Source organism: Balaenoptera borealis, assembly GCF_965194805.1.
Source record: "Balaenoptera borealis genome assembly, chromosome: 6".
NCBI lineage: Eukaryota > Metazoa > Chordata > Mammalia > Artiodactyla > Balaenopteridae > Balaenoptera > Balaenoptera borealis.
This window is the reverse complement of record NC_138863.1, coordinates 19,829,881-20,933,974: the sequence shown is the minus strand read 5'-3', so window position 1 is coordinate 20,933,974 and position 1,104,094 is coordinate 19,829,881. Positions and strand designations below refer to the sequence as shown.

Genomic DNA, 1,104,094 nt, shown 5'->3' with positions numbered 1-1,104,094 from the left:
CCCATTTCCCTGAAGTGAGATGTGCAGATCCGTAGAACTTCTAGGTGTTGCGCCTGCCGTGGCCCCAGAGAGCAGCATGCAAGATGTCATCGTCAGTCAGCCGCAGGCTAGTCCCCGGAAGGCCACTCGTCCCACAGATGGTAGGCTTGTGTGGGAATTGGAAGTTGCTATCAGGCCTGGCGCCTTTGGACCTCTGTGTCATAACATTCACTGACTTGTAGAGGTGGTAGAGATAAAGGAGGGGACTTCCCCCCCCAAGTCACCACCCAAATGTGCTGCCCCCCCATTAAAAGCCACTGTCTCAAATGTTGGAGTTTGGTCCTTTGCCAATTAATATATGTATAAAATTTAGAATCTTGAGAAGTTCCTTGGAAAGCCATGTTGGGGATAGGCAGTGTTTCACCTAGTCCAGCTTGGTTTTTGAGAGTAAATGAACACATATATACTTCGATGTTGAATATGCACAGTGCTAATAACTGGGTTTGCAGCTCATTTTGATTCAGACAACACTATAATGCAGCCCACTATCTCCCACTGGCCTCACTCTATTCTTCTCCCAGGTATTCTAGGTTCAGAACACAAGCTGGTAGCTCAGTCAGAGTAGAGGCCGTGAGGGCACGCGGTGTGGGTGAGGAAAGGACGCGAGGCTCGCCCGGATCCTGGATTCGTGTTCTCCCTCTGCAGCTCACTCTGTGGCCTTTTCAAGATGCTGCACATATTACCTGCCTTCCAGGCTTATTGAGGAAGAGCATGCTTGTGAAAGTACTTTGTAAACTGTAAAATGCTTTACATGAATAAAACATGATGGTATTATGAAAACTCAAAGTAGAAGGCATGGGCAGAACTTTTTAATAGGTGTGCCTTCTGTCTTTATTTCCATCTTATTTCTTGCAGAACCTTGAGTGTTCCAGTCTCTGTGTGATCAAGGTAGGGTGTTAGGACCCGGGGTAGGTTTTTAATAGTTTCAATAAGGTGACCACGCATCCCAGTTTACTTAGGAGTTGTTGTCCTGGCATAATTAACAGTGTCCGCTTTCACTCTCAGAAGTGTCCTCCTAATATGGATTATGGATTATATGGTCCCCCTGGGTTTTGATCATATTAAATTAGTATCAAAACCAGGGCCCAAGGAATGGACATACCCTGTCCTGCGAACCACGCCTCTCCTGGTAGTGCCCTGCTGGAGCTAAATACACAGGGAGCAAACAGCGAAATGGAAATCAGGGGAAGCTGGGTTGTAGCTCATGGCATAGGTTTGTAGCCTGCCTCCTGCATCCAGATCTTGCCACCAACTGGCTGCCAAGCCTGGGGCAGAGCAAGAACATCGTGTTGCGCCTTCTCAGAAAGAGTAGGGCCAGACTGGCAGCCTGGAGGAGAGAAGAAATGCATATGAAGTTTAATGTACTTATAATCTATCAGGGGTTTTAATGACCCCTAATAAATAAGGTCGAGTCACCAATCACATTGGTAAGTCTTCCTCCCTGCAGCAGGCAGGATGGCCTGGGAGAAGGCAGGACCTTCTCACTCAAAGGGGGTTCACAGCTGGCTTTGTAGGAGCTGCTTGAATAAGGGGAGCAGGTGCTGCCCGGGGTGTAGAGGAAACAGCCCCAGACACATGCCCCTTTCCCAACCTCACGTTTACATGCCCCAGGCCCATGGCCTTTGCACTGCAGCATGTGGGGTGGGTGAGGACCCTGACGGGGGGTCTGACAGACCTGGGAGGAGTCCTCAACTATCATGTCTTAGCTTGGGTGAGTCTCTGAATTTCTCTAAGCCCCTCACGGAGTGATTGTTAGGATTAGTGAGCACATAGCGTGACGGCAGGATGGGGAGAGGGGTGTAGGAGGAAAAGGACATCATCACGGGGAAGCTTGAGGAACAACCAAAGTGGTGGTAGGGTGTTCTGGGTAATTACCAGCCTCCCTATGGATACATGTTGTGTTGTAAATGAGGGCAGAGTTTTAGAGATCGAGGAGGGTGAGGAGAAAAGAGTGGTCCGGCAGCTGGCACGGAGGGGAAATTTGGGAGTAGGGAAGCACAGGCATCTGTGGGGCATGTTATTCTTAGTTTTTTCCTGTGTGGGGTGTGAGTCTTCACATCCCCACTAAATATTCAGTGAAATCTCTATTTCTCACTAGTGTGTTTAGAGTTGGTTATTTTAGAGGATTCATATAACTGTGATGAACTCTGACCTGCATCAAGGAGGGCAAGGGTGAAATAGGCTGCCCACGGAGAGTCCAGTCATCTCTGGATTACATGTGTACCTTACTGCTGAAACCTGAAATCAGTCAAATGTGAGTAACGGTGAACTCTACTCCTTAGGTCACAATATAGGCCCCCATGCCTCCAAGCTGTGATTTCATGGCCAAAACCAAACATCTGTGTAACAATTCCCCTTCCAGAAGTTAAGAACGAAAATGAACTCTATTCTTGAAAGTAACAGCAAGCAGATAACAGCTTGACCAGGACAGCACAAAAGGCAGTGTCTGTGATACCTTTGTCATTGCTCCTAATTTAAAAATTGCATTCCAAGCTGTTGGGCTTGAATTTGATCAAATGAGGGAAATTGAGACCAGATCCAACACACCATCGAAGATGCAGATGCATGCCACGTGGCCACATGGCTTTGTTGTGTATTTCACAGGATGCTATGTCTGTCCATAGTGTTAAGACTGTGCCCTGCTGAGGGGTCTCCAGCGATTTTGAAAACAGGAAAGAGATTCCTCTCCCTATTGTGGTGGTCCACCCACTTGGATTAGAAACAGTCCTGCCCAGAGAGGCAGAAGGAAGGGCATGGTGAACCTCTGGCAAATCCAATCTTAAGTAATGTGTGCGTGGCTTTTCTCTGTCTCTGCCCTAACAAGAATAAAAGGTTGAAAAATATGTCCGTTTCTTACTAGTTTGCATTGACAGAAGTTGGCAGAGGATGGGGGTTAAAGAAAGTTATAAGGCATTTCTGATGCCAGGTGGTATAATACCCTAGTCCCACCTGGGAATGTATGATAGGGGTTGGCAGAATCCAGCAGAAGCTATCCTAAGTTTGACGTGTCATTTCTGCAGCTTTAGCAGCACCCAAGAACCCTGTTTGTCAACACCGAGTTCCTGTGGCCTGCATCCTGATGTTTGCCAGATGAGGTGAACAGAATAGAACGTACTCACCTCTGAGAAGATTAGAGCCTATCTTGGACCAGACATGAAGCTGAGGCACGAGCCCTATGCAAAGTAATACGGAAATACCAGTCCCCTCCTAACTTTTTTTTTAACTAAAAGGGAAACATCATCCAAAACTAACGTATCTGTGGCTTGAGTGATTCACAAGTGGATGGAACTGAGGCACTTAGATGCAAGCTCTACCTGCCTCTGCCTGAGGGCTGCGGGGCGTGGGCAGTGGGAGAAGGCAGGCCATTCCAAATGCCACACTTGCTGGCCTTCAAAGGCAATGGTAGAGATATGGGGCTCAAAAAAGGAAAAGGGGGCTCTTGGAGTTCTTGGTATTCTTCAAAGTAATCTTGGGAAGGAGCATGCTTGTTTCAGTCATTCATTTAAAGCAAACCAACTGCATTGTTTTGATCATTATTCACAAGGTTTGACCAGAGGTGACTTTTTGCTGTTTCCAAACATCAAGTGTACTCAAAATTTGCAGACCACTGCAGATATCCAAAAGGATGAATTATAGGCTCCAAAGACAATTTGAGAAAAAGTTTTACTCCATGGCAGCATAAATATATTTTGGCATAAACAGCTGAAGTATTCATTTCAAAGGAACCTTGTTCTCTAAGCAGCAGGAGGCTTGCTAGGGCTTGTGATTATTTAAACGGATCTGTGGACTTGTCCCTGGAGATAAAGACTCAGCCTCCCATCCTTCCCTCCATGTGATACGAGCAAACGAGAGGCAGTGGGAAGGGCGATGTGAACTCTAGAGAACCCAAGAAACCAGATGGGCCCAGCAGTCCGTTTCATGGGACCTTTTCAAGTGTAGTATTTCTTCACATCTAAATGCCATTAATTATGTTAAGAAATGGAGAAAAGCCAGTGGCCATTTTAGTTTGCATCCTAACCTTTTTAATGTTAAAATGCTACAAAATATGTGGGAGTGATGAAATAAAGTGCCTGCCTCTTGCTCCCCTCACTGGTGTCACGGCAGGGATGTGAATTTTGCAGTCAGAATAGTCAGGAGAACTTTAGGCTGTGAACAACGGGAACACCAGCTAACACTGGCTGAAACAAAACAAGCCTGTATTCTCTCCACGTGCAAGAAGTGCAGCATAGGCAGCTGCCCGTGATTCCGTGGCCCAGTAATGTCGTGGGGAAGACCAGTTCTTTTGCCTTTTCCTCATCTTGTTCCCATTCAAAGCAGCAAAAAAGGTAGACAGGGCAGCACCAGCTGTGGCTGCCTCTTTATAAGGAAAGACGGGGGTGGTCCTAAGGCAGCCGACTTCTTTGGGCTAAACTGTGTCACATGTCCAATTCTCGCTGCAAGGGCACCTGGGAGGTAAGAGCATCTGTATTGTTTCAGGCATCCTAACTGGAGACAGGTTAGGATGTCAGGTCAGGAGACAGGTCAGGGAGAAGGGGACAGAAAATGGATGTTGGGTTCGCCAACTGGCCGCCTGTCACCGGTTCCTTCACGTACTGGCTGTAAACTCAGAGAAGTTGCCTCCCCGTCTAAACTTCCCTTTTGCTCTGCATATGGTAATTGGTGGGTTTGTCTGAGATTTCAAATCAGTTAATTGAAGTAACACTTCCAACAGAGTAAACCAGTAAGTGTTGGTAAACTCCAGTCCCCCGGGCCTCCTGCTCACCATCCTGCATCTTGTGTCACAGCCCGAGACTCTGCAGAAGTCTCCGGGTGGAGCCGGGACGGTTCCTGCAGTCTGCCCAGGGCCTACCGTGGGGGCATGCTGTGTCCCTCCCGCGCCTGTTTACTCTCTACACCAGAGCCTCGGGCAGTGCTCTGAGGAGGTGCAGCCCCTCTCGCACCATGACCACTGGCCCAAGCTTGGCAGCTGCGGGAGATCGAGGGCCAGGGAGGAAGGAGTGCAGACGTGAATCCAGGGCTTCAGTCGTCTGCAGAGTCTGTGCCGCTTGGAGATTCCACAGCTCCTTTTTCATTCCTCCTCTCTCCGCAGAAGGCTGCTTTTTAATTTCCACCAAATATCATGAATAAGAGCCCAACCTAGGATCAGACGGCCTACATTTCCGATCCTGCCTCAATCATTGCCTGGCTGTGTGACCATGGCCCACTTAACCAGTCTCAGCCTGTTGATGCAGCTGTCAGACAACATCCACCATGCCTAGCTTCCAGCGTTGTCAGGATGAATGAGGACGACCCACACAAAATGCTTGGCACGTAGTAAGTGCACAGTAATACTTCCCATTACTATCGGCCCCTCCACTTCTGTATTTCTTCCTCCTCCCCACCAGCATCTGTCTGGCTTTAGAATGCCCTGCTCTGCCTGCTTCGAACGGACACCCGTAACCCTCCGTGGATTAGCTGACAGGAACAACGCTTGGAGGGACAACTCCATCTCCGCCCTTACCTTGCTCTGTGTCCCGGATTGCGTCACTCCAACAGGCCCTCTGTTTTCTTCTGCAAAACGGACACCTGCCTCTGAGGGATGGTGGAGCAGAAGATGAAGAATGGGAAGCTCTCTAAGAGAAAAGGACTCGAGGGCATTGTGAGTCCTGGCTGGGCGGGGACGTGTGTGCACGTGCGTCCTCAGCCAGCACGTCACATCGCAAGGCGTCACTTCACCTGGCTCCTTTGTTTAAAGCCTTCCCTCCAAAAAATCTACAAACAGTAAATGCTGGAGAGGGTGTGGAGAAAAGGGAACCCTCTTGCACTGTTGGTGGGAATGTAAATTGATACAGCCACTATGGAGAACAGTATGGACGTTCCTTAAAAAACTGAAAATAGAACTACCATATGATCCAGCAATCCCACTACTGGACATATAGCCTGAGAAAACCGTAATTCAAAAAGATACATACAACCCAATGTTCATTGCAGCTCTATTTACAATAGCCAGGACATGGAAGCCACCTAAATGCCCATCGACAGATGAATGGAAGCAACCTAAATGTCCATCGACAGATGAATGGAAGCAACCTAAATGTCCATCGACAGATGAATGAATAAAGAAGATGTGGCACATATATACAATGGAATATTACTCAGCCATAAAGAGAAACAAAATTGAGTTATTTGTAGTGAGGTGGATGGACCTAGAATCTGCCATACAGAGTGAAGTAAGTCAGAAAGAGAAAAACAAATACCGTATGCTAACACTTATATATGGAATCTAAAAAAAATGGTTCTGATGAACCTAAGGGCAGGACAGGAATAAAGACGCAGATGTATAGAGAATGGACTTGAGGACGTGGGGAGGGGGAAGGGTAAGCTGGGACGAAATGAGAGAGTAGCATTGACATATATACACTACCAAATGTAAAATAGATAGCTAGTGGGAAGCAGCTGCATCGCACAGGGAGATCAGCTCTGTGCTTTGTGACCACCTAGAGAGGTGGGATGGGGAGGGTGGGAGGGAGACACAAGAGGGAGGGGGTATGAGGATATGTGTATACATATAGCTGATTCACTTTGTTATACAGCAGAAACTAACACAACATTGTAAAGCAATTATACTCCAATAAAGATATTAAAAAAAAAAAAAGCTTTCCCTCCCCTTTTTCCAACTCCCTGAGCCCTGATCCTCCAACAGCGCCAGGGTTAGATGCCTTTTATGGGCTATGATGATCAGTAGAGATGAAACCTAATAGAGGTTTAATCACCACTCATAAACTGCCGTGCACCCACCGGCAAAGGGACGCAGGGGAGTGCACGATAGCTGAGAGAACTCAAAAGGTTCAGGGCTGAAGGCTATAGTGTGTGTGTGTGTGTGTGTGTGTGTGTGTGTGTGTGTGTGTGTGATGGTAGAGAGGCAAAAATCATCCCTTGACTTTACATGCATAATATACATGTGCACACAGATTCAAACCCTCTAGCATGTACCTACACACGTATACTCACATGTTACACACGCAGGGCATAATCCTTTACCCAGCGTGCACCCAGACATGCACACGTTCCCTTGCTGAGCCACCATATTCACTTCCGAGGGCAGCGTCTCATAAGGATCTGGTCGTAATGGGTTAGGAGCCCACCTTACCCAGCAGGACCTCATCTGAAGTAATTACATCAGCAACAACCCTATTTCCAAAGGAGGTCACGTTCCGGGGGTGAGGACTTCAACATAGCTTTCATGGGGACACAATTCAACCAATAGCGGCCACTGAGATTATTATGTCTGCAGAGAATAAACGTGTAGAGTTAGAAGAGGAGAGGTGTGGTACGGAGAGGAGGTGGGTTGAGTTGGACACACACACACACACACACACACACACGTGAGCAGGCCTCTGGGGAGTGTGATTTTATATCTTCAGGTACCTAGAACAGCACCAGAAATATAGAAGGGATGCCATAATTTTAGTCCCCTTCTTTCTATAAATGTAAAAAATTGTGTGTGTGTGTGTGTGTGTGTGTGGTGCCTTCGCTTGATGAGGAGGTGATGAACATTTGTCCATCTTGTGTGAGTGTAAAGGGTCAGAGTGAACTGTGAAGAGAGACTCTGTGTGTCTGTATTTATTGATAATATAAATGTGAAACAAACTGCAAAGTGTTCCCTAGGTGTTAGCTGTTGTTATTGATAAGTATGTGTCTTTGTAACCTTTTATTCATGAATTCTTCTTTGTTATGCGGACAGAGACCACGTGGTCAGTGTCTTATTTGGCCCAGGCATGTGGCCCTACCACACGCTTGCCCTTATGGGCGTATGTGGGACACGGGGCTCTTATCCAACTCCAAGCCTGGTGGGAAGGGGTGCCTCTTTCCAGCTACCCCACAAGCAGGTCCCACTGCCCACCCATTCCCTGACATGTGCCCTGGGTTCCCTGTTTACAAAATTCAATTTAATAGGCATACATTGAGTGCCAGCTGTACCCAAAACACTGCTGGGCACTCCAGAAGATTAGAATGGGAGAACACATTGCTGGTCCTCCAGAAGTTCACAGATAGCCAGAATCCACAAGGTGAGAAAGGCTATAAAAGGGACCAAAAAAGGGCTTCAGACACTGAAGGAGAGATTGATTTCAGTCTTGGTAACTGGGGACACTTTCTGGAGTTGGTGGCATTTAAGACGGACCATGAACAGAACAGGAATCTGATGGGAGAGGGGCAGAATGCGCAGACAGAGGACACAGCAGAGTTCAGGCCAGGCCGAGAAAAGCGTAAGTAGCTTGGCTTGGCTGGAGGGTGAGGCGCACTGTGGAAAGTGGCGACCAGGCAGACTGCAAAGACAGGTCAGGGCAGTTATCGTGAGAAGAACCGTAGTTTTCAAAGGAAAAATACAATCAGATGGGCACTTCAAGGTTATGCTGGCAGAGAGGACGGAGAAGATGCAGGGACAGCCACTGGGAGGTTGGTGGAAACAGCCTCTGAAAGAGAATGAGGATGGAAACCAGGGCGTCCCCCGAGGGAGTGGAGAGGAGGGACAGCCCAGAGCCCGACCCCACTGACAGCCGTTTAGTGGTGGGAACCTGTCTCCCCTCCCGCCGGGGTCCTGAGATTCCTGGAAGATCGGAGCCCACTGTCAAGGGCATGTGTCTGTCTGCCCACTTCGGCCCACTTGTCAGGCTGAGTTATCTCGTCCCCCAGCCTCTTCCCTCTCCTCCTCTCAGAGCAAGCCACCAGCTGCTCATGCCCCACCGTGACACACCTGTCCTTCTCCCTCCTGCCTCAGCCTTGTCCCTCTCTGACCTTTCCTCCCTTTTCAGAAAAGTGCTTCCAACTGGGCACCTCCCATTTTCCGCAGCCTCTTGCAAAGCTCTTGTCTGTGTCACTTTGCCTGTGCCCCATGCAGCAGGAAGCCCTGTGGAGAAGAATAAGTATAGGCTGCAGGTATGCCAGCCTCTCTTCGCGCCCCTGCACCTCTGTCCTGTCCGGCTCCAGGCTCCCGTCCCCGGGGACCCACACTTTGTGAGAAGTGAGGTAAGAACCACAGACGCTGCTCATTGGGAGGTTCAGGCAGGGCTACCCACCCCTGCTCCTGGTGCAGAGCTTCCGAACTTTGCTCTACCTGAGAATCACCAGAGGAGCTTTAAAAGCTCCTGCCACCCGGGCCCCAGGCCCTGCCGATTGAATCACAGTGCTGGCACCAGGCATCGCTAGCGTTTAAAGATCCTTCGCTGATTCCACATGTGGCCAAGTTTGGGCACCATCTCCTGGGGTCTCCCTCTTCCTCTTGGCAGTATTTCGCTCTAGACATGGGCTAGGGACACTGGCAGAAAGGCTGTCTGGTCACTCCTTCCCGTGTGGTTTGGAGGCATTTGGTCTCCATGCATCTCAGGTCTACCAGGGACAAAGTAGGGATTCTTCTTTGTCTCTTTCCCTCCTCACCCTCCCCTTTCTCTTTTCTCCCTTTCTCCTACCAAATCAAATCCTAGTCAGTGAGCAAGAGAATCCTCCCTACTGCACAGAATGAAACAATAATCCCCCGAAGAAGCACAGGGAAGAATGTTCACGTCTCGTCCCTGCCTCTTCTATTCTGACTTCTTTAGGGTCATACGACAAAAGGAAGCTGAATCTCCTCCAGAACCAGCCTCTGCCTCAGTTAATACTCCCTTCTTCCATTCCCCCAACAATGGTTTTTATTTGCTCATTTGTTTTTTAAACATTAGAACCCTTTCCTCGAATGAAAGCCTGTACAGAAGCTTAACATCTATGACAGACAAAGGTAGAGCTGGTCTGGTTGAGAAGACTTGGGGGGTGGCCTGGCGGGGTAGCTCAGGCCCACCCCCAGGTAGTCCGGTAGCCTCGGAGTGGCAGGGAGCGCATTGGGCTGGGAGGGGGGCCCCTGGGCTGGGGCCGGCTCCACACGTCCGTAGTCTCTGTTTACTCCAGTTTCCTTATTTGTAAATTCAGAGTGTGGGCAGGTGAGGGCTTCCCGGCTCTGTTCATACACACTTGAACCAGAGCGGCTCCTTCTCTGTTTTCCTTATTGGGAGTCCCGGTAAGATACTGTTTCATCAGAGGGTTCCATGACTTTAAAAAGTTCGAAAACACTAGACTACATGAAGGCTTGAAGGACACTTCTTAGTCTATTTTCACTCATATTTTCCACGAGCATTTATGGAGTACTTACCGTGTGCCAGGCACTGTTCTAGACACATCAATAAACAGACATCCAAGACAGCATGTCCACATGCTCAGGGCGCAGGCACTGGGGCTTTGAGACAAGGTAATAGAAGCTCCCCTGTTGAAGTTCAAATCTTTTATCACAGGAAATTTTCCTGATTGTCATCACATTTCCATACAATGAGTCAAGGAAGATTCTCCAAATGGACATATAAAAGAAACAGATACAGAGAGGTGGGGACTTTTCCTTACAGTCCCACGGTGAATGTGTGGGGAAAGCAGAAATTGAACTCTTAAGCCAACTGAGTCAGTGTCTCACAAGGTGACCCCAATTTCCTGCCCGTCCTCTCTCTTAGCCGTACTTGTTAGGTACTCAGCCTGACACCCACCCCAACTCATCTCCCAGCCACCTTGACATCAGTACCAGAATCACAAACACCTACTAGAAGCAACCAAGTATACACATGGGTTAATTCAAGGTCATACCTGATTCCAGGACATCTGTATCTTCATCCTTCATTCTTCATTCTTCTTTCCTGAGAGTATGCGAGTCTCACGTGACAAGCTGTCCAGAGGAGGAAGAGCTCTGCTTGGGCCTGAGGCCTTTCCTAGCAGCCTCGCTTCATACAGAGCTGGCAGGACAAAGAGAGAGAGAGAGCGATGAAACCATCTCCACGTGGAGACGGAAGTGGGAGGAGTTCACTGTGCCTGAGCACAGGGGTCAAGAAAAGAGAGGGGGAAACCCTCTTGCAAACCCCAACACTCCCTGCTCCTGGGAGGAATAGAAGAACCCTTCTGTAAGGATATCGGACTTAGGGGATAACCCCACTTGGGGTATTTGAGGATCTCGTTCATCATTCTTCCTCTGCTTAATTAGAGTGGGCTTCACAGGGAAGGAGACTCTGCAGGGAACACAGAGGAGAGGAAGGCAAAGGGACCAGCCCATGAAGAGCCTGCTCTCTGTCTCTGGCGTCGTTCTCTCTAGGATCCATCAGAAATGATGGGCTGGAAGAGGCTCCAATTAATTGCTTTCCGGCCCCGAGATGGCACCTCCATTGCCAGTCAAAGTTTTAATTAATCATGCCAGCAGATGGGCTGTCATGGGCCCCAGCAGCCAGGGTAATGAACTCATTTATTATCAGCCTCCATCAGTGGGAGGCCGTCCAGGCTTCTGGGAAAAGAATAGAGGCTCCTGACACCAAAGCCCAGGATACATTCAGTTTGGGGAAAATCTCTGGAAATGCTTTGGTTTCAGACCATTCACTGGCCCTTAACAAGAGGGAGAAGGTGTAACATGGAAGGGACCTTGACAACATGGCACTTCAGATGATGCCAGAGGCTGGCCTGGCCCTCTGGTACCCCCTGCACCTGACTTGTGAAATGAGGGTGACACCATGGCAGGTATCCTTAAGCAGGGGCACATCAGGATGCTTTGACACACCAGCGCTCAGAGGTCCAGGCTCATGCCCTATGGGCGAGTTGCTGGATTTTACATCCTGGGCTGGCTCGTTCATTCTCCCCGGTACCCACACCATGACCAGTGTTTAATAAATGTTGTTGAATTAGTGGAAAAATGGATAAATGAATACATAAATGTGGGGTGCCCAGCGTGGAAGCTACCACTATTTTTTAAAAAGAGGTTTATTGAGCCCAGTGAGGTCTGAGGTTCTAAGCAGCACCTGACATAGGAGCCTGGATCTTATCATAGACATGGTTCTTGCTTTCGGGGGAGGGTCACAGTATACCGCCGGCAGGACTGGGACAGACAGAACACATAACAAGTGTGGCCAGAAAGTGCTCAGACAGTGTCACAGCCAGAAGGGACAGTAAGAATACCTGGTCCGTCCCCTCCTTGGCTGAGGAGGCTGAGGACCAGCAGAGGGGACTCGACTAAGGTCACTCGCCTAGTTGGCGACACAGCAGGACCTGGAACCGAAATCTCCTGAGTCCTACCCCTATTTTCTCAGTGTCTCCAGGCCACCTGAAATTCCTTCTACCACCTGCTCGCCTGGGTCACTCACAGCGGCCTGCCCTGTGTCCAGCTGACCCTGGCCCCCTGCTGTGCTTATCCTGCCCTTTGGGTTGGCATTTGTGTTTTCTTCTACAGAATCCCTCCTTTCTCTCTCTGTAGTTTGTATGGAGTGGTGGGGGGACAACACGTTACCCAGTACCCACACCTCCTGCCGTAGCCTGAACTCCGAGGGAGGGATTAGGCTGGAACCAGGCCGCCCATCCTCATGTGTGTCCACAACTGGGAACAGGCCTGGGCCTCCCCACCTGTGAAAAGGGTCAGGGTGTCTGCTGTGCCCCGTGGTACACATCCCCCTCTTTGTTGAGCGGTGAACAGAGTAAACAGGGCTGCTCTATTGGGCCTGTTTCCTTGGGGCGTATCATCATGATTATTTCCTGGTGTAGAAAAAAGATGAAGGGCACTTAGTCCCTGCTGTGAAATCAGAAACTCTAAAAGAAGTCAGTCTCTCCCAGAGTTGGCGCTCTGTGGCCATGGTACTAAGAGAGGAAACAGTAACGGTTTTCCTCGGCCTACTACGTGTCGGTCAGATTTAATGGTACAGTGGGCGACCTGCTGAGAACTTACTTGGTTCGTGTTTTGTCAGAATGACAGCAATCACTTCCATGGCACTAGCTGTGCCAGGTGCCGAGACAAGTACCCTACATACTTCAGTACATGTTCCCATTTGGGAAGGTGAGGCCTAGGGAGACCAAGTCACATTTCCAAGTTCACGTAAGTAGTGAGTGGTGAAAGCCAGATTTAGATTTAGGTAGTCTGGCTCCCAAATCTGGGCTGTTAGTCACTTTACCACATGCTCTCCTGAGAAAGACAACCCAGTGAGCCATGTTTGATGTTTCCCCAACTCCTAGCAAAAGAGAAATGAACACCTGAGGTTTTAAATTTAGCCTCCCCAGAAGCATGTTCACATGCTCAAACCCTATTGTTGGGAAAACAAAATGAATGCTTAGTGTTTCAAAGGCTTTTCAGAACTGGAAAGAAGCTTACAGCTTGCAGGTTCTACAGGGCCGGATGCCTGACTCTGCCCCAGTGCAGTGCTTCCAGAGAGGAGAACGGCTGTGCGTAGGGCTGAAGGAGGGACCCTGAGAGCTGGGCAGGTGTTGCAAGGTGCCAGGTGAGGAAGAGTTAAGCTGCTGCCCTTAGACAACACACAGCCTGTCTGTGTGCGGTCTGTCTCGTAGAGACATGAGCACAGAGAGATCACTGTCTCCACAATTAAAAACGATGGCAAACGTGTGATGATAAGCGAAAATTTTAATCTTCTTTTGTGCCAGGGACAGTAGGGGGTGGTGAGGACAGTTGGCAATGGTAGCAAATGCCTCCTCTAAAGGAACCCACCCAGAAGTAGCCATGGGGGTATAGGGACTGAGGGTCATCATACTTGGGTTTTGTGGGGTTTTTTGAGAGAAGCTCTATATTTTTCTGTGAAATATCCTGATTTTTTAATGTGGGCTCCAAAGTCTGAGATTTTCGCTTCACTTGCTGCCCCTGGGTTGTGGCTTGAGGAATGCACTGTGGAGGGCGGAGTCTTGTGGTGTTACCTCAGGTCAACTTCATCTCGAACCAACAGCTCCAGCTGGGAGAGGCCCAGCGCTCTACATGGCCCTGCGTGACGCATGGGACAGTGGCAGGTGGCTGCGGAGCCCCTTTGAGGACTCTGTAAGTCCCAGGAACAGGCAGGATCCCAAAAGCGTGACACTGAATTCCTACTGATTAGCTTAATGGGTGGCTTTTATCTAAACCGGAGGAATCTAAAGGATGTGACCTTTCTTGGTGTCCTGGGTGAGGCAGAGCAAGCAGTTCATACAGGTCACACAGCTTCACTGCACCCCTCACCACAGCCCTGAGAACTAAGAAGTAACCGCATGGTGTTAACAGATCCACACGGGCCAACTGCCCCAAAGGGACACAGTAAATGGGATTGTAAATACGCGCCTAAGTACGCGGAGTCGGACAGACCGTGTTCCTTGGCTCACCACTCAGCAGCCATATGGTTTGGATCAACGTATAGTTTCTGGGCCTCCATCTCCTCATCTCTGTGAAGTAAGTGTAAAGCAATACCTATCGGCTGTGCCACAGGATGGACTTATTTAATGTATGGAAACGCTTAGCACGGTGCCTCTCTCCTAATGAGAACCCAATAATCGTTAGCTGTCACTGCCGTTCCCAAGCCCAAGTCTCCAGATGTCGCAGCCTCCGTAGCCAGTGCTTGAGATGTACCATAAGAGTAACACACACAGGGCTTCAAAGTCCCAGGATAGAAACAAAAACATGCAATATCTCATTAGTGCTTTATATATTGATCTCATGTTGTAATGGTAATACCTTGGATATATTGGGCTGACTAAAACGTATCAGAAAAATTAATTTCACTTATTTCCTTGTTTTAATGTGGCTACTAGAAAGTTTAAAATCCCATGTACGGCTTACGTTAAATTTCTGTTGGACAGCATTGGTCTGGAACCTAGAATAATGCCTGACCCAGAGCAGGCCCTCAAGAAATGTATGTTGAATGAATGAATGTGAATGAATGAATGGATGGATACATGAATGAATGATTTCCATAGATTTCTCAGACCTTTGTCTTCTCGCCTGAGCCATATGCCCTCTCTCTAGATCCCCTCCCCCTACACTGAATGCCCACCACAGACTCTCAGCTATCAATCATCATTAGACAACCCTCCAGCCTCTGCACCCCACGTAATGGGGGATGAAGACCCCAGGAGAGGAGGGCGTTGTGAAGGACAAACACCCAGTAAATGACAGAGCAAAGAGTGGAACCAAAATGTCTGTGCCTGGGCATAGGTGCTTAAACACTACCTTGTTTTGCTGGTGAAACCCTAGATTTTTATAAACATATCTTCTTTTAAGACCTGTTTAGGCAGGTGGAAATTCTCAGGGTAACGCAGAGTAAGTGGTCACGTGGATAACTAGCGAAAAATGAGCTCTCAGGAGACCATGCCATCCCTCCCACTGAAACCTTAACCGCAAAATTAAGGTCAAGCTTAGCTCCAAGCACCCACCCCTCTAGGAAACACTGAGGTTGCAGCCCTTGAAGACAGTACTCAACATTACTCTCATTTGGGGCACTGTGCCGTGTCTTTAAGTAAAAGGGCCTTGGGGTGTCCTTGTAATAGTGATAATAGTATTGAAAAAAGCCAAAAGAGTTGGCAATAGCTCTTTGGAAGTCTCTGAAATCGTTAATATTATTGATCCAGAGAGGCTGCCAGTTGGCACTTGCTGAGTTGTTTCTCAGTTACACACATAAACACACACACACATACACACACACACACACACCACTCCCACCACCGCCAAAGTGCAGAGTCGGGGCCCAGGGAACCATGTGTTTGTCAGTAAAAGATTGTGGACAATACACTTAGAGTCAATTAAATCCAAACGTGAGGTAGTTACATAATGTCGTCAATCGTTGCGGGGAGGAGGGCCGAAGGCAAGTGGTAGAGCCAAATAAGAAGGACCAGGGTATACGAGAGTGATGAAAATATAAGACAAATGTAAAACTGGGTGTTTTTTTCCAGTGTCGATCACTTTCTGATAATGGCTGCAGGTCTCTCTGTCCTATTTCTTCCTAGGACCTCAGAGTACTTTACAGGTTACATGCATTGTCCCCAGGCCCTGATAAGGCTTACGGGTGAGTGGAAGCCGGTCTTTCCACCGAGTGGACAGGGAGTGCTGGCCTGAAGGCTCACCGCACGGCTAGAGCAGAGCTGGAAGCCGGGCCTTGCAAGTCACACACACTGACGTTGCTCAACTGCACGCTGACAACAAGCCATTGCCCAGACGCTTGGAGGCCTCAAAGGAGGAACAGGGCTTCATTCTCACTCTTGAGGATCTGAGAAGGTGAAGAAGATAGAACAGAAACACCTAATGTTCAAGGGATCTCAGACCAAAGCAAGTCAACAATTAGCCACAACTGGACAAGGCTGCAGATGTGAGGAACAGAGATTGCTGGAAACATTGCTTCTAGCAGAAAGCGAAACTGAATTTTAAAGGTGAAAGAGGATGTTGTCTGACTAGAAAGGAAGGATGGAGCCTTTTGATTTGGGGGTAGACCCTGAGGCCAGGAGGCGTGGCGTGATCAGCTGGATAAGCTGACTGTCCTTGCTGGTTTCCCTGCAGAGCACCTGGATGGGGACCACCTTGAAGTTGCTTTTTAGACTTAGTCCTTATGCAAGGTGGTAACAGAAGGCTTGGAAACAAGGAAGTAGATTGGACCAGGAATCATCCTTTTGGTCATGGCTGTCATTGATGGTCTTGCCTTCTTGCTTAACAAGATGTGTTTTTCAACAAAACTGAGTTTACTGTTCTCAGGGCTCCCACCGCGATGTTTTCGCAGAGCCGGAGTCGGGTGGGGGTGGGTGCTGGGCTGTAGGAACTGGGTTTGGCCGGCTCCCCGGAAACGTCCACCTGCTGAGAGCTCCAGGTGTCTCCCTGCCATCGTGATGAACATGACACAGGATGCAAAAGTGGGGCAAGTGAGAGAATGAATTGAAGTAAAGGAAAGGAAGCAACCTGTGAAAAACCAGCAAACAGGATGCCATCAGCAGTGAAAGTCAATGAGGCAAACACCATCTGGCCCTGAAAATGAATGGAGTGAAAAAGGACAGCCTGGCCTCCCTGGGATCCGGGCTCCAACTGGGCACACAGTCGCATTCCTGCCTGCCTGAGACGAGCCTGGGCCGGGGGGCAAGCGATAGTGTGTTTCTGCAGAGCAGGACCTTGGAGAGAGACTTGTCCCTTGATAATGAATCAGGGCATATTTCCACCTAATGGAAATTCTTCAGCAGGAAGGAGTTACAATAGCTGCTTTATTTCTATCTGCACACAGAGCAGAATTCGGGGCTTTGGATACAATGAGCTGTCCTTGAGAGAGCACAGCTGGTTTGCATCTGACCACCTGCATTCACTCACTCGTTTCTGCGCTCTTCCATCCTTCCATTCATTCACCTCTCTCTTCCCCTCCTTTTCTACCTCTGCTGCTTAGTCCACCCTCAGTGTGTTGCTCCCCAGTGCTTGCTAGGACCTCCTGTCTGGCCCGCCTCCCTCTGAACCCTCCTCTATGTGACCAACAGAGCCTCTTTCCAAGCCCAAATCTGCTCTAATACGCCCCCAATCTTCCACAGCTCCCCACTGCTCACATGTAATACCCCCCAGGATGGGGCCATTGCAACCAGCCCGCCTCATCTCTTGCTGCATCATGCCTCCCCACACCCCAGCCTACACTCCATTCATGCCCAACTATTACAGGCCACCAATGAGCCCCGTTGTTTCGTGCTTTGGTGTCTTTGCTTATGCACGTTCCTCATCCTGGAACATCTTCCCTTTTGTCTTCTCCCACATTCCCTCACCTACATGCCTGCTGATACTTACTTAAGCATAAAGACCAAGAAAATGTGCCCTCATATCTCCTGCTGCAGGGAGCATAATTGATGATGCCCCCAGCTGCTGTCCTGCTGGATGCACCACCACGTTCCTGCTGAGGCCATGATTCTTGTGGGCTGCTCCCAGCCAGCAACTGGGCACAGTGGGTCACTAAGGCAGCCCCATCCAACAAGATCTGAGATTCCTGCAATGGCAGCTTCGGCTCAAGGACTCCCCATTGGTCTGGCAAAACACTTCTTGGAACTGCCCTGCGGTCTGAGCCTCTTCCTACCCTTTCCTCCTTTCCCACAGGTGTCAGGCCACACTGTGGTCCGAGGGCTCTTCTGCCTCCTCCACTCCCTCCACCAACAAATCTCCTGCATGTCTAGTCTTCCCTTTGCATGGACCTGAACTGAGGTACCAAGTTAGCGTCACCTCTTTATGAAGACTTTCCTAACTTCCCTCAGGTGGAATTGAACACTCTCTCCTTCATATCCTTCCCTCTGCCTTGGATGTACTTTTCATGATGGCACCAATGACTCCTCACTGTAATTATCTGTCTGTATGGCTACCTGTGCCTCCCAGACTGTAAACTCCATGAAGACAATGGGTTCACTGTCTTATTTGTTTTGTTAACATCACTGCCTAGTACAGTGCCTGTTATATTCAGATGTACCATAATGTTTATGAAATGAATGAATGATTGATCTAGTTATTCATTTATTAATTCCCATCATCCTAGATCACGCGTTAGGTACTGAGGATAGAAAGGTTAACAAATCAGAATCCCCGCCTTTAAAGCACTCTCAGGCTGGTTGGTGGAATTAGCATGCATATAACTATTTTAAAGGTGAGAATGGAATAGCTGCTGTCAACATGGTGCAAGAAAAGGACATAAGAACCCAGAAGAAGGCATGATCGCTTCCCACTAGTGGTGGAGGCGGAGGCGTCAGGGAAAGCTCTGAGAGAAAGTAGCATTTGGACTGGGCCCCGTAGGATCTGTAAGATTTATGCGCGGAGCGTGACAGGAGGAAACTTCCAGGCCAAAGAGACTGCATAAACAAGGGCACAGAAGGGTGATGTGATGAGGGCTATTTAGTTAATTTTATTATGAAAATATTCAAATACACACCAAAAAGAAAGTACCTCGCTTGTTTTACTTTCTCTTTTGTTGGTGTCGTTGCCACTGAAGAAAGCTTTGTTTATTTGATGTTGGCTTGTTTACTCTGCCTGATTCCCCAGGGTCTCCATCTGCCTCAGAGCCCAGAAAGCAGTCCTCACCTTGTTTGTTTTCAGATTCTCCACACTGTCAATCTCCTTGACTGACTTTACCCAGTCACATCTGGCAGGCTCCAAGGCCAGGACTGGCGCTCGGGAGGCTTCAGGCATTTGGCTGGACAAGCAGGAGCCTGCAGTGACTATCCCGGCTGACACATCCCTGGGCAGAGGACAGACTGGCTCCTATTATCAGAGCCCAGTGGCTCCTGATGGCTGGAGCCCGAGTGGGCATGGGAGGGGCGCACTGGCATCATACATCCCGTCCACCATCGTCTGCTGTTGGAAGGCATCATCTGGCTGCTGCTTGAAAACCCTCTCCCAGGGAGGACTTGGAAGAGAGAGGGGAGAGAGAAGTGGGAGAGAGAAGGGGAAAGAACCAGCTGCCTGCAACCTGCGTGATGCTGGCTCTGTGCTGGCCAGCTTTGCCTGCAGCCTCTTCCGGCACATGCAGAGCTGGACCAGCAGGAGGCCCTCGGTGCCTCTCAGCCAGGCTTCTCTCGAGTGTGTGCTGGCAGCGAAAACTCATGGTCTCTGGGAGATCATGAGTTTTCCCTAGAAAACCTCTGGTCTGGAGGCCCATGGCCAAAGTGAACTTGGGGGAGGCCACTCCTGGAATCTAACTTGAGATCCTCCTCCCTGCCTTTGCCCTCCCTAGAACAGCAAGTAAACTCTCAATTGCAAATTTCTTGGCTCTCAAACTGTCCTTATCATAGAAACACAGAACCTTGGAAGCCCCAGGAATCCTCTACTCCACACCCCTGAAGGGCAGCCCCTCCTCCAAAGCAAAGTTCTCAGGAAAGATGAGGTAGGGCTTCCTCCAACTACAAGGTACCTATTTTCTAAAAAGATTTTAATCATTGTTTTCAATAGTCACTTAAATGTTCCACTCTATATATGTACCATATTTTTTTAAACTACACAAATATAACATCAGTTTATTCTTCTTATTAAAATGCAAACAACATAAACAGAGAGAAATTTCCTCTTCACATTCCCCAACTTCACCCTCTCCCAGAGAGAAAGAGCTCTGATTAGTTTGGTGGTATCCATCCATATTCTTTTGGAGTATGGCGTTTTAAAATTGAAATGTGGGTAGGGTTCTTTTTTGGTTCTTCTACCCATATGCGATCATTGTGCATATTGCCCTACAGATGATGTGTTTTAGTTAACAACATGACTTTGAGATCCATCCCTGTCGGTCCTTCCAGGTCTATGACATTCTCTCTGATGCCAGTGGTATCCCATGGTTTCTGTATCTCACATGTCATCACTCCCATGTTGACAGACATTTAGGGGTTTTTTTCCAATTTGCTTCATTATTACAGTGACACCACTCTGATCCTCATTTCCCAAGCTCTTTAAGAAGGCAACATCTGCCACTGTCTCTCTAGGAGATTTCCAAAGAAATAGAACTCCTGGGTTGAAGGATATGTGCACTTTACACTTAATAGAATACTACGAAATGGCCCTCCAAAATAGCACAGTAATTTATCTGCCTACCCACGGGGTGGGGCAGGGGCCCCTCGCTGGCCTAACCGGCATCCCTTCATGTCCTTTTCCCTTGGTGCATTCCCCAGCAGGCACTGAGAAGATAAATAATCACTTTCCCAGCCCCTCCAGCAGCTGAGGGTGGCTCTGTGACACATTTCTGGCAAAAAAAAAAAAAAAAAAAAATACACGTGGAAGCATCTAGGAATAGAAATGTTGTTCTGGGAAAGCTTTTGTTTTTCCCAATATAAAGGATGTGACAGGGTCACCCCTTCTTTCTTTCCTGCTTTGAGCTATCGTAGGCCACTTGAGACTCTGAGGTCACAGCCACGGGTGACAAGTCAACAGGCTAAGGATGCCTGAGCAGAAAGACAGAAAGAGCCTGGGTCACGGGTGGCATTACTGAGCAGCTGGATTGATGCCAGCAGCCACTTACTCTGGATGTCTCATTGCAGAAGAAAAATAAAGCCTCAGTTGTTTCAGCTCCTCTTAGTTGGGTATCTGTAACTTGCAGCTGAATGAAAACCAGACAAGACAGAGTATTGGTGCCAGGTACCCAGTTTTGCTTTCACTTAACCTTGCTTTTTATATGCTATGGTAACGGTATAACTTTCCTATTACTCTGTTGAGCAATAAAATGATAATAGAAGTAATTTATTCACTGCCTACTTTATATGCATTATTTCTGATATTACAAAGATCCTGAGAGGAAAACTGATTATCCAGAGACCAGAAAAGCAAGTGACTTGCCCCCAGAGGAGTTTTGGCTGCTTCCATAGGTCCCCATACATAAAGTCAGGAACCCAGGGTGGTTTACTTAATCCAGTAAGAACAATAGCAGTAGCAGTAAGCTGGCACGTGCGTATGGGGCCATGCCATTTACGTGGTCAGTGCTAGAGAGAATGGGAAACCCTTTGGCTGTGGCTGGTGGGTCAAGGTCTGGTCCTCAGCTTTGCCTCTTACCTTCTGCTCTGAATCTTGGTATCCTGGCTTCTGTCCTGGGACCTCATAACTGGATCCTGCCCATTCCTATGACGTTAAATCAGAGTTCTGATTAAGGTCTGTCTACTTGTCATTTTAGGTCCTGTCACTGTCACCCCTGGTGCAATCTTAAGAAAAACATTGAAAAGATATTGTTTAAAAGAACACTCTTCTCATGCAGACTGTGCGTATTACCTTCCTGTTTAATCACTGAAAACCTTGAACAGATTCATGAAAACAGTTAGGGGAGAACAATAGGTGCAAATGCTTCCACTGTGCCAACCTGGGCCCCAAACCAACAGGAAAGGGGGGCAACCCATCCCAGTGCTTTGGGCCCCAAACCAATGCACCATGGATTTCACCCAAAGTTCTGTCATGGGGTGTATGGAAATCTTTGTATTCATGATGGATATTTTTGGTTGCAAGAAACATATATCCAGCTTAGACTAATGCAAGCAAAAATAGAATTTATTGGCAAATGTCCTGGGATATCTAGCCGAGAAACTGTCTCAATCATGGATCTGGGAGAGAATCAGCACCATCTCTCTTCTGCTTTTTCCCTTTGCATGTCTCTACTTGACTTTATTCTGATAGATAGATGCTTTCTACATGGGAGAAAGTGAGGTCTTTCATTTTCGCTGACTCCCAGCTGGGAACCATGGTGGAAGGAAACTGTGTTTCCCACTAGCTCTGATAGGAAAATCCCACGGAGGACTTGGATGGGTTTTGGTCACATGTCCATTTCTGAACCAATCCCTGTGGACAGAGAAATAAGAGACTTTGGCCATCCAGGCCTGGGTCACAGTACCACCCCTAGCTGGAGTGGTTTTAGGGATTCAACCCTACCAAAACCACATGGTATGGGTTCCCCATGGGAAAGAGTGTCTCTGTGTACTGGATGGACAAAAGCAACAAGTGTGCACCAAAATGATTTGAGGAGTTGTGGATGGCATGAGATAATGCTTCAGCCTTGAGGCTTTAGCAGGAGGGACTAGGGCTTACAATAGTGTCACCATGATTCATTAGGCAGGTGTGGGCTTAGCATGCTCAGGGTGGTGGCAACTCCAGAATGTCTACATCCCTTCTTTGAAGAGATACAGTGGCCTGTGTTGGAGGTTGTGGAGGGTCCCCTTCTCAACAGGGCACCCCTTGGAATGGCCACTGGCTGGGGCAGAAAAGGTGATATCCCATATCCAACCTCTAGACAAAGAGGCTGCTCAAACCAAGTGACATGACAGAGCCCAGAGGGCCTGAGAGAGGTGAACATTTTCCTGCCTCTCACCACCTGTTACCTGGGTGTCTTCGTTCTCCTGAGGAAATCCAAAGAGCTGCTCAGTCAAGAGGCCTGGACTCAGTGTCAATTTTTAGGGACTGCATTTGTCATTCACTCTATTTCTGTGTATGTGTCTGTGTGTCAAATGCACATACACAGTTGTGATCTTTTTGACTGAAAGAACTCAAGACAACCCTGCACCTGCTTGATGATGATTAAAATTCCACCTCTTACAGGGTTACTCCTCTTGCTTAGGAATGATCTCCTCTTGCTTAGGAATGGTCTCCTCTTAAAAATGCAAATTCCACAGGAGAGGGAATAGTGTTAACTTACTTATTAACAGTTAGTAAGAGGAATCTTGTCAGGCTCTTTCATGAGAACGGATTTTGATAAGAAATGCTGAGCCTCTTACTAGAGTCTAGTAACCAGAGAGTGAGATCCTTGAAGATGGTTATATCTGGTTTATATTTGAGACACCTACCTGGCGAGAACCTTCCACATAGCAGTTTCTCATTTCAGGTTTTTATATGAATAATCTTCAAATTACTTCAAAATTTCTGGTAAAATTATATTATATACAACTGTAAGTGGTAATACTTTGGGTTAGAGGGAGACTTAGGTGGAGGAATTTCGTCCAACATTTGGGCTTAACCTATAGTCAAAATAAAGAGATGGCGGTAAGATAGAGAACGGAAACCCTGTGTTCAGGAGATTCTGGAAATTCAAGTAGGAAGTGAATGAAACAAATTTTAGTGTCTGAATTATTAAAAACCCTGATGAGGGCATCAACCTTCCCATAGCATGAGGGATGGAGAGGTTTCAGCAGACTTCAGCTAACTTTGAGGGGCAGGTGACACAGATGGTGTCTGGGTTACAACCAACTGGTGTAGGGCCCATTCACTTTTCTCCAACGTCTCTTGAATCAGGATAAACCTTTTAAATGCATTTTCACTTTTCTGAGAGGCAGTATAATGTAGTGGTTAACAGCCCAACATACGGCACCAGACTGCGGAGATATAAATTCTAGTGCTGCCTACATGCGGCTACATGACCTTGGGCAGCGGCTACATGACCTTGGGCAGCGTGTTTAACCTCTCTGTGCCTCAGTGTCCTCACTAGAAAAATGAAAATAATAGTAGTTCCCAAATTTGTGGGGTTGTTTTGGGGCATTAAACGAGTTAATATACATAAAAAGCTTGAGATGAGTCTCGGCATATAGAGAGAACTATATGTTTGGCTATTTTTATTATTTCCCCAAAGTGACTGGGGGAAAGGGCAGTATTACCAGATGGAGAGCTTGAGCATCCACGTTTTTATGTAACAGATGCAGAAGCAGATTGTCCCCTCCCCATCTGAGAGGGCCCCTCAGGATCGTGGACGCCCTGGAGGTGCTCCGTGCCACGCTGCCACCTGGCCCAGGTACCGCGCCTTTCCTTGCTGGCAGGGCCTTAGGCGGACAGCAAAGCACCAGACTTCAGCCAGCACCACGGGCACTGAGGATGCCCTGTTTTCAGGACTTTTCTCTCTCAAAAACTAAGAAGGCACGGGCGCAGCGTGAGCCTGCTTCTCTTTTCTTCCCTAAACCCTCCTCAACCACAACTCCTTCTCTTCCCTAAACATCTACTGAGCCCTTGGGTCAAAACTGAGTGTGCTGGGGAGGTGTTTGGTACATGGTTATGGGTGACTCATTTAAAGATGAGGGACTCGCCTCCGTGGCCAGTGGTCGGGGGTCAGGAGGGCACTGAGGGCTGTAGTTCTCATCAGACTGGGGCTTGGGCAGGAAGAAAGCCTTCGCCCAGTGGATTCTTATTCCCACGAGAGGCTGGGTGAGGAGGAGATAGGATGCTGGAGGGGGAGAGGCAGCAAGAAGAAGGACCCTGTGGTGGGACAAGGGTGCTTAGGCACCAACCCAATGCAGCCCAGACCCTGGACTCAGATCTGGCGTGAAGCCAGTCCCAGATCCTCACCACTTAGAGTCATCTTGGAGCGTTACTTAATCATCTATGGCACCCCAAGCACTTCCCAGTTCCCACATGCCCTTCTGCCAACAAGGGTGGGTGGAGATGTAGGGGTCGGGGGAGGTTTTAGGGTCACTGCTATAAACTCAGACCCTTACAGGTGAAAATCATCCTTGTTTGCTTGTTACTTAACAGGATAATTTGAGAAAAGGTGATAAGGAATAATGCAAAATGTGTTTCTCATCTTGCCCCCAGCTCTCTCACCTCCACAATATAATGCATTCTGCTTACAAAGCACATCATTTCTCTGAGAAATTGGTTGTTGTTGTATCCAAACCATGCCTCTACTCTCTGTTATCTTTGAATCTCACGGGGCAAAACAAACAAAAAGCAGCAGTATATTATCTCATAGATAATTAAAAGTTCTATGATTTTCGTGGTTCTGTGCTCTAAGATGGTTACAGATTTGATTCTCCTGGTACACAGGGACAAGGCCTCTTGTGGGGTAATAACTGTGGGGTCCTCCTAAATTTTATGGGCTATTTTTAGACCCCCCCCCCAACCCACTATTCTACACCACTCACTTGGAACCAGGGGCAAAAGTCTAGTCCCCAAATAGGATAATTTTTACTTTTTTTTTTTCTAGAAAAGGTTTCTGTGATTCCTTATGGAAACTGACCCTTTGCCCATAAGAATACGGTTGAGAACTTCCCTGGTGGCGCAGTGGTTAAGAATCTGCCTGCCACTGCAGGGGACGCGGGTTCAAACCCTGGTCCGGGAAGATCCCACATGCCGCGGAGCAACTAAGCCCGTGCGCCACAACTACTGAGCCTGTGCTCTAGAGCCCGAGAGCCACAACTACTGAGCACGCATGCCACAACTACTGAAGCCCACACGCCTGGAGCCCGTGCTCTGCAACAAAGAGAAGCCACCACAATGAGAAGCCCACACACCGCAATGAAGAGTAGCTCCCACTCGCTGCAACTAGAGAAAGCCCGCGTTCAGCTATGAAGACCCAACACAGCCCAAAATAAAATAAATACATAAATAAAATTTTTTTTAAAAACCCATCTATTAAAAAAATATATATATATTGTTGAATTGTGTCATTTGTCCTTTGAGAATTCCCCACTGTCCAGATAAAGCCAACTTTCTACTATAGCGGCTTCCATTCAACCAGTGTATTAACTGAACAATATCAAAAATTGTTAGGTACCCTCAGTTTTTTTGGTAGGGGACAGAAATAGTTTATAATTATTAAATCCCAATTTCTCCAACCTCCAAAATTTTTCAGCAGATCTCTACCATAATGAGCCCCCTGCATTGTCCTGTCCCAGATTTCCCTTAATTTGGTGCCAGTTGTCCTGCAAGAGTGGACACCTGTCCTGCCAGGTTGCCTGGGATGGAATCCTGGCTGGTGATTATGAGCTAGTGACTTAACCTCTTTGCCTCGGTGCCCACATCTGTAAAATGAAGATAATAATGGTATCTACTTCATCAGTTGTTGGAATACTAAGTATGTCGATGCATATAAATATTTAATTGGGTGCCTGGCACATAGCAAGAGCTTTAGGTGTTAGCTGGTATCTTGTCCCATGCATGGGGCCATACTTTGGAATGATGTGCAGGTGAATTCTCTGGACTACTTCTCACCGCTCTGCATTGGATAAATCTACAGGAAATCTAGGCCTTTTCTTGCGGTAGGAAGGATGATTTGCACATTTGGCAAAGGACAGTGGTTTCAGGTTGTCAGGGTGCACTTCTACCTTGAACCCCAGAGATGCATATAAAATATAAAAACCCAGCTCGCTCATTTTTGTACCCAAAAGCACCATTCCCCAGGGCACAGGGAATTTACCATCCTGTTGGGTAGAGAGGTCAAAGGTTGACCTTTTCTATTCTATGATTGACCTTGAGAACTGGAGTGTAAGTTGATAGAAGTGGAGGCATGTCTCCTGCATGCTGGAAGGTCCTTCCGTTCTCTTCCAGGAGTGTCTTATTCACTCAAAAATATTTATTGAGCACCTACTGTATGCCAGGCACTACTGTAGGTCTGTAGGTCCTGGATATATAGTGGTAAACAAGACAGATGTGGTCATTGATCTCTTGGTGCTTACATCATGAAGATCCAACAAACTCCAGAATCCCATTAGAACTTTTCATTAACCACCTCTTCTTCAATACAGTATATTCTGAATGATGACCCTGCATGACCACAATGTTCTGAAGCTCCCTGCGAATCACCAAAGAAAGACGACATAATGGCCACTATAGTTTTGATGATGTGCATATTTTGTTGCATTCTGATACTTTTTTGAAAATAGATAATGCATGTCTGGACACATCTATATTTCTCATAAATATATGTATATATTTTGGCCGTGCCATGTGGCTTGTGGGATCTTTGTTCCCCGACCATGGGTTGAACCCGGGCCCTCTGCAGTGAAAGTGCTGAGTCCTAACCACTGGACCACCAGGGAATTCCCGCATAAATATTTAATTAAACTGAATGGCCCATTCCTAGACTACAAGGAAAAAGAGATACCTTCACTCTACGTGAATTACTTGTATGGTTTTGTTGGTTTTCACTTGTATGTTTTCTTTGTATGTGTCCTTTGGTCTCTCATTAATCATATGTCTTTTCTGACCCTCTGGATTGTGAGCTTCCTCAGGGGAGGAACTTCCTAGCCTATGCACATCCCACTGATGACACTGCCTGACCAACTGCCAGCCCCACGAAGGAGGGCCAGGTCAGGTTGGAGGGAGGGAAAGCCTTGCCTGCTGCCTAGTGATATGTCTGAGCCCCCTCTCGGGGCCCTGCTCTGGGGGGTGTTTTCTGATGTTCAAAGGAAAACTGTCAGGGGAATGAGGTCCTAATATGCCCCTCACCTGTGGTTCTCTTAGCTTCTCTGAAATGACCAGATGAGGAGAAAACTCTCCAAATTTCCTCCCAGCACTAGTGGTCTCTGCTTCCAGGAGTCCTGGGCCGAAACCTGGGAAAAGTTGGGGAGTTGGTCCTCTTTTTGACTTGAAGGAATTCACCTGCTAGGAAGACAAGTAGAGGCCAGGAGTCCCAGGGCTTCACTGTAGGTTCACACACACACACACACACACACACACACACACACACACACACACACACACAGGCCCTGCCCCATCTGTACCCTCAAAGGAGAAACCATTTCTTGTGAGGGAGAGGACTCTAGGGGTGGAGCAGACACAGGAGAGAGGGAAAGCAGTTTATACCATAGAGGGAAAACAGGACAGAGAAAGGAAAAACTCACATAGGGGAAAGGACACTAGTGGTAGGGAAAGAAATTTTATTTTCAAGCTTTTAAGAGAATAATACAAACAACAGAGAGTTTTAAAAAACCCTAAAAACTAGTTTAAAAAAGTACTTGACAGTGTCCCTTTCATACCCACGGATGATGCGACCATTGTGCAATGACAACAAGAAACTCTGCAGGTGACCACCCCGTGGCCTTCCCTGGCAGGGTCCCAGAACCAGCAGGCGGGCTCAAGGGACAGTGCTCCCTGCCAGGGTCCCTGGGCCCGCCTTGCTGCATGGGAGGGACCAGGGAGCCGATAGCACTGAGGGATTAGCCAAACTGCCCTCGGGGGAGGGTCCCGAGCAGCAAGGAATACTTAGATTGGTCTCCACTCCACTCCTTGGGGCACATCCGGCCAACTTCCTCCCATTTGCTGCAGCAGCTCTCCTGGGAGACCCTGGGCAGGAGGTGCCCTGCCATGGGGGGCCCTGGGTCTCAGCAGGTGCCAAACCAGGAGGGGCTGTTGCCCTGAGCATGTCCTGGCCATGGGTGGCATTGGGTGATTGGGAAAATCACTCCTGGATTGACAGCTTTGAAGGCTGAAGCCACGGCAGCAGGACTGTGCTCAAGATACCCATGGGAAATCTGTACTATTGTTGCGTGTGTGTATGTGTGTGTGTGTGTGTGTTTCCTGTAAACATCTTTGAGCCAAATCACCATAAAATAAAGTAACAAGGGCACAGAAAGACACCCTACTCCAAACCTACGCCCTCTTTGAGCCCATCTGAAATTGGGAGTTCCCAGTTTGGAAGGTTTGGAAGGGGAAGAAACCCCCCTCCCTCTGGCCGCTCCGGCCAGCATCTCCCTCCCTGCACCACTGCCCCTGAGGCCTGAGTCAGGAATCCTGCCCTCCCAGGTGAGCCCAGGGGCCGCAAATGCTAGGAATCTCATCCCTGCCAGCTCCCACCCATCCCTCTCCCTCCCCCCAACTGCCCCTGGAACACAGCCCAGGGAAAAACCAAAGCAAACTCAAGGGTAAAACAAGGAGGGCTACAAGTGCTTTTTCTTCCCACACGTGCACACGTTGGCACCACCGCCACCAGACACGCAGCTTCGCCCCCCCCAGCCGCCACTTCTCCCCGGTGTTTTGCACAGGGGGGCACCTCTGGGTGCCTTTGCTGTTGTGTTTTGTTAGGCTCAGTATGTATTGCACTTCGTTGCTGAGTTTGTATTGGTTTTCCTCGTGCTTGTTGGAGAATGGTATTGCCTGGCTGGAGATCACGAAACCGCTCACAGCACCAGCCTCCCTCCAACTCCAGTCCTGCCCCCAGGCTCCTCGAGCGCCGCCCCCCCCCCCCGCCGCGCCTGCCCTCTGGCCCCTGGGGTGCCTCCATGCCTCCCCACACCTGCTCCCCAGATGGCGTCCTGTCAGGGGCGGCCCTCCCCGGCCCCTCCTCTCCTCGCTCCTGTGCGTGCGTGTGTGGTCACGGCTCCCTCCCAGGTCTCTCCTCTCACACCGTCGTGACCCTCATGACCAGCTCTCGGCTGCCGCCCTGGGGGCTCCGCTGTTCATGAGGTCTTAAGTGACTCAAGATGTGCAGGATGGTGTAAGCACAGTGGTGATCGGACAGAGGGCCTGAGGGGTGGCCGGCCGCCCGGGCAGGGCCTTCCTCAGGGGCAGGGGTGCCCGCAGCCTCCTCTTCGGAGGGGGGCGCATTGGCCTGGGTGGACGAGGAGGTCCGGGGGTTGGTCCTGCCTCCTGCCTTTTGATCCTCCAGGTCTTTCGTCTTGTCATAGTTCAGCACTTTCCACTGCTGGTTGACAGCCTGCCACCGTTTAAAGATGCGGTACACGGAGGGTCCCTCATGAATGATGAGGCCTGGGCAGCAGGGAGAAGAGAACAACAAAGGCGAGTAAGAGATAGCAGCTCGCTGCCGCTGCCGGGAGAAACCGGTCTCCCTCTGTTTATAAGTGAGTATAGGCATTGGGTAAGCCAGATTTATGTTGGTTTGATTTGTTCTTTTCAAACCTACCTTTCAGCTCTGGGCCACATGGCACCCATCCTTACATTTCTAGGCTCAACGAGTCTTTGGAAGTATGTGGAAGGCCACCACACCGAGGGCATGAAATAGTCGGGCACCTACATGCAGTGCTTTTGCCTGCCTCTGCTCTACCCCTCCTACTCCTTGGCCTGACAAAATCCAAATTCATTGTCCATTAAGGCGTAATACAAATATCTTTTACTCCCTCTGCCATGTATCTGTGGCACCTGGCACTTAGCAGATGTTGACTGAATCCTGTGCCTTCAAAGGTACCATAAAAGAAACCCTATGGTCATTCCATACCTGCTGAATGTCCGAAATTCCACTGATTACCTCTCGGCTATTTAACAACAAGCCCAGTGCTACTAATATACACACATTGCTGGCGGAGAGAACTTTGGCATGGCTCTATTGGCCAGGGGCAGTGTAGAGTCAGAAACGAGCTATGTCAGACAACCAGGAAACTAAATATTAATTGTGTGCCTACTATGTGCTAAGCACTAGGGATAGCGCAGTGAGCAGGACAGGCAGGGTCCTGCCCTCAGAGTGCTGGCATTCTAGTGGAGAGACACACAACAGACACGGAAACAAACCAATAAGACTATTTCAGGCACGGACATATGCTATGAGGAAGATAAAATAGGGGGAAATAGCCACTGCCTGCAGACACTGAGAGTCCTGTTTGATGGAGACGGTAGTAAGGGCTTGTGAGGGAGGTGATATCTGAGTTGAGACTTAATTTCTTTTTTTTTCTTTTTCTTTTTTTTTCCGGCCGGGCCACGCAGCTTGTGGGATCTTAGTTCCCCGACCAGGGATTGAACCTGGGCCACAGCCGTGAAAGCGCCGAGCCCTAACCACCGGACCACCAGGGAACTCCCTTGAGTTGAGACTTAAATGATGGGAAGGAGGGATCCACGCAAAGTCTGGAGAGAGAGCACATTAGTGGTAAGAACTGCAGGCACAAAGGCCAGGAAGTGGGAATGCAAGGCACCCGGCTCAGAAAGGAGGTCAGTGTGGCCAGGGCGCAGGGAATGAGTGAATGAGTGGGGCAGTGCAGGGAGATGGGGGTCAGAGGCCAGTCTATGGTAAGGCCTTATAGGCCATGGCAAGGGACTTATATTCTATCTTGAGTATAAGGGGAAGCCATTGAAGGGCTGTAATAGGAGGACGATGTGGTCTGATATACCCTTCAGAAAGGCCATCCTGGCTCCTGTGAAACAATAGACTGAAGAGGGACAAGAGTAGATGCCGAAGACCGAGAAAGTGATGTAGTGATGCAACTCGGCAATGATGGCCGCTTAGACTAAGGTGTAGCAGCGGAGGAAGTGAGAGGCCACTGGAGTCAGGATGTATGTTGGGGGTAGAGCTGACAGACTTGTTGGCAGGTGAGGTGAATCAAGAGAAAACTCTGGACAACTCTGAAGCTTCTGGCCTCAGCAGTTAGATGAGTATTGGTGTCATTGACTGAGGTGTGGTGGGCATGAGGGTCAGGGGTGTGGATCTGTGTGGTGGTGGCAGCCACTGTATTAGTTTCCAATTGTTGCTGTAACAGATCGTCACACATTCAGTGGCTTGAAACTACACAGATGTATTCTCCTGCAGTTCTGAAGATCAGAAGTTTAAAATCAGTGTCACTGGGCTAAAGTGAAAGTGTCATCAGGGCTGTTTTTTTTCTGGTGGCTTTGAGGGGAGAATCTATTTCCTTGCCTTTTTTCAGCTTTTAGAAGTTGCCTGTGTTCCTTGCCACTTCCTTGCATCACTCTGCCCTGTTCTTCTGATGTCACATCTCCTACTCCTCTCCTGTCATTGAGTCTCCCTCTGCCTTTCTCTTATGAGAACACTTTGATTACATTGGGTCCACCTGAATAATCCACGAAACTCTACCTGTTACAAGATTCTTAGGTTAGTCACATCTGCAAAGTCCCCTTTGTCATATAAGGTAACATTAACAGGGATTAGGACCTGGGTGTCTTGGGGGACCATTATTCAGCCTACTACATTCATTAATAGTTCTATTTTGGTTATGGTAAATTTAAGACACCTGATAGGAATCTCAATAGAAGGGCTAGGTAGGCAGTTGGACATATGATTCTGAAGCTTAGGAAGAGGTCTTGCCTGGTGATGGAGGTCATCAGTGTAGAGGTGGAATCTGAAGCCTTAGGAATGGCCCAGATCTCCTGGGAGAAGAGGTAGACGGACAAAAGAAGAGGGCCCATGACAGAGCCCTGAAGCTTCTGGTAATATGGAGGTTTGGTGGAGGCAGAGCCAGGAAAGGAGGTTCTGAAGGAGCAATAAATGGTGTAGAAGCAAGACAAACAAGTGTGGAGACCCAGAAGTCTAGAGAAGGACATGTTTCATGAAAGAGCGTGTGATAACCCCTTGAAATGCTGTTGAGAGGTCAGCTCAAGTGAAATGAGGATGAGGATGAAATTAGCTTGGTGGGCACAGAGGAGGTAGGAGGAAAGAGGCAATAGTGGGAAAATCAGGTAGTTCTCATCCAAGTGCATCTTTCTCTTCCATGAAGTCATCAGCTAAGGTGGGAAGGGATAAGGGAGGAAGTGTTGAAGATTTGTGGGGAGAAGAGAAGGTGGAAAATAATTATCTTGCAGAGTGAGAGGATGAATTTACAAGGGAGAGGTGGTAGAATTATCTGACAGTGTTGAGCACCTATTTGAGATTTGTGGCCACAGTTTAAAGTGGGTCTAGTCATTGGTTGGGTGGTTTTAATTAGCATAGACTGTCTTTCCAGGTAAGTATGGCAGGAGAGAGAGTGGGACAGGAGAATTATGGATGTTTGCAAAGGGGGTGTTTATCACGTTGGCCCATGGAGTCTAGACCGGGAAGGAGGGAAGTAAGAACACAAAGGGATAAGGAATCATGAAAATGGAAAAGTGGAAAGTGATAGGGTCAATGCCAAGAGGTTTCTATGAATTTGGAGAATTGCCAGCGTTGGTGAACTACAAGGATAGGGGGTGATGATCAGAGAGTGGAATGTTTAAATCCAGATTTTGAAGGGATGTGGTTCTTGGTGGTGATGAGCACTAGGGAGTGACCACTTGAATGGGGCTGAGGTGGGCTGGAGGGAAAGTTCTTCGGAATAATGAGGAAGGCAGGGAGTTGGATAGATTATCTGCATCAGCCATCCTCAGTTCTGTCAGACCAAATGCCCCCTTTTTATAACAAATTATAACAAATATATTTTAATATCCCCTTTTCTGTTCTGAAATGAAACTTACAAAATAATCCAAGCTACTATGGTTTCTTTTTTTAACTAATATAATGCCCTAACAGATTATGTAAAGAAAAACAAAGGGGAAGTCATTTTATAACACGATAATATAAATTTCAATATAAATGCTGGGGCACAACCACTTTAGAAAACAAACCAAAAACCTCATACATTTGCAAAAAGCCCCCTAGGGGATGGCAACACCTCTTCCAAGGACCACTGATCTACAGAGATGCTGAGACAGGTGTGGTGGGAGGGAGTGTGTGAGCCAGGTGCACAGGGGATGTGAGCAGTGAGCAGGCAGTCAGCAGCCAGCAGCATCCAGAAGGGAAAAGGGCTGGTGATGTATGATGACATTCACTTCAAAGGGGCTGTGGCTTCTGGAAGATAAAGGAAGAGAGGCAGTTTGGAGATGGTAATGGGGAGCAAGGAGGACACGGCCCCAGCTCCAGGCCCCCAGGGTACAGTGTACTGGAGACAAAGCAGTCACTACTTAAGACAGCCATGCAAGAAACAATGTCCTCAGGAGACAGCTTTATTTCAATTAAAGGATGATGAAAGGAACACTCGGAGGAGAGGTTGCCAATGGTGGACCATGAGGTCCAGAGGGCATGTGGAAGGGCTGGGAAGAAAGGGCCAGTAAAGGGATGAGAAAAATAGGAAAGGGATGATTGTCCATATGGTGAAGATGGTTTGAGAGGCTGGACTCAACAGTGAATGAGATGACTGGGGATGAGGTACAGTGGGATTCTCTTGCAGCACTGTACATCTAGGGGCAGCTGGTGTGTCCCCTGCGAGGAAGAGCTGATTCATAGGAGCAAACAGCAATGAGTCACTCCAGCCAACTCCATGTCAAGCAAAGAGACTGGATGGGAACATCTCAAAGCCTTTTCAACCTCCAACACGCTGTGATTCTAGGAGACAAGACAGCCACCCACTGCTACTCTTTCCTCCAGGACTCCAACAGCTCCTAAAATTGTACTTTGTGCAACAGGTCTTCGAGGGTTCACTGAAGGAGAGACAGTCTCCCTGTAGCCCAGTTGTTCCTAATCCTTTGGATCATGTGTCCCTTTGAGGATCTGATGAAAGCTAAGGACCATATTCCTGGAAAAAAACCCAGACACATGAACTGTCTTTATGATTTTAGTGGGTTCATAAATCTCCTTTGGACCACCTGTGGACCCCTTGATCTCCTGCCTGGTTCTGGACAAGGAGACTTCCTCTCTGCCCACTTTCTCACCCTCTCCCAATGTGCCAACTCTCATCGCTTCCTTCAACCTTTTGAATACATGCCTGTGCACCCTTGGTACTGCAGTGCTCACTTGTTCATTTATTTCACAAGCCTTGTTCGAACACTGCTATGCTCTTTCCTCTAGATTGTAAGCCCCTCGAGGCCAGGGGTCAGATATGGTTGAGGCTTGGGCAGCTAATATGGTATTGGGAGCTTAATGAAGCCCTGGTGATGATGGAGGACATAGGGGCCTTTGCGGGGCGGGTATCAGGATTTTTTGAAGCCCCAAACTAACTCACTCTTTCCAATAAGAGTCACTACACTAGATTCTTAATTAGCTTCTTAATCAGACAATTTTACGCTGATTGAAGAGGGTGGCTTAAATTTTCGGTCTGAATGCTACCTCCTCATTATCTGTCTAGTGTTCAGGAAATAATTAAACCATTTTAATGGATAGATGGCTGAAGGGAAGGAAGGTGCACCTGTTTTTGTAGATAATGCTTGTTTGCCAAAGTTGGAAAAGCACAAACTACCTCATTCGCATCCACTCCCGAGCCCTCTCTCTGCTTCTTGCTCTACAGATTACTTATCGATTCCTTGAGCAGCAGAGTTTTTTTTTAATGAGGGACGATGGGTGGGGCTCATTTGATAGGGACAGGTCAAGTGGGCAAAGTTGAAGAGATGGGAGAGAAAGAAGATGAATGGGAAAATGGATAGAGAGAAAGAGAGACTAAAGTTAGAATAGGAGGAAAGAAGGCTATTGGTGAATGGAGGCGGAGAAGTAGTAGAAAAACAAAATAGAAAATTAGAATGCATGGCAATAGCAGAAATTCAACACATTTTGATTGAGTCCCTTTCTGGGGTTTTCGATTTAATTTATCTAGTAACCACCTAACAAGGTGCCCAACCCTGGGCTGTATTCACTGATACAGTTCGAGAAGAACTGCTGCCTTCCTCTTTCTCACGTCTCTCCATCTTTCAGGGGGCCTCTTCCTGTAGGCTCCATAGGATGTCGGAACCCTTCATTTGTCATTCCCGAGCCTCCAGCTGAAATGGCCCTTCGCTCGGCCCATGAGGATGGGAGGGAAGGCGGCCATCGTGAGTAGGTTGTCCTGCCTGCACAGCTGCCGTGCCCCTAACTCACCACAGCACCGTCAGGGAGTTCTCCCTGACGTGGCATCCCAATCCTCCGCTGCTGAATTTTGGCCTTTGGTTCTTGCTGTGTCCATAGCGGTGAGATACAATTTAATTCTGTTTAGTTAGCATTTCCTGAACCTACTGTGTGTTTCTATGAGCACATGTGATGGAACAAAAAACAGATTCCCATGATGCACGGAGTTAATAGGCCAAGGCTGACAGAAGTATGCAGAGAAGAGCTCTGGTCCCCTCAGTGACACCAAATCCTGCTTCCCACCCTCACCTCTTCCCCGACTAGTATCCTAGTTTAAGTGGCATAAAGGTTGCAGACAACTAACTCTACAACAGTGCTTCTCAAACTGGAGAGTTTATGAAAGCACAGATTCCTGGGCACCACCCCCAGACAATCTGACTCAGTAGGTCTGGGATGAGGACTAAGAATTTGCATTTCTAAGAAGCTCTCAGGTGATGCTGATGTATGGACCACACTTGAGCATCACTGCCTAGAACATGGTCCTTATCCGGACCTACTGCCTCACGGAAGGCTCCGAATTTTGATCAAAGAGCTATAGGTAATTTAAAAAAATACTCTATTTCCAGATGTGACAGACATGAAAAGCTCAGGCAGCTGAAGAAATGGATACTTCCTCTCCTAGACCCAAAGACTTTTGGGTCCCACAATTTAGGGTCAACTCACTGATGAACATGTATTGAACATTCAGAGTACCTGCCACTTACTAGCCTTGTGGCTTGAGGTAAGTTAATTCCTCTTTCTGAGCCTCAGTTTCCTCATCAGAAAGTGGGGGCTGCTATCCCCTTGCTTATAGGGTAGTTATGAGATTAAATGAGGTAATGAATCCTGCATGCTGATGCTTACACTGTGCTGGGCACACATTTACACTCAATGCCACATGATATTGTTTGTTTGGGGGAAATTACAGGACAGAAAAAGCCCACTCACATCTCCTCCTCCTCCTCCTTTATTGCCAACCCCGTTCCCAGCGAGAAGCACCTGTCCTTCTGTCTCCTAAGTGTCCTCCCCAATCCTCAGTCATTGCTTATAGATGAATAACATGCTAGACCTGAAAGGAGCTCTGGAAACCAGCTGATTCTACACATGTCCCAAATATCCTTGCATTGGTGTAATTGAGAGGTCCATACCTGGAAGTGTGTTTCTGAAGCTCTGCCCTAAGATACTGTAGATTTTTTTTCCTGTGGGTTTTTTATGAGGCTTAGAGCTCTCACTATCTGGACAGATACTAACAGAACTGCATTTCTCAGCCATGCTGGGTGGTGATGGTGAAGGTCATGGTGATGGTGATGATGGTGTTGGTGATGAGAGTCAATATTTATTGAATGCTTACTATGTCCTATCACTAAAAGGGCTTTGCAAATATGGTCAACTTATCACACAAACCCAATAAAGGAGGTGATATTACCTCCACCTTACAGAACAGGAAACTGAGCTCAGAGAGCCCTCTGCACTCAGGTGGAGCTAGGTGCCTGGCACTGAATGTGAGCATGAGTCAAGCCAAGATTTAAGAAATGGGTACTGAGGGGAAAAGTGTATGTGTGCGTGTGTGGTGTGCGCTCGCACGCACGCGTGCACCTTATCCATGCTCTCTTGTATTTTCTATTAGATGGAGATAAAAGATTCAAAAGCCTAAGGAACTGTGGAGCCACAAGATGCAAGGGTCTTCGGTCCCTGAATCACTGTGTGGAGGAGAACCTCCCACTGACAGGAACTTCTGCTGGGTTAAAACACTGAATTTGGGGGCTTACTTTTTTTCTATCTACCGGAGTTACCCTAACTAAAATATCTTCAGTGCTAGATTAGGGGCCACAGAGAAAAGCAGTTGTGGCTCAATGACACATTTCACGTGGTCTCCAAAATATAATAGCTGGCTTGAGCATCCACTTTATTTACCAGATTGTGGCTATTTCTAGCCACAAACCCACCATCAATGGACAGACTTGCCACTTCTGAATCTGTCCCAAAATGCGCTGCAGGCACTGAAGGCAGTTCCTAAGAGCTGTTCCTAAAATATTTGAGCCCTGTCAGCATAACTGGAATAACTGAACTGCCTCCCAAGGGGTCTCCTTGGAGGGGGACAGCGCTTGCTTGGCGTGTCTACTTCTAAATCGGTCATCTTCATCCTCCAAGCATCCAGCAGCTCAGGCGTGGAGAAGGGCGACCATGCACAGGAAGCGGGGGTAGGGGGATGGAGGGGAGGTGCTTAAGGAAGGGGGTGGGGGGATATGAGTTAACAGTTAATCCAGAAAGTTGGATAAGCCACATGCAGGTAACAGAACATGGACTGAGCATCGTCTGGCCCATTTTTGTGGCTGATGCTTACGGGTTGTTTGGCCTGGCCCAGCAGTGTTGGCAATCCCCGCAGTCACAATTGCCAGCCTCCGAGAGTCAGTGACCTCTCACAACGGAAGTAATTCAAAAATCCTGGAATGTCAGACCTGAAAGGACCTTGTAGGTTATGAGGTTCAACCCTCTCAGTTTATAGGTAAGTCAGCTGAGTTGTAGAGAGAGGCAGTAACTTGCCCCAGGTCACACAGGTAGCTGGTAGCTTATCTGCTCATCAGATCTAGGTCTCCTGCTTCCTAGTCTCTTCTGCTGCAGCAGGCTGCCTCCTCCATATTTTCAGTTTCCTAATCAGGGAATTAAGAGGTTTGACAGGTGAGGTCATTTCTACCCAGAAGTAGGGAGTGAGGGAAGGAATCCTTGCGGTATATATGTGTTTTTTGTTCATGTGAATTAAAATTAAGTTTGAAAAACAATGTTTTCACAGTCCTGCTGCCCCCACCCCCTGCCCACTTGCTGTAAACTGGGATTTGAATCCCTTTATCTCAGAGGGCAGGTACCAGGTACCTCTAAATCATAGGAAAGTTACTCAGTATACTGCACACAGAGGAAGTTTTAACAAAACCTTTTCTATAGTTTCATCAATTACCCTAGCCCACTGTTTTAAAGATTTGGAGCAGTTTCAGAATCTTGCTCACTCTCGTTACCCTGACCCCATTTCACTCACAAGTGAAAAACAAACATGATGAGGATGAGGTCCTCATTTTTGCAGAGTTGACTTCTTGGTGGCCAATCTCTTGGGTCTGTGGAGTGAAAAAAAAATGTTTTTGGTGCCAGAGACCTTAATTAATTTGCTCTTGTTAAATCCTAATAACTTGACCCACTGGAGCAGAGAATGTCCCATTTGTTTCCTGGGTAGCTCTTTCAACTTCTCTGCCAGGGAAGACAGCGTCATTAGAGATGACGGAAGAGAAGGCAGGTGGAAAGAGGATGTTCGATGTAATCAGATCTGCTCATTGAGGGGACACGGGTGAGGGAGCCACAACCTTCCGGAAGAGGCACTGCTCCAAATAATAGCAGATTCTCAATTATGGGAGGACTCTGGGTCAGGCTCTCCAGGCTGTGGCTGGATTCAGGTTTTAACTGTTTGGGCATACCTTTATTGAGTGTCTACCTCGAGGGAAATCTACCCTGACCAAGTACCTCCTACCCTGGCCACTGATACGTATAAGTGTCTGCTCCTTTACATGTGCCATCTCATTCAATCCTCCCAACAAACCTCTGAAGACAGTATTATTCGCCCATTTCACAGATGGGAAAACAAAAGCAGAGAGAGGTTATGCAAATCACTTAAGGTCAAAAGGTTAGTAAGAAACTGAGCAATATGCAGTCCCAGACCATTATGTGGCACCACTCCTGCCACTTCGGAGACCCAGCACTCTGGGTTTTGTGGCTCAGTCCCTCCTGCTGTTTTCTCATCTTCTGTCTCCTTCCATCCCTTAAGTGTTTAATGCTCCCCAGGTCTCTGTCCTTAGTCATCTACTCTCTGAACATTCCTCCTAAGTTATCTATTCAAAATCCACAGCTTCAAACACCTCGAATTGTTGCCTTCCAAATCTGTCTCAACTGCCTACTTTCCTTACCTGTTCCCCTTCCCATCAGTTATCAGCCATAGTCAGAAATGGTTCAATGCCCTCTACCTCTTCCTCTGTGTCACAGGAGAGGACCACCTGTGCACTAAAAGAAAGCCTTTCCCTCTTTCTACCCCAGCAAAGAGACACCTTCCTGACCCTGCATTCTCCTCTTTGCAGATAATGTCTTCCATGTGTCTTGCATCTCTTCTACTGCAAACTCTTGACTTAGCAACTGCCTCTTGCCTCTCTGCCTGGATTTTAGGTTTAGGATGGTCTTTTTTTTTTTTTGCTGCCTTTGCTGAAGAGATATACTCTGGTTCCCATTTGTTTCATCCATTGCCCACCCCATTCTCATGCTCAGCAATGGCGCATGGTCCCCACTCAAGCCAGAGCCCCGGGGCTCCCACTTGCCTGAAGGAGTTCAGGCGGTCCTATCAAGTCCACAACCTATGTGCTTCTCAAGGTCATCCCATACACTTCTTCCCCATTGCCACTGTTTTGCATCTCTTTCCTTCTTGCTCAGACTATTACAAGCATGTTTCCAGCTGGCCTCTCCCAATGTCTAGTCTGTCCAGCTCTGATCCATCCTCCCCACAGCTACCAGAGCTGTCTCTTTAAAACACACATCTGATCATAATTCTTCTCTGTATAAAATCTTATCAATCCCTCCCCATCACCAGCAGGGTAGTCTGAGCTGCTTAGCACATGATTCGTGATCTGTGAGATCTGGTTCTTGCCAACCTCCCCATCCCCATGACCCACCTCTCCACCCTGGCTCTTTGCACCGAGCCATATAAATCTGCCCAAAGTTTCCTAAGCACACCTTGTTCTCGCATGTCTCTGTGTCTCTACACATGTTCTGCCTGGAAAGTTCTTCTCCACTCTTCTGGATAAATTTTGACATATCTTTTAAAACTAGCTCAAGAATAGGATTCCTTCCTTTAGAAACCCTTCTTGGACACCTCCAAGAGAGAGTTAATTGCTCTCTGCTCTGTTCTACTTTCCTCTATATCTTGTAAAACTCCTGCTATGCTGTGATTCATTTGTAGACTGTGAGCTCCTTGAGGGCAGAGACTGTGTCTCATTCATCTCTGTGTTAATATTCCCTAGTTTCAGGAACAAAACAAGACATCCAACAAATGCTACTGAATGAATGGATCTGACCATCCCAAGCCCACTCTGATTCAGTCATTTCCTGTGCTCACTCATCTCTGTGTCCCAGCTCTTATTATTGCCATCAATAATTACCTTGTCATTGAGTCATTTGTTGAGACGTGGATGGATCTAGAGACTGTCATACAGAGTGAAGTAAGTCAGAAAGAGAAAAACAAATATCGTATATTAACTCATGTATGTGGAACCTAGAAAAGTGGTACAATTTGTATGGAGACACAAAAGACCCCGAATAGCCAAAGCAGTCTTGAGGGAAAAAAATGGAGCTGGAGGAATCAGACTCCCTGACTTCAGACTATACTACAAAGCTACAGTAATCAAGACAATATGGTACTGGCACAAAAACAGAAACATAGATCAATGGAACAAGATAGAAAGCCCAGAGATTAACCCACGCACCTATGGTCAACTAATCTATGACAAAGGAGGCAAAGATATACAATGGAGAAAAGACAGTCTCTTCAATAAGTGGTGCTGGGAAAACTGGACAGCTACATGTAAAAGAATGAAATTAGAATGCTCCCTAACACCATACACAAAAATAAACTCAAAATGGATTAGAGACCTAAATATAAGACTGGACACTATAAAACTCTTAGAGGAAAACATAGGAAGAACACTCTTTGACATAAATCACAGCAAGATCTTTTTTGATCCACCTCCTAGAGTAATGGAAATAAAAACAAAAATAAACAAGTGGGACCTAATGAAACTTCAAAGCTTTTGCACAGCAAAGGAAACCATAAACAAGACAAAAAGACAACCCTCAGAATGGGAGAAAATATTTGCGAATGAATCAACGGACAAAGGATTAATCTCCAAAATATATAAACAGCTCATTCAGCTCAATATCAAAGAAACAAACACCCCAATCCAAAAATGGGCAGAAGACCTAAATAGACATTTCTCCAAAGAAGACATACAGACGGCCACGAAGCACATGAAAAGATGCTCAACATCAGTAATTATTAGAGAAATGCAAATCAAAACTACAATGAGGTATCACCTCACTCCTGTCAGAATGGGCATCATCAGAAAATCTACAAACAACAAATGCTGGAGAGGGTGTGGAGAAAAGGGAACCCTCTTGCACTGTTGGTGGGAATGTAAATTGATACAGCCACTATGGAGAACAATATGGAGTTTCCTTAAAAAACTAAAAATAGAATTACCATATGACCCAGCAATCCCACTACTGGGCATATACCCAGAGAAAACCGAAATTCAAAAAGACACATGCACCCGAATGTTCATTGCAGCACTATTTACAATAGCCAGGTCATGGAAGCAACCTAAATGCCCATCAACAGACGAATGGCTAAAGAAGATGTGGTACATATATACAATGGAATATTACTCAGCCATAAAAAGGAACGAAATTGAGTCATTTGTTGAGACGTGGATGGATCTAGAGACTGTCATACAGAGTGAAGTAAGTCAGAAAGAGAAAAAGAAATATCGTATATTAATGCATGTATGTGGAACCTAGAAAAATGGTACAGATGAGCCAGTTTGCAGGGCAGAAGTTGAGACACAGATGTGGAGAATGGACATATGGACACCAAGGGGGGAAAACTGCGGTGAGGTGGGGATGGTGGTGTGCTGAATTGGGCGATTGGGATTGACATGTATACACTGATGTGTATAAAATTGATGCCTAATAAGAACCTGCAGTATAAAAAACAAACAAAACAACTGATACTAAACTTTCATTGGGTTATTTGTATGGAAATATGTTAATATAAATGTTTCAGACATTACATGAAATTTCTAAAAATCTTATATTTGTATTTGTATGGAAATATGTATGGAAATATGTTAATATAAATGTTTCAGACATTGCATGAAATTTCTAAAAATCTTATATGTTCTGGTATAATGTTATAAGTAATAATCCTAGTTATTACTTTAAAATGTATATCTCAGAAATAACTAATTTTCTTGTCAACTGCATTATTATGAACTTTCATCAAATCTTTAACCGTGGTCATTTTTAAGTCTTTTGTCATTTACAGACAGTTCTGGATGTACTCTGATGATTTTGCAAATATGTTCCTATAAAAGGGTTTCATCTTCAAGAAATTCATGGAAAAGACTCTGACAAGTACAGGTTTCTGGTAACTGACTGTACTGCTGAACTGAATGAATAAGCATTTTCAGAACTCTAATGAAAAACTGATGAACTCATAAAAGTGCTAACAAAAGATCAAGATGAAAAAAAAAATTAATTACATGGGACTGAGTGAACTGATGAGGATGAGTATAACTTTTGTGACTTTCTGTCTGAATTAAAAAAAAAAAAAAAAAAGAAAAGTGGTACAGATGAACCGGTTTGCAGGGCAGAAGTTGAGACACAGATGTAGAGAACAAACGTATGGACACCAAGGGGGGAAAACCGCGGTGGGGTGGGGATGGTGGTGTGCTGAATTGGGCGATTGGGATTGACATGTATACACTGATGTGTATAAAATTGATGACTGATTAAAAAAAAAAAAAGATCTAGTACAAGGGCTTCCTGCAGTAGATGCTGAATAAAAAATTTCCTCCCTGGGGAAAAAAAAAAAATTACCTTGTCTGCCTCCCCAGTGAAGTGTAAGATCCTTGAGAGCAGGTGCCCTTTCAATAAATATTTCTGAGTGAAGGAACGGATTCCCTAATTTCATGCTAACCAGTAAATTTAGCTACCCACATCCCAAGTACCTTTCACCAGAGTGTCACAGGGAGACAAACCACCCAAATTTCATCTCAACTTCTCAAGCCTCCCGCTCAGTTGGTGTCAGAACAGCACTGATTAAAAGGGAGGTACAACAATGGCTAACCTCCAAAACCCTGAGTACGGGACAGGAGCAGCTGGGGCTCACTGAATTTCTTCTTGTTACCAGCCATTACTCTATGGGTCAAGGTATTACTGGACCAATTTCCCCTCAACCTGCCTCCTCATCCAAGCCCTGCATTTGCAATTTCACAGAGCAATCAGAGATGAAATAGGCAGTAAAAAGTGCCCAGGAATTGGAGCCAGAGGTTCGTGGTCCAGTCCTCAGCTCTGCCATCTGCTTAGTTATGTGACCTGGAGCCCAACTGCTTTAAACCTATTCTCACCTGTTAAATATGGATAACACTTACCCTGCTTATCTTTTAGGGTTGTTGGCCCCTTTCTCAGTTCCTCTCTGTTGCAGGGGTTTGATGGTTTGTTCTGTCTACAGCAACTTACATCTGGCTTTCACAATGGCACAGATCGGTCTAGGGAGTTAGGACTGTAAGCCAAGAGATGCTTAATCTGTAGAGGCAGCCCGTATCCCAGAATATACAACCCTCTGATATGACCAAGTCCGGAGACATTGTCCACAACCCTGGACCCATGCTGCATCAAACAGAGAATCCAGACCTTCCTGGCAACCATTTCAGGCAAAATCCTTTGGTGAGAACCAAAGACCATTGTCTGAAAGTCATTGCTTTCACTGATTGACCTGGAGGCCAGCCAGGTAGACACAGCCATGGATGGGGCTGATGTGGCTTCACAAGCAGCCAGCTGACCATGTCCCAGACTCTGCATCCTCTTAGCTTCATGGCAGAGAATATCTGCTGAGCTGGTGTTGGTGCTGAGTGGAGTTTCTCCTCATGTGCCTCTCCCACTCTCACCAACTTTCCCTTAGCACACCACTCTGATAGAAAAGGTAAATACATTTTTAAGGATTAATTAAACCTCAATATTATGTTTACTCAGATTTAGACTATCTGAGGCCATTTAAGAGTCTAGGGAATAGACCAAGGTGTCTGAAGAATAGAGAAAGTTCAAAGAATTATTTTAACAAACGGTCTTATTCCTTTCTTACTCCACCTCTTGAGTTAACACGGGGCTAGACTCATTTTCCTTTCTCCCCAGGATAAAATTTCTATCCAGGTACTAAATTGCTCCATCTATCCAAGCAGCTTGGGTCTAAGGATATGGATTCTTTCAGTAAACATTTTTATTTACCCAACATCTCTTGAAAACATCCACCTCCCTCATTTCCACTTCCACCCACTCTCTGGTGAGGATCCCACTCTTCCTCTGCCCACCTTTTCACATCACCTTCTTCCACTCTCCCAGGACTTCTGGAAGGAACGTTTCTTCTTTTCCAATGCAAGTGAGCTAAATGATTGAGTTTTAAAACTGGTGACTGCCTCCAAAGTCTGTAGGTGCCCCCCTGTGGCTCTCTGTGGCTTCCATCTTTGTGCAGTAAGAGGACCACATCGTGCCTCCTCCTGGCTGGCCCAGCCTGGTCTCTGGACCTGTTCTAGCTTCTCTGCCTCCCTTCGGTTCAGTGAATCAGGCCAGAAGTCCAGATTCATGAATGGAGGCAGGAGGTGTAGGAGAGAAATTATGGCACACTCTCCTTCTAGAGGAACAGACTGGACCCTGGGTTGGCATTCTGGTTTGTTTCCCCTGAAAATCTGACGAAGGTGGAGTGTCAGCTGGGTTATAACCTTGCCTAAGTTGGAGGTGACCCCTGACGGGTGGGTGCTTTACCATGAATACAGCTGGGAGGCTGTAGCATTGGGCTTTCTGAGTCCAGTGATTCTGGTGAATAAGTGTGACTTTTGCGGGGACCCTGGAAACTAGGCCAAGATGGGACCCACTGTTGTGGATCTCATCTTGTTGTTTCTGAACTATCATTTGGGGGCTGAGAGACTAGCCCTAGACTAAGATAGGGAGTGTGGGGAGGACTGGCCTGCAGAGGTAAGCTGGACCTGCCTTATGGAGGCTGTGGGTCCTGGCCTGCATTCCTCTAAGTGGACCTGGTGCCAAACATGCTCTCTTGTAGTTCCGTGAGTCTGAACGTCTAGTTGAGCCTAAAAATAAAGAGGCTCCACCTGATTTTCCCTTCCAGAGAGCCCTGAAAAGCTGATATTTTTACACCCACTTTTGCAGTGCTGTGTGTTCCCCCCCACATGCCAACTGACCAGAACATGGCAGAGGAGAAGAAGTGTCTCGTACTTGAACTTCACCCTTACAACCACCATCATTACTCTTGATCATCATCATCATCATCAAAATCATCATCATCGCAACCAGCACAAGAATGTGTGCATTCCAGCTCCTGCCTGCCACCTCCCACTCTCTTAACTACATCACATATTACTCCCTTTTTAACTTAGTCTCCCAGCATTTTTCTCCTAGGGACAGCATCTCCTAAAAAAAAACAAAAACAAAAAACCCTGAACTGAGAGCCCCACCGTGCTGCCTGAATTAGCCTAAGACAAATTCTTCAGTCTCAGAGTTTCACCGTCTGAAAAATGGGAGGAATAATCATTGCCCCTGGGGACACGCTTCTAAAACAGAATTAGCTCCAGTTAGGATCAATAAAATAATAGAGCAGTCTGAACTTTTTAAAGGTGAGATAGTCTAAATATAAATATATCTGACCACTTTTGGACGGCACCAAAAGCGATTAGGGTCCCTATGCATTCCCCTTCCGTCCGACGGCTGTCTCCACGCGGTCACTGGCTGCCAGAGCAGAACGGAGAGTTCCTGGTGTGGCTGTACACCTGGGAAACGATGTTTTCCTGAAAGCTTGGAAGCAAGGACAACAACGCGAAAACTCTCAGTATATGGCTCACTCGGCTTCTCCCATAAATGGAGTGACTGAGTGCCACATGTACACAAGAAGAGAGAGGAAAGTGGGCGGGGGGAGGCAGGTAGATAGAGGAGCCAGGAAGAGACAGAGGAGATGGTGCTGAGGAGCCCTCCCCAGGGGAGACACCGTGAGCACCAGGCAGGCCAGAGGCGCGGTGCTGGGCGGCTCAGAGCCCCAGGGAGCAGGCCTGCGGTGAAGGCCCCGCCTGTAAGTGGGCCCAGGTGCGCTCAAAGTCATAGGTGGCATCTGTCGGTACTCCATAAGTGACTCTGCGGGATTCCTGGTATCTGATGCGAGGATAATGGAAAGAGCGTTAGACCGCCAGTTGGGAGACCTTGCTTCTAATCCCAGCTGAGCAATCTTGAGAAGATTACTTCCCTTCCCTGGGCCCCTGCTCTCTCAAGTTCAAAACAAGGGAGTTGCACTGGTCGATCACATGACCAATTCTCTTCTATGTCCAGTTCTCTCCGTTTTCAAATATATGGAGCCCTGACTGGGAGATGGTATTTATGTTCCTCTCTCTCACCCATGCTCCCTCCAGGGGAGGAGCTTATGGGTGACTTCGTTGGCCCATGGGCTGTGGGCAGAAGGGACAGGGTGCCAGTACTGAGCAGAAGCTCTGAGAAGCACTGCGTGTTTCCACCCATACTCCTGTGCTCCTGCGCTTGGCTAGAAGAATACACCCCAGTAGTCCCTGCTCCTTTAGCCTGGGCCCCACCATGAGGAGAAGGCCTGAACCCAATACACAGTCAGAAGCTAAGTCCAGCCAAGCCCAGCAGAACCAAACCATCTTGCAGACCCATGAATGGGACATAAATGCTTGTTGTGAGGCAGTGCGACTTTAGAGTTGTTTGTTACTGCAGCCAAAGCTGATTCATACACCATGTGACAGGAAAGCATGTCTCACAGATGCGCACACCAGGGACTGATCAAAAGCCTGCCTGAAGGAGAATGAAGGGCAGCTGGAAGGGCCCCTACGGGAAGGCTTCCACTGCTTCCCCCTCCATGCCAGAGCCACACACCTCCATATGGAGACACACCTGGCTTTTGGCATCAACAGCCTGTGCCTCAGCAGGAGTAGGAAAGGAGTCTGGTAGGAGAGGGAACTAAATTAGAATGCCTTAAAGTCAAATTCCTCCCCATCCACAGTCCTCTCTCTTCCACAGGCCTCCAAGCCTGGGCGGTCTGTTTCTTTCACTGCCTACGTGCCGTAATTAAAAGGCTCTTGAACTTGGGGGTGGAGGTTCCGGTTTAGCCAGCAGGGAGAGGCAGCAAGATGCTTAGACAAGTTTACAAGTTCCAGCATCACTGGTCTCTGGCTGCTGTAATCAGTATGCAATTCTCCAGGCCTCTCTGATTCCCAGTATTAAAGGACCCCAAAGAAAATGAACACCCTCTCAGCCCAATTCTAGCTAATAGATGTTTTCTTGCCAAACAGAGTAGTGTAGCATATTTGACATAATACACAAACTGATGTGCGGCGAGGACAACTGTGGAACTCTGGTACTCTCAGTGCTGCAGCCTAGGGGGTAACCTGAGAGGTCCAGGTTGGGGTGTATGACCAGGGCTTAAGCATGCTTCATTCACTCAGAGAAAACCGGGGTCATTCCCCACCTCCTCAGTCACTTGGATGAAGACTTCAGAGCTGACAGCCACAGTCATCTGTTGGGAAAAACAAAGAGCCCTCCACCAACCAACCTAACATAATGGAAGAGGAGGGAACGTACATTTGGGAATGGTGTAAGGGAACAAGCAGGAACTGCAGTGGTGGGTTTCCAACCTTTTGCTAAAACACTGAAGGTTTGAAAACAAAACCTTACCTGGAACAGACACATATATAAACAGATGAAAGTGCAGAAGCTCAGGGTGAAGCAGGGGTGAAGTTTCAGAGCCTGTCTGTATAGCATTTCATTCTCCACTCCTAAAAGTGGCTCCTGAAGTTGTGTGTGGAACCCCAGAACTATATGCACTTTGTAAACCGCTAGGCTAGAGAAAGCTTGGGCATTAATAGGCTTAAAGAAAGCTGGGGAAAGGGAGCAGGTATCATCATGGCTGTTTCTGGGCATCTTGCTGCGAAGAGAACGGAATTAAATGTATAGGCATCCTTTGTCATGACTTGGCAACGGTGGTGCACACAACAGAGAAGAGGCCTTCCACAACTTGCTTGAGGCAGGTAGACTGACCAACCTACCTTTCTCAGATACTTTTAGGACAAGGCTCCTTATTCTTATCTTCAAGTGGGAAGGGCAGATTTGCTTGGGAAAGACCTAGATCTTCCTCCTTTGCTCTGCCTCCTCCTACTCCCTACTCACCCCTCAAATCTAAGCCACTGGCCCCTCCTGAGCTCACAGGTCTCAAGCCTGGTGCCATCTCTGCTTTGACCTTCAAGAGGGAGGGACCCTGAGGGATATGTCTAATGCATCAGTATGCAGCTCCCCATTTCCGGTAGAGACCAGCCCCAGACCCACCTATGCACACCACATCCATGAATCCATACATCCCGTAGCAGATCTGGAAGAGGAGGTCTTGGCGCTGCCATTTTGCTGAGGGGCTGAAGGTCGACCAGATGAGCCAAGAGATACTGGCGATGAGGAAGAGGGAACCCAGGATGGCGGCCGCAATCTGAACCTTCTCAATGACTGTCAGAGAGATGGCCTGCCACTGCAGAGAAGAGAACAGCGGGTTAGCGGTTGCTTGGATGCCCTTTACCCCATGTCCATCCCATTCCCATCCCTCCTCCTTCTGCTGTCCCAACCTCTCGCTTCTGGATTTAAACCTGGGCTTTCCAGCTTGTCATGCGATGGCTATTTTTGCAAGTTTCTGAGGCTGACACTGTGCTTTTGATGTGGAGGAAACCTGTATCACACTAAACGATCAGAAGTCATTACAGGGAGGGGGTTCTGGGCGGGCATGGCTGGGAAGGAAGGCCTTTGTGGTTGATGAGGAAACAGACAGAAAAAGTGGAAATGCAGAGTGTAGGTGGTGTTCCGGGTCCCCAGAATATTCTTTTCTGAGCAACACATTATTTTCTCACTAACAGGTGCTGAGAGGGCACAGGCCTTTTTTTTTTTTTTTTTTTTCACTTGTTTTCTACAACAACACTTGGCATGTCATTTAATATACATGCTAGAGATTACCAATTCAACAGACAAAGAGAGGACACAGGATGTGGGGGAGAGGTAAGAAAAACAGTATAATTTACTGACCGTATATGGACACTGAGATTTCAGGGTTTTTTTAAACAGAAAAAAAGCACTATGCTAATAGCAGTATTGATGGATGGGTTGAAGGCTAGGGTGTGGGTGGGTTTCCACTCCAAAATTCTATGAGTCTATGGCTGGTGCAGGTAGCATAGGCCTAGATGGGGCATGAGTTGGATTTTAGTTTGGAGTTTATTCATGCTCTTGCTCAGCAAATACGTACTGGGTATTCTCTGTGTGCCAGCATCCTGCTAGGTGCTGAAGACAAAGCAGTAAGCAAAAACATACAAGACTTCTGCCTTCACGGGGCTTTTCATCTAGGGAACACAGACAACCAAATAATTCTTTACTACAGCAGTCCATCTGGAGTAAGAAAGGGAGGTACATGGCATGTGAGAGCCTACGATAGGGGATTTCACTTCCCAGAGGAAGCAATGAGTTGACTGGGAATTTACTGGGCAAAGAGAGGAGGGAAGCATGCTCCAGCAGAGGGAAGAGCATGTGCAAAGGCCCTGTGACAGAAGAAAGCATGGTGAACATGAAAATCTGGAAGAAGACCAGAGAGGGCGGAGCAAAGAGCAGGGAGTATGGGGTGAGACGACTGGGAAAATAAGAAGGGAAGACCACGTGGGAGCTTGAAGAACATGCACAGATTTTTGACTTTATCATAAGAGTAAACATGATGCTCTTGAACAGTTTTAAGAAGGGAAGAGACAGGATCTGGTTTGGGAAGGTGGAGGGAAGGACTATCTCCTGATTGTAGCAGTTTGCATAATGCCCTGCAGAGAGCACCCCCAGAAGGCATTTCAGGAGGCATTTCAGAGGCATTTCAGAACTCTCAAGGAAAGGCGGACAACCTTCCTTCTGCCAACAGTGAGCCCTCCCTGCACATTAAATGGCCTGGATGGAAGCACTGATTCTGGCTCCAGCCAGGACTGACCAGAGGCCCCTAAGGAGCTGTAACTACTGGAAAACAGTTTGCTTGCTAGTCTAGATGTAGGACATTAGCCTTTGCACTTAATTATACAGATCGCATCCCATCACAGGTAATTGGGCCTTTACATTTTCCAGTCTCCAGCCTAGGGTTACACATAACAAAGGCATTTTCCAGAAGATGGCCTGATCCGACTGACTCCTCTCTTAGACGACAAATGCTTCTTCCAGAGCCTGCCTCACTGTCCGTGAAGCGCTCCTGACTGAGCTTTTTGTTTCCACCGCTGTGACATCAATACCCTCCCTTTCTGCTCCAGACTTCAAAAATCCCCAAATGGAGAGGCACAGGAAGCTCCCCTTAATCCCTAAAGCCCCTTCCTACCAACCCCTAAGCCACCTGAGGAAACTAAACAGCACTCCCGACTACAATTTGAAGCAGGAAGAAGAAAGAGCAGGACGGGGTGATATGCACAAGGCTCTCCTCCTGTCTGTACGACGGGAGGCTCCACAGAGAGGCAAGGAGAAAGCAGAGGACAGGAGCGCTCTGCAGTCTCCCAGGGAGGCTGGGAAGGGGAGGAGGGCTCCAGAGGCACCAGGCTCTGCCACGGCCAGACCCCCAGAGCTTCGTCCCCAGCGAGATCCTGATCGCAGCGTCCTGAGACTTCTCCGTGCCCTGCTGTGCAGCAAATGGAGAGACAAAGAAGAAAGCGCGTGAAGACGGGATGATTCCTTCCTTATAACAGAAAGGGGAAGTGAGCAAGGGCCAGGCGACCCAATCCTAGCCCAGCTCTTCTCCAGCTTGTGGACTGTGACCTAGGAGAAGTCAATGAATCATCAAGGGGCTTCCCTGGTGGCGCAGTGGTAGGGAATCCGCCTGTCAATGCAGGGGACGCGGGTTCGAGCCCTGGTCCGGGAAGATCCCACATGCCGCGGAGCAACTAAGCCTGTGCGCCACAACTACTGAGCCTGTGCTCTGGAGCTTGCAAGCCACAACTGCTGAGCCCGTGTGCTGCAACTGCTGAAGCCCGTGCCCCTAGGACCTGTGCTCCGCAACAAGAGAAGCCACCGCAATGAGAAGCCCGTGCACCACAATGAGGAGGGGCCCCGGCTCGCCACAACTAGAGAAAGCTTGCGCAGCAACAAAGACCCAATGCGGCCAAAAATAAATAAATAAATAAATAAATTTACCAAAAAAAAAATCATCAAGACTTCCAAAAAGTGGAGGTAATTGGTCCCTCCTTCTTCCTAGAGTATTGTGATGGTTAAGTGAAATTAATCAGTGCTCTGAAGGGTACACGCTGCCATCATTTCTGTTCTTCATTATGTTTCAGCAAAAGTACAGCTATGCATGTCAAGGTGGGGCTACTTATAACTGTACTTAGCAAACTCCGTGCTGGGCACTGCAGGGTAGAGGTTAAGGGCCAGACTCAGAAGTCAGACCCCTTGGATGTAACCCTGCTCCACCAGGGTGACCTTGGACAAACTGCTGACCCCTCTGTGCCTCTACTGTCTCATCTGTAAACTGGGAATAATAATAGTACATTGGGTTGTTTTCAGTATTAAATGTCATAATATATGGGAATACCTAGAACAGTGACGGGTCCCCAGTTAGCACTAACTAAATGCTCATTAATACGATTGTAGTTCAGGTGTAGCAAAGAGGGTGAGAAGCAGCCACAGAACCTTGAGACCACAAGGCTACCCTGAAATGTCCCCTTTCTCAAGGGGCTCTTTCTAGAAACAGAGCTTGCAGAAGGTCACTGAAATAACGTGCTGTCCTGTCCACTCTTTCTCACAGCATTGTATGGGGCATGAACCAAGAGGTGAGAGATCTGAGACCTGGAAGAAACTTTCCTACTCTGACGGCAGAGGTAGCTCCGGCACCCCATCCATTGCTCTGCTCGCTCGTGGCAGGGCCTGCCTGCTCCATCCTGTACCACAGATGGTTGGGCTGGCCTGGGAGAGCAGAAGTTGCCCCACCATGGCTGAGCAAGCAGCCGTCTCACACTTGGCTGAGCCCGAGCCCAGGACATGCAATTGGGACAATCTGGGCCACAGTCACACAACACTGCTGCTGGTCCAGACTACATCCTTCTTCTGGTACTATCTGGAAAAGTGAAATGGCATTTACTGAGCACACACCATTGACTGCAATGGTCCACTCACAATCCAGAAGTAACAGAATCAGAGAGTCTCCAGTGACTAAAAACTCACAGTTAAAGACACGGTAGTAACTTAAGAATAAAGCCATAGATCAAATTTGTCAATACTGCCATCTGCTTACCGCACTTATGAGATTAGAATGACCTTTTCTTTTCTTTACCCCCAGGAAAAAGTTATCCCTAAATGGTTCTTCATTTTTTGTGTCAAGGGCTGATTCCTGTTTATGAGCCAAGGGCGGAGCCAAGGGGGCACTTGGGGGGTGGGCTTGTGGGTTTGGACTCTGACCCTTTTCCAAGGTTTGAATCAGCTGAGAAGGAAGGGAAGAGTTAAGGCACTCCAGGGTGTGGAGTCAGCTGCCTCACGGCACTGCTATTTTAAGACACTTCAAGATTTGGGAATGAATGGCTGGCTAAAGATGGAACCAGCGCAGGGAGAAGCACTTCTTATTCTGACCCCTTGGTACACTATCAGGATGGCCGAGGTGCCTGGGGGCTCTAATGCCTCCTTCCGGAAATAAGCCTCCCCCCTGGCCCGCATGAGTGGACACTGCAACACCAGGTGTTTCCAGCTGCCCTTCACGCAAAGATCCTATGCCACCATCACCCCCAGAGCACTCGCCCTCCTGGGGCTGCAGGATTGACTCTCCCACCCCCTCGGAGAGGAGGAGAGAGACAACGGTGCCAAGCTGCTGGAGTTCCCACCCTCACTAGCGTGCTGGTTAATTGATTACGTGGCAGCTTAACTGTCTGACCATGCGTGTGTGGAGGTATTTTCAGAAGCAAAGCGCTCTCTCTCTCTGTGGGTGCCTCGCAGGGGGAGCTGTGTGATTTGGAGGATTTACGACGCGGTGCAGGGCCTGCCAGCTCCTTGGGGGTGATGGATGTGTCCGGGGCAGGGCGGGAGGGGTCGGGGAGGACGGTGGGGGGGCCCTCAGTTCTGACAGGTCCAGCCCTGTGTGAAGCTGTTTCGCAGAGCCCACCCGAGCCCTGGCCCTCCTGCCCTTGCCCTTCGCAGACAGCTCTTCAGAGTCTCTGCCATTTCTTTCTTCCTTCTTGCCCCCTCTTCTCCTTTCCTCTGCTTCCCTCTCCTGTCTCATCTCCGTTTTTCTCTAGTCCCTTGTCACAGGAAGGATGGTGTGTGGCCATCCTTCAGCAACATCAGCATCATTCGATAGCTCGTTAGAGACTCAGGCTCTCAGGCCCCACCCCACACGCCTGAATCACAGTCTGTGTTTTGTCAAGGTTCCCGGTGAATGACACATTCAAGTTTGGGAAGTACCACTGAGTCTCCTCTCTCTTTGTTTCTTCTTTTCCGCCCTTAGCTTTATCACTCTTTCTCCTCACCCTCCCACCCTATCTTTTTCCCCTCCTGCACTTGTCTGTCCTCTGGTCTTTCTTTCTTGTTTTTTTCCTCCCTCCTTCCCTCCCTCCCCTCTTTTCTTCCTATTCCTTTTCCTTATCTTTCTGATTTCATCCATTCATTCAGTCATCCATTAGCTCACTTATTCTCTCTCTTCCATCTGATTCTCCACGTTTCTTTACTCCTGTATCTATTTCTCTCTCTTGGCCCCAATCCCTTTCTCCTCTTCTGGCTGAGGCTTAAGAGAAAACACAAAAATTCTTTCATCCCCTCCTGCCCGGTTGCCATCCGCGGTCTCGCCCACCTGGCCCATCTCTTTCTTTTTCTCCAAACTGCCCAGACTCTAAGGTGAAGTCGTCCTCCCGCCGAAAAGCAGGGGTTGTGGGAAACCCCGGGCCGGAGCCCCAGCGTCCCAGCGGGCAGCCCCCGGTTGTACCTGCAGAGGGTTCTTTGTGCTGATGGCGATGACGTGGTACTTGTAGTAGCACAGCTCGCAGCTCCAGCAGCCCCGCTCGCTGATCCACTTGATGAGGCAAGGCTGGTGCGTGCACTTGACCGAGCCGTCGCAGCGGCACGGGCTCAGCAGCTCCCCCTGCAGGGAGAGAGGCGGAGGGTGGTGAGGCCCGAGCCCCGCCGTCTGCGGGTGGCGTTGGGGGTCTGGCCGCCTGAGTGCTGGTTTGCCCCCCAGCCCTCCCCGTCTCGGGGCAGGCCAGACCACAGGCTTAGCTGGGAGGCCCCAGACACTAGGGGGGAGGCCTGGGCTCCAGATCCCCAGCTTCCATGAAGTCAGCTAACAATTCTGAGCCCGGGTCCTACTCGGTACTGCCCAAGTCCTAGGGTTTCTGCGGAAATGAGTCGGGGGATTTCTGCGGAAGCCCTCTGCCATCCAAAGGGGGTGTCAGCCTAGATAGGCTTCTCTTTAAAGGCTCAGCCAGGGGTCTCAAACTCAAGTGCTCTCAGGGCCAGACAGGCAACACAAGTGACAGAAGCCAGCTGGTGGGGATTAGGACGGATTGGAGGGCCCAGACCCCAGTGAAAGGGACAGCCATTATCAGCTGTACATGTGGGAATCTAGGTGGCACTTTTTTTTTTTTTTTTTTTAATTTATTTATTTATTTATTTATTTTTAGCTGTGTTGGATCTTCGTTTCTGTGTGAGGGCTTTCTCTAGTTGCGGCAAGTGGGGGCCACTCTTCATCGCGGTGCGCGGGCCTTTCACTATCGCAGCCTCTCTTGTTGCGGAGCACAGACTCCAGACGCACAGGCTCAGTAGTTGTGGCTCACGGGCCTAGTTGCTCCGCGACATGTGGGCAGGTGGCACTTTTTAATGTAAAATCTCCCCATAGTCAAATGTCAACAGCGAATCCAAGTTTTGAATACAGTATATTGTGAGGATCATTTTGCCTGGGTCCGGAGCTCTGGTCCTGAGCTTTTGCGCTCTTCTGAAGGACAGCCCGTAGAGACCCAGGTCCCCTCTGTGAAGCCTCTTGCCCGTGGCCCCAGAGTGACAAAAACATAGCAGGCAGGCCTGAATCCTGGGGACCTAGGAGGCTGGGCAGGTGCCCTCTCTGAAGGCCTGGGGCCCTCTGGGCACGTCCCTCGGGCCTGGTTGGGAGTGACTGGGAAGCCCAGCCTGGGGCAGGCCTCGAAGCAGGGAGGCAAAGACGGTGGCTGGATTTGAAGCCCCTTGTGAGTGGACCGCAGAGCTGGGCTCAGTGTCCAGAGCACGCTGCGACCATACGTCCCATGACCACGACTGAAGCCTGCGTCTGCTTCCTGCTGGGCCTGATGCTGCGGCCCCAGAGTGCCTCCTTGAGCCTCCCTCCCTGACTCCTCTTCTCTCCTCTCCCCTCCCTTTCCCCTCTCTCCCCCTGTGTGTTCTTTTTCTCCCTCCTCACTCAGGGTCTATCATTTCTTCTTGCTGACTCCTGTCTACCCAACGCCTTCATATACCTTCTCAGGGACTTTAGCAGCGGGGGCCCACCCAACTCCCCAACCTGTGCTCCCTTCTGATCTATCCCGTGGCCTCCCCCTTCCTTACTTCCTATGCCCTCCCTCCCCCAACTCATCTATTTTGGGAAAATGTCTTCTGCCTCACTCCTATCAAAGGACCCAGGAGCTGCCATGTACAGCCCCATTCCCTACGCCCCACGCTGATGTATTTGGGATATGGCCACTTAAGCCATGTCTCTGTTAGTTTGGGGATTTCACTATTCAGGAAACCACATCTTGTTCCCAACTTTGAATAAGCAGGCACAGGAGCTCCTGACCTATAAGTTACAGAGCTTCATTTGTATATTTAATCATGCTCTTGGCTGTAGACTGTAGAACCAGCCATTTCCTCCCAAGATGCTTGGAATCATCTTTCCCTTTCACTTCAACTTGTATCATTCAAAGACTGCCCCTTGGCCTGGATGTGTTCTAGAGTGTCCTTTGTCACTTGGTATACCTGTCAAACTGCTTCTCTGTCTTCATGATGGTTCCAAAGCCACCTCCTACAGGGAGTCATCCCTGATTTCTCTAGGTTGAGTGCAATGCCTTGATCACTGAGGGCCGTATCAGCACAACCTTATGAGGCTCTCTGCATATGCCTGTCTACCTCCCAGAGGAGCCCTGGAAGGCAGGTATGGGGGGGGGTCATTCATCTTTGCACCCCATTCCCCCAGCGCCTAGCCTACTCTCAGCAGGTCCTCAACAACCTTTGTGTTTGAGTGAGTGAAAACATAAGTCAGGCGTCTGCTCGGGTTTCCTGCCTGGCCCTGAGGAACGGGGATGAGACTGCCCACTCCATAAGAACGGGAACCATGTCCATCCTGTTGACCTTGGGACCCCAGCACCTCACTCCGTGCCCAGCACTCCCTGTATATATGTACAATGAAGGAACATGGTGGCAGAAATGCTCAGGGCGCCTCATCCCCATAAAGTCCTCCCTGGTTCCCCACTCTGATCCCCCAGTGTTGACAGGCTCCCTCACTGTGGCTGAAGGCCTGGAGCCTTCCTATGCCTGCTGTGAGAGCACTTCCCCATGTGTCTCTGGGTCACTACACTGTGACCCCTCACAGAAGCAATATGTATCTTATATGCATCTTTGCACCCTTAGCACCTAGTACAGTGCCTGAAACAATTAGACAATCCATCCCACGTTTTTTTGTTTGTGGCCGTGCCCCGCGGCATGTGGGATCTGAGTTCCCCGACCAGAGATCGAACCTGCGCCCCCTGCAGTGGAAGCACAGAGTCTAAACCACTGCACCACCAGGGAATCCCACGCTCCATCCAACTTTAACAGTGCAGCACACACAGCTGTTTGATGAATAAGAGGTTTTGCTCCTCTAGGACATGGCCAGCCTCTGGCCCCAGGTGGGCAGCGGTGGCTCCAGGGAGAGAAGTGGAACAGGCAGGAGATGCCCACATTGCCGGGCTCTCACCGCAGCCATTGAGGCCCTTGGTATTGAGAAGCTGCTGTGTGGTTCTGAGAAAAAAATAGGAGGGGGAGGTTGGGGAGAGGTGCTGAGGGAGAGGCAAAAGCCCTCATTATTCATGGCAGTATTTCTTAGGCTCGTTAACTCTAAAGGATGAGCTGGGTTTGATTAATCGGGTGGTTAAGCAGCCATGTCAAATTGCCAATCAAGTAAGAGACATTACTTCCGGTCCCTGGCAACGGTGCCAAGCAACAGCAAAGGCTGTTCTCCTTGTTTTCCAAACGGCAGCCATGAGACAAGGGAGGAAGAGCCGCTGGCCAGGCATAACTGATAACAAGACCTGGGCTCTCCATCGTGGCTCTGGATGTGGGACCATCACTGGAGCCCCCGAGTTATCTGGAGAAGGAGGGAGCATGACCTGGCCACAGGCCAAGAGGCCAAAGGTATGCAGTTTCCCCTGGAGCTCCCAGTCCCCCACGCTTTCCCTTGGCACCAGACAACCCAAAAGGCAGGATAGGGACTTGCTTTCAGTGCCACAAATATTAGAAAGCAAGGACACCAAAGCTGTTAGAAAAGTTTAACTTTGATGAAGGAAGCAATCCAGGATTTTAGAAAGAAGAACCTGCAGAGAAGCTATTTTAACCTTGGCATTCACGTAAGTTTTTTATTTTATGATTTAGCATATTTTTATGTACATTGGGGAGGAGGGCCATAATCGTTTTTGTGTTTAGGGCTTCTAAGAGGCCTGAACCTGGACACTGTACCGTCTTTGACTGGTCAACCTGTGCTTCTTCAAGAAAGGAAAAATGGAAATGAGCCAACAGCCAGCCAGGTTCAGGTTAGACTGAAGGAAGGTGTTCTTTGCAGTAAACTCTACTAAAAGTTAAAATGGTGGAACGTGGAAATTGAGGTGATAAACATCTCTCAATATAACAGAGACCCCTATTGAAGAGAAAGGTTAAATGACCAACTCAAGGTTACTCAGCCAGGGACTTCCCTGGTGGCTCAGTGGTTAAGAATCTGCCTGCCAGTGCAGGGGACACCGGTTTGAGCCCTGGTCTGGGAAGATCCCACATGCCATGGAGCAACTAAACCCGTGTGCCATGACTACTGAAGCCCGCGTGCCTAGAACCCGTGCTCCGCAACAAAAGAAGCCACCGCAAGAAGCCTGCACACCGCAAAGAAGAGTAGCCCCAGCTTGCTGCAACTAGAGAAAGCCTGCACACAGCAAAAAAGAGCCAACACAGCCAAAAATAAGTAAATAAAATAAATAAATTTATTTTTAAAAAAAAAGTGGTCACTCAGCCAACCAGTGGCACGGCCAGAATGTAAAGCCGGGTCTTTCTGACATCAGACTCTGAACTTCTCATCACACTCTGCTCATGCCCCCCTTGCACGTGGGCTCCTCCTGTCCCTCCCGCACCTGTGCCCATGGGTCTCTTCTGTGGTCCAGCTCTAGCCCTTCTGCCAAGTCTCCATGACTGCCAGCTACAGACCCATCCTCTCTCCCTGCGTCATCACCCACAGTTTGGCCCCTAATCAGTCTTCAGTTGTTTCCTCTGGGATTTGGGGTGCTCCTGCATGACCCATAGGACTGGGCACATCATAGTTGCACAATAAAAGTGCATTTACTGGCTGGCCAGGAACCAGGGTAAGGCAGAGGACAGGCCCCTCTGGCCCAGCTCCTGAGGGTCCAGCCTTTGGGCTGGAGGATTATTACAGACCTGTCTGCAGTGTTCAGCAAACTCCACAGCGCAGAGCAGCTCATTAAATGCAAAGGGCACCAGACACTTTCTCAATGAACGGCTTGGAGCTTTGGGGCCCAGAGACCACGCTGGGAATGACTAAGGCAAGAAAAACGAATCTTCTCTAATCCCCGGGCCCCCATGGGACACAGTGTAAGGGACAGGTGAAGGGCATGGTTTTGGGAGACCAAGTCCTTAGGTTTAAACGCCTCTTCAGCTCTTACTGGCTGTGCAAACTTGGGCAAGTCTCTTAACCTCTGTGAGGCTCTGTTTCTTCATCTTTCCTTTGCAGGCAACTCTTACCTCCTCAAAGCCTGGCTGTAAGAGTGGAGTGAGATCATGCATGCAAAGTGCTGGACACAGAGCCTGGCCCAAGTAACTCCTCTTGTGAAAATATTCCAATTCACACTCACCTTTCCATAAGGACTTTAGTTTCATAGTTTTTTTCTACTACAACTCTAATCTATGCTCCGACGATCAAATAGGTACGACGGGAGCCATGCCTTAGGTAAAGGGTCAACTAAGCCTAGAGGGAGGTTGAGATAAAAGAAATGCCTAAGAGAGTCCACCATGGTGAGGTGGGTAAGGGGTCGGGGCACAGGTCTCCCTTCTGGCCCAGGACTGTCCTCTGTGTTACCAGGGATCACTAAGAGTGTTTGGGGGCCCTCTTTCCCTGGGGAGGCTGAACAGGAGGCCGCTTGGATGGGTTAAGTGGGGTCATGCTAGAGGCGGGACAAGGTTGTCCATAGCCCTTGGCTGTGGCTGAGCTGGCGTGTGGGGAAGAGAACAGGATGGATTTTCCTTGCTGCCAAATAACACAGCAAGCTGCAGGCGCAAGACTCCAGTCATTTCTCCATTCACAGATTTCTTTCTGTTTACTTCTGCCTTGCTTCAATTTTTCTCCCCTCTCAATCTGAAAGGCCTTGCTTCTGGAGTCCTTAGGTTACCTAGTTGCCGTGGCAGTGGCAGGTAAGCCAAAGACTTCCCCTTCCACCCACATGGGCACCAGGCACCCTTGCCACTGAGCAGAAGGAAAAAAATAGTCTAGTGAAGCAAAGACAGCCCCAGTCCTGCTGTAGTTTGCAGCTCTGGGAGATCAGAACAGAGGAAACAATAGCCTTGGGGTGCAGTTTAGGGACATTTCCCTTTATTGAGACTAACATGGTGGTTAAGAGCTTGGACCCTAATCCCAGACAGATTCGGGTATACCCAGGCTCTTATAATCTGTGTGACCCTGGGCAAGTTGCTTAACCTCTCTGGGCCTCATTCAATCATTCGTTTATTCATCAAATATACATCTAGTATGTTCCAAGTTCTTTTCTAGGTGACAGGGATACAGCAGTGAATGCTACTAATCAAAATTCTCTAGTCAAGAGGGACAGACGTTTTAAGACGATAAACAAGTAAACTATAAGTACCTGAGATGTTGTTATGTGCTATGGAGAAAAATAAGCAGGGAAAAGGAAAATGGAATACCAGGGAGGGGACAAGTTGAAATTCTAAAAATGGGGACATTTGAGTGAAGACCTGAGGATGATGAGGGAGCAAGCCATGCAGATATATGGGGCTGGGCAGAGAGAACATCAAGTGCAAAGGCCCTGAGGCAGAAGCATACCTAGCATGTTCTAGGGACACCAAAGAGGCTGGTGTGTCTGGGCTAGAGTGAATGGAAGGACAGTGATTAGGACATGAGGTCAGAGATATAATGGGGATCAAGAATGGGGGACAAGTCAGGCAAGGCTTGTGGGCCATTTTAAGGACTTCGCATTTTTTGTGAAGGAAATGGGAAATCATGAGCTTGTTTTGAGCAGAGAAGAGTGACATGATATGACCACGTGTGACAGGATGCTTCTGGCTGCTGTATTGAAAATAGACTAGGAGGAAGTACGGGCCAAGTAGGGAGCCAGGAGGCTGTAATCCAGGAGAGCGGTGATGGTGTTTTGGACCAGCAGGGTAGCAATGGAAGTTCTGAGAAACTTCTGGGTATATTTTTGAAGATAGCAATGGAAGTTCTGAGGAAGTTTCTGGGTATATTTTTGAAGATACAGATACTAAGATTTCCTGATGGATTGGGTGTGGTGGATGAGAGGAGAAAAGTCAAGGACGATGAAGATAGCAGTGAGAAGGCTGGAGTGTTGCCTTCAGTTGAGATGGGAAAGACTGAGGGGGGGCAGGTTTTGGAGGGTAGATTGGGAGCTCATTTGGAGATGTGTCAATTTTGAGATGCCTGTTAAATATCCAAGTGAAGACATGAAATTGGGATGGCAATATATATTTGTCTGGACTTTAGGGGAGAGGTCCAGCCTCAAGATATACCTTTGAGAGTCACTGGCATACAAATGGTGTTTAAAGCCACGAGCCCAGGAGTGAGTGCAGGTGGGAAAAGGGAGGGATACCAGGGCTGCTTCCTGGAGGATGCCAAGATGTCAGAGCTTAGGAGACGGGGAAGAACCAGAAGAACCTGAGAGGGAAGGTCAGTGGGCTGAGAAGAGAATGCGATGCTCCAAAAGCCGAAGAAGGAGACAAAGTCTCTCAGGAAACAGGGAGCCCTGTCAAAAGCTGCTGTTGGGTCCAGTTGGATAAGAACTGAGAATTAACCATGGATTTGGCAAGTTTTCTTTCTATTTCTTCCATTTTCTAGATTAAGCAAAGCCATGGACTGAGAGTGCAGGTGGTGGAGGAGGTGCTGGAGGTCTGAGAACTGGCATAAAATAGTCATCTGGGAGAGTTTTAAGAGTGATTAGACTAGAGAAATAAGTAGAATTGCTGGCAGCACTGAGGGTCCTTTCTATTAAAATAAAATGGCTCATCTGTGAAACTGGGGGAGGAGGGTAGTAAGAAAATATATTTAGCACCCTGCCTGGCACAAAATAAGGTCTCAGTAAATGCTAGGCGAATATGGAAAGGGTTATAATAGAAGTTATGGCTGATCTCCTTGTCTCTAAGGCCACCTTCTCACCTACTTCAAACACTGATCAATTTCTTTCCTTCCTTTCTCCCTCCTTTGAATAAGATTCCCTTCTTATTAATAATCCTAATGTTATAAACATCTCACAGTTCTAACAAAGTGCTTTTATAGACATTATATCATCTACTACCTCAATAACTGAATGAGGCTAATAATTATTTCTCCTGCTTTATTCTATGAGGGTACCCACTCAGAGAGGTTGTTACTTGCTCAAGAGAAAGGCAGGGTAAGGCTCTGAAACCAGTTCTGTCCATCGGGCTGCCCACACCCACAGCATCTCTGCCCACTCCCGTGACCCCTGCCTCCCATCCCTTCTCCCACCCCCAGCAGCCTTGTTCATCAGATCCTTACCTTTCCAGCCCTGACAAAGAGAGATGGCCTCGCTGAATCCCTGTTAATGTATAAACGCAACGGCAGAAACGCTTTTCCCCTTTGCCCCTCTCCTCCGAACCCAATTCCAGGCAGGCAGTGTTCACAGGGTATTAACTGATGTGGTGGTGAGGGGGACAGAGTGGCTCTAACTCCCCCTCTCACCCCCTCCTCCCACTCCCTCCTCTCACTCCCACCCTTGGCCGGGGGGAGACACTTGTTAAGTCAAAATTAAGAGACAGTGATTTTGGGAAGTTCCCTGGTGGTCCAGTGGTTAGGACTCAGTGCTTTCACTGCCAAGGGCTCAGGTTCAATCCCTGGTTAGGGAACTAAGATCCCGCCAGCAGCGTGGCGTAGCCAAATTAAAAAAAAAAAAAAAAAAGGAGACAGAGATTTTTATAAGCATAGGAATGCATTAAAGTTCCCTCTGAGATGTGGTCTGTATTAATAAGGAAAGTTTCACTTGCCTTGTAGATGCTCCACTGTGAAGACTCAGAGGACCCAACGCCTTAAAATCAGAATTTCCCCTCTTGAGTGGAGTGGAACCTGTGTGTATTGGAGTGGGAGGAATGGGCACAGGAATAGGAAAGTTCACTGAGATTGTGGAGGCGCATTAGGAGGAATGCCAAGGAAAGTAGAGACTCCTCAATGTCCATCCTAGGTAGTCTCTGTGAGGAAAGATAGTTGACAGGGAAAGCAAAGAACTGTTTGGTACCACTCCCGGGACTCCACATATTCTGGGGGACCAGCTGACAGGAAGGCTTATCCATAACACATCCTCCCAACTTTATGGGCACCACCAAACTGGTCCGCGATATCGACCAACTATCTGTGTAGCTGTGATCTGGGTTGGGGGAACAGAGCTGGGAGGGAGGAGACAAACAGGGAGCACAGATGGGGCCAGTGAACAGAAGGGAAACCTAGAAGCTTTCAGTGTCTTCTTCCTGCAGGACACCAGGCAGTGATTTCTTGATTCCACAGACGGGAGAGAGGTCAATGTACCCTGGAATTGGGATCAAGAAAGATGACCTATCATGAGGACCTTCTTACCAGCAAAGGTTGTGGTAGATAAACAGGAGGGGGTGTGGCTTCTGCTGTCCAGGAGGGTGATGAAGCAAGTTTCCCCCTTATCTCTGGGAGGCAGGCTGATTGACATGATGACCTTCAAAGATCCCCATGGCCCTAGAATCCATTATTATATACAGACAAGCCATTCTGAATTCTCTGCATGTTGTGTCAGGCAGTGTACAGGCAGCAATTTGTTTTCTGGATGGAGCCATTTCTGGCCACTCATCCATAGCACTTTACACGCTCCCTTTCCAGCCAGGCCAGGCCCAAGCTTCTCACTTCCCCTCTCAATGGCACCAAGGCCAAACCCTGGCTTTAGGAGACCCACAGTGTGTCAATACTGGTAGAGTAAATAGAGAATTGTTGCAAGATAATTTGATTTAAAAAAGAAAGACTCTATTACTAAGTAGAAAAAAAAAAAGATTTAAGGCCTTAATGAGCTCTAGTTATCTACACTGAATTCAATTAACCGCATAATTATTTCTAGTTCTCTCACACCAGCAGCTTACTTTCACAAACACACACACACACACACACACACACACACATAATCTGCCTCTCTCTTCATGGAAAATTTTCCAGCTTTCCTGTTCATCAGTTCAAAAAAAGGGATACAAAATGAGACATGGAAAACAAACACACAAACCCAAACCAAACCCTCCAAACCATGTTTTTCTATTTTCATAATTATTTTATTCCTGCAGTGCTTTTCTCCCTTATGTCTGTCATAAGACAAATGTACCTATTCCCTCTAACTGCCTCTAAATTTACTCAAGTGGTACTAGAAAGAAGAACTTAACCTTACAATAATTGAATTTAAATAACATCCAATTCCGTAAAGTCAAACATGATCAGCATAATAAACAAACCAAATGCCACAAGGGCTGGCAGAAAGAAAGAAGGTCATATTTTATGTGCATATTCGTAATCATATCCATATTTCTAATGACCTAAATGTGCCATATACTGTCCATGTATCTTTCTGTACAACTTACCATTACCATCGCCATTGTTACCAAAGAGCTAAAATTAAAGGCTGATATGCCCTCAGTCCTTTGCCTGACTTAATAGAAAAACATAACTTTGATAAACCTTGCTGGCCAGAATTGGGCTATTTGCATACAGCAGTGGGCTGGGCCTGTTTCCAAGGTTCCAGGCCACCAGGCTGAAATTTCAGAGATTCCAGGTCACCGTGTTCTCTTTCTTTCCCACAAGTCAGGCCAAGCCAAGGGCACAAGTCAATGGCAAGGTTAGGGCAATTACTCAATCGCCTCCTGCTAACCGCCTTCTTCTTACAGGGAGAGGGAAGGATAAAACAGATACCCCAGCTCTCCATCCACCCAGATGTCTCAGTGTTTCATAAGACCCCTCCCTCCCCAAATCTTCTTCCCTCACGTGCATGTGTTTCTACCCCCTGATGTGGGGTGAAGAAAAGGTCTTAAGCTATGAGTGTTTACAGCTACTACTCCTCTCTCAGGTAAGGCTGTGAATTTGTGTGTTCATAGCCCAACTGAGAGCTTTGCGATGCTCTTGGTAGCGCAGGGAAGGAGGGCAGAGTGGCTAATATGATCTGTGTAATAGAGAGCCTAGCAAGGAAAGGGAAGTATGAGGGGGAAAAGGAGATTTTTGCCCTATAATTTCCTCTGCCTGCTTTTTAAAGAGGCTGCAGTAAACATTGAAATGCTTTTCAATTCTTTCTCTGTATAGGACTTGTATTTCTACTTCATGACGAACTTTGTTCAGATTATATTCCATTTAGACTGAAAAACCTGAAGCCCAGAGAGGGCAGTGGCCTTTCCTAGGGTGGTACAGTGGGGCAACACTGAAATAGGAAAAAATGACAGACATCTCCCTCTCTGGGTTCAGAGCTTCAGAGTCGGTCCCACATCCCTCGATATTGATGCCTCTCACCACGCGATACCCATTCCAGAGCTGCTGAAAGTTCAGCCCAGTTCTTTTCACACCTCTCAAGGAAGTGTACTATTCCTGAAGTCTTGGCTCCAGTTCCCCGTCAGGAATAAGCCTGCTAAGGAGAATTGGAATTACTACGGCGTGTGAATAGATGCCAGTCTGTTGACTCCAAGCTTCTGCTAAGCTGCTCCAAGTGGTTGTAGCTTCTGTCATCTTGGCAGTTTTACTTTTTCTTTGAAAGAATTCTGTATCCCTTACTTCTGGAGCTGGGAAGGGGCGTGGTCTTCAAAGACCTTCCTCTCCATCCTCCAGCCTCTGGTCAGACTGCCTGTCAAGCACCACCCTTGGCAGATGGGGTTCTCCTGTTTGAGATAACGCAGGGGAGGGGGACCCCAGAGCCTCCGTGCTTATCAGTGCTTCCAGGCTTCCCTTTCAGATCTGTATTATGAAAACCAATGCAGGACAAGGCCAGAGCTTACAGAACAGCCTAAGCCTCTACACTTAAAGACTGGGGGGATATTGAGGGACCAGCAGTGCTTCCCTCCAAAAGAGGCTGGCTGTAGCCCACCGTCTCCTTTTAGGAGCTGTTCAGCATCCTTGGTCGAGCTCTGGCTCTCCGGCACCTGCCCAGGAGACACACATGCTAGGAAACGCTTCCTCAAACCTACCCAGATGGGGCTTCCCTGGTTGCGCAGTGGTTGAGAGTCTGCCTGCCAATGCAGGGGACACGGGTTCGAGCCCTGGTCTGGGAGGATCCCACATGCCACGGAGCAACTAGGCCCGTGAGCCACAGCTACTGAGCCTGCGCGTCTGGAGCCTGTGCTCCACAACAAGAGAGGCCGCGATAGTGAGAGGCCTGCGCACCGCGATGAAGAGCGGCCCCCACTTGCCGCAACTGAAGAAAGCCCTCGCACAGAAACGAAGACCCAACACAGCCAAAAATAAATAAATTAAAAAAATAAGTAAATAAAATAAAACCTACCCAGATTCTCAGCCTTCACCATGGTGTTTAGGCCTGATTTCATTTAATTAGTGGTGGTAAGTAAAACATTACTTCCTTTTACTTGCCTTTAACCTCTTTCAGGTGACAAGGTGGCTAAGCAAGAAATCAAGACTTGTTTCAAAACAATTTTTTTTCTGGGATTTGGCAACCCAGTCCGTGTTCTCTCTCTCCTTGTACTTCATGATTGTTTAAAACTTTATGCATCTTCCCCTCAGCAGCAGTCCCTTCAACTGAAAAATTCTATTTTTAAATCCTATTCTCATGTCATGCATCATTTCAGCCACTTTATTTCTAGACCTTCACCAGTCTCGTAGGTTTTTAAGGTAAGTTTCCCTGCTACGTCCAAGACAGCCAAGGGGCCACATGTCTGGAGGCTGAGAGAGAAAAGGCTATATCTTAAAAATATAGAGAGATTTATAATAAATCAAAATTTTCCTCACAACTATAGCCCGCCCCATGCACACATAATTTCCCCCAAATCAGGATCATAATTTACAGCCAGTATTTAACTTGTATTTTTTCTTTCTTTTTTTAAAATACTTTAAAAAAAAATATTTATTCGTTTATTTATTTGGCTGCACCAGGTCTTAGCTGCGGCACGCAGGATCCTTGTCGCCACATGCAGGATCCTCGCCGCAGCATGTGGGATCTTTAGTTGCAGCATGGGGGATCTTTAGTTGTGGCATGCGGGATCTAGTTCCCTGACCAGTGATCGAACCCGGGGCCCCTGCATTGGGAGTGCAGAGTCTTAACCACTGGACCACTAGGGAAATCCCTAACTTGTATTTTTTCTTTCACACTATGTCATGAAAAATTTCTCACGGTGATCCATGATTTTGTGCATCATATCCATGATTATTTCCTTAGAAGACAGGAATGAATGGAATTACTAATTCAAAGGGCGTGGACATTGTTAAGGCTCTTAATACATTCTGAAGGCCAAACTGGTCTTCAGAAAGATAAGCCAGTTTCCATCCATATTCTTACAATGTGTCTGTACCTGTTGCTATTGGCCCATATTTAAGGTCTTGTCCTTCCTCCACATTCTCATGAACAACTGTCAGTAGTGCCATGATTATGACCCTGAGAAGGAAGGCACAGAAATGCAGGCAGTCTCTTCCTCTCTACCTTTCTTTCCACTTTAGGGGAAGCACAGGAGGTGGCTTCAGGATTGGGGCTGAGTCAGGAATTTGCAACATTGCAACCGAGGCAGTCTTCGGGGAGAGTCTCAGCCATGAAAGATAACCAGGGGGCACCTAGCCAGCTGGAGGCTGCAGCATCTTAGCCTGGGTGCTGTGGGGTATTCCTTCTCCAGGGAACCGGTAGATGATAGGGATGACTCAGGGTATTCTTGTCAAGAGTCTCAGCATGGCCCAGTCTCTGAGATGGCAAACTACGAGGCTAAGGCACTCGGGTCTGAAGGGCCCCACTCTTAAGACCCTGCACCTGGATAATTGCCCACCACTTCTCTTTGAGATTCCTACATATGAGAATGCCACACCCTTGTATGACTGGGCAACTTTGTTGTTAAAAACGTATCATAATCTAACCTGTATCTTCCCTGCTACAATTTCAGCCTTTTCCTATTTTTTCATGACAAGTGGATGACGCACACCCTTTAAGATCAAACAACTTCTGACTCTGCCATTTATCAGTTGTATCAGTTAGTTCAAGCTGCTCTTGCACAGGAACCCCAAAATTAATGGCTTAAAATATAACCATTTATTATTTTTCACAAGGCTGTAAGTTGGCTGAGGGGTTCTGCTGATCTGGTTTGGCTGGTCTTGGCTGGGCTCGCCCATGCATCTTAGAGTTGACTAGAGTCTGGCTGATCTAGGAGGGGTGGTCCACCTCTGCTCATATGTTTCTTAGCATCCAGTAGGATTGCTCAGGCTTGTTCACATGATGGGGGAAGAGTTCCCACCAACAAGAGAGGGCAAGCCCTGATTCACAAGAACTTTTAAAGCCTCTGCTTACATCAAATTTACTAATGTTCCATTGGCCAAAGCAAGTCATCTGACTATTTCAGAGTGTGAGTAGGCATTACAAAAGGAAGTGTCTACAGGGAAATATAAAGATCTAGGGCTATTTGTACAATCAAGTTATCACGTTAGCTCTGTGACCTTGGATAATTTTCTTAACCTCTCTGAGCCTTAGTTCCATCATCTGTAAAAATGCAGTTTTTGTAAGATCCATGCTGTAATAAATGTAAAATATCTGGCACATAGCAAACTTCCCATATGTATTAATTTCCTTCTCCTTTTCCACCATTTTGACTTTCTCTTTTTTCTTAAATGCATTATTCTTATGCATTACCTTCCACATTCAAAGCTTCAACATAGGAACACTAAACGTTATACCTGTAGCTTCTGTTGAATCCACAACTCCTAGCCTGTGCCTAAGAGAGTAGGCTATCAATTCATTCCAATGATTTGGAATTTGTATAAAGGAATCAAGGAGTCTCCCCTTCCCTTTATTCCTGGGACTGTGCAGTTGAGAGATGATCTCTGGCTCTCTGATCCAACTCCACTCCCGAGAGTGAAATAGAAAGGGTTAACACGTTTGCATTAACTGATGACTCTGAGTAGAGGCAACAAGATGGGGAATCTCCATTTGTAATTTAAAGGTGGCCTTGGGGTTAGGATAAGTATTCTGGCTTCCCCTTAGCTAATCAGGCTCCAGAAGAGACATTAATTGCAGCCAGTCCATCCTGCTGAGGAGACCCAAAGCTGCCAGCTCCCTTGCTGGGAATGGAATAGAATTTTAATTGGCTGTGAAAGCATCATGGCAGGAGGTGCACAAAAGAGTTGGTCCTCTCCCCCAAAACAGGTGAGAGAAGCTTCAAGGAAAAGGCCCTGAGGAGGTGCATGGCAGCAAAGACCCACCACATTCAGGGGTCATCCTGGCTGCAACACCACTGTTCCAGTTCCAGGGCTGGACTCCAGCCAGGGTCAAGGACTCTCTCACACAGTGCACTTGGGGTGGTCAGCACACGAGCACCAAGCCTACAAACCTCATCTCTGTGCTTCCCCTGACTTTCACAAGAGAAGCACTACATAGTTACTGTCACTTGTATAACCAAGAAAGCCAGTATCACCCACCTCAGAGAGCCCTCCATAAGGGGGGGCTTATCCCGCCAGTATGAGTGTGTGCGTGTGTCCATTTGTCCATTCGTGTGGCCTGAAGCAATGGCACAACATTCCTGTACTGTAGTTTTAGAGCAATGTTAATATTTTTTTACTTAAATAAATTAATGTGATAATGTTGGGGAAGACATGTTCTGGTGGCAATGCGTGTGCTCTTTCTGCCATGGCAATTCCTAGAACACACATATGGGGTGATGTGTGCAGGTCTGTGGACGTGACTATGAAAAACAAAACAGTGTGAGTTTGTTAGTATAAATACACAAAGATGCATGGTGTGGCTTTGGGGGACTACGGGCAAGTTATTTAACCTCTCTGTACCTTACTTTCTTCATCACTAAAATGAGGGCAATAGTAGTACTTACCTAATAGGACTGTTGGAAAGAATAATCAGATTTAAAAGCTTAGAATAATTCAGAGACTCAATAAATGTGTTTTCATGATTACTTTTAGTGAAGTGGGAGTGGAGCTGGTCATTGACCCACCCGTACTCTGTCGACCTAGTGGTATAATGAACTTGTTGGCGAAAAGCAGAGCAGAAATACAAAAAATACACAAGTGAAATCAATGCTTACAGAAAACTATTTTGTGAGATAAAAGCTTGTTAGATATTCAGAATTTTCAAGGAAACTGTGCTACATTAATACTTTAAAATGTAAAGCAATAAAAAAATCATTTATAGCTACTAAAAAGTTTTATTGTATATTTGGTTTTTATTATCAAATTTTTATTGAAAGTTTATCACAATTTCAGTTATGGGAGGAGAGATGCATTGAAGGAGACTGTTGAAAATGGAATTTTATAATTTATAAAGATATGAAGACAAGCTTCTAATTTTTAACCAACACTCACACATACACACACACACACACACACCCCTCAGTTTCTACTCTCACTGCCCTCTCCCCCTATTCATACCTCCTATCTCTTCATTGGGAAATAAAACATCTTTCTGGTTTAAGCTCAGGACATAGGAATGAAAATGGAATAAAGGAAGTGACTAATACACAGAATCCTCTCTGAAATGGTGAGAACTTCATCTCCTTAAAAAGCAGATGAAAATCCTTGACCTTTGGGAAAAAGAGCCAGAAGAAGATGGAATTTTTGCATGATTTTAGAAGACAGAACAGGCTATTGGAAACAGCCCTTTCCGCCACCAAACCTGGTCCCCAGATCACAACTGGGTGTCCAGGCTCCTGTGCCTAATCTCTCCCAACTTGGACCATTTATATTTGGGAAATTAGCAAGACAGCCATTTAAAGAAGTAATTGGTTGCACAAATCAGCTCACCCCTTCAAGGGATGATTTTTTCTCACTTTTCTTGAGTCTGCAATAGATTGGCAGGGTCCGTGTAGAGAGAGCCTGTTTTTTTCTCCGCTGTCCAAGGTACTGAAAAGCATGGCGGGGCCACTTGGCTGGGGGTAAGTTTACAGACCGCAGGCAACGCTAGTGCCCCAGAGAGTGCCAGTGCCCAAAGTGGGTGCATCCCTAATGGTGTAACGAGATGAGTAAGAAGCACTGGCTTTGAGTCCTGGCCCCTCCACTTGCCACTGGACAAGTCTCTTTCTCTTTCTGGGTCTCTGTTTTCTCATTGTTTAAATGGAGGACACAGGATTAAATAATCTCTACCAGACTCTGACGGTGTCTGACTTTTTAAGACTCTATAAAGGCTCTGTACATGCAAAACTACTCAACGTGAGTCTAGGAATTGCTTGAAAGTGAACTAGGCCAAAGGCATAGGGACGGGAGCTCTTTGTAACTGAAGTGAGCACGCTCCATGGACAGATGAAGAGAGCTACTGGAAGTGGCACAATAACCACTGGAAACTCCATGCCCCTCTCAGAGCTCTGAAGCAGAGGATCCAGAGAGAGCAATTTATGGTTGCGCATCTGTAACGCAGCAGAGGGAGAGACATGTAGCCATGGGAATCCTCAGGGCACTGGAAAGATTTGCTCCTTAGAGTGGAGAAGGGTAGATTTCTATTGCTTGACCCAAATTATTTTTAAAGAGTATCTGATTCACTTCTTCATGCCCCCATGTCACTAAGCAAGCTTCTTATCTTTTGTTTAGCTTCTCAGCTACATAAGATCCTACAACAAGTTCCCCTTGACGTGGGGACGTAAGCACTCTAGGTATTGAAAAGGAGTGTCTTACACTGTAAATATAAATCAACTTTCTGATCTCTATCTTGGTTTTTTACAAGTTTTCTTGGCCTGAATTATGTCTTTTCAGAACATGATCACCCAGAGCAAAAGGTCATTAAATCAAGGTTCAAGACTTCCTTCAGCCCAACCTTGCAGGAGGGGAGCGGGGAGAGCAAAATTATTCTTATGATTGGTTGCCCCTTCCTTCCTCTTTCTTCCTGGACCCTCATCTGACAAAAGAGATGAATTACTCCTGATATGTATATTATGTAAGGTAAATATCATTTATTTTTGTTTTTATTCTGTTGTTTTTGTCTTTGCTTTTTAAATCCTCATCAGCCAAGTCTGTCTTAGGCTGTAGGACAGTGTGGAAAACATTCACAGACTCCATGGAAACCATTCAACTCAGCAAGTAAGAATGCTATATGTGCCACTTCTAATCATTCACCAGCCTCTCAGTGACAAGGAGCTTACTATCACATCCATGATGTCTACCCATTGCATTTTTAATAGCTCCAATCAGTGAATGCTTGTGGGAGGAATGATAAATATTAAGTTGCAAGCTGCAGGAGGGCAGGGCTGTGTGCAAGCCATGATGAAGAGGCATTACAAAAGATTGGAGGATGATCAGGAGGTATGGCAATGTACGTCTGTACTGGGAAGAGCGGTATGTGTGTGGAGCCAGGAAAGGGGATAGGCAGATGTAAGTTCAAGGTTGTACACTATGGGTTTGTCTGAATGTTCATGTGGTCATGGTGCCTTTTCCATCACCTCTGCAACAATTTCCCCCATTACCTGTCCCACCTCCCTCTTCTGGAGGAAAACCCTATCCCTATTCACCATGAACATCACCTTTCTTGCCCTGACTCTAACTTTCAGACAAAAATGCCAGAGGCAAGAAAAATGGAGGAGAGGCAAAGAAAAAGAGGGGGAAATAGATTGAAATAACCAAACTGGGGAGCTTAGGAGCTGCTAAAAGGCTCACCAAGAGGGACTTCCCTGGTGGCGCAGTGGTTAAGAATCCGCCTGCCAATGCAGGGGACACGGGTTCCATCCCTGGTCCTGGAAGATCCCACATGCCGCGGAGCACGAAGCCTGTGTGCCACAACTACTGAGGCTGTGTTCTATAGCCCGTAAGCCACAACTACTGAGCCTGCGTGCCACAACCACTGAAGCCCACATGCTTAGAGCCCATGCTCCACAACAAGAGAAGCCACTGCAATGAGAAGCCCATGCACCGCAACAAAGAGTAGCCCCCGCTGGCCGCAACTAAAGAAAACCTGCACTCAGCAACGAAGACCCAACGCAGCCAAAAATAGATAAATTAATTTTTTAAAAAAGTCTCAGTAAGGAATGGATGGGCAGGCTCCTTTTGGCCCCAGCCAAGACAGCAAATATCCACATACAGACTCAAACTCTTTGGGAAAGAGCTCCATTCCATGAATCTTTGGCCTATTACCTCTCAACCCAGAGTTATCATAGACCCATATGGAAATTGAGCAACCTGTGCTGGGGCTGTCATAGGTGGTCCAATCATGTGGAAGGAATCAAGGGCTCGCCATCGCCAACCATCTCCCTACGCTCATCCCTTTTCCTTTTGTCTAAGTCCCTCAGAGGAATGGCACAGTATAAACCCTAAGGAATAAAGAGGCAGAGGGACCACATACATCTTATGCTGGCGTCCCCTGTATCTAAACACTCCTTTCTTATCAGGACATCCCAACACATCTACCCAACTGAATCCCACTCTTCTTTCACCTAAATATTTTTCATGATAGTCGTCATCATCATCATTATGACCATGGTAAAGATTGTTTTTATTTCACCATTTGCACCCCAAGGACTTTCTGATTCTGTATTTATAAATGCAAAGTTTTAATGGGAGATATGTATGCATTGATAAACTCTTTGAAAATGTATTTTCCAAAGAGAACTCCATTGAGCCAATTTAATTTTTGATCAATCTTTTTTAATATAGAGCAGTTAAACTGTTTCCACTTTTTTCTATTTCTCATTTAATGTTATTGAAACTTTTCACTGGGATAAATCATTTTATAAGTAAAATATGTGTTAACTCATTGATTAGTTGATCTGGTTTGGGTCCATATTAAAATTAGCTAATTATAGCTTCTGTTGTTGAAAATTTTATTCTGTGGCCTTTATAATCCTTCCAAATTTACTTTTTTTCTGGATCAAAGTTTGCAGATCTGAATTTTGTTAAGAAGCTGTGAGTGTTCTGCCAGGTTTTAATAAATTATAAATTTTACTGAAGGCAGTTTTTTTAGCCACTCTCGTTTTTCTTATATTGACTGTTTCTAAATATCATCAGAGTGAAGATGTCCTGCCACATAAGAGCAAGAGTACTTGATTAACTGCCTAGTGCACATGGGCATCAAATAAACACGATCTCCTTTAAGCCTACAACAGTGCTGAGAGGTGCGTATTATTATCCCCTTTCCAGATGAGTGAACAGAGGCTAGGAGTAATGAGGTCATTTGTCCAATGTCATGCAGAGGCTATGTGATGTACCTGAGAACTGAACACTAAGCTTTTCAATGTTAAAAGCTTTTATTTATTTTTTTCTTCTGTGCCACAGTGTCTCACTCTTCATTCATAATTGCACAGTGTCCACTGGCTGCACACATACCCCATGACACCTTCTGGGCTCTTGCCTATTTCTCTCTCTGTCTCTGTCTCTGTCTGTCTGTCTCTCTCATACACCCACCCTGCTAACAAAGCACATCAGACTGCCATCTGACTTCGGGCCTCACGCCCCCTCCCAGGCAGTGTGCCTCTCTTTCTCCCCCCTCTTGAGTAGGTGAGTCCCACAGCCGTCCCAGGGGACCCCTTGGGAGGAGCTCCTATTGGTAGCACCTTAAAGTGTCCGCAGAGTTTCACTTCAATGTGTGCCCGTGAGTTCCACCTGGAAACCTGAATGAGGTGGCCAGGTTGGGGGTGTGTGTGCGTGCCGCCCAGGGCAAAGGAGCAAGCTGCTGCACGCAGTGACTCACGGGGGCTTGACCACCAGGCTGGAGGGATACATCAGCGTGTTGTTTCATTTAGTCAGGAAGAGCTTGTCTTTTCAGTGGGGCACATCCAGACGGTTTCCTTTTTTACAACAAATTATGGGGGGATGGGAAGGAAAGGAAATGGAGGGAGAGGGGGAGGGAGAGGGACTTCTATTTTTAAACCTTTGCCAGGCATTAGTTCTGTGGAAGTTTCTGTGAGGAAGGAAGAAGGGAAGAGAAGATGGGAGGGAGCAGGGGATAGCTGACAGGAAGGGCAAGGTCTAGAAAAGTGGTTTTTAAATATACTTTTTTTTAAAAGTACCTGGAAACTCTTCTTCAAATGTATCCTGTGAGGGATGCCAATATTTGAAACAAATAACGGGAGCTGTGTTCATTGACATGGGATTAGGAGTTTCCAGAGCCCCACTGTGCACAGCGACCCCTGTGATAGCGCTATTGAAAACAGGTTTAAGCCATTTGTCGAGCAGCGTGTAGGAAGAAGACCACATTTCCATGTATTCATTCATTCATTCATTCATTCAGATACTTATTGATGCATATTATGTGCCAAGTGCTGTACAAGATGCTAGGAGACATCGTGGCAAATAAAACAGACACTGGTTCCTGTTTCTGGTCTAGCAGGGGAGACAAACATTTATAAAATAATCACACAAACAAATGTAAAACTGCTGCTTTGAAGAGAACTCAGTGACCCAACAGGGGGCTGCCCTGAGGGTGCTACATGTGGGCTGAGGGCTGAAAGACAGGCACTAACTAGATGGGGAGGGGACAGCAAATCTGGGTCCTGTGGCAGGAGAGTGCATGACAAGTCCCCTTGATGGAGACGTGGCAGAGCACAGTTACCGGTGGGCTCGGACTGTTACATACAAATCTGAACATTTTCACTGCTGTAGAATGCTACACTGTATGAATATGTCATAATGTATTCTCCACTCTACTGCTGCTGAAGATTTGGATTGTTTCTAGGTTGTTTCTATGAACATTCGCATACACGTCTCCATAAGAAGGATGGCCTCTTGAGGAAGAGGGGTCAAAGGCCACAGAGTCTCCCCACTGGCCTGATGGAAGTTCCAGACCCCCAGCAGCCGTCCTCTCAGCCTATCTGAACTTCCTTCTCCAGAAGTCCCTCCGGTGTCCCACATGTAGTCCTTCCCACGTAGCTTCAGGCTTGATCAGAGTCAGAAGATGGCTTTCCAAATATGGCTCCAACACTTAATGGTTAGCTGCAGTTCCGGACCTTGCAAGTCTTGAGTTTAGACTGACCAAAAGACGGGACCACAGGCCCTCAAAAGAGACCCCAGTAGGATTTCACCCTCTCCCCACCCCAGGAATTTTTCTGGGATCAATATGTCTGGCCCTGGTTACCATGCTTTGTCTTCTTGTCAACTATTCCTAGTCTTGACTTCTTCTGACTTTAAGCCTTGGGCATACCTGCTCTATTTTGGCAGCTCCTGTTGTGCTAGTCTAGCCCTGAACCTGACCAGTGGAAGAGAATTACACTTTTATTTCACAGACCAAGTTCTGGCCTCTTGTCTACACTATCCTGAAACCCCAGCATATTGTCCTATAATGAATGCCATGTGATCTTGGGCAGGTCACCCAAGCCCTCTGAACCTCTCAGTTTCCTTGTCTGTAAATTGGAGCTAGTAATCCCCCGGTCCAATTTTAGCAGTTGTTGAGAGCCTAGCTTCTGGAGCTAGACTCCTTGGGTTCAAATCCCAGCTCTGCCACTTACTAGCTGTCTTAACTTGTTTGGGCTGCTATCACAGAATATCATAGACCGGGTGGCTTATAAACAACAGTTATCTCTCACAGTTATAGGACGCCGACAAGTCCAAGACTGAGGTACCAGCAGATTAGGTATCTGATGAGAGCCTGCTCCCTGGTTCATAGATGGCCATCTTCTCCCTGTGTCCTCACATGGTAGAAAGGACAAAGGAGCTCTCTGGGGTCTCTTTTATAAGGGCACTAATCCCATTCATGAAGCCTCCACCCTAACGACCTAATCACTTCCCAACGGCCCCACCTCCTATTACCATCACATTGGGGTCAGGATTTCAACGTGAACTTTGGGGGAACACAAACATTCTGACAATAGCACTAGCTGTAATGAGATTATTTTGTACAAGCGACTGAGCCTTTCAGTTCCTCAGTGTTTGTAGCTGCATAGTGAATAGTACCTGCCTCATTGGGTCATGGTGAGGATTACATGAGTTAATATACAGAAAGCACTTGGAACAGCACTTGGCACATAGCAGGTCACAAAAAAGCATTAGCTAATATTATTAATACTTTGGTTCACACGATGTTGGAAGGATGAAAGGAGATGATGGTGGCAGTGAGCCATAGATACTAACACAGTGTTTCTAGAAGTCCTAAGAAAATAGGTTGGTCTATAACCCTTAGGATAGGAGTGCATAGTCTTTGAAGTCTAAAGGGTCTTGATTTGAATCCCACTCTTCCATGGCTGGGTGACCTTGAACAAGTTACCTCAGTGAGGGTTTTGTCATCTGCCTAGTAGGATTAAAGGTGAAGATTAAAAGAGGAGTAGGTGACCTGGCTGGCACAAAGTAGGAACCGGGCTCGTGTCAGTTTTCTGTCCTACCACATGGCCCTGCTCTGGTGTAAGCAATGCCTGAGCCCGGTGTCAGAGTTCTTTAGCATGAGTTTGTTGGTTTGCAGACAAGGTGGGGCTACGGGAATACTTAGCCTCCAGCCCAGGGTATGAAGCATTCAGGTGCAGGTGACACTTAGGCTGGGAGGCTCCTGGCAGTAGCTGGTCTGTCAGAGACATCACGGGTGCCTCATTATGTGATCTGTCAGTGTCTGTCTCTGAGTGCAAGGCATTTAGCGCTCTTTCCAGGGAAGGATGTTTATAAGCAATTAGTAACGATTAATAATGAACCGAGTAAATCATCATTGGGGTCTGTAGATATTACAACTCTTCAGCAGAAATGGGTCAGGAATAAGAAGGAGAAGATGAATGATGGCATATCTCTGTGAGCAGATACCACTGGGGAAATTGAGGCAACCCTGAGAAGTCTATAACCATCAAAGCATCTGGGACCTATCTGCAGTGTTCCAGCCTGGCTCTTCGGAGCCTGGGGTCTCTGCAGGTGTGAACCAAGGCCCCTGGGTACTCCATCTCCACCCAAACTTCATTCAGAGTAGCTCTATTTTAATCTGCTTTATATATTAGTTTCCACAAATTTCATTTGAAAATTAAGTTCTGCTGATAAAAAATAAAAAGTTAAATACAGGAATTAGGTTTTTGTTAGATGTTAATTTCATTTTTTCTCCCACTTTGGGTTTTTCTATTACACAAGAGAGTAATTTAAAAGTACGCAAACACAAAAAACAGTAATGATACTTCCTTGTATTTTCATATCACGTACCAGTTTGCTCTGTGCCATTGATCATGTATCTTATTTGATTCTCAAATAGATCAGCAAGCTATTCAGAGAAAGACTTATTTCTCATTTTCAGGTGAGGAGACTGGAGTTAGGGGCTCTGGAAGTTTCTCAGGGAAATGAAAACCTGTTTGGGAACAGGGTCTATCAGACTCAGGCTGGTGATGTCAGTGATGGTGCTAATCAGAGAGCCAGCAATTTTTAGGTGCTGACTTTTGTCAGTTCCTGTGCTAAGAACTTTAGATATTCTCTCTCTAGGTTCTCACAATGACCATATGAGGCATGTAATATTATCAGTAAGTTAAGGTTCTGCGTCACTGAGTAACTTGCTAAAGGTGATGCTGCTAAGAGTTTATGCATTGAACTTGAATCTGATCATGAGAAAGTGATTAAACCTATCCACATTAAGGGATAGTCTACAAGTAAACAACTGGCCTGGACTCTTCACTCTTCAAAAATGTCAATATCCTGAATGATAGACAAAGGTTGGGGAGCTGGATAGAAAAAAATCAGCTTAAAGAACATTATGGGGACAATCGAGGTATTAGCTTTTAGCACTGTTATCAATTCTAATTTCTTGGGTGTGATAATTGTGTTGTGCTTACATAGGAGAATATGCTTGTACTAGGAGGTTCATAAAGAAATATTTAGGGATAAAGTATCATGAAGTCTGCAACTTACTCTCAAATGGTTTATTTTTTGTTTGTTTGGGTTTTTAAAATATTTATTATTTATTTCTTTATTTTGGCTGAGCTGGGTCTTAGTTGCAGCATGAGGGATCTTTAGTTCCGGCATGCGGACTTCTTAGTTGTGGTGTGCGAACTCTTAGTTGCGGCATGAATGCAGGATCTAGTTCCCCGACCAAGGATCGAACCCGGGACCCCTGCATTGGGAGCACAGAATCTTACCCACTGGACCACCAGGGAAGTCCCACTCTCAAATGGTTTAGAGAAAATTTTTTGATAGCTAGCTTGCTGGCAATAGATAGCTAGATAGCTAGCTAGATAGGTAAATAGATAGATGCAGAGGTAGATATATCTAGATAGATATATTGTGTGTATATATAGGTGTGTGTCTATCTACCTATCTGCCATATCTACATCTATCTATTCATCCATTTATCTATCTAGCTATCTATTTATCTATCTACCTATCTATCTAATCTATCTAAAGAGAGAGAGAGAGAGAAAATACACAATGTGACAAAATGGTGAATCTGGGTGAAGAGTATATGGTCTTCATTGTACTATTCTTTCAACTTTTGTATATGTTTGAATGTTTTTAAACATAAAGTTGGGAAAAAAATTTTAAAGGAAAAAAAAGTCAGGCCCATGGAGCTCCTGTCCTGGTCTCTAGGTCTTGCTCCCTAGAACAGCCATGGAAACTGGTTTCCTGAAGGCTGATGATGGGCCCACATAATCTAGGTAAGCAGACTGGACGAGAGAGCTCTCCAGTGTACCCGGTCCTGCCTAAGGTGTGGCTTATGAGCCAGGCCTATGCTGAACCTGCATTCCACCTGCCCACTAAGCACTGTGCTTCTCAGCATTTGTCCCTGACAGTCCCCAGAAAGGGATCTTGCAGGTTGACAGAGGAGCCCAGACTATGACGTTTGCATACTGCCCAGACAGTTATATACATCATTCATAGTTCATTAACCCGAGCTAAAAAAAGAAAGCACTCAGCATAGTCAGCTGCTAATCCTCAGGGCACTGGTTCTGATTTGGTTCAGGTTATGCAACCTGCTTTGCCACTCCCGGTCTCCTGTTCCCAACTTCTGCTACTCCCTTCTCAGAGAAGGGTGTGGACACGCAAACCTATCATGGTTGTTCTTCATGCTTGCTGCTTGTGAATGGCAGAGGCAAAAGTATTTGGAGAGGGAAGAGAATAATAATCATGGTCAAAATAAAAGTCTCAAGACTATTTGCAGACTTCCATCTCCTGTCTTTTGATCCATCCTCCTCCCATCTCCATAAGCATAAAAAATGAAAGGTTGGGTTTCCTTGGTGGCGCAGTGGTTAAGAATCCGCCTGCTAATGCAGGGGACACGGGTTTGAGCCCTGGTCTGGGAAGATCCCACATGCCGTGGAGCAACTAAGCCGATGTGCCACAACTACCGAGCCTGTGCTCTAGAGCCGCGAGCCACAACTACTGAGCCCGCATGCCACAACTACTGAAGCCTGCACGCCTAGAGCCCATGCTCCGCAACAAGAGAAGCCACCACAATGAGAAGCCCGTGCACCGCAACGAAGAGTAGCCTCCACTCGCCGCAACTAGAAGAAAGCTGCCCGCAGCAACAAAGGCACAATGCAGCCAAAAATAAATAAATAAAATAAAACAAATAAAACATTAAAAAAAAAAAGAAGGGTTGATTCTAATGGCAACATATCTTTACAAAGCATCTGTTTTTGAAGATCCCATGGCACTTTACAGATGGTTTCTGGAAAACCTAATTAATCCTCACAGCGTGTCTGTGAAAGAAGAGGTTTTGATCTAAATCTACCCTGAAGATGGCACAGAACAAGAAGGGTGGAAATTATAGCGGAAGGAATCCATGCTAGAAGAGAGGTAGAATTACCAGATGGTATGGACATAAAATAGATTTCTATGGCAGCTGATACATCTCTTTTTCCAAAATATTTTTAAAATAGGAGAGAGCTCCTTATACTGGACATAGGACACTTTACATACCCTGCTCAACCCAGAAGGTCCATGTAAGGCTTACTTGCCTCCACCACACCTAAATTCAGGTGTGTACATGTAACCCAGCCTAACGAATCAGTGGACTACCCTGGACACAGTGATTGGTTTAGGAATAGGTCACATGACCCAAATCATCTAAGATGGTTTTCTTAAGGATTTTACTTAAGTTTTGGAGGAAGACACGGTCTCAGTCTGAATTCATGAACTCTAAGTACAACATAAACTCAAAGCTGTTGGACACCATCTTGCTTCCACATGAAGAGGCCTTTGTTATGATATCGCCAGACTCTGCTACATGAATCAAGGATGGAATTTGAAATTGGATTATACCTGCCATTTAAATGATTTGAATCAGCCCATGAATACCATGGAAATTGGAAAATTTTTACTGATATTTAATTTTAAAGATTAATTGAAATTGCTATAGTTAAGTATCCTTGGTTCCAGCCACACTGCACCCAGTTCCATTCACTTTGGTTTCCCTGTTTTGGGGGCTAATATACCTTTTATTTTGCTTGATACAGTTTTAGTTGGCTTTTTGTCACTTACAACCAAGAGTGCTATATAGCTCCATTTCCCTCATTTCCAAGCCCCATCCCATTCCATCCCATCCACAGACACAAACCACTTGTCTCAAAAGACTTTGGTGACTTTCTGCTTGGAATTGAGGAAACAGCAGAGAGAGGGGAGAACTACTAAGTGATATCTCCAGGACTCTCCTTCCCATTTTATGATGGGAAAAGCATAGCATCATTGGCCTAGATGAGACCATAGAAAGCATTTAACCAGCATGACCACTCAAGTAATGCCAGACCCCTCTCAACTTTGCCACCAGGTGGTCACTTAGCCATGACCCCAGCAGTGAATATCCCTCCTTGCTGAGACTGCCCTTTTCACTTTGGGGCAGTTCCAATCATTAGACAGTTCTGTCTTATGGTGAACCCAAATCTATTTGTTATTTCCAGCCATTGCTTTCTGGGGTGACACAGAGTAATTTTCTCCCTTTGCTTCATGATAACTTTCAGGTACTTATGGGCAGGCAATCTAGCTTCCTAACCCTGCCTATGTATTCTAGACATTTTTCATGTCACCCTTTTATTAACCCCCTTCTGGAAGTATATGCTCTTTTTTTTTTTTTTTTAATATTTATTTATTTATTTATTTTTGGCTGTGTTGGGTCTTCGTTTCTGTGCGAGGGCTTTCTCTAGTTGCGGCAAGCGGGGGCCACTCTTCATCGCGGTGCGTGGTCCTCTCACTATCACGGCCTCTCTTGTTGCGGAGCACAGGCTCCAGACGCGCAGGCTCAGCAATTGTGGCTCACGGACCTAGTTGCTCCGCGGCATGTGGGATCTTCCCAGACCAGGGCTCGAACACGTGTCCCCTGCATTGGCAGGCAGATTCTCAACCACTGTGCCACCAGGGAAGCCCAGTATATGCTCTTAAAAGCTTCATCTTGCACCTAACAGGTATTAAGCTGACAAGAGAGGTATATAGGAGGGCTCTTACTTCCCCTTTCTGGATTTCACACTTCAGTGAATGTAGCCCAAGACCAAGTTAGCATCACCAAGGAATAGGAAGGGAGGAGAGTGGGGAAGGCTTTTTAAAAATAAAAAAATAATATAGTCGATTATGAGGAATTTGGAAAATATTAAGAAGGAAACAGAATATTTCCTTTACCCCTATCACCTGGAGATAAACACTGCTAACACTTTATTATCTCTCTTCTAATCCTTTTCCTATAAAAATATAAATTTACTTTAAAAATAAAATTTGAAATCAAACTCTGGATACTTATTAGATTCAGGAATATATCCCATGTCATTAATTTATCCACAGAAATATTATTGGTAATGATTTCATAATAATCCATACTGTGACTGAGCTTCCAATTTTTTCATGTCCTTATTGTCAAACACGATTTTTCTCACATTTTTATTTTAATAAACAACTACATGATGAACATTTTAATTAATTAATTAATTAATTTTTAAATAAATTTATTTATTTTACTTATTTATGTTTGGCTGCGTTGCATCTTTGTTGCTGCACACGGGCTTTCTCTAGTTGCGGCGAGCGGGGGCTGCTCTTCGTTGCGGTGAGCGGGCTTCTCACTATGGTGGCTTCTCTTGTTGCAGAGCACGGACCCTAGCCTCGCGGGCTTCAGTAGTTGTGGCACGTGGGCTCAGTAGTTGTGGTGCACGGGCTTCGTTGCTCTGCAGCATGTGGGATCTTCCCCGACCAGGGCTCGAACCCATGTCCCCTGCATTGGTAGGCAGATTCTTAACCACTGGGTCACTAGGGAAGCCCATGATGCGTGTTTTTAGTAGTTTCCTAGAAGTAAGATTAGGGGACGGTAGAGTTTGGATATTTGTAAGATTCTTGCTTCTTCCTGGGAAATTCCATTCCAGATATATCCTCTCCATTTATTTTTCCATCCATAGTGTATGAAGCACTTGCCTTACCACATTCTGCTCAACATTACTTATTATAATTTCTTACATTGCAATGAATTTATTAGGAGTAAATAGTATCTAACTGTGGCTTTAAGTTACATCCTTTGATTATTCATATAGTTGACTTTTTTAGGTTTAATAAAATAATTTTTAAATGGAGTAAAATTGGTTCCTCTTTTGTGGCTTTTCCATTGTTTTTAGAGGTAAATGGTATCTAATTCCTTTTTAAAGTTGCATTCCCTTGATTATTAGTAAAGTTGAACATTTTTAGACGCATTAAGATAGTTTTTAAATGGAGTAAAATCAATTCCTTTGTGACTTCTTCCATTATTTTATGCCTAGTGTATTACTTTTATAAATTGGAAAAAATTTACTGATATCCAGTTTTAAAGACTAAAAGTTACAGCCTCTGCAGGCCTGATTTTAAGCTGCCGTAGCTACTCCACAGGTAGTTGTGAAGGAGCAATGGCAGGTGACACGAGGTGGCACTTGAAGACTTTAAGAGCACATGTAAGTGCGTGTTGCCATCTTCCTCTTTCTGACTGTCTCTAGCTCTCCATTTCTCTCATCTTCGTTCACAACTGTTATACGTGATCCCTAGATACGGAGAGGATGTAGAGAAATAGAGTTTTTCAGAGCCGTGGAGGGAGCATAGATTTTTCAGGGCTTCCGAAGGCTGATGTGAATATTGTATGAAACACATCAAAGATATCTGATTCCCCTGCCATTTAAATGATTTGAATCAGCCAGTAAATACCATTAGTTAAGGATCCTCTCTAGGCTGAGCCTTGAAATAAGCATTATGGTAAGCACTTAAGGCTAAGGCAATAATGGAGAAAGAGAAGTTATCGTAGAGAGAGGAGACAGTGGGGCTGGAAAACCGCAATTAGGAGAGTCACTGATTCTACCCCCTCCCATATCCCAGGCTTCATTTATCAGTTGCAAGTGAAACAGGGATTAAAAGAGAACTAGTCTGCATAGGGAGCTATATTCAACATCCTGTGATAAACCATAATGGAAAAGAATATGAAAAAGAATATATATATATATATATATAAAACTGAGTCACTTTGCTGTACAGCAGTAATTAACACAACATTGTAATTCAACTTTACTTCAATAAAAAATAAATTTAAAAAAGAGAACTAGTCTGTATTATAGTTGTGTGTTGCAATCACAAGATACTATTTGGAAACACTTAAATTAGATCTCTAGTTCACACCTTATACCAAAATAAATTCTAGATGAATTTAACATTTAATGAGTTTTCACAAATATCTTTTGTATATCCACTATGTGCCAGACACTAGGGGAGGTGCTGGGAATACAAAACAGATCTATGATTTCCATCCTTCATAGAGTTTACGGTCTAGTTGTAAATATTGCATAAGTAGACAAAATATGTAACTGCAATTCTGGATAAAACTTATGAAGGGAAACCATAGGGTGCTAAGAGAAAGAAGAACCGGGGTTGGGAGAACCTTCTTTGGGTAACGTAACCAGGAGAGGCTCCCTGAGATAATATTTAATCTGAGACTTTAGGAGTGAGAAGACACCACCCAGCTGCAGTGCAGAGAAAGATCATTCCTTCCAGGCTGAGGGGACAGCAGTCAAAAGACCATGGGAGCTAGAATACACAAGAAAAAACTACAAATCCATATTTTTATAACCATGGGATAGAGAAGGCCTTTCTAAATGTGGTTCCAAAAAAGCTGGGACCACAGAAGTTAGATAACATCAAAATTTTTAACCACTTTGTGGCAGAAACCACATAAAGTTAAAGACACGTGGTAAACAAGGCAAAACAGTTATAACTTGTATGACAATAAGTTATTATCTTTACTGTATAAAAAGTACTTAATACAAATATAAGAAAGGTTAACCCCCCCAAAGGGGGGGGGAGAAGGTCAAGGAAATTCACAAAACAAGAAACACAATTGGCCAATAAACATAGGAAGAAATGTTACACTCCTCTTATAAATAGAGAAATGCACATAAAAATGATTCTAAGGTACCATTTTTCACTCATGAAATTGGCAAAGACTGAAAAGATTTTAATCTCCAGAACTGAGGAAGGTAAAGAGAAACAGGTACTCTATTTCCTGCTGGTGGGAATGTACATTGGTATAACTTTCCTAGAGGACAGAGAACAAGTCTTAAAAATATGCCATGCTAACACATATATATGGAATCTAAAAAAAAAAAATGGTTCTGACAAACCTAGGGGCAGGACAGGAATAAAGACGCAGACGTAGAGAATGGACTTGAGGACACGGGGAGCGGGTAGGGTAAGCTGGGACGAAATGAGAGAGTAGCATTGACATATACACACTACCAAATGTAAAATAGACAGCTAGTGGGAAGCAGCGGCATCGCACAGGGAGATCAGCTCTGTGCTTTGTGACCACCTAGAGTGGTGGGATGGGGAGGGTGGGAGGGAGATGCAAGAGGGAGGGGATATGGGGATATATGTATACATATAGCTGATTCACTTTGTTATACAGCAGAAACTAACACAACATTGTAAAGCAATTATACTCCAATAAAGATGTTAAAAAAAAATGCCTACTCTTCGCACTCAGCAATTCCACTTCTAGGAAATTATCTTTGGGAAACACTCAGTTCTGCAGAAAGGTTTAACTATGAGACTGTTCATTATAATATATTCTATCATGATTAAAAATCAGAGGCAACCTCAAGAGGGTCATTCATACAATGGAATACAGTGAAGTCATTAGGAATGAGTCTATTAAATGTATATTTACTGACTTGGAAATATGTTCAAGATGTTAAGAGAAAAATGCAGATTAAAAACGGTAGCTATGATAGAATTGCATTTTGTTTTAAAATATCATATCTATGCATAGAAATGTCCTTAAAATGTTAATAGTGGTTATCTCTGAATGATGGGACATGTAAGTTTTACTTTCTTCTTTATACCTTTATATGTTGTATGACCTTTTTAGAATGAACATGCATTGCTTTTTACAATAAGAAAAAATAAAGCTGTTTTCCTATTGGGGTGGGTAAAAAGTGAGTCATTATGGCCCCCCTGGGCCAGAAGGGCCTGGAAGATGATCCTGTCTGTTTTGCTTCCTCAAGCAGGGCTGTTTGATCAGCATCACCTGAGCCCTCAGGAACAGGCCTACTCCCTCGGGAGGCAATATCCACCTCCAATCCCTCTCTATCCTTGGTTTAGACGCAGTCACCCCATCCACATAAGCCCCCTGCTCAATGTTTTCTCTTTTCCTGGGAAACAAAGCCCTTCGCATGCTCTGATTCATCCTCCAGTTGGAGGCCAAGTCACTGGAGCCTCAGACACAGGTGTCTGGGGTGACACAGCGCGACACAACACCTCGAGGATAAGGGCAGCCCTTCCGCCTTCGAGGCTGTGAATTGTCAGGCGTGATTAGAAAGGTCACTTGTCCTGATAGCTCTCTGTGTTTCCCCGGAGAGCAGCCTTCCTGCTGGGAACGTTCTTGATTGTGCTTCCTGTTGTGGGTCCCTGCCTGCTCACTCCCTCCCTCCCTTACAATAAAGGAGACCGTAGCCTCTCCCCGGTCCTCAAGCATGAAAAAAAATGCCAGTGATGGCAAAAACTTGCAAAAACAGAGCAGCTCTCAGATTCAAGAAAAGAGAGAAAAGTGAATTTCTAGGAAAAGGGTCGCATGGTAGAAGAAGGAAACTGCATTTTTGGAGAAAAGAAATATGCAGCCTTGGGGAGTGTGTGGTAGTTAGGGAGGAGAAGGGTCAGAGGAACAGAGGAGAAGAGAAGAACACCCACCAAAGTCATATTAGTAGAAGTAAAGCAGTGCACGACGCTACAAAGTACAAACTCTGAAGACTGAGGCAGAAGCTCTCAAATAGCTCTGTGCTCCTGGCCCCAACCCCCAGAAATGTTGATTCTGCCAGCCAGGGATGCTGTCCAGGAATCTGCATTATAAAAGCACCCAGGGCATTCGGAGCAGGCTGTGTGTGCCCCCTGCTTTGATAATCCCAGTCTAAAGGATAAGGGTGAACACATTTGAGGGACTAGGAGCTGGACACATCAGAGGAATCCAAGGGGTAGAAAGTGAAGGATGTGATGGGGTGGAGAGAGGAAGAATTGTCTGTAAGGAAAGGAAAGGGATGTAGTTATATAACCCTCTGGTTTCTTGAGCCTGAGCTTGGCCAGAAGTGTCTTCTGACCCCATCAGGTACATGGCTGATGTGAGTGCCCCCCAAAGCTATAATCTCTAGTCGGTGTCTTTATAGAGGACCTGCATGCCAGTGAAACGCTGGCTGGACAATTGCCCTAGAGCAGAGCTTAAATGTGCACGCTAATCGAGGGAGGATCCTGCTCAAAGGCAGATTCTGATTCTGTAGTTCTGGGGCGGGGCCTGAGACTCTGATTTCCAGTAAGCTACCAGGTCCCTTCTGGTCCACCCTGGGTAGCAAGTGCCTCCAAGGCAGTGGCTCACAATCCGGGCTGCCCAGTGCAATCACCTGAAGAGTTTTGGGAAACAGCTGTGTCCAAGCCCCACCTCCAGAGGTTAGGATGGCATTGGTGGGAGGCATCTGGATGTGTAAAGCTTCCCACCAAGGCTGGCATCCACTACTCAGGGCATCCAAGGAGGGTTGCGGAGCCAGGCAGGGGTCTGGAGAAGGCAGCCAGGTAGTATTCCCTCTTCTTCAGTAATCGCTAATTAGGTAAATACGGAAACTCTGGACGTACATGAGAACGTTCAGACATAGACTCAGACCCATGGGCTTAAATATGGCTTCAACTATATTTTACACTTGAGAATAATAATTATAATTGTTATAATAATGTCATAAATAGCATTTTAAAGTTTACAAAGTTCTTTCCCATACATTATAGCACTTGATCCTCGTAACATCTCTGTGAGGTGAGACAGATATAACACACCTTTTAAAGAAGGGAAAACTGAGGATTAGCTTTAATACTGAGAGTTGGGTATCAGGCTCCATCTCAGACCTGCCTGAGTCAGAATCTGCATTTTAACAGGATCTTCAGGAGATTCATGTGCACATTTATGTCTGAGTAACACTGCACACCACCTGCCTCCAATCCCCAGCTGACACCTGGAGGGTCAAAGCAAAGGTTCTTGGGTCACCTGAGGGTCTTTTAAAAAATGCAGTCTTAGCTCTTTTGAATACTATCTAATTATTCTTAGAGAGTCTTGGGATGAGGTCTGAACTAAAAAATATGTTTGAGAGCATTTAGTTCAGTCTTTGGCAAAATGTGGATGTGGATAAACCACTTCCAGGGACTTCCCTGGTGGCACAGTGGTTAGAATCCGCCTGCCAGTGCAGGGGACACGGGTTCGAGCCCTGGTCCGGGAAGATTCCACATGCCACGGAGCAGCTAAGCCCATGCGCCACAACTACTGAGCCTGCGCTCTAGAGCCCACGAGCCACAACTACTGAAGCCTCCATGCCTAGAGCCCGTACTCCGCAACAAGTGAAGCCACCACAGTGAGAAGCCCGCACACCGCAACTAGAGAGAGCCCGTGCGCAGCGAAGACACAATGCACCCAAAAATAAAAATAAGTAAATAAATAAATTTTAAAAAACTACACAATACACAAATCTTAATTAAAAAAAAAAAAGAAAGAAATACATTCTGTATTTTTCTTTGTAGCCTTTGGAAGGTTTCTTTGTAGCCTTTGGAAGGTTTATACAGTACAAAAAAAAAAAAGAAAAAGAAAACCACTTCTATTAAAATTACTGGCTAAAAAAAAAAAAAAAATTCACTGGCTGTGCTTGTGAAACAGGCAGATTCCTGGGCCCCACTTCAAACCTCCTGAATCAAGAATCTGCATTCAGCTACTCCCCGTGTGGTTCTTACATTTAAGCCGAGAACCACTACCTTATATCTGTGGGGGAGAAGTAACATCAATATTAAATTGTTGTTTTAGGGAGTAGGCAACATTTTTATTTCTGCTTGGTTAGATCTAAATTATCCATGTTAATATGATGCCTTGATTTATGGAGGATGTTTTTCCTTAATTGCCCCCAGAGTGTGGGCAGGGCAGAGGGGACCATGTTGCACCTTGTCCACGGCTTTTGTGAAATATATGGGGGTTTGGGCAAGTGGAAAATGTGACACCACCAGCTAAAATGAGGTTTTAGGGATTGTCTGTGGGTTTTGGTATCTCTATTTTTGCCCCCTTGGTTGGCAGTGTTATTTTCTCATCCTTGTAGGCGTTTCTAAGGTAATGGGAATATTATGTGTGCATTTAGCTTTCATCAGATCTTGTCAAGGAAGTGCAGCAGGGAGGTTGGGCTCTAAAGCATTAAATCCAATTCCTGTGTTCACTAAACCCCTTCTCCTCCCATGAGGAACTGTTGGGGCTCTGATGTACATCAGCTTCCTGTTTCTTTTAAAGCAAACTCTTTTTACACTTCTCCATGGGCAGGTAAGGAGAGAAAGAATATGACCAAGTCGTGTGGGGATGGTGTGAAAGATATGAATGGAAGAGTGAACAATGGACACGTTGCCTTTCCAGAGAATGTTGAAATTCCACGGTAGTTTGTGGTGCTGCAAGACGAGGGAAAAATATCAACCAATGCTCCAGCTGTCTGACACTGAGTAGGTAAAGAAAGCACAAGTTAAAATTACCAGAAAAAAAACTATAAATCATGGATGAGAGAAATTAAAGAAGGCAGAAATAAATGAAAAGACATTCTATGTTCATAGATTGGAATGCTTAATATTGTTAAAATGTCCATACTATCCAAAGAAATCTACAGGTTCGATGCAATCTATCAAAACCCCAATGGCATTTTTTTTGCAGAAATAGGAGAGACGATCTTACAATTCATATGGAACCACAAAAGACCCTAAATATTTAAACCAATCTTGAGAAAGAAGAACAAAGCTAGAGGCATCATATCATGATTTCAAAGTATATTGAAGAGCTAAAGTTAAACAGTGTGGTACTGGCATAAAAACAGATATATGGACTGATGGGACAGACAGATCAGGGAGCCCAGAAATAAACTCATACATATATGGCCAACTGATGGTTGACAAAGGTGCCAAGAATACACATGGGGAAAGGATAGCCTCTACAACAAAAAGTGTTGTAAAAACTGGATATCTACATGCAAAAAAAAAAAAAATTGAAATTGGACTGTTATCTTACATTATACATAAAAATCAACTCAAAATGGACATTATACACAAAAGTCAACTCAAAATGGATTAAAGATGTAAACATCAGGCTTGAAACTATAAAACTTCTAGAAGAAAACATAAGGGAAAAGCTTTATGACATTGGGCATGGCAATGATTTCTTGGATATGAAACCAAAAGCACAGTCAACAAAAGCAAAATTAGGCAAATGGGACTACATCAAACTAAAAAGCTTCTGCACAGCAAAGGGAATAATCAACAGAGTGAAAATGCAACCTACGAAATGGGAAAAAATATTTGCAAACCAAAGTGCTGGAGAAGAGGTTAATATCCAAAATATATAAGGAACTCCTACAACTCAATAGCAAAAAAAACCCTTGATTTTAAAAATGGGCAAAGGACTTGGATAGACATTTTTCCAAAGAGGACAAACGAATGGCTGACAGGTATATAAAAAGATGCTCAATATCATTAATCATCAGGAAAATGCAAATCAAAACCACAATGAGATATCACCTACACCTGTTAGGGTGGCTATTATAAAAACAAAAGATAACTAGTGTTATCAAGGATGTGGAAAATTTGGAATCTTTGTGCACTGTTGGTGGGAATGTAAAATGGTGCAACCCCTATAGAAAACAGTATGGAAGTTCCTCAAGAAATTAAAAGTAGAACTACCATATGATCCAGGAATCCCACTTCTGATATATACCCAAAAGAATTGAAATCTGGATCTTAAAGTGATAACTGCACTCACATATCCACTGCAGCATTATTCACAATAGCCAAGATATGGAAGCAACCTAAATGTCCAATGATGGATAAATGGATAAAGAAGATGTGGTATATACATAAAATGGAATATTATTCAGCCTTTAGAAAGAAGTAAATCCTGCCATATGTGACAACATGGATGAACTTGGAGAACATTATGCTAAGTGAAATAAGTCAGTCACAAGACAAATATTGCATGATTCCACTTACATGAGATGCCCAAAATAGTCAAACTCAGAGAAGCAGAGAGTAGAATGTTGGTTGCTAGGGGCTAGAGGGAAGAGGGAACAGGGAGCTGCTATTCAATGAGTATAAAGTTTCAGTTATTCAAGACTAACACATAGTGATCTACTGTACAACATAGTGTCTATAGCTAACAATACTGTATTGTGCACTTAAGAGAATAAGTCTCATGATAAGTGTTCTTACTACAATTTTTTAAAAAGATTACCAAGAAAACGAAGGGTTTTTGGGCAAGCAAATGCCACTAGCCCTTCCCAGCTGACTTTAGTTGCAAGTTGTGGAAACGACAGGAGGCTGCTCATTGGAGTATCTCCCCTTCTTGCATCAGGAAGCTCACAAGTCACCCACAGAAAGCAGAGGGGTCTCCGTGTTTTTAGTCTCCAGGCTCTGCAAGTTAGTGCTTACAGCCGAGCAGCTCGTCTCTGGAAGAATGTTATACCAAGGAAGGTGGGCAGTTCCTCGCGACCTCCACTGAGCAAAATGTAAGGGGAAGGGAGCCAAAGTAGAAGCATCTTTCAAGGGTCAGATGTGTGTCTCTCTCAGGCCAGTCGCTGCTCTAGGTGCTGGGGATATAGGAGTGAAAAAAGCGGACAGTACCCTTGCTCTCAGGTGATTCCGTCCAACGGGAGGAGATAGACCACACTCAAGTACTTTAAAATACATACGTCAGGGGGTCATAGGTGCTGTGAAGATGGTTAAATCTGGATAAGGGGATACAGAGTGATAGAATCTACTAGAGGAGGGTCCAGGGAGGCCTCTCTAGTGACAGGAATGAAGTGAGGGAATGAGCTGGGTGACGACCAGAGGGAGCACTGCTCCAGACAGAAGAGTGCAAATTCACAGACCTTGAGGTAGAAGCAGAATGGTTGAGCAAAGAACTACATGAAAGCTGCCATGAATGAGGAGAATGGCAGGAAACGAAACCAGAGAGGCAGCCACGGACTCCATTGCTCAGGACTGGATTTTTAATTAGTCAATGGGAAGCACTTACAACTTAAGCAATTTCCTCCCCAAACTTTCATGATGTGACTAAGAGGAATCATCAAAACTACTTCTTTAGAGATTGTTCAAAACAAAGACATAACAAAAGAGCAAGCAAAAATAAAAGTAACCATGTTAGGGAGATGGGATTATGGAATTTCTTTTCCTTTTTTTTTTTCCAAAAAATAAATTTGTGACTGCTGCAATGCTTCCAGAATATAAAATACGTTTTCCTAGAAACAAATCTACTACCTCAAGGGCAGGTGGTGCTTCTGTATCCCCAGTACTGGGAGTTGCACCCAATGCATGTCAGACACTCATAAATGCTCGTGGACTCAATGAACTGAACCTCTGGAGATGAGTTACACATTCTGTTTGGAGCAGGAGAATAAGAAACGCTCCAGGCCCTACCTGAATCAGGTCAACGTAATCCAGGCTTCTGCACTTCATCCAGAGTTTTGCTATTTTCAAATTAGCCATGCCTTTGGGGAGTTTAATGTCTAGAGAAGTACAATAATTTTGAGCAAAGAGATTACAGACCTTCTACTGGCCTTGCGGGAAACATAACAAGCTTGCTGCGTGGCTGCCCCCTGACATGCTCATCCAATCTGGAATCTCATATGAGTGTATAAGCTGTATCACCAATCAACGCCTTGGCTGATTTCTTCTTCATCTCTCCAGTGTGCTGGGTGGTGTCAGTGGAATGTTGAAAAATCTGCTTAGAATTTAGCACCATTATATGACACAAAGGTAGATTCAGGGAACACAAGAACTGAACGTAAACAAATCTGTAAATTATACTAGCTGTTAAGGTTTCCCTCTTTCCATATTTTCTGGGAAATAAATAAGAAAGGCAGATGTCACATAGTAGCTCTTTTTGGCCCAACTCTTAGGGGTTCTTAATTCTCCACCTCTCTTATGAGCATTCAGTTTAGTTAATAATAAAAGCATCTACTGATTGAGCACCTACTATGGGTCAGGTTCTCTGATTAACATTTCACATAGCTTAACTCATTTAATCCTATGAGGAAGATATTATCACACCCATTTTACAGATTGAAGTAACTGAGGCGAGGAGACATTAAACCGTTTGCTCAGAACCACACAGCCAGCAAGTGGGCAACCCAGGTTTAAAATCTAGGTCTACCTAAGTCCAAAGCCCATGATTTTTATCACCACAGATAAGGATGTATAGTGTAGCCTCTTTTCCTTTAAGTAAGATTTTGAAAAATTTCTCTGAAGTTAGGTAAGAGTAGAGAGGAATGGCTACATTGGAAAGCCAGAGCTGTAATACACAATTCAAAAATAGAAGGTAGGGGTGAGACAAGAGGGTTCATTTAACCTAGGAAATAGGCTTCCTACCTTTTGTAGGAGGGTCTTACCTCCTCAGTCAAAACTCTGAGGCTTCCCACAATCTGTACTAACTACTTCCCACTCATCCATTCATTCATTCACTCATTCATTCAAGCAAATATATAATTGAACACCTTCCATGTGCCAGGCAACCGGGATAAAATGATAAATACAGTGTTCCCCATTTGTATTTGTACTTGAAACCTATCTATCTATCTATCTACCTATCTATCTATTTTCATATCTATAGCATTATCCAAAATAAATATTACATTGCAATGCTGGTAAGTCCAAGGCAAGAGAGCTATGTGGTGCTATAAGAGCCGTGTAAAAGGGGATTGGTCTGTCCTTGAAGAAGCGATGTTTGAGCCAAGATATGAATGATGGCTAGGAATTAAGTAGGCAGAGAGAGGAGGGAAAATGCTAATAAAATTATCCAGCCATTCCTGCCCTCTTTCCCTCTCATCTTGCCATAGCAGAAACCTGAATCCTGTGAAATGGAGATGGGGCAGTACAGGAAATGGATCCTTCAGGTCTCATTCCTCCAAGCAAATGTAGCCCTGGGAACACTGAACATTGTATTCATTGAGGAGAAAGAAGAGACAAGGTGACTGGTGATACAAAACCAGAATAGAGACATTGTTATTTTATCCTCTGATATATCAGTCTTCTGGACTCCCTGGTGACACTGCTAATCAGAGACAGGACTGCAACTGTCCTATACACTGCATTTGTTTGATCTAGAAACAGATGCCTGTTCCTCTAGAAAAACCCAACCTTGGGCCAGGGCACCTGGCTTGAAGAGTAAAGAATGGGCTAGATTTCTACCCCTACTGACCAGCACCCCCCTCCAACCCAAACCGGTACTCTGTGAAAAATCATCACATCCATACATGGTGGACCTGTGGACAAACCCCTGTTATACAAGTCTCTGTAACTGAGACAGCTGTGAAACGAGGACTAGACTGATCAAAACTGTTGTGCACAATGATGCGTAATTAGGTGCGTGTGTGTACCGGTGAATAAATGTAAATTACCGAAGATGACTAGAGATGGCCAAGAGGAGTAACAAGAACGAGAATCAGCAAAGCCAGCTTCTCCTGGAATGTGTTACCGGACCAACTTTCCAGGAGACAAGGAGAAAGCAAGAGATGGACACCAAGCCACTAGGAGAGAAGAAAACTAAAACCACATGATTGGCAACTGGTGATGAGATGCCTGGAATAATCAGAGAAGTTGAAGGCTGAGGTCCCTGGAATCTGGCCCTACCCTGGTTTGGAGCAAAGGTGTTTAACTTGGGGTCCACGAATGAGCTTCAGGGGATCTCTGAACCATGAACACTATTTTTGTGGGCAGGGTTCTTAGCATTTAGATTTGAGAATCAAATGCTCAAATTAAGAACCACTGGTTTCAGGTTATTCAGATGACCTCTCTGCCTGGGTCAGTGTGTATTCTGTAAAGGCAGAAACATCTTGTCATGAGATGCCCTGAAGAAAACAAAGCCATTTACTATTAAGGCCAAAGAGGTCATAATTTTCCTTGAGAAGGAGCTACCAATGCTTCCAAGTATCCTTGCCTTCTTGTATGGAATTAGACTACCCTGCCCATAAGAACCCAATGATACCTCTTTGGGAGGCTTGGGTTTTCTGAACCAGTGTACCTAAAACTGAATAAGCAAAGTGTGTTTATCATTAGGTGTTTAAGTTGGTACTCCAGCAAGTTACAGCCATATAATTTCTGCCTCGTCCAGATTATCATCATTAATTTTCTTCTTCTTTGCAATCATTCAAATGATTAGAACATGGAATAGAATGGATGAGAATCTGGGCACTGGAGTTCTTCAACCTGGAGTTTAAGACTTGGCTCTTCCACTTAGCATCTGGAGAAATCGGTAGGTTATTTCATCACCCTGAACTTCAGTTTCAACATCTGGCAAAATGGGGATAATAATTGTACCTACCTTAGAAGGTATTGTGAGAATAAAACAATTAAATTAATCCATGTAAGGTACTTAGTATAGTGTAAGTGCCTGATACAGGTTAGAATTATAATTTACCCCATGCCTCCCAAACAAAAAAATTTGTTTTCACTTTGGGCTTTTAAAAATTGAGATATAGTTTACATACAGTGAAATTCACAGGTTTTAAGTGGTCAGTTCGATAAGTTTTGAAAAATCCATGAATCTTTTTGATAAACAAAAGCCTCATGCTCTTTCTGTTGCCTATATTGGAAAAACTTTTTGTTTCCCAAATGTTGAGTTATACTACAATATATAATTTATCTATGAAAAATCTCCACCTTCGCCTCCTCCAACATACAGAGTCTGAACTAGCTCCTGCCCACCCCCAGCCCAATTTAAAACCTAGGAGGAACTTGGTACAGTCATTTTGCTTTTCCCCTGCATCCAGGAGAGGCTGTGCGTCAGTTTTATTTTTAGGTCTCCAGGGAAAGTGTTTCTACAACCTCCCTCAGCTACCTGTTTCAGCACTTAGCAACACTTAACACTAAAAATCTCTGTCCCTGTGTGTGTCTGACTTCTAAATGAGTAATAACAATTAATAATGACATAATGCTTTAGCAAGAGCCACAGATCAAGAAGAGGCGGGTAGAGATGTGTAAGCCTGGCAGTGTAAGTACATGTGTGCATGTGTTAAGCAGGGGAGGGTGTGACACAACTGAGACTGTGTTGTGAGAGTGAGCTGAGAGTGAGCCTGCTCAGCTTCAGCCCATTGGCCATGTGTCTGATGACAGGCCTACAGTTGCCAGATTTTTCTTCCCAGAGGGAAAGGCAGAAATCTGTATCTTTATGTGAAATATGACTTTTTCATGTTGTCTTGGTTAAAAAAAAAAAAAAAAAAAGCCTGCTGCCTGAGTGCAGCCCATGTATTAGTTCACAGTCTCTGCTTTAGAATTTATGCAGTGTTTTCACACTTACTATCTCATTTAACCTTGAATATACCTGCACAACAGGTAAGGCAAGCAGGTATACAACCCAGTTTTTTGTTTGTTTTATTTATTTATTTATTTATTTTTGGCTGTGTTGGGTCTTCGTTTCCGTGCGAGGGCTTTCTCTAGTTGCGGCGAGCGGGGGCCACTCTTCATCGTGGTGCGCGGACCTCTCACTATCGCGGCCTCTCTTGTTGTGGAGCACAGGCTCCAGACGCGCAGGCTCAGTAATTGTGGCTCACGGGCCCAGTTGCTCTGCGGCATGTGGGATCTTCCCGGACCAGGGCTCGAACCCATGTCCCCTGTATTGGCAGGCGGATTCTCAACCACTGCACCACCAGGGAAGCCCTACAACCCAGTTTTTTAGAGACGAAGAAACTGAGGCTCACAAGTATTAAATGAGCTGTTCCAGCTTCCCAGCTGGCAGATCCCAGGACTTATGGTTCTGCTTCACTGTGTCTCCTGTTAAATCCCAGCTTTGCCCTCCAGGGGCTGTTGGAGCTGTGGTTAGCATCTCAGGGGATGAGGCTGTCTCCCACAGTTTGTCAGCTGTTTACGGAAAATGCAGGAAGGCATGATAATATGGTCGATCTATCAGGAATTTATAACAATTCTTAATTTATGTATAACTTACAGAAAAATCAAAATATATAATAAGCAAACATGGACGGAACTAAAAGGAGAAACAAACAAAGCCGCAATCACAGAGGAAAACTTAACATATCTCCCTTAATAACTGATAGAATCAGCAGACAAGAAAAAAAAAAAAGTAAGGATACGGAAGGTCTGAAAAACAAAATTGAATGACCGACTTGACCTACAGATATAGACAAAACACTGCTAATACTGATGACAAAATGTACATTCTTTCTAAGTGCACATGAAACATTTCCCAAATTTGAATATATATTATGCAAGTTCTAAGAAAATTCAAGAACTGAAATCACTCGGAATATTCTCTGAGTGTGTCAAATTAAACTAGGAATCAATAACAAAAAATGACTAGAATATCACCAAACGTTTGGAGGTTAAGTAATAAGCTTCTAAATAATCCACGGGTCAAAGAAGAAATCACAATGGAAATTGCCATTCTTAGTAATAAAAATATGATATATCAAAATGGGTGATGCAAATAAAGATTTACTGAGAGCCTTATACATTTGTATTAGAAAAGAGAAAGGCTAAAAAATCAGCAATTTAGGCATTCATCTGAATAATTTAGAAACAGAACAGCAAATTAAACCCAAAGTAAGTAGAAGGAAGGGAATCATAAAAATAAGATCAGAAATTAATGAACTAGAAAACAATTCACAATAGAGAAACCCAACAAAGCCAAAAACTGAGTCTTTGAAAAGAATAATAAAATGGATAGATCTCTAACAAGACTCATAAGACAGAAAGAGGAAAAGTACAAATTACCTATATCAGGAATTGAGTTCATCACAGACCTTTAAGACATTAAAAAGCTAATAATAGAATATTATAACTCCCTGTGCCAAAAGTTTTGGAAACTGTAGGTGAAATGGACACCTTCTAGAAAAGTACAACATATGAACCAACATAAAAGAAATAGAAAATCTAACATCACTATATCTCCTAAATAAATTAAATTCGTAACTAAAAATCTTCACACAAAGAATGCTCTAGGCCCAAATGGCTTCACTGATGAATTATTCCAAATATTTAAAAAATAAATAATATCAATGTTATACAAACTAAAAAAAAAAGGAGAAATTACATTCTATGAAGCCAGTATAACTTTGATACTAAAATCTGTCATTAAAAGAAAGAAAATTACTGGCCAATCTCTTCCATGAACATAACATAAAAATCCTAAACAACATATCAGCAACTTGAATCCAGTGATACACAAAAAGACAGCACACCAGGATCCAGTGGGTTTATATAGAAATGCAAAGATTGTTTAACAAATGAAAACCAATCAGTGTAGTTCACCTTAGAAACATAATAAATATGTTTATTTATTTATTTATAAGGGAGAAAAATCATCTGACCATATCAATAGATGAAGAAAAAAAGATTCACTAAAACTTAACACCCATTCATGATAAAAGTTCTTAGTGAACTAGGACTAGAGGAGAATTTCTAAATCTTTTATAAAACACCTACAAAACTTCTAAAGCAAAAATAACACTTAATGGAGAAATATTGAAAGATTTCCCCCTGAAATGAAAAATGAGACAAAGAAACTCACTATCACCATTTGTATTCAAACTATCCTGGAAGTCTTAGTCTCTTCATCTATCAGGAAAAAAATACAGCTCTTTATAAGAATTAGAAATAAAGAAATAAAATTACATTATTTGTAGTCAATATTATTAGGTACCTTGGAAAAATTAATCTACAAATTATTATAATTAAAATAAGTTCAGCAAAATTTCTTGATTTTAGGGCTTATAAAAAATCCATGTATATATTAGTGGCAAACAGAAAGTTAAAAAAATTTTAATAATATCATTTACAATAGCACCAAGAATTTCAAATACTGAAAAATAAATCTTATGAAGGATGTGCAAGAACTTAATATCAAAACTTTGCTGAGAGAAATTTAACAAATTTCTTTAACAAATATTATTAAGTAGATTTATTAAATTTATTTAATAAATAAGGGTGCTCCTCTCCCTAAGTACATCTATGGATTCAATACAATACTAATCAAAATCCCATCTTTCTATGGAAATTGATACATTAATTCTAAAATTTATGTGGAAATGCAAAGGGCCAAGAAGAACCAACACAATCTTGAAGAAGAACAAAGCTGTTTGCACTACCAGATAGCAAGATTAATAATAGAACCACAGAAATTAGTTCAGTGTGGTATTGAACTAACTTAAAATACTAGTGGAACAGAGCAGAATGTCCGGAAACAGGCCCACGTATATATATCCATGGTTACTTGATTTATGACAAATGTGAAATCCCAGGGCAGTGGGGGAAAGGCTAGGCTTCTCCTAAATGGTGCTCTGTCAATTGCAAAAGGACTGGCAGCTGTTGCTGGCTTTGAAGATGGCAAAAGGGGTGCATGAGCCTCTGGAAGCTGACAAGGCCCTCAGTTTACAACCAGCAACAAAACAGGGACATCGGTCCTATAAGCACAAGGAATTGACTACTGCCAACAGTCTGAATGAGATTAAGCAAGATCTCCCTTAAGCCCTCCAGAAAGGAGCATGGTGTGCCAACATCTTGACTTTAGCCCAGTGAGACCCATATTGGACTTCGCACCTACAGAACTGTAAGAAAATTAATCTGTGCTACTTATAGCTACTAAGATTGTAGCAATTCCAGCAACAATAAAAAACTAATATAGTGGCAAAGATGCAAGGAGATAGCACTTCCACAAGGAAGCAGACTGTCTTACCAGAAAAGAATTTGATAAAACATGGATTTTTCCCAAATAGCCGGTTAGTCCAATAAGTGGGCAAATTGACCAAATTCACCCTGAAAATAACCCATGGAATCTGGAGTACTGTGAGGATTGGTATGGGGATGGAACCTTCAGAACTATTTCCACTGTTCAAATGGCTAGTGATGATGTGTGATTTGTATGTCAGAAAAAAATAAACAGTAACATCAATTTGGTAAGAATCTGTAGAAAATTTATATAGTTTACAACTCAAGACAAAACTGGTCAAAGTGAAGATATAAATGCAGAACAGAATCACAAAATTTGTTATACATTCACCATAAACATAAAACAACAAAGGAGCCAAACGTTAATTGGCCCCTAATCTTATAAACACCAAAAGATGAGCTAAACAAGAAAAAGGCAGAAACTATCACATCAATTAATTCCAGAAATTCTAAATTAAAGCTGATATGTCATTTGAGGAACTGATAAAAGAATGCTCCCAATGACTAAAGATTGGATAAACAGAAAATGACATGCAAAATTGTCCAAAACAATCCTATCACACAGAAGAAATGCTGAAATTTAAAAATTTAACTGCTAGAAGTACAGATATGCAATTTGGGGAATTGGCAAATGAATGCTAAAAATACATATAATTGGAAAAAATTAAAGAAATTCACTAGCACACTAAAGAAATCAGAGGAAACAGTTCCATCGGATATGAAATCTTGGCATTTTGGTTTCTAACAAGGAGTAATTGGGATATGATGACTTGTCAGAAGTTTGCAGAAGACTTGACATGAAAGAGTAATAAGCAGCAGAAAAAAGAGCACAAGAATTCAGAATAGATTACTATAATGAACAGTATGATGAGTGTCTCAAATATGACGGACACTAACCGTCAATATTAAATCATTGCGGAAGGATAAAAAGCAAACTGTTTACTAATCCTAAAAACGCTAGAGAATTTCCAGCTAAGAGGGGAACTAAGAAGTAACAGTAGTATGCATATCACATATCATATTTTATTTACTAATTGCTAGAAATAAATCAAGGGACTATTGAGAAATTAGTGGAAGTCTCATAAAAATGTTAAAAGAGTGGCAACAGAAAATGATGTTAAAAAGAATTCAGGGACTTTGCTGGTGGCGGAGTGGTTAAGAATCTGCCTGCCAATGCAGGGCACATGGGTTCGATCCCTAGTCCGGAAAGATCTCACATGTGGCGGAGCAACTAAGCCCGTGCGCCACAACTACTGAGCCTGCGTTCTAGAGCCCACGTGCCACAACTACTGAAGCCCGGCGTGCCTAGAGCCCATACTCTGCAACAAGAGAAGCCACCACAATGAGAAGCCCACGCACCACAACCAAGAGTAGTCCCTGCTCGCCACAACTAAAGAAAGCCCGAGCGCAGCAACGAAGACCTAATGCAGCCCCCGCACTAAAAAATAAAAAAAGAATTCAAAAGAAATCAGTAAAAATGGAAAGATTCCCATTTTAAATGCCAATATTCTGGTTTCTAATGAGGAAATATAATTTTTTGATTATTAAAGATACTCTCACACACAAAACCCCATAGTTTCAACAAAGGGAGCAATCCTTAAACTGCTACTATACAGACAAAATGAAATCTAGTCCACTCACCTAAACGGTGATCTCCAAAGCCACACGAAAATTTTCCCATGCAATAGAAATTGCTTTACAACACTGTTAATCAGTACATGTGTTAAATTATTTATTCTGTTAATTGGTCATTTAATGAATTGGCTTTGCCTTGCCCTATCTATCTATCTATCTATCTATCCCCTTCTTTGCCAACTGGCCATTTTGCAAATTGATCATTTGATGAATTGATTTTTGGCAAAACAGCATTAGATCAATTCAGTGTTGGTAACTTTACCCAGAACCATTTCCTTTATAGCAAATGGGGAATGCAAATAATTTTTTTTAAAAACTCTTTCTTGAAAGCAATTTGGCAATCCTTGTTAAAAGCTGTAAAAATGTGCATGTTCTTTGATCAGGAATTCTACTTCTAGGAAATTATCCTAAGGAAATAATGACAATGTACAAAAAGATTAGGCTACACAGATTTCATTATAGAATTTTCTAGTACAGTAAAATATTACAGACAAGCTAAAAATTTCAGTAAGAGGGGGTTGGTTAAATAAAACAAGTGAATGTGTACAGTAAACTGGTGTAAAGCTTTGTAATTTGTGCTATAAAAGAGTATTTAATGTCTTGGAAAGTTGCTCAAGCATTATTGTTAAGTTTAAAAAAAATAGGTTGCAGAACAGACTGAAACTATTCTAGCAAGGAAAAAAATGCCATATGTGTATGATTGAGTGGATAAACTCCAAAATATTTACTGTGGTTATTTTGGGGGGTTGGCATGGATAATTTTTATTTTCTTCGTTTACATGAATTTTCTAAATTTTCCACACTGAATATGTGTATTTTTTTGGGGGGGTGGTGGGTATAGTTGTTTTACAATGTTGTGTTAGTTCCTACTGTACAGCGAAGTAGAGTTCCCTGTGCTATACAGCAGGTTTTCATTAGTTATCCATTTTACACATATTAGTGTATATATGTCAACCCCAATGAATATCTGTTCTTTTAATAAAGAGAAAAAAAAATTCTAATCACCCACTAGCTTAGAAGCCAGGAGATCTGACAATCCTCACTATGTGTGTGACTGTGAACAAGCCCCTACATCTTTCTCCAAACCTTCACACTTCTCATCTTCCTTGAACTTTATGTTTCTCGCCTTGTTTGTCCTTTCCCTTCACTAAACTTCGAGCACTCCATAGCCCATGAACTCTGGAGACGGTTTTGAAGAGTTACATGTTGTATGTTGGCCTACTGGGCTTTCGTCCAATAACTATCGAGTGACAGGCGCTCCGAGAGCAAGGAATGCCAAAGGAGGCAGCCACCCCCAGGAGCTCACCCTCCAGTGGGAGAGACAGACACTTGGTCCCAAACAGCTCAGCACTGTGATCAACACTCTACTGAAAGTATGGGCAAGGTGGTGTCAGATCACAGAGGTCAGCAGTGACTTCCAGAAGAGGTGACATATGACTTGGACCCTGAACGGAGGACCGGCATGAACCACAGTTATGGAATACTTACTACAACCAGGCACTGTGCTGTGGGCTTTGTTCACCTTATCTCGTGTAAGCCTCACAACGGTCACACCAGGTCAATCATCATTCTCTCCCTTTCCCCACTTTTTCTTGAGCAGTCTAGAACATTAAAGCTTCAGAGGGTAAGTAGTGTGCCCCAGGTCCCTATGCAGGTCCCTCCTCGCCTTGCCCTGTTCTGCTCTATGTTGGAGGGCACAGACCCCAGGAGACTACACTTCCTAGGCTTCCTTGCCAACTGGTCCAGCCAAGTGGGAGGTTGGAAGGTGGGAGATGGGGAGAAGCTCATTTCCTCCCAGCTTCGGGTAACAACTTCAGCAGTAGCTATGTGGCCTCCTCAGTTCTAGCCCCCACCCCATCCCCGATAACCCTTCCTCAGTGTTCCCAGATCCCACCAGGAAGCCTGCATTCCCAGGCTCCAGTAACCTCCCAGGCTCCGCCCGATGTCCCTCCACCCTAGGGATGGTACCACCTTACTCCATGGCTTCTCCAACTTGCCTCAACATCTACCTGGACTTATAGCTCCACCAACACCTCCGCAATTAGTTCCCTCCTTGAGGTACCTAGCGGGGGCTCTGTTTTCCTGAACAGACCCTGATCCTTATCGTCTCACAGCTACTCACTGGCTGAGCCAGGACACTCATGGCTCCGAGACTCTAAAGTCTTAAAATGGTCATCCACATCCATTGAGCGCCCACTACATGGCAAGACCTTTAATCCTCACAACAACCCTCTGAAGTGGGTGCTATTATTATCTCCAATTTACAAGAGAAGAAGCTGAGGCCCAGAAAATAAAGCAGCTTTCCCAAAGACACAGCGAGCAAGTGCATGAAGGAAGAGTTGGACTAAGGCTGTTTGAGTCCAGGGCCGATGTCCCCAGCACTCTGCAGTCCCCAGATTGGACAGGAGGGAGTGGGAGGTAGGAAAGAGTCCCCAGAGAGGGGAGAGTGAAGCACGGAGAAAGAACACAAGGGTGACCTTGGACCAGTCTTTGACCTTCAGTATTGTAATTCCTGAGCTATAGTTTGAGAGGACAGACCTTGGTCACCAAGATCCCATCCCCAGATCCCCCCCAGCAGCAGCCACATCATGAGAGAAGAAAGTGCTTGGCCTCTGACAGAAGATGCCAAGAAATCCTAGGTACAGTGTTAATGACCCTGCCTTCCTCAGCACCTCCCTCTGTTCCTCCATCCTCAATTGATAAAAGGCCATGATTCCCTTTGGAAAATCCACCCCTCCTTCCAGCTCCGGCTCCCTTGGCATTTGCACATCGCAGGGAATTCAGGTTGCTCTGACTCAAATTAGCAGGTGCTAAGCAGTTTCCACGTTTCTTAGTAAATATGTCAAAACACAAAATCCATTCATTCCTTCATCCCCCCTCCTTCCTTGAAAAACACTTTTCTCTCTTAGCTGGTCAACTGAGAAGTGTTTTTCTTCAGCAAGAGCGAAAGTGGCATTAACTCAAGGAGCCTGGCAGCTGTACAGTCCTTTGCAAACCCTCCACTGCCCTGCTGGTCATTCATCCATCGCTCATTCGTTCATTCATTTGCCCACCGTGGGGTAGGCACTGACTTGGGGCTTTGGGTTTTACCGGGGTCCCTCGAATATAAAGCAGGCATCATGAGGGATCCCACGGAGACCCTCCAGGAGACCCCATTATCACCTGGGACTCTGCCCGGGTGATAGGGGACCAGGGAGCCTCGGGGGAGTCGTGCACTTAATTTCCACCATTTCTCCGGGCCTCCTGCTGGCGTGATTCGAAACCAACTCCTTACATCAAGCAGCCGCCGGCTCTCCGCCCGCTGGGCTCCGCCCCCCAGCCCGGCCCCCTTCCCCTCGGAGCCCGCCTGGACGCGGAAGCCAATTTCCAGTCAGAGATGCCTTCCTCCTTCCCACACCTCGCCAGCAGCCCTCGCCCCAGACAAAGGAAACAGGAAGTCGAGGGGGTGGGGCCGGCTCTTCAGACCTATCACCGCTCCCTGGAGCATCTCCGCAAAGCCTGAGGCGTGCTTGGTGTTGCAGCCTGGGTTCTGGGAGCCATGCTTAGTGTTAATGGCCAAAATGAGGGACCTCTGGGTGGGCTGGGGGGAAACTTTCCCATGTGCGTTGTTGTTGTCTTTTTAAATCTAGGGTGACACATGAATATAAACCCCACATGATTTTGCCGGGCTGGCCGTCAGTTTCAAGCCAGGAACCGACACACATTGTCCTCCACAGCCTTCCACCTGACAGTATCCTTGGCGGAGGGGGAGGTAGAGGGGAAAGGGGGGGGGGGCTTCCAGGCCCGTGTCTCAGTGTGAGCTAATGAACCCCACCCGAATCTGGTCAAAGCCAGTGATTTGAACTAATCCTCCTCCACATCTTCCACTGTAAGTAACCCGCCTGGCTGCTGCCTGCCATGGGCTTGGCCATCCCTCTGTCCATCATTCTGTCATTCCAGCACAGACACAGAACCTCCCAGGCTCCTAGGACCTCATGACCAAAAAAAGAAAGGAAAGGGCTTCCCTGGTGGCGCAGTGCTTGAGAATCCGCCTGCCAATGCAGGGAACACGGGTTCGAGCCCTGGTCTGGGAAGATCCCACATGCCGCGGAGCAACTGGGCCCGTGAGCCACAATTACTGAGCCTGAGCGTCTGGAGCCTGTGCTCCGCAACAAGAGAGGCCGCGATAGTGAGAGGCCCGTGCACCGCGATGAAGAGTGGCCCCGGCTCGCCACAACTAGAGAAAGCCTTCGCACAGAAACGAAGACCCAACACAGCCAAAAATTAATTAATTAATTAATTAATTTTAAAAAAAGAAAGAAAGGAAATAATTCCTGGCCTTGAGGAGGAGCTTCAGGCTGAAAGAGAGAGAGAGAGATACAAGCCAAATAATTTCAACAGAGGAAATGGAGGTGGGATGCATTCATGAAGAGTATTTGAATATCAGGGCTGATAGGGTCTTGGAAGCTCCACTAGCCCAGTCTACTCAGTGATGTGAACACTGGGGCCCAGAGAGGTGAGGCAGCGTGCCCAAGATTACCCAGCCAGGAGCAGCGCAGGACTCCCATTGAAGCTTCCTGGCTTCTCAAATTGGATGTGCACGCATTCCTGTCCAGGCTGTGGACAGCTCCACAGTTGCCTATCGACTCCCTCTCCCTCCCCCTCATTCTCCTCTGAGTCATTCAGCTTCTTGCAGAACTAGTGACACTCCCTTCCGCTTTGAAATTCCCAAGTTTTTGCCCTCCCCAAGTGCCAGACCCCCAAGTGCCGGGCGCCCAGGGCAGCAGTTGCTAGAACCGTTCCAAGGAGGCAGGCAAGCAGTGAGAAGTGCCAGCAGAATCATTTTCATTAATTTATACCATTTTGCAGCTCCTCCAATCTGCCTGGTCCCTGCTGGTCCTTCTCTGTCCTGAGATCGCTGTTCTGTTTGTTTCTATTGTCTGAGAAATAAAATGGTTTTGATTACACTCACGGTCTCCCATGCATGACTACATTTGGCTGCCCACAAGGCAGGAGGCACCATCTGTATTCCTCTGCATCTGGCTTCTGGAGAAGGCCTGCTTGCTGCTGCGGGGCTTGTGCCGGGGTCACCACCAGACCCAACCCAACCCCACCCACAGCAGCCAGTGTGGATTGAGGGGGATTGAGGGAGGGCTGAGTAAACAGACAGGATCCAGGGTGAACTGGTTTCCTTCCCATTAGCATCAAAGGAAGGGGAGGATGAGGCAAAGGAGGGGAAGCTAACATTTTTGAAAGTATAAGGCAGAGTCAGTTAGTCAACAAACAGCACCTACTGCGTGCCAGGACCTGTTCTCAAGGCTGGGGACTCGGAGGTGAACACAGTGGGGCAAGCTCCAATATGTCTGGGCTGCGATGTTGTTCAAAATATTTGGCAACAGGACCTGCACAGACATCAACCACTCATCTGCCCGGTAGCACAAGGGTCCCAAAGGCCCCCTGCTGTGCTTGGCATTAACCCTTTAATTGCTGGATCTTGGTGAGACCAGGGAAGCGGAGTCCCAAGGGAGGAGCTGGGATAGCCAGGATGGTAGAGCCCCAGACAGCAGCTGCTTACCAACCGGCATGGAAGATTTGGGATATTACAGCAATATTGAATTTCAGCCATGTACACGGAGCATCAGATCAGGGGGTTGAGGAGGGACTGTAGCAAACAGCCTGCAGTTAGGGGCAACCACTACTTAGCAACAGCCCACAGTGTCTCAAGGGAAGAAAGGGCCCAATGATTCTGGATCTTCCAGTGTTTCAAGAGTCAGTTCTGGAGAGTGTGTGTGTGTGTGTGTGGACTCTTTTTTTTTTTAATATCTTTATTGGAGTATAATTGCTTTACAATGGTGTGTTAGTTTCTGTTTTAGAGCAAAGTGAATCAGCTATACATATACATATATCCCCATATCTCTTCCCTCTTGCATCTCCCTGCCTCTCACCCTCCTTATCCCACTCCTCTAGGTGGTCACAAAGCACCGAGCTGATCTCCCTGTGCTATGTGGCTGCTTCCCAGTAACTATCTATTTTACATTTGGTAGTGTATATATTTCCATGCCACTCTCTCACTTTGTCCCAGCTTACCCTTCCCCCTCCTGTGTCCTCAAGTCCATTCTCTAGTAGGTCTGTGTCTTTATTCCCGTCCTGCCCCAGGTTCTTCATAACCATTTTTTTATTTTTAGATTCCATTTATATGTGTTAGCACACGGTATTTGTAGTGAGGTAGATGGACCTAGAGTCTGTCATACAGAGTGAAGTAAGTCAGAAAGAGAAAAACAAATACCGTATGCTAACACATATATGTGTGGACTCTTTTGATTAAAAATAACTATATGCCCAGCCCAGATCAAAGAAAATGCATCTGTGCCCACACACACCCCCAAGAGCACCCACTTTGAACCCTGTGGCCTTAGGATACCAGGAACTGTGCTGCACTTTACAGGTTAAACTGAAGTTAATTCTCACAACCGCCTATCAGGCTCATACTGTTCCCTCCAGTTGACAGATGAGAAGAACCGAAGGTGTTTTCTATGGGGCAGCAGGTGTCCACAAGGTCACTGGTACAAAAGAGGGCGGCTATTTGAATCCAGGATTTCCTGTCTCCCAAAGAAGAAAGGACCCCTTTGGATGCAAAAATGTTCTGGTGCTCCGGTAGGCACCTGTCCTTTTGATAGATGGGCTGGTGCTGAGGGCAGACCTGCAGCGGGCCCAGCAAGGGAGCTGGGGTGGCTGTGGCTGGCAGGATGGCTATGGAGATGTGGGGACGTAGGGGCGGGTGGGTACAATCTATACATAGAAGTGGGAATGGAGTAGGTATGTTAGAAAGATTCTGGACTTTATTCCAGCCAGAGGAATGAGCAAATCTGGGTCATGGTGGGAGAGTTAGGGACCCTGCAAAGAGAGTCAGGGGTGAGGTTTTATTTTCCACAAGCCTGCAGAAAGGCCCACATGTCACCTTCTTCTCTGCACTGGGTCCCAGGGAACTGGTTACCATATGCAGCAGTACACCCTGCCCTTGAAGATGCCTGCAGTGCCTGGGCTGGAACCCAATCTGCTTCCACAGGTCTCCAGTGGAGCCACCAGCTGGTGTGTGTGTGTGTGAGGGGCTCCTGTGTCCCCCTTCTGCAAGACTGTACTGTGATAACGAGGTGGGAGAGAAGTGGCATGGCACTGAGGGCAAGGACCAGTTAGGCAGAAGGCACTGCCCAGGAAAAGAGCACAGAGACGAGAATGTGCATGTCTGTGGGAGGAATGGTGAGTTGTCCCACTGTCCAGAAGGACAGGGACCAGCGGAAAGAGTAGGCTTAGATGGAAGGCTGTGGCTAAATTGAAGGACCCTTAGGAGACTAAGACCAGGACATTGAGATATTTTTTTCAGTAGGCAATAGGGAGCCATAGAAGGTTCAGCAGCAGAATGTCTGATGAATTAGGAGGCTGGAGAGTAATATCTGAGTTCCTAACGTGTGCCAGCCTCTTGACATATCCTTTATACAGGTTTGTATATATTCCTTATGTATCTTTCAACTAATCCTAAGAACAGCCCTATGAGAAAAGTATTAAATATTTCCACTTTGCAGGTAAGGTTAGCTTGTAAATGACAGTTCAGGATTGTAACGGACTGGGGGGCTTTGTGAGACTGGAGGTTGGGAGAGTAGTTTGAAGGCTATTGTCATATTTGGGGTATGAATAGCAATATCTGTAACTGCCGCTGAAGCCAGGAGAAATGTGTGGGGGAGGATGAATGCTCAACTCCTCAGAGCAGGACCTAGTGACAGTCGGTGTGGATGGAACGAGAGGGAACAGTCACAGGATGGGGGGATATTACCCTGGAGGAACCATCAGCAGAAGAGGGAGTTTGGGAGAAGGGCTCAGTTTTCAGAAGACAGTCTTACTGTGATTTTAGAAATGTTGCAGAGGCGTGGGAAATGTTGTTTTTACTTCCCAGCTTGGCAGTACAGAAAGACAAACTAGAATAGAAGCTTCTCAACAATACTCACCTTCCCACATGTAATGCATGCAAATGTTTTCCTATCCTATTGTCATCTATTTCACGGTAGGACAGTGGGTGGAGAAAGGAAATGCTGGTTGCAACTCAATCATGCAACTGACTTCAGGACCCACAGATGAGGAGCGGCCTGAAATGTGGACGGGACTTCACAAGCAGCAAGGCGATGGGGGCTGAGCGGCAAGTCCTCATTTTCACTGCACACGATGTTAGCAAAGACGAAAGCGGAAACATACAGGCGAGGAGTGGGGACTCCAGAGTGCCTAATGTGCAGAGGAATCTAGGGAGGAGCGCTTTCTGAAAGGCCACATGTTTTTTGAATTAGCTCATCAAGGACCCTCCAAGGAACATTTTCAGTAGGCGGTGGAGGTGGAAACCGGGATGCACAACTGGAGTGGGCGTGAAGAGATGAAAGAGAAAGTGCTGCCCCTTTAAGGGACATTAAAGACCTGAAAGCTCCTGTATCCGGAGGAGAGGGAGCCAGCGGAGAGCACGTGATGGAAAGAGTCTGGCGGTGGTGTGTGTGGGCGCAGGGGGAGGGTGATGGCAATGGATGAAGTCCCAGCGGAGATGGGGGTTGCTGGGGCAAAGAGCACTGGTGTGGTCACTTTGGGAAGGAGGCAGATAGGAGGGAAGGGGAGAGACTAGGTAAAGACAGACATTTGCAGAAGTGAAGAGGGAGTGATGACCGGCAGGAGGGGACAGATGCCGGCACGTGAATGGTTGACCCCGATTTTCTCAGTAAAGTAGGAGGCAAGGTCATCTGCTGGAAGGAGGTTGGCGGCTTGATGAGAACGGGAAATGTTGGAAACAGATGCTAGAAAGCATCCACAAGCAAGGAAATGAAAGAAATTCTGAATAGTTGGAGGACCCGTTTAGATGACTCAGTCTGTGAAAGCTGTGATTTGCTGGTTTCGCGACCTCTGTTCTCGCCTATCAGATACTTTCAGAGCGGGGCCTCCCGCTTCTCCCCAAGGTTGCACACTCAGCTCCACCACCCTGAGGGCAAGAGAAACATTGTTGATGCCCTGCTAAAAGGCCAAAGAACACAAACCATTTTGCCCCCAATTTTTTTAAACAATTTTGCCTCTAGACTTTCCAAAATAAGCTCCTTCTTTTAGATTTCTGATTCCACTTCCAATAAATCTCTTGACATCACAGCCTAGCCCATCTGGACCAATCAATCAGCCCTTATCATCAGGCGGAACTTTTCTCTCCTTTCCCTCCCTGGGATTTGCAGCCCTGTGTGCACACTGGAATCACCTGGGGAGAGTTAAAAATACTGATGTCTGGTCCCGCCCCTGGTGACTGACTTAATTGGTCTGGGTTTGTGGCTGGACATCTGTAGAATCCGCTCCCCGCCCCCCCAGATAATTCTAACATGCCAGCTAAGGATGAGGACTACTGAGCCCCTTGATACTCAAATTGTGGTCTGTGGACAAAAAGTATCTGCATTGATCTGGGTACCTGTAGGGATGCAGATCTTCAGGCTCTACTCCAGATGCGTGGAATCAGATGCTGCAGTTCAACAAGGGCTCCAGGTGATTCATATGCACATTAAAACCTGAGAAGCTTTGTACTGGAGATCTAACTTCTTAAGCCCTCCCTCCTGCCCTGTATAAGATCAAAAAGGAGGGTCTCAGAGATCACGCCTCCTTGACTCTAAGCAGCCCGGCAAACAGCTAATGGCTGCTTTCTCCTAGAGTGTGAAAACAGTCACCCATCAGCCAATCAATCAACAAGTGCTTCCCAACTTACGGCAGGTAGGCACTGAGTACCAGAGTTATTGTCCTGGGGTGTATTAGTCTACAGTGTAGTGAGCTGGAACTTTTTTTTTTTTTTTAATTATTTATTTATTTATTTATTTATTTATGGCTGTGTTGGGTCTTCGTTTCTGTTCGAGGGCTTTCTCTAGTTGCAGCAAGCGGGGGCCACTCTTCATCGCGGTGCGTGGGCCTCTCACTATCGCGGCCTTTCCTGTTGCAGAGCACAGGCTCCAGACGCGCAGGCTCAGTAATTGTGGCTCACGGGCCTAGTTGCTCCGCGGCATGTGGGATTTTCCCAGACCAGGGCTCGAACCCGTGTCCCCTGCATCGGCAGGCAGATTCTCAACCACTGTGCCACCAGGGAAGCCCTGGAACATTCTTATAGGGTGATTGACTGTCCAGGTTGGTCTGGGACTGTCCAAATTTTAGCATTGTAAATTCCACATCTTGGGAAACTTATCAATCCCCAGGGAAACTGGAATGATAGCCCACCCTATGTTAAGTAACATTGAGTAACATTTAGAACCCCTGAAAACTATTGTCTAATTGTTTGCTGGATGCCCCTCAATTCTGGCCTGTCTGATGTCTACAGGTTTCTGCCTCTGATATCAAGAAGGTAAGTCCTGGAGGGCAGGGACATTGTCCAGGGCTGGGAAAAGGATGGACTCACTGTAGGTGCTCGATGTTTTGAAGGAGTGACTGGGAAGGTGACATGCCAGCTACTGAGATGGTTAAAAATATAAGTTTCATAAGTCTCCCCTCCCCCACTGTATTAGTCTGCTCAGGCTGCTATAACAAAATACCATAGGCTGGATGTCTTAAACAGCAGACATTTACTGCTCACCGTTCTGAGAGCTAGAAGTCCAAGATCAGGATGGTTAGGTTTTGATCAGAGCTCACTTCCTAGCTTGCAGATGCCACTTTCTCATTGTATTGTTACATGGCAGAGAGAGAGCCAGCAAGTTCTCTGATATCTCTTCCTATAAGGACACTAATCCCACCATGAGCCACCCCCCCACTTCTTGACCTCAGCTAAATCTAATTACTTCACAAAAGCCCCATCCCCAAATACCATCATGTTGGGGGATAGGGCTTCAGCATAAGAACTTGGGGGAAAACCATTCAGTCCGTATCACCCACTTTAGCAGAAAGGGGGAAATGTTGGTCAGAAAAAAAGAGATTCTTTTCTTGAGTGAATCCGTGAAAGTATTCAAACACCTAATTGGCCTGGGTTGCATGAATTACATTACCTTTTTGAGCCCCTACAACTGCCAGGCATGGTGGGTGATACAAAGGTGAATGGGTCACATGGGACAAGCTCCTTTGAGCTTGCCTTTGAATGGAGAGATGGAAATGCAGGACATGGCGGGAGGGGAGGGCAGGCAGTCCGTGGTGAGTAAATGCTATGGGGGCACCGCCAGAAAGAGATGAGGTATAGGATGGAGGAGGTGACGTATGAGGTAGGGCTTGAAGGCGGTTAGGGTTTGGGCTGATAAAGGAAGAGGGAAAGCATGTCCCAGGCGAAAGAAAGCCTTTGAATGGAAATCAAAAGTCAGAGAGCCATTGGGTGTATTTGGGGAATGGCAGGCAGTGGGTATTGGCTGGAGCATCTGATGGGAAGTAGAGGCCATGAGGCTGGAGGCTGGATGGAAAGTCAAGTCCAAATCCGAGGAGTCCTTGATTGTTACTGTACTGAGGGCATTTAACTTCTTTTTGTTTTTCTTCATGACAATAAGAAGCAGGAGAGTGAACTGCTCAGAACTCCCTATTATGTAGAGTCAGGGGGTAGCCTTGATGTTTCCCCAGCTTCCTTACTGATAGGAGTAGGTGTAGGGAGGCAGCGAGCTGGACGTGCTCAGGGGCCTCTGGTCCTCACCCTCCTGTCTCCTGACACTCCTCCCAAGTCCTCCTTTCACATGTCAGGCCACCACACTATGCCACACCCCCTCACCTTTGCAAGTGCCTGGCGCCCCTTTGCCACAGGTCTCTGGTGAACTCCTGCCCGTCCTCTTAGCAGCAGCTAGAGGTTCTTGTCTATGAAGCTGCCCACCTCTGACTCCCTCAGAGCTGGCCCTTCCCTCTTTTCTGCACATGCTGTAACTAGACCATCTCTCCATTGTGATTTTCACAACAATTTGCTCGCATACTTACTTCTCTCCTGTTTGACTGAAAGGCCACTGAGAGAAGGAACCACATTTATTTATCTGTATTCGTAGGGCTGGCACCATGCTTGGCACATCATAGGTGCTTGAAAAATAGCTGCTGAATTGAATTATGTTTCATTAAAGAGTAGAGAGAGCCCTGGACTTGGAGTCAGGAGCCCACAGTCCAAACCGAGCCCTGCAAACCAGCAAAGGTACCTGACTTTTCTGAGTCTGTCTCCTCAACCATAAGGGGAGTAAGGAATGATACTTTCTACTTCGTAATTTTATCCTGAAAGACTCTATTATATTCCTGGAGCGTGACAGCTGTACTTCTGGCCATCACACTTACCTCACCCATAGCTACTTGTTCAGAGTCTGGTGAGATCATAGAGGGGCAATATGCAAAGATCGGATGTCCCGCTGCCTGCCCGACATCACCAAGTGCAAGGGAAAGGATGTCCTGGGCATGTATGAAGCAGAAATGCAGTGGAGAAGGGACTAGAAAGTTGATCAAGAAATTGTTGACATTATCCAGGAGGGGGTGGATGCTTGTCAGTGGAGGGGAGGCAAGAGCTACAAACAGGATTGCGCCAAGAAGCCAGAGCAGCTGCCCAGGTGGCCAAGGAGCACCAGGACCACCATCATGACCTGCGGGCCGTGACTCCGCTAGACTTCCCCTCTAGACTGTGAGCTCCATGAGAGTTGAGGCCTTGTCTGTTGTGTTCATGGCTATGTTACCTACACCCTGCCCGGTGTCTGTGCATCTTACAGTAACACTGACACATCACTTACTCTCTTTGGGCTTCGATTTCTTTATCTCGTAAAAGAAGGAAGGTCCCTTTCTCAGTGTACTATTCTAGACTGTTAACATTTTCTAGCATGAGGGTAGGTAGTAATAATGCTGATGGCAACTTTGGAATGATCATTTCCAAAGGAATCAAAAGGCAAACATAAAACGTTGGTGCTGTGTCTACCAGAGCTCCACAGGGCTGAGCAAGCACAGGGCACTGGGAGAACTGGGAAAGCTGAAGGTCTGGGAAGATTATGGGAGCTGTGCCATGTTGATAACCTTTTCTTTCAGCTCTGGCCAGACAGTGACCTCCAGGTGAGGGACCTGAAATGAAAGTGTGCCTGGGTCTTAAATGAGATGTTGTTTGCCACCCACGTTGGAGGGACCCTGCCAGGTTTAGAGCTCCCGCGCCTCTGCACTCTCCTTTGTCGACCTCTTGCACCCCTACCCCCGGCAGGCTGAGGTGGTTGTTACCAAGGTGATCACCCACGACGGAGGGACCCCTGTGTCCTCGCTCCTTAAGCGGGCTCAGCAAGGCAGCCTCCTGGCGGAAGCAGGACTGGGTTAGGCCGGGACCTGCACAGGCGAAGCCCCAAATTGGGTGAGGCTCACAGCTGCTGTAGCTGATGCCCTAGGGCGGCAGACACGACTCTACGGACCAGAGTTCAGAGAAAGGAAGATGAGGGAATGCTTGTGTATTGAAGCAAACTGGGCTTTTGGAAAAGCTTCTCTTTCTGCCTGGAATGCCCTTCCGCTCTCTCATCTGGGTCAACTTCAGGGCCCCCATAGCTATCTCCTCTTGTGAGAAGCCCTCCCTGATCCTCACGTCTGTGCACCCAGAGCGCTTTGCACAATTCTTAGTCCTTTGCATCCTGCATTATAATGGCCCCCTCTGCAGTTACAAGACAGCAAAGCTCCTAGGAGACAGGAGCTGTGGTCTAGCTCAACTCTGCCGAGGAGTCTGTGGATAGCCAGAATCCTCGGCACAGTTCTGGCAGAAAGCAGCTGCTCAATAAATATGTGCTGAATGAATGAACTGGAAATTTTATACCACTCTTGTGGGAGAAAGATAGAACAAGTTGATATCACAGTTTCAATAAAATCCACCTACTGATTTTTACAAGATATCCTGTGGTCTGTGAAGCTAAAAAGACATTCCTTTTCCTTCTTTTTTTTTTTTTTTAATTTATTTTTTGGCTACATTGTGGCACATGGGATCTTTCGTTGCAGCGCACGGGCTCCTCGTTGCGGTGTGCAGGTCTCTCTCTAGTTGCGGCACGTGGGCTTCTCTCTAGTTGTGGCATGTGGGCTCAGCTGCCGCGGCATGTGGGATCTTAGTTCCCTGACCAGGGATCGAACCGGCGTTCCTTGCATTGCAAGGCGGATTCTTAATCACTGGACCACCAGGGAAGTCCCTCCTTTGCCTTCTGTAACAGAACCTAACTTTAAGCAACAACACTTCAACATAAAGGGAATTTGGGGTGGTGTTCAAATACACTGCAAAGTGGACTTATGTTTTATAAAGATTGTCAGCAATAAAAGTTGAAATATAAATTATAGGGTTATCCCCCAATTCACTGGAAAATTAAATTAACCACAAATGTGTCCCATTCCTCCCCATTTTCCCTCCCTAATCTCTTTCATTCTCCAAACATCCTGATAAATTACCACTTTACTACAATATGTTCATCTGTTAGGAAGTGAATGAATGAATATTTCTGTAGCTGGTAAAAGGGTGGAGAAGGAAATGTCTTCCTCCTGTGAGGGGCAAATGTCTTCCTCCTGGTATTTCCCATCTTAGCATTTTGCCTTCCATCCACTTCTGTAGAACCTGGTTTCTTACCTCTAAAGATTAGGAAAATAAAGTTTGCTCTTTCCTCCCTACCAAAGGAATATGATCCAGTGCCTCTGCATGCATTGGAGGGTAAGGAAGCTTCTGGACCCACAAGTGAAGCTTTCAGATACAAACTCAATTCAATCAACCAAGAGAGTTTTTGTGGAGTTACTATTACCAGGTAGGTGGCCCCCAAGAACAGTCAGACCACTAGGCTGCAATTACAGAAAGGCCAGTAGGACCAAACCCAGAAAGGCTGGCATTGAGCGGAATAGCTTCTAGAGAGGAGCTAATGCACCCCTCCCCCGTCTGCACGGAGCCCACACTTTAATCCACCCAGCTCTCTGAGGAGAGCCATTCTGGGTCTTAGAGCAGAGAAGGGTGATTTGAAAAGCAGTGAAAGGCAGAGAGGATTAGGCTGAGTGGAAAATGTTCCTGATGAGGAGAGTGAGGGTAGATCTCGGAGAGCCTTACCTTACACGCACTTCCACCTGGAGAATTCCCCCTACTCATCCCTATGTGGCCACTCAAGGATTAGCTTCTCTGGTGATCCTTCTCTAGCTTTCCCAGACATTACTAGTCACCCCTCCTGTGAGGTCCTTCAGCACAATGAATGCAACCCTGGTCCAAGACACTCTTCATAATGTCATCTTACGGTTGCTTCTTAGCATGCTGGGTTCTTGCACTGGACTCTGAGCTCCCCATCTTATCTCCACATTCCCAGGGCCTGGCACTGGGTGTGTTCACTCGCTGTCTGTTGAGTGAATGGTCACACTGGTCCTTTTGCTGCCACCAAACCAGGTGGACCAGAAAAGAAATGGACAACAGGACAATTTCATCTTTAAATCATGACCTTTGGGGACGGAACATCCCTTAAGAGGTCATCAAATGCATTCCCCTCATTGAGCAAGACTGATGAAGTGTCCACTGGGATGCACTCTGGTCCTGTCTTTGGCTCTGGTCCTCAGCATCATTGTGCCCCAAGCTATTTTGTCCGCCCTCAGCTAGCTCCACTTCCCCTTTTGTAAAACCTGTTTAATAACTGTCTCTTCATAACATTTAATTAACCAGACAATAGGCCATACCTTTCTATTACAAAAAATTTCAAACAAACATAAAAATAGAGAGAATAGTAGAAGAAAGCATGTTCCCAATCACCCAACTTCAGCATCTATCAACTCATGACCAGTCTTGTTTCACCTCTAGTCACTGGATTATTGTGAAGCAAATTCCAGCCATCATGTCAAATAAACACTTTTTTTAAACTTGAATTGCATTCGTAGAAATGATGAAAATTTATTTAAACCATGAGGAACCTCTCTCTATGTGTTTTGGGAGGGAGGAGGCATAGAACTTTTGAAATCATATCACATACATCTCCAAAAGCCTCAAACTGATTTTTTTTTGCAGACAAACCCTTAATGGACGTCAGAAGTAAGACACAAGCGATCATTGTATAGAATGTCAGTACTGAGTTTGCAAGGACCAGACCCTGTGTGCTCTCTCTGGAACAAAGATGACCGAAAGGCAGGAGCAGCCTGATGGACCAACCCCCTCAAGCACCTTTTTCTTCTGTGCTAAATAGCTGTAGTCCACATGCAGACACATACCCACTCGCTCACTCTCACCCACAGACACACACACACAACAGCAGTGGACATCTCTTCACTCCCACTCACACCTGCCCTCATTCACCTGCTGCTGTCTGGTTTGGGCAGTTGCTTTCTGAACACATTGGAGAACTCAGAGCCTCAGCACTAGAAAGCTTTCTTTCTAAAGTAGCACACTGCTTCACGGAGGCTTAGGTCTGTGGCTCCTTGAGGGATCGCCACAGCATGAGTCAAATATACAGCCCACACTCACTCAGTATGCCAAAATGCTCCTTTTGGGATGTCAGGTTAAGCAGTGTTAAAGAACACTGCATAATGGCCAATGCTATTTATGCTGATGATTATGAACTCTGTTTATATGCTTAAGATCCCGTACTGGGAAAACATTCCTGCCCACTCAACACTTTTCACTGCTCAGGTGTCACCCTGTCAATCTCAGAGCACTTAGCACACAGTACTTATCCCTGGGGAAATGTGTGAGGAATATTTATCATCCTCTTCAGACAGAGGGGTAAAGAGAGACCAGAAAGAGAATGAATGTTTATCTGGAGTTCCCTTTATGTACTATCGTATGTGTTATCTCCTCAAATTCTCACAATAATTCTATGATGCATTTCTTTTATTGGCTCCACGTTGCAGAAAGAAGACATTGAAGCTCAGGGGATTGAATTGATTTGCCCAAAGTTGTTTTTAGCTGCTAAGTGCTAGAGCCTGGATTCTAACCCAATTTTTCTAACCACCAAACCCATGCTCTCTTTTCTATACTTTTTTCTTTTTTCTGTACTCTTTTTTTCCCAACTTTTCCAAGTATGAGAAACTACCCCCCATTTAAATCATTTTTAGTTTTTAACTTTTCAATTTGAAATAATTTAAGATTCATTAAAAAACTTATAAACATAGCTTCCCATAAACCCTTCACCTTACTTTTCCAAAGGTTAACATCTTATAGAACCACAATACAATGACCAAAACGAGGAACTTAGCATTGATATAATACTATTAAGTAATCTATGCACCTTATTTGAATGTCACCAACTGTCTCACTAATGCCCTTTCTCTGGTCCTGAAGCCAATCCAAATCACGCATTGCATTTAGTTATCAATCTCTTTGGACTCCTCCAATCTAGGACAGTTCCCTCTTCATTCTTCATCTTTCATGACCTTGACATTTTGGCTGGTTGTTTGGTAGAACGTCCCTTAATTTGGATCCCTTTTAATGCTAAAAGACTTTCACAAACTCTCACATGACTATAGTTGTGCTTTTGACTATCTGCTCATTGAGAATATATTTATTGACAAGAAGTTGCACTAAAGTGAAGGATGCTTTTGATTTTGCTCATAACGATGCCTTCCACATACATTTGAAAAATTGTATGTATATCTGTGAGATAATTTTTTTTACTATAATTTACTATAGATAATTTACTATACTGGCAATGCTTAGGTATATTTAGTTTCATCTACCCCTGTGATATTTTGGAAGCTCCTCCTGAGGTCAGCAGCCCACAGTCATACACACATCAAGGCAGAGGTTCTCAAAGAAAGTTTGGAGAAGACCATTGACAGTTGGTAGATCAGATAACATCAAGAGCTAATGTTCACTGCATCTTTGAGAATTTATTGTGTGTTTGTACTCTATTCTTTCCCAAGAGTTTTGCATGCATTATATCATTTGAGCCTCACAATAGTACCTCTAAGACAAGTACTATTATTAGCATTCCCATTCTACAGTGGAAGAAATTAAGATTTCGAGTCTGTAGGTGACTTGCCCAAGGTCACACATCTACTGCACAGCAACACTGGGATTTGAACACAGTTCTGCTTGGCTCTGAAAGCCCCATATTCTTATCCACCATGCTAATTTTCTCCAAAAACATCTCTGATTTTTTGCTTCCATTGTTCCTATGTCTGGAAAAGCCTTCATTTCCTAATTTCCAAATTCTTTCCCTGGTTCAGTCTTTAAGGCCTAGTGCGAAGGGCTTTCTTCTAGGGAGATTTCTTCTGGTGGAAAGAGAAATTGGATTTATACAAACCCCAGGTACTGCTCCTCCACCTGATAAGGCATAAAAGAGGACAACAGAATTAGAAGGGGCTGGGATATTCCTGAGTACAACCTCTTCCTTATATAATAACAATAACTACTACTATTTATTGCATGCTTACTGTGGGTCAGCAGGGTTCTAAATGTTTGGCATGTGTTATCTCATTTAAATCCTACAGCAACCCTAAGAGGGAGGTACTCATACAGTGGAGGGGGAGACTTCTAGAGCTCACCCACATCTGGATTTCCTCTTTCCAGGTACCTAGGAGGATGACACTCCCCACCCCTGCTGCCGTTAGGCAGAGCCATGTTTCTAGATCCAGCCAAGTTGTAGGCGAGTGTGATGTGCCATTCCAGAGCTGAAGCAGTTCATTGTTGGTATTCAGTGAGCTGTGAGGAAGCGAGCTGTGCACCATCTGTTGCCTTACTCTGGGACTCTGGGGCTTCCCCAGAGAGGCCCTTGATTGGACTTTGCTCAAGAATACCCTCTGAACATAATTCAGAAGTGGGATTGATGGTTGTATTCATCAGGGAAATTAACATTAGCTGGCCAATGTCTTAACACAATCAAAGTTTGCATCTCTCCCTCATGGCACAGTCCCAAGGTGGTTAGACTTTTCCATCTTGTGGCTGTCACATGTGAAACTTGTAGCTCTCAGATCACGGAGGCAGGGATGGAGAGAGATGCAAGAGGCATCCCTTCCTGCCTCTGCCCTGAGTGACACATGTCCCTTCCTTCTTAGTCACATGGTCCTGTGCCCACTCAACTACCTCCCTCTCCTCTACCAGTGCCCACACCTCTGTTTCTTATATGTCTGGGAACCTCAGGTCTGGTGGAAGCATTTCTCCTTCTTATTTGGCTTCCTCCTCAAACTGCTGCCTAGTAAACAATATTACTGTGAACTAGTCACCTACTTTGGAATTGTCAAAGCTAATGGTTAGAAATGCAGATTCCAGGGCACCACCCTGGGACCATGGCCCAGGACTCTGCATTTTCCCCTTCCTGACGCACTTCTTGGTGCCCACAGATGTCTCAGAACTATTGTAATGTGCGCAGCCCAGGTCAGTGTTATCCAAACTTCAGTCACTTACACTGTTCGACACATTCATACTATTGTTTTCTTCATATGTAACATTTTTCTGTAAATGTCTCATATTTTTACTTCAGTCAATTTATTTCTAAAGGAGACTTTTTGTCACTACCATAAGTGAAAAACCATAAAAAGAAGAGACAAGTTGTGCTAATACAATAGAATATTATTCAGCACTAAAAAGGAATGTGCTATCAAGCCAGGAAAAGACGTAACTGTAAATGCATACCACTAAATGAAAGAAGCCGATCTAAAAAGGCTGCATACTGCATGATTTCAACGATATGACATTCTGGAAAAGGCCAGACTCTATTGCAGGATTAGGGGGTGGGAGCAGAGGGATGAATGGGGGGAGCACGGGGGATTTTTCAGGTAGTGAAACTATTCTGTATGATACTGTAATGGTAGATACATGTCATCATGCTTTCGTCAAAGCCCTTAGAACATACACCACCAAGAGTGAACTGCAATGCAAAGTATGGACTTTAGGTAATAACAATGTGTCAGCGTTGGTTCATCAATTGGAAAAAAAGCACCACTCTGATGCAGGATGTTGATGGTGGGGGAAGTAGTGAGGAGGGGTGGGAGTGAGTATATGGGAACTCACTCAGTTTTTCTTTGAACATTAAGTTGCTTTAAAAAATAAAGTCTGGGGCTTCCCTGGTGGCGCAGTGGTTGAGAATCTGCCTGCTAATGCAGGGGACACGGGTTCAAGCCCTGGTCCGGGAGGATCCCACATGCCGCGGAGCAACTGGGCCCGTGAGCCACAGCTACTGAGCCTGCGTCTGGAGCCTGTGCCCCGCAACGGGAGGGGCCGCGGTAGTGAAAGGCCCGCGCACCGCGATGAAGAGCGGCCCCCGCACGGCGATGAAGAGTGGCCCCCACTTGCTGCAACTAGAGAAAGCCCTCGCACAAAACGAAGACCCAACACAGCCAAAAATAAATAAATAAATAAATAAATAAAGTAGCTATTAAAAAAAAAAAACAGTAAATGGTTTAAAAAATAAATAAAGTCTGTTAATAAAAAAGAATAGACACAAATGCAAGCAAAACAAGATTAACAGATTCTAGCTAGATATTGCTGCATGTCCAAAGGCTCTGAGCCTGGTGCCTTCTCTCTTTGTTTGCAGAGGAGATTGACAAGCGTTAGAAGGGTGTTAAAGACATATTATCTCTTCAATGAGATTTTCTCCTGGACATAATCATAAGGCATGAGAGCAAAATGAGAAGAGAACAACATTCTCACTTGAGGATCTATGTTATTTAACATCGTGTCTGTCTGGGGTATCCATCCTATCCCAGCTTTCAGAAACACTAGTCTAGGCACGACCCTGAATGCAAACACCTCGCTGTCACATGTTGAGCAGGTTTTTCCGCTGCCACTTCCTCAACACCCTCCTCCTTGTGCATGGTCTGCTCCTGGCCTCTAGGGACTCAGAGTCCAGAAAAGTGTCTTTCTGCACAGTTCCTGCCAAGCAGAGAGTGTTGCTTAACAAAGATCTGTCAGAGACATGGTGGTGATGGAGATGGTAAAGACAAATATGTTAGGAGTGAGGGACACAGGCAGGAAAGGACAGAGGTTCAGCAGAGTCAGGCAATGAAAGGCAGAAAGTCAGCCAAACAGAGACACTGGATCTAACGTGCATCCGTGATGGTCAGGCACAAAACAGCTGGGGTTTACTGTGGTCAAAGCACAGCCTTAATCAGAGTATCTGATTTTTTAAGGTTGTAGTGAGATAGTGTGGTAGAAAAGGCAGCAGTGTAATCTGGGTGCCCCACTCCAGGTCTCTGAGCTACATGAACAGAACGGGATAAATATTGTTCCCATTTAATAAACAGCTGCTGTGTGCCTAGAACTTTAATCCTGCCCACTCCTTATGACAAGTGTTCAAGCTCAGTATTTTATTCCTGTTTTATAAACAATGAAATCTAGGTGCAGGGAGGTTAAATAAGTCACACAAGATCACCCAGCTGGGAAGGACCCAAACTGTGATTTAAATCCATGTCTTTCTGACTTGAAATCCCATGTTCTTCCCATCCTTCTGAAATTGTACGAGAAAAGATCTGCTCCTGGTCAAGTGGTCGCAAGCCAGGGTAATGATCACTATGATTACGAGAACAAGAATCATTGCTATTTGTCATTATAGAATCAGAAAAGGAGGTTGGATGGGGTGAAAGGTATCTCAAGGGATTGTCCATATCCCCCTTGCTTGGCAGTTTAATTTATATAGACACATACATACACATATGTGCCCATGTACACACAAGCAAATATGCCTTCTACTACCAAAGATAACTCTATCAGTCTGGAACCAAAGATAACTCTATCAGTCTGGAATAAACATGTGCCAGGACGGAGGGGAAAGGATCAACAAACACTGAATCCCTACTGTATGCAGAGCCCTATGCTAGCCACCTGGGTGGTTTCAAAAGGCTTCTTCTGGAGAAATTGATGTTGATTCTCTTCAACCACATCCAGAGTAACCTTTCACTGAAGAAGGAAACTAATTTGATCTGTTTTCCTCAACACCTCTGAGCACAGGCCCTGGAGATATTCTCATCAGAGCAATGAGAATTGCTCTGGGTGCAAGACTGGGGCTTGTGTGTCCCCTCTGTGGGCTTGGATCACAGAGTTGGACAGAGCTTCTATTCGCAGATCCCCTTCTTTGCGGACAGTTTGCATCTACGTAGAACTCAAATTATAACTTATTCAATTTTACCTATTTTGTCATGCGTCGGTCATTCCCATGTGCATCCCATTTTTACTTTTAACATACACAGAGGGAGGTATCAAACGTGTACTATATGTAATACAGAGTCTAAGTGACTCTATCTTACATATGATACTTCTTGAGAGGGGGATGGTATACAGTTCAGCCCGCACAGTATTCACTTGCCAGCTCCTTTACATCCGGGCTCACTTCCAACCTGGCTTCCTTCTCAGCAAACAAGAAGCAGCTAGCTCATTCCCACACTCCTTTGAGTATCCCCTCCCCGTCAAACCTACCCCCCTCCCCCAACTCACAAACCACAGCTGGGCTTCTCCAACGTACCAGCTGGAAAAAAGAGCAGAGAGAGAGAGAGATTGATTCCCAGTATCTCTCCTTTCTTCTTCCAGGCTCTTTTGAAATGCATATTTCACTCCTGCTCTACTGGTTTTATTAAGTAATTCTCTGTATGGGGCCCTCAGCTAGAAGCCACACCCAATAAATTAGCCAACCACCACAAACAGATGCAGTCTGGCAAGTGAAGAAGGATTACTCCAAAGTGAACACCGTGCAGAGGATCTACAGACAGTTGAGGTGAGAATCACTCCACCACTGTCAAGACACCAGGTGTCTCCCCTCCTCCAGTCCCTAATTCTGTCTGTGAATGACAGACAGCTTCACTCAACACTTTATTCACATGTATGCACGTGCATGTCTGTGCATGTAAAGAATAGATAGCTAAATATGGAAAATAGCCAGGGACCCAATGGTGAGGTTTGAACATCCTTACATCATCTCTCGATAAAGTATTAGAGCACTGGTGAGAACCCTAAGGAAGTGGTCCTTGGACCTTCCAGTTTAAATAGGACCAGGACTGGCAGATGTAGCAACTGAAAAACTACAGTGGGAAAAAAATCTCAGATGGGAAAATGACAATAGCTCACTCATGACTTTGGGGAAGGTGTGGCAAGTGTGCTTCCCCTTTCCTGGGATGGTTTTGCATCCTAGGTCCATGATGGTATCTGTTCCCTGCCATTCATGAAATGCTTGCTCTCCTATTGTATGTGCATGGTGTAAATTCAGGATTGCAGAGATCACGTGCTTGCCAACAACTTAGGATTTCTATAAACACAGGACAGAGAATATTCTTTGTGATCTTTGCTGAAGATGCATTTTTCCATGCCATGTATTATATACACGGGAAATAGATATTCTGGGACTAGATGACCCCTTGAATTGGAAGGGATGCAGACCCATCTCTTTGTGCTTAGATTAAAAATCTCTCTGGACCCCAAGAAATCTCATAATGAACCCCAAGTCTCAAGCTCAAAAGGAATCTTGAGGGTCACAAGTTCCAGTTGCCCACTTGAGCCCCCTTTCTAAGGCAGCCTATACTATCTTGGGACAGCTTTGACAGCAGGTTCTTTCTGATATCAAAACCCAAGTTGGCTTCCCTGGAGATTCCATCACTGGCCAAGGCACTGCCCTTTGTGATTCCACAGAACAGGTCTGCCCCTTCTTGCGCACAACACACAGTCAGCATTTGATGCCAGTGAATATTCTTCTCCCTTGAAGTCTCTTCTCCCCAGTTCCCCTACCTGTGGGGCTGCCCACTGGATGAGCTCTAAAGGCTCATTCATTCAACAAATAATTATAGAGCATGAAGCAAGTGCCAGGAACTGGATTGATGAGCAAACACAACCAAGTCATTGCTTCCAGGGATCTTACAGTCCCCTCGCAGTACCACCCTTAGACCCAGGCAAGAGGGCCCCTTGCTATAGAAAGCTCCACTCTGGCCCTTCTTCAGCTGCATGCTTCTCATAGGGTGAGGCGCCTACAGGGTCAAGGACCCACATCCTCCTTCTAGAACATGCTTCAGTTACCTGGAACCCTGGAATGCCTGCCTATTCAGCCATGAGCCTGCTCCCAAAACCTGCATGGTTCTCTTTCTTCAGAATCAAAGGGAGAGGGGCAAGGGGAAGCTCTTTGGAGGTGGTATAGATAGAGCCTGGACAAGCCAGTGGGTGTGCCCACACATGTATGTCCAAGGCTTTTTATGGTGCAGGATGGAGCCAGCAGTGGAAAGAGAATCAGATCAGAGTGGTCTGTTGACCAAAGGCCAGATATCCCCATTTGGCTAGTACAGAATTCAGAGGACTCTAACAGTTTTAAATTCAAATCTGTCTTCCAGGTTGTTTTGAAGGTATATTTGTCAGGATAGAAGGATAAAATGTACTTTGTTTAACAGTTTGTTAGCTGGATTTATTACTTTTAAATATTTTGGTCTATGATATGTGAGCCTCCATCCATACTCTTGCCCTGGGGTCCATAAATGTTAGGGATGGGTCTATTCTTTGTGGATACAGATATTCGTTAATTAATCACACAAAGAAATGTAAAATTGAACCATATTTCTAAGAAAAATAATATACCATTTGGGTCTCTCCTAAAATGCTCTGCTTGATCTCCATTCCCAGGGTTCTCCTTGCATCTTGGGGGTCTCCAGGCTCCCTTGAGCCCTGCAAAGCCCTTCTCTTATTTTCTGAGATCCCAAAACACTGACTAAAATATTTCACACTACTCTTGCCCCTTCTGAACTCAGAGCTTCAGAGAAATGAACCCTAGGAAGAATAAGGGAGGCAGACCAAGATTGTTAATCTCTTCCAGACTCATTTCCTGCTTTTCATTAGGTCCAAAACAGATGCCCCATCACCACACTGCCATGGTAGATTCCATCTTTGTACCCACTCCAGGGGCTCCACAGCTGACCCAGCCTGGGAGGTGGTTTCACCTCTTTGTTAAGGTATCCGTGTGTCTCACATCTCTTCCGCTTCCAGCTGTCTAAACTCAGCCTAAGTCTATTTCTTCTCACTTGGTCTGCAGCAGCAGGAGAGAAACCTTCTCTGACTAATTGGGGAAAAGGTAGCAAATTCATCCACTTGTTTCTCTGAATAGGCACCCCACACACTAGCTGCTTTTAAGCATGCATCTCTTTCTCGTCCCCGATATTACTGTAATTCACCAGCGACTCACTGTCTGTGTGTCCTTGATCTCTCTCAGCCTCTGTGATGTCTGGGTTAGATTGTGAAACTCCCTGAGGGGGCAGGGCCACATCTGCCCTGTGTCTCCAGACCCTGCTCAGCAGAGCAGCCCACATAGGTAGGCACTTAATATAGATAGACTTTTGATGATGGAAAGAGAAGAACAGCACTCTGTCTAGAGCATTGTGAGGGGGCAAGAAGAAATCTACTACCACAGACAGACCATGTCACAGCAGCCCTCCTGCCAGACTGGGAGCTGGGGCACACTTTTTCCTTTTAAACAAGGTGTGTTGGGGGGGCACTGTCTCTTGCCTCTGAGATAACAGCAACAACAAACACTGTGACAGCATGTCTCTAATCGTGTTGACTGATCTGACGCTCAGAATAACCTTATGAATTTGGGGGCTATCATTATTATCCCAGTTTTCAAATGAGAAACCTGAGGCACAGAGAAGTTGTGCAAATTGTTCAGGCCTCAAACTGGGGCCATCTGGCTTCGGAGACCTCAGCTTACCCACCACGGCACATGGTCCCTTGACGTGAACTAGTGGAGCTTCAAGCAGAAATGGAGAGTGAAGAGTTGCCGACCAGGCTCTTGTCCCACACTCTCGCAGATCCTTGATCGACTGACCCCTATCCCACCTGAATGACTGGCTGAGGGGAGGAGAGTGGCTACTCAGTCAGCTGTCCAGCATGGAACCAAGTTGGCCCTCAAAGCATTTGTTCACACCCCATCCCTCTCCCTCCTCCTATCTTTTCTATTTCTCAAACATGCTAAGCTTGTTCACACTTGGGTCTCCTCCACCTGGAAAGCTCTTCCTCTAGACCTATGTATGCATCGTTGGGTCCTTCTTATCACTTAGGTGTCAGCTCAGATGGTACATTCTTAGGGAGGCTGTTCCCAATCACTCTGTGTAATGTAGCTCCCAAGCCCTCCCTTTCATTCTTGTCTAACTCATTTTCCTATTTTGCCTTCATCACAGCACTCAACGCCATCTGAAATCACTTTATTTGTCTACTAGTTTACTTGTTTATTTCTGCATCTTCACTAGAACTTTAGGTTCAGGAGAGCAGAGAGCTCATCTGTTTTGTTCACTCCTGGACACTCAGGGTCTGAAACAACATCTGGCATGCTGTAGGTACCCAACAAACATTTGCTAAATAAATGCATGTGTGAATGAATAAGTAGTAAGTCCTTTATAGATATGTGCAAATATGGAACTAGCTGGATCCTTCAGTTTCCTGCCCCTCACCACATACATTTCAAGCCATTGGCAAGAAGAGACCAAATTTTCAGTTTTGGCAGCCTTTTAGCCCCTGGAGCAGTGGCAAAAGACTGGGGAGCTGTTCAGTCCCTTTGTCTGGGCCGAGAAAAGACCAAGACATTCAGCTACGGAGCCTGCAGACTGTCTGCACTCCATTCAGGGCCACGTGTGGACAATTGCTGGACAGCTCCTTCCTTGAACAGAAAACAAAATACTGAAATCTCAGCTTTTCACTTTCTGTGTCTGACTGTCTCTCTCCCTCTCTTCCTTCTCTAGAGAGTTTTCCCCACCTCCTCCTCTTTGTCTCCCTTCCTCATTGAAATCCTGTGAAGAAAAACAAGCAAAAAGTGGGAAAATGTGTTCACATCTAACGCATGTTACTCTTATTACTAATAGCACAATCCCATTAAAATCTCCTGGCTGCTGCGCAAATAAAGCAAACCCCCAAAGTATAATAATCCTATGCAGGGAGTGCTTGATTTGATCCAGTCTTAGTATCAACATGACCCCCTATCCCTCCCACATAATAACAGAGCCCATTCCTTTATTGGTGTTAGCTTTTTTTTTTTATTCCATGCTTTATTTATGACACATTGTAAAAATAACAAACAAGAAAGGAAAGCTCCTAACCTCCAACCAGACCCTGTATCACGTGAGGGTATTTCACAATATTCCTAATAATCCTTTTTTTCCTTTTATTTAGCAAAATACTGCTTTTCCATGAGCAAAATACATGCCATTATATATTAATCACTTTCAAGTCCTTTTCAGGTTCATTATCTTCCAGATCCTCTCAACACATTTATAAGCAACTGAGGGGAATAGAAAAAGGTTCCTCTAAATCACAGAAGTTGGAAAAGGGGCTCAAGGGTGTAAAGAAATCTGAAGAAGTTCACACAACAGGTAAATATTATCCAGAACAGGCTCCAAGTCCTGCTGTATTCTAGAGACAAGGGTGTTCTTGTCAGAAGCCACACTCCCAGTGGCCCCTGTGACATGCAGACCTGAACCAGGGCACATGGAAGAAGAAAGAAATAGCTTAAGAAGTTAAGAAGCTAAATAAGTCCTTTTTTTTTTTTTTTTTGAGAAGATGGGGCTTCTGATTGGGGCAGATGCTGAACGGGAGCGTCCTAAATGAAGCACAATTCTTGTTCTCAGCCCCGCCACTCCTCCTTGCGTCTGTGCTGGAGGGCCAGCACTGGAAGAGGGGTACAGTGCAGGCACCCTGGGCCTTCTTGCCTAACAAGAGTCCTTGGCTCTGGGCTGCAGTCCAATTGGGACTTCAGGCAATCCTAGACACAACAAGGAGGAACCCAGCCCTCAGCCTCTCAGAGACATTTATTCACACTGAGGTCAACATCACCTCCTCTCAGAATGCCCAGGCCATGGCCCCAGTCATCATCTGTCCCTGAAGTGCCCTGCCCATCCTGGGCAAAGACAAAATGAATGAAAATGTCAGTGAAGCCTGACTCTCACAGAGAAAGCCTTCAGCAAGAACCAGAGCCACTCAGGAGCACCAGCATGGCATCCTACTACACCATCACTTGTCCAAGGAGCACCGAGGAGTCTTACCCCACTTCCGGGAAACTAGTGAAGAAGTGGCTGATGTGACCACATAACCCTGCCCAGGGTGCAACTGAATGTTCTTTCACCAGCATCACTAACTAGATCAGATTTTCAGGTGAACCTTTCTGATCTGGGATTCTGTGGAAAGTGTTGCCACAATTCATGATTCTAGAAGAATGTGCACATACTATCCAGCACTGCAGAAACTAGACTGAAAGTGGAGCTAGAGAGGGTGGGGTGAGTATGTCTGTGAAAATCTGAGTGAATGTGGTAGGGAGAACCCTTGGCCTTGGGAAAACTCTGGTCCATAAGGTACTAAGCACCTCCTATCCTGGATGGGGAGAGTTTAAGGGACTTTCTAAGTTTGTGTGCTTCAGGCCTGAGAAGGGAAATGGTTATGACAAGATTCCCTACTTCCTTCTCCATATTCCTTACACTCACCCTCATCCTACTTACCCACCTGCGTTCAACCTAGAAAAACTTGAGTCTGCCAAGAAGTGTCATAGCAAACTGTATAGTCTTCATGAACTTACAATCCCTCTCTATTTCCTCCTCGGTGACTGCTGAGGATGTCAATATAATATGGGAGGGGTTAGTATCAAAGTGAAGGAACAGGCATAGGTTTGCTGAGGACAAGATCTCCACACACTATCAGAGAGAGAAGAAGTCTGAATCTAGAACTGAAAATGGGCTGGGGGAATGTCTGTCACTAACAACAAATCAGATACAAGGATATCTCGGCAAGAAGCATGAATGTACCACCAAGTTTCTTCATTTCACCCCTTCCAATTTCTGAATCTTCTACTCTGAGGATGCTTATGGAATTTTTGGATGGAATTGAACATATCCCAATTGAGCATTGGAAGGAAAATGCAAAAATGGGGTACAACTGAGCCACCAAACAGGCTCCGCCAGGCACCAGACACCTCTTGGGTAAACTTAACCACATGAGACATCATTGAGGAGCCCTTAAAGCTTACAGTCCTCACACTAGAAACAGCACAATGGTTCCCCAGGGCAAGTAGGCGACTAGCAACCTGCAAGACCTGGAGATCCCAGAAGGAAGCAGGAAAAGGGAAGAAAGGGTCTCACCTGTTCCGGCCCCTGGAAGCAGATGCGGCAGAGCGGGGTTCTCATGCCACTGTCCAGGCTGCTGCCCAGTGAGTAGCGATCCTCAGCCTTTCCCTTACAGAAGTCATCTGAAGAGGCACTGCTGAGCAGCGAGGCAGGTGGCTCTGTGGCTGGGCCACCCCAGTCATCTTCCACTGAAGGTGGCAAAGGTGGCAGAGGTGGCAGGGGAGGGGTCTCCCTGCCCACGCCTTCTCGAGGCCCCCTCCAGCCTGCCCACCCCCCGGCACCCAGAGCCGGAAGGGTGTTGTTGGCTGCCACGCCGGGGGGCTGGGGTTCGCCGTGCATGGGCAGGGGCGCTGGAGGGGGCCGCCGCAGGAGGAGAACCTTCAGGTCATTGAAGAGCATGCGGCAGCGGCACTTGAGGAGACCCTGGTGGCGCAGCATCTGGGGAGCTGGGGAGCACAATCCACAGCGGTACCAGGCACAGCAGTACCACCACCACCACCAGGGCAGCCCACTCAGGGGCATCAGCATGTGCCCGGTGGAAGCAGAGAGACCGGTAGGGGCAGGCAGAGTCTTTGCAGAGGATGGAATCGGTTGAGGGGGTCCACAGTGTGTCTGTGTTATGGGGGGAGGCTTCGTTCTCACTGGCTCCTCTTACCTCCCTTCCAAGTAGCAAATAAATTGCCCCCAGGACTGACGACTGTGAGTCACTGCTTCTGAACTCTACCTGGAAAGCCCAACAACAGCAAAAATTTTCTTGCCCCTCCACCTCTACCCCAACCTTAAGCTTTGCTCAGAGTGTCTCCTTTTTGCTTTTGACCTGGTGGCACTGGTAGGGGCAGGGGCATAGAAAAAAAAAAAAAATGTTGAGGATGGGCTGTCAGGGCCTTGAGATCAAGGTCTAATTGTTAGAAAGTTCCCCAGGAGAGGCTTATTGGGTTTTTCTCAAATGCCTAGGCAGTGGGAAATCTTTTCTTTCATATAAAAGGGTGGGGAAGGTTATCAATAAAATTTGGAGTGGACTGAGCTGGGCTTAGGGCAAGCTAGCTCAGTGAAGAATTGAAGACTGCATGTGCTAGAGAGAAAAGATAGTTTTCCTCAGGTAACAGGAGGTTGGTTGTGAGGGGGTGAGGGAGGTAAGGTGGGGAAGAGAGGAGATTGGGAGAAGTTTTAATTCTCCTGGGCAGAAAACTGGGGCAATTAACCCCCAGAAGCACCAGAGTTACTTTTAAGAGAGCAGCGGGGGGTAGGGAAGGGATTCAGGTGAAACTGGGCAAGGGGCTTGTGCTTTGCCTTTGCAGCCAAAGGGCTGCACAGAAGAGGGGAAAGCCAATTAGGAGAAGAGAGGTGGGAAAATCAGGGACTGGGGTGGGGGGGGGGGGAAGAAACGGAAAAACAGAAAAGACCGTTTAACCCTTGCAGAGCCACCTCCTTCCTGAGCTTTAAGATCCTGGCTAGAAGAAGGGTGTGTGTTTGGGGGGTGGGAGGCCGAGAGCGGAGTAGAGATAAGGGGTAGAGAATAGGGGCTTGTGGGAGGGGACTACATGGTCTCAGCCCCCCGCCCGCCCCTGCGGCAGTCTGTAAATCCGCGGCCCCCTTCCCTTGGCTCCATCAAATGTCCCTTTGGGCGAGGGGCAAGGGCCGGGATAAGGGCAGGTCCGGGCGGGTGGGTGGCCTCGCCTTCTCCTCGGGTGCCTCCTCGGGGCCGCTGCCGCCCTCCTTCTCTTGCTCCGGGTCTGCCCGAGGCCGCCGATGCTGCGGCGGCGGCGACCGCTGGTCGGCGTCCGGGTGTCTCCGGGGCGGGGGCTGCTCCGGCTCGTCCTCCGGCTGCTGCTCGCCGTCCGACGCGGCCAAGACTCCCGGCTTCATGATCCTCCTCCCCCTCCTCCTCCTTCCCGGGGGGCCGGCCCCCAGCCCCCGCGCCCGGGCAGCGCTGCCATGCAACCGGAGGCGAGGCAGGCGTAGGGGCGGGGGCGGCTCAGGAGTGAGGAGTCGGGCGAATAAAAAACGAAAGAATACTAGTGGAATAAGAATAATTCGGTCCTCAGATAATCAGGAAAGAGTGCTGCTGGGTGGGCGCGGGCAGAGGGGGGCGGCTGCTGGGTCTTCAGGGCAGCTAGCTCTGCCTCCGCGGCCCCTACCAAGGGCGGCCTCGGGCGGCTCTCTCCCCCCCGCCCCTCCCTCCTCTCCGCCGCCTCTGGCTGGCTGGGCTCTCGCTGTTGCTACCTCTCTTCCCAGAAGCAACGAGGTGAGGCTTGTTGGCGGTGCCAGCTGAGGGTGGGGAGGGGGAACCGAAGCGGCGTGGCCGAGGTGGGAGGTAGCCAGCACTTGGCTCCGGCTTGGTCCTCGCGACTCCCCGAAACCATATATAAATATATCTCTTATGAAAGGCGAGAGGAAGCAAATCAGATTCCAGGCTGCTGCCAGGTGTTGTCTCGTCTTCCGCCGTTGCTCAGCACCCGCCCGCCGCGACTGCTGCCCCCCCTGGCTCAGTTCCCGAAGGGGTGGTGCTGGAAGGGAGGTGGCAGGCGGTGAGCTGACCGTCCGGGGTCTGGAAACAGGGTTCCTGGGGCAGAGAAGGCTCTCAGCTACCTCCGCCGCCGCTGCCGCTGCATTCAGCACTCCGGGCGAGTGGACAGCTCCCACCCAGACCCTGAGCGTCACGCGAGTGGGGGCCTGACGCAGACGCCAGGGAGGGATTGAGGAGGGAAAGAGGCGAGAGGGAGAGGGAGAGAGAGGAGGAGGGAAAAACTGTTGGAGGCAAGGAGATGGGGAGGGACCAAGCGAAAGGGAAGGAAGGAGAAGGAGGGATTTAGGAAGGAAGGGAGGAGGGAGCAAAGTGGTGAAAGAGCGAGAAAGGCAAGCGGGGTAGAGAGGAGCATTCATGTACTAACTCGTGCATTTCCCTCCCGCTGGAGAGTCTCCGTGTGGACGGTACCGCTGTAGAATTTCTTCCCTCTGTACACGGCCCCCCTCAACGCACATACACAGAGAGGTCTACATCTCAACCAGAGTCTGTTTCCCTGCTCATATAAACATTTTAAGCAGATATCAGTCTGCGAGCGTTGAAAGAGATACATTTTTGTGACTCTTGCACTGATGCTGGAACTTGATGGAGACTAAGTCCCTCATGACTAGGAACTCATGAGAAGAATATATTTCTAACAGGGAGAGGGATGCTAACACATTTTTGCCAGTTTCTTCTGGAATTTAAGCTCCAAAGGACGGGAATTTTTTTTTTTTTTTTGGTCTATTTAAATCTTATGTGCCTAGGTCAGAGATAGTATGTGGCAGGTACTTAATACATATTTTTTGAATGGATTATGATCACCATCACCAAAGCCATCATTACTCCAAGCCATAGACCTCTTTCAATTGTAGTCATAAGAATCCAGAGCAATATTGCAGGCTCATCTTAACCAATATCGCCAACCCCCCCTCTATTTGAGACTTTCACTGAGCCACTGATAAGAGGTAATTTGAAATGGATGTTAATTTCCTCTCTTATTTCTATTCTGACTCATGTCATCCTACTGCATCCTTCTCAGTGAGTTGCTAGTGAATAGAAAAGTGTCCCTAAATGTGAAGAAAAAGAAAATTTAAAGTGGTCTGTACAAATACTGAGTACTTGCAGCTGTAGACTTTGGTCATTTAAAACTTAGTATTTCTTGGGCTTCCCTGGTGGCGCAGTGGTTGAGAATCTGCCTGCCAATGCAGGGGACACGGGTTTGAGCCCTGGTCTGGGAAGATCCCACATGCCGCGGAGCAACTAGGCCCATGAGCCACAACTACTGAGCCTGCGCGTCCGGAGCCTGTGCTCCGCAACAAGAGAGGCTGCCCATAGTGAGAGGCCCGCGCACTGCGATGAAGAGTGGCCCCCGCTCGCCGCAACTAGAGAAAGCCCTCTGGCCCCCGCTCGCCGCAACTAGAGAAAGCCCTCGCACAGAAACAAAGACCCAACACAGCCATAAATAAATAAATAAATAAATAAATAAATAACTTAGGATTTCTTTCTTGCCTTTCCTCATAACTGCTCCCCCAACACCCCCCTACACACACACACCTCCAAGGTCATAGACTTGGATAAGCTATCCCAATGAGTCATCTACACTCCTTTAAAAATGTTGGAGCCATAGACAGAGCAGCATGCAAAAATCTCTGCTCCAAAATATCATTGGCATGAAGTTCAGCCCTGTGAATCATAAGAACACTACCCCTTTGCTGCCATCTCCTTCAATGATTCATTCTTACGAGATCTAAGGAGTAAGGACTTAAGTGTGGGTCTTGGTTAACCCAGGGTGGCTGCTTGTTTGAATCATGCCTCAGCACCCACCATGGATGCTGACACCTGGCCCAAGGTGAGTGGTTGGAAAAGGATGGTAATGCTGTTAATAACTACAGAATAATATGTATTTTATTGATACGAGTATGACCATTGTGCTGCAAAATTTTTTTCTTTGCTTAAAAAAAGTCCATCTGCTCTCAAAGAAAATTCTCTGTGCTCCACATTACCCTGTGTTTGCCGAGGACGTTGTGTGAATTACACTCTATAATAATGATCTCATCATATATTCATCTCCCTTTACATGACTCAGAGCTCCTTGAAGGCAAGAATCAGTATTTATATTTGAATCATCAGCACATAATATAGCGCCTAAAGTCTGGTGGGTGATCAAGAAAATGAACACTGAATGAATGAATGGCCTTTTTATTTCAATGAAGCTACTGTATTTCTCCTCTTCATCTCAGACACACACATGTGAATGCTCTCATACATAACTGAATATCTGCTTTACCTAAAATTGAGTTTCAGGGTTTTATGCCAATAAAATACTAGTTCCAAGTGTGTCATGCAAGTAAATTGGGGCAAGAGATAGAAATGCCATATGAAGCTTGTATTCAGAGTCACTGAAAGGGGTGATATCCATAAGAAGACTATTTTTTTCCAACCCTTCCACTGAGAGCAAAAAGATTTCTAGAAAGAGAAAGTTGCTAAGGATGGGAAGCAACAACAAGACTGTCTTCAAAAAACCTAGAAAGCTTGAAATTTCTGTTTTGAATATAATGTAAATCTTGAAAAGCACCTCACTGAGTTGGATTCTTCTTATCCTGATGATAAAACAGTTGTTGGGAGCCCCCAAGAATAAAAGTCAGAGATCAATGGGTCTCCATTTAAGCGTTCAAAAAATATTTACTAAACCCCAATCATAGGCAAGGAGTTGTATTGGAAGATGTGGGGAACACAAAAACGAATTGGTTGGAATTGCATCCTGTAGGGTCTAGTACTATAAATATGTACACAATCATAAGTTATAAAATAATAAATGCTACAAAGGTAGTAAAAGTTTTGGAGTGTTTAGAATAAGGAGGTAATTAATGCTTACACCTTGGCAGCAATTAGGAAAGGTGGGAGGAGGTGGAGATGCCAGAGCTCCAGGAAAGCCTTTTTTAAGAAGTGACATTTGGGACTTCCCGGGTGGCACAGTGGTTAAGAGTCTGCCTGTCAGCCAATGCAGGGGACACGGGTTTGAGCCCTGGTCCGGGAAGATCCCACATGCCACGGAGCAACTAAATCCGTCCGCCACAACTACTGAGCCTGCGCTCTAGAGCCCGCGAGCCACAACTACTGAGCCTGTGTGCCACAGCTACTGAAGCCGTTGCGCCTAGAGCCTGTGCTCCATAACAAGAGAAGCCACCACAATGAGAAGCCCACCCACCGCAACGAAGAGTAGCCCCTACTCACCGCAACTAGAGAAAGCCCGTGCGCAGCAGCAAAGACCCAACGCAGCCAAAAATAAATAAATAAAATAAAATAAAAAGAAGTGACATTTGAACTGAGTTAATATGTAGCATTCAGAGGAGGGAAGTATATTTCTGGCAATGGGAATGCTGAATACTTTAGTTTTTCCATTTTTCTGGAGTGGAAGGTGCTTGAAGGTAAGTAGCTGGAAGTGAGGTCAGAAAGGTAGGCTGAAACCAGATTACAGAAGGCGCTGAACTACTCTGGGAGAAGATTTATTCATTGACCAGGTACTTGTTTTAATGGTTTTAAAGATTTGGAGCTGAAGGTGAATGGCAGAAATAAACTTTATCTCTGAGCAGGTTAATTAACTGGATAGGATTTCACTGCTAACAGGTGAGAAGCAATCAATATTTTTCATTTCATGCCAGAAAGTTCTCAGCTCCTTAACAGATTTATTCTTTTAAATGAGGTTGTTTTCAGATATATTTCATTACATACAGAGATGCTGGGGTCATATGAATTAGAAGAGTAGAAGAATCAGAGGCTCCAAGGAATAGTCTTCAGGAAGAAATATTAGGAGATGTGGAGTTTCAGAAAAGACTTATTATGGAGGTCATTGCACTTGTTTCACCAACCAGGGGAGCCCTAAACGGATCCCATCTATTAGCTATTGTTTCTTTTCCTAGACAGAGAGTACTCAGGGTAGGAGGCATTTTACAGAGGCTGGGGGAAAAAGAGAAGTCCAGAAAGATTAGGTGATTCTGTGCCTAAGATTCCATAGCAAAGTAATCGTCAGACAAGGGCTAGAACTTATACATCTTCTAATCCTCAATACAGTTTGCTTTCCACTAATTCACAGTTGACTCTCTTTAAGCATATAGTTCCTCAAGAATACTTGCAGAATTACTGTTGTTATGAAGATTACTAATAGCTACCATATACTGAGCCACACACCTTTTGCATATGTACTTATTAAAAATAACAGTTCTTATGTGCCACACCAAGTCTACTGAAAATGAATTTCTTAGGGAGCAACCTGAGAATCTGCATTTTAACAAGCATCTTGCCCAAGTGATTTTTTTGATCCTCAAAACTCCTTAAGTGGTAGGTATTATCCACATTTTTTGGACGAGAAAAGCGAGGCTCAGAGAAATTAAGTCTAAAGTTACATACAGTTGGTGAACACCAAAGCTGAGATTCTAACAGAGGCCCCTCTCAACCTAAAGTGTATGCTCTTCTTATGCTGGAACTCTGCCTTTTAAATTAAATTCCCTGGTGCCACACAGAATTCCCACACAGTTATTATCTGTCTGTCATACTGTGTCCCATGTCAAAAATAGTTCAAAACTCAGGCTAAGGTGTGGTAGGCAGCTTCTAAAAGGGGTTCTAATGCTCCCCACCTTCTGGTATTCATGCCCTTGTGTAAATGCCTCCTTTGGAGTGTGGGCTGGACTTAGTGACTTGTTTCTAATAAATAGAATACAGTCAAAGTGATGGGATGTCACTGCAGAGATCAGGTTATGAACGACTGTGACTTCTGTCTTGCTCTCATTCTCTCTCTGGCTCTTCTCACCTGCTCACTCTGATGGAAATCAGATGCTGTGTTGTGAGCTGCACTATGGAGAGGCCCATGTGGCAAGGAGCTGAGGACAGACGGCCTCCAGCCAACGGCCAGCAAGGAACCAAGGCCTTTAGTCCAACAGCCCACAAGGAACTGATTGCCAACAATCACATGAGTGGGCTTGGAATCAAATCCTTCCCCAGTTGAGCCTTGAGCTTGGCTGACATCTTGTTTGCAGCCTCATGAAAGAACCTGAGCCAGAGGACCCAGCTAAGCTGTGCCTGGATTTCTGACCTATGGAACTGTGAGATAAATGTAGTTGTTTTAAGCCCTCTGTATGTTATCACAACCCTCACTCCCAACACATATATAGAGACATCTACCTCTCAACCAGAGTCCATTTCTCTGCATGTAAGCATTTTGAGTCAATTGTCACCTTCAAGCCTTGGGAACGATAAAGTTTGGGGAATCTCTCATTGAACCTGGGGACTTGGTGGAGACTAAATCTCTCACAACTAAGAACTCATGAGAAGGAAATGCTTCAAACAGGGAGTGAGATGCTAGCATCATGTCCTTCCATTTCCTCTTCTAGAATTTAAGCTCCGTGGGGCAGGGGTTTTTTGCTTTGTTTAGTTTTGGTTTTTTGGTTTTGGTCCATTTTGATCCCATGTGCCTAGGTCAGTGATGGCATGTAGTAGGTGCTCAATACATATTTGCCAAATGAATTATGACCACCCCCACCATCAGCATAGTCACTGTTACGGCAAGCTATAGACCTCTTTCAGTTGTGGACTGTAAGAATCTAGAGCAATATTACAGCCCAGTCTTAACCGATATCCCAGCCTCCTTATCCAAACTTTCACTGAGACACTAATAAGGAATAATTCGAAATGGATTTTAATTTCCTCTCCTATTTCTGCTCCTGACCCATGTCACTTTACCCTATTCCTCTCAAGGAGTTTCTAGTGAGCAGAAAAGTGTCCCCAAATGTGAAAAACACATTAAGTTTTGGAGTAATTTGTTACACAGCAATTGGTAACTCATACATAGGACACTGAGAACATCAGTCACTGTGCCTGTGTTTCTGTGCCCCAAGGCACTCTACTCTGACCTCAGATGAAGAGTTTGACCATTCACAGGACAATGCAAGTGCACTTGTGAGAGATCACCAGGAAAAAGAAGTACTTTGGTATGCTTAATTTGTGGGCTGAACTTAAGACCTAGGAGAGTTCCTCTCAAGCCTTAGTGTGCTTTAAAGGTCAGCTTGGGTGGTTGTTTAAAGTGCAGATTTCCTGGGTAGATTCTCATTTCCAGAGATTCTAACTTAGTATGTCTAGTATGGCACTTGGGATATGCCTTTTTGTCTAGTTCCTCTTGAGCTCCATTGTGGAGAATACCGGCTCAGAAGACAAAGCTCAGAGCCAGGACCTCACCTTCCCACCATCAGCCGTCACATGAGCAGGGCTGGCCATTCCCCTGCTCTGAGTTGATATTCTTCTCCAGACAGGAGTGAGTAAAGAGCAAGTTCCAAATCAATGTCAGAAAGAGGCAACGCAGTGATATGGAAAAGGTGTTGAGAAGAGATTTGTGCATTTACCCTTGGAGTCTAGACCATTCCTGGTGACAGGAATTCAGTAGGAAGCAAGACAGATGAAGGTTTTGCTCTCACAATGTCCACATCCTAGTGTGGAAAACAGATAAGTAGACAAATAAATAAAACAAGTAATTTCATATGGTGATAAATGCTATAATGAAACTAAACGGGTTAATGTGACAGGGAATGACGCACTAGCACGTGTATTGACTGGAGGGGAATAGATGGTGAGGACAGGGAAGACTTCCTGAATTTAGACCAAAGAGGTGAAAAGGAACTAATGATGTAAAGATCTGCGGTAGAATATTCCAATCAGAGAAGTCAGTAAGCAGAGAGCTTCAGGTGGAAATGATGTAGCATGTTAGGGGAACAGAGAGAAGGCCAGTGTGACTGAAGAGTAGGGAATGAGGGGAGGGGTTGATGGAAAATGAAATCGGAGAGGAGGACAAGAATCACATCATGTAGAGTCCTGTAACAATGGTGAAAGAGACTGCATTTAATTCTAAGTGAGCTGGGACACCACTGAAGGATTTTAAGTAATGGCTTTCTATTTTTTAAAAGGTCACTCTGGTTGCTGAGTAGGGAGTGGATTGGAGGTCTACCATTTCTTGAACACTTACAATATGCCAGACACTGTGCCAAAAATTGTATAGGCTTTATCTCATTTAATCTGCACAACAAACTTATGGGTTAGATACTACTGTTTTTCGTATTTTATAGAAGAGGGAACTGAGGCTCAGACAGTTAAGTAACTTGCCCAAGATCAAACAGCTGGTATGTGGCTATGGTGGCTGATACCAGTGGTCACCAAGATTTCTGATTCTCCTGACTGAAACAGTAGTGAAGTGGGGATCAAAACCAAGTCTTTCTGAACCACAAGTCAGTATCCTTAACTACTGGGCAATACTGCTTCTCCCTACCTCATTATCCATGAAGACCTCTTAGATAAAGTTATGGCCTTGAAAAGATGAGAGAAAGAGGACCTAAGAAAAAAATGTAATCCTTATGAGAACAATTACTAGAGGAATAAAAGAAGAAAGACGTTAGTAGAAAATCATGCCTGTCTTTCCTTTTCTTACTATGTCAATTAAAAAAAATACAGAAAATAAAAAGGAGAATTTCTCAGAAAAATATTTATAGTTAGGGTATCCAGGTATTTTGCTCATGATCAAGGAATTAATTGTGGCTACTCCTCATTGAAAATAATTTTGCAGCCCATCTCTAGGGAAGCATAAATGGAAATGCTCTCTACTTTGGAATAAAGCCTCCAAGCTATGGCCCTTCTAATTGCAAGCAGGACAGAATCTCCATTTGGGTCACTGTCCCCTGTGTGGCCTCTTTCTTGCTTCAGTAATGACCATTTGTTAGTTTAAGACTGTTTATTAATCTAAACCACCTTCCCTTTCAGCCTTCCATCACCCATCATTCTCAAATCCCAAGGATTGACAGTCTCTGTATCTAAGTTTGGAAAGAACCCGGGTAATGAGGCCAGTGTCCCCATATCTAAAGGCAATTGTGTAATAAATTATAGTCTCCCAAGGTTACTAGGAAACCTGAGTTTAAAGGGATTACATTGGTAACCAAGATGTTAAAATGACCCCATTTTCTTGACTTAAAAATATAATACTTTCTATCAGAAAAAAAAGAAAAAAGGATTGACCAAGAAGATGGCAGCTATTGCCCACATATTCATATACCTATGGATGAGAACACAGAGTGCCCGGTCTTATGCACATTCCCAAACATGTCTACAAACTGGGAACAGCTATGAGAGGATTTGCGAATTAGCCTCATGTTTACACATTTTTGGTCAACTATAATTACTTGTTTATTAGAACAGAGGCTTCCTTGTTTATTACAGTCATTATAGTCTGTCAGTAAGAGATAATGTTCCTGAATTTCACAAGTATGTGTGAATTGCGCAAATCTTGCCAGCCCTAGCTAGGACTCACTCTCAATGAAAATGCTCGGAGAAGATAATTCTCAAGGAGGCACAGAATTTTATTTCAGCTAATAAGGAATTATCTTGCCCAACAGAACAGCAAACATTCCCCTAAGCAAGGAATTTGCAGCAAACGCCTTCTTGCTTGGCACTAATCTATTCATCTCTTCAGCAATGTTAGGCACTTACTTGATATGTGTGTTCTTACTCCATTCTTATCACAACCCTCTAATGTAGGGATCAGTGGTCCCATTTTCTAGATAAGGAAACTAAGACTCAGAGAGGTCAGGTAACTTGCACTGAGGGCCATGCCTAAGATCCATATCCAGGCCTTTCTTTCTACAAAGTCCATGTTTTGTTCATTCTCCACACACACGTACCACTCATGCGGACTAGGCTAGTTTTTCTGGGGTACATAACTGCAGGGGTGTATATAAAAGGAATTGCTGGATGACAGGACCAGGACCAGCAGGTAGTCTCGAGATTAGAAAAGGAGAGGTATGACAGCATGTTAAGGTAGGGGAGCTGGTGATGGGAAGAGGTTGTATTGTTTGCTGAGGAAGTTAGAAAACACAATGAGTAGCTGGGAATTTGGAAGACCAAAATTCATTTGTCTGGCTGTTGTGGATGAGGGTTGGACAACCAGGACATTAATTAGGTCTTTGATTACATTTAATCCTTTTTACTTTTGCAGATGCTTGGGGAGGGACAGAGTTTGTGTCACATAAATGATGCTTTGCACTGAGTGGTCTCTGGCTGTGTCAGCACAAGGAGTTGGGGTCATTGCAATCATAATGGGAATAGCCAACTGTTGCTGAGAGTTGATTTTGTGGAGACACCATGTGAAGTGCTTTACCTTCATTTTCTCATTTAACCTTTATACCACTTCTCAAGGTTAGTTCTATTTTTTTTTTGCAGATGACGAAACAGGCACAGAGAGGTTAAGTGGCCAAGATCACATGACTTTCAGAATCAGGACTCCGTGTCCCACCACTATCTAGACCAACAGAATTCTTAGACATGCCCATGCACTACATATCTTCCATCGCTCTGGCCCCAGTTTATGAGAATGCATGCTGGATTTCAAGAGGCAACTTTGTGTTTTCTTACTTTTTTATACTGAGGTATTTATTTATACACACTCAAGTGCACAAATCTTAAGTGGATAGTAAATACAGTTCCTGAACCCAATTCCAACGTGTGTGTGTGAGTTTGTGTGTGTGTGTGTCTAGGTTTCCGCACACCAACAAGCAATTCTCTGACACCAATAGGGTGTCTGAGAATACAACTCAATTTTGACATTATCTACCCAAAGATGGCATCAGATGTCACAGGTAAAGGGCTCAGTCCCACAAGACAGCCTTCAGATGCCAGTCGCAAGTCCAGGTTGTTACCTGTACTTTTGACCAACTGGCAATAAATCAGAGGTTCCCACAATCCCCTCCTCAGGTTCAATTAATTTGCCAGTATTGTTCACAGAGCTCAGGAAAACCCATTTGCTCACTAGATTACCAGTTTATTGTAAAAGGATATTAAAGGATACGAATCAACAGCCAAAGATGCACAGGGTGAGGTACGTGGGAAGGGGCATGCGGCTCCCATGCCCTCTTCAAGAGCACCACTCTCCCAATATCTCCATGTGTTCACCAGCCTGGAAGCTCTCCAAACCCTGTCTTTTTGGGGTCTTAATGGAGGCTTCATAACAAAATCATGATTGATTAAATCATTGGCCAATGGCAATCAATTCAACCGCAAGGTCCTCTCCCCTCCCCAGAAATGAGGGGGTGGGACTAAAAGTTCCAACCCTCTAATCACTTCGTTTGTTCTCCAGGCAACCAGCTCCCACACTTGGATGGGATCCAAAAGTCACGTTTTCTGAAGTGTTTTCAGGAACTGAGGACAAGAGACCAAATACTATCCCGTTGCTCTTATCACTCAGGAAATTCCAAGGGTTTGGGGAGCTGTGAGCCAGGAAGTGTAAACGATGAGCAAATATCTGTGAGAAATATCTCCTATTTCATATCTCATCTGAATGACCAAGTATATATTTTTCCTATAAATCACAATATCGCAAATAGCTTAAGGGAGTTTGACACAATTAGATACCCAGGTAACAACGTTCTATGTCAATAAACACATCTGATCTGAAAATGCAGCAATGATAAATATTGCAGGATGTGCAGCTACAATTTTTTTTAACTCCAGATGACATTATTTAGAACATAATATTGTAGCATGCACATGGATAGTTTTATATTACATCTTCTTGTTATGATTTATAGAACCCAAGTCTCCCTTATTTTGGAAGGTATGTGAATCCAGTTGCTCAAGGTATATGAGGTATAAGGTGACATAAACCAGGATGCTATGGGGGGCTTTCTATGTGTTTATATTAATTCCACTTCACATGATATGCACAGATAAACTTTTGTGCTATCCACATAGGGGAGACTTGGCACGTCCTGTGAATTCCCCAGGAGAAAGAAGGTATATAAATTCAAGGTTTTATTATTGCTACATATGTATCTAAAAATCAATATTTCTATCTGTTTAGCTATCGATCTACATGTGCACAATGAGTAGCTATTTAAAACAGGCTTTAAATAGCTTTTTTGAAAGCCACATTGCATTAAGTGGGTTCTCTGTTAAAATAGGTTACATGTATGTACATGGCTAAAGGTTACAGGGTGTGGGTATCATTGTACACTATAAACTGGGAGAGTTTGTGGTATAAATATAGATTATTTTTCTATTTATGACTGTGTATATATCTGTACATCTCAGATGTCCATAGTTCCATGCATAATCACATGTCACTCGAACAAGATGATATGTTACCAAAGAGGATTGGTCAGTGGAGGACTTTGTCCGCATGAAGAACAAAAGTCCTCGTGTTCTGGAGCCAGATGTGGGGTGGACACATCAGAGGCAGATCCAGAGGATCCTGGGGAATCTTCAGCTGAGACCACCTCTCCCTTTGTCTCAGCCTGACTCTGAGCAGGCAACTGCCCTCTCAGGACAACTGAGAAGAAGATTCCGTCTATCATGTCCACTGCCTCATTGCAGGCTTCTTGAATATTTAATAATACCATTTGCCTTCCTAGAAAAAAGAGCTCAGAGAAGCCTGTGCAGTCCTGGGTACCAGCAGTGGGCAGCAAGGCTGTGGCTGACACGGAGCAGGCTGGCTAGGCATTCCCCTCCAGGAGCGTCCCCAAATTGAAAACCCCGACAGATGGCTCTGGACTGAGGATGTGGCAGAGAGGAGAGACCACGTGGGTGGTGTCAGGCACCAGTCAGGAGCCTTGGAAAGGAGGAGAAAGTGATGAGTTAGTATCAAGTGACCAGGGCATGCAGTGAGAGGGAAACCAGAGACTTATTTTCCACTCACACATAAAAACTTGGCTCAAATTCAGGCTACCACAGAGTATTTCATAGAAAGGTAAACCAGAATGGACCACATGGCTCCTCCGATCCCAGGCAAACATTTTACAGACTGGGAAACTGAGGACCAGATTGTAACCAATCTCTGAAGTCATCTAGCTGATTAGTGGCCAAGCTGTTTATATAATCCAAGACTCTGTTTCCATTTTTGGAATGATTAGGTTATGCTGCAATAACAAACAGCACCACATTTTCAGTTTCTTAACACAATGAAAGTTTATTTGACCTTTTCTCCAAGTCAGTACCAGTCCTAGTGACTCTGCAGGGCAGCTGCCTTCATGTAGTGGCTCAGCGGTCTAGGCTGCTTTAGTCTCAGGGCACCCCCATCTCAACACGTGCTCCTGTGACTGAAGTGGCAGAGGAATCGGGCACTGAACACCGCATGCCAGCTCTAAAATGTGTCAGCGCAGGAGCACCTTGTCACTTGAAGTCACAATCCATTGGCAACACTATCCACAAGACCCTGCCCGATTGCAAAGAGAGATGGTAAATATAGTTTTCCATATATCCAGGAAGGGGAAGAGAATCAGAAATCTTGGTGACCACTGGTATTAGCCACCATAGCCACATACCAGCTGTTTGATCTTGGGCAAGTTACTTAACTGTCTGAGCCTCAGTTCCCTCTTTTTTAAAACGGGAAAAATAGTATCTAACCCATAAGTTTGTTGTGCAGATAAATGAGATAAAGCACATAAAGTGTTTGGCACAGTGTCTGGCATATTATAAGTGTTCAAGAAATGGTAGACACCACTACAAATATAGCATGGTTAGCATACTTTCTACTTGCTTAGACAAGAGGGTAAAGAGGTTGGCAGAGATTAGGAGAGAGGGAGAATAACACTTAAACCCATCATTTTAACAATTAGGCTTCCCAATAAGGCTAGGTCCTAAGGAACAGGTGTGAGTGGCTAGTCTTTAGGCTCACAGAATATTAGGTGTGATCCAGGCACAGCACACCCTGGTGTGACCACCTGGCATGAGTGGATCTTGCACCTGCCACCTGCCTGTTATAACAGGTTCCCTGGGAGGTCAGGACAACACACTCAGAGGCTTTCTAATGAAGATACTATATACAGATGTGTAGGTGAGATTGAGGGAACCAGTGGGGAGTGTTGAGTCACCTTTAGGCCTGTGGACACAGGGAGGGGGTAGTGTTTATGGAACCTAAATGAATGTGCACCGTGGAAGGGGAACCACCCAACAGAAGCGCCAGTGAGAGGTAGACACTCCCAGACCATGACAAATCCGGGAGGAATCAGGAGGAGTAAATATCCAAATCTCTCTCTCTTCCCTCCTTTTCATCTCCTGAAGTCGCCAGTCATTGACCAAAGCCAACTGGAAGCCAGAGGACAAGGGTGTCTGGCTGATGTGGTCCACAGGCTCAGTCAGCTCCAGGACAGAGAAGTCATCCAGGGTTGGGGACACACAGCACACCTGTACCCCAGCTCTCCCTCTCTCTGCGCCAATCTTAGCTGCGACCTCCTCCTCTCCCTTCCCCTTCTCTGCTCCTCTTGCTTTCACTTTGCCAGGTTGACTGAGCATTTCCTTAGGTGAAAAGTGCTGCTTGGATGGAGGTCATTAAAGCCACAGGATTTCTAACCACAACGTGGAATAAGCAGTTCACAGGAGCCAGCCCAGAGTGTTCCTAGACGGTCCCATTATAGCAGCCTACTGATGCTACTGCTATTTTGACTCAAAGTACAAACACAGTTCTTGCCTCTCTAGTCTGTCAGTGAGAGGAATGGCGTAGTGGGCAGCTGGGGTTTTGTTTGTTTGTTTTGTTTTGCTGCCTAGCTTCTACTCATCTCATCTTGATTACCATTCCCAGTTCTCTCTGGGCTATTACCCTTTCTTCCCCCACTCTCAGCTCATGTCTTCAGGTAGGGCTGACTTGTTCCTGGCTCAGAGGTGGAACATGTGACCTAGACTTAAACCAATCACTGCCTCTAATTCTCCCATACACAGTAACTGGTTCAGGGATGGACATGTAATGCAGTCAGAACAATAAGATATAGTAAGATTTTGTTAGAAATGCTGGAACTAAGACTGTTGATGAATTCCAGATAGAACATTGTAGAAGATATTATGGTTGACTCTCCAGTAGCCATTGCACCCTAGATGATTTTCTAAGCAAGGGTTTCTCAACCTGAGCACTACTGACATCTTGGACCAGATAGTTCTTTGTTGTGGGACTGTCACTGTGCATCAAAGATGATTAGCAGCACGCCTGTCCTCCACCCACTAGATGCCAGTAGCACCCCTCACTTTGTTTATGACAACCAAAAATGTCTTTGGATATTGTCAAATGGCCAATGTGATACGTCATCCCAGGTTGAAAACCACTGATCTAAGCTAACATGGTCATTTTATTCGATGTGTCAGTGGTTGGTTGAGGAATGGGCAAGTGAAGCAATTCTGCGCCACAAAGCATGAGAAGAAGTCTTCTAGGAGACTCTAGGGGACATTTCTTTTTTCTGAAGAAAGAGCTGTAGGAAGAGGTAGTTCTCCTTCTTTTCCTGCACCTTGCAATGTCTAATTATGACACTTGAAATTTCAATAGCCATTATGTGACGATGAGGGCTCTTCTTCTAAGAAAAGAATTGATACTAGAAATGAAGGAGTAGAAAAAACGTGGCTCCTTGATGACATTGTTGAGGCAATTAGTTAACCAATCTGGATGTCACTACATCTTTGGATTTCTTATTGTGTGAGGTGAAAACTTTTCTTATTGATTACACTAACTTGAGTCAGATTTTCTGTTGTTTGCAACTCAAGTTATCTTAAGTGACATGGACTTCAGAATGGATGTATGCAACCTTGGGAGCTTCTGGATGTTCTCTTGTGATCACAGGGAGATCCTACTTAAGATTTGAGAAAATACAGAGAATGCAGGACTGAGAAGAGAGAAAAGAAATGTAATTTAGTGACAATGGTTTGGACATATCAGAAAATACATTTTCTTTGCTTGGCTTTAGTCCATTAGAGCTGGGTTTTCTGGGGACTTCCCTGGCAGTCCAGTGCTTAAGACTCAGCGTTTCCACGGCAGGGGGAGCAGGTTCCATCCCTGGTCAGGGAACTACGATCCCTTGTGCCACGGCCAAAAAAAGAAAAAAAGTTGGGTTTTCCGTCCCTTGCAATAAAAAGTGATCTAACTGATACAGATGGAATAAGATAGAGCCTCCAGCATCAGAAAATCACCTCAGAGCAGATGAGAGATATAAATACTTTGGATGCCAGTCCCCCCCAAATTAATCCAAACCCTTTAGCTGTGTCTACATCAGGAAAGAAAATAGAATGAGGTACTACCCAACCTCTCCCAGCCCACTTTCCCAAATACACCAGAATACCTCTGCCTAATTTTCCTTAATAAAATTAAGGAAAGTATGAGCCTCAAATATGGACACTTGTCACAATTTCAAATTCCACTGACTCACTGTAGATTTTGCCTGGATGATCTGTATAGATATTTGATCATCTGGAGTGATACTGTATTCATAAAAAGGAAACTTAGATACATCCTATCTGACTTTCTTATTTTTCAGAGGAGGAAACTGAGGCCCAGAGAGCAGAAATGATTACCAAGGTCACGTGGTTACTGAGTGGCAGAGCCCGGACTAGAAGCCACGCCTCTTGACAATTCCACTCTTCTTCATCCTCCCTCACCTCACTTACCTGATATTGGGTTCTGTTTTCTTTTTTTTTTAATATAAATTTATTTATTTATTTTTTTTATTTTTGGTTGTGTTGGGTCTTTGTTGCTGCGCATGGGCTTTCTCTGGTTGCGGCGAGCGGGGGCTACTCTTCGTTGCGGTGTGTGGGCTTCTCATTGCGGTGGCTTCTCCTGTTGCGGAGCACGGGCTCTAAAGCGCAGGCTCAGTAGTTGTGGCGCACGAGCTTCGTTGCTCCGCGGCATGTGAGACCTTCCTGGACCAGGGCTTGAACCCGTGTCCCCTGCATTGGCAGGCGGATTCTTAACCACTGCACCACCAGGGAAGCCCCTGGGTTCTGTTTTCTGAAATGGTCCATGCAGAGACTGGGGACTTGACCTGGCTTTCCTGTGGTGGGAGAAGTTACTCTACCAGGATCCATATCTAATTAGTGACACCCACAAGAACACAGGTTTTAAAATCTTTCTAGGGCAGCTGCATCAGTAGCCCTGGGAAGCCCTGGGATGGGATGGACCCTCACCCTCAGCTGGGACAGATGGCCAGTCTGGCAAAGCTGGTCTGGCTGCCTGTTCTTCTTCAGGCAGAGTTGGAGCCAGCTGGATGCTGGAAGATGGAATAACCAGAGACAGCAGAGTGGGAGAATGGGCCTTTCCAGTGGCAGGAGGCACCGAATCTTTTGTGCCACCAAAAATTCAATCCAAATTTAAAGCCAACACACAAGTGGAGTGGGCGGGCCTCTGTGGTTTGATGGGTTCTCCGAGGTTCTGGCTGCCTAAAAATATCCCCTCTACCCACCAGCCTAGGACACCCTCCCTTCTTATCGGGCCTGCAATTCCTACCATTAGAGTCATGAAGGTTTTAGATGACAAAGAATGGAGCACGTTTCCCAGCAGGTCACCATTAAAGCAGGTTTCCTGGGAGTGGAAGGGGGGCCCTTACATCTGCTCCTTTTAGCACAAAGAGCTAATACTGCCAGGAGCTCAGAGAAGACAAGAGTGGCCTACTTAACAGTTTTCGTCCAACTGAGACTCCAGTCACTCAATTCATTCATGCTCCTTTGACCAGGGCCCTGAGGAAATTAGGCAGCAGGCTTTAGAGAAAATAAGGCAATGAGGCCTACAAGCAAAGCATCATTTTCTGTCTCTCCTTGGCACTCACATTTGGGTTGTCTCCCCGTGGGGATCTGGGTCCAAGTTGGAGAACTTTTTCAAGTGCTTGCTGCAGCCAGAATTCGGGAGCTTCCAGAGCTCTGCAGGGCTCTCCAATAATTGTTGCTGTTTTCCCCTAAATTCCTTCCTACTTCCTCTTGCCACCACTTTCCCTTGGCCAATCCCAAGAAAAAAAAAGTTTTTAATCCTGGCATGCTCTTGAGAAGTAGAGGGGTGAAATGGTGGGGGGACAAAGCAAGGCAGTGGGAGAGATTCTTGCCCCTGATTGATTGATTTTGTCCACCCCATGATGCTGCCGGTGTGACCCTCCCTCTGCTCTGCTCTGTCAGGGCTGGGGCCAGGGAGAGAGATTGACAGGGAGGGTCAGAGGGAACAGTTGCTGACAGAAAGGGCCTGGCAGGCAGCAGAGTGATTAATGATCTTGGGTTTAGGAAACAGACAACAGCCAAAGGAGAGGAGGCTGGTATTCACAGGATTGAGAGTTGTGCTCAGAATTTACAGCCTCTACCTTGAAGGGGAAACTCTCTGGATACCTAAAAAGATGCTTGGTGTAGGGGCTTATTGGTTGGAATCAGGGTGGGTGCCTCGGTTTGGGTCAGGTCTTTCATTCATTCATTAACAAGATGCCCATGGATAAGACTGGAGAAACCAAATGAAAGAATGGACTAATGTCAGACCATTCTTGTGATTGCCAGACGCACCCTTGTGAGGGAAGAGAGGAGGGCTTGTCCTTGAAGCAAAAGGCTACTCTCATTGTCATTCATCCTGGCACAAATTTAACTGGATGCTCGTCCTAAGGATATAAGGAGGAGGGACTTATATTAGAAAGAAAAAAAAAAAGTATCTGTTCTCCCCTGAGTAGAATATCTCCTCAGCTGGCACCCCAAGACCAAGAACAGCCCCGGAGTATTTCTGGTGTGAGTGGGTTTTGGGGCAGGGGGAAGAGGGCTGCCCTTTGTCAGTGGAGCCAAGCCAGGAGTGAAGCAAGGAAATAGATCTGAAGGATGAGCAAGGGATTTTGATAATTCTCAGTTTTCCTAATTTCTTCCATTAATCCCGGACTTAGAGAAAAGTCTCCCTGAGGTTTACAGCCTGATCTCAGTGATGCTGTAGTGGCTGAAGGACGAGGCTGATACCTGCTTGGGACCCAGCAGCAGAGCAGCGAGCATCGCCTCCTCTCCTGAGGTCAGAGAAGTAGCTAGAATTGTGGTAGTTGTAGGGCAGTGGTACCCAGTAGGAATATCATGGAGGTCAGTGGCTGAGGCAGTGTCTTGGGGATAAGGCAGAGTGAAATAACCTCATGGCCTTTTTCCTGGACGTGGGTAAGGCAACACCCTAGAAAGCACTCCAAAATGGTCTGAAGGTCTCAGAGGCCTGGGGTCTCAGCTGAGGTCACTGTAATTTGAGGCACAAACATGTCTCTCAAGGGGCCCGGCATTGTGTTGGGCTGCAGGGAGACAGGGACCTTGAATTAGACAAGATCCCTCCCCTTAGGACCTGCTGCCTAAGTGACTTTACTCCATCCCTCCAGGTGCCTGGAACCAGAGGACCCTGGGTAGGAAAAGTCATGCTGAATCCCCGGCTCAGGGAGACCACTTGGTTACCTTTGCATTGTCCATGTTGCCAGGCCCATGGTTCAACTTTAAGAACCACAGGCTTACAAGATCTGGAAGAGAGGTTGGAGAGTGTCTGGCCCGGCCCTCTGGTTTTACAGACTCAGAGACATCTAAATGGCAGGATCTGGTGGAGAGAAGGCATCCAGACCTGTCCCTTGGCAAAGGGGCACTTTGATATCAGGGCATCGCCCTCACTCCAAGGCAGAGCAAATTAGGTAAGTCCTGTGGCCAAGTGTGCAGGCTCAGACACAAGGATTCAAATCCTAGTTCTAGCTCTGTAACCATGGGTATATTATAGACCTTCTCGAAGCCTCCATATCCTCATGTGTAAAATGGGGACAATAATGACAGCTACTCACAGGGAGTCTGTTGAGGATTAAATGAGGAAAAATCTGTGTCAAGGGCTTAGTGCTCTGTGTGGTACATTAAAAATGCTCCATGGTTTTCAATTATTTAAAAAAAGAGTTTTTTCTCAAAATGTGCTTGGGTTGGGATTGATTTGCCTTTTTTATTTCTGTTCAAAGTACATGTCAGCTGTAAACCTTGCTGCTTTTAATATCATTAGTCATTACCAATTGATGAGAATACTCTTGTTGAAGCTCTTGGCTCTTCCATTTTCCTGCAACTCCAGGACTTTTTCTGTACCTCACAGCTTCTGTTATAATATACCCCAGGCAAGAGGTATTGTTCCAGTTATCTACTGTTGCATGACAAACTACCCTACAATTTAGTGCCTTAAAAGGACAACTGTATATGTCATATCTCATGAGTTTATAGGTCAAGAACTTGGGCAGGGCTTGGCTGGGTGATTCTTCTGCTCCATTTAGTGTTGACAGAGGTTACTTGGAGATACCTGCTTTGCATTTGTGCAAATGGCTGGAATTCTGGGCTCAGCTGGGATGGTCAAATGTTCGGATGTAACCTCTCCTGCATGGTGGCTTAAGGTAATCAGACTTCTTACATGAAGACTCAAGACTCCATTAGCCTGTGCAACAAGAGTATAGCCTAGCTTCAGAATTCCCAGGATATTAGTTCTACCACATTCTATTGCTTAATCAAGTCACTAAAGCCACCTTGGAGAATTAGACTCCACCTCTCAAAAGTAAGAGCAGCAATGAGTTTGCAGTCATATTTAATCTACCAGAGGTAATGAGAGCATACATATCAACATTTTTATGTAAAAATACAAAGCACTGGGGAAAAAATAAAAAGCAATATGCATGATTGTTTATCCCCTCTATGGATGGAGAAACTCTCTAAGCATAAAAGAATTGAAAGAAACCAAAAAGGAAAACTAGAGTTCAAACTTCCGTATTTCAAAAGAATTGTAGGGCTTCCCTGGTGGAGCAGTGGATAAGAATCCGCCTGCCAATGCAGGGGACACAGGTTCGAGCCCTGGTCTGGGAAGATCCCACATGCCGCGGAGCAACAAAGCCTGTGAGCCACAGCTACTGAGCCCATGTACCGCATCTACTGAAGCCTGCGCGCTCTAGAACCTGTGCTCCGCAACAAGCCACAGCAATGGGAAGCCCGCGCACTGCAACGAAGAGTAGCCCCCACTCGATGCAACTAGAGAAAGCCCGCTCACAGCAACGAAGACCCAACACAGCCAAAAATAATAAATAAATAAAAATAAATAAATTTATTAAAAAAAAGAATTGTACACAAAATAAAAATAAACTGAAGCCACAAAAAAAAGCTACAATACGTAATAGATTAATATCTCTAAGGTGAAAGTTAATACAAATCAATAAGAAAAAAAGCCCAATAGAAAATTAAGAAAAGTAAATGAATAGACAATTCCTCCCAACAAGAAATGCACATGACTAATAAATATGCAGAAAAAAAATTCAATCTCACATAGAAATTAAAACCACTATAAGATATTTTGTAATCTCTTTGACTTTGGCTGACCAAAAATACTCTCCTGGATGCTGGCAAAGATATTGGGAGACAGTCACTCTCAACAAACCTCTTGGAAATCAGCTTCCAGGAATTATCGGAAAGAAATAATTATCAGTGTGCACAAAGATTTAGAGACAAAGATATTCATTGCAGTATTGCACAAAATAACAAAAAATTGGAGGAAATCTAACAACAAAGGATTGCTTAAATAAATTATGATGTATTCACATAGTGTAATACTATGTAACCATTAAAAACAAGGTAAAGTATGCTATCACATGAGAAAATATTCACAATGTATTGCTAAGGGAAACACATGCAATACGATTCCATTTTTGCACACACAAAAACATATTTACACAGAAAACAGTGTTGGTATCACACAAATGGCATTGCTTCTACTCCTCAGAGCAATTTGAAGGTGCAAATCTACTATGCCCATGTGACGGTCATGGATTGAATTATGTCCCCCCCCCAAAGCTGTTGAAGTCCTAGTCGCCTTACCTGTGAATGTGACGTTGTTTGGAAATAGGGTCTTTGCAGATGATCAAGTTAAGATGAGGTCATTAAGGAGGGCCGTCATCCAATAGGACATTGTCCTTATCAAAAAAGGGGAAATTTGTACATAAACACATGCACCCAGAGAGAACACCATGGGAAAATGAAGGTAAAGATTGTGGTGTGCATGGGCTTCCTTGGTGGCACAGTGGTTAAGAATCCGCCTGCCAATGCAGGGGACACGGGTTCAAGCCCTGGTCCGGGAAGATCCCACATGCCACGGAGCAACTAAGCCCGTGCGCCACAACTACTGAGCCTGCGCTCTAGAGCCCGCGAGCGACAACTACTGAGCCTGCGTGCCGCAACTACTGAAGCGCGCGTGCCTAGAGCCCGTGCTCCACAACAAGAGAAGCCACTGCAGTGAAAAGCCCGCGCACCGCAACGAAGAGTAGCCCCTGCTCGCAGCAACTAGAGAAAGTCTGCATGCAGCAACAAAGACCCACTGCAGCCAAAAATAAATAACTAAAGTAAATAAATTTATTAAAAAAGATTGTGGTGTGCAGCAGAAGCCAAAGAAAACCAAAGATTCCAGCAAATCACCAGAAACTTGGGGAGACGCACAGCCCTCAGAAGCAATCAATCCTGCTAACACCTTGATCTCAGACTTCGGGCCTCTAGAGCTGTGAGACAATGAATTTCTGTTGTTGAGCCACCCAATTTACGGTGCTTTGTTATGATGGCCCTAGCAAACTCATACAGGTTTGTGACCCTGTCTACCCGATCAGGCTGTCTGGCCTAAGCTGGCACAGTCAGACTCTTCTTGGAACTTGGAATTGGGACAATGAAAGACTGAGCCAGTGAGACTGAAAAATCATGAAGGCTCCAGGGCAGACAGGAAGACCACCTGTGAACTAAGGAGTGAGCAAAGGAAAGTGGTCTTCAGAGAGAGAAGATTGGAGCAGGTGGAGAGACAAAGCAGAGAGGCATGAGAAAGGGGTCCCAAGGCCCCATGGAGCCCGAAAAAGCAGGTTCTGTGTCTGTCGGAGTGTTGTTCCCTTGGGGCCCAGAGACACTTCGTGCCCTGCAGGGTTCCCTGGAGTGCACCACAGGCTTTGATAATGTTCCTGAGTTTGGGTCAGCCAGAGTGGATTTCCATTCTTTTACAACAGCAAGAGCATTGATGAGAGCAGTCAGGAAGGACATATAGCAAATATCAGTCCTGGCTATTTCCAGATAATGGTTCTTATTTCATTCCTAAAGCTTATCACAGTTTCTAATTTTTATACAAGGAACCCACCTAATGTGTTCTATTTTTTTTAAAGCTAACTAGATTAATTCATTTATCGTTCACTTTACAAATAGTTTATTGAGAGCTTCCAGACCCTAAGGATTCAATGAACAAACCCACAAAAATCCTTGCCCTCATGGAGCTAAAGATAAAGAAGATGGATAAATAAGATATACAATATGTTAAAGAGTGATAAGGGATATGGAGAAAATAAAGCAGAAGAGGGAGATGGAACTGGCAGGTGAGGTGAAGAGTCAATTTTAAGCACAGTGATCAGGGAAGGTTTCACTGAAAAGGTAATTTTTAAACCAAGACTTGAAGGAGGTCAGAGAGCAAGTCATTTGAGTGTCTGGGAGAAGAGAGATTTAGGCAGAGAAGCCCACAGATGCAGAGTAACTGAGGCATGAGTGTGCCTGGAATGTTCCAGGAAAATCAGGGTGCCAGTGTATCTGAAGCAGAATGATAGAAAGGGAGAAGACTGGGAGATGAGGTCAAAGGTGAAATTGGGGAGAGGCAGGCAGACCATTTATGGTCCTGTGAGTCATTATGAGGAGTTTGATTATTTTGGATTATTTCTCAATCGGGGTGTAACAAATTATCTCAAGACATAGTGGCTTAAAAGAACAGCACACGTTATTACCTCACAGTTTCAGTGTCTCAGGCTGGAGACTACAACCAAGATATCAGCCAGGGCTGTATTCACCTGAGGGCCTGAGTGGAGCTGGAGTGTCCACTTGCAGAGTAGCCAACTCACATGGCTGGGAAGTTGGACTGGCTGGTGGCAGGAGGCCTCAGCTGCTCACCACATGAGTGTCCTCATGACATGGAGACCAGCCCCACTTTGCAGTGAGCGACCCAAGACAGAACAAGGTGAAAACCTCAGTCTTTTATGACCTGGCCTTAGGAGTCATATTCTGTACACAATATTTTGCAATATTTTATTGGTTACATGAGTCAGCTCTATTCAATATGGGAGGGTACTAAACAAGAATGTGAACCTCAGGCAGCAAGCATCATTGTGGGCCCTTTTGGAAGCTGGCTACCACAGTTATTCTATTTAAATGATAATTTCAATATATGCAAGACAAGCGATTTGCCACTTTCAGCTGCATCCTTCTTTGCAGGGTTTGTCTAAATATAACCACATTGAAGAATCAAATAATTCTCCAGTTCTGACTTCCAAGGGACCTAATCTATGGTAGTCAATCTTTATTCTGTAAATCCTCTCCTGATATGCTATTTGTCTCCAGGATGAAAGAATCTTACTAAGATTCTTTAGCTGTAAATAGCAGGCATCGACTTTAGCTGGCTTGAGCACAAAGAGATGGAATCTGGGGGAAGGATTCCATGGTGTCCCATAGAAACGATGGGAGGACTGAATTGCCAAACCCAAAGAAGGGCAGGAAACAAGGTGGTTCTGGAGACCTGAGCACCTGAAGTCTATGGGTCTTCTCTGGGAGCACTGTTAATGTGAACAACTCTCACACCCCAGGCTCCCAGTTCAAGGTGCCAGGTTCCTGTGAAGGAGCATCTGATTGGGTCAGGTGTACCCCACCCCGACCTAGACCAGTCACCTGGATGGGGGGGGCGGTCGTGGGAGCAGTTTACGATACAAACGAGGGCTCACCTTGAATATTGTACGGAGGACATTCCCAGAGAAGAGCGAGTTTTGTGAGCTGAGCAACCACCCCAGGAACTATTTTCTGTAAAGCTCACAGACATATTGTACTCAGGTGGTCACCACTGAAATTTCCATTTTTGCATTATTGTATGCACGTCTGTCTGTATTTTTACATAAAATTATTTTTTTATCATACCAAGCAAAATGAACAAAAATTCTTTCATCTCATTTAATATCCAGCTCAAAATTTCTCAGTTGTCTCAGGTGCTCAGGTGCCTTTTTTTTTTAATACTTATTTATTTGGCTGAGCGGGGTCTTAGTTGTGGCACACGGGATCTTCGTTGTCACGTGTGGGATCTTTGTTGAGGCATGCGGGATCGTTAGTTGCAGCATGTGGGACCTAGTTCCCTGACCAGGGACCCAAGCAGGGGCCCCCTGCATTGGGAGTATGGAGTCTTAGCCACTGGACCACCAGCAAAGTCCCTCAAGGTGTTTTTTTACATTTAAAACTTCTTGATTGTCTTTTAAATTTTTTTACATTTAATTTAATTTGATTCACATTTTAATTTTTAGCCCCCTAGGGGGCACTTTGGAAAAGTGTGGAGTGATTTGGCTTGCACCAATGATGGGTAGAGGTCCCGCTCCTGGCAAGCAGAGCCTGGGACCCCAGCAGCTTAATATATTGCAACTTGTGCAACAATTCTACACATACCTAATGCCATGCTCCACACAACTTTCAAATGTCCCACTAGATATTTATAGAGCTGGAAACTCATTTATAATCATCTGAGCTTTAGAATGTAACTTCATTTTATATGTAAACAGAAAGACTTTTTAAAAGGCTTTTTAATATACACTAAGTATACCCTAAGAATGGAACTACTATGTAAACTGCAGGAAGATTATACTTTATATTTTGTTCAGTGCTTTACCAGGAGTGGTTCACCAATTTGGAAGTCACATCTCTGACAGCAATGTTGCTCGTGGTAATTGAGACTTCAATATCCCTGTATTAGTCTTCATTCGTAGCTGTCACATTTGTCGTGATTTTACTTTTAGGGACTAGAGTCTATTTCATTATATCATCTAGTGGAGTCCTCTCTGAGCTGTCACCTATTGAAATACACCCCTAAGTTCCATTTCTAGCCTCTTTCAACTCTAAGCCTTTCCCAGCCCCTCTTCTTATCACGCCCAAACCAGACACGGAAGGCTCCTGCTGCATTTCCCTTAGGATAATGCCTGACATCCAGGTTTGGAGGGGGTAGGAGTGAGAGGTGGGCATGGATTTCCTGAGCTCCCTGACTTTTGGGGGAGAGGACCAGGGAATGCCCTTGTGTGTCACAACAGAAAGAGAACCAGCTGGGGCTTGCTTACCAGAGGAAGACTTTCGTTGCCTCACTCCTGCCACAGCTGATACTGCCTTCAAAACAAAGCTCTTAATTTATAGGCTTCAGATTAAACTTACATTTCCTGAGCACCTCTACTATGCCAGCCATTGTGCCAGGTGTCTCACAAGCACTGAGGTAGATGTTATTGCCCCCACTTTACAGGTAAGGAAACTGAGGCTCAGTTTCTAAAGTATGGAAGTGATCCCAAGAAGTCCTCCTGAAACCCCCTCCCTGCTTCCAGGAAGGGTTGGACAGTTCTTCCCACGTTCCATCCCCTTTGTCCCTTTCTATGCCTACGCAGGCTCGGAGGAGAAGGGGGCCAGGAGGAGTCCTGGCCAGATGGCAGGGTAATAAATGACTCTGATTTAATCATTTGTTGCTCTCCTCTTAATTAAAAAGCTTTTCTCTGAATGACTTGCTGATCACTCAGGCAGTACACACTGTTTGGGTGAGGACTGGAGCGCCAAGGGAAATCTAGACTGAGAGGAGGAGTTGGCAAAAGAGGTGCCAGATGGGTAGAAGAAGCCCACCCTACACATGCTGTGGGGAGACAGTTTCAGGGCCTCTCTCTCTCTTTAGGCCTGAAACGTGTTCAGTCCAATGACAGAGCCTTAGGGAACTGGTTCTTCTCTGGGTCCTGTGTTTATCTGGAAGCTGACTCAGCCATGGGGCTCTTGAATTTCTGAGATCAAGATGTAAGATTCATTTTATCTAACATGTGGCTTGGCACTCAGTTTCCCCGAAGCCCCATCTGGCCTTGGGGAATGGTTAGATGACCTACGGGCCATTTTGCATATGTAATGTTACTTATACACTTGATACACAGGGGAGGAGGTGAGGCAGGGGAGGGGGGATGTGGTTGGGGGCTCCCGTTGTTCCAAGTGTTGTCAGGATCTGCAGTTGCAATCAAATGACATGATTTCATAAGCTCTCTACGTCTTCTGTACAAGTACAATGTATAATAAGTCCCTGTGACTAAAATCTGCTTCACAGCAATTATCATACAGAGCCATGTTTTCAAAGCCTCAAATGTAATTAGAACATGTTATTGACAAAGCGTTAGCTAAAGATTTAAACTTTGAATTTGTTCATGAGGGATTGGATTTGTGAATATTGAGACTCCCCCCGCCCCCCTCACTTCAACTGCCGTTGAGAGTTAGATTGAGATGCCAAATTCAATCAAAGACCACATAACACCCCCTACCGAGGGACTCCTGGTCCTCCCTTACTCATTCAGACTTGCCAAAAGGACCCCAAAGATCGTGTCCTTCAGGAAAACATCCTGTCAATCTATAACTCTCTCTCTTAAAAGTTATTTCATTTAATTAACCAAATTTTCCTCAGCATTTGTGATTCTGTCAAATCTGATCATCCTTGGAGCTACCACTTTTCCTGGTTATTTCTGGATGTCAAATTCCTACTTGTCCTTCAAAGGCCAGTTCAGGTACCACTCCATCTACTTTGCCTTCCTTGTCCTGTGGGCCCTCTGCACCCACCGTCACATTTTTTTTTATAATTTATATATATATATATATTTTTTTTTTTTTTTGGTTTAATTTTTGGGTGCATTGGGTCTTAGCTGCGGCACTCAGGATCTTCATTGCGGCATGTGGGATCCTCCACTGCGGTGTGCGGGCTTCTCTCTAGTTGTGGCGCATGGGCTCCAGAGCGCGTGGGCTTTGTAGTTGTGGCCCGCGGGCTCAGTAGTTGTGGTGTGAGGGCTTAGTTGCCCCTAGGCATGTGGGATCTTAGTTCCCCAACTAGGGATCGAGCCTGTGTCCCCTGCATTGGAAGGCAGATTCTTAACCACTGGACCACCAGGCAAGTCCCTCATATCACATTTTTGACACACATCTCCTCTCTTCTCCTAGACTATAAGCTCCTGGAGACAAACATTTTCTTTTTAGTGTTTGTATTCCAATCATGGACAATGGCATCTTGCAGACAAATAATAAAGAGTTGCAGAGGCTTCTTACTTTGTTTCATCTGTCTGCTGTTATGTTATCAGCCCCACCACTGTTTTCATTAGCATAGCTTTGTAGCACATTTTCAATTTTAACTCTAGAATAATAGCTTAATATATTGATCACTTCCTATGTTCCAGGCAATGGGTTAAGAGCTTTACATGATCTCATTTAATCCTAACAGGAAGTCTCTGGGATAAGCCCAATTTTTCCATTTTATAATGGAGGAAGCCAGAATAGGAAGAAATTAACTTACTTCAGTACAAGTGCAAAGATCAAAGTGAAGAACCATGTGACTAGCATGTTACCCTGTATAGAAAAAGGAATGAGGGATAAATATGGTTTTATTTACATGTACATAAAATATATCCAGAAAAATATGCAAGAAAATGATGACATTTATTGCCTGTTGGGCAAGGGATGGGTGGCTAAAAAACAGGGATGCAGGCAGATGCAGATGCAAGTCTTGGAGGCACTGAAGCTTATACAATTTGGGAGGGGGCAGCTTTTCTTTTTTTAATTTTATTTATTTTTGGCTGCGTTAGGTCTTCGTTGCTGCGCGCGGTCTTTTTCTAGTTGCGGCGAGTGGGGGCTACTCTTCAATGCGGTGCGCGGGCTTCTCATTGCGGTGGCTTCTCTTGCTGCGGAGCACAGGCTCTAGTCCTACCGGCTTCAGTGGTTGCAGTACATGGGCTTCAGTAGTTGCAGCACACAGGCTCAGTAGTTGTGGCGCACGGGCTTAGCTGCTCCGTGGCATGTGGGATCTTCCCGGACCAGGGCTCGAACCCGTGTCCCCTGCATTGGCAGGCAATTCTTAACCACTGTACCACCAGGGAAGTCCCGGGAAAGGGCAGCTTTTAAAGAAAAAATAATACAAAATGAATATAGAATTAGGTACAGGACCTTAGAAGAGGCCTATTGCAAATGAGCGTCCCTGAAGTCGAAGCTTACATAACTTCATGTTAAATCTGCTTCCAGATGGAAAAAAACATTTCACTGTATGTGCTTTTACATGTGTACAGAGTTTGAATCATGTGAATGTATTGCTTATTCAAAAAATATATCGTTTTTTAATTAATATTTTTAAATGCTATCTCTTCAACTGATAGCATGAAACAGGCCTTTTAAATTGTGAGAAAAGCAAGTAACTAAGTATTTTCATTTGTTTACAAGCAGAGAAGGAGGTGCGTGTAGCAAGCTAGAGAGGGTGCTGAGAAAGAATTCTGGAGTTGTCTGTTTACTGGAAACTGAGGGGTAGTGGAAGGTGGGGATTTACCTCCATCGTTTCAAAGTACAGACTCGTGCTGGGAGTCTGAAAGCCTTGAGTATGTAATACTTACCGGACTTCACATCACTTGCTGTACAAGTCGGGTTAAGGAGAGAGTCCCTGCTCTTTCAGAAGCTTACAAGAGGAAAATAAAAACTCAAATAATATTGAACTGATTGCTAAGAGGGAGGCTGATTTCCTGGAAACAAGGGCTGGAGGACCAAGGAGGTGAGTGGACTGGATGCTAATGCTCTTTCCCAAATGGATCTGATGGTCCGTGGTTTTCTGTTATTGCAGCCAGGAGAAAGAGGTCCTTTACTGTAAACTACCTAGAAAGCATTCATTCTCTTAACCGCTCAATTAGGATAATTTACCCTCGTGATAAATGGGACTGTTCCTTCTCTGTGATTTAGTCTGAGCGGGCCTCCTTCTAATGCAGGTGGAAATAGCTCTGTTCTCAGCAGATGGCCAACCTGTGTCCTCACCACCCTAATGCCTCAACCTGCAGCTTGCAGCGTGGCTCTGCAGAAGGGATTGATCGCAAGCCCCCAGGTCAGTGGGAACATAAAATAGATAGCAGCTCCCTCCATATATCTCTCTCCCATAGACAGAACAAATTTGAACATGCAGAGAATCTGGAGTGGACACTAAGGAGAATCTTCTGACAGTTAAGAAACATGAAATACTGGAGTAAGGGAAGGAAGGAGCAGCACGTTTCTCAGATCCAGAGGAACCCCACACTTTGGATGGTTATTTAGATGCTGTCTTAGTTACAGCGGAGACAGCATGCAGCCCTCAAGGCCACTTAAATTTCCCTCTACTTTTGAAATTCCTTAACGATTGAACGACCTTTTGTTTGTGCGATGTTTTATTTGAGTCAGGAGTGGATCCCCTTTCTTTCTCTATTGAAGGGGGGAAGGCAACTGATGGCCACAGAAGTAAAAATCAAACAAATGCGAGCGGGGAATGTCTAGGGGAGGGTAATATAAAGTGTTACCCTTACAGTCTTTGAGAACTGAAAACCAGGAGAAATTCAACACATGCAACAAACTACTAAAAATAAGTTTTAGTTCCATGATGTGGGCAGGCTGGTTATGGGGTTAGAGGAGCAGAAGGGGGGGAAAGGGAAGAATAAAAAGGTAGGTAGTAAATGTAATATAAGATGAAAAAGAAAGAAAGAAGAAGAGATAAAGCATAAACATAGAGAACCAAGGAGTAAAGAGGAGCCCAGAGTGATGGGAAGCAGTAACACAGGCTAAGATCATGGACTATTATTCGCTCCCTGGTGGCCTTCAGAGGTATTGCACCAAGCCAATGACATTGAATGTTAAATTTTCGCATCTGTAGACACAAATGGGGGGCTGCCAAGGGGGGCAATTTCCCATGGGATGGATTACCTATTCTATATCAAGAGTAGAATATTAAGCAAAGTCTGATGGCTCTTCCCTTGTTGTAGCACCTAGGGAGCTGCGTACTGGATGAAGAGTAGGAGGTAGGACATCTGAGAGTTTGGGTTCCAGTGTTATCTGTATCATTGAACAAGCTACTTGTCTCCTCTTTGCCTCCATTTTCCTTTAATAATCATGAAAGAACGCAATTTTTTCAATTCATATCTCTGTAAAGAAGCTGCCTAGTATACAGAAAAAAACAGCAGTCCGTAGAAAGTTCCATTTACTACCCCAGCTTTCTAAGCAACTTCACGTCCACTGCCGCAGTGGGAGGTGAGCAGCGGGGCACTCTTTGAGTGCTGTGTGCTGGACTCAGACATTCAGGCTCCCTGAGAAGGAGACGTGGTGACGGAGTCTCCCTCCAAGGAGCTTTCCAAAGGGACCATCTCACCAGGCCACGGGGCTTCCTGGTCTGGACTCCTGCTTGGCTTCCTAAAAGGCCTTCCTGTTGGCACTCTCACCTTCCTCCAGGGAAACCTCCAGTCAGCAGCAAGAACAATCTTCTTAAGACACACACCATATCACACTATTCCAGGGTGAATCCTTTCAGTGGTTCCCCACTGCTCCCAGAACAAAATCCAAACATCTTTCTGGGGCCTGCAGGACCCTGACAGTATCTGTCCTACTTGCCTCTCCAGCCTCACCGTGTGCCCCTCGCCTTCTCCCTCACTGTCCTGTGGCCATACTTGCCTTCCTTCAGCTCCCCTAACATGCCCAGATCTTTCTTGCCTGGGTGCCTCTGGCTCAGGACCCTCCTCCCTATGACATTTACTTGACTGCCTCCCCTCTTCCTTCTGGTCTCAGCTTCAAGGCCTTCCCTCAGAGAGTCCTCGCCTAACCACCATGAAATAGTTCCTTCTGTAGTCTCTCCTTGGGCCCTCTGCTTAGGTCCCTCAAGCACTTATCATTTAGCTTGTTTCCGTGTGTGTGTGTGCGTGTGTGTGTGTGTGTGTGTGTGTGTGTGTGTGTGTGTGTGCCTCCCCAACCAGACTGTAAGCTTTAAGAAGAAAGGGTGACATCTCTGGGTTTTTATTGACTGTTGCAACCCCAGGGCCTTTGCACAGTGTATGGCCCATAGCAGGTCCTTGAATTGTTGCTAAACGAATATATGAATGGATGGGTGAATAAAGTGGAATTTGTGATTTTGGAGAAACAGGAAAAGTGAAACTTCACAGATTTAAGAAAACTGGAGCAGGGTGTCAAGGGGGGGGGGGGTGCTTTTGGCAAAGCCATCCCAGCAGAAAAGGTGCCAGATTTGAGGGAGAGGCTTGTGAATTAATCACAGCCACCAAGACCAGAAAGTTTGAGAAATTAAGATGCTTGGAGAACCCTCACACCAAACTGTGGGATGCATGGTGTAGAAATAATACTGAGTTTCTGTCTTTATAATACATTTAGAGCTTTTGGGGGGAGGAGCGATGGGGGTGCAGATGAGAGAAGGGAGAAAAACTGAACTGTCAGACTCAAAGCAATTAAGTCCATCAGAATGGAACAACCGCTAAGGAAGGTGAATTTCTTGGCTTGTAAACCTTCACATGGCTCCTCTGTGCTTTGGATATGCAAATGTCTTTACCAACTGGCAGCACCCGAGGAAGGAACAGCCTCCGTATCCACCCAAAGTCTTGCACCTGCTCCCGAATCTTATCACAGGGCTCTAGGTGTAATTAACTTGAGTGATGACATGCCCTTGAGGTGCCTGTCAAAAACTCCCTTCCCAAAGGGCTGTCAGGCCCTCTCTAGGGGATCAGAAACGGAGGGAAGAGGGAAGCCCAGGGCCTGCATCTCTAGCATGTAAGCTCCAGGAAGAGGACTGCAGTAGGTACCCAGACACACTGTTAGGCAACGGCAAGCATGCAACAATTATCTGTAGGTTTAATTAGTGTCAGAAAGAGTCCTACAGTGGAAATGATGTTCCCCGTTCCAGCCCAGCCTCTGCCTGGTCCTTCATGTCAGGCACAGCTAATTCCTCTGGGTGTGTTTTTACAACACACAAAGGTGCTGTCTGAACTAGCAGCTGATCTGGCCTCTGTTTCCTCACATATAAAACCACATAGTCCATTCTAGCTTTAAAATTCAACATATCGATATATCTGTGAATCATCTACCTATCAATGCGTATTTGTTCGCTGCCCACTGATACCATAGGAGTGGACTGGTCTTATGGTTGTCAGAAAAAATATAGGACCCTCAGTTAAATTTACATTTCAGATAAGCAATACTTTTTAAATATAAGTATGTGCATGCAATGTTGGGGACAATTATTTGGGACATTTGCTAAATCTGACAGCTTTAGCTATTTGTCGTCTATCCTCCAAATACTGTAATCTTTTGGAGGAACAGGAACAGGATCTTATTCATCTTTGGAATCCCTTGCAATTGTGTCTGCCAGATTTTTGGATTTCACAGACTAAATATAATTGGATATTTTTGAAAGAAAAACTACTTTTAATTTTCGTAAATAAAGGCATTTATGACATTCATCACTTTACTAAAGAAAAGTCAAACTTTAAAAAACTACTAGATGAACTCTCAAGTCATTTTTATGTAATTTTACGTAATTATATAAATCTTTTTAAAAATTAACTTTACAAGATGCCTATCACATTGTCCTGTTGTTTGTGTGAGTCTAAGGCAATCAGGTGACACTTCAAACCAGTTGGCACTGCCTAGCTGATTTGCATTCGGGAGCTTCAGCTGTGCGGTGTTTATTTGAAGGCCTTGCACGATGTTTTCACTTTTTTGCTTTAGCTGCCAGGAAGCCCTGAGTTAATTTGGAGCTCAGCTGCTACAACTAGCCTCTTCTCTCCCTGCATTCCTTGGCTCCGGCACTTTCCTCCAGGCCTTTAAACCTTTTCAATGAATGAATTTTTACTATAAGTTGCCTGAAGAACTTTGGAAGCATAGAAATTTAAACAAAAAAGCCTTGCATATAACAGTACTCAATAAACGGTGCTGTTGACAAAGCAGGTATGAACAATGAGTGGTATTTGATTAGTTTACTTTCTGAAGGCAAGGTGTTTTTTAACTGAATTCTTTTTTGTTTTTTTAACATCTTTATTGGAGTATAATTCTAATTTCCCATTCTTAGAATATTTGAATGTTTGAGCTAGAAAGGTAAGCACATCTTTCAGTTCAAATCCAGACTTCCCGAATTGGGATTTTGATCCCATGAACCCATAGGAATGCTAGAATCCAGGCTCCACTGGTGCACATGCCTTCTTAGCACACATCAAAGGGCAATATGTCATTCTACAGGCGAGCCAACTGAGCACAGCCAAGGGCAGTGACTGTCGTATGAATTGGTGGCAGACGTGGATGAAGTGCCCAGCACCCAGCTTTCTTAGCAAATTAGCTGAGTCGGCTGGGGAACAGAAAGGGCAGGGAAAGATGTTCATTCATTTCTGTTCACACTATAGAGTAGGAAATGGCTGCTGGGTGCAGAGAAATGAAGGACCTGAGAAGATTGACCTCAAATAATAGCCACATCCCTCTCCCATCTGTTCTGGGATTTCACAGTTCACTAAGTGCTTCTCCCGTATTTTCTCAATTTGATCCTCACCCCAAGAAGATTTAGCAAGGTGATACTGTTTTCTCATCCTAACTTTACAGATGAGAACTTAGAGGCATGGTCATGTGTTGATGTGGCCAATAAAAGGGGTGGAGCTGAGATTTGAACACTATCTAGTGCTGAACTTCACTCAAGGCCTATAGCCAGGCCAATGTTTTTGTCATTTAAAAAACCAACCCGGGGCTTCCCTGGTGGTGCAGTGGTTGAGAATCTGCCTGCTAATGCAGGGGACACGGGTTCGAGCCCTGGTCTGGGAAGATCCCACATGCCGCGGAGCAACTGGGCCTGTGAGCCACAACTACTGAGCCTGTGCGTCTGGAGCCTGTGCTCCGCAACAAGAGAGGCCGCGATAGTGAGAGGCCCGCGCACCGCGATGAAGAGTGGCCCCCGCTTGTCGCAACTAGAGAAAGCCCTCGCACAGAAACGAAGACCCAACACAGCCAAAAATAAAAATAAATTAATTAATTAATTAAAAAAAAAAACAACCCGATTTACTGTTTCAAAAGTCACACAAGTTCTATATGATTATTATAAGAAAATTCAAATAATTCAGAAAAATATAGATTAAAAAGGAGAGGAGTGTATCCCATCCTCCCCTGTTGCTGAACTATGAGTTTACATGCATTGATAGGTAGGGATTTTTTTTTTTTTTAATGGATCAAACTATACACATTGATGTGCTTTGTTTTTCTTAACAATACATCTTGGCCATTTTTCCAAATCCTTAAGTAGAGATCTACCTCTTTGTTTTTAAATGAGCCATGTTTGAAAATAGAATAGCAACATTTATGTGAATACTGATGACAGGGAAATATTATATCTACCACCAATATTTAATAGTGGAGTTGATTATGGAATGGAAAGGGTGTTGGTGCTCAGAAATGGGGTAAACTGACTCTGATAGTGTCAGCTTACTAATTTTCTCTCAAAAGTGTGGGCTCCAGAGTCAGAATCACAAATAGGCTAATAAGGCTTTGAAAAAGTTATCCAGTAGCTGCTCAGTTTTCCCATCTGTAAAAGGGGGATACAAATACTGTGTGTTCCTTAAGGTTGTAGGGAGGATTAAATGAGATAATTCACATTAAATGCTCAGCACAATGACTGATGAAGACAGTGATGATGACAACAATGACAGTGACGACAATGCTAATTCTCTTTTGATCCAAGAAGGTCAGGTCGGGGTTGGAACAGCAGGTGGTGCTTAAATTGCAAGGTTACCTTTGGCTTGTCAAATCAAACTCTGTGTTACTACGATGTTGTACATTTTGCACAGCTCATATTGCTTCCTTCCTGGGTGCTAATAAAAATAAGGAAGAGCATGGAAAACAAAAAAACAAAAACCTCCGACAACTCCTGACAGCGTGACTCCAGTTTTGGAAACAACGACCCAGGCTTTCAGGATCCGGTGCTTGCTGAAACCTTTGAGGGACTCGAGGACTACAATTCCCAAGGTGCACGATTTCACCCCCGCCCACGGCGTTGCGTCTCCTAGTTCTCACCAGGCTCCGAGTTCAAACTACAAATCCCAGAAGGCCTTGCAGCACTGCTCGGGTCTTCCGTCTGAGGTCTTTCACTTTTTAAAGTGTAACTGGGGCCGCGTTGCCCTCTGGGAAGTGTAGTTCCTCGGGGAGCGACCCCACCACCAGCACTACCTCTGAGGCCCGGCTGCTGAAATAAGGCGAGCGAACTGGCAGCGCTCGAGTAACTGGGCCTAACCGGCCACCCGGAAGAGTAACCTGGCTCGGGAGGGCCCTGGAGACGCGCCTGGGTTCGGGGTCGGGCGCGAATGTGGCTCGCATTCTAGGTCTCACCGGGTGAGAAGGTAAGCTGGGAGAAAGGCAGCGGTGGCGGACGAGACCAAATGCCACCCTGGAGCAAGGAGTGGGCCAACGGAAAGGGTGAATCCAAGTGGAGATGATAGGGGTGGGAGTGGCGCTCCCATACTGCCAGATCGGGGAGAGGCGCGCCCCCAAAATGGGGTGGAACACAGGTCTCAGAACAAAGAAGAGGGGCGTCCATGTAGTGGGATGGCTTTATGGTTTGGGGCTGATCACTGGGACTTCATCCCATGGCGTCGTCTCCCCTGGCTAGTGGAGGCAGCGCACCTGGCCTTGGACCTGGAGAGTTTGGGGGCGCAGCAGAGCGCTGGTTGGAAAGTTAGGCAGGAGTGTTTTACCCGGGGAGCCTGAGAACTGCAGCCGAGCCCGGGAACGATGCCTTTCCCTAACCCCTTCTTAACTGCTGGTGGTTGGAGGAAGTGGAAGGTCTCTAGGGATCGATGTTTGGAGTTCCTGTCAAAGAGAGCCCCAGCAGGAAGGAAACCTTTTTACCCTGGGGAGCTTCTCAGAGGCCCCCCCACCTTATCATCATTATAAACATTACGTGGCGTTACATTGGGTAGCGACTCTTCAGTTCGAATCAAGCCAGAGAAATTGGTGTCCAGCGCCTGGGTCTAGAGTATTATAAAAGTGGCTCAGCTCATAGAAAAATGACCTAAGTAAATTAATTGGAAAAAAAAAAATCGGGATAGGGATACAAAACAGAACACATATAATAATCCTATTTTGTAATAAATCATCTGTCTTCCAAATATTATACATGACCTGTATCTATGGATATGGATAGAAAAAAATCAATTATACTGTATTCTAAACTATGAACAGTGGTTATTGATGGATACTGAGATTACAGATTAATTTTACTCTTTTCTTTACATCTTTATGTAGCGTCTGAATTTGTACAGTGAGCGTATTACTTTTTTTTTTGCTTATTTTTCCAGAAGAGTCACTCGTTGCTCTATGGTGGTGGGTTTGCCACCTGCAGATTGACTTGCCAGGAATGATAAAACGATGGTATTCGAGGGGTGAATTTAGTGTACAGTGTATGTGATGCTAAGCTTTTTTCCTTCTTCCAGGTCGGAAAGAGGCTGTTTGAGCAAGTGTCACGCCATGGTATGTGGTTGTTTTGGTCTATGTCAGTCTAATCCATTATCCTTTCTAGTTTGAAACGTCGCCCTTCTCATTATCTGATGGGTTTAGGTTGCACTATATAACTTTTTGGGATCTGATAACTCATGTTGGCTGGTGGATGAGAGGGAGAAAAATATTGCAGTTGAAATACCTTTTTGCCTTTGGATTTGATCGACCTTGCTTTTTACTTTTTGTCAGGGTCATGGTTTTTGGCATATGCTACCTACTATCTGTGTGGGTATGTGTTTAATTATAAAAGAAACTTTCATATATCCTTTGGCTCCTTGTGCATTTCCTGGGACAAAAGCTTGTTAAAATCAAGGTAAGCAAATACATACATTTAATGTTTATGTCAATATTGTTTTTCCTTTCTCAGCTTTTGCCAAGTTTCCGATTAAAGATTGACATTCCTGCATGAACATTTCCCTGTTAAAATGTCCTTGCCCCTTACAGAGGAGCAGAGGAAAAAAATTGAAGAGAATCGGCAAAAGGCTCTGGCCCGTAGAGCTGAGAAATTATTAGCAGAACAGCATCAGAACACAGTCTCGGGCTCCAACATTGCTGCCAAACCTTCCCAGTCCAAGCAGGGCCCTTCCAGACACCTCCACCAGGATCCTTCTAAGTCAGGGAGCCATGGTGTCGTTTTCAAGCAACAGAATCCCAGGAGTTCATCTGATGGTGATCAGAGACCTCAAAATTCCCACAGTTTTCAACTCAGCACCTCAGAGCAGGCAAAGGGGACATGGCAGAGGCAAGAAGAGATGCCCACAGCCTGCCCGGGCCACCGCCCACCAAATCAAGTGACTCTCGCTGGGATCTCCCCTCCCTTGGCAAACAGTCCTCCAGCGGTCTCCAGCGAACAGCTCTGGGGTTATGGGTTAGAGCAAGGTCAGATCCAGGCTTCACACGAGACCAAATCGACACCCTTTTTTAACACAACTCATGAGCCTTTGGCCAGAGCAAAGAATTTCCAGGAGACAGCAGCTTCTGCCTGTGGACAGCCTCCCAGGGATCCTGAATTCGAGGCCAGGATGGCAAGACCCTCCACCTCTGGGCAGAACGTTTCAGGGAGTGTGACGCCCAGGATAGAAGAAAGACTACAACAGAAATCAGGGACCCCACTCCACAAAGCAGCAGGCTCCCAGCAGGGAACATGCATAAAAATCGGTGATCGTTTCCAGGTGAAGATTGGGTACAACGAGGAGCTCATTGCAGTGTTCAAGAGTCTGCCCAGCAGACGTTACGGTAATGAGTCTTCCATCTAATTCTTTCAGGTATTTTTTCCTACTTCTAGAGTCTCTTTAAATCTAACAGTTTCTCATAAATATGAAGAGAGTGCATTGGCACATTATGTCCATCCAGTTGTTAAAAATGTTCTGTTTTAGCTCATGTTTCCTTTTATAATAGACGTTCCTTCAAACAGCTGCCATGCTTGGGGGCTGCCACATGGCCACATGGAGAATGGATGAATAGTTCCCCTGCCAGGTGCTTTGTATGCAGTGTAGCACTTAAGCCTAAAACAGTTTTTTGTGAGAAGTAGGTGTTATTTCCATTTTAAAGGCGATGGAACTGGCTCAGCCAGGTGACGTGGCCTGCTCAGGTTGCTTCTCGCAGAAGGGCAGAGCCAAAGCATTATCCTCATTTATATTTGCTGTTTGTCCTCTACGGGGATTTTGTACATCAGTAGGGGCTTTTCAGTCAACTGTTTTGAACTTAGCATTCATTCGTTCATTTAACAAACCCTTATTGAATGTCCAAGTACAGCTCATACCAGCAGTCATCAACCTTACTGTGGGCAAACCAGGTACTTCTGTTTCATTTCAGATCCTGCCACCAAGACGTGGAACTTCAGCATGACCGACTACGGTGCCCTAAGTAAGTAGGTGTGTGGTCCCCCCCTCATGCAGGGGGATGCTGGTATTGAAAAGTTCCTCGAGTAGCGGATATAGTCTGGCTTGTGGTTCAGATGGCTTTTGGGACGCCATCCCAGGGCTCCTCTTCCTTCTCCCCATGGTCAGCCTAATGAGGCAGGTCCTTGGGAGGAGGGCACCGGTCATGTTAACAGAAGCTAGCACTTACAGAACCTGCTACGTGCTAGGCTGTTCTAAGCCCCTTATCTATGCTACCTCTTTTATTCCTTATAACAACCATTTTACAGATGGGAAAACTGAGGTCCAGAGAGGCTCTGTAACTAACATAGGGTCACACAGCCAATCGGTTGTACAACTGGGATTCAAACCCAAGCCACCTGACTTCAGAGTGTATATTCCCACTGGACTGCAGGCGCCAGCCATGCCAGGCAGCTGTGCCGGCCCTGCTCCCAGGAACGGTAACCGTTCAGCAGACAACACAAACCCGAGAGTGCGGGGAGCGGGTGTTGCCCAGGCTGGCTCCAGCCAGTGTCATGTCTGGTGGTGGTCAGGGCCCCTGGGTGCGCACCACTCTGTCTTCTGAGATTTTGTTGACTGTCCTACACCAAGGTTTTTGTCACCTTGTCCTAGTGCCTGAAGCCTGCACCTCTGTTAGAGTCAGCCCTGAGTGTCTTCATCTCCCGTTCTACTCTTCCCTCCCAGCAGCCATTTCTATGCCCTCTCTGTCCCCAGCCAGTTCAAAAAGGGAAAAGCAGAGGATGCATGGTGAGGTTACTCCTCCACAGATTTGGGGCACGAGGTGGAATTCTCTGACATCACCAGTACAGTTTCTGGGGGTGATGGGACAGCTCCCTCCCTGCAGAACTTCCTGTTTCTCTCCTTGTCCTCTACCTCTTGAAATGTTTGACACTAGGTTTGGGGGAGCTCGCTTTTCCCATTATTTTGATCCATTTGTTAGGTGTTGTGGGGAGGAGAGCCAGTGCTCTGGGTTAACATTGTAGGTCTTGATACCTGGTGTTGTGTTATTGCTCGTGTTAAACCAGTGATTTCCACTGTTACGAAATTCTTTTCATGTCATGTCAATTTTTTTTTTTTTTTTTTTTGCTTTTCTTATATTTTTATATATGTATACAAAAGTAACCTACAGAGACTGTTTAAAAAGTCTCTGTTTTGTTTGTTTTGTCCTCTTTTTACTCCTGTCCTCTGACCACAAGGCATGGTGACTCAGATGACCAATGCTTTTGCAAATTCATTCAGGTTTTCTGTGCAGTATGGTTGTTTTTGGTAATGCTCCACGTATTTTTTTTTTTTTAACTGTTCATTGGGCACAAAATTCTGTCTATAGCTTTCAGGTGAATTTTGCTGATTAGGAATTGTTTAGCTCCTCTGTATCCTTCTCAATGTTTTGCATACTCAATCTGCTCTCTACCGAGATATACCTGGAACACTCTCCCAACAACTGTGGATTTGTGCCTTTACCCTTGTTTCTTAATTTTCGGATACTTGATGATTGCTGTGTCATCTTAGTAGATTATACTTTTTATTAATGCAACATATGAAGACTGTCAGTCTTTCTGTTATTTGTTTGGGTCCACCTCTGAATTTTGCCTTTTTAACCCTACCACACACTCACTGTAGGTCATGTGGGAAGTATGTCAATGTGCAAAGAAGAGAAACCAGCCATCCTCCCCTACCCCCATCTGTCCCCACTCACTTAACCACTGCCAGCATTTTAGTTTTGTTCCTTCCAGCCTTTTTTCCCCTATGCATTAAGATATACAATGTTTTCTATATGTAATGTAATCTGTATCTTGCCTTTTTCACTTAATGTTCCTGCATAAAGCACTTTTATTTTAATGATGCATGTTATACAGTTAATTCTGGGTGATGAAAATGTGCGTGTCCATTACTGAACCACTTTGACCTCCAAAAAAATGATTTCATACTTAATAGCATTTTTTGTCTTTTCCAAAATTTCTTCCAAAAAACAAACAAACTAATGGCTATATAACATTCTCCGTTGTAAGAATGTGTGATAGGGACTTCCCTGGTGGTCCAGTGGTTAAGACTCCACCTTCCAATGAAGGGGGCACGGGTTCGATCCCTGGTCAGGGAACTAAGATCCCACATGCTGCATGGCGCAACCAAAAAAAAAAAAAAAAAAAAGAATGTGTCATATACTGGGTAAATCATTTTCTTTTTGTTTAATATTAATTTGCTCCTAGTTTCCCCAGTATCAAAGCTGTAAGGAACACCTTTGTCTATAAATTTTTGTTTTTTCAACTTGTGTTAGTTGAGATAGATTCCTAGAAGTTGAATCATTTTGATCACTTTTTAGGGCTCTTGCCGTATATTGCCAAATTGTTTTCCAAAAGGTTTTATTCCTATCTGATATCTATTTTTCTAATCCTGCAAGTTCGATAAGTTAAAAATGGCTTTTTATTACTCTGATTGTTTGCGGAGTTGCACGTTTCTCCAAATGTCTATTAGTCATTTTCCCCCTTTTGAATTGGTTGCCTAACTTCTTATCTTATGTGGTCTTAGTATTTTTTTTTCCATTTATTTATTTATTTATTTATGGCTGTGTTGGGTCTCCGTTTCTGTGCGAGGGCTTTCTGTAGTTGCGGCGAGCGGGGGCCACTCTTCATCGCGGTGCGCAGGCCCCTCACTATCGCAGCCTCTCTTGTTGCGAGGCACAGGCTCCAGACGCGCAGGCTCAGTAGTTGTGGCTCACGGGCCCAGTTGCTCCGCGGCATGTGGGATCTTCCCGGACCAGGGCTCGAACCTGTTTCCCCTGCATTGGCAGGCAGATTCTCAACCACTGCACCACCAGGGAAGCCCAGTATTTTTTTTAAAGTATGAGCTCTGTTCATATTTCTTGAAAATATCTTTATTCACTATTTTTGCCTTTCGTTTCAGTTTGTGTTTTTTGACAGTTTAGCTCTATGTCGTCAAATCTATTAATCTATAAAATGCCTCAGTAGTAGAGAAAATAAGGGTCAACACTGTACATCTGTGGCCTGATGATCCTGTGTCTCCTTCCTTGTCCTCCCAGCGGTGGACAGAGCAGTGACCTGGGAACAGGGTTAAGGGGGTGACTTCTGGTGTGTTGACTTCCTTCGGTGGCTTCTCAGACATGGCCACAGAAATTATCTGATAAGTTTACCCATCCTGGTGAGATCCCTGTCCCCCGTGTTCATTTCTGAATTCTCAGTTTTTTAAATTGGGAAACCTAAGGAATAGAAGAGTTACATTCAGGAAATCCTGAAATACCTGAAGCCCCAATTAAAGCACACCTGCACACCTTCCGCATCTGACTACGCTTTTTCTCTCCTGCCTGCCCAGCGAACTTCCTCCTCACCCTGCCCCTGCCCTCCTCCTGTGCCTGCCTTAGCATGCCAGGGCCACGTAAAAGTCGCTCAGGTTGTCACCTCTGTCCTTTTCTTCTTCGGCAGTGAAAGCAGCCCAGCACCTCCAGGCTGTCACTCTGCAGCCTTTGGAAGGGGCCGAGGGCCACGTGGAGTCACCCTCTACTAGCAGCAGCGGCATTGCAACCCAGACCTGCCTTCCTGTAGCTCCGTCCCTTGCCTTTGTCAAAGGGCAGTGCGTCCTCATCTCCCGGGCCCGCTTTGAGGCAGACGTCAGCTATTCAGAAGACCTGATTGCGCTGTTTAAACAGATGGATTCCAGAAAATACGGCAAGTAGTCGGCCTCTGCCTGATTTCCAGGATGCAGAGTGGCCTGTGATCTCAGACTAGGGTGTTTTCCTCTCTTTAAATGTTCAGAAATAACTTTCTTGGTAGAGCCTTTCTAACCTCCTCCTCTTCCTGTAGAAAGATGCTCCCTAAATTGTTCCAGATTGTTGAACACATAGCGGGGCCTGCTTTGTCTTTAAAGGCCTCGCAAAGAGAAGACTCCTTCCCCAGTCACCTGGGCACTGTCTTCTTGGTAGAAGCAGGTCAGTTCCTGCTTCAGCCACTTAAACCCATTTAGTTTTATTTTGTCCTTAGTAGAGCTTGAAAAATAGGCACCTGCCATAAAAATAAATGCCTTTGGGTAGACTAAGCCAGTGGCTTTCAAACTTGAGCATGCCTCCGAACCACCTGGAGGGGTGGGTAAATCACAGATTGCCGACCACCACCCCCAGAATGAAAGCCGGTGCCTGGTTCCCACCCAGAGCTACTGATTTAATCGGCTTGAGGTGGGGCCTGGGCATTGGTGTTTGAAAAAAAATCTTCAGGTGAGTCTAATAATCAGCCAGGATTGGAAACCACCAGCTAAAGCAAAGCAGTTTTGCTTTATTTTTTGTGAGGTTCTTCAAAAGCTGCCACGTCAGAATAAAGAGCAGAAGAGTTCTGAACGCCTGGGTTTCTTTCTTAGCTTGGGCCGTGTTGTTTTACAAAACAGTGTGGCTTTTATGGATTTGTATTTCCATTCTTGAAATGGTTTTAGCATTTCCCTAGGCAAGTAGAAAGCAAACCTTTAAAACCTCCTGCCTTTGAGACATTATGTGCAGGCAGCATCACGGAGCAAACCTCTGTGGAATGACCTGCTCAGTGAGCTTTCATCAAGGTCGGGGGTTCCTTCAGGAGCCGGTGATGCTGGCTGTTGTGTTTTTATCCCTTAGATGGAGAGAGTTTTGACTGGTGAGAGCAGGCTGGTGAGTAGGGCTTAGGCACAATGTGCAGGGCCCAGCCTCAGTCCAGAGGGCATTGCCTCCCCTGGCCCCTCAGGTGTTCGTCTTCCGCTTGGGGTGGCCCTCAAAAGGCGAGTCCCGATGACCTGTGTCTTCTGACCTGTGGCCTTTGAAATCACACTCCTGACATGCTCTGCTGTTTGGGGAGGAATGAGAACAGTGAAAGTATTCACACCCAGCCCTGCCCAGGCCCTTAGACGTTAAAACACCATGATTGGATTTTTTTTTTGGGTGGGGTGGCCATAGCAATTATTCACAGACTTTCCCATTTGCTGCCCTGCCACTGCCAGGATCAAGCTCTTGTCAGAAAGGGTCTCCTGCACTACTCCCACATCAAGAGTAGACGGTCTGCTTTGGGTCTTTCTGTCAGATTACACCTGGGCCACCTTGCTTCTTTCCTCAAGTGGACTCAGAGTATCCATGATGCCTTTTCCCTAATTGCCTTGCTTCTTCAATGACCAGACAGAGAAGAATTCATTTTTGCTGCCCAGAAAGCACTTAACTGAGTTGAAGCTTGCTTGATTTTCTCAGAAGGTCGATTGGTAGGAAAACCTAAGTAATTAGTCAATGTTGGGTAGCCAGACGCTCACCCTGCTTAGTTAATATCATGTGTAGTTTATGCTACACCGTACTAATCAGAAGGTGGAATAATAATAATAATTTAGCATTGTTTACCTTTTTTTGAGTGCGTTGTTTGCCAGAAACTCTTTCATAAGCATTTTACGTTTAAATTTTATGTAATCCTCACAAGAACCCTGTGAGGCAGGGGCTGTAGGGTGCTCCTTTTTCAGATGTGGAACTGAGGCACAGGGAAGTTACATAACTTGCCCAAAGTCACACGTCCAGGAAGCGGCAGGCCTGGGATTTGAACATAGACTGTTTGACCACACTGACCACATGTAGCTTGTTTTCCATGTACAAAATGGAGCTGATAATGGTGCCCAGCTTATAACGTATTGAGGAACTGATGAGATGGTGCATATGAGTCTCTTGGCTCCGTGCCTGGCTTAAGGTAAGCAGTGAATAAGTGCAAGCTACAGTATTATCCCGACCTTGGAGATTCAGGGTTTTTCTGACTTGCTGGGCTGTCCCCAGTCCTGTGTCCGCATAGCTCCCTTTATCACCACGCTTACAGCCCAGTGCTATCTTCATGTCTGCTTGTCTTTCCTCCCTGAATTCTGTGAAAGCCTCGATTACTGGTACTCTCCATCTCTGTGTCCTCAGTGCCGGGCACAAGATCAGCCACATCACCCGAGGTTCCTGGGGGTTTGTGAGAGCAGGGAATGAATGAGTAAGTGTGGTGACATTGCAGGAGGGCAAGGTGTCATGTTTGCCTATTTGTTTCTTGTCATTGCAGATGTCAAGACCAGGAAGTGGAACTTTCTCCTGGAAGAGTACAGTAAACTAAGTGAGCTGACCACCTTGCTTGTTTTATATCATGCTGTTGTTAAGCCTTAATTATGTGCCTTAAATTTAATGTATTTTGAAAGAATCACCTCCTTCCTCCCCTCCACTGCGATAACTTCACACGCTTGCATACAGGACTAGTAAAGGTGAAGTTGGTCTCGGGCAGCCGTGTCCCTGTGCTCTGGGATGGCGGCTTTACAGCAGCCCAAGCAAGTACAAGGTCTCGTCTTCCATCAGGGTGAGGCGGTACTAGTCAAATTCTTGAGGCCTGTGAAACCTCACACCCATCATAGAAGTATTAGAAGTGAGGGTTTGTGGATTTTGGGAATCAGAGGCAAGCTAGGATTGCTGAGCTTAGATGGAAGCTACTTTAGATTCCCTCTAAGAACAGGCTCTCTCAGCTTACTTCTAGAACCAGATGGTCTGTGAAAGTTGGAGAGCCTTAGTGGTTACAGGCTTCCTCAAGGGCTGAGCTCTGCCAGAGGCAGAAGCCAAGGCCAGGGCGCATCAGCGTTTAATAAGCGCTTTGGAGTCTCACCAAGGGAAGGGCCATGTGTACAGATGTAACTACAAGAAGGGGAAGCCAGTTTGGGCTTATCATTTTTCTTCTCTGTGCTCTGCTTGGGTGGGGCAGTGAATGAATTCCAATATGCCGGAGAAAGGGGGTCGGGGTGTGGTCATAGCTCAGCCTGTCCTGGAATACCAGTGCGTTACTCATCTTCCAGACCGTCGATATTCTGCAGTGGGTGTGCAGCCGGCCCGATGGAGGTTCCTCCTGCTTGACCCCCTGAGAACTTTCTGGTACCAGGGTTCGGCCAGGAGAGACGTGCTCCAGCTCAGTGGGGCTGGGAGTGGGGACCCACATCATTGGCTGTCTTGCCCACCAGGCTAGGGCTTTAAGGAAGAGGCTCTCTTCCCTCTGTCTCCTCCTCATGTGACTTACTATGCAACGTCAGGTAGGTAATTCGATATTCTGGGTCCCGTGTGTCCCTTCAGTAAAAAACGGGGTGTTTAATCCATATTTGCCCTACTGACAGAAATTAAATATAAGGGAAGAGCTTTTGATTCCTTGAGGAAAGACTTGCTGCAAACTCAAGGTTAAGTTTGAATATGATGAGTTATTTAGTATCAGCAACCACTAGCTGAAGCAGGAAGGGTGGCTGACGTTGATCTGAGACCCCTTGGCTGCTGCTATTTGGAACTCGTGATTTAGAGCAGATTATTTGGCCAAAGCTGAATTTTTGATGAGCGGTAGGAGTGAGTTTTTCCCTCTCACCCCTTTGTCTTTCAACCACAGAAAGACATATAAATATGTGAGCTATAAAGGCTTTGACTTTTATGGAGCAACAAAAAGCAGGATATTTACAGCACTAGCAGATGAATGTAATGTTGAAAAACCATGACTTGCAACTTACATAGCGTTATATAATGGTTGCAAGTCTTGAGGGCCATAGATTCCTTGAAATATCTGCTGAAAACAATGGATTCTTCACCCAGAAAAATGCACATAACAGCCACACATAAGATTTTGCCTTTGATATTAATAATTCCATGGGTCTGGAGTTAAGAATTCTAGAGTCAAGAGTTCATAGAATATAAGACTGATTCTCCCCATCTCATAGATTGGGAAAAATTTGGACCCAGAGAAGGAAAACAGTTGTTTTCCTTGTCGGGAGCCTTGTTAGGGTCACAGTGAAGTCTGACTAGAATTGCCATTTTGAGTTTGTGATGTGACCCACTAGGAAACTTAGAGGCCCCGGTCTATGACGTCAGAAGCCGAGGTGATGAGGCGCTGCAGGACACTGCCGTTCCCAGCTTACTTCCAGTTCCACTGTCAGCAGATTGTAAACCTGGGGAATTGGCACCTCTCTCCTCACCCCTAGGTCTCGCATGTGAAATCAGATCACTGACCTGAGCTAGTGACCGTGTGCGCATGAAACTAACTGAGAAATGACGGTGAGAACTGGGCGTGTGAGTGCCCACTGCTAATGTGGTGACTGCGGTCTCCAGGTCCGGCCAGCCGCAGAGCGATCCTCCTCCCTCTTTCCTAAGTGACTTGCTTCCTCCTGCCCGCAGTGAAACTGGCATGAGGCCTTCTGTTTCCCCCCTGCCTGTCACAGTCCAGAAGGGTTCTTCGTCCCCCTCAGTGATCTTGTCAGCTGCTATTTGAAAACGTTAGCATCTCTCTGCTGTGTGGCCCGGTAGCGTTCTGCCAGAGAGCTGTTGTACAGAAACACTTCTGTGTGACTCATGAAACCAGACTGCACGTTCCTGTCCTCTTCCAGCACAGGGAAGGGATAGCGGTGGGTCGCTGACAGCGAATGGAGGCTGTCTCAGAAACACACTCAGTTGGCTGGACCAGCAGCATGGGATATGGGGAGATACTAGTCGATAGGAAACAGAGTAGAAAGTGGGTATTTTTTCCTCTTGAGTGGCCGAAAGGACACAATGCTTACAAAGCCCTGTGTTTCACAGCAGCTGGATCGTTAGCCCTTCCTTAGCTTTCATCAGGTATTTGAGTGCTGAAGATCACTAGGATTAAAATGAAAATGGGTTCTGAAAGCACGTGGAGTGCTCAGTCTCCTGAAGTGTGCAGAAATCAGCACGCTCAGATTTAATTTGGAAACATGCAGTGTGTTTCTGCATCAATATGGACACTCTCTTTTATATTAAGCCATCAACCTTACCTAATTTCTCATCATGGTGATTCTGTTCATGCAAACTGTTTCCAGAAATAACTGATACCTATATTTAGGGAAAGAGAGAGATGGATTTAAATATACTGAAAAGGCAAGGCAATTTAAGGTGGCAGTAGATGGCTCAGCCCTCCATATTCACATCAGTATTTGCAATTGCCAATTGATGGTTGTGGCAGAAGACTTTTGGAATACCGTGTGACCATATGGAATAGAGAACTGACAACCTTAGAATTTCAAGTAATATCGGGTAGAGATGAAATAGACGCAAGTTCTCTATTTGATTCCTTCTCCTGGATTCCTGGAGAACCCAGTTAGCCCCTTGGTGGGTTGCTATGACTATCTCAGGGTGCCCCGAAAAGGTAAAAGATAAACAGCAATCAAGGATCTGTAAACAATGGTCACTCTCCTAACTCTTCTAATTAGATTTTTCAAGGGAAATGTTGAAAGGGAAGAACATCTTGAAAGCTACAACTGTAGGACAGCAGGCCGTGATTAGAAGTTTAATGATAATTCTACTCCCAGGGATTTCTAGGTCTATCCTCTTTTCTCTAACTTTTTAATTTTTAACTTGTCTTCTCCTGCTGTCCCCCACCCCCCAGAATTATGTTTTATTTATATCTCTGTTTTTTTTCTTCTTTTTCTGTTTCTCTATTGAATAAAGGGGGTTTTTTTTCCTCTTAATTTTAAAATCAGGTGAAGCTAAATTCCTTCAAAAAGAAAAATCAGTGAAATTGATTTTCTTTTACTTCCATATAGATCCAAGGTCATTTATTTTTCCCACCTGGGTTAAAGACTCTGACTAGAAGAGATTTCCCCATCCATTATATTGGGGTGTAGAACCAGCACACGTGGAAGGAAAGTAAAGACCCCTAAATATAAGCTTTAATTGAAGGAGAGTCATGGCCACCCTTAGTAATAGTTTAGACTCTAAGCTTAGCAGGGGTTGGTAAACTTGTTTTGTAAAGGGCCAGATAGTAAACATTTTAGGCTTCGTGGGCCATGCGGTCTCTGTCCCAGCGACTCAGGTCCACCATTATGGCATGAAAGCAGTAAACAACAGTCCATAAACAAATAGGCACCACTGTGTTCCAGTGAAACTTTATTTACCAGAACAGGTAATAGACTGATTTGCCCACAGTCCTTAGCTTGCCAATACCCGTAAAACTCACCTCTCTCGAGAGGAGATGCTTATTCCCTCATGGAAAAGGTCAAAAGTGTGCAGGGCCACGTGCATTGTTGTCAGTTGGTGGCCTTTGCATGGACTCTGCCCTTTGTTGTTGTTTGTAAATAGCACTACTGTCCTACTGATCTTTCTTGGAAATACCTAACAGCTTCTCTGCATAGACCACAGTGTCTTGCCTGTTGACAGCATATAGCTTAAAGTTCTCCATCTTCTCAAACATTGAAACCAGAATAAAACATAAGGAGATTAGAAACAAGGCAAGATTTATTCATTTTAGGCCTTGCTTTTCCTGGGCTGATTTTTGAAGAATATGGGTCCTTACTTATTGAATGGGAATACTAAGATAATTTTTTAAATGACTTGAGGTTAGAAATAGATCGGTCACAAGAACACTTTAGTTCTTTCCGGTGTTTGTGTAGTGTAGTGAAGATCAATTTTGCATTACTGAGTGCCCTCTTGTTTGCAGACACTAGGAATAGAGAGGGAAAACTGGTTCTCTGCCATGCATCTGTCTGCACCCAGTTTTCTCTCCAGTTACTTTTCGGAGAAGATGGCATGCAGCAGAATTCCAGCCATTGAACTTTGTATCTCAAAGCCCCTTCTTTTTCCCCCAGAAATCTTGCACATTAACGCTCTAATTCACACACCTCTGTTCTCCTTTCTAGTGGAAAGGGTGCGCTGCCTTCCACAAGTTCAGCTGGATCCTCTGCCCAAGACTCTCACCCTGGCTTTCGCCGCTCAGCTCCAGAAGACGTCTCTGTGTCCCGTGGCAGACATCCCTGAGGCAGACCTGTCCAGAGTGGATTCCAAGCTCGTGTCTAGCCTGCTGCCCTTTCAGAGAGTTGGAGTCAAGTAGGTTCTTCATCTGTCTTCCTCTTGCTCTCTCCTGCTCAGATTTATCGCTCACCACAGACTGGCTTCAGATGCTCCCTCTTTCATGAATGCTCTTTCACAGCCGTCTAGAAGCATCTGGGTATTAGCATTAAACAGCCCAGGTGTGCTGTCACCAAAGCCTGATTGTAACCACTGATTTCAAATTCCATAAGTTAATTAGGAATTGCATTCCTAATTAACTAGTATTGCAAGTGTGCAGAAACCCAACTCAGAGTAGTGTAAGAAAAGAGATTTCTCATTGCGTGTAATAGAAAGCCCAGGGTCTCTAAAGAGCTCATCAGGACTCTGTGCCCCTCTCAGCTCTGCTTTCTTCTTAGTTTGCTTTGTTCTCAGCCAGGTGCTCCTCCAGTGTGGCAGCGGGGGCAGCCAGGGGCTTCCGTTTTGCACCCATCGGTTCTGCAGCCCAGCGGAAGCACCTCTTTTCTAGTGGGTCCCACACTGAAATATCTGAAATTTGGTGCTGACGCTTGAGCTGGTCAGTCACTGTGTCCTGGGGGCCTCGGAGGTCTTCCTGGTAAGACCAGGTGACAGGCCCATCCCTGGAGCGAAAGGGTAGGGCCTGCCCCACCCCAGTTACTTGGACTGAGAGTGTAAAGTGGTGGTTTTCCAAAAGAAAGTGCTCTTATTATATTGATAGAAAGAAAAAAGATAAGCCCGCGTCCTGACCTGTCCCTTTTTCCAGAGTTTCTTAGGAGAAACAAAATGACAGGTTTGCCCCAGAATTTGCCTTCTAGTAGAAAGATGGGAGGTGGAGGAGAGGGAAGAGGCTGTCTTGAGACTCCGTGTAGCAATAATAAGAGCTAGATCTGATGTCAGGCCGTGTGGTTGGAGATAGAGCCCCATGCAAAGGAAGGCCCTACATTGTCAATGGACATGGCCCACGAAGGCAGCCTGCCCGCGTGCAGCCCACTTGTGGTGTTTTGGTTAAAGCTTGGCTGCTGTCTCTGTAGGATTTTGTTCTCCGGGTGCAGTTTGGGCACAGTGGGACCTCACTGCATCCCCACGGTCCCAGCTCTCCCCACACCCTTTTCTTCCTTTGCCTTCCAGCTGCCATCTCTCTTAGATAACGCACTTTGCCGTTTCTTTCATCTGTTGAGATGTCCTTTGGGCCTCGTTTTACCCAGGCTCAAGGTGGGTTTTCCCTTTCATCTTTCTTCCTCCGTCTCCTTCATTAATGCTGAGAGAGGTTGCCCACCCCCAGCTCCTGGACAGCCCCCGTCTTTAGAATCCAGGTTCTTCATGGCTCCCCTGGAGATCCCTGGGCACATGCGGTGCACGCTGAGAGGTGGTGGGTGCGAGGCACCCCGGGGTATGTACATCAGAGCCAGAGCACAGCCAGCTGTTTCCATCTTTTTCTCTATGGCTCTGAAACTGCTAATGGTACTTGCAGCCTTTCTTCAAAACTTTGCATTAATTCCAGTTTTTAACTTTCATTCCCTGAAGTGGAGGAGTTTGGTATTAAGGGAAGGGCTGTCAATTCCACGTTTTTGTTTTGTTTTTTATGTAAGTACTACAACTGGAAACTCATTTAAATGTACATTTAAATGTACAGAGCAAAATCTCTTAGATAGATATCAGCCTGCTCTAATATCTAAACGGTTCCTTTTAATAGAGGAGTGAGTTGAGACCAAGGAAAACAGTCCTCTGTCTAAAGCTGCTCAGTTTCCAAAAGTGGAATTGGGGCTGAAATCCTATCTTCTGATGATGAGCGCAGCGTCTTTTGTGTAATACCAAACTACACTGTCGAAAACGGCATTCAGCTGTGTGATTGTCTCTCTATTATCCAGGCGACATCTTTGTTCTCAGTTGTGATCACTTTGTTCCTTAGTTGGACTACCTCAAGGCAGAGTAAAAGGAAACGCTGTGAAATTCAAGCATCTGTTCTGCTTTGGGAATGACCAGGTGGATGAAGCCGTGCAGACATTGTAAATGGTAGCGATGCCTTGGAGGCTGAAACAAAAGGCCCTCCCTGGTTTGTTGCATAGGTGCCCCTGGTCATCCTGACCACCAGTTTTGTAAATCAGAAAGTAATGTAAAAAAAATAAGTCTTTTATACTTGTCTCTCCGCATGCGTCTGTCTGAGTTGATCCCGGAAATGGTCCGGAAGATTTCACCAAGGTCGGCATGACGAGGGGAGGGTGGGCTCCCTTCCCCCCCATTGCAGGAGTCTGGTGGCCACGGCCAGGGGGGTGGGGAGGGGGCACCACCTCTCAACCGGTGGGCCGTGTGGCAGCTGGGAGGACAGAGAAGTGCCAGGACCACGACAGGACACTCGTTGTCTGCTGAGCCTGGGTGTCCTGGGCTCACGCCACCCGCAGACCCGCTGCTCACTTTCCCACCTTTGTTGGGCACTGGCTTCTGAAGGGCGGAAATGCCGTTTCCAGGCAATTCAGAAAGGCCATGTGCACCCCGGAATTCTTGTGGGCCATAGCAGCTGCTGGTCAGAAGAGGGGACATTCTCTGTCTTTTCTGGGTGAGAAGGAAAGGAGAAGAGCTAGTCGACTGGCTTATTATCAGGTTCCTGAGCAAATGATCAGTTCTTCAGGAATTCCGATGAAAGGGGAGTGGTGTTTGGAGCAGGAGACCAGGCATCTGGCACGGGGGATCCTTTTAGCTTTTCACTGATTCATATGCCAGTCAAGCAAGTCACCATCACTGTTTGTGTCTTGGTTATTTTTCTCCTTTGGGGGAATAATTGTTGTGAGGGAAGCACTTCCCCAGCACTTACGACGGCACCAAGCACTGTTTTAAGTGCTTTAAACATCATGAACCCCCGTAACACTCTCTGGGGTAGGCCTTGTCGTTATTCCACGTTACAGCGGAGGCACGAGGAGGTCAGATAACTTGCATAAAGGCACATGGCTCCCAGGTGGTGGAATTGGGATTCCAACCCAGGCCAGTCGGGCTCCGAAGGAGTAGAATAATAATTCCGTGCTTTATTCACAAACTGTAAGCAAGGGCTGCTGCCCTGGAGGGCTTGGGGACCCTGGAGGCTGCTAGGTAATGAGACACGTTGCTGAGGTCGGTGCTCCTCTTAGGCAGACACTCTTGCTCCATCCTTCTCTCTGGCCATCCTCCTTTTCTCCAACATTTTCTGTCTTTGCCAGCTTTATGCGTACAGAGTCCTGTCTGATCTGGAGAAAGCTGTTTTTCCACCCCACCGTCTCTTCTTTCTTCCCTTCCCAGCAGATCCCTCATGTGACAAGCGTGCCCCTCCCAGCCCCTCGTTAGGGACTGTTTCCCACGCTCTTCCTTTATATCCCCTGGGCCTCGCCCACACCAAGCGGCTGTGTGGCTTCACGTGGCAGCTCGAGGGCGGGTTAGCCGACGCCCTGGGAAGCCGCCGTGCTCTGTCCTGACCGTGTCTGCTTTCAGTTTTGCCATAGCGAAAAGAGGCCGCCTGCTGCTTGCTGATGACATGGGCCTGGGGAAGACCATCCAAGCCATCTGCATAGCCGCCTACTACCGGAAGGAGTGGCCGCTCCTGGTGGTGGTACCGTCATCTGTGCGCTTCACCTGGGAGCAGGTCAGCTCTCCTGGTGCCGTGATTTTAACGAGGAAGGCTTTCCTCAGTGTCAGAGTCATCAAACGGCAGTTTGGGGACAGGACCTGGGGAGCTCGAAAGATCTGTCTCAGCTGAAGGAGGAAGGGAGCCTGCTGAGGCCAGGCTCCTGGTTTTCTGAGTTAGAATCAGGCTAGGCCTTTAGGGAGGAAGGGCAAGGCCTTACCAAGCTCAGACTTGCTTCCGTCTGTCAGTAGACGCTTCCTGAGCACCTCCGGTGCCCCTGCGAAGAACACCTTTCACCTCTGCCCCACTTAAGTTTCAAAATAGTTTTACTTCCTTTATTTCCCTTCATCCTTAAACAGCCGTGTGCAGCAGGCACAAGATATTAACCCCATTGACAGATGAGAAAACTGCCTCTCCAAGAGGTTAAGCACCATGCTTACTGCTAGTGAGGAACGGTTCCGGGGCCTTGAGGTCGCACCTCCTGACTTTGGGCTCAGGGCCCACACCGGTAGCAGGTGGTGTGGGCAGGAGGTTCACAGTCTACCGGGCACCTTTATGGCAGAAAAACCTGACATGGCCATTGTATTATCACTCAGCTGTGAGCTTTGTCTCCCGTAAATCCAAGGATCAGAGCGGTCCCATGAAATGAATAAAACTCTACGTAAGCAAACTGGGTGAGGATGGAAGACGTGGTTCATCGGCCGTAGCTTTTCCCAGCTTCATGCTGCTCGAGCTGGCTGTCGGCTTCCTCATGCCGAGGCTGTTACTAAGCCCCCGTGAGCTGCTCTTGGGGAGGAGGCAGCTCTGCCTGCAGCCAGGGGGCCTGACGCCCAGACATGCCCTTCCAACCCAGGAGAAAGCAAAACTTAAAAAAAGTGCATATCGAAACAGTACCTCACTCTTTTCTTGTCCTTGTGATCTGAATTGTGCCAGAGCCTCTAGGAACTAACAGTTCAACACACGTTAGATTCCCACAGCACCCTTGGAAATTCTAGGGAAGAGCAGATGGTCAGATGCTTATCAGCAGGACAGAGCCTGGCCTAGCGCTCCCGGAGTCAGAATGGTGTCAGCCCAGGCTCACTGGGAGCACCCAGACCCCCGGCCAAGGACAGAGGCACCTGGTGGCCGTCCACTGGCTCCAGGTACTGGCTTTGGCTAGAGATGGCAAGATTTCTGGGGAAAGCAGGTGCCTTTGTAGAAAGCACTGAACCTTTTCATCATCGTCAGTGCCTTTGGCGTACCAGGCTCTGCTAAAAATTCCTTTATAAAATTCCTCTTGAAAAGAGTTGCATTCTTTCCTTGCAGAAACTTGTCATCTAGCTAGAGGTCACAGAGGTGGAATCCACAGACACCCCAAAGCAACTGCTAACAAGTGCTTGCTTACCGAGGAGGGAAGTGTCCCGTTAGTGGAAAGCGAAGGGGAGTGGGTGGGTGAGAGGAACAGGGCGGCGACGGTTGTTTGTGGGGACAAGGTTATGATGAATGCAGGAGGGCCGGGAGGGGAAGAGACCGAGTTTGTCTTCAGGGAGCGTTCACGTCGGTCCGCGTGGAGAGAGGCGGTGGGTGGGTTAGCGGGGCCACAGCTGGCAGCTGCCAGGCTGGATCGCCACTTGGTTTTTGTTCTCTCCTGTCACCCCCAGGCCTTCCGTCAGTGGCTGCCATCTCTGAGCCCAGACCACATCAATGTCGTGGTGACTGGGAAGGACCGCCTGACAGCTGGCTTGGTCAACATTGTCAGTTTTGATCTTCTGAGCAAGTTAGAAAAGCAGCTGAAACCCCCTTTTAGAGTTGTCATCATTGTAAGTGACTTGGCAAAGTCTTTAAGTACTTTATCTCTGGGGAAACTTTCTGCTCGAAAGCTCTAAGAATGTCCATGTCTGTAATCTCATGGAGCCTCACTAGGTTTCTAGGAGAGTAGAAATCACTGGCTTTATTTTGTAGGGATGTGATCTTTCATTTCTCTCAAATAGCGGTTCTCGACCCTGGCTATGTATTAGGATCTTCTGGGGCAGGGGCGGGCGCTTTTTGAAAAATTGTGGTTTACTAGGTCCGTGCTGGGGGTTTCTAGCCCACCTCTCCCCACGGTGGGTCATGATGGAGGCGAGCACGTGAACCCCCGACGGCCCGGGGCTCCAGGAGCTACAGCCTGGACAGCATGGGCTGTGCCTCCATCTGGTACCCTCCTGTCGGCGTGACTCAGACGTGCAATTCAAACAGTTAATAGATTTTCTTCCAGCTGATAAAAGGACGCTCCCTTCCTACCAAAATAAAGCAATTTTTACCCTAGTTGTTTTTTTTTAAAGCAGGCTTTAGAGTTTAGAGTCCTGCTCCCAGATGTGATGGTACATCTTTTAGCTGCCGCTTTCCTTCTTCTAACTCCTTTCGTACTCCAGAAGGAAAGTCTAGAGAGACTGGCTTCCAGCCTCCTCTGTCAGTACTCAGTGTGTCTACACGGCTCACAAATACAGCCCTGAAAACGAGTGAGTCTCTCCCATCCCCAGCCCCGTCCGGCCAGCTACCACCCCCAGTCCAGGTGACAGACGTCCCGGGGCGAAGCCTGCGGTAGATGGTTTCCAGGGGAAGCTTACCCTCGCTTTTCCTCTTGGCAGAACAGGGAAACCCAGTGCCTCTGGGTAACACGAAAGGTTTTTTATTCAAACGCGTGACTTGAAAAAGCCAGTGGTGTTTTCCTCCTCTAAAAATAGGATTCTCTACCTGCAGCGGCCTCCCAGATCTTGCTGCTCGTCTTGTCTAGTGCACGTCTCATCTAGAAGGAACGAAAGGAAGGGTTTTTAGAAAACTCTTTGAGGACCTCTGAGTCACTCGCGTCAACAAGACTGCAGTGGGGCCTCTGCCTCGGGTTTCCCGGCTGCGGGCTGACCGCGAGGGAGGCGCCTTCATCCATTGGCTCAGCTAGCCAGAGGTCGAAGGCAGCTCTGGGCCCTGCACAGGGCTGTGTACCGCGGGTGTGGAGCGAGCGGACAGCCCCTGGTCTCCGGGGAGCCGCAGTCCAGTGAGACAGACCGACACACACGCAGATCATTACAGTCCGTTCCGGGGCCTTCGGAGACGCGGGAGCCAGAGCCTGTGGGAGCTCAGAGAAGCGGGGGGGAGAAGGCGCGGGCTGGGCCGCAGAGCCTTGAGCCAGCTCGGGGCACACACGGGTCTCCAGCACACGGCGTTAGTGCTGTGCAGGGGGGCGGTGCAGCCTGATAAGATAGCAGAGCACCTTTCAGGGGTTTGTCCCGTGCCGCGTGCGAGGTGGGCAGGGCAGGAGAGTCGCCAGCCCCACTCTGCAAGTGGAAAACTGTCCCTGAGAGATGAAGCGACTTGCTCACAATGTCATAGAGAAGGTGCCCCAGAGCCTGGTCCTTGCCCAGGCCCCCAGCCGTCTCCTTGAAGGAGAAAGCACTAAGAGAGGCAGCTTCAGTGCGACGCCGTACCAGGGTCAAGCTTGACGTGGGCTCTCTCCGTCTACTCAGGATTTGGCCTTGTTCACTTACGTGACTGTTTCTTTTCAGGATGAATCTCACTTCCTCAAAAACATTAAGACTGCCCGCTGTCGTACAGCTGTGCCCCTCCTCAAGGTGAGTGCTGCTGAGGACAGACTTGGTGCCTGAGCCCACTCGGCACTGAGATCTGCTGTATTTTGCTCGGGCTGGACTGGTGTCCAAGGGGAGCAGGGGCCGCAAGTCCAGGGCTGCGGGCCGTGGATGTGACCTAGCATTGACTCAGGGCATCTCTGCTTAGGACTTCGGTACCAGATTCGTTTTTCTTCCTAACATCCTGCTGAGGAACTAGTGGTCAGTGCAGTCGTCTGTCCCTCAAAGATGAAGACCTGTTGAAGGACACAGGCCAGGTTGGAACTCACTCTGGACTGTCCTCGGGCTCCTCCTGGACAAGGCAGAGGGACAGCCTCCAGCAGCAGGTCCTCTAAACAGCCCTGGAGGGACTGCCTGTCTTCTACGTGCCTTGCGGGGCAAAGCTCTTATGGTGCAGAACCAGGCCGTGGGCATCAGCAAGAGGCGCCACAAAGCTGAGACCTGCTTTATAAATAAGATGATACCCTTTTCTGGGGCCGCCCTAAGGCTGTTTTGTTAGCAGGAAGGTCAGCCGTCCACATCCTTTTCTGGGGTGGTCTAACCTATGCCGAGCCTTTGGCTGCTTGAGTCCTTGTTTCAGAGCAGAAAGGGTGTGGGTGTGTGTGTGTGTGTGTCTGTGTGTGTGTGTACAGTGCAGCTTTGAATCTTTATCCAAAGGCATTCTATTCTGACCTGCAGTATAAGCTCCATGCTTTGTGTGGTACACACTTCGGTGTCTATATTTTATGTCCCAGCCCCTCCATCCCCAACAGAGGGAAGGCCCCCAAATTTCCTTCCGTCTGTTTGGGGTGAGCTTTTTCCTACTTCAGGGAAAAAAGTTGTACAATTTGAAAAGTAGTCTTTTCTCTCATAACAAGGTAGAAATATCTCACAGGTGACTTTGGGGGAATCTCCTTTGGTTTGTATGAACTGAGCAAACAAAAGTGCATGTTTATCTTGGGCCCTAGTAAAGTGGCCTTTGGGTTGCACCTGATTTTAAAACTGCAGCTTTTATTGCTTAAAAGAAGCTTTAAGTTGTACCTAAGCTAGGGAAAACAAATATACTACATGTTGGTGAAACTTAATAGCATTTGAAAATTAATTTTTTCCAACTCCCCACAAAACACACTTGAGTGTCTGCTCATTTCAAGTTTGTTTTGTGTTCGGAGTAACAGGTGATATGATAACATTTTCCAAAGCAGGATTATGTCATTCTCTCCAAACCTAAAGGTCCTTTACTTAAAAACCTTGATTCTCTGCCCAAATTACCTATAAATGTTTATAGGTTGAGAGCCATTTATGGACACACTTAAGTGTTTTTCCCAAAGTGGTGATCCTTCTTTTGGGGAATTTTAATATGTTTTCTTTTGAAAAATGTTAATAGACCCTGGTACTGTGGTTCCAATATTACAGCCATAACTAAAATTAAATCTGTACCCCTGATTGTTTAGACAAAAGAAACTGCACAGTAGATAGATGATATCATTAAAGATATAATAGGAAAGCTTCTTAGCAACTGTCTTGTTAATGCACTCATTGCCTGGTCAGGCAAGCTGGACTTAAATATTGGTTTCTGAAATATGTGCTTCTGAGCCAGACCTTTTAAAGCAATGTCTACATTTTTCAGATCTTGGGTATATTTCAGAGTGACACATTTAAAACAAAATTTTAACTGCTATCTAGTATGTATTTCTCTGCATTGGCCGTAAAACTTGGATGAATTAATATTTCAAAACAGAACCCATGAATATAACCTGTTCATGGGTGTCTCGAAGCCACTGTCATCCATAACATTGACTTCACATGTGCTGGACCGTTGGCACAGGTGAGTGGAGGAGGAGGAGGAGGCATCCTGTGTTATTCTGTTAATCAGGCCTCCCACCTCTCTGCTGTATTTCCATCGAGATCAGAGTTCCTCAACCTTGGCACTATTGACATTTTGGGCTGGAGAATTCGTTGTTATCCACAGGGCTGTCCTGGGCATCATAGGACATTTAGCTGCATCCCTGGCCTCTACTCACTAAATGCCACTGGCTCCTTCAGTTGTGACAACCAAAATTGTCTTGGCAGGTCTTGCCAAGCGTTCCGGGGGAGGAGGGGGGAATTACCCCTCCCCATTTCTGTTGAGAACCACTGATCAGATACTCTAAGGAAATGAGTGAATCTAGGTATTTTGGGAATAAGAGGAGAGTTGGGAAGAAGGAAAATAATGCCTTTGAAGAGCCAAAGAAGGGCCGAGTTTAATACCACTTGACTGTTCCTCTAACTTGTGCGTCTCTTAGAACTATATTCTGATAATTAATATGTCAAAATATTTTCAGCAGATGTTCATGGTGAGGTAATTAGGTTATATCCTACTGTCTGTGAGATAGGCCAGATCATGTGGGTTTCCTGAATGGAAACAGCAGCTGCATGCAGAGGACGTTTTGCTTAGGTCGTAAGAAACTGGTGGTGTTGCCCCCTGGGAAATGTGACATCTTTCTTCCCCGACAGCACTGTTTTCCTGGGCTGCTAAGCGGGTGGTTCTATTTTCATCTACAGTTGACCCTTGAGCAACGTGGGTTTAGCGTGCCTTTAACTTATATTTAGCTGGCCCTCCATATCTGAGGTTCCTCCACGTACCGACATGCATCCAACCTCGGGCAGTATAGTACCGTAGTACTTACTATTGAAAACATCTGCCTGAGTGCACCTGTACAGTTCAAACCCATGTTGTTCAAGGGTCAACTGTGTGAAAGTAGGCAAGACAGAAAGCTATAAAGAACAAAACTGAAATCACCTTTAATCCCTCCAACACAGAAAACCACTGTTAACAGTTTGGTTATTTTTCTAACATGTCAGCTGTAGGGCAAGATCATTTTTAATGGCTTGGGAGCGTTCTGTGGTATGGACGCGTCCCATGATTTAACCGTTAGTGTTGGACACTGTTTAGCTATTATAAATACTTCTGCAAGTGAACATCGTCCGTATGTTCATAGCTTGTATACTTTGTCCTCTTAGGACGAATTCTTCCACTCAGAATTTCTGGGTTGTAGTTTTACCTTTTGATAGTTGCCTCTGAAATCCAGTCTGGCCATGCATCACCACCTTCACTCCTGCTCAGGCCAGATCACATGGTCTTTTTCTCCACGTGACTCCAGCCCTGAAGGGTATCTGACTTTTCCATTGTGAGCAGTGAGGTGTGTTTGAGTTTCCTTTAGTGGTTTTTTTTTAATTTATAGTGCTTTTTACTGTTAAACCAGTTAGATTATTTCTTTAGAAGAAGAAAGGCGCTCAGAATCCCACCATCCTCCCCTAATAAACAGCTGTTTCTCTTTTTGTGGGAGTAGAGTCCTTTTTTTTTTTTTTAATAAATTTATTTATTTTATTTATTTATTTTTTTAGCTGTGTTGGGTCTTCGTTTCTGTGCGAGGGCTTTCTCTAGTTGCGGCGAGCGGGGGCCACTCTTCATCGCGGTGCGCGGGCCTCTCACTGTCGCGGCCTCTCTTGTTGCGGAGCACAGGCTCCAGACGCGCAGGCTCAGTAGTTGTGGCTCACGGGCCCAGGTGCTCCGCGGCGTGTGGGATCTTCCCAGACTAGGGCTCGAACCTGTGTCCCCTGCATTAGCAGGCAGATTCTCAACCACTGCGCCACCAGGGAAGCCCCTAGAGTCCTTTTATGTCTGTCGATTGGCTAGATCAGATGAGAATAGTGGTCTAAGGTGTCTGAGCTTTTTCTTTTCCTTTTTCATTGAAGTAGTTTAACTAGATGATATATTCAGAGAGTACAGAAGGGTGTACAGTGAAAAATAACTCTTTCTCCCCCCTCTGGATCCCCCAGTCCCTTGATCTCTCTCCTCGAAGACAGCCACAGTTACTGGATTTTGGGGTTTAGTTGTAAAAATTAGTCTATGCCCATGTCAGTACATTCAACCTGTGTTTCCTTTCTCCCTCCCTAGAGTGTTCTACAACCAGTTTTGCACCTTCCTTTTTTCCCTTAATGGTGTATCTTGGTGATCATACCACCTCATTCCCGATAACTGGACCTCATTCTTACAAATAGTATTCTACTGTATAAATCTGTCAGAATGTGTATCATCTGATCCCTTTTGTTGGATTTGTAACCAGGTTTTGGATGTTTTGTACAGTACTACAATGGCAGTACTTGTGATATACAAGCAGGGAGTCGAAAACCCAGTTCCTCTGCACCTACAAGAGAAAACCCAGTCCTTCTGCGTTTGGAGAGATGGCTCTTTGCCTCTTCAGGCCAGAGCGGGAGTGGTGTCCGCTGGAGGGTCTGCTCTCACCCCCAGTGTGATCAGGCAGGCTGCAGGAAGAATCCCCTGCTCGTGTGAATCAACTAACTTCTCTCTGACGCTTAAATAGACATCGTTTTTTTCCATTGTTCCATCGTGGGTTTCTTGGGTGCTAGAAGAGTTACCTGTAAGGTGTTCAATTTAGGGTTGATTTATGTAGTTTTATGCATTTATATTTTCCTAAACTGGAAGTTCTCAAGGGTAGAGGGTGGCGTATAAACCACGTGAAACCGGGCACGATTAAAGGCCTTACGGATGACAGTGATGACAGTAGACGTGTCGGGGCTGAGCAGGCTGAGTCGTTCCCTAATAGATGAGACGCCGTACTGGTTTCTTTTCAGAGCTGGCCTTTTTCTCTTTCCATAATGCTGCCTCTGCTTTTTTTAACACCCACAAGCATCCATTTTCAACGGTCCCATCATCCCCCCTAGTCTGGACAGTATACGGGAGGTCTGACTCCATGTCAACTCCGTCCTGTAAATATCGGGCAGAGAACCCTGGAGTTACTTTCCAGCTCCTGATCTGTGAGCTGCTGTTCCCCGGGCTCCATCCCCAGGCTACAGCAGTGATGATGTGGGGAATAGGTTTGGATGATGAGCTGATTCTCTCTTACTGATAAGACTTTTCATTTTCCCCGTTTCATTGAAATGGTCTTGAGCCAAGGCAAGTGGTGCTACAGGCGTCATTCAAGAAGCTCATTGTTATTTTAATGAGTCTGCATTAAACCGTGTAGGAAATTAGAAGGCCCAGGTAATTGAACTGTGGGAAATTATAGCTGGAGAAATTCATAGCTCTCCTGTCATAATGGAATTAGGTATTGGCAGTTGCTGAGAGGGCAAAAGTGCATCTCAAGAATGGTACATATTGTATATTTATAAAGAATCCTTTTTCTTCCCTCTGCTGCACCTTTATTTATTTATTTTGATGAGGCAGTGTATCTATCTGAAAACCTAATTTCCTCCCCTAGGCGACTGACTGCATGCGATTGCCTTATGCTGCCATCATTAATTCAAGGTTACAGTGGTTAACAAGCTGTTTCTAGACAACTGAGCCCCCCAGTAGGGTCCCTTCCCAGAGCTGAAATGGATTTTACCTCCAGTGATCTTTGGCCATTCCATGTTCCAGTACAGTAGGGAAGTGTCTCCTTTTTTATCTCACCCTCTTTCTCATCTGAGTAAGAGGCAGGATTTTGGGTCTGGTCTTCTTGGGTCAGGTTGGTGTCAGGATAAGGAGGAACCCGAAGTCTGTCATTGGAATTGACCAACTGTTCATGCCCGTCCTGCCCTCAGCTGAGCAGGCTGCTGCAGGCCTGGGCTGAGTGTAGGGTAGATGGATCCGGGTCCCACCTTTTAAGTCCTTATTAACTGCCAGATGAGCTTGAATCAGGGATCTCTAGGCTCGAAGCATTGTGCCGCTGAGTTAGTGACAGCCTTTTTTTTTTTTCCTCTAAAGAAAACAAATAGAAGCTTATACACAGGCCATTGCTGATGCTTTCTCCTGGGATTGAGAAAGGGCTGGTCCTAGGTGTCATTATCTACTCATAGGTTCAGCTTGGGTGTCAGAAATCCATCCTGGAAAAAGTTCGGACCTGCTGCTGTCTCCCCTACTTCCCCTTCCTCTAACCATGCTGGATTCTTTGAGTTTACTCCACGTTCCGTAGGACACCAGTTAGCTTCCTTGTGAATATTTTTAGGCATACAGTGAATATTTATTGATTGCTTACTTTGTGCCAGCCACTGTTTTACGAAAACAAAGGTGGACACAGCCCAGTCCTTGATCTCAAGAAGCTTGCAGTCTAGTGAGGGAGACAGACAAGATAGAATTCAGTGTAAGGGACTAAGTGCTAATGTAGATGCGGGCAGAGGGTGTGGCCGAGGCAGCTTAGGAGATGACGCCCAGCCTCTTACATGGGTCACACCGTGAGGTTCTTGGAGCACACATGCTCTTTTTCTCTGGTCATGGTACCTTCCTTCACTTAGAGTTCCCAAGTTGTGGCCACCCAGAGCTCTGGAGTGAGGCCAGCCATAGTGTCTTTGGAATCTAGATCTACCTTAGATCTAAGATGCATGAACTTGAGAAGTACCTGCGGTCAGAGTGCGAGGAAGTGAAGGTGTTCATGCAAGATTCCAGGGGTGTACTGTTCCGGAGGCCTCGGCTCCAACTCCTGGTGGTGCTGGGGACATCCCTTGCGTGTCCTCTGTGCGTCTCAGCACCTTGGGCTTTTGTGTTCTAGGTTGCCAAGAGGGTGATCTTACTGTCGGGCACCCCAGCCATGTCCCGGCCAGCAGAGCTCTACACGCAGATCCTCGCCGTCAGGCCGACTTTCTTCCCTCAGTTCCACACCTTTGGACTTCGCTACTGTGGCGCCAAGCGGGTATTTGTTCTTTATTCCCCCTCTTCCCCGCCCACCCCCACCCTGATTTTCACACTTCCCTTTCCATTCCTTCTTTTCGGCTGTGGTGTGATCAGAAGAGCACTGGCCATAGAGCTGGATTCAGATTTTAGCTCTGCTTTGCCCCTAACTCTGACCTTGGAGTGTCCTCTAGGGTAAGATAAGAGCAGCCCCTCCGAGTTCTAACGCTTGTGGTGATTCCAGGTTAGTGTTTTCCAGTAGAGCGACCAGTGGCCAATGCGTAGGTGCCTGGAGCTCTGAAAGCCAACAGCTCTTGCCTCAGAGAAGGGCACTGAGGAGAGCTCCAGGTGAGGCCAAGGCCCTACATACTCTGTGCAAAAAGGACAGAGGAAGCCTTTGAACAGGTGGAGTGGGAAGCATGATCTCAGGCTCCCCTGGTGGGCTCTCATCAGTGGGCCTTTGCTCATAAATGTCAACTCATTATAGTGAATCGTGCCTGGTCAGCAGGCCAGAAGCCTCTGACCTGCAAATTATCTCTATGAATACGGTGCCAATGGAGCAGCTGCCCCTGAGCTACAGTCTGCACAGCTTCCGTTCTCCAAAAATGGTAGAGGAAGCCTTGTAAACAAATGCCATTGCAATCAAAATTGTGATTTCTGGACTTCCCTGGTGACGCAGTGGTTAAGAATCTGCCTGCCAATGCAGGGGACACGGGTTCGAGCCCTGGTCTGGGAAGATCCCACATGCCGCGGAGCAACTAGGCCCGTGAGCCACAACTACTGAGCCTGCGCGTCTGGAGCCTGTGCTCCACAACAAGAGAGGCCGTGATAGTGAGAGGCCCACGCACCGCGATGAAGAGTGGCCCCCGCTTGCCACAACTAGAGAAAGCCCTCGCACAGAAACGAAGACCCAACACAGCCATAAATAAATAAATAAATAAATAAATAAAAATTTAAAAAAATCACAATTTCTAAAACCTGTATTTTTAATAGATTTACTTAATTAATTAATTTTTTTTTTTTTTGGCTGCGTTGGGTCTTCCATGGCTTTGTGCGGGCTTTCTCTGGTTGCCGAGAGTTTCTCACTGTGGTGGCTTCTCTTGTTGCAGAGCACGGGCTCTAGGCGTACGGGCTTCAGTAGTTGTGGCACGTGGGCTCAGTAGTTGTGGCTTGTGGGCTCTAGAGCGCAGGCTCAGTAGTTATGGTGCATAGGCTTAGCTGCTCCGCAGCATGTGGGATCTTCCCGGGCCAGGGATCGAACCTGTGTCCCCTGCATTGGCAGGCGAATTCTCAACCACTGCGCCACCAGGGAAGTCCCTACTTTTTTTTTTTCTTTTAACTGTGGCCAGATTCTTGCATTAAGAGAAGCCACTGAAAAGAATGCCCCATGCCGAGCTCATTTTCAGCCCTATACCGTGAAGGCATTTGCTGAGAACTTCCAGTTGATTTCAGAGTGTATTTTTTTAAAAGAAGAAGCAGTTTTTGATCATTTTATTTCTCCACCTTTGGCTGTCTCTTCCTGCTGTCAATTTAGCAGAGGTTTACAGGACACCTATCACATCTCCAGCATTATACTAGGTCCACTGGCCCTTGAAAATGATCAAGCCTAGCCCCTGCCCTCCGTGGTTCACAGTCCAGGGTGGGGTGAGGCACGAGGGAAAATGAGCAGCTGAAACCCTAAGGCAGCAGACACCCTGGCTCCCTGATTTTCTCCAAGACCATAGAAGTCAGTCTTGTTTCCAGTAAGATTGTTAGTGAAGGACAGGGTTTTTATTTTAATTGGTAGCGTCTTCTCTACCTGTGTGGTAGGAAGTAGACATTCTTGCTCACTGCCTCCTTGAGCTGCTAAATGAAGGAACCGTTTTTATGAAGGACTGCCTGGGCACTCTAAAACCCTCCTCTGGTTTCAGCAAGACTGCAGCACCTGTGTTCTGGGTTCTTCCCTTCCGCAGCCTCCACCATGGCCACTGCGATGGCATTCACCAGGTCACGCATGGTGAGGCCCACGCTGGGGAAGAACAGCTTCGTAATCCCTGTAAACCTCATCAAGTAAAGATATTACAGCATCATCTGTTACCTTGTGCACCAGGCTCTGTAGGGTAAGCCCTAGGGAAAATTTCTGCATTTAATGTATGGGAAGAGTCTGACAACCGAGTGTCTCGTTTGTTCTTGAATGTAACAGGCACCAAACCGCTTGACATCTTGCCTTTGCTGCCAGAAAGGTTAGCGCCAAATTGTGGGACGCCGTGATACACGTTTTTGGTTCTCTCATTCCTGACTTTCTTTCTTCCTTTTCCTTCCTGTTTCTCATTTGTATTCTGTGAGGTTTTATTCATCCCTTAAAGCCACTTGAAGTTCTCTGAACAAAGCCAAGGGAAGAGAGGGTTGTGAGAAGGCCATTCCCGGAGGTGACGGCTCTGGACCTGGCCCTGGGGACTCTCACAAGCTGTGTCTCGGTTCTGCCTCCACAGCTGCCCTGGGGATGGGATTATTCAGGCTCCTCCAACCTGGGGGAGCTGAAGCTCCTGCTGGAGGAGACGGTCATGCTGCGACGCCTCAAGGGCGACGTCCTCTCCCAGCTCCCAGCCAAACAGCGCAAGATGGTGGTGGTCGCCCCAGGCCAGATCAGCGCCAGGACCAGAGCTGCCCTGGATGCCGCGGCCAAGGAGATGACCACCAAGGACAGCACTGTGAGTCCGGGGCTGGAGATGGGGGTTGGGAGGTCCCCTTGTGCACAGCTGTTCCCTCCCTGGGGGGGCACTGCAGAGCTGACCCAGAGTCCCCCGACCTTGTCTTCCCGTAACCTCTGCCCCCGCCCCGGGCAGGATGGTGAGCCCGCTTCATTCCTCAGCCTACCTAGTCCGCTTCCAAAATCTCTTACTAATTTGCAGTTTTCTACTTGTGTAGACCACTGTTGACGGACAGTCATAGAGATAAACCCCAGGGCAACCACAGGATGGTGATACATATTCTGAATCCCTCAAAGAAAGTTGGAGTTTATATTTAGTGTATTTTGAGAATACTTCCTTTAGTAACGGTCGTTAGAAATTAGTCCTAAGTGTATTTGTTATATATGTTAACGCTCTAACCATCCCATGTCATTTGCTTTAGTCAAAAAAACAAATTGACATTTATATAACAAAGAGTTTTCAAACCCTCTTAACCTTTAATCCTTATTACGGTCATTTATGGTTGGCAACAGGTTGGCACCCCCATTTTATAGAGGGGGAAACTGAAGCTCACAGAGAGTGGGATTTGCCCAAGGTCTTATGGCTACTCCGTGGCAGAGCTGAGGCTATAACCAAGCCTGTTAGCCCTTATGTATTAGGGCTCTTTCCACTATGGTGACTTTGTCTTTTCAAAACACTTTCATTTCATATCTGTCTTTAGTGTCATACTGTGCTAAGTGCTATAAAGTAATCTATACCAGCCCCGTTTCTGTCCTCTTGGGATAAAAACCTTGCAATTTTCATTCCCAAGAAAATGACAGTCATTGACATTTTCTGACATTATCATGAAGCATTATCTGGGCTTGATATTACCCTGTATACAGAAACTTAGATCTACATGAGATACCAGCCTTCTGGGAGAGTACAAAATAAATAAGATGACAGGAGACAGAATGTGTGATTTTTTTTTTTTTAATGTTATTTTACCATGTGATGAACAAGACTGGCTAGTAATTTTTAAGAAACAGTGTAGGGTAGAGCATGCACTGGTAACTTGTCTAGCAGTATTTAATTTATGCTGTATTATACATAATAATCAGGATGGCCTGGAGGACGTGAGCAGGCATAACCTCTTTGCCGTGGAGTTTTCAAGTAAAGTTCCCTAACATTGATGTGGACATACAGACCAGTGGTTCTCAAATTATATTTCACTGGAACCACGAGCAGAACCAGGGTGTTCTGTTGCTAAAATCAGCATTGGTGTCTCTTTCTGATTTCTAGAGAAAAAAAGGCAGTGAATAAAAATGTTTTCTCAATTTCAGTTTTTTCTTAGAACTTTCTTAAACCTTTAATGTCTACTAACTTTTGCCCACCAGTGAACTCCACCAGACAAGGAAACCAGTGAACATGTATAGCATATGTAATATTAATGGGAAAAATTCAGATGCATGATCTTTTTAGATGCAGAGGTCTGAATGTTTATAAAATGCTATGTTTTAGTTCCTTGTGTGTGTGATGGAAGAAAGTCTATTAGTATTTTGCGGGAGTGCCCAGAGGACACCCTCACCTGTACCCAGTCCATCTCCTGAACCAGGTGGTGGAGAGCAGCCAGTGTAGACAACTGACAAAGCAGTCTGTGGGCATTAGAATTGAGGAGGAAAGTCACATCAAGTGGTCAAGAGGCAACTGTCAATTGTGCAGTATGGCCAAAAAGAAAAAGAAGTATGGGAATTTTGAACTTAGTGCAGCAAGGTTTGAAAGCATTTTTTAAACTTTCCGCCAATGTACATAGTTAGGTGAGTGGCTCTTTCCAAAGATGATTTCAGATGTAACCTGCAAGTTTGATTTCTGAGTTTATCGACAGTGATGTGAAATTGACTAGGCTGAGCCATGGAAATCAGGAATATTGGGTGTTTATAAATCCCCGTAGCTAGGCAAATCCCTTAAATTCTTTGGGATTTGTAGATATTTTCTTCCCTAAAAAGGGGAGTCACGACCTGCCTCATAGGCTTGGTGCTGGAAAAGTACGAAGGACTTGTGACAGTTGCTCTGAGTCCTACCTGTTGTGTGTGATTGTTGTCTCTGCTTCTTCAGCCCAGAGTCTTAACACTATTTTGCAGGTTGTGAAAACAAACCCTAAATTGCAGTGTAATTCTTCAAGAATCCAGTGGAGAAGGGGGCCTTGAGTTCTTCCCAGTCCAGTGCTTGAGAATTGCTATGTGCTTCCTTGGTGTCTTGGGAAATTTAAGTTTGTCCCTAAGAGAGAGAAATTGAATAGATACAGGTTGCCTTCAGCATGATGCTCAAGCCAGATACTAACTTCTTTTAGATAATAAGACAAATTCTTGAAAATTTGGTTTTCTTTTGTGTTCTTTAATGTAAATTAATTTTTATAATGGAAAATCCAAGTAGCAAATGAATTTATGAGCACGACCCTTTAGAACATCAGAACCTTTCTTACTGTAAAGCCCCAGATTTGGTGCATCTGCAAACCGTGGGTCTGACTGGGAGCACCCTCCTGCCACCTGAACCCAGGACGGGGAGCCAGTGTCAGCCGGGGCTTGGGCCAGACGGCCATCAGCATGCCTTCCAAGCGCTGACTGGCTGTGAAATCCTGAACTGAAAGTGTTAAAATGGAGAATCATGGTTTTGTGGTTTTAGTCTGTGAATCTACAGAAAGGACCCCACCACCACCATTTTTATAGTGACTCTGCAGCCCCAAGTTTCCCTGCAATTTTACACATTACGGTGGTTCCAGCAAAGCACTGCTAGCCTGTCAAAAAGTGATTTCTTTCTTTGTTCCCTCACACCTTCCCATCTGGAGGAAGACATTTTTTAAAAAGCTTTAAATCACAGAAGCCAAGGTGAAGCAGCCAATTTATAAAACATAATGTACAGTGAAAGCTTTTTCTCCTTTTCAGCCAAAATAATAGATAGCTCTTCACAGGCTGAGAAAAGCTGACTCTAATCATCTTTTGTCTAAAGCCGTTTTTTGATCAGCAAGACCAGGAACAGAAAAGCGGAGCTGGTCCACGCAGACTTCCTGGTGATGGCATCAGCTCACCTTTCTGCCGTTTGACAATCCATTTAGATTGCAACGTAGAAAAATAAATTCAGAACCCAGTGGATCTAATTTAATAAAAACCTAAGAGGCAGGAACAAAGAATGCAGGTTATTTAAAATTTCCCAGGGGCTTCCCTGGTGGCACAGTGGTTGAGAGTTGGCCTGCCAATGCAGGGGACACGGGTTCGAGCCCTGGTCTGGGAGGATCCCATATGCCGCGGAGCAACTGGGCCCGTGAGCCACAATTACTGAGCCTGCGCGTCTGGAGCCTGTGCTCCGCAACAAGAGAGGCCGCGATAGTGAGAGGCCCGGGCACCGCGATGAAGAGTGGTCCCCGCTCGCCACAACTAGAGAAAGCCCTCGCACAGAAATGAAGACCCAACACAGCCATAAAATAAAAATAAATAAATAAATAAATAAATAAATAAATAAATAAATAAATAAATAAATAAATAAATAAAATAAAATAAAATTTCCCAGTCCATGGCTGACAAAAGAAGTAAGATAGTTAATGGGCTAGTATTATGTCTCCTCAGTTTGGGGAGCTTTTTTTTTTTAAGATAAAACTATTGATTTCTCCCACATTAAAAATACAATAGATATCTATTGTATAAAATCTGCCAAATAAAGAAAAGTATAATATGTAACATTTATTAAGTGTTTTTTATCACTATACTATAAAAAAGATTAACCCATCTATTTATATTACATAATTTTGGCATATATCATTTAGGTATTTTTTCTATAAAATTTATGTGTATTTTGCTTTAAAATATATATTATTTATCTCTATATATATATATTATAACTTATGTACATAAGCAACATATGTATTTTAAAAGCAGAATTGGGATCTTATAAAGATACATCAAGTGGGGAAGAAAGCAAGTTACAAAACTGTATCTGTACCCTTTTCCATGTTGTTGTATGTTCTTTTAAAACATAATATTTGAAGACTGCATAATGTTTTCTCACCTGGCTATATTGTAATTTTGCCAGTCATTTGTTGGACATTTAAGTTATTTCAGTTGTTCACTATGCTAAGTAACACTACACTGAAAAAGCAGTTTACATCTGAATTTGTGTACCTCCAATTTATCTGAGGATAAATTTTAGGAGTGAGTTGCTGCATCACAGGGCATGGGCATATTTTGAAGACTTTTGGTACCTATTGATAAAGCAGCCCCAAAAGGGTTATTAGCCCAGGGTACCATCCCCCAAGCTGTGTGTAATAATGATGTTTGTTTTCTCACACCCACATTGGCTCTGGGTGTTAAATCTTGGGGCAGGGTTTCTGAAAGTGCTTTTTACCATCTCTCCCATCTGTTTTGCCCTCTCCCTTTCTAAGAGCAAGTGTGGAGTGAGTGTGGGTGGGAGGGAAGGACCTGACAAGAGTCTCTGAAGGAACAGGAGTTTAACTGTGGATTGAGAATGGGTGGGGTGCAGTCTGCTTGAGGCATACATGCTGTGGGGTGAGGTCGTCAAATGGGAGCCTGACACTGTGCCTTCAGCATATCCTACTAGGGACGCATTCGGTTGGAGGGCCTAACCTGCTGCAGGGGACCCTTTGAGAGACACGAATGGACTCCATGTGAGTTCATGGGCCACACGCGAAAAGTGTGTGTGTCCAGAGCCTCATCAGAATCCTGACTGGGCCTGGGGCTGAGAAACAAGTTAAGACACACACACAGAATCACATCGTCAATGTGAGTTCCCAGGAGGTTAGAGTTGTTTAATTGAACTGCTGCCACAAAATAGGAGGGGGACGGTGCCCACCACTGCCACGACTCATGTAGAAAATGAAATGGATCCACTACCCCGTCAGTGCCTCTACGGATTCCTATGGTTACTGGGTCTCCTTCTTCTTTCTTGTCAAGGCCTAGAGGAGAGATGCTGTTTAAAGCCAAAAAACGATTTTGACCAGGTGGCTTTTCTCACCATCTGTGGTGTCTGTAATTTAAGGTACAGTCCAGCTGTGGCTGCTTTCCTGAGTTACTAATGAGTTCAGGGCCATAGGCGTTATTACTGTTGGGTCACCTCTTGGTTCCATGAGGAAGCTGCCATGTCAATCACTGGCCTCACAGAGCCCAGGCCCAAAATGTAGGAGCATCTATAAACCCATGCTGGCTAGTGGAAGGGGATGGCTGCCCTATCAAGGATGGTGAGAGTATCTGTCCTCTCTGGGAACCCAAGAGTAATGGTAAATGTTGTCTCATGTTGTTATGAAACTGGTTAAGCACCTCCTGTGTTAGCATTCTTTTTTTTTTTTTTTTTTAATTTCTATTTATTTATTTACTTATGGCTGTGTTGGGTCTTCGTTTCTGTGCGAGGGCTTTCTCCAGTTGTGGCAAACGGGGGCCACCCTTCATCGCGGTGCGCGGGCCTCTCACTATCGCGGCCTCTCTTTGTTGCGGAGCACAGGCTCCAGACGCGCAGGCTCAGTAATTGTGGCTCACGGGCCCAGTTGCTCCGTGGCATGTGGGATCTTCCCAGACCAGGGCTCGAACCCGTGTCCCCTGCATTGGCAGGCAGACTCTCAACCACTGCGCCACCAGGGAAGCCCTAGCATTCTTTATTGGGATTTATTTAGATGCAAACTCTAAAGAAAATACCATTTCCTCTTGAGGGAAGTCAATTACCTTCTGTGGACACAGGCCAGAAACACGTGAATAACATTTTGAGATGATACTAGAATAGACTAGTTGGGGTCAGTTGGAAATGACTCAGTACGTCTTAGAGGTGAGCTTAGTCAGTTGGGTATGGACACAAGTTGGCAGAAGGAAAGGGGTGGGGGAACCTCGTGGGCCACTGTCATGTGTCAGTTGCCACCAGGCTGTAATACCTACAGTAAATAGGTGTGCTTAGCAGGGCCGCCTTCCCGCTGAGCGCATGAGCTTGGTATGGATGGTGAAGCACTACCTGCAATGACCTTCCAAAGAGCTTGCATGTTCCTTGCCTTACTGGATTCTCAAAACAGTTCTCGAAGGGTGACAGAATAGCTGTGATGCTACTTTGTCTCCCAGGACAAAACCAGAGTCCAGCCAGTTCCTGTGGCGTGGCTAAAGCGAGGGGATAAGTCAGGGCCTCTTGGCTCTGGCGACTGATGTTGGGATTTGTAAAGCTCTTGGTGGTGATGATTATGTCAGCATGTCACGGAGTTCTCAGAGTGGGAGACTTTAAACCCTCGATTTCTCCTTCCACAGAAACAGCAGCAGAAAGAAGCCCTCATTCTCTTCTTCAACCGAACAGCTGAAGCTAAAATCCCATCTGTCATGTAAGTGGTCACCAAGTGTCGACTTCTCTCTCTGTCTTTTTTAAAAAGAAATACCTGTTATCTTAGTCTGTCAGGATGGTTTTATTGCTCTGTAAGAAGTGATTAGAGATTTGAATGATAGTTGCCTTGAATATAAAGTTTAGGGCACCACGGCCTCATCACCCAGGAGGCATAAGTAGGCTTGTCGCTGGAGCCCTGCCAGGATGTGCTTGGGGTCCCTGTGAGATCCTGTCTTAACCCAAGTGAGCTGGAGCTGGAGCCACTTATGAGCAGGGTGGGGTGACCCAAGCACTGAAGGGAAGTTTTCCTCTTGCTAACAGAACTGTGGTCACTTGCCTGTAGGAAAAAAATTAGGGGGTTCACAGAAGACCAAGAAGCTGCCTTACGGAGATTCTCTGGTCGTCTCCAAAGACATCATGTTTCAGCTGTCATTTACCTAAATAAGAAAGAAGGTGAATATCATCGTTTGTTCAAAAGATATGGGCAAGTGGCTGTTGTCACACTTGGTCTCCTTCTGGCTTCTCAACTAAAGCTGGTTTAATAATTTGTGTTCTTAAAATTATTCACTGACTTGAAAAAAAAATCTCAATTGTCTGCCTTGGCTAAAGAAAGAAAAACCCACTGCTGTTCACATATCACTGAGATAGAAACTTGAAGCAAGTCTAACGATGTGCAGCTTGCCTACTTTTTTACTGTTTAACATTTGTGTGAGACTCAGGCAGGATAATGGTCCAAGTGATTCAATTACAATGAAATGAATTTAGCGTGGGTTGAGCGGTACCCGATTGGCTGTGGGGACCGAGATCCGTGGATCAATGGAGACCCACAGCCTGCCCTGCCCTCTCACTCAGCCTCTGCATCTCCCAGCCTCACTGGCCTCTCCCTCCGCACCCTTAAATGTGGTTGGAGAGTGAGTTTGCTGCATTGTTCAAATCACAGACTCTCCGCAAAGACTCCTGAATGTTGGGCAGCTCTCCTTCACCCTCTGGGCACTGCCCTTTTCATTTATGATACTGTTTAAGAGACCAGTGAACTCCAGATGTGGTTTTTATGGCCCGGAAACTTCTCTCTCAGACACTAATCTGAATTGCCTCCACCGACATTTTTCATGTGCTGCTGAATAATTTAATTTATTGTGTTGTCATTGTCAAATGCAGTGAATATATCCTGGACCTACTGGAAAGTGGAAGAGAGAAGTTTCTAGTGTTTGCACACCATAAGGTGGTCTTGGATGCAGTTACTAATGAGCTTGAGAGGAAGGTAAGATCCCTTTGAAATTCAGCACAGGATGCTTTTCTTGTTTGTGTGTCAGCTGCTAAACAGGCCAAGGTCAGATCTGAGCAAAGAAATGAGATGAAGGTTTCCGGAAACATTTCTGACGACTTTCCGAATAATTTTTCTTGCTTGTAGAACCATGAACAGGTTTGTTTTAACCCATCTTTTAAAATGTTTTATTTTAATAGCTTTATTGAGGCATAATTACCATGCAATGAACCGCACATATTTGAAGTATACAGTTGAGCAAGAGTGGAGATAGTTGTTGCACAGAAGGAACAAAAAGTGCCCACTGAACTGAGAAGGTATCTTGAGACCTAAAAACAAGGCAGGCAGCTCCATACAATCAATGGATCCATTTATTAAAGGGTAACTTACTTGGAGGGTAGGATTGGGTAGATGGTGATCCAGAGCCTTTGCAGCTGCACTCTGCAATGCTGAGGAGCCACTGGAACGATTTTATAGTTAACCTAGGGTATAGGGGTATGTGCTTGGAGACAGGAAGCACATTCCTAAGTCAAGATTTATGATGGGTTACTAGCCTCCTGAGCATCAGGAATGCGTCAGTGAAGGTCGTCATCATCGGAGACTAACCGAGCATACAGGCCACCTGGACCTAATGATCATTAAACAGTATCTATTAACTACGAAGCCCTAGATGACAAAGAAGAGATTTACTACAGTACAGTACAGTGTACTACAGTACAGCCCAAGGTAAGGTCACTGGAAGGACAGGAGGAACTGAACGGGCCCAAGATGGCACCAGTTACGCTAACAGCCACACAGTAGTGAATATATCCGTCAGCCCCAGAAGTTTCCTCCTGTCCTTTGTAATCCCCGTTTCTCCCCATCCTCCCATCTCCAGGCCACCACTGATGTGCTCTCTATCACCATAGATTAGTTTGCATTTTTGGAGCCTTATATAAATGTGGAATCATACAGGATCATACAGTGTGTACTCCTTTTTTTTTAAATCTGATTTCTCTTACTCAACATATTTTGAGATTCATACATGTTACTGCATGTATCAACAGTTCATTCCTTTCTATTGCTGAGTAATATTCCATTGTATGCATGTACCACACTTTATCCACTCACCTGTTGGTGGACATTTGCCAACCCATCCTTTTTTTTTTTTTTATTTTGGCTGCATTGGGTCTTAGTTGCAGTGTGTGAGATCTTTGTTGCAGCATGTGGGATCTTTAGTAGGAGCATGTGGGATCTTTTAGTTGCAGCATGGGGACTTCTTAGTTGACACATGCAGACAGCCCATCCTTTTTTAGTGACAAGTAGAAACCTGCCCAAATGTGAGGAAATAGATAAATGGTTAAGGTATACTGTTGTTGCATAATGAATTATTACACAGCCATTAAAAATCATGTTTTAGAAAACATTTTAATAATTTAGTTTATTTACAATATAATGTTTATCAGAGAAAAGCAAGATATAGAACTTTTTATTTAAAAGATGTAGCATACACATTGAGAAAAGAATGATGGGAAGAAATAGATTGGTAATTTATTTTCCTCATAATGTCTGTCTTTATCATTAGAAAACAATAAATGCCACTTAAAACAAGCTGATCTCAGGAACCTAATCCTGTGTTTCCCCTAGGGGGAATTATTCAGTATTTGCTAATTCAGATTTTATAATAATGACCATATAGAACATAACTACTGTGAATAACAAGAAGTAACTACATAAGGTTATAAGGCATTAAATATATATATTAAAATTAAATTTTTAATTGCAAATAAAAAAAATTTTTTTTTAAAAGAAAATAAGCTGAACTAAACATGCAACTATCAGATACAAGTCAGCAGTTGATTCCTGGGCAGTTATCCCAGAGCAGTGAAAAGTTACATTCCCATAGAAACTTGTACACCAGTGTTCACGGCAGCTTTATTTGTAGTAGTGCAAAGCTGGAACCAACCCAGATGGCCTGCCAAAGGTGAATAGGTAACCATGGTACATACCTGCCACAGAACACTGCTCGGCAGTGAGAAGGAATGAGCTGCGGGTGTGTGTGAACCGACTGTACGTGCGACGGCAGGGATGATACTCCGGGCAATGATGCTGAGTAAAAAGCGCCCAGCCCCACAGGTTGCACAGCGTTTGACTCCATTTATACGTGTTCCTGAAGTGGAACATTTTAGAAATGCAGGACAGATTAGCAGGGACTGGGTGGGTGAGGGGGAAGCGGGAGGGAGGCGGGCAGGGCTCTAACAGGGCTACAGAGCATCCCTGTGCAGTTACAACTGTTCACTGTCTCACCTGTGAAGGCGGATACGTGAAAACCCACATTCGAGATAAAGTTGTGTAGAACACACACACACAGGAGTTTAAGTAAAACTGGGGAAATCTGGATAAGGTCAGTGGATTGTATCGAAGTCAGTATCCTGGGTGTGATATTATGCTATAGTTTTACCAATATTACCAGTGGAGGAAACTGGGCAAATCATACGAGGAATCCTTCTCTGTATTATTGCTTAAACTACATGCGAGCCTCCAGTTATCTCAACACAAGTTTCAATTGGAAAGGAAAGGAAAGACCGGGAAAGAAGCTCAGAAAGCAGTATGGAGTGGCGAGCTTGACGGTCCACCCGGCTTGGAGCCAGAGCAGCGCGGGGCTCTGTCCCTGGAGCCGTGCCGCCGAGGCCCCGCACCTGCGCCCACCTTGCTTCCCTCTCCTGTTCCCGCAGCGTGTGAAGCACATCCGCATCGATGGCTCCACCTCCTCGGCCGACCGCGAGGACCTGTGCCAGCAGTTCCAGCTGTCGGAGGGGCCCGCCGTGGCCGTGCTGTCCATCACCGCCGCCAACATGGGCCTCACCTTCTCCTCGGCTGACCTGGTGGTGTTCGCGGAGCTGTTTTGGAACCCAGGGGTGAGGGGCGTGCTCCTGGCTGCTGGCAGAGAGAGCCAGTGGCGGGGGGAGGTGGGGCCTCTGTGCGCTGTCCCTGGTGCCTGCGTCATCTTCCCTGTGTTTCTGTTAGGCCTGGTAAACATGCTTATACTTTGCACATCCATTGGCCGGGTATTAGGTCTTCACAACAACCTGCTCAGTAGTAGGCTTATCAACCATCTTATTACCAATGGGAAGGTTGAAGTTTTAGAAGGAGTCTCAGGATCCATCTCTCCATGAAGAAATTGGAGCACAGAGAGCGCAAGAGCATAGCTGTCACTTACGGGGAGCACGTGGCAGCCCTGGCCCCAGGCCTCTGGCTTCCCCACCTGAGCCCCTTTTATCAGCCGCCCCCGGGAGCCACTTTACCAGTGGGGCCACAACAGGGCGACTGCGGTGGGTATTCCCTGAACATGCCCCAGGTGCCCACTGGCCTTACCCGATCAGCTGTGGCAGCAGATGGAAGACATTTGTTTGGACTCAAAATTTTCTCCTCGACTCCAGAAAGAAGTTCTTTCCCTTCTGATGTTCTGACCAGTGTGGCTCTCATCGACCACACGTTGGCGACGGCTGTAACGATGGGTGGGCTTAGAGCATGAAGGCATTTCATAACGGAAACCATGTTCTTGGTTTTCATTATTCGTTGTAGGGTTTACCACCGTATAAAAGAGCCACCCTACCCCCTGATCATATATGGCCTCTCCCTGGGCGCGGTATCTCTGTCTGTTTAGAAGATAACTTTTCACTCCGTGGAGGGAGAGTGGCAGTGTGCCGGCTCTCCTTCGTCACAGCTGGTGGCAGAGCTGAAGCTGGCTCTCCCTCGGCAGCGCCCAGCACCTGGTCCGGCCCTGAAGGGCCATCCACAGCTACCCAGCTGCAGATTGAGGTCCCCCCTGCTGACCAGTATTGTGTTTGCTTCTCCCTTTTGTCAGATGACAGACCGTTTGTGGACAGAGGCTTGCAGGCCCCCTGCCACGTGACACGCAGTGAGGAGGAAGGGTTGTGGTGAGGCTCCGGGGCCAGAGGCCACCTGCTGTGGTGGGCCGAGCAGCTTCCAGCCTTGACCTACATGCATCCCGATCCCCGCCCCGCAGGTGCTGATGCAGGCTGAGGACCGGGTGCACCGCATCGGGCAGTCGAGCTCCGTGGGCATCCACTACCTGGTGGCGAGAGGCACGGCTGATGACTACCTTTGGTGAGGCGGCTGGCTGGCCCGGCAGTTGGGTTGACACCGATGACGTGTTCCCTTTGCCCCCTAAGAGCCTCTGCTTTGGGGCAGGTCTCCAGGGATCCACACAGAAGACCTGCTAGTAGTGCCCTCCCCCTTTCCTCTTGACCCTGTTTGACCTCCTGCCCAGTGTTACTGGTGGCTGCAGGGGGCATGAGGAAATCCTGTAGGAATAAGGGGATGTGGCGCCTTCCCACTGACCTGAGACAAGGGAGGAGAACTTATTGGGATGAAATGTAGGTGGAATTTTGTTTGTAAAACACTCTGTTCCCAGACGTGAAGGCCTTTGCTGAGTCAAGGAGACTGCCCCCTCGGCCCCCGTGTCAGGTGTGCTGGTACCGTAAGGTCACATGTTACAGCGCTGCTGCGGGGCCGTCGGGGGAAAGGGGCTCACCCCGGGCCATGTAGTGCTTCCTTAGCAGAGACGGGGTCAGATTTTTTAACTCGGGGGTTTCATGTCCATTACTTAAGCAAAAACTCCCCAAATGCTCCCTCCCCATTTCCATTTCCCCCTTCCTCATATTGTTTCTTGATTATCTCATTAGTTTCCACTATCTATCTCTGTTTCCAGCATTATGACTAAGGCATCTCACCTTTATTTTGCGTGTGGGTTACCCCTACTTCCCTCTCTGTTAATGGATTTGTTAATTGGGCAGCTCATAACAGCTCCAGGTTCAAATTTTTGTTGCAATAGCATTTATTTCCTACACATCTTCCAGTAGAAAGAATTTTGAGCCTGATGATGTGAGCCCTGACTTGGTCGGTTTACAATAGAGAGGTCAGTATTTCAGGATGGGCGTTTGTGCCTGAAGAGATGGAGAGATGTGAAACAGTGAGCGTGTCTCACAAGAGCAGGGGCTGGTTCTCGCTGTAATCAGTCTGCTGGTTCTGTGCAGGTTGTTTCCACTGCAGCTCATTTCTCCCCAACAGGCCCCTGATTCAAGAGAAGATTAAAGTTCTGGGTGAAGCCGGGCTTTCTGAGACCAATTTTTCAGAAATGACAGAAGCCGCGGATTATTTCTACAAGGTAACACCAGCATGTGGCTCCCTGCCACTGGGGTGTCCAGAGGTCCTGAGCGGGAAGGTGTGAATCACTCCTGGGGACCTCCCCCAGCTGGGGAGCTAAAATGATGGCTGCATTCGTTCTCGGGTCAATCCGTGTGTGTGCATCCGTTTATGAAGAAGTGCTGGCATTAACTCCTGCTGCTTCTGACATGCCTTCCTAGATCCTCGAAAACCAGGGCCTCCAAATGCTGCCTCTTCCATCAGGCCATTAGAAACTGACAGAAAACTCCCCATGGCAACAGTTGAATTGTTGCAAAAAGTACATAGCAACACCACCGGAACACACCCCCCGCGCAGAATGGGGAGTGTTCACATAGGGTATTGCTTCTGTGTAGCATATTTTCCCCTCTGTTGCTGCACCTTATTCTCAGTGTCTCCCCACTTTATAGAGGGGTGAGCAGAGACTTGCGGAGCAGCAAGACTGTCCCGCAGTCACGGGTCACTTGAAGCCAGCCCAGGCGGAAGGCTTCCAAACTCAGCCAGCGTTCCCTGTGTGACAGCCCCTCTTATTGTCAAGGAGAGTGAGAGGCCGGTGAGCATCCTTCCGTGACCAGGTGGAGCCTTGTCAGAGGTGCTGAGAGGAGGCCTGTTTGCCTCTGGAGAGGGCAGCCCAGGGCCCAGCAGGCCTGCCCTGGCCTAGCTCTCCAGCCCCATGGCTGCCACAGCCCTTCCCCCTCCATTTCAATGAAACAAGATAGAGAGGAGCCAGAGTTGCAAAGACTCCCAAAGGCTGGTCTTCTTTCACCTGCTCGGGTGGTTGACAAGGAAGGTGAGAACTCGGGAGGTCCTGCCTGATGGAGGGCGACCCCTGGGGGGTCATTTCTAATGAGAGCATGGACAGAGGTCTGAGCCTCGTGTAGAAAGGCGGCCCTGTGCTTCAGGAAGCTGACATGCCTCCTCCTTCCTGTGGAATTGCCGAGCATCAGAAGCTGAGTCAGGTCGACACGATCTTGTAGGTGATGCTAAGACTTGTCTGAGGATATACTCTTTCATTTACATTTGCTTGCAACTAAATTCTTTCTTCGTAATGTAATTATTGGGATAAATAAGCCTCAGGGGAGATCATATTTTTAAACACAGTGTATAAATTATCCTCATAATTAATAAGCCAATTTTAAAACAACCTTCCTTTTAAACTTTTCGAAGAACTGTCTAATTCAGTTGAATGGTGACTGTTTTGACAGAGCCTTGGTTGTTATATGCCCTTTGAAAAGAAAGAGCCTTATTTTTAAAGGATTCTCAACTAATGAGAATAGGTTTATTTATAACTCATTTATTTATACTGGCCTCACCCTCAGTTGCTTTGAATTAGTTAAGAATTTCTGCCTAGGGACTTCCCCGGTGGCGCAGAATCTGCCTGCCAGTGCAGGGGACACGGGTTCGAGCCCTGGTCCGGGAGGATCCCACATGCCGTGGAGCAACTAAGCCCGTGCGCCACAACTACTGAGCCCGTGCTCTAGAGCCCGCGAGCCACAACTCCTGAAGCCTGTGCACCTAGAGCCCGTGCTCCGCCACAAGGGAAGCCACCGCAATGAGAAGCCCACGCACCACAACGAAGAGTAGCCCCTGCTCTCCGCAACTAGAGAAAGCCCGCGCACAGCAACAAAGACCCAATGCAGCCAAAAATAAATTAATTAAAAAAAAAAAAAGAATTTCTGCCTAAAGTACAAATGGAGTTTATCAATATTTATTTTGATTAATAATTATATCACTTAAAAAAAATTAAAATAGGGCTGAAAACTGTATCAACTATTAGGAAAAGAAAATGTTGCCTCCTGTATAGGAGCCAAAAGCAGAAGCGGTCATGTCTGCCTGCCTGCTGAGAAGGGAAGTGAAATATCGTCTGATCTTGGAACTTGCTTCCCTTTAATTTATGCGTGCTCCAAGTTAGCACATAGCGTTGCCATCAAGTGCACGTGGAGAGCTCAAATGCACGTGGAGAGCTATTTCTACCTGGAGTAGGCTGCCTTGTGGGCGGCATTTCCTCGACCTTGCAGTTGCTCAGACAAAAGCTGATATCACAGAGGAGGACATGCGGCTGGTGTGGGGCTGACCTTAATGACCTTTAATGTCACTTCCCATCTGAATAGCTGGGATCCTGAAAGGCGAGAGAATGTAGGGTACAGATTATTGAATAATCTAGAGTCCTTGCAGGATCAGTTTTCCAGAACTTCACTTCACCAGTGTGGAGGGCTTCTGTGAAAGCAAAGAAATAGTGGCCAGTTAGGTTGAGACCTGACTACAGAGGGCCTGGAAAGCCAGGGAAGCAGCATTAGACTTGATGAGGTAGGCACAGGGGTGCCCAATGATGTGATAGGAAAATCTTGTTAGAGGATAGTCTGTAGGGAAAAATCAGCCTGGAAAAGACCGGTGAGCAGTTGACGTGGGAAAAGGCCTGAGGTGGGAAGTACAGTGAAGCCATTGCAGATCCAGGCAGGTACAAAGCAATGTGGCCCAAGTAAAGAGCCTGCCTACTGTACAAGAAGTATCTGGGAGGGAACAGACGGAGAAACCAACCTGACGCAGTTTGATGTGTGAGATACGGAGTCAGGATGCCCTGGTGATTGCAAGCTGGGGGGACTATGAGAATAGTGCGAGACCATCAAAACTAGGGAACAGGACCTGGTTTGGGGGTGTAGGAGTGAGATGACAGATGGTTGTGGTTTTTAGACAGGTTTAGTTTTATGGACCTGTGGGAGGTCAGTGGAGATACTGAATATGTGCCTCTGGGTTGAATGATGGCCAGGGTTAGGAATTTAGACAGAGGAGAGATCAGCAAAGGGGTGAGAGCAAGCCCGTCATCTGCTGTGGTCTTAACAGCTGGGTGTGATTTTAGCACTACACCATTGTCAATGCATAGATGCAGTTGGAGGGCATTTTGATCGTTTGTAACTTTAGGGTAGTCAGAAACAGGTACATGTTATCTACTTATCAATATGTTAAGTGTGTGTTTTATAACCACTCTGAAAATTAGGTATAAACCGTGGCTGAACACACCAATTTGGGAGTTGAATTACAGCCTAACTAACCTCTTAGTGGAGAAAGGCTTGGGAGCTATTTCAATATTGAAATACTGATTTGTAAAGTTAGAAGGGAGAAAACATTCCCAACATAAATTAGTGTGAGAGCAGGTCCTGTGTTGCTTTCACAACCGTTTGTTTTTTGTTTTTCCTTCTTTACCCAGCAAGCAGCAGAGAAGCTAAGAAGCCAGACACAAAGGCAGTGAGGCTGCTTGAGTGATAAATAGTTTACTGAGCTTGTCCCACAGTGGTGGAGAGAGGGTCAGTGTTGGTGCCTGGGTGCTGATGTCTTTGTCTTTTCTTCCTCTGGAGAAGGACCCAAAGCAGCAGAAGATCTATGACTTTTTCCAGAAGTCCTTTGAGGAAGACGGAAGCGATATGGAGCTCCTGGAGGCAGCGGAGTCCTTTGACCCGGGAAGTGGTTCCCAGGACACGGGAGACACACTGGACGAAAGCACATTGACAGGCAGTCCACTGAAGAAGAGCAGATTTGAATTTTTTGATAACTGGGACAGCTTTACCTCTCCTCTGTAAGAGGGGCCAAAAATGCATTAAAAATCATGGAATTTATTAAAATAAGGCATTTTTTTTGAAAGCCTATGCTCCTCTGGTCATTACCACAGTGTTGGTCTCTGTCTCCAAGCCCAGCGGGTTACCAGGCCGTGTGTCAGCATTTCCTTTCATTATGTGTGGGTTTGCTTGGGTCTTAAGTCACCTTAGCTTAACCTACTGAGAAACAGACAGTAGGCTGTAGTAGTGGTGATTCATGTTCTTTAATTAACGAGGTGCTTCCTACACAGCACCCGGAATCTAGATTTGTAAAATTTATTGATTCAACAAATATTTATAGAGCACCTAATATGTGCCAGGCACTATTCTAAGTGCTGGCAGCAATTCACTAAAGAAAAGAAGAAAGTACACGCCTTTGCCGAAGTTATCATGTAACAGGAGAGGCAATAGTTATATGTTCTACGAAGAAAAATACAGTAAGCTAAGGGCTTACAGCAGGGGTTGACAAGCTTTTTCTATAAATAGCCAGATAGTAATTACTTTTGGCTTTATGAGCCAGGATGTCTGTGTTGGAACTACTCAGCTCTGCTTCTGTGGTGCAAAATCAACCATTAGATAATCCGGAACGAGTGACTGTGGCTCTTTTCCAACAAAATCTGTTATGGACACTGAATTTTGAGCTTCTCATAATTTTCATGTGTCACAAATGACTATTATTTTCAACCATTTAAAAGCATAAAAACTGTACTTGGCTCACAGGCCATACAAAAACAGGCAGTGAGGAGGATTTGGCCCGCGGATCATAGTTTGCTAACCCCTGGTTTAGAGCAGCACCGTCCAATAGAAATATAACACAGGGCACATATGTGTTATATTAGTATTACTAATTTGATCCTTCTTTATTTCCAAAGAGTATTTTTAAAAATGAAGGATCAAATTAGTAATACTTTTTTTAACCCAATATATTCAAAATACTGTCATTTCAACATAATCACTATTAAAAAAATTATTGAGAAACTTTTTATTCTCTTTTTCATACCAAGTCTTCAAAATCCAGTGTGTATTTGACACTAACCGCACATCTCAGTCTGAACTAGCCATGTTTCAAGTGCCCAGGGGCCCCTGTGTTGGCAGCGCAGGCTTAGAGACGGGTGCGGGGAGTGGTGTATCACGTGGGAAGAGGAAGGTGATGACACTGGAGAGAGGTGGGCCAGATGGTGTAGCGCTCCCGGGTCATGGTAAGGGTTCAGATTTCATTCCGAACATGAATGGAAGCCACTGGTTTTGAGCAGGGGTATGAGGCAATCTGATTATACTGTTAAAAGAGCACCCAGCTTGTGTATAGGAAAGAGATGAGGAAGGATGAGCGAGGGACTGGTTGGGTAGGAGGGGCTACTGAGCTCTTGCAGCCGACCACAGGGGCGACGCTGGGGTGGGCCGAGCCAGGGAGCAGTGTGAAGGAGGTGGGAAGTGGTTGGAATCTGGATATATCTTGAACATGAAGCTGGAAGAATTTGCAGATGGATTGCCCACGGGCATTTGAGGAAGAGTCAATACTGAGACGTGGGGTTTTGCCTCAGCAAATTGATGGTGCTCTTGGCCACTTTGAGATGAAACAAAAAACAGGGGAGAAGTTGGGGGACCGGGCGAAATCAAGGGTTGGTTGTGGACTTGCTGAGTTTGAGATAGGCGCTGGACAATGTGTGGCAGCCCTGGAGACGCCCACCCAGCTCCCCCTTGGAGGAGGGACTTGCTGCCCAGCTGCGGAAGTGCAATCAGCAAATAGCCTCCACCTGGCCACAACTTCCGGTTAGTCTCAGGCCACAGAAAGCCCCTTTGTCTGAGGTTACACCCTTCCCGGGGCAGCCTGCATCGGTGACTGAGCAAGGTGGGTCTGACGCGGGACACCGCTGACGGGCAGTCTTCACTGCATGGCTCCCACTCCACGCTGGGTGGTCAGCGGCTCTTCCAGGCCTGCCTCGCAGCTCACCTCCCTCTGCCCCACCCTACTTCCATTCCTCCCCTTTCCTTTCACAGGTGATCCCTAATAAACATCTTGCACCCCAAACTCCGCCTCAGTTTGTTTCTGGAAAACCCAGCCTGTAGCAAGGTCCAAGCGGAGATGTTCCGTAGGTAGTAGGGTATGTGTCTTCTGATTCTGCCTCCACCGGATGTACATGGTATTTATAGTCATGCAGCCAGATGAGATCATCTAGGGGTCCGGTGGCTTCAGGAGAAAAGCAGATCTGACCGAAAGCCGAGCACTCAACTTTTAGGGTTGGGAAGAGGAGAAGGAGATCCAAATGGGTGTCCAGGATGGGGATTTTTTTATTTAAGTGTTTCAAAAACAAAGTTGCTGCTCTAACTGGTGTTATAGGAAGCCGGGGGCCAGGTGTAAGTGAGGGCTTGGAGTGAGACCAATGTTCCTGGCGGCAGTGAAAGCTGCCTAGTTGTGCTGGTGTGATGGCGTGTGGATTGTCTGTTAAGCCTGAATGGTTTTGCACTGTGTAGTAGATGCAGGGCCCTGACCAGGATGAGCACTTTTCGCATACTGACATTATGAACCCCACCTCGGGGGAACGTAGTGAAATTTTCATTGTGCAGATGCAGAAACTGAGCTGAGGGCATCTCAGCTGGGAAGAAGCAGAGTGGCCTCTGCAACCTGGCTGTCCCCCAAGAGCCCACTCTAGGCGTCAGTGTGCTGTTCTGCCGGGGCCGGAGGCCCACACTGCTTTGGGGGGGCCTGTGAGCAGTTTGTTACACGGCCCCCTCCTGAGGGACTCGGCCCTGGCTGTGAACCTGTGCTGGCTTCCCTGCAGGCCCCCGGCCGCCTTGCTGCTCTGCTCAACAAACCAGAACAAGACCCTGGAATGCACCCCTTTCTCATCCCTTTGACTGTCCTTTCCTGGGCTCCCAGACAGCTCCAGTTGAGAGAGGGGATCTTTGGGGGCCACCCAACCCCCCTCACTGCTGTTCAGGCTTACTGACCTCTCAGCACAGTCTGGACTGGGGGTCATGTCCTCTGTAAACTCCAGCCTCAGGAAATAACTAGGAAGTTGCTGACCTTTCTGCTTTCCTCTGTCAACCTTGGTTTTTGGTGATTGTGCTTCCTATTAATCACAGTGTTGATACACTGCTCCTGGCTTCCCTGCAGGGTCAGAGCTCTTTAGAAAGTCCAGCCTGAACACCTAAGTCTAAGGAGCGTGAGTTGCTTCTTCTGTCTTTCCGAGAAGGATTGTGGAGATTAGCAGCTGAGCCTACATCCGCCAGCTTATCCTGCCATGAGAAGCCCTGCTGGGGCCCCAGATCTCCATAAATGATCGGGACTTTTGTATCCTCATCACCTGCTGACATGAGAACTACCCACGGTTGTCTGGAGAAAATTCAGGGCCAAAGGCTTGGGAGAGAACTCTTGTCTGGGCTCTCCTTTGGGCCACCTGAAGTTGTCTCACACCATCTCACTCCCAACTCTGTATTTATTTTTTAATTTTGTGAGCTGTCAACATTTTTGTCTATAACACGACCAGTCTTGCTGGAAGCTTCCAGAGGACAAATGATTGTCTATCTAAATTTTACTATAGAGAGGGAAGACAACAGAAGCAAGAAGAACTACAATTCTGCAGCCTGTGGAAGGAAAACCACATTCACAGAAAGATAGACAAAATGAAAAGGCAGAGGACTTTGTACCAGATGAAGGAACAAAATAAAACCCAAGAAAAACAACTAAATGAAGTGGACATAGGCAACCTTCCAGAAAAAGAATTCAGAATAATGATAGTGAAGATGATCCAGGACCTTGGAAAAAGAGTGGAGGCAAAGATCAAGAAGATGCAATAAATGTTTAACAAAGACCTAGAAGAATTAAAAAACAAACACCTAGAAGAATTAAAGAACAAATAAACAGAGATGAACAATACAATAACTGAAATGAAAAATACACTAGAAGGAATCAATAGCAGAATAACTGAGGCAGAAGAACAGATAAGTTACCTGGAAGACAGAATGGTAGAATTCACTGCCGTGGAAAAAAATAAAGAAAAAAGAATGAAAAGATATGAAGACAGCCTAAGAGACCTCTGGGACAACATTCGCATTATAGGGGTCTCAGAAGGAAAAGAGAAAGAGAAAGGGCCCGAGAAAATATTTGAAGAGATTATAGTCGAAAAATTCCCTAACATGGGAAAGGAAATAACCACCCAAGTCCAGGAAGTGCAGCGAGTCCCATACGGGATAAACCCAAGGAGAAACACTCCAAGACACATAGTAATCAAACTGGCAAAAATTAAAGACAGAGTATTGAAAGCAGCAAGGGAAAAACAACAAATAACATACAAGGGAATTCCCATAAGGTTAACAGCTGATTTCTCAGCAGAAACTCTGCAAGCCAGAAGGCAGTGGCATGATATACTTAAAGTGATGCAAGGGAAGAACCTACAACAAAGATTACTCTACCCGGCAAGGATCTCATTCAGATTCGATGGAGAAATCAAAAGCTTTACAGACAAGCAAAAGCTAAGAGAATTCAGCACCACCAAACCAGCTCTACAACAAATGCTAAAGGAACTTCTCTAAGTGGGAAACACAAGAGAAGAAAAGGACCTACAAATGCAAACCCAAAACAATTAAGAAAATGGTGGAACATACGTATCGATAATTACCTTAAACGTGAATGGATTAAATGCTCCAACCAAAAGACACAGGCTTGCTGAATGGATACAAAAACAAGACCCATATATATGCTGTCTACAAGAGACCCACTTCAGACCTAGGGACACATACAGACTGAAAGTGAGGGGATGGAAAAAGATATTCCACGCAAATGGAAAACAAAAGAAAGCTGGAGTAGCAATACTCATATCAGATAAAATAGACTTTAAAATAAAGAATGTTACGAGAGACAAGGAAGGACACTACATAATGATCAAGGGATCAATCCAAGAAGAAGATATAACAATTATATATGCACTCAACATAGGAGCACCTCAATACATAAGGCAACTGCTAACAGCTATAAAAGAGGAAATTGACAGTAACACAATAATATTGGGGGACTTTAACACCTCACTTACACCAATGGACAGATCATCCAGGCAGAAAATTAATAAAACACAAGTTTTAAATGACACAATAGACCAGATAGATTTAATTGATATTTATAGGATATTCCATCCAAAAACAGCAGATTACACTTTCTTTTTTTAAATATTTTATTTATTTATTTATTTATTTATTTATGGCCGTGTTGGGTCTTGGTTTCTGTATGAGGGCTTTCTCCAGTTGCGGCAAGTGGGGGCCATTCTTCATCGCAGTGCGCGGGCCTCTCACTATCGCGGCCTCTCTTGTTGCGGAGCACAGGCTCCAGACGCGCAGGCTCAGCAATTGTGGCTCACGGGCCCAGTCGCTCTGCGGCGTGTGGGATCTTCCCAGACCAGGGCTCGAACCCGTGTCCCCTGCATTGGCAGGCAGATTCTCAACCACTGTGCCACCAGGGAAGCCCTACACTTTCTTCTCAAGTGCACATGGAACATTCTCCAGGATAGATGATCACATGGTGGGTCACAAATCAAGTCTCAGTAAATTTAAGAAAACTGAAATAATTTCAAGCATCTTTTCCGACCACAGTGCTATGAGATTAGCAATCAATTATAGGGAAAAAACCGTAAAAAACACAAACACATGGAGGCTAAACAATACGTTACTAAATAACCAAGAGATCACTGAAGAAATCAAAGAGGAAATTAAAAAATACCTAGAGACAAATTACAGTGAAAACATGATGATCCAAAACCTATGGGATGCAGCAAAAGAAGTTCTAAGAGGGAAGTTTATAGCAATACAAGCCTACCTCAAGAAACAAGAAAAATCTCAAATAAACAATCTAACCTTACATCTAAAGGAACTAGAGAAAGAAGAACAAACAAAACCCAAAGTTAGTAGAAGGAAAGAAATCATAAAGATCAGATCAGAAATAAATGAAATAGAAACAAAGAAAACAATAGCAAAGATCAATAAAACTAAAAGCTGGTTCTTTGAGAAGATAAACAAAATTGATGAACCATTTTATTAGCCAGACTATCAAGAAAAAGAGGGAGAGGACTCAAATCAATAAAATTAGAAATGAAAAAGGAGAAGTTGCAACAGACACCGCAGAAATACAAAGCATCCTAAGAGACTACTACAAGCAACTCTATGCCAATAAAATGGACAACCTGGAAGAAATGGACAAATTCTTAGAAAGGTATAACCTTCCAAGACTGAACCAAGAAGAAATAGAAAATATGAACAGACCAGTCACAAGTAATGAAATTGAAACTGTGATTAAAAATCTTCCAACAAACAGAAGTCCAGGACCAGATGGCTTCACAGGTGAATTTTATCAAACATTTAGCAAAGAGCTAACACCCATCCTTCTCAAACTCTTCCAAAAAATTGCAGAGGAAGGAACACTCCCAAACTCATTCTATGAGGCCACCATCACCCTGATGCCAAAACCAGACAAAGATACTACAAAAAAAGAAAATTACAGACCAATATTACTGATAAATATAGATGCAAAAAATCCTCAACAAAATACTAGCAAACAGAATCCAACAACACATTAAAAAGATCATACACCATGATCAAGTGGGATTTATCTCAGGGATGCAAGGATTCTTCAAATACGCAGATCAATCAATGTGATACACCATATTAACAAATTGAAGAATAAAAACCATATGATCATCTCAATAGATGCAGAAAAAGCTTTTGACAAAATTCAACACCCATTTATGATAAAAACTCTCCAGAAAGTGGGCATAGAGGGAACCTACCTCAACATAATAAAGGCCATATAGGACAAACCCACAGCAAACATCATTCTCAATGGTGAAAAACTGAAAGCATTTCCTCTAAGATCAGGAACAAGACAAGGATGTCCACTCTCAGCACTATTGTTTTTTTTTTTTGGCTGTGTTGGGTCTTCGTTGCAGTGTGCAGGCTTCTCATTGTAGTGGCTTCTCTTGTTGTGGAGCATGGGCTCTAGGCACACGGGCTTCAGTAGCTGTGGCACGTGGGCTCAGTAGTTGTGTCTTGCAGGCTCTAGAGCGCAGGCTCAGTAGTTGTGGCGCATAGGCTTAGTTGCTCCACAGCATGTGGGATGTTCCCGGACCAGGGCTGGAACCTGTGTCCCTGCCTTGGCAGGCAGATTCTTAACCACTGTGCCACCAGGGAAGTACCCTCACCACTATTATTAAACATAGTTTTGGAAGTCCTAGCCATGGCAATCAGAGAAGAAAAAGAAATAAAAGGAATCCAAATTGGAAAAGAAGGAATAAAACTGTCACTGTCTGCAGATGACATGATACTATACATAGAGAATCCTAAAGATGCCACCAGAAAACTACTAGAGCTAATCAATGAATTTGGTAAAGTTGCAGGATACAAAATTAATGCACAGAAATCTCTTGCATTCCTATACACTAACAATGAAAGATCAGAAAGAGAAATTAAGGAAACAATCCCATTCACCATTGCAACAAAAAGAATAAAATACCTAGGAATAAACCTACCTAAGGAGACAAAAGACCTGTACTCAGAAAATTATAAGACACTGATGAAAGAAATCAAAGATGACACAAACAGATGGAGAGATATACCATGTTCTTGGATTGGAAGAATCAACGTTGTGAAAATGACTATACTACCCAAAGCAATCTACAGATTCAATGCAATCCCTATCAAATTACCAGTGGCATTTTTTACAGAACTAGAACAAAAAATCTTAAAATTTGTATGGAGACACAAAAGACCCCAAATAGCCAAAGAAGTCTTGAGGGAAAGAAAACGGAGCTGGAGGAATCAGGCTCCCTGACTTCAGACTATACTACAAAGTTACAGTAATCAAGACAATATGGTACTGGCATAAGAACAGAAATATAGATCAATGCAACAGGATAGAAAGGCCAGAGATAAACCCACGTACCTATGGTCAACTAATCTATGACAAAGGAGGCAAGGATATACAATGGAGAAAAGACAGTCTCTTCAATAAGTGGTGCTGGGAAAACTGGACAACTACATGTAAAAGAATGAAATTAGAACACTCCCTAACACCATACACAAAAATAAACTCAAAATGGATTAGAGACCTAAATGTAAGACCAGACACTATAAAACTCTTAGAGGAAAACATAGGAAGAACACTCTTTGACATAAATCACAGCAAGATCTTTTTTGATCCACCTCCTAGAGTAATGGAAATAAAAACAAAAATAAACAAATGGGACCTAATGAAACTTAAAAGCTTTTGCAAAGCAAAGGAAACTACAAACAAGATGAAAAGACAACCCTCAGAATGAGAGAAACTATTTGCAAATGAAGCAACTGACAAAGGATTAATCTCCAAGATTTACAAGCAGCTCATGCAGCTCAATAACAAAAAAACAAACAACCCAATCCAAAAATGGGCAGAAGACCTAAATAGACATTTCTCCAAAGAAGATATACAGATGGCCAACAGACACATGAAAGAATGCTCAACATCATTAATCATTAGAGAAATGCAAATCAAAACTACAATGAGGTATCACCTCACACCAGTTAGAATGGGCATCATCAGAAAATCTACAAACAACAAATGCTGAAGAGGGTGTGGAGAAAAGGGAACCGTCTTGCACTGTTGATGGGAATGTAAATTGATACAGCCACTATGGAGAACAGTATGGAAGGTCCTTAAAGAACTAAAAATAGAACTACCATATGAACTGGCAATCCCACTACTGGGCATATACCCAGAGAAAACCATAATTCAAAAAGACACATGCACCCCAATGTTCATTGCAGCACTATTTACAATAGCCAGGTCATGGAAGCAACCTAAATGCTCATTGACAGATGAATGGATAATGAAGATGTGGTACATATATACAATGGAACATTACTCAGCCATAAAAAGGAACGAAATTGGGTCATTTGTAGAGACGTGGATGGATCTAGAGATGTCATACAGAGTGAAGTAAGTCAGAAGGTGAAAAACAAATTTCGTATATTAACGCATATATGTAGAACCTAGAAAAATGGTACAGATGAACCGGTTTGCAGGGCAGAAATAGAGACAGATGTAGAGGACAAACGTATGGACACCAAGGGGGGAAAGTGGGGGGGTGGTGGTGGGATGAATTGGGAGATTGGGATTGACATGTATACACTAATATGTATAAAATAGATAACTAATAAGAACCTGCTGTATATAAAAAAATAAAATAAAATTCATAAATAAATAAGTAAATAAATTTTACTATAATTTTCCCCTAAATAGCAACTTAAATGTTTTCCTAAGAGTAATTAACATAGAGCAGTGGCTGCTGTTTCATCAGATAAGCTGTATTAAGTCCCTTCAAGAGTGGGAGCTCTGGAAAGCCAATTACATCACTTCATGGCTATTGGCCTCGGAGGTTCATAATCTGCAGTGGACACAGTGATCAACGCAGATATGGAGAAGGACACGTTCATTTGTGCACCGGGTGGCCTGCTGGGAGGTGGGCCAATGGGGACAGAACCTATGCAAAAAGAAATGCTAGCAATCCTACATAAACTTTGCCCATGTGATTTTTGCAGTCTTGGGAGCTCATTCATGGAAACAATATAGTCACTTCATTAGGGAAAAGTCCTTAGGAATGAGTTAAGGGCCGAGAAGGAAAAAGGTTTTGGATCACAGTCCGATCCTGAGTTTCAGAAAGGAGCATTTCTTCCCGGCCGGCCCCACTGCCTCTCCGTAGCCTCTGCTCGATGCACTCACATCTCACAGCTTGAGAAACGTTCAGAAGCCCTCTCCTGTGAGTCTGTGGACGTCAGCAGAGATGCTGCCTCCTGCCTGCTGCTCCCTCCACCCTCATCAGAGTCTCTGGGGAGTGTGGGTACAGCTTTTCCATGGGCTCCACTGGCGGCGTTTAGTCAAGTTCTTTAATTGCTTAGGATCTCATTTCCTACTTCTATTAATAGTCCCTCCTTACTCCAGGGATATGGCTGGGATACAGGGGGTACACTTCAAAGGAAAAATGAACGTGTAGGTGATTTTGAGACATACAGTGCCACTTAGAAGAATCACTTCTAAGTTAAATTAACAGATAACCTGCTGCACTCACCCCAGGCCTGCCACACAGAGAGAGTGGCCTCCCATGTTTTCTGGAAAGGTCAGTTAGAATGAAGAAAATCTGGGGGCATCTCATACCACTCCTCTCCCCGCCATCAATGTTCCCCTTAAAGGCCCCCTGCAGCTGCTCTGCCTCTGCTCACCCAGTCAGCAAGTGAAGTCTTGCTCCCTGAATGACCCTGGTTAATTTCTGCCTCTAGGGCTGGCGTCAGGAAGACTCCAAAAGGCAGCCTGTTAGCCTTGATCCGCTTGTGCTTGAATTAATCATGTCTTTTCCGTCTTGGCTTCCCACGAGCCTTTTTCTAGGTCAGAGGGAGAGCTGAGAAACAGATCTGGAGGTGCCGTCCCCTCCCTCCCGGCTCTTGGGTTTTGCCTTATCTGTGCATTCTTGTCTATTGGAAACGATGTTTTCTGAAGCTCTTTTTAAGTGAAATTTAACCTGCAAAGGGGATGAAAAGAAGTGTATCCTTATTTTTTTACCCTATCCTCTGACTTCTTACCAAGTTCAGGATTACAATGTAAAAAAAGGCTTAGAAGCTGCTTAAGGAGGATTCACTGGCTCAGTCTCTCATACCTATGTTTTATTTTGGTGCTGCGTCTTCCGGGGGGCGGGTCTCAGCGAAAGAAATGGATTCCTCATCATAGCAGAAAGCATTGAGAAGCCTGTGAGTCATGGTCTTTGGGGTATTATGACAGCTAACAGTTATCTGATTTTGTAACACCCTCTGCCCACATCCCACCCCCGCCAAGCCATTCAACAGATACAGTGAGTACCAAGCACTCTTCCTCTTCCTTTTAACCCCTCTTTTGGGGGATGAAACAGAACATACGAAAGAGTTCATGAAACAAATTTACAGCTTAACAAAATATTATAAAATAATTATAATATTATTAAATATTATTTAAATATTATTTAAAATATTTATAAAATAAAAACCTGTGTAACCATGACCCCAAAGTTATGAATATAATATCTTCTAGAAGCTATATTGTTTTGCTTTTAATGTTTAGATGTACAATCCAACTGGAGTTTATTTTTGCACATGGAGTGAGATAAGGTCAAGGTTAATATTTTTCCATATGAATATGCAGTTATCTCAGCACCATTTATTGAAAAGCCTGTCCCTTCAGCCACTGCTCTATTCACTACTATAAATTTTATAGAAAAATGAACTAATCTAGAAATGCCTAAATAAAAAAATGAAAGTCCTACATCCTCATCCCTCCTACTCCTAGCCCTATTTCCTAGAGGTAATAACTAATACAAACAATTTGGGATGAAGCCATCGGTAACTTATTCCCTATGTATACAAATCTGTGTAAATATACATAGAATTTGCTTTTATAAAAATTGTATCAAATGCTTCATACTGACAATGGCTCATTTTACATAATACATTTCATTGTTTCATGCCATTGTTTCATATTGCTCTCCCTTATCCCTTCTAAGAGTTGCCGAGGTAACTCCCATCCTGATGGATTTAACTGCCTGTGTCAATTCTCTATGAAATGTCCATTCAAAAAACAACCAACCACTAGAATGAATTTAAAGTAAATTTGTAGAGAGAAGAGAGGAAGGAAGGAATCCATGCGCTGAATCCAATTCAGACAGCTGATTCTTTCCAGGTGTCCAGGCCTTGGCCTTGGCAGCCTCTCCCTCCTCTTGCTGAGTCGGCTCTTCCCAGGGGAGCCTGGCTTACAGTACTCTTTGACAGTTCTATGCAGACTTTGCTCTTGTCTATGGCCATCAGAGAAGGGCGAGCAAGAGCTCTTCAGGCACAAAGTGAAGAAACAACATGGGCCCTGGGACCCCGGGATAAGCCCTTTCTGTCTCCAGCAGGAGATGAATGTAGGATGATGCTTGCACCTCAGATTTCTTTCAAGAATAAAATGTTCCATATGCCCCCAAGAGAACTGGTCAATGCAGCAGCTACAAGAACTCTTCTCTGGAGGCAACTTTTAACTCATTTATTTTTCTAAAGGCAAAAAGTGAATTTTGAGGGCTCCTGTGGAGGAGGGGTGACTCAGCAGAGCTTTTGACTGAGACTTTTATGGGCACACATCACAGTTAACAACTTCTACACCTGATGATCCTCTAATGGGGATGGAGATTTATTAGCCCACAGATAAGACAAATTGAGACTCCACGCACAATTCTCTGAAGTCACTTAGGGCTGATTTCATGAGAGTGCTATTTGTACATCCTCAAGCTTGCTATTTAAAGAGAAGTGTTGAGTTTTGAAAACACTGCTCTGAACATAAACAATTTCCTCTTTTATTTATTTATTTATTTATGGCTGCCTTGGGTCTTCGTTGCTGCGCGCGGGCTTTCTCCAGTTTCAGCGAGCGGGGCTACTCTTTGTTGCGGTGCACGGGCTTCTCATTGCAGTGACGTCTCTCGTTGCGGAGCACGGGCTCTAGGCGTGCGGGCTTACGTAGTTGTGGCACATGGGCTCTAGAGCTCAGGCTCAGTAGTTGTGGCGCACGGTTTAGTTGTTCCGCGGCGTGTGGGATCTTTCCGGACCAGGAATCGAACCTGTGTCCCCTGCATTGGCACGCGGATTCTTAACCACTGCGCCACCAAGGGAGTCCCAACGACTTCCTCTTATAATGGAGTGTCTCATTTTCAGGCACTCTACTGCATTTCTACTCATGCATCCTCTCTTCTCTTGCTCTCTGTGTCCCTTTGAAGGCCAGACACATAGGAGGCTATACAGGAGATGGGGTGGGCGATGGTAAATGTGCTGAAAGATGATCTGAACTAGACTCTAGAGCCAGCCCAGGAGAGCTCACCTCAGCTCGGGCTGCCCCAGTGCGAGGCTGGCCGTGCTTACCCACCCACCCTGGACTAGTAAGCACCACTCCTGCCTGGCCTAGAGGCACAGACTGGAACAGGAGGGCCAAGAGAGTGCTTGGGGTTTTTTTTTGTTTGTTTTTTGGCTGAGCCACACGGCTTGCAGGATTTTAGTTCCCTGACCAGGGATTGAACCCAGGCCACCACAGTGAAAGTGCTGAGTCCTAACCACTGGACAACCAGGGAACTTCCAAGTGCTTGTTTCTCAACACTCCTTCACCAGTCCTGTTTGTTTGCACTAATACGTTTTAATTTACAGTTTTCTGGAGATAGGGCATAGTTTGGGTGGAAAGGTTTCCAGAAATCGTCCCCCAAAGGCAGTGTGTTTCTCTTCTGGAGGAGACTTGCTCTCTTGGCCCCTTGCCATCCTCCACCCTACAGGGACAGAGAATGTGTGGGTGGAGCCTCTGGTGAAATTGAGGGACACTGAGCACACCCTACTCCATCGGCCGTAGCCATGTAGTCGGCGGCAGTAGCCATGACTATAATAGTCTCATTGTGCTCAAGCTAAAGAAATTAAGGAGACAAGAGATGTGCATATTTTTAAGAAGTAGAAAGCAGATATGTTGAAGTTCCCTGAGTGTGGCAGAACAGAAAAGAGGACTGAAAAGGCATCAAGAGACATTAAAATCAAGTATCATCATCACCATCTCAACAATAATAGCCATCATTTAGAAATGCCCACTAGGTACCTCAAAGAAATTATTATTATTATTATTATCAAAGAATAATTATTATTATTATCTTCCCAAGAACCTTAGAAGTTATGGTATACTCATTTTGCAGCTGAGGAAACAGCTTGAATCTTGTGATACAGTAGAAAGAGCACTAGTCTGGAAGTCATTTATTGGCTATATGACCTTGGGAAAGTCATTTGACCTCGCTGGGCTTCAGTTTCCAGTTGGAGCTATGTTATCTCTAAAGCCTTTCTTTAGTTCTAACATAAGTGGATTGACCTTGTAAGGCAGAGAAGCCCAGATAAATAAAACCCTTAAAACCCATCGTCACCATTATACCATCCAAGGTAACACTTCCTCACTCAATACATATCCATTACCACTGATGTGCCAGGCTCTGTGCTCAGTCCTGCGATGCAGAGGTGGACAACTGAGGCCCTGTCTTCATGGAGTTGACTTGTGGTGACCTTGGCTTGTTGTTTTTCAAATAGACTTTATTTTTAGAAAAGTTTTAGATTTATAAAGAAATTGAAGAGATAGTACAGACAGTTCCCATATACTTTCTCACCCAGTTCCCCCTGTTATTAACATCTTACATTAGTATGGTACATTCATTATAATCAATGAACCAATATTGATACATTATTATTAACTTAAATCTATAGTTTATTCAGAGCGCCTTAGTTTTTACTTAACGTCTTTTTCTGTTCCAGGATCTCATTTTTACATTTAGTCATCATGTCTCCTTAAGCTCCCCTTGGCTGTGACAGTTTCTCAGACTCTTGCTTTTTATGATCTATCTTAACAGTTTGGGGGGAGTGCCGGTCAAGTATTTTGTAGGACACCCCACTATTGGAATTTGTCTGATTTTTTTTTTTTTAATATATATAAATTTATTTATTTATTTATTTATTTTTGGCTGTGTTTGGTCTTCGCTTCTGTGCGCGGGCCTCTCACCGTCGCGGCCTCTCTTGTTGCGGAGCAGAGGCTCCAGACGTGCAGGCCCAGCAGTTGTGGCCCACGGGCCCAGCTGCTCCGCGGCACGTGGGATCCTCCCAGACCAGGGCTCGAACCCGCGTCCCCTGCATTGGCAGGCGGACTCTCAACCACTGCGCCACCAGGGAAGCCCTGTCTGATTTTTTTTCGTGACTAGACTGGGGTTATGGGTTTGGGGGAGGAGGATCACAAAAATAAAGTGCCATTGTCATCACATCGTATCAGAGGGACATAGTCTCTCCATGCTTTACGACTGTTTGATATTGACCTTGACTTGGCAGGTTTCTCCACTCTAAAGTTACTCTTTTTTCCCCGTTTTTGTGCTCCTTGGAAGAAGTCACTCTGCACAGCCCACACTTAGGGAGTGAGGAGTTATAGCCCCCTTCCTAGAGGGCACAGAATCCACAAAAATTATCTAGAATTCTTCTGCAAGAGAGATTTGCCTCTTCTCCCCCATTTATTTATTTATTTATTCAACCATTTTATTTATATCAGCATGAACTCATGGACATCTATTTTCTACTTTGGGTTAAAAATCAATAAAACTTTATTTTTTGCTCAAAAATTTCCAGACTTATCCATTGGGAGTTCTTTCAGTTGGTTCCCGTGGCTCTTTGACGTAGCTCCATCACAGTAGGGTTTTTCTGCTTCTTGCTTTTAGAGCACTCCTTTACTTTCTGGCACTACAAGATGCTCCAGGCTCATCTTGTACATGTTCTGCCCCAGTCCTAGAATCAGTCATTTCTCCAAGGAGCCCTGGTTCCTTTCATCGTGTAATAGAATGATATTAGAAACCATGATGAGAGCTAGGTGTACCCACTGCGAATGGACTTAAAAAATTTTTTTTCAATTATAAATACATACTCATTATAAAAGATAATTAGAAAATGCAGAAATGTATAAAAACAAAACTCAATTTAAATATTCCCACTACCCACAACCACAGAAAAGTAGACTTTTTGCTTTTTCTCTGGAATTACATAGCCAGAGCTGGCATAACAGAACGGGGAGGGTAAAGAGAGAACTGCTTTTGTTCCACACAAAAAGTCTACAGGATAGTGACAACACAAATTGCCCAGTCAGTCCGCTGCCCCCACAGCACTCAAAGTCTGGAAACTCTTCCTGGAATCATAGAACACAAGAACTGGATGGGACCCTAGAGGTCATCTTGTCCAGCCCCTCGTTGTAAAGATGGTCAGTGCTGGGAGGCAGGGAGGTGGTTCTCCAGGCCATGCAGGGACCATGGCTAACCCAAAGTCATACCACAAGGTAGTCAGAGAGCCTGCCCTGGACCAAGTGCCAGAGACCCGATTTCAAGTTAAGAATGTCTTCTGCTATGATTTTGTTCAGTGCACTAAATATTATGACTTGGAGTGATACAAGACAACAATTAACAGAACTTACTTTGGGGTCAGATAGATGTGGATTTGAGTTCTAGTTCCACCACATTGCTGTGTGTCCTTGGACAAAGCACTTAACTTCTCTGAGTGGTAGTCTCTCCATCTGAAATAATAACCGTAATAGTTACAACTGTATAGTGTTTACTATGTTCCAGGCACTGTGGCAAACGCCTGTCATGTGTTTAACTCATTGGCTCTTTACAACAACATCATGAGGTAGGTATTATAATTATTCAGATTTTACAGTTGAGGAAACCGACACAGAGAAAAGTAAAATAACTTATCAGAGGTCTCACAAGGGGTAAATAGCAGAGCCCTGCTTTGAAACCAGACCTATGTTCCTAACCATTACATAAGACCTCCTCTCTTTATCCTAATGATGAAGATAATGATTCTTCCTATCTCTAAGGATCATAGTGAAAAGTAAATGTGAACATCCATGTAAAATACTCAGAACAGTGCCCACCATATGGTACCTTCCAGAACATGCCATCTGGCATTATTGTTATCACTTCTGCTGCTTTGAGCCCCAGTGAGACAGGCTAGGACCTGGGGCCCTTTGCTGCAGTGCTTGCATCTGGACAACAAAATACAAAGAAACTATATTGAACTAAAAATAACTGCGTGCATGCACAGCTAGGGCAAATTCTGCACAAAAGATACAAAGAGACCAAAAAACCCACCTGCTACTTTTGAAGAGCCAGGAGCAAAAGCAGGGTACTGCACATGCGCCTGCACACAACACCTTCTAAGCCACCCCTCCGCCAATAAAGCCTTGCCTGAATTTCTTGTCTGGCCTCTGATCAATTTCTATTGATTACGGAGGCCAAGAACCCTGGTCGGTAACAACTCTACCCATCCTGTACTCAAATCCTGAAGGGTTGAAAGATCGTAACCGTATGAAATTCGAAGTATGTAACTGTCTGCAAGGTGTGTGGTTTTTGTTTTTTTTAATTTGTCAGGTAAGGTTTTACTGCGGCCCCTGCTGCAGCAAGGAGGAGCGAGAACTAACAACAGGTTTCCTTGCTTGCTCGGGAACTGCGGGGGTGGGGAGAGCTGGTTCCTAATATGGGGTGAGGGTAGGGCTGTGTCCAGGGGTCGGGCCGGAGGGGAGGCTTAGGTGTTTTGCCCACCCCTCTGGTGGTGTTGAGTGCAGGGGGCATGCTCAGTACCTTGCCTTTGCTCCCTGCACCCAGTTTTTGCTCCTGGCTCTTCAGAAATGGCAGTTGGGCTTTTTTTGTCTTTTGTATCTTTTGTCCAGAATTTGCCCCACTTGGTCATGCACGCAGTTATTTTTAGTCCCATACAGTTTCTTTGTATTTTGTTGCTGGAGGAGAGGTGTGTCCAGGTGCAAGCACAGCAGCAAAGGGTCCCAGGTCGCAGCCTGTCTCATTCCCCCGGAGAGATTCTACACACTTATTCTTAAGGGGTAAGGGGCCGAAGGTCTCTTCTTCTGAAACTTCTTCCTGCTGGACATGGGCCGCAGACCCTAGCCTACCCTAGAGATGCAGAAGTCCCTCACTGACTGTTCCAAGGACCTGTAGGGACCTGGGCCTCTCTCTGCTGGAATGGGTTGAATTCCTTGAGCCATCATGAGCCTTACTTCAAACTGTTGGAGCCTAGAAGACACAAACTTAACCAAAAGGTTAAACAAACACGGGCCAAAAAGGGAAGAACAACAACAGCCTTAAAGGGCCTAGAAAGGGAAGGAACCAGGTTGACTTTGGGAGGGCTTCTTTAACTGTTGACCAGGCGGGGAGGCGGTCACCCCTACCAAGAAGCCATTCTTTTTGGGTGTGTATTTTTGTTCATCTCAGGGTTAAAGTTTAACATGTTTCTCTATTATTAGAGTGGAAGGTCGGACCTGTTGGTCCCAGGTCTCCTTTGACCAAAAAGTCTTAGTCACAGGTTTACAACAGTAGGGAAAACAATGGAGTACTAGACGAAATATAGCATAAATCAGTATGACTGAAAAGAAAAGGGTTATAAGAAAATGAAAACCTCCTGCCAGAAAGTTTTTTATGCCTTGTGGGATCCAAGAGAACAAACTAGAGAACCAGTTTTTAATTTCCCTGCCCATATTGAATAGCGAGTTTTGGTGGTTAATTGTCTGCTGAAGCCGGGTGGCTTGTGGAATTTTAATATACTTGTGAGGAGCCATGAACACATGCACAATCATTTGTGAACTGAAGCCATTTTTTAACCTGAATTCTGATTGTAAACAAGGTCAAGTATTCCCACAATGCCTTTCTGCCCTCATGGTCTTTCTTATCTCCTAAATCATGGATCCTCCCTTCCACTTTTATTTCAAAATTCTCTGAGCTTCCTCTACTCGGGCGTAACCATCTTATGAGAAAAGGCAGCAAAACTTTCAAGAGCGTGTTCTGCATGTTCCCAGACACTTTATTTGAACATACCCTTCACTTCCTGGCCTTAACCAGAAACCTAGCTCTTCTCTGCTGACCCTTATGAAGGAGCTGGAAGGAAAGCTAATAGATGTGGTTCAAGAGTGAGATGCTGGGGCTTAAGGTTTCAGGCAGGGACCTGACAGCCGAGGATGGGGCCGTGGGAGTGGATTCTGAAATGAAGCGGGAGGTAGCCCATCAGAACTGAGATGGAGGGAGAAGCTGAAAGACTTACATGGTGACTGCTCGCTCCTCCCCAGCCTTCGGATCTGACTTTCCTCAGGGAACCCAAGGCTCTTCCGTTTTAGGATCGGGTGGAACCATCTTCCTTCCTTCAGAGCTCTGATCGGTTTTATAACTTGTTAATGTGGTCATATGGCTTTCTCTGGCTGGACTGTAATTTACGAGTGGGGCCTTGGTCTTTAGTCACCTCTGTGCCGGCCCCCTGCACAGGGCCTGCCGCTTTTAGAAGGCATACTGTAGAAAGCAATGAGATTTGGAATCGTAAGGTCTAAGCCCTTCTCTAAGACAAGCGCCAGTGAGCAAGTCACTTAAATTCTGAATCTTGTCCATAAAAATGATGGAAATCGTACCTGCTTTGCAGGATTTCGTGAGATATGTGTCAGATAATGTCGATGTGTTAAAGTGCTTTTGCTACACAGTTTGTTGCTACAACTTGTGAAACAGAGTAAACCAGCGTTCAGCCACACCCTCCGGGAGGCACCAGGAGCGAGAAAAACCTCCGCACCATAGAGTTCAGTTCCTAGCTGGGCCTCCCATCCCTCCACTTCCGCTTGACCGCCTAAAACCGCGCTTGCGCACTTGGCCACTTCCTCTTTGGGCTTGGACCTAGGTTGCTGCGTCATGGTGAGTGTTGGTCCCGGGTGAGGCCTAGATTTGTATCCGCTTGCATCTGCCCTTTTTTTGGTTTGTTTCTTCGCCCTAACCTACCTCTCTGCTCGCCCGCTCTGTGCCGTGTCCCTGGCCTCCGTGTCCTCGCCGCTCCTTTCGGACGCAGCCTGGAGCGGACGGGCGGGGCAGCTTGGCGGGGGCTGGCGCGTCAGGCCGGGTTAACCGGGTGCCCTCGGAGCACCGGGCCCAGCGTCGGTCCTGGTTTTACCGGGATGGGGTGGAATGGGGGTGAGCTACGTGACAGGCGGGGGCTGGGTGGGTGGAAGAATGGCGTATGGAGGCCCCGGGACTTGGTGGAGGGGCGAAGTCCCCGTTTCTGGGTCCTAATATTGTTGGTTTCTCTCTTGTCTCATTCTTAACAGGCGAAACGCACCAAGAAGGTCGGAATCGTGGGCAAATACGGGACCCGTTATGGTGCCTCCCTCAGGAAAATGGTGAAGAAAATTGAAATCAGCCAGCACGCCAAGTACACTTGCTCCTTCTGTGGCAAGGTAGGATGGGCCCTGGGGCGGGGGAGAGGGAGGGAAGGTTTCCTTCTGAAGTGAGCCCGCTCTTGAAGGAAGTTTATAAATGGTTTGCTGGTTCTAAGCTGTTGAGCGGTTAGAGTTGCACATACCACCGGTGACCAGTCATGAGATAAGAGTATTGTTTATAACTTCAGGTTTTGTCAAACGCTTTTCATTTAAAGAAAACTACTTGGGAGCTAAAGGGGGAAAAATTATTTGGCAGCCCCAGCCGAAGCCGAACCTGCTTTGTGGGACGTGCTCTGTAAGTTTTGTCTACTGATGTTGCTGGAGATTTTTGTTAAATATTTGTATGTTTATTGTGTGCAAAAGTACTGTTATGGCAATGCTTGTTTTTGGGGGAGGGAAGGGTCTTTCACATCCCTGGCAGTGTCACCATGGTGAATGCAAATTTCGCACCAGCGAACTTGAAATTAGAAAAAACATGAATAGCCACATAAAATATACCAGCTTTAGTTTTCTAGTGTAATTGAGACTCCTGCACGTTTATTATATAAAAGGCTTTTTTTTGGTCATAGGAAAAATTGATTGTCTTTTACAGACCAAGATGAAGCGACGAGCTGTGGGCATTTGGCACTGTGGTTCCTGCATGAAAACGGTAGCTGGTGGTGCGTGGACCTACAAGTGAGTACATTTCTTTATGGTATTTGGAAGTGTTTGGACCATGTCGAAATTCCAGGTTTGTTGCTGGATGGGCTAGTTTGTTTAACAGGTCTGTTAGTTGGGCTGACTGCTAAACACTTGTGTGGCAGGCTGTTTTTATAAAAATTAAGAGGTCAGTTAGCTTATAACTGTATGTGTATTGAGGCCATCTGGGCCACCACACCTTTGCCATTCTAAACAGTATTGGTTGGACTTCTCCAGCTTTGTGACTGACAAGGGCCAGGTGATATTTTTGCTGTGATAAACCTCTCTGCTGGTTATTGATTGTGTGTACTCTTTGAGTTTATCCATTTCTGGAAACTCAGGCCACTCTCGAAGGCCTCTAACCTTGGAATTCATTGCTGACCCTGAAGGTTGACATGTTTTTCCTCTAGCTAGTGTGTGGACTTGTGCTGTCCAATACCCTAGTCACTTACCTATAGTAAAGTGATTCGGTTAGTGTAGTTGAAGTTGTTGGTTTTTGTTAAATTTAAACTTAAAATTGAAGCAATGTAAAACATTGGAAAATGTTGAAATGATAATGTGGATATGCATATAAGCACCTGTGGGAGTATCTATGAGGATGAAAGGGGAAGTGGGGAGTTGGTTGCTCTCTTGGTTGTGATGGTTAAATTAGCATTCATCTGCTGTGTGGGGTGGGGTGGTTATATGTTTTTCAGGTACGGTTCCTGAGTATCGTGGTAAAACATTCTTTTGTCATTTCCACAATGTGCTTTAGTCTGCTTTACTGCCTTAGTCATTGTTTTCTTGATATCTCATCGTACCATCTTATAATTTATTAGTTTCTTCTGACATTCTCTCCGTTCTCTTTTAATGAGTTTAGGCAGCCTCTTGTAGTCATTCCTTTGTGTTAATTTCATGCTCTACTGTCTGAGAAATCAGATGCATGAGGTTGCCTAATTCTTCAGGTTCTGAAGACGTGGCTGTTAATAGATACCATCATCATCATTAAGATTATAATGTAAAAATGAGGCACATTTCTCATTTGCCATTCTACATGTTAACTAGTTTTGGAACCAAATTTGTTTTTCTTTCCAGCACCACTTCTGCCGTCACAGTAAAGTCTGCCATCAGAAGACTGAAGGAATTGAAGGACCAGTAGAAGCGCCACCATTTGATACGTTGCTAGCCTATAATAAATGGGTTAATTTATGTAACAAAATTACTTTGGTTTGTTGTTAATTCTATTAGTTAGACGTTCTTATTTGCATTGCATTAATTTGCTTTCTAAAAAAGGACTTGGATATTAAAATTCTTTTAATTTTTGTTGGAAAAACATGCTGAGATGGGTTGTCATCATCCACTTTTTTTTTTCAGTAGTCAAATGATACATAAGAATAAGAGCCTAAGTCTGTACTTGCCAGTTAGATTTCTTTGAGATACATTGGTTCAAAAAATGCAAGCTGTTTTAAAATCACAGTTAATATATATATTTTAATATTTTGAAGGTAGGATGACATATACTGCCTATTAACTTTTGGTGTTTTGTCTAACCACACATTGACCTTGTAGAAATGTTTGACACAGGCCTGCAGGAATGGGATTTTGGATCCACATAGGGAGTTGAATAAGCATTATTTGGTGGCTGTGGTTAAGAAGCACCAACTCAGCCAAACTGCCTGGGTACTTGTATGGTGTATGTTAAGTTTCTTAACTTCTCTGCTTAGTTTCCCACGTAATGCCTGGTGGTAGAATGGAGTATATGATGGGAGCTGGGATTACTAATTTGGAGTCTTATTTGAAGGCTTTTGTGTTACTTTGCTTGGGAATTTGGGTGTGATTCTGTAGGCAATAGAGAATTACTAGAATTTTAAAAGTGGTAAGGTAACATTTAACATTTGTTGAGTCTGGATATTCTAAGCATGGAGTATCATTAAATACCACAACAGCTTAATGAAGTGTAGATGATATTCTCATTTACACATGACAAAGTTATATAACTTGTAAATGATGAAGCTGGGATTTCAACCCATGCATTCTTGGTTCCAGAGCTGATATGCCTAGACATAGTTTTTTTTTTTTTATGATAGTTTAAGAAGAGTGGGTGGGGAACATAGAGACCAATTAGAAGGCTGTTGAAATAGTAAATATTTTTGTGGCTAAAAAAATAGTGACTTTTTAGGCTTCCCCGGTGGCACTGTGGTTAAGAATCTGCCTGCCAGTGCTGGGGACACGGGTTCGAGCCCTGGTCCAGGAAGATGCTACATGCCATGTAGCAAGTAAGCCCGTGAGCCACAACTACTGAGCCTGTGCTCTAGAGCCCACTAGCCACAACTATTGAGCCCGCGTGCCGCAGCTACTGAAGCCCACATGCCTAGAGCCTGTGCTCTGCAACAAGAGAAGCCACTGCAATGAGAAGCCCGTGCACCGCAATGAAGAGTAGCCCCTGCTCGTCGCAACTAGAGAAAGCCCACGTGGAGCGACGAAGACGCAACACAGCCAAAAATAAATAAATAAAATAAATTCATAAGAAAAAAAATAGTGACTTTTCCAAGACTACAGGCGGCAACTGGTAGGAGTAGGGCTGGAAATGAGGTTTCTGACCCCTAATCCATGCTTTCTCACTGTACTAGGCTGCCTTATATTTTATGAGCTCAAGAGTGTCCCTTCATAATCTGCTTCCCCACCCTCTGGTTTGGTTTTACAGTGGTTTTCTGAGCCTTTGTTTTTCTAAGCTGTTTAATTGACTTTGCATCAGGGTATAAAGAGTAATGCCTGTGTTCCTTACTAGACTCTAAGCTTACAGGCCATCTCATTGTATTCTAAATATATCCTAAGGATGTTATGGAAAAACCGGAATGAACTTTGGGTTAACCCAATGCTATTTGTATACAGGCCACCAGAAAGCCAAAACAGGAACACGTCTAATTGCAAGTTTTGTTTTGGGTGTGTAGGTGAGGGCTGGGGATACTTGAGCTTTGTTTCAAAGGATTATTAGCGAGAGAAGAGGACTAGAGACTGAATTTTGGGACCAAAAATGGGCTGAGAAGGAATTGTGGGAGGACTCGGTTAAGATTGGAAATAACATCAGCAATTTGGAAGTAGAACCAGAACCAAGCAGTCTGTATAGAGTTTTTAAAATTTCACTGTTAACGGTCTTCCTCTGGAAAACCAAAAGCCATTTTGTTGTTGGTAGCAGTTTGGGCCAGAATTCAACAACAGGGAAGGGAAACTTTGATTATATGTTTTGGGATACATGAGTCAAAATGAGTCAGGGGTCAGGTTAATGCCATGTCACAGCTCTGTAAGCCAGGACCCTTGAGAAGGAGTATCAAGGAGTGTGGGAGGTATGGCTGACACCAAAGAACTTCAGGTACATTTGTGGGTTCAGCTAGTGAAGAAGTGGGTTAATTGAAGATAGAGACCGTACATTAAACCAGTGTGCATTGACCACTCCCTGAAATAAGGGCAAGATACTATTATTACTCTTTTTTTTTAAGAGTGAACCAGTTTTTTTTTTTTAATGTGATGATCCATTTATTGATTGATTGATTGATTGATTGCTGTGTTGGGTCTTCGTTTCTGTGCGAGGGCCCCCTCCAGCTACGGCAAGTGGGGGCCACTCATCGCGGTGCGCTGGCCTCTCACTATTGCAGCCTCTCTTGTTGTGGAGCACAAGCTCTAGACGCGCAGGCTCAGTAATTGTGGCTCACGGGCCTAGTTGCTCCGTGGCATGTGGGATCTTCCCAGACCAGGGCTCGAACCCGTGTCCCCTGCATTGGCAGGCAGACTCTCAACCACTGCGCCACCAGGGAAGCCCCATGATCATTACTCTTAAAGTTTGCTAGCAGGGGTGAAACAGCTTGGCTCATTAAACATTTACAAATTCCTGGTTTATGTGACAAAAGTGTTTTAAAGTAATTCTCTATATAAGGCAGTTTCAATCAAAATGCTAATTTTTCTTTACCTGAAATCTGCAAAATGTTCCCAAAATTTAATTTGGAAACAAAATTAGGACAAGGACAAGAACAAGAAAATGTAGCATAGAGGTTAAAAACATGGATTCTAGAGTCAGAAGGAGAAGTTTAAATTGCTTACTAGCTAGTGACCTTGGACACGTTTACTCTGTTTCTTCAATTTCCTCATTTGTAGAAAGGATATAATAGTTTTCCCCTCAAACAACAAATCAGGTAAAATTGGCTTCAGAACACTCACTAACTGGATCTTGGAGAGGGAAAGAGTGCTAAGTTTGGAGATAGTGGTGCTGTATTTCAGTAGAAAGGTGGAATCAGGAGGGAAAAAGTACATTTTTGACCCCAGGGAAAAGAGCTAAAACAAGATTTTTTAATACAGGAAACTAATATGCCGTGTGTGTGTGTGTGTGCGTGCGTGCGTGTGCACACGTGCATACGACCATATGACATACCCATAATCCGGAGTACTCTACAGCTAAAATTCTTTGGGTTTTTGTGCTGTTCCTTGTAAGGAGAAGGTTTGTTTTACTCTGCTCCATCCCATCTGCTTGTGGTTTTGTTATCTGTGAAGTTGTCATGTGGATCTGTCAAGGGTTACATTAGGATATTTTTGCTAAGGATCAAGAAATGGTAACTTTTGCAGGTGTTTCACCTAGTATTTTATTTTAATTGTAGATTAGTCTTTAGCTTACTCCAGGCTGTGGAGAAAGTAAGTTATGGTTTGGTTGCTTTTGCACATGAATCATAAAAGAATTTCCCCAAGCACTATTGAAACGGGATGGACAAATGATAGAGTAAATGGAACCAATCATATATACATTTTTTTGGCCGAGCCTTGTGGCATGCAGGATCTTAGTTCCCCAACCAGGGATGGAACGTGGGCGCTTGGCAGTGAGAGCAAAGCGTCCTAACCACTGGGCTGCCAGGGAATTCCTCCAATCATTTCTTTTTAGAGAATTTGAATCATATGACACAGAGATACACTAAGGTAAAGCACTAAGCTTTGGAAAACGTTCATGGACTCCTGCCAAGATCACAGAGCTGCCCCAATTCCTACCTGTTTCAGTTAGTTTTTTGGTTGTATGTAGGAGACTGACTCAAGCTAACTAAAGCAGAAGAGATATTTATTGGAGCATAATTGAGTGCTTCACAGGCTAGAAGAAAAAGACTAGGTTTGTAAGATGAAGAAACCAGGGCATCTTCACAGTTATCAGTGGAGGAGCTGAGAGACAGTCCCCTTTATTTCTTTTTTTAATTTATTTATTTTTGGCTGCATTGGGTCTTCGTTGCGCTGGCTTTCCTTGCATTGAGCGGTGGCCACTCTTCGTTGCAGTGCGCGGGCTTCTCGTTGCGATGGCTTCTCGTTGAAGAGCGCGGGCTCTAGGCTCACAGGCTTCAGTGGTTGTGGCTTGCGGGCTCTAGAGCGCAGGCTCAGTAGTTGTGGCGCACAGGCTTTGTTGCTCTGCGGCATGTGCGATCTTCCCAGACCAGGGCTCGAACCCGTGTCCTCTGCATTGGCAGGCGGATTCTTAACCACTGCGCCACCAGGGAAGCCCCCTTTATTTCTTTTGGGCATTATTCTGTAGTCAAAAACCTGAAGAGAGGGTCCAATTGGCTTAGTTGAGGTTACATTTCTGTCCCTTGGCACTTTAGTCAACCATCTCATCAAAACTACACATGACAAGAAAAATCTCCAAGAGGAAATCAGATTGGCTATAATTTTAGAAGGACAGGTATCCATAACATAAAACTTATTACTGGAATTGTATTCTAAACTTTTAGAAACCATCTAGTTTAAAAGTAACACTTCTTGCATTTTGTCTTTCAAACCACCTTGCAAATTGCAACTCACTGAAGAACATTACAACTAGGCTACAAGTATACACTGTAAGTTGTGCCTCAGTTCTTCCGCCTGGAAACCTGAGGCCATTGACTATGATGAAAACAGGAGCTTATGGAAGTCAGTCGCTATCTTGGATTGAGTCATCAGTGGATAGTGTGGAATGCTGCCTCCCGTCCTGAGGTTTTTACCCCACTCCCAGCATGTAGAATGGGACTAGATAATGCTTAGTAGCTGGTGAATTACTTTCATTCATCCCTTGGCCAATGGAGGGAGGGCTATTAGTTTTGGAAAAGTCAAGCACAAACCTAGAATTGTACTCCTCTGCCTCCTCCCCTCCCCCTGCACCTAAAACATATACTAAGATAGTAAACCAAAAGGAATCCCTGGGGAATCAGATTAATGGTACGACTGAACAACTGAAATTGTCATGAGCAATGGTCTTGGTCATAACCAATCTCAGTGTGATTCCAAATGTATTTCTATATTGGAGGAAAGCAACACCTCTGGGCCCTGGCATGCTATTAACCTAACAAATGTTTCCCCTCATCCCTATATGCAAAGTAATCAAAATTAGTTTGCCTTCACGTTACAGGGACAGCAGTATACTTCCATTGTTTTACTTCGGGGCTATCAACTCACATATTCTCTGTCATAATTCTGATGCATCTTGATCATGTTGATGTCTCACAGAAGATGAGAGTGATCCATTACACTGATGAAATAACTGGACCAAGTGAGATCAGGAAGTATTGTGAACCTTACATGCCTTCGACATGGATATGGTGATTTAGATCACCCTGCCTATCTAAAGTGACAGACAAGTTTCTTCACTTTAGACCACCCCTAATTAAGAAGGGGGCATGATATTTATTGGATCTGTTTGGATTTGGGGGATAAAACAGATCACATTTGGGTGTGCTTCTCCGTCCCATTTACAGAGTAACCTGTAAGGCAATCAGTTTTGAGTGGAGACTGGAGAAAGGACTTTCGAGCAGGTCCAAGTCATAATCCAAGTTACTGCCATTTCATCTATGACCTAGCAAATCCCAATTAGATTGGAAGTGTTAGTGGTAGAGGTGCTCTGTGATGCTCCAAAAGAAGAGTCACACGCACTAAGGGTTTGGAGTTAGAGGCTTCTAACATCTCTTATCCATTTGAAAAGTAGCTCTTGTTTGCTACTGGCAGAATGCCTGAACATAGAACATAGAGTTTCTGTGCATGTGAAACTGCCCATCTGTTACGTGGTCCATAAAATTATAAAATCAGATATGTACAGCAACCTTCTAAAGTGGAATGTTGCCTTTCCTAGATTGTAGAGACTAAGTGGCAGAGTGACTTGGACTACAACTTAAACCTGCTCCAGCGTCTTAGACTTAACCAGCTGGAGTTGCAAAGAATAAGAATCAAAGATTGGTGACAAGAATGTTGCAAGGACAAATTTGTAGACAATTCTTAGAATGAGTACAGAATTGATGATATATATATCCCATGTAAATGCCTACAAGAAAGCATCCATTATGGATATTGTTTTCACTAAGCAGATAAATAAGATAACCCATTCTGTGGATGTCAGTCAGCAGTTTTCCCCAGTCACTACCTCGGTGCTTGCTCAATAGGCCCATGAACAAAACATGATAGTGGCGACTGAGCCTGTGTATGAGCTCAGAAAGATGGATCTGCCCTTACCAAGGATGACCTGGCTGTTTCCTCTGCTGAGTGGTGAACTGCAAGAGGCCAGTGCTGAGCTAAAATGACACCATTAGGGGTGCCACTTGGCCAAGTGATGATATTGGATGCCTTCCATCACGCAAAGGACAGCAGTTTGTCTTCTTAGGGATAGATGTGTATTACAGGTGTGGATTTGTCTTTCTTGCCTACAACATGTCTGCCAGCATCAGTGTTCATGGACTTGCAGAACACCTAATTCATCACTGTGATATCCCGTACAGTGATATATGTAGTCTCTGACAGTGAAGGAAGTAAAGGAATTGCAGCAGTTGGCTCACACTCATGGAAATCCGTTGTTGTACCATGTGCCTCATTATCCAGAGACAGTTTGCTTGATAGACTTAATGGTTTGCCAAAGGCTCGGTTATAGGGTCAGCTGGGCGTTAACTTTCTGTGAGGTTAGGTACCGTTTTAGGAGATACAGTATGTGCCTTAAACCTAACAGTATATGGTGCTTTCTCCCCCATAGGATGCATGGGTCAAGAAAGCAAGGGATCGAAGTGGGACTTACACCACTGAGAATTATGCCAGTTGACCCATTGAAGGCATTTTTTGTTTTCCTTGCTTTGTGACCTTGAATTTGATGAGTTTAGAGGTCTCAGTGCCTAAGGAAGAAATGCTTCTTCCAGGGAACACAATCTTGGTTCTATTTAAATTGAAATCTTGAGGCAATTCTTTGATCATTTTGGGTTCTTTATGCCACTGAAGCAACACGCAGAAAAGGGAGTCTCTCCAGATACATCATCTTTACAACCCAGCTCTGCTCCAGGAGATTCTCTGCCTTGTATGGGCTGTAGCAATGTGTTTTCTTGTTCTCTGGCTTCTGGTTAGGTTCAATAAATGGGAGGCACCAGCAGAAGACTTGGCAGATGAGAAGAAAGCAGAATCATGATATTTATTTCCTCTGTTCCTCCTTGCAGAGTTGCTTCAGGTAGACCTTCTACTGAAGGCTTCAGCTCTCTTAGGTGGCTCTTTCCTGTATTTACAGCTGCTCTTTCTGAGATTTAGTAACCACTCTCTCCCCTTATTCCTGAAGGCCTAGGGTGGTAATGACTCCCCATTGTTACTAGTCCTTGAAGGCTTCATCCATTGTTGGTTTCCCTTAACCCTGCCCACACTGTTGACCTTAGTCCCTTTATTCAGCTCTCCTCAATCACCCCATTTTAGTGTCCCATCTGTTTTCTGCTGGCACCCTGAACAAATCAGATGTTTCACAGAAACCTGTTTTGACATTTCTAGAGCTGAAATCATATTCTCCTCCAAATTTGTTCCCCATCTTTTGTGATCTCTGATTCCTTACTCTTTCTTATGTTCCATAATAAGACATTTTTGTCTCCCCAAATCTCTTCCTTTGTGCAACTTACCTTTTTCATTCCATTTGGTTATGGTGGGACTACCAATAGCAGGATCCTTTCCCTTGGTCACAATACAAACTGATACAATTGATCAAACAAATTATTCTTCTGGGAATTTTTAAATTGGGCAGAGTCACACACAGAGAGAGGTGGTTAGCTGGAATTGAGTCTTTTAGTGGAAGTACCCTAAGAGACAGATTATGAATTTTTGCCTCTAAGATTCCCTGAAGTTGCCCAGGTTCTTGCCTGGGTATTAGCTCTTCCTTTGATTTGGTGAGATCCCAGTATGGAGTAAAACTCCTCCAGCAGGCTACACACTGGGAGTAGAAATGAGCAAGAAATAAGTCCTCACTGGGACTGAAGATGAGTTCTGAATCATCTTAACCCATGATTGGATTTAGTTAATTTAGAATTCCTAGTGCCCTAGCTGCCTACAAGAAGCAAATGTAAATGCTCTCTGGAAAAAGAAAAGATATTCTAAACTTCAATTATCTCTATACTTTTAAATATATGATATCTGGCACCCAAGTAAAAATAACCAAGTGTACAAGGAGACAAGATAGTTTGATTTTAAAAACCAAGAGAAACAATGAACAATGGAAACAGATCCAGAGAGTATCCAAACAATAGAGTTATCAGACATTGACTTTGAAATAACTACATAATATGAACAAGGTAATAAAAGACAAGACTAAGAATTTTATTACCAAAAAAACAAAACAAAACAATTCTTGTAGTGAAAAATTTAGTAGCTAAAATTAGAATTCCATGGATTAATTTAATAGCAAATTAGATGAAGATTAAGAGAGAACCTGTGGCTAGAAAGGGAAATCAAAAGAAAATATCCAGAAGCACAAAAAACAATGGAAAGGTATGAACAAGTGTAAGAAACATAGGAAATAAAATGAAGAGTTCTAATAACAAGTGTGTAACGAGTTCCAGAAGGAGAAAGAGGAGGGATGATAATGGGTAAGAATTTTCCCAAATCAATAAAAAAATATCAAGCCACATATTCAAGAATCTCCCTGTAAGCCTTAGGCAAAATAAGTGAAAAGAAAATCACACCTAAGAATATTGTAGTGTTATGAATACCAAAGACAAAAGGAATATCTTAAAAGCAGTTAGTAGAAAAAAAGAGCAGCACTAAGGCAGTCAACTTCTTAACAATAGACTCTGTAAGACAATAGATTTATATCTTCAAAGTTCTTCATATTCTATACTCAGTGACCATATTCTTAAAATATGAAGGTGAAATAAAGACAATTTCGAACAAAACAATTTATTATCGCAGATCCACCTATTGGACAGAAAATAACTAATTAAGACTTGAAAATGCAGGAAGTAATGAAAGTCAACAAAAAAGGAGAAATAGGTAAGTACACGTGAATATAGACTGTATAAATAGTAGCAATAATAAATTTGGGGGTAATACTAAAATGTATTATAGCAATAGCATATAGGTTGAGAAAGGGTAAATAGTGCTAAAATGTTCTAAGGTTCTTGGATTGTTCTGGAAGAGGTCAAACTACAAATCAAGTATATGTTGTAATCTCTGGTAATCATTAAAAGAATAGAAAATAATGTATAACAAATTAACGCAGTGGAAATAGAATTAAAAAACAAGGGATAGGAAAAGAACTAGTAGGACAGTACGTAGTAAGATGGTAGATTTAAGCATATACATAAATACACGTGTATGTATTTATGTATCAGTAATAATATTACATATAAACAGACTAAAGGCTTCAGTTAAAAGATAAAGATCGTCAAATTGGATTACATACACAAAATATAAAGATTAAAGAAAGACCTAAAGAATCAGATATAAATAATATAAGGATACAGACACACTAAAAACAAAGATACAGAATGGTTTAAAGTAAAGGGATAGGACTTCCCTGGTGGTGCAGTGGTTAAGAATCCGCCTGCCAATGCAGGGGACACGGGTTCAAGCCCTGGTCCAGGAAGATCCCACATGCCGCGGAGCAGCTAAGCCCGTGTGCCACAACTACTGAGCCTGAGCTCTAGAACCCATGAGCGTAGCGGCCGTGCTCCACAACAAGAGAAGCCACTGCAGTGAAAAGCCCGCGCACTGCAACAAAGAGTAGCCCCCGCTCGCTACAACTAGAGAAAGCCTGGGCAGCAACAAAGACCCAACGCAGTCAAAAAATAAATAATAAAAAAAAATTAATAATTTTTAAAAAATAAATAAAGGGATAAAAATATAACCTGAAAACACTAATCCGTGAAACAAAAGCAGTATTAATATTTAACAAAGTGGACTTCAAGGCAGAAAAGCATTGCTAGAAACAGGGACATTTATATTGTTAAACAAAAAATGTGTGCATGATTTTTTAGCATTTCTGGGCCATTGATGAAGATAGGAAACACTAGATAAGTAGGTGGGGATGGCTCTGAAGATGTTCTTGAGGAGCAAACTGAAGAATTAATAGAAGAACTTAGAGGAAAGAAGGAGAACTGATAAATTCTACAAAGTCAGTGCCAATGAACAAGAAGACCCAGCAAGCTGGAGTCACTATAAGCTATAAAACATGTTAATTAAATTCTATGAAGCAAAAAAAACTAAAAAATATCAAGAACTATTTCAGCAGCTCAAGATATAATAGTAATAGATGCTAATCATTAAAAGAAGTTAACCTTTTAAGTGGAACTAGAGCTATCTCTTTGTCTATGGTTTTGTTTTCTGTTACTGAAGCCTGCCACTCCATTTTCATGGATTGACATTAAACATTGATGTATCTCTAGAAATGTCAGCAGGGGAAAACAGAATAATCAGTGTTGATTTTATAACACTATATTCACTATATGTTTTGTGCAGTGACTTTGGAAAACAACTTTCATAAGGTATCATGATATGGTCACTAGTTCTCTAGAAGTTTTTGAAGATTTATATAGTGCACTTTGGCCTTGGAACCCAATGGATTTACATATATTCTTTGGAAACCTAATCTGTAAATCAGGAAAGTACTTATGTACAGATATTATTCATTCCTTCAATAAAGCAGAGATTTGACATCATGTATTGGCTGCAAGCATCATATATAACGCTAGGGGGTGATACAATATAACCACAAGAAAGGAACATAGCCTGGCAATGAAGTGTAAGGTTTGGAAGATTCATCTTGAGGGCATATATAAAATGGTTAAGCGCTTGTGTAAAATTACAGTTTAGTAAGTATTAAGTTATTTTAAAATTTCCATAATGTCATCATGTGACCAAGCAGACTAAGTAAAGAAAGAGACCAAAGGATTTAATAATTACAGGCCTTTTGGGACAGACAACCCACTAATATATAATTAAGATGAACTTGGGTGTATTTTCTAGGGTTTGCTACTTTGAAGAGAACATTTTAATTTAGTATTTTCATTTTGTTAATAATACTAAAAATTATTTTTACCAGTTGTAAAAACAAAACTCTTCTGTAGTGATAATGCATTTAATTGAATAAGATTTTATTTATCAAGCATTTGTCAAACTTAGGGTGTTCAGGTCTCTAACCACATTTTCAGAGTCTTCAAGAATTTTTTTTCCCTTTCAGAAGGTCAGTACAGGAGGAAAGTATTAAATAAATACACTGTCAAAAACACTGGGCTTTCCAATTGAGTAACTAGAGCAATGAAGACGCAAACCAGTGGGCGAACCTAAGTGAGAGCATGGCCTGCCAAAAGTAGGTCAAAAGATTACACTGACGCAGGGAGATGCCCTAATGGCGCTACCACTGGGCAGAGCCAACAGCTTGCTGAGTGGAGGTATGGCTTGAAAGGGAGCCAGTAGGAGAGGGGCTTCTCTCTGTTGAGAGGGAGCTGTGTGTGTGTGCATGAGTGTGCACACATGCACATGAAATGGTGTAATTTGTTAAGATTCAAAGGCCAGTATTACAGGGTTGACGTGGGTCTTCACTTCTCTTTCCTGATGTTCTTTTTTCTAAGTCTTTTCTCCTTCAAGCAACTATTTCTTAACTCATGACTCAAGGCTGTTCTGCTCACAAATTTCCCTGCTTTCGTTTTAAGTGATTAGCAGCGGGAGGGTTTTATCAGGAATACCTAACACATGCGCCTTGTGGCGAGCCTGACTGTTCTAAGGGCTTGACCCGTATAAACGCACGTAATCCTCACGACAGCCTGCACTGGGTGACTGTGGGACCATATTTTCCAATGCTGCTCATGACTTGACTCCTGTTTACCTTTCCAGTCTTATCTGTTTTCATGTTCTGTTTCCACTCTAAGCACCTAACTTGCTTCAGTTACTTGAACGCACTGTGCTTTAAGATCATAGCAGGTATTGACTGTGCTCTTTCTGTTGTCGATTCTCCTTTGCACCTTCATTGTCTCCCTTTCTCCTCACACCAAGCTCATGGGATGAATACAATTGTTTCCTCCATTTTACAGATGAGGAAAAAGCTTAGAGAAGTTAAATGTTATGTTTAAGGTCACACGCTTCAGAGAGAGGTGATAATGTGGAAAAAGGATGAACTTTGAACCTAGAAGTTACGTTATCGAACTTTAACTCTGTTATTTTACTGGCTTCAACTTCAGAGAACATTTTCTTTTGACAGATAGAGACTGAGGTTTTTTGAGAGTGATATATTGTGAAGGATTTTGGTGATGGGAGGGCCAACCTAGGCATGAGACAAAGGCATAAAATTAGGGAAGGGACAGCAGAATGGAAAGGAAAGAAAGTTTTCAAGGAATAACGTTAACAAAGTGCAAACAGGACTCCACTGATTGAATTAGGGCACGTGCCCATTCTGCACCCCCGACTCAGGACCCTGGGCGCGTTGTATTTGATACAGGAAGGTGGGTGTAAAGAATGGACAGCAGAGGGAGCCCTGGATACGTTTTGCTCGGCAAGCCTGGCCTCAGAGGGACGGGAAAGTGCCGTTTTCTCTGGCGCTCCCTCCCCACGAGCTCATTTCTCCCCATTCTCGTCTTTCCTCAGTGCCCGGCTATCATTTCCCGAACAGAGTGCCTATGCAGTGCTAGTACTGTGCCTCTCCTACCGAGGCCCCGTGGAGGTTGCCGCTTTACTCCTGTTCGCTACGTGGGGAAACTAAGCCTCAAAGGAGCTGACTAACTGCCCCTAGTTCAGTTACACGAGGTAACTCATTGAGTCACGATTTCACTGCTCAGGGCTCTCGGGTTCTAAAGTTTATCCTCCTCATCCCAAAGTCACTTTTCTGTGCCCCTGAATCTTTTATGGGCCTGTATTCCCTCCCTGCAAATGCAATCCTGGGTACTAACAGGATCAAAAAGACACTCTCAGAGTAGCATAGTTGATTCATTTTAGCAGGGACATTTTAAAAACAGTGCTTTAACTCAAAGGAGTTACCCCATACCCAGCAAGCCGGTAGTAGAGAAAAGGGGGTGGGGGTGGCAATGGTAGCACCAAGGGTGTCGATTTGAGGGCATTAAACTCTCCTCGTAATTTCCATTTGCCTCCTCTCTTTCTTATAAACAACTGACATTATCTCACTCTTATGCAAATACGGATTCAAAACTCTACCCTGGCTGCCCCTTTCCCTAAACTCCACTGTGGCAGCCTTTACCGGCAGTACCCAGACCTTCCTCCCGCGAGTGACGGTGGGTTAGCACACTTGGGGTTGGACCCCCAAAAAGAATGAGCTCCATCTTTACATCTTTAGCTGCCACAAAATAAAGACTGCTGTCTTCTCCCCTTCCTTCTCTGGGACCCCACTCTGCAGCTCGGCATGGGACCAAGTCCCGGTAGGGAGTGGGGGAGGGGATCAGCAAAGACTTGGTGACAGGCTGATTGATGGGTTTCCCGCCTCTGCTTGCCCTCCTGCCCACTCCTGCAGGCTCTGGCCCGGGTCCACCCTCCGGCTGCCTGAGGGGTCTGCTTTTCTTTGAGTCAGCACCAATGAGTTAGGGCCCAGATCAGCTGGGGGTAGGGGGGGGTACTGCAGGACACTCCCCTGCAGGGGAGGGAGTAAGAATTTAGTTGCCCAAAGGAAGGCATGGTGAAGAGCACCGGAATGGGGGGCACTGGAGTTGTGATCAGAGGAGCCTGAGCAGGGGGTTGGTTTGCTGATGTCATTGACCATCAGCCGTTGGTAGAACCCTTTCTCGTAGAAAAACATGAGGGGTTACTCACGTCATATTGCTTAGGGCCCTAAAACAGTCCATCTTGTCCCTCTCATGCTTCAGCTCTACTCTTAGGGATGCCAAAATGGAAGCAAATCTCTGTGAACTCAGCTAACGGAAGATGAGGAGAAGGCAGGTGAGTGAAATCCTCACCCCAACAGCAATTCTGCCATGTCCTTTGCCAGAGCTGCTGAGGGTCAAAACAAAGTGGCTGATGACCTTTGGTGGCATCCATCTGTACTTCCCCTCCACAGGTTGTACACACTGGTAGTGGGGACAGGAGGAGAGTTAGATGTGGCTAGAAGGTAGGTAGAGGGACAGAAGTTAAGAGACACCAGTCTTCCAATAACACTTAGGGAGGATGGAGTGGATGGGAGGAGATGAACCAATGATGCCATTCTTGCTAATGGTCAGGCAAGACAGTTATGCCAATATGGTCCCAGAACCACAGACCCCATGGCATCCTGGAATCATACTGCTGGGAGCATACTTCGAGGGTGTCTCATCCAGCTCCATCGTTCGCAGAGAAGGAGGTGCAGATCCAGAGAAGTGAAGTGGCTTGCCGACAGTCATACAACTAGATAATGACAGAGCCAAGAGTCTACTTCTGGGCTCTTTCCATGACAAGACCCCAGGTTTGAATCTGCAAGAGCCTTGGAAGGAGTTCAGGATTGTTCTGGGGACAGGTTTATGGGTGAGAGCTTCATTACTGCCCTCTGGCTGAGAGACTCTGGAGGCCCTTAGTTTGGCATTTCTGTTCTTCTGAAGGAACCAGTTTCTTTTCAGGTCAGTTGGACTCTTGAGCTTTTTTCAATCTCTAGAGCCAGGTCATCAAGAGAGAATGAAAATGTCTTCTCAAAACAGCCTTTCTGCCTAACAGAAGAAGGGAGATGGATGCAGGTTCCTTGCAGGGTCTCACTGGGCTCAAGATATGGGAAGTCTGTGTGTGTTCCTCCAGTGTCATTCTCTGAAAGGAGTTGGGCTTCCACTAGGGAAAGTTCTTATGCCTTGCTCCTTTCTTAGGGGACTGAGGTATGCCTGTTGTGAGGATTAGTAGGATAAAATGAACAAAATCCCCTGCGACCTGGGCCTGCAAACCTGAGTCCAGAGCCACACAATGAGGCCACACCTCCTCATCCCGGCCTCGCCCAGAGGAAGCCCCCTCCCTGGCTACCACTTCTCCAGTGAGTGATCTCCATCTCTATATAAAAATCTGCCGGCAAGAGCAGGAAGGCTTTCTGCTTTGGTGGCACATTTCTCACACAGCAAGGCAGCAACTTTGGAGAGGAAAGTAACTGGAGCAGACCCTGCACCCAGGGGAGTCACATCCTCCTCTGTGGCCTGGGGCATCCCCTCCATTTCTCTGGTGGCTTCCTCCAAGATGTTCAAAGCACAGCACAAATGATCTTCTTAACCCTGCAAGAGAAGGGCAGTGGTGGAAATGGGTCTTGGTTTCAAAATTGAAGACGTAGGGCAGTTGTTACCATATGGCAATGTCACAGAGTCTTAGTGGGTCCCAGATGGACAGGATCTTAGAGATGACCCCACAGATACAGCACAGAAGTCAGGAGAATAGGCTCTGGTGCCAGATCATTCCATTCCATCACTAATTATTCTTAGTATCTTTATTTCCTTGGGCAAGTTTCCTAACCTCTCCAGGCCTCTGTTCCCTTGTCTGTATAATGATAATAATAATAATAATAATAAAAATGCCTACCTCATTGGGTTGTTGTAAGGATAGAATGAGATACTTTTTCTAAAGTACTCAGCCTGGGACTTCTCTGGCTGTCCAGTGGTTAAGACTCCACGCTTCCATGGCAGGGGGCATGGGTTCAATCCCTGGTCGGGGAACTAAGATCCGGCATGCTGTACAGCCAAAAAAATAAATAAATAAAAAAGTAAAGTACTCAGCCTGACACATGATAAGCATTTAATTAACATTTGATATTATTATTATGTTATTATTCTTTCCCTTACTTTACAGACATGGAAACTGAGACCCACAGATATATATGTTAAGAAATATATTTTCTGGGAATTCCCTGGCGGTCCAGTGGTTAGGACTCGGCACTCTCACTGCCGGGGGCCCAGGTTCGATCCCTGGTTGGGGAACTAAGATCCCACATGCCATGTGGCGTGGCCAAAAAAAAAGAAAAAAATATAAATATATATTTTCTTAAAATTACAAAACGAGCTAGTTGTGTGTGAACATTTTCATTGATTAAAAAAAGGGGACATGTGGGTATCTGGACACGAGCCAAGAAATGCCAGGTTATGTGGCAGTAACAAATCCTAAATGCCAGGGCTTACAGCAAAAAAATGTTCATTTCTTGCCCACACTCTATGTCCATTGTGGGTCAGTTGGGACTCTGCTCCTGTCATTATCTTTGTTCTGGGACCTGGGCATCTGAAGCCTAAAATTACTCTTACAGCCTCATCTGGAGGTGCTTCTGTTCACTTCTGCCCACAATACTTGGCTAAAGTAAGTCACATGGCCATATGGAGTTCAACAATGTGGGTAAGCATGATCCCCTTACAGGAGGTAACCAGACATGGGTGAAAAGTAATACAGTTTATGACAATTTGCTACACAAACAAATACAACCTTAGTGTGAGTGATCCTCTGATATGAGCTAATTGAAACTGCTGCTTCAAGATGTCAAAATTAGTGTGAAAAACTGAGACACTTCCACAGCATTAAAAAGAGCATCTCTTGATGTCCACTCCTTGAAATAATTTCTCAAAACCCCCAAACCACAGACAAGATAAAAAATCTTCAGTCCTTGAAAACAACGACACAGAGTCATGTGGCTCATCGTAGGAGGAGAGGGTCCTTGTACTAGAACGTCACAGAGGGTTCTCATCCCTCTTCCATCCCAAAGTGTTTATCACCTGTCCCATCCCATTCCATACCCTTTGTGGTTCATTTCATTAACGACTGCTGATTTAGTGCCGATCACCAGTCTAGATTGTGGAAACACAAAAGAGAAGGGACACAGCACTTGTCCTCAGGGAAGGGGGCAAACTTTTTGCTAGTGGGGGGAAGATTAACAGTTACGTTGACAAATAGAATATAAGATAAGTGCTGGTCTGGTCTGGGAGCTGTGGAACCACAACGGAGGGCCACTTAATCCAGCCTGGGGGTGTCAGAAAAGTTCACTACAGGAAAACTGACGTGGCTGGAATTTCATTCTTAAGGAGGGGTGGGAATTATGCAACTGGTTGAAGTTGTGAAATGATACTGGGGACAAAGTGTTACGTCTTTTAAGAAGCAAGTGTTCAGACTTCCTGGTGTTTCTTGTTTATTAGCAAGCATCATTTCTGAGTGTTGGGCACTGACGATATTCTGGGTAGTTAAATGACACAGTCCGTGCCCTTTGGGACTTAACTAAACCGATGCAGAGGGTCTGAAAGAATGGGTCTGGGGTCACCCATTGTGAGGCTCCCCCCAGAGTCTCTAGGTATGGAACCCAGAAGCTGGCATTTTAAATAAGTGACTGTGATATTTTTATCACACTCAGGTTACTATTTAAAAGGCAGTCATAATATTGATAAATGTGGAGAGGACCCAGGGAAAGCGGCGTGAGTGTATTGAACGAAGAAATACATTGGAGTAAAAAATATTTGTGTTACCTGTGAGTCAGGGGCCAATGCCCTTTGAGGTGTGGTGCAAAGGTTAGAGAACTTGGCATTTCCTTGTCAAGGCTGCTGTTGACTTCAGTCCAGGACTGTCTGCTCTCTTATGCTAACCTTTTTTTCAGTTTGTGTTGCCTTTTTATCTCTTCCAATAAAACAATTTAATGGCAGATTCTGGTACTCACTTTGTGTACAACAGCCAATTAGGGGTAAAGGTGATTAGTGAATGAGGAATAATGACATCTCTCTGTTGGCTTAGAGTTGACAAAGAACTTAGATTATCTCATTTGATCTTCACCCAATCCTGAGGAGGCAGATCTCTTCTAGCCTCATTTTGCAGTTAAGGAAACTGAGTTTGGAGAGGATAGGCCATCTGTCCAAGGTCACATAAGGTAACTGGTAAGCTAGCTGTGCTGAAAAATGATGAACTTCTTTGAGAATTTAGTCTTTGGGATTATTCCTTTGACTCTAAAGACCCTGGTGAATAGTTTGCCTCATTAACAGCCAGACTGCCTCTGACTTTCCTTCAAGAAAGCCCCATGAACCCCACCCTGGTCACCTGAACCCCCTCTTGAATCCTGGCATGCTTTAACACCACCAGGTCAACAAGAACGAGTGTGAGGTCTCGAGAGAGAGCAGAAGAGAGGATCAAAGAGAAGATGGAGGCCTCCTTCTCCCACTCCCTGAGCTCAGCAGTCTGTCTGCAGTGTGCTGGACCAACTTTGGCAAAACTATAAAGGAGTTTTCTACGACTTCGAGTCCTCGCCTCTCTTCTGCTGTCTCCTTTACCCGTCTCCTTGCCTCACTTTTAGCTCGGTGGGCTCCTTTCTGTTGCAAAGGGATTGTGAACTCTCTCAACATGAAAGAATTAGGAAGCTACCGTGTTACTCTCCCCTGGGGCACATTTGTGCTTTGAGCATAAGACCAATTTGGGGAACTGCATAACCCGAAGGAACAGAGAATTAAGGGGAGAGTCTTGACTGGGAAGGAATCACCGTTGTCAGTCATTCTGGAGAATCCCAGAGAGCTATTTTCTGACCTCTGGTGAGAGGAGGAAAAGCCATAGAACCAAGGACCCTAGAGAGTCTCCTTCCTTTCCTCATCATGACCTTGAGATGTAGTACTGGCAATAGGAGGTGGCTTTGGCTCTAGAAAACTGGGCTAGAATTCCAACTGTACCAGATGCTTGCAGTGTCCTTTGACAAGTCTCTCCATCCCTGTTATGCCCAGTTCCCTCTGTTGAGTGGGGATAAAAGGCCTGCCCTGCCCACCTCATATGGAGGCTGTGAGACTCAGAGGAGAGAGGGTATGCAAAGCTAAGCTAGTGCCAGCTGCATGGTAGGAAAGTGCCATGGGGGAGTGAGGTGGAGTTAGAATGGAGACGTGGAGCCCCTGAGGACAGGTGCTTTAGGAGTGACCACTCTGAGTCCAGTAGAGGGTTTTTAATCTAGCCCATGGTGAGCATGAGCACAGGTCACCAGCAAACCTGAAATAACAGTCAGAGGTCAGTTAATAAGGCCGTGAAGGGGACTGGTTCAAAGAGTGGCTTGAGCCAGACTACCTGGGTTTTCCTGGCCCTAGCTATTAGCCTCTTGGAAGATACTTAATTTCTCCAAACCTCAGTTTCCCCACCTGTAAAATAGAGATAGTGACGATCCCTATCTCAGTGTGGTACTCTGAGATTTAAATGAGATATGAATGGCGTGCTTAGCAAAATACCTGGCACAAGAAAAAAGCCCATGAGTTTTAGCTGTTAATGTTATTATTATTGTATTTTCGTGGACTAAGCTAAGACCAGTGCTTTCTGGGACCTCACGGGGCCTGTGTTGGAGGGACGCAGGCTAAGCACTGAGCAAGTACAGGATTTAATTAAGTGGGTAAAAGATGCAGGTGATGAATAATGCATTGACACTTGTACTTAGCAAGGACAATAAGTGCATATCTAATTGGGCGTCTCTGTCTCCTGTGTGCTCTTTGAGGTGTAGGAGTGGGGGCGGTTACACGGCAGTCCCGGGGCTGCCACATCCTGTTAACACAGACGGACTCAGACTCTTTGTCTTGCCCTGCGGTCGTCTCTTGGGTCCCTAAAGAGAACAGAAGTTGTGACTCTGTGCCCGGGAAGCTTTTCATCCCGGTCATCTGGATGCTTCCAGCCTTGACTCATCTTCATTTGTACGTATATTCTCAGCACCGAACCCCACTCCAAAGCTCTCCCCCTTCCCCACCCCCCCAACTTCAAATGGAAATGAAAAAGAGGCAGCCTGAGAACTCTGTTATTGAAAACAAAACCTGGTAGGCGTCAGCTTGCAGTCCCCATTCTTGGTTTCTTTCTCCTCATGCCTGGGTCAACCTCTAAGAAGCACCACCCTTGCCATTTTTTTTTTTTTTTTTACTTAGTAGTGATTCTTTCTGGGAAACCTTGGAAGGGAATTTTGTGCAGAGCCTTGATGATTTATGGAGTTGCCGGAAGGGCTGATGGGAGGGAGGTGCTGAAAGAGGGAGGGACAGCCCCTTCCACAGCAGGTTATTTCAGGAATGGGGGCGGGGGGGATAGACCCCCCCTGGGCTCCCATCACCTCCACTATCAGCAGCATCCGTGTAGGTGGGAGTGGGCAGGAGACGGGCTCTGTTTGTCAGTGCCAGTGGCGGGAGTTCTCGCCTCCCTTTGAAAGACTGGTGTTCTCAGAGGGTACAGTGGTTTGGGAGGCAGTGGGAGTGGGTTCCTACCTCTGCGGCCGCCAGCTCACCGTGCCCGTTACTTAGGAGCTTTGCAGGCATTAGGAAACCTTAAAGTCATGAAAAAGGATGATACCAAAGGAAATTGCAAGATCAAAGTTAATATACGTTTAATTAAAACTTCTCCTTATGTCACCTTCATTAACTATGAAATTTAGCATTTAGAATTCTCCTAGGAAAACAACTTTTATTGAGGTTTTCATTTTTTGCAGGAATCTCAGGGAACACAATTATTCAAATACTCAGGAATCGTAAGCAATCGTAAATTTTACGTTACTAAGAGTCAAACCATGGCTTCCCTGGTGGCACAGTGGTTAAGAATCCGCCTGCCAATGCAGGGGACACAGCTTCGAGCTCTGGTCCGGGAAGATCCCACGTGCCGTGGAGCAACAAAGCCCGTGAGCCACAGCTACTGAGCCCGCGTGCCACAGCTACTGAAGCCCGTGCGCCTCGAGCCCGTGCTCCGCAACAAGAGAAGCCACCGCAATGAGAAGCCCACGCACTGCAACGAAGAGTAGCCCCTGCTTGCTGCAACTGGAGAAAGCCCGCAAGCAGCAACGAAGACCCAATGCAGCCAAAAATAAATAATAAAAATTATTTAAAAAATAGAGTCAAATCACTTCAAAAGCAAAATTAGAATTATGCTTTAGAGGTTATACGAACAACATTTTTTCAATGCAGATGCATTTGGACATGCCTGATGGGAGATAGAGCCTCCAAAAGAACAACGGCCCAGGGCTTAGGGAGGTCTTAGTCCTGCCAACGAGGCTTGACAAGCCTTGAGCCTTGCATCCCCAACAATTTTTGTTTGGTGAGGGCACTGAGTTAGAAGCTCTCTCAGCTTCTTCTCCATCTAAAAATCTGTGAATTGTCTTGCTGTTTTTTTCTTCTCTTACCACTTTATGTTCAGCCCATAAGATTTAAAGGGTGATCAATCATCAATCAATCAGTTACTAGGAAGCAGACCAAGGCGCAATTGGCAGGCTGCTGACAGAGCAGGGCAGAGCTTCTCTGCGCCAGTCGTTTGCACAGGACCTTCATGACTGCTGCCGTATCCACATTTCACCTCCATAGTATTTGAGTTAATAATTTTATGTAAATCAACTCCTTTTGTTCATTTTTCAATTTATTTTTTGAATGAGTACTACCTTTACATGATTCAAAAAGTTAAAAGGTGGGGGGGAGGGAGGGAAAATTTAAAGGCAATAGAAAAAGACATACGGTTAGAATTCTGCCCCCTGCCCTGCCGCCATCACCCCGTTTCCACTCCCTTCTCATTGCCAAATGAGCCCATATAGCTCAACTATCTGAGTTTTATGAGGGCTTCTCTGTCTTTTTAAGGTTCTGATACAGGCACTAGGGTTGAGCCTTGCGATTCACGGCCAGAGCTAAATGATGAATCCTGTGCCAAGTGCAGCACCTGTGAAGCAGGTACAGAGAGAAGCAATGAAGGTGGGTAGTGCTTTGAGATCACTTGGTCCAGCTTCTCCACTGTAGTTTCGCTCATCCCCTGAGACCCAGGGATGAAAAAAAAAAAATCTCACCCAGGGGCATATCGCTCATTAAAAGGCAGAGCTGGGTCTAGAAGAATTTTTGATTGCTGGTCCAGTGCTCTTTCAGCTGCTATATAAGGGTTCAATTAAGACTTTTTTTTCCTCAGAATTCCCTGGTGGTCCGGTGGTTAGGACTCGGTGTTCTCACTGCAGGGGGCCTGGGTTCAATCCCTGGTCAGGGAACTAAGATCCCACAAACCGCGTGGCCAAAAAGAAAAAAAAAGACTTTTTTCCTTCGCCATGCTGCACCCACTCAGGCACCCAACTGCACCCCGTGGGGGTAGCCCCGTTTTTCAAAGATGCACATGTTTTAGAACCAGTGAGACCTGCATGGAAAACCTAGCTTCACCTCTTAACAGCCATTTGATCAGGCAAACTCTGAGATTCTCAGTTTTCTTATCTGTAAAATGGGTGTAAGGATGCCTGGGCCACAGGAGTGTTTTGAGGCTTAAGTAAAAGCATGGATGTGAAAGTACTTGGAGCATGCCAAATAAATAACCGGCACTCAGCATTTGTACAAGGGATCTGAATTTGCCCGGATTGTTCTGTAGCTTCTCCATCTGGTGCATCTGTATCCTGAAACAAATAGAAAACTCCTCCGTTACTTTTACTTCCTTCATATCTCTACAGAGGTGGACATAGCTGGTGCTCAAATATCCTGTTGAAGGAGTGCCACAGAGAGCAAAATCTGCTCTTTGGAACTCACCCCCCAGGGGGGCAATGGAAGGGCGGAGGGTGTTGTAGACTCCCCCAGGGTGGTTATGCAGCGTGAAGGAGAGGCCTGCTTTTCGCAGGTGCGTGGGGCAGGTGGGGGATAGGGCAGCCAGGGCAAGCTCTCGTTTCACGGAGGAGGACAGGGCGGGAATAGCCTGAGGCCCCCCCAGAGAGGCTCTTCCGAGCCGGGCCTCTATCCTCCTCCAGGGTGGGAGCCAGCTAAAATGTTGTGAGGCATGGGGCCCCTGTGCTTTCATCGGTTCTGGCCCGCCTGTCCCTGCTTGGCGCCTGGGCACGTTCACAGCTGAACAAGATGTGGCAGGAAACCGCAAATCAAGGGGGCGAAGGTGTTAAAGAAGTCGGGCTGACTTCTGCGTCTAAATCCCTTTCCCACTCCTTCCAGGCTTGCTCCGGCCTGTCCCTGCCTGGCGGAGTCCAGACGCTGCCCCCGGCTCTGCCTTTCGAATTGCGCCGGGAGCTGGCGATAGATAGCTGTGAGAACGCAGAGCTGGCTTGGCGCGCATAGGGAAAGGCAGAGCCTAGGGCCAACGTTGACAGCTGCCGGAGCGGGTGCCCTTTCTGTAACGGGATGTTTTCTTTGCAGGAAGTTTATCTTTAAGAGGTAGCATGGCATTGAGCAGGGGTCAGCAAACTCTTTCCGTAAAGAGCCAGGTAGTAGATAGTTAACCTTTAAGGGACACATAGTCTCTCCTGAAAATACTCCAACACTGCTGTTACAGCAGCCAGACAATACACACATGAAATGATGTAGCTGCATCTGATCAAGGTTTATGTATGGACACAGAAATTGGAATATCATATCATTTTCGTGTGTCAAAAATATGTCTCCTTTTGATTTTTTTCCCCCAACTATTTAAAAGTGTAAAAACGCTTCTTTGCTTGATGGCCATATAGAAACAGGCACAGGGCCAGACAGTGGGAGGGAGTTTTTCAGCCCCTGAGCTTAGACCATGGACTTGGGAGTCAGACAGCCCTGGGGTGAAACCCCGGCTCAGATGTACACTTGCCATCTGACCTCTGGCAGATGATGTCATCTCTTGGAGCCTCAGTTTCCTTTCCCTCAAATAGGGCTAATGATGCCTAGCTCAGTCAGCATGACCTGAGGTAGAGGGTGTGAAGAACCTGATGTGGACTATTTGGAGTCCTCTGTAGGTGGAGGTTACCATTATTGTGTTTATCACTCATAAGAAAACTAGTAATGAGAGTTGTGAGTGTGAACTAAAATATCGCCTGCCGTATCAGTAAACAAAGGATGTTGCAGTCATCAAGCCACCACATTACAGCCGCCCTGACGGTGAGCCGTGAGGGAACTCAGGAGGGAAAGAGGATGCTGCAGCCTCCCCTGACAGTTCTCCCTGAGGAGACTCAGGATGAGAAAGTGCAGAACACTGGCCCCAGATGCCTGAGGTGCATATCAAAGGAATGATTTCAGTGAGCCCAGACTTTGTATCTTCCCATACATAGAAAAGCGCTAAATTCGTTAACTTGAGATGTCTGGTTTTCTTTGATTGACAGTCATCTTTTGACGTTCCGACTACCTGGCCTTTTGTTGCAAAAACTCCTATACATCCTGGCTCCTCCCTCAGCTCTTCAGAGCAGTTTCTCAGCATTATCTGAGATGCTGTGTTCCGGGCTTGAAGTCCTCAGAATGTCTGCCGAATGAAACATAACTCTCAAATTTTAGGTTGTGCATTTTTTTTTCAGTCGACGTGAGTGATGCCCCACTCTCCATTTCTACCCAGAACCTCTGAAGCTTATTTAGAATGGCAGTCAGCACAGGCTCTTTACCAAAGCTGTAACCCCTGCTTCTGTTTACTGTGAACTCACCCTGCTTGTGTCCAGTTCGCTCCGACTGAATGCGTGCTCACTGAGCACCGATTTTGCGCGGGGCTCAGGGCGCAGCAGGAGTGGAAAGATGAGCTTGGCCCAGTTCCTGCCGTTAAGATGGGTATCTCCTTAGGAGGGAGATAAGATGTAAACCCAAACAACCATAAATCAAAACAGCCTGTGGAATAAGACCTTCCAGGGAGGCAATCCTGTTTCCCATTTACTGAGTGCCAGGACCTCTGCTAAATGCTTTCTGTACATATGTTAATCTCATTTCTATAACCCCACAGGAGGGGATTATTTCCCCATTTGATAAATGGAAAATAGAGTCAGGGAGACTGTTAAGGTACTTGCCAAACGTCCGCACCGTAATGAGCTGAGGATGGAGAATCACACCCAGGCCTGGCTGATGTGGGAGCGAGAACTTGACCCACTGCCCTCAGGTGGCTCAAGCCCAGAAAGTCCACTCTGGCTGTACCAGTTGGGGAACAGCAAGTGGCCCATTTGGCCGAGGAGGGTGCATACCTGTGCTCGGTTCGCTCTGTGCATCCGTGCATCTTCCTGAGCCTTCAGGCAAGAGGAGGGGCGAAGCCTGATGATGTCACCGGACTGACATAAATAGAAACTTCTTGCAACAAAAGAAGACCTTTCCATTGTAAAACAATCTGCCATGTATTCATGTATTCAACTCTTCTTCAGAAAAGCTTGCTTTTTTTTTGTCTGTCATTGCTCTTCCGTCTTTCAGATAGGACTTTGCTGGCATGAAGAGAGGCCATATGGTGTAGTGAAAACAGCACCGGGCATGGGTGCGGGTCCTGTCTCAGCAGGTACTGCATGACCCTGGGCCCGTCGCTTCCTGTCTCTTGCCTCAGTTCCCTCAAATGTCCAATTAGAACTGGAAAGAATCTCTGGGTCCTTTCCAGTTCTAACTTTCCAAATTATAGCATATACTATCCCTGTCTCAGTAAGGGAGATAGCCTTCGCCTCTAGCTTGGAGTCGGTGAGGCCACTGCACAGCAACATTAGATGATTAACCGGCGTTCCTAAGCGCCATGGGGCTGGGATGGGACCTTCCAGCCTGCAAGCCATCAATGTGCTGCTTAGATAACCTGCCCCTTCCTGAAGTTCATGGGATCCACGTTCTTTGTCCATCTGTACACCAATACACCAGCTGGTTAATTCACTCGTTTATCTATTCACACCTAGCCTCTGGAGCCAGACTGCCTGACTTTGAATCCCAGATCTACCAACCCTGTGACCATGCGCAAGTTACAGACCCCCCTCTGTGCCTTACCGTCCTCCTCTGTAAAGTGGAGATGATAATGGAATTTGCCTTACAGGGTTGTGGAGGATTAAATCAATCATATAAATGAAGACCATTCCTGGGATGTAGTAAGCATGATATAAGCGTTCACTGTTAGTTTTTTTTTGGCCGCGCCATTTGGCTTGCGGGATCTTAGTTCCCCGACCAGGGATCGAACCCTTGCCCCCTGCCGTGGAAGCGAGGAGTCCTAACTACTGAACCACCAGGGAATTCCCAAGCGTTCACTATTAGTATTATTTTCAAAGCATTTCTTGATGTTGTGGATATTGTGTGCCAGGTGCTGTGTTTGGAGCTTCTCCTACTGCCCTACAAGGTAGGCATTGCTGAGCCTGCTTTTCATAGGAAGAAACAAAGGTTTGAAGAGTTTACGTGACTTGTTAGAGATGGGCCACTGTGCCCATGGGCTGCAGAGGACACGTCAGCAGGGCCAAGAAGAGAGCCGGCTGGGAAGAGCGGGCAGGTCCCCTCCTGCCCCTGTCACTTAACATCCATCTCACGTTGCCTCCCTGCTGCGCTGTTTGGTTCTTGCTCAGACCCGGACTCCCGCTGGTGTCTTGTCTTGAAACGTATAACCTGTCAACACATGAGAATCATCTGCAGCGACTGGGGAGAAATATGATTTAGGAGCCGGGGAGAGGAGTTCAGCGAGACCGGAAAGCTGCCACTTCACGGCTGATTTTGGAGCTGCCTCTCGGCCAGACCAAATGGGAAACGTCCTGCTTCGAAACAGTCAAGATGTTAATACTTAGATAAGTGAAGACACACATGTCTCAGCTAATATCCCAGGCGTATCGGACCGATTATGCTGCACTGGAGTGCAATTTCCTCTCGGGTTTTATTTCTTTGGCCTGACATTGTGCAGATGGTGAGCTCTGCTTGCTGGAAGTTAAGTGTGGAAATGATCAAATAGAAATACGAGACATTTGGATATCACTTGAGCTGCAACTTGACACTCCAGGTCTGATTGAAAATCCAGCAGGCCTCTTTTACGACCCTTTATCCCCGCTCCCCCTTTGCCCAGGAAGGCGCCTGCTGAATTCTCCTGGCTCACTCCACACCCCACTACTGTCAGCTCTGGCTCTGTTAGTTAGCGCCACTTGTCACCAAAGATGTCTGACCAAGTGATCCTCCCCGTTAAAGTCCCAGGACACAGGGAAACCCCTGGCGGTCCAGTGGTTAGGACTCCACACTTCCACTGCAGGGTGCTCGGGTTTGATCCCTGGTCGGCAAACTAAGATCCCGCATGCAGTGTGGCACTGCCAAAAAAAAAGTCCCGGGACACACACACACACACACACACACACACACACCCCTCCCAGTTGCTGCCCAAGGCTCCCCTTCCAGTTTTGAATGCTTCATTGAGGACTTCCTGCCGCCGAACCTTCTTGAGTTTCTCTCTCACACTTCTCAAGGGAAAAAGCACCTTCCTCTGTCCTTTAAGCTCCAGATCCCTCTTCCTTCAGAGCCCAGTTTGCAAAGCACCTCTTCCTTATTTATTTGGCTAGCCTTCTCCTTGTCCAAGTAGCCTGTACCTACTTTAAAGTCTACCCTCGGGACTTCCCTGGCAGTCCAGTGGTTAGGACTCCACGCTTCCACTGCAGGGGGCCCGGGTTCAGTCCCTGGTCGGGGAACTAAGATACTGCATGCCTCGCGGCTTTGCCAAAAAAAATAAAAAACGTCTATTCTCAACACAGAAATCCAGCTGTCTTGAAAGTTTCAGCTGCCTCTCCCTGACTCCTCCATCTCCATCCTCCTCACCCTGTAACCTGGAGCCCCCATTCCTCCTGTACTTCTGGTAATTTCCATATCGACTGCAGATTCCAGGGCAACTTGGGTCTCTACAGCAGCTGCATCGGGGGCTGATTGAATTCCTGAAACCCACTTCCCCACTCCACTCTCTGACTAGACCAATTTTAGTTTAACCAAACTTCAAGACTACATTTTCGTCTCTTCCTTTTAATGATTAATTCGCTTCGAAGAATTCAAGAACCCAGACCCAGTGACTGCTGACCAGTCCTAGTGGTGTTTCTCGTGAGGGCCCATTCTCTGGGCTCTGGTCTATTTCAGGTGAGAACGTGAATTCCTTTGTGGCACCAGTTTTGCTTCTCAAGCAAGTGGAAATATTGGTCAGCCCCCTTGATCTCACCTCTCCTGGAGGTCTGGTGTATAAAGGTATATAAAGGAAAGATTATGATGTCTTTGCTTTGTTTTAGAGCTAGTGTTTTTTTTTTTTTTTAAAGGAATGATGAAGATTACCCTCACTCATACTTCATAGGCAAATTATAGACTATCAAGGAGGAAGGAGGGCTTATTTATTTATTTTTTATTTTATGGCTGTGTTGGGTCTTCGTTTCTCCACAAGGGCTTTCTCTAGTTGTGGCAAGCGGGAACCACTCTTCATCGCGGTGCGCGGGCCTCTCACTATTGCGGCCTCTCTTGTTGCGGGGCACAGGCTCCAGACGCGCAGGCTCAGTAATTGTGGCTCACGGGCCCAGTTGCTCTGCAGCATGTGGGATCTTCCCAGACCAGGGCTCGAACCCGTGTCCCCTGCATTGGCAGGCAGGTTCTCAACCACTGCGCCACCAGGGAAGCCCAGAGCTAGTGTTTTAATCTCTTTGAACTTCAGTTTTCATCCCATTGATTTCAAGCCCTGGTCTTGTCAAGGAAGACACCCATCAATGGCACTGTTGCTGCACAACTGCAAACCCTCAGCGCTCAGCTGAGGACGCTAAGATGTCCTTAGGTTCCCTACAGCCAAGGACAAGGCAAAGGCTTGTGGTGGTCTTCATGGGCACCACATGCTTCCTGCAGTCGTGATCTGCCTCGTTTCTTTAAGGTATTCCTGGGCCCCTGCTCCCCTATATTAGTCTGCTTGGACTGCCTGGGTGGCTTAAAGAACAGAAATTTAGTTTCTTACAATTCTGGAGGCTGGTAGTCCAGGAACAAAGTGTTGACAGGTTTGGTTTTTTTCTGAGGCCTTTCTCTTGGGCTTGTAGATGGCCACCTGCTCCCTGTGTCTTCGGATGGTTTTCCCTTTGTACCTGTCTGTGGCCTGATCTCCTCTTCTTATCAGGCACCAGTCATATTGGGTTAGGGCCCACCTTAATGATCTCATTTTAACTTAATTACTTCTTTAAAGACCGCATCTCCAACTATAGCCACGTTCTGAGGTGCTAGGGGTTAGGACTTCAACATATGAATTTGGGAGGTAGGACACAAGTCAACCTCCAACACTTTCCACTTTTTAAATGCACACTGCCCGGTTTTAGGGCATCCTGGACCTTCATTTAGGCTTCCGAGGGGATATGTCCTCCTTTGTAACATGGGATTAGTAAGGATACTGATCTCTTGCAGTTGTTGTGAAGACGGCTATAAGGCTTAACATAGCCTGCGTTATAGTAGGTGCTTAGTAACCGTTAGAACCATTTAAATAAATAAAGATGATGATGTTGCTGACAGCACCGGTGTTATTAGCAGATGTCTTGGTCGTAACTGTCCCTTTTCACAGCACCTGACGATCATATCACTTGTGTCATTTTCATTTTGCTCATTTCTTTCCAAAAGAGGCTTCCCCATGGTTGCCCAGGACACCAAGAGTCAGATCAAAGCTACTCCCCACCCCTGCTGTGAGGACTTGGAAGCAGTCTGGCAGGAGGGAGGCACCGGGCCTGCCCCACCTCTCCCATCTCCTTCTGGAGCTCCCTTAATCACAGCTCACTCAGGCATCTGCTTTTGACCTTGGAACCTTCCCTGCACAGTGCCAGGTGCCTGGAGGGCTGCCAGCTCTCCCAGTTTGCCAAGCTGACTCTCTTCCATCGCACAAGTGACCTGGGAAATCCCATCTCCCCTCCAGCAGGGGATCAGTCTCCCTGGGTTAATCACAGGAAAGGTGCTGCTCTGTGGGCACACGGCCCTGCCACTCTCCCTGCACATGCACAATGCTTGGCTCGCACTCCAAGGCCCTTCTGATAAAGGCTTTCTGCTCAAGACTTTCCTTCTGTCTATGTGCAGCCAAGGGTCCATCTCTGTCAACATTTAATTTATTTATTTATTTTAAAATTTTTAATTTAATTTTATTTATTTTTTTATACAGCAGGTTCTTATTAGTTATCCATCTTATACATATTAGTGTATATATGTCAATCCCTGTCAACATTTTTAAAAATATTAAATCGTAAGGCTAATTTTGTTCTCTGTCCTGTGCCTTACATGTGCATAAACATGCCCAGTGGAGACGTTTTTACAGTGTACAAAGCAGTTATGCATGAGCCCTTTCTCCCTCTCCTCCACCCTGTCTCAGGCTCCAGCGCGTTGGCATCTGCTGTTTCCCCTCTGCCTGGAAGCACATCTTCTGCCTCGTCCCCTGGAGAAGGCCTGTCCTAAGGCAGGCCTGGGCCAATGCTCTAGGAGATGCCTTGCTGACCTCCCTGGCAGAGGTGATGCCCCCTTCCTTGGTGGCTCCATTGTGCCTTTGGTGACCTCTCACCCCTACTTACCACTCTGTAGCTGATTATCTGTTGGTATATTCCCTGGCTGAACTTGCTGCTCCTCGAGGGCAGGAATGATGATGCATTTAACTTTGCATCGCTGGTGCTCAGCACAGGGCCTGGCTGCAGATGAATGAAGCCCGTGAGTAGGGCGCTGGGCCCCGGGCAGGCTGGCCAGTGCCTTTCATGGCATCTTCCGTTTGGCCTCACCTCTTCCTTTGTCCTGTTTTTAGCCTAATTCCTTTCAAGGCTCTGGCATGGGACTCTGAGCTCATTTTCATGATTGCTTTAAATATTTGGGACTGTTGGCATGCCAACACGGGGACCCACGCTAAGGAGGGAGAAGAATTCTCTAGCTCTCTGGGTTCTGCCCAAACACAAGGAATGTGCCAGAGGCAGGGGAGGTTCTGAGAAAGTGCCAGATCGGGTCGAACCAAACCGCTTTCTTACCTGGCTTAGGGAGCCAGGAATTTTGGCAGGAGACGAGAAAGTGAAAGGACACAGAAGCCTGGGACGGGGGGTGGGCGGTGGGTGAGGATGGCTTCTCCTCCAGGAAACCCAGGAGGAGCCCTAGATAGAAGCAAAAGGGCAGCAGCAACACCGATCTGGAGATGCAGTGTCTACACCCGAAAATGGTGAGGAGCACCCTGGAGCAGATTCCTGGACACAGACAGTCCCGGGAGCCGATTCTGAAAATCAGATGGACAGAAGGAGACTCTGAAAGTCTTGCCATGGAAGAACATGGAAGCCACAAAAATAAGCTCGTGAGCATCTGGCATAAGGAGGAGCCTGAGAGTCGCTCCATGCGGCTCCCACCACTTCGCAGATCAGGAAACGGAAGCTGAGAGAGAAACGGGGTGACCAAGGCCACACAGTTCATGGTGGTAGCACCAGGACTGGAACCTAGATCTCCTTCTCCGCTTTCCAAGGCTTCTACCTCCTCAAGCGCTGGAGAGGAGCTAGGATGAGTTTTCCCCAACAATTGTTATAAATAGACTAGAAAGCCTAGCTGCTGCTTGTTGAGTTCTAGCTGTATGCCAGGCACAAACCAGTGCTAAGCGGTTTACATGTTTCATCTTATCTAAGAGCAGCCTTATGAAGCAGGCATTCACAGCCTCATTTTAAAAACGGGGAAACTGAAGTTCAGAGGCTAAATGATTTGCTTAGATCAACCAGTTACTGAGCATTGAGGTCCATATTCTAAGTCAGAGACCGCCTGATTGTGGAGCCTATGCTTTTAATAGCTACTTTCTAAAACCTTCCTGTCCGGCCTTTACAGATCTCAGGGTACTGGTTCAAAAGGGAGACAGCCTAGAGCTTCTAGATGGAAATGCAACATTCCAGCCCTCTGACAGTGAGATTTGAGGCACACAGACCTGGGCATCTGAAGTAAGCAGGACATTTTTCTTCCCTAAAGACTCTCCAGTCCAGGGACTTCCCTGGCGATCCAGTGGTTAAGACTCCGTGCTTCCACTGCAGGGGGCGGTGTTCAGTCCCTGGTCAGGGAACTAAGATCCTGCATGCTGCATGGCTCAGCCAAAAAAAAAAAAAAAAGACTCTCCAGTCCAAAAAAGGCCTGTGGTTACGGGAGTGGAGATGGACAGATGACCCGTGGTGGGTTGCTGATACAACAGTGGGTTACAAGGTGAGGCAGCCCCAGAGAGTGGCCAAGAGGAAGGAGACAGATTCCTGACTCCCTGAGTTGGCTGCTGGCTGTAGAGCTCTGTTGCCTAAGAGAGTGGATTCATAAAGAAGGAAAACAGCCCCTTAAAATTCATACACTTTATTTACATTTATAGAATAACTTTAAGCTCACAAAGTGCCTTCTTACATATTCTCCTTGGATTCTTCCAACAGGAAGACAGGGTTACTCTTCCTACTTTACCGATGAGCACACCGACCCAAAGAAGTTAAGTGACTTGTTCAAAGTCACCCAGCTAGCTACCCATTTCGCCAGGACCCGAATGCAGGTCTCTTGAGCCTTACATGGAGGTCCTTCATCTTGACGCCACTTCCAGTGGACAGAGGAGCTAGTAGAGATGCTGCTAGGGGTATCATCGTTGTCTCAGGGTGATGACCCCTCTCCCAGGTCTAGGCTTGCCCTCATTGGGCTCCTTATTTCCTTTGCCATTAGTTGGTTCAAGAAAGGCCATGTGACACAATTCCAGCTAATGAGGCAGGAACAGGGGGCTACTGGGCAGCCTATGGGAAAGCTTCTTGTGCTCCTAATGGCCACGGGAAAGGGCAGTCTCTCTATTCCTCTGGTTGTCGCTGTGCCTGGAACATGATGCCTGGGACTGCTACAGCCAACTTGCTGCTTGAAAGAAACCAGCACGTGGAAGAGGATGAGCAGAGAGACAGGAGAGTCTGGGTCCTTGATGACGTCATTCAACCAACACTGAGGCCCACCCTCCTCAGGCTGCACATCCTAGACATCAGACTTCAGACGTGGCATAGTCCAGGGGAAAAAAGGTCAGAAAACCTTGTGTCTCCTTCTTAAGAGTTAGGATGATCTCTCCAGAAGATCCCCAGCAAACGCCCTCATGACTTTTTGGCCAGCACTGGATCCCATGGTTACCCCAAAGCAGGCAAGAAGCATAGGAGTGGGACATTAGTGATGAGTGAGAGCTACAGGTATCAGAAAGCTGAGGGGGTGGAGTGAGTGACACCTCCGAGACAAGGATGTGGTGAAAGAGAAGGACGCTGCCGAGGTCTGGACCTGAGGAAATGTTCAGCATTACCTGGTCGCAGGGACAGGGGTGTAACAAAAGACATGGAAGCAAGACCAGAGGTATAAGAGGAGAGCCCAGAAAAAAAGAGAGAGAACCAGGGGATTGGGGTTTAAGGCCTTAAAATTATAAAATTGCTGATGCAGAAATTCTTCGTCAAAGAATATAACCCAAAAGAGATAATAATTAAAGTTTATTGAGTACTTTCTCAACCAACAACACAGTGTCAAGGATAGCATTCTTTTTCTTTTAATTTTTATTTTATATTGGAGTAGAGTCGATTAACAATGTTGTGTTGGTTTCAGGTGTACAGCAAAGTGATTCAGTTATACATATATGTGTATCTATTCTTTTCCAAATTCTTTTCCCATTTAGGTTATTACAGAATATTGAGCAGAGTACCCTATGCTAAGGATAGCATTTTTTAAAACACTTTACATTTATTAATTTACTTAATCCTCAGGACAATCTTATAAGGTCAGTACTATTCATTCTTTTTACGAGTAAATTTTCGTTTTACAAATAAAGAAAATGAGGCCCAGAGAGGTTCTGTCATTTGAGCAAGGTCCAGCGACTGAGGGATTGAGATTCGGAGAGAACAGTTGCAAGGTCCTTCTTAACCACTAGGCCATTCTGCCTCTTGAAATGATTAGAAATGAACACAAGGCCGCGCCCTGGGGGTGCTCATTTTAGCGTTATAATAACAGGAAACAATCTAAATGCTTAACAGCTGGAGGTTGGCTAAATAAAGTCTGACTTCCAAATGAGAGCATGTGATATAGATGTTAAAAATCATGTCGTAGAAGAATACTCAATGACATGGGAAAATGTTGATGATACGTTTTTAAGTGAAAAAAGCTGTTTTCAAAACAGTATGATCCCAAATATGAAAAAGGAAAGATACTTGTTATTATTCACATGTGTGTACTTTGGCAGACAGATCTGGCTTCCGTACTGGATTGCCTATGGCCTATGCCACCACCAGGTACCCTCTTTCATCCTCACCCTGCCTAGCATGAGACCCCATCCTCACATCCCAGTCAGTTTGGGACGGTCATTCTTGTGCCTCTGGATTGATGTACTGCATATTTGAACAAAGATAAGCAGGATGTGTGTGGAGTCCCATGCCCAAATTGTCATTGCTTCCGCTCAGGTCATTCCAGGAACCTTATTTCTCGATAAGGCAGGACTCTTAGGGAGTGTTAACGAATGGAAAGAGCTTTGGGAAAATTGGGTAGCACTTGTAGGAAGACTATTTCAGGGACATGGTGCCACTTAAGAATAGGTGTAGAGGAGATGATGGGTCCCTCCATTGCAGGGATTCTGGAAAGTGCGTAAAAGGAAGGTATCCTGCTCTTTGGACCATGGAAGTAGGTCAGGCCCCTACCCCTGGGATCACTAGCTTTATATTGCAAGCAGCTGAGCCCCAAGACGATTCAGAAGCCCCACTCAGAATCCTCTGGGTTTCCTGTCCTATGCTTCGCCCCAGCTCTATACCCATGTTCAGGCAAAGCCCAGAACTGACTGCTTAGAAAAATATTTAATTGAGATTCCTCCTACAGTGCTTATTTCTGTCTCAATAAGGCCTTGGCGTGCCATGGGTAGCTAAATATATTGGCTGTTTCCTTTCCAATGCCAACCTAGTTTTTTAAATGTTCCCAAGTACATCTGCCCAGCTTTTCCCTTAGAGAGAATTTACAGCATTTGCCCTCTGTAACCCAGAAGAAAAAAAAAAAAAAAAAAACTGTGGAGGAGGTTAGCTTGCTTAGGGAAGAGAAACCAAGAGATTATGTCTGTGCAGAAGTTCCTTCCTTCCTTCCTACCTTCCTTCCTTCTTTCCTTCCTTCCTGCAACCATCTATTGAGCTTCTGCTGAGTTACTGGCACTGTCCCTAATGTGGAGACTATACAGATTTGTGGAATTAGATCTGGTCCCTGCCCTCAAGGTGTTCATAGCCTAAATCTACCAACAGTACGGAGTGTTAATGATGGAGGAGGCACAAAACAGAGCTGAAGGGAAGGTCTGCAGTGCCCCAGAGGGAGGATACATAGGGGACATTTTCCTAAATAGCATCTCTACCTGTCCGAGAAGTGCTTAGGAGTTGAGGGAATGGGGAGAGCTGAAGAAGCAGCAAGAATAGAAGGATAGATGGGATTTATGTGCATGTTACCTTAGTTTGGGGTCGACAGCATAGACGCTTTCCCCAATAAAATTCTTCTGTTGGATTTGGTATCTGATTCTAAAGAATTCTTGAGTACAATTAATTCACATCCCTAGGCTTTGGTTTCTTTACCTATAAAATATATTAGTGCAGACAAAGTTTTATAAACATTTCTAGAGTCACAGAACCCCTTTAGTGAACAAAAGCATATATGGAACCCCAATATATAAGACCAATAACATCAGAGCTACTGTGGTTGAGGTAGGGGTGGGAGACCCAAAACTAGTCCTGGCCTACTGAGACACCTCACTGGGACTCTGGGGTCGCTCAGCTGCAGTTGAAACCCACAGGTTGAGACGGTATTTCAGGCTTTCCTTGTGTTCTCTCCTTGCCTCCGTCTGGGCGTGTGGCCAGTCCCTGGTTCCAGAAGGAGTCTGCACCTGCTACTTGGGCGCTCTGATGGAGGCAGGTGGGAAGTGGTCTTGGAGTACTCGGGATCACCAAGTCCCGGGAGTGGTCAAGGCATGATTGCTTTGGTGGGAAGAAAATAGGGTATCATCTGGCAGCTGAAAGGATAAGCACAGTCTGGTAGCATGTTACAGATGGTTCTGGCCCCATTTACCCATCTAGTGCTTCTGGAAGATGATCTAGGGGTGGAGGGCCCTCATTTTCCCATCTCCTTGGTTGGATAACCTCACGGTTCATAAGCCTCTACTTTGCAGAAGTCATAAGAAACTTCCTTTGAAGATGTTAAGGTCTATAGCATCTCAAGTGGACTTTACTCTTTGCAATATCAAGTAAGACAAGGCAGGGAATGGTCTCCCCATTTTATAGATGAGGGATCCGAGGCCCAGTGTGGTTGTCTCTTCCATAAAAGAATGCGGAAACTCACTTTAGAGACTGTAGTCTGTATCTCACACCCTCTCAGACTCCTGAGAAGTTCTCTCTGTTCTCTAACGTTTATTCATTTCGTTGTAATTGATGCATATCATTTCCTCTGCTCTTACCTGTTTCCTTCTAGTTGTCCAGAAAAATCTGAAGTTGGATTTCCTATCCTTCTCGACATTTCATAGAAGGCAATAGAAGTATTAGGGGGAATTGAAGGAATGACCCTTAAGAGTTGTGGCAGATTTCCACCTCTGTTTGGGAAACACCGCTTTGGTCATCTTGGCAGGAGGCTTGAGGGTGGGCATGAGAATTTTAGGGTGAGGGTGATTTCAATCCTGGGGAGTCTGTAATTCCCCAAATCTTATTAACATAGGGGCTGAATACCAGACGTTCCTTTGGGTCTGCGTGCCGATGCTCTCAGCCTTTCCTAGCAGCCCTTCTCCACTGGTCTGGAACCTTTTAGGGCATTCCAAGCCCCCGCACCTCTCCCCCCGCCCCGGGGCTGGCCTGCAGTCAAGCATCTTCACACTCTGCTGCTTCCATCTGGAACTCCCTTCCTCAATTCCTGATGCTGGCTGCCTCCGGGCCTGCTTGCTGTGCTGGTGCCCAGAATCCCACACAGCTCTGCCAGCTGAAGCCATGGGGAACTGCAGCAGCAGATAAGGGTGGGCTTCCCTGGAGGCAGGATGCATGGACCAGAGGATCCGTGCAAGGTACCCGTGACCATTCATCAAAGGGTACCTTACAGAAAGAGAAAAGACAAGTTACCGACTAGGAGGAGGTAGTTGGAACGCACATAATCGAGGAAGAATATTATCAAGAACCCATAAAGAACATCTCCAGGTTACCTTAGGATTCTAAGATTCTCTATGGCGTTGACTCTCCTTAAGTCATGAGATTTTGCCTGATATGGAGTCACATCCTTTCCAGAAACTCTTATTTTTCTTCTGCAAAAAGGTGAGGGAGGGCTTCCCTGGTGGCGCAGTGGTTAAGAATCCGCCTGCCAATGCAGGGGACACGGGTTCGAGCCCTGGTCCAGGAAGATCCCACATGCCACGGAGTAACTAAGCCCCTGCGCCACAGCTGCGGAGCCTGCGAGCCACAACTGCTGAGCCCACGTGCCACAACTACTGAAGCCCATGCACCTAGAGCCCGTGGTCTGCAACAAGAGAAGCCAACGCAATGAGCAGCCCGCGCACCACAACAAAGAGTAGCCCCCGCTCGCCGCAACTGGAGAAAGCCCGTGCGCAGCAACGAAAATCCAACGCAGCCAAAAATAAATATATAAATAAATTTTTTTAAAAAAAAGGTGAGGGAGTCTGAATACAACATCAGGGGGACCGCTAGCTGACTGCATCAGGGACCCAACAAAGACTTAGGCAACACAGGTGTTGAGCACACCTATGGTTACCTTTGGACAGCTTGCATAACTTCCTGCCTCCAGGCACACCTAGAGATGAATTCAGCTGAGGTTTTAGAAAACATGATGCTGGAAGAAAGTGAGAGGAGGGGTAGCATTCAGTAGAAACGGAACCAGACCCTGGAGACATCCCCACGGAGGGCTCTTACATAAACAAGATCAACCACGGGGCTTTCTCCTTCAGGCAACCCCCTTCCTAACTTCTTGGTCTCAGTGTTGTCGGTGTACTCCCCCTGCTGTCCTGACTTACGCCAGGAGTCATCTCCTCCTCCCCTTTACCCTCAACATCTACGCCATGGTGAACCTCGCCATTCCCCCCCTGTGTGGATGATTCTCCGACTGGCTCCTCCTGCAGGCCTCTTGTCGGGGGAGACAGGAGGCCCTTAGCTCTCCCTTCCATCAAACTCTGATCTCATGATATCAGAACCTACAATTAACCCCATTTCCGATGAAGTCATGCCCACCTGCCTCTGCCTGGCTTCCCGGCGTCTCCACGTCATGCCCTTGCCCTTCTCCTGATGAATCATTTTGTGTGGCTCCCTTCCACGGCTTCTCTTCTCTGGTCAGTCTCGTCCTGTCTCTCCCACAAGCTTGTTAGTTTGATTCTTCCCTCCACACCTGGGCCTGAAATGCCAGCTTCAGTTCTGCTCCAAACTACCAATTCTTCAAGGCCCATTTCTTCTGTGAAGCATTCCCAGTTGGGTCATCCCCTTTATGCCCTTACCATTTGTGTGTTGATTATTTCCAACTTCGCACCAATTTGGCAGTTTATGTTATATTACTAAGCATTGTCTTTTCAACAAGGTTGTAATCTTCTTGATGGTAAGATCGCAATACCTGTTTGAATCACCTCTCTCTGCACCCAAGGCAAGGATGTGGGAATGAGGGAAATTAACATTTATCCAGGGCTTTCAGACATCATCTAATTGAATCTTTTCAACCCTAAGAGTTGGATGTTTTTTGTCTCTTGTTTTATAGATGAGGAAACTGAAGCTCAGAGAAGTATTTTTACATCCACAGCTGGTAAGTGGCCAAGTCAGGATTAGAAACCAGTGTTGCCTGATAACAAAGCATCTTTCATGACTCCATGCCTCTATTCTAAGGTGGGGCATAGGGCACTCATAAATGCATTGGATCAGAAAAACAATTTGACACATGAAGCTGATGTGCATTTAGAATCATTGATAGCATTAAACCCATATATGTATTTCTTTTAATCCCACCTTGAAAATTTAAATCCCAGATTGACCTATTCCAATGCTAATTTTCTTTCAAAGAAGTTAGGAGCAAGTTTTATGATTGATGTCTTTTTTTAAATGTCCTAATTATTTTTTCGGAAGCATGGTTCTTCTAAAATTTTTGCCTGGTAAGAAATGATTCAGGGATGTCTGATGTCACTTCTGAACTGAACAAGCAGGGAGGAGGCTGTGATAGCTGGAAGTGTGTCTCTCAAGGCTGGTGTTCCTGCCCTTGCATCTTTTTAGACTGTAATCAAAGGAGCAGCAAATTCTTGAGCTAGAACTCAATATATAGTGTAAATACATATACGTCATCCAGGTTCCCAGATGTCAGAAATTCCCCCATGACCCTGTAAGAAGAATATTCCATTGCTTTAGATTGTGAAGAAAAAGGGGAGATAAATAGAGAGAGGGAGAGGGAACTTGAGCACAGATGAGGAAGACATATAAAGGGAAAAGGAAACAAAGGAAGAAAAAGAGGAACGGAGGAAGGCTGGAAGGAAGCTTTTCTCTGTTGAGAAGGTTTTTCTCTATTAAGTGGATGGAAAATACGTCTTGAATCTTTAGAATTGGAAGGGAAAGCAAATTTTGACTTAAGTGGCAATGCTCCCCAAATCCTTTTTCATGTCCTGACAGGGTGAGTACAGGGTCCAGTGGCTGGGGATTTAGGCTGAGTTGCTATGGTGTATCACCCTTGGCTACATCATGTCATGGAAAGTGCAGTCCCCACCTTTAGGAAAGATGGCATTGGTGACTTTGCAGAAGTCTCACTCTTGGTGGGTCGGGTCGTGGTGGTGAGCTCAGGAATGGGAAGCAGATTGCCTTGGCTTTGCAGATCTCTCCTTGGCTCCTGGCCTCTTTAGAGGAAATGTTTAGATGCCCTCTTAGGGGTTTCTGAGTGTGCCCACCTAGGGCAGTTTTAAGAATTGAGTGAGATTGGTGCCTGACACATAGTCAGCCCTAAACAAGTGCCGGTTACATCTTCTTCACCAGCGTAGAGAGAGCAGGAGCCCTCAATAGTTATTTCTGCAGGTTCATTTTCTACTTCTCTTCCCATTACTCACCTCCTTCCAGCCTCGAATACCAAGAGCCCCCGCCTTAGGGTGTTGATGCCTGCTGCCTCCTCAGCTCGGGTCTCTCGTTGCTACCTTATCTCCTTGTGGCTCCTTGACTCAGGTCCCGGCTCAAACATCACCTCCTCAGGGAGATCTTCCCAGACTAGGGTGTCTAAAGCAGCGCCCCCAGCACCCGCCACAGCCTCTCCACTTTGCTGTTCTGATAGCACTCACAACCCCTGACTTTCTCCTGTCTCTTCCCGGAGGCGATGGCTTCACAGGGGTAGGAACTTTGTTTGCCTGGCTTTTTCATTTTATTCCCAGTGTCTGTAACAGTTCCCAGCACACAATCAATATTCAATAAATATTTGTTAAATGGTTTATTCAACCAAAAATATTGGGAGGGTGGATTCTGCCTGGGGAAGGGTGAGGGGCACAGGGGCCCTGTTGCCTGTGGCATGTCTGGGCAAGTCAGTCCCCAGCAGAATTTCAGCCTTCACTTGCCCCTTCCTCTGGGCGTCTGGAGGCAGGTTACGACTTGCACAGCCATGTGCAGTGACCTGGTAGGGTGTGCTGTATGACTGTAGGAGAACTCTAACGCTTCTGGCTTTCGTGCCCAGACACCCAGATTCAAGTGCCGGTCTTCCCACCAGTTTGCCAGCCACAATACTCAAGTGAGCTAGCAAAATCCCCACCAGGGCTGCACTTCTTACCCTGGGCATGGGGCATAGGGGGCGGTGTGTGTGTGTGTTTGTGTGTGTGTGTGTGGTATATGTGGAGGGGGGCATAAGGAGCCTGCTGTAAATGCATCATCCTTTTTATCTAATTCACTGAAAGCATGGTTTTTATGGCATATCAACCTTGGCTACATCATGTCATAGAAAGCACAGTTCCCACTTTTAAGATGGCACTAGTGACTTTGGAGAAGTCTCACTCATGGTGGGTCGGGTGGTGGTAGTGGGCTCAGGAATGGAAAGCAGATTGCCTTGGCTTTGCAGATCTCTCCTCAACTCCTGGCCTCTTTAGAGGAAATGTTTAGATGCCCTCTTAGGGGTTTCTGGGTGGAGGTGCTGGATTGGAAACATCTTCTCAACAAAAATGAGCTCCTTGGCGGGTGGGTGCCTTGCTCACAGTAGAAACTCCATAGTAGGGAATGAATGTGCCCTAAGAGATGGGCTGGGGAAGAGGTCGCTGGGCTTGGGGTCAGGAGAACTGGGTGCTAGTCCTGCTTTTCCAGGCAGCCTCTGCCCTGCTCTAAGCCTCGCTGTCCTCTGAGTAGGAGGGGCCGGACTCTGTCTGTGAGGTCCCTTCTCAGAGACTTACGGGAGTTAAAGTCCCATGAGAAAGGCTTCCCTGGTGGCGCAGGTGGTTGAGAGTCTGCCTGCCAATGCAGGGGACACGGGTTCGAGCCCTGGTCTGGGAAGATCCCACATGCCGCGGAGCAACTGGGCCTGTGAGCCACAACTACTGAGCCTGCGCGTCTGGAGCCTGTGCTCCGCAATAAGAGAGGTCGCGATAGTGAGAGGCCCGCGCACCGCGATGAGGAGTGGCCCCCACTTGCCACAACTAGAGAAAGCCCTCGCACAGAAACGAAGACCCAACACAGCCAAAAATAAATAATAAATAATAAATAAATAAATTTAAAATTATTAAAAAAAAAAAGAAAGTCCCATGAGAAGAGCAGCTCCACAGGGCTGCACACTGATTCGATGCAGCACAGCTAGCTCCCTCCTCCCCCTCGCCAGGTGCCCTCCTTATTCCCATGGAGAGAAAGTGGCCTGCTTCTCCTGTCAGGGACACCTGAGTGGTCCCTGACATTCTGTGGCTTCTAGAGCTGGCTCTGAGGAGTCACAGCCCTGAGGGCCATCGTGAGGTTGTTCAGAGTCGTTAGGATGGGTGGAGGAGTAGGGGGAGACCAGAGACCGGAGACATCCGTGCTGTGGGAGCTGGGGAGCGGACCGAAAAGAAAAACTGGACTTTCCTTTCCCAGGCCAGAGCAGGCTGCTTCTTTATGGATATGATGCAACGTTGCTCATCCCACAGATTCTTATCCCATCCACCCTTCATGAGTGCCCTGATGCTGTAAACAGCTTGGTCTGGATGAACCCCCTGAGAACTGATCTTATCTGTCGCCCTCTGCAGAAGTTTAAAAACACAGTTCCCAAATTCTTTGACCCTCCACTTCTTGAGAGGCGGGATCTGTCTCCCTTCCCCTTGAATCTGCCGTTGCGACCGTTTGACGAAAGAATTCAGTAGACGAGGCGCTGTGCCCATAGCTGGGTCCAGGTCTTCAGAAACGGGCAGCTGCCACTTCCTGTCTCCTGGGATGCTCGCTCTTGGAAGCCAGCCACTGTGCCGAGCGGGAGCCAAAGCGGCCTGTGAGGAGGAGAGACCCACATGGGGAGGAAGCAATGCTCTGAGCCCGGGGCCCTGGCTGAACATCCAGTGCCAAGGTGCCAGCCCTGGGAGCGAGCCGTCCTGGAACCCCCCAGTCCCGCCAGCCCAGCAGACAGAACGTGGAGCAGAGGCTTTGCACGGGAGCTGCTCCCGTCTGGCCCCGCCCAAATCGCAGGTACCTGAGCACGATAAATGCTTGTTGCTCGTATAGCCACTAAGTCGTGGGGGGTGGTTTGTTCAGGGGCAACAGGACACTAGCGCCCCTGGTGCTGGGGAGCAAGCCCCTCAAGTCCTTCCAGACAGTTGCTTCTATTTTTCTTAAAACAACTGCCGCCCCAACCATCCTGTGGACTCTCCTTTCCCTGGAAAAACTCAGCTCATCTTTCTGAATGAAGATGGTGATTTGCAGGAATTTTATTCCTAGAAGTCCACTCCCCCTCCCTTCTCATTTCACTCCTCCCTCACAAGCCCCACGCCCACTTCCTCTTATTTTTTCTCTTCCATCCTTCCAGCAGACACTTTCTCCTTAGCCTCGGGCTCCTGCAACAACCCCAAGGGACTTGACCGTATGCCTAGGTGGGAAGCTCAGGTGTGTTCTGTGCATGCATGTGTGTGCATATGTGTAGGCAGGGGTCGGTGCATGTGTGTGTGCGTGTGTGTAGGTGTCTATGGAGGATAGTGTTACAAACACTGGAGGTGGGTAGCAGGTAGTAGAGGAGCTGATGATTTTGACCGCTGATTTTGGTGGGTTCATTGGAAACCACCCATTCTTTTTAAAGATACTTAAAAATTCAAATCAACCTTTTCTGGTTATCCCATTCTGCATTTTTCAAATTTTCTACAATGACATGGATTACTTTTGTAATGAAGGAAATAAACCTCACTTTTCCTTCCAATACTCAGAGTTGACCAGAATTTATATTCTGGTGAATTTCCTTGCAGCCTTTTGTCTGTACTCAAACATCTATTGAATATTTGAGATCGTGCCATGAAAACAGTATGTGTCTTGACTTTTCACTGTGCTTTATATTTTAAGAGTCTCTCTCTCACTAAATATTTTCCCAAACCTATTTGTTTTTGCTCCAGTGTATTTTTCCTTTTTTTAAAATTGAGGTATAGTTGATTTACAATATTATATGTTTCAGGTGTACAACATAGCGATTCACAATTTTTAGTTTGTACTCCATTTATAGTTACTATAAAATATTGGCTATGTTCTCTGTGCTGTACAATATATCTCTGTAGCTTATTTATTTTATACATAGTAGTTTGTACCTCTTAATCCCCTACCCCTGTCTTGTCCCTCCCTCCTTCCTTCTCCCCACTGGTAACAACTAGTTTGTTCTCTACATCTGTGTTTGCTTCTTTTTTGTTATATGCACTGGTTTGTTGTGTTTTTTAGATTCCACATATACATGATATCATACAGTATTTGTCTTTCTTTGTCTGACTTATTTCACTAAACATAATACCTTCCAAGTCCATTCGTGTTGTTGCAAATGACAAAATTTCATTCTTTTTTATAGCTGAGTAGTATTCCATTGGGGTGTGTGTGTGTGTGTGTGTATGTGTGTGTGTGTGTGTGTGTGTGTGTGTGTGTGTGTGTGTGTATACACATACCACATCTTCTTTATCCATTCATCTGTTGATGGACACTTAGGTTGCTTCCATATCTTGACAATTGTAAATAATGCTGCTATAAAGATTGGGGTGCACCAAACCTAGTTTTTAATGGCTCGAAAATGTTCTAGCATAAAAAAATTTATTTATTTTTAAATTTATCTACTTATTTAATTTGTTTAGCATTTACCTGACATTTAGGTTATGTTTATATATATATATATCACATCATATGTATATCACAACCTAAATGTCAAATAAATATATGTGTCAGACATACGTGTGTGTGTGTGTACACACACATATCTCACACCCTTATACATACACCTTTGAAGCTTTAAATCTTCAAATGTTTTCACTTTGATTCCTGGAATTGAAGTTCCAGGTTAAACACTATGAACATTGGAGAGGCTTCTGGTATGCAGTACAAAACGGTAGAAACTGTCCCTTCTGAAATCTCTGCTTGGCTTCAGGAACCATCTTCTGACTGTCTGGGCATCTCTTACTCTTTTATTCCCAAGAGATGACCAGGGAGGGATGGGGAACCCGAGGAAAGAAAAGACCAGGTGAAGATATGCGAGAAAATATGTAGCTGGCAGAAAAAACTCCTAAGCTTATTTTATGAATATTTGAATGGCTAGGGAGATAGTTTTTGTCTTCTTGCCCAAATTAATATGAGGAAGGAAGAGAAGGGAACTAACAGTAGTCACATGGGTAGATGCTTTCCATCCATTGCCTCATTTCATCCTTACAAGGACCCTGAGTTATTATTATTCCAATTTTATAGATGAGGAAACGGGGTTCTGGGAGGTTAGATAACCTGTCGGAGTCAGACAGCTGGTAAGGAGAGAGCCCGGAGGTGAACCCAGGGCTGTCCAGCTCCAGAGCCAGTGAAATGAGCTGCCATCTGGCTCGTCCATTTCCATAGCAAGATAGGGGGAGGTGATGGGCTTTGGCCCTCCCCTCCTCTCCCTTCCTCCCTGTTCCAATTCACTCTTTCTCCCTTTGAATAGAAGGGACTGAGATGAAGCCTTAAGGAACCCTTTCCCAACTGTTACAAGATATAGGACACCATCCCCCAGAAGTTATCGAACCTCTTTCCCTGAAAAGCATCTGCATCCCAGTGGAAGTCTTCTATCCTCCACCCTGCCTAGATAACCTCTGGAGGACCCTGCCGGGCAGACGATTTCAGGGGTTGCTGGGAGCCCTCTGTGGCTGTTCTGACCTGCATTCTTCCAGCACATGTTGTCTAGGAGCAAAGAGGGGAGGGAGGGCGCAGCTGGCAGGGAAACCACGGGGAGTCGGGCAGATCAAGGAGTATTAATAACGCGGCCACTGGCTGCTAGGCCTGCCCTCAGGGTCCGTCACAGGGAGGGGCCCAGAGGGTAGTTAAGGGCAGAGGGATGTGCAGGGCGCCTGAACCCTGGGGTTAAGCCCCAGCATGCGCAGGAGGAGTGCCCCTTAATCAGTTTTTGTCCAAACCCTCACTCTCCCAGCCACTAAGTTGCATCTCTTACCCCTTCAGATTTCCTTTGCAAGATTTGTCCTCCAAGGAGCCATCCCAGATGGACCCCATGTGGCTCTGTTTAGATGCCTCATTCCATTTGGGTAGTTTCATCTGGAGGGGACATTCAAGCTATTTAAAAACAGTAAGAATGAGTTTAGTCCTAGACCAGTCTTCACAGATAGCCAGCTCTGAAGGCAGGAGTCTGCGCTCCAAGGACCTCTGCTCGGGCAAGTGTTAACTCTTTAGTTGCTGGACTGGAGGGAGGTACGAAGGTGCCAGGAGAGAGAATGGGGTGGCCCAGGCACTAGTGGGGCTCAGGGTATTGGCTGTTTACCAAGTGGTACAGGATGTTTTCAATATTTTAAGAACTGATATGGCTGTACCCGTGTGTACAGGTATGGCTAGGCTCTGCTTAGACGGGAAACAATGACGCCCTGCCCATGGTTTCTTAGGGTCATTGCAAATGAGTCTTTCCTGACCCCTGTTCCCCACAGGTCCCTCTTCCTCTGCATCTCCACCCAGAGCCTAACAGCGGCTTCTGGAGTCATATCCCTGCAGCTGCCACATTCCAACTCATCAGAGATGAGCATGACATGGACCAAAGCCTGTTCCCAGTTCCACAAATGAGGGGTCCTCCGCCTCAGTCTCCCCCATGGTATCTGCCCTCCTGGGTGCCCCCCTCACAGCAAGCACCCAGTCAAGGTGCTTGATAAAACATTTGGCTTGGGGTGGGTTCAATTTAGATTAAATTCCCATTTGGGGATCTAAGTCAAGACCTGCAGTTCTCAAGGGCAATGTGGCTAACCAGCAGTCTCTCCCTTGCAGCAGATTCTACTGGTCCTCTCTTTCTAGGTGGCAGTACACTGACCCGAAATTCCAGAAGCTGGGCTTCTGCTCCTGGCTCCACCATCACCGGCTACATGGCCCTGAGTGAGAATTTCCTGTCTCGGCTTCATTTCCCTCCTCCTCAAAACAGATCTGGAAAAGCTGATCTGCAAGCCTGTTCAATCCACAAAAATATGATTCCATGTTTCCCTTTCATTGCTACCATGATGCAACATCCATTACGGTTAAGAAAGTAGTTTGGGGAAGAAAATGGTCTGTCTTCAATGCTGGTTCAGCCACTTGAATACTATTAGCCTTGGGAAAATAGGAGGGTACTTGGGTGGGTTAAATAATACTGTAAAGTTTTAGAACACTTGGTTCTTAGTAAACTTTCAGTAAACATTGTCCATTTTTGCTGCCTCTGGTTAAGTGTAGGTTTCATCAAGGCTTGAGTGTCACCTCTGATACCCAAAGCACCATATTCTAAGTCTAAATCGATTAACCCTGTGAGCAGGTTGCCACCAGGGTCTCTGTCCTGTATCAGAAGGAGCAGAACTAACACCCACTGAGGTTTTACTCTGGGCCAGACCCTGTACCAGACACTTAACATACACTTTCTCATTTCATCTTCACAACAATGGCAAGAGCTAAGTATTATTCTCCCCTCATTTTACTCCTGAGGAAATGGAGGCTCGAAAAGATAAAAGCCACAGCACTAATAGCAATTATAGATTCAGATCCAATTCTGGGGGTGCTTCAAGCCCATGCCAGGGGGAAACAGAAGGAATTCCTCTGGAAAGACAATTCCATGTCAGTCCAAGCTCTTCCGGGCAGAAAGCTGACACCTGCGTGTAGAGAAGGAAGCTATCCTATTGGGGGTGTGGGGGGGTGGTGAGCATTTCCCCTAAAGCCATCTCTCTCTTCCTTCAAGCCAGGCTTAAAGATCCAAACCACAAAGGAAGATGAAAGAATCTGGTTGATGAAGTCCTCCACCCTGAGAAGAGGAAGAAAAAAAGAGAGAGAGAGAGAGAAAGAAAGGAAAGAAAGAAAAGAACAGAGGGAGGGGGAAGGAATAATCCTTGACAAATATTTTCTGTTAATAAATTCCATTTTGCCTCTAAAATGTTTGCCAACTATCTAAGCAGGAAAAATTTTTCACATACCAGGGCAAACCGTCGCCGAAACGCCTCTCCAGTTGGCCTGCCCGCAGCCCTTGTTTCCATAACCTCCCAGGAGGCAGCCTCTCATGGACTCTGTGGTCTTCCTCCAGGAAGACCTGCCTTTTCCATGAAGGAGGTTTGCGGGTATTTAGGTGTTCACTCTTCCCAGCTTGGGGAGACGGTACCTGGGGAACCCAGCAGGTCTTCATGTGTCCCCAGATCTCCTCTCCTCTCCTCTCTCCCTTTCTCTTCTCTTCTCCTCTGTCTTCTGCCCTCCTCTCCTCCCATCTCCTCCCTTCCTTTCCTTTCCTCTTCCTCTTTCTCTCTCTCTCTGAACCAGAGTGTGGAAAACTGCTGCCTCACTGCCCTCCTGCTTCCCTCCCAGGCTCACCCCCGTCTCTCCAGTCAGGACCACCTCTCTCCTGCCCCTTCTCCCCCTAGTCCTTCTTATTCTCCTTCCTCCTCCCAAACTTGGCTTTATTGGATTGGGAGGGAGGAAGTTCTCAAACCCTCAGTGTCATCTTCCGACACCTTCAACGCTCTGCCTTCACGCATTCATAAGATTCAACAAGTTTTACTGTGGGCCTACTGGTGGCTTCCATGTTTGAAAAATGCATCAGGCCTTAACACTGGGTTTGGAGAAAATTCTAGCTAGCAGCAAGGACTTGTTCATTTTGTTTTATTGAATTTGCTTAGGGATGAGCTTTCTTGAAGATCCTACGGGTAGATTTGTGCCAAAACATACCGCTCAGGGACTCCTGAAACCATCTGGGGAATATCTGGATGAAAACAAAAGGCATTTGTCAACATCATTCTGTCAAGCAGGAGAGCAAATGTGGATCTAGTTAAAACTAAAATGAGGCCAGAGGGTTGATTATCTTTTCCCCTGATGGACCATCTTTCTATCTCCAGCTCAGCTCTTCCCTTCCTGGAATAGTGAGTCTGGCATCCACAATATTGTTCTCGCTCGGGCCAACTAGGAGAGCAGCATCTAACACAGCTCCTTGTCTCAGGAGGAAATATGTTCACTCTCCTATGGCCTGACCTTGGTGTTGAGTTTCTCTTATTTTTCCCTCTGGTGTACTTTGGAGACTTTTTAGGGAGCCTGATGGTTTCGCATTTCATTAGGTCATAAAAATCAGGGTCTGTGGGTAAGCAGGACCTCTCTGGGGTCACCGTACCCAAGGACTAGCCTCTATTTAAAATAACTCTTCCGGACTTCCTTGGCCGTCCAGTGGTTAAGACTCTGTGCTTCCAATGCAGGGGACATGGCTTCGATCCCTGGTCAGGGAACTAAGATCCCACATGCGATGCAGCGCAGCCAAAAAAATAAAATATACTCTTCCTTCCTCTCTCCCTTCCTTTAGCAACTATTTATTGACGCTATGTTCTAAGATGCAATGATAAATAAGACAGACAGATTTTTGCCTTGCTTGAACTTATTGTCTGGTGGAAGAGATAATGCAAGATATCAAATGGGTCAGTCAGTGTAGTGTAGCAAGTATAGCAAGACCCATCTTTAATCTTTCTGATACCATGTTTTGTCCCTTGTGATTAAAAGCTTCATTTTAGCATCTAGTCTTTGACCCTGCAATTCTACTTCTAGAATTTATTCTTATTAATGTGTGAGGTACCATTTGTAAATGGCTATTTGTTATAGAAATGTTTATAATAGCAAATGATTAGAATTATCCCCAAAGTCCACCAGTAGGGTGTTGGTTAAATACACCACGGTATATCCATAGAATGGAATTCTATCCAGCAGTAAAACAAAAACAAAAACAAACAATCCCCCCCAACCAAACCAAACAAACAAATCCTACAACAAAAAAAAGGAACAACGAGAAAGCTCTTTTTTGTACAGATACAAAATAATGTCCAAGAGACACCGTTAAGAGAAAATGCGAGGTAAAGAACAAGGAGTTTAGTGAGTTATCATTTTTGTAAAGAAAAGGGGAAAAGAGTATGAATACATATGTGTGTGTGTATTTGGTTGTGTATGTACAGAACATCTCTGCAAGGCTACAAGAGAGAGGAGCTATTTGGCTGTGGGATAGGAGTTGAAAGGAGACTGTTCACTGTATCCCTGTTTGTACTTTCAGACTTTAAAATCTGTGGATATAGTACTTCTCCTACTATTTAAATTTTACTTTTAAAAAATAAGAACAATAAGAGGAGGTGGGCAAGCAGAAGCGTGGATGCCCTTTTTAAGGCAGGCAGCTGCCATGCAGCTTTATGCAGTATTGGTATGGGGAGATGCAGGTTTAATATTGACAGATCTTCCCTTTTTTTTTATTGCTCTGCACTTTTTTAGTAAACCATATCTCAGTACATAGAGATAGATCTACCTCATTGGTTTTTTGTTTTTTTTTTTAATTAATTAGTTAATTAATTTATTTTTATAGCTGTGTTGGATCTTCGTTTCTGTGCGAGGGCTTTCTCTAGTTGTGGCAAGCGGGGGCTACTCTTCATCGCGGTGCGTGGGCCTCTCACTATCGCGGCCTCTCTTGTTGCGGAGCACAGGCTCCAGACGCACAGTCTCAGTAACTGTGGCCCACGGGCCCAGCTGCTCCGCGGCATGTGGGATCCTCCCAGACCAGGGCTCGAACCCGCGTCCTCTGCATTGGCAGGCAGACTCTCAACCACTGCGCCACCAGGGAAGGCCTACCTCATTGTTTTTTAATGGCTTCAAAGTATTTTATAATGCTGTTCTCACCAATAATCATACCTGATGACTCTAACAGGAAAACTGATTACATCATTTGGTTAGATTAATGGTGTGGTGGTAGACGTTGTTTTTCCAGTAGGAGCACTATTTGCATGATTAGTATCTCTAAATCCTTCAGCCTCAGAGAAGATTTTGTAACTTCCCCTTGGTGGCTAGTCGCAGGTAGAACAAACGGCTCGTCTTGCTTCTGTCTCATCTGAATCTCTTCTGTAAGCATTGTAAGATGTTTACATCTTGTAAACATTGTAAGAATGTTTCTAAAATATGATTTGGCAAAGTTTCCTGGATAATGTATTGGACAAAATGGTTAGTCCTGGTTCTACCTGATGGCATGGTGTTAGAAAAGTCATAGTTTCCCTGTATCGTACTTTTTCTTTTCACATAGTGGTGTCCAGAGCTGCTCTTAACCCTCTCACAGGACTGTCGCAAGGCTCAAGGAGACCACACAGGTGAGAGCCATTTGGGTATCTAGAGAAAGATGCTACAGGAATCCAGGAGATTATTTTCATAATTAAGAATGCCAAGGGAGCCCATTTGAGCCTACCTTCTCTGTACGGGTCCACACGTGATCACCTCAGCAACCCTATCAGGTAGGTATTACTATCTCCAGTTTAGATGGGAAAACTGAGCTCAGAGAAATTTTTTAAACTTGCCTAAAAGCTTTCTAGATCTTCCAATTTTTAAGAGAAGCTGATAATAATAATTAAGTTTGAGGAATCTTCCACCAATTAAAAAATGTTGGTTCAGAAAAAAAACCAGGCTAAATGAGGCAGGTCTATGAACTGTGTCCAGTCTGAGCCCATCATTGTGGGGTCCTGTGGTAGGGACTCCAGGATCCCTTAGGAAGCTACTGTCTTTATTTGGAGAGAGGTGATGAAGGCCGCCTGGGGCAGAGGCAGCGGGCTGGCAGGGCCAAGACAGATGGAGTAGAGCCTATGTGCAGGGGGGCGGGGGGAGGGAGAAACAACAGGATCTGATGACACTTGGATGTAGGGGATAAGAGAGAAAGAGAGGTGCCAGAAGACAGGATTTTCAAGCTTGAGTGGTTTGTAAGATGGAGTGATTTATAGGCAAAATGGAATGAGAATGGCTCTGAAACTAGGAAGAGCTGGGTTCACACCCCTTCTCCACCATTTGGGGTAAAATTTGGGTTTTCTTATCATTAAGTATAGATACCTTAGAGGTAGGTACCAAGCAACATAACGCATGTGAAGTGTTTATGGTGCTCAAAATATTAGTCGTAACAAACATTTGCCTTCATTTTCTCTACTTCCACTTCTCTTCCAGTCTGTGTGGTCCTGGTGGAGCTGACTCCGCCCCAAGAGGGTGTAAAAGCAAGCTCAGGTCTGGCCAGTGGGTGAACTGCATTTTCCTGACAATGGTAATAGGTTCAGGGTGGTCATGTGACCAAATCCAGACCAATTAGAGCCAGTGAGAACCGGTCCTGGCACTTCCATTGGAATTGGACTAGAGGTGGGGGGGTGGTTCCCGGACTGCTTGGCCACCTTGCCACCCCGGGGGAGAACAGGTCTAAGACGGAGCCAACCAGAGTTAGCAGACCTGAGAGATGAGGAGAGAGAAATTGGCGCCTGGGGAAATAATTAATGTCTCTACAGCATGCCTCAGCTCCATGCCAGAGTTTTCAGCTCACACCTGAGCCAGTACCTTCCCTTTTGTCTTAAATAAATACATCTGAACAGACAAATAAACACGAGTGTCCATGGACAGAGGACAGGAAACTGCTAGGTAGACCCCTTGATGTTTGGTGTCCCAGTGTCTTGGGACCCACCACCCTCCTTAATCCCCTGGAGATTTTGTGGGGATGGGGGGAGGGAAATTGATAACCGCTGAGAATTCTCCATTCCTGCCAACAGCCCAGTAACAGCATCGCAAGAGGCTTCCTGATTAGTGAAAACTGAGACATACAGTCAAGTGTGAGTCAGAGGTGACAGAAGGGAGGTGAAGAGACTGCAGACAGACAGAGCAGGAGTGAGACGTGTGAGGGAGTTGGGAGTGTTCTTGCTGTTTCTAGATTCCTGTGCAGGGATGCTCTGTGGGGAGGCCTGGGATTCTATGGCCCTGAAGCATGCAGGTCACCTCCAGAGCTTCAGTGCCTCTTGTCACGTAGGCCCTGTGAGCACTAAAACAACACCACCCAGGATGTGACTCCCTCAGAGAGACATCAAATGGTGAAAGTTGTTCAGGCAGGAGAAGGTGAGGCCTGAAACATCCCCTGAATGATGAGCTGGCAAAGGGTGTGTTAAGTGTGTGTGAATGTCTGTCTTGCATCTGAACAGTCAGGGTGGGGTCCAAGTTCTGTTTATCTCAGTAACTTGCAGAGGAACCCAGACAGTGACAGTGCCTGGCACATAGAAAGAGCTAGAACAGAACGTTTCACACAAAAACAAACTGGGAGACTTCAGCGAACTCCTTCTCCTCTTCCCAGAAGAGCAAGCCTAAGCAAGCTGGCTAAACTCAGGACTGAGTTTTTGGGACAAACCCTGGTGTAAGGAAAGTTGTGTGGACTGAGGTCCCTCAGAGAGACATCAGTGGGCTGGGAGTGCTGACAGGGAAAAGGGTTAGTTCCCCTGACACAGGGCCTCCTTACCAGCCTTCACTAGAACTGCAGACATAAGGGAGCAAGCCTGCAAGTCAAAGGGTCATGTTTGGAGGAGGAAGATGGTGGGAGCTTACCAGCATCTCAGCCCAGCTTCCCTGCCTTCCAGCACCAGCAAGCATGAATGTTTTGTCTGGAGGCTGCTGAGCCCTTTACATCATTGTCTGGGCTACAACACTTCTGAATGATTCCCACATCACAGCCTTTAAAAGGTCTGCCCTCACTTCCCTGCCAGTGAGGTACCTGGACAGCAATCCTGTGTCACAGTGAGATTCAGTTGGGTGGAAAGAATGAGTGGCTGTCCCATACCTCTGACCTGATTTTGGCCAAAAAACAAAACAAAACAAAAAAAACCAGGGAAATCCCATCTTCCTCTAAAGGAATGGGAGAAAAATTGCTGCTGGGATGGCAGGGTTGGAAGATTTAAAGGTTTCCTGGGAAAAGTAACACCTGGGCTCTAGCCGTCAAGTTATCAGTGATTAACAGGTGGCTCTTGAGCAATTCAAATCAACTTACCCATCCATTCCTCAAACATTGAGTGATGGCCACATGTCAGGTACCATGGTTTGCACTGGGAACATAAAGCTGACTGAGGAATATTTTCTACCTGCACAGATTATATGGGAAGAAAGATCAGCCATCACAACAATTAATTATACCACAGGGTGGTGCTTGATGTGCTGGGAGGAACCCAGGTGCAATGGAGCCTAACAGAGGGCCATCTTCTGTGGGCTTGCTTTCTCATCTGTGCACTAAATGTGTGGTCCCAGATCATAAAAGGAAGGTAGAGGGGCTTTGATGTGCCTGTCATGGTCACGTCTTGAGAAGGAACGTAGACCCAGGTCGGCCTCCAAAGCAAATGCTGAACAGTGGTTCTCAAACTCCAGTGATCATTAGAATGAGAACATGATGGAGAGATTATTTTTAGAAGGCATATTCCTGGGCCCAACCCTAGGAATTCTGACTCAATAGGTTTATGGTAGGGTCTCAAAATCTGCATTTTTAAGAAATATCTTGGATTTATTCTGATGTAGATGGTCCATGGCACATGCCTTGGAAAAGCCTGTCTCCAAAGTCCCTGATGACCCTGATGGACTAAAATTTCCCCAAATCCAAGTCATTTACTTTGAGTGAGCAGAAGTACCCATGGCAGAGCTTGGATTTTAGCTTCTCCCGCAAGATATAGGCTTCAACTTTATGAGACTAGTTGGTAGAAATCGCCAGGCTGCCTGTCTGTTTGACAGAAATCACGTCAATTCACGCAGTTACTCTTCACTTAGTTTGGGGAAAAACAGTGTGAAAATGCAATATGAAGTCAAAATAGTTTCCCAATACAAAAACACCTACATATCCTAAATAAGAAAGCAGGGTAGAGTAGTGATGAAGAACACAGGCTCTGAAGCCAGGTTGCCTAAGTTTCGATCTGAGCTTCTTCACTTACTAGCCACGAGACCTTGGGCAAGTTACTCTGCTTCTCTGTGCCTCGATTTTCTTATACGAAAATGAGACTGATAATAACAGTACCTACCTCAAGAGGTATTACTGGAGTTAAATAAGCTAATATGTGTAAGCACTTAGCATGGTGTGTGGTGCTTACATACAAGAAATACTACCTGTTATTAACAAGGCTGAGTGTACAGAAAGCCTCCAGAAGCCAGAAACCAAGAGGGAACTGAAAGTTAGAAAAGTAAGCACGTGGGCTGTCCTTTGCAATTACCATGAGGTAGAGGAGTGGTGCTGGTGTGAGAGCTGGTTTTATTTACACAGAGGTTTGGGTTTTCATACTGTTCAGGGACAAGAAACAAGATCTTGAGCCTCTGGGAGGTGGAGTGTTGGCACTGAGACTTCCACATAAAGCCAAGACCGTGGAAGGACAACATCCTTTAAACAATTGTAGACCAGAAATAGTCAATCTCTAGCATTAAAAAAAATGGGAAGAAAGCTTGTTTATATTGAACTGAGCTCTAGGTCAGGAGGAGAAAATGTCTCCCTTAAGAATTCAAAACCACTGGCATGAGCCTTTAGTGGGTTTGGGGTTTGAATAAATAGTTCCTGTACAACCTAGAAACCCCTGGGCTAAGAAATGACATAAAATTTGGTCTGGGCCAATGATACTCTGTTAGGAGCAAACACTTTGATGATACTGGTTTCTCCAGATTAAAGCCCTGCTGAAGATGAGCTCACAATCTGAAATCACACAACACACAAGGGAAAACCATGAGCTGGAGTCCACAGATCCAACGAACAATAGGACTCGACTTCCCAGAACCTTAGATTATGGAACCATCCTAGGAGACCACAAACTAAGTATGTTAAAATGACTAATAGCATAACGTAAGCCTTCAAAAATATAATACATATCTAGAAAGTGAACAAAATAAGGCAGACTTAAAAAATAAAACAAATAGTACTTTGATATAAAAAAAATACTCATTAAAATTTAAAACTCAGTGAACAAACTAAATAGTAGATTAGACAGAGCTGAAGAAAGAAGGATTGAACTTGGAGGTAAATCTAGGAAATTATCCAGAGGGAGCCCAGAGACGGAAACTATGAAATAGATATCAGGTGACACGGAGGAGAAAATGAGAAAGTCTCCCATATATCTAATAGAAGTTCCAGAAAACTGACAGAATGGGGTGAGGCCATGTTTCAAGGGAAGATGCCTGAGAATTGATGAAAGATAAGAATGTTTAGATTCAAGAATCACACCAAACCCCAAAGTAGAGAAATAAAACCAAATATTCTGGGGACTTCCCTGGTGGCGCAGTGGTTAAGAATCTGCCTGCCAATGCAGGGGACACGGGTTAGATCCTTGGTCCGGCAAGATCCCACATGCCACGGAGCAACAAAGCCCATGCACCACAACTGCTGAGCCTGAGCTCTAGAGCCCGCGAGCCACAGCTACTGAGCCCGCATGCCACAACCACTGAAGCCCATGTGCCTAGAGCCTGTGCTCCGCAACAAGAGAAGCCATCGCAATGAGAAGCCCAAGCACCACAGAGAAAGCCCACGCACAGCAACAAAGACCCAATGCAGCCCAAAATAAATAAATGAATGAATGAATAAATAAACAAATAAAATTTCTATAAAAACAAAAACAAATACACCACAACAAAACTGCAAAACACCAAAGGCAAATTTTATAAAAGAAACCAGAGAGAAAAGACCAGGTGAGATCCACTGTAGTCGAGAGTGCCCGTGAGAAGCCATGAAGACCACGTGAGCATGGGTGTTCCTAGAACATGTATCCTAGGAGTGGAGCCTGCATAACGCAGGGCCCCACGAACGTGAGACAGAGAGTGGGTGGAGTCAGAGACTACGATCAAGGATGACCTCAAGAGCAGGCAGAGGATTTGGACTTGGTATCAAATGCTGCAAGGAACTCTTGCATTGTTGCAAGGACCCAATGAGACAAGTAAATAGACTTGTTAATTAAAAAGCATTGCAAAAGGATTGTTTTGCTGTGACTGTGGTGTGGAAACACAACTATTCTGGGACTCTTTGTTCCCAACTCCAAACTGCTGGGGTTTTTTGTTTTGTTTTTTCTTTCTTTCTTTTCTTTTTTTTAAATAGCCCAGAGAGGTTTTGCAACAGTCTGAGGTGATTTGAGAAAAGCGTTAAATCAATTTTGAGCAAATGTTTGCTATTTCATTCTGGATTAACCATTCTGTGTGCAGTGTTGACATTTTCTGATGGAAATGACATAAATTACCCTCCTTCCTTTCCCTCTCTATTGCTGTGTCAGATTAGGTGTGCCCTGATTGGAAACACTCTGGATTGGGCCAAACAAGGGGATGTCCCTGAAAATCTTGATTTCACGTACAGGTTAGTAATTCCCTCTGGCCTTTTGCTTCTTGGCTTGCTGTTAACAAATGGAAAGTTGCTAAGCGTTTGCCCAGGCCACCCCCATAAAGAATCACACACAGCCTTTCAAGGAATGTGTATGAATTAGCCAAGGCTGGCCCCAGGGAAATGAGGAGATGGGCTGGGTACCACTTGACTCACCCCATCACCCACTCAGGAGCTTTTATTTCACTTGTGACAGGAGGCCACAGCTGGCCCAGGGAGAGCTTATTCTTTTGACACATTTTTATGCAGTGATGACTCTGTGAAAGTCACTGCACTCAATGTGCTAGGGACACTATAGTGATTCAGACAAGACCCCTGTGCTCTAGGGAGCTTAGAGTCTAGTGAGAGATGCAGATAAGTCATTGTAATGTGGCTCTGAAAGTGTTACATGATGGGGGTGATAATAGACATGGTAGGGGGAGACATAACTGAGGCTTGAGAGGAATGAGTAAGAATAGCTGAAGAAAGGAAAAAACAAGATATATTCAAAGAATTGTGCATTGTTCAACTTTTTGGAGCGCCAAAAACGAGAGGTGAACAGTGAGAAGTGTTGCTGGAAAAACAAGCAGTAGCCAGACCAGAGAGAGTCTAGAAGCCGTGGTCAGAATAAGATTTGATCTTGAGGACTCTGGGGGGCCATCAAAGGATTTTATGCAGGAAAGCAACCTGATTCGATTTTATTCTTAGCAAGCTCACTCTGGCTGCTGTCTGGGGTTCCACCTGAAGGAAGAAGTGGGAGCAAGGAAAGCCATCAGGCAGCTATTGCAGTGGTTGTAGGCAGAACCTGGTGGCAGCAGTGGAGACGGGAGATGTGAGGAGTCAAGAGATGCTTCCACAGGAGCATTGATAGGAGTTGGTGATTGAATGTGGACTTTGAGGGAGAGAGAGGATGTGGAATGATGTTCAGGTTTCTGCTTTGAACATTAGGCAGATGATAGGAGGAAGAGCTCTGTTCCTATGACCTCCTGGAAGCAAAGGAGGGAAAGGGGTGATACAACAGAGTATCAGGACAGAGCTATGACCTGAATGGAGCAGAACGTTCTCAAGGAAACTCAGGGCCAGCTTCACGGATGCGCAACCTGTGCGGTCTCACCAAGCCCCACACACTGAAGGGCTCTGTGCTTGGTTCAGTGCTCTGCTAGCCATCTTGAAATTTACAATGATTTTATCCATGAACTTAGATTTTGTGAGTGAAGATGGATAGGACAATGGAGCCTGCCCATGAGCAGAGTAGATCTGTGCAACATGTGTGTCCTCCATTCCTTGCTGCCCCTTTCACACAGAGCATTTAGGATGCCCCAGGAGCACTGAATTCCAGTGGACACCATGTGTGGCAGTTCAGTGCCACTCAAAATGAGTATAAGTGTGCTACGAAAGCTGGGTGCTTTGAGTCTCACTGAACATCAGAATTCCATACAGGGCTGACTGCCCTGAAAAACTGTGCTTTCCATTCCAATCAAGTTGCTTTAAAGGCAGAAAGAAGGCAATGGTAATTCTAAGGAACAGGACAATGGAGGGATCTTTCTTACTCCTGTTACTTCCCTATATTAGTCAACCATTTATGCTGTAATGATGACAGAAGGAAAAAGACAGGGCAATGAATAGTTCCTTGTCTTTTGAGTCCTTTCTTGCTTATTAAGTTGAAGGTAGAGAGTTTCGGTAGAATGTGCACATATCAGAACCATTTGAGTTAGTTTTGTGCAGTGTTTGCACACTTTTGGTGAGAATGAAATACATATGCATGTACAAGCTACAAAATACAAATTGTGTAATTTTGGTGATTGTGCATATAAATGAATGCTTTTATAGTTGCATTTAAAACCGGCATTGTACAATAAAAAAATGAACAGTAAAATTCATGCTAATAATTTAGAGTTTAAACATTTTTCTTTACTTGGAACAACATTTAATAGCCAATTAAAATACTATGACAGTGGGAATGCAAAATGGGACAGCCACTTTGGAAGACAGTTTGGTAGCTTCTTATAAAAATAAACAGTCTCTTAGCATATGATCCAGCAGTCACACTCCTAGGTATTTACCCAAATGAGTAGAAAAGTTATGTCCACACAAAAACCTGCACGCGAATGGTTATAACATCTTTATTCATATTGCCAAAATTTAAAGTGAACAAGATGTTCTTCAATAGGTAAATAGATAAATAAACTGTGTTACATCATACACCCATACACTGGAATATTATTCAGTGTTAAAAAAAAAAATGACCTATCAAACCACGCAGTGACATGGAGGTGTGGAAGGAGAGTCAAAATGGAGTTGGTATTGCTAAGAGAGCTCTCTAAAGTGGAGCTGGCAAGCCAGTAAGGAAGTGTGACTTACGCATGTCTCAGTCTGAATGGAATCTGATGTTTTGACCTGACAGAGCCATCCAGAACATCTGCCAGAAACTCAAGATACTTATCGGACACTTACTCTAAAAAAACTTGTGACATTCTATTTATCAGACCCCCCACCCTAAAACACCTCATGAGTCCTTAAGGACAAATACTTTCTGACTCATCAGAGTCGATCACAATTCTCGCCAGGCAAATTTTAACAACCTCATGGCTTTTTGTCTTTATAAGCCCCTGACTCTTTCTCTTCCCTGGAACACTCTTTTAGAGTTATCTGAATCTGTGTCTCCCAAATTGCAATTCTCAAGACCCCCAAATAAACCATTTTATTTGCAGCCTCTTGCATTATTATTATTATTTGGTTGACAGAGGAAACTTAAATGCATATTGTTTAGTGAAAGAAGCCAGTCTGAAAAGGCTACATACTGTATGATTCCAACTATATGACTCCTGGAAAAGGCAAAACTATAGAGTCAGTAAAAAGACCAGTGGTTGCCAGAAGTTCAGGAGAGAGGAGAGGGATTAATCAGTGTAGCACAGGGGATTTTTAGGGCAGTGAAACTATTCTGTATGACACTGTAATGATGGATATATGACATTATGCGTTCGTCAAAACTCAGAGAACGTACAACTCAAAGAGTGACCTCTAATGCAAATAATGATGTGTCAATATTGGTTCATCAATTATAACAAATGTACCACACAAATCCAAGAGTAGAAAGGGGGTATATGGGAGCTCTCTGTACTTTCCGCTCATTTTTTCTTTAAAAATTAATGTTTATTAATTAAAAAAAATAAGGGTAAAGAAACTTTGATTGCTGCCATATTGACTTCTGGGACAGAGGCTAAGGAGGTACAGGGCGAAGAAACTGACAAGCACTCTAGAAAGACCTCAGAGTGACCAATGGGTCTCTTTGCTTTGGCTTGGGTCCCCTTCTTTGTCAACAGGGAGTGGAGTCATCAAGGACCCAATCCTGTGTCAGCTTCTCCATTGGACGTTGCCCAGACTTCAGGTGGACTTTGCCAGAGCTGGCACTAGGGTGTCTTTGCCGATGGATTCCCAACCCCTACTCACTGCCTTACCTTCAGCTTGCCCCTTTTCAGAATTTAGGAGCCATATATGTTCCAAATCTACAGGATATGGGGAGTGACATTTATCCCTGGACAGCCAAATAATTGTCAGTGTTATCAGAAAAGAGACTTTAGTACCATCTCTGCCACTTAATGGATGACCTTGGTCAAGTTGCTTTACTTCTCTGGGAGTCAGCTGACCTGTATGGAGAAGGAACTTGGTGGAGGGAGACAAGTTAGATGATTTTCCAAGAAAGCTACTGTAGAACCTCAGTGTGTAAAAAGATGTAAGTGGGGGCTGTTCTGGTTGAAGGTAGGGAAAGATAAGGGGGGGATTGCATAGAATCCCAAATTACCACTCACTTGTCCTCTTGTCCCACTGGTGCCCTTGAAGCTCCAGAATTTCTAGAAAACCTAGGGTAACAGGGAATACAATTCAAAATCCGTATCTGACTACCTCTCTCATAAGTTATAAATAGAAGGGCAAGGGACCTGTTCAAGGTCATACAAGGAGTTAGTGGTCATGATGGAATTAGGACCCAGGTCCCCTGACCTCTAGTTCAGTGATCTTTCCCTTCACCGTTTTGCCCCAATCCTGTTGTGGCCACATGTTGTTTATTGAGTGGGAAACACCCTACTAGCCCAAACATGAGCTCTGCCCTCTGGAAATGGAAAGAGCAGCCCACACACAAATCATTGCCACTGCCGGTGCAAGGACACCCACACAGAGTACCAGCAATATGATCCTGACTCTCACAGGTTATTTGTGTTTTAACTGAGTATGAGATTCCTGAGCTCCCCAGAGCCTCTGATAAAGATCTGTCAGATTTGGATGAGCCATTAGTTGAGTCTTAAGCAACTTCAGCATTTGTTCTCTGTACCAGCAGAGTGTTGAGTTATGCAGTCCTGTATCATTACAGCCTAGTTCTTTCATGGGTATTGGTCTTATCTCTTCAGCTAGATGCTCTACTCCATAATTAGTGTGTTCCCCCATGCTTGGTTTGGTGCTCTGTACATATCAAAGCATTGTTGGTGTTTAATTAATCATACTTCTCAAAGCCGTTGGACCTATTTCTGCTCACAAAATGGGAAAGGGAGCAATGTCTGAAGAGAGTTCCAAAAACAGCACACTTTTGAACCTGTCAGAAAAGACATGGCACCATTCACCCAGTGTGGCGTAAGTGAGAAGGAACTAGCTGGCAGCCAATGAGAGCATTCTCCAAATAGCGCTACCACTTCGGAGCATTTATTGTGTGTGGTAGGCACTGTGCTAAACCCTGCAGATGCATGATCTCCAGGAGTGCCAAAAATAACCTTGGATGGACTTCTTCCTACCTCATTGTGCAGATGAGGGAGCTGAGGCTCAGAGAGAGGATATAACTTGGAAGAAGCTTTAGAACTACCACCAGAACCCAGGTCTAGCTGACTCCAAAGCCCATGTTCATCATCTCTGTATCAAGATTCGTTTCGAAGCATCCTATGGGTAGCAAAAAGAGCTTGTGTATCACATTTTTGGATATCCCTCTGCCTGGTCTTTGCCCTTCAGCCCAACTGGCTGTCTCCCCCTCCTGCAGCCTCCCAAAGAATTCAGACACGACACCAAACGAAACAGCTAGAGAGTGTGGAGCCAGTGACTTTGTAAATAGACATGTTAACATGGCCCAGAGACCTCTGGAAACAGGGGAAGGAGGGGTGGCTGAGACATTAACACAGCCAGAGATGGAGTAATGAATACAGAAAATCTGCAAAGTTTATCCCAAAGGTCTTTAAATCAGGAACATTGTGGTCCTACTGAGCCGTCCCTCAGAGGCAGACATGATGAACTAAAGCTTTTCCAAATACACTGGGGCTCAGAGAGCATAGCGGGTACTTACGCAGGGATCTCAGAGTCAGACAGACCTGGGTTTCAATCCCAGATCCAGATCCTTCACTTAATAGCTGAGGGACTTGGGGCAAGTTACTCAAGCCTTTAAACTTCAGTTTGCCATCTGTATCCTGGGAATAATAATAATACCTACCCCAGAGGGTTGTAAAGATTAAATGAGGTTCTTGCTGAGTACTTAACGCAGTGTCTGGCATATTGTAAGCATTCAGTAAAGAGTTGTTATTATTACTGTGATTATTTATTAGTATTCTCCAGGTTCAGCTTCTCATCGAGTTCAGCTTGATTCGTTTGGTAGCTAAAGTGACGAAACCTCCAGCTCAGCCACACCCTTTAGGGACCAAGCCAGTCCTTGGGCTCAGACGCCAATGCACCAATTAGCACTTGCTCTCTGATTCACACTCTCTTTGCAGTGTTTGCATATCTGGAGGCCTACCTAAAGCCCCCTGGGGGAAAGATAATTGTGTAGGCTCTTTTCCAGGATAGACTGGGTGGGAGCTCAGAAGGACAATTACCCAGACTGCAGAATCTTCAACCTTCTTGAAAATGATTGAAGTTGCCAGAATATCCAAAACCATAAAATCAGCTCTAAAGTTCTCATTAGCCTTCCACAACTATAGACTCAAAATATCTGAGCTAGACTCTTCTATGGGAACTTAGAAGTCATCTGGTCCAAGCTCTTCATGTTACAGATCAAAACACTGAGTCCTGGAGAGAGGGTGGTACTTTGAATAGAGTCACAGATTGCTAGAATCGCAAGGCAATAAACAGCATCACAGAGGGCCGGGAATGAGACTAAGTTAAGAGTTTCTCTAGATCTTGTGACCTCTGGACATGCCCCCAGACTCATGGTGTTCTTATGACAGTTCAGAAAGTCTGTGGGCTATCAGTGTCTTTCCATCTCTGTTTCTCTTGGTGGATCCTTCTCTCTTGCACGCATGGCTGTGTAGCTGATTCTGGCACAGACTCACGGTCAGAACTAAGCCAACTACTCTTCTGTCTTCTTGTGCTCGTTGGGCTCAGTGTCCCTGGAAAAGTTAAGTAGCAGCTTCTCCAGGTAAAATCAAGGGAGTTTTCCTCCTAGGGCTGTTCTCACAATTGTGTTAGAGTGTGTGATAGAGAGATGTTGAAGATATAAAATCAGTGAGAATCAGGAGAGAAGAACTAGGGACCCAAATCAAAGAGACGGGGACAGTTCTGAGAGGAAGGGAGGAAAAGGGGCAGGGAACACATCCACTTTGTCCACCATAGAATCTACAGCAATCACACCTGATGCTCAGTAAATATACCCTTACTGAATGAATGAATAAATAAATAAATAGATCGATGGAGGGAGACATATGCAACTTATTAAATCACGTGGAGAATCAGACCTGGAGAGGTAATCTGGTCAAAGGGCCACGTAGGCATGTGCAGGAAAGAGGAAAGTAACTAACATACATGGAGCCTCCAATGTTGGACCAGGCCCTGTGCTTGGCCCTTCCCTGTGGCATACCATAGACTCCTCATTACCACCCTAGGACACAGGTATGGCCCATTTCACAATCAGGAATACTGAGACTCAGAGCAAATTTCATGTTTGGACAGAGGAAAAGCAAGCCTTCTTGGAAAGAATTCATACTGTACTCTTCTTCTCTAGATATCTTGTGTGCTCATTATTCTTCGTTTGCCCCCATCCCCCCACCAGATTCATCATCTGCCTCTCTCTGTTCTGCTCCATGCCCTGGGATGCTGACCTCTGTGAACTACGTCACCCAGACTCCATTGCCTCCAAAACCCTTGTTTGGGTTTTCCAATGTTTGGGAGGCACTGGTTGGAGATCCAAAACCAGAAGGAGAGGGAGAAGATGGAGCATTTGTTGCCCTGCTCCCTTTCTGCCTTACAATCTTCTGCGGCTGTTGCTCTTGTCAGACAGCCCCTCTTCCAGCACTCTAGCTCTGCCCAGGCTCTGGTAACAGGATTCTCTCCCCGACCGCAACAGCGTGACACTGCTTGCTCACTGTTGCTAAGCCCTGGGTGCTTCACCATCCCTTCATGGTTCCCTGATCTTTGCCCATATCTGTTGTAAATGGTTCTTTTATGCAACACTCTTCAGTTAAACCCTTTTGAATAACATGCCCTTCTCCGTCTCTGTGCTTCATTCATTCCATTTCCAAAATATGCAACCAAGTCTCCTCCCTTTCCTCCAATCCAGATCTTCCCAAGCCTCCACCCCATCCTCCAAGAAGTCTTCTTGACTATTCCCATGCACAATAATGCTATTGTTCCCACTGCTAGGCTGACTTCTGGGCAGAAGGTTGCTGCTCTGTTGTCCTTGTGCTTCCATGACTGTTTGGCTTGTCAATCAGCTCATCTTGGCAGGAGAGGACACTCTTTAAGGGTAGGGAACACTTTAGCGATTAGAATCCTAAAATCACAAACATATTTTGCTAGAAGGAACCTTAGAGATCATCTCATTTCACCCCTTTATTCTACCGATGGGGAGGTGGGGTCTCAGACAGGGGAAGGGTCATGTTCATGGTCACCAGTTACCTAGACACAGCCAGCTCTGGAGCCTCATCTTCTGACTACTACACCATGCTGTGTTGTTGCACTGAGCACTCAGTAGGCCCTCAATATGTGGATGACCCATCCCTCGATTTTTAAAAAAATTTATTTTATTGAAGTCTAGTTGATTTACAGTGTTGTGTTAATTTCTGCTGTACAGCAAAGTGACACAGTTATACATTTTACATATATATTCCTTTTCATATTCTTTTCCATTATGGTTTCTTACAGGATATTGAATATAGTTCCCTGTAATGCACTACTTTATTCATCAAGAAAGTCTTGTTATGAGAAAAAAATGTTAGCTGAACAAGAGAGCATATTTAGTGATGCAGCAAAAATTGTGAGGTACGGTAAGGCTAATGTGTTAAATTCTACTACATTATTCTCTTTACATCCCTTGATTTTTACCTCTAGTTCAGTCTTCTCTCCAGAACTCCTGACTTGTAAATCCCACCTCCTACTCAACATCGCCACTTGGATGAGTAACGGACATCTCAACGTGTTCAAAACTGAGCTTGGAGAAGTTTGGATGTGTGTGAGTGTGTGTGCGTGATGTCAGGGGATGAGGAGCAAGTTCTCATCACACATTAGCTTTGTATTATCCAGAAACACTGTTGTAGCTAATACTTGTGTTGCTAATAGATTACATTGGGCAAAAGAAGGTCTGTGTGCCACTACAGTGCTCTTTTTTTTCTTTCTGATTTTAAATGGGACTTTATCCTTTTGAAATTGCCTATGTGAAAGAATTGCAAAATGTATCCCTAAGTGGGAGAATTACACACAACTGATTAGAGATCAAGTGGGCACCTACCAAACACCAACGATCTTCATTGATGCTAAGCTTCTCCCTGCAGCAAAAATAGTCAACAAATTCAACTTCTTCCTAGGACTGTACCAAGTCCAGGAAAATAAAACCAGGTCGATGGCAATGGGATTGGGTGAGCCCTCCAATTTGCTATGGCAAGAAACTATCCACCCATTTTCCTTAACAGACACTCCAACTTGTTCAGATAATAATTCAATAGGGAGGGCCCCCCAATATGCAGTCCTTTCAAGCATCTTTGGAATTGGAGATTGTGTTTCTCATAAGATAATCTCTCCTTCTCTGATTCTTGCAGTTGAGTTTTATTATGCTCTATGAAGAAAAAGTAATACAATCAGGAAATATGCCAAGGTTGTATTGATACCTGTTGGCCCTCTGACCTTCTGTCTGTTGGACTGAAGAAGAGCCATCAGTTGGTGAATAACTCAGAAAGTCTTTGTGACCTTTATCTGTTTCCTTTTGTTGATACTTAGGAAATAGGATGTGTTAGAACAATTCTATTCTAAACTTCTTTGAATAGAAATTAGAGATAAAGCAAAGAAGAAAAAAAAAGTGAAGCAGAAAAAGACCAAGCTACAGTGGATTCTTAGTGATGACTGATTATATGTGTTGTTGTCCTGCATCTACACACTGTTGATCGTGTTGTCAGAGAGGGCATCTTCCTTCCTGAAGATGTTTTCTTTTTTTCCCCCTGCATTTATTTTTATTTTATTTTTTAAAATTGAAGTAGCAAAGGAAACCATAAAAAAAAAAAAGACAACCTATGGAATGGGAGAAAATATTTGCAAATGATGCAACTGACAAAGGCTTAATTTCCAAAGTATACAAACAGCTCATACAACTCAAAACAAAAAGCCAAACAACTCAATTGAAAAATGGGCAGAAGACCTAAATAGACATTTCTCCAAAGAAGACATACAGATGGGCAACAGGCGCATGAAAAGATGCTCAACATCGTTAATTATTAGAGAAATGCAAATCAAAAGTACAATGAGGTACAACCTCACACCAGTCAGAATGGCCATCATCAAAGAAGTCTACAAACAATAAATGCTGGAGAGGGTGTGGAGAAAAGGGAAACCTTCTACACTGTTGGTGGGAATGTAAGTTAGTACAGCCACTATGGAAAACAGTATAGAGGTTCCTCAGAAAACTAAAAATAGAATTATCGTATGATCCAGCAATCCCACTCCTGGGCGTATATCCAGATAAAACTCTAATCCAAAAAGATACATGGACCCCTATGTCCATAGCAGCACTATTCATATTCATAATAGCCAAGATGTGGAAACAACCTAAGTGTCCATCGACAGATGAATGGATAAAGAAGATGTGGTACCTATATACAGTGGAATACTGCTTGTTTTGCCTTAGCAGCCTAAACAAGCTTTAGTTTCTCCAGAGATGAAAGCCCTGTTTTTTCACATGAGAGTTGCTCCTCTCAGACTAGAGGTTGAAGGAAACTTTGTCTCATGTCTTCCTTGTATCCCTTCAGGATCCAGGCCAATGTCAGAAGAGAGTGAATGAATACAGACATGAAGACATGGCTCCTGAAACAGAGAAAAAGGAAAAAGCTTAAAAGTCTGTTCCAGTTTGAGAGAAAAGCTCCAACATTAGGAGTGTCTTGCTGATAATGATGTACACGTAGGAGATAGTTCACAAGTTGCTTCTTAAAAACAACCTTTTGAGAAGATGCTCAGTTATCTACTGCTGCGGACAAACTGCTCTAAAATTCAGTGGCTTAAAACTAGTACCATTTACTAGTTCTCACAGTTCTGTGGGTTTACTGGGTGGGTCTTCACAGGGAGCTCCCATGGGTAGCAGGTCTGCAAATCCCTGGGCTTGTAACAGAAAAGGCTGGGCCTCTCTCTCCATGTGTTCTTTAATCCTCAAGGAGACTGGGCTGTGTTCTTACATGCCCATGGCAGTGACCCAAGAGAGTGAAAGCAAAACCTGCAAGGTCTCTTAAGGGCTAACCCAGAAGGTCTCATAGTATTACTTCCCCTGTATTCTATTGGTCAATGCAAGTTATGAGGCCAATCCCAGGTTCAAGGAGTGGGAAAATAGACTCTACTTCCCGATGGAAGACCCTGTAAAGTGACCCAGCAAAAGAGAAGTGGGCCCCAGGGAGGCATGACTCCTTAGGAGCCATATGGTAACAATCGACCACATAAGGCAATTATCAGATCCTAGAATATTGGAGCCAAGAGGGACCAAAACAGGGAGTCCAAGCTCCTTCCCACTGAATCAGTTATTCCAAGGAATCACTTTCAACTGCCAGGAGATTCAAGCATATCATGGTGCCAAATGTGGCTCCCAGTGCCAGCATATCAAGCGTGGAGGTCCTCCCGCCCTTCCTCAAGCTTTGCACACCATTTTTATACACACTGTAGCTTCAACATATTCTATATAAATTTTAACAAGTTGCTGAGGACTTTCTACAGTGGAAACTTTTCTTTTTCTGCAGAGAAACTGAGTAAGAATAAACACTTATTGGGGGAGGACACATCTGGGAATGCTGCCATTTTTAAAGAAGTACATGAACTCACAAACCATCCACTTTGCAGTACTGCCATACGTGTCTAACTAAATATTGGAATCCCAGGAAGAATCTACTATGCATCATGTTCCAGAAACCAACTTCGTAAATGGTCTTTTAAGATGTGCACATTTTGTATATTTGAAGCGCATAATATATATTTCCTTCCCTGCTCACCCAAATCTTTTTTAAATTTTAAAATCTTTTTCCATTTTTTTAAATGAAGTATAGTTGATTTACAATGATGTATTAGTTTTGGGTGTACAGCACAATGATCCAGTTTTATATATATATATATATATATATATATATATATATATATATATATATATATATATATATATATATATTCTTTTTCAGATTCTTCTCCCTTATAGGTTATCACAAAATATTAAGTATAGTTCCCCATGCAATACAGTAGGCTCTTACTGGTTATCCATTTTATGTATAGTAGTGTGTATCTGTTAATCCCAACCTCCTAATTTATCCTTCCCCCCACTCCACCATCCCCTTTGGTAACCATAAGTTTGTTGTCTGTGTCTGTGGGTCTATTTCTGTTTTATATATAAGTTTATTTGTGCTATTTTTTAGATTCCATATATAAGCAATATCATATGATATTTGTCTTTCTCTTTCTGGCTTACTTCACTTAGTATGATAATCTCTAGGTCCATCCATGTTGCTGCAAATGGCATTATTTCATTCTTTTTAATATTAAGTAATAATCCATTGTCTATATATATATGTCACATCTTCTTTATCCATTCATCTGTCGATGGACATTTAGGTTGCTTCCATGTCTTGGTTATTGTAAATAGTGCTTCAAAGAACGTTGGGGCGCATGTGTCTTTTTGAATTATAGTTTTCTCTGGATATATGCCCAGGAGTGGGACTGCAGGATCATATGTAACTCTATTTTTAGTTTTTAAGGAAACTCCATACTGTTCTCCACACTGGCTGTACGATTTTACTTTCCCACCAAGAGTGTAGCAGGGTTCCTTTTCCTCCACACTCTCTCCAGCACTTATTATTTGTAGACTTTTTGATAATGGCCATTCTGACCAGTGTGAGGTGATACCTCACTGTAGTTTTGATTTGCATTCTCTAATAATTGGCTATATTGAGCATTTTTTCATGGGTCTGTTGGCCATCTGTATGTCTTCTTTGGAGAAATGTCTATTTAGGTCTTCTGCACTGCTCACCCAACTCTTATTCCTACATTTAATTTATCAGTGTTTTCAGAAAGCGTTCTTATAAAGTACTTAATTTCAGGTAGGGTAGGGCGAAGAGAGTCCCCAGGCCTGGTCTCTTTCTCGAGGACAGTGGTTCTCAGCTGGGGATAATTTTGTCCCTGAGAGCACATTTGTCAACATCTGCAGCCTTTTTTATGGTCACGATGGAAGAGAGGTGCTACTAGCATCTAGTGGGTAGAGGCCAGGGATGCTGCCAAACATTCTATGATGCACAGGACAGCCCCCCAAACAGAGAATTATCTGGTCCAAAATGTCAATAGTGCTGCTGTTGAGAAACTCTGCTCTAGGGGTTTACAATGATGACATCAGGGCTGGCTTGTCTTGCGTTCAATGAAAACATTATTGCAGATCTCTGTTGAAAGCACTGTTTTCTTTCATTCAAATGTGTTTTAAAATATTTAGAAAAGATAAGACATGGGAGCACATTTCTGGTATGGGTTAAATTATGAAATACATAGTTTAGAGAAGAGATTATTTTCCATAGTGATTAGGTACTCATCACAAAGGAGAGACAACTGAATGAGTTAGAACACAATTGCCAGGTAAAGATTTTCCTGACTCCAAGGTCAGGAAAGTTCTGGAGAACTCCAAAGTTCGGGAGTTTTACTCAGGGATGGAATTATTCAGGTGAGCTGCTACATTCCCTGCATTTTTCTGATTCTCATCCAGGGGCAGATGCAGCAACCACTGATGTAGAATCAAGGTTTTTGGGGCCCCTCTCCATTATTCGTAGGAAACTAGCCTGTTCCCCCAGAGGGCCTGGATCAGCAGTTGGAGTGAGACTGATCAAAGTCTAGACTGGTTAATTACTGAAATATGCGGTTCTGGAATTGCGTCCTCTCTCCCAGGATTGTCTCAGTGACCTAGGCGCAGGAGGGCCTGGCTCGGTGAGTCCTGTAATGGGCACAAACTGTAAAGGCAGAGAGTAAACAGTCTTATCTCCCAGTCTGTAGGCCAAGGAACTCAAGTTTAGGGAATTTATAGAACTTACCTAACAATACACAGCTGGTAAGAATTGAATCCAGGCTCTGACACCCCATCTTGTCTCTTTTCTCTTACTGACTTGGTATGTTGGAAGGAAAACCAGATTTGAAGTCAAAAATAACACCCAGTTTTCTGTGGCTTTGGGCGAGTATAATGGGCCCCTGCAATTTCTGTAATCCTTTTGAATTCAGACCTCTCTCACTAGGCTTTTGGGAATTCCAGTCTCTCTGTCCACATAGGTGAGTAGCGGTCACTGGGAGGAGGAGACGAGGACACTGCTGAGTGATGGAGAGGGAAGGGCAGCAGGGGCTGATGCTTCAGCTCAGGTTCTCTAAGCACCGGGGTGAAAGAGGCCGAGAGCAGAGAGAGGGTGATGTGGGCACGGGCCACGCAGGATGGTTGATGGTCGGGGCTGCAGCAGCAATGGCGGCAGAGTCAAGCTAAAGAGAAATTGGACAGAGCAGAGTCCTGGAGAGCATCTTCTTGGCATATGGAAAGTGTCATTCATTCATTCATTCATTCTTTCAGCCAGCCAGCTAGCCAGGCAACCTTCGCTGAGTCCAAATTCTGTGTCAAGTGCAGGATGGAGAGTTAACGTTAACTAAGATAGGGTGGATCCCTGCCCTCCTGTGGTTTAACAGGGGTGAGGGTGTAGGCTTGAGCACTGACAACCTGGGTTTGCCTCCCAGCTCAGCCACTTCCTTGGGCAAACTCTCTAACCATTCTGTGTCTTGGTTTCCCTATCTGTCGAGTTGGAACAGTAATAGTGTCCCGGGCTTCCCTGGTGGCGCAGTGGTTGAGAATCTGCCTGCCGATGCAGGGGACACGGGTTCGAGCCCTGGTCTGGGAGGATCCCACATGCCGCGGAGCAACTAAGCCCGTGAGCCACAATTACTGAGCCTGCGCGTCTGGAGCCTGTGCTCCGCAACGGGAGAGGCCGCAATAATGAGAGGCCCGCGCACCGCGATGAAGAGTGGCCCCCACTTGCCGCAACTAGAGAAAAGCCCTCGCACAGAAACGAAGACCCAACACAGCCATAAATAAACAAATAAATAAATAAATAAATAAAAATTAAAAAAATAATAGTGTCCCATATTAAAGGGACACTCAGTGCCTTAAATGATGTAATTTAGAAAAAGCACTTAGCACAGTGCCTGACTATATACAGAATCCCATAAATGTTAGCTATTGTCATTGCTATTAAGTGGTGACAAGACAGATATGTATACAGGCAATTATCAGCTGTTTGTGGAGTCCTGGTGGGTGATGGGGTTCACTGAAGGAAGATGGAGTGGTAAGGTGGGAAACAGGCACCCAAAAAAAGAAAGAAGAAAACAAAAGAGCCACTATGGCTGTTTTTTGTTTTTGTTTTTTCCCCTTTAACTTCTGCTTGGGCAGAGGAGTGAACATGCAGACAAGTCTCCATGAGAGGAGAACTCGGACGCCACTAAGATGGAGTGAGTGCTCACCCACAACCTAGCAGGCACACCTCGTGATCTCCTTGACCTTAGAACAAGCCTGTGAGTTAGGTGTCGCCACCTAACTGGGTTAACTTCCTGGGGCTGCCATGATAAAGTACCGCAAAGCCGGTGGCTTAACATGACAGCAATTTACTTTTTTACAATCTGGAGGCTGGAAGTCCAGATCAAGATGCTAGAAAGGTTAGCTTCCGCTGAGGCCTCCCTCTTTGACTTGGAGATGGCGGCCCTCTTGCTGGGTCCTCGCATGGTCCTCCCTCTGTGCGTGTGTGAGTCCCTGGTGTCATTTCCTCTTCTAATAAGGACACCAGTCGTATTGGATCAGGGCCCCATCCTAACAGCCTCATCTTAACTCAGCCACCTCTTTAAAAACCTTATTTCCAAATATGGTTATATTCTGAAGTACTGGGGTTGAGACTTGAACACATGAATTTTGAGGGGACACAGTTCAGCCCATAACAGCAGGGTGTGCTCCCTCGGGAGCCCTAGGGGAGAATCTGTTTCTTGACTTTTTCAGACTCCAGTGGCTTCCAGCATTCCTGGACTTGTGGCTGCATCACTCTAATCTTTGCCTCCGTGGTCACATTGCCCCTTCTTCTTCTGTCTGTGAAATTTCCCTCTACCTCCCTCTCCTAAGGACCTTTGTGATGGCATTTATGGCCCACCTGGATAATCCAGGATAAGTTCCTCATTTTAAGATTCTTTTTTTTTTTTTAATTTATTTATTTATTTTTGGCTGTGTTGGGTCTTCGTTTCTGTGCGAGGGCTTTCTCTAGTTGCGGCAAGCGGGGGCCACTCTTCATCGCGGTGCACAGACCTCTCACTATCGCAGCCTCTCTTGTTGTGGAGCACAGGCTCCAGACGCGCAGGCTCAGTAGTTGTGGCACACGGGCTTTAGTTGCTCCGCGGCATGTGGGATCCTCCCAGACCAGGGCTCGAACCCGTGTCCCCTGCATTGGCAGGCAGATTCTCAACCACTGTGCCACCAGGGAAGCCCTAAGATTCTTAATCACATCTGCAAAAACCCTTTTTCCAAATAAAGTAACATTTACAGGTTCCAGGGATTAGGATGTGGATATCTTTTGGGGGGTAATTTTTCAGCCTATGATCACATCCTATTATACAGATGGGAAGGTGAAGCCCTGAAAGGTGAGGCAATCTGCCCAATGTTATAGAGAGAACAGAGGCAGAGGCAGGCTTCCAAACACAGGGGTCTGAACTCAATCTACTACTCTTTCCAGTCCAGCCAGCTGTGCCCCAGATGAAAGCAGGATGAGAGGAGGGCCCTGCTGAGGAGGATGCCCTAACCGGGAGGTCCCCCTTCAGAGAGGTCGTGCAGGACAGCTCAGCAAGGACTGTGTGGTGGGAGAACCCCACTCTCAACTACTTGAGGTGAGACCAGAGACTTGACTTATTTATGGTCAGGGAAATTCCTAGAAGCAAGGAATGCAACATGAGCCTCTGATCCAGAGAAACTGAATTTACTTTGGAAAAAGCCTCAGGTGCAAAGGGCCAAGGCTGCTGGAAGAACTCTGGTGATTCTGCTCGGCAGGCTGAGGTTGGAGAGGTGTTTATTCTCTTCGGGAATGAAGCAGTGGACACAGAAGTACTTGCTGGGTCTTGTTCAAAGAGACACTGGGAGGCAACCAGACTCAGTGAGGGTGGCGGCCTGCGCTGTGGTTTGGACCTGGGAGGGGAGGATGCGGTTGGGACTCTGGCAGGTGCTACAAGTACAAGGAGAAGGTAGGGTGACCCACTCACCCCGGTTTGCCTGGGACTCTCCCCATTTGAAAGTTCCATCTCTACAAAATCCCTTATTCCTGGGCAACCATAGACAGCTGGTCACCCAAGTTCCAGCAGTCATTTGAGTATAAAGAGTGTGTCTAAATGTATTTCAGATGGCAAGGCCAAGGCTACAGCTCTGTCTCCTCAGGGAAGGAAAAGGGCTCTGCAAACTGCCCCCAAAGAGGCAATATAAAAAGAGATGCATTTGCTGGATATGCGCTTGGCTACCCTAACAGAGACTCCAAGCAACAGTGGCTTCAACGTAATAGAAGGTTGTTTTTCTTCCACTTAACAGCCTGGGCTCACATAGTTCAGAGCTAGTGGGGCGGCTCCATGGAGCAATGGACCCAAGAGCTTTCTATGTTCCTGCTCCACTGTCACTAGGGTGTCACCCTTACTCACAAGGGCCGCCACATTCATGTCCCTCACCCATGCTCCATCCAGCTCCTCAGCTCTCCCAACCCCTGTGTAAACAATTCCCTATATTAAATTCCCTCTGGTTAAGTGTCTAGGGAGGTTTCTGTTCTCTTGATTGGATGCTTATTGATACAATCTGTGACTTGAAAATGATAAGAGGGCTTCCATGGTGGCGCAGTGGTTAAGAATCCGCCTGCCAATGCAGGGGACACGGGTTTGAGCCCTGGTCCGGGAAGATCCCACATGCCATGGAGCAACTAAGCACGTGCACCACAACTACTGAGCCCGCGTGACACAACTACTGAAGCCTGCACACCTAGAGCCTGTGCTTCACAACAAAGAAGCCACTGCAATGAGAAGCCCGTGCACCGCAACGAAGAGTAGCCCCCGCTCGCCACAACTAGAGAAAGCCCGCACGTAGCAACGAAGACCCAACGCGTCCAAAAACAAATAAATAAAAATGATAAGAACTACAGAGACAGGAATGGGCAAGGGAATGCCACAAACATACTCACTGTAGACATATCTCAAGAAGGCAGACAGGGCGAGGGGTGTGGGCATTCAGTGGCTAGAGCTGAGGTGGGGAAAATGTCTTGCATGTGTTGTCCATGAGTAGTTAGTTTGAGCTGGGTGCAGCTGCAGAGTTTCAGTCTGGGATGCTGTACCACTGGGCTCCTGAGTGGAGAATCCAAAGATGGGTGTGGACTCAAAGGGGCTGAGCTAGGGTGAGGAGGACAGGTGGTCCTCAGTAGGCTGCCTGGAGGAAGAGGAGTCAATGACAGGAAGGCTCAAGAAGGTGCAGGTATAGCCAATATTTTATAACAGCTATAAATGGAATATAACCTTAAAAACTGTGAATCACTTTGTTGTACACTTGAAACTTACTAATATTGTACATCAACTATACCTCAATAAAAAAAAAATAAGGTACAGGCAGTGGGGTAGTCAGGAAACCCTGGCTGGATGTCCAGGACATTGGAAAGAGGAAGGGAAGGCAGCAGAGTCAGTGAAGGGAGGTGATAAGAGACTCCTGGATGATAAGGTAGGTTGGCAGGGGTCATCAGTTAAAGGTCCCTGATATGGGTTGAACTGTATCCTCCAAATTCATATGTTGAAGTCCTAACCCACAGTACCTCAGAATGTGACTGTATTTAGAGAGAGTCTTTAAAGAGGTAATTAAGTTAAAATGAGGTCATTAGAGTGAGCCCTAATCCAATCTGCCTTGTATCATTATAAGAAGAAGAGATTAGGACTCAGACATGCATGGAGGGAAGTCCATGTGAAGACACAGTGAGAAGGCAGCCATCTCTAAGCCAAGGAGAGAACCCTCAGAGGAAATCGAACCTGCTGGCACCTTGATCTTGGACCTCCAGCCTCCAGAACTGTGAGAAAATGAATTTCTGTTGTGTAAGCTGCCCAGTGTGTGGTATTTGATTACGGCAGCCTAGCAAATTAATACAGTCCCTTACTTACCAAAGAATTTTCAATCCTTTCTAGCAACCTTATCTGGGAGCATTTTGCCTGATCAAACTTTTTTTCTTCTTTTTCTCTTTTTTTTTTCTTTTAAATTTTAGGGAAATTTAAAAAATAAATAAAAGTCTGAAGAATACTAAATATTCATGCTCTCATTATGCAGAATTGGCAACTGTAAAAACAGTTTCCGATTTGTTTCAAGCGTTTTTGATAAAATAATTAAAACATTGCAAATATGGTTAAAGTCCCTTTGACCACAACCTTTTCCTCTCCTCTCCCTCCTCAGAGGCAATCACTATTAAGGAACTGATGTGAATTCTTTCAATCCATGTGTCCATAAGAAACATTTGGAATTGGTTTGTGTGGGATTTTCATCCTTTGCAATCGTGCTACATGTCTGGTGACCCTTGGCTCCACCTCTTTCTACCATGTGCAGGGCACATAATACCATTGAATGGAATAGTGAGAAAATTATTCCCTGCAGATTAGGTGAAAGAGAAGTCTCAGGGTGGGGCTAAATCTTTAATACTTGCTAATTTCCCTTTTTAACAAAGAGAAAATATGGGCTCTAAGTTTTCAGCAAGCAAAGGTATCAAGTGAGAGTCTCATACCATTATCATTTTCCATAAATTTATTTTTATGACTACCTTCTATTTAAGGTGAGTGTTACTGGTCTTTCACTTATGACACTAGAATAAAACTAACTAGTAAAATAAAGTATAAAAACATAGGTAGATTTAAATAAAAATATTATGCCAATAATGGTACAGATGGCTTGTGCATATTGAAAATTAGTGAAAAGTGTTCATGAACAAGATTTTGGGAAAAGCCAGATAGGACCATGGGCACACGGATATTTCCACTTATTGAGCACTGACTGCATCTGGTACTATGGAATGCATTTTATACAATATTTGTTGTAATCCTACAACAACCCTGAGGAAGGGGTGATAAGCTCCCTTTGCAAATTAGGAAACTAAGGCCCAGAGGGGTGAAGCTGAACTGACACCAGCATTCACGTGTGTAAGCTCTGTCTATTACCTTAGAGTCTTGTCTTTGCCTATAAAATGGGGCTGAAAGACCCCTGATCTGATTAATTCAAAGGGCTACTGAGAGGTCAGAATAAAGGCAAGGATGTGAATGCGCTTTGCAACCTGTGAAATGCTGTCCAGGTGCTTCATGGGCTGTGGCTGGTGCAGAGGGACCCACACTTGGTTTAATGCTCTGCTGCTGCCATCTTGAGATTCTTAACACTTTCATCGCTGAAGTGAAGGCCAGTGGGACAGTAGAGCATACACAGGAGGCTGAGTCCTGGCCCCTGGGCCCTGTCTAGCCTCCCCTCCCCACCCTCACCCCATACGACTGCCGCCCTCTGCCCAGCATGTTGGACGGCCAAGCTCCACTGTTGATCCGCCCTGGCCTGGGTGCGGGTACAGGGACAATCAGAGTCTGGCAAGCCTGGGCCCGTGGTGTCTCGCACGGGGGGAAGTGTGGCTCCCCTCCCTGGCTTGCGATGCCTGGACTTGTTCGTGTACACCTGAGCGTGGGCATCTTGCCCACCCTGCCTCCAGGACACAGGGTACCCTGGCACCAAGGTCAAAATCCCTGGGACAGCTGGCCCAAAAGAAGGGGGTATCGGCTTCCCTACTCCCTGCCAGGCCCCATTCTTCATTTTGCTCTGGGTCCCATAAATTAAATATCCAGCCTTGAGTACTGAATAAGTGCAAGGGAGTACTCAATGTGTGTGCCCATGAGGAAAAGCAAAAACCCAAGGAGAAAATCTAGGAGGGAGGAACAGTGTTTAGGGAAGCCTCAAGGGGCAGGAAAGTCCACACAGATATGGCAGAGCACAGATGAGAGAGGCCCAAAACCTAACTCCTGTCTCACAGCCATTAACTCACAATGGGCATCTGTTTATGCATCTGTAAAATGAGGAGGCTGGACCAGGGGTGGGGCCTGAGCCACGATCCCATCTCTGAGGATAGCATGGGAATCTATGGACTCTCTCCGCAGAAAAGTGCCCAGACCCTCGACATTTTGCATGAAACTTCAGAGCATCACAGCTTCCCAAGGACCCCATGGATGGCCCACGAGGACACTGGGTTAGGAATTTCTGGACTGAAAGTTCTCTGAGGCTCCCTCCAGCCTCCAAACTAGGCGGTAAGGGGCACATCACCTAAGAAGGCTAAGGGCGTGGGCAGCTGGCCGAAATGTTAAAGCTCCAAATGACAGTGAGAAGGAAAACATTAAAAATGGGCAAAAGACATCTGTGAAAGGGCAGGGTGAAGAAGATGGCAGAGTGTGTGGAGGCTATAAAAGCTTCCTGGGAAACCACGCAGTGAGTTTTTTAAATGAAAAAAAAAAAAAAAGGAAAGAAAACAAAGAACATTCATACTCATGCAGTAGAAATCGAAGGCTTAGCAGATAAAGACATGGACCAGGCTTCAGGAGACTGCAGGAAACGGGAGCATTCCGTGAAGCAGAGCTGACTCATGAAATGTTTGCACTAACCGGCCTCTGGGGAACTTACCTAAATTCCGTGGTGGGAGTGACAGCTGCTAGCCTGGTCTCTGATGGACCACTGATTGATTTCTGGGGCCAGCTGGCCAAAGCTGTGGAAAGAAAGAATGGGTAGGCAACTCCAGGGCCTTGGGGAATAGTAAAGAGGGAGGAGGGGGGCAGACATTTGAAGGGAGCGAGGCAGCAAAGGGCATGGCAAAATGCTTCAATTCGGAAAGGAAGACCAGCGTCAGGGGAAACGCGCAGAGAAGTGACGCATGCGGTGGGGAAGAGGGCAACGACGGGAAGGGCAAACATGAAAATGGGAATGTCTGATGATCAGGAGAGATGTGATAAATAGATGGTTTTGTGTATGGGAGAAGACCTGAATGCTTGAGTTACACATTTCATCATTTAATTGCACAATTTGTAAGAAATTAACAACCGGCACAAAACAAAACCAAATGTTACCCGTGGACACCTGGATCGCAAAAGAAGGCTCTCTGAGGAGGTGACCAGGCTGAACACATGGTGGAATGATTTTTCCAGAGTGTAGGTCCCCTGAGAGCGAGGACCCCAGGTCAGAAGGAGCATTGAGAGTCAGAGCTCTGGGTTTACATCTGTCCTCTCACTCTCAGCTCTGTGATTGCAGTTATTGAAGTTGCTTAAATTGCAGTTTCGTCAATGGAGAAAGTATTCTTTGTCATGCCTGTGCCCAAGGTGGTTAACAGGCTCTATGGAAAAAATGTGTGCGTTAATAGCCTTGTACACTGTAAATCACTTCAAATGTAAGACATCATTTCTTTGCTCATTTATTTGTTTATTACCAGTCCAAGTACTCCCATTATCCCAGCTAAACAGAAAGTGTTTGCACAAAGTTAAACAAAGTCAAAATACTATAACAATCCAGGCCACTTTGTCCCTCATTTTATGACCATTATCAGTGAAGCGTGGGCTGGAATGTGGCTTCTCCAGTCGTTCTTTCAGCTTATTCTTTTATTGGCTCCATCATTCATTCTACTCGTAGTGGGTGAGACCCTTCTGAAGGCCAGACATCTTGGGGGTCCCCAGAGGGTGGAACATGACGTTTTCTGTCTGGGGGAAGCTCATTGGTTAACAGGACTTTTACGTCCCCACAATGGCAGGAGAAAGAATTTTCCCCACCTCCTTTTACCTCAATTGACGTGGAGCACATCGAAGTAGAATTTTTGACAAGCCAAAGCAGGTTCTAGAGATTACCTTGACTTCTGCCTGGGCCCCGGCTGGCTTTCCTCATTTTTATTCATTTTCCTGACACTCATCTCAGTTTTTTGCTTAGTGTGTAAATTAACCCCATCTTTGGAAAGACCACTTTTTTGTTGTTGTTCCAATTTGTCACGGCAGTAAAATATGACACTCTCTCCTTGAGCTGCAAAGTCCTTAAGGACAAAAGCTCCTATCTCCCAAATTAACTTCTCTAAATCCCACAGCTCAAAATATGTTGACGTGCTGGCCACGGGAGTTGACTATGGCTCTGGGGGAACACAGTACATATCAGCATTTCTCCTAATCCCGCTCCTTCCCCTGGGCGACTTCCAAAGCCAGAGCTGAGAACATGAAAAGCCAAGTTAGAACCATGATCATGTCCTTTGGAGGCTGATCACAGACAGATGGGGAAGGATGGGGAAGGATGGGGAGGTTTACCTGGGGCCACAGGAAGTTCCGCAAAGAAGTAGAAGGAGAGCATCTGTCCCTGTGAGACATGGGTACCGTCCCATGGGAGGCGCCACAGGCTTCTTCCAGCCACACTCTGTGGAGCACAGTGGAGACAACACTTAACTGTGGTCTTGATGTCCCCTTCCAGCCTGGGGACTATTGGCTTAAAAAGAAGAATCTATTGGTAATATCCCTCAGCCAGCTCCTGCCCGATGCCAACCTCAACCCACTCAGCCCTGCACTGATCCCTGGCGTGGTCCTTCCACCCTCTCTAATTCCTTCCATTACACCACCTTGAAGTGTTTTTTTGTTTTTGTTTTTGTTTTATATATTGGAGTATAGTTGATTAACAATGTTGTGATAGTTTCAGGTGTTCAGCAAAGTGATTCATTTATACATTTTCCCATTTAGGTTGTTACATAATATTGGGCAGAGTTCCCTGTGCTATACAGTAGGTCCTTGTTGGTTATCTATTTTAAATATAGCAATATGTACATGTCAATCCCAAACTCCCTAACTATCCCTTCCCCCCACCCTTCCCCCGTGGTAACCATAAGTTCATTCTCCAATTCTGTGCCACCTTGAGTTTTTTTTTTTTTTTTTTTTTTAGATAAGAAGAGGATTTATTTAGAGAGAAACACACTCCACAGACAGACTGTGGGCCATCTTAGAAGGAGAGAGATGGCACCAGGCTATGGGGTTGTCAGTTTTTATAGGGGTGGGTAATTTCATAGGCTAATGAGTGGGAGGAGTATTCCAGCTATTTCAAGGAGGGGCGGGGATTTCCAGGAATTGGGCCACCACCCACTTTTTGATCCTTATGGTTGGCCTTGAAACTGTCATGCCTCCTGTGGGTGTGTCATTTAGTTTGCTGATGTGTATACTGAAGCTCAAGGTCTAGTGGAAGTGTCCGCCATCTTGGGCCCATTTAGTTCTAGTCGGTTTATGTCATGTCCTTGGGCTATGTCATTCTTTCAAAGGTTGTGTCCTGCCCCCTTCCCTTCTATTTCATTCCCCCCTCAGAGATTTTATCCCATATTCTCATGGGAAGCAGAGGGCGATGGTCCGTCTTCTGTAACTGCTTCAAGGTTGAGTAGGGGCGTCGAACCTGCCTGTCAGGGAGTAAAAATTTCTGGATGCCTGATCTAGGGGCCCCAGGGGCAGGACAGCTCCTTGTTTTAAGTCAGTATGGGCTGGAATCCTCGCATAGCCCTCATCTTGGTGTGGAACTATTGTAACTGCTTCCATAGCCTTTGATTTTAGATGCTATCCCTTCCAAGGCAGTCTCCCAACCAGGTGTTAGGTTTGGTTGTTGACAACCAAAAAGTAGTCGCAAAGAAACGGCACAGAAGACATGCCCAGTGGTGTTGACGACGAGCAGGAGTTGGTCTAGCTCTTATCACTGTCCTTTCATGGTCACCAGCTGAAACGTGCACCTCAGATTGGGACTCAACCCACACAGCTGGGACTCAAACCCAGGCAAAACCCACAGTCTTCCAACTGAGATCCACACCTGGTTTCAGGACTTAATGAAGCCCAGGTTCTTGATGTCTCCTTGAAGAAAGAAATCAGTGAGAGACGAGGTGATAGGTGAGAAGTGGATTTATTTAGAGAGAAACACTCCACAGAGTATGGGACAGTTCAGAAGACAAGAATGGGACTTTGAGGTTTTGAGTTTTCCTTTTTTCTAAGTAAAAACTCTCCTGCATCTGGTACCTTTTCCAAGCATGCTCAGGCCCATATACACTACAGCTTACGCCAAACAGACTTGTCTCAGATGCTCTTCTCCTGAAGACTACACCTTCTTCTCTCTCCTGAGATGGGAGGACAGCCCACTTACGGCTCCTTTGTGTTCTCAATTCTGTGTTATCACTCCGCTGCCACCAACTAAATGCCTTTTCTTTGTTGTTGTTTACTGTGGTAAAATACACATAACATAAAATTTACCATTTTGCCTAATTCTTTCATTTTTTAATGGAGGAATAATTGACATATAACATTACATTAGTTTCAGGTGTATATCATAATGATTCGATATTTGTATAGACTAAGAAATGCACACAACAGTAAGTCTGGTTAACATCTGTCACCATAATAGTTATAAAAATTGTTTTTTTCCTGTGATGAGAGCTTGTAAGATCTCTGTCTATTTTTAACTGAGTTGTTTTTTGCTGAGTTGTAGGAGTTCTTTATTTAAACTGGAGGGTAATCCCTTACCAGATATATGATTTGTGAATAATTTCTCCCATTCTGTGGGTTGCCCTTTCACTCTCTGGATGAACAGAAGTTTTTAATTTTGATTAAATCTAATTTATCTAGTTTTTTTTTTTTTTCCGGCCACGCTGTTCCCCAACCAGAGGTCTAACCCGTGCCCCCGGCAGTGGAAGCAGGGAGTCCTAACCACTGGATTGCAGGGAATTCCCTATCTAGTTCTTCTTTTGTTTCCCATGCTTTTAGTGTCATATTCAAGAAATCATCACCAAATCCAATGTTATGTAGATGTTCCCCTATATTTTCTTCTAAGAGATTTACAGGTTTAACTCTTACTCTTAGGTCTTTGATTCATTCTGAGTTAATTTTTGTATATGGTGTAAAGTCAGGGTCCAGCTTCATTCTTTTACATGTGGATGTCCAGTTTCCTCAGCACCACTTGTTGAAAAGACTGTCCTTTCCCCATTGAATGGTCTTAGAACCCTTGTTGAAAACCAGTTGTCCATATTAAATACCTCTTCTCTTGAAGTCTTGTCTCATCCACTTTTCCCACCCTTGTCACATCACTAGCATCAGTTCAGTGCAACACCTCAGGGTCCCACTTCTGTTAGGAGACTCTTCCTCTTTTGCTGCTATTCACTTCAGAGGCCATTCCTGATGCAGACAACTCCCAATCACCTCCAGCAGTGTCTCCCAGTATGAAACGTGGCCCCTGAAGATCCCAGACAAGGTTTCAGCAGCCTTTCAACTTGGGTTAGCAGCTTGTTCTCACCCCTAAATGTCACAAAGGCCATAGGGAGGAGACCAACAGAGTGGGACCAGGGCTCTCAGCCCCCAGCCCACAGACTGAGGGGATGTACTGTTTCTAAGCATGACTGTCACATGATCCCACCTGGGTAATTTCTCACTCTGCCCCATCCCTGAACCCTCCCCCCAATCCTGCGCAAGAGGCAAACCTATTAGAGAGTAAGACTTGCATCTTCTTGTCATGTCTTAACAGTGCAGGAAGTTGTAGAAAAGACACGTGGGCTTCTGGGGTCCTGTGAAACTGAGCAGGTCAGCTTTTAAGACTTATGGGCTTTAGGCTTATTCTCAAAAGTATGACCTTTATCTTCACTGTGTCTAGCCAAACAAATTGCTCATTCCTTAGAGCTAAATTGCCAAAAGCAAACATTTCCTCCACACAACATCTCTGTGACATCCGTGTCGATGTTCCATCTATTATTTTGATCTATGACAGCACCGAGGGGTGGTTTGTTGAAAGCAGGGAGTGGGCTTTAGCTCATTCTCTGTAATCTTCACCAATACCTCCCCCAAATCTAAGAAAAAACATTGCTTTCTTTGCAAACACAGCTGCAAGACATATCCACAAAATCTCCTTCCCATCAGACTGCCCCCACCCTCCTGTATGAGAGCTCTGGAGCCAGGGCTTCCCTGATGGCAAAGCCACACCATCTCCTTCTCCTTAAGGCCATAACTTTGCTCCACTGTCATCGACCAGGCAGCTGCTCCAGCTCCAACCATGCTCTGATTACACTCTCTTTACCCTATTGCTTCCCTCCATCTGCTGATTCAACTTTTCATAATCACTGGGATCTGTCCCAAGGGAAAGCAGCCCAAGGCAATGGTGGGGCATGTGGGCTGTGATTCTGGCTCTGAAAGTCACCAGTTGTGCCACATTGTCCAAGTCACTTCCCCTCTCTGTTCCTCTCAGATCCTCCATCAGCTGAATGAGGGCAGCACAACCAATAATTTCCCATTTCCAGTTCTTCAAGTCCATGGTGGCATTGACTTTTGCATCCCTAAATCATGTCTAGATGCTGCAACAAACCAGCCCATTTCTGGGTCTTCAGCACTAGGAATGGTTTTGTCCCGTGACTTTGTGCTGTGCCCTTTGCTGCCTATGCTTGGCCGTAGCTCATCCTGACCATCTGCATTCCCTGTCATCACCCCTCAGACGGTGAAGTGTTTCTGGAACCTGATTGGGTCCCAAGTTGTGCTTTGTTAGATCATTACCAGATTCACACCCTTTAATTTGAACTGACTCTTACTGTTGCTGAGAACTCCCTTTATGTATCTCTGAAGAATCATTATCACACACCTCACTTTGTCTATTTTGAACATTTTTCCTTACCCCCGTTTTTAGCAGATGTTCTTTTTTTTTTTAATTGAAGTATAGTTGATTTACAATGCTGTGCCAGTCTCTGCTGTACCGCCAAGTGACTCACTTATACACATATAGACATGCTTTTTTTTCATATTCTTTTCCATTATGGTTTATCACAGGATATTGAATATAGTTCCCTGTGCTATCCAGTAGGACCTTGCTGTTTATCCATCCGATATATAGTAGTTTACATCTAGCAGACTTTCTTGGTGTTGGGTCCACATCTTCTCAGCTAGTATCCTTTTCAGGCATGCTTCCGATTGCCTGCACCTGGCTGCCAGAGCCTGCGGTGCCCTCTCTGCCAGTGGGCATGCTACAGTCCACTAATGTGTCTGCAGGATGTAGCCTTCGGAAGCAGCCCTAAACCACTGACGGATGGGAGCTGGGAGATAAATTCCCTGGCTCCCTCACCTCTCCTGAAGGATAACTCTGTTCTCTGCTGATTCCCAGACTTCTCCACTGGATGAAGCGCCCATAGCAGTCACCAGCCTGAGCATGCCCATCCATTACTGGCTACTTTCCCTTCCCTGTCTCACTTATCTGCTCCCTTCCTGCTGCTTCACGGAATCAACTCCCAAATAAACTATTTGTCTCAAATCCTTGTCTCAGAGTTTGCTTCTGGGGATACCCAAACCAAAACACCATCTCTCTTCATCTCTCTCCCTCACGGCTGATAACATCTCCTATTGTGTGCAGAACACTGAGGACAGCTGAGTTTATGTGAAGAGCTCTATGACCTCATCCACTCCCCTCTGTATCCTTAAAACTTCCAAATATATCCATATATCTTAACTTTGAAAGGGAAGGGTGAGGGAAGAGCTGGCAACTCCTGTCTACCTTTTCTTGGGAGTCCTTTCTGCCTTGTGGTCTTTTCCGCCACTCTGCTCCTTCTTCTAACACCTTTCTTCCTTCTCTCTGCTAACTTCTTCCTTTCTGTCTTTAATCTGTTGGGGAAAAATAACCCAACTTTCCTCAAACCTGTCCCATAAGCTACTGACCTTCCCTTTACTCGGAAGCTTCTCAATAGAATTGTAACATTCTTAATCTTCATTTTGGTGCTAGCTACCCCTTCCTCCCTCCTTTGTGACCTGGCTTCCACCTAGGTCACTCTGGGAGCACCATGGCAGGGTCATCAATTGTGCCTTATTTTCCAAATCCATTGATCTTTGCTTGTCCTTATCACATTTTTCTCAACTGCTCATCTTTTCTGGACTTTAACCTGTTTGTCGTACTGGGCTCCACATAATATTGTAAAGCCCTATTGTGATCACATTACTCTCCTGCTAAACATTCTTTGAGGATAATGGATAAAAACAGTTTTCTAATCCTTGCATTTCAAGTCCTCCACAACTGGCCTCTAGCTTTCCATCTTATCTTGCAAATTAACCACTACAGGCAACTGGTCTACTAATTAGCTTCAAAATATGTCAATTTTTATCCATTCTTGCCTTCCAGAATTCCCTCAGTCCAAGATGCCCTCATTTCCTCTTCTTTTTCATGTGAGCCATTCCTCGAGTCCTCATCCAGGTCCATTCCATCCTCATTATAAAGTCTTTCCCATTTTCTTCCATCCCTGTTGCCTCCTCTAAACTCCCATGGGCATTGGTCTTCCTTTCTTCCTTCCTTCCTTTCTTTCCTTCTTTCTTTCTTCCTTTCTTCCTCCCTTCCATTCTTTCTTTCTTTCTTCCTTCCTTCCTTCCTTCCTTCCTTTCTTTCTTTCTTTCTTTCTTTCTTTCTTTCTTTCTTTCTTTCTTTCTTTCTTTCTTTTTCTTTCTTTCTTTCTTTTATTTCATGCCTTGCCTCTCCAATGAGGCAGGGATTGCGTATAACCCTAGACTCTGATGTATGGCATTCATGTGTGTTTGCTGATGTTGACAAAGATGAAATAGAACATCTGTTAGTCCTGATGAAGTCATATACTTGCCAGGCTGCACTTCCCTCTCTGGCAGATGGCAGGATGGAGACCCCTTTCCTGCACACAGTGTGGAAGTGTTTATCTTCAGGGACTCTCCCCTCTTCACTCCTTGGGCATCACCCCAGCCTCCTACCCTAGGTTTATTCCAGCAGAGCCTGGTATTAGCTTACTTTCTATGACATTCCTCTGGGAACTCCTGGGAAGTATGAACCCTATATTATCTTTTGATAGATGAGGGCATGAAGGCCTCAAGAGAGAAGGCAACTTGTCCCAGGCCACAGTGCTGGTAATAGGCAGAGTCATGATGAGAAGTCATGTTTCCTACATCCCAATCCAGGATGTGCTCCTGCAGGCCTGGGTGAAAATTCAACTTTAATCCACACGGGGGGAAATGAGAGGCTGCACAGGAACTTTGAAAAGACCACAGCTTTGGAGGCACCTGGGTCTGTCACTTACTAACTCTCTGACCTTGGGCAAAGCATTTCATTTTTTGGAACATCAGTTTCCTCATGTATAAAAATAGGTATAATAGCATCTGCCTCAAAGAGTTACTACGAGAATTGGATTAGATGCCGTGTAGAATAACACATTGGGAGGAGATACAGCATATTGTTGAGGGTGCAGGCTTGATTTTGAATCCTGACTCTGCCATTTCTTGGCAATATAACCTCGGGTAGTTACTTGACCTTGGAGATAAAGACCTTGATTTCCCCATGTGTAAAGGAGGGTAATCATCATACTTGCTTCATAGGATTAAAGGGGAATAAGCCTATGTGGCCCTCAGCATGGTGTCTGGTACATGGTGAGCCTCTCACTGTTATAGACAGTCCCACTGCCTGTGGCGCACACCAGACATTCAAGGAACGTTCGTTTCCTTCTTCCCTTCACAAGCAAATGCTATAAACATGGTAATGGGAACCACATTTTAACTATTAGAGACAGAGAGACAAAAATGTTTTCTGGGACTTTAGGACATTTTAGGCAACTACTGTCCTAATCACCAGCCCTGTTCTGTTATTTGTATTTGGGTCTCTCTCCTGCACTGATCTGTGAGCAGCCCCAGAGTGGGGTCCTGTCTGTTCCTCTTTGCTTTCCCCGCATAGGGGGACAGTATTGGGTACACAGTAGGTGATCAAAAGTGCTGAATCATTGTCATAAATTGGGTCTTTAGGTACATTTGAAGCAGTGCATGAAAAAGATAATACCAAGTAGTATGAATATTTACTTGGTGGAACATAAATATAACATCATAAAATACTAGGGACTTCCCCGGTGGTCCAGTGGTTGAGACTCCGTGCTTCCAACGCAGGGGGCACGGGTTCGATCCCTGGATAGGGAACTAGGATCCCACATGCCGTGCGTGGCATGGCATGGCATAAAATAAAATAAAATAAAGTCCTAGAGTGTGTTCTGTGTGTCAGGTTCTGTTCTGAGTGCGTGATGAGTTTTTCAATGCTTGCCACAGACCCGGTGAGGTGTATACTGTTATTATGTCCATTTTACAGAAGAAAAGACTGAGGTACTTGCTGGAGGTTCTGTAACTACGGAGCAGAAGAAGCAGAATTAGAATCCAGGCAGCTTGACTACAGAGCCTGGTCTTCTAGCAACTGTACTATTCTTTCTGTGCTCCCACGTTGTGCTCAGGCAGTCGTGAGGATGAAGAACAGCCTTGCACACAGCCAATCACCATTAGCTCCTAACAAAAGTCCCACCTACTCACATAGCTCAGGCCATCAGAGATCTGTACTTGGCAAGCTAGTAAGGCAAGAGAGATCACTTTTGACAGAAGTGTTTGCAATAATAATAGAATTAAAAAAAAAAAAAGCAGTTTTGCTGACTAATTAGCTGAACTCTTCTTGCACCTTATATTTCCATCTCTGTGCCCATGACCATGCTGAGCAGCGGTAGAGTTCTTTGCCTCCGGATCTGTCTTCCTGACTGGTCCGATGACCTACTTGGGAAAAGAGACCTGATCATTCCTTAATGATCTTTCCATTTCCTGCCGTGCCTAGGACAGTGCTTGGCACGGAATAAGCATTCCATAAATAGTTGTGAAATTTTTGAACTAAATTAAATCTTCACAGTGGAAAAAGAAGAATGAAATAGTCCATAAAAAAGCAGAAAGTAATCTGTAAGATCATAGTGCCAATGATTTAGAAGATTTTATGTCTCCTCTTCACTAGGCAAATAATACATGTTCGTGGTGGAAAATGAGACAACATAGACAGGCAAAGAGAAAAATGTTGAAATCGCCTATGATTCCATGATTAACATTTTAGCTTATTTCCTTCCCCTTCTCCTTTCTGCTTTGTCTCTGCCCCTGCTGATCTTACATACAGTGTGTGGCAATGATAACTGCATATGACCTATTTTCTGGCTTTTTTTCCTTTTTTTTTTTTTTTGGCGGTGCCGTGGGGCTTGGGGGATCTTAGTTCCCAGGGAGGGATTGAACCCAGGCCATGGCAGTGAAAGGGCCGAGTCCTAACCACTAGACCACCAGGGAATTCCCTGGTCTTTTTTTCTAACTCAATTTTATATGGGTTTTATTTTCATTCACCTGTTTAATAGGGCATCTTTACTATTAATATTCATTGTAGAAACTTTGGAAAATCAAAAGCTGGGAACAAAAAACAGAAATAAAAAAATCCCAGAACCTAGAATTAAGGTCTGGGTTCTCTCTCTCTCTCTCTCTCACACACACACACACACACATAATAACATTGAAATTACATGCACAGTTTTATATCTATATTTTCAAATGTTCTTCAAAAGCATGAATCACCATGGTTGTTATTCCATTAGGTGGATGTTACCATGTATATTTTTAAAGTGCTGTGGGCTACTTAGTGATAGACAAACTCTCAAAAGTTCAAGGTTCAAAGGATGATTCCCTTGTGGGCCAATGTTTTTTCTTTTTAAAACAACCTTATTAAAGTAGGATTTACATACCACTATGTTCACCCCCTAGTAAGTTGCATGACTTTTAGTAAATTTACACAGTTGTGCAACCATCACCACAATCCAGTTTTCAAATATTTCCATCCTCCATAATGGGAAATTCTGATCACTTTAGACAGGCTTAAGAGGAGATGGGTCTGAGGACCGGAATCATCTTTCTACAGATCCAAACCCCACACAGACACCTCTTCTCCCCAACAAGGTCAGGCTGTAGGTACTGAGATCAGGAGTCAGGAAACCTGGGTTGCTGGTGTCCTTAGAAGTGGCCCCATCACCTTTCTGCCTGGGTCCCCATCAGGGAGGCAGAACTTCCCATGTCATGATTTATCAGATAGTTTTTTTTTTGGCCTGGCCGCACGGCTTGTGGGATCTTTGTTCCCTGACCAGGGATTCAACCCAGGCCACGGCAGTGAAAGCACCAAGTCCTAACCACTGGACCACCAGGGAACTCCCCTATCAGATCGTTTTAATTTTGCATCTGGCATCCATTTCCTTCCTTCCCTCACCATTCCTCTCCCCTACCCACCGAGGCTGAGAAAAGCTGCAGCAGCTCATGGCTCAGGCATCTCTGAGCACCTTGTCATTTAGACACCAGCTCCGTTTTTTCCACCCCTGCTTGCCCACAGTCTGGTCTTCACCCTCTGAGCAGAGGGATCCTGGTCCAAACCTAATCAGAGCTGGTCACTCTCTGACTCAAAACCCTCCCACGGCTCCCCCATCACACTTGGAATAACAGGCAGACTCCTGATGTGGCCTTTAGGATGCTCAGTTCTCCAACCTCTTCTCTGCTCACTTTTCTCAGCCTCATGGGTCTTCTTGCTGGTCCTAGAATGTGCCATACTTGTTTCCACCCCAGGGCCTTTGTACTTGCTGCTCCCTTTTCCTCCTTTCATTTAGTCTCTGTTCAAATGTCACCTACTTGGAGAGGCCTTCCCTGAATGCTTTACCTTAAAATAGCCCTGCCCGCCTCCCCCCCATCACTCCCTATCCTTTTCCCTTGCTTGTTAAGTTCACTTTGTATAGCATGACTTGCAGTTATACTTTAAGCTCAAACATTCATTGAGTGAATGAATGATTAAATGACACAAAATTTGCTTTGACTTATGGAGATCTACCTATAAAAATTATGATCTAAAAAAAAAACAACAAAGTATGATCTAGGGGATCTGAATATGTAATGGGGTGAGTAAGAAGGATGTGAATCCTCACTGGGGGAAGGTGGTCTCTGATGTTTCACTGTCTGGCTTCAAATCCACCACATATTAGCTATTTTCACCTGCAGTTAGGGGTTATTTATAATGCCGACCTCTGAGGCCTTTGTGAAGACTAACGGCCATAATGCCTGTAAAATATTTACCACTTGTAGGATGCATTTTAAGAAGCTAGCTGCTATCTTCATCATCATCATGATCATCTTCATTCTACTTGTCAAATTAGGGACCTCAAATATTGACAGCACCTCATGAGAGCTGCTTTGGCATCACGTAAAGAATTACACAGGATACTGTTACTATTCCTACAGAGTAGAGCTGTGGTTCTCAAAGTATGTTCCCTGGATCAGCTGCAGCAACGTCACCTGGGAGCTTGTTAGAAATGTAGTTCCTCAGGCCCCAGTCCAGACTTATGGAACTGGAAACTCTGGGTGGGGCCCGACAATCCATGTTTTAACAAGCCCTTGGGGTGATTATGATGCATGCTTAAGTTCGAGAACCATTTGGACGCGGCAGATAGCTGGTACGGACAGGCTGAGTCAGGCTCGCAGATGTTTGTGCTTGGCCTGCAATGATGGTTAAAAAATTTGAAACTAGGTGTCAATGTTTAAAATTTTGGAGATTTCACATAAAATCTCAGATTCTCAGCTTCTCTGTTGGCAGTAGAATAGTAGAGTGGAGTAGTAGCTGCCCCTTGAAACAGAGCAAGGGTTCTCCCATTTGCCTCATCCAGTCCTACTGCCTGTGGTGGGGTGGCAAGCTTTGCTCATTCCCTTTACCTGTCTCGACCCTGTAAAACACCTGTACCAGAAGTGTTTCTCGATAAAGGGTGTTTGTTAGATATCATTCAATAGGAGCCCCACCTTGCACAGATGAGGAAGCAGAACTCATGGAGGGGAGGTGACATGGGTGGCCGTAGGGCCAAGTTCAAACCGAGTGCAAGGTGATAGGACTCTCAGACCTTTTCTCTTGGGGGAACTGAGGCAAAGGGATCAGCTGATTGAATTAGCACCTCCTAGAGCCCCTCATCCTGCCAGCCCAGCCCGGGACTCCAAAGTTAAGCCACTGAGATGCTTTCAAGGATGAGACTCTAGATGATACAGACCATTTCCCTTTGCCTTGGCGTTTGGGCAAGCTGGTGGAGAGGGTCTGTTAATTTTCTCTGCTCTCAACCTGACAAATACACTAGATGGAAAAGAGGGATGGGGGAGGGGGCTGTGCTAAAGAGGGTCCTGGACATCTGCAGGGGCCCAGCCTGGACATCAGGCTTTATCATGCAAAGTGGGCATCCCTCAGTGCTATCAGACCAAAAGCTGGAATGAACAAAGCCACAGGGGTCAGTGGCTAAAGTAATGATGGCTGAAGCTAAGTCTGCTTAATCCTGAGCAACCTGGGTTATTTATTTCACTTAGCAGAGGGGGTAGGGGAAAGGGAGATGGAGGAGGAGGAGGGGGGAGAGGAGGAGGAGGGAGAGGAGGACGAGGAGAAGGAGGACCCTGCAAGGCCAGAGGTGGTCTCCAGGCCTCCAGGGAAGCCCCTTTCTGCAGACCCTGGCAGGCCTTGCAGACTGAGCCCCTGCTCACCCTGAGACACAGTCTTTCCTCTACCTGCTCCATATATTACTTCCCTTCTCGAGCACCTCTTTGACTCCTGACTGTCTCAGTGACTCCCCTTCCAGGTATTCTTTCCAGATTCTTTCCTTTTCATCCTCCCTCCAGGTTAACCCGACTACCCTCTCAGGAATGTCTTTCCCTCGGAAGTGACCCAGACCCTGACCTTTACTCCCCTCCATAACTGAACCCAAAGCCTGCTTCCTGCCTGAAGAACAGTTTCTTCTCGGGGCTCTGATTATACAAAGCCAAAGCTCCCCTCGGTAACACTCCTCTTCTCCTGGTCCCGGGACTGCTGATATCTGGGGACAACTCTGCTGTCGCCCACTTGTTTGGTACCCAAAGCACTTTTCTGGTCTCCTACAGTGGAACAGGGCTGGGAGGGGAGGAACGGGGCCTCTTGGGGATCAGGGACAGAGAAAGGCCGTGTCTCTGGGATCCCGAGGAGGAAGGGAAGGGAAAGGAAGTGGTGAATGAGTGTGTGAGGAAGACAGTAAGTGGTGTTTGTTTGGAGGTCGGAAGGAGCAAGGGTGTTGAAAATGAGGAAGGGTAGAATTATGAGGAATGGTGATTTAACCTAAAACAGTGGTTTCGAAGTTTTTTGACCATGACCCACAATAAGAGATACATTTTACATTGCAGCAGTGTACACATATGCACACACACACAACTGAAACCCTAGTTTCACAGAACAATACTTACCCTTACTATTACATGTGATACACTAATATTTTCTATTATTTTCCTCCTTTTTTCCTACATTCCTGTCTTTTGTTGTGTAATTATGATAAATATTTATGGTAAATGTGTACTATTATACCTATTAAATAGGTACTATTATACCTATTAAAGTGATTTCACAGCCCACTAGTGGTTTGTAACCCGTAGATTGAAAAGCAATGACCTGGGGACTTCCCTGGTGGCGCAGTGGTTAAGAATCCACCTGCCAATGCAGGGGACACGGGTTCGATCCCTCATCCGAGAAGATCCCACATGCCACAGAGCAACTAAGCCCATGAGCCACAACTACTGAGCCTGCGCGCCACAACTACTGAAGCCCGCGCGCCTATAGCCCGTGCTCCGCAACAAGAGAAGCCACCGCAATGAGAAGCCCGCACACCACAGCGAAGAGTGGCCCCCAATCTTTGCAACTAGAGAAAGCCCACGCACAGCAACGAAGACCCACGCAGCCAAAATAAATAAATAATTAATTTAAAAAAGAAAAAAGGAAAAGCAATGACCTGAAGGTTGACTGTTGGGAGTGAATTTATTATCCATCTCTCTCTGAACTTCCTTTTTATGACAGTGAGAGTGATCCCCTACAGAAGGCAACAATGCAACCAATAGCCTGATTAAAATGTCTATGATTATTATGGCCATTTTGAAAAAAGATTGTTTTTCAGAGTTTTGACCTTAAAGGAACAAAAGTCCTTCTAAGAGGAGCTTGCATTTCTCTCCCCATGCCTTTGAGACGTAAGTGTTCTACCTGGTCTTCTAGACCATCTCCAATTTTTATGACTGAGCAAAAAAAAAAAAAAGGAAAAGAAGCCTTTTTTAAAACTCAAACTGCAAAAAGGACTCTCTTGCCCAATCTCCTTAAAATTGCTTGTCAAGGGCAAATACAGATTTTAAAAGTCTTCTCCACAAAAAAAATGAAAGGCTTAGGCCATTTGAATGAGTAGACTTAATTTATTCCAAATAAATAAACTAGTAAGTTTTGTATCGTACCTAATTCATGACTAAAGTTTTAAAATGAAAACTGTAAGACCTCTGTCTGTGTCTATCTGTAGGTATGTATGTCTATGTATGTACATTGTATATTTAATATGTTTCTACCTCTAGATAGTATTGCCAAAATTAATTTGTAAAGAAGCTCTATTTAATTGGCTTAAAGAAAATGAGCACTTACACAAATTCTCAGAAATATAATAGAAACTAATCCAAATGAATTTCAGGTTCACATAATCTGGGGAATATTCAGTATTAAACTAATATTCACTATTAAAGCTAGTTTAAGCTTTTTGTCTTAATACAGACATGTCTTTAGAGTTATCAACATTAAGTATAATACTTTTGTTGTACCTAGGTTTACTAAAAACCAAATAAATTCATATTATTTCTGTTACGGAATTTGTCATCAAGAAAAATAACCTGGTATGATATTTTCATAAGTAGAGTAAGTAAATGTAAATGAAATAGTTTTTAGGTGAACTCTTTAAGAATAATTATGTTTTATGATGTGTCTATGTAAAAATAGTTTCCTCAGGAATTCCCTGGCGGTCCAGTGGTTAGGACTCCGTGCGTCCACTGCAGCGGGGCACGAGTTCAATCCCCGGTTGGGGAACTAAGATCCCACATGCCACTTGGCATGGGCAAAAAAAAAAAAATAAAAGTTTCCTCAAATCTTTTTGGTAACTTGAAACTTTAGAGTTTTGCTAGATTAAGTTAAATGATGGAAATTTATTAAATACTTAGATCGTTCCCAAATAAAATAAGATACAGAAACATTGACTAAACATAGACTTCCTTTTACAAGGAAACTAAAGCTATTTGGGACTATTAGTAGATATGTTTGTTGCCATGCTGAGAAATTTTCTATAAAAAAGCACATGTTTTTAGAGACTATAAAATGTATTTATGTTTGCCAATCTATAGAACGCTAATATGAAAGATAGTTCATAATTGATTACTTCTTTTCAATAGAAATGAAGGTTTCTAAGTGTTAAAATTCTAATTAATATATGTAATTAAAATTAATAAGGAAAACACCTTTGTATATATGGAAATTTTTAAGAAAAGGTATAAGAAATGAAAATGCATTTTGTTAAGGGAATAGAAAGTGATTTTGACCTAAATCTGTTTATTTCTAAATGGGAAAGAGAACAAGAGACAAAGTAAAATGGATATAGAAAGTTGTAGAAGGTTTATGGAAAAAAAAGGAATCTTTGGAAAGGAATTTTATTTGTGGTCAGGACTGGCTAAGATTGGAATGAATTTAATTAAGTAAATGAGTTTTAATGTCAAAAGTTAGCTGGTACAAAATCAAACTTTGGTTTTTCTCTCTGTTCAAACAACAGTTTTCTTAGACTATTGGTCTGGTCTTAATGAGAAATTATAAACAAAATTTTCTTTACCTTTAATGTAATCTGTCTAGATAAACAAAGACTCTATATTTTGTAGCTAAGTTTTTTTATAACTATATAACCTTTTACATTTGCCCATGAAGTCTTTAATTGTTATTTTGGTTAAATGGGTAACTAAGCACTGTTTCACAGTGACCTATGATCCTATTTGACCAAATGTTTTTTAAAATTTTGATAGTTTTGACAAACTTCTCAAAATCAAATTCTAAATGGAGTGTTTTTGATTTAGAACTAACTTGAGGTAACTAACTTTGATTTAGAACTAACTTTGGTTTAGAACTAACTTGCGTCTGAGGGCCCCTGAACTATCTCAAAGAACTGTTCTCTCTCCTTATAAAAAGGGAGATGTTAAACTAATGAAGCTTATTTTATATGTTAAATTACATGGGAAGCATTGTCGAATAAGAAGTAATACTAAACCTTCTTTACATTGTGCCTATATAGGTATATATTATAAGTGTTTCAGAAACTATGTGAAATTTCTGGAAATCTGATATGTCCTGGTATAATGTTATCAGTCATAATTCTAGTTAGTATCAAATTATTTTGTGTCACAAAGACAACCAAATTTCCTTGTCAACTCCATCATAATGAACTCTCAGATCTTCAATAACAGGCATTTTTAAGTCTTCTGTCATTGATAGACAGTTACTGTTTTACTCTGATGCTTTTGCAAATATGTTTCATCTTCAGAGAGATTCATGGAAAGGACACTGACACTCTAGAGTACAGATTTCTGATAGACTTTCAGATCATACCATTGAACTGGGTAAGAATTTACAGAACCTTAGTGAAGGAAATGATGGTTTCATAAAACTGCTAACAAAAGATCAAGATCAAGAATTAATTCCAGGGCTTCCCTGGTGGTGCAGTGGTTAAGAATCCGCCTGCCAATGCAGGGGACACGGGTTCGAGCCCTGGGCCGGGAAGATCCCACATGCCGCGGAACAACTAAGCCCGTGTGCCACAACTACTGAGCCTGCGCTCTGGGGCCTGCGAGCCACAACTACTGAGCCCACGCACCGCAACTACTGAAGCCCACATGCCTAGAGCCCGTGCTCTGCAACAAGAGAAGCCGCCGCAATGAGAAGCCCACGCACCACGACCAAGAGTAGCCCCCGCTCGCCGCATGTAGAGAAAGCCCGCGTGCAGCAACCAAGACCCAATGCAGCCAAAAATAAATAAATAAAATTAATTAATTAATTTTTTAAAAAAGGAGAGGGAGCGATTGTTTCAATGTCATGCCTTCATGGACATTAGGGTCTAGTGCTTTTAATTTTCTTTGGGGTTTTGGTATTTACCTGTAAACTGGATTAGATCCTAAATTCTCATTTCTTCCAGTATCTATGACTCCAAACTAACATTTCCAGTTTTTCTCCCATCATTTTAACTTGGAGTCACTGAGAACTAAAACTGCTCTTTACCTAAACACCCGATGACATCATCAGAGACATCTCAAACTCCAAAAGATGCTTCAACCTTGACATCTAGAAATCTTCTTCAGCTGGCTCCCCTCTGGTCTGTTGGCTTAGTGCCGTCCAAGTTGCAATTAGTTGTACTAATCATTGTTCTAATTGTTCTCTCTTTGTTGTTTTTAAACTGTTTAGGCTTTGTGTGTCTCACCGCTGTGCTATGACACCCTCCAGAGAAATAATGATAGCTTGACATCTGGAGGTGACTGCTCCCTCCTGTAAGATTCCTCCTGATGAAGAGCCATGCCTATTTTGAACACTGCCTAAGACTCTCTTCGTGGATAGCCCCTTGTTGCTCAAATATGGCTGTAAACTCTCTATAAGCAGACCTCTCCCACAAACCACCTCTCTCTCCACTCCTTGGGACACAGCTCTCTGGGAACGAGCCTTCCCAGTGCTGACAGAGTTCACACTGATGCCGAAAACCCAAGTGGTTGATCATTGATGCTTTCTAGAGAAAGATCTCAACCAAAAGGGAGAAATGTGAAAGGGAAATCAAAATGGAGTTAGTATTGCTAAGAGAGCTCTCTAAAATGGATCTAGGAGGCCATTAAGGAAGTGTGACTTATGCATGTCTCAGCCTGGATGGAATCTGACCTTTTGATCCGATGTTAAGTCATCCAAAACATCCGCCAGAAACTCACTACAGCCTGTCTAGTTATTGGACCCTCACCCTAAAACAACTCATGAGTCCTTAAGGACAAATATTTTCTGACTCGAGTCAGAGTCGATCACAGTTCTCGCCAGGCAACTCTTAAAGGACCTTGCGGTTTTTTGTCTTTATAAGCCCCTGACTCTTTCTCTTCCCCGAACTCTTCTGCAATTACCCAGATCTGTGCCTTCCAAATTGCAATTTTTAAAACCACAAATAAGTTCTTTTCTTATTTGCAGCCTCTTGCATCATCGTCATTGTCATTGTTATTATTTTGATTGACACAGATAAAATAAAACTGTGGTCACTGGGTGGCCTTCCTGGGTCATTTAAAACAATTGCAAGTTTGCTCTAGGATCTTTCCCTGCTCTTGCATTTCTGAGACTCCTTTGCCCTTGGGCTGCTAAGGAGCTTTGGCTGCTGGGAGGGAGGAACTGGGGGTCACTGGCTGGATCATTTTTCCTCCTTTCCCTCTACTTCCTGTCTCTCTCTTCCACCAGCAGCAGCAGCAGCTGTTTCTCCTCTGTGGCCCCAGCTCCATGTGGGAAGCCCCCTGGCATTGTCTTAGCTCCTGCTGGGAGTAGGGTGGCCAGATTTAATAAGATGCAAGGCACTGGTTAAATGTGAGTTTCAGATAAATGGAATAAAATTTTATATTCAATTTTTATTATGGTAAAATACACATAACATAGAATTTGCCATTTTAATCATTTTAATGTGTACAATTCTGTGGCATTTAACACATTATATACTAAACTTCTTATACCAAAAGTTATTTATTTCTCTGAAATTCAGATTAACCAGCGTCTTGTGTTCTGTGTGGGAACTCTTGCTGGAGAATCCTTGCTCCTTCAACTCCTGGTGCTCCCGCTAGCCCAGGGAAGTTTCTATCACCTCTGTAACCAATTTCCTGCTTTCAAGTCTGAATAAAATACCTAGAGCGTGCCCCGCCCCCGCTCCCCGCCTACTGATGGACTCTGAGAAATATCCCCTCCCCAATCACTAAAGGGATCAAAAGAAGGTCCCCAGTAAGATGAGCGGTTCCTGGGAGGGCCCCCCATCCCCCCATCCCCCATCCCCCCCCATCCCCCCCAGCCCTGCTCTATCATCAGCCCCATTTTTCTCAGCAGCTCTTAATCCTCCTCTGTTCCAGAAACTGCCAGGTGTTCTTCAGTCCTCAGGTGCACCCCTACCCCATTGCCTGGGGGAACTGGTTCCACGTGTCTCTCCGCCTTTTGTCACACGGCCCCTCCCCCCGCCCCGCCGCCCGTCCCCCATCCGCCCACCTGCCTTCCTTCCTCTCAGTCCTCATCTCCGAGCCCTTCCTGTTGCACGTCTGGCACGTCCCCTGCGTCTGCAGCCTCTCCTGTTCCCTCCCTGCCCCCTTTCAGGACATGACAAAGGGAAGAAAAGGGTGGCCCTGGCTGCATTCACTACTTTTATTAATGAATGCGGGAGCGAAAACAGCTGGCCCTGCAAACATTTCTGCTGAGCTGGCCTGTTGCAGAAGGAGACGGAATCCCAGCGTTGTGGTTTTGGAAGGGCCCTTTGGAGCTAACTAACCTCACCCCTGGACGATACGGGGCACACCGCCCTAAGTCACCCACACCAGGAACGCGGGGCGAGAGGCTCTCTTGCATCCCTAGTGCTGGAGTGAGCGCTGAGGTTAACAGGTCAGCCTTCAGAATCTAGACAAGTGATTTTTTTTTTTTCTTTTTTTTGCGCCCCACTCATTCCTTCGCATCCTCAGCGGATGAGCGAGGGTGTAGGAAGTGGATTAGCGTCCCTCAGCCCGTGTGGCCCAGCACTGCTCTGCCTCCCGACGGGATAGGTGTAGAAACTGAAGCATCCAGAAACTTTTAGAGCAATTTGCCTTGCCTCACCGTCCAAGCGCATGATCGTTTTTCTAGTAATTCATTTATTATTGTATTTTACAGGAGGAGGTCTGTGATGAATTGGGGGGGAAACTGGTCTTTCCTTAGAGGTAATTTGAGAAGCGGCGTTTAAGAGCACAAACTCTGGCGCCGAGTCTGGGTTGGGAAAGAGGCGACGTCCTAAGGCACATGACTTCACCTCTCCCCGCCGGGATCTCAGTTTCTCCTCTGTGAAGTGGGGATAACCATGGCTCCTACCTCGTGGGATAGTTGGGAGAATTCAAATTCCCCGAGTTCAGCATAGGAGCACCCAAGACTGCCTGGCACAGAGTGAGGGGCACGTGTGCTAGCCGTTCCTAATTCTTGGGGGCTTCTTGACGAGTTGATTAAACCACCAAGATCACTCTCCACCGACCCTCTTTCTGGAGCTCTCTGAGGACATAGCTCTATTCCCACTCTTTGTTTGCTGTTATAGTGATTACTGATTCAAGTTCTCTCCCTAGACGTGGAAACGTTTCCAGCCCAACCCGCTGTCTTAAATCACAGGACAACGCAATGACCCCTGGGCTGTCGGGTCAGACCAGAGCAGCGGGTTCACAACTGAAGATGGTTGGGGAGGGCAGGGTGGACCAGGAAGCCAGGGGCAGCTACTAGGGTCCCAAGAGAAGGGATCAAGAGGGGAGAGGGAAGGGTCATAAGACCTGAATCACAGAATAGGAACTGAAATGGGGACTCTGCAAGGACAGCAGAGGATGGACCCAGGAAACATGAATGGGAGACGGTGGCGTATTTCCAACAGGCAGTCCAGCCCACTCACATCTACCTGACAAGTGCTGAGCATGTACCTTTGCTGCTTGAGCTTCTGGAAGCTTGAAGATGTTCTTGATGTTTGACAATCCCTGTTCACAGCGCAACAGATCTTACTCATCCCAGGAAGGGATGTCTGTGCAGATCCCGTCACTTGGTGAGGAGGAGACATTACCACATCTGATCTCTCCTTCTCCAAGTGGCATTTGGTGTTTTGTCAGGAAGCTGGCAAGTCTCTGAGACCCTGAGCAACACCTGTTGTCCTGCTTGCACATCTGTACACCACCCCGATTCTCCCTTTGCTTTGGATACTCAACTGCTAGATGAAGTGGTCAACACCAGAGTGCCCACATTGCCAACCCCAGACTCATGTCCAGCTTATAGGCAGGTTGGGGTGCTTTGTACAATGTTTTTCTTTTCCTTTCCAAATTTTAAATTAATTACCAATATTTTCAGATTGGGAGAATTCACACAAAATTCTGGAGAACTGGTTTCACTTTGATAATCAGCCAGTTTGGCTACCTTGAACCCTCTTTCCTGCAAGGCCACCATTATTTGGAGCTGTGCAGCAGTTGACCTCTTTCGATAGTACGTGGGCTCTCCCTTTGCTGCAGTCCTCACCACTCCTGACTGTCTGGCCTTTTGCCTATTTAACTTACTTACATTAGCTTTCTGGTACACAGAAACATTTGACTTTGCAAACTTTTGTCCAAACTTATTCTCTCCCAAAATCCCCAATAAAATTCTTCTCTTAACTAATCATTGGGACCCGCTCTTTTTCATTTCTACTCTATACTCCATCTCCTACTTCATTCCTCTCCCCTAATCTCAGGTCAGTTGGCATTAGTGTCTGCACAGGTCCCAGAGCCTCCAAGCCTTTACTCATCCCGAGTCCACTACCTACTTGGATAAGTATTAAAACTTACAAAATGTACAAAAAGCTCTCCAGAGTGGCCAACATGTAGAAAGAACTCAGGAACTGGAAAGTGTGGTTATTGTTTTTATTATACCCTAGTTCTTCTGAGTATAGATTCCTAAACCTTTCTTGAACCCCTCCCCCCATGCCTCCCCTACGACTCAAGACTACGCTCTTGGGACTTCCCCGGTAGTCCAGTGGGTAAGACTCTGCACTCCCAATGCAGGGGGCCAGGATTCGATCCCTGGTCGGGGAACTAGATCCCACATGCATGCTGCAACTAAGAGTCCACATGCCACAACTAAGAAGTCCATGTGCCACAACTAAAAGATCCCGAGTGCTGCAACTAAGATCCGGCACAGCCTAAATAAATAAATAAATAAATAAATAAAATTTAAAAGAGACTATGCTCTTGTCTCTTCTCTGCGGACACAGCCACAGCTTTCTAACTGGCTTCTCTCCCTCTCTGTGGTCCCCTTCAAACCCTTTCTCCCCACATTGGGATCTACCTGAAATGCAGTTTTGTCCATCTTATTCTCCTGCTTAAAGCCCTCAGTGCTGCTTCTTTATTTGGGCACAAAAGGTTTCAAGATTCTTAATAGGACTTAAAAGTTCCTCCAAGACCCAGCCCGTCCCTCCTGCTCCAGCTCCGTTCCCACCATTTCCAGTCTTACCCTTGACTTCCCAGCAATACCAAACCACTAGCAGTTCCCACCACACCCCAAGCCTTTGTCTCTACCTCCATGCCTTTGTCTGTGCCATTCCAGTGGCTTGGAGAGCCCTTTGCAGCCCAACCCAATTCTTATCTGTCTCTAGACTCAGTTCCTGAGCCACATCACCTCCATGAAGCCCTTCCCATGCTGAGGTGGGTGCCTGCCCCATTGCCCTCACCCCTCGTCCCACAAAGCCTGCTTGCCTGCTCTGTTCGTGTGGCAGAACTTTGAGGACAAGAACTGCATGGGTCTAGTCTATTTTTATATCCCTAAAGCACAGTAGGGGCTTAATCAATGCATGCTAACTGAAGGAATAAGTGAAGCGATGCCTCTTATTTCTCCAGTTAGAAGGCAGCTGTTGCAGCCCAGGCCTGCCCTTTCCCAATGAAAGGTGAGTCAGTGATACGGAACAGAACTCTCGGGTGTGTAACTCCAAGCTTCGTGAAGCTGGAGGGTTCCTGCTCAGCATTTTTCTAGAGATAAGGCTTGGCTAGTGACTCATTTCACCCTGTTCTTTCTCCAGGATTTCACATTGCAGTGGCGTCTGTTTTCCATCACAGGTGCCGTGACCATATGACCTGGAATGTCTGAGGTCAAACATTCTGTCTGTGTCCTAATATATGCACCTATACTCTGAGACCTCAGATCCCAATTAGAGGTTGAAGTGTCATGGGCGCCCTGCCCTCAGCTCTTGACCCCCTGCCTGTTCACTTTTTAGGAAAGGGTGGTTTGCACCGATCAGATGAGAAGATGATTAGGAGTGTCGGGTGCAGGGAATGGTCATTCATTCAGCAGACTGTGTTGGACCAGGCCCTGGCTAGGTTCCGGGCACACGGTGGTGAGTGCAACGGTCAGTCCTGTGTGCAAGGAGCTTATGGTCCAGTGTGGGGACAGACAGTCATCAGGTACTTGTCGGACTCAGTGTGAAGCTGTAACGCTGGGAAGCACCACAGAGAGGTCCAGGGTACTCAGGGAGTCTGTAAGGAGGGGTTTGACCAAGGGGGAGCAGGCCTTCCACGAGGCTGAGATGACTGAGGAGACAGTTGAAGGAGTTGCTGGCTGGTAAAAAGGGAAGGGCCTGGAAGTGCCGGTTAGAGAGGGAGGGTCCTCAGTGGGCAGTGAGGCAGGAGATGGGTGGAGACCCCATGTAGGGCCTTGACGGCCAGTCTAAGGCTTTTTGGGTCTTTCTCCTAAGAGTGAAGGGAGACCACTTTTTGAGCAGGGATTTGAGCCGCTCATATTGTGTTTGGAACAGAATTCCCTCTGGCTGCAGTGTGGAGAGCAGACTGGAGCTGAGTCAAGCTTTCTTAAAAGGAAGGCCATAAGGAGAAATCCCCTACTGTGTCTGCCAGTAACTCCTGTGCTCCCTCCCCAGGTAAGCTCTGCCAGGGCAGGAAGAGTGGTCTGCTTTGTTCACTAATTTATCCCAAACAATGAAAACCGTGCCTGGTCCATAGCAGGTGCCCCCAAATTCCTGAATGTCTCCAAACTTTGCAAGTGCTTTAGGGCAGGTTTAAGTCAATCTCAGATCCCTGGGTGGCTAAGAAAGACACATTGACTCATTTGACCAACTTGTCCTGGAGCCTAGCATGGGCTCAGGCCAAGGATTCAAAGGATCCCATTGTCTCAAAGGGAAGAAAGAAGAATGATCAAGGAAATGGCTAAGGCAGGATAATAAGGGCCAGCTATCTTCAGTACAGAATGATGAGTTTATCAAAAATGGATCTTTGGGAGGTTCCTTGATCAAGGTCAACAAAATCTCATTTGGTACCTGCTTTCTGCAAGCTGTATGACCTCGAACAGATCACTTTAACCTCTCAGAGTCTCACTTTACTTACGTGAAAAATGGGGATGATAAGAACAGCTTTGTGGGGTTTTTGTGAGAATTAAATAAGATAATTAAATGAGATTATTTTTGTAAGTCACTTTGCTAAGAGACTGGTACAGAGCAGACCACCCAGCTACGCCTCCCCTCCCCCTCCCCCCTCCTCCTCCTTTCTCCTTTCTGTTCTTCCTCCCTCCTTTTGCTGCTATTACTATTATTAGCTAGCCAGCCTCCCTCGTGTCTCTCCAGAAAACCATTAACCATGGTTAATTAATCAATCCCTGCTTCTACTCCCTTATAATTATATAGAGTTGCCCACCTGAGAAACAGTTCAATTGCAGCTTTGCACGGCCTCATGCCTTTTGCTCTGGGGCTTTGTTTGAAACCACGCTTGCCTGTGTGTCCTCAATGGCTTAATATGTGTAGCGTGTCTGTCCTAATCAGAAGTCATCCCGGCCTTCCGGGGCATCTCATGTGTAGCTGCGCAAGACAATGTCTGCCCACCCAGCCCTCGGGGGTGATCTTCCCTCCAGGCCACTTCAGAGGGAATTTTGCATACCCCTCACAACCTATATTTTAAGTCAAATCCTTTGAAATAAGCTCTCCAGTCTGGGTGGAAAATCTCACCAGGCATTTTTATGTGAAGTGAAAACAGAAAATCTCATTCTGATAGAAAAGACCAGTCCGGGACCTCATAATCTAGTGGAGAAGGTCGGGGTCGGCCTGACCCCAGCCCCTCTTCCATGTCCTGGCCAAGGCAGTTTGGGACCCACTGCTGTTGAAATGTACCCTCGCCTCCCACTGTGGCCCAGAAGGGACTGGAATCTAATGGGATGGGGACAGAGTCATAAACAACTGCACTGCTACAGGACACTGTGCTTATCTCCGCAAATATTGACTCTGGAGGATCAAACAAGTGGCCAAAAAAACAATAATATTTTCCCCCAGAGAGAAGGTCCTGTTCCAAATGGCTAGGACCAGGCAGGGCGAACAGGCAGCAGAGATGGCACACCTGCAAGGTGAAGGTCTCCAGAGGGGGCTGCTCTGGCGGGTGGAGCCTTCAGAATCGTTATAGCCAGGAGGGAAGGAGGGAGGGGGCTCGGGTGCCCACGGGTGGCCTTGAAGGTTACCAGGCATCCCGTGTCCTGGATCAGAGTTTTCACAGTCAGGGGATTGTTCCGAGAAGCAAGACTCCCACCGTTAAGACCCCACTCAGGTTCAGCAGACATTCGGTTGGACCTGTTCTTTGGACTAGACATCCTGCCAGAGGCCGTCATGAGTGATTCCACTCAATCCTCACAGAAACCCCGTGAGCTAGGTGTGCTTACTCCATTTTGCAGATGAGGAAACTGAGGCTCCAAGCAGTTTGGTGACTTGTAGTCATCTGGTGTGTTACAGGGCAGAACTGGCACTGGGACCCCATAGAACTGCCTCTAAAGTAGGTGTGCTTGTCCTGGTTGTTTCAAGCTATGAAGTCCTTGGTGTTACAACTCAAATGCCCCTCTATACACTGAGGGTCCAGAGACCAGAATTCCGGACCAAAAGCAGGAACTGAGGTCATTTGGCTGAGCCTCTGGGTTGTTTACTATTTTGTAAAGATGTGGATGGAAATAACTATTGATTTTTCATTCTGGCTCTTGGGCAGGAGCCACAATTTGGATAGTATTGGCAAAATGCCCAATGCCACACCACAGCTCCGTTGTGTGTGTGTGTGTGTATGTGTGTGTGTGTGTATGTGTGTGTGTGTGTGTGTGTGTGTGTGTAATGGTGGTAGGGGATTCATTGTGACTCCCTTCTGCCCAAATCCCAGACTATGATACCTTAGAGTCCCACGGCCACTGATAATCATTACAATAGAGCAGCGTCCCCGGGGCCTATTTTCTTTTCTTTTTTAAAAATTTATTTATTTATCCTTGGCTGCATTGGGTCTTCGTTGCTGCGCGTGGGCTTCCTCTAGTTGCGGCGAGTGGGAGCTACTCTTCCTCACGGTGCGCGGGTTTCTCATTGCAGTGGCTTCTCTTGTTGCAGAGCACGGGCTCTAGGCACGTGGGCTTCAGTAGTTGTGGCACGTGGGCTCAGTAGTTGTGGCTCGCGGGCTCCAGAGAGCAGGCTCAGTAGTTGTGGCGCACGGGCTTAGTTGCTCCGTGGCATGTGGGATCTTCCCGGCCCAGGGCTCGAACCCGTGTCCCCTGCATTGGCAGGCAGATTCTTAACCACTGCGCCACCAGGGAAGTCCCAGGGCCTCTTTTCTATAGAAAGAAAGGGCTAGGTCATAGAGAGAGACCTCTTGCTGGGGGTGGACGTGGGGATGAAAATGATATCATAAATGAAGATAACGAGGATGGGGAAAAGAAGCAGGGAATGCAGAAAGAGACCAACGCCAAGATAAGCTACAGGGTAGCAGAGAGGAACAACAGCAGAGGAGATAGAAATCGTTGTGCTCTGACAGTTGCATAGAGGAGAGAGAAACACTACAGAAAGTGAGGAAGACAAGTTTCCTTGGAGGCAGCAGCCAGAAAGATTTCCTCCCAGGTGCACTCGGGAGGCTGTGGGTGAGGGAGGGCGTGGGGGGCTGTGGAGGGGACTCAGCCGCAGAGGGTGCTGAGCACTGGGAGACACCCCAGAGAGACAGCACTGCCGCCTCTGATGGCCCTGATGTCCTGCCAACAACCACCAGCCCCCAGAAAAGTAGTTTCCAACACGCACCTGCTGTCCATAGCAGAAAGCCAAGGGGGATGTGGAGTTGAGACGTGGGGGGAGGGAAGAAGGCTTCCACCCTCACAACCAAGGAGCCAGAGCTCTGATTTCTAACACCACCTCCAGGAAGCCCTCCCAGCCCACTGTTTAGGCTGTGGGGCTCACCACGAGCCGTCCAGAGGCTCATCGTCCCCTTGCTTCACATTCGTGGCTCAACAGATTCTAATCAGGGTTATAATTCTCGATAGGCTCTTTTATTTGTGTTTTTCGTGTGGGAGTGTATTATTTCTTTTAATAGCCTGTACATTTCTCTACTATTTCTGTTGTATCTCCTTCACAGGATCTGGTGCAGGGCTCCTGTTCTTTTGAGTATGTACAGAACTCTCTATCTTCTTTTAGCAACTTATACTTTAAAAAATTCCCATGTTTATTAAATTTGGGGACATTCTCCTGCCTATGGCTTCTATTGAAAATTCCCTTCCTACTTGAAAGCTTTTTATACTGCCCACTGTCCTTCGTGAGGTATTGACGCCCTCGTGAAGGCACAGTAAGACATTTTCAATCCCATTTTATAGAGGAGGGAACTGAACCTCAGAGACTTGCCCAAAATACTTTACCTGGCCCAAAGGTTAAAATACCTTCTACATTTTGTACCAATGTATGGTACACAAGCTGATTTTAGGTGTATTTCGAGGAACATATTTTAAGTTCTGTGTTTTGTTTTCATGTGTTAAGGAAAAGTAGCATGAAAGCACCTGTGTTTTCAGAAATATTATTACTTGAAGTATTTTATTTACGTAAAAATAAGTGAGTTGATTTAAAGATAAATATTAAAGAAATAATAATCGAGGTTGTTCAAAGATGGGGCAAAAATGAGAAGCAGGTTCCCAAAGGACTGATGTTTGGGAAACACTGCTTAGTCTCAGTTTTGTCCGCAGTGGTCCTGTCAGTGGGGTTTTACTGCCTGCCCACAGCCAGGACGAGGAGATAGGAGTGCCAAGTGAAGGGACCAGTGCTTCGGGAGTGAAACCACAGATAGGTCCAATGACCTTGAATGAGGAGGAGCTTCGTTTCTTCAGGCTGCAGTTCTTCCATTTATGCAAAGAGGACTCGCTGAGGCTGCCCACATGTCGGCATGTAGAGAGGATGGGATAATCTCCGTCTACTGTGGGCAAAGCCGGATAGAAGGGGTGTGTAGTGGGAGGAGAGGGCTGCCCAGGAATCAGAGGAGGCCAGCCTCTGCCCTCACAGAGCTCTCAGTGTCATGGGGAGATGGAGGAGACGGACGCAAGACACAAAAACACAAAGTAATGTAAACTCAGATCTTAGGATGGCTGGGACAGAGCTCCACTCCTGAATGGTGGTGTTCGGAGCAATGGATGGGGTCAGATGGGATTGGCCTTGCCTTCAGGAAGGCGCTCTACCAGGAGTGAAGCGAGAATCATATTAGCAAGAATCATATTAGAAGAGAGGTTTCGTTCCCCCAGGAAACTTCCCGCATCCTCACGCTGGCCTGTATAGAGTCTCTGAATTGAGGGTCCTCCTCTTCCCCTAGAGAATGATTCTTTGCTACCTCCAACCGCCTCAATGGCTTAGTTTCCCGACTGCCTGATTTCATCATTTCCTCCCCTACTCAAATCTCCCTCCCTTCCCCCTCAACCTCAGCTGAGCGGTGGCCCTCTCACCAGCCGGCTTCTGATTGGAGGGGAGAGGCTGTGCTTTAATTACAGAGCAAAGGAGAAACCAGGTCCGTACAGTCCTCTCCCAGGCGGGAAGGTGGAGGGTGGGCAGAAGGGCACGTTCGAACCCATGTGCCACCTCCACCCGGCAGCAATTTTGTAAGAGCCCAAACGTGCCCACAGCAACTTCATGCTTTCCCTCACTCCCTGCGGAGGCAACAGATTTCCTGGAAAGGGGAGTTAGGGCAACGAAGTGTGTGCGACAGTGTGAGAAGCTGGAGAGGACTGGGGGGCGGGGTGAGCTCTGTGTGCTCAGCTGGACACACAGATCCCTTAGCCCGCATTGCAACACGCCTTTGCGGTGGACTTGGGTTTCAGCTGTAGGAGGGGCTCAGTGTGTGTGTGTGTGTGTGTGTGTGTGTGGTGTGTGTGTGTGATGATGGGGACGGCTGGTGCCCTCGGGGAGTAGAAGGCAAGCTGAGCCTGAGCCTGTAAGCCTGCGATTCCACATGGCCAGGGCCTTGGAAAAGCTGGCTGGGTCCCTCCCGTCCTTTATTTGTTTAGCTCTGCCTGGTTCTCAGTGGCCCCAGGGGGGTGAGGGTGGGGGTAATGGGAAGATGAGATAATTGTGAGGCCCTGAGCAAGTTTGCTCAGACAGGATTGTGTGACTGCGATCCACTGAGTGAGCGAGGGAGAGAGACCCCCTGGGAAGAGTCGGGGAGGGAGAGGAAAACCAAGTCCAACAATACTAAAAGTAAACGTGAAGACTCGAAGCCAAGAATCTGTTCGCATTGAGAGGGGCCAAAGGAGGCATGGGTGAGCAATCTTTCTCCCAGTGGAGGGCCAGAGAGTAGGGGCGGCAGGGATTTGCTGGGAGGGGAGGGGAGGCCTGCAGACAGATTTAGGATTAAGAAGTCTGCTGTGTTTCAGGAGCTCCCCCATCGGAATAAGATGGGCTGTTGTTTGCCAGGGCCTGAAAGGTTTATTTAACGATTCCAGATAGAGTATCGCCAAACAGATGTAGGCTTGTTCCTCGAAAGAAAAGCTGCAGCCCATAGGAGGGGGGCAGGCCCATCTAATAGAAGCAGCAGCCCCGCTCAAATTTTTCACAGATGCTGCACCCCGCTTGAAACCTTTTCAGGGAAGCCAGTTCTCTGTCGATCGGTCCGTGGCATCTGCCTTGCCTCCTGGTGCCGCCTGTTCCGCCTTCCTCCTCCAAGAAGTCTCGGGGAGCGCCCTGTCCGGCTGAGTCTTGTCCTAGACGACCGTGTGTGTGTGGAGGGGGGAGGGCGGGTCTGCCAGGGCCTGACCAGGTGCCGGATTGAGACTGTCTTCTGGTGATGCTGGGGACTCGGACCCCTCACTGTGGGATTCTGGGAAGGAGTGGGGACCACTGGAGAGGGGACTTTCCAACAGGCATCCTGTTGCTCCCATGTAGGCACGTTCCAATGGGCGGTCAGTTGGATGCAGACTGGGAAGTAATACTCCAGGGTCTGTATTATCTCCTGGTCCTGACAGCCTCTGAAAGCCTGTTCTCTAGAATCAAGGAGGCCCTAGTGCAGGGCTCAGCATCTTGCAGACCTCAGGCCCATTCTGGCCTCCATCTGTTCTTGTAAATAAAATGTAATTGGAACATAGCATAGCCATAGTTGTTTGTTTGAATGTCATCTTTGGCTGCTTTGGGGATGGGATGGCAGAGTTGAGTAGTTGTGACAGAGACCATATGAAGCCCGCAACGCCTAAAATATTTACCGAAGGGTTTTTTGTTGTTGTTGTTGTTTTTCTTGCTAAAAAAGTTTCCTGAACACTGATTTGAAGGCTGAGGGCTGCTCTGCTCAACACCCTTCCTTCATATGCAATGGGGCTCAAGGTCCCGAACCCATCAGGGATCTCCACAACACCTTGACCTCAACGACCTCCCAAAAAAGGAGGAAAAAACTGTGAATTGTTTAATGGGTAGCACCTGTACCTGAGGCTTGGCGCTCTGCTGTGCTCTTTGTACAACTGTGAGCCTGGGAGGCTGGGATAGAGTGGGTAACCCAGTGGAAGGAAAGGCATTGATTCATTTTATCCCTATCAGCCTGTCTCTGGAGAGCAGAAGTGTCCCTCACTCCCTAGGGAATGACCGAGAGTTTGAGAAGCAGAGGATACTGGAGTGACAGCCTGGCTTACGTACAGATGTTCTCATCAGTGAGAAGGGGCGGAGGCTGTCTGTCATGCTTTCCGGAGGGGGCCAGAACAACGTCTTCTGTCCCACATGCCGTTTCTCACCCCCCTTGAAGAAGGGCTGGCCCCGTGACTGTTTGACCAGTAGAAGGCAGGGGAAGTAATACTGTGGGACTGCTGGTTGCTACGATGCCTCGCAACTTCCATCTGGCCTCTTGAAACACGTGCTCTTGGGACCCTCCCCCTTGAAACCGAGCCACTCTGAGTTTGCTCTGAGAAGCCCAAACCATGTGGAGAAGATATAGGAAGGGTGTTGACCATCCGGCTCAACTACTGTCCAAGACAGTGAGCAGCGCTCTTGGATGCCCAGCTCAGTCAGGCAGACCCAAGTCCCAGACTCTGTCTACTACATCCACATGGGAGAGCCCATGTGACAATGACCCAGCTGAGCCCGGCCAATCCACAGAACCATGACTGATCATACACATAGCTGCTTTAAGACTTAAGCTTTGGGATGGTTCGTTGCACAGTGAGAGGTAACCAGTCCAGGACAAAGGCAGCATGGGCCATGAAGGGCAGAGGGAGCAACTGGGGCCACACACCTTGAAGTCAGAAGCTGATTTTGAATTGAGTTCTAGTTTCTTGACTCCTCTGGGGTTGTGGGGAGGTAAGGGTTTGACATCTGGCTCTATTATATACTATTTGGGTGAACATACATGGGTCACTTAACCTCTCTGGGCTTCCTATGACATTTATGAGAATGAAATGAAGTAACACCTGGGAAAGTATTTGCACAGATTTACTGCTCTTCGTTTTGTTCTTTTCTTCTTCTTGTCACTGCACGTCATCGCCTGTTGCTTTGGCCGTGCAGATCTGCTGAACCTGCTTCTTGCAAGAGGGAGAAGGTTCTGGATCTATGCCTTCTTCCAGGTCTCTAAGGCATCTATGCTCTGATGTCTTCTTCTCTTTCTTCCTTGTTGTTCTCCAGTGCACTTCCTGGAAGCTCTGTGCCTCCAGTCAGCCCCTCCCACCTCACTATACACCAGGGAACCACCCCCCCCACCCCTTCCCATTAAGCCTGGTGAATTCCTCCCCCTGCAGACATCTTCCCAGCTGTGTTAGTGGAAGGGACTTGGCACTCTCCTGACCTCATACTGGGGAACTCTCGGCCTCATGAGCGGCAGGTAATAATAGCAGCACGACTATCTGTTGTCGAGGGCTGCGTGCCAGGCAGAGTGCTAAGGACTTCACCGTGATTATTTCGTTCACTCCTTGCAGCAACTCTCTGAAACAGGTACAATTATTATCACCTCCTTATTAATGGATGAGGAAACTGAGGCTCAGAGAGGGGAAGTAACCTGCCCCAAATGACGGAGCCAGGGAGGGGAGGGATTGGACACGAATGCAGGCAGCCTGGCTGCAGGGCCCTTTCTCTGAATTCCTCCCCCAGCCTCCAGTGGTCATATTCTCATCTGATCCTTTTCCTTTGTGTCCTCTCCATTTGGTCACTTTAGAGTCATCCAACCTGACACAGTAACTTCTAAAGGACAGGGCTACACAAAGGCCTAAGCCAGCATCTGGGGAGAGGGATTTGGTAAAGGTGTTCTGAAGACAAAGATGATGATGGTGATCCGATCAAGTTGTTGCCCTGGTACCTGAGGCTCATTTGGGAAATCATCGTAAAGCATGCAGCCTTGGCCTCTTAGAGCACATTCTTCAGTTTTCATATTGCTTGGTGGAGTTTCCAGCCATTGGATCAAAAAAGCCAGAGGTCCTCTTGCCTGTTTATTTTGTTTCAGGCCGTACCGAAGAGGAGGCGGCTGATGTCGCTCTGAGGCAACCCCCAGGGGTATGGATAGAGGGTAGAGGACGCTTCTTCTGCTCAAGCAGTACTCCTGCCTTTTCTCTCTTCCCTTCCTGCTGAAACAGCAGCTAAAACTAAAACCTCCCTAATAAAAAAAAGTGGCAACCCATGCATGCAAGATGATTTTAGGTGCTACTCAAGATGTTTAATCATGATACATGGGCATGGCATTACATCACATTATATGACACAATTCCTTTTGAAAACTCCTCCTATTCTATCATTAAAAAGATGCGCAGCTTCTTCAGTCATCAGGGGATTCCAAAATAAAACCACAATCAGATACAACTACTTACCACCAGAACGGGTACATTGAGATACAACGGAAAATGCCAAGTGTTGGTGAGGATGGGGAGCAAGTGGAGCCCTCATAAATAGTGTTTTTTTTTTAAATTAAAAAAATTATTTATTTATTTATTTATTTATATATTTTTTGGTTGCATTGGGTCTTCGTTGCTGTGCGCGGGCTTTCTCTAGTTGCGGCGAGTGGGGGCTACTCTTCATTGTGGTGCATGGGCTTCTCTTGTTGTGGAGCACAGGCTCTAGGCGCACGGGCTTCAGTAGTTGTGGCATGCGGGCTTCAGTAGCTGTGGTTCGCGGGCTCTAGAGTGCACAGGAAGTCCCCTCATAAACTGTTGATAGGAGTATAGGTTCATACATTTATTTGGCACAACTTTCTGGCTAGATCTACTAAAGCTGAGCACTGGGATACTCCATGATCCAGAAATTCCACATCTAGGTAGGGATGCCACAGAACTGTGTGCCCATACTCAGTAACTGACATCTTCTGGGAGACTAGAAGCAGCTGTGTTCATAGGAGTCAAAAAGTGGAAACTAGCCAAATGGCCATCACCAGTAGAATGGAGAAATAAAGTGTGGTGTAGTCATACCATGGCACACTCCTCAACAAGGAGAAGGAATGAACAACTACATGCAAGATCATGGACAAATTTCACGAGCCTAATGTTGAGCGAAAGAAGCCAGAGACAAAAAGACTACGTATTGTATATTTTCATTAATGTGAAACGCAAAAACAGGCAAAATTCATCCATGCTAGTAGAAGTAAGGATAACGGTGACCCTTGGTGGGGAGGTAACCAGAAGGAAGTCTTCTGAGTTCTGTTAATGCTCTCTTTCTTCATCTGGTTACAGGGGATGGCCAATCTGTAAACATTCCTCAAATTTATGATATGTGTACTTTTTTGCATGTATGTTACATTTCAATAAAATGTTTTAAAAATATTCTTCTCCATCTCCTGAGGACTTAATGGAGAAAAATTTCAGCTTGGGTCTGGCTTGCATTTAATACTTCTCTGGCTTGGGGCTTCCCTGGTGGCACAGTGGTTAAGAATCCGCCTGCCAATGCAGGGGACACAGGTTTGAGCCCTGGTCCGGGAAGATCCCACGTGCCACGGAAGAACTAAGCCCGTGAGCCACAACTACTGAGCCTATGTGCCACAACTACTGAAGCCCGTGTGCCTAGAGCCCATGCTCTACAGCAAAGAGAGGCCATCGCAGTGAGAAGCCCGTGCTCGCCGCAACTAGAGAAAGCCCACGTGCGGCAGTGAAGACCCAACGCAGCCAAAAATTAAAAAAAAAAAAACAATACTTCTCTGGCTCACCTTTTGTTAACCAGAAGAGTATACCAGCTTCAGAGGCTGCAGTAAGCAACAGCACCCAACTTGAACTGAATAACGTTGTTTTGTTTTGTTTTTTTAAATAAATTTATTTATTTATTTATTTTTGGCTGCATTGTGTCTTAATTGCGGTGTGCAGGCTTCTCACTGCGGTGGCTTCTCTTGTGAAGCACGGGCTCTAGGAGCGCGGGCTTCAGTGGTTGTGGCACGTGGGCTCAGTAGTTGTGGCGCATGGGCTTAGTTGCTCTGCGGCATGTGGGATCGTCCCAGACCAGGGCTCGAACCCATGTCCCCTGCATTGACAGGTGGATTTTTAACCACTGCGCCACCAGGGAAGCCCAATAACGTTGTTTTGTTTTCATTTTGTTTATTTTTATGGTTGCTATCTATACATGGCCATCAGTACTGCCTTTCCATTTATGGTAGTGATATTAAAAAAAAAAATAGCTTTAAGTAAAAAAGGAAAAAAAAGCAAATTGACTTACATTAAAAAAATATTATGTAAATAATAGTACAGGTGGTACTTAGTTAGGGTAAACCTTGTGAGGGCGGAGTCTGTGAAACACTTTTCAAATGGAAAAAGGCAGGGATTAGGGGGAGGGGAGAAAACCAGTTTCAACCTGTCCCCATCTCTCAAGGAGTCCTTACTGCTTAGTGCCTGGCACAGACAGGGCTCTCAGGCCGAAGGACATCACAGAAGGATTCATGAGATACGTAAAGGAAGGTATGCTCCAGGAATGGTGGGCAAAGCAGGGGGCTAAAAGCTGAGAACCTGGGTTCATTCAAGATTTATCCAGCCTCTGTGTACCAGGCACTGTTCTAGGCCCTGGGCCTACAGTGATGAACAAAACGGTGGAGTCTCAGGCCAGCCAGTAACCCGCCTGTGGTCTTGGTCAAGCCCCTCCTCTTCCCGAGACTTCAATCCATTGAGGATGTTCTATGCTTGAAGCCTCAGCAGCTGATGGCCTTTCTGGAGTAGAACTATGAAACTCAGAGTGGTTAGGAAAGGACTTGAAAAAGATGGGGTTGTTGGTGGTGAGTGGATGTGTGTACACAGGGAGGAGGGTTACTCTTAACCAGGGAATGAAGAGAAAAGAATTGGTGTAGGATCTTCAGACTCATTAGAAAGAAAAATCTCATTGAGCACTTGGCATTTGTCAAGTTAGCCTTACTTTGCCTGCTCATCTCCTTGGTTCTTGGCTTAGGAGAAGAACCTTAGGATGAAGAACCTTAAAGGAGATGGAAGGAGAATGCATCTCAAAAGGTAAGTGAGGAGCTGAATGAATGAATGAATGAGTGAATGAATGAATGAATGAGTGAATGAATGAATGCCTCTCCTATCCTCTCAGTAGATTCATGATTCATCCCTACCTTTCATCCCCAGCTGCTGGGCATTGCAATGGTGACTGAGATTGGGGTCCTGTGAGGGGTATTTCTAGAGATACTACTTTTCATTCATTCACTAATTCATTCATTCAACACATTTATTGAGTGCCTACTAGGTGCCAGGCACTATATTTTAGACCTGTTTCCTGTCCAATCTGGCAGCTACTTGCCACATATGGCTATTGAGTATTTGAATTTTGACTAGCTCAAACTGAAATGTGCTGTAAGCATAAAATACACCTCAGGGCTTAAGGATTTCGTATGAAAAAAAGGAGTGTTAAATCTCTCACTAATAATTTTTAATGTTGTCTACACCTTGAAAGGATACTTTGAACAAATTAAGTTAAATAAAGTATATATGAACAAATTAAGTTAAGTAAAGTATATATTAAAATGGGTTTCATCTATTTCTTTTTACTATATTTTAAAGTGACTACTAGAAAATTGAAAATTTCCCATGTGGCTCACGTTTGTGGTTTGCAATAGATTTTTATTGGACAGCATCATGCTAGGGTATCTCTACTCCGCAGATGCTCAGACTCTAGTGGGTGAGACCAACAGAAACAAATGTTACTGGGCTGGCACAGTATGCCAGGGCACACAAAGGAGCAGTGACCGGCAGCCTCCTCATGCCTGTCTCTTCTTAGTTCTGTCTGATCTGCACTAGACACAGCTCTAGTGATTTCCAGAAGTCCAGCTCTGTCTCTTTCACTCCTCTGCCCAAATATGCATGCTGCACCCCCCTGCTCAATTAAATGAAGCCAAATCTCCACACAAGTCAACTGGATTTCCTGCCGGTCCTCCCCCTGCCCCCAAGCCTCCGCTGGCCAAAGTGGACTTCCTCTCTCCAACCTCGCTTTCCCATTTCCAGGTCCTTGATTTAGCTGGTCCCTCTACTCAGGATGCCCTTGCTATGCCTGCATTTCCCCTGGTAGAATTCCAAGCTTCAATTTCAATTCTGATCTACCCCTGCAATCCCCGTCACCTTACCATCTAAATATTTCTCCTCCTCAAAGCCTCTGACAACCAGTTATTTGTTCATTTCACCAAACTCTCACCCATAACATTGTTAGTTCCTTAAGATCAGGAACTTGCCTTCCTGGGGCATCTAGCTCACCTTCAGGGCCAGGTGGCCACTTGGTAAGCTGCTGTTCAGTAGAATCAAATGGCTCTCAGTTTTAAAGTTAGAAAGAGCTGGAGTGGAGGGCCCTGGTGGGGGAAGGGTGGCACGGAGTGTTGAGAAATTATACTTGGGCTGGAGGTAGCTTAATGGTCCAACCCCCACCAAGAGAATCTCTTTGACAAGGAGCTTTGTTAGGCTCACAGGAGGTGGGTGATGATTAAAGTGGGGTCCAGCCTGGAATTTCCTGGAGTTGGGGACAGCTTGGATCAAAGAATCAATCTGAACAATGAAGGGAGGCCATTCTTGTCCGTCTGCATTTATTGGAGAGAGCTCTAAATGATCTTACCCCAGGACATTCTCCCACACCTGGAAAGCTGATCTGACCTAAGACCCCTGAAGCAGGGTGTTCTGTCCTGCAGCAAATGCCTCGAGATCTGTGGGTGGAGGCCCAGGTCCCCAAGGGATTATTTGTGGGGGGAGGTGGAGCAGAGTAGGCGGAGAGGAAGGGAGGTTTCTTAGTGTCCAGAAATTGCATTTCAGGTACTTATATGTTAACAAATGCTTGCAGGCTTGAGAAACTGAAATGGTCCCTAAGAGGGGCTGCTCGGGGTAGGCTGATCCAGAGGATGTGAACAGCCTCCTGACTCCTAAGTCACTGTCCCAAGCAACACGTCAGCAGTGGGACCCGAGGATGGAGGGAATTGCTGGGAGGGGACTGAAATCTACTTGAAGGTCATGTCTGACGTCCTTTGCATTCCCTCCAGCAGTGAGCCCAGTGCCGGCCACATGGGAGGCGCGCAAACGAAGTCCTTCCGAATTGAACCGAAAACGGGAGACAAAAGCACCCACTCTTGTCCACTCCCGCGCCAATCTTACCCAAACCCCCAAGTTATTCTCATCCTCCAGGAGTCAGGGAGCCCGGGGTAGAAGGGTGTGGAGGGAGAGAGGCCAGGGGGTGTAGGGGACCCACGCAGCATGCAAGGAAGTGGAGATGGGCGAGTGGGCGTGCGCGCACGCAGAGGCCCGCGCGCGGGAGTGTCGGGGGAAGGGGGTGGTCTCCAAAAGGGGGAGGGGAGAAGGCAGGGGGCGGGGAGAAGCAGGGCCCTTTAGGACCCGGCTGCGGCGGCGGGGGAGGAGAAAGAAGCGGAGGAGGCGGCTCCCGCGCTCGCAGGGCCGTGCCACCTGCCCGCTCGCTCGCCGCCGTCGCGCTCACCGCCGCCAACATGCTGCCGAGACTGGGCGGCCCCGCGCTGCCGTTGCTGCCGCCGCTGCTGCTGCTGCTGCTGGGCGCGGGCGGCGGCGGCCGCGGGGCGCGCGCCGAGGTGCTGTTCCGCTGCCCGCCCTGCACGTCTGAGAGCCTGGCCGCCTGCAAGCCCCCGCCCGCCGCGCAGCCCGCCGCCGAGGCCGGGCCGGCCGGCGACGCCCGCGTGCCCTGCGAGCTGGTCCGGGAGCCGGGCTGCGGCTGCTGCTCCGTGTGCGCCCGGCTGGAGGGCGAGCGGTGCGGCGTGTACACCCCGCGCTGCGGCCAGGGGCTGCGCTGCTATCCCCACCCGGGCTCCGAGCTGCCCCTGCGGGCGCTGGTCCACGGCGAGGGCACTTGCGAAAAGCACGGGGATGCCGAGTACAGCGCCAGCCCCGAGCAGGTTGCAGGTAACGCTGGTTGGGACAACTAGTTCGGAGAAACTTGGAGGGCAGCGGGGGAGCCTGGCTGGCGGCCCTTCTGGAGGGAAGGAATGTGTGGCGGAACCTCAGAGACCGTTTTAGCGGAGGAAGAGCGGAGTCCTGGACCGGCTCTGAGCGATTGTTGGGAGGGGGGACCCGAAAGTCAGGCCCGGGGAGGGGAACTGGAGTTCGAGCGTGCGGAAGATCCCCGGCTACTAATTTGGTGGGGAAAAATGGGGAGAGGGAAGGCATCCCTGTTACCATAGGCTTCCCCGGTGGAATGTACCCTGACTTCTTTTTTGGAGGGGGGATTTCCTGGGGAGGAGGGTGTCGGTCAGATCGGTGGGAGTAGGAGCTTGAGGCTTATTTAGGGCGCCGCTTGAGCTGGTGACCGCCGACCGAAGGTTCCTGGAGAGGTCCTGGTGGAGGACGCCGCCGGGGGCTGAGGCTGGCGGGTACCGATGACACCAGGGACCTCTAGTGAGAAGGGGGCGCTAGGAGAAGGCAGCGGCGCCTTGAGGTCCCTTCCTTCTGGGATTGTGAGGTGAGAAGAAAGGACTTGTTGGTACTTTGTAGGGTGGGCTGCCTAGGGGGAAGATTAAAAAGGAACGCTGCTATTTTACAGAGAGGACGAAGAAGGCTCTTGCTTTTATGTTGGGTGCAACGATAAGAGAGGGACGTTTGGGAGGCGAGGAAGAGACCCCATTCGTTGAGTCACTGTAACTTAAGCCGGGTCGCCGGCTGCGTTCCGGGGCGGGGGCAGCCAGGCCGCTCAGTTTAGCATCTGGGCCCCCGGGCGTCCGGCAGGAGGATGCCTGGGCCGGGGCGCAGCTGCTCTTACCGGAGCGAGGTGTTGCCCTCCCCCCGCCCCCCATCCTAATTGAGGGAGCTCTTCCTGTCCCATAGAATGGGGGCCCTGAGCTTCTTTGTACGGAGCTCGCATACCCCCGAACAAGTTTTTTGAGGGACACAACCAGGCTTTAAAGATCTCTCACGTGTTGGTTTTGTTGTTGTTTGTTGTTTTTGTTGTCGGTTTTGTTTTTTAAATTACAAAAGCCTCCTGCCCCAGTGGTCTGGAGGAAGCTGTAATTATTTTCTTTCCTCTTGGAGACAGTGGTGAAATGTGTCCACTGCCTGCTGCTGTTGTTTAAAAAGCAAGTTTCTCAAACTTAGAGGAAAAAAAAAAAAAAAAAGAAGGAAAGAAAGAAAAGAAAAAGTGAAAAATTCTTGCTTGCTTGTCAGCTTCTGCGGTCCTTGGCCCCCTCCCGCCCCGGACACCCCCCGCCCCCCTTCCTTCAGCCTGCTATTGTTTTTTTCCCTGTTCTCCTTGGGAATACAATTAGGGGTCAGAGTTGAAATCTTTTCTTTGTCGCATTTTGACCTTGAGTGCACAGCAAGTTAGGGCTTCCTCTGAGCGGAACCCCTCAAGTCCCTTTCTTCTCCCTCCGGCTTGCTTCCCTCCCTAGCCTGCCTCGAAGTTAACCCTTTCCTCCAGCTTCTCTTAGAAAGTAATAGTAAAAGGGAAAAGACTCAGCAAAGGTCCTTTCACTGGGGGTGCCCATCCCCCCCAGTCCTGCGTTCCTCCTCCTTCGCCCCCTAGCACCCCGTGGTCCACCGGGGAGGTACTGTGGTTTCTGAGCTGAACTCTGACAAACTAAACATCTCCCTCAGCAGGGTGAACTTTTGTTCAAAAGGCCTCCACGTTCATACACTCGTTTGGATTCTGACTGTTCTAACCAAGTGCGTAGCACATGTCCTTCCTAACCTTCCCAGCCTGGTTGTGTCCCTCAAAAAACTTGTTTGGGGGTGTTTTTTCATTCTTCATTCCTCTCACTCTCTGCCTGAAAACCAACTCTCCTGCCTCCCAACCCCCAGAGGCAGGTTAGGGTCTTCAGAAGGGAACAGATGCTGGGAATTCTCCCATTCACTCCTCCCTGGAGTCGTCAGGGGAGCTCGGGGACAATGGGGTGAGTTCATGGGAAGAATGTCACTGTGGATTTTCTGCCTGGTTATGGGACTCCTTTCCGCCAGCTAGCCCCAGCTGCCTCCTCAGCCTGCTCCCAGCGGCCAGACAGCCGCCTTCCGCATTTTTCTCTTGTGCTCCAGACTGGGAAGAGGGGACACCAAGGTTGGGGGTGGGTGGAAGCTGAGCGGGTGCCCTGGAAAGAAGTGCTAAGAGCAGGGTGTCTGAGGCGGGAAGGGGGCTGAGGGGAAGGGGGCACTGGGGGGAGAAGCCTGGGCTTGCTGGGGTGCAGGGAAGAGAGAGAGGGGCGAGTTCTGAGGCTCCCGTGCAGGAGAGGGTCTTGAGCCAGGGTGGGGATTGGGGTGCTGCGTGGGGACTGCGGGGGTCCGAGTTGGGTGGGGTGTGCGGACAAGGACGTGGCCCGGATGAAACCTTAGCACTGAATGCTGCCGCCTCCTCTTCATCTCCCACTTCTCCCCCCTCTGAAGAATGACCCCCCCCCCCCCATCCCAGCCTGCATTCCTCTTTGAGCAGGTTGCTTTTGAGAATTTTAAACATACCCTCTTATTTCGAGGCAGCAAACCCCAGCAGTTCCGGCTTTGCTGTTAGCTCTTTTGTCTTTGTTCCCTGGACTCAGGGGCTGTGTTGCTGGCTTCCTGGGGATGGCTGGGATGCAGGGGGTGGGGGTGGGCACATCAGCGGGTGCTGAGCCTGCATCCCATGGGGGTGATGGGCTGGGACTGGGTGATTCAAAGAAACCCAGAAGTCAGACGGAGGCGCGGATTGCGGGGTGTGGGGCTTAGAGTGGGTGGGCCTGGAAGAAAAATAGGAGGGGGACCCTGAGATCTGCGTGAAGTCTGGACCTGAGAAATGTGTGGGTGTGTTTGGTGGTGGCATGAGCAGAAGTGCCTAGAAATGTTAGGGAAAGAAAAGGAAGCAGGCCTGGGCCAATCCGGGCCCTTTCAGAATTCAGGGCCTCGGCCGGGCCGGACTGGCTCCCTCAAGCATCTCCCCTGCCTCCTTCCCTTCCGTGTACAATGCCGGGGATTATGCCGAGGGGCGGAGCTGCCCAAGTGGCCGTCTGGCCCGCTGCACTTATAAAGGTGCTATAGAAATGTGCAGTCATTCAAAGTCCCAGGGCCGGCGGGCTGGTGGGCCGGCCGGCCGGCCGGCGGGCGGGCGGGCGGGCGGGCGGGCTTGGGGAGGCTTTGCATCTGCAGTCGCTGGGGGAGCATAAAGGGGGGCAGAGGCGAGGGCTGATTTACAGTGGTTCAGCGCAGCTTCAAAGAAGGGGGAGAAAAAGCAACGGGACTTCTGGCTCAGAGCACTGCTTTGCATCTTGTCTTGCATAAATTTGCATACTGAGTTCAAAGTCGTAAAATAGTCTTGTGGAATGAGTGGGACCTACTGTCACTGATTGCTAGCTTCACTACCTTCCCCCACCCCCTGCCCTAGACAGAATACCCAGAACTAGCTCTGCTAAGCTGCTCTGCCTGAGTGTGTTGGAAGCGGAGATGGGGGACTGGAGGGCTGCTGCTTCTGGGTCCCTCTGGGGAGACAGGAGACCTGTAGTTCCTTGACTACAGGGATTAAGCCGAGTGTGGCTCTGTGCACTGTGGCCTCCAAAGCAGGGCTGGTCTGGAGGGTGTGACTCCACAGGTCCCGAACCAACTAGGCAGAGGCTGGCAGTGTTGGAGTCTTTGCCCGCAGTCTCCCTGCTCACCTTCCACTCCCATCCAGAGTGTTCACGGATATCATTCCCTATGTGTAGTGATAATGACCCCATCTGTTCCTTTGATGAGATATTTGAGGAAGCTTTGAGAAAAAAAAAAAAATCCTATTAACAGTGTCTAAAGACCTTACAGAAATAAAACCAGAGGTAAGGAGTCTCTGAATTAGAATAGGTGGTGGAGGAGAGGGGGGAAAGAAAAACCCATCTGTTGTGGACATGAGGGTCTATCTATGCAGTGGTTCTTGGCCTAACTGGACCCTTGAGTTTCCTGGCAGGCAAAGGGAAAAGGGAGGCTTAGATGGTTCTCACTATTAGCTTATCTTAGCACTGAGCTTTAAAATAAACTTTTCAGGCACATCATTCCTTTGGGGGAAAGAATTCCTACAGAAATGCCTGCAAGGTGCCTGAGAGTAGGGGTGTGTTCAGTCACCAGCTGTCAGACACTGAGGGTGACTTTGAGAGCATCGCTGTTCTCTAGCCCATTTATCAGGTTAGCTTCTCCTCGGTTCTCAGATTAGCTCTTCTCTGCTGTAGAAAATGGGACACACAATTGCTAAGTTCTGATACGAGCAGGTTCCAAAAATTCTTGGTTCTAATGAAATGCAGGACAGGAGTACCCGAGGGCGGGAAGGGGTGGGCAGGGCAGGGGCTGCTAAAGGGAATGAGGGAGAAGTAGAAAATGAACAGGCTGTGCCCATGTTTGGTTTTGTTATTGGTCCTCCTCACATACTACAAAACCGTACCAAAAAAAAAAAAAAAAAAAAAGGCTTGGTTATCATTATCATTATTTTTTAAAGAGACTGCATATCCAGGGACTGCATTTAGTTTTAGTCTCTCTCTTCTCTGTGTTCCCAGCTCCCCTTTTCCTCCTCTGCTTTCTCCATCCTGTCTTCACAACCCACTCTGGACCGTTCTCCTCTCTCTCCCATGCTTCTCCCACTACAATTCTAGCACACCTGGCTGGTTGCTAAGCAGGTGGTCAGGGCTTGAGAAAATGACATGGGAAATAGATTGGTCCGGCCTTCCTCAGGGATCCAAGTAGATGGAGGCCACGTAGATGATTGGGGATTGGCGTGCTTGAACCAAATCTGACCCTTAAATGAGGAGGGCGGTTGACTGGCAGTGCAGGGGCTGGGCTTCGTGGGCGGGGGTGCCTGCTAGGGCTGCTTCTGCCAGAACCAAGGCACAGAGGAGCGAGGTTATACTTCGAATGCGCCAGGGCGCTGGCGATCTGGTTGGCAGATGTTTGGAGCCCCTCTGCTTCTCCTTGCTGTCTCTGGCCAGCATTTCGCTGAGATGGCAGGCAGCCTCCCGTCTGTCCTCATCCTGGTATGAACTGCTTCTTTGCCTGCTTTGTCTCCTGTCTTACAGCATCCCTGCGAGGGAGGCTTTTTACCTCCATTCCTCAGGTGTGGACTCTGGGGCTCAATGGAGGGGCCACCTGAGCAGCTAAGTAGTGAGGTGAGGGGCTAACCTGGCCGCCTTTCCTCTGTACCCCTCTGCCTCTGTGACCAAGCAAGTGAGTGCGGGCTGCTGGCGGATAAAACCTTTGACCCCCGTCAGCCAGAAGGTTTGTTCCTGGACACCTGCCACGTGCAGGTGATGCTTGGGCCACCGTTCAGTTATTTGCCTTGACTCTTTGGAGAGGCCCAAGTCCTAGAACTTGGGGAATTCAGAAATGGAAGCGGCCAGCGTGCAGTAGTCAGGAGTGGGCAGAAGGGTTCCAGGACAGGCCTCTAGAGAGAAGAGCTGGTGGGCAGTGGATGAATGTGGAAGCAGCCTGGCCTTTGCCGGAAGATTGACCTGGGTTCCAATGCAGGCCCATCTCTGAGAACCTGAGTGATGATGGGCCAGGGTCTTATCTTTTCGTGAGATGGGGATGACTGTATTTCTCAAATGGGGTACGTGTGAGGTCAGCTATGATAATGCAAAATGCCTGGCACGTAGTAGGTTCTCTTAGCTGCCTTAATCTTGGCAAGCGACGTCTCCTCTCTGACACTTAGGCGGCCTTTAAAACAAAGGCCGGACTGGCTGTGTCAGGCAGGCCACCTGTCTCTGAAGGTTGTACCAGGCGTTAAGGGGCCTCATCCTGGTGTGAAGTGGCTTTGGTTCAAAACCCAGTTTCCTACCACGTACTTGCCACCCGAGGCAAGAGATATATTCTCTCTGAGCCTCAGTTTCCTTATCTGTAAATGAGGAATTGATAGCGCCAACTTCATAGGGTCACGTCTGCGTGTGTGTGTGTGTGTGCGCGCGCGCATGTGGTGTGTGCACAGATAGATAATACATAAAAAGTCTCCGCACTTGGGTGTTTTTTGGTTTTTTTCTGTAATGAGCCACTTGATTTCCATCTCTCCACTTATAAAATGGAAGCATCCATACCTCTGACCCATTTTCACAGACAGACGGTAGTGGAGCTGTTTGTGGAAAAGGTAATGAAACTGTACTTTCAATGCAGAATAAACCCAATTGACAATAAGCAGATGGCCCGAGGTCCAAGGCTGGCACGTTTTATGGATAAGTTGGGTGGTGCTCTTTAGGGCTCGTGCGCTAGGATCTGGAGCTGACCATTCTTCTGGCAGCTTCACTGTAGTGCCCGAATGGGGGTGGAGGGACTGTGGGGGGCAGAGGGGGCCCCAGAGTTTGACCCTGGGTACTCTTGCTGGCCTTGCTACTCAGAAACGGGACAGGTGGAATTGGACATTAGGAAGAACACCAGCACCCAGAAGCTGAGTCCTGCCTTCACCTGCCAGCCGATCTCTAGGACCCAGCTCTCCAGTTGCTGGAGTTCAGAGCACTGGGGAATCCCTGAGGCCACATTTCAGGGGTGGGCAGCGCCTTCCTCCACGGATGGCCTCCGCAGGACACCTGCTAGGACCCAGGCTTTAGCAGAAGAGGGTCAGAACCAGTGTGTCCTAACACGTTTGGTACACAGGGCGTGTGCCGGGTGAGCTGTTGTATTGTCAGTGCAGCCAGTGAAGACCCCATGGTGCCCGTTTCCTGCCCCAGGAAAGTGGGCTTTCAGGTCCATCCTGTCTGGGCCTAGGGTGCCAGAAAGTTGAACGTGATCCTGGCAAAGAAACTGGATGTTCTATCCAAAAAAGCGATGTTTTCTTACTACACCGTCTCCAGCGTTGACCTCACTCCCCAGTGGAGTGGGGCCTGAGGGGTTCTCAGCAGGCATGGGGGAGTGTTTTCTGGGCCCTGGGGCTCTTCCTGATGTCTGATTCCACCTGTGGTCCCGGAAAGCCCTCTGAATGGCCCGTCTGGCCACGATGACATGACACAGTGTCTGTTGTCAAGCATCTGATGGAGTCGAGGCCCCAGGAAGCAGGGAAGCTGGATGCTTGAGTCTTCAGGGGTCAGCAGATGCTTGTGGTTAAACCCAGGACAATAGGGACAAAGCACAGCGTTTGCCACTGGGCATCTGGGGTGGACGGTCTTGTTAAACTCTGAGGACCTTGGTGGTGGTGGGGAGGAGAGGGGAGGAGAGGCAAAGCTCTCCTTACAGAGTGGGTGGTGGGTCCAGAGAAATGTGTTGGCTTTCAGGTTCCAGAGTAACTGCCCCCTCCCTTACCCTCTCCCCGACTCTGAATAGAGTGGATGGGCTATAGGAGATTTTTTTTCCTACTGGAAAATGGACCATCTCCCTCTGTCCCTCCCCCTACTTGGCTCCTGATCCTCGACCCTCCCCTCCCCCTCCTGGGCCACTCCTGTTCCTTAACAAAGCCAAGGAGGATCTGGGCTGGCTCAGCTCCTGGGTGTCAGTCAGGACGCAGAGGGAGACCTTGCTCAGAAAGCCGGCTCCCCCGGAAAGAAATACAGAGTCGACTGTAGTGAGGAATTGTTTCCTTTCCCCTTTTTTTTTGTAGGGGGGGGAGGGGGGCATTTGGCAGCCCTTGGGGCCCCTTCTGGCCACCAGCCCCACATCTCTTCCTGGCTCTTGGGAGGCAGGGCAGGAGTGAAGATTGGGGAGAAGGGAGCAGGGGCTGGCAGACCTCCAGCTGCCGGGCTGGGGAATTGGCCCACAGGCCCTGGTTAAGTTGGCCCCGAGCAGAGCCTGGGGAGGTTTCTAATTAGTGGACGGGTGTAGGTGTGTCAGCCTGTGTTCATTCAAGGAACTGAGCTCTGCGGGTGAGGAAGCCCTGAGGGGAGGGGCACTGGCCCGGGGAGGCCTTGGTAAGTTGGGGAGGAGGGGGGAGGCTCATGGGTTCCTTCCTGATAGGGGTCGAGGAGATGGGGGCCTTCTAGCTGGAGTGATCTGAGTTGGATTGTAGGGGTGCAGTGAGCAAAGGGTCAGCCTTAAAGGGTAAATGACAGAATACATAAGCATAATTAAAATTGCTTTTTTCCTAGATATTGTCTACTTCTACCCAAATGCCTGTAGTTTTTTTTTTTTTTTTTTTTTAATATTTTGGCCACACCGAGCGGCATGTGGGATCTTAGTTCCCTGAGCAGGGATCTAACCCGCACCCCCTGCATTGGAAGCACGGAGTCTTAACCACTGGACCGCCAGGGAAGTCTGACTGTAGGTTTTTTGTTTTTTCTAGCTGTTTTAGCCTCAAGATTCTCCCCACTTGACAGGTGAAGAAATCAAGGCCGCATTCAGGTTCAAATGCCAAGGCAAGTACAGACCAGAATGGACGGACCAGAACGGAGTCTGGGTCTCCAGATTCTCATTCCAGAGCTCCATTCCATCAGACTCACACATGCAGAGAAGCAGTGAATTATATACTGCTGCTTGGAAAAGCTCCTTTTCCCTGGGAGGTAGTAATTAAGGCATAACTTCTCAAAAATGTTCCTTTATGCAACTCCCCAGGAAGTTTCTTTTAGGTCTATTGTCTTGACTTCTGGATGGAGGTGCCAAGTTGCCTGTGGATGGGGAACTTGCTTTCTAAAGTGCCTGAGGCCAAGATAAAATGAAAATGACAGTTCCCCTGGGCCCTGCCCTTGCAATTGCCTGATAACGCTGGGTGGTTTCTATAGCGACACTGGCACGAGGTGTGTCAGGCAAGATAAAGGGGGGGTGGGGAGGAATGGGTTTACTGGATCCTAAGGGCTTTTGAGGTTGGGTGGGGGCCGCTGGCTTATGACTGATGGCTTCCTTCCCTGGGAAGATGAGGGAGGGTCCTGTGGAGATGGGAAGAGACAAGGTGATGGGGAACAGTAGAAAGGAAGCCCTGGGGTTACAAGGTCTTGGTCAGGAGTTTACCATGATACCGATGACCAAATGCCATTCTGGTTGGTTAAGAGCTATGGAGTTAAACCACCTGGGATTTGGTTTTGGCTCTGCTGTTGCTGCATGATTTTGTGCCATTGGCCTCACACCGTATGGCTTCCTAGTCAAGCGTGATAAGAAATTATCAACCTCGTGATTGCTTGATGATAAAGCAAAGTTCTGTACACAGACTACTTAGCACAGGGTTAGAAACTCAGAGAATCAGGTGAGTCGTACTGATTTTGATCCCTTTCCCCTCTCTTCTCCCTCTGATGTCAACACACAGAACAGAACAAGGCAAATGCTGGTTTTTTTAGCTGTTTGCTGATTGGCCAAGTTTATTAAGAAGGGGCACTTAAGAATCCTGCAAGGAAGTGTGGCTGCTTCCACAGGGTGTGGCTTACCTGGACAGCTGCCCTTTGCTTTGGAAAGTCCAGAATGGAGTCAGTGGTGGAGGGTTTTCCAGAGGGCAGTCATGACCTTTGGTGCCGTTGTTACTCATTGTGGTTCTACCATGGCTGACCGCGGACCAAGGTCCATTCATGCCCCTTGAGGGGAGGATTCTTACTTGAGGCCCTGCTAGTTATCTCTGGTTCCTTTGCTGCCTCTAAACCAAGAGGGCATAACCAAGGAAGACAACTGATGTGCTGCAGGTTTATATCAGACAAAATTAGTGAACTTTTAGTTGAAGGAAAAGAAAGCATGGTGACCTATTTAAAGACACTTATTTATATTCAAGACACTTCTTGTGCTGCTTTGAGAGTGTGGCCGGCAATCCTGGACATCTTTGCAGGTTTTTAGTTTCTTTTTGCATCCCCTGGGTTCAATTTGTCAGGCCTGGGATATCTGGGAGCCGTCTGGGGATGGAGAAGAATTGGCAGAAGGAGAGGGTGGAAGGAGAGAGGTGAGTGGGACCCAGTGTTTATGGTCCGTGGGAGCTGGTGTGTGGGGTGACATCAGAGCTGAGTGCAGGGACAGTTGTTTGAATGTGGGTCCTGGTAGAGGGAAGTAGCCTTCCTCTCCAATTCATGCTTCTGTTCCCTCAGTGCTTTTCTTCTCTCCTAACCACTCCTGCTGCTCTGGGGCTTAGATGGTGAGGGAGAGACCAGAAACATGAGAAAAAGAAGTAATATAACAGGATGCTCTAGGCCAGAGAGCAGTGGAATGCTCTTTGGATAGTCAGCTTTCCTAATGTTTAAACATTGATTGAGCACAGGTACAAGCTATGAGACTGACTCTAGACAGATACAGTTATCATACCACCTGTAGCACATGCTTTTTTTTTTTTTTAGTTTTTATTTTATATTGGAGTATAGTCGATTAACAATATTGTATTAGTTTCAGGTGTACAGCAAAGTGATTCAGTTATGCATACACATGTATCTATTCTTTTCCAAATTGTTTTCCCAGTTAGGTTATTACAGAGTATTGAGCAGAATTCCCTGTGCTATACATATACAGTAGGTCCTTGTTGGTTATCTATTTTATTTTATTTTATTTTTTGGCCGTGCCATGCAGCATGTGGGAGCTTAGTTCCCCGACCAGGGGTCTAACCTGTGCCCCTGCATTGGAAATATGGAGTCTTAACCACTGGACTGCCAGGGAAATCTGGTTATCTATTTTTTTTTTTATACAGATAGCCTTTTCAAAAATTAATTAATTAATTTTTGGCTGCGTTGGGTCTTCGTTGCTGCGAGTGGGCTTTCTCTAGTTGCAGTGAGCAGGGGCTACTCTTCGTTGCGGTGCTCTGGCTTCTTATTGCGGTGGCTTCTGTTGTTATGGAGCATGGGCTCTAGGCACGTGGGCTTCAGTAGTTGTGGCATGTGGGCTCAGTAGTTGTGGCTCATGTGCTCTAGAGCACAGGCTCAGTAGTTGTGGCGCACGGGCTTAGTTGCTCCGTGGCATGTGGGATCTTCCCCGACCAGGGACTGAACCTGTATCCCCTATATAGGCAGGCGGATTCTTAACCACTGAGTCACCAGGGAAGTCCTGGTTATCTGTTTTAAATAGAGCAGTGTGCACATGTCAGTCCCAAACTCCCAAGCTATCCCTCTCCCACAGCACATGCTGTTTGATCCTGGAGGGGAGCAAGAAAAGCATTTGAAAAAGTTGGATATTATCTAAGAAGAAACCAAGTCAGTAGAGATGTAGATACATCTCATGTAAGTAAACGGGTGCTGTTTTTAGCCTTTTGACCAAGGCTCTTGGGAAGATCTTGATGTGAAATAATGGGACCCCTCTCTGGTGATAAAGTCACAGAAGGAAAAGAATCTCCAGTCTTGGAAGACGAAAGCGCAATCTCTTTCTTCCAAAAAGGCAAATTGAGCACACAAAATGTCTCCCTTCCTGCCCTCCTTTCATGATGTGTACTTTGTTTTACACTCTATGGAAGCTAAGTACAAGTGTGTGTCTTCAAGAAGCTCCCTCCTTTGGAGGAGGAAGGAAAAGCATGGACCCGTGGCTTTGTGCCAGTGCGCTCAGGCTACAGGGCTGTGAAGGAAGCTGAGTCCGATTACAAGAGTGCTTGGCCCAGAGGTGCCCGTCATCCACTCAATCAAGTGGCCTTTGGACACTTGGAGGCCATATTGTCCATCCTCCTTCCTCCCGAGCGATACCAGAGGAAGGTGTGTCATTTTTTTCCACCTGCAATCTGTTACTCATTTTAGTTCTTCCTATGAAACTTGGGTGGTTTCTAACGTGGATCTCTCCCATTTCGGTTTAAGGCTGCTACCTCCCTGCTCCTTAGGAAGCCAGAACAGCTGTTTCCCTTCCATTGGGCATGAGTGGCCCTTGAGTGTTGATTCCTGCATCTTCCCCTCCTTGACCCTGTGACCCGCTTCCACTCTCTTCGAGTCTTTCCTCTGACTCATTTCCCAGTTCTTCATGCTGCACAGACCTGGCCGGGAGCCTGTGGTCAGTCTCCGACTGGCAGGCAGGTGGCTCTTGTGACACTGGCCTCTGAGAGTGGCACTGAGGTTGGCCATGTCACTGTGATTTGGTCCTCCTCCAGCCAGTGGGGTTCAAGGGGCACCCGTATTTACTGATACCCCTGCTTGACAAGGAGGGTGAGAGGTGGATGGAGTGAGTTTCTTTTAAAAGAAAACTTTAAAAATGCGGAGAAATACTAAGAATGATGTAATAATGCCAATCTACCACCCACAGCTGGGAACGGTTGATATTTCGTTGTCATTTTTACTTCAAGTCTTTTTTTTTAAGCTTCCGCTGATGGCCCTCCCCACCAGCCACCTGTTCCCTGTTCCTCCTCCCCAGAGACAACCACTAGCATCATTTAGTGTTTCTCTTTCTTAGCTAAACAGATTTGCTAATGAATGACCAATATTTCAGAGTCATTCTCTGAGATAATGGAAAATGTACATAAAAGGTTTCATTCTGCAACTTTTTCCCCCGTCCACTTTAGGTTTTGAGATCTACCCATGTTGATAGACACAGGTCAGAGCTATACTTTTTAACTGCTGTATATTATTCCATTGTATTACCCTACTGATTTTATTTATCCATTCACCTATTGAAAGGCTTTCGGATCCCGTTGCTAATAGCTTTTGGCAAGTACAGTGATGCTGTAATGAACGTTTTTGTGCACATGTCAGAGAGAAGTAGATCCCATTGCTAATAGCTTTTGGCAAGTACAGTGATGCTGTAATGAACGTTTTTGTGCACATGTCAGAGAGAAGTAGAATTACTGGGCCAGGCACACTCTTCCCATAAGCCTTTGGTCCAGGTTTGCACCAAAGCACACTCTCCGCTCACGTGGGCCTTCAGCAGGTAGGTCCCCTTGCCGGGTTCTCAGATGGCTTTAGCTGAACCAGACAAGAGATGTTGGGGGCTCACGGAAAGGAGGGAAAGCGGATAGTGCTGTTGACCATCTTGATATCAATTTCTCTGGCTCTTCAAGGACAGCCTGGCTCACAGAACCCCAGAGGACCGTGGCTGAATTTGAGCATGTTTTTGTTTCCTCAAACTGTCTGCCTCAGCCCTGACCCTCCCCAGGTCTTGGCAATTCCAGGAATGACCCTGGTGTTTTATGAAGCAGTCCTTTGGAGAGCGCAGAGGCAGGGAGGCCCTGCGCTTTCTGGTCACTCGAGGGGGAGCCCGCGATGAGAGATGCTCTAGAAACCTCCATGATGCTTGGCCGAGGAGGGCCCCTGTATGTGCATCCAACCATATACACGTGTCTGTTTCTGAACCCGCATGTCAGTGGGTGCAAAGAGCTTACGAGGCTTCGTCTTTGCAAAGTGTACATGTGAAGCCGTATCTCTTGAATAGAAGCCTTTTCTCTCATCACCAAGAAATTCATCAGGAAACCGAGGCAGGAATCACAGAGGAATGGGGCCCTGAGCTGGAAGGCGGTTGTTAAAAGTACAGAGTCCTTGACCCCTCCTGCCCACCCCCCGCCAAGGCTTGCTGTCTCTGAAGCTCTGGGGCTGGAGTGTAGGACTTTATTTTTCGCAGGCTCTTCAGATGATTTCTGATGAACAGCTACAATTGGGAACTGTTTGCCTGGTCTGACTCCCTGAATTTACAGCTGAGCACACCGGGGCCTGTACATCTGAAACACCCAGCCTGGCATCATTCAGAATCCCAGGCCTGGCGGTAACGTCAGGATCAGAACCTTGGGCCTCTGGCTTTCCGGCCAGTGCTGCCCTTCTTGCCACACTAGAACCGGATGGCCAAGGCTTCGAGCTCAAGAGCCTGTGTTCCCAAGGAAATCCAAAAAGGGCTCAGAATGGCGTGGCAGGTAGTCGGCTCTCTCTGCCCTCCTGTTGTCCACCATCGCCGTTCTCTCCAGTAGCGGTTCCTTCCCTGTATGAGGATGGGGCTGGGTGCCTACTGGCCATCCCACTGCACAGACTTTACCCAGCTCTGCAGCCCTTAGCTAGGTGATGGGCTCGTGGTAGCTGTCGGTGCAGGGAGATGGTCTCAAGGTGAGAAAAGCCAGTTCCCGCCCTTGTGTGATGCGATCACCTGTGGGACCTATTGGTCTAGAACATCAGAGGAAGCTGCTTGTTTACAGCCGTGTCCTTATGTACGGGTGGGCGGTGGGTATCATCAGAGAGGAGACCTTTTGTTCAAGAACCATACTGAGGAGCTACCGGTCTGTGGCCGAAGGGATTTTTCCCAGAACGAAGTGGCATCTGAGAGACGTCAGGTTTGCTTAGCTGGCTCCCTAGGAGGGAGCAGGGGCTCAGAGAATGGGAAGGGAGTTTGGAGTGAAGCTGGGGGTCGGCAGGGCGTAGATGGCCCATCCAGGAACGTCATTAGCTGGGCTGGAATGCCACCACGTGAGACATCCACGGACGTACTACTCAGGATGCCAGTGTGAGAGGCCGCTGCTGCCTGCCCGCCTGTGACAGGCTAAAAACAGGTGGAGGAAGGCACGTGATGTCTCTCCCCCAGAGAGACTAAGGACTTCAGGTTTAACCTTAGCTGAAAATGAACAAATAGGCCCCCTTCCTACCCCACCCGTTTCTAACTTCTGCCCCCGACGACGTCCCCCCACTCCCCCACCTCCCAGCAAGGCCTGAATCACCCACCCCGGCTTCTGGGTGGGGTGTGCTGTTGAACAAAGTGGCCATATGCTAGGTGAAGTTAGGTGAGCACAGTCACCCATACAAAGGGACTGGCTTCAGAGCCTCTCCAACAAAATCTGCTTCCCCGGTGTGTTGGTGCGTTTACCTGTGAACCCTGCCTCACCTGTGCATGCACGGCGGTTATGAGGCTCTACCTGTCTTTCCTCCCTCTCTCCTCCTTCCCTCTCTCCCTTCTTTCTTCCCTGGCTTCCTCCCATCTTTCCTTCGCCTAAATTCTATAAGCAAAGTTAAAGTAATTTTGGCAAATCCACCCTTGCCCGAGGACTTCATCAGATGGCAGAGAGCTTTGATGTTTAGCAACATATGGAATTTATACAATCAACAGAATCAAGCTTTAGAAGAAAGATGTAGAAAGATGTCGATGCAGAACTCTCTTATCACTCATTTTTCTCCCTGTGCATTGGCCGTTCTGCAGACCAGGTATCACCCACCCTTCCCCTCTACCAAACAAATGCACCTTTCATGTACTCTTTCAAGAACTAGATCATCTGCACATTTCTTCCAAAGCCTGATTCTGCCCACGTTGGGAGTTTGAGTGGTACTAATGCTGTAGCCTATTTAAGTAGCAGCCTTCACTTTGGTAGGGTGATTATTCTCATTTTTCAGACATAAGACATTAGAGCTCAGAAAGGTTAAAGGGTTTGGCCAAAATCACGGGTGAATTGTCAGTGGCAAGGCCAGGATTGGAATTCAGGGCTCTTGACTCCTGGGGTTCTTTGCCCATTCGAATTTGTGAATGAATTGTCCACTGCCATGGATGTTAGTGGAGAAGTTGTCCTGGAGGGAGGAGGAAGATGGTAGTTAGTATTTATTCTTTTGCCCAACATATGTCAAGGTTAAGTGCACTTTGGGAGAAATCAACAAAGAAGGAGCCATGTGAGTTCTGTGCCCAGCCAGGGTGGAATCAGGAAAGTAGCCAGCGTTCCCCTGGCCTGTTACTTGGAATCCATTCTCAAAGGGCCTGGAATGCTATTACCTGTTGAAGGAGGTGAGTTCACTGGAGGGAGTGATGGATTTAGGGTTGGGTTAGATCATTTCTGTGGTGCCCTCAGCTCTTAGATTTCCAACTAATCATGAGATAGACTGAGGAGAAGGTTGGAAAATGGCTAGGGTTTCTTCAGAATAAAAAGATGAAAGAAAGGAGATGTATTAACCTCTTATGAAGATGTGTGGTGGTTTTGGGAAAAGGTCTCCTTTTCTCACCAGGCCTGCATGAGGACAGATGTCTCACACCTTAAGCAGGAAGGGGTAGGGGGTTGCTGTTAGATTCTTAAGCCTTGTTTTCCTCAGCGTGCTCTAAGGTCTCCCGTAGATCAGGAGTTGCCAACTGTTAAATGGAGCAGAGGTCGGAGCATCACAGGAGGAGAAAGTGAAGTTTCGTGAGACAAAGGGTCTTCGTCCACTGAGTAAGGTTGTCAGTGCTACAGTCAAGCCAGACGGCACTGCGGGGGAAAGGACTGTGCCAAAATTAAGTTTTAAAGCCAGAGTGTCAGTGCACAGAAGTAGGCATCTTTCTGCTCCTGGACCGTCCCCCTCCAGCTGCCCTGCTTGGCTAGCTTAGTAAGGCCGGGTCACAGGGCAGTGCGGGGACCCCAGGCCGGTCGTGGAGCACCTCTGGTGACAGCAGAGAGGTTGTGCGTGCTCCTCGTGGACCCAAGCGCTGGTCCTTCTGGGCCTTGGGTTTGCTGTCTGTAAAATAGGACACCTCGTCCATGTCCTCTCGGTCCATCTGTCTCGCATTCAGCTCTCCTCCAGGTGTGTAAGGTGGGAAGGCGTGGCAGTGCCCCTATGGCAGGATGGGCCTTCTCCCTGCCCTTCAAGCCTCCCACAAGACTCTACTCTCCCTCTATCATCTCCCCCACTTGTCTTTGGAAAAGCTTGACCTTCTGTACATAATTGGGAAACTCCCTTCTTCAGCGTTGACCCATTTCCTGGGCCACTAGGCAGAGAACAGCTACTGCTTACTAATCCTTACAGGGACATCTCTTCAGGAATCTTGGAGATCCCTGTCAGTCATCTCTAAGCCCGCAGGCTTTTCCATTTATGTGATTTGGGTTGCTAAGAACCATCTCTTAGAGTGACCTTTGCACTGTAGCCCATGGAGCTGCATACATAAGTGGTTGCTTAATAAATATTATTCTGAACCGAACTCTCCTAGGCAGAGGAAAAAAATGCAACTTGGTATTTTTGTTCTGAGGGCAAATTCCATCTCTAGCTGGAGTTCTCCATGTGGAATGTTTTCCTGCGGACTGCTCTGTCACCTATAAGAGAACGTATGGGCCGAACTTGGTAACGTGTGATAATGTCCTTGTCCAACAGAGTGTGAGGGTGCGGTGCCGTATGGGTGCTTCCCTGAGTGTGGAACGCAAAGGAAGCAGCTGAGGGCTAGCCCCTTGTGCCGGCACTGTGTATGCGTGCAGCAGCTCTCGGAATCCTCCCTGCCACCCATTGGAGGTGGCTCCTGTTTGTGCGTGTTTTACAGATGAGCAGTGAAGGCACAGAGAGCTTAAGTAACTTGTCCAGGGCTGCACAGCTCAGTGGTAAAGCTAGGATTCAGCCAGGCAATCAGACTTTGGAGGCTGAATCCCTGAACCTCTTTGGCTGGGAATAGGATCAGTCAAGGAATCAAGGCTCTTCTCAGCCTACAGTCTTTTCTGATCTCCACCCAGTCAACAATTGCATTTCCCTGTCCTGGGCTTCCACTTCAAGATGTGGGGTGTCAGCACCTGCGTCAGCAGACCAGGCTCATGGATTTCCTCATCTTATTGGCACTTTCGTTGGCAATGATGAGATCAATAAAGGAATGGAATGAAACATACCCTTGAACCCAGATGGCCTCCGTGAGGGTGGAGAAACTGACCTTCCGCTCAGAGCGGTCAGGGACATCTCAGGACAGGAAGCCACCTCTGTCCTTCTGGGATAGGACTGCCCACTTGAGCCCCGTCTTCTGGGACCTGGAGTGGGGCTGCATTATGACTTTTGGGGGCCCCAGACATGTTTGCCTTTGTGGGCAAACACAAAAAAATTATAAAATCGTATTTTATAACTGCAAACATATCAGTGTTATATGAAGACGTTTGCTTTGACCTAAAAGTTTATTTTTTTCTTCTGATTTTAAAAGAAATGAAAACATTTCCTAGGGCCCTGGGCACTGTGCCCGCTGTGCCTGATGAACAGACCAGCCCTGCCTGGAGCCTGCAGCCCTGAACGTGCATTAATCTGTGTGCCCTTCTCTTCCATCCAGTGTTTCCAGAGCTTGCAGAGGGCCTGGTTCTGAGCGTTAACTGTGGGCTGACATCTAGGGCTCAGCCAAAGGATGCTTCTTCGGCCCCTGTCAGTGGTACGAGTGCCGGGAGAGTTAGGGAAGAGGAGTCAGCAGGCTAAGAGTCCTCTGGGGTCCTCACCACCACCACCAAGAAGGAAGACTCATAGGCCAGAAGTGTTCCTTGTGATGGAACAGTGGTGGAGGGGTCTTAGCCGAGGGAGGGGATACAGTGGAGCTCAGATCTGCTTTATGTGAGGCTGGGAGTCCTCAGCACTGGGCCGGGAACTTCAGGCCTCTGGATCAATTCTAACTCCGAACAGTGGTTTTCAACTGGGGACCATTTGGCAATGTTCAAAGACGTGTTTGGTCGTTGCAATTCGGGGAGGGTGCCGCTGGCATCTGGTGGGTAGAGGCCCAGGATGGTGCTGGGCGTCTTACATAGGACAGCTCCTAACAAAGAATCTTCTGGTCCCAAAGACAGTAGTGCTGGGGTTGGGAGACCCTGATCCCGAGAATGTTCCAGGCATTGGGTTCTGGTGAGTGGAGCCTTCCAAGACGTTCCTGAAGAGGACTAAATGTGGGCCATCCTGCTCTCTTTCAACCTGAGAACGTGTAATTGCAGCCACAGTGGAGACGGGCTGTCTTAATTTAAGCCTCGGGGCAGGCGGGCAAACCTGCCCCCAAAAGAGAGGAACCCGGTGAGCTTCTGAGAGTCACAGGCTTCGTGACAGCAGAGCGGATGGTTCCAGAAATGGTGGGAAATTCCCAGAGCCCTTGTCTAATTACTTTGTGAGCAGAACTCAGGGCGTCGAGTGCAGAAGTGGCGTTGAGGTCTCCACAGATTCTCTCTGTCACTGTGGGCAGGAAGCAGGCTGGGCAGGGCACGATGAGGATGGGTTTGTTGTGCCCAGGGTGAACTCAGGTACGAGGGGCTGGGCGAGGGCAACCCAGAGGTCCCCATTTTTTTTTCCCCTTTGATCCTGCATGGTTCCCCATGCAGCCGGGGAAGCAGGACTTTTCTAGGCGTCTTGCTCTCTTCCTCCTGTGTTCCCCGGGCCAGCGCCTGCAGGGAAGAGGACAGGGAGCCTGAAACTGTGTCACCAGGTCCAGGTGCAGAGAAGCAGAGAAGACTGTAGAGATGGAAATGGCAGAACTGATGGTGAGGATGGAGATGAGTCCCCCCCACCACCCCTCTATTTGTGCCAACATCTGCCTTATGCTTCAAGGTCAATGTTAAGCAGATAGAGGGTTACCTGAATCAGCCCATCCTATTTATTTGCCAGGCCTATCTCAGACTCTCGCAAGCCTCTCCTTCAGCCTTCTGCCCTCTGCCTCTGGTATCTGAACAAGGAAGGTGGGATCTTCTTCGTGGCTGGCCTCAGCTGCCTGACCGGTCCCAGGGGAAAGCTGCAGCCAGTCCCCATTCAGGGGAACCAGGCCGGTAGCTGAGCCAGGGAACCAGGACTGCTTCTCTTGGGGCCTCTGGGCTTCTGCTGTTTCAGCTTCAAGGACAGAAAGGGGAGGGCAGGGTGGGTGAGGAAAGTTTGGGGCGGGTGAATGTAGAACGTGGATCAGGACTCCCACCCAACTTGGTGGCAGATGCTTTAAACCAGCCTTCCCCGGCAGGTGGTGCTGGGGCTTCTGGAACAGGATCTAATCTGCGCTTGGTTTATTTATGATAAAATCTGGGCTACCCGGAGCACCTGGAGAAGTAGCCATTCTAGAGAAAAATTTTCCGGGTTTCAAAGGGCTTACTCATTTAAATATTTCAATTTTTATTTTTCTAAAGTTTAACAATTTTGGATAGACATCTTTCTTAATACTGAACACTTGTCATGTTTACCCCTTTCCTTTTTGGATGCCCCAAGGTCGTATTGTCAACACTAGTCTTGTTTCAGGCCACACAACGTAGACGTTTTCAGGGGTCATCAATGGCTGTGGAGTTGTTTGCTGTGCACTAAATGTCCCCAGGGTTCTTACGTTCAGTTTTTTTACTGTCCTCTTTCCTCCCTGCCATTTGATACTTCTCGCCACTGACCACATGCCTTCCTTTTTCTCCTTTTAATTTTGTTGATTTTATTCTGCGGTGGCCTTGGAAACCAGACCTGCAGAAACCAGGCTTATCTGACCAGTGCTACTGCGAACCGTCAAGGTTCTTCATGCACTGACTTTCCTTGACTTCTGAGGAAAGCATCACGGCTTTACAATGCATGAATGTGGTGACTGCTGTTCTGAGGCTCAGAAGCTTATCTTCCTCTGCTTCCTGCTTCTTGATTGGGTTCCACACGGCAGGGGTAGCAGGTCACTGAGGCAGCTGTCATCATCGACATCATCATCATCGTCGTCAAAGTAATCACCACCAACAGGACATAGAGTTTCTGTGTTCCACTCTGTATCTTAACGGCTTTACCTGTAACATACTCTCAGCAGTTCTGTAAAGTAGGAACTATTATTATCCAGTAGTTTATGGTTAAGAAAACAGAGGCACAGTGTGGATCTATATGCAGGAGAAATACAGCTGATATAAAAAGTGGCGGAGCTGGAATTCAACTCGAGTCCGCCCTCCTATCCAGCGCTTGCCAGTCTGGAGATAACGTGCCTGGTTCTAACGGATGCTGCAGCTAGTGAGAACCGACCAGGCGTCAGGCCTAGTGCGAAGGGAAGGGATGGGAGTAAACCTCTGTTGAACTCCTCCGTTTCCAGGGACCCTGTTGGTGCCTGGTCCCGCAGGCGCTGGCTCCCCGAGGCACGGAAGAGGGTCCCACACCTTAGCTGGTGAGGGGGCGAACACCGAAGCTCACGATCCAGAGTGGGTATCATGGGCCCCCTTTTACAGGTAAGGGCCAGCTCTTTCCACCATACAGCATGCCCAGGACAGCGACCCCCTGAGCCCACCGCACTGTGCCTGAATTCTGGAAGGACTGCCAAGTACTAGGCGCCTCGCCTGAAACCCTTGTGTAGAAATATTGGAAAAGCCATTATTCGGGTATGTTATCCAGGCTGTAAGTTTTCGGAGGTGCGTTAGAGGGGAAGAGAAAATGTGCAAGATTTGTTTGGAAACTCCCCCTGCGTGCTCCCTGAGCCCTGCAGGAGGCTGCTCCAGGCAGCGTGCTCTGAGACCCTGTTGGCCCTGCTGCGTCTGCGAGGGGCTGTTTGCGCCCCGGCCCACCTAGAGCTTGCCAGAAATTGTCACCCTGGTTAGGACCCTTCCACACCATTCACTCTGTTCCCTGGCTGGACGTGCCTAAGCCTGCGTGAGACCGTGGGAGGGGAGGGCTGCTCTCAGGGCCCTTCCACCTGAGCTGTGTGCACCGTAGGAGCCGTTCCCTATTGCCGGCTGGCTGGAGGTTTAAGAAAGTCGAAAGACTTAGTGGATGGTCCTTGGACAGACATCTGGATGAGGCTATGCGCCCTGTGATAAGATGAAACTACAGCGTGGTCATTGTGCCTGTTCTGGGGGCTCTCGATGGGGGGTGGGGCAGCATGCATGGACAGACAGGAGACAGATCAGGGTCCCGGGATAGTGCTGTAGCAGCCGTAGGAGTGGAGCGTCAGGGCAACAAGAGGAGGAAGCAGACGGGCAGAGGAAGAGTGATGGCGGAGGGGTGCTGGACGCTGTGTTCTTCTGGTGGCAACGTGGCTCTCCACCTCACTTCCCCGCCAGACACAGCACAGCCCAGTGATCTCTGTGGCATGAGTTTTAAAAGCTCATCCAATCCATGCCTTTTCCGACCAGACATCATGAAGACTTTAAACAGGGGGAGTTAGTGGTGGGTGAATCTGAGAGGTCTTTCAAGGAAGAGTGATGGACATTACCCGTTCCCTGGTGAGAGCCTTGCCCACATGGTCATCCTTCGTTTGTGCCCCTCTGCTCCCCCACCCCCATCCTCCCCCTTGACCTCCTGGGGTGGAGGCAGAGCAGAGTAGGTGACCCGGGCATTTTTCTGGAGTCAGAGAGCCTGCGTTCAAATCCTGGATTGTGATCTTCGTCAAGAAATTGACCTCCGTGAGCCTCAGCTTCTCCGTCTGTGGAAGTTGGGGGACGTTGCTAATTGTGTTCATCGTTGCTGTGAAACTGAAATTGATCATCCACATAAATCACTTAGCACCATTGCTTAGATGTTAGTCATCGCCTTCCTTGTCATTATCAGGGGGTCCAGATAGTCCCTGGAGGGCCCACCTCTCTGGAAACTGGACCTGCAGCTCTTCCTCCCTCCCTCTCTCTGCAGACAATGGCGAGGACCACTCTGAGGGAGGCCTGGTCGAGAACCACGTGGACGGGAACATGAACTTGTTGGGAGGTGGAGGTGGTGCTGGCCGGAAGCCCCTCAAGTCGGGCATGAAGGAGCTGGCCGTGTTCCGGGAGAAGGTCACGGAGCAGCACCGGCAGATGGGCAAGGGTGGCAAACATCACCTCGGCCTGGAGGAGCCCAAGAAGCTGCGGCCGCCACCTGCCAGGGTCAGAGCGGGTCGGGTCTGGTTGGAGGGGTGGGAGGACGTGCAAAGGGAGTGTCCCAGCAAGCGGGGATGTGGGCCCCCATGAGATCCATGTCCTGTGTGCCTGCGGGCAAAGCACTTTCCTTTCTGATTCTGCCACTGACATATTCAGTGACCTTCAGGCTGATCAGTTTCTCTTTGGGGGGGGCCTCAGTATCTTTGGCTGTGAAATGGGCTCTGCATATGGGTTCTTGAAGTTCCTTCCTTCTAAAATCTCGATGTTTCTGCTTGGCTTCGGGACACAGGCAAAACAATGGATGCTAGAGATATAGATGGATCCACTTGAGCTTGCCCACTCTTGTTGCAATACGCTGCCCTCACTCAGCTGCCCCTCTTCTTCTTTCCAGCTCGGCTTTGCTGTCTTGGCCCTGGTTGGGTTTATGGAAGGGAATGGAGGTTGGGCCACTGGGTGGGTGTAGAGCTACTCTAGAGGCAGCCACTTGAATTCAGTATTTGCATTTTGACCCCTGAAAGCCGTTGACACAGATGGAGGAGAAGAGGGAATACTCATATGCAGGTGACTTTCTTTAGGGGTGCGGTAGAGCATAATCATATGGTAGTAAGATTGCTGGGCTGGGTGTCAGAAGTTCCCGGTTCCACCAGCTAGCTGTGTGGCCTTGGGAAAATCCCTTCAGAAGAAGCACGGGCCTGTTCCCACTCTAAGCATCCTCTCCGCGTGCCTGTGCCCACAGACCCCCTGCCAGCAGGAACTGGACCAGGTCCTGGAGCGGATCTCCACCATGCGCCTTCCCGACGAGCGGGGGCCCCTGGAGCACCTCTACTCCTTGCACATCCCCAACTGTGACAAGCATGGCCTGTACAACCTCAAACAGGTGAGCGAGGATCTCCTTGGCCCCGGACCCTGGGTGTGCCTTGTTCTTGCCCCACCATCTGTAAGCCTCTGAGCGGGAGACCTAGTCTTCTGTGAGGAGGCGGGTGGGGATGCCAGGTGCCAGGCCAAGGAAGGCGGGGGCGGGGCTTCTCTTCTTGGCTTCAGGCTTGTCAGAGCCCGACTCCATGTACCCAGCTTACCTGCCAGCAGCGCTTGGTGTCCAGGATAGGAGGGAGCCTCTTGGAGGAGAAATAGCGCCTCATACCCGTGCTTCTTGACTTTTATTGAGCATTAGAATCACCTGCAGGTGATTCTGGGGCCTCGTCCCCGGAGACTGTCATTCAGAAGGTCGAGCGGGGTCTGAGAGTTTGCATTTCTAACCAGCTCTCAGAGGATGCTGATGGTCCATGGACGGCATTTCCAGAATCACTGATTTAAACCATTGACCAAGTAGACTCTCTGGTTTTCAAGAATCTCAGGGGATGGAGGAGAATCAGGGGTGGAGAATCGCCACTTGAAATATTTCTAGAAACTGTAACAGAACAGTGTTATCAGTACATTAGAGGAAATGTAGAAAGTGTAAGTAAAACACCCAGGAGCCCTTTTTCCTCCCCTTTCCATTGTGTTCATATGCCTTCTAATGATCTATGTGTGTATGCATATTTCCCCTTATCATTATTAATTTTGTTTACTTAACCACATAGAGTTTGTAGTGATGATTGTTAGTGGCTGTTTAACATGGTCAGTTGTCCTTTCACCTAGTGCACGGCTCACTTCCCCCAGCTCATCCCTTGTATAGGGAGAAAAAGTCTGTGTGCGTTTCATGTAAGGCAGAGAGAAGGATTGAGATGGTGTGGACTCCACCGGCCATTCTGTTTTCCAGCAGAGGTTCTGAGCCCAGCTGCACACTGGGCTTCTCTAGGGAGCTTTAAAGAATACAGATGCCCGGGCCTCACCCCCAGAGATCCAGATTTTGTGAGTCTGGGGTGCTTTCTGGGCACCAGATTTTTCAAAGGCTCCCCTGGTGGTCCTACTGGGAAGTCAGACCTGACTTTCAAAGGGTGGGTGTGCAGAGCCAGGAGATAGGGTACGGGGCTCTGCTGATCCCCCGGGGTGGGGGGTGTCTCACTTCCCCATCTCCTTCACAGCCCAGGCATCTTGCCCTTTGAAATAGCAGTCTAACGTTAAAAGCTATTTGTTCATAAACCTGCCCTCTAAATGTAAGCCAGCTACTTCGTTTGGAGCTCAGAAGAAGAAATAGTGATCTTCTTTTCTTCTGAACCTTATGGGTAAACGGGGATTTGGAAGAGGAATTGGCTTATGGGTAAGATCAGGGATCCTGGGAGGGGAATGCCTGGGTTGGCATCTCAGCTGTGGCTCTTACTAGCTCTGTGACATCGGGCAAGTTACTGAACCCATCTGGGCTTCCTTCTGATCGTCCTTAAAGTGGTAAAGTAATGGTACCTACTTCACAAGGTGGTTGAGAGGATTAAATGAGTGTATGTTAGATATGAACTGTAAATGAGCAGCGTATATGACTGCTTACGCCATGCCCAGCACATAGTAGGACCCGAGCTAACGCTGACTTTTATGTGCGTTTTCCGCCTCACACTACGAGTGAACTCCAGTACACTGGGTCCCCGGCTGGATGGGACCTCCCCGTGGATGGGGGCTGAGTCTTTCCATCACGAGGCATCCCCAGCAGCCTTGCTGATGACCAGAGCACGGTCCCTGGGCCAGCAGCACCAGCGTGAGTCACGTTGGAGCCTATTAGCCGTGCAGAATTGCAGGCACACCCAGACCTCACGAACGGAGCCTGCATTTTGGTGAGACCTCCGTTTTATCGGGGTGTCCTCCATGTCCTCTTCTCTCTCCTCAGTGCAAGATGTCTCTGAACGGGCAGCGTGGGGAGTGCTGGTGTGTGAACCCCAACACCGGGAAGCTGATCCAGGGGGCCCCAACCATCCGGGGGGACCCCGAGTGTCATCTCTTCTACAACGAGCAGCAGGGGGCTCGCGGGGTACACACCCAGCGGGTGCAGTAAACCTACAGCCAGCCGGTGCCTGGCACCGCCCCCCACCCCTCTCCAAAGCTGGCAGAGCAAGGAGAGCGCTTGCGTGGTGGGTGGAGGGAGGATTTTCCAGGAGTTCTGACACGTGTATTTATATTTGGAAAGAGACCAGCACCGAGCTCAGCACACACACACCCGCCCCCCCTCCCCCCCCACCCCCCTTCCCCCTTCCCAGCTGGAGATGCCTGCACCCTCCCTCCTCGAGTCCCTGCTGGGCAGGAAGAGGGTAGTTGCAGTGGCGGAGCTGGGGTAAAGGTTTGGGAGAGGGAAAAAAGAAATTTTTATTTTTGAACCCCTGTGTCTCTTTTGCTTAAGATTAAAGGAAGGAAAAATAAAGCATGTGTCTTTTGCCTGAGTCTTTGGGGCTCCCGTGGGAAAGAGGTCTCGAGGCTCACCAGCCTCCTTCCCTTCAGCTTTGGCTGGACTCGCGGGGAAGTGGGACAGGCACGGTCTCGGTTTTCCATTCATAACACAGCAATGAGGTGGATGGGGCAGGAAGAGGGGCTCTGGAAACTCAAAGTCCTGAATCCAGGTGGAAGCCTCCACTGCAGCCCTAGGAGTCCGGACTCCCAGCTGAGGCTCTGGCCACCTCCCTGCCCTTGGGTGGGCCCTGGGGGAGGAAGGGTGGAGCCCGTGTGTCTCTCTCTCTCTCACATTCAGATGACACTGCAGAGGAAGAAAGGGAGCAGGGAAACAGTGGAATTGGGGTCCTCTGGCCCCTGAAGTCAAGGAGAGCTCCCTTGCCCAGAGGGAGACATCTACTCAGCCCCCAAGGAAAAGGAGTGGGGCTGTTGTGACCTCTGAGAATCCAGGCCTGCTCGCCGATGGGCCCGAGGAGCTGTCTGGCCCCAGAATAGCACGTGTTGACCAATGCCGAGGGACTAGGGAACCAGGCACAGAAGTGGGCCCTATTTCTGAAGCACGATTCTGTGTGAGAGCTCTGCCCGCTTGGTTCTGTTGGCCCCTTCAGCCCCGGCCAATTCCAGGGGGCTCCTCACTTTGCGGGGGGCCATGGGGGAAGGAGTGCTCAGTGCTTTCAGACCCGCTGTCCACACACGGCCCCATTGGCCCCATCTTTCACGGTGCCACCCCTCTTCTGTGGCATCTGACCCCTTCCTGCCATGGAGGAGGGGACCGGAGGCAGCTTCGCCTGATCCACCTCCCTCCTGACTGTCCATTCAGCATCTCAGGAGAGGCAGAGGGATACCTGGGGCCCGGACCAGGGGTGAGATGAGTTTCACTCCTTGAAGAAGAAAAGCAGGTCCCCCAAAGCAGACATCGCCATTCAGAGTATCTAGGCTGGGCCAGTAGCTAGTGGCTGGCCGCTCCGGAAGTGCATTAATTCAGTTAATCATCATGAATCCACAAATGAGGTGCTATTATTAGCTCCACTTCACAGATGCGGAAATGGTCCCTGGAAGTGCCCGACCTCCATCGCCCAGGGCTGGGGCCCCTAACTCCAGAGTGGGGATACTGCTCAGCCCTGAGTTACACTGCCCCCTGTGGGCGGAAGCAGGGCGGATGCTCGGGGAGAGCCTGGAGGGCTTTGGGCGCTGGTTGGATCTGCAGCCTATGGGTCACCAGTCCCTACACGAATTTTCTTTCATCTACTGATGGGTGTTCCCACCACCCCTCTCCCATCCCCTCAGCTGTAGTCGGCAGCCGGTGGCTGCTGTCCTGGGTGGGGCAGCCGTGCTGGCTTTCCCAGCAAGGGCAGTGATTTTCAACTTGGCTAACGTTTGAATTGACTGGGGCGCTAAAACAAATTTTCACGCTGACGCTGATGCCCCACCATCAGGAATTCTGATCTGATTGGTCTGGAGTGGACTGCAGGCGTTTTTTCTCTCTCTCTCTCTTTTTTTTTTTTTTAACATTAATTGATTAATTAAGGTTCTAGTGCAAAGCCAAGGAGTAAGGCAATGAATACTGAAGTCGAACACCTGGGTTTGAATTCTGTCCCTTACTATTCCATTGCCCTGGATCTATGTTATTCGCCTTCTCTGAGCCTCAGTTTTCCTCATCTGTTTAATGGGGATGGTTTCAGCCTCAACAGGGTTGATATCTAATATCACCCAATTGATAACAGGGTGGTTATTAATGTGAGACAATAGATGTGAATGTGCTTTGAGAACTACAGGAGTGTACCAAATGAAAGGGGTTATTATCATGGGGCCACTGCTGGGGTCAGCCCTCATGCCAGCCCCCATGCCCCAAGGTTGCTAACTCACTTGGGTCCTTTCTGTAATATTTTTGCAGCGTACTCCTGAGGATGCCACAGTCTCCCTGCCCATTTGCCTGCAGCCTCCTTGTACTCTAAACCCTCTGAAGAGGTGGATTTTACGGGTATGTGAGCAGCACTTCTGCTGTGGCTCTAGCTACAGGAACCGCACTGACTGATGTATACTGTGACCTAGAAACCTTTTCTGAGGGAAAGCTTAATTGCATCCATGTGGGATGATGGTTGGCTGGGCAGGGATCTTGAAGATGTCAAGCTGATTGCTCACCTTCTGGAACTGTTTAAATTTTAGTTCAGGACGGGCAGTTGACAAACACTGCGGCTATACTGCCACTGTGTGGCAGCATGGGAAACTGAGTTTACACTGTCTCAAAGCGTCATTTGCTTAAGAGGCGGTCCCAGGAGTCCAGAATGAGTCAACTGGGGATGCTTGTTGAACTTGCGAACCACGGGATCTATCCTAGGTTGCCTATTCTTATGCCCTCCGAACGTGGAGAATCACCGCTGTGGCGACTGCATTTGTCAGATGTGTCTGGAGTACTAGCTACATGTGATGGGATAGTTGAGAGCATGGGCTTGGAGGTAAGGCAGTCTTGGAACAGAATTTGGAGGCTGCTACTTATGACATGTGACTTTGGACACATTTCTAAGCTCTGAACCTCATTTGTTTTCATCCTTAAATGTTGAGATAATTTCTCTCTCAAAGAATTGCTTTGAGAATATAAACTCATTTCTGTCGTATAATAAGTGCTGCCTACAGGCAGTTAGTACTGTATCCTGGGCTCAGTGTCAGGGTTTTAGGATATGAAGGTGAAAAAGATTATGGTCCCTGTCCTGAAGGGGCTGACATTCTAGTAGAGGGAAGCAGCCATATAACGGAGGTATGCCTGGTGCAATTAGGAGGAACAGTTGTCTCAGGAGGCGTGTAAGGACAGAGCTGTAAGGAGGAAATAGGAATTCGGGGAAAGGCGTGGGGTGTGTGTGCGTGTGTGTGTGTGTGTGTGCACGCATGTGTGGTTGGGTTCAGACAGAGGGACCAGCATGAGCTACACAATGAATGTGGAGACCTGCCGATGGTTGAGGTTGCCTACAGTATGGAAGGTGCAGGGCGAGGAGGGCCCACCAGGAAGGACCTTGGGTGTCTTGATGAAGGATTTTAGACCGAACGCTCTCAAGAGTCAAGGAAGGAATTTAGGCAGAGGATGACATGACTGGCGTGTTTTAGAAAGTGAACTCTGGCTGCGATGTCTAGCATGGAGGACACAGGTGGGGATGGAAGGTCCCGGCAGGAAGAAACTATAGTGATCCAGGTGAGAAGTGAGCGTGATCTGAACCGGGCAGGGCAGGTGGTGAGAACGGTCAGATCGGAGAGCTGTCAACGATGTAGCTTATTCCTAAGATTTGGGGAATTATTAGACGTTGGGGGTAAAGGAGGGCTGGGTTTGGCAATTGGGTAGATGCCATTCTCTGAGAGAGCAAAGGGAGGAAAGAGATGGAGAGGAGGAGGAGAGGGGAGATGAAGAGGGGAGAGTTTAAGAGGGAAGATGAGTTCAAATTTTGTTTGTGGTTTTGAACTGGTGCTTTTAAGATATAAAGTGAAATAAGACAGGTGAAGTACCTGAGCTTACAGTACGAGTTCAGTTTTGGACACGTTGAACTTGAGTTGTCTGGGGGACTTTGAGTGGAGAAGATATCCTCGACTTTCCCCTCATCCCGACATCCAGTTAATGAACAATTCCCATCAGCTCTAAACACAAGGTATTTTTCCTATCCATCCCCTTCTCTCGCTCTCCTCTGTTGCCTAAACAGCAGGAGAGGGGATGGTTGATGGGGGAGATGGGGAGCAGCGGGCAGGGAGAGAGAAGGAAGGGGACTGTCCCTTGGAAACAGAGGAGGACTGATGGGGGAGGTGGGAGAGAACATGAGAGAGGTTGACTCCATAGGGGTTGGGAGGAGAAGATAGGACGTCCTCAGAGGCGGGTCTTGGTTTTCACTGATAGCGAGAAGGCAGGATGAGGAGTGTGAGAGTGCGTTGGAGAATGTCGGAGGTTCCCCAGGCAGGATTTGGAGGTTGGGGATTCTGTGGTGGTGTCAGCCCACACGATGCTGGGACTTTCTCCAGCAGGGCTCAGGGGACTGTGCAGGAGTGACAAGGGGAGGTTTATCCAGGGCCAAGGGGCTGCAGGGCAGGTGACACCCAGACAAGTAGATGCTAACAGTGGAGCCATGGGCTCCAGGATCCCCAGGGAAGAGCCAGGGATGGTTGATGAATCGAACAGCAGAATAGGGGAGACCAAAGGCTCTCGCTCTCCACTGAGTAAAACGCTGACATTGCAGCGCCCTCACTCCATTTCTCTCACTGGAATAGCTGACTGTGCTTGGAATGGGAGAGGGGGATCTTCAGATTTTCCATGCGGAACCCTTGAGGGTACCCAGGCTCAGAGAGGGGCTTCAGTGGATGGAGGTGAGACCGTGGAGTTGAGAGTGTTTCTAAGAGTGTGGCCTTGGACCAGCTGCCAAACCTGGGGGTGAGGGTGGGACAGAGCAGACCCCAGGCCCCAGCCCAGTCCTGCCGGCTCACAAGGCCCCCAGGTGAACATGTGGTCAGCAACGTGCTATGGGTCCCGATGATGAACTGTACAGGGAGGGGTGGCACCAGGAGCACAGCAGCCCGACGCCAGATCCCAAATGATGTGGGTAGCTGAGCGGGATGTCCGGAGGTGAGGGCTGTAGGAGTAGGGGGCATGGTGGAGTGGGCCCGGGGGTGGCATGGGCCCTGAAGGGGGAGCAAGTCTGAGAGGAATCCTGGCCCACTCCCACCCTGCACCACCCCCATCCCCCCGCCCGCCCCGGCAGTACGTGGATGAGCAGCTGCCAATGGAGAGGCCAGGAGACAGTCCCGGGGCAGGTGATGCCATGTGGCCTGACCTGGGCCGCACGGCCTTCCTGCACGCTGCTCTTCCTGTCCCTGCCCAACACAACTCATCAGCACCCCTGCCCAAGAAAGTGAGGAAGGCCGGTCCCTCTCTGGCCTCCCAGTGCAGCTGTCACACCCTCCATCTCTGCCGTCACTGCCGGGCTCTGGTTGAACAGCTGCACGTCTGCAAAGCTGTGCACGGGCCCAGTGGTCTCAGGGAAGAGAGCTTCAGTGATGCTTCCGAAGGACACATGCCCAATGACAGGCCAGCCCCTTGCCAGGCAGGGACACTCCCAATGTCTCTGCTTGACATGTGACTCGGACGGGGCAGGGCACCGGGGGGTCCGGGTCGGGCAGAGTGGAGATGCCCCCAGCTCCGTCCCCCTGCTGTGCCCATGGACGGAGGCCCTTGTTGGGGGTGGTCAGGGGGATGCATGAAGGGCAGTGCCCTGCTGTGGGCTCGTAGATAAAGAGGGGACATGGAGATGAGGAGAAGGGGCCGGAGGAAGGAAGGGCGGATGGTAGGACAGTGTAGGAATGGCGGTCCTTACGCCGCTGGAGGATTGAAATCAGAGTTACTAGCCATTTCATAACTTTCCTCTTCAGCGGGCGGAAATGGCAACGGGGTGCTGGGCAGGAGCAGGAGGTAGGATTCACCTCTGCCAGAGGTTCCCAGGAGTTAAGAGCTTGAGAGGAACATTCTAGCAATGCCTTCCTTAAAGTCCTCTCTGAGGAGAAGAGACCCATCATTTGCTTAGGAGTTGATTAAGATCACTTTCTTTAGCAGCAGGAGCTGAGATTAGATGGTAAAAATGATAATAGTCCTAGTGATAACAGCTGCTGGAGCTGCAGGACCACCCTCCCTCCTAAGCGCCTTGTGTAGTGAACTCACTGAAAGGGTTTTGGAGAGATGGAGAAGGGGGCACCTGGGTTTGGGTCTGGGGGCCCCTCTGGAGGGAGCAGGCCCTGGTTTTGCCTCCACCTGGTCCTCTCTCCTTCCCTCTGTCCTCTCTCTCCTTCCCTCTGTCCTCTCTCTCCCTTCGCCTACCTTCCCTGGACCCTCGGAGGAAGCTGACGCAGGCTAACTGAATGCATAACTTTATTAAATAAATGCTTTGTCACGACAAAAGACAAAGATCAAGGAGTAACATAAATTATAAGTTGAATAAATAGTATACAGCAATCTTCACTTTTTTAATAAAACGTGAGATCCTCAGGTTTTTTGTTTTGTTTTTTTGTTTTTTTCATTTTTTATTTCCTTACGTACAAAACACTAAACAGGAGGCGAGCTCTTCCACATTCAGGTGATTTTTTTCCCCCCGCTTTTTCTTTTTTTTTTTTCCACAAACAGGTTTTGTTTGTTGGTTTATTTTTTTCATCCTTTTCACCAGTAAAGATTATGAGCATTTATTAAAAAAAAAAAAAGTTGAAAACAAAAAAAGAGGAGAGAATAGCGCTATGGTATGTATGTATGTCAAATTATAAAGAACTACAGTAATATGTGCTGTGGTTATTGCTGTCTAAAAAACAAACAAACCGGTAGGCAACTCGGAATCTGAAGGAATCTTGTCTGACAACTGTCTATCCATGTGGGCTACTGTGTGATGCTGGTGGTGGACGGTCCGGGACTCAGGCTGGTGGCCGAGGACCAGAGAGGTGGGGTGAACGGGTGCAGGGCGGCTGACCCCCCTCACCTCCCCTTTCTCCCATCCAAAAAAAGTTAAAAGAGAGGAGGCCAGAGTCTGTGGAAATGGCTAAACTATATACTCCATTAGAAAACCAAGAAAGTATGTTTAAAAAAAGACACCAAAAGCCTATGAGAAAAAAAAAAAAAGTAGAGAATAGTGCAAAATAAGTCTTGCACTTTAGTGGTTTTAAAAATAAAGACAGTACAACGCCCAGGTTGCTGGTTGGTAACCTCCGTTCCCTTGGCCCACTACCTCTCAAAATAGAGCCTCCTTTCTCTTGGAAGCCAAATCTGTCCCCTCCGAGACCAGAGGGTTGCTTCTCCTTGCCCCACTCCTCTCTGCAATTCCCATCTGAGCTGGTGCCCTCTTGGGGGCTGAGCGGATGGAGGGGGGGCACTGCCCCACCTGGAGGGGGGCTTGGCAGTTGCTTGGTAGCCCTGTGGCTGCTGACGAGCTGGGCAGTGGGAGAGTGGTGGTCCAGGCCCGCCTCCCCAGAGGAGGTTGGCCCTGCTGGGTTACCATGGAGACCACAGAGGTGGTGATGGGAAAATGGGCGAGGGGACAAGGGGTGGGACCACACAGGGCCTCCCATCCTCCCCCGTGTTGGGGGCTAAATGTCTCCAGGCCTGTCTGTCCAGGCCTGGCTGTCTGAGAAACTTTCGAGTCTCCTCCGTCCCAGATGCCCTGCTTTGCCCAGGTGTGTGGGGCAGCTCTAGGGGCAGGGGGAATCAGTCCTGGCTAGGCCTCCCTAAGTGACCTGGCAGCAGAGGGGGACACAGGTCTTCACTGCCAGAGCGAGGCATGAGTCAAAGGCGGATGGGGAGAGACCTCCTGTTGGCGCAGTGGGCCAACATTTAGACTTGAGGCCATAGAAAACCTGGAGCCTAAGGCCTCTGGGTGAGCAGACAGTGGCCAACAGGCAGCCTGGGGTCAAGAAGGTCCCTGCTCCGGGACTTCACAGCTGGCAGCTCACCACACCTGCCTTCCCGCCACCTTGCCCAGGGGAGGGCTCACCTTCCTCAGTGACTCCCTCCCCATGGGCTCCCACCCTGGGCTCAGGCCAGACCTCCCTCTATCTGAAGGTCCAGCATCCTCTAGGGAGTGGCCAGCTGACCAGAATCCCCTTCCCGTCCCCCCTGCAAGCACTAGAGAGAGACTCACAGGTTTGGGTTAGTCGGCATGAGCTTTGGAGGCCTGAAGAGACGGGTGGCGTTAAAGCAGGTCCTAATCCCCCACCTTACGGCTGACGGCAAAGAGCCCATGGAAAGAGCAGAGGCCCCTTCAAAGTCCAGTAAACAGCGAGAGGAAAAGACAGCCCCTCTCAGTAACCAGGAACCAGGTCCAGGCCTTGCGGGGTGGGGAGAGGTCTGCAAATCCCTGGTCAGTCTTTTCTTAGGGGGAATGACCCCCCAGTATCCACTTGGCAGATCTCAGGTAGACAACTGATCAAGATCCAAAGAAAGAATGGGTGGAAAGAACAGTGAAGTGGGAAAGTCTGACAATACTGGCCTAAGACGTTGAAATGTGAATCGGGGGTTTGGGGACAGTTGCGCAGAGAGATGGGGCACGCAGGTCAAGGAAGTCCTCACGGCCGCCATCCCCATCAGGCCCTTTGTCCTACGAAGATCGACTGCCTCTTCCATCCCAGCCAACCGTCCTGTCCGGGGGAGCAGGAGACATCCCCCCAAGTTCCAGAGCTGCAGGCTTTCCACTAGCTGAAACGTTTTTGCTCCTTAGCTGTCCCTCTTCACCATCCCCAAGTTAGATGCTGGTGTGGTCTCCACGGCGTCATGTCATCAGGAAAGAGTGGAGAAAGCTGCGTTCACAGTGAGAAAGTGTCTCCTTTGCCATGTCCAAGCCCCTTCTCCTGGCCGGCAATCTCCATCCTCAGAGGGCAGCACCAGGGCCACCCATTTGTTGGGGGGAGTCCGTGGGGGATGGGATTTTTCTTGGTTCAGAATCTGGCTGCCAAATGACAGTACCCCCAAAACACACATCCCCCGCTTGTCCTGGGCCTTTCTGCCATCTTCCACCCCAGGACGGAAGCCAGAACTGGCCAGAGTGGATGAAGAGCTTGAAACCCTCTCTGGCCTCAGTCCCCTAGTGCAGGGTGAAGGTGGGCAGGTGAGCACACAGGCTTGTCCCTTCCAAACTACGGCTGGTCTCTACCGATCCTTGTTCCTGCCCAGCCGCTACAGTCTAGAACCTATCGAAAGTTACCCACCTTCCCCGGCTCCAAGGCCTGGATTAAGCACATTTCTCTCTTACAACCTGTTCCCCCATCTTCCTCTCTCCTTCCCCTTACATTCCAGAGGGATTATCAGGTGGGGACCCAGGGAAGTGTTTCTTGGCTTTGCTCCCTTTTCTGTCGCTTCGCTCCAAAGCTAGAACGGGACAGTCAGCCCCCTGTCTCTCCAGCTCTCTGCCCCTCACTTCATCTACTCTGGCCTGAACAATCACTTTTACTGTTTCCCCATATTTAAACCTTTCACTTCCATCTCCCTCTTTGCCGTCTCTCATTTCAGTCTCTCTCCTGCTCTGCCAGCATGAAGGCTGAAAGAGGCTTTCCAAAGGCAGGCTCTGTCCATATGGAACAAAAAGGCTGGGCAGGACCAGGGGGTCAAACTTGGACCTGTTGGGTTCACTGGGTGTGGGAGTCCAGAGACAGTGACCTCCCAAGGGTCTAAAGGTGAATGGGATGTCCTGGGGAGCTTGTTGGGTGCACCTCTGGGTGTGCTCATCCACCTGGCTTGGTGGTACATGAACACACACACACGGGAAATCACGAAAAAAATCCAACACTGTGTCCCACAAAGGGTTGAGTTTGCCGCTGCTCATGGGAGGCAGGCATTATGGGTTGTATTACAAGAAGATGGGTTTTCTTGGTTTCCCAAAATAAGGATGCTCTTCAATGCCCCCAGAGGAACTACTTGGAAAAGTTAATGCAAACCTTTGACAAAAAGGAAGGAAGAAAGAAAAAAATAAAGAAAATAGATTTATATGCCTATATATGACTATATGGAGCCTTGTAGATAAATACAAGCCCACTTTTTTTTTTTTCAGCCTATCCTCCCCCACAAAGGCTGTGCTAGCTGCGAATTGGATGCAATGAAGGGCTGAAACTACAGGCTTCATTCAGCACGTAGTTTTAGCCGCCCTGGAAGAACCCATCTTCCCACTATTGGGGTGTGGATTGATTTCTCAAAGTCTGCAGGGGGAGTGAAATATGCACACATACTTCATACTCATGGATCCACTTAGGAACACCTACCTATCTAATATCACTCAGTTATGAATTTGCTTTGTGTTGAGAGGAATGGAATGCATTTTAGGTTTTGTAAATTTGAGGGAGAGAGAACACAGTGTCAGGGTGGTAGGAGAAGAAGGACCGGTCGAGCCGTGCAAGCTGCTGGCTGCAGGGGGAGATTGATCCAGGAGAGGCACTGACGCCTGTTGTCTTTTCCTTTCTCCCCCTGTGACCCATCCAAACTGGGCAAATTCCAAGTGTGTCATCGAAGGCCACACCTGGGGCTGCACCTGCTCCTGCCCAAACGGCTCCCCACCTCGGGCCAGGGCTGGACATAAAGGTGGCTGCTTCCGGCCCACGCTCTGCTTTTCCTTCTCATGACTACACATCCTCCCCTCTCTCACACACATCTGCTTCCCTCCCTTTTCTTTCTCTTGTTCTTCCTCTCTTGCCCTCCCTGTTCATTCAACTTGCCTCAAAAAGAAAACCTTTTTTAAAGGGGGGGGTGTCTCCTTAGCTTTGTGCATCTCCGTTGTTGCCGTTTTCAAAGTTGAGACCTTGCCAGAGATTCCGAGGTCCTCAGTTTCTTCAAATAGATAGATATATGTATTTTCTTCCCTTAAATGAGATGAAATGAGTGGCGTCCTGGGGTGGAGGGAGGCGCTGGCTGGAGTCGGGGCTGGGGGGTGGGATGGGGTGAGGGAAAGATGGGGAGGGGACGCATCACTCAACATTGCTGCTGTCGAAGGTGTGGCACTGAAAGTCCCCGTCCACATACTCCATGCCTGGCAGCTTCATCCCGTACTTGTCCACGCACCAGCAGATGCCACGTTTGCGGCCACGGGAAGGCTTGCACTGGGGTGGGAGAGTGACAGGCAGTGAGGATGGCTGTACCCTGAGGCTCTGCTCCTGCCTGGCCCTTCATCCTCCCTGCCTCAAGACAGATCCTCACCCCCGGAGAGTTGAGGGAGCGGTACCCAACCCTGGGGGCTCTGGTGTCCACATTGCATGGGCGGACGGGGGGGAAAAGTGCTGATTTAGGCGGTCTGCCCTTGGCTAGCTCCTACGACTTTCTTTTATGTCACCCATTCAGGGTCCTCCAACTTGGTATTTTCCAGAGAATGATATAACCTGATAATGATCATGATGATGAAAATGATGATAAATTAAATTGTTAAATAATAGTAATAATAGGAGGCATCACTTGTATAGCTGTATCACATACAAGACACCGCTTAACACTTACTATATTGTAGGTACTGTTCTAAGTACTTTCTAAAGATTAGTCCATTATTCCTCATAATCATGTGAGAATAATAGGTACAATTATTCTCCTTCTTACATGAGAAACTGGAGGCAGAGACATTAACTAACTGGGGTAAGAGGACACAGCTAGTAAACAGGAGAGCCAAGCACTCACCCAACGCTGTCTGGTTCTTGACTCCTAACTTAGAGGAGGGGTTCCCTCATCAGAGTCATTTGGGGGGGCATTTGTTAGAAATGCAAATTCTCAGAGTCTGCCCGACACCTACTATCAGAAACTCTGGAGTGGGACCAGCAATCAGTGTTTTAACAAGACCTCAGGGTGATACTGATGTCCCAGGAAGTCTGAGATCACTACCCTAAGGTAATGTGTACTCCTTAACGGGCTCAGATGACTGCTTAACCAGCAGTAGGCTTGCCCAAAGGGTAGCCTGGCTGTGAATGGGACACTAAATGATTTCAGGTGGCATGTGGTTAAAACATGTTTTAGAGTCATATATATGTATATATTTACGTGTGCCTATCAGAAAATAACACATCCAATGTGTGATGTGACGCAGTGATAGAAAGTTTCCTTTTTAGATGAATTCATGTACGTAAGGTGAATCATTAAAACGTCAGTAGATTATAGTGTAGGAGGGAATGGGGACAATCACGATTGTGATGGGTGCAAGAATTTTGGAGGTTTGGGACAAAGTGTTGTTAATGACAGAAATCCAGGCATTTAGAGGTGCAGGTTTCTGTCAAGTGCCCCGAACTTGGGGCTTGGCACGGGGCGTACCTGCTTTCTCTTGTAGAATCCTTTGCGGTCACAGTTGGGCAGGTACACGGCGCGGGGCACCATGCGCGGGCTGGCTTTGAGCTCCTGAAGGGAAGCCTCCATGTGCCTGCGGCAGGGACCCTGTGTGCAGACAAGAGGAGTGAGAGGCGTGGCAGGACCCGCGGGAACCCCCAGGACGTGCAGAAAGCGTGGCTGGGGTATGGGGGGCGTGGTAAAGGGTCTGTACAGAGAGTCACCACCTTTTGTGCCAAATAGCGGCCCCCCGAGTTCTCCCTCCGCCTCACCTGCCGCGCCCCCTGGGCGTACACAGTGCTGCCACGCACGCTCATTTAGACGCGGGGTGGGGTGGTGGCGGAGGCTGCGGGGTGTGGATGCAGAGGGGGATGGGGAGAGGATCCTTGAGACTCACCTGCTCAGATTCCTGTCTCATCTCAGGTGCAGAGATGACCCGGGGGTGGGCGGTGTTCTCGGCTCCCCCCACGAACTTGGACTGGGTCAGCTTCTTTCTGCGGTCCTTCTTCACGGCCTCGGCCTTCAGCTCGGAGATGCGGGTGTGCTTGGGTCGGAAGATCTTGGGCGAGTAGGTCTCCTCCGCCATCTCGGAGGTGGTCGGCTCCTCGTGCTCGCGGGAGTCTCGTTCTGCAGGGAGAAGGGGGCGGAGGATAAGCCTGTGAGGGCTGAGGCCCAACCGTGCAGAGCCCAAGGCTCGCAGGACTGGGGTGAGGAGACGCTCTCTCTGCCCTCCTGGAATCGTCCAAACTGGGGAAAGCAGGGAAATGAGAACCAGGGCACGAGTCGACACTCGTGTAAGTGGTGGGAAATCTAGGGCGACTTCATGGAGTAGGAGAGTGTTAGAAAAGTCAAGCTGACACAGGAGGGAGAGGATACTCTGGGGACGGGGAGGGCGAGGGCTGTGGGAAGGGGCTTGCTTGCTGGGGGGCTGGCTAAATAGATGGGGTGGTGGCCGGAGGTGGGGCTGCGATGTAAGAACACAATCTGAAGATCTAGGCTGTCAGGGGGAAATAGGCGATGGCCAGAACGTGGACAAGAGGCCAAGTCCATCCTTTTGGTGTTTTCGGAACTGCTGGAGTTGAGATATATCTGGACCCGGGAAACCAAGGGCAGGAGGGTCCTGGGGTGTCTGGACTGGCAGGGTGGTGGGGGCCACCAGGAGGAACAGGAGGAGGGGACGCGGGAGAGCCAGAAATGTGGGGTCTGGAGGGGATCAGTGCCAGCGCCTGGGGGGCACATGGAAGCCCGGGGCCTTGCTTCCTGCTCAGAGCTGGCTCTGCGCCCTGGGAGGCTGGGACATAACTCAGCTCCAGGCCAAGAGAGGCAGACTGCTGGCTGCGGGTGGAGCGGTTATATATAGCAGTGACTTGGTGACAGTCTATATTTAGCTGACTTATGACCTTTAAAGAACTAGAACTTTGTTCATTTATTTGTTGATCTGTTAATTCCACCCCCCCCCCCCCCCCGGCCTTTTCTTGGTTCACAGATTTCCATGAAATTCTCATGTCACAGGCACCCTCCTCTGGGTCCCTCCTCTCAGATCCCTGATCCCACCAGCCTAGACAGACCCAGGGCAGGAGGTCTTCGATTGCTTTTCCCAGGTGGGCAGAGCGTGGGCAGGATGTCCAGGGTGAGAGCAGGTGTAGGGCAGGGTGGGTGTGGGCAGGGAACCCTGTCTTCACTACCCTCTTTTCTTTTCAAATTCTAGAAAAAGAAAATAGGGCTTGGAGGTGACCCTGAATAACTCAAATAGACTGAAGAAAAATCCTATTGTCCACCCTGGGCTACCCAGGAGCCGAGATGGCAAGGCATGGGTTGGGAAATAGAAGCAGAGGAATCTGGAGGTGGGGACGAGGAGAGGTGCAGGGAGGGAGCAGTTCTGTGAGAAGACACTGTTTGGTGTCCCCGGGGCAGGAGATTTCAGCCCGGGGGAAGTTCCAGGTGTGTGTTAAGAGAGGTATTTGGAGGCCTGGCCTAACCTGGTCAGGATGGCAGGTGGTAGGAAGCACCCAAGCACCTGTTTGTCTCTGGGCTCGGGATTTGTCAGATTTAATCAAATAGGTATCCAGTCTTTAAGGCCCTGGCAGGGAAGTTCCCCACCCTAAAGAAGCCTCCAGAGGTTTGCAGTGTTCTGGGTGGTGAGCTGATTTGGGTATTTATCCACAGGAGAGGAAGGGAAGTAGTTTCTGGAGAAGAAGGTGTGAGAAAGCAAATGACAAAGCGGTGGGCAGGCTCTCCCTGAACAAAATTCAGTCCCAGGGTCCCTGTGCCCTTCTGGCCTTTCACTCCCTCTTCCCACCATGTCCTGCCCTGTGCTCTGACTCTATCAAAACCCACTGGGATGATAAATCAACAAGGTGATGCACCTGGCAGGTGGAATGGAGCCTTCCGGAGATTAGCTAACAGTGATATTTTTGGCATAAACCAACGTTTCCTGGTTGTGGGATTAGCTAGGATGGGGGTGGGATGCTGGGCGGAGCAAGCTGATCTGGGGGACTCTGTGCAAAGTGAAAGATTAGGGCTCTGTTGTCTAGTAATTCAGGCCCAAACCTGAGGCCCAGGTCTTGAGGGAGGGGGTGAGGAGAGGAAAAGCGAACCATTGCCCCGTCACATCTTACTGAGTGACTTGACTCTTCACTCAGACTCTCTGGGCATCCCCAAGCACTCTGATCCCCACTTGAGCAGTGGGGGAGGGGAGAGGGCAAGAGATGGTTGCCACTGAAAGGCTGGGAGCATTCTGGGTGTGCATGGCCACACGCCTTCCCCGATCAAGACTGTAACCAGACGAAGGGAGGGGAGGAGGGCGAGAGGGCTGGGTGTGGGATGTATGGAGGAAGGATGAGCATCTCCTTTGGGGGCTGCTCTGGCCTGGCCCAGAGGGCCAGCAGACTGTCCTCAGGGGCACCTGCGGATCTGGGCTCTTCACCGGGAGAGGTCCCCGGAGCTGCTTATTCCCAGTGGCTGGCTGGTCCAGCTCCCCGAATCCCTCCAATAGACCATCCCTGTGTCCACAAGTACATGCACCCATCCCAGTGGTGCTCTTTCTGGCTCTTAAAGATATCTGGGGTGGGAGTGCCACCCATCTTCTTCTGGTCACCTGTTTTGGGGGCCCCCTGTCCCTTTGGTCAGAGGGTGTGATCCTCCAGATGCCGTTTCACCTTCTCTCACGGAGCTTCTCTCTCTGGCTTTGGTGGTCGTGGAAGTACATTGGCTAATGCCCACCCTCCCCCAACATCAGCAGCCCTTCTCAAGACTCTTCATATTTTAGGATCTTTGAGAAGTGCTGTGGCTGCCCTTAACCTTGAGTCACCCTTCCTGGGAGGAGGATAGGGCAGTTAACAATGGTTCAAGAAACTTTGGGACAATTTACTTTGACCTCTCTTGGTCTTTTGTCCAAAAATGTTAGCTTTGAGACTAAGCAAGGATGATACTGGGGAATGACATGTAGATTCCTGTGCCTTCTTTAAGGAACTCAAAGGACTTTTGCAAACCCTCTGTCCTTCCCCTGGCCTCACCAAGGCCGGGTTCCTGAGGGCATACCCTCCCCAGTTTGCAGTCTCTTTGGCTGTTTCTGAAGGGCAGACTTAAGTTTTGATGTGCCTCCCGGGTTTCGGTGCCACTTAACCCCATGGGACCTATTACTTAGGCAGCGGGAGAGTCGAGTATCAAAGATACTAATCAGGGTCTTGTGGTCACCTGTAGGCTCCAGAGAGACAGCGGAAACTTGGAGCGGAGCCAGGGCAGAGCCATGAAGATTAAAGGGCTGGAAAGTAAGACTGGAGCTGGGATGCCAGAGCCAACTAGCCCTACTCAGCTGCTTTGTAGCTGAGTCATAAATAGGCTTGCAATTTTGGAAGGGTTTAAGTTTTAGATAAACCAAGCAGGCACAAGTAGACTGGCAGCTCCTGAGCTGTTTCATCCAAAGAAAATGGAGCAAGTTTGCGGAAGGGATTTAGGTGGGATATAAGGGAGGACTTCCTGGTGAAGTTGCCCTGCACGTGAATAGCAATCTAGGGAACTTAGCAATGCAGTAGGTTCTGGAACCCAGTCGACCAGCATATCAATACCTCCATACGGCCGGTAGGTGGCGGAGGAGACCGATGGCCGCAGAACACGTCCGTGGCGCTTCCTTGTAGGGACTGTAAACAATTTTAAAATCTGGAATTTGTGTGCCTCCCTCTCCTACTTCTCTGACAACCACCCCAATCCTCCCCTCTTTGTGTGTCTGCAGCATGCACGGAAAGAGTCAGGGAGATGGACATGCACGGACTGGGAAGGATCCACGGGGGGCCAGGGTGGAGAAGGCAGGTGTGGGGCGGGGGCAATGCTATCAGTGTGTAACCCCCTGCTGTTTCTTTAATTTGCACCTGAAACACGGTCAGGGAAAGAAGGGAAACAGATCTAGGACCTCCCTTCCTATCTCTAGATGTTATTTTGAAAGGATTCTGCAGAGAGTGGGCAATGGAATGTTCACTACTGTTCCCTCCTCTGGGAAGCTGTTGAGGCAGGGCCCTTTAACTCCATCATCTATCCAACGACTAAGGAAGCAAAGGTTCTCATATTGTCCCGATATTTATCTTTGGATAACTATCTGATTCCCTGCTCTGTTCTGCCCTCAGTCCTGCCACCGGGGATCTCTGATGGTCCCAGGCCCTGCCGTGTTAGGGTGGGCAACTCAGTTTCTCCTTCATTCATAAGGCGCTGCGCATTCACACGGATGCAGCAACATCCGCTGAGGCACTCCCCAGGGCAACACGAAAACCTGCTTGAGGACTGTGCCATCCTCATGTCCCAGTGAACCTTTTTTTTTTTTTTCGGCCACGCCATGAAGCTTGTGGGATCTTAGTTCCCCAACCAGGGATTGAACCAGGGCCCCAGCAGTGAAAGTGCCGAGTCTTAACCACTGGACCACCAGGGAATTCCCCCAGTGAACCTTGAGTGTGTCTGGGTGCAGGCCCAGCCAGTGTGGACCCAGAGGCGTCCCAGGGTGGGCACTGCTCCTCACGGCACAAGTGCCAATGCATGCTCCCTCCCCAAGCCCCACCACTGTCTCCAACCCGCCCTCTCACTGTAGTTCTCCTGCAGGGGCAGGATGCTTTAGCGGCAGGACCAGGCACTTGCTCTTAAGAAGCCTTCTCATCCCACCTGCTCCCCGAGCCCAGCGATGAGGCAGGTCCAGCTGGGGACCTTCTGCTTCCTGCAATCGAACCTTCCACCCTAGGGCTCTTAGTCCTACCTTGGCACCATTAACAGCCCGGGCCCAGCCTGGTGGTTGTTTCCCACACTATCTTGACCTCATAATCAAACTTAGAGAAAATGGGTGGGCCAGATATTGTGACTTTGCCTACAGAAATTGAAGAAGCTGAGGTGTAGTTAGAATTCGCAGCTCGGGAAGGATGTGGGGCTTTGCCAGGCCACTTGGACCTGGGACCAGTCTCTTTTCCTAGCCAGAAGACAAGAGGGGTTCACCCAGAATCTCTCTACAAGGAATGAAAAGTGGAGCTGGGTTTCCACTGCCTCTCATTCTAGCTCCCTCTGTGGAATTCAAACAGTAAACTTCTTAAGGGGAGAACTTTGTCATTTATCTTGGTCTCTCCAGCATATGGTCTTCAATAAATAATCTTTAAATGGAGAGACGCGTGAATCTGCTCACGAGACAGAGCGCAGGGGGTCTAGGAGCAGTTCTGTAATGCCAGCTGCGGCATGTTAGAGCTCAGTGGATACCCTGAGGGGTCATGTCACCCATGCACCTGCCTTTAAACACAGGAACTGCTGCAGAGGGAACAAGGCGGCAGGGAGGTGAGCCTCACAGGAGCGGGAAGAAGTAGGGTCCCCTGGATTTACTGGGCTTCTTTGATCTAAGACTGTGCTGTCCAATACAGTTGAAATGAATAAATATTAAATCAAATTACAAACTCAGCTTCTCAGTTGCTCCAACCACATTTCTGGTGCTCAATAGCCACATGTGGCCAGTGGCTACTGTGTTGGACAGCGCAGATTGACGACACTTCCATCACTGCAGAAAATTCCCCTGGGCAGCCCGTCCGAGGGCAGTGATCCACGCCTGGGTATGGCTGGATTCTCCGTGCCTCCTCCCCACTTGGCCTTGTTTCCCAGCCAACCTGCAGCCTCCTGCTCTTTGGCTACACATAAGACTTCTGCGAAAATGCTAGATCAGCTGCTCACTGTTTAAAAAAATGTGAGACATGTCTCAGTTTCCTGAAGTTTGACCATTTCCCAGCTGCAGATGCCAAGAGACTCAATTACACTGTGGGTGCCTTTGCATAAAGAAAAAGGGGACGGGGCAGTAGGGAGGGCCGCAGAGCCTTCCAGGGGAGCTGCACCGTTCCCGCTCCTACCCGTAACATCCCTGACCAGTGCCTGCCTTGCCTCAGTCTCTCTCTCTTGGAAGACTCTGTTTTCTTTTCCTCTGTGGTTAGTAACAGACATGCATGTTCTGGGCTCTTCTTCACCTGAGTTATGGGCTGAGAAGGGAAGGAGCACTGACTTCCCAAGACGAAAAGAAACCCAAACGACTGTCATCCTAAGGAACCAGTTGCAAGAAGGGAGGAGTTGCAAAAAGACACTGGAGGGGAGTCTTGCTGACCTGGGGTACATGGCAGAGGTGGGGAGCAGGTTCAGAGAGTTAGTGACTGGCCAGTGAGAGCAACAGGCTTAGCCCCCTGAACTCCTTTACAGCCCCCCGCCATTTCAGGCCAGGAAAACCAACGTGGGTATGTAACATCTCTATCCTGAGCAGAGAAATAAAGACATTGTAGAGCAAAGCAAAGAAACCGAGTCAGGAGCCGGACTACCAGCCCTTGACCTTCAGTCACCCTTCTTGGGAGGAAGATGGGGCTGCTAACCGTGGTTCAATAAATCCTGGTGCAGGTGTACTTTGACCTCTCTTAGTTGCTTCCTCTCCTCTCCTTGCCTTAGTTTTCTCATCTGAGTTATGGCGAGGATGACAACAGCCCCTTCTCCCTAGGGTTGTGAGGATTCTATGAGCTGCTATGTGCTAATGAACTCTCAGCGTAGGTCTCTGCCTTTGTAGGTCTCTGTTGCCTCCCATCTCCCTTGTTCCCATCATCAACTAAAACTCTGGTTGCTGTGATATGTGGCTGACAGGTGTCTACCTGTAGATCACAAGATCTCAGGCACCTTGGACTGAAGAAAGGTCTGCTGGGAAGTGATGGATCTACCTTCGTCTCTGGGGAGTCTGACTGCCAACCTCAGGTGAGAGGGGCTTTGCCCAGGCACTTCTGAGAACCGGTTCCCACTTAGAGAACTCAGCCTGGGAGTTTGTCCTTTGTCTAATCCCATTCCTTCATGCTGCATTAAGGCACTAGGTCTTTTCCCCTAAAGATGGAGAGAGAAAAGGTGACCTACCACCTTTCCACAGTGTAGATATGGCAGGTGTCAAGTTGGCGGCACTTCCCCAGAATGAAAGGCTGGGGTCCCACTCACACATCCTCCACGGTAAAGGAAGGATCCTCCTCATTTTTTTCCCCCTGGGGACAAACTAGGATTCAGGGCCATGACTCTGGCACACATTTCTTGATCCCTGGGCGGCAGCTGGTGATAAATTTACACATAAGAGATACACACTTATGTACAACTCCCAAGATGAGTATCTCCAGCCATCCAGTATCTCTCTAGACTTGGGGAAGGTAGAGCATGCTCAGTAGAAACGTCTCTATCTCGTCCCTATATACACCCCAAACCAGAAGGTAATGGAGGGATGAGGTGGGGAGCAGTCTTTGAATGGGGGAAGGAGAGACGAGGAGAGGGAGGAAGTGAGGGACCATTTCTCTGACCTGGCCACACTCCCACTGGTGACTCATCACGGCCCATTCAGAACAGCACAATTAAGTAGCCAAATTCCCTGAAAAGTCCTGTATGACCAGAAGGGGGCGGCAGGGAGCAGATGGTTTGAACACTTTTTTTTTTTCCCCTCCCGACCCTGGTCCCCCTAAGAAGAGAGACTTTGCTAGGGGTCAAACAAGGGAGTCTGTCCTGTTTGGCAATTAAAGCTCAGACTCTTTTCCTTTTTGACTTTTTCGGGGCAGGAGGAGAGCAGAGACAGTAGTTCCCTTCTCAGGTGTGGGAGGGGCTTGCTGGTGGCCTCTGCCCTGTCCAGTTCGGTGGCCACTAGCTATATGTGGCTTTTGGCACTTGAAATGTGGCTAGTGGGACTGAATTTTAAGATTTGTTTCATTTAAATCAATTTAAATTTAAAAATATCCTTGGTTATTGGAAAACTTTTGAGTATATTTAGGGCAACTCAGGTATATGAATCTACTTTTTCAACTGTAAATCTTATGAAAACTAAAAATACAGATCAAGTATTTCCAATGAAAATTTGGTGTTTGAATTGAGATGTGCTGTAAATGTAAAATACACTTCAGATTTCAAAGACTTAATATGAAAGAACATAAAGTATCTCATTATAATTGCTTATTTTGAGTATATGTGGAAATTATAATATTTTGGGTATGTTGAGTTAAAACATACAGTTAAAATTAATTTCACCTGTTTCTTTTTACCTTTTTTTTTAAAAAAAATGACTCTTAGAAAGTTTGAAATTACATATGTATGTGGCTTGTATTATATTTCAATTGGACAGTGCTGTTCTAAAGGGTCTGGAATGAGAGCCATCTTCACTGAGGTGACAGGGAGGCGGGGGAGCAGCATACCCAGGACAGCTGTAATGGTACAATCTACACAGTTCGGGATAATAGGGGCCCGTGTAAAACACCTCTGCAAACCAGCAGAGGTCATATGAGGCTAGGTTCTGCGTGCAAATTCAATCTGGGTTTTGCTTCAGGATTTGGTAAGAGAAGGGCTGATCTCTGATGGTTTAGGGGAGGGATCAAAAATAAGATAACCTATTTATTTTAAAACACCCCCCCAGGACTCACCTGGTGGTCTAAGCCAGGGGTCCCCAGTCCCCAGGCCGCAGACCGATATTGGTCCGTGGCCTGTTAGGAACCGGGTCGCACAGCAGGAGGTGAGCAGTGAGCAAGCAAAGCTTCATCTGCTTCTCCCCATCACTGACATTACCGCCTGGACCATTCCCCCTCACCCCTGCTTCCGATCTGTAGAAAAATTGTCTTCCACAAAACCGGTCCCTGGTGCCAGAAAGGTTGGGGACAGCTGGTCTAATCTATTGGGAAGACAGCCTTATCTTATCTGCCTCCTTCTTAAGAAATCCCCAAAGGAGGAGCTGCCCCAGCATCCAGGATGTATGAGGATGGCTCTCAGCAATTCCTCAAGTCAACGTGAGGCCCCCAGCTGTAATCTGGAGGGCTTCCTCTCCTCTTTCTGAAAGAGCTCCCACATACCTGACTATGTTCAAAAACCCGGTGACCTTCTCTCTCTCTTCCGTATCAACTTTTGTGGCATATGGTTTTCTCTCTTTTCTTCTCATGCGCAAATCCCCCATCACTCCCTCACCCTCATCCCACCCCACCCGAGCTCAGATCTCATCATCTTACTGCCCCGCTCCATGCAAGCCCGTGCTGGTGGAGGCCGGTTGCCATGGGAAGCTGGCCACTTCCGTGCCGTGGGCTCCTTAGAGACTGTGGACCGCTGCCTAGCCAAGGGGCAGCGAGGGCCTGCCTGCTTGCCTGCCCGCATGAGGACAGCTCCCTGTCATTCAGGAAATGAGGTTTGGCACATGGACCTGAAGTCTGGGCTGAACACACTACCCTCCTTGCCCCCATCCCAAACCACTGGCTTAAGCCAGCCTTGCTTGCAAGACCGTGCAGAAAAAGGGACGGAACGGGGAGGGATTGAAAATAAAGGGGTACTGCCTTCTCCACTTTGGGGCCACTTCACTTCTTCCCCTCAAATGGAGCACTCCCAGTTCTGAGCTCTTATTTCATCTTCACAACCCGCCCCGCCCCCAGCTCCCCCCGCCCCCTCCACACCCCCACCCCTACCCCAGAGCTATGGGATGACAGCCTCGGGTGATATTTGCCAAAGACCTCATTGCAGGTTAGACCAGACTCAGGCCAGAGCCCTAGTGACTTAAGGAAGAAAGCCAGGGAGAGCGGAACGGAGGCCTAGGCTCAACAGAATTCTAAGGCTGAGTTCTAGCCCTGGCTCTGCCTCTAACGCTGCACCTAATTCTGGGCTAGTGACTTGCACTTTGGGCCTCAGCGTCCTCATCTGTAAAATGAGGGCCTTGACTGCCATGATGCCATGATCACTGCAGGTTCCTTCCAGCTGTAGCATTCTTTGGCCAACACCCAGACAATTCCTGGAGAGCTTCTCGGACCTAGCTAAGCTGAGTGGCCAGGCAGGAAAGGCCACTTTGCCTCTCATAGAGATTTCCAGTCACTTCTCTAGATTTATATTTAAGAAGGGGAAAAAAAAAAAGACATCATAACAGAAATTATGGCAAGAATTGGAGCTTGAAACAAGAACGGGGGATTCTGTGGATATGGGGAGAGAGGACCAGAAGCTTAGAACTGGCTTTTTTTGTTTATTTGCTTATTTCTTCCTGCAGATATGTAATCAATCTTATTGTTTTGGAAAACATATGTCCAGATTACACTTGAAGGATGGTCTCTGGGGATTGCAACTTTTGGACCTGCCATAGTAAAAATGCAAAACAAAATCTCAACCAAAACCCCACCAAACAGCCTCCGCCCTCTTCACTTCTGCTTCCAGTGGGACCTCTTTGGTACCTGGTCTGTTTACGGTGTTCTTCTAATTTCTGGAGGCAATAGACCTGGAGTGTGGTGGTCCCTTCTCCAAAATTTTATTTTTCATACATTAAGTAACTCAGTTTCAAAGACACTGCTCAGGTACAAAGTAAAAACTTTAGATAACAAAAATCACCTTCTTTTCCTGTTAGCACCTTCCCCCTCACCGCCCCCCCCCACTCCCCATTAAGGGGACCAGGGTTTCTGCTGGGATTCCTGCTCCCATGCCCTTTGCTGTAACCCTCATGGTGACCTCTGGCTCCTAGGTCAGCCTGGCCCTCCCTCTGCAGCTGCAAGCCCACCTGCCTGCTCAAATCCAATCCCAGCCCCAGGACCAACGCACAGCTGCTCCAAGTTAAAACTCAAGCCCTCAGGGGAAGGCCTTGGAGTTGGGGGATGGAGAAGGGGGTGGGATGGGAGGGAGGGATAAGAAAGGGGTCAGGGTGGAGGTGGGGAGGGTAGGGGGAGAAGTGGAAAGAAAATGAGCTCTCACTGTGGCCAACTGTGCTTGCTCTTCCAGTCTGAGCTGACAAAGCAGAAAGAGGGGGAAGGGAGGGGAGGGGGAAGGCAAGAAAAGTCAAGTTAAAAGCACCCTCTCTTGTCTTCCCAGCTCCCATTTTGGTTGGCTCAGGGCACAGCCAGCCTCTCAAAGACTTGTTTCAAAGGGAGGGGGTACGGGTGGGAAAGGAATCTGTCTCCTTCAGTTTTCCATGATGTTGTTCAACCCAGACAAAAATTTGGCCAATAAACCTAACCCTGGAACTTGATTTCAACATGGCATTTGGACCAGGCTGGGAATGGAAGCCAGGGTGATGGAGGGCCAAACCCCTCAAAGAAGCAAAGGCTGAATTCATTTTTATTTAGGTAATTTTTCTTTCTTTCCCGGAAGCATATTTTCTTTTCTTCCTCTCTTATTTCTAAATGACAGAACTGAAACCCAGAACCCACTTCTCCCTGTATCCCAAACTTAATGTCTCACAGGCACAAGAGAGATCTTCCAGACCCGGGCAAGTATGTGCGCCAGTAAAGCCACAAGGCTCCTTCTCCAAACAATGCCCAGAGCAGAGCTCGATCCTTCCTTGACTCGACCCAGCTCACCCAAATTTATTGAGCTTGGTCCAATAAATAACTCCTGTCTCCCGCCTCCCTCTAGCCCTCACACACATTGCCCTCTGTTTCTATATCTGTCTTTGCCTCTGAACTGGCCAGAATAAAATGCAGGGCCCGGAGCGCTCCCGGCACCAAGCTCGCGGGCGGACTCCCTCTCCCGTTGCTCAGCAACGCGCCCAGCAAAACACCAGTCCCCTCCCGCCCTCCGCTCTTCCTCCCAGAAGCTTTGGCTGCCTGCCATCTCGCTCTCCTCAGCTCCCCATTTCTGATTCTAGAAATGCACTTTTTTTTGTTGTTTTGGTTGGAAAAAGACCCTAAATCTATATCTCTCTCTATATGTATATTTTTTGATATATGTGAATATGTATATTATCATCTATGTCTGTATCTAAATCTGGGGCAAATCCAAGTGCGCACTGCTGGTATCGGTAGGGAGGAGTGGTGGTGGAGTGTCGCGGGGGCAGTAATTTTGGCTAAAGGAGCTGACACTCTCCTCCCTCTCTCTGTTCGCTGAGCTCTCTTTAAGTACCGTCGCTGCACCATCTCCAACTTTTGGGGGACCCACCCAGTGGTTTTTGAGATGAAAAGCTCTAGCCAGGAGAGCCCACCCCCATCCCATCTGTCCAGGAGGAAGGCGTCAACTCCGGCCACCGGTCAAGGGCAGCCATCCAGCGAGTACAGTGGGTTAGGCACCTGCTTTAGGCGGGTGGGGTCCTCCAGAGGGATTGGGAAGGGGCTGGGGGAGGGGGAGGAAGGCTGCTCCGTGTTGGTCCAGAGGCACCTTGAAGGTGGGGGCTGAGGAAGGGGCTGCTGAAAAGTCTAAAAGGCATCTTGCTTGGGACAAAAGCGTGTGTGTGTGTGTGTGTGTGTGTGTGTGTTGGGTTGAACTGGAAAGTTGGATGCGCCCATTTGCTCTCCCAGCAACTGCGCGCGCGGGCACCCTCCACACCAACCACATCACACCAACCACACGGTTGGGCAAATAAAAATGGGGCCAGAATGCGGCTGAGCGATACCTTGCATGCTTTCGATGTGACCGGATTGTTACCCAGAGCGCTCGCTTCCAAGCCAGGAAATCGATTCATACTCCCCCCCGCCCCCCCCCCCCCCACCCCGTGCTAAGCTTTTCCAAATCCACATCCCACAAGATGAAGGCGAGGGGGACCGCCTTTGAAAAGTGGCTCTTAATAAAAATAACTTCACAAACCGGCCTCTGGGGCCTCCGGGGCCTGCACGTTGCTCTCTCTCGCTTTTTGCAGGCTGCAATCTGGAGAAAGACTACCTCTTGCAAAGCTGGAGGGAGGGACGGCCTCCGGCGACAGGCAAAACCTGCAGGGTTTGTGGGCATCCGGGTCGAACCCAGGAAAGGTCTCCTGCCTCTTCTCAAGCGCCACCGCACTCCTTTCCTACATGACAGTGTCTGTAGTTTGCAGTTAAGAAAACTCATGTTGGGGTGCTCGTAATGGAAGGGGATAGGAGGGAAGAAGAGCATTGTCCTAGTAATAAAATACCACACAGAATAAACATTATTTAGCCAAGTCTGAACCCCTTTGGGAGAAGACCGATAACGACGTCTCAGAACCCAGACTTTTGTGTAGAGTTCATTACACTCTTGCTAAAAATGTAAGGTCAAGTAACTTTCCAAAAGGAAACCCAGTCTAAGGGGCGCAGAACTGTTCTGATTGAACAAGTAGCTCTGTCAACCTTTTAAACCCTAGACTCCTGGCACTGAGACTTTGGGGGCGGGGCAACCCGGAGGCGGGGCTACTTGGAGGCGGAGGGGAGGCTCCGGGAGCGTGGCTTTTCCGTCTCCGCCCCCTTGATTTTGCATTCTGCGTTTCCAGGGCCCCTCTTCCATTTACACCACGCCCACTTGTGATCTGGTTTGAGAGCTTGAGGGGCAGCGCGGGAGAGTGGGCGATTAGCACTGGCGGGGAAGCTGGGATGTCTGAATTTCATGTCTCTTCTGGCTTCCCAACCCTGTATCCACCTTTCTTCCTAGGTAAAATCTGAATTGGGGCACGGGAAAAGGAGTTAGATTCGGGGACAAACACCAGCCCTGGAACACCAAACCCTTCCTTCTTATCCCTTTCCATCACTCCCGCCCTCCCCCACTTACCGCCTCCCCACCTTCCCGCCGCCTCTGAGCTTGGCTAAAGTAATCTTTCCCTTCCAGGGAGGAAAAACGGTATTTAGCATTTCAGTATGTTGTATAATTGACCACAGTCAATCCGATCAAGTCAAGAGCAATGGGTGTGCACGTGGGAGGGGCATCGAAGTCCCCACCCAAAAGGCATTAGCTACCAAGGGTGCGTGCGTGTGTTATGTGTGCATGTGAGTGTGCGTGTGTGTCTGGTGGGGTAGGAGAATAGAAACGTCAAGGAGGGACTGGGGGGTGGGGTAGGGGGCTGGGAAGGACAAAGGTGGAATTACCACAGAAGACCGGTGACGCCTCTCTCTTTCCAGGTCCCCAGTTAAAGCAATATTTTAACAAAAGACATTATTTTTTTTCAAGTTCAGGAAAACAACAACAACAACAACAAATCCACCCCACAACATATTGGGTAGATGCGGGTGGTGGAGAGGGAGTTAATAATGTAAGGTGTACATTTTCGGACTGGAGATTGAGTACCTGGGGATTTGGACCTAGAGACTGAATAGGAGGATCTTAGAGTCAGTGTTTAGTCGAGGGGGGAGGGGTGGGGCGGAGGAGGTGTGGGCAGGAGCGAGGAGAAGGAGCGAAAACAGGGAGAGCCTCGGCTAGACCGTAACCCCGGGTAGCAGGATGGGCCAGGGTTCCAATTCCGAGGGGCAAGGACCCTCCCCGCCCTCCTCCCGGGCTGCACCCAGGCTCTAAGCCACTTGCTGGGCAGAGCGCGCCGGGCCAGCCTGCGCAGTGTCCCCCGCGTCCCCCGCCCGTGCGCCGCGTAGGTGCCCGGCACACTGAGCGCGCTCACCGATCTTGGCTTGCTCGCGGTAGCTCTTTTCGTTGAGGCAAACCCCGCGGCCGTGCAGCAGGGCATGCAGCGGCTTCTCCTCGTCCTGCCGGGGGAGGCAGTGCAGCCCCTGGGCGCAGCGCTCAGTATAGACGCCGCACGACTGCCCCTCGGCCAGGGCGCAGGTCATGCAGCAGCCGCAGCCCGGCTCCTTGACCAGCTCACAGCCCAGGGGGCTGGGGGGGCACATGGAGAGGGCTTTCTCGTCGCAGGGCTCACAGTGCACGAAGGAGCCCAGGCCCTGGGCCGGTCCCGCACAGGCGGCCAGAAGCAGGAGGACCGCGGTGAGCACCATCTTCTCCGAGTCTCCCCTTTACCTGGGGCGGGGCAGGAGCGCGAGAATGAAGGGAGAAGGGGGCCAGGAGGGCGCGCGGAGAATTGTTTTTTCTTTTTAAAATTTCTGGCAGGTAGAGCAGGTGGCCTCCCCCAGACAATTGCAAAATGTAGGGAGCGATGGAGGGCTGGGGCGCCTGCAAGCAAGTCTCAGCTGCAAAGATTACGGACTTGCAACAGGTAGGGGAAAAAGAGCAGCGCCAGGTGCACGCAGAGGGATCGGAGGCCGGAGAAACAACCCCTCCCCAAGCCTGACCTGGTCAGAATTGCGGGGCGGGGGCCAAAAATTGTTCACCCCAAAACCACCACCGGAATAATGAGCTCGGAGGCTGTGGAGGAGGGGGTGCGGGGGGAGAAAAATAGATTCGTCTTAAAAATTTTTTGTTTAAAATCTCAAAGTACACCCGGCTCCTTTCTAACCCTCAGCTGCCAGCGGCGCGCGGCTGCCCCGGAACAGGTAAGAGGCGGCGGCTGCAGCCGCGAGGGTGGGGAGAAAATGTGGAAATCGAGAAAAAAAAAAAAAAAAAAAAAAGACCAAATCCAAGCCCCTAACACCTCTTTTCTCCCACTCTGCCAGCACCTCTTCGAAATTCGCAGGTTCTGCGGGAAGCCCGAAGCAGGGTGCAAACGGAGGAGGGGGTAATGAAAAGGAGGGAAAAAAAGAAAAGAAAAAAAAAAGAGGAAAAAACCCACACCGCTTTGCAGCTCTTTCCTAGCTCTTTTTCCCCCGGCAGAAGTTTCCAAAGAGACTACGGGCTCCGGTCGAGCAGGCGCTTTTAAATAGACGGCCCCTGGCTGCCAGCCAGTTTGTAGCTGCAATTTGAGCTCCCCAACACCCAACCCAGGCAAGGATGCCAAGGAGTACAAACTCACACGGGGTGGGGGTGGGGAGAGGCCTTCTAGACACACGGGGGCTCCCCTTCGCCGCCCGAACAGCGCCCTCCTCTCCCGGAGTGGGAGAAAGGGCCGCGGGGGACGGGGCTCGGGCTGCCCAGAGCGGGGAGGAGGCGGGGGGCGAGTGAAGGGGAGCTCTTCGCAGCACGGTGGATACAATACGGAGTAACTCGTCCCCCGGTCCCTCCCACCCCTTAACTAGCCGAGGCCCAGGCTGGAGGGAGAAGTATTTTCTTATTAGCCAACTGGATATATACAGTGCCCAAGAAATTCTTCCTTAGCTTTGGGAAATGGCTGTCTGCTGGTTTTTGAGTGACCAAGTAAGGGGTGTGTGTGTGTGTGTGTGTGTGTGTGTGTGTGTGTGAACGCGCTCTCTCTCTGTCTCTCTCTCGCATGTGTGTGTTGGGGTGGGCGTTAGTGTAGGGTGGCCAGTGATGGGTGGTGACTGGAAATAAAAAGAAAGAAAAGAAAAACTGAATTTCCCCTAAAAATCTGGGGAAGGGGATTTAATGTAGTGTTTGTGTTGCTGGTGGAGTGACTGTCTTTGGTCATAGGGTGAAGAAGTGGCCACTTTCCTTCAGTTACGCTGTTAGCCCAGGGAAGCTGTGTGTGTGTGTGTGTGTGTTGTGGGTACTTGCTCGAAGGGACATTCATAGCAGCACTGTAGGCAGCAGTGCGTTACAGAGACTGGCACTGTGGAGGAAAGCTAGGTCTGAAAACCTTGCCTGGAGGCCTGAAGTGTCCTGGTGCGGGGTTGTCAGAGGGAAGGTAGGCAGAGTGGAGTCATCCTTCCCCTCCAGGTTCTTTGAAAGGGGTATTTCCATTGGGCAGGGCCACATCCCTGGAGGGAATGGGTGACAGACCAGAGGGACCCACCGTTATGAGGGACACTGGTGCCAGCGGGCACAGCCCAGGAATCGGAGCTGACGTCACCACAGGACTTGCTGATCCCTACCAGGAACACTGTAATCCCTTTTGGAACCTCATGTGATCTATGGGGACCCTAAGGACCCTTCTTTCCTAAGTAAAACGAAAGAAAGCTAAAGTCTTCAAAGAATGAAGGTGGGGACTTTCGTTTTCTCCTGCACTTGGCATGGGTGGGTTGTAGACTTCAGAGCCAGGTCAGAGAGAGCTGAGCGCTGTTGCTGCCCCACGTGGGGGAACTTGCGGTGGGACTGTTCCCCCTTTACGTTTCTCTTCGTCCCTCTGGAAGTGCTCTAACTTCCCTTTGGAGAAGGGGCTGCATTTCATGAAGTTTGCCACTAGACTGCACCCTCATCTATGATAAGAATTCCTTCTGTAGGGCTGCTTTGAAGAAAATATTTCTCTTGCCAGTTTGGTTCAGAAGCATCTCGCTCTGTGCTGTTAACACCCCCAGATCCTGATCTGTCTTCCCACTTATCTACTTGCCGAAAGGCACGTTTTAAAATCAAGGCAAAAGTTTAAAGTTGTGCTCTTGTTCGTATTGCCCGAGGGGCTTTAGGTGTTGGCTGAGAGAGGGAGGAGGAACTGTGTGTAATGATAAAAAAAAACAAACAAACAAGCAAGGCTCGTTAACATTGCTTCTCCTCTGTGTCTGGGGGCTCGGTAAGGTAGGGGCAAAATTAATATTCAAAACTCTGGTTGGAATATTTGAAGAGTGAGGGAGATCACGTATTATTTTCCCCTTTGTGTCAAGTTCGGACAGTGTGGCGTGTGTGTTCCGGCCCCTGCTCCTATTTCTGCACCGACTCCGCAGCAGAGCCGGCTCGGGCACAGTGGTAGCATTTCAGATGAATGGGGAGATTGTGGTACTCCTTCCAGAGAAACATGAGTTGCCTAGTTCCAGCCACCCTCTATTCTGAGAGAGACGGCCTCAGTGACACGTCTTTTTGTCTAGCCGACTTCCAGTGGCTGGAAAATAAAATGTGTGAAGACGGGTAAAAGGGAGAGGGGGATGATTCATAGGGAAGACGAAAAGGGTAGAGAGAAAGGAAGCCAGAGCTGGTCCATGGGGTCTGGCGGCAGGGAGCCAGGGAGAAGGGTACTCTGTAAGTCTGTAGACATGAAGTGACCGTCTGTATTTCCACTTAGGGACGGGCTTATGTCATGAGGGGTTGAGAGTTGGCTGATGGGACGGAAGCTGCTGTCCAAGGGACCCTCAGGTAGGCTCCCTGGGAGGGCTTAAGAGAGAAAGAATGCTCAGTAGCCTGGGATTGTCTATGGTAATTTGGTCTAAAGATGGGCTCCTGGCTGGATGGGTTTGCCCCTAAGAGCCCATAATTAACGTCTGACAGCAGAGTGGGAAGGTCTGTTCCAGGATGTTGGATTATGCAGGATGCCTAGGAGCCTTTCTTTATTCCACTTCCCGCTCCCCTCTCTTCTGAAGCCCTAGATCTGTTCACAATCACCTTTAGAAGGTTGCTTCCGGAAAAAAAGTAGTTTGCATCAGTGAATTTAGTTTGGGGGATGGGGGGTGGCTCATTTATGCCTGCCAGATTCAAACGTCAGAGGCCGGGGTCCCTTCCCTCTTTCTCTGCCACAAGTTTCCCAACTCTGCTTCCTAACTAACTCTGGCATATTCCAGCTTTGATGCCTTTCAACCACATCTTTCTTGGAGAAGTAAGAAGTTAAATATCATCCACTTGTGTCCAGTTCCCCAGAGATCGCCCTTTTCCATTCCTTTAAAAGATTAACTGTATATTTCAAGAAATGCAACCCAGTAAAAGATTTGTGCTTTTATATGGACAACTTTTCCAAGGGTACATAGCATTTGTGTTTTATAAAGCGTGAGTCCTTTCCTCTGGTCACTTTCCATGAGTTTCTAAGTGGCTTTTGAGGCCAGGATGGTGCCTGATGTGAGAAAGCGAGGCTTTTAATGAGACATAAGATATCATGGATTCCTCTGGTTGGAGAGGAAGAATGTCAGCTAAGGGTCTTGCCTTCATTCACTCCTATGAATTGCTATCCCCACTGTCCTAGACAGATTTGCCTAAACGGTTCCCCACAGTGAGTTATTATTCCATTATAAAGCCCTTTTGAGATTGACCAGTCCCTTTCCCAAAGGAAAATACCCTTTCACATTGAGCATTCTAATGCTGCCATCTCACCCTGGTCCAAATCTAAGGTACGGTGACCCTTAAGAAATAAAGTACCCAATCGCTCAGGTCCCCCCGCCAAGATTAGGGAAATCCAGTAAGATTGAGGTCTGTGCAGAAGAGCCTTTTAAGGGAGGTTTGTTGTAGTGACGCGGCTGAAGGCTAGGTGGCAGAATAGATACATCATTTAAAACACGCCTCCTTTAGAGAAGGGAAAAGAAGCTGACACTGGTGAAAGTCTGACAATGGGGGTGGGGGGACGGGGGAAGCAAAAGCACGGACGGACGGCCACTTCGACGCCCACTGGGTGCACTGTGCACCGTCCCGGCCTTGGCACTGCCCTTTGCTGTGACAGCACCAATCCAGCTGGAGGTGGGAGACCCTCCAAGTCCCCCCTGCGGCTATATGCAGGATCCTTTCCCTAGGAGCCTAGGAAGGGCCAGGTCAGAACTTGATTACTTGGGGTTCATCAAAGGATGCCCTAAAGCTTCTCTGGTGAATAATTAGAATATGGTCTTCAGCCAAAGTGCATAAAAATGTCCTTTTTTTTTACATTTTAAAATGTTAATTATGGTATATTTCAAACATTAAGAGCAGAAGATAATGCAACAGATCTCTTCTACCCAGCACACACATTTAGCACACTAAGATTTCGCCATCTTGTTTGAGGTTTTGTTAAAAAGAAATACAATGTTACAGAGAAAAGCTCACCTCCTGCTGCAGCCCATGCCTGTCTTCCCTCTGCAGAGGTAGCCATCCTCCTGAAATAGCTTTGTATCCTTTCTGCACAATGTTTTTCCAGGCTTTTTAGGAAGTTTCTTATAGAACAGAGTTAGAACGATTTTGAGGGTGAACCCATGTGCCCCTTTAGAGCTCATTTTGTAGCAGGGCTTGCTCTGGTGGCCATTTAGCGTATAAATAGACCCAAGGCTGACTTTTGAAGGAGTCGGAGCCAACTACAGCTCAGAATGATTTATGTTTCTATGTGAGCAATATATAAATTGATAGTTTTAAGAATTCATGTTTAGGAGGCTTCTGGAGCCATTCCAGAAATATATGGCAGAATAGGGAGGGCTCCATGAATACGGTTTCTGGTTGGAGGCCTCCTGTCTTTTGGGGTCATGGGACCTCTTATGTTCTGACAACAGGCAGGCCCAGGGCTGTGTTTGTGTTCTGGAAAAAATGAGATTAACCAGGAAAAGTGATCTGTTGTGAGTCAGAAGACAGTGCGGATAGATCCAAATCTAGGAGGGATAGCGATGGACCAGGTAGGGAAGCTGTAATCACATGGGATAGGAGGAAAGAGAAAGCGTTACCTGCTTGAAGCAGGTTTGATGTAATGCATTTGAGTCATGAAAAGGCCAAATAAGATCATAGTGTGCAGTTGGAATAGGTTTCAGCACAGTGCAAGAGGGAAAAGCAGTAAGAGCTAGCTTACCACCATTAGCTCATAGGACACATTTATGTGAATTAGAAAAAGATGCCCCTCCCCAAGATACCTTACTTCTATTTGTCAGAAAATTGTTATAACATACAGATTTTATTAGAAAAAAGAAACTTTACTACCCCTTCCAGGAAACCGTCATAATGAGTGTATATATCTGTGATGTCTGCTGTGTGGCTTGTGCCACTTAGATGGGGCTCTTGTCATGCAGTGCACAATGTGCACAGCTGTATGTGGTGGCCCTGTTTGGAAGAGTTGAGCCTGGTTTCCAAACCATCAGGAAGCACTGCATTTCTACTAGTGTGGGAAGGATCGGTCCAGTGACATGGCTTGATCCATTACCAGCGTTGAAGGATGGGCGTGAATCCCTTCAAGGCAGCTGACTCTGGCCGTGTTCTCAGCTGGGCCAATCTACACCTTTGCTCCATTACTTAGAGAAACCATGCTTTTCCATGTCCCCATGGCTTTGCACAAAATGTCTGTTCTTTTTTTTTAAAAAAAATAATCAATTAATTAATTTTTGGCTGCGTTGGGTCTTCGTTGCTGCATGCAGGTTTTCTCTAGTTACGGTGAGCAGGGGCTACTCTTCGTCGTGGTGCGCGGGCTTCTCACTGCAGTGGCTTCTCTTGTTGCGGATCATGGGCTCTACATGCGTGGGCTTCAGTAGTTGTGGCATGTGGGCTCAGCAGTTGTGGTACGTGGGCTCAGTAGTTGTGGTGCATGGACTTAGCTGCTCCAAGGCATGTGGGATCTTCCCGGACCAGGGATTGAACCCACGTCCCCTTCATTGGCAGGCAGATTCTTAACCACTGCGCCACCAGGGAAGTCCCCAAACTGTCTATTCTGACAAGAATGCCTTCCCCCTCTGTGCCGACTGGTGAAATCCCAGTCATCATTAAAGACCCGGATGAAATCACACCTCATTTGGAAGGTTTCCCTGACTCCCATGTGTAATTTCCTAAGGGCATCTAGCTGAGTAGCACCATTTATCCCATGAGGTCCTCTTGTGTCCTCATCAGTAAAATGGAGGAATAATATTGCTCATCCCCTAGGGTTGTTGTGAGCCTTGAATGAGACGGTCTATGTGAACCTCACTAGTGCTTAATTAATATTACCTGTTGTAGCCCTATCTTCCCATTAGACTGAATGTCTTGAAGGACCTGAGGTCTTACTCATCTTGACATCTTTTGAATAATTTATAAATAAATTTATTTATTTATTTTATTTTTGGCTGTGCAAGGTCTTCATTGCTGCATGTGGGCTTTCTCTAGTTGTGGCGAGCGGGGGCTACTCTGTTGCGGTGCACGGGCTTCTCATTGTGGTGGCTTCTTGATGCGGAGCACGGGCTCTACGCACGTGGGCTTCAGTAGTTGTGGCGCACGGGCTTAGTGACTCTGCGGCATGTGGGATCTTCTTGGACCAGGGATTGAACCCGTATCCCCTGCATTAGCAGGCGAATTCTTTTTTTTTTTTTTTAATATATTGTATTTGTGTTAACATGTGATGGGTTTTAAGTTGTTGTTGTTGTTTTTTTAAAAATTTATTTATCTATTTATTTATGGCTGTGTTGGGTCTTCGTTTCTGTGTGAGGGCTTTCTCTCGTTGTGGCAAGCGGGGGCCACTCTTCACCGCGGTGCGCGGGCCTCTCACTATCGAGGCCTCTCTTGTTGCAAAGCACAGGCTCCAGACGCGCAGGCTCAGTAATTGTGGCTCACGGGCCCAGTTGCTCCACGGCATGTGGGATCTTCCCAGACCAGGGCTCGAACCCATGTCCCCTGCATAGGCAGGCAGATTCTCAACCACTGCGCCACCAGGGAAGCCCCGGCAGGCGGATTCTTAACCACTGCACCACCAGGGAAGTCCCTCATCTTGATATCTTATTTCCGCTTTTCCTTCATCCTTCCCTACCTCTTAGCCATAAGCCCCTAGTACAGTTCCTAGCACAGAGGGCACTGAATAAATTATTTTTGAAGGAAAAACATTTACCACCCCCTAATTATCCCAACATCTTCCTAAACAATGAGTTTTATCTCTTCATCATTCTGATTGTTTTACTATCCATGTTGATGTGTTTCTACTTTATACCTTTATATTCTAGTCTGGTCAACCCTTTGTGTCTCAAGTGTGAGCAATTTATGAACTCTTTAAAAATTACAGTAAATTCCAGTATACTCCTATTGTTGGATTTAAAATATGTTAATTGTAGTGTAACCTAAACATGTACAAACATATAAAGGTATAAGCTCCATACGCTTATCTCACTGTAAAATCCAACAAATATGTAAGTAAACTCAGTCAAAACTACAAACCCAACAAAACCCAAAATGACAACATTAATTTAGTGTGTTATTTGATGTTTGGTTGATGTTTTGCTGGAAATAAATCACTACTCACGTTGTGATTATGGTTTAACTGTTACGGTGCAGGGTTTTTGAGCTTGGCATACACAGGCTTGATGTCCTATTTGATGATTTAATTCTCCCACTATTTTTTTTTTTTAAGCTATAGTGGAGTCATGGCCTATATAGTGGTTAAAGTCAGCTTGACGTACAAAAACTGAGGATAATCAAAATTACCCATGAAAACCCCTTAAGTCACTTGAAAAACAAAACAGTACTGCAAAACCTTCACTTTTATAACATAGCATCAGGACACCCAGGCTTCACTCAGCTCTTATGCATTGTCTCAGGATCAAATCCACATCTGCTTTTTAGCTCATTAGCAAATGACAATCACAATGAAATTACATGACTCCTATACCTTTGAAAATGGAAAATGTCTACTAGTGCTGGATGCAAGGCTGAGGTAAGGAACTTACACAACTGGGTGATGAGCTTTGGAGAAAAACAAATTAAAAACAACAACATGAACAACCTGTACTATTATGGCTGGTCTGAGTGTGTGTGTGTGTGGTATATATTGGAGGTCGCACACAGAGAGGGCCTGAAGTCAGGGGGGTTGACTACCAGTTCGTTGGTAAATGAGTCACTACATACAGCATAAACATCACGACTCACTAGGTCATTCTGCTTGTATAGCCTTAGAACAGGTAAAGGCACCAATTCGACCACCAAACATGAAGTGGAGGCATCTTAACTGTAAGCCAACCAAAGAGACAACACGTGTTTGGAGCAAGGATTGAAAGGCCAAGTGGAGAGAGAGGTGGGATTTACCGAATTAGGGTAGATTGGGTGTGGAGGGCAGGTTTCCCTGAGCCCCAAGCTTTGAATACTTCTGTCCTTTTACATTAAAGCAGCTCAACCTTGGGCAAGTTACTTAACCTTACTCTGGTTCCATTTATTCTGTAAAATGGGCTATGGTACCTACCCGTGTTTGTTGTGAGGGTTACATGAGATAACCTATGTAAATCGCTTAGCGCAGCACCTATTACATTGTGTATTAATTTGCTAGGGCTGCTGTAACAAAGTACCACGAACCGAGAGGCTTAAACAACAGAAATTTCATGTCTCAAGTTTGGAGAGGCTAGAAGTCTGAGATCAAGGTGTTGGCAGGGCCATGCTATCTGGAAAACTCTAGGGAAAGATCTGTTCCAAGCCCCTCTCTTAGCTTCTGGGAGTTCCTCAGTTTATGGCAGCATAACTCTGATCTTCACATGCTGTTTCCCTGAGTGTGTGTCTGTGTTCAAAATTTCCCTTTTTATAAGGATACAAGTCATAGTGGATTAGGGGCCCATTCTACTCCAGTATGACCTCATCTTAACTAATTATGTCTGCAGAGACCCTACTTCTAAATAAGGGCACATTCTGGGGCTGAGGACTTCAACATGTGAATTTTGTGGGGACACAATTCCATATACAACACATAGTAAACACTCCAGTGGTAGTTATTATTATTCACGATGCCTTCTTCAATCAACTTTCCATGGTGTAGTTTTATAGTCAGAATTTTCAGATCTTCATTTTTATTCTCATTGTCTTTCCTGGCCTGTTTATGTCTAGAAAGTGCCCCAAGAGCAGGCGATTGGGCTATTGTGTTCACCATCGTGTTGCCGGGTGCCTAGAACAGTGATGGGCGCGTAGCAGACACTCAGTGAAGGTTTGTGGATAAATGCATAAAGTCTGTTTCTTTCCCATTTTTTTCTTCTTTTGATTTCTCAGTTAGCCCAGCCTCTCTCTCTAGTTATCTTTTCTCAATTGCCAAAGTATTAAAGGCAAAGGAAATGAAACCAAACAAATTTTAATTTCCTTTTTGTTGATAGTTATTAAATCCTCCCTAATCACTTGCTCTCTGCAGCCAGTTAGAAATCCAGCCAGATGGCAAAGGGCAGTTGGGGTGCTGGTGGGGGAGGGGTGCAGGTGCCTGTGTTGGAGCCGGCGAGAGTCCACTCGGAGCATTTCCTGGGACTTGATGTTGGCCAGGACTAAGGCTTGGGAATGAAGGGGACCCAACTCTACCCTGAGAGTCTGGGAAGGAGCCAGTGAGGTCAATATTGGCTCTAGAGGTTGAAAGTCAATGTCTACACCAGGAGCCACAGGCCAGAAAGGTACAGGGGCTTTACTTGGTCTTCAGAAAGATGCATGCTCCCTTTGTCTGGTGCAATGACTCTCTGGTCCACAAACCACCAGCACAGGCCCCAAAGATGTGACCACCCATGTCAGATGGTTCCCTGGTCTGAAAACCAGGAGTTCTATAAATCTTGAACTCAGTCAGGAGCTGGTGTGTGAAGTACGGGGAGACAATGCTCTGTATTCTAGAGACCCAGAGGTGAGTTGTCATGGGCTAAAAAGAAGTGACTGAAAACTAAAAACACACTAATAATTTACTGATTGACTGGCACCATCTATGTGTATACGTATCTATCCATCTACTTAGCTATTTTCTCGCAGCTGTAGAACAGATGTCAAAAATGTACATAGCCCTGGTAAGTCACAGGATGCAGGCTGGGTGGGGACTGGGGAGAAACATGGGTTCAAGAGGAGCTGTTACAATTCACTTTCAGACTATTGTTACCATTTGGGACTATGAAAACAGCATTGCCCCACCCTACTCTGACCTTTTTTTTTTTCCCCCGAAGATTTAATTGGATATTTACCTTTATTATAAAACCCTCTTTATTTTTATTGTGGAGCCTCTCAGGCATACATAAAAGTAGACAGAATAGTATAACAAATCCCCACCAGTCCATCCTTCAGCCGGAAACAACCGTTATTCCGTGGCCATCCTGCCCCCTATACACAGCTCTCTTCACTTCGTCCATTTCCATTGACTGAATTTTAAAACATCTGGAAAACATAACTCTTCAGCTTCAGGTTCACAATTATGTTTATGGAGCCTCTTTTTTTTTTTTTTAATAAATTTATTTATTTATTTATTTTTGGCTGCATTGGGTCTTCATTGCTGCACGCGGGCTTTCTCTAGTTGCGGCGAGCAGGGGCTACTCTTCGTTGCGGTGCGCGGGCTTCCAATTGTGGTGGCTTCTCTTTGTTGTGGAGCACGGGCTCTAGGCATGCAGGCTTCAGTAGTTGTGGCGCGTGGGCTCAGTAGTTGTGGCTCGCAAGCTCTAGAGCTCAGGCTCAGTAGTGTGGCGCACAGGCTTAGTTGCTCCGCGGCACGTGGGATCTTCCTGGACCCATGTCCCCTGCACTGGCAGGAGGATTCTTAACCACTGCACCACCAGGGAAGTCCTGGAGCTTCTTTCTTCTTGCACCCTGAAAATTCACCCAAACATTTCCAAATAATAAGTAGGGAGATAGATGATTTCCTTCTATATTATAGAGGAGGAAATTGATGCCCAATAAAGGAATGTTTGAGGAAAGTGGGTCAGTGGAGGATAAATGACTTTGAGGTTCCAGAGTTTGGACATCTGAGAGGATGGTGGGGGAAGCAGATGATCTGGGCAGAGGAAGCACTGAATAAAGGTGGAGAATGAGGTGGAGAGGGTACATCCAGTGAAGCTGCCCTGAGCACAGAGAAGACAGCAGGTCTGGAAAGAGCAGAGCTGGTGAGAGAGACCTGGGGGTCATCCACAAAAATGTGGCAGTATCAACATGAATGCCCAGAGGGGAACGCACTGGGCAGAGAAGAGCACCTCGTTCTGAGCTTAGGAGGAGAACTCAAGTTATTGCCAGGAACCCAGTTATTACTGTTTCCCGGGAAGGCAGAGAGGTGGTGCTGGGAGGGAGAAGTGATGGAGGGCACCTGTTTAACTTGAACTTGGTGAAGGAAATCAAGAACTGGTCATCGTGTGAAGGTGGGAGGAGATTGGGACATGTGGAGAGACATGAGCATTTGAAACAGCTGGGATGGGCTGGGTGGGAGAGAGGACTCCTGGGAAACTCATAGGAGGAAGTGACTGCCTGCTTACCCAGAAGGGAAACCTCTCTACCCACACCAAAGGTTATCTGTTCCAGGAGAGAAAGAGAGAGAGAGAGAGAGAGAGAGAGAGAGAGGGAACCTCTGCTGGTTTGAGTTTAGAACTTCAGGGAACATCTAGAGCCTCTTTTAAAAGCCACATCATTAGGTCTGGCCCACCCAGGATAATCTACCTTTTGATTGACTCAAAGTCAACTGCAAATTAATTGAATCTGCAAAGTCTCTTCACCTTTGCCATATAAGGTAACATAATCACAGGAGTTGATATTCTATCACCATGTTCTAGTGGTTAAAAGCAAGTTACATGTCCCACCAACATTCAAGGGAAAGGGATTATAGAAGAGTGTGGGTCATTGGGGGTCATTTTAGAATACTGCCTACCCCAGTGCTTGACAGGTCAATGTCATTTTTGTCCTCAGGTTCCCCACCAGTACAATAATAGGACTCTGAGTCCTTGGAGCAGTGCTAAATCTCGTGTATAGATCTAATTGTCAAGAGAGAATGGACTTAAGAGAGGAAGAAATATTAGGTTGTTTTCAAGCTTCTCAAGTTCTGTAGTGTTTCAAAAAAGTCAGAGGAGGATACCAGCATATGACCTCAAGTCAAAAGACGTTTAACGAGAGCACTTTAGCACCAGGCACTGTCTTTCACTTTGTGTTACCAGGGACACAAAAATGAGTGTGTGGGACTTCCCTGGTGGTCCAGTGGGTAAGACTCTGTGCTCCCAATGCAGGGGGCCCAGGTTCAATCCCTGGTCGGGGAACTAGATCCCACATGCATGCTGCAACTAAAAGATCCCGTGTGCCTCAATGGAGATCCTACATGCCGCATCTAAGACCTGGCACAGCCAAAATAAACATATAAACAAATAAAAATCTTTAAAAAAAAATGAGTGTGTTTCTTGATTGCAGAAATCTTTACAGTTTTCTATGAGATCAGACACATATATTGAATACAAAGTAGCCTAAAGGAAATATCTTATGAGATGTAGCAGCCAGCCTGGGAGCCATAAGACCCATACTCAGGGGTATCCCTATAATACACACACCTTGATAGATGTCCTATGGCTTCTGGTCACTTAAGTACCTCCTTTTATTTCTGATTGCCATAGGGAGCATGACCAACTCCAGGGAAGAACATACAGACTCTGTTATTGCCAGGCTGTGCTTCAGCATTGGCTGACATCTGGTCAACCCCACAATAATAAAGCTGCACAGCCCCTCAGTGCAAAAGAAGATGACAGCCCCGGTGAAAAATTGGATTTTCCAGTTCTACCTTCCAGGGGTTATTCAAAGTGTCAGGGATATGAGAGGAAGGGAAGACCTTCAAGAAAACTGACGAGGAGTGTTTGGGCTGGGAGTGGAATATGCTCCCTTCCTGCCATCTGGCCCATCTCACCCCCAAGTCTTTGAAGTGTGTTACCTGGACAGTGAGCTAAGCCATGCTTGGCAGGAGGGGGAGGGAGGCTGTGTGGTCTGGCAAAGAGCAGAGCAAGGGGCAGAGGGATGGAGCTTGGATCTGCGGCTACCTCACACCACCTCTCATGCCAGGCATTTCACCATTCAGCCCAGCTGGAAAATGAGGAAAAGACCCAAGTCGGGATTTCACTGAGAAATCCAGATGCCTTTCACAAGAATAAACAAGGCAGTATTTCTCCCTCTCTGGTCTCTGTTTCTCTGTTTCTGTGCGAGTGTGTGATTGTGTCTATTTCTGGGTCTTTAGGTCTGTGTGTGTGTGTGTGTGTGTGTGTGTGTGCTTTAGCTGTGATCATTCCTCTCTGTTCCCTGTCCTCTTACTTTCTCTGTGGACCAGCTTCAGGATGTGATTTTGGGCTCCACTTCTGTCACTGTCTTCAAGTATGACTGGACCGAGCCACAGTGCCCCTCTCCCCCCTACGCCTCTCTTTAACTTACTTTCTGGCTCAAGTGAGGTCTGCGTTTCTGCTGTGTCTTCTGAGTGGCGTGTCTCGGCAAGCCTCTGCCCCTCATCTTGACAATGGAAATGTTGAGGATCGGGGTAGTAGAAAAAGCTCTTGACCTGGCAAAGGCCTTGCAGGGCCATGGTTCTGTCTGTTGCTGGAGCAACGGCAGGGATTTTTTTTTTTTAATAGGCACTTCTGGTACAGGGACAAAGAAAAACAAAAACAAAAAAAATCACTCCTTTAAAGTGAATACTTTTCTATGGCCTTGGATTTCATTTTCTCTGCCCCCCACCCCTGCCCAGAGTCCTCAGATGGGCCAGACTTCTTCCACATTTCTACCATTTCATCCTTCCCATTTACTCAGGAAAAGCAAATCCATTTTTCCTTCCTCTGGCCTTCCTCCCTTCTCATTCTTCTTCATTTAAGGTGCTTTTTGGAGTAGATTGCCTTTTACTGTGTGCATTTAATTTGACTCCATTTAGAGAGGGAGAACCTTGTTTGGTGCCTGCTGCATCTGAAAACATACTGGTTAGGAGTCATACAGACCTGAGTTGAAGCATTTAGCTGAGTGACCCTGGTGAGTTACCCTTCTGTAACTCTGCTTTAGTTTTCCTAACCTATAAAATAGAAATAAGCCCACTGTGCAGGATGGGAATACTAAACAGGAAAACATATGTAAAATTCTTAGCATTCTGTCCACTAAATGGATGGGCTTCGACCTTCATACTCATTATGGGTAGTGGACACACAGTAGTGCACACATCTTTTAAAGATGCCTTCCCTTCTCAATGTATTCCTCTCTCCCTTTTTATTAGGCTTAATGACGTTTGCCCTGCCCCTGCTCATAGCCAAGCTCAGTGCCTTGAACCCTCTCTACCAATCAGAGTGATTGGCTCCAGGGAAGACACCTGACCCTGTCACGGCTCACCCATGGGTGAGGCTGGGCCAGTTAGAGTCTCCCTTTCATAAATGTGAATGAAAAGCACAGAAGGAAGGACCAGTTGGTGGTGGTCATGGGAGCTGAGAAGTCTTAGGAGACTGAGGTAATAGGACAACACGATGAATGAACACATACTCAGCAGCAAATGGCCCTGATTCACAAAGGCTTTTGGCTTTCTTGTTCCACAGTCTTATGATTGTCCTCACAATCCCATGACATTCCTTCTACCTTTTCAACAACCACTTTCTTCCCTTGACTAGTTGGAGAGGGTTTCGGCTTTTTGCAACCAAAAAAGCTTTTTTAAAATTTTTTATTTATTTTTATTTTTTTTAACATCTTTATTGGAGTATAATTGCTTTACAATGTTGTGTTAGTTTCTGCTGTATAACAAAGTGAATCAGCTATACATATACATATATCCCCATATCCCCTCCCTCTTGTGTCTCCCTCCCACCCTCCCTATCCCACCCCTCTAGGTGGTCACAAAGCACCAAGCTGATCTCCCTGTGCTATACGGCTGCTTCCCACTAGCTATCAGTTTTACATTTGGTAGTGTATATATGTCCCCAAAGAGCTTTTATTAAAACATCTTCATGGATTTTCTGATTTGTGGTGGTGCTGGGCTGTCACGGCAGTCCTCTTCTTCTCCAACCTTGAAGACTGTTGGGATTGTGTGTCTTTATGGAGTGTTGACCCTACAAGAGTTTGTGTGATAAGAGTTCATCATCCTATCAATTTTCATACATAGAAAACTTTCACTCTTAGGAAACTCTTGATGTGCTAAACATTGGTCTTTTGCTGAAGTTTGGACTCTTCTTTCATAATTCTTTTTATTCCCTCTGGGATCCTTGTAGTGCTACCTATTTTTCTCCAAATTATTTGGGTTCCAGGACACTGGAGATCTTTTTTACTGCATCCAAAAGAGTTGGAGTTTCTCAGCAGAGAGATCCTGGAGATACAGAATCTGTTTTGAAAGTCTTAAACCATATATTACCCTTGAAAGATGCTTGCTATTTCAGATCTTGATGCTGTGCCTCTGAGAATTCATCATATATTCACAGACAGCATTTCTTTGATCCTCCTGACAATACCTGGCTGGTTAAGTGAACCCATTCTACCAACCTGGACGTAGAAGCTCAGAGGAAGTCTGGTTGACAGTAAGGGTCTTTGAAGCACATCAGCTTTGGAAACCTGGGTAGAATGCCTCCTTTCCCACTATCCCAGGCTCACTGCCAAACTTTCAGCTACAATCCTGAGCCTTGGGCAGAGCTCATTTTAGGGGGAATCAAAAACATGAGGGATTCTGTCTACATGTGCCCAATAAGGGAGACTTATCTCCGACAGAGATGTTTCAAGGAACCCTACCAGGGACTTGGGAGACCTTTGCTTTTATCCACTTGGAGAGAGCTCACCAACTTGGAGGATACACAGCTTTCCAGGGAATGAGCAGGGAAGTGACTTAGAAATGTCCCGAGACTCTGTCTCCATGGCCGTGGTAGTCTCATGGAGCACAGGGTTGGGGGACATACATAACAGGCAAAAAGCACACCTCTAGTCCTTTAACACCAGATCTGCTAAGACAGCACCATCGCTGTCATGGATGTCTCTGGGACGTTACCTTAGAAACCAGCTAAGCTGCTTCTTTGATTTTCTCTAGTACCTGGTAATTAAACTCTTCATATGAGCTAATACTTTCAGCCTTTTCTTAGTCCAAACCAGCACTGTCGTGGAGGGAAAAATTAGAATGAGTGAGCTAATAACCTTTTGGGATACCAAAGGTCTTTGACGTTTGGTGAGTTTGTACACCCCTACCCCCCAACCTTTAATTACTGACCAGATTCCTGAGTGAGATCAGGAGTAAGGCAAATGGGTGAAGGGCTTGGAAATAGCCTGCTTCTCTCTAGATCCTCAGCCCTAGTTATTTTCAGATGACTCTCTGAAAATTCACAATGGATCAAGGTTCATGTTCATGGTAGAGTGTCTATGTGGGGCTAGGTGAGAGTACTTCTGTGGGGCATCTAGCGGTAGATGCCTTAGGGTTAGGGATGTCAGACAGAGTATAGAACGGCCAGTTAAATTAGAATTTAAATAACAGTGAATACATTCAGTATAAGTATATTCCATGCAATATTTGAGACATACTTAAAATTTATCTGTTGTTTATCTGAAGTTCAAATTTAACTGGGTGCCCTATATTGTTATATTTATCTGACAACTCTGCCTGGGGTGAGCACAGTCCCTGGTGACTCCAAGTTTGTGAGAAGGTAATATGTGCATATGTTTGCATGTAGGAGGCATGGGTACCAAAGCAAATAGGAACGGTGTATGTGTAAAAGTGTGTCTGTATCTTAGGAGGAAACAATATCTGGGTCAGAGATATTGATTCCAAAATTATTATTTTTTTAATTTTATAATTAATTTATTTTTATTTTTGACTGTGTTGGGTCTTCGTTTCTGTGCGAGGGCTTTCTCTAGTTGCGGCAAGCGGGGGCCACTCTTCATTACGGTGCGTGGGCCTCTCACTATCACGGCCTCTCTTGTTGCGGAGCACAGTCTCCAGACGCGCCAGCTCAGTAGTTGTGGCTCACGGGCCTAGTTGCTTCGCGGCATGTGGGCTCTTGCCAGACCAGGGCTCGAACCCGTGTCCCCTGCATTGGCAGGCAGATTCTCAACCACTGCGCCACCAGGGAAGCCCCCAAAATTATTTTTTATTTCCAAACATTTCCCAAGACCTTGGAGATCCTTGGAGAATTCCAAAGGCCCTCCTAAAATTTGAGTGATTGATCTTCCTAAATTAAATAGCCCCATTTAGTCATTTGGAAGAATGAGCTAGCTAAAATTCTAAGAGTATAATGTAGAACTTTCCCCCTTCTTTTTATTATTAGTTTTTTAAATCATTATTTAGGATTGTTCTCATTACACTCCTCTTTCTTCTCTTTGATGACGACTGAGGAGATAAAATATGAAGACAGAAGCTGTAGGAGTTTAGGCATGGTTGGGGAAAAATAAATCGACTCTTAGAGGTTTCTTCGCAAGAGAGAGGGGCATCCAGAGAGGGCTTTGTGGGTGCGGGGAGAACAGGCTCCGGGCTGGGACTCAGGGAAATCTGGCAGCGGATGAATCAGTCCCCGGCAGGTCTAGGAATGGAAGACTCTACACAGCTGGCTCCTGGCGGTGCAAAGGGAGTGGCAAGTGAGGGCTTTTAGCCCCAGGCTAAATCCTGGAGGAGGAGGGGAGGGACAGGCAGCTTTACAGGTTGCAACAAACTCCAAAGCCTTGCCCAGAGCTCTCTGGTTGCCCTGGAAGGGAGGTGTAAGCTCAACTGCCAGTCCTGGGTGTCTGGATCTTTCTGTTCAAGGCAGATTTGCCACTACTTGATGCTAGTTGTCAGAGGACTTGACCAGGGTTAAGCAGTGTTAAGTGCAGGGCAGGGGTGGGAGGCAGCCTGGTCCTAAGTTTCCAGCTCTGGCAAGCTCTCCCTGCTTGCCTGGGTAGGACGCACACTTTCGAACCAAGTGTTCCTGTGACATCCAGGTGAGCTCCTCTCCTTCTTGGCGACCTTCTCTGGGGATACACTGGTCCCAGGTCTGATACCTGGGAGCACACACACACCTTGTCTCAGTGAGCGGCCATCGGCCAATTAGGAGGATGTTCAGCCTCGCTGGTATCTCATTCTCCAGATCCAGACAATACTCCTGGCTGCAGATCCTGGAAAACTTGGGTTTGATCAAGCTGGAGACTCAACCTGTTAGCACAAGCGGGAAGTCAGGATTCCTGCTGGCTTCCCTGTGCCTCCACGTTCCTGGCCAACGCGTGCACCAGCCCGTTCTCTGCAGACACTGCCAAAGCATTTCCCTTCTGTGCCGCATCTTTGATTCCCATTTAGCTGAGGGTCACAGACAAACTGATATATCCCTTTGGCCTCAACTTCCTCGTCTGTAAAGTGGGTGGCGCTTCATCCATCCTTCAGCTTCAAACTAGCACATCCCCTCCTTAAGCTTATGATGCTATAGATTAGATATGGAGTTAGAATCTCTCTCTCTATTTTTTTTTTTGATTTTATTTTTTTATTTATTTGTTTATTTATTTTTGGCTGCGTTGGGTCTTTGTTGCTGCGTGCGGGCTCTCTCTAGTTGTGGCGAGCGGGGGCTACTCTTCGTTGCGGTGTGTGGGCTTCTCATTGCGGTGGCTTCTCTTGTTGTGGAGCACAGGCTCTAGGTGCGCGGGCTTCAGTAGTTGTGGAGCACGGGCTTAGCTGCTCTGCAGCATGTGGGATCTTCCTGGACCAGGGCTCGGACCCGTGTTCCCCTGCATTGGCAGGTGGATTCTAAACCACTGCACCACCAGGGAAGACCCTCTCTTTTTTAGAACTATTGTTAGATCTTTATTTTATATATATATATATTTTTAAACACTTGCTAAACTGTCTTTTTATTTTTTTAAAAATTTTTTTATTTTTGGCTACATTGGGTCTTTGTTGCTGTGCATGGGCTTTGTCTAGTTGCAGCGACCGGGGGCTACTCTTCGTTGCGGTGCGCGGGCTGCTCATTGCGGTGGCTTCTCTTGTTGCGGAGCACGGGCTCTAGGCATGTGGGCTTTAGTAGTTGTGGCACGTGGGCTCAGTAGTTGTGGCTCGTGGGCTCTAGAGCGCAGGCTCAGTAGTTGTGGCACATGGGCTTAGTTGCTCCGCGGCATGTGGGATCTTCCTGGACCAGGGCTTGAACCCGTGTCCCCTGCTTTGGCAGGCAGATTCTTAACCACTGTGCCACCAGGGAAGCCCAGATCTTTATTTTAAATACATTTTTTCTCTTTTCTTTTTTTTAAAAATTGAAGTATAGTTGATGTACAATACTATGTAAGTTAGAGGTGTACAACCTAGTGATTCACAATTTTTAAAGCTTATACTCCATTTATAGTTTCAGAAAATATTGGCTATATTCCCTGTGTTGTACAATATATCCTTGTAGCTTATTTTGTACATAATAATTTGTACCTCTTAATTCCCTACCCCTATTCTGCCCCTTCCCCTCTTCCCTCTCCCCACTGGTAACCACTAGTTTGTTTTCTTTATCTGTGAGTTTGCTTCTCTTTTCTTATATTCACTAGTTTGTTGTGTTTTTTAGATTCCACATATAAGTGATATTATATGGTATTTGTCTTTTTCTGACATATTTCAATAAGCATAATACCCTCCAAGTCCATCCATATTGTTGCAAATGGCAAAATTTCATTGTTTTTTATGGCTGAGTAGTATTCCATTATATATATATATATATATATATATATATATCACATCTTCTTTATCCAGTCATCTGTTGATGGACACTTAGGTTGCTTCCATGGAGTTATAATCTCTTTGTAAAGCCCCTAGAGGTTGGTTGCCTCTAACATTTCCACTTTCTTAACTTTAGAGATTCATGAAGATCTTGAGATACAATCCTTGGGAATGTCAAGGATTTACTGTACATCAAAATATTGATAGTGTGTTATCTCTGGTTGTTGGGATAATGGATGATCTCAAGTGTCTTCTTTGTACCTTTTTTGTGAGTATGCATTACTTGTACAAGGAGAAATTATTACCTTTAAATCCTGTCTTGAGAAGGAGAAGTCCAGGCTGTTTGCTAACCTTTTTCTGGAAGATGCTGACGGGGGAGCAGTGATTTTGTTTAGACGCTGGGATCTGATTCTGTGACCTCTGGAAGTTCCTTCCAACACCTGAGTCTGTGCTCAGTGGGCCCAGCCAGCTCCTACCTACCTGCAGGAAACTGTTGCCAGGAATCAGAGACAGAGGAAGCGAGGGAGAAAGAATGGAGAAGGGAGATGAGGAGGAGAAAGAGAGGAGAGTAAAAAGAGAAAACTGCATTGTCACGGAAAGCTCAAAACTTCCCTTTCAACCTTTCCCTTGTAATTAGTTGGTGCAGCTGGAGGGGAAGAGCTCTCGGTGAGTTAGAACTTGTTGGGCCCCAGTCCTCAGGATGTTTAAGACTTGCTCAAGTGTTTGGGGAGAGCTTAATTCTCAGATGGCTCCTCCTCCTTCTCTGTCTATCTTTTTATTTTAATTCCCTGCCTGGAGGGGGTTTGTGAAGGGTTGGAAACTTTCTAGTGTCCTGGCCAAGAAGCCTTTTCCTCAGGGCTGGCCTGGAGATGCTGGAAAGAACTTGGCTGAAGCAGGTTTCTCTCCACAGTGATTTGCGGGCTGACTTTGCAAAGGTCTTGAGGGGGAGCAGTGGAGGAGGAGGGAGGGTGGCCAGGGTCCAAGAGGGGCAAGTGCAGTATGCCTCTTTTAAGGACCCTTGTGATAGCATCATTGGGTCCTCTCAGATAAGCCAGGACAATCTCCCCATCTCAAGATTATTGGCTTCCATCTATAAAATCCCTTTTGCCATATAAGGGAATGTATTCACAGGATGCAGGGATAAGGACATGGACATCCCTGGGGGGGTGGGGCATTATTCAGTCTACCGCACGGGTGGTTTGTGCTTCTAGAACAGGCCTCCTACCTGCCTGTGCATTATACCAGTAAACAAAACTCCCACTTACCAAACACGGACTCTGAGCTTGGAGCTGGACCGAAAGCTCTGTGAGGAACACCTTGCTAGCTCCTCATAACCCTTTCTGATGCTGGTGCTATTATTTTTATTCTCATTTTATAGTGATGAAACTAAAGCCTGAGATTTCAGTGACTTGCACGAGGTCACACAGGGAGTAAGTCAAGGACCTGAGATTTGAACTCAGGTCTGTTTGGTTCCAAGATCATTCTCTTCCACATCCCGCTCTCCTGGGTATGGTAGCCAGCCCCCTAAGAAAGCCCCCATTGGTCCTTGCTCATTCCCATATGTAGACACCTCCCACATTGTACCGGGATGAAAGAGACCACCATGAAAGTGAGAGTGTCTGTCTTCTGAGGTTAGGGCATCAAAGTCATTGTAGCCATGCTCTCTCTTGTACACTCGAGCTGGGGAACTAGACGTCATGCCACGAGTGCTCTCAAGCAGCCCCGTGAGGAGGTCCATAGGGTGAGTAACTGAGGCCCCCCGCCACCAGCCTGCACCAAGTTGGCTGCCACATGCCTGAGCCACCTTGGAAGTAGAACCCCCAGCCCCTATCAGGCCCTCAGATGACTGCAGCCCCAGCTGACATCTTTTTTTTTTTTTTTTTTTTTTTTAAATAACAGCTCCTGTTTATTTTTTAATTTTTATTTATTTATTTATTTATGGCTGTGTTGGGTCTTCGTTTCTGTGCGAGGGCTTTCTCTAGTTGCGGCAAGCTGGGGCCACTCTTCATCGCGGTGCGCGGGCCTCTCACTATCGCGGCCTCTCTTGTTGTGGAGCACAGGCTCCAGACGCGCAGGCTCAGCAACTGTGGCTCTCGGGCCTAGTCACTCTGCGGCATGTGGGATCTTCCCAGACCAGGGCTCGAACCCGTGTCCGCTGCATTGGCAGGCAGATTCTCAACCACTGTGCCACCAGGGAAGCCCCCAGCTGACATCTTGACTGCAACTTCATGAGAGACCCAGAGTTCAAACCTCCCAGCTAGGATACTCTCAGAAACTATGAGAAAATAAACTTTTTTTTTAGCCACTACTTCTTGAAGAAATTTGTTACACAGCTATTTATGACTAATACAAGGCCCAAGTTCTAGAAAGGTGGGCAGGTTTTGCTCTGAGCTCTAGCTATGCAGAGGAGGTGCTGGTCAGACCTTGACCCTCTGAAGCCTGTGTTCCATTCCAGCTGGTTAGCGCCTAGCCCTGGAGTGAAGAACCCAACAATTCCAGGATATTCCCCATTCCTGAGCCACTTCCCAAAAAGAGCAGAAAGAGTGTTCATCTATTATCCTACTGCTCTAAAACCACCCATGGCTCCCTAATGCCCATAAATGGTTCTCTCAAGCCTAAACTCCTTAGTCCGGCATTTCGCCTCCCCATCTCCCTTATATCACAGCCCTTCTGGTCTCATTTTTCACTGATCCTCAGGCTGCCCCTTCAGGCCTGGCTGGACCAAGGTGTTCACTGCTACAATCTCTTCTTGGTTGCTGGCTTGTACTGCTCTCCCCACATCAGTTGCAAAGGAATGAACAAATCCAGACTGAGGATCTGTGAGGTACTAGGAGCCAATGAGGGATGCTTTTTATGTGCAGTGTCTCTATCTGCACAACAAGCCATTTTTACAGAGAAGGAAACTGAGGTGAAATGAACTGCCCAAAGTCCCAGGGGAAGTAAGTGATGGAATCAGTACTGACAGAGTCAGGCCCACTCAGCCCTGTGGCTGTAAGTTCAGTGTTTTTCCACTATACAGTATTGCATCTGACTCACATTTCTATGGAATTTTACAGTTTATAAAGCCCCTGCCTATGATAATCTTTATTGAGTTCCACAACAACCCAGGGTGACAGAGAGAGCAGAAGCTGCTCACCCCATTTCACAGATGATAAACTTCACAGGGGGAAGAGGATTTGTCCTCATGGGGACAAGTATCAGAGCTGTGATTCCAATTTAATCTCTGTCTCCAGACCCACTGCTCTTTCCTCTGCCTTCCCTTTGTGCCTTTCCCTAAACCTACCAGAGATTTTTGCGTATCATTGATACTCAATGCATATTTGTTGGCTGATTGATTAATTTTGTAATGTATTCTTTAGTCAATGGTGCAAAAAGGGGTCTGGTGTCTGGAGAATCATCTAATGACTGAGACTGACTTTAAAACAAGAACTTAAAAAGCTCTGGCAGAAAAGTATGAGGGCAGATTCCAGAAGAAGCTTTATGATGGAAAGGCTGAGAGTAGTTACACAATGTTGAACAAAGGAGTTGTGGGATTAATTCTGCTGGGGAATCTCTAAGAATGACCCATCCTTGCCTGGGTCTAAGAAAGTACTGTTTATTTTTAGGGGCAGGGGGATGGACAAAATGAGCCATGGAGGGTCCAGATAGTCCAGCATCCATGAATCTGGTGTGGATGTCATTGTCATCTGAGTCACTGAACCAGAGCAAAGAGGAGGAAGATGGTGTCAGGTTCTTTGTTGGGGACTTCTCATCTCCTGAGCTGTTCTACAAAGAGACTCTTTGAGGACAACTCATACAGGATCAGGTTCCGTGGGCTTGTGAGGACTCACAGGTTGTCCCACCCATGCAGAGTCCTTAGATATCCTGAGATTCTCCAGTGGGCACTCAGTGAATATCTGCTGAGTGATTGCATGAATGTCACATAAATGGATAAATGGATAGCTGTGGCTTTTTCCTGTCTCTCCAGGGTTCTCACAATGTTTCACCCTGTCCTGGACACCCATTCTGGTTCCAACTGTTCTTCCTCTGGCTTCCTTCTGCCCTCTAACCACACTCTAACCAAACCCAGTGGACTCTTGTCTTGCCTTCTGTGGACATAATCCAGGACTGGTCACCCCCAGCCTGTAATCATCAGGACCTGTTTTTTTTTTTTGTTTTTTTTTTTTAATAGCAGGGTCGTCTTTCTTTCTTTGCTTATCTTTTCTTTTTTATAATATTTATTTATTTATTTTGGCTGCGCCGGGTCTTAGTTGTGGCACATGGGATCTTCGTTGCGGCACGTGGGATCTTTTAGTTGCAGCATGTGGACTTCTTAGTTGTGGCATGCATGTGGGATCTAGTTCCCCGACCAGGGATCGAACCTGGGCATTGGGAACATGTAGTCTTACCCGGTGGACCACCAGGGAAGTCCCTTGACCTGGTTTTTTTAAGCACCTTTTTGTTTGGAGTCAGAACCTACTTAGAGTAAGAGATGTGAAGAGACTCAAGTGCAGCCAGAAAGCAACCTTGAGCACCGGGCTGTCTGGGGCTAAGTCTCCCTTTCAGAGTCCACTCTGGGTGGGTGTGTGAGTGAGGGGGCCATTCCCCAGATCACAGTGGCCTCCATCTTGGGGCCAGGAGACATGGCTGACTCAGGATCTGCCGCACATGAGCCAGCACATATGACCTTGAACAAGTTCTTCCTGCTCTGGCCCTGGGTTCCTCACTGTGAATAAGGTGGTTGGAATACTTCATTCTGTCATCCACTCAACAGCTGTTTCCTGAACACCTATTACATGCCAGACTTTGATGACATGGTGGTAAACACAATACAGTTTCTGCAGTCATGGAGCATATATACAGGGGGAGTCAGACAAAAGCCAAAGGAAGCAGCGAGTGACTGGGGAGCAGATGTAATGTTAGATAGATGGGTGTGGGGAAGGTAAGTGCAGGGGGGCTAGTGGGAGGTGACTGATGGGGGCCTACCTTAGGTAAGGTGGTCATGGGAGGCGTTTCCCAAGAGGTGACATTTGAGCAGAGACATGAAGAAAGGAGGGGAAAGGCCAGGCATGTCTCTGAAGGAGTGGATCCTCAGAAAAGGAACAGCAAGTGCAGAGACCTTTGGAGGGAATCTGTTTGGTGTATTTAAGAAGCAGCAAGGACAGGTGGGGACAGAGGGCAAAGAAGTAGGCAGGGGCCAGGCCACATGGTAAGGACCTTGGACTGTCTCCTGAGTGATTGGGGCAGCCATGGGGCCCTGGGAGCAAGGGACTGGCATGCTCTGACGTGGGTGTTAAAATAATAAGTTGATCCCGAGTTATCCGACCTCGGGCTTCTCCCAGTCCCAGGCTAAGTGGATCTGGCTTGGTATGGGAGGAGGAAGGATAGACCCAAAGCGAGGTCCTGCCTGAGAGGCAGACTTCATGAGCTGTGCCAGGACAGACCGAGGGAACCTGCCTGCCCATGCCTCGTCCTGTTCTTGCTCCCAGGCTGCAGCCCAGGCCTCGCTGGTGTGCAGGAGCACAGAGCTGGCTGACAGATGAACCTGCACCCCGCAAACCATAGGCCATGGCGGCTGCTGGGTTGGGGTGTGGGATACTAACTTAAGGATTAGATGTTTGGGGTCTCAACCACTCCCAAATGATGTGTTCTTCCCTCTTCAGAAAAATCCTTCCTCTTTTCCCCCTTCTTCCCTCTAGTTTCCCCCATCTCCATCTTTATTCTTCCAGTCAGTTCCCTTTTCTTCTTTATCTATAACCACCCCCCAAGGACTGAATAGCATCTCCTAGGAGCCGAGGGCTTATTAAGTAAAACCTAATAAGATGGGCTTCCTGACCCATCAAAAAGCTAAGACACTTGCCTTCGGTCTCAAAACTAGAAAGTTGTAGAGTCTGTACTTGAAGTCAGGGAGTATGATTCTGGAATCCTCTAAAACCTCCTAGTTGGTCCCAGGGAATCCCATGTTGTGATAAGACCAAGGATGCAGGTACACCCAAGTCACTCTTGGAAGACAGGGAAGGGAGCGCTGGTCCAGCAGCAGACGGGGGCGGGGCGATCAGGGAAGTCTTCACAGAGAAGCGGGTGTTTGAAATAGGGTTTGAAAGATGAATCGGATTTTGCCAGACAGAGAAAAGATGTATGTGGGAGAACGTGAGGAAAGGCCAAAAGCAAGGAGGCTGGGAAAATCCATGGTGTGTTTGGGGATTGACTAGTCAATTATCTAAATTAAACACCAAAAGAGATTACCTTAGTGGAAAAATCAGACACACTGTTTGTTTGAACAAATCTGGTAGTTTTTGTTTTGTTTTCAAGTAACTGTCACTAAATAAACAGAATAAATACAGATAATTTTCAGGTAATAAATGAGATTAAATATTTATATTACCTTCAGGTCAAAGGGTCAATATAATGAGGGGAGAAGGGAGGGGAAGATTGAGCTCAGGGATAGGGAATTTCCCGTTTAGACAGAATAGTGTCTGGTCAGTTGGCGACATTTGATCCTGAGAGGAAAAAAAAAGAAGTCTGGGAAAACTGGTTGAAAGGATCCGAAACACTCCACTCAATTGGAAAACCATTTCTCAAGTCTCCTACTCCCTTTTCCTAGAAATGGTTCATTTTGTTTAGAGTATTAAGTGAAGAAGGGATTTAAAGGGAAGAAATTCTGATTCATAATAATAATACCACACCTTTCTCCCAAGGAGCTCAGGTTGCTGGAGGGAAATTACATCATTAATTCCTCAGCTCATTCCCACCTCTTTTGCCCCCAAACTATTCCCCCAGCACAACCTGGAGAGAAAGAGGTAGCCCTGGCACAGCTTCTGTGGCTGGCATGGTGCTCCAGTGGCATCTGCCGGGATGTGTAGGCCTTGACTTCTAGGACTTGGGTCCCAAGGCTCTGCTGTCTTTGCTCTGTCCACCCCAAGCCTTCAAAAGAACACTTAGATATCTGTCTACTTAACCCCAGTGGGACCTCACCCAACCATACTAGAAATCAAGCAGTATCCACCTTCTCTAAAAATCTTCAGAGAAGAAAATACCACGACCTTCTTTGAAAGTGTATCTAAGCCCCAGTAGAGCGAGGAGGTGCTTGATACCTAACTCAAATCTCTTCAGCTGTAGCGAGCCCCATTCTTTTGGGTCTTGTTTCCAGCTGGCACAGAGAACAGCTATTTTGTCTCCATCACGTCAAAGAACCCCGGAACCTTCCCTTAACTGGCCAATTTTTAAAGTTGATTTGTTAGATCCTCCATCTTGCAGAAGAGAAAGCTAGACTTTTCTAAAGCTGACAGAAATTCTTGCATCCCATCTGCTGGTGGAAGTGGATCCACTGAGTCAACAATTCTTTGGTGAGTAGTCACTGAATGCAGAGCCCTGTCCTGGGTATCACAGAAGATAGCAATCAATTATGACAGCTCTCTGTCGTGAAGGAGCTTTTGGGAGAGGATAAAGCATGTATCCACAAAAAGCTAAACATCAGCTTAAGAGTTAAATGTCAATACAAGATAACCATGGACAGTATCGTGAGGGAGAGTATTATTATATTAATTCAGATAATAATAGCTAATATTTATTGACCGCTTGTTATGTGCAAGGCCTGTCCTGAGTGTCTTGTATTCATTAACTGATTTCATCCTTACTACTCCCTTCTGAGGTAAGAACAATTACCTTGTTTTAGAAAGGACAAAACTGAATCATAGAAATTTTGAAAGACTTGTCTAAGATCACAGAGTTAGTAAATGGAAGAATCCACATTGTGAACCCAGATTATTTAATAGTAGAGTATGAATGATTAAGTTCCAACAGGGAGAAAATACAATTTTTATCACGATGGGGCACTGGGCAGATTCTGATACATGTCTGAGGGAGTCTATGGAGAAGGTGGAAGGGGTTTTGCACATCAAACTCTCTGTGACTGGCAGGGCTACTGTGCTTTCTCCTACTGTAGTAGGACCAAAGATTCAATTGTCAATGTACCGTAGTGATACCTGGATGGTTCCCGAGGCAGAGTAGGTGGAGAGAGCTGGGGGTCAGGGGACAGAGGCAGAGGCCTGGATCAGCCTGACTTGTTATGTGTCCTTGGACAAAGTCACTTTCCCTGTGGGCTTTGTTCCCATCTGGAAAATGAAATGATGTTGGACTCAATCTCTTAGGTCCTGTCCAGCTCTAAATGCTAGTTCTTATGCTTCTTATAGAAACAGATACTATCCGGAACATAAATGGTTCAGCCCAGCCCAGTGCTGGGTACGTCTTATGCCAAGTGTTCAAGAAATGGGTGTCAATTTGATTGAGTTTCTTCGGGAGTGTTGAGCAGGGGGCACTGCTTGGGGCTGGAGTGAATGGGCAAGACAGATGTCACGGAGAAGATGGAACTGGGGTGCAGAATACGTGGGGGAGGTAGCTGAGGTCACCCTTTCCTGCCCTAGAGATGTGGTTCTATGTGTCTAAGTTATTGCATTGACAATTGTCTTTAATCATTGCATCAGATACGATGTGCTCAGTGGCAAATAAGAGAGAATTTCCGTGAAATCTGCTTTACCATGAAGGGGATGTTTTAGCTTGCATAATCAAGAAGCCTAACTGAGTGGTGGACTTCAGGCATGACTCAGTCAGGGTGCCAGCTCTCTGTGGTTCTCTCAGTTCTGCCCTCTAAGTGTTGGCTTTGTCTTCAGGTTACATTTCTCATGGTTGCAAGATGGCAGCGGACAGCAGCCGTGGCTACGTACTCCTTGTTCTTGTCACCCTCAACCAGTAAAGTAGAGTCCTGTGCAGGGCTGGTGACATCATTTGTCACCCAGTGTGAAGGAAAATGTGGGCATCTTGCTCAACAATTATTGAGAATTTCAAGAAGGCAAAACCAGAATATTAAACCAATTATGGAACCTTAGTAAGTGCAGAGCACTGTGTGACTGTATAGGTCACATGCGCATGAGGTTGGTCTTGGTCCTGTGCTTAGTCTTATTGGGCCAACTTGAACTAATCACTATGATTCCCAGAAGGGTCCCATGAGCTGATTGGCTCATGCAATGCATCTTGCTGAACAAGTGACCAATAACCTTAAAGAACTTGCACAGCAAGTAACTCCGGGTGATATTGTAAGCATGTATGGAGTCCGAAAAGCAATGGGGATTTCCATCCCCTCCCCGGTGGTTGAAAACAACTTTGTAGATTTAACAGAAGATTTTGAAGAACCTAAAAAGACTGATGTTACTGAGTGTGGACCTGATGGGATTTGAAGCTAACTGGTATTTGATTATATATTATGTATATATAATCATATAATGTTATTGCTATATATAATGTAACATTATATATATCATATAATGTTATTGCTCATTCATGGACCGATTCTTTCTCTTTTAATTTAATTTTTGTTTTATATTGGAGTATAGTTGATTTACAATGTTGTGTTAGTTTCAGGTGTACAGCAAAGTGATTCAGCTATACATATACATATATCCATTCTTTTTCAGGCTCTTTTTCCATATAGGTTATTACAGAATATTGAGTGGAGTTTCCTGTGCTATACAGTAGGTCCTTGTTGATTATCTATTTTACATATTGTAGTGTGTATCTGCTAATCCCAAACTCTAAATTTATCCCTCCCCTTTTTCCCCTTTGGTAACCATAACTTTGTTTGCTATGTATGTGGGTCTATTTCTCTTTTGTAAATAAGTTTATTTGTGTCATATTTTAGATTCCACATAAAAGTGATATCATATGGTATTTTCTTTATCTGACTTACTTCACTTAGTATGATAATCTCTAGATTATCCATCCATGTTGCTGCAAATGACATTATTTCATTCTTTTTTATGACTGAGTAATATTCCATTGTATATATGTACCACATCCTCTTTATCCATTCATCTGTCGATGAACATTTAGGTTGCTTCCATGTCTTGGCTATTGTAAATAGTGCTGCAATGAACATTGGGGTGCATGTATCTTTTCAAATTATGGGTTTTTCTCCAGATATATGCCCGGGAGTGGGATTGCTGGATCATATGGTAACTCTATTTTTAGTGTTTTAAGGAAACTCCATACTGTTCTCCACAGTGGTTGTACCAATTTACATTCCCACCAACAGTGCAAGAGGGTTCCCTTTTCTCCACACCCTCTCCAGCAATTATTATTTGTAGACTTTTTGATGATGGCCATTCTGACTGGTGTGAGGTAATACCCCATTGCAGTGTTGTTGTTTTTTTAAAAATTAAATTAAATTAATTTTATTTTTTAGGTAAGAAGTAGATTTTTTAGAGAGAAACACACTCCGCAGACAGAGTGTGGGCCATCTCAGAAGGCGGGCCCAAAATATGGCATGGTTAGTTTTTAACCTCATTGTAGTTTTGATTTGCATTTCTCTAATAATTAGCAATGTTGAGTATCTTTTCTTGTGCTTTATGGCCATCTGTTTGTCTTATTTGGAGTAATGTCTATTTAGATCTTTTGCCCATTTTTTGATTGGGTTGTTTGTTTTTTTGATATTGAGCTGCATGAACTGCTTGTATATTTTGGAAATTAATCCCTTGTTGGTCCCTTTGTTTACAAATGTTTTCTCCCATTCTGTAGGTTGTCTTTTCCTTTTGTTTATCATTTCCTTTGCGGTGCAATGTGGACCAATTCTTATGATAAGTTGGATGGAATTATCTGATTGGCTCAGACCAATCAGGGCTCATTTTTGGAGTTCAGGTTGGGTCATGCTCCACCCGAACTACAAGTGCTACAAAACAAAGGAGAGGCAGCCACAAATCAATGCAGTTATGTATCAGTGGCTCTGTGCATGGTTTCAGAATGGGTGGATCACATAGTATCTTCCCACCAGACAAGCATCTGAAATGAGCTCCCATCTCAAGAAGTAGCCTTGCTCTTTTCTCCTCCCTTCCCTCTTGTCCAGAGCAAATCATCCATCCCTCTGGTGAGTGGAGAAGAACATGGATTTCAGGCAGTGTGGAATTAGGGAAAGAACTCTGAATTCGCACTTCTAGGTATCTATCTAAAGGAATGAAATCAGTATCTTGAAGGGATATCCGCACTCCCATATTCACTGCGGCGTTTTTCACAATAGCCAAGTTATGGAAACAACAAGAAGTGTCTGTCAAGAGATGAATGGATAAAGAAAACGAGTATATTTACAATGGAATATTATTCAGCTTTAAAAAAGAAGGAACTTCTGCCATTTGCAATAATGTGGATGAACTTAGAGAACATTATGCTAAATGAAATAAGCCAGACACAGAAAGACAAAGCGTGCATAGTATCACTTATATGTGGAATCTAAAAATGTAGACCTAGAGAAATAGAGAGTAGAATGGTGGTTTCCAGGGGCGGGGGGTGGGGGGTGGGGGAAATGGGGAGATATTGGTCAAGGGGCATGAACTTTCAGTTATGAATAAGTTCTGGGGATCTAATGTATAGCATGGTGACTATAGTTAATAATATTGCATTGTATATTTGAAATTTGCTAAAAGAATAGATCTTAAGTATTCTCACCACACACACACACACACACACACACACACACACACATGCACAAATGCTAACATGTGAAGGGATGGATATGTTAAATAGCTTGATTGTGGTAATCATTACAAAATGTCTACTTACATTAAAACACCACATTGTATACCTTAAATTTTTTTGTTAATCATACCTCAGTAAAATTGGGGAAAAAAATGATGATTCTATGTGAGCTACTTGCACGCAGATTTAAGATCAGTGTTATTTCAGTGAATGAATGTGACCGCCACACTGTGAAAGTTGTAAATAGTGTTTAAACATACATGTATGAAAGCTGTTTCTAATACTAAGAAAAAAAAGATTGGGATTAACCTCTCCACTTGATTCCTTACTAGGTTCGTCATCTTGAACCCATAACCTTATTTCGCTATCACTGTTTTTTTTTTTTTCCCCACACCGGGCAGCATATGGAATCTTAGTTCCCCCACCAGGGATCGAACCCGCAGCCCTTCAGTGGAAGCGTGAAGTCTTAACCGCTGGACTGCCAGGGAAGTCCTACTATCACTATTTTCTTGGCTTTGAAGAAAAATAATGCCAGCCTTACCTTCTTCACAGGGCTGTTGTGACAATTGAATGAGAGTGCATAAGTGAAAATGCTTTTCAATCTGGTCAGGATGATATGTATGAAAAGGATTGCTGCTATTTATTCTAAAGTCTGTGGGCTTTAACATCTTGAAGGCTTAACATGCAAGTCTCTTCCAGATTTTAAATAGGAAATAGAAGAATGGCTAGTAGAAAGAAAGATAAATTGGGGAGGGCAATTTGGGAAGGTCATGAAAAGACTCTTGAGCTTTAAAAATTAGGAGAAAAGTGATTGGTATTAGAGCTAGAGAATAGAATTTCTTGTCCAAAACAATAATTTCAGAGGCAAATCATCCTAGTTTCTTACTGATATGTAAAATCACCTCTTGGTCTCCCCCACTGGGTCTCTGCCCCATCATCTCCCCCTCCCATTACCATTTTGCTTTCCTCACCCTCTAGCCTCCGCTCCCCACAAATAATTCTTAAGCTTTTCCTACTACCTCGCCAAACACTCTTCTGGTGCCTTGGCTCCAATATCTTCCAGGCAACTTGGAAGGGATCACCAATCATGGGTCATCAGTCCTTGATAGTTGAGGGTAAAGAGAATGGAATTAAGTTGCAACAGGTTCCCAGGGCCCAGGCCTCTGGTTCATGCCTTCCTCCAACCTGAGATTTCAGCATCCATCATTCTTGACAGTTGCTTGCACGGGGAGGCCTCTTCCAAATCTGTAAATCCCAGGTGCTCCAACAGGGAGGGCAACTTGCCTGCAGCCTATCAACACATCTAGATGTCTATCTTGACATAAACACCTGCAACACTGAAGGCGCATCTGCACATAAATTAGACATTACCCATCCAACCTAAAGTTGGTTATTCCAGCAGCTCACCCCATTGTGTCCCCTTCTCCCCCACCCCAGCACACCAAAAATGAAACAGCATGATTTCATACTTTCTCACATAAAATGGACAATATCAACGCTTCCACGTTCCCTTGGTTGTCCTGAAACTTTGATTCTTGTAGATGCGGAAACAACTAAAGATGTTACTTTGCTCATTCTCCTATTTCTAGACAATGTTCCATTCAAATAATCTCAGGAACAGGTTTGTATATGATTTTCTTTTGAAATTACCATAGAAGGAGACGTCATAGTGTCCTTTGGTTGCCCATTCCAGTGCTTTGCATTCTGACAGTTTGGTAAAGCTTAGTGACTATGAGGACATAGGTATTGATTGCTCGGCATACATTTTCTCTTTTTTTCTTTTTTTTTCTGAAAACACCACCCTAATTTCAAATGGTGGAATTACCCATGGGTGCAGTCTTCGTCTCAGTAAAGTCCTGTCCTGGTCTAACCAAGAGGTGGGTCCATGCCCCAAGCTAGGCAGTGGATTTTCTCTCCTGGGACTTAGTTGAGATGAGTGAGCAGGGTAAGCCACACTGGTGGAGCCCATTCCAGAGGGGCTTCTGGCATGCTGGGCTTCTTTCCTGCCCCGCACGTGCCCTGACCTACTCTGGACCCAGCCTTTCTAAACCTGGCCGCCAGCTTTTCCTCTGATCTTGTGAGCCACCTATGTTGGCCCCCAAAGTAATCCCCGATCCCCAGGTGAGTTGTTTTTTGTTTGTGTGGTTCAGCTTGTTTTTTGTTTGCTTTTTTGTTTTTCTTTGAGTCCGCCGGTGTGAATTCTGTTTTCTCCTAACCAAAGAAACTTATCTAACTTCATAATGCATATACTTTCCCTGGACAAGAATATTCACACTCCTGGCTCCAATATACAATCAATATACTAGAATTTAAAAATCTGATTTTAAGTCCCTGATCTTTTCCCCATTTCCAGATCCATAAATTCACTTTGACTAGGCTTCTCCACCAAGGTGTGCCTCATATACAAAACCTATAAGTTTCTTCAACAGAACTTTTCTTTTCTTTTTTTTTTTTTTTTTGCATGTATCAGATACCAATCACCACGCTAAGTACTATGGACTTAATAGCAGGCCCTTTCCTTAAGGACCCATGGTTTAGTGTGTGGCTTAGAGAAGTAAACACTTCATTCCATATGGTATGCTCAATGCTGTGCAGAGAGAACAAGGGAGGGTCCTAACGCCAGCTAAAGGCTTCAGGAAAGGCTTGCTCAAGGGGATAATATCTGGGTAGAATCTAAAGGTGAATTGGAGTTAGCCAGGTAACTATGGGAATGGGAGTTCGATCTGACTGTCACTGGTTCTCATGGACTTGTTTACTTGTTTACCCTCCGAAATGCCCTCACTTCCTGCTGGAATGTAAGTAACACCATGAGAGCGGTGAGCTCGTCTGTCGGTTCGCTTCCTGTATCCCAGGAAGAGAGCCTGGCACACTGTAGATGCTAAAATAGTTCTACATAAACATGTTCTGAATATGAGGCATCTCCTGAGGTGGGTGCCCGGCCCCTGCTTTCCTCACCTCGTGCTGCACTGGGTGACACTGGGGGACACTTGGGGACACTGGATGCCACCAGTTGTTAGAACATGCTGTGCTGTTCCAGGCTCTGGGCCTTTGCACACGAGGCCTGCGGTGCTGTCTTCCCTCTGCCTGACCGGTCTCTGTCCTTTCACAGCCAAGCATGACGTTCTCCATCACCTCCCCCTGTACCCTTGTCCTGACCCCACTCTTCTACCTCCCCTCCCCGGCCCCCGCAGGACCCTCTCCAGCCTGCTGTCATGGTGCTTCCTGCCAAGGCTGCTAGATTTAACAAATACAAACACAGGCTGTCTAGTTAAGTTTGAATTTTAGATAAACAACAGTTTTTTTTTTTTAAGTATAAGTATGCCCCACGTAGTATTTGGACATACTTGTACTATAAAATTATTCCTTGTTTATCTGAAATTCAGCTTTCACTGGGCGTCCTGTACTTTATCTGACAACCAGACTTCCCGAACTGGGTTTTGGCCACTGATTTTCCTGTTTCTCCCTGTTCCCATCATTGTACGACATTTCTTCTCCCATCTCTCCACTGAGTCCTGTGACCCACTTGCTGTCCCTCAGGGCCCAGACTGCTACCTGTGAGGTCAGCCTCTTGACCACTCGGTAGAACCGGACAGGGGTCCATGTCACCTGTGGGACATGGACTGCCTCTCTGCAGACCCCCTGCCAGGAGCCCTGGGGCACAGCTGTGTGTGGAGGGCAGACGTAAAAAGGGCCCTTTCTTCTGGTTCATCACTGGGGATGATTTTTCCTTCCTGCTTCCTCCCTTCCGTCACCTCCTCCAAACTCAAGAACTTCAGGAATGAGCGGTAGCTCCGCTGTTGGGATGGGGCTGGTCTAATGACAAGATAACAATGACTGCTGATACTACTAACAGTATTGGGTGTGTCATAGGTTCTGGACACTTTACTGGACGCTTCCTAAAATCATCTCCCCTAATATGCATGAGAACCTTAGGAGGTGGGTTACTTGTATCCCCATTATACAGATTATTTTCATCCCCATCATGCAGATGAGGAAACTGAGCTTAGAGAGGTTACTTACGGGATCCAAGTAGTACAGCTGTGAATCAGGGGGTGGGACGGGGGCCAGGCACGCTCAGCGAGAGCCCACGCTCGCCCCGGCTCTACCCTGTCTGCCCTGGTGCTGTGCTAGGACTCGGCTGAGGAATACGGTGGGGCATCTTTGTGCCACCCCCATCCTGCCCATACAGTGGGTTAGCGTTCTCAGGACTGTGACTGGATATATACAAATTCTTATTTTTGCCTGATTTCTCTGCTAGCTCACTCTTTATATACCCCATTCTTCCTCCCTCAGTAATGACCTGCCCAGTGCTTTCCCAAACCCTGCTAAGAAATTTGGGAAGCCTTGCCTGGAATAGACCCTGCCTCCCCAACGCCCTTGCGGGCCCAGAGCTGTGCTAGGTAGGAGCGCCTTCTGAAGGTGCAGCTTGAGTGGGAGCTCTGGGCACCCTCTCCCTTAGCCCGTCAGCTGTTGGGCAGCCGGGACCATTCCATCCAGGTGGCTTGAGCTCCTGACCTCGCTCTGTGTACCTGGAGCCTTGGGCAGCCATCCAGCTCTCCAGTGCGAATACACCCACTTTTCATGTTTTCAGCCTTTGCTCATTGCCAAGGCCATTTCTACCTGGAGCTCAGGTGTGACTCTCACATAAATCCTGAGTCCCCTCTCTCCTCCCACCTGCCACTTTGCCAGCAAGAGTAATCACAGGATCGCAGTGTTAGCCTTAGATCAGATTTCAGTGAGAGATCGTCTGATCTGATTTTCTCATTTTCCAGATGAGGAATTGGAGGCCTAAGAAAGATTAGCTAGTCAAGTTCAGAGTTAGCAGTGATTTGTCTATTTTGAAAACTGAAGACATGAACCGAGTATCCTGGAGAGCATCGGCGGGTGGGTTTGGGTTATTCCGTTGAGAGGCTGTAGCCCCAGTGGTCGTGAGCAATGGCGCAGTGGAGCCTCATGGATGTTATGGCTTGGTTATCAACCAGGCTTTGTGTCCTAGGATAATTCAGGACATCTGTCCCTCATGGGATGGACATTTCCAGAGGCGTTTGCTTAGTATCTTTCCAAGGGTCCGTTAATAGAAGAGGCTCTTTGGGGAACCAGGGAGATGTGGTCAGATGGCGGTTGGATGGTTGCCAGATGCCGAGAGGGTGGGAAGGATTTGCCCTTGGACAGGGGAGGGGGATGAGAAAATCCCTGAAGTCCCAACGAACACCCAGATTCTACAAACTTTGTAAGCTGGGACTCAAACCCAGGCCTGGAGGTGTTTTGTTATTTGCTTATTTGTTTTTCAATTAGGGCATGCTGCCTCTGCCTAGGCCATTAGGGCCATCAAAGTTCACAGTGGCCATCCTTCGACCTCTTCACCCCTGCAAAGCTGACGGAAGTCTATCACGATGAGAAATATTTCCAGGGAGGTAAATTCGTTCTCTCTGGACCCCATGCTTTGGTTTCACATGCTTAAGAGTTAGGAAGTCCTCCCAAATGTTCTCCCTGGGGGCGGCTTTCATGCTTCCCTTCTTTGTAGGTCATTGGTGAAAATGAAAATCATATTAATTAATTTGTTAAACATTTACTGAGCCTTACCGTGTAACACCATGCTAAACTAAGGGGTTATCGAGATGGACAAGTCAGAGCTCACATGTTCTTTCAGCTGCAACTGTCCACAGGCTGCCAGGCCCGGATGCCAAGTTTCTGATTCAGGGCCCTTGGCACCCCCCTCCTCTCTCACCCAAATACAAGATTCAGTTACAGCCATGGCCCCCTGACAGGGTTTGCTTATATTTGGGGATTACCAACCCCCCAATTCCCTTTTCTCTGGGGACTGTTCTTTGTAGCATAGTTACATCCAGGTGTTGGTGGGCAGTGAGGTGACTTCAGAGTCCGAGAGGTTTTCCCCTCCCTCCTCACAATTCCCAGCCGGCTTGCTGATGAGAGATCTCTCTCCTTCCTTTTAGGAATTTGCTACTCATTAAAATGTAAATCCTTCTAAAGAGAGGTCTCACTTATGCTCTGATCAGTTGCAACTGATGTTTATGTAGTTGGTGATGAAATAAGATCTTTTTCTTATTTTCATATAATTATAAAAGTTATTCCTGATCACTGAAGAAAAATGGAAATATATAGAAAATGTGTAAATAAGGAAACAAAAATCACCCATGTTCTTATAACCCAGAGACAACTGTGGTTGAGGTTTTGTTCTAGTTTCTAGCAGGCATATTGCTTAGTTTACTGAGAGGCTAAAAGCAAAATCTCTGAGCAAGGGGCTAAGCCAGTTATTAACTTTGTGTTCTTAGCACAAATGCTTAGCAAATGACTAAGCTTTTTCTGCCTCAGTTGCCTCATCTGTAAAATGGGGATAATTGTGGTGGCTACTCTATAAGGCTGTTGTGAAGATTTAGTAAGTTGATACGTATAAAGTGCTTAGAGCACTGCCTGGTATATAGTAAGTGCTCAAGAAATGATAATTGTTAGTATTATTATTATGATTGTTGTTATTGTTTTGTAACACACACATAACTAAGCCTCCCTGGGCTGTCTCTGTGGTTCTTGTTCTGTGCTATCTGGAGGCCAATCCCTGTAGTCCCTGGACTCATCCAATTCCAATTCCTAAATCATTACTGAGTGATGTAGATTTTTCTAGAATTTCTTGGGAGATGATGGAGAGGTTTACATCACACTATGCAGGAAATTCTCCCTCTCCCCATGCCCTTTAAACATCTGTGAGCTTTCTCCAAAGTTTTAATCCTGGTGGAAATTGTCCCATCCTCTCTTCTCTGTCTTTCCCAAGAAACTCATCCTCAGCTTCTCCAGCCATCTGGCACTTAAATCCTCCCACCACCGCCTCAAAATCTCATCAGCTTACAAAGCTAGCAGCTGCACTCAGTAGAACCAAAGAGCCAAATCCTGACCAAGCACATCCCCAGGGCTTCATTTTATCTAGCCATGTGTGGGTCAATTTACACACTTGTACACACTCAGAGCAATGTGCCTAGGTAGACCCCTGAAACAGGAATCTTTCTTCTTACACTGTTTGGTGTCTTGCTTTTTTTTTTTTTTCACTTGTTAATATATTATGAGCACTTCCTATTACATGATGGCACATCCATGGGGCAAAATATTATATGGTCATTAAAAATATTTTTAGAGGTTCTTTTATGCAGGTTTCTTGTTTTTTTGTTTTTGTTTTTTAATAGGGAGGAGGCTGGAGGCTGCAGGCACTGGAGGTAATAAGAGGCTAACCGTGAAGGCTGCCAGCAAGTCAGCTTCTGTGCCCACGCTCACAGCCCTCTAGAAGCTGGCTTATACACACCTGCTTTGCCATCATTATTCCCTTCCTGAATGCTCTCAAGACCATGGATTGGAACATGTTTTTGTAGCTTTCTAGCAACTCCTCTTCCTTCTCCTCTGCCTGTCTTACCTCTTCTACCCACCCTTAAAGATGGGGGCTCCACAGGGTTTTCCCTGGGTCATCTCTCACCTCCTGTCTGTATGTTCCCACAGGCACCTCCCCTATTACAGAGCCTTCAGTCATCATTCACTTACCTAATATCTTTTCCCTCAGCCCCAGATCTCTGCATTGAGTCCTGACCTCTCTGCCTGGCTTTCTCCCAGGCCCCAGTCAACATGTTCAAAGTGGAATTCATCATTTCTGCCCCATGCTTGCTCCCCGTCTGGTTCTCTGTTTCAGTCAATGGCATCCTCTTCACCTACTCCTCAAGCTGGAGGCCATCTGTATGTTGTCTTTCCCCTTTCCTTCCACGTCCAATCATTTTAGTCAGTATTTCATAAAATTTTATGCATTCAATCAAAACTACTATCCTCTATTTCAAAATTGTGTTCATCCCATGTCTTTGATATCAAAATACTTAGAAAAAAATGAGATGTAGGGGATGGTAGATGGCAGCGGTTTCTGTCTGTTTGTATGTTTTCAGTATCAGTGATGGAGATACTGTTGATTGCTACTGAAACCCAGACTCCTTCCTTTTTCCCAACAGGGTCCAGTTTCGTTCAGATTTCCACTCTATCCCCTGCTTCAGAGGGCAATTCTGATCAGTCTAAGGCAGCATTTCTCAGTGTGTCCATGAGACCCTTCCAGGGGGTCTGGGAGGTCAAAACTATTTTTATTCTAAGCCATTATTTGCCTTTTTCACTCTCATTCTTTTATGAGTATACACTGGATTTTTCCAGAGGCTGTCATGTGATATTGCAACAGATTGAATGCAGAAGCAGATATGAGAACCCAGCTGTCTTCTATTAAACTAGAAATTAAAGAGATTTGCAAAAATGTGGAACACTGCCACACTTCTCACTAAACTTTAACAAGAATGGTTATTTTTTATAACAAGTTATGTTAACATGTAATGTGTTTATTATTGTTACTTAAAAATAAATCGACAAATAAATATTTAAAAAAATTTCCTGTATTAATTTATAACACAGTACACATCAATAGCTATAATCCACCTAAATGAAAGCTCTCTGGTGTCCATTTTTAGAATATTAAAGGGGTCTCAAGTAGAAAAATTTGAAAACCAATGGTCTAATCTTGTGACAGCTATTGCTTATGTAAGTGACCCAAATTAGCCCAATCAGATTAGATCATGGAAAGATTTATCTTCTATGTCTGGGGCAGAGATTTCTCTGCTTTCTCTTGTTGGATGTGAAAGCTTTTTTTCTCCATTGCCACTGGTAGGATGTCACAATGCTGCTGATGTGACCTTGTATGAAGCCACTCTCTGCTCTTCCAGTGACATAAGAAGATAAATCTCTACACTGCTGGATCCAGTTTGAGTTGGATTCTTCATTATTCACCTCTGAAAGCCCCTTACCTGATATAGCACTTACCAATAATACCAATATCAGTCTACACCCAGTTCTGGTGTGTGTGTGTGTTTTCCAATACCACCAATTAACCAAATTCTGATACTACCTGGAGATAGCATCACATCCCACAGGTTAAGGGCTCAATCCCACAAAGCCGTCCTCCTTCGCCCACTCCCTGCTCCCACTTCAGATGCCAGTGCGCCTGTGCTTCTGACTTATGGGCTATGGATTGGGGGTTCCAGTGGCTCCTCCTTAGGTTCAACTAATTTGCTAAAGCAGCTCACAGAACTCAGAGAAACATCTTACTTACTAAATCACTGGTTGATTATAAAAAGGTATCAGGAGCAGACAGATGGAAAAGATGCACAAGGCAAGGTATGGGAAAATGTCTTGGAGCTTCCATGCCCTTTCCATGCGATCCTCTCACTGCAGCAATACGTTTTCACCAACCTCAAAGCTCTTTGAACTCTGTCCTTTTGGGTTTATATGGAGGCTTCTTTATGTAGGCATGATTGATTACATCATTGTCCATTGGTGATTGATTCAACTTCCAGCCTCTCTCAATTCCCCTGAGGCCAAGGGGGTGGGATTAAAAGTTCCAACCCTCTAATCAAGTGGTTGGTTCTCCAGGCAACGGGTCCCCATCTGTAGGTGCTTTCCAAAAGTCACCTCATTAAGATAACAAAAGACATCTTTATGGCTCTTAACCCTTAGGAAATTTCAAGGGTTTTAGGAGCTCTGTGCCAGAAACATGGACAAAGACCAAATATATATTTCTTATTATAAATCACAGTGTCACAGTTAGAAAATGAGGAGTTGGCATCCCCCCTGTTGGCCCTCAACTTTGGAGGATATTTTACTGTTCTGTATAATCTATAAACCACCATATTAGATGATCCTCAGATCTTTCTCCAAGCCCGAGGAACCACCTAGAAGGAAGAATGGGGCTGAGAAGGATGGGGTAGCAGAGAACTGAAGCTGTGCCACATTGACGGTTCACCACATATAGATGTTCTAGTTCAGAATGAGAGACATTAGAAATAGGGTTGCTATGGAAATCATAGACCTGGTGTGTCCTTTGAGAGCCAGACTCCTTGAAGCTACATCCCTTTCCCTTCCATATTCCCTAGCCCCCACTCCTCCCTCCTCTAGCTCTCTTCTTTGTAAACCGAACTGTCAACATCTGCTTGGGTGAACTGACTCATGGTGACAGCTGGGAAAGTTTGCTCTACTGCCTGACGAGGGGTAGATTAAACTTCACAGCCCTGGGACAGAAGAGCATTTTCTACCCTGGATATCCATACCACCAAATTGAGAACAAAGAAGGATGAATGGGGCAAGAGGCACCTGAGGCATTTGTGGCACCTGGGTGACTGTCCCCAGTACTTTCTCCTTCTGTTGGCAGTTGTACTAATCTCTATTTTGTCACTTTATTCAGGACTTTCAAAGGATCTTGCAGATAAGTTTGGGAGAAATGGGTGGGATGAAAACATGGTAGAGAAATTAGTCCCCATACCTTTGAAAAGAGCATTCTTGCCTGTTTAAAATTAGCTTGGTGTCAAGGGGCAATAATTGATGCCTTTCTTAACAGGACGCTCTCTAGCCACAGCAGATATTTCCTGGGAGTGTGGGAATGACTATATGCAAATTTACAGGTACTTCAAAGTGAGTTTGTACAAAAGCTGGAAAACATTTGTCTGATTTTTATTTTCTTTTTGGTGGGCAGCAAAGTGGGGAAAAAAGCAGGAAAAGAGCTTGCTGGCTTAAAAGGACAAATTGGACTTTTCTCTAATAAACTGCAAGTAGGATACTCAAGGTCTTTCTTGTTAGAAAGAGATCAAAGCTGGATAGAAGCTCCTTGCACTTTTTTGTTAAAAAATAAAAAACTGCTACGAAGACACAAAGCACACTAGACTTGGGATAAGCCCTGGGGAGACTTTATGTCCAAGTTAGGATAATCAAAAAGAGTTTTAATTTACTCAATTCTGGAATAAAACCAAGGTTACATTCAGCAATATTTGAAACCAGATAAAGGTCAGCGAGTGAGATGCCCAGTTGTGTTTAAATGTTTGCTTCTATTTATTCATGTCTTACGTTGTACTCTAAATCACTCACCTTCCTTTTTTAACTAAAAAAAAAGATAATCGTCATGCCTAATCATTTTATCATAGCTCTTAACTTTTAAAAAAGCATAAGGAATGAAAAAAGCATTTCCTAATCTTCAGTATTCTCTTTTTTACTCTCAGGGGTCCTTAAAGCCAAAGAGAGTGTCTGTTAGTGAATTAGAGTAAAACCACAGGATAATTACTTTCTGGGCTACCAACGCAACATGAGTTGCTTTCTGTTGTGAGAATGCTGAAAAGTTGCCACAAAATTAAACCAATTAAGATAATAAGGGGAGAAGGAGAAGATTAAATTTATTTCCATCTGATTTAACTTATTAATTTCTCAGGGGAGAAGGATTCCCTGCTGTTGACCTCCAGGTTTTAACCCATGAACCACTTTTGTTCTCAAGATGTACTTGGGATTTAATTCATACCCCAAAGGCTGGGCCTTTTTAGTTGACTCAAATGCCTCTGACCTTTAGGAAGTAGGTTTGAGGAATGAGAGTCAGGGAACAAGTTAGTCAGTCAACAAATTTGTTTGGAGCCCCTACTGGGTGACAAGCATGTTCTATAGTCTGGCGATTCAGTGTGAACAAGTCAGAACTCCTGACCTCCAAAAGCTTATGCTCTAATGGGGGGGAACAGATATAAACACACAAACAAATGAAGCAATAAAAAAATTGATAAGTGTTACAAAGAAGACAGAAGAGGGAAATGTGATAGAAAGTCACTTCCCAGCAGATAGGACAGCAAGTGCAAAGGCCCTAGGGCAGGGTTACACTTGGTGTGTTTGAGAGAAAGAAGTCTTGCATGACTGAGGGCTATGGGGAGAAAGAATGTAGTGTTATACCCATCTCTTCCTTTACTACTTCATCATGGCCTATGCAACTAAAACCTTCCAAACTGTCTTCTACCTGGTAAGTGGGGAAGCTTACTATAAAGACAAATGCCCGGGAGGGATTTGTTGAATTTCATGCCAGGTCCTACTGCTGGTGCTAGCCAAAGGGTAGGGAAATGGTGTCTTCCTTCTCAACAGCTTAGGGAATATAGTTTTCTCACTAGGTTTAGGCCTTCGTTCAACCATAATTACATTTTTAGGGATGGTCAGTTCTAAACAGGTTCTCCCACTTCTAGTTGCCGAAAGTGGAATCCACTCCAGCTAGTACAGGCTGGAAAGGATTTATTAAGAAGTATAGATATAACATGGACCAAGTGGGAGGGCTGAAGGAAAAGATTCTAGGCTGAGCTTCCAGGAATGACTCCCCAAACCACACTGCAGAATTGCACCCCCATGGAAACTGCTGCCTCTTCTGTGGTCAGAAAGCCAGCATAGCCACATCTGGCTGCTCTTGCCCCCCTGCCTTTGCTCCAGTCTGCTCCAGTTAAATATACATCCCATACTTGTCCTCTCTTCCTTCATAATTTGTTTCCAAATCAAAGTCTTGAATGAGTGTATATGATTAATAAGTCCCAAGTTACATCCCAAACCTTAACTGCTTGGGCAGGAAGGTCAGCTAGAAGCTGGAATGGGAACTGAGGAAGGTAATCTACTGAGCCTGGCACCTCAGCTCAGCTTGGGTTTTGCCATCTGCTTTCCAAATTTTGGGGCTCATTCCGGTTACTCCAGCACTTTTCTCTCCTGTACACAAGGCTGGGACAGCTATAAAACCACAAGCAATTTTCCTTTTCAGATCCTGCTTTCAGAGCTGTATGGCCTTAGGCAAGATGTGATCTGGGCTGGGCTGGTTTAACATGACATGGATTTGGAGGCGCCTGAGGGGAAAGGCTCATCCAAAGAGTAATATTTAGACTCTGAGCCCCAAGAGTGGGTAGGCCATGGTTATTTTTGCTCATTTTTACAGCTGCAGTATCAGCACAGAAGTTGACATGTAGTAGGCACCCAATAAATATTTACTGAGTAAATAAATGAAAGAAAAAAAAAATAGGGTGAGGAATGGTTAGGCATTAAATACCTCTATGTGTGTTTAACAAATGCTAATAATGCTTGCTGTGTGCCAGGCTCCGTTCTAAGTGCTTCACAAATATTAACTCATTTAATTCTCATAACTACTCCATGAGATATGTACTATTATTAATCCCATTTTAAAACTTAGATACAGAAAAGTCCTGTTTCTTGCCCAAGGTTGTACAGATAAGAAGTGGTGGGTCTAGGGACTGGGTTGCCCCAAATATCTTCTGTTGTTATAAGACTAATCTATTATTGATTTGGCCTCTATATACAGTCCTACATGCCTACATGTGATAATATGAAAGTAAATGGTTACGATAAGGTGCATACATAGGGTGTGTTGCTGTTAAAACACTGAAATCCACCTGTCCTTATTTTCTCTTTATACTGCCTCCCAGCCCCTTCCAGTCTCCTCCAGGCCATGCCTGCTCTGTTCTCCTTCCCCTTGTCCTTGCCTCATTCCTGTGCCGAGCTGGGTTTCAGTGTGATTTCAGTTCCCAGGAGGGTCAGTGGGCCCTTGGGTCCCCTGCTGAGCGATGGGAGGCTGTGCCTGCTTGAATGGATCCCCACACAGTGGTAGGGCCTGGCCTGGAACCCACTGTCCTCTTGGATGAGTCCAGAGTTAGAGACTTCTGACTGCCCTGACTATGGTGGCATTCTAGAGCTCTGTGCTTTCTTCTGGAAATGCTGGGGAGACCACAACACTAGCATAGAGCATCCTGTCCCCCACTGTCCATGGCGTCCATCTGCCAACCTCCTCCTTGGCTGGTTTATGTTAGGGTAATGGGTGCCTTGGAAAGACTGAGATGGAGTGTTGTCAAAACTCTTCTGGCCTGGGAGAGTATGGTATTTGCAAATGCTGTGGAGAGCTGGCTCTTTTACAGGGGCAGTGTGGATTATTTGCAGAAAAACCAGATACTCTGCTGGCATTCTTATAGATAACATGGGGCCGTGCAGGAGAGCATCCTTTTTGCCAGCACAAACAACAGTGTTGGGGGAGTGGGGGTAGGGAGGAAGGGTGTGCTGTTCAGTGTTTATTCCATCCATCCATCCCCTGCTTCCAAGCAGACAGCTGTTCCCAAGCTTAGATAGACCTCTTGAGGCACCTTCTTTCCACGAAGGCACCTGGCAATGGGGAAGTCCTTCTGATATCTACCTATAGGTCCTTCTGCTTCAGGACTACCTTCTCTGTTTTCCATGGAAGTCTAACCCAATGTGCTTCAGATATTCAGGAAAAGCCACCCATTTTCCCTGCCCCTGACAAAGAATTTCCCACACTGTGGGGAATCAAGGCTCCTTGTGCCCAGGTTGCAAGAGTACCTGTGGCCCTACTGCAGCCCAGTGGGTCCTGAGCCCTTTAGCTCTTGACCTTCCCCTCGATGAGTCACAGAACTACATATCCTGCTTCGTCTGGTTGGAGCATATTTTTCCCCTTGAATTTTTTTTCTCCTTTTGGTGTTTACATGAACTGGTTGAACCCGTCACGTGGTGAGTCCGTGTTTATATTTGCAGAAGCTCTGCCTGGGGAAGTTCTGTTTGCATAGAGGTCACTCCATCCCTGGGCTTGGCTGCAGCCCCATACTGGGGTTTCAGCAGTAGTAGCTGAGCACACAGCAGGGGCCACCCTCCCTCTTTTCACTTCTCTCTTGGTCCTAGGTTCCAGGATCCTGGTCCCAGTGGCTCTGTTTCTCAAGAAGAGGAAGAGGAGGCAAACTCAGGGGAAAGTGGGGCCATCTCCCTCCCTCCTCATCTTCAACCCAACCCAGTGTTTTCCCAGACTTGTCTGTCTCCTTTCTCAGAGCTTAACTCTCCTCCGTGGTCTTAGAGGTAGACTTGGGTTGGTGGAGCAGATGGTAGAATCTAAAGATGGGCTGCTCTGTTTTCAACCTTCCTTCTACTGGGCTGACGATGCAGTCAGCATTCTAGGATGGTTGAGACCTTGGACTTTGGAGTCAGGAAGAACTGGGTTGGAATCATGCCTTTGCCAGTTACTAGCTGTGTGGCCTTGGACAATACCTCTAAAGCTATTTCGTCATCTTAAATGACTATAATAGTTCTTACTCCTTAAGATTGTTAGGAGGATTAATTTAGGGCATGCATACAAAATGTTTTTAATTATGATGGTGATAATGATAACTATCTTACCAGTTAGAACTGGCAACTTTTCCTCATCCCCATTTTTCTCCTCTATTAGAGCAGCGTTTCCCAACTTTTTTCATTAGTACTCCCCTAAGTAGCCTTTTAAGGCATTGGTTTCCGTATCATTTCTTCTCCTCCGCTGTATACTCTAAATCTGTTCATGTACTCTGACCCTTTGGAGGCTGCAAATCATTGTAATGTCTAAGATATTTTAAATCCCCCTAAGAACTAATTTGCACAATGATATATTCCCTAGTTGAGAATGCATGTCTTAGAGAGAGGTTCTGCTGCCTGAGGAATCATACAGGTTATTATCAAAGTCTTTTGATTAGATGTAGAAACACATAAACCCCAGTGTAGCCATTTTGTGGGCATGGCTGTCCACAGGAGAGAGCCCCAAAGAAACCAAATGCTTGTCACACAATAATGGGTACTTATTGACCATAAGGGTAGAGCTAGAGATTTTACTCGTTATGGTTTGAATTGTACCCTTTTTTCTCCTCTCCTCCATTTAATGTTTGTCTTTGGGACAGCTCTCCCTGGTAGGAGAATTGGAGGATGCATATTCACTCTTGCTTATGGGACTGGAGCCCATTCTCCTATGGTCTTTGAGACTCAGTGATGACCACCACACTGATTTTGACCACATGGCTGCATCTATAGCTATCCATGAGAAGTAAAATGTAGGAGTGATTTAGAGAGCTGACACTTCTTTGTACAGAAAGAAGAAGAGGGTTCCTGAAGGAGAGTAGCATTTAGGACACAGAGACTTGAAGAAGTGGGTGTTTAAGGCCATGTGAATGATCTGAGTGCAGAGGGGTCAACTTAGGGGTGAGGCAAAGCTGTCTTTCCAGCTGTGGAAAGACAGGCCAGGCCTTGCACAACGGAGCCATTACATAGACTGTTATGTGAATGGTGCTCCCAGGAATTGTGCAATATGGTGGACCAGCACAGATGACCTCTTCCGTGTGAAAGCCTAAATGTTAGATGCCTTCCCTTGGGGGCTGAAAGATAGACTCCATGTTCACAGTTCACTCAAAGTCTGACCAGTCTAAATTGACCATTTCCTTTTTAGTTTTCCCTAATTCTTCAACAAAGCAATGTGCATATAACTGCAGCATGGAGTGTTTTAGTCTTGTGGTGGCAAGAAAAAGGAGAGGGATGTATTGTCCCATCTAGACTTGCCCTGAGTTCTAGTAGAGAATGGATAATGATATCTTGGAAGAGCTATGGTTCCAAATCTTTAGGGTGACCAGAGGCGAAGCCTGTGGCAGGGCATCCTGAAAGGATATATACACAAAATAATGTCTGATCCTGCAAATACCTACCTAGGCCAAGCTCTCTTGAGAAGGGATGCAGAGTTGGGGTAACCCCTGAGTTATGATCCTCTGCTGAGGTCTTGCTATATGCCAGACAGGCTGATAAGTGCTTACATTTAAATTCTTGGTCCACAATGTAGGTGATGATGATACCTATTATTTAGCTTCTAGATTAAAAACATTTTTTTTCCAGACTAGGCAATGTTAGTCTTGGTCCCTTCTAGCCCTGACATCTTATGGAATCTGCCTGAGAGAATGTTCAGTCAGTTCTGCTTCAATGTGGATGCGCTCATTGGCATCTTTCCTGAAAGGAAGTGTTGCTTATGAGGAAGAGGAGCTTGATGTCCGGGAGGGAAAAAGGCAGAGGAGAGGAAACTTGGAAGCATGGAACACAAATGCTTGCATCTTTGGCTCTGCCTGGAGCAGAAGCGTTCTTAGCTTTTTCTCCAATATCACTATAAGCTTTTAATCTTTCCCATTCCAAATGTTTTGAGGTGTTTGTTCTTCCCTTATTTCTTGGCCAGTCGTCCCTTTCCTGAAAATTTCCCTAGAGACTTGATGTCCTGCCCCTCAACACACTTTGCCACCTGCTGCATGGCATCAGACTATGCAGTGCATATAAAGGCAGCCCTGATGGGAAATAATCCTCACTCCAAAGTGGGATGCATCTTGGTGCTGTTTGTGCGAGAGGGTGGGAGGGTTTACATGCTGGTGGTGTGAATGTGAACATGGAGTAACACAAAGAACCCTAGGGCTGGATTCAAAGCACTGTGGTTGCAGCCCTGACTCTGGCCTAAACTTTGGGGAGGCCGTTTAGGCTGACTTAACCTGGATGCCTTCATCTGCAGAAGGAGGAATCTTTGAGATAAGCTTTGAGGTTTTATCTCTTCCCCAACTATTGGTATGTTATGACTTAAAAATTTTTAGTTGAAAGAATCACCAACTCTTTCTCCCCACAGTGTCTGGGTCTCACTTACCAACCACTTAGGGCTCGCAACAGCATTTTCCCAAATGGGACTCTTAGTGGCTCTGCGAGCTGGAGATGACATTGGTTTTTCTCATTAACTTTGGCTTGAGTTTTATGAGACTGATTCTGTGCTGCTTCGCCGCCCCCCTCCCCCCAATCCCCACCCCTGGCTCATCCTTAGTCAGGAGGGCACTTCCCCATGAGCAGCTGGGTGAAGGGCCTGAGAACTCAGACACCAAAGGCTGAAGCCAATTTAGGAATGGGTCTTCCAAAGAAGGTAGGAGGAGGGCACCAATTGTTAATGGTACCAGTCGGTTCCCAAACCTCCGATGGTAATTGCATAACCATGAAAATATTCTTCTCCTTTCTCCCATCCCAGGCCTTTAGGCAACTAGCCTTGGAAGGAAGAACCTCTTTTCTTCCAGACTGTGACCACTCTTATTTTTATTCTTCCTTGAGCTCTGTGGATCATGGCAAAACTGTGCCAGAGCAACTGGTGGCTTGCTCCGTGAGGACCTCACAGAACTGGGGTCTTTTGTCTTTTTGGACCCAACTGATGACAGCTGACACCTCTCTGGAGACTGGAGAGTGAGGAAGGTCTTGGTCTTAGTGTCCCCTCCCTGCTCTATGGACCCGAGCAGGGAGTTGAGTGGCAGGATGTGTTAACCCTACAAGCTAAGGTTGGGAGTTTCTCTGCTCTGTCCTGCTCCTGCCCCCACATGGATCTTCATCTCTCTGATGGTTATGCCCTCCACAAAGCAATATCTGCCCCATCTAAGAAACACCTCTTTTTCTGTTTAACCAAGACACTTCTCCTGCTCTGACGCTGCATCAAGCCCCTTTCTGGAATCTCTGTCTAAGGAATAAGAAGGTAGAAGCTAAGTACTTGTGAAACAGGATATGGTCGCTCTTGCTAAAAGTTATGTTTGCCAACAAATCTCCAATTCCTGAGGAAAAGCAGTATTTTTAGGACTCCCTCAATGCCGCCTATGTGGAACATGCCCAGTCTGGAGAAAATGAGGAGGAGAAGGTGTGGATGCTTAGGAAGTGGGAAGGTGTGGTTCTAGGAAATGAGAATGCATGTGAGTTTATTTTACAGAGGAAAATAGGAATTGAAGAAAGGATCCATTAAGAACGTCCAAATACTAAACCTTTTGGTAAAAGGAGCCATATTTTGTACCTCTGTTGGCACCTAGAAAGGAGTGACCACAATTCACCCTGGACAGAAAGATCCAGGGAATTTTAATCCACTTTAGACTATAATTATCTTAATAGTTAGCATGATTTCCTTCACAACTTCAGTTTTCATTGCTTTCCTCTTATTTTATTTGGACTGTAAAGCAACTGAGAAGACTGTGCCTTCCATATTGTATTTGGAAGTAGCCTTGCATGAGCTTAAACATGCAAGCCCCAGGATCTCCTTCTGTCTTCTCTGCCCCCTTGTGAACCACCTTGAACCCCTTCAACAACCAGTCTTCAAATTGGGCTGCATCCTGTAAGAAGGCTGGATGGAAAGAATGTGTTGCAACATGGAAAACTGCTTATGGTATAATGTTAGGAACATGAAGACATCACAGGACACAAGAAAATGTGAATTGCATGATAGTTATGTATTTTAAAAGATATATAGTGGAAAAAAAGGAAAGAAATATACCCCAAATACTATCTATGATGAAATTATGAGAAGTTTTTTCTTTCTCAGTTTCCAAAAGTTTCAGAATGTATCTTTTGCAGAGTGTGTATCTGTTGGAGGTTGGGTTGAGTGTATCAGTCATTCAGGTGTCATCTTTCTTGGCCATTGTCTGTCTTCTGGATTAAAAAAAAACTGGGTGGGAACCAGGCATTTTTCCAAATAGAAGATCTATAGAAGGTTTTCTGGTTCAGTATCTATCTCCCTCACCTCTGATTTTTCTCTAAGCAACCTGAACACACACACACACACACACTCTTACTCCCTTCTACCCCAAGCTACGTGCACAGAAGGCATTGAAGTGTTTCTGGGAGAGGCGTCTGTACAGACACTGTTTCAGGCCAGCCAGCTGGCCTCCAGCTTCTCTCCAGCCACTTGAGATGGTGGGAACTCAGCGGCTGCTGAGTCGGACGTGGGAGAATTGCAGAAACCACCGGTGAATTGCTCCTTTGTTCTCCTCCTAATCTTCTAATCCTGGGGAATAGAGAAAGGAGTTTTCCTGGGACTTGGAGTTCAGCTCTCCAAATCCCTCTGTCTTTGACCCCACCCTGAGGCTTGGGATGGGGGAGGGCAGGTGGAAAGACACAAAGGAGAGGGTGGTGTCAAGGTCGTGAAATATTCAGCAGTCGTCTACCCCCCCCCCCGCCCCCCCAATCACCTTTCTCAAGGGGCTGGAATTACACTGACCTCGTGTTAGGACCCCTGCCTTTCCTGGGTCTGGGCCCCAGCAGTCTCAGAAGTTTCCCTGTGACTCCCTTCCTGCTTCACCTGCCCTCCACCCCACAGCCATGCAGTGGCTGAGAGCCAGGCAGCAGGCGCAGGCCTTTCCTATGAATGTTTAGATCTAGAATTCTCACTTCCTAGCCAATCACCATTCCAATAATCAATTTATCCCTTGGCCTATACACGTGATAAGTGCTTATTTTCCTGTACTTACCTGGTTAGAGCCCCGGGAAAAGGAAGACAAACTCCTGGTTTAGTTTCTTGTAAAAACCATTTAGCTTTGCTCAGGTCTGTGGCCTTGGCCGCTCCTCCCTGAAGCTTGGCAGTGACTTTTGTTAATATGTGCGGCCAGCTGCAATGATAACAATAGCTAATGTTTATCGAGTGCTTGACACTGTGTGGAGAGCATTATACATGTTAACTCATTCAGCCCTGCTCTCGGCTCTGTGGCAGGTGAGGAGCTGGGGCACGGAGATAAAGAACTTGCCTGGGATCCCCCAGCTCGAAAGCAGCAGAGGCTCTTCCTGAACGTGAGCAGTGCAGCCCCAGAGTCCACGCTTACCCCTGTGCTATTAGGCCTACTGCCACCCTGACGAGGGAGCGTGGATGTCCCAGGGGGACCCAACCCTGACACCCAGAAAGCAGTCATCACATACGACAGGGAGGAAAGGGGCTTGCTGGCCACACAGACATACACGAGTACCGCCTTGCAAAGGCCACATCTTTCATTTGTGTGTCCCCAGTTACCACCATGGTGCCAGACACATAGGAAGCTCGTTAGGTTGAACTGAACGAATGGCTCGCCCAGCTATTAAATATCTGTCTGAGTCAGGGACGGTGCGCTTTACATTCCTGTAGAAGCAGGAGCAGATGTGTCTAATACATGCTGCACAAAAGAAGCCTTTATGGATGAAGCAGAACATGAGGTTGTTGTTTGGTTTGCCGTTTTTCTTATGCTTCTCTAATATCCACCCCTTCCTGCCCACCTTCCACACACACATTCATTGTCCTCTCTTCTGATTGTTCTGGATGTTTTCTTGTTCCCACCTGATAGCCGCCTCTACTTCCTCCCTGACCCCAAGGAGGCAGCTTTCCCCAAGATGCTCTTTGGATACCTCTCGAGCAGGAGCTTGGGGAGACTCCGAGACCCTGGGACCGAGGCCGGGGGCCCATTAGGCCTGGGTGCGTTTTTTGCAAGTTGCTTGCCCTCTCTGAACCCAAAGAGGAAGCTGCTGCACCCTGAAACGATGGGAAGAGGGTGTAGAAAAACGTCCCTAATCTGGATTGTGAAAAATTCTCTTGAAACCCTTAAACGAAGCCATGCTCTTGAGGGCTGGGCTGATTGGGAATGTGGAAGGTCTGTGTTGGTGGATGAACTCGGTGAGCTGCATGGGGACCTTGAAAGCTGGTCACATGGCTTTAAACATTGTTTCTTATTGCATCTGGGTTTCTTTTTGCCCTGTGCCAACTTGAGCCAAGGGGACCAAGGTTGCAGGCGAATCAGCTCATTCCCAATTTCAGCTGGCATGAAAGCAAACACATTGCCCTTTGAGGGACACCTAGCTCTGCCAACTCCAGGCTCCAGATGCAGGCAATGACTGTCTAATATGCCTAATGGCTCTGGCATGGACCAGCAAGGCATTCTGGGTATTGACATGGAAATAAATGGGGCAAAATATATGTGGGTGGGCAGAGGGATGGTCTGCTTGCAGATTTAGGGTGTTCTTTGCCCCAGGGGACTGTCAATCTCTCCCTAATGCAGTGACTTAAGAGTAGGCGGGTGGTGGCGGGGAGAGGAGGGTTCGGAGAAAGAAAACGGGAGAAAGAGAATGAGCAGTGGGAAACCAGCTGCCGGGACACAGTGCCAGCTCGTGTTTCAGAGCACTGCTGGAGGAAGAGCTGGGCCAGGTCTCAGATGAAGCCCCTGGGCTGCCCAGGAGGCCCGCCCCACTGGCCACATGGGCTTTCTCTCCCACCTGGCTGGTGTTCCCTCATTGGGAGCCTTAACTCTTTCCCTCTTTGTAGCTGCCCTCAGCTGCTCCTTTTGGCCCTTGTAAACACAAGGAGCCCTGCTCTGAGGACTCCGATGCTGGTCTCCTGTGTCTCCCTGCTCCCAGGAACTTGGCCCAGCAATCTCCAGGCTTTCCTTAATCTTTTGTCCAGCTTGTTCATCCAGAGTAGTCAACACCCTACCCTTCAGGTGCATGGTCAAGGGATGAATGGATGTCGAGTCTTCTCTAAGCATCCCCAGGAGCCCCATCCCTGCCCCTGTTGACATAACAAGGCTCCTACCATCTCATTGTCCGCCCCAAATATCACTTTAAAATTGGCCATCTATTAGGCACTGTTTTGGTCAGGCTTCAACAGTCTGCACTCAGATCTCAATGGCTTTGCAGGGGATACATTGATTTCTTACTCACATCTTCAGGGCTGGAGGGGTGGATTTGCCTGGGGTGGGGGTGGGAGGACTCTGCTCCATGAAGTCACTCATCCATCCAGTGGCTCTTTTTATCTACAGCTCTGAGTCTTCCGTGAATACTCAGAGCCACTGTGTGGCAGGGATGAGGAGGGAGAGACCATGGAGGAGCCCCTGGGAAGTTTTTATGGTCTGGGTCTATAGGTGTGTTCATCACTCCCTCCAGCATGTCAGGCATGTGCCGCATCTATTATTTGGGAAGCTGGAAATGTACTGCCTTGGAAGTAAAGACCACTGGCTCGGTGAACAGATAGACGGTCTCTGCCACAAACACCTTGAGTTTAAGAGCATAATCTTTGGCATCAGAATTAAGCTGAATGCTGAGTCCCACCACTAAGTAGTATGTGCTCAGAACTTTGGAGAAACAATAGATCACTGCAGTTAAGTGAAGAGGATGGTGTTCAAACTGAGGTCATTTTGACACCAGAGCTACGTGATTTGGGGCTGGTTGCTTACTCTCTCGGGGTCTCCATTTTTTCATCTGTAAAGCGAGGCTAGCAGTACTCACCAGAAGGTTGTACAGATAAAAACATGTTGTACTTAAGCCCTTAGCACAGGGCCCAACCCATAAAGGCTTGATAAATATCACCCGTCACTGTTCCTACTACCTAGTGTCATTATGGTTGTTACTTCATGCTAAATCCTGTGATGGGGGCTGGGGACAAAAAGTTAAGCTAAGTAGAAATTACCCTCAGCCCTTGAGGGTCTCATAGTCTTTTAGGGGCGACAACATGTCAACCAGCAGTTTTAGTATGTGACATTCTTTGTGAAGGGGTGGCTGTGGCACAGAGAGGGGCGAGAACCTCATCTTTGGGTTCAAGGGAATGAAGGTCTCTGAGATGTAGATTGAAGAGAGGAGACATTTTGAGAGACGGAGAGGTGGGGCATGGACACTTGGGACTGGGGCTTAGGACGTGGGCGAGATGGTAAGAACCAAGGCCTAAGGGTGGGAAGGGCCGAGCAGCCCACGTGAGGTGAGGGGCTGGACCATAGCAGCCCCTGGAGAGGTGCTGGGTTGCAGTGCAGGATAAAGTGTAGGTTGGTTGGAGCCAGATCAAGAAAACAAAATGAAATGAAACTTCACTTTGGCCTGTAGACAGTAACGGCCTCCTTGGCAGCCTCTGGCCTTGGCTTGTGTTTGCCCGGAGACCAGCCTCAGCATGTTGTCCCTTTCCAAACCCACAAATCATGCTCCTAAAACAGAGGAGATGCCTGAAGAGGGTATATCCCTTCCCATATAACAAAACTTTCTGAAGTTTAACCATCTCCGCTCTTCCTCTGGTGGCTACCGTATTCTTTTGCTCTCTTTCTATAAAATCTCCTCTTTAGTTTCTATTTTCCTGCCTCAAAGAGGGTCCAAGCCTCCTCCACCCACACAGGACTCCTGCACCTTCTCCTGGGCTCGTCTTTCTCTTATGTAGAACAATTCAGTGCTGATTTGCCATCTCATTATGCATACCTACACTTCCCTTCCTTTCTGTAAGACAAGGGTCTTCTTACCCTTACCCAGGAGACAACTAAATGGTATTTTTTTCTCTCTGTCAAACAGATTAATTGACCCCCAACTCCATGGGAGACACTGTGTGTGGTGGTCACTAGGGCTGTTTACAGGTATGGGATAGAGTCACCCTTCCCTCCCCACTTGAATCCAGACGCGGCCAGTGACTCGCTTTGGCCAATTGAATGTGAGTGGAAGAGATGAGTCTCACTTCTTGTTAGAGGCTTTAAAAGCTACTGTGGGATTGCTATTCACCTTCACCTTTGCCCTCTGTCGCTGACACTGATGATGCTTGAGATGATGCAACCCGCCTCATCTAAGGTTGGCTACTGGAGGGAGGAAAGATGGGGTGCTGCAACAGATCTGCAATACGCATGTGGTATAAAACAAACCTGTGTTGTTTTAAGCCTCTGAGGTTTGGAGGTTATTTGTTACAGAGCATATCCTGCCTGTTCGTCCTGACTGATAAGCCTGGCGATTAGCACTTGGTGGGATCCATCATAGACAGAAGTCCTGGAGGTTAAAATCCTAGATTGCCAAGTCCATGAAATGCTTTCTCAAGAGAAGAATGAAGACTTTGGGGAAGCACCACTGGTACCCCAATAGAGAAGACTCCCTAATACGTGCTCCAGATAACTTTAGGTGTTGCTGTCCGAGGAAATGAGGTGGTGGGGCAGCCAAGGATGGGCTGACCTCCAAAAACCTCAACCTAGATGTCTTTGCCTTCCTCCTTGTTTTATATCCTGCATTCTTGCACTGTCTGCACAATCTTTCTTTAGCTGTTTAACTTCGCCAAGTGACTTTACTAGGGTGTGAAGCCACCTCTGGAGCAAACGTTATGTAGGTAGATGGTCTGCCCATTTAACTTTTATGTGCTTGGTGGGGAGGTGTTGCTGAGGGGAGGATGGAAATGGGGAACAGTGAGAAAAGGAAACAGAGGAAGAAACCAATGGATAAAGAGAAGCATCTTTTGGGGACAGGTGGTCATATGAGGATGGTACCCAGTGGAGGAGGGGGTATGGGAGCATGATTAACTCAACCTTCAGTGCCCTGAGCTCTCCAAGAGATGGTAAATTATACCCAGTTTGAATCAACCTCAGTGCTTGTTTATTCATTCATGCATTCATTCACTTAAACTAATACCTATTGAGAGTTGCACGCACCATGCATTTGAAGATAATAAAAACATGGTTCCAGGCTTCCAGGAACTCCCAGGCAAATCTGTGATTAAAAAATGGTGAGCTTAAGACTACTGGTATCCACAAGGGAGTTGTCATAAAATGGTTAAACAGTAAGTTTCCCAAATTGCTACAGGTCCTGAGGAATGAACAACTGATCCATTTCTAGCCAAGTCTCCAAATAAGAACTTCCCTTTCCCATCAAAAAGAATTTGGAATGATCCTCCTAGTCTGGCAGCTGAGGATGCTGGGGGTCTGAAGTCTTAATGCCTAGATTTGCTGGAGAGCTGCTGCAAGTCCAAACTTTTTTGCACAGTTTATTACTAGGGTAGGGTTTGCTTTTTTTTTTAAATTAAACAAACTGAGCAATTTGAGCTTTAGTAAGTGAGCCCTGGAGATGTAGGGTAAGCTCTGGGATGCACAGGTGAGGACAAAGGAGCTGCGAGCACAGCTTGGTGGACAGGCCAAGACTCAATAGTCTGTTCTCTAAAAGTTGAGGCTTTTTACTACTTTGGTGGGAAGGGAAACTGGCAGATGATATGAGACGCCCACCCCGACCCACAGCCTCGTGGTTGCATTGGATAGGTAATGTTACCTGTTCAGTTAAATGTCAGGAGATCTCATTGTGGAGCTGGGGCTTTGCCTGCCTCATCAAACCCTTTGAGCATCTTCACACAACTCACAAAGTGTTTCAGGTTCAGGTTATTGCTTCCAGGCTGTGAGAACCTTTCCTGACAATCAGACAAGATTCTGGCCTCTAGAGCTGCAACATCACCCAAGGTGCCCTCTTTTGGAGTTCTGTTTTTGCCTAGCTTTTTGGCCCTCTGGGAGGGCCATGTTTGACACAGGAGCTGGTGTGCAAAGTCAGTGGTGGGTCCGAGGAGAGAGTGATTCTCTCTTTTGGTGCTGGAGACTCCATCTCCTCCTAGGGAGGTCAGGGAAGGTCCCCAAGAGGGTGAGGCTTTAAGAAGGTCCCCAAGAAGGTGAGGTATATTTTCTGGATGAATACAGGTGTTTCAGGCAGACAGAACTGTTTTTGAAAAGGCACAGAAGGATGAAACAGCCTGGTGAAGTCAGGGAGCTGTGAGTAGATGATGACTAAAGCGTAGTGCGTTAAGTCTAAAGGCCTATGTTTAACGATTGGCATTGGTTTTAGGGTGAAACTGCCCTATGCTCCACCACCCGCTCATTCCTGCCAACCCAGATTCTACTCCTGTTCAGCATATCTTTAACAAGGCTTTCTTCCTTGGGCCTTTGGTCTTCTGAACTACCTGAATGTTGGTTACAATTGATAGCTTGGCAGACTTTTTTCCTTCCTTAGTGGGACCTAAACTAAATGGTGCATCTTACAAAGAATGCACTTTAGATTTGATGAATTATCATTTAGTTGGTTGATGTACTTACATTTACTTCTCCAAATCCATTGAAGCAACACCATCTCCAGGCTTTCATTTCGGTCTCTCTAGTTTCTCTTGGTTTCTTTCCTTTTTCCTATCATAGTTCTCAGCTTACACAGATGTAAGTTAGCTACCTGTCAATAATCATGGAATTAACATGCTTAAGGCTCATTTTATGTTTGATATCTCTACCTCTGTAATGAGGTATAGATTAGGATCAATATGCAACACCTTTGGGGACTTCCCTGGTGGCGCAGTGGAGGAGGAATCCACTGCCAATGCAGTGGATTGCAATGCCAAGAATCCGCCTGCCAATGCAGGTGACACAGGTTCGAGCCCTGGTTGGGGAAGATCCCACATGCTGGGGAGCAACTAAGCCTGCGAGCTACAACTGCTGAAGCCCAGGTGCCTAGAGCCTGAGCTCCGCAACGAGAAGCCACTGCAGTGAGAGGGCCGTGCACTGCAATGAAGAGTGGCCCCCCTTTGCTGCCACCAGAGAAAGCCCACATGCAGCAACAAAGACCCAACACAGCCAAAAATAAATAAATAAAATAAAGATAAAAAATTAAAAAAAAATGCAACACCTTTTAAGAGGATAGTTTGAGGCAGTGAAAAACTAGAAATGGACTAAGTAGTCAACAATAAAGGATAGGTTTAATAAATCATGATACACCCATAGGATAGCATGCCATCTACTATAAAAAATTGTGTTGGCAAAGATCTACATAACTGACAGGAGAAATGTTCATGTCTTATTGATATATCAAAAAAGCAGGTGAGATATGGTATGATCCTGATTAAGCTGAAATATTTATATACAGATACATACACAAAATACGAGTTTTATTTTCTTTTGTGCTTTTTCTTTACTTTGCAAATTTCTACAGTGAACATGTACTGCTCTTATAATCAAAAAAATCTGTTAAATTCATTAAACACATTTGAGAGGTGGGAAATTTTTCACCATGACTTTTTAGGGTCAGGCAGACTTCTTTAACTCTTGTTGGAAATTTACAGCCCTAAAAACAGAAACTAAGAGTTTTGCAGACTGTTTCCTGAAGACAGGGCCAATAGGTGTGGCAGGAGGAAAGCCAATGCGGTGCTGAGCTTTATCAAGGATACTGAAACCAGAAGTCATTGCCCTGCCCTCTTCATACAGACTGTGTTGCTAAAACATGCTACTTGCTGGGTCTCACATAAAAATAATAGAGAGGCTCACCCCATAATCCAGTTTATGGAAGACATTCTGTCTGCTTTTACAGAAGATTCCCCAGACTGAAACTATGGAGGCTGAGGAGTTATATATGGTGCATATTTATGAAGCTCTCCAGGGTTGGAAGAGGACAAACACGAATATGATTTTCAACACCTTCTTATGAGAAAAAGGGAACATCCCTAGCACGAAATGGGTAATTTTAGAAAAGAATTTAAAAGGACGCATACTTTACAGAGCCATTAATACCTTCTATAGAGATGATTATCTTCCAGAAGTGCTCCAGGTGGGTCACTGAAAAGCCTAAGTGAAATTAGTGGAGTAGGACTATGTCCCTAACTTGGTGGCTTCCAGCCTTTTTTTGTACTTGTGGCATCATATTGGAAATACACTTGATGTGATTAAAAACCTCAAGATAGCACTAATGAGCCATTAATGACTACAATGCAGTCATCAACAGCAGTATAATAGTGTCTTTCAGTATCTATAAAAGCATCCAGTCTCCTCGTAAATGGCTTGTGTTCTTTTCAATGCTGTGGTCCTTATGAGTAGAACTCTCTATTACCCTGACACACTCTGTTACATTCTCTCCAGTGGATTTTTATGTGTTCCACTGAGCATGGGCTCCTTCCTCAGGACTTAAACTCTGTCCCTGTTATGGGCTGAATGTGTGTGTCCCCCCAGATTTATATGTTGAAGCCCTAACTCCCAATGTAATGGTATTTGGAGATGGGACTTTTGGGAGGTCATTAGGTTTAGATGAAGTCGTGGGGCCCCCATGATGGGATTAGTGTCCTTATAAGAAGAGGAAGAGAGATCAGCTCTCTCTCTCTTCCCATGTGCAGGCACCAAGGAAAGGTCATGTGAGCACACAATGAGAAGTCAGCCGCCTGTAAGCCAGAAAGAAGGTTCTTACCAGAACCCGACCATACTGGGACTCTGGACTTCTAGCCTCCAGAACTGTGAGAAAATAAATGTCTGTTGTTTAAGCCACTCAGTCTATGGTATTTTGTTACAGCAGCCCAAGCAGACTAAGACAGTCCCCTTACCCACAGCAAGCTGTACTACTTGCTAAACTGAGTTACCGAATATCGTCAGCTCAAAGAACTACATGACCATCACTGCCCTACCAGCTTGTATACTCCAGTGCAGCAAAAATAAATGTCACACTTATTCAGATTCGGTGGCTCACTGGTGAAGGTCAGGCGGATAGTGGTGGACAGCACCACTGTCCCAGCCTGTGATGGCTGGCTCCAGCATATGGTCAGAGAGCTTGTAACACTGGGCTACATGTACTTTTGTTCTGACCTAGGATGACACTTCTTATGTCTTTGCTAGACAAATATTTGTAAAATGAATGAGTGAGGTATTCTTGGTGTTTCAGAGGTCTCATTGTCCGCACGATATTTCTTTGGTTGTGTCTCTGGAAATCTCTGGGGTTTTGACAATTCATCCATTCTTTTTTTCTAGTTCCTATTGCCCAACCCTATGTATAGAATGAGAAAATGGGCCAGGGTGAGGAATGCCACATTCAGGTGAGAGAGGACTTAGTTGAGGGGAGACCATTAATTAGAGGAGTCTTCCTCCTTAGACCAGTTTCTTAGTCTTGGCTGCCAAAGCCTAACTAGTTGGTAAAATAGCGGATCAAATTAAAATTGTGTATGTGTGATGGGGGTGGTTTGTAGGCATGTATTTGCATATTGGTTTGGTTGTACATTGATGCCCTCACAGATGAAGCTCTCAAGGCTAGGTCCTCATAGAATTATGACAATTCTGATAGAGTAGGGAATGTCTCTGTTGTGTGTGCTTGCAGGTGGGTGAGGGTGGAATGTGTGTATAGGTTGAAAAAATTCCCCGTTGATCCTGATTTACTCTTCACTTGAGAACGACTCATTTAGGGAATTGTCACCTCATTTTTGCATCCTCATGAAAAGGTTGTTTCAACTTTATTTCTCTGGATCTCCTTCATCCACAGTCTGGGCTCATCACTTTCTAGGGTCATTATCAGAGGGAAAAAAGCCCAGCTCATTAATAAGCTGATGCAACACCAAATGCCTGATTTTGCAGAGCAGTGTCTGGCTGTAAGAGAGGCAGGACCCATAGGTTTCTATTATTGTAATTAAGTGCTAGATCCCAGTGAGCAGACAAGTTCCAAATCCCAAAACTTCTTTGTCTTTTTCATGAGTCAGGATGGGCTGAGGTTTGAGTTTGCTGGATGAACACTCTCAGAGTCTTTGATGCAGAAGATGCTGTCTGGGGAGAGATAGGATAAGGCCCAGAGAGGCTGGGGGTGGTGAGGTCCGGTGGAAAGGGACAACAGGTAACAGGTCTGATGTGGGAAGGGAGAGGCCAATCAGAAAGTATGTAGATAAACAAGGAGAGACCAGGGGTCTATAAATGACCATGAGAGAAGTCCCATGTTCTCTCTTCTCCCTCCTCATAAGACAAGCTCTGTTCAGTAGCAGGAGTGGTGAACTCTGAGGGCTGAAACCCATGGAGAGGTCACTTGATGTATTAGTTTTCTATTTGCTGCTGTAACAAGTTACTACAAACTTGGCAGCTTAAAAAACATGATTTTATTATCTTAAAGTTCTGTGATCAGAGGTCTGACACAAGAATCATTGGCCTGCAAAAACCAGAACTGCATTCCTCTCTAGAGGCTTATAGGGGAGAACCTGTTTCCTGGCTTTGTCCAGCTTCTAGAAGCCACCAAGTTCCTTGGCTCAGGGTCACCTTCCCCCTCTTCAAAACCAGCAACGTTGAATCTTTTGAGAGTCCTTTTCCATAGTCATATCATTCTCTGACTCTCCTGTCTTCCTCTTCTATTTTTAAGGACCCTATGATTACATTGGCCGCAATTGCATATCATCCAGGGTATTCTTCCATCTCAAGTCAGCTGTTTAGCAACCTTAGTTCCATCTGCAACCTTTATTCCTCTTTGCCATGTAACTCACAGGCTCTGGGGATTAGGGCATGGTCATCTTTGGGAGCCATTATTTTGCCTTCCATACTTGGTTTTGCTCCTGGTCCACTTTCACCATCCAGTGCAGGCACAGGCTGTGTGTTTTGGTAACAACTCAGCTCCATGAATTAATGTCTCAAAGACACCCTCCTTCTACTTGCAGCTCCACTTCTGCTTACCTTCCAGCCTGGAACACTCCTAGAAGTGTGTAAGGAATAGTTTTAGAGAAGAATGTTAAAAGGTGTACTACTAAACATGCAATTACCATAGGACCCAGCAATTGGCATTTACTCCAGAGAAATGAAGGCTTATCTTCACACAAAAATGAATGTTTAGGGACTTGCCTGATGGTCCCGTGGTTAAAAATCCGCCTTCCAATGCAGGGGACGTGGGTTTGATCCCTGGTCGGGGAACTAAGATCCTACATGCTGTGGGGCAAGTAAGCCCGTGCTCTGCAACTACTGAGCCCGGGTGCCACAACTAGAGAGAAGCCCATGTGCCACAACAAAGAGCCCGTGTGTTGCAACTAAGACCTGACACAGCCAAATAAATAAATTATATATATATATATATATATATATATATATATATATATATATATATAAAGAATGTTTACAGCAACTTTCTTTGTAATAGGAAAAAACTGGAAACAACTCAGATGTTCTTCAACAGGTGAATGGTTAAACAAATTGTGGTCCATCCATATGATGGAAAACTACTCAGCAAGAAAGAGGAAGGAACATTTGATATACACAACTACTTGGATCAATCTCTAGAGAATTATGCAGAATATAAAAAAGCAATCTCAAAAGTTTTCCTACTGTATTACCCTATTTATATAACATTCTTTAAAAAAATTTTTTTTGAAGTATAGTTGACTTACAGTGTTTGGTCAGTTTCAGGTGTACAGCAAAGTGATTCAGTGATTCGGTCAAAGTGACTCATATTCTTTTTCAGATTCTTTTCCCTTATAGGCTATTACAAAATATTGAGTATAGTTCCCTGTGCTATACAGTAGGTCTTTGTTGGTTATCTATTTTATATATAGTAGTGTGTATATGTTAATCCCAAACTCCTAATTTATCTCTCCCCCCTTTCCCCCTTGGTAACTACGTTTGTTTTCTATGTCTGTGGGTCTATTTCCATTTTGTATATAAGTTTATTTGTATCTTTTTCTTTTTAGGTTGCACGTATAAGTGGTATCATATGATATTTATCTTCCTCTGTGTGGCTTACTTCACTTAGCATGATAATCTCTAGGTCCATCCATGTTGCTGCAAATGGCATTATTTCATGCTTTTTTATGGCTGAGTAATACTTCATTTTATATATATATATATTCCACATCTTCTTTATCCATTCTTCTGTCGATGGACATTCAGGTGGCTTCCATGTCTTGACTATTGTAAATAGTGCTGCAATGAACATTGTGGTGCATGTATCTTTTCAAGTTAGAGTTTTCTCTGGATATATGCCCAGGAGTGGCATTTCAGGATCATATGGTAGCTTTATTTTATAAGGAACCTCCATAGTGCTCGCCACAGTGGCTGAACAAATTTACATTCCCATCAACAGTGTAGGAGAGTTCCTTGCATTTATTACTTGTAGACTTTTTGATGATGGCCATTCCGATCAGTGTAAGGTGATACCTCATTGCAGTTTTTTGTTTTTTGTTTTTAATATTTATTTATTTGGCTGCATCGGGTCTTAGTTTGCAGCCTTAGCAATCTTTCTCAAGATTGGTTTGGCTATTTGGGGTCTTTTGCATTTTCATACAAATTAAAAAAAATTTTTTTTCTAGTTCTGTGAAAAATGCCATTGGTAATTTAATAGGGATTGCATTGAATCTGTAGATTGCCTTGGGTAGTATAGTCATTTTGACAATATTGAGTCATCCAATCCAAGAACATGGTGTATCTTTCCATCTGTCTGTGTCATCTTTGATTTCTTTCATCAACATCTTACAGTGTTTGGAGTACAGGTCTTTTGCCTCCTTAGGTAGGTTTGTTCCTAGGTATTTTATTCTTTTTGATGCAAAGGTATATAACATTCTTGAAATAACTGAATTTTAGAAATGGAGAGCAGATTGGTGGTTGCCCGGTGTTAAGGAGGGGGTAGAATGGGAGGAGGTGGGTGTGGTTCTAGAAGGGCAAGACAAGGGACACTTGTAGTGATGGAAATGTTCTATATCTTGACTGTATAAATAGCAGCATCTTAGCTGTGATAGTGTACTATGGTCTTGCAAGATGTAACACTGCAGGACTTAAATAAATGGCACAGGAAATCTCTCTGTATTATTTCTTATAACTGCACATGAACCTCCTATTTTCTCAAAACTGTAGATTCACATGCAGTTGTAAGAAACTTTAATTAAAAAAAAAAAAAGGCTTTTGACTTACAGAGCCAGCAACAGACTTGGAGATGTTGCCGCCTTCCAAGGAGGCACAGGGGAGTTCTAGAAACCTGCACGTGTGCCCTGAGGGCAGTTAGTGGGTTCAGGGCTTTGTCTCTAACTCAGCTTAAGCCACTTTGGAAACATTTTGTATGTTTTTGAATACGGGCAACTAAATCATTCCTTCCAGTGCCAAAAAGTTAGTTTCACACACAGCATCAAGTGTATGGGGTCACTGAGGGTTCCAGACAAGACGGCACATCCCTCGGTAAAGGTCTGTCTGTCTTCCTTTGTCCTCTCTCACACCCTCTCTCTCATGTCTCTCCTTCCACAGGCTTCACGAATCCTGCTGGGCAGAGGGTGCCTAGATGCCGGGTAGTGGGTGCCTGGGTGCTGGGTCTTGGTGGGGGAGCTGGAGCGGGAAGGGAGGGGAGGAGGAGGGGAGAGTAAAGGGAGGGCATGGGGCTCTCTTTCTTGGGAACTACGGCCCCCCTTTCTCTCCCCCTCCCCGTTGACCGCACCCAGCCACGTGCAGGCTGCGGTGAGGGAGCCACGGGGGGGGGGGGGTGGGGAGAGCGCTGGGTCAGCAGCACGAGGAGGCTCCTGGCTGGCTCCCGGGGTTGGCTTTGCTCAAGGCAAGAGCTGTCAACTCTGCTCTTTTGAAAATGAGCAACAAAGGGGAAAAGAAAGAAAAGAGAAAGGGAAGTGGGGGAGCCCAGGGTGGGAGCGGGGGAGGCCAGGGCTGGGAGAACAGGTGGGGACTATTTAAACAGAAGGCCTGACTCAGCCGTTTTCTTTCACTGAGTTTCCAAAGGACTGTTTGTTTTAACTCCTCCAGGCGGGTGACAGGAGCGAGGCTGGGGGAGGGGGGCATCCCCATCCCTGGGGAGGAAGGAGCCTGGGCTTTGTGGAGGAGGGGGAGAGTGGGGGGGGGGTGCAAAGCAGGCAACCTCTGGGCTCACAGCAGCCTGTTCTTCTCCAGGGACTGGGTTAGGGGTTTCATTTTGCTTACTTTCTGGTTTCTGAGTTCCAGGATAACATTTTGCCAAAACTAGGGAAACTTTGGGCCCCTTTGGGCCCTACAGAGGCTGGGGAAGTGGGGCTGAGAAGCTTGAGGAAGAGCTATGAATTCACCCTGCCCCCGAATGGAGAAGAGAAAATAAATGCCATATGTTAGAGATTCTAAAAATTGATCTAAAGACGTGTAGATGGAAAGAATGACAAAGGGTGAAGAAAACAGAATTCTCAGGCTCTCCTCAGTCTAATTATTGTAAGACACCAGAAAGTTACTTTTCTTTTCCCAGAAGAATGCCTACACTTTCTGAGTACTTGGTTCCATAACTATATTCACGAACAAGGTAGAGCTTGGGACTTGTAATTAGCTCCTGACAAACCACACCTCCTGCAGGAAGGCCTCCAGGTTACCTTAAAAGGAGTTACATTTATATTTGGTTTTCTCTAGCTCTCTTTCTCTCAGTGAATTTACCCTGGGCCTGCATGTATAACCCTAGAGATCAGTGACATGGTCTGTAGCCAAGAAGCACAATTTATAAATCCAGGGAGGTGTTTTGTGTGTGTGTGTATGTGTGTGTGTGTGTGTGTGTGTGTGTGTGTGTGTGTGTGTGTAAGCAACCATTCTGAAGGATAATTCCTTTCAAAAGGTTCAGCCTTATTGGGGCACTATTACTGCCTATGACTAAATGAAGCATTTTTCGGATTTGATAGATTTCTCCCTGGGGAGTCAGGTTCGACCTGAACTCCAGCTTGAAATACATTGGGTGGAACACAAAGCTGTACTTCATCCAACAAATGATTAGCATAAAGAAGAATGTAAATAGGACTCTAGTTCATGGATTTGTTAACCCCCCACGCAGCCTGCAAGACTGCAGCCCAGGTTGATCTTATCAGGTACAGTCCATACTCTCAGTCACCACTCCGAATTGGGATCCTGGCCCCTTCTCTGTCTCCTCCTCTCCCCTCCACCTCCTAGTCCTCCCTGGGGCTGTCTGGAAGTAGCTCAGCAAGGCTTTGCCTGAGCTTGTCCACTCCCACAGGTCAAGGAATCTTGCATTTCCCCCACACAGAACCCAGCGCAGTGTCAGGCATACGTGCTTATTAATAAATACCGGTTGACTTTGATGATGGTGAGTAAAGGAAGGAGGTGGGTCAGGGGCAGACCTGTAATATTTCACCCGGTTGTTTTGCTTGACATCAAATCAGATTCAAAAGCCAAAAAAACTCAGAATTTCTACATTTGACCAGATTCCTAATCCATCCAGGGGAATGTTCTCACATCCTGAAGATGTGTAGGAGCTGATTCCTATTCTAATGCCTCTACCTTAGCAGGGAATCAAATGAGAGGGTTAGGATCTGTGCATTATGGGATCTCTGGTGACTTCGGACTCTGAAAATTTAAGAGGTTGGATTAAATGAGAAGTTCTCCTCTTTTTTCATCACTGAGGAGCCCATGATTTCTTTTATTGTCACATGACCTCCATATTGTAGAATACTCATGATTAGGAAATTTAAGGATAGTGTTCCATATTCCAAATCTTTAAAATCAAAACCTTAAGTGCTAATTAATGCATAACGGATGTTTACCATATGGAGTTTACTTAGTTTTAGGAAAAGAACCCTGCAATTATTCTAAGTATTGCTGTGCTATGTCCTGTACTAAGCCCTATATGCAACCACCATTAAAATCCAAAAGGAGGGGTTTCAGAGAGCTTCCAGGTTGGTGAAGAAGAATGCCTCCACATGCTACCATGCTGGGCTCGAAACTCCAAGAGGACTGAAGTTTCTTTGTTCTTGACCTCATCCTATGAATCTCTTCATCTGACTGTTGGTTCCTGTGCTTTAATATTCTCGGTAATAAACAACTCATCTGCCGTGTGGCTGACAGGGTCTTGGTGCTCTGGCCTGGTGTCAGGCCTGAGCCTCTGAGGTGGGAGAGCCAAGTTCAGGACATTGGACCCCCAGAGACCTCCTGGACCCACATAATATCAATCGGCAAGAGCAATCCCAGAGATCTCCATCTCAATGCTAAGACCCAGCTACACCCAATGGCCTACAAGCTCCAGTGCTGACACCCCATGCCAAACAACTAGCAAGACAGGAACACAACCCCACCCACTAGCAGAGGGGCTGCCTAAAATCATACAAAGTTCACAGACACCCCAAAACACACCACCAGATGCAGCCCTGCCCACCAGAAAGACAAGATCCAGCCCCACCCACCAGAACACAGGCTCCAGTCCCCTCCATTAGGAAGCCTACACAAGCCACAGAACCAAACTTACCCACTGGGGGCAGAAACCAAAAACAACAGGAACTATGAACCTGAAGCCTGCAAAAAGGAGACCACAAACACAGTAAGTTAAGCAAAATGGGAAGACAGAGAAATAAGCAGTAGATGAAGGAGCAAGGTAAAAACCCACCAGACCAAACAAATGAAGAGGAAATAGGCAGTCTACCTGAAAAATAGTTCAGAGTAATGATAATAAAGATGATCCAAAGTCTTGGAAATAGAATGGAGAAAATATAAGAAACATTTAACAAGGAACCAGAGGAACTAAAGCTCAAACAAACAATGATGAACAGCAAAATAAATGAAATTAAAAATTCCCTAGAAGAATTCAATAGCAGAATAAGTGAGGCAGAAGAACAGATAAGTGACCTGGAAGATAAAATAATGGGAATAACTACTGCAGAGCAGAATAAAGAAAAAAGAATGAAAAGAATTTAGGACAGTCTCAGAGACCTCTGGGACAACATTAAATGCACCAACATTCAAATTTTAGGGGTCCCAGAAGAAGAAGAGAAAAAGAAAGTGTCTGAGAAAATATTTGAAGAGATAATAGTTGAAAACTTCCCTAATATGGGAAAGGATATAGTCAATTAAGTCCAGGAAGTGGAGAAAGTCCCATACAGGATAAATCCAAGGAGAAACATGCCAAGACACATATTAATCAAACTATTAAAAATTAAATACAAAGAAAAAATATTAAAAGCAGCAAGGGAAAAGCAACAAATAACATACAAGGGAATCCCCATAAGGTTAACAGCTGATCCTCCAGCAGAAACTCTGCAAGCCAGAAAGGAGTGGCAGGACATATGTAAGGTGATGAAAGAGAAAAACTTATAACCAAGATTACTCTACCCAGCAAGGATCTCATTCAGATTAGATGGAGAAATTAAAATCTTTACAGACAAGCAAAAGTTAAGAGAATTCAGCACCACCAAACCAGCCTTACAACAAATGCTAAAGGAGCTTCTCTAGGCAGGAAACACAAGAGAAGGAAAAGACCTACAATAACAACCCGAAAACAATTAAGAAAATGGTGATAGGAACATACATATCGATAATTACCATAAATGTAAATGGATTAAATGCTCCAACCAAAAGACATAGACTGGTTGAATGGATACAAAAACAAGACCCATATATATGCTGTCTACAAGAGACCCACTTCGGACCTAGGGACACATATAGACTGAAAGTGACGGGACGGAAAAAGATATCCCATGCAAATGGAAATCAAAAGAACTGGAGTAGCAATTCTCATATCAGACAAAATAGACTTTAAAATAAAGACTATTGCAAGAGACAAAGAAGGACACTACATAATGATCAAGGGATCAATCCAAGAAGAACATATAACAATTGTAAATATTTATGCACCCAACATAGGAGCACCTCAATACATAAGGCAAATGCTAACAGCCATAAAAGGGGAAGTCGACAGTAACACAATCATAATAGGGGACTTTAACACCCCACTATCACAAATGGACAGATATTCCAAAACGAAAATAAATAAGGAAACACAAGCTTTAAATGACACATTAAACAAGAGGGACTTAATTGATGTTTATAGGACATTCCATAAAAAAACAACAGAATACACTTTCTTCTCAAGTGCTCATAGAAAAATCTCCAGGATAGATCATATCTTGGGTCACAAATCAAGCCTTGGTAAATTTAAGAAAATTGAAATCGTATTAAGTATCTTTTCCAACCACAACGCTATGAGACTAGATATCAATTACAGGAAAAAAACCTGTAAAAAATACAAACACATGGAGGCTAAACAATACACTACTAAATAACCAAGAGATCACTGAACAAATCAGAGAGGAAATCAAAAAACCTAGAAACAAATGACAATGAAAACAAGACGACCCAAAACCTATGGGATGCAGCAAAAGCAGTTCTAAGAGGGAAGTTTATAGCAATACAATCCTACCTCAAGAAACAAGAAACATCTCAAATAAACAACCTAACCTTACAACTAAAGCAATTAGAGAAAGAGGAACAAAAAACCCCAAAGTTAGCAGAAGGAAAGAAACCATAAAGATCAGATCAGAAATAAATGAAAAAGAAATGAAGGAAACAATAGCAAAGATCAATAAAACTAAAAGCTGGCTCCTTGAGAAGATAAAAAAAATTGATAAACCACTAGCCAGACTCATCAAGAAAAAAAGGGAGAAGGCTCAAATCAACATAATTAAACATGAAAAAGGAGAAGTAACAACTGACACTGCAGAAATACAAAGAATCATGAGGGATTACTGCAAGGAACTATATGCCAATAAAATGGACAACTTGGAAGAAATGGACAAATTCTTAGAAAAGCACAACCTTCCGAGACTGAACCAGGAAGAAATAGAAAATATAAACAGACCAATCACAAGTACTGAAATTGAAACTGTGATTAAAAATCTTCCAACAAAGAAAAGCCCAGGACCAGATGGCTTCAAAGGTGAATTCTATCAAACATTTAGAGAAGAGCTAACATCTATCCTTCTCAAACTCTTCCCAAATATAGCAGAAGGAGGAACACTCCCAAACTCATTCTACGAGGTCACCATCACCCTGATACCAAAACCAGACAAAGATGTCACAAAAAAAGAACACTACAGGCCAATATCACTGATGAACATAGATGCAAAAATCCTCAACAAAATACTAGCAAACAAAATCCAACAGCACATTAAAAGGATCATATACCATGATCAACTAGGGTTTATCTCTGGAATGCAAGGATTCTTCAATATACGCAAATCAGTCACTGTGATACACCATATTAACAAACTGAAGAATAAAAACCATATGATAACCTCAATAGACACAGACAAAGCTTTTTACAAAATTCAACACCCATTTATGATAAAAAACTCTCCGGAAGTAGGCATAGAGGGAACTTACCTCAACATAATAAAGGCCATATATGACAAACCCACAGCCAACATCGTTCTCAATGGTGAAAAATGGAAACAATTTCCTCTAAGATCAGGAACAAGACAAGGTTGCCCACTGTCACCACTATTATTCAACATAGTTTTGGAAGTTTTAGCCACAGCAATCAGAGAAGAAAAAGAAATAAAAGGAATCCAAATCAGAAAAGAAGAAGTAAAGCTGTCACTGTTTGCAGATGACATGATACTATAGATAGAGGATCCTAAAGATGCTACCAGAAAACTACTAGAGCTAATCAATTAATTTGGTAAAGTAGCAGGATACAAAATTAATGCAGAGAAATCTCTTGCATTCCTATACACTAATGATGGAAAATCTGAAAGAGAAATTAAGGAAACACTCCCATTTACCATTGCAACAAAAAGAATAAAATACCTAGGAATAAACCTACCTAAGGAGACAAAAGACCTGTATGCAGAAAACTACAAGACACTGATGAAAGAAATTAAAGATGATACCAACAGATGGAGAGGTATACCATGTTCTTGGATTAGAAGAATCAATATTGTGAAAATGACTATACTACCTAAAGCAATCTACAGATTCAATGCAATCCCTATCAAATTACCAATAGCATTTTTTACAGAACTAGAACAAAAAATCTTAAAATTTGTTGGAGACACAGAAGACCCTGAATAGCCAAAGCAGTCAAAATGGAGCTAGAGGGATCAGACGCCCTGACTTCAGACTATACTACAAAGCTACAGTAATCAAGACAATATGAAACATAGATCAATGGAACAAGATAGAAAGCCCAGAGGTAAACCCATGCACCTATGGTCAACTAATCTATGACAAAGGAGGCAAGGATATACAATGGAGAAAAGACAGTCTCTTCAATAAGTGGTTCTGGGAAAACTGGACAGCTACATGTAAAAGAATGAAACTAGAACACTCCCTAACACCATACACAAAAATAAACTCAAAATGGATTAGAGACCTAAATGTAAGACTGGACACTATAAAACTCTTAGAGGAAAACATAGGAAGAACACTCTTTGACATAAATCACAGCAAGATCTTTTTGGATCCACCTCCTAGAGTAATGGAAATAAAAACAAAAGTAAACAAATGGGACCTAATGAAACTTCAAAGCTTTTGCACAGCAAAGGAAACCATAAACTAGATGAAAAGACAACCCTCAGAATGGGAGAAAATATTTGCAAACAAATCAATGGACAAAGGATTAATCTCCAAAATATATAAACAGCTCATGCAGCTCAATATTAAAAAAACAAACAACCCAATCCAAAAATGGGCAGAAGACCTAAATAGACATTTCTCCAAAGAAGACATACAGATGGCCAAGAAGCACATGAAAACCTTCTCAACATCACTAATTATCAGAGAAATGCAAATCAAAACTACAATGAGCTATCACCTCACACCAGTTAGAATGAGCATCATCAGAAAATCTACAAACAGCAAATTCTGGAGATTGTGTGGAGAAAAGGGAACCCTCTTGCACTGTTGTTGGGAATGTAAATTGATACAGCTACTATGGAGAACAGTATGGAGGTTCCTTAAAAACTAAAAATAGAATTACAATATGATCCAGCAATCCCACTACTGGGCATATACCCAGAGGAAACCATAATTCAAAAAGACACATGCACCCCAATGTTCATTGCAGCAGTATTTACAATAGCCAGGTCATGGAAGCAACCTAAATGCCCATCGACAGCTGAATGGATAAAGAAGGTGTGGTACATATATACAATGGAATATTACTCAGCCATAAAAAGGAATGAAATTGGGTCATTTGTTGAGACGTGGATGGATCTAGAGACTGTCATACAGAGTGAAGTAAGTCAGACAGAAAAACAGATATTGTATATTGATATGTGGAACCTAGAAAAATGGTACAGGTGAACGGGTTTGCAGGGCAGAAATAGAGACACAGATGTAGAGAACAAACGTATGGACACCAAGGGGGGAAAGCCGCGGGGGGGGGGATGGGGGTGGTGGTGTGATGAATTGGGCGATTGGGATTGACATGTATACACTGATGTGTATAAAATTGATGACTAATAAGAACCTGCTGTATAAGAAAATAAACAAAATTAAATTAAAAAATTAAAAAAAAACTGGGCAAAGGATCTGAATACACATTTCTCAAAAGAAGATTACACGTATATATATAATATATATATATGTTAATAAGTTAATAAGTACTTGAAAATATTTTCAAACTATTTAGCCATCAGAGAAATGCAAATCAAAACCACAATGAAATAGCTCTCCACCTTCATGACTATAATTAAAAAGTCAGATAATAATAGTAACAAGTGTTGGTGAGGATGTGGAGAAATCGGTCCTCTCATACATTGCTGATGGGAGTGTGAACTGGTACAGTCTCTGGAAAATAGTCTGGTGGTTCCTCAAAAAGTTGAACATAGACTTAACATTAGACCCAGCAATTCCACCTCTGGTATAGACCCAAGAGAACTGAAAATATGTCCACACAAAGACTTGTACATGGATATTCATAGCAGCATTATTCACAATAGCTAAAAAGTGAGAACAACCTAAATGTCCATCAATGGATGAATGGATAAACAAAATGTGGTCTATCCATACCATGGAATATTATTTGGCAAAAAAAAGGGATGAAGTACTGACACATGCTACTACATGACTGAACCTTGAAGATATTATGAGAAGTAAAAGAAGCCAGACAGAAGAGACCACATATTGTAGGATTCCATTTATATGAAAGGTCTGGAATAGGCAGAAAGACTAAAAGTAAATTAGTGATTGCCTAGGGCTGGAGGGTTGGGAAGGAATGGGGAGGTGGAAGGTGATGAAAATGTTTCAAAATTGATAGTGATGATGGTCACACCTTGTGACTAATGAGTGACTCTGGGAATATGCTAAAAACTATTGAATTGTACATTTTAAATAAATGACCATATGGTATTGTGAGTTAAATTTCAAAAAATAAATAATAAAAAATAAAAAAGGAGTTATGTGCTAAACTCCCTGCAATGTTGGTGAGGAAAGAGCACTGGAATAGTCAAGTAAAGCTTACTAGGGGAGGTGGGATTCCAACTGGGTCACGAGGAAAAGTAAGATTGATTGTGGAGAAGCGGATTGAGGTCTTTCCAGACTTGAGGGACAGAATCAGCAAAGGCCTGGAGGCAGGGGTGGCCTTGACATGTGTGGGAGGCAATGAGATTGTCTCCCTGCTGGAGAAGAGCATGCCTTGGAGAACTTCTGCTGGAGAATAATGAGCAGTTGCCATGGAACCAACCGAAATGCCCAGAAATCCAAGGTAGGGTGCTTGGACTTGACTCCACAAGCAGAGAGACACCGAAGTTCCTTGAGTAATTTGGTGAAAACAGTATTTTAGGGAACTTCAAAGCTTCATTTGGCAGAGATGTGCAGGTGGAGTTGGAGTGGGGAGAGATTAGAAGCAGGAAAATGGACAGCTTGTTCATGTGAAACTGATGAACAGGGCTGTCATCCCTCCGTGCAGACCCTGCCATCCACCGTATGTGCCAACCACAGAGGCTCTCCTGAATCCCAACACTCACACTGCTTTGCACCTTGGCCCCTTTCCACACACCTTCCTCTACCTGCAAAGCCATGCCTCTTCTCCACTCAGTAAACTCCTATTTGACTTGGAGGACCAGCTTGAATGTGCTTGTGTGTCACCCTGGTGGGGAATGAGTGTCAGGAAGGTGTGTCCCTGGAGTAGGGAGAGCCCTACAGGGCATCAGGGGCAATGCCCTGAGCAGCTCTGCCACGATGGACAGTTCAGTGGTGGTCTGGAGGAGTCAAGGCCATGCCATGCATCAAAGACAGAGGACCGAGTAAACATGGGGCTTGAGACATCGTGGGGAACCTGTGACTAGGACAGCAGAGATGGGGGAAGTTTAGGGTCAGGGGTGCATATCTCAGTCCAGAAATGGCTTTGCAGGGGGTGTGTCCTGGCAGTAGGTGCTGGGCTGAAAAAAACGTCACTTCCCTGGGCTCTCCTTTCAAGAGACATAGTTGCTCCCTCCTCTCTGCACTTACATTTGTTATGCTACACACTGAAGTGTGGTGTTAGTACTTGCCTATCTCCCTGTGGCTTCAGTTGGACAGTAGACTCCTGGAGGCTGGCGATCTTGCTTTTTCTTCCACGGTGGTTCTGCCCAGATCCCAGTATCCTGCCTGACACATTGTTTTTGCTTAGTAAATGCTCTGTTTGTCCTTTCAATCTATGCTGAGCCCTCCAATTCTCCTCAAGGACATCAGGAGGAAAATTGATGGCTTTGAGATGACTCTGGCCAATGTCCTGAAGTTCTTGCAGTTCAAATGGTCAGTACCTACTTATCTGATGTTGTTTAATTAGTGACATGAAGATGATGTCTCAGCAGTTGTCTTCTTCCTTGGGTTATCATGACCTTGTTCCAGCTCACCTCCAACAGTGGAATTGCAGGTAAATCACAAGTATTAATACCTCCTTTTTATTTCTATGACTAAATTTTCTATGACAGTGGGGTTGGTGGTGTTCTGGGTCACCTACCTCTTTATCTGTTAGAGGTTCCTTTTTAGTCATTGTGCAATGAGCAACCATTGGAATGGAGTCGCATTAAATAATGTGAATTCATATGTATGAAATTAAAAGAGAACAAGAAAGAAACAGTGAGCCAGTTACAACGGTGTATGTGGTGAAGTGAGCCTGAGGTGGGTGCGTTCATCTGCCACCAGCTTCTAGCCTCTGTCCCCGAGCGCCCGCCCCACTGTGAGCAGCTCACCAGGTGAAGGGTGGCTCTAGGTTTACACCATGGCCCCTAAACACTACTCAGAGACCTCACTTGCTGCACAATCAGAGACTCGGATCTCTTTCTACCCTGGAATTAAAACAGGCTTTGCTGGACCTACTGAGAGATGGTGTGCACTCTGGGGTGAATGGAATTGGAAGCTCGTGTTGGTCTCATGACATCGTTGCTTTAGATGCTGACTTTGGAACCTAATCTCCATGTAAGATGCTTCATGGAGCCACTTCTCAGAACTTCAGCGCCTGCTGCAATGATGACGTGAACTAGGTTGAGCCCTGAGGGAGCTCACAGTCTTGTACTGTCCCTATTCCACTCCCTGGAGCTACTTCTTGTGTCTTTACAGGTGACCAGATGATGCTACCCTGCCCTTTCTCTCTTTATAAGTGATCTGACATGGAAGGTTGAGGAGGGGATTGATCTGATCCAGTAAATAATTTGTAACAGATCCAAATACAAACTTTTTTTTTTTTTAGTTATATTATTTTATTTATTTATTTTTGGCTGCGTTGGGTCTTTGTTGCGGTGCGCGGGTTTCTCATTGCCGTGGCTTCTCTTGTTGCAGAGCACAGGCTCTAGGCACCCGGGCTTCAGGAGTTGTGCCTCGTGGGCTCTGGAGAACAGGCTCAGTAATTGTGGTGCACAGGCTTAGTTGCTCCGAGGCATGTGGGACCTTCCCGGACCAGGGCTCGAACCCATGTCTCCTGCATCGGCAGGCGGATTCTTAACCACTGCGCCACCAGGGAAGCCCTAAACTTTTGATAGCTCCTATTTTTTTTATTTATGAAGAGGAAAGAGATCCCTGCCCATTCCTGACACTGAAAATGAGGTTTAGTCACCCTCTCGTGATACGATGACCAACACACCAAACCTAACCACAATAGTAGATTTAAGCAATTGCTTTAGATTGTTCCTCATTTACCATCCATCCATCCACCTGCCTATTTATTTTAAATAAAAATGTCCTATACCTTATGGGAAAATTTTATGCAATATAAGAAGGCTGACAGTGACAAGCTAACTCTCCTTTCCTGCTCATCCTATTCCCCCAGTTTCTCTTCCCAATTTTTAGGGTATATTTCCACAAATATTTCTTGTATAAAAAGCATTATATTTGGGGGGGGATGAATTAGGAGGTTGGGATTAACATATACACGCTACTATATATAAAATAGATAACCAACAAGTACCTACTGTATAGCACAGGGAACTACACTCAATCTCTTGTAATAACCTATAATGGAAAATAATCTGAAAAAAAATACATATATATATCTGAATCACTTTGCTGTACACCTGAAACTAATACGCCATTGTAAAACAACTATGCTTCAATTAAAAACATTTAAAAAGCATTACATTTAAATCTTTGTATTTTATTTATTTTTTTCTTAAATAATATCATAAAATACATACTGTTTCACCTTGTTCTATTTCACTTAACAGTATATCTTGGATTTTCCCACATCTCTGAAGCTACTTTTCTCTCTCACTCCTTCCTGACACTTCCTTCTTAGCTCTCACACTGACGTTCAAGTTCTGCTTGTGGCCTCTTCAGTTGTGGCAATGTATATGAATAACAACATAGCAAATTTATAGCACTTTACATATATCAACTCATTTAATCCATGCAACGAAATTATCCACATTTTGTAGATGAGGAAACTGAGGAATAGAGAGGTCACAGCAGGATAGAGAGCAGGAAGAGCTGGGATTTGAAACAGGCAGTCTGGCTCCGGAGTCCCCCCAGCCCAACTTCTATGATATACCTGCCTTGGCCATATATATTTAGCTTTGTTTGCTTTATTGATTTCAATATTTCCTACATTCTCAGATGAGAGACTTCTTCTTTTTTTTTTTTTTTTTAATAAATTTATTTATTTATTTATTTTTGGCTGCGCTGGGTCTTCATTCCTGTGCTCGGGCTTTCTCTAGTTGCGGCGAGCGGGGCCTACTCTTCATTGCGGTGCGTGGGCTTCTCATTGCCGTGGCTTTTCTTCATTGCGGAGCACGGGCTCTAGGTGTGCAGGCTTCAGTAGTTCCTGCATGCAGGCTCAGTAGTTGTGGCTTGCGGGCTCTAGAGCGCAGGCTCAGTAGTTGTGGCGCACGGGCTTAGTTGCTCTGCAGCATGTGGGATCTTCCCAGCCCAGGGCCCGAACCCGTGTCCCCTGCATTGGCAGGAGGATTCTTAACCACTGTGCTACCAGGGAAGTCCCGAGAGACTTCTTCTTTTGGGTTGGGCTCTGCCCTCCACCCCTGCTAGGGGTGATCAAATTCAAACAGGATCTGGGGATGATAAAACTGGGAGTTGTGAAGCAACACGTACTCCTGGATGGAACGCAAACATTTGCACGTAATCTCACCTTCCAGGGATTACCCGATTGGGGAAAAAAATCGGGTCACAGCAAGTTCCCAAACACATTTGCTCTGGCTGATGTGTCTTGGGAACTCTATGCAGTGCTCCCTCTACTTTCTCCCAGATAGGTTTTGGAACCCCTGAAGAATGCCTCATGAGTGCTGCACAAATCAGTCCCCTTGACCATCTCCCCTGGAAGCTGCCACTTTCCAGCCGCCTGTCCTGGCTCCCGGCCAGGGTGCCTCTGATTTTGCAAAGGCCACAAGGGGCAGTTACATACCAGATGACTGCCAAAGGGGCTGCCCTGCTGGTGCCTGCCTGTTCTGCAGCGAGAGGAGATAAGTGTCTTCCAAGAGCTCTGAGCAAAGTGCTTGGAGGGGGGCCCTGAGGTGGGGGAGAGCCTTTGGATCTCGGGGTTGGGGACTGCTCACAAGGGGGTGTCTTTGATCTGGAGACTGTGTCAGTGGATGTGGGCAGATGCTATTCTGGGCAAGGAGAACATCACAGATGAGACACACAAATCTGTCATCTGGGACTACTGAGTGGTGCTCTATGCCGAGCCCTGAACTCAGCTGGAGCTGCCCCTAGTTTCCCACTGATTCAAATCCTACCTAACTACACAGGGTGTGCGTGAAGCTCTGCCACCTCCCACTCCAGTCCCTCTTGGACTTCAGTAACATTTATCACCCAGGAGAAATCGACACATATTTATTGAGAGCCAGCTGTTCGTTCAGCACTGCTTTCCATTTGGTGTATATCTTCCCTGGAGCTGGGTGAGGGGGGGTGAGACAGGACCCTTCTTACCTCCTGCGTTGTCTCTCCCTCTCTCCTCATCCCAGATTGTGAAGGTTTTCTCACTATTCAGCACTCATTGAGGGGTTGGCAGCCATGGCCAGAGCATGGCCTGGAGCTGGGTTTCCTAGAGCTCAGTTTAGATTAGGCGCATGTAGCTGATGAGATAGAGCGTAAAGGGAGGAGGAGATGGGTTGCTGAGTCTGGCAGCATCAAAATCACCTCCATCTCAAGGTCCTGAGCTGCATCCTCTTATGGATGCATTTGTAAATTACTGGTCAAGTTCTTTGGGGGTTAAAAAAAAAAAAAGCAAAGCAAAGCAAAGAGGAGAGAATATTTTCAGACTGTTCAGGAGAAAAATCAGAGCAGTTAACTTCTCCAAAAAGGCAGGCAAAGTGAAGGTGGGACTAGACAGAGACCCTGACACCCTGGGTCCCAGACTCAAGTTCTCATCCATACATACTGCTACTAATTTGAGCCTGGGGTTTCTTGATGCTGCTTACTTGGAATTTTCCAAAAAGATCTGGGTCTCTCCATACACCAGAGAGAAGGGCTGCTCTCAGGATTTTAAGCTGTATGACTTGAAACTAGGTTAACAACAAAGGAATCCACAACACAGCCACACGAAGAAGGGCCATGCCGTGGAGGTGGGTGGGACTGTCTGCCTTGAGGAAGATGCTCTGAGTTCCTGGATATTTGAGAACAAGAGTCAGTCCTTATTTTCTGAAAAGAAGTGGGGTAGAGATGAAAAGGAACCAGTCCCTCAGAGCAGGAGTTGAGTGTATGAAGGGGTATTTATTGTTTCTATCCCATAAGCTTTTGAAAATGATGAGAAGAGTTGCAGTACTTTTGGGGATTTGGTGGAGTTCTGGATTGCACTGGAAGTCCATGGAAGCTGAGTGAGAGAAGGAGGGAAGTGGCGCCTAAAAATACTCGGTGGAGGAAGGGCCCATGAGGTCATCTCCCCAGGATACTCTGTCCACCCTGGCCAGACTCTGGTTCCCACCCCTTGTCCAGCTCTGAGTACAGTCATCTGAACAGAGCTGGAGCTCAGTAATGAGTGTTGACTGACGGGCAGCTTGAGAGGGACACAGGGAACTTGGAGAGGGCTCGGAGGTGATGAAATGGCTGGAAACTGGAGCTCAGCGGCAAGGTCAAGCTAATGGGACTGGCTCCACCTGGACAGGAGCAGGGCGGGGGTGAGGGCTGGGGAAAGTGGCATTTCTAGCCCCCAAGGGGTCAGGTCCTGGCTCTGCTCCAGCTCTGCAAGGATGGAATCAGAGTCATGTGTGGTTTTGCTTTTGGGGGTGGACCGTGAGTTCCCAATGCATTTGAGACCACACGGCAAGGCAGAGCTGCATTTTTCAGGTTATCTGCACAATTGCCCCCTTCTGTAAATGAGAGTGACTAAGATTTACAGCCACTGCAGCTAACAGGTCCTGAAGCCCTCCCAGCTTGTAAGAATGACTCGTGAGTGGTGTGTTTCAGACAGCTGGCATGGGAGTGGTGGAGACATTCTTGAACAGGTAGGGAGCCTGTCTAGTGCCCATTAATCACCCTCTGCATGAGGTCACCCACTTCTACAATGGACCCCGGATGGGAAGACTGTAGCGAGGCCAAAGTGGATAGGTAAAGACTCTTTTTCTGGGGGGAGGGAAAAAGCTCACACTTATGGAACCCCTACTATTGCCAAGAACTTTACATGTGTTTCCCATTTAATTTTTCAATAACCCTATGAGGGAGAGAGGAGAGGGATTATTCTCCCATTTTATAGATAAGAAGATGAAGGCAGAAAGAAATTAAGCAATTTACCCAAACTTGCATAGTTAATTAGTTGTACCGTTGGGGTTTGAATCAGGGCAGGTCTAATTCCAGAGCCCATCTGCAGCTGGTGAGGGGAATGTGGAGAATGCAGTCAGATTTTTATTTGGCCACGTGCTCTTCACTGGTACCCAGAGAGCATCCTTAGGTCAAGCTTGCTTCTGACTCTCAGGGTCCATGTCTAAATTAAGAGGCCAGTTGAAAGTTTCTCCAGAATCCTTCCCCATCTCTTAGGTCTGGATCTGCTCTAAGTGGAGGGTCCACCTTGGAGTCTCTCTGAAGTCCCTTCCAGGCTGAGAGGAAAGCTGAGTAGGGAGGAGGAGGGATGCAGTTTATGTGTCTGGAAGCAGCGAAAGAGATACAATCCCCAAGCTTGGATTTACAGTGGGTGTCTGGTTACCTCAGCCTGGAATCTGAACCGAACCATTTTCCATGGGTGAATTAGCTAAACAATCCAGCCTACAAAGGGAGCAGCTCTGATCTGTCAGTTAACAAGCTGAGAGGGGTTGGGGGTGCAGGGAGCTAGGAGGCGAGGGAGGAGACTGCTGGCGAGAAATCGACTTTCTCTTGTCTTGCTACCCTGAGTCCAGCCTTTCTGCTTGGGAACCTGGGCAGGAGGCTGGTCTGATCTCCGTGTGGTCTGAACGGTGGGAATTTTTTTGGTGACAGATTATATTTTCCCTAGGCGGTTTGAATTACACCTGCCCCATTTCATTTAATTAGGGCTGGTGCTGCTGTCTATTGTGTCCAGTGGGCCTTCCTGCATGAATAAATAGTAACATGTTTGTTTCCTTTTGGGTGGGGTATTTTTTTTTTTTTTTTTAAATGATGGGTTGGCAAAGGGGAGAGCATAAGAAGCGGTGATGAAATCATCAAGAAAGAGGATGTTGGCAAATTCTCATCTCCCTGGGCCTGCAGGGGTGACTCCCCCCCAGTTCTTCTTGGATGCACTTTTACACAATGTATTCAGAACCTCTTCTGTTTTCACTTCTATTCCCCAGCCAGGCTTTCTTTCTCTTTGCAATATGCCTGGGAATCAGGCATTTCCTCCTTTAGTACTACTTGTCTCCCCTGCCCCTTCTCGTTTTACTGTAATTTTCCATCCAAACTCTTTTCTCTCTCTCAATAGCTCTGTCTACTATGAGATCATTAACAGGGAGCTTGCTGAATAACTAATGGTATGGTCTTGCCATGGAATGTTATGAAGCCAGGAAAAAGGATATAAAGATCTCCATATATGTTGACTTGGAACACATGTCAAGAGACATTACAAAGAAAAAGATGTAAATAGTATGCTCCCTTTGTACAATAAAGGGATGCTTGTATGTGCACATACATTTCTGGAAATATGGAAAAAACCATCAGCAGTGGTTGCTTTTAGGGAAGGGGGATAGAGCTTGGATTTGAAGCGAGATCTACTCTTATATTGCATACATTTTTGAGCTATTTGATGTTTTTTATTATCATATTATAATGGGCATGTATTAATTTTTGCAATAAAGAATTGATTTATAAAAGGAAAACATGAAATATGAAAACATAATACAAGATAATACATATTTTATTACCAGGGGAAGCAGTGATTAAGATCTGGCTTAGAGGATCTAGGTTTGAATCCTAGTCCCACCAAATATTAGATGTATGACTATAAGCAATTTACTCAATCTTTCTAGTTCTCAGTTCCCTCATCTGTAAAATGGGGATAATAATCGCACCTACTCTGTGAGGTTTCAATCTTATAGTTTTCAGGGAAAACTATTCATTAAATATATGAATAAATGGATTTAAGTTTCAATTTCTTTATACAATTTTCCTTGTAAGTAAATGCACAAATCATTAAAAAAATTGTTAAGATCACAGATCTTGTTTTTCCCTTTATAAAATGATAGAGCAAGATAATGAAAGCTCTGAATTCCAGGGAGAGTGAGAGCCTTGTTTACCTGGGAGGTTCCTAGAGGCTGTGGGGAGGAATTGCAGACAGCTGAACCTTGAGAGGTGAAGAGAATTTCACTGGGCTGCTTGGTGAGGCCATCCCAGTCATGGGCAATGGTGAGGTCCAAGGGACCGAAGAAAGAATAGAAAATGTTAGTGAAGCAGTGACTAAACCAATTTGACAGGAGCAGAACTTTCCTCCAGAGGGCAATAAATGGAGACAAAGAGGTTGGAACCAGCTTGTTGAGGGCCTTGAAGGCCAAGCCAAGGATCTCGCACTGTGTCCCAGAGGCAATGGGAGGCACTGCAAGTGTGATAAGGGAGTGGTTTAGCTATCTATCGCAGTGGAATAAATTATGCCCAAACATAGTGGATAAAACAACCATTTGTTATGCTCACAGAGTGAGATGTATCAGGGATTTGGACTAGGCACAGCAGGAACCATCTGTCCTTGCTTCCTAATGACTGGGGCTTTAGCTAGAAGACGGAAAATTGGTGGTGACTTGATGGCTGGGGCTGGAATCATCTGAAGTCTTGTTTACTCATATGTCTGCAGTTGATGCTGGCTGTTGGCTACGTCCCTGGCTGTGTCTGTCTGCCAGAACATGTACTCAAGGCCGCTCCATGTAGGCTGGGCTGCCTTGTAACATGGAGGATGGGTTCCAAGGATTAGCATCCCAAGAGAGCCAGAAAGCTGTAATACCTTTTCTAACACAGCTTTGAAAGTGATGCAACACCTCTCCACAGATTCTGTCCATCAGGACAGTTTCAAAGTCTTGACCAATTAGTAAGGCAAGGAAAATAGAGCCTATCTCTTGATGGAGGAACAGTGTATGGAACCAAAAACCTTGTTAGGGCCATTTTTGCAAAATACAATCTGCTCTAGAGAGTGACATGGGAAAAGCCATTCATTCAAAACAAATATTTGTAGAGTGTCTGTTATGTCTTAGGTAGCAGGCTAGAAGCCGGCGTTAGAGTGACAAGTAAAAAGACACCTGATTCCAACCTCCTAGAGCTGACAGCTTGGTGGAGGAGGCTGACATTAATCAATTCATCATACCAAAAATTTCAACAGTGTAAATCCTGGAGGGGAAGAGAGGGCTATGAGCTCATGCAACAGAGTGTAGATTTTACAGAGTCAGAGAGGGCAGGAAAGTTTCCCTTAAGGACGTGATGTTAAGGCTGAGAACTGAAGGATGATAGAAACAGAGGAAGCAGAGTGGGAAGGAAGTAGGTTCTCTGTGCGAAGGTCCCATGGCAGGTGGGAGAAGGCATACGTGATGACTATTTGTATAGTCCTGATGAGAGAGGACAGTGGCAATGAGAATAAATAGCCATTTATTCTATTGAGAGAGAAATTTTGAAGGAAGAATCAGCCGACTGACTGTATATGGGGAACTTAGGAGAGGTGAAGGGTCAAAAGTTTCTACAAATTTCAGGTCAGGATGAGAATAAGGGTGATGCTACCATTAATGAGAGTCAAGAAGTCAGAACAGGAAACAATTTGGAGGCTAAGAAATTGTGTTCAGGTTGAGAGATGTTGAATTTGAGGCAGTAGTAGCATGAAATAACAGAAATAGGTGTAGGGGGTTGGTTTGTCTGAACAGGTAAGGGATGGAGCTACAGATTTCGGAGCTATTGATAGAAAACTGAGGGATGAAACCATAAGCATGAGTTATATTTTCAAGGGAAAGAGAGTAGATTGAGAAGGGCCTGAACTCTGGGGAATGCCCATGTTTAAAGGGAAAGAGGAGGAAGAAAGCCAAAGAAGGAGATGGTGAGAAAGGTCTGAGACAGAAGAACTGGGGTAGGGAGTCATCTGGAAAGTCAAGGAGGAAAATATCTCAGGAGGAAGGGGTGGTCCATGATGCCACATACAGCAACCAGGGCAAGAAGAGCTAGCACTGAACAAAAGCCCATTTATGCCAGGCTGGGTGGTTTGGTACAGGCTTTTCCCAGGGACTGGAGACAGAAGGAGGCAAGTAGCGTAAGTCAGAGCAGAGACGGTGGTCAGGAAGTGGAGGCAGATGATGGGAGTGGCTTGAAAACTTTGTCAGTAAAAAGAGGGACCAAGCTATGGGGAGAAAGCACAGATAGTCAGGTCAAGGAGGCTGGACGAGATCAAGGAAACCTACTCTCATGAGAGAACAAGAGGAAGGAGCTGGAAGATGCTGGAACAGGAGCTAGGGTGTGTTGGAAGGCAATATCTTCAGGTCTTTGAATCTCTCTTTGTCTAAGGATTCCTTACTTACATTTTAGGGTGGTGACCCCAAAGGGTCATGGTTAGAGAAGACCCTGTCAGCTAGAGAGGCATGAACCCAGTAGAGATTACTTAATGTTTTATTTTATTTTATTTATTTTTAAGAGCATGGAATCTTAGCTTATTATTTTATTAAATCTATCCATTTGTTCTGCTCTGGTCTGAATAAATAGAAGGCCTGTACCCACCCAACCCAAACTCTTCCCTCCTGTCCACCCCCAGTGTCTCCTTTGTTTTTGTTTTGTTTGGTTTAAAAAAAAAAATTATTGTAGTATAGTTGATTTACAATGTTGTGTTAGTTTCAGGTGAATTAGTGTTTTATTTATTTATTTATTTTTGGCTGTGCCAAGTGGCTTGTGGGATCTTAGTTCCCCAACCAGGGACCGAACCCAGGCCCCTGGCAGTGAGAGCACCGAATCCTAACCACTGGACTGCCAGGGAATTCCATTGAATTAGTGTTTTAAATCCACGCCTGGCCAAGTAACTAATGTCAAATTATAGCTGGAAACCGCTCATCTGTATAAAATTTTGCCTCAAGTTTCCCTTACAATTAAAAAAAAATTTTTGAATGTTAAAAAGCCCTCCAAAGACCTCTCTTATGCTCCCATCAGGACATTTACAACATCAGTTTAAAATGTTTTATTCACATACTCCCCTCTCCTAGCTAGCCCCCATCTCTCCAGGCCAGGGGTTGTGTCTTATTTGTCTTGAATTCACTCATGCTATTCACAAGAAAGTTACAGATTTATTAAAAAAAATTATTCTTACAGAAGAATCTTCATTCAATTCTTTTAGTCAATCTCCATGACTCTCTGCATAATCTCATTGGGAGATGATGTCAACATCTATATTTGAGGCTCTGAAGGTTTTGAGACAATGGTCAAATGACCCTCCTACCATGACAGCTTTCCCAGTCATCCCCCAATCCTGCCTGGACCCCCACTGAGCACTGTGGTATACAAAAGGCACTCGATACATGTGCTGTTTCCTTGGCTTGGACCACACTGTCCATGGACATCTCTCTGGAGTCATCCATCACCTTTTACAGACCTTTGCTCATACCTCTTTGGAGCGGCCTTCCCTGACCATTCAATTTTAAATCACAGCACTCCCCATTCCCTTACACCTCCGACCCCCTTCTCAGCTTTATTTTTCTCCACCGCACTTATTGTCATCCAATATTCTACACATGTTGCTCATTTGTTTTATTGTCTGTTCTTCCCTTCTAGAACGTGGGCTCCATGAAGGCATGGAGTTTTGATCTAGAGTGAAGGTATTTGGCTTGTAGTTGGTATAACAAAGGACCACAAACTGGGTGGCTTACACAACAGAAATTTATTGTCCCCTGGAACTGGAGGCTAGAAGTTTGAAATCAAGGTGTTGGCAGATTTGGTTCCCAACAAGGCAGTTACACACATACAATCACAGTGACACAGATTCAGCATCCAGGGCAAAGGAACCTTAATTCAGTTCAAGGAGCAAATATCGATCACCAACCAGCAAAGCCTAGACCCTGGGGATACAGAGATAAGCTAGCAACCTAGTAGAGGAGATGGGCATGTAAATAAAAGTTCAGCACCACAGGGAAAGTGTCAAATGAGATACAGAGTTTGTCTCTATTTGTTTCTTAGGGTTGCCGTTCACTAAGAACCAGAAATTTATAGTCTCACCATTCTGGAGGCCAGAAGTCTGAAATCAAGGTATTGGTAGGGTAATTCCCTCTCTGATGGCTCTAGAGGAGAATCATTCCTTGTCTCTTCTAGATTTTGGTGTTTGCCAGTAATCTTTGGTGTTCCTTGGCTTGTAGATGGATACATCACTCCAGTCATATGACTGCCTTCTCCCTTGTCTCCACATCATCTTCCCTCTGTAACTGTCTGTCTCTGTGTCTAAATTTCCCCTTTTTATAAAGAACCCTAGTCATTCTGAATCAGGGCCCACCCTAATGACCTCATTTTGACTTGATTGCTTCTGCAAAGACCACATTTCCAAATAAGGTCACATTCTGAGTCCCGGGGATTAGGACATAGCTTGTGGTTTTGTTTTGTTTTGTTTTGTTTTTTTTGGGTTTTTTTTTGGAGGAAGGATACAATTCAATCCATAACATTGCTCAGTGAGGGAGTGACTACCTCAAGGTGTGTGTATACATTGGGTAGAGGGTTAAGGAAGTCTTCCCAGGGAGATGAAGGTAGAAGGAAAGGCATCCCAGGTAGACAGAACAGCATGGACAAGAAGACATAAAGATAGAGACTGGGATCCAAGGGAAGAAGGAACTGACCCCTCTTGGAGGTCCTACCTGTTGGGTTCACCCCCATAGCAGGTACTACATAGGTACCATCATTTCATTGACTCCTCACCATGTTGCCATTACTATCCCACTTGACAGATGAAAACTGATGTGTGGACATAGGAAGTAAGTGGCGAATGGTCAAACCACAGTGTGACACCACAGTGGAGATAAGAACTCACACTATAGACCCTACATCCAGGGACTTAACCTTAAAAATGGCACGAAATTGAAGGGTGCTCTCAGGCCGTGACTCCCAGGTCGAAGAACGTTTTGGGGCAGGAGTGCCTGATATCATTTCACGTGGATGGGAGCCTACTCCATGGGGGCAGACATCACAGGAAGGCCTTGGGCTGACCTCTGCATCTCCAGGGAAGCCAGTTGACCTTCTGGAGGCTTATGGATCCAAGCAGCCACGGAGATGGGGCTGAGTGATCACACCCCATCGCAGAACTCGGCTCAGTCTGCCTCCTTGGGAAGACAGCCCTGTTCCTGATGAGAAAGATAGCTCTTGATTTCCTGTGTGTCCATGGCCTTCAGGAAAACAGGGAGCAACCAGGAGGTCTTGACTCTCCTGCCTCTGTGCATTTGCCCAGGTGCTCACCCCCACCCTCTGCCTCGAAAGTCCTGGTAAATACTCCGTGAACTGCATTGAACAATCTAAGCTCCCACAGATGTAGTGAGAAAATCTCTGCTTTTGGAGGTGGAACACTGTGTTTGAACTTGGGTCCTCCTACTTACTGTGAGATCTTGGCCATGTCAGGTCTGACCCTCAATTTCCTCATCTAGACATCGTCATAATAATACTTAATTCACAGTGTTGTACCGGGTATTGAATAAGATCAAGATGAATTTTCTTACTTAAAAGCTTTTGCACATCAAAGGAAACCATAAACAAGATGAAAAGACAAACCTCAGAATGGGAGAAAATATTTACAAATGAAGCAACTGACAAAGGATTAATCTCCAAAATTTATAAAAATCTCATGCAGCTCAATATGAGAAAAACAAACAACCCAGTCCAATAATGGGCAGAAGACCTAAACAGACATTTCTCCAGAGAAGATATAGAGATTGCCAACAAACACATGAAAGAATGTTCAACATCATTAATCATTAGAGAAATGCAAATCAAAACTACGAGATATCATCTCACACCGGTCAGAATGGCCACCATCAAAAAATCTACAAACAATAAATGCTGGAGAGGGTGTGGAGTAAAGGGAACCCTCTTGCACTGTTGGTGGGAATGTAAATTGATACAGTCACTATGGAGAACAGTATGGAGGTTCCTGAAAAAACTACAAATAGAACTACCATATGACCCAGGAATCCCACTACTGGGCATATACCCTGAGAAAACCATAATTCAAAAAGAGTCATGTACCACAATGTTCCTTGCAGCACTATTTACAATAGCCAGGACATGGAAGCAACCTAAGTGTCCATCAGCAGATGAATGGATAAAGAAGATGTGGCACATATATACAATGGAATATTACTCAGCCATAAAAAGAAACGAAATTGAGTTATTTGTAGTGAGGTGGATGGACCTACAGTCTGTCATACAGAGTGAAGAAAGTCAGAAAGAGAAAAACAAATACCTTATGCTAACGCATATATATGGAATCTAAAAAAAAAAAAAAAAAAAATGGTCATGAAGAACCAAGATGCGAACAAAGACACAGACCTACTAGAGAATGGACTTGAGTACTCGGGGAGGGGGAAGGGTAAGCTGGGACGAAGTGAGAGAGTGGCATGGACATATATACACTACCAAATGTAAAATAGATAGCTAGTGGGAAGCAGCCACATAGCAGAGGGAGATCAGCTCGGTGCTGTGTGACCACCTAGAGGAGTGGGATAAGGAGGGTGAGAGGCAGGGAGATGCAAGAGGGAAGAGATATGGGGATATATGTATATGTATAACTGATTCACTTTGTTATAAAGCAGAAACTAACACACCATTGTAAAGCAATTATACTCCAATAAAGATGTTAAAAAAAAAGATGCATTTTCTTAACATTAAAGTGCTGTGTATATGCAAGTTATTCAGACTCTTCGTAGAGCTAAATCAGATCGTCGCTCCTGTAATTCTTTATCTTTTGAACAGAATCCTCTAAAATTGGGGTTCACAACCCATGCCTCACTGTTGGCCTCAACGCAGGCCAACACTGTCCTGTATCCTGTGTTGTACAGCCCATAGGCTGAGAAAGACTTTTACATTTTTAAATGGTTGGGGAAAAAAGTCAAAAGTAGAATATTTCACAACATGTCAAAGTGATACAAAATTCAAATTTCCATGTCAATAAACGAAGCCGTATCAGGATATGGCCATGCCCACTGGTTGATGTCTGTGGCTGCTTTCATGTTACAAGGGCAGAAGTGAGCAGCAGCAACAGACACTGTATGTCTGCAAAGTCCCAAATATAGGCTAGTCCCATCTAGTCCTTTGCAGAAAAAGTTTGCTGCCCCTGCTCTAGAGTAACAAAACTAAGCAAATAGAAACTCTGAGCCAAACCCCAATCTGTAAGCATTCATTCACATGGGCTGTGTGCACAGTCCTTAAATCTTTGGGTCTTCGAGATGTCAATATGGACCTGACTTCCTAGAGTCTGAGAGTAGCCTGAGTTGCTCATGGCTTGGGCTGCATTGACAAAGCTCCCAGGAGAGCCCTAGTGCAGGGCAGCCCCCAGATCTGCCCCGCAGGAGAGATGCAGAGGCACACAAATCCAGTCCTGCCCACTGCACTTAACCATTGAAGTTGCCTCATGTCAGCTGCTGGAGGACTTCACCTAGTGAGAGATCTCTCATTTAGATATAATCGCCTTTTTATATCCATGTAGCTCTCTGAATGCCTCTCCCGACCGGAGCTTTCCCTGGTGATTGAAAAGAGCTAATCCAACAAATGGCATGATCTCCTCTGAATGTAGTCAGTTTATCACCTGGACAAGCCCAGAGAGTTCCATCTTGAGCTTCTCTTTGTTGTAGCAACAGGTGCTCAGGAAGGGGGTAGGGGTGGGTGAGGGGGAGGATGGATTTAAATGCCGGAATGGGGTGAGAGGAGGGAGGCTGTGGAATGCTCTTTGGGGGAGAGCTTTAGAAATAGGATCAACTTCACTAGTCTGGAATGGGCTGGGACAGAACCCTCGCAGGACCCAGGGGTGGCAGTTGACACCAGAATCCTTCAGGTTTCTGAAAAATACTCCATGACGCACCTAAGTGTTGTCTGTTCTAAAGTGCGAGTCCTAAAGAGTTTTCCTAAAAAATTTCTAGGGGAAAAAAGATTCCAAGGGAAGATCTACTTTTCTTTATATTTTCTGGTTCCGTATATAAATATCCCTATGTCTAAAGCCAATTTAGAGACCACTCCGTCTACCTAGTCCTATCTGACAAGGCCTAGAAGGGTTCCATATGTCTCAAATGTTAATATTTTTTGAGGTATTATAATGTTTAAACATACTGTAAAATTTGGTATTGGGGAGTCTGGAGCTAAAGTTCAGAAAAAGCCATATAGTGTAGGGCAGGCGTCAGCAAAGTTTTTCTGGAAAGAGCTAGATGGTAAATAGTACAGGTTTGCAGGTCACGTGGTCTCTGATGCAACTATTCAACTCTGCTGTTGTATAAAAGCAGCTACAGATAGTATGTAAACAAATGGTCCTGGCTGTGTGTCAATAAAACTTTATTTACAAAAGCACATGGCAGGCCAGATTTGGCCATGGGCTGTGGTTTGCTGTTCCCTGGTATAGAGTTTTATCCTGCTCTCTATTAGCATTCTCTGCTTTTCCCTATCAGATGCTAGAGCACAGAGAGTGTATCAGTTTATGGCAGGAGGAGCCCTGATGGGCCTAATGTGAGTTGAAGTTATGAGTAAGCAGAATCCAGGAGAAGAGGGGCAAGATACTCGGAGTCCAGGTGAGATGGTGGTTGTCAGCGGAAGGAAGAGTAGGAGCAGGAGGGGAGGAGCTAGGTCTGCTTATTGGCAGAGCATCTGAATATAGATGCTGAGGTCGGGGTGAGCTATAGGGGGAAGGCATCTGGTTCCTTGAGCTGCCTAGAGCCCTAAACAACCTCACTCTTCTGGACTCCATGCAGCCCACTTCTATTATGGTTTCTGCTCTTTTTGGCTATCCCTGAGGTCTCCTGGGATTTCTGTCTCCTTTATCCCATCTATATTATTGTAAACTCCCAAATCTCTACTCTCTCCAAAAGCTCTCCTATAATAACCCTGCCTCATGATACCGTCCCAGACTCATGGCATTCAGAATGAATTAGCCCTCCTCTATGTTTCTCTGGTCTGGCTATAAATTCCATAATAGTGCAAGTTATAGTTATGGCTTCCTCGTTGCTCTATTGTGAGATTTTCAAGCGTAGGTTCTATTTTACATTCCCAGTGGCTAGTTGCGGAAAAAATGCTTATCAAAGAAAGAAATATATAGGTACAAGAAGGAGTTAACTCAAAGCCTCTCAATCTAGTGCCATCTTGCATGGCTTTCCAATTGTTTTGTTTACAATGTCTTCTTTCTCAGGAGGTTATACTGGTTGTAGTATACAACCTACGATTGTATTATATTGTGGGTAGTATATTGTAAGTAGTATAGTCACAAATGGCAGAATTTCCATAATCAATCCAGGCTATAAGGAGGACTTGTTGATTCCTGTCACCACAGCAAGAGGAGGCCGAGTGCAGCTGGCCTCAGGGACAACTGGGAATGGGGAAACGACAAGGGACAGGACTCTGTCCTTCATCTTGGTTTCCGTCCATGTGCCGGCTTTCACACCTTCTGTCTTTATGCCAAAGAGGAACTGCCTTTTTTTTTTTTTTCCCCCTGAGGTTTGATTCAGAAAGTCTTAGGGAAGCATTGGGCTACTTTGGATCACATACCCAACCTGTGATCAGAGAGGCAGGTTTTCATCATTGGTAGCTCCTGGTAAAATATCAGGGGCATGGGGTGGGAGGAAGAAACCCTGAAGGAAGGAGGGTGCATTTCTTAGAAGCCAGGAGAGACAGAATGAGAGACACCACATCAGTGTCTGCCCTCCCTCAGTGCTTGATCCTGAACTGGGCAGAAACTCACATGGACAGATATGAGCCATTTTCCTCCCGAAGTGCCACCACTCATCTCTCGTTCAATTGCTCTCCAGACTGGGATTGCCAAAAAACTTTTCCAGAGTAAATGCAGCCCCTTCACACTGATGGGTTAAGGACCCACATCTTTCACAGATGTTATAGGATAGAAATGCTGCCATCGACTCTGCTCTTCCTTTCGAATTCTTAGGTGTTGAAGAAATGAGTCCCAACCATTCATCATCCATTGAACACATATCTGTCCAACATTAGTTTTTTATTTTTTATTTTTTATTTTTTTGTCTTTTTCCTTTTTTAATTATGAAATGCTTCAAACATACAAAATGATATAATGAGTAGTATAATGAACACACTTGAAACTGCTACTCAACTAAAGTATAATACAAATAGAGTTCATGAACCCTCTCCAATAGTGTTTTCTTTCTTTCCCATCACCCAGAAGCAGTAACTATCCTGAATTTGGCAGCACTACTTTTTTAATTAGTTTTTTTTAGAGCAGTTTTAGGTTCACAGGAAAATCGAGTAGAAAGTGCATTGTTCCCATCCAGCTTTTCATAGGCTATAGCACGATCAGCTTCTGTTGAAGTCAGCTCATTTGTTCTACTCAGCAACTCTGTGAGGTAGGGATGTGTTCTCATCTGCGCTTTTCAGATAAGAAGAAGGCCTAGAAAGGTAAAGGGGCTTGACCAAGACCTCATGGTTTTTGAGGGGCCAATCTGGGATGTTACAGTCATTTTTGTTGGACACTTTCAAAGAGCAGAAGATTCCAAGGCAGGAAGGGCTGACTCTTTGATGGTAGAATTCTCCACACCCATATTCGATGCAGAGAGAAATAGCATAGGTCTCGAAAGGTTTTCAAAACCCTGAACTCAGCAAACAGCCAGATTGTTTGCCCAAATCCATTCAAGTCGTCAACCTTGAGCCACCACGGTGTCCCTGGAAGCGAGTCTGGCAATTCAGTTAAGTGATAGGGATCTGCTGCGTGGCCCCCTCTGAAACACAGATTTGGATACTCTGACCCCTCCATGCTCATTTCATTTGCATTGAACAGCAAAGTGCCTGGAGGGAAAGGTGCCAGGGACAAGGGGGAGGTGGCTGGCAGGGCTCCCCAGATGCCCCCAGGTGGTCTCTTCCAGGACTAGTTCTCATGCTTGAAGGAATCTCATGGCTCAGCCCATGAGGCCCGCAGGACTACACTACCAGTTTCTTCTTTCCTTGGTTTCAGTGCCTCCCAGCCCTGGTCTCTTGGGATTAGGGTGTATATGACTGGGAAGTGGAGACTGGGGCAAGGGAGGGGGCAGTCGAGTGGAGTGGGTGGCTGGTAATATTTTCCAGGTCTTTCTAAAACGTCTGCCTTCCCTTAATGGATACAGAAGTGAGCCAGCCAACTGACTGTTCTGACTGCAAGATTGGTTACTGCTTACATCATCTGTGCAGCCAGACTGGGGATGGGGTGCGGGTGAGGTGGGGAGAAACTGAGCAGGGATTAACCCAGCCCTGAGTGAATTGACAAACGAAGGTGGTGGTGATCAGGTGAACTTTTTCCCGAGCATGGGGCTTGGAGAGTTGGAGAGGAGCCAGGTGGTCACATTAGCGCCTGCATGAGGTGCTTGGTAGCTGCCCCACCCTTTACCAGCATTTTAGTTCCATTTCATTCCACCCTATGCCACTCCATCTTAAGAGGTTTGATTGAGAATCGAATATCCCAGGAATACATTAGTGAAGAAGTGATATCGAGACAACTAGGATGAACCAGGCTCGAGGTACTCCCTTTCCAGTGAGGGACAGGGATACAAATCGGTTAGTCTGTGCTGTGTGATAAACCACCCTCAAAGTTAGTGGTTTCTGACACCATTCCTTTAGTGTTGCTTCCGAGTCTAATAAGCGGCTGGGCAGTTCTGCTGAATTGGACTGGGCTCTGTGGCTGGTGGGTCAGCTGGCTGGTCAGTGATGGCCTGGACAACTACAGCCCTTCTCCACATGCCCCCTTATCCTCTCCTGGGCTAACTTGGGCTTGTTCATGTTCAGGGGCAGGCTCCCAAGGAAGTGGGGGGCAGCATGCAAAGCCTCTGGAGGTCCAGGCTTGGAACATACGTGAAGTTGTTTCTGGCCACATTCTACTGACCAAAGCAAGTTACAAGGCCAGCCTGGATTGAAGGGGTGGGGGAAGGGGCTCCACCTCTTGATGGGGGAAGCGGCAGAGAATTGGAGACGTTTTTGTCCTCTACCTTAGACACATGCGCCGTTATTATGGACGGAAGACTGATAACGCTCTATTATTGCTCTTATCACAAACTGCTAGGACGGAGGAGTATATTCTGATAGTGGTGGGTGGGGTGCGAAGGAGTTTGGAGAAAAGTTCACAGAGAAGAGAACCTTGAAGGACAAATAGTATTTCAACAAGAGCAGAAATACACACCCATTTCGCTTCCTTTTGTATTGTCTCTCTTGCCAAAATCCGGACCCTGGACCCACCAGCTACCACCACTGGTCTGATTGCAAGGATTCCATCAGTGACCTGGGGTTGGGGGGGTGGGTATCATCTCTGCCCCCTGCATCTGGAGACAAGAAAGGCGCCAGAAAGCCCTGCTGGTAATTAGAAAAAGGGAGATTCCTTGACTCATGTTTTTGCCAAATTGTTGCATTTCTCTCCTATCTCTCATCTCTTCTTGAGTTCTGTCCCTATTTCTCTATCTTTCTCCCACTGTGATTTCTGATGGGATGGGTCACTGGAAGTCAGCAAGGAAAAGATAAATAAAAATTGCTTTCATTCCATTGTCAATGGAAAACAAATAAATTTGTTTCTCTTGTTCTGTGGTGGGATCATGCAGACTGTCCTTGCACTAGCACGTAAAGAGCTTCGCCCAGTGCCGGGGGCAGAGTAGGTGGGTTGGTAAGTGGGTGAGGGCGGCAGTAGCAGTTGCTGTAACTATTATACCTGATGAGTCTTTGGAGCAGAAACATTATCTGAGCCAACCTCTCCTGCCTTAGCAGAATTGCTGGCATGCTTGACCAGTATGATCATTAAGAACAAACAAATAAACAACTTTGTGTTTGAGCAAATGCTTGGGGAACTCCCTTCCCCTAAGATCAAAAAAAAAAAAAACAAAAAAACCCACAAGGGATCTGTCTGGGGCTGATCATCGTCTGGTGAAGTCCTTGGACATCATTTCCTGCTTCAGGACGATCCCCCACCCCACAGTCACCCTAGCACCATCTAGAAAAGACAAGAGTAATCCTGAGGGTGCAGGCTCTTTTCTTATGTTCCCAATCATTGTGGCCAGGACTACTTCTGCAAAGAGAGGGGTGATGCCCTCTAATCCTGGCTTGTCTCTTCTCTGCCTCTGCCCTGCCTTTGAAGTTCCCAGGGGCCTCATGTTTTCTTAGGTACTGATAATGGAGGGGGCTGGGGTCTTTGGTGGGACTTCAGTTTGTTCCCAGTCTGGCAGATATGGCCATGGGTGGGGTGCAAGATGGGAGCCAAGGCAGCCCTGGCTACCTCTGTTCACACATGGGTGTCAGATCTCCTTCTTCAGAGATCTTCATGACACCAGCAATGTCTAAATCTGAAATGTTTGGTTGCAAGGAGCAGAAACGTAACTCCAGTGAGCTTAGACAAATGAGACATTTATTCCAGAATTGGGCAGGACACTGAAGTGCTCATAGAAATAAAGGAAGAGCTACAGAAATTGAAACCGGGCAGGACCCTGTGGGGCTCCTGGGCACGGAAGCCTTTCCATCCCCATTTGTTGTTTGTAGGGAGTAGACCCCAGACTCCATGACCTTCCCTAGGACAGATTTGAACAGTTGCTAATCAGGGAAGGGAGGGGATGCAGAGATAAGGGAGGAGCAGCCAAGAAACAACAGTGCAGCCTTGGGGCAGGGTCCTGGTTCGACTCGAGGGATACACATAACAATATCTTTGAGCTCTTTACAGAACTAAAACCCCCAACAAATGGAAGATGTCAGCATTCTTCATTCCAGAGAAGACCACCTGAGACCAGATTAAAGGAACCAGAGAAGCACATCAAGACATTACCTGAGACCAGATTAAAAGGGTGCAGGCCCTGCACACACCCTAATCTTATCAGCAACACTGCCCTTGAAACATTGCTATAAAACTCCTCTCCAAATCCTCCCAGGTTGGGACACAGTTTTGAGGCATGAGCCTTCTGTGTCCCCCTTTGCCTGGCAAGGCAGTAAAGCTATTCTTTTCTACTTCACCCAAAACTCTGTCTCCGAGATTTGATTTGGCACCAGTGCACAGAGGCTGAGTTTTCGGCATCAAAATCAGGACCCGTCTTCGTCACTGTTTGCCCACCTCTGCTTCTCTCCGACTGTTAGTTAATTGTGACCACTTCCCAGAGACTTTCTTCTCCTGGTACGTATGTGACCATCAGCAGTCCCCACTTAGCAACTTCTGCAGAAAGAGGGTGACTTTTTTTCCCCTCTAGTATTCTTAGTTCAATCCTAGGGAAGAGTTATAAGTTTCCCTACTTGGTTTATAAGCCACTGTTGCCTGAACATGGGCACTAGGCTTCATGGGCCCTCAGACATTTCCCTACCCCTCTATGTAGGGCTTTGGCGCCAGAAGAAAGAAGATACGAGTGTTTGCTGAACAGATCGTGACCAATAAGTGCACCCACAAGCACAGGACTTTAGGCGATATACTCTTTCCATAGTTAGCAGAACCCATCAAAGTCTTTGCTGTCTACTCTTCCTTTGCGGGACTAATTGGTGTAACCTAATAATTGTTGTTCTGTCCCCCATTGGCAGTGGTTGGTTTAGGCCCAAACATGTGATGTAATTCTGGCCAAAGCAGTATAAGGAGACACCAAGTGGAAGACTTCAGAGAAGTGTTCTTGTTCTAAAGAAGGGTAATCTCTTTTACTGGCCACTATCCCATCTGCAGAGGATGCCTGGAGCTATTGGACCAGAATGCAGCTATGAGGACCCAGTCAAGATTGAGGCTGAGATTCTGAGGAAGACAGAGCAGAGTGGATTCAGGTCTTGAGGACCTGGTTGAGCCAGAGAGGCAACTAACCTTGGAACCACCCTCCCCAAGGGCATATAGTTTATGAGAATACATTTTCCTTATTGTTTAAGCCAGTGGTTTTCAGAGTACAGTCCTTGGACTAGGAGCATCAGCGTCCCTTGGGAACTTGTCAAAAATGCAAATTCTTGGGTTTCACCCAGACCTATGGAATCAGAACTTCTGGGGGTGGGGGGTTTTAAGGGCCCTCCAGGTGGTTCTGATACGTGCTAAACCTTGAGAACCACCATTTAAACCATTTGAGGCAGAATGGAGGTGGGGAGGTGTTATTCAGTTCACTTTCAGCCAAAATATTCTAACTGGGGCCTTCATCAGAGAGCACGTCTGGAAAGGACTTAGGATCATCCTAACTGCACCCTCGTATTTCACACCTGGGACTGGGTGTAGGGAGGAATCATAAGCAAGAGTGTTGTCTTTCTGCTGTGATGTTGCTCCTGGAGTCTAGGTCCCTCCTCTTTTGGAGCCTTTAATCTCATCGTTTGTTATTGCCATCGTAAGACATCCTTACTTTCCCTTACTTTGCTATGGGGGCTGCATGGAGTGAGTCACGCAGACTCTTTCCCCGATGACTTTCATCTCAAGACGCCTGCATCAGTCAGGGTCCTGGCAGGAACCAAATGGCTCGAAGCAGGAAGTCAGAAGAGAGTTTAATAAAGGGACTGTTTATAAGTGTGGCAAGGACAAAGGGAGCTCAACCAGAGACAGTGTAAGGTCCCAGAGCTAGTGACAGCATCATTACCTCCCAGGCCGATAACTGAAGGAGAGAGCACAGTTGCTAGAACACAGAGAGGGTAGCTGTCATGGGGTGAGTGGTGGCCCCCAAAAGATACATCCACATCCTAATCCCTGGAACCTGTGACTGTTACTTTATTTGGAAAAAGAGTCTTTATGAATCTATTTAAGGATTTTGAGATGAGGAGATTATCCTGGATTATCCATTGGGCCCTAAATCCAATGATGTGTCCTTATAAAGGAAGAGGAGAGGGAGCTCAAGACAGACAGCAGAGGAGAAGATGGAGAAGAGGAGGAGGCGATGGGACCACAGAGGCAGAGACAAGTGATGGGGCCACACGTCCAGGAGTCCTGACAAGGCTGCAGGCTGAGAGGCAGAGCAAAGATCCTCCTTGGAGCATCCCCAGGGAGTGTGGCCCTGCCACCATGTTGGTTCCAGACTTCTGACTTCCAGAACTGTGAAAGAGAAAGTTTCTGCTGTTTTACAGCACCAAGTTTATAGTGATTTGTTACAGCAGCCCCAGGAGATGAATACAGTAGCTCTATTGAGAGGACTGCCTTGCTTCTTCTGCAGAGAAGCTGGGTCAACCTGAGAGAGTGCGGCAAGGAGAGAGCTGAGAGGCTGGTCTCTCGCTTTTTTCATTCCCTTTGACCTCCAGATGGTGCCTCCCACCGGCCTAATCCAGCTGACAACCATAGCGCATGAGACCCCTTGATATGGTCCATTGGGGTCGGCCTCCCGAGACTCAGAGCAGGGTGGAGAAGGCTGGAGAGAGGCTCTGGAGGGGCAGCTGGAAGCCACCCAGCACACACACAACTACGGTCAAAGCACAGCTGAATCATAACTTCTGAACAGACCTGGAAGGATAAGGTCCAAACATGTACATGAGACAAATATGGCAAGAATTCGTGCTTTGTGAAGTTAGAGAAAAACAACAACAACATTCATCCGGAAAAAGTAGCCAGAAGAAGTGGAAATTCTAGTGATGTTTAAGTAGTGGGACAAAGAAGGCTGGATGCCCTGTGGGTGAAGTGGTGATACTTAGAAGATAGCTAGAGATGATAATGGGATAAGAGTATGAAAGGTGTGTTGAACAGCAGGTGCTTAAGAGGAGTGGGGAACAGGATGGGGAGAGGGAGGGATTGGGAAACTACTATGTTACCTCATGGAGGATTTTGATATTTTTGTAAATTTCCAGCATTGTGGTTTAATCAACAATAGGGTCACTGTTGTCCCATTTAGGGCCCTAACCATCCCTTCTGCTGACAGGTGAGGACAGCCCCTTAAGACCTAGCCTCAAAGTCCCAGGGAGTTTTGCTTCCCAGAAAGGTGGCAGAGTGAGTGTCTGTGCCATTTGGATGAAGGGGCCCAGGGCTCAGAGGACAGACCCACAGCATGTCCTGGGTTCATCTTCCCAGAAGGAAGTTGCTAGGCAGGGTCTGGGGACAGGGCTGGGCTGGATCCATCACAGCCACTGCCCTCTGTGGCCCCAGGTCATGTCTTTTGTGTTTTCTGTGCCTCAGTACCATAGGAAGAATGGGGCTAGCTCTATCTTGAAGAGACTATGAAAAGAACAAATAATGGTCAATAAACCAAGGGGAATAAATAACAACCAGTGATTTACCAAACTACACAAAATTATCTAATTACAAAACAGGAAAGAAAAACAAAAGGCTAGGGAGGGGAGAGAGAAAGCATCACATGGGGGCTACAGAGGGATTAAAGGAATCCAGATTTATGAGCAGGAGAGAAAATGGCACTCCCTCTCCCACTTCTTAACAAAGTTTGCTTCTCTCCTGCGGATGCTCAAAGAGAGAGGGCTGTCTATGTGGCTCCTTTGCTCTGACTTGTGAGGATTTGGTCTAAGGAATCGTTTTCAAGCCTGTGAACCGTTTGGCAGTCTCTGGTCTGCGATATCTCCTTATGCACCGAGTAAGGCACAAGCTACAACAACAACAGCATACAAATTTGTCGGTCACTTGCCAAATGCCCCTGAGTCAGAGGGGTGGGTATCTGACCCCTGGAAGGTTCTGCAGCCTGCGGAGTAGTTCTTGTATGGCGCATGTTTCATTGTGTGTAGAGACTATCTCTAAAATATGCAGAGAACCAGAAGATTCATAGTAGCTTGCATTTGGAGTGTGTGTGTGTGTGTGTGTGTGTGTGTGTGTGTGAGGGTGTGTGTGTCACTGAATGTATCTGTGAGCCTGTGTGTGATGCTGGGCCAGCAGAGGTGGACACACTTCCATGCACGAGACAGGGCCCTGGCCTGGCAGCGTGGGGATGTACGTGTGGGCGTGAGTGTGAGCCGACCTGGAGTCCAGTCCCAGGGCCTCTGGGGGCCTGTCGCCTGCAGGGCTCATTATAGAGGAGACCAGGTGCTTGGAGTGTCCCCAGAGCAATACAGAGTGCAGTCATGAGTTTGAAAAATATTCCTGCGAGAGATATAAATAAAGACTCCAAGCCCAAAGCCACGGTTTGAGAAAGCCATCCTTAAACACAGGATAATTTATAGCTGCAGCTCTCCTGTCCTGAGAATGACTCAGCTCTCCTAGCCCAACCAGGCCCAGCCTGCTCCAGTAACCTTTGGGTTTGGCTGAAAGGGAAGTGCTAAAGAGAGAGAGCTCTAAGGAATCCGGTGAGCTAACCACCCGCCTACCAGGCTATCCCTGCTGTGCTCCCCTCCTTTCTTCCTTTTGGGAAAACTCCAGCCACAACAAGGATGACCAGACCCTGGAAGCTGAGAAACAGGACGCTTGGGTATTGCCAGCTGGCTGGCCCCTGGGAAGCCTCTGAGACAGATGCCCGTCTACCTCTGGGATCCGGTGGGTTCTGGTACCCACACAATGGGCCAGTCTTCCTCTGGGAGGCGTGGTCTCAACATAGACCCGAGTAGAACTGGAGAGTTATTCTCAGTCATAGAGACTCTTGAGCCCCACAGAAAGAATAGAAATGAGAGTACTTTTCCCTTTTATTAAAAAAATAACTTACCCAAGTCAAGGGCCAAAAATGGACTGAGAAGAGGGGCAGATAAGCTTCATCATGGTGGTAAATGCGTGAGGGAACGGTCAGACGGAACAGGGTTAGTTTCTAATTCTCTCCCCCGCACTGCCAGCCCCCCTTCCTTCGTGATATTTTTAGCCGACTCTTCAGCCAACCTCGTGGAAAGAGACAAATGCAAGTACAGAGTGCTTATCAAAACCCATGGATGTTTCTTTTTCTCTTTCTTCTTTTTCCCTTAAAAATCTTCCAGGAGCGGGGAACAGACTGGAAGTACTTGAAGGTCTTTTTAGCTCCACGCCTCACCCCAGCTTGGATCTCAAGAACATTTCAATGCCAAGGCCAAGCGCCTGACTGTCCAAGTGTAGAAAAAGAAAAACCTTCATGCTGGACTATTTTAAAAATAGTTAAGCTCTTTGATTAAATGGCTAAACAGCCCTTGAATCAAGTGTTCTCTTCTCCAGCAGATGAATTTGTGTAATTGGCCTAATTTCAACCTAGGTCCCCACGTATCAGGAATGTAATCCTTGCTGAATAGATGAACAACTCCTTAAATCTGTAACTAGGTGTCTTCTTATCTTCTTTCAACATATATTTAATAAATCATTCTGTGTGTGTGTGTTTGTGTTTCTTCGGGTGTGTGTCTGCAGAGGCGGTTGTTAACGATCTAAGTGAGGAGGGGCTGGGGTGTGGTGTGAGGTGAAGCCGAGAGCACCCTGTACCTCAGTGTAGGGTGGCCAAGGGGTCTGACCTCTGAACAGGGCGGCATCCTTGGTGCCCATCTCTCCTGTGTGCAGGACTTATTACTAAAATATTGTCCAGGAGGGGCGGCACTAGGCTGGTCCCTGGGTATTTCTTGCTGTACCTAGTGTTTATTTGTAGTCCATAAGGTTTTCTTTATTTTGTATATGATCAATAACCACTTTTAAAGAGAAGGAAATTTCTTCTTCCAAGAAGGAAGTTTCAAGTCAGCCAGCTTAAAACTCACACACACACACACACACACACCCCTCCCCCAAAATCTACACACACTGACTTTATAAATGATAGAAAGCAGAGGACCTCGGTAGCTGCAGAACTAAAACAGCACAATTCTGGCCTGGCCTGGCCTGGTCATGTTAGAAAGGCAAGGAGCCTCCTCCCGATGCGGTAGCTCAGTCTTTTGAAGTCTGTCCTCTGTCCACTGCCTCCTCTTCTTTCTGATTTCTCCCTTTGGGAGTTTTTTTTGCATCATCTCCCAGTTTCTAAAGGCCCCCTGCTCTTTTTGTTTTTTATTGGAGTATAATTGCTTTACAATGTTGTATTAGTTTCTGCTGTACAATGAAGTGAGTTAGCTATATGTATACATATATCCCCTCCCTCTTGGACCTGCCTCCCACCCCCGCCATCCCACAGATCTAGGTCATCACAGAGCACCGAGCTGAGCTCCCTGTGCTATACCGCAGGTTCCTACTAGCTATCTATTTTACACACGGTAGTGTACATATGTCAACCCTAATCTCCCAATTCGTCCCACTCTCCCCTTCCCCTCCTGTGTCCACATGTCCATTCTCTACGTCTGTGTCTGTATTCCTGCCCTGGAAATAGGTTGATCTGTACCATCTTTCTAGATTCCACACACATGCGTTAATATACGGTATTTGTTTTTCTCTCTTTTAGTCACCTGTCTTTTCACATTATCAAAATAAGAGAGGCTGCCGTGATTGATGATAAGTGTGGACTGATCGGCACATACGGATCGATCAGCACATATAGATTGATTAGACGCTTCTAGATTGATTAGACGCTTCTAGATTGATTAGACGCTTCTAGATTGATTAGATGCCTGAAGAGCAGCCACCCAGCCCTCTCATACTGATTGAGAATTAATCGAATATAATAATTGTTAAGGAAGAGCTGGAGAGAAATTCCACAAGCCCACCAGATAGGAACCTCCCAGAGGAGGCGGCACTGAGGTGGAGTCAGGCCAATCTTTCTGCCCTTTGCTAGCTGATCACTCTGTTTGGATTAACACTAGCGTGTATTTGCTTAGGCTGTCGGTGGTTTCTTCTACTCTCTTTGGAATCATCCACACACCTGGCTGGGCTCCCCGGATGTCATCTGCTTTCTGAAGGTCTCAGCCGCCAGGCAGAATCGCCCAGCAGTCTTTGGTTCTGAAGGTTAGGGGGAGGCCCTTTGGTAAGAAGACCAGCCTTGGATTTCTGGTGTCTCTTCCAGAGACAGAGAGGCCCCTTTGGCTGGGTTTGCAGAGTTAACCCTGGAGGCTGACCCTGTGCACACACTCTGATCATCTGCAGCTCTTGGTGAAACACTTCAAAGATACGGGACCCATCTTGGGTGCAACAAGGGTCTCCTAGAGCCAAAAAGGTACAAGCCTCCAGTCCCACGGGTTAAGGTTGGAAGGAAGACAAGTACACATGCGTATCTGTTGCTCAAAGGAGAGGGACAGTGCGTGTCCTCATACAGCGATGGGATGGCCTTTGGCCAAAAGCAGCACAATTCTGATCTGACAGACTTGTAAAATGGGCTGCTCACGTGCATTGCAGCCCATGCCGAGGTCACTGGGAGCATACACATGACCACCCTGGGAAAGGAGGATCTGTAGGCTCTGGAGAGAATCCAGAGGAGTGCAGACTGGGAGGAGGAGGTGGAGAGTAGAGAGGGAGTGGCCCACCTTTCGAATCCAGCCTCCCCCACTCTCCCAAGGCAGAAGCCAAGGGCAGGGGCCAGACCAGAGCCAGCTGATTCTGTGGCTGTTTATACCCTGTAACCAGAGCCTGTTCCTGCGAGGCTGCCTAACAGCTGCAGAGATAAGGGGATGGGCCGTCACTTCCAGAGACTGGGTGACCTGTGCTGGCGTCCACCTCGGGGGCAGCTTATCCTGATCATTTTCCCAAGCCAGTGGGTGGGAGTGGGAAGAGGTGGGGCTGGCTCCTAGCTACTGCCCAGGTGGCCTGGGTGACCTTCCCAAATCCGGAGTGAATCTTCGAGCTCTATATTGGACTTAACTCCTGTGCTCTCTCCAACCCCCCTGTCTCCCCACGGGGTTGCTTCCTACAAGGTCAGGGGAGGTGAGAGAGGAGTTCTGCATGTTTCACGGGTTTGTTTTCCTCCCTCTTTATCTTTGTCATCACAGAAACAGAAAAGAACACGTGGTGAAGCTCTGGGTCAGGCAAAATTTCTAGATTCTGTTGCCAAACACATCTTTCAGGCCAGAGCCCTGCTCGCCTTGCCCCCATCCCGGGCCACCCCTCCGAGGTTAGCCTTGTCTTCCCTCCCATCTCCGTCCTCTCAGCCCTCCAGGCTGTGTCAAGGACTTCCCTCCATTCAGCCCTTCCTGGACTCCCTGCAAGAAGCCGGGGGTAGTGGGCTCTCTCTGCCAGGGTCTGGTGATGCTGGGAAGCTTCAAACCAGACTCATCCTACTGGTCCTTCAGTGAGTGGTGTCCGACTCCCATCTTCCTTTCCATATCCTGATCCTTTGGGGGCAGGCTCCCTCCGCCTCCACCCCCCCTTCCTTTTTTCTCTCCCATTCTTGCCCCTCCAGCAGCTTCCTCTGACTGTCTCCAGCCCCTGGTCCTGGGTACCCCTTTGGAGCGGGTACTCATGGTGTTCTGGTTCTCAGCGTTCACACCTCTCAACTATGAGATCTGAAGATGGTTAACATGTTCTTTCCTTTGGTCTCTTGTTCCCCTGCCATGTTGGCTCATCTTGGAGCCCAGCACTGGCCTGGCCCATGACCTGGGACACTCAGGGCTGCCTGCCAAGTGACTCTTTTACTGTCCCTGCCTGTCCTTCCTCTGCTGGCAACCTGGACAGGGTCGGGGTGGAGCTCCTGGGGTTGGCTGAGTTTGTTCAACAGCTGCCTCAGATCGGAAAAGGTGAGGGTGAGGCTCTAGGCTATGGGAAAAACAACATAAACCAAGGTGTTTAGACTAAGAGAGTTCTGAGTTCAAGTCCACACATGACCAGTGACCAGCTGTGGAACCTCAGACAGTCTGCTCATCATTTAAAATGGGGATGATGATACTTCACACTTCTCGGGGTGGACGTCAGAGTCAGAGGAGATAATGCAAAGGAAGATGCTTGGGAAATGGTTTCCTTAGTGTGTGGCTAATGGTGGGTGTCAGCAATATTTGCTGCCTGAGTGAATAAAAGACAGGACAAGGGAAGGGTGAAGAAGGAAGGAAGGACAGAGGGAGAGAGGAAAGAAAGAGGAGAATGAAGTTTCCAGGGACCCCTGCTTTTGCAAGTATCGAAATCTGAAGCAAACTGAACTTAGAGGCTGCTGAGTCTGCAGGTTCTGGCTCCAAGATTTTCTGTGTCTCAACTTTGTAATTGGACACTCACCGACAAAGGTTTTCTTTTTCTTTTTCCTTCCCCTGATCAGAGTCTAAGGGAGCAGAGAGCATCAATTTAACAGTCAGCACAGAGGAGTTGATTAATAACTGTTGGTTTGTGTCTGGAGGACTTCTCCAAAGGGAGAACTGCCTTGACCAGCAAGGCTTCCCACTCCCCGCTCTCCCCACCTCACTCTGTGCCCCACTTTCACTGTGCCCCCTCAGTTCTCAGGCTTCCCCTGCTCCCTCCCTCCACAAGGCCTTTGCCACATCTCCTGTGGGCCTGGAACACTTCTGACGCAGGGCACCTCCAGGACCCTGACACTTTCCAACTGAGTTACCCAGGTAGGTCAGTGAAACCCTCTGGGTTTCAGTTTCCTTATCTGTAAAGAGAAAAACTAGACACAGCCTTTGGCTTCTTGGGAAAACTAAATGGGATCAGGTAAGGGAAAGACTTAGCCCAAGGCCTGGCTCAGGGCCCTTGCACAGGTGATGGCCACTATTTGGTTCATCAGAGTAGCTTCGTCCTCTCTCTCTCTGGGGGAGCCGTCACCTTCCATTCCATTCCTTACTCTCCTCCTCCCCCAACAAAGACTGGCTTTGGCCAGTTTCCTCCCTGTCACCAAAGGTAAGCCCATTGCCTCTCAACCTACCTGCGCCTTTGTTTTACTGGATGTGGGAGAAGTTAGGCAGATTTTAAAACTTTACACAGTTCTGCAAGTATACCCCTGCATAGTATCTTCTCTGTTGGGATAATAGCTAGAAGCTCTGTTGGGAGTTAATCTCCTGCTTGAATTCTTTTTATTTTATTTTTTAAATAAAAACCACTTTTATTTACTAACCAAAGGGTTGATTCTAATTAAAGGAATACTTTGAAATAGTTGCAAGTAAAATGTTTGTGATAAAGATAATCGAACATAGTAAGGAAAAGAAAATAAGAAGCAGTATGGAGATTTGAACAGAGCTTGCTTATCATCTCACAGCTAATTGTCATCAAACATGATGATGAAATTTTTATTCTGATTTTTCATAGATCTGAACGCAGGTGACATTGTTCCTAATGCATTGCACCACTAATTTTCCATCTTTCATTTTTCTTGTCAGTTTTTTCCCTTTCTCATTCTGTTCCTGGTGTTGAACCAATGCACCATTTGCAAAGTTGTAGATCTGAGTTTTTTCTGCCATCAGCTGCAGTTTCTTCAACTCTCTCTCCCAGGTTACAAGAAAACTGTGTTGTTTTCAAAGTGCTCTCAGCCTTTATGTGAGGCTTTTGTCACCAGAAGAGATGACACAATCTGGTTTTTGGCCATTGTACCCGTTTTCGACAGAGCTGGTTCCCACTTCTACTGCCTTCGTGTATTCATGGAAGTCTATGCTCTTTGCCAGGTGCCATCTTTCTCCCAGATGCTGAATGGTGGTTTTGGTGGGTGTGGCTGGTTCTTACACCCTCTTCATGTGAGGTGGGAGTGTTTCTAGCCTATTTTTAGCCAAACTACATATTGTACATATCTTTAATTTCACAAAAAGAACCCATTTCCATTATTCTTCATGCTAATAAACAAGGCACCAGTAAAAACCCAGTTTTGACTAGAAAATTAACAAAGTCTTGGATGTGATAAAGATCTTGATACTCGAAGGACTTGGGATGGCTGACCCCAGAGACATGACTTACCCTCCAGTGTCCCTGGGTGATGGGGCGCACGCCACCCTCTGCTGGACTTTGAGTTCACATCCTTGCTGGGTTTCTCCCTTCTTGTTCTGCTCCCCCATTCCTAATCTGCCCTTTTGGGGGGCACTTTCATAATAAATCACTGTGTAAGAACTCTCCTCTCGGGGTCTGCTTCTGGAGAACCTAATCTAAGACAGCTGGCTATGCATTTCTGTTCTCGGATTTGAGAGCAAATCGGAATGACTAAAGGAGCTTGTGAAAAATGCAGATTGCAAGGTCAGGTCCCAGAGACTGTGGTTGAGTAGGGTGAGGCCCCCAAATCTGCAATTTAGTGAGCTCTCTGGTGGGGGCGTTCCTGCTGTCTGTGGCCCTGGAGCCTCATTCTGAGAGCCAAGACTGCAGCCCCTGGGGAAGCGCTAGTTACACCAGTAACAGGTTGATTGCTAGCTTGGGCTTCTGCAGCTCCGCCCTACCCTGACATCTGCCTATCCCACAACTCCAAGTGGCTTGGCTTCAACCAGGAACAAATTGCTGCTGCTTGTGGTCCAACTGGCACTCCCCTGGTGTCAGGCTGATCCTTCAGGCTGGGTCACTTGCACTCCGCTCCAATCCAGCCGGGGTGCTTTTCAGACACCTACATGTTTGAATGTTTGAGAACCACGACATCTCTCCTTGGCTCCCATTCTTCTGTTCTTCTTTCCAGCATCTGCCCAAGTTGCCCAGTTTTCATGTTCTGGTTGCTGAGTCCCCCCTCCTCGCCCACCACACACACTCTTTATCTCAGCATCTCACATCTCAGCAGCATTGGGGGTGGAACAGAAGCCTGAAACAGCCACTTCTGGCAGTAAATATAGTAGTTACACACACGAGCATTATTTTTACACTTCTTGGGTTGAATCTGGGCTCCATCACTTGCTAGCTGTGTAGCTCTGGGCAAGTTATTTAAACTCTCTGTGCCTTAGTTTTTTTTAAAACTAGAAATAACAAGAGTAACTACCTCTGAGAGTTTGCTTGTCACTGATAGGTAAAATGACTGGGACATAGTGTTCAATGAATGTTTGCTAATCTTATCATACAGACAGAGCAAACTCCTCCAACTGCCAAACAGACAAGCCACCTGGAGAGGATGGAATATTATCTGTACCCTCCATGCAAGGGGGTGCATCCCTCAGGGGCCCTGGTGATGCTGTCTTATTCCTCTTCAGCCCGGCACACTCTCTGCAGTGTAGGAAACGAGCAGTGGAAATAAGCTGCATAAATGCTTTGTAGCTTTGTTAACAGACATGCAGACATTTTGACCACAAGGATAGCTGAAGGGACAGGAGAATGACAGGATTTGGACTGGAAAGTAGCCTGGTCCAATGCACACTCACACACACATTCTCATCCACTCACGTGCACCCTCCCTCACACGGTGTACTCACACACAGACAGGCTCACATGTACTCACTTTCACACACACTCTCACTCACACACGTGCTCAAGCAGACTCACACACTCTCACGCACTATCTCACAAACACCCTCTCCACCGCCCACACTCTCACGTGTGACCCCTGTGGAGTCAGAATTAAAGAGACCTTTACTGGGAGTGGGTGGAGGTGGCAGGATCCAAGCAGGAGGCCCCCTGGGGTCTACTCTGTGCCGGGCTTGGGGAGGTGACGGGTAAACCAGACTGGCTTCCTGAGTCTTCTGAGTGAGGCAGCCATGGACAAAAACAATCTCATTTCAGAGCCAAATAATTAAGCCCCATGCAGGAGATTCTGGCAAACTGTGATTGAAGTGGGGAGGCAGAGTTTGAGAGATCTGCCAGGAAGACACCACCACCTCCACCAGTGGTGGAAAGAAACAGCCACGTGCCAGGTGCTATGTATGTGCTTTTAATGAAGTATCTTATTCAGTCTGCTAATGACTGGTCAGCAATGCTATGGTCCTGTTTTGCAGATAAGGAAACTGAGGTGTGGTGGGGTTCAGTAACCTTCTCAAGGTCCCTCAGCTCGTATATGTGGGAGTCGGGTGTGAAGCCAATGGCAGCCTGTCCCTAGGGTCACACGGACGGGGTCATGTTTGAGCTGAACTTGGAAGCTGTGTGTGGGGTGGGGACAGGGGAGGTAGAGAAAAGACACATAAGTGGGAAAGTGGATGGTGTGTCCCAGAGAAGGGAAGGCAGCCAACGTAAGTGGGGGTCAGATCTGGGAAGGACTTGAGTGTTTGTTTAAGGAGTTTGGCTTGTGTTTTGCCCCTGTGGGCAATGGTGGAAAGCAGAGACCAGGAGGAGGAGAACGATTTGTATTTTAGGAGGATGGTTCCGACAGGATGGAAGGGAAGGGCCACAGATTAGAGAGGAAAAGCCCAGATAGGAAGCCATTACACTGATGTAGTCCATGGGAGAAGAGATGGGGACCCAATAAGTCCAGTGGCAGAGAGTTACGGCCACCGCAGGGGTCAGATGGGCAGGACTTTCTGAGTAATGGCAGGAGATGGTCTTGGAGGAGAAGGAAGGGGAAGACCAAGTTTGACAGGAGGTTTCTAGCCAGGAAGGTGGAAGGATGGTGGGGCTGGTCATCAAACTAAGAACACAGGAGGAGAGGATCAACTGCATGGTGATGGATGGGAACTAAATTTTTGGTGGTGAGCACATTGTAGGGTAATACAGAAATGGAAATATAATGTCGTACATGTGAAATTTATACAATGTTATAAATCAATGTTACCTCTATAAAAATTTTTTTAAGATATATAATAATTAAGTTCAAAAATTAGTAACCTAAAAAAGAAAAGACTTTCTTCCTAAGAAATGATTGGAAAAAGAGCTAATGGGATAGGAGATTTAAAATGTATTGTGATTTCAAATTTTTTTCTTAAAAAAAATGTGTATCTTTAAAACTCTTCCTCAAATCAAAACATCCAAAACTATTTGGCTTACAGTATCTTCTAGAACTGTAATAAAATAATTGTGTTAGAAAAAAATTTAAAAAAAATAAACAGGAATAAGAAAGTAGACAGGACTTTCCTGGTGGCGCAGTGGTTAAGAATCCGCCTGCCAATGCAGGGGACACAGGTTCGAGCCCTGGTCCGGGAAGATCACACATACCGAGGACCAACTAAGCCCGTGCGCCACCACTACTGAGCCTGCGCTCTAGAGCCCACGAGCCACAACTACTGAAGCTCTAGCGCCAAGAGCCTGTGCTCAGCAACAAGAGAAGCCACCGCAATGAGAAGCCCGCGCACCACAAGGAAGAGTAGCCCTGCTCACTGCAAACTAGAGAAAGCCCGCGCACAGCAACGAAGACCCAACGCAGCCAACACTAAATAAAATAAATTTATAAAAAAAAAATAAATTAGACAGGTACACTACATAAAGTATATACGTTTCTCTTGTTTAACTGATTTGCATAATCTCCTAAAAAAAAAGAACACAGGAGAAGATGTCGGTGGGAGAGGCAGTGAGGAATAGGGCATATGGGTGCAATCGTTTGGAAGAAGGTCCTGGAGCTGACACTGGGGTTCCAGCCACAGGAGGCTCTGCTGGTCCCAGGGCCTGTGGGACAGGTGTGTGGGGCAGTGCCCTGAGGAGAATACCCGCGTGGGGTGCTGAGAGAGCTGCCAGCGCTGCTTGTCAGAGAGGTCAGGCAGAGAGTATTCCACTGGGAGAGAATGGCCCACGTGTGTGTTCTGGGACTGCCCTTCCTCGTCCCCTCCCTCCTAGGAACCAGCTCTTCCCCTCAGAGCCTGCTTTCTTCAACTGACTTCTTCCGCATGGCCGCCGACATGGCTCGAGCTCCTGCTTCCAACTCTGCTTCTCTTCACAACTTTGCTGGCTCAGCGGGAACCAGCAGCCTGTAGGGAAACTTTTCTCTTAAAAGCACATAACTAAGACTGAGCCAGCACTGGGAACCACTGTGCTGAGGGAGCATGGTGGTAGCACGAAATGAGATCCATGGTCTTGACATTGACCAAGATCTCTACTCTTCCCAGCACTGGGCAAAACCCCTGGGGAACAAAGATGAATGAGACCCAGTCCTTGCCCTCAAGGGCTTCAGAGACCAGCATATTAATGGTCTCAGGGTGTAGAGGTTGTAGTTGGGTCATCAATGGAGGATCCGGAGAAAAGGGACTGATTGATTTCTTCCGGGAGCATTGTGGACACTGCCTCCAAGAAGGAAATTTTTGCACTGGGCCAGGGGGTGAGGAGGTTACCTAGGCAGACGGGAGCAGAGGATAGCATGGGGTACAGGGTAGGGAGGGCATTCTCAACAAAGGAAAACCACATGAAGCAAGTCATGATCAGGTGGAAGTACCAGCCAGGAAGAACATGTGGTTTGGTATAGAATATAAGGGAGCAGATGGGTGGGTGTGGCAGGAGAAGAACCTGGGCAGGAAGGCTGGGACTAAACTATGAAGGACTCAGTGACTTTTAGGCGAGTTTTGAGTATCCTTGTGCCGCATTGTGCAATAGAATTTCCTGTGATGGTGTTTATATCTGTCCTGTCCAGTATGGTTGCTGCTAGTCACATGTGGCTACTCAGCACTTGAAATGTTATGTGGATAAGGAATTGAATTTTTACTTTGTCTTATTTATGTTTCAACTTAAATAGCCACATGTGGCTACTGCATGGGACACGGGAAGTCATTTGCTCCTCACGATAACTCAATGAGTCGGGCAGAGATCACCTGTCCATTTTTCAGGCAAGCTGGGGTTCTAGAAGATTATGTGACCTGCCCAAAGTTACATGAATATTAAATGACAGAACCAGGGTTTGCATACAGATTTCCTCTATAGGAAGCTGTTCATGGTTACTGCCCTGGGCAACATGAGGCTCTGATATGCCTTCCGAGTCATTAAGAATAAAAGTTTGCAGTTGTAGTCTTGGAAAACTGGTCCCTGTTGGTTATGTAGGGGAGCTCTGTTTGTTATCACACCTAAGTTCCTGCCACAGTGGAACAACACAAATATACAATCAGAGGGAAGGATGGGGCAGTGGGGTGAGGCTGTCGTAGGGGTAATGGAAGGAGCACTGGGTTCTTCTCTTGATTCTGTTGAATGGCAAAATCCAGGTGTGGATCTTGGACCAGTTACCTATGACCTGTGGGACGGAGCATCTTCATTGATGGAATGAGGAGGCTCACCAAGATGACCCCATGGTCCTTTCCACCCCACTTTTGGGAACTAAGACTCAGTAGCAGCCATGCTCTGGAATTCTTACAGCTCAGACATCTGCTGATGGGGCCGATCCCATATGGAGGTTAGCGTGCAGCTTCAGCCTCTTGCCCAGAGGCCTTGGGTGTGAGATAGAGTCAAGGTTCCAATATAGCAAACACAGCTTCAATACAATTCAGCTTCATCCTCACCAGGGATGAGGGACAAAGTCCAGAAATTCAAGTGGAGCTGTCACTCTGGTTAGATTAAGGACCTGGGCAGGAGGGAAGTCTGGCTTCTGATAGCACAAGGGTGAGGAGACCTCACTACTGAACAATGTAAAAGTTCTGGAAATTTTGAAGCTACGAGAAAAAAATACAGATAGTATTGTTTTTTAAGCACTTAAATTTTTTTTTTTTTTTATTCCTGAACTCAAAGTAAGAAACATCTACTAACTCTAAAGTTTTTAAGATGATCACATTTGGTATTTTTGAGAAGAGAATTGTGCCTGAAAACAACAAAAGGATTTGCAGGAAAAAAACACTGGCTTTTGACATTCGTATCCTTATTTATAATGAAAATTAGTATTTCTGTTCTTTCATTCCCCGTAGGCCTTGGCATTGTTGCAGAGGCTCACAGCCATGGAGGGGCATGGTGGGGAGTCCAGTACCCGCCTGGATTTGCTCAGCGTGAGGCCTTATCTGTGTCAAGCACAGGATTCCTTTCCTGGGCTTTGAGTCCCTGAAGAACTGGAAATTCTGTGTCCCATTTCATCTCACCTGGCTGCATTTTCGTCCCTGCCACCTCTCCTGCCTTGTACAGAGAAGCCACAGGTCATCAGTCATAATGGAACTACTTCTATATCCAAGGTGTGGAGAAATGGGAAATTTAAAGATCTTCAAGGCAGATAGACAAAGTCCTTAAGGGATACTGGAGAGGTAGGGCTGGGGCTTAGTGTGGCCTGCCTTCTGTGCCCAATTATGTATTGTACATAGGGTAGTCGGAAAAAATACAGGAAATGCAGTCAAATTTGAATTTCAAATCAATAATGAATAATTTATTTAATATAAGCATGTCCCAAACATTGTATACATTGTTGATTTGAAAATTCATATTTAACTGAGCATATTGTATTTTTGTTAAATCTGGCAAAACTTAATTGCACATCCTCTTGGCCTACATTTTACACGATTATTGTGGAGACAACTAGCTCAGAGCCCCCAGTAGTCCTCATCTAAGCTGCATCTTGTATCCTTTGCTTCTTGCTGGCACTTCTCTGATGTTACTGTATAGGAAACTCCTGGTCATTGGTGAGTTGCAAACCATGAAGGGTGAGGGAGTTAACCGCCATGGGACAGCCTCTGACCAGCGGGATGGGAGCTGACGGAAAAATGTTCGTCTCTTTCCATCCCTCCGTAGCATGGAATTAGGAGTGCATTCTATACGGCTCTTCAGAAGATACCAGTGAGACAGTGGTTTCCTGCACCATGAAGCTTTGAGTGAAGCTCTTCCTTGGGGCCATGTGGGCTTCAATGTCAAGAACGTGTCTGTCGAAGATGTTCATCGTGGCAGTGTGGCTGGTGACAGCAAAAATGACCCACTGATGGAAGCAGCTGGCTTCACAGCTCAGGTGATTATCTTGAACCAACCAGGCCAAATCAGTGCTGGATATGCACCTGTGCTGGATTGTCACACAGCTGGATTGTCACACAGCTTACATTGCTTGCAGGTTTGCTGAGCTGAAGGAGAAGATTGATTGTCCTTCTGGGACAAATCTGGAAGATGGCCCCCAGTTTTTGAAATCTGGTGATGCTGCCATCGTTGATATGGTTCCTGGCAAACACATGTGTTTTGAGAGCTTCTCTGACTATCCTCCTCTGGGCCATTTTGCTGTTAGTGACACGAGACAGACGGTTGTTGTGGGTGTCATCAAAGCAGTGGACAAGAAGGCAGCTGGAGCTGGCAAGGTCACCAAGTCTGCCCAGAAAGCTCAGAAGGCTAAATGAACATTATCCCCAATACCTGCCACCCCAGTCTTAATCAGTGGTGGAAGAACTGTCTCAGAACCATTTGTCTCAACTGGCCATTTAAGTTTAATAGCAAAAAGACTGGTTAATGATAACAATGCATCGTAAAACCTTCGGAAGGAAAGGAGAATGTTTTGTGGACCATTTGTTTTGTGTGTGGCAGTTTTAAGTTATTAGATTTTAAATCAGTACTTTTTAATGGAAACAACTTGACCAAAAATCTGTCACAGAATTTGAGACCCATTTAAAACGTTTAATGAGAAAAAAACCAAAAAACAAAAAACTCGGTTTCCTGCTGTGGTGACCAGCTCAACAATTTACTCTTGTGTTAACCTGCCTGCCTTCTTCTCTCCCTCCCTCCTTCTTCCCTCCCTCCCTCCCTTCCCTCCTTATTTCCTTCCTCCTGTTGCCTCACTCCTGTTTCCTGGGATCACTTCAAAAACTAAGCCTCCTGCACTCAAGCCCTTGGCTCAGGTTCCCCTCTCAGAGGGGAAGCTCAGGTTAAGAGAGGTTTACTGGGGCTTCTTCTGGAAAGAGAAACTAGATCTCAGAGCTGTATAGAATTTTAGCAAATTTGGACTGGAAGAATCCTGAGAGATCATATAGCACATCCACTCATTTTAGAGATCTGGAAACAGGCCAGGGACTTACCCCAGCCCTCCCAGCCCAGGGATAATCTGGAATTTCTGTTCTTCATGAGGTGAACTAATCTATATAAACACACAGTGCTTAACACACAGCAGGTGCATGGTAAATGTGAAAATGGAATGACATGGGGAGGGGAGTGGATAAAGGTCTGCTGTGAGAGTGGACAAAATGTTTCCATATGTCTCGGTGGCAAGCCTCTGTCTCCAGGATCCTGGCTCTTGCCACCTGTTGCTGCTCCTCTGGGCTCTTTGCACAGATGATGTCAAGGGAACTCTGTATGATTAAAGGCATCCCAAGAAAGGCAGCCCTTAAGGAAAAAGGACTCAGTGACAAATCTTAGTGGAAACACTTGTTCCTCCATTTCTGCACCAGAGGCAGAGAGTTTGGACAAAGGCAACCAGCGTTCCCTAGAGATTGCTTAGAGCCTTTATGGATCAACCCAACTAAAATAATTTAGTTCAATTCCACAACTTTTTGTGCCAGGAACTGCCTAGGTCTGAAGAGTCAGTAATAGAGTGGTCTGTGCTCCAGGAGACACATAGTCCTGTGGCTCATAAAAGCAGCCCTCCTGAGAAGGGAGTTCTGGACCAAATTTATTAAACCAAACTATTGTGATGGATACCCCCTAACCTGTAAGAAAGCACCTGCACCAGGGAGAATAGAAGAAATAAATGACATAGGAGAAGGAAGAAAGTCCATACGTATTACATACTTTCTCCATGACAGAGGTTAGGTCTTCAGAGCAACCTCTCCTGTGCTCTGTTCATGATGTTGATGAGATCGTGCTAACTGGACTTGTTGGCAGGAAGCGGCCTTGCTAAGACACATGTTTACAAAAAAATGGGAGTTAATCTCCACAAAGATACAAAGACCTATTTGTTAAAAGATCAAGTCCATTTTAAGGGGTATAATGGTTTGGAGCATACCCAAACACCCCCTCTAGGGTGAGTGACAAGTTGTTGTGTCTTGGGCCCTCAAACACTACCTCTACTGCCAGCTCACTCTGGGTTCCTCATGCTGATGGTCTGGCAGGCAAAGAAAAAAAATTACTGTACTGGTGGGGGTAATTGACCTTGACTGATATGAGGAACTATGGTGGCTTCTATACAGCAAAGGGCAGGGAGGAATATACCTGGAATTCATGGGATTCACCAGGTATCACTTCATGCTTTCTTGCTCAGTGATATTAGTGGATGAGCAATTTTGACATCCGTGGCCTAACAAGGGAAAGACAACTAAAGATGCAGACTCTTCTCTGAAGGGTCTGTGATGCCCCATCAGGAAAGCAATGCAGACCAATCAAAGTGCTGACTGAGGGAGGGAATCTAGAAAGGATGGTGGAGGAAGGGGGTGATGAACATTAATTATGGCTTCAGGACAGCTATAGCAGTAGGGAGTGTAGCTGGTTTCACTAACTGTCTTTTATTAATTATTTGGGGAGTTGTGGCTGGCCACCATCCTGAAGGAGACTGTGATAAATTAGATTTAAGGGAGGGAGGGCATGAGCAGATCTGAGTGGTAAAAAGGATGGAATGTATCAGTCACTTCTTGAGCATCACTTTACATCCTCTTGGGCTCACTCCTTCCAGCCACTGCTGCAGTGACCTCTCCCACAGAGGTTTCGACCTACTTCACAAAGATGGGACCTCATTCTCCTACCATGTGCCTCTTGCTATCTGTCCTGGGTTTTCTAATGGCACAGTATGGGACACCCATGGGAAGCCGTTAGGCACTGCCGTATATGCAACCTGGATGTGCAGAGCAATGAACACCTTGGGGTGGGGGCAGCCCTTAACCAATGGGGGATGGTTGTGGATAGACAAATGCTCCTCCCTTTTCTTCTCTCAGACGGACAATCTAAGATACAATTCATAAGGTTTTTCAGATGGATGCAGGATCGACCATTCACTCCCTTAACAGTGGCCAATTTGATAACGTATCCTAATATTGGCTCTCTCTTCTTCCGTTTCATTTCCCTGTCCCTTACTCCTGATCCTAGGATCACAATCCTGCATAAACCACGCACACAGAAGTCTTCATTTAGGGCTCTGCTTTCTCTGGGTAATCCAGCTTAAGAAACACTCCCAGGTCTGCTCCTTTGGAGCTGTGAGACTTCAGGATAGTTACTTAATCTTTTAAATCTTGTCCCCCCTGCCTTCCATCCCCCCTGGAGGGAGATGCTCCCCGAAGCACTTGGAATCCTGGAATTAGAGCAAAATGGGGCTCTGTTAGAGAAGAAGAGGGAAAGAAAGAAATGGTTTTTGGTAAGTGGACAAGTCAGGGTTCTGGGGGGTAGGAAAGAGCTGGTATACTCAGAAGGAATGGTTGAAAAGAGTTTAGCAAAGACCTATGCAGTGTGGACAGGGTTGAGGGAAACCAGGAGGAGGAGGTGAAGCACACAGTGACTGGCACTGTAGGAGACTGCTCCCATTCCTGGGTGTACTGTTGTCAGGTAGCTATAAGAGATAGCTGCATGGCAGGTGCTATGGTTTTTGCTAGAAGAATTCAGCCACTGTCAAGCTCAAGACCTGCAGGGAGAGAGTCGGAGGATAAATAGCCCAACCTTTCTTTCCTCCCACCTTCTATCTCCTACTGACAGCTTCTGTTTGTTGAATCCAACCAGAGGCTAGAGGACAAGGAGGCTTGATTGGTCCAGTCCATACAGGTCAGCCTCCTGGGGCACAAAGCAGGTTGGAGAATGGAGCTGAAGAGGCAAATGGAGAACATCTAGTCTAGTGGAAAGCAAGCATCTGTCCCAGTAACTTTATTTGAAACTTATAACTATAGTAACATATACAACTGGCGTGGACAAATTTAGGAACACAACTGACTCTTGATAAGCAAACAACTCAGTCAGTGAGAACAGACATGCATTAGGGCATGAGAGCATGGCCCAGTAGCCATGAGCAATCAGTGTACTCTGGGCTTGGCTGGTTTACTTCTCAGTGGAAATGGAGGGTATTGGCTCGGTCTGTGAGTCAGTTAGAGGAGATGGGTTAGGAGAGCTTTCCTATTTTATCTCCCATCTTTCCTGAGGTGGATAAAGAGCAGACAAGATTCTGTTAAATACAGTTTAGTATTGTTTATTAAGTATTTCCAATGTACCTATTATTGAGAAATAGATACTGTAGGGAAAAACAGAGGAAGGATAAGATATGGCCTCAAGCCTCCTGGAGTTTACATTCTAGGTGGGGGGATAAATTCCACAGATGAAACAGAATAAAAAACAAGAGAGAGAATTGAAATGCTGAAGTGTGGGATCCAGATGAATCACAAGGAATTTGACCAAGGTGTGCCACATCCAAGTCTATGGTTTCTACAGGGTCTTCAAGGGCCTCCCACCTGGGTGGGATGTGGTTAAAGCCTTTATGCATGAGTTTGGAGACCAGGGTGTGCCTAATCAAAATTGGGCAATGGGACTAAAAAGAATGTATCATACTTGGACATTCGATTTCCTCCCTTTTGGGTGGAGGCCTCTTGGATCTCCTTGTCTTAACTATGTCTGTTGAAGGCTCATGTTGGGTTTCTCAGGGCCCAGACTGATGAGGGGTCATGGGCTAGAATAGACACTTGGGAATCCTTTGTTCTTTGCAGATATTTCATGTGTACAGGGCCGAGGAGGAAAGCCATTTGCAAGGCTGGTGAGTGGTGTTCACTCCATGGGTGGTGAGGATGGATAAGAGGTCCAGTATCCTCACTGGTCTTGCTCTCTACACACTGAAAGGGAAGGTGAAGTGTTAAACTCATCCATTATCCCTCAAGAGTTAGGGCAGGATTTCACAAAGTGTGTTCTCTGGGACATAAATGTCCAGGAAATGATAAGAAAAATTTCATGAAAGAAAAGGGTTCCTTTGCTGAGTAAGTTTAGGAAACACTAGATTAAACAAAGTTAAATAAGGTTTCCTCTACAAGGTCTCTCAGAGTCTTGAATGTGATGCTGTGTATTATGAAATTCCTGCAAGGGGCTAGCAATGGCATGCAGATTCCCAAACTTTTTTGATCCAAAGAACCCCTTTTTTAGGAACACCCAAGAATATCTCTTGGAACACTAGCACTCTGAGGAACAGTTTCAGAAATGCTTAATATGTGGGAAATTTGCCTTTTAAATAGGGACCCCACAACAGAGCACAATGTTTAACACCACAGGATTTCTGCTAATACATAGCTTTTCAGGCACCAGTGGGAAGTGGGGGGAATTCCCTCAGCATTCCTGGAACCTCCCCTTTCCTCCACTGGGTTGAAGAGTGGGCAACATTGAGGGAGGGCTTTAGGTGAGGGGGCAGGTAGCAGAGAGAGTTCCTGATGATGGACAGAACAAAAGAAGCCAGAGGTAGGGAATTTTGGAACCTCTTTCATAAAGGGCTAAAAGAACCTGGGGAGGAGAAATGTGGGGCTTCCAATATGGTGGGACTTGGGAGATCCTGAAGTGATCCTCTCCTTCCTTAAAAAGGCTTTCACTTCCTACTCTCAAGGCAGCAGTGCATATTTTATAAATTTTCCACACCCCCTCTCCCCAGGGAGCAGGAAGAGACTGAAGATGCAAGAATCTATTGCATCTAGAATCTGTATTTTTACCAGGGTTTCTAGTTCATGGAATTGTCTGGCAACTATAGGTCCATGAGGAAGGAAACCCCCCAGCATACTTGAGATGCTGAAGTATTTTACTCAAAGCCTCAGTGCAATCACCATGAGAAATAGACAAGAACAACTGGCTTTGGCTTAAAAATAGGAAAGTTCAGAGGTCACAGAAACCCCCAAGTCTGGGTCTCTGGGTTAAATGTATTGAGTTGAACCATGATAAAATTGCCCCTTTCCCTAGGTCAGAAATGGTTGAATATTGACCATTTTATATGGGTCAGCCTATATCTGGCAAACATTTATGGGAGAGCCAGAGGGAGAAAAGTGTGAGTGTGTGTGTGTGTGTATGTGTGTGTGTGTGTTTATGTGTGTGTGTGTGTAGCGAGTACATTGCTGGGAGGCTAGTCTTATATGTAATGGAAATAGATTCCTTGCTGATAAAAAGGTGGAAGAGAAAGGCTCTCTTGGGCATATTTCCAATGGGTGAACAACAAGATTAGAAGTTCATAACAGGTCTAGACTCAAGGAGATAAAGGTGGAGGTTGTTGGGACTGGCTTTTAGGATTAGGTGTAGAAAGACACTGGACACACTGCTGGTCTCTAGGAACAAGGCATGGGCACCTGGGTCTGACAATGCATTAAGTCACAAGCTGTTAGTGACTTAGACATGAGAAAGACTGAAATAAAGGAGTCACTCTCATTAGGAGAAATTGAACCAGCCCTTTAAGGTGGTGGCTTATTCCCTACTCTTTAGCCTGTCCCTTCATTTGTCCTCCCAGTACACCTGAAAATCAAAGTGGTGGGATGTAGGGTAGGACTGGGAACAAGGTATATAGAGAGACATAGTTAACATAGGGGAGTGTGGTCAGCTCCGGGGAATTTCCATGCCCATCACCTCAGCTAGTCCTTTTGAAGGATGAACACAGCTGTTATAATGGTAAGTTTCCTAATTTCCATAATACTTTAAAACCTACAAAACAGCCCACAGATATTATCTAGTTTATTCTGATTTTCAAACAACCTTTGGAAATGGTATCGCAATTCCCATTTTCCAGATAGGAGATCATGGCTCAGAGAACAAATTCCCCAAGAATGGTAATTGGCAGAATCAGGTTCAAACCTGTATCTTTGGACTCCAGATGGAATATTGGTTTGGTTTGATCTCATGGAGTGTGACCAATGTCATCACATAACCAGGAAGTCCTAAGGCAAAAGCGGTTGTTCAGGGACCAGGCAGGTAACAGGTGTGAGTGAAGCTGGTTGGTTATAGGCAATAGGGAGTGGTGGGGACTGTGGCTCAGGATTGGTGAGTCTACATCCTGCCAGAAGGGGTAGTCACTACTCAGCTCCAGGTGATTATTGCCAGGAAGATGTGCCAGTCTAATTTTTTTGAGAGAAGCTGGAAGTTCAATTAAATAAGTGTTTACTGAGTGCCTACTACGCACCAGGCACCACAGTAAAGCAGTGAATAAAATGGATAAAAAACTCTAGATTTTTATGTGAGCTTGTCCATTTTTTTTTTTTTAAATCAGGACTCTGACTTTTTTTTAAAATTATTTATTTATTTATGTATTTATTTATGGCTGTGTTGGGTCTTCGTTTCTGTGCGAGGGCTTTCTCTAGTTGCGGCAAGTGGGGGGCCACTCTTCATCGTGGTGCGTGGGCCTCTCACTATCGCGGCCTCTCTTGTTGCAGAGCACAGGCTCCAGACGCGCAGGCTCAGTAATTGTGGCTCACAGGCCTAGTTGCTCCGCAGTATGTGGGATCTTCCCAGACCAGGGCTCGAACCCGTGTCCCCTGCATTAGCAGGCAGATTCTCAACCACTGTGCCACCAGGGAAGCCCCAGCTTGTCCAATTTTTAAGTGTTGGGAGCTAAACTAATAGAAAATTTAGAAAACATTATTCAAGCCAAACAAAACACATCTGTGAGTTACATTTGTCCTGTAAGTTGCCAGTTTGTGACTTCAGTTCAAAAACTTTGATGGACCAAGTGTTCTCCAAAAAGGGGACTGTGCAGAAGGGCCCGCTAGGTTCAGGGAAGAAACTGTTAACACTTTTATTCATACTGGTCTTTTATCTCGTCCTTTAAAAATTCTTATTTTTGTGAATACGCTATCATATACATAACTAATTCGAGTACAGCACATGTATGTCCTTATAAATATTTCAGTAGATATTATTTCTATTTAAATAACAATAGATCTTATAATATTTCAATAGATATGTTAAGGGCACATGATTATTTTATTGATAGTGATGTGGATCAGGAAAAGTTCAAGACCACTGGGAATAGTCTTTACAAAGCAGATATTTGTACACTCCCTGCCTGAAACAGGGATAAAGCTGTAGACTTCAGTTTAGTGTCCAGAGGGCTTCTAGGATGTGGGAGTGGGCAGAATGTCTATAGCAAGATTGACTAAACACAAGCCATCCCCCTGTTCCTTCTGCCAGAGCGGCTGTCCTATGAGTGAAAACTGTGGGCCTTGCTGAGTGATGGAAGAAACAACTGGATGATGGGGTCAGTTCAGGGTAGAACTCCCCTGCCAAGGTTATGGGGCTCTTATAGTCATGATTGTTTTTACTTCTTAGAAAATGAAACATGCTTGTGAGATTGTAGCTGTACTGGAGAAATGAGGATGGAGGGGTCGTATAATACTCACCCTTAAGTGTCAGGAGGTTATTACAGGAAGGCAGGTGATCAGGGACTCATCAACTTCTCTGAGGACAGAACATGAATAGGTGAATGTAAACTAATAGGGAGATTTGGGTTACAACTACAGAAGATATTTCTTCTTTTCTTAAACTGCTTTTAAAACATTGAAGTATAGTTAATTTACAAGTGTTAGTTTCAGGTGTACAGAAAGATGACTGAGTTATATATATTATATATATATTCTTTTGCAGATTCTTTTCCATTATAGGTTATTACAAGATATTGAATATAGTTCCTTGTGCTATACAGTAAGTCCTTGTTGTTTACCTATTTTATATATAGCAGCATGTATATATTAATCCCAAACTCCTAATTTATCTTCCCCCCTCCTCCCCATATCCCCTTTGGTAACCAAAGTTTGTTTTACAGAAGACATTTCTGACAGTGAGCTTTGTCTGAGTCCTGTTCTAAAGGCTGTCTTGGACACTGTACTCCCCATCTGTCAGTAGAGTGGCAACATTATGTCCTGAAAAGAGCACAGGATGAGGAGCCAGAAAATGAGTGCTCTAGTTCTGCAGAGACCTTTGGGTGTTCCTGACCATAGACAATGCCATATCTGTCCTTCTCTGGATCTCTCTTTCCTCTCTTGGATAAAGAAGGGCATGGTCTATGGTCTCTGAGCTTCTTTCTTCTACTTCGAACTTTAGTCTCATGCTAAGAGTCTGAGTGTTGGAAAGTAGTCACTAGGTGTTGCAAAGTGTTTTCTCGGGACAGAACAAGTTGTCTCTAACCCAGGTCAGTATACTAGCTGTTATAGCAAACAGATTGCAAAATGTATACTGGTTCTTAGATAGTAGAAGCTTATTTGTTGTTCACAAAAATTGTAAATGTGTTTTCTTGATTGGTAGCTATTTTCCTCCAAGTATTGAGAGAAGGATCTACGATCTTTCTATCTTGAAGTTCTACCATCTTCAATATATGGCTCTAAGGTGGCCAGGCTCATCTATATCAAGCTGATAGGAGGGGGAAAAGCATGGAAAATTGAGCCTGGGATATTTTTGTGGGCCAGACTGGGAAGGGTGTGCATTAATTCTGCTCAAATTCTATTGACTAGAAATCAGTCACAAGGAAATGCTTAACTACAAAGGGAAGCTGGGAAATGTAGTTTCTCAAAAAAGAGGAAATGGATTTGGACAATGAGAACCCATCTATGCCACAGAGAGGAGAGCTAAAAAGATAAAGGATCATGTGGTGTGGAAAAGAGTAGGATGAGAGTGATGTTAATTATCTTCCTGTTTATAAAGAGCTTGGAACAGTCCTCTGCTGAAGAATGGCAGGACCTCAGCTTAAAAGATTTCCTGCACCACAGGGAAGAGCCCTGAGCTAAGACTCAAGACACTCAAGGTTCTAGTTTTGGTTGTGTTTGGACGTTGCTATGGAACTGAGTAGAATTTACTTGACTATTGTGCTTCAGTTTCCTCATCTGTAAATGGCAACCAAAATACAGAACTGACATGAATTTCTGAGGAGTCAGGTGTAACAACATCATGCACATTTTAGAAAAAATACAAGAGTAATTACAACAGAGAGTGAACTTAAACTGCTGGTAGAGAAAATTAAGTTAGATGAGAAAATAAAACTTCCCCCATAGTGGAACAAGAGAAACTTTTAGGGAATGTGTAAATAACTTTAAGAAATCAATGTGAATTTAAAGTGATGAAAGGGAAAAACCTACAACCAAGGTTACTCTACCCAGCAAGGATCTCATTCAGATTCAATGAAGAAATTAAAACCTTTACAGACAAGCAAAAGTTAAGAGAATTCAGCACCACCAAACCAGCTTTACAACAAATGCTAAAGGAACTTCTCTAGGCAGGAAACACAAAAGAAGGAAAAGACCTACAAAAACAAACCCAAAACAATTAAGAAAATGGTGATAAGAACATACATATCGATAATTACCTTAAATGTAAATGGATTAAATGCTCCAACCAAAAGACATAGACTGGGTGAATGGATACAAAAACAAGAGCCGTATATATGCTGTCTACAAGAGACCCACTTCAGACCGAGGGACACATACAGACTGAAAGTGAGGGGATGGAAAAAGATATTCCATGCAAATGGAAATCAAAAGAAAGCTGGAGTAGCAATTCTCATATCAGACAAAATAGACTTTAAAATAAAGACTATTACAAGACACAAAGAAGGACACTACATAATGATCAAGGGATCAATCCAAGAAGAAGATATAACAATTGTAAATATTTATGCATCCAACATAGGAGCACCTCAATACATAAGGCAAATGCTAACAGCCATAAAAGGGGAAATTGACAGTAACACAAAAATAGTAGGGGACTTTAACACCCACTTTCACCAACGGACAGATCATCCAAAATGAAAATAAATAAGGAAACACAAGCTTTAAATGACACATTAAACAAGATGGACTTAATTGATGTTTATAGAACATTCCACCCAAAAACAACAGAATACATTTTCTTCTCAAGTGCTCATGGAACATTCTCCAGGATAGATCATATCTTGGGTCACAAATCAAGCCTTGGTAAATTTAAGAAAATTGAAATCGTATCAAGTATCTTTTCCAACCACAACGCTATGAGACTAGATTTCAATTACAGGTAAAAAACTGTAAAAAACACAAACACATGGAGGCTAAACAATACACTGCTAAATAACCAAGAGATCACTGAAGAAATCAAAGAGGAAATCAAAAAAAACCTAGAAACAAATGACAATGAAAACAAGATGACCCAAAACCTATGGGATGCAGCAAAAGCAGTTCTAAGAGGGAAGTTTATAGCAATACAGTCCTACCTCAAGAAACAAGAAAAATCTCAAATAAACAACCTAAACTTACAGCTAAAGCAATTAGAGAAAGAAGGACAAAACCCCCCAAAGTTAGCAGAAGGAAAGAAACCATAAAGATCAGATCAGAAATAAATGAAAAAGAAATGAAGGAAACAATAGCAAAGATCAATAAAACTAAAAGCTGGTTCTTTGAGAAGATAAACAAAATTGATAAACCACTAGCCAGACTCATCAAGAAAAAAAGGGAAAAGATTCAAATCAACAGAATTAGAAATGAAAAAGGAGAAGTAACAACTGACACTGCAGAAATACAAAGGGTCATGTGGGATTACTACAAGCAACTATATGCCAATAAAATGGACAGCCTGGAAGAAATGGACAAATTCTTAGAAAAGCACAACCTTCCGAGACTGAACCAGGAAGAAATAGAAAATATAAACAGACCAATCACAAGTACTGAAATTGAAACTGTGATTAAAAATCTTCCAACAAACAAAAGTGCAGGACCAGATGGCTTCACAGGCGAATTCTATCAAACATTTAGAGAAGAGCTAACACCTATTCTTCTCAAACTCTTCCAAAATATAGCAGAGGGAGGAACACTCCCAAACTCATTCCACAAAGCCACCATCACCCTGATACCAAAACCAGACAAAGATGTCACACAAAAAAGAAAACTACAGGCCAATATCACTGATGAACATAGATGCATAGCAAACAGAATCCAACAGCACATTAAAAGGACCATAAACCATGATCAAGTGGGATTTATCCCAGGAATGCAAGGATTCTTCAATATATGCAAATCAGTCGATGTGATATGCCATATTAACAAATTGAAGGAGAAAAACCATATGATAATCTCAACAGATGCAGAAAAAGCTTTTGACAAAATTCAACACCCATTTATGATAAAAAACCTTCCAGAAAGTGGGCATAGAGGGAACTTACCTCAACATAATAAAGGCCGTATATGACAAACCCACAGCCAACATCGTTCTCAATGGTGAAAAACTAAAATCATTTCCTCTAAGATCAGGAACAAGACAAGGTTGCCCACTGTCACCACTATTATTCAACATATTTTTGGAAGTTTTAGCCACAGCAATCAGAGAAGAAAAAGAAATAAAAGGAATCCAAATCAGAAAAGAAGAAGTAAAGCTGTCAGTGTTTGCAGATGACATGATACTATGCATAGAGAATCCTAAAGATGCTACCAGAAAACTACTAGAGCTAATCAATGAATTTGGTAAAGTAGCAGGATACAAAATTAATGCAGAGAAATCTCTTGCATTCCTATACACTAATGATGGAAAATCTGAAAGAGAAATTAAGGAAACACTCCCATTTACCATTTCTGCAACAAAAAGAATAAAATACCTAGGAATAAACCTACCTAAGGAGACAAAAGACCTGTATGCAGAGAACTATAAGACACTGATGAAAGAAATTAAAGATGATACCCACAGATGGAAAGATATACCATGTTCTTGGATTGGTAGATTCAACATTGTGAAAATGACTATACTACCTGAAGCAATCTACAGAACCAATGTAATCCCTATCAAACCACCAATGGCATTTTTCACAGAACTAGAACAAAAAAATTTCACAATTTGTGTGGAAACACAAAAGACCCCGCATAACCAAAGCAATCTTGAGAAAGAAAAACACAGCTGGAGGAATCAGGCTCCCTGACTTCAGACTATACTACAAAACTACAGTATTAAGACAGTATAGTACTGACACAAAAACAGAAATATAGATCTATGGAACAGGATAGAAAGCCCAGAGATAAACCCACACACATATGGTCACCTTGTCTTTGATAAAGGAGGCAAGAATATACAGTGGAGAAAAGACAGCCTCTTCAATAAGTGGTGTGGGGAAAACTGGACAGCTACATGTAAAAGAATGAAATTAGAACACTTCCTAACACCATACACAAAAATAAACTCAAAATGGATTAAAGACTTAAATGTAAGTCCAGACAGTATAAAACTCTTAGAGGAAAACATAGGAAGAACACTCTTTGACATAAATCACAGCAAGATCCTTTTTCACCCACCTTCTAGAGAAATGGAAATAAAAACAAAATAAATAAATGGGACCTAATGAAACTTAAAGGCTTTTGCACAGCAAAGGAAACCATAAACAAGACGAAAAGACAACCCTCAGAATGGGAGAAAATATTTGCAAATGAAGCAACTGACAAAGGATTAATCTCCAAAATATATAAGCAGTTCATGCAGCTTAATATCAAGAAAAAAAAACCCAATCCAAAAATGGGCAAAGACCTAAATAGACATTTCTCCAGAGAAGGTATACAGATTGCCAACAAACACATGAAAGAATGCTCAACATCACTAATCATTAGAGAAATTCAAATCAAAACTACAATGAGGTATTGCCTCACACCGCTCCAAATGGCCATCATCAAAAAACCTACAAACCATAAATGCTGGAGTGGGTGTGGAGAAAAGGGAACCCTCTTGCACTGTTGGTGGGAATGTAAATTGATACAGCCACTATGGAGAACAGTATGCAGGTTACTTAAGAAACTACAAATAAAACTACCATATGACCCAGCAACCCCACTACTGGGCATATACCCTGAGAAAACCAAAATTCAAAAAGAGTCATGTACCAAAATGTTCATTGCAGCACTATTTACAATAGCCAGGACATGGAAGCAACCTAAGTGTCCATCGAGAAATGAATGGATAAAGAAGATGTGGCACATATATACAATGGAATATTACCCAGCCATAAAAAAAATGAAATTGAGTTATTTGTAGTGAGGTGGATGGACTAGAGTCTGTCATACAGAGTGAAGAAAGTCAGAAAGAGAAAAACAAACGCCGTATGCTAACACATATATATGGAAATTTTAAAAAAATTGGTTCTGAAGAACCTTGGGGTAGGACAGGAATAAATACACAGATGTAGAGAATGGACTTGAGGACACGGAGAGGGGGAAGGGTAAGTTTGGACGAAGTGAGAGAGTGGTATTGACCTATATATGCTACCAAATGTAAAATAGATAGCTAGTGGGAAGCAGCCGCATAGCACAGGGAGATCAGTCCGTGCTTTGTGACCACCTAGAGGGGTGGGATAGGGAGGGTGGGAGGGAGACGCAAGAGGGAGGGGATATGGGGATATATGTATACATATAGCTGATTCACTTTGTTATACAGCAGAAACTAACACAAATTGCAAAGCAATTATACTGCAGTAAGATGTTAAAAAAAAAAAACAACAAAGAAGAAATCAATGTGAAAAAATTTTGTGAATAGTGGAAAAAGAGCTCAAACTTGGTGGATGTTTTGTGGAGGGAAGGGAGGACATGGGTGTGGGTCCTGGGTCAGCAAGCCAGTTGCTGTTTGATCTTGAGTGAGTGAGTTCTTCCCCTCTCTGGGCTTCCGTATTCCTCTTGTAAAACAAAGGGATTGGATTACACATTTTGCTAAAGTCTCATTCCCAAATGGTAAGCTTCTGACTACGTTTAATCATGTCAAAGTGTGGGGATTTGAAGGGCTTTAAGTGCCTATGCTGATGAACACAGTGCTGACAGATGGGCTCCAAACACATCCAATTTCCAGGTGAATCCTTCAACTTGGAAGTTCAATCGACACCTTGAACCTTCCATGCCCTTGCAAAGCATTATGGTATCTTCCTTCCCCAAACCTTTCTTCCTGCACCCTTCCACATCTCAGTAAGACGGCAACTATTCTGAGAGCCCCCTTCATCAACCTCACTTTCAGACATAGCCTGCATCCCACTGACCAGCAAGCCCTGTCACTCTACCATCAAAATACACCCCAAATCTCACCCGTTACCTGCCAACACCTTAGTGCGAGCCACCGTCATGTCTCACCTGGCTGCATGCACCGACTGCTCTCCCAGATCCCACTCTTGCCCTCTTATCATCTAGTTTTCACATAACAGTCAGGGTGAGCTCCTTATCCTTTCTTCCATTAAAACTCTTCCAATGACTTCTTATCCCTTTTGGAGTAAAACTCCTTGCCTTGGCCTGGGGAGATTTCTGACCTCATCTCTAACCCTCTCCTGCCCTCCTGCCCACTTCCCAACATGGATGTAGCCATTTTGGCTACTCTTCAGCACTCTGGGCTCATTTCCGTCCCAGCACTGTGGTGCTCTCTGGCCCTTCTGCTTGGGGCACTCTCCTTCCAGATCTTCTCTGGCTCCTTCCCTTGCTCCACTCGGGTCTTGGCTCAAATGTCTCTTCTTTGAGGAGGCTGAGTGCCCACCTTCGTTCTTTTCTAGCTCCTAATTCGTTGATCTCTCGGCCTCATAATTTTTCCCTAAAGCACTTAACACTCCCTGGAATTATTTTCTTACTTGCTTACTTGTGTATTTTCCATCTCTCTCTCTCCACTAGAATCTTTACACCATAAATGCAGGGACTTTTTCTGTCTTTTATACAACTGTGTTTCCCATAGCATGTATAGTAAGTATTCAATAAATGTTAATTGAATTAATGGATAAATCAGTGAAGAGAAACTGGCCATAGGACCCCTAGAGAGACTGCAGCTGTCAGTGGCCAACATTCTTCAACAAAGGGAGGAGAGCTGGAGACTTGGGTTGGATGGCCAGGGGTGAACCGGGGCCAACCTCCCCGAGCCCAGGGTGTGGGTCTCTGACCCTGGCAGCCAGCTGTCTCTGCCCTGTGGCCCTGATCAGATCGTGTTGCTTAGAGTTCTGTACTGCCCCTCCTCTTCTCTTTTTAGGAGGCACTTGGCGGGCCTCTCAAGGGGTATATTTGGCTTCTTTTTCAAGCTACTTGCTCTTGCTGTTGAGAAATGACTAAGCAGATTCTCCATCTCCCAGTGGCCAGCTTCCAGCCTGCAAGAGTTGACACTGTCAGCCCAGACTGGTTTGGAGGACAAGTCCTCCTTCCGAAAAAGCCTCCTTCCTTTGCTTTCTATTCAGAAAAGGCACAAAGCAGACACCTCCATCAGTGCCTTCTTTAAAATGGGCTTACTCACCTCTTGATGGGGCTCTAGGCTGATCCCCATGTGGGTGAGGAAGGCAGAGAGTAGTCTGATTCCGACTCTCAGGGCTCAATGTTCGAGTCATGCTGGATGTTGCAAAATGTTTGATAGAGGATATTTGGATGGTGGCATAATAATGATGACACCATTTTCTGCTTACTTACTGAGTGCTTACTCTGTACCAGGCATGATGCTAACCTCTTCAGGTACGTCAGCTCATTTGCTTCTCACAATGACCTTATGAAGTGAGTGCTGCAAATTTATAGATCAGGAACTGGAGGTAAGGAAAGGTGAAGGGACTTGCCCGTGGCAGCATGACTCATAAATGGAGGTACTGCGTTTAAGCATAGGACTCTCTGTTTCTCAGAACGTGTGCTTCTTCCTCGGGCTGCACTCTTCACACCACTGCACAGATTGTTCCTAAAACTGAATACAGTGGAAACACAAAGCAAAACCCTAGTGATTTTTGCCAAATTTCTCACCACCATCCCTTTACTTCACGCCAGAAAGACTCCTGCCAAGTTCAGTGAGAGGTTAATAGGTTTAATGTGGAAAATTGGTTTAGAAGTGAACTAAGCTTGGGAACCACTGGGTGTAAATAAAGTTAGAAAACATTTTGCAGAATTATTAATGTGTTGAAGTTGATTGCAAATCTTCAAGAGAGAGATGTATGATGTTGCCATTCCTAAGTTTAATTGACCAGGGAGTACTTTTTCTCCCAGGAACATCTTGGGGTTCTAGAGTTCCACGAACACTCTGGCAATTGCTGAGTTCTACTAATACACTCACTGACTTATAAAGGTGCTTGGGCATTCTTTCCATTTTCACTTTCTTCATCTGAGATCCATCCATAGAACACCTACCACATGCCAGGCACCATACAAGTTGTTTTCTCCTACATCATCATATCCATTCTCACCACAACTCCATTTTATAGACAAAGAAGCAGAGAATCAGCAAGGCCACAGAGCTAGGCAGTGAGAGGGCAGACATTAAAACCCAAATTTCCCAGCCCAGACTTACTGATTTTCCTTCTCTACTCCAGGGTTTCTTCCTTCAGTTGCTTATTCAAATTCTGGGTGTTTGTCAAAATCCCAACTCAAACTGAAAAGAAGACCATACGTCCCTTCCTCCCTATCTGCCCTTTGAGTAGTGAGCTCTCTCACTCTTAAACTCCCTTCAAACTCACCATCTTTACCAGAAAGATGCTGCTTTAAGGGTGAGCAAGTTGAGTGTGTACGTGTGTATCTTGGGTCTCAAATGGAGTTTAAGTCAAGAACTTAGCATGTATCATCTCCTTAAAGTGGCACATCAACCTTGTGAAGGAAGTACCGTTAGACTCATTTTATAGATGAGAAAACTGATGTGCAGTGGTTCATTCATTGCCCAAAGTCACAAAGCAAGTTAGCAATGAAGCCTGGCCACAGGACTCATTCCTTTCACTATTCTATGCTGCCTCTACCTAGTTCAACCCCTTGTTTCATAGCTAGGGAAACTGAGGCCCAGAGAGGGGAAGTGACTACCCCAAGTCACACAGCTTGTGAGTAGCAGTGCTAGGACCACCTGTAAAGCCTCAACGCCAGGAATCTTTTCTCGTCAGAAGGCTGCCTTCCCAGGTTTAACTCTGATCCCAGCCGTCGCTGACTGTCATCTCCTATTACCTCAATGCGGTGGAAATCGTACCTTGTAGCTGCAGAGACAGCAGGAGACTGGTAGCCTGCTCCCTGGGGCATAGCCAAGGAAGGGCAACCTACTAGCCTTCAGACCCAGCACCTAAAATAAACCAGACAGCAAGCTCAAAAGAAACCACACAGCCTTCCAGCAGCCCAGGGCCAGATGCAGCGTCACATTCCCAGGTTTCTTTGGCACAGTGCCGAGCACAGCACTTACTGGCTGCTGCTTCCTTCTTTTATTTTAAAGAAAACGAGTTCCTGTTGCTCTAGATTTAGAATTTGGGGCTGGCAGGAATTGAGGGAACTAAGATCCAGGAGACCCTTGGAACATGATGGGGAAGGAGAAAGGAATATTTTTCACATGGCTTGTTTCCAAATTGGAATGCTTATCAGAATCACTTGGAGAGCTTCAAAAAACGACCTAGGTTTCATCCCAGACCTACAGAAATCAGAATCTCTGCGGACACGGCCTGGAACTCTGTATTTGAACATGTTTCCCAGGTGAGTGGTTCAGGTGTGTGAACCACCACCCCAAGCATGCCCCTTCCCTTTGCTGGCCTGCTTGATTTGCATCTTCCATTCTCAACTCTCACTTGGGGCACGGTTTTTTTCACTTGTGAAATTTATTTATTTATTTTTTAAAATTAATTAATTAATTAATTTGTCTGCGTCGGGTCTTCGTTGTGGCATGTGAGATCTTTCGTTGCGGTGAGTGGGTTCTTCATTGTGTCTCCCGGGCTTCTCTCTAGTTGTGGCATGTGGGCTCAGTTGCCCTGTGGCATGTGGGATCTTAGTTCCCTGACCAAGGATCGAACCTGCGTCCCCTGCATTGGAAGGCGGATTCTTAACCACTGGACCACCAGGGCAGTCTCACACATGTGAAATTTAAATTCTAAATTGTCCGTGTCTGTAGCATGGTGGGTTGGTAAGATAACACTTAGTAGGGTTTCTGTTCTTTTTTGTAAATGGGGATTTCAAGTTTCCCCTTTCAATTGAAGTTTAGGAAGGTTCTGTTCTGCAAGAGGTCTAAGTTCCTGGAGGAGTCAGTTCAGGGGTATTTGATTGCCTAAGAAGTCTGCCACCAATTCCCTTGGTATCCCAGGCAGTCTGTAAAATTAGAGGTTGCTAGGGTAACTGCAGATACCAGGACACAAGCCATTGTATTTAAATTTCTTGAAACACCCTTGTCAGCAGCTGAAAATACCTATTGAAAGAGGAGAGTTTCTTTTCTTATTTAAGAAGAGATTGGAAAGTTACTTTCCTCTGGCTTGGAAAGAGTCAGGAGTTTGAGTTGGATGTAGAGGTGACTGTTGCTTCTGCTGCCCAGGTTGAAGAAAAGAGAACTCACATGGAATGCGGGACCTTGTTATAGCTCATCAGAAGACCAGAGAGGAAACACACACTAAGGCTCTTCCTTCTGCAACCGAAGCCTGAGTGGCCCCATCTAGAGAAGAAAAGTCACACTGACCATGATAGGCCCCTGGATGGGTGTTGGCATCAAGCTGATCTGAACTCCTGGGCTGAAGTTCTATATGCATGTTCTTACCTGCGGAGGACTAGCTTCATTACAGGGATCCTGGGGAAGTAGTTATGAACGCCTTAGTGCAAAGAGCACTGGCTTCCATTCTGCACCTGCTTCTGCAGGACAGGGCAATGGAAGGAAAGGGGGAGAGGACTTGTGTCAGCTGAATACCTACTGCAACGTCGGGTGGGGAAATAAAAATTGTAAGGCAGAGTGTATACATGCAGGTAGTTGGTTGTCTAGAGGAAGCATGTAGCCAGAGATGGCAAGGAGTTATTCTTTTGTTGACGAGATTGATGTGATTGACTGTGTCTGCCATGGGTGTGTGCATTTGCAGGGAGGGAGGGACGGATGCCTGGATCTACATAAACCATACCATGATGTCTGCTGCTCAAGGGAGCTCTGTGTGCACTGTGGCCGGCTCAGGGAAGACCTCCAAAGACAGAGCATCCGTGCTGCTCCAAGATGGATGAGGCATCAAGGGAGGTGAGATGGGGAGAGCAAGTCTGAGCAGGGGGCGTGGCTGTCTCAAGGTAAGGCCCTCATGTGAGCTCAGAGGAGTTTCCCTTTTTCTACCCTTCATCGGAGTGCTGGTGACAGTGCTTGGCCTTAGCAATACCTAAAGTGGACTGAGTTTTTCTCGGGTGTCCCCTGTTTTGAACCCTTTAACCACTTTAGATGTTCCTTCCTTAGGACCACTTTGTCTTTGAACAGGTTCTTTTTTCCAGAGCAGAAAACTATACCAATAAAGGTAACTTAAAGCACTTCTAGAAAGGCTTTGATTTAAAAAGAAGAGTTGAGAATGAGAGAGAGAGAGAGAGAGAGGAGAGAGAGAAAGAGAGAGAGAAACACGAGAGAGCGAGCAATGGTTAATCCAAAACAATGAATGCTGGAGATTTAGACATCATTTACCTAACTGGGGAGATTCTTTAGGACAGGGGTTGACAAACTTTTTCTGTAAAAGGCCAGATAGTATATATTTTCAGCTTTGTGGGTCATGCAGTCTCTGCTGCAACTTTGCAACAACTTTGCTGTTTTGCAAAAGCAGCCACAGATAATACCAGTAAGTGCATGGGAGTGGCTGTGCTCCAGTAAAACTTTATTGATGGACAATGAAATTTGAGTTTTACATAAGTTTTATGTGTAAAGAAGCACAGTGGACCCTTGAACAATGCAGGAGTTAGGGGCACTGACCCTCAGCACGGTTGAAGATCTGTGTATAACGTACAGTCAGTTCTCTGTATCCCTGGCTCCTCCATATTCACGGTTCCTCTGTATTTGCAGTTTCTCCATATCCACGGTTCCACATCTGCAGATTTAGCCAGCCAGATTCAACCAACCACAGATTGTGTAGTATTGTAGTATTTACTACTGAAAAAATCTGCATAAGTGGACCTGTGCAGTTCAAACCCATATTGTTCAAGAGTCAGCTGTATTATTTTACTTTGCATTTTTTTTTTAACCACTAAAAAATGGAAAGGACATATTCAGCTCACGGGCTGCACAAACAGGATTTGGCCAATGGGTGGTGGTTGGCTAACTCATCACCTCTCCTGTCACAACCTAAGATGAGGTGCGCTGTGTCTGGGTGAGGTCACTCTGCTTGGAGAGTCTCTTTGTATAGCCTGGCAGTTCATCCATTTATTCCATCAAATACTTACTGAGGACCTATTGTGAGTTAGGGGCTGTTCTGGGTACTGGGGACTCAGAAGTGGACAAAGCAAAGTGCTTGCCCCTTGGTAGTTTACTTTTCCCAGTCAGAGCGGGAAGATTTAGGGCCTGGAGGCAAGGATTTGGGTTTTGGTCTCAATCCTTGCTTCCCTAGACATGGATCTCTTTTAGCCACAGTCTTTAGGGCACCACACATTTGCAGCACTGGGCCAAGGAGCCTGAGTCCCGGGCCTCTAGTGATCAGCCGCAGGGGAGCCGCATGGCATGCTTGGAACGAATGGCCTGGGATAGCTTTAGTGTTCTGAATTTCCAACTAAAGAGTCCAGCCAAAAAATAAAAATGGATAAAATAGCATAAAACCCAAGACCTTTCGGGCTCAGTGTACTCTGGCAAAGCATTCCAGTGGGATTCTGGGATGGTTTTCAAGAGCCATGGCTTCTCTTGGACTTTCCCATGGCCTATTCCAAGACAACCACTGCTCTGTAGATGTTCCCCCAGGACCAGGTCATGGCGAAGGTCATTGCAGCAGCACCCACCACTGCTGCCAGGGCTGAGAGGTCGGTGCTCACGTGGGCTCTGGCAACGGCTCATGTCCTCCAGCTCCCACCCATTCCTGGGCAGGTGATTGGGAAACTGTGAATTCCTCCTCTGAGACCAAGAAATCCCCTCCATGATGTGGGGGAAGCGATATGGCTGCATTAAGACGGAAGAGGGACTTACAGCAAGTAGGAAATTGCTCCCAGCCTGTGGGCCACATGATTTATAAGACATCTGCTCCACATCCAGCCACTGTGTTGCATGCTGTGGGGTAGGAGTGGGGAATGGAACCTGGAGAAAAGACAGCAGGAAGATAAGGGATGTGGTATGGTCCCTACTTCCAAGTTCTATATAATCTGGCTAGGTGGGAACTTACATGAAACAGTTAGGGAATCCCAAGCAGCAATGCCTTTGTTCCCTCCTAAAACCCAAACTGGCCTAATCACCGATGAGCCATGTGACCTTGATGTCTCCCAGGTTCCTCCTGTAGACAGTGAGTATCTTCATTACACGATTACATGATTGTGAAATGTTTTTTTCCCGTTGTCAAAGCCTCAAGTTTGGAACACCCTGCAGTCTCCTTTTCCTGGGCTCTCCCATCTTTTCTGCCTCCACCCCATCTCCTGTCTATTCCCTCTGACACTTCTACTCTGATCTAGCTCAGAGGTGTTCAGCATTTGCCCAAAGCTCACCCGGGAGTGCTGTCCCAGGCCAGTCTCCCAGGAAACAAGACAGAGGATGTGGAGAGAAGGAGGGAGAGGAGGGACGTGGCTCCTGGCCTGCTGGGTTTTCATTAGGATCCTTCTCTATCTACTGCCCTGCCCCTAGCCAGACTTCTTTTAGCAATTCTGGATGTGGATGGGTAGTTATTTTCATGGTTTGATCATATATATGACATATTACACATTCATTCACTCAGCAGTTATTTGTTAAGTGCTGACTACACACCAAAGACAATGGTGGGGATAGAAGACTGGGTGAAGTAGACCCAGAACCCTCCTCGATGGTGCCATCTGTTCTAACTCCCTCATTTTGTGGCTGAGGATTTTGAGGCTCAAAGTGGGACAGTGACTTACTTAAGGCAACACAATTAATTAAGGGCAGAGCCAGGACGGGAATACAGGGCCTCTTAACCAAAGCAAGACCAGGCTTCCTCACTACCGGACAGCAGAATTTGTGTTTCCTTTCCTTTGCTGAGCATTTGAAATGTACAGAGTATGTCCCATCTCCATCTCTGTTGTGGGAGGGGGCAGGCATCATAATTATTATCATGTAATTATAGTCTCCACAGGGTTATTCACTTTTCAGATGAATAAACTGGGGCTCAGGAAGTTAAACATGAGAATAAATTGCCAGAGGAGGCAGAGCTGCGAGAAGAACTGGGGTCTTCTGATCACCCACAACACAAATATTCCCACCTGCACCAGCCACCCACTCTCCTCTCTCGTTTATGGCTCCCTGGCCACCTCTGGTCCAAGAGGAGTGAGAAGAAACTCCCAGCCATCTCAGCAGTATGCTGTAGTACTGTCAGAATGCAAGAAAGAAGCAGGGACTCAGAGACTGTTAGGGGAGAGGCAAGGAAAATTTAGGGAAGACTGGGAGCAGGGAGAGGTGAGGGGTACTGGTGAGATTAGAGAAGAAAGAGGCCTAAGACATGCTATATCAGGGAGAATGGACCTTGCCAATAATTTCTATACCCTCTAACATAAAAATTGACATACGCTGTGTGGATCAAAACAGTTGTCATGGTGAAGGAATTAATGGCACACAGAATGAGGCCTGGACCACTAATAAACTTGGGAGGTATGAACCCTGTCTGTGATTTGATTACCTGGGGTCTGGTGATCCAGAGTGCTGGGCGACCTAACCTCACCCTTGAGCTCCTGCCTTCTGATCAGATTCCTACTCACCAACCCCTCTCCCACTGGGAACTAGAAACAGTAGACATGTGACATGCTCCCAGAACTGGGTTTGGGCAGGTGAAGTTCTGCGCTGAGGTAAAAGAAAAGGAAAACTCCTCAAACCCTCTAAATTGTCTTTTAAAGGACTTTCCCCAGGCTTTTGGGGAGCCTAGTGGCATGAGAAGTTCCAGAACTGACTCTGCCAGTAACCCACACATTAAATCCTCAGTGTTTAAATTCAGATTTCTATCAGCTAATCAGTGAATATATAATGAGCACCTTCTATGCAGCCATTCTTTGATTAGCTGCTTTGGGGGATATGGAAAGAACATACCTCCAAGACTTTTCAACTAGCTTATGAGTCCCTTGGGTCAAGGCTAATGTCAAGACTATATGTAATTATTCACTTATTTGCTTGGTAGACTACTGGGGCTCTCTGAATTCATTCCCCACCCATCATTATACTGTCAGTGGCTCTGTGCTGTATAGAGAGATGACTTCTCTGTCCATTTGACAAATATTTATTGGGCATATACCATCTGCTAAATATGGGGATGAGATAGTGATCAAAGTAGTCATGGTCTCTGACTTCAGAGAGCCCGTTTAGTGAAAGGAGAGAAGCAACAGCCAAGAACAGGATAACTCAATTATGAGAAATGCTGGGAAGGGAGCAGAGAGGACGTGAGATAAAGTGATAATGTTCAGGGTGGGCTGGAACCCAGGATATTTAGTTAGGGTGGGAAAGGAAGGCCTTGAAGTGGGCTGGTGTCTGAAGTTTGACAGTGATCAACCATGAGGGGCCTAAGGATAGGAAAACGTGGAGGAGAAAGAAGAGGTCCAGAGAAGGACAATAGGTTCTTTAGTTATCTATTGCCACATAGCAAACTACCCCCAAACCTAGTCGTTTTAAAAAAAAAAATGTATTGGGAATTCCTTGGCGGACCAGTGGTTAAGACCCTGTGCTTGTACTATGGGGGGCACAGGTTCGATCCCTGGTTGGGGAACTAAGATTGCACATGTCACGTGGTGTGGCCAAAAAAAAAAAAAAACCCAACAAAACCCAAGAAACCAAAACCCAAAAATGCATTCTCATCTCTCCAAGCTCTGTGGGTTGATTGGGCTTTGCTAGGTGTAGCTTCTCACAGGGGGTCTCTCTTGCAGTGTAGTCAGATAGCAGTTGGGACTGGTGTCATCTGAAGGATTGACTGGGCTGGAGGTTCAAAATGATTTCTTTACTTCTATGTCTGGCGTGTGGGCTGGGCTGGCTGGAATAGTTGGAGGTTGACTATCAATGCTCTCTCTTCATATGGCTTCTCTGAATGGCTAGCTTAGGCTCCTTGTAGTACAGAGGACTTGGTATAGTTGGACTTTTTATAGGAGGCTGGCTTTCTCCAGAGTGAGCAGGAAGGAGGAAGCTGCCCAACTTGTTAAAGATTAGATAGACTTAGATCTGGTCTAGTGTCACTTCTGCAGCATCCTGTTGATTAAAGCAGTCGCAGGCCAGCCTGGATTCTAGGATGTAGAGGATTGGAAACTACCACTCCAAGGGAGAGTGGCTGGTGCATTCAGGAAGGAAGGGTTGATGATGGCCTTCTTGGAGACAGGCTAAGGTTTTGAGATATAAAAAGCTTGAGGTGTTAGTGGACCAGGAAGACAGCCAGTATTGCTAGAGTGTAGTGAGGGTGGCACAAGATGAGACAGGAGTGACGGGCAGAGCAGGGTCCCGGTAGCTAAGCTGTGGTAGGGAATTTAGATTTCTTCTAAAGTGTCATGAAATCCTTAGGTGTTCTGCTTTCCAAGGGCTGATAATCATAGGAATCTCCTTTTTCCTTCCTCCAATCCATCCCCACTTTCTGCCAGTAGATTCTCCTAAGTCCCAGTACTGGTCACATGATCCCGTGTATCAAACTTTTAGGGAGTCCCCATCGCCTCCTGAACTAGGCATCAATTTTCCAGCCGAGCTTCAAGGTCCTCTGCCACGTTGTGCACTTATACACTTTTCTCACATTTTTACCCTACCTGTCCTATTGGATCTCTTATTTCCCTTGAGAGGTGTATTTTGTCATCCTGCCTTCCTGCCTGGTCACATCAGTCACTTTGCTTATAATGCCCTTCTATGATGCCATCTCCATCTGCCAAAATCTTACCATTCTTTTAAAACTAACCTTCAATGTCATTTCCTCAAACTGAGTGTGACCCCTCACCACTGGAAACCTCCCAGTTCTTGCTAATTGGAAGGTGCAGTTACAGCTATATTTGTCTAACCCTTACCGTCCTGGTCCCATGTCCATTGACTCTAGGTCTTCAAGGACAGAAAACATGGCTCTCTTGCTTCTTCTGCCCTACAGCCCCATGCCTTGGGCACAGCAATTATTCAGTTGATGCCTGTTGAACTAAAGAGCAGTTACTCTGGGACACCAGCCTCCAATTCTCTTCCTTTCCCATGGCAAATTCAGCATTCAGCTCCCAGCAACCCCTGGTCCATAGCCTCAAGCTTCCTGGCAGGCCTTTCCCGCAGGACCATTGAGCTGCTGTTCCCAGGCGGCCAGGCCTGCACAGGCCAGAAGCAGCTCCCGAGAAGATGGAGAGCTTCTGATTTTGCAGGGCCCTCTGGCTCCTCTCTTCCAGCTGCCTTGCACTTGTTTTCCTTGGCAGGAGGAAGCCCTCAGTCACCACTTCATTTTCCATTTATAGGCATATATGCATCTTTGTTATTCTTTTCACAAAATGACGGTGTTCTCAGTTTAGAAAAGAAGAGGAGAGAAAGAGTTGAGGGCCATGCAAAGCAAAGAGAGGCATTTGAGATAAAGTCTCCAGGGCTTCCTGAAATATTTCTGTTCATATTAGAGAATGGAAGACACTCTTCCTGCCTCTACTGCACTCTCATCTATGACTCAACCTGTACCATTAGCTCCTCAAACTTTATTGATGGGTAAAAGTAAGGCCAGGGCATGAGCAGTAAATGGGGTAAAGGTTCTTATTAACTAGACAAGAAAATGGGCATGGCTCCCTGGCTTGAGTCCATGCTTCCACAGTCTTTCAGTCATTCTTCTCACACCAAAGTGTTCTGTGGCCAAGAGTCAAGCTCTGGGGGTTCTGGGTTTGCCCATTAGTCAAGCTACACCTGTATGCAAAAAAGGAGAAACAATAATGGCAAACAATTATGCAGTGCTTCCTCTATGCCAACTACTATTTTAAGCAGTTTTTTGAATAGGAACTCATGTAAACCTCTCAATAATCCTGTGAAGTAATACCATTATTATCCCCATTTTACAGATGAGGGAACAGAGTTTAAGTCAGTTAACCTAAGGTTATACACCAATGGCCTGTAGCACAGCTGGGATCTGAGTCCAGGAAGGCTGGCTCCAGACAGTGTCTTTATCCACTCACAATACTGCTTTAATCACTCAGCAAATTAAGATGTTTAAATAACTTAACAGGATCACTTAGCCGTTTTTACATACCCAAGTGCACTGGAAACAACAGTGTGTCTGAGAGTTGTGGGCAAGAGCCTGGACAGGTATGAACCTGTTCTTGGCACAGTTAATTCAATTTGGATTAAATTCTGACTTTCCCACAGATTTATGATTCTTAGTCTAGTGTTTTGTGCCTTTTTGGAAGGGTAGATTAGTGAAGAGATATTCTAATGTATCCAAGAGCAACCTGCTTCTCTTGGCTGAAACTGTTGGCCTGGGAGTTCACTAAATAACTGATTAATTCATTTCTTCTTTCCTTCATTCATTCATCAAACTTTGATCCTATGTTTTGTGTGGGTAAGACATCATATGGGCATGAGAAGGATGAGTGGAAAAAAGGAAAACTAAATGAAATAGACTTAGTCTGTGCCTTCTAGCTGTGGGTTTGTGTGCACATGTATACACCTGCCAGTAAACCTGAGAACTCAACTGTATCTGTCTACATACTCTTTCAGATCATTTAGTACTCTATGAGGGATTAGATGTGGTTTATCTCACTGGTTCCCTGGAGTCTAAAATTCTTTGCATAAACAGGTTTTTATAAGGAAGCTCACCAGGGCATAGATGCTCTTACAAGCCAATGGATCTCCAAGCAATCGAAACTGGATAGCATAGTGATGGTAGATTCCTGGCCAGGCTGTGCATGACATTCTATTCAGTTGAGTTAGAATGCAGACTATATTAGTTTCCTAGGAATGCCATACAAATCACCACAAACTTGGTGGTTTAAGACAACAGGAGTTTATTCTCCTACAGTTCTGGAGGTCAGTAGTCTGAAATCAAGATGTCAGCAGCATTGGATCCTTCTAGATGCTCTGAAGGAGAATCCATTCCATGACTCTCTCCTACCTTCTAAGGGTTGCCGGCAATCCTTGGTATTTCTTGGCTTGTAGATGCATCAATCCAATCTCTGCTTCTTCTTCACATGACCTTCTTCTCTCTGTGACTCAATTATAAGTACACCATCATTAGATTTAGAATGTACACTAAATCTAAGATGACTTCATTCTGAGAACCTTAATTACATCTCTAAAGACCCTATCTGGCCAAACCCAACCAGAACCAGTTAACAACGGTGCCTGTGTATGGAGTTCTAGGAGTACTCCCTGGGCCAAGAAGAGCAGAGATGGGTTTGTAGTAAAGACTAATCAGCACAAATCTGTACATGGATTGAGAGAGCCTATTAGTGCATCTGTTATACATACAGAGGCATGGAATCCTGGAAGTGGACTAGCACTGACTCAGTTACTACACTAACTTTTCATTTTATAAATGAGGAATTGGATTCCAAAAAGGTTAAGTGCCTGCATGTGAGCATGGACACACCTTCCTGGGTAAAGGATGATTTTCTGTCATCATCAAAACTCAAGAAGAGTGTGTAGTGTGGCTATTAAGCATTTTAAAACCTTGGGAATCTCAAGAGAAATTTAAAAAATATTTTTAATTAAATGAAAATGAAAACACAACTTATCAAAATTTATGGGATGCAGTGAAAAAAGTGCTTAGAGGGAAATTTATAGTATTTACAATATATATTAGAAAAGAAAAAAGATCTAAAATCAATAATCTAACTTTCCACCTTAGGAAACTAGAAAAAGAAGAGCAAGTTAAGTCCAAAGCAAGTAGGAGAAAAGGAATAATATGAATTAGAGCAGAAATCAATGAAATTGAAAACAGGAAATCAATAGAGAAAATCAGTGAAACCAAAAACTGCTTCTTTGAAAAGATCAATAAAATTAATAAGCCTCTAACAAGGCTAACTAAGAAAAAAAAGAGGACACACATTATTAGTATCAGAAACAAAAAAGGGGACATCACTCTAGAGCCTGTGAACATTATAAGATAATAAAGGAATATTATGAACAACTCTATGCCACACATTGGATAACTTTCTCTTTAAGGGAAAGACACAATTTGCCAAAACTTACACAAGAAGAAATAGACAATCTAAATAGGCCTTTATTATATATATTCAAGAAATTGAATCAATACTTAACAATCTTCCAAAACATAAAGTACCAGGTCCAGATGTGTTCATTTGTGAACTCTACCAAACATTTAAGGAAGAAATTATACCAATTACCTGCAATCTCTTTCAGAGGATAGAAGCAGAATAAATAGTTTCTAACTCATTCTATGAGACCAGCATTACCCTAATACCAAAACCAGACAAAGACATTACAAGAAAAGAAAATTACAGACCAATTATCTCTCATCAACAAAGATGCAAAAATACCTCCCCCAAATATTAACAAATTGAATCCAATAAGGTATAAAAAGAATTATACACCACAACAACATAGGCTTTATTCCAGGTGTGCAATGTCAGTTCAACATTTGAAAATCAACTAATGTAATCCATCAAATCAGCAGACTAAAAAGCAAAATCAGCCAATAGTATCAATAGATGTGAAAGAGAATTTGACAAAATCCAACACCCATTCATGATAAAACCTCTCCGTAAACTAGGAATAGAGGGGAACTTCCTCAACTTGATAAAGAATATCTACAAATACAGCTAACTTACAGCTAACTTCATACTTAATGGTAAGAAATGTGAGGGCTTCTCACTAAGACTAGGAACAAGGCAGGTATATCTCTTTTCACCACTCCTTTCCAATATTGTACTAGAAGTACTAGCTAATGAAATAAGATAAGGCAGAAACAAAACTGTCTTTGTTCACAGACAACATAATCATCTATGTAGAGAATCTGAAAGAATTGGCCGAAAAATTTCCTGCAAGTAATAAGTGATTGTAGAAAGGTTGCAGGATACCAGGTTAATATACAAAAGTCAATCACTTTCCTACAAACCAGCAATGAATAAGTGGTATTTGAAATTAAAAACACAGTATCTTTTTTTTTTTTTTTACCCGCACCCCCTTCTTTTTGTGATAACCACAGCGATGGGTTGGCAGTGACCCAATCAGATCCTCCCTCCCTCTGGTCACAGTGACTGGTGCAGGTATTGCCAGGTTATTCAAGCTGAGCCATCCTTGACCCCAAACTGGCAGACAGATTGGCTTGTGATTCAGTCCAAGCCAATGCAAATAATTCCTTGGGGTTTTTCTGGCTGGAGTCCATGGGAATTATTCCTTTCCACTCTGACTGCAGAGCTGGTGAGTTGGGAGTTTGGGGTCTCCAGATGCTGCACAGAGAAAGCCCAACTGCAGTAGGAGAGAATCCGTTTCTGAGATTTGCCCACCTGCTGCAATACATTCCCAGGTTTGCTAAGATTGCTTGGTTTGAAAAACACAGTATCATTTATGTTAGCACTCCCAAAGATTAAATGCTTGAGTGTAAATCTAACAAAATATGTATAAGTTCTATATGAAGAAAACTACAAAAGTCTGATGAATAAAATCACAGAAGAACTAAATCAGTGGAGATATTCCATGTTCATGGATAGGAATGCTCAATATTGTCAAGATGTTAGTTCTTCCCAACTTGATCTATAGATTCAATGCAATTTCAGTCAAAATCCCAGCAACTTATTCCATAGATATCGATAAATTGACTCTACATATGGAGAGACAAAAGATCTAGAATAACCAGCATAATACTGAAGGAGAGGAACAAAGTTGGAGACTTATACTACTTGACTTCAAGAATTACTATAGAACTACAGTAATCTAAAGAGTGTGGTATTGGTGAAAGAATACACAAATAGATCAATGGAACAGAATAGAGAGTCCAGAAATATACCCACATAAACATAGTCAATTGATCTTTGATAAAAGAGCAAAGGTGATGCAATGGAGCAAAGATTTTTTTTTTCAACAAATGGTGCTGGAATAACTGGGCATCCACATGCAAACAAAAAATGAATCTAGACACAGACCTTACACACTTCACAAAAATTAACTCAACATGGGTCACAGATCTAAATGTAAAATTCAAAACTATAAAACTCCTATAAGATAATATAGGAAAAAAACCTAGATGATTTTGGGCATGGTGATGAAATTTTAGATACAACACCAAAGGCATAGTTGATGAAGAAAATAATTGAATATCTAGACTTCATTAAAATTAAAAACTTCTGCTCTATGAAAACAAAATGTTAAGAGAATGAGAAGACAAACCATAGACTGGAAGAAAAAATATTTGCAAAAGACACATCTTATAAAAGAACCACTATCCAAAAATGTAAAGAACCCTTAAAACTCAACAATAAGAAAACAATCTGATTAAAAAATGGGCCAAAGACCTTAACAGATACCCCATCAAAGAAGATATGTAGATGGCAAATAAGCATTTGAAAAGATGCTCCACATCACATGTTACCAGGGAAATGCAAATTAAAACAGCCAGTGAGCTAAAACTCTACACCTATTAGAATGGCCAAAATCTAAAACACTGACAACACCAAATGCTGGTGAGGATGGGGAGCAACAGGACCTCTCATTCCTTGGTGGTAGGAATGAAAAATAGTACAGCCACTTTTGAAGACAGTTTGGCAGTTTCTTACAAAACTAAACATACTCTTACCATACGATCCAGCAATTGTGCTCCTTGGTATGGTATTTACACAAAGAAATTGAAAACTTATGCCCACACAAAAACTTACACGTGGAAATTTATAGCAGCTTTATTCACAAGTGCAAAACTTGAAACTAACCAAGTTGTCCTTCAGTAGGTGAGTGGATAAATAAACTCTGGCACATTCAGACAGTGGAATATTATTCAGTGCTAAAAAGAAATGAGTTATCAAGCCATGAAAAGACTAGAGGAATCTTAAATGCATGTTACTAAGTGAAAGAAGCCAATCTGAAAGGTTACACACTTCGTCCCAATTATATGACATTCTGGAAAAGGCAAAATTATGGAGACAGTAAAAAGATTAGTGGTTGCCAGGGGTTGAGGGGTTGGGAAATGGATGCATAGGCAGAGCACAGGGGACCTTAAGGGCAGTGAAAATACTCTGTATGATACTATAATGATGGATACATGTCAATACACATTTGTCCAAAGCCATAGAGTGTACAACACCAAGAGTGAACCGTAATGTAAACTATGGACTTTGGGTGATTATGAGGTGCCAGTGTAAGTTCATCAACCATAACAAGTGTACTACTCTGGCGAGGGATGATAATGAAGATGCTTGTGGGAGCAGAGGTTACCTGGGAAATCTCTGTACCATCTTCTTAATTTTTCTGTAAACCTAAAACTACTATAAAAATAAGGCCTTAAAAAAACCAAACAACCAGGCAATCAACCAACCAACCAACCCACACACCCCAGGGCTCTGCACTTGAAGAACCTCTTCATATCTACAGCAGATATGAATTGGTTATCTTCCCAGCCTCCATTTTCCCTTTCTCTTCCCCAAAGGCCTCAAATTTTATCTGGGAATTCAAGTGATTCAGGGGAAGCTACCTTTGCTCTGGGCTCGGTGGGAGCTTAGTCAAATACGGTATCCTATTCCCTGCCAATCATGATCATTTGTGGAGTGGCAAGTGGCTTAAGCTAGTCAAGTCTGAGCGAGTATCAGGCCTTCTGTTGTGAATGCTGGGACAAAGATGCTCCTGCATTCCTTACAGATGTGAAGGAGGAAGTTCATGAATTTGGGGACTGCTGGAAACCATCTTAATAGTGGGGGAATCAGTGTTAAGATGAAGTTGAAGTTAGGACAGAGAGACAGAAAGAGAATAGATTCTAAGCAAAACTATTGAAGCTAGTATACCTTTCATCTTTTTAAATTAAATGAGCCAATAAATTCTTTTTAAGAGTTAAGCTATTTGAGTCAGATTTGCCTTACATGCAGTCAAAAGGGAGAGCAGGTAGGTGCATTACCTCCTCTGGCATGTACTGTTCTGGACATGAATGAATCATTTAGCCTCTTTGATTACTTTAATGGGTGCAGGTGGAGTAAAAAAGAATTAAAATACTTTGAAAAAGTTAATTCTTTTCTGTGTCTCATTTTCCTCTTCTAGGGAACACAAATGCCACCACCATAGTTGCCAGAACCTGTTGGTTATTATATTGGATTGCAAGGGCAAGTGTTGCCAAGGAACAAAGCAGAAGGCAGGAGAGGGAGAGATTCTGTACTTAAATTATACTAGCAGCTTTCCTTTTCATGCTTATTGTCTTTAAGGAAGCAACTCTCTCTCTCTCATACTTTCTCTTGGAGATGCAGAGCCTTCTGAGGAGAGGGTTGTAGTGTGTGGGTAGGAGGAAGGACTTTAGTAAAAATACCAGAGACATATTATGAGAGGTAGAAATCTCTCAGGGACTTCTCTCTGTTTTATAGAAAGATAAACTGAGGTTTAGAGTCAGATCCTGCTCCAAAACACCCAGACAATCCAGCAGCATTACAGAGATTTGAACTCTAGTGTCTGAGCTTTCCAACCAGGCCTCTCCCTCCAGATGACCTCTTTGACTCCTCCTAAGTCCTATGAACTGCTTCCCCTGGAACCAAACCAAACGTTCTGGAGAAAGCACGATGTCAGCATTCTAGGTGGAGGGGCCGGGTCCCCTGAGATGCCATTTGCCACGCTCACTGTGCTGGGCTGACTCTGAGCCCAGGTGTTTTCTAAAGTCAGGTGACAGGCTTTTAGGGTCTCTTGGAGCTCCTTTCAGAGGAACATGGAAGCATATGTGACAGTGGGCTCATAAAAGTTGAAGAGGGGACTGAGGGCTGAGGCGTGGCTGTCAGCAGCAGTCAGTAAGAGTCCAAAAATGACAGCAATCAATGGTGTGTAGTGGTATTGTCCCCTCTTGCCTTCAGCTCCTGGGATTCCAGTAAGGGTCTTGGCTACACTACAGGGACTGGGCCTCTTTGCCCCTGTAATATCTTTTCTCTTTCAGTGCAGGATTGAAAGAGCAGGAAAGACAGAGCCCTAAGGAAGAGCTGGGGGCAGTGGGGCATGACAGGAGTGTAGAGTGGTGGTGGGGCATAGGGAAAGATTTGGGAGACTGCATCAGGAATAGTGATAGACTTATAAGTTTGGAGAGGTGGAAAGGATTTATAGAGATCTTCTCTCTCACACTCCTCATTTCATGGGTGAGGAGGCTAATTGTTTCCCAGAGAGGGTAAAGTATTTGCCTAAGAGTTCACTGTAAACTACTGGTAGAGCTGAGACTAGGCCCTGGACCTATTTATTTCCAGACTGAATGTATTAGTTATTTATTGTTGTGTAAGAAATTACCCCCAAATTTAGTGGCTTAAAGCCATGAATACATATTATTTCATAGTTTCTATGGGTCAGGAAAATGGATGTGTCTTAACTGAGTCCTCTGGTTCAGAGTGTCTCCTGATGCTTCAGTCAACGTATTAGTGCATACTCATCTCAGGGCTCAGTTGGGAGGACCTGTTTCCAAGCCCACTGAACAAGTTCACTTGTTGTTAGGATGCTGTTCCTCATAAGCTGTTGGACTAAGAATTTCAGTTCTCATTAACTATTGGCCTAAGTTCCTTGTCATATATTATTCTCCATACAGCAGCTCACAACAAAGCTACTGCTGTCTTGCATCAGTGTGATTAAGTAAGAGAGCAAGAGAGGGTGAACAACACATCAGCCAAAGTCTTTTTCTAACCTAATCTTGGAAGTGTCAGATCATCACTTTTGCTGTAACCAGTATTGAAGTGAGTTACTATATACGGCTCACACTCCTGAATATCAAAGGGCAGGAATCCTTAGGAACCATCTTAGAAACTCCCTATACCATATTGAATACTTTTCACTATTATTTGCTGCTTCCTTCAGCAATCTGGCAGAAATGTCTGGGAAGGCAGAAACTTAGGAGATGGGTGTTCTGTTAAATAGTTATTCTACTCTGCTTTTGAGTTGGAGAAAATACCCTTCTCCTCAAGGGAAGTGAAAGAGTTAGAGGCAGAAAGAACACTTTAAACCCCATAAAGAAGGACTCATAGTAATAGTTACTAAGTTCTCACTTATTTTCCCCTAATACAAAATTTTCTTTCTTCATTGTTGATCAATTGTTTGGCGGATATGATAGAAAAAACAAGGGATTTAATTTAAATCTTAAAACCTGAGTCTGATTATGACTTATAACCCCAGACAAGTTACATACCCTCATGGAGCCTCAATATGCTCATCTAATCAACAGGATAACAGTACCAACATTATAGGATTATTTGAATATAAATGTAATGCCCTTCAAAGTCAACAAGATGCTTTTTTTATAGGGTGACTTAATGAATAAAAATGGGCTTGTTAGAAAGTGGAATGTGGATCTCTTCTCCTGGAGCACCCTAAACTTTGAAAGAATGTGTATAGGTAGCCAATGTGATAAGGTAGGAAACAGAAATAAGTGTAGATCTAAGGAGGAAGAGCAGCCAAATTCTTATTATTTTCTGACTGTATGAAGGTATATTAGTTTGCTAGGGCTGACATAACAAAATGTCATAGACTGTGTAGCCTGAACAATAAAAATTTATTTTCTCACAGTTCTAGAGGCTAAAAGTTCTAGACTGAGGTGTCAGCCAGTTTGGTTTCTTTTGAGGCTTCTCTGTTTGGTTTGCAGATGGTCACCCTCTTGCTGCTACTTCACATGCTTGTCCCTCTGTTCATGAACATCTTATGTATCCAAATTCCCTCTTCTTATAAGGACACAAATCAGACTGGACTGATGCCCACCCTAAAGGCCTCAGTTTAACTTAATTATGTTTTTAAAGGCCCTATCTCCAAATACAGTCAAATTTTAAAGTACTGGGGGTTAGGGCTTCAACATATGAATTTGGAGTTGGGGGCACAATTAAACCCATAATAGATGGAATACCTAAAAATATTGAGAGAATGAATCTATGAGAACTAATAAGAGATCAGAAAGGTAGCCAGATACAAAATAAATATACGAAAACCTAGAGCTTTATTGCGTATCAGTAATGACTTATTGAAAAGATACAATGGTAAAAGACCCCATTCACAATAGTCACCCATCTTCAGTCCAAGAGTGCTTCCATGCAGAGCAGAGAGGAAGGGTGTCTCATGACTCAGGGCTTCATTTGGTCACCTGGGCATGGAAAGAGCACAGCTTGCAGCCAGAGTCTCATGAAAGATCTTATAAAAATATTCCAAGCCTCTTGTCCTCAGACTTCTAGCCATAGGAGCTCAAACCCAGAGCATGCTGCTGCTGGGTGAGACATAAAAGCCTCACCATTCCTCTGCGTCCTCATTTCTTTGTCAGCTAAGCCACATGTTCTCAAAAATCTCCTAGTCCAATCATCTCTGATCCAACACGGGGACATGTTAACACAGGAAATATTACCACCCCTCCACCCCCCACAAAAAATAAACCTTTTCCTCCTGGCAACCACATCTCAAGATCAGAAACCAGTCTTTACTTTCCATTTATATCATTAAAACCCTTATTCTGGTGATTTCCTTAGAACAAAGAGACTCTCTATACTAAAGGACTGTTGATGTTTCCATTTCATGCCAGATAGAAATTGCTTGCAGCTTGAAGAAATTTTTTTTAAAAAGTTAATTACAGAAGTATAACATGTAATAAAATTCAAACAATACAGATAAATCAAAAGTCTTCTTTGTTCACCACTTAATTTCATTCTTCTCCCCAGAGAGGATCACTGTCAACAGCTTGGTGCAAATATTTTTAAAATGTACAAAATTGTGTGTGTATGTGTGCATACACATGTGTATTTGTATACATGCATATGTAAACGTTAATATACACACAGCCCTTAATTTTTACATATAAAAGTTTCTATCCTTTTACATTTGAAGGGTATCATATTGTATGTATTCTCTTGCTACTTTCCTTTTTTCCCTCACCTAATAATATGTCTGGGAGATCTCTCCATATTAGTACATATATGTATGTGTGGATCTATGCACGTATACATATGTATCTACTTTTATTTATTTATTTATTTATTTATTTATTTATGGCTGTGTTGGGTCTTCGTTTCTGTGTGAAGGCTTTCTCTAGTTGCGGCAAGCGGGGGCCACTCTTCATCGCGGTGCGCGGGCCTCTCACTATCGCGGCCTCCCTCATTGCGGAGCACAGGCTCCAGACGCGCAGGCTCAGTAGTTGTGGCTCACGGGCCCAGTTGCTCCGTGGCATGTGGGATCCTCCCAGACCAGGGCTCGAACCCGCGTCCCCTGCATTGGCAGGCAGACTCTCAACCACTGTGCCACCAGGGAAACCCTGTATCTACTTTTTAACTGCTATAGAATATACCATGGCATAGATATAATTTACTTTATTTGACTAGTCCCCTAGTGTGTACTATAAGAGGAGAGACCCATATTAGACTTAGACTATACAGCAAGCCCACTTTTATGAGTTAAGCCAGTGTATTTGAGTCTTGTTAACTTTATATGCTGTTGTGACTGTTATGAAACACTCTTGTGTAGAGATGTAAAGATTTCTCTAGAATAAACACCTAATGTTAAAATTTCTGGGTCCAAAAATTTGGCCATTTGCATTTTTATTAGATCAGCTTTTAAACTTTGTTTTGTTTTGCTTTTTTTGGTTTCAACTTCTACCCTTCAAGGGTTCAAAAATCTTAGGGCCTGAGTTTCTGCATAGACAACTCAGACACAGCCCTTTGGTTCCTCTCACAGTGTATGGGTGCCCACACAACTTCTTGGTTGCATTGTTTAGTTTGTCACAATTTTCTTCTTCAGACTAGTCCTTAGAACCAGGACTTGGGTCCTCACTCATTTTCTCAATCTAAGGTCTTCCGTAACTATGCATTGACCTCATGATACTGCTCTCCGTTTTCTGATTAGAGCTCAAATCTCCGTACAGAGTCTATATATTGGAGATGATTTATAGGCACATAGCTTGGTACAACTTAACACAGACCAGAATGAAATGTCAGCTTTGTATTTTACTCTTTTCCTAGCTCTGCCACCTCTGTTAGTCCTAAGCCTGGAGGATGCCAAGTTCTTTCCTGTGGTGATCTAGGTATGAACCTCCCCAAATGTAGGTCCAAGCTTTCCTTGCAGCTGTGATTTGGCCACTAAAGGCTGGTTGCTCACTCTCTCAGTTCCACTAGCAGAATCTTCTATATTCCTCTCTTTCCCAGACCCACACTCTGAAGCAAGTCCCTTAAGTTTGCTCCCTGCTCAGATTAGTGTAAGTCTGAGGTTTGAAAGAGGTCACTCCTCACACTCCATCCCTTTCTAAGACAGAGTCTCCTTATTTTGCTCTAACAGCCATACATTTTTCTGGGTCCCACCAGCAATCCAGAATTCAACCCTCTTCTGGTATGATCAGTTTCTCAAATACAAATTTACAGTTACAAGGTAGCTGCATTTGCAATAAGAGCCACTCTAGCCTCCATGAAAAATTTAGCATGTAACTGAGAAAGAATGTATTATTAATAAATATATGTATTTAACAAATATTTATTATGTAATTCAGGTGGATGTTGGGGATACTATGGTTGGTGAGAAAGAAATAAGCAAACCAAAACCGTGACCTCCAACTTGCAATCAGAGAACTATACAATGGAAACACAAGGGAATTCCCTGGCAGTCTAGTGGTTAGGACTCCATGCTTCCACTGCTGTGGGCCTGGGTTCAATCCCTGGTTGGGGAACTAAGATCCCACAAGCTGCACAGTGCAGCAAAAAAAAAAAAAAAAAAAAAAAAAGAATCACAAATGTGAAGGACAGTGATGTTAAAGAGCACACGTGTGTGTTGTGTGGAGAGTATAAAAGTGGATCTGACCAAACCAGTGGTGGGGAAGTAGTTGTAAGGATGGCTGCCCTAACAGTATCCCTAACTAACAGTTCTTTTTCTGAGTTTGGTCAGAACCAGGGAGTCCAGGTCTTTGCAACTCCAGTTCAGTGCCCTTTTCCAATCCACCATGTGAACTTGGCCCTCATTTTCTTACCTAAACATAAGAGGCTGGTGTAGAAGAACTCTGAAGTCCCTTCTAACTGCAATGTTCTTTATCATCCTCTTCCTTATGGAGACATATGTGGTCACCTGTCAGAAGCATCACCTCCATCTAACTGCCATCCATTCAATACATGCTTGTTGAGCAACTAATATGTGCCAGGCACTGTACTAAGGCTGGAAACACAATAGACTATGAACATCATGCTGTCTGCCCTCATGGGGGTGTCCAGACCTGGAGTACCAGTTTGGGTTAATGGAGTCCTCCTCTTGCTTCTTTGGCCAAATCAATATATTTAGAATCCAGGTGTTGTGAACTGAGCAAAATTGGGAACTGCTGGTGTATATTCTGAAGGGTCCAGGACATCTTTCTGGTACTTACCTCGCCCTTGGTGAATCCCTGCCTCTTTAGTGTTGATGCCTTGTGTACTTAGAGGCATATATCCTGAAGGGCACAAATGGTACTAGGACCACTCTTTCAATATAAGGACTGGCATAGCATAGTGGCCTTTCACTCCATAGACGTTTGTTGAACACTGGCTGCTGTCCTGGATGGATGTAGAAAAGCATTTAGTTCTGGGTACAGAGTAGACATTCAATAAGCCCCCGCTGATTTAGCGAGGAGGATATTGTCCCAACCTGAGAGACCTTGTAGTAAGCAACATGGGTGAGACAGAGCTGATGATTTTTCTGTCTTTAGGACAATTATGTTCTGTTAGGGCCATGAGACCATACCCCAGTAGCTATAATATTATTGTATCCAGGGAGGACTTCTAGACGGGCAAACACACTGAGCTGGAAACTCAGAGATGATAAAGCCCATTCATTTCTGGCTGGTTGATTAGGAAAAGATTCTTGGAAACATGTATAAAAATATGGGAGCAATGGTAGAGAGGTGATAGAAACAAAAGAGGTCTCTTTCCAGAGGGGAGCTTCCTCTTGTCTCTGGCCTAATTACTTTGCCGTTGAAACCATGGAAAGTCAAGTCCACCCAGAAGGAGAAGGCACTCCTTCGTCTCTGGGAGTCTTGGGGTCTCTCCCATTTGTTTTCCATCTGTTCAGCAGGGGTGAGGGCAGTCTGTGCCGTGGGTGGAGGCGTGGAAAAGTTGGCCCCGGGAAGGTCTTCTGAGGGCCCTTTGACATTTTGAGAGTCTTTTAGTTGGGGAAACTGAGGCATGGAAAGTGGAACCTCATTAAGCCCAAATAGCTTTTTTGTTTGTTTGTTTGTTTTTGTTTTTTTAAAAAAAAATTTATTTATTTATTTTTGGCTGTGTTGGGTCTTCGTTTCTGTGCGAGGGCTTTCTCTAGTTGCGGCAAGTGGGGGCCACTCTTCATCGCGGTGCGCGGGCCTCTCACTATCGCGGCCTCTCTTGTTGCGGAGCACAGGCTCCAGACGCGCAGGCTCAGCAATTGTGGCTCACGGGCTTAGTTGCTCCGTGGCATGTGGGATCTTCCCAGACAAGGGCTCGAACCCGTGTCCCCTGCATTGGCAGGCAGATTCTCAACCACTGCGCCACCAGGGAAGCCCCCCAAATAGCTTTAAAAATGAATTTTAATTAGTTAAACTCTAAGCTAACAGAAATAAGAAAGAGACATCTCTCTTTTTCAAAGTCCCTGCTCTTTGTCCACACCTGTCCCCCCTCCCAGAGCTCCTCTACCGGCCCTTACAACACATGAGGCAGGCATCAGGCCAGCCTTTCTTAGATGAAATCCAGGCTGCCAGGTCACCCTGCCCACCACTGTCCCCCCAGCCCGAGGCCCCAACCTGCCCTCTCCTGGGAGACACAAAGGGCTTCTGTGACTCAGGCTGGAGCTCACAATCCTCCCCTTTCTTTCTAGCAACACAGACTGAGGCCGTGGAGCGCATCTCATGGTGGTAACCCTACCTCACCCACTATGTCCCAAACAGCATGGAGCTTTCCTCTCCTCAGTCCCTGGGGCCACCCCTCTAGCCCTACATGCTTATTTCACTCCTGTATAGACCCTTTTGCAGGAATTCCAGGGGTCCCTGTTTGGCTCCAGCTGAAGTTGAAGAGGGTCAGGTCTAGTCTGGAGAGGAGCTAATATTTATAAAGTAGTTACGAGGCACGTGCACCAGGTATGGCGTGAGCTGTTTTGCATATGGATCTCATGCAGATCCTCACGGTGGTCTTTGAAGGAGGTGTTCTTAACCCAGTTTTACACAGCAAATGACAGAGGCTCAGAGAAGTTAGGAAACTTGTCCATGATCATGTTATTGTTCTGTGCTTGTGGCAAGATTTGAGTCTAGGACTGACTGGTGTCAAAGCCTTTGGTTTTTCTGTTATAATTAATCCGTTGCTTAGGGTTTGAATCAACTGGCTCTGCCTTTACCCGGTCAAGAGACATGAGAAGTGCTGTCAGTTCCTGCTCCTTGCTGTCTCCCATCCCCAAGCATCCTAGTGTGCACCTATCAAAGTCCCCCTTTGCTTTGGACACTGGCGTGGTCTGGTTTTGGGGAGACTGGGGCATTGTGGGGGGCATCAGAGGACAGACTTCTAGTCCAGCCTCTGTCATGAGCTGGGCCACCTTAAGTGTGTCTTTTCTAGTCTCTAAGCCTCAATTCCTCCAACTGTAAAATGCCACAGCTTAGTAGTTAAGCACACAGACACAGAACCGACAGCCTGGTTCGAATTCTGGCTCTGCTGCTCACCAGCCATGTGACCTTGGACAGATTGCTTGATTTGTCTGTGTCTCACTTTCTCACATCTAAAACAGAGGTCATAATAGTATCTCCTGTATGGGATTGTGCTGAGGGTGAAAGAAGCTCTTAGGAGAGTCTCCAGCATAAGTATTTTTTTTTTAACATCTTTATTGGAGTATAACTGCTTTACAATGGTGTGTTAGTTTCTGCTTTATAACAAAGTGAATCAGCTATACATATACATATATCCCCATATCTCCTCCCTCTTGTGTTTCCCTCCCACCCTCCCTATCCCACCCCTCTAGGTGGTCACAAAGCACCAAGCTGATCTCCCTGTGCCATGCAGCTGCTTCCCACTAGCTATCTATTTTACATTTGGTAGTGTGTATATGTCAGTGCCACTCTCTCACTTCGTCCCAGCTTCCCCTTCCCCCTCCCAGGGTTCTCAAGTCCATTCTCTATGTCTGCGTCTTTATTCCTGTCCTGCCCCTAGGTTCTTCAGAACCATTTTCTTTTTTTTTTTAGATTCCATATATATGTGTTAGCATACAGTATTTGCTTTTCTCTTTCTGACTTACTTCACTCTGTATGACAGACTCTAGGTCCATCCACCTCACTACAAGTAACTCAATTTCATTTCTTTTTATGGCTGAGTAATATTCCATTGTATATATGTGTCACATCTTCTTTATCCATTCATCTGTCAATGGACACTTAGGTCAGCATAAGCATTTTACAAGTATTGCTCTTACTATTATTATTCCTAGATGTATTCATTTCTAAAGCAACATAGAATTTAAAGCTGAGTGCCACCACCTTGACTTTTTCTTCTCTCCTTTTTGACTGTGTGTATGTGTGCGTGTGTGTGTGTGTGTGTGTGTGTGTGTGTGTGTGTTAGCAGGTAGAGAGATGTGAGTAGCTAACTGTGGTAATTAGATGTCAAGTTATCCCTCCTCTCATGTGTGACATATCTTCTTTTTTGTTTGTTTGTTTAAATGGTATTTATTTACATAGAATCCAAGGGCATAAGAACCACAGAATTCAGACATTGTCCATTTCAGTACCACAGTTGTAAAGATAAGGAAGCCCCACCCATGAAACTAATACATGCTTCCCCAGTGTCACAGGTTAAGATGTAGAGCCAGATGTTGGCATTTTGACTTACCATTCAGTGCTCTTTCCAGAGCATGTGTGTGTGCGAGCATGCATGGGTGCATGCATGCATGCTTACACACAGACACACAAAATAACTCAAAGTAAAATATCTCAAAAGAGCAGAACTTTCAAACCTCACATTTATCATGACATATCTTCTTGATATGCCAAAAAGAGCAAGTATTTTTTTACTTTTGTATATTATATGTTTTCAAGCCAAACAGTTTTGAGCCAAAAGTTGTCTGAGTTGAAAATATACAGCTCTACAGTGTTTGGCAATTTTGGCCCCAGAGTTCCAGGGAAGCAATTATTTAGGCACATCAGGGACAGCAAGGATGACCATGAGAATAACAAGAATAATACAGACCAACACAGAAATCACCTCCCAAACCTCCGGACCTAAAGGATTCAATTAAGATAGTAGGCAGGGACTTCCCTGATGGTACAGTGGTTAAGAATCCACCTACCAGTGCAGGGGACACGGGTTCAAGCCCTGGTCTGGGAAGATCCCACATGTCACAGAGCAACTAAGCCCGTGCGCCACAACTACTGAGCCTGCGCTCTAGAGCCCGCAAGCCACAACTACTGAGCCCACGTGCCACAACTACTGAAGCCGGTGCACCTAGAACCTGTGCTCTGAAACAAAAGAAGCCACTGCAGTGAGAAGCCCGTGCACCGCAACGAAGAGTAGCCCCCACTCGCTGCAACTAGAGAAAGCCCGCGCGCAGCAACAAAGACCCAATGCAGCCAAAAATAAATAAATAATTAAAAAAAAAAAAGATAGTAGGCGTGTGTGTGCGTGTGATAGAGGGTTGGGAAAACTGAAGGTAAACGGTGGGCTTTATTCATCTCTTTGCAGTGCTGGCTTAGCACAGGGCCTGGCTTAGTAGACACGGCTCTAAAGGAAAAGAGCAGGAAGTATAGGGAATGAGGCGTTACTGAGCTGTGAAAATCCAGGGCAGCTTTGGCCAGCTCTGTCCAATAGAAATATAACACGAGTCACATTGTGGTTTTCAATTTTCCAGTAACCACACTTAAAAAAACAAAAAAGAAATGTGCAAAATCAATGTTAGTTGTTTTTTTAAATCTAGTATGTCTAAGATAGTATTTCAACATACAATCAATGTGAAAAAATATTAATGAGGTATCTTACATTCTTTTTTTCATACTAAGTCTTTGAAACCAAGTATATATGTTACAGTGAGAACACATCTCAATTCGAATTAGTCACATCTCAAGTGCTCAGTAGTTACATGTGGCCAGTGGCGCCCATACTGGACGTCCTAGACCCAAACCCTGGGGAGCTTCTATCTGCTAAACCAGCCAGAACATGTCTTGTTTCTTGGATGTCTGGAGTGGAAGGAGGGAAGGAGGGAAATCATTCTTCTTAGGAACCAGGCAGGGGAAGATGGAGGCCCCCTGAGGCCAGGGCCGCCTGCTCATGCCCCAAATTTGCATTATTGTACTCTTGACTTTTATGGAGATCACAGTCTCCCTCTCCACCTTCCCCTAGAATCTGTGACTCCCAGGTATGGTTACTTCCTGAGCCATGAATACGAAATGTGCACACCAGGAATGGGCCTGTCCATCCCTCCAGCAGCAGCCCTGCATGTGGTTCTGTGACTCTCTTCTTGCTATCCCATTTGCTGTTAATTTTTTCAACGTGGTGAAAACGTTCTTTGTGGGGGAAAAAACTGGAGTGGAGAATGAAGCCAATTGATGGTTCTGGCAGTGAAAGCAAAATGTATTTGATAGGTTCTAAGCAAATTCTTTATGCTAAGATGGCAGTTTTACAGGAAAACTGCATGACATAACGGTGTTCACACCTTTAGGGATTCAAGAGAGTGGCTGCCGTGTGCGCAGGATGCTGAGTTTTTACCCTGTGGGAGAGTCTGCTGGCATTGCTTGCGCTGCAGGGAAGTTGTTTCTTGCCTTATGCGGTGGACATTGCTGTGCCTGGCTACTTGGCATACGTTTTCCTTTCTTTGGTAACAGTCCCTCAATTTTCCTTCTAGGATCAAGCCTGCCCCACTGTAACACAAGCTTGACCATCACTTTCTCTCTCCTGGGACCCTGGCTTTTTATGGTAGTGATGTAAGAATGGAAAACAATTGGAGCCATTTCAATGCAAAGAGGACGCTCTTGAATTGCGGCCTGCTTCCTGCCTGGCTTCCATCCTGGGACCTACTTGTCCAGCTTTTCCTTCTATTCTTGAGCAATTTCACAGCCTTCCAATAGATTCCACTTCCCCCTCTTTTAAGTTAGCTGGAATCTGTTTCTGCTGTTTGTTGCCAAATGCACACCTTGAGCCGCAAGTGGGCTGTGATCTGGCCCAGGATCTGCAGCCAAGGGGAGCAAACAGAAAAGATTGAGTAGTCAGACCAGAGATTCCGTTTCTAGCCTCCAGTGGTGGCAGTGGTGGGAAAGGCATCATTGTTCAGAGCATTTTCTCACCTCTTCTCTAGCTTCTTTCTTTTCGTATCCCAGGGAAGTACAATTCCCATGTTCTGAAGTGGTGTAGACTAACCACGGTTCAGAGGGGCAGAGAAAGCCCTCTGTCCACATTCTATGATGCTGCTGCCTTCTGTTCCTAAAAGAGAAGTCAGAGAGATGGGCGCTGCTGGGCTACATTTCTTTGATCTAATCCTTTAGAATCTTAGGACTTTTTTTTTTTTAAGAATTGCAAGGCATCTTGGAACCCCAGAGAGGGGCAATGAATTGCCATGCAAGTTTGGGCAGAGCTGACCTGGACCTGCTCTTTGAGCCTTCTACCAGAGGGTTCTTGTTTTTTGTTTTTTTGTTTTTTAAATTTTTCTCTCATTTTATTACAAAGAAGTTTAACAGTACAGAAAAGTCACCCGACCCTAGTGAGTCTAGCGGAGTGTTTTATACCTCTTCACTCACTACTCACAGTGTGGTCCCCGGACCATCAGTGTCAGAGCCAACTGGGAGCTTCTTAGAAATGCAGAATCCCGGGCCCACCCTGGATCTACAGAATTAGAATCTGCATTCCATCAGATTGATTCCAGGTGATTCTGTGCATGTGAAAGTTTCAGAAGCATTTTGTATACCTCATGTGATATTGTTCTTCGGTGTTCCTGATGGAAACAGTAAGTCAGTAAATCAAGGCTCAGTTTCTAGTCCTGTTGAGAAGCTCTCCCACTTCAGAGCTTCCATTTTGAGGCACTTTTGAGAATGGTCCCTGCAAATTGTGAAATTCAAGCTCTTTATGTCTTTTCGATAAAAACCACTTGCATGTTAGACTTAGGACTTTATAGCTAATTAATTACAGAGATATTTGCCTGCTACTAATGGAAAAAATAGACGTGATCCTAATCGGTGAGTTTATCAATCCACCCTCAGTCCTTTTCATTGACATCCATGCTCAGATTTTATTTTTCACAATGTATTGGGTTAGGAGGTGGATCCATTGATTTGTTTCCCAAGAAACAAGGGCTGTTTGTCTGTCCTGATGTGATCCTTCTGCCCCTCACTTGGGGGTGGCTTGGCTGCTGCTTCTAGGAGTTTACAGTCTCATTGGAGAGATAAGATCGTCCTCAATGCCTTAAGTTTATGGGAGAGCAAAATAAGTCACAGGGAGATATAGATGCTTCCTGATCTCAGTATCTGACCTGGGCAAAGGGATGGAAGAGATTGAGAGGCTCTAGGTCACATGGGAATCCAGAGCTCTCTGCAGAGCAAGGGGTGCCTGGGAATCTGTCCACAGGAGTGTCATCCAGAGACTGAGGCAGGAAGCAGGGTCATGGGTCAGGGCCAGACAGACACAATGGTACTTAAAAGGCCAGTCCAAAGGGAGAGAAGTGAGGGCAGCCAACTCAACTCAAGTCCTATAATTTACAGTATTTTATATTCTTACAAGTCCCCTGTGTGGTAGATGTCATGACTGACATTTTATAGATGAGGACGATGAGGCTAAGGGAGGTTGGAAAACCAACCTAAGATCACATGGCTGGTAGAACCATTGCCCATCTGCTTTAGCCTACCCTTCTGGCTGCTGAGAGATGCCTCTCCCTGCAGTCAGGCTTGGTAACAGCAATGGTAAATCTGAGCCTTAAGAAGAGATGAAGTGGCCCCAGCTGCAGCAGGGGAGGTGTGCAAAGGCTTGAAATAAAGCAGGACTGAGAGATGGATCAATGTCACAATGCAGGAGGAGTGGGTTCTGATGGAATCCAGACCCTCGGGATTCAGTCCTGGACACTTTCCCTGGCACTGTGCTTCGTGGAGAGAACTGTCATCTGTATCACTTCTGGGACACTGAGCTAAAGGGCAGGCATGGCTGCAGGTCTCAGATCAGGGCGAGGTCTCCCGTTTGGACCCATGAAAGGCTGGAGAAGGAAGGCGGCTTGGGGGCCCAGAAGTGAGGAGAGGCTCTCTTCAAGCTGGATAACTGGCTTCCTCACTCATCAACCCAGTGAGGTGGAGGTTTGGGTCTTTCCTTGGGGGGCCTGGTGCGTGAAGGCTCTGATTGCAGAGCCAGGCTGTGCTGTCCTCTGGTTTCAAAGGACAGACCACTAGGTGACCCCAACAGCTGAGCCTCAGGCCATGTCTGACTTGTACCGACTACCCCTGGGGCACCTCAGTCCCCTCCCAGCTGTAGCTTCTGGGCCTTCACTCCCTCACACAGCCCTGAGCACTTCTCTAGAACTTCCTGTTTTCCTGCAGCTGCACAGATCCAGCTGGGCCCACCTGGGCTGATCTGGACAGGCCCAGGGCAAGAGGTGGGAGTCAGCTGTGTTCTCCCCTAGCTCCTCTGGGCTCTCTCCACCCACAGGATCCTCAGGGACCACCCCCATCAGACCCCGATGTCAGTGGAGCAGAGGCCCTGTATCCAAGTCAGCTCACCAGAAGGTCAAGGTGACCCAGAAGGGCTTGTGGTCAAATTCCTTAATTTTTTTTTTTTCTGACTTTCTAAAAAGGCCGAGTAAGTGATGACTTAAGGACATGGCGTTCCAGAGAAAACTGGAGAGAGGAACAGAGACCCCTTGGTGAGGGAGGTGGAGAAAAAGCACACAGAGGGTGAGGCCTTCCAGTGTCACAAGCCCCCTGTGCTCTTTCCCTCTGGGTGCCTGCCTGGTCGGGGCTGAGCCTGCAGGAGCTGTCAACAGGGAGCCAGAATGAATGTTCCTGGAGGGCAGTGACTAAGTCAACACCGGAGCTGGAAGATGTCCAGCCTGTGAGCCTGGAAAATGTTCTTACTGCAAAACAGAGTTTTCCAGGTGGATGCCAATCCTTCCACACCTGTCTAAGGGGGCAAACACAAGTCACCAGGCAAGGGTCTGGCTGCCCTGACCAGCCTTGAGCTGTTCTCCACATGCCCATCCTGATCATTAATTAACATTGTCTTAGAACATTTTGTCTGGGAATAATACTCTCTTGTCTGGGAATAATACTCTCTTGCCAATGACATGAATGCGTGCTTTTGAGCTGAGGGTTCAGGAGCCCTGAGTAACTTGGTCTGGGGTCTCTTCACTGGTTACTTCTGAAGGGACTTTGGTCTGTGACAAGAAATGAGAGAAGACAAATAGTATGCTAAAGTGGCCAGCTTCTAGAAGTCCAACGAAAGAAGACATTTTGCCTACCAGGCTGTGCCAGCTATCACCATTAGTTTTTCAGAGCTATTCTTCAACATCCTCTGCTCTTTGATGCCCTGCATCACCTGGGGTCCTTAACTTGTTGCCTTTTGGTTGAGTTTGGCCACTGGAAGCATCAGGAGGAGATTGGAGGGCTGGAGGAGAGAAACATCAGGGTGCTTCTGAGACCAGCAGTGTCTGTGTCCCTCTCAAGTACAGCCTTTACCCAGAGGTCCATCTGCCACCCCCTTCACCAAACACACAGCTTTGGCTCTCATGGGGCTCCTATAACACTGTTCCATCCTTTCGCCTCTGCAGAGCCATTATTTCTTTATTTATTTTTAATTAATTAATTTATTTTTGGCTGCGTTGGGTCTTCATTGCTACGCACGGGCTTTCTTTAGTTGCGGCGTGTGGGGACTACTCTTCGTTGTGGTGCATGGGCTTCTCATTGCGGTGGCTTCTCTTGTTGCAGAGCACTGGGCTCTAGGCACGTGGGCTTCAGTAGTTGTGGCTCGTGGGCTCTAGAGCTCAGGCTCAGTAGTTGTGACGCATGGGCTTAGCTGCTCCACGGCATGTGGGATCTTCCTGGACCAGGGCTCGAACCTGTGTCCCCTGCGTTGGCAGGTGGATTCTTAACCACTGCACCACCAGGGAAGCCCTGCAGAGCCATTATTGCCAGGCTCTGGAGGTCTTGCCTCTGTGAATCGTCCCTTCAGTAATGTGTCTTCATTTGAGTCCCCTCCAGGATCTGCTTTCCTGAGGGATCCTGATGGATACAGGAATAATATTTCTATTTATTGATACATGTGGAATAATATTCTTATATAAAGAATAATAAGTTTCTTGAGGGAAGTACCTTTCACACTGTTTTGCTGTTCTGTTGACTCTTCCCTATGGGAAAGGTTGTCTTTGCACATCTTGGCAATCTGAAAGATGGCAGAGGAAAGGTGAAGTGGAGAGCACGGAGCAAGGGGTGAGCTGTGCATGAAAGCATTTGAAGGCTCCTGGCACACAGTTGCAGCAGGGAGTGGCAGGGGCAAAAGGTGGGAAAAAGCAAGTAGGAAGAGATATAGGTTATCAGAAAGCCAGTGGAAGAGACAGAGGTGTGTGGCCCAGACTGTGGGGCATGAGGTCCAGCAAACAGCTTCCTAACTTCAGCCTAACTGCAGGGTCTGCCTCAGCACAGAGAAATGCCTGGCCTGAGGTCACCCTTTCCCTGAGCAGCCTGCTGGGCAGGAGGGGATATAAAGGCTTCGCTATTTTGGGCCCATGTAGGAATTCTAACTGGCTGTACTCCCTGCTGGCTGATGAATGAGAATTTATGGCTAGAGCACCAAAAGCCTGACAGTAAAATAACTGGATTTTGTGTGCTGTAAGGAGCTTTCAGGCTTTATTTACATGGAGGCAGAGGAACTCCCAAAGGGCACAAGAGTATGTGAGAACTGGTCATTTCTGATTGGGGATTCCAGTTGAATCTGTAAAGAGTTTTGTGTGGTTGTGGATAATCATCTACTTGAGAAGCATATGAGTTTGAGTTTGGTTCGAAAAACAGGGACAACAGGAATGTTTAAGAGGTAAAACTGTGGAAGATGAAGGTTATGAAGGGAGTATTTTCTCTATTCCCTCTTTACAAAAATGGAAACTGAAAAAATAAGGAGGGAAATACAAGTTTGATGAGTTTTGAAGAGTCTGGGTGCCTGATGCTGACTTAGCTTAGGAGCAGTGTGTGCATTCTCTAAGGCTAAGAGAACGAAGCAACTTGAAACATCTTTACGCATGTCATGACCTGGGCTTCTTCTCATCCTTCCCTACTAGAATCTGACCCACAGGGACAGCCCTTGTTCCCATCCCCATATCCCAATACCTAGACACCTCCACAGGGCTCAGAGTCAATGATCTCATTGAAAATATGTGGAGCTCTGCAGAGAAAGAGGCTCCCTTTCCTCGCTATGTCACCTGGTCCCACATCTCCCCCCACCCCCCCACCCCACCCCGCCCATGTTGGAAACTTCATGTCTGACCTCATGCTCCTCTCATTCCTTCTGGCTTATATCCTTTCCTGGTTGCTTCCCCAGAATCTAAGTGGGTGGCCTGGTTTAAATATGAGTCTCAATTCCTCTTTGTGCCACCCTGGTACTGTCTCTGAGGCAACAGGAAACACTCATTAAGAAAAATATTGCCCCCTCCTGAGCGGGTGGATGCTGAGAGGATGTGTCAGATCCCTGGCTAGAGACGACATAAGCGTTATCAGAACCCAAGGTCAAGCTAAAGTGAGGGCCACAGCAAAGGACGGTTCTTCCTTGCCAATAAGGTCCACCCAGACTGAGGTGAGGTCAGTCCTACTGCCAGACACACCTGATTAAGATTCATTTATGACGTCAGAGTCACACAAGCTGGCTTGAATCTCCCAGGCAGTATCCCTGCCTCTGGTCTTGTCCAAATACCATTCTGGCTTCTGCCCAGAATGTATCCTCATCTCCAACAGCCTGCTAATCATGCCCATACAATCAGATAAATTAGAAGCGCTGAGGGTTCTCTATCCACCACTGGGACATGTCTTTAGCTAGCTAGTTTGGGAAATCATGGTTTGGTGTCTCCATGCTCCAAGCCCCTTGACAAAACCAGCTTGCTTCCTTTGGCTCATAACTGGCACTCTGATGAATGTATTTTTCCCATTTCTTTTATCTCCTCTCCCTTTCCATGTTGGGAAGGGAGACAGTACATTGAGACCAAGACCCAAATATGGTGATGGTGCATGGCCAGAGTTGGGGCACAAGGAGAGAGAGTTGTTAAGGGAAATTACATTGACATTGATATTATCCAAATCATGTTGTTTAATGGTTTCATACCTGTTGATTCTTCCCCAAGGCTGCCCAGCTCAGGAGCCATTTTCCAACCAAAAGATCAAAGGAAACTGAAATTCAGTTTTCAAATGTTTATTGAAATGTTGGGGAGAAACAGCCAACATATACCTTCCTCATTTCTTCACAACTGACATTTTATCCACATGATAGGCTCTTCTCTGGCTTTGATCTAACTTCAGGTCTCCTTGGCAGTCCCCCTTCTGTTCTCTGTTGTTGCCTGGTGTCGTTTGAAGTCCACCAGGGCAGAGCCCGCTGGTGGAGTCACAAGTGGGAGCGGGAATTGCGATTGGCTGTAGGGAAAGGACAAGTTTGCAACAGGAACACCAGTTAGAACATGACCATTCATCCTCTTCCTGCCCAAACATGAACCTAGTTGGTAATGAAATTCTCATGCTGAGGTTTCAGGGTCCTATGAGAGTTAACTCCAAGAGCGAGGATCCGCGGGACAACAAGATCCCCCCTGTTTGACTGCTCTCCTACTCATCCCTCACTCACCGTCATTGCACCGTTTTCTACTCTTCAGACTGCCCTTCCGGTATTTTCTTTTGCTGCCACCTCTCTTGACTCCCTTGTGAGGACCTCGGTTCTTGCCCTTCCTCACGCCATGACTCTTTAATTTGCGGCTGGTGGCCATTGTACTTTCTGCCAAAATGAGGGGCTTTGTAGAGCCAGGAGGCCACAAGTCTGGGTATTTAAGGCCTTAGCGATTGTGACTGTGAAGGGGGTGTGGCTTAGCGGTGGGCAGGGCTCCACTGTGATGTCACTGGCCTTTGTTACACTTTGGTAATATATGTGAAATAAGGTGGCCCCTCTAATGCAGCTCAAGGCTACCCTCAATTTTGAGGTCTTTTTTTAATGATAAGTGAGGTTTCCCAGACAGATGTTATTGAGCACCTAAATTCCAGCCCTGTGCTGGGCACCTGGAGAGTACAAGAGCCATTAAAATAGTTATCTCCTGTTTGTAGGAAATTTAATGGTTGTTGAGTGTGTGTATATGCATCATGTTTAAGTCTCTCTTACAGCATTGGGGGATAACATATGTGTTTCTATAAGGGCTTGACTCTAGGAAATCCAGTTCAATATGACCAAAACATAAATATTCTTTCTCTTTCATCTAAATCAAGTTTTCTCAACCTGAGCACTGCTGACACTATGGGCTAAATATGTGGGACTATTGTTGTTAAAAAACAAAATTTAACTGAGTAAATTTGAAGATCTAATTAGCTTTATTAAATCATTCTTGAACCAGGCAGCATCTCATCTGGCAGACAGAGAGATACTCCAAGGGGTTATACCACATGGAAGGCTTTTATAGTAAGGAGAGCTGGACAGGGAAAGGAAGTCATCAGCAAGGAAATAATGAGAGTTCATTGGAGGAAAGTAAAAGTTCAGGTGATAATGTCTTCTTATTGGCTGAGTTGCAGCCCTTTGTATTGGCTGGGCTTGTTGCTGGGTGATGGAAGTCTTCCTTCCTCCTGCTGGGGTAGTAAAGTAGTTGCACTTCCTGTTGGGGTCAGTGCCTGATGTCTTCCTGTTGGGGTCAGTAAATAATATCTTCTTTTTGGCATGATTGACCATGAGCGGTAGGGTGTGAGAGCTCCCTGTATGAGTACTTCCAATTCCAATCTTAGCTGAAGTTTTCTTTTACTAATTTTCACATTGCCTTGTGCATTTGGCAGCATTCCTGGCCTGTACCCTTTAGATGCCAGTAGAACCCTTACAGCTGTGACAACCAAAAATGTATCCAAACATTGCCGGGGGGAGGGAGGGGCAAAAATCACCCCTGGTTGAGAACCATTGGCTTAGCCATTTTAAAAAAGTCAGTCTGCAAATATTTATTGATCATGTAGTATGTGCCATGCACTTAGTTGCTAGGAAAATAGTAGTGGGTAAAAACAGACGTAGACTCTGAGTTCATGGAGTTTTCAGCCTAGTAGGGGAGAAAGCTATTAATCAGACATCTACACTAATCAGTGAATAACTACTTCTCAACATGGTGCAAAATGAGGTTGGAGAGAGGAGCAGATACCAGACAAGCTCAAGTACATTGGGGAGCCATGGAAAAATGTTTAAGAGGATGACATGATAAGATTAGATGGCGGATGGATTGATGGGGAAGTGAAGTGAATAAAGGGAGAGGCTATTGCCAATAGTGGGGGTTCAGGAGAGAAATATTTGAAAATGGCTTAAGCCCAGGCCAGTGGGTGTTGGTTAGGATGTAGAAATGTAGATAGGAGACAAAGACTTGGTGATGGATTGGATTTGGTTGGTGAGAGTAGAGGGTGTCAAAGGTGTGGATTTTATTTCTGTGTGATGCAGCTATCTAGAAGTTCGTGCCACTCACTGGGATAAAGGCCAAGCAAGGGGGCAATGATGATCATGATTTTGGTCTAAGACATTTTGGGTTTGAGGTTCCTTTGAGACTTCCAAATAGAGATACTGAATGATTGTTTGGTATATGGGTCTGGAGCTCAGAGTAAAAGTCTGAGCAGGAGATATCCACCATCCCCAACTTCCCTGATACTGGACTCATCATCCAACCTTTTCTTCTTCTTCCTTTATACCTTATATTGAGACCTTTCAAATAAAATCTCAATAGAGCTTGATAACTTCTTTCTGTCCCTCCTTCTCTCTCCCCTGCCATTATCCTCATTCAAGAACAAAGCACTCTTGCATGTAGGAGGTTCTTAGCAAAAGTTGATTGAATTGAAGACAGAATGTAGTTCAAGGCCCACTCCCTGTATTTCTAATGTCTATAGAGAAGATGGCAAATCATGTTTTGAAACGCAGCTTCTTTGAACAGCCATCATAAGTGAGCCCTTCCACTTTCTGGTTTCCAGGCAGTTCTTTCTGAAGACCTGTTGGACGCCTTTATTCACCCAAAGAAGGAGGAACTCTATGAAAGAGGCTGGCTGCTGCCTTGCCTCTTTGTAATTTGGGGACTTTTCTGTCTACTCCAGCCTAGTTGTTCCTCCCACAAGCAAGTTCCATGAAAGCCGGAATTTAAAAATTATGTTCACTGAGCATTGAACAGTCCTGCCACAGAGTAGGAGCCCAATAAGGATTTGTGAAATCTTGGCTGAATCAATAAAAAGTTCTAGTTTTCCAACTATCTGATTCTTCCCCATTCTGTCCCACCTTCTCCAAGGAAGACTCCTCTGACTTTTCAAATTGTCATTGTCTTTTGAAATTTATTCAAAGTCCATTGTCCTATAATATTGTCCTCAATGTCTGGAAAACCAGCCCTAATTGTTTGAAATCTTGTTTTGTGCCCACATTGTCTTGTCATGTGTGTGAGTCTGATCTCAACAGGAGGCAATGGGTCTTGTTTTTAGTCTGGACTGTGCCACAAACATCACTTCTCTGGACTTCAGCTCTATTATTTTGTAAATATGCTGGTTGGGATACGTGATCTCTGAGCTGATCTGACTTTTGTGGTAGGCTCCTTGTAGTTAGGGACTGTATTTTTTATTCAACTGTATTTCCCACAGGGACATGGTCCATAGTAGGTAGTCATGAACATTTGTTCATTCCAGCGACTTTGGTGTTATGAGGACAGACAGTATGACATTGAGTGATTTTGTATACCAAGTGGGAGCATTTCTAGAGAAAGAAGGGAAAAAGGACTTTGTCTCCATAAAAGGCCCTCAGGTGCTCCGTGCTGGCCTCTCAGGCCTGACCCTGCTGGTGAACATGTTTGCAGAGGGACCTGGCTTCTTTAGTTTGGGAGACATTTTCTGGATGGTCCTGGAGACTGGCAAATATTTCTTTCCCCCAATCCTTCCCATCCCCCAAAGATCTACTCTGCCAAGGAGAAGCTGAGATCACAGGGAAGAAGGCAGCCAGACTTGAGATGGGATGAAGAAACAAACAAACAGGAAAGTCCCCTTTGCGTAGGGTTAAGGACAAATTCTAGTTTCAGACACCCATGCTGAGAAACTCCACCAACAGGAAGCCCAGTGTGAGGGGAGGCAATTCCCAGGCCAGTGAGGAGTGGGGCTGTGGTGGTGTTTGTGTTGGCTTCTCTGTCAGACCTCCCAGCAGGGTTGAGCACTGGGGACTGCAGCCTATCTCTGTTTCTCTTTCTGTTTCTTCTCCACTGTTGTTTGAGCCAATAGCAATTTACAGCACAATGCATTCTTTCCTTTGATGAGAGCCATCTGTTAATCCACCTGTTAATCTGTTAATCCGTTAATCTGTTGTCTCCTTACCTTTTCTTCTGCTCTCTCTTTTTCTTTTTTCCTTTTGGATGAAGAAACCAAGGCACAGGATGGTTACATGAACTACTTTAAATAACCCAGCACAGGAATAGCAGAGATGTCCCAATAAACCTATTTCCTCCATACTTTGGTTTCCTAGTGGGTCTTAGTTTTTGTTTCTCTTGATGAAAGGAATAGATATTTTCTGGTAGCTATAGGGACATGGAGAAAGAACTGAATTACTGGTCTTTTTAGAAGAGGAGCTATCAGTTCCTTCACTTTTGGGGCTGAGTGTTATCTTGCCCAGAACAAGTGGATGGACAAAATGGTGTCTTTATCTCCTAGAAAGATGGCAAAGTGGCACTGCAGGGAAGGGCTTGGAGACTTGACACTCCCACTGGCCCCTTTCTTAGATTAGGAAGAGGCAGGCTTTGGACGTCACTGTTTTGGAATTCAGACCTCTAGTTGGGTCTCATCTCACCTCTCCAATTCAAACTCACTCCATTAATTTTCCTGGGAGTCCAATGGATGTCTGCCCAGGGCAGGATCTTCCCAGCAGGCCAGAAATTGGGGTTTATTACAGGGAACATGGAAAAGTTGCTGACAGTCCTTAAAAATGTAGATGACTCAGTCTGAACCCCTGTCTGAAACCTAAGTCTCTACAGATGTTGACCTTAGCTGGGAAGTGGGGACCTTCTACCCTGTTCGCATGCATGCCCTGTCTTCTCTGTTCTTGGTGCTGCTGCTGCTGTTCAGGCAAGCAAAGGGTGCTCAGGGTGGGCTGGAGTGGGGGAAATCTGCTGAGAGAGGGGTTTCACCAAGGGGTTGAGCTCTCTGAGCTCAAGATTCATCTGGTATCTCTCCTAGGAAATAAAGAGGAACCAGAGCCACAGGCCAAGGGGTGGTTTTCAGAGAAAATGGAAGGAGGGACCTCAACTCCATTCACCTCTTCCCATCCAGTTCTGGGAAACAAGGGGACATCATGGCTCTGAAGATGGTCTGGATTCTACCTGAAGATTTTTGGAGTTTTTCCCTCATTTTTCTTTCAGGCTCCTCTCCCATCCTTTCTGACTGCATCTCCAAACTCTCTTTCCATAAGAAATTTCTGTTTTCCAGGAATAGAGAAATTGGGCTGCTAAAAGGTAGGAAGCTCATCACAAGAGCATTGGCCCTGGGGGGGGGGGTTCCTCAGGAGCCATCTGACCCCCCTCTTTTGGGAGGCCAAGAGGCTTGTCTAAGGGCTGCACCCAGGCAGTGCAAGAGCCATGGCTGAACTCAGATTGCTGATCTTCAAACCAAAGACTGCCCACCACTTCACACTGCCTTCTCTACTTGCCTTAAAAATAGATCTGACATTGACTCTCTGCTCCCTTGGCCTTTTTCCTCCTACCTGTGCTGCTGCTAGGATCACAATGAAGGAATATAATACTGAAGGGAGAAGGAGAAATGGGAAAAAGTAATGAGCTCTTCTTAGAGGCAGGGTGTGAATTTGGAGTTCCTCTGGACAAATTAAAAATTCTCATTTGGAGAGAATGCCATAGTTTTTGTTGTTGTTGTTATTTTTGGACTTACGAAAAATTATTTGACAATTTTTATTCCTTTTGCCACCACCGACCCTAAGACCACATGGTTCAGTAGTATACAAAGAAAATCCAAACTTTATGCTTCAGAAGGTTCCAAATAATGTTTTCACATTAACTACTCCCTTTCACCCACTGACCTTAATCCCCGTCTATATGAAGAAGAAGCTGCCCCTTCCCAGAATACACTGGGAATACAGTGCCCTACAGCCATAAGATAAAACTAAAGCTGCATCCTAAGATATTAGAAAGGGTGTGATATGGTGTGAAAATGTCATGCATGTTAAATTATTTGCCTCATATGGTCCTTAGGAGCGAATGAATTTTAATCCGCTTAACAACTGGAGTAAGGAATTTTGAATTGCAAGGGTTTTAAGAGAACAATTTCATAATAAATAAGTCTGGGGATGAAGGGTAGCTTGGCCAAAATCACAAATTATAGGCAAAGTTGGATCTCAAGCTCAGATCTCCTAATCCCCAGTCCAGGCTTCTTGCCACTGTTTCATGAGGCACTTTGCTGAGATTTCTGGCCTTTTTTTCCCCCGTGCTTTTTCTCTATTTCGAAGTCTCCTTTCACATTCTGAGAGCCATGTGCCAGAGGCCCTTGCCCTCTTGAAATCATCCCACCCACCAAAGACTATCATCATGTCACTGAGTTTGTGGACACTTGGCCCTGTGAAATGGGGAAATGTTGCTATCAAAAGTGGACCAGAAAGACAGACTGAAGTTGCCACACTGAGGGTCAGAGCCTTCATAATTGATGATTTCAAAGCATTATGACCAACATGCTGCTGAAGTGTGCATTGACCAGAGGAGACACTCAATATTTCTGGATTATTTTTTAACACAAATACCTATTATAACTCTACTGATCAGGCTTGGGTCAAGAGAGACGATCACAATCCAGTCTTATTTCTTTGACTTGATTTGCTAAAACTCTACTTTCTATTCTCAATGGTGATCAATTGAGGGTGAAGAAGAGGAGATAGGTCGGAATCATAAATTCACTTTGCCTCTTGAGGATCTTGAAAAATGGAACTGACAAATAAGTCTTGCCTGGCAGTATCATTGCCTATTTTGTTTCCCCATTCTTCTCTTGGGTGGAATTCTCATATTTGGAGAAGTAGCTTTAGTCATGTTTATACTAAAGAAAGAGAACAAAGTAACCCCCTCACTGTTCTTTCTAGTAGAATTCTCAGGTCCAAAGCACAAAATCTTAGTGACAGTTTGCCCTCCACACACATATGCTAGGACAGCAGGGAAGACTCACCTAGTGAAATCTTTAAAACAAAGCCTTCATTTTCAGAAAGGACCAAAGAAAGACCCAGATTTCTTGAGTGTTGCAGTGATCAGATTTTATTGGTCAATAAATTTCCAATGCTGGGCCTCCTTATTTTTGTTCTAGGAGAAAATATGGAAGATCATACTGCTGAGATGCTCTGGAGTTCTGGTAAAGACAGTGTCTCCATGTAGAAGTATTTGTTTTCTCAGTAGACCACTGTGCTGCAGTAGTGATGGTGGTACTTTCTTCATGCTGCAAGGAAGCAAAGACAAAACTGAAGTTATAAAGGTCCCTGGTTAGGGTGGGAGAGTCTCAGAAACTTCTTCAGGGGGCACACAAGACCAACTTGATTTTTCCAGATTTTCCTTTATGACTTTTATTACCTCTTTAGCTATTGTTAGGCTGGTTTACTTGCAGGTCAGTCAAGTCTCCCCAGAACTAGCTACATTATTTGTGGGGTCCAGTGCAAGATGAATATGTTGGATTTTTGTTTAAAAAAAATACTTTCAAGATGGTGACTGAAGAGCATAAACCAAGCCTGAGCAGCCCAGAGCACAGGGCTGTTTGTGACTGCACAGGTCCTATACCCATGAAGCCTAACTTGTCCCTCCTGACTGAAGGTACTTCTTATGGTAAACATTCAGATAACACATTGAAATATCCCTATCTCATTCATCTTTATAGTCCAGGAGAGCTGGTCAATGTCTTATTCATAATGGGGGCTTGACGAATACTTACAAATGGACTGCTTCTCACTGAGGCCATACCAGGTGCCCCAGAATGAATGAAGCCTCTTCGGTAATGGCTCCATCACCACCTCTTCACTCCCTTCCTCACACACAGTTTACAACTACTCCCCACGCTCCTCCTACACTCCCTCAGGACCACACATTCAAAAGCCTTGCCAATTGCCACCACCATCTTTCTCCTCCTCCATGCTGTCCTCAGTGGTGCTTTCTCTTATGCACCTGCAGGAAGTCTGCCAAGTCCTAGGGGATATGCAGCACTGCAGTATCCTAGTGTGGTTGCACTTAGTCATGGTAGATATTAGAAGCTTGGTGTGGGCTTTCCAGTCATTTACCGGAAGATGATATTCTCAACCTTGAGATGTAGGGGTTGAGGGGCCACCTGTAAAGAAACTAGGCCACTGTGACTTGGACTTCCCCACTCTAGGATTTCACAAAGTCCACATGAGGTAACAACCAAATCTACAGGAGAAGAGCTGAGCAGTGGGACCTGGGATGATTTCCTTCAACATTTAATCAGACTGATTTTCTGGTTCCAAGCCTCTCAACCTAGTAAGCCTACTAAGACCAGGACAAATTATTTCATTTCTCCTGGTCTTAAAAATCTTCTTTTAGTTAAAGCCAGAAGGACTTGGACTTCCTATTATTTTACTAATGAGGAAACAAAATGCCCAGTTGGAGATTACTTCCTTAAAGGCTTCAGGAAATTGCTCCAGGACACATAGATACCAAACAGCAGAGCTGGGATTTAAATCCACACCTACTTAATGTTAGTGCTTGTGCATGATGTCTCCTGGTGCCTTTGCTCCCTTAGTAGGGAGGGAGAGGGAGATGGTTAATCATCTAGCGGGTGATATCTTTTACTCTCATCATGTTTTACCATGATGAGAGATATGAACAAAAGACTTGAATATTAAAACCCGGAGGAGACTGACCCAAGTCAGTGATGAGGATGGAAAAGGAGGGGTAGATTATAAAACATTGAGGTGACTGATGAGATATGGAGAGCTTTGAAGGGAAAGTTTGAATCCCAGACTTCTGCCCCCAGTGAATAACTGCTAGGTGGTTACAGAAGCAGAAACTGTATTTGGATAGAAAGTACTGATTTTAGTTTTGCACAGATTGAGATGTCTACTGGACAGATCCGGTGTCCACTTAGGTTCTCAGTGGACAAATTAGATACAGGTAACTGTAGCTCAGAAGAGCATTTGGGGGTGATGATGTAGATTTGGGCATTGGCAGAGTAGAGCTTTGTGTAGTTGAATCTACAGGAGTAGATGAGATGGTCTACGGACATTTGGGATTCATCATCTTCTAAGGTTTCCAGAGGAAAAGACTGAGAAAGGAGACAAAGAGAGCAGAAGAAAACTCAGGAAAGAGCGGAGATGTGAAGTAACAGTAAGGAGTTCAAATATGGAAGCTGCCAAACTTGCGGCAGACGTAACATTTATTGGACCTACTGAGTATCAGGTGCTGTGTGGAGCACTTGAGGAGCCTCAAGTCATTTTTTCAGTCCTTACCTTATTCAACTCCATAGAGCATTTGATACCTAGGTTCCTGCAGAGACAGGGTAGACGAACGGGTCAGGAGTGCAGTGAGTAGAAGAGAGACACAAGGTGAGGTAATAGAGGGTGAAGGTTGTTTTTGAGAAGAGGAAGGTAAATCTCTCTCTAGCAACCATCCTCTTCAAGCTTCTCAAAAGAGGAGAACTTATTCAACCACTATTGTTCTGCCATAAAAAAGTGACAAGCCTTCTCCTTGTTTTCTATCCTTACTTTTTTCATGTGTCCTTTACCCCTACTTGACCTCTACATCCTCTTTCAGGTATAGATAAAGCTGCAATTTGGGATGGACATCCAGTCTTTTTTGTTGTTGTTTTTTGGCAGTGCTGCACGGCATGTGGGATCTTACTTCCCCGACTAGGGATTGAACTCGTGTCCCCTGCAGTGGAAGTGTGGATTCTTAACCATTGGACCGCCAGGGAAGTCCAGGACATCCAGTCTTGGCTGGTCCTTGTTATTTCATCTTGGTGCCTTCCTTCAGACACCTTACACTCTGGGAGTACAGAGACAAGCTAATAGCTTGTGCCTGACAGTGCTCAGAATATGGTAAGTACTCTAGAGATATGAACCCATTTCAACCTTATATCAACCTCGTGAGGTGGCTACTACTATTGCCATGTTCTAGGGCCAAGGTGGTTAAGTAACCACCCAAGGTCTCATAGCTAGTAAATGGAGGAGCTGGGGTCTTCTTGTGTAAGAAACTGTAGTAATTTCTCGTATAAGATTGTTTCTTATATAGTTGACATTCTTTTTAAGTACTTAGCACAAAGATAGGCTAGAACAAAAGAAGTCCTCAGTATATCCTTGCCAATTGAGAATGGATTCCCTATTGTTTATCAAAACAAAGTTCTTGATAAGGATATCGTATTCACAAAGTGAAGATTTATTCAGGCTGTTGATGTGTGTGTGGGGGGAGAGGGATCCATGTTAATATGTACTTAGGCTGGTGAGTTCTCAGGCATATTTTAGCCATGATTTGGAATCCCAGGAAAATATCTCCATCACTTCCTTTTTGCCCATCCCTCACACTGACCCATGCCTCCATGCATGCATGGGAAAAATACAGAAACAGAAAGTGGCAGAGATAAGATTAAGGAGATAGCTGCAGATCCTCAATACAAATTTGGATGAACAATGGGTTGCTCTATCAAGCCATCTCTAGGACATAACATCACAATCATAGACTCCAATCATAGACAATCATAGACTCCAATCATTTTACCTTAAAGATCTGAGTTCTTTGGGGGATGGAAATAATCTGATTGTTAGTAACTTTTGACCAGGAAAAGAGGACATAGGATAAATTAAACTCAGTGTGGCAGATATGCACACATAGTCAAAATACATCTACCTCCTCCTCTTTCTTCCTCTTTCTCTCTTCCCAACCTTTGTAGCCCTCCCCAGGATTCAAACCTTAGATCTTAAGTTAAAAGAACCACAGAAGTACTGTAGAATCCCCTGCCTCTTAGAGCCTGCAAGAGGTAGGAAATTAGAGTGACTGCGGGAGGTACTTGGATTATCACCTCCCTTGTCTCCATGTGTAGTTGACCCTATTGGAGCGGGTGAACCACTCCAGCCTTTGTTCAGGAGGTGTGTTGGAAACCAGGCTTTAAAGGAAGAGAGGAGATTGCATCTCTTGGGGCCTCCCTGCCAGCCTCTCTCTTCTGGGTGGCGCCACCCAAGAGCCATACTAGTTAGGCTTGAAATCCAGGAGTCCTTGAACTCTTCCCTCTCCTTTGAGTCTTTGTTGAGTCTTCCTTTATCATGCCCAGAGTTTTTGCTCCAGGGTGGCAGCCCTTGAGCAACCCTTGTTACCTTTGGACTACATCACTGTGGAGGCTGCTTGAGTCTCTTTAATGCAAACTATTATTCAGTGAAACTTCCTAAAGTGAGACTAATCCTGCCACTCTTCTGTTCAGGATGTGTGGGAAGCTCCTTCCTGCCTCCAAGGTGTAGTTCAATTTCAATTTTCATATCAGCCCTCCTAACCCCAACTTCACTTTCTAGCCATGTCTTTTATTCTCTCCCTCAGGCAAACTCTGCTTATTCTAGTCAAATTGGGTTATTTCAAAAGTATAAAAAGTATAGGTGTTCATGGGAAATTCAGTGTCTTAACTTGCACTGTTACTTTTTCTAGCATTTTAATCTATTAAATTCCAATGGAACGTTTAAAACTCAAAACAAAGGCCCCTGATTCTTTGATGACTTCTTTAATAAACTCCCATTATTCATCTTTTTGAACACATTCTATATCATTTATCAGATTCTGCCCAGAATTTTTTATTTCTATGCATGTCTTCTCTTCTCAAACATTGTGTTTCTTGAGGTTGAAGCTGCATCTCTGTGCGGTTCTGGGGGATGGGGCAGGGGTAATAGATTAAAAAGATGAGTTGGACCAAAGCTTTGAATTCTACATTATTCAGGATTTGAGTGGGAGCTAGGGAAGGGCAGGAGGGAGAGATTACAAATGTGCACAGGGAAACTTTTTTGAGTGGAGTATATGCTTACTATCTTGATTTGTGGTGATATGTCAAAACTTATCAAACTGAGCATTTAAAATATGTGCAGTTTATTGTATGTCAATTATAATTCAATAAATTAATTTAAAAATTCCATATCATTCAAGTCCTCACTAAAGAGCTCTTTTTAGAAAGGAGAAGATGGAACCAAGAATGCATACCTAAATGTGCCAGCGAATGAAGTCTTTGATGAGGCTAGACTTGTGTCTGCAAGGCAGGGGGAATTTTACTTGGCTTATATCATTCAAGGTGGTTCCTATGGGCTATACTGATGGGCAACCAGTTAATTCTAGCAGTCCTAACAAGTACTTTCTTGACTTTATCCAAATGTCTCAGTATTCCCCAACAACCCAAGCAAGCTCTCATGTTAACTCTCAGCCATTGTGACAATCATCAATTATTAGGTCTTTTACCAGGAGGGCCCATGTCATGGCCATGTGTCTTCATATATAAAGGGAGTGATGAGTGGGCTGCTTTGGACAAATGGACTTGGGGTAGAGGAGGGGGAGCTGACCGAGGCTGCTGTTTCAACAAGAACCCCACTGCTGGCCAGAGTTGGGAAATGTAAGAGGATGGTGAAATCCTGTAGATGTAAGTGTTCAGCATGCCATCTGAAGGATTTACCACAGAGACAGAAAGCAAAGAAGTTATGCCAGAAAAAAACGAGGAAGCCAAGGTATTAATGACATTTTCTGATTAAGAAAGGGGACTCTCAGTCCTGAGAATTATCATCCTAGCTTGGCAGGTGTTCCAAAATATCATGTCTTTGTCAAAGCAAAGCTCTCCATTTGCCTTCCAAAAACTATATCCAACTCTTCCCTAGCACTCTCCCCTCCCCCACCCAACACCTACTCCTCTTCCCAACCCCATCCCTGACCCTGATTCCTCACCAATCCTGCAGAGAACCAGACTTTCTGTGTTCATTGTTTTTCTTCTTTATGCTGTAGAGCCTCCCTCTAATCTTGCCCATTCAGTAGAAATATTGACATAACCTCTGGACCTACCTTTGAAGGTAGGTTTCTTAAACTCTTGATAAACTTATGTCTGATGGAGTCTCCAGGAAACTGACTAGGGAGGTCCCTATATGAAAAACGAATGGATTTCCTGAGTGTAAATCTTACATTTTCTCATTCTTGTCTCCTTAGTCAGCTACATACACCAATGCTCTGCTTGAAGAAGCTGATTGAATCCATGTCTTTCCATGTCATGTTTTCTTTCACGGATGGCGAAAAGAAAAGCTTCTTTCAGTTCAGGCCCAAGACCACCATAATCATCTTTGATTTTTCCTCTCTGCCCAAGGTCTCTGAATAAAATCTCTCTCCTTTCACTGACAAGTGGTGTTTTTGTTTAGCTGGAGAATGACCTGTGGCAATCTGGAGAACTGGTCCCCCCTATTTTTAATGTAATAGGATAAGTGGGGTGTGATGGGTAGAGGCATAACCAAGTGAGTCAGGAGGAAATATGTAGTTTTCTCCTTTGTTCCTATTTAAGAGATTTGCTAATAAAATGTGTGTTTGGGTTGTGGTTTGGGATAGGTTGTGATGCTTTCTGGATATGAAAAGAGCTTACTCTGTTTGATAGACCTTCTAAACTGGCTGGGCTGCGGGGTACAACAACCAGAAAACCTGTAACCCGATCACCGTCAGCTCACACTTCTGGTTTCATTTGTTGGTAATTAGTTATGAAGATTCCCGTTTTTCTAGAAACAAGCCCAGGTCATGTCAACATGAAACATAAGAATTGTAAACACAGGGAAGGGGAAAACATAACATACGCCTAGAATGGCATATGTGTATTTGGAACTTTTTAAAGGACAAACTTCTCAAACTTCTCTGAATAGTGTACTTTAGATAAAAGGTAGTTTTGGGGCTCTGTGGGGTCAAATAATTCTGATAAGTGTGTGGAATCCCTTGTGTAAATGAACCTGAATCTTATGTAATTCACATAAAGGTGCTAGGTCATCTCCTTCCCCCTACTCATTACCATTAAACTGCAGAAGTTCTGGGAAGCACAGCCTGCCACACCCAGGGATCACAAATGCAATCTTTAAAAATCTCAGGCCAGCAAGGCTAAAGCTAATCTCTAAGGTTGAGGCCTCAAAACTCAATTCTTCTATCTAATTTTGGAACATGAAAGATGCAGAAACTGGAAAGGAGATGGGAACTTCCAACTTAGTTAGGCCCCAGGGTTTTGTCATGTTTCTTAGATGTTGATGAGTTTTTGTTCCTGATGGAACATGGGTTTCTTTGATGGTTGTTTTTGCTCTTGGGTGATCACATTTGGTCCTAGTGTGGGGATAGGGAGAGATGGTAGTTTGAAGACGTTATGGTGGGTGTCCCTGGGCCCAGGAGCAGAGGCATCTTCCAACGGTATGACAGGAGGAAGGCAGCTAACTGGCTCTTCATAGGGTCAGGGCCTCCTGTGATACAAGGTGGTCATATGACATCCACCATTATCCTTTACACCTCATAATGGCAGGTATGAAACTGGTCCCAAATTAAAGTTCATAAGCTTATGAACTTTCCCTTGTACAACTCATTCTCTAGAGTCTTTCTCCATTCTTTCTGTATAGTTATCAGTTACTATGGACTTTTAATGATTCTCCAATTATAGTAAATTGTGTTACTCCTATAATGTGTGTCCAATTGATGGTCTAGGAGCCAACTATAGCCCACAAATATGTTTTCTTTGACAAGCTGTGCAGGTCAACTTGGAGTGGGTAAAAAAAAAAAAAAAAACATTTGAACTAGTTACCATCTTTGGAGACAGCAGCTTTCATGTAAAATTTAGATTTTTGACTTCCTGGTTGCTCTTAAAAACTCTCCTAAGAGCATTGGATCCCAACTGACTAGAGTTCAGAGGTACCTTTCAGATGCAGCATACACTCTTCAATTTGCTGTCGTCTCCACCAGTCTCTGCTTGTTTTACTTATATTGCCAGCCTGGACCTGAAGACATTGACTCTGTAACCTCTGTTAACTTTTGGAATCTACCACGACCGACCTTGTTGATTGTATTTCTCTCTTGCCCACATTTATCAAATAGTTCAGAGGCCGGTTTGATGTACTAGGCAGGGGAGCCAAGGGTAAGAATCTGGGATTGTGTACAGGACAGCCTCCTTTCCTTTGGAATCTGATTCAGATCCCTGGGACCACACATTATCAGGGCCACTTCATTCGTAACCTCAGAACCCCTCCTTTTTCCTGAAGCATAGTTGGAAGTTCATGAGGAAAGAGAAGAGAACCAGCTGTCTGTCTAGATGTGACTTGGGTTCCATGTTGGGAATGAGAGCACCCCTGGCACTCAACATTACATCTTGGTGGGTCAGTAAAACATGGTCCCCTTCTAAATAGCTGGTGCAGTCACATAATTACATAAGGCAGAAGGACTGTCTTAAACAGGTCCTAGCCTCATGAGTCTTTTTCCAGTGTTGTAAGTCCCAACAGGCAGGGACTCTGTCAGACTTCTGTGTCTATGGCATTTGACAATAATAATGGCAGTGATGATGACAATGTTGTGACAGGATAACTCACTGAATTATGAGTTTGTGTGTGTCATGTGTGCATTTCTCCTCTCTCATTTGAAGCATAAGGCCACATTTTCATTTTGTTTCCTTGCTTGGGGTTGGGAATAAAACACAGGCTCTTTAATATAACTTCCTTCTTGTGTTTTTGAGATTCAAAAGCCTGAGCTCAGAAGAGTATTATGTCTTGGGGGTGACTTAATTTTACTCACCTTCCAATAGAGGCTGAGATAAAGACCTGAGTACAGGTTTTATTCTGGGAAGTAGATTCGAGGGAGCAGGAGGGAGAGGATAGAGTGTGTGGGACAGGGAAGAAAGAGAATAAAGAGTGTGCTACGGAGCTGATCACTGTCATGGGCAATGAGGGTTCAATCCCCCTGGAGACCTTCCGAGGAGCTATGAGAAATGCCCTCAGAATTGTCCCTCTAGGTCATGGGAGGCTGGGACATTCATCCATTGACTTCCATTCATCCCCTACTAGTTGAAGGTTTCCCCTGGAAACCTTACCTGTCCCCTTACCGGGCTGCCTACCACCTTTGGTTGTGGAAATACTCGTTCCCTGTTATTTCATTCTCTGTTCTTCAGGGTCTCAGCCAAAAATGAGACAGAAAATGTATCATTTGAACATTTAACCTTTCTGATTGTGTGTATGTGTATACATATGTCTGTATAATATTCTATCATTTGGATTTACAAAATCTATTTAACCAACATTCTGTATTTAGTGCATTTATAATGTGCTTTTATTTAAAAATATATACAAAGATCTACATATTTATTCAGTATTTATCAGTACTTTTTCTATTTTCTTAGGATACAACTATAGAAGTGAAATTATAGGGTCAAAGAGGATGGCATTCTTAAGACAATACATTTTTTCCAAATTGTTTTTCAGAGAGGTTTCATTGACCTATAATCCTATCAGCGGTGTGGGAGAGCATTTGGGGTGAACTTTGGCAATGACCTGCGAGTGGTTGACTAAGAGAGGTCGTAAAATCTTATTGCTTAGAGAACTTTTAGCACAGTGGAAGCCTCTGTTTATTTAGGATAGGTTAGGGGCTATTCAACTTGAGTAGAAAAGGGACGGATGATATTCATCCTGCATTCCCTGTCTCCCTTATTCTGAAAATGCTTCTTTATACGGGCACACCTTGGAGATATTGTAAGTTGGGTTCCAGACCACCGCAATAAAACAAATATCACAATAAAGCGAGTCACACAAATTTTTTGGTTTCCCGGTGCATATAAAAGTTATGTTTACGCTATACTGTAGTCTATTAAGCATGCAATAGCATTAAGTCTAAAAAAATGTACATACTTTTATTAAAAAATACTTCATTGTTAAAAAATGCTAATCATCATCTGAGCCATCGGTAAGTCATAGTAGTAACCTCAAAGATCACCGATCAGTGGTCACCATAACAAATATAATAATAATGAAAACTTTGAAATATCGTGAGAATTAGCAAAACACAGAGACATGAAGTGAGCAAATGCCCTTGGAAATATAGTGTCAATAGACTTGCTTTATGCAGGGTTGCCACAAACCTTCAATTTGTAAAAAAATTGCAATATCTACAAAGCGCAGTAAAATGCAATAAATGCAATAAAATGAGGTGTGACTGTAGCTGAAAAGAGCACATACGCAGCCATATGCACACATAAAACCCATAGAACAGATTCTTAGAAAAGAGTCCTAATCTAGCAATGTTTAATTGAGTTTTCAAATGTTCTGAATTTATCATCACTGTTCACTCTTATTTTGTTTATCCAGAAAATTACCAGGTGTTTTGTGTTCGAATTTTTGTGACTATGTGGGAAAGGCTAAGCCAGATAAGTATTAGGGTTCTTCGAATCTGAATCATTACCAAGTGCTTTGAAGAAAGTCTGACAAAAAAAAAAAGGCTTGAGCTATTTGTCAGCAGAATTGGAAAGGACTTAATGTTCCTTCATCTTTTCTGTTTCCCAAGAATGAAACTAGTAATCAAAAAAAGGGATTAAAAAAATGAAGGTCAATATAAAGAAGGAAAATCGAAGATCAAGATCATCCAAATTTCAGTTCAGCTGCTGGATTAGTAAGCACGAACCACATTTTTTGATTAGAACTCAGGTGAAGGTAAATTGCAGCCACATCTATTTTTTCCAATGCTGCCTTTGTCTTCCTTTTTGATATCCTTGCCTCTCTTATATTTTAGGCTCAGAGCACATTCATATCTGTCACAAACAAAAAATGGGCCTGGGTGTCATTGAAAACAAGGAGAATAGAACTTAAGAATTCTCAACCCCCAAATAAACTCCGACCTCTCCATTTCCTCTGATCCCTGCCAGATCTTAAAAAGATCTAGTGAGAAGATAATTTGTTATTTTCATGGAAGAATTAGGTAAACTTCTGATTTCCAACACTTGTTGGGTCCCATCAGTGTCCAAGAGAAGCCATTCCTCCAGATCACCAGGGAGAACTGTGCCAAACCAAGTGTGGATATAGACATACATATCCAAACTATCAAGACACCAGCTACTTAGGATACACTAGTCACAGATGGCAGAATGTTTGAAATTGGGACAGTCCTAGAGTTTCTACACCTTCTGGTGCCTCCCCAAACCTCCCCGTTAACTACAGTCACTCTGTGTTTTGTTTCATGATGAAATCTACAGATAAAATAAGTGAAAAATGAAGCCTCCCTCAAAGTAATAAGGAGAGTGCATCTTGGAGAGAAGAGATGCAGAAAAACCCATCTCTGCCTCAGTATAGCTTACATTCCATGTTTCCGAATTCCTGGAATGTTTTATTTATTGATATTTTCCATGGCCCTAGACCTGGGGCTGAAACAGTAGATACTCAAAAGTACTTACTGGCTGAAGGAATCATTCCAGTTCCAGGGCTTGTCCTGATACTTTCTGATCACTTGGTCCTTCTAGGTGCTAATGGGTGCTAGTGGGTGAGTGGAAAAGTGAGGCTGAACTAGGTAATCACTGGAGTCCTCTCTATTTGGGATGTTCTACAGTTTCCATACTCAGGGATCTGGTTTGTTAAATGTCTTAAGTAGAGATCTTTATTGTCTCAGAATAAACTAACCTATATATGAAACAGAAATAGTCCTGTTCCTGAGCACACATCAGAGCATGGGCATGTTGAATCAAAACAAAAGATCTCTTTTCCAGTTTTGGCTCTGTCCTCTGTTAATGTCAAGTTGCCCCCGGATCTCATATACATTGCAGGTAATGCGATTCTACTGTTTCTGTAGGTAAAGGAATTTAATCTCTCTCTGCAAGGCAGCCCCCAGTTTGGCTCGGCCAGTGCTCTTTCTTGTTTGCTTTCTGTTCCTCTATGTGCTTCCTGCTCCTTTTGGCATCACTTAGTGATGCTTTTTCACCCTGGCAGCTCCTTCCAGGTGTGGCTAGTGTTCCAGTTGTAGTTTTTTCCAACACTTAGAGAGCCAGGCCTATTGTTCCCCCTCAGAAATACCCTCCCCAATTGGCTGGCACCCCCTTCTCAGGGTCTGGGTCCCAGCTCCATGGGTCCCCTCCTCCAGCAGATCAGCAACCCCTTCCAGAGGGCTGTATTTCCACCCTGTGAGCTCTTCCTTCAAGCTTTAAAGTTTTAATAATTCTAATTCCCACTTTTGTTCCCCCAGACTAAGAGTGTTAGACGTTTCTTGTAACTGCTACCTTTTCTTTTTTTTTTTTTTTTTGATCTTCGCTACCTTTTCTTAATATGTATTCCCTTTGGCCTTTTCTGTCCTTAGTACTGAGTTAATAATTCTTTATATTAAATTCTCTATTTAAAAATAGCTGATGTGGTTTCTGTCTCCTGAGGCTAGATCCCTGCCCTAGAACAAATGAGCCAGAGGTCAACCCATGAGGTCATAAGTTCCCAGGCATGTCAGGCTCTCTGCTTGTGTGCAGGTAAGGTGGCTCCAGTGGGCTAAAGGTAGCCCTTCACAGGAGAGTCGCCTGTATGGGGACCTGGGAAAGAAAAAGCACACCAGAGCTAGAGGAGCGTGAACAGAACCAGTAAAAGTGATCCGAGAGGATCTGCATTGAGTCCTAGCGGTTTCTGCTGTGTGGACATGGAAAAAGCCAGCTTACAACACACAGAGGCTCAGGGGCCAGATGGGCGATTTAGGCAATGGGTGCTCTGGGAGCTCAGGGAAGGCAAAGATCATCCAAGACAAGGAGAATTAGAACGTTTCTTGGAGAGATAGAGAAACAAAAGTGGACAGGGCTTTCCAGTCTGGAAAACTGGTGACAAGAATGGTCAAGGCTAGTCCAGGGGCACAGACCCTACTTTAGAGAGATCTTATACATAAGGTCAAGGAACCTGCTTGAAGCTTTGCTTCTGTGTGTTGGCATCATATTCCAATGTCATCCTCAAAAGCCACGTACATATGACTCAGGCACAGTGAACCCCACCCAGCAGGTCCCAGGAACAAGCTGGGGTTGAAACAAAGATTTGCTTGTTCAAGAAAAGGACTGCTTTTTCCCTGGACTAGCTTTAGATCATCCTGGGATGGCGCCCTGTCTATGGGCGCCTCCTGGAGAAGACCTTCAACTTGGTTTAGGAAAATCTGCATTTGATGATAGGATGCTGGAAGGTAGGAGGAATTTTGATGTGTGACCTGAAGAACAGGCTCCTTCAGATTTCCACTCCATGTCATCTTGAGTTCGTTAGCTAAACAACTAAGCACTTGGACACATCTTGTCTGAACTATTCCATATCTCTTCCAGACCTGGCCGGGGACAGTAATTATACATAATCTCCACACATAACAGATTTTCCTGCAGGGCCTCAAGTGCAAGTCTGTTGGTGTGGGAATTATAGTCACAGTGGCCTTGAACCACATTGTCAAAAGGCACAGGTCCTTCCTTCAAGAAACCTGTGGTTTAGTAGGTGAAACTGCCTTGTCTGATTACTTGGTGCTTTCAAAGCCAATGCACGGGGCTACCACAGAAGCACAAACACATGAGCGGTCCTAACATTTTTCCTCTGTCTTCGGTGAAGAGGAAAGGGATGGAAAAGACAAATGAAGTGTGCGTGGTGGTGCGGGGGGCGCGCAGTTTGGAAAAATGAGTGTTGTTCAGCTCTCAGAGAGCGGTCATCGGGCTTGGCGGGCACGTTCCCTTGGGAGGAAGGTGGCTTGGAGAACCAGTCTTCATTCTGTCACCACCACCTTCTCGAGCTCCTCCTGATTTCACGTCTTATTGGAGATAGAGAGCATGAGGCGGGCTGCAGAACCAGTTGGGTGAAGTGAAGTCCCCATGGGTACTCCCAGCTCCCAACCCTGCCGGGAATGGATGGGGCTCAGGACTAGGACCCGCATGTCCTGGACTGCGTGGCCATGAGCTGCGGAACCACAGAGGGGGTGGGGTCAGGGGGAGGCAGAGAAGTTCCAAAGAGGGAAAAGAAGAACATAAAGAGGGAGGCAGAAGAAAAGATGAGGCGAGGAGCAAAGGCAGGACTGCAGAGGGGAGAGGCCAAGGGCGGGAGATCCGGAGGAAGGCAGAGGAGGGAAGGCGGGAGCGGTACCAGGACCTACTCTCTGCCTCCTGGGGCAAAGAAGGCTGGGGTGGGCACTGGAGGGACTCCTCAACCCCAAGATTTTCCAGGCCCTGGGTGGGCAGGGAAGGAGCCTTGGGAAGGGAAAAGCTGGGGGCTTTACCCCAGGCTGCCTCTGGGGCCTGGAATCCCTGAGGCTGGGGAAAGAGGGGCTCTGGGCCCCTTCCCACCTTTGGACCTGCTAGCTGCTGGTCCTGCTTTGCCCTGCAGTCAGACCTATCTCTCCTTCCCACTTGCCTACTTGCAAGCTAGCTGTGTGCCTTTTTTCCCCTCTCCTCTTAGCTACCCCCCTCCTTCTAATTCTCAGAACTCACTCCCGTTGTGTTCCAGGAAATGGCTGGTGCAACTTTGTAATCAAATCCCCTGAATCTCTTTGTATACAGTTTACGTTCCTCTTCCCCTTCACTGGTGTCCTTCACAGCTGGGTCTGGTTACAGAGAATGACTGACCAGGCGAGGCTGGCGCAGGGACTCTCCAGGGATCATGGAGCCTCAGGGAGCTCTCCTCTCCCAGTGCCTGGGGGCCAGCTGTCCTGAGGGAGATGGACTGTGGAGGCTCCTGCCCGCAGCTCCAGACCTCATACCCGTCTCCCCCATGATGGTGATGATGGTGATGGTGATGATGGTGATGATTATGGGCTGCTCTTCCTCAGGGTCCGGCTCCCCACACCTGGCCTGTCCTCCCACGCCACCCCCCCTCTCCCCACCTGTCCTGAGTCCTGGCACAGCCTGCCTCCCCAGGCTGACCCTTTCCTGGGGGTTTCAGGCTCTGGAATAGACAGAAGCCATGTTTTCACCTTCCTTGGAGAAATCTTTGGTGTCTAACTCAGCTGAGGGCTGCAGTTTCCTTTTTCTACAGCTTCATTGTCTAGATCCTTCTTCTTCTCTGTGGAGGATACTTTTGACCACATATGAGAGATGGGGATGGACAAGTCAGGGCTTGGCAAGGTTTTTCCGTAAAGGAAAGGATAGTAAATATTTTAAGCTTTGCAGGGCCACAGGAGGTTTCTCTGATGGATTCCTTTCCTTTCCTTTTTTGCCACACCACCCTCCCCAAATCCTTACAAATGTTAGAAAAAATAAATCTTAGTTCCGAGGCTATACAAAGATAGACCCTGGCCAGATTTGACCATAGTTGGTCCACCCCTAGACTAGGAGAACTCTCAGGCGCTTAACTGTTTAAAATGTCTTAAAAATTAGCTCTGGGCCCAGCTAAACAGAGCTGAGCTGATCTCTAATTCCATCGAGCATCATCTTGAGAGTGTTGACAAGGGGTGCCAGAAGCCAGTGAGTCTGGGAAACAGGTCCCTTCTCACAGCACTTCACAGAGCCTTTACTCTGGAATAGGACCCGGTCTCTCCCGAACCAGACTTTACCAGTTTCCAGTGTGTGTCCAGAGAACTCTGTCTTTAAGGAGAATTGCTGGTGTTCTGTGAAATACCCTTGAGGAAACACCTTTATGGAATCTTCTCCCAGTTCTGCTTTTGACTTTGAAGAATGTAATTTTCCTCTGGAGTTTGGACCCCATCCCCAGTAGTAAGTAACACTGAGCTACCTCCTCTGGCCAGGAAGAGGGGGCAGCGGGGTATCTGGCTGGAAGACGTTTGGGACTTAATTATTTTATCTTTTATTTTTTTTAATTTATTTTTTATTGAAGTATAGTTGATTTACAATATTGTGTTAGTTTCAGGTGTACAGCAAAGTCAAGACATAGAAGCAACCTAAATGTCCATTGACAGATGAGTAGATAAGAAGTGGTATATACTGTATACACAATGGAATATTACTCAGCCATAAAAAAGAATGAAATAATGCCATTTGCAGCAACATGGATGGACCTAGAGATTATCATACTAAGTGAAGTTAAGTCAGACAGACAAAGACAAATATTATATGATATCACTTTTATGTAGAATCTAAAAAATGGTACCAATGAACTTATTTACAAAGCAGAAACAGACTCACAGACATAGAAAACAAACTTATGGTTACCAAAGTGGAAGTGGTGGGGAGGGATAAGTTGGGACTTGTGAGAAGGAAATGGGGGAGGAGCCCAAGAGCCTGGGATGGGGCAACATGCAGGGAGTATTGCCTGGGTCCCATGTGAATGAGCTGAAGAATACAGGGTGTTCTTTATCCCCCAGTCAGAGGTCTTGGAGAACGCATTCCTAATCCCTCATGGAACACTGGAGGGGGTCCTCCCCCACCCCAGTACCACTCATGTGGGCACGTGCAGTCAGATGGGAGTAACAGCCCCAAGTGCCAGCTTGCTGTGAGGGAAAGTGCATGTTCAAGTCCCAGAGGCCTGGTCGCTGTTCTGAGCTCCACTGAGAATCAGCTGTGCAGCACTGGGCATGTCTCCTCTCCTCTGGGGGTCACAGCTTTGCGCACCCGCAGCAGTGTTCTTGGGGCCAGCTTCGCGACTTGTTGGTGACAGTCCAAAGAGAGAAAGCACATGTGTCTGTCAGGATTCTTGCCGAACAGGAGGGATTAGCACTAAGCAACCTTTGTGAGGAGACCCACAGAATCCAGCCTAGGCAGGGGGCCGTGGTCACCCTGCCCATCTCTCCCCTGTGGGCGCTGAGGCTCAGAATTATAACCCACATTTTCTGAGTTCCCTTCCAGATTTCGTGGAGGAGAAACAGTGGGAGCAGCATTAGAGAGAGAGGAGAATATGGGCTGATGGAGAGAGGAGTAAGGGGTCCTCTGCCCTGTGGCTGTCACTTGAAAGCATGAATAGAGATGGTGTGTGAGGTGTCTGGCTGCCAGGCCATCGCCCCACAGGGACATTTGTGGACTTGTGCAAGGCCTGGGTGTGAGAGCCAGAGATCTTGCTGGCAAATCAGAGGGCAGGAATTGGGTTGCCAGGTTTCTCCTCTGTGTTTCAGGTTGAGGTTGGGACTATGGCGCAGGTGGCTTCTGGTAGAGCCTAGGTGACTAATAGCAGCTGAGGCAGCACTGGTCAGCCCTATGGGGCAGATGGCTGTGGACAAGGTTCTATTCTGATAGGGCACCACACGGGGGAGAGGCCCCAGGTGAAAGGTGGTGGACTGAGATTTTAAAAAATGGATCTAAGATCTTCATCATCAGAACAAATATTCTGCTCAAATCTTAAGTCCAGGGAAGATGGCAAAGAGAAGGGCACAGAGAGGTGGAAACTGGGGGGAAAGTTGAGAAGGAGTAAAATCTTTAGACAGGTACTCAGGGCTTTGGAGTGAGTGAACGAATGGCATGGGAGCTGGTTATTCAGGATGAAGTCCTTGACTGTTGAATATGATTCCAGGTCAATGGAGAGAACAGAGCTCCCCCAGCAAACGTGCAGATGAAGCTGGGCATTCCTCTCCCTTTCAGGGACTCGGGGCGCTCTAGTGCAGGAAGGGACTTGCTTAAACACTACTTGGTCCAACCTCCTCACTCCACAGTTGAGGAAGGTGAGGCCCGGGGAGGTCCTGCAGCTCCTCATTGATAACACCTTTGTACCCAGGCTACCTTCGACTAGGAGAGATGGTCATCCTTCCCCTGTTAGGAGTTTTGTTGGGTGTAGGGTCTCTTGTGATCTTTGTTTCCTAGGAGCAGTGAGGGAGATGGATTGGAGGGATGCCTGAAGGCAGGGGCTGGGGTGGAGGGGGCGCTGGGCCCATAGCAGTGGTTCTCTTAAGTGTGGTCCTTGAACCAGCAGCATCAACATCACCTGGAAACTTGGTAGACATGCAAATTCTCAGTCCTTACCTGGCCTACTGAATCAGGAACTCTGGGGCATGGGGCTCTAGGTGACTGATATGCCCAAGGGATGGAGAGCCACTGGCTTAGGGCATTCAGGTGGGGCACTGAGGGAGGCTCAGCATCCCCACCCTGATTGGAAACCACTTGAGACCCCCAGTAGAGCCAGAAGGAAGCTCTTGAGAGAACTCTCTGTTCTGCTTTGCCCTCCCCGTCAGCTACAGTGTTCGTTAGGTCTCCTTCCCACCGGGCATATCCCATATTCACCCCCCTGGGCCTGCAGCCTTATCTGCTGGTCCCAGATAAAGAGTGAATTGACCTAATCAGTCCGACTCGACTGGCTGGCTCCCGGGAGGTCTGCTCATGGTGCCACCGCCAGAAATGGAGCAGCTCACGTGGCTGACCCCCTCCCTCAACCCCATGGGCCCTCCTCGCCACCACCATCTCTCCTCCAAAAAACACCAGGCCTTGGTGGTTGGACCCTCCCTCCTTCCCAATCAGCCACCAGCAACTTTATTCCCAAGAAAGATAAGGGTGACTATCTAGGGCTTCTGTGAAAATCACAGTGGCAAAATCTCCTATGTCAAGGGCAGGCTGTCTGATGGGTAGTTGCTGGGGGAGAAGAAGAGGAATTGGACTGACAAGATCTCAGCCTGCCACACAACAAAACAATGCATCTTTATATGTTTCAACAGTGTTGCAAGATAACTGACACTTTGAATGACTGCTAATTCTCTGCCTTTATTGGGGATTTGGACCATATTTGAAGCCATGTCTTTGCTTATTATTATAATGCCTAGTCAATTAAATTGATAGGGCAGGGTCTCCCCACATTGTGAAGAGCTGGAATCAGGCTCACAGACATTTGTTGACTTTCCCCCAGCATCAGTAGGTCCTTGGCTGGAGCAGGGACCCTGAGACCCATTCCTGGTATTGTGGCAGGAACCAGGGCTTATGCCCATGAAGCCCCATCTGCGAGGTAAGTCGGCCGATAGACCAGATATGCCACCTAGATGTTCCTCCCAGGCTCAGCCTGTGTGGCATGATGGCTTTACCTAAAGGATTTTTAACCCTGGGGAAAATGGTTGTCATTCAGGGTTGGCTCAAAAATGGGCAAAGTCTGCTGTGAGCGGAACCAAGAAATAGGGCAAAAACAAAAACAAAAACAAAAACAAAAAACAAAGAGGGGTTTCCATGAGATCCTGGGCAGCATCTCAGGGCCGAGGTGGGGTTGTGGCTGGGAGTGAGGGAAGGCAGGGGCTCTCAAGTTTGTGTAGAGGCTGACAGAGTGCTTGTCTGGGGGTCCTTGCTGTGCTGCTGACCACAATTTCTTCCCTCTGGGCCTGGGTGTTCCTCTCCATCTGCCTCCCTGTTCCAGACCTGGAAGGTAGGTAGACCCCAGTGTGTGAGGAGGAATATCTGGTCAACTGTCAAATTCATGGCAAAAGCAGAGAATGGATGGTGGGAGATGAGTTTGGGAGAGGGCTGTCTGGATGTCTGGAGGGAACAGAATCAAAGCCCGGAGCCCTGGGTGTGTTGGAAATGTGTTTTTCTTTCTGGATATCAGCTGAGTCTTCTTGTGCAGTCTCAATACGGTGCAGAGGGGTCTTTCGTGGTAGAGGCAGGGAGGGGCCTGAAGCCCCATCCCCTCAGCTTCTCCATCGCTTCTCTCAGTGACTTCTAAGCCACCTTGGAGGATCCCAGGGTTCCATGGAACCCAGTTTAGGAACCCCTGGGGAAGCTTAATTTATTTGGCAAATTATTAGGCAAACTGGGAGCCTCTGTGGCTCAGTGCGAGCTCTTGGGTGGCTCTAACTTCTCCCTCAAGAGTCCAGCCAAGCACGAATGGTTGAGAGGCCTGTTTATTTGCTATCTCAGGCCTGCTGTTCTACAGCCCAGGGGTCGGTCCTGCTACCAGAAAGACAGGGGTGGGACTGTCTACCCAGGGCAGGTGCCACCAGTCGCTGGGGGATCCATTTCCTTTGGGGGTCAGGGTTGGGGAGGAGTGGGTATGGACAGTGCAGAGAAGTAGGGCTAAGCCGAGAAGAGAAACTACTTCTCTGGACCAGCCTTTTCCTCCTCTGGTTTTCTTTACTTGGGTCTCCACCACCCAGACTTTGAATGTCAGACCCATGGCTCTTCACACAAGGACCCACTTTTTTTCCCCTTCCATCCATAATGCAAGTTTGGCAAACAATGCAGCTTGTAACCCCCTACTAGTGACTCACAGCACCCAAGAGCCGGGGTCCTGAGAGCTCCTGCATGAAGGAAACTTTTCCTTATGTAATCACACCTCACGTTTCTTCGAGAAGCACCTGTTCAATAGCCCTAGGGATTAGGTTCTGGAAGTTCTTTCTTACACTGAAGTCAAGTCTGTTTACTCCACCAATGGGGACTCTTCTTTGCTGTGTATTGTGTTTCTTCCTTAATGGAATTCAATCTCTGCAAGAGCAAGGACTTTGTTCAGCTGAGAACAGTGCTTAGCGCACAGCAGACAATCAGTATTTGTCAAATGGGAGCATCATGGTGGTCTGGGCGCCAGGGAAGGCAGCTGTGTGTACTGTGCCTTTAGCTGTGCTGTGCGTTCGGGCCGGAACACCCTCCCTGTCCTCTTCTCTCCCCATTCCATGCTGATCGCTCCTCTCTGGTCTCTGACTCACCTCGACGATGGAGTCTTCCAGGCTACCACCACCTGCCACCATCCGTCTTTGGCCACAGTCCCTTAGGATACCTGTTCTACTTTATCAGACCCTGCTTACTTGGCTTTCTTCTCTGGGTAAATTAAGGTGAGCGGGTTCAATTCAGGGGCTGAACTCTGATGATGCAGGCCAGTCTGGCATGGGTGCTGAAGACAGAGCCAACTCCAGACCCTGTGCTCAGGGGCCCGCTGTCTAGCGCGGGGTTAGCTCCTACTAGGTCCGCAGAGCCACTTGTTAAATTTTCAGGGATTTTCCAAGCTGGTTGTCAGCCACAACCTTTTGCTAAATCATGGTTGAACTGCAGCCATAGGCTTGCCACAGATAAGAGTTTGGCAACAATCTACAAATGCATTCTTTGAGAATCATTTGGCTAGATGGAGTTTACAATGAAGAGCATTGTGTATTTTGTTATTATTTGTAAATTGTGTGCTTTGTACCAGCAAAATTTATTTTATTCATATTTTTTTCTAGAGAGCCGGTTGTGAAACCTTTGCCAGCACCCCACATTGGGAAAGTTCCATGTTCAAGGGCTTTATTAGAGGAGGGTCAGGTGCTGTGAAATCAAGGGGAAGAGGGATTTGGTTGGTCCTGTGAGGTTGGAAAACTCTACGTGAACTTAGAGAATGGGTACTGAGAGGCCCACGGGCCTGCTCACAATCACGGACCTCACCGGTGGCAAAATAAGGTCTAGATCCCCATTTTCTGGCACTTGTCCCCCTAGCATTAGCACACCAGCCTCTTCCATGCTCTCCTAGCCCCCGGGATACCCTGCTCCCTTTCCTGGTTCTCATGGGCTGTGCAGATGTCCTCAGCCTCCCCTGGCCTTTCCCAGGCTAGGGGAAGGGGGAAAGGAGGGGAAGGGGCTCACTTGGAGGCATTCTGAGGCACATCTGCCACAGCTGTGCTCCCTGCCGTCCAGACATCCTTCAGTCACGCTCTGACAGATGCATCCGAATAAATCAATTCACAGCAGGAAAGGGCTTGGAGAGTTCCAGGTCTAGTGAAACCAGATCCGGTCTGGAGGGACGGAGAGAAGCCATGTCTGAGGGAGCCAGGATGGGCAGGCCCCAGGCCAGACCTGGGTGCTGGTGCCCTGATGGGAGCCGGAGAGGCAGCTCCCCAGTGGGGGTCTTTCTGCACCTCCGCCTAGGGCCCCTCTCATCCTCTCCTCCCTCGACTGGGCTTTTTTGGAGCTGTGAATCGGATGGGCCCCGTGTGTGAGAGCGTGCAGCTGGCCAGCACTCGCCCAGGTTCTCAGACCTGCAGCGCTGGGGTCAGCATGGCAGCCACTAAAGGGCCGCGGGCCCAGGTGGGTCCCTGGGTCACGAAGGATGGACGCCAGCCTTGGGCTGGTTCACCTGTTGACTGGTCGGAGGAATTTGAAGCCCGCTGTTTTCCAGTCACCAGAGTTGGGTAAGAAGACCTGCCATGTTCACTGATGTACCTGTGGATGCTGTGTGTTCCAAGCAGGCATACAGACAAGCACCGGTTTTATTTTCATGGCGCAAAGAATCACAAATATTCCCTCCCCAGGAACTTCCTTCTGGGCCATCACACTTCCTTTTCTTTTGGGTCACGAGTACAAGGGCTTCCGTCACCTCCTTTAGTGATGGGTCCCAGCAACTCTGGTCCCTGTGCCCACAGCTGGAGAGTAGGGCTCTTTCTGTGGTCCATCTTTCCAATCTCTTTAACCATAACTACAGCACATTCTTTTTTATTATGGGCTAAAGGGAGCTTGAGCTTAGGGTAGCTTGTCCCGGCTCATGCGAGTTTGATTTCTCAGATTCAGAGGAAAATGAAGCCCTATTTCTCCCCAACCTGGAAATTGCCACTTGTGTTGGTGGGGGAGTGACAGCAGGGGAGAGGTGGGTCCTTCAGGCTCATGGGCATCTCAGAAGGGGCAGCTGAGGATTGGATCCAGAAGGCATGGCCCAGGGTCCAGGGTCCTGGAGTCCAAAGTGATGGCCAGAGCAGAACTGGACAGCCAGCTTGGAAACACTCATTCCAGGGCCAGAGCTAGCTCACTGTCTGTCCTCTTATTGTCCAGGTCACTACTTTCTAGCCAGGAGCCACAGGAAACAGACCTGTCTTGTTTCTCACAGCCTTGCCAGCCTGCTGGGAGCCGATGTCCGCCAGAGAGAGGCCAGGAGCCAGCAGGTGAAGGGTGCCCCCAACGGATGCTTACCTCACCCAGCTGGCATCAGGGCTGACTCAGAGGACAGGGTCTCGTATCACTGCTGGTTCCCGTGCTCCTCTTGGCAGTTACCTCTCCGAAGACAGAGCAGGCCAGCTCTGCCGCACTTCCATAATGGGACCTGACTGCGCCTGGCATGCCGGCGTTGGCAAAGTCCAAAAATAAATGCTATCGACCGACAAAGATTTGAAATGCGACTAGTGGGGGTGGAAAATGGGCAAGTCTGATGGCAGCAGGTACTGCTAAGGCCAGCGAGGGGCGAGAACTATGCAAAGATCATAAGAGGCCCTTTCTCCCCTCATCAGGCTTCACCTACATGACAGCTCCCTCCTGCTGCTTCCCGGAAGAAACAAGAAATCCACCGCTGGGTGGGCGTGTATTCCTATATGGTTTTCAAGTAAGGGCCCGCAGAGAGCTGTGCTGAGGGTCATCTGGGAGCGTGGGAGGGAGCTGGGTGGGGATTGTCATCCCCATTTTATACACTGAGAAGCTAAGACACAGAGGTTCAATGATGGGCCCAGCTTGTAAGAGGCAGGGCTGGTTCTAGGACAGGATACTCTGATTCCTAATTGGGAGCTCCCTCCTCTGTAGCAGGTTTTCTCCCCACCACTCCCCTGTCTTGCGTCCCATGCTTCATCAAGCGCCCGCTGCTTTAGGTTAACATAGACCTGATAAACCAATCCACAACAAGGCTTTATTAGATATAGGCAATGTGGATGGTCAGAAAGGGGATACTTTTGAGTGGGTTACATGGTGGCTTTTAATATAGAATTGCCAGATTTAGCAAATAAAAATATGGGTGCCCAGTTCAATTTGAACTTCAGACAAACAATGACTTACTTTTTAATCTAAGTATGTCCTAAACATTGCACAAGATGCACCTTATACTAAAAATCTGATATTCAGATTGAACTAGGTATTCTGTATTTTATCTGGTAAGCCTATTTTAATGATCCCTAAACCATGAGAACATCATTTTCATTACTGCCAAGACCAGCTCTATATTAGAATATTATAACTTGCTAGCCAAGGAGGATGTCTTAGAAAGCAGTTGAGTTTCTGGGTGGATTTGAAATTAATTTCATGGAATTAACTAGGGAATAGGCAGGGAAGGGTTGAACTAAAAGCCCTAGGATCTGTCCCTGTTCATGCAACTATCGCATTTCCAACCATTGGCTTTTATGGTCCCATAGCTCTTGGATGCTCTGTTCTGTTTTTGTTTCACTTTGTTGTGTTTTCTACTCTTTTTTGCCTTTGTTTTTCAGTTTAATCTCCATTGATCTATCTTCAAGTTCACCAGTTCTTTCCTTTACTGTATTGAGCCTATGGATGAGTCAGCCACTGGCTTTCAGCAGCAAGAACCAACTCTCCAGCAATGGATGAGGTTGTAGCTGTGAGGGACTGACCATAAGAAAGAACTTTCTGTGGTGGAGGATGTGAAACTGTGGCAGGGAAGATTGAGGGAATCTGATCTCCAACACAGCTTATGTGGCATCCTGCAGGGAGGGGGTGAGGCTCCAGCCTGGTTGAGTCTTTCCTAGCGCAAGCATTGCATCTGCTGTGGTTTAGAAGTGAAGGGAGGGGTTTTCTTGCTGCTTTTCCTAAGGTGTCAAGGCAAATCTCACATGGGAACTGAGCAAAGCCTTGAACCCAATAAAAGGTAAGTGGGAAATGAAAAACATCAGGAAGAGTCAAGGTGAGAAGATTTCCACACTTAAGGAAAAGCCAGCTAGATCTGCTGGCTTTTGAGGCCTCTAAGCCCATGGCCCCATAGTGAGTACAGTGCTGGGACAGGGAGCCTTGCAAAGAGAGAAGGTGATAGAAAGTTCCTGGAGGTAAACTGTCCACATTTTAAAGATCACAGACACCTGGTTCAGGACCATAGTTGATGTGTTTTGCCCACATTTATGAGGGCCTACAGTTATTGAGGTAACATCTATGCTGGTAACTCTGGGGACTATAATGTTAAATAGGGCTCAGTCCCAGCTTTACGGGGCTTTTACTTAAGAAGCACCTGGAATGCTTCCCCTAGATCTTTGTACTCATAGTTTTTTTTTTTTTTTGGTCTGAGTTTCGCTTAAATGTCAACTACTATGACAGACCTTTCCTACAAGTCTAACCTAATGTATCCCCTCCATCATTTCACGCTCTTGCAATCATCAAGACCTAGTATTTTCTTGTTTATTTATTGCCTTATTTACTCATTGACTATCATTCCCTTCTAGAATATGAGCCCCAGCAAGGATCTGTAACAGGTTTCCTCCTCCTCTCCCCTGCTGTATTTCTCTTGTCTGACAAATAATTGGTATTCAATAAAATTTATTTAATGAATGAAGAAAAGGAAAATTCTTGGTCATAGTTTTTTGCTGCTATACAGCGGATTAATATCTGACCTAAAGAGAATTCCAGAACTCCTTTTAACATTCTGCTGTGTTTTTGTCCAGTTTCTTGTTTAACAACCTAACAAGCATTATGCAGAAACAGAAGACAGAATAGTCTTAAGACTGTGAGATTTTAGAAGACCGTGTCAGTGTAATTCTTTTTTTACAGTGACTAATACAGCAGGACTTAATGGATGATTTACTGACTGATTGATTAATTAAAGTTTAAGCTCAGAGAGCCTCTGACACAGTGAGACATTCCTTTGTGAGCTGCTATTCCTCTCTCTCCTCCAGTTGTTCTGAACATGCATTCTGTGTGGTAGATGAGTGCTTAGTTCCTGGAAGCCTTAAAGAAAAAAGAACATGAATTCGCACAATACATATACAAGGGAATATATTTATCTGATTGAAAAAGCTACAACTTCATATTTAAAGGAGGCAATTTACAGTGTGCTTTGTGAAGCATATCTCTTACAGGAAATGGCTACGGTTTTAGACACCCAAACACATAATAAAAGCCAGCAATGGTTGTCAGTTCTGTTAAGTCTCTCTCTGAGTGCCTGGCTGAGCTGCCAGAGGAAGCAGAGTCCTTTGCAGCTTTAAGGTCAAAGGTTCTGTGTCTACAGGTGCTGGGGTCACAACAGAATTTAACCTCAGATCTTTCTAAGCTAAACAGACCTGACTTTCTGTTCAAAAGTAAGGACAAATGAGTGTGCTGGGGGGAGCAAGAGAGAGACAGAAAGAGAGACAGACAGACAGACAGAGAGGTAATTGATTAGTTCATTCAGTTATTTATTCTATCACATTTATTAACCTCTTACAAAGGCTAGACATGTTACTAAGCCTTGCAAGGCCTGGCAAGATGAAACAGATATGGCCTCTGACCCTGCACGGTGGTGCTGAACAGGGAAAGGACACAGGTATTGGAGTTGGTTTGGGGAAAGATAACAGGCTTAGACTGAGATATATTGGCCTTGAGTGGCCAGCAGGACATTGAACTGGAGGCTTCCAGCCATCATTTTGGCTCTTGACCCACAAATCCAACTGCCTAGACCCACAGATCCTAGCCGATGTTTCCTCTCGGACATTTTGAATTCAACACATCCAAAGCTGAATTTCACCCCTACATATACTCCTCCTCCACGTTCCTACCCTTGAAACAGCACTGCCATTTGCCCAAGCCTGAAACCCGGGAGCCTCTTTGACTTGTCCATCTCCCTCATTCTCTGTTTCCCACTCACTGAATCCCAAGTCCTGTCGATTTCATCTCCAAAATGTCTCTTGAATCCTTACCTTCCTTCTTCTCTCTGTTTTAAGACCCGGTTTGGACTTCTATCATGTCCCATCTGGCCTCCTGCAACAGCCCCTCCTCTCATTGGTCTACCTGCCTCCACTCTGGCCCCTTCTCTCATTCTCTCCCCGTCAAACAGCAGCCAGAGTGACCTTTCAAAATGCTAGTCCATCCCACCAGTGCCCCAGTAACATGCCTCAGTGGCTTCCCCTTGCTCTGGGGAAGATGACAAATGTCTGACGCCACTTCCAAGTGTTACCGACCAGGGTTCTGGGCCTCCTTAATCTATAGAAATTGATCAGAGGCCAGAAAAGAAATTCAGGCAAGGCTTTACTGGGGCCCCTGCTGCACCAAGGGGGAGTGAGAACAAACAACAGGGGGCAAGCTGGTTCCTTATATGGGGTGAGGGTAGGGCTGTGTCCAGGGGTTGGGCTGGAGCAGTGGCTTAGGTGGTTTGCCCACCCTTTTGGTGGGACTGTGTGCAGGGGACATGCGCAGTATGCTGTTTTTTCTCCCGACCCCCTGCTTTTGCTCCCGGCTCTTCAGAAGTAGCAGTTGGTCTTTTTTGGTCTTTCTGTATTTTGTTGTCCATAATTTGCCCCAACTGCACATGCATGACATTATTTTTAGTCCCTTATAGTTTCTTTGTGTTTTATTGCTTGAGGAGACCTTTGTCCAGGTGTAAGTACTTCAGCAAAGCATCCCAGGTCCCAGGTCCCAGCCTGTCGCACAAGGAACACTGGGTCTGACCCTTCAGGCTTGTCCCCTGTCTGCTTCTTTATTTTCCCTGTTTTAACAACATGGATTTTCTTCAGCCCTGTGCTTGCCTTTCTTCTTCTTCTGTAAGGCTTTTGCATATGCTGTCTGTAATAGGCAGAATAATGACCCCCCAAAGATGCCCATCTATTACTCCCCAGAAACTGTGAATGTGTTAGACTCCATGGCAAAGGGGAAGTAAGATTCTAGATGGAATGAAGGTAGTTAATGAGCTGACCTTAACATAGGGAGATCATCGTGGATTATCTGCGTGGGCCCAGTATAATCATAAGGGTCCTTAAAGGTGGAAGACGGAGACAAGAAGGTTGGAGTGACTTGCTGAGAGAAGGACTCAATCCATCCTTGCAGACTTTGAAGACTGAAGGGAGCCACAAGCTGGAGAATGCAGGCAGCTTCCAGAAGCTAGATGAGTCAAGGAGCCTACAGAAAGAAATGCAGCCCTGCTGACACTTTGATTTGTGCTCAGTGAAATCCACGTCTCTCTTCTAATAGAATTGTATGATAATAAATGTGTGTTGTTTTAAGCCACTATGTTTCATTTGCAGTAATATGGAACCAACACCCATGCCGTCCCTTTGCCTGGAATGCACTTCTTTCTCTTTGTTGTCTAGTTAACTTCAGATTTTAGCCCAAGTGCCATTTCCTCAAGATCCCCTGTCTAGGCGACAGCCCCTTTTATAATAGACACTCATAGCTTTGTCTTCCTCTCCTTTTTAATCATTTGTTATAATTCCATTATGAGTGTGTTTATATGAGCTGCAGCACTGTATGCTGGTTAAAAGCACAGATGGACAGATGAGATTGACATGTACACACTGCTATATTTAAAATAGATAACCAACAAGGACCTACAGTATAGCACAGGGAACTCTGCTCAATACTCTGTAATAACCCAAATGGGAAAAAATTTTGAAAAAGAATAGAAAAACAAAATAAAACAAAACAAAAAAGCAAACAAATACCAGAGGAATTGCTTGCAAGATCTTCACATATTTATTTATCTCTATTTACAGATTTCTACATCAAGCTTCTAATATGTTCTAAAACTTTCATGTTCAAGCTATTTTAATGTTATCAGTCTCATAAAACAAATTTAAAGCAGACCTGAAAGGGAGACTTTGAATAAATGAAGAACACCACAACTAGATTCTAGCTACTTATCTAGTCATTGCTGAATTTTTGAGACACCAATAACTGGCCAGTTAATTGATATCTTTATGGATAAAAATAAATAACATGATTTAGGAATTAAAAAAACAAAACAAAACAGCATAGATGGACCCTGGAGCTTAATGGCCTGGGTTTGAATCCTGCTTCCATCTGTTATCTGTGTGCCCTTGTACAAATCATTTAACCTCTTTATGTATGTCTCAGTTATCTTGCTGATAAAACAGGAATAATACTGGTATCTCTCTCATAGCACTGTTGTGGGAGCTAAGTGAATTCATAAAGTGCCTAGAGCAGTGTCTGTGCTACAGTCAGTTACTTTGAGGATGTACTCTCAATGTTGATTCTTCCTTGCAAGATGGCATCTTTTTTCAGGACAGGGATGGAGGCTTCTTCTGCTTGCCATTTTATTTGACACCCACACAGGTTTGACATATTGTAGTAGGTGATCAGTATATATATATATATATATATATATATATATATATATATATATATATATATATATATATAAAATGAATAAATAAATGAAAGAAAAAATGAATTCAGAATTGGAGCTTGGGAGAGGATGGGTCTGAAAATACATATCAGATATGACTCTTTTCCAAAATTGGTGACACTAAGGGCAGGATTTCTCAACCTTGGCAGAAGTGACATCTTCAGTTGGACAATTCTTTGGTGTGGGGACTGCCCTGTGCACTGTAGGATGTTTACCAGCATCCCTAGTCTCAATCCACTAGATGCTGATAGCACCGCCCTCCACACCACTTGGGATGACCAAAAATGCATCCAGACATTGTCATATGTGCCTTGGGGGGGCAAAATCACCCCAGGTTGAGAATCCCTGCTCTAAGGGTGCAACCACCACCCCAAACAGCAAATGTGAGCGTGGGATCCTATGAGTGCAGTGCTGTCCTTGGCCTGGCAGGACTCCCAGGGGTACCTGCTGCACACACCCCAGCGGCTTATCTGCACCAGCTCAGCCACTCAAGGTCTTCAAATGTAAGAGAGCGATTTGGTGTGAAAAGGACTGTGGGCCTGCCCTTCTTAAAGCCACAACATAATCATTTTCTGAAAGCAGGAAGGGTTTATCTCAAAGCAGATTGTTCTTGAACTTTTCAGAAGCCAGATTTTCATGCTAATCTAAATGCCAGAAAGATTTGAATAAATGGGATAAAATTTTGGATAAACAGCTGACCTTTACCTTTGGCTTCCTTCATTATCAGCTTGAAAATAAAAGGAAACCTACCTCTTTTTTTCCCCATAAAGTGGTCCTCTTTAAGTTCTGTTTATTCTCAGAAAAGGGTTACTTGGGTAAATCCTGGCTGATAAACATAAATATTTCCTGTATTGAGGGCAGAAATGGCTGACTGAAGGAGGAGGTGAGAATCTCCTCTCCAGAGAGTTTCATAAAAGGATTAGACTTGATAGAGGTGGAGACAGACAGGTGGAATAAATTCCAAGCATCCTTCAGTCTGGGAGTTCTCTGTGGGTGTATGGCTGGGATGTGAAGTTCAGCAGGACAGGGCAATGGCCAGCCCTTAGGGACAGAGAACCTGCATTCTTCTCCATGCCACTCCTTACGCTTGATCTATAGGCCTTCAGTAGAGAAGAAAACTAAAAACAGAGCAGTAAAGTGAGAAGGAAGAATAAAGTTACAGATTTAGAAAGGATGAAACGAAGGTAGTTAATGAGCTGACCTTAACATAGGGAGATCATTGTGTATTATCTGCGTGGGCCCAATATAATCATAAGGGTCCTTAAAGGTGGAAGACAGAGACAAGAAGGTTGGAGTGACTTGCTGAGAGAAGGACTCAATCCATCCTTGCAGACTTTGAAGACTGAAGGGATCCACAAGCTGGAGAATGCAGGCAGCTTCCAGAAGCTATATGAGTCGAGGAGCCTACAGAAAGAAATGCAGCCCTGCTGACACTTTGATTTGTGCTCAGTGAAATCCACGTCTCTCTTCTAATAGAATTGTATGATAATAAATGTGTGTTGTTTTAAGCCACTATGTTTCATCTGCAGTAATATGAAACTAAAACCCAAACTAACACCCAAGGTAATTCTGACTTCTCTAAAAGGGGTCTGGAGAATGAATCAAGGGCAAAGTCAAGGGGCCCCAAGGAATATCAGGAAAAACCAGTTTCTCCACTTTCTCAGGCAGCTGGAAGGATGGGGAAGATAAGCTGAAGGTGCCCAGGCAGCTTGGAAGGAAAGGAACACAGAAATAGGACTGAATCTATTTTTAAAGTGGAGGTGGAGCCAAGTTAGCAGGGCAGGTCCTGTGTCCCCAAGAGAGGCCTGGTGACGGGTCGCTGTCCTCGGGAGCCAGTCTCCCAGACTGCATTTATGACTGTCCAGAGGAATCCAATGGAGGTCAGCAATACAGGAACTAATCTCATGCCCAATTACAGATTTATGTTTTACATGTCCTTTCATGTGACAAATGCCAGTTGTTAATGCAGTTTCTTTGTCCTTGCAAATTGGTGCATTGTAGGCGGGGAAGGCTTATGTGCAAACCATAGGACTGGTGCCAGGAAGAAAATGAAGTGCAAAAGCTAGATCCAGAGAGAGAGGGGGTCCTGGTAGGAAGGTGAATGGAATCTCAAAAGGTAGGACTGAGGACATAAAGGTGATTATAAAGGCCATGGGTTGTTTTGTGAAGGGAAGCTATGGCCAGGCTGATCACCTAGGTAAAACAGAACTTAGAGATCATGGAATCCAACAGGCTCATTTTACAGATGAGGAGAGGAGGCCAAGAAGGGATATGATTTGCTCAAGGCCAAACATCCGAGTCAGTACAGAGATGGATGTCATAGGAGCCAACTGTTTACTGTAGCCGTCACCTACCACATTCTCCAGCCTCGTTGATATTCCACCCACTTAACCTAATAAACTATACAAAAGATAGGGAGTAAGTTATAATAATTTTATTTTTTGCTTTTTTGGGGATAGTAATTTATCAATAGAAATTGTCAAGAAATTATAGGATTCTTTGCAATCAATAATTCACACATTATTTTCCTGTGTAGTTAGTTTTCTTTTCAAAAAAAGGGAATAGTTTGTTTAATATATAGATAGATAGATAGATAGATAGATAGATAGATAGATAGATAGATAGATAGATAGATTTACCTCTATAACATATTAAGATCTTGCACTTAGATAGGCTTGGCTTGTGGAAAGGGGACTTAGATCAATTTTTTTTCATGAAGAATTTTCAATACATGGGGCAGAAACTGCGACATTCTTCTCTCTAGTTCTCCTTGCACTTGAATTCTCTCTTTCTTAGAAAGTCAACCAGAGTGACAACAATATTTCCATTGTACTTACCCCTGGTCAGACCTCACATGGACTATACAATTAACCTCTGGGCACCATATTTTAGGAGAGATGCATTTAGACATTTAAAAAGTTGGTTGAAAGAGGAGGTGAAGGGGAGGAGACTGAACTCTTATCAGGGATGTGGGAGGAGACCCAGAGTTTGTAGACCACCCTCTCCTCCTCAAAGCCTGTTTATTTTTATTGATTGATTGACTGATTTAGTGACACCAGAGTCAAATGCTGCCAAAAAGTCAGTTGGAAGTACTGAGACATGTTCTTTGGATTTTTGAAGTTGGGAGGACACAGGTGAACTTAGGACTTTCAGTAGAAAGGAGATGAAGGGATTTGGGAGAGCTGAAACCAGGGTACAGCATATTGAGGGGTATATGAGAAGAAGGATGGAAGTAGTTCAATTAAATGCTATGGTCCTTTCTAAATCTGTAACTTTATTCTCCGTTTTTACAATAATTTACTTTTCCTTTAAACCCACCTGTTGTGGATCTTCAGCATTTGCTGTGGTCAAGAAAATGCCACAGCATCGTGGCCTGTATCCCTTTTTTTCCCTCCATACAGGTTGGTCTTGAACCAACTTGCTTAGTCTGGATTCAAGTCATCACTAGACCATCCAGTTTTGTTCTCCAAAATACTCTCCTGAGAATTAAGGATGGTGGATATGACCTGATCCTCTACCACATCTCCAAGGTAGGGTCCCATCACAAGATTTCCTTAGTAGCCATAAAAGCTGAGCGTGTAAAATGAAATACTGCTCTGGAGACCCATATTTCAAAATATTCCTCATCGTGTAATCATAAGTTTTAACAGGGTCTGAAAAAGTTCTAACGTGAGACCTTGATCTTTTATCTCCATAAGTTTCTTCAATTTCTGGATAACATTCTCTGATTCATGATCCCAGAGCCAAAATATCTTCTTACATTTTAGCTCCTTTATCTTCCTCTCCCAATTTCTAATTCTCTTCTCCTTTCTTCTGTCCTTGTCTTCCTTTCTTTTTCCTCTTTTCTTTTTTTTTTTTTTGAGCTTAATGGCAAATATATATAATTCTCAATAAATAGAGAACTACTATTTTTGTAGTTCTTATTGATTTATTTGTTACATTTAATATTCAGGAGGAGCCTTTTTGCCCTCTAACAAATAATTAAGTGCAAGTATAAATTAAGATTTATACAATAGAAAAACAAAGGAGAGCTAATAATAGTGTATCACAATGTAGTACATAAAAGTAAATAACTGGTTACATCACTGTTATGGTGCTGGGAAGTGTAATGCCTTCTTGAATTCAGGTGCCATGATTATAGCTGTATTGATCATTTGGAAATGGATTCTTGGCTACGTTGATTTTCCTGTAATGTGTCTATTATTTATTGAGAATCTCTACACCATAAGAAGTATTATCAATTCACACAAGTTTGAACTACTCATACAAGCATTGTGTGCAGCTTTTCTTTTTTTTTGCCATCTTATATTTGTATTTATTTAATTTATTTTTTTATACAGCAGGTTCTTATTAGTTATCTATTTTATACATATTAGTATATACATGTCAATCCCAATCTCCCAATTCAGCACACCACCCCCACCCCACTTTCCCTCCTTGGTGTCCATACGTTTGTTCTCTACATCTGTGTCTCTATTTCTGCCTTGCAAACCAGTTCATCTGTACCATTTTTCTAGATTCCACATATATGCGTTAATATACGATATTTGTTTTTCTCTTTCTGACTTACTTCACTCTGTATGACAGTCTCTAGGTCCATCCACGTTTCTACAAATGACCCAGTTTCATTCTTTTTTATGGCTGAGTAATATTCCATAGTATATATGTACCATATCTTCTTTATCCACTCAGCTGTCGATGGGCATTTAGGTTGCTTCCATGACCTGGCTATTGTAAATACTGTTGCAATGAACATTGGGGTGCATGTGTCTTTTTGAATTATGGTTTTCTCTGGGTATATGCCCAGTAGTGGGATTGCTGGGTTATATGGCAATTCCATTTTTTTTTTTCAGGAACCATCATACAGTTCTCCATAGTGGCTGTACCAAGTTACATTCCTACCAACAGTGCAAGAGGGTTCCCTTTTCTCCACACCCTCTCCAGCATGTGTTGTTTGTAGATTTTCTGATAATGTGCCCATTCTAACTGGTGTGAGGTGACACTCCATTGTAGTTTTGATTTGCTTTTCTCTAATAATTAGTGATGTTGAGCTGCTTTTCACGTGCCTCTTGGCCATCTGTATGTCTTCTTGGAGAAATGTCTGTTTAGGTTTTCTGCCCATTTTTTGATTGGGTTGTATTTTTTTTTTTTAATATAGAGCTGCATGAGCTGTTTATATATTTTGGAGATTAACCCTTTGTCCATTGATTTGTTTGCAAATATTTTCTCCCATCCTGAGGGTTGTCTTTTCATCTTGTTTATAGTATCCTTTGCTGTGCAAAAGCTTTTAAGTTTCGTCAGGTCCCATTTGTTTATTTTTGTTTTTATTTCCAGTACTCTAGGAGGTGGGTCAAAAAAGATCTTGCTGTGATTTATGTCAAAGAGTGTTCTTCCTATGTTTTCCTCCAATAGTTTTATACTGTCAGGTCTTACATTTAGGTCCTTTGAGTAAAAATTCATTTTGAGTTTACTTTTGTGTATGGTATTAGGGAGTGTTCTAATTTCATTCTTTTACATGTAGCTGTCCAGTTTTCCCAGCACCACTTATTGAAGAGTCTGTCTTTTCTCCCTTGTATATCCTTGCTTCCTTTGTCATAGATTAGTTGACCATAGGTGCATGGGTTTATCTCTGGGCTTTCTATCCTGTTCCATTGATCTATATTTCTGTTTTTGTGCCAGTACCATATTATCTTGATTACTGTAGCTTTGTAGTATAGTCTGAAGTCAGGGAGTCTGATTCTTCTAGTTCCGTTTTTCCCTCAAGATTGCTTTGGTTATCTGGGGTCTTTTGTGTCTCCATACAAATTAATATTTTTTGTTCTAGTTCTGTAAAAAATGCCATTGGTAATTTGATAGGGATTGCATTGAATCTGTAGATTGTTTTGGGTAGTATAGTCATTTTCACAATATTGATTCTTCCAATCCAAGAACATGGTGTATCTCTCCATCTATTTGTGTGATCTTTGATTTCTTTCATCAGTGTCTTATAGTTTTCTGAGTACAGGTCTTTTACCTCCTTAGGTAGCTTTATTCCTAGGTATTTTATTCTTTTTGCTGCAGTGGTGAATGGGATTGTTTCATTAATTTCTCTTTCTGATCTTTCGTTGTTAGTGTATAGGGATGCAAGAGATTTCTGCGCATTAATTTTGTATCCTGCCACTTTACCAAATTTATTGATTAGCTCTAGTAGTTTTCTGGTGACATCTTTAGGATTACTATGTATAGTATCATGTCGTCTGCAAACAGTGACAGTTTTACTTCTTCTTTTCCTATTTGTATTACTTTTATTTCTTTTTCTTCTTTGATTGCTGTGGCTAGGACTTCCAAAACTATATTAAATAATACTGTTGAGAATGTACATCCTTGTCTTGTTCCTGATCTTAGAGGAAATGCTTTCAGTTTTTCACCATTGAGAACGATGTTGGCTGTGGTTTTGTCATATATGGCCTTTATTATGTTGAGGTAAGTTCCCTCTATGCCTACTTTCTGGAGGGTTTTTTATTATAAATGGGTGTTCATTTTTGTCAAAAGCTTTTTCTGCATCTATTGAGGTGATCATATGTTTTTTCTCCTTCAATTTGTTAATATGGTACATCACATTGATTGATTTGCATATATTGAAGAATCCTTGCAACCCAGGGATAAATCCCACTTGATCATGGTGTATGATCCTTTTAATGTGTTGTTGGAGTCTGTTTACTAGCATTTTGTTGAGGATTTTTTGCGTCTATATTTATCAGTAATATTGGTCTGTAATTTTCTTTTTTTGTCGTATCTTTCTCTGGTTTTGGTATCAGGGTGATGGTGGCCTCGTAGAATGAGTTTGGGAGTATTCCTCCCTCTGCAATTTTTTGGAAGAGTTTGAGAAGGATGGGTGTTAGCTTTTCTCTAAATGTTTGATAGAATTCACCCTGTGAAGCCATCTGGTCCTGGACTTTTGTTTGTTGGAAGACTTTTAATCACAGCTTCAATTTCATTACTTGTGATTGTCTGTTCATATTTTCTATTTCTTCCTGGTTCAGCCTTGGAAGGTTATGCCTTTCTAAGAATTTGTCCATTTCTTCCAGGTTGTCCATTTTATTGGCATAGGGTTGCTCGTAGTAGTCTCTTAGGATGCTTTGTATTTCTGTGGTGTCCATTGTAACTTCTCCTTTTTCATTTCTAATTTTATTGATTTGAGTCCTTTCCTTCCTTTTTCTTGATGAGTCTGGTTAAAGGTTTATCAATTTTGTTTATTTCTCAAAGAACCAGCTTTTAGTTTTATTGGTCTTTGCTATTGTTTTCTTTGTTTCTATTTCATTTATTTCTGCTCTGATCTTTATGATTTCTTCCCTACTACTAACTTTGGGTTTTGTTTGTTCTTCTTTCTCTAGTTCCTTTAGGTGTAAGTTTAGATTGTTTATTTGAGATTTTTCTTGTTTCTTGAGGTAGGATTGTATTGTTATAAACTTCCCTCTTAGAACTGCTTTTGCTGCATCCCCTAGATTTTGGATTGTCGTATTTTCTTTGTCATTTGTCTCTAGGTATTTTTTGATTTCCTCTTTGATTTCTTCAGTGATGTCTTGGTTATTTAGTAACGTATTGTTTAGCCTCCATGTTTTTGTAGTTTTTACGTTTTTTTCCCTGTAATTGATTTCTGATCTCATAGCATTGTGGTTAGAAAAGATGTTTGATATGATTTCAATTTTCTTAAATTTACCAAGGCTTGATTTATGACCCAAGATGTGATCTATCCTGGAGAATGTTCCATGTGCACTTGAGAAGAAAGTGTAATCTGCTGTTTTTGGATGGAATGTCCTATAAATATCAATTAAATCTTTCTGGTCTATTGTGTCACTTAAAGCTTGTGTTTCTTATTAATTTTCTGTCTGGATGATCTGTCCATTGGTGTATATGAGGCATTAACTTCCCCCATTATTATCTTGTTACTGTTGATTTCCTTTTTTATAGCTGTTAGCATTTGCCTTATGTATTGAGGTGCTCCTATGTTGGGTACATATATATTTATAATTGTTATATCTTCTTCTTGGATTGATCCCTTGATCATTATGTAGTGTCCTTCCTTGTCTCTTGTAACATTATTTATTTTAACGTTTATTTTATCTGATATGAGTATTGCTACTCCAGCTTTCTTTTGATTTCCATTTGCATGGAATATCTTTATCCATTCCCTCACTTTCAGTCTGTATGTGTCCCTAGGTCTGAAGTGGGTCTCTTGTAGACAGCATATATATGGGTCTTGTTTTTGTACACATTCAGCGAGCCTGTGTCTTTTGGTTGGAGCATTTAATCCATTCACATTTAAGGTAATTATCGATATGTATGTTCCTGTGACCATTTTCTTAATTGTTTTGGGTTTATTTTTGAAGGTCCTTTTCTTCTCTTGTGTTTCCCACTTAGAGAAGTTCCTTTAGTATTTGTTGTAGAGTTGGTTTGGTGGTGCTGAATTCTCTTAGTTTTTGCTTGTCTGTGAAGCTTTTGATTTCTCCATCAAGTCTGAATGAGATCCTTGCTGGGTAGAGTAATCTTGGTTGTAGGTTCTTCCCTTTCATCACTTTAAATATATTGTGACACTCCCTTCTGGTTTGTAGAGTTTCTGCTGAGAAATCAGCTGTTAACCTTATGGGAGTTCCGTTGTATGTTATTTGTCATTTTTCCCTTGTTGCTTTCAATAATTTTTCTTTGTATTTAATTCTTGTCAATTTGATTACTATGTGTCTCGGCGTGTTTCTCCTTGGGTTTATCCTGCCTGGGACTCTCTGCGCTTCCTGGAATTGGGTGGCTATTTCCTTTCCAATGTTAGGGAAGTTTTCGCCTATAATCTCCTCAAATATTTTCTCTGGTCCTTTCTCTCTCTCTCCTTCTTCTGGGACTCCTATAATGCAAATGTTGGTGCATTTAATGTTGTCTCAGAGGTCTCTTAGGCTGTCTTCATTTCTTTTCATTCTTTTTCTTTATTCTGTTCCATGGCAGTGAATTCCACCTTTCTGTCTTCCAGGTCACTTATCCATTCTTCTGCCTCAGTTTTTCTGCTATTGATTCCTTCTAGTGTATTTTTCATTTCAGTTATTGTATTGTTCATCTCTGTTTGTTTGTTCTTTAATTCTTCTAGGTGTTTGTTCTTTAATTCTCCTAGGTCTTTGTTAAACATTTCTTGCACCATCTCTATCTTTGCCTCCATTCTTTTTCCGAGGTCCTGGATCTTCTTCACTATTATTGTTCTGAATTCTTTTTCTGGAAGGTTGCCTATCTCCACTTCATTTAGTTGTTTTTCTGGGGTCTTATCTTGTTCCTTCACTTAGTACATAGTCCTCTGCCTTTTCATTTTGTCTATCTTTCTGTGAATGTGGCTTTCGTTCCACAGGCTGCTGTATCGTGTTTCCTTCTTTCTTTCTTTCCTTCCTTCACTTTTTTCTTTCCACTTATATCCATTATTACTTCTTTTTGTCCTAATAGATCTTTAAAAAATATGTACACTCGTACATATTGATACATTGTCATTTCAGGGAGGGAGGGTAACCCCTCAATAATACAGGTCGTTGGTTCCTTTCCTAGGTACAACCACAGTTATTGGGGTTTAGGATATATCCTTTATACCCTTGCTCTCTACTGTGAGGTCTGAGGAATGCCTCATTGATACCCTTGGGTTTTGTTTTTTTTTTTTTTAAATACAGAATATCAGCCCCATCCTAGACTCACTAATTCAGAATCTGTATTGTAATAAAGTACCCAGGTGATTCCTATGCACTTTAAAGTTTCAGAAGCTCTTCTGCTGTAGATCAGTAGCATCCAAACATTTGGGATTGCTCACTCCCATCAGTAAAAAAGACTTTGAGTACATATCTTTAATATTTATATATATGAATTATATGCATGCTTTTCTATCGATAGTAAACATCAGTAGATCTTCTTATAGACAATGCATAGTTGAGTCTTGTTTTTTAATCCAGTCTGACAGCCTTTGTATTTTAAGTGGTACATTTATACCATTTACATTTAAAGTCATTATTGATATAGTTAATATCTACCTTATTTATAGCTATTTTCCATTCATCATCCTTGTTTTTTTGTCTTCTACTTTTTTTCTGCTTTCTTTGGTTTTAACTGAGCATTTTGTATGATTTACCTTTTCCCTCTTCTCTTAGTGTATCAATTATACTTTTTAAAACTTTTTTTTTAGTGGTTGCTCTAGAATTTGTGATATACATTTACAGCTAATCCAAATCCACTTTCAAAGGACACTATTCTACTTCATGGGTAGGGCAAGTACTTGATAACTACAGAATATTTTCAACTCCTCCTCCCATCCCTTATAACATTTCTATGATTCATTTCACTTATCTGTAAGCTATAATGACTGAATATATTATTGGTATTACTATTTTGAAAAAAATTTCTATTTATTAGATCAATTAAGACCTAAAAATAAAAGATTTTATTTTGTCTTCATTTATTGCTTCTCTAATGCTCTTCCTTCCTTTATATATATCTAAGTTTCTGACCTATACAGTTTTCCTTCTCTCTGAAGAACTTTTAACGTTTCTTGCTAGGCAGATCTATTGGTCTGCCCTTCCATTTTTGTTTGTCTAAGAAAGTCTAGTCTTTATTTCTCCTTCCTTTTGAAGGATAATTTTGCTAGATACAGAATTTGAGATTGGTGGTTTTTTCTTTCAACACTTTAAATATTTCACTCCATTTTCTTCTTGCTTGCATAGTTTCTTAAGAGAAGTCCAACATAACTCTTATTCTTGTTCCTCTGTAGGTAAGGTGTTTTGTTTTGTTTGTTTTTCTCTCTGGCTTCTTTCAAGAGTTCCTCCTTGTCTTTGATTTTCCACTGTTTGAATATGATGTTCCTATGTGTATAATTTTTTGGTATTTTTCCTGCTTTATGGCTCCAACTGCAGGCTTTGGTTCCTAAGCATCTGCTCCTCTTAAGCTGTGATTCTCTGTGCCCACCTGTCTCTCTAGATTAAGGCAGTGGTTTGCCCTGTGATTTCAATTCTCTGATGGATCTAAGAAATGTGGCTGATTTTCAGTTTGTTCTGATTTTTCTTGTTTTGAAGATGGTAGTGACAGCATCCAGGCTCTTTACATGTCAGACCAGAAACTAGAAGTCCAATTCTTCTTTCTCTATATTTTTAAATATGTTTAAAAGTTTTCTTCTCACATCCCAATAAATTATCTTTCACACGGCTTGGGTGTGAACACAGCACACCTTGTAGATCACTGCTAATGACCAGGTATTCTTTTCTCGTTTCATGCTGTTGTGGTCAGAAAAGATGTTTGAAATAATTTCTATCCTCTTAAATTTGCTGAGGCTTGTTTTGTGTCCTAGTATATGGTGTATCCTAGAGAATGTTCCATGTGCATTTGAAAAGAATGTGTATTCTGTTTTTTGGATAGAATGTCCTGAAAATATCAATTAAGTCTAACTGTTCTATTGTGTCATTTAGGATCTCTGTTGCCTTATTGATTTTCTGTCTGGAAGATCTGTCCATTGATGTCAGTGTGGTGTTAAAATCTCCTACTATTATTTTATTCTCATCAGTTTCTCCCTTTATGTCTATTAGTATTTGTTTTATGTATTTAAGTGCTCCTATATTGGGTGCATATATATTAATGAGTGTAATATCCTCTTCTTGAATCAATCCTTTTATCATTATATAGTGTCCTTCTTTATCTTTCTTTCTGGCCTTCACTTTAAAGTATATTTTGTCTGATATGAGTATTGCTACCCCTGCTTTCTTGTCATTTCTGTTTGCATGAACTTTTCTGTTTCCATTCTCTCACTTTCAATCTACGTGTGTCCTTCACCTTAAAGTGGATCTCTTGTAGGCAGCATGTTGTAGCCTCTTGTTTTATTATCCAGTCTTCCACTCTATGTCTTTTGATTGGAGCATTTAGTCCATTGACATTTAAAGTAATTATTGATAGATATGTATTTATTGCCATGTTAAACCTTGTTTTCCAGTTGATATTGTTTTTCTTCTGTGTTCCTTTCTTTTCCTGTTTGCTTTTCCTTTTGTGGTTTGATGGTTTTCTTTTGTATTATGCTTGTGTTCTTTTCTTTTTGGTTTTTGTGAACCTATTGTATGTTTTTGATTTGTGGTTACCCTGCTTTTCAAATATGCTAACCCATTACTGTATCTATTTGCTTTAGACTGGTAGTCATATAGGCTCAAACACATTCTAAAAAACTCTACATTTTCCTACTTCCTTCCCCACATTCTGTGATTGTGATGTCCTTGTTTACATCTTCATGTTTATCCTTTTGCTGTTCATTGTAGTTATCATCACTTTCACAAAAATTTTTTTTGATTCTTTTTTAAAAATCTGTGTAATGGTTTATTTAAGTGATTTATTTTCTAATTGTCATTTTCTCTTTCCTAGAGGTTCTTGTTTCTTTTCTATTTAGAGAATACCTTTCAATATTTCTTTTAGGATAGGTTTGGTATTTCTGTATTCTTTTAGTTTTTGCTTGTCTGAGAAATTCTTTATCCTCTTTCTATTCTAAATCATAATCTTGCTGGGTAGAGTATCCTAGGTTGTAGGTTTTTCCCTTTCAGAACTTTGAATATATCTTGCCACTCCCTTCTGACCAGGCATTTTTAACTTGACTTCACACTAGAGAATCCTGAGCAGTTAAAAGCAAAGCAAAAACAAGAACAAAAACTGATTCCCAGGTCCCACCCCAGACCAATTAAATCAGGATCTCTGGGAGAGGATTTTTTGTTTCAGAATCTCCCTAGATGATTCTAACATGCAGCCAAGGATAAGAACCTCTATTCTTCTAGATCTAGACTCTAGAATATCCACTAGGTGCAATTTTCTACTTTCTAGTATTCTAGCATGGGGCTACCTATGACACCATAGGAAAATGTTAAGACAGAGCAGAACCAGCTGTTCTCTTTCTGTTCTAGGTTTGCATTCTTTGTGACTGCATCTCTTATAGTCACAACTCAAGGAATGTAGTGTGGTAGGCAGAATTCTAAATTGGCCCCAGGATCCCTGTCCCCTGGTGTTTATGCCCTGTATAATCTCCTTCCCTAGAGAGTTGGTGGACTTGTGAGTTGCTTCTAGCCAAGAGAACACAGCAGACTTTATTAAGGTCCTATTCAGTTGATTTTGAGTTAATCAAAAGGAGGATTATCCTAGGTGGGCATAACTTAATCAGGCAAGATCCCTTAAAAGAGGGTCTGGATCCCACCTAAAATGAGAGGTGCTCCTTGTTGCTAACATGGAATTCCCTAGTCAACCTTGTAGATGAGAGCACTGCCTGGCCATTATTTTGCTTGCAGCTTGGCAAGACCCTGAACAGAGGATCCAGCTAAGCTGTGCCCAGGCTCCTGACCCACAGAAACTGGGAGATAATGTGTATTGTTTTAAGCTGCCCAGTTTGTGGTAATTTGTTACACAAGGATAGAAAACTAATATAAGTAGTTTGGCATAATGGAGAACAAACTTTGTAGTTAGATACATCTGGGCCCAATTCCTAGCTCTGCTACTAGCTGTGTCACTTCTGATGAATTCTGTAGGATCACTGGAGCTTCAGTTTTCTCATGGGTAAAGCAGAAAAAAATAATTTCTGCCTTGCACAGATAGGAAGGGGAATGTGAAGAATTCAGATATATGCATAAAGGTTTGCTATTGAGATGCTCAATGTAGTAAGTTCTCAATAGCTGGAAGCTGTTACTCTTATGGTCAGCCTAGTTATTACTGTAAAATGGATAAGACCAGTGGTGTTTCTGAAAATGTCTTTGACCTGAAAATTTTCACTCCGTCTGTCTTTTTTCCAAAGAGAAGGAACAGCTCTTCTTTAGTCCTTAGAAGTGGGATGATCTCATGCAAGGAAAGCTCTCCTGAGAAGGACTTTTGATAACCTTCCACCAACTAGTATTCTAATTTTCAGCAGGTCTTACTGGGGTGGGGATTGCAGGGAGGCTTTTTTTTTTTTTTTTGAAGGGAGGCTTTTTGATGTCCAATGTGGATCTCTTTTACTTACAGTGGAAATTCTTTCATTCATGTTTGTTTCTAGTAGTAATAGAAAGTTATTATCACTTTTCAGATTCCAAACTGACAGAGGTTTCAAGTTTTAGCCTTTAGAATAATATCTGCCAAGCAATTTATAGCACACAAGCTGCTTTCCATAAACATCATTTCATTTAATCCTCACCAAAGTGCTGTGAAGTAGGCGTTATTTTCTTAACTTTGCAAGTAAAGGAATGAAAGTTCAGAGAGTGTAAATAACTTACCCAAAGTCCCAAAGCTAAGGAGGGGCAGAAAGGAAAATCATTTTCAGGTCCATAACTCCAATGTGCTGTGTTTTCCACTCCATCACACTGCTTGGCTTTCTAAGTTTATGAACTACTTTCCTTCCTTTTCTCTCTAACTAGCCCATTTGAGTCTATGCATCTGAGGGGCTTAACACCAGCATTACTCCTATGCCTTTCAAACTAAAGAGGTGGTTAAAACTATTACCAGCCCATTAAACTGGCAACCTGGTCACCATGTTGCTTGGATCACATCTCACTTCAGATTGTGGAAACATGTGAGCCATCAGCATGAAGCCTTTGGCATTTTTTAATTATCCAGGTTTGTTATTGATCAGTCATACTCTTGATCTTTCTTAGTTGTGGGTGTGTATGTGTGTGTGTCTGAATGAGTGTGTATATGTGTACTTGTTTCCTTAAAGAGGAAGGCAAGTTTTCTGAAAAAAAAAAACCAAAAACAAAACACAAACATACAAAAAGCAGAGTAAGGACATTTACTAATTTACTATTAAGGAATCTAAGGACTTGAATAAAATAAGTAAAGTGTGGGGCTCTGAGGTTACAAGACAATCCACAAAGGACTAAGTAATGAATAAATACACTCACTGAAATAAAACGTGGCACCCTTTCATAGAGCTCTGTCTTTGTTAAAGACATTTTTATATATCTTCATGGTACAGTATAATTTAATAATTATATTAATTTAATTTCCATTTCTCTCCCTTGTTTGCTAGGACTTTTCAGGATTTTTCTCACCCACTGTTTTAATGACAGGCTTGACAATCATTTTGCTTTGCTGCCAACAAATGAGTGTGCTAAAAGGCGCATTCTCTGCATCTGCTCTCCACACAAACGGCCAATGTGATCTTACCACTGGGGATGCTAATGCAGTCTCTGTAAGCACAGCGGGCAGGGGAGGACTGGTAAGGTGGAGTGTTGGAGTGCATCAGTTAACTTTTACTGACCTTGCTTAGAAGAGCTAGGTGGGTCTTTCTCAAGTTTTCTTCTCAACACGTGGAATTTAAAGGCTTGGCTCTGTCTGCCCTTCACCCATCAGCTCTCTTCCTCCTAATTCTCATTTCAGGAGGGCTTTAGAAGATTTAGAACTTTGCCCCCAATAGGCATAAAGTTTCTTTTAAGCAAGAATGCCTTTTAGAGATCCGCTGTACAATGTCATACCTATAGTTAATAATATTGTACTGTACACTTAGAATTTTAAGAAGGTGGATCTTATGTTAAATTTTCTTACTAAAATAAAATAAAATAAAATAAAATAAAATAAAATACTTTTCCCTCAGCCTCTGTTCTCTCTTCTATGATTTCAATGCAAAATCCTCCACTTTCCTGTAACAATTTCACCTCCTCTATCTATTTCTCACAAAAACTAAACACTTTTTTCTGATTATCCTTGACAAGGAAATCACAGTTCCTGACCACTGGAACTCAAGACCTCATGCATGAGAAAAATATAGATCATAAAATGATCTCTGTACCATGTATTCAAATGCTGCATTAAGGGGAACTGGAGGTTTAGACATAATTAGATGGCTTGGCCAGTTATAAAGAGCATTCAGAATTTGGTAAAATGTTATAATTTCCTTATGATTTAAACATGTTTTAACAGATTTCAACACCTCTATAATTATTTTAAGTAGAATTGTTGTTGAAATACACCTCATTATAATATTTAGTATTATTACTTACAATATTGCAATATTTGGGATTTGTAAAGGTTCCAAAAAAATGTGTGATATTTTGAATAGAGATTAAATGAATAAGTTCATGGTTGACTTTATTTTGATGTTTATGTATCTTACTGATAAGAAGTAGAGGAGAGACCAGAGTGCAAAGCAAAATGCTGGGCTGGGTGACTCAGGCTCCACCAGCTGAATCGCATGGGACAGGTCCTTGGAGAACCTCTGGCGTCAGGTTACTCACTTGTAGAATGAGAGGGTCAGACACCATGATTACTTGAATCCATCAGACTCCAAGAGCTGGGATTTTTTGGAAGAGTTGAACCAAGTTTAATGGTTCGTTCTGTATCCTCTGGCCCTTCCTGCTTTTCTCCCACTCGCCACATCTGAGAGGCAGCATCATTAAACATCAAGATCTGGACTGGCTAAAGAGGAAGTTGAATTTATATTTAGAGTCCTTTTCACCTTCCTGTGCTGCTAGATTGTTTTCATGCTACTGGTCCTGAGCTCCTTCCTCTGTCCAGCTTCTGAGCTAGGCCTGCTCTCTGGTACCTACTCATGCATACCCCCTCCTCACGTGAGCACCATTTTGGCCTAGGGCTGCTGGAGCAGCTGCTGCCCAGGCGGGCTCTGCTCATGCCCTAAGCTGACACATGACAACTTCTATTAGGCTGAGGTCCTCCATGGGAAGCCAATGGGCCCTACCAGCCATTTCCCTTCTGTTTCCCCATCTGCTGGCTCCCAGGGAGGTGGTGGCAGGGCTTAGGTTAAGAGTGCATCCGAAGCGAGGACACGGCTGAGATCTGGAGTGCTCACACTCTCCCTCTTTGTCACCTGCTGCCTAGCAGGGGTGGAACCTGTCCCCTAGGAGGAGATGGGGTGACTCAGGCTAGCCTGGCCCCTGCGGAGGGTGTCCAGTCTGCCTCCTACCATGCCTGCCAGGAGTCTCACGTGGAAATCATATTTTTGGCTTGGGTTAAACATGACCAGGTGTTTCACAGAAGGCAGTGCCAGAGGATTCTTGGCCTGCCCTTTGCACTTGTTTGAATGTTGTGGCTTTTAATATTTGTCAGGATTCTGAACTCTGTGTGCGTAGGTGTGTTGCAGCTCTTTTTCCAGGGTCTCCCAGTATGTTCCTAGACACCAGACAGGAAAAGCAACAGCACGTGTGGGGTGAGGCTCGGGCAGACTGGGTAAGGGCGGGGCACGGTGGGCCTGAGAGGGGTCAGGCCATGTGTTCTGCTGGTTAGTGCATTGGGCTGGCAAGCAGGGAGGCTGCTGTGCTGGGACCCCCTTTCTCAGCCAGAGATCCCACCGACTCCTAGACATTACAGCTTGAAGGGAGGGGTCTTAGAGGCGATGTGACTCTTTCATTTTATGAAGATGAAAATGAGGCCCAGAGAGAGACAGTGAGCTGTGAAAGGCACATCTAGTTGGTAGTAGGAGTCAAACCACCAAAATCTAGGCTGCACTGTGTGGCTCTTACCTATTTGTCACAATCTTGGTGTCTAGGAAGTGTCTACTAATTGAATGAATAAGCCAGTCCAGACTTTCTGTAACCCAAGTCTATGCTTACATGATGCTTCCACCAAGAAAGACCTGAAGATCTCTTATGGTTGGGATGACATATGTCCCTGTTTCTCCTGGCTTGCCCTTATCCTTATCCTTCTCAAAAGTCTACCAGTTTAGATAATAAGTCATATGATCGCTTTGTTTAGAATCTTCTCATCTTTCTAGAATGCTTCTTCTTGAAGCACAAATATTTCTGCATCAAAGAGTTACCACTGGAACTGCCAGCTCAAAGCTACATGGGAGGTTCTGATGAGTTTTTGGTTGTAGGTAGCGGGAGACCTGGTGGACACATGCATGAAGTAGGTTAACTGGGATTGGAGTCAGATCAGCAAAGGGTTTCAAAAGAAATTTCTCTACAATTAATTTTCCTCATGTGCAAAATGGAGGAACTGTACTGTGTGATTCCTAAGGCTCCTGACAGCTCAGAACTCTGCATGTATAAGTTCATTTCAGAGGGCATCCTCCTCCTCTCCGTGTTTGGCCTCTTCACTAGCTTCTGAATCGATGTGATTAGGGCCACATCTAATGGTACCTTAGAGATTGTAGAGTCCAGATGTCCCATTTGAGAGATAGTAGCTTCACAGCCAAGTGTGCAGATGCCTGGTCCTCCCCCTTCCTTCTGTTTCTCAAGTCACAGTCACTAAGCACTGGGTCTGAGGAGAGCTCGAGGACATGTGGAGGTGCTGGACTCCCATTTCCAAGTGGGGAACTCCTTACACTTTTTCCCCTCTTGTCATCCTGCGTGGCAAGAAAAATTGGGGGCTCACCAAAGGAAGGGCATGGGCTGTGGGAGAGAGCTGCTGACTTCTCAGCAGAAAGCTGTTCCCTAATGATGCTACCCCAGAAAGTGGGGTGATGAATGGGTCCCTATCTTTTAGGCCCTTGGACTGATTTGATGCCTGACCTTGAGAGAACACGGTCTCCTTTGGGGAGCTTGTTCTTAAAGACATCTGATGTGTAAGTCACAGCTATGTCTTTCCAAACTGGGATGAGCTGCTTCCAGCTGTACTGGGAGCTGTGGAATATCATGGGCCTCATTGAGGGACAGTTGAGATGGTCAGCCTGTCTGGTTCTAAATCCTAACCCAAATCCAAACCCTAGTTCAATCACTCTAGCTGTGTCACTTTCAGCAAGTTTCTTAATCTCCTGGAGTCTCAGTTTTCTCATTTGCAAAGGGGTGGGGGAATAAAAAATAGCTATCCTCATAGGGTTATTTTAAGGATTAAATGAGATAATTGTTGCCACAAGCAGAATACAGTGCCTACACGGACAGGTATTTTGTAATTATACTGAACACATTGAACTCTTGGTAAAGTTCTTTGATCCACTGAAAGGGGACCATGGCTTAATAGATGAGGCATAAAGCCATTCTCACAGGCAGGATTTGGGCGTTGAGTCAGCGTGACAGAAGGAAAGAGAATTCTGCCGTCAGTCCTGGGGCTACTGCTCTCATCAATGAGTCACTCTAGTGGGCTTTCCGAGGTCCTGGGTTAGAAGGGGGAACAAGTGCCTGAGCCTTAAGCAAACTTGGCCTTTGTGGGTGGTTCTCAGGCTCTCCTTTCAAAGCCAAGGGAGAGAGATTGGGGGGGGGCTGTGAGGGACTACCAAATTCTTATTGTTCTGATGTGTTTATGGCAGTAAGTAAAATTTGTAGGTCATTTATGAACTTTGTTTCCATCCTCACACAGTTGGTCCTCTCTAACCAGCCTGTGCACAGTCCAGAAAGAACTTGGCACAAGGAGAGGTGCCTTCTCCTCCCAGACCTAGGAGGCTCCTGGATCAAGAGGAAGACAAGAGAGGAACAGAAGGTGAGGCTGATGGTCTACCTGTCCCAGCCTTGAATGTCCTGACTGCATTTTTTCCAGCACATAGCTGTGGGAGAGGAGGATGGGGGTCAGAATTGACCCACTCAACTGGACAAGGTCCTGAGTCCCAAATACCTGTGGGGTCTAAATCTTCTCACCTCTTGCATTTCCCTGATGCATCCACAGTCCTAATGAAGTCTGGTTCCTTAAACAGAAACTTTAGTCCACAGAGGACATCAGGAGGATAATTGCCCACAAGTTGGAATAAAGGAAGTCATCTCTGGTGGCCCTTGCCCATTTATCCTTATAGGATTCTGACAGTGCTTTCTTTTATTGGTGAAAGAAGGGATTTGCTTCACCCTAAACTAACCTAAGGTACCATGAAGCAAGTCTTAAGAGTGGTTCAAGGCTTAATGTAAAACAGACCTGGGCTTGATCTTGACTCTGACACATTCCAGCTGTGGACACTGAGCCTGAGTCCTTCCTGCTACAAAATGAGGATAATGACCTTCACAAATGTCTGCTGGGAAGAGTCAATGAGATGATGTGTTAGGTGCTACGCACAGTGTCAATTTCAATTTCAAATAACCTCCTCCCCGTCCTCTGTTTTCTTAATTCCTTGCAGTTTTCTCTGTCTCCTTCAGGATCTTTCTGAACTGATGGTCCGTGGTCCAAAGGACCACAGGGCAAGAAATAAGAGAATGAGTCACGTGGAAGTGGTCAGCCGAGCACAACGCTGTCACGTCTGAAGTAAACACCAGTGATCTGCCTAGTTAGAGGGAAGTCATCTCATCCAGGCACCCAAGGGGTCAGGTTCTCCACATTCAAGTTATGTGAAGGTTATTAGATAAGCCTGGAAAAGCCGTCCTCTGGTACCAATGAGACCTGACACAGATGAAAAGGAACAAGATTTCAGATGAAGGAATAGATGAAGGTTGGACTCCAGGAAGCTTTCCCACCAAGGGAGAGGGTGAAGTATTGGCATGGATGAGATTGGAAGAAGTGATGTCCTCCCCAGGAGGGCTATCACAGTGGGAGGTTCATGTGCATGGGCTGAGAAGAGGCTTTTCCATAAGGAGGTCTGGGATGGTTGACTTTCCAAGGCACTTAGTCACCTGAGGAGTCTGTCAACCACTCTTCCATGGCACCAAGTAGTGGCTCTTATCAACTGAAAAACCATCTTAACTAGTTCACTTTGCAGATAGAATGAGGTCTCAGAGGCCTCATGCCCAAATATGGTAGAGGCTGAACCAGCTAGGATGCACATACCCTGACTTTTAACCACATGGTATAGGGGAGGCAGCTTCCAAGGTGACACCCAAGGGTCCCTGTGTCCTGGTATTCACACCCTTCTGTAACTCCTTTGCCTTGAGCATGGACTTATGGACTTGCTTTTAGTGAATAGAATATTGCAGAAGCAATGAGATGTCACTTCTAAGATCAGGTGGCAAAAAAACTGAGGCTTCTGTTTGGAATAACTCCCCCATCCCTCTCTCCCTCTCTCCCTCCCCCCACCTCCCCAGGCATTCAATACAGATCTATTGATTGACACAGGAATTGTTCTATCCATAAACTGGAACTTTGGTATGAGAGAGAAAAAATGATGCAGGAATACATCTCATCTCTGCAGTGGGGCCGGCTAGACTTAGATGCTCAATGAACAATGAAATTCTCTGGATCTGGGGTTCTATGGACATCATCATTCACTTGCACACAGATGTCTTCAGTTTCCCCACTCCCACTCTAAGTATGTGAAGTCATCCAGCCTCTAAGCTGCTGTTCTCATTTGTGATACCTCAACTGTTTGCTCAGTAGCCAGAATAATCAAAGCAGCACTGTTGCTGCCATGCTGAATGAGGGAGAAAGGCTGGGGGCTAGGTTCACCAGCTGGGAGAGCCATAGTTAGTCTTTGGGCTTTGTGCTCACCCTGAATGACAAAGCACCAGCAACTGTGGGCTGCCCCTAAGGCATCTGACCTTTTCATCCCTGGGAGTCTGTGGTCTTAAGGGAAGAATGACATAATGGCCCTCTGTTCTTAGTGGACTCTGGCTGTGCTAAGCTGGACTAATGGGCAAATTGTAAAAGTCCTGGGGTGAGAAAGGGTCTTCTGAAGGTCAACTTGTCCATTCTCCTGCTTCCAGGAAGGGCGGCTAATTATCAACTTAGTAGGTCAGTTATGCAATGAGGAGAAGGTGAGTCTTTCATTTAGGATGTGCAGGAAGGAAGATTCTAGTTTCCTTGGTTAAAAATCTGGTACTTCATGCTCCCGATGGTTAGTTTTTCCTGCCTCTATTTTCATCCAATGGTTCCCTCTTTCAGCCCATGTCTTCTTATTCTGTCTGAGGTTCAGTTGATTCTGGAGACTAAAGTTTTAATACCCATTAAATAATTGCTTTTTGCCACTGCCACACATATTCCTTCCTATTTCTCTTCTTCTTGAAGATTTTCATTTAGAACAGAATTTACCTTACTGAAGACTGGGCAAGGCATAGATGGTGGGGAGTTGATGGCATATATAGAAGTTAGAAGTTGCAGGAACTTCACTGCTGTAAGGGTCCTCTGGTTTTAAGCATCTTTCTCTGCCACATGTGGAGTCTGGATGATTGAATAAGCTCTGAGAAAGTGAGTCATCTAGAGAAGATCACCCAGGTCAGAGCAGATCAGAGCCCAATACCTGGACTTCTGCCTTCCTGTCTCATGGTCTTTCCAAAGACTTGCGTTTCATAGGCCTGAATCACTATACAGGATATGACAGCTTGCTTTTCTGGAGAGAAAAGAGGAAAAAAAAATCTCCTCCTCTTCCTAAAAAATAAAAGAAAGTGAAAAAGCTCCTTGGGCTCATTAAACAGGCTGTTATAAGGCTTCTTGGACTTCAAATAGCTCTTAACAAATAACATTTTGATGAGTTAAGTGTAAATGAATCAGAAACATATGGATAAAATTTCCTTGAAAATACACAAGGGTTTCAGAATCAAGGAACATCACCCTCACCCTCAGCCCAGCCTGCCCCCTTTGGTTCTAGGCTTTAGTGTTGGGAACTTACCTCCCTTCTGTGGGCTCACTGATGGGATTGCTCACCCTCTGGCCACCCAACACGCTCCCAGCTTCTCCCCTGCAATTTCTCTTCATCTCCTGTGGTTTAGTGGCCAAGTGGCTGGGGTGTACTGAGAGAGGAAAGGTCAACTGGTGAGAGAGACAAATGAGAAAAGGAAGGGAGGTGTGGAGAGCAGGCATCCCAAGTGCTGAGCAGAAGGGCCGTGTGTTATGTGTAGGGAAGGACGGTGTTTTTGGCTAGAGGCTGGCTTCAGATTTGGGACTCTTTGGAAAGCAGTTCAAGATGTTTCCTTTCTTTCTAAGCAACACAAAATTCTCTTAACCCATGCTCACTGTTTTGTGTTTTCCAGGTTGCCAGGGTTTTCTGGAGCTTGCTCCTAAGTGTTTGCAGGGTCTGGGACAGGCAGAGCTGAACTCCCTAAGAGGAGGCTCTTATGAACAGAAGTCATGCCTTGGGATTGACTCAGCTTCTCAGAGCACATTTTGCTTGCCTTATACAAAATCACTCTGCCTTCCTGTGCCAGTGGCCCAGAAGAGATGAACAGACCCTTCTGTGTACTCAGGAGTTCTAGAGCTGAGTAACGTCTGCAGGGTGGCCCAGGTCCCCCTCCCCTCTTGCTCTCTATATTTTTGATGGATGCCGGTTGCCCTGGCATAGCCAATAGTGGTGTATGGTAACAGACTCCATTCAGAGGGTATGAATAGTTCCTATAGTTTATTCTTTATGTCCCAGACTATCTTAGTTTATGTTTCCCCCAAAGCATACTTTGAATCAAGGATTTGGGTGCAAGAGTTGATTTATGAGGTGATTCCAGGAAGCATGTCAAGGAAGAGGAAAAGTGGGACAGGGAAGAGAGGAAAGTCAGTAAAGGATGTGTGTTAATGAGCAGCTTGCCTGTGTGGGCAACTGGGCTCAGTCCTATGGGGGTCGGCTCAGAGGCACCCACCTCATGAGGAAGGTGGGGTATTTATCCACCAACTCTTTACCCACTTCACTAGTTGCTCCTGGAGCATTAACTCCCCAGTACTTTCAACCTGTTCCACATGTGGGCAAGTCATGTTCCTGAAGCTGGAGAAAGCCCTGGTGCAGAGAAAGCCCAGGTGGCTGACGTGGGAAGCTGTTGGAGTACAGGTGGTCTCCACAAATCCCGTGGATATCTGAGGGGAGAGGTGAGCAACAAAAGGCAGGTGCCCACAGTGCATTTTTTTGTGGGTACCAGAGAGCTGAAGGTGTAAATGGGTGCTTGCATTGTCTGCCAGGATATTGCTCTGAGGCTCTGCTCAAGGGTAGCCCCAAGGATCCTCTGCAAAACAGATCAGGGGCTGAGCTCTCCCACCTGTCCTGGCTTTCAGCATGTCAAGTCTGGCATAGTCATCCAAAACTCTGGCTTGGGGTCTTTGTATTTTCCCTCCCACCCTTCCTGGGAACACTGGTCAATTCCAGAGCCAAGCTGTTGCTCTGAGAGGTCCAAGGGGGAGAAAGAGAGGGTGGATTAGTGCAGTCAATTTGTAACCCTCTTCCCTCTGATGGGGTAGGTAGTACCCAGGGCTGTAATTAGGCATTCTTCATGTTCAGATGAGACAAGAAAGGGGAGAGGTGGGACAGCAAGAGTGGAAGCTGGGAGATTGAAATATTATATCTTTAAAAAAAATGTTTTTACTTTATTGAAGTATAGTTGCTGTACAATATTGTATGTTACAGGTGTACAATATAGTGATTCACAGTTTTTAGGTTATATTCCATTTGTGGTTATTATAAAATATTGGCTATATTCCCCATGTCATACAATATATTCTTGTGGCTTATTTTATACATAATAGTTCATACCTCTTAATCCCCTACCTCTACCTTGCCCCTCCTCTTTCTCTCTTCCCACCAGTAACCACTAATTTGTTCTCTCTATCTGTGAATCTGCTTCTTTTTTGTTATATTCAGTAGTTTGCTGTATTTTTTAGATTCCACATATAAGCGATACCATACAGTATTTGTCTTTCTTTGTCTGACTTAGTTCACTTAACATAATGTCCTCCAAGTCCATCCATGCTGCTGCAAGTGGCAAAATTTCATTCTTTTTTATGGCTGAGTAGTATTCCATTGTGTGCACGTGTGTGTGTGTATACACACACACACACACACACACACACACACACACACACACACACACACATATAGAGGACATCTTTTTTATCTCCTCATCTGTTGACGGATACTTAGGGTGCTCCATATCTTGATAAATAATGCTTCTGTGAACGTTGCGGGGCATGAGTCTTTTTGAGTTAGTGTTTTTATTTTTTTCAGATATATACCCAGGAGTGGAATTGCTGGGTCATATGGTAGTTCCATTTTTAGTCTTTTGAGAAACCTCCATACTGTGAAAGGTTATGTCTTTGAAGAGGATCCTGTTGAAATTTGATGGCTTTAGAGGGGCCTTCCTGTCCTACAAGTATAATGTTTCTCCATCATGAGTCATGGAAGTTGTGCTTTAAGACCATCACATTAGCCATTCTTTATTCCTTCAATATCACATCATGCTCCTTAGCCCTAAAAAAACAAGGGCAGTCTCACCCCCTCCTTGGAGATGATCAAGCTGGTTGGGCAGATTGGAAGTAGGTCTTAAGGAGGAACTCTGTCAGGTGAGGGTGAGGAGCAGCCTTGTGGCTCCGGGACATTGGGACAGAGTGGAAAAAGGAACCAGGAAAGAGATAACCAGGAGTCAGGGTGGGGAAGAATCATGCCTTGGTCATCTTCTCCTCTCTCTCCTTCCAAATGATTCATGCCACCATCACTTCCCATCTCTGATCCCTGGGCTCAGAGCCATCCCAAAGCCTTTCCTGCTCAGCTTGGCTGGAAACAGATGTAGACAGACAGATGTCTCCTTCAGGAACTGTGACCTCTAAACATCCTTCCCAGGGCGTCCACGCCCTTCCAGGCTCATGGGGAGAACAGTACTTCACTAAACTTCCCCGAGATGAGCCCGCCAAGCCTGAGGTCCCCCGGCAACTCCAGCGCCAGGCTTCTTTCCCTTCCAGCCTCTCACCCGTCTCATCCACCCATGAAGGCTGCCCTTTCTTTCCCCAGGAAAGCGCTCCCCTCCCCTCCCCCAGGCTTTCCTGAGTTCTTTCAGTTTCCTTGGCTCCCAATGTCTTAGCTATGCCTGTCCAGTCACCTCTTGGTGGGTGCTTCTCGACTTCCTGCCCATCCTTCTTCCTCTTGCTGTGATGACATGGTTAAGGGGGTGATGCATCCTCTTAGGTGGCTTCTTCAACCATCCAGCACCCACACCTTCTGCCTACCACTCCCACACCCTCCTGACCTCAGTCCCTTTCCTTGGCGTGGCCTGCCTCTCTGATGGTGGTGGTCGCATACGGATGAAAATGCATTGTAAATGGCCAAATCTCCAGAAATAAAAGAAGCTACGCAATTGGTTTTTACAGAGAAGAAAACAGAGGTTCCAAGAAACTCATCTGTTCTCTGATGGACACAGGACTAGGGTCTGTCTGGTCAGTGGTGCTCACACATTACCCAGGAGCTTGATAAAGTGCAGATTGCTGGGACCACCTAATAAGCTTTAGTTCGTTGGTCTGAGAAATCTAGATTTAAAACACACGTCCCATCCCAGGGGGTTCTTATGCAGAAGGTCCTGTTTAAAAAACACCCTCTGAAGTTGTCTGACTCCTGGCCCGTTGTCTGACAGTCATCCACCCGTACCTAGATCATCCTTTCGCTGGATCCCCCTCAAAGGGCTTTTAACTCCTTGCTTCTACATTTATAAATCCATTTTCTGTTTTCCAAAGGACTTGTTGGAGGCTCAAGCCTGTGGGCAGATAGCACAGAATTAATTAGTAGTTGGCTCCTTAGCAGCCTCCAAAGCTCTCTGGGGGATGAAGTCAGAGTTCTCACTGCAGGTCGGGGTGGAGCAGGGTGGGGGGCATGTCCTACCCCCCACACGGCTGAGGAAGCTCCCTCTGGGCACAGAGGACAAGGAGAGTCATGAACACCCTCCTCTAGGCCAGCCAGAGGGTGTCTAGGGACACAGCCAGCTGCTCCATCCCTCCCAGACTGTTCCCCCACCTCCTGCCTTCCCCACGTTCATCAGCGACCCCCCTGAGCACACACATGTGGGCTCTTACCGGGTGCTGTGCGTCATCATTTCTTGGTCGCCTGCAAGTTCTTCCTGTGAAGACCCTACAGGGGCTCCCTTGGGCAGTGGAGGGGCCTGGAAAATCTCCCACTGTTGAGGGAGGTCGGTCCTGGGACGTGTGCAAGGAAGCAGCTGGATGAGGTGCTGCGAGGTGATGCTGGCAACATGATGGGAGGCAGCATCCCCCGTTCTCGGACGGAAGGCGAGCCGGGCCCCGGCCGGAGGGGGGCGGGCCCAGCACAGGTCCCGGAGGGGGTCCAGCAGCCGAAAGAACCAGCCATGGGGAGGACGGGACACTTCAGTGAACAATGATAAGGAAGACAGGGGAAGCAGGGGGCCTGGGGCTCTTCTTCGGGCCCTGCAGGGCCTGGCTGTGTGATCTCCCACTAGTTACCTCTTCCATGGGCCTCTTCTTGACTGGGAGGACTGGGGGGGCAATATCATAAACATCAGCTACCCCCGAACAACACATCTTTAAAGCAAGCTGATTCACCTAAATCATGGGTTCTCACACTGTTTTCTGTGAAGAGAGGCTCTAGCTGCTGCAGCATCCCTTAAAGAAGCCTGGTAGAAGGAGTGGAATCTGGACCACAGTCACTTGCTGTCCTACTTTCAGGCCTGCCAGGGGTTCCTTGGGGGAAATTTCTGGGTTTTTTTCTGAGCTAAAGAGGACCTTTGACTGCTCCAGTGGTTTTCAGTGAGCAACTGCTCCGTGGCGCTCCCCTTCGCTGATATGGGTCAGTCACCCAGGCCCTGGGCAGCCACTGGTGTCCAAGGGACTGAGGCATGGAGGCTTCAGGGCAGGCCAGGCTCACAGTCTCCTTAGAAGGTGAATGTCTATTTAGTGTGTTTCCAGGAGGCTTAGAAAATACTCACAACCCCCAGTCACATGCAGTATCTGAGATTCTGAGTTTTTCTCTGCTATGCACAGTAATATGACTCATAATTTCTTATTAGATGAGTTAATGAGCACATTTATTTATTTACTGGGTCCTGACGTCTTTCCGTCTTTGAGTCCTCAAAGGAAAACTTTTGTCCTATAAGTCATTCCTGCTGATGCCTTAGCTCGGCTTCACTTTTCAGGTCACATTCTCACCCTCCTGGGCAGGACTACAAGGTTCTCGGGAGAATTAGAGACACATAGTGGGCCAAGATTTGGGGCAGAGCAATGGTAAGAAGATGTATCACATTCTTGGTGAAGGCGTTTCCCCTATTTGGATGACTTGGAGACATACTGCCCAGAACCCCTTTCTGGGAAGAACTTGCTGCCCAGCTGCAGGTGTACCGTGAGTAGACGGTTTCCAGCTGTCAGCTTCTTCAGGGTCAGCCCCAGCTGCAGGGAACCACTTTGTTCAAGGTCAAGCCCTTGTTAGGCAGCCTACCTCTAGTAACTGTGCAAGATGGGACACACAAGCCTGGTCAGTGCTGCTTGACCCGAACAGGGCTGAGCAGTAGTGATCACTCAGAGCTGCCCCGCAGCTTGGCCGAGGCCCTGTCGAGCTACATTATATGTAGTTCAACTTCTTCCTCTGCTCGATCCTATTTCTAGCCCTTTCCTTTTATTAGTATTTATCCCTAATAAATAGTGTTCACAGAAGCTCCATCTCAGTGTCTGCCTCTAGAGAACCGGGTGGGACACCCTACTTCCTGGTTGTCTCCAGGAATGGCTCAGAGTCATGCTTCTGGCTCAGTCTCAGATTCTCCGGCAGTTTAATGTCAATCAAGTAGGTGTACAACCCTCCCCAAAATATCCTGAGAAATAAAATCAATAGCTTCCAGTGTGTGCTGATTGGTGGGAAGATATCAGAGATGGCCATCTGCTTATGGGTATTCAGTTGCCCAGAACAAATGCATCAAGCCTATTTCTGCCTCAAGGCCTTTGCACGTTCTGTTCTCTCTGCCAGGGATTCTGGAATTTGTGCCCAAATGTCAACTTCTCAGAGAGATCTTCCCTGAGGTGCCAATTCAAAGGGCCCTCTACCCGACTCTCAGTCATCTGTCATGTACTGTATTGTTATTTTCTGTTACAATGAAAATCAAAGATAACTGAGATATCTTATTTTTTGGGTAACTTTGGATACTTCTTTTTCAGTGCCTGTCAATCCCCACTAGAACATAAACCCCATGAAAGCAGGGACATTTCTATCTTGTTTGCCTCTGTGTCCCCAGGATCTTGTAGTGTCTTGACCAAGTATTCAATAGATAATGAGAGAATGAATGGAATGGACACTTTATTGAGCGAACAATAACAGAATCTAGCTGGAGTTTAATAATAATATGTTTCTAATATATTAATTTTTGCTTCTCCCTTCTAGTTAAGTGATGAAGTTGTCACTTACAGAAGGGGTAGACAACCTTTTTCTGCAAAGAGACAGTTGGTAAATATTTTTGCCTTTGCAGACCATAAGGTCTCTATTGCAACTACTTAACTGTGCTGTTGGAACACAATACCAGCCATAGACAATGCACAAACAGATGGGCATGGCTGCGTTACAATAAAACCTTATTTGAAAAAACAGGTGGCTGGCTAGATTTGGCTGACTGGCCATTGTCTGCTGTCCCTGACTTAGAGTAGTAATATAAAAGTTCCTATAAAATAAAATTTATTGAAGCAAAAAGGGAAGTCTATTGAAATAAAAATAATAATGAAATAGCTTTACAGAAACCATATGCAAATTCCTGAAGTTGGAGAGAGCCCAGTTCTAACTTTTCTTGCATCATCTGTGGCCACAGCTGTGGGGGTGAGGGAGGCTGGAAGGGAGAAACCCGTTTAACTTAATGTGGCCAAACATTGTGGGAGGCTTACACTAAGATATTCCTGAAAGACTGGCAGGGCCAGAGTTCTGCCTTTCCTCCTCCTGCTGTTATTTTTCCTATATCATTTCCTCCCCAACTTGGTCCCAGAACTAGGGGCTGTCATAAAATGCTCTTGCTTGGGTAAGCTGTCCTTTCATAGGGTTTAAATACCCCCAGGGCCAGGTTTGCTCATGGGCTCACTTATCTATCTTATAGATATATCCTGAGCTTAAACATAAACATGGCAGGGCACTATAGAGGTAGGTGTGGCAGAAGGTGACAATTTCAGCCTGAAATTCCTTAACCTATGGGAACAAGAAAGGCTCAGCTGTACTGAGCACTTACCCTACATCAGGTGTGCTCTAAGCACTCCACATGTATTCACTGATTTAATCTTCCATCGTCTTATAATAATAATATCATCCCCATTTTACAGATGAGAAAACCAAGGCACAGGAACCTAAGTAAATTGCTCAAGGTATTCAATTAGCAAGAGGTGGAGTCAGGATCTTAACCCCAGGTGGTCAGCACTGGAGTCCACACCATTAACATCTACAGCTGCAACGTTGCCATGTCTCTCTGGGATAGCACTGTGGGGTTTCCCAGTAGTACACAGACACATTCACTGTTCTTTCTCCATAGCTTTAAGAAAATTATTTATTATTATTATTTTATTGAGATGAAATTCATATAGCATACAGTGAACCATTTTAAAGTGTAAAAGTCAGCGGTATTTAGGGCATTCACAGTGTTGTATAACCACCACCTCTCTCTAGCTGTAATACTTTTTCATCACTCCAGCAACATCCTGTACCCATTAAGTAGTCACTCCCCTTCCCCACCTCCCCCTAACCGCTGGCAACCACTTGTTTTCTGTCTCTATGGATTTACCTATTCTGGATACTTCATAGCAGAGGAGTCATACAATGTGACATTTTGTGTTGAGCTGCTTCTTTTACTTAGCATGTTTTCAGTGTTCATCTAAGTTGTAGCATGTATCAGTACTTCATTCCTTTTTTATGGCTGAATAATACTTTATTGGAAGTATATACCACAATTTGTTTATCCATTCATCTGTTGATGACATTTGGGGTTATTTCCACCTTTTACTGTTGTGAATAGTCCTGTTATAAACAGTCATGAACAAGTATTTTTTGAGTACCTGTTTTCAGTTCTTTTGGATATATACCTATGAGTAGAATTGTTGGGTCATATGCAATTCTATGTTTAACTTTTTGAGGAAATGTCAGACTGTTCCACAGTGGCTGTACCATTTTACATTCTCATAGTAGTGCATGAAGGTTCCTACTTCTCCACATTCTCTCCAACACTTGTTATTTTTCTGTTATTTTCTTTCTTTTTTCGCCATTATTATAGCCATCCTAGTGGATTTGAAGTGGCATCTCATTGCAGCTTTGATTTGCATTCCTTAATGACCAATGATGTTGAACATCTTTCCATGGGCTTATTGGCCATTTGTATATCTTTGGAGAAATGTTTATTCAAATCCTCTGCCCATTTAAAAAATTGGGTCGTTTTCTTTTTTGTAGTTTAGTTGTAAGAGTTCCTTGTGGCACTTGTGGCATTTGACCTTTTCCAGATAAATGACTTGCAAATATTTTCTCCCATTCTGTAGGTTTTTTACTTTTTTTGCAATATCCTCAGATGCACAAAAGTTTTAAATTTTTATGAATTCCAATTTATCTATTTTTTTCTTCTATTGCTCATGTTTTTGGTGTTAAATCTAAAAATCTATTGCCAAATCCTAGGTGATGAATATATAGTTCTCTGGTTCCTTCTAATGGTTTTATTCTTCATCTTTTATTTAGTTGTTGATCCAACCCCATAGTTTTAAAGAAGACTTGATACAAGCCTCCTTAAAGAAGGGTAGGGAGACTTCAACAGAGCCAAGCCACTCCAAGTGAAAGCGAGAATCACTTATGCCGAGAATCATGATGAAATGTGTATGTGCAAATGAGCTTTAATAACACATGCTAGGCTTTTCCAGGCCATCTCAGCATAGATGGGGAAGGCTGTAGGCAGGCCTGCTGCCTCCAGACCTCTCTCTGGGCAGAGGTGAGGATAAGGGGATCCTGCTCTGCATCCTTTGAGGTACCATTTCTACCCAAGAGGCCATGCAGCCAGCTCTTTGGCTGGGCAGAGGGACAGTCAGAATTCAAGGACTCCACTTCTCCACCTCTCACAACAACACAATATCACAGAAACCTAGCAGCAGAAACCTGGCCAGAGAGAGTTAAGTTACTGTGCGTCCAGGCTTTCTATGGTCCAAGATGAGTCTCTGCATGAAAGATAGACTCCCAGTTCTTCATTAATTCATTTATTTTTGTATTCATTCCTTTATACATCAAGTATTTGTTGAGCACCTACTGTGTGTCTGGCATGGTGCTAGGCACTGGAATTCATTGGTCATCGTAAAAATGTGGTCCATGCCTGCATGGAGACCATAGCTTAATGGGGAGTCAGACAATGAAACAAACAAACAAAGGTCACTTCAGAATAGGATAAGTGCTATGGAGGAAATATAGGCAGGGTGAGGAGGTTCCATTTCAGATGTGCCCAAAGGATGAGAAGGAACCAGCCAACCAAAGAGCATTCCAGGGAAGAGAATCAACACGTGCAGAGGCTCTGAGTGGGGAGTGGAGGGGCAGTGCACCAGTGGTCTGGGTGAGGATGAGAGCCATTACTATCATGGTCACTGTCACCATCAACAGCCAAGTCCCATGGAGAGGAGGTATGGGGCTGTGTGGGTGGACCATGTCATAGTCTCGTACTGAACAAGGGTGGCTGGGTGGCAGGGCCAGTGTGGAAGACCACTAAGGAGAGACTGGGGATCTGCTGGCAGGAGGGTGGGAGTCAGGTGAGGACCATGAGGTGAGGGAGTGGGAGAAGAGGAGACATCACGGTGCATAAATACTGTATTAGGTTCCCAGGGCTGCCATAACAAATTACCACAAATGCGGTGGCTTAAAACAGTAGCAATGTATTCTCTCACAATTTGGGAGGCTAGATATCCAAAATCAAAATGTTGACAGGGCACACTTCTTCTGAAGGCTCTAGGGAGGAAGCCTTCCTTGCCTCTTTCTAGCTTCTGGTGGCTCCTGGCTCTCCTTGGCCTTCCTTGGCTTGTAGCTGCATCACTCCAACCTCTTCTCCATCATTACACAATTTTCTTCCCCTTGTGCATCTCCACAAGGGCTACTTCTAAGGACACTAGTCTTTGGACTTGGGGCCCAACCTATCCCAGTACGACCTCATCTTAACTAATTACATCTGCAAAGACCTTATTTCCGAATAAGATCACATTCTGGCATTCTGGATAGACATTAATTTGGGGAGGGACACCATTCAACCCAGTACAAACCCCTTCCAGGCCCTCTAGCGCACTTGAGGCAGAGGGCAGAGGCCACCCTCCAGCCAGCAGGAGAGGGTGAAACCCCCGGCGGCAGCCGTCTGAACCAACGCTCCGAGGGGAGCAGGATGGCCGGGTTGGGTTGGAGAGCAAACGTTGTGAGTTCCTAGGGTAGCAGCATGATGTGACAGTGAGCGCTCAGCTCCCTAAACTCAGCTTCTTTCAAGAGAGTTTATGGAGTGGTAAGTACCCCCCGAGAGTCGGGGAATTGCGCAGAATGGTGGAAGGACAACGCACTGACCAGGCCGTGTTTGAAAGCAACCTTTGGTTTCTTGTCCTGCTTCAATTTTTCATTTGTTAACATGGTTATTGAGATAAAACGTACACGCAGTAGAGTGCATAAAATGCACTAATCTTAATTGTACAACTTGGCGGATCTTTACAGAGGTATATTCCCATGTAACCATCATCCAGATGAAGAAAGAGCATATTTCCAGCACCCCAGTGGACTCCCAGGGTCAGGACCCCACACTTAGAAGGGCTCCACCCTTGGTATAATGCTCTGCTGTCACCGTCTTGAAATTCTTCTTAAGTGTTCAATACACAGCCTTGCATTTTCATTTTGTACTGGGCTCATGTAACCCTCACCCTCTCTCTTCCATGGGTACAAGTCTTTCAAGATTCACTTCAAGTCCTACCCCATCCAGGAAGCTCTCCTTGATTCCTTCCCACTCTCTAATTAATCTCCTCTCCTAATTTTCCTTGGGAGTTATGGCCTGTCCACACCACTTAGTACTTGGTCACATTAGCTACGCTTTACCCATGCTGGTCTCTCATTTTTCTGTGCGTGGAAGTTTTGTCTCTCCCATCTGCTTATGAGCTCACTGGAGCATAGGGAGACACCCTGTCAGCTCCACAATGTAATGTGGGGCAGTGAGGGTTATTCACATGCATGTTTCACCTCTTCTTCCCAACTGCAAGTTCCTTTATCTTGGTGTCCCAAGATAAACCCAGGGACTCTGTCGTGTGGCAGGTCAGTAAACAGTTGCTGGCCTTTTTCTGCCCTCTCTCCCTGTCTGTCTCTGACCAGGTGGTTTTGCTCTACCCCAGGATTCTAGAATATTAAGGCAAAAAGGGATCTGAGACCTCATCTGGTCAAATCCACCTTTGGATGGAGAGGTCTCAGAGAGGTCTAGTGTATTACTCAAAGGCACACCTCTCATGGGGGCCCAGCAGGGAGTGCAGGACACTTTCCTGTGCCGTTGTCTCCACCCCTTCATTCCTTCCTCTTTGGACAGATGTAGACCCTTCCTGTGAGTGCAGGTGGGAAGTAGTTCTGTCTGGAACAGCTGACTGGATTCTCGCTGAGACCAGCAGTCCATCAACCCAACTGGCTTGCAGCTTCCTCTGTGGAATGGCTCCCAGAAGCCCCCTGAGAACCTCCAGGAACCAGTTTCCCATCGACCACCTTGTTAAACTGGTTTCCAGATGACTCCATCTCAAACTGAAGAAGCAGGAGGAGAGTGAGGGGCTGGGAGTGTGTCTTTTAAATGAAGTCTGCCGTGTCTGTAATAAATAACATCATGTACCCGCAGAGCAGGTGGTCTCTGGAGATGGAGCGATGCAGAGGATGTCCTCACTGAGGCCTTGTGTGGGGAGGAGAGAGGCCGACAGACCAGAATATTTGGGGGCAAAGACAAGAGAGAGGAGAGATATGGACAGTTGGAGACTGAGTGGGGGTGGGGGGTGACCATGAAATTGTGAGTCCGTCAGAGAGAGACAGGAGAGAGAAAGAAAAGGAAGCAGAAAAAGAGAGACAGGGACTGAGGGCCAAAATTTGCCATGTATTGACCTGCCAGGGTCTGTGTCCTTCAGAGCAGTTGATAAAGTCCACAGCCAGCCCTTGCGGACTTCCTCTGTGCCAAGCCCTGGGCTGTATGCTTTGCAGATATCAGCTCTTTTACTCTTTCCAACAACCTCAGGAGGTAGCTGCTGCCATTATGCCCATTTCACAGACAAGCGAAGTGAGGCTGAGACCATTGGAAACTTGCTCAGGCTCACACAGTGGTAGAAAAGGTCCCACACTGCACCCTTAACCTCTCCACTCTTCTCAGTGGTAACATTTGGGGGAACAATCTTTTCAGGCTTGCCTCTTTCCACTGATGAGCATAGAAACTAGCTGGTTGGTGGTTCCTAAAACCCAACATCATCTTACAGAGGAATTCTGAGTCTGTCTGAATGTGGGCACAGGCAGAGAGCAAGAAATGTAAACATCCTCTCTTCCAAGCACTTACTTTGAAACGTGTTGCATATAGCCAGTTGGACAGACTTATTTTCCTCCAACTTCTAGGACTGACCAGCTTAGGAGCCTCTTCTTAGACTCAATCCCTGTGAACGAGCATTCATACACACGTGAGAAACTTGGGTGTATTTGTTTCCTGGGGCTGCATCATAAATTATCACAAAATTGTTGGCTTAAAACAACAAAAATTTATTTTCTCATGTTCTGGGGGCCAGAAGTCTGAAATCAAAATGTTGGAAGGAAGCTGCTCCTTCTGAAGGCTCCAGAGAAGCCTTCCTTGTCTCTTCCTAGTTTTGGTGGCTCCCAGCAATCCTTGGTGCTTCTTGGCTTGTAGCTGCATCTTCCCAGTCTCTTTCTTCATCAACATCTGGCCTTCTTCCTTGTGTCTCCTCTGTATCTATGTATACAAATCTCCCTCCCCTTTCTCTTATACAGACATCAGTCATTGGATTTAAGACTCACCTTAATCCAGAATGACTTCGTCTTAACTTGATTGCATCTGCAAAGACCCTATTTCCAAATAAGGTCACATTCACAGGTACTTGGGGTTAGGACTTAAACCTGTCTTTTGGGGGAACACGATCCAATCCACTACCATGGGGATAAATGGAATATATAGGCAATAAAAAGAGGAGAACAAAAGCAAATTGCAAAGGATAAGTGTGTGACACATTAATGCTTAGACATTTCCTTCAAAAAATGGAATTTTAACCTAAGGTTTATACCTCTTGCCTAATCCTTGATTCTTTCTCCTCACCCTCCGCGTGTGTTGCTACCTGCTTTCTCCATTTCCTAGACACCGTCCCTGTACTTTTAGAATACCACTGGGCTTTGGAGTTGGGATGCTTCTAAAATTGTTTGAAAATTTTAAAGGGACACCATATTTGGGGCAAATATTCTGTTTTACCCAGAAAGGCAGAGCTGACTCCTGTCCCTTAGCCTGGGTTCATTTCCTAGATCCGAGCTACCTGCTTAATGGATGTGTAGAGAATGCAGTGAAATGGGCTTAAAATCAAACATGAGACCCCACTGAATTATCATCAAGGCCATGTATAATGGGATGCTTTGTGTATCTGATTCACCATGGACATTGGACTCAACATGCCCTGTCCTCCAAGGACTCTTCTTAAATCTGAGATAATCCTAAACTAACTCCAATGTTAGTTAGGACTCTTGGTGGCAAGGACTATAAATAACTTTTTACCCCAGAGGGGATCTGCTGGCTCATGTTACTGAGTATTCCGAGGAGTGGACTAGCTTCAGGTAGAGTTGAACCCAGGAGTTCATTAATGTCATCTAAATGCTCTCTGTCTCAGAAAAATGCTCCCATGGGCTCCAAAGACAGAGGGTACCTAACACACTTCAGGAAGTGATTCTGTTAACCCAACCTGGATTCTACATATATCACTGGCACGTCTCATGGCCAGAGGGAAGGGATTCTCTGATTGGCCAGGATAGAGTCACTAGCCACAGTAGAATAGTAAGGAAGCTCTAGTTACTGTAACAACAAACCCTGGAAATCTCAGGGGCTTGACACAATAGAAGTTGACCTTTTAGTCTTATAAAATCCAATCAGGAGAACATTCTCAAGCACACAGGCTGAGAGAGAGTCTACCATCTTCAATTGTGGCTTCCAAGGTCACCAAGAGCATCAGCATTCAACCAACAGACAGCAGAAGAGAAACTGGACCAGAGTGCAGGAGGCTCTCTTATGGGCCAAGCTCACATTTCATTGGCCCAGAACTCAGCCACATGCATGGACTGGAATATTGTCTGGGACATGCAGGCTGGCTGTGAGCTCAGCAGGAAAGAAAATAGGTTTGCTGAATGTCTAGCCATTTATTTCTGCCACAAGTTGTAATGCTGGGCAGCATTGTTAGAGAATGAGGGAAGAGTGGCTTCCCCCCAATAAAGGGGAATCACAGCAGATTAAAAAAAGTCCTCTCAACTAACTCATGGGATGTTTCAGACATGTCTGACTTTGCTGCTCGTGGCTATACTTATATCTGGTACGGACACTATTGTTTATTGCTGTGAGATAAACTATCCTGAGTTTAGTGGTTTTCGAGAATCTTGTTATATTTTTCTTATATTTCATGATTTCATGGGTCAGGAATTTGGGCAGGGCTCAGCTGGGTGATTCTTTTGCTCCACATGGTGGCAGCTAGTTTCACTCAGTGGTTTACAGCTGGCAGGTGGACTGGTGTTGGGGTCTAGGACAGCTCCGCTGTCATGTCTGATGCCAGGACGGGGGTAACTGGAACACAGGGCTCAAATGGCATACTTTTCCTTTCCATGTAGTCCCAGGCCTCACCATGTGGTCTGTGCAGCAGGGCAACCAAACTTCTTCCATGGTGGCTCAGAGCTCTGAGAGGGAGTGTACCAAGAAACCCAGGAAAAAGCTCTGGGGCATCTCAAGACCTAACTTCTGAAGCCCTGGGTTGTCCCTTCTGCCACATTCTGTTGCCAAGAAGGTCATCAGGCCAGTCCAGATTCAAGGAGAAAGGAAGGAGACTTCCTTCTCAATGGAGGCCAGCTTCAATCGGCCACAGATCCTTTCCAGTCACATGACTTTTTCACGTGGGGTCTTGGAATTTGGGAGCCTTTCCTTTTCTATGAGAGGCTACAGATATGAATCTTCACTGCCCTACTTACTGCCAGCCATCCTGGCCATTGAGCTTCTTGCATTGCAGTTCCTGTCTGGAGCTGGGCCTCCAGAGGAAGGAATCTAGACTCTGGAGAGTGAAATAGGTGTTCCAGGCTTCTACACACAGGGGAGAACAAGATGATCCCTCATGGGGGGAGGGTAGTAGGAAGGGAGGGACCCACTCCAGGAAGTGGTATTCAGTCAAAGTTGGCAACAGTTGTGATAACTGATATAAAACCCTATGATACACGAACTGTAATTATGCTCATTTTATTTTATTTTTGTTAACATCTTTATTGGAGTATAATTGCTTTACAATGTTATGTTAGTTTCTGCTGTATAACAAAGTGAATCAGCTATACATATACATATATCCCCATATCCCCTCCCTCTTGCATCTCCCTCCCATCCTCCCTATCCCACCCCTATAGGTGGTCACAAAGCACCGAGCTGGTCTCCCTGTGCCATGCGGCTGCTTCCCACTAGCTATCTATTTTACATATGGTAGTGTATATATGTCCATGCCACTCTCTCACTTCATCCCAGCTTCCCCTTCCCCCTCCCCGGGTCCTCAAGTCCATTCTCTATGTCTATGTCTTTATTCCTGTCCTGCTCCTACATTCTTCAGAACCATTTTTTTTTTTTTTTTTAGATTCCATATATATGTGTTAGCATATGGTCTTTGTTTTTCTCTTTCTGACTTACTTCACTCTGTATGACAGACTCTAGGCCCATCCACCTCACTACAAATAACTCAATTTCATTTCTTTTTATGGCTAATATTGCATTGTATATATGTGTCACATCTTCTTTATCCATTCATCTGTCGATGGACACTTAGGTTGCTTCCATGTCCTGGCTATTGTAAATAGATACGCTCATTTTATGAAATAGGAAACTGAGGCACCAGGAGGTTAAGTAGCTTGCCTGGGCTCCTACTGCTGGAAAGTGAGGAACCCTTGTTCAGCCCCAGGCAGTCTGGCTCCAGAGGCCAAGGGACCCTAGCGAGATGCTAAAACTAGTAATTGCCTTTGTAACACCATGAGCTTTGTGGCTTCCTGTCACCTCCAGGGGGTTCCCAAGTCTATCATCAGCATTACCAAGTTGACTTATCTTCTGTAGCAAACCAAATATACCCTTTGGTGAGTTTGTAGAAAGCTGTGCTAACAATTCTTACCAACAACTACCTCTTTCAGTTACAGCGACACCCATTCATTTCCCACGGTGCTCATGTGCAAATTAAGCCAAATAAGTCTGGGTTACCTCATAACTACATTATTGCAAACCTGGATTGTTGATGTCAAGTCAAAGGAATAGTTCTCCTCAGGGGCCCGTGGCTGTGTGAGGCAACGCAAAGCACCTTAATGTGGAAATATGATGTCCGAGTTTTCTTCTGAGTCAGCAAGAATTAGAAATCCATGCAAAATCCAGACTTTCCCAAGGAAAACGCTGCTGTGGGATTCCCGTCAAGGCCTCCCATCTCTCTTAATCCCACATCCTGACCCCTTGCTCCTCGCTGCGTGCACTTTGCATCTGCTCTCCTAAACCAATTTTCTTCTGAGCAGAAACAGAAAGCCCCCAGGGAAAAAAGAGCTGGACTCTTGCGGGCATTTTCTAAGATTGGATGGTTGAGGCTGCTTGGCAGAGTTGAGCGCTATGGCCCAGGAGTCACGTAGGATCTGTTAATGACCCTCTGGCTATCTCCTTTCTCCCACAGGGATGGCAGATGGCCTGTATTTTTAAGAACTAAAAAAAAAAAAAAAGAGTCAGAGGGAAATCAGGCTCACCAGGAGGAATTTGGAACCATCCAGGCAGCACAATTGAGCTGTAAGTTTGTTTGGAAATCATACGTGGTGTACCGTGTGGTGTAGAAGTAACTGTTCACTTCATTGGCTCTCCACTTAGTGGAGGCCAGAGAAGCAAAGGAGGAATGGTCAGGCTGGGAGCCCAGAGCCAAAAGTTCCAATCTTGGCCTGACACCTCCAGCCAAGTGGCATTCACCTGGTCATCTTCCTTTTCCGGTTTTCTGTTACTTTATTTTGTAAAAGAGCAGAACTGAATTCTACAGCTGGAAGAGGTTGGAGAAGTAATAATTCCTGTATATGACCTGATTCCCTGAAGAAGTACAGAAAGATCTCAGAGGCAAAGATAGCTATAGACCATGGGGAAGTGATCAGAGAAGCTGGGACACTTGGCTTGGAAAAGATCTTTGACATATAAATAAACTTAGGCGGCATAGAATGGGTTGAGGAGGCTCAGGTATGGGGCTCCAAGGACATCCCTTCACCCTGAATGGACCACTAAAGAGCTGGGGCCCCAGAGAGCATTGACTGCACTCCCAGACCCCCATCAGCATCCTCCTTCCCTTGCTTGATGCTGAGTCAGGATCTTCTAGAAGCAGCCCTGATTAGTGAGTTGCTGGCTGAGCAGAGGAGTGGTCCATACCACTGCCCAGCTAGAGACCACCACATCTCAGCACCTCTGCTCCTGGAAGGTAGGGCTGGGAATGGGCATTCCAGGGCCCGAGGGAGGAAAGAAAGCTACCCCCTCTGCCGCTCCCCTCCACCTTGCTTGGTCAACACTGGGACCAGCTGCCACCAGGGGCGAGTCAGTCCAGCAGATGGTGTGAGGCCGGGAGAGATGCCATCAGCCAGCAGCACAGACACAGCAGCAACTGTGCATTTGGGGGGCTCTGTTCCAAGTCTCCTGCTCTCTCCCTCGCCTCCCTCCAGCTCTTCATTATTCATGCAGCTTCCGGACTCTTCTTCCCTTCCTCTTCCCAGCGCCCTTCTCCTCTCACCTCCCCATCTCGCCCTCTTTAACCACCACTCCCTTTTCCTTATTTTCTCTCAGCCTTTGCAGTGTTTGGCAAAGAAAGAGGGAGGGGCCAAAGTTAGAGGTAAGAGCCTTAATGCAGCCAGAGTAATAATAGGAGGAGGGCCAGAGGGGTCAGGTTCTTGGGGTCACGTCTTCCTGGTCCAAGAGTCCTGGGTTGAAGGAGGTGCTCCTTGCTCACTCACGGTGAAAACCGCAGCTGAACACCCAGCAGTGTGTGAGCTGAGAGCAATACTGTCAGCTTGGAGCAGTGGGCTCAAGGCCAGCGAGGCCTCAGATAGGTTGTCTGCCTGAGAAGGCCAAGGTGAAAGCTCCCGTGCTCCAGGGCTTCATTCCAGATCACAGAGGGCCCATCGCTCGCACACTCCACCCCTCCTACCATTTGGAAGGAGATGTGGCCATGCCTGTGTCCACACCTCCCCCATCCTCTCCACTTTCTGAAAACCCTGGACCAGTCCAGGACCCGGACTAGGGAGAGGGTTGAGCCCGAGACCTCAGGTTTCTCTCTCTCCCCCTTAGGAGCCCTGGGTGTTTGGGAGACTGGCCAGTACAAGGGCAGTGCTAAGGGTGGTCTCAGATCCTTTCACTAACTGTCACTTCAACCTCTCTGGCTTTGCCTGTCCCCCTCCCTCCTAGGACCCACCTCCCATGGGAGCAGGCTGCAGCCAGAACAGTTCTGGGCTTTTCTCCCAGGAATTTACACTGTTCCCAGTCCAGATCAAGAGGCCCAGAGACGTCTCTGAGAAGAAGAAATAGAGCAGGGATTGTTCAGAGCCCCAAGCTCAGCAGCTTCTATTTTCCCGGCTCCCCTAGACCCCCAGGCTCCATTCTAGATTCTAACACTGCACTGTCCCTAGAATGTTTTGCCAGAGTGGAAATGTTCTGTGTCTGTGCTGTTCCGTATGGCAGCCACTAGCCACAGGTAGCTATGGAGCCCTGGAAACATGGCTGGTGAGACTGAGGAACTGAATTTTGAATTTTATTTAATTTCAGGAAATTTCGATTTAAATCATCATATGTGACCAGAGAGTGCCATAGCGGGCAGGTGGCATTTGAAATGGGTCTTGAGGAGAAGGTAGTCAGAAACGGAGGGAGGGCAGAGGGCGAGGAGATGAGATTGCAGGCACAAGTAGGAGTAGCTGCCCATTTGAGGAAGGGACACTTTGTGTTAAGGAAACTCTTTGGAAACCTTTTTGAGAAACTCACTTAAGCAATGTTCCCGCAAGGGCAAGGGGGTAGCAGGAAACCCCCAAATATCAAAAGGCTGAGATAGGGGGTGTCTAACATTTGTTTTGCTTCTGCCCAGTCTACACTGCCTTCTCCCTTCTGAGCCAGCTCTAATGTTTCCAGCTCCTTCCCTTTCACCAGCCTGGGGGGCGGTCCCCAGGGGCTGATAGCACATTAGGCATTTTCTGCTTAGCCTGTGTGACTTTAAACACGTGCTAGGGCACAGAGCACCCAGCCTACCCCGTCTCCAGGTGAGCCGAAGCTGCCATCTAAAATTTCACAAGCAACATTCTTAGCCCTGATACTCCCACCCTGGGCTCTTCTTCCCGGGCTGTATGATTCCCTTGGAGCTACCTGCCACTGCCACTATAGGAAGTCAAACTGTCACTTCAGCTAGACCCTGTGAATTGGGGCCTGTGCTATGGCCACTCAGAATGAGAGATCCTTGAGAGCTTCATGTGCCAGGTGCTGCCCAGCCCTGTGGGGCACCCCCAGATGCATAAGCAAGATCTTCCTTCAAGAAGTCCTGGCCCAGGACAGAGGAGCTAAGGTGCCCACCTCAAATGCCTAGACATACAGTAGGTGACCAAGTGTGTCTGATGAAAGATACAAGGGACAGTGGGGATTAGCCAACTTGGAGTCTTCTTCCCCATCTACTTATCTCCACCTTGTTATGACTGCACAAAAACATGTGCAGAATGTGTTCAATATTCCTTTTTCCAAAGAGAAGCTGGAATCTGAATTTTAATTGGAAATTTCCCAATTTTTAAAAAAAGGCATGCTGGCCAAATAAAATTCATCTGAAGGTGAAAAACATTTCCACTTCTTTCTTTGCAGCGGCAAACTCCTGAAGTTTGTTGAGTGGTTAAAGAAAAGGGACCAAAGGAGCTGGCCCCTGGAAGGTGCTGTTCTGTACTTGTGCACATGCTGGTTGTGACACAATTTCCCATCTTCAGTGTAGGCCCACACCTTGTTTGCCCCTGAGCAGTTAACCAGAGGCTTGTGATGGGGTGGGTTCCTTCTGCCCTCTCTTTCGCATCCAGGGAGAGTAAAGGGCACTGGTAAATATTTTCCATAGCTCGTGAAGCCTGAAGTTTCTAGGCCAAGGCGAAGTTGAGAACAGGGCTTAGGACACACCCCCAAGCTTCTACTTCACAAACATACAAACACATCAGCACTTACTTGGTGTGAAATGCGCATCTTTATATCAGTGGTTGCATATTCAGTACCCCTATGGGATTGTAGGTACATACATATATTGTGTTGTGTTCTTGGCAGGTGTATTAATCAGTGATCCCCAGAGAAACAGAACCAATAGGATGTGTGTGTGTGTGTGTGTGTGTCTGTACAGTTGACTCTTGAACAGCACAGGGGTTAGGGGTGCCAATTCTCCATGAAGTCAAAAATCCACAGATAGCTTATAGTTGGCCCTCCATATATGCAGTTGCTCCACATCCACCGTTCTGCATCTGTGGATTCAACCAACTGCAGATCATATACAATAGTACATATTTAGTGAAAAATATCTGTGTATCTGCGTGTAAGTGGATCTGCACAGTTCAAACCCGTGTTATGCAAGGGCCAACTGTAAATACATACACACACATACATATATATATGTATATATTGGAGATATATGGAGAGAGAGAGATTGATTGAGAGAGAAAGATTTTTAATGCTGGAAAGTCTGAAATCTTTAGGGAAAGCCAGCAGACTGAAGACCCAGGGAAGAATATTGTCTGGAATCTGAAGGTAGCCTGGAGGCAGAGTTCCTTCCACTTCCAGAGATTTCTGTCCTTTCTGTTAAGGCCTTCACCTGATTAGATGAGGCCCACCCACATACAGAGAGCAACCTACTTTACTGAAAGTGTACTGATTCACACGTTAATTACATCACATCTTCACAGCAGCATCTTGACTGGTGTCTGACGAAATAGCTGGGCATCGTAGCCTAAGCAAGCTGACACATAAAATTAACCGTCATGGCAGAGTGACCCTCTGAATACTGTCAAAGTGTTTCTAAACAACACAACAAGCAACCTGATTCCTCAGAAAGGCAGTTGGTTGGCTGTGGCCAATGGTCTTGAAGACAATTGTCCAGATAAGGGTCTTTTCAGTGTTATTTCATTCTCTTTATTCTCTTTTTTGGTCATCTGAGTTATCAAACAATCACAAATTGATTTAATATTTAGTCCAAACCGAGGTAGGGAAGAGGTTTCATTTTCTGTGAAAATTCTGATTAACCGTTGGTGGCTGCTTGTTGTGCTAAGTTGTAAGGAGCCCAGGGCTGACCTCAGCTCAATGGAAAAGAGTGTTGAGCTTAATTACCTGTGTCTGCAGTGGGAACAGGTATGGGGAGTGGTGGTGTATGTGCTTTCTATTTTCCGATTTGTCATCCATGATCATGACCAAATGTTCATTAGAGAAAAGCTAGGAGATCAGAGAGGAGAACTTGTTTGTGTGAGCTCACACACCAAGCACATGTCAGGCTGAGGATGAGAAACTAGGAGTTAGGTTTCCTAACTCACAGTGTGGTCTCCTTATCAAATAAGAAATATCTAATGTACACCTCTCAAGCGACTACTTATCCACATAATTTTCTCACTTCCACTATGGCTTTTTTTTTTTTAATTAGAAAAAATGTTCTCTCTCCTAAAAGAAGCCCATGTATCATAGAGCTATCAAACTGTATCCCAAATTTGGATGTCCAAATTTTCCTCCTATTGTACTAAGCCTCAACAAAATTTTATAATCTACAACCATGAGGTCCAATCTGGTAACCACTAGCCTCATGTGGCTAATGAGTACTTGAAATGTAGCTACTGTAACTAAGGAACTGAATTTAAAATGTAATTTAAATTAAAAAAATTAAATAGCCACATGTGACTGGTAGCTGCTGTATTAGACAGCACAGAGATAGAACATGTCAGTCATTTTAGAGAGTTCTACTGAACAGCACTAACCTAAACAAATGTCCAACTTATTTTCTTTTTTTGGCTTTTCTGTTCCTACCAGCCTAACTTTTCAAATGTTTGACATAAATAAGACTTTTTTGGTAGCTCCGGTTCCCAATGTCTTTTGACCATTTCCTGTTTTATTTACTTATTTATTTTTAAGCCCTCTCTTCATTTATGTCCAAACCAAGGCAAGCTTGAGGTGGGACCTGAAGAGATGTATTGCAGGTAGCCCTTTTTGTTTGGGGCAGGGGCTGGAAAAGCAGGGATGCTGATGTTGGTGGGGCCCTTGGGAAGACAGGCAAGGTCAATGAATGTTGGCCAGTTAATCTGAATTTTTGTATCTTCCTGGTTTTTAAATTCCAAATCTTAACTTCTGCTTCATTTCTATGCTTTTAGTTTAAATTTCTTGATTCCTTTTTTCCCTCCCTAAGTCAGCTTAAGACTAACAGTCTTCTCTTAGCCTTTGTCCACTATTCTTCAGAACTCAGCCTTGATGTGAGGAAAGGGCTTCTGAGCCTCTTCCTCTGAACTCTTACTGCCCTATTCCTACTTTTCTTTGTGAAGTTGGCCACTGTGGTAGCACTGCCTCTCAGCATAATATTATAAGAACACAGGCTTTCAACTCCAGCTCCATCAATCCTATCTGGATGATATAGAGCATGTTACTTAAACTTCCTGTGCTTCCATTTCCTGTTTGTAGAATGAGGGTGATACTAATAATAGGACCTACTTCTTAGGTTGTTGGGAGGAGTAAATGCATAGTGCTGAGAAGCCAGCCTGGCATCAGCAGGTCCTCTGTGAACATTTGATAGAATTGTTACTATAGGTGTCTATTTATGTGTTTCTCTCCCCCAATAGACTGTAAACTCCTTGAGGGAGGGGCTCAGCATAATGCCTGGTAGGTGGTAGGAAATCCATAAATCTTTGCTTCATACACAAGTGAGTGAATCACTGGGGTTGGTTAATCACTTCCTACTTTGTTCAAATATTCCTGCATGAACTTTCAGATCAGCTCTAAACTCCACTCCTGGCTTCTGCCACTCACTGCCTCCTGTATCTTTGGCCTCTTTTGTCTCTGTTTTTCTTCTCCTTTTCTGAGCCCCTCTGATGACAAGGGCCTTTAGGAGTCACTGAATCCAGTCTCTTATTTTCAGCAAGTTCTGACACCCATTCAGCTTCTACTCCAGCTTGGAAGCTGGGCTGAGGGAAGACATCCAACACAAAGACTTTAAAAATTCCCCAAACAGGAATTCTCTCTCCCTTTAGGAAAGTCCCAGGGCTGCAGACATGAGGGCATTGGTCTGTCTTCCATGACGCGTCCCTGGACACTAGGACAAAGAAGTGGGTGGGTTAAAGATGTTGTCACTGGCCCCCTCCTCGAGAGGTTTTATTGGGAGGTGCTCCTTTCTGCATCTTGCCTGTGATTATGGGAACCTAAAAACAACCTTGCCTTCTGGGTGTTATCGTGTGGCCCACCTCCTCTCCTCCTGTCTCCTCTCCTGGCACAGAGGTGGTTTTGCCCTGTCTTTGGACCTTTCTGAAATATCAAACCCCATTGCATCATGGTGCACCAACCAACAGTTTGTCCAAGCCAGGAACTTGGAGACCATGGCAGCTTCTTAAATTCTCCAGAGGTTCCCATTCCAGAGACACACTATAACTGTCTAATGTCAACATGGCCTTTAAGAGCAGTGTGAATGAGGAATCCCATCAACTCTGGGTTCAATGTCTGAACCATCCCCTGGCCTGCCTGGTAGCTCCACAGAACATGACTCTAATGAATTGCAACTTCCTTTCAGACCCCTCCCATAAGCCCCTCTCTAACCTCTTCCTTCTCCCCAGCTGTCTACTGCCCCCATTTTCCTCTTGGAAGCCAAGGCTCTGATATCAGGCTGTTTTTAGAGAATAAGCAGCCAGAGGGAAGTTATACCTGATATTTGGCAAGATTGCAAGTCAAGTGTGGGCTTACTTGGTTCTAGATACTGCTTCCTTGGCCAGAATGGGGGTTGTCTGGCTCAGGTTGCCTACATTAAGGGTGCCTTTCACTTCTAAGAATTAAAGCCAGAAATATTGGTTATTAGAGAGATTTTGTGGTGAAATCCAGCTCTCCCTCTTTTCCTCCCTCCCTCCCTCCCTTCCTTCCTTCTTTCCTTTTTTCCTTCCTTCCTTCCTTCCTTCCTTCTTTCTTTCCTTCCTTCCTTCCCTCCTTTCTTCTTTCCTTCTATCCTTCCTTCCTTCCACAGTTACTTATTGCCTGGCTCTCATGCGCCAGAGAAGTGCTAAAGAACAAAATCAAATATTTAAATAGTCTCAATTCTTGTTTTTTAGAATTTACACTAGGGTAGGAGAAATATACTCATAAGCAGATAACTATAAATGAATATACAAAGTACAATCACTGAAATAGTCACAGGGTGCTGTGGGAATCCAGAGAGACACCTAAGCCAGGCTGTGCCAAAGATGATTTGGCTTAAAGGAAAGGTGGTTCCCAAACCCTGATCTGCAGATCCATGCCACCCCATGCTAATATTTTTTTTAGAGGTCACAAGAGAAATGAGAAAAATGTGGGCAATGTAGTATGATTGTATGAATTCAGATTTGGAGGAAAATATTGTCTTTATTTTGAGCTGCTGTACCCTTTTGGTTATTTATACAAAATGATGGTGACATTAGATAGCAATGACAGAAGTGGGTGTAATTGTTGTTTTTGTGTCTATGTCTTTATCTGATAAAATAAAAGGGGATGATCACATAACAGCCCTTCAAAATTTTTAGAAATATTACTGATCCATGAAACCTCAGAGTTTAGGAACCTCTGGCTTAAAGCATGAGTAGGAGGTAGGCTGTTGATGGTTGAAACATTTCTGGCTGAGGGCACCAGAACTGGGTTACTGGTGTGACGTTCTGGCTGAATACACACGCTGCTCTATGGGCAGGGAATGCACAATGTGGCTGTTCCTACACAAAGATGTTGTCACAGGACCAACATATAGGATGTGTTTTATATTATTTCCCTAGTAAAGATGATGGAATTTTCACTAAGCCTTTCATACTTTTATACTTATTCCTCCTAAGGACAAAAGGAATGCATTTGTGAGATGGTTTACTGGAGTAGGATTACAGTTTGTAGTCATGGAAGGAAAAATGAAAATGGTTCCAACTGAGGATCAGATTTATGACCTTGGTTTGTTAACTACCTTCACCAACACATTGACCTAATAAGTTACATACAAGTTCATTGTCCTAGGAACATGGTGGAAGGTGAGAGCTTGTTGGCATGGAAGAGTAAACAGAAGACTGAGTCATAAGATGAAGTCACAAACTTGTGCTTTACTTCTTAGACCCATTGTTTCCTGGCTATGTGGCCTTGGCTGTGTTGTCTCTCACTTCTGTCCTCAGTTTCCTCATCTACAAAAAAAGCAGGCCAGATAACTTTAGGCCAGTGGTTTTCAAACTTGAACGTGTATCAGAACCATTTGGAAGGCTTGTTAAAACTCAGATTACTGGGTTCTACCCACAGAGTTGTGATTCAGTAAATGTGGATGGGGCCCGAGATTCTGCATTTCTAAACATTTCTACTGATGCTGATGCTGCTGGTCCAAGCACTACCCTTTGAGAACCACTGGATTAGATACTCCTTCAAATTCTCTACCCCTAAAGTCCTATTAGTCATCCTTGCCTTTAAAAAGTTTATAATCTGATCAACATTTTTCCTGTGAGAGAGAAGGAGATTGATGACTTCATTCTTTCAGTTTCTAATCAAATATTTATTTGACGCCTTCTCTGTACACATGACTACAAGACGGAGAGAAGTAGACTACCACAGTCTTCCCATCGATGCTTCCCTGAGAACCTCAGCATTGCGCAAGAGTTTTGACTCCTATAAGGCACTTTGTACAGCCAAATCTACTATTTGTGGTCCCAGGGACAGGGAGAGTCTGGAAAATTGAGATCAACAAATGGTGATAAGTCTCCTCCCTCCAAGCAGTTTTTCAGGGATGACTGGTAGAAAATGATAATGCAGAGAGAGGCTTGTTTATATCTACACATCAGAATGGATGAAGCAGTGTCAAAGAGGATTGCCTGCAGATTACTGTGCCCCAGTCTGGGTCACCGTCACCTCCTCCATGTCCCCAGCACAAAGCCTTTGTTGAATAATATCATCCTACAGAGTCACGGTGGGTGCCAGAGCAGAGGACAAAGGCTGATGTGGCTCCTGCCACCTGAAATATAGCCCTTGATGCAGACAGCATTAGAGATGAGTGGTCATGTAAGGACAGAGCTTAACTGGCACAAAGTAGAATAGGAAAGATTTATGTTCACCAAAGTTTTTTTTTTTTAATTTTAATTTTTTTTATTGAAGTGTAGTTGATTTACTATATATATAATATATACATATATTCTTTTTCAGATTATTTTCCATTATAGGTTATTACAAGATATTGAATAGAGTTCCCTGTGTTATGCAGTAGGTCCTGTTGTTTATTTTATATATAGTAGTACGTATCTGTTAATTCCCAATTCCAAATTTATTCCTCCCCCCGTTTCCCCACCAAAGGCATTTTTGGATTTGGAGAGTATAGGGGAAAGTGGGACTATGGAGGGTAAACAAGAGGTAACTTGGAATATACATGTGTGTATTCATTTAACCATACATGTTGGTCATCTTTTATCCCCCAGCTTACATCCTCTCAGACTATATTCCTCCTTTGGCTGTTGCTTCAGCCAATAGCTGTGCAGGTATGGCCTGACCATGCTTCACCCCAGCTGCATCGCTTATCTGCTGCCTTCTGCCCTGGGCTTCCTGCTGTAGTGTGGGAAGGGAGCGAAGTGTTAGGGAGTTAACACTCTGTGGGGCAAACTTGACCAACAGGGGACCAGAGCTGGGGGTCAAATACTTCTCTTTTGCAGTTTCAATTATGAGACACATAGTTCTTCAGGGGATCTTCAGCAGGACTGCATTCCTATTGCCCATGGACACATAAACAGCTCAATAACACATGTTTGATTTAGTTGTTCCTCTTTTCCTATTTCATTCTTCTAGGTCCTCCTCTTCTGAACTCTGGGGGGTCATTCCCTCAGATAAACCATTTGCATGCAAGCCCTTGTCTCAGACCCTACTTTTTGAGAGAACCAAAGCTAAACGATGAACACATTTCAGATGTATGTCAGCGTTTTAAGAAGAATAGACAGCTATTTTTTTGAGCACCATTGATGTACCAGGTTCTATATCTTTTAAAAAAATAAATATTAATTTTAATTTCCATTAAACTAACACATACATACAGTTTTAGAGGTCAAATAGCACAACATGGTATAATTAAACAATAATCCCCTATTGTCTCCTTGACCGCTGTCATTGCACATCCCAGAGGCAAGCAAGTTTAATTCTTGGCAGTATCTCTCCATTGTTCTAAATATCATCAATTTGTCAATTTCAGGCATTATTTATTAAAAGCCTATTATGCTGGATCCCACCCCACCTGTTCTACCATCTTACTTATAATTATTTTTTATTGAATTATGACCAGTGTTTACATTAATATGACTATATAAATATCATTCATTGATGATCCAAGTACTATGGCTCCTTGCATATCTTTTTGTTTCCTAGAGTATATAACCATTTCTCATGTCTTTTTTTTTTCTTCTATTTCCTGTCCCAGTCTCAGCAGGGCCTGCTGTAGAGCTGTCACTCTGGGACTTCCTTTCCCCTTCTTCCTGGGACCGTTTCTCTTCGTGGCTCTTCTATGATGTTTTCCCATTTCCTGGATTAAATGTCCTCCTCATTGTTAGTTTACTTCCTTATTTTTTGATCATCTAGTAACAACTTAAAAATGGATGGATGAATGGAAGTTAAAATGTTTAAGACCTTGTTTATCTAAAAATGTCCAACTAGGTATTTGATTCAAGGTTGGACATAACTTTTACTCAGAAATTTGAAGTATTGCTCCATTGTCTTCTAGGGTTAAGTGTTGTTGTTGAGAATGGTGAGGCCATTCTTATTCTCAGCCTTGATGTGTGACCTTTACGTCCACAGAATGTTTAGTATCTTCTTCCTAATACTCTGCAACTTCACCCTGATGGATTTTGAAGTGGGTCTTTTTGTGTTCCTTGTACTGAGTATTTGATGGGCCCTTTCATTCTGAAAACTCATTTCCACCAAATTTGGAAAATTTCCTTGTACTATCTCTTGATGAGTCTCTCCTTTCCTTTCCTCTGTTTTTACTTATAATGACTCCTCTTTTATTAGCTAATGATGATGAACCTTGCAGACTGGTTATCTAATAAGCTTATCCCTTTTCTAGTTGTCCTTCTCTCTCTCTCTCTCTCTTATTTATTTTTGTGTAGTTTCTAGGGGATTTCCTTGCCTTTTAAAATTTTTCAACCTTCCTACTTAATTTTATATTTAGCTATTTATTATATCTTCAATTTCCAATATCTGTTTTTGTTCTTGGATTTTTAATAATAGAAATCTATTTTCATTATTTCATGAATGTAACAGAAAAAAAAATTTCTTTCTGGGAATACTATTTTTGTTTGTTTTCTATTGTTCCTTTCTTGTATTTTGTGTCCTCTAAGTTTCATTTTGTGTTGTTTGATTTAGTCTCTGTCTTTTATTTTACAGGCTTGCTTTAAATGTCTTGTGATTCTTTGCTCTCTATTTTTATTTAAGAGTGAGGCTGATAGGGACTTCTTTTCCTGCAACTGAAATACTACCACTTGAGTAGACTGACCAGTGAGCAGAAAACCTCAAAGAATCTTCAGACAAATTCTTAGAATTTATCAAAGAATTTAGTAAGGTTGCTGAATATAATATCAATACACAAAATCAAGTGTATTTTTATATAACAGCAATAAATAATTAGAAAATACAGTTACGAGTGATATACAATTTACACTGGCAATAAAACATATAAGTTACCTAGGAATAAATCTAACAAAAAATTGTGTAAGTCATTATGGAGAGAATACTTAAAAATTTTTGAAAGCTGTTACAACAAGAATAAATGAAATGGCGTACATATTCATGGATAAGGAGACTCAGTATTGTGACAATGTCAATTCTCCCCAAATTGATTGATTTACTTAATATAATTCCAAAAAATAATCCAAAAGTGTTTTTAGTGGAACTCAACAAGCTGATTTGGAAACTTATATGGAATAGCAAAGATCCAAGAAGGTTTAAGACACTTCAGATGAAGATGAATCAGGTGATAAAAGTTGCTCTTCCTATATCACCAAAAATCTTTGCCATTGATTTGCCTTTTTAACCCTGAATTAACAACATACTATCTTAATTACTTAAATAGATTAATAAGCCCCCAAATAAACCCACACATATAGGAAAACCTGGAGAATCAGTAGAGTATAGAGCAGTGTTGTGCATGTAGAAATGTAATACAAGCCACATATGTAATTTAAAGTTTTCTAGTAGTCACATTAATGGACATTTTAAAAAGCAGATAAAATTAAATTTAATAATATGTTTTATTTAACCCACTATAACAAAAATATCATTTCAATGTGTAATCAATATAAAATTATTAATTTGAGATATTTAACATTATTTTTTGGACTAATGTTTTGAAATCCAGTATATATTTTACATTTAAGTAGACCCTATTTCAAATCCTCTGCCACGCTAGTCTCATTTCAAGTGCTCAGCGACCACATGTGACTAATGGCCACTGGATTGGATAGTGCAGGCATAGAAATTAAGGTTGTCAGCTCTGTAGCCAGGATTACTGCTTATTAAGTGTGTAACCTTGAGCAAATTACTTAACCTTTTTGTGCTTCAGAAGGCTAAGAGTAACAATAAGAGTAACAATAATACCTACTTCAAAGTGTTGCTGTAAGGATTAAGTGAATTCACAAACATCTTTTATAGGGTGCTCCACATGTACCAGACACTCTTCTAAATGCATCACATGCATTATTGTTAACCAATGCATGACAGAGGTAGGTTATTAGGAAAGGATAAACTCTTCAAAGAGTGGTTCTAAACATCATTTTTCATGTGGCAGTTATCAAAAATAGACAACAACCTGACAATATATCTTAAAACCAATTCTAGTTGAATCTAGAACTAAAATGTGAGGTGCAAAGCTTTAAAGCTTTAACAAATTATTTTCTGCTCTGAGGTCACAAAGATATTCTCCTGTGTCACTTTTTTTCCAAAAGACAAAAACACCATCTATAAAGGAAAAGCATGATAAAATTGACCATAGAACTTGTATTTCTCAAAATACACCAAATAGATAAGTCAATAAATGCAAGAATATGTCTTCAATGCATGTAACCAGCAAAAAATTCCTATTTAGAATATATAAAAACTATAAGAAATCTACTTTTAAAAATGAGCAAATGAAATGAATGAGTATTTTACCAAACGGATGTGTTTATGACTTAAAAATATCTAAAATAATGTGCAACCTCATTAGTAATCAAAGAATACAACATAAAACCAAAATAACCTATTTCACATCACCTAGATTGGCAAAAATTAAATGGTAAATACCAAGCATTGGTGAGAATTTGGAGTTCAGAAAATCCTCATACAGATGGTAGAATGTAAATTGGTCAAATCCACTATGAAAATTATTTTACATAATCTAGTAAAGTTGAGCATGAGTAAAGTTTATGCCCTGGCAAGTCTGCCTCTATGACATATATACTCTAAAGAATGGCACAGGCACAATAGGTGTCTTGTATGAAATCGCCCAGAACATCACTGTTCACAATAATACCAGCCTAGAAACAACCAGAAATCCACTCAAAAGAGAAGGAATACATAAATTACAAAGTTTTCTTAAATGTAATTCTATACATCAATGAAAAGAATAAATTTGCATGCACATTTCAATGTGGATGAACCCCAAAAGCATAACTTTGGGCAAACAAAGCAAATCATAGAATAAATGCAGTATGACACTGTTTATGTAAAGTTCAAAGGCAAGCAAAACTAAACAATATGTTGTTTAGAGATATATACATGTGTGGTAAAATTACAAAGAAAAACAAAAAAAAATGATTAAAACAAAACTCAGCATAGTGGTTACTTTGAGATGGAGAAAGATACAAGAGGGCAGGAACACATCTGGGGTTCAAAGTTATTGGTGAGGTTCTATTTCCTAAGGCAAATGGTACATGCAGGTGTTTTCAATAGGATTATTTTAACTCTTTATGGACATGATATATGCTCTTTTTATGTACATTATTATACTTTACAATGTAAGAAAAATTTGTTGGAATTTGTGTTTTGAGGCAACCCTTTTTGATTGTTGGGCTTTACTTCACTGGGTCCTGGAGTCTGGGGTGATTAAGCTGTGAGCTGGAGTTTTCACTGGTGGACCCCCAAATGCCAACATCTGCAGGGTCCATTCAGTTTTCCAGGGAATTCTCCAACCTCTTGCCTGGGGGTTGAATAGCTGCCTTCCAGCAATCCAGAGCTCTAGGGGGAAAGGGACTGGTGTTGGTGAAAGCTGGGGCATATGAAGAATTCTGCTCCATCTCTACACCTCTATCTCTTCCTCTTTGTAGAAGAACTTGCCTTGCTGTGTGGGGTGGAGGAGGGAATATGGGGTTTATTAGCTTCTTAGGGACTTCAAAGCAATTGCTGCCTTCTCAGCTCCATGCTTCACTTTTCCTTCCATAGTACCTGATACTCTCATTTCAGAGCCATTCTGGTTTCCTGGGGGGCCACATGGATTTGCCTCTCATTTTTCTCCCCACCCCCAACTGTGTGCCCTTCTGCTGCGTTAGTTTTTCTTCCTCCATTGGTTTTCCATCTATGAACATCTACTTGATGCCTTTCATCTTCTGTGATTGCTTCTTCCATTCCTTTTTGCCTTTATTCTCATTTTGGTGAGATTTTGCAGGTAAACACATGTATCCAATCTGCTGTATTTAACTGGAATTACTGCTACCAACAACTCTTTCCATGTTGGATGATTATCCCCATTTTACAGCTATAGAAACTGAGAACACAGAGGGAGACTCTACTTGTTGAGCCAAGACTCAATTGCAGGTGTAAATGACTCCTCCTACACCTTCTTGCTCCTGGAGCAGGAAGGCTACAGGGTCTTGTAACCCTTCTGGCTGGAGCTGTGTCCTCTTGTCTAACCCAGAGCCCTCCTGCTGCAGTTTCCCTCCGCTGCTCTCCCCTGGGTGTAGTGAATAACCCGTAGCAGGATGCTCTGGACCATGAAGCCATGCTCTCGGCCAGGTGTATGAGAGCAGAGTGCAGGCAGAGTGACCTTGATGCTTGATGTTAATGGCTTCACACAGGCAGGGAGCATTTCCTTTGGAAGCAGCAGATAGTCATCAGGGCCGTCAGCCTGGTTCATACTGAGAAGCACTTGGAATGAAATTTTATCCGGTAGTGGTGGGGGAGAGAAAGAGGAGAGAGAGCTATGGGAAAGTAACTTCCTTTCTTTTTTCTTTTTTTGTTCCTTGGACCACCACAAGTTTCCTTCACTCCCTTGGAACCAAATTTCTGTTTTGACTAAATGGAAAGTCTCCATGGAATGAGAGCTGATGGGGGAGATTTCTCTCAGAAGCACCCTCTGTCACCTTCCAACAGTGTTTCCTCCCCCCTCCTCCCCCATCCCACTGTACTCCTTCTTCTCTGCCCTCTCTGACACTGCCTCCGCTATCTCCATCTGCTGTCAACTGAAAAGGCACTCTGCACCTTATTCTAGGCATCGTTTGAGGGTCGTGGGCAGGCCAGGCCCGTGCGGGGTCAGTGGGATGGGCCCATGGGCTCAGGTGCTGACAATGGTGGGCAGACAAGGGGGCAGACTGGAGGCGGCATGAGGCCAGCCTGCCTGCCATGTCAGCAGCAAAGTCCCTGGATGGTTCCAAGCAGAGTTTCACACAGTCCCTCACAGCTCTGAGACTCCTATTATCTCCCAGTACTCCTATAATCATATAGGCAGACATAGGATGGGATGCTTGCGTTTCTACAGTCAAGGTCTACTAAACTTGTGGCCAGGAGAAAGAGGAGGCAAAGGGCAGTTGTCACAGGCAACTACAAATAAGAGCAGAACTTGCTTTTCCTCTAAAATGAAAACCACTTGCTTTGTACCCAGAGCTCAGCAGTCCTAAGGCCACACACTGGGCTGCCACAACCTTGTTCTTAGTCTCCAGTGGTCAGAAGTGTGTCCCTTCACCCTTTCTCTGTCATCAGGGTTTCAAGCCTCCATTTGCCAGTCCCACTGAAACAAAGTCAGAAACAGCTGTCCACCTGTGATATTCTGATATTTTGTTTTGAGAATACCTCTTTTAGTTGTATAATAGGAAACATAGCAAACATGCAGAAACAGGCCCTACATTCCTTCAGGGCAAGGACCTTGTTTATTTTTAACTTTTAATAAGGAGCCTAGGGTTAAGAGAATACAATATATTGGCATAAAAAGAGATAATTGCGTTGTTATTATTATATTTATTGAGAGATTACATGTGTCAGGAGGTTTTCAGAGTATTTTATGTGCATCGTCTTAATCATATTCTCCAAAGTCCTATGGAGAGGTACCATTATTTCTCTTAGAATCTGAAGCCCAGAGAAGTAACATGCCCAAGGGCATATAACTAATAAGTTACAGAGTATATATATATATCTCACAGGATATATGTATGTGTATATACATATATACACACATATATATCACAGAATATATATATATATATATATATATATATATATATATATACTAAAAGTTTAGCAAATATTTATGGAGCCTCTGTGTATCAGGGCATGGTGTATCAAGCACTGTACCAATTACCGGAAATCCAATATTTAATCCAATATGGTCCTTATCCTCAAGGAGCTTACAGCTTAGAAGGGTGGGTGCATGCAAACACAGCTACCTCCAGTACAAGGCAGTCTGTGTGGAACCAAGGTTGGTGGAGCGTGGAGGAGGTTAATGGACTCTCAGCATGGGAATCTGGGAAGAATAAGTTAGAGTTCTTGGGTGGTGAAAAGAAATTCCAGGCAGAGGGAAGGACATGAGCGAGCCGGGATGTACAAAAGGACATGATGGTATTGGTGTCTTTGACCCACACAGACTTGTTATTTCTTCAGCAGTAATAGGGGTAAACACGCAATGCTAATAGTTCCATCAGGAGATTGGTACATTGCAGGACCTCGACTACACGTGTACTGAATAAATGGAAACATGAATAATTGAGCTTATGGTGTTTACTGTAACACTTAGATGGGGTATACAAACCTGTAAGAATGGGGTCACACTCGGTGACCAGATTTGCCTCCATTAGCTTAAATATATCAACTGCCTAGCCAAAAAATACTGAGAGTTGCTGGTTAAAAAGAAGCTTGGAACAACTGAGATAACCAAAGAGGATATGTTACTGTGAGTCGATTTGGAGAGCCTTTCCAGTGATCCTTACAAGACTCCATCTCCCTGTCCAGGACACATGGCAGTCATGTGACTTTCTTGGGTGTGGTGGGAAGTGAGCAAGACTTTGGGTTGGACCATTAGATCAAAGACAGAGTGATTCTGTAGAAAGGCACTGAGGGGAGGAGAGAAGGCTGAGTGACAGTAGAAGGGACTGTAAGAACATGCTAGCTACAAGGAAGACAAGTTGATGGTGAAGAGGAGGATGTCACTTTCTGTGATACGTGAGGCCAGGGCTGCTCCAGGAGTGTCCCTGTCTCAGGGACTTAGGTCTGGTGTCCTAGTGTTTTTCACAGTGAAGTGAGTACTAGGGGTTTGAAAGAAGGAAAATGATCAAAAGGAATCTACAGACTCAAAATGGCCAGGGGAGTTGAGAATTATTTGCTTTGCACTAAAGATAAAAGCAGAAGGAATCAAGGAAATGATAACAGATTTCTCGACTGGCCAGGTAAGAAGCCAGAAAGGATTAGAATGTGGGGATTAGGGGGAGGGGATTAGGATAAAGAGTGATTTCTGAAAAGGCTCATCTTTTATGCTGGAATATTCTGTGAGCCTTTGCCTGTGACTTGGGGACAGTTTGCATCCCTGTAAATCCCTTTGTCTTGCAGTAAAAGTTATTTTGTGGCACTGATGATTACTGTGAGGCTTAAGTGGAGCCAGGAAGAGATGCAGGTTTTGTACCTGCTGTACAACTTGTTCCAGTGGCTTCTTGATGCATCCCTGCACTTGACACCAATCCAACAACATGCTCAATCACTTCTCTCCTTTCCATGCAAGAGGGGAAAGGATGATTTCTTTGGGGGATATATTTCTTGCTGCTGACACAGATTCCCGGGCATGTGGACTAATGGACATGACTGAGCACTAACTTTCAGTCTGAGCCTATACAAGTGTCACCAAATTGGATGAGATCATAGGTCTACTGTCTCTGCTGTTCTATGTGAGCTCAGCATCTGTGGACTTAAGTAAATTTTAAGGAATTATATTTCAACCTATATTTCTTGGGGGTAATTCATTCTTCTTGGTGTTTACTAAGCACCAATTGCACACACAACCTGTTATGCTAGAAAAATATTTAAAATAATATGAAGTGTTAAGGCACACTACTATATTTTTCCTTTCTGTTTCTTCTAATTCTTATATTTTGATATCATCCTCGTTATAAAATTCCATAAGATTACAATTTTCTGTTTTCCCTTTTTTTCCCCCCACTGTATTAACTTCCTATTGCTGCTGTGACAAATTATCACAATTAAATGGCTTAAAAAAACACTGATTTGTTCTCTCATAGTTCTGGAGGTCAGAAGTCCTAAAATAAAGGTGTCAGGAGGGCCACGTGCCTTCTGGAGGCTCCAAGGAAGAATCTGTTTCCCAGCTTTTTCTAGTTTCTGATGGCTTTGGCTCATAGCATCATCCTCCATCTTCAAAGCCAAAAACATGGCATTTTCCATTTTCTCTCTCTGTCCCTCTACTTTTATCATCACATAACTTTCTGACTCTGATCATGCTATACCCCTCTTATAAGGACACTTGTGATTACCATGGGCCCACCTGGGTAATACAGGATAATCTCTCAATTTGAAATCTCTAATTTAATCACACCCACAAAGTCCCTTTTGCCTTGTAAGATAACATATTCATAGATTCTGGAGATTAGGATGTGGACAACTTTATGGGGCTCTTATTCAGCATACTACAACTGCTACAATTATGAATTTAATTGTGTCGTGATTACTGGTAAATAATTATTAATGACAAATGCTTTTCTGCAGGGTTTACCACTTAGTGTTGAGGAACAAGTTGCAGTGGATCTTAATTCACCATCCTCTGGAGTCTCTGATACTTGATAAAAAGCATATTTTTCCACTGTTGCCCCAGAGTGCTGGCTCACAGCAGATAATAAATATCTATTGAAAAAATACAAGAAAAAATTAGTCCATGATTAACTGAAATTTTAACACTATTTGTGGGGTAAAGGATTACTATTAATTCTGCTTAAGAATAAATGGTCCTGGAGCAGAAGCAAGAAGAACTACAATTCTGCAGCCTGTGGAAGGAAAAACACATTCACAGAGAGATAGACAAAATGAAAAGGCAGAAGACTTTGTACCAGATGAAGGAACAAGATAAAACCTCAGAAAAACAACTAAATGAAGTGGAGATAGGCAACCTTCCAGAAAAAGAATTCAGAATAATGATAGTGAAGATGATCCAGGACCTCAGAAAAAGAATGGAGGCAAAGATCGAGAAGATGCAAGAAATGTTTAACAAAGACCTAGAAGAATTAAAGAACAAACAAACAGAGATGAACAATACAATAACTGAAATGAAAAATACACTAGAAGGAATCAATAGCAGAGTAACTGAGACAGAAGAACAGATAAGTGACCTGGGAGACAGAATGGTGAAATTCACTGCTGTGGAACAGAATGAAGAAAAATGAATGAAACGAAATGAAGACAGCCTAAGAGAACTCTGGGACAACATTAAATGCAACAAAATTCGCAGTATAGGTGTCCCAGAAGGAGAAGATAGAGAGAAAGGACCCCAGAAAATATTTGAAGAGATTATAGTTGAAAACTTCCCTAACATGGGAAAGAAAATAGCCACCGAAGTCCAGGAAGTGCAAAGAGTCCCAGGCAGGATAAACCCACGAGAAACACGCCAAGACACAAAGTAATCAAACTGACAAAAATTAAAGACAAAGAAAAATTATTGAAAGCAACAAGGGAAAAATGACAAAAAATATACAAGGGAACTCCCATAAGGTTAACAGCTGATTTCTCAGCAGAAACTCTACAAGCCAGAAGGGAGTGGCACGATATATTTAAAGTGATGAAAAGGAAGAACATACAACCAAGATTACTCTACCCAGCAAGGATCTCATTCAGATTCGATGGAGAAATTAAAAGCTTTGCAGACAAGCAAAAGCTACGAGAATTCAGCACTACCAAACCAGCTCTACAACAAATGCTAAAGGAACTTCTCTAAGTGGGAAACACAAGAGAAGAAAAGGACCTACAAAAACAGACCCATAACAATTAAGAAAATGATAATAGGAACATACATATCAATAATTACCTTAAACGTGAGTGGATTAAATGCTCCAACCAAAAGACACAGGCTCACTGAATGGATACAAAAACAAGACCCATATATATGCTGTCTACAAGAGACCCACTTCAGACCTAGGGACACATACAGACTAAAAGTGAGGCAATGGAAAAAGATATTCCATGGAAATGGAAATCAAAAGAAAGCTGGAGGAGCAATTCTCATATCAGATGAAATAGACTTTAAAATAAAGTCTATTACAAGAGACAAAGAAGGACACTACATAATGATCAAGGGATCAATCCAAGAAGAAGATATAACAATTAAAAATATATATGCACCCAACATAGGAACACCTCAATATATAAGGCAACTGCTAACAGCTATAAAAGAGTAAATCGACAGTAACACGATAATAGTGGGGGACTCTAACACTTCCTTTACACCAATGGACAGATCATCCAGACAGAAAATTAATATGGAAACAGAAGCTTTAAATGTCACAATAGACCAGATAGATTTAATCGATATTTATAGGACATTCCATCCAAAAACAGCAGGTTACACTTTCTTCTCAAGGACACATGGAACATTCTCCAGGAGAGATCACATCTTGGGTCACAGATCAAGCCTCAGTAAATTTAAGAAAATTGAAATCATATCAAGCATCTTTTCTAACCACAACACTATGAGATCAGAAATCAATTACAGGGAAAAAAACGTAAAAAACACAAACACTTGGAAGGTAAACAATACATTACTAAATAACCAAGAGATCACTGAAGAAATCAAAGAGGAAAGCAAAAAATACCTAGAGACAGATTACAACAAAAACACAATGATCCAAAACCTATGGGATGCAGCAAAAGCAGTCTTAAGAGGGAAGTTTGTAGCTATACAAGCCTACCTCAAGAAACAAGAAAAATCTCAAATAAACAATCTAAACTTACACCTAAAGGAACTAGAGAAAGAAGAACAAACAAAACCCAGAGTTAGTAGCAAGAAAGAAATCATAAAGATCAGAGCAGAAATAAATGAAATAGAAACAAAGAAAAGAATAGCAAAGACCAATAAAACTAAAAGCTGGTTCTTTGAGAAGATAAACAAAATTGATAAACCTTTAGCCAGACTCATCAAAAAAAAAAGAGGGAGAGGACTCAAATCAATAAAATTAGAAATGAAAAAGGAGAAGTTACAATGGACATAGCAGAAATACAAAGCATCCTAAGAGACTACTACAAGCAACTCTATGCCAATAAAATGGACAACCTGGAAGAAACGGACAAATTCTTAGAAAGGCATAACCTTCCAAGACTGAACCAGGAAGAAATAGAAAATATGAACAGACCAATCACAAGCACTGAAATTGAAACTGTGATTAAAAATCTTCCAGCAAACACAAGTCCAGGACCAGATGGCTTCACAGGGTGAATTCTATCAAACATTTAGAGAAGAGTTAACACCCATCCTTCTCAAACTCTTCCAAAAAATTGCAGAGGAAGGAACACGCCCAAACTCATTCTATGAGGCCACCATCACCCTGATACCAAAACCAGACAAAGATATGACAATAAAAGAAAATTACACACCAATATCACTGATGAATATAGATGCAAAATCCTCAACAAAACAGTAGCAAACAGAATCCAACAACATATTAAAAGGATCATACACCATGATCAAGTGGGATTTATCCCAGTGTTGCAAGGATTCTTCAATATATGCAAATCAATCAATGTGATACACCATATTAACAAATTGAAGAATAAAACAATATGATCATCTCAGTAGATGCAGAAAAAGCTTTTGACAAAATTCAACACCCATTTATGATAAAAACTCTCCAGAAAGTGGGCACAGAGGGAACCTACCTCACATAATAAAGGCCATATATGACAAACCCACAGCAATCATCATTTTCAATAGTGAAAAACTGAAAGCATTTTCTCTAAGATCAGGAACAAGACAAGGATTTCCACTCTCGCCACTGTTATTCAACATAGTTTTGGAAGTCCTAGTCACGGCAATCAGAGAAGTAAAAAAAAAAATAAAAGGAATACAAATTGGAAAAGAAGAAGTAAAACTGTCACTGTTTGCAGATGACATGATACTATACATAGAGAATCCTAAATATGCCACCAGAAAACTACTAGAGCTAATCAATGAATTTGGTAAAACTGCAGGATACAAAATTAATGCACGGAAATCTCTTGCATTCCAATACACTGACAATGAAAGATTAGAAAGAGAAATTAAGGAAACAATCCCATACAACATTGCAAGAAAAAGAATAAAATACCTAGGAATAAACCTACCTAAGGAGGTAAAAACCTGTACTCAGGAAACAATAAGACACTGATGAAAGTATCAAAGATGACACAAACAGATGGAGAGAAATACCATGTTCTTGGATTAGAAGAATCAATATTATGAAAATGACTATAATACCCAAAGCAATCTACAGATTCAGTGCAATCCCTATCAAATTACCAGTGGCATTTTTTACAGAACTAGAACAAAAAATCTTAAAATTTGTATGGAGACACAAAAGACCCTGAAGAGCCAAAGCAGTCTTGAGGGGAAAAAAACAGAGCTGGAGGAATCAGACTCCCTGACTTCAGACTATACTATGAAACTACAGTAATCAAGACAATATGGTACTGGCACAAAAACAGAAATATAGACCAATGGAACAGGGTAGAAAGGCCAACGGTAAACCCACGTACCTATGGTCAACTAATCTGTGACAAAGGAGGCAAGGATATACAATGGAGAAAAAACAGTCTCTTTAATAAGTGGTGCTGGGAAAACTGGACAGCTACATGTAAAAGAATGAAATTAGAACACTCCCTAACACCATACACAAAAGTAAACTCAGAATGGATTAGAGACTTAAATGTAAGGCCAGACACTATAAAACTCTTAGAGGGAAACATAGGAAGGACACTCTAGAGTAATGGAAATAAAAACAAAACAAAACAAAAAGGGACCTAATGAAACTTAAAAGCTTTTGCACAGCAAAGGAAACTACAAACAAGATGAAAAGACAACCCTCAGAATTGGAGAAAATCTTTGCAAATGAATCAATGGACAAAAGATTAATCTCCAAAATATAAAAACAGCTCATGCAGCTCAATATTAAAAAAACAAACAACCCAATCAAAAAATGGGCAGAAGACCTAAATAAACATTTCTCCAAAGAAGACATATACATGTCCAGGAAGCACATGAAAAGTTGCTCAACATCGCTAATTATTAGAGAAATGCAAATCAAAACTACAATGAAGTATCACCTCACACCTGTTAGAATGGGCATCATCGGAAAATCTACAAACAACAAATGCTGGAGAGGGTGTGGAGAAAAGGGAACCCTCTTGCACTGTTGGTGGGAATGTAAATTGATACAGCCACTATGGAGAACAAGATGGAGGTTCCTTAAAACCTAAAAATAGAATTCCCATATGATCCAGCAATCCCACTACTGGGCATATACCCAGAGAAAACCATAATTCAAAAAGACACATGCGCCCCAATGTTTGCTGCAGCACTATTTACAATAGCCAGGTCATGGAAGCAACCTAAATGCCCATCGACAGCTGAATGGATAAAGAAGGTGTGGTACATATATACAATGGAATATTACTCAGCCATAAAAAGCAACGAAATTGAGTCATTTGTTGAGACATGGTTGGATCTAGAGACTGTCATACAGAGTGAAGTAAGTCAGAAAGAGAAAAACAAATATCGTATATTAACGCATGTATGCGGAACCTAGAAAAATGGTACAGGTGAATTGGTTTGCAGGGCAGAAATTGAGACACAGATGTAGAGAACAAATGTATGGACACCAAGGGGGGAAAGCCGTGGGGGGGTGGGGATGGTGGTGTGCTGAATTGGGTGATTGGGATTGACATGTATACACTGATGTGTATAAAATTGATGACTAATAAGAACCTGCTGTATAAAAAAATAAATTAAATTAAATTTAAAAGTTAAAAAAAAAAAAGACACATGCACCCCAAAGTTCATTGCAGCACTATTTACAATAGCCAGGACATGGAAGCAACCTAAATGCCCATTGACAGACGAATGGATAAAGAAGATGTGGTACATATATACAATGGAATATTACTCTGCCATAAAAAGGAGTGAAATTGGGTCATTTGTAGAGACGTGGATTGATCTAGAGACTGTCATACAGAGCGAAGTAAGTCAGAAAGAGAAAAACAAATATCATATGTTAACACATATATGTGGAATCTAGAAAAATGATACAGATGAACAGGTTTGTAATGCAGAAACAGAGACACAAATGCAGAGAACAAACGTATGAAAACCAAGGGGGGAAAGTGGCGGGGGTGGTGGTGGTGGTGGGATGAATTGGGAGATTGGGATTGACATATATACACTAATATGTATAAAATAGATAACTAATAGGGACCTGCTGTATAAAAAAATAAATCAATTAAAATTCAAAAATTCAAAAAAATAAAAAGAGGCCATATGGGAAAAATAAAAAATAGACAAGCACAAACTGAGAGAAGTTGGCAGTGGGGCAGCCATAAGGGGTGTGCTGCTTGGTCTTCCTTCAAGAGAGAAGCACCCGCCAGGCATGTGATTGGCTGAAAGCTGGTAGATGCCATGCCTTCAAGATCCACCAGTGTTCAAGCCAAGTCCGTGTTCTCCCTGGCCTGATCCCCGCTAGTGACTGAGCGTGGTGGGACAACCTAAGCTGAGCCATTCCTGCCCAGTGTTAGTCTCCTTTTAAAGAAAAACTTCCTTCTGGGGCTCCCCATTAGCTTGGCCGAGACCTTTCAGAACTGCCTGCAGAAGCAGGCTCTTCCTACTCAATCCTCCTCTCTTTTCTCCCATCACAGGTGTCAAGAGCTGCACTGGGGTTTGAAGATTCTTCCCAACCACTCCTGCTCCTTTCCCCATTACCCTTCAGAAGCATTGACCCCCAATAATTGTCTTGCACTTCTAATTCCCTCTTGCTGTCTGTTTCTTGAAGGACCTGAACAGACATAACCTATAAATAACAGAGGACTAGTATCCAGAATGTATATGTAAAAACAAACAAACTACAGATTGATGAGATAAAAACAAATAACTCAATAGAAAATTAGGCAAAAGATACAAACAGGCAATCCACAGAAGAAATCTAAAAAGCCAATGAATACGTGAAAAGATGCCTGATCTCACTAGTAGTCAGGGAAATGTAAATTACAAGAAACCAGATACCATTTCATACCCATAAGATTGGTAAAAACCAAAATAAATAAATAAACAAACAAACAAACGAACAAAAAAACCAAAAACATTTGCTGAAGTATTGGGGAAGATGTGGAGCAAGAGGAACCTGTGTTGTTGGTGGGAGGGTGAATTCGTGTGACCACTTTGCACACTTTAGTAGTTACTCATTTAGTAAAGGTGAGGGGACTTCCCTGGTGGCACAGTGGTTAAGAATCCGCCTACCAATGCAGGAGACACGGGTTTGATCCCTGGTCTGGGAAGATCCCACATGCTGTGGAGCAACTAAGCCCATGCTCCAAAACTACTGAGTGTGCGCTCTAGAGTCTGTGCTCTGCAACACGAGAAGCCACCGTAATGAGAAGCCTGTGCACTGCAATGAAGAGTAGCCCCTTCTCACTGCAACTAGAGAAAGCCTGGGCGTAGCAATGAAAACCCAAAGCAGCCAATAAATAAATAAATAAATAAATAAATAAATAAATAAATTTATTTAAAAAAAAAAAAGATGAGGAAGTACTTACCCATCTTTAGAGACTTTCCCACATGTGCATAATGAGACATACAGAAGAATACATTGCAGTATTATTTGAAAGAGGAAAAGAACCTGGAACAATCTAAATGTCCAGCAAGAGAAAAATGGATGAATACATTGTGAAACAGCTATGGAATATCATACAGCTGTGAAAACAAATAAACCACAGCAAAAATTTCCACATGGAATGAAATGAAAAATGACTTTCAGCTGTGAAAAGTCTTAATAATGTATACTTTATTTATTTTGAAAAGTTAAAAAAAAAGGGAGAGAGACTTGTTTATCCTCTGATCTACAGGAAGTAAGTTGACAAGTGCTTTTGATGTGATTTGTCTTGGCCACACTAACTGCTGAAGGAGACTAATTATGATTTTGTAAATCTTTCATCTATTAAAAACAGATGGAAAAGTGAAAAAAAAAAAAGGTCCTGGAGGGATCCATTTTTACCTCTAATGACAATTAGAAAAAGAATCCAACCATCCAACCAAAAAGTTGTTATACTAAATGTCAAAGACTGTCAGAGCTTAGTTCCTGCGTGCCCTGTACTATGCTGATATTCACATGATCACATTTAATCTTCACCACCACCCTATGAACTTGGTACAGTAATTCTTCCCACTTTGTAGGTGAAAAGAATGAAGGTCTGTTAGGACTGTTATCCCTAGGGCTAGTTGAGGCTGTATGGTTGGCCAGTTTGGGTCTGTGCCTACTCCTCTCTACACTGTTAGCTTCAGTAGGTGTTACTGGCTTCAGCCTGGTGGTCCTGTTGATGCAGAGGATGGGGACCTCTTATATCACCTATCCCAACTTTTCCCTTAGCCATGGGGTCAAGAGTAAGAACTGCCTTACTCTTGACCCCATGGTCAAGAGTTCTTACTCTTGAATGGCAGTTCATACTCAGGAACAGCCTCCTTAGCATAGGCAGTTCCCCCAGAAAGCTAGAATTGAGAGGGCTGCCAAAGGGGTTTTGCTTTATTTATCTTTTAGTTTCTCCTCCTACAAGGAGCCCCAACACCTAGGCTTTTAAAAGCTCCAAGAGTGAGTGGAAGTTGCCAGGGGTGGGAATATGTGTAGGTAGCAAGAGTTTCCTCTACTGGCAGCTGCTGCCAGCTTTGATAACTTTCCTTCTCCACAGATGGGAGCCTTCTTAACTCACATCATGGTTAGCAGGAGAAGAAATGGGGTGGGGAGGACCAAGGTAGAAGCCAGCAGGATGTGATGGGCCAGAAGTGTAGGGAAGAGGGATTGGGTTCACCAGGGACATTTGAGAGCTGAAGTTACCAACAGCGATCAAGAGTGTGGACTTCTTGGATACCTACCCTGACTCCACCTCTCAGTAGAAGTGTTTACTTAACATTATCATTGTTAGCTTCATTTTTCTCATTAGTAAAATGTAAATAAATATAAAAGCTCTTACCTTATAGGGTTGTTGTGAGTATACTTATACTGAGTATAATTATATACCTGTTTTGAGTCAAAACAGGTAGAGCACGTAGGACAGTGTCCGGTAAGTGCTGAATAAATGTGATCTATTGTTAGTAATACTATTGTTAAAATCTTTTGGAAAGGAAATGGAGCAAAAGAGCATGTCTGCCTTCATGGTATGTGCCAGAGAAGTAAAAGGGGGAGGGAGAGAGCCATAGGATTACCAGATTTGGAAAATAAAAATACAGACTCTGAGTTTAATTTAAATTTCAGATAAACGACAAATATATATATATCTTTACATTCATATAAACATATACATATTTATTTAGTATAAGTATGATCCATGCCTTGTTTTTTATCTACAATACAAATTTCACTCTGCTGTATTTTACCTGGCAATTCTATGGGGGTCAGGGAAGGAGGGGAAGGAAAATGAAATCTCTATTTATACCTAGAAGAAAACTTTGATGCATTAACAGCAGTATTCCATCCAACCCACCTTCTCGTGTTATGTTTCCAAAGGATTGAGGGCCAGACAAGGAAATCTCTCTCTCCAGCCTCTGCCTGGTTCCAATAGCTGGGACCAGGCAGCCATTTGACTGCATTAATCTGCCCCATGAAACCGGAGCCTATGTTTGCTGGTTATTAAGCTACCCTGCCTCCATCCCACCCCACCCCCTTCCCCAAACACACAGGCACACAAACACACAAAGGCCTTGGCTAGAGGTGGAGAGGTTAAGGGGGAGAAGGGGTGGGGAAAGGATTAGAGTCTTATCAAAATAGACTCTGCAGAGATCCTTCCAGGATAGGCATCATTCTTCATGTTTGTGGCCTGGGGCCAGGCCTGGGGTGGATGGGAAAACACCAGCTGGCTAGGGAAGGAGTGGTCCCTTGAGGGTGGAAGCTTTGCCAGGTGTTTTGGGGATGGGAGGGACTCTTCTCCTCCCTTCACAGGGCCCTCTGCCCCACCTAACTCTTTTTCTAGACTTCTTTTTTTCTCTTTTTGGTCAGACTGTTATTTTCCAGGCATCAGGTAGCAAGAGCTCCTTCAGCCAGGATATTAATATTGCTTGGACTCTTGCATGGGATTCACCCATGTCTGAGAGAGGCAGAAGGCCCTCCTGGGGTAGGCAAGTTGCCAGGTCTGGGGCCAGAGACCTCCTGCTTTGGGAAGCTCTACCCCTTGGAAGCCATCTTATCCTGTCCCCTGCTTTCATGTCTGGCTTGCTCTAAACCAATTCAAGGACAATAAGAAGAAAATATTTTATATATACTTCAAGATCACAAGTTATCCTGGCTCTCAACACTGAGAGCAAACTTCTATCTAAAGTTCATCCACATCTTTTGGCTGTATTGAGAGGTCTCTCTCCTACTCCTTTCATTGGTCTTTGTTCTCACAGATTTTTTCTACTTCCTTTTTGTTTCTCACGTCTACTTATCAGTAAAGGAGAAAAAAAAAGTCAGAGTGGATCATTTAAGAACAGCCTGTCATGAGGTATAGAAGGACTTTCTATGCATGACATCAGGGAAGAAATCCACAAGGGCAGAAATTGATAGATATGATTCTATAAACACTGAAGAATTGTATGTCTCAAAATTACATAAAAAACACACCCAGGAAATATTTATTACATATATCCTGTATATAAAGAGCTCTTACAAATCAATAACAAAGAGAAACATATATAACTAAGGAAGAAATTTAAATGGCCAATAAATATACATAGAAAAGATGTCAACCTGAGTGGCAACAAAGAAGACGGTTTCTCAAATTGAAATAGGAATAGGATGTTACTCTTCTGTGTCTAAAAAAGTGACAAAATTATCTTTAAAAAAAGATAACAAGAATGAGGAGAAACTGGAACTTTCAAGCACTGTAAATTGCAGTGTTAAAATGTGCAGTATTATGGGAGGATAATGAGACAACACAAATCAAGAAACAAAAATGTTCCTACCCTTTGAGCCAGTTATTCTACTTCCAGTAATCTTTCTAAGAAAATAATTAATGTTTTATGTCAAGATATAGCTATGAGGATGTTTATCACAACACTGCTTATAATAAGAAAAAACTTGAAACTTGAAATTGATGTCCAATAATTGTTTTAATGAATTATGATACATGGATTATTGAATTCTGTAGACATTTAAGCTCATGATGTAAGATCATGGTTTTTAAGCAATTCTCCATGGAGTCCTCTGGAATGAGATTTGGGGTTCTAGGTTTCTTATCCCTGATGGGTATTTTTCTGCTTTATATACTAGACTTTCATGTAAGATTTAATTTGAGCCAAGAATTCATTGTTCAAAATTGTTTAAGAACGACTCTTAAAGAAGAACATTTAGGGAGTTGCCAGATATCTTTTGCTTGCCCTCCCAGATCCACTCTCTTACCTTAGAGAAGATATATTTTGACAACTATATCTTCTATTTGAATTGTAGAACTTTTTGAAATATTGAAGAAATCTGTGTGTACTCCAATAAAGTCTAAGTATATTTTTGCTCCATGAGTTTTTTCGTTTGGTAAGAACACTGTTTTTACCAGATATTGTTCTTTACCAAAATTTGTATTCACGTTGCCGTTACCAAAACAACGAATTTTATCTTCAGTGTTGGATCTTTTAATTGAATTTAAAGTATTTACAACCATGTCAGATTAAATTTTCAAAAGCTTTAGTTTGATTCTATGAAGAGAATTAAAAAATTGAGACTTTTTTTTCAATTCAGATCATTCATTTCCTATTTGACTCATCTAAAGACACTGATACAAAAATGGCACTATTTAACTGTTTACCAGGTTCATTATCAGCTTATAGAGTCAACAGATTAACAGACGCTATTTCACTTTTTGTTCATATATAGAAATTCTGGAATTAAAAATGAGCAAAATTACGTTGGGAGAACACTCATTTGATCAAAATGCAGTCATGAAGAGCCATGGTTCACAGAGATGTAAATGTACTTTCTGCAGCTGAATGTGTAAAATTATTGTTTTGAGTCATGGTCTTTAAAAAAATACTTCTTAATGAAATAGATAATGCAGATTATTTTACACCCAAACGAAATGACAAAGCTACTGTATAGAATGTTCCAATGCTTGGCGTATATTTCCTGCACATGTTGTGTGTATATTTAATCTATAATTTCCCACCCTTCTTAACAATCTTGCTGACTGCTTTTTAGTACCTGTGAGCTTTTTTTTTTTTTCGCTTTACATATATTTGTTACTTTTTTTTTTTTTGACGTCTTTATTGGAGTATAATTGCTTTACAATGGTGTGTTAGTTTCTGCAGTATAACAAAGTGAATCAGCTGCACATATACGTATATCCCCATATCCCCTCCCTCTTGTGTCTCCCTCCCACCCTCCCTATCCCACCCCTCTAGGTGGTCACAAAGCACTGAGCTGATCTCCCTGTGCTATGTGGCTGCTTCCCACTAGCTATCTATTTTACATTTGGGAGTGTATATATGTCCATGCCACTCTCTCACTTCGTCCCAGCTTACTCTTCTCCCTCCCCAGGTCCTCCTCAAGTACATTCTCTATGTCTGTATATTTATTCCTGTCCTGCCCCTAGGTTCTTCAGAACCATTTTTTTTTTCTAGATTCCATATATATGTGTTAGCATACGGTATTTGTTTTTCTCTTTCTGACTTACTTCACTCTGTATGACAGACTCTAGGTCCATCCACCTCACTACAAATAACTCAATTTCATTTCTTTTTATGGCTGAGTAATATTCCATTGTATATATGTGCCACATCTTCTTTATCCATTCATCTGTCAGTGGACACTTAGGTTGCTTCCTTGTCCTGGCTATTGTAAATAGTGCTGCAATGAACATTGTAGTACATGACTCTTTTTTTTTTTTAACATCTTTATTGGAGTACAATTTCTTTACAATGGTGTGTTAGTTTCTGCTTTATAACAAAGTGAATCAGTTATACATATACATATATCCCCATATCTCTTCCCTCTTGCATCTCCCTCCCTCCAACACTCCCTATCCCACCCCTCTAGGTGGTCACAATGCACCGAGTTGATCTCCCTGTGCTATGTGGCTGCTTCCCACTAGCTATCTATTTTACATTTGGTAGTGTATATATGTCCATGCTACTCTCTCACTTTGTCCCAGCTTACCCTTCCCCATCCCTGTGTCCTCAAGTCCTTTATCTAGTAGGTTTGTTTCTTTATTCCCATCTTGCCCCTAGGTTCTTCATGACCATTTGTTTTAGATTCCATATATGTGTGTTAGCATATGGTATTTGTTTTTCTCTTTCTGACTTACTTCACTCTGTATGACAGACTCTAGGTCCATCCACCTCACTACAAATAACTCAATTTCATTTCTTTTTATGGCTGAGTAATATTCCATTGTATATATGTGCCACATCTTCTTTATCCATTCATCTGTTGATGGACACTTAAGTTGCTTCCATGTCCTGGCTATTGTAAATAGAGTTGCAATGAACATTTTGGTACATGACTCTTTTTGAATTATGGTTTTCTTAGGGTATATGCCCAGTAGAGGGATTTCTGGGTCATATGGTAGTTTTATTTTTAGTTTTTTAAGGAACCTCCATACTGTTCTCCATAGTGGCTGTATCAATTTACATTCCCACCAACAGTGCAAGAGGGTTCCCTTTTCTCCACACCCTCTCCAGCATTTATTGTTTGTAGATTTTTTGATGATGGCCATTCTGACTGGTGTGAGATGATATCTCATTGTAGTTTTGATTTGCATTTCTCTAATGATTAATGATGTTGAGCATTCTTTCATGTGTTTTTTGGCAATCTGTATATCTTCTTTGAAGAAATGTCTATTTAGGTCTTCTGCGCATTTTTGGATGGGGTTTTTTTTTGATATTGAGCTGCATGAGCTGCTTGTATATTCTGGAGATTAATCCTTTGTCGGTTGCTTTGTTTGCAAATATTTTCTCCCATTCTTAGGGTTGTCTTTTCATCTTATTTGTGGTTTTCTTTGCTGTGCAAATGATTTTAAGTTTCACTATGTCCCATTTGTTCATTTTCATTTTTATTTCCATTTCTCTAGGAGGTGTGTCAAAAAGGATCTTACTGTGATTTATGTCATACAGTGTTCTGCCTATGTTTTCCTCTAAGACTTTTATAGTGTCTGGCCTTACATTTAGGTCTTTAATCCATTTTGAGTTTATTTTTGTGTATGGTGTTAGGAAGTGTTCTAATTTCATTCTTTTACATGTAACAGTCCAGTTTTCCCAGAACCACTTATAGAAGAGGCTGTCTCTTCTCCATTGTATATTCTTGCTTCCTTTATCAAAGAAAAGGTGACCATATGTGTGTGGGTTTATCTCTGGGCTTTCTGTCCTGTTCCATAGATATATATTTCTGTTTTTGTGCCAGTACCATACTCTCTTGATAACTGTAGCTTTGTAGTATAGTGTGAAGTCAGGGAGCCTGATTTCTCTAGCTGTGATTTTCTTTCTCAAGATTGCTTTGGCTATTCAGGGTCTTTTGTGTTTCCATACAAATTGTGAAATTTTTGGTTCTAGTTCTGTGAAAAATGCCTTGGTAGTTTGATAGGGATGGCATTGAATCTGTAGATTGCTTTGGGTAGTATAGTCGTTTTCACAATGTTGATTCTTCCAATCCGAGAACATGGTATATGTCTCCAAGTGTTTGTATCATCTTTAATTTCTTTCATCAGCATCTTATATTTTTCTGCATACAGGTCTTTTGTCTCCTTAGGTAGGTTTATTCCTAGATATTTTATTCTTTTTGTTGCAATGGTAAATGGGAGTGTTGCCTTAATTTCTCTTTCAGATTTTTCATCATAAGTGTATAAGAAGCAAGAGATTTCTGTGCATTACTTTTGTATCCTGCTACTTTACCAAATTCATTGATTGGCTCTAGTAGTTTTCTGGTAGCATCTTTAGGATTCTCTATGTATAGTATCATGTCATCTGCAAACAGTGACAGCTTTACTTCTTCTTTTCCGTTTTGGATTCCTTTTATTTCTTTTTCTTCTCTGATTGCTGTGGCTAAAACTTCCAAAACTATGTTGAATAATAGTGGTGAGAGTGGGCATCCTTGTCTTCTTCCTGGAAATGGTTTCAGTTTTTCACCATTGAGAACGATGTTGGCTGTGGTTTTGTCATATATGGCCTTTATTATGTTGAGGTAAGTTCCCTCTATGCCTACTTTCTAGAGGGTTTTTTATTATAAATCGGTGTTCATTTTTGTCGAAAGCTTTTTCTGCATCTATTGAGGTGATCATATGTTTTTTCTCCTTCAATTTGTTAACATGGTACATCACATTGATTGATTTGCATATATTGAAGAATCCTTGCATTCCTGGGATAAATCCCACTTGATCATGGTGTATGATCCTTTTAATGTGCTGTTGGATTCTGTTTGCTAGTATTTTGTTGAGGGCTTTTGCATCTATGTTCATCAGTGATATTGACCTGTAGTTTTCTTTCTTTGTGACATCTTTGTCTGGTTTTGGTATCAGGGTGATGGTGGACTTGTACAATGAGTTTGAGAACGTTCCTCTCTCTGCTATATTTTGGAAGAGTTTGAGAAGGATAGGTATTAGCTCTTCTCTAAATGTTTGATAGAGTTCACCTGTGAAGCCATCTGGTTCTGGGCTCTTGTTTGTTGGAAGATTTTTAATCACAGTTTCAATTGCAGTGCTTGTGATGGGTCTGTTCATATTTTCTATTTCTTCCTGATTCAGTCTCGGAAGGTTGTGCTTTTTCAAGAATTTGTCCATTTCTTCCAGGTTGTCCATTTTATTGGCATATGGTTGCTTGTAGTAATCTCTCATTATCCTTTGTATTTCTGCAGTGTCAGTTTTTACTTCTCGTTTTTCATTTCTAATTTGTTGATTTGAGTCTCCTCCCTTTTTTTCTTGATGAGTCTCGCTAATGGTTTATCAATTTTGTTTATCTTTTCAAAGAACCAGCTTTTAGTGTTATTGATTTTTGCTATCATTTCCTTCATTTCTTTTTCATTTATTTCTGATCTGATCTTTATGATTTCTTTCCCTCTATTAACTTTGGGGTTTTTTTGTTCTTCTTTCTCTAATTGCTTTAGGTGGAAGGTTAGGTTGTTTATTTGAGATTTTTCTTGTTTCTTGAGGTAGGATTTTATTGCTATAAACTTCACTCTTAGAACTTCTTTTGCTGCATCCCATAGGTTTTGGGTCATCGTGTTTTCATTGTCATTTGTTTCTAGGTATTTTTTGATTTCCTCTTTGGTTTCTTCAGTGATCTCTTAGTTATTTAGTAGTGTATTGTTTCGCACCCATATGTTTGTATTTTTTACAGTTTTTCTCCTGATATCTAGTCTTATCGCACTGTGGTCTGAAAAGATACTTGATAAGATTTCAATTTTCTTAAATTTACCAAGGCTTGATTTGTGACCCAAGATATGATCTATTCTTGAGAATATTCCATGAGCACTTGAGAAGAAAGTGTATTCTGTTGTTTTTGGATGGAATGTCCTATAAATATCAATTAAGTCCATCTTGTTTAATGTGGCATTTAAGGTTTGTTTTTCCTTATTTATTTTCATTTTATTTGATCTGTCCATTGGTGAAAGTAGGGTGTTAAAGTCCCCTACTATGATTGTGTTACTGTCAATTTCTCCTTTTATGGCTGTTAGCATTTGGCTTATATATTGAGGTGTTCCTGTGTTGGGTGCATAAATATTTACAATTGCAATGTCTTCTTCTTGGATTGATCCCTTGATAATTATGTAGTGTCGTTCTTTGTCTCTTGTAATAGACTTTATTTTAAAGTCTATTTTGTCTGATATGAGAATTGCTACTCCAGCTTTCTTTTGATTTCCATTTGCATGGAATATCTTTTTCCATATCCTCACTTTCAGTCTGTATGTGTCCCTAGGTCTGAAATGGGTCTCCTCTAGACACCATATATATGGGTCTTGTTTTTGTATCCATTCAGCCAGTCTATGTCTTTTGGTTGGAGCATTTTATCCATTTACATTTAAGGTAATTATCGATATGTATGTTCCTATTACCATTTTCTTAATTGTTTTGGGTTTGTTATTGTAGTTCTTTACCTCCTCTTGTGGAAAAGAGCAGGAAAAGACATTGTTTCCTCTCTAGAGAATTTCCTATAGCATCTGTTGTAAAGCTGGTTTGGTGGCGCTGAATTCTATTAGCTTTTGTTTGTCTGTAAAGGTTTTAATTTCTTTGTCAAACCTGAATGAGATCCTTGCTGGGTAGAGTAATCTTGGTTGTAGGTTTTTCCCTTTCATCACTTTAAATAGGTCCTGCCCCTCCTTTCTGGCTTGCAGAGTTTCTACTGAAGAATCAGCTGTTACCCTTACGGGGATTCCCTTGTATGTTATTTGTTGATTTTCCCTGCTGCTTTTAATATTTTTTCTTTGTATTTAATTTTTGATAGTTTGATTAATATGTGTCTTGGCCTGTTTCTCCTTGGATTTATCCTGTATGGGACTCTTTGTGCTTCCTGGACTTGATTCATTATTTCCTTTTCCATATTAGGGAAGTTTTCAACTATAATCTCTTCAAATATTTTTCAGCCCCTTTCTTTTTCTCTTCTTCTTCTGGAACCCCTAAAATTCGAATGTTGGTGTGTTTAATGTTGTCCCAGAGGTCTCTGAGACTCTCCTAAATTCTTTTCATTCTTTTTTCTTTATTCTGCTCTGAGGTAGTTATTTCCATTATTTTATCTTCCAGGTCACTTATCCGTTCTTCTGCCTCAATTATTCTGCTATTGATTCTTTCTAGAGGGTTTTAAATTTCATTTATTGTGTTGTTCATAATTTTTTGTTTGCCGTTTAGTTCTTCTAGGTCCTTGTTAAACGTTTTTTGTATTTTCTCCATTCTATTTCCAAGATTTTGGATCATGTTTACTATCATTACTCTGAATTCTTTTTCAGGTAGACTACCTATTTCCTCTTCATTTGTTTGGTCTGGTGGGTTTTTACCTTGCTCCTTCATCTACTGTGTCTTTCTCTGTCTTCTCATATTGCTTAACTTACTGTGTTTGGGGTCTCCTTTTCACAGGCTGCAGGTTTGTATTTTCCGTTGTTCTTGGTGTCCACCCCTAGTGGGTAAGGTTGGTTCAGTGGGTTGTGTAGGCTTCCTGGAGCAGGGAACTGGTGCCTGTTCTGGTGGATGAGGCTGGATCTTCTCTTTCTGGTGGGCAGGACTGCATCTGGTGGTATGTTTTGGGGTGTCTGTGAACTTATTATGATTTTAGGCAGGCCCTCTGCTAATGGGTGGGGTTGTGTTCCTGTCTTGATAGTTGTTTGGCATGGGGTGTCCAGCATTGGAGCTTGCTGGTCATTGAGTGTAGCTGGGTCTTATCATTGAGACAGAGATCTCTGGGAGAGCTCTCATCGATTGATATTACGTGGTGTCCGGAGGTCTCTGGTGGACCAATGTCCTGACCTCGGGTATCCCACCTCAGAGGCTCAGGCCTGACACCCTGCCAGAGTACCAAGACCCTGTCAGCCACGTGGCTATCATAGCCACTGGGTAGTTGGAGGCTGCCAGGCGAGCAAGGGCCTCCACGCACACCGGTGCCCGCCTGCATCTCACAAGAGCGACGTTACCAGTTAAATCATCCAGGACACCACATTTCTTAATTTTGGCACATTCCACTGTCAAGTGACTGTAGACTCAAGTGACCAGTAGGGACAGCAGCACCAAAGACCTCTAACACTACAGCCTGAGACCAGAAGATGCTGTACCTAGATGCTTGTGTCCAGGTACACTTTTAAAAACGTTATGATTAGTGGGTCACTGGAATAGTTTTCTTGGAAAGTAGGCATTAATCAAATTGGATCTGGAATGCTAGAGAAAGTGTTCTCACAGGTAGTCTTCCAGATCTAACCACATTTTCAATGCACACACATCTCACCGACTACTAGATGACACCATGGCAGATACTGAAAGGATAAAAGAGTTTTCTAAACTTATCCCACCTGATTTTAGTGAAACAATAAATAATAAGATTTATTAAAAAGTGGAGAATCTGGGAAATGTCACACTGGATATGATACAAAGACAACAGATATATCCTAGGATTATCCCAGGCAAACCTGGATGCATGGTCACCTTATCTATACTCACCCCCACCCTCTTGACATTTTTGTAAACAGTCCTTTGTGAATAAGCCCTTCTGGACTCATCCTATTTCGAGTGTGCCATCTGTTTCCTGTTGGGTTCCTGGCAGATACCGTGGGATAAAATGCTGTTCAAAATATATTGTTGCATGACAAAAGAAGATTACAAAGTAGAGTGACAGTAAGTTCCAAATTAAATATGCTAGGTAGTTATGTAGATATAATTGCATAGAAAAAAATTCTGGGCATGTATACATCGAAATGTCACTTGTAGTTATACATATCTGAGTGGTAGAGTTAAAAATGACTTTTTTCTTTTCTTGTTTTCTTTATATGATTTTAGAAAGTATCTCTTGTAAGCATGGGTTATGTTTGTAATAAGAGAAAAAGTTAACTTTTTTTACAAACCTTTGAGTGGAGGTAAGGGTTAAAGGCATGTAGTGGCTCTCTGCTGTGGTTCTCGTGGGCTGCATTATGTATCTAGTGTTTATCTACCACATTATGAATGGGCACACAAATTGCCTCCAATTCCCTAATATAAAAAACAATACTCTAGTGAAATCACAGATTTTTACTAAAATTCTATACAGAATTTCTCTACAATATCACTCAGGAGTGTGAATACTGGTCATAGAGAATATTTAAACATAATCCCGATTTGGTTGAGTATCACTGAAACCAAGCAGGACCCTGTGGGACTCCTGGGCTTGGAAGCCTTTCTGTCTCCCATTTCTTGACTCCAGCCTGAATGACCTTCCCTGAGTTCCAAAGGGCAGATTCAAACAACTGCTAATCTGGGAAGGGAAGGGATGCAAAGACAAGGGAGAGGCAGCCAGGAAACAATAATGCAGCCTTGAGGCAGGGTCCTGGTTCCACCTCAAGTGATACACATAACAATGTCTTTAAGCTCTTTAAGATGTCAGCATTCTTCATACCAGAGAAAGACCACCTGAGGCTATATTAAAGGAACCAGAGAAGCTCATCAAGAAGATTACCTGAGACCAGATTACAGGAGTGGAGGTCCTGCCCACACCCTAATCTTATCAGCAACCCCACCCTTGAACCGTTGCTATAAAACTCCTCATCAAATCCTCCCAGGCGAAAGCATATGGTTTTCGAGGGTGGGAGCCCCCTCTGTCCCCCTTTGCCTGGCAAAGCAATCAAGCTATTCTTTTCTACTTCACCCAAAACTCTGTCTCCAAGATTTGATTTGGCACTGGTGCAGAGAGGCTGAGCTTTTGGCATCATTTCCAGACTCTTCTTTATAATGACTACATTAACCTATACTCTCATTAGAGTTTGTGAAGATACCTCTGTCCCCATATCTTCACAAACACTTTAACTTATTCAATTTTCTGATGTCTGTTAGTCTGAAGAGTGTAAAATGATACCTTATTGTTGTTTTATTTGTGTGTCTCAGTTGCAAATGAGTTTGTTTCTTCTTTGTTTAGCCAATTGAATTTCTTCTTTTGTGATTGCCTGTCCACAATGTTTGCCCATTTTTCTATTCGGTATTCTGTATTTTTCTTTGTGTTGATTTCCAAGAGTTCCATTTATATAGCCCAATAATTTAAACTATAAATCCAAGGAAATTTTTTATTACATACAGATGGTGAGCTCTCAGTTGTCCATAGTAAATGTAGGAAATATAGATTTGACTGATAATCTCAAACTCATTAATATTCAGTTTGAGAATGTGACAAAGGCACATATCCATCTGTGAACACATCCAACTTTGATGGTGTCATTTGCAACCCCAGTTTGGGAATGGGAACTATCCAAGTAGACTCACAGATAATGGGAGTAAACTTCCATTGCCAAACATACTAGCTCTTAGAATTTGGATGAAATTGCTTATTACAGAGGTGTTTTTAATTCAGTTTTATAGGGCTCATTCAAGAAATTAAAAAGAATGATTAATGCATTGATGATAATTGACATTAATTGAGCATCCACTATGTGCCACTCACCATGTGAGGTGCTTTACATACATTATAACCTGGTCACATAAGTGCTAGTATTATACTAATTTTATAGGTGTGACAACTTAGATTTGAAGAGCTTAAGTACTTGCCCAAGTCCACACAGGCAGGAACCGTAAGACCCAGGAATTGAACCCCACTCAGGTTAAAACAATTTCTATGTTGAAAGAAAAAGCAAGATCTATCATAATTCTTCTTTTCAAAGTTATATTCATAAATAATTTCTAAGAATATAATAATACTCTTGAAGAAATCTTATAAGGATAACAGAAAATTAGAGTTTATAGGGCCTTTGATAATTATCTAATTCAACTTACTAAATTTATGGGTGCAGGAAATAAAGTTCAGGGAGGTGATTCAGTTTGTTCAACATTATATACCTGATTTGTACTATTTGGGGCTAGTACTAGAACTTGTACTTTCTGTTTCCTTGGTCAAATATATATATTTGCAGTTGTAAATGTGGGCTATTTTCAAAAGTGAAGGGAGAGCCAATAGGTGTCATTTTTGGAAGGTAAAAATGTTTTGGGTTTCCATAAGGGGATGTTGAAGAAAGATGATTTTCATGATTCTTAGAAGTGGGACTCTGAGAGACTGAGGGTCCAGTATAGGCAGAATGGAGCACAGCCTTCTCAAAAAAAGAATATGGCAGGAGAAGAATACAGAAGACCAACTGAGTACAGAGGACCAAAGATGGAAGACCTGGCATTCCCAGGTTTGGAAAAAGAGGACTCTGCCCCAGACTATAGAGTCACCCGAAGGTAGAAATGGGTCAGTAGCCCACAGTGACTAGTACTTATGGGAAGCTTTAGTGCCAAATAATATGAATGAACATTAACAACAATAGTAAAGGTTAGGAATATGCTTATCCTATCTGTGTATGAGCCAAGGAAGAGAATGGGAATGGATAATTGGTGAAGGGGTGGATTAGAAAGCTGTGGAAACAGGGTTCTGTCCAGAAAAGAGAGGAATTATCCCCCCTTCTTTCTAGTGACAGTGACCACAGAGAGGACTTGAGGACCTTTTTAGGCATAAGAGATAGTAACAAAGCCCTCGTTTCACCAAAGCTCTATGTTTCTGTGACAGGGCAGAGAAGAAAGAGGAGGAAGAATCTATTGGGAAAAAAGAACATAGCTACTGACTGTAGTTCTACACCTGCCATTGAAGGATTTTAGAGATGCTTATTAGAGGCCAAGGAGATGCAAGGCAGGTTGAAGAAGCAAACTGCCTAGCCCAAGAAAGAACAGCGGAAAGAATCCAGAAATAGAGATGGAATATCCAATTCCAGCAGGAGAAGCATGAAGGAGACTGATGAAGTGGGGAGTGAAAACCCCTTGGGGAGGGAGGTTGGAGGTAGGCCAGTCAGGGTGGTGGAAAATAGCTGTTGGTGCCAAGAGAAGGACAAATTGAGTGAGAGGCCACAGGAGGGTGAGAAGGAGAGGGCACAGGGCAGGATCCGCAGGAATTGGAGACATTGAGTGAGATATGATGATTATTCCAGCTGTCCGAAGCCTGTTCTATTGATTCGGTGCTGGCAGGATGAGGGTTTGGATGGGAGCTGAGAATGGCAGGGGGGAGGAAGGGGGTGCTGAGGAGGGTCTGAGGGTCTGGGTATTGGCTGTCATGAGCCAGAATGACTGATATCACTGCCCCAGGTGCTTCTCAAGAGTGGGATTCATTTTAATTTTTTTAGTTTGTGGAGTGCTGCTCCCAGCCCAGATTGTGCTCTCAGAAAGGCTGAGATTCCCTAAAAGAGCATGTCAGCTTGGGTTCCATGGACATGGGGTTCTCTTGAAGAGCCTCCCTGAGGAGCGCTCCATCTTTGTCAGGGACTTGGAAGCACCAGGCTGGGGCTGGGGGAAGGGCAGCTCTTTGGCCAAGTTCATTGGAGATTTAAGGACTCCCTTGATTCCCAGAGGCCTTACTGCCCTCCTGGCCGTCCTCCCTCTCACCCATTTCTCGTAGTTGCCTCAGAGAAGGTTCTCTACAGAACAAGACAGACCTGGGGAAGCTGGCAGGGGAAACTGAGGCAAGCTGTGAACTGTACTTTCAAACTTCTTTCTCCTTGATCTCCAGCACTGCAAGGAGATGGAAACAATGGACTTTTTTTTTTTTTAAATAATAAAGTTAGGCTTATTGATTATTTTATTTATTTATTTTTTTGGCTGCGTCGAGTCTTCATTGCTGTGCATGGGCTTTCTCTAGTTGCGGTGAGTGGGGGCTACTCTTCATTGTGGTGTGCGGGCTTCTCTTTGTGGTGGCTTCTCTTGTTGCAGAGCACGGGCTCTAATTGTGTGGGCTTCAGTAGTTGCAGCACGTGGGCTCAGTAGTTTTGGCCCACAGGCTTAGTTGCTCCATGGCATGTGGGATCTTCCTGGACCAGGGGTCGAACCCGTGTCCCCTGCATTGGTAGGCAGATTCTTAACCACTGCACCACCAGTGAAGCCCAAGGTGAGGAAGAGAGAGGGAGAGAGTCTTTAAAGTCTTTAAAGTTAAGATGAAGATGGACTTCTTGTCTCTTGTCTCCAAGCTCTGTGACCTAGCTGTAAGGTCTGCAAGACTTCATCAATGAAATATCATTTTAGTTCTTATATCAGCAGCCTCTTCTAGAAACTATAATCTACTTCATAATGTCATAACTCAGGCTCTAATCACCTCATTTTGTCTTGTAAATGTTTGTTGGTCACTTTAGTCCATTTCTTCTCTTGTTTTCTGCTCTTGGTAGAGGATAAGCCTTCATGGAGAAAACCCAGTACTAAAATGGTCCAAGTGTTGGAGATGGGAGACAAGGCATATAATTAATGGGGCTCAGGCAATTACAGATGACAGAAGGCCCCAAGAAGAAAGACTAATGTGAATCCAGGAAAGATATGGAATTTATGAGATTTTTTTCTTTTTTAAGAGCCTTATTAAGATATAATACATATAGCATACCATTCCCCTATTCAAATGTACAATTCAGTGGCTTTTAGTATATTCACAGAGTTGTGTTTCAAAACAATCTTAGGACGTTTCACTACCCCTCCACCTCAAAACCCCTGTACCCTTTAGTCATCACTTCCCAATCCTCCCATCCCCCCAGTCCTACACAACAACTAATTTACCTTCTCTGTGAGGTTTCTCAAACGAACAGCCAACTCAACTCAAGATGCCATGAACTTGCAGTATTCTTTAAAGCCTATGTGTGCCTTCTTATAATCACTGTAATTTTGACCTTTTCATCAACTCCTTCGAGTAAGCAGGGCAGGTGGTTTTATCCTGCATTTTTCAGATCAGAAAACTAAGGTGGCTCTGAATGAGAACATCCCAGCTTCCACAGGGGAATGAAGTGATGGATCCCTTCACATCTATGAAAGAAAAATAAAGAGGTGTTTGTGAGTAATATTTTCTTCACTGCCCCTCAAAATTTAGGAAAATAAAGTCAAAACACAAGATGAAGAAGAAAGAAGAAAGGGTTGAAGCCACATTTGGAGGAATGAGGTGAAACATCTGTTAGAATGCTCTACTTAAGATTTACGAGCTGCTGGAGTGCATTGTCAAAGGTAGCTGCAAGACCTCCTTTTCTTGGGATTAAAAAGAAAGAAGAAGGAAAAGAAAAACCCAGCAGAGTTCCCTGGCAGGATTTCTTTTAAGCAGTCGTTGTATTGGGAGACAGGGGGACGGATTAGGTGGCTGTCCATGGTCTCTCCTAGTGCTAGGGTACCATGAAGGCAGGTGACAGACACATGCCATCGAAGCTGACATGAAATTATTCACAGCCCCTATAGGGAGGAGGTCCTATTTATTTTTGGTTCCTCTGTTTGCGAAATGAGATGCTCCATACTCCCTCAGCTGAGGGCAAAGCCCTCTACGAGGCTTTGTAAGAAATCCAGAGGAAAGGCCAGTGCCTGATCCCCGCTTTTTTTTGCATAGCAGTGTGTTCTACTTATCTACTTCTGTATAACAAACTACCTCAAAACTTAATGGCTTAAAACAATAATTTATCATATGGTTCACAGTTCTGTGGGTGAATTGAGCTCAGCTAGGTAGTTCTTTTTTTTTTTTTTTTAATTTTTATTTATTATTTATTTATTATGTTTATTTTTGGCTGTGTTGGGTCTTCGCTTCTGTGCGAGGGCCCTCTCCAGTTGCGGCGAGTGGGGGCCACTCTTCATCGCGGTGCGCGGGCCTCTCACTATCGCGGCCTCTCCTGTTGCGGAGCAGAGGCTCCAGACGCTCAGGCTCAGTAGTTGTGGCTCACGGGCCCAGTTGCTCCACAGCATGTGGGATCTTCCCAGACCAGGGCTTGAACCCGTGTCCCCTGCATTGGCAGGCAGATTCTCAACCACTGCGCCACCAGGAAAGCCCCTCAGCTAGGTAGTTCTTGTGGGCTCTCTCATGAAGTTGCAGTCAGACGTTGGCTGAGGCTGCAGTTATCTGAAGGTTTGAGTGAGCTGGTCATCCAAAATGGTGCCCTCATATGGCTGTCAGTGGATGTTGACTGTTGGCTGGGACCTCAGCTGGGGCTGTCAAAGGGACTGTCCCTGTATGGCTCATGTTGTATGGGCTTCTCACACAATAGTGGCTCTGTTGTCTGGAGGGTCCAAGCTGGCTTCGCTTGCATGCCCAGCACCTTCATGGGGAAGGTTAGAAGGCAGAGCTTCTCTGGGTTCCTGGTCTCTCCAGTGTGATAGTCAGGATGTCAGTTCAGGGCTCCAAGAGACCAAGGCAGAAGCTATTAGTCCTTTTAAAGATGAGGCCTGAACTCGTGTAATATCACTTCTGCTATACACTGTGTGTCAAGCAGTCACTGACCATCCTGGATTCAAGGGGAGAGAAAATACTTTCCACCTTTTAATGGGAAGAGAGACAAAGAATTATTGATCATCTTTAATCTGCCATGCAGTGGAGGGAGAGTTAGTGACGTACTCTGAGAAGAATGCATAGAACCTCAAAAAAAAAATACACAAAAGAGTGCATATTGAATAAGGCTATGGACATAAGAATTGGTCTAGAGTGGTATAGATTAAACTTGGAAAGGCCTGGAATAGTTAAAACAACTGGAGTTACATGAGTTACATTTTGGAATAATTCATTAGTTAATCCATTTATTTAATAGAATTTATTGAGCCCATGGCTTATGTCAAGCACTCATACTACAAAAATAAATATGACATGGCGCCTGCCTTCTAGATACTCAAAGTCTGATTGTCCATGAATTAGATGACCTCCCAAATCCAAAAAGTAGTTTCTTAAATACACATCACTCTCAGCACAAAGTATTATTGTTGATATCCAAAGACTACATAAAAACAATTAGTGCTGCAAGGACATAATGGCGTTGTTGGGATAGGACTCCTGATTTAGCATGGTATCAGGCAAAAAAGGAAAGGAATATTTATCTTTATTAATAAAAATAGATGAAAGATATGGGGTATAGTGGCCAAGTTAAATAGATTTTTCTGGAGAGATTCCTTCTGGTGGGTATATGTGTCTTCTTAGAACATTATTTGGGAGGAATGGGGTATGTTCAGAACCCTTGGGTTCAGTTGAAATTGCTCAGGGCCTTGAGAAAAGAGATGTTATAATTCATGTTTCTGGACTAGGATTTTTAGGCAGATCCAAAAGGACTCCCAGGGGGATGTGAGACTGTTGTTTTAAGGAACGTTGCCTTGCTATTCCTCAATGTGCATATTACAGCTCGATTCTGAAGAAAAGGCACATTTCTGAGCAAAAGAGAAGAAATAGGGAGGTAGACAGTGATAGAAAGAAGCAACCAAAATGGAAACAGAACTGGGCAATGACACCAAAGTCAGCGAAAATGAAGAAGAGGGGTCCAGGTTGTTTCTCCAAGATTGGATTAGCAAAGGTCAATTGTTAGAGCTGATTTGATTTGAAAACAAGTTGGTTGAAAAGGTAGAATTTTGGGCTAATATGACTATTTTAAAAATTGAATTGACTGCTTTTAGTAGGAAGATCTAGCTACTATGTTATACAAAGCCACACAGAAAACCTAGAGAGAAAAAGAAGATGGCCTTTGGACAGGTGGTAGAGAAATGATGGCAACATCTTAAGCTCTTCTTAGAGTGTCTTGGATCTTGAGCTAGAGTCATGCTGAAGATCAGGGAGAAATGTTCTAATGGAGGGAGAGGATTTAAGAGGAAGGCGATGCACTGTTCCTTCCTCCCTTCACTAATTCTTCTTTCACATCACCTCCAACTCACCTTCCTAAAACATCACATTTCTTATATCTTCTTCTTACTTAGTGACCTCTAGTAATTCATATTTGTAGGAGCAAAATGCTCCTTAGTTTTTCATTTCAGCCTATCAATCTGGCCCAACTATTTAACTTACAAATCTGCTAGCGCCCAACACCAGCAGAGTGGTTCTCTAGTTCCAAACTTGTCTTTCACCATCTGAAACATGCTCTCCTTTTCCTCTGATTCTAGATATTATTCAAAGTCTTCCTGCACAATGAAGTTTCTTAGGTCAGTCAACAATACTCTCCTTTCTTCTCATTTATGTGTTCATTTGTTTAAGAATTCATTTATTCATATGTTTAGTTTTTGCTGAATTAATATTCATTTGCTGAACTTATTTATTAAGCATCTACTATTTGCCAAACACTAGGCATATAGATTTAAGACACATTCCCTACCTTCAAGGAGTTTGAATGTGAAAGGAAGAATTTTCAACTTCTATAGTACCCACTCAGTAACAGTATCATATCGGTCTACATTGCTAGTCGTATTCTTTGTGTCTTTCTGTTTTTTTCCTTCTTTTTTAATCTGTAAAATATTTTCCTTAAAGGCAGACAACCTGTCTTGCCTTTTTTTTTTTTTAAATTCCCCAAAGAGCCTTGTTCATATTAAACTCCCTGAAAACATAAAGGATTTTAGAGTACCTGAGAGCAGTAGGCTGGCAGCAACAGATGTGTGAGGGTCTAGAAAATGGGAGGAGAGATCAACATATGACATTTGATGATCTTTAAAGGAAGCAACTTACTTTGACTACTGGGGCCTAAAATCAGAGAAAGATTGATGTTTTCCCTGATTAAGACTGACATATCAATGAAGAAGTCCTCTGAGGATCTCCTAATTTGTGCGCTCATACCACATTCCAGAATTCCAGGAACACAAGGACCTTCTTCTGAGAAGCCATGGAGAAAGTCATTGGGACCAAATGGTCAAGCAAGACAGCCTGTTAGTAGACAGGTGTTCAGGCTCTGTCACCTCTCAGGAAGTGTCCTGGGCAGGTAGCAAAGTTAAATTTAAGAGTTTTAGTGGCCAAGACTTCTTCCTGGGAGTCCAGATCATTGCAAGAGAGAGACCCCACCTTGCCTGCTGCCTTTCCTTCTGGCTTGGCTTTCTTTCTTTTCTTTTTTTTTTTAATGTAGGGTCGCCCAAACAGGGCGCTTGGCCTGGAGAATGCATGGCTCAGTCGGCGAACACAGTGAACTAAGAGTCAAGAAAGGGAGTTGTAGCCTTGGTGTTGGTCCTGATGACTTGTGTTTCTTGGAGCAATCACTTTTCCTCCAGGCCTTAGTTTTCCCATCTGAAAAATAAGGAAGCTGAAGCAGTTCAGCCATTTTGTTTAACTTTTTTTTTTAAGTAAAACCCTTTCATCAGACATACCATAATGCAGAAATTCAGACTGCAGAGCATATAGAAGCAGAGCCAAATTGCCTAATGAAGACAGAGAGTATTAAGTAGAATCCTCCCGTACTCAAGACATCCTCTCGGGCTTCCCTGGTGGCGCAGTGGTTGAGAATCTGCCTGCCAATGCAGGGGACGCGGGTTCGAGCCCTGGTCTGGGAAGATCCCACATGCCGCAGAGCGACTGGGCCCGTGAGCCACAATTACTGAGCCTGCGCGTCTGGAGCCTGTGCTCCGGAAGAAGAGAGGCCGCGATAGTGAGAGGCCCGCGCACCGCGATGAAGAATGGCCCCCGCTTGCCACAACTAGAGAAAGCCCTCGCACAGAAACGAAGACCCAACACAGCCATAAATAAATAAAATTAGAAAAAAAAAAAAAAAAAGACATCCTCTCCCTTTCTATATGTATCCCCCCAACCCCCAACCCCAACACATACGTTGAAGATCTCTGGACTAGAACAGTGGACTCTATATCTTTTACTGATCAGTGTGCAGAACCAAACTTAATTTAGGAGACTCACACCTACTATACGCATATTGATAAATTGCATACATTCACTACTGTCTATCTGTGTTAACTACGAATAAAGTTTTCAAAAAAAATTTAAGAACAAAATAAATAAAGCTGGAGGGTTCAATATTTTCTTCCCAAACCCAGTGGAGTCTTGCTCAATTCCTGAAGTGCACACACCCCAGTTTGGAGACCACTGGTTCCCAGGGACCCTCAGGTTCTTTCTAGCCCTGCTATTCTAGAAGTCTGCACCTGGAGCTCAGAAACAGTACTAGTAATTCCCAGTCTTATTATTACTCATAAAAGAAGCAATTTTCTGAGTGCTTGGGTGAGTGAAAGCACAGTGGCCATTGTGCAGGGAGGAAAGATATTCCAGTACAAACTCAAGGCCATGTCTCATATCTCAGATGGCCAGACCCACATCTGTCTGGGACTCTCCCCTGCGCTTACCTGTAGAGTCTCTACAACCTCCTGGTAAAATTTCCCAGCACATGTCTGACATGTACCTCTTCTCAAGTCATGACCCAGTAGCCCTAAACCAGGCTGTGCCAGAAGATTTTTTCAACAATCTGCTTATGAACAAAGAATAGCAGCTTAAAAAGCTCCACGGCTGTTTACAAAATGTTTTGTGAGGAGTAGGGAGCTTAGGGGGATGTGTGTGATACTCTCTCCTTTCTCCCCATGTCCTGGCTGAGTGGCTGTTCTGCTCCTGGAAAAGAAAGGGATTTGGGGGAATTGCTGGATCACTTTCTTGGGAGGACCATGGGACTCAGGGAAGCAGCCTCTGAGGTCCAGTCCCCAATCCCCATCCACTCATAACTCATTTGAGAGATATGCAAAGCTGGCAGAACCACCAGAGGCCTCCTTGCCAAGGCAGGCTTCTCTCCAAGTGGGCTTCTATATTTATGTGAAACAGAAATAAAACACAGCACTAAAAGGCAACAGACACACAAGAAGGCCACCCCCCACAAATACATGTTTAATGAACGGCAAGCGGTGGGAAAAAAAAAAAAGAAATGCAAGCAGTGGGAAGAGGCGGTCAGGGGGTCACCCAGAGAAGAATGATGGCTTGGTGAGCCCCAGGAGCCTTGACCTGGGGAGGTCAGAAAGCTGCCCACAGGCAGGGCCAGGCAAGTCTTTACATCTCTCTGTGGACCTTAGTATAGCTGTCCTGAGACACCGGGCCCCGTATTCATTTCTCAGGGCTGCCATAATAAAGTATCACAAAGTAGATGGTTTAAAACAACAGATATTTTCTCTCACAGTTCTGGAAGCTAGAAGTCTGAAATCAAGGTGTTGACAGGGCCACACTCTCTCTGAAGGAACTAGCAGAGGATCCTTCCTTGTCTGTTCTGGTTTCTGGTGATTGCCAGGCTCCTTGGTGTGTCTTGGCTTGTAGACACATCACTGCAATTTCTGCCTCTGTCTTCACATGACATTCTCCTTATGTGTCTATGTCTTTTTGTCCAATTTTCCCTCTTCTTATAAGGACACCAGTCATATTGGATTTAGGACCACCCAAATCTAGTATGACCTCTACCAAGATCCTGTTTCCAAATAAGGCTACATTCACAGGTTCTAGGTGAACATAAATTTTGCAGGGACACTATTTAGTCCAGTACAGACCTTAAATGCACCTTTGTCAGGGAAGAATGGGTGCTAGAGAGAGATAGTTTGCTTTGCTTTGCTCTCTTAAGCTCAGAATATGACACCCATTCTCCAGTTTGGCGAAGTCCTAGGTGAGTGGGAAGGCCAATAGTGCTGACATCTCCCTTTAGGTTCTTCACACTGGCAGGTCTTCCAGAAATCCCAAGCTTTAAGCCCTCTTGCAATACACCCCAGGCAAATAGAGGTCTCATCACCTTTTAAAGAACTTCAGGAAAGAGTGTATCCAACTCACATCCTTGATGGACAGGAGTAAGTTCACATTTCAAATGTGATTAACCAAATAAAAACCCTGCCCAAGCTGTGTCAACCCAGTAGGGAACAAGGTCATCTACTCTGAATTTTAGCTTATAAAATAAACTCAAGCTCAGACCAGTGACTCCTTTTCTTCATTTTTCTTTTTTAAGAAAATTTTGATTCAGTTGGTTTATATAATCTATTCTTAAATCCCTTTATTTTCCCATTTTACCATCCTCATTCTCTCTTTCCCCTCTTAATTTTATCTCTTCTGTCTGTTGTTCTTCTCAGATTTTTAATTTCTAAAACTTAAAAAGAATTTTTAAATTGCTTCTTTCTAATTCTTCTCTTGGCCAGCCTGCTGAAGCGCCAGCTGAGACGAACTCAGCTTCTCCCAGGGGTGCTAACTCATGCCCTCATCCCACCCACTCCTTTGTAGTCTAAATGGCTCATTCGGTTCATGTAGATGGAGCTAGAGATGAGAAATAGGCAATCTGAAAAGGGTAGAGGGCATGGAGGGAAAACCGACACCTCAGAGGAAACAGTGGAAAATGCCAGGAAATTACCGAAATTCAAGTACTGAGCTCAGCCAAGACCAACAGCAGAAAAAGTGGGAGTGAAAATGGAAAGAACCAAGAAAACCCAAGCAGACAGTCTTGGGCTGCATGTAGTAAAAGGGCAGAGACGATAATTCAGAAAAATGTAGGAAAAAATTGGAAAGAAAGAGAATCAGGGCACAGAAAGAGGCCAGACAACCAGGAGCAGAGGATTGAGATGAAGTGGAGAGCTAGCTGGAAATTGTGGTGCTTGGTCAAGTCTGAAGCTTATAGTGTTGGATTCCTGAAAGTGTCCTACTGTGTAAGTCCTAAAAACTTCTCCTAATCTGATCTATTAAGCTCCTGGCTTTCAGCTCTCTGTTGCTGGGATGGGGACACTAAATTCATCACACCTTTTAGGTTTTCCAAAGGACAATGCTCAGGCCAGGGGTCTTCTTGTTTCCTTTAGGCCCCAAGGAAATGGTAGATGTCTCAATTCTGTCTAGACTAGGGCTGGTGGGGTTCCCCTAGAGAATGGTCGACTTTCCCATCCTGTCTAGACTGGAGTTAGTCAGGTCATGCAGGAGGCATGGCTGGTCTGGAGTCAGCAATGATAAGAGCAAAGCTTTGAAGGCCATGTTTTTCTGGTGGAATACCCTCTCCCTTTTTCAGCACCTCATCTCCTCCTTTCCAGGAATCCACAGACCCACCCTCCTTCATGACTTCAAAACTCTGGATCTCCCTCTTACTCTTCATTATCTAGATCAAGTATATCTCCATTAACACCAACCAGAAACAACCTGCTAGCTATTATCCACTCTCCAAGGCCTGATATCAGTTGTCTCCAACCACCTTGGTCCATACGTAATGATAATTCACCTAAGAAGTCCTGGATACACTGAGCTTTAACCAAGTCAATAGATCCAAGCAAATCTAGCCAAGGGCCAACTGGTGAAGGAGAAGTATTCAGGGCAAGCCACTTAGGCTTGACAGTATGTCATCCAAATAATTCCTGAAATTTTCTTAGAAAGATAGCAGTTTGCTGTTCAGTTACTTCAAGTGTTGCAACTGAAGAAACAGTGGTCTGCTCCAATATTAAAGAGTAAGCCCATCAACAGACGAATGGATAAAGAAGATGTGGTACACATATACAATGGAGTATTAGCCATAAAAAGGAACAAAATTGGGTCATTTCTAGAGACATGGATGGACCTAGAGACTGTCCTACAGAGTGAAGTAAGTCAGAAAGAGAAAAACAAATACCGTATATTAACGCATATATGTGGAACCTAGAAAAATGGTACAGATGAAGCGGTTTGCAAGGCAGAAATAGAGACACAGATGTAGAGAACAAACGTATGGACACCAAGGGGGGAAAGTGGGTGGGGTGGTGGTGGGATGAATTGGGAGATTGGAATTGACATATATACACTAATATGTATAAAACAGATAGCTAATAAGAACCTGCTGTATAAAAAATAAATAAATTAAATTATATTAAAAAAATAAGGAAAAGAACCTTCTGAGCTTATTGAATGTTATGTGGGTCTGAGTTTGGAACCACCTTGAGCAAAACTATGTCTTGGCCAAATATAGTTTGAAAGACAAGCAGTTCTGAGCTGGAGTGAAGGAAATGCAGATTTCCACTTCATACTTTCCAAAGTGCAGCTTACTGAATCAGATGATGGGCAGTTATTTTTCTTTTTCTCTTTGCTGAGGACACATACTAAAATTTACGTGAGTTAAAAGTGTGCTTGAATGACTCCTTTCTATCAACACGAGCTCCTTGGTCAGTGTGCAGTAGGAAGAAAGGGTTATGATGACTCTTTCCTAAGCACCAATGGGAAAGACAAGGCTGGCTTAGGATTAGGGGATCCACGTCTTCCCTAAACTCTCCTCTCCTCCAAAGCAGCACACACACTGGTGAGAGTGGTCCTGGAGATTCAAAACAATCTACTTTGTGTTTTTGAGGGTTTTTTTTAACCAGCAAACTGAATTTTACTCAAACTAGGGCTTCCAAAGTGAGCTAATGCTTTCTGGGCCCCCCTGGCAGAGAAACAGGGTGGGGGTCGAGAATGGTGCAACAGAGGGGAAGGTAAGAGTTGCAGCTGGGCAAACAGAGCCTGCATTGTTCCCCCTGCAGCATCAGGGCTACAGCCTGAGACTGGTGCCTCCCTTAGAACGTAGCCAACAACGAGCACATGGCGCCTGCATGCTCTGTTTACACAGGTGCCTTCCCTCCCCAGGGAAGCAGGGGCTTTGCAAACATGCGTGACCACATGCTTCCATGAGATGGATGCTCACATCTGCACACTGCCAAAGGGAGAAACTGAGGCCCAGAGTGGGGCAGGAAAGCTTTCAGGCTGAGCAAACCACTGAGGGGAGCCGGAAGGGTAGGCAGGTGTTCTGACTCCCCACTGGCCTCTCTGGTTACCAGGCTGTCTTTGTCTTGTCAGACCTGCTCTTGACAGGGATAAAGCCTCTGGGCTTTTCACTTCCAGAGACTGCAGTAGCTTTCCCGTCTACCACTCTGAGCTGAAGCTGGAGCTCTGGGACTGTCTGGGGAGGGGGCTGGGCCAGTGACCCCCCAGCCACACCTGTTAGTGCAGCCCTGCCAGCAGAGTGGCAGGGGAGGGGGGTCCGGAGCTTGGAAAACACTGTCACATGCTTATAAAACGTCCCCTGGCCCTACTAATATTCACTCCACTCTATTCATTCAACTCTCCTCTTCCCACCCCAGTATGTCCTGGAAAACAAACTCCGAGGGAAGCCAAAGGAGAAAACCAGCCTATTTATGTATTGGTCTTTTTTTTTTTTTTTTTTTCCTTGCCCAATTTCAAACCCTCAGCTCAAATGCCCCAGATTTTTTAACAGATACATTGTAAGGAATTGAAAAGGGTGAAAGAACCAGAGACAAAAAAAGATTAGAAAGACACATCACTTTTTAAAAAATGGCCACGACTAAGCTGTGGTATCCGGGGATGTTCGCCTGGTGCTAAAACTATAAGGCTGCAAGGAAGCATTACTCTAAAAGCCAGGAGAGAGGTCACTTTCCGGTCAGAGGAGGGTTAGGATTGAGACGGGACACATGGAGGGGGTCTATTTCTCTACCCCCGTGTCGACTACAATACAGTGCACTTTATAATAATCCATTAATATATACATTTGTTTTGTGTGGTTTTCTGTACCTGTGTTTTATTTTACAATAAAAGGGTGAAAATAATTGGTCAGTTTCCCGGAGGCTGGACAGCTAGATCCTTTGGGCTCTGGATCCATGTCATGTGCCACTTTCCACTGACATGACCATATCATTGTAGCAGCTCTTATCAGGACACCAGCCTCTCTGCCTAAATTCAGGGGGTACCCCTTTGAAAAGAGGTACAAGTGGCATGGCAGAATAGAAGAGAGGGCAGGTCTGCACCCCATCCCTCTGAACTGGAAAGTGACTAGTGTGTTTTATTCTGCTCTGTCTGTTCTGAATCCAAAGCCTTCAGAACACTCTCTCTGACGTAACTGACAGGTGACTGATCCGAAGACTTATTTGCATGAAAGAGATCAATGCTGGTGCCTGCTTTCCTCTCATGAATCCCTTTGGGGCTATCTCTACCCACCTAGTGTTAAGCAAAGATGTGCCCTTCCTCTCTCTTGAGGGGCTAAGATTGTCCCAGGGATTGCTTGAGATGCAACCCTGACTAACACAAATCCTAGGAACTAACTCTTCCAAGTAAGTGACCCGTTGGTGCTAGCAAGGCCATCAAAGACACTCAAATACTATCCCCGTGTCTCCAAGTGCGTGCGTACAATTGTGCGCATGGCTGTTTAGAATAAGACATCAGGTTGCTAGGCAATGCATTTCCAAAAAGGAGAGTGTGAAGAAAAAAAAATAATAAATAAACAGATGACAGGGTTGAAATCCAAAGCCTGTTAGAACAAGAGCATTTGGGTCCAGTTCATTTTGGTTTGATGGGAGTGTCACGGGGATGTCAGGGCTCGCTCATTTCGGGCATGAGTTTCCAGTCCTGCCTTCCAACTCCTCACCCTCTGTCTTATGTGGTGGAGAAAGCTGAGATGAAAAATGGCTCTCTGGAGGGCCGTGCCTTTGTGAAAGGCTATTACAGCTGTAACAAAACTTTTGTAATCTGCACTGTATCCCATTACATCTCCAGGCTCCTTGGGTCCCTTCCCAGCCTCAAGGAAAACACACACACCCTTTTTTTCTTTCTTTATTTCTCTTTTGCTCCCTCCCTAGTTTCTACTTTCTGAAAGGTCATCACAGTTGTTCTTTTCACATAGTTTTTTTCTCTAACATCTGATGGAAATTGGCCCGAGATAGGTAGCAAGTCTGAGTGGTATCTGCTTTAGGATTTGTAGAATTGTTGAGGAAGATGCACAGACCACAGTATGTGGTTGTCACTACAGTTTGTTATAATGAGGCTTCTCAGAAGCTTCTGTAAGCCTTCTTGTCTTTGGATAATTGCTTGCTGCCTGATGATGAGAACTAGCCCTTACTGAGCCTAGGGGTTTTCTCTCCACCCACCCGTCATCTTCATGCTTACTTTTGGGGGAGAGTCTGGTTTTGTAGTGAAGAGAATGGGTTAGAACAAGACCACCTGGATCCCTGCCCCAACCCTACTAGTTCTGTGTGACCTTTGGAAATGTGTTTAACCTCTCAATTTCCTCATCTGCAAAACAGGGTTACTGATACTTACCTCACAACGTGAGGTCCAAGAAGATGACCCACGTCAAGAGCTGTAGACAGGGCACAGTGTGTGGGAGACCCTTGATAGCTGTTTCTTCCTTTTTATTTCGGTGTGATCTGAGTTCTTTGGTGACGTGGAGAATATAGGAAGTAGACTTTTATTTTCCACTAGCTCAGGGGAACAAACCTGGGCTCAGGGGTGCAGGTGGAGAAAAATGGGAGTGAGCTCTGGGTTGAGGAACATGGAAAAGTGGGAGGAGAAAGGAAGGACACAGGGGGCTCTTCCAGCTTCAGGTGTTTAAAGAAGATAGAGAACTCAGGTGTGCTAAAGATTCTGTGTGATCTTGGAGGGCCAGGATGGATACCTGCTCCTGAACAGCTCTTGGTGAAGGATTTGTGGGCCAGGCAGCTCTAACTGCTCCTCAAAATGCAATGTCTCAGGTGCGATGTGTTCAGGTCATGTGGGCAAGTGTCTTAGTAATTAGAATCTAAGCTACGCTAGTCATGAGGGTACCAAGAGTCACTTGTTTGTATCAAGAAGAGACAAGATTGGTTAGCTTGAACTAATGATTCCAAAATTTGGGTTTCTCACTGTCCATTATCCTAAGATAGTCAAAATATTTGGTAGATAAGATCACTGGCATGGAAGTTCTGTGACACAAAAGCCAAGGTCATGAAGCCAGGCAGATCTGAGTCCCAATACCTACTCCATTGCCTTTAGTTGTATTAATTGAGCTTACTTCTTAAACTCTCTGCATCTTAGTTTAATCACTTATAAAAGGGGTATTGTGTCTAGCCAATGGAGTTGTTATGAGAATTAAATGGAATAAAGTGCCTGAAAGCCTCTACCAGAGTACCTAGCCCATAGCAGCACCCAACATACTTGTTAGATGAACAATGGAAAGAATGAATGAATAGTGAGCTTTCCACTGATAATTGCATTCTTCACTTTTGAATTTATTCTCCTTTTCTTTTCCTTTCCTCTTTCCTTTCTCCCCATTTCCTTCTTTTCCTTTTCCTTATATATTTTAATCCTCAGGATTGTCTTCCCTGCATCATGTAAGCTCTTTGCCTGTCTTTAACTACCTCATTCATTTGTCAGTATCCCTCGGTATTAGCCATGAAGGGCCGGCCATAAGACATACTTACATCTGGCCCTTCTATATAGAAAACATCATTATAAATATTATAAAGAGGAGACTGCCCTGTTCCACACATGCCTTCTTGGACAGGTTTCTAGGGACAGCTCTGACTCTTGGTACAATTCCCTGACTTCTTTGCTAGTTCCTGTGTGTATTGCTCATATGATAGAGGGTGGAGAGATTATGTGGTGAAGAAATAGAGATATAAGAAGAGGAAAAATGGACTTATCCACTGGAGACTATGTGACATTTTAGAGAAAGAACAGGCCACAAAGTAACACCACACAATTCTTTGCTGGTAGCCTTCTCCATCTGTCAAATCACACTTGTCAGGCAACTTAAAAATGGAGGATATAACTGAGGGGAAGAGAGAGAAGTAGGTCGTGATGTCCTATTGTATGATGTCAGAGAGATCATGGGAGGGAAGGAGAGAGTAGGTCTTATGCCGAGAGATGCAACAAGGGGAAGGCGCCATGCATCCTGAAAATATCCACTAGCAGTGTGAGTAATCATCCACACTTGTCTATCAATGTTAATGAAATTGGACTGGGGAGGAGGGTAGAACATGGTGCATGGGTAATTCAAAAAGACTTTTCTTTTGGATTTGCAATGAAATCTCTTTTTGTGCAGTCCACAAATATACCTCCTCATCATACTTAATTGCAGCTTAAATAAAAATTTATTTTCCTGAGGGTTGTGGAATCTCCAGGGCAGATGGATTGTTTCATGGCTATAGGATAGAATAACCAAAGTTGTTTCCCCATTTTCCATTTTCAGGAAGTATTACACAATATGAGGCTGGAGCACTCATCATTATGATCTCTAGAGAAGACAATGATTGGTCTTCAAACAAAAGTTTGATTCCTCTGAAAAATTATCAGGGAAAGGACTGTATAATCTGTAACAAACAAAGACATTACATCACTCAGTCCAGCAGGTGGTTCTTCATTTTCTCCTACATTTAGGGCTTTATCTTTCAGGCACAACCATGGGAGTAACAAGGAGAAAATATCTTTCCCTCTGACACTTTCTAGTATCTCTGGTAGCATTCTTTCCCCCAGTACAAGATACAATAACACTCACACAGTTACACACACACATACGCTCTTTGTGCACAGCTAAAACTGATCATTAATTATTGAGGTTGGGGAATTTGGAGGGATTTCATACATATATAGTTGTGAAATATTATCTAAGTTCTTATGTTCTTATTGATTCTCATCCACCCTGCTGAGATTTAGTATCAAACATTCCCCAAACTGCCTGACTTCCTTACATTTCATCAATCTTTCTCCCTTTGTCAACCTTAAGTTGATCTGTCTTCTCTATTACCTTCCATCTTTACCATTTTGGGGTGTGGGATGAAGTTTTTTCCTAATTTGTCTCAGTCCACTTTTTTGGCTTTTGACTGAGCTGGTAGACTTTTGGGAAGTTGCTGACTATGCACCTGGTATACTTCTGGGTTTAGTCCTAGGAAATCTTGGATCTATTAACTCTCTTACCTGGCGCTTGATAGCAAAGATGTGCTGAGAATGGGCAGCGTCGGCCTGTTATGCCCTCTACCTTTTGCCTGCCTTTGGCTTTCCCATGATGTTTCTCCCCAGTCCTTACACTCTGGACCAACCACTCAGCAAACTCAGAGCCTAGGCTCTCCCATCTGTTTCCATTTGAAAGGGTTCTCACTGACTCACCCCCTATTTCCTTCTCTCCCATGATCCCCCAGACACTACTCCTCCGTACTCTCCCACACCTTTTCCCAGCTGTAAATTTTCATCTCCTGGATTTAACTATCCTGAACATTGTCACATACCCTTACTGCAGCTCCTTCATGACTATGCAACACGCACCTGCCTTTTCAGATCAGCTCCCTGATGGCCTTCATTACATGTAAAAGTTTTTAGTGCCTCACATTTTGCTTTGGACATAGGCCAGTCTGGCCCTTCGTCAGGAGCCCCTCCCTGGTATCTCTTCTACACCAACAATTACATTTTGAGGAGTGGGCTGTTTTATCCACATAAAAGCATACCATCATCACAACAACAATGGTGATAATGATACTAATAATGATACCAGCTAATATTTGAGTTTCAACTATGTGCCCCTGTGCTGTGCTGAAGGTTTTCTCTTACTATCTCATTTATCCCTCACAATAACCCTATGAGGCATGTACTATTATGGAGGTGGAGGAAGCTGAGGTTAATAGGGATTAAATGAGCTGCTTAGGGTTGCCCAGCAAGTGGGAGTGGCTGGATTTGCACAGGTAGTTGTTCTCAGCTCCTTTTCTCTACCACAATGCAGGGACTCCCAGAATGCAAAGTCCTCTCACACCTGGACAGAAGGCAGCCAGCCAGGGACATGGCAAAGAACCAGGGGCAACTAATGATGGAAAACATTATTCATTAGTTCTTAAAGGAATTCAGATAGCGAGGTAGCAGAGAGCACCAACCAGCAAGCAGCTTAGCTCCACAGTTAGAATCGTTTTCTCTTCTGGGTCAACTGGCTTCTACTTGACCCTGGTGTTTCATGGAGTCTCTGTCACCACCGCAGCTTTGTCTTCAGCTCTGAAGTACAAAGTTACCATTAGCAGTCTATCAGGCTGTGGTTAATTTGGCTGCCCTCTTTAAGCAAGAGGTTGTGTAAGAAGTGAAGAATTCTTTCCGCGGCAGCAGCTTGGGAGTGAGTGGTGAGAACCTTCCTTTGGAACACATTTGACGTGCACAAGACAGAAAGGAAGCTTTCATTTGTCTGGGTTGGTTTGCAGGCAGAGCTAAGGGGCTGTGGTCAGAGGCTCAGACCCTGTGTGTGGTCATTCAGCTTTGCTCTGTTCTGTGGCCACAGTCCATGCTCTAAATTCTGGCCAGATGTCTTGTAACGCATATGGCACGCTGTTATGGTCTCTGTGGGGATGGGAGAATAAGGTGTGGATGAATCAGCTCAGTTCCAAATCCCTGACCAGAAGAGTAGCTCAGAACGTACATCCTGAGAGTAGTAGAATCATGTGTAGAATCAAACATAGCAGCATCAATGTCCTGTGGAATATTTCAATTCGGGGGCAAGTTTCCTTGAAGAATGGCATCAAGTCTTCAGTAGATCCGAAACATGGTTGGCTCTCTTCATTACAAAATGAAATTGAGGTCCATGTAGATTAACTAATCTGAGCACTAAATATGAGACCTTGGGTTTTCTTGCATTTTGGCAGAAGTGCATCTACTCCACAACATGTTTATGACATCTTCCCATGCCAAGTTATCTTTAAACACTTGTCAAAAATCAACTGATCATAAATGTGGGGTCTGTTTCTGCTTTCAATATTTCATTCCATTGACCTACTTGTCTGTCATTGCATCAGTACTTTGCTCTCTTTATTACTGTAGCTTTATAGTAAACCTTGAAATCAGATATTATAAGTTCTTCAGCTTTGTTTCTCTTTTGCTAAGTTGTTTTGGTTGTTCTGGGTCCCTTGTGTTTGCATATGAAATTTAGAATCAATTTGTCAATTTCTACCAATAAAGTCCCCTTGGGTTTTGATTGGGATGGTCTTGAATCCATTGATCAGCTTGGGGTTGACTTATTTGTGTTTTTGCCATGAATTAGTGTCCTGGGATGGAGCTTCAGAATTCAGAGCACAAACATAGAGATATTCAGGACAATTAATTTTTATGCTGATTTAAAGCTAATAAACATATATAGATACATTGAATATAAGCCACCTGGAGGCAGGGTTATTGGGGCTTCGGTGATAATAGGATTATTTACATAAAGGGGAACTTTGACAATTGTGAGCACCTATTATGAGCTATGTTTGTAAAATATAAGCTGTATTTGTAAAGTATTTAATTCCCACAAGAAGCCCATGAGGTAGGCATTACCTGCTCTATTTTATTTTTATTTTTATTTTTTGGCTGTGCCTTGGGCATGCAAGATCTTAATTCCCTGACCAGGGATTGAACCTGTGCCCCCTGCAGTGGAAACATACAGTCCTAACCACTGGACCGCCAGGAAATTCCCTACCTGCTCTACTTTATAGCTGGGGAAACTAAGGTAAAAAGAGGTTGAACAATGAAGCTGAAGTCACACAGGAAATTAAATGATAAAGTTGACATTTAAACCCAGGCTTGTCTAAATCTGCTCTGTGGCACTTCTTCTACCTCACAAGTCTTCAGACGATGTCCAGAATGCCCCAGTGGCCTGCCGGTGCCTCTGGATCCATGTGAGTATGTAATGGGCAGTAGGAGGGAGGTGGACTTGTTCTTGGTACTCCAGACGCTGTTTCAACCAGTTTTCCTTTTACCTGTTTTACAGATTGGGGTTATGCTTAGAAATAGTTGTGCTGTTCAACTAAGTTCAAGTAAGCTGGCAAATCACTTCATGCTGCCTTTCAAAACAAGAATTTCTCTCCTTTTCTCATAGATAGAGTTCCTGAAAGGTTTGGGGTAGTGGTGAACTGTGTGAAGCTGTCCAGGGTCCAGGGCAGTACACCGGGCTGCTTTTCTATCAAGATTCCAATGTGTGATCCTCTAGCCTGCAGGGCCTATCGCCTGGCCTGGAACCTGCTGGTCCCCCAGTCCAGCATCCATTCTGACAACTGGACTTCAGCCCAGGTTGACTCAGTGCTGAGGATAAGGCTGTTCTTCCCAATGTTCCCTGAGGCTCGGGACTGCTCCAGCCCTCACGCCTCTGGAGCTTTGGTGACCTTCCTGCTTTCACAGGCTGCTTCTCCCAGGTCCCCTCCTTTCTCTGCTCTGCGTCAGCCTCACCCTTGGCAGCCACGCCAAGAAATTCAGCCTTCTTCATCTTCTCTCTCTCAGAAACTGGAAAGGTTTTGTGCTGAATTCCTGATGCTCTCTTCCTTGCCAAAACCCAAAAGCCCAGATCTGCCATGTGCCAACAAGTGCCGGGAGAGGTTGTTTGGACGAATTCAGAAATGACCTTGAACCTTTGCTCAACACTCAGATGACAGGTTCTCTCCTTGCCCACCACACCCCAACACACATGCTTCTTGTCGGATCAGGAAGTGCTTTATTTTATTTTATTTTATTTTCCTTTTCACTTTCTCTACCACCCTTCTTCATGAACACTCCCCACTTATCCTTTCCCTATGGCCTCTCTTCTGGAAAATTAATCAGAGAACTACGATCCCAGGACAAGAAGGGGCCTTGGGAGGACATACAGTCCAGGCTTTTGCTTGCAGGCAGCAGCCGTGCTTGCCCAGGTAAAGGACTCACCCTTCTGTCTTTAGACTCTCATCAGTTTCCACACCTTCTCATGTAAGCATCTCTGGGTTTAGCTCCTTGGGGTCTTATTTATTCATTTCATCTGTTAAAAGGGTTCCTTTCTTCCATTCAGGGTTGTTTCATAGGGACCTACACCATATATCTAATGTATATAATACATATAATGTATGCCCATCATAGAGGCTGTCACGACTTGGCAAAAAATGTTGAGCTTTCTTCAAGCAGGTGTATGTCTAAAAACCCTTTTCCTGGGTCAGCCGAGATTTCTGGGGAGTCAGATATGATCATGGGCCTCTGTGGGTAAAGACTGGATGCTGTCCAGACCACAGTAGTGGTCCAGCTGTGTAGTTGCCTGAACTGGAGGAATCTTCGGCTATAATGAGATGCAAAACGTAGATGTAAAGTGAGAGGTGGTACAAGTCTATGATGGTGTTGACCCAGATGCCAAAAGATTTAGAGCCTTGTGACCAATGCCCTGGTGGTTCAGGTCTAAATCCAACTATAGTGGAACAAAATGATTTATATTGATTGTCTGATTGACTGATTTTGGCTTCCAGAGTACAGATTGGCTCTGTGCATTAGACAGTTGCATAACTCTCTGCCATACTGAGGACAGACTTCCCAGAGCACAGACATGTGCAATTACACATGCTCTTTTTTCTAGGAACTTAAGTGAACAGAAGAGTCAACCCTTCTGTTTTCCTTGACTTGGGGTCGAAAATGCCTCTTCTTTTCTTTCATTTACCTTTTACACCGCGTCCGTCTACATTTTTCTCTCACTTCAAAGTCCTAGACCTAACCCCTGACTGTTCTAAGTCCACTTTTTAGGAAGGATTTCCCAGTGTCAGCCACTGAAGGACAGGAAGCCTCTTCAGGGCCCCAACAGAGTTCTGTTAGGACACAGCTTCCCACTTGTGGCCTGTCTCTTTTGTCATCTGCTGAGAGGTTGGGACCCTTTTGCAAAGTAGACCACACAGCAGACCCCTGAGGAGTTAGCCTGAGTTTGAGATGGGTGCACCCTAGGGGTTCAGAGATTTGTCATTGTCTCAGGAAGAGGGATTAGGAAGTTGGAGTCTTTGGTGTAAGCAGAATTACCCTAACCACACATGGTGAAAGAAAGAGGGGCATAAAAGCACCTCATAGGGAGAACTCCTGGCCCTCTGTATGAAAAAAGGGAGTGAAGCAAGTAGGGACATTTAAAGGGGTAGGAGGGGGTACTGAGAGAAGTTCAGAGGCTCTCATGATTTCAAACAAGGTTTTTATTTCAGATGTTACCCTCCAAGAAAAGAAGGTCTAGTGTGTAAAGAAGGACTCCATCAGAATTTTGACAATATTTGGTAAATGATGTTGCTTCTCTGGTACTGTCTCAACCTGCCATGGAGAAATTTCTCAAAAAGTTGAGGATTGAAGTAATTACACAGAGACAGCATCCCATGGCTTGATGATCCAAAGCAGGGCCCCTTTCCCTCTTCCCTTTAAGCCCCAAGGCCAAAGGCATTGGATGACACTCCGGTAGGTGAGGGCTGTGGGCAGGTGGGCAGAGCTGGAAGAGGACAGTCCTTTCTCTGGTGGGATGACCATGTTGACTCCCTCAACCCGACATTTCAGACTTGGGGGCCTGAGGTAAAGGGGGTATTTCTTTCTTGGGCTGTCATTTTCCTGCGTGAAAGGTGTTTTGCTTTTCCTCATTTGTACATCTTGTTTCCCCTTAACCTCTGCTGTGTGTGGATAGGAAGCTCAGTATAGACTAAACAGTTTGAGATTCCACAGAATTTTGCTTTGTGTTTCTCAAGCCATGACACCACACTTCACAGATTCCCAGGCCATTCCCAGGTGTCTTGGAAACTCTCACGTGCTCTTTGACCTGTTCTCTGGAGCTGCTGTGTATGGAGGCAAGAATCTTAGAGAACTTCTTGAGTTACAGTGCCCCTTCCTCGACAGTGCCTGACTTCACTTCCATCCTAATAAGAATGAAAGTCTTTACCATTAGCACTGCCCCTCCTCCCAAAGTCCTGATGGTAATTACCCTGAAACACGGAAGAAAGGGGTACATCTGAAAGTCTTGTGCAGTTTTCTTGGCCCACATCCCTGCACATCCCAAGGCCTCATGCACGTACTGCTTTGTCATAGCAGGAATTCAAGAAATATCTGTTGAATTGAATTCCTCCATGTTGGACAGTTGTATTATTCCTGCTGGAGGCTCAGCCCATTTAGACCTATATGGTATTAGAGATGAAAGAAACTTAGAGAAAACCACCCTTAGCACTTTCATTTTACATATGGGAAACCAGAGGCCTAGAAGGATGAAGTGATTTGCTGGGATTCGACAATCATTGTCAGAACTGAAATTAGCATCGGGGTTTCTCTTCTAGAGTTAAAATGCAAGGCTCTATTCACTGCCCTGAGGCATGAAGCCCCTTTGTTCTTACAGCATGAGATGGAAAGTCAGGCTGTTGAGAAATGATGCCCAGCAGGTCAGACCTCAATCAGACCCTTCCTGCTGCTGCTTTTTTCAGTAAGTGTCAACCAGTAACTCCTGGGAAGAATAAAATAACTGGGGAAGGAGGAGAGATCTCTCCTGGAGATGGGACCCCTTGGATTTGGGATCTGCCAGCTTTCACTTCTTGGGTGGGATTTTATATCCAGTACATCCAGCCACAAAGACTTTTATCACCTGAGTTCCCTTTGCTTTACAGCAGGTGTGAATTACACGTGGGTACCCCAGTAGGGAGTGGTTTAATCCAAGCCAGGGGTCCTGACTAAATGGTCTCTTCCTCACTTCAGTGTCCATCTGGACCATAGGCTTCTCTGGGCACCAACCTTGTTGTGCACTCCCCTTTCTATTCATTTGACCTAGTTGTTGTGGTCAAGTTCAAGGCCCAACTGTTTCCTCCGGGTGCTTTTTTTTGGGAAAAGCAAGATTAAGGTGAAGTCGGCTCTCTTCTCAGACACCAAACCAGTGGTTCTCACACTCAAGTACACATCAAAGGCCCTGGGGGACCTGCCTAAATGAAGGGTGCTGAGCCCCACCCTCCAGACAGTGTGATACAGTATGTCTAGGCTCACCCAGGAATCTGCTTGTTTAAGACTCTGCAGATGATTCTGGATTCTGGGGGAGGTGGCCCATGGAGGACACTTTGAGAAATCCCATACCCTTCCCCTTGACCTCTGCTTCCAGGAACACAGGGGGACAGCTCTTCTGCACTTTGAGCATTTGCCACTCAGCATGGGTCCCTGAGCTGGGCCTTCATTAAAACCTCAGCAGAGTTGTGTCCCCTGAGCAACCTGTCCTTTGGCTTGAGAAGCAGGTAGTGGTGCACTGGCAAGAGCATGGACCTAGAGACACAGTGGGCTTGAATTCTGGCTCTGCCAGTTACTAGCTGAGTGACCTGGGGCAAGTTTCTACACCTTTCTGTGCTTCAGCTTCTTCATCTGTAAAATGGGGATAAGAATACTATCTACCTCACAGTTTTGTTATGAGGATTAACTGAGTGAATATTTGTAGAATGTATAGAGTGATGCCTTTTAGTTTTAAGTGCTATTAGGTATAGCTCTAATATTATTGTAGCTATTACACTATTATGTTATAGGCTTTTGGAGTCAGGACAGGAAATGACTTGCTGAAGGCCACAGAGCTGGTCAGTAGTGTGACCAGAACAAAATATGGCTCTTTTCACTCCCGGGTAAATTGTCTTTCTTTTCCTCAAACTGCCTGTCTATCCTTTCTTTCTTCTTGCTACAAAGAGTTCCATTTCTTCTTGTAGAGCTGACTACATTGATAGACAACAATGACATTTTCCTTATGGAAACTCCACCTAGATTGGAAGATAACTATTAAGTCACTTTTCATTCTTCCTTGACCTTTACGCCAGTTAGCAACCATCTCAAATTATTGCTACTCCAACCCTGGTCTGATCATTCTATTCTTCTTCCAGTATCTATGCAGGGAGGCCTAGCAAAGACTTATGGGGCGGGGTGAGGTGGCATATCAGTGGGATTTGGAGCTATGGGTCTCCTGCTTTTGGCACCTGCTGCATTTTATTGCCACCTGCTGTACCATTAACTCACCACCTTGTACGAGTTTAGCAGAAGGAGTCCCCAGTCCCCTATAAGAAGCATGTATGGCTTTTCCAGGTTATGTTTTGGGGATCGTGAAAATACACAGTACCCATATCTGGAAGCCATCTGACAACTCATTTCCTCAATTGCTTGCTTTTTATGACTTACCTAAAGCAATGTATGTCAGAATGATCTTTAGCTTTGGGCTAGAGAACTGAAGAGTCTCCTAAGGGATGGAGGTGTGAGGGTTAATTTTCCCTCTGCCTTGCCCACCACTCCTGGCTTTGCTGCTGCTCTTTGGCTGATGTGGGACTGAAAGCATTGATCTGAAGACAACTGAAGACATAAGGTAGATTAGGCAGCTTCTGTCCATCTTGCATTCCTAAACATTGTCCTCTGAATTCATCTACTTTTCTTCTGGTTTCCTTCTTCAACTTCCGTTATTTAACAAATGAGGTTCTGCTAGGCTTAGAGGTTCTGCTAAGCCCTCTTTTTAACACTTTCCTTCTCACTCTCCCATTCCATAAAGAAGCCTTTCTTAAAGTACCGTTGGCATGCAGTAGAGCACCAGGGGTTCCATGAGCCAAAGTAATCTGGTCCTTGACCTTTTGAGGTTCATCGCAATAGACAGTCTAGTTGCGGATGAATACAAAGAAAATGTGCAAATAATAGACTTTAAAAACTTGAACACAAAATTCTACAAGGTTGGAAAGTTTCAGTATACTTAGAAGACTTAAGTCAAAATGACACAATGTCAACATTTGGTGAATGAAATTATTTATCTCCCAGAATAGATACTTACTAATATTGAAATGGGCCTAGAGAGTAGAGAATCAAGATAATTGTTCAGATACTGAGGCCCAAGGCAGGATGCTTTTAAGCAATCACCCACATGTCCAAAGTCTTAAACCCAAAAGCATTGGGCGGGACCATTTTGTAAGCAAAGACTTAGCTATGAAAACAACTTTTGAAATCAAGATTCAAAAGATAAGATCAACAGCAGGTGTTCTTTGCTCTCTGTTGTGTGTATGTTCTTGAAAAGTTGGGCATCAATATTTTTTTCCCCATGAATCTAATCGCAGTCTAAATATAAGAGGTAGGCTTGATGTTTAAAGAAATGATGTAGTTGATCTCATTGCAAAGTCCTCTAAGAGTTTTAAAGATCATTTTTCTTTTTGAAGACAGGCTTTCTTAGATGTAATTTCTTGGAAGCAGAAACATATCATGTTGATGTATATTGCCTACAGATAAAGGATTTATGAGTTAGTCACAGGGACCTGGGGCTTTAGGAATCGTATATTTATCAATTATTTTATATCTTTTTTTTTTTTAATTCTGAAGATGGGACAATAACTTTCCTGGGGTTAGAGAGATGGCTGATCTTTCACTTCTTCCTGTTCATTCCCAGGCCATGCCACCCTCACCCTTTCTTTTCAGTAGCCCCCACCCTTACCCCCACCACAACGAAACTGATATTCTTTCTTACTCTTACGACCTTTCCCTATGCACTGGTGTCTCTATGCTAGAATAATCTGATGCTTTGGGCTGAAGAACTAAATATTCTCCTAAGGAAGTAGGTGAGTGTCAGACCACTCAGAGATCATCATAGGACTCTGTCTAAGGTTGTTTAATATGGTAACACTAGCCACATGTGGCTATTCAGCACTTGAAATGCGGTGAATGAAACTGAGAAGTAAATTTTTAATTTAATTTAAATTTATGTTTTAAAAACAGACATGCCTTTCAGTTATTGGAGGACTTTTAAGTATGTTTGAAACAACTTGATTATGTTTCAATTGTAAGTTTTATGAGCTTTAAATATATATCAAGTATTTCTAAAAAGATCTATAGCATTTGAATGGAGATGTGCTCTAAATATAATATACACACCAGATCTTGAAGATTAATAAGAATAAAGGAATGTAAAATATTTCATTAATAATTTTTTATATTGGTTACATGCTGAAATAATATTTTGGAAATACTGACTGAAATAATAAAATATGTTATTAAAGTTGATTTCACATATTTCTTTTACCTTTTTTAATGTAGCTACTAGAACACTGAAAATTATAAATGTGGCTCATACTGTTTCTATTGAACAAAACCAATCTACGGTTACCACTGCCTTACTTCATGACCGCTTCCTGGATCCAGCCAAATACCATCAGCTATCTCTATGACAGGGTTCAAGGGTTTGAAATCGAACCTCTTCAGCTGAAGAAAATCTGTTAACCTTCAGTTTTATTCATTGAGTTAGACTCTGAATCTACGCTTGGATGACAGTTGTTTTGGGATCTTTGAATTTTCTTGCATGCCTTTCTATTCTTTGCAGCCCACATGCTTTTTTTTTTTTTTTTTAATAGCAAGACTTTCCAAAAATACTTAAATTAGAAAGATAGATTTGAAAAGAATATCTGAAATTGTTACTTTGAATGTCTTATTTTCTATGGGGCGACCTGCCCAAGTGCATTCTGCTCTGCAGTGGCACCTTCAGACCTCTGCTGGTCAGGACTCTGTTATTTCATACCAGAAGTGACCAGGGTCAAAAACACAGCCATGGACATGATGACAGATCATTACCAAGCACCCAACTAGCTGGTTATTAATGAAAACTAGATGATAGACTACAGACCACATCAATCAGAAGGTTGACTAGTTGGTACGGAACTTACAGGGTTGAAGAATGGCAGGAGCCTAAGTTAGGAGTAAGGAGGCTGAGACACTTACCGAACCCTACTATGAATCCATTCCAAGTCATTGGGTGAATCATTCCTCACAGCCATCCCCCAGCCCTGCCCGGATACCAAAGTTCAAAATCCGCCCATGCTCAAGTCCCTTATGCAAAATGGCGTAGTAGTTGTCTCTACATCTGTGGGTTGGTTGAACTGCAGATGCGGAACCCACAGATATAGAGGGCCCTCTGTACTAATTTGTACTCTCACCACCCTGTATGAGAGGACCTATTTTAGGGCATAAAAAGCATCTCATTGGTATTTTAATTTGCTGCTTTGTGATTATAAATGACATTAAACTTTTCCCTCATATGTTAATTGGCAACTTTCATTTTATCTCTAATGAATTGACTCTTTGCATCCGTTCGTAGCCCTGTTTTCTTGAGTGTTTTTTGTCTTAATGAAAGCACTTTGTATTTAAATATGTTAACCCTTTCTTGTTACATATCTGCAACCTTTTCTTGCAAATTTTTTTTCAAGTTTGTGACTTATCTTTTAATTTTGTGCATAAGTTACTTTTAACTTATAGATATTAACATTTTAAATGGTCATGTTTATCAATCTTATTAAAAAACACCCACTTCCTTACTTTTATACTTCTAAAGCACCTTCTCCACTCACAAACAGATAATTCACATACAACAGTTACTTTTCTCTTAATCTATAGCGATTTATTTTGGTATATGGTGTAAAGTAAGAAGCTATTTTTTTCCCTTGTATTATCAATTGTCTCTCACACTGTTTATTAAATAAACTATCCTATTCCTTCCAGTTTCCACACCCATTTAATCTAGTCCATTGTTGACATCATCAGAGGAAACTTTTCATCAAAAAGTCTGAATAGCACAATTATTCAGAATCTATCAATCCAGCTTGAATTATGTATGGTCGTTAGGATGGGTGGAAAGTATGATGAGATGGAGTGGCAGTAAAATGAGTTATCACTAACATAACTAATGCCAAAGTTTGGGTATAAACTGAGGAATTTAGTTAAATAATGGAACATTTAACATATTCAATTGGAAATTTGGTTGAGACTATTGGCATACAATACTCTGCAAAGAGAGGAAAGCCATTGTGCTTGGCTCACTGGGTCATCCACCCTCTTTACAAAGCAGGATGTCAGCTGCTGCTCTGACTGAAGTCAAAGTCCTTCGTAGGGGTCACTTGCTAACCATGGGTCACTACACAACCTCCTGGACTCTTCCTTTTCAAGGAGGTAGGGCTCAGACTGACATCTGCTCATGGAAAAAGACATTCAAGTCATCCAAGTTCATCGTGTCTGAACCACTGAGGGTGTACCCTGTGTTCTTTTGAGGTTAGAATTTGCTTTAATTAAGGAAACAAAATGAAATCTAACACACCCTACTCTCCCCACACATGTTCTGAGGGGCTCCAGGAAAACCCCAATGCTATTAGGACAAAGAGTCAGCAGAGACTTCTCAGATGACTTGGTTAATGTCAATTGACCACCCTGCTGGTTCTTTCCCTGAGAATGTTTTCTCAGAGGCTATTAATTTTATTTATTTTTTTAATCAACATCCTTGACTGTGTTGATATCAATCTTGAGTCCAGTTTGCATTATGTTTCTTCCCTGCTGAGGGGAATAGAAAACTTGGAATTATGAGAGTTAGGGGTTGGTGGTGGAAACACCTAGATCACCAAGCCTCTAGTTCAGAAAATGCACATGATTTAGCCTGCTGTCTGCATACTTCCCCCCACTTGCCTCCACCCTCCCATTTGTCACAGTGACCCTCCCTTCCTTTAAGACATAGTTCAAAACTCTTCCCAAGTTAACACCAAACAAGAAAATGTTCCATCTGACTTTCTCAAGCTCACGCCCTGCCAGATCCAACATCATATGTGAAAATTTAGACGAATTCTGTCTATTTTGCATAATGTCTTAAACTTTTATTATTTTTCTCTGCATAAACTCCTTGGCTACAGGGTTGACATATAATCGCCACATTCAAAACACACTTCATAGCATCCAGTTCTGGTGATATTAGAAATATTCCTTTTGGAAGTGTTTTAATTAAAAAAGAGAGCAAAGAGACTCATCTGTTTGAGTAGGTTTAGTTACAAACTCAAATAAAGTCAGAAGGATGATTTAGAAGACTTTCTCAAGCCCTGATATTCTTGGGAAAATGGAGGCTTTGAATCATTTGATGGTGAGGATTAAGAAAGATTGGAGGCAGCTAGGGCTATTCTGGGAATGCCTCCATGCTCTGACCCGTTCCTACCCCTAGCTCCCAATCCCTCACCTCAGGATTTAATAGTGGAAAACTGAAATGTTCAGGATTCATTGGACTGCAAGTGATAGATACCCAACTCAAACTAGTTTAAGCCAAATAAGATATTTAAAAGCCACTGAAACTGGAAAGTCCAGGAGCAACTGGTTTTGGGCACACAACTGCAGATTTTCAACATTTTTTCTCTTTGTTTTGCTTTCCTGTGTTTTGGCTTCATTCTCAGGCAGACTTTATTCAAGTGAAGGCAAAGTACCTTCCAGCAGCATCACCTGATAGCTTCAAAAACCTTAAGCACTGAGAGAATGCCTCTTTCCCAAGAGGTCCAGCCAAAGTCCTGGCGGTGAGGGGAGCTCTCAGTGGCACACTTTGGCTTGTGGTGCCTCCTGTGAGGTAATCACAGTAGTCAGTGGAATAGGGCCTTTTTATTAGGCCAGTCTCATCAAGGTTTCCAACCCTAGAACCAGGGGTTAAGAGCAGCCTCTTCCAAACCACAGGATGGCTCACCTAAGGGAAAAAAGGCTGTTCCCAGGCGAGGAGTTGCCGGGCAGGCACAACAATCTATGTCACTTCAAGTGATAGTAGGTGGACAGCGTGGGAAGATTTTTCATTCCACTCTAGGTGAGTCTGGGATCACCCTTTACCTTGGACAAACTAATTAAGTCTCTGGAACATACAAATGATACTGGGGTGGTGCCAGAAAGATGTTGGGCTTTAGAAGTAAATTGTCACATGGGGATGTAATTTCCTCAGAATTCATATTTGTTTCTCTCCATGCCTCTGTCCTTCTTCTGTCTATATCTAGATTACACCAACCCTCCCTACTGTACCTCCATCCCCTTGCAGCCCACGATGCATGTACTCAAGCCCAGTGGAGTACAAATGAGGAATTTGGGGTTCCTGCCTATTGGGTCTGTATCTCCCCCACTGGGCAGCAGTGTGTGTTATATTCCATAAAGTTGCCATGTTTTCTAATACACTGTCTCCCTCTGGATGCCCAGATGTTGGCCTGCTGGAAGGGCAAGGTCAGTCCCATTGGCTGGTTTCGTCTGCTTTTAAAGGGATCCTCTACATCATGTTCTTCACCACGAGACTCAGCCTGATGCAGTGTAAGAGGACTGCACTGGGAATTTTAAAATTTTGGTTCTAATCCTGGCTCAAAAATTAACTAGCTGGGTGACTTTAGGAATGTCTCTGGGTTGATTTCTTTCTCTATATTTGATTATATCTTCTCCAAAGTAACCAGTCTATCAGGGCTCTTCATACTTTAGTAGTCATTTTGTCTGAGAACCTGCTACTTTAGCTTTAGTTTTTCCTCAGAAAATTAGAGAGAGTAAAGCTTATCTCCTAAAATAATTTCCCAAGAATAGATGTAAGGGAATAGATATAAGGAGCTATACTCAGCTCCTCCCCTGACTTGGCATGGAACTTAGGCAAGTTATTAACCTCTCTGGGACTCACTTGCTGTACACCTGAAACTAACACAACATTGTTAATCAACTATACTCCAATTTAAAATATAAAAATTTAAAAAATGGGGGGATTACTGGATGTCATGGGAATTAAACTGGTTACTACTTAAAGAGTGATTGGGACATAGCATCAGCTATTGCTGTTGCTGTTGTTATATAATATAATGTATAAAATAAAGGAAATGTGTTATATTTTAGGAGCTCATATCTGTTAAGTACTTACCAGTGACAGGAACTCATGTCTCATGAGGCAGCAGGTCTTATTCTTGGTAGATATAGCTATTATTACAACCTAATTATTTTTGCCCTTACAATATTTGAAGATACCATCAGGCTTTCTGTTAAACATTCCTGTGTTCTTCAATTTCTTTCTTTCGCTATCATTACGCAACTAGCCACCCTCTACAGATATGTTCAGGCCTGTTAATGCCCTTCCCTCCCTCCCCGCCCCCCCCAAATGAGGCACCTTTGACTTAACACTAGATGGAACTAGGCAGTGCTAAACCTATCACTTTCCTCCAACATATAATTACACTTTTATTAGTACTGCCTGGGACTGGATTTCCCTTCTAGCAGCCAAGTCATGTTTTGGGCTCATATTGAACTTGTAGCTAAGAAAGACTTGAGCTGTTTTCACATAAACCATTGGAAACTATTTTTAGAATTCAAGTCCTCTCCATCTTACCTAACCAATGTCACCTTTTGGGATAAATACTGGAAATCTTTCAAAGCCAGAATGAGGAAATTCTGACTCTAGGCATTTGATGTCAGTTACCATATTTTATTTATTTATATTTTAAAAAGGAAGTGAGAGTGAGCAGTGAGACACTGAGCATCATGCTGAAAAGATTAGTTATGTTGTGATCTGAGATTCTGTCCTGGTCTGCAGTATTGAGAGAGTCATTAGCCAGTAACAACCAGGCTTTTTAGTCTGTGAAGCTAGGAGGCAATCACTTCAACTCAATAATTTTCAAAACGTTGCTTAGGTCTGTTCACAGGATTTCTTGGTGCTTGTTTGTTAGTTGTCATTGTTGTATTTGTAGGAAATGAAGGCTTCCATTGAACAATCTTGGTAACCCCCTCCCAACCCCCCAAATTTGCCTGGAATAGATCGATGAGTTTTCACTTGGATACATCGCTTTTCCATAAACGAAACTTCGCTTCTTACCTGAAACATAATATTGGTGTTTGGTAGAAACACACCAAATACTGTTAACACACCAAATACTGTTTCCTTGTGGTCAACTATATTATTGTCAAAATTGAGTTTCTATGGTTCAATAAAAAGGAAGAGATCTCTGAGTTTAGATATTCTTCCATTCCTAAAGGGACTGAGGTATAGAGTCAAGTATTAACTGTTTATGTACATACAATAATAAAAAAAAAAAAAACCTAAGGATTTCATTATGCAGCCCATTTATCTCCATTGCCACTCCTCCATTGCCACTCCTCCATTGCCACTGAGGGAGGCAAGCATTTCCATCAGATTGGGAGAGGCAAGAAAAGGCCACTAGAAGTCTAGATTCTTCTGGTGTCTCCTGGCATCTTGTCCCGCTTTAGTTCTTTTCTGAGCTTCCCAGATGTATAGATGTGCAAATGTACAGACTAGGGGGTGAGCCAAGATGAATCCGGGGCTAAGCAGGGCAGCTGGCTCAGCCTATGAGAAGCATTCTCACCCCAAAGAAAAGGTCTCTGCTGAGAGTTTCTTTCACTTACTCACCCTGGTGTCTTTTTTTTTTTTTTTTTAATAAATTTATTTATTTATTTATTTTTGGCTGTGTTGGGTCTTCGTTTCTGTGCGAGGGTTTTCTCCAGTTGTGGCGAGCGGGGACCACTCTTCATCGCGGTGCGCGGGCCTCTCACTGTCGCGGCCTCTCTTGTTGCGGAGCACAGGCTCCAGACGCGCAGGCTCAGTAGTTGTGGCTCACGGGCTTAGTTGCTCCGCGGCATGTGGGATCTTCCCAGACCAGGGCCCGAACCCGTGTCCCCTGCATTGGCAGGCAGACTCCCAACCACTGCGCCACCAGGGAAGCCCACCCTGGTGTCTTGACTTTAGGGTGGGGGCTAAAATTTGAAGAGTCCAAGGCCTGGGCCCAACTTCTTTGGTGTAAAGACTCATAAAGTAAGGGAACTATTGCAGATATACATGGAATACCTTAATAAGAGAAAAATATATGGTTTTGCTCCTAGAAAGAAGAGGGTACATACCCTGTCACCAACTTAAAAAATGTTTTCTTCTATACCTTTCCTTCCATACCTGTGTGCTTCTTCCTCCTTTGCTGCCCTTGTTGTGTCCTTGGGAAACTCTTCTCAGGTAATGCAAGGCCCCTATCTGCCATCTTTCCACTCTAGTCCCAAACTTCTGCAGAAACTTGAGGAAACCGAGGCACAGAACAGGTCATGACTACATTGCCTTGGAGACTCAGGGGCAGAATAAAATGAAAAAAAAAATTCCAATTTTGATAAAATGGGTAAATGGGATTGTGGAATTTAGGTGGGATTTATGGGAAGCTCTCCTATCTTCATCCTCATAATCATTTACGTCATTTCAATGATTGTAATGTTAATAATGATGTTGATGGTGATAATGACAGTGTGGTAATAGCATGAGTACAAGCTGAAGTCTATTGAGTGTGTGCCAGGTGCCAGGCACTGCAGCAAGTTCTGTCCATGGATTATATCTTTTAATTCTCAGTGTGGGAGCTAGGTTAAATTATTATCAGCTTTTCACAGATGTGTTTGCTGATGTTCAAAAAGGTGAAGTAAGGAGCTGAAGGTCAAACAGCAAGAAACAGCAGAACTAGAATTACAACTCAGGCAGTTAAGCACAGAAGTTCAAGATCCTAATTATTGTATCTGGGGCTCTCTGAGTGACCAATTGCCTCCAGCCATCTTTTGCATCCACTGCTTCCAAAGAGTATCCCATTCACTTATACACCTGATCCTTCTTCCAACTCATGTGAATATGGGCTTGAACCTAGGGAGCTCTGGCCCAGAGCTTGGGTTTTTGATATGAAGGACAGAGAAACCAGGAGGAGGCTGATTCCCTCAGCCTTCAAGAGAGCCTAATTCAGTTCTCTAAAGATGAACATAGGAAATGGGGGGATAGCAAGTGTGAAAACAGCAGGAGAAAAAAGGGCTTGAATTCTTAACCATGCATTCATAGGTCATTGCACCATCTTGCTTCCTCTCATTAATCCTGAAGCTCTCCCAAGCCTCAGCTTCTTCTCCCCATTTCACTCTCTCTACACTAACACTGATAGCCTCGATTTTTTCCTCTCTCTGGTATTCCTACCTCCATGAGAGCCATTTAAATACAGGGAACTTCCCAGTCACCATATTGTGAGATTGTTCTGGTTATGGATATTGCACCAGAATAGGTCTGGAAATGAAACACACAAACAGAGTAAAAAGGAGAGTTTAAATAAAGGCACTATTTATAAGATTTGGGAAGGTTTACGGGAAATCTACCAGAGATGGTGAATCAACCCAGGGCTGGCAATTGTGGGGTGCTATTAACATACCAAGGCCTGAAGGGGCTCAGGGAGAGCAGTGATTTCCAGAACCCAGAGATGACAGCCATAGCTGTAGTAGAGAAGAGCCTGGCAGGAGGTGTGGCCTTCAATAGAGAAGGCAGTCACTGCCAACCCATAGCTCAGCAGGGAGGTGCCCAGGAAATAAATACCCCAACCTCTCTCTTCCCTCCTGTGATCTCCTGTTGGAGCCTCCCATTGGTAGAACCCAACCAGAGCCAGAAGACAAGGGAAACCAATGAAACAGTTCCATAAAGCTCAGCCTCCCAGGGAATATGCAGGGTAGGGAAGAGTAGAGAGTGGACCTGATATAGAGAGTGGGGCAAAAAATTAAAGAGCCAGCATAGATGTTTGTATTTCTTTCTGATGTAAAGACCTCATGCTTGCTTTTATCGACATCTCACTTCAGTGCACAACAAGGTCTATAGCCTCTTTCTGTGGATTTAGTAAAGGATGCTCTCCTGTCAACTAGGACAGATCTGCTACATTTGAGCTTTTGCACAGCTGGGTCACTACAAAAGTTTCTCTAAGAACTAAATCCTGTGGGCTTTCAGCGTTATGTTCTCTGAGGACTTCACAGCCCTGTCACCTCTGTACCCTGTCTGTTGACATTAGCTCCTCCTCAGGAAGGCTGGGAAGCAGAGCCCCTTACCTTTCCCTCCTGCACCAAGTTCCCTGGGGAGCCTGGTCTAAGGAAAGACTGTTCTTTCTCTGACACCAGCGCCTCAAGAATGGAACTCTGGAGAGAGTCTGAGCTCTTACTCTTTTCTTCCCCTCCTCCTTCTCTCAAGAGCCAAATTGAATTACACCATCTTTTTGGCAACCTGTTCCAGCCTTCTCTAGTTAGAGCATAAACCCTTTCACTGTTCAAAGTGTAGTTCATCAGCCCAGAGAATCAGGCTCACCTGGGAGCTTGTTAGAACTGCAAAGTCTCAGGACCCAGCCCATATCTCTGAGTCAAATCTGCCTTTCATAAGATGGTGATTTGTATGTGATTAGTTTGAGAAAGATGAATATAGCCTATACCCAATATTAAGAGGCATGCAATGCCATTTTGACTTCCTTCAGAATTTATAGTAGCTTCAAAATCTTTTTCAAGTAACGAAGGAAGTTCTGAAGTTATTGTGTGCTTTGAGATTTTTATATTACTATTGCATGTGTTGAACAGTTTATAGTTTTCAAAAGGCTTTCAGAGTAATTAACTCATTGATGTCTCATAACTCCATGAAACATATAAGATAGATGTTATTAGCCCCATTATCTATGAGGATCTGAGGCATGATTAAGTAATCTGGGCCACCTGCTTATGGAATGGATCTGGACTAGATGCCAGACCTTGGAACTCATTTTGCAGCATATTGAAAAGAGCACACCCCTCCCTTCCCCCACACTTTCTCATAACAGTGATTCTCTACATGGGGTCTGCATTCCATCTACATCAAACTTACCTGGGAGAGACTTGTCAAATAAGTAGATTCCTAAGCTCTATCAAGACATAATGGATCCTCTTATGCTCTCCAAGACCTGAGAATCACTTCCTTCTATGGTTAAAATGGTGAGATTTAAGAGAATGAGAGGAAGAAATTTTAGGTTGATTGGGTTCACATCGGTGGGACTTAAGCCTATGGAAGACTTTGCAGCAGAATAGGAATATTTTATCCCAGCCTGCCCAGAAGTTGAGGAGACTAGGTTGGGAGAGAGCAGCAGAGAGTTGGTTAGGACAGCAAAGATTGGACAGCCCCTTGGGTGTGGCATTAAAAAGGAAAGGAACAAGCTGTGGAAAGAGAAATGACGTGACACTTCTGCGAGCTGAGGCATGAGCAAGAGTTGGGAAATGGAGAGATTAGGGAAAGTGGTCGTCTGGGAAAGAATGACAGAGAAGCAGAGAAAACAGGAGAAAAGGGAAAAGAAGCAAAAAAGGAAAAAGTGGAAGAAGCGGAGAGATGGAGAGTGAGGGGAAAGGAGACAGATGGAAAGGCATGAAAAAAGTGAGAAAGAAAGCAAAGAAAATGAGAATGGACAAAATGAAATCGGGAAATGCTTCCTTTTGGAGCTTATATGTTTGCTGATCCAGGGTCTTGGGATCTGATGGTATTTGCCACTGTATTATAAGCTCGAGTTGATAAATCTGGCACATAAATGGGTCTGTAAAGCTCTAACTCCTGGCACTTTCCTTGAAATTTCAGTAATGATTGGATTCCAGATACAAATTTAAATGGCCTGGCTTCTTGTAAGTGTTTTATTAAGTCACACATTATAACAAAACTTGTTCATCTTATACTTATCTTAAAAATAATTTAGGGCTTCCCTGGTGGCGCAGTGGTTGAGAATCTGCTTGCTAATGCAGGGGACACGGGTTCGAGCCCTGGTCTGGGAAGATCCCACATGCCACGGAGCAACTAGGCCTGTGAGCCACAACTACTGAGCCTGTGCGTCTGGAGCCTGTGCTCCGCAACAAGAGAGGCCGCGATAGTGAGAGGCCCGCACACCGCGATGAAGAGTGGCCCCTGCTTGCCGCAACTAGAGAAAGTCCTCGCACAGAAACGAAGACCCAACACAGCCAAAAATACAATAAATAAATAAATTAATTAAAAAATATTATTCTAATGAAATATTAAAAGGCAAGAAAAAGAGATGAAAGACACCCAAATTGGAAAGAATAAAACGTCTTTATTTTCAGATAATTCATGTACTGAGATTAAACAAATAAATAAATGGATGGAGGACGGCGAGGGCCAGGTTCCTCACTATTGCAGTGAGAGTTTACAGGTAAGTAACAGGGAAGATTCGAACAAACGATGTAGTACTGGGTGAGAGATGGTGCCATCAGTATGAACTTATGTTTAGCTTTATACATATCTGTAATTATAGATATGTGTGTAAGCACATGTTAGTACACAAATATGCACTTCCTAGCTCTGTCCACTAAGAGGATCGACCTAGAAGCAATGACATTCAAGTAGCAATGTGCATACCCAACACCCAGATATTGATTTCTAATAAGTAGAACCAGGAGTCCTTGGAGGAATGGCTAATTCCAGAGCTAGGGGCAAGCAGTATACAAGAAGAGTCTAGAGCATCTTATAATGCCCTCCAATAAAGCCTCAATTAAAAAAAAACCAAATCCCCAAACAAATGGGGGTTTATGAAAGGGACACAAAGGTCAACTGAAAAACTCTCAACATCCAAAGCTGGAACAATTTGAGCATAAAATAAATAAAGTAGTATCAGATTATAAACCAAAGCATAAGATAAACATCCATGAATCTATACTGTAAATAAATGATTGAATAAATAAAGAAATGGGGAGAATAGACAAATTTCCCATGCATAAAATCTTCAAATAATTTACGCAGATACTCTCCCCAGGATCAAGAAAGTAGAGCATAACTCCCTGCCCTTTAAGTGTGAGCTGCACATAGGGGCATCCTTCTAAAGAGTACAGCATAAACATGGGGAATCTCTTTGAGTTCCCCTAGGCTCCTATGAGGCAGACACTATTATTATCCCTGAGGCTCAGAGAAGTTAAATCACCCACTCAAGGATACACGGCTACTAAATCCAGCTAGGTTTTGAACCCAGGAATGTTAAATTGCTTAAATTGCTTTTTCCATTATACCATGTAGTCTCGAGTTATAACAGCACCACAGAAGAAAAGCCACTCAAGTGCTGCAGCAGGCTGAGAGGGACAAAAAGGAGAGAGAAAGGAGATGCTACTCAAAGATGGGCTTTTTACTCTTTGGAGAGAGATGTGTGGTACATACACGTTCAACTGACTTGGAAGGAGGTCCTATGAGCCACTGAGTTTCTAACGATGTAATCAGGAGTCAACACATGGGCAGAAAATAGGTTCCCTTTGCAGTTCATTATCTTCAGAAAGCTTTTCCAGCCTCCAGCCACTCTTCCACTCCAGCTCTCTTACTTCTTTCCTCTTCTCAGCTTATTTGGGTTGGCTTTTTCCCCACTTCTCTCACTCTCAACCAGAGACAGAGGATCCAATGCAGGAGGCAGACAGACTTGGGCTTCAACCCACTGCCACTTGCTGTGTGAGTTTTGGCACGTTGTTTTATTGCTAAATTTCTGGGGATTGTATTATATTATGTTATGTTATATTGTGTTATGTTACAATCTTCTTGGTGTTACTGTGAAGGTTAATGAGATAATGCATGTCAGATTTCTAGCAGGGTTCCTGGCATATTGCAAACACCAAGAGACTATATATATACTGGCTATACAACCTTCTCGAACTCAGAGACTTCTGTCTCTTCTGCCCCCTTCTGTGCCATAATTCTATTCTTTTTGAAATGTTACTTGTGACCCACTTGTCCCAGGATTTTTTGCCAGAGGAATCCACTCCATTAAACAAACAGCCAATTTTTTTTTTTAACCCAAATTTCCTTTCAGCATACTCTTCTGATTATGTGATGCCAGCCAGTTACGTGTATGTTCATCTTTTTCCCTTACGTACAAGTGGGGAGAGGAATGATGAGATAATGATGAGGAGGCTGTGGCTTCTACTCCTTTATCTATGTCATTAGGGCCAAACTAATTTCACTTTTTGCACCTTAGTATCCTCAGCTATAAAATGGAAATAGGGGCTTCCCTGGCGGCGCAGTGGTTGAGAATCCGCCTGCCAATGCAGGGGACACGGGTTCGAGCCCTGGTCTGGGAAGATCCCACATGCTGTGGAGCAACTGGGGCCGTGAGCCACAATTACTGAGCCTGCGCGTTTGGAGCCTGTGCCCCGCAACAAGAGAGGCCGCGATAGTGAGAGGCCCGCGCACCGCGATGAACAGTGGCCCCCGCTTGCCACAACTAGAGAAAGCCCTCGCACAGAAACGAAAGACCCAACACAGCTAAAAATAAATAGATAAATAAAAATAAATTTAAAATGGAAATAATAAGACCTTTCCTGCCCACTTCACAGGGCTATCATAAAAGCCCAATAAGATATACTGTATTAACTATTTAGAAAACCTAGGAATGCTCTATGACTATGAGGTACTGTTATTCAAATATAGAGCTTCTTATGAGCTTTAATTTTTAGCTCTGTGATCAGTTAACTTTTGATATGGAGCAAACAACCGCAAATTCTCAGTGGCATGCAACAATAAACATTTATTTCTCACACATCTGTGGAGTTCAGCTGATGTAGGCTGGGCTTGCTCCTACGTCTGGGAGGTGGCAGGAGTTTGGCTGACCAGGCAGAGCCTGGCTGAGTCAGTTTGGTTTCACATGTTTCTCATCCTCTTCCCAGGATTAGTGGGCTAGCTCAAGTGCGTCTTTGTCTTTCTCAGGGTCATGGCGGAAGCATGAGAAAGCAAATGAAAACATGCATGGCCTCTTGAAGCCTAGGCTTGTGATTGGCACATCATCACTGCTGTTGACCGAGCAATTCACATGGCTGACCTCAGGGGTAGGGATTTTGCACCACCCACTGTGGGAGAAATTTTCAAAGTTTCATGAGAAAGGGCCTAGGTATAGGGAAGTGTGACAACTGGGCACATTAATGCAAATCTGCCACACTGTGTTTCTTGCCCAGTGCTGGATCACGATTTTCTGGAGACCCAGTGGAACCTCAGTATTCTTGCCAACAAGGATCCTGGGCTCAGGTGGAGAGACAGAGCTCATCACCTCTGCCATGGCTGATTGGCTTTAGGACCCAAGCTTAGGATGAGATAGTGAACAACATGAAGTGAGCATCGTGAAGTTTGTTCTATGCTTCTAGTCCTACCCATTGCCTTTTTGTATGAATTCAGAGCCATTCTTTTCTTTCTCAAGAATATTGCTTTTACTTCAGTGGAAAAATATCATGACATTCTTTCCCACCTCCTTTCTAGGATTCCTTTAGAATCCTGTGAGTCCCTGAGAAGCTGATACGATACACACAACATATGACTGTAGAAGACTTATCTGAGACCATTCCACTCTCAAGTCACATTCAGCCCCACACAAGTTTTCCTTTGAGCCAGTTTCTTCCCTAAGGATACCAGATCCCCATAAACAGATGACTGAAGCCACCATGGGTTCCCAGCAATGAGATTTTGCCTAGTGGGTTTATTTGTAAATGACTCCAGAGAACTGAGTGAAATGTCTCAGAGCCAAAAATTCTGGGTTAGAAAACTTCAAGCCAGAACAGCCTCTTCAAAGGAAGATGAGGATGAGAGAGAGAGAGAGAGAGAGGGAATGAGTGAGCACTTAATGGGCCAGTTCCAGGGTTCCAGATGTTTCTTCAAAAGGAATCTCCTAAATTATCTGATCCCTAGTTACACAGTGAGTGAGAAAGAAAATGGTCTACAGCATCTTTGATTGAGGCCACATGAATTTATTGAAAGTGGTTGTCAGGGAGAACTGAGAGGTGGGGCAGCTCACACACACACACACACACACACACACACACACACACACACACATGAGAGCTCACTGCTGATATAGTCAAATGCTTTTCTTTTTGCTCCAAGCAATTAAATCCAGGGTCTGAAGTTTTGCCCTTTATGTTATCTTCTTGTTTGGTTTTTTTCCTTTTTAAATGAAAACAACTACTTTTTCAAAGAGAGTAAAAGAGGGAAAAATATAACAGAGCAGCTACTGACTTGTGCTGGACTTAAATTTTCCCAGGGAGACTCTGTTCAGAGCTGTGAGTATGGGAACTCAGAAATGTCTTGCAAGTTCCCTAGGCATGAGGAAATACGCTCCTGTTAGGGTTGCACTGGAGTGCTTGAAAGGGGCTCAAACCTTCGACCAGGCTTAGCTTTCCCGGAAGTCTCAAGATAGGAGAAACAATTTTGCCAACTCTACCCTCAATGGTGGGACCAAACACTCTACATCTGGAGAGGGCCGATGGTTCAATGCTTTCTTTCCCACCCAGAATCATTTATTCATTTGATAAATATTTAGTGAGCACATGGTACTACTTACTAAACACTATGGTGCTGAGATACTGTGTCAAAGGTGAACAAAACAAACATGGCCTCTGTCCTCCTGGAATTTACCGTTCAGTAGAGGGCACAATTAATTAATTAATTTTAACTTCATACAAGTGTCATGAAAGAAAGAAACAAAATTCAAGGACAGAGAATAGCAGGTACCTCTTCATCTAGGGTGGTCAGGGAAGGCTTCTCTGAGAAGGTGGCACTTCAGTACATATGCTGGGACCTACATATTGAGAAGAAGCCAGTCACATAAACAGTAAGGGATGAGGATGCAGTGATATACTAGGCAGAGAGAATCACAATAAGAACCTTCAAACAGTGATAAACATGATTAGCCTCCAACCACAACCTCTTCTCCAGACGACACTCAGAGAGATCTTTAAAAAAAAAGAAAGTAATGTAAAATTAAAAAGCACAGAATCTAGTAGTATAGATAATACTATGATGACTTAGGTGGTGACTAGGAAGATTGAGAGAAGGAAATAAATTTTGGAAATTTATTTTGGTGATAGAATCAGTAGTACTTAATGTGGCATTGGATAAGTCACTGGATGGGAGTGATAAGGTAGGTGGGAATGCTGTTGGGAAGGGAGAGGGATTAATTGAAGAAAACTCCAAGGTCTTCCACTGTAAGAACCTGCTCTTTTGTTGGAAGTATGAATTAAGCAGTCAGGGGCTTTGTGTAAATAAATGCCTGGACTTTGAATAGTTTTAGACTTTGACTCCAAATCTGAGGGTTTAAGAAATTTCCACTTCTTCCTCTGAAGCAGAGGAGGTTTTGGTTTGCAGTAGAGGAAGCTAAGGGATTATTTAACCAAGGTTTTGGTTTGATCTCTCAGCTGTACTGGAAGTGGGTATGGGAACTTAATACACTCTTAATACACATGCCCCAGGAAGTATCCATGATTACTTCTGGTTTTAATAGGGTAAGGTCAGTTGAATCAGCTTGGTCTTATGAGCATAGTTGTTTTCCGTTTTCCTTGGTGAAAATAGAAAGGGGTTCAAATCAACACATGCAGGAAGTTCAAAATTCAAAGGAGAGACTTTAAACCTGCCTTAAAGATATGAAAGTAGACTTGAACAAATAGAAAGACAGCCTTTATTTTTGCTTAGGGTGTCTCAATATCATAAAGATGTCATTTCTCCCTTAGTTAATTTACACATTGAATACAATCCTAATAAAAATATCATATTTAAAAAAATTCAGAGAGAAATTGATACTAAAGTTTATATAGAAAAAATAAACATAAAACAATAACTAGAAAAGTGTTAGGAAATAAAAATGAGCTACTATGAAGGATTAGCTCTGCTCCAATTCTAAATATATTCTAAAGTTTCTGTAATTACACCAGTGTGGACCTGCTACTTAAGTAGACAGACCAATCAGTGAAATAAAATATAATCCAGGAACAGACCGTATACATACAAAATTTTGGTATATGGTAAAAGCTCTGATCATTGATAGGCATTTGAAAAACAGATAAGCTGAAATCTATACCTTAAAACATATACTAAAACAACTTCAAATGTATCAGAGATTAAAAAGTATAAAAAATAAAATCTTATAAGTTAGAGAGTCTAGTTAGAAGAAAACATGAGTAAATTAATTTCTAACATAGATCTGATCTGAGTCTAACTATTACTTAAAATCCTGCTGTAATAATAATAATAATAATAATAAATTGAGTATATTAAATTTAAAAACAACAACTTTGTGTGGTCAAAAACATAAGCAACAAATTCAAAAGCTAAGTGAAAAACTGGGAGAAAATATATCTATATATATAACAGATAAAGAGTTAATATCCCCAAAATATAAAGAACTTTTAAAATTGAGGAAAAAGAATCATTTTAATGAACAAAATATATGTCCAAAAGATTTTTTAAATGGTCCTGAAATATATAAAAAGATGTTCAGCTTTTCTCAAAATAAGAGAAAAAATTTAAATATACAGTGAGATACCGTTTTCACCTATCAAAATAGGGAAAAAAATTAAAAACATTTGACATACGCTATTGACAAAGCTCAGAGGAAAGAAACACTCCCATTGCTAGTGGGAATGAAAAATGATACAGCACTTTGGAGGGGAAGTTGACAATACCTGACAAAACTGCATACGTGTTTATCTCTTGATCTAGCTATCCATCCTCTGGGACTGTAGGTATACATCAAACAATATGAAAATACATATGCACACAGTTCTTCATTGCAGCATTGTTTATAATTCCAAAATACTGGAAACAACCTAAGTGCCTATACATAGTAGACTGAGTAAACTACGGGCTACGGAGCTGTAGAAGAAAGGAGGAAGATCTCTCTGCCTAGTATGGAGTGACTTTCATGATATATTATTAAGCAAAAAAAGCAAGGAGTGAGAGTACACATGCAGTGTATATCATGCTACCTTTTGTGTAAGAACGAAGAAAATATACATGTATACAATATCTGTTTAATTTTGCCAAAGAAACAGAGGAAAGATAAAGCCAAAGTGAATAAAATGTGTTACCTGTAAGGGATGTGGGGAAATGGAGTGGAAAGGATAGGATGCATACTGATGTGGGGAATGGCACTCTTTTGAGTATATCTTTTGTTTAGTTTTTGCTTTTGGAACCACGCTAATTTACATGCTAAATAAAATGTAGTGAGATTATAAATGAACAACATCACCACGCTGAGGGGTGAGCACACCATTGTATGTGTGTCCTTTGGCCCTGTCCTTGGTTTTCTCTAGGTTGCAGATTCTTTTTCCCTCCCAAAGGACAGGGCTATGTTCTTGGCATTCTTCAGAATCACGGAGGAAGGAAACTATGTGGTTGAGTTTTTAAGCAGCTCATTGTCTAATGGAGAAATATAGCTCAAGCAGAAAACTTAATAAAAAATAAAATAAAACTTGCCTCAGTCCCACAGATATAACCAACGTGACAGGCATAAGCTCGAAGCACCTCAGAGGAACAAGAGGGGAGAGATAATAAAATATCTGGTTAGCAAAGTGATAGAAGCAACAGAAGTGACCGGAGTCATCTAGGGCTAGTCTTGGAATGTTTCAAGAAGGCAGCATGTGTGGACAGGTTCATGACTGTGTTTGGCAGAGAAACCCAGAATATGATTGGCAGAGAAGGGTGAGAAGGGAATTTTTGAAATGGAGACAGAATATTCAATAACTTGGAAATAACTAAGTTTTTGTACACGGAGTTACCTACACTCTTACTGAGGCTGGAACGTGGGAGTGACATATAAAATACACACAGGAATCCAGGACACTAAAAGTCCTAGAAAGGATTAGAAAGCCTTAAGTAGTTCATGTCAGTAATCAAATTGAAGATTGTTATTGGAAATGAACTTTGGTGGGATAAACTTGAATGGAGCAATACAAGAGCTAAGTACACAGTGAGAATTTGACTTGAGAGATATTTGTTGAACCGAGATGAGCCCTATAGTTTCCAAGTGTTTATAGGGTGCCCATTACGTGCAGCCGTTACACACGTGTGTAGGCCTTAGGGAACCAAAATGTTAGGAGAGGTATAAGACATAGAGTGACCAAACATGGAGACAGAGAGCATTAGTCCGACCCTTTTATTTACCGATGAGGAAACTGAGGCCCACAGTGAGACTGGCCTGGCCCAATGTTACACAGCCAGCTTATGGCATAGCAAAGACATACACCTGGCTGGGTAGTGAGATTTGCCTTTCAGGTGCATTACTCCCATTTTCACTACCCGGGATGGAGGAGGAACTGCAGGACAAAGAGACAGGATGTGGGGAGGACTCAGGAGTTGTTGCTACCATAGACAGGACCAGCAAAGCCTTGAAAGCTGTGGATTCTACCAACCAGCCTGCTGTTTTGGTACGGGCCAAAATAATCCAACTAGAAGAAAACAGGCCACCATTGTTAACCTCTCGACATTGAATGCAATTACTGGGCTTTTTAAAGAACTCAGTACTATGCTAGACATCAACTGTATTGGTCTTTGCATCTGCAGAGCCTGAATTATTATATATTTGTGTGATGACTTAAAATTCTGTTCATATTGTTCTTACCTTTTTCTTTGGTGAATATTGTTGGAGTTGTTTAATACTAGGGTTTCCTCTATAATTTTCCCACTAGCCCATCATGCTCTTCTCTCTGGCCCTGTCCTTACCCATTCTCAATGAGTTTCTTGCAGCAGGCTGTGTGTTTGTGAGCGTGTTGTGTGTGTGAGCATGAGCTAGTGTTCATACACATGGCGGACATGAAAACAGTTTTTGTTCAAACAGTACCCACACTTGGCTCAGTACTGTAAAATTTGGCCCTGGAGTCTGTGCCCTCCATCACTCATCCATCTACCTCCCCCCAACCAGAAGGACCCAGCTCCAAGAGCAGCTTCTGCACAAGCTCTCCAAGTATCTTTCCCATTTTGGGGTGTCAAGATGTAGTGAAAAGTGTATGGGTTTGGAATCACACTGATCTGGTTTCCATTCCTGGCTCTACCCTTTTTTTTACTATATGGGGTTGTTGCCAGTCTTAGGGACGAACACATGGGGAGCTCCTAATTGCAGTGACTTTGACACTGTGAGGTGAGCAAGAAATTGAGTCCCTTATTTATCCCATTTCCTGTGGCTTAACTTGTCAGAGGTAAAGATTAGCAGATCTAAATTTAGATTACTTACCCCCTACATGTTGGTCTCACACACACACACACACACACACACACACACAAAGAGTGCTGGAATGTCTTCAGTTTCCCCTTCCAGATCTATTCTACACTTTACGGAAGCTGACCTTATGGCCTACATCAATGGGCTCCCCTGTCCTCTGGCTTCCATTAAATTCAGGCAATGGGGAACCTCGTTGAGTGACTGAAGGATAGAGAGGAGCTGTAGTATTTGTTCCTGTGATACCCCCTCCTTGTGGGTCAACATAAGCCATTTGTGTCCTCTGGCAGAAGATCAATTTCTAGTAGTCAACCTCTCCACACAGCTCTCTCAGTGCTATGATACACTGAGTGCTATAGAATACTCAGGGTTTTTTGAGTAAAACTTCCTGGAAGAATTATGGGAGATGTGCTAAGAAGCAGGTGAGAGTTTGATTGACCTGGTTGTTGTGAACACCATGGGAATGCATTCCTGAACCTTCCATTTGCCTCCAACTCAGAATAACTGCTCAGTAATAAGTCTGTTATTAACATGAGATTTTGGAGGGCCAAAAATCACTTTGGGAATCTCACATAAGCTGTAAAGCCTCTCCCTAAGAAAAACCTACATGTTTAATTCTGCATGCAATGTTAGGACTTCACAGATCCCCAAAGGCCATTTATGACCCGCAGGGGTTAAAGACTTGTGTTCTAAGTAAAAAAACAAAAAAAAAAATATGCACAGCCTCTGGGATTCTCCAGAGAATGGCTTGCATCCTTTATTAACTCATGGAATTTGTTACATTACCTTTACATGGAAGGGTCTCTACATCTGAGCATATGGTTCTATGTTTCTTTATTTCCACCTGGATTTTCCACTCTTGAGTTTAGATTCTATGTACCAGAAGGTCACCATTTCTAAGGTCATGTGTCCACCTCTCAAACTCTGTCTTGCATTTAGGCTTTGAGGGTGGACTATCAAAGTATAATGGAAGAGGTTAGCACTAATTGGAGACCTTCCTAGACTTTTTGCTACTCAAGGTTTCTTTCCTTATTATCTAAGAGGTCTGGATTTGCATTTCTGAAAACAGCTGTGTGCTTTGGAAAATAGCCACTCCCACTTTGTTCCTCTTTGGTATCTCTCCTCCTAAGCGACTTTCCAGGATAACACGAAGTGAGCAAGTGGTTTGTGGGAACAAAACAAAGAACTGCAGTACTAACATTAAGACAGCTCAAGGGATAAAGGGTGAAGTTTAGGTAATATTCAGCTCTTTAACCTAACAGGGACATAGACTCAATAGACAGAGACCATGTCTGCTTTTGTAATCCATCCTATCCCCAGCAGCTAGGCTTTGCATGGCACATGGCTGCCACTCAGTGACATTTGTTGAGTAAATGAATGAATAAATGAATGAATCAGAGAGTTTTAGCATCTAAGCAAACTTTGAAGGTGACCTAATCCAGTCTTTTCTCTGATGCTTAAATGGTCTCCATCGCCCAATCCATATTTATCAAATGCTGCCTATGTCCAAGGACTCTGGAGATAACCAAAATAAAACATATGTATACCATGCCCTCAAAAATTAATAATCTACTGGGGATAAGATATACAAATAAGTATAATGTGAGAGAGAAAGCAAAAAGAAAAATATCTGCACTTAGTTGTTAGACCACAATTGTTCTAAAAGTTTCAGTTATAGAGAACTTTCACTCCTAATAAAAGTCAATATGCATTGAGGGCTTATAATCCACTAAATACATGATATCATTATAATATTTATGTTCAGGTATATATTGTTATGGTGCCCATTTTACAGTGAGGAAACTGGGCTCAGAGAGGTTAAGTAACTTATTCAAGGTTGCAGAGCTTGTAAGTGGCAGAACGAAGACTCTTACATTTTGACCCAATATAAGCAGATTTATTGCTAGAAAGATCTTGATGTTGCAATGAAATGTTTCTCTCCTTACTTTCCTTTTGGAACTAACTCCACTCTCCCAGGCCACAGAGACCAAGTCTTTCATTACTGAAAAACCAATTAATGAGTTAAATTGCGTCAAGTTAGTTTAACAGCCAGTAATTCCTTATGGTAATTATAGTTCAGGCTGCTACCATTTTCACCACAATTATGGGTCCACACAGAATTTCCTCTCTAGTTCACTGCTTTCTTTCTCCCTGATTCTACCCCCGACCCCGAGAGATATTATGCTGAGTACTGATGCTGCAGCAACCTGGCGATTTTTCTGTTTTCTGACTCATTTACCTCAAAGCCACAGGGCATCTAATGCCTTTGGGTTTGTGGCCCTTTTCTCTCTTGTTCGAATCACTGTTTATCTGGTTGTCTTTTTGCTCACTCATCCACTTAACAAAAATTTGCTATGGGTTGCAAGCCCACTGGCTTAGCAGACACTGTTCTGGTAATGGGTGTACAAAGAGAGAGGAAAGACAAAATTCCTGCCTCCAAAAAGATTACAGTCTAGTTTGGAAGCCAGACATACACACAATTATAAAACAATGTTATTAAAGAAATGTGCCAGGTATCATGTATGACAAAAGGGTATCCTTTAAGTCAGTCCCAGGAATGGTAGGAAAGTCTTCACAGAGGAGATAGCATTTAGGCGTAGATCTGATGGAGGATGAGAAGTCTTCTGGACGATGGAGGAAGGACACTCCAGAGAGAGGAGACATCATGTATGAAGCCTTTAGGTGTGAGGCAGCCTGTGATAGAGCACAGTGAGTTCAGGCACTTGGAGGAGCTGGGTTTGGGAGAAACGCAGAGAAATCTGGGAGCACAGCCTGGAGAGGTTGGCAGGGCCACCTTGCAAAGGGCTGTTTTTCCATGAAGAAGGGCTAACTTTGATTCTGTAAAGCCTCTGAAAGATTTTTAAGCAGCCTATTGTTAAGATTATCTTTATTTTTATTTTTATTTTTTTAAAGACAGTGAAATAGAGAGAAAGTCTTTTTTTTTTAAATTTATTTATTTATGGCTGTGTTGGGTCTTCGTTTCTGTGCGAGGGCTTTCTCGTTGTGGCAAGTGGGGGCCACTCTTCATCGCGGTGCGCGGGCCTCTCACTATCGCAGCCTCTCTTGTTGCGGAGCACAGGCTCCAGACGCGCAGGCTCAGCAATTGTGGCTCAGGGTCCCAGTCGCTCCGCGGCATGTGGGATCTTCCCAGACCAGGGCTCGAACCCGTGTCCCCTGCATTGGCAGGCAGATTCTCAACCACTGCACCACCAGGGAAGCCCTATCTTTATATTTTTATAGAATTCACTCTTTTGGTCCAAGAGTGAGGATAAAATAAAGGAAATGAAAGTGAAGACATAGGACCAATATTATTATTATTGCAATAATTATTTCAATAATTATTAGAAATTGTTCCAATAATCCCAGTAAAAAAAGGTAAGAACCCTAAAGTAAGCAGAGAAATAGAGATAAGGGTGGGTGAAAAAAACAATTTGAGAGACATTTAAGAGTATCTTAGTCCAGGCTGTTATAACAAATTACCATAGACTGGGTGGCTTAAGCAATAAACATTTATTTCTCATAGTTTTGAAGGCTGGGAAGTCAAGGAGCCAGCAGATCTGGAGTCTGGTGAGAGCCTGCTTCCTGTTGCTGCCTTCTCACTGTGTCCTGACATGAAGGAGAGTCAGAGAAGGCTGATTTTCTTCTCCTTAGAAGGACACTGATTTCATCATGAGGGCTCCACCTTCATAATCTAATTACTTCCCAAAGACCCCATCTCCAAATACCACCATATTGAAGATTAGGGTTTCAATATGCATTTTTGAGGGACACAAACATTCAGCCCATAGCAAAGAGGGAGATGCAATAAGATTTGTTTACCAATTAAATATGGGACGTTAAGAAGGAAGTTTAGGAAAAGACAAGGATTCCCATTTGGGGCAGTTATAAATCTACTGGCTACAGCAATAAGAGGGGAATAAAATTTGAGGGACAAGAGGGATACACAATAAGTTTGCTATTTGTCATGTGAAGTTTAACCTCATGTCATCCAGTGGTGATTTTCAGGAGATGCTTGTGCACACAGGAGGAGAGTGGTCTGGGTGGGAGATTTAGAAGTCATGGTCATCGCACACGAAGGCAGTTGCAGTCATGGATTTGGTTGGGTGATTCAGTGCAAAATACGTAGTAAGGAAAGAAGGTGGCTGAGTTTAGAGCCCCGGGAAGCCATGCAAATGTAGGGAAAGTGAAGAGCATGTATAGGGAACTGAAAAGTGTAGCCAGTGGTGGAAGGAAAACCAGGGGTGAGATACCTCACAAGAGGCAACAGAGGAGAGTTCCAGGGGTCAGGAGTCCGAACAGTGTCACAGGCTCCAGAGAGGTTCTGCGGGCAAGGACTCAAAGCACTCTTTGAATTTGATAAGAACATCATTAGTGCCTGTATTAGTGTGCTAGGGCTGCCATGCAAAGTACCACAGACTGGGTGGTAAACAACAGAAATTCATTGTCTTATAGTTCTGGAGGTGGGAAGTCCAAGATCAAGGCACTGGCAGGGTTGGTTTCCTCCTGAAGCCTCTCTCTTTGGTTTGCAGACGGCCATTTCCTGGCCGCACTCTTGCATGTCCTTTCCTCTGGGCGCAGGCACTCCTGACGCCTCCTCCTCTTCTTATAAGGACACCAGTCCTATTGGGTTAGGGCCCTACCTTTATGATCTCATTTTAACTTAATCACCCCTTGAAAGGCCCTATCTCCTAATACAGCCACATTCTGAGGAACTGAGATGTTCCAGTACATTCCAGTAAAACAAAAAATAGAATTTTGTTTGGGGGACACAATTCAGTTCATTACAGTGCCCTTGGCTGGAACCCTTTCAGTGTAGTGGTAGGGACTAAAGGTAGATTACTATGCATTGAAGAGGCAAGCGTGGGTAAGTGCAAGGAATCAGTGAGTGCAGACTGCTCTCTGGAAGGCTGGCTAGAAAGTAGAGCAGAGACCTGCAATCACAGCCCAGCAAGGGTGGAGGGGCATTAAGATCCATTCCTCCTTCCCTCCCTCCCTTTCTCCCTTCCTTCCTTCCTTCTTTCCTTCCCTCCCTCCTTTCTCTCTCTCTCTCTCCTCTCTCTTTTTTTTTTTTCTCTGCTTTCTTTTGAGAGCAAGACTTAAGAATATTTATATACAGAGGGAAGAAGTAGAAAATAGAGATTGTAAACAGAGGAGAGGGAGGAAAAGTTTTGTAGTGCGAGATTCTCAAGGAGGCAAAAGGGCCTAGGATAGGGTGGAGGAAGGGATGCCTCTTTTGATCTTTGTCTTTATCTACCTTTGTCTTTCTTCTGAATTGGTCCTTCTATCCTTTTCTTCCACTTCCCTTCTTCTTTCACATTTCTGTGCAAGGTAGTGTGCAAATAAGGGCTGGCACATGTGCATGTTCACCTGTGTGTGCACCCACTTGGGCACACAAATATCCATGGTGGACCCATGTGCACTCACACGAACAAGACTCAAATAGTTTCATTCAAATTACATTATTCCAGTTTCCAGATTGTAACCCTGTTGAGGAGCAGGCAAGACATTCTTGTAGGAAGACGTCTGAGCTCAGGAAGAAAGACATGCCCCCCACCCGCCCAACCAGTGATGTCTCCTCCCAACTGGGGAGCCTCTGCCCCCTCGCTGCCATGAAGCAAGAGGACAGGTTTGGTCAGGTGTGGCATCATCTTCCTAATCTCCTAGGTACACGCAAGGAATGAGGGGTCTGTACTGCCAGATGGGGAGAATCAAGGGCTCCCCCGCCAAGCATGGGAAGGGGAGGGGAGAATGGCAGTTGGAGCGTTGTCTGCCCACCACCCTCAGTGGCACCAGGGAGCACCGCGGGTTGGGGCTCTGACCCAGTTTCCACTTGGCTAGTTGACTGGAAACAGCTACTTACTGGGCCACTGGATTCTTTCCGAAGGACAGGGAAGAACGGTGGTTTGGGGTAGGTGGGGTCTGGTTGGGCAAGAAAGTCAGAAGCAAACACCGGCCCAGTATTTCCAACACCAAAGAAGGGCCCCGTCGAGAGGCATGGGCCGACCACCCCAAACGTGGGAAGAAGAAACAGGAAATTAGAAAAAGACACAACCACTAAAAAAGCGGAAGCACTCCTTAAAACCCCCTTAGATAAACAGATCATCTTCTCATAGAATGAGGTAGAAACCTCCCCCCAGCTAGTAGGAAATATGGTGGGCAGGCTCTTGTGCCTGGATTGTCTGGCTGGTTTTCTCCTCACATGGATATTCTGATGCTAGCTCCCTTTTCAGGGTGCTCCTCAAGAGGTCTGACCTCTTCCCTCTCATCTTTAAAAGCCTCTTTCAGCCATTATATGGTTCCCAAGTCCAGCAGAGTCTGGGCATTAATTACTAGGGCCCTTGAAGCTGAGACAGCATCTCTCAGTTAACTCAGCTCAGACCCAGAGCTGTGGGAAAGGCTGAATCCATGAAACCCCCAAGTCATGTTTTCCCACTTAGAATTCTACAGGGTGTCCATAAAGTCTGGAAACATAGATAATGTTATTTTAGGTTATTTTTACGGATTAGAAATGTCCTTGGCAACAAAATGTGTATTTGATATTTCCAGAGTTTATGGATGGATGAGTGTGGTCAGTGAGAATCATGTTGGGGAACAGGTTATGCCTGTCTAATATTTATTTTCTTGTTCACTCAACCAAGTGAACAGTACGTTTGAAGTCCTATTATGTGCTAGGTACCACAGAGGACACAGATGTGTGTAAGATATACTGCCCTGGAGTGGTTTACAGCATACTCTGTAGAAATGATACACTCCGGTAAATACTACAAGGCAGAATATGTGTATGTCTCTTCGTACCTGTCACAAAATGTGGGGAATGTCCTGCTCAGGGCTCTCTTAACTTATCAGTGGCAGAAACCAAACTTCAACTTAAGCAAAAAGAGAACTATTTTCTTTTAAAGGGAAATATTTATTTAAAAAAATTTTTTGAAAGGAAACAGGAAACTAGTTATTTCTTCATGCAACTGGTAAGTCCAAAGGCAGATCTGACCTCAGATACAGATGCATACAAAGGCTTGTAACGGTACCAGGACTCTGCCTGAGAGTGAAGCCAACATGTAGAGCAGAGCCTGGAGCTGAGTGGCACACCTCTGTCCAGGTGCCAAGAAAGATGGCTGTTGGGAGCACTTATCCCACAGACCGCCTCGTCTCCAACACCCGTCTGTCCAACCTTCCAGAAGACCCTGATTACTCCTGGATGTCTCTCATCATCAAATCTAGACCAATCACTCTGGCTTGCAGATGGAATACTTGCATTGGCCATGCAGGGTCAGGTGCCTACCATGTGAAAGGTGTGTAGAAGAAGTGCAATCCCCAAATAAAGGGGTGCTGGGCCAGCCAATCACAAATATCTCCTACTGTAGAACAGATCTGAAGGGATGGTTTTTAGTCAATAGATAGATAATATGGGCAAGATGGGGTGAAGAATAAGATGGTTTCTACAAAAGAAAGGGAGAGCACAGGAAGATGGAATTTGGGCAATGGTGAGTTATGGGGCTTGACTGTATCTTGGGGTCCAGGGAGAGGAGAAGCATCACATGACTGGAAGGGCATGGTAGGGTTTTAGAAAGCATTGGATGCCAATGAAAGAGTTTGGTCTTTTTTTTTTCCTTATTGAATGAAAGATTCTTTAAATTCTATAGTGCTTTACAATTTTCAAAACTTTCACACACATGATTTCATATAATTCCATAATATCCTGTCTTCCCCCTACCCCTATGTTTCCCCTCCCCCTTCCTTCTCCCCACTGGTAACCACTAGTTTGTTCTCTATATCTGTGAATCTGCTTCTTTTTTGTTTTATTCACTATTTTGTTGTACTTTTTTAGATTCCACATATAAGTGATATCATACAGTATTTGTCTTTCTCTGTCTGACTTATTTCACTTAACATAATACCCTCCAAGTCTATCCATATTGCTGCAAATGGCAAATTGTTATTCTTTTTTATGGCTGAGTAGTATTCCATTGTGTGTGAGTTTGTGTGTGTGTATGTATGTATGTATATATATATATATATACACACACACATATATATCACATCTTCTTTATCCATTCATCTGTTAAGGGACACTTTTGGTCTTTCAGGGGGCACATGTGGAACAATTAAAATGATTTAACAGTGGATTAAAGTCAGGAAAATAAATCTGGTTTCAGAGTGCTGGGTGGGTTGAGATGGAAGAAATGAAGAATCAGAGGAGGAGGAGGCTATTCCAATAATCCAGGTGAAGGTCAACGGGAATGGGTCTCAGCTGGGTGGTCACCATGGAACTGGAAAGGAAGAATACTGTGCAGCCAAATTGAGTTTGTCCAACTGAACGTGGAAAATGAGTGAGGGGAGGGAGTCAGAATGATGCTGAATGTTAAGCCTGGGTGACTAGTTGTGACCAGCATGGCCGTTCTGGGTAGAAATAGTGTCATCTCTCATGGGTGTGTCCAGCCAAAGCAGTTTCCACTAATAGATCTAGAGAACACTGTTTATTTCTAAAGACTGAGTTTCTAATGCTTTTGCCTTAGTCAAGTTCACTCTGGACCTAGAACCATTGTCCCTGAGCAGGAGTGGTATTAACCCAAATAACAAGCCATGTGCGTGTCTTCTCTTTCAAATGACTTTCTGTATTGACCTGTCTGTCTGCCTGGAGCAGATTCAAAGTCAAGGAGTTGTTTCTAGCACTCCCCTAATATTGGAAAATCAATAAGCTGAGTTTGGTCCTTGGTAAGAAGATTCCATTTCACGCCTGAAAAAAGGAGTCAGGTGAGAGATTTGGTAGCTGAGTTTAAGGCACAGTCAAAGGTGGCTGCTGAAGTTTCTGCCAGGCCACAACTAGAATAAAACAGGAATTGGATGTAAGCGGCCAACCTTCAACTGACTTGGACATTGGGATATCCAATTTGTGTCCTCCATGGGCCCGGGAACCCCAAAACAGAGAACCCAGCAAGGACTGCTTACTCCTTACTCCTTACTCGTGCAGGTTCACAGGGTTCTGTTTTGGTTTTTCTAACATGGCTTGTCGCCTTCTACAGCTCAGTGACCACAGTTTCTGTTGAACCATGAGAAAATGTATGCATCTAGGCTAGGGAGGTGTTCTCATGTGTCTCCAGGGGCGTGTGGCTGGGTTAGCTTAAACTGAGAATGTGCTGACACATAGGGAGAAAGTCAGCAGAAGGCATGGTGTGTGGTTAAGGGGCCAGAGGGACTGGCTTGAAAGGTGGAAGTGCTGACATTAGCTTGCTCTGCACCACCAACGCCCAGAGATGCAGTTTGATAAAAGGGTGTCAGCCGTGGTAGGGTGTGGGCTCTGGGAGAGGGGGTAGATTGTTGTTGTGGCCTGGAGGGGCTGCATCAGAGAGGAACAGAGGCAAACACAAACCAGCGAGAAGACAGAATTGTCCACTAAGGGATGGGCGTCAGCAGGGAGGTGCTAGAACCAGACAGAGATGAACTCTCAGCTCTAAACGGCATCCTATGTAGGGGAAAGAACACGGACATTAGGAAGAGTGGTTTGGAAGGGTGTGTACACCCCACTCCCTAATTGAAAGGATGTGCTGAACTCATCTCCGCTGCTACTTTTCCTATACCTAAGGGGGGAAACAAGCCCAAAGAGAGGCTGGTGGGATGTGTCTGAAAATGTGAAAATTTGCTTCCCATTACTTTCTTCAAGAATATAACACCTCATTCAGACTGGACTACTCTTCCTGCCTCAACGTATTTGACTAAGAACATCTTTCCAGAACATCTATTGCACATGTCACCATGGCCATGGGAACTTTCTTCATCAGTCTCTCTCTGCTGAGCTCTTCTTTTTGGTGCTTCTCTTACTCTGCTTTGATTTAAGTGTATCTGTGTATTTGTGTCAACCTCCATTGCCTAGTAAATGTGGCTGAATCAATGTGACCGAATAAATGCCTCCCATTCCTGTGTTTAGTTACTGTTCTAGTTGTTATAATGATTAGAATTTATTAAATGTATTTATTAAGTGCTAAGTGCATTTATTGTTCACAAAACTATTAAAAGATAGTTACTATTATTTTCTAATTTTTAGATAACATATATGTGTGTGTATATATATTCATATATGTATATGTATACATATACATATATACGCCTGACAGATTACATATTAATATATATATACATATATACACACACACACATATATATATATTTGTTGCTTTTGCTCTTACTATCAAATTGAAAGAAAAAAATTGTATTGGGGTTGGGGGGACATTGAGTGCATCTTCCTCGTTCCTGATATTTCCTTCTAAGTGAAGGGTTCTCCACTAGAGTAACACTCTTGGCATCTCTTCATCTGCTCACTCCTTCCCTGGAGGAAAAGTGACCTAATCTGGTGAATTTGGAAGGGAAAGTGTAGCCTGGTCCCTTCTTTGTCCTGTTTCTCTTGGAGTGAGCCCACATGTGGGGAACACAGGCTCTGTCTTGCCCCTCTAGGTCTCAAGTTTTACAGGGGCAGAATCTGTCCTGCAGGGGACCCTGCCTCAGCCCAGCAAGGTCAGTAACAAGTGGGTAATTCCCCACAATTCTGGGATTCAGAATGAGAAAACCCACTTGTCCCCAGACTAAGCCCCATCCACCAGCTTTAACCATAACAAAGGTAATATTTTGCTCTACATCTGCTTTCTTCTTCCTTCTTATTCCTCTGTTGGCTCAGAGTTCTAGCGGGAAAAGGGGTGCTATTTATGGAGTGCCCTTATGCCCTAGCATCGTGCCTTGTAAAATCTTCATCACTCCGCATGCTCAGTGACTCAGGTGTGGGGCAGTGTGCGGGAGCGGTATGACCCCCTCCCTTGAGTGTTCAAAACATATCTCTTGTCTCCTGAGTTTGGTTTTCCTCTTCTTTGTGGGTATGAAAGTGGACACCACCATCCTACCCCTCGCCCTCCATCATGAGCAGTTAATAGGAGCGAAGAGGCAAAGTGAGTTGGAGTGAAGATTCTAAAACAATCTACACTTGGTTTTGTCCACATCTTGATGACTAACTAAAAGAGGGGTGTTGGATCCTGCATGTTGGGGGCAGGGTGCAGGTGGGGAAACCTAAGAAGTTGCTGTGAAGGCTGAATACTAAAGATGATCTTTACAAGCTTCTGAAATGGCCTCTATCACTCTTAAGAGCAAGCAAGATGAAGCCATGCTGAAAGGGCCTTAAAGAAGCCAGGGAAGAGGGTTAGTATTCATTTTGCTGAGAACTGTTCCAGGTTCTTTATGTAGACACCATTATTCTATTTTACTTAACAAGTGAGAGAGTACAAGCAGCTTGTCCCCGTCCGCACAGAGAGTAGGAAGGAAAGTCTGGATTTGAAACCACCCCTGCCTGACTCCAAAGCCCCTGTTCCTTCTCCCACCCTAGAGGACAGGTGAGGTTGAAGGGGTGGTTAGAAGTCAAGGGGTATCCATAGGGTAAGTAGGAGGCATGTTACAATGGGGCCTCAGGAGTGGGAGGGAGACCACGGTGTCTGGACTTCTTAGAGACAGGGATGGATGGAGATGACTTCACCTGACCCCACCTCCTTGACCCCTTTAGAATTCCCTCCCCATCTGCCTTAAATGTGCCAAAATGTTGCTCCTGGCAAATGAGAGCACAGTCAAGCAGGTGTGTGTTCCACACCGTGGTTGTCCCAGGGACCTGGATTTGGGCATGACAACAGAGCGGTTCCATTTTCTTTCTTCAAGAGCTGCCTTCTGGCTCTGGGGTCTTCCACCTCCCTCCACATTTCCCTGCATCCCCCTGCAAGCTCGGGACCGCTCCTTAGAGGAGCTGGGATAAGAGTGGGGATGGAGGCGTGTGCACATGCACGCCTGTGTCTTGTGCGTTGTTGAGTCAATAAGGAGCAGCGGGGGAGACTTGGTGGGCGAGGTGGTCCCGGGCAGGCTGGTGAGGAACTGGAGAGGAGAAGGGTCTTTCGTACATTTGCATCCTGCTGGCACAGGATGACCACCTGGCTGAGCATGAGGTGTCTCGGGGGACGTTTGTTGGAGGCAGCAGCAGATTGCTTGTCAGAACTGACTTGCTGGAATCATAACCTCCCTGCCCTCTCCACCCCACACTGAGGCCTGTGCCTCCCAAAGAGGCTCCGCTCCCCCTCCTGCCCGTCAGCTTCCTTTCCTGGCCAAGGAGGGCGAGGAGGCCTGGTCACCAAGGGCAGCTGTGAACTCACGGAAAGAACACTGGACTCAGAGGGAACTTGGGATCAAGTCCTGCTGGAGATTCCATTTGAGTTTGTTGTTCTTTGAAGGCAGACGCACACATAAGCAAACAATGGACAGAAAGTGAGAAAGCCCTTGGCCCTCAGGGTCAGCGTTCCCATCTCTTCAGTGAGGATTCCAGCCACACCAGGCTACAAGAATGAGTGAGAGGTACGTCCGGCCAAAGCAAGCACCCTGCTCGGCACATCCTGAGCCCTAAATGAATGCTGAACAGGGCAGCGCCGCACGGGGCTGGAGAGCTGCAGCCACACAGACTGGACTGGAATCTACTGATCCTGTCTTTATTTTAAATTTGATATTTTGTTCATCATGGAATTTTTGCATTAATATGGATTTTAAAATGTGGCATTAAAATATTATTTATCTGGATTACTGAGTTTGTGTGTGAGTCCCTTAAACTTTGTGCCTGAGGCTCCTGACTGGCCTTGTTTTTTATAATCAAGTCTCTGAATTCTCCGTGTCTCAGGCTCCTCATCTGTAAAATGGGCATAATAATAGCACCTACCCGATAGGCCTGTGTTGAGGGGGAAATGTGTTGATACAGGTGCCTCATCTTCATCTTCAACAGCTCCTTGAACCTAATAAGCACTCAGTGAATGTTAGCCATCGTTCTGGGTGTTGCTGATGGTGTCGTTAGAATTGCTAATCGTTCTACCAGCCTGAAGAGAGACCCTTCCAGATGAGGAGGTCTCCGTGGAGGGAGAGGGGGATGAGCTGCATTCTGGGGAGGACAGACATATGGGTCAGATTAGGGAACCTGGGATTCTCAGGGTCCTGACCCCGGCAGAGGTGCCCGGGAGCTTCTCCAGAGACCGGGGGGGGGGGGGGGGGGGCGGTGGTGGTTGGGGGGGGGGGCGAAGCTGCAGGGGAGGGGCAACCTCGCCAAACCCCTGCAGAAAATGCCTGTGGTGCAACTGCTCCCTGGAGACGGCACAAGTTGCCTCCACAGCTTTTCCTTTCGGGACTCGTTTAACATTTCAAACAAAAATAAAATAAATAACTGCAGTGTTTATGGAAACCTAAGCCCGAAACGAAGGCGACTGAGGAGAAAGTGAAGTGGAAGCAGGCCAGGAGGGGGTTTGGAGGATCCCCCTTTCCTAGGAGTTAGCAGTTTTGTGCTTCCATTTGTCAGCACTTCTTACTGCACCCGTGCACTTTCTCCCCTAGCAACCCCTCCACTGACATGCACAAACACACGTGCGGACACGCGGGCGTGGCATGCATGCCCACGCGCGAGCATGGGCACACACACAGGCACCCACACCCATCTCACATCCCAGTGGGAGGCACACACTTCAGACACCATCTCACACATAGCTCTCTCTTCCTGGAAATGCTTCCACTCTCTTTCTCCCATATCGTCTTGGCTTTTAAAAAACAAAAACAAAAACAAAGAACCCCATTAACTAGTTCCGGCCAGATGGTATACATGACTTTTTCACTTCAGTACAGTGAAGTTTTGGCCTTGATCTTCACTCGCAATAGACCAAGCCAGACTTGTTTTCACGTTGGTAAGACATTCCCAAGTCATGGATCCCAGGAGGTGGGAGAGTGGGCAGAGGCAGCAGGTCTCTGCAAAGGAAGACTTGCATAATGCTTTGCCTGTGATTTGCTTATCAGTACCTTAAATATATGCAGACCTTTTTCTTTTGGTATCCAGACTCCAGCTTGGGAGAAAGGCTTTGCCAGAAGCAAGGATACTGTACAGGAAAGTGGAAGAAAGAGGTGAAAATGTAAGGATTTCCTAGAAGCCCATGCAAAATTTCCAGGCCTTTCTCAGAAAGCACAGGTCCAAAAGCCTAGCCCTCTGCTCCTAAGGAAGTTGGAGTGTTTCCAGGAATCCAAGTGTCCAGAAACTTGGGACACCTCAGCCTCTTTACCCCACTGGTAAAGGGACCTTCATGCCATTGACAACGCAGATCCCAAAAGCCCTAGATTTCCTCCTGGTTCCGGGTCGGCATCGCACCTCAGCAGGGCTCGCTGTTCACCGACAACCATCAACCCCTGTGTGTAAAGTCCAGTCTGTAGAAGCAGAGAGGGCTCTTCATGTCTTAAGCCCAGGGCCTAACATTAGTGACCATCGGGAAACGCAGAAGATACACATGGCAGTTTTGAAGAACTGAGACCTTGCCCCACAGAAGAGCCTGGGCCGGTGTCTAAAGTGCACTGTGCACCTGCAGGCGTCAGACTCCTTATTCATTTTAGCTTAGCTGGGTGACCAGCGACTTTGGGAAAGGACTTCTCTTGAGTCTCAATTTCTTCATCTATAAATTGAGAACGCCACCTCACAGGATTGTGAGGCTTACATTTAAACAGGATATTTTTATTTTTTTAATTTATTTTATTTTGGCTGCGTTGGGTCTTCGTTGCTGTGCGCGGATTTTCTCTCGTTGTGGCGAGCGAGGGCTACTCTTCATTGGAGTGCACGGGCTTCTCATTGTGGTGGCTTCTCTTGTTGTGGAGCATGGGCTCTAGGCATGCAGTAGTTGTGGCACGCAGGCTCAGTAGTTGTGGCACACAGGCTTAGTTGCTCCACTGTATGTGGGATCTTCCCGGACGAGGGCTCAAACTCGCGTCCCCTGCATTGGCAGGCAGATTCTTAACCACTGCACCACCAAGGAAGCCCATAAACTGCATATTTTTAGCAGAATGTACCAGGGGGCCAGCAAGGTACTCAAGGTGCTTTTATTTACATTTATTTCTTTTCCTTTCTTTGCCTTCTCCCTCTTTGAATAACTGCTGCAAAGGCTTTCAAGAGAGGGGGCAGTAGATCAAGACCTTTAATGATTTCTAAACAGTGTTCTATGATGAATACATTGGTATTTTTACGTACCCTACAAAGTGAAAAAGTTGTGTTGGTCAATGTACAAAGTGTGTCCTTCCAGATCCCCAGGGACTTAGATCAACTTCCGTGTTCCCAACTCTATATTCCTTCCATCCCTCAAACCACCAGGCAGAGGAGAGAAGATATTTCTCATTAAACCCAGGGCCATAAATTTGTCGTGGGTGCATCTTTTTCCTGGTTTGAGTCATCTGTCTGCAATTAACTAACCACATGAATAGACAGTCTAATGACCTCAAGGGCAGGAGATGACCTTGCTCCTTCACCCTCACATCCCTTGAGAAGGATCTGCTCTGTACACAGCACAGGAAATACTGGACATGGTGCTTCTCTTCAACTCACTCTCAGAGATGAATGACAGCCTTAGAGAAGCACAAAAATGCCTACAATACAAGGCTGACTCGGAAATTGGGCTGCTCAGAGAACATTTCAAGGAGAACCTGGCATGTACTGTCAAGTCTGAAAAGTGAGTAACGTGTTGATATGGGTATGGATAGATATGTTTGAGGAAGCACCAGGCAGAGGGAACAGCTGGTTGCAGGGATGAGGGAACACGCTTGCCTGAATCCTCAAGTCCCTTCAGCAAGTCTTAGGAGGTAAGGCCGGAAGGTTGTTTAGCTGGGGATTTCCTTCAGCCCCTCTAGTCTGGCTCTCCACTCTTCTTTACCCTGCTCTGTGCCCCTGATGCTGCCTCTGGGCTGCACCGATGTGCTCCCTTGCCTGCTGGCTCCTGCTCGGGGCTGAGGGAGGAGGAGGGGCCCGGGGATATCTTCCCTAGGTTCCCCTCTTGCCAGGCTGCTGGGACAGCAACGCTCTCTTACGGCCGGGACACTCATAGCTGCTCCTGTCCCTGTGCACCCGGGAGTGGCAATGCCTCTGATGTTGGATATCGTCAGAGACAGCAAGAGGCTTCACCATCCCTTGCTGATTTCCTTTAACCCCGTTCTACCTTGTAGATAATCTCTTCCTTAAATTCTGTACTGTGTTTCAGCCCACACACCCTTTCTTCCTAGCAGATGGTGGTTGATACAGAGACTTTAGGGCCACATGGCTGAGGCTACTAAATGATGAGACTGGCGGCAGCACATGGGGAACCGTTTCTCTCCTCGCTGTGTTCTGGGCACAGTCATGGGTACTCAGCACATGACCAGTCCTATGGAGAACTCAAAACTCCTAGGGCTGACTTGCAAAAGAGACCTTTGGAGCCATCACCCCAGGGGAGATAACCTAGGTCAGAGAGACTGTTATGGAGCGGGTGCAAGCAGACAAATGCAGGAGCTGGCAAAGCAGACAGAGGTGCTCCTCCTGCTGCAAGCAGGCCAGCCCAGTGGTGGTGGGGTGGCCCTCACATCCCAAGTCCCAGTGGAATTCTCTCCTCTGACGTGGCTGGTTTGACTCAGCACTGCTGGGAACCACAGACCATTCCTCATTAGCATTTATGAGCTCATTATAAGCTTCCAAGAAAAACATCAACAAAGGGTGCAAAGTTCCTCTAGAAGGGCTTTTTAATCATTTTTGGTTTTTTGGAAAAAAAGTTACTCTTGCTTCAAATAAAGCCCTAATTTATAGAATTCAGACATAGTGAGGCAGAGCTCCATTTCTCTACTTCAACTCCCTTTGAAGTAGTTTTGGGAATGAGCAAAAAGTCACACTGGGAGAAAAACTAGAGCCCATGGCCACATCTTTTCTGGCATGGCTCCAGTGCTGGCTTCTTGAGCCAGCCCCACCATACAGATGTACAGGCAGGGCTGGGGTACCAGAGGCTGCAGTACCTAGTGGAGTGAGCCAAAGACACAGCATCTCAAGGTACAGATTAAAATCCCAGCTTTCATGCTCACTAGCTTTGGGCTTTGGGGTTCCTTCCTCAATCTCTCTGAGTTTGGGTTCCCTTTTCTATAAAATGGGATGAGGGGTGTATCTAACTCACTGTTTTCTTGTGATGGGTATATAAATGGTAGCTGAACCAGAATAGAAAGTAGGAGAAATGGGGGCCAGAGAAAGAAAAGGTTTCCATATTGAATCAAATCTTCTTTCACCATAGTAGGCTATCTCCTTGTGGGAGGGATGCTGAGAATTCTCTGTGTATTTTTAATCTATAGCAATATACACCACATTGAATATGGATCATAGGGCAATTGCACTAGAAAAGCCTAGTTATTTTATGCAAAAATGACTTCCTAGCACACAACCTCTCTCTCCTTGCCAGACCACCTGCCATGTGTAGAATGAAGACAGACGGTATTCTTACCACTCATTGGCATTTCAACCTGGCCTTCTCCTTCCTAGAATCCCACTGCTCTCCAGTTGTCTGTCTTCCCAATAAAATCAATTAAACAAACATGTATGTACCAAGTCTGTGCCAAAATCTTCATGTGGTACTCCCATCATTTTCCAAAAGGTCTTTTTTCTTTTTCTTTTTCCCAATAGCTCTTAAGGTAGATGTTATTGCCCTCTTTTTAGAGATCAGGAAACTTAATATATGTCAGGTAATGAGTGACCCAGCCTCCAATCCCCAAGTGAGATCAGTATCAGGTTTTTCTCACTATATCACCAGAGTTTCCATAACTGATCATAAGACACAGGTAGTTTCTCCAGTCTGATCCATTGAATTCATACCTTACCCCTCCCCCTACAAGTGAAAAAAAAATTAGATGAAGTAGACTGCATGGTCTTTACATTAAAAAAAACCAAAAAACAAAGAACCCAGCTCCATTCTTCTAGCTAGAGCCTGGGTAAAAGTTAGAGCATGTAATAATAAATAACTCATCTTTATTCAGTGTCTACTATGTACCAGGCCTTTGTTTCAAGCACATTTTATGTGGATTATCTCATTTAATCCTCAGTCTAGCTCTATGAAATAGATGGTATTATTACCCCCATTTTAAAGATGAGGAAACTGAGGCACAGAAAGGTTAAGGAATTTACCAATTCCTACTGCTAGTAAGGTGGCTAGCATTGGAGTCCTGGCATTTGCCCTTAAGCTGTGTTCTCAACCACTCTACCATCTGCAGTAAGGTGGAGCTGATTTCATGGGGGCTCACTCAACTAGTAGAATGTGCTTTTGTTAAGAGTCCTGTGAACCCCATGGTCTGTTTGTGAGATAATTATCCATCAGTTCACCCAAATCACAGCAATAATAGTTATAGCTCCCACTTACTACATGCCTATTCAGTAGCACACACCTAAACAAGAAAACATTCATCTTCATGAAAATCCTGTGAGAAGTGTCTTATTAGCCCCATTTTCCAGATTCTTTGTCCAAAGTCATATGGTAAGGAAATGGTGAAGCAGGAATTCCAACCCAAATTTGTTTTTTCTGAAAATCTATAGAGTGGAGTTGAATCCTAAAGAATATACTTTTTCTGTATTCTTTAGTTTCCAAAGTGATTGGTTATTAAAAGCAAACCAGCAACAACTTTGAGTGTAAAATAAACTCATTTCAATTAACTGATAAATAATGGGGACTGCCCCTTTCATACATTTAAGTTATGAGACACCCCAGTATTCAGTCAATCAGTAGTTTTCTTTCATTGACCTCTTCCTTCCATATATTCTTTTCTATCTGCATGTCTACCTTAGATACAAAAGGACTTAGACCTATCCTGGGTGTCTCTTGGAATGGTGCCTTTTCTCTGGACCAGATCCCAGGAGGCCCTGGTGAGTGCCTTTGAATAATGTGGATACAGGGACATAACTATGGAAGGAATCCCATGCAGTGCCTAAAGGTAAGATCTACAGACCAGGGTTCTTTGCGGAAGTAAGTCATCCTTTTCCAAAGTTATGCATTTTTTTCCCCTCAAAGCAATAACTGCAGGCACAGTCCTCAAAGCAAATAGCTCTGTTACATTAGAGGCATATACAGCCAATTTTCCTATCTGCTTGTCAAGCACATTTTAAAACTTTGGCCGCCAATGAAGGGCCTTCCATGGAGCTCAGAACTCCAAGTCTCTGCTCCAGGCTTCTGGGATCATGCTCCTATGTGATGTCAATACCCTTAGGCTCCGCAGCTGACCCCCAAACATGGGTAGTTGGAAGAACTGAGCTTCAGTGGGCACTAGTTCATGGTTGGAAAACCCATTTTTCTCTCAACCCTTTTTTCAGTAATGTTTAATGTTTCTCAGGAATCAGCTTAAATCTCCTGATATCAGGCATCCAATCAATCATTCCATAAGAGTCACAGCTCCTAGCCTTCAAGATCCCAAATTTCCCGGATCAGGAAGGTCCAAAAGTGTCTGAGTTCTTTGAAAGCCTGGCTCAGTATGGATGTCCAGGTCTCTCTTAAGCTTGATGTAGAACTGGAAAGAAATGAGTGAACCGTGATGAAGGTAGAGAGAGTGACAGCCCCTGGGAAGGGGTGGGAAGGAAGCCAAAAACCTTATGAAAACTTGCTTACATCACTATGGTATTCCACTTGCTTTATTTATTTATTCAACTTTTTTCCCCCACCATGACTGGGCTGGAATAAAAACTATTTAGACACTAAAATAAAATTTGAACCCAGTTCAGATTTCTTTTTTATATATATATTTTTTGTATCCACCTTTTTTTTTAAACTTTGGGTTTGTTTGTTTATTTATTTATTTATTTATTTATTTATTTATTTATTTATTTATGGCTGTGTTGGGTCTTCATTTCTGTGCGAGGGCTTTCTCTAGTTGCGGCAAGTGGGGGCCACTCTTCATCGCGGTGCGCGGGCCTCTCATTATCGCGGCCTCTCTTGTTGCGGAGCACAGGCTCCAGACACGCAGGCTCAGTAATTGTGGCTCACGGGCCCAGTTGCTCCGCGGCATGTGGGATCTTCCCAGACCAGGGCTCGAACCCATGTCACCTGCATTAGCAGGCAGATTCTCAACCACTGCGCCACCAGGGAAGCCCCAGATTTCTAATCTCATGTTTTTTAAGCAACATCAGGCAGCCTCTTCATCATTCTCTACCTTATTTTTTCCTATCCCTTTTCTCCTTCCTTCCTCTCTCTCTCTCCCTCTTTATTTCTCTTTACTCTTCTAGTTTCTCTTCCCTATATTTTCTCCTCAGTAAGTAAATAATACAGAATGGCCATGCTTACTAAAGTTGCCAATGCCATTATTAGCTACTAGAGATGCTCCTAGGATGGTGGGAAGGTTAGGTAGGAAAGATCTTGATGACACTGGTTTCCTTCAAAGGAACATATTCATGGTAGGCATGCTATGGACACATTGCCTGTCCAGTACAACTAGCCTTGATTGTACCTGGTCCTTGGAGGATATATGGGCATATTTCCTGGCATCATCTCTCCTCCTTCTCATCTAGTGCTTGCTCCAAGTTGGGTTGAAATTTGGGCTTTGTAACATAAGTATCTCTCTCTGAGCAATAGAATAGACCAGCCCAATCCAACCTGACCCAGCTGAACCCAATCAGATGTTTGCTGTTGTGAAAGAATCTTGAGGAAAGTGTCAGGAATTTTAAATGAGTCCTCTTTATCCTTCTCTGTCTCCCCTCTCTGCCAGTGTTTATTACTAAATTGAGTTTCAAGGACAGTTTCTATCTGGCCCAATGCCCTATGCTCAATAATAGCCTGGGCTGGTACTGGGCTGTTACTATCCTATCCTTAAAGTGTAGAACACCAGGGAGTCTTTCCTTAACTTCTATTTGCTTTTTTTTTTTTAGCCCCAGCATTTAGAAGGATTCACTTGAAGAGACCTCTTCATTTCTTTTAGCTCTAAAGTTCAGTGATTCTGAAATAATGAAAGATGACTGAAGTGAACATACTGGTTTCTCTGAATCTCTACCTTAAGAATCTCAGTTGCAGCTCTTGAAATCCTTATTCAGCTTAGTATTGAACTGAATCTCCTGTGAAGCCATGTCATGTCTAGGGTTTTACTTTTGTAGTCTATATCTCAGTAGAAAAGTGTGAGAAATCCTCCCGGCCCACTTTATCCCCTGCAGTGTGTGCCTGTTCTAATCAAATTGTTGACAGTGTCATCAACTCTTCTCTAAGCAACTTGGGTTCACAACAGAATGATTCCCCTTCAATGCCAATCTAAACAAACGTCATCAACTCTCATCCTAGGGAGTATTAAAAACAGAAGAATTCTTTTGTGACTCTGAGTGGCTTTGTGACTTTCTTGGGGCAAGTGTTGGTCTCAAGCTTGTGTCTCCTAGTCATCCAAAGTGTGGGTGGGGCTTCCCTGGTGGCGCAGGGGTTGACTATCTGCCTGCTAATGCAGGGGACATGGGTTCGAACCCTGGTCTGGGAAGATCCCACATCCGCAGAGCGGCTAGGCCCGTGAGCCACAATTACTGAGCCTGTGCGTCTGGAGCCTGTGCCCCGCAACAAGAGAGGCCGCGATAGTGAGAGGCCCGTGCACCGCGATGAAGAGTGGCCCCCGCTTGCCACAACTAGAGAAAGCCCTCGCACAGAAACGAAGACCAAACACAGCCATAAATAAACAAACAAATAAATAAATAAATAAAATTTTAAAAAAAGAAAAAAAAACAAAGTGTGGGTGGGTCATGTCCCACCACAACTGTGGTTGTGAGCTCAGAAGATTCACTCAACTTTCATCATGAAGCAATAATCAAGCCAGTTTTATGGTTCACAAAGGGCCCCCATAGTTGTCATTGTATCTGATCCTCAAAACAACCCCGTGAGCTCAGAAAGGCAAAGGGACTTGTCTGATATCACACAACCAGGAATTGATTGCTTGGCATGTGATGCCAACTTCTGCACCACATGACCCTCCTGTTGATACTAGAGTGAATAAAACAGAACTAGGCAAGTATGTCTTCCCAAAGTCATCTGTTAAAAGCATGGACAGGACCTCTTGGGTTATCTGCTGGTTTAGGTTATCATGTATTGTGCCTCTTTTTACTTTGCAGGTAACTGAACGCTGAGAGCACCATCAGTCTTGATAAGCAGAAGAATGTTACATAAGGTGGGGGAAGAGCAAGGTTCTGAAGTTGGAGCGAGTCGCTGATCCTCTCATTGCTCTTGCTGTTCTACCTTGAGCAAAAGTGTATCTTATGGATACTCCATTTATGATTAAAACTAATAGCTAACCTTTATTAGGTGCTGACTATGGGCCAGGAGCTGCACTAATGCTTTATATTATACTCGTATAAAAAGCCTCAGAAGCCACAGGGTATTTGCACTTGCTGTTCCCTCTGCCAGGAACACCTTCTCCATATATACCTTGTGGCTCTCTCCCCTTCACTCCTTGTCCACATCTCTTTGAATGTTACGTGTTCAAAGAGCTCTTTCCTGACCACTCAATAAATGGCTCAAACCCTTCTGCTATCACTCTTTCTCCCTCTTACCTGGCCTTATTTTTCTTTATAGCCCTCACCATCATTATACTCTATGTTTGTCAACCTGCGGATGGTCTTTCTCCTCCCACCAGAATATGAACTCCTTGACAGCAAGGATGTCTTCCTCACCCACCAGCACCCCACCCACTGTATTTCCAGCACCTAGAACAGTGCCTGACACATATAATTTTACAGAGGAGGAACCTGGGGTTCTGAAGGAGTAAATCATTTGCCTCAGGTGATAACACAAGCAAGAGGTGGGACAGAGCCATGAACCAAGGCAGTTTGACTCAGGAGCCCCAGCCTCAGATCCTGCTTCAGTGTTCTCCCTCAGCCTCTTTAAGTACATCCCAAGGTGCTTGGGCTGCATAGTCTGTGTCCATCCGCTGTCCATTCAGAGCCTCCCAGACCAAAGAAAAAGGACCCCGCTCTCTCAGCCATCCTCCTAATGGTGACCTTGTTCTTCCCCTCCCAGGGAAAGGAAACTCTGTGTCAGCTTAAATGCCCCCTCTCTGTCGAGATCATCCACATCATCTCCCTTCCCACCACACACTGTTTACGCACATGGACCTGTGTTGATGCATATCACAGCCCCCTTAGTCATTGTTTAGCCATTACACTTTGCTGGGGTAATTTTCCATTCCTCTGTTTATATTGTACTTTTGCTTCTCTCCTCCTCCTCCACTTTTTTTTTTTTAATAAATTTATTTTATTTATTTATTTTTGGCTGCGTTGGGTCTTCGTTGCTGCGCGTGGGCTTTCTCTAGTTGTGGTGAGTGGGGGCTACTCTTCGTTGTGGTGATCGGGCCTCTCATAGCAATGGCTTCTCTTGTTGTGGAGCACAGGCTCTAGGTGTGCGGGCTTTAGTAGTTGTGGCTCACAAGCTCAGTAGTTGTGGTGCATGGGCTTAGTTGCTCGGCGGCATGTGGGATCTTCCTGGACCAGGGCTCAAACCCGTGTCCCCTGCATGGCAGGCAGATTCTTAACCACTGCACCACCAGAGAAGCCCCCTCCTCCATTTTTAAGGGCAGAGAAAGACATGTTCAGTAACACAAGCAATAATAGTTATAATTAAGATGGAAACATTTTGCCAAAAGGAGGATTTAGTTGTGATTTGTTGAATTCCATCCTGAGTGGATTATTTAAGAGTGAATTCAGGGCTCTTTTATGAGCCTTTCTGAACAAAGCAGTCTTCTGACACTTCTATCTCCAAGGGCTTTGTGCCAGCCTTGGGGGTTGGGGAGTGAGCTTGGCAAGGGAGCACATGTTTAGCAAGGCCTGGCTGCTGAAAAGCTTAAAAGGAGCCTTCAGGGGACATCCAGGAAGATCTTGCAATATCTCTTCTCTGACACAGTATCCTCTCCTGTGGTTGGTCATTGCTCTCAGTAGAGAACGGGACTAAATACCCTGCGCCTCCAGGCACCCTGTACTTCTAGCTCAGCTTCGTTTGAATGCTCCCTGACATGGGTCTGGAGTAATTTTCCATCCATGCTCTGTCTGGAACTCATTGCATTTCCCACATCCTAGGATTGGACACACAAACTAGACAGGGTGACGGCCCTAGCGATTAAGGGGAAGGTGCCCTGGATGAGAGCCTGATAGAGCTGAATTTGGGTATGAACTTGAGCTTTACTTCCAAGGCATTTTTCCTTGCAATCCCAATCTCCAGCCCATCCAGATCCCACATCAAGTTTGTTCAATGGCTGGGTGGGGATGTTGGCAGTGGGGACACAGCAGAGGGAGAAGTGGTGGTGGGGGGGGTGCGTGTGGAACCAAAACCTGAACTTCAACCACATCTCTCACGCTTCTCAACTCTGCTTGGTGCCTCAAGGGACTGACTATTTTCAGGTTGCATTTCCCAGGCTCCCAGAATCAGGTGGCTTCCAGCTGAGTTCAGCCAGTAGAAGGCACTTGATACAGATGGGAGGGAGGGAGGAAGAGAGGAGCCATGTTATTTCTCCTTCACCTTCTTCACCTTGGGGGTCTCTCCAGTAGCAGCTGCCTGTCTTCCTGGACTCCAGATCCTACTAGACAAGTGTGCTGTGGTTCCAGCTTCTGTTTGGTGGCCCCAGCCCTTGGGTTCTGATAGTCCTATCTCCTCCTTTGTCCCTGCAGCCTACAGGCAGTAGCTGCATCTTGCTGTTGCTGTCTTCTGATTTGCCTCATTATCTCCTGTCTGACTTCTCAGCTCTTCTATCACCTGAGTAATTCCCAGTACTAAAATCACTCTGTTTTAGATACTCAAATGTGACTTTCATTATTTTTGGTTGGACATTGACTGATACAGAGAGATTTGTCTTAATAAAGCTAGGTGAGCATTTTCTTTGTGTCAATTTTTGTTTCCCCTTATCAGCAGAAGACACAGCATAATAAATATGAGCTCATCACTCTAAGACTACACAGTTGTGAAAATGTGTATGCTTTTATTTTTTCTCACACCAGAGTTTTATGAAGCAAAACACCAAAAGGTCTTTTCAAAGTAAAGGGCCTTTAAGAGTAAAGAAGTTTAAGAAGAAAAAAGAAAAAGAAGTAAAGATGGCTAAGTCTCTTGTTTTCTCCTCTTTCTTTTGAAATCAAAGTGTTTTCACTCTGTGTTTTGAATATGATTCAAACTTTCTTTTCTATCTCCAGCCCTTGGTTTGGAAGGAGAGAGAGAGAGGGTGAGGGAGAGAGAAATCAGCCCAGCAGGCAGCAAACCTAGTGTGCAAACATTATTTGTGAACACTGTGTGCTTGGGTAAGCTGGAATTATTCAGCTGAGAAGACGTGAACCCTCCTCCACTTATTTGGGCTTTGGGATCTGACCTCATTTGGGAGCTGAAATTCAAGGGAGAGAAAGAAGAAAGGGGAAGGAGGGGGACAAAGGAGAGGGGAGTGGGAGATGGAGCACATTCTCCCTTGGCGATGGGAAGTTATTCCTTTGTCAGGAAAGCAGTTCATTTTTGAAGGCCAGATGTCTTCTTCATACTCAGGTGTGAAGTTGGCTTAGGAAGTGAGTTTAGCTTGCCTGTGTGCTTTTACAAATGTGTTGGCTGCTCGGCAAATTCAGTACAGAAACATTTTAGGTAAGCAGAAGAGAAAATTATATTTTAAAAAGTTGATTTAGCAGAAGGTCAGAGTACAGAATCAAGAATGGAAAAAGGATATTCTATGTTCTGGGCTTTAAAAAAGTGTGTGTGTGTGTGTGTGTATGTGTGTGTGACACACACTAATTTAGACCAGCTGGGGTGATCTCACAGGGACCCCATGAGCCAGAGCTGTCGTTTCTCCATGGAGAGCACATCTCCCCTGGAAGTGTGTACTCAGGTGCAGTTGAAGGGTCTGAGGTCATGGCTGTGGCCCTGGCCAAGATCCTCCCAGGCTTCAGCCTCTGCTTCATCTAGAGAGCATTAGTTGAAAGCCATCCTTCAGAGGTCAGAGCCAGACCATGAGTCCAATGTGCATGAGGACAGCATGAATTAGCCTTGGAGACCAGTGGGCCTTGTTAATCCAGACGTTGTCTTTCTTCTTGGAGAAGTTGGATGTCTCTTTTCTCTCTTCCTTCTTCCCTGGTCTTTGAGAGCTCAAGTGGTAAATTTCTCTGAGGTAAGTTATGAGGAACTTCTTCAAAGAAGCAGAGATAAGACAAACATTTCCTTAGACTACTCCTCCACCTCATTCTGCTTTTCCAAAGCTCTGGTGGGCCCTGGATTCATCCAGAATCCAGGGTATTGTGCTTCCTAAAAAGGCCAAAAAGACCTGCTTATGTTGGAAGTAAGGATAGGAAGAGAAAAGATAGTAAAGGAAGAGGGATTTCTTAAAGGGGTGCATTATAGGCTCCTACACCTGCAAGGGACTAGAAAGGTCATCTCAGTTGGTCACTACATTTATTCAAACAGTATTTATCTTCTTGAGTTTACCAGGGGGCTGTATGCCCTATAAGAGCTGTGCTTTGTTTCTTCTGTTTACTGCTGTATCCCAGGTTGAGCTTGGGAGATGGGAGAAGAGGTCTGGAGTCACCCCAAGATTCCAACAATACAATGAGCAAATGTAGAAAAGTACTTGTTATTTTCAAAAGGCTCACACATACTGTTTAAAAAGAATTGTGTTGTCTCTATTTAGAGAATGGTGGAAAAGTAAGGGAAAACTTACTGAACACCTACTATGGATAACTCTTGGACTTTCATCCAAGGGATTTTCACAGAGACAGAGAATCAGAGCTATCGTTTTCTGGGGCCACAGTGACCACTGAAGACTTGAAGAACTCGGCAGCTCAACAAGAATCAGAGGGCTTAAAGCATTTTTTATGAACTTTGTGCCTGCTTGTGAAAAGACACCTTAAATTAGTAAAGTGGACTGGGTGGGGACCATGGCAAAATGAATAGCACATGTCCAATCTAGAGGGGAGGAAAGGGCCTTCTTTGTATAAGACGTTGGCTCCAGGAGGAGTGTACATCCAGTGAGGCCAGATCTTGAGATGTTTCAAGACAAGACAGAAAGTTGGTATTTATGTAAAATATCCTGATTTGATATGCTGGTGACCAATTAAAACAATTAATACAGTTGACAAAATAAAACATGCTTGCAGATAGGGTCCTTCTTGCCAATTTTTTGTCTCTACACTAATGAAATTCAGGCTGCCCCATAACAGTCTACTCTGTCACAGAAATTCTTTTCTGCCATTAAAAAACATTGTTTTCCATGGAATTTAAGAAGGATTTTCATGAGTTTGGGGGCAGAAAACCTAGTGACACAAAGTGATGCTGAGGGTCCTTTTTATTTCTTGTGGCTTATGGTTGTCATCCCAATTCCCTGAGAGCCCTAACTTCTGAATCCTGCATAGTATGTGTCACTGTGCTGGGCATAGAGAGGGCACACACTAAGTATATGTTAATGAAATAAATGTGGATTTCCTCTAAGTCTAACTAAATGGGGAACTGGAAGATTTAGGGTGGGTGAAAATGATCTAATCATTAGTAGTCAAAGATTTCTGTCTTCTTTGTCTCCAGTTCTCTGAAGCTTGCATTAGATATCTATGGCTGGGTAACAAATTACTTCAAAACCTAGGTGCTTTAAAGAACAAACGTTTGTAATCTTACACTTTCTGTGGATCAGGAATCCAGGTACCTCTTAGCTGGGTACCTCTTCCTTAAGCTCTCTCATAGGCTGCAAACCAGGTTTTGGCTGGGGCTGTGGTCTCATCTGAAACATAGACCCCAAACTCACTCACATGGTTGCTGCAGGACTCAAGTTCCTCATGGACCTTTGGACTGAGGGTCCTTTGTTTCCTATTGATCAGGGGTCTCCTTCAGTTCTTTGCAATGTGGGCTTCTCCATAAGGCAGCTCCTAAAAGGGAAATTGGTTTCCATTAGAACAAACAAGCAAGGGAGAAGGTAAATAAGTACAAGACAGAAGCCAAAGTCTTTCCCTTAACCTAATCTCAGAAGTCATATCCCATCACTTTTTTCCATATTCTATTTATTGAAGGAGACTCACTAGATCCACCTCACACATGAAGGAAGGGAATTCTGCAAGTCACAGGACGGTCATAGCAACAGAACCACGAGGATTTGTACCTTGATATTTTCTTCCTGCTTATTTCTTAGCCTTTCTTTCTAACCTAGAATTGCTATGGGGTCCTGGGAGTTTTCATACAAACTCTTTCCAAAAAATTCTAGGAATTGTAAGTATTTTTTTCCTTTTCATTCAACTCAATTCCATAAAAAAAAAAAGATCAGAGAGACAAATAAATTTTAGAATTTAAAATTTAGAATTTTGTATCTGGTGTCCAGATCAGATGATCTTTGGTCCTGTAGTGACTGAGCACCTGAGAAGTGGAAGACAATGTTGTTACAGTGTTTTCTCTGTTATATCTTAGGCATTGGCTAGTGCAATGGGCAAACCTAAGTAAAGCTGGGATCAGAACCCCAGGTAGAATCTTCATTGGAGAAACTCAATATATCTGAACAGAGTGTAAGGCCAAGAGTCTGTGTCAAGAGATAAACATTTATGAATCTGATGTTATTCCAAAAGGCAAGCGAGTAGGAGCGCCATTGGCTGAAGTGGACACCAATACTCATATCCAGACAGTCTTTTCAGGCAGGAATGATACCTTGATTACTGGAGGTTCAAGGGACAGGCCATCAGTAAGAATAGGCAGAAAGCTGGCTTTGGATGGCCTGGCAGGGACTGAGTTAGAGGTCAGGGACAGGCATCCCAGATGCTAATGAGACTGGGCTTCAAGGAAGTTTCCCTGGGGAGACTGGGAAACAAGCCTGGATCTCAATCACTGAAGATGAATACACAAGACAGAGAAGCAGCTTAGGAGAAAACTAGGGCTTATGACAGAGGTTTGGTCAAGAAATAGGTAAGAACCTGATTATTGGGGAAGAAGATAGCCCCAGTCAAGTTGGACCAGTAGCAAGACAACAGCATAGACAAAAAGCTGACCACTGCCAGAAACCAAGATTGGTCTCAGAGTTTGGCATGGGACTGAGACTACTGGTTGAGATCAGGCAGTCTCACTTGCCAGAGGGGAGAGTAATGCAGGAACCCAGAGCCAGGAGAGACATTAAACCCTGGCGACCTTGTGACCAATTGCACTCAATGCCCTCTGATACCTCATGGGAAAATCAGACAAATGCTATTCTGAGAGGCAATTAGCTTTCATGATTTCCTTCCCCAGTCGAACATCAGCATGAAATTGGAGGCTTGGCTTCCAAGCTCCCATCTGCCTCTGTTCCCTTTCCCTCTTGTGAGGCAGGGTGAGAAAAAGGACACAACAGGACAGAGTGAGGGGGGTGGGATGAGGGAGTGGATGTGATATACACGGTCGGTCTTCTCTACCTCTTCACAAGCTACTCCTCCAGCTCTGGAATATTCTTCCCCTTTCTGCCAAGCCACACTCTCCACAGGATGCAAACATTTAACTCTGCTTTTGGCTTTTCCAGAAATCATCCCAAATCTTCTCTTTTCCTCATTCTCCCTTACCTCTTCCACACCACCCACGGCCCCCCCATCAACATCTGGCTTTTACTCATGATGTTTCTAATTATGCAAGTTAATTCATTTCCTTTCATATTTTCCCAACCTGCCTGTATTTTCCTACCCTGTCCCTCACTACCATGGATGGAATACTCCCCCTGGACAGGGTCATGGTTTTTCCTTCTTAAGCAAACCTCCAGTGCCTACGCTGGGCTCAGCCCACAGTTAATTCTCCAATAACACAGTTTAATGGGCTCCCTGGTTGAAGGGGAAAAAAACAAAAAACAAACTGCCTTTCTGGAACTCTTTGATCTGCTTGATTTGCATTAAATTTCTGGGCACAGTAATTTCTTCAAATTTGCAGCATTTACTGTCCCCCTACACTCCTATAATACTTGTGCTTTATCACAGCAATGGAATTAGGAGTGGCTTGAGGGTAGGGGTTAGAACACAAATGTTTTCTACTGCTCATAGAAATCAGCACAGTATGGGCACACCCTAATTGCTAAAGAAGCCCTTGCTGAATGAAATGGAATTTTCCTGAAGTGAATGCCTATCCTATCTTTAGGACTGGACTTTCATGATAAAAGAATCAGGAGATTTGGCTGAATTTTCCACTATTTAACTCGCTATGTTGAGGTCATGTAGAAACAACCTTTAAGAACATAATGATCTTTTAACAAGTCCATCTCTGAAGTCAGGGTTTGTTACTAGACTGTGGGCAGACCACTGCTTTACATTATATACTTTCCTCTGTTCTTTCCAGGGTGAGGGAAGATTCTGGGGGGACAGTCTGACTCTGGTTATCTACAAAGTTGAATTATGAAACTGGCCCTTTTGAACTATACCTCTTGCAAATAAAGTGATTTTTCCTAGAATGAATTGAAATGACTGAAGAATGCCAAAGCAACCAGGGATATTTTCTCATGCGGGTCAGGGATGCTTGGAGAACACCTCACACCAGTCCTCAAGATCTTTCCTGAGATCCTCTAAGGTACTGCTGATCTGACAATGGGCAGGAGGTGGGGAGTGAACATGAGGAGGTCTTGATATATCTGAACGCACTTGGCTCTAGCATGAAGCTCACACGCCAGCTTTGTGGATTGAACAGATTAAGTGTTTTGGGGAAGTGGAGGCACTGAGAGTCACCAGAAATCCCATCCCTGGCTTCTGTCCCACCTGAGTGCCTTACCCTTTCATCTGAGCAAGACATCAAGTCCTGCTGTTTGAGTTAGCTCTGCCCTGCTCCATGATTTCTGTTCTTTGTCTCTGTCCTCCGACGTGTGGGCTCATTTCCGTCCTTGGAGCACTATTGTTTTTTTGGCTTGAACAGTCATCCTGAGAAAACCTCAGTAATAGGGCCTTTGTATCATTATTTACTTTTCTAATGATATATGTCTTTCCTCTCCCAAAGGCTTGAAGACATCTAATTCCAATTGAAGTAACTGCATGGGGAAAAACAAGAGCAACAACAACAAACAGCTTCACTCTTCTGGGTGGAAACATGCAGTTGTACCAAGAGAGGTAAGGAAAAAGTGGCTCATATTTGGAGAAAGAAGTTGGAATAAGGGAGTGAGAGCAGACGGGCTACTTTGGTATCTGACGCAAGGGATATGAGAAAGTAGCCCAGTGTGTTAGTTGGAAAAGTAAGACTGTGAGGCCAGGCCCAGGAAAGGCCTTGGCATGGAGTCCCAAAGGTCTGGACTGGCTGAGATCCTCTTCTGGGACTTCTGATTTACTGTCCCATCCCCACTTCTATAACATTATGCTTTATCACAGCAACTGAATCCCAATACTTTTGGGATTCTTGAGGTGGTAGTAGCTGCTCTTGGAACTTGTCCTGCCCTGCCATCCCAGAGGCAGGCTGGGACTTTAAGAAACTAGCTTTGGTGATGAACCTGGGTTCCAGCCTTTCTTACTGTGAACTTGATTCAAGGGTTGATATATATTCCCAATCACGATGGCATTAGGCAGGATGATGCAGAGAGAGTCCAAGTGGGTGACTCAGTGGAAACTTTACCCATAACAATGATGGAAACCCCAAGGTGTGCTGCATACTGGTGGCCCTATTCAGAGCTCTAAGACCTGCCATGGAAAAAGCTCTGTTACATTCCATAGTGGACACCTGTTATTCTTACCGCCCAACAATCATCTCCCTACTTTTACTGGTACATCACCCTTATTTTCCTTTGAGAAACTATCCCTCTTCCGTTCTGGTTATGTGAAGCACAGGTAAGGCCATACAATTCATATCTGGCCAATCAGCTCATCCCATGATTCTGGCTGTACTAATTATCTCAGGGATAGTAAAAGTACACAGATTTGTTGATAGCAAATTTGGCCTTCGAGTTTTGATCATGGGGATAAAAAGATTCCTGATGATATTGTTTGAGCACTTGGGTCAAGCCATGCCTGAACTTTTCAATTACATGACTCAGTGAATGTCCGTATTCATTTAAGTCAGTTTGAGTTGCGTTTCTGTCTCTTGTAACTGAAAGAGTGACATGTGTTCATATTAAATACCAGCCAATGATATAGTCTATTCCCTTTTCCAGGCCGGTTCTCCTTCTTTCACATAGTACTGAACAGATGGTAAGTTCTCCATACCTGTTAGATGCATACAAGAGCCAATGAACAAGAAGTAGAAGACATGGCAGCTAATGTCTGGACTATAATTTTCTTGGTTCCACTGACTTTATGTGGCTGTGGTCTAGGAAGTGGAATCCAGGTCCTTTTAAGCCCCAATTTAATTGTGGCTCCTGAGGGAGAGTTTCAGGTCTTAACCTATCTCCAGTGGGCTTAAGGGAGGCTGGGTGGTCCCTGTAAGCCCTCTGTGGGAATACCCTTTAAGTATTGGTTTCAGAATGTACAGCCAAACAGGCAATTGGATTAAAGAGGGCCAATAGTTTTCTCTGAAGTCTACTGAAGACACCAGATAGAAGCACCTCACGCCAAAACATTTTTTACTATCATCTTTCAGAGGCTAAGTTGACACCACAACTGATGATCCCCAGGCTGAAAGGAATGGGTAGCCTGGCTGTGATTTTTGGATACGTGGCACACTTCAAGATTACTGTGTTGTTCAAATTAACCTGTTGGAATGCACCTTTCCTCGACGACATTTCCTTGAACTCCGAATGAGAGCAGTGCAGGAGGATCCCCAACTTAAGGACTGGCTGTATTTCAAAGGTCATCTCTAAGTCTGAATGTTTCCACAAGATAAAAAATTCCAAGATATTCTTAAGTCCAATATTATAAATAGTTATTAGTTTCGTAGATAATGCATTGCTTCTCGATGAAGCCTTCTCTGATTATTTTAATCAAGAGTAACTTTTTTCCTCTTGTATGTCACACAAATGTTATGAGGTTTTTAAAAAATTTTATTTCTTAATTTAAAAAGTCTTCTACTCAAGTAATTGTACTATCTGAGAGTGTTTAGCTTATTTATGTGATTATATGTTAACAAATGGAAGCAGAGGCTACAAGTTGCACATTGTTCTATTTCTCAACATTGTTTTCAGTGTCCCACATAGTAGGTGCTTAATAAATGTTTATTCAATAGATACCCAATGTTCCACCATTTACATCTCATCTTTTACCCTCTTGTGGAAAACATGGTTCCTGGGTTCCACTTTGTGGTTTGGAAATGAATTTCCGCTCTTCAATCTAAGCAGTTCATGCCCAACTTTCATCCAAAGAATAATTACTGGGTATTTTTCTAAGTATCATGTACTATTCTAGGACCTGGGGACCCAAAAGTGAATAAGAGATATGTGGTCCTTGCTTTCAAAGAGGTTGTAATTTCAAGTCACGGAACAGTGGACCACAGGCTCATGTCTCTCCTGCTCCAATCAAACTGATCCCTAGGGTAAAAGGACTTGCACAAGTCTTCACAGTGAGTGAAGGAAGATGCTCTCAGGAGTTCTACTCTCATTTCATCATCGTTGGCTCTCAGCCAAGCTTCACCCTCCCCTGAAAGGTTCTCCAACCTTCCTCAGAGGCTCCATTAGGCCTTCGTCAAGACTCACGTAAGCTACCTGTTTTCCTTGTTTACCTAATTTCTCATTTATTTGTGAATATTCACTCCTAACCTTTCTAAATAGAAAGTCATTGTTAATTTTGCCCCCTAGGAAGCTGACGCAGTGAGTACGCTCCAGGGGGGAAGTTAGGACATGTCAGTCAGGATCCCAGAAGCTCTATAGTCTGGGTGGACCTATGATGTTTCCTCAAAGGAGTGGCTATTAAGACTGCCTCACCTCAGCCAGGCATGAGGCTGACCTTACAAGCAACCTCAGATCTCCTCTGGGACTAGAATTCTGATGAACATCATTGACAAATAGGGCCTGGCTCCATTTGCATTTTCCTGAGACTCTTTCCTCCTTTTTACCACAATGTTGTTCTCACCTCACCAATAGCCAATTGTTTCCTGACCTACTCAGCAACGCTACTGGGTTGAATGGTGTTCCCCCCAATTTCATGTCTACCCAGAACCTGGGATTGTGACCTTATTTGGAAATAAGGCTTTTGCAGATATAATCAAGTTAAGATGAGGTCATACTGGATTAGGTTGGGCCCTCATCCAATGACTGATGTCCTGATAAGAAGAGGGAAATTTGGAACCAGAAGCACACAGAGGGAAGAAGCCAGAGGTTGGAGTCATGCTGCCACAGCCAAGGAACACCACGGATTGCCAGCAAATACCAGAAGCTGGGAAGAAGCAAGGAAAGATCCTCCCTTAGAGCCTTCAGAGAGAGCATGGCCCTGCTAAAACCTTAATTTTTAACTTCTAGCTTCCAGGACTGTGATAGAATAAATTTCTGTTGTTTTAAGCCACTTAGTTTGTGGTAATGTGTTATGGCAACCCTAGGAAACTAATACAGCAATCAATCACTAATTTCCCCAAAACTCTAGCACAGGAGAAATAGACAATGGGAATCAGAGGGCATTTGATTTCTTTCTAGCTGACCTTCTTCATCTGCTCCTCGATTTCTGCTATGCATTAAACTGATGGTAGAGAATGAGTTTTAGGATTTTAGGAGCATTTTAGAATTGTCTATCATCTGAAAGGTCATGGGCTATTGGTACTTTGGAACTCTTAGGAGTCAGGCTGAAATTGTTAATTATATAAATAAATAAATAGATAAATATTTTATTTTATATATATAAAATATATATGTATATATATATACACACACACACACTCACTCACACACACACACATATACATATATATATATATATATATATATATATGCATACATAATCGCCTAATGTCTGTTTCTCTGGAGAATCCTGACTAATAAATTATATATGTGTGTGTGTGTGTGTGTGTGTGTGTGTGTGTGTGTGTATAATTACATATATATGGCAGAGATTTATTATAAGGACTCAGCTCATGTGATTTTGGAGGCTAAGCAGGCCCAAAATCTGCAGTAGGCAAGCTGGAGACCCAGGAGTGCTGACGGTTTAGTTCCAGTCCAAGTCTGAAGGCCTGAGAACCAGGAGAGCTGATGGTATATATTCTAGTCTGAAAGCTGGCAAGTTCAAGACCCAGAAGAGCCAAGGTTTCAGTACTGGTCTGAAGGCTGGAAAAGACCAATGGGCCAGCTGAAGAAAGCAGGAGTAGTTCCCTCTCACTCAGCCTTTCTTTTCTATTCAGGTCTTCATCTGATTGGATGAGACCCACCCACATTAGGGAGGGCAATCTGCTTTGTTCTGTCTCCAATTCAAGAGTTAATGTCATCTGGAAACACCCTCACAGACTTACTCAGAATGATGTTTGGCCAAGTGTCTGAGCACCCACCAGTGGTCTAATCGAGCTGACAGATAAAATTAACCATCACAGCAACATATATATACAAGATCAGATCCATGTTGACTTTGGGTGACTATCCTCAAAAACATATGATTATCTTAATCAGAACAAAGGGTCAAAAACATAACTTTCCTCAGTGCCTTAGCCCGGGATCCCTGGGAAGTGTGAGACAAATACTTGTGTACAGGGAGTTTCTTTGAGAGTGTTATCCTAGGGAGCAGGAGAACAGGGCAGGGAAGTGAAATGTGGAAGGATAAAAAGCAATTCCAGCATGTGTTAAGGAGTTGGCCACCACTACAGGTCACTGGTGCTTGGTGCTACTGAGACATTTGGTAGAATCTTGTACAATATGTCTCAGAAGGACCTTCTAGGGGACAAAATAGAGAAGAGTTATTTCAACTCCCATTCCTTTTTGGTCAAAGGCAGTCCTGCATGCATTAACTTTCCTGCTCTTCCAGCATGTCTATGCTCCAGGGAAACACAGGTTTGCCATTGCCCCACCCCCGCAGTGCCAGAACAGCATGTGAAAGGCAGGTAGCACAGGGCTGAGACAACTGTGTCCACACAAAGGCTTTATGTTGCTGATGAGCATAGCAATGGCTGGAGGAAGAGGTGGGGTCAAGTAGGGGATTTGGAATGGTGTGCCGCAAGTGCCTAATATACCTGGGGACACTGTGGTAAACATGTGCCATTTTGTGTGGCTTCCTTTCTATTTTTGGTAAGAATGTCATCTTATAAGGCCAAGCCTACCTCTTGTTACAGCAGCTGAGAGTGTCAACACCCTAGAAACTAAGTAGGCTGGGAAAACAAAAGAGAACATCTGGGCCCATGTGCAGATGTCAGAAGGAGGACCTACCCCAGGCCTAGATGTAACAAATAAGAAATGTCAAGATACTGTTCTGATGTCAGAAATATTGATACAAACAGGTCTCAGGTAGAACAGGGAAGAAAATCACTCTTCTCCCCTGGGTGTCCTGCTCAGTTGCTTCATTTTCTGTTGTTTCCTGATAGGGTTTCTCTGTACAGCCCCATGTACAGGATTGCCTGGCTTAGGTCTAGAACCCAGCACTACATTCCCTCTGTAGCTCTTAGCACTCGTTCCTGATACAAAGCTTCTGATTGGTCCATCTATTATTTTGAGTCAGGCTACAAGTCTCTCTTTAGCTCATGATGGACTGCCCTTGGGTCAAGGGGCCATTCTAGCCCAGTCGGTTATATTTGGGAATGGGGTCAGAAGGCATTCCTATTCTAGAGAATAGAGGCTAAGAATAGAGATTCCCTCAGAAGAGAGGGTACAGAGACAAAACAGAATATTCAAGTAAAGTATTTGTAGCTGAATATTGTGGTGTGGACTGGGAGTCAAGAGACTTGAGCTCAAGATCTGCTTTTGTCACATGCCTCTGTGAACCTAGGGCAATGAGGTTAAGTTACCAATCTTCAAATCCTTCACATAAAAAAAAAAAAAAAAAATACAGGACATGGGTCTGCAAATCTCTAAAACCCCTTCCAACTCTAGGATCTGCAGGACTCACCTAGAACCAAACTCGTCTCCTCACGGTGGAGGCAGAGCTGTGTTGTCACAATCTTGGCCTCTTTTAAGGAAGAGGGATTATCAGAAGCCTGGCACAGGTCCAGAGAAACCATCTTTCTCCAGGAGAGCTCCTTAGTAAAAATCTCTCAGAAGCTCCTCATCCACTTCTCCAGGACTCAGAAGACCTCACTCTTTTCTTCTTTCTTCCTCCTTAGAGGCATAAACAAGATGCAGAGAGCTCTGTTATTAGTAATTCAGGAAGACTTCAAGATGTTCCAGCTTAAATCCAGGTGTCCTCAGCTTTTAAACTCATTCTGAAGAAAATGGACATATTTGCTCTTTTTAACAGTTGCTACCATTTTGGCCATCAGTGAAGGTAAATTCATAGAAGGGAAGCCTCTTGAAAGAGGTGGGAGCCATGGCATTGGTGAGAAAACCTGACATTGAAGAAATCATTATCACTGTGTTCAGACTGTATGTTTAACTACTCCTTAATTATTTCAACTTGGAATGGGCCCTTCTCGCATTCTGCTATTGCTGAAGAAAGTCTTGATGAGGTTGTAAGACTCAACAAAACATTTTTCATGAGAAATTCTCTCCTTTAGGTAACAGCAGCATAGAAGTCATCTTGCTTCACTGTCTGACCTCAATAAGAACAGCACACTTCTCAGCTTAAAAGCAGGAGTTGACCCTTTTCCCAGGAAAGATATTCCCATGGTCACTTGAGTCTAGCATCTAAGTCACGTAACCCCATCACACAGAAGGCCATAACCTTGTTTTGCCATTGATTCAGGTCATATCTTCTTTTTCTGATCTTTCATAAGGTGGAGGGACCATTTATTATGCTCTTTACAAAAATGCTTAAGGCTAGAATCACAGTGTGCTCTGGTTTCTAAGCCAGGGCTACCTACATGTGCAGCTACAGGGGTCAAGTTGTCTCTCAATCATCCCTGCTATTCCTAAAACTGTTCTTTAAGTTTCTTAGGTACTTCATGACAAGGAATTGAGTGAATGAAAATTGCTCTTCTAGAAACCCGACCATTAGGGAGGGAGCTTAATTTACCGCATCTACTGTTAGCTCCAAGTGGTGCACACTCCCTCCCACTAATAATTCCAGGAGGTCCAGCTGGCCCCACAAAGGTCTGCATGGACAATGGACACTTCCTTCAAGGGTCCATTGTCCGCTGAGTTCCTGTCTCCAGGGACTTTCTGGGAAAAGGTCGTCACAAATCACAGGGGTCTCTGTGAATTGTACCACCCACACAAGGTCTCAAGTTGTCCTTGACTTTCCCACCATAAGTTCTAAAATAAGAGGAAAAGCTACCAGGAAATAGGTCTGATGAGCTGTCTGACTAAGCAGAGGGGCAGAAATTGGTGGTGAGGAGATAGAGGGCAATAAGCATTGTCTCTGTTTCTGCTCCACCCTGCTGTTCTGGCTGAATGGACAATCTCTTCCCCAGCAAAGTGTAAGACTTGGGAGGATCTTGAAGATCAAGTTCATCTTCAAGTTCATTTTACTAATATGACTCTGAAGGCTCCCAAAATTTGTGTTCATGGCAGATCCTTGAACACAAATGGCAGCTTGCAGTTCAGGTCCAACTCAGGTATAAAATTCTATTACATCACACTGCCCTCTGTACCATGACACCTGCTCCCAAAGGAGAAGGAAGATTGGACACACAAAGCAGCTCCAGGAAGACTCTTTCTAGCTGTTGACTCTTTGTTGACAATGATCAGCCTGAAACTTTTTTCTCAACATACATTGTTATATGTTTGTAGGTCCATAAGACTAAGCCCAAGTTTGGGAGCCATTTCCTCAGCTCTTTCTACCATCCTCCCTTCCTCCACCTTGATCATCTTTTTCCAGGCATTGGTCTATTCCAGTGTGGAGGGAAATGAATCTTGGTGGTAGGGGCATTGGAGTTGTGTATGCAGGGCTCTAGGACAATTTTGCCCATTTCACAATTCTGCTAAACATAGAACATAATTTTCACTCTAATTTGTACCCTCCCTTTCCTATCTACCCCACCTTTGTTAGTGCCAAGGAATTGATCTGATGACACCTCATCTCTTTTTGTTTTCCCTTGTAACATGGACCTTATCCCCAAGGAAAGACTTAAGTAGCCTTTCCTTTTCCAAACCATGCCAAAGAGAGTAAAGAGAGACTAGCAAGTATAAGAGGGAAACTTTAATGAAAAATGGGATAGAATTGGAGATAGTGTCTAGTGCAATTTCATACTCTACTGATGAAGAAACTGAGACCCTGAGATGTCATCTGAATTCTGATATAATTAGCAGAGCTTAATAGTTCTCTTTGTACACAGAATGAAGTATTTTAGAGGTAAAGAGGCTATTTGTTTCTAGCACAGGCTGAGAAGAGGAGGTGGAATATTAGGCCGCCACTTTCATATTTTGAAAAATTCTAAATGTCTCTTCCATTTTCTCTGACATCATACTTTAGAGTTATTTTTTATATCACAAACATGCTACAGGGAAAACCAGGTGGATAATACCAAGAAAATGAAAAGTTATCATTCTTAAGGCTCTTTAGTTTGAAAATATAGTGTAATTATTATTATTACTATTTTATTTTTTTGGTGGAGGCATGGTGAGGGCTAGCCTAAGAGTTACCATGTGAACACATTGTTCCCAGTTGAGATAGGACCATTAATTTCTTTGACATGTCAACATCACTCTGAAAAGAAGGTATTAGTCCATGGGGCTGGCACTGCTATTAAAAAGAAGGTCCTGAAGCCCCTGATTGGCTTGGTCAAGATTTTCCCAGTTGGCATTTGGGCATCTTTCTAGCTCTGGGTGACTCACCAGTGTTTAACACCTAATTTGGCCAACTGTCTGAAGTGAATATGCCTGATTTGAAGCGGAAAGTCAATTTATTATTTTACCTGCAGAAATGTAAGTACCAAGCAGGCCAATATTTCTGTCTTGGCATAACCAGGACATATTTAATAATAGTTTATGATGTGAGCAGCTCTTTTCTAGACATTACAGGGAATGCAAAGACATGTAAGGCATGGTGTGTTACAAAAAGAGCTGGACATTCAGTAGTGCAGATGAAGAGGTTAAAAGCACAAGAGTTGAATAGTAATTATGGTAACATAGTCATTTGAAGAATGACACAAGAAAATAGAAAATAAATGAGACATTGCAGGGAACTGTAGGGGCTAGATGGTTCATGGAGAAAGTGAGGTTTTGGCCGGGTCTTTGAAAATAAGTAGACCACTGATAAATGCAGTTGCAGGGAATAAGAGGAGTGAGAGGTGGAGGGGAAAGTAATTGCTCTGCCATGTAAGACTGAGCTGGATGAATACAATGGTCTGATCCTTATTAAGGAAGCTGAAAATTTCATCTTCCATCCCTGCAGAGCTAGAGCCTTATCTGAAGAACAGAGAGGGAAATACATCAGCCTGCAGGCTCAATCACCATCCACTGTGAGGTTAAAACAAAAACCCTTCCCTAGGCAAACCAATGCTATGATAAAAACAGGGCCATCACTCTGGCCCCCTATCCTTCTGACCTCTTTTTTGGCTTTCCAGAAATTTAGGAACTCACTCAAATTGGGAAGTTTGGAGACCTGTGCCTGCTGGCTGGTCTGGCACAGACAGGCAAGGAAGGATGCTACCTAGAATGCAAGGTAGAGTGGGCTGGTCCATTGGGGGCACTGGGTGCTTCTCAACAAACTGTAAATGAATGAAAGAGGCTCCAAAAAGTCTCTAGTAAAGATGGATGGCGGAAGGGTCTTGGACAATGAGTGTCATTAATCCTTCATCTTTTTCTCTAAGGCCAGGGTCAGCAGCCCAAATAAACATGATGCCCCACAGAGATGGTCCCGCAGCTAAATGGCTCTCAGCGGCTTGACTCAAAGTCACCTGGACAGGCCTGATGGAAATGCAGGACAACCCAGCCCTTCCCTAATGGGTTTTCCAGAGTCAATCCATCATTCTTCCCAGAGAAGGGGAGAATGAAAAATAGATCAGGTGCCACAGGACGGTGACCTGTGTTTCCTTGGAAATGGAAGCAGGTGAAGGAGAGAATGATAGAGTTGGGGGCCCTGGGGGATGCAGGCGACAACACATTCCCGGGTTCAAATGAGAAGGCTGAGATACCGGCCTGGAGGAAACCTGGCACTGACTGCCTCCAGGCAGGGCTCTTTCTGGGCACTGGGCAAGGCCCGTGCCTTTGGGAGCTGCCCTGGGCTGGCAGTGGTGCCAGGGCTCTATTCACCCTGTGAAATGTATTAATTAGTAAGTGGTTTGGGCCCAGAGAAGGTTGCCGTGGCTTCGGATGTGTATAGCAGAAAAGAGGCAAGTCCATCTACAGGCACCTCTAAGAAATTTCAAGCTCCTGTATGCTGAGAACAGCTTCCACTAGAGAGAAAGTGAGACCCTGGCAAAGTTGGATGGAGAAAATTCAGATGGCCATGCAAAGTAATACCAGTCCACCCATGCAGGACAGTAAAAACACCAATATCAGCCGAACAGAATCTGTGCTGCAGATAAGTAAGTTCATGGGAACAAAATGCAAAACAAAACAAAAAACCCTGCAAAGGGGGCTTCTCTGATCTTCTTCTGCTCTCTGCTTCCACTCTCTTTTATAAAATGGCGGCAGAAAACATTTTGGTCTGGTTTAGCCATGGCTTGTCAGAGCTAGAAGACACCATCAAGACCTTCAGTCTCACTTTAACTGTCAGAGGGCAAGCTGAGGTCCAGAGAGCAGGATGGACTTTTCCTAGACCCTGTAACTGGCTAATGGCAGAGCTGAGAGGGGTGGGGTGTGGAAATAAGTCTTCATTCCCATCCCTGGATTCTTTTACCCACCTCACATTGGTACAATAAATATGTTCAAATTTACCTGCCCAACCGTGCAAACACAGTGGTTTCCAGAGTAAGTAGGGCAGGATCTCAAGAACTACTGGTCTGAATGTGTTCCTGAACCTCAGGGCTGGGCAGACTCCAGCTGGGCACCCCTCCAGCCCCTCTCTCTGGGTTCCTCCTGGGTCTTGCCATTGACATTTTTCAGAACATCTGCCTTAAACTTGTCTTCCCCTCAGAAGAGGCAACTTCCCTGGCATTCAGGCCTACCTAAATCAGTCCAATTCAAGGACATAGATCCTGCTGAAAACTCTGGCAGCATCTTTATGAGTAGAGAGTAAAGGTTAAGGGAAAGGCAGGGAATTAAGTTATAAAGAAGGAAAAAAGAGGAGAGGAGAGAAACAAAGAGAAGAATGCAAGGCAATTCACATTCACTGTACACCAGACCCAGATGTATAGATATTTCATTTACTCCTCAAAATAATCCTATTGTCATGTGCATGATTACAGTTGTAGTTGTATAATTTACAGAAAAGCTCACAGCCAGAAAATGGCAAAGAAGGACTTAACAACCAGAGGTGATGGCTTTCTGGGTCTAGTGCTTTTCGCAATAACAAGGAGGAGAGGAAGGCAGACACTTTGGAGCTAGGACTAAGGCAAGAGAGGACCGTAGGAGAGAGGAGTGGGGCTTTGGGGCACCTGGGCTCTGAGACTGACCTCTACGTCCTTCCTTCATGTGTGGTATGGATGTTGTCACATGTCTACTATGACCTTGACTCTGTTCTAGGCATGAGGGTTACTGTAGAGACTTAGAGTGATGCTGATGGTGGGAGAAGTCCATCAATATAGTGGCCTGAGTTAAAGAAATAAGAACTTCAAGTCAGGGTAGTGCTGTGAAGAAAACAAAACAGGGCAGCATGCCACAGAGAGAGCCTGGGAAAGGGTGTGGGATCACGTTTGGAAAGGTTGTTGGGAGGGACCCCTGGGAAGGTGACATTTGACCCAATATTTGAGTCATCAGAGTTACTGGACATGTGATGTTGCATCAGAGAATTTCCTTGGAAATGGAACAACATTGTAGCCTGACCCTATTTGGGGGCCATGCAACCTATCCTGGCTGATGAACTTGGGTAGAGGCATACTAGGTTGGGTGGGGAGTGAGATGGGTCTTCCACAGGTGTGGGCAAAAGGGGAGCCTGGTCTGCAGAGAATTAAAAATCGGTCATCAGTTCTAACACCGGGGATGATAAGGTATTCCTCCCACCACCTGCTCCATGGAGGAGTGGAGAAGGGGCCACTTGCCTTCAGGGGCAGCCCAGGGAGCAGGAGCTGGTACCTGGGGCTGCTTTAGAACCTTGGAAAGGGAAAATTACTTAGGAATCTCCCACCCCTTTTTATACCGGGAGGGAAGATTCACTCAAGGCCAGTGAGCCCTAAGGACCCTCGGGAATTGCCTCCACAATGCTGACCAGCCTCTAGACGAAGGCAGGCCACAGAACTGGTCCCTTGGGCCCATGGCTGAGGCCCACCTGCCCATGCTTCCTTCTCAGCATAACTGCTGTGAGAGGAATTTCCCATTCATGAGAGGAAGTCTATTTCTCTTTTCAGACGTCAGTGTAACCGACGTGTGTTAAAGGTCCCTTGCATCAGTTCTCTTAAATAGCAATTAAGCACTTGTCTGAGCAAACCAGAAGCATCCGGAGCACAGGCTTCCCTCAAACCTTGGGACCTGGGAGAGGCTGTGAAAAGAAGAAGAACAAGGAGGGGGTTGAGGGGAGGGGCCGCGGCTTCAGGAAACTGAGCAGAACTCCCTGAACCGTGAAAGCAGAAGTGTCAGCAGACAGAGGGGGCCATACCATGAATGCCTCAGTGAGGTGGCCGAATACCAGACTTTGCCCATCACCTGCAGTCAGGTTGTCCCTCCCTCTGTGGGCCTTGCCCTCCCCTCTCTCTCTCTCATTCTGTTTCTCTTTCCTCCTCATTCCCTCTCCCTCTCCTTCCTCTCTCATCTTCACTCTCCCCCAGATCCTGTTCTACCAATTCTCTCTGGCATTATCCTCTGGAAGCGTCCTGATCCGGAGGGGCCTGACCACCTGGATTTAAATGTCAACTCCACCACTTTCTTAGCTCTTGGTCTTAGAATAATTTCCTGAGCTGCAGTTTTTCTCATCTGAAAATGAAGAAAATCATGCCCAGCTCAGGGTATTGAGTTTGTTGGGAGGAATCAAACAGATAACATTTACAAACTGTGAACCACAGTGCGGCCATCCACAGTCAATGCTTGTTGATGATAGCCCCTTTCCTAATAAGGCTCAGGGAAGTGTAGCACAGCCTTCGAAACCCAATAAGCATTCAGCGCAGCTTCACCAAATTCCCATGAGGGAGCTCGGGATCTTGTCTCCATTTTATGGATGAGGAAACTGAGGCTCAAAGACGTTAAGCACCCTGGACAGGTACTTTATATAAAGTCTATTTTTAAATAAATAAATTCCACCTATGATATCACCAGCTAAGGTGCTTAGGGAGATGTCTATGCATTAGGCTCTATTCTGCTTCCCTGATTTCTTCCCCCAGACACCATTTTCCACATATCCAACATTACAGCATTTCAATTACAACCCCAAGTTATGGTAACCTAAGATCAGCCTCTTCCAACTCCTGCATAATTCTTGAAGAAGCTAAAAAACTCAGGTTTCTCACTGGTAAGAAAACTCAGGAAGTGAGCCGACTTCTCACGCGTCCCTCTGTCCCGGCCTCCTCTTCTCCAGGCTGACCCAGCTGACACCTCCGTCTTTCTCAGAGACTCTTCTTGGACAATCCTTTCATCCTCTTTACGGTTTCTGACCCAATTTTACTTATTTTTTTTTAAATTTAAAATCTTGATTAAATCTTGCAATTGTTTATATTGTTGCACAACCAAAGAGTTAGTCACAATTCAGGGAGCTGATTTCATGTAACTGAATTCTATGGTGTTTATTACTGTTAAGTACCTTCTTCCAGAAATTGGAGAGATGCTCCATTCTCCACGACACACACATCCTCCACCCTGTTCTCTTCCTGTGTAGCCCAAACCACAATTTGTAACTGAGTGTTTATTTTGTGTTTAATGTTTATCTCTTCTCCCATGCTCTAAGGCACTATGAGGGCAGGGATCACATCTGTTTTGTCTCCCCCAGCATTAGTTGTATACCCAGCATCTTATACTCAATAACTCAATCGTCTGAACTCTGGCTGCACATTAAATCATCAGAGGAGTTAACAAGTAAACAAACAAGAAACTTACTGATGCTTGTCCAGACCTTCTGAACCAATCAGTCTGGGAGGCACCTGGGCATCTGTAATTTTAAAGGTCCTGTAAGTGATTCTTGCTCAAGTAGAGCCACTGGTTCTAGGCACGGTGACTTGCTGCTCTGTACATTTTGTCTACCTGTCTCCTCTCCCCGGCACCAGTTTCTGTTCCCGTGTTGTTGGCTCTGCCCAATCCCTCATGCGCCCGCTTTGGCCTGACACGTTCCTGAACCCACCCTAACACATTCCTCCTTTGCTTTAAACCACTGTTTACAGCTGCCTACCTCCAAGACGCAGCTCCCGATGAAAACTGTGCAGACTCTGGGTCTCCTGTGTAATTCCGAGCCTGGCCCACCTCCTTAAAATTCTTTTATATTATTTTCCACAAGTATGTGCTTCTGTTGACAGTTTCATAAGTGCTACTGATCTTGAGTTCCTTGACCTTTGCTGTGGTCCAGAGGCTAAGGTGGCAGGAACGGCTTCCATTCCCACAGTTTGAAATGTGTAACTTGAAAGTGGGACAAGAGGAGACTCTGGTCAAACCTCAGAAACTAGAGATGGGAGAGCAGGCGGGCAGAGTGGGTGTCTGGATCCGGCCTATTACAGATGATGTGCCAGAGGAGGCCGAGAAAAGGGTGGACAAGAAAAGGGTCTTCATTGCCCTTTCCTGGCTTTGAGGATTTAAATCCAGCCTATGGAAGATCAAACTTTCAGCCTACCACCCAGGAAGATACATCCGATCTACAGGGTGGATGCTATGGGGGCAAACTCAGCTCAGTGAAAGGAAATACCCTATTGTCAGAGCCGTCCTGTAGGCCAGTGAGGGTTTCCCAGAACCAACCATTTGCAAACCAGTTTCTTGGTTTGTTCCATATTTCTGCACCACCTGTGCTATTATCTACCTAATATTTTATATTTATCTAGTATTTTCTTTAAAGCAACTTTAAACCAATCTGCTTTGTTTTATTTATTCTTGTCTTTAAAAAATACCTATGGAATCATAGGTTAGATGTGTACGTGACTGATACATACATACGTATAAGGTAATATACACATATATGTTTTTTCTAAATGTACGGAAGGTGATACTCCAGTATAGATACTGGTGGACTTTGATGGGAAATATGGTGGCCTTCTTTACTCCCCTCGTGAACCTGGGCCAGTGTGATAAGGTCAGATGAATCACTGATTTCTAGCTTGGGGACGTTCCTCAGCGTCCCTGAGCTTCAATTTTCTCAAACGCTGTATTCATCTCATGGGCTCTTGAGAGGATGAAAGGAATGAATACACATGTAGCAGGTATCGGTTATTAGCCATGCCACTCAGAGCCCTTGCTATTCCTCACTTTCTAGCTCAGATTAGGAGAAGGGTGAGGGGGTTCCTGCAGGGGGAGAATACATTTCTGGAGCTGGGTCTGGTGGGAGTATAGGGGGTCGAGAGCAGAGATTACAAACCAGCCTCCCACCTTCCTCTCTCGGTTATACTTCATTTGGCTTTAACTGTACTTTTAAAATCTCGGGATGTGAATGCATGCCTGTGGTCTGGGTATGCACCTTCCTCCTCACTGCCCTCCCTTTTCCTACTGTCTTTACGGGGGTTGCATCCTTCCTGGACACCCAGCCCTCATGAGGTATGAGTGTGCTTGTGGGATGTTTCTGTGTGTGGTGTGTGTGTGCACAGTCTCTGTGTGGTATGTGTGTGTGTATGTGGTATGTGTGGTCTGTGTGTATGGTGTGTGTGTGTGCTCTGTGGTGTTTTTGTACATGTGTGTGTGCATGGTAGGTGCATATGGTATGTGTGTGTAGTGTATGTGGTGTTTAGTGTATGTGGTGTGCTGTGTTTGTAGCAACTCTGGGGGCAAAATCCCCTGAAGACACAGTTTCGGCCACTCCTGGGGCCTCTGGCCTCCCTTAGTCCGAAGCTCTTCCCAGCCCGTCCTCCTCCGCTTCTCCCACCTCCACCCCCAGGACTGCTCCTCTTTCTGCTTTCAGCCCCAAACCAAGATTCTCTTTCACAGGCCCTTTATGTCGCTGGAGCAGTGCCTCTCCTGGAGCCCGGCCCTCCCTCCTTTTCTGAAGGCCCTCAACCCCTGGGCAGGGTGTCAGAATTTCACTGTGATCTGTTGTTCCCTGGAACCAGAATCACTTAATCTCATCAAGGGGAAAGTCAGAAAGTGTGCTGTTTACCTAATAATAATAATTAGCTCTGAGGAGCTGCCATCTACACACACAATTGTTTAACCCAAATACAAGACCATTTTGCTGGGGGTCCCCCAGACAGGAAACATGCTTTAGGGCATCAGCAGGGCCAGGCATGGGGAGCGATTTGCCAGGGTTTCACTTGGGGTTAATAATTCCTCCACCACCATGACCAGGGGTGCTGGCTAACCTCAGGTTTCGATCCAGATGTTCTCCAAACTAGACCCCCATTTGTCACTTTCCCTCCCTGAGCTCTATGAGTTTGTGTTGCTGTTTCTGTGTTTTCCAAACAACTTATTCATGAACTATGTGTACTTTTCCCCATGAAATGCCAATAGAACTGTGAGGACAAAGTGAAGAAGATTCCTCCCGTTTGGATTCTGGGCTGTAAACCAGGTTTCTGTAGAGGCCAGTCATTTAGGGGCGATTAAGTGTGTGTGTTTAGAACCTGCGCCTTAGCTAAAATGATCAATTAACATAACTCCTGAATTTCATGGTGTCTGGGGGAAAGCTGAAGTCAAAAAATGTTCCACACACAAATGCCCAGTACTTCGGGGCTACAAATAGTTTAAAGACTTTCATTACAGCTTTTGTGAACTTCCAGCCTGGGGTCTCTGGCTTGTGACCATGGAAGAACCATTGGGGATGGCCCTGGGAGAAATTCAGCTGAAAGGACAAGGGCTCAAGGGAGCTTTCCTGTATCTGTCAGGAATCAGAGGCTCACTTGCTCATTAACTCCTTGGAAAGCACTTTGGGGAAGGATTAAGAGTCAGGTACTACAATGGCAACCATATTGCAATATATAAATTATCAAATCAACATGTTGTATACCATAAACTTACACAATGTTACATGTCAAATATTTTTCAATTATAAAAAAATGTAAAAAAATGTCAGGTGCCCTGTGAATACATAGTCTTGGATCTCACTGGAGAAGATGTGGAAAGCGGGAGATGTCACTCAAAAATCTGGATTTCTGGCTTCTTTTTAAAAGTCCTGAAAGTCAAGCCCCCCTGGTCCACATTCCCACTCACACCCCTAGTAAGATTCCCCCTCCAGCCAGGCATGGACCTGGGGTTTGCCTTGGCTCCCACCCTCCCTCCCATCCCTGCTCTGGCTGGCTCCTCTCCTGGGAGACTGAGGTCCTACCAGATGAAGCTGATGGGACATCCCCCCCCCGCCCCAGGATGAGAGAGTGATGGAAAGTTGTGAGTATCAGAGGCTGAGCGGGGGGGGGTGTTGATGCCCCAGGAATGAAAGTCAGATGTTAAGAAACCACTTCCTGCAGCCAGAATTGTGACAGCCTGTGACGGAAGGCTAAAGGAAAACTACTGAGGGCTCCATCCCTAAAGAAACTTCAGAAAGCGGAGGCCAGCTGTCTGATACGGTCACAGGGAGGTCTTGCCCCGAGGCAAGAATAATTCCTCCCAGTTCCTTTCAGCCATAGGGTTCTTATTCTAAGAGAAATGTTGAGACAGGCAGATGAGAATTTGCTCTGATTCCTTTAAGAAGTAAGCTGCTAAATAATCCTTGGTCCCTACACATTCTTCCCTTTTGTGCTCAGCTAAAAAAAAAAAGACTTGATTTTTTCTTCCAGAAAGTGCAGTTAGTATCACACTGTGAGGGGGAAGAGAAGACTAGAGGATGAAGATGGGGCAGAGGAGAAACCATCAGCAGGATACTCTCAGGGAATGAAACCAAGCAGCAAGAAAGGTAGGCGTCTTTGCAGAGAAAGCTCTCTCGGACAAAGCAAGTTTTGTGTCAATGCCAGTGAACGCTGCATATTCATTGAAAAAAATATGACTTAATTAATCTAGGGAAGGAGTATGGACTGACCTGGCCACCAACTCATTCAAAATAAGACTGTACTATGTTTTCTGGGAGAGCTGCTAATGTCCAGGTGGAAGGGAGATGGTGAAGCAGACAGGTCAGGCATTACACGGATGAAGATGCTTGAGGGTTCCACAGTGGGGTGGTCTCCATGACTTGCGAAGAAACCAACAGATATTTGGGACAGCCTCTCAGCATGCAGACTGGAGCACAACGTCAGTTTAAGGACTTCCATTTTTTTTTTTTTTTTGGAATGAGACCAGGCTTTGAAAATATAAGAAAAAAGAAAGAGAAAGAAGCAGAACATAAGAATGTCCGTGGGAGCTGGTGAAAACAGAGCGTGGTGCTGAGGCAGGACTGAGATGGAGAGCATTTGTCCCAGGGCAACTGTCTCCACGTTCTCACCTGAGATATTTGTAACTATCTCAAGTAGTTGCAACCAGATACTGTGGTCTATATATACTTTTCTTGTGATTTTTTTTTCCTTCTTAGCTTAAAGGAATGCACTCAGAGTGATGCAGATAAACTGATAAGCAGAGTAAGCACTTGCTAAGGGTCACCGAGTAGAAATAGAGACGGGGGGAGCCTAGAGAGAGGTGGCTGACATTTCAGCCTTCGTTATATGATTTTCAGGTCAGATCCTTCTAGGTCTTCCTGTAAGGCTGGTGCCTCCTGGGCTGGCAGGGGCAGATGAACCAGACTCATCAGTAAGAAGGGGCACCTCAATGTGGGGAGGATGGCACAGCCAGGGCAAGAGAGGCCCTGGGTACTTCCCAGGAGGCAGGGAAGGTATCATTCATTTTTTTTTTTAAGATTTTTTTTGATGCGGACCATTTTTTAAAGTCTTTATTGAATTTGTTGCAATATTGCTTCTGTTTTATGTTTTGATTTTTTGGCCACGAGGCACGTGGGATCTTAGCTCCCTGACCAGGGATCGAACTCACTCCCCCTGTATTGGAAGGCGAAGTCTTAACCACTGGACCGCCAGGGAAGTCCCATATCATTCATTTTTAAGTCCAGTTAGTCTATGGTTGAAAGGGGGCCCCAGAGATTTGAACTAATATGTCTAATTCACGTGGCTACTTGAGGCCAGGGCAAATGCAGCCTTTTCGTTTGTGGAGAAGGTGTTCTCTGAGCGTAACACAAGTGATCTTCCATATTGAGAAATGCACTGAAAACCATCCTTCTGAAGTTTGAGGTCCTGGAAGGGTCAAGAGCTGAGAAAGTCCTAAGGACTGTGGGTGCTGCAGCCCCTTTTTCTAAGGACAAAGGCCAGAACTTGAAAACTTTCTGGACTTGGGACAGGACCACACAGAGGCCGAGGGTTCAAGGCTAGGAGCTTTTGACTTTTAACTCTCCGTAGGCTGACTTATGGGTGGGGTGGAGGTCTGAGGCCCCTCTCAGCTCACAGAGGCAGTGGTTCTAGACTTCTCACCCTCTCCAAGCCAGCAACACTGTGTGTCCTGGGAACGCAAGAGTCACTCTTGTAGGACTGGAAAAGAAGACACCTGTCTTTTTCTGGCACGATCTTTAATAAATAGACTCAGGAAATTGGGTATAAGTCAGAGTGCTGGTTCTATGAGCTATGTGACCTCAGGCAGGGGACTAGCATCTTGGAACTCAATTTCATCAGACACACAAAGAAGGTGGGTTGAATGATGTCTAAGCAACCTTCTGACCACAGTATTTTATGATTCTGTGTTCTGTGACCCCTGTCTTCCTTGGGAGGTTCTTCAATCATTCTTTTCATTACTATTGCCTTTGTTCATATTAATAATTGCTTTTTATTATTACTCCTCAGTCTGCTTGACTGATTGGAGCACAAGGACAATCAGTCCTTATGACAAGGACAGCATCCAGGCATGGTTTAAGCAGTCATGGTTGAAACAGAAATTCTGCAAGAGCTGAAGTGACAGTCATTAATGCTCCCACCCTCCAGGGCTCATCCAGCAGACTTTTTCTCCTGGGTAGGGCAGGAGTCTGGGGTGATCCCAGGTTGCATGAGGGAGGCATGACTTTGTCATTTGGGGAAAAAGGGTCCAGTGTCCTGTTTTTGCTCAGGGGAGATGGCAGCTCTTTTAAATTTTATGCTTAAATTTAGTGCTGATTTGAGAGGATTTTGAAGAGGCAGCATGGAGTACTGGATAAGAACACGAGCTCAAGAGGCAGAATAAAGGATTGCATATTCCATCTCCCCTACCTGATTAACTGTGCATACTCAGAGAAGTTACTTCTTCTCTGTGTCTCAGTTTTCTCATCTGTAAAATGGGCATAATCCCAGGTCCTATTTCACAGGGCTATTGGAGGATTGAGTTAATACATGTTAGAGCAAAGCCTGACTAATAGTGACTATTGTGATGATCTTCTCAACCACCTTGTTACACAAATAATAGGAGTGAGGCTAGGAGAGAGAGAGAGACAGACAGAGAGAGAGAGAGAGAGAGAGAGAGAATGAGAATGACTTGACCATGAGTACATGGCCAGTGGTGGCAGAGTTGGATGAATGTTTTGTTCTCCTGATTTGGTGGTGGTCTTGAGGGTCACGCTACCTCCCTGGATTTCCTATAATATACTCCAAACAATCTTTCTAAACGTGTGTCCCCTACTCCCAGCACTGATCGCAGCCAGCCAGCCCGGCTGTCCCAGTGTTGCCTGCACACATGCAGCAGTCCAGCTTCCCCATCTCTACCCTGGGATTGCCTTCCTGCTTTCCTCTACCACTTTCGGGGAGCACATCCAAGCCACTCCTGGAAGTGTGGACACTTCCCAGACTCCTCCAAGGCACAGCCCCCTCTAAATGCCCTTATTCCTATTGCCTGTGCTTCACCTTAAGGTATGGGTCACCTTTGCATGGTCATTGCCACCTGGTCCCTGCTGTCAAGAGCTTTGTGGGCACTCTCATTTGGGGCTTAACACTTACTGAACTTCACCCTCTCTTGCTGGAAGCTTCCCTCCTGCACTCCCATGACCTAGTAGCCTGCCCTAATTCTCTCCTTCCTCTGCTGCAAATGAGACGGGTGGTGGCAGAGCCCACTGCTCTGTACTCCTTTTCACACTGAACACTTCTGCTTACTTGCTGATGAAAATCCAGCCAAGCAGCCCCTCCTTCATGAGCACAAAGAGAAACTCAACTAATGGAGACGTAGACATAGAGAATGGGCTTGAGGACATGCTGGGGGAGGGGGAATCTGGGGCGAAGTGAGAGTAGCAGCGACATATATACACTATCATGTAAAATAGATAGCTAGTGGGAAGCAACAGCATAGCACAGGGAGATCATCTTGGTGCTTTGCGACAACCTAGAGGGGTGGGATAGGGAGGGTAGGAGGGAGACACAAGAGGGAGGGGATATGGGGATATATGTATGCATATGGCTGATTCACTTTGTTGTACAACAGAAACTAACACAGTATTGTGAAACAATTATACCCCAATAAAGATCTATTAAAAAAAAAAAACAAAAAACTAGGGATCTCTGTGATTCCAAGACAGCCCAGCGCTCATGAGCCCTTATAAGAGGAAATATTTACGATAGGGTTGGAATTAAAGTATTTTCCCCAGCACACAACTATGTGCTGACTCTTTTCAAAGAAGCAGGTTAAGGAGCAAAGAACTGAATTTCTATTGTAACTACTGGTTTGCAGTTGCACAAGTCATTTTCCAAACTCTTCTTTCTCTCTTTTTTTATTTAACATCTTTATTGGAGTATAATTGCTTTACAATGCCGTATGACAAAGTGAGTCAGCTATATGTATACATGTATCCCCATATCCCCTCCCTCTTTCATCTCCCTCCCACCCTCCCTATCCCACCCCTCTAGGTGGACACAAAGCACTGAGCTGATCTCCCTGTGCTATGCTGCTGCTTCCTACTAGCTATCTATTTTACATTCCGTAGTGTATATATGTCCATGCCACTCTCTCACTTCGTCCCAGCTTACCCTTCCCCCTCCCCATGTCCTCAAGTCCATTCTCTATGTCTGTGTCTTTACTCCTGTCCTGCCCCTAGGTTCTTCAGAACCATTTTTTTTTTTTTTTAGATTCCATATATATGTGTTAGCATATGGTGTTTCTTTTTCTCTTTCTGACTTACTTCACTTTGTATAACAGACTCTAGGTCCATCCACCTCATGACAAATAACTAAATTTCGTTTCCTTTTATGGCTGAGTAATATTCCATTGTATATATGTGCTACATCTTCTTTATCTGTTCATCTACAGATGGATGCTTAGGTTGCTTCCATGTCCTGGCTATTGTAAATAGTGCTGCAATGAACATTGTGGTATATAACTCTTCTTGAATTATGGTTTTCTCAGGGTATATGCCCAGTAGTGGGATTGCTGGGTCGTATGGTAGTTCTATTTTTAGTTTTTTAGGGAACCTCCATACTGTTCTCCATAGTGGCTGTATCAATTTACATTCCCACCAACAGTGCAAGAGGGTTCCCTTTTCTCCACACCCTCTCCAGCATTTATTGTTTGTAGATTTTCTGATATGGTCATTCTGACTGGTGTGAGGTGATACCTCATTGTAGTTTTCATTTGCATTTCTCTAATGATTAGTGATGCTGAGCATTCTTTCATGTGTTTGCTGGCAATCTGTATATCTTCTTTGGAGGAATGTCTGTTTAGATCTTCTGCCCATTTTTGGATTGAGTTGTTTGTTTTTTTGATACTGAGCTGCATGAGCTGCTTGTATATTTTGGAGATTAATCCTTTGTCAGTTGCTTTGTTTGCAAATATTTTCTCCCATTCTGAGGGTTTTTGTGTGTGTGTCTTGTTTATGGTTTCTTGGCTGTGCAAAAGCTTTTAAGTTTCATTAGGCCCCATTTGTTTATTTTTGTTTTAATTTCCATTTCTCTAGGAGGTGGGTCAAAAAGAATCTTGCTGTGACTTATGTCATAGAGTGTTCTGCCTATGTTTTCCTCTAAGAGTTTTATAGTGTCTGGCCTTACATTTAGGTCTTTAAACCATTTTGAGTTTATTTTTGTGTATTGTGTTAGGGAGTGTTCTAATTTCATTCTTTTACATGTAGCGGTCCAGTTTTCCCAGCACCACTTATTGAAGAAGCTGTCTTTTCTCTGCTGTATATTCTTGCCTCCTTTATCAAAGATAAGGTGACCATATGTGTGTGGCTTTATCTCTGGGCTTTCTATCCTGTTCCATTCATCTATATTTCTGTTTTTGTGCCAGTACCATACTGTCTTGATTACTGTAGCTTTGCAATATAACCTGAAGTCCAGGAGACTGATTCCTCCAGCTCTGTGTTTCTTTCTCAAGATTGCTCTGGCTATTCAGGGTCTTTTGTGTTTCCATACAAATTGTGAAATTTTTGGTTCTAGTTCTGTGAAAAATCCCATTGGTAGTTTGATAGGGATTGCACTGAATCTGTAGATTGCTGTGGGTAGTATAGTCATTTTCACAATGTTGGTTCTTCCAATCCAAAAACAGGATTTATCTCGCCATCTGTTTGTATCATCTTTAATTTCTTTCATCAGTGTCTTGTAGTTTTCTGCATACAGGTCTTTTTTCTCCTTAGGTAGATTTATTCCTAGGTATTTTATTCTTTTTGTTGCAATGGTAAATGGGAGTGGTTCCTTAATTTCTCTTTCAGATTTTTCATCATTAGTGTAGAGAAATGCAAGAGATTTCTGTGCATTACTTTTGTATCCTGCTACTTTACCAAATTCATTGATTAGCTCTAGTAGTTTTCTGGTAACATCTTTAGGATTCTCTATGTATAGTATCATGTCATCTGCAAACAGTGACAGCTTTACTTCTTCATTTCCGATTTGGATTCCTTTTATTTCTTTTTCTTCTCTGATTGCTGTGGCTAAAACTTCCAAAACTATGTTGAATAATAATGGTGAGAGTGGGCATCCTTGTCTTCTTCCTGATTTTACTGGAAATGGTTTCAGTTTTTCACCATTGAGAATGGTGTTGGCCATGGGTTTGTCATATATGGCCTTTATTATGTTGTGGTAAATTCCTTCTATGCCTACTTTCTGGAGGGTTTTTTATCATAAATGGGTGTTGAACTTTGTTGAAAGCTTTTTCTGCATCTATAGAGATGATCATTTGGTTTTTCTCCTTCAGTTTGTTAATATGGTTTATCACACTGACTGATTTGTGTATATAAGAATCCTTGCATTTCTGGGATAAATCCCACTTGATCATAGTGTATGATCCTTTTAATGTGCTGTTGGATTCTGTTTGCTAGTATTTTGTTGAGGATTTTTTGCATCTGTGTTCATCAGTTATATTGGCCTGTAGTTTTCTTTTTTTGTGACATCTTTGCCTAGTTTTGGTATCAGGGTGATGGTGGCCACGTAGAATGAGTTTGGGAGTGATCCGCCCTCTGCTATGTTTTGGAAGAGTTTGAGAAGGATAGGTGTTAGCTCTTCTCTAAATGTTTGATACAATTCACCTGTGAAGCTATCTGGTCCTGGGCTTTTGTTTGTTGGAAGATTTTTAATCACAGTTTCAATTTCAGTGCTTGTGATTGGCCTGTTTATATTTTCTATTTCTTCCTGGTTCAGTCTTGGAAGGTTGTGCTTTTCTAAGAATTTGTCTATTTCTTCCAGGTTGTCCATTTTATTGGCATATAGTTTCTTGTAGTAACCTCTCATGATCCTTTGTATTTCTGCAGTGTCACTTGTTACTTCTCCTTTTTCATTCCTAATTCTATTGATTTGAATCTTTTCCCTTGTTTCCTTGATGAGTCTGGCTAATGGTTTATCAATTTTGTTTATCTTCTCAAAGAACCAGCTTTTAGTTTTATTGATCTTTACTATTGTTTCCTTCATTTCTTTTTCATTTATTTCTGATCTGATCTTTATGATTTCTTTCCTTCTGCTAACTTTGGGGGTTTTTTGTTCTTGTTTCTCTAATTGCTTTAGTTGTTAAGTTTAGGTTTTTTATTTGAGATGTTTGTTGTTTATTGAGGTAGGATTGTATTGCTATAGACTTCCCTCTTAGAACTTCTTTTGCTGCATCCCATAGGTTTTGGGTCATCGTGTTTTCACTGTCATTTGTTTCTAGGTATTTTTTTGATTTCCTCTTTGATTTCTTCAGTGATCTTTTGGTTAGTTAGTAGTGTATTGTTTAGCGTCCATGTGTTTGTATTTTTTACAGATTTTTTTCTGTAATTGATATCTAGTCTTATCACATTGTGGTCTGAAAAGATACTTGATAAGATTTCAATTTTCTTAAATTTACCAAGGCTTGATTTGTGACCCAAGTTATGATGTATTCTGGAGAATGTTCCATGAGCACTTGAGAAGAAAGTGGATTCTGTTGTTTTTGGATGGAATGTCCTATAAATATCATTTAACTTCCTCTTGTTTAATGTGTCATTTAAAGCCCATGTTTCCTTATCTATATTCATTTTGGATGATCTGTCCATTGGTGAAATAGAGTCTTAAAGTCCCCTACTATGATTGTGTTACTGTCGATTTCCCCTTTTATGGCTGTTAGCATTTGCCTTATGTATTGAGGTGCTCCTATGTTGGGTGCATAAATACTTACAATTGTTATATCTTCTTCTTGGATTTACCCCTTGCTCATTATGTAGTGTCCTTCTTTGTCTCTTGTAATAGTCTTTATTTTAAAGTCTATTTTGTCTGACACGAGAATTGCTACTCCAGTTTTCTTTTGACTTCCATTTGCATAGAATATCTTTTTCCATCCCCTCACTTTCAGTCTGTATGTGTCCCTAGGTCTGAAGTAGGTCTCCTGTAGACAGCGTATATATGGGTCTTGTTTTTGTATCCATTCAGCTGGTCTATGTCTTTTGGTTTGAGCATTTAATCCATTTACATTTAAGGTAATTATCGATATGTATGTTCCTATTACCATTTCTTAATTGTTTTGGGTTTGTTTTTGTAGGTCTTTTCCTTCTCTTGTGTTTCCTGCCTAGAGAAGTTCCTTTAGCATTTGTTGTAAAGCTGGTTTGGTGGTGCTGATTTCTCTTAGCTTTTGCTTGTCTGTAAAGGTTTTAATTTCTCCATCAAATCTGAATGAGATCCTTGCTGGGTAGCGTAATCTTGGTCATAGGTTTTTCCCTTTCGTCACTTTAAATATGTCCTGCCACTCCCTTGTGGCTTGCAGAGTTTCTGCTGGAAGGTCAGCTGTTAACCTTATGGGGATTCCCTTGTATGTCATTTGTTGCTTTTCCCTGCTGCTTTTAATATTTTTTCTTTGTATTTAATTTTTGATAGTTTGATTCGTATATGTCTTGGCTTGTTTCTCCTTGGATTTATCCTGTATGGGACTCTCTGTGCTTCCTGGACTTGATTGACTATTTCCCCTCCCATGTTAGGGAAGTTTTCAACTATCATCTCTTCAAATAGTTTCTCAGACCCTTTCTTTTTCTCTTCTTCTCCTGGGACCACTATATTCAAGTGTTGGTGCATTTAATGTTGTCCCAGAGGTGTCTGGGACTGTCCTCAATTCTTTTCATTTTTTTTTCTTTATTCTGCTCTGCAGTAGTTATTTCCGCTATTTTATCTTCCAGGTCACTTATCCGTTCTTCTGCCTCAGTTATTCTGCTATTGATTCCTTCTAGAGAATTTTAAATTTCATTTATTGTGTTGTTCATCATTGTTTGCTCTTTAGTTCTTTTAGGTCCTTGTTAAACGTTTCTTGTATTTTCTCCATTCTATTTCCAAGATTTTGGATCATCTTTACTATTAGTACTCTGAATTCTTTTTCAAGTAGACTTCCTATTTTCTTCATTTGTTTGGTCTGGTGGGTTTTTGTCTTGCTCCTTCATCTGCTATGTCTTTCTCTGTCTTCTCATTTTGCTTAACTTATTGTGTTTGGGGTCTCCTTTTTGCAGGTTGCTGGTTCATAGTTCCCATTGTTTTTGGTGTCTGCCCCCAGTGGTTAAGTTTGGTTCAGTGCGTTGTGTAGGTTTCCTGGTGGAGGGGACTGGTGTCCGTGTTCTGGTGGATGAGGCTGGATCTTGTCTTTCTGGTGGGCAGGACTGCATCTGATGGTGTGTTTTGGGGTGTCTGTGAACTTATTATGATTTTAGACAGCTTCTCTGATAATGAGTGGGGTTGTGTTCCTGTCTTGCTAGTTGTTTGGCATGGGGTGTCCAGCACTGGAGCTTGCTGGTCGTTGAGTGGAGCTGGGTCTTAGCACTGAGACAGAGATCTCTGCGAGAGTGCCCGATGATTGATATTACAAGGGGTCGGGAGGTCTCTAGTGGACCAATGTCCTGAACTCAGCTCTCCCACCTCAGAGGCTCAGGCCTGACACTGGCTGGAGCACCAAGACCCTGTCAGCCACATGGCCAGGTACGTGGGGAGTTTCTTGCCTTTTGGGAAGTCTGAGGTCTTCTGCCAGCATTCTTTGGTGTTCTGTAGGAGTTGTTCCACATGTAGATGCATTTTTGGTGTATCTGTGGGGAGGAAGGTGATCTCCACATCTTACTTCCTGGCCATCTTGTAGGTCCTCCTTCAAACTCTTCTTTCTATAATTAGAGTAATACAATGGACCCTCTCACAATGGTTTGCAGCATTTAGTTTGTTTTTATTCACATAAATATTACTCGTGAATTTTAATTGTGTAAGAAATCATAGTGGTAAGGAAAGATAAGTCATGTGAATATATTTATTTCATTATATTTTTTAAAAAGTGGTAATTTTTTAAAAGCAGTGAATTCCTGGGTCGACCTAGTAGCAGAACCTGGGGGGGTCCTCTGGTCACCAAGTACACATCTATTTCCCTGGGTCCCTGACTGCAGAGTGACCTAGGTGAGTCCCTCAATCATTTTAGGACTTCATTCCTTCATCAGTAAATGAAGTTGATGACACCTGCTCTTCTGATTTCCCCAAGCAACTATAAAGATAAAATGAAATGGGCTGCAAATCATAAAGCACTAAGCTATGATGCTATGATATTTAGTACTGTTTTAGTCCACTAGCTTGCCTTCAGTCCAGTTATGTATACTTTTTTGATTGAGAGTGTGACAAGTTTGAGTCAGATCAGTTTGTTTCTTTAAAATATGTACAGACATACATTGTTTTCTCCTTTTGGTTGTACATATCTCCATGCATTTTAAAACTTTCCAAATTTCTGAATGACCTATGTTTAAATTTTTGTTTTTATATACCTGAAATTATACAAATTTTGTGTGTGTCAAGAACTTGTTCCGTACAACTGTGGTATTGAAAATAATGTGAATAACTTTTGAAATTATATAAACTATGCTTAATTTGTATTAAGAACTGGTACCACTATATAATACTTTTTTTCCCCTGTATTAAATCTTTTAAATACCAAGAAAAAAAAAAAAAGGGACAGAGTATAAATCACAATTGTGATGTTAAATTATGTCTCAAATGTCATGTATAAGGGACAGAGTATAAATCACAGTTGTGATGTTAAATTATGTCTCAAATGTCATGACTTAATCTTCAGGACCTTTCTGCAGGGGAAATCTGAGACAGCGGTTCTATTGCCTGTTTCTCTTCAGCCTTTGAACATGCCCACCTGCATTGTCTCCTTCTAGTCTTTCTGCCGCTGCTGACACGGGTTTGTGACCTCCCACCGCTGGGTGACATTATTGATTTCTCCTCACATTCTTTGCCATGGGCTTGCAAATACTTTCATTTGTCTCAGGGGCTCTGAGCCTCACCACCTTGCTTCTCATTCCTGCCTCCTCCACCCTTCAGAAAAGCTTTGTCTGTGAAACTGGCCTCTGCTACCCTCCCCAACTTTTTCATTCATGGGCTTGCTGGGCCCATCTCCTCTGATGTGCCTCTTCTCCTCAGTGGGTTCTTGTTGTCTCAGCTGCTTGGGATGCTTGTGTGACTTCCCTGACCCGGGACAGACTCCACCTGCCTTCTTTCCTCTCCCACGCTGATGAGAACCCCCATTTTATCCTGCTGGGGGTGCATCCCAGCCAAAGCTCAGCAGGCTGAGGCTACAGACCCCACTCTGAAGAAGGAGTCCTGCCTCTTCCTATCTTGGGCCTCCATTCGGGGAAGCCACCAGGAAGGAAAGGGCCAATTGGTGGTTTTTCCCCTCTTTTCTTTCCAGTTTAACCTGCTAGTGTGCTGGGAAAGAAATCAGGCCTTTACCTGCAGAACGAATGAAATGAAACCCCAGGCTGCACATTTCTCTGTGGAAGACCAAGATAGTTAATATCAGAAGGGAATTTGGGGAGCATCTTGTTCAGCTACCTCATTCCACAGGTGAGAAAGTAGAGACAGGAAGTGAAACGGCCTGCATGAGGGCGTGATGCCAGGCCTGTGCTAGTACTGGGTATCTAAGATGATCAACATATGGTTCCTGTCCTGAGCTGCTCACACTCATGGGACAAGGACACATTTACTATATTGAGTGGAGAGACATTGCTACCTGCTGATTAACCAGTCCTCTCTCATAGCTTCCTTTTAATGAAGTCCTCTACCTCTCCAAAAGTAATCTACCATCTCCCTGGAGGTCTAGCTCCCAACCAATCTGTGTGTAGATCTCAAAGTGTCATCAAAGGGATCTCCAAACCATGTCCTTCTCACCCCAGGCTGCTCCTTTACCCTCTGCCACACTTCTCATTGGGGTTTGTGAGGATCTCCAGTGGGGATAGCATAGCTGAAGAAGACACCTCTCTCCTGCTCTTTGCAAGGACTGAAGACCCTCTCACTATTCCGGGCACCACAGGAAACTCCCAGCACTTTCGTCAGCTCAGGACCTCTGGAAGTGAAAAGAGACCTCTTTTTCCAAAAATTGATTTTGCCTCTTTGGTCTATAATGTTACTATGCATTGCTTGGGAGAGCCCAGGGGGTACCATAAGTTACCGGGAAAGCCCCTCTCTATTCTGGTTTTCATTTCATGAGCCCTTATTCCTTCTACAGGAGAGATGAGGAGAAGCTGGTTAGAGATGTCCTTGGAGAGGATGAGAAATTGGTAGGAAAATACCTGTGGATCAATCATTGAGCACTTAACTTTTCAGGATCCTACATCAGTTATCTATTACTGTATCTATTACAAAACTCAGTGACTTAAAACAACTACTTTATTGCACATTGTTCTGTGGGTCAGGAATCTGGACAAGGCTCAGTGGGATGACTTATCTCCACTCTACATGGTGTCCCCTGGGACTGCCCACCTGGGGCTGGAGGATCCAAAATGGCTTCATTTTTGTGTCTGAGGCCTTGGCTGTTTGTTGGGGTGCCTCAGTTTCCCACATGGACTCTTTCTCCAGCAGGATAGTCTGGAATTCTTTACCTATTGGCTAAGTTTAGAAAGGAAAGCTTCTGTGTAAGAGCTTACCATGCCTCTGCTTGTGTCACATTTGATGTCATCTCTTGACCAGGGCAAGCGACATGGCCAAGCTCAGAGTCAGTGTGATAAGGACTACACAAGGAGGCATGATTCTTTGGGGACCATATGCTACCCCTAAAATACACAGTTGATCACCAAACAGTTCCTTGTGGCAGAGACTGTAGCTATGCAGTTCACTTATCCTCACCCCAGCTAGCAAGACTTTTTGAATCTCAGCCCATCCACCAATACCCACTCCCCTCTTTTACCCTGTCTGCTCACATTTCAGATGGCATCCCTGTACTGTGTACTACAGCAGGTTACTTAGTTTCCAACACATGTCAGCAAGCATGAGTAAAGAGGAGCTCTGGCCTTTTAGGGTGGGTTTAATAAACACTCTTCTCGAAATAAAATAACCTCTAGATTTTCCATTAGTGGGCATAGTCTGTGCAGAGGCTCAGGGTGAGGTACAGAGATATGGGCACCTGGCTGTGCCCTGGCTTCAAAGGGCAAGGATATCAGGGAAATAATATTGAAGCCATCTAGTCACATGGAGTGGGTAATTGGTCTTGGGTTGCCAAGGGAGAGTGATTCAGAGTGTGATGCTAGAGTCAGTCCTCCTGGGACATGTGATTAAACCATACTTAGTAACTCTGGAAAAATTAAGTACCCTCTCTGAGCTGCAGTTTCTACCTATGGAAAATAGGAACAATATATATCAATCAATCAACCAAGATTTTTTTGAAGATCAAATGGTAACACATGTCAGATATTTATCACTATGCCTATTACATAGTAATGTCTCGCAAGCTTGACTATTTTTATTGACACTAATACAAACTTACTCATCTCCCCACTATTCTCCTTAAAAAATGAAATCTAAAAATATGTATATCCTAGTGCAGAAGAATAGGAGAAAAAAAGGAAGAAAAAAGTGAGGAAGGAGGATGAGAGAAAGAGAGGGTAAGAGACCAAAATAAAGGGAGAGAAGACAAAAAGAAGACAAAAAGGAGACTGGGGAATAGGAGAGAGACGGAGACAAAAAAGAGATGACAAGGCTGTGCACACACATGCTTTAAGACCAGAGATCATTTTCCAAGAAGGACTCACATCTCTGGGGTTACCCAAAGCTCACTTGGCTCCTGGCAGACCTAAAGCATTTGCCAGTGGGAGAGGCAGAGGGGTGTGTGTCAGAGAGTAAATGAATGTTGCCACCCTAGGTGTCTGTACCAACTTGAACAGGATCATATGCAAAAAAAAGAAGGTAGTGGGAGTGGGGGAAGGGAACTATTTCTCAGAGCAAGGCTGAGTGATTGGCTGGGAATTCAACCATGAGACCTGGCCCATTAACAAGTCTGCAAATAATACATACAGCTCCTCCCTACATTTCCAGATCCCAAAGGAAAAACAGAACAGCCCAGCTCTCCACGTGCTTTTCCAGACCAAGTCCCTTTCAGTTTAACCCTCCTGCTTTGCACCTCTTTGGTCCCCTTCTTCCACCAGGGACCTAAGGGCTGGGTGCTGGTATGGATGGAAAGGGAAAATCTTGCCAAAGATGAGCAGGAGCAGAGTGACTTGAAGGTCCCATCCCTGATCCAAGATCCATTATCTGTCATGACGTGACTCCTGGGCTGGGATTGCAGACTCCGTCCATGTGCAGGTGGAAGAATTAGTGATGACTTAAAACCGGGATATGGATGGTGTGAAAACACCTTCTCTAATTTATGGAGCTCAAGACTTGGGATGATAAAAAGTGCTCCCCTTTGCAGGCAGGGTCACAAGAACTCTCTCTGGACATCAGCATCTCCAGATCTCCCCTTCTGGTTTATGTCACTGACCACAGTGCAGGCTCAATCACTTGAGAAGGACCCTCCTCCAAAATTGTTTGTGATGATATATTTCTTTCTTTCATGTATAAGTATCTTTTAATAACTACTTAAAAAGATTTAGAATTAAGGGTAGAACATTTAGATAATAAATTCATATTATTAATATTTTTGTATTTAGAAATCTGTGCATTTTTGGTACTTTATGTTCTTATCATATTTAAGGGAATTTGGTCTATTAGAATTACAGACTAACCTTGTAACTTCAATTTACAGTAAGTAATTGAATGATTAATTTAGATATGAGTTTTGGTTGAAATCTTAGTTTATATCATATTCAAATAATTAAGAAAACTTAATCACTATTTTAAAAGGTTAATTTATTAGATTTATAAGAATCATTTAAGTAATTGAGAAAATTTATTGGACAATCAAAGTTCTTTTAAGTGAAATCAAATATATTAAATTTATCAATGCAGCACAGAATGTTTTCTTTAATAAGTTTGTAACTGGGATCAAATCTCCTTAAAAAGTGTTGGTTAAACTCACTAGCTCCATAATGAGAACTGTAAGATTTATAAACCAAAAGTAATAGATTAAAGAAGAACTAGATTTTTGAATGTGGACCCTTAATTAATAGAATATTTTTTAAATTTAATTTTAAAATGACCTCTGAATAACGTTTTCTGCTCATAAAAGCTACCTGGAAAACATAAAAGACATTACATTAAGATTATTTTGTTCATGGTGATTATCAGTGTATTGGCTTTCTATTGCTGTATTAAAAAATTACCTCAAATTGAGCAGCTTAAATGAATGCCAATTATTTATTATCTCACAGTTTTCATGGGTCAGTAATCCAGGCACAAATTCACTGGGTCCTTGTCTCAGGGTTTTACAAGGCTGCAATTGAGATTTCAGGCAGGGCTAGGGTCTCATCTGAGGATCGAGGTCCTCTTCCAAGTTCACATGAGTGTTGGCAGAATTCATTTCTTTGCAGCTATAGAACTCACAGTGGCTTGCCTCTTCCAGGTCAGCAAGAGAAAGCATCTCTAACTTCTAAACCCTGTTTTATTTTTAGTTTTTTATTTTATATTGGAGTACAGCTGATTAACAATGCGGTGATAGTTGCAGGTGCACAGCAAAGAAACTCAGCCATACATATACATGTATCCATTCTCCCCCAGACTCTCCTCTCATCCAGGCTGCCACATAACATTGAGCAGAGTTCCCTGTGCCATACAGTAGGTCCTTGTCATAAACCTTGTTTTAAAGAGTTCATCTGATTAGGCCAGGCCCATCCAGGATAATCTCCCTCTTAATTAACTCAAAGCCAACCAACTGGGTGAAAGGAGGAAAGAAGTAAGTGAGGGAGATTAAGGGATAGAAACTTCCAGTTGCAAACTATGTAAGTCATAGGTATGAAATGTGTAATGTGCGGAATATAGTCAACAACTATGTGGAATCTCTGTTTGGTGATATATTGTAACTAGAATTATCATGGTGATTGTTTTGAAGTTTATAGAAATATCGAATCACTATGCTGTGTAACAGGAAATAACAGAGTGTTGTAGGTCAATTATATTTCAAAACAAACATACAAAAAAATTCATAGAAAAAAAGATCAGATTTGTGGTTACCAGAGGCAGGGGGGGAGGGAGGAGGAATTAGATAAAGGCAGTCAAAAGTACAAACTTCCAGTTATAAGATAAATAAATACTAGGAATGTGATATACAGCATGATGAATATAATTAACACTGTATGTTACATATGAAAATTGTTAAAAAAGTAAATCCTAAGAGTTCTCATCACAAGGAAAAAATTTTTTCTGTTTTTTGTTTTTTAAATTTCTCTATATGAGATGATGTTCACTAAACTTATTGTGATAATCATTTCACGATGTATGTAAGTGAAATCATTATGCTGTACACCTTAAACCTATACAGTGCTTAATAATATGTCAATTATATCTCAGTAATACTAGAAAAAATAAAATAAAAGAAAACATTTAAAAAAGCCAACTGATTAAGGTCCGTAATTACCTCTGTGAAAGTCCATTTACCTTTGCCCTATAACGTAACATAATGACAGGAGTGACACCTCATCATATTCACAAGTCCCACACACACTCAAGTTGGGAGGGATTCTACAGTGTGTGGATGCCAGAGGGCGAGGATGGTGGGATCTTCTTAGAGTTCTGTCTGCCACAGTTAATAACAGTATCTTTCTTTCTTTACCATGGACCCCACAGGGCATCAAGTCTACCACGCTAATATCTTCCTCACACTCACCTCTCCTCCTCACATCCTATCAATCAGAGTATGATTGATGCTGTGTCCCCGTCATTTCTTGACCACATACCTTCTTCTCTAGAACCACTGCTTCTACCTGGGTTCATTTAAGGCCTTATCGCTTGCTGGCCTTTCAATGTTACCAACCTGGTTTCCTTGTGTCCACTCTGACCTCCTCAGTCCTTTCTCCATCCTGTAGCCAGGGAGATCTCCCTTCAGTGTAAATCTGATCCCCTCATTTCTCAATTTACAATCTGTGGTATGATGGTTACATTTCAGACTTCTTCCTTGAATGTTTTTTCCCAGTCCAGCCCCTGCCTTGTCTCTAACTTCACCCCTCTACAATCTCTCTTCTACAGCCTACTCCCTATGCATTTCTTATGTTGCTATCATTCTAAACTGTTGCAACTTCCCACGTGGGTCAAACCTCATACTTGTTTTCATGACTCTCTCTGCCTGGTAGTTCTGTCCCACATCTGTAGTGGTAGGTCTGTGTCCATCTGGTACACCCTCAAAGACTTGGCATGAGGTTCAACTTCTCTCTAAGGACTTCCATACTCTCTACTGGTGCACTTGACCATTCTTTTTTTTTTTTTGCTCCAGTCCCTCATAGCCTGTATAGACATTATGACCCTGTAACACTTTACTGCATATATCTGTATAATAAAACTATATCTATCTATGTCTTTCCATCTTTCTCCTAGATAACAAGGCCCTTGGAGACAGAAACAGTTTCTTTTTTATTGTGGTAGCCACAGTAATTGACATGGTGTTAAGGATATAATAGACAATTTACGCTTTTTAATAAAGGAAGGAACCAAAAAGTAAACGCCTCAATTCTCAGAACTTTAGTTTTCTTAATGAAGGTGATATGATCTATAACCCAGGGCTAACATTAAGTACTAGGGTTGTCTCAAAGTCTGTCTTTGTTGCCAGTATAGCTCAGGGATGGCAGGAAAATTGACTCCATCTGTATGTACTGAATCTTTTAGAATTATATGGCATGGTTTGGCATGATAAATTAGCAGAATTGTAACAGTGTGACAATAGTTTTCTTCATGATAACAAAATGTAGCTGTGGTGGCCACGTGGCTGTGTCTCACAGATCTCCTGCTGTAGGAAGCTTAGTTGACTGAGGGCCTCGGATGCCGCATTCTAAAATCCATCACTGGGGCTTCCCTGGTGGCACAGTGGTTAAGAATCTGCCTGCCAATGCAGGGGACATGTGTTCGAGCCCCTGGTCTGGGAAGACCCCACGTGCCACGGAGCAACTAAGCCTGTGCACCACAACTACTGAGCCTGCGCTCTAGAGCCCGCGAGCCACAACTACTGAGCCCATTTGCCACAACTACTGAAGCCCGCTCGATTAGAACCCGTGCCCTGCAACAAGAGAAGCCACCGCAATGAGAAGCCCGTGCACCACAACGAAGAGTAGCCCCCACTGCCACAACTAGAGGAAGCCTGTGCACAGTAACGAAGACCCAACGCAGCCAAAGATAAATAAATAAAATTTAAAAATAATAAAAAAGAAAATTCAGTTGAGTAAAATTTAAAATAAATAAACAAAATCCATCACTGTCCTTGCTCCAAGGCCAAGCCTCCCACACGTTGCTCCCAGCTAATGGTGCAGTGCACTGAGACTAAGACAGATCCATTTCTAGGAGTCCCAGGATTGCTCTGTCAGCTCATTTCGGCTCAGCGGTTCCCAAACGGCTTTGCCAAAACTTTCTTAGACTTCAGGACAATCTAGGATGCTTTACCCCCAACACTCCTTTCCTCTCTCCTTCACAAAGGATTAGACTTGCTTTCTGGTCTGCAGGCTCTCCCAACCTTCTCTAGGTCTTTTCTGATTTCCTTTCACAGAGGCATTTCCCCTTATAAAGTCCTTGCATGTTTAAACCCATCTTGGCATCTTCTCCTTGGAGAAGCCAGACCAAAAAAAGCAGTATACTATAAGGACATTTTTGTTTTCCGTGAGTTAATGCTTAGCAATAAAAGATAGTGTCCTTCTGGCTTAACTGTGGTCAGAGAAATGAGGAAAGGACTTTTGTCCTTACTTGGGAGAGAGTCTTAAAAAGGGGGAGAACTGGGAAAAAGCATGTTAGTGGTCATGCAAATCAGTGAAGGAGGCTGTAGGGGGGAAGGACACAGGATAGTGTTGGGACCGACTGCTTTTCCTCACCCAGAGAATTTCCTTAGAGAGCACATTTCTACTCTGACCTAAGCAAGCTTGTGTTCCCCAACGATAGCACATGCGTGCGTGCGTGCACGTGCACGCACACACACACACACACACGCACACACACACACACTCCTTGTATCATTCAAGGTCCAAGTAGGAAAGTATAATAATAAAGGGAGAATTTAAGAAAGAGCTGTTTCCAGAGACCCTGGCATGATTTTCAAAAGTAGTGAAGAATGGTGCCGTATCTTCCAGGTTAGTCATATCCAGGAGTGATGAAGGAGCAAGGGAAGGGAGTGGATACTAGAAAACAGAGGGAAAATAGCCTTATAGGAGTTACAAGCTTTAATGGAGAAATACAGCTGTCTACAACATTAAATACCCAACTATCACTCTGCTCTCTCCCTCTAATCTCCTGTTGATATCCCCAATGGCTAAATCCAAACAGAAGCCAGCAAGCATAAGGTAACTGATGCAGTCCATACATTTGAGGATGTATAAAGCAGAGTAGAAAAGAATGGGTACTATCTATGGAGGACAAAAGGCAGATATATCTCAAACACCCCAAATAAAGGTGTAAAATTTCAGAGGGCATGCCTGGAAGGCTCAAAAAGAACAAAGAATGGAGTTCATCCTGGGTTGCTGTTATGTCCACTTATTTTTTTAAACGTTGAACAGCAATTGTCTGGTAACCACATTTCAAAGATTTTAATATGAAACTTTTGCAATGAAGTTGAAAATGCATGGATTTGGTTCCACTCTCTGGGTTGACCCCTACTATCTGTGTTGACCTCATTCTCTGGTGTACAACATCCTGTGTGTTGACCCTCACTCTCTGGGTTGACCCCCACCCTCTGACCAGGAACAGCTGGCTGGCACCCCACTCACTTCAGTTCCAGAGCAGATCTAGCAGTCCTTACCCTTGGCTGAGAAAGAGCACAGCTCCGTGCATCTGGAAGGGGTGACCCTCAGCAACGACTCTTTTTAGAGCATTGCTAAGACCAGTCACCCGGCTTCCCCAGCATGGCTCAACAGCATGACTCATCTTCATGGTTCACTGAAGATGGTGGAGGAAGAAGATGTCACCAGCCTGATAGATATCGCAGTCTTTTCACCCACATGGGATGCCAGCAAATCTAAAAATAAATATGCTTTCAGGTGAGCTGAGATGACGCAACCTGCTGAGACCTGAGCCCACATCACGATTGGTAATATCCACCTACACACCCCAGGTGGAACCCACAGCTCCACTCAGGCCTGGACACAGAGAGCTGGAAGGGACCGACGTTCATGAACTAGAGGTGATGGTAGAGGGAGTCCTCTCACAGTGAGGTTTCTCTGAGTGGACCTGATGGACTTGGCCCGAGAAGGTGAGGAAAATATTCACCAGTTGCTAGAGGGGGATAGGGTTTGCAGGTTCATTTTGCTGCACAGGTTGCCTCCTTGGGCCAGGCCCTCTGAACTCTGATGTGAGCAACACTTCCCTCTAATAAAGGTTGTGTTGTTGCCCCTCTGTGCCTGCCCTTCACTTAGGGTTGTGATCTCAAACTCTGCAGCACATTAGAATCACCCAGGGAGCTATTAAAAACCCAGTGTGTAGGTTGTACTCTACACTAATTGAATCAGAATCTCTGGAGTAGGACCCAGGCTCCATTCAGTGTTTTATAAAGTGCCCAGGGGATTCCAGTGTGTCATTAATGTACTGAGGTAGGCCCGTCAACTTTGAAGTTTCCCCAGATCTTCCCTTCTTGCCCCAATTCACTCACAGCTAATTCGCATTCCCTGAGCTTCTAAGTCATTCACTCCCTGACCAGTCTTCCCATCTCATTTAGAGCCCACATCTAGGTTTATGCTCCTTCCACTTCTTCTGAATTTCAGAGCCAGAAGTGATCCCTGAATCCATTTGACCTGAAGTCTTCATTGAATGAATGGAAAACTTGAGGTGCAGGAAAGGAAGGTCAGGTGGTTTGGTAAAGTGAAGAGGGGCCTGGGCCACTTCCTGCTCTAACTACTTTTCAGTGCCTGGAAATCCCCTCAATGGTCACTGACCCCCTCTGGGAAAAGCAACAATCTGTTGGATTGACTTTCTGGAAAGGCAAGCTGTGGTCAGATTATGGGAAGACTTATGGAGGGAAATCCACATCAAGGATTTATTAAGAGTTAAGATGGTAGGCAATGGGGAGCCACTGAAGATTTTAGAGTATCAGAGTGCCATGCCTGGAGCTGAACTTTAGGATGATCATTCTGACAGTGGTGGTTAGGATGGAGCAAAGAGAGACTGTTGGCAGTAAAACAAGTTAAGATAGAAAGCCAAGGCAAAGCAGAGTCAAGCAATTCTGAAGGAGGTGAGAAGCTGAAGGAAGGACAGACATGAAGCGTACTAGGGAGATAGATAACCAATAGGTATGCCTTTGACCTCTTCTCCATTTTGCCAACCGAGTCATGACCAAGACCTGGCTTCTGAAAGGCCAGAGTTGGCCCGAACCCTATAGTCCTTAACAGACATCTGGAGCAAGGCATGAAGACCTAATGAGGAGAGAGAAGATAATGTTCTTGTACACAAACATGTGAGTCTTGGACTCTTGTGCTGACATCTCACTAAGGGCAGGGGCTGGCATTTCATTCTAGAGATGGCTGGTGTATAGTGAAGCTGGTGAGTGTTGGCCCATGGACTGATAGGCTGAAGCAGGAACAACTGAGCCATGTCATCTCTGGACTTTTCCAGAGACTTTCAGCTTAATCCTGAAGCCCTGTATGTGGATCTGGATGAATCTAGAGGGCATTAGGAGGAACTGACCAAACTTTCAGGCTGCTCCCGGGGTTGTTCCTCCTCAGCTTGGCTTGGCAGCCTGACTCCTTCCAACCTGATGGAAAGGGGAGGGGAAAAGTAAGAGAAGAGAGGAAAAGATATCTGCTTAACTCTTCAAATTCATGATTTTCAGCTATAGATGCGGCTGAGACCACAGTACCTTCTAAATTGGCTCATCACCAGTTTTATCAGGAGATAAAATCAAGTGCACATTGTTAGAAGTGATCTCATGGGTCAAAAATCTGACCTCAAAAAAAAAAAAAAAATCTGACCTCAGAACGAGATTTTCAGGACTCTGCTCTTGAAGCCCAGGGCTGATAGTTTGGGGGAACCGACAGAGAGACACACATTGCAGTTGTTCAGAGTTCCTGGGTTTGAAATCTGACTTAGTATCTTTCTAGCTGCGTATCCTGGGACAAATTATGTAATATCTCTGTGACTAAGTTTCCTTACCCACAAAATGGAAATAAAAATTATATCCAAATCATTTTTACCCAAATCATCATTATGGAAGATGAAATATATTGAAACAGTAAAGCACTCAGAAGCATGCATGACACATAATAAGTGCTCAATAAATATTAGCTATTACTATTATCTTACCGTTCAGGGATTTCCGAGGTAGTATGTCATAGCAAAACATCATTGGACTGGGAGTCTGGGTGCCTTGGTTCTTGTCTTTGTTCTGCCAGTGACTAGTTTTCTGAACTTTCAAGTCATGTTTAACTTCTGTGAGGCTCAGTTTCTTTATCTGTGCAATGGAGATAATCATAGTCTACGTTGCCATGTGACTGTGAGGATCGAATGTGAAAATGGATGGGGAAGCATCTTGCTAACTAGAGAACCCTACACCGATCGAGGGGTCCATTCTTATTGATTTGCAATCTGGGCCTTAGCTGACTTCTCTTGTCCCTACCTCCATGACCCTGCTCCCAATTGTACACAGAGCTGGTTGACCAGAAGAGGACCACCTGGGGCTTTGTTCTCCCACAGTGGGACCCTGGACAGGAGGTTTATCCTACAAATCTTCCGTCTCCTCTTTATTCACTCCACCTCCTGGTGCCCATCTTGGGTCTTTTACTGAGGCTTTTTGCTCTGTTTGGAAAATATCTGACATTTAACCAGAGTAATAATTAGGAACCAATTTAAAGTCATGTATTCTGCACACCAGAACTTTAAGTCTCAAAAGGCTACAGCTTTTATGATGGAATTTGGTCCCAGGAGACTGCTGGTATGGTGATCTGCTCACCTGGAATGGTCAGAAGGCTTGGATTTGAGTCCGGTCCACAACCCTGACTTTCCCTGGGATGTCATTTGGGAACTCACTGCATTGAATGGGTTCCCTGGAAGATGAAGGGGATAAATTGGATTCCCTCTAACTTCCATTATAAGTCTTTTATGTACCCATGACTCTAAAACTCCAACAAAATCAGTTATTACAAAGAATAGGTATTTCATCTTAATTAAAAAGAAGAGTATTCTGATAGAGTTGAACAAAGATGGAATGAAAAACTATGAGTTCCCTATAGCTAGAAGTTTTCAAGCAGAGGCTCAATGACTCTCTGCAGGTAGAATCCTGCAGAAAGAATGGGTGGCTGGATTTTAAGGTCTCGGTCAACTTGGAGATCAACAGATTATGTGAATTTTAGGAAATAGGAGGGACCACTAAAATACCTAGTGAGAAATATTGAGGAATGGAGTATTGCGGCCCTCCTCAAAGCTTGCCCTGCTGGGGACTACATACTGAATCTCTTTGAAAGATCATCCTTGGTGAGGACACTCCCAACCAGGGGGAGCCCTTGACTTTGAATGGACCTCCTTGAGGAAGAGGGGTGGAACCTGGGCTGGCCCAGCTGGCAGGTCCTGTGTCAGAACAGGGGCCCAAGTGCCAAGAGGAAGCATTTTTCCCCACTTAACCTGGGATGGAGATTTCAGAGAAGGCATCATGGGCTGTTGAGGGGAAGAAAAGAATCAATCTTTGAAGTTATTTTCCTGTTTCATGGAACTCCAAGAGGAACACTTTTTACCTATTAGCCTGTCTAGACATAGGACCTCACCAACTGGGCTGGCTTCTTCCTCTTATAATTATCCTTGCTCTGTCACTCTTGCTGAGGATGGAGAAAAATATTGAAAGCTGATACCAACAATTATTCAGGGACAGCACAGAGGCCGTTCCATGGATTCCAGATTTGAGACTGAGATGGATCCAACACCACGTTCTTGAAGATTTCTGACTCTAGGCAGAGGGAACAGTCAAGCTGAATGAAAGCTGGGAATTTAAGAATACGTGTGGTTCTACTTGGACTCTCTGACACATGCTCCATTTCACCACTGACATGACTTATCTGAGGGTGCTGTAAATAGGACTGTTTGAATGTGCTGTGATGCAGAGCTGTGGGCGGCCCAGGGCAAGTGTCACATGTGAAGAGCATTGACTGGTAGAAAGAGCTGTCTTAGTCAGCTTGGACTGCTACATCAAAATAGCACAGACTGGGTGGCTTAAACAACAGACCTTTATTTCTCACAGTTCTGGAGGCTGGGGAGTTCAAGATCAAAGCATTGCCAGACTCAGTGTCTGGTGAGGCTTGTAGACAGCCACCTTCTTGCTATGCCCTCACATGGCCTTTCCTTGGTATGTGGGCCTGGAGGAGGAAAAATCTCTCTTTCTTCGTCTTCTATAAGGGTGCTAATCCCATCATGAGGTTCCTATCTTCAAGACTTAATCCAAATCTAAGTACCTCCCAAAGGCCACACCTCCAAATACCATGACCTTAGGAGTTAGGGCTTCAACATATAAATCTGGGTGGCGGGGACACAAATATTCAGCTCCTAACAAAAGACTTGGCCATCAGATTCCCAGAGTCCTTCTGGCCAGTGGATCCCCCATTACATGAACTCTTGCAGTGCTGGTGCAGTGACTAAGCCTCTTCTTACCCACTTATACCCAGGGTCCCATGCAGCCCAGAACCATTATGGTCTTGGAGAACAGGCTCAAAAGCAGGAGTTAGGAAGCAGGAGCTCTGGCTACTTTGTTGTTGTACAGAGTCATCGTCATGGAGAGACAACAGTGAAATGTATAGAAGGACAGCTGGCTTCTCCATCTCACAGGAGTTAATGATTTGGAGGGGAAGCATATTTGAGCTCCTGTTAGAGCCACGTTATACATGAATGGTTACTGATCCATCTCTAGTCACACTGATTTGGGTCAGAAAATGGACTGAAATTGCCAAGCAGCTGTGGTGAAGGTGCAATTTGGGCTTTCTAGACAGACCACATGCCAAGAACCAAACTGGTGTAGAAGTAAAAAGTATTCATTAAACATCCATTTATAAGATAGGTACTCTGGGGCTGAAAAAAGATCACTGAACCGAATATTAACCCTAATTTGGGTACTGAAGAAAAAATTGTCTTGCACATAGCGGGCATTCAGTGAATGTTGAATTGAAGAATGTAACTGAATGGTGATTCAGCTGAGGTCTAAATAGAGGAAGGGAGACCCTGAAGCTCTTCCAGTCCTGGAATCAGATAGCAAGTAAGGCTGTAGAGTGCAAGACTGGAGCCATAGCTTTCAAAAACAATTGAAATGTTATACAGTTGAGACACAAGGGGGGAAGAAACAGCTTTTTGAATCCCTAATTGTTTCCGTCCTTAAGAGAGTAAGTTTATCTAACAGCATGGAGCTCTGGATGGGGAGTCAGGAGAACTCTTCCTTCCTTCCTTCCTTCCTTGCTTCCTTCCTTCCTTCCTTCACTCATTCATCACATAATTATGAAGCACATACCGTAGACTAGGTGCTGGGCTTAGCACTGAGGCTAGAACAGCAAATAAGATAAACACAATTGCTTGTCCTCATGAAATCTCTAGCCCAGGGAGGAAGCCAAACATTGAAAATGGATGTTTCAAGTGTGGTGAATGAGTTATGGGGCAATGCAAGGTGCTATGGATTGAATTTTTCATGTAATGAAATTTTTGTTAACTCAAAATACGGTTCAAACAAAAATTAAATGTTGTCACAAACATGTTGTGGCCATGACTTGTCAAGTGAATTTTAGTAAGCATACTGATACTTATATGAGCATATAAACAAGTGTTTTCTCCAACAAAGACTCACTCTGAAAGCACATGTTCATATTTCAATGATACTTTTCTGATTACGGTATGCATTTCTTATTTTTAACTTGCATTAGAGGTTGGATACATTCTCCTGACTATTCTTTTACTATTTATCCTTTGATCTTAATTCTGGCTTCTAGAGTTGCTGTGAGTGGTCCTGGCTTTGTTTCTGCTTAGCTGCTTGAGCTTGGCTAGTTATGTGACCTTAGTTTTCTGAAGAGCAGAATGCTGTCTGTGATTTCATTCTGTTCATACTGTTATCAACCTGGTGTCTTCTTTCGGCACTCCCACCATCTGAGCCTACAGACTGTTGTCTGGGAGGGGACGTCTCTGTGGACAGTAGGTGTCATTCACCTCTACTATGCTGGGCACCTGTGCTGTATTAGCTAATAGAGGGAGTGGCTCTTTTCCACCTTAGTTTTTCTGATAATTACAGATGCAGACTTTATCATGTTTGAGACATGCTCAGAGTGACTGATACTTATCAGTGATGGGATCCTCCCCAGACTCACAAAACAGGTGAGGCAACTGCTATTTGTGATCTTAGCCCAAAGACATGCCATTCCTCCCCAGGCCCCTGAGAAAATGCAGACTGAGATCCACTTGGCTGATGTGCTGAGGGTCCTTGGACCATAACAGGAAATGAGGTGCTGAGAGCCTCAGGGATCAGCTGGGTGTGCCTTCTCAACGGTCAAGCATCATGTCTGTGCATTCCATTGACCAGGTCGGGCACGGACGACCTCAGAATATCGGAGCTGGTGGCAGGAGGAGCCTTGGAGGTCATCTGCTCCCATCTCATCACGTGTAGATGAGGAAATAAGTTAAGAGACATTTTTGAGATCACACAGCACATCAGCAGCTGCTGGCTGTATTGAACTCAAGTTCTCCTGAATTGATGCTCTCAACTGGTTTCCTCTCCATCACTGATCTTTAGGCTCTCTGTTCAGACATCTGAAATTATTACCCAATGCTGCATGCATTCAATTAGGAAGTTTCAACATGGAGGCCTATGGGCTGTACCCCGCATGCATATCTGATTTCACTTGTCTGCCGAGTATAAAAATTGAGATACTATTTTAAAAACCATGACACATTTACATAAAAATCCAGAATTTTAGCTTCCCTTGAAAATATAGAAAACTCTGGAACATCAACTCAACAATCATGAGGAGCCAGGTTTTACACTCTCTCCAGATTGCCCGTATCCCCACACTCCCACAATTGTGCTTATTCTCTCATAAGAGTTGCACTAATAAGAGTTATTTGATGGCCCTGTGGGACCTGCTTGATATTGCCGTATAAGTGTATGCTTCAGGGCCCTCACCAAACTTCTACCACACCCCCAATCCAGCTGTCCTGACTCTAAATGATGCCAATGCCCCACCCCCTGAATCTAGTCAAGTCCATTCACTGCCATCCCCGATGCCACTCTGACTGGTCCTCTCCTTCTGTCCTTTGTAGAGTGACTCACATTCCCATTTGTAGAAGATGTTCCCCCTTCTAATGAATATTTCTACCAAACTGCTTTTTCTTCTTCAGAGTCCCTGGTATGACTTTGGCAGAGGATATTACACTTGGATTCATGGATAATCCTCCAGAAGACAAAAAATTCTCAGAATTTGTACGCAAAATTTTGAGTGTGTGTGCATTTTTAAAGGAAATTATCCATGGTTTTTCACCTTTTTTTACAAAGCCCTGCAAAATACTCGTTTTCTTTTCTCTGCCTGTCCTTTCTTTGTAGGTTTCTTCCCCAGTAAGCAGGCTCTGTGGTCCTAAGGGCAGTGTTGCCAAAGGTCGGTGAAACCGGGAAGAATGTGGTTCTTGCTACATAAACTGAGAAGTTTGCATGTTTGCTTAAAACCTAGAATAAGACTCTCCAAATACTTTTTTCTTTTAATTGTATAAAAACACCTTACTTTTTGATTTAGGGTAAATCTTTTCAGAAGAATTATTAGTGCTGCTTCATACCCATCTATATTCCAGACATGGTAAATCTTTTAAATTCTCCATTACAAACCCAAGAAGTGAGAGAGAAAGAAGAGAGAGTTTCTGCACTGTTGCAGAGTAGCAGAGAGCAAAACTGAAGGAAATAAATATTTGTTTTGGTAAACTGTAGACTACTAATTAAGAAATGATAAACCAAAAAAAAAAAAAAAAAAAACCCCAAAAACACTACGGTCTCTCCTAGCTCTGACAAGCTGCTTATTTTATGAAGGAATATTCACCTGCAAGTAGCAACAATAATAAACACATCAACAGTAGCCTAAAGGATGGACAGTTATTGTTTACTTTTGAGATAGATGTTCTCCAGGTTTACTTGGTAGCTCAACAGTGTCACCAAGGACCAGGGCTCATTTGACTTAATTCTCCAACTTGCCACCTGATGGTTGCAAGATGGACATTGTATAATTAAATATCATGCCCTTAAAGGTCAGAAATAAAAGAAAGGGGTACAGAACTGGGATTTTCTTCTTCTTTTTTTATTAAACACTTAACATGAGATCTACCATCTTAACAAAATTTCTGGTGTATAATAGAGTATTGTTAAGTATAGTCACTGTGTTTTACAGCAGATCTGTAGAGCGTATTCGTCTAGCATAACTGAAACTTTATATTCATCAAACAACTCCCCATTCCCCTTCCCCCAGTCCCTGGTAACCACCCTTCTACTCTCTGCTTCTATGAGTTTGACTATTTCAGATTCCTCATATAAGTGGGATCATGCAGCATTTGTCCTTCTGGGACCACTTATTTCATTTAGCATAATGTCCTCCAGATTCATCTATGTTGTCACAGATGGCAGGATTTCTTTTTTTTTTTTAAGGTTGAGTAATATTTCATTGTCTGTATATTCCACATTTTCTTTACCGTTCATTCACTGATGGACAGTTAAGTTGTTTCCATATCTTGACTATTGTGAACAATGCTTCCATGAATATGGCAGTGCAGACATCTCCTTGTGATGCTGACTTCAATTCTTTTGGATATATACCCAGAGATAAGATTGCTGGGTCATATGGTACTTCTAATTTTAATTTCTTGAGGCAACTCGGTACTATTTTCCATAGTGATTGCACAATTGCATTCCCACAAATAGTGTACAAGGGTTCCAATTTTTCCACATTCTTGTCAACACTTGTTATCTTTTGTTTTTTTGATAATAACCGTCCTTATAGGTATGAGGTGATATCTCATTGTGGCTTTGATTTGCATCTCCCTGATGATTAGTGATGTTGAGCACCTGTTTATATACAAGTTGACTGTATGTCTTCTTTGGAGAAATGTCTATTCAATGCCTATGTACACTTTTTAAAATCAGTTATTTGTGGGGTTTTTTGCTATTGAGTGGTAAGAGTTTCTTATATATTTTGGACATTAACGCCTCATCAGATATAGAGTCTGCAGATATTTTCTCCCTTTCCAAAGGTTGACTTCTCATTTTGCTGACTGTTTCCTTTGCTGTGTAGAAACTTTTTAGTTTTTTTCCTTCTTCTATTTCTCTTTTCTCTTACCAGGAAAGGAAAACTTTACCAAAGTTCCTCAACAGACTTGCCCACTGGCTATGACTGGGTTCCATGAACACCTCTAACTAACTGCAAGGGAAGCTGGGAAAATGTGGCCTGTGTTTATCAGTCTCTCTTGTAGGATTAAAAAAAGGGAGGGGGGATATACATAGCCAAAGCATGGCCAAACGACAGTGTGCACGACAGCTGCTGATCTCTCTCTGGGTTAGCCCACAGGAGAACTAGGATCTCAGTTAGGCATTAGTGACAACAACTTCTTCATCAGTAGGCTGGTCTCTCAATCTCCAACCCTTTCCTTGACTTTGTTCCATCAGGAATCAATGACTTAAAAGGTCTGCTTACATTCTCACCCCACCCACTAGATTCCCTCCTTGAGGGAAAGAGCTATGAGTTATTTAACACCCAGAACCTGACTTATGGGAGTTTTTTTTTTTTTTTTTTTAAGGGAGGGAATCACAACTTCATTGATAAATATTCATTAATAGAATAAATTATTTAATTAATTAATGGAGGCTCCCACTGACAGAGACACAATATTACCAAAACAAAACCTTATCCTTAGGAGTGCTAAAACTGGAAAAGTAAGATAAAGACATAGTAAACAGTAGAGGGATATGCTTAACAATTTCAGAGGAATAATCATTTACATGTTATTTGAAGGAGAAATTCTTCCTATCCTCTATATTTTTGCCTTCCTTGGCACCCAGGAAAGGGAAATGGTGCCAGACATTTTAGAACTGATTCACGTAAAAATACTATATGTGATTTATGGTTTTCCAAAGCAATATCTTTTTTGATCTAAATAACAAATGTGTAACACAAGCAAGCAGAATTTAGAGGTCTCATATTTAATGTTATGGGACAAAAATTAATGACACAAGGTTAAAAATCAATAATTTAGGATTGTTTGCAGACCCATTCTTTATCCAACCTCACAAAAAAGAATTCTGTATATGCTAGTCAAATTTCCACCTCCTATGCTCTTACAAGAGGGAAGATCTTTTTGCTGGAAGAAGAGATAAATTGATCTAGATATTACAGTACTCAGAGGTGGGAAGGGAGGATGAAAATGACAGAAAGCTTTATGAGTAGGGAGTGAAAGAGGAAGTTTTTTATTTTCCCCCTGGAGACCAGAGCCAGAGAAGCTATGTTAAGAAAGTAGGTTAGAGAGGAAAGAGAATTTGAATGTGTTTCTGAAAACCATGTATTTTCATCTCCTTTAATGTCTTCAGAGAGTCATGAATAATAAATGAAATTTCATCTTTATTACTTTTAATTTTGGAATGTTGCTTCTTAAATCTGACACTTCTCTGAGCCTGAGTCACATGGGTCTCTGAGTTTATTAGGGTTGCATATTGGTGATCAAAGGAAGACTCAGAGAGGTTAAAAGACTTGCAACAAATCACTTATGTAGGTAGTAGAACATAACTAATGTCTACATTCCTATTTCATGCTTTATCCTTCCATTTAATTCTACAAAACAAAAGTGTATACATTTGATTTTTCTTGTCGTTGTTGTTTCTCTTTGTGGTTTTTTCTGTTTTTTTTTTTTTTTTTAAAAAGGGGTATATTTCTGTGCCCTGCTTAATTCATGGAGACTTGTCAAGTTTTCAGTTTGCTTCTATCAGGCAAATGCTTTGTAGGATCAGGAATTTTTATTTCTTTTTTATTTTCCTTATTGTTGACATCTCACCTGAGACCTGTGAGTCTTTCTGAGCTGTGTGTCTCATGTCTCAGAGTGAAAATTGCATTTCTCGGGGTACAAGTTAGTGGGAAGTCGAGTTTGTGCTATTTGGTGGCACCACCTTGGTGGCAGACTTGGTTGGTATCTCTGTCTCTGGGCATCCCCACCCTCTCCCAGGTTGAGTCACAGCCAAAGTCTTCACACCAAAGCGTGAGGGAATGAGGATCCAAGGGTGATTCGCTAATCAAAGGTTTAGGATTAAGATACACACTAGTTATTTCCTGACTGCACTATCTACCCTGAGGTTCTGGGTAAGGTTAGCCTGCTTGCTCACACCTTGTTAATTCTGACTGATTTAAGGGAGAGGTATAGAAATGTCTTCAGTGTGTGTTTGTGCTTTAGGTAAATCAAAGGTGTTTGTCCCTGTCTGTTTAATAGAGTAAACAACTGGGTCTGGATATAGCCAGGTACAGACTGTGGTAGAGAGATTTGGATGCCTGGACTCCTATCTGAGGAAAGGCATAGGCCTGGGGCTGGGACTCAAACAGGGAATTCTTTTTTTGGTGTGTGTGTGAGGGGGTATCATTACAGTGGTTAGTTGATATCTTGAGGAACTGACTAAGGATAAGGGTATGGGAAGGATATATTGGCTACTTGCCCCTCTCTACAGTGTTTTGTTTTGTTGTTGTTTGTTTGTTATCTAAATCTGAATGGTGGTGGGGCTGGTGGAAAAGTTACAAAAGAAACAGGAATTTCCAAAGAGCATGAAGACTTAAAGAAGTGGAGGGGGGGAAAAAAAGAAAGAAAGAAAGAAGGGAAAAATTGCTGCCCTAAGAGGAGAGGTAATTTCAGAGCACTCAGGGAAGACCTGGAGGAGACTTTTGCAATGGTCCAGCTGTGATATGACGAGGTCTGAAGTGAGGCCGTGGTAGGGAGGAGGAGGAGGAGACAGAATGAATAGAGAGAGGAGGGAAGGAAGGGAATATGAGAGCTGGAGACTCCTCCATGAGCATGGATAATTCAGATTGGGGCTGCTGATGTTACTTATCATGATTTATTGTACCTGTGTGGGTGTTCACACAGGGACGTGCACTCACTCCATACTCCTAGTTCCACATAATCTGGACTCCAATCTAATGGATGTCTGACAACAGCAACAACAGCACAGCCAAAGCCACAGGAAGCAGGATCCCTGGAAGTTCACAGAATCTGTCTCCTTCATGTGGAGGCAGAATGTGGGAAATGGGATTGAAAGTAATGAAGAGTCAAAAATTAACCTTTACATTCACAGGCTCTCCAGGTTAAATAGGACCATGGTCCATTCCTGTAGGTAAAGCATTTTTATGTTTTGTTTGTTTTCTTTCTAACTGAAAGATGAGAATATAAAATGGAAAGGAGTCCTGAGAGATCTTGGGATATTCAGAAAACTGCAAATAGGTCTTCATGGATAAGAAGAAAGTGTGTGGGGAGAGATGTGGCTTGGGGGGAGAGATGTGGCTTGGGGGCAGAGAGAGGCTAGGCTGTGGAGGACCCGTAAGTCATGACAAGGATGTGTATTTTACCTAGTAAGTTACAGGGATCCATTGATGACTTGTGAGAAGGAGTTACATGATCAGATTTGCATTTAAGAAAATCTCTCCAGGTGCAGTGTGACAGGTGCAAAAAGGGATAGCAAATGAGGGTGAACAAGAGGGATTCATCTCTATTCCATACCATTGAACTCTGAACTGCTCTAAGGTTCTAAGATTGGGCTTGAGTCTTTCTTGGGCCTGAAATACAACCTCATTCTGACTTAGATGGATCTCCTAGAGATGGGGTTAAAAGCCCTTCTAAGTTCCATGTCCATATATCTAAGGCATGTAGGTAGAATATTCTTGGAAATCCAGCCAGAAATAATGATTAAGAAAACAAGGGTTTCAGGAAAAGCATGTCTGGGATTTTATAGTAGAGCTCTGGATTCTGGAAGAAACTGGAAAAAGGTAAAGCAATCTGTCACTGGGAAAATCCCGACATTCCTAGCTCCACCCTCTTGAATAGGCACCTTCATCTCACCCCAAAGGCCAAAACAACCTGGAGAAGGAGGACCTCCCTCACTTTGTATAGCTTCCCACCCTTTACAATTTATTTTTACAGGTGTGTTTCACTCCATCCTCACAACTTCTTTGTGAGTCTGGCCAGCTGGATAAACTCCCAAGGTCTCAGTTTCCCTGTCTGTTCCAAAGTGGGAGTAATATGTGACCCACTCATGGTTAGATGGCTAATCAGCACAGTCAGAAATCACTCTCAGGACTCCTGGTCAAGCCCACCCTCTTAGCATCACCTCTGAAGCAGGAAAGGCTTGATCATGCATGGCTGTGTGCTCACTTGCCAGTGAGTTGGCATGTGACAAAAGGGAGACAGAGTGCCTGGTATGGGTTGAACTGAGTCCCCTCCAAAAAATACGATCAAGTCATAAACCCTACTACCTGTGAATGTGACATTATATGGAAATGGGAATTTGCAGATAAAACCAGGTTAAGATGAAATCTTTATCATGGGCTCTAATATAATTTGTTTCCTTTTAAGAAGACAGAGACACAGGGAAGATGCCACGTGATGACAGATGCAGCCAAGGAATGCCAAGGATCAATGGCAACCACCAGAAGGCAAGAGGGGATTCTACCCAGAGTCTTAGAGGGAGCATGGCCTTGCTGACACCTTGGTTTTAGACTTCTGCCCTCCAGAACTATGAGAGAATAAACTTCTATGTTTTAAGCCACCCAGTCTATAGTGCTTTGTCACAGCAACCCTAGGAAACTAATGCAGTGCCCTTCATCCTAAATACGTCACCACTGTGTCCTTCAACAATTAAACCATTGTGCAAGCAGAGCTAATGAATAAACTCCTCTGCCCAACAAAAAATTCAGTTAGAAGACCTGTAAATCTCGGGGAGAAGAGTTAGTACACCAAAACCTGCCTCTTAAGCCAACAAAATGAGAAAAGATGATTTTATTCCATGCATCACCCTTCAGGCTGGGTGTTTTTCAACACTGATATGGCCAAGAGATTCTAACGAGGGCGACAATTAAGTGACTATAAACCACTAGGAATGTGCCCATACTGTTCTAGGTCTTATGGATGGGGAGATGAGGAACACAGTATATGAAGTCCTTGACCTTCTGGAGACTTCGTTCTAGTCAGGGAGAATGCTAACTTCTTGACTGATTAACTGAATTGGTTTCTTGACATATTCCATAAAAACAATTTATATTAGGGTCAAAATGGTCAGGTATTACTTGCTCTACTCATATGCTAATGGTATAAAGCTACTTTTTATCTAAGAGGGTGTAGATGTTGTGGACAAAGTGAAATTACATGATCAGGCAATTATGTAGATCTTAAAGCAAGGGGAATCCTGTCCTCTGATATGGAAAGATAAAGGGAGCTCTGGGAAGTCTGAAAAGCTAGAGATTTGACTCTTTTCTTCAAGATCCCCTAGTAGAAGAGAGATTATCAGAGGTCCTACCTGCAGACCTGGAGATGATATGGGGGTCTTGATGAGCACCTGTAAGGCCTGATAAGGACACCATAATTGAGGTTCTTTGGGATTTCATTCAATAAGCTTGAATCCCACACTTCAGACCGTTATGAAAAGTCTTGTGCCTCCCTTAGCTGGCTATTTAACTTGATTATGGGGTGATTGACTTACTATGATGGGTTTAGTGGGAAGAGGGGAATATAAATATTATCTTCCCTCATTTCTCTCATGGAAATCATGCGAGTTAAAGTTCTCTAACTTGCTGGGGTAAAGAGAGGAAGGGGAAGAGGATGGTTGTTGAACAGAAGAACTATAGAAGAAAGAGAGAAAGGAAGAATAAGAGTAATGGCATTTAAGTTCTACCCAGAGAAAGCATGCATATATGAACATATGTGTGTGAGACACACACACACACACACACACACACGTGTTCTAAGGCAAACCTAACAGGGAGAAGATTCTCAATGTTAGCACAGAACTTTCATCTATGGTTAACCTCCTAGTGACCTGAGTTACACAAGACCCTTGGGACAAGGGGGGCTTTGCTCCTTCAGGAAAAGACATGATCTCATTCTGTGTCAGGACCCTGGAGGCTCTTTGACGTCAGAACTGCTCGCCCCTCCTCCCAGTGCCCTTGGGCTGATGCCTGCTCCCGGATACCCTCGGAAGTCCCATCCTTCACAGAGACATTTTTACTGCTCTTGTCTTCCCACAATGTACCCCTCTTCCATACCTGAGGAAATCTAAATGAGGTGAATGACAAGGTTCCCTTGTAGAAAAATGAAATCCGCTTTGTCCCCCCAGGTTCAGGAGCCTGGAGCGATTGAGACAGTGTGGGTGGAACAAAGAGGTAAGGAACACCAGGGTCTTCAACCAGTCTCATGGGTGACCAGAAGGTCGCTGGTGACCCCACGCCCACATAGGAAAAAGGAAAGAACCTTGTCTCTGGTTACTCTTCACCAGCTGGTGTTGGTGCAGTGTTGCTGGATCCCAGTTTTCTCTGTAAAGCAGCTCAACCAAGTCTGTTTACCAAACTACAGAAATGTTGGAAGGAATGAGATCCTATTGAGAAGATGTTCTGGGAACTTAGAACAAAAGGGTTTGAAAATGTGAACAATATGGGAAGTTCATATGGGGCAAAAAGACTCCTTGCTTTCCCCTCTAACAAAAACTACTCCACCCTGCAAAGCTTCTCTTTTCCTATTGCTGACACCAATAGATATGCCCCGAGAGACTCTGGCTCTTCAAATTTTTGTTTCCTTCCTTAACACTGCCTGCTCACCAAATCCTTTGGATTCACCTCTGAAATGCATCTCCTACATATGCTTTTACTTAGCAGCTAAAAGCCTCAGTTTCCACACTTGAAAATAAGAACAATAATAGCACCTACTTCATCATGTTGTTGTAATGAAATGTGATCATGTAAATAGAACCCTTGGCACAATAGTTAGCACATAGTAAGCACTCAGTAAATCTGAGCTATATTATTACTTCTATTATTATCTGCATTGCCAGTCACCTCTCCCAGCTCTCACTGCCTCAAGCCAGGATTCTTTCAATATACTCCTACTAAAGTCTCTGCTTGCAATCTCTCTTCTCTTCTGCAAATTAAGCCTGCACACTCCTGACACGTTAGTATTCCTCAAACACAATTTTTGCTATATTATCCCTTTATCCCAAAGTTTCCACTGATTGCCTATTACATTGAGTCAAGATTTTTCAGACTAGTATCCAAGGGTTTCCTTTCCCAATGCTATAATCTAATATAGAACATAGACTACAGCCTGGTTAGTACGTCTCTAGCCTCACCTTAGCCTAGGCAGTTCATGTGGCCTTTTCTCTCCCCCTAATCACCTTTTCTTAGTACTGAGACATATCCTGCCTTGTTCCTTTCTCCATCCCAAATGCACTTTACCTAGCCCAGCTGCAGTCCCAGAACCTCAACCCTCTTTGCTCCCAAGAATGATCAGTGGGGTATAACAGTATAGATAGAACAGGATATTGCCCTGGTCAGAGCAACGGGATTTTATAAATATAGCAGGTGGGGTCCTGAGAGGATGTGTGTGAATGATCCCATTCTTTATTCTTGGATGCTGATTAGGTCATCCTGATTCAATTTCACCTTTGTTTCTTTTCTCTTATCTGCATTAGTGAAATTCTAGTCCTTGAATTTAAATCAGTTTAGTATGAGAAAAATTCACCAGATTTCAAATGGGGGATGTGAAATGAAAATCTTTGTGGGTTTTTTCCTTCTTATGAAGATTTCTTGGTTTGATCAGGGGAGAAAATGGCCAAATATAGGAGAGAAGTACAAATCCATGAGAAAGTTCCCTAACTCTTAGTGAGGAAATATCCCAGTAGTTTCTATAATTTGGGGTCAGTTATGAGAAAGGGAAATCTTGAGACACAGGAAGAATCATTCCAATCTTCTTTTGTTGTCAGGTAGGACTTTGGTTATACATTTGTAAAGAATCTAGGGATAAAGAAAGTTAGGTTCTGTTTTTCACTCCATCATCAAGATGTACTTATTGAATAGTTGCCTACAATATAATTTATGTCACTGATAGCTTGAGTTTCTCCCTTTTCCCCTTTATCTTGGTTTCTTCACCTGAAAAAAAATGAAAGAAATAATCTCTAGAGTGGCACCTTAATAATACATACCTAAAGTGAATAGATATTCACTGTGTGTAGCAAATTGAGTGAAGATGGACTTGAATATACACAGAATAGAATGATGGATCTCTAACAAACAATACACAGGTATCATAAACTATCACCTGGGGATACTTAGATTCAACATAAGAAATCATATCCCATCCCTATCATTGTCTCTGTAGGGCTTGAAACACAGAATAGCTTTGCACCTACCTAGTGGATTCCAGCCATAGAGGCAGGAGATGGAAGCAATGATTTCTCCAGGTCCCTTTCAGCGTTGATGTTCAATGACTATCTGATCCCAAAGGAATGATCTATCTGCAGCAGAACATTTTTTACTGCCTTTTTCCTCTCTCCTCCCCCTTTCTCCACCCGCACCCAATTTTTATCCCTAAGGGATAGAGGCTATGATAGAAGATAATAACTCAAGATGATGCAACGCATTTGTTTTGGCCTCCACTTGGGTCTGTGTCTGTTATTAGAGGGTGTGCTAAGTCTGGCCTTCCCACTGGCTTAGTCCCAGGTTCAGGACCCACTCTACCAAGGCCACGACTCACCTCTGAGTTAAGAGGTCTTCTTGGAATCATGGGCTGTGCTTAGGTACCTAAGCCCTTGGGGTAGTGGTGGCTCTCCAGGGCACCCACCCAGCAACTGAAGGGTTGTGGGCTCAATGCATCCATTCTTCTTTATGTCTGCATGTGACATTTCCAGATCCCTGTGTTTCTCTGTCTTCCTACTGCTGTGCAAGTTTGTGTACATTTCTGGTCATGGGAAAAAAACTCAATTACATGAAACTGTTTCAATTAAATACAATAAATACTTACTTTATGTGAATATTGCACTTTGGGGTAGGGGTAGAGTTTGTGACCAGATACAGAAACAACCACTCAAAAAATTTTGTAGCAAATTGTCTATTTTAGAGAAAATTAAAAATGCAGAAAAGCAAAAACAATAACAACTATAATTCCATTCCCAGAGATACATATTACTAATATTTTGAGTATATTATTTCTACCCATAGACACATTTTAAAATAACATAAGTGTAGGATCAAACACTTTTTGATAATCTGCTTTTTATTACTGTTTTCCTTTTTAACAATATGGAGTAGGTAAATATTAAACATCTGTAGTTCTAAACTTAGATATATTAGCACCTTGTTTTAGAACTGTACTGTCCAATAATGTAATTAATAGCCATATGTGGCCTTCTAAATATAAATTAAGTAAATTTAAAAATTTAACCCTTCAGTCATTCTAGCCATATTTCAAGTGTTCAATAGCCACATGTGGCTAGTGACCAAAGCACAGATATAGAACATTTCCATCACCGTAGAAAATGTTATTGCAGTGTTGTTCTGAAAGATACATTTTCACAAAAACCATCTTGAAGGCAGAAGACCCTAAGAGCATCTGTATACCATATTTCCACCTAATTTATAATCACTGTTGGAGAAGAAACTACTATATCTAATCTTTAAATCCACATTTCATTATTTATTCTCCTTTTTCTAGATTATGTCCACCCACTCATTGATGATACACCAACCTATATCCCCTACATTTTAAGCATATGAAAAGAAAGTTGAAAAATCATACAAGAGATTACTGAGCCCCAGTTTGTAGAATGCTTTTGTGGGTGGTCTCTGTGACTAAGGAGAAAGGACTCTAGCCAGAGTTCTTTACTTTTTGAAAAGAGAAGGGAAATTCTTGGTGATTGACCGAGGTTGGGGTGAGGGGCAAGAAATGAATAAGCTGCCTCTTCTCTACAGTTTCCTACTGTGTTGGCTGCCATAACTTGGAAAGCAGCTATGGTTTGTTGACCCTGGTCAAGATTAAATCTTTGCTGATATAGGTGGTGTGGAAGGACAAACATCTGGACCGGTAATCAGGAGGTCAGAATTTAATTTTTGCCTTTATCTTGACCCAGTCTTCCCCATCTCATGGCCACAAGTTTTTCCTCTGAAAAATACAGAATCCGTATATTTATAAAATTCCCTCTTATGTTCACTCTTTCATTTGATACTCACCACAGCCCTGTGAGTTGAACCCATACTTTGGGGGTATGTCTTAAACTGCAGAGAAGCAACCTTTCAGGTGGTCAACTGATTGTTTAGTCTACCCAATGCCAAAATCAAAACAAAGGGTCAGAAAGATTTTTCAACACCCTCCCTCATATTTCTTTACTGAATCAACCAGTGGTTTGGTGGAATTGACTGAACCAACTTTTTGGTCTTCAACATAGACACAAAACCACCCGAGGCCACCTGTGCATACACACATAAGACATGGTTGTAAAGTTGTTTCCAGGTGGTGGAGACAGCAGCCATGTATGTAAGATGCAAAACTTCCTGAGAATCAGAACCAAGAAGCTTCCTTGTGTGCCCTTGGGTCATGCCCCACTCCAATCACTGGTGTCCTTATCTGGACACAGAGGGGGGTGGTCTAAATCTATTGCTTTCAAACTTTGCTCCTTGGATCTTTCCTCAGAGGTGACAAAGGAGGAAGGTGTGGAGACTGCCCCTCCTGCTCCACCAGAACAGCTCCATTTTTACAATATTTGCCTTTCTTTCAGGCTTTTGTAAGAATTCTGTTGAACAAGAGTTCCCTATCTTAAAAAAAATGTTTGCAAACAACTAGTTTGGATCATTTTTGAAGCTTCTTTCAACCCTAATCATTTATGATCCAATGTTTCAAAATGCTGTAATGGTTGATGTGGTGGAGAATTTTTAACATAGCATCCACATTTAGATCTTTTACAATGAGTTTATATGGGGAGTCATGCGTTACTGGGCAAGGGGCAAGGAGTTAAGTTCTAAAGACAAGGTTCAGGCAAAAACTGAATTTAGTTAAAATTAGCCTTGAATTTCTTTAAATCACTCTTTTTGGTAATACCTTTATAAGGACACAATTCACACACCATACAATTCACCATTTAAAGTGTATAATTCAATGGTTTTTAGTATATTCACAGAGTAATGAAATAGTCATAACAATCAATTTTAGAATATTTTCCTCTCAAAAATAAACTCTATACTCATGAGCAGTCACCCCTCGATTTCCCCCAAACACACCCCAGCCTTAGGCTACCACTAATCCATTTTTTTTCTCTATAGATTGACCTATTCTGGACATTTCATATAAATGGAATCATACAATATGTGGTCTTTTGTGAATGGCTTCTTTCACTCAGCATAATGGTCTTCAAGGTTCATCTATGTTATGTTATGTATCAGAACTTCATTTCTTTTTACAGTTGAATAATTCCATTGTATGAATATACTATATTTTGTGTATCTATTTATCAGTTGATGGACTCCTTAAGTCATTCTTAAATCACCAGAATCTGGGCCCATGGATGTTCAAAAGTCAAAAATTAAGTAATTTTGTTTTCTTTTGTATTTAGAGAGCCATTCTGCCTCCTTACGCACCACCCCCCCTCCGCCTTCTCCAGGGAAATGGAGGCTGGATTCTAATTCGAAAAGGAAAATAAGTTAACATATTTATTTTATTTTTTATTGTCTAGCACTTAGGGTTGAATTTGGATATGCTAAGTAGGTGTGTGTGTGTGTGTGTGTGTGTGTGTGTGTGTGTTCATGAGAATGAACCCCATTCTATCAATGCTGGTCAAACTCTGGTGTGCATCAGAATCACCTGAAGAACCCATTAAAACACTGATTCCCATGCCCCACCCCCAGACATTCTGATTCAGTAGGTGCAGTGTAGGACCTGAGGATCTGCATTTCTGTCAAGTGATGTTGCTGCTGCCTGTCTAAGGGTCACACTTTGGTACCACTGCACTATATCACTTTTATAATCAGAAAAATAATATACAGACATACTTCAGAAATATTGCTGATTCAGTTCCAGAACACCGCAATAAAGCAAATATTGCAATAAAGTGAGTCACATGAATTTTTTGGTTTCTCAGTGCATATAAAAGTTATATTTACACTGTACTGTAGTCTAGTAAGTATGCAATAGCATTATGCCTGAAAAATAGTTACATACCTTAAATAAAACATACTTTATGCTAAAAAGAATGCTAACCATCATCTGGGCCTTCAATGAGTCATAAGCTTTTTGTTGCTGGAGAGTCTTGCCTGGATGTTGATGGCAGTTGACTGATCAGGCTGGTTGCTGCTGAAGGCTGGGCTGGCTGTGGCCATTTCTTAAAATAAGACAACAATGAAGTTCGCCACATGCATTGACTCTTCCTTTCATGTAAGGTTTCTCTGTAGCAGACGATGCTGTTTGATAGCATTTTATCCACAGCAGAACTTCTTTCAAAATTGAAGTCAATCTTCTCGAGCCCTCCTGCTGCTTTACCAACTAAGTTTATGTGATATTCTAAATCCTTTGTTGTCATTTGAATAAACTTCACAACATCTTCACCAGGAGTAGATTCTCTCTCAAGAAACCACTTTCTTTGCTCATCCATAAGAAGCCACTCCTCATCTGTTAAAGTTTTATCATGAGATTGCAGCAATTTAGTCACATCTTTCAGGCTCCACTACTAATTCTAGTTCTCTTTCTATTTCTACCACATCTGCAGTTACTGATGTTTTGAACCCCTCAAAGTTGTTCACAAAGGTTGTAATCAACTTCAAAACTCCTGTTAGTACTGATATTTTGACCTCTTCCCATAAATCATGAATGTTCTTCATGGAATCTAGAATGGTGAATCCTGTCCAGAAGATTTCAATTTACTTTGCCCAGATCCAACAGAGGAATCACTAACTATGGCAGCTACAGCCTTATAAAATGTGTTTCTTAATAATAAAACTTGAAAGTTGAAATTACTCCTTGATCCATGGGCTGCAGAATGGATGTTCTGTTAGCAGGTATGAAAACAACATGAATCTCATTGCACATGTCTATCAAAACTCTTGGGTGACCAGGTGAATTGTCAATGAGCAGTAATATTTTAAAAGGAATCTTTTTTTTTTTTTTCCTGAGCAGTAGATCTCAACAGTGGGCTTAATATATTCCATAAATCATGTTGTAAACAGATGTGCTGTCATCCAGGCTTTGTTGTTCCATTTACAGAGCACAAGCAGAGTAGATTTAGCATAATTCTGAAGGACCCTAAGATTTTCAGAATGGTAAATGAGCACTGGCTTCAACTTCAAGTCACAAGCTGCATTAGTCCCTAACAAGAGGGTCAGCCTGTCCTTTGAAACTTTTAAGCCAGGCATTGACTTTTCCTCTGTAGCTATGAAAGTTGTAGATGGCATCTTCTTTCAATAGAAGGTTGTTTCCCCTACATTGAAAATTTGCTGTTCAGTGTAGCCACCTTCATTCATTATTGTAGCTCGATCTTCTGGATAACTTGCTGCAGCTTCTACATCAGCGCTTGATGATTCACCTTGCAATTTTGTGTTATGAAGATGGTTTCTTAAACCTCATGAACCAACCTCTGCTAGCTTCAGACCTTTCGTCCACAGCTTCCTCACTACTCTCAGCCTTCCTAGAATGGAAGAGAGTTAGGGCCTTGTTCTGGATCAGGATTTGGCTTAAGAGAATGTTGTGGCTGGTTTCATTTTCTATCCAGAGCACTAAAACTTTCTCCATATCAGCAATAAGACGGGTTCGCTTTTTTTTAATCATTTGTGTGTTCACTGGAGTACTGCTTTTAATTTCCTTCAAGAACTTTTCCTCTGCATTCACAACTTGGCTAACTGTTTGGAATAAGAGGCCTAGCTTTTGGCCTATCTCGACATAATCATTTCTGGCTTTTGATTTAAAGTGAGAGATGTGCAATTCTTCCTTTCAGTTGAACACTTAGAGGCCACTGTAAGGTTATTAACTGGGATAATTTCAATATCAGGGAATAGAGGCCCAAGGAGAGGGAGAGAGATGGGGGGATCAGTTGGTTGGTGGAGCAGTCAGAGCACACAAAGCATTTATCCAATAAGTTCACCGTCTTATATTGGTACAGTTTGTGGTGCCCCAAAACAATTATAATAGTAATACCAAAGGTCACTGATCACAGATCACCATAACAAATATAATAATGAAAATTTGAAATATTGGGAGAATTACCAAAATGTGACACACAAACATGAAGTGAACAAAGGCTGTAGAAATACGTCGCTGATAGACTTGTTCAATGCAGGGTTACCACAAACTTTCAACTAGTGAAAAATACAATTATCTGGGAAGTGCAATAAAGTGAAGCACAGTGAAAAAAGTTATGCCTGTTGGTGGATGTTTCCTGCACTGTACCAGATTACTCTTTTACCCTAACAATGAACATGCAGAAGAAACTTCTACAATCTATTATAACCACAGAAACCCTGTTTGTGAGCTGCTACTATTGGGTTGGCCAAAAAGATCGTTCAAGCTTTTCAGTAACACCTTATGGAAAACCCTAAAGAACTTTTTGACCAACTCAATAGATACCAGGCACTGTGCTAAGGTCTTTACCCAAATTCTTCCAGGAAATCCTCACTGTCCACATATAAGGAAAGTACTATTAACATTCCCATGGCAGATGGAGAAACTAAAGCATGAAGTGGTTAAGCAACAGGCTTAAGGTAACTCAGGGTTGCCTCTGGCAGAACTGGGATTCTAAGCCAGGCAGCTGGACTCCTACATTAAAAGAGGTAAAGTCAGTTCTAAAGAGTTAATATTTAACCATAGAACTTCTATTCACTTTAGGAGACTTCAACTGAGGACCTACTATATGCTAAGTGCTGAGATTTCTACTCCTAGAGAGCTAACGTAGAAAATAATTTCAAAGAAATTATCTTACTTGATCACATATTTTTATATACTATCCTTTTTATGGGCGTTTTGTCTGATCTTTGCAAGTCCATTACAAATGCCTTGAGGGCAAGGATACGACCGCTTGCCTTATCCCCTTTTCTCTGTCCACCATTATATCTGGCAAAGTTTTGAGCTCATTCATTCATTTTTTTAAAAGATCAACTTTAGTTTTTAAAGGTTTTAGGCTTACAGCAACATTGAGTAGAACATACTGAGAGTTCCCACATATTCCCTACCCCCTGCCCTCACACACACAAATTTCGCCACCATCAACATCCCTCACTAGGGTGGAATGTTTGTTACAATTGATCACCCCTATATTGACACATCATTATCAACCAAATCTATAGTTTAAATTACATATTAGTGTTGCATATTCTAGAAATTTGGACTAATGTATAATGACATGCATCCACCATTACAATATCATGCAGAATAGTTCATTGCTCTAAAAATCCTCTGTGCTCCACCTGTTCATTCCTCTCTATGCTCTTCCCCACTGGCAACCACTGTCTCCATAGTTTTGCTTTTTCCATAATGTCATATAGTTGAAATTATACAGTATGTTTTATTTTCAGATTGACTTCTTTCACTTAGTAATATGTAGTTATGTTTCCTCCATGTCTTCTCATGGCTTGATAGCTCATTTATTTTTATTTATTTATTTTTTTTCCACTGTAACAGCTCCTTTACTTTGCAGTGAAAATTGATTTGTATATTCTTTGCCTCTGAGTCCTTGTGGAATTTTTTTTTTTTTTTTTAAATTCAGACAGAAAGACACAAAAATTATAGCTCATTTATTTTTACCACTGAATAATATTCCACATCTGAATGTTCCACAGTTTATCCATTTACCTGCTGAAGGACATCTTGGTTCCTTCTAAGTTTTGGAGATCATAAATAAAGCCGCTATAATCATCCATATGCAAATTTTTGTGTGGATATAAGTTTTGACCTTTTTTGGGTAAATAAGGAGTATGATTGCTGGAGTGTATGGTAAGAGTGTGTTTAGTTTTGTAAGATTCTGCCAAATTGTCTACAAAAGTGGCTGTACCATTTTGCATTCCTACCAACAAGAAATGAGGGTTTCTGCTGCTCCACATCCTCACCAGCATTTGGTGTTGTCAGTGTTCAGGAGTTTGGCCATTCTAATAAGTGTGGAGTGGTATCTCTCTCTCTCTGTCTTTTTTTTTTTTTTAATTTTTAATTCCCTAATGACATACTATGTTGAAAATCCTTTTATATGCTTATCTGCCATCTACATATCTTCTTTGGTGAGTTGTTTGTTCAGGTTTTTGCCCAATTTTAATCTGGTTGTTCATTTTATTATTGTTGAGCTTTAAGAGTTCTTTGTATATTTTGGATAAAAGTCCTCTATCAGATATTCTTTTGCAAATATTTTCTCCCAGCATGTGGTTTTTCTCTAATTTCTTGACAGTGTTTTGCACATAGCAAACATTTTTGATTTTAATGAAGTCCAGTTTATCAATTATTTCTTTCATGGACCATGCCTGTGGTGTTATATCTAAAAAGTCACCACCTTGGGCTTCCCTGATGGTACAGTGGTTAAGAATCTGCCTGCCAACGCTGGGGACATGGGTTTGAACCTTGGTCCAGGAAGATCCCACATGCCATGGAGCAACTAAGCCTGTGAGCCACAACTACTGAGCCCGCATGCCACAACTACTGAAGCCCGCTCGATTGGAACCCATGCCCTGCAACAAGAGAAGCCACCGCATTGAGAAGCCCAAGCACCGCAGCGAAGAGTAGCCCCCTCTCGCCACAACTAGAAAAAGCCCGCGCACAGCAACGAAGACCTAATGCAGTCAAAAATAAATAAATAAAATAAATAATTTTTTAAAAAATATTAAAAAAAAAAAGTCACCACTTTACCCAAGGTCATCTAGATTTTTCTCCTATGTTGTATTCTAAGAGTTTCACAGTTTTGCATTTTATGTTTAGGTCTGTGGCCCATTTTGAGTTAATTTTTATGAAGAGTGTAAGGTTTGTGTCCACATTCTTTTTTGTTTGTTTGTTTGTTTGTTTTGCATGTAGATGTCTAGGTTTTCCAGCACCATTTGTTGAAAAGACTATCTTTGTTCCATCGTATTGCCTTTGCTCTTTTGTCAAAGATCAGTTGACTATATTTATGTGGGTCTGTTTCTGGGATGTCTATTCCATTCCATTGATCTATTTGTCTGTTCTTTCCCCAATACCATACTGTCTTGATTACTACAGCTTGAGAGTAAGTCTTGAATTTGGGTAGTGTCAGTCCTCCAACTTTGTTCTTCTCCTTCAATATTGTCTTGCCTATTCTGTGTCTTTTACTTCTCCATATAAACTTCAGAATCAATTTGTCAATATCCACATAATTTACTCATTTTCTAGCAAGTGTCCACAAGCCCCAGTGAGTTACAAAGTCATGGAACATAAAGATAAAGCTGGATGTTGCCTGCCCTCAAGACCCCTAAGTCTAGGTGTTTTTGAAGTATTGTTGACTAACTCTTTACTTGGAAATCTCCTTTCTTTACCATGCTTCAACAAACAACTCTTGAAGTCTTGTCCCATGCTCTCAGTGCCTTTTAACTGAAGGCTGTAAACTTCAGTGCATACAGGGGACAGTGCATACAGGGGACCATGAAAAGGAACAAAGCCAGCTACATGTAATTCAGAAAGAAGTAGAATTCAGGCCACAGCAAGCTGGGGAGCACATACTGAAAGAGACATTTGCTTTTGGGAAGGGCAGACCCTGCTCTGCCTCATCTTCTGGTTTTCAAAAGATACCAGAAATCCAGAATTTGATGTGAATTCCTCCAATTATTAATTGTTAGAAACAAAGTAAAGTTAAATTTTTCTTTTGGCATTTCACCATTTCCTTTATTTTTAAAAATTAATTAATTAATTTTTTTACAATAGGTCTTTTATTGGTTATTTTAAATATAGCAGTGTGTACATGTAATAGCTGTTCAACCCTACCTATGAGCCACCAGTTTGCCACCTCTATTATAGCTCCCCAAATCCCTCCAACCTGTTTCTTTTTTTTTGTTAACATCTTTATTGGAGTATAATTGCTTTACAATGTTGTGTTAGTTTCTGCTGTATAACAAAGTAAATCAGCTATATGTATACATGTATCCCCATATCTCCTCCCTCTTGCGTCTCCCTCCCACCCTCCCTATCCCACCCCTCTAGGTGGTCACAAAGCACCGAGTTGATCTCCCTGTGCTATGTGGTTGCTTCCCACTAGCTATCTATTTTACATTTGGTAGTGTATATATGTCCATGTCACTCTCTCACTTCAACCTGTTTCTTAGCAAGTCCTGAACTAGTAGGTTTTTGCCTTTCTAGTGTTTCTCACCTAATCCTTTATACAAATATTTTTTGCATCTAAAGCTTCAATTCCTTTCTCCTTTCTCACATCTCTCTATCCCTGCCTTCAGACAGAACAATAATGACTTTTTTGTCCTAACAAATGAGCATTTCAAGTTAGGTTTCCCTCCTTCTCCCCCGTGACCCCTCTGGTTTTCTTTTCGGTTTTGTGTTCTTCTATTGAATGACCAAAATTATATCCTAAGATGGGGGAAAAAAATCTAGTGAGTCAGCTCACAGACTGGCCATAAATCTAAAATGCTTATCACTGTTTTAAGTCAATAGTCAGTTTAATTTTATAGACTGATGAGGACCAACTCTGCTGTAGGAGAAATTTTGGCTCCCAATTTTTCTCAAGGCTTTTAGTTGAGGTTCAGGAAAATAGGATCAGCTAAGGGAATGGTTTTCCAGAACTCATTTAAAACACATTCTTAACTCTTAGCACTTGCTCTTACCTGGGCTGCATAAAAAATTTCCTGCACAAAGGAAATAAAAGTACGGTTTATCATCACCTTCATAATTATTAAAGACTAACATGTACTGAATGCTTCCATGTAGCAGTTATTATACTAAGATACTTTATTCTCATTTATTCCTCACAATAAACAATGGAGTCTTTACCCCATTATTAGTCCCATTTTTAACAGCTATACCCCTGTTTCCAGTTTTGATGCTCACAGAAGCATAGGAAAATTAAATTCAAGTTTAAAAGACTTTGAGAGTTTATGTTATCCATCTCCTAACCTCCAGGCAGGATGGAATCCTACTCATTACAGAACTGTGAGGGAAAAAAAACTATTTAAAAGTAATTTAAAAGATTTTTAATGACTCCTCAGCCTCTTTCAGTTACTCATTTTGGTATATAACAATCATTACTACCAGCAATTCTTTTATTTGAATTTCACCTGGAATTTTGCTCTTTTCTAATTGAGATTTTAAACTAGGTTATTTACTTGTCCTGGGACCCTCCTTTTACAGTGCACAGACTTCTCTCTGAAATCCCCAGAGTATCATTTGAAATGAGAAATAGTATGTGTCTGTACATGTGTGTGTATAATTCAGAGATAAATAAACACAAAATCAAAATAAAATATTTGCCTAATGTCTATTTAAGCCAGTAGTGTTATTCAGGGCTGCGGTCAGAATCTTGGTATTTATTTGCCATTATCACATATTGTACATCAACCATGAACTAAGTAGTTGTGATAAACAATGCCAGGGGCTCTTTTCTGTGAACGGGATAGAAAGCTTAGCATGTCAATCCCTAAAATTCCTGTCTTCACACAGCCCTTGACTAAACTACGTGTCTTATATCCTCCTCTTTGATGGGCTTTTTAATTGTTCTTGGACATGAACAGCAGTCATAAACTATAAAGTGCTATTCATGTATTGATTAGTCATTAATTTATCATTGTATTCATCTAAGAAACTATGTTTAGATCAGAAACTATTTTCTCGTCACTTCAAAGATCCATAAAACAGTTGGAGATCACTTCAAAGATCACTAAAACAAAGATCCATAAAACAAAGCTGATGATAGTGACATGTACTTGTCTAAGTTTCCACACCCAGAAAATGAGGGAAGAGAGTGTATATGTATGTTTGTGTGCATCTGTGTGTGAGTGGTAGGACCATCAGGTTTGTATGGGGTTGGGGCTGATTTACAGCCTCTGATTTTTTCTCTCCTATACCCTCTCCCTTGATGCCCATCTATCTCTACTCATCATGCAAATGGTTTTGGGTAGTGATGTCAAGGACCCCCAAAACAGGCTATTCAATAACCTGGACAATGTTGTAAGGAGAACTGATTACTGAAAACTTGCAACTGTCTCTCTGGTTTCTTGAGAAAAGACCGAAGACTGTGAGTCCCAAAGAACAATGGTATAATGAGGGATTCAAGAATCCTGAAGCAAAGGGAAAATGCTGAGAGAGAGAGAAAAGGACGGCCCAGGCAAGACACACTATTCCAGTAGCCAGAAAACCCGAACTAAGAGCTGGTGTTTCCTGTTGGGCCAGGCCTAGCATCAGATCTCAGGGAACTCAGCCAGGGGAGTCAGTCTTACATAGGAAGAACAACAGAGTGGAACCAGGAGGACAGTGTGGACTTACTCTTCTCCCTGCAGCATGGAGGTTCTAAGCCAGAGAGATGTTTGTTAGGTTGGATCAAGCTTAAGAGAGAGCCTTATCTTCTGAAAGGTGGATGCAGGTGCAGACTTATCCTCTGTCTGAATGATGTTGTTTGTCTGCGTGGGGTTACATAGGGGTGCAGAGTTATTTTCATTCCACTTTTTCTTCTCTTAACTACCCAACCCTGGGTCTCTGACATTTTCTTTCCACTCAAGCTTATTTCTAGAAATTTCATTCCTTATTTGCTAACTTAAACAGATTTAATTTCGGCCTGAAACTTAAAAGAAACCCTCTTCCTTTGATTCTTTGTTCAGATTCTTTATTACAAAGACATAATAGAGAGACACCATCAAACGCTGTCTGCTGAGTCACCACTAATATGTCCCCTGGGCACAAGTTGTTCTCTATTTTCAGGTCCCCAGAACCTAAAAGATGTCATTGAACCCCTCATCCCCTCCTCCAGGAATCCCTGCACCACTTATTTCTTAAGGGAGTGGCGATTTTCTTTATTTTTATTTAACAGACATTTCTATAACACCTGTTATATGCCAGGAGCTGTTTTGAAGTACAAGTATTAACTCGTTTAATTCTCACTGCAACCTAATGAGGTTGGTACTATTATTATCCTCATTTTACAGATGAAGAAACTGAGTCATGGAGAGGTGACCTGACTTGCCCCAGTTGTGCAGCTCATAGTGGTGAAATTGGAATTCCAGCCCAGGGATCCTGGCTCCAAGTCCTTCACTCTTAACCATCACTTCATGCCAAATCTCAGTCCTGCTGATATTCACCTCTTGTACTTGTTTCTTGAATTATTTGGTACTACATTTTCTTACTTATGTGGGGGGATTATATAATGGGACCCCCCCCCTTATTTATTCAAATAAAGCCTCTGGTGTTCAGTTTCCCCTTGGTTCTACTTGTCTTGTGTTGAAACTACCTTGACTGTGTTTTTAGCTCAATCCTTTATGCTTAGAGTCGCAGGGTTGCTGGGGGCTCTGAGGGCCCCGCATGACTGTTTTACAGGGGTTGAGGATGGATATGACCAAACCTGGCACCTTCTTCTGGGCTAAAACTGCACAAGGAAAGAAGAGAAACGGCTCAGTTGTCAAGGGTGCTCAGTTAACCCACATAGTTTAGATTCTTAGAATCTGGTATCATCTGTGCCACCCATGATGATTCACTTCCAGGCAGTCCCTGCCTTCTTATGGGCTGGAGCTTGGTCTTGACAGCAAGGAATTTCAGCATGAATGGATGTCACCAGCTCCTTATACAGTCACAAAACCACCTCTGTTGGTTTCAAAGCCATGAAGCACTCATACTGCACTCCTTCCTGCCTGTGAAGCTACCATGGCCTCCCCAACACCCAAAGGAAGAGAGGGGGATTGGGAGGGGAGTGCAGGGAAGGGGAAGGGGGGAGAGGAGGAAAGGAAATCCTTTTCATTAAGCCCCAAATAGGCCATCAACCTCTGGACTGCTCTTTCTGATTCCCCTCCAATATGTATTCTACATATTGTACTGTAAAGCTCCCTTCTAACCTCAGAATTCTGCTGCTTAAGACCCTCTGTGACTTCTGATTGCCTCAAGTTCAAGTCCAAAGTCCCAAGCATGGGGGACAAAGTTCTTGATAATCTGGTCCCTAATTTTTCCTTCTGTTTGCCTCTCAACCCTTTCCATATTCCCATATTCTCTTTCCACTCCCTTCCTCTCCCTTTCCCTCCCCTTTCCTCCTCTCCTCTCCCCTCTCTTCTTCTCCCCTCTCCTTTCCTTTTGTAGCTCTACCCCAGCCCATCTCCCCTCTGCCCTTCTCCCCTTACCCTCAATTCACATTAGACTAATTATAATTCTCTAAAACAACTATCCTCCCTCTTGCCTCCTGATCCTCTCTGTGCCTGGAATTCCTTCTCCTATTCCCTTAATCTATTGATTAGCTCCTCCTTAATCTCTAGGACACCACCAAGCTTTCTGCCAGGGAGACTATTCCCTGACTCTCCCACTCCCTTATGACTCATGTTAACCCCCGTAATGTAACATTGCACCTCATGGTATTTTATTCTCCAGCCTCAATGTTCTTCCCTCCTGCTTCTCAAAGGAAGGGATGGCATCCTTGTCATGTTATGTCTGCAAAACACAGTGCCTGGTACATGGAAGATGCTAGCAAATATTAGTTGAACAGATGACATCAATAGTACATAGCTGCATAAGCTGGTGCCCATCCCAGGCAAGGGTCTCAGTCTACTTTCCTCATGTTACAGATTAGGAGTCAGGCCCAGAAAGAGGTCAGGTCATTTGAACAGAGCATGAAGCTATTCATATTTACAGCTGGGACTAGAGCCCAGACCACTGGGCTATGAGCTTCTTGATGATGATGAAGAGAAACACATCTTATTCATCTTGTGACTCCAGTGCAGAGCATCAAGTCTAGAAAGTAGTAGATGCCTAATCAATGAATAAATAAGTACAATGACACCAAGTTCTTTCCACTGCCTAGGGCAACGTGGAACAGCAACTTAGCAGTATTACATTTGGTTTGATCATGCTCGACAACTAACCTGAACAATTAGAGCTCTATGATTCAGATTAGCGTGCAAGTTACCTGCTGTCAAGATTTACCCGTCACGCTGACAATTGTCAAATTGCTTGGACTTTGTGCAGTATTGACATAAACTGCATTTACTTCCTGCATTCATGCATTACAATAGCTAATTTGGCATCACATACAGACATGGCCCAGATATACTGTTACCACCATTCCAACACTAAGAGGTTGCTGCTATTTTTAAACTTCCCCTGGAAAGTAGATGATATGATTCCCTTGCTTATCCATTCTGATGTCACTCAAACCTCCAGGGAGGAAAGTTCCTCCTTACATCCTGCTAAAATTGCTTCCACCTTGTATTTGGAATGTTTCTCCCTACAGGTCAGATGACAGCTGATAGGAAAGGCTTCTGCTCCAGTGTCTGTCAGTGTTCCTGGCTGCGTAGACAGCACAGATAAGAGAAAGTTGCTAACACAGACTGCAGCATGTATGCAGAGACTAGTTTGCATTGCCACCAGGGCAGCGTTCAACAGGCTTGCAGAGGAGTTGCATAAAGGGGTCATCTTGTTGATTTTTTTAGTACAAACTTCAAAAAGTGACCATAAAGGAGTCAGAGTTTAAAATTTTAGCTTTCCACTTAAGGAACTTGCTCCAAGTTCATATACTTATTACCTTCTTTGGACCTTTTTTTCCCATCTGTAAAATAAACCTGATAATAATATAACTATCTTAGGTGTATGTTGAATATAATTCATATAACACACTTCATATAATGCCTAGCACATGGTGGACAGTAAATATTACAAACATACACACACACACACACACACACACACACACACACACACACACACACACACCTCCCAGGGCTGTGAGCAGTCATTCTAATGGGTAAATCAACATCTGTGCTATGTCTTTTTATTTGGGGACTCACATTTGAAAATATTGTTTTTTTCTGTTCATATCTTCTTAATCCCTCTATTAATTATTCACAGCCCTTGGACATGCTCTGAGGATGATGGCCCAATATCTTCCAGTTTCCCCAGGGCCTTCCAAAGCATATTTTATGTTCCTGGCCATAGCTTGTATTTTAGCAGACTATCCCAAATGTGCACCCTGAATTTGGTGAAAATCAGTCCAGTTGTTTTATTTTGACATGAAAATAGAGGTAGTAGAAGGAGGGGGAGAGGGGGAGAGAGAGAGAGAATTTCATTTATGTATATGGAAGACAGCAAAAGGACGGTGGATAACCCACCTGCCTTTTCCTGCTCCTCACCAAAAGCACAGATGTAAGGCAGAGATCTGAACTTGGGAGCATGGGAGGCCCAGGCATCAGACAAAAGCCATTCTCAAATTAATGGAGCATTTTAGCAAGTATTTCAGTGAAGAAAACTTTATATAGAAGTCAACTGAAAACAATCTTGGTACTCTAATGAGCACCGAGCAATCACATCAGCAAAGACTGAGAAGCTAGGGTCCCCATGGAAGAAAGTCAAGTCCTAGAGTCCACTGCAGGGGACAGGAGAGCTATGATTGTGACAGAGAAGGTTCCTCTGTAGCAGGATCTGGAAGTAGAGAAATCCCTCCTGATCTTTGCAGTGAATTCCCTTGGACCCTGATCGAGGGTCTTCATCAGATCCTGGGTAAAGAGTTGCTGGAGAATGGCTACCAGATCTCCAGAGACTGGAAGTCACATACTTTTATACTTCATGCTGAAATAATTGTCAATGGTTTTCATTCCATGTTTGAAATACATAGCTGATGAATACTCTTGTCAACTTCAATAACTTTTGAGTAGAACAGCCTCTCTAGCTTTGTTCAGTCCAAGAACCCATTTAAATAAAGATTTTCTACCCAGAACAAGAAAAATCAAGGTTAACAGCATCCTTTAATCTGTTCAGCATCTTGTCTTAACAAAACTTTTTTTCTATCATAATCGTCTCTTGGATTTCTAAGTGAAGACAATGATGGACTTGCCACTTGCCGCATAAAAATAATAATAAAAAAACCCAATATAAGGTAGCATTGCATGGGTTCTACCTCTCTAACTAGACTTTGATGTCTTTACTAATAGGATGTTTACAGCTTCTAACCTCTAACTAGGACTTCTTTGGCTTCGTGGTGGATGCAGAGGAGCTGGAAGAGGTGATGGGAAATGCATGGGTCTCTCCCTCCCTAGGGACATTGCAGAATAGGCTTTCCTCTGCAGTCTCTGGAATGCTTAGTCACAGGCCCACCTGACCCCTAGATACAATGACTGATGGGGGCATTTCAGCATTGGCAAACTCACTCAAGTGTTCAGCAGCCTCCTGAGCTGTGTGGAGCACATAGTTCAGGGGTCTCTGGGTGGGTACTTAGAAAAGTTCTCCGACTTGCTTGTTTCCCATAATTCTCCCCATCAGAGAACCGTGCTGACACAAAGGAGAAGTTGTCTCTGTGGGTCCAACTGTTTGCTGCAGCTGGGTGGCTTTGAATCTTCCTGCCTCTTTCCAGGGATATGGTTCAGACTAGAGGAGTAGCTTTGACAAGATGGGGAAGAGATGGGAGAGGAGGCTGACTCTTTAGAGCAGGGAAATCTGGCAAAAATATTGGATGCATTAGGACACACGTAGCGGACTTGGCCCACAAATCTGCCCTAGTTTCAGTGTTGCCAAAGATGCTTGGTGAAGTAATTAAAACATAGGTTTTCTAACAACTCAGACTTTTCCAAAATTCCTTTACGCTCAGAGCTCCATTTTGTCCATGAATCAGCCTAGGACTGCAATAATCTCATGTAATAGATGAAGACATGGATTTCAGAGAAGTTAAGTGTCTTCTTCAAGATCACACAGTGAGTTATCAGGGACTTACTGTGAGGGAGTCTCTCAGTGATATATTCATGTCTTTTAATTTTTTTATCCCAGTACCTAACACAGAGCCAGGCTAACAGAAGTGTGTTGAATAAATGAGGCTGGGCTGGAAGCCAGACTTCTCTCCATGATTAGAGTTGCCAGATTAGGCAGGTAAAAACACAGGAGTCCCAGCTAAAGTTGAATTTTAGATAAACAAAAAATACATTTTTAGTATAAGTATGTGCCATATATTTCATTATGAAAATCTCTTCTCTCTCTTTCTCTCTCTCACTCTCTCATAATTTGTTCAGTGCCCCCTTTATTTTAATAGGATACATTTCAATGTATTCCCATTTGAAATCTTTGTTGTCAACAACTAAAATTCAGTAAAAACTCCAAATGCTGATATTTTGGCTTTCTACACATTGAATACTTTTTTTTTTTAAGAGGGGGTTGGGGTGCCCCAGAATAGGGGGGTAATTTTTTTTTTTTTTTTTTTTTGGCTGTGTTGGGGCTTCATTCCTGTGCGAGGGCTTTCTCTAGTTGCGGCAAGCGGGGGCCACTCTTCATCGCGGTGCGCGGGCCTCTCACTATCATGGCCTCTCTTGTTGCGGAGCACAAGCTCCAGATGTGCAGGCTCAGTAGTTGTTGCTCACGGGCCTAGTTGCTCCGTGGCATGTGGTATCTTCCCAGACCAGGGCTCGAACCCGTGTCCCCTGCATTGGCAGGCAGATTCTCAACCACTGCGCCACCAGGGAAGCCCCAACACATTGAATACTTTAATAAAACACTTTCGATATATTTTGAGTCAAAGACAAACAAAATTAAGAGAGCTCGCTCACAAAACACCTAAAGGCCCTTAAGTTGATTTACTAAGTAATTCCCTAACAGATTAAATATTTCTAAAGTTTGACTTATGAGGAATAGCAAAGAGTAAACGCATGTTCTGCCACGTTAAACTATTGTTTTGTATTAAATGTCAGCTTTGTCACAAAAATTTGTAGTGAAATTTTTCTGTGTATATATTAAAATATTTCTAAACATTTCCACTACAGCTGTTAAGTTTAATAAACTTTTTATTTTAGAATAATTTTAGATTTATGGAAAAGTTGCAAAGATAGTACAGACAGTTCTCCTATACCCCTCACTCAGTTTGTCTCAATGTTAATATCTTACATAATTGTGGTACATTTGTTACATATGAAACCAACATTACTATTAACTGAACTCTATACATTATTAAGATTTTACTAGTTTCTTCTACTAATGTCCTTCTTCTATGCCAGGAACCCAGCCAGAATACTGCATTACATTTTGTTATATCTCTTCATCTCTGATCTATGCCAATTTCTCTGTCTTCCCTTCAGAGTTTTAGGACCAGTTACTTTGTAGAATGTCCCTCAATTTGAGTTTGTCTGATGTATTTCTCATGATTAACCTGGGGTTATGGGTTTTGGGGAGGAAGACCACAGAGATGAAGTGCCCTTCGCATCACATCATACAAGGACACATGCTATCAACATGACATCACTGGTGAGGTTAACCTTGATAGCTTGATTAACTTAGTCTTTGCCAGGGGCCTCTGCTCTAAAGGTATCTTTTCTCCCTTTCCATAGTCCACGTAATCATATATTAAAATGTGTTTCACACACACTATACATGACCACAAAGGAAGATGGAAGTCCATAACAGAATTCAAGCAAACCCTTATGCCTTATTTTAAGGCAACTATTAATGATGACACTATATTGGAAGATGAAAAATCCAAAGCAAATGTTAAAACAGGATAAGACCCTAGGACAGACAGTAAGCATAACAGGAACTGTCCCAGGCAAACTGGAACATATGGCCAACTTACTTTAAAAGTCTGTCTGCCACTGTATAGGCCTCTTGGAATCCAAGGTTTTGGTAAGACTCACAGCAATTATCTCCTTTAGGATGCTGAGAACCTCTGCTAAAGTTCATACGCTGGTAGAATTTCTCTCTCAACTCTCCAGCAGCTGGCACCTTGTACAGTTAATCTGCCATACTGGGCTCCTGAGAGGAGCCACACAGGGGATTCTCCAGCAAAATGCTTCCCCATCTGACCAGTATTCTGTCCCAAACCATGTGAGCTGGGCTGGACAGCATGGACATTTTGAAAATGTCCCTCTTATTCTCTTTCATTCTTTTCCCTTAGGACAGGGTCTGCCATAGACCTTAAACTGTTATGCTTTTGTCCCTTTCCATAGGGCTTTTAGGGCTAAGGACGGTCCCATTGAGAAGATTTCCAGAATTCAAGTCTTACCAAGGAGAAAGACAAAGAGGAAAGTGAGGTGAGTTTTGCAAAGCCCTTTCTCCCTTCACTGAAGGAGAAAAGCTCCATTCCTGGGGAAGGTGGTGGGCAGGGCATTGCAATACACCAGCCTCATTGTGTGTACATGTGTGAGGCTGCCATTTTGTCCTTTACTTTGAATACATATCAAAGCCAGGTCCCAGCTACGTAGAGGACAGTGTGTGTATGTGTGTTGCAAGGGTGGGGGCAGAGAGAGGACAGCATATACCACCAACATTCATGAATTCACTTAAGTTATTGAACACTTATCATGGGGTATGCACTGGGCTACTTCTTGGAGATAAACAAATATAACACAACACCCCTGACCTTTGGAAGTTCAGGGTGTAAATCAGAATCCTTCTCTCTATAACAGAAAACTGAAAGTTAGACTTACTGAGTCCAATCACAATAACGTTTGTATTTTCGGGAAGAGTCCATGGCTTTGAATCTGAATGGGAGCCAAACAAACCCACCAGCTGCATGCTTACTATGCTCAGACTTCTGGTCCAAATTCAAATACAACCTGGGAATAGCTGCCTATGAGGAGCAGTAATGCTGAACCAGGGTGTCTTGGTTTACAGCTGGCGCTTGGTGGTTGGGAGAAATCATGGATTTTGGCTCTTGTGGTATTTGCTCTCTTGAGCGCATATGATGTTACGACAATCAACAGAATCTTTATGACAGACATAAATAGTAGTAAGAGATTTATATTTTTGTTGGTATAATTTTATTTCATTTTCATTTTTAAGCCTCTTCTGGTTTGGGCCTTATGATGACTTGGTGCTGGGCCCAGATCATGTTTCACTAAGGGTTTACTTTGGGAATTAGGGATTGTTCCTTCACCCCACTAGGAGAATTAAACCCTTCTCACAGGAAGCATGGGTCTAGAAAAATCTATTCTGCAAATGTGACTGACCATATCCTATGTAAAAAGTGTTGTTCTTGATATAGGTAAGTGAACACCTGCTGCCTGTGGGTCCCTTTTGTTGGAGTCTACTGTTTTTCTTGGTCTGAGCAGGACTCCATGGAGGGGTGTGGGTCCCCTTAAACCAAGAGGCCAGCCTTCACACCAAGAGTGGTGTTCTATGTGCAACTGTAGGATCCCAGAATATCAGTAGTGGGTGGAAACACAGGGGTGACCTGAGTTAGGGCTTCTCACTTTACCTATGCAGAGATTAGTTTAGTGGTACAGCAGACTCCAGAACCCAGGCTTTATGACCACTAACCCAGGATTCCTTCCACTCAGCCATAGACCATGGGGTGATGTTCTACTTTGCTCTCCCTTGGACCCAGATTAGTGTTGACCTTCAAAGGATTAAGAGGGAAAATAACAGCAACAAAACCTGAGTGAAAGGAAAACTGAGATTTTGAGAATAAAGAAGTGATTGACAATTTTAAGGGATAATTTAATGTCTCTTGCCTGTATAATATATCCCCTGAAAACAAAACAAACAGATTTACTTTGGAACTTCATTCCTGGAGACTAGCTGAGGGACTACGCCATCTGCGAAATTACCCACCAACTCCTTAACCACCATCCATGCAGGGGCTTTGGGATGGATCTCCTTTATTCTCCTTAACTTCCTGCAGGGCCCAGGGTAGGAGTATCAGCAAAAGGATGTTTCTGGTAAAAACCGAGTGGGTCAAATATTCAAAAGACCTTCCAAGAAGGCTGTCCTCTCTGTTCTCTGACAAATTTGGGTTTTCTACACCTTTCACCACTGTCATTCTTCCTTTCATAAAAATAAGCTCCATATTTAATTTCATACATAATTAAATTTAATTTTCCATATATGATTAATATATAATGAATGCCACGAGTATATGATTTCAGAGGAGTGGATGGCTTTATGACCAATAAAGTTAGATGTTGCCAGTGAGTGAGTCCTCAAAATTCCCTCTTCCCTTTCCTCTACGGCAGAAACACTTTATCTTTTCATTCAGCTGAAAGCAAAGGTTGTGGTATGAATCTGTGACTCCTTAAAGTTTATTTCGGACCTGGGTACTCAGAAAGATAGTCATGTTCATAAAGTGTGCCTGCCATGTACTGACAGAGTACATGACAGAAGCATAAGGTCCATGTCTATATTATAACCTCCTGAATACCCTTCCTAATTCTCCCTATATGGGTTCTCCTCACCCTGATCAGGAGTTTCCAAATGAGGCAAGATGAAGTTTCTTTTGCCGACCCCATATAGCAAAACATGGGGTTTTTGAAAGAGAGCCCTAGGCTGGTCCTTAGAGGAGAAGATCAGGCACTGTTGGTGGTCCTGAGGGCCAGCTGGGGGATGAGGGGCCATCAGTGGCCTGATCGATGTAGGCAGGTTGCAAGGGGCAAAGAAAGGATGGTGCTAAGTAGTCTCTGTGGTATTTGACACTCTCTGTCCATGGTATAACATGGCCTTTCTGCAACAGCCAAGTAAACTATGCTCCTGGTGACTCAGCATGGTCCCAGATGGAAGATTTTCATTGGTTGCAAATCTGCTTCATTACACTCTACTGGGGGTTCCAACCTCAATCCATGGGCTCAAGTGTGAAAGTAATATTGTACCTCTATTTCTCATAAATTAAATTCAATTATTACCCTGGGGTGTCAGGAATTCAATCTTAGTTTTCACCCCCAACCCTCATTCGAAAACAGGGCTGAGTTTTTAGAATCTCACAGAGGACCCACTTCTTGAAGAAGCACCTGTGGGCCTCAGTGGGCTGTCCACTCTCTCGTGGCAGAGATGTCTACTATTGTGCCATTGTGCTGTCTTCATGCCCTCCTTTCTGCTACTTTCATGTTGTGCTTGGAGCCATGGAGGGAACTCCTGGTAGGGCTGTGAATGTCAGACTGAAGACACATCACCCTGTGCAACCCTTGATTGTTTCTCCAAGATCCTCCCACCCCTTCACACGTTACCAGGAGCTGCCCCCTGACCTTACTTTTAACCCCCTCCCCCCTGCCCTAAAGAATCCCATTGCAGGCAAGTCAATCCCTTTCTCTCTCTCCACATTTCTCTCCATGGTCTTTTCCCCTGTCATCAAACCCAAGTCTCTTCAGTGAATCTATAATAATTCTCCAGAAGCAGCAAGCATAAAACCTGCTGTGTACCTGAGAGGTGGGAGGATAAATAAGAAATCATGGTGGAAAAGTAAATTAGAAACCAAAAACTGCCCCAGCTACCACTTAGAATAATCAGAGATTGGGACACAGCATGATCTCCTCCTCCCTTCCTTCCTTTCTTCCCTCTTTTCTTTCTGTTCTCCTGAGGTCTTGCTGACCATTGAGGGCAGGCCATCATGACTGCCCACCCCACATTCTCTGGGTCCAACAACCCAGCCAGCTCAGGGTTTGATTGCACAGCTCGGAGTCCTGTGCCAGGCGCTTCCTTCAGATGCATTGAATCTGACCAGAGCTCCTCCAGCCAGCTCAGCGGCTGAAATCTTTGTCTCCCCCAGTGCTTATTTCATTGTTTATTTGGTCATGAACACCTTCAGATGGCCTGATCTCTCTGGACCATGGCCATCCTCCTTACTTCCTCCACTAACACTCTTCACCTAGTTCCTTAAGTTGAAACTTCTGATTCAGATTTTTCTAAGGGGAGAAGGACTGTCAGGTGACGCAATGAGCTTCCTGCTATTGGGTCACCATCTACCCAGGACCTAATGGAATCTATTTCTAAATGGACACAAAATCGGATTCTGAGGCCTCTAAATGCCCTAGTCTCCAAACATTTTTTTTTTAATGGGTGAAATTTTATTTATTTATTTATATTATTGAAATGTGATTGAGGTACAGTATTATGTTAGTTTCTGGTGCACTACATAGTGATTTGACATTTACATACATTATGAAATGATCACCGTGATAAGTCTAGTAACCATCTGTCCCATACAAAGTTATTACAACGTTATTGACCATATTCCTTATGCTATATATTATGTCCCTGTGGTTTGTTTATTTTATAACTGGAGATTTGTACCTCTTAATCCCCTTCACTTATCTTACCCCCTTCACTCCCATCCCCTCTGGCAATCACCCATTTGTTTTCTGTATCTATGTGTCAGTTTTCGTTCTGTTTTGTTTGTTTTATTTTTTAGATTTCACACAGAAGTGAGATCACATGGTAATTGTCTTTCTCTGACATATTTCACTTAGCATAATACCCTCTAGATCCATCCATGTTGTCACAAATGTCAAGATTTCTTTTTTCTTTCTTTCTTACTTTTTTTTTTCTTTTGGCTGAGTAATAGTCCATTGTATATATATACACCAGATCTTCTTTATCCAGTCATCTATTGATGGACACTTTAGGTTGCTCTTTTTTGACATCAGTCTTAGTAATATTTTTTTAGATCTATCTCTTGGGCAAGGGAAACAAAAGCAAAAATAAATAAATGGGACCAAATCCAACTAAAAAACTTTTGCACAGCAAAGGAAACTATCAAAAAGTGAAAAGGCAGCCTACTGAATGGGAGAAAATATTTGTAAATGATATATTTGCTTAACAGTTAATATCCAAAATATACATAGAACTCATGCAACTCAACATCAAAAAAAAAAAAAAAAGAGGCTATATCTTAATAGGTCTGCTGGTTATGTGTACACATTTGCTAGAAATCACTGAACTATGCTCTCAAGGTCTGTGCATTTCACTGTATGCAAATTATACCAGATAAAAATTATAATAAGGGAGTAACAGGTACATGGAAGTGGTCATATAAAATAAACAGGTATTGAAAAGTTTAAAAAAATGAGCAGAGGACCTGAATAGACATTTTTTCCAAAGAAGACAGATGGCCAATAGACACATGAAAAGATGTTCAACATCACTAAACATCTGGGAAATGCAAATAAAACCCACAATGAGATATAACTTCACACCTGTCAGAATGACTATCATCAAAAAGACAACAAAATAATAAGTGTTGGTAAGGATATGGAGAAATGGAAACCCTTCTGCACTGTTGGTGGGAATGTAAATTGGTGCAGCCGCTATGGAAAACAGTATGGAGTTCCCTCAAAAAATTAAAAATAGAACTACCATACAATCCAACAATTTCACTTCTGGGTGTTTATCCAAAGGAAACAAAACCCTAATTCAAAAAGATATATGCAAGCCAAGATATGGAAGCAACTCAGTCTCTAAACTTTTGATAGTCATTCAGGAACTGCCTGGAGTCAAGTATTGGTTCTACCATTTACTAACTCTGACCTTGAACAAGTTAACATACCCCTTTGAGACAACTTCATCCAGAGTGTAGGGGTACTAATCATCCCCACCTTAGAGGATTGTTGGGGAGATTTGATGAGATATTACATGTGAAGCACATAGACCATTGCCTGGCATATAATAAGCTCTCAGTAAAGTTATTTACATCTACCCTTGCCTTTCCCTTACTAATATGCTGAGCAGGGATGGCCTATCAGCAGTACAGGGTTTATGGAGTAATTTCAAGGTTCTTAAAACACAGGGTGATGTGAATGCCTTGCTGAAGATGGACATTCCAGTAGATCTTTCTTCCCAGCCTTAATGCCTGGTCCCTCTTGATCTCATTCATCCACGGGCTTCCCCAGGGAAGATGATGGTACCATCAATATCTTTTCTGAGAAAGGATTTCCATAGGGAGAATGGGGAAGAGGAATTATATTAGTTTCCTACATCTGCTGTAACAAGTTACTGCAAACTGGGTGGTTTAAAAACAACAGAGATGTATTCCCTCACAGTTCTGAAGGCTTGAAGTTCAAAATCAAAGTGTTGGCAGGGCCATGCTCTCTCTGAATGTTCTAGGGGAGGATCCTCCCTTGCCTCTTCATAGCTCTGATGGTTGCTGACAATCCTTGGCATTCCTTAGATCAAACTGTTACTCTTTTTTTCTTTTTGACTCTCATTTTTTTGTGGACAGTAATAAAAATTGGGATCTTGCAGATATTTTTTAGTTTGGGATAATTTTGTGCATCACTCCAATGCCAATTGTGCATTTGTCCATTAGGAAGTGGGCAAGAAGAAATTGTAGGGCTTCTATTCTATAGAATTGATGGTGGTATTGGAACGGGGTAGCTGCAAAATTGACCTACTGCTTTGGGGACTGCTGCCTTGTTGCCAGGCATGGTGCATTCTCCCAACTTATTTTTCAGTCTGATTCATTCCTTGGCTCATTTCATGGTATTATCTGACTACTGAGATTTGGCTCATGACTTCCTCTCTTTGTATTCCTACATTTTCTCTCCCAATTTGGTATTCATCTTACTCATCTTATTCTAATCACTCAGGGTCAGAGAACGTAGCAATCTCTCTTTCATCCACCAGGGATGTGGATATTCACTGGGAGCAATATTGGGCAGGTGTTCAAAATCTGATGAGGAAAGTTTGAGCTAACTGGCATTGTCCAACTGCCAAAGTGAGAATGGCTTGCAGTCCACACAAAAGTTTCCATTCAAGGATTTTGATAGACAGCTCACCACCAATGGAATGCCGAAAGACTGGTCAAGGACAAATGGCTGCCAGCTATAGAGGGTGAGAGTGGTGGGAGAAATACTGCACTGATTCTGTCAAAGTCACTGTTTGCCTTTATTCCAGGATTTAGTTTTCTATCCCTCAATCCTGATGGACAGGAAGCAGGACATTGGAGTTCCAGTCTATCAGACTCTTCTTTCTCTTTTCCTATTCTTGTTCTTAACCTGATTTTTCTTTTCATAATGCCTGTTTTGTAAATAGTAAGATTTATCTGGCTTTATTCACATATATGGGTGTTTATATATGTGTGAGTGTTTCTCCTGAACTCTGTCTTTCCTCATTAATACTCTGCCTGTTTAAGATGCTCACAGTCTCTTAGAGTTGGGTGGACTTGTATTTGGCCTTAAACTCTGGGCATCTGCTGAAGATGGTCCTCATCTGACCCTTTCTGAATGATTATAGCCTAATCAATCAGATTAAGTAAGTGGCTATTATTCCTCATCTCCATTATCAACCTTTCAGCTGTGATGAGAAAACCCATGGCATTAAACCTTCAAATCCCAAGAAGGTGGTTCCTCTCTCTCCACCATTCACTCAGTAGGACTGACTGGAACCTATTGACTACATGGCCTGGACTTTGTAGTACAGATGCAGTATGGAAGCACATCTCTCTGGTTCCATTCTGACCAGCTCTCTTAGCATAGTTTGTCCAGAGTGGACACTACTGCTGTCGTAACTACCAGCAGCCCCTCTAATGCCACCATGGCACATAAGGAAACCTCATGTCAGTCTTTCAGCATCTTCTCATTGGGCTGGGTGCAAGATGATGAGCAAGCTACAGTGTGACCACATTTTCTTCTTTTTCCTTCCCTTTTTTCCACCCTACTGTTTCCTCTGCTCTCAGATAACTCACTGTTTAGGCTTCATGAAGTTCTCATTTTTATTCCTGTTCACCTCTGACAGTCTCTATTGTACTTGGGTTGAAAATGCAGTACCTACTGGCTAGAGATGACGGCTCTGAATGTATTTTACTATTAATGACACTCTGGGGGACCATCAGGAAGATCTCTCTGTCCTTCCCCCTGATATATCGGAAATTATGGTACAGTGTACCCTAAAAGATGGTGCATGATATCACCCAAGATGTAGACAGAAGGCAGGAACCATGGGAGGCATGGATCTATAGGCAAGAGAAATGGGTGAATTGACAAAGCTGCAAGTCCTCTAAATTTTCTGTAATGACTCTTACAGCTCTTCAATTTCTTGAGCCTTTGAAGACGGCCATTTTAACTCTTCTAGGTTGATGACCTCTTGGTGTTCCTGACAGCTCAGATCCATCTCAACTGAGATGGGAGTCCAAAACCACATGTTGATTGAGAAGCTGCATGACACTTCTACCAATGGTGCTTCCTGGTTTTCCTTAAATACCATTTGGGCATTCATTGAGATTAGGGAGCCAGGTGTTTCTGCACAGCTCCATACTCTTCCCCACATCCAGTCTTTCTGTTCTGTTTCCCAATTGGGGTAAATACACTGTCCCGACCTGTACTTCAGTCGAAAGCCTGCTCTTAGAGTCCAAATGTATGTGCCTGTATTCATACAGATACATATGCATGCCAACAACCATATCACCAGTCACTGATCTCAGCTGGATTTTACTCTCACTTTTGAATGAACAGAATTATAATTCCATGCCTTTACCTCTATCTCTCTGACTGGAAACCAACTGATACCTTTATTAGTGTGATTCTCTATGCTTGTGTAGAGAGGAAAATTCAGATATCCTCACCCCGACTCTATGAACAATTCCCAGTCTTCCTAACCCTCCAGCTGTAGGTTGGCTGGCTTTCTCTAATTGTCATGGTCTCCTTGAGCAAATTATGGATTAAGAGGACTTGGTGGAGTCTGTATATAAAGTTTTTTAAATGAGAAAACTACAGTTAAGGGGGTTATAAACAGTATTTGTATTCTAGAGTGGAAAAAAGAATTTGATCATAGGTCCGCAGTGCTCTCGTTCACTTGTTTTAGCAGGAACACATTTTGTAAAACTCAATTTTTCAGACACAAGGTGGGTACCTACTTCCCATTCCAGCATTCCTACCTCCTAAGCCAATGAGGTACCACTATGCTGACGTCTTTAACTGATATTTAGAATTCTGTTCAGCGATATAACTTGGATGTATCTTTAAACAATGCCTTTCTCCAAATATTCATTTACTTAAATATCCAATATCCAAAAAGTTGCTGTTCATTTTCGGGGAAATGCGAATCTTTTTGTCTCAGCAGTTTCTCATGGGAGACCAAGTTATTGCAGTAAGAACAGGAACATCTATGTTCATCTGATGCAGGAAAAAAGAACCTGAATAGGAGGTGGCAAGGGAGGTCCTCAACCTGGCCCAGGTCTGGTGTCATTTAAGATAGAATAAGCCAGAGTTTGACAAATATCCTGTGGCCCACAGCTATTGTGCTCAGATCCAAGACTTGGGGTGGGGAGGGTGGCTGTGGGGATCCATGGAGCTTCCTGTGAAGGAAATGGACATTGCTACAGAATGACTTATCGTTTTGCTTTACTTGCACCTCTGGTTCCTTAGGAAAACACTTCCTTTAGCCAATTTTAGGGAAAATCAGGTTCCTCATGGAGATTTAAGCACTCAGGAACCAGAACAAGTGCAGCCACAGGGAAGACAGGCCAGGCCATAACCATTTGGCAAGTTATTTCATGAGCAGAAGTCCTATTCCTGTCATACCCTCAATTTCTATTGCAGAAATAAATATATCAGTTCTACACTGCAACAAAAATGGGATCTTCTGGCTATGATTTGCTTGACACAAAAAGTTTTGAGCATGTGTCAGAAAGCAAACTAAAGTTTTTTTTTTTTTCTTCAGCAATATTTCCATGTGTGTAGCAGGACTCCAAACAGTGTAAAGCTTCAAGAGAGTAACTTTTATAGGTGTCCTTCTTTTGCTTAACAAGTACCTCCATCGCCATTAGAGAGTATTTTTTGAGAAAAGAGAAAATTGATTAGTGAGGACATACTCTACTCAGTACCTCTGGAAATATCTGATCATCCCTGCACAAGGAATGGAATAAAAATGTTAACACACTTAACTTTTATGAATGCTATGCATCCCCCGCTATCTGTAATCTCAATCTAGATAGATGTCATGTCCTGTAGCAGAGATTTATGTATGTGTTTTATATCCCATGACACCAGGGAAAGTCATCCTACCTATGCCTCCATTCAAGTGAGAGGGTGCATGAGTGAGACAGAGAGAAAGGGGGTACAGATGGAGAAAGACAGAGACAGAGATCAGTGATATACCAGCTGCATTGATATTGAAATAAACACCAATAATCACCAAACATCCCTGCAGATAATTGAGCCAGCTGCTCCAGTGTAGGATGGAGCTGTGTTTCATTCATCTTGCTCTCCTCCACAGCACCTAACACAATGTATATTGTTTAAACAGCTGCACGATAAATGTCAAATGTTGAATGAAATCCCTTAGGAAAAAAAACAGGCTGATTGGTGGATGGGTGGAGGGGTGCTGGGAGAAGACTACTGGTGAGCTGGCAAATACACTCAGAGGAAGGAGGATCAGTAGAGTGACTTTTAGCTCCGTCCTTCCTTTTCCACCCGTGCGCAGTACAGGGGTGTCCAAATTATTTCAGCAATAGGTCCTTCCCCTTTCATTCAAACTATCAATGGAGATGCATTCTCTGTTGTTCCCTTATCCCATCTCCACAGTAGGAGCTCTTAGGATAAGATAGGAAACCCAATAAAGAGCCCAACAAAGCTTGGAAAGGTGGAGGGAACCACAGGGGCCCAAAAATCTCATGGATTGACAGATGATCTCACCATCCATTTTCCTTTAATTGTTAGGGTCCTCCAACCAAGTACACCCTATGGTTAGGGGGAGGATGGCGTGTAGAGGAGCTTGGGAGCAAGGGGTGGGAGGGAGAGAGAGAGGAGGAAGGAGGGAGAGAGAGAGAGAAAGAAAGAAGAGAGACTCTGACGTAATAGACAAGCCTGAAAAAGCACTTAACATCAGAAATACATCAAAAATAAGAATAGGTTCCCAGACCACGTCTGGGTTATAGGCTGATGTCATTTGAAGACATCTCATTGGTTCCACTTAAAAGCCATCTCCTTTCTTCACTCTCTCATTCCCTGAAGTGCCTTCACATCTATCGTTAACACTTCGCATGGCTGCTCCTAGCCATGTTCGCCATATGATTCAGACCAGTTTAACTAAGTCCTTTCTTATGCATTTAACCTTTCACCTCTACCCTTTGGACAGTACTTTATCTATCATGACACCAGAGACCAGGACTTTAATTCTTGTTGAAGTTATGAATAAACAGCTTAGACATCACTTAACATCTAAGATACCCCCACTCCCATCTAATCTCACTCCATCCATCTAATCTTATTTGTCCCAGCTTTTCTGCTCAAACTCTGTATCTCCTTCCTCCCCAATATCCTGCTGCAGATCAGTCCTTTAGTAGCTCTTCCCATCTTCAATGTCCTTTTAATTTCCCCTGTCAAAGCCCTCACACCAGTTTAGGCCCTGCTCAATTCTACTTTGCTCCTTAAAGTTTGCAAGATCTGTCTGTCCTCAAATAGTGTTCTCTTCTCCTTGTTCCTGTGCACTTGTAGTTGCTAATACTCATTGGCACTTAATCACCCATAGCCATGCCTTATTACCTGCTTTATGCTTGTAATTAGCCCTGCCTTCTTAACTCAGTCACCACCTCCCTCGGGCCAAGGGTTAAAACCTACATTCACATCTAAAATTCATTACACCCAGCATCGCCCAAGCCCTTGACAGATGAGCAATAAATCCACTAGAAATAGGTCACCCATTTTCTTGCACAGAGGATAGCTTGACAAGCTCATTCATGGAAGTTCAAGTCATTTGGACTAACCTGGTTAAAACACAGGTGTGAGACACTCAGATAGCCATATAAAGAAAGAATCATAGCCAGTGTTCCTGACAGCTCAGAATGTAGGAAAAATGGACCAGCAAGAAACAACTGACAGGGTGTGGGGATCAGGCACCTTCCTAACAGAAGAGGAAGCATTAAAAATTGGTAGACAAGGGACTTCCCTGGCGGTCCAGTGGTTAGGACTCCACGCTTCCACTGCTGGGAGCCCAGGTTCAATTCCTGGTCGGGGAACTAAGATTCCTCAAGTGGCTTGGGCAAAAAAAAAAAAAAAAAAATTTTTTTTAAAAAATTGGTAGACATTTGGAAAGACAGCTGGCACTATCTATTAAAATTTAAAATATGGATAGGCTTTCAACCCTTATTTCATGTCTTAGTGTCTTTCTAGAAATAAACTCATATGAGTACATAGGAGGTACCAGCTAGGGTATTTTCTGCAGCCCCCGTTTTAGAAACAACCTAAAATCCATCATTAGGGTCAACGCTAGATAAGTAATGGAACATTCATATAAGAATGTGCAGTGTAGTTTTTTCTTTTTAATGAAGTAGAGCTTTGTGAAGACATGGCAAAACCTGAGACAAATTAAATACAGAAAACAAAACTGTAGAACAATACATACAGTATGGTATAATTAAAAAAAAATACAAAACCAGCCCTAACTCCCCCATGTTGTCTGTGTACATTTCCACAAACGTAAGTGTACAGAAATGTTTCTAGAAGGATTCACACCAAACAATAACAGTAGTTACATCTGGAGAGAGTTCTGGAAGGAGAGGGATCATGGAGAACTTCAGCTTTATCTGTAGGGTCTTAATTTCTTAGAAGGAAAGTATCTTCACATACGACCTCTGTTCATTAAAAATAAATTAAGCTATAAGAAGAAATCACCTGAGATATCACCTAAGACTGGAAAGTGGGGGCAGATGAAGAGATTTATGCCTGTGGTTTTCCGAATCATAGTCACACCTCTCAGTGGAGTTCATGGCCAAAGTGCAGACATGGGGTGGGTGGGATTAATTGAATGTAGTGGATGTGATGTCATTTGTGACCCTCCCTCCGTGGAAAGAAGCTTAAGTCAGCTTTTCCTGGATTGGGCTCAACATGTGGAGAAGTGGGGAATTTAGGAAGAAAGGAGGCATGTTGGTCAGAATAGAGGATGCCCCCTTCACTCCAGCCAGTTCAAGTTCACATCAGGAACAGAATCTAAGTTCATGACTCGAGGCCAGTGACTCTGGAGTGTGAGTGTGCACAGGATCCCCTGGGGGTTTTGGTTTTGTTTGTTTGTTTGTTTAGCATGAAAAATCCCAAGCTTCACCCACAGGGCTGGTTCTGGTTCACAAGGGCTGGAGTGTGTGTCCTGGGAGCCTGCATTTATAAAATGACCCAGAAGACTCCAATATGGGTAATGTGTCCGTCACACTCTGAGAGCATGTGGAGCAGTGTGAGGATGGCCACCTCTCCTCTCTGCGGCTGCCCACCCCTCCCATTCACGTCATGAGAAACCTTTGTAGTTCTTTCCTGCCAACTGCCCTTTCTCCCACTCCCATCTCCCCATTTTTAAATGTTCAAACAGCCATAAGAATTAAATACTGAATCCCCAGGTAGGCACTGAAGATAGAGGAGGTGGTACGGAGGAAAAGGAGTGGAGAAGGGGAGGTCGGGAGAGAAGCAGGGGCCAAAGGATAAAGACAAGTCAGTTTAGTTCTATCATTGGTTTGAAATGAGAAATTTAGAATAAAAGGTGGCTGCATGGGCTTCAGATACTGACGAGGTAGAGTTTGAAGTTCTGAAATTATGCAACCAGAATCAAAGCTGTTGGCTAAAACTTGTAGGGATAAATTGAAAAGAAAATAAAAGTTACCCATTCCAAGGCTCTGGGCAGAAATATGTTTTGGGCAAATTCAACGTACCAGGTCTTATCCTCGAGGAGAGCTCTGGCTGGTCCTGAGGTAAACAGGCAGAGAAGTGATTACGTTAAGAGTGGCTGACATTTATTGAGCACTTACTCTATGCCAGACAGTGTCCTGAGCATTTAGTCATTTCATTCTATGCAGTAACCCCTGGGGCGGGTATGATTTTTTAATCTCCATTTTACGGATGAATGAAGTAAGAAACAGAGAATTAGGTAACTTTCCCAAACACACAGTTGAGGCAGGATTAAATCCAGGAAGTCTGACTCCAGAGTTCATGACTCATTTATTAAGCTATTATGTTTTAATTAAATATACAAAATCTAGTCATACAGTCATCATAAGGAGCAGAGAAAACAGAGAGGGGGAAAAGGTCAGATGTGGTGAGGAAAGGAGCTATGGAACAGGTGATGTCTCAATTGCATTTTGAAGAATGAATAGGAGTTTTATGGGAAGACACAGCATGCACTGGAAATGGTAGGTTACAAATGCCCAGAAACTGTATGTTGGAGGAACCACAAGAGATCTGTATAAGGAGAATGAGCAAACAGCCTAAGAAAGAGGACAGAAGGTGAGAACTGGGATGGTTGGGTGTGGGGAGAGGAGAACAATGGCAGGAGCAGAGGGTGGAGGACCTGTGCATTGAATAAGTGGTTGGGAATTGGGATTCGGCAGTGGGAAAGGTCTTAGGTGGGGGAGTGAATGATCAGATTTGCTTATTGCTTAATAAAGTGGATGAATAATTAGCTCAGGAAAAGATTAGAGACAGGGAGCTGGTATTTGGAGTCTATATCAATACAGGCCAGGACAAGTGGACCTCTGGAGAATTAGGGAAAACAAATAACAGGCCTTTCTAACTTTCAAGTTTTTCTTGAGCTAGCCAGTTTTATGCACTAAGTGTTTCCTTCACTTAGTCATTATAGACCCAGCAAATGGAGTGACCTGTAGACATTCCAAAAGGATAAGAACTCACTTGTCAGAGAGGACTCATTGGAAGGCTTACTGCTTTCATCTTTAGCGACACTCAGCACCCTATGGGAGCTGGGGGCAAACCCTTTACATTTTGCAACGGGAATAATCAATAAGTAGCTGTGCCTTTCTTTGTATCCTGAGCTCTTGGACTCAACTTAACTTCAATAGAGACGGATCTAGAAAATGGAAATGTTGTCAGTTAAGGAAGGAAATGGACCGCCTGAGGGCAGGAGAAATGATCCTTTCCCTATGGCACGCCTGTTGTGTATACGAGGCACTGAGCTTCAGAGTTGTAAAGTAACCACCTCTTCATTTATCTAATCAAGATTTCATAATTTGCAGAGAGTGTTCACATGCATGATCTCATCTGAGTTGGGTGGAAGCTGCCATTCGCACCTCTGTCATCGGGACCAAAATACCTTGTGACTTCACTCAGCAGCTGGCTGAGGGGTGTGAAGAGCTCAGCTGCACAGGTGGCTGAAATAGTCAGGAGTGGGGAGGGGGCCCTGGAACTGTCTCTTGTGTTCTGGGGGAAGAGGAAGCAACTATCACTAGTGAGTGGGGGAAAGAAAGTGAGCAAAGCCTGGGAAACTCTCAAGTGGAAAACTCACTGGGGCTTCTTACACCACTCATATGGTGCATCTCCTGAAGCCATATCCATTTGAGATGGAAGGGGAGGGAAAGGAACTCCAGATCCTGGAGCTCTTTTGGGAAGAAAGTTGATATTCTGCCTCCATAAAGAGTTTTGATACTTAACAAATTCACAGTAGTTTTTTAGCCTGATCTGATTACTCCTGCTGTTTTCATTCTAGTTTGATTTCATCTTCAAGGTAGCATCCTTTAAAAAGAAAAAGCTGAATTATTAAGTTCTCCCAAACCCCTTTTCTAGGGAAATATTCATATATGATACCTCATGGTGATGTGCTACAACTAGGAGCTGGAGATGAAAGTGAAGAACAAAAAAAGAGATTAGAATATGAGCCCGTTGAGGGCAAGGAGGGTCCATAATCACCTTGGGATTCATCACCCAGAGTCCAGCACCCAGCACATTTTTGCTTAATACATATGTGTCATATGGAAAATGAATGAATGAAGAGAGCAAAGGGGGTGGGGGGGGAAGAGGATCAGGAGTTAGAGAACACATATATTGTATATTTAAGCTCATAATACCTTTCTTTCAAAAAGTTGCCACTCTCCAAATGGATTATCACCTTCATCACCCTTAATTCTACAAATGCAATCCACACAATGGGGGAGAATAAGACAACAACAAACCCAATATAACACAGTCCCATCTCTGAATACCCAAACCAGGACTAGGAACCACACAAACAAATGCACCCTTTGCTCACATTCTTTGGCCTTCAGAAGTTGAGTGCCAATCTCCATCTGTCCATATGCCTTCTTAGTGTGAGAGATGTATTACTGTCAAGAGGAACCTTCCCGTAGTTCTCAGTGAAGAGGAATCAGGATCAATTTATCTCCACTGACTCGAGGGTGTAATCAAAATGACTGGTTCTTCTCAGGGCAAGTCAGGATGGGATTGAGACAGCAGGGGGCATGCCCTTGAAGAAGTGACCCCTGCATGGGTAAAGGTGGCACTACAAGATCATTGTGACTTCTTCCATCTCTGAATTCTGGTTTAGAATTCTTGGAGCACTGTCCCCAGAGAACATCAGCAAGGCTTAAAACATCTAGGGAACTCATTTTACAAAGGGCTCTCAAAATCTGAAGCACATTCCTTTGAATTTCTTTACTGGTGGAATGTCTTTATTCCTTTTGGGTGTAGTTTAATTTTTTTTTGAGAAAAAAAGTCAAGTCATTCAGAACCAAAGTTGGTGAATAACATCAATGTCTGGGCTGTGAGTTGCACTTTTGTGCAAAAAGTGTGTGTGTGTGTGCATGTGCATTTCACACTCATTTCATATTCTAATGAAAGATTTAGAAAGATTCAAAAAATGGATTACACCATAAAGCCAAGGAAAAAATATGTGTCGAACTTCCCATGTGAGATTGAAGAGTGACATTTGGAAGAATGCATTATTAAAAGCAAAATTAGTCTCATGACCCAAGTATAAGCACAAGAGCACATGGGTGACTACAGTATTAATTATTTTGCACACTTAATGCAGTGTAGGTAACTAGCAGCTTTCAGAAATTGACAACCACACTGCTCTTGAATGTGCCTGAGTCATTCTTCTTTTCCAGATACCATCAGGTCTGCCAGGATAAGTCCACCAACACTGAGTCTTTCCCTTCTGCATGTTCCAAATATATATATTTTGTGAAAGCCCTAAAGAAACTATTAAGGATTCATGAGGAGAGCCACAACAAGTATAATTTCTTCAGCAGTCTTTTCTCCCTGCCCTCTTCACATCCTATTTTCTCTTCTCTGAGGAGTGCCAGAAGAGGTTAGATTATTATTATTATATTAAATAATAATTCCTGACTCTCAGTTCTTGCTTTTTGTCCATCTTGGATATAGAACTGTGTTTGCTCAGGGAAAATGGGTCACAGATTGCTAAACTAGTTCCTCACCGTGCAGTGGTTAAGAGCTGTTTGTTTTTCAAATACCTTAATTGTATGGTCTACCAGAGAAGAGCAGCACTGGAAATTATACCTCTGGACTAAATGCAACCAGATGGGCAAAAACAACAAGGCGTTTGAAAAAGATAAATGCCCCACGATCCCCCTGTGGTTGGTTTTATCGCCAGTTAATGTTATAATGGCTTCTTTTGGAGCAGGGGGATGTTCCCCAGGGCTAGGAGTGATCCCTCAGCAAAAGCCAGGCAGTCTTCAGAGGGAAGGATTCTCTTTGCCGCCTATTTGGATAGAATTGGAGTAAATGTTTTGGTTTGGGGGCTAGAGTAATGGGTGGAGCTGATGGGAGGGTGGAATTCTAAGCCCAAGAGCAGCAACACATCTTTCTTTGTTTTATATTTCTTATTGGTTTTAATTTTGCCGTGCCTTTTGCTGAATATAAAGCAAGAGTTTTAGTCTGGAGTTGGTGACTGGAACTGAGGATGTGGAAAGCATGGTGTTAAATGATCTGGTTGGTTACCTGCAGGTTAAAGTTGCAGAAGCCAGAGTTGCTATTGGAAGAATATCCCATGTTGGGTGAGAGTCATGTGGGCTTATCAATGGACTCAGGGTGAGACTGATCCCTGGATCCCTGCTCTTCTTCCCAGGACCATAATGTCCAGGCAAAACCCAGCCCTTGTGGGCATGCCTTAAAATCTAGTCAAACAAGCTGCTGGACTGTTTTCAGGCCATAAGTAACTATATACCATTTATCATAAAATAAACATATTGGATTCATGTTTGGACAGTGATGGAGATGTGGGAGAAAGTCCAGAAAGAAATGTAGATTAAAGACCTCATTGACCCTCTTCTTATGAGACATCTGTGATTTTCTGGGATTGGTTGAAAGGTCTCATCATTTTGGTAAAGAATTATCCCTCTCCCACTCCATCTCCATCTCTTCCACCATTGCCACCAACAGGAGTCCTTAAAAATGGAGAACAAGGACTTTAAGGTTCTCTAAGTATCTGTGTTATAAAAGAGAAAATAGATGAGTTGAAAGAGTGAAGCCTGGGATGTCCTGAGGCTTGAGGAAGCCGATAGAGTTCAAATAAAATGATCAAGTAATTAACATTTCTTCCTCTTTCCTTCTAGAAGAGTTTCAGCTATGACCTTTGAGTATCTATGGCTATACAATTTAGTAGTCACAAGTCTCCAGTGATTATTCCATGTAAACTTCTCATTTCCTTCATAAGGTCTTTTCCTTTCCCTGAAATCTCCCTTGAAATCCTTGCTCATGAGTTCTCCTCTACCAGAAAACATCAAGTATGTACTTTAAATATCTCTAGTTGATTATATGTCAATTAAATATTAATAAACCTGTTTAAAAAGAACCCTCTGACTTTCTTATTGGTCTTATTTTTGGTTGCAGTCCTTTAACATTTTTTAACTTTTAAAAAATTACGTAAAATGTATATGCAATGAAATATACATCACTTTGCTATAAAATTTGATGAGTTTTGGTAAATGTATACATCCATATAGCTACCATTCCAGTCAATATTCAGAACATTTCAATCACCTTCAACATTTTCCTCATGCCCCTCCAATAAACCCTGCATCCCATAAGAAAACACCTTTGATTTCTATCACCATGTATGTTAATTTTGCCTCTTTTTACATGTCAGAAAATTTATTATTAATTATATAGTATTTTACTGTTTTCAGCTCATCCTCTCACATTCAACTTAATAGTTTTTAAATTTATTCCTGTTGCTGTAGTTTTTTTTTTATTGCTACATAGTATACAACTGTGTGAATATCCCACAATTTGTTTATTCCTTCTCCTGGTGGTGGACATTTGGAATGACTCTAGTTTTTGGATGAGATGAACAAAGCAGACGTGAACATCCTCATACAAGTCTTTTTTGCAGATGCATGCTTTATTTTCTCTTGGATGAATATATAAAAGTGGAACTGCTGGGTCATAGGGAAGATGTACAGTTAACTTTATTTTTAACCAAGATATAATTTTCAAACCATAAAATTCATACTTTTAAATGAGTTATTCAGTAGTTTTTATTTAGTATATTTACAAGGTTGTGTAATGATCACCACTGTCTAATTTGGAATATTTTCATCACCCCCAAAATAATCCCATACCTATTATCAGTAGTCCCCATTCCTTCTTCCCTCAGTCCCTGACAACTACTAATTTACTTTCTGTCCCTATGTGTTTGCCTTTTCTGGACATGCCATATAAATGGAATAACACAATATGTGCCCTTTTGTGTCTGGCATCTTTCACTTAGTATAATGTTTTCAAGATTCAACCATGTTGTAACATGTATAAACACTTCATTCATTTTACAGCTGAATAAGATTCCAGTGCATGGATACACCATATTTTGTTTATTCATTCATCAGTTAATGAACATTTGGGTTGTTTCCACTTTTGGGCTATTTTGAGGTGGACTGCAATGAATATTTATCTACAAGTTTCTGTGTGAATCTATTTGTTCAGTTCTTTTGGATATATAACTAGGAGTGGTATTGCTGGACCATAAGGTAACTCTATGTTTAACTTTTTGAGGAAATGCCAAACTGTTTTCCAAAGCAGCTATACCATTTTACATTCCTCCAGCAATGTATGAGGGCTCCAATATTTTGGTTATAGCCAACCCAGAGGGTGTGAAATAAAATTTTATTACGGTTTTGATTTGTATTTCTCTAATGACTAATGATATTAAGCAACCTTTTACATGTTTATTGGCCTTTTATAAATCTTCTTTGAAGACGTGTCTATTCAAATACTTAACCCACTTTTAATTAGGTTATTTGCTTTTCTGTTGTTGTAAGAGTACTTTATATATTCTGAATACTAGTCTCATCAGATACGTGATTTGCAAAACTTTCTCCCCATCTATGGATCATATTTTCGTTTTCTTGGAAGTATCCTTTGAAACAGGATTTTGAAGTCCAGTTTATCTATTTTTTTCTTTTATTGCTTGTGCTTTTGGTGTCATATATAAGTAATTACTGCCTAATCCAAGGTAATGAAGATTTATATTTATAAGTAAATATACTTATATTTTCTTTAAAACATATTTTTTAGCTCTTACATTTAAGTTTTTTATTCATTTTGAATTAATTTTTGGATATGTTGTGAGACAGAGGTCCAGATTTATTTTTTTGCATGTGGATATCCAGTTGTCCCAACACCATTTGTTGAAAAGACTATTCTTTCCCCCATTGAATTGTTTTTTGTACACTTGTGGAAAACCAATTGACCATAAATGTATGGCTTTATTTCTGAACTCTTAAATTTATTTCATTATTTATATGTCAACACTTATGCCACTGACACACAGTCTTGATTACTGTAGATATTGATATGTAGTAATTTTTTAAATTGGGAAGTGTGAGTCTTCCAATTTTGTTCTTTTTCTAGATTGTTTTGGTTATTCTGAGTCTCTTGTATTTCCATGTGAATTTTAGGATTTGCTTGTCTATTTCAACAAAAAGGGACCTGGGATTTTGAAAGGGATTATATAGTATCTATAGATCAACTTGGGGAACATTGCCCTCTTAACAGTATTGTCTTCCAATACAGGAACATAGATATCTTTTCACTAATTTAGATCATCTTTAATCTTGCAGTGATGTTTTGTAGTTTTCGATGTACGAGTATTGTACTTATTTTGTTACATATATTCTTTTTTTAATTAATTAATTAATTTTTTTGGCTGCATTGGGTCTTGGTTGCTGTGCACAGGTTTTCTCTAGTTGTGGCGAGCAGGGGCTACTCTTCATTGTGGTGTGTGGGCTTCTCATTGCGGTGGCCTCTCTTGTTGCAGAGCACGGGCTCTAGACATGCAGGCTCAGTAGTTGAGGCTCACAGGCTCTAGGCATGCGGGCTTCAGTAGTTGTGGCACATGGGTTTAGTTGCTCCACAGCATGTGGGATCTTCCCGGACCAGGGATCAAACCGGTGTCCCCTGCATTGGCAGATGGATTCTTAACCACTGTGCCACCAGGGAAGTGCCCTGTTACATATATTCTTAAGGATTTAATTTTTATAATGCTACCATGAATGGAATCATTTTCTTAATTTTATTTTCATATTGTTTATTGCCAGTGTATAGCAATGCAATTGATTTTTGTATACTGATCTTATATCATGCAATCTTTTGGAGTCAATTACCTCTAATAATTTTTTGTTCACCTTTTGTGAACTAATTCTATAATTTTTTGTGTATGTGAATTTCTTAGAATTTTCTAAGTATAACATCGTGTTGTCTGGAAATATAGTTTTACTTTGTTCCAGTCTAAATGTTTTTTTCTTTCTTTCTTTCTTTCTTTCTTTTTTTTTTTTTTTTTTTTTTTTTGATTAACTTTCCTGGCCAGAACTTCCTGTGCATTGTTAACAGAGGTAGCAAGAATGGACAACCTTGTCTTGTTCCTGATCTGAGGAGGAAATCCTCCATATTTCACTCTTAGTGTGATGTAATCTTAATGTTCTCCTAGATGCTCTTGATCAATTGAGTAAGTTCCCTTTTATCCCTAGTTTAAGTGTTTGTATCATGAAGTTGTTGGATTTTGTCAAATGATTTTTTTTTCATTTATTTACCTGATATGAGATTTTTGTGCTTTATTCTATTAATATCATGTGTTACATTTATTGATTTTCATATGTTGAACAAAACTTGAATTTGGGGCATAAATCAGATTTCATCATAGTGTATAATATATTGAATTCTTGGTTGAAAGGTTTTTCTTTCAATACTTTGAATATGTCATCACATTGACTTTTGGCCTCCATGGTTTCTAATGAGAAACCAGTTGTTAATTATACTGAAGATAACTTGTTCATGATGAGTCACTTCTCTCCTCCTCTTTTCGGTATTCTCTCTTTGGTTGTGGCTTTCAACAGTTTAATTATGTCTTGGTGTGGCTCTCTTTCTGTTTATCCTGCTTGGAGTTCATCAAGTTTCTTGAATGTGTACATTAATATTTTTCATCAAATTTGAAGGATTTTGGCCATGATTTCTTAAAAAATTATATCTGCCCCTTTCTCTCTACCTTCTCCTTCTGGGGTTCATATTATTACTGGTGTCTCACAGGTCTCTGAGTCTCTGTTTATTTTTCTTCATTCTTTTTTCTTTCTGTTCTTTAGACTGGATAATCTCAATTGACCTATCTTCAAGTTTCTGATTCTGTGTTCTGCCTGCTCAGATAGACTGCTGAGGCCATCTAGTAAATTTTTTATTTCAGTTTTTTTACTGTTCTAACTCATAATTTCTATTTGGCTCTATTTTTTTTATAATTTCCATCTCTTTATTAATATTCTTAATCAATATTAAGTTCTTTAATTTTCTAAAAAGATGGTTTCCTTTAGGTTTTTTGGACATATTTCACACAGCTGAAATAAAGTCTTTGTCTAGTAATTCTAATATCTGTACTTCTTCAGGGACAATTTTTATTAATTGACTTTTCTTCTGTATGGACCACAATTTCTTATTTCTTTGCATGCCTCATAATTTTTTTTTGTTGAAAACTGGATATTTTAAATAACATAACATGACACCTCTGAAAATCAGATTCTTCCCTCTCCTGAGGGTTTGTTTTTGTTGCTATATGTCATTTTTTGTTTGTGTATTACCTTTTGTGAACTAATTCTATAAAACCTATATTCTTCTCATGTGTGGCCACAAAAGTCTCTATTCAGTTATGTTAGTGGTCAGCTAATGATTAGACAGATTTATTTAAATGTCTGGAACCAATGAGCCTCCCAGTGTTTGCCAAGATGCTCTGCATGCATATTGGGTTATGCCTTCCATACACAGCCTGGCAGATTGCACCTCTGCCTCAACCTGTACTTCCTGCAGGCTCAGAGCCTCAAGGTCAGCCAGATGTGAGAGCTTATGGCCTTCTCATGTCTTTCCTGAGCATGCACACAGCCCTTGGCATGTGCACAGCTGCACACATACATTCAGATTTCTAGATTCACAGGAATATATCAGAGGTTTTCAAAGCCCCATAAGCACATCTCATTCCCCAGATTTTTCTTTTAAACTTTTGACTTAGCCTATTGTTTGCCCCAACTGTTATCCACTACCTCAGGCAATCACAAAGATAAATAATTGGTTCTAACTGTTTTCAACAAACATCCTTGGGGAAAGGCTTTTTGTAACGGAGAAGCTCCAAGTCAAGTCAAATACACTTAACCTTGCAAGTGGGATCTTCCAGGGAACCACCAGGGCACATAATGATACTTCTTTGGGAATTAGGTTTGAAGGAATTCTAACTGTACTGCCCTCTCTGGTAGCTGCCAGGCTGCTGGTCTTTACAGAGAGTGTGGGGTGTTCATCTTCCTGGCTACTGTGGTGCTAGAGAGACAAAGATGGGAAAATGGCAAGTTAAAACAGGATAAACCTCATTGTTCTTACCAGGATTTATCTATTTTTCATGAATAAAAGCTCATCAGATTGCTCCAAGTATTTGGTCAATTTCCAGAGTTAAAAAAGTTGATTCTGACAATCTTTGAAAGTTTTCTCACTGCCTTTATGGAGGAGAGATTTTTCAGAGGTCCTTAACACTGTTACTTTTTCTACATCTCTCTCTGCACGTTTAATTTTATGAGAAATGTCCAACCATTTTTTCAAGTGGATGTGCCATTTTACGCTTCCACCAGTAATGTATGGGTGTTCTGGTGTCTCCACATCCTCACCAAGATTTGCTGTGGTCAGTATGTTTTAATTTATTCTTAAGTTATTTTCCCATTTTTATTGGGTGGTTTGTATTTCAATTCTGTTGTAAAATTTCTTTATATGTTCTGAATGAGTCTTTTATCGGATATATGCGTTGCAGATATTTTCTCCCACTTTCTTTTATTAATAATGACTTTTGATGTGCAGAGGTCTTTTGTTGGTGGTGTGTCATGAAATTCAATTGATTATTTTTTCCTTTATAGTTTGACTTTTTTGTGTTCTCTCTAAAACATTATTGCTTACCCAGAGGTTACAAAGATATTCTACTATGTTTCTTTCCAGAAACTTTACAGTTTTAGTTTTTATATTTAAGCCTATGATCCAACTCAAATACTTTTGTGTGTGTTGTGAGGTAAGTGTAGTAGTTCACTGTTTTCCACGTATTTGTTTATTTGTCTCACCACCATGTTTTTGAAAACACTATTCTTTCTTCATTAAATTTCCTTGGTACTTTGTCAAATATCAATTGACATATGTGTGTTGGTCTATTTCTGTGCTCTCTAATCACTTTTTTTTTTACCATTTTTAAAGTCTTTATTTAATTTGTTACAATATTTCTTGTTTTATGTTTTGGTTTTTTGGCTGCAAGGCATGTGGGATCTTAGCTCCCTGGCCAGGGATTGAACTCCCACCCCTGGCATTGGAAGGCAAAGTCTTAACTACTGGACCACCAGGGAAGTCCCCTCTAATCACTTTTATTGATCGAGTTGTCCATCCTTACATCAATATACACTGTGTTAATTACCAAATCTATGCAATAAGTCCTGTAATAACGTTATGTTAGTTACCTAACTTTGTCTTTTTTTTTTTTCAAGTTTTTTAGCTATTCTAGCTATTGGCATTTTATATATATATATATATATATATTTGCAAGGATATACATATATTTGCAAGGATATATGTACAGGATATATATATATATATATATATATATATATATATATATATCCTGCAAACTTGCTAAATTTACTTATTAATTCTGGTACTTGTTTTATAGATTCCTTAGGGTATTTTTTAAAATTTAAACAGTTCTATCGCCTGCAAATAAAGATGGTTTTACTTCTTTCTTTTCCATCTGTATGTTTTAACTTCCATTTCTTGCCTTATTATACTAGCTTGGACCTTCAGTATAATATTGAATAAAAACGGCTATAGCAGACATTATTGCCTTGTTTCCGATCTCATGGAGAAAACATACAATATTTCATAATTGATATGGTATTAGTAGCAGAAGTGTTTATTTTCTCTGTTCTTTGGGGTTTTTTTGCCTTATTTGGGAATATTGGGTGGGGCGTGCTCTTTATTAGGTTAAAGAAATTCCCTCTTTTCCTAGTTTTCTGAGAGTTGTATTTTTCAATCATAAATAACTAATAAATTTTTTTCAAATAATTTTTCTTTGCATCTATTGAGATGTAATTTGTTTTTCTTTGTTTTGTTAATGTAGTGAATTTGAATGCTAAACCAACCTTGCCTTTCTAGGATAAAGAGCACTTCTTATTTTTGTATATTGCTCAATTTGAATTGCTTATTTTAAATTTAATTTGCCATTTTCAAGGATTTTTGTGTCTATGTTGAAGGTGGGAGGATAGTGGTCAGTAATTTTCATTTCTATCAAAGTCTTTGACACTTTTGACAGTTTTGATATGAGTTACACTACTCTCATAAAACAAATTAGAAAGTATTTCCCTTTATCTATTTTCTGAAATAGTTTGTGTGCTACTGATACTATTTCTTTCTTAAATTTTTGATAGAATTCACCAGTAAAAGAATCTGGGTCTGGGAATTTTTTGGTGGAAATTGTCTTATTATGAATTCAATTTTTTTCATAGACAAAGAGCTATTCAAAATTTCTGTTTCTCTTTTTGTCATTTTTAGTAAGATATATTTTTAAAGATACTTGTCCTTTTAAGTTGTAAAATTATTGGCATACATTTGTTCATTATATTCTTATTGTCCTTTTTATGTTTGTAACATCTGTAGGGTGTCATCTCTTTCATTCCTGATTTTAGTAATTTGTGGGTTTTTTCCCTTCATCAGTTTTGTCAAAGGTTTACCAATTTCACTAATATCTTAAAAGAACATACTTTTTGCTTTGATTATTTTATCTATTGTTTGTGTGTTATTTATTTCATTTATTTTTGCTTTCACTGAATGCAAGAGTCCCATATCTTAGTTGGTTCATGGCCTAGACCAGTGGTTCCCAACTTTTTTGGCACCAAGGACCGGTTTCACAGAAGACAATTTTTCCATGGACGGTGGGGGGGTCGGGTGGGGGATGGTTCAGGTGGTAATGCGAGCCATGGGGAGCGATAGGGAGCAGCAAATGAAGCTTGGTTCACTCACCTGCCCACTGCTCAACTCCTGCTGTGTGGCCCGGTTCCTAACAGGCCACAGATTGGTACCGGTCTGCAGCCCAGGAGTTGGGGACCCCTGGTCTAGAGAACCCTAAATGATTCTCCAGGATAAACTTTGTGTTCCACTCAATGCAATTATACCTCAGTTCATCATTCTGAATCTTTTTTGTTTGTCACTTTCTTTGGTTTAGGACTTAGAGAAGCAATGCAGTGTGGTGGAAAGTCTGCTGATCTTGGATCCCAACATCCCAAAACTGTTATCTAACCTTCCTAATCCACAATTTTTTTCATATGTAAAGTAGGATAATAGTGATTACATAAAATTTAAGTGAAGTGCCTGGAACATAGTGGTTATTCTGTAATGGTTGACCTCGGGGCCAGAGATGTCTCTCATTGTTTATGCAACCTATTTACCAATAGCTTTTATTTAACATGTAACCTGATTATACAAACTTCAGTTACATCTAATCTATGATGGGAATAATTCCCAAGATGAAATGCTTTCCAAAGGTGTTTATAAATATTCTTTATTACTTATCTTTCTCTAAATGCCATCTGGAGGATGCTTAAGGAAACTATACTGAGAGTTTAATAAACATCAGCCTGCATTTCAAAATGAATCTGTCTTCTTTTTGTTTAATTTTTGTGAAAATCTCTTTCCTCGGGAAAACTGCTCTCTGCAAGCTAGCTGGATCAGTCAGCTCTTCACCTCCAAACTTAGTAGAGCAAAATAATAACTACCTTTTAACTAAATTGTGGTCCAGTAATTTAAGTTAAGCTCAACTAGGTGTTCTTCTGCTGGTCTTAGGTGGGTTTACTATGGATTTTCAGTCAGCTGTTGGTCAGCTAAGTAAGTCTGCTTCTGGGGTTTGGCTGATTGTTGACTGGGGTAGTGAGGAAGATTGTGCTGCTCGTTTCTTACCTTCCAGCAGGGTAACCCAGACTTGTTCGTACAGAAGCTCTGGATTCTAAGAGAGCAAGCTCCTGTATGCAAATTCTTATCAAGCTTCTGTTGTATCACATTTGCTAATGTCTCATTGGGGAAAACAGGTCACCTGGCCAATCTTGATTTAAAGCGGTGAAGAATGGACTCTACCATTTGATGGGAATTGACTGCAAAGAATTTTGGCCATTTTTTATCATCTACTGCATTAGTTCTGGATGCAGTAGGAGGAACATGAGGCCAGGAAGGAGGTGTTTCTCACCAGTAGCTCCAGGATGTTTAAAAAAAAGAAAAGGAAAAAAAAAAGGCATACCATGTCCCAGGATGGTTGGGACACACCTTACAACAACATCCAGTTAAGGCTTTAATCTGTGAAGAGCTTTCCTGGCAAATCAACAAATACATTCCACTTAGAGACTGCTAGAAAGGCATTTGATTATCCAGATAGCAGAAATATAAACTTTTCTTTGTTATCTTTCCCCTGCTCTTCTTCCTCTTTCCCTCAACCACCCTACTCTCCAAACCATTTGATGTCTTTTATAAAAACCTGCCACTGACTGTCCTGGACATGGTCCCTGTAAATGGTTAGGAAAAGTGCCAAATACCTGCTGCTTTATCTAAAATGGGGCATGAGGCTCATAAGCCCCAAAAATAAGATCAAAGATATCTGACAGGCCAGGCTAAATTCTCTAATCCAATTTTAGATCCTCTGAGGGTGAGCCCACAGCCTGATTGCAAGTGTACATACTTGAACACTCACTGCACCTCTGGCCATGAGTACCTTCAAATACACACAAATTGAAACATATAAAGAGTTATTTCAGCAAATATCCTGTAGAGGATGGGGTGAGGGTAGATTAACAGAAGGGAAGTAAAAGGAGATGTTTTCTCTAGTACCACAGTGTCACATATCCTTCTGTCACAGAGACACTGAGGCAAATTGCCTTGCTAGCCTTTGTGCTTACTCCCCCAGTATTTCTCTTCAACCTCATCTCATCATTATCAGAAGTTCTATCAGTCAACTACTGTGTAATAAATCTCAGCCAAATCCAGTTTCTTGAAGCAATAAATATTTACTATGTATCATGAGTCTAGGGGTTGGCTGGGCAGTTCTGTTGATCTGAGCCAGCCTCAGCTAAGTTTCCTTGTACTCACTCATGGAGTTGTTATCAACTTCATATCAAACTTAGGATGACCTTGGCTGGGAAAACTTAGCCTTCTCCCATGTATCTCTTGCATTCCTGCATCAGGTTAGCCCAGAGATAGCCTCATGTTCATGGCCAAGGAACAAGAGTGGCAAGAAAGCAAACGCCAATTTACAAGTGTTTGCAAGACTCTGCTTGTGTCTTGCTTACTAACTCCCGCTGACCAAAGCAAGTCATATGGCTAAGTCCAGAGAGAAGGGGACAGGTAGAACATCTTGCCCACAATGGTTATGTGAAAAACTGGTGACATCAATGCAATCAATTTACCATCTTAGTTCTATAAAATTGTGGGGATTTTAAAAATATCCATGGAATTATTTGTCACGTTATTGAATGACACAAAGTCCTATCTTTCCCCTTGATGGTTTCATATGCTTCAGTCATTCCTGGGGTGGTTTCTTCCACCTCAATGTCAGTGTGTTTTTCTGAGACTCAAGTCAGCCTCAGTTTGTAGGAAGTGGGAGTGGGGAGGTGGTGGAGGTAGCCAGTCTTTTAGTATTCCCTTGTGTGTGTACATGCGTATGAGTCTTGAACTGGTGTTAACACTGAGTCTTCTCTCCTGTGACCACATGCTGGATTGCACCCCAGAGGACTCATTTGTAGAAGAAAGGGTCTCCACTTTTGAGCAACAGAGCTAGCCTTTTTGACTTACAGGCTTTCTTCACTCAGCCTAAGTCTTCCCATCTTGGTCCCCAGTTTCCCTACATGGATAATAGAAAGAACTGACTCTCAGAGGGGTCTAGAGGTATAGATGTATGTGTCGGGGGTGGGGGAGGACATTAACCTGAATACAGGATACTGAGCCAGATGTAAAAGAGTGAGGCACCTACAAGAATCTACCCTCTTAACTATTTCTCCAACTTATTGCTGCTTAAAAGATGTGACCATGACATAACTAAGAATAAACACAACAGGAAGGAATTAGATTAGATGGTAAAAATGATCTTGTGGTAAAAAAGAATACTAAGTGCAGAAATGTATCATACTGGAATGTTGGAGGTCTCTCTTTGGATGATTTTAAGCCCTGAGTCCCAGCCAGTCTAGGTTAGATTTGGTACCAGGGGTGGTTTAGACAAAGGGGGCCGTTGTGCTCAGACCTTGTGAATTGTATATACTGTGATTGGTTTCTTCCACCTCCAGCAGCTGCTTTGCTCACCAACCATGGCTTCTGACCTCTCTTGGGCTCTGAGATGGCCCTAGAGTGACTCTCCCTCCCTTTTCTCTGGAAGAGGGAGCACAGAGAGGCTCCAGGGTTCCCACCCCAGCCCTCAGGGGGACTGTGCAGCAGCTGCAGCAGCTGAGATCCTCACATCCTTAGTCTGCCTCTGAGGTGAGGTCACAAGGTATTTCAGTCCTGTGACTGAGGTGTGAACCACAACCAAAAGGGAGGAAATGCTTCCAGAGCCCGATACGGAGGTGTGATAAGATTTCAAGCCTTCGCAAATGTGTGGGGTTTTTTTTCTTTCTATTTTTCTTTTTGTATCTCTCTCTTTCTCTTGTGTGAAAATAGTTGTCCAATTACTTTCAGGAAACCATTTCCTTTGGAAAGTATTAAAGGTTTAACTTATCTTCAACTCAGAAATAAATGCATTTCAAAAATGTACTGAGAGTCTAAACATATCTTTTTCATCTTCTTGCACTATGGGCATTGGGAAGTGCTTAAAAGCAGATGTTTTTGTGGGATTCCTCAAAGTCCCGAGATAGATATTCCACAATATCTACACCACAATACCACAACCATCATCAATAAACATGTAATTATTGAGCCTATTTTGAGCTCCACTCTCTATTGGATGTCATGAAAGACATACGGACGGTCAATACATAGATGCCACCCTCAGAAAGTGCCAACTCTACTGAATACAGGATCATATTCAGATCATAGGATTCTGGAGGTGGAAGGGATCTTACAGTGTCAAAGCACGCACTTTACAGATGATGAAGCAGAGTCCCAGAAAGTTCATCTAGCAATTCAGTTTTGGAGTCAGACCCAAAAGTAAGTCTCCTCACTCTCAGGCCAAATGGTGTGTCTAAGGGTTATGGCTGTTCTGTGGAGAGAAAACAATGTGAACCTCCATAGCAAGGGGAGTCACCACTGGAAATCTTTTCCTAACCTCAAAAATGCTGGACCTATTCCAGGTCTTAACAGTGAGGAGAATTAATGCAATTATAGGGTACAGGTACACCTGGACACCTATTTTTCTGTCTGTTCACACACCTCTGGAGAATGAGCCCTTCCACTCATTCTATTCCCCATCCTCCCCAGCTGATTCACTAATTAAAGGGTTACCATGGAAGCATCATATGAATATGACCAAACTTGGCCTCTAGGCTGGGGAGATTGCCTTAGAGATGGCCACATGAACACAGCCCATTGGAACTGGAATTGAGCAGTCAGTTTCTCTCCATCACACATAAAGCTCAGAGGCTGCTGGCTGGCAATCATATGTGTATGTTTATTTATTTTTATTTATTTTGCTTTGTGTCTAGAAGGAAAGAAAATGTTGCCCACCAAGTGAGAGAAGAAGGAAGAAGATGTGTAGAGAAAAACAGAAACTAAAGACAGAAAGACAAGCCTATGCACTAAAGTCCTTGCTTTCAATTGTTTCTAATGTCCAACCATATTCCGATTTGGGGGTTTTTGTGAGATTCTCCAGTATATATATGATACATGACCTTTTATGCTTAAGCTAGTATGAGTTGAGTTTCTACCACAAATAATGAGCACATGGCAGTGAAAGATTATTGAATGGTTTCGAAGTCTCTCAGATAAACTAATACATTTTATAAAATGAGGACGTGAAGGTTAGTGTGTGGTTGTGACATAGAAAACAGTTTGTTACAATAAGTTCCAGGTAATGATAAATACACCTGGAAAGCCTTCCTGATGTCAGTATGTTGATCTGATTAGTGTGGAGCAGCAGTGGAGCAGCTGTGGCCTCCCACCTGGTCATTGTGTCTGACATTGAGGACAGCCAGGCAAAGGACATCCAAATCCAGAATGGCCCAGGTTTGAAAGAAGGAAAGAAAGTCTTTCAAATGATGAGGGCTATCTTTATATGGAGTGGCAGGTTGGAAACTGTGGTGTTTGAGTTGAGCCAGGGCACATGGCAGGGCTACCATAGAAATAACAGAAACATCTATCAGAAGACAAGAAAATAGGCACCCACCACTTCTTTACTTCAAGATTCTTACATTCTGGTTTAGGTTCTCAGATATAAGAGAGATGAGCCGGATGAGTTTCCCTGGAGGAAACTGGTCTCCAAGGGATCTGATTCCACATGTTCATCCTGTGCTTTGAAAACTTAAACTACAACTAGTCACATTTCACTCCTACAATCCCACACAATTTCATTCCTTTTTCCTCTCCTGCCCCCTTCCTCTTCTCAGGCTTCTCTGCTCAGTTATTCAACAAATTATGGCTCCTTTCCTCTCCCCAAACCATTTCCAGATAGAATACTGGCCCTGAGACATAGCTTTCCTACCTTTTATTTGAAAGGTCCAACCCTTTTCATTTTTCCAGAAACTTCCAAATAGAGCTGTCTTTCATAAAAATCTTTCTCCCAAGATGGATCAGGGAAATGAAAGGTGACAATTTCTTCCTGCTCTTTTCTGTCTGAATCTATTGCTCCACTACCACTTACAGCTTTATCCCATCTAAACATAAACCACTGACTTAGATAAAATGTAAATAATTTGCTTTGCCTATTTAAAGATATATTTGACATGAATTATACCATTGTCTGTCCTTTGTATGTTGAGACTTTAGAGTCCCAGAGGCTTTTAGTATCATGTGACCTCAAGAGGAAACTGTTCCCTAGAAAAATCTGTATGAATCCACCTTGGATGGCTTTAGGGACTGCCATTTGCTGTAAGATTGTTTCTGGTTCTCATGTAAACTCTAATTATGGTTTCATACATATAATTGTTCTTTCTATCTACCGGGCACTTTGGTGGTCTCTACTATATAGCACATGTTGTCTCAAAGGACAATTAGATATAGTGCTAGGTTAGAAACCAGGCTCATCGGCCACAGGCAAAATAATAGTAGCAGTAGATCTTAAAGAGATTTAACAGGCTTTGTGTTTTATTTCCATTATGTATTTCTTTTTTTAAAATGTTTCCTTGAATTGTTTATTTGGTAAAATTTTTATTACAAAGCCTCATCAACCAGCACCAAATCTCTATGAAATACCTCTAGTACTGCTTTCAAATGTACACTTCAGTGTTCATGAGAGTTTCATTATCTGGTGGTAATATACATGCCAATAATCAGATTTATTCAAGAATGTAGATTTCAGTATAGTATCATTCTCTTACTTTTTAGCAATTCACTCACACAGGTATTTCATTATTACATAATTTTAAAGATCTCCTCCCACCTTAAATAAATGTTATTTGTTCCAATATCTAGGTAATATAATTTACTTGGCACCTACATAGAAGCTCTTATAAAATCCATATGACTTATAACATAATTCATTACTTCTGCAGGAAAATCTCACTGAAAATGACTTGTCAGATAGTTAAGATTCCCATCCCCTCTTTTTTTTTTTTTTTTTTGGAACTTAGAAAAAATAATTTAAGATGTTCTTTTTTTTTAACATCTTTATTGGAGTATAATTGTTTTACAATGCTGTGTTAGTTTCTGCTGTATATATGTATACATATATCCCCATATTCCCTTTCTCTTGTGTCTCCCTCCCACCATCCCTATCCCACCCCGCTAGGTGGTCTCAAAGCACCGAGCTGATCTCCCTGTGTTATGCAGCTGCTGCCCACTAGCTATCTATTTTACATTTGGTAGTGTATATATGTCAATGCTACTCTCTCACTTTGTCCCAGATTACCCTTCCCCCTCCCCATGTCCTCAAGTCCATTCTCTACTTCTGCATCTTTATTCCTGTCCTGCCCCTAGGTTCTTCAGAACCAATTTTTTTTTTTTTTTTTTTTTTTAGATTCCATATATATGCGTTAGCATATGGTATTTGTTTTTGTCTTTCTGACTTACTTCACTCTATATGACAGACTCTAGGTCCATCCACCTCACTACAAATAACTCAATTTCATTTCTTTCTATGGCTGAGTAATATTTGATTGTATATATGTGCCACATCTTCTTTATCCATTCATCTGTCGATGGACACTTAGGTTGCTTCCATGTCCTGGCTATTGTAAATAGTGCTGCAATGAACATTGTGGTACATGACTCTTTTTGTTTTTGTTTTTTAATAAATTTATTTATTTGTTTATTTATTTTTGGCTGTGTTGGGTCTTCGTTTCCGTGCGAGGACTTTCTCCAGTTGTGGCAAGCGGGGGCCACTCTTCATCGCGGTGCACGGGCCTCTCGCTGTTGCGGCCTCTCCCGTTGCGGAGCACAGGCTCCAGACGCGCAGGCTCAGTAGTTGTGGCTCACGGGCCTAGCCGCTGCGCGGCATGTGGGATCTTCCCGGCCCGGGGCATGAACCTGTGTCCCCTGCATTGGCAGGTGGATTCCTAACCACTGCGCCACCAGGGAAGCCCATGACTCTTTTTGAATTATGGTTTTCTCAGGGTATATGTCCAGTAGTGGGATTGCTGGGTCATATAGTAGTTCTATTTTTAGTTTTTTAAGGAAACTCCATACCCATCACCTCTTTAACTGAGTCATTTTGAGCAAGTAAGAATGAAATACTTGTAGTAATTTCTTTTCATCTATTGTATGTCCTATAAGAAGTTCTAGGAATAAATTACATACATGTATTTAGGAAATATTTAATTTCACTAAACTGGAATACAGATTAATTGCTTTTCAGCAACAAGTCATAATTTTGAGTCTGAAAATCTTAAGAATAAGTATTTGTTAAAAAATTTACCAAATATCCATATTGATGAAACCTAGACCAAATTTTTTTTATTTTTAACAATATAATACACTTTTTCCAAAAAGCTAATAAAATCCCAGCCACAAATTCACCAACAATAATTTAATGTAATTGAAACAAACAAAAATGCCTCTCTTTTTTATATCTCAAGAATAGATTATATTTTGTATCTTGATATTAAGTTGTTGAACTTAATCAGCTTCAAACCTGCTTTCATGTATCATCATGTACGGTAAAAGAAACAAATGTGGATGCAGATCTCTTTATTCTATTTGGAGGAGCTGTTACAATGACACCACAAACCAGGAGATGGAATATTTCCATAGTGAAGTATTTTCCATTATGTATTTTATTTAGGGTTTTGATGGGAAATTATGTGGTGTGGATACAGGATGGGGATAGGGGATGTTATTAAGACAACTGATGATCGATGGAAGGAAGTAACTGATGAGTTTCTTTTTTTTTTTCACACACACACACTGTATTTTATTTTTACAAGAGATAAATAGACTGACACCAAGCATTGTAAATGGATGACCACAACAAAAGCAACAATGATTGCAATTACCAAACACGAAACACACTCATACTATGTCATAATATTGACATTCAGTCCAGTAATCCTCCACTGTAACAGCTCCTTTACTTTGCAGTGAAAATTGATTTGTATATTCTTTGCTTCTGAGTCCTTGTGGGATTTTTTTTTTTTTAATTCAAACAGAAAGTCACAAAAATTATAATCATCCTCATCGTAACTGATGAGTTTTGCATAAAGACTCCTGTGCTTCCGAATGCTCTGCCTTAAGGAAGATAATAGCCATCTATTCTCCTTGTCCACCAGGGAATGAGCAAGAGAATATTGGTTAATAACGTGGCTGAGGAGATTCAGGATACAAAATGAATTTCACAACTGACAAGTTCCTTGGACACTGGAACAATTGACCAAGTGCTCTGTGAGTGGGGTGAAGTGCCCTTCTCTGGTGTCCAGCAAACATATCTGTCCATCAGAATATAAATGCAGTGCTACCCAAGGGAGAAGAAAGGACAGTTGATGGCTGGATTCCTGCTTTCCAGTCTGGCAATATTTATTTTAAATCCCATTCCTGTCCTGAGAAGGAATTGTAGATATCTTACTATGATTCTGAAGATGTCCTCTTTTCATTTCATTCTCTTGATTTTTTTTCTTTTTTCTTTTCTTTTCTTTTTTTGATTTTTGACCACACAGAATGCAGGATCTTAGTTCCCAAACCAGGGGTCGAACCCATGCCACTTGCATTGGAAGAGCAGAGTCTTAACCACTGGACCACCAGGGAAGTCCCCATTCTCTGGAAAAGAGAGAAGAGTGAAGGGACCTTTCAGGGAAGAAAGTGTGATTTCTTTACAGAAAAGAGCATGTGTCTCATACTTCAGTTAGTTACATGAACACCATGTATTTAAAGACACAAAAATTCACCTTGGAAATGAACAACTATCACAGTTCTTTCCCCTCACAAAATCTGTGTGACATGGGGAATTTTGAGTTTTCTCTTAATGTATTTTAATGATAACTCAAGAAAACAGTTTTAAAGAGATTTATACCAGAATCATAGACTGTAATGACTTGAAAGCATCTTGAAAATTATCTGGTGGATAAGGAAACTGAGTCACAGAAAGTGGAATAAACTGAGGGTCACAAGAATGGTTCAAGGTTGGAGGGAAGGCATTAAAAGAAAAAAACTGACTATTTTTACCCAGAGTGAGGAAGACTGAGGAAATCTAGTCTCATAAGGGGAGAGTTAAAATGCTGCTTTAAAGGATCAATAGGGAGAAATGGGCCCAGTGGATAGCAGTGATTTGCAAAAATGGTGACATAGTTTCCCAAAGATGCAAGACAGAGGAGGAGTAATACAAGCAATTGAATTATGTGCCACTTACAACTGGTGATGTCCTCTTTAGTTAAGACATGCCCAAGCATCTGTTCCTTCGGGGATGATTGTGGTTACATTATGGTGCACATTTAAATCCAAATTGTGTTGGGTTTATTGAGAGATGCCACACTGGTCTCCAATGTAGAAACTTTCCAGAGGATTTTCTATGTTAGTTTTACTTTACATTTTTTTTCTTTATAATGGCAAAAATTTCACAACTAAACTTCTTAACTCCTGTACAAAGTGTGACTCACTCCAACAGCTAATTTATCCAACTGAACTGATTACCAAATGGCTAACACTAATCCATTCAATGTAAAATTAAAATAAGAGATTATTTCCACTTAAAGAATCTCTGGTTTGCCAAGTACATTCACAGGGCTACCATGACGGTATCAGTCTACAGTGACTGGTGCTCTGATTTGTATTAGACAATAAGCCATCTCTCTGCCTAATGAAGAGCACTGACTCATTGCTGGGTCTCAGCTGTAGCTTAGGCTGCCTGTGTTTATGTGCATACACCCTAGTGCTCTTTCCATGATATGATGGCTCAAGAGTCAGGAGATCTTCAGGCTCAATCATCAACCCCCTTTTTGATTCCGGTAAACAATTAACCTGAATAAGGGCTTCTCTTTGCCTACTCATCATCTGAAAAAATCCTGAAGTATTTTATAAAAAGTCCTAGCTGATGATTAGACACCCTTTATCAGAGGCCTCTGTGTGGCACACTCAACTTTTGGTTGAATCTAGGTGATTTCAAATTTGAGTGCAAAGTAATACCAGAGGTTGTATTTGACAGGGAACAGGACATTGGACAGGGAATAAACTTTGGAATCAGATCATCCTTTTGTCACTTACTGGCTGTGCTATTGTGGGTAAATATTTTACACCCTCTAAGCCTGTTTCCTCAACTGTAACCTGGAATAATAACCTGTCTTCATAGATTTGTTGTATGTTTTTCACTGAGATCTTGTTTAAAAAGTGCTTAGCATAAAACCTGTCACATTGTAAATAGTCAATAAATAGTTTTTGTTATCCTGATACTTAACTGATTTTCAGATTGATGAGGTATATGATGACCTTTTAAAACATGATTCAGATCATATCAGGCCTTGATTCAGATCTCTCCAATGACTGTCCATCTCACTCAGAGTAAAAGCCAAAATCCTTACAAGGGCTTCTTACCTGCTGTCCCTCCTCTGACTACATCTCCCACCACTCTCCCTGTTGTGTCCCTGAATTCCAGCTACCTTGACCTTCATTGCTTCTCCAAGGAACACATTTCCCCAGATATCCTCAAAGTCAGTATCCTTAGTCCTTTCAGGAATCAATTTAAAAGTCTCATTATCGGGCTTCCCTGGTGGCGCAGTGGTTGAGAATCTGCCTGCCAATGCAGGGGACACGGGTTCGAGCCCTGGTCTGGGAAGATCCCACATGCCGCGGAGCAACTGGGCCCGTGAGCCACAACTACTGAGCCTGAGCGTCTGGAGCCTGTGCTCCGCAACAAGAGAGGCCGCGATAGTGAGAGGCCCACGCACCGCGATGAAGAGTGGCCCCCACTCGCCGCAACGGGAGAAAGCCCTCACACAGAAACGAAGACCCAACACAGCCAAAAATAAAAATAATAAATAAATAATAAATTTAAAAAAAAAAATTAAAAAAAAAAAAGTCTCATTATCATCAAGGTCATTCATCAGCTCATATAAAATAATCAGACCTATCTATTTCAGCACGCTTTATCCCTCTTACCTGCTTTACCTTTCTCCAAACCACTTATCACCATCTAACACATTCTATCTAAACTGCTTTGTTTCTAGTCTCTCCTCAACTTGAAAATAATTCAATAAGGGCAGGCACTTTATTTATTCCCTGCAATTGTCCCCATGCCTTGGTCATGTCTGATATGTTTGTGGCACTCCATATATATTTTTTGAAAGAGTAATGAGTGATTTTTCTAGCAGGAGTATCATTCATCCCTGCTTCAAGGCTTTGATAGACTTAGATACAACTTACTATGAGTTGACATCATCCCCATCCGCATCCCAACTCCTGCCCAGCACTGGGGCACTCAAATTTTAAGAAGCCCAAGAGAAGAAAGGTGGAGCCATAAACACTTGGTCAGGCAGTCATGATGGGGAGAGGAAAGCTGTCCTATAGCTATCATGTAAGACTCATTCTTCGCCATATCCCTGTCACCTGTGACTTTATCATCACTTGCCTAGTTTATTACCCCAGACTCCATTGCTCTCCATTCTGCCATGTGTCCTTGCTCCAATCCACCCTGCTGCTGCCCTCACATCTAAAACTGTTTTTATTACCTACCTTGTCTGTCTGAGGCCTGCAGGTCCTCCCTATTGCTTATAGTTTCAGGTCTGGACCTCATGCTGTGTTCATGTACATTCTCTATCTCGTCCCTCTTTCCTATCCAGGATCAGCCCCAGTATGTCCCAAATTCAGCCCTGATCTGGCTCCGTTCTGCCTTTTGTACATATTCTATGTATTCCTGCTTCTGTGACTTTATTTCTTCTGTCCTTCCAGAATGCTCCATCTCTCCTTCTGCCAATCCAAATCCACTCCAGATCTCAAATCTTAATCACACATCATTCGAGAAGTGCTCGCTCAACAATTACTGCGCCAATTACTGCAATTACTTCATACCAATTTGTTTTTAATATTTATTTATTTATTTATTTATTTATTTGGCTGCACTAGGTCTTAGTTGGAGCACACGGGATCTTTGTTGTGGTGTATGGGATCTTCCTTGCAGTGTGCGGGATCGCTAGTTGTGGCATGCGGAATCTTTAGTTGCAACATGCAGGATCTGTTTTTTTTTTTCAGTTGCGGCGTGTAGGATCTTTTTTTGTTGTTGTTGTTGTGGCACACAGGCTCTTAGTTTCAGCATGTGGGATCTAGTTCCCCTACCAGGGATCAAACCCGGGGCCCCTGTATTGGGGGGGTGGGGGACGGAGTCTTAACCACTGGACCACCAGGGATGGTGGTACCAATGTTTTCTTGCTCTTAACTTCTCTACCTCGAGTTACCTACACAGTTTAGCCTGTAGCTAGTCTCTGATTGTATCACATAATAACAGTAATGATTGCAACTACACTTACAATTTATCCAGCTTCTATTATGTCCTAAACATACTAAGTACTCATATTAATCTTTCAAGGTAGGAATTATTATTCCCATTTTGTAGATTAAGAAACTAAAGCTCTTAGAGGTTAAATAGATTGTCCCAAATCATACTGTTAGTAAATAATAGAGCCAAGATTCAATTCCAATGTGCCTGACTATGCTTTGTTGTTTTCTTCTCATATACATATAAACTCCTGGGAGATTTATCAAAATACATGCATTCAATAGATCCTCAATAAATACTGGCTTGTTGAGGATGCAGCTTGGTTTAAATGTACCCTGACAAAGCCTCACCCGTCAGAGGTGATGAGGTGAGGAATAAAACAGTCTGTCTACCCTCACCTCTCCCTTTCCTCTGTACCAGAAGAGATAGTGGCTGCAGAACAATGAGGTCCATGCTGTTTCAGGACTCAGAAGGGGAGGGGGCTCAACTCCATTTCCTTTCAAAGAGCCGGGCTCTGCACTTGCCCTTCCCTGGCCATCCCCAGCGTCCAGGTCAGTTGCATCATGCCATCTCAGGTTGAGAACTTTCCAGGCAGCCCTGGGCTTGCTGAAGGCACAAGTAACATACTTCTGGACTCCAGGCCAGGATGCCCAAGACATACATCTGACTGAAAGGAGAACAGGGCAGAGCCTGCCAGGGAGTGCCAGAGCTGCCCTTCCCCAGCAGGCTTTAGCCCCATGTCCTGAGGTTGCAGAAGGAGCTGACACCTGTCAGCTCCCTTCTTTCCATCTACAGTGTGCCAGGCACCATGTGAGATGCTTCACACACATAGTCTCTTTTCAAAATGCTCACCACAACCCCACCTGAGTACACCGACTCATCTGTGAAATGGGTATATTAGGTGGCATCTCACCCAAAGTCACCCAGACAAGAGGAAGACTCTGATATAGTTCCATCTGTCTTCAACAGTCCATGAGCTTTCCAGTATGCCATAGCATCTACCTGTACCAGGAGCCAAGAGACTTAAGTCTCTATTCTTGCTCGGCACGCCACTCATCTTGGGAGACTTTAGTGTTTCTCTCTATCAAATGCATATGCAAACCCACCCCCTCCACCTCCAGTTCCTTCCCACTTCACAGATTACTTTTGAATCTGTGTGTGCCATAGTATGCAAATGCATCAAACACCTGATGGGAACAAGAGATGGAAGAAATTATTGTTAATTTTCTGTTTATGTATCTGCACATTTACATCTTGCTCCCTCAACTACCTGAAGATATCTGAGGTAGAGACTATAATGTATACACTACCCATAGCCTTCCCTCCCCTGCCTAGTCCCTAACAGCTTGAGGAATACAGAAGATGCTCAATAAATACTAAAGACTTTCATCTGCAGAATCACGTGGTATGGTAGAGGTTTTTCAGACCAACCCCCTCTCCTTGGAAATCAAAGCTCAGAATGGCACAGAGTAGCCAGGCTGGGATCAGAGTCCTTGCTTGCTGTTTCTTAGTAAAGGACTCTGCAAAACCACATTTGTCTCCAGAGTTTTCCAGACTGCAGAAGCCAAGGTGTATAAAGATGCAGCTAATTTCAGGTGTGGGCTGGTTTCTTACACTGAGTTAGTAGGTCTTTCATTTTATAAATTTTTATAATTTTTACTAATATTTTGTAATACTTTATAAGCTAGTGCCAGTTAAGATATCCAAAGAATATTGGTAAGGAAGCCAAATAAAACCAGATATCCTGATCTTTTTAAATTCCAGTATATCTTGGCCTTAAAGAGAACTTGAAGGTTAAAGTTATTTAGGGTCTGATATGGTGATGCTCATACCTCAAATCCTAGAGTATTTTTTAATATTATGAGGCATTTTTGCATTACTTCAGTTGCTCTTTTCCAAAACTCTGTAAGCTAGGCAGGGTGTGGATTATCTCCATTTTACAGATGAATACCCCAGGGCTCAGACTGTGATACATCTATCTACCCATGGCAGAACTCTCCCCTGATTTCCAGCCCATAAGGTAGGTGGGGTAGGCTGGGTGAGGAAGTCAAGGAATATGGGTGGGATGCGCTGGAGAAAATGTGGGGTTCCTGCAGTGTGAGTGCTGCTAGCCCAGCAGGACTCCTTCTCCTTTGCTCCATGCCCCAGATCCCCTTCGTCCCTCCTGCTTGCTTGCTTTGAGCCCAGCCCAGAAGGCTCTGCCAGCTTCTAAGCTGGCCCGTTTTACTGGTAAGGATTAGGTGCCAGAGTTTTCTGCTGGTGACTGCTCTTTCCCGGCACTCTCTTGCAGTATCATATTTTCTTAGCTTGTAACTCATCTTCCTGACCCTTCTAGTCCTCCGTGACCCTTTCTCAGGTCACAGAAAGTGAGTTCACGAAGGTCTCCAACACCACCTTGCCCGTGCATCTCTCTGGAGAGAGAAACTTCTCCTCACTTCGTGCCCAACCCATCCTCTGGAAAAGACTCAACTCAGTCTCCCCAGCACCTTTCCTGCTTCCCCTCACACCCCATTCTTAGCTACTGGACTGTACCAGAATAGCCAAGACCATCTGTTCACCATACCTTAAGATGCCAGTCCTATAACCAGGTTGACTTAGTCTGCACTCCATACCCCCTTCCATTTTAAAGATGAAATATCAGACTCTCAAGGATGTTAAGTGATTGCTGCCCAAGCGCTAATAGCCAGTCAATGGTCGAGATAGTAGAGAACCCCTCATTTCCCACATTAGTTCTGTTACCATGACCCCCTTTGCCATCCTCTCTCCCTGCCTTGGTTAAGGTCCTCATCATCTCTTAGTAGGACCTCAGTTAAATCCTCCTAATGCTACCTGCTTTCATGTTTGCCCCCTTTCAGTGTATCCCACTGGGAAGTGACCACACCAAATTTGAGATCAAGATGGCTCATTTCATATCAAACTTCTTAGTTGCATCCTGTGGATCCCAGGATAAAGTTTACACCCTTCAGCCTGATTTGCGAGACCGCACCACCTTGTCCCTGTGCATCTCCAGCTCCAGCTCATTCCAATTCCTAGCACATGTCTTATGCACCGACCATGCCACCCTCTTTGTGAAAATGCTTGGTGTTTCCTGGGTATGACCTTCCAATGTCTTTGCATGTTTCCTGCCTTGAATGCCCTTCCCTGTACCTTCCTTGTAGAAAATTCCTGTTTAAAATTTTCTCTGGCATCACAGCTTCTCTGAGACCTCCACCTACAGCATGAATTATGCAAACTTCTCTAGCTTTTAAGTGTATATGCTTTGTTGTACAAATAGCATTTTATTACACTACATTTTGTGAAGCATTGGGTTGTTTTTCTCATTATATTGTAAGCACATTAAAGGCATAATTTGAATCTTCTTTTTTCTTTTTCATATTCCCCTAGGTCAAGGTTGGCTAATATTTGTAGCTCCATATATATTGCTATGTGACCAGCTGGCTAAGCAAGACATGGAGGCTGCACATTGGAGAATTCAGGAGGCTTTCCATTGAAGGAAGTCAAGTCACTCATGGCCAAAGCTTTCACCACTATCCTATTAAGAATATCCTATTAACTGCTAACCTTAGTAGTTAACACACAACAATTACAAATGACTTACAGACATATCATTCCAGTGTGGTTCCTATTAATTAATTTAGTAATCACTGTTTGCTATAGTATAAATGTATTGAATTTGTGTAATCCGAATAACCAATATTTATTGGTCTCTTTCTAAGCAATATATAGGTGTTACTTCATTGAATTATTGCAACTACCTTGCAAGGTGAAAATTATTATCTTTAATAGATGAAGAAACTGAGGCTCAGACAATACAAGCAACTTGTAAAAGAGAAGTATCTGAAACACAAAGAACCAACTGATAATTGTATCCAAGATTCTGGTGCTCTGAATGAACAGACCAGGTTAACAGTTCCCCTTACAATCTGCTGCCCAAAGAGGACTCATTTCTATTTTTTTATACAATGTTCTTCTATGTGCAGCATGCTCATGATACTTTATTAGTTATATATTATTCCCAAATGGAGATAAAAATTTGTCAATTATAAAAGTAGCACTTATTCACTCTAAAACATTCCAAAAATATGGAAAGGTATAAAGAAGACGGCTGTACAATGATTTCAACAGCCTGTGATAACCACTGTTAATATTGTGAGGGTGTCCATTCAGATTTTTTCCTGTGCACATACACTCATATATATGTACATTTTCCTTAAGTGGAGTAATGTTATACCTGTTTGACAACCTTACCTTTTTTTCTCAATGTGTGGTAACTGTATTTCCATTGTTAAGGCATGTAGATCAATATCGTCATTTTTAATAGATAGTAGTAGTCTAATAAATGGATATACTGTAATGAGGCATATATGTTGTATACAATGTTCTTCTATTATAAACAATGTTATGACAAAAAAAATTGTGAAAAATTTATCTTTTCCCTTTTGACCAGGCTCAGAAGTAACCATGAGAGCCCATCTTTTTATTATTATTTTTTTTTTTTACATCTTTATTGGAGTATAATTGCTTTACAATGTTGTGTTAGTTTCCGCTGTCGAGAGCCCATCTTTTAATTTAAATTTCTTTGATCATTAGTGAGGTGGAACAGCTGTTCATACATTCACTGACTTAATGTAGTATTTCTTTTGTGAGTTCTTTTTATTCCCTTGTCTGTTTCCTTATTTGGGTGTTTCCTATTTTCTTCTTGGTTTCTAGGAGAAATTTAGATAAGATAGTCATCTCCGTTCTGTCACATATATTACGAAACAGGGATAGAAGTAACCTCAGAAATCCTTTAGTTTAATACTCCCATTTTACAGATTAAACTCTCTGGAGAAAGGAAGTGACTCATCAAGTTCTCATGGTTATACCTCTGATTTTTCCAGTGACTCACTAAGATTTATTGACTTCTTAGATCACTTATAGTTCTAGTATATCACCCTGCCTTCTAAATTGACCAAGATTTGTTATCATAGAGTCCTTCCTATGAAAAAAATAATGTTAGAAAAATATAAATTTTTTTTTAGACTTCTCTGTCTTTTGCCCTTTTCTACCCAAGAATTCTTTTTAACTAGAGAATAGAAGAAGAAAGCACTGAGGAGGAGAGATCAGTGTTACAAACATTTCTATAGATGTTCTCCTCTTTAGAGAAAGTGAACTAGACATGGTGACCCTCAGAGGTCTTTGCAAGCCTGATGAAAATGTCTTGGATTTTATAATTTTTTACTTAATAAAACTTTTGAAAGTCTTTATATGTTATGTAGATGGTTTCTTGGCTCCTGTTTTCTGTGATGGATGAGGGCTACTCTAAGAAGCTGTTAATTGTGTATTGCCTCTGGCTGGGAGGCCATTTGAAGGCTGTTATCTTGATCTGATGTATATTTACATCTGTTTTTCATGCCTTTCCAAAATGGAATTTCATTTGCTTCCCCCTTTGTCACGAGGAGGAGAATGGCAAAACCAAAAATGAAGAATCGTGATGAACAAAACGCACACTTGTCTATCAGCTTTTATGGATAGACTTCTTATGCCTAACTTATTCTGGGAAAAAAAGTATTATTAGTACAAGAAGGGAAAAAGCTAGGTTGAGGAATCAATAATAGAAGTCAATTGGAAGAGAAAAAAAAAATAGAGTAAGGGGTAGGGAAGCCATCAAAGTGCATCACTTACTAATAGATGGTTCCAGACTTCCTCTCTCAAGGAAGATTGGCACATGTGGAAAATCTGCTTGTCCATTTGTGTACTGCAGAGAAGGGAGGAAAGGTCCCAGACTCCCTAAAGGGGAAAATTCAGGGGAGAAGTAAAGCAGGTGTTTCCTGCTACCTGTGCCTCAGAGGAGAGCTCAGAGCCCTGGGAGGGAGTTTCCCACAGAGGCTTAAGTCACAGGAAGCCATACTTTTCTACCAGCTTTAATTCAGAGGTCAGACACATCCGCCATTACCTCCCAGACTTCCTCTCTCTGTCTCTCTCAATCTCTGACAGAAGGTCCCTAGCTTCAAACTAGGAAAAAGCTAATGCAGATGTATCATATAGACAGTTTTTTCTATCCTCCTTTCTCAGGTTATCTGCTTTTTGGGTTTATTTATCTATATCGATCTTTATTGTGCCATTTCTTCACCTAAAATAAAAATGAAAACAAAAGGTAAAATGAAATATCCAAGTGAAATATTACCTTGAACTTGCACACCATGACACTAAAAGGTACTCGGTCATTTAGCCCTACAAAATAGGTTCTTTACTCCTCTAAAAAATAAGTTTGAAAACCAACATTCATGGGAAGCAAATTGTAATATTTACATTAATATATCAGCTACATCTTTTAAAATCTCTCTCGTCTCTGCTCTCTCTCTATCTCTCTCTGTCTCTGTAGCTCTCTCTCTCTTTTTCTTTTCCCTCTAACAGTGAAGTATCCAGAAGAGTAATACAACTGGGAATGGTGCATGTGTGCATGTGTATATGCCATGCATCTAAATGTTGGAAAGCAGCGAAAAGATTTTTAAATATATTATTTGTATATTTTAGATTAAGGGAGAGTAAAAAAGGGAAAAAGAAGGAGAGGGAAGAAGAAATGTGAAGCGAATAAGGAAGGGAAAAGATGAAAGAAGGAGAGAAAGAAAGGAGAGAGGAAAGAAAGATGGATGAGTTGGGACACTCAACTACAAAGCGAAAATGCCATATATCATGCAGATGTTTTGTCTACAGCAGACCAAACATCAGGCTTTTGGGAAACATTTGGAAGATACAATGCTCCTTTCACTGCACAGACAACTGTTGACAGTGCTATCGCCTCTTTCTCTATGTGTATGTGTCTATCCCTTTCAAGCCTTTTTGTGGTCAAATTATAAAGGTCTGTTCAGTGGGTGGGATGACGTCACACTGACCACAAAAGCTTATATTTCCTGCTACTAAATACACAGCCCCTGCTAACGAAGTGGTCATTACAGAGCGAGCTTGTTCTGCCGAGGTCACCCCGAGTGGGGATAAAGGCAGGGGGAGGGGGCCCAGTTGAGAGAGCAGAGCCATTATTCCCAAGTGTGTCTGTCTGCCTGCTGATCCTCATCTTGTAAGAACCGAAAGATGACAACAGAAGTCCCTTTGTGCTTCCTCCAGAACTTTGTCTCTAAGGATGCTGGGGTATACTGGGACGCAACATGGTGGAGAGAAAGGAATAGACAAAATACAGGTCTGATTCCAATCTCCTCATTTATATGCTGAATGATTTTACCTCTTCAGGTCTAATCATTACAATCCCCATTTTACCAAAGAGGAAAGAGCCTCATGTAGGAATCAAATGAGATCATGCATTTTAAAGCAATCACAATTGGTTTTATTTTTAGGGTGTCATTCGAATCTTAATATCATTTCTTTGATCCTCCCGCCCACCTTCCTTGTGATAAATAGGAACTGCAGTTCTCTCTTCTGAGAGGAGAGAGTAAAGGGTAGGTTTTATTTCTGCAAATTTTATTTTATCTATTTATTTTTGCAGAGGTCACAGTAAAGACTGTTTATTTTTAATGAAGGAAACTAAATAAACTTACATGGTAAAAAGAAGACTTAGCAAGTTAAGGAAAGAAAGCCACACCAATTACAAGGGGGACAGAGGGATAAGGGAGGATCCAGGTGAGATCTCATGGAAGAAGTAGCATTTGCTTGGGAATAGTGCATAAGAGTATGGCAGGCAGAGATGGAAAAAGGGTGATTATCATCACGGATCATGCCCATGAACTCCTGGGTACCACCTAACATTAAACCAGAGTGATTTGAGGGCTTATGCCATAAGTCTTTGGCAACCCAAACCTCAGATGAAATGAAGCTGTATGAATGCGTCTTTTGAGTATTTCACATAATCAGGTTAATTTCAACATTGAGAGAAGTGGAAAACCACTGCTCAGCCAAGACCATACAGAATTTTCCTACTCTCAGTTCTGAGCTTTTGACAAAGCAGGACTCAAATTCCCTACATTTTTCTTTCTTTTATTTTTTTTCCCCTTTTTGTAAAGGACTATTACACATAGAGCCTCAAACCCAATGAGGACTTTGGAATGAGTCCACATGACATTCAGCGAAAGGAAACTTTTGCCATTATCAATATAATTTAGGTGGTCTGGACAACCAGTCTGGATACTCCAGCTGCTGACAAGTTCCTGTAGGCCAGGATTGTCCAAGTTTGTTCTCTATATAAACCAGAAAAATCAGAAAATTGCCGTGTTCCTCTGGGCCATGTGTGCCACCCAGCCCTTATTGGGGCACACTTTCTGCCAGGGCCACCAGCTAACTTTAAGGGCCTCCAGTAGGCCCAAGGCCAGGCAGTTCACCTGATCTGAGGCTATGGCTGGGTTGGCACTTCTGAGTTATTCCCCACAAGCTGCCACCCCCCTGGCTCAGGCATAAAGCCTTAGCTCCATTAATCATCCTTTTCCTGGAGCACACTAGACGAACTCCTGGCTTGGAGTAGAACTATCATTTTCATTTCCTAATTTTAAAATGTGTGTGTTTGGTAACAGGGAAGACAGGCCAGAAAGGCAGCTTCAAAGTCCCGCCATAGGGAAAAAAATGCAGAGAGAAGGTCCTGGGATATTTTCTTCTGAACTCACCTCCCCTGTAATGCTGGGGAGTGTGCCAGAAGATGAGGTCTGTGCTGGGAGAGGAGCCTTGCAAAGGGGATGCCACCATCAATTTGGGGTGGGTTTAGCTGTTAAAGGTAGAGCTCTGAAAACAAAACTGAAGGAGTCAAGATAGAATTTCAAATGCCATGTTAAGCTAACAAGAGTCAAGAAACAGAGAATGTGCAGAAATTGGTGGCCAGAACTTAGAAAAATATAAAATCATGAGAAAAAACAAGCAAGTTGATCAAAGCCAAGTCAAGTAGCCAAGATATCTTTCACAGGCTCAATATAACTGACACTATAAAGGACCTAAAAACTGAGGCACTGGCATAGATAGATCAATTCCAGGAAAAGCAAGATTCCTGGGGAGAAAAGTTGGGATGAAACTAGAAAGCAAAAAGTGAGAGTTCTCATTGGTCCATGATGGAGTAAAAGAGACACAGAGACTGGGCCAAATGTTAGAAGGATAGCAGAAGTAAGAGGATCAAAATCAGGAAGATTCTGACACAGTAAAAAATGGAAGCCATGCATCCAGAACTCCAAATGTAGGTAAGTAGTGAATTTCAACTGGCTTTGCCAAAAACCACTTCTATGGCTAGAGACTCCTTGCACATGGATTAATTGCTGTTGCAGGTATTCACTGCTTCCAAAGAGCTAAACCTTACCTCAGAAGAAAAAAAAAAAAAAAAAAAATGACCCTCTCCTATCTTTCCTGCTCTAGCAAGTAGCTCAGGTTTAACCAATCAAGTAATTCATTTCTGTGAAAAAAATCTGAATTATTTTATTTATCAATCTATCTGTCAATCTCTATCTACCTGTCTATCTATCTATCTATCTATCTACCTATCTATCATCTATCTACACGTCATCCACCTATCTAGTTATTTTTATGGATAACTATTTTTATGGATCTCATACCTAATTATGATACCAAAGGAGTCATTTTCCCCACAATAGTCAACATAATTGTTGAAAAGTGAAAAACAAAGGCCTTCAGCCTAGGGTTTGATTCCCATGATTCCAAGCAACCTACTTGACTGATTATTTTCCTTGTGTTGATTCACATTTAGCTGAGTTAACTTGATTGACTGTGTTGTAGACACTCTTTCATAGACCCAAACAATCTGTTGGTTGAAGTTGCTCAGACAAACCTACAACTTAATTGGCTGGATTTTTGCCTTTTTCAAATGGAGTGATGACATTGTGGAGACTCTGTATTTGTGAGAGGCTTTTCAGTGTACCTTTAGCTTAAGACTATTTTTTCTGAAACCTTGTAAAGTACAGAGCACTTCAGGGGCAGAGACAATATGTTGGGTGATGTCTAGCATAAATCTCACAGTCTGGAGAAAATCTTGGGCCAAACACGAACCTCGTCAGATGTCAGGCTTTCCAAAAGTAGACGCAGAAGTCTCCCATTTGTCTAACTCCTGCTGTTTGCCCCTGACAATCACCATATTACCCATGTTGTTTTCAAAACTCACAGCCTAAATAACCACTTCACTTTTTCTTAGAACTTTGGTGGTAGACCTTACTTCTTTTTATTTTTTTCAAATTGCATGTGAATTCTCCTGCATTTAGGGTAACCCAAGCTTAGCATCTGAATACATGTTTCATAGCCAATATCTCTGTACATCATCCATGATTACATACTGTGTCTCAGGCACAGGTTTAGGACATACAACTGATGCGGCCATCTACAATTGCCAGAGTCAGTGTAATGTCAATACTTACCCTTGCTTTATATTTTGGGTGAGAAGTAGAGCTAGGTCCATGTAGTAGTCTAGTGCCCTCTTGTGGCTTTCAAACTAAGAGCTTAAGTTCCTTTGTAGAATTAGAGCTATTTGTGGAATCACAGGTTTAGAGAAGACCATTGTGAAGTTAACTCATACTTTCTGTCTTCTGTCCCTCAGTAATACTGCCCTCATCCTGTAAAGCACAGTAAGTGTTGGTAGACCCATTCTACTCTGAGCTAAGAAGAACACTTTGGAGTGTATGTTGGACTTTAAAAGGGACCTTCGAACTTAGTACACTGTGGAAGCATCGTGCATGACCAGTAATTGTTGATTGAAGTCCCTTCACCAACCTGGTAATACCTGCCAATTTTTCCATTTACTCTTATGCTTATTCATTTCAAATAATTTGGTATGCTTAATCTGAAAGAAATTATTATGAGAATTATGAGAGATGTAAAAAGTAACCTGAAAAATATGAAGATTTGTCATGTGAACAGATCAGATATTCTACACAGCTCCAGAGGGACATAAGTAAAGATTATAGATATTGGTTTACTATAAGGAAGAATTTTTTAATAGTTGCAAATGTATGACGCTGGATCATGTCTGGGGATAATTTTCCATTCCTTGAAACAGTTTAGGAGACGTGGTTTAAGTTGATATGAAAACTTTACAGGAGATTTTCTCCACTGGACTAGATGATCTTTAATAAAAAAATTTAGATTTTTAGAATTTAGAGTCCACAAATATATCCAAGAAAGATTACAGCTTCCTTTGACTACTCAAATAATTCTCATAGTTAAGATGTCCTTTAATGTTCAATATGGAACCTTCTCAATATATAGTAAGTTCATACCTACATCACTCTTTCTAGGAAATCAAACTGTATGTGAGTGTGTATGTGTGTGTGTGTGTGTGTGTGTGTGTGTGTGTGTGTATGCAAGTGTGTGTTTATCCAAACCCATTCTCATAAACTACCTGGTTCTGATTTTCTAGATTGTAGTAAATCTTTTATGGTTTCTTCCAAATCTGACATCCTGTCACTTAACTGCTTTTTGTTTTTAACAAACCTTTTACATTTGTGCCTAATTGTGTGTGACGATAATTTACATATTAGAGAAAAGTATTTACATTTACTTGGCTCTGGTCAAGCAAACATATAATATAATGAATATGTTAATACATATATATTAAAGCAATGGCTCATCCATAACACAGCCAAAAGATAAGAGTAAAATATTTAACTTGAGAAGATTACTCCTGAAAGATAAGAGTTTGATTTTGTTACCCCGCATTACAGGGACAATGGAAGTCATCATCCCTCTCTAGTTCATATTGACTTAACAGAGGGCAGAGGACATGATTATGTTTCTTTCCAGCATAATCTCTTACTCTTTTAAAGAGGTACAATTATTTTAGAGGTATTGATTGAGTTGGATTTTTGTTGCTGCTGTTGTTTGAGTTATTTTTCATATTTAGTCAATGAAATATTCTCTGTATTTTTATCTGTACCTTAAACATCAGAGAGGTGAAACAACTAATTCATCACATCTTGCAAAGGGTCAACATCAGTTTAAAACTAGAAGCCATTGAGTCTTAATCCTTTGAACCTATAGTTTGAAGGTAGGTTAGAGAGCTGCCTCCCCCTTGTGCCTGCTCTCCCCCAAAGACCTCATCACACTCACTACATTGGAATTAAGGGAAGGGGACTGAGTGTTTTCCAGGATAAAAAGTTAATCCATCCTTGCTGGGCCAAAACTCCAAAGGTTTTGAGGTTCACAGAAAGTTCAGGTCCAGGACTCAAACTGGTTTGAGATTTCCCTCTCTTCTTCCTCACAGTAGTTCACCTACCTAACATCCTGACAAAGGAGCCAATGGCCCATGTCACAGACCTTGCTGACAGCCCTGGGCTATAATGGAGGAATTATCATCCCTTCCCATCTTCATGGGAGAGACACATTGGATTGTCACCAGCCTGTGAAATAAACCACCCACCTGGTTCATGGAACCATTTCGAGGCCAGAAAAGCCAGCCTTACTCAACTATGCCATATGGGAGAAAAGAAACAGTGTTTTTCCTCCATATGGATTCGTCACACATTAATAAGAGGCATTTGCTCTCTGTATCAGCCAAAATCCTTGATTCCTCAAACACATGAGAAGACGTGCTTGGCTTAACTTGCCAGGGAATTGGATATGCACTTTATAAAGTGAATCAAAACTAATGCTGTGTTGGGCCATTCTGTCCCTACCTCATTGGAGAGACATCCCTGCAAATGGACAGCTAATCCCTTTAATGAGCAAAATACCCCAAGGCTTTTCTGGGGGAAGAGGCCAGTTTAACTACCTCTTGCTGCACAGCTACAGAACACAGAATTTTAGAGCAGAAAAGGATCTCAGAGATCATCAAACCCCCTCCCACATCATTTTCCATGTGAAAACTGATGCCCAGAGAAGGGAAGAGACTTATGCAAGACCGCTCAAGCTGCATTGTAGGATCTAGGATCATATCCAGGTCTTTTCACTCTTAATTCTCTCCTCATGGGTCACAGTTCTTTTTATCCTTTCTTTCTTCTGATAATTCCCTTAAAGTGCATTTGCTGCTGTTTTGTTTTGTTTTTTTTCTCCAGACTCTGGCCCACTGCTCACAGATTCGATGGATATAGAATTATGATTTCCTTACTGACTTTCCCTCAGTGATAACATTTCTTTGATGATTCAGTTCTTTTCTTACTGCCACCATCTTTATTCATCACTGTGAAGTAAAATATGAGACAGTGGGATAAAGCTCAGCATGCATGACTATTAGAGACCTGTATCCTGGCCACAGATTCATCATCAGATAATACAATAAGGTCATACCTTTTGACCAACAACAGAAAGAACAAATTTCCAAGTTGGGTGCTCCACTGTTGGCTCTTTTCTTTGTTTCCTGTATGTATGGAAAGTATTATATCCTTCAAAAAGTCATACTAGAAGAACAAAATGAGTCAAGGAGAGATCAATATGCAGCTTTCACGGCTATGGTCTTCTCAAGGAAACAAGAAAGAATTTTGCAAAAGTCCTTATCAGATCTGGTCCCTAAATACTAGCCAGAGCAAACTCCATTGGAATCAGAGGCTGCCGTATTTGGACATGCTCCTGAAGCTGTGTTTATACAGAGGAAACTGCCTATGGATTTACCATAAAACCCTTGACTTGAATCCATTCTGTTATATGTAAGACACTGATCCCTGCTTTATTCATAAAATAAAGATATTAGTATTTACTTCTTAAGGTTGTTGTGATTAAAGGAGATAGACATATAAAACAATTAGCAAGGACTGTTCAAAATCTGTTATCTACGTTATCTGGCATTCTTTTCTTCTTTCTAGAGTAATCTAAGCTTAGTGGCTGCTTCATCAGGGCAGTTTTCTTTACTAAGGTACCCAAAATAAATTATCTCATAAGAAAAGACTAGTGAGAAGGAAGCCTGAATTCCAATGAATTGTCCCAGAAAGTTCATTATCTCTGGAATTATTTCTACTTATCAAGTGTTCTTACAGTAACTCCTGTAAGAAAGTTAGTGGAATAGAGAGGTAGGTCATGAAGACAGGGAAAGAACCATGGCAATGGGTTAATACTATTAATATTTATTTATACTAATAAATATTCCCACGATAGTCTGGGCTGCCTACTGACATGTGGTGTGTGTATGTGTGTTGCACACACATGAGTATAGGTAGCTGTGTATCTGTGTTTATTTCTCATCTGCCTATCTTAAAGTTACTCTCAGAACTGTTTTTTTTTTTTTTTTCTCTTTCCTTGTAACATAGTTGGCTTCCAGTAAATCAGGGTTAGTGACCATATTCAGCCTCTAAAGAGAGTTGGATGGGGTAAGTAATTAAATACAAATGTAAAGTCTTAGGTGCCCAGTCAATTAAGAATCTAAAATTAAAAGGCGAAGGATATAGAACAACATGAAACCAAAGCTCAGCCTTTGGGAGCAGGATCAGATGCCATCATCTCTCCACTTTATTCAGAAGTACTTTGACCTGTGTTCTCATAGAATCCCTACTACTCAGGTTCTTCCTCACTCCTACTTCTACCAGGTGTGTGTGTGTGTTTCAATGGGAGAGTACAGCAGGTTCCTGTTTCAAGCTTTGAGGCCACAGAATCTCTAGTTCTATAAATCAATCTATCCTGAAGGAGGCAGCACTTCCTGTTCCATGTCCCCATGAATGGAGAAACAAAGCAGAGAGTAAAAGAGAAAGAGAGAAATGCAGCCCAGATTTTGAGGTGGCACCTCTAGTTTTCTTATCTTTTTTTTTTTTTTTTTTTTTGTCCTTTTCAGGGGCTCACAAAGTGTTGAGGACATGGTTGATACTATGTGAATTCACCTATTGAAACAGTTGGTAGATGAGGTAAATGGCTAAAGTATACCAACCAGCTGGTGTCCATCCATGATATCCTATTAGCAAATTGTAGCTGTGCTGGTAATTGAGCCCTCACCCAAGTGGTGCTTTAATTTATGAAATAATGACAGCTCCTCATTGGAGTTTTGTCTTAGGAGCAGAAGAAAGATAAAATTCCAATGCCTCACTTTTCAAGTTATCTCTGTCTCTCTCATTTCTGAAAATGAAGCTTGGAGAGGTTAAGTGAGTAACTTGTCCAAGATCATACACCTAAGACAGAGCCATCCATCAATGGGCATCCAGAGTTACCTGTCCCTATACAAAGATGAGTTAACAGTGTGAAAATAGAGCCACTAATTGAATCAAGACCATGCATAGTTTAGAGGTGGAGTGGAATGGAGAGCTAGTTTGTCTAGAATCTGCTTTTGACACATGTTCTATCGCCAAGAAATGCAGGGGAAAGACTTGGAGAAACATGGTCTAAAACAGTGTTTCTCAAATGTCAAGGTACATAGGAATCACTTGTAGGTTCTGATTCAGTCTGGCTGGGGTAGGGCTTGAACTTTTGCATTTCCAACAAGCTCCCAAGTCATGCTGAAGCTACCAGTTCACACTCTACACTTTGAGTAACAAGGGTCTAAGACACAGCTAAAAGGACATAAAAGAGACCACCCAGAATCACTGGAGAGTAAGCTATTCCTGGAGTTCTGGCAGCATCACAGACCCATTCAGCTTGTTGTGCAGCTGCATTGGCCCAACTGGAGGGTGGCCCACTGTCTCTCTGAGCTGTTGCTCCCTTTGCCTAAGCTCCCAGGCCTTGGGCCTGGGATCTAGAGAGAGCCAGCAAAAGCTGAAGGAAGGGCATATTTCTACTTCAGGGAGCTCAGCCCCGAATAGGCATTTTTAAAGATGATGGTTTGGGGAATGTCACTGAAAATACATCTACCTTGATCATCTGTTCAGCAGCACCATGATGAGACATGACTCATTGGCCTCATGGGTATTAAACATCAACAAAAGGCTGGGAACAGAGGGCATAGTGAGCTCTTTTTGACCACAGTACCTGAAAGAATTGTGAGCACACCTGAGATTTTGCAGTACTCCCAATTAAGTCAAGAGATGGGAGATGATGGGATCTGATGAATCTCAGGTGACATATAGAAAGATAGAAAAAAGATGGGCAAAACACATTAAAATGTTAATTATGACAGTCTTTGAGTGGAGGCATGATATGTGGGTCCTTTTTTTTTTTGACATGAACTTTTATTTGGTTGTTATCATTCCTACTATATGATGATTGTACTTTTTTTCCACTTAGAAACATAACTCGGGCATTTCCATAAGCAGAGTTCTAAAATGCAACATAGTATTCTTCCAAATGGATATATTCTAGATGTCTGGCAAAAGGGAATTTATTAGCTAATAATTTGTTTCCAAATTTTTGCTCTTAAAATTAACATTTTAGTGAACATATTTGTGCAAGACATTCTGGAAGTCCCAGAGGTGGATTTGTTGGGGTTTAAGTAAATGAGTCTAATGTTTACTTCCATAATGCTTTCTTTTACTGATAGTGATGTAAATTGATGTAAGCCATTTGGAAAATACTTCCTGTCTCATCACACACACTCCTTCAAATCTAAAGTTCTAAGAAGTTGTCTTATTTGAGGTCTTATTTGACTCGTCATGAACTTGAGGTTGAGTAAGTTGAAAATACTCAACTAGATGATGGCAGAGCTGTAACTAGAGCCTGTTTGAGCCTCTGCCCCTGTTCTCAGAAGCTACAGATCAACTACTACCTATGGTTAAATTCCGTCAGATAATGTAAATTGATACAACCACTATGGAGAACAGTATGGACGTTCCTTAAAAAACTAAAAATAGAACTACCATATGACCCAGCAATCCCACTTCTGGGCATATACCCTGAGAAAATCATAATTCAAATAGAGACATGTACCACAGTGTTCATTGCAGCACTATTTACAATAGGTAGGACATGGAAGCAACCTAAATGTCCATCAACAGATGAATGGATAAAGAAGATGTGGCACATGTATACATGGAATATTACTCAGCCATAAAAAGAAACAAAATTGAGTTATTTGTGGTGAGGTGGATGGACCTAGAGTCTGTCATACAGAGTGAAGTAAGTCAGAAAGACAAAAACAAATACCATATGCTAACACATATATATGGAATCTAAAAAAAAAAAAAAAGGTACTGATGAACCTAGTGGCAAGGCAGGAATAAAGACATAGACATAGAGAATGGACTTAAGGAAATGGGGGGCGGAGGGGAAAGCTGAGGAGAAGTGAGAGTAGTATCGACATATATACACAACTGAATGTAAAATAGCTAGTGGGCAGCAGCAGCATAGCACAGGGAGATCAGCTCGGTGCTTTGTGACCACCTAGAGGGGTGAGATAGGGAGGATGGGAGGGTCAAGATGGAGGGTATATGGGGATATATGTATGCATATGGCTGATCCACTTTGTTGTGCGACAGAAACTAACACAGTATTGTGAAGCAATTATACTCCAATAAAGATCTATTTTTTTTAAAAAAAGAAAGGTCCATCAGGTTCTGGAACGCTGAGAGTAATATGATGCCCATTTCTGTTTTCCTGTCATTGCTACTGGTACCTCCTATTAGTTTCCAGGTAGAAGGATGCAGTGAAATGTGCAAGACTGGGAAAATACAAACTATAATGCCAGCTCCATTTCATTCTACCTGCAAGAATTTGAACATGTCACTTAACCTCTCAGAGCCAATTGCATTTATGTGTAAAAGTGATGCCACCACTTCTTGCAGGATGCTCAAGAGTAATAAATGAAGTAGAGGATTTGATTCTAGCTGGCACAGTTCCTGACTGTATAAAATGCAGACGTCACAGCACCTCTGTTGAATGTTTTCGAAGATTAAATGACAGCGTGCTTAAAGAGCTGAGTATTTTCCCTTTCTTCCTGCTATAGCATCCCCACTCCTTTTCCCACACCCCAGGTTTCTTTTCACTGCTTTGCAAACATCTTCATTATAAATATACAAACATAAACAAAAAAATTAGTGAAACACTAAAATCATTAAATCCTTTCATTCATTGAACTATACGATAAGGACTTGTTCTTTCGAGTGGTTATTCAACATGTCTTTTTAGAATATTTAATAGTGTTATTTGATGAGGACACTTTTTTCAACTTGGTGCTTCTTCCCTCATCCCAAATAGCTTTTAGCATACTAACAGTACAGAATTTCATCATATTTTCTTACTGTTTGAGCTTTCCTAACCAAGGTGATTCTGGAACCGATCTGTCAAAAAGTTCATAAAAAGTGTACAATTGGACAAGCAATCAAAATTTTTGCTTTAGTGGTGATATCCTTATACGTAAAATATAAAAAATAAAAGTAACTAACTTACAGAATTGTTGTCAGCTTTAAAGGATGTGCTCTGCCTAAAGTACTCTGCATAGGGCACAGCAATAATAAATAGTGCATCAAAAATAGTTATTGTCAATTCGCGTTGCTCTTATGTCTTCTCTTTTTTTCAAATGTCTAAAACTTTGGAGATTGTAATTAAAAACTGTATTTTTTAACAGCTTTACCAAAGTGTAATTTATATACAAAAAAACTGTGCACATTTAATGTACCCAATTTGATAGGTTTGAACATACTGCATACACTTTTGAAACCATCACCACAATCAAGATAATGAACACATACAACACCTCCAAAAATTTCCTCTGACCCCTCCTTTTTGTAGTAAGAACACTTGAGATTTACTCTTTTGACAAATTTTTCAGTGTACAAACAGTAAACTATAGGCACTGTGTTGTATGGCTGATCTCTAGAACTTACTCATCTTGCTTAAGTGAAACTTTATACTCATTGAACAATAATTCCTCATTTCTCCCTGACCCCCCTGTCCCCCGCCAGCCCCTGGTAACCACGATTTTTCTCTCTACTTCTATGAGTTTGACTATTTTCGATATCTCATATAGGTAGGATTATGCAGTATTTGTCCTTCTGTGACTGTCTTATTTCACTTAGCACAATGTCCTACAAGTTCATTTATGTTGTTGCATATGGCAGGATTTCCTTCTTTTTTCTTACATTTTCCCCCAGCTTTATTGAGAAATAATTGATATACATCACTGTATAAGTTTAAGGGTATACAGCATGGTAGTTTGATTTACATATATTGTGAAATGATTACCACCAATAGATTTAGTTAATATCCATATCTCGTACAGACTTTCTTTTTTAAGAGTATAATTTTAAGGATAGTCTTAAGAATAATTTTCTATTGATTGTATATACATTACATTTTCTTTATGCATTCATCTGTTGATAGACATTTAGGTTGTTTCCATATCTTGATTATTATGAATAATGCTGCAGTGAACATGAAAGTATACCTCTTCAAGATCTTGATTTCAATTGTTTTGGATATATACCCAGAGGTGGAATTGCAAGATCCCACATTGTAGCTCTAGTTTTAATTTTTTGAGGAACCTCTGTAATAGACTTTTCTTTTAAAAAGACATACAAATGGCCAACAGGTATATGTAAAAGTTCTCAACATCACTACTCATCATGAAAGTGCAAATCAGTAAGATTATCACTTCACACCTCTTGGGATGACTATTCAAAACAAAACAAAAGATAACAATTGTTGAAGAGGATATGGAGAAATTGGAGCCCTGTACACTGTCGATGGGAATGCATGGTCTGTATGTGTGCGTATGTGAGTGTGTGTGTGTGTGTGTGTGTGTGTGTGTGGCTGAAAAGCTTACAGTTTCATGCAGTCATTTTAGAGGAAAAATACCAAGGTTCAGGCTCACTAGAATTGCCACAGAACTAAAACCCAAAATACTAGTATGTCTGTGTTTCTTTAGACTGATGAGTTATGCTTATTCCCTAAATTGGAAGTGCTATCATCTTTACTGTCAAGCTCATCACAAGGAGTCTCTGTGACAACATTTTGTCCAACAAAACTTTGGAGGGTTTCTGGTTTTTCTGCTCTCTTTCGTTATCTTGTATATTTTCACTTCTTTCAAGCATACTCTTTAAACCATCTGTTTTTAATTACTGACATATTCCAGTTGAGATATACTTAAATTTATTTTTATTTTTTAAAGGTAGATGAATTATGACAGCAACTTGACTAAGAGTGTTCCATACATTTGGGTAATCAAGGAAATCACAAGGTCAGGAAAAGCAAATATACACAGGCATATGTCTATAAACAGCACATTAAATCAAACACAATGCTGGCAGGAAGTTGAAATAATTTGTGAAAGCCTATAGTGTTATTTTGCAATCAAAAGTAAAGAAAAACAAACTCTGGTTTGTAAGGTGAAAAACTCAAAATGTGCTTGACATGTGCACAAACACACACATTCAATTAGCTGAGCAGATGTATCAGTTAGCTTCTGGTGCATAACAAATCACCCCAAAACTTAGTGGCTTAAAACAACAACCACTTATTTAGCTAATAATTTTGTGGGTTGGTAATTTGAGTTGGGTTCAGCTGGACAGTACTACTGATTTTGGTTGGGGTCTAGCATGAGGTTGTAGTCAAATGGAGGCTCAGCTGGGACATTGAGGATTTTCTCCCTCTCCATGTATTCTTAGGTCCTCTCCTTTTCATCTGGCATGTTCACACGGTTCCACATGGGTAGTTGGACTTCTGACATGATGGTTCAGTGTTCAGCAAAGTGTGAAAATGGAAGCTTCCAGGGCTTCTTAATGGCTGGACTCAGAAGTCCTGAATGGTCACTTCTGCTGCATTCCACTGGTTAATAATGCAAATCCTAAGCAAGCCCAAGTTCAATGCAGAGAGAAGGGATGCTAGTAAGGGCATGAATACCAAGAGGTATGGCTCATCTCATCAAGGCCATTTTTTGAGACCAGCAATCACATTCCCCATATTGAGCTAAAATTTATTTCTTTTTCCCTTGATTTTGTTCAGCATTCTATATAATACAGGGTAAGTCCATTTTATATGACAAGAATTAAGATGATTTAAACAGCTTTTATGCTTCCCCTTACTCCCAGATTTCCAGAGAGAAATGTTCCCAGTTCTCTCAAACATGCCTTACATGATACAGCTTTGAGTTTTCTAACCACCATGGTCACTCTCCCATAGATCCACCTCAGTTTATCAATGTAGAGCCAAGGGTGGCACCCAGCACTGAGCAGAACATTTCAGATGAGAGGGCAGTATAACACCCTCTACAAAGATGACCATGCCCTAGTCCCCAACACTGTGAATATGTTGCTTTATACGGAAAAGGGACGTTGCAAATGTGATGAAGGTTACAGACCTTGAGATGAGGCAATTATCCTGGATTATCCAGGTGGGCCTAATTTAATAACAATTTAATAACAAGAAAAATCTTTCCTGATAGTAAAGAGAGAGATGCAATGATGAAAGAAGGGTCAGAGAGATGTGACATGAGAAGGACTCAACCTGCCATTGCTGGCTTTGAAGATGGAAGAAGGGGCCATGAGCTAAGGAATATGGTGGTCTCTGGCAGCTGTGGATGGTCCTCAGCTTTCAGCCAGCAAGAAAATAGGGACCTTAGTCCTTCAAACCCAAGGAACAGAATTCTACTAACAACTTGAACAAACAGGAAATGGATTCTTCCATAGAGCCCCATGAAACAATGCCAACACATAGACTGTAGTCTGGTGAGACCTGTACTGGACTGTAAGAAAATAATTTTGTTTTCTTTTTAGTCACTGAGTTTGTGGCAATTTATTATGATGGCAATAGAAAATTTATACAGTCTGCTATGATTCGTTTTGAACAGAAAGGTAAAGGCATCTTATATTTTTGGAGAGAAATATGACCTAGGCATGCCTCAGGTTTTTTGGCAATGATTAGTGTTGATTTATATGGTGCTTATACTCAACAAAAACACAGGGTATTTTCCCATAAGCAGCTGTGATTGTGAATACTTTCCCTTTAATAATTAAATGCAAAAGGGTATATTTAGCCCGGTTCATTTCCATCATGTTAGATTCAGTCTATTGTTCCAGCCTGTCAAGACATTTTGGAGTCTGGTTTCTGTCATCCAAATATTTCAGCCATTTCCTCCCAGTTCTGGGCCTTTTCAATATCTGATCAACCCTACTGGTGAAGATGCCTTGCAGGTTGCTTCCACCACCAGGGTTGATGCTTCTCTTTCCATGGATACTGCTCATGCTTGGACTCCCAAAGCTTTTCAAGGTGCAGCTTAAATTCCATGTCTTTCATGGAGACTTGCCACAACTAGAAGTGGTTTGTCCCCTCTGCTCCTATGAGTTCCTCATTCTTGCTGTTGATAGGGTACAAATTGACTTATACAGTAACCATCTATTTACGTGTCTTTTCTCTTAAATTGTAGACCTTTTGAAGACAAGGATTGTGTATTTAAATTTTATATCCCCTAAAGACACTGGCATTATGCCTAGTACATAACAGGTGCTTATGGAAAACAATAATCCATTTAACAAGTCCTAATTGAGCCAAGATGCAGTGCTCTAAAACATTCCTTTTACTTTAAATGGGTTGAGAAAAATATATTTATACAGCAAGTACATCATTGCAAATAAGCAATTTGAGACACAAAGAAGCAGAAGTTCTTTTGTGGGAGAAATTATGGCTCAGAGCAATATGCATATACTTCATGGCTTGTGAGAAAACAGCACCATATACTTGAAATTATGGGAGCACTAGATCTTGGGCTTTCAAAGAACAGAAATTGGGTCTTTAACTCAAGAGTTTAGCACAATGCCTAGGACAGAGAATGCATTTAATCCATTTGACAAGTCATTCAACAGTAATTGATTACTGTCTTTTTCCATGGCACCAACTCAGCTCACTTACCTCTCATTCATTCAGTGTCGTTTTGATGCCGTCACAATGTTAGCACCAACTTTTAAGCATAGATGGAGAATTAATCAGTTAGGATAACATTGGCAGCCAACTATAGAAACCCCCAACTCAAATTGACCTATGTTACAGGGATGTTTATAGCTCCTACAATAATAAACTGAGGAGGAGGGTAACTCCAGGGCTGGCTGTTCGGCCACTCAATAGTATCACAAGGACCTCTTTACTTTTATCATAGCGGCCTCCATCTTTACTCTTCTGATCTGTCATCCTCAGGCTAGCTCTTCTCAGGATCACAAGAAGGCTGTATCATTTCAGTCATGTCATCTTCCAGCAGAACAAGATGCTGTATCATGAAATAAATGAAGAGATCTTTTCCACAAACCTCCCAGAAGACTCCCTTTCATATATATGTCTAACCAAATGTGGAGGCGCATTCCCATTCAAAACCAATTGCTGGCAAAGCAACGGGATCACCATGCTTGTGATGTGAAACATATGGCTTTGTGGAGAAGGGTATAATTCCTGAACCACAGCAGGGTTCTATTAGAAAGGAGGAAAGTGGAGACATGGTGGAAACGCAACCAACAGAATCTATAGTCACTAAAGCCAGTTAATTAAACTCAAAATCTATATATTCGCCTTTTTTTAAAAATTTTTATTTATTTATTTTTTTTGGTGTCTTTTTCTAAAATCAGCCATGCTTCTCTGGAACTATGTTGGGAAAGTAAAAATTACTTAATTCTTTCACATCATTATTATTTACTTTTAACCTAAGATAGAAAAACACACTTGCACATATACACATATACACACACACAGAGTTGTTGCTTGCCAATGCAATTCTCATCGTAGTTTTTTTAAAAATAAAGAATCTTTGTGAGTTGCCAACCTCTTGAGTTTCCATCCTGTGTCAGAATTTATTCCTCTGCCTTCAAGTAGAGAATGATGGCTTATGGCTCAGATGAAACCTTTGAAATTGGGATCGCTTAATGGAAACAGACATTTACCCTTTCAGATAGAGTCAAAATGTTTATCCCACAACTGAAATTTAACTTCTTTTTGTAATTTTCAAGGAGTCTGTAATATGGAATGTAAGTTGAAGGAAATTCTCTGGAAGCTTTTTTTTTTTTTTTTCTGGCAAAGAAAGAATTGTAGGAGTTTCCTATACTATTTTTTAAAATTTCTAAAATGTGAATCTTTTAATTAAAGGATTAAATCAATAGTCCTTAAGTCATGACCCCAATTTGCCTGTGCAAACACATTTTATAATTTTCAAATCATTTTTAGATTATTTATACCGGGTTCTCAAAATAGCCATGTAAGATAGATGGGACCAGTCTTATTATCCTTGTAAATGGGGAAAAGGAGTTTCAAAGATGTTAATTGACTTACCATGAGTCACACAACATGTTAGTGACAAAGCACAGTCTGATAGTGAGATATTATAGTTTTTAAATTGTATCTCCCCAAATTATAAGTGGTCGTAGGACAACGTGTTCTCCCTTTATTTATTTTTTTCCAATTAGTTGAGTGAGATGTGATGGAATAAATTAAGAGCAGATCAGATATCAGAAAGAACTTTCAACTGATGGGGATTAGGAAATCTCAAAACACATGATCAAAGCTGTAGTAACCACCTTGCTTATTGGTAGGAAAGAACATTGAAAATAGTATCTGATAGAGAAAGGATGATTTTGCTCCTGTTTAAAGGGAAAAGATAACCTTTCCTGGGTCAGTTGACACATTGGAGGCTTTGAATAAGTAGAATGTATATGATGGGGGAAAGTGTATGATGGACATATTCTGACACTTCCTGGGCGACCACATATATTGGATCTTTGTCTTGCACACTTTAGGGTGGGTGTTTTTTCTTCTTTAACTCTAACCTTTTCCTGGCTCTGCATTCAATTCTGGAGGCTCTTTCAACTGACAGAGGCTCAACACGCCAACTTTTGGTTCTCCTTTGTCTGTCTCACAAGCTTGCACACCTCACCTCCAGTAGTCTTGTTTGTTCACCTTAGGTCATGTTTTCCACGTGAAGTCAGCGATTTGCAGTTTGTGTCTTTCTTCAGTAATTAGCTCCACGCTCAGTGAGAGCACAGCTGCACCTTCAGTCTCATTGATCCAACAGCAACACGCGGCTCCCTGCTGCGCTGGCAAACAGACGCTTCCTACTGCACCTACAAGCAAATACACAGATCCACTTCATTTCCCAGAAACCAGCCTAGATACAGCCTCCTGTTTTTCAAGACCTGGAATGGGCTGGCAGCACCAGGTTGGATGTTATCCTTGGTTTTGGCTCTATTCCCCCGCCCCTTTTTTCCTTCCACATTTGCTTAGAAAACATACTGAACAGGGTCTGCTCTTTGCAGACATTCCTTTGGATTTTTTTTTAATCATTACTATTATTAATATTTAAAATCTGGTAGTAGTTGGCTCTGATGCCTTTCTCTCATCTGGAGAAGCATATGGAGAGCCAGGCAGATCGGCAGAGGAAGATGGACTCAGGATGGGCAGGACACTCTAAATTCCACCTGCAGTGCTCTGGTCCAGAGGTGATCCAGGGCCATGTGCGTGGAGGCGTGCTGACCAGATTTTGTACAGAATGGCTCACTGAAAGAGACTAAAGACGGTAGTCAATAAGCCAGATTACGAAGCTCATGGAACTAGGCTCAAATCAAAAATGTTGAGAAAAGAAGGTGTAGAACTCTGGTGGAAGCATGTATGCATGTGGCATGGGTCATCAGAGTAATCCATAAAGCAATTTACGGAAGACCAGTATTGCAAGCTAAAACATCACCGTTTCATTTATCTAGCTATATATTCTAGAATGGTGTTATGCTGATTATAATCCCCATATTTCTCATCGAAATATATCATTTGGCCTTGCTGTTCAATTTAATGGTTCCTTGGCTTCATCCAAATGGTACAAACACAGTCTGCTACCCAAACTCCTCTTGAGCAGGCTGGTGTCACTGGGCAGATAGATGTTCAAGGCATTTTCTGTATTTTGCTCATCATTTTGGACTGACATAGATACTGCTCTACTTCCCTAACTTGGGGACTTCTCCCTTTAGCACTTGCTGATTAACCATTCATGCTTGAATCCTGTTATATAAAATTCCATGTTGGATTCTTCAAGAACCTGCCATTTGCCATGGCTTTCCTTCTTGAGGCACACATTTGTTACCCCAGAGCACTCTGGAATGTTCTGGGCTTTGCCTTAAAGGATCTAAGTAACTTCCTTAGAAAGAAATGTGGGGAAAAATAAAAGTTAGTTGGGCCCTGCCAATAGCTCCAGGGTAGGGTGGTTTCTATATCACTTCTTTCTGATCTCAGAAGTGTTCCTCCCAGTACAACTGAGTGGAAAGTATGCAAGACTGCCTTTGGCTTAAGAAAGGGAGGAGAGAAGGACAGAAAGATATGTAACCACTGAGTACTTTGGGGGAAGTGTGTCTATAATAGATGCCACTGCTTCAGAGAAACCCTCTAGTGAACAATTAACAAATGAATCACATTGATTTCTGAGTCATAACTAGGGTGGCCATTAAATTTATCATCCAAATGGGAAATTTTTAGAGGAAAGTGGACACTAGCTATAATTATTCTAGACAACAGGCATAAACTGGGACAGTCTCTGGTCACCCATATAAGTGACTGGATGAATGAGCTTTCACTGAGAACCCACTTTGTGTTAGAGGTTGTGTCGGTCTTTCTCATCTCTGCCATCATGTTTAACACTCACCAAAGCCTTGTGAGGCCAAGAGAGGAACTTCCCTAACGTCCTGGTAGAAGGAACTGACACAGTAGGGACTTCAACCTTTAGTATCGAAAGCCCAAATCTTGGATTTGAGATTTTAAGAATTAGCAGTAATCCAGTTGGGGGGTAAAGGCAGGATCCTTTATGATCCTGGAACAGAATTCCAAGTATGAAGAGAACTAATGTCTTTACTGGGAGAGGAGATGACAAGGTAACGTTACCTTCAGGGATTGGGTCTTTCTTATATGTGTCACATCACCCAGTTTCCATTAATAAGTGGAGTCGGTGGGGGAGAAGAAGAAAAGCTTATTCGTAGACTGCATTTAATTTGGTTCCCAAGGCCTACCCTGTTATACGGAAGGATATGTACAGATTCCTTCCTCAAGGGAAAGCCTGCGGCAGAGAGAAGCTCAGTTATGACTTATATCTCGTGACTTTTCCCTAATCTGCTTCATCCTAATCTCTTCTCAGGATATTAAAAAAATTATAATCAGGGAGTTCTAGAGGCCAAGAATATCAAACCCTGCTTCCTCCAATCTCTGCTTTTCGGCTAGAACTGGCTCAGAAACTGCAGGACTCAACATCCCCCTGCAACCAGGGCCAGGGACTAGCTGGACAGTCTGGAACAGGATTTTGGAAGGAGGAGAGAGGCTCATCTTCAAAAACAAAATGTACTCAAAGCAGTTCTTGGAAAGTCAAAGGAGGTTAAAACTGCAGTCAGCATTATTTTCCCTCTGGTGAAGTTAATGACCTTTCTCACTGGCGATTCATGAATTGGATGTGAATATCTGTCCCACGGTGGGAAAAAGGTGACTTAAGTATCTGAATTGAAAATGAGGACCAAAAGCAAACGCTCATTGGTCTTGCACTGTTCATTCATTGGTTTATGTCACATTTGTTCATTATTAATTAATTCATCCAAGTGTCAATTTTTAGCTCCTCCCATGTGTTCCCGTTCTTTCAAAAATTACAGTCTAAAGAGCGAGGGTATAGAGCATGGAGACAATTAAATGAGTAAATATATAAAGTGAGATGTACGTTTTGATAGTACAGAATGTTATTGGAGTACCTAGCATGGACTCCCAACCTAATCCAAATGGTCAAAGGAAGCTTCTTAGGGAAAGTAACGTACAAACGGACATTTATAGTTTTGCTAGGGATCGATCAGTGCAAGAGGAAGTGACTTGGGAAAGGAGAATTCTCAAGGCCTGGGATCAAGAGAACATGGCTCATAGGGAAACTGTAAGGGCTTCAGAAAAACTGTATCCTTTAGGACAAGAGGGAAGGAGGATGGGAAGAGACAGAAATTGGTAAGCCTCCATTTCCTCTTTCCTTTTCTTATCATCATAGACAATTAGGACTGATGGGAACATTAGTGCTCATCAACTTTCTCCTAGAAATGGGAAAACACAAGTCCAGAGGAAGAAATTGACTTGTTCAAAGGCATAATTTTTCAAGTTGGAAGAATACACAAACCTGACTTCAGTTCCCTGCTCTAAGTCTGTTGTGTTCTTGTCATGGTCTGGTTGTTTTCCTTTTTTTGGAATAGTTGAAACCATAAAAACATTTGACTTAGCATTCTTAGACTTGAAACCTATTGAAAATGGGGGGCTTGAGCTTATTGGAAATCAGGCTGAAAGACCTAACTTCTTACATCCATCACTTTTGATTGTTTTCACAGGATTTTGACTTAGTAATTTGGAAGTGTTTATATTCTAAGTAAATACATCTTTTGCTCTTTTCACAATTGATTAGAACCTCATTATATGCTAACAAGATACTCCAGTATCTTGGAGATCTGGCCAAGATATTCCATGCACAAAACAGAGGAGTGTGCGTGTGTATGTGTGTCTGTGTATGAGAGAGACAGAGAGACAGAGAGACAGAGACAGAGACAGAGACAGAGAAGTGAGTTTGGGAGACAGCATATATTTTTACTAGAAGAAAGGGGAAATTTGTAGACAGTCAAAAAAATTTTAATTGTCCATTGCATGTACCTTGAAGGATAGTGAGAAATTAATAAGAAGGGATGAGGGCCAACTGATCCAAGTTGCAAGGGAAGTGTAGGTTAGTCTTAGGAAAGGACAGCAGTCCAGTTGGGCTGGAACAAAAGGAACATATAATAAAGTAGCAAAAAAATCAGTCTACAAATGTAGTTCAGGTGTAGATGGTGCTGAATTCTGAATGCCGACCTGTTTGGACAATGGGGGAAAATGGCTTTTAAATAACGGAAAGGTAGACTTAAAGCAGAGCTGTAGGTGGCAATGAGGCTGCAGTGAAGCCTATGCAGTGCTGCCCAGACCCTTTCAGGAACAAAGAACCAATTCCCCCACCTGCTAAGAATGCTGGCCCCTGAGCACACACAGCTGACCTCTGGGAATTGCTTCCCCTGAGGTCACACCCCTCCCAGTACCCGGTACCCTTGCCTAGATGTGGGCACATTTTCAGAGCCTCCCCAGGTCCTGAGCTCCACATGGGATCAGCTGAGGCTTTCATTGTGATTGTTCCACAGCTCAACTTTTTCTGTCCCATCCTATCCTGTACATTTCCCTCCCTCAGATGTTGACCCTGAGCTCACTCCACAATAACCTGCCTCCTCACCACCTAGGTCTGTTTCCCAGGGGACCAGATCTGCAATAGAGGGATAAGCAAGGTAGGGAGAGTGTAAGCTAGACTCCAATTAATAAGCATTACACATTAAAGGCTTTACCCTGGAGGTGCTATTGAGCATCTAAAAAGAGGGAAGGGATAAGAAGTAATTGGGAATTTTTATCTCATCCTTTTCATCTATAAACCCTCTAGGACTGAACGTCTACCACTTTTCTCCAACTTCTTGCCAACAACCTCATAAATTACATTTTTTTCCTAGATACTTGGAGGTATAGCTTTCAAAACTGGCAATATATCAGAATAACCACTGGGGCTTTCAAAAATATAGCTTTGTGACCCCACCCCAGAGATTCTGATTCAACAGTTGTCTGGGGAGGGCCCCAGAAAAATGAAATATATACCACTACTTTAGTTTCCACAACACACACTTTCAAGTGCATTTTCTTAGTTGATACACGAACACAGGTGTTATTGTTGTTGTTAGTATTATTGTTATTATTATCCCCACTTAACAAATGAGGAAACCGGGGCTAAGAGAAGTTTAGCAACTCGCCGTAGGGCACCCAGCTAAGCGAAGAGACAGAATCAAGATTAAAGACAAGATCTGACAGCCTCTTGATATTCTTTCCATTACCCCACACTTTCCCTTTTAGCTCTTGTGAGGACACAATCCTCAACCCTGCCCTTTCATGTGTTTATTCCACTCTCCCGTCTTTGCTGAAGCTCTTTCCCAAACCTACCCCACTCTTCTCAACAATGCAAGCCCTGAGAAACCTTCAAGACCAGTCCAAGGGGTTTATAAAACTATTCGAAAAGGTGTCATACAAAGCACTTTCAAAGTGGTACTATCCAAGGGGAGCTCTCAGTGTGGTGCTCCCCAAGTATCCTCAAGGAACTGCAAACCCAGGGAATGCTTGGGACTCATTCATAACCTCCATCACGTCCCTCAGCCTTTGATCACTCTCATACACTTAGTCTTATTGACCTAGCCAGACTGGAAGCTTTGAGAGGAAAGATAGAGCTTTCCAACTCAATTCAACAAAATTAACAAACTTTCCTGGCCCCTTTTATGTACCAGATATGGGTCTAGCAAAACATGGATGAATAAGATACAGCCCCTGCCCTCAAAGTGTTTATAATCTCTCCATGCCTTCTACAGCTGGTTATCACTTCATAAACATGAAGTTAGTTGTATTATGTACACAGAGGAAGGTATGGGATGAAGTTATGAGAGTTTCTCAGAAGAAGAGCTATTTGAGCACAGCCTTGTTGGTAAATTGGTGAAGTGATCAGTGAGCCTGAAATTCATGCCTTAAAAAAGGAAGACATATTAAGGATATCTGTGTGTTTAGACTTAGGGGCATGGATTCATTGACTGATTCAACAAATATTTATTGGGTACCAATAGTCCTAGGAGTTGTTATTTACACCTCCCTCTCTCTCTCTCTATCCCCACATTCAATCCTCCAGCCACTCTAATCCCTTCTACCCTTTGAGTATCTCTCTAATCCAGTTACTTCTCTTCTACAGCCACCACCTCTAACCTTCACCAATAGTTTACTAAAACTAATCTCTTCATCCAGCATCTACTTCTTTGAACTTCCATTTTCTACGTTACAATTGGAATTTCATCTTTGGTAAATCTGAACTAGTCCCCACTCTGCTTCCCAAGACTCTTATGATAAAAGGTAAAATTTTAACCTGGGCCTACAAGGCTCCATACATTTTGGGCTCTTTCATTTCTCCAGCCTTATCTGACCTTTATTTCATGTTGTCTCTATGCTCTCGCCACACTAACATTCTTTCATGTTCTCCTCTACCACATGCCCTTTACAGGCACTCTTCCCTCCACTGAGTATGCTCTTCCCCATTACTTCCCTCCTTATTCTCCTTACCTCAGACTCTTCCTTCTGGATTCAGCGGAATCACCATTTCCTTAGGGAAGAGTTCCCTGAGCTCCTCTTACCATATCTACAGCCCCTTCACTTGTATGTATGATGGACCCCTCTCCCGCGACTGTGCAGCATTTATCACAATTATAATTTTACACTTATTGTATTTGACTTTTTAATTAGACTCCATCTCCTCTTCCCTACCCTCAATATATTAAGTTCTATGAGGGCAAGGACTCTGCCTGTCTTTGCACACCCTCAGATCCAGCTGAGAAAATAGTTAACTCAAATCACTTTTTGTAGGGTCTAGTTTTTGCACAAAACCTTGGCCAAGAAAGGCTGCTTGCACCTGAGAAATCCTAAACATTCCACCAATTGTTTCCTGATCTAACTTTCTAGAACCCTCCGGTTCTCTGTGCTGGCCCTTTATTATTCTTAAGTAGAGGATGCTGTTGGGAGTTGACCAAAGAACTGGCAGTAGACCTAATTTTCTAAATCTCTCTGAGCTTTGGAAAAGCTATTTATCTTTTCTATGACTCGGCTTCATCTTCTACACAATGAAGAGCTTGAACCAGGACTTCTAAGTTCTCATCCAGCATTCTGTAATTCATCTAAACAAAGGTAAAGGCAACCAGATATATAAGTAACAGTAAAAGAACCAATTGTGAAATGGACCTGGGAAGAAAAGGGGCATTTAGCCCTATGTATCTTAGGGAATAGCATGAGCTAGTGAGTACTTGGGTGCAAAGGTAGGGCTGTGTGTGCATGTGTGTGTGTTTGTGTGTGTGTGTTTTAAGAAGCAGCCAACATCTGCCTTAGTTTGAATGCTGTCTTGTCTGGAGCCAAGGGGAAAAAACCAGATGGCCTGAAATTCTCATTTAAGTCCCAAATTTAAATCTAAGGTAAACAGTCTATTTAGTGGGAAATTTGGGGACAGTCCCTAAACAAAGTTTGTTTTACTTTTTACTCTCAGACTTGCTCCAAACCCTCAATTGAAATTACACCTTAGAAAGTGCCTACTTAAATTCCTTTAACAAGCAATCCCCTCTCAGCAGACACAAGTTTGGGCCTGTTCACACACCTCAAACAGACCATCTATCTGAATTGTTTGCAACGCCCCAGGCTACAGGTGGTTTAAAGCACCACTATCAGATTGCTTCTCAATCTTCTCCTCTAGACTAAATAGTTCTGATTTTTGTCAGCAAATTTTCATACTCTAGGGCTCCCTTATTAACTGTGTTTGCACTGAACTGGATTTTTATTCTGCTCCATGCTCTGCTGGCTTTGCTCATTTTAGGATCTCAGAGGCCAGACGGGGGACTTGCTGGCTCCAGGCCCCCTTTCTTCCTTTTAAAAATGTTTTGATGATCATATGTTAGGAGTTAATGACAATCGTCTGCCCAGAATGCTCAAGCATACACTTGCATCAGGTCAGGGGCATTGATGAAATCAACCTCAAAATCCAGAACATCCGTCCTATAATTAAGATCCACTAAGATATGGACACACAGGTCAGCAAGACCTACTTATGGTCTCCACAAATTAAAGGGCTCCAAAGGAAAAATTCCTCTCTTCCAGAGAGTGATTTTTCAAGGAGCACATTAAATAAATATTTATTGAGCATCTATGTTGTGACAGGCATTATACTAGCTAGTGGGATACAGAAGTGAGCATAGGAGATAGGGTCCCTGTCCTCATTGTGCTTACAGGCTATGGGAGGGCATTGGGAAGGGAACATGTTACAGGAAAATATACAGGCAGTTATAATGGAGTAAGTGCTATGGCAGGAAAAATATTGAGGCCCCTAACTCAGAATTAGAAAAAGCAAGGAATTCCCTGGCGGTCCAGTGGTTAGGATTTGACACTTTCACTGCCAGGGCCTTGGGTTCAATCCCTGGTTGGGAACTAAGGTCTCAAAAGCCACGCAACACAGCCAAAAAAAAAAAAAAAAAAAGAACTAGAAGAAACAAAAGTGAAAAAGCCATGGTCAAGGGTCTGAAAGAGTTTCCACTTGGCTGCCTCACAGAGCAGAGGGGCAGTGCGGGCCGCAGAGAAAGGGGAGTTGGAAGCATGCAGGACCTTGTAAGCCAGGTAAGAAGATGAAAGTACTTTACAACAGCGGTTCTTAACCAGGGGTGATCTGGCTCCCCCAGGGGACATTTGACAATGTGTCTCCATATTTCTGGTTGTCACAACTCAAGAAGTTCTACTGGCATCTATTGTGGAGAGGCCAAGGATACGGCTAAACACTGTGCAATGCACAGCTACCACAGCAAAGAGTTTTCCTCCACAAGCGTCAGGCATGCCAAGGTTGAGAAGCCCTCCTCTATAGCAGAGGGATCACAAAAGGAGAGAGCACCATGATCAGACTTTCCTTTTATACCTTTCACTCTGAACAGAGAGGTAGACAAGGTGCCTTAGAAAGAGCACAAGCGAGGAGAAATAATTTATTGCCATCTTGCTGGTAAGAGATGAGATATTAGAAAAATCCTCTCCAGCCAGTGGACCTGCCACAGAAACACATCTCGGTGTGTGTGACGTCAGAATAAAAGGGCCACTGTAAGAGTTTTAAGGCACTACCCTTTCTTGACTAGTGAGGGATGGAAAGTTGTAAAGAAAATAAAGTAAAATAACTACTTTCATCCACACATTTGTACATCTCACCATTTTGGTGTTCTCAAGCTGAAGGTATATAAGATAAAAGTCTTTGGATTAAAGTGTTAGCTGACTTTCACATAAAATGGTAGGGTCCAGATATTCTCAACACACACACATACACACACAGGGCATGATCCCAGGTATTTGCGGAGCGTGTTTTGCATTCTTTGTGACAGGTGGGGTCCTATAAATGCAGAATAGTGACAGCTGCTCAGCATGATAATGTGTTCCGTATTGTCAGCCCAATTTGGAAAAGCTCGTAGTACCTATTATTGACTAGTACAACATATATAGAAAGTCTCTCTGTACAGGGTAAAGCACAGTAGTTCTCACCCTCTTCCTCTCTGATGACTGCCCAGTGTCCCAACAAAGCATCTAAAAATAGCTGGTACTTACTGAGCTCTTGCCATACACCAGGTTCTTGTGCTAAGCACTTTATATATGTTTCCTCACATGATTGTCACAATGCTATAGAGCAGGTATTTTTCTTCCACTTTTACATTTAAGGACCCTGAGACCTAGGGAGGTTCTTAGTAATTTGTCCAAAGTTGCAAAGCTAGGAGAATGCAGAGTCTAGATTGCAATGCAGGAATGAAAACTTCTCCCAAGACTCTTGAGTTTGACCCAAAAGCCTGGCTTTTCTGGTCAACAGCAATGAGTGATTTCAAGAGGCCATTTGGAGCAAGCCTCTCCTCTGAGCATCTTGTCCCTTGGAGGTAAGACTGAGCACTCATTGAACTCTGGCCATCTTCATGTTGTTTGAGGAATATTCAGGCCCAGCTGGATACAGCTGTTTGAGCCATAGCCATTTCAAGTCTACACACCCTACTCCCCCCAGCCCCCCGACCACTCTCTCCATTGCATTCTAGTAAAGTGACTAACTTGGCGTCTCTCTCCAGAAATTAGGGCAACAAAGAGATAACTGCTGATCTCCCAATACCAAATTGGCAAAGCCCATCACACTTCCAGGGGTTGTTTCGAAAATACCCAATTCCCAGGTTTGACTACAGCAGGCAGGAGAGAGTTGGGATTACAGCCAGAGGTGCAGACCCAGAACAGACCACAGAGACTATGCTTGTTTGTTCCCCTCTAATAACCACGGGATGTTTCCTAGTTACTCCACAGATAAGAACTTCTTATCACTCTTGGCACTTTCACATGTTTTTCTATTTTTCATTCGGATGTGTGTAATTTTCCTGCTGTTGGCCACCCATCCCGACAGCACAGCCAAATGTCCGGAGGTTTTCAAAGATATGTGCAGCTATCCCCTGAAACTCAACCTCTTTACAAGGTATTTTCCCAAGGACCACAAATGGCTGACCTTCCAGAAAACACACACATACCACACAATATAAAATAGTTTTCCTTCTGAACCAAAAGTTCATTTTCCCCAATCCTATGGCTTAAGCCCTAGATGAGACCACATGGCACAAAGTCTTCTGTCCCTCAAGAGCCAGCTCAATGGCCATAGCTGAGTTGACTCACAATTGCTGGGAAGCAGGCATAACTAACCTTCCACTTAGGCAAATTTCTTCCAAAGTTCTAGATGTGGGCTTCACGGTACCTAGACATACACACATTTCCTACTAAATCCTAGGGAGAGTTGAAGAGTTGTCCATTTTCCAGCTATAGACCATTACAGAGCTCACGATCCATCACTAGAAATACCCTGTGTTAGGACCCAAAGGTGAACACCGACAAGGCCCCTGTTGCCTCTGGTTCCCCATCTTGGATTCTGGAGGCTGTGTTTGTTTGGTCTCTGGTCCATGCCCTCCTGGAAAGAGTGGTTGCTGGCTTTGATCCTCAAGAGAACAATATATGAGTTTCCTGGGGCTGCTGTAACACATTTTCACAAACTTGGCGGCTTAAAACAACAGAAATGTATTCTCTCAGAGCTCTAGAGGCAGAAGTTTGAAATAAGCTTCACTGACCTGAAATCAAGGTGTCAGCAGGGCTACACTCCCTCCAGAGGTTCTGCAAGAGAGCTGGTTCCTTGCTTTTCCAGCTTCTGGTGGCCACTGGCTTGTGGTTGCATCACTCCAGCATCGAGGCCAACATCTCCATATCTTTCTCTGCTTCTATCACATTGCCTTCTCCTTCATGGGTGTCAGCTCTCTGTCTTATAAGGACTCTTGTGATGGCATTTAGGAGCCACTGGGCAATCCAAAATAATCTCCTCATCTCAAGATCCTTAATTCAATCGCATCTGCAAAGACCCTTTTTCCAAATAAGGTCAGATTTATAGATTCTAGGGATTAGGACTTGATATCTTTAGGGACCTTTATTCAGCCTACTACAAACACCTGCCAGCCCATTTTGCAGAGAGATGAGGGAGCCCAGGTCTATGACACATGTCATAACTTAGAGTTGAAATGTTTATATACACAAGTGTATATTAATGGCCCTGTAAAGGATGTGTATTCATTCAACATGTTCAGAATTAAAAATCATCCACACTCTAGTGTCTGAACTGTACTTGTATTGCTACCATCTACTGTCACATTTCTCAACCTCAGCACTGTTGACGTTTGGGCTAATTCTTTGGAGGGCGGCACTGTTCTGTGCATTTAGGCTGTTTAGCAGCATCCGGCACATAAAAATATAGGAAATCCATTTAAAACTGAATTTCAGATAAACAGTGAATATGTTTTCAAGAATAAGTATGCCCTGTACGATATTTGGGACATTCTAATACTAAAAAAAATATTCTTTCTTTATCTGAAATTTAAATGTAACTAGGTATCCTGCATTTTATGTGTCAATTCTACACTAGATGCCAGTAGCACACACCCATCCTCGCCCCCAGCTGCAACAAACAAAAATATCTCCAGACATTGCCAAACATCCCTTGGGAGGCAAAATCACCTTCAGTTGAGAACCACTAATCTACTTAATAAAAATAAATAAATAAAAACCCTTGTAAAATAGGAAAGACAGAAAAATATGTGGAACTGTTTTAAATGTGTGCAAGCTGCCAGTTGCAGCTACTTACTTGCAAAGCTCTCAGATCCTAGGGCCACAGGCCACATGAATACTAGCATAGCTCTGGTAGGACGCGTGTTCATCACTGGTGGTGGGGGACCCGGGTTGGGGGAGCCACGTTACTCCTGGGAATTAGCCTGCCCTGCCCTGCCCCTTTCAAGCCTTGGAGCCTCAGGCTGAGTAGCAGGACCAGGCATGATTTCCCATCCCCCATTCACCCTCTAATTTATTTTAATTATTCTCTCCCCCCCCCAACCCCCGCTTAGTCCTCAGGCTTTGCTTAGGAGCAAGTGGCTCTCTCATTCACGCAGTTAAGTTTGAAGGCGCCAAGAGACAATTGTCTGGCAGAGCTGTGCTATGAGGTCCTTCCACTAAGACTTGATTTTGAGCATGTCCCTACTGGTAGGGAAAGCTAAACAAAAGAGGGGCTGAATGGGTGTGTGCCCGCCTCTCTCTCTCTCATTTTTTCCCTGCACTCTCAGTCCCCAGTGAAGACTTGGCACCTGGCATTTGGAGTATCCATGCCTCACCCAGGCTTTCTGTACTGATAACCAGTGACTCTCCCCCAGGGCCCCCTAACCCACCAGCTGCCTCTGCACTATATCAAATTTGGCTCTGAAAAGCTTCCAGTATAAGCCTGGTGCAAACAGATAGCAATCCAGTGCACATATTGTATGTCTTTATAAACAAAGCCATGTATATTTATAGACCCGTATCAATGACAGATCTATATGGAGAGATAATGGGGTTTTTACAGACAAAAAAAAAAAAAAAAAGATGAGGTTTCGAAGCCTCTGACCCAAAATAAAATTAAATACCAAATAATACTCAGCAACAAATCCCTTAATAAGGGAGGGCTGTTATCTATCCCAGGACTGGTGGAGTCTAAATGGCAGATTTGTTGGGGAGGGCTCAGACCCTCATAGTAGGGAAGCAGGATTTCGATTCTGTTCCAGAGTCATCTGCTGAAGGATGAGTATTTCATTATTCACTGATGAGCTCTTGGTTGCTCGGAGTCATTAACACTGTCTTCAAAGGGTTTATATTAACCAGCTACACATGGCCTCACAGAGCAGTCCAAAAACAAAGTTGACATTTAGGAAAAGTTTTAAGAATGAATAAATGAATTCAATGAAACAATGAACTCGCTCCTAGAACTCAGAGACTAAGACGAAATTGTCTAGGGACAAAAATACAGAGAACATAAAGAACATGCAATAAGAGAATGCTGGAAGAAGGAATGGGTTGCAGGATGATGGCCCCAAAAATTGGCATTGTGAGGGACAGGCTTCAACTCAGACTCTTTATCCAGCGTGGGAGATGGGACCAACTTAGGACTTAGGATGGGTTGGTGTATGTACACAATCAGCCAACTATAGGGAGAGTGACAGAGACACACACTGGACAGACACCAGGTAGAGGCACTGCAACCGGAACCCACACATTCCAACTTCAACATCTTCCTGGGTCATCTCTTTCATGCCTGCCATTTACACGGAGAAGGACATTCCATTGGTTTGAGAGCTTTTCAGTCCTTCAAATGCCTATATCCTGGGGATAACCCATTGACTCTTTTCTTTCTATATATAATACAGTGTTATCAAATATAGTCACCATGCTTTACATAGATCCTCAGACCTTATTCGTCTTATAGCTGAACATTGGTGTTCTTTTCTTTTCACTGAGACAAAATTTACATACAGTGAAATATGCAGATCTTTATTATACAGTGCAGTGATTTTGGGCAACTGTGTACACCAAAGTAACTACCACCCCAGTCAAAGTACAAAGCATTTCCATCAACCCAGAATAGTCTCCTGGGGCCAGTGGTATGCAGGAGCTAGCTCCCACACAGACAATTCCAGACATCTCATCCCCATATCCTGTTGTTATCTTAAAGAGGGTCGTGATGGGAAATCAGCAAATACTACAAACCAGAGATTCCCCATGCCCCGCTGCCCCCGAGAGCCAGTTTTCCAGCAAACTGCTGCTCATGCCCCTTCTCAGTCAATCCTCCAAGCCCAGAGAGGCAAATCAACATAGGTTTACTTTTGCTTGTTCTCAAACTTCACGCAAATGGAATTACATTTTGTATCTTGTTTTCTTCCATCAACATGATGTCTGTGAGATTCATCAGTGTTGTGATTTATTAGTAATTTGTTCCCTTTCTGTTGCTAAGTACGATTCCAATGTACAAATAAACTGTATTTTTTCTAATTTCTTGTTGAAGGACATACATTTGTTTCCAATTTGGAACTATTAATTTTTATTTACTTTTTCCACCTTTATGGAGGAGTAACTGACAAATAAAATGTTTATACTTAAAGTGTATAACTTGATGATTTGATGTACATATGCGTTGTGAAATGATTACCAAATTCAAGTCAATTAACAGCCATCACCTCACATAGTGAACTCTTTTTCGTGTGTGTGCTGAGAACTCATACAGTCTACTCTCTGCAAATTTCAAGTGTACAATTCCATATTATTAACTATAGTTACCGTGCTGTACGTTAGACCCTCAGAATGTATTTATCTTATAACTGAAAGTTTGTACCCAATTTTTAAAAAGCTCCTGTAGACATTCTTGTGCAAGTATTTTCATGATCATATGTTTTCATTTATCTTGGGCAAATATCCAGAAGTGGAATTTATGGGTCATAGAATAGGTTTATTTTTAACTTTCTAAGAAAGTGCCAGAAAGTTTTCCAAAGGGGTAGTAGTGCACAAGCAATGTATGAAAGTTCTGATGGCTCCAGATACTTGCCAGCATTTGATGTCACAATGTCTTTTTACATTTAACCATTCCAATGTGTATGAAGTAATATCACTTCATGGGATTTTGATTTGCATTTCCCTGAAGACTAATTATATCACACATATTTTTGTGGGCTTGTTAGCTATTCCTTTATCTTCTTTGGTATTGTGTCTGATAGAATTTTGCAGAGTATTTGATAGAATTCATCAGCAAAATGATCTGGGCTTGGAGTTGTCTTTGGGGAAGGTTTTTGATAATGAATTACTATCTTTAGTAGATATTCAGGTTTTCTAATTCATTTTATTAGTTTTGGTAAGTTGTGTTTTTCAAGGAATTTGTCCATTTTTTTCTAAGTTGTTGAATTTATTAGCCTAATGCTTTACTTTTCATAATATTCCCTTATTGTCCTTTTAATGTCTAGAATTTTCAGTGATATCTCCTTTTTCATTTTTACATTACTAATGTGTTCATTCTCTCTTGCTCTTCCTGATCAGTCTTGCCAGAGATTAAACCAATTTTACTGATCTTTTCAAAGAAATTTTATTTCTTCTACTTTATTGAGGTTTACTCTTCCAGCTTCTTAAAGTGGAAAGTTAGAACAATGATCTTAAATCTTTCCCCTTTTCTAATGTGACCATTTAATGGTATAAATTTCCTGCTAAGTGCTGCTTTTGTTACATCTCATAAGTTTTTATGTATTGTATTTTTAATATTATTCAGTTAAAATATTTTAATTACCCTTGTTATTTCTTTTTTATTCATGGATTATTTAGATTGTGTTGTTTAATTTCCATAATATTTGAGGATTTGTTGATATCATATGATTTCTAATTTAATGACACTGTGCCCAGAGAATACACTGTAGGGTTTAAATCCTTCGAAATTTGAGACATTTAATGCCCAGTAATTGGTCTATCTTGGTGAATGTTCTATGTGCCTTGAAAATAATATGTGTTCTACTATGATATGTGATATAATGTTTTATAAACTTCAATTAAGTTTATATTCATTGATAGCATGGTTCAGATCTTCTACATCCATGCTGAATTTACATCTAGTTGATCAATTAATGAGAGAGGAGTATTAAAATCTCAAACTAGAAGCACTGATTTATCTACTTCTCCCTTTAATTCTGTCACTTGTTGCTTCTTGTATTTTAAAGCTCTGTTATTAGGTTCGTATGCATTTAGGACTGTTATACCTTTCTGGAGAACTGACTCTTTTATCATATTGAAATGCCTCTCTTTATCTTTGTTGATCCTCCTATGTTAAAGTGTACTTTCTCTAGGATTAATATAGCTGTACCATGTCTTTGTGCTTCTTCACTGCATTTTAAATCTTTTCCCCATCATTTTCTTTTCAGCCTATCTGTGTGTCTTTACATTAAAGTGTCTTGATTTTTTTATTCAGCCTGACAATCTTGCCCTTTAATTGGAGTGTTTAGCCCATTAACAATTTAATATAGTTATTGATATATTTGGGTTTAATTCTACCATCTTGTTACTTGTTTACTATTTCTCCCATCATTTTTTCTTTTCCTCCATTCTTCCTTTTCTTTCTTCTTTTGAGTTAATTGAATATTTCTAAGTATTCCCTTTTTGTCCTCTATTGGCTTTTTAGCTATACTTCTTTGTATTTTTTAAGTGTCTCCTCCAAGAATTACAATATAAAATGTTAACATATCATAGAGTACCTAGAGTTGAGATTGCACCACGTCACATAAAATGTAAGTCTTACCATTCTATAGCTCCATGTATCCTATCCCCATTCTTTCTGCTACTTTCGACATGTATTTTGTATATATTTATGTAACATGCCCTACAATTTAATGTTATTATTTTTATTCAAACAGTCTGTTATCTTTCAGAGAAGTTAAGAGAAGAAAATAAGTAGTCTCAATATTTACCCTCATATTTGATGTTTCTGGTAATCTTCATCCTTCCTGTAGATTCAGCTGTCATCTAATGTCACGTTCCTTAAACCAGAAAAACCTCCTTTAATGTTTCTTGCATTGCAGATATTCTGGTAAGGAATTCTTCTAACTTTTATTGATCTCATGTGTTTCCCTTCTCTCAAGGGTCACAGCCCTGCATTAACAGTGGTCCAAATATCTAAAAGCAGTTCCCTCATATATGCTGTCCAGTTTTATAGTTGTTTTCAGTAGGAAGGTGCGTTAGTTTGCTAAGGGTGCCTTAACAAAGTACCACAAACTGGGTGGCTTAAACAACAGAAATTTATTGTTTTAGTTCTGGAAACTAGAAGTCCAAAATTAAGGTGTCAGCACGGTTGGTTTCTTCTGGAGGATCTGAGGGAGATTCCATTCCATGCCTCTTGCCTAGTTTCTGGTAGCCTCAGGCTACCTTGGCTTATAGGTAGAATTCTTCCTGTGTCTTCACATGTATTTCCTTCTATGAGTGCCTCTGTGTTCAAATTTCTCCCCCGCTTTTTTTTTTTTTTTTAAGTCATATTGGATTAGGGTCCACCCCAATGTCCTGATCTTAACTTAATCATCGGTAAGTACCTTATTTCCAAATAAGGCCACATTCACAGGTACCATGGGTTAGGACTGCAACATTTTTTTAGGAGACACAGTTAAACTCATAGCAGAGGGTATGTCTAGTGTGACTTATTCCATCATGGCTAGAAGCAGAAGACACCCTTGAGTCTTTTCTGCCCGTGTCACTTTGCTGTATCACTGTTAATTTGTTCATCTTAGGCACTTTCAAGTTCAGTGGGGAAGGGGCGATGGCTTGCAAAACGATGGAGGATGGAGATGGGAGCTGGTGAAGTTTGGGCCGAAGGAAGAAAAATGATTGATATCATCCCCAGGAAAAATTTTTACTTACTCAACTTTTCCTTGGGCCCGTGCTGTGGACCACGCCTATCACAACTGACTTAAGAGGGAGACAGGAGTTATTATGTCTATTCACTCATTCATTCTAAAACAAAACAGAACACATACTGAGCACTTATGTGTACCAGACCTGCATCTAGTAGTGAGAAATACAATAGTGCAGGAAACAAATTTGGCCCCTTCATTCTAGTAGAAATTCAGAGTCTACCTGCTTAGATTTGGTATAAAAAGTTAACCAGAGAAGAAATTTAATTTATCTTTTGATCAAGATAAATACAGTGCAGGAAAATGTTGAAAAGGAGTAATTTTCTATTTGTCTCTTTGTTCAGGAAATACTCTTGAAAACACATTGGACTTAAGTATAGGGATTCCAAAGGATTTGTTTGTGTATGAAGAGATAAAGTATTTATTAGATAATGATTACACATTATACTTTTGTAACAATTTGTGTATGGCAAGCACTGTTCTAAACCCTGTACCAGTATTAACTCCCTTTGTCCTCCTAACAAAGTAAGTGCTGTTTAACCTCATGATGAGGTTAAATAATGTGCCCAAAGTTAGCAGCTAGTAAGTGGTAGAGGCATTACATGAACCCTAGCACTTTAGAGTGGTTTTAGAGTCCATGAACTTAACCTCTAGTCTATTCTAATTATGAAATATAAAGTGCCTGCATATCCTAGATTTTTTTAGACCCAGTAGTCTCAGTTTTTGTATTATTTCTCCATCCATTGTTTCCCATAAAGACATTTATATTAATCTGATATACAAAATATTGGAAAAATAGTTGTGGTCAATATAAGTAAACAAATTCCTCCATATTTCCTAAACTTTCCCCTCTAGAGCTCTCTGAATGTGTGGAATAATGCAGAGAATTATAAATCAGAATAATAAATCATAAAAGTGTTTCATTATGGAGTATAATAGACACTATTGGTTGTCATGAAAACATCCATTCTTTTCTTTTTAACTTCCAGTTTCCTGGAGAATTGGGTACATTTTTTGGTATCTACCCTCCACTGCAAAGTCATGTGTTTCAGGAGGGTCTTGATTGGTCTAAGCCTATCATGGTGGTTTCATGACCCTGGCCATGTAATAGAAATATGATGAAACTCTGCCCTACAAATCAGGGAGGAAGTATGTGGAGACTTCTGGAAAAGATATCCTTGCTTTCAAAAACAGAAGTGCATGCAGGAAAAGAAAGCTGTTGCTTCTTGAAATTGTAACCTATGCATGTGATGTCTGGAACTTCAGCAGCCATCTTGTGATCATGAGGGAGATGAGCCTGAGGACAGAGTTGGTTAACCGAGGCTGGCAAAGCAGAAAGAGAGAGAAAAAACAAACAAACTTGCATTCATGATGGTATCTTTGAGCCACTGAATGCACCAATTTTGAAACCACCTTAACTTGAACTTGAGAAGAGAACTTGATAAGTTATCATTTTTATTAATATTTTTAAGCCATTTAGAGTTGGATTTTCTACTTGTAATCCTAACTGAGTCAAAAAGTAAAAAACAAGAAGTCCTAAGAATTATATTTTTGGCCTCAGTTCCCTCCATCTCTCTCAATACAAGAGGAAATTTCTGCTATAAGAATATGTTCATCCTCCATTAAATAAATCCCATGCTGTATATTTTGGGAAAGAAAAACAGGCATGTACATCTTTAAAACATCCCAAGACAGCTGAAAGGTTAGTAGCTATCTAAAGCCCATGATAAATGTCTAAATTCCTCAGCAGCATATTTTTTATGTTTGCAGATTCAGAGACAAGAGACTTTAATCACTGCTGCTAAATCCCCTTTTTAAAATTGAATTGCAAGTAACATTTAAGGCTGTGTATATTGGCTGCAGATTCCTTCCCATATTCTTCCTGAGAGTTTCCCACCAATAACACGAGAGTGCCTCCCTATAATAAGGTAGCTTTTTTTTCTTTTTAAAAAAGCTGCTTATTAAGGCAGAAATTCTAATATTAGCCTGCTATTCCACTGAATGAAGGAATTGGATATCTTCTGCACAAACTTGGGGGTCTGGATGTATTTCTGCACTTTTCCTCACTGCTTTACAGAAACTTAAAATAGCATTTTTTCCCCTTTTCCTTCAACTCTATGCAACCACAACAGAATGTGAGGGACTGGTTTGGAGCTTTGGAACTGGCATATGTTGTGTTCAATTTTACTTTCCATGCTCAGATGAAGTTAGTTCCTTCCTCTTTCACTTTGGATGTAAGGGGTGAAGTGAATATTATTTTTATAAATATGACTTGGTGTTGTCTTGCCCAAGTCTGTCTGTGGACTTCAGGGAAAATGGGACGCTGGGGGTGAAAAAATTTGGAAAAGGAGTGTCCCACGAAAGATTTTCAGAGATCATGGATATGCCTGTAGCCTACTGGGAGTTACAAAAGAAAGAAATAGGCATTTTCATCTGTAACGTTATGCTGCTTTGGTCTCTACCAAAGGGCAGGAGCAGGGGGCCATAGATGGGTGAGTTGGGGTGACAACTTATACGAAAAGTTCTGAAAAGTTTGTGACAGTCTGGGCATGCCAACAAATGTTTATATATTTAATGATGAGTGTGAAATCTCACTAACTTTCCCGGAATTGAAAAGTGAGCTTTGTTTAATCTCCCTTTGCATTGGAGACGAGGAGAGAGGAAAGAGCTATGGTGAGGTGAGGGTAGAAGGGAATATAGAGAGAACATTTCATTCACCCGCTTTGTGCTGTAGAGAAGGAAAGTGAGACCAGAGCTGGGACATGGGTGGTCCAGGGTCACCCTGTGAGCTGACAGTGTGGGGGAGTGGTTAGAACAGGGCAGGAATTCTGTGAGTGACACAGCCCTGCCATTCCCCAGCTGCATGGCCTGGGTTAGTCTCATAGCTTGTTGAGTCTCTGCAATGGAGGTAACCATAGTACCTTTCTCATGGGCTTGCTATGACTAGATGAGTTAATACCTCTAAGAAGCCGAGTGCCTGGCAAATAACACACCCTCCATGAAAACAGCTTGTATGAGGCCCAGACTCAGGAGAAAGTCATGGGACATATGCTGCTGACCTTGTCCTTTTCTTCCTCCCTTTAATCCTCATCCTCCTAAATGTCCCATTTATGGGTTGCTGAGATAGATAGTAGAGGATCCTCCAAAGAGAAAGAGTGGACCTGAGCCTTTTGCCTGGGAACTTCAGACCCGAAGGAAAAAGTAAGGAGTTAGTTGGTTTATTCAGCATTTATTTAGCACGCTGGAGTACTCCCCCATCTTGTATTCTGCTAGCTTTGAGCTTCCCCAAGGGCTTTCTCTTCTGTTGCTCGTTTCTTTTTCTCTCATCTTGGCTCCATTCTTTGCAAAAAGAATGTTAACTTGCCAGACACCGGCTTAAGTGATGTGTGACTGGAGAATGCCCATGCCCAGGGGGATAGATTTTAAGATCCCTCTGTCTGTTAATGGACTTGGTGAAAGGGCTAGGTAAGATATCATTCATTTTTGGTAGAGGAGACAAAGATTGGATTGTGAGGAGGTGATGAGAGATCCCTATATAAGCAGAGTTGTAGACTCCTATGTATCAAATATCTTGTGACTGGCAGTCTCCACAAATCCACAGGTATTCGCCTCTCTCTCTCCATTACAGACTCTAATAGGTTAGATAACAAAAGCGAGAGACATGTCTCAGAAGGTTATCACCACTCGAAAGCACAGCTGTTACCTGACTCTCCTATTAAGCCATACCCCTGGTTTAGCTGGAGGCCTGAGCAAGGGGATGTAAAGGGATTATCAGAGAGCAAGCCCTGGTGGAAATGGAATACCGTGGAGAGCTGATATGGGGCATCAACAGTGTGCCATTGGCTGATTCATTAACTCTCCACTCTCCCCTGTGAGCAGTAATTCTTATGCTCATTTTACAAATGGGCAAGTGGCCATGGCATGTGCAGTATGCTCTGGCAACTCAACCTGCTGGTCACTGGTGCTCCCCACCCCCCCTCTGCTTTCAGGGGAAATCCAGGCTCAGAAAAGTCACTTGTGCAAGTTCGCACAGCTCCTAGGCTGTCTGCCTGCAGGGCCCTGCTTCCCACATCCACTTTTCTCTGCAAGTTTCAATGGGAATGGAAGAAGAGCGATCTCTGGATTGCTGGGCAGAGAAAAGAAAGCAGGGCCAGGCAGACGAAATGCCCAGGATGGTCCAGAGAGGGCCAGAGGGCTTGAGAAGGGAGGCAGGACTGGAACCAAAGGCAAACACAACTCTTTCATCATGATGCCTGGGCCGTTCCTGACTCAGCTGCATCTGGGTGCGGTGGAGGAAACTGGGGCTTCGGGCAGCTGAGAAGCTCTTTAAGATCCCGAGTTGAAGAAAGAGCTCAGCCCTCAGCCTCAAACCACCACATGGGTCTGTTCCACACTAAACGGGGAGCTGGCGTGAAGGATCTGAGGTCCTGTGTTCCCTTCCAATCAGGGGCTCTCAGCCTGAAAGGAAATGCTCCTCTGTTATCTGCGGTTTTTGGTTCTTTCCCCCTTTGGAAGTAGAGGAGAAAAATAATAATAATAACGACCTTCTATGGGTTTGGGAGTATCCTAGGTCTGGTGGGGCCACAGTAAGCAGAATGAAATTAAAATGTAGCGATGCTAATGGTTCTGCCTTGTCGCAGTGAAATCAGTGACCAGGAAGGAAGAGGCCAGAGGTAAGCCCAGGAGTGGAAGTCAAGATGGGCAAGTAGAGAACTAATTTCACAGATCATCACGGTTTCTCTCTGGGTGGGACATTATGGCAGGATACATAGAACTTTCCTTTCCTTCTTATTCTTTCGGTTCCTTCACTGACTTTCTTAATAATGAAAGTAGAACATTATATACTTGAGGCAACAAGTTCAATTATATGGAAGTACATAAAGAAAAAAATGATGATCTTCCCATCCCATCCTCCAAGGAAGGCAATGCTAACAGAGTGATAGGTACCCTTTCACATCTTTCTATGTCCTCAAACATCAAGACTTATCCCTGTTTTTCACTCCTCTTAGAGGAAAGAACACACATGTAGAGAAATAATTACAGTGTATGTAAGAGTTTTATCAGGGGCTGAGATGATACAGCCACTGTGGAGTGGAGCTGTGAAAATGCTGGAGGTTTTGGGGGCAGCCACTAAGACTGATAGTATAGAAGTTTTGAGGAAAGGGGAAACTGGGTTGGGGGTGTTCTAAAACACTATTTATTATTTAAACTTCCTTCATTCTCATAGAACCTCAGAATTGAGAAAGTCCTTAGAGACCAGTGGTCTATCCCTTTACAGATGCATCCACATCCACAAAGGTTATCCAGTGTCCCTTTGGTTGCTTCCAGGTCCAGACAACTTGCTAAGAACATGCTTATGAACAGCTCTCATGTGACCCCCAACCCCAATCAACAGAGAACTTGGACTCTTTAAAATGTTTTTCACATTTTTGATGTTTATGTGTTACAAAATTTGTATGCAATTCTTCTCTTTCCCTTTGGCAGAGTTTAAACACTCTGTGGGCGGGGATTGTGTTTTATTTATTTTGGTTGTTCAACTGACAGATGAATTACTAAATTAATTCAAGAAATTAAAATCAACATATTCTGGGACTTTCTATTTGAAGACACGGAGCCAGGCATGGAAAAGGATGAAAACCAGAACTTCCTCATGGGGCCTCATAGTTTCCTTTGTACAGAGCTGATCCTAACATTTCTCCTGTGCACTTTCCTCCAATTGCAAGAGATTCCCCATTTTCTCTCTAAAGCTCTAACTATTTGATCTCTAGAGCAACTCAGAATATCACTGCATAAACTCAGGTGATATACAATGAATTGTAAAAAGTAAAGCTTTAACTGGATTTCTATGTCAAAGCCACCTTCTGCCTGATGATAGAAACAACAATTTGAGTCCTTGTGGGTCTCCATCCTTTACCTCTGTGTTGGTGTGACAAGGTGAGGGCAGGGGGGCATCTGATCCACACTAACAAACAGAGCAAGGCAAAATAAAACACAGGGCCAGAATCTATGTCCACTGCAAACTTACCTGCACTACTACAAAGCCAGATCAGACTAGGGCAAGGTCCTCAGCGTTTTGGAAAATAGGGTCATAACATAAAGATGCTTTTGGTGTGAAAACATTTCCAGATATATTAAGGCTTAAAAAAAAAAAAAAAAAAAAAATATATATATATATATATATATATATATATAAAATTTACATTTTCATCTTGAAAATTTTTCTTGATGACACGCTCCATGAAATTGGCGAAATTGAGAAATGAACAAGGAAAAATTAAAAATTAAGAAATAAGAGTATATTAGAACCAGTGGTTGGTATTAAATCTGTTAAACACAGATTTGTCTCTAAATAATTATAAATATGGTTACACAACAAAACAAATGTTTCTTTTTGAGAAGAAAACATACTTTATACAAATATAATTTATTATAAAATAATTATCAACAGAACCCCAAATTATATGAATAAAAATTGGGCAGGCAAGGGAGGGCAATGAGTAAAGACATTCCAAATTATAAATATTACATAAGGGGAAGTGATTTTTGGTCTTGATAATCACAGAAAAATAATTCAAATAATGTCTTTGGAAAACATGAAGGTGACCACTAGTTGATTAAAAACAAACGTCTGCCTTTCAAATCGTTAGTGAAGAGAAAAGCAAACAAATCTAGTCCATATATCAAAAGAGAATAACGAATTACCAAAAGGAATGACAAACATGAAACTTAAAATAATGGGATATATGGATAGAGTAACATAGTATTTATACTTATTACTACATATAAAATGCCAGTCAACATTTATTGCATGACTACAATGTACCAGGTACCATTAGGGGCTTCGCTCTTGTTATTTTTTATTGACTCATTACAGCAACCTTAGTAATATTATCTTTTCAATATTATAGATGAATCAGCAGGAACCCACAAAGAATAAATCACTTTTCTGAGGTCATACAGATGTAAGTGGCAGATTCAAGGTCTAAACCCTGGCTTATCTGACCCACAGACCTACTTTCAGTCACCGTCCTGTCCCACCTCCATAAACAAGATAAGAGGAGGGTGACCAGATTATCCATTATGAATTCCCTGATTTAAAGGCAAAGACTTGGAATATGACATTCTGCTTTTAAGAGAAATGACCTTAGAAAGACACACACACACACAATGTGTTTATCAGGCAAATGTAAAAAGAACAAAAACTAAAAATCCAAAGCAGCAGTGTCAATATAAATTTCAAACAAAATGTAGAATTAAAGGCAAAAGACAACATGATTTGAAGAAGATTACACTGATCATCATATAATCCATATATATAAAAACCAAAATAAAAATTGTAAATGGCTAGAAATACAATGTGAAAAAAATGTAAAGAGAAATGAACACACAGTTATTGTGAGAAACACTAACACACATATTAATTTTTGCAGATGAAGCAGATAAAAAATAGTGAAAATGTAAACAACAAAATTACTAATATTATATTAATATATATGTATATGAATATGTGTGTATATATGTGTAACTGATATATGTGTGTATTTATAAATATACATGTGATGTAGATAGATAGATAGATTTTCTTAATTTGAAAAACAGGTCCCATACCTCCTTTTCATTTGTCCACACTAACCTCTCAAATACTAGTAATTTACTACACCAGAAAGAAGAAAGGTCTTAATTCAATTATAGAAGCTAATGTCATCCAGGCAACATTTTCTCATTAATGCATAGTTGATCCATCAATAAATATTGATTTAAAAACAAAAAGTGTATAAAGCAAACAACTACTATTAATAAAAAAGAAACTCTCTCCTATGTGAATATTGGATGTAAAAGGAGATCAAAATTGCAATTAGTATTCATTAGAAAATACTGTGTTACTAAACTACTAAACTACAACAAAACATCATATTGCTAAATGTACGGGATGTAGCCAAAGACTTACTAAGAGGATAAGTTAATAATCTTAAACTTTTCCCTTTTTAGCAAGAGAGAATAAAAATATCTAAACCAAGCATTCACCTCAAATAAACAAAGTAAAAACAAGAGCAAGTACAGAAATCAGTGAAGTGGGAAACCAAAACAGTAAAACTGATGACTAAACCCAAGAGCTAATTCTTTAAACAAAACCAGTGTAGCATGTACAATTTGGAAAATCTATTAAAATGTTGGTTCCCAACTATCCTGTTTATTACTCTCACAGTCACAATTCATTAAGGTTCTCATTATCTCTCCTCCAGATTGATACAAAGAACTCTGGTCTTCCCCCTTCAGTTCAGTTCAACAGAGCATTTCAAAATGGCCCCAGAGTTTGACTACCAGAGGGCCCCTGAGAGAAGTGTCTTGCCAAAGAAATGAGCTTCCCTCACTTCTCCTTGATTTAGCTCTATCTTTTTAATGGGGATAGTCCCAGACAAGTGATATACACCAACAAATCTTTCCTTTGAAACCAGTGTCTTCCTCAGTCATCTGGGCAAACGTGGGCCAATCACAAGGGAAGGGAGATTCCCTCTACACAGAATGGGCACTTAATTTGTGGAAGATTGAGACTGTAACAGAAAGCTGTTCATCTTTGCCTACATCCTCCCATTTCAAAAGATTTGGCTTCTTTTAATCTTATGCCATCACTGAAGCAAAGAAGCATGGGTGTGAAGAAGGAAACTGAAGCATGAAAACAGAATCAAGACGAGAAATCTCTGTTCAATGGACCCAAACAACTAACAACAATGAATACTATATATTTAGCTTTCCTTGCTGCCCAGGCATTGTGCTGAAGATTTTAATTCATTTCTTCTTTAAACCTTCATAATAGCACTATGAAAAAAGCATTATTATTCCCATTTTACTTTTGAAGAAACTGAGGCTTAGAGAGGCCAAAAGAAGTTTTCCAAAGTCACCCAATCAGTGACAGAAGGAGGACTTAAACATAGGCAGTCAGCGTCCAGAGGCCCCACGCTCTTAACTCTGCTTCACTATCCTCCTATGGACAATGTCAAGGGTATAGAGATAACTGTGTTTCTCTCCCCCCTGATTCCTGGTGGCTGAAAAGGAATAAATTCTGCCCCAACAAAATCACTAGTGAGAACTCCTTGCACCTTCCTTCTAGCCTCAGTTGGCTTCTCCCCCTCGGAGGGGGAGATTTATTTGACTGAAGAAATAGAGGACCACCATCCATCAATCCTTATTCCTGCCTGATTGCAGTTAGCAAGTTAGAGGTCAGAAACACATAGGAACTTACCCACACCCCATCTGCCCAGGACTACTCTCCCATCCCATGGGGAAGGCACAGTTTTCCTTGTGGCTGACTGAATATGCATCAGCTCTGCAAACTGAACTCAGCCTTGGGTCCCAAGGTTTCAACGTGAGGGCAAGTGCAAGACAGCCTGTTTTGGCTTCACATCCAAAGTGCTCTCCAGTTCAATTTCATAAGCAATTAAGCCAATGATCTCTAGTTAATTCTTGCATCTGGGTCTCAATTCAGAGTTCAGAACTCTGAAGAGAGAGAGGCATGGATATTACCAGCCTGAAACTCCAACACAGGATATTATGATATGCAAGGCACCACAGTGGTCTTTGGCCCATGATCTTGACTATAAGAAACTAAATCTTGAGGTTCTTTCTTACCTGACACTTTAAAATGCTGAGAACACATATCATAATAAATGTTGTCTAAGCCAACTAAATAAAACACTGCTCTATCAATGCACATGAGAGCTACAGTTTAGAGAGCGTCTCTCTGAAGGTTTGAGTATGACCACAGCAGTAGATAAATCTAGAGTAAAGGGAAATGCTTCCACAGATCTTTTCTCCACTCGTTTCTACATACATAAAGCAGGGTTCCATGCCAGCTTATTTTTACAGTGCCACATAACTTTCCTCTCCCTTTGGAGCAGATGAGCCGCCCTAAGCAAAACATCTTTCTAGCTAGCAGAGTTCCTGGAATTATGGGCAAATATTCGTGTTGCATATGAGACAAATTCCCTTACAGAGGAATGATTTTTAGATTTGTATTAGGATCCTTGCTTTTAAACACTTGGAGCATCATTAAATCAAAATTACAGCCCATTTTACTCAAAGGGATGGATGAATTGATATATAAAATTGGGTTTTGACATTTGTTAAATAAGAAACAGATCACTGAAATTAGAAACGTTTACAGTGTAATTATTTCACATTGCTACTTCTGGCTACTTTCACAGAAAGATGGGCGTTTCCCTTAACATGTGACCATGACAAGTGACACGAGAAGGTGATTTTGGGTGGAACAACTAGGAACATGAAGAGGTTTGTTTACAGTGTATAAAGTGTATACTCTATACTGTGTATACAGTGTCAGAATTGCCTGGTCAGCTGCTCCTATTACCAGGTTGCAAATAGGTCCTGACAACTTAATGTTCTGTTTCACATTTATCACCCCATTTAAAAATATTTACAAATTTTAAACTTTGGACTTATGATTGTACCACAGACTGTTATTCTGAAGAAGCACAATGGAATTCATTTACCAAATGTGATTCTTATTTTTTAAAGATTCTTCTTCTCATTCTCTCCCTTCCTTCCTCCCTCCCTTCCTTCTTTCCTTCCTCCCTCCTCTCTCTTTTCTTTTCTTTCTTTTTTAAACAAGGGACTTTGCCCTTTATCATAAAGCAGCAAAGAAGGCAATGATGATCTTGAATTACTGTTCACATCCAAACTATATTGGAACGTAGAACTCAACTCAATTTAAGAGCTGTCCTCACACAGTAAGAAAATTCACACCAGGCCCTGTTTTCAGGCTGAGAGTCCTCTTCCAGCCCCTGTGGGACTTCACAGTGGAGGAAAACCTCCTTAAGTGGGACACTCAGCCTCCCATTACCCTGAAGGGCTTGTTTTTGCATATTTCTGACAACCTGACTTCTGACCTAAAGGTCACGACTTTGGCTGATGGACTGGAATTCAAGTTAAATTAAGTCAACAGTTCTCTGACCTATTGTTATGTTTTCACTTGGTTCTTCTGCAAACAGAAAACTTGCTTCTCTAGTAAGTCTCAGCAGGTTAAGTCTCTCTTTTGAGGATCTCTTCAAGAGGATCAGTTGGCCTCTTCTCTGATTGCTGAATTGGTGGGAATGAGCTGTGTTGATGCAGGAAGTGGGGAAGGATTGGGATGATAAGGAAGTATTAGGAAATACTCATGAAAAGCATGATAGAATGAGAGAACTCTGGACAGAGAACCGCTGCTGTTCAGGGAGACTGCAGGCCCTGAAGATGGATGCACTAGAAGCCAAGATGGGTGAGTTCCAGGCACTTCTGGACTGATACAGGCTGGAGAGGATGCTGACATCCCATCTTTAGTAAGGATCTTAGAAATCACTTAGCCTGAAGGTTCCTGAACATTTTTAGCAGTTTGACCGTTTCTTTGAATCTAACTCAGATTCCCAACTTATAAAACAGATATAATCAAAGCTGCTCTGGATGAGGTCTAAATAGGGGGCTTAGGACCTACCGTCTTTGCCCACTTTTCTCCACCAAATGGCCTCTGAGATGCCTCCTTGGAGCCCTAGTCTCATCAACCACAAACAGCTGGAAAACTGCTGAGTGCCCAGCACAAGTTACGACAGGGTCTCCTCTGCAGGATTCTTGGCAAGTGGAGACTCAGCCCTACTCATAGGTCTTCACAGCAGCTTCAGAGCAGCTACAGCTGCCCCTGGACCTCTACCCCCAGAGTCCTCTGGAGCCCCTCAAACAAGCCTACCCCTTTGTCCATGTGACACACCTTCAAACACACGACCACAGCTGGTATGTCTTCCTGTGATCCGAGACTCTCACTATTTGTTTACATTAGATTGTTTGCTTTTTGAGGTCTGGGTTCTGTCTGTTTTATCTTCATAGTCTCGGTGACTAGTATAATAGCCTGGCACATAGTAAGTCTTTAATAGATGCTAGTCCTGGAGAAACTGGTGATACTTAGGAGGTGACAGCTGGATGATTAATAATAAAGTAATAATAAACACTCCCATTATTGAACTAGGCATTGGGTTCAACACTGTGCATACGTATCTCAATTTTTCTGGATACCCAATAGGCGTTATTAACTCTGTTGGGTAGAAGGGGAGTTGTCTGCGGAGTTAACCAACAAAGCAGGCCCACACAGCTAGTAAGTAGAGAAACTGGGATTTGAATCCAAGCTTATCTCAACTTTAACCGCAATGATAGTCTAGTGGTTGAGCCCAGTGTTGGCAGATGTTCCACAGACGCAAGAGCTGCGGAGGGAGGAAAGGAAGGGTCCTGTGTAAAAACTGTGCTTTGCTTGTGAAGGAACCTGAGTTGCTGTTTGGTAATTTTTCCCAACAGAGCTAGATGTTCTTCCACCACCACCATCACCCCAAGTTCCTTCTCTCCACCCTTCTCTCTGTAGACTCTCTTCCTGACCCAGACTTTAACTTCAGCAGTCAATGGGTAGGTCATGTCTGGATTCCTAAAGAGTTTGTGCTACTAGAACATTCTCACCCACAGATGTCTGCTCTCCAATGATGTAACACAGCATCAAGTGAGGCAGGAGGTGGGCTGGAGGAAAAGAGATCACAGATAAAAGGAAAAATGTATAATAGAGCTTCATAGCAGGCATACTGCAGGTGATCAAGTGATTTGGTGTTCTCCCTTGCTTTTAAAATTTCTTCTTGCCAGTTTTCCACAGTCTCCCTCTCTATTTTCCTCCTCTAGTAACTCTTATTTTGTCCCAGAATGATTTGGTTTTCCTGATCATCCATGAAAAAGATGCCCCCCGGAAGACACCATCCTTTAAGCCCCTACTGTCATGATCAGGGCAATATCCTCCTCCTGACACTCACCTCCCACTTCACCCTGTACTTGCACCTTTCATCATCACCACCTGATTCTTCTTCCTTCTCTGTTGAGCACAAGATTAGTGTGTGAGGCTCTGATCCCCCTTGTTTCACTATTAGTGGAACCTGAGATTGGCTTCTCGCTTCAGAAGCCATGTTGTAAATGAAGACAGTGGCAGGAACCACGTTCTGATTTGCTGGCTGGCGCCAAAGATATGGTTAAATCTTTGAGGCCAGTCTCCAAGTGACTTTGGGTTGGAGTCAGAATACATGTTTGGGATAAATGGAGAAAACACCCATCTCTCAAGCAGGAGGATCTCCAAGACTGGTGTCTTGGAGAGCAGTTTACTAAGTAAATAATAATTCCTTCCACAAGTTCAGTATTTCACAGTTCACCAAGTGCTTCTTTGTATATTATCTTATTTGATTTTTACGTCAGTTCTCTTGGGGTTGATGGGAAAATACCATTGTCACCATTTTATACACAAGCTGAGCTCCTTAGTAAGGAGCATAGAGGTTACTTGACTCGTCCATAGTCATTCAACACTTGGTGTAAGAAAGTTCAAGACCTTAAAGCTCAAGTTTTCTGAATTGTGAAGATCATATGAATTAGGCAAGTAGCTAAAACACCTAACAAAATGTCCTGTGAATTTTTGTGTTCAGAAAGTATTAGTCTCTTTCCTGGCTTCCTTTCTGAATCCTGGTCTGCTGCTCTTTTTCCACTCACCACCCTGGAAAAATAGATAAAAAGGAGTGATTTGGAGAGAAGGAAAGGAGGAAAAACATGGCACTTGAACATGTTTCTAAGACATGCTTCTGAGGATGAGACTGATGCTATCGTGAAACCCAGCATCTTGTGACACCTTGGTAGGTATAACCAACAGAGAGGGTGGGAAACAGTGCCTAACTCCACATCGGCTCCATTCCGTCTCACCCTTCCCACCTTAATTTTATGGTTTGTTAATTATTTTGAGACCAGGGAATGTCTAGGCTCTACTTTCTGATTCAATCTCACCCCTCCCAGGCTTTAAACATTTCTCAGAGACCTTGTCAGTCAGAGAATAAGAGGCAGACCCAGCACCTCATCCTTCCCAGGCTGGCACATATGTTTCCGCACCGTCCCCCCTACAAACCTTCCCCAGGCTCTCACCCACCCAGCCACCCTCACCCTCCCAATTTACTGGAAATCTCTGTTCTTCTGAAGCAGGCTTTGGCTTTGCTCCCAGAACCAGGCCGAAGGAAAATGCTTTCTAAGAAAAACACAAACAAGGGAATTACATTCTGATCTGACATTTCTTCACCAAGACGATTTTGTTTGCTCTTCATCAAGATTGCTTTATCCCTTTTTCTGCAAAAACTGCTCTGCTGGGGCAAAAAATCAACTGGAATTTATTTTTCCCCTAGTAGTTAAAAAACAAAATCCAACCCATATGTCTGAATTACTATCTGTTCTGGTGAAACGTCATTAATCATACAGTTAGCATTGCGATATAATAAATAAACTGGAATGATGGTTCTGGGCAGGCTGTGGGGTGTCCCTTCTTTCAGGATATTTAAAGATTTAAGAAACCCTGAAGGGACCCTGGAAAATGGCTCTCCCTCCTTCTCCTCCACCCATAGCTTAAATTGTGTTCTTTGAGTCTGATTATTCAACTCCACTAACTGCTGCCATCTTTGGATAATGTTATCAAGGAGCATGACTATTCCCCAATGTCTAGTTCTCCAAAAAATCTCTTTCTGTCTCCTTGCCCACTGCCCACAGTCCAGTACATGCTCTGTTGTTTTGATGTTGACCTCATTTAACCTTCAAATCATTTTTGAAACTGACTTTCCCACAGTGAAAGAATTTCAGGTCACAGACTACAACCATTGTGTTTATCTCACACAATATTGTTTTGAAGGCTTCTGGTAACTTAACTCAAGTTTGAAGCACTAAGCTGGCACTCAGTAGATGTTGGTGAGCAGTTTAACTACAGGATATACTGTTTATTACTTTAAAATTGGAGCTGCATTTCTAACATCAATGTGGAGCTATATGCCAAGCCTTGTTTTAGATGCTGTGAATACCAAGAGGCTATGAACAGTCCCAACCTTAGACTCTGAAGAAGTCCTTACTGGGTATTCCTATTCCCATTCAGAGATCTCTTATTTAGACTCTGCCCTTCAGATTATTATTATGTACATGGTAATTGTTCAGAGTAATAGTATTATGATTCAATTCTGTATCCATTTTTGCTTCAGCTCTTACCTTTATCCTAGGCCCCTAGAAGAGGTAGCAACAGCAATGGTGAGGAAAAAGTGTAGGGTAAACTTGAGTTCTGTTCTTAATTCACTCTGTGACTATAGACTTTTCTCTTTATTTTTCTGATCTGAGTGAATTTCTATGTCCTATGAGGGAAATTGGGATGCAAGGGACCCTAGGAATAATTAATGACTTGTTAAAAGATACACATATTTATTAAAAGATGACAATTACACAGGTGCCAGAGATGGAAAAGTAAATGAGATCAGTTCCTGACCCAGTTACAGTCAGCAGGGAAATAATCTTGGAACCCATGGTTTCTGCCTTGTGCCCAGCACGTGCCTTGAACTTGATAAGTGCTAGAGGATCAAATGTTAATTTCTGCAGTGGATTTGGGGCTAGTTCTTTTACCACATTTGCTATTTCCAAATGGAATTGATCACCTTTCTACTTTCTCTTTCTAGAAGAGAAAGATACATTCTGATATAGAGCCTAGATATTCCTATAAATGACTTTGTGGTGCAGCAGAAAAAGCATTGAATTCAAGTTGGAAATTCTGTTCCATAATTTTGAGTAAGTCATGTTCTTCCTGGTACCTCAGTTTATCCTCCTGGTAATGAATGGTTTGGATTAGATGAGTGTTGGTGTCTCTTCCACTCTAACATTCTTTGAGTTGAAGATCATGGCTACATACTCGACCATTCTACCAGTGCCCTGGCTCTGTTCTCAGGAACATGTGTGTCTAAACTAAGGTCTTGGATTGTCTCTTCTCCTGCCTTTTTCTCCCTTGAACTCCATTCCTAATCTCTGCACTCCTCCACCTTGGCCCTGCCATATGAACATCTGCTTTTCACCTTCTCAGTTCCTTCTTCCTATTCAGCTTTTTTTTTTTTTAATGAAGTATAGTTGATTTATTAGTGTCAGTTATATTAGTGTCAGGTGTACAACATAGCTATTCAATATTTTTATAGATTATACTCCATTTAAAATTATTGCAAGCAATGGCTATATTTCCCTGTACTGTACAATATATTCTTGTTGCTTATCTATTTTACACATAGTATAATAGTTTGCATCTCTTAATCCCTCATCCCTGTCTTGCCTCTTCACCCTTCCCTTGCCCCACTGGTAACCACTAGTTTGTTCTCTATATCTATGAGTCTGTTTCTGTTTTGTTATATAAATTTATTTGTTTTATTTTTTTAATTCCACATATAAGTGATAACATAGAGCATTTGTTTTTCTCTGTCTTATTTCACTAAGCATCATACTCTCTAGTTCCATCCACATCATGGCAAATGGCAGAATTTAATTCTTTTTTATGGCTGAGTAATATTCCATTGTCAGAATGGCTATCATCCAAAAGTCTACAAATAACAAATGTTGGCGAGGATGTAGAGAAAAGAGACCAGTAGTACACTGTTGGTGGGAATGTAAATTGGTGCAGCCATTATGGAAAACAGTATGGAGATTCCCCAAAAAGCTAAAAATAGAACTACCCTATGATCTAGCAGTTCCACTTCTGGGTATATATCTGAAAATAAAAAAAGAAAACAGCTCTCTTCTTCTTGAAATGGAAATCTCTCTACCTGGATTCAAGCAGTCCTCCTGACCTGCCTGAAGACTATCACCTTCTCTCCTCAGCTTGAACCATATTTTGCTTCTGTGGACATATTTCTTTCAAAGCTTTATGGAACCCATTTTATAAGCAACATCTTTGGACTTCTGTAAAAATGATTTGAGGATGCTAATTTTTTATATTTACACTCACCTCCCTACAAAATATCATCCTTTTGCATTTCAGTCATTTTCTATCATTATTCAAGGTTACATAACCTCATTACAGTTACCTGGCATTATGCTCTCTATTGTTGGTTAAAATGCTTTTGCAGTTGGTGACTAGTACAGCACATAGGCATATATTGGGGAAAAAAATATTTTCAAAGATATTATAAGAATCCATAGCTGCTTTGTGAGTAGCCAGCTATTTGTTTGGCAGCTGTGTTTTGTTTGACATTGATGGCTGGAAACTGGTCTAAAATTTACCTAGATATTTGTTAATTTAGGACATTTTTTTTTGCCCTCTTGGAGTTTTTCTCAGAGATATTTACATTTATTTTGGTCTCAAGTTGTTATATTTTGCTTACTTTAGCCACAACAAAATAACTTAAAACTATTAAAATCAACTTTTTAAATATTTCTTCAGGGAAAAAAATAGTCTACAGCTCTTTTGTCAATAACTTTTATTTTTCCAGAGTAACAGAGGTTTTGATAACATGATTTTTGATAATGTTGGATTTCTTAAGAAGGCAGCTAACACGCTATAGCAGAAGAGATGGTAATTAAACCTTAATATTTGATTTTGCTTCTTTCTCTTGCCATGATCTGGGATGTGTGAGAGGCACAGCTCTCTGGGGGCAAGGGATAGGCAAGATGGCCCCAAAAGAACTGGAAGTGGCATCTCTGAGGTTAGACAAGGATGCTCAGTGGTCTGAGAAAACTCCCCCTCCTGCTCAGTCAAATACAGAAAGGGACTGCCATCAATAACTGAGAAACTGGAGGTAGTTGTGAGATTCCAAGGACTTAGCAATGAGGTAGCGTCTCTTTTTCACTTGATGGTTTAGGTCAAGTGGATGAGCTACACTTTCAAAGAGAAAAACTAATAGTGATCAAAAGTTCAGACATCTCCAAAGATGAATCCCAGTGAAAATTCATCTGAGATATAGTAAACCAGAGAGTAAATTAACACCCCAAGACAAACAGGAAGAATTCCATCTTTAGAGGGAAATAAAACACTACCACGGACTTTACTGCCAGAAGGGTCCAGACTGAGGCACTTTTGGACCTGGGGTGTTTGTCTCCCTTTATCTTATCTTTGTTTCCAAGACCTTTTGCCATCCTCTGTCCCACAAAGTGCCTCACATACACTCCCTCCTGCCTATTTCCCTTCAGATTTCCCTCCTACTTATGAGTTATGTATCATTCCTCTCAGAATCTCCAGTCCTTCCTCATACCCCTCCACTAACAGTGTTACCTTCCACTCAGTTCAACAAGAGGAGAGTCTGTACTTACATTATTAGTCAGTGATAAGATCTGAAAGAGATGAGGTAAGCACATGGCGCTGGGAAGGCTTTGGGAAGGAAGTGAGGAAAACATTTTGATGAATGTCTGAATTTTTAAGGGTGAATAAAAAGAAGAGAGTGGATAGCATTTCTTCCCAATGTGACAGCATCCACAAAGGCAAGGACCAAAACTACATAATCTGTGTGACATGAACCCACTAAGTATGCCTGGGGAATATCAAGTATATCTGTTTGAATGGAGAGAAATGGGAGAAGAGTAGGGAGTCTGGAGGCAGGTAAAACTCATGAGGGGCTAATGTACCATAGTAAGCAGTTCAGTGTTTACCCAGAATGTAAGTGAAGTAGAACCGTCAAACAGAGAGCGTGATGGTCAGGGTCCTGACCTTCTAAGTCCTATGCAGAACTCTGGGTGGACTCCTGTGTCACACCTCCACTCTCTGCATCCAATTCTACCCACTTTTATCCATGTATACCTTCCCACCATGTCCACCATCCCCTATCACCAGCTCCCTCACCACCTCCCACAGTAGAGCTGTATCCCCAGTGGTTACCAACTGGCAATGCTATCGTTCACTTATTGAGCATATGCCAGGCAGACACTAATATGCTAAATATTTTTAAGCATCTTGTTATTTTATCCTTCTAACAACCTCATAAGATACATTCTACTGGGATCCCCATTTTATAGAAGAGGAATCCAAGGATGGTGAAATGAATCATTTGGGAATCACTATGGAGTAAGCAAGTGGCAGAGAGAGGCAGCACGGTGTAGCTACCTCATTTTCAGGCTCTGAAAAATGGAAATGTGTGAATTCGTGCCCAAAAACAGGAAAATTGGCATAAAGGTAGGAAAATATAAGGCTTTTTGTATTCTTCCACAATCTCTATTGACTTGCAGCTTTTTTCCATTTAATGTTATTCTAAGTAAAGAAAAAATTATAAATTATTAGCATGGATTTCATCATTCATCTTTGAATTGTACATTGACTATTTATTTTATTGAGATATAGTTGATTTATAATATTAGTTTCAGGTGTACAATATAGTGATGCAAAATTTTTGTCAATGATACTCCAATTATAGTTATTGTAAAATATTGGCTATATTCCCTTGTAGCTTATTTATTTTGTATATAGTAGTTTGTATCTCTTAATCATCTACCCCTATATTGCCCTTCCCCACACCCCTCTCCCCAATGACAACCACTAGTTTGTTATTTGTATCTGTGAGTCTATTTCTTTTTTGTTATATTCACTAGTTTGTACAATTTTTTAGTTTCTACATATAAGTGACAACATACAGTATTTGTCATTCTCTCTCTGACTTATTTCACTAAGGGTAATGCCCTCTAGTTCCAACCATGTGGTTGCTAATGGCAAATTTTTCGTTCTTTTTTATGGCTGAATAGTATTCCATTGTGTATATATGCCACATCTTCTTTATCCATTCATCTGTTGATGGACACTTAGGTTGCCTCCACATCTTAGCTATTGTAAATAATGTTGCTGTGAACATTGGGGTGCATGTATCTTTTCAAATTAGTGTTTTTGTTTTCTTCAGATATATACCCAGGAGTGGAATCACTGAATCATATGGTAGTTTTCTTTTTAGCTTTTTGAGGAAACTCCATACTGTTTTCCACCGTGGCGTCACCAACTTACATTCCCAGCAACAGTATACAAGAGTTCATTTTTCTCCACATCCTTGCCAACATTTGTTATTTGTGGTCTTTTTGATAATAGTCTTTCTGACAGGTGTGAGGTGCTGTCTCATTTCAGTTTTGATTTGCAATTCTTTGATGATTAGCAATGTTGAGAATCTTTACGTATGCCTGTTGGCTATCTATATGTCTTCTTCAGAAAATGTCTATTCAGGTATTCTGTCCATTTTTAATCAGGTTTTTTTAAAAAATATTGAGTTGTATGAGCTGTTTGTATATTTTGGATATTAACCTCTTTTTGGTCATATGATTTGCAAATATTTTCTCACATTCATTAGATTGTCTTTTCATTTTGTTGATGGTTTCCTTTGCTGTGTAAAAGCTATTAAGTTTAATTAGGTTCCATTTGTTTATTTTTGCTTTTTTTATGTTTTGCCTTGGAAGACAGAACCAAAGAGTGTTCTGCCTTAGTTTTCTTCTAGGAGGTTTATGGTTTTCAATCTTACATTTAGGTCTTTCATTCATTTTGAGTTTATTTCTGCAAATGATGTAAGAAAATGTTCCAGTTTCATCATTTTACATGTAGCTGTCCTGTTTTCCCTAAACCACTTACTGAAGAGACTGTCTTTTCTCCATTGTATATTCTTGTCCCCTTTTTCATAGATTAATTGACCATAAATACATGGGTTTATTTCTGGACTCTCTGTTCTGTGCTGTTGATCTGTGTGTCTGTTTTTGTGCCGATGCCATACTGTTTTGATTACTGTAGCTTTGTAGTATAGTCTGAGATCAGGGAGCACGATTCCTCCAGTTCTTTCTCAAGATTGTTTTAGCTATTCAGCATCTTTTGTGTTTCCATACAAATTTTAAAATTATTCTAATTCTGTGAAAAATGCTGTTGGTATTTTGATAGGAATTATATTGACTCTTCAGATTGCTTTGAATAGTATGGTCATTTTAACAATATTGATTCTTCCAATCCAGGAACACAATATATTTTTCCATCTGTTCATGTAACCTTCAATTTCTTTCATCGATGTCATAGTTTTCTGGGTAGAGGTCTTTTACCTCATTAGGTAGGTTTATTCCTAGGTACTTTGTTCTTTTTGATGCAATTGTAAATCGCACTGTTTATTCAATGTCTCATTCTTATAGTTCATTATTAGTGTATAGAAATGCAACAGATTTCTGTATATTAATTTTGTATCCTGCAACTTTACTGAATTCATTGATGAGCTCTAGTAGTTTTTTGCAGGCATCTTTAGGATTTTCTATGTATTGTAACATGTCATCTGCAAACACTGACAGCTTTACTTCTTTCTTTTCAATTTGGGTTTCTTCTATTTTTTTTTTTTTTTTTTACTTGTCTTATTGTTGTGGTTAGGACTTCCAACACTATGTTGAATAGAAGTGGTGAGCATGGGCATCCTTATCTTGCTCCTGATATTAGAGGAAATGCTTTCAGCTTTTCACCATTGAGTATGATGTTAGCTGTAGGCTTATCATATATAGCCTTTATTATGTTGAGGTGTGTTCCTTCTATACCAGTTTTCTAGAGTGTTTTTATCACTAATGGATGTCAAATTTTGTTAAAAGCTTTTTCTGCATCTACTGAGAGGATCATATGGTTTTTACTCTTACTTTGTTAATATGGTGTATGACATTGGTTGGTTTGTGGATATTGAACCTTCCTAGCATCTCTGGAATAAATCCCACTTGATCATGGTATATGATTCTTTTAATATATTGTTGGATTTGGTTTGTTAATATTTTGTTGAGGATGTTTGCATCTCTGTTCATCAGTGATATTGGCCTGTAATTTTCTTTTTTATGTGTGTGATATCTTTGACTGATTTTGGTAACAGGATGATGCTGACCTTGTAGAATGAGTTCAGAAGCTTTCCTTCCTCTGCAATATTTTGGAAGAGTTTCAGAAGGATTGGTGTTAACTCTTTTCTAAATGTTTGGTAGGATTCATCTTGTCCTGAACTTTTGTTCGTTGGATTTTTTTTTTTTTTTTTTTTTTTTACTGATTCAATTTCATTACTGGTAATTGATCATATTTTCTATTTCTTCCTGGTTCCATCTTGGGAGATTTTACATTTCTAGGAATCTGTCCATTTCCTTTAGGTTGTCTGTTTATTAGCATATAATAGTTCAAAGTAATCTCCTATTATCCTTTGTATTTCTTTGGTGTTGGTTGTAATTTCTCCTTTTTCATTTCTGATTTTATTGACTTGGGCCCTCTCTCTTTTTTTCTTGATAAGTCTGGCTAAAGGTTTATCAATTTTGTTTATCTTTTCAAAGAACCAGATCTTAGTTTCATTGATCTTTTCTATTATTTTTTTAGTCTCTATTTCATTTATTTCTGCTCTGATCTTTATGATTTCTTTCTTTCTACTAACTTTGAGCTTTGCTTGTTCTTCTTTTTCTAACTCCTTTAGGTGTAAGATTAGGTTTTTTATTTGAGATTTTTCTTGTTTACTGAGATAAGCTTATATTGCTATAAACTTCTTTCTTAGAACTGCTTTTGCTGCATCCCATAGATTTTGGATGGTTGTGTTTTGCTTTCATTTGTCTCCAAGTATTTTTTATTTCTTCTTTGATTTCTTCAGTGATCCATCAGTTGTTTTGTAGCATACTGTTTGGTCTCCACGTGTTTTTGTTTTTTTGTTTGTTTTTTTGCAGATTTTTTTTTCGTGTAGTTGATTCCCAGTCTCATAGCATTGTGGTCAGAAAGAATACTTGATATGATTCAATTTTCTTAAATTTACTAAGGCTTGTTTTGTGGCCTAGCTTGTGATCAATCCTAGAGAATATTCCACATGCACTTGAAAAGAATGTGTATCTACTGCTTTTGGATGGAATGTTTTATATGTATATATATTCCATTTGGTCTAATGTGTCATTTAAGGCCATCTTAATCCCACCTTCAGGAAACTAACATTGATGCAATTAGATATAATCTAATCTACAGGCCTTGTTTATATTTGCCAAATGTTCTGGTAATTTTTTTAATAACAAAAGAAAATTCCAGATCATACTTTGCTTCTGGTTACCATGTATATTTAGGTTAATTTGGAACAGTACCTCAGTCTTTCTTTACTATTAATGACACTGACAATTGTGAAGACTGCAAGCCCCAGTGTTTTGGTAGAATGTCCCTCAAGTTCAGTTTGTCTGATGTTCCCTCTTGATTAAACTTAAATTATGCAATTTTGGCAAGAATATCAGAGAAGTGATGCTGTGTTCTTCTCAGTGAATCCTATCAGGAGGCACATAGTATCTCTTTGTCTCCTATCTGGAGATGATAATTTTGATCATTTGATTAAGGTAGTGTCTGCCAGATTTCTACACGATAATGCTACTATTTTATTCCTTGTTATTAATAAGTATCTCATGGAGAGGCACATTGAAGTTATACAGTATCCTGTTACTCCTCAAACTTTCACATATTAGCTTTAGCATCCATTGAAGACTTTTGCCTAAATCCGTTATTATTACTATGGTTACCAATGAGTGATGTTTTAATTCCATCATTCTTTGAATGATTATTTATTTATTTATTTATTTATTTATGGCTGTGTTGGGTCCTCATTTCTGTGCGAGGGCTTTCTCCAGTTGCGGCAAGTGGGGGTCACTCTTCATCGCGGTGCGCGGGCCTCTCACCATCGTGGCCTCTCTTGTTGTGGAGCACAGGCTCCAGATGCACAGGCTCAGTAATTGTGGCTCACGGGCCCAGTTGCTCTGCGGCATGTGGGATCTTCCCAGACCAGGGCTCAAACCCATGTCCCCTGCATTGGCAGGCAGACTCTCAACCACTGCACCACCAGGGAAGCCCCTTTGAATGATTTTTTATTGGCTTTCTAATGTAAAAAAAACCTTTCCTTTCTTATCCATTTTATTTGCTCATTCATGCATTCATTCATTTAGGTCAGTGTGGACTAAAGGATTTTATTTTATAACATATATTTATATTTTACATATTGTGGGTTATAGTTCCCTACTCTGTTTATTTATTTTGGTTCTCAAATTGTCCTAAATTTGGCCAGTACAAGCCCTTTCAAACTGGCCCCTGTCTCCATTTGACATATCTTCATTATTCTTTGAGCACTTTCTTACTTTTTGACACAAGGCATTCTCAGCTCATTTTGTATTTTTCCTGCTCCAGCCTCAGAATCAGCCATTTCTCAAAAGAGTCCTGGTTCCTTTTAGTGGCAAATGGAATTTAGATCCATGGCCTTGGGATATCATTGTTTCTAGGTCATATCAAGAGAGATGGAAAACAGATGTGTATATAAGTTCATATGCATACATATATAATATCCATGTCTATATCTCTATCACTTTTATCTATATGTTAAAACCTACGAATTTCCACTGATACCTCCATTCTAATTCCATGACACAGGACTCATTCTATCCCCCCCTTTCCATAGTTGGAGTTTCCTTATCCAGTAGTGAGAAATATGGCATCCATGTTATATAATATACGTACTTATTTTCTCAAAACACAAAAAGTATTTTCAAAATTGTTAACTCATGCCTCTGTTAATTAAAAAAGTCTACTAACTAGTGTTTAATTTTGTTTAAATCTTGTTGGCTTTTTATCCTTAGGGCATATAAATACTATGTTCAGAAGTTATTCAGCTTATGTTTTCTTTCCCACTTTAGTACGGTTATATTATTAGTTTGATATTTGACTTGATTCACTTGCTTTTGTTTAAATTACCTTTTAGGATTTTTTTCTTCTTTCATTGCTGACTTTTTCTTAACTATGTAAAATGTTAACATGATTTCAAAAGTCAATACCATGCAATAGGGCTTCCCTGGTGGCGCAGTGGTTGAGAATCTGCCTGCCAATGCAGGAGACACGGGTTCGAGCCCTGGTCTGGGAAGATCCCACATGCCGCAGAGCAAATGGGCCCATGAGCCACAACTACTGAGCCTGCGCATCTGGAACCTGTGCTCCGCAATAAGAGGCCGCGACAGTGAGAGGCCTGCGCACTGCTATGAAGAGTGGCCCCCACTTGCCGCAACTAGAGAAAGCCCTCGCACAGAAACAAAGACCCAACACACCCAAAAATAAATAAATTAATTAATTAATTAAAAAAAAACAGAAATTTATAAAAAACCATGCAATAAATATGTGCATAAAAGTGTCATTTTCCGCATTCCATCTATTATTTGAGCCTCCTTCTCACTCATCTTTTATTAGCACTATGGTGAACAGAATTCTAAGGATGACTGCCAATGACCTTGGCCCTTGTGTAATCCCTGACCCTTTGAATATGGATAGAACATGTGAATATGATGAGACATCACTCCTGTGATTATGTTACTTTATAAGGCAAAAGGGAGATTAGCTTAATGACATGAATTCTTTAAAGGCAGAGTTTTCTGTGCCTGGAATCAAAAGAGGAAATAAAATTTTTTTAAAAAGACTTGACACACCATTACTGGCTTGAAGATGGAGAAGGCCATGTGGCAAAGAGTAGAGGCTGATCCTAGAAGCTGAGCAGCCTCTGGCTGTCAGCTGTCAAGGAAATATGGACTTCAGTCCTATAATCACAAGAAACTGAATTCTGCCAACATCCTGAATATGCTTGGAAGTGAATTTTTTCCCAAAGCTTCCAGTTAAGAACCCAGACTGGCTGACACCTTAACTTTGGTTATACGAGACTCTCAGCAGATAATCCAGTCAAGCCCACCTAGACTTCTGCCCTACAGAACTGTTAGTTAATAGATGGGTTTTGTTTTAAACCACTAAATTGTAGTAATAGAAAACTAATACAGTACCCAATCTTGTAGTCTCTGGTTTATCTTTACTGCATTATAATTATTTTTTGAACAAATGAGCAAATTCATGTTTATTTTCCTCTTTGTATTTCTTCCTTAAGCAAAAGATAGCATACTATTTAAACTCTTTCATAGTTTACTTTGTTCACTTAATAACATATCCTGGAAATCACTCAACATCAGTTCATAGAATTCATTCTCCACTGTTTTTTATAGCAACATAGTACTCCAGTGTGTGGTTGTCACATAGTTTACTCAACAATGCTTCTGTGTATGGGCATATAGGTTGTTCAGTTTCCAGTTTTCAATTATAAATAATGCTGCAATGAATAATCTTTTGAATCCTCAAGGAAATTCCTAGAAGTGATATCACCAGGTCAAATGAAAAACATGTACATAGTTTTAGTTGATATTGCCAAATTCCTCTCATTAGGGTTGTACCATGTGACACTCCCATCAGCAATTTAGTTATGTTGATGCATGGGTTTTCTGTAGTTAATGTATTTCTGTGTATTTTTTAGGATATGTTGGGAATATCAGATTTATATGGTAGCCATTACTTAGGCTACCATCTAGTCAATATTTGAGGCTTTTTTTAATTGACAAATTACTTTCCAGAAAAATTGTTCTATATTCTTCCAAAAGTATATGAGAGTTCCTGTCTCACTGCACCCTGCAAGTAGGAAAAAGTCAATTTCAATCTTTCAAAAGAGTAAATTTAGGCATACACTGTATAAACATTTTGGCCAAATAAGAAATGGAAGAATGTTAAATTCATATTTGTCTGAAATAAAAGGTAAGTCCAAATATTATCATCACAAAATAAAATAAAATATGGGGATACAAAAATTATTCTGAAATTTTTTTTCACTATTTAATTGTGATTATAAATTTTATTATTGAAATATTTAAGCTAAATTTTTAAAATTTGAGTTATAGTGCAAAAATAATGTTTTCTCAGAATAGTCAGCTATTATATTGCTCTTGAATTAATTGTCTGAACATTTAACGTGATAGTAAATAGAATCTTTTTCATTTGCGATTGCTAAGGAAGTGAGATATTTGGGAACAATTTTTCTCTAACATTTTCTTTCTTTCTTTACATTTAATATTCTTCATTATTTCAATATAAAATGTATCAAGGATGTTGATCTTTTCTTCTTAGTAAATTTTGAGATGACAAAGTAAACATTCTGTTTTTATCCTAACCTCATAATACATTAAAAAATTAATAAATCATACATTTTCTTGAGTAATGCATGAGCTAAATGGAATTAATAACTAAAAATTACATATAGTGCTTAAAGGTTATTTTGTATTTTGCTTCATGCTAATTTTATTTTACAAATGCAAGTGTAACAAAAAAGTCTATAAAGATTAAAATTATGATCCATTATACACCTATCTAGGGGAGTATCTATCATGCTGACTTTTACTATTATTGAAACATTTATAAGTGTATTGCCTCAAAAAATATATAATGTTCTTTCTAAATTTATGTAGCTAACATATTCTTTTAATATTAACAATAACTGGAAATATGTTTTCCTATTTATTTAGCTACTTGGAAATTTTTAGCAGTTATTTTATGTTCATGAAATTAATAGCTTTCATAATCATTATAATTATTGCAACATTTTACTTTTTAAATAAATCATATACATATCTACTTCAAACAAAGTAGAATTTCAACATATAAAGCACACAAGGAAATCATTATTGAAGGTTATATTTAGAATGCTTACCTAATTTTGCATATGAATATTCATTGTGCATATTATTAATATTGTTGTACTGACTACTTCTAATGGGACCCTATGAGATCACATAATTTAATTTTTTTAATTTTTAAACATTTTTATTTTATATTGGAGTGTAGTTGATTAACAATATTGTATTAGTTTCAGGTATACAGCAAAGTGATTCAGTTATACATATACATATACCTATTCTTTTTCAAATTCTTTTCCCATTTAGGTTAGTACAGAGTTTTGAATAGAGTTCCCTGTGCTATACAGTAGGTCCTTGTTGGTTATCTATTTTAAATTTAGCAGTATGCACTCGTAAATCCCAAACTCCCAATTGATCCCTCCCCAGCATCCTTTCCAACTAGTAACCATAGGTTCCCTCTCTAAGTTTGTGAGTCTGTTTCTGTTTTGTAAATATGTTAATTTGTATCATTTTCCTTTTTTAGATTCCTCATATAAGCAATATCATATGATATGTGTTTTTCTCTGTCTGACTTACTTCACTTAGTATGATAATCTCCAGGTCCATCAATGTTGCTGTAAATGGCATAATTTCATTCTGTTTAATGGCTGAATAATATTCCATTGTATATAGTACCACATCTTCTTTATCCACTCATCTGTCGATGGACATTTAGGTTGCTTCTATTTCTTGGCTATTGTAAACAATATGCAATGAACATTGGGGTACATGTATCCTTTTTTTTTTTCACATCTTTCTTGGAGTATAAATGCTTTACAATGTTGTGTTAGTTTCTGCTGTACAACAAAGTGAATCAGCTATATGTATACATATATCCCCATATCCCCTCTCTCTTGAGCCTTCCTCCCTATTCCATCCCTCTAGGTCATCACAAAGCATCTAGCTGATCTCCCTGTGCTATGCAGCAGCATCCCACTAGCCATCCATTTTATATTTGGTAGTGTATACATGTCAGTGCTACTCTCTCACTTCATCCCAGCTTCCCCTTCCCCCACCCTGTGCCCTCAAGTCTGTTCTCTACATCTACGTCGTCATTCCTGCCCTGCCACTAGGTTCATCAGTACCGCTTTCTTAAATTCCATATATATGCATTAGTATACGGTATTTGTTTTTCTCTTTCTGACTTACTTCATTCTGTATGACAGATTCTAGGTCCATCCACCTCACTACAAATAACTCAATTTCATTCCTTTTTATGGCTGAGTAACATTCCATTGTATATATGTGCCATATCTTTATCCAATCATCTGCTGATGGACATTTAGGTTGCTTCCATGTCCTGGCTATTGTAAATAGTGCTGCAATGAACATTGTGGTACATGTCTCTTTTTCAATTATGGTTTCCTCAGGGTATATGTCCAGTAGTGAGATTGCTGAGTCATATGGTAGTTCTATTTTTAGTTTTTTAAGGAACCTGCATACTGTTCTCCGTAGTGGCTGTATCAATTTACATTCCCACCAACAGTGCAAGAGGGTTCCCTTTTCTCCACATCCTCTCCAGCATTTACTGTTTGTAGATTTTTTGATGATGCCATTCTGACGGGTGTGATGTGATACCTCATTGTGGTTTTGATTTGCATTTCTCTAATGATTAGTGATGTTGAGTGTCTTTTCATGCATTTGTTGGCCATCTGTATGTCTTCTTTGGAGAAATGTCTATTTAGGTCTTCTGCCCATTTTTGGACTGTGTTGTTTGTTTTTGTGATATTGAGCTGCATGAGCTGCTTGTATATTTTGGAGATTAATCCTTTGTCAGTTGCTTCATTTGCAAATATTTTCTCCCATTCTGAGGGTTGTCTTTTCATCTTGTTTATGGTTTCCTTTGCTGTGTAAAAGTTTTTATGTTTCATTAGGCCCCATTTGTTTATTTTTGTTTTTATTTCCCTTACTCTAGGAGGTGGATCAAAAAGGATCTTGCTGTGATTTATGTCATAGAGTGGTCTTCCTATGTTTTCCTCTAAGAGTTTTATAGTGTCTGGCCTTACATTTAGGTCTTTAATCCATTTTGAATTTATTTTTGTGTATGGTGTTAGGGTGTGTTCTAATTTCATTCTTTTACATGTAGCTGTCCATTTTTCCCAGCACCACTTATTGAAGAGGCTGTCTTTTCTCCATTGTATATTCTTGTCTCCTTTATCAAAGATAAGGTGATTATATGTGCGTGGGTTTATCTCTCGGCTTTCTATCTTGTTCTATTGATCTATATTTCTGTTTTTGTGCCAGTACCATACTGGCTTGATTACTGTAGCTTTGTAGTGTAGTCTGAAGTCAGGGAGCCTGATTCCTCCACCTCTGTTTTTCTTTCTCAAGGTTGCTTTGGCTATTTGGGGCCTTTTGTGTTTCCATACAAATTGTAAAATTTGTTTTTCTAGTTCTGTGGAAAATGCCATTCGTAATTTGATAAGGATTGCATTGAACCTGTAGATTGCTTTGGGTAGTACAGTCATTTTCACAATGTTGATCCTTCCAATCCAGGAACATGGTATATCTCTCCATCTGTTTATGTTATCTTTGATTTCTTTCAACTGTGTTTTATAGCTTTCTGCATACAGGTCTTTTGCCTCCTTAGGTAGGTTTATTCCTAGGTATTTTATTCTTTTTTGTTGTGATGGTAAATGGGATTGTTTCCTTAATTTCTCTTTCTGATCTTTCATTGTTCGTGTGTAGAAATACAAGAGATTTCTGTGCATTAATTCTGTATCCTGCAACCTTACCAAATTCATTGATTACTTCTAGTAGTTTTCTGGTGGCATATTTAGGATTCTCTATGTATAGTATCATGTCATCGGCAACAGTGACAGTTTTACTTCTTCTTTTCTAATTTGTATTCCTTTTATTTCTTTTTCTTTTTTGATTGCTGTGGCTAGGACTTCCAATACTATGTTGAATAATAGTGGCGATAGTGGACATCCTTGTCTTGTTCTTGATATTAGAGGAAATGCTTTCAGTTTTTCACCATTGAGAATGATGTTTGCTGTGGGTTTGTAGTATATGGCTTTTATTATGTTGAGGTAATTTCCCTCTATGCCCACTTTCTGGAGAGTTTTTATCATAAATGGGTGTTAAATTTTGTCAAAAGCTTTTTCTGTATCTCTATATGATTGAGATAATCATATAGTTTTTATTCTTTAATTTGTGTATCACATTGATTGTTTTGCATATTTTGAAAAATCCTTGCATCCCTGGGATAAATCCCACTTGATCATGGTGTATCATCCTTTTAATGTGTTGTTGGATTCTGTTTGCTAGTATTTTGTTGAGGATTTTTGTGTCTATATTCATCAGTAATACTGGTGTATAATTTTCTTTTTTTATGATGTCTTTGTCTGGTTTTGGTATCAGGGTGATGGTGGCCTCATAGAACGAGTTTGGAAGTGTTCCTTCCTCTGCAATTTTTTGGAAGAGTTTGAGAAGCATAGGTGTTAACTCTTCTCTAAATGTTTGATAGAATTCACCTGTGAAGCCATCTGTTTCTGGACTTTTGTTTGTTGGAAGATTTTTAATTACAGTTTCAATTTCATTACCTGTGATTGGTCTGTTTATATTTTCTAATTCTTCCTGGTTCAGACTTGAAAGGTTGTACCTTTTCAAGAATTTGTCCATTTCTTTCAGTTTGTCCATTTTATTGTCATACAGTTGCTTGTAGTAGTCTCTTATGATCTTTTCTATTTCTGCAGTGTCAGTTGTAATAGCTCCGTTTTCATTTCTAATTTTATTGATTTGAGTCCTCTCCCTTTTTTTCTTGATGAGTCTGGCTAAGGGTTTATCAATTTTGTTTATCTTCTCAAAGATCGAGCTTAGTTTTATTGATCTTTGCTATTGTTTTCTTTGTTTCTATTTCATTTATTTCTGCTCTGATCTTTATGATCTCTTTCCTTCTACTAATTTTGGGTTTTCTTTGTTCTTCTTTTTCTAGTTGTTTTAGGTGTAAGGTTACATTGTTTATTTGAGATTTTTCCTGTTTCTTGAGGTGAGCTTGAATTGCTATGAACTTCCCTCTTAGAACTGCTTTTGCTGCATTCCATAGGTTTTGGGTCATCGTGTTTTTATTGTCATTTGTTTCTAGATATTTTTTGAATTCCTCTTTGATTTCTTCAGTGGTCTCTTAGTTATTTAGCAGCACACTGTTTAGCCTCCATGTATTTGTGTTTTTTTCTGTTATTTTCCTGTAATTGATTTCTAATCTCATAGTGTTGTGGTTGGAAAAGATGCTTGATACAATTTCAATTTTCTTAAATTTTCTGAGGTTTGATTTGTGACCCAAAATGTGATCTATTCTGGAGAACGTTCCATGTGCACTTGAGAAGAAAGTTTATTCTTCTGCTTTCAGGTGGAATGTCCTAAAAAAGTCAATTACGTCTATCTGGTCTACTGTGTCATTTAAAGCTTGTGTTTCCTTCTTTACTTTCTGTATGGATGATCTGTTTACTGGTGTATGTGGGGTGTTAAAGTTCCCCACTATTATTGTGTTAATGTTGATTTCTCCTTTTATGGCTGTTAGCATTTGCCTTATGTATTGAGGTGCTCTTATGTTGGGTGCATAGATATTTATAATTGTTATGTTTTCTTCTTGGATTGATCCCTTATTTAATGTCCTTCCTTATCTCTTGTAAGATTCTTTATTTTAAAGTCTATTTTATCTGATATGAGTATTGCTATTCCAGCATTCTTGTGATTTCCATTAGCATGGAATATCTTTTTCCATCCCCTCACTTTTAGTCTGTATGTGTCCCTAGGTCTGAAGTGGGTTTCTTGTAGACTGCATTTATAAGGGTTTTGCTTTTGTATCCATTCAGCCAGTCTATGTCTTTTGGTTGGAGCATTTAATCCATTTACATTCAAGGTGATTATTGATATGTATGTTCCTCTTACTATTTTGTTAATTGATTTGGGTTTGTTTTTGTGGGTCTTTTTCTTTTCTTGTGTTTCCCACTTAGAGAAGTTCCTTTAGCATTTGTTGTAAAGCTGGTTTGGTGGTGCTGAATTCTCTTAGCTTTTGCTTGTCTGTAAAGCTTTTGATTTCCTCATTGAATCTGAATGAGATCCTTGCTGGGTAGAGTAATCTTGGTTGTAGTTTTTTCCCTTTCATCACTTTAAATATGTGTTGTCACTCCCTTCTGGCTTGCAGAGTTTCTGCTGAAAGTTCACCTGTTAACCTTATGGGGATTCCCTTGTATGTTATTTGTTGCTTTTCCCTTGCTGCTTTTAATATTTTTTATTTGTATTTAATTTTTGATAGTTTGATTAATATGTGTCTTGGCTTGTTTCTCTTTGGGTTTATCCTGTATGGGATTATGCACTTCCTGGACTTGACTGACTATTTCCTTTCTTATGTTAGGGAAGTTTTCGACTATAATCTCTTCAAATATTTTCTCAGACCCTTTCTTTTACTCTTCTTCTTCTGGGACCCTGATAATTTGAATGTTGGTGTGTTTAATGTTGTCCCAGAGGTCTCTGAGACTGTCCTCAATTCTTTTCCTTCTTTTTTCTTTTTTCTGCTCCCTGGCAGTTATTTCCACCATTTTATCTTCCAGCTCACTTATCTGTTCTTCTGCCCCAGTTATTCTGCTATTGATTCCTTCTAGAGTATCTTTAATTTTAGTTATTGTGCTGTTCATCACTGTTTGTTTGCTCTTTAGTTCTTCTAGATTCTTGTTAAATGTTTCTTGTTTTTTCTCATTTCTGTTTCTGAGATTTTGGATCATCTTTACTATAATTACTCTGAATTCTTTTTTCAGGTAGGTTACCTATTTCATCTTCATTTATTTGGTCTTGTAGGTTTTTACCTTGCTCCTTCATCTGTAGCATATTTTTTTGTCGTTTCATTTATTATTTTTGATGGGTGAGACTGTATTTTTGTCTTACTGGTTGTTTGGCCTGAGGCATCCAGCACTGGAGTTTGCAGGCAGTTGGATAGAGCCAGGTCTTGGTGCTGAGATGAGGACCTCCGGGACGCCTCACTCTGATTAATATTCCCTGGGGTCTGAGGTTCTCTGTTAGTCCAGCTGTTTGGACTTGGAGCTCCCACCACAGGAGCTTGGGCCCAATCTCTGGCCTGGGAACCAAGGTCTCACAAGCCATGTGGCGTGGCCAAAAAAAAGCAAAAGAAAAAAGAAGCAATACAATAACAAAGAATATAAAACAAATTAGAAAGATAAAAAATATATTAGGAAAAATAAAAATATAATTGCAACAAGGTAAAATAAAACCACAACAGAAAAAAAAAAAACAAAAAAAAACAAAGGGGGAACAAGCCAAAAGGAGCAGAATAATAATAGAGTATAAAGAATAAAATAAATTTAGAAAAATAAAAGATTTTATTAGAAAAATAAAAGTGAAGCAACAAGGTAAATCAGAATTCCAATCTAAAAGAGGAAAAAAGAAAAAAAAGAAAAAAAAAGCCTTGGCTATGGGGGGCGGAGTTTAGGCATGGGTGGAACTTAGGCAGGGATGGGGTTTAGGGTGGGGTAGGACCTGGGAGGGTCGGGTGGTGACATGTGAGCGTGGGGTGGGGCCTAGGCTCAGGACCCAGCTGCAAAAGGCTTTGGGGGTGGGGTCTAGGTGGGGCAATGTTCAAGCATGGGGTGGTGTCTCTGCTTAGGACCTGTGTGGAAGGAGAGAGGCAACACCTCCAAAGGAGGGCCTCCAGAGTGTGGAGTTCCAGAGTTTGGAGGTAAGGCCCTGGGTGAGGATGTGTGGGTGGGGTTTAGGCCCAGCTCAGTTGGCGGGGTTCTCAGAGGGGGTCTCCGAGTGTAGAGGTAGGGCCCTGGGTGGGGGTGTAGGGGGGGGGCTTGGGCTCTGCACAACAGGAGGGAGGCTCTGAGAGCAGAGGATTAGGCCCGTGAGCCCAACAGGTTCCTCCGTGCCTAAGTGGACAGGGAAAGCTCTGGCTGCATTCCCTACCATTCCTCTGCACAACCCCCATCTCCCCCAGGGTCTCCCCCATCCCTGCTGGACCCCTAACCATGGGTGGGTCCCACTGGGTGTAGGAACTCCTCCCCTCCTCCAGCCACCCCTCATGGGTGCTGGTCCTGTAGGTCCGGCCTTTACTTTTGCTCCGCCTTCCCTCCCTCCCACTCCCTCAGGACCCGCACAGCTGGAGGAGGTCTTGGTGGGCAGAGGATCAGGCCCAGGGGCCCAAGTGGGCAGGGGAATCCTGGCCTCACTCCCTTTAGATCCTCTGCCCCCCAGTGGTCCTCCAATTTCCCCCTTTGGGCTCGGGATCCCTTCACCTCCCTTAACGGCCCCTCAGGGGTGCCAGTCCCGTCCCACCTCCACTTCTCCTCCCCTCTCACTCCCCATCATGTCCCACGTCCTACCCTGTTGCTGGGGGTTCCTCCCATCCCCTTAGGTGTCCATGGTGCCCCACCAGTGCCTGGTAGGTGCCCTAGTTGTGCAGAGATGCAAATTCCACATCCTTCTAGTCTGTCATCTTGACTCTGCCCCACATGTATCCTTTCAAACAACATTTTTCTCCAGATATATGCCCAGGAGTGGGATTCCTGAATCATACAGTAGCTCTATTTTTAGTTTCTTAAGGAACCTCCATACTGTTCTCCGTAGTAGCTGTGCCAATTTACATTACCACACACAGTGTAGGAGGGTTCTCTTTTCTCCACACCCTCTCTAACATTTATTGTTTGTAGACTTTTTGATGATGGCCATTCTGACTAGTGTGAGGTGATATCTTGTAGTTTTGATCTGCATTTCTCTAATAATTAGTGATGTTGAACATCTTTTCATGTGCTTCTTGGTCATCCGTATGCCTTCTTTGGAGAAATGTATATTTTGATCTTCTGCCCATTTTTTGATTAGACTGTTTGTTTTTTTTGATATTGAGCCACATGGACATTTGTAAATTTTGGAGATTAATCCCTCGTCAGTCACATCATTTGTAAATATTTTCTCTCATTCTGTGGGTTATCTTTTAATTTTGTTTATGGTTTCCTTTGCTGTGCAAAAGCTTTTGAGTTTAATTAGGTCCCATTTGTTTATTTTTGTTTTTATTTCCATTACTCTAGGAGGTGGATCGAAAAAGATATTTCTGCAATTTATGTCAAAGGGTGTTCTGCCTATGTTTTCCTTTTAGAGTTTTATGATATCCAGTCTTACATTTAGGCCTTTAATCCATTTTGAGTTTATTTTCATGTATGGTGTTAGGGAGTATTCTAATTTCATTTTTTTACATGTAGCTGTCCAGTTTTCCCAGCACCATTTATTGAAGAAACTGTCTTTTCTTCATTGTACAGTCTTTCCTCCTTTGTCATAGATTAGTTACATAATTTTAATTACACTAAAGTTCAGTCATTTCAGAATTAATGTTGACAAAAGAAGAAGCTGAAGCTGAATAGCTGATGTAGTTGAGAATACCAAAGCTGGAGCCAAGTTTATGTGCCCCAAAATATATTATTTCAGTTTAACTTACTTCATTGAATACTGGTGAAGTTGGACTTCTTTACATGTTTAATAATACCTATTTGGTTTTTTTCTGAATTATATATTCATGCTTCTCTTTTTTTTTTTACTTTGAGATCATAACGTTTTGCATTGTATTTAGTAATATTAGTTCCTATATCTGTATAGATCTTTATCATGTCATTAATTCTTATAATCACCATGTGTGGTTGGCAACATAGTTGTTATCATCCCCATTCAATAGCTATGGAAACTGAGATTCAGAAATTTGAAGTAGTTTGTATAAAAGTTACATAGTATGGAGTATGTGATGTATGTGATGCAAAATCCTGTAATGGATTAGAACACCCCAAATGTCCCTTATGCCACCACCTTATTCTGTGACCTGGACTTAACCTCCTTCTAGGATAACACAAAACATTAGCAAAACCATTGTTTATTTTTTAGTCATTCATTCAAAGGCTCTTTATTGAGATAATCATCAACTGAGCTTAGCTTACTGTCTTGTATATATTTGTAAAAGATGACCTAGCTATTATCTAGTCTCTTAGAGGAATTAATTAAAAAAACAAAACAAAACAACTAGTGAATCTTTCCTTGATATATAAAGTGTCCTGAGAAGGGGTACTATGTGGGTTCTGATGCATCATCAACATGGCCATATTTTAAAGGACTAAGCTTTAATGATCATTTATATTCTTAGGAAGATACATTTGTCTTTACTGAGAATGTTCTGTGTGCAAATAAAAACCTTTCTGCCAGTTGAGTTTATGGAAAGACTTTAGCCTTTATTTAACAGACTTTAGCCTGTTCTGGAATTCAGACCCATAAAGCAAGCACAGTTCTCAGGTGACCTAGCTCCTTGTCTCCAGGAGGACAGGAAATAAATCAATTAAAAAAATAGAAAAAGATTTGGGATAATAAATTGGACAGAAAGAATAAAACAAAAGGTTCAGGACAAGGGAAGAAGAGCCTAAGGTGAAGATGGGAATGAGCATTAGTTGAGATTTGGAAATCAAGATGGTCTTTTGTTTGTAAGTTAAGCTCATTTAATCTTAATTTACTCAGCTATATTTGAAAAGAAGCTAGCAGCACTCTTTTTCTTCCAAGATTCTCAAGAAGTTCAAATGTTTTTGTTGCCCTTCTTGATGTATTAGGGTTACTATCACAATTTCAGTTTTTGTAGCCTCTCACTCAGATATTTTTAATATGTTTACTGTTATCCAAGAACTTGTCCTTATAATGATTTCTGCTGTTTTCCAGGAACAGGAGGATAAACAACATGACTTTTCAGGACATATCCCAGACTTAAAATTAAGATTTCTTCCTCATGTGACACATCTCTTTAGAGATCTTACTCAGTCTAGGCCTCTGGCCCTGCAATTATTGTTTGCTTGAGAGAACAGCGATAGGGCATGAAGGCATGAGTTCAGAAGAGCCAAAGTGACTATCACCCAACCCTCGGCTCACATTCAGAATGCACATAGGGATGTTTGGAGACTAGGGTAAGCACCTGTCCTTCTATTTGTGGTTTGATTTCTATAGGCAGAGCTAATTGAATCTGGTGAAGAGGGATATGGAGGAAAAAGCAATTCTGTTAATGGATTAGACATTAGAAAGCTCTGGATCAAAGGATTCTTGCATCATTAAAACCTCAGGGAAAGACTACTAGGGTTTCCTGAAGCAGGTGCCCAGGCTAATTTCTTAAGGATTTGCATTTTGGGTTGGACTGACAACTTAGCTATTGGAGGTTAAGGTTATCCCTGGATTATTCAAAGAAAAGAAAAAAAATCCTTGGTTGGTAAATCTAAAACTTGAATTCAATGAATCGAACTGCATAAGATTTCATGTTCTTTGGTTTCCTGGAAGCCTGATGTAAGCCAATGTCCATGTCAACATCAGCAATCACTGATGAGCAATGGAAAAGTGGAAATTCCCTGGATATAGGGTGAGGGCACGCACACACACACACACACATGCACACACACATACACACTACTTGCCATGATTCCAACACTGTGTTATATATAAGTATGTATTAAAAATAGTGGAGCAGGGCTTCCCTGGTGGTGCAGTGGTTGAGAATCTGCCTGCTAATGCAGGGGACATGGGTTCGAGCCCTGGTCTGGGAGGATCCCACGTGCCGCGGAGCGGCTGGGCCCATGAGCCACAACACTGAGCCTGCGCGTCTGGAGCCTGTGCCCCGCAACGGGAGGGGCCGCGATAGTGAAAAGGCCCGCGCACCGCGATGAAGAGCGGTCCCCGCACCGCGATGAAGAGTGGCCCCCACTTGCCGTAACTGAAGAAAGCCCTCGCACGAACCGAAGACCCAACACAGCTACAAATAATAAAATAAATAAATAAATAACAGTTCTTTAAAAAAAAAAAAAAAATAGTGGAGCATATTCTTTGTAAAATACTATAAATTCTTTGAAGGCTGAGACTAAAATAGGTAATTTTGCCTGCCATGATTAGTAATGTGCTTATTCAGAATATTCAAGAATTGTAATATTTCTCTCCAGTTAAATTTCTGAAAATACCTGTAGAGAAGAAGTTCAGATTAAATAGACTTAAGAACTTATTTGGCAGGAAAATAGGGAGAAAGATTAAAAGACTGGAAGATGAATCTACTTTCATAATTATTTTATCATGGCAGAAGGAATTAGAAGTACCTCCTCACTAGATCCCAGTTGGGAACCATGGATGGGAATAATTCCCTCGGAGGTAGCACTTTCCCCTAAGTGCATAGAAAAGCAGCCCTTCAAGACAACCAACCACAGCTCTCTTGTGATAATGACAGCCCAAATAGGGTTGTTAGATTTGGTAAATATAAATATAGGATTCCCAGTTAAATAAACATGTATGTCCCATGCAAATATTGAGGTTACCCGGAATCTTACACAGGAAATATTTCATGACCTGCTTAGGCTAAAAAATTAATCATTGTGTGTCTGAAATCCAAATTTAACTAGGAGTTCTGTATTTTATCATGCAATCCTAAACCAACAACTCTCTTCCAAACTTCCTTCCACAAAAGAAAAAAAAAAAAATTAAAAGGCTTTTTTCTTTCATTAAGAAGAATACATTGACTGTGTGGGTAAGATGGGTAGGTCCAGATCTGGATGACTGAAGAAACATATTTTATCAGTAAGGATTAAGACTATACTCTCTAGGAAAAACATGTGCATGTCTTTGAAAAGATTATTGTCATTTAAAATTATTTTTTAAAAAATATAAATTTTGACAATTCAAACTATATAGACACATATAAAGAAAATTTGGGGACTTCCCTGGTGGTGAAGAATCTGCCTGCAATGCAGGGGACACAGGTTCGATCCCTGGTCTGAGAAGATCCTACATGCTGCTGAGCAACTAAGCCCGTGCTCCACAACTACTTAGCCTGTGCTCTAGAGCCCGCAAGCCACAACAACTGAGCCCACGTGCCACAACTACTGAAGCCCACGCACCTAGAGCCCGTGCTCCACAACAAGAGAAGCCACTGCAATGAGGAGCCTGCGCACCGCAACGAAGAGTAGCCCCCACTCGCCACAACTAGAGAAAGTCCGTGCACAGCAATGAAGACTCAACGCAGCCATAAATAAAGAAATAAATTTATTTATTTTTTTTAAATTTTTTTTTTTTTATTTTTGGCTGTGTTGGGTCTTCGTTTCTGTGCGAGGGCTTTCTCCAGTTGCGGCAAGTGGGGGCCACTCTTAATCATGGCGCACGGGCCTCTCACTATTGCAGCCTCTCTTGTTGCAGAGCACAGGCTCCAGACGCGCAGGCTCAGTAATTGTGGCTCACAGGCCCAGTTGCTCCGCGGCATGTGGGATCTTCCCAGACCAGGGCTCGAACCCATGTCCCCTGCATTGGCAGGCAGATTCTCAACCACTGTGCCACCAGGGAAGCCCTAAATTTATTTTTTAAAAAAGAAAATTTAATAATCTATTACTCACTGACCTCCAATCTCATCTACCCACAGTGACCAATATCCACTGTTTGCTGTGTATTTATGCACATCTTTACTATGTTTATGTACTTCCACAAAATTCCCTTTTAGTAGGATCACAGTACTCTGAACTTGATATGCTTACTTTAAGGTTGTCTAATTAAAGGAACTGGAGGATTACAGTTCATACTATGGCAATGGCAAATCAACATACATATTCTATTGTTCTCAGCCTTGACTGCAGACACATCCTGTGTCCAGTGTCCCCTAGGACTCCCATTACTCCTGCCATCATAGTCCTCTAGCCCAGTGCTGTCTAATACAGCAGCCACTAACCACATGTAGCTGTTGGTCACATGAAATGTAGCTTTTCCAAATGGAGATATGCTATAGGTGTAAAATACGCACTAGATTCCAAAACCTTAGTTACAAAATAACTCATCAATGACTTTTATATTGATTACCTATTGAGATGATAATACTTTGTCTATATTGAGTTAAATAAAAAGTATTATTAGAATTCATCAATTTCTTTTTACATTTTTAAATGAGATTACCAGAAAATTATACATTACTTATGCAATTTGCATTGTATTTCTACTGGTAGCGCTGTTCTAACTCAAAGTTCTTGAAAATGGCATGAGTTCACCCAAGAGATGCACAAGGTGATTCTTCGAGGGTGTGGAAAGAAAGTATAACTTCTTACTCATTTTTATCTTATGCATGTTGTTATTTATAGTTTTGAGTCTGTCTCAGATGTACACAACACATCAATATAGAAGCAAATATGTATAATTTGCAATAAATGAACATATGTTTATTTGGAAATGTATTAAAAACATTTTTTCCAGATAAGGATGTGCAATACAAAATTAAAACACGTAGAGGCCTGGCTTTGTAGGGCTGAACTGAGGGTCTGTTTTCCTGTCTCTCTTATGTTTCTTCTCTTTATGGTGCTCCCGTGGGTATGTGACCCATCTTCCACTCCTTTGTACTGCTGACTTTTATTTATTTTCTCTCTTGAATCATGTCCAAAGGCTTCCCAGGGAGGAGAAAGGAAGTTATAAGTTTTGGCTTCCTGTTTCTTGAATCTTAGGGTTTTGTGTCCTTGTTCCTTGGATACCCTGAACATGGTCTCCAGCAAGGTTGGGCTGACCCTGGCCTTTCCCACATGCCTTCTTCTCTGAAAGTCTAGTTCCCACCTTCAAGGTACATAGTTCTCCCTCAGACACTTCTCCAGCACTTCCTTCCATCCTCTTGCTATGAGGTCCTAATTAGGCTGTGGAGCTGACTGAGCAGAACTGGGTTTACATTACACTGATCCTATCAGGTGATGAGAAGAGAGGGAAAGCAAAAGTGAGATGAGAACACAGATTGATTCCAGGGACTTGGGCCATGGAATGATTCTCTTCAAGTCAATTCCCATTCAAGAAACCAACACTCTCTCAACCTAGATTACTGGTGTTAGAAAGGAGTTACAGGAGTTCATTAAGACTGTAGCACTTTCTTCAAAAGAACACCTGTTCAGTAACTTCTTTTGGAGGTAATGGGCTGATGCTCTGATAAAAAAGAACTTAGTGAGCATAGTGAGAGATATGGGACGGAAACATGAGTGGTCAGACGGTCATACAGGGAAAGTGAAGACAGTGTGGAGTTTTTTAAGAAGCTTGGACTCCCACCCATCAATGGCTTGGGTCCTGGCATGCACACACACACACACACACACACACACACACACACACACACACACACCCCTTGCCCTGCCCCCAGGCTTATTCTGTCTGAAATTGAAGGCTGCCTTTTTTTCTGATCATTCATATGTCATGTCTCTCCCATTCACGTACTCTCTTAATCCCTCATTCTTATGCTCAGAAAACATTTACTGACTGAGGACCTGATCTATGAAATGCACCAGAACACAAAGATAATCAAGTCTGGTGACCACACTCAGGGGATTTTTTACTGAACAGAACTTGGGTCTACTTGCACACTTTGCAGCAAAGCCAATTTACTGACACCAGGTTGTGATGAAGGAAAGTACAGTGTTTACTTCAGGGCACCAAGTAAGAAGTATGGGCAGTTCATGCTCAAAAACCTGAACTCCCCAGTGGCTTTCAGGGAAGGATTTTTAAAGACAACATTTGGAATGAGAGCTGCAGGGTGCATGGATTTCATCTGATTGGCTGGCGGTGAGATAACAGTGTGGTGTTTCAGGAATCTTAATCATCAGCCTCTGCTTCTAACCAGTCTTGGGTCTACATGCTTGTGCTCAGCACTAGTCACTATCTTCTGCTTGGGTGGGGGTCTTAGTTCCTGCAGAACAAATCAAAGATAAGTGTCAGATTGTTGTGTATATCCCTTGAGGAGGATCTAGGGCTCTGATTTACTGCTGAACTATTGTTTCTTGACTGCTTTCCCTCTGTTTCTGCATTCCCCCACTTCCTTAATTAGTAACTGCTTGAGTCTGCTCTTTGAAACTCAGAGAAGTCCTAGGAGACTAAAGCCTTTTTCTATAAACAAGAAATAGGGGATATCGAGGGACTTTGTGCCTAGGAGGGTCCGTAGGGTCCTGCTTGGTTTCAGATTCTGCATTTGGTGTTCTAGGTTGAACCTTATAAAATTGCCAGTATCGGACATTTTCTGACTTACAAAATGACCTTTTCTTATGGTTCAGCTTAATAATGTTCTTGCCTTCATATAGACATTTTGGGGTTCATAGCAACATAGAAAGTTTGTTAAGGATACAGATTCTGGCACCAGACTTATTATTATTTACTAGTTTTGAAAACTTAAGTAAACTTTATTTAACTCATCTGAGCCTCATTTTCCTCATATGAAAATGGAAATAATAATAGGTTCTACTTCATGGAGTTCTCCTGAGGATTTAAAGAAGTAATCTTTATAAAGCATTTGATGTATTCCCCAGCACACAGTAAGTGTTCAATGAATGTTAGCTGCTATTATATTTATTGCTGGAAGGTGTTATCACTCTCATCTCTGTGTTTTCTTACTTGCAAAACAATGAACTAGACCTGCTCAAACTAGAGAAAAAGCTCCTGCTGTTCCTCCCATCCCCCAAACTACCACCACATCAGTAGGGAAAATGGAACATCTAAGCCATGAAAATTCAACAAAAGTTTTTCAAAGAAAGCAATTAGGAATTTTAGTGTTTGGCTTTTTAATAGAGAAGTATAAAATGGCAGCAGGAGACAGAAGGACACAGAAAATGCAATGAGTGCAGGAAGCGAGGCAGCAGGTGGCCATGCTGGCCTTGTTTCAATTTGGGGCAGGGTTTTAGCATCTAGAGCTTTGCCTGTTTATTCCGAACGAGAGCCAAGGGGCTAGTGCCCTTGTGAGGAGCCTGCTGAGTTTCATGTTTGTGCAGGGAGGGTTTGCAGGGCAGAACATAGCCACAAGGACTGATGGACAGAGAGATAGACATGCATAGATTCATGACGGAGCAGCTGACCAGTGCTGACACTCTGGTGAGGACACACAGTTGATTTAACATAGGTTGCTGGTCTCCCAAGCCAGAAGTCAAAAGAAATAAACCATTGGTGTTATTAACTGTCTTCTGGTGGGAGGGTTGCACTGGTGCCCTGGTAGTGCCTACAGAGCTAAGATTCTCTGACGCTGATTCCACACTGAACTGCCCTTACAGAGAAGCTGTGGGCTAAGAACCCCTCCCCTGTCATCACTGGAGGTCACCATGATCATTCTGGTTAGTCATTCCAACAACCAAGGGGCTTGTTTACAAGGGAGAGAATGAAACAAAGATAAGCAGACAAACAGGTGTTGCACTGGATTAGCCAGTAGATCTGAAGGGTTTGAACCAGAGGTGCCAAAACAGGTAACGTGTGGGATCAAATCTCTCCTTTAGCATTTAGTATTTATGGGGCATGGGCCAGTCCTTTTACCTTCCAGCCCTCAGTTTCCCCATCTGAAAAATGGTGATGAAAATCTGCCCCATGGGGTTGGTTGTTGTGAGGTTGAAAGGCAATCGTGCAGATTGGTTGACTTTCCTCCCCTCTGTAGAAAGTCACTCCAGGAAAGAGTCAACAGTTCTGGCCAGGCACATGCAGCACCGCCCTGCCTGTGAAAGCTGGTCCCCCTCCTCCCCCTCCCTCTCTCCCTCACCCGTCCTCTCTTCCTGGCTTTTCCCCAGAAGGCCCCAGGGCTCCCAGGCCAACTGCCAAACCGCAGGACGCTGAGATTGGCTTTCAGGGACCCTCCCCTTTTGCCCCCTCCATCCTCTGGGTGGCAGTCATGTTTGGGGCTCCCCTCCCGGGAAGATAAGACCTCATGGCTGCCCAAGTTGCTATGCCAGCACTTGTAGGGAATTCATCTGAAACCAGCATCAACAGTTTGTGTTTATTTGGGGCATGCAGAGGAGCCAAGGGCTATGAACAGAGTTGAATTCCAGAACTCTCTATGATTCCCATCAGCCTATGTCAATCAGACCCTTTACCTGGAAGGAAGCTAGGCTTTCTCTTTCCAATTCCTCAAGAAGAAGACCACACACTAGTTGCTCTCTGAAGTTCCACTTTTCACCCCTTGATGATGCAACCCAATCCTGTGCCTTATCAAAGACAAGAATTATTAGAGAGATGATGATGAGAAAGGATGTGCCTCTGATTGCAAGGGATGGAAAGACTACACTGTTTAATATTTCAACTTTTTTATTGAAATATAATACATACAGAGGAAAATATACAAATTATAAATGCACAGCTAGGAGTCGATGGCAGGGCAAAATTCACATTAGCACTGGGCTCCAACATTTTTAGCTGTACTGTGAAGCCTCTTGTAGAACAAGAATTGAGAACATACCTTAGTAAATTTTAGTGTATTCGTCACAACCAGCGGCGGACTAGAGCCAGCTCCCATCAGCTCAAAAGAGCGTGCTGTATGTATCACTTCCCATCGCCACGTTCAGTGGCCTCACGTTGGCATTTGAAATCAGCGTTGATGGGAGTATTTATACTGCAGAAATCAGTAAACGCTGCAAACAAGGGCGTTTTTTCCCCCTGTAGAGATGGTTGTTAAATATTTATCAACAAACCACTACTTGCCACTCTCCTAAAATTTGTGAACAAAATTTAAGCAACTTCCTGACCAACTCCAGTTTAATTAATTCCTGTTCTTTTTCTTAGGACAAAAAAAATCCATTCCTCATTATCCTGCCTTCATAGTACCCACCCTTTGCTGTCTTCCTCTGGAAACACTCATTCATTTGACAACTGCACCTCAGCCTTTACTCCTCTTTTCTTCTCTCTGTTAAATGATTGCTGTTCTTCCTTCAAGTGTGTTTAAGAAATTCCACAGAGAGGGGTCCAGGTGGTTGATGGACAAATGCCAGCATGCCCTGGAAAGTAAGCTCTGAGGCCTCCAACAGCTTTCATGGTCCCTTGGATGCAGGCACTTCCTGACGTCCCTCTGTCAGCTGGCTTCCCCTAACCCTGTGCCTTTCTCAATTCATTGCATTTCCAATCTGACAACAGACCATCCTCTGGACAATTGGAAACCTATGACCTTTGGGCAGCAAGGTAAGAAGAACCAAAGGGTCCACCCTTTCACTTCCCTGGCTCTCAGTCCCTCCTCTGCTAAAGGGCAGTGTGGGTCAAATGATGCCCGAAGCCCTTCTGATTTGGCCTCTACGTACACTGTGTTCCTTGTGTTCGTCTCCACAGCCTGGCCGCACAGGGAAGTCCTTTTTTTTTTTTTTTTACCCGAATGAGAGTGGGTGGGGCAAAACACTGAAGCAATCTTTTAAAGGCCCTCCACATGACCTCTGTCTGAACAAATAATTAATCTCCAGAAAAAGCAGCTCACTGATGGGTCCAGGCTGCGCCTCGCGGACTGGGGCTGGGAACAGAGCCTGTGGATTTATGAGGTGACGTCAGTTTGCAGCCCAGCATGAAGGGCCTGAGCTGTGTTTTACAAACTCCTCAGTTGTTTTAACGGGGCCTGCTCTTGAAGGGCCGCACATCCCTCCCCGAGCTAAGCTTTATTAGAATGGCAAAGGTGGAGAGGAGTGCTTTTCCAGATAAGTCAGCTTATTTAGGCTCTGCTCTCTCCCATCTCCCCCTGTCTACTGGAAAGGTCTCCTAGCGGGGAGGAAATGAAGAACAGCGAAGTGCTTGCAGGTACACGCTGAATGCCTGAAAATCTTGCATTGTGTTAACAGCTAGCTCTTCATGGGTTGGGCTTTAAAGAAATAGATGAATTCTCAATCTGACCAATTTAAATAATCCCTGAGAGAGAACTAAGAGAAAGATTTATGTCCCTAGTAACTAAAAGACACACCAGCATTTAGCCTGCAGGCTAGGTCTCTGCACTCAGAGTATCACAGTGCAATTCTTTGAGGATCCAGTTAACACTAGGTTTAAAGAATGAGTCGGGGGGAGGGGCAGGGGGTGAAGGGAGAATAAAAAGGTGAAAAGCCAGAGTGAAAGGAGGGAGGGGGAGATGTCAGCAAGAGTGGGGGGAGGCAAAGATTTTGTCTAAGGCTAGAGTGAGAGTGAAGGAGTAAAAATAGAAGATAAATTTCTACTTTATGTTTGTTAAATGTATAATGTCTATATATACATATATATATGATACATAAACACACAAATACACACAGGTACACAGTCTCTATGTATATAGACTAGATGTATGTTTGTCTATTTCTAAGACTAAAGAAATATAAAGTCAGATTTACTTATGTTTAGAATTCCAGGAATATACATTAATTATGGAGATGAAGAACCTCAGAGGCTTGAAATACCTCATTTATGGCAGCAAAATAAAAAATTATTCTTGCAATTTAGCAAGATTTTTGAGAGACAGTGAAGATAGAAGAATAACTTCAGGAAAAATGAGAGGATTTACTTGAGAAGAGAAAGGGCCCATCAGGAACGTGAGTGTGTGTGTGTGTGTTTGTGTGTCGGGAAAATCTGTAGTGGGGCAGCAGCCAATCAGGGAATGGGGAAAGGCAAGGAAATGATCTGGAACATTATACCTTGATCCCAATAACCCTCCTATGTTTATAATAAGACTATAAAAGGCTGGTCAACCTAGTCAAAATTTAATGGGAAAAATAAGTGACTAAATCTAAGGAGCTCAGTTTAGGTTAAATTGAATTAAATTCAAGCATTTCTGATTCTAAGGCCCATCACTTGCTACTATTTCACATTCCTGTGGCAGTTGCTATGTAGTCAAAACTGAGTATGGCAGATAAAAAGGGTCTCTAGGATTAGAACCCAAAAAGTTGTGAGGATAACTTAGATGGGCCTTTTGTCATCTCAGTCACTGTAGGGTGGATTCTCCTGATGGCCTGGGGTAGCTGCTTTGGCCCAGAGGGTACCCCTTTCTGTCCTCAATGTTCCATAAGCCCTCTCTGGAGCTTCCTTCAAGGTCAAAGAATACAACCTTCCAAGACAGAGAAGGACCAGCCTCTGTGAAGCACTTAAGAGTAGAGGCCATGAGTGCCTCATCTGATATCTGCTACTCTGCCCAGCGCCTGGCCCAGGTCTGACTTCAAGAGACCATTTACACAGTTAAGCATGTCTCCACCATATGGAATACAAAGCAAGATAAGGCTTGCCTTCTAGAGTGTCATAATCTAAATGAAGTTGGATTTCTACCCAGGGAGAGACAACTAAAGATAGCGTGTAACGAATGAGCTATATATATTTTATCATAACAGTATCAGATACCAACCCTGTTCAGAGACATGGAGAAATTGATTTCCTATAGATAATTGAGACTTTGCCATGGTGAGATGGGAGAATGCATGGTGGCAGGGTGGGTATAGGCCTTTCAGAATGAACTGAAGTTAGGGGTTCAGGATCAGCTAGACTTTGAGAGGAAGACATATTTAATGGAAAGAATTCTGACAGATAAAATCAGATTTTGTCTCTTCAGCCCAAAGACCACATCAATACAGACATAAGGCAATCTCTTTGAAGCAAGTTTCATAGAGTATATGGTTAGTTCTTGGCCCAGGCTCTGGAGTTGTCCTTTAAACCACACTGCTCCCACCCAGGTATGGGGTTATAAAGGAGAACACAGTTGATGTCTTCAAGGAACTAGAGTCTAGTGAGAAGACACACACACAATGACTGCCCCAAGAAGTAACTCAATAAGATCATTGAGCTGTATGTAAAAAGGGAATATGGTAGAAGAAATAAGTAATTCTGCATGCAAGCATTAGAAAAGACTTTACAGAAGAGATAATGCTTAAACCAAGACTTGATGGAATTTCACTTATAGGTTAGGTGGGAAAAGTGCTCTCTCCTGGTAGAGAAAGCTATGTTTGCAAAAACACAGATGGCTGGGAGAGCCTGATATCCTGGGGTAATTGTAAATGTCAAACCTGAAATTAAGAGGTAAATGACACCATGGAGGCAAAAGGTGCTTGATCACAAATGGCCTTGTGAGTCATTCAAAGAGTCCATTTTTATCCTGTAGGTTAGGGAATAAGGAGTCATTGGGAACTCTTCATGAGAGTTCATAAATAAGGGCTACACATTTATTTATTTGAAGATTTTATAGTCAGCCAGTGATGTTACTAAAAGCACAAGGCTCTTCTAGGGGATTTGGGAATGCCTGCGTTGCACTCTAGGTAAAACTAACTAAATATATAATTTTTCAGAGCCATATTCTTCAAAAATGAACACTAGCATCTGATTCCTTGGCCTTTACTCTGTGGGGAGGCCATATTTAATAAAATAAAGCCATTAGTGATTTAATATCTTGGGACCTGTGTGTGCCTGGATTGATTTACCCTTCCCCCCAAATAATTTCTTAGGAAGGACTCTTCTTGGATTTAAAAATGTGTCAGGAAGAGATGCCATCCTAGAAGAACACATGGTAAAATTGTCCAGGTATTTGGTTTCACCTTCCATGTTTGCAGAATATTGCCTCTAGAACCAATTTTCTGTCTTTGTAAGAGGTCAATTGTTTCTAGTCTTGCTGCCAACATGGTGGTCAAATAGTCAATTGATAATCCCATAGCCACAGTACCTGGCACCTCTGTGGATGAAGCAAGCTGCAGAGGTCTGGTCTTCAAATATTGTCTATTATTATTAGACCACATCTTTGCAGCTTGATTCACACACAGGGGTGGAGAGAGTTTCTTTCCCTCCCATCAGCCTCTGCTAAACACATGGTCTGAGTCCTTGAGCATTTCAGTGAAGGGGCTTGATGGAGGGGCTCAGATAATGTGTTTATTCTTTCCCAGACACCCTGCTCCCATCTTCAGCTCCAAATGCATTTATCTCCCCCATAGAGTGCTTATTGACAGAAAACTTGAGTGCTCAGAATGGTGCCAACTGAAGAAGGGCCTCTCCACGCAGAGCAGTCATGTTTCCCCTTGATCTCTCCAGGCTGAATCCACAGCAGCCATGTTTCTGTCTCAACCTCAAGGATTAGCTCAGAGACTCCCCCTCCTCCCACCACCAACTGCTTTCTTGGGTCATTGATTTTTCGGGGAGAAAAATGCCTGTGGTAGAGGCATGAAATAGCACTGCTTAGCTTCAAGAAGAGGTTTGCAAACTCATTCAGCCAAAAAGTAATTTTATCACGCCTCTCAGAGAGCCTCGGTCCCACCTACATTTGCAAACACTCTCTAACTATGCACTCTGCTTTTAAGTCTCTCTAACACTGACTCTTCTTTTGTTAGGTTAAGAAGAATATGAGTTTCCAGGTGTGCAACAAAGAAAGTCCATCAAAAATAAGATTGAAGGAAGAGGTAGAGCTTTGCACATGCTTTTGAGCCCAATGTCTGATTTCATGTAGACTGCAGCCTGATTTCTCTTGGGTCGTTTCCCCGTATCCAGGGACTACTTAAAGGATCTGATCTGGTTAAAGTCTGTCATCAGACTGAATTAGATACAGTCTCCCTTCTACAGGAAAGGTAGAAACAAATGACTTCCAGCTTCACGTTCTCCTGAACTCTGTCATCAGGCAGGACCCTCGTTCATGCAAGAAAAAAAAAAAAAAAAAAAAAAAAAAAAATATATATATATATATATATATATATCTCAAGCATCAGCTACTATTGGTAAGGCACTGTTCAGAAGTCACACAGTTACACAGAATAACCTCTACTTCAAGGAGTTCAAAGTCTAGTAAAGAAGCCAAGAGTTTCAGTGTAGCCCTTTGTTCATTGGAGAGACAGAGACCCAGATTCCAATCTGGTCTTGTCACTTACTTTGGTTATCTTGAAAAAGTCACTTCACCCCTTTGTACCTCAGTTTTCTCATCTGCAATATGTGGCTAATAATTGTCTGTATCTCAAAGGGTTTTTGTGAAGATTAAAGGAAGTAATGTAAAGCACTTAGGACAATGCCTGGCTCCTAGCATTGCTTTTAGCTATTATTATCATAAGAAAGCAACAATAGGTACAACATGTAGCAAAATACTGAGTTGAGGCCCTATTTATTTAGGGAGAGGACAGTATGAAGAGTGGGAATATATTCCCAGTAGATCTAAGCAATAGGCGATGAAACCCTGAATTCTACTGTACTGTATAGTACTGTACACTGTACTATACTAGTGTGAAGAGAAAAGACTCCACCAATTTTAAGAGATATTGTAGTGGTAGTATCAACAAGGTTTTGACATACATTAGATGGAGTGGACAGTTGACAAGGAGTTAAGCACAATTCCAAGTATTGAGCCTTGGCAAGTTGAGGAATAATGGGATCATTAATATCAATTGGGAAGTCAGAAAAACAAACTTGTGGAAGAATTGGACAAACTTGGTTTTGGGTCATGCTGAGTTTGAGGTACCAGAGGAGTATTCTGGTGGGGATACCTAACCTACAGTTGGAAATTATGTTCAAGAGAAAATGTAAGTTTTGGAGATATGAGTTTGAAAGTCATCAGGAAAAAGACATAGTTGAGAATTTAGATTAAGATAACCAGGCAAAAGGTGAATGTAGAATCTTGGACTAGGTGTACATTTAGGGTTCCAGAATAGAAAGAATAGCTATCAAAGAGAGGGAGAAGAGTCCTTTTCTAGAAAGACAATGCATCAGCTAGCCAATTAACATAGTTATTCCAGGCTCATTAGTAATTATGAATGGCTTGGTGAATTGGTTCAGCAAACCATCATTCATCAATTTTTTTTCTCCAATAATGATCCTGGTATATAGGATACATTAAACATTCAGTGTCCATGACCTGGTCTAGAAATATTTTGTCAGAGTTATTCTTCTCACCTGATCTACCATTCCCATTTGCATTGACTCTGGATCTCTGAAAGAAGTACCTTCAAATTCCAGAATTAGTGCCACAGATCCTGCTGGGTTTTCCATCTTTCCCTCTCTTTTGGTCAACCCAGCCAATTCATTGCTTCCTGTTCAGTGTTACTCTCTTAACACTGTTTATATTATTAACACTCTTTACTGTTATTCAAGCATACCTCCTGCCATGCTCTTTCTCAAAAAGGCCCAATATTTCCTTATTGCTCAGTCACTGTGTGTAAACTCCTTATCTTGACCTTCAAAATCCCCCCCCCCCCGTTATTGCTTACCCTCAACTAACTGTGATTTATATTTCAGACAAATAGGACCCTTGATGGTTCTTGAACTCCATCCATGTGTCCACACTTCAATACCAGTGCTGTACCCCAAACTGAAATCTTATCCATACTTTGTGAAGCATCTGTGTTTTACACCCATATAAAATCTATTTCTATTCCCTCAACTAGATATAAACTCTTTTGGGATCCAGTAGAGTGCAGTGGCCAAAAGCTTGGATTCTAAAGACCAACTGTATGGTTCAAATTTCACCTATACTATTAGCTGACTGTGTGACCATGAACAAGTCACTTTTTACTCTGCATCTGTTTCCCAATCTGAGAAAGGAGGAATATTTATCAAATATTAAATGAAATGATACACATTTAATCTGGTGCGTGGAATCCTGTAAACATGCACAAGTTTGAGCTATTCTAACAGATGCTGTTGAGAGCCCACCCACCTCCCCTTGGTATTCATCTCTACCATCTCAAGCCTGCTTATGGAAAACATTTGTGACTCTGCATAGTCATGAGAGCATGCTTAGCTCCCATGTAGGACAGACCAGAAGTGTCTGAGGCATAATCCCTCAGGAAGTACCCCTCAACTAATGACAGTTGGAGAGTTAGTGGATGAATACCCCTTGTTTGGAAAAACTCTGAAGTATATTCTACATATGGACAGTATAGAATCTCTATTGTCTCCAGAGTTCCCAAGAAGGCTCTAACACCAGTTAATGGTAACTGGTTTGATATGTGCATTTTATCAGCTCCCTTCCCTTCCCTGATTTACTATTCACTCTTCTACATGTGTTTCCTGGGATCACCTCATAAGTAAACTACTTGTACTTGAATTCTTGTTTCAGGATAAGCTTCAGGAGGAATCTAAAACCATGACAGTGGGCTTCCTTCATGGTGCAGTGGTTAAGAATCCACCTGCCAATGCAGGGGACACAGGTTTGAGCCCTGGTCCAGGAAGATTCCACATGCCACGGAGCAACTAAGCCTGTGCGTCACAACTACTGAGCCTGTGCTCTAGAGCCCACGTGCTGCAACTACTGAAGCCCACGCCCCTAGAGCCCATGCTCCACAACAAGAGAAGCCACTGCAATGAGAAGCCTGCGCACCACGACGAAGAGTAGCCCCCGCTTGCCACAACTAGAGAAAGCCCGCGCACAGCAACGAAGACCCAACACAGCCAAAAATAAATAAATTAATTAATTAAAATAAAATAAAATATAATAAAACCATGACAGCTCTAATCATTAGAGATGACTTCTGAAACCATCAACATACTTCATTTGCATTAGTCTTCTGGTAATCAGCGTCTACCCTCATTAGACTTGAAATCCAATAGAAAAATTAAGACTAGAATGTAAATAACTCTAAAACTTTATGTGCCCCTCACACAGAAGTTATTCAGTCTGTATTTGGAGAACAAAGAATAAAGGGAAATAAAAAAGTTACTTAGTGATTATAAAAATAGAGCAAGAACGGTTTAGTGGTCACTAGGAGTATTTGGCTAACTTTTGTGGTCTGACACACCATTTCTCATAAGGATGGATCTGCCTAAGTACACGTGCAGCCACTCAAGATCCCCTCCCTGTGACGTCAGGACTCCCCACCCTCCTTCAGCTAGATCCCACGAGGCATTCGTCATTACCTTATTACCTTTTCTCCCGTCAATGTACTTGTGTAAACTTTTGTATTTTCCAAATATGGAAAATATTTTACAGGGATTACATTTTAGGCAGGCTGCTTCCTGAAGACCTAAAGTTTCTCACTCTAATCTTATTAGCACATTCCTCAGATCTCACTGTGGGGTGGGTGACTTTTGAGAGACTTTTCTATAAATGGCTAATCCAGACTTGGGTGTGGTTTCTTGTAACAGCCAGTCAGGGAAATCTTCTTCCCCAAACTCCTGGCCTGACCCCTCCCCGAACTTTGCCTCCTAATCTTGGGGTCTGCCTTATGTGAAAGACAAGTTCTAGAATCAGTGAACTGTGAACCAGAGCCATAGGATTATCAACAGGTAATGGTGGATTACTCTTGGGTGGCTGCATAAAATCTGTGATTACAAATTGAGATTAGCTACAACCTTTGTGCTACCAGCAGTACCTTTCAAAGCTATCCTTCCACGATAGTGTTTCTCAAAGAGTGATCTGTGGACCATCTACATTAGAAGGGCTTCTGGCACTGCATAAAATGCAGATTTCTGGTCCAGCTCTGGCAGACAGAATCAAAAACTCTTGTGAAGGTGCTGCAATTTGCATTTTCAACAAACTCCCTGGGTGACCAACTCATCCTAGTTTTCCCTGGACTGTCCTGTTTCTAGTATTCAAAGTGTCACATCCTAGAACTCCTTCCATCTTGGGATGGTTGGTCACCCCGTGGTCACATCTTATAAGCATTGAATTTTTAGAGCTATCTTACAGACTCCAAGGTATACCACACTAACAGATGCCACTTTTACTTGGTAGAAGTCTCTGAGCCCTTGAGGTGACTTTAATGGAGTGTGACATTGGGGTGGGGGAGCTCCCACAGACATGGATCTTGGTGACAGCCTTCTGTGAGGGCTTGAGTATGGGGAGACCTAGGGTGTTTGTTTTGTTACTTTCCTTTTCCTTTCTTTTGAACCTCGAGTGCAGAGTTGAACTTGATCCTGAGTTTCTAGTGCATCGTTTTCTTCTGTGTCTGCAAGACCTCACTCTGGATTTATATAGTTATTCATTCTCATTTTTCCTTCACTCTCCATGCCCAACAGGCAAACATCATGATGTGATTGTTAAATACCCTTGAGTTTGTTTGCATCCTTATAAAACATGTACCCTTGTTTCCTCTGTATTTTAATGTATACACTTTGTATTCTGTTGCACATTTCATTCTAACTCCTACCTTTTTCTGTTAAGTATTATATTTAATGCTGTGTGGTTTTAAAATTTCTTGCTTCTTGTGATAGGCAGCTCCTAAGGTGACTACAGTCTCTTGGTTTATGTGCCCTGTAGAATCACCTCACCTTGACTATGAGTTGGATTGCAATATATTTTGCCAGCAAGGATTTGAGATCCTCAGTCCAACAGTGTGAGGAACTGAATCCTGTCAACAGCCTTGTGAGTGAGTTTGGAAGCAAATCTTCCCCCAGTCTGTTTATGCCTCGAGATGACTGATTGCAGGTCTGGATAACACTTGATTGCCCCCTTGTGAAAGACCCTGAGCCAAAGGAACCAGCTAGAACATACTGGTTCCTGACCCACAGAGATGATAAATGTTTGTTGTTTTAAGATGCTATATTTGGGGTAATTTTTTACACAGCAACAGGTACCTGATTCACTCCTAATAATCGCACGGTATCCATAGCATGTTTCTACCACATGTACTTGTCTGTTCCCTGCAGATAGACAGCTGACTGAATCTAACTCCCACTACTGCAAACACCACTGCAGTGAATACCTTGAGCAAGACCCCCGCTCTGGACCTGTGTGGACATTTCCTTAGGGTGTACAAGCACAATGGGACTACTGGGGAACACCCAGAGACTACAGAAGCACTTGGAACAACACTCTCAACTTTCTTCAATTCCTAAATTTTTTCACTACTTTTAAAAAACTTTTTTCCCTAAGCATTTTGTTCTAAAGGTGGATAGCCCTTGGGGGAAATAAAGAGACCCTCTGATTAATGGTGAGCCATTTAGATGTGAGATGGTGAGCCAAGGAATAGTCAGGGGTGGTCTTTGGAACAACGTGGAGGGTGGATATCTTGTCTTGAAAAGATGCTCCAGTATGTTGCTTCTTCTGTGATCCAGGCTGACTGATTCATGCTGGGCTTCAGACACAAGGGGCTAGGCTGGGAAGAGGGAGGGCTTGTTCAAAGCTGAGTGGACACATCTATAATCATTAAAACAATGTTTCTCTGTTTGGATTTAGTAAATGGCCTCAGGTTCCTGGAAATGTGTGCAGAGACCCCGTGGCCATGAGAAGATCTAACATTTTATTCCTTACAGTAGGCTGAAATATATTTAGAAGTCATTGGACTGTGGCTGTCCTACATCAAAAGGCATTTCATAACAAAACACCATCATGCCCCATTTATAGAAATGGCGTGCTGTGCTTGGCGGCTGTGGGCAAATAAAATATGTTCTTGTAACATAAACAGCCTCACCTTCCCTCTAAAACTAAAGGGTCATAAAAGATTTATTTAAATAGGCTTTTGAAATATAGAGACACATATAAAACCATGTTAAATATTTATACATACATATATGCATGTATGTATGTATAGATTGATAGATAGCACACACAAGAGATACTCTCATAAATGGACTTTAAAATCTTTTAGATAATATTCAAGGAGAGGATATCAGAGCCCAAAGGGACAATAAAAATCTTCCAATCCATTCATCTCACTTTACAAAGGAAGAAACTGAGGCCCAGAAGAAGTGATATGTCCGAGGACTGTGGCATGCCAGGGGCGGTGTGTAACATAGAACCTGAGCCTCCAACTCCTGGGCAGTTCCATCCCAGACACTCACTCACAGTTAGCACAGATTTAAATTGTTTGCAAACAGAAAATGAGTTATGTTCTTATCTCTCTTGGATTTACTAATGGCTGAATTTCAAACAGATGAATAGTGCTCCAGCTGATAGAGCATGTGATGATGATTTTAACACATGTCCACAAATTCTTGATATTTCTTCCTTCAAGAGTTGGAGCTTAAATCCCCTTCCATTAAGTGTGAACTGGACTTAGTAACTCACTCCTAAATATTAGAATATGGAAGAAATGACAGCATGTGGCTTCTGAAACTGGGTTATAAAAGGCATTACAGCTTCCTCCTTGGTCTCCTCCTCTGGGGATGTCAGCTGACCCTTCACTTCTATGTGGTGAGGAACTGAGGCCTCCAGCCTCCAGCTTTGTGAGGACACCATGTTGGAAGCAGGTCCCCCAGGCCCAGTCAAGCCTTCAGTTGACTGCAGACCCAGCTGACATCTGAAGCTTTATAAAGGACACCAAGCCAGAACCACTCAGCCAAGCCACTCTCAAATTCCTGACACACAGAAATTCAGATAAAATTTTGTTGTTTTAAGCCACTAAGTTTTGGAGTGATTTGTTATGCAACAATGGATAGCTAGTAGAGAGCATTAACCTGGTTCCCTGAACTCACCATCATGAAAGCAGCTACCTATTTTATTAAAAGGTAAAACTAGCCTTTTGAAGAACATTTTTTCTACCAAGGCATTGGCACTTGAAATTCAGTAGCAAGAAGAATAGAAGAGGGAGTGCTTTCTGCCTTCCCATTGCTGCCTGCGTCTGGTCTGCAGCCTGATAAGCCTGGGTTACTCAGCCAGAGCACCCTACATGAGACTGACATGTGGGAAAATGTGTCCCTTCTCAAGGTTTGACTCTGGAGCATTTGGGAAAAAATCCTAGATTTGAACCACATTAAATCAAACATGAGACCTGAGTTCTAGTTCCAGGTCTGCCCAGATCTGAATGTGTCACATTGACAAAGTCCTTTTCTCTTTGTAGATGTCAAATTTGATCTCTTTAAATAAGGGACCAAGTATAAAAGATTCTTCCTTGTTCTTTCATATATGCTAGTCAATGCACTAGTAAGACACCCCAACTAACAGCTGGTCAATGTGCTGGGATTTGAACACAGATTGACTAGCTTCCAAGCTTCATGTTCTTCCTCTGGGGTGGCTTTGTCTTCTAACTTCCTCAGTAAAACAAGGAGCTGAAGACATTGGACATAATTGCATGACTAATGGACTATTTCCTCTGCTTCACCAGTATTTATAGTCTGGTCCCTCTTCATCTCCTTCCATGCCTTCCCTCAGCTCTGGGTACTGAGTCCTCTCTGCATGGGCTCATCAATGAAATTAAATAGGAAATACAGCCAAGCAAATACAGTTCATTTAGAAACTCACCTGTGGGCTATGGAAAGATGGTGTTATTCAAGAAGACTGAACCCTGAGTCAGATGCCTGGAAGTACATTGCCTTGTCTTCGCCACACACTGGCTGTGTAACGTTGGACAATTCTCCTCACCTACCTCAACCTCAGCTCCTTCTTCTTTAAGAAAAAATTAAATAATAATAACAATAATTATAATAGTCAACTTTTATTGATCATATTCTAAGCACTAGATTACATAAGTTGCATGCATTGTCTTTAACACAACCTAATAAGAATTATTATTATCCATATGTTACAGATGAGGAAACTAAGGCTCAGAAGTAGTAAGTGATAGAGCCAGGATTCAAACCTAAGCTCTTAATTACCAAAGTCATAGTAATTCTGAACCTGTCTCAGCTTGAACTGGAACTATCCAGGTGCCAGGGTTCAGAAGATATGACATATGTGGAAGACTGATGGGGTGAATCTTCCAGGTATTTATTTATACAAGAAAACATGGAATGAGTTTATTGTCAGGGCACATGTGTTCACTTCGAGGAGATGGTCCACTGATTTAGAGGAAAGGGAAGATTTCCTTTCCCTGATACCAGTCACTGTGATTTTTTGGAACCAGTAAAAGAGCAAAGTTAAAACAAAAGGGCTGGGATACTAGCATGCAGGGCATCTGCAGAATTGACGCCAGTATCTTCAGTAGTAACTGGTGAGGTTGCCCTACCATAGACATCAAAGATCTTGACATTAGGCACTGGCAGGAACTAAATGTCTTCAGCAGACATCAGTGACAGAGTTTCAGAAGCAATGGGAGTCATTACCCCAAATAAGCCAGCGTGGGAAAAGATAAAACACCGGATATCACATAGTAGCCCAGAGGACCGGCTTGCAGAGCATATAATGAACACTCTCTGCTCTGAGGCTACTGATGGATACCACGAGAGACAGAAACCCAGGACTACTGGGAAGAAATTTGAGAGGGAGCTTAATTTTTTCAGAACACAAGTGTAGTTTCCTGGAGAAGTTCTATGTTTACCCTTGGGATCGTATTTTTATCCTCAGGCTTGGTGGTCTGAAAAATGTAGGTTACTGATTAAATGAAAGGATGCTACTCCACAATGCTCTATATGGATCATTTCACTTTGCCTTATGATTCCCAGAATCACAGAATATCAAATGTGATTGACAAAAGCACTAGGGCTGGCAGATGACTATACAGGCTCACTGGTGAATCTTGAAAGGATTTCACTCTCAGGAATAACTGGTGTTGAACTATGGTTATCCCTAATATAGTGGGTCCCAGTGCTACTTGGAGAGAAAAGTGAATAATTTCTCTAACTGACCATAGTCCTCTCCAGGGAAAAACATCTGATCTAGGGCAAAGAGGCTTTGTTCCTCCACTGACAGTTGGAAAGTGCAACTCCTCTGGGGGGAGGGGGTTTGCAGCTATCTTACTGAGGTGAGTGTCTGTAGGGGAGAGGGGTGGGGGGGATGGTGGTGAGGACCACATTCCTCCCACAGGAAAAAGGAGCTGGCTTCCATGGGAGGCCTGCTTTCTGCTGCAAAAGGGCTGGGTGAACCATCTAACCCCACCTTTTGCTTGGAAATGAAGAGCCTCTCCACCCCAGAGGAAGGAGAGGGGAGGAGAGGAGGGAAAAGGCTGCAGGGCATATTTCTCCCCTTCCCTCTCAGGCAGAAAGAGAAGCTGTCTTCAATTAGGCCTGGAAAGGAGATTCAAAACATCTGGCGGGAAAGGAGCTCATGCTGGAGGGCCTTGTGAGGGTAGAGCAAGATGACGAAGGGGAGATGAGTGGACAGTGGAGGCATCTGGACAACCTGTTTTCCTGGGCTGACCTGCCTGCCACTGTCCTCCAAGTCCATCACCACTTTTTCCTCTTCACCTCTGCTTTGACTCCTTGTCAGGACTACGGCTGTCTCCTGCCCAGGCTAAAGGGAGCTGTAACAGCAGCCCAACCTGGGCAGCACAGCCTACAACCTTCTGGGGGTCCTTAGGTAATTTGCACAATAGCACAGACCACCCACTGAGTGGGTACACAGAGTTCACAACTTCTAGCATTCAGGCAGCTAATCAGCTTGGTTTTGCCTGTGGAGAGCTTCCTCTTTAATCTCAAATTTGCCAAGCTGCCTTCCTCCCCCTTCTTTAAAACACTCCCAGGCTCCCACTTCCTCTAAGAAGCCTTCTCAGATTATCTCTACAGAAACTGCATATTCCTTACCCCCAATCACATACAAAATGTCAGTGCTGTGAAGTTGCTGTTCTTTAGCTGTTGCTTGCATCGACTTTGGACTGCCGGCCTTTCCCAGCCCAGGCAGAGCTGATGGCTGAGAAACGTTGGGGTTGCAGATAGGGCTGTGGTTAATTCCCTGGAAATCAACCCCCTATCCCTAAGACCCCAGGTTTTGAGTCACAAGGCACCAAAGCCTGAAGGCTCCTTAAAGATTACCTACTGAGTAGGATTTACTACATTCCCCAAGAGGTCATTGCCCAGGGAGGCTCTGATCAGGATTCCCCTGGGGAGTGGGTAGATTAGGTCTGGAAATGAGGCCTAGGTCTATTTGAAGAGATCAAAAGCAAGGTCCTTTCCATTTTCTCAGTTACTAACAGAGCAGGGCAGTGAGCTGAGCAGGAGCTGGGCATCACCAGGAATTGTGCAACTGTGGGCCTGGGCCCAGCATCTGTTTTCCATCAGCATCTTTCATTGAAACGTGGTGGTGTCTTCTGGTTTTTCAGTTTGCATTGAGCATCCAGACCCTGAAGAGTCCTTTGTCTCATGGAGAGTTCATTTTCCATCCCACTACAAGCCACAAAGTCATGTGTCATGTCCCAAAGGAGCAACCATTAAAGACAGATGCCAAAGCATCTTCTCTGCTCTATAAGCAACTATGGCTTCCAAGGGTTACTGCCATGATGGCAGTAATCAGTTGATTATAACTTTTAAACCTCGGCTAGTTTGTGTACAGGGATATAAGTTACTGTCAAGTTATAGCACCAGGGACCTTTAAAAAGGATTTTAAACATTGAGATCAATTTTTGTTTGATGCTTAAAGAAACTAAGGTCCAGAGAAGTTACACAGTTTGACCAAGGTCATAAAACCAGTTAGAACACTTAGGTTCTAGAGTCTCCTCTGCAGTGACCCCTGACCCTGGGCTGTTTCCACAATATTTAGGGTCAGAATAAGACACTAAGAAAGTAGGTATGAAAAGTAAACTAATGTGATGTTCAAAATAAACACCAAATATAAAAAGACAAGAACTACAAGTTTTACTGAAGTGAAAATAGTTTTTTTCTCCTTAGATATTTTGCTTGCAAAATCCTGCAAAAGGTCATTAGAAATGAACTTTTCTGTTTTCTATTTCCTGCTTAGCTGGTACCTGTAGCACATGTTCAGTGCTACCAAATGAGTAGATAACCCACAATGATACATGTCATGTATTTTGAGAATGAGCATATTTAAATAACGGGGGTCCCATAATCATTTTCCCTTTGGTTCTTCTGTGAGGCTCTGTGGAGAAGGAGAAATCTCAGGAGTTGTTGAGGGCTGGAAAGGGGGCACAGGGCCAGGATCCCTGAGCTAAGTTAGGATATGGCAATATCATGATATCAATAGCTCCTGGTCACTGGATACCTGTGCCAGGCCATGGGTTCCTTGGGGATCTGGAGAAGCATAGACACCTGATTGGTGTGATTGCTTCTTCTGCCCTGTTCTTGCATTGCTAGCTAGCCAGGAACCCAACCCAATGAATGAATGAGCAAAGAGCCAGGGAGACCAGGTTGATGGACACCAGGAAGTGGACTAATTTTAGATCTGGGGACTGGATGGGGATGAAGTTTCAGGGTGGAGATCTTGAATGGGAGCCACTGAGGATTCAAGGCTGAATGCTAGGGCCTAAGATTCTCCAAGAATATGTGAGAGGAAGACTTTATAGGTCCCCTGGAGTGGGCATAAATGGGGGAGTCAGTGATAGGCATAGATGTGTGAAAGTCTCCTGCATAAAGCAGAAGAGGTCTTTTCTGTCTAGAAAATAGACATATCAGCTCCCTCCAATCCAATCTCCTCCTCCGTTTCCAAAGCAGAACTGGCTCTGTCTGCATAGCCCTTTTAAACTGATCCTTTTAGAGCTAAAAGGTGCCTGTAACTTGATAGACCCCAAGAATTGAGGAAGACAGACAATAAAAATGAGCACGAATGACTGGTCATACCATTAATGACCAGTTACTGCTCACCCTTCCAGAGTTAAAACTGACTGTAAAGATAGGAGATTTTGCCCTTCTTTTAGTATTTTGAAGTTGTTATTTTTTTTTTCAAATCATTTTAATTTGGAGATTTGCTTGCTTAAAATTTCCAGAGAGACAGCAGGAGAAGTTCAAAGCAATATCAAGAACATTTTGAAAGCTAGTCTCATGGTCAAGGTATGAGGTGAACACGGGATTCTTTCATTCTCTCACTGGGAGGTTGCAGTTGAGTGTTTTTAGGCTCTTTGCCCCCTAATTTCTAAAACCCACAGGCATGCTCTAGTATGGGACCAACCTGTGCTTTAGTAGTTTTGAAAAGAGCTGACAGTGAAGAGATGAGATGGAGGAAATAAAGAAAATTTCTCCCTGAGAAAATAAACAGGTCCCTTTTTAAAAAAATTTTGGTGATCAATGCTAATCAGATTGGCTTTATTTCAAGGCCTGGAGAACCACATATTATCTGAAATCTTGACTCCAAGTAATGCCATTTGTGGAATGCTGAGCTGAGCCTGAGAAGTTAGAACCAAGATCTGCTTGGGGAAGGGGTACACAGTGCATGAGGAAGAGGAGGAGGGAAGCCCTGTTTTCATTTGAAAAAAAAGGAAGAAAGTCTTAAGACACCCCTCTTAGGCTGGTGAATATTGAGGTTAATTGCAGGTGGATTAAGTAGCCAGGGAGTCCAGGAAATTTCTAGTCCAGTGACTTTTTGAGAAATAAAGGATTGAAACCTTGAAGTCACTGCATTGACCTGACCTTTTTATACAGAGAGCCGGGAATTAGAGCGCCTGCTAGAGCTTACCTCTCGTCAACCTCCTGATCCAAGCCGGTCCCCCAGAACCACATCTGGGGCCCAGCTGAGCTGCAATGCTAGAAGGGTTTATCACACCCATCCTCCTCTAATTGCCAGAGGTGTCAGGGGAGAGAGGCTCATCAAAGCAACAGAGGGACCCCCCATCCTCTTGGGTCACCCTCTGAGATGAGGGACATATGGAGAGTGAGGTTGAGGGATCCCATGGGTCAGCAAGCTTTTCCAAAAGGGTGTTGCTCATCCACCCCTTTAGGATTTAAGGGGCCTTTCTGACACCACCACCCAGTGGCCCCACTAGAAGTAGGTCCACTGAGAGCAGGGACCTTTTCTATCTTGTTCCACTGCCTAGCACATGCCTGGTACAAGTGGGAATTCAACACATAATTTGCTAAGTGAATATGATAATGGAGGAACAATGCTCCATGGGGCCCAATCTTCCCAGTAATGCTTCTGCTCTGGATTTATCAACCTTCTTTCTTCTACCTCCCACCAGCCCTCCCCCCACCCCCCTTAACTTAATCTAAGCCTCCCTCTTCAGACCACTTGGAAGAGCATGTCTAAGATTGGGTGACTGCACAGGACTGCACTCATTCCCAGGTGTATGAGTGTACTCAGGCTGTCAAACTGGTAACTTAAACAAAAGAATTTTATTTTCTCATAGTTCTGGAGGTTGGAAGTCCAAGATAAAGGTGCCAGCAGGGTTGAGTTCTGGTGAAAACTCTCTCCTTGGATTTTAGATGGCCACATTTTTCACTGTGTCCTCACATGGTCTTTCTTGTGTGAGCATGGAGAAAGACAGAGACAGACATAGAGACACACAGAGAAAGAGATCTGGTGTCTCTTCCTCTTCTTATAAGGACACCAGTCCTATCAGATCAGGGACCCACTCTAATGACCTCATTTAATCTTAGTTACCTCCTTGAGGGACCTATCTCCAAATACAGTCACATTGGAGATAAGACCTTCAACCAATTTTGAATGAATCTGGGGGGCACACAATTAGTTCATAACAACAGACAAGAGGAGTGCTGCTCTGGGCCCCACACTTTAGAGGTATCACTCTAGCCCTCCTCTGGTTGCACCTCTCTGAAGAGCATGAAGATCCGCAAGATCATGAGATCATGCCCACCCAGAGCTGGTGCTCCACCTTCTAGACCATGTTCTGGGTGCTTGAGACTCCAGAGTTCCCTTCCCAAAGAAATACCATACCTCTCACTCAGGGGGTAGCCAAGAAGCAGCTATTTCTAAGAGCAGGAACAGAGCTTGGAACCATGACCTGGGGTGTATACGCACATGCCTACCAGGTGTGAGAAGGTGCCTGGGCAGGAAGCAGAAAGGGGGTAATCCAGGGATCAGGGATTGGGGCTGAGGGCCAGCTCAACACAAGCCACCATATTGTTGCAAGGTCCTCTGAGGAGTCTGAAAGCTCTACATGAACTTGACCTCCCAATGTTAGTCAGAAAATGTCAGAAAACTAGTTCAACAAAAGGAATAATAATGCATAAAGAATAAAAATATTTATACATATCTAAAATAATGAACAAAAGAAGCTCATGAAACTTTCTCACTGCCTCCCAGAGCTCTAGGTTATGGTCTGGGCAAAGGTTTGGGGCATTTTCTTTACCTACACCCAAGTCCTTGCTTCCAATTAGCACTCTTGTAACATCACTTCCTGGGGCCAGGAGCATGAGGAAGCTTAAAAACAGGTGAGGACCCAGTTTTTGATTGGGTTGTTTGGTGTTTTTTTGATATTGAGTTGTATTAACTCTTTGTATATTTTGGATATTAACCCCTCTTTGGTCACACTATTTGCAAATAATTTCTTCCATTCTGTAGGTTGTCTTTTCATTTTGTCACATTTATTTATTTTTGTTTTTATTTCTTTTGCCTTAGGAGGCTGATCGAAGAAAGTATTGCTACAATTTATGTCAAAGAGTGTTCTGCCTATGTTTTCTTCTAGGAGTTTTATGGTTTCCAATCTTACATTTAGGTCTTTAATCTGTTTTGAGTTGATTTTTCTATATGGTGTTGGAGAATGTTCTAATGTCATTGTTTTACATGTAGCTGTCCAGTTTTCCCAGTACCACTTGTTGAAGAGGCTGTCTTTTCTCCATTGCATATTCTTGCCTCCTTTGTTGCAGATTAATTAACCATAAGTGTGTTGTAGATTAATTAACCATATTCTATTCCATTGATCTATGTGTCTGTTTTGTACCAGTACCATGCTGTTTTGATTACTGTAGCTTTATAGTATAGTCTGAGGTCAGGGAGCATGATACTTTCAGTTTTGTTCTTTTTTGTCAAGATTGCTTTGGCAATTAGGGTCTTTTGTGGTTCCATATAAATTTTAGGATTTTTGAAGGCAAAGTATCTGCATAAATTATTTGGAATTTTTCTGCACAGGAGATTTGTCACTTTTCCCCAATGTACTTATTTATTCAGTCATTTATTTATAGCAGTATGAACCCATGGATATTTATTGTATACATTGTGTTATCATTTATATTAGACTGCTCAGGCTGCCATAATAAAATACCATAGACTGGTAACTTAAACAACAAAAATTTATTTTCTCACTGTTCTGGAAGTTGGGAAGTTCAAGATCAAGGTGCTGGCTGATTTGGATTCTGGTGAGAGCTCGGTTCCTGGCTAGTAGACATCTAATTTCTCACTGTGTCCTCATGGCAGAGAGAGAGTGAGCTATCTCAAGTCTCTTCTTATGAGGACACTAATCCTATTAGATCAGGGCCCTACTCTTATGACCTCGTTAACCTTAATTACTCCCTAAAGATCCTATTTCCAAATACAGTTATATTGAGGTTTAGGGCTCCAACATATGAATTTGGAAGGGACACAATTCAGGCTGAGATATAATCCAATACTACTTTACTTTTTTTCAATAAATTATTCCAGTTTCGACCATTGAGAGCTTTTTCAGTTGTCTCTTTTGTCCCTTTGATACCATTCCATCACTGTGAGGTTTTTTGAGCACTTCTTTACTTTGCTTTTTACTTTTTAATTTAATAATCTATTTTAGAAACCATCCCCATTAAAATATTTCTCATTTAACTCAGAGCCGCAGAGAATGCTATTGAACAGTCATTTGGCTAACTAATCACTTATTAATGAACATTTAGGTTATGTTCAGTCATTTGCTATCAAAAGTAATACAGTGATGAGTAACATGATATGTATGTTGGTATATTGCCAGATGAATTCCTGGATGATGAATTGCTGGGTCAGAAGGATGCATGTTTGTCCTTTTGATAGATATTGCCAATTGCCCTTCAAGGAGGCGGCACCAGTGTATATTTCCAAAGGTAGCGGATGTCTTCTAATTTTTATCAGGAGTGCTCTGCATGATGCCTGCCATCACTTGGAATCCAGCATCTCCGTTCAGTAAAGCCTCTGAATTTTACTGAAACAAGCAACCTACTGATTTAAAGAGTGAGACCTACCCAACAGGGATTAAGTTTCCCCTCCTTGAAAGAAGTTATTAACCTTATAGGAGACCTGGAGTCAGAACCTCTCTGCTGTGTGACTTGGGAAAGTCCTAGAACGTATGATGTTGGAGGGTTAATAAAAATCAAAGAGTTGTATCCTGCCTTTCTCACAGAGTTGGCAACGATGTCAAAGAAGTTACCACAAGTACATCTGAAAATTTGACCAACAACAGCAATGATAGTAATGTCTTTTATTTGCAACTTCCATTTGTTTTTACTGAATCAATTACTTCTCAGTGGTGCCAGAAGCCAAGCAGTGGACAGCTTTGCTTTTTCTGATTTTACATCCCCATCCTTGGGTGACCATAAACAAGAATTAACAACTTTCCTATCATGCTTTTTCATACCTGCCTTCTCCCTACCTGTTTTCTCCCTGCTGTTTCTCTCTCCAGCATCTTTTCCCCATTATGACCTTGTACAAATCCCTTCCCCTCCCTGGGCTCAGTATCCTTATTTGTACATTGAAGGGACTGCATTGGTGAGTTCCTTTCTGATACTGAGATTCCATGATGACCTTACCATTTCCATATTATTTTCTCTCACTCCCAATAATGCAAGAATTGTAGTCATAATGGGTTGGGAGCCTGACAGTTTCCTCCTTGCAGAGGAGGCCTCACAATACATACTCCTTCTCACCTCCCATCCCTACCTCCAAGATGAGTTTGAACCTCTCAATGATCCAACAGCTAAAGCATAAATGCCTGAGCCAAGAGGAATCTCCATTCCCTGATAAAGGCTGCCTGATGTCCTTTTCCTTTGATCAGTGCCTATGTCTTACCAGTGGTTATGTACTTTGAATATATCCCACTATATTAACACATAGTAGAACACTTTGACTCAGCACCTTTTTTGTTCTCCTCTTTGCCCAAGCCTCCCAAGATTTCCACTCTTCCTGTTCACTGCACAGCCAAGTTGGCCTGAAGCATCCCTATCCCCCGCCTTCCTTATTCAAAACATGGTTCCATCCAGTTGGAACTAGAAAGAAGGAGAATGATCAAACTCACACTGAATTGTTAATTACTCATAATTTCCAGGGATACTTGTGTTTTAACAATAGAATGCTTTAATTTAAAAGAGGGGTTGGCAAACCATGGCCCAAAGGCCAAACCCAACTCACACCTTTTTGTGTATAGCCATCAAGAAAAGCATGGTGTATACATTTTTAAATGGTCAAAAAAAAAAAAAAGAAAACAAAGAATAATATGTGACAGAGACCATAAGTGGCATGTGAAGCCTGAAATATTTATTATCTGAGCCTTAATGGAAAAAGTTTTCTGGCTCCTGAATTAAAGCAGAGATCCTCTCATGGTGGAAATTCAAGCATTAATAATAGTTTAGAGACATTGATTTTGGAGAAGGTGGACTGATTGGAGGACTAGACAGTAGGGACTGTCCCGAATACCACAAATTGTGGGTGGGTAGAGCCTGGCTTATTGGGGGGATGCTCCATGAGACTAAATGCAAGAGCAGGGGTTTATCACCTACTCAGGGATCAATGCTAAAATTGGAGCAATGAATAAACAGAGACCAAAACTAAGTGAGAAAACTGAGGCAGTTGGCAGGCTCATCAAATGGCAACCAGAGTGTCTTGCTTTGAAGAGTTGAAGACAAGTGTAATGAGGCATGGGCATATGAGGGCAGAGAAGGTGGGTCCCGGAGCAGTTGCCCAATTCACCCTCTGGTATATCCCATTTCCTTTAAGAGCCCAAGAGCTGAGGATCCCATGAGAAACAAGGGTAGAAGGAAGTGGAACAGGCAACAGTGAATAAAACCATGTAAAACTAACTGACCTATCTGGGGACATGATTGTTAGTTCTCCCCTTACCTTGACATACTGGTAAAAAGGAGATTAGAGAGTTTGACTGACATGTTCAAATCAACAGATATTATTCTATGAAATATTAAATGTTAGTGAAATTGGTACCTGATATGGCCTGGAATTGAAGTAAAGAAAGATTAAAATTACAACATGAGTAAGAACCTTTTCCTGGAGAGGACTGGGAAGGTGAGAATGATTTTCTGGAGTAAATGGAGTTTCTCTTTATAGAGACACCCTCACAGAAGATTGTTGCAGCCAGGAGTGAGGACTTCCTAGCACCTGTGACTCCAGTGTGGCATTTCTGCCCTCATGGAACCCCAACAGAGAGTGCTAGAAAGCAAGCATCTGCCAAGTGTCATTGCCTGGCATTTCCACTGCGTGTTCGCATACATTTTTGTTTCTCAGGGAAGACTGATGTGTGGGGTGCTGTAGTCTGGGAGACAGTGGGTGGTAAAAGTTTCCAGGAGGACAGAGACAGGCCAGTTGGCTCAGCTGGTTAGAACATGGTGTTAATGAGGCCAGGTCATATCCTGGTTCCCCACCACACCCAACCAGCTGTCTCCATTCTGGGGTCACAGATTGTACTCTTCACCAGAAAAGGAGGGGCCAAGAAAGAAGATGGGGATAACTCCATGTAAAACCATGACATCTTCTCTTTATCATGTCTCATTCATTTGGGTCATGATCACATAGCGACACTGTATCAGTTAGTCTGGGCTGCATAACAAACCATCTCAAAAACTAATGGCTTAAATCAACAACCATTTATTTAAACTCACAATTCTCTGGGTCAGCTGCACAGTTCTTCTGGTCTAGGCCAGCCCATTAATCCTTCCTGGGCTTACGTATGCATCTGCAATCAGCTGGAGAGTCATCTGGGGGCAAGATGATCTAGGGTGGCCCCACTCACATGGTCTGGCAGTTACTGAGCTACCAGTCATGACAATGGGGTCCATGGGACAACATGTCTCGTGTCCTCCAGCAGACTAGCCCAAGTTGCTTCACAAGACTTTGATGCTAGAGGACACGCTCCCAGGCATAATGGCATTTAATAGTTACCAAGATATTGACTTAGATTTATTCTAGAAACATAAGTGATAAAACAGTATTACTACATTCTTAGTAAATGGTGGTTATTTTAATGCATTAGGAACTATGCTAAGTGCTCCCTACACATTATCTCATTTAATCCTACAAGGTAGGCAGTAAAGGATTTTATCCAAATTCACTGTGCTATAAAGTAGCAGAGCCAATATTCAAGCTCCAAATTTAAACCACCATAACACACAATCAGAACTCACGCACTTGGGAATTACATGCCTCTCCCAACAATGCCACCATTGTTCAAAACTACACTGTCATTCCTCTTGTCAAATCCACAGAGTCTTGACAACACTGAGGCAACTGGGCAGAACAGGCATTGCTTCCTGTGGCTGCTGAACAGGAATTGGATTTGGCTCAGATATACCAGATGACTAAAATGAGTGATCAAGCTGGATATTTTTGGACGACAACTGAAGAGTATAAGAAAGAAAGCAGATTCAGTTGTGTAAATAGTGCTGTGTACCACCTAATTTTTTTAGAGTTGAAATAGGGATTTTTTAGCAGTGCCAATTCTGTTTGGTCTTCCTAAAACATTAGGAAAATTTGCTCCTCTTTCCATGTTTCTGTTTTCTCCTCTGTATAAGAGACTTAGACTATGTGGTTTCTAAGGTCCTTCCAGTTCTAGAAATCTGTGATTCTACTATATATTGTCCCTCAGAAGAGAACATTTTAACTACAAATAAGGTAGATCTCTCACCTTCAAAATAAAGATGTGCCTTTGCCGCTACCCCACTTCAGAACCTGGAGGAGACTGAGGAGATGCTATTTAGCAATGAACAAGATTGCGTTGGAAACAAGGGTTTTGGGGGGAATATAAACATCAATTCATGCCAGGAATTCAGGTTTGAATGCTGCAAGTCTTGCTTCTCAATCATCCATGCACTATAAATTTTATCATTTATCCATTGACTTTCCTGAGCCAGAAAGAGGACAGCTAAAAGACTATATGATATCCTTTTTATTCCCATGCAGATGTCTGAGGCTTCTTTTTCCTTTGGTCAAGTTTGATTTTTATTTCTTCTTGGTTAATACCCCCAGAGCACTGCAGCCTGCTTTCTGCCTGAATGTTACATAAATAAAACCATGTAATCTTGCAAGGGTGAGCAGAAGTGGGGAGTCAGCAGGGACTGAGTCGCTGAGGACAGGATGAGCCATTCCATTTCCCTGCTTCCCAGACCTTGTTCTTGCCCTCCTGCAAAGCCTTAGGAAGGCCTCATGGGGGGAGTTTGAACTCATTCCCACTCAATCCTGCTGGTTTCAGCTACTCGAACTTTTACTAAATAGCTCTGCACAGCTGTTTCTCGTTAGGTGTCTGTTTATGTTGTTGGCGTACGTGTGCTTGTGTATGCTGTGTGTGTGTGCCTTGTCTCTTTGGGTCCTCAGCTATCCAAGTCCCCCAGCAAATCCACTTGGGGTCATTTGCAATCCCAAATGGAGGGAATCGCAAAGCAACATAATGTTCAAATTCAGGAAGCATTTACAAAGGTTGTATTTCTTTTTTTTAATTAATTAATTTTACGGCTGCGTTGGGTCTTCGTTGCTGCACGCGGTTTTTCTCTAGTTGCAGCGAGCAGGGGCTACTCTTCATTGCAGTGCATGGGCTTCTCATTGAGGTGGCTTCTCTTGTTGCAGAGCATGAGATCTAAGCGCGTGAGCTTCAGTAGTTGTGGCAGACGGGCTCAGTAGTTGTGGCTTGAGGTCTCCAGAGTGCAGGATCAGTAGTTGCGGCTCATGGCCTTAGTTGCTCTGCGGCATGTGGGATCTTCCCAGACCAGGGATGGAACCCATGTCCCCTGCATTGGCAGGTGGAGTCTTAACCACTGTGCCACCAGGGAAGCCCCATAATTTCTTTTAATTGTACTTAGAAACTAAGATCTGGAAGCCAAGTGTGCTCATTGCTACTGAGGTTCATTGGTTTAGGCCCTCTAAGAGGACAGAGATAGGAAATAGATGTATATGTATACACACACACACACACACACGTGCACATCTACAACCATATACATCTCTATATTTATGTGCACATCTGGTGATCTCTCTCTCTTTCTCTATCTATGTAATATGTGCCATGAGTTCAGACTGAAAGTTCCAATTCAAATCCAACACCACTGAATTCACTCTATCTTTTCTCCTTACCATGTTTATGGCTCCCTTTCTGCAGATGAGAACACTGACTCCCTTTATCTATAATATATTTACTTATTTGTTCATCACTAGAATTCACACAAAGTAGTTTCAGAATTGCTAACCCATGCCTGTGATGAGCAAGTCTCACTCTATAGCACAATGATTGTTTAGACTTCTTTTATCGTTTGGCCTGAGGACATATAGTCAAAGAACATATTAATTAGTTCTTTGTTTAGCAGCAGGTTAAAGCACCAGCCCTATTTCCTCTCCTGGGTATCCCTTTGAGACATTTCCCTGAAGCCTTTTCTTTGACATCTTCAAAATAAGCTCAAGTCTCATTCCTGGTGCTCTGGTACTAGAAAATACCAAGTAAATATGCAATGCATGTTTGTTTACTCCCCCTTCCCCTGAAGTTAATCCAACAAACAGACTGTAGAAATATCCTCATTCCCACAAACATACTTGCAAGCTTAAACTAAGAGCATTATCTCCTAGGGCTATCCATATTCCCGTGGTTTCTCTACATCCATATTTAGACACCAAAATCTTTCTTCTCTTCCAGAAAAAATACTAACTCCTCTTCACTATGAAAGCTTTGCAGTACCTTTCTCCTTACACACATGGCATGGGCCCACAAATGCCATGTCCACAGATTTAGAAACTTGTTTCATATTTATCAAGTTCTCACATTCTCCATCTTCCATATTTTAGAATATTTATTTAATTAAATTTATGAGCCAGAAATTGAGAAACATGTTGAATTAAGGGAAGGAAAGAAAGAAAAAAAATATATAGCTCATTCATTCAACTTTTCCCAGCTGCCATTCCTGAATTGGGATATTTGGCGGAGCTCTCAAGTAATGCTTTGCAATAAAACTTCCATAACATGCCAAATTTAGGTCCAGCATGAAAAGAAAACAAAATTCCTCCTACAAGATAAACTGTTCAATTTGGAAATGGGATTTTTCTTAGGGTGCCGCATTAAACCTTCATAGTGATAGTTTCCACAAGAGTGAGAATCAGCTCCGCTCTTGGGGAGTGTCTGAATGGGGCTATGTAGAAAAATTTTTAAAGCATTCATTTCCCTGAATGGAGACCTGTTTCACTTGGGGGCTCTGTTTTCTCCTTTTTTGGAAAGAATCCACTTTGCCATACCCTGGTTAGAGGAAGAAAAGCTGTGGAGTGGAAGCAGGGAGGCCAATTCCAGGTGCAAGAGATCTTGCACAATGAGTCCCATTTTTTGCTGTTTGGAATCCATCTTTCTCCAAATTGGCTCACGAACAGTCCATCTCCTTTTGCAGGTTTCCCCTCTAAACTAGCCTACAAGAATTTGGGTGTACACCTTCTTGATATATATAAAGTCCAAGACGTGACAAGTGAGAGAGTAGGATGAACCTTCCCAGACTGACATGAGTGTTATACAGTTTCATATATAGGCTGATTGCTTTTATTATTGTATCTATACCTATGTACATAGGTAGATGCATATATATATATATATATATATATATATATATATATATATATATATATACACATAACTGTTATCTATCTATCTATCTATCTATCTATCTATTTATCTAAGGAAACCTTCAGTCATAGATACACTGGGGAATTGATCTCTCTGTGTTGTAGAATTCCTCAAATGGCAAGGACTACTTACATCTCATATATATTTATGCCCAAGCTAACATGCTCTGAAAACACATCTTCCTTACTAGTTGGAATTTCAGGCTTATTCCAGGATTCCTTTGACCTATTATCCTGGGGAATAACTTATGACTACAAACTAATCTGGCCAATCTCCTACAAGCAAGGAAGAGCCCAAATGCTCCCTTTAAGACCAAACCATGAAACTAGAGGGCTGAGTGGCAGGTACTCAGGAGACCTGCCATGTCAAATGATGGTGAACCTGGGGCAGCAAAGCCAGAGATGCCTCTCACGGCCCTTGTGTGGTAAGAAAGACAATGCTCCTCTGTGCTTCACTTCACTGCTTGAGCCCCAAAATGTGGCAGCATTTATAACTATAACATTTCCTCACCTGGTCCAAGTTCACAGGACACACGTGCCCATTTGGATCTGGAAGTTCCAGCTCAAGGGGCACATTGTGCCTGTTTTCCCTACTTTCTTCTAGTGATTTAGACCTTGGTGCAGCATCTAGTTCGTAAGTCCAGACTGACCATTCCCTGGGAGCAAGTCCCTTCTCAGGAGTCTCACTCTCCTGTCCTGTGATTTGTCTTCAGTAGGACATCCCAGTCCATTATACATGAGGTGGGGCAACAATCATGTCCCCCATTCCTTTGCATATCCATGGCTGCATGGACACCAGGGGAAGGCAGATCATCCAAATCCACTTGCCAGGACCACTTGGACGCCTGAAGAAAATTTATCCATCTCAGACAGTAGGGAAGGAGCAGTTTGTGAGAGGGACTCTGCCCATTGCATTTGTGCTGCAGACCCTAAAACCAGCCAAAATACCTTGCTGCATGACATTTGATAGCACATAACCATCATCTTAGTTAGTCTGGGCTGCTATAACAAATAACCATAGATTTGGCAGCTTAAACAGCAGACATTTATTTCTCATGGTTCTGGAGGCTTGGGAAGGCAGAGATCGAGGAGCCAGCAGATCCAGTGTCTGGTGAAGGTACTCTTCCTGGTTTGCAGATGGGCTTCTTTCCTTATATCTTCACAAGATGGACAGCAGAGACAAAAGCAAGCTCTCTGGTGTCTCTTCTGGTAAGGGCACTAATCCCATCATGAGTGCTCCACCCTCATGACCTTACCACATCCCAAAGGTCCCTTCTCCAAATACCATCATCACATTGGGGATTAAGGTTTCAACATATGAAATTTGGCAGGGATACATTCAGTCTATAGCAGCCATTCATAAATGGCTATACTGAAAGGAGATGTAAAGGAGAGAGATACGCGGGAGTTTACACTTTGTTCAGCTTCAAGTTCATCTAATATAAAATTTATCTTCTATAATATCATCAAGTTCTCTCATCTGGTTTATTTATTTCCTTCCCAAACACCACAGTTTGAATTGGTTGAAACCATTTTCTGATTGGAGAAAATGTGTATCTTGGGCTACTAAGTTATTGTCCTGTGGTTATTTTGATAATTCCCATAATGCTGGCAAAATGACCACTATTATTCTCATTACAGTCAGTATTAGCAGTGGCAGTAGTATTAACAATAGCTAACATCTTTTTAACAGCATGACATTATCAGTCTCATAGGACAGTCCTGCAAGAGTGGGTAATTGAAGGAATTACATGGATAGCTTGAGATGGTAATGCATTTATAAAGAGAACATGGAGCCAAGAGGTGGTTTGTTTAAGGTCTCACAGCTAACAAATGGCTCTTCCCATTTTTATTAAATCAGAGAGCCAAAAACCTCCCTGAAGTCAGCTACTTCCAGGTCACTTAAACAGAGAGATACCTTTGAGACAAAAGGGAAAGCTTCAAGGGAAATGTTGAGAAGAAACTTTCTAGCTGTTAGCAGCAGGGGCAACCCAGGGAAGGAGGCTTTTTGAAACCCCGATACCTGATGCCGGAAGCTCAGCCTCTGTACACCGGTGCCGAATCTCTGAGACAGAGTTTTGGGTGAAGTAGAAAAGAATAGCTTTATTGCTTTGCCAGGCAAAGGGGGACACAAGAGGCTCCTGCCTTAGAAAACTGTGTTTCCCAGCCCGGGAGGATTTGATGAGGAGTTTTATAGCAAGCGTTCAAGGGCGGGGTTGCTGATAAAATTAAGGTGTGTGCAAGGCCTCCACTCTTCTAATTTGGTCTCGGATAATCTTCTTGATGAGTTTCTCTGGTTCCTTTAATGTAGCCTCAGGTGGTCTTTCTCTGATATGAGGAATGCTGACACCTTAAAGACATTGTTATATGTATTCCTTGAGGTGGAACCAGGACCCGCCCCCAGCCCACACTATTGTTTCCTGGCTGCCCTTCCCTTGTCTTTGCATGCCTTCTCTTCCTGGATTAGCAACTGTGTGAATCTGCCTTTTGGAACTCAGGGAAGGTCATGGAGGCTGGAGTCAAGAAATGGGGGACAGAAAGGCTTCTGTACCCAGGAGCCCCAAAGGGTCCTGCTTGGTTTCATAACTTTACAAAGGCCTTTATTATATGGAAGTTCTGAAAGCTTCCCCCATCTACTTTAAAGCCAGAAGAAGGCCCCCATGCAGAGGAGACACAGGAGATGCAATTCTGTGCAGATGTCCCTAACAGCATAATACTTCAGCCCTCCCCTTTAAAGATGAAGGTCATTGCTACCTGGGGAAAGGTTGGAAGAGGGTTATCCTTGGCAGATGCCCTCTGCCTCTCCCCTTGCAAAACAATTTGCATTGTTTTCTCTTAGGAAAATGAATCACATCAACAGATTCATCCTCCTAGGAAAGAAATTTTAGCAATCAGTAGTGATCAAGCAGACCCCCTGGGGGTCTCACATTGTCTATTTGCCCCTACATCCCCTCCCCCAAGCCTTCCCAACTCCAAGGAGTGTTGTCCCTGGGAAATTCAATTTTATCCATTTTGCTGCATTTCCAGTGCAGTTTAGCATCTTGTAAGGACTAGGATTTTAAGCAGCTGTTCCATAAGCCTGCTTCTTTATCTGTCTTCACATTTATACAGACATCAAATTGTATTAGAATTATAAATGGATGGGGGAGGGAGGGGGAGGGTGGAGATAACCTGAGTAATCAATTTGGTTCTCTCCTGCCCTTAGGCAATTTGGTTCTCTCCTGCCCTTAGGCCGTGTTGACACAGCTTAGCTCTTGCCTGCTCCTCCCAGACAAGCTTATCTTCTGCAGGCTGAACTCCATTAATCTTCCTGAAAGGCAAATGCGGTCAGGACAATGTTAACACTTACCTCTCCTAAGAGAAGACAGATACTGTGAGATGCAGAGGACAGGACTCTGGGGCCTGCACTGGCAGCTCAGATGGGCCTCAGCAAGACGGATTCCACTTGGAGAGAGAGTGGATAGCAGGGAAGTGGGCTCTGTAAACTTGAACACCAGTGTCAAACCAAATCAAACTAAACTAAACAAAACCAAGCGAAAACCAAAAATAAACAGGGAACAAAACCAGCTGATGAAGAGGACAACCAAATAAATACCTGGGCTATTCTGAGGCAACATTAGCCAGATTTATCTTTGGGGTTACAAGTTGGCAAAACAGCACTAACTGATAATTGTTTTTTTAATTTTAGTAAGTGATTGGTGTTGTGCAAATAGTCTACACAATAATAGTAGATAATTTAAGAGAAAGAAGAATTACGGAATATATATTTTTGGACATTAAGATACCTAAAGCACTTGACTTTGATTTTATTGCATCCTCCGCCTTGCCAAGCTCGGCACCCTCCTCACACAGCCAATGGGAAGATGTACCCAGCCCTGTCCAGGCCCTGTTTCAAAGTCCTTCCTGACTCCACGTTGTCTCTGGGATAAAGACTTCCTCTGAAAAGAAGAATAAATTGACGTCAGCTGTGCCTCTCTTTGTGCTGATCCACTCATGTCATTCCTGTCCTCTCTGGCTCATTCCTTTTCTCCAATAATAAGAACATTTTATACACTATTCTTGTCATTTGTACGTCTACAACCCCTGATTGTGTCCACCTGCCAGCGACCCTGAAAGACACAGGGTAATTTGTAATGTGTTTGGGGCAGGAATTTGAATCACCATCTAGCTCTCTCCTGTACCCCAGTATCACAGTGTCAGTCTGTGTGATTCAAATTGACTCTGGAGTGCATACTTCTCAGTAGGGCTTTTACAAAAGCTATGGGGGCAGTTAGATGAAATTACATTGACTTAGATTGGGGGATTTTTTTAAGGCCTCCATGTATCCCTCACAAACATCCAGAGTCTATGGTATGTATAGTTACCCCAGTCCCATGCTCACTGTATCATGCCTCTGTGTCTGCACTTATGGTGTAGCCCCAGAAGGCTTTTCTCCATGAGCAAACCCATAAGGTGAATTTGAAGAACCACCTCCATGAGATGGCTGTGTTGACAACTCAGAGAGTTCGCCTGCAAGGACTGACTCAGAGCCTGTAAAGGTTACAGCTCGAAGAGAGGGAACAAGTGCAAAGCTCAGGTCAAACTTTGCAACCGTGGCCACTGTGACATTGGTTAGAGCCGACAGATCTGCACCACCATTGTTCACAATTAGGCCAGCCTCTGCCCTATTGATCTTGTAAATACCTTATAACCACTATCCCCATAAACGTGCCTATAGATAATTTGTGTGAAAGGCTTGCCTTTGTCTACATATAGCCCAGATGTTGCCAGGCTCTCCAGCCAATAGGCTCAGTGAGGTAGCACACGTATAAGGAGGAAGCTTCCTTTTCTAACCAAATGATTGCCTTGGCACCTAGAGAAAGGAACTCTTGTCGCCTCTTAAAGCCTTCTTTCCACCCCTTACTAGCTCTCTTCTTAGAGTAAAGGAGTGATTTATCTAATTGATGAGGGCCTGGTGGCCAGGGGACCACACTGCCTGTGCTACTACATAAGGTGATTTTGCTTCAAATGCAAGAAACGTTCTCATGCTTCTATGCTTTCCTGGTCTGTGGTGGACTCGCCTTGCACTGATAGTATCTGCAAACTAAGTTGATAGGTGATAATCTTTGCTTTCTCTTTTCTTGGTTGTCCACCGGTGCTTGGGGAGGGAAGTTGGAGAGGTATGTCACACTGGAGGCCACTTAGTTCACTTCAAAAGGTGAGACTAAAAATCCCAATTTTGGCCTCCCATTTAATCTGCATCCCCAAGGTGGTTTTCTAGGAAGCCTTATCATCTGGATATCAAAATTAATATTTTGATACCATTTGACTCAAGTCTTTGTGCTTATATGTGATGGGCCAGAGCCCTGGAGGGAAGGAGGACACAAGGTACCTTCACCCTAACTCTCACCAATGACATTAGTAGCATTGCATGGACTTCTTACACCTACTGACCACAGCCTCTTCTCAAAGCCTTCCCTATAGTTTCTGTGAGGCATTGGTGGAGTCTCAGTTGCACTCAGAAACAAGTCCTTTCCTGTTCCAGCCTCCTCACGGCAAAGTGATGCCCACAGGTCTTTCAAGGAAGCACTGCAGGTGCCTTGGTGAGAACGTTGCTCCTCTGATCCTCTCTAGGCCACTGCAGTGCTCCTTCCTTCACTTTGCTGTTGGGCCTTGCACAGAAATGGAAGGTTTGTTCTCATGTTTATTCTGCAGTGAATTTTGACATCCAGTTTCCAGGAATCACTTCTTATGGCCCAGATTTCAACATGGAAGATGCTTTAACCAAAACAGCACCTTCAGTTTCTGCTGATACTTTCCTTCTATATCTGGGTCAGTCCTCATCTCACAGATCCTCAGGAGATTGGAGTCTAACTGGTTCTAGAGCTTTATCTTTATTTTTCGTTCCCCTTCTAAAGTCATTTTAAAAGGCCCTTATTCAAATAAAGCCCTGGTTGCATGATTAGTCCCAAATCTCTACTGCAGTTCACTAGGTCTATCCTGGCTCCAGATTCTAACAGAAATAAAGAAGCATTGGGAGAATTATGGAAAAATAAAAATTGTAGAACCCTTCTTGATCATTCACAGGGGGAATTTATCTAGGCATTTCCTCCTAGAGTAAGATTAAGGTAAACAGATAGCTGTACCATTCAAACATCAGCCAAAACTCACTGGAATCCTAGAGATGTGGATATACCACAAACAGATTCAAGGAAATTTACATTCATATTACTGATGTATTTATATGCCACCTCATGCTCAAAAAGATTTGAGGTAGCTTACAGCACAATACTCAATGAAAGAAAGACTAAATAGGAACAAAGGAAAATGGAAAGAGAAATAGAAAATCTAGACCATGACAAGGAAGAAAACAGATATACAGACCATAAAGGCTAGCATAAATATGACAAAAGAGTTCAAATTTCCTCGTGAGTTTCTTGGCATCACGAACCATAAGTGACATAACTCTTATTAACTGAACAAACAAAAAGCCTCAAAATGGCCATTCTTTCAGATAAGCGAGCTTGAACCAAACATAGAATTTAGAATCTCCTTTGTCAGCCAAGCTTTTGTTAGATATTGAATAGCAGACGGTTCAAGGTTGCGCTTGTTGATGAGAACTGAATAGCGGGTGTTTGCAGAAGTGTTTGAGAGCATATCCATATGTTCCAGATTTTGATGGAAAAGTTGAGTGCATCTTTTGCCTGCCGTCTGCCACTTCCTCAATAAGCACTTTGGAGCAGATTCCAGCACACAGAGGGGTTCAATTGATTTCTCAAAGCACTCCATTATGAAGCTGTGCCAAGATTATTTAACAACACTGAAAAATATTCCAACCAGTTTTCAACCTGTTAAAAATAATAATTATAATTAAGGCTTTAATAATGTTCCTAGAGAGTGACTGATTTGGGGTGTCCTGACTCCTAGGGAATCTATCAGGTTGAAATAACTGCAAAATAATCTCCCCTCCCAATTAAATAATCCATCCTTCAATTTGGAGTAAGTTGATAGAAACTAACTGAATTTTGGAAAAGTTTGACAAGTGATGATAATTTCAGTTTTGAACTTGATTTTCTGTACTAACTAAGGGCTAGATCCTACTTTCAAGATTATCTTTGATTTGTGACAATGTAACCATATTATCAGTGTATAGAATCATAATTTACCTTCTATTCTTTATTGCATCAGCACATGCATCTTGTTCACATAAAGAGGATTTCACTTAGTACAATTATAGGCTAAAAATAAGAGGAAACAGAACACAGTCCAGTTTAGAGCCATCAAAAGTACACTATAATCTGTCAGATAGTTTTACCCAACACTTACTTTTACAGTAGTGTTAAGATACAGAGATGTAGGTTCAATATGAAAAACGCCATATAAAGGTCTAAATTATGTAGTTTGCCCCAATAATGGTGTCTGTTATAGGTCAAATATATTTAAAAGTCCAAAAGAGTTGCAAAGTCATATTATTTTAGAGAGATTTTCCTGCAAGTTATTAGAAGTAAAATAATCAGTTGTGAAGTATTAAAAACCCCAATTTATCTTGCAATTTAATTTAGCTATTGAATAGATGTTTAGTTTGTTAGGAAGAAAACTGGCATTAAACATGGATTGAATGCCTACAAAAATAATGGATCTATAATTTTGAGAGAGTAGAGGATTGGTAAAAAAAATAGGCAGATGCAGTTTTGAGTTTATTCATACATTATTATACCCACATTTAGTTATAACAAAATAGATTGACAATGACTAGAGTCAGCCAATCAGAACATGGCTCAGAAAATTATAGTTTCATCTTCTGGGCAGGATGTAGAGGTCACAGCATGTCATTGTTCCCACTGCCACAGACAGAAAAAGCCACAGAAATTATGAAAAAAAAAAGTCACAATTTTAAAGGATCAGAGAACTACAGAAGCAATGAGGACTGGATCAACTAAAATTCAGAGAAAGAAAACCATTTCAAGGTGAGCTGATGAACATCAGTAATTTTTTTTTTCCACTGGGGGCATTTGAAAACTTTAGTTGTGGGATGAGAATTGCCTATCCAAGACAGAGTGAATCTGCAGAAGGAAAGAGAAACAAGCAAATTTTTGGCAGTCATATGGACCCAAAGTTACCTGTTAGAAAATTTAGAAGGTTTCAAAGGCATGGCCCCATGGAACATTTACTGCATTGAGAGTCTATGAGGAAGCCTAGAGAACTGGGCAGAAATCTTCATAAAGAAAGAGTGAAATCTCACACGTGGTGAAGGAAACAGACCCATGGGGTGGGAGGTCTACCTCAAGATATTTGCCAGAAACAGACCCAGAGATAATTCAGATATTGGAGTTGGGATTTAAGGGCTTTAAAATAAGTATAATTAATATTTCCAAGAAAATTGAGGATAAGATGGACAGAAGAGATGAAAGTATGCATAAATTCCACAGGTAACTTGAATTCGTATTTTTTAAAAAGCAACAAATAAATGTTCTTGAAATCTAAAAGTACAAATGTTCAAAATTAAGAATTCAACAAATATGCTTAATGACAGTTAAGATGTTTTTGATCTAAGAGTTTTGCTGAGGAATAAAAATGTAAAAACTGTAGGAGGCACGTGGAACATGCCAAAAGGTTTAACATATGTATGATTGGCATCCCAGAAGGCATAAAGAGAGAAAATGGCCCTGAAGCAATATTGGAAGAAATAATGTCTTAGAATTTTCAAAAACTGATGGTGGACACATGGCTGTAAAAAGCTCAGTGAAACCCAGGCAAGAAAAATACAAAGCAAAGCATATCCAGGAACAAGGTAGCCAAACTGCTGAAAGCCAAAAGCAGAGAGAAAATCTTAATAGCATCCAGAGAGAAAAAGACATGTACCTTAGGGAGAGCAACAATAAGAATGATAGATGACTTCTCAATAGAAATGATGAAAGCCAGGAAATAATGTATTGAGGAGATAGGAGACTGAGTTAAAATACTGAAAGAATGTAAATATCAAACAGAATTTTATACCCAATGAAAATACTCTTTTCTGAAACTGAAAGAAAAATATTTTTCAGAAATTAAAAAACAGCAGAATTTGTTAGTAACAGGTGTGCACTACAGGAAATACCAAAAGTAGTTATTCATGCAAAAGAAAAATCATCCCAGATGAAAACATGGAAATTCAGGAAAAAATAAAGAACACTGGAAAAGATAAATACGTAGGCAAATATAAATTAATATTGATTCTTCAAAACATTAACTGCAATATTTTGTAGATTTAAAAACATACATAAAACTAAAATTAATGGCAAAAATAATGCTTTGCAAAAGGAAATAATAAAATTAAAAGATTCTAGCAATGGCAAGGAAGTGGTAAAAATAATAGTCCATTTTGACCATAATAAATCAAGATTGTAATCTCTAGGGTAATCACTAAAAAATAGTAAAAGAATATATTCACAATAAAAAAAAAGGAATAATAAAAATACCTTGTTAATCCAATAAGTCAAGAAAGGATAAAAAAAAAAAAAAAGGAACAGGACATATGAGCCAAATAGCAAACAAATAATAGAAAGGCAGATATAAAAATTATATCAGTAATTACATTTAAAATAGGTTATATTCCCCAAATAAAGGAATAACATTGTCAGGTTGGATAACATAGTACGGATTCTCAAGTTCTTTATTTTTCTTTTTAACTACAAGCAAAGATGTTATTGGATCCCAGCCTTGGAGGGTCTAGGTTCCATCACATTTGACGTAGTTGATCTAGGATTACAAAGTTGGAAGGTGAAATATATCTCTCAGCCCAGGAAAATGACATCGATCTGAACCAGGTTTAGTAAATGTTTAAAAGTTCACAGAATGCTGACTGTATCTGGCTGTTTGCATTTCTTTAAAACCTAATGTAAGGTATTATTATGTTTTACACACAGAGGAATCAATCAAGAATTCAAAATGTTTAGGTTAATCTTGCTATTTTCTGTGAAATTAAACTACTACATGCGTGTTCATTAAGGGAAGGCATGTTTATGCCAACTCAAAAATATTGAAAAACTACACTGAGAAAAGGATTTCCTGTCTCCCTTTGTATCTAGGAAGACTAAAGAGTTTCCTTGAAGGAGATATCTATCCCTCACTGTGTTTCATCTGTCACTTTTTTTTTTTTTGGCTGCCTTGGGTCTTTGTTGCTGCGCCAGCTTTCTCTAGTTGCGGCAAGCGGGGGCTACTCTTCCCTGTGGTGCATGGGCTTCTCATTGCGGTGGCTTCTCTTGTTGTGGAGCATGGGCTCTAGGTGCTTGGGCTTCAGTAATTGTGGGGCATGGGCTCAGCAGTTGTGGCTTGTGGGCTCTAGAGCACAGGCTCAGTAGTTGTGGCACACAGGCTTAGTTGCTCTGTGGCATGGGGGTTCTTCCCAGACCAGGGCTCGAACCCATGTCCCCTGCATTGGCAGGCGGATTCGTAACCACTGTGCCACCAGGGAAGCCCACATCTGTCACTTTTTTGACTGTTTCCTGGTCAGATCCAGCTCTGTCCAGGGGTAAGAACTGGGTTGTCTTCCAAAGGGAGCCAAGAGGCAGAAAGGAAGTTGAGAAGGGGGCTTAACTAACATCTCTTGCTGATTTGGAAGGGTATTGCAATCCCAGTTTTCCAGGTGTGAGCTGCCCCTACAATGACAAAGAGGCCACTCACATATTCCTCCAGCTGACTTGGTAGCTGTCCAGGCCACAGCCCAATCCCACATGGCAGCCATGCTGCAGGGAGAGTAAGGATGTGCCTCTCTGGCTGTCCAGTTGGAAGCCTCTACAGCCAGGACAAAACCCTCTCAAGACATTCTTCAAATTATAACTTTAAACAGAAGATGGGAGAAATAAGGCTACAAACATTGTTGGGCATTAAATTCAAAGGAAAGCCCAGTTGGTGTCTCAGAGAAAAGTGAACTTTGTCATGTCCATTCAATATCCTCGAGGTAGCAAAGTGAAAACTGGGTAGAGAATGAGGGGAGGAAGTCCAGTCCTTCTAAAAATGTTCAGTATCTTGATGAATACAGGTCAAAGGAATTAAAGAGACACGAGGAAGGCATTTCATTTCCCAGTGGCAGCTCCTCAGTGCTAGAACACCAGGAAAAATCACAAAGGATCTGTTTTTCTGAGTTTGGCAGGTGTGACTCCTTACACGGAAATGATTGTGTAAGACTGGATTATTCTGGTTAATTGTCTGCATGCGTTATCTGAAATCTGAGCATTGCCTCACATGTAAATTATTTTATTGTATGCTAATTTCTTGAAAATCAGTAATCCCTCTAGCATAAAAACCATATGGTTTCATTTTGATTTGGTTATTCAGGGAACATACCAAAATCTTGCAATGCCTCACAGATGTTGTATTGAACAATAGTTATCTACAGGACCAAGGGGGAAAATACACTTAGTTAGGCTTTCAAAATCTTCAGATTAATTAACTCTGCATGAGTGTGGGTTAATCATAGTTTATTCAAACATTATTGAATATTCATATGTGCCAGGTACTTTTACCTGTATGTTTTATTTTAAACCTCATTTTTAACTTTTTGGGTAGATTTTGTTATTCGAGTTTTACCAGGGAAGTAACTGAAGCTACAAGGGGTTATACTATATGTTTAAGACCACACAGCAAGTAATAAGAATTTGAACCAGGGCTTCTGCTTCCAAGCCTAATGTTCTTTCTGCCATTTCTCTTGTTTGTCCACAATTTTTGTATTTTTCATTATTGATAACCACAAATAACAGTAGAAAAAATCCAGAAAGTGGTACTTTTACATATCTTTCCAGTCTCTGCCAGAAGATTTCATTCCATGAGTGGATTTCTTGGAAAATGAAATCTGAAATGCCAAAATGAGTTTATCATCACTGTAATGAGTTTATACTACAAAATAATAATAATGATGATGATGATGAAATACAATAAGGATGGGGCTTGAATTTAGGCAAGGAGCTCTGCTTTGGAATTTTCTTGGTTCTTCTTAAATATCAAGGACCAGTAATTTATTTTGGGGACAGGGCCAGGAAGCATGCAAATGTGTTTCGGCCTATGGGAGACTATGGGTGTTTATGATCATGTCATTTCATTCCTGCATGTGTGTGAGTGTGAGTCTCTGGGTATTCAACAAGATCATCAATTTAGCCCCATATGCCCAAGAGCTGATTGCAATGATGGTTAAGGCAGAAGACCACTGGAAAAACAAACTGGAACAGCTGCAGGAAAGATAGCTCAAGGGTCAGCTTCTCCTGTAAAGTAGCAAGTGGACTTAGCATTCGTGAAAATTTCCAGTGCTGCTTGGAGTCCAGAGGGACCTAGGGTGTTCGTTCAGCTTGTCTCTGCCACTTCCTGGCTCTGGCTGGGACATGCATTGACCTCTGACTCTGGCCTGGCACAGCACTGCACCATGTCGAGGTCTGTGCCCTCTGTCCTCATCTGCTCCTCTCAAAGATGCCCCTTCTATGCTGCTCCAACAGTACCTGCCAATCATGATGCCAGGAAACATAGGCACCAGGCAGAGTGGGTTCAAAGAGACTGGCAAAGCAGAGGCCAAGGAAAGAGCCCATTCCCTTGGGGGAAAAGAGGAGGGAAAGTCAGTGGGGCAGAATGGAGACAACAGATGGGAGCCTTTCAGAGGTGCCACTCCCTCCTTCCCACCTCCGCAAGGACCCACACCACCAACACACACACAGATACTGGCCTTTTCTCTGTTTTCCCAACTCTAACTAGTTACATGGCTCAAAGGGTTCTCAGGAACCACTTAATCCCAGTTTAAAACAGTTTTAAAACTGGTTTAAAGCCTAGATTTCGATCCTGACCCTCCCACTCAATAGCCGTGTGATTCTGGGAAAAAACGTTAACCTCCCTGATCCTTAGTTTAATTTTCTCATATAGAAAATGAGGATAATGTGTGTTCTGGATATACGTCACTTTTACTCTTCCAGTGCGTCAATCAGAGTTCAGTGAGAAAGACAGAGTTACTGTAAGCGTTATAGGAATAAGGATTTTTTACTAAGAGTTAGAGCCTGCATAAATAGAGAAGGAGCCGAGGGGTGAAGAGGGGTGTTGGACGATTAGAGATTTGGCCACTAAGTGGTCTTCCTGAGTCAGTGGTGAGGGTGGACACATCAGAGCTTGCAGGAGAATCTGAGAAGCAAAGTGCACACAGCAGCAGAAGTGGGACCACTAATTGAGGCTTGAGGAGAGGGCTATGAAACCACTGTCTGGGGGTCCACAGCTAAGCACTTGGTGGAGGCCAGGACCTCTGTTGTCAGCAGGACCAAGAGTAGAGAAGACAAGATGGACAAATCGAGAACAAGCCAGGCTCCTCTGTGTCCATCCATGACTGTGTCCGGCAAATGACAACCTTTTAGGGGAGTGGCTTCTGCTTAATTCTCTCCTCTTGAATCTTCCTCTTTTTGGCTAACTCTAAACTGGTACCATAAGAAGCGGTTTTGTGGAAACTTCGTATCCAGCCTTGGATGAATTGAATAATACCTCATAGTCTTTCCTCCTTCTTCTATAACTGCAAATTTGCTTTGGGAACTAGCTCTCTCACTCTCAGTCCTTGAGGTTTGAGGGGGGCTCACTCCACCACCATCCCTTTACCCTGCCCCAGCCCCTAGGGACTGGCATGGGACTCAAGCCTGGCCAACTGAACATCATATACTTGTGGCCATTGATCGGCTTGGGGATGGACTCAAGACTGAAGGATAGCTAATGAGATTCTGTTCTGAAAATTTGTCAGAGCTACGTGAGGAAACAATCCCTTTCTTCCATAGGACATAAGCCTCAAGCTACTAGTGATCAACTAGCCACCAAGAGGGAGCCTGTCTGACAACAGAGCTAACCCAGGGAAAACTGGATCTAAGGAATGAAAGTGAGACTAAGTCCTATTTACATCATTTAAATCACATGTGTCTGGAAATTGAAACATGGTTGCATTCAAAGCCAAAAATAATGATGTGTAAACTAGCTTGATTAAGGTCTTACCACTTGCAATTGAAAGGGTCCAGATTAATACAGTAGGGTTAATTGGGGATCAAATAAGCAAGAGGATGTCATAGTGTTCAATAAATATCAGCTATTATTACTGTTATAATTGTTACTATTATTATTACTTACATAGATTTCCATTTCTAACCCTTCTATTTCTACCCCCTCTCTTCATGTTTATGTAAAGTTTGTTAAGTAAAGTTCTGTCCGAAGACATTAAACCATATAAAACAACCTTGGAAGGTCCCTTTCCTTTTGTTTCTACAAGCTCAGGAGCCATGATTGATAGACAAAGAGACTAAACTAGAGTGAGTGCTTTTACAAAGAAACAGGAAAAGAGCTTGAGTAGGAAACTTATCTCATCCTCCAATATTCTGCATCCTGTCATCCTTTCCATGACAGCTTCTTCCTGACCCTGAAGATGCCTCTTCATGGCTCTCTGCCTCAGTCCTTTTCTCTATCTCACTACTTTCTCCACCAAGGAGTACAAGAGGAGAGGATAAGCTAACTCAAACCTCAAAAGGGTTTAGATTTCTTTGAAAAGAACCCTATTAAGGCTCCACTGCCCTTAGGGTACTCTGAGCAAGGATGGGAGAGGACTCAGGAGAAGCATTTGCAAGTTAAAAGACTGGTAAATGGCTCTTCTTTATATTTTCTATTGGAATTGGGATTAGCTATACTGGAAAGGAATGGTTTAATAACAACTGATCCCTGGCTCTTAAAAGCATAAGAAACTAAGATGCAGGGAAGAGTAGCCACCTGGTTGGTCAGATCATATGAAGTCCATAGGGTACACAGAATATAGAAGCTGTTCTCTGTCTCCACTGGGTTTTTTTTTTTTTTTTTTTAACATCTTTATTAGAGTATAATTGCTTTACAATGCTTTGTCAGTTTCTGCTTTATAACAAAGTGAATCAGTTATACATATACATATGTCCCCAAATCTCTTCCCTGTTGCATGTCCCTCCCTCCTCCCCTCCCTATCCCACCCCTCCAGATGGTCACAAAGCACCGAGCTGATCTCCCTGTGCCATGCGGCTGCTTCCCACTAGCTATCTATTTTATGTTTGGTAGTGTATATATGTCCATGCCACTCTCTCACTTTGTCCCAGCTTACCCTTCCCCCTCCCTGTATCCTCAAGTCCATTCTCTAGTAGGTCTGCATCTTTATTCCCGGCTTGCCCCTAGGTTCTTCTGACCATTTTCTTTCTTTTTTTCTTTTTTTTTTTAGATTCCATATATATGTGTTAGCATATGGTATTTGTTTTTCTCTTTCTGACTTAGTTCACTCTGTATGGCAGTCTCTAGGTCCATCCACCTCACTACAAATAACTCAGTTTCGTTCCATTTTATGGCTGAGTAATATTCCATTGTATATATATGCCACATCTTCTTTATCCACTCATCTGTTGATGGACACTTAGGTTGCTTCCATGTCCTGGCTATTGTAAATAGAGCTGCAATGAACATTTTGGTACATGACTCTTTTTGAATTATGGTTTCTCAGGGTATATGCCCAGTAGTGGGATTGCTGGGTCATACAGTAGTTCCATTTTTAGTATTTTAAGGAACCTCCATACTGTTCTCCATAGTGGCTGTATCAATTTACATTCCCACCAACAGTGCAAGAGGGTACCCTTTTCTCCACACACTCTCCAGCATTTATTGTTTGTACATTTTTTGATGATGGCCATTCTGACTGGTGTGAGATGATACCACATTGTAGTTTTGATTTGCATTTCTCTAATGATTAATGATGTTGAGCATTCTTTCATGTGTTTGTTGGCAATCTGTATATCTTCTTTGGAGAAATGTCTATTTAGGTCTTCTGCCCATTTTTGGATTGGGTTGTTTGTTTTTTTGATATTGAGCTGCATGAGTTGCTTGTATGTTTTAGAGATTAATCCTTTGTCAGTTGTTTCATTTGCAAATATTTTCTCCCATTCTGAGGGTTGTCTTTTCGTCTTGTTTATGGTTTCCTTTGTTGTGCAGAAGCTTTTAAGTTTCATTAGGTCCCATTTGTTTATTTGTGTTTTTATTTCCATTTCTCTAGGAGGTGGGTCAAAAAGGATCTTGCTGTGATTTATAGTCATGGAATGTTCTGCCTATGTTTTCCTCTAAGAGTTTGATGGTGTCTGGCCTTACATTTAGGTCTTTAATCCATTTTGAGTTTATTTTTGTGTATGGTGTTAGGGAGTGTTCTAATTTCATTCTTTTAAATGTAGCTGTCCATTTTTCCCAGCACCGCTTATTGAAGAGGCTGTCTTTTCTCCACTGTATATTCTTGCCCCCTTTATCAAAGATAAGGTGACCATATGTGCATGGGTTTATCTCTGGGCTTTCTATCCTATTCCATTGATCTATATTTCTGTTTTTGTGACAGTACCATACTGTCTTGATTACTGTAGCTTTGTAGTATAGTCTGAAGTCAGGGAGCCTGATTCCTCAAGCTCCGTTTTACTCTCTCAATATTGCTTTGGATATTCGGGGTCTTTTGTGTTTCCATACAAATTGTGAAATTTTTTGTTCTAGTTCTGTGAAAAATGCCAGTGGTAGTTTGATAGGGATTGCATTGAATCTGTAGATTGCTTTGGGTAGTAGAGTCATTTTCACCATGTTGATTCTTCCAATCCAGGAACATGGTATATCTCTCCATCTATTTGTATCATCTTTAATTTCTTTCATCAGTGTCTTATAATTTTCTGCATACAGGTCTTTTGTCTCCTTAGGTAGGTTTATTCCTAGATATTTTATTCTTTTTGTTGCAGTGGTAAATGGGAGTGTTTTCGTAATTTCACTTTCAGATTTTTCATCATTAGTGTATAGGAATGCCAGAGATTTCTGTGCATTAATTTTGTATCCTGATAGTTTACCAAATTCATTGGCTGGCTCTAGTAGTTTTCTGGTAGCGTCTTTAGGATTCTCTATGTATAGTATCATGTCATCTGCTAACAATGACATCTTTAATTTTTCTTTTCCGATTTGTATTCCTTTTGTTCCTTTTTCTTCTCTGATTACTGTGGCTAAAACTTCCAAAACTATGTTGAATAATAGTGGTGAGCGTGGGCAACCTTGTCTTGTTCCTGATCTTAGTGGAAATGGTTTGTTTTTCACCATTGAGGACGATGTTGGCTGTGGGTTTGTCATATATGGCCTTTATTATATTAAGGAAAGTTAGCTCTATGCCTACCTTCTGCAGGGTTTTTATCATAAATGGGTGTTGGATTTTGTCAAAAGCTTTCTCTGCGTTTATTGAGATGATCATATGGTTTTTCTCCTTCAATTTGTTAATATGCTGTATCACATTGATTGATTTGCGTATATTGAAGAATCCCGGCATTCCTGGAATAAACCCCACTTGATCATGGTGTATGATCCTTTTAATGTGCTGTTGGATTCTGTTTCCTAGTATTTTGTTGAGGATTTTTGCATCTATGTTCATCAGTGATATTGACTTGTAGTTTTCTTTCTTTGTGACATCTTTGTCTGGTTTTGGTATCAGGGTGATGGTGGCCTCATAGAATGAGTTTGGGAGTTTTCCTCCCTCTGCTATATTTTGGAAGACTTTGAGAAGGATAGGTGTTAGCTCTTCTCATTGTGTTTTCGTTGTCATTTCTTTCTAGGTATTTTTTGATTTCCTCTTTGGTTTCTTCAGTGACCTCTTGGTTATTAAGTAGTGTGTTGTTTAGCCTCCATATGTTTGTATTTCTTACAGATTTTTTCCTGTAATTGATATCTAGTCTCATAGCATTGTGGTCAGAAAAGATACTTGATCCGATTTCAATTTTCTTAAATTTACCAAGGCTTGATTTGTGACCCAAGATACGATCTATCCTGGAGAATGTTCCATGAGCACTTGAGAAGAATGTGTATTCTGTTGTTTTTGGATGGAATGTCCTATAAATGTCAATTAAGTCCATCTTAAATGTATCATTTAAAGCTTGTGTTTCCTTATTCATTTTCATTTTGGATGATCTGTCCCTTGGTGACAGTGGGGTGTTAAAGTCCCCTACTATGATTGTGTTACTGTCGATTTCCCCTTTTATGGCTGTTAGTATTTGCCTTATGTATTGAGGTGCTCCTATGTTGGGTGCATAAACATTTACAATTGTAATATCTTCTTGGATTGATCCCTTGATCATTATGTAGTGTCCTTCTTTGTCTCTTATAATAGTCTTTGTTTTAAAGTCTATTTTGTCTGATATGAGAATTGCTACTGTAGCTTTCTTTTGATTTCCATTTGCATGGAATATCTTTTTCCATCCCCTCACTTTCAGTCTGTATGTGTCCCTAGGTCTGAAGTGGGTCGTGTATAGACAGCATATATATGGGTCTTGTTCTTGTATCCATTCAGCCAGTCTATGTCTTTTGGTTGGAGCATTTAATCCATTTACATTTAAGGTAGTCATCAATATGTATGTTCCTATTACCATTTGCTTAATTGTTTTGGGTTTATTATTGTAGGTCTTTTCCTTCTCTTGTGTTTCCTGCCTAGAGAAGTTCCTTTAGCATTTGTTGGAAAGCTGGTTTGGTGGTGCTGAATCCTCTTAGCTTTTGCTTGTCTGTAAAGCTTTTAATTTCTCCATCAAATCTGAATGAGATCCTTGCTGGGTAGAGAAATCTTGGTTGTAGGTTTTTCTCTTTCATCACTTTAAATATGTCCTGCCACTCTCTTCTGGCTTGCAGACTTTCTGCTGAAAGATCAGCTGTTAACCTTATGGGGATTCCCTTATGTGTTACTTGCTGTTTTTCCCTTGCTGCTTTTAATATTTGTTCTTTGTATTTAATTTTTGATAGTTTGATTGATATGTGTCTTGTCGTGTTTCTCCTTGGATTTATCCTGTATGGGACTCTCTGTTCTTCCTGGACTTGATTAACTATTTCCTTTCCCATATTAAGGAAGTTTTCAACTATAATCTCTTCAAATATTTTCTCAGTCCCTTTCTTTTTCTCTTCTTCTTCTGGGACCCCTATAATTCGAATGTTGGTGTGTTTAATGTTGTCCCAGAGGTCTCTGAGACTGTCCTCAATTCTTTTCATTCTTTTTTCTTTATTCTGCTCTGCAGTAGTTATTTCCACTATTTTACCTTCCAGGTCACTTATCCATTCTTTGGCCTCAGTTATTCTGCTATTGATCACTTCTAGAGAATTTTTAATTTCATTTATTGTGTTGTTCATCTCTGTTTGTTTGCTCTCTAGTTCTTCTAGGTCCTTGTTAAACGTTTCTTGTATTTTCTCCATTCTATTTCCAAGATTTTGGCTCATCTTTACTTTCATTATTCTGAATTCTTTTTCAGGTAGACTGCCTATTTCCTCTTCATTTGTTAGGTCTGGTGGGTTTTTGCCTTGCTCCTTCATCTGCTGTGTGTTTCTCTGTCTTCTCATTTTGCTTAACTTACTGTGTTTGGGGTCTCCTTTTCGTAGGCTGCAGGTTCGTAGATTCCATTGTTTTTGGTGTCTGCCCCCTGTGGCTAAGGTTGGTTCAGTGGCTTGTGTAGGCTTCCTGGTGGAGGGGACTAGTGCCTGTGTTCTGGTGGATGAGGCTGGATCTTGTCTTTCTGGTGGGCAGGTCCACGTCTGGTGGTGTGTTTTGGGGTGTCTGTGGCCTTACTATGATTTTAGGCAGCCTCTGTGCTAATGGATGTGGTTGTGTTCCTGTATTGCTAGTTGTTTGGCATAGGGTGTCCTGCACTGTAGCTTGCTGGTCGTTGAGTGGAGCTGGGTCTTGGCGTTGAGATGGAGATCTCTGGGAGATTTTCACTGTTTGATATTACATGGAGCTGGGAGGTCTCTTGTGGACCAGTGTCCTGAACCTGGCTCTCAGTGGCACAGCCCTGATGCCTGGCTGGAGCACCAAGAGCCTGTCCTCCACACGGCTCAGAATAAAAGGGAGAAAAAAAAAAGAAAGAAATTAAGAAGAAGATAAAATAAAATAAAATACAGTTATTAAAATAAAAAATAATTATGAAGAAAAAAATTTTTTAAGTAATAAAAAAAAAATGGACAGACAGAACCTTAGGACAAATGGTAAAAGCAAAGCTATACAGACAAAATCACACACAGAAGCATACACATACACACTCACAGAAAGAGAAAAAGGGAAAAATATATATATCTCGTTGCTCCCAAAGTCCACCTCCTCAGTTTGGGATGATTCGTTGTCTCTTCAGGTATTCCACAGATGCAGGGTACATCAAGTTGATTGTGCAGATTTAATCCGCTGCTCCTGAGGCTGCTGGGAGAAATTTCCTTTCTCTTCTTTGTTCCCACAGCTCCCAGGGTTCAGCTTTGGATTTGGACCTGCCTCTGCGTGTAGGTCGCCTGAGGGTGTCTGTTCTTCGCTCAGACAGGACGGGGTTAAAGGAGCAGCTGCTTCGGGGGCTCTGGCTCACTCAGTCCAGGGTGAGGGAGGGGTACGGAGGAGGTGGGGTGAGCCTGTGGCGTCAGAGCCCGCATGACGTTGCAGCAGCCTGGGGCGCGCCGTGCGTTCTCCCGGGGAAGTTGTCCCTGGATCACGGGACCCTGGCCGTGGCGGGCTGCACAGGCTCCCGGGAGGGGCAGTGTGGAGAGTGACCTGTGCTCGCACACAGGCTTATTGGTGGTGGCAGCAGCAGCCTTAGGGTCTCATGCCCGTCTCTGGGGCCCGCGCTGATCACCGCGGCTCGCGCCCGTCTCTGGAGCTCGTTTAGGCGGCGCTCTGAATCCCCTCTCCTCGCGCACCAGGAAACAAAGAGGCAAGAAAAAGTCTCTTGCCTGTTCGGCAGCTTCAGACCTTTTCCCGGACTCCCTCCTGGCTAGCTGTGGTGCACTAACCCCTTCAGGCTGTATTCACGCCGCCAACCCCAGTCCTCTCCCTGGGATCCGACCGAAGCCCGAGCCTCAGCTCCCAGCCCCGCCCACCCCGGCGGGTGAGCAGACAAGCCTCTCGGGCTGGTGAGTGCTGCTCGGCATCATTCCTCTGTGCGGGAATCTCTCCGCTTTGCCCTCTGCACCCCTGTGGCTGCGCTCTCCTCCGTGGCTCCGAAGCTTCCCGCCTCCGCCACCCACAGTCTCCGCCTGCGAAGGGGCTTCCTAGTGTGTGGAAACCTTTCCTCCTTCACGGCTCCCTCCCACTGGTGCAGGTCCCGTCCCTATTCTTTTGTCTCTGCTTTTTCTTTTTTCTTTTGCCCTACCCAGGTACGTGGGGAGTTTCTTGCCTTTTGGGAGGTCTGAGGTCTTCTGCCAGCGTTCAGTAGGTGTTCTGTAGGAGTTGTTCCACATGTAGATGTATTTCTGATGTATTTGTGGGGAGGAAGTTGATCTCCACGTCTTACTCTTCTGCCATCTTGAAGCTCCTCCCTCTCCATTGAGTTTTAAATAAGAAATGGCTCAGCATACGATATGGGCTTCAGAGTAATCATTTGCAAGGAATTCTAGATAGTGAGCAATTTAATAGCATTAGATAAATAATGAAATTCACCAAAATACCTTCTCTGGAAAATGTTAGAAACTCAAGTACAATGACTTAGAAGCATGGAGGTGATGACTTTCAGAATCTAGTCCAGTACAAGAATACCTTTTTTTCCAAAACAGATAATCACTTTTCATGGGTCCAGGGATGTGAAGTAGTCATGGTTATTAGTACAGGGAAAATATAGGAGACTTAGAATGCTCACTTCTTTTGCTTTCTAGCTGAGTATAAAGATTCTTTCTCTCATTCTGTTGTTATCCTCCACTCCTAGTTCCAACTATTTTAGACCCTTCCTCTAAATGGATCTCATAAGTGACATTTGTTTTATGTTTACAGTAGATGTTCAAGCTAGTACTGATGTAGGTTTAGTACCAATTTTAGCTGTGCTTACCAATGGGCTACCTGGAGACCCCACTTCCAAAGTCTATTTCCATGAGGGTCTGAGAAGTCTCCTGTAAATGGATGAATTCATCAAAATGAATGAGTTGGGAGTAAGAAGTCTTGGCCAAACAACCAAACCCTGAAACTGCAGGGGAGAAAGGATTTTAAGTGCGGCATGGTTTTTAAGGGCAGAGCTGGCAATTCTTAGCAGGAGCCGAAGTGGTGCCCAGCACAGGTGGCAGCACTCAAAGGGACCAGCAGTCCCCTGGAGAAGCAGTGGGAGTACTCAGTGGATCCTCTGTGGGAGTTCATCAGACTTGTTCAAGGGTACACATGAAATTATCAACTGGGAGCTATAGTTTTGGGGTGGTAGCAAAAAGCAGTGAACTTGGGGTCACTATTGTTTTACACTCTGAGGGATGAAATCTAGAGAAACATGGGTTATACATATATATTGGACAACTCGTGTATTGCTAAAGATCCTATCCATTTCAGCTCTTATTCCCCCATAGCTATGGTGACCAGTTCCCTGAAGATTTCATCAAGCTTCAGCCATGAATCACCTGATAGCTCCTCACCTCCTTGCTTCATGCCCTGAAGCTTCATTGATGTCACAGCTTGGGATGCCTGTGGCAATCCCTCAACATTTCTGATGCACAGCCCCAAAGATCTGGAGGGTTAATACTTGTGGGCGAAACTCTTGAAAATGAGAAACAAGAACTGATTGATAGATGTCATTTTGTCCCCCCAGAGGACTAGTTCTAAAATGCATTTTATAAGGCTTCTCAGACAGCCCCACAGGTCAAGTACCTAGTCACCCCTAGTGCTTACCAACCCAATGATATATTTTGGATGGCCTGTCCCTCATGCCTGTACCTTAGGATCAGATTCCTGAATAACCCACTCACACTTCTGCCTTATCCAAGATTCTGCTTTTGGGGAAACCCACAATAAGAATTTGACTTTTGAAGTTAAGCATTGTTTTCATTCTACAAAACTCTTTAAAACTGGGCCTTGAAGACATATTACCATTGGTAGACAGTTTTGGTGTTCTTCCCCTTTTTCTACCACTACCTTTGGGTTTTGTCTGACCATCATCCAGAGTTCCATGACATCTAGAGCCACTTCCATTAGAGAAGTACTTTCATCATGTTTTAAATGGTTCACCAGATTGTATCATCAATTGGGAACCAAAGGAATGCATTTGCAAGCCAAGAAAAAAATATTAGCTAATATGTGTCATGGAATATTATGCCTGGCATAAGGAAAAATATTTGTAAGTGACAAAAGAGAATTAACAAATACAGCCCCTCCCTGGTAGTTTAGAGTTGGAACTAGAGCTTCTCTCTTCTTGCAGGTCCTCCTTCTTACAGATAAAGAATCTGAAGACAGGAAAGTTAAGTGAAGAGCTCAGGTATTCAGCTCCCTAACCTAGTGCTTATTTTTTGAAGAGATACAAGAAGCCGTGGGGTATGGATGAAGCCATAGGCTCATTTGTAGTTTCTCTGTTGATGACGGTGAGGTTGATAGAAATAAAAGAGTCAAACAAAAGAGGATACTGATTTATCAGCTCCTAGAATATGAGTTAGTTAGAAATCTAACCTCCTACTAAAGCAAGAATCTATTAGGTACGTCTAATTTAAAAAATACCCACCTGTGTCAGTGAATCAAGTCAACTTCCATGCTAGTAGAATGCCATTACGGATGGACTGAGTTCATGAAATCAGATTCTTCTTGTCTCCATCCACCTCTATTGTATTTATCCTGCTTCCTGTCTGTTCTGTCCTTGCTTTTTGATGACCCACTCAGGAAATACCTTGCTCTTGGTCCTTGCACATCACTCCTGGCTTTACCGCCTATATCCCTTTTCTTGACACAGGACCTCTTAGGGCTGCTATCCCAGTAACAGGTGCCACTCGGGTTGGCTCAGTTCCCAGGCCTCACCCCTCCCTGGCCCTGACCCTGGAGGACCAGAGAGGACAAACTCACCCTACAATATGCCTAAAGGTGGCTGCAGAGCCTCCATCTGAGCTTTTGGTGCAGGGGAACATGCTACCTCACAAGACAGCTGTGTGCTCTGTTAGAAATCTTTGTTTAGAAATTGTTTCTATCATTGCATGAGAATCTGCGTCATTGTAGGTTTTGTGCATCGATTCTGATTCAGCCTTAGAAAGCAGTTAAGCCTGCTCCATGTGAAAGTTCTTGATAGTTCAAGGCATTTCTCAGATACATTCCCATTCTTCACCTCTCAAGACTAATATATCCCTGAGCCCTTCCAGATTCCGTATATGATAAAGGTTCTGAACCCTACACTGTCTTATTCACCTGCTCTGTGTTCCATCTCTGTCTGCCCTCCTAAGGTACTGCACCCAGGGATGAATTCTTCCCTCCAGATGACATCTGCCCAGTGCAGTCACCACGAGGTTATTACTTTTGGTTCACATTGAATCTGTGGGTTAAATAAATTCATAGATCTTTATGTCATGAACCAAATCCAAATTAAATCTCTTGCCCTAAATCATTTTGGGAAAAAGGTGAGCAATAAGTAAATAAATACACAAATGAATACAAAAAAAATATTTAAATGTGCTCAATATTTTCAGTCCCAGTTTGAATCAGACATATCCCATGCTATACATTTTACTGAGAACACTTTATATGTTCAAATTATTAATATTATGATGTTATATTTCACAAGTCCCTACAGTATCACTGCCAGCTTCTTCACAAAGAACCCTGAAACCTTCATATTTCTGAAAATCTTAATTCTAATCACAATAGGCAGCCTAGAAAATGGCAAATCAGGATCATTTTAGGCTCCTGACTATAATTAAAATCCTGATTTTTATGCAACGGAATGGGGACCATTCACTCAGAATATTTTTTTGTGATAAAAGAGGGAAAGTTAGTAATTTATTCAGAATTTTGGCAAAAAGAATGACATTTTGTTTGAAAAACAATGGCTGGTTCCTTTTTGCTTGCCTTATTTTTGAATTCTAGTGTGGTAAAGTCTAACACAAATGATGTGAAAGGAGTCTATAAAACTAATTTATCACACTCACTTTGAAGAATTACCTTTTCTTACAAAATTGGGAAATGGACTGAACAGTAGCATTATGGAGCATCTACCAGGAGAAAGGCACAGAATGAGGCATGATGTCAATGGTTAAAAGAGTCTGTACTTAATCTCACAAAATGTGCATTTTATTAGAGGTGACACATATAAATGGAGATAAGGCACTTCAACAGCCTGGATTTGATCATGAAGAGCTTGAGAGCATTTGGAGAAGAAACGAAAATCTACAATGTTTGGATGAGTGTTCGGATAAGGGAAGGAAGTCACATAGGATAGATGACATCTAACTGGGCTCTGAAAGGGAGGCTAGAATTTAAATAGGAAACATTATGTACATATGGGGTTACAACGTACTTTCTCATGGAGGGGGCCTTCTGAGAGCCCCCCACAGTGCTCCCTTTTCTGACCATCCCTTGTTAAGGAGCATGTCAATTTGACCTCATTCTGTTGAGGGGTAGACTAACAACAGAACCAGAACAAATTCCAAGGAGAGAGGGTTGTATAGACGCCCACCTGCCCAGCTTCTGTAGTGAGATCCAAGTCACGCAAGACTTCCATTTAATTCTTCATGCACTTGGGCTGTGAATTAATGCAAAAATTCCAGGAAATCCAGGTTTCAGGCCAAAAACTGAAGAGCAAAAGAGGATAGCCATGGGGGAAAGAGTTCTAGACAAAGTAAATCTACATGGACAGATGGTGATGAGCCTAATTACTCAGTTCTGTTCCATCTTCCCATGAAGGTATAAAGATGTGTGTTCTTTTTCCTGGAATAGCCAAGATGGTCTTGTCCTTAAATGAAATTCACACATGTGTGAGCGTAGCTGTAAATGAATTGCATGGGGGTTTTTGTTTCCAGTTGAAAAGGAAAGAAGAAGGTATGTGTAAGTAGCAGATGGTGATGGGGAAGAAGATATGGTGTCTAGTACACTACCTGGCCTCATGGACCATGGCTAGCCAGGTTAGAGGTAAGTCCAAGGAAGCTACCACCAGAAGGGTCTCAGTAAGTGCAGTTTTATGGAAATGTGTGACAGACAACTGGAGAGCGCGTCATTGTCCTACCTTGGCCAAGGCCATAGCACTCCTCTTGACTGACAACCTAGGGTAATGGTCCCCTTGACATTAACAAGGAGATCAGTCTTAGTGATGGCAGAATTCAGATTCCTCTAAGTGGCTTTGGAAATTGAAGACAATGATCAGGGGTGCAGAGCAGGAGACAGACTTAATGGGGTTAAGTAGTGACTTGCGTTGACAGATCGGTGAACACAAGAGTGAATTCCAGTGAGTACCCCAAGAAATACCCGAGGAGTTAAAAGCTGTGTATGAGCAGGCAGGAGTAAAAGCAGAAGATCTGTGTTATTACTCATCATGTGTCCCTTTTACAGTCTTGGAAAAAATCATAACTTTCAATATTTTCTTTGGGGCCCAAACAATTCTCTCTTCAAAAATACCAGATTGGAGCAACACCAAGGTCCATGGGTGTTAAAGTAATTTCATGAGACCGAATTGACCACTGAGAGCCAACATGACCCATTCACTCTTATATTCCCAGCACCTTAAAAGCCATGATCTTGTGATGTACTTGATAAGCTCTGCATAGTTTGGACTGCAGGGGTGAAGCGATAAGAATTGGCTCTAAAATTTCCTGTCAAGTGAAGAGTGGCCATCTACCTTGTAGGTGGCTGATTGAGTGCCTATAATAAGATTTGCTCTGATGTTGAATTTCCACTCTGGTATCCAGCTATCCTGGTGTTTAGAGCCCTAGATGGATAACATTTCCTTCATGTGCAAAGCCTAGATTATCCACTGAGCTCTCTTTTTCCACACATATTCTTTTGGACCTTGATCAAAATTATGCTCCAGAATCTGAATTACCTGAGCAGGCAGTGGCGCCAATGGCAATAAGCTGGAAAGATGAAGTATATATTCAGGGGTGAGAACTGAAGGTGATGGAAATATCTGTAAAGTCATCTAACAGCTCAAACTATAGAGGAAGAATGTCTGGGAGTGAAAGGGGACTAGACCCTTCATCTTTAAGCAAAGTCAGAGCACAGCTCCAGGAGCACGTATATGGAGAGTTGATTGGAATATGAGCTCTGGGAAGCACTGAGAATCCTAAGAAAATAGCCACCTGCTAACCTAAAATTAAAACTCCTCTGTTTAGCACCCAGTAGAGAGAGACAACCAGACTGATTCAAAGACAAAGGACCTTAAAGGTACCAACTAACAAAGTGAGTCAGGATGCACAAGATGTCCATAAGATTTCCTTTGTTTATTACTTACATTATTCCTCTCTATTTACATATAATGCTTAGATTTTAAATACTTACAATAAGCAGAGTGTATATGGTTTTGGAGTTTTTTGGTTTGTTTGTTTTTTTTAAGGAGAAGCAAAAAAGAGTGGAGCAGGTTGTGCTAGTTTACAGATGGTCCTGAAAAAGTAGGAATACTAAGAAATCCAAATTAAAAGAGTAAAGCAGGTTACATCCCTGAGGCCTTCCAGCAGCTGAACTGTCCCAGCCAACAAGAGGCAAGTCTGTGTACTTTCCAGTAGTAAACTCTGCAATATTCCAGGCTGAAGTCAATGAGCAATGGAGTAAGGCAACAAGAAGAGAACAGAGAAGACAGGAAGACACAAAACCAACTAGAGCCTAGGGACCAGCCTTCATCCGTCTTGGAATATATGGTGCCGAGTGTACCACCTGGCACGTAGCAGAAGCTCTGTGTGAACTTTTCAACATCAGTAGGCTCTCAAGAATTTGGGGCAATGCTAATGCAAAAAAAAAAAAAAAGAAAAACATTTTTGTACTCTTTGTAGGTGAGGAGCTCTATTTTTCTTACTTGTATCTGACAATGAAGAATAATAGAAACGGAAATTCATTTATTGAGTTTTTCTGCATGGATTAGGTAGATTTCCCAATAAGGTATCTGACATGTGTTTACTAAAGGAATGAACAGATGAATGAATGAATAAATCAAGGAATGAATGAACAAAGAATGAATGAATCTTGTTCATCTTTTCCTGCATAGTGTTATAGCTAATGGAGTGGAAAGAGCACTAGATTTAGAATCAGAACCAGGGTTTCTCCTCTATTTATTCTTCCCACAAGTATTCACTGAGCATCTGGTTGGTAACCTGGGCTCTCTGCTTCTACTACCATGACATGGTAGGATGCTGGAGCTAGAGTGCACACAAGACAAAGTTCCTTATTTGTGAAAAGGAAGGAAGACACATCATCAACATCATCATCATAAATCAATAATACTAGTCCAGATAGCACAAAGCTATGTGGAATTGGATAGATAGGTACTCTTTTACAAAGGAAGGTTAGGAAAGAATCCCTAAAGATGTGACATTTGAGCAGAAATATACATAATGAGAAGGAGCAAAATAAAGGTCTGGAGTAAGAGCATTTTAGGCAGAAAATACAGGAAGTGCAGAAGCCCTGAGGTAGAAATGAACCCAAGGTAGAAAAACAAAAGACTGTCCCACCGTGGCTGGGGCATATGCCAAGGAGGGGAGCAGAGTAAGACATAAGGTCAAAGTAGTAGGTATGGGCTTCCTTCTTTTATCTGATTGTGACTTTGGGCATAAAAGTAATAGCTAACAGTGTCACAAGTTTAGAACATGTCCATCACTGTTTGGACCATCTTATTTAACCCTCACAACAACCCAATAAAACAGGCAGGTGATATTCAAAGTATTTAATGAGTACGTCATAACTACCAACCAGTCAGACAATGCCAGCCTCAACCACCACTCTGGCCATCTAGTACAGACTGGCTTGATATCAGGTACCACCATGGCTCCTTTTAATAGGTGAGGAAACTGAGCTCAGAGATGGGGTAATCACCTCAAAATTACACAACTGGCCATATTAACCCAAAATATATATGAAAATGGCAAGTAACCTACCTTTGATAAATGCTGCTTATAAGACTCAGAGAATTCTTATATAATGGGAAAATAGGTAACCTAGAGATTTACTATACACACAATGGAAGAAAGAGCACTGTGCTAGGAATATAAAATCATAGAACTACTCCTGGTACTGACACTAACTAGCTTTGAGACTTTGAGTAAACCACTTTACCTCTCTCATTCTCAGAAAACCTCTAGCATGGATGCTAAATTCACATATTTCTAGAGCAGGAATTCTCAACTGGGAGCAATTTTGTTTCACAAGACACAACTGGAAATTTTCAGTTGTCACAACTGGTTGGTGCAGGGGGGTGCTACTAGCATCTAGTGGGCATTCCTAGAAGTTAGGGATGCTGTTAAACATCCTACAATTCACAGGACAGCCCCACTGCAAAAAATGATTAGTACTGAGGTTGAGAAACCCAGTTCTAGAGGCCAGACAGGTTACAGACACTGTGAGGAGTATCGGGTGTGGCATTAGGGAGTGGTGGAGACTAGAGCAAATTGCAAAATACATACACTTTTCTAAAGGCATTTCATATAAAAATGTTTATAAACCTATGTAGACTAAAGAGAAGACATATGCAGGCCAATTTCAACCTGCGTGTGGCCTAACTGCAGCCCTGGTTACAATTTCCTTTTACAGGTAAAGATGAAAGTGTCTTCTAGTCATCCAGAAGTGTGTGTGTGTGTGTGTGTGTGTGTGTGTGTGTACACATAGGCACCACATATGTGTTCCTATATATGCACTGGCAAAACGATTTACTTTTAAGTGCTTTCCAAAGGGAGACCTTTCATCTCTCTTAGAATTGAGTCTCGGTTCTTACACTTCTTTCCCTGGTCTATACTTTCTCCCTCCTTCAATTATACCAGCCCCTTCCTCTTGTTCTGGCTTTAGCAAGAGTGAAGTCCAGATGCTGCACGCCACCCACAAGAGAAACTTCTGGTTTCAGTTTTGATCTCTTCATGTTGCTTAAAGCCCCTGGGAAGGAGGCTCCCTAGCTCACGTCACTCCTGTAGCGTTTAGAGACAGACGGGCTGGAAAAGACAGGATGGCCCCACATTTACGATGTGCCCACAGAGTTATTTATGGTTTGTTTATCCAGTCAGTGTGGAGCAGTTGTGGCCTATGACTTTCAGCTCCAGGGTGCATTAACAGCTTCTGGGGGGGAATTGGCAGTGTCAAACTATACAGTTGCACTGGGCTTTTCAGCCTCCCCCTGAAAAGCAAAGCCAGCATTAATCCCCAGACACTCAGGTATAGTAGCATTTCTAGAAAGATACCAATTACCCCATTGGCCAAGACACTGGGAGAAAGCCTGCAACAGGTGAGGTCAGAGCTGCACCAAGGAAGTATATTTCTGCAATGATGTGAATGAATGAATGAATGAAAAATATTTCCTCTGGGAACTTGGCACTTTAGTTTAAGTATTTGTTTAACACCTCTATGTACAAACATCTTACTTGATATTCTGCAAGTACAAAGGTGAACCCATAGGCTACCTGTTCTCTATAGTTTATCAGGGGAATAGATGTATTCATTTTCTATTGCTGCATAACAAATTCCCATGGATCTAACAGCTTAAAACAACACACATTTATTATCTCACAGTTTTCGTGGGTCAGGAGTTCCAGCACAGCTTCTCTGGGTCCTCTGCTCAGGCCACTACCAGGCTGTAGGAAAGGTACTGGCTGGGCTGCTTTCTCATCTGACAACTAGACTAGGGAAGAATCCACTTCAAGCTCAATTAGGTTGTTGGAAGGATTCATTTCCTTTGTAGTAGTGAGGGCCCCAGCTCTTTACTGGCTTTTGGTCCTTAGATCCTAGAGTTCACAGTTCCCTATCACAAGGCACTCTCCATAAGCAGTTTACAACATGGTTATTTGCTTCCTTAAGGAGGAGAATCTCTCTGTATAGTTTGTATAGTTTTCTAAGACAGATTCTTATATAATGAAACATAATCACAGGGATGACATTCCAGTGCCTTTACCATGTAACGTAATCTAATCATGGGAGTGTTATCCCATCACCTTTGCTATATTCTGTTGGTTGGAAGCAAGTCATGGGCCCTGCTCACACTCAAGGAGATTATCCACAAGGTGCAGATCCCTGGGGTCACCTTATGGTAGGTCTTCCATCCTCCACCTTGAAACCTCAAGGAGATCTCATTTCAATAATTTGTTTCAGATTACTGGAGCCCACTCTCATTCTAAATATTTGGAAAATTCTTCTGTCTAGCTATATTATAATGAAATCTAATCTGCTACTAATTTAATAAAAGAAGAGCAGTGTTCCCACTTAGCATGAGTTAGGACTCCATGCAATTCCAATTGTCAAGAACATAGCTTACAACATGTATATGTAGATATGCAGATATATCTACATGTCTGGTGCATGCAAAAGAATATCTTCAAGTGTTAATGCACAATAATAAAATGAATTCATGTACCTACGTTCCAGTTTAAGAGATAGACCATTACCAACTCTCTTCTATCTACCTGTGTACTTCTTCTTATCCCATACCAGAGGTAATCACTCTCTTACATTCAGTTGTTATAATTTCCTTGATTTTTGATAATTTTATCAAAAAAAAAAAAAACCTGTGCACTTTTGCTAAATTCTGAACATTATAAAAATGGCAAGATATATCACAAAGTTTTCTGCAACTGGCTTTTTCCAGCAAACATTATGTTTTTGAGATTGATTGTTGTTGCTTCACGTAGCTGTAGATCAATCATTTCCACTCAAACTATTCTGTTGTGCTGTGCAAAGATGGCACAAATAAATATTCATTTTTTATCAATATACATTAAGTTCTCTCCAGTTCTTACAATCATGAATAATGCTGTTGTGAACATTCTTACATGTCTTCCACTATACTTATGTAAGAATATTGCTGGAATATACACCTAAAATTAAAATTACTAGGTCTTATGGACTGCAAATGTTCAACTTTACAAAGAACAACAAATTGTTTTCCAAAGTAGTTGTATTAATGTAGACTCAACTTATGAGCGTCCTTTAATCTACTTTAATGCCACCAACACTTGGCATTTCAAGACTTCTTGATATTGCCAGTTGAGAAGCTTTAAAGAGTATAACTTTAGTTTGTATTGTCTTGGGTATTAATAAGACTAAGAATTTTATATGCTTATTTGCCATTTACAATTTCTTCTGTGAAAGGCTGGTTCAAATAATTGGCCTGTTTTTCTATTGTTTATATTTTGCTTACTGATTTGTAGCAGTTCTTCATATATTCCAGGGCTAAATATTTGTTAATTCCTGTGTCAATAAAATATCTTCTCATAATACATGACTTGTTTTTCACTTTCTTTATAATATCCTTTAATAAAAAGAAATGTTTATTTTTATTGTAGTCAAATATATCAATCATTTATTTGTGCTTAGACTTTCTGTGTCATATTTAAGAAATCTTTTCCTAGCTCAAAGAATAGGGAAAACAAAGATATTTTCTTTTATATTTTCAGTTTTTTAACTGAAAAAAGATATAAATGAATGAAGAGCCTAAATATCATAAAGATGTCATTATTTTCATCTTTGATGATTTATATGTTCAGTGTAATTCACATTAAAAAAAAGTCCGAAATGACTCTTTAGAAACTTTGCAAGTTTATTCTAAAATTTGTATGCAAGAACAAAGAGCTATGATTAACCAAGACACTTCAAAATAAAAGCATACAATAATTGAACTTACCCTACCATACATCTGTATGCATATTTATATACCAATATAATGATAGGTATCTATACCCAAATACATATATATGATACATATATATATCATATATATACACATTGTTATATGTATATATAGAGTATATCTAAATCTATGCATTTATATAAGTATATATCACATATACATAAATTATATATGTCAATATGTTTAAGAATATACTTGTACAATTATATAAGGATATTTATATAACATATAATTATATGTACCCATTTATACATAAGTATATATAAGACATATACATGTATAAACATATATTAAACTCTATGGAATATGTGTTGGATTTCATCAAATGCTTTTTTGGCATCTATTGAGATAATTATATATATATATGTTTCCTATGCTCAGTTCATGTGGTCAGTTACATTTATAGATATCTAGTGTGCAACCACTGTTGTTTTGTGGAATAAACTTAATTTTATTATGATGTATCATAGTTTTATATACCATTCAATTTATTTTGTTAATGTTTTGTTTAAACAATTCTGCAACCATATTTGTGAAATTAACTTGAATTTTCCTTTTTCTTTGTCTCTTTGTCTGATTTTGAAATCAAGAGTATACTGACCTCATACTGAATTGAGGAGAATTTTCTCTTATTTTGTCTCTAAAAGAGTTTTCATATTATTGGAACAATCATTTTCTTTAATATTTTTTAAAACTAGGACTGACATTCAGTAAGTACACATCAGCATGCCTATACTGAATGTTTATGACTGGCATTGAACATGATTGTTTGAGACACACACTATACTCATTGTTAATGATTTTAAATTATGCCTTGCAAAACTAGCCTGTAAAATAATTTGGGTATGTTGTTTTCTTCACAGGATTATTGTTTACTACAAACTGAATTTTATTAAGTTTTATAGAACCCTTGAGGCTTTCTATTTCTTATTGAGTCAATTCTGATTTTTTTGGAAAATTTTATTTGTTTCATCTAAGTTTACAAATGTATTGCCACAAAATGTTTCATGCTATTTTCTCATTTTATATACCTCTGCTTTGTCTACACTTATGTTCCTTTTTTATTTCCAATATTTTTACTTGTATCCTCTCTTTCTCAGTCAATCTTAGCACAGCTGTTTCTCTGAAATCATTAATAAAAGAAGTTGTGTTTTGTTGGTCTGTTTCATTTATTTATTTCGTTTGTTTTCCATTTCATTAATTTCTATTCTCATCTTTATTATTTCCTTTCTTCTACTTCCTGTGATTTATTCTGTTTTCTTTTTTAATGTCTTAAATTGATTCTTAGCTCATTAATTTTCAGCTACTAAAGTTACTAAAAAGTAACTTTTCATCTTCTTTTGTGATATAATTATTCTAGGCTGTAACTTTCCTTCTTAGTACCCTTTTCACTAGATGTTAAAGATTGTTAATGTATTTTCATTCTCATTTAGCTGTAAGGATGTTTTAAATATTATTGTTACTTCTTTTTTGACCCATAAGATATTTAGAACTTATAAAATTAACAAATATGGATGTATTTGAATTTATCTTTTGTTAATGACTCCTATCTTAACTTCACTCTGATCAGAGAACATGCCCTGTAGATATCTATGTATTAGACATCCCATATTGCCTAGAATACTGTCAGTTTTTATAAATGTTTCAAATGTGCATCAAATGAATGTATATTGCTACTTTTTGGAAATGTCTTCTATGTTTTTAAATCAAGCTTGTTGATTTAATATTCTATATTTTTAATATGATAACCATCACTATTAATAATATTATTTTGCTTCTTGACCTATTAATAACTGAGAAATGTGTGTTGAAATCACTTGTGAAGACAGTAGATTTGTACTTTTCTCCCTGTAGATGTATCTTATTTTATTTATTTTAAGTATAGCTAACTAGGTGTTTACAAGTTTATAATTGTTATTTAACAATTCTTATGGAATTAAACCTTTTATTATTATGTAGTAACTCTTTTATTAAAAATGCCTTTTTTATTTGCAGAATGATAAATATGATATGATATCATTTACATAAATTTTGAAAACACGTATATATGTTTATGAATATTATGGAAGAGGTTATTTAAATGAGATTTTTTTCTATTGTCCCAATTGTGACTATGTTCCTCAAGCTGAAAATATCCATCCATTCTAAAGAGGTTATATATATATATATGGCAAATCATCTTCTCCAAATCTGTGGCTAGTCTTAATTCTTTTCTTTAAAGGTACCTTTTGGAGATCTGATGTACAGCATGGTGACAGTAGTTAACAAGATTGTAGTATATACTTGAAATCTGCTGAGGATGGATATTAAATCTTCTCAACACACATACACACACACAAACTCACATACACACAAAATGGTAACTATGTAGAGGTAACAAATAGGTTATCTAGCTTGATTATGGTGATCTTATATATATGTACATATATATCTAAAATATACACTATTTTTACATGTTAAAGATATCTCAATAAAGTTGTTTTAAAAAAGACACACACACACAAAGATTGATAAATTCAACAACATAACATTTTTAAATGATTATTTCTCAAAAGGTAACAATACCTTTTGTTTTCAGATGGCTATCAAAAAATTTTAGTATTTTTTTCTGCCACGTCTTTTTCCATTCTTTCACTTTCAGGCATTTCATCTCCTTATGTTTCAGATGAGTTTCTTCAAAACGTATTCTTAAATATTTTTTAAACTCCAATAATTAAACTCTTTGCCTTTTAACAGTTGGGTTTAGTCCAGTCAGATTATTGAGATTATTAGTATGTTTGCATTTGTTTCTACCATCTTCTTTTTACTAATTTGTTCACTTTTTTCTACTTTTCTTTTTCTCTTCACCCTCTCACCACATTCTCATTCTGTCTTCATATCTCTTAACACACTTTCTTATTCTCCTTGTCCCTTTGTTTTTCACTGTGGGTAATTTGTTCATACATATATTCCAGTTCAGTAACAATCTCTCAGTTTGTGCCTCATATGTTGTTTTCCCATACATTGAGCATTTAATTTTGGCAATTTTATTTTTTATTTATTTTTTAATTTTTTTGATGCAATGTGGTTATTTATTGAGAATAAGAGAAGTCAAAATAAAGCACAACTTACTAAAAGCTGATTGAGACCACAAATATCACAAAAAATGAGGAATTAAAGCAATATTTGTGTTCATTAACAGATTAACACTACTTTTATAATACTTTTACCCTGAAAATTTTGGCTGAAGACTTATTGGTTGCATCTTCCTGTGATGGCAATTTGTAAATCATTTTCTATAAAGAGAATTAAAACAGAAAAATGTTAGTTCTTCTACCAATGTAGACTGAATTTTTTATTGATAGTTTAGAAATGAGTTTTGGCTTTTTTTATGTTCTATTTGTATCTTTTCAAAATCTGTCTGATCATCTTTATCATCTCTTTTTGTTTGTTTATTCTGTTTGAGATGTCCAATAAAGAAAACTGGATTTTTGCGTGGGGTATGGAGGATACAATTTGTCTCTAAAATAGGACCTATTTATAATATCTCCTTTTCTTTCAAGTAATTTAGATGCTTTCTGATTAATTTTCACCACCCCACAGTTTTTACACATCCCAAACATAACATAAGGCATGACTCTCTGTGAATTATTATTAGCACTAATAACAATACTTTAATAAACATGAAGTCCTGGAGCTCATCCCATTTTTCTTCCTCCTTGTTACAGAGTAGGTATTATTAGCCACTAGTTACCAGGCAAGTGGACTATTCTCCTGTTGTCATTTATCTACAGAATTATTCTTTAATTTGCCCATAATTGCCCTTGGGCAAGCCTAAGCCCAAAGACAGATTGATGTCTCCCAGCTCTCCACCCCAACCGATTAGGCACCGTTCACGTTACTGCGCTATGTTGTAGCTCAGATCTTATCCAGAAGCCCAAGGGAACATCAATCAGCCCCACTCAGTGACAGGACCCAAGGCCCCAGGGGTTTAACTTAGAAGTGATTATTGACAATTGAGAAAGTTGTTTTTTTTTTTTCCAAACTACCACCACGTTGACTCTGTTACTCAAGTGATCTCCCAAGCTGGACTTGTAGAATCATCAGAATAAGAGAATGTAACTGTGCAGCTGGTGATGGGAATGCGAGAAAGAATTCTTTTCTCCACAGCCTACATTTCTCCACAGCCTTTTAAGAAAGCACTGTACTGAAGTTTCTCTTCACCTGACTACATCTCATTTTCTACAGATGACTCTTCCTCACTGTGCTGGACCCAGAAGGAATGAGAGCAAGTCCAGACAGTGACATCCATAGACAATCACTTGAGTCCCCTTTGATCAATCCATACCTTTCACCCAGTGAGTGATCACCATACTTTATCTTTCTTTCTGATCCTGTATAGCAGCTGTTCAAGGAGTAGAAACTATTACAGTTTTTCAAAGTTTCACCAGGTACAAAAGCATTTTCTATATATTATCTCATTTAATGCGTACAACATCCCTATGAAATAGGTACTGTTAGGATTTCCATCTTATAGGTAAGGCACTTCAAGCCTAAAAATATTCAGTTACTTGCCCAGGGTCACATAACTGAAAAATTGTAGAGCTAGGGTAAAGACAGCTGCTTTCTTGTTTTATATTACTTATCTTTACAACAACTCTGTGAAGCAGGTTCTGGTCTCATTGTACAGTGAGGAAACCAAAGCACAGAGAAGTTAGGTAACTTATGCAACACCACACAGCTAAATATGTGGCCGAGCAGAGAATGACACCAGAGCAGCTTGAGTGGAGAGATGATGCTGTTAACCACAGGCTATGCTGCTATGTCTTCATCTGCCAATAAAACTAGAAGATGTGGTAAGAGTGTTGGTGCATCTCACTTTATTTTTATAACCATCCAATGCTAATAAATTTCTGTTGCTGCCCAGCCCTCCACCTGAGAATTGTATTTATATTAATATACACTTTCAGAGAATAATGTTATTGTAGAGTGAGAATAAATAGTGGTGCAATCTGGAAATGAAGTGAGATAGATAGAGAAATTTATTAGCATCAGAATTCAGGAGAACCTTCTTTGACGTACAGTGGTGACTTGTTGTGTGTTCCTTTACGTGTTGAAGAGGGAAGTGTCCATTCTCTATTACTTAGAATAGGGTTTTTCTCAACTCTAGCGCTATTGACATTTTGGACCAGATGATTCTGTTGTTTAGTAACATCCTCTGCCTTGTAGAATATTGAGCAGTATCTCTGGCCTCTACCAACAATATGCCAATAGCATTCCAGCCACCCCAGTTGTGGTAATCAAAACTATCTTCGGGAATTCCCTGGCGGCCCAATGGTTAGGACTCGGTATTTTCACTGCTGTGGCCCCAGGTTCAATCCCTGGTCAGGGAACTAAGATCCCACAAGCCATGTGGTGGGGGGAAAAAAAAATTTCCAGACATTGCCAAATGTCCCCTTTAGTCCCCTAAAATCACCTTTAGTTGAGAATCTCTAATTTAGAGGATCTCAGAGACCAAATATAAAATAATTCGTCTGTCTCTAAAATTAGACACTGCCTGCACTGAGTTGGTTAGACTGAGCAAGAGGCCCCAGGGAGGGGTCTTTAGCTGGAGTGAGAGATTATCCTGCACCAGAGCTGAGTCAGGCCCGGTATGCCCATGCCCTCTTCTTAGCAAGAAAAAGCAGATGAGGGAACTGAGGGGACAGCCAGAGACCACAGGTGTGTTCTGAAGATTCAACTTCAGAGAAGCTAGAGTGTGTTGGAACAAGTGTTTAGTAATAGAGGGGGAAAAATGACACCTTTTATTTACTGAAATATCATACATTTATATCATTTAATCCTCATGATAACCCAATAAAGGAGGTATAGTGTATCGTTTCTGTTTTACAGATTAGGAAAGGAATGTGAAAGATGCTGAAAGACTAGCCCAGGATTAGAAGGTGAGGGAACTGGAACAGAGGACAGAGTTGTCTGACTCAAATGTCTATACTCCTTCCAATGTACCCTAAGGGTATAAAGAGAATTCTCCAGAGATGATGTGGAACTGTTAACACTACACTGTCCTTTCATTCATTCATTCATTTATCTAACAAAATATATGCACACCTACTCTATGCAGATACTATGGTATCCACCAAGGATACAAAGATAAATAAAATCTGATCCCAGCCTGACAGATCTTAGATTAGTGAGAGAAAAATATATTTTAAAAATTACAATGCAGTGTGCTAAACACAGTGAAGAAGAAATGCATGCAGAGGCTGCTGTAAGAGGGAAACCTAATGCAACCTTGGGAGTGTGATGGGGATGGTCTCAGGGAAGGCTTCATAGAAGAGATGGCATATAAGCTGGATCCAAGGATGTCAGGAGTTGAGATTTGTTCTAGGAAATGACAGAAATCCCATAATTTACCACTACAAATCAACTGCTACAAATTGAAGTTTGCATCTAACAACAGAAAAGAGCACTAAAATTTTAAGTTAAAAGGAGTGACCGAGTGTGTTGGGCTGAGTCATTTCCTTAGGGAAGTAGGAGGACTGATTGCTATTTGTATTAGTCAGGGTTCTCCCAAGAAATAGAACCAATGAGAGAGAGGGAGAGAAAGAGAGAGAGAGAGAAAGTGAGATGGAGAAAGAAGGAAAATTTTAAGGAATCGCTCACATACTAATGGTGGTTGGCAAATACAAAATCTGTGGCTGCGGGGCAGGAATTTCAGCAGGCTGGAAATGCAGGTAAAAGTTGATATTGCCATCTTGAGTCTGAATTCCACAAGACTCAGCAGGTGGGGAAACTCAGGCAGAGTTTCTACTTTACAGTCTTGAGGCAGAATTTTCTCTTCTTTGGGAAAACTCAGTCTTTTCTCTTAAGGTCTTCATCTGATTGGATAAGGCCCACCCACATTATGAAGGGTAATCTGCTTTACTCAAAAGTCTATTAATATAAACATTAATCACATCCATCCACATCTAAACTGGTGTTTGACCAAACAACGAGTACCATAGCCTAGCCAAGTTGACAGATTAAGTTAACCAGGCTACCACTAAATTTAGTTGCATATTTTAATACAGTCCTAGAGTCATAAATCCTAGCCCTAAATCAGGTCCCTGAAAGAGACTGAGGAATTCTTAAAGTTTTGGTGATTCAACATGCATTTTAAATACAAAGGAGTTTGCTTTTTAATGAACTTTAAGGTGAATTTTTTCATAAAATGATAAATTAAGTAGTGATATTTTAGTTTGAGGAAACAGTCATGTGTTTCTAATGTCATACACTAAAAAGTCTTGACTTGAGCTCTGTGTGTGCATGGACTTGTGTTTATTCATTCTTGTTTCTTAACTGACAAAAGGATGAAATGATTTCATTCAGGTCTAAGACACTAGTATATTGTATGCATGTGTATAAACAGGCAATAATGTCCACGAAGAGAATTTGTTGATTACATCAGGACTATCATTTCGACTTTGAAGAGTGAATTTTCCAAGAAAGAAACCCCCTTGCAGAAGTCTATAAGATTATCTCCCTGGAGTTCACTGCCACTTTTTGATCTCCTCATTTTTAAAAAATGCATTTATAAGGAACATATCAAATTCTTAGTCAGAAATCTTTAATTTAGTAGCCAGTTAATTTGTTGCAGAATTCACACACTTTGAAAGGCAATGCATACAAAGAAATCTCTGATAAATCTAACTGAAATGAATCAGTCAGTAGGAAAAAAGCACTTTCCCCCCAAACTTCACCCTGACAGATAAGAGGGTGTCAGAAGTCCATAAGAAATGGCAAGCGTATCCAAACTAAGTTTGATGACAAAAGCAAGAATTTTGCTCTGTCTGTAAAATGATGGGGTTGAGGGGTTGGAAAGAACATGATAAATTATTCAGGTTTAAGAGAGAGCGATAAAAATGTAAATGCAACCCTGCCACTGAATCTTTGCACCAGCTGAATAAATTCAGACTAGAAGCTGAATCAGCATCTTGCCTCTGATTAAAACCAATTGAAAGCACAAAGACAGGAAGAAGAAAACCTCAGAAGCTCTTTGGAAATGACACATAAATTGATCAAGCATAACTGCAACCCTAAGATGAAACAGTTCTACTGATATTTACAACAGGCCAAAGAGTCCTTCCAGCTCACTTCAAATGGAAATACTTGTAATCAAAGAATCAGGCTTTACTTAAGTCCAAAAGTGATTATTACTTCATTAATTATGGTTATGTCTGCTGTTTCATTGTGAGCACATTTAATCTTTTCCCAAGAGCAGTACATTAGCTTCATTTCGTCTTTAATCAGAATATCCCTTTCCAAGGATGTTCTCTGCAACGCGGATCTAATAGCTCTATATGCCAAGCGGATTACCACCTTCAGCCCTGTGCTAGGCCTAACTTTATAGTCTAGAATGCAAAGTATAAGAAAACCTTCCCACTTGGCAATGAAATAAAAACAATTTTTTTGTATCTATTTTAAAACAGATCAAGAGATAGGGTATAAATGTAAGTGAACATATTTTTCTTGTACAGCCCAGTGATTAAAAGCATGGGTTTGGAATCCAGGCTGTCTGGGTTCAAAGACAGACCTGCCACTCAAAAAAGCCAGCTGCTCAACTTCCCTCAGCCTTTCTTATCTCTAACACAGGGATAATTACAGGGTTTGTTGTGAGGATTAAATGAGTTAAAACATGTAAAGGGCTTAGGACATGTCTGGCACATAGTAAGTGCTCAATAAATGTTAGTTCTTATTAATATTATGCTTACATTAAACATATGCCACCCACTTAGGGGTTAGACAAATGGGTTGAGTGCTTAATAGAAAAATCACCAGTCAGTCCACTGAGCCACTCATGTGCATCTGTTTAACAGGACCACCTTGTCTGTTCATTTATATGCATAGATAGAATTACATGGATAATGGCTGATGTCTATAGTCTCTCCCAATTTGTCTATAAGCCCTTAGGAGACATTTTAATGTCGTGGTGTAGTGAAAATTATAAAATTCTATCGACATCAGATAATAAAGCTGATTAATGAGCCCATTCACATATATCCATTGGGAAGTGCCCATGTGCCCAGAACTATGTCAACCATGGTAAGGCACAAAAAGAACCAGAAAACACTCTAAAGCCTTCCAGACATTGACAACTGTTTAGGGAGAAAAAGGCTTATCCTGAACTACTAAAAGATGAGGCTATTATGTGAATTATGTAATTACAGACAGTTATACAATAAGGTAACATATCATAATGTGCTATTTGTGGGTTGACAACTTTCTGCAAAGGAAAATGAGAGGTGATGAAGCTGGACTCGGGACCCATGTGTTGGGAGTGGTGGATGTGCATACACGTATTTACTCCATCCTCCCACTGTCAGGTAAAATTTCCTGGGCTCTACATCCCTGCCCATCCTTCTTTTCCAAGGAACTATTTAACTAGACAATTTTGGGGGAAAAGAAAAAAAAGAAAAACTCCTTCCACGGCAAAATGGCATTCTGCAGGGATGTTGACAGTTTCTTATCCACTTCATCTTTGCATGTGGCTCCAGGGAGTTTCCTCCATGATTAACAGGGATCCTGTAAGGACCAGTAGGGCTGGAACAGCCTGCATTGTCCAGGCAATGGCACCAAGCCCACACCCACCCTGACAGCATCCTGCAGCCGTGTGCTAACTCCCATTCCTCTCCTGAGTGTCCTGTGTTTCTCCCTGGCTGTCTCCACGGCCAGCAGAGGAAGGTGAATGTCACCCTTAAACTATGTCACACAGCATCACCGGGGAGTGGAGGTGACCTGTTTACACACCGTTGTTTCCCCTAACCAGGATTTTGTTCCTGGCCCTACCCTCCACGGTCACACCAGAGGGCACAGTATGGGCCTGGCTTGCAGCCTGGTGTACCTGTCTATCTTGGGGAGAGATCACATTTAGGCTTGGGCATGTTAGCTTTTCTATTTAAACCAATTTGTTGGCAAGTCAGTGACCTAAGCAATTCAGGGAAGTTCATACAATAGCTTCTTCTTCGCCACTGCTCAGTAGCACTCTCTGCTCCTCCTCCAGCAAACAGCTCGTCCTCTTTGCCTAAACATTTCTGCTCTGGAAGGACAACCTGCTCGGGCTGAGCCGTCAGCTGCGGTTTTCAGTCACAGGGAGTGATGGACTGGACTTGCTTCTTTTGTGTGAAATTCCTGGCTGAGTGACCTCACCTTTGAAGGAACTAGGTCATAAATTGCACTGACTCTTTTTCTGGTACTGAAGACCCATTCTGAGCCCAAGACACTGTGCTAGGTGCTGAGTGAGGACTTAGAAAAATAAGTCGTGTCTAATTCTTGCCCTCATGTTGATAAGAATTTAGTTTTACTATGGGATTGGTAGGAAGTGGGGACAAGAATATCAATTATTTTTATATAAGGCAGAAGCCCAGGTAGGTAACTCAGGAGAAGCTTTGAAAGGGAACAGTGTAAGCAAAAGCACAGATGCAGGAGAGGCCAGGGGTATTTGCAGGCCTATGAGCAGAAGTGGATGGAGGCCACAGGTCACTGAAAAGATGGTCACTTCACTCTTAGGTGAAGCAGAGAATTTCAGAGAACAGCTGCCAGCTGTCCTTCTCTTAGGGTTTTGAATCTTGCCCTCTCGAATACCACACTCTATTTGGGGCCCACTTCACATTAGTTTCTTGAAACTCAAAATGCATAGTAACGCCCTGAAGAGTTGTCCCAGACACTAAGCTCTTGTGGTTTCTAAAAATCAGAGAATCATTACTTGGAAGGGAGAGATGCATGAGCTATTCGCCCTGCCCAGCAGCTCCTGGAAAGTAACATAATAAAGTTACTGGGCAGAGAGAGTCTCATACAGAACAGCCAGTATACTTTTTCCTATCTCGCTAATGTTAAAACCTGGGAAACTATATCATTACTAAAACTATCAGTCATTAGAATGGGCTCCTTTGGGAACCAAGGAGCACTGAACAGTGTAAACAGAGGCCAAATCATTTTGTCAAAAATTCTTTGAAAGGGACCCTCTGCTAAGTGGGAGATTGGCTCCACTTGTGTTTCTGAATCCAAATCATGCTGTGGCCCAGAAAACTATTTATAGTCCATAACATGGATGACAGGAATAAAGAGGAGGAGAGAGGCAGAGAAAGAAAGAGATGAGCAGTCACTGGAAACAGAGTGAGGAAGCCAGGAAGGACGTAAGAAGGAAGAAGAGATTGCTCTTGCAACACGTGGGCCAGGATTTAGAAGATATTGAATGAGAATAACTCTGAATTCTAGCATTATGACTATCTTAAGTGAGCTCTTCATTTTTGTGACAAAAGTGTGTGTATTGCCATTTTGGTCATGAATTGGATAATAGAACAGATTGTACTACCCTGGTTAGAAGGAGAGGGTTAAGGGTCAGCTTTAGGATGAGTGTACATCACCAAGGACCTCCAAATACTGAGAGGAGGTGGTCCTAACTAGGGTCCTGGGTTGTGATAGCTGGCGTCTCTGCCCAGCACCCTGAATTATAACAAGGGCTTGGAACCATGTCAAGTGCAAAAAGATCTAGAAGGATTCTACCTCTTGACCACCAACAAGCTATGGGACATTTCTCTTTGTAACAAAAACTAAACCAGTCAGATTAAAACTACCAGTCTATTGAATGAGATAATTTATGTGACAGTGCCTTGAAGTAAATAAAAATCACTGTGCCCTAGTAAGGTATCATTATGCAAATCGAGGTATAATATGAGGTTCCTGATACCAGCGGTCTGGATACACTCCATCTTTACACACATGCTCTCTTGCATGTGGATATATTAGGGTAGCTGTACACTGAGAATAAAAGATTTTCCAGACCCTCTAGTATCTAGACAACTACTGTGTGGTCAGCAGAAACTAGAAGTAGATGGGAGGGTAAAAATAAAAGATTTTGAATTATGCTTTACAGAATTTGGAGCTGTTCTGGGGCTTTCATTGGAATGGAAGTGGTGGCTATGTTGTAATTGATAATTTCATGTCTTTCTCTGCAAGCTTAACATAGAACATAGAAGGTGCTCAGGCAATATTAGACCTACACATACATCGTATGCATCATTCAGTATGAGTGAGGTTGCGCTGTGATAACAATACTTCCCCCCCACCCCCCACACACACAAATATCAGTAGCCTAAAACAACGATGATTATTTCTCATTCATGCTACATATCCCTTGTGGCTTGGCTATAGGTTCTGTCCCATATAATCCTCACTGCAGGATTCAGCTCAATGAAGCAACCACCATCTAGGGTATTTTGGGTCCCTGTGGCAGAGGGAAAGAGAGCTCTGAATGGTTTCATACCAGAAATCAAATGCTCTACATGGAAGTGACACATCACTAATATTCACAGCTCATTGGCCAACACTAGTCACATGGTACCATGAGTAGGATGGAGGGTTAGAGCAGTGATTCTCAACCAAGGGAGATTTTGCACCTCTAGGGGACATTTGGCAATGTCTGGAGACTTTCAATTGTCATTAACGTGGGAGAGGTGGGGGAGAGGTGGCAGGGTAATACTGGCATCTAGTGAGTAAAGGACAGGAATGCTACTGACATCTTACAATGAACAGGACAGTTACAACAAAAAAAGAACCTGGTCCAAAATGTCTATAGTGATGAGTTTAAGTAACCCTGGGTTAGAGGGAGGCACATCATATCAAATTTTTAGGGAGAGATAAGCAGGGGGATGTCAGAAAGGACATACTGAAAACTATATTTGTGATTAGGGGATGAAGTGGAATTTTCATAAGCAGAGGTAGAAGGCAGAGTATAGTAGAGACAGAAGCATAAACATAGCAGGGGAAGGAGTATAGCAGATATTTGCAGAAAAGCAAAAGCCCACGCATAGGGAAGAAATATCAATAGAAATTGGAAAGGTGAGATGGAACTCAATTTTGGGAGATCTGGAATGCGAAGAATTTAAGTGCACAGGGCCTGGGACAAAGCAAAACAGTAAATGATCTCAGAGTATTTGTCTTGGAGCTGCCAACCCAGCTCACCAAGAATCATATGTTCATACATAAATTAATTCCCTTTTTATTCAAGCATTCAGCATCAGTGTGATCTGTATATTGCCTTAGTCCTACCCCATCATTTGAAGAAGGGAAAACTAGGGCTCGTGGGATGAGGTCATTTGCCCATGGTCACTGGCAAGTCAGTGACTGGGCTGGAACCAGAATCTAATCTTAGCATGAGATCCAGCCTTTAGCCCCATTAAAATCACAGTCTAATTTTGTGTATATACTTGGGTCCCTGGGACCCCAAAACACAGCTCACATTTTCTCCCTTCAGTTATCCTTTATTATCTTTCTTATGCTTACATAAAGAAGATTGCTGATAAATCTTCTTTATTACCTCCCTCAGTCTTACTTAGCACCCAAAATGTGCAAGGCCAAGTGTTCTTGTACAAACCAAATAGCATTTTCCAACCTAAAAAAAAAAAAATGTTGTTGAGAAAAGAAGGTAGGAATAAATGGAAGAGTGGTGTTTGCCCTTTGGAGGCGCTTTCAGAGAATCATGATTGGGCCACACAGGTAACTCCCATTTCTAGCATCGCATGTGGGCTCAACTTTAATGAAGAATTGAGATTTGGCTAAAAAGGCAAGTAACGTAATCTTAACAAGCATCCCAGGGATGGATCCAGTTGAAGCAGCCTGTGCACAGAACCAACCTTCTTTGACCCACAGAACATTTCACAACCAGAGAGCTCAGTTCTGGAATTTTTGTATTTCTTCCTCTCAACTGGGCAAAGAAATTGCATTCCCAAGACCATGCTGCTGCAACATAAAAGTTATTTATTTTCAAACAAAAGAATTAGGAAATGTGAACTTTAAGGCTTTAAGACTAGCATTAACTCATCTGCTGGAGACAGATGGTATTTAGTATTTTTCAATGAAGAGGCTGTTAAATGTGAAAACTTAATACATCTGGGATGAATCATCAGGGTGAGTTAATTCGCTAAAATCTTAGCTTTCACATTTCCTGATTAGACTTTTTTCTCTTTTTGGTCTTTCAACCTGGCATCTGTGACCCTAACAATTTTCCATTTAACACAATGGAAATACTTTTTATTTTCCTTTATTTGCAGTCTCACCTAGGGTTACTCTAGGGTATTGTCCTCAGGCTTGTTTCAAATGATGATGAAACAATTTACAACAAAGACTTTAATATGAAAGTACCATTTAAGATGGAGGTGTCAGGTCAGCTTGATAGCATAATATTTCTACTTAATAGCATATGTCTTTTCACCTCCTTCCACCCCTGCTTATTCCTGCTAAGTGTTTATATGAGTCCCACCTAGGAGTTTTAGACTGGGGAGATAGGATTTTGGTTTTGGTTTTCTTTTTTTCTTAATGTGCCCCTTTGGTGTGCTGGATTTCTTATTAATTCTATGAAATAGAAATCCTCACCTTCATTTAATGTATTCAATAGATGTTTCTTAAAAGTCTCATATATATGCATCCCTTTTGTAATTTCCATGACATTTGGGAAACTGTGAAGTTTCAGGATATTACCAGAAGAAAAAATGTTATTATGAGACATCCACAGATAACAGTTAGCTCCAGACTGTGGTACAAAACATTTCTCTTCTTTTCTCATTGTGGTACCTATCAGTCCATAGAGTCCTCCCCCAGGGGACATCCTGAAATTCCATTTCTTTTGGGTGTCCCTCCTTCTTCCTTTCCCTAAGGACACCTCAGTCCTTTCAGTGACTCTGTCCATCCCCTGGCTTCACCCTGGAAGTGTGGTTGGTCAGATCCTTTTGAGGGAATCTTCTACTGAACCAACAAACATTACTCTTGCTAATATTTGTTGGAATGTAGAGGTGATCATGAATCTCATTTCTCCCACTTCACTTTGGAACCAACTGAAACTTCGATGCAGGAGTCAGGTGATGGGAAGAGAAAAATATCAGCTTGATGGCTAATAAAACTACCTCGGAAAATATGGCCTGGATCCATGGTCACAAATGAGCTTCTCAACACTTCTTAATTCTCAGATCTAGACCTTAGGACCTATTCTTAATGGAGTGTGAGGGTCTGCAAAGAGAAGTCCTTTACCCAGTCTCACTCTCTCACACCCATTAGGTCCCAAACGTCAGGAAAGAAAGTCTGTCCTCTGGACAGTCTCTAGTAGTTAGTCACACCCGGCCTCTGACCCTCATGAGCTCAATAGGAGAGAAAGGGCAGAGGCAGAGCCATGAAAAAGAAAACTCAGAGGGACTGAGCCACATGTTTCTAAGTCCTAAAATCCAATTACACAATCAATTAAGACAAGGGTGGAGAAAGGGAGGAGAGTTCTTCCCTATTTTTCCTTTCTGAGTAGTGTAGTGGAAATGTTTTCCCCTTTTTGAAAACATGAGGAGTGGAGAATGTCTCCTCTAACACCCTCAAGATTTTGTTCTCTTAAACCATTGGGTTGTAATTGAACTCATGGTCGTCCAGGGGTTAGACTATTCCCTCAAGTTCTCTCATAGTGGTCCTGCTTCCACCTTGGTGAGGTCTCTCTCCTCATGTCAGTGTCCTGTCCTTTGGGTAGATTCTCTAGATCATAATAGAGAATTTAACCTTAGCTCTGGTGGGCTCTGAAATGAGTTAAACACCCTAGGCTAGAAATCCATTGTCTATTCTTTATTCCATCTCAAGTTGTCACTAGCCAAGATATGCCCAATATACTTCATTAGAAGTTATACAGCAAGTACAAGGAACAGCAATACAATCCAAAATACGATGTCAGCAGAATAAGAATGACTCGAACTTGAATTTGAACTGCCTCCCAGTATTAAACTCTTGGGGAGCAATTAAAGTCCAAAATTCAAATCCTCCTTTACATTATAATCCAAACAAATTAAAGGCCGACATTCTTAAATTAAAGACTGCAGAAATTGAAGTCTAAATAATATCTTCTCCATTTGTGAAAAAAAAAATGTTGCTTTGTCACACACGGCAGGATTCTCAGATTCCTTAATAGAGTGTTCCTTCGCATCTATGGCCTGTCACTGGAATGGGGGTGGTTTCTTTAGGGTCTTGGATTAATTAGCCAATTCTTAAGTATCCCACTTTTAAACATGTTAAGAAGAACTAATAGAAGTGGAATTATCATAGCATATACCAATGGACTTACAAACAAAACTACTTCTAGAGCAGGTATGCAAATACATACATACATGCATGCATACACACATACATACATACATACATTTCCCAGAGCCCAGTTTTAACTACAATTGAGAAGCATGTTACTGCTTCCAAAGACCATAATAGCAGCAGAGGAGGGGCAGAAGTTATAGTAGCCAGAACAGTTTGGCTCACTTAAAAATAATTTCTAACTTCTCACTTCTCTTCCTTTGTAAGAGAAACTAGATAACTAACTACTTGATTTTCTTAGTCATCCTCCAGCCTGGATTATCTATGTGACACAAATCTGGCCAACACGGTGCAAATGAATGTCTGAATAAATAAAGCCTCAAGTAAAACCTTTTGGCCCTCAGCCTTCTTCAAGCCTAAAGCACAGATGTGGAGTTGGGAGATGTAACAGCCACCCTATGACCAGGAAGGCAAAAGGCATGTGCTAAAAATGGAGGAGATGAAACAGAGGAAGAGCCTGTGTTTGTGATGGATCTCAGATCCATGGTATGCTTAGTTCTAGATTTCTTGCTATGCCTGCTTCTGGATTTCTTGTTATGTGAGAAAAGTAAATATTTATATCTTTAAACGACATAGAATTTCTGTGACTTTGTAAGTAAACACACTTCTGAATGATTCAAAGAAAAAAGAAAATCCCAGTTCCAGCTTTACCAGCATCCAAGTCAGTCTGCAATGGTTGCCCAAAGTCTACCACTCATAAGAGTCAGGAGAAATATCCCATCACTAGGTGGTTTCCACCATCCTTGGGGAAAACGTTCACCAGTGCATGCTGTTAGAAATTATACTGATGGCATCACAGTCACTAGACCTCCCTTGAAGTGTTTTTATTTCCCAATAGAACCTCTTAATTTCCTTTTTTTTTTTTTTTGAGCTCCATGTTACAGTGCCCAACCCCACCTTCCCCCAGTGCTGAACTATTAAAATTATTCCTTAGGTTGATCAACCCTGCCTCTAATAAGATAATTTTGATGAACTACTACGTTAACAGCTACTAAATCTTGTCAAACACCACCTTCAGGAAAGAGGAAAGTGGGGGAAAAAATGAGAAGATGGGGTAAAACTTATATTCTCTCTCAAGTGCAAGGTATTATGTCTGGCGTTGGGCTCCTCCATAACATTTACCAGGTGTAGATCTCAAAGGACTCACGGCTAGTAGGCTAGACACAGTATACTCACTTATAAGGGTTGCACACATTTGGATATCACAAGAAACACGTGAAAAATATGGCATCTTATGGGGCTCAGAGGACAGAAATAACTCCTGCTCTGGGTATTTGGGTAGGCATCAGGGAAGCAGCATTTGCATATTGTACTCACCTTTTCTATTCCATCTCAGAAACTGAAGGAGGAAGAGGAGCAAAAAAGGAAGCATCCTGGCAGAGGGAACAGCATGAACAAAACACAGAGTCAAAGGAGGGCTGGGCATGTCTTGAAAACTTTGACGTGTTCAGAAATGCTTGCACCAGAGTATGAAAGCAGTTTGGATGAAATTAACAAAAAGTTAGTTTAGGTCAACTAATGAGTCTTGAATGCCAGGCTTAGGTGCTTCAACTCTTTTTCAGGTGATATGAAATCATGGACAGTGGAGAGAGATGGATCAAGTTGAACTTCAGGATGGTTAGTCTAACAACAGTAGATAAAATAGAGGTGATAGCACTAGTCTCAGAAAGGGCAGAGAGGGACAGAAATGAGGAGGTATAATTCCCAGGACCTTATGACTAATTGGATATGCTGAGCCAAGGAGAAAGAAAGTCGCTAATGACAGAGGTTTCTGGATGGGTTGCCTGGGAAGACGGGAGGTCTTTAACTGAAATAGTCATGCCAGGAGAAGAGAAGATAATTTCTTTCATTTCGGATCAGCACAAAAGACATCAAGGCAAAAATGTCAAGCACACTGTCAAAACTGATGAACCAGAGCTTAGGAGAAAGGGTAGGACTAAAACTGAAGACTTAAGTGTTCTCCCCACGTAAGATGTAGTGGAAATCATGACAATGAATGAATCTGCCAAGGGAGAGAATGCAGAGAGAGATGACTGTGTACCAGAAATGTGGGGATAATTTTCAGAATCATGTGAATGCTGATATCACAGAAATCCAAAAGAGGAGAGACTTTCTAGATTGAAAAGATGAATATATTATTATCTTTGAGATACGGAGTGAGTGGAATTTTTCATATACCTTTTGGTTTCTACCAATTTTTATTACTTATGTAAGTAGTAAAAGCAATAAATTCTACTTTTAAAGAGTAGGTAACTAGTGTAACATACTAATGGAGACAAACTGGTAATGTCAATGACTGATGAGTTTTAAAACTTAAAAAAGAACATTTCACTGGGCTTATTACTATGTTCAATATTCATTTGCTTATTCATTTACAACTTTTCAATAAATATTTATGGACCACTTGTTAAATGCTAGGCAATGCTCTAGACATTTGGGGTATATCTGTGGACAGACCATCAAAGATCCCTGCCCTCTTGTTGCTTTCATCCTCCCTTCCCTTGTTAGAATGCAAGGTTACTTGGACTTTTTAACGCATCTTATATACCCAATGTCTTCAACTGGTGGAAGAATCACAGCAGCATGATCTTCTAGTCAATTCAGTTTATTTACCCAAGCTTCCAGTTCCTCCATTGCAGAATGCAAATGATTGTGCCTACTTTTCAGGGCGAGGAGTACAAATGGCATAGAGAAAGCCCTTCCTATGTGCCTCAAAAGTTCACCGTGAATAGTATCAGCATAAACAATTATGAATTATAAATTCACTAATGAATAAGAGAATAGAAATTTTGCATTCCAGGTTTTGATTCTAGTTTCAAAATTCACAGTATTTTCTTAAACTTCAGTTTTATTAGCTAGAGACAGATAGATAGATAGATAGATAGATAGATAGATAGATAGATAGATAGATAGAAAGATAGATAGGAAGGATAGGGAGGGGATAAGACTCAAGCCTTCATAAAATTTCCAAGTAAGCCCCCAAATATCATAGATAAATGAACTGTGTACCCAGAAACCATGGGTATTCTTATACAATCAGGAAATTTCCTTGAAGTCATATTTTCTTTTAATATTTCTGTAAATGTTTTAATATTTATTTTCATTTAACAATACCACTTCAAATGGTTTACCAATAATTGATATTGATAATATCTATTGAGGATATTTTTAATGTTATTCCTAATGCTAAGTCCTTTTCTTGCATCAGCTCATTTTATATTCCCAATTGCCCTTGACTTGGGCATAATTATTATCCCCATTTTACAGGAAAAATAAAAACAAAGGCTTACAGAAGTTGAGAAACTTGCCCAGGATTGTATAGCTAGGAAGTGGTGCAAGTGGGATTCAAACTTTGGCAGTCTAGCTTCAGGTCCACATCTAGGATCTTAAGATGTGTCTTAGTTCACTGGTGGCTCCTTTTCCTACTCATAGCCTCAGAACACCATGGACCATCCTAGAGGTATTCAGGAGTGCCATGTGAGAGCACCAACGCATGGTTTCTCCAATTCTACACCCTGCCCATTCATGGAGTGCTCATCCGCCTTGTCTAAGATTGGAAGGTGAAGGACCATAGTCTTTCCTAGCACATATGTCCCAGATACTGAATTTTTCTAAAGGATATTAAAGTCTTCATTTCACCGTAGTTTTGGCAAAAGGAGTGGTGAGTTGGTTATGGATGAGGTGTTTCTCCCGCAGTTCTATTCTTGCTGGGATGATTTACTTAATGTCTTCCTCATATTTGTGAAGCAAATGGGAGTGAAAGAGTTGGGGTTGGGGGTGAGATGGGTGAAATGGATGGGGGGAGAGAAGGAAAGATTTATATTTATACAGGACAGTGCCTTTAGTCTGCCTCACAATGGAGGCTATTCATCAAGGCCACCAGGGCTTCAGGGAAATGAAGTGTTTGGATTTGTAACATATTGCATCAGCCTATTTGCTGGTGAAACTTAAGGTGACACGGGAGAAACTGATCAAGTGTCTGCTGACCTGCTTCTAGCTCCTCTGACCCCAAACACAAGGTTCTGCTTTCTTTATGGGTTTCTAATCTCACTTCTCTATGTGTTTCCTCTTCACCTCTTTACAGTGGGTAAAATGATGAGCTTCTTTCGATTTGATATTCTTAACCCAAGGAGATGGTGGCTGCCCTGACAGAATACTCAATTTTGAAATAAAGGCAGCAGATAAATCTAATTCAAAAGGAATACAGTACACTTACAGAGACCTTATTCTTCATTCATACCAGTATCCTGGGCAGCAGGAAAAGGGAATATATATCTTCAACTAGTATTTCCTGAGCATATATTTTGCCTCAGGAGCTATAGACATAGCACTGAAAAAGTCACTTAAGGTCCCTACCCTCACAGTTTAGGGTCTGATGGGAGTGAGAAGTATTAAAACCACCTTGACATAGAGTTAAGGGATATGACAAGTATGGGGATATATGTGACCCCAGAACAGGAAGGTGCATTTAACTCTACTCAGGAGGGTGACTACATAGGGTCCTTCGAAAATCCTCCTTTTTAGGCCCTTTGTCCCAGGAAAATGCCACCTAACAATGAGACTTCCTATTTCTGATCACCATAACATTCTCTAAATCAATTGAAACTACAGCCTGCAGTTATAAACAAGATGATATATCTCTCTTAAAGTGCAGTGGCCCAAAAACTAACTTTGAATTTGTTAGAGTGTGCTTGGCTTTAGCAATATAATATTTGAGAATGTTTGTGGTTATTTGTAAATGATGACTTAGCTCGTGAATCCTAGCTGCACTGGAAGAGTTCCGCATCTGAGAGGGGCATCTGTTCCTGTCAAGGAGGATAAGCACTCACTGTTCATGTCATTGCTATTATCACTGATAGGACCTGTTGGTGAACCTGCTGAACTTCCCCCAACCAGGCAAGGTGAACCCAAGACCCTATGGGGACCTACAGGTACTGGGATGTCATATGCCCTTCCCTCTGAGTGGGTGCATTATGCCTAGAGCTCTAAATTTCCTTTCCCATTGGCTAAGGACTTTCCATTCCCTCTGCACTAGGTCCACCAGAGGTGAGAGACGACAATAAAGCTTGCTTTTGTTTTGTTTAGAAATGGTAAGTCTGTCCCCTCTATAGAAAAGAGGCACAGGTAGAGGAAAAGAACCTGCTATTTGTTCTACTTCCGGTTTTGTTTTGGGTTTTTTTGGCCACACTGTGTGGCATGAAGGATCTTATTTCCCCAACCAGGAATCGAACCCATGCCCTCTGCAATGGAAGCACAGAGTCTTAACCATTGGATCACCAGGGAAGTCCCATAGTTCTACTTCTGGAACTAGGAAATTTCTCTTTCTCTGGAGTTAAAGAGTAAGAATCCAGGCAGTCTTCCCATAGGAAGGCAAGGCCAACTGAAGAATGGAAAGTGCCTGGCAAAGGTGTAGAAGGAATTGTTTTATGAAAGAACATCTTGTATGAAGGCTCAGATCTCTGAAGCACAGAGACCACAGCACATGTAAGGTACTAAAGAGGGGTGAAGGCAGATGTGGGGCAAGTTAAGGAAGTGAGGCTTGTAAATAATGTTAAAGAATTTAGAGTTTATCCCGAGGTCAAGAGGAAGCCAATGACGAGTGTGAAGCAGAGGAAAGATATGTTTGATTTGCTTTTGAGAAATATTCTGGCTACAACATGGTAAAGGAACTGGAAGATTGGAGGTATATTGGAGACTAATTTGACAGCTGTGGCCATTGCCCAGGAGAAGAGAACAGGGACCTGAATTAGGGTGGTGGTAGTGAGTATACAGTAAAGTAGAAACATTCAAGAGATGTTGATGTCAGATGCCAGAATGACCTTGATAGATTTCAATTATTTAGATGGTGAAGGAGAGAGAGAAGTCAAGGATGCTTACTAGGTGTCTACTGGCTTGAGCACCTAGAGTGATGATAGAATCATTCACTATGTGCTATGGACTGAATGTTTGTGTTCCCTCCAAATCCATATGTTGAATTCCTGACCCCCAGTGTGGTAGTATTCAGAGATGGGCTCTTTGGGAGGTAATTATATTTAGATGAGGTCATGATGGGCTTACCCTTATAAGAAAAGGATGAGACACAAGTGCTTCCTCTCGCCACCATGTGAAGACATAGCAACAAGGTGGCCGTCTGCAAGCCAGGAAGTGGGCTGTCACCAAACACCGAATGTGCCAGTACCTTGATCATGGACTTTTAACCTCCAGAACTGTGAGAAATAAATGTCTGTTGTTTAAGCCACCCAGTCAAGGGTATTCTATTATAGCAGCCTGAACTGACTAAGACACTGTGACAGGGAAGAGAAGGTAGAACAACCCTGATTTCAGGCAGGAGCAGGTGCGGATGAGGGGTTGCCAGATGTCCAAGTGGTTGAGTAGACATCAGGGGTCATATGAGAAGTCTAGGCTAAAGATATGGATTCTAGGCCATACCCCTACAGGAGGAATGTACAGTCATAGCATGTATGAGGTGACCAGGGAGGTGGGGAAGGGTGAGAAGAGAAGAGCCTTAGTGACACCAACATTTAAGGCAGCAGAGACAGCTTTGCCCAACATGTTCACAGTCACTGAGCTCCAGAGTGAGGAAGAGTGCAAAGGTCACTGAGCCATCGGCAGGTAACCTAAGTACATAATTCTGCCCCACAAGAACTTTAGCTTCTAGCCTAACAACAATGGTACCCTAAGGCAGCGGTCCCCAACCTTTTTGGCACCAGGGACCAGTTTCATGGAAGACAATTTTTCCATGGTGGGGGTGGGGGAGGATGGTTCAGGTGGTAATGCGACGGATGGGGAGCGATGGGGAGCGGCAGATGAAGCTTCAGTTGCTCACCCGCTGCTCACCTCCTGCTGTGTGGACTGGTAGTGGTCTGTGACCCAGAGGTTGGGGACCACCGCCCTAAGGAACTGACATCTATGAAAAGGTCTGAGTTAGACCTGAGGTCTCCTGCATACATCATGTGGATTTTAAATGCCCTGCAGCTATGAAGTACTACACTGATAACAATGTTCACTGATTCAGGCTAACTACTATTCTCCCCCATTTTAAAAGTGGAGAAATCACATTCACAGAAATTACTTGGTTTGTCCCAGTGAAAATGGTAGAGACTGAAGTCATCCTGGGTCTTGTGATTTAGGCTTACTGCTCTAACCCTGTCCTTGTAAGTTACTACTTATTGTTCCTATATGTTTATGTTAGTTTATTATCTTCTGAACCTGTGGGTCCTCTCCATTAGAACCCATAAGAGAAAAAGAAAAAAACCTTCAGCTGAAGACGTGGAAAAATACAGCATGAGAGAATTTCTCAGAACCTTTTCTGAGACGTAAGATGCCCTACTCTTGCCACCTTGGCCTGTCAGCTGTTGCCGAGTCCTGGAGAAAACGGGGAGTCTGAAACACAAGCTGTGTTTGTCTCTGCTTCTGCCTCGTGTTTTCTATTTCTTCTTCACACCATCATGGATAATGAAAGTCGACTGGCTGCTTGGGTTTCCTTTCTCTCTGCCACTGTCATTTCCATTTGCTGGGTCTCATGCCTTTTTAGCACGAAGTTGTTGTGTTTGGGCTCTAATTTACCAGGCAGTGATAAATTCCAAGAAAAACCTATTCTTATTGAATTATTTTCTGAATGTTATGCAAACATGTCTAAATTATGTGGCAGCCAATTCTGCTCTAAGATCTTGTTTTGACTTCATGTTAATTCAAGTAGGAGAGAGAAAGAGAGAAGCAAAACCCCAAAATGCTGAGATGCCATCTTTCATTCTCTAGGAGAATTCTTTTTTTAAGTCTACTGCTTTGATACAAGAGCTTAAGATCCCTTTCAGAACCCTGGGTAATCAAGGCCATGTTCCAGTCCTGGGTACTCATCATAGAATTCTGAGGGGGAAAGCTTCCCACATCAATTCTGTAGAAGATGAACAGCCAAAACATGTTGAAAGCTCATCACTGAATGTAGGGTGAGGCTATGATTCCCTTTTTTGAAAAGAGTCAAACAGGACTTCTTTCAGTGAGTTCAGACATTAAATCTAAGCTGTCTTGTCCCGAGCAGCTTAAAAAAACAAGTAATAATGGCTATTTTCCACCCCTGTGCTCTACATCACCAACTCCAAGAACCAAGCTCTAATTCCAAAAGAGACAATATATTTCTGATACCAGGGATGGATCTGTCCTTTTTCCATTTTCACATCTTCTAGCCAGAATCCCTCTTTTTTTTTATGGAACATTCTATTTCCCCAGGAGCCACTGATGACTCTTATCACCACCATTGGGGCACTTTTCTGAAACTGAATCCTGGATGGGAGAATGGACAGTCCTGCGGCAGAGTGCAGAGTCCTGAGCACATCATCCGAGCTCCAACTTCAGTCCATGCCTGAGCCAGGTCCATCCCTGGGCTCAGTAAATAAACCAGTAAAACTAAGAATCTCGACTATTGTGTGTTTCAAGTTTTAACATCTTCATCCGAAAAATTTAAAAGCTCAGTATACTGAGCTTTTAAAAATATTCCATGGATCTCTGAAATCCCAGAAGGCAAGTCCACCATACTCTTGTTCAAAATGCCATTATGTGCACAGCAGATGATTATATAGAACAGAATTAGTGAAGAAGAGAGACTCAAATTCCTGAATAAAAACTTTATTGCAATGGCCCCCATTGTCAAAGGATTCCAATCAAAACTCCTCCACCAGGCTCTACCGGCTGCCCATCTACATTTTCAGCCTTATCCCTCAACATCCCTTCACATTTCCTATCCCCTGGCCAGACCGAGCCCTGCACTTTTCTCCATACATCCTCAGTACTGTCCTTCTAGGTCCCTACAATCAGGATCTCCTTTTTGTGGGATGCCCTTTCCATCGAGCCCCAACCCATATCTATATATCCCCCAATCCCACCTATCTGCAAAGTCTCACATAAGATCCAGCTTCTCCAAACATCATCCCTCAACTTCCTGTCCCCAACACCACTTTTAAGGAGCAACTCCTTCTCTGAATCCCCAAAGCACTTTATTTGGACCTGACTTATGTTACTAGATTAAGTTCCCCTTATGCATCACCTGAGATTTTCCCCCACCCTCCATCCCCCCTCCCCCAACCGACACACACACACAACGCTCAGGTGCTTCATGGGCCCTTGTTGACCCAGCTGCCACTGAAGCAAGCAGCTCTGTGTGGTCTTGGGCCAACTGCATATGAGCACAAAATGACAGTGACTTTTTTCAGGTCCGTGTTCTGAACCTCTTGCTTTCCATTTTGACATATCCTTGTCGCTTCTGAAGCATTAAACCCAGTGGGATATACATGAAGCTTTGACCAATGGGAAACAGGAGCAAGTGAATAACTTCCCCATCTACCATGCACTTCCCTGAGACCCAATAGTTCATAGGTCTCTAGGAAGACAGTCCTATGAGACTGAGAAATTAGAGACACTTATTACCCAGTGGTGTCCAGCTTGGTAAACATTCCCTTGTAATTGTTCTCCTTTCCTTCTCCATCCTGTCTTCCTTTCCTGGGTTCTCACTCTCTGGTAAAAAGGTAGCACAATACTTTTTATGGTTTCTGGTTCTGTTTTCTAGGGTACACAAACCTATCACTTTTTACTTTATAATACAGTTCCCTATGCATGTACCTTGGCCCTCCCTTACTTGATGACATAATTATTGTAGGTAGATTATGTATTTTCCATCCATGTACTACAATATCTCAGATAAGTGCCTGGAATAGTATTGGTGCTCAAGAAATATCAGTGTTGTACTAAATAGACATTTCTCCAAAGAAGATATACAGATGGCCAACAGGCAAATGAAAAGATGCTCAAGATCACTAATTATTAGAGAAATGCAAATCAAAACTGTCAATACAATGAGGTACCACCTCACGCCAGTCAGAATGACCGTCATTAAAAAGTCTACAGATCATAAATTTTGGAGAGGGTGTGGAGAAAAAGGAACCCTCTTACACTGTTGGTGGGAATGTAAATTAGTTCAGCCATATGATCCAGTAATCCTGCTCCTGGGCATATATCTGGAAAAAACTCTAATTCGAAAAGATACATGCACCCCAATGTTCACAGCAGCACTATTTACAGTAGCCAAGACATGAAATCAACCTAATTGTCGACAGATGAGTGGATAAAGAAGATATGATATACATACATATATATATATATATATATATATATATATATATATATATATATATATATATATATACACACACACAATGGACTATTACTCAACCATAAAAAGAATGAAATAATGAAATACTTCCATTTGCAGCAACATGGATAGACCTAGAGATTATCATATTAAGTGAAGTAAGTCAGACAAAGACAAATATTATATGATATCACTTATATGTGGAATCTAAATAAATGAGACAAATGAACTTATTTACAAAGCAGAAATAGCCTCACAGACATAGAAAACAGACTTATGGTTACCAAAGGGGATGAGGAGGCATAAATTAGGAGTTTGAGATTAACATATACATACTACTATATACAAAATAGATAAACAACAAAGACCTACTGTAGAGCACAGGGAACTATATTCAATATCTTGTAACAACCTATAATTGAATAGAATCTGAAAGTTATATATTACGTAATTTTATAATATATAAGCGATTCAGTTCCATTATATATATGTATATATATAATGGAACAGAATCACTTTGCCGTACACCTGAAATTAACACAATATTGTAAATTAACTATACTTCAATTTTTTAAAATGGTTTAAAAAAAATGTCTGAGTTATGAATGACAACAGACTTTGGGAAATGTATTGTCAACAGAGACCTGAAGACCCTGAATGGTACACCCATTATGGAGGGATGTTTGTTCTTATATTATGACTTCTGTTCTCGTGCCAATGACTCGTTAATACAATCAAGGGCTGTTGGATGCACTGGAGCACATTTGATCAAGGAATATTTTCTTTCTTATCCCAGTAGAAGTGTGTGCCCAATGAGACAGAATACAGAAAATAATTAGGTCAGACCCTTTATCTGGAAGATAAGGTAGCAAGGCAATGGGGAGCAGACCATAGGGAGAGAAACTGGAGTGACTTCCGTTAGTTTTGTGAATGTAAGGCCAGCAGGCACCCATGGCTTTGGGGAAAGAGTGTAAAAACAGTCTAATACTTTCTCACTTCCTCCCAACGAGTAGCATTGACATATATATGCTACCAAATGTAAAATAGATAACTAGTGGGAAGCAGGTGCATAGCGCAGGGAGATCAACTCCGTGCTTTGTGACCACCTAAAGGGGTGGGATAGGGAGGGTGGGAGGGAGGCACAAGAGGGACGGGATATGGGGATATATGTATACATATAGCTGATTCACTTTGTTATGCAGCAGAAACTAACACAACATTGCAAAGCAATTATACTCCAATAAAGATGTTAAAAAAAAAAAAAGACAGTCTAATACATTTCACAGTATGTGCAGAGGAGAAAGGCAAATTCACAAAGGACTGAAGAGCTCCCTGGGAGAGAGACCTTATTACAACATATTATGGACTGAATGTTGTGTGCCCCCCAAATTCATGTATTGAAATTCTAACCCCCAAAGTGATGGTATTAGGAGGTGGGGCTTTGGGGAGGTAATTAGATTATTATGTGGTGCCATCATAAATGGGATTAGTGCCTTTAGAAGAGAGACAGAGAGCTTCCTCTATCTCAGCTCTCCACCTGTGAGGATACAATGAAAAGAGAGCCCTCATCAGACACTGGATCTGCCAGTGCCTTGATCTTGGACTTCTCTACCTCCAGAACTGCAAGAAATAAATATCTGTTGTTTAAGCCACACGGACATGGTATTCTGTTATAATGGCCTGAACAGACCAACACAGAACATCAGGAGGATTGGGATGGTCCCAACTAAGATCTTCTAGAATGAAAGGAGATCACAACCCCAAAAGACAGAATTCACCCTGAATGAACTGGAAGCCCTTCTACGAACCCCTCCCCCAACACCACCACCACAATGACCTCACCACCTCACATTGTGGATCACTGTGGCTAGAACCTGGGTGTCCATGTGTGGCCTTAAAATTACTGGCAGTGTTCATATCTGGGTCCACAAGGGCATGGCCACAGCCTTAGTAGTCTGTATCAGGGCAGCTTTTAACAAAAGCACTCATGGGAGGAGCTGAAACAACATGCATCCACAATTGAACGGACTGTACACTCAAGTTCTCTCTCAGCCCTGTATCTGGAAACGGGACTGTGCACTTTGGACTATGTCCCTGGAGTTCTTGAATCTCAAGAGAGAAGTCTTCCTGCTAATGAGGACTCAACGAGTTAATTGCAAATTAAAAGATGTGACCACATTCTTTAGGTGATGAAGTGGTTCCTCCTGGTCATTGCAGGACTTGCTAAGCCATCTCCAAGAAGTACACTCTGTTGACCACAGCCTTTCTACTGTACCAGGTGTAGCTGTGGCTTGTTGGAAAGTGTGACGCATGCAGAGAAAAACAAAACAGGAGATGGGCAGAGGAGAGGACATGAGTAACTGCACCTGTCAGAAAGTGAGGGTAACGGTTAAGCATACATCAGCGGAAGCTCTGAGTTCTACGGAGAAAGACACCAGGGCAAACATGAGGAATCGTTTGTCCTCAATCTCCCCTGGAGAAGGTAGCATTGATTGTTTGGGCCTGGTGGCCTGTATCACCTTCCAGCCAACACTGTTAAAAGTGCCTTCTCACACTTGGTGGTTAGCACAGGCATTTTGCAACCCCTGACCTGCTGCCTATCCTGAAGATAAAGGCAGCTCTAATTTTGCAAAATGTTATTTTTAAAACAACCAAATTGTTCCACATTGCCCCCACTGCAGCCCAGAGGAAGGAGCTGTTTGCCTCACCACATCTTTGGCACCAAAGGACTTCACTGTGGATGTCATTTTTCTGCTGTCATACCATCTTGATTAAGATTAATCTTTCCAATTGAAGTGAGTCACTCAGAAAGGATGGGAAGGATAGAAGAGGGCAGTTTGCTTTTTTTTTCTACTTCAATGTTTGTTCTGAATGATCCAGAAGAATACAGAAGTGAAGCAAAGGAATTTAAAGTGTGGAACATGTAATAAAGGACATCAAGTGAAAAAGCTCTTATGGGCTCCATGTTTATCTTCAGCTCAGTGACTTGCAGAAGAGCATGCACTTGGCTGGTAAGCTTGGAGGATGTGACTTCTCCCTGCCAGCTGGAGCCTTGACCTGAACTCTCAAAAACCCAGCTGACCTCATCCAGCCCCATCTACCCTAAATAACAAGGCTAGGACACCCTCCCCTCAGCAGACTCACATACGCATACACAACCACCCTCCAGATGTATATATTGGAACCTCAAAAGCCCTTTTTGGGTGGAGAAGTTATATATAACCAAGGAAGAAACAGAATAAGAGCAAGAAAATATATAACCTCTAAACTCAAGACTGCACGAAGGTGAAATAAATATTATTTATGGAACAGCTTTGACTTACTGGGCATTAGTGCAAAGGTTTACTCTGTCTGAATCACTTCTCCAAGGCTCAGACTTGCATATCCCCTCTGAATATGTTCCCCAGGCTCTGAGACCACACTACACAACTTGTCTGCCAAGCACGTCAGGCTGCTTTGTTGGTAAGGTGGGCCTAGATGAAGCAGCTCAGGCTACTTGGGAGTATTTATAGAATATTTATAGAGACTGCATCCAAACCCATGATCACTACTCTCATTCCAAATAGAAAAGATCTATCATCTATGCTTTTTCCTCCAGCCTATTATCTTAACAAAAGGAGGAAAAGTTTGGCAATGAAGGAAATGTATGGCTTTACCGATTTTTTGCATTCAGTAGGAATCAAGTTGTCATGACCTGTTGGGAAGACAATTAGGTAGGGTGTCAAGATACCAAAGCACACAGCATTCAGCCCAGAATATGGTACATTTGACATCTATCGGAAAGTGAGTGAAATAACTTGGGTATGAATTCCAGACCACCAACTAACAAGTTGTATGACCTTAGAAAAATTACTACTTCTATTTTCTGGGCCTCAGAGATTATCTAGTCCAACTTTCTCTGGTTTCAGGGGCTCTAATCTAGGGGATGGCATACCTGTGTTTGCCAAATCCAGGTTACTGGCAGATGACTCTGCAGCAACTCGCTACCCAAACAATTACTCATCTGAACTCCCTCTACCTCTCAGCCCCATAGATGCAACATGCCACACAGTGGTTGATGGTAAATCAAATACATTGCCTCTTTGGGAGGTTTGTGTGGCTACACGCTTAAGGTATAGAGAAGACACTTTTTATCCCCAAACAAGAAACCAAGGAATGTTATCATAATTCTGTCTGCCCTAGTATTTGACATCTCCACCATAGTTATTCCTCTTATCCAACCTAGATTTATTCATTCTTAAAATCAATCTGCCTCTCTCTCTCTCTTTTTCTCTCTCTCTCATCTCTCTCTGGCTCTTGTTCCCACTTCTTGTCTCAAACTCAAAAAATTAGAAGGATTTCCAATTTTTTAGAATTATCCTTCTAAAAAATTAGGAGGATAAATTTGTCCATTCATCTAACTCTTGGCCAGAGTTAGATAAATGGACAAAATTCAGGTAACATTTGGTCATTCAGAAGGTCGAGCCTAGATAACTTCAGTCCCGTATTGTCCCATGATGCTTGTACTACCAATCCATCCTTTTCTTCCCTGGGTCTCAGACCTACTTAAGAACTAGAGAATATCAGACAAAAAAACTCAATATCCATTTTAGCCTCACTCTCTTCCTTCTAGGGAAGAGGCAGCTGAGATTCAGAGAGGTTAAAGTGACCTGTCAAAGTCACAAAGTCAGCATACCCCAGCCTTGTCTCCCAAACCCCCTCCTGTATCTCTTCTACTACCCACAGGATTCTCCCAGTCATCCCAGTTTCTGCAGGGCCTTGGGCTTCCATTTCCAGCTGAAACTATTATGGCAACAGTCTTTGCTAGTAACCAACTCAAGCTTCCCTGAAATGAAAAATCAGGAGGTTAAGCTTAAGCACACAAGATGGCCAAGGGATCCACAGAGAAATAAAGGGCCCAGGAGGGAGGCCGTTGTCACCCAAATGTTCCCCTAAAAGGCCAGTGCACACTGGGTATTTGACTTTGTTTTGCTGCTTTTTTGTTGAACTTCCCCCTCATTTGTGACCCAACTTAGTTTTGTGTGGGAAAGAGATGGTCAAAGATCTGGAAAGGCAGAGAAGATATTTTATTGGCCAGAAATTGGCAAGGCCTTATATTCCTCTTCATCAGTATGCCTGACCTGTTGGTTGGAGATGGGTCTTCACCTTCTGGCTCCTTTTGGCCCCTGTAAATTCACGCTTTTTAATCTTTACAGAGGAGTTTATGGGCTGCACAGAGGGGGAAGCTGGGGAATCTGTTGTCAGGGGAATGCATTGAGCAATGAACCATCTTCTCAGTGTTCTTTTTCCTCCTTCCCTCTGTGAGTCTTGTAAATGAGCATTTAGACCCTCTGGGAAAGATGGAAAAGGCCTCTTTGGGAACAAGGCATGAAAAAGCAGAAGGGTCATGAAGAGGCTTTCAGGAAAATCTGAGACACTGGTCTGTCTCTAATCAACTTGGTTATTCAGGGAGCAGGAGAACATTTAGCAGATCATCTTCACAGCCCACTCTGAACTGTCCAACCTATGAGGGGAAGGGAAATGTGTGACCTGATGATTTAAGCCAGAACTTCTCAACATGTTTAACAGCTCACATTTTGAAAGGAGTGCTTTGGGAGGAATGTGGTGGGATCTAAAGAAGTATAAGTTAGAGAATGCTCTAAGTCTCTAGAGTTACTACCCAGGGTATCATACTCTACAAGTAACAACCCCCATAGCAGCCAGATAGTCACTTAACTGATAACTGATAGAGATCAGCAAAGATGTAACGAAGAACTGAAGTTGAACTTGAGAAAAATGTTATATGTAGGCCAGTTTAGTAAGGGGCAGTGTAAGTTGCTAGAATTTTATTTATCAATAGAGCAAAGTTTGGGAAAAGGACTAGGAGTTTTTCTAAGTGTCCTCATCTTTTTAAAGCTTGAGAACCCCATGTGATGATCTGCCTCTTACAGATCATGAGAATGGGATGGGTCTCTCTCTCTCATACCCTGCAAAGGCGTGGCAAAAAGAAGAAACTTCAACCTCTTCCAAGGTCTAAACTCAGTCTCTACAAGTGAGAAAACAGACTCTCGGAGGATTTCAGCTCCTATTCAGGTGTTCAGATTTTCCCTTCTTCCCAAAGAATAAATCAGTTCATGCTAAAGTATGGAAGCTTCAAAGGGAAAGAAAAGAAAAACATGACTTTTAGAAGAAAAAAGAAATTAGACCTATGGTTCCACGATGAATTTGGGAAGATCCTGATGATGATGGTTTGAATCCCTTTCCGTGCCTCTTTACTGCGATGTCTCTGGTTTAGGAAGACTTCCAGGAAAAGCCCCAGGCGACTCATGGAATCTTCTACATTTACTCCATCTTCTCATGGCCCTGCATCCTTGGGAAGGTATTATGTGTGGAACTGGAGAGAATTTGAATTCTGTGGGTGGTAGCGTGGCAGAGAGGTGGTCTTGTGTCTACGTGTGCAGAGCACTGCCAACAGCAGCTGTCCACTTAGCCTAACAGGCCTGAGAGGTGGGGGCAGTATCTCTTCTCTCCACTCTCCCTTGATTTCTGTTACTAAAGCCCCTTGAGTTTTCCTAGTATGTATCCAGTACCAGAGGTGGGGTGGTTATGTTTTATGCCTAAGGAAAGTGAAGAGGGAAGAAAAAAAAACTATGACCATAAAAGCAAACTGGAAAAACTGGAACTGGAAAAATTCTACTAGGGAAACATACAATATGATTAAAGCAATTTAGATTCTTTTGGGAAGAGGTGTGTGTGAAGGTGTGAATGGTGATGTTAATAAGCAGCACATACTTGGAGTCTCCAAAAGAGCAGCAAACCAGACTCTTTCCAAGGACAGGGGTGATGCATTTAGAGAAACAACACCCCGGGATCGTCATAGGCAGCCCTGCTACAGACGCAGCAAGGCATAGTGCCGGAACCCATGTACTTTCAAATTCTCAAGTCCCTTGGATTATTGGGAATTTTATTTGTCTTTAGAGTGGACCAGCCTTATACACCATAAACATATCATTCAGGCATTAAGTTCTGGGCACTGCCTCTCATTTCCTCAGCACTACTCCTGCTGAGAGCTTACCTTCCATCCACTTTCTTTGGCTGAGCCTGATACAGTTAAGCTACAATCTCCAGTTGCCCAAGGCTGCCAATGTCTTCTCATATACCACTTCTTCTCTAATTCCTCCTCAGGTTTAAATACAGGTGCTCTGGTGTTGCCAGCAGAATAATGACTCCCCAAAGATGTCCACATCCCCCAAAACCTGTGAATATGTTACCTTACGTATCAAAAGGGACTTTGCCAATGTGACTCAATTAAGGACCTTGAGATGGTAAGATTATCATGGGTGATTCAGGTGGGTCTAACGTAATCACAAGGGACCCTAAAAGATGGGAGAGAAAGGCAGAAAAGACAGAGAAGGAGATGTGATGATGGAAGCGGAGGTCAAGCATTATTTCCTCCAGGGACCGTATTGTGTCTTCCTTTACGAGGTCAAATCTTTTCATACAGCCTCCCTTTGTACCATACACTTCTTCTTCACAGCAATCACCATGATAACTGTGGATGAGTTTGTGTGACTATTTGATTAATGTCTGTGTCTTTTATTAGCACACATGAAGGTAGGGGCTATGCCAGATTTTGCTTCCTTCTGAAGTCCCAGCCCGCACCAGGCACTCAATAAATATTTATTGAATAGATGAGCAAATGAAAGGGTGAACAGGATCTAAACCTCCTATGGTTCTGAGTATTCTTTAGTGTGGGTGAAAACACAGCAGTCCATGAGGTATCCCACGGATTTGCTCTTTGCTTTCTGTTTTCCTACCTTGCTCCAACCAGAATATTTATCTTTACATATGGTCTTAATACATTTCTGCTGAGAGAACAGCAGTATCTGTAATTCAAATCAATGGCTCAAGGAGTTTGCAGCGATGGAAGATTTTCTTTTTCTAGTTTATGATTTGTATTCAGATTATTCTGATTTTAACTCTTGACCTAATTGCTCCACCAGTGTACAATGATCTCTGTTGTTAGACGAGATCTCCTGTTGCTTTCCTCTCCTCTGAATGTGAAAGATCATCCACTTATTCCAAGACCGAGGTCCCAAGCCCAGTTTTGCAATACCCCAGGGGGATCCCATTTTCAAATTAGCAGAACAAACTTTGCTGAAATTCGCTTCAACTTTGGTTTTCTCCTGCATATATTTTTAAAGGAAGTTGTGAAGCGATTGCAAAAAATAAACGATTATAAATACTGAAAAGGCAGATACACTCAACTCAGAGCATTATTGCATACCAACTATGTGTAAACCTCTGAAATAAGGTCTTTTTCCAGCACTCTCCTATTCCCCAATAATTGATTGCTTCTGTCTATAGGGCACAGCTAGAACATCTGCACATTTGACCCTCACAACTTGCCTGGGAGGGAGAAAAGGCAGCTGTTACTAATCTATTCAAGCATAGAAGTCACAAAGTAATTGCTCACTCTCTGTTTACCTGGGCATTTCATCTTTGTTTCCTGGTGCCTCTCAAGCTGCCTAACACATAATTGTCTTGGGTAAGTAATTTTTGAAGGAGTAAGTGAATGCCTGGCTTCTTTTTAATAGGAGCATTTTTGATTGACTTGCTCAGTGTTACCCAGTTAGTAGATGAAGGACTGTGGACTTGCAATCCAGCCATCTGGATTCAGTGCCCTTTCCTCTCTGCAGGCTAGGAGTACATTCCTCCTGAGGGGCGAGGGATAGTGGGGACATGAGGTTTAAAACTGCTTTGTACTTGAAGAGTCCTGTGTGAACAGTGGACACATGGTGGGGAGTTTAAGTCTCTCAAGGCAAAGAAAAATAAGCACAGAAGTCAGAAATCATTCAGTTTATTCCGTCAAGCATCAGGAAAAAATGTAGATAGACAACAGACACAAATAAAGGAACAGCGTTGCCTGGAATCTTCTTCCCACCCCAGCTGTGCCCTGCAAACCAGAGAGAACCCCCACAAACCAAGCAAGTTGGGCACACTCCTGACATGGCATTCAGTCCAACCCAGAGGATTTTATAGCCCTCAGGATGTTTAAAGAAGCAAAAGACCTGGAGGACATGTATTTCTGGCTCATTAAAGAAAGTTTATTTTAAAATATTTAACATTTCTTTATGAAAGGAGAACAGGCAGGATATAAGCTCTATAAACTTCCTGAGGAGAGAACATTGCTAGCATTCCAAATGGAGAAATTATTGCCTTGTGTGAGAACCAAGCCTTTAGCCTATTTCACTTTACAGGTGGCTGCGTATGAAATATTTTTCTTACAAGATCGTAATGCATAATGAGTTTTGAAAATTAAAATTGTAGGTGAATTTTCCTTGCTGCTTCATTACTATATGAGTTAGGGAGGAGGTTAGTGGTTAATTCTCAGGACAGGTTTACCCAAGGCATACCTTATGCTACATGGAATGTCAGCTCGGGGCACCCTGTCCTGCAGAGATAAGCTTTCTTCTCAGATTTTCAGGGACTAGGGTAAGAGTACCAATGGAGGCTCCTGGACTAATCCTTTTCTCTTTCATCTCAAGCTCCATCCAGCACCAGGAGGGGCTCACACATGTGAATATGGACATCCTAGGGTCTAACACCCAACTTCCATCCACATCCTTGCAAACCAAGTTCCTTGGCCACTCCTCTGACCCAGAAATATACACACTGGTGAGGTGATCTACTCTCCAGAGGGACCTGGGCAACAGGCCTGTGGAGGCCTAGGAAGCCAGCTTGGGATGAGTAGGATAGGGGATTCCAGGTCCCACGGATCCAGAAGGGTATGGGTTCCAGATGTGCATATCCCCAACTTTGCAAACTCCTTACTCCACAGGGAGGGGCACCGCTGGAGGAGAGCCGGAAAGGGGGCCTCTGAAGTGCAGAGCCCAGAAGAGGGAACCTGGCTCCCTCCATCTGGGCTAGTGCTAATCAAATTTAGGAAAACTTCACTTAAACTCCCCCAAAGCCCAAAGCTCCCAGCATAACATCTGTTATTTTCTCCGGGTTTGTGTATTCATGGTCCCCTGCTCTGGCTAATCTCCTGGCAAGTACTGCTTCTGTTTCACCTCACACTAATCCAAATTTGAAATGCCACCACTTGACACATTTTTAGGAAAAAATAGTCTCATGTCAAACATCTTATTTTTAGTCAATTCTACTGAAAACTTGGGTGTCGAACAGTTCTCTTTTTATCTCGGCTTCCTCCTCTTTCCAAGGAACAAAATGAATTCTATTCTTATCACCAGAAAAAGGGTTGAGAGAGTGTGTGTAATGAGATTGTAATACATGTGTATCTATACACAAACACCATGTAACTAAATTTCAATAGAAGCGAAACAGACACATGGGGTTCAGCTGAGGTACATGAATGACAGAATAAATGACTAAAGGTCTGCAGGGCACAGAGGGTCCCCGGGGCTCCGATTCCTCAGTTCTAAGTCCTAGTTAGACTTGAGTTTCCCTTGGATACCACAAAATGTTTCTGATGAGAAACACCATCATCCAATCACTACCTTTATTTGAGCTAGCTGGAATTTCCATTCGTTGCAAAAAATACTGGTTTGTTTTTCACTATTTTTTCAAATGGGGAAACTGAAATTTAGAAAAATTGTAACTTGCCCAAGGCATGCATCTACTAAGTGTTGGGCCACAAATAAAACAGCATATGTGACTATAATTTCCATGCTCTTTTTCACCCAAAGCCACAAGTTCACTAGGTGCATAGGTAGTCATGTCATGGTTTAGCTCATACCTACTGCCTCCCCTACCCATTCCATGGGAGGAGTATAATTCTGTGCTCCTACTTTCCATCCCAGGAAGAACATGCCTCACTTAGCCACTGTCTGAGGATCTGGAGAAACACGGAGTAGACAAAATTAACATGTAGCTGGCGCCAAGCCCAGTTTAGATCAAGTGATCCCCAGACAACTTACAGACACATGAATAAGAAATAAATGCTTACTTTAGTATACCACTGAGCCTTGGGGTGGTTTGTCACACAGAATATACATATACATACATACATATACAATACATACAATATATACATATCTACACACACATTTTTGTATAAGATAGATAGATAGATGATAGAGCGATAGAGAGAGATACAGAGATATAGATGCAGGTATCTTATACAGAAACATAATCTGCCACCTTCCAAGATACTGCAAGTAACAGTTTTACCGAATGTTTCTCCACTGAATAAGAGAGTCACCAAGAAGTTTCCTTGCTGTGTAACACTTAACCTGGAAGCCAAAGGTGCACCTTGTAGGTTTGCTGTTGCACTCTGGTTCTGGTACCAATATTTTTATTAGCCAGCTTTAGTCATTTATGTTGCAGCAATAAACTACCCAAAAATCTCAGTAGCTTACAACAACAAAGTCTTATTTCTCACTGACCTTCATGGCAGCTGTAGCTCTTTTCCATGGATCTTCTTAATTCTGAGATCCTGGCTGAAGGAGAAGCCCCTCCCTGGAACATATTATTCTTGCAAAAGAAGGAAAAGAGCAACAGAACCTGATGATGCCTTTTAAGGCTTCTGCTCAAACGTAGCCTACATTTCTGCTCACATTCCAGGTGACAAATGCAAGTCACATGGCCAAAGGTAATCTGTGGGGTGGGTATGCATAACCCTCTCAAATAGGTCGAGGGTAACTAATTGAGAACAGCAACACTACAATAACGAGCAACCTCTTCATCATCCTTCAGGAAGCAGCTCAAGATGTCATCTCCTCAGTATCACTCTGAGGACACCTCCCAGTCCTCTCTGTCCTACAGCATACATCACAACATTGAGATGTGTGAAAAAATACCTTCAGGACAATGTACTGTCTCCCCTACTACTTAGTGAGCTCTTTGAGGGCAGGGACTATCCTTTATTTTATTCTATTTTCCCAGTACTTAGCATAGTCCTTGAGACTTGATTTATTTCTATATTAATGCTTCCTTTAAAAAATTATATAATAATACATGGAACCAATTATGAGATCCAAAAGATGTTAGGAGAAAGTGATACAGGAGGAGAGGGAGGAAGACCAGAAATTGAGCTTTGCACTTTTTAAAGTCATTATCTAGATCTAGATCCAGATCCAGATATAGATATAGGTGTAGGTATAGATATAAAATACATATACAAGGATAAATATAGAGTAGACAAATGAATTTATAAGCCTAAAGTTTGGGAACCATGTCTGGGGTGGAGATACAAATTTGGAGGTCATCAGCATACAGATGATATTTAAAGCTCTGAGACTTGGTGATATCACCTAGGGAGAAAGTGGAGAAAGAAAAGATGTTTATCATGTTTCCCATTGCTTATCTCAGTTCTTAACCTGCCTGAAGTCAGAACTTCAATTGTTTCCTTGGACAGGCTTATTAGTATCTCTTGAATGGGTCTCCTCCACTCAAGAAGTCAATCTTGAGTGACCACAGGTATCTCATTGAAATGGGAGTATATACTCAGTCTCAAAGCTCAGATTTCATCCTCTTTGTACCCTTAGGCTTACCTCAGCATTGAGCTGGTCTATATTCTAGAAGGACCATTAAAGGACATTCCCTTCACCCTTGGACTCCTGCTGCATGTGTCATCCCCACATATGTCTGTCACTTCCTTCCTTCCTCCTCTCCCATTTATCATGTTGGTAGAAGGGCAAACTTGTATTGAATGTGTAATAAGTGTCAGGAATGATAATGTATGCTTTGCATATGCTATCTCATTCCATCCTCACCACAAACTGGTAAGGTAAACATTGACCCAATTTACTGATGTCATAGCTGAAGCTCAGAGAAGTTAGGTAATGTGACTACATCACAGCTAGTAAGGAGCAGGATTCTTGAATGGTACTTCAGTGAAGAGTCCCCATCTCTATACAAACCACTGAGCTGCCTTAAAAACAAGAAAGGAGCTGATACTTGGGAGCTGATACTTGGGAGCTGATACTCGTACTTTGCAGATAAAGAAACATGCACGAAAGATAGGTAGGTAGGTAGGTAGATAGATAGATAGATAGATAGATAGATAGATAGATAGATAGATAGATGGCATATAGATAGATGAGGATAGAGATATATAGAAATATTTGGAATTTTTAAAAACTCAGTACATAGTTCCCTACCTTCTTAAATAGATAATGAACAACATAGCTTAAACTTTCCTTCATACGTGTATTTTATGCCCATTCTGTGCTCAGCATTGTGTCAAGAGCAGTGTTTTTAATTTATTTCAAATTAATTTTTGTCCTCTAAAACTCTCAAGTGTTTGTAATCTAGTTGAAGAGGGATAAGAAAGTTCCAAGTATTCCCATACATAGACATTAAGAGAGATCATATTAAGAGGAATAGACAATTCTTTTTAAACGTTGAAGACTTTCTAATTTGCAAGACATTTCCCCATGCATTATTTCATTTGATCCTCACAATAATTAACACTATTTTACAGGTGAAGAAACTGAGGCTTGGAAATTTTTAATACTTTGTTGAAGATTACACAATGAGTACAAGGCTAAAACTGAGATATAAAACCTAGGGTGTCATCTAATGTTCTCACTAATACTGTGATGGTAACTCAGCACAAGTAAAAACTCTCTTATTCTTTTAAGACTTTCAGGGAAAGAGATACCACTCCCTCCTTCCATCACCCAGGATCCCAGCTCCTTAGGAGATATTGAGTCTTGGTGTTCGTTTCTGTTAAGCTGGGCTTTTGGATTCGGCTGGCTGATGCCTGAGGGAGAGGGTGGCAGGTGAGAGAATGTGTCTGCTTTGCAGCTCTTGCCAGCCCTGGAGAGGTAGCATTTTCTAAAAGAATGCCGGGTTCTCAGAAACACTATTGATAATAAGGTTGCTCATTTCTAAAATACTGTAACCAGATATTCTAGGAAAACAGACCTGGTTCCAGGAGGGCAGCCGTGGTGTTTGGGTTTAAGGGTTGAGGTGGTTGCTCAAGATGAGCTTTCAGCTGGCCTGCCGACCTGCCACTGGACTGAAACAAGCCTGAACAATCAGGCCTTTGTGCTAACGGAGAAATCTCAGGGCTCCTTGGAGCCTAAACCTGGCACATACTAAAATGGACTTTTCACCTCCTGGGACTCTGGTGAGAATGAAGTGCATGCATGCGTGTGAATGTGTGCGTGTGTTTCAAATCAGAGGAAACCAGCTCAGGGATTACACAGAATCCCCTCTAGCCTCAGTAAGCCTTGGAGAACAAAGCAAATGCATTTGGATTGAAGAAGAAGATCTGAGGCCAACGGGAAACAGGGTGGCACAGAGCAATTTCTCAGCCTTGGAGAGGGTGCAATTTTCCAGGAGGCAGAGTTTCAATTTGTGTGTCTCCCACGGGCTGGGCAGGGGCCCCGCAGAGTAATAAATGAAGACTTACATACGACGGACAAGCCTCTATCTCTGCTTAGAGAGTCACAGATTCAGAACTGAGTGGGTCATCAGTAGGCTGTCCAACCCAACCCCCTACCTCCTGGACCACATTCTTTCCATCATACCTCTCACCCTGTATCTGTTTTCTTCATATTGAATGAGACAGGAAATGAATGCTTACTACATTTAATTATATGCCAGGCGTTTCACTTAATTTATGATGGGAACAACACAGCATGACAATAGCTAACATTTATGGAAAGCCTACTAGGTGCAGGCATGGGTCTAAGTGTTGGATACATACTAACGTATTTAATTCTCACATAGACCCAAGTGGTAGGCTTGGTAAGTATCATCATTTTACAGATGAGGAGACAGAGGCACAGAGAAAGACTCTTGGCTAGTAAGTAGAGGAACTGGGTTTCTGCCCTTCAACTCCAGAGGCCTCCACTTAACACCAAGCTAAGCCTCCAGGCTGGATCCAAACAAGGTTCTCCACCCCCAACATGGCCCATGGCCTTTCCCTGAGGTCATTTTGGTAAGGTTTCTTCCTTTTCTTCTTCCATCTGCTATCCCCCCTCCAAGGGGCAAAGCCAAAGATGACCATCTACTCTAGAGCTTGTCAAAATCCCTGAAGACCACCATCTCTTAGCATTACACTACCAAGGACTTTAAAACCCTGTCAACCCTTAAAAGTTCACCAACCCATATGTGTAGCTGATCCACTTTGCTGTACAGCAGAAACTGAGGCAACATTGTAAATCAACTATACTCCGATAAAAATTAATTTAAAAAAAAAGTTCACCAACCCTAATGAGTCAGTTGACATCTGGTAGTGATAATATTGGTTCTACCTCTGAAAATTAAGGGGTGTTGTACCCAACAGTTCTATTTGGTCTGGGTTCTTTTTTACATTGGTGCTTATTATTCTACAGAATCTAATTGTTAAATTAATGACTTATTAAAGTCATTTCTTCAGGAGCTATGAATGTTAACTGGTAAAACGTGAACCCAGTTCTTGAGATGATGACGAGTTGGAGTTAAAGAAGAAAAGATCTTTCCAAAATGCAGTCTTGATCATAGTAACCTTTAGCTTACAACATACATGGGCTTTTTTTTTTAACCTTTTAAGATCTTGTTTTTTACCATCTTGCTACTCTCTGCACCCTCACCCTGGAGATTCCAAGCACAGAATCTCAGTAGCACAAGTCTTCCTGGGGAGACTGAAAACCACTCTCTGAAGATACTTTCTCAGACTTCCCACTCCATCCCCTCTAACCGGCTAAGTCCTGCTAATCTTTAAAAACTTCATCACCTCCTCCAGGATACCTTCCCCAGAGAATGTCTTGGATGTCAGGCACACTTCCTGGAGCCTCCCACCATGTCCTGAGCCCACTACTCACAGCACCCATCTCCTCAGACTGCTGTTGCTAGATTCCTCTTAGCGGTTTGAATTCCTTGAGGCAAAGACTGCATTTCTTTTACTCTGTATCTTCAGAGTCTGACATCATTCCTGGTACATAGCAGATACTCAGAAAGTACTTGGTGAGTGAATGATTCATGTTTATAAATCCGCTACTTAAATGTTTTTAAGGCTTTAAAGGGACTAAGGTATATGGACCAGGCACCCTAGGTCAAATACGATATTTACAATGATTCACACGGAGGGGCTCCATTAAACTAATTAGGATGACTATCTTAAGTCTATTCTTTGTTTTTATTTTAGTTTTTCATACTAGGCAGATTTTTATTGGGATCATGTTTTGGAGTACCATGGTATAATGTTCAGCACCATAAAGAACAGAACTAAATTTAAGCATTTAGAAGGCAGAAATTAAGACTGATTGTAGGTCACACCAAGGTACAGGCATGTCGAATGTACATTGACAAAGAGTGCAAACACTGAGCCATTATATAAATAGACTATATCTGTATCTATTATATAGATATAGATAGGTAGGTAGATACAGTTTATTGTTACATATAATACAGAGGAAAGCCTTGAACTTAGTTTTAACATTGGAAACAGTGATAATAATTAGCAAACTCATGAATCAGAGCCATGTTTATATAATTCCTGACAATTATAATAACATATTTGTTTGAATGTGGTTCTCACAGTTTATTACACTTACTGCCCCCCTCCAGAGTGTGGATTTAGGTTTCAGAAGCTCCTGTTAACTTTTGGAGACTCCTCTGGTCTAGCTATTTTTTTTTTTTCTTTGATTCCTTACTGACTATTCTCTATTTTTACACTTTCATATGCAGAGTTAGTGCATCCATGGGGAAGGGGACCAAGACAGGACTGAATCCAGACAGAAAGGGGACAGAAAGTTTTCTCATCATTCTTTCTGGAAGCAGGAAATTAGAAGTAGAAAGGGATTGTGTGTGTGTGTGTGTGTGTGTGTGTGTGTGTAGAAGAGAGAAGAAAATCCAGGATCAGGAGGCCCATACCCCCCTCCCTCTACCTCTCTGGCCTTGGAAATTCTGTCTGAAATACAGCTGGCATTCACTTCTTATACACTGAGCCCTATGACCTTGGCTTGTACCCAAGTCTAAACTGCATCTATGGCATCCAAATAACTAATTTGGTGTTGAGGAAGAAAGGGAAGGCAGGTTGGAATTAAGGAATGGGAAGGAAAAAAACTGCAAAGGTTATATTTCCTGCCAGGTGGCTTCCAAATCATCCAGCAGCTTTGTTCAAGGCTTTGAAGTCTTGATCCAACAGTTCCAGATCTGTAATATTTACCCTGCAGTCTCCAAAAACAAAAGATGACTGTATTCCTTGAAGTCAATCTCACCAGCATTTCAGGATGACAGATGGGAGAGTCTGGAAAAGACTTATTGGATGACCTGGACCTCCTCAAACTCCTCAGTAAGTTTTTGTTATGCCTCAATCTGTCTGTCTGTCTGTCTCTCTCTCTCTCCTCTCTCCCCTTCCCTCTCACTAACCTTGCTCTATTTCCACTATCAATTCCTGTCTCCCCAAGCCAATCACCTGTTGTGTTATTCATCAGGTATGTCAAGAACTCACCCTGAAACAGCAATAGCTAACTAAACTCTAAATCCCTTTAGCCCAGTAGTTGAATTCTGCCACTTATACCCATGGACTAAGCAAATAATAATATAGAGCCAATTCTGTGTGTGAGGTAGAATCTCTATCCAGCTATGAACTTATCTAGGATAGACTTTTGTGTGGGGGAAATAGGTGATGGGTGAATATAAAATTCTGAAACTAAAACATACTCGGGAGGAAAAAACTCTATCCCAATCCAGCCTTGATGGATACTTCTCACTTACCTTTCTCCCTTGCTATCACCCATCCATCTGTCTTTGTCCCTCCAAACCCTACTCATCTTTTAAGATTCTCTAAAGGTCACCACCACCACACTCACTCAACAAATATATATTGAAAATCTACCATGTGTCAGGCACTGTTCCAGGCTTGAATTAAACAATGTACTTGCCCTGTTGGAGTTCATGTTCTGATGGAAGGGATAAAGAATAAACGCATAAATATAATAAATAGTATGTCAGGTGGTGAACCATGCTATGGATAAAAATAAAGCAAGATGAGCAGGATAGAGAGAGTGGGGAGCAGGGGCATTATTTGTTGTGTGGGCAGAGACCTGAAAGAGATGAAGGAACAAAGAGGCTGTATGAGAGAAGAGCCTTCCAGCAGAGGAAATTGGCAGAGCAAAGGCCCTGTGGTAGAAGAGGAAACAGCAGCAAGGCAGATTGGTTGGGCCATGGGGGAGAGAGGTAGGAAATGAGGAGAGAGAAAGACAGCAAGAAGCTGGCTCACAGAGGGCCTTGGGAGGCCTTTGACTTTAACTCTGGGTGAGACGGGAACCACTGTAGAGTTTTTAGCAAATAAGTGACACGATCTGACTCCTGTCAGACTTTGAGCTGCTCTGTTGAGAATAGACTATTTAAGGGGAAGAGCTGAAGCAGCAGGACAAGAGTCTTTTTTCATTCATCCAGAAAAGATAATGGTGGCTTAGACCAGGGTGATGATGGTAGTGATTGAATTTTGGATATGTTTTGAAGGTAGGGCCAAGTGATATAATTGCTGATGGATTTGGATGTGAAGAATAAGAGAAAATGAGGTGTCGAGGATAACTTCTCAGTTTTTGGCTTGAACAACTGGAGAGACTCATTCTTCCTCTGTGCCCCAAGTACTTTTATTAATATCAATATTATAAAACTCTAATAACAGCTGTTCATGTGTGTATCTCTCCCACTAGGTACACTGTCTCTTAACTTTCAGGTCTTAATATGCTGAAACTCTAATGAAAGTTATGGACTCTTACCCGTGAGGGGAAAAACACACATACACAAATTCATACAAATATTTGTATTTAATTTCAAAAAGTTTATTTATCTCCTGAAGCTCATCCATGTGTCTCTGAGTTGTTCATGGATCCAGGATTTGAAAACCCAGGTATTAGGTTTATTTATTCTCTTAATTAATTATTATTGAGTACCTGGGACTCTGAAGACATTGAGGATCTGATGGTGACCAAATATAGGTGGAATCCCTTTTTATGGAGATCACAGTTTGATGTGGGAAATAGACAAGATGCCAGTAAGCAAATAAACAAGTAAATAATTATAACTTTTGAGAGGAACTATGGGAAAAAAAAAGCAAGGGAGTGTAATCTGCTACTATAGGGTATAGTAGAACAGGGTTTAATCAGGAAACAGAAGTCATCCAGGTATCATAAACAGAGGGGATTTAATACAAGGAGTTGTTGTACACATGATGGAAAGAAAAGAGGACAATGAAAGTCATCAGACATTAGCAACATAGGAAGTCCACTGCCACCCCCAGGGCTGGAGGGGCAAGGGGAAGAGGTGGTAATACTAGAGCCTGAAAGCCAGAACTACCTGCAAGCTAGAATCATAGAAGGGGTGCTGCCCATGGGAATCAGGACTTGAAGCGAGGGCTTATCTATTAGAGATGCCAACCAAGATAGAGCACGAGAGAGAAAAGTACCCTGGCTTCTCCCTCTCTCTCATACCCCAATGTTCTACTAGTGCCTCCCCTTGGCCAAATCTGACTAGAGCCAGTTCCCTTGGTTCAGAGTGGAACAGGAAAAGAACAGGGATGGATCAATCAGATGAGAGAGCAATCAGGCAAGTGACTGACACCTACTAGAAAGAGCAGTCAAGTAAGCTACTTGGAGAAGCCAAAATTTAAGTTGAAACAAGCTAAATCAGAAGATGACTACCAAGGGAGGAGAGCATTCCCAGCAAAGGGAACTGCAATGGAAAGTTCCTGAAGTGGTAAAGAACTCTGCTTTTTTGTGGGTGGTGGAGCCTCACCTAAGGCCAATCTGGCTGTTCACTGCTATAGCGTTCTCTAGACAATCAGAGTAGGAGGTTAGCCATACGGCTGCTCTTCCGCAACCATGTGCCAGGTGGCATATTGCAAAGGAAGCAAGCCTCAAACCAAATTCTGCCAGATGCCCAAACATTTATTATTGAGAGCACTGAAAGATAGCCACACAACTTTCTCCATCCTTCGGGGCACCCCACAAATACCTTGTCTGAAATGTGAACCCTGAGATAGAGGCATATTCTGACAGCAAGAATTTTCTGTCGAGGTCCTCCCCTAAGTGGAGGCACACAGGCTAAATGAAGTTTTAGAACAAGGAGATCATTTAGAAAGTGCTGGTTACTAGGCTTGCTAGGTTCTTATAATATACGCAAAGGTGGAGGTGCTATATAACCTTCCAGCCAATCACATATCTTGAACACCACTCATTTCATCACTGAAGTTATTTGCAACACTGTTTATAATAATTAATATATCTTTTAATGCAAATTTGGAAATTGATATTTAAAGCAATTGCTGAGGCCATTTCTAGAGCATGGCATTTTTATTAGGGTGATTTAAATATTGCCTAACTGCCCCCTAGAGTGTAGATGGAAACTAAGCTGCACGGTCAGTTAACATGTACATCACACAGTTTATACCGAAGTTAACTAGAGACAGTGAGACAGACGGCATGACAGGCACCCAGTGTGGCTCAAGTTTTGCTAGCAAAGAGGGGAGTAGATCGAGATGAGGCTGCTGGAGTGGGAAGGGGCTAAACCTCATAAGCCACCTTAAAGAATTTGCATTTATTTCAAACTGCACTGAAGGATTTTAAACAAAGAGGTAACATAATCTGATTTGGTTTTTAAGAGCTCATGCTGGTGCTTTGGGAAGAATGGGTCATAGAGGAGGGAGAGTAGAAACAGAACATTCTAGAGGTTCAGATAGAAGCAATAGCATCCACCCAGCTTGATGGCAGTGTGGATGGAGAAAAGTAAGCTGTATTTTGGAGACAGAGACACAAGAATGATGACTGGATGAGAGTCTGGAATGGGAGTGAGGGAGAGTTTGGAATCAAGGATGACTCTGAGTTTTAGCTAATGTACCTAGTTATAGAATGGCATATTTTACTAAGATGGAGGAGACTAACAGGAAAAGATTTGGAAATAGAGTGGAAAAAATAAGGTAAAAGAAGGATTCTACTGTGTACTTAAAAACAGTGAATATGAGCTGGTCTTATTTATCTGTGTGTCCACCAGCATGACCTTGGTGGGTGCTTAGTGCATGCCTGAGGAATTGAAAAGCACAGATATGCTACTATTTTTGTCATTTATCTCAGTGTTTAACCTCTTACTCCCCCTCTTCCCCTTTATCTTACTCCCCACCCCCCCTTCTTCTTCTCCTTCTCCTCCGTCTTCTTCTCCTCTCTCTCTCCAATTCTAGATGGTGGCCCAAATAATCAAAGACAAGATGAATCAATAACATAATACACTTTAGACAAAAATGAAGATTCTCTAAGTCACGAGGACTTGGCTTGAGTTGGCAGGGTGATATCAATAAGGAATTAAAAGGAAATGAGCTCAGTGACCAAGTATGGAGTCTGGATAAAAAGATGTAGACCATGAATTCCCTTGTCTCTGAGATGGACTTCCATTGCACTTGAAGTTTCCACCAGCTCTTTGCAACTCTGACAGATGACACCATCACAAATGTTACCATCCCTGTGGGTGGATGTGATGATGGTTTCCTCAACTGTAAAATGAAGGGGTTGGATAATCCCAAAGACTTGAAAGACTCCTCTCAGATCCATCACATCTACCTTTATTTGCAAATGTCTTCCAGAGAACCATCAATACAACAGCACCAGCTGTGGAGACTACTCTGGTAAGGCTTCATGCAGTAGACTGAATAGCACCAGACCTTTCTGTAAAAATAACAGAAGTTGGGAAGAGGCAGAAAAGGATCTATATTGGACTTCCCTGGTGGGAAGAAGAAGCCGCCTGCCAATTCAGGGGACAAGGGTTTGATCCCTGGCCCAGGAAGATCCCACATACAGTGGCACAACAAAGCCCGTGCGCCACGTCTACTGAGCCTACATGCCACAACTACTAAAGCCCGTGCACCTAGAGCCCGTGCTCCACAACAAGAGAAGACACCGCAATGAGAAGTCCGTGCACCACAACGAAGTGTAGCCCTCGAGAGCTGCAACTAGAGAAAGCTCACACGCAGCAACGAAGACCCAACACAGCCAAAAATAAATTAAAAATAAATAAATAAATAAATAAACACACAACCCAATTAAATAAAAGAATCTATATTTATATATCATTTCTGCAGATGGAGGAAACTCTCATTCTTGCTTTCATTTGGAAAAATATTACACTCTTTCTGTATTTCTTTATAGTTCACCAAAGAAAAGAGAGAATAGTACTCTATGGTTTACTTAATTCTGAAGCACAGTTTAAGAGTTTTCAAGAAAGAAAAACCTACTGAAAGTCTCAAAAGTAAATTAAAGTAAAAAAATTATCCATGCTAGTCTCATAACAGCAGATTTCCCAGAGCTGTTCACCATATTAAATTATATATAGCACCTTTTGCCTAGGAAGGGAAATAGATACAGCCCTTTACCAGAAAGAAAACTTTACCCTGAGCAGATTATGCCTATTCATGTAGTCCAGACCATCTAACAAAATATGTTATCATATTCCTCCATTAAATCACTAATCTATCCATAGTTAAAATTGAGTCCAATTTGGTCCCAAGCCTCCTGATAGCCAATGCAAAACAAACACAGAATTGGCTACAAAATATTAATTATGACAAAGAAGGAGGCATATCATTTTGGAACGACAGTAAATATCTCCTATAAATAGTGTGAGGCTGTGAGGAGCAGTGAACGATCCGGCAGTAGTCAGTAACCTTCTCACTCTTGCCTCTGCTGGCTGTGACACTCCGTATGGCTGTGTTCTTCACCGAAAGTCAAGGGCAGCCTGTTAAAACACAATTCATTGAAGGGTTAGGGCCAAACAGACCTTGGGTGGTGTCACTGAACCCAAGGATAAAAACAAAAGATCTAGAATGTCTGATACAGAGGCTATGATCCATATGTGACTTGAAATGTGACTGGTCTGAATTGAAATGGGCCGTAAGCATAAAATACACACCAAATTCTGAAGCCTTTATACAGCAAAAAAAGGAAAAAATGTCTCAACATTTTTAATATTAACTATGTGTTGAAAAGATATTTTGGATGTATTGGGTTAAATAAAATATATGATTAAAATGAATTTTACCTGCTCATTTTACTTTTTTAAAAATACTGCTACTAGAAATTTTGAAATCATAAAATTGTCTCATATTTGTGCCTTGCGCTGTATTAATACCAATGGAAAGTGCCAAGCTAGAGGAATGATCTTGCCACTTTACCTTGGGTGTGTTGCTTTCTCTCCCTGCCCATCTTTTTCCTTATCTGTAAACTGAGGAATCCTGATACCCATTTCCAAGGGCACTGGCTTGTATAAAGTGCCTAACATGGTGCCTGACACGTTGTAGGAGGACACAGAGTCTTCCTTCCTTACTTCTCAGCCCAGAAGCCTACCTTTGGGGCCGAAAGTGGGAAAATGACAATATTCTGGCTTCTAAATAGCAATAGTCCTGCTAAAAGATCTGCCTGTAAACCTTCTTCCCCGAGGCCTGGGGCTATTTTCTCTGCCTTGAGGCAGTGCAGTACTCTGTGATTTCAGTGTCTCAAGACAGATAACTCTGGCCCTGGCGGAATAACCAGCATGATGACAGAGAGGGCCTGTTTATAGAAGAGAGGGCTAGAACACTACTCAGGGACTTTGTTTAAAATTCTTTTTGTAACCACACGGCTCTCTGTTTGGGTTTGCTGTTCTCATTAAATAAATATCTGGAGAGTCTTTAGGGATCATCTCAGATATGTGTGACCAGGGTTTTTAAGATAATGAACCACACTCTTGAGTCAAACTCAGTGGATTCCCAATTCAGCTTTCATGAGTCATTGAAGGATGGTCAAAAGGGGTCGGCAAGGGATGCAATGAAGTTCTTCCCAACGAGACCAAGAGAAAGGGACCCTTGTAAAGTTACATGCAAGGTTCCTACCCACCAGTTCCTTGCATAAATTTCTGACAGACAGTGTTTAGATCAGTGAGAAGGCACAGGGAGGAGGAGAAAGACAAGACGTATGATCTGAAAGGACAGAATTGGAGGGAATGAGAACATCTTGTTAACTTGAAGTCTGCCTGAGACTCTGCTTCATGGTTTGAGTGAACATGTGCCAATTAGTTAAGATTAGCACAGAAACATAAATTTATATGTTTTTAAAAAAATAATTTGAAATGCTGATGATGCAGGAATATTTGGTGATCTAAATTTGACCCCTCAGCAAGTCTAAGTCACTTTTAACTCAAACATTCCTGAAAGGAGATACAGGAAATAGGGAAAAATACTTGGGGTAAAAGGAGCCTTCCTTTTTTAATTAATAAGCTTTAGTTTTCAGAATAGTTTTAAGTTTATAAAAAATTGAACAGAAAGTACAGAGTTCCCATATATTCCTGCCCTCCCTCTATTTTTAACACCTTTGCATTAGTGTGGTACATTTGAAAATATTAATACACTATTTTTAACTAAAGTCCATAGCTTACATTAGGGTTCACCCTGTGCTGTACAGTTCTATGCGTTTTGACAAATGCACATGTCCTTTTCCCCTAATACAATAGGATACAGAATAGTTTCACTGTCTTAAAAATTCCCTGTGCTCCACCTATTCAGTCTTCTCCTCTTCCTCTACTCCAAAACCACTGACCTTTTTACTATCTCTACAGTTTTGCCTTTTCTGAAAAGTCATATAGTTGGAATCATACAGTTTGTAGCCTTTTCAGACTGGCTTCTTTCACTTAATCATAAGTACTTAACGGTTCCTCCAGTAGGTCTCTATTTTAAAAGATCAAGAAAATAGTGCCTTTCAAGAGAGATGAGGAGCATGAGAATAAATAAAAGGAAAATTTTAGGCTGTGCTATTGTTTTTGGCTCCCAGTATCTGAGAGACATACAGGACAAACTCACTCTGGAAGAGGAGATCCCAGGATAAAAGGAGTAACGTTGGCATGAGGTGAAGGGTATGAGCACAAATAAACACAGTACACACCATGGGAAAATAGGGCTGGGGAGCAGGGCAACCTTAAGTTTGTCCACAAAGAATATAACCCAGTTGTCCAACAAGATGGTAGGTACACTTTCTCCTGGGGGCAGGAATATGAGACGACACCATTTAGAGTTATTACTCTATTATGTTGTTTTTTTCTTATCTAGTTTAATTCAATTTTCAGTCATTGATTCAAAAGGATAACTTGGCTCTACCATGAGTCAAACTGATTTATTTACTTTTCTAGACAGTTTTTTGTCCATTGCTATCTTTTTCTAGAACCACATACTCTAGCTCATTTCATTAGAGGATCCTCACTGTCACACAGAGGGATCTGCCTTAAATATATCCTAAAGACACAAACCTGAAATAATAATAACACTTTCTTAAGCAAAATTTAATTTGGGGTTTTTCATGTCAGAGAATCCTGATCAGGCCAATGTCGATAGAAGACATGGTTGAAGGAGATCTTTGGGCTGGAGATTAGTGCAGCCTGTGAATAGGCAGAGCTGTGGACACCTGTCCTACCACCAAACTACTGTCCATCCTTGAAGACAGCAGTCCTCAGGAAAAGGCCATCAGTTAACCATGAACTAATAGCAATTCTTCTGAACTTCTGGGTCACTCAGTGTCAGTTAAATAGAAGATCCAGGAATCTGACCCCACTGGTAGCACCACCACTCATGCCCTCAACCTCTACTGCAGTCTTTGATGGTCACTCCAGGAGAAAATCTCACTCTCCAAAGGGTCTTTGCCTAAGTGAGCCAGTGACACACACTCAGATCTCTTCTGAACAACACGCTCAGGAAGCCATGGACTAAAGGGGCAAAACGTTTCCAACCTTCACCCTTTCAGAGTAGTGTCAAATTTGGAGGAAGAGGCAGGCCATCACACCAAACATCGTCCATGAAATCAAATATCCTGGCAGTGTGAGGAAACAGAATTTATCAGGGCTCACCTCAGGAAGAATACTGTACGTGCTTAGAAGGTATATTAAGGCACCTAGGGGCAAGGAGGTGAGATCCTCCTTCCTCCAAGGGTTAGGCTTAAGGAACCCTAGATACTTGCTAAGTAAGGAAAATGAGCCCATTTAACTTCAGGTCTTTGACTTGTAGAGTGGAATATGAAAGTCTGGGGCTAGAGTGGAATTACCATGGACAAGAGAAAGGGTTTGTATGTCCCCAACTGGGGTCCCTCTTCTCCAACTCCCCCCTGCCCTCACATCACTCAGTCTTCTCTTTAAATGAACTGTGAACAGCGTTGGAAGGAGTACCAAATTATTATCTCACTCAGAGGACCTAATCAACTTATCCATTTTCCCAGGATTCCTTAATGTCTGTTCAATCCTGAATGAAGTCAAGGTCCCACATCAAGATCCATCTCCTTGAAAGGCAATGCCTTCCAATGCAGGTGGCAGCAACCTGAAGTCAAAGGTTTGCTTCTTCTACTTCCTCCATTTGGAACTTTTCTCTTTCTGTCCTCCATATCTGCCTGTCTAAACTCTATCTATCCTTTAACATCCAGCTCAAATGCATCTCCCCCAGCAGGCCTTATCTGGAATTAATTCATCCCTTCTTTGTATACTCATAATTACTTGTATGCAGGAACAAAGGAAATATGATGAGACTTTAGAACAAGGTACAATGTGCTATCTCTCACTAAAATGTAAGTTCATGAACATCAACAACGTCTTCCATTCTTTCTTTATGTAGGACTCAATCTAGGTACCAAAGGACACACACAGAAGGTACCAAATAAACATTTGATACTGTTATTGCTATTGATTCAGGGGCTACCTAGATTGCCATCCATTCTCCAAACTTATCCTTTAGGAGCAAAACAATGGTCCACTTCTCTGTGATCCATATCAGACTCCAAGAAGCCACTGTGTGATGTGAGGAGTTCCAGAGAGCCCTTCCCTAGAGAATGCCTACTACTAGCCATGGAGTTGATGTCTGGCTAGCATTCATCTTTCTTCTGGTAACAGCACTCTGGTTTGCCTTTGGGAACACGCCTACCAACACTTAATCCACGTGGTTTAGATGGTGCTAACTCCACATCCCAGTTGTAGAGGTAGAAACATGACCCAGATCTAGCCAGCATTTCATCCCCTTGGACAGAGTGTTTACTTCTGAGTTGCCCACAAGACCCAAGCCCGGTCATTGAGATGCAGCCCTGGGACTTTCTCTAGAACTCTTGGGACAAAAGGGCTCTTCTTCCATGGTTCTTGGCTCTGAGATGTGAGTCTAGGGCTTCCAACAGTCATTCCCTCACCTTATGGCTAGAGCCTGCCAGAGAGTAATCCTAACATGAGAAGCAGAAGAAAGCTGACATAGGGTATCAGGTAGAGATAAAATATAGGAAGCAATATGGGACAAACTTATATTAAAAAAATTGTGGTTTTTTCCCTGTCTCTAAAATCAAATCTAACTAGGTGTCCTGTATTTTTATTTACTAAATATGACAACCCAAGCAGCAGGAAGCCTGGGTCTTGGTGACCAATTTTGAACCTCTCCATTACTCTACACCTCTGAACTTCTCAGCTATGTGAAGCATTACCTTCATGTTTTTGCTTAAATTAGTTCGAGCTGGGTTGCAACATAAAAGTTCCTCACTAATGTAGAAGTTCTGCCATTTTAAAGACCCATAGGTGTCCTTTTCAAAAAGAAAATATTCTTAGGAAAGAGTTGTAGACCAGAGAGATTAACAGCAGGACAAGAAATTTTGCCAGCTGTTTAGGACATGAAAGGTACTCAGATTGGGTAATACCTTATGCCTGGGGGTAGTAGAAAATAAGCCAGTGAAAGACCACATAACCTAGGACTATAGGCTGCATGGGCTGAGATCAAAAGTGTGTTACCATCACCAGTGTAATCAGTTCTGAGCATTCCTGCTTGTCCCCCAAAAAACACTTCACCTCCAAAGACTGTACCCCTACCTTAACTTCTGGGCTATTTACAGGGAACAAGAGCAGACTCAAATCTCCAACACAAGCCCCAAGTGATGGAAAGAAGCCAAAACGTTCTTGCAGTTTGAGGGGGTAGGAGGAAGAAAGAGAGGGGAGGAAGAAGAAAGATTCTTTTCAAAACAGCCCCTGTCACTTGCCATCACCACCTGGGGGAAAGACAAACTGAGGGCAGTCTGGGTGGGAGAGCAAACAGAAAAGTGTCTCTCTGGCACCTGGAAGCAAGCAATCTGATCCGAGGGCCCCAGAGACAGAGTTTGAGGACAGAGCTTTTGGGGGTGGGGGAGGGCAATGAGCTGGGCAGATTCCAAAGCCTTCCCTGCCCTGCCCTGTCTCTGGGCGCCAGCGTGTCAAGTCGCTGCAAACAAACAGCATGGGGAAGGCTGCCAAGAGAAATGACAAGGGTGTTTGTGAGTTGAGGAGGTTTGCACCCATCAGGCTGGGCAGGGCCACTGAAGATCTCCCCCTTCTTTACTTGGATTTCTGCTGTGTTAGCCAGTGCCTTAATGAAGCGACTTCTGTATTGGGGTGCTGGGCTTGGTGGTCATTTTAATTCACTTGACAATAATTTTTCTGATTTTCTTGCACTGCTTTTTGGAAAAATAAGTCAAAACTAGTATCATAATTAGGGGAACAGGAAACAGATGTGGATCCCCTTAGATCACACAGGACATCAGTGCAGAGGAAGAAAGATCTATGCATCTATGCCATCATTCCCAAGGCAGGACTTTCTCCTCTCCAGTAATCAACATGGCAGCTTACAGGTCAACAATGGGGAACCCAGTCTGTAACAATTCTCTACAATTAACTACAACAGAATCAAGTTTTTATTATTGTTTTCAAAAACTAAAAGTTGTACTGATGGAGATAATATTGAACCCCACAATAAATAAAGAGGGCACTAAAGGCTTTGTCAATAGGGTGTTTCATTCAAGTTTGGGCAAGTTCAGGAAATGTCACCATTTATTATTGATTTTGGTATTCTGCATAGCCTGTATTTGTGTGGTTCTTTGAATTCTCCTTCAAACCAGTTATAACTTCTTGTTGGTTCCCTCATTAATTATTGAGTGATATAAGATCTTTGATATGTGTTCCTTTTATAACGTCTGAGAATTGTAGCTTTACTCTTTAACAATGACTTGGCTAAAGAGAAAGCACAGGGCACAATGCATCTGTGTTACAAGATACCATCAAGGCACATTTTTCTCAAAATTATGAAAAAAATAAAAGCTTTGTTTCTGCATCATTACATAGTATTTTCTGCACCCTTATCCTCTTAAAGTGAGCCTGATTCCTAGTCCTCTCATTCTCCTCATTCCTCTCCCTGCTAATCCATTCAAACAACCCTCATCCCTTCCCTGGAAAAATTGGTTTTATGTAAAAGCTCATACTTGTCCCTAATCAAGTGTAACTGAGAGATAAGCATTAACAAATGTCCTTTCCTACAGAACTTTTCTAGCATGTTGCCAGGAGACAAAGCCTGAAGTTTAAGAAAATAATTTCTAAAGGTTGAGATTTCTAGGAGAAAATCTCAGACCATTCTGTGGAAAAGAATAAGAGCTTTTCAGAGGTCCTGAAATTAGAATTTGTCACTCTGCCTACGCCCTCCTCTACCCCCTGCCAAAAAAGAATATATTTTGAGTAATATCCTTGAGATGGGCTGTTTACCTATGGAACAATGGCAAGTTATGGAGAATAATTCTGAAGGATAGGGTCCTTGCTGCTAGAAGAATTTTATTTGAGGTATAACACTATCTTAAACAATCAAGTAACAGACACACAGAATACACACGTTGAGTACACAAAGTGAAAAAAATCTTCTATTACATAGTTCACCATGACCATATATTGGGTATGAATGTGGAGAATGGCTGGACGGCAGCATCAGCTTTCCATTGTCCCCCCCTCTGGGAGGGAAGATGCTGGGCTTTCAGAAGACCACTTTGACTTTCCCACCCTGGCTCACTGTGATCTGCCATCGCCAATGGCTATGTTTGGCTACCTGCAGCTAAATCTTCTGAGTTTTCCCACTGAGCACATAGGGGACAAGACAAGCAGTATTTTCTGAGAATGAGTGTAATCAGAAGGCTTGATCAGATCAACAGACAAGCTCATCCCAGGTGCTTCTCCTGATGTGACCCTTCATCACTGTGTAACCTGCCCACTCACCCTCTGATATACAGTTAAATTGCTGAGACAGGCTTTGGGGCTGTCACCAGAAGCCCTCAGAATGCAGTGGCATTGTAGATCAGACTCATCTTCCACCAAGTTTAAATGGGGGAAACTGTCTATAAGGAGACTTCAGGGGTCTCAGACCAGAACCAGCCTGTGAGTATCCAATCTGGGGTCTTAGATGTGATGAGCTGAAGCCAACAAGAACTCAGCCGCCAGCAGTTACCAGATCTATCCAGAGTTATGACTCCATTTATTCCCTTCATCTCACTGCTGCCAACACTCCCACAGACCTTGTGCAGGACAGTCAGTCTATGGGAAAGAGCCAAAAATTCCTTCATCTGAGGCTCTGCCTCCACAACTCTGAGAACTAAGTGCTAGAGATGATCTGCCTTTCAGAACTCATCAGCCAATCTTTAAAAAGAACCTATGACTGAATGGCAACCACGTGGTTTGACCTTCACCCCTCCACTCCCTCTGCCCTCACACCCTCAATTTCCAAATATGGACAGAGTTCATGTGACACTTCTGGAACACATGTGGTTGTACAGTCATCTTTAAACTACATCACTTGAAAATGATTTAGTCTAATTCCATCAGAGAGCAAAGGGCAGACCAACAGCTGCTTGATTGTGCTGTTGTCAGAACAAGAACTAGAACACAGAGCTGGAAGTATTAAGAAACTCATTCATCTGGAAGTCTCTGTCTTTAGTTCCTATCCTGTTTACTTCACTTAAAAATGAAATAATTTAGGATGATGTATATAAAAGTGCCTTAAAAATAAAAATATGGAGCATCTATTACATACTGATCAAATGATTTATATGAATTATCATATCTAATTCTTGAAGCTGAGGCTCAGATAAGTTCAGAAATTTGCCCACAAACACATACATCTATCAGATTCCAAAGCCTCTGTTTCACCAGTGCAGCTATATGTCCCCCAAGCTATGTACCTGGTTTGTTCACCCTGATAGCTGATCTAATGCTCTCAGCTTTAGTTCTGGCTCTCTAGTTTAATATGTCTAAATGAGATTAAAAACAACCCCACAGTGTCCCAACACAAACTCCTTCACATGCCTCCACACTCCCAGAAAAAACAACTGCCAACAAGGAGGGAGTGATTCAATGACAAGGTGGGTGGCATTGTGTGAATAAGAAGGAACAAGGCTCTTGCCCAAAGGGCATTTCTACTCCACTAGCTCCAAGGCTTGCAGACTCACCTCCTTTCAAACACCACCCATTATATAAAATGTGTCACCCTGCGTGAGCCCCACCAATTCTGAGTCTTCATTTCCTAACCAGGCTGAAACAGTGGGTGTTTAATTATTATTTTTGTTACTTCCTGTATGTCAGCACTTTGATGGATGTTTTCAAACACACAAGCTCATTTAACACATTAGTAGAGACATGTAAAATATTACCCCCATTATGTTGATATGAAAACTGAGTCCAGTAGAGATCCAACCTTGTATATTCTATATCCCTGATCAGAGCCACTAACCAAGATGCAGAAGGCAATGAAAAACCTGGCTTCTTTTCCACCTGGTCTAGGTGTTGACAACATGTGTGTCTTGGTCAATGGCCAACCTATTTGACCTGAGTGCCCTCCTGGTTATTGAAGGAAGTTTCTACATGACTGTAGTTCCCTAAGTGGGTTGCACAACATTTCTGTCCCTTTCTAACAAGCTGATGTCACTTCTCTGAGTGATGCTTTGTGGTATATGAGAGGGCTATATCACTTATCTTTTAGGCATCTATTATTTCACTATGTAAGTCTTAGGCTAAAAGGAATTTCAGGGGCCATTTAATAAAATAATATCATGCGTTGAATCGTTGAGGCTTTATAACACTTCACCATTTCTAAGCACTTTTACGTGCATTAGTTCATTTGATCCTCACCACTCTAGAAACTGTGTAGGAACAAACTTGAAGAGTTTTATAAGGATTCAATGGGAAAATGTATAAGCACCTAGCATAATGCCTGGCATATAATACATGCTTGATAATTTTCACCTTTTAATACTGTTAACGCTTTGAAATTGGTAGGCAATGTGGTCCATTTTCTATCACACTCTCAAGGATCTTCAGAGGATGGAGAATCCTGAGTTTTCTTGACCTCTCCTTGCCCTTCAATTTGCTTATTTTCTTTGCTTGTTTCCAGGTGATAGGTAAAACTCATGTTGTTATGTAGTAGCATTCTCTTGTCAGACTTGCATCACATTAGGATAAGAAATTTCTCTCCAGCCTGAAAACTGGGGAAGGTCCAGTGTTTTCATGGCTGACAGATCTGAGAAGTTGACATTGGGGTCTGTTGCTCATGATGGCCTTTGGAATGTTCAACCAGCAGCTTTATAGCCTTGGGTCAGGTTGGACAATGGGGTGCTCTGCTGGAATGAGCTCTCAACTGTGATCTAGGAGCCAGAATTTAAAGGCTTCATCTTCCTCTACTGAGTCACTGAAGCCTTCCCTGCATGAGTTCTTGCCTCTTCAAAACAACCTGCTTCTGCTTCACTCAGGTATAATTATAAAGCTTCACTGCATGAAGTTGAAACACCCCAGTATGTGACCTTATTTGAGGATAGGGTCTTTACAAAAGCAATCAAGTTAAAATGTAGTTATTAGGGTGGGCCCCAATCCGATATGACAGGTGTCCTTTATAAAAAGGGGATATTTGGACACAGAAACACACATAAAGGGAAGACAATGTGAAGAGACACAGAAAGAAGATGGCCATCTACAAGCCAAGGAGAGAAACTTGGAACAGATTCTTCCCATGCAGCCCTCAGAAGGAACCAATCCTGCAGACACCTTGATCTTGGATTTCTAGCCTATAGAACTGTGAGAAAATAAATTTCTGTTGTTTAAGGAACTCAATCTGTAGTACTCTGTTATGGCAGTCCTAGCATGAACGGAAGCAGGAGTATCTTCCTAGCCCACAGAAATCAGGGTTTCTGGGAACTTAAAACACAGACCCTCTCATTATTATGACCTGAAGCACAAGCTGCTAAAAAAGAGCCACATCTGGTGAACAGGCTTCCATGACCAAGTTAAGCACTGTTGATGCAGAAGGTTTTAAGACTCCTTCTCCTACTTCCTTCCCCAATATGCACTTTTCTTAGCCAAGAACATAAATGAGTAATGACATGTATACTATGGAAAGTTCTGTGGGTTTTACTCTTTCACCATGGATCTGCCATATGTTTATCTGCATACAGATGTTGGAACTTTATTTTCTGATCAATTATGAGCTTCCAAACAAAGCTCCCAGCACAAGAAATCTTAGAGGTGCTCTAATCCTACCGTTTCATTTTCTAGGTAAGGATACAGGGACCCAGAGAGCAGAAAAAGAGAAAGCAATTCAGCAGGTTGATAGACCCTGGCCGATGTCCTAACTCCAAGTCCAAGGTTTCATCCTATACATCACATTGGTTTTGCTTCACAGAAATACTTTTTAGTATGGGAAATCTGATTAAATTCTCCCTTACTCTGTGTAGGATTCCCTTTATTTACTCCCTCTTTGGTGGTTAAGGAAAAAGATAAGGTCTTGCCCTAGAATGAGGGGCTCTGAGGTCATCTAACACCTCTACAATATTTTTATCAAGTGGTTTGCCAGTCTCTGATTAAACACTTTCAGAGATGAGAAACTTACTATTTCATTTCAGACAGCTCTAATGATGAAAAATTCCTTAAAAGTGAACCAAAAACATGCCAGGATCAAGAAGGCAGGGACTTTTTTTATTAAAAAGTTACTTAGCTTGAGCTGATGCCCAGGGCTTTTGGTCTGCCAAAGTCTCTGTGATGATCCCAATGATGACATTGGTTCAGATGACACCTCCCTTCTATTGGGAGAACTCCCTTCAGGGTGGTAGGACTTGGTGCCCAGCTAGCTCAGAGGACACTAAAAGTGTCCAGTCTTTTGGGAAACAAGACTTAAAAGGAGTGACAAGGAGTAGTGATTTCAATTTCAAAGAATCTACAAAGTGTGTTGAGTTGAAGAGTGGGATTCTGTTATAAGGAGAAGCATTAGTTTTTTTGTGAGGAGAAAGTAAGGGGGCACCCAGGTCATAGCTGTGGCCTGCTCAGGTCTGCTCCATCTTACATGCTGAAAGCTGCCCAGATCCTGGCCACTGGCCCTTGAGGGAGTGCCACTGCAGGAGACGAGGCGTGGGGGAAGGGCAATGGATCAGGTGACATTTTATAGCTCTTCCACCCAGAGAATTTCTCATGGGTACCATTCTGCCCCTCCTTTACCAATAGTCATTGATGGTCATGCATGGATGGAGCTCTAAATACTTTAAGGGTAGCTTGCTGAAGTCAGGAAACCTGGTTTTATAGTCCCAGCCTTGTGAGCTAGGACAAGTCACTGAATTTCCATGGTCACTGTGTTTCTTATTGGTCTAATGAGAAGACTGAAGTTAGAAGAGGGCATGGCATTCTATAGGGATGCACTTCTAAATATGTCCACTTCCACCCATTCAGTCCCCTTCCATTCAGGGGAAATTCCTGATAGACAAGTTAGAGAGAATAAAACAAATTCTGGGTTGGAATAAAATGAAATTCTTCACTAGGAAAAGCTGGTTTGGACTGTTACTTTTAACAATAAATAGCTGCTACCATATATTGAGTGATTACTGAAGTGCCAGGCTCTGCTCATCTCATTTAACCCCCCCAAGTTCCTGTGTCCATCAAGAGATGAATGTATAAAAAAGATGTGGTGTATATATGTATATATACATTATATTTGTGTGTGTGTGTGTGTATATATATATATATATATATATATATATATATATATATATATATATAAATGGAAAATTACTCAGCCCTAAAAAGAATGAAATTCTGCCATTTGCAGCAACATGGATGGACTAGATGGACCTAGAGAATATTATGCTTAGTGAAATAAGTCAGGCAAAGAAAGATAAATACTGTATGATATCACTGTATGTGGAATCTATAAAATAATACGCACGAATGTATATAGCAAAACAGAAACAGTCTCACAGAAAACAAACTAGTGGTTACCAGAGGAGAGAGGGGAGGGAGAAGGGGCAAGTTAGGGGTATGGGATTAAGAGATACAAATTGGTGTGTATAAAACAGATAAGCAAGAAGGATATACTGTATAGCACAGGAAATCATAGCCATTATCTCCTAATAAATGTTAATGGAGTACAATCTGTAAAAATACTGAATCACTATGCTATACACTTGAAACTAATATAATATTGTAAATCAACCATACTTCAATTAAAAAAATAAAATAAAAATAGAGGGCGAAAACAAACAATGTTTCACGTTTTGCAAGAATATATACAGATAATACACTTTAAACATATATGAGGAACGATTGCCTATGGAAATTTGGTGTGTGGGCAGAGAGAGGAATGAATGAATGAAGGTAGGGACATAGCAGGAAGTAAAGAAAAATATTGTCAAAGTCCCTTCCAAAAAGTAATAGCATTTATGTTAAAACCTACAGTATAAGAGAGTGGCCATTTTTCCATACCATTTCCAGTAGTGGATGTTATTGAACTTTAAAGTAATTTTTCCAAGCTGATGGTTATTATTAAACCAAAATTTTTTTCCAGTCTGATACTTGGGGTTGCATTTTTCTGTGATGAGTGGGGTTGAGCTACTCCTTTGTCTTTTTCTGTAACTCAGGATACTGTCCACACCAGAAATGTCTTTTGCTCCTCAGGGGGTTGACAGACCTAACAGGACAGAGTTTTAGATCAACAGGTCTTCTGCTATCCACAAGAATGTCACATGGCCAGTGACCACACAATCCAGAATGAAAATGAGTGTGGGTGCCATGGTCACCTCCAAACCCTCTCTCCAGCTTTGAAGTCACCGGCTAATGACTGATGACCACCCCCCAATCTTTCCAAACCAGGAGCCCATCTGTGCTTGGTTGGTAACCTCAGCTGCATGTACAGAGCATTTCCAACACTGTTTCAAATTCATTCACACTTAATGCATCAAAAAGCACTGCTCCCTCTGCACTGAGTTAATGTTGTGGAGCTGTTTCCATGAACCCTTTTTGTTTAGCTGGGCTTTTTCTAAACCTTCCCTTCCACCTCTCCTCCTCCTCTTTTTCTTTTTTTTTTTTCTTTTTTTTGGCTTTTCTTGGAAGAAGTTGATTCTTTGCCAAAACTAAATGAAACTCCGGCTCCAAGTTCAACTCAGAATTTACTAGCTGATAAATTAGAAGTAGGGTGTGGGTTGTGAAGGTGGGAGGAAAGTGGATGGGGGGAGGCAGGCTTTCCTTTGGGAGCAAGTTCAAACTTGGAATCAGAAACTATTAAAGTGTCTGATATGTGCAGAATCATATGGGGCGGGAGTCAGGGGAGGATGCTGGCTACCTGCCAGACACACACACACTGCCCAGGTTGATGGACGAGCCTCCAAAGGAACTACAACAGGATTATAATTTCACCAACATTTGAAATATATCATGAGAAGCCACGTGCATGACACTGAGGCAAGCCACACCTCCGGGGCCTCTTGTGTTCATCTAACTAACCGACACCTGAGTTTTCGTCTTTCTTTCTTGGGCCCCAGACTCTCATTCAATTTCTTACTCAAACTTCACCCACTAATATCCTTCCTCTCACCCTTCCCTCCCTCCTCCAGCTGAGTCTTTCTAGAAACTTCTTTTTCAAGAAGAGGTGAGGTGGAACCATGGAGAAGACTCTAAGCTTTGATGAGTTGAGAGGAGACTCTTTCCTAAGAAGAAGATGATGATGATATTAACTCATCTAACATTGAAAGCAGTCTTATAAGGTAGATAATGTTATCTCTATTCTTATAAAGAATCAAAGCACAAAGAACTTAAGCAACTTCTCCCAGGTAACAGAGCTAGTGAGTGCAGAGCTGGAATCTGAATCTAGGATGTCTGTGCTCTTAGCCTACAACTTCTGCCCCTCTTTCAAGCGCTCTCATCTCAGCACAGAAGTACTCATCATCTCCCAAAGAATACCTTCTCTCTCATGTTCCTGAGCCTTGGCGTTTGCAGTTCTCTTAAAAAGCAGAGAAGTGGAGCAAAGAACAGGTCATTCCAGGTCTCTAGTTCCTTCCATGCCGTTTCCTTGCTCAAATTCTACTTCAAAGATCATCCAAACATTCAGTCACTCCCTTTTCTCTCCCAACACTTTATTATGAAAAATTTCAAGCATGAAACATCCATGTATGTACCCACCATCTAGATTCTACAATGAAGATTTTGCTGTTTTTTCATCATATCTATCTATCTCTTCATACCTTTATTCATCTACCTGATCCATCTAATTTTTTGGTGCACTTCAAAGTAAGTTGTAACCATTATCACATTACACCTCTAACACTTCTGTGTTCCCCTCCTTTTTACTTTGTGCAAAATAAGAATCACAGTTAACAATTACTGAGTATTTACTCTGTCAGGCACTGTGCCAATCACCTTCTGTGTATTACATAATTTGATTCTATTGGTAATCATATGAGGCAGGTGCAGTTACCACACTCATTTTACAGATGAGAGGAACTGAATTATAGAGAACAATGGCTGCAGCCAACATTTATTTAATGCTTTCTATGGACCATGGGCCATGCCAAGTGCTTGTCATCCATTATCTCATTTAATCCTTACAACAACCATATAAGGTAAATATTATTCCAGATGAGGAAACGAAGACTTGGAGATTAATGTTCTGCAGCCTATTAAGCATTAGAACATGGGTTTGAATTCATTCTGACTCCACTATGCTCCACTTGCTCCCATCTGCTCACATCCTACTGTCACATCTCTTTTTCCTACTGCATTTCAGTTTTTTTGCCTCCATTTATGTTTTGCATCAGACCGTGGCCTCTCACAGGAAAGAGTCACATTTTAGTCTTCTTAGTCTCAGGTCCTCAGTCTGATACAAATAGGTACTTTGTAAATGTTTCCTGAATGGATTCATTACAATGAATAGTAGTAACTGAAAGTCCCATGTCTTAGAACCAGTAAAGTATTGCTAAGTTCATGACTATTCTAGAAAAAGCAATGGAAATCTTGAAAGCTGATTCAGATGCTTCTGCTGGTCCCCTGAAGCTTTCTTTACACCAGTAGAACCTGCGACTCATCAAAGGCTCCCCACTTCATGCAGTCTGGGTGACCTGAAGGATGGGTTGGTAGCCTGGACCATACGAGTGCTCTTGCTTGCCCAGGCTGGAGCACACATCTGTGCTCTTTGATTCACTGGGCATCTTTTATGTGTTCCATACATGGAGGACACCAGGCTACATGCTGGGGAGGACATAAAGGTAAAACATGCAAAGAATTACTTAAGAGTTCCTACTCTAAGCAGGGCACAGTAAAGACACGAACACTCACCACTAGAACAAAGGCTATGATTGGGTACTTCCTAAGAAAGAGACAAGTCTAGTTTTAAAGGACTTCCAAGGAAGGACAAATCAGATTCCAGTGTGGGGAGGAGACTCGGGGAAGGCCTGATCAAGAAATTTTGTCATTTGGGATGGTCACAGTTTTCAACAAGCAGAAGCCTGGCAGAAACGAGAGAGTAAGAGGGGGAAATACAGTCCTGTGATGCTCCAATTGCTAATCAAGTTGAAAACAGACCCAGGAAGGCCAAGTTATCCCATGCAGGGTTGGAAAACAGGCAACACTGAGGCCAAACTCAATCACCACGTATGTTTATTACCAAGCACAGCAGTACCATGGACGTAGTGGTGACCACAAACCTGACTTTCAGGTAGAAGCTCATGCAACAGGTTGCCCAGGATCTTACCTGGTATTGAGATGCAACACAAGGTACAGTGTGGGAAAAGAAGATCCTGAAGGACCACCTCAAATGTTATGTCCCAGGCACCAAACACAGGCTGTGCAATGTTCAAAGTTCTTTACTATATATCACTTCATTTGATGCCCATAACAAGATGTGAGAGCTGTTATTAGTCCCAGCTTTTCAAATGAGGAAACTGAGGCTAAGAAAGCCTGATGACTCACCCAAGGTCAGATGACCCGGGAGAGACAAACCACTGACTCCAAATCCAGTGTTCTAGGAGTTAACTCTCAGGAGGGAATAGGAAGATGATGGTTTTGGAAATGGTTATGGCACGCCAGAGATAACTTCCTTTCTCCAAATCTGAGTACTTCACAGTCAGTCTGTGTTATTAACTGCCTCTACTGGGGTTATAGAGTAAAAAAAATTCTAAGAATTTTGAGAAGTTAGTCAAGCCTGACATTGGGCAAAACTAGCCACTCAAATGGAGTTTACTCAAGAACACCTTGTGATAATGCTTTGTGGTTACAAGTGCAGGCTCTGAAAGCAAATTGCCTGGTTTTGAATCCCATCTTACTACCTACTGGCTGTGTGACCTTGCGTAATGACTTCACCTCTCTGTGCTTCAGTTTCCTCATTTGTATAATGAAGATAATAATTGTACCTACACATGCAGCTGTTGTTAGGATTAAACGTTGTTTTACATATAAAAAAGCCTAGGATAGGGCCCAGGTACATAATAATTGTCCTACAAAAGTAACTTGATGTGTCATTTATATCCCATTTTACAACTTTTGTTAGGCACTTTAAGGTTTCAAAGAATGGAGACCTGTTCAGATGACCTCAGAGGACTGGGGTTTATTATAAAGATATGTGGCATAAACGAAGTCCAGGAAACTCCACAGCTGCATGACCAGACCTCGGAGATCTGGGAAATCATTCTTCACCTTTTAGGCTATTGCAACCATAACGGGTCATATGACCAAACACAGTTTGTCTGCTTGTCGCCAACTTTACTGCATGCTCCTCACTTTTTCTCCTTTCCATCTTTTCCTCCTTTTGTCAGTTGAATAAATTGTGTTCCTCAGGCCATGGTTATTCTCTATGTTATTTATTTACTTTATCCCCTTTCCTGCATCCTAGTCTTTTTTTCTCCCACCCCTTAAGCAACCACTCTGATTTGCATTTAGTGTGTATCTTTTGGTTTGTACCTGTTCTTGTAAAACATGCATTTTTTTTAATGCATGTACTTTTCATCTTGAAAAATACTACTTTGTCATATATCTCTTTCCATTTCTTATTTTTTTCACCCTTCACTATTTGTAAGTTCATCCATATTATTAGAAGTTCCTCTGGGCTGTTCATCTCACGTTGCTTAGTTCTCCATGACATATACCGACCATACGTTGCCTATCTAATCTCCGCTGATGCAGCCCCAGATTGCTGCCAACTGCCAGTCGCTACAAACAACACTGTAATGAGCATCTCCACACACATCCCCTTATGGGCCTATGTGAACTCTTGGGAAATATGAGTAACGTTCATTTTAATTTGACTAAGTTGTGTCAGATTTGCTCTGTTTCTGGCAGCACCCTCAACAGCGGTGCATAAATCCACTCCAAATCATGGGCATCTTGCTGCTTTCTAACTTTGAATAAATGGCTTCTCAGTCATTCTCCAATTTCCACAATTCTGCTTCTTTCAGTTGCTGCTTCTGCTTTAACCCTCCACCCGCCCCAACCCTGCTCCCTTGCACTGCAGCTACCTGCTCTTGTTCTTTCTCTGATCTCCTGCACACTCTGCATGGTTTCTTCTTACTCATGGCTTCTATAGATTTCAGGAGCAATAGTGCCTCTTGGCCTCCTTGTCTTTCTGTTTTATCTTCAAATACACTGACTGTGTCCCTCAGTCATTATCCAGTCTGGTGCACTTCTGTGTAGCAGAGTTCTGCCCCGGGCCACCTCTCTGAGTATCATTGACTCAGACATCTACCCGTGGTCCAATCGGATGTCTCCATGGTTCTGAGGGTCACCTGATATATACCTTATTGACCTCTAGGAAAGGGAATATCTGTTGCAGACTCTTTCCATCGGTGAGGGCTATGGATATGGCAGGCATTCAGAGTTTCATGGACTGCCCAGTATACATATTGATTTGATATCTTATTAAATTATTCAAAATTTACCAATTTTGATGTGAGGTAGCTGCAATTATTCAGGTAGATCATAAATCTCAAAGGTTATTTTATATGTAAACACAGTGGGAAATAATCTTCTAGTTGCCCCTTGTTTATCTTGGGTCCCTCTTTTTCTTCTCCTTACATTCCTTCTTCCAACCCATACACATGTTATTAGAGAAATCCTGTCTTAATCCAAAGGACATATTATTCCCACTGCCTGGAACATTTTTCCGTAACTCTCTTTTTGGCCTGGCTAAAGCAACTCCATTCTTGAGCAGAATTAAATTTCACTTCTCCAATAAGGTCTTTACTGACCTTTACTCTGGGCTAATTTCTTCTGCTGGATGTCCCCATCCCCTTCCATCACACACATCACGTTTTATTATAATTCAGTGTTGTTTTACCCTACAAGATATGAGCAACCTGAGGATATGGATTGTACCTGTCCTGTTCATTGATGCATTTCTTTTGCTTAAAAAAAGTACTTTGCATCTAGTATGTGTTCAAAAATATATTGGGGTGATTTTGTTGAATGATAAAGCAACAACATTTCCAGGGACTGGTTTTAAATCCCAGTTCAGTTATCAGGTCTGGGACAAATTGTTGTTCCTGTATTATCTACCACACAAAGCTTTATGTATGAAAATGATTTTTCACATTGTAAGGGTCTACAAAAATATGGCAAGGGCACTGGATGGGTAAAGATCATTAGATAATGTTATGTTTATTAAGAGGAATGTAAATGCCAATTACTTGAGTAAGAGAATTAATACTCTGATCCCACTATCATTTCATGAAACAAGCAGACCCTGGAGCTTGTCTTGTCTAGATAATTTGTTTTAGTGGAAAGTAAATTAACTGAGAATCTATGACTTGTCACTTAGCTAGGTACCAACAGGGCTAAGAAAAGGGGTCTTCTAGTGCTGCCTCTCACATATCCCAAGACATGTGTCCTTGTGGGAGGAAGCACCATCCAGCTGCACGTGGCCTCTGAATGCTTACAGCAGTCAAGCAGCCTCCTCTTTGGCTGCTGCCAAGCCGACCTTGGATTCCAGCTTCCCACAAGCCATTATTTCTTAGAATCATAGACTCATCAAATTCTCTAGTGTTTTTTTTTTTTCTTTCGTCTGTGCCTGTTACTGATCCAGTTCTTCCCACTGACCTATGAAGGAGTAGCAAAAAGAGATACACATACTGGGTCAGAGCTTTCATGTGCTATGATCCAATATGTACCCTACTTCCTGCCACCCCACATCAGATGGCTGTGGAAATATCCGGGGTATTCAAACACTAGACCTCTGATTTCCAGGCAAAATGAAGTTGTTCCCCAACATACACATGGCTTCCCAGTAAGAAGAATTATAATATTTATATTTTTTGTAATGACTACAGGAATTAGAAGCAGTAACAAAAAATAATCCTAATAAGGAGTCCTTTGTGCCCAGCTGTTATAAAACAGGGTTTTTCACAAGTATTTACTCTCTCTGCAGAATGAAGCATTGAAGTGCAAAAATTTACCCCAAGCATGTCCACTGCTTTTCTTTAAACCCTCCAAAAGACACACAAGCCTCTTATTTTTCAGGGCCCATCTGGCTATAAATTGCAATCAACATTAATTTATGAAAACAAATGACACCAGCCTACTCCACGACATTTTGAAATGGGAGAATTAAGCAGGGCAATAAAGCAGGAATAAAATAAAAACACTCACTCAGACCCCATAGCTGCCCTGGCAATATTCCAAGCCACACAAAGACCCTGAGTATCTCTATTCCAATACATTTTGCTTTTGCAAAGTTACAGTTATTTGATCACAAGACATGAAATTAGCTCTTTGTCGCAGAGAGTGGCAGGAAATTAAGCACATCCAAGTCTTTCCCCCTGTGACTGGAATCACCATTCCATCTGCAGAGTATACATCAATGGTGATAACCACAGAGGGAAAAGAAATTGGATCATCAACACTGGCTGATGATGTAGCTAGTGGTTTAATCCATTTTCTCTAGGACCTGCAGGACTTATTTTGTTCCTGGGACTATTATCCAAGATTTGGGGCATGGAACTCTAAGGAAAGTCAAGAGCGTGGTTTATAAGCATGAAGAAGGAATTGAGGCAATTTTGACCTCTTTATTATGACATCTTTATTTTTTGGCATTAAGGAGACAAAATGTCAATACATTGTGCCAACTAAGATACCATAAGAATGATGTGAAGAGAAAGGGCTTCACAATGTGTCTATGACTCTACACAAGGCAGCTGACCTCTCTGGGTCTCCATTTCTTTGGATGCATGAACATTTTGCTTCTGAGTTTTTCAGTCATGAACACCAAAGGTAGTAAAACACACATATACACACAACAAGAATATTTGGAGCTCTGGGAGACAATCAACTGGCATAACTTTAAAAACCATTTTCATTTTAAAAGGCTACATTTAACATAAAACATTTAGATGGAGGCTGGAATAGGGGCTACAGACTCTTCCTCTAGACTCTGCCCCATTGAGAGAAAAGATACAAGGTTCATGAGACCCAAATGAGGAGCAAAGGACCAGACTGTTTATTGGTGAAGAAGGATGTACCCAATCACTCTGTGAAAGTAGGATTTGCAGACAACTTTGGAGAATAGGACTTAGACCTTAAGCTTAATGGGGCTTCCTATTCCAGCTACCCAAATCTTGGTCCTAGGAGCCATCTGTTTAAACAACTGATCTGTGAGTCTGACCTGAATCCACCTTCCAGCTAGTTTCAAGGACCACAGGCTTGTCTCTACACCCTGGCACAGGTAGAAAACAGAGAAAGGATAGAGAGCCTCTTTTCCCCCTCCATACTGAGAGACTTTGCTCAGGCAAACTTACCACATGGAGTTTACCACAAGGAGAAGACCCAAGACCATGAGCCCTCAATTCCCATGAGAAAACACAGAAACAATACCATGTGTAAACTGTGGGCAACATTTAACACAGTCACTCCACCCACTAGTAAATGTGGTTCAGTGAAGGTCAAGCCCTCACCAGTCAACTTCACTATCCATCCCCACCCCCTTTAGGGAAGAGCAAATAGGCAGTTGGAGGGATAAGACGGAAGTATTATATTCCTTCTCTAAGAGTCAAAGAGCAAACGTGGGGAGAGGAATAAAATAGTTTCTTCTCTCAGCTATCAGGAAGGATTTTCTAACTGAAGGAATGGAGAAAACAGAAACAACCAGAAAAAGAAACTTTAGAAAGAACTTTCCTCAGAATATTTAAAGACTAGGAGAGAACCATATCATTCTGCACTTGAGAACAGAGACATATCAAGTGGAACAAAATTCCTAATTTCCCCTCTTGAAATGTATTCATGGTGAGATTTCTCTGATTGATCCCATCTTACAGTCTTCTTGGTTGGTCCTGAAGGATGGACAAAAATTATGAAAGCCGAGTTCTCCCTGATCTTCTTCTGGAAGCTGAAGTGATGGTCTAAGGCACCTGTGATATAGAACCTGAGAGCAGGGTCCTCACCATTAGGGGAGAAGATAGAATGTTATCTAGACTTTCCCAAGACTGACATGAGAGAAATATACAAAATGTGAATCATTCACTTGAGGACAACATTGGAAGAACCGATGAAAGCTCAGAGGAAGGCAGGGGGGAGAAAAAATTACAGGAAAAGATTTCCAGAGATACAGAGAACAATTCCTCAGTGAGCCAGCTTGGAAAAAATAATTTAAGGGAAGCACGTCTTCAGTCTGTCTTTAACAGATTTTTACTAACTCACTGTGGTCCTGGAGCCAGCTGTGGCTGAATAGGGAACATTTTCCATCACAGATCCTTTGTGGTGAAAAAGAATAAAGTTGAAAATGGATGGCACCAGACTGTCCATGATTTATCATTTTAGTCTTGTCACCAAAAATCAAAGAGCCCCATTCAGGGAGGCTAGAGCAAAGGAAAAGGCAAAGAAATATATTTGATATGAATCAGTTATTTGAGGTCAATCTGGAAAGTTTCTTTAGAGTAAAAAAACCCAACATTTCAAAGAAGTAAAGAATAATAATCTGGTGATCTCTCGTGGCAAACTTTCAAGAATAAAGAATTTAATTTATTAAGGATGTACAGCAGCACATTCTAAGGATGGAGCAATATCTCAACAACTTAATAGGGGTAGAATTACTGGGAGAGCAAGCTTTCTCCAGAGGTTATTTTGTCCTTTACCCTGACTCTAAGAACAGCAGTAGTCAAGCCAAATATGGAAGTCCTCAGTCCTTATGGCTATTACTTGTTCCTGTACTCTGTAGTATTTGGAAGTAGCATGCTTCAATGGTAAAATTTAGGTCAATTTTTCTTTTACCTCTTGCCTCTTCTCAGATTCTTTTTTCTTCTCTCCTGCTTCACAGCTTTTGTACTTGTTGTCCCTATGCCTACAGTGCTCTTGCTTCAACTCTATTTGGCTGATACCTTCTTACCCTTCTGGTCTTGGGTGGAATGTCACCTTCTCCAGGAAGTCTCTCCTTATGGCCTCATCTAAAGTAAAGATGATCTCCTATTATTTCCTATCCCATTGCTTTGTTTATTTACATCATAATAATTATCAAATTATCACATTTTTATAATTACCAGATCATTAAATAGGAACTTAAAAGGGAAATTAGAAAGTATTTTGAACTGCATGAAAATCAAAATTCATGGTATGTCACTAAAGTAGTTCTTAGGAGGAAATATATACCACCAAACACCTACATTACAGAAATAAAATAAAATCTCAAATGAATTACTTCAGTTTCCACCATAAGAAATTGTAAAAAGAAGAGCAAATTAAACCCAAAATAAGTAAAAGAATGGAAATAATAAAGTTCAAAGAAGAAATCAATGAAATGGAAAGGAGTAAATTATTAGAAAAATAAATGAACTGATGAAATAATAGGTAGTTCTTTAAAAACATCAATAGAATTGATCAGCCTCTAACCAGATCAGGGAAAATCAGGGAGAGAAAGAGAGAGAGAGAGAAGGTATGAATTATCAATATCAGGAATGAGAGATGGCATTATTACAGATTCTACAAAAATGAAAAGAATAATAGGGGAATATTATGTACAACTTTATGCCAATAATTTGACAACCTAAATGACATGGATACATTTCTTGAAAGACACACATTATCAATGTTCACTCAAGAAAAAACAGGTCACATTAACAGGTATAGCCCTATATCTAATAAAGAAAACGAATTTGTAGTTAAAAATCTTCCCACAAAGAAAACTCCAGGTTTAGATGCCATCATTGGTGAATTAATTTTAGGAAGAAATAATACCAATTCTAGGGACTTCCCTGGCGGTCCAGTGGTTAAGACTCTGCACTTCCACTGCAGGGGGAGTGGGTTAGATCTCTGTTCAGGGAACTAAGATCCCACATGCCTCGCACCTCGGCTAAAAAAAAAGTTACCAATTCTATACAAACAATCCCAGAAACTTAAACAGGAGAGACTATTTTCCAACTCTTTCTATGAAGCCAGAATTACCCTGATACAAAAACCATACAAAGACATTATAGGAGAAGAAAACTCCAGACTAACAGCCATCATGAACATAGATGCAAAGCTTCTAGACAACATTTTAGTAAACCAAGTCCAACAATATGTATAAAGAATATGGCACATGACCAACAGGGTTTATTCCAGGAATACAAATTTTGATAAACATTTGATAATAAATCAATGTAATTCTCTATATTAGCAAGCTAAAAGAAAAAAATGATCATCCTAATAGATACAATAAAGCATTTGACAAAATCCAATAACTGGTTCTGCCCAAAAATTAAAATTAAAACACCCACACATCTTTCGGCAAGCTAAGAATAGAAGGGAACGGCCTCAATCATACTTAACGGTGGAAGAATAAATATTTTCCCACTAAGATCAGGTACAAGCAAATGGTATCTGCTCTCACCATTTCTATTTAACATTGTACTGCAGCTTCCAGTCAGGAAAATTAGGCAAAAACAAGAAAAAAAATCTATATTAGAAAGAAGTAAAACTTACTTCAGTTACAGATTCCATGATTGTCTGGGTATAAAATCAGATGAAATCTACAAAAAAATCAATTGTATTTCTATATCCTAGCAAGGAACAATTGGAAATTGATATTAAAAACAATATTACTCACAATTTTTAAAAATCAAATAGTTATGCATAATTCTGACAAAAGATGTGAAATACCTATACCCTGAAAACAACAAAACATTGCTGAGAGAAAATAAAGAAGACCTAAAGAAATGGAGAGATATATTTTGTTCATGAATTGGAAAATATATTGTTAAGATATCAATTTTCCTCAGACTGATCTATAGATTCAATGCAATACTGATCAAAATTTCAGCAGGTGTTTTATTTGACAATATGACAAGCTGATTCTAAAATTCATATGAAAATTCAAAAAGCCTAGAACAATAAAAGCAAGTTTGAAAAAATAAAAGCAAAGTTGGGTGTCTGACACTACTAGACTTTAAAACTTATTATAAGAACTACAGTAATAAAGGCAGCATAATACTGGCATCAAGATCAATAAAAAGAATCAAGGGAAAAGAAGAGTTCAAAAATAGACCCAGACAGACATGCACATTTGATTTTCTTTTCTTTACCAAGGCTCAGAGATGATTTAATATAGAAAGGGTAAGCATCAAAAAATACGCTGGAATAACCAAAGATATCAATATGCCAAAGGATGATCTTCAATTCATATCTCACACCATATGCAAATATTAACTCAAAATGGATCGTAGAATGTAGAACTTATACCATAAAACCTTTAGAAGACAACATAGGAGAAAATTTCTGTGAACTTGGATTAGGCAAAAATGTCTCTGTTACTACACCTAAAGCATAATACATAAAAGGAAAATATTAACACATTGAACTTCATCAAAAACTTCTGCTCTTCAAACATCACTGTTAAGAGAATGAAAAGACAAACATAGCCTGGGAGGAAATATTTGCAAAAAAATATATCTGATAAAGAAGTTGTGTCCAGAATTTATAATGAACTCTCAAAATTCAATAATAAGAAAGCAAAAAAACAAACAAAAATACCCCCAACAACAAAAATAAGAACAGGCAAAAGGTTTAAACAGACACTCACTACAGAAAATGTATGATTGGCAAATAAGCACATGGAAAGATGCTTACATCATTGTTTATTAGGGACATGCAAGTTGAACGACAATGAGATACTATTGCACATTTACTGGAATCACTAACATTTAATACATTGACTCATACCAAGTAGTGGAAAGGATCTGGGGCAATGTAACTTTCATATATTGTTGGTAGTAATGCAAAATGGTATATCCACTTTGGAAAACAATTTAAGAGTTTCTTAAAAGGTTAAATATACACTTATCATAAAACCCAGCAATCTTCACACAAAAAACCTATACATGGCAGCTTGTTTTATAATTGTCCCAAACTGGAAATGATCTAGATGTCCTTCATCAGGTTAATGGTTAAACAAAATGTGATATATCTTGTACATATAATGGTAATAAAAAAGAATTAATTATCAATATAATCCACAACATAGATGAATCTCAAAATAATTGTTCTGAGTGAAAGAAACCAAACCCCTCAAAAAAGATGCAACAATAAGGTAGAAGAATATCTAGTGCTCTACCCCAACCAGTCAATGGGATTCAGAAATAATTTTTGTTTGTCAGTTATACCCATGGTATAAAACACTTAGAAGATGTCAGAACACATACCACTTGATTATGCCTGCAGACACTAGCTTATTTTCTGGTGTGTATTTTGGGATCACATCCTTTTATTTGCCATCACTTGGGTAACTGACATTTCTTTGGACACCTCCCTCCCCCTTCTACCACTGCCATCACAAGGCAATCTCCAGAGTTGTAACTCAGAACTTAGGAGCTGCTAAATCCATGCTCTGGGAAGATTAGACATTCTGTGATACTACCCTTGAGTTGCAACTATGATGTTTCTAGCTGGAAGTGGGAAAAACGTAATCATATAAGATGATCCCCAAGAGAGTACTCACGCCAGAAACCTCAAAGGTCAAATTCTCCAGAAACATAGCCTTGTCCTATATCCTGACTCATTCATCTCCCTTACTCTTTCCTGAGAATTTGAAGCATGGAGAGCTGCTTTTGCCCAGTGTGGACAAATGGGGTAGGTATATGACAGGTGAAACACATGTTCACCTTATGCTCTACGTTATGCTTCTGCCTTACCCCCCCAGTTTGGCCTATGGGTTGTTTTCTTCATAGCTTCTAAAACCAGGATTGACTTCTAATTATATTTTTTAATCTTCTACTTAACAATTTTATGACTAGTTTTCTGGTTAAAACCCCCAATTAAATCCATCCCAGGGGAATCTATTCTGTGGTCTGCCTTTATGGTCAACATCTCCCGTTCCATCTGTCACATTCTAATAAGGGGATCCAGCCACCCATCAGTGGTCCTGAGTCTTCCATGCTGCTCTGCACCCTTCCTTTCAGGTCTACGTGAGTTGCAGGAGTTGCACACCCGTAGGGATTGGAGAATTCTTAGAACCAGCTTACTCACAGGAATTCTTTATACTTCTTCCAGTCCAAACAGCTGCATGTAAAGTACATATTCTTAAAAAGGTTATCATTGGCTAGGTCATCTGTCTCCAAAATCTTCTCCCAGCAGTCTCCAGTTCCTATCACCTCCATCTAATTCAACTCACTGGCATCGTTGCCTACCCTAAACCACGAGTGGGAAAGTGAGAGTGGGAATTTCTGGGCCAGAAGCCATAGCCTAAGTGAATGGGAGAAGGATTTGAATACATCCTGTTGGCATCTCAGACTTAATTAACCCCTGAGGAACCAGAAATACTTGATAGTCCTATGACATTTCAGTAATGCCAACATAGCAATTTGTATTAGTGCCACATACTTATTGAAGAAGGAAGTGAGTGAAGAGGGGCAAAAAAAAGAAAACAAAGTAATAATTGGGGAAGGCAGGATGCTAGCTTCTCTTTTTCTGCCTTCCTGGACTGTTTGGAAACCAAGAGTCCTAAGAAAGTTTAGTCATGACCCTCCAGCTTTGCCCATCGCTGGACTCCTTCTGGGTTACCACTGCCAAATATTTGAAAATTTTTGAAATTATTTTTATGGAAATATGGCCAAAAGTTTCAGGGAAACAGACAAGTTTCTAAGAAGTTGGACTTCAAGAAAGGGTTCAGTGTGAGTAGAAAGGAATATTTTAAACAAATATGGTACTAAGACCTTGGCTATATTCAGGAATGATTAACAGCATTTAAGAATTGGTGAGAAAGATACCAAGGGGTATAAAGTTGTTTATTTAAAAGATGAAACACAGTTTCTAAAGGGTTGATAAAGAACTACCCTGTTTTGATAGAATGATTCTCTTCTTCCTTTTCTTTCTCTTTTTTATTTTCATTTTAATAATGTATATGGCACTGTAATTCACTCCCATTAACTTTCCAGACTGCAGTGGTCAAACATCTCAACCATGGGTTCAGGATTCCATTTGCTTCCTGGCAGCAGTGTAGCCCAAATGGAGGTTCACCTCTTAGAGTGATGGCCAAAGGTCCTGAAAACCATACAGAAGCCATACAAACCAGCTATGCTTCCATTTGTATCTCTTTCCTTGATGACTAGAATCTCTGCATTAGCATGCAATGAGCACAGCTATAAAGATGGACTTCACCACTTTTCCTCTACTTATCTCACCTCCAGACACATGGTTTTTCTACTGTGTAAGATTTCATTCTAGTATGCCCTTTGGACCTGACATTCCTAGGTATCAAACATCCTGTGTTTTAGGTTTTTCTATCCCTACTTTATTTCAAAACTAAGAGTATGCCATAAATAAAATGGAGTAAGAGTCCTCAGGTAATGTTTATTTTATCTGCTAATCAGTGGCTTCCTAATTTTGTTAGAACAAGCCCTCTAAAGAGCTTGCTACAGGAGAAGGAACATAAAAGGTAAATTAGAGAAAGCAAGTGAACATTCAGGAACATTCTAGGGGTCTCCATAACCCTCAGACACAGAATATTAGAATTTGGAAAGAACTTGAAATTATGGTTTGACTCCTGCCAGTTTCACTGGTTGTGGAGCTAGCCAGGTAAGCCTGGACACCATTTGCACTCTCTAAGTGAGAGTGACAGAGCCAGATCTGGGACCCAAGTTTTCTGATACCTTTCTTCCATGAAGACTTCCAAATTACATTACTTAGATGCTTGCTCACTCTTGAATGCAAATGGGGAAATACAAGCTTTGTTTCCATCTGGGATGAGCATTGTACCCTTTATTCAAAGTGTTCTTAGCCCTCACAGCTGCAGCTATGAATGGTCAGGTCACCTTTAGAGGGCCACTGGGAGAGAGGCCCCAAATCAATCATACAGCATCCACTAGCAGCTCTGAAACCTCCAAGGAGCAGCAAACCTCTTCGGAGAAATCAGCACTGACCATTGGTTTCCCTTTTCTAGAAACAGGTTTTCTATCTCAAGGTTCTCAGCCCTAAACCCCAATCTCAGCTCTGGAAAAGCAGGTCTTCCTTAAAGAGCCAGCTCTTGACCTTGTTCACTAAGGCCTAGAGAGCTCTTCATTCGTCATGGAAAATTTCCTAGGCAAAAGGAATGCAGTTATCTTAATTCTACCCTTATGTTTATATGATTTTTTTCCTGGGGATTTCTACTTTTAATTGAAAATAGAGAAAGAGGAAGAAAAGAAAATCTTTGAAGAACACACTTTATAGCTCCCTGTACCCAGGTATCCACCACCTCAAGCAACCAGGATTGTGTGGTCAGATCATTTCCAGAGAGTATTCTCCTCTCCTGAAAGCCCACCTGTTTCAGCCTGCTAGACCTGCCTTGAAATTCATCTAGTTCTCAGGATGTTAGCTGGACTCTGAAAAGGCAGGCTGCAGAACTATTGAGGAAAAGACAAGAGAAAATAGGAATTAGCATGACAACAGCAATTTAAGTTATACAATTGGCAAAAGTTTGCCAAGGAAGATTTTGAGTGCTAGAATAGAGTTTTAAATCTCCATGAATAATTTAAGATTTAGGTCAAGCCAGGGGTAGAATAAAATAAAAATAAAAATAAATCAAATGACGGAGATATTCATCTAATTCATTTTCCCATCTATGAATAACCTGGCATGCAGGCTAAGGAGAGAGTTTGTGCGAGGCAAATATTCTGAAGGGATGTTTTCTCCCTCTGGTTTTCTATGCTATCCTTCCTTTTGGATTTTGTCTCTCAGTCCCAAGAACCATAATACCCTCATGTCCTGAACATGTTTTGTAGATTAGTCACTTTCTAGCATTTGCTTTCCTTTTCAAGCTCAACTTCTGACCTTTGAAATCTGAGGCTTTCTGTCATCCTCATTTAATACACCCCAGCTTCTCTCTTTTGACCTGTCTGTCCATGTCTCAGACTTGCCTCTCTACCGTCTTAGCCCTCAATCACCCAGAACCAGCCCCAACCAGAGACGACTAGATAAGCCAAGCCTGCTTTCTGAGCCCTCAAATTTCCCCAGCCCCAATCTCCTGTTGTTTTGGGGATTTAATGACCTACCTTATATTAATGTATGAATCCCCAACATCTTCATGGACAAGATTGCCTTTCCCAGGATCCAGGGTCCAGTTCTGTGGAATTCCCTATGTTTTTCTTCCTTAGGAATCTGTCAATAGGTAAGGATTTGAAAAAAATTTAGCTCCAGTCATGAGTGCCTGAAAAGTAACCTCATAACTTGACAGAGTTCTAAGAATAACAATGCAATTTTCAACTCTGTAATCTCATACAATTCTCACAGTCATCCTGTGAGGTAACATAGAGACATATTACAGATAGCTGTGGCCCCAGGTGAAAAAGGAGTTGTCTAAGGTGATGTCAATAACTTTTCATCTCAGAGTAAAAACCAATGTCCTCAGCATGGCCTTCAAGGACCTATGTGATCTGTCCTATATCTTTCTCTCCAACCTCATTTCCCACCACTCTCTGATTCTTCATTGATTTTTTTATACTTTCTGTTAACATATAATTTTCCAAAGTTTAAAAACGTCATCTAATAAATATATAAAATCAAGATATCAAATATTTTATTCAACTCACTAATTAATGAGAGAACCAGTAAGCTCTTAAGATTGGTTCAAAAGAGAATTTTAAGAACAGAGATATATGTGTACATATACTGTCAGAAATATTGAAGTGAATTTGTTAATGGATGCAAAACTGGCTAATATTGTATGAGACAATAAAGTGTAATGTTTGAATCAATAAAGTTGACATGCATTTATCCAGGAGAGTACTCAGATTGCTAAAATCAAGAATGAAAGAAGAGACACCACTACAAATCTTATATAAATAAAAAGATTTATAAGGGAATACTATGAACAACTGTATACCAACAAACTAGATAACTTACATGGAATGGAGAAATCCCTAGAAATACACAAATTAAAGAAACTTCCTCAAGAGATACAGAAAATATTAATAGATCTATAACAAGAAAAACAATTGAAATAGTAATTTAAAAACTTACCATATATTCAAAGAATTAATAGCAATCCTTCAGAACCCTTCCAAAAAATACAAAAATAGAGAACATTTCTCAATTCAACATTTGAGTCCATTATTACTAGGTCTTCACACATGAAGACACCATAAGAGAATAAAACAACAGACAAATATCCCTTATGAATATTGACACCAAAAATAACAATAACAGCAACTCAACAAAACACTGGTAAATCAAATCAAGTAACATAAAAAATATTCCCTTATAAATCTTTTTATTTATATAAGATTTGTAGTGATGTCTCTTCTTTCATTCCTGACTTTAGCAATCTGAGTACTCTCCATAAATGCATGTCAACTTTATCGATTCAAACATTATACTTTGTTGCCTCATACAATATTAGCCAGTTTTGCATTTATTAACAAATTTACTTCAATATTTCTGACAGTAACATAAAAAACATAAAC

At 43.6% G+C, this 1,104,094-nt stretch overlaps 6 protein-coding genes and 12 long non-coding RNA genes across 32 annotated transcripts in view; 11 read left to right on the top strand and 7 right to left on the bottom strand.

Moving 5' to 3' along the window:
• Positions 1 to 29,267: 29,267 nt before the first annotated feature.
• Positions 29,268 to 132,147, bottom strand: MARCHF4 (membrane associated ring-CH-type finger 4). 4 transcript variants are annotated; one of them, XM_082397678.1, is made up of 6 exons: positions 130,627 to 132,147; positions 106,530 to 106,610; positions 54,322 to 54,477; positions 48,699 to 48,891; positions 38,533 to 38,608; positions 29,566 to 29,728 (listed from the first exon to the last, which is right to left on the bottom strand). In XM_082397678.1, the coding sequence occupies exons 1-6, from the start codon at positions 131,137 to 131,139 to the stop codon at positions 29,713 to 29,715; spliced, it is 1,035 nt and encodes a 344-aa protein (XP_082253804.1). In that variant the 5' UTR covers positions 131,140 to 132,147; the 3' UTR covers positions 29,566 to 29,712. The 4 variants fall into 4 exon arrangements, with proteins under 4 accessions (XP_082253802.1, XP_082253803.1, XP_082253804.1 ...); XM_082397679.1 differs by lacking the exon at positions 29,566 to 29,728 and adding an exon at positions 29,740 to 38,131 and having other exon boundaries at positions 38,513 to 38,608; XM_082397676.1 differs by lacking the exon at positions 38,533 to 38,608 and having other exon boundaries at positions 29,268 to 29,728.
• Positions 132,148 to 167,892: 35,745 nt separating this feature from the next.
• Positions 167,893 to 215,423, top strand: SMARCAL1 (SNF2 related chromatin remodeling annealing helicase 1). 4 transcript variants are annotated; one of them, XM_082397006.1, is made up of 19 exons: positions 167,893 to 168,111; positions 169,204 to 169,240; positions 169,635 to 170,503; positions 171,083 to 171,133; positions 174,585 to 174,827; positions 177,183 to 177,233; positions 181,780 to 181,966; positions 185,384 to 185,534; positions 187,157 to 187,315; positions 189,038 to 189,103; positions 195,625 to 195,765; positions 198,215 to 198,433; positions 204,679 to 204,749; positions 205,907 to 206,009; positions 208,727 to 208,909; positions 210,022 to 210,122; positions 211,086 to 211,182; positions 211,610 to 211,752; positions 214,556 to 214,635. In XM_082397006.1, exons 3-18 carry the CDS (start codon positions 169,693 to 169,695, stop codon positions 211,715 to 211,717), a joined length of 2,742 nt encoding a protein of 913 aa, XP_082253132.1. In that variant the 5' UTR covers positions 167,893 to 168,111; positions 169,204 to 169,240; positions 169,635 to 169,692; the 3' UTR covers positions 211,718 to 211,752; positions 214,556 to 214,635. The 4 variants fall into 4 exon arrangements, with proteins under 4 accessions (XP_082253132.1, XP_082253134.1, XP_082253133.1 ...); XM_082397005.1 differs by lacking the exon at positions 211,610 to 211,752 and having other exon boundaries at positions 167,895 to 168,111; positions 214,556 to 215,423; XM_082397008.1 differs by lacking the exons at positions 211,086 to 211,182; positions 211,610 to 211,752; positions 214,556 to 214,635 and adding an exon at positions 209,860 to 209,913.
• Positions 215,424 to 229,548: 14,125 nt separating this feature from the next.
• LOC309631377 lies at positions 229,549 to 233,842 on the bottom strand. 2 transcript variants are annotated; one of them, XR_014246231.1, is made up of 3 exons: positions 232,308 to 233,842; positions 230,814 to 230,912; positions 229,549 to 230,172 (listed from the first exon to the last, which is right to left on the bottom strand). It is a non-coding gene; the product is annotated as an uncharacterized lncRNA (long non-coding RNA). The 2 variants fall into 2 exon arrangements; XR_014246232.1 differs by having other exon boundaries at positions 229,549 to 230,912; positions 232,308 to 232,442; positions 233,450 to 233,842.
• Positions 233,843 to 233,961: 119 nt separating this feature from the next.
• On the top strand, positions 233,962 to 236,475 carry RPL37A (ribosomal protein L37a). 2 transcript variants are annotated; one of them, XM_082397694.1, is made up of 4 exons: positions 233,962 to 234,081; positions 234,489 to 234,617; positions 235,192 to 235,274; positions 236,352 to 236,475. In XM_082397694.1, exons 1-4 carry the CDS (start codon positions 234,079 to 234,081, stop codon positions 236,413 to 236,415), a joined length of 279 nt encoding a protein of 92 aa, XP_082253820.1. In that variant the 5' UTR covers positions 233,962 to 234,078; the 3' UTR covers positions 236,416 to 236,475. The 2 variants fall into 2 exon arrangements, with proteins under 2 accessions (XP_082253820.1, XP_082253819.1); XM_082397693.1 differs by lacking the exon at positions 233,962 to 234,081 and adding an exon at positions 234,332 to 234,354.
• Positions 236,476 to 264,489: 28,014 nt separating this feature from the next.
• On the top strand, positions 264,490 to 737,506 carry LOC309631374. Its single transcript, XR_014246228.1, has 5 exons — positions 264,490 to 267,963; positions 268,432 to 274,795; positions 283,350 to 292,747; positions 308,947 to 317,749; positions 735,453 to 737,506. It is a non-coding gene; the product is annotated as an uncharacterized lncRNA (long non-coding RNA).
• On the top strand, positions 352,721 to 378,784 carry IGFBP2 (insulin like growth factor binding protein 2). 2 transcript variants are annotated; one of them, XM_082397684.1, is made up of 4 exons: positions 352,721 to 353,249; positions 375,278 to 375,507; positions 376,238 to 376,378; positions 378,257 to 378,784. In XM_082397684.1, exons 1-4 carry the CDS (start codon positions 352,823 to 352,825, stop codon positions 378,419 to 378,421), a joined length of 963 nt encoding a protein of 320 aa, XP_082253810.1. In that variant the 5' UTR covers positions 352,721 to 352,822; the 3' UTR covers positions 378,422 to 378,784. The 2 variants fall into 2 exon arrangements, with proteins under 2 accessions (XP_082253810.1, XP_082253811.1); XM_082397685.1 differs by lacking the exon at positions 352,721 to 353,249 and adding an exon at positions 353,602 to 353,805.
• Positions 384,684 to 406,528, bottom strand: IGFBP5 (insulin like growth factor binding protein 5). Its single transcript, XM_082397692.1, has 4 exons — positions 405,372 to 406,528; positions 390,990 to 391,219; positions 390,581 to 390,700; positions 384,684 to 389,391 (listed from the first exon to the last, which is right to left on the bottom strand). Exons 1-4 carry the CDS (start codon positions 405,703 to 405,705, stop codon positions 389,260 to 389,262), a joined length of 816 nt encoding a protein of 271 aa, XP_082253818.1. The 5' UTR covers positions 405,706 to 406,528; the 3' UTR covers positions 384,684 to 389,259.
• LOC309631373 lies at positions 406,167 to 450,021 on the top strand. Of its 2 annotated transcripts, XR_014246227.1 has the most exons (4): positions 406,169 to 406,200; positions 415,118 to 415,214; positions 442,422 to 442,540; positions 444,320 to 450,021. It is a non-coding gene; the product is annotated as an uncharacterized lncRNA (long non-coding RNA). The 2 variants fall into 2 exon arrangements; XR_014246226.1 differs by lacking the exon at positions 415,118 to 415,214 and having other exon boundaries at positions 406,167 to 406,200.
• LOC309631379 lies at positions 415,228 to 427,510 on the top strand. Its single transcript, XR_014246234.1, has 2 exons — positions 415,228 to 424,727; positions 425,130 to 427,510. It is a non-coding gene; the product is annotated as an uncharacterized lncRNA (long non-coding RNA).
• On the top strand, positions 503,770 to 506,937 carry LOC309631386. Its single transcript, XR_014246241.1, has 2 exons — positions 503,770 to 506,147; positions 506,576 to 506,937. It is a non-coding gene; the product is annotated as an uncharacterized lncRNA (long non-coding RNA).
• On the bottom strand, positions 519,675 to 555,601 carry LOC309631375. The gene is made up of 2 exons (XR_014246229.1): positions 535,221 to 555,601; positions 519,675 to 527,441 (listed from the first exon to the last, which is right to left on the bottom strand). It is a non-coding gene; the product is annotated as an uncharacterized lncRNA (long non-coding RNA).
• LOC309631382 lies at positions 559,093 to 566,046 on the bottom strand. The gene is made up of 2 exons (XR_014246237.1): positions 561,800 to 566,046; positions 559,093 to 561,460 (listed from the first exon to the last, which is right to left on the bottom strand). It is a non-coding gene; the product is annotated as an uncharacterized lncRNA (long non-coding RNA).
• TNP1 (transition protein 1) lies at positions 569,284 to 581,160 on the bottom strand. Its single transcript, XM_082396929.1, has one exon. The coding sequence runs from the start codon at positions 570,750 to 570,752 to the stop codon at positions 570,606 to 570,608; it is 147 nt and encodes a 48-aa protein (XP_082253055.1). The 5' UTR covers positions 570,753 to 581,160; the 3' UTR covers positions 569,284 to 570,605.
• Positions 677,225 to 690,200, top strand: LOC309631381. The gene is made up of 2 exons (XR_014246236.1): positions 677,225 to 689,274; positions 689,606 to 690,200. It is a non-coding gene; the product is annotated as an uncharacterized lncRNA (long non-coding RNA).
• Positions 737,507 to 745,659: 8,153 nt separating the features above from the next.
• On the top strand, positions 745,660 to 765,395 carry LOC309631372. 4 transcript variants are annotated; one of them, XR_014246222.1, is made up of 7 exons: positions 745,660 to 748,046; positions 751,160 to 751,305; positions 754,439 to 755,639; positions 762,707 to 762,824; positions 763,245 to 763,354; positions 764,386 to 764,422; positions 764,811 to 765,395. It is a non-coding gene; the product is annotated as an uncharacterized lncRNA (long non-coding RNA). The 4 variants fall into 4 exon arrangements; XR_014246223.1 differs by having other exon boundaries at positions 745,660 to 748,176; XR_014246224.1 differs by having other exon boundaries at positions 745,660 to 751,305; positions 754,439 to 754,494.
• On the bottom strand, positions 755,649 to 780,577 carry LOC309631380. Its single transcript, XR_014246235.1, has 3 exons — positions 769,178 to 780,577; positions 760,076 to 760,192; positions 755,649 to 758,585 (listed from the first exon to the last, which is right to left on the bottom strand). It is a non-coding gene; the product is annotated as an uncharacterized lncRNA (long non-coding RNA).
• Positions 780,578 to 780,637: 60 nt separating this feature from the next.
• Positions 780,638 to 888,312, top strand: LOC309631371. Of its 2 annotated transcripts, XR_014246220.1 has the most exons (8): positions 780,638 to 781,204; positions 792,370 to 792,524; positions 801,053 to 801,264; positions 814,590 to 814,669; positions 816,346 to 816,391; positions 838,064 to 866,036; positions 866,100 to 880,159; positions 880,452 to 888,312. It is a non-coding gene; the product is annotated as an uncharacterized lncRNA (long non-coding RNA). The 2 variants fall into 2 exon arrangements; XR_014246221.1 differs by lacking the exons at positions 816,346 to 816,391; positions 838,064 to 866,036; positions 866,100 to 880,159; positions 880,452 to 888,312 and having other exon boundaries at positions 780,661 to 781,204; positions 814,590 to 814,786.
• Positions 888,313 to 957,129: 68,817 nt separating this feature from the next.
• The window catches only part of LOC309631385, a 657,985-nt gene continuing 511,020 nt past the window's right edge, over positions 957,130 to 1,104,094 (top strand). Inside the window, exon 1 of the long non-coding RNA XR_014246240.1 lies at positions 957,130 to 957,183. This is a non-coding gene — a long non-coding RNA (uncharacterized lncRNA). The remainder of the gene's footprint in view (positions 957,184 to 1,104,094) is intronic.

Coding starts and splice junctions, on each gene's coding strand:
- MARCHF4 (XM_082397676.1), bottom strand. CDS start 131,139: ATGCTGATGCCCCTGAGTGGGCTGCCCTGGTGGTGGTGGTGGTACTGC. Junction 48,892..54,321: donor GCACAAAGAACCCTCTGCAG/GTACAACCGGGG, acceptor TCTTCTCTGCAG/TGGCAGGCCATCTCTCTGAC. Junction 29,729..48,698: donor CATGGATGTGGTGTGCATAG/GTGGGTCTGGGG, acceptor CCTGCTGCCCAG/GCCTCATCATTCATGAGGGA.
- SMARCAL1 (XM_082397005.1), top strand. CDS start 169,693: ATGTCCTTGCCCCTTACAGAGGAGCAGAGGAAAAAAATTGAAGAGAAT. Junction 171,134..174,584: donor GACCGACTACGGTGCCCTAA/GTAAGTAGGTGT, acceptor CTTCTTCGGCAG/TGAAAGCAGCCCAGCACCTC. Junction 206,010..208,726: donor CTAATGAGCTTGAGAGGAAG/GTAAGATCCCTT, acceptor CTGTTCCCGCAG/CGTGTGAAGCACATCCGCAT.
- RPL37A (XM_082397693.1), top strand. Junction 234,618..235,191: donor CTTGCTCCTTCTGTGGCAAG/GTAGGATGGGCC, acceptor TGTCTTTTACAG/ACCAAGATGAAGCGACGAGC. Junction 235,275..236,351: donor GGTGGTGCGTGGACCTACAA/GTGAGTACATTT, acceptor TTTTCTTTCCAG/CACCACTTCTGCCGTCACAG.
- IGFBP2 (XM_082397684.1), top strand. CDS start 352,823: ATGCTGCCGAGACTGGGCGGCCCCGCGCTGCCGTTGCTGCCGCCGCTG. Junction 375,508..376,237: donor TGCGGCCGCCACCTGCCAGG/GTCAGAGCGGGT, acceptor CTGTGCCCACAG/ACCCCCTGCCAGCAGGAACT. Junction 376,379..378,256: donor GCCTGTACAACCTCAAACAG/GTGAGCGAGGAT, acceptor CTCTCTCCTCAG/TGCAAGATGTCTCTGAACGG.
- IGFBP5 (XM_082397692.1), bottom strand. CDS start 405,705: ATGGTGCTCACCGCGGTCCTCCTGCTTCTGGCCGCCTGTGCGGGACCG. Junction 390,701..390,989: donor TGAGACAGGAATCTGAGCAG/GTGAGTCTCAAG, acceptor GTCTGCACACAG/GGTCCCTGCCGCAGGCACAT. Junction 389,392..390,580: donor GATTCTACAAGAGAAAGCAG/GTACGCCCCGTG, acceptor CTCCCACCCCAG/TGCAAGCCTTCCCGTGGCCG.
- TNP1 (XM_082396929.1), bottom strand. CDS start 570,752: ATGGCCACCAGCCGCAAATTAAAGAGTCATGGCGTGAGGAAGGGCAAG.